Source organism: Phyllobates terribilis, unplaced genomic scaffold, assembly GCF_046119375.1.
Source record: "Phyllobates terribilis strain yellow unplaced genomic scaffold, ASM4611937v1 Scaffold_2__4_contigs__length_985480577, whole genome shotgun sequence".
Lineage (NCBI taxonomy): Eukaryota > Metazoa > Chordata > Amphibia > Anura > Dendrobatidae > Phyllobates > Phyllobates terribilis.
In genome coordinates, this window is record NW_027362762.1 from 311523600 (window position 1) to 312677032 (window position 1153433).

At 42.6% G+C, this 1153433-nt stretch overlaps 3 protein-coding genes and 1 long non-coding RNA gene across 7 annotated transcripts; 1 reads left to right on the plus strand and 3 right to left on the minus strand.

Moving 5' to 3' along the window:
• Positions 1 to 169252: 169252 nt before the first annotated feature.
• Positions 169253 to 901939, minus strand: NALF1 (NALCN channel auxiliary factor 1). The gene is made up of 3 exons (XM_073664238.1): positions 900553 to 901939; positions 184758 to 184929; positions 169253 to 174032 (listed from the first exon to the last, which is right to left on the minus strand). The coding sequence occupies exons 1-3, from the start codon at positions 901285 to 901287 to the stop codon at positions 173734 to 173736; spliced, it is 1206 nt and encodes a 401-aa protein (XP_073520339.1). The 5' UTR covers positions 901288 to 901939; the 3' UTR covers positions 169253 to 173733.
• A 40696-nt stretch (positions 901940 to 942635) lies between these two features.
• On the minus strand, positions 942636 to 1096569 carry LOC141251766 (uncharacterized). Its single transcript, XR_012313386.1, has 3 exons — positions 1096517 to 1096569; positions 1023940 to 1024050; positions 942636 to 943316 (listed from the first exon to the last, which is right to left on the minus strand). It is a non-coding gene; the product is annotated as an uncharacterized lncRNA (long non-coding RNA).
• Positions 1096570 to 1125899: 29330 nt separating this feature from the next.
• Positions 1125900 to 1137945, minus strand: LIG4 (DNA ligase 4). The gene is made up of 3 exons (XM_073664239.1): positions 1137794 to 1137945; positions 1135606 to 1135679; positions 1125900 to 1129314 (listed from the first exon to the last, which is right to left on the minus strand). The coding sequence occupies exons 2-3, from the start codon at positions 1135606 to 1135608 to the stop codon at positions 1126579 to 1126581; spliced, it is 2739 nt and encodes a 912-aa protein (XP_073520340.1). The 5' UTR covers positions 1135609 to 1135679; positions 1137794 to 1137945; the 3' UTR covers positions 1125900 to 1126578.
• Positions 1137946 to 1138154: 209 nt separating this feature from the next.
• Positions 1138155 to 1146253, plus strand: ABHD13 (abhydrolase domain containing 13). Of its 4 annotated transcripts, none has more exons than XM_073664243.1 (4): positions 1138164 to 1138268; positions 1138860 to 1138947; positions 1141643 to 1141773; positions 1143562 to 1146253. In XM_073664243.1, the coding sequence occupies exon 4, from the start codon at positions 1143585 to 1143587 to the stop codon at positions 1144593 to 1144595; it is 1011 nt and encodes a 336-aa protein (XP_073520344.1). In that variant the 5' UTR covers positions 1138164 to 1138268; positions 1138860 to 1138947; positions 1141643 to 1141773; positions 1143562 to 1143584; the 3' UTR covers positions 1144596 to 1146253. The 4 variants fall into 4 exon arrangements, with proteins under 4 accessions (XP_073520341.1, XP_073520345.1, XP_073520344.1 ...); XM_073664241.1 differs by having other exon boundaries at positions 1138860 to 1138942; XM_073664240.1 differs by lacking the exon at positions 1138860 to 1138947 and having other exon boundaries at positions 1138155 to 1138268.
• The last annotated feature ends 7180 nt before the right edge of the window (positions 1146254 to 1153433 follow it).

Below are 1153433 nucleotides of genomic sequence, written 5' to 3' on the forward strand. Positions count from 1 at the left end.
AGACTCTGTCACATCTGTCACATGTGCTCAGTGTGAACCTGCTTTCATCTGTGAAGAGCACAGGGCACCAGTGGCGACTTTGCCAATCCTGGTGTTCTGTGGCAAATGTCAAGCGTTCTGCATGGTGTTGGGCTGTGAGCACAATCCCCATCTGTGGACGTCGGGTCCTCATACCACACTCATGGAGTCGGTTTCTAACCATTTGTGCAGACACATGCACATTTGTGGCCTGCTGGAGGTCATTTTGCAGGGCTCTGGCAGTGCTCCTCCTGTTCCTCTTTGAACAAATGAGGAGGTAACGGTCCTGCTGCTGGGTTGTTGCCCTCCTATGGCTCCCTCCACATCTCCTGGTATCTGCTCCATGCTCTGGACACTGTGCTGACAGACACAGTTACCCTTCATGCCACAGCTCGCACTGATGTGCCATCCTGGATGAGTTGCACTACCTGTGCAACTTCTGTGGGTTGTACTGTAGACACCGCCTCATGCTACTGTACCTCTAAGGGTGAGAGCATTGGCAAAATGAAAACAACAGCCAAAAAGGATAAGAACAGAGAAGTGGTCTGTGGTCACCACCTGCTGAGCCACTCCTTTATATGGGGTATCTTGCTAATTTCCTATCATTTCTACCAGTTGTCTGTTCCATTTGCACAACAGCAGGAGAAATTGATTCAGAATCAGTGTTGCTTCAAAACTGGACAGGTAGATTTCACAGTGTTATTGACTTGGAGTTACATCTTGTTGTTTAAGTGTTCTCTTTATTTTTTTGAGCAGTGTACACTGTGTGCAGAATTATTAGGCAAGTTGTATTTTAGAGGATTATTTTTATTATTGATCAACATCTATGTTCTCAATCAACCCAAAAGACTCATAAATATCCAAGCTTAATATTTTTGGAAGTTGGAGTGTTTTTTTTTTAGATTTGGCTATCTTAGGAGGATATCTGTTTGTGCAGGTAACTATTACGGTTCAGAATTATTAGGCAACTTAATAAAAACCAAATATAATCCCATGCCACTTGTTTATTTTCACCAGGTAAACCAATATCAGTGCACAAAATTTAGAAATAAACATTTCTGACATGCAAAAACAAAAAACAAAAAAATTAGTGATCAATATAGCCACCTTTCTTTATGATGACATTGAACAGCCTTCCATCCATAGATTCTGTCAGTTGCTTGATCTGTTTCGATCAACATTGCGTGCAGCAGCCACCACAGCCTCCCAGACACTGTTCCGAGAGGTGTACTGTTTTCCCTCTCTGTAGATCTCACATTTTATGATGGACCACAGGTTCTCTATGGGGTTCAGATCAGGTGAACAAGGGGGCCATGTCATTATTTTTTCTTCTTTTAGACCTCTACTGGCCAGCCACGCTGTGGAGTAGTTTTATGCATGTGATGGAGCATTGTCCTGAATGAAAATCATGTTTTTCTTGAACGATACTGACTTCTTCCTGTACCACTGCTTGAAGAAGTTTTCTTCCAGAAACTGGCAGTAGGTCTGGGAGTTGAGCTTCACTACATCCTCAACCCGAAAAGGTCCCACAAGTTCATCTTTGATGATACCAGCCCATATCAGTACCCCACCTCCACCTTGCTGACGTCTGAGTCGGAGTGGAGCTCTCTGCCCTTTACTGATCCAGCCTCTGGCCCATCCATCTGGCCCATCAAGAGTCACTCTCATTTCATCAGTCCATAAAACCTTTGAAAAATCAGTCTTAAGAAATTTCTTGGCCCATTCTTGACGTTTTATCTTATGTTTCTTGTTCAAAGGTGGTCGTTTTTCAGCCTTCCCTACCTTGGCCATATCCCTGCGTATCACACACCTTGTGCTTTTTGATACTCCAGTAACGTTGCAGCTCTGAAATATGGCAAAACTGGTGGCGAATTGCATCTTGGTAGCTTCACGCTTGATTTTCCTCAATTCATGGGCAGTTATTTTGCACCTTTTTTGGCCAACACGCTTCTTGCGACCCTGTTGGCCATTTGCCATGAAACGCTTGATTGTTCGGTGATCTCGCTTCAAAAGTTTGGAAATTTCAAGACTACTGCATCCCTCTGCAAGACATCTCACAATTTTGGACTTTTCAGAGCTCGTCAAATCTCTCTTCTGACCCATTTTGCCAAAGGAAATGAAGTTGCCTAATAATTAAGCACACCTTATATAGGGTGTTGATGTCATTAGTCAACACCCCTCCTCATTACAGAGATGCACATCACCAGATTTACTTAATTGGTAGTTGGCTCTCAAGCCTATGCAGCTTGGAGTAGGACAACATGTATAAAAAGTATCATGTGATCAAAATACTCATTTGCCTAATAATTCTGCACACAGTATATATATATACAGTATATACACTTTATGTCTATGTATACACTTTGAACTTTAGGGAGGAGGGGTGACCAAAAAAATGTCAAGTTCAGTGTTTTGATTCTAATAATTTTATAGTTCAATAGATTTCTGTGAAGGCTATATATATTATTATTATATTATACAGTATATATACTTTTTATGACTATTATTCTATAGCACCATTAATTCCACAGCACTTTACAGACATTATCATTGCTGTTTCCATTGGCGCTCACAATCTAGATTCCTATCAGCTTGTCTTTGGAGTGTGGGAGGAACCCGGAGTAAACCCACACAAACACGGGAAGAACATAAAAACTCCTTACAGATGTTGTACTTGATGGGATTTGAACCTAGGACCCCAGCGCTGCAAAGCAACAGTGCTAACCACTGAGCCATGCCGTCATTAAATGTATACATATTACAAAATTAAGTCAGATCTATTATGCCATAAAATTCAATAAGGAGAGATGCGAGTACACCAAATGGTACCAGTAAAAACTGCTACTTACCATGCAGAAAAACAAGTTCTCAATGTAAAAATAAATAAACGTTATAGTTTTTTTATTTACAAACTTAAATGGGTATTCCCATCTCCAAGATCCTGTCCCAATATGTAGTAGGTGTAATAATAATAATATTAGCAAATACCTCCTATTAGAAATGTAGTATAGTTTTTCTGATTCTCTGTGTCTCTTTCCTCATGTACAAGCAATACAGGGCCTTAGGTATCCATGGTTACGACCACTGACATAGTGACAGCTAGTTAGCTAGTTGCTAGTGGTTGTAACCATGGATACCTAAGGTCCTGTATTGCCTGCGCATGAGGAAAGAGACATAGTGAATCATAAAAACTATACTTCATTTCTAATAGGAGGTATTTGCTAATATTATTAATATTACACCTACTACATATTGGGATAGGATCTTGTAGATGGGAATACACCTTTAAGGAAATTTTAAGGCATGTTTGAGATCGCCGTAATCATACTGACCTGAAGAATGATATTGCCATGTCATTTTTAACCCCTTCCCACCACAGACATTTTTATTAGTTTTTTTTTCATTTTTTTACCCCTCCCCTTCTTCCAAGAGCCATAACTTTTTTTTATATTTCTATCAACATAGACGTATGAGGGCTTGTTTCTTGCAAAACGAATTGGACCTTCAAATGGTACTATTGATTTTACCATATAGTGTACAAGAAATGGGACTAAAAGCTCCAAGTGCTGTAAAATTGCAAAAAAAAGTGCAATTCCACAATTGTTTTTGGGATTTTTATTTTTCATCTTGATTATGTGGTAAAATTGACCTAATAATATGATTCCCCAGGTCAGTACTAGTATGCAGATACCAAACAAGTATAGATAATTTTTTATTTAAGTGGTGAAAAAAAAATTTGAATTTTGCTTGAAACAAAGTTTTTGCATTTGTCACCATTTTCCGAGACCCGTAGCGTTCTCATTTTTTGGGATCTGGGGCTGGGTTATGCCTTTTTTTTTGCTCCCTTAACTGACGTTTTTATTGATACCATTTTGGGGTATATATGATGTTTTGACCGCCTCTTACTGCCATTGATCGCAATGTTGCGGTGGCCAAAAAAAGTAAGTATGATGTTTCGATTTTTTTCCTCGTTATTCCATTTACGATCAGATTAATTTACTTTATATTTTGATCGTACATCTCTGAGCTTAGAGATATCAAATAAATATATCCTATTTTACTGTTTTATTTTCAATGGGGCAAAATGGGGGTGATTTGAACTTTTGTGTTTTTTATTTATTTTTTTCATATTTTTAAATACTTTTTTTTTACTTTTTACATTATTTAATAGTCCCCTTAGGAGACTTGAAGCTGTGATCACTTGTGCTATACATAGCATGGCTTCAGCACTGTTATATATAGCAGAAATGACTATCTCCTATGAATGCAGTAGTATATTAATGACAGGTACAGAGGTCTTCTTTGACCCCTGACTGTCATGACAACCCATCGGCGACCCCCAATCATGTGTCAGAGATTGACAACGAGATTTAACTGGTTAACAGCCACTGTCCAACCACAGCTGTTAAAGACACTTACCAGCTGAGTAAATCAACTGTCATGTGTGGGGAAAGTTTCGGGCTCAGCGACAAATCCCGCATCAAAGTCCAGGACATGACATACAGGGAATTGTGAAAGTATTTGGCCCCCTTGAACTTTTCTACCTTTTGCCACATTTCTGGCTTCAAGCATAAAGATATAAAATTCTAATTTTTTGGGGAAAAATCAACAACAAGTGGGACACAATCGTGAAGTGGAACGAAATTTATTGAATATTTTAAACTTTTTAAACAAATTCAAAACTGAAAAGTAGGGCGTGCAATATTATTTGGCCCCTTAACTTTCAGTGCCGCAAACTCACTCCAGAAGTTCAGTGAGGATCTCTGAATGATCCAATGTTGTCCTAAATGAATGGTAATGATAAATAGAATCCACCTGTGTGTAATCAAGTCTCCGTATAAATGCACCTGCTCTGTGATAGTTTCAGGGTTCTGTTTCAAGTGCAGAGAGCATCATGAAGACCAAGGAACACACCAGGCAGGTCCGAGATACTGTTGTGGCGAAGTTTAAAACCGGATTTGGATACACAAAGATTTCCCAAGTTTTAAACATCACAAGGAGCACTGTGTAAGCGATCATATTGAAATGGAAGGAGTATCAGTGTAGCGTCGGCGTCCCTGCCTCCTGCTAGGCAGGGACGCCGTTCCCCTCACCTCTCCGCTCCGTGCCCGGCGTCTTCCTCCCGCTCTGCTGGCAGTGCACGCTGCTTCCCGGCCTCTGTGCTTAGGGCGCGCGCGCGCTCCCCCTCTCTTAAAGGGGTCGCGCGCGCCGTCCTAAGGAGTCCCCGGCCAATGGCCGGAGGACCTCACCATATATAAGGCACCTCCTCCAAAATGGAGGTGCCGGAGCAATGTTGTTGCAAAGCCTTTCAACTCTGCTTCATCCCTCAGGTCCCGTTACCAGTTACCTGCCAGTCACCTGCCAGATTCCTGCTTGATACCTGCCTGATACCTGCCTGATATCTGCTTACCTGCATGCTATCCTGTGGTCCGACAGTCTGCCCACCAGCACCTGCCAGTCTGTCTATGGATCAGTCCGCCTGCGGACCAGGAAGTACCTGCCAGATACCTGCCTGATACCTGCCTGCCTGTCCAGAGACTCTTACTCGCTCACCTGGGAGCGCTCACCTGCTACCTGCCTGCTAGCCTACCTGGAGGCTTAGCCGTCACTTGCTGCGACCACCTGCCTGTCCAGAGACTCTTACTCGCTCACCTGGGAGCGCTCACCTGCTACCTACCTGCTAGCCTACCTGGAGGCTTAGCCGTCACTTGCTGTGACCACCTGCCTGTCCAGAGACTCTAGGCCGCTCATCTGGGAGCGCTCACCTGCTACCTGCCTGCTAGCCTACCTGGAGGCTCTGCCGTCACTTGCCGTGACCACCTGCCTGTCCAGAGACTCTTGCCCGCTCACCTGGGAGCGCTCACCTGCTACCTGCCTGCTAGCCTACCTGGAGGCTCTGCCGTCACTTGCCGTGACCACCTGCCTGTCCAGAGACTCTTGCCCGCTCACCTGGGAGCGCTCACCTGCTATCTGCCTGCTAGCCTATCTATAGACTCTTTCCCTGCTGTCACTTGCCGTGACCACCTGCCCGTCTAGAGACTCTTACCCTGCTGTCACTTGCCGTGACCATCCGCCTGTCAAGAGACTGTCCCCGTCACTTGCCGTGACCTACTGCCCTTCTACCCAGAGACTGTCCCTGTCACTTGCCGTGACTACCTGCCCGCCTTCCCTGGGAGCCACCCGCTTCCTTACAAGGACTGACCCTTTGTATAGTTGCTCAGAGGTTCCACCTCCCAGACCCGTTACAGTTTGCTGAGGCCATGGAACCCGGTGGCACCCAAGCTCCCTCGCTCTCGGACCTATGCTATGAACTGTCCCATCAGAGGTCCCAACAGGAGTCCATCCTGAGTCACCTGCGTAGTGTTAACTCCCGCCTGGACACACTGACTACATCTTCGGGACCGGCTTCCAGTCGCACGACTCCTACCCCGGCAGCGTCGCTGCCCATCAATTCCATGGCATCTCTTCCCGGTCCCCGCCTCACCGCCCCGCCTCGTTTTGGCGGAGATCCCGGTCAGGCACGGGGCTTCATTAACCTGTGCACTCTGCACTTCGAACTGTTGGCACATCAGTTTTCCACCGACCGAGCAAAAGTAGCCTTCATCATGTCCCATCTCATGGGGAAGGCGCTGGCTTGGCTAAATCCTCTATGGGAGAGAGGAGACCCCCTGGTGTCCAATCTGCCAGCCTTTCTCTCGGCTTTCCGGAAGGTCTTCGACGAACCTGGGCAGAGGACCTCTTCCGCCTCATCTCTGCTACGCCTCCGCCAAGGAAGTCTCACCATGGGCCAATATGCCATACGGTTCCGTACCCTTGCTTCGGAGCTTGCCTGGGATAACGACGCTCTGGTGTCCATCTTCTGGGAGGGTCTGTCCGGCCGTATTACAGATGAACTCGCCGGTCGGGACATTCCTACCACTCTCGACGACTTAATTACACTTGCCACCCGGATTGACATCCGGTTCCAGGAGCGCACCAAAGAGGTCACCCGTGAGAGGAGGTTTCCACGCCTTGCCCCTACCTTCCAGAGACCCGTCACTTCCTCCGTTACTCCTCCGGCGCACTCACCCGAGCCTATGCAGGTCAACCAGACCAAGATGGTCAAGACCCGTCAAGAATTACGCCGTGCCGAGGGGAGCTGCATCTACTGTGGCAGTAAGGAGCACCGGATCCGTTCCTGCCCGGAGAGGTCAGGAAACGCCTGTGTCTAGGATCGCTCAGAGAGGTCTCCCTAGACAGAAATAATCCCTCTCCATCTCTAATGCTGTCGGTCTCTATCATCTGCGGGGAGAACCGTTATTTTGAACTGGCTCAACTTGACTCTGGAGCTGCCGGAAATCTCATTTCTCAGTCCCTGGTAGAGAAATACCGCATTCCCACTAAACCTCTGGCTGTACCCTTATCTGTCGCTGCCGTGGATGGGGGCCTCTTACCACATCCCATCCAACTCATCACCGAATCCATAACTCTGCAGGTGGGAATGCTACACTCTGAGAGCATCTTCTTCCATGTTCTGCCTGGACTCTCTCACCCCTCTTGCTAGGGCTAGGCCTTCCTTGGCTCCAGAGACACGCACCCGTGCTTGATTGGCAGACAGGAGAAGTTCTTCGCTGGGGACAGAACTGCCATAAGACTTGTTTAGTTCCCGTTCATCCTGCTCGCCCTTCTCCTACCCCAGCCAATCTACCCGGCCTACCGGTTCCCTATTGGTCTTTTGCGGACGTCTTTAATAAAAGAGAAGCAGAGACATTACCCCCTCATAGGCCATACGACTGCCCAATTGATCTGATGCCCGGCGCTACTCCTCCCCGTGGGCGTATTTACCCTTTGTCCGCTGCTGAGACCCGGTCCATGTCTGAAATCTGGCCCGGGGATTTATCCGGAAGCAGGCTTCTTCTTCGTTAAAAAGAAGGACGGCTCACTCCATCCCTGTATAGACTATAGAGGCCTTAACCAGATCACAGTGAAATATAAATACCCCCTTCCACTCATTCCTGAATTATTTGACTGTCTGAGGGGGGCTAGAATCTTCACCAAGCTGGACCTCCGTGGGGCGTATAATCTGGTCCGTATCCGTCAGGGGGATGAATGTAAGACGGCATTCAACACCTGGGATGGCCACTATGAATATCTTGTAATGCCCTTCGGTCTCTGTAACGCTCCCGCCGTCTTTCAAGAGTTGGTCAATGACATCTTCCGTGACCTTTTCTACTCCTGCGTGGTGGTGTACCTGGACGACATCTTGGTCTTCTCTCTGGATCTTCTCACTCACCGGAGGGACGTTCGTCAGCTCCTGCTCAGGCTCAGGCAGAACCACCTCTACGCTAAATATGAGAAGTGCCTCTTTGAGCAGACCTCGCTTCCGTTTCTGGGCTACATAATCTCTCAGACCGGCCTACAAATGGACCCTGATAAACAGTCTGCCATCCAGAAGTGGCCCCGACCAGAGAGGTTGAAGGCTATTCAGCAGTTCCTGGGATTCGCCAACTACTACCACCTCTTCATTCCGCACTTCTCTTCCCGGACTGCCCCTATCTCGGCGCTTACCCGTAAGGGTGCTAATCCCAGAGAATGGCCGCCTGAAGCAGAGGAGGCCTTCCTTTCCTTAAAACGAGCTTTTTCCTCCGCCCCTGTGCTGCATCGTCCGGACGGCAACAAACAATTCTTTCTAGAAGTCGACGCTTCCTCCTCCGGAGCCGGAGCAGTACTTACCCAAAAGTCGTCTTCCGGAAGAATGGTAACTTGCTGCTTCTTCTCCAAACTCTTCTCCTCTTCTGAGCGCAATTATTCTATAGGAGACCGAGAATTGTTGGCCATTAAGCTGGCACTGGAGGAGTGGCGTTACCTGCTCGAGGGGGCTCTTCACCCGGTAATAATTTACACGGACCACAAGAACTTGGCTTACCTCCAGAGTGCCCAGAGACTTAACCCGCACCAAGCCTGGTGGTCCTTGTTCTTCGCCCGCTTTAATTTCATTCTTCATTTTCGCCCGGCTGACAAAAACATCAAAGCTGATGCCTTATCCCGATCCTTTTTGGTCTCTGATCTTGAGGAGGAGCCTAAACACATCATCGACCCCGCCAAAGTAATGCAGGTGGCCTCCGTGAATCTAAATCATCTTCCACCCGATAAGACGTTCGTAACTGTTCCTGATCGTGAGAAGGTTCTACACTGGGGACACTCATCCAAGCTAGCTGGCCACGCTGGTCAGAAAAAGACCCTCCAGCTTATTTCCCGGCATTACTGGTGGCCTACCCTGCACAAGGACGTAATAGACTTTGTTTCAGCTTGTGTGTCCTGCGCCCGCAACAAGGTTCCGAGACATCTGCCAGCCGGCCGTCTCCTTCCTCTTCCTGTACCTGCTGCCCAGTGGCAGCATATAGTTATGGGCTTTATAACGGACCTCCCTGTCTCTGCCGGTTGTACGGTCATATGGGTGGTCGCTGACTGCTTTTCCAAAATGGCTCACTTTATTCCCCTGCCGGGTCTCCCGTCTGCATCAGAGTTAGCTAAAGACTTTATCCATCATGTCTTCCGTCTTCATGGTCTTCCTCTCTACATCGTATCCGACCGAGGGGTTCAGTTCACCTCTCGTTTTTGGCGAGCCATGTGTAAACTGCTGGGGGTCACCTTGGACTTTTCTTCTGCTTATCACCCACAGTCCAATGGCCAAGTAGAACGGATCAACCAAATTTTAACCAGTTACCTCCGGCACTTTGTTAATGCTCACCATTCCGACTGGGTGGATCTTTTACCGTGGGCCGAATTTTCTTACAATAATCACGAGAGCGAATCTTCCTCCTAATCCCCGTTTTTTGTAGTCTTCGGTCAGCATCCTCGGATCTCGTTTCCCGTCTCCGCCTCGGTGGACAATCTGGCTGCGGAATCTCTCGTTAACGAATTTTCCTCCATTTGGGAAAGTACCAGATCCACACTTCTTCAGTCATCCGAGCGAATGAAAAAACAGGCTGACAAGAGACGTCTGGATCCACCACAATTCCGTCCTGGAGATAAGGTCTGGCTCTCGTCCAAATATGTCCGGCTCAAGATTCCTTCCTACAAGTTAGGGACTCGGTTCATCGGCCCACTGGAAGTTATCAAACAAATCAACCCGGTGGCCTATAAATTGAAACTCCCGGCCAATTTGCGGATTCCTAACTCCTTCCATGTATCTCTACTCAAACCCGTGATACTTAACTCTTTTTCCAAGTCTACAGGTACGCCTCCTGCTCTGGTTTCCGCTGAAAACGAGTTTGAGGTAGAGAACATTCTGGCCACCAAAAGGGTAAGAGGAAGGACCTTTTTTTCTAGTGGATTGGAAGGGGTTTGGTCCTGAGGAGAGAACATGGGAGCCCCGGGAGAACATCCATGCCCCGCTCATCCTTGATAAATTTCTGTCTGGCCTAAAGAAGGGGGGCCTAAAGGGGGGAGTACTGTAGCGTCGGCATCCCTGCCTCCTGCTAGGCAGGGATGCCTTTCCCCTCACCTCTCCGCTCCGTGCCCGGTGTCTTCCTCCCGCTCTGCTGGCAGCGCGCGCTGCTTCCCAGCCTCTGTGCTTAGGGCGCGCGCGCGTGCTCCCCCTCTCTTAAAGGGGTCGCGCGCGCCGTCCTAACGAGTCCCCGGCCAATGGCCGGAGGACCTCACCATATATAAGGCACCTCCTCCAAAATGGAGGTGCCCGAGCAATGTTGTTGCAAAGCCTTTCAACTCTGCTTCAGCCCTCAGGTCCCATTACCAGTTACCTGCCAGTCACCTGCCAGATTCCTGCTTGATACCTGCCTGATACCTGCCTGATATCTGCTTACCTGCTTGCTATCCTGTGGTCCGACAGTCTGCCTACCAGCACCTGCCAGTCTGTCTATGGATCAGTCCGCCTGCGGACCAGGAAGTACCTGCTAGATACCTGCCTGATACCTGCCTGCCTGTCCAGAGACTCTTACTCGCTCACCTGGGAGCGCTCACCTGCTACCTGCCTGCTAGCCTACCTGGAGGCTTAGCCGTTACTTGCTGTGACCACCTGCCTGTCCAGAGACTCTTAACTCGCTCACCTGGGAGAGCTCACCTGCTACCTACCTGCTAGCCTACCTGGAGGCTTAGCCGTCACTTGCTGTGACCACCTGCCTGTCCAGAAACTCTTGCCCGCTCACCTGGGAGCGCTCACCTGCTACCTGCCTGCTAGCCTACCTGGAGGCTCTGCCGTCACTTGCCGTGACCACCTGTCTGTCCAGAGACTCTTGCCCGTTCACCTGGGAGCGCTCACCTGCTACCTGCCTGCTAGCCTATCTAGAGACTCTTTCCCTGCTGTCACTTGCCTTGACCACCTGCCCGTCTAGAGACTCTTTCCCTGCTGTTACTTGCCGTGACCACCTGCCCGTCTAGAGACTCTTACCCTGCTGTCACTTGCCGTGACCATCCGCCTGTCAAGAGAATGTCCCCGTCACTTGCCGTGACCTCCTGCCCTTCTACCCAGAGACTGTCCCTGTCACTTGCCGTGACTACCTGCCCAACTTCCCTGGGAGCCACCCGCTTCCTTACAAGGACTGCCCCTTTGTATAGTTGCTCAGAGGTTCCACCTCCCAGACCCGTTACAATCAGACCACTGCAAATCTACCAAGACCCGGCAGTCCCTCTAAACTTTCATCTCGAACAAGGAGAAGACTGATTAGAGATGCAGCCAAAAGGCCCATGATCACTCTGGATGAACTGCAGAAATCTACAGCTGAGGTGGGCGAGTCTGTCCATAGGACAACAATCAGTCGTATACTGCACAAATGTGGCCTTTATGGAAGAATGGCAAGAAGAAAACCATTTCTCAAAGATATCCATAAAAAGTCTCTTTTGAAGTTTGCCACAAGCCATCTGGGAGACACACCAAACATGTGGAATAAGGTGCTCTGGTCAGATGAAACCAAAATCGAACTTTTTGGCCACAATGCAAAACGATATGTTTGGCGTAAAAGCAACACAGCTCATCACCCTCAAAACACCATCCCCATTGTCAAACATGGTGGTGGCAGCATCATGGTTTAGGCCTGCTTTTCTTCAGCGGGGACAGGGAAGATGGTTAAAATTGATGGGACGATGGATGGAGCCAAATACAGGACCATTCTGGAAGAAAACCTGTTGGAGTCTGCAAAAGACCTGGGACTGACAATGATCCTAAACATAAAGCAAAGTCTACAATGGAATGATTCAAAAATAAACGTATCCAGGTGTTAGAATGGCCAAGTCAAAGTCCAGACCTGAATCCAATCGAGAATCTGTGGAAAGAGCTGAAAACTGCTGTTCACAAACGCCCTCCATCCAACCTCAATGAGCTCGAGCTGTTTTGCAAGGAAGAATGGGCAAGAATTTCAGCCTCTTGATGTGCAAAACTCATAGAGACATACCCCAAGCGACTTGTAGCTGTAATCACAGCAAAAGTATTAACTCAAGGGGGCCGAATAATATTGCACACCCCACTTTTCAGTTTTTAATTTCTTAAAAAAGTTTAAAATATCCAATAAATTGCGTTCCACTTCACGATTGTGTCCCACTTGTTGTTGATTCTTCCCCAAAAAATTTGAATTTTACATCTTTATGTTTGAAGCCAGAAATGTGGCAAAAGGTAGAAAAGTTAAAGGGGGCCAAATACTTTCACAATGCACTATATGACGTAAATGTCGTGAAGGAGTTAAAGCACAAATAATGCAGTAAAACCAAAACTTAAAAAACTACAAAGAGGAAATAACTTTTTTTTTCATAATTCCACCTTATTTGAAATGTTTTTTTTTTTTTTTCATTTTTAGCACATTATGTTCTAATGTAAATGATAGCTTTCAAAACTACAATTCATCTAGCAAAAAAAACAAGCCCTTATACGGCTGTGTTGATGGAAAAATAAAAAGTTATGGTTCTGAAAAAAAAAAAGAGAAAAAAGTGAAAACATAAAAATGAAAGTTGGCTTTCGCCTTAAATGGTTAGTGGTCTATTATGGCACATGTTCTTAGAGCTGTGCATGCCATGTTCTATTTCTACACTTACTTTTCATACAAAAATCTCGACTAATTTCTTTAGCCATATTTTTTTTCCAAAGGAGCAATTTATATAGTTTCACCCAATGCAATTCTTCCTGCACCTATAAAGCATATACCTAAGTATACACTATTATGCAAATTTTTGGCATTCAGGTGAATTTATAAACTAATAAAACTGTTTAATCTGTGATTTTATGTCACAATAAACCTAGTTTTATCTCCGTCTTAATTATTAAAGAGTTTAAGCTTTTAGTAGCTTTGACCCCTTCAGCTCTAGGTAATGGGTGATATCTGGTGACTATTACGTTCCGCCAGTAGTACCTCTCTTCTCTTTTTAGATGTATGTATTACGGTACCTATCAAGAATAAGTAAAATCAGACATGTTATGTCTGCAGTTTTCCCTGATCTTGGTGTTAATTTAGTAGCTTTATTTCCCTAGAGAACAGTTCAAATAGTTGTAGGCACTTTTTGTAAGAGGAGAGAGGGAGAGCCGCAAATAAACCAGCAGCTAAAAATATCCAACATATTGAATTCAATCTCTTTCCCCCAACAATTAATGCCTCAATGTACTTTTTCATTAAGAGGATGCTATTATTTTCATCTAATATTTAGTTAGTGGATATCTTTAGAATGAGAATGTTCAATAGTTGAAGTCTAGAATAAATTCTCATGGTATCCAGCCGAGTTATATTTTTAGAGCAATGTAGAGCACTTAAGGCTGGAATGAAAAAGTGTTAAGATTGATAGTAGACATTCCTACCAAACGTGAACAGAATTTATACATTTACCATACTTCTTGCAAGACCTGTGATATGGTGCAATATATAATCGGAAACATACTAGGAAACAATTCTGTTCCAGTCTACAGCATTTGCGAGAGATTTCAGTATAAAGTTTAAAACAAAGACATTTCAAGAGAACTTGATCAAAATGGTATCTGATGCAATCAGTGTTAACAATTCCTTTTTCATTTGCACAATGTATCTATATTCCTCTGGAGATCTAAGTTGTAGCCGATAATTATCATCTGCATTTCAGCTATTTCATTTATAAGGGTTTGCAGAAATGCAAATAAGTAGTGAAGTGCGATTCAGATGGGACAATACTGCCATCTACTGTTTATCTACTGGAAAGGCTTTCATGATCATTCATGACTCGGGCTTCTTGTATTTAACACGCTGGTATTAGTCTGAGTCACGCCTGTTGTTTTTGATGCATGTAATCATGTGAACTGAACATTATACTATATAAACTAACTTTAGATAAAATTTTAGAGACATTCATATGTATTTCTTTAAGGAAAAAAATATTATACTTACCTTGTTTGTAAAAAAACCATCATATATTATGGAGGAAAACATGCAAGAACCATCCAAGAAAATAATGACTGACATACAGAGAATATGCCAAAATGCCAATTTGCTCAAATTTAGCCATGAAATTCAATTTGAATCGAAATTATTAAAGCACCACGCCAGAGGTTTTTTTTTTAATTTCACTGCAGGAGTGGTGCTGAAAATCCAAGTAAGTCCCCTGCCCCCTGCCCGATACTCACCTTTCAGTGTTTTCATCTTTTTTCTCTGCCGCCCATGATCCGTCTCCTGCAGTTTGTGACCTTCCGGCTGCTCCAGTGTTTTATGGAGCGAGCTGGAGGTCACTAGTCTATGTAAGTCTATGAGAACCTTGTTCTGGCCTCGCTCTGGCTCTCATAAACTTGCATTGAGAGCTCGTAACGTAGCTTCTGAGATCCGGCCAGTCAGAGTCTGTGCTCAAAAGATGGCGACACAGGACCAGACCGTTGCCAAAAAATGGTGAAGACGCCGGAGGTTGAGTATATGACTGGACGCAGGGGACTTACATTTAGGCCATGGCCCAACTATCAGTATTTGGTCAGTATTCGGCCAGTATTTTTTCTCAGGAGTGGTAGCAAAAACCAGGCGAGGAACAATCAGAGAAAACGTATAATAGAAACAAGTCACCAATTCTGCATTTATCACCCACTCCTGGTTTTGGCTCCCACTCATGAGAAAAAATACTGACTGAATACTGACCAAATACTGACAGTGGGGCCATGGCCTTAAAGCATCACTCAAGCGGTGAATAAAGAACCCTCTGGAGTGGTGCTTTAAATGAAAATCAAAATAATTTAAAATGAAAAAAAACGCATGCTCATCTCACCCCTCACCTGTCCTGCTGCCATAGCTCTTCACTCTGTCCTCCGCCTGCACCCTTGCTCTGGTATTGGCAAGGCCTTATATGGTGTCATGACTAGTGTTGAGCCACCCCCGTAGTGTTCGGGTTCGGTTCGGTTCGTCGAACACCGGGATGTTCGAGGAACTGTTCGTCGAACTGTTCGTCGAACACCTTAGAACACCGTCGAACACCGTTAAAACCAATGGCAGGCAAACAAAAACACATAGAAACACATAGAAAACACCTGCAAAGGTGTCCAAAAGCTGACAAACTGCTCAGAAGACACTCTCTTTAAAAAAGCCGGCCGGCAAATTCAGCAGCGGCATACACCGGTACCCGACAATTTAGACAAGAAGGAATAGAGCATCACACATAGATTAGATAGATAGAAACATGTCAGTCACACATATAAGAAGCACAGTGACAGTGTTGGTTACTGCACTTGTCATTTAGTGTAAAGGATTTATTAAAAAAAATATTAGTGTTTTCATGCACCGTCTCTTTAAAAAAGCCGGCCGGCAATTCAGCATCTGTACCCGACAATTTAGAACAGAAAGAATAGAGCTTCACACATAGATTAGATAGATAGAAACATGTCAGTCACATATAAAGTACAGTGAGAGTGTTGCTTACTGTACTTGTCATTTAGTGTAAAGGATTTATTTAAAAAAATAATAGTGTTTTCATGCACTGTCTCTTTAAAAAAGCCGGCCGGCAATTCAGCAGCGGTACCCGACAATTTAGAACAGAAAGATAGAGCATCACACATAGATTAGATAGATAGAAACATGTCAGTCACATATATATGAAGTACAGTGATAGTGTTGGTTACTGTACTTGTCATTTAGTATTAAAATAAAGGATTTATTATTAAAAAAATTGGAGTGGGGTTCCCCTTAATTTTAGGCTCTAGCGAAGGTTAAGCAGACGGCTGGGGCAGATGTTTGAAGCCTGGGAAGGGGGTAATACCCACGGAGCTTCCCAGGCTACTAATATCAGCCCCCAGCTGAATACATAGCCTTTACTAGCTATTAAAATGGGGGACCCCCCAAAAAAAATGACGTGGGGTCCCCCCTAATTTAATAGCTAGCAAAGGCTAGGCAGACAGCTGGGGGCTGATATTAATAGCCCAGGAAGGGAGCCATGAATATTGGCCCCCTCCCAGGCTAGAAACACCAGCCGTCAGCCGCCCCAGAAATGGCGCATTCATAGGATGCGCCAATTCTGGCACTTAGCCTCGCTCTTCCACGCTGCCCTGGTGCGGTGGCAGGGGGTAATAGGGTTGGGGTTGATGTCAGCTTATAATGCCAGCTGACATCAAGCCCAGGTTAGTAATGGAGAGGCGTCTATAAGACACCCCCATTACTAACCCCATAGTCAAAGTTAAAAAAAACACAAACACCCAGAATAAAGTCCTTTAATTGAAATAAAGACACAATCCTTTATTGTTCTAAATTAAACCATACTTACCATCACGCCCATTCCAGCTGAAGCCAACGATCTCCTGCAATAAAAGAAAAATAATAAAGCAACCTCATCCTTACCTTTCCATGGTTCCCACGACAGCTTCAGCTCTGCTACATCGAGATGACAGGCTGGACCGCAGCAGAACGCTGCCATCCAGCCTGTCATCCCGCAGACACTGAGAAGCGCAGGCTTGCTTGCGCTCCACAGTGTCTCTCTGTGACGTCATCCAGATGAGCCGAGTTCATGTCCAATGAACTCGGCTCACCTCATGCACGTCACTGACAGCGTGGGAAAATTCTCACGCTGAAGCGCTGATTGCAGGAGAATTTTCCCACGCTGTCAGTGACGTGCAGGAGGTGAGCTGAGTTCATTGGACATGAGCTCACCTCATGCACATCACTGACAGCGTGGGAGAATTCTCCTGCACTCAGCACTTCAGCGTGAGAATTTTCCCACACTGTCAGTGACGTGCATGAGGTGAGCCGAGTTCATTGGACATGACCTCGGCTCATCTGGATGCCGTCACAGCGAGACAGTGAGGAGCGCAAGCATGCCTGCGCTTCTCAGTGTCTGCGGGATGACAGACTGGATGGCAGCGTTCTGCTGCGGTCCAGCCAGTCATCTCGATGTAGCAGAGCTGAAGCTGTCGTGGGAACCATGGAAAGGTAAGGATGAGGTTGCTTTATTATTTTTCTTTTATTGCAGGAGATCGTTGGCTTCAGCTGGAATGGGTGTGATGGTAAGTATGGTTTAATTTAGAACAATAAAGAATTGTGTCTTTATTTCAATTAAAGGACTTTATTCTGGGTGTTGTGTTTTTTTTAAATACTTTACTAGAAATTCATGGCGGTCATGTCTAATACTGGCGTGACCCCATGAATTTTGGGCTTGGGGCCAGCTGATAATACCAAGCTGGCCCTAACCCCTTTATTACCCAGTGAGCCACCGCACCAGGGCCCTGGATGAGTTGGGTACAGCGCCAGAAGATGGCGCTTCTATGAACGCGCCATTTTCCGGGGTGGCTGCGGACTGCAATTTGTAGCGGGGGGGGGGCCCAGAAAGCTTGGGCCTCCCTGCGCTGCAGATTCCAGCCCCCAGCTGCCTAGTTGTACCTGGCTGGACACAAAAATAGGGCGAAGCCCCACGTACTTTTTTTTTAATTATTTCATGAAATTCATGAAATAATTAAGAAAAAAAGGGCTTCCCTATATTGTTGTGTCCGGCCAGGTACAAATAGGCAGCTGGTGGATGGGGGCAGCCCGTTCCTGCCTGCTGTACCTGGCTGGACACAAATATAGTGCGAAGCCCCACTTCAATTTTTTTTAATTATTTCATGAAATTCATGAAATAATTAAGAAAAAAAGGGCTTCCCTATATTGTTGTGTCCGGCCAGGTACAAATAGGCAGCTGGTGGATGGGGGCAGCCCGTTCCTGCCTGCTGTACCTGGCTGGACACAAATATAGTGCGAAGCCCCACTTCAATTTTTTTTAATTATTTCATGAAATTCATGAAATAATTAAGAAAAAAGTGCTTCCCTATATTGTTGTGTCCGGCCAGGTACAAATAGTCAGCTGGTGGTTGGGGGCAGCCCGTTCCTGCCTGCTGTACCTGGCTGGACACAAATATAATGCGAAGCCCCACTTCAATTTTTTTAAATTATTTCAGGAAATTCATGAAATAATTAAAAAAAAATTGACGTGGGGCTTCGCACTATATTTGTGTCCAGCCAGGTACAGCAGGCAGGAACGGGCTGCCCCCAACCACCAGCTGCCTATTTGTACCTGGCCGGACACAACAATATAGGGAAGCCCTTTTTTTCTTAATTATTTCATGAAATAATTTAAAGAAAATTGACGTGGGGCTTCGCCCTGTTTTTGTGTCCAGCCAGGTACAACTAGGCAGCTGGGGGCTGGAATCCGCAGCGCAGGGAGGCCCAAGCTTTCTGGGCCACCCACGCTGCAAATTGCAGTCCGCAGCCACCCCGGAAAATGGCGCGTTCATAGAAGCTCCATCTTCTGGCGCTGTACCCAACTCATCCAGGGCCCTGATGCGGTGGCTCACTGGGTAATAAAGGGGTTAGGGCCAGCTTGGCATTATCAGCTGGCCCTAAGCCCGAAATTCATGGGGTCACGCCAATATTAGACATGACCACCATGAATTTCTAGTAAAGTATTTAAAAAAAACACAACACCCAGAAAAAAGTCCTTTAATTGAAATAAACACACAATTCTTTATTGTTCTAAATTAAACCATACTTACCATCACGCCCATTCCAGCTGAAGCCAACGATCTCCTGAAATAAAAGAAAAATAATAAAGCAACATCATCCTTACTTTTCCATGGTTCCCATGACAGCTTCAGCTCTGCTACATCGAGATGACAGGCTGGACTGCAGCAGAACGCTGCCATCCAGCCTGTCATCCCGCAGACACTGAGAAGCGCAGGCTTGCTTGCGCTCCACAGTGTCTCTCTGTGAGGGCATCCAGATGAGCCGAGTTAATGTCCAATGAACTCGGCTCACCTCATGCACGTCACTGACAACGTGGGAAAATTCTCCTGCACTCAGCGCTTCAGCGTGGGAGAATTCTCACACTGAAGCGCTGAGTGCAGGAGAATTCTCCCACGCTGTCAGTGACGTGCAGGAGGTGAGCTGAGTTCATTGGACATGAGCTCACCTTATGCACGTCACTGACAGCGTGGGAAAATTCTCCTGCACTCAGCGCTTCAGCGTGGGAGAATTCTCACGCTGAAGCGCTGAGTGCAGGAGAATTCTCCCACGCTGTCAGTGACGTGCAGGAGGTGAGCTGAGTTCATTGGACATGAGCTCACCTTATGCACGTCACTGACAGCGTGGGAGAATTCTCCTGCACTCACCGCTTCAGCGTTAGAATTTTCCCACGCTGTCAGTGACGTGCATGAGGTGAGCCGAGTTCATTGGACATGAACTCGGCTCATCTGGATGTCGTCACAGAGAGACGCTGAGCAGCGCAAGCAAGCCTGCGCTTCTCAGTGTCTGCGGGATGAGAGGCTGGATGGCAGCGTTCTGCTGCGGTCCAGCCTGTCATCTCGATGTAGCAGAGCTGAAGCTGTCGTGGGAACCATGGAAAGGTAAGGATGAGGTTGCTTTGTTATTTTTCTTTTATTGCAGGAGATCGTTGGCTTCAGCTGGAATGGGCGTGACGGTAAGTATGGTTTAATTTAGAACAATAAAGGATTGTGTCTTTATTTCAATTAAAGGACTTTATTCTGGGTGTTTGTGTTTTTTTAACTTTGACTATGGGGTTAGTAATGGGGGTGTCTTATAGACGCCTCTCCATTACTAACCTGGGCTTGATGTCAGCTGGCATTATAAGCTGACATCAACCCCAACCCTATTACCCCCTGCCACCGCACCAGGGCAGCGTGGAAGAGCGAGGCTAAGTGCCAGAATTGGCGCATCCTATGAATGTGCCATTTCTGGGGCGGCTGACGGCTGGTGTTTCTAGCCTGGGAGGGGGCCAATATTCATGGCTCCCTTCCTGGGCTATTAATATCAGCCCCCAGCTGTCTGCCTAGCCTTTGCTAGCTATTAAATTAGGGGGGACCCCACGTCATTTTTTTTGGGGGGTCCCCCATTTTAATAGCTAGTAAAGGCTATGTATTCAGCTGGGGGCTGATATTAGTAGCCTGGGAAGCTCCGTGGGTATTACCCCCTTCCCAGGCTTCAAACATCTGCCCCAGCCGTCTGCTTAACCTCCGCTAGAGCCTAAAATTAAGGGGAACCCCACGCCAATTTTTTTAATAATAAATCCTTTATTTTAATACTAAATGACAAGTACAGTAACCAACACTATCACTGTACTTCATATATATGTGACTGACATGTTTCTATCTATCTAATCTATGTGTGATGCTCTATCTTTCTGTTCTAAATTGTCGGGTACCGCTGCTGAATTGCCGGCCGGCTTTTTTAAAGAGACGGTGCATGAAAACACTATTATTTTTTTTGATAAATCCTTTACGCTAAATGACAAGTACAGTAAGCAGCACTTTCACTGTACTTCGTATATATGTGGCTGACATGTTTATATCTATCTAATCTATGTGTGAAGCTCTATTCTTTCGGTTCTAAATTGTCGGGTACAGGTGTATGCCGCTGCTGAATTGCCGGCTTTTCATGTTTCACTGTTGGCACTGTTCCCATCGATTTGGGCAATCACTGTAATGCCACAACCACCATGGCTGTGGCATTACAGTGAGTGGCAGACAATCCCTGCATGATTGGTGCTCTAAATAGCGCCAGACATGCAGGACACGCTTTTGGTGCACGAACAGTTATCGAACATAACCTCGAACAGCCGAATTTTTTGCAAATCGTTCGGGTTCGTCGAACAACTCGAACACCGCCCAAAACAGCTCGAATTTGAGATTGGCGAACAGTTCTAGTCGAACACCGCTCATCTCTAGTCATGACTCTTCAGGAAGCAGCATGTCACCATGGGTGTCTCTAGGCCTCACATAATGTCATGACATCTTGTGAGGCCTAATCAGCAAGTAAGTCACTGAAGAGTGAAGAGAAAGAGACTGGAGCCAGGGCGGGCCAGCGAAGAACTGGTGGGGATCTTTGACAACAGGAGAGGTGCGGGATGATGTGAATACAACATCTTTCTATCTTTTAACCCTGTCGCGGTGCTAAACGGTATCCTACAAAATGGTCGGCCAACTGGCTAGAGAACCCTGAAAAATTACAAAAAAATCAGATTGTGAAGAATAACTGGTGTTGAGCCACCCCCGTAGTGTTCGAGTTCGGTTCGGTTCGTCGAACACCCGTGTGTTCGCCGAACTGTTCGTCGAACTGTTCGTCGAACACCTTCGAACACCGTTAAAACCAATGGCAGGCAAACAAAAACACATAGAAACACATAGAAAACACCTTCAAAGGTGTCCAAAAGCTGACAAACTGCTCAGAAGACACAACTAACACATGGAAAAGTGACAAGTACATATAGTCATGCGAAAAGAAAAGAGGTGGAGGAGTAAAAGGAGGGGGAGACACAGATATAGGCATGTCATGCACTTCTAAAATCCAAAAAGTGAGAAGCCGACACGGTCAGTCCGTTCCTGCCCGTGCCACCTCTGTGTCGCCGGGTTTGTGCCAGAGCCGCGGTGGACCCTGACGGCCAGCCCCCTTGTTCCCAAACTGTAACTCCTGTTGGTGGAGACAATGATGAAGACGATGATGAGACTCAAATACCTGATTGGAGCGACAACTTGACTTTTTGGTCAGGGCAGGAAGAGGTTGGCTCTGAGGACGACGGGTGTGATAACACACAGGGTGATGATGACGAGGTTGGAGATCCCACTTACTGTCAACCCACAGTCAGCCAGTCGATGAGGTCAGCAGAGGAGGTGGAGGAGGATGTGACTAGCCCTGGGGATGGGGATGACTCGGTACCCGGGCATTTGCCTGGCCTTGGGGATGTCGCGGTGGTCGGCTCCCTGGCCCGTACCCTGGGGTCTCTCTTTAAAAGGGTGGATAATTGTTAATTTTATAAGAGTTCATGACGCCACCTGTGGTATCTGGTGACGAGCACCAGCGCTGCAGCAGTCCACTGAGGCCGGTGATAAGGCAGCTCGATGGTATAGCTCCCCACAGGTGGACCTAGGTCTCAGGGTAGCGTATGCAGGGGGAATGCAGGACAGGCGAGACCCAGCTGGGTCAGAGCAAGAACGGGAACGGACACGGTAGTCACTTCAGTACCTTTTACTGGTGGAAATTCAGGCACATCCCGGAGCACTGTAGGGTGAAGGGTGCATATCAGGATCCTCCCCAATGAGCGGGTGTAGGGCCTCCTGTTTCTTGCCTCTGCGTAGTAAGTTTCTGACCTGCCCGGAGCTAGGCCTAACTTTGTCTCTGTCCTGGGCTGGCTGACCTTGTGGTAGGGCCTTCTCTTGGAGTTCACGCTCCCAGTATGCAGGGCCTAAGCGTCTCCTGGCTCTGTTACATATCAGCACCTTAGCGATCCTGGGACTTGTAGTTCTCCAGGGATTCCGGTTATGGCTACTGGGTCATAGAGATACCGGTAAGCTCGGATCCTGTGTCCGGTAAATGCTTCGGGGTGAGCTGGTTAAGCTCCTCTGCCCCTTATGTACTAACTCGCCACTCGCCTTCGGCCTACTCGGGCCCTCACTAGGCTATACACACTAACGGCAGCTTGCCGCGCTTCACTGATCTTACGGCACCGGCACACCTTAAGCTCTATCTGGGCTCCCTGAATCTAGCAAGCAGGAGCCTCGTGCTCCACTGCTGAACTATTAACTGCGTTCTCTAGACTAGACTGAGCTCCACTGCAGACTGACCTCTCTTAGGCTTCTCTACTGCAGGAACTCTTCAGAGGAACTGAACTGCCTAGCTCCAGCTTCCCTATTTATATCCCTAACGGGTTCCCTCTGCTGGTCTGAGGTGTAAGGTGGAGATGTGTGAATGTTTATGGGGGCCTCTTGTGGAGGATTCCATCAATGCACTCTTCTAGGATCTGTGATACCAAGCGCAGCGGGGCATCACAGATGCTATTGACGACGAGGTTAGGTTGCGCCTTCCTGAACAGAGACGGAGTACTGGAAGCACGTCAACAACTGCATCCTCAACCACAACTCTGCCTCTGACCACAAGTCGTAGTGGCTCTTCAGGTCACATGGGCTCTAAGCCTTGCATAGCCTGGGCATTTATTCAGATCGATAAGGATGACCCAACTCGTGTTATCTGTAATATTTGTCAGCAAAAGCTAAGTAGAGGCTAAAAAATCCATAGTTTGAGTACTTCATGCATGTACCGTCACATGGATATGAAGCATAAGTTGCAGTGGGAAGCTCACTGTGCTACAATGCGGCCTAGTCGGCTGGGCCAACCACCGTCTGCCCCATCTTGTGCATCCGCAGCCTCTTCATCCTCTGTGACTGGGGGGACAGCAGTCACACATGTTTTTGGACGCAGACCTGCCACCTCTTTACCCGCAACAGCCAGTGTGATTGGCAGGTCGTCGGTTCATTGGGAAGTGGAAACACCTGCTAGTGTTGAGCGCTCTCCGACATCGAGAGCACCACCTTTGGATCAAGGCAACCTAACATGTCCGCCTGCATCTTCCTCACAGACCGGCAGTTTGCCGGGGACACCCTACTCAACACCGTCTAAGCACAACAGCCAGCCCTCAGTCCCTCAGATGTGGAAAAGTAAAAGACCATTTCCTCCTAGCCATGAGAAAGCTAAGAGGTTGAATTTCACCATCTGCAAGCTGTTGGCTACAGAAATGCTGCCTTTCCACCTGGAGGACACAGAGGATTTTCAAGACCTTATGTCCGTCACAGTGCCCCAGTACCAGATGCCCAGTCGGCACTACTTCTCAAAGAAAGGTGTGCCTGCGCTCCACTAGCATGTCGCACACAACATCACCGCTTCTTTGAGAAACTCTGTGTGTGACAGGGTGCACTTCACCACAGACACTTGGACGAGAAGGCATGGACAGGGGCGTTACATGTCGCTGACTGGGCACTGGGTAACTATGGTGACAGCAGGACAAGGTGCTGCTGTCCAAGTCTTACCGTCCCCACGAGTTGTGCGTCAATCCTCTTTATCTCGAAGTTCCTCCACTGCTTCTGCCTCCTCAACCTCCTCTCGGTCCTCCACCTGCACCCAAAGCCTGTCTGGTAATGCCACCTGCTTTCTAACTGCGCAGAAGGAATCCTGCACACCTCCTTACTATGCTGGCAGCAGGGCTCAACGGCATCAGTGTTTACTTTGAAATGTCTGGGAAATGTGAGTCACACAGCTGAGGAGTTGTGGTCAGCTCTGGAGACCCAGTTTCATGAAAGGTTGTGTCCACTGGACCTGCAACCAGGGAAGGCCATGTGCGACAATGCTGCAAACCTGGGTGCGGCACTTTGCCAGGGCAATGTCACACACGTGCCTTGTATGGCTCACGTGTTGAACCTGGTTGTCCAGCAATTTTTAGCCCACTATCCCGGACTAGATGGCCTTCTGCAGAGGGCACGGTCGCTGTGTGCTCACTTCTGCAATTCGCATCCCGCAGTTCAACGACTTACATCTCTACAGAAGTCGTTGGGCCTGCCAGTTCACCGGCTGAAATGCGATGTGCCGACACTGTGGAATTCAACTCTGCACATGTTGCGGGGACTGTGGCAGCACCGACAAGCCCTGGTGCAATACGTTCTGACATATAGCCTGGGCCAACGAGATCCAGAGGTGGGGCAAATCACGCTGCAGGAGTGGTCTCAAATCAGGGACCTATGAAGTTGACGCGCCCCCTGGGCCATGGGGTACCCTGAGCCGGGCCGGTAGACGCTGAGGGTTGTAGTCACTGTGGCGGTGACCCAGTCCGTGACCCAGGGCGGTCAATCCAAGGGTAATTTGTATATATGGATTTTATAATGTCTGACTACGCCACCTGTGGAGTGCGGCCAAAGGGGCCGTCGCTGCAGAACAGTCCTCTGAAGCTGGTGGTTTTGCAGCAACGGTATTATTACTCACCACAGGAAGAGTGTAGCTTCAGGGCAGTGTGGGTGGATGATGGTGGTTGTAGTGCAGGGAGTCAGTAACGAACACAGAGTCCGTGTGATGCCGTCTCAAGATATTACTCACAGTTGTTGTAGTCCAGATTACAGGTACCAGAGCAATCTCCCCCGTCGTGCTGTGCATACTCAGTGAGGGGCTCAGTCCACCCCCAGATAGCTCCAGAGTACTTAGCAGGACCCCCTTCTGTGTGTCCTTTCTCTGGCCTTCTCCCTGCACCTCACACCCAGTGACACTTCTATCCGGTATCCTCGGGCCTTGGCGGGTGACGTGTGTTCCGTCCCCTGGGTCCTATGTGGCTACCTTCTTAGTGAGACTGGTGTGGACTTTGGCCTGCAGTACATGAAATGCAGCAGCCTCCGGTTTCTAGTTGAGCCTTGCTGTTTCTCCGCTAGCTGAGGGACCGGTTCCCCTTATCTGGCCTGACCCCTCTACCTCCTGGTAGCAGCGGGAGTACGGGTGGCCTTCTGCACGGCCCATAGCCGTAGGGTCCCTTCGGTTCCTGGAGCCTTCCAGCTCCCACTCCTCTCTTCTCTCCTTCAGTCCTGGGCCTCCCAGGCTAGGCCCGCCTCCGGAGCAGAGCTCATGCCTAGTCTCTGCTCCTGTCACTTTTCCTCCTCTGTCTGGCTTGCTCTTTCTAAGATGGCTTCCTATTTATACTCTCCTTGTCATGTGCTCCCCTAAGCTGCTCCCCTAAGCACCCACTACATAGGACCCTCAAACCAGCTAGGGACTAGTGTTGAGCCACCCCCGTAGTGTTCGAGTTCGGTTCGGTTCGTCGAACACCCGTGTGTTCGCCGAACTGTTCGTCGAACTGTTCGTCGAACACCTTCGAACACCGTTAAAACCAATGGCAGGCAAACAAAAACACATAGAAACACATAGAAAACACCTTCAAAGGTGTCCAAAAGCTGACAAACTGCTCAGAAGACACAACTAACACATGGAAAAGTGACAAGTACATATAGTCATGCGAAAAGAAAAGAGGTGGAGGAGTAAAAGGAGGGGGAGACACAGATATAGGCATGTCATGCCCTTCTAAAATCCAAAAAGTGAGAAGCCGAGACGGCCAGTCCGCTCCTGCCCGTGCCACCTCCGTGTCGCCGGGTTTGTGCCAGAGCCGCGGTGAACCCTGACGGCCAGCCCCCCTCTCCCAATACTGGTGCCTGTCCGCTGGTGGGTCGAGAGAGCCCCCCTGTGGTGGAGGCAGCTCTAAGCTTTTTAATTTAAATTGTCCCTCTAATTTGAATGAATACACTTTAAATCCATTTACAAGGATCTATTGGAGGGCAAGTCTCATGCCAGCAGCCGCGTAATTCCAGCTCCAGTAGCGTCCACTAAAGCTGCTGCAGTTAAAAAGCTTTTATAAGGATCGAGCTCGGCTGTCCACCGCAAGGCATCCTAGTGCCAGTCCCAGCCCCTATGCCTTGGGGTGCCTCCTGATGCTCTTCACTAAGTATCCCGTGGTCCCGAAGCATTTCCTTTGAAAAAATTAAGTGTCCAAACTACAGGTGGTGTAGCTTGCTTAACAGCCGGGATAATCCGCTGACTAGCAGACACTGCTACTAGGCACAAAGTATTTCCTGGGCTAGATGCAGTTAAAAATTTGTAAGTAGATACTCTCGTTGGATGCTGAGAAAGCATTCCATAGAGTCTCCTGGCACGCCATATATGATTCTCTTAAAAAGCTTGGGGTAGGGGTCTAGGGGACCCTTTTATAGCCAAAATCACGGCCCTGTATCACAATACGTCACCTAGGCTGAAGATAAATGGAACTGTAGCACCGAGGGCTCGGTTGCTACAGACGTATTGCACCTCACCCAGAGGTGTGATATCTCACTCTCAGATAAGGATGGAGTGTGGATCAGGACCCGACACCTGCATGCATTACACCACATTGCCGTGGGGCAGGGCGACCAATATGCCCCTGAGATGGGCACGACAGTCCCTGTCCCTGGCTGGAGTGGGGGGAGGGAACACTGAGGAAGTGGAACCCTGCAGTGCAGGAGCAGGGAGGAAGCAGTTCCTGGGTGCATTGAGAAGGGAGTATAAAAGGTGGGCACCATCTTAGTTCAGTGCAGAGAAGTCTGAGCAGAAGTGGCAGGGAGCAGGGGCTCTGCATGAGCTCTGCTCCGGAGGCGGGCCTAGTAACAGAGGCCCAGGCCTGCAAGAGGGAGAAGGAAGGAAGAGGAGCGGAGAAGGCTCCAGGAACGAGGAATGAAGGGATCCCAGGGGTGCGGACGGGCGAGTCGCCACCGCACGCCCGAATCCACCTGCGTGGAGGGGTCAGGCCAAAGGGGGAGACCGGTCCCCGAACTAGTGGAGGCAGGAAACGACCCTCAGCTAGAAACCGGAGGCTCTGACATTTTATGTGGCGCAGCCCCTTGCTCCACCCGCTAGGAAGGCACCACATAGGGTCAGGGAAACTGGCGCCAAGTTTACCAAGAGGAGGCCCGAGGCAGCCGGACAGAAGGGTTGGTAAGAAAGGCCAGACAAAGGACACACAAAGGGGGTCCTGTGAAGCGCTCCAAAGTTATCTGGGAGTTGTCTGAGCCCCTCACCTGGTGAGCACAGTACGACGTGGGCAGCCGTTACCTGCAGACGTGGTCTGGATAATAAGAACTGTGAGTAAAGGCCCTGAACTGCATCACTGACTCCGTGTCGTTACTGCTGCTGCCCTGCACCATCACCCCCATCCTCCGCATACACTGCCCTGAGGCTATACTCCTCCCGTGGGGAGTTATGCTACGCTCTGCTGCACCCACAACACCAGCCTTAGCGGTCTGCCCTGTAGCGGCGGTTCACTCTGACCGCAATCCACGGGTGGCGTAGTCGGACATTTAAACATCAAAACCACATAAATAGTTCCGCCACTGGTTTGACTGCCCTGAGCCACGGAACCGGATCGCCGCCACGAAGACTACAACCACCAGCATCCACCAAAAAGGGTCCGGCTCCGGGTGTCCCAAGGCCCAGGGGGTGCGTCAGAACATTTTCATCACCTTTCACAATCACCAATGGGACAAGGCAGGGATGTCCTCTGTCCCCTCTCTTATACATCCTAGTGACGGAGCACCTGCTCTCATCAATTCGCCATAACCCCAATATTAGGTGGATTGAGGTGGGAGGCACCGAGTACAAGTGCTCTCTATTTGCTGATGATGTCCTAGTATATATCACTCAATCACATATATCCATCCCTGCTGTTATGGCTGAAATAGATCACTTTGTTACATGGTAAAATTTTAAAATCAATGCAGCGAAGTCTGAGGCCCTCGATGTCTCCCTCCCTAAATCCATATAGGATTCCATCCAGTCCAACTTTGCCTTTGCCTGGCCCTCACAGGGTATCAAATACTTAGGAATTCCTATTCATAGAGACCTCTCCCATCTATGTTATCTTAATTTTGGGCCCTTTATTGAACAATTCCATACAGACCACGGTTGGCAAGTTAGAACTGTAAGATTCACTACGTGAACCACTGGTGTTTTGTGGAAAAGCACATGTACACCGCGTTCCAAATTATTATGCAAAAAGTGTTTAGGAGTGATAAGGGAAGAATTTGTTTGTTTGTCAGTTAAACTCATTGATGGTGATGTGTGTCAGGGCTCTTTATATCACTGTAAGCAATTGCAGACACCTGTGCTAATTAGTTTGGCAGGTGTGTCCAATGAAAGGCAAGACTACTTAAGAAGGCTCTCTCACATTATTAAGCAGCCTACATTTTCTGCCAAAATGGGAAAGAAAAAGGATGTGTCGGCTGCTGAGAAGCAACAAATTGTGGAGTGTTTAGGTCAAGGCATGACTACAATCAACATTGTGCGATGATCAGGATGAAGTGTCTTGGCAATCAAGAAGTATGTAGCTGATTCACAGTACACACGTGTGCGTGCTGATAAGGGCAAATTGAGGACTCTTTCCTACAGGCAATTACGTCAGGTTGAAAGAGCAGCGGCAAAAAAGCCTTGTCATAGCAGCAGACAAGTTTTTGAAGCTGCTTGTGCCTCCAACGTCCCCCGAACAACAAGATGCAGGGTCCTTCAGAGGTTTGCAGCTGTGCATACGCCATCCTGTCGACCTCCTCTATCCACTTCACACAAGCAGAAACGGCTCCAGTGGGCCAAACATTACATGAAGACTGATTTCAAAACTGTTTTGTTCACGGATGAGTGCCGTGCAGCGCTCGATGGTCCAGATGAATGGAGTGGAGGATGGCTGGTTGATGGACACCCCACGCAAACACGGCTACAGCGCCAACAAGGAGGAGGTGGAGTAATGTTTTGGGCTGGAATCATGGGGAGAGAGATTGTCGGCCCCTTTAGGATCCCTGAAGGCGCTAAAGATGAACTCCATAATGTATGTGGATTTTCTCAAACAGCACTTCCTGCCATGGTTCAAGAAGAAGAACCGTGTATTTCACAGCAAGATCATTTTTCTGCATGATAATGCACCATCTCATGCTGCACATAAAACATCTGCATCTCTGGCTGATATGGGCATAAAAGGGGACAAACTTATGGTGTGACCCCCATGCTCCCCTGACCTCTACCCCATTCAGAACCTTTGGAGCATCATTAAAAGGAGTGTCTATGATGGCGGGAGGCAGTTCACATCTAAGCAACAGCTCTGGGAGGGTATTCTGTCCTCATGCAAAACAATTGAAGCAGAAACCATCCAAAACCTGACAAATTCAATGGACGAGAGAGTTCAGAAGCTCCTTTCGAACAAGGGGTCCTATGTGAAAATGTAACATCACCTAGAATAAAGTTTTGAGTTGAAAACTGTTTGATTTCAGTTTCTAACAACCTGCTAATGCTTATAATTTCAAAAATGACCATTTTTTTGGTCTTTATTAAAATGAAAAGGTTGATCGAAAAGTTTGGGGGATCTAAGAGTGTGGCAACCCAGTAGTCATGATTACTTCGAATTCTGACAATATGAGGGTCATGCTGCAGGTAGTGCAGCAAGAAGGCACTTATGTGTCTTGCGCATCTCGGAGCCCCAAAATTATTTTCCGGGCTAGATGCAGCTAAAAATTATTTTTAATTTTAAATCTGGTGAAGCTTATTATAGATGGCCTAATAGGATCAGTGCTGCACACTGCTACAAAGCCCAAATTATTTTCCAGTCAAGATACAGATAAACATGATTAGTAATTTGAAAGCTTAAAACGGTTGGTAGGGTGATTTTAACCAATCATCAAGCTTTTACTCTCCCCAGGATGACACAGGGGTAGAAAAGTCGTTTCGGATCCATGATTTGTTCATCTTTATGAACGTGAGTCTGTCTACATTATCAGTGGAGAGCCGCGTGCGCTTATCTGTCAGCACACCACCAGCAGCGCTGAACACACGTTCAGACAGAACGCTGGCTGCGGGGCATGACAAGATCTCCAAGGCGTAAGTGGCTAGATCCGGCCATTTATCCAGATTGGAAGCCCAAAAAGAGCAAGGGTCCAGTGACACAGTCGTGGCTTCAATGTTTACTTGGAGATACTCCTGTACCATCGTCTCTAGGCGTTGACTATGTGTCAGACTTCTTGTCTCCTGTGGCCTTGCAAAGGATGGGCTAAAAAAGTGGTGAAATGATTCCGCAAAATTGATGTTACCAGCAGATACTGTGGTTCTGTTACGGTTTGGGTGCTGAACACTTGACGGTCCCACGGTTGGCAAGTTGGAACTGTGAGATTCACTACGTGCACCACTGGTATTTTGTGGAAAATCACATGTAAGATTCTGCAACAGTCTCTGCTGATACTCCTGCATGCGTGCATCCCTTTCTATGGCAGGAATAATTTCTGCAAATTTACTTTTGTACCGGAGATCTAACAGTGTGGCAACCCAGTAGTCAGGATTATTTCTAATTCTCACAATTCGAGGGTCATGTTGCAGGTAGTGCAGCAAGAAGGCACTCATGTGTGTTGCGCATCCAGGAGCACCAAGTCCCTGTTGTGTTGGTGGCGAGGTAACAATCATGCTTCCTTCCTCTGTCCTCTCCCCCCAACCTCGCACAACAGAAATGTGATCAAGGTCTCCCTCATCTGATGAGTCTTCCATCAGTTCGTCCTCCACTTCTTCCTGGGCTCCTGCACCTTCCTCACTAGTTTGGCTGCTACCATGCGCCCTGGTAAAATCATCTCCCCCACCCTCACATGCCTGCCGCCCTGGTGCTGCCGACCGTCTGGACCTTGCAGATGTTAGCCCTTCCGCATACAACTCCTCCTCCTCTACTTCCTCCACCTCCTCTTGTGCCACCACCTGACTCCGAATTCTGTTTAACATGTGCTCCAGCATGTAAATCACCGGAATAGTCATGCTGATAATGGCATCGTCAGCACTAAACATCTTCGTCGCCATTTCAAAACTGTGCAGAAGGGTGCATAGGTCCCTGATCTGAGACCACTCCTCCAGCGTGATTTGCCCCACCTCTGAATCTCGTTGGCCCAGGCTATACGTCAGAACGTATTGCACCAGGGCTTGTCGGTGCTGCCACAGTCGCTGCAACATGTGCAGAGTTGAATTCCACCGGGTAGGCACATCGCATTTTAGCCGGTGAAGTGGCAGGCCCAACGACTTCTGTAGAGATGTAAGTCGCTGAGCTGCGGGATGCGAACGGCGGAAGTGAGCACACAGCGACCGTGCCCTCTGCAGAAGGCCATCTAGTCTGGGATAGTGGGCTAAAAATTGCTGGACAACCAGGTTCAACACGTGAGCCATACAAGGCACGTGTGTGACATTGCCCCGGCGAAGGGCCGCACCCAGGTTTGCAGCATTGTCGCACACGGCCTTCCCTGGTTTCAGGTCCAGTGGAGACAACCATTCATGAAATTGGTTCTCCAGAGCTGACCACAACTCCTCAGCTGTGTGACTCACATTTCCCAGACATTTCAATGTAAAAACCGCCTGATGACGTTGAGCCCTACTGCCAGCATAGTAAGGAGGTGTGCAGGATCCCTTCTGCGCAGTTAGAAAGCTTGTGGCATGACCAGACAGGCTTTGGGTGCAGGTGGAAGACCGAGAGGAGGTTGAGGAGGCAGAAGCAGTGGAGGAAAAATGACATAAAGAGGATTGACGCACAACTCGTGGGGACGGCAAGACTTGGACAGCAGCCCCTTGTCCTGCTGTCACCATAGTTACCCAGTGCCCAGTCAGCGACATGTAACGCCCCTGTCCATGCCTACTCGTCCAAGTGTCTGTGGTGAAATGCACCCTGTCACACACAGAGTTTCTCAAAGAAGCGGTGATGTTGTGTGCGACATGCTGGTGGAGCGCAGGCACACCTTTCTTTGAGAAGTAGTGCCGACTGGGCATCTGGTACTGGGGCACTGCGACGGACATAAGGTCTCGAAAATCCTCTGTGTCCACCAGGCGGAAAGGCAGCATTTCTGTAGCCAAGAGCTTGCAGATGGTGAAATTCAACCTCTTAGCTTTCTCATGGCTAGGAGGAAATGGTCTTTTACTTGTCCACATCTGAGGGACCGAGGGCTGGCTATTGTGCTTAGACGGGGTTGATAAGGGTGTCCCCGGCAAACTGCCGGTCTGTGAGGAAGATGCAGGCGGACATGTTAGGTTGCCTTGATCCAAAGGTGGTGCTATCGATGTCGGACAGCGCTCAAGACCAGCTGGTGTTACCACCTCCAAAGAAAATGATGACCTGCCAATCACGCTGGCTGTTGCGGGTAAAGAGGTGGCAGGTCTGCGCCCCAAAACAGGTGTGACTGCTGTCCCCCCAGTCACAGAGGATGAAGAGGCCGCGGATGCACAAGATATGGCAGACGGTGGTTGGCCCGGCCGGCTAGACCGCATTGTAGCACACTGAGCTTCCCACTGCAACTTATGCTTCATGTCCATGTGCCGGTTCATGCATGAAGTACTCAAACTATGTATTTTTTGGCCTCTACTTAGCTTTTGCTGACAAATGTTACAGATAACACGAGTTGGGTCATCTTTACCGATCTGAAAAAATGCCCAGGCTATGCAAGGCTTAGCACCCATGCGACCTGAAGAGCCACCACGACTTGTGGTGAGAGGCAGAGTTGTGTTTGAGGATGCAGTTGTTGACGTGCTTCCAGTACTACGTCTCTGTCCAGGAAGGCGCAACCTGACCTCGTCGTCACTAGCATCTTCCTCCACCTCCTCTGCTGACCTCATCTCTTGGCTGACTGTGGGTTGACAGTAAGTGGGATCTCCGACCTCATCATCATCACCCTGTGCGTTATCACACCCGTCGTCCTCAGAGCCAACCTGTTCCTGCCCTGACAAAAAACTAAAGTTGTCGCTCCAATCAGGTATTTGAGTCTTATCATCGTCTTCCTCATTGTCTCCACCAACAGGAGTTACAGTTTGGGAATGAGGGTCTACATTATGGTCAGAACCTTCTGCGTCTGGTCCTGGATCCGACTCATAAAGATTCTGGGCATCAGTGCAGATCATTTCCTCGTCTGGATTCACAGAAGCGCTGGAGTCGACCTCTGATTCCCAGGCTATAGTATGAGTAAACAGCTCTGCAGACTCAACCATCTGTTCTACCTCATACTCAGACGGGCAGCTGGAGATTTGGGAGCTGTGAGGAAGCAAGTGCGATTTGGGTGACACCTTTGAGGACTGGAGTATTTGTGATGTTGAAGTTGATGTGGAGGAGAGCCCACTTAAAGGAGCACTTGATATCCGTTGAAGCACCTGCTGTTTTTGTGCCTCATCTGGAATTTGTAGCGATTGGCGTGGCCGTAAGAAAGGGATCTTATCACATTGTCCGCTAAAAGAAGTAGACATTTTAGTTTGGCTGGAAGATGGTCTTTCTTCTGCACCTACCCCACGGACACAACCTTTTTTCCCCTTCCCAACACGCCTATTCCCCTTTCCACCAGCAGCAGGCCTTTTTCCACTCATTTTGGTGGTTAACTAATTCACAACTCTGGAGTTGTTTGCACAAAAAAACAATGGATGGTAACCGAGCAGAGCTGAGTGGCCAAACTGGTATGAGGCCAAAACTATTGGCTGGGTTAGATGCAGAAAAAAATTATTTTTAATTTGCAACCTGATGGAGGTCAGTATAGATGGACTAATAGACCAAGTCCCACACACCGCTAGAAGCCCAAATATTTTTTCAGAGCTAGATGCAGAAAAAAATTATTTTTAATTTGCAACCTGATGGAGGTCAGTATAGATGGACTAATAGACCAAGTCCCACACACCGCTAGAAGCCCAAATATTTTTTCAGAGCTAGATGCAGAAAAAAATTATATTCAATTTGCAACCTGCTGGACGTCAGTATAGAAGGACTAATAGAACAAGTCCCACACACTGCTAGAAGCCCAAATATTTTTTCAGAGCTAAATGAAGAAAAAAATTATTTTTAATTTGCAACCTGATGGAGGTCAGTATAGATGGACTAATAGACCAAGTCCCACACACTGCTAGAAGCCCAAATATTTTTTCAGAGCTAGATGCAGAAAAAAATTATTTTTAATTTGCAACCTGATGGAGGTCAGTATAGATGGACTAATAGACCAAGTCCCACACACCGCTAGAAGCCCAAATATTTTTTCAGAGCTAGATGCAGAAAATTTTTTTATTCAATTTGCAACCTGATGGAGGTCAGTATAGATGGACTAATAGACCAAGTCCCACACACCGCTAGAAGCCCAAATATTTTTTCAGAGCTAGATGCAGAAAAAAATTATTTTTAATTTGCAACCTGATGGAGGTCAGTATAGATGGACTAATAGACCAAGTCCCACACACTGCTAGAAGCCCAAATATTTTTTCAGAGCTAGATGCAGAAAAAAATTATTTTTAATTTGCAACCTGATGGAGGTCAGTATAGATGGACTAATAGAACAAGTCCCACACGCTGCTAGAAGCCCAAATATTTTTTCAGAGATAAATGAAGAAAAAAATTATTTTTAATTTGCAACCTGATGGAGGTCAGTATAGATGGACTAATAGACCAAGTCCCACACACTGCTAGAAGCCCAAATATTTTTTCAGAGCTAGATGCAGAAAAAAATTATTTTTAATTTGCAACCTGATGGAGGTCAGTATAGATGGACTAATAGACCAAGTCCCACACACCGCTAGAAGCCCAAATATTTTTTCAGAGCTAGATGCAGAAAAAAATTATATTCAATTTGCAACCTACTGGAGGTCAGTATAGAAGGACTAATAGAACAAGTCCCACACACTGCTAGAAGCCCAAATATTTTTTCAGAGCTAAATGAAGAAAAAAATTATTTTTAATTTGCAACCTGATGGAGGTCAGTATAGATGGACTAATAGACCAAGTCCCACACACTGCTAGAAGCCCAAATATTTTTTCAGAGCTAGATGCAGAAAAAAATTATATTCAGTTTGCAACCTGATGGAGGTCAGTATAGATGGACTAATAGAATGATGCTATGCCCAAAAGATTTTACTTCACTAGGTGCAGTAAAAAAATTGGTATTCTATACACAGGTGGTATATCTTGCAACACAGATAGGCTACTCCACTGACTAACACACTCTGCAATAGGCCAAAAAGGATTAGCTTTGCTAGATTCAGCCAAATGCTGTGAAAAAAACTTGCACAGCACTGGCACAGACCTGCCTGGCAAAAACTGATAGGAACTGATGTAACCTAGTCCTGAAAAGGACTCCAATTACAATTAGTCTTTACTCCCACAATCTATCTATTTAAGAGCACAGACCTGCCTGATAAAAGTCGTAGGAAATGCTGTAACCTAGTCCTTAAAAGGACTGCAATCACAACTATTCCCTACTCCCAAGCTATCTGTATATTTGTGCGAAAATTGGCTTGAAATTAACAAGGTATAGGGCACACAGCAACAGCGGTGCCGTCTAACACGCAGCTGCAGCAGTGAGAAAATGGTGGCGACGGGGAAAATGGCTTGGTCTTATAGGGCAAGGACATGTGACATACACTGCCAATCACACATGCCCTTGCTTGTGTGAAAAAAAGCACTTCGCTCCGTGTGTGCGCTGCTGATAGGCTGACAGATTGCACCTCCCCACTGCAAATGCGGGAAAGAGAAAAAAAAATGGAGATCTTCATTGTTCCTGCAGAGATCCATCCCCTGCCCCTCCCCCCGCCCCGCTGTACACTCAAACTGTGTATTAACATTAATTTTCATCATTACTGAGAAAAAATCCAGTTATGATTTTGGTGCACGAACAGTTATCGAACATAACCTCGAACAGCCGAATTTTTCTCAAATTGTTCGTGTTCGCCGACCGGCTCGAACACCGCCCAAAACAGCTCGAATTTGAGATTGGCGAACAGTTCGAGTAGAACAACGCTCATCTCTACTAGGGACCTGGGACTGTGCTCTCCCTTAGGAGCAATCTCGCCCTACCCCCACTGCGAGTATGTGTTGGATGCAGGAGTCAGGTTCCCGAGCCATACGCCTTCCTTACCTGAGGGTGAGATACCACACCTCTGGGTGAGATGCAGTAACTCTGTGGCGACTGAACCCTCAGGGGCGCCACACACCCTTCTGCACAGTTTTGAAATGGCGACGAAGATGTTTAATGCTGACGACGATGCCATTATCAGCATGACTATTCCGGTGATTTACATGCTGGAGCACACATTAAACAGAATTCAGAGTCAGGTGGTGGGACAAGAGGAGGTGGAGGAAGTAGAGGAGGAGTCGTATGCGGAAGGGATAACATCTCCAAGGTCCAGACGGTTGGCAGCACCAAGGCGGCAGGCATGGGAGGGTGGGGGAGAGGGATTAACCAGGGCGCATGGTAGCAGCCAAACTGTAGAGGATGGTGCAGGAGCCGAGGAAGAAGTGGAGGACGAACTGGCGATGGGCATGGAAGACTCATCAGATGAGGGAGACCTTGATCACATTTCTGTTGTGCGAGGTTGGAGGGAGAGGGCAGAGGAAGGAAGCATGATTCTTACCTGGCTACCAACACAACAAGGACTTGGTACTTCTGGATGCGCAAGACACATGAGTGCCTTCTTGCTGCACTACCTGCAACATGACCCCCGGATTGTCAGAATTCGAAGTAATCCCGACTACTGGGTTGCCACACTCTTAGATCCCCGGTACAAAAGTATATTTGCTGAAATAATTCCTGCCATAAAAAGGTATTGACGAATGCAGGAGTATCTGCAGACGCTGTTGCAGAATCTTACATGTGCTTTTCCACAAAACACCAGTGGTGCACGTAGTGAATCTCACAGTTCTAACTTGCCAATGGTGGGACTGTCGAGTCTTCATCACTCAAACAGTAACAGTAACACAGTATCTGCTGGTAACAGCAATTTTGTGGAATCGTTTCACCACTTTTTTAGACCATCCTTTGCAAGGCCACAGGAGACAAGAAGTCTGACACATAGTCAATGCCTAGAGAGGATGGTACAGGAGAATCTCCAAGTGAACATCGAAGCCATGACTGTGTCACTGGACCCTTGCTCATTTTGGTATTCCAATCTGGAATAATCGCCGGAGCTCGCCACTCACGCCTTGGAGATCTTGTCATGCCATGCAGCCAGCGTTCTCTCTGAACGTGTGTTTAGCGCTGCTGGTGGTGTGCTGACAGATAAGCGCACGCGGCTGTCCACTGAGAATGTAGACAGACTCACGTTCATAAAGATGAACAAATCATGGATTCGCAAGGACATTTCTACCCCTGTGTCATCCTTGGGAGACTAAAAGCTTGGGGATTTCGTAAAATCACCTCACCAACCGTTTTAAGCAACAGTGGGGCAATTGATGCCACTTAACCCTAGAACGCATGACCATAAAAATCTACACTTTCACATACCTGGGGCCCTTTAGGCCCGTGTGCAAATAACATGGAATAACTCAAACTCAAATGACAAACAACTATATACATGAAGAATACCTAGAGTTTCAAAATTCTAACTAAAGTAATCTTGCAGAAAATAGAAAACAAATAACTGGGCGGGCCTGAAAGGCCACAGGTATGGGTTCTAGGGTTAAGTGGTGTCTGTGCCACAATTTTGGGAGTCCCCTTGCTGTGTCTTACGTGACGTTGGCATCGTCAATTCCAGGTGGGTTGGGTCGCACCCCCCCCCTTTTAACTGTACGAAACTACATACACTATGGCTTGGGGTAACACAGATGGTTGAGTCTGAAGAGCTGTTTACTCAGAGGTCTGCTCCAAATCTTCAGTGTCTGCTAGTCAGCGTAGAATTTTTAACTGCATCTAGCCTAGGCAATACTTTGCGCGTAGTAGCCCAGCTGTGAAGCAAGCTGCACTGCCTGTGTATCTAATAAGAATTTTTAAATGAATCTAGCCTAGGCAGACTGTGGGGACCCCCAACCAAACCCAGACGCTCAGCCCCCCTACCGCCCCCCTTTCATGGACAATACAATAATGTAACTCTTACAACTGGATGGGTGAGGATCGGTCACAGCTTTATTAACTCTTTATACTCATTCCATTAGAAAGGCATTTTATTTCTAAAATAATTCAGCTTGTATCAGCATGCCCTGGGTCCCCACTCCGGCAAGTTGGCCAACAAGTGTAACTCTCCAACATGTCCTTTCTATTTCCAGGCCACGGAGGAACCAGCGTACTCGTATGCAGGACTCTGACCCCCACCCATCACTCTTAACGCTTGTTCCACTCCGTCCTGGAGTCCTGACAGGAATATGTCCAGTCCAATATCTATTAAGTGAACACCGTCGGGCCGTATGAGGCCTGCTTTATCTCCTTCCAGTTGTCGGTGTCGTATCACTACACCGCCTCTGTCTCTTCTAAATTTTGCCATCCGAATATTTATTACCCGCCTTGTCCATTCGATGGCCGTGATGTCTCGCGCACTTTGCCATACCGCTATCGGCACAATCTCTGACCATACTATAGCTAATTTTGTGAAAAATTCTCTGAAGCGCTCAGTGTCTAGTTTCATTATTGCCATTAGTTATGCGCTCTTGTGATGACCTAGGTTGTTTCCCCCGGCCTGTATAACTAAGATGACCGGACCTCTTGCCTCTCTCCCTACCTTGATTACCTCCATTAGTACCTGTGGCCATAGCAGGCCTCTAATACCTCTCCAGTTGAAATATGTGTTATGAAACTCTAATTTCCTCCCGCCTGGGCGGACTTTCGCCCTTTTTTGTGCCCAATATATATACGAGTGGCCTATCACTCACACTGTTGGCTTAGCGTCACCTGTAAAAGAAACAAACCACGTTAGGATAACAAATCCGGTCTTATGTATCTCGCCAAACACGTGGATCGCCATCTCCCTATCCTCTGAACTTCCGTTTCTGACAGTCCTGCTCTTGCTGCTTCCGTGGCCGCACCTATGCGGAATGAGTGTGTCCCGTAATCTTTGGGGTGGTTCCCTGCCGATGTTATGCATTTATTAAATATAGCTTGGAACAGGTATCTTGATAATGGCGTTCCATCAATGTGTGATAGGAAGAAATTACTTTGTGATCTGATGGTTAGATATGTTTTTACTATTGTTACCCGACTCAGTGTACCGTTTGTGTGTTGTAGAAGTACCCAAGTACCCCTGCCCGCTGGAATCGTTTTCGATTGGTGTATGCGTAGACGTATTGCATTATTGGCTATGACTACGTCCTGGTGTAATAAGCCTCCACTGGTGGTAATTTTGGATTGAGGGACTAATTCGCTTATACATAGCACCCCGAAGAAGTCGATCACAGATGCAGTAGACATTAGTGTTGCTTCAAATTGTGAGTGTCATGTTTATGGTGTTAGGGATATGATGTGAGAAATCAGTTTTAGTGACACGGGATGGGACGTCTACATTCCTGACTTGGCTGACCCCTTTTCCACCCTTTTATGGATTGTCTGATGATGAATCTTTGTCACATCTCCCCAATTCAGTAGTTGGAAGTGAAATGCTACTCCAGTCAGACACAGCTGCGCTGACGCTCCTGATATGCCCCTCATCATTAGCTGGTGGAGAAATTCTATGGTGACTTGTGATCTGGCTTGTTCACATTGGTCAACCTGTCTGCCTGCTACTAGTCGTGTCCACTCTTCCCATGCCTTACCGTATGCTTGCCACGTTGACGGGGCAACTGACGCTCTGATTAATGGCATCAACTATTCGCCACTAGATCCCATAGGGAGGGTGGGCAACTGTTGCCCGATGGGTGGGCATTGTGGAAGAGCTCTGTGAAAATCTGAAAATTGAATTGTTATAAAGCGTTAGCAGCAGCTTTATACCCCTCAGCATAGTGGCTAGCGCGGACCCATACATTGTGTTTTAGGCACAGGAATGCTAGCCTGCGTAGTAGGCCTAGCACTGGGAGAGACGATGATGCCATCTTATTAATGCAGTGCGCTAGGCTGGTGTTTTGTATTATGAAGCGTATATTTTTGTTAGCCAGGAGCGCGCCCCATATTTCTATTGCTACCACTATTGGGAAAAATTATTTTCAGGGCTAGATGCAGCTAAAAATTATTATTAATTTCAAAGCTGGTGGAGCTTGGTATAGATGGCCTAATACAATGAGTCCCACACACTGCTAGAAGCCCAAATATTTTTTCAGAGCTAGATGCAGATAAAAATTATTTTTAATTTGCAACCTGATGGAGGTCAGTATAGATGAACAAATAGACCCAGTCCCACACACTGCTAGAAGCCCAAATATTTTTTCAGAGCTAGATGCAGAAAAAAATTATATTCAATTTGCAGCCTGATGGAGGTCAGAATAGATGGACTAATAGAACAAGCCCCACTCACTGCTAGAAGCCCAAATATTTTTTCAGAGCTAGATGCAGAAAAAAATGATATTCAATTTGCAACCTGATGGAGGTCAGTATAGATGGACTAATAGACCAAGTCCCACACACTGCTAGAAGCCCAAATACTTTTTCAGAGCTAGATGCAGATAAAAATTATTTTTAATTTGCAACCTGATGGAGATCAGTATAGATGGACTAATAAACCAAGTCCCACACACTGCTAGAAGCCCAAATATTTTTTCAGAGCTAGATGCAGATAAAAATTATTTTTAATTTGCAACCTGATGGAGGTCAGTGTAGATGGACTAATAGACCAAGTCCCACACACTGCTAGAAGCCCAAATATTTTTTCAGAAGTAGATGCAGAAAAAAATTATATTCAATTTGCAACCTGATGGAGGTCAGTATAGATGGACTAATAGAACAAGTCCCACACACTGCTAGAAGCCCAAATATTTTTTCAGAGCTAGATGCAGAATAAAATTATATTGAATTTGCAACCTGGTGTAGGTTAGTATAGATGGACTAATAGAACAAGTCCCACACACTGCTAGAAGCCCAAATATTTTTTCAGAGCTAGATGCAGAAAAAAATGATATTCAATTTGCAACCTGATGGAGGTTAGTATAGATGGACTAATAGAACAAGTCCCACACACTGCTAGAAGCCCAAATATTTTTTCAGAGCTAGATGCAGATAAAAATTATTTTTAATTTGCAACCTGATGGAGGTCAGTGTAGATGGACTAATAGACCAAGTCCCACACACTGCTAGAAGCCCAAATTTTTTTTCTGAGGTAGATGCAGAAAAAAATGATATTCAGTTTGCAACCTGATGGAGGTCAGTAAAGATGGACTAATAGAACAAGTCCCACACACAGCTAGAAGCCCAAATATTTTTTCAGAGCTAGATGCAGATAAAAATTATTTTTAATTTGCAACCTGATGGAGATCAGTAAAGATGGACTAATAGACCAAGTCCCACACACTGCTAGAAGCCCAAACATTTTTTCAGAAGTAGATGCAGAAAAAAATGATATTCAATTTGCAACCTGATGGAGGTCAGTATAGATGGACTAATAGAACAAGTCCCACACACTGCTAGAAGGCCAAATATTTTTTCAGAGCTAGATGCAGATAAAAATTATTTTTAATTTGCAACCTGATGGACATCAGTATAGATGGACTAATAGACCAAGTCCCACACACTGCTAGAAGCCCAAACATTTTTTCAGAAGTAGATGCAGAAAAAAATGATATTCAATTTGCAACCTGATGGAGGTCAGTATAGATGGACTAATAGAACAAGTCCCACACACTGCTAGAAGGCCAAATATTTTTTCAGATGTAGATGCAGATAAAAATTATTTTTAATTTGCAGCCTGATGGAGGTCAGTATAGTTGGACTAATAGAGAAAGTCCCACACACTGCTAGAAGGCCAAATATTTTTTCAGAGCTAGATGCAGACAAAAAAATATTTTTAATTTGCAACCTGATGGAGGTCAGTATAGATGGACTAATAGAGAAAGTCCCACGCACTGCTAGAAGGCCAAATATTTTTTCAGAGCTAGATGCAGATATAAATTATTTTTAATTTGCAACCTGATGGAGGTCAGTATAGATGGACTAATAGAGAAAGTCCCACACACTGCTAGAAGGCCAAATATTTTTTCAGAGCTAGATGCAGAAAAAAATTATATTCAGTTTGCAACCTGATGGAGGTCAGTATAGATGGACTAATAGAACAAGTCCCACACACAGCTAGAAGCCCAAATATTTTTCAGAGCTAGATGCAGATAAAAATTATTTTTAATTTGCAATCTGATGGAGATCAGTATAGATGGACTAATAGACCAAGTCCCACACACTGCTAGAAGCCCAAACATTTTTTCAGAAGTAGATGCAGAAAAAAATAATATTCAATTTGCAACCTGATGGAGGTCAGTATAGATGGACTAATAGAACAAGTCCCACACACTGCTAGAAGGCCAAATATTTTTTCAGAGGTAGATGCAGATAAAAATTATTTTTAATTTGCAGCCTGATGGAGGTCAGTATAGATGGACTAATAGAGAAAGTCCCACACACTGCTAGAAGGCCAAATATTTTTTCAGAGCTAGATGCAGACAAAAAATTATTTTTAATTTGCAACCTGATGGAGGTCAGTATAGATGGACTAATAGAGAAAGTCCCACACACTGCTAGAAGGCCAAATATTTTTTCAGAGCTAGATGCAGATATAAATTATTTTTAATTTGCAACCTGATGGAGGTCAGTATAGATGGACTAATAGAGAAAGTCCCACACACTGCTAGAAGGCCAAATATTTTTTTCAGAGCTAGATGCAGAAAAAAATTATATTCAGTTTGGAACCTGATGGAGGTCAGTATAGATGGACTAATAGAACAAGTCCCACACACAGCTAGAAGGCCAAATATTTTTTCAGAGGTAGATGCAGATAAAAATTATTTTTAATTTGCAGCCTGATGGAGGTCAGTATATATGGACTAATAGAACAAGTCCCACACACTGCTAGAAGGCCAAATAATTTTTCAGAGCTAGATGCAGAAAAAAATTATATTCAGTTTGCAACCTGATGGAGGTCAGTATAGATGGACTAATAGAACAAGTCCCACACACTGCTAGAAGCCCAAATATTTTTTCAGAGCTAGATGCAGAAAAAAATTATATTCAATTTGCAACCTGATGGAGGTCAGTATAGATGGACTAATAAAATGATGCTATGCCCAAAAGATTTTACTTCACTAGGTGCAGTAAAAAAATTGGTATTCTATACAGAGGTGGTATGTCTTGCAACACAGATAGGCTACTCCACTGACTAACACACTCTGCAATAGGCCAAAAAGGATTAGCTTTGCTAGATTCAGCCAAATGCTGTGAAAAAAACTTGCACAGCACTGGCACAGACCTGCCTGGCAAAACTGATAGGAACTGATGTAACCTAGTCCTGTAAAGGACTGCAATTACAATTAGTCTTTACTCCCACAATCTATCTATTTAAGAGCACAGACCTGCCTGATAAAAGTCGTAGGAAATGCTGTAACCTAGTCCTTAAAAGGACTGCAATCACAACTATTCCCTACTCCCAAGCTATCTGTAGATTTGTGCAAAAATTGGCTTGAAATTAACAAGGTATAGCGCACACAGCAACAGCGGTGCCGTCTAACACGCAGCTGCAGCAGTGAGAAAATGGTGGCGACAGGGAAAATGGCTGGGTCTTATAGGGCAAGGACATGTGACATACACTGCCAATGACACATGCCCTTGCTTGTGAGAAAAAAAGCACTTCGCTCCGTGTGTGCGCTGCTGATAGGCTGACAGATTGCACCTCCCCACTGTAAATGCGGGAAAGAGAAAAAAAAAATGGAGTTCTTCATTATTCCTGCAGAGATCCATCCCCTGCCCCTCCCCCCACCGCGCTGTACACTCAAACTGCGTATTAACATTAATTTTCATCATTACTGAGAAAAAATCCAGTTATGATTTTGGTGCACGAACAGTTATCGAACAAAACCTCGAACAGCCGAATTTTTCTCAAATCGTTCGTGTTCGCCGAACGGCTCGAACACCGCCCAAAACAGCTCGAATTTGAGATTGGCGAACAGTTCGAGTAGAACAACGCTCATCTCTACTAATAACAATAGTTTGTGAAGTTCATAGCGAATTTGATTTACTTTAAATCGCTTCACTCTTCCGTACTGAAAAAGTAACTAGTATTCTGAAGGTGCAGTACTTTACAACAGAATGTGGAAATAAAAGGCATGTTGGTTGAATATTAGTGAGCAGATCAGCAGATTGTACATCCGTTAATTCAGACTGATTACAATCTTATTAATCCTATCGTTTTCTCCACTTAAAGGCGTCTTTAAAAGGTGCATTATATGTGGAGAGGGAGAGAAATGAGAGTGGGAGCAGGTAAGCTTTCGGACAGATTCAGCTCTGCTTTTTTTGGAAATATAGTATATAGGGACAGTTGGAGATCTGGTGGAAAGTTCAAGAGGTAAAAATAACAAACTTCAAGGATGGCTTTAGGGAGTTGAAGGCGGACTAGATAAAAAAAGAAAATAAAGCTAACAGAAAGATTGAGGACTCATTACACAGATGGCCAGATTTTTGTTTTGTATTTTTTTTTCTTTTGTTTGTTTTTTTGCCTGGAAACCCTAGTTTAAGAGGTATTCCCAAGCAATGAAATTGGTATAGCTAGTTGGACTGCATGAAAATAAACATGTTTGCAAATTATCTTCTTTTTCTATATGATGTCATTCTTCTTTAATGAGAGCTTTTATTTTACAAAGTGTACAACTTGTTACCAAGAGGATTTACCACCAGAACGTGGCCAAGTATGCACAGTAGTTTCATTCCAGCCTCAGAAGTTAATTAATGTTGTACCAGTCAGCTCTATCCATCCAGTTCATTGATCTCTATACTCTATATAGCAGTCAACTGCTCCCATTCCCCTCCCTCTTAACTTCTGATCAAGCTGCTGCTATCAGTCCTGCAAAATCACTTGCCCCCAGCATTGATATTTTCCAGAGCAGTTCTTCTAGTCTCTGCTTATGTGCATGTTCAAAGGTACTGTTATTTGTACATTCAAATATAGTGATAACAATGTAGACACTGACAGACTGGTAATGTGTCACAGTAGCATGTGCTTGACAGTAGGACAAAGCTACTAGAGAACTGTCACTCAAAGAGAAGTGCTGCTCCTTCATTATCCAGCAATAAGAAAAAAAAAGAAAAGAAAGAAACTGGACACATATGTGTTGCCCAAGACATAACTTTAAGATGTTTTTCTCTCTGTGAAAAACATGATCCAGGGCTTTTAGAAAAGTGTCTTGTTTGTGAATGGGAGTAGATTGCCAAAGAGAATAATGTGCATATACAAGCTCAAGTATTGTTGAATGCAAACACATGAAATGCCATGTTGCAGCAACTAGTTAAAGTAATTTTAATAATAAAACAATATAACAAAATAATAGAAAAATTAGTACTTATAGCGAGTATGTTACCACAAAATGTCATATTATTTAAATCAAATTTTTAGGTTACATTTTTTTTAAAATGTATGGAGAAATTCTGAGTTTTCCAAAATCATGGAGTTTTCATTTTGACCACTGAGCCTTATGATACATTCTAGTCTGGCGAGATCACTTTTTAGCTGTCATCTCATTATCAATGTATACAGGATATTGACAAATAAAACCTTTATAACAGTAGAAAATTCAGAATCCATTGCTGACAATATGTGAGATTCACAAGTAACCTCTTCATCCACAATCCTCAATGACTTCTGAATAGATTACAGACCATGGCTTCAAATCTCTCAAATAAAAGTAATATCTCTAAATGTTGTTGACAAGAGTTCAGGCAAGATGGCCACCTCCATAAACATGCACACAAAAAAGAATAGAAAAAAATCTACAATCAATAAATCAGAAAAAAATATTTCTTAATATATGTTACTATATCGTTTAAAAAATATATTTGATACATTCCCTTTAAGGTTTTTTTATAAACTAAAATGTAGAGCTCAGCACATGTTAATCCCTTAAGGACCAAGCCACTTTGTAGATTAATGACCAGGCCTTATTTTTTAAATCTGACCACTGTCACTTTATGAGGTAATAACTCTGGAACGCTTCAACGTATTCAGGGCCGGCCTTTGGGGCGTGCCAGCTGTGCAACTGCACAGGGCGCCTCAAACTTGAGAGTGAAGGGGGGCGCTGCGCTGGCTCCCTCCCCGTCGGTATTTTTCTTATGGAAGAGCAGAGAGGGAGCGCCCAGCGTTTCTTCTGTGCTCAGGCGCCGGCGCCCCCTCTCTGCTCTGAAATGTCCGGCCGGGACCCGGGCGCGCTGCACTCTCTCCTCCTCACACACTTACCCCCAGCGCTGGAGACAGTGCGGGAGGCGCCGCCTGCAGCATCTCTCGTCTCCTTCCATTGGCGCGGGCACGGCACTGTGACGTCACACAGCTCAGACACAGTGCCGCGCCGGGGATGCTGCAGGCAGCTCAGCTACAAAGTGGTGGTGACTGGTGAGTGCTGTGCTGCTGAGCCTGATATGATGAACAAACTTGAATAAAGACGTTAACAATAAGGTGCAGACAGACAGACATCCCCCCAATGTCCCCATTGCCACCCTGTGAGTCAGCCATTGCAAAACTACGACTCCCATCATAAATGGACAGCCTTTGTTGGTAGAAGATCAGTTCCCTGACTATCTGTTCTTTGTTGCTGCATTATAATAAAAAGATGAAGAATATTTAGAATATTTAAGTTTCAATAATAATAGTGTTATTATTATATACATTTTTCAGTTTAATTATGGGCCCCAAAAAACTATCAGGAGCACAAACTCGAAAACGAAAAGCACTTAAAGAAGTTGAAGACAAAAAATGTGCAGAGTCTTTCAAAAAGCTTTTTCAGAAATCCAGCGACCAATGCTCTTCTAAAGAGACAGCTGCAGAACAATATGAAAGTGTAGCGACACATAGAGAAGGTCCAATAGAAATCGATTTGGATGAACCTTCCACGTCAGGACAATTTTCAAACCCTGATGGCTCTCTAAACGATGAATCAGAGATAGCAGAGGATCCTCAATTTTTAGAAAATTTAACTGAAAATGTTGAAAATCCAGAGGAACATTCTGCAGCTGACACAGGCACTGGTCACCAGGAAACTGATATCCCAGAATTTCCAAGCAATCAAGATCTAATACTGATTGACACTGATCCCGCTCTATGGCCTTCATTGACTACCAAAGTTATAGATCATGTTGTGGAAACTGGGCCTGTTCATATAACAGATATGGAGTTTAAAAAAGATTCAAATGACCGTCACTTTTCTGCTAAATTCTATAAGAGAGTTTTGGTTAATGGACAACACTGCAAGAGACAGTGGTTGGTTTACTCAAAATCTGCAAACAAAGTATTCTGCTTTTGTTGTAAATTATTTGATAGAAAACCAAGGTCATCTCTTGCTTTAGATGGATCTCAAGACTGGCAACATATATCATCTATATTAAAATCACACGAGTCCTCACCAAATCATTTTTTAGCAGAACGTAAATGGTTGGAGACTCAGGTTCGGCTCAAGACGAATACAACAATAGATTCCAACATGCAAACTCTTATGAATAGAGAAAGACAACACTGGAGAGGAGTGTTGGAAAGGCTTGTATGTATTATTCAATTTCTTGCAGAACGCAATTTGGCATTCAGAGGAAGTTCTGATCGTCTTTTTACCCCCAATAATGGAAACTTTTTGGGGTTTGTGCAGGTACTTGGAAAGTTTGATAGAGTGATGTCAGAACACCTGCATCGTGTTGTCTCCAAAGAAATATCAGACCACTATTGTGGTAAAACTATTCAAAATGAAATTATTGCTCTGATGGCAAGCCAAGTCATTAACCACATTGTAACGCGCTGCAACCAGGCTAAATATTACTCTATAATACTAGACTGCACCCCTGATTTAAGCCACAAGGAGCAAATGTCATTTACCATTCGCTTTTTGGATGAAGTATGTGGCATATACACAATTAAGGAACATTTTATTGGATACAAAAATGTTGTAGACACAACAGGAAAGGGATTGACCGATGCCCTTCTTGACTTTCTGAGTGAGAAAAATTTAGATATTACTAATTGTCGTGGTCAAGGCTACGATAATGGTGCCAATATGGCAGGAAAACACAACGGTGTTCAAGTTCAAATTTTAGAGAAAAATTCTCGTGCTGTCTTTGTACCATGTGGATGCCATTGTCTTAATCTTGTGGTTGGAGATGCAGCAAGATCTAGTAAAGACTCAAAGGACCTTTTTGGTTTAATCCAGTGTATTTATGTTCTTTTTTCTGGCTCTGTTAAAAGGTGGAAAATCTTGACTGACCATATTTCAGGTCTGACTTTGAAACCCATGTCTACTACAAGATGGGAATGCAGAATAGACTGCCTTAAACCCTTTCGTTATCATTTAGGAGACATACATGAGGCACTAATTGCACTATCTGAGGAAGAGAGAGTTGAGCCAAATGTATCTTTTGAAGCCAAGACTCTTGCTCAGAAGATTACGGACTTTAAGTTTATCATGTCGTTTATCATTTGGTATGACATATTGTTTCAAATAAATATCGTAAGTAAAGCCATGCAAAGACAAACTTCTGATCTCAGTACAGTGACAGAACTAATTCACAAGTGTCTAGAATTTATTAGAAACTTTCGTGAAAAAGGATTTGACATGGCACTGCAGAGTGCAAAGGAGATTGCTGAGAATTTGAATTTGGAGCCAGTGTTTAGGCCAGAAAAGCGCATCAGAGTGAAGAAAGCTAGTTTTAGTTATGAAGGACGGGACGAAGCAATAACAGACCCGCAATCTAAATTCAAGGTAGATTTTTTTTTCGTTTTAGTAGACACAGCGTCAGCATCATTGGAGGAGCGCTTCAAACAATTAGAAAACCATAACGGAGTATGGGGATTCTTATACAACATAAAAAATAATAGTTTTTCTAGAGAAGACCTGACAAGAAGTTGCCTAAATCTACAAGCTGCATTGGTTAGTGGAACTGAATCTGACGTAAACGGAGAAGAGTTGGCCCAGGAATTCTACCACATTCAAAGTCTTTTACCTAGTGATACCATAAATCCTCTTGATGTGCTAAACTTCATAAACAAAAATAGTCTGACTGACACTTTCCCCAATCTGTGGGTAGCACTTCGTATTTTGCTGACAATTCCTGTCACGGTGGCTTCAGGAGAACGTAGCTTTTCCAAATTAAAACTGATAAAAACTTACTTGAGGTCGTCAATGTCAGATGACAGACTAACAGCTTTAGCAGTCCTGTCCATTGAAAATGACATTCTTCAGAGTCTGGACATGACCACCACTATCGATGAGTTTGCAAGAACAAAAGCCCGAAAAGTTATTTTCTAAGCACATTCATTTGGGACTCTTTGCAATGCACTTTGAATGTGTATTTTATGGTTGAAATTGATTGTTTCAGAAATAAAAATTGTACCTGTTCAAAACACTTTATACTTTATAATGACCGTCTGTTCAACTTTTGTTGCTTGTTATTACTTGATCATTTGATTAATAAAAAATGCACTTGTTGTTTTCACCTACATGAGTTTAATTTTTTTTCTTTGGGGGGGGGCGCCAAGAGGGATTTCGCACAGGGCGCCATATACCCTAAGGCCGGCCCTGAACGTATTCCCCTGATTCTGAGACTGTTTTTTCGTGACATTTTGTACTTCATGATAGTGGTAAAATTTATTCGAAATGACTTGCATTTATTTGTGAAAAAAGGAAATTTGGCGAAAATTTTGACAATTTTGCAATTTTGAAACTTTGAATTATTATGCCCTTAAATCAGAGAGATATGTCACAAAATAGTTAATAAATAATATTTCCCACATGTCTACTTTACATCAGCACAATTTTGTAAACAAATTTTTTTTTGTTAGGAAGTTATAATGGTTAAAAGTTGACCAGCGATTTCTCATTTTTCCAACAAAATTTACAAAACCATTTTTTTAGGGACCACATCACATTTGAAGTGACTTTGAGGGGCCTTTATGACAGAAAATACCCAAAAGTGACACCATTCTAAAAACTGCACCCCTCAATGAGCTCAAAACCACATTCAAGAAGTTTATTGACCCACAGGTACCTTCACAGAAACTGAAACAATGAAGAAGAAAATAATTAACATTTAACTTTTTTTCACAAAAAATTTAATTTAGACCCATTTTTTTTTATTTTCACAAGGGTAAAAGATAAAAATGGACCCAAAAATGTATTGTGCAATTTGTCCTGAGCATGCCGATACCCAATATGTGGCGGAAAAACACTATTTGGGCACATGGCAGGGCTCAGAAGGGACCGAGCGCCATTTGACTTTTTGAACACAAAATTGGCTGGAATTGAGAGCGAACCCCATGTCGCATTTGGAGAGGCCCTGATGTGCCTAAAAAGTGGAAACCCCACACTAGTGACCCCATTTTGGAGACTAAACCCTTCAATGAACTTATCTACATGTGTGGTGAGCACTTTGAACCCCCAGGTGCTTCACAGAAGTTTATAAGGTAGAGCCATGAAAATAAAAAAAATAAAAACATTTCCACAAAAAATTTATTTTAGCCCCAAATTTTTTATTTTCACAAGAGTTGTGCAATTTTTTCTGAGTACGCCAATACCCTACATGTAATTGGGAACTACTTTTGAGGCATAGCGCAAAAGTCAGAAGGGAAGGAGCACTCTATTATAGTGCAGATTTTGTTATTGTTTGAGGGTGCCATGACCCACAAGGAGATCCCCTGAGGTGCCATAACAGCAGAATTCCCCATAAGTAACCCCATTTTACAAACTACACCTCTCAATGAACTCATCTGGGGGGTACAGGGATCATATTGACACCACAGATGTGTCTCAGAATTTTATACCATTGGGCAGTGAAGAAAAAATAATTACATTTTCGCAGCAAAAAGTTTGTTTTAGTCCCAGATTTTACATTTTCAAATGGGGATAATGGATAAAATGGCACCAAAATTTGTCCCACAATTTCTGTTGAATGTGGCAATACCTCATATGTGGCTGTACTGTACTGCTTAGCCACACGGCGACATTCGGAAGGGACGGAGCGATATTTGCCTCCTGGAGCGCAGATTTTCCTAGAATAGTTTGCGGACTCCATAAACAGAGACCTTAAATGCTAGAAGAGCAGAATCTCCCCTCAAGTTACCCCATTTTGGAAATTATACCCCTGACAAACATGTGGATGCTAAATGTGGTTTAGGCACACACTGGAGCTGAGAAGGGCGGGGGGGCATTAGAATTTCGGAGCACAGAATTTGCTGAATTTCGAGGAGCCATTTTACTTTTCCAGTGCCTTTGTGCTACCAGTAACATGGAAGACCCCTATATTTACATTGACAGATGATGGACCTGAGTGGGTTTTATTTTGTGGATTGAGTTGAAGCTTTTATTGGGAACATTTTACATAACATTTGGGATCACATTTATCCGGCGCTCTATGCTGAGCAATTGCTTTGGGGTTTCCATCTAAATCTCTGAGTGACGTCATTCAGGTCTGTGACAGCTGTCGGCACGAAACTGTCATTGCGTGTTTACATGCAGTGACAGTTTAAATGCACCTTCTACTTCCTCCTCAACTAATATGCTTTCCGGAGGAATAGGAGGCCAATTTTGACCTGCATTTGGTAGTACTACTATCCAGTAAGTGCCAGTAGTGCTGCTAGCAGTGAGTACTTTTTTCCTTTTACACTACCCTGTCCATTGCCACTGCCACTTTTTCTTTTACAATATATTTTGTACAACACTATAATTAACTTTCACAAACTTTTCAACCCTCGTCAAGAAGAAAATAACAAGAAATGCTATGTAAATAGGTACAAATACAGAAATATAAGGGAAAAAAAGGGAAAATTTCAGCCTACCATGCATATGCCATAAGGGTCCACTGGTGCACGGAAATCCTTGGTAGCAAATCCAGGGATGAGAAGCAGTAAGAAGTAGATTAGAAAAACTCCAGCACCTTCTCCGTATCCATCACAAGAGATGTAAAGTTAAAAAGTCCAATTTATTAGTTCCATTAAAAAAACGCCATATGTAAGGCAGACCTTATGCGTTTCAAACCATACAGGGGTTGCACATTTTTGCACAAATATTGAGTGCCCCACAATTTTTTCTATTTTTATACCAGAAAACAAGTTTAGGGAATTAAACGTAAAGTCAAAATATGGATTATAGTGGCTAATAAACTATTCAACATGACTTTGGGACTAGTTTGCGTATACTCAGATTTCAGCCTATTGATTTCAGAATCAATTAGAACTGTAGTAGCAAAATTCTGTGCTACTGGGTCAGCTGAGTAGAAGTTTCAGGTGAAGTAAATTCCCATCCTGTGGGTAAAAAATTGTGGTAACTCCAGCTATCATGGTAATTTCTCAGGGTACAGGACCTACTATATACTCCTAGGTTATGCCAGTCAGTTTTTAGCAGTCTTTTACTAGATCACTGGTTGACTGAAATCGCCAATGAAAATTAGCTATAAAATTGTCTTTATAGTGACAATATACATTGCGTTTTCAGTTATTTTCATTAAATAATATGTGACTTATATGTCTGATAGTGTAAATTGTTCTAAATATCCATAGATTTATCTGAATATATGATATGGATTAATGTCTACTTGAAGATTTTGAAATTTTTCATTCTTATACCATTCTGTCATTCCCATAGAAAGCAGTTAAATCTCTCATATCTCACTGGACAAGAGCAAAGAGTAATTTTTATGAGGCTGAAATTCATCTCCGTTATGCCAGCACTTATTGATTCGGTGTAAATTGGATCTAATAATAGTTAATATGCCAGCTAATTATAGTTTTAATTTACACAGAATCTAATAATGCTGATAAGCTTGGAAGATCTGGTATCCCAATTATATTCAGTATTTAATAGGATTTCCTCTATTGCATATTGTAACTGATGGACCCACATTCCATACATAGCAATGAGGATGAATTATTTGGCAAAAGACCAAATGAACAGTTTTTAAGCTTATCCATCCTAAAGTAAGCTGTTGTTTAGCAAAGGTTCTAGTTATATAAACATAAGAATAAAAATTGTGATAGATGTGTCAATGAAATGCATTTGTGGTGCATATATTTAACAATTTTGCAGTCTCTTATCACATAAGGGGTATGCAGTGGCGTACCGCCAAAGGCGGCAGACCACGCCACTGCTATGGGGCACGTGGCCGCAGGGGGCCCGCAAGGGCCCCAAGCAGCATGGGAACGAGGAGGATAGGTAAGAGGTTGCGGCGGCAGAGGAGCGGGTTGCGGCAGTGCAGGAGCGGGGCACACGCTGTAGCCGCTGCTGCAGCTATCAAGTGTGCCCGCTGCTAAAGGGACATGAATATTCCCTCTTCTCCACTCCCATGGGCGTGGAGAAGATGGAATATTCATTCTCTTTAGTAGCGGGCATGGAGGAGCGCTGAGCCCCGGCTCCTGCTGTCAGTGCAGAGGAGTGAATGTGCCGGCAGCAGCTCATCTCGGCTTCTGAGAGCGCGCGCTGCTCAGATGCCAACATGAGCTGCAGCAGACAGGACTCAGCGCTGGAGCAGAGGGGAGGAAGGAAGGTAAGTATAAGTGTTTATTGTTTTATGTGTGCAGTGATTGGGGGGGGGGTGAGGAAGCCACACATACCAGGAATGGGGGGTTGAGGAGGCCACACATACCAGGAATGGGGGGTTGAGGAGGCCACACATACCAGGAATGGGGGATTGAGGAGGCCACACATACCAGGATTTGGGGATTGAGGAGGCCACACATACCAGGAATGGGGGATTGCGGAGGCCACATATACCAGGAATGGGGGATTGAGGGGGTCACACATACCAGGAATGGGGGATTGAGGAGGCCACACATACCAGGATTTGGGGATTGAGGAGGCCAAACATACCTGGAATGGGGGATTGAGGAGGCCACACATACTAGGAATGGGGGATTGAGGAGGCCACACATACCAGGAATGGGGGGTTGAGGAGGCCACACATACCAGGAAAGGGGGGGTGGAGGAGGCCACACATACCAGGAATGGGGGATTGAGGAGGCCACACATACCAGGAATGGGGGATTGAGGAGGCCGCACACACCAGGAATGGGGGGTTGAGGAGGCCACACATACCAGGAATGGGGGATTGAGGAGGCCACACATACCAGGATTTGGGGATTGAGGAGGCCACACATACCAGGAATGGGGGATTGAGGAGGCCACACATACCAGGAATGGGGGATTGAGGAGGCCACACATACCAGGATTTGGGGATTGAGGAGGCCACACATACCAGGATACTTGGATTAAGGAGGCCACACATACCAGGAATGGGGGATTGAGGAGGCCACACATACCAGGATTTGGGGATTGAGGAGGCCACACATACCAGGATACTTGGATTAAGGAGGCCACACATACCAGGAATGGGGGATTGAGGAGGCCACACATACCAGGATTTGGGGATTGAGGAGGCCACACATACCAGGATACTTGGATTAAAGAGGCCACACATACCTGGAATGGGGGATTGAGGAGGCCACACATACCAGGAATGGGGGATTGAGGAGGCCACACATACCAGGATTTGGGGATTGAGGAGGCCACACATACCAGGGATTGGGGGATTGAGGAGGCCACACATACCAGGATTTGGGGATTGAGGAGGCTACACATACCAGGCATTGTGGGGGCCACACATACCAGGGATTGTGGGATTGAGGGGGCCACACATACGAGGATGGGGAAATTTACCAGTAGCTGCTGCATTTCCCACCCTAGGCTTATACTCAAGTCAATAGGTTTTCTCATTTTTATGTGGTAAAATTAGGGGCCTCAGCTTATATTCGGGTCGGCTTATTTAAAATATACGGTATTTTAAAATCAGTGAGTACGTGGTGCCCATAATACTGCAGGACTGTGGCGTGCATTATACTATATGGGGGCTGCATTTTACCCTATGGGGTGTGTAATATACTGTATGGAGGACTATGGGGAGTGCATTATATTCTATGGAGGGCCATGGGAAGTTCATTATACTATATGGAGGATTATGGGGGCGCATTATACTATATGGAGGTTTATGGGGGGAGCATTATACTATATGGAGGATTATGGGGGCGCATTATACTATATGGAAGATTATTGGTGGTGCATTATACTATATGGAAGGCTATGTGGGGCCATTATAATATTTTGAGGGCTTTGTGGGGGGCCATTATACTGTATTAAAGCAATTATACAGTGTGAAGGTTTGTGTGGGGTCATTATACTGTTTGGAGGGCTGTGTGGGGGCCATGAGAGTGTATGGAGGGCTCTGTGGGGTTCAAAGTTGGGGGATTATACTGTGTTAGGGTCACCATACTTTGCCGTGGGAGTTGAAGTGGGGTACAGTAGGGTCATTATACTGTGCATGTGGAGGAATGCACCATAGGGGTATCATACTGTTTGGGGGGCACTTTTGTTGGCATCATACTTTATGGGGGCAATGAAGGAGGAATCTACGACTTCAGAAGGAGGTAAATTACTATGCAAAGGCTGGAAAGTTATGAGATCTGCTCTTCTGTGACACAGACCAATATTTATTTTTTGTAGGGGGGGGGCCCAATTAGAGCTTCTGCTATAGGGCCCCATGACTTCTATGTACGCCCCTGGGGGCATGTCTTGATCTCTTCGATTGATAAAAGCATATGTAATATTATTTGAGAGTTTAGAAAGATGTATTTGTGCAAAAAGTAAGGGGTCATTTTAGATTATTTATCCAAAAATTTTGTAGGAAACTGTCTGTCCTCTAGAAGACTAGCTATTTATATAATCTTATGCTCGATGGGGTAAAATATTCTATTTAGCTTTCTTTCATTAAGAGCGAAAACTATTTTGGTTATGCCACCTTTTAGTGGCAGCTACTCTATAAATCAATGTCTGACCTTTCATTCAACCTTAGCTGCGCAGACGGCCATAGATTCTCTCATCCGAGAAAATCGGGCCAATTATACAAATGACTCTCTGATGAAACTCTGATCAGAGTGACAAGTGTAATCCGATTCTCTCATCCTAAAGAGTCAGAGCTCACTGTGAGGAGAAGATAGAGAACTAAACTTCTACATCTTCTCCATTGTGTCAATGCGCAGATTTCATCCGAGTGCAGTCCGATGATTTCCATGCACTTATTGACTTGCATAGTAACGTGCAATTTGAATATCGGTCCAAATTCGGACATGTAGGTTTTTTTCTTGGACACGTGCATGGCCCCATAGACTAACATAGGTCCAGGTGCGATCCAATGGTTTTTTTAGATCGCACTCCGACCAATAATAGGCTGTCTGCACCTGCCTTTACCATGTGATTATAGAGATATTGGCCATACCAGCCACCTGTCTGCAGACAACCTTTTTGATCAAAAATAGTTTATTAAAGGGAATCTATCAGCAGGTTTTTGCTACCTCATCTGAGGGTGGCATGATGTAGGCAAAGACACCCTGAATCCAATGATGTATCACTTAGCTTACTAGGTGAAGTCGTTGTGACACAATCAGAGTTTTTAGATTTAGAAATGCCGAAGAGCTGAGAAAGCTAACCCCATCCACAACAGGCTCTGTATGTACAAAGTCCATAGACAGTGAGCTGCTTATCACAGAAAGGGGCAGAGTTGGACCAAGGCTCACATGCTGCTGTAGCTGCTGTAGTCCGAGCAGTGATAATCAGTAGTTGATTAAAGATTCAGTCTAACTAAACAACACAACACAGCTGGACATGTGACACATGTTTGAGTTCAGTGTTTTAACCGCTACCTCATGCTGTCCTCAGCTTACATAGCATAAACCTGCTGATGGATTACCTTTAACCCCTTTAAAGCCTGAGGCGTATTAGTGCACCCCAGGCCAACACCCCCGGTTCAGTGAGGGCTCCGGCGGCGCGTTACTTACCCCGCCCATCGGTGACCCCGTCATATGATCGCGGGTCACTGATGGGTGGGCATGACAACCCTGGGTCTGCAGCAGACCCCAGTGGTTGTCATGTAATGATCGCTATGAGCGCCACCTAGTGGTCGGCGCTCATAGCACAGGAGCATTTCTGCCACATAGAGGTGATCTGCTCATTACCTCTATGTAGCAGAGGCGATCTGACAGTTGCTGCTTCTAGTCTCCTATGGAGACTATAGAAGCAAGCAAAAAGTGTAAAAAAATATTTTTAAAAGCATTAAAAAAAAATTAAAAATATAAAAGCTTAAATCACCCCCCCTTTCGCCCCATTCAAAAGAAAATAATTTAAAAAAAAAGCATTCACATATTTTGTATCGCCGCATTCAGAGTCGCCCAATCTATCAATATAAAAAAATAATTAATCTGAACGGTAAACAGCATAACGAGAAAAAAATACTAAACGCCAGAATTACGTTTTTTGGTCTCTGCAACATTGCAATAAAATGCAATAACGGGCGATCAAAACATCTGATCTACCCAAAAATGGTATCAGTAACAACATCAGCTCGGCGCGCAAATAATAATCCCTCACCCAGCCCCAGATCACGAAAACTGGAGACGCTACAGGTCTCGGAAAATGCAACCATGGTTTTTTTTTTAGTAAACTTTTGATTTTTTTTCTCCACTTAAATTAAAAAGAACTTATACATGTTTGGTATCTACAAACTCATAATAAGAATAAGAATGGCAGGTCAGTTTTAGTATTCAGTGAACGTGGTAATAAAAAAAAAAAACATCTGTGGTATTGCACTTTTTTTGCAATTTCACGACACTTGGAATTTTTTTCCCATTTTCCCGTGCACAATATGGTAAAACCAGTAATGTCGTTCAAAAGTACAATTTGTCCCGCAAAAAATAAGCTCTCACAAGGCCATATTGACCAAAAAATAAAAACGCTATGGCTCTGAGAACAAGGGGAGCAAAAAACGAAAATGCAAAAACGGAAAATCCCAGGGTGCTTAAGGGGTTAACAATCTTTTGTCATAATCTCACTTACAATTTAACGCAACGCAGGAAATACCATTCATCATACATAGCTTCAAGGTACAACACAGTGCAAGATTCCTTACACTATACATCATTCCCGATGCTACACTAACATTTCTCATTTTTACATAATTACAGAGGGGAAAATAAGTATTTGATACACTGCTGATTTTGCAAGTTTTCCCATCTACAAAGAATGGAGAGGTCTGTAATTTTTTATCGTATGTTCACTTCAACTGTGAGCGACAGAATCTAAAAATAAAAAACAGAAAATAGCATTGTATGATTTTTAAATAATTAAATTGCATTATTTTTTCATGAAATTACTATCTGATCACCTACCAACCAGCAAGAATTCTCTCACAGATCTGTTAGTTTTTCTTTAAGAAGCCCTCCTACTCTGCACTCATTACCTGTATTAATTGCACCTGTTTGAACTCGTTACCTGCATAAAAAACACCTGTCCACACACTCAATCACACTCCAACCTCTACACCATGGCCAAGACCAAAGAGCTGTCTAAGGACACCATGGACAAAGAATGGAGAGGTCTGTAATTTTTTATCGTATGTTCACTTCAACTGTGAGCGACAGAATCTAAAAATAAAAAGCAGAAAATAGCATTGTATGATTTTTAAATAATTAAATTGCATTATTTTTTCATGAAATAACTATCTGATCACCTACCAACCAGCAAGAATTCTCTCACAGATCTGTTAGTTTTTCTTTAAGAAGCCCTCCTACTCTGCACTCATTACCTGTATTAATTGCACCTGTTTGAACTCGTTACCTGTATAAAAAACACCTGTCCACACACTCAATCACACTCCAACCTCTACACCATGGCCAATACCAAAGAGCTGTCTAAGGACACCATGGACAAAATTGTAGAACTGCACAAGGCTGGGATGGACTACAGGACAATAGGCAAGCAGCTTGGTGAGAAGGCAACGACTGTTGGCACAATTATTAGAAAATGGAAGAAACACAAGATGACTGTCAATCTTCCTTGGTCTGGGGCTTCATGCAAGTTCTCGCCTCGTGGGGTAAGGATGATTCTGAGAAAGGTCAGGAATCAGCCCAGGGCTACACAGGACGACCTGAAAAATGACCTAAAGAGAGCTGGGACTACAGTCTCAAACATTACCGCTAGTAACACACTGCGCTGTAGTAGAAAGCGATGAACCATCATGAGGATTCTTGCAGGATGTGCCAGAGATGAGGAAAGATTGCCATCTGCTGGACAGGCGAAGTAAAGCGGAACCAAGTTATGCTAGAAGAGTTGAAGGGGAAACAAATTCAGATGAATCCATAGAGGACCAAGGGGACAGAGAGGACATCGCCCCACAAGGCCCGCGGCCACTGGCTTGGGACACTGAGTGTGAGGCGCAAGGCAGGAGGGTGAGAGCCAGCGCAATGAGACGACCTGGAAAGGTACATAAAACGGGGTCCCGTGCAAGTGCTCCTGAGATACTTGAGAGCTTGCTGGATCACTACCCCGGAGGACACAGGATGACATGGGCGGTTACACACCAGTAACTGTAACCTGGAGAACTGAACAACTGTGAGTAAACCTGAAGACTGCACCCCACTGTGTCCTTGAATAATTGCTGCGCCGACACCAGCCCTGCACTACACCGCACCAACAACATCTACCTCTAAAATCACCATTTACTGCCCTGGAGCTTAGCTCTGCCCGTGGAGAGCTGAACCAACTCTGCTGCATCAGCATCAACTCCAGTGGATCTGCACCACAGCGGCGGCCCCATATAGCCGCATACTACGGGTGGCGTCACGAACATTTTCCCAAAAGCTTTATTCCCCTTTTCTTTAATTATTTGACCGCCCAGGGCCACGGACCAGGTCACTGCTACCGTGACTACCCCGATTCAGGACCAGCCTGGCTACCGAGTACCCCACGGCCCCAGGGGGCGCGTCAGATTAAAATTCTTTAGGGCACAAATGGTCTTCCTGCTCACACCAGCGCATGTTAAGGCCTGTTTGAAGTTTACCAAAGACCATCTGGATGATCCAGAGAAGGTATGGGAGAAGGTCATGTGGTAAGATGAGACCAAAATAGAACTTTTTGGTATCAACTCCACTCGCCGTGTTTGGAGGAAAAAGAAGTATGAGTACAACCCCAAGAACACCTTCTCAACAGTGAAGCATGGTGGGGTAAGCATCATACTTTGGGGTGCTTTTCTGCAAAAGGGATGGGGCGAATACATTGTATTGAAGGGAAGTTAGACATGTCATGTATCGTGATATTTTGGCCAACAACCTCCTTCCCTTAGTAAGAGCATTGAAGATGGGTCGTGGCTAGGTCTTGCAGCATGACAACGAGCTGAAACACACAGCCAGGGCAAATACTGAGTGGCTCTGTAAGAAGCATTTCAAGGTCTTGGAGTGGCCTAGCCAGTCTCCAGACCTGAATCCAATAGAAAATCTTTGGAGGGAGCTGAAACTCAATGTTGCCCAGCAACAGCCCCGAAACCTGAAAGATCTGGAGAAAATCTGTATGGAGGAGTGGGCAAAAATCGCTGCTGAAGTGTTTTCAAACTCGGTCAAGAACTACAGGAAACGTCTGACCTCTGTAATTGCAAACAAAGGTTTCTATACCAAATATTAAATTCTGTTTTCCTGTTGTATCAAATACTTATTTCATGCAATAATATGCAAATTAATTATGTAAAAATCATACAAAGTGATTTTCTGGATTTTTTTGTAAGATTCTGTCTCTCACAGTTGAAGTGTACCTACAATAAAAATTACAGACCTCTCCATTCTTTGTAGGTGGGAAAACTTGCAAAATCGGCAGTGTGTCCAATACTTATTTTCCCCACTGTATTGGATCCGGGGTAAAAGACTGGATTTGTCTTATGTTCTTAACCCCCGTCTCCGGCTGAATTCATGAGACGGAGGTATGTAAGCCCATGTATATTGCATACATGGGCTTACATGCAATATATTTATATATATATACATATATACAATTGAATGCCATAGCCACAGCCGTAGGCAATGCACCCCCCTTGGGGAGGGGGGAGGTTTCACCCTTGGCGGTTGTCTACCCTGCCTGCCCCTCGTCCCGGCCCTGGTCCCAGCAGTGCAGTGATACAAAACCCTTAAATTTTCTGTGGTCTTTAATGGCCAAGTAGGCTTAATCTGCTGTTTCTTTAGCCGTAAATTGCATTTCGTATTCCTGATGAATTACAGTATCTTGTAATAAACCTACAGATATTATTAGACCTTCTTTGTTTGTGGTCCTTCTGTCATTGCTTATTTCTGACTTCCTATATTTCACAATGACAAATGTCTCTCCTTCTGTTATTAAGCAATGAATTCTGCAAGATCTGTTTTTTAAGCACCACAATTCTATAAATATAGATAGGGAATTCACATATTTATCCATTGATGGCTTATATAATTAGTTATTTTCCTGTTTCCAATTGCATATTTGTACATAATATAGCCTTGGTATTGGGTCTGCTAAAGTCATTTGTATAGACACTCCATTTCTCTACACTTGTATTAAGAGAGGCCGCACCCACCACACCCACAGAATGACTGCAGAGTGCAGACATGTCATTTTAGACCGGACAACCCCTTAAAGACAGGTCAGACAAGGAGATGCTTGGTAGTTTAATGTCAGCAATAGCTGCCCTGGCAGCAGCCGTACAGTCTAGTACTGTGAAATACAGATGGCAGCCAGGAAGTGTGTTGCTTGCATGGGTATGCTGTGGTTGTGGCAGAAATACCAATAGTAGAAGGTTAAGACAGGGCAGGTAAGGAAATTCTTGGCAGGAAAGGACCTGCAATGACAACCTTAGCTGCAGCAGTATAGTCAAGCACTCCAAAACACAGTGGGCAGCCAGAAATCATGTAGCTAGCATGACTGCAGTAGGAGTAACATGGTAGAGAGATAAGATAGGGCAAGCAAGGAGGTGCTTGGCAGTTTAGGATCAGCAATGATATCCCCAGCAGCGGCAGTATAGCCTAGCACTGTAATACACAGTGGGCAGGCAGGAGGTGTGGCTGGGGCTGGAGCAGCATGGCAGAGAGATAAGACAGGGCAGGCAAAGATATGCTTGGCAGTTTAGGGCTAGTAACGGCCGCCCCAACAGCAGCAGTACAACCTTATAGATAGCATTATGAACAGGAAGTAAATGCCCAGCAGAGTTGGTTAATCTTCAATAATGGCAGCAGAACGGTGTAGACGACATTCAACGTACAGTCAGGCTAGCAGACAGATGTTATAGCCACTTTCATCATTGGCAGCAGTTGTCAGTGCATCAAAGTCAGTGCTGATTCATGCCTGATTCATTTTGAAAAGGATTAGGTTTATCAAACTTGTGGCAGATATCCTGGTCTGCTTTGGTGTGAAATTGACCAGCCACATTGAATACCATCTCTGGTATGAACCTGGAGGCTGAACACAACTTAGTTCCATAGCCAAGTGGGTCACTTCTCGTCACTGATCCAATTTGTTGACCCATAAATACATGGGATCTTGGCTCAGGCTATCTGCCTGAAAAAAAGATACATTCTGGGTACATCTGAAGTTGGCTGTTTAGACACTATGTCTGTGTTTGCTGAAGTGCCCCAGGTTCGACGTGTCAAATATACTGTAGGTTTGCTGCTACTGCCTCGGTTGCTTGTTGTAGCACTAATTCTGGTAAAGGCAGAGAATGTTGTGCGTGGGTGCATCGCAGAGGGGTCAGCGGGTCTTTCATGTGGGTATCAGGCGTTTGCTCGGTAAAGGACAGGTTGCAGAACAGGAAACAGAACTTATCCTGGTAGTAAGCTAAGTTCTCCTGAACATGATAAAAGAAAGCAGGCACCCCTTTTACAAAAAATGATGGTTGCTCTGTGTCTACCAGTGAGGCTGAATGCACAACATAATTTCTTGAAAGGCAGGAGAATCCTACAAGCTGGTAAGTCAGCGACTACAGCACCAGCAAATTGACAAGATGCAAGTTTAGCTGGCAAACCAGTGGCCGATTGTGAACATATGGTTGTTTCCTCACCATACAATCAACGATGGATATTTTTTCTGTTCGAAGGAGGAGGAGATGTACTTGGACACGCAGTAGAGGTGGATGACAATGATGATAATGGTGATGATGAAACCAAACAGCTAAAAGTTGAGGGATGTGGCTTGGCTGACAGAAAGACAAGTGTGGGGAGAAAGGGGAGGAGGACAACTTGAAGCTTGCACTGATTGCTAGCTGGCTGGACATTGCCAAATGAGTAGGTGATGTTGCTTCATGTGCAGATGGAGAGCTGTTGTTCCTAGTCTATAAGAGCAGGGACATCCACAGCTTATTTTCCTATTGCAAAGCCTGCAGCGTGCCAAAGAATCCTCTGGCAGCGACGAGCCAAGGAATTTCCACACACGAGAAGCCCTCACGTAAGACTCGCCACCACCGAAAACAGAATTTTCAGGTGCTGTAGAGTCTCCTCCCCCAACAGCATGTGCAGCATTATCAGCTTCAGTGACAACTTCAGAAAAGCTGATTTGGTCCCAGAAGATGTTTCTTTTACACACATCACCTGCACTGTGTATCACTGATGACCTCAACTCCTCATCACACCTGTTTGGTTCCCAGGTTTTGTAAAACACAGAATCAATGTCATTATCTTCATCGTCATCCATGATTTGGCTGACAGGTGCCTCTGTGTGTGAAATGACCAGCACTCTTTCCTCCTCCCACGTTCTTATTCCCAGGTTTGCCCTGGCTTAGGGTGCTGCTACCACGGACAGCTTAATGGTCATATACTTGACCCCTTTATCCCCCAAGTCTGTTTTCAACTTCATGACCAAGCCAAATTTTACACTTCTGACCAGTGTCAATTTATGTGATAATAACTCTGGAACGCTTCAGTAGATCCCACTGATTCTGAGATTGTTTTTTCGTAACATATCAGTGGTAAAATTTGTTCGATAAGATTTGCGAAAAAATCTTAAATTTGGCAAAAATTTTTAAAAGTTTGCCCTTTTTATGCCCTTAACCCCAGAGAGTTATGTCACACAAAATAATTAATAAATAACATTTCCCATGTGTCTACTTTACATCAGCATAATTTTTTAAACATCACTTTTTTTGTTAGGAAATTAGAAGGGTTAAAAATTTGCCAGCGATTTCTAATTTTTCCAACTAAATTTACAAAATCATTCTTTTAGGGACCACATCATATTTTAAGTGACTTTGAGGGATCTATATGACTGAAAATACCCAAAATTGACAACATTCTAAAAACTGCAGTCCCTCAAAGTGATCAAAACCACATTCAAGAAGTTTAATAACCCCTCAGGTGCTGCACAGGAACTGAAGCAATATGGAAGAAAAAACTGAACATTTAACTTTTTTTCACAAAAATTTTACTTTGGACCCTATTTTTTTAATTTTACAAGGGTAACAGGAGAAAATGGTCCCCAGTTATTGTTGTTCAACTTCTCCTGAGTATGCCAATGCCCCATATGTGGGGTAAAACTACTGTGTAGGTACATGGCAGGGCTCAAAAGGGAAGGAGCACCATTTGACTTTTTGAACGCAAAATTGGCTGGAATCATTAGCGGAAAACAGGTCACGTTTGGAGAGCCCCTGATGTGCCTAAACAGTGGAAACCCCACGGGGCTTAGAAAGGAAGGAGTGTCACTTTGAAACACAGACTTTGATGGAATTGTCTGTGGGTGTCATGTCGCATTTGGAGAGCCCCATATGTACCTATTCAGTGGAAACCCCCCAAAAGAGAACCCATTTTGGAAATTAGACCCCTCTAGGAATGTAACTAGACTTGTAGTGAGCACCTTGAACCCACCGTTGCTTCACAGAATTTTCCAACGTTGATCTGTGAAAATGAAAAAATATATATTTTTCCCACAAAAATGTTGTTTTAGCCCCACTTTTTTTCATTTTCACAAGGGTAGCAGGAGAAAATGGACCACAAAATTTGTTATGCAATTTCTGCTGAGTACACAGATGCTCCATATGTGCGGGAAAATATTTTTGAGGCACAGTGCAAAGCTCAGAAGGGAGCAAGCGCCACATTAGAGTTCAGATATTGCTGGACTTGTTTGAGGGGGCCATGACACATTGGCAGAACCGCTGAAGTGCCAGAACAGCAGATACCTCCCATAAGTGTCCGAATTTTAACATTTTCACCCCCCAATGAATTCATATAGGGGTGCAGTGATCATATTGACATCACATGTGCCTCACACAATTTTACACCATTGAGTGGTGAAGAAAGAATAATTACATTTATACCACTAAAATGTTGTTTTAGCCCCAAGTTTTTAATTTTTCAAAGGGCTAGTAGGAAAAAATGGAACTCAGTTTGTTGTAAAAATTCCTCCTGAGTGCAACAATACCGTATATTTAGTCAGGAAATACTTTTCAGGCACAGTGCAAAGCTCAGAAGTGAAGGAGCGCCATTTTATAGTGCAGATTTTACTGTTAAGGTTTTTGGATAGAAGAAGCGAAGACGAGTAAAAATGGCATAAAGGGACAATATTTTATTATTCAAATATAAATATATAAATAGTAATACCAAAGGGATGCATACAAAAACATTGGGTGATCATAGGACACGGGAACATCCCTCTACAACTTGAAACCCCTCATAGGCATATATTCCTATCCAAGGTGGATACAGGTACAGTTCATAAAGAGTTAAAGATAGAAGGAAAAAAAAAAAGAGGGGAAAAAGAAGGACATGAATCCGCAAAAAAAATGGGGACATAGAGAAAATACCAAGTATCAGTACAGCCAGGGTGAGGTACCCATTATCTCAAGTGAAAAAATGGTACTATTCAAAAATTAGGCAAACTCAACCAGGCAGTTAGTATAATCTCTATGATGTAGGGGACACAGGGGGGCAGATCGTTCCCATGCACAGAGGGCCTCGACGCGCGTTTCGCGTCGGCTTTATCAAGAGGCACATGAGGTTTTTGGGTGCCATAACCCAATGAGAGAGCTCCTTGAGGTGCCAGAACAGCAGACCCCTCCCATAAGTAACTCATTTTACAAACTACACCTTTCAATTAATTCATCTAGGGGTGCAGTTATCATATTGACACCACATGTGGGTCACAGAAGTTTATATCATTGGGCAGTGCAGAAAAAAAAATTATATTTTTACCACCAAAATTTTGCTTCAGCCAAAGATTCTACATTTTCACATGGGTAAAAATCGCACCAAAATTTGTCCCACAATTTCTGCTGAATGTAGAAGTACCCCATATGTGGCTGTTCAGTACTGCTTAGCGAGACTCGATTGAGGCGGAGCGTTATTTGCATCCTGGAGTTCAGATTTTCCTGGAATAGTTTGCAGACTCCATAAACAGAGCCCCTAAGTGCTAGAAGAGTAGAATTCCTCATCAAGTATCCCCATTTTGGAAATTATACATCTTTGGAAATTTATCTACAGATATAGTGATGATTTTGACTCAATGTGTGTTTTCCAGAAACAAGCAGCAGTGGATGTTGCTGAGTAAAAATTGCAAGCTGCCATTGTGGTGCGCAGTATGTTGTAGTTGTAATGCCCATCTCATGCTTCTGGAGACATAAATTAGGCAGCCTCTCATCGTTACAGAAATGCCAAACATGTGGACTCTAAATGTGGTTTAGGCACACTGGGGCTCAGAAGGGAGGGGGGCATCTGGATTTGGGAGTGCAGAGTTTGCTGAATTTTTTTGGGGGGGCGGTGAGAAGCAATTTTGCTTTTCCAGAGCCTTTGTATTACCAGTAATGTGGAAGCCCCCTATATTTCCGCTAACAGATGACAGACCAGAGTGGGGACTTGATTTTTTTTGTGGATTGATTTGAAGCTTTTGTTGAGAACATTTTACATAAGATTTTGGATCACTTTTATACTGCACTCTACGCTGAGCACTTACTTTGGGGTTTCCATAAAAATCGCAGAGTGACACGATTCAGATGAAATCCACGAGGGATCTATTCACTATAATGAGGCAGCAGAGTTACTCTGTTCTCTGTCTAGCCTCAGTTCAGCAGTGTCCTTCTTTTCAGAAATGCACAAAAAAGAAGTGCTGGACCCTGCTTTTATGCACTCCTAAAAAGACGGACATCACCAGATCATAGTCTGAATCACGTATTTCAGACATTTACACGGAAACCCCGGTGTAAGAGCTCAGCGAAGGATAAATGTGAGCCGAGCCTTACTGTGATCTTTGGGAAACAGAATGAAAAAAGCAACAGCAGGTGAAGAATTGATTTTATTTATTTTTTACGGCTTTCCTCGTGCGGTATAAGTGATTAGACAACTTTATTGTTTGGGTATGTGGGATTAAAGCGATACCAGATTTACATAGTTTTTTATGTTTGTCACACACTAAAAAACGCTTTTTATTGCAAAAACACATTTTTGCATCGCCATATTTTGAGAGCTATAATTTTTCCATATTTCTGCCGACAGAATAATGTGAAGGCTTATTTTTTGGGGGACATGTTGCTGTTTTTATTGATACCATTTTCGGTCACATGATATTTTTTGATCGATTTCTATTTTAATTTTTGGGAGGCAGATTAAACAAACATCAGCAATTAAGGAAATTTTTTTTGGGGGGAAGGGGTTTGGCGATTCCGTGCGTGGTAAAAGTGATAAGGCAGCTTAATTCTTTGGGTCAGTACAGTTACAGTGATACCACATGTATATATTTTTTTATATTTTGTCGCTTCTCTATTATAAAAACTCTCTCTAGTTTTTAGAAAAAATAATTATGTTTGCATAAGAGCAAACATTGAGCTATAATTTTTTTTTATTTTTCCACTCACAGAGCTGTATGGCAGCTTGTTTTTTGCAGTACATTTTCAGTGACACCATTTTTATTTACTTTCTTCTTTTTGATCGTATTTTAATCTCAATTTGTAGACTCGGTGTTTCGGGGTATTGCCCCTCATCAGTACAAAGTATGAGAACTTATTTGGCTAGATGAGAGGCTCTGGACTGAGGTCTAAGGGGTAGATTTCTCTTTGTGGAGAGTGACATTCCAGCTCTGGCATGACAATGTAATTAGGCTTATTTGCCATGCATTGCTCCTCTGGGACATTTAATATGCAAATTGCCTCTTCATAGAGGAAGACGACTTGAACTTTATAGTGCCACCTGTTGATTTGCAGTGATGAGGGGCAATACCCCGAAACACTGTCTCTGCAAATTGAGATTCTGATTTGGCTTTTATTCTAAGTCATATCGCAAGACTCGTTAAAGGGTCAAAAGTGACTTGTAGGATTGCTGCTTCCAACAGGTTGCGCCATAGAGTTCAAGTCCTCTTCCTCTCTGTGAAGTAGCACACCACAATCATATTAGGCGTTTATCTATTCCTATGCTGTGTGCTCTACACAGTACAAGCATAAAATGGTCATCCCCTAGGTTTTATATTGTCTTTGATTGCCCCCTTGATTGGCTGTGCAACACCAGGTTGCTGCAGGGCGTTATGGAGAAGCTCGCACTGCCATGCCAGACCCCATTAGCTCGCTCACTCAATGCCTAGTATGTGTGAAAAAGTGGCAGTCATTTTTTTTTTTTTTGCCAATCTTCGCAAATCGAATTGCAGAACCGAGGATTTTAGGATATTCATCTCAAATTCAACCCTCTGATTTATTAATGTAGATTTTAAGCAATTTAGAAAATGTAAATAAACTATACTGATTTTCGTGATTTTTGTACTTCAACAGTTAAAACCACATTAAACCATCACTTATTAAAAGAAGATATTCCTGGTGATATTGTGACTAATGATTAGCCTCTCAGCAAAAATCTGTGATCTGTAAAAAAAAAACTGGAATTAATTGAACATTCCACTAGATTCTAACTAAAAATTATTTGTCCTGGGGGTGTAGGTGTTGTGGAGTAAAATAAAAAATGGTGCTCACTTCTCTGAATTCACCACTCCCGCACTCTCACAGCTTTTTCTTTGGAGGACTGCCTGCATTAGCACCCCGTGAGAGGCATCAAGTGATGACTGCAGATATTCAGCGGCTGCAGCCTTCTTATTCTCTCTGAGCATCATTAACTGCATTGTGTAAAATAGTGCATTTTAGCCCTGCATCCTTTGTGTTCAAAGCATTTACTAGTAGTCATGGAGTGGTAGCTCTTTGGAAATACCATTGTAGACATTATTTGATTTTCCTGAAACCCATGACAGCACTTGAGATAGTGGGATCCACCCCTATCACTGGACCTTCAATGTGGTTTCCAAGAAGGTCAAATAGGAGTCACCCAAATTATACTAATTATTCTTGTTATTACTTATGCATTTACTCAAGCCAATTCTTTATTGTGATAACAGAAGATAAGTTAGAGGGAGGGAATAAATAGGGGTGCTGTCATGGGTTTCAGGAAAATCAAATTACTGATAAAGAATTATCATTTTCCCCCTCACCTAACTGTAAGACAGAATCTAAGAGACGATGAGCAAAAAATCAGCTCAAAGGGATGGAGCACCTATGTAAGATCTTACACCTGAAGAAAGATCCCAAGAATATCCTAGTTCAACAGATAGTGCTTAAGGAAGATTGTGAAAGTTTTATATATCATTCAGTCAATATAATGTCTATCAATTTGGAGCACCAACAAAAAAAGTGGCAAGAAGAGAAAAAAAAAAGATTTATTTTACTGGTTACAACTTTTTTTTTTAATTTTTTCAAAGAGGGTCTATATTATATAAATGTTCTACTTATATCACCTAACCAACAACTGAAGTAGATAGGAACAGGTTCTAAGTAGTGTTGAGCAAGTATGTTCTATTAACCCTTTCGCCGAGTATGCTCGGGCCGAGCTCCGAGTATTTACAGCTGCTCGGTAATAAGGTTGAATCGCTCCCGTGTGCATGATTTGCAACTGTTTGACAGTTTTATTACATGTGAGGAATGTCTATTTCTTACACATTCCTCACATGTAATAAAGCTGTCAAACAGATGCAAATCATGCACATGGGAGCGATTCAACCATATCATCGAGCAGCTGTAAATACTCTGAGCTCGGCCCGAGCATGCTCGGACAGAACATACTCGCTCAACCCTAGTTCTAAGGCCTCCTTCCTGAACAGGGAAAACCTGTAATGGTGAACTCCGTGGTCCGTGTCCGTGGGTCATTCGTATGTACGTATGTGACATGCATGTGGCAGAAATTGCTTAAAGTGAATTGCGGTGAACTCACTGAGCTCAGCGCAGCACTGTGAGATTTTTTCTCGCTGCAGCTCATTTTCACCTGCTTTTCACCATGAAAGGTTGCATCATGCCACCATTTATGCTAAAGTGCACAGGTCACACAGATGGATTATGGTGTGGGACAGTATGGATTTGACGCGCCCCCTGAGCCATGGGGCACTCGGCAGCCGGGCCTATGGATGCCGGTTTGGGGAATATCACGGTGGCTGGCCCGGTCCATGACCCAGGGCGGTCAGCAAAAAGGGGTATATTTATTCGTGACGCCACCAGTGGAATGCGGCAAAAGGGTGCCACCGCTGCGGAGCAGTCCTCTGGAGCTGGTGTTACGGCAGCAGGGATGGTGTGGATCTCCACAGGTAGAGCTAGCTCCTAGGCAGCATGGGGTGTAATGGTGGATGCTAGGGAGAGACGGCAGGACGGTGCCTTAGGAAAGACGGACACTCACACGGAGGTAAGCTTCAGTACCTTTACTGGTGATGCTGCAGGCATGGTCCAGGGTACTCCGGGCGAAGGGTGCACATTTGCACTCTCCCCAGTGAGCGGGTATAGGGTCTCCTGATCCGTGGCTTTACTCGCTAAGCTTCTGGCCTGCCTGGAACTAGGCCTAGCTTGGTTCTGTCTCTCTCTCTTGCACCTGCTGACCTGGTGGTAGGGCCTTCTCTTTGTAGATCCCTCTCCCTGGACGTTGGGGCCTCCGTGACTCCTAGCCCTGGTACTGTAGTCAGCGTTTGCTAAACCTGGGACCTGTAGTCCTCCAGGGGTTCTGGTAGTCCCTACTGGGTGTAAAGGGTCCCTGTAGGCTCGGACCCGGTGTCCTGTATATATATCGGGGTGAGCCTGGTATGCTCCTCTGCCCCCTCGCTACTTCTTCCTTATCCTCTCACCTTCGGCCCCACTCAGGCCCTCACTAGGCTTCCACACGTGCTGTAGGCCTTGGCTCGCCTAAGCACAGCAGCCAGCTTGCCGCTCTCTATACTGCTCTCTGAGCGTCAGCACACTCTCTGCTGAACTCTGAGCTGTGTTCCTCTCTGTCTCTGCAGGAACTAATCTCTTAACTGAGCTGCCTAACTCCACCCTCCCTATATATATCCCTAACGGGCTCCCTATGCTGGTCTGAGGTGGTAGGGTGGAGGTGTGTGAATGTGTGAGGGCCTCTTGTGGAGAAGTCCATCCATGCACCCTTCTGGGTTCTGTGACACCAATGCGCAGCAAGGCGCCACAGATTCTTTCCACTTCGGACAGGTGAGGGATATGGTTGTTTTTTATTTTTGTTTTTTTACAGAGAACAATGGCTTCATTGGATTATGCATTAAGATGACTAATACTGAGTTTTTTATTTTTTAACAAATGTGTAAAACAGGGTGTTGACTAGAGATGAGCGTTGTTCTACTCGAACTGTTCGCCAATCTCAAATTCGAGCTGTTTTGGGCAGTGTTCGAGCCGTTCGGCGAACACGAACAATTTGAGAAAAATTCGGCTGTTCGAGGTTATGTTCGATAACTGTTCGTGCACCAAAATCATAACTGGATTTTTTCTCAGTAATGATGAAAATTAATGTTAATACGCAGTTTGAGTGTACAGCGGGGTGGGGGGAGGGGCAGGGGATGGATCTCTGCAGGAACAATGAAAATCTCCATTTTTTTTTTCTCTTTCCCGCATTTACAGTGGGGAGGTGCAATCTGTCAGCCTATCAGCAGCGCACACACGGAGCGAAGTGCTTTTTTTCACACAAGCAAGGGCATGTGTCATTGGCAGTGTATGTCACATGTCCTTGCCCTATAAGACCAAGCCATTTTCCCCGTCGCCACCATTTTCTCACTGCTGCAGCTGCGTGTTAGACGGCACCGCTGTTGCTGTGTGCGCTATACCTTGTTAATTTCAAGCCAATTTTCGCACAAATCTACAGATAGCTTGGGAGTAGGGAATAGTTGTGATTGCAGTCCTTTTAAGGACTAGGTTACAGCATTTCCTACGACTTTTATCAGGCAGGTCTGTGCTCTTAAATAGATAGATTGTGGGAGTAAAGACTAATTGTAATTGGAGTCCTTTTCAAGACTAGGTTACATCAGTTCCTATCAGTTTTTGCCAGGCAGGTCTGTGCCAGTGCTGTGCAAGTTTTTTTCACAGCATTTGGCTGAATCTAGCAAAGCTAATCCTTTTTGGCCTATTGCAGAGTGTGTTAGTCAGTGGAGTAGCCTATCTGTGTTGCAAGATATACCACCTGTGTACAGAATACCAATTTTTTTACTGCACCTAGTGAAGTAAAATCTTTTGGGCATAGCATCATTCTATTAGTCCATCTATACTGACCTCCATCAGGTTGCAAATTGAATATAATTTTTTTCTGCATCTAGCTCTGAAAAAATATTGGGCTTCTAGCTGTGTGTGGGACTTGTTGTATTAGTCCATCTATACTGACCTCCATCAGGTTGCAAACTGAATATATTTTTTTCTGCATCTACCTCTGAAAAAATATTGGGCTTCTAGCTGTGTGTGGGACTTGTTCTATTAATCCATCTATACAGACCTCCATCAGGTTGCAAACTGAATATATTTTTCTGCATCTATCTCTGAAAAAATATTGGGCTTCTAGCTGTGTGTGAGACTTGTTGTATTAGTCCATCTATACTGACCTCCATCAGGTTGCAAACTGAATATATTTTTTTCTGCATCTACCTCTGAAAAAATATTGGGCTTCTAGCTGTGTGTGGGACTTGTTCTATTAATCCATCTATACAGACCTCCATCAGGTTGCAAACTGAATATATTTTTTTCTGCATCTACCTCTGAAAAAATATGTGGCCTTCTAGCAGTGTGTGGGACTTTCTCTATTAGTCCATCTATACTGACCTCCATCAGGTTGCAAACTGAATATAATTTTTTCTGCATCTACCTCTGAAAAAATATGTGGCCTTCTAGCAGTGTGTGGGACTTTCTCTATTAGTCCATCTATACTGACCTCCATCAGGTTGCAAACTGAATATAATTTTTTTCTGCATCTAGCTCTGAAAAAATATTTGGCCTTCTAGCAGTGTGTGGGACTTTCTCTATTAGTCCATCTATACTGACCTCCATCAGGTTGCAAATTAAAAATAATTTTTATCTGCATCTACAGTACCTCTGAAAAAATATTTGGGCTTCTAGCTGTGTGTGGGACTTGTTCTATTAGTTCATCTATACTGACCTCCATCAGGTTGCAAATTGAATATTATTTTTATCTGCATCTAGCTCTGATAAAATATTTGGCCTTCTAGCAGTGTGTGGGACTTTCTCTATTAGTCCATCTATACTGACCTCCATCAGGTTGCAAATTGAATATAATTTTTATCTGCATCTAGCTCTGAAAAAATATTTGGCCTTCTAGCAGTGTGTGGGACTTTCTCTATTAGTCCATCTATACTTACCTCCATCAGGTTGCAAATTAAAAATAATTTTTATCTGCATCTACCTCTGAAAAAATATTTGGGCTTCTAGCTGTGTGTGGGGCTTGCTCTATTACTCCATCTATACTGACCTCCATCAGGTTGCAAACTGAATATATTTTTTTCTGCATCTACCTCTGAAAAAATATTGGACTTCTAGCTGTGTGTGGGACTTGTTGTATTAGTCCATCTATACTGACCTCCATCAGGTTGCAAATTAAAAATAATTTTTATCTGCATCTACAGTACCTCTGAAAAAATATTTGGGCTTCTAGCTGTGTGTGGGACTTGTTCTATTAGTCCATCTATACTGACCTCCATCAGGTTGCAAATTGAATATAATTTTTATCTGCATCTAGCTCTGAAAAAATATTTGGCCTTCTAGCAGTGTGTGGGACTTTCTCTATTAGTCCATCTATACTGACCTCTATCAGGTTGCAAATTAAAAATAATTTTTATCTGCATCTAGCTCTGAAAAAATATTTGGCCTTCTAGCAGTGTGTGGGACTTTCTCTATTAGTACATCTATACTGACCTCCATCAGGTTGCAAATTAAAAATAATTTTTATCTGCATCTACCTCTGAAAAAATATTTGGGCTTCTAGCTGTGTGTGGGACTTGTTCTATTAATCCATCTATACAGACCTCCATCAGGTTGCAAACTGAATATAATTTTTTTCTGCATCTAGCTCTGAAAAAATATTTGGCCTTCTAGCAGTGTGTGGGACTTGTTCTATTAGTCCACCTATACTGACCTCCATCAGGTTGCAAATTCAAAATAATTTTTTGTCTGCATCTAGCTCTGAAAAAATATTTGGCCTTCTAGCAGTGTGTGGGACTTTCTCTATTAGTCCATCTATACTGACCTCCATCATGTTGCAAACTGAATATATTTTTTTTCTGCATCTACCTCTGAAAAAATATTGGGCTTGTAGCTGTGTGTGGGACTTGTTCTATTAATCCATCTATACAGACCTCCATCAGGTTGCAAACTGAATAAAAAAAATTTCTGCATCTACCTCTGAAAAAATATTTGGGCTTCTAGCTGTGTGTGGGACTTGTTCTATTAGTGCATCTATACTGACCTCCATCAGGTTGCAAATTGAATATAATTTTTTTCTGCATCTAACCCAGCCAATAGTTTTGGCCTAATACCACAGTTTGGCCACTCAGCTCTGCTCGGTTCCCATCCATTGTTTTTTTGTGCAAACAACTCCAGAGTTGTGAATTAGTTAACCACCAAAATGAGTGGAAAAAGGCCTGCTGCTGGTGGAAAGGGGAATAGGCGTGTTGGGAAGGGGAAAAAAGGTTGTGTCCGTGGGGTAGGTGTTAAAGCAACAGTAACATCTGCAGAAGAAAGACCATCTTCCAGCCAAACTAAAATGTCTACTTCTTTTAGCGGACAATGTGATAAGATCCCTTTCTTACGGCCACGCCAATCGCTACAAATTCCAGATGAGGCACAAAAACAGCAGGTGCTTCAACGGATATCAAGTGCTCCTTTAAGTGGGCTCTCCTCCACATCAACTTCAACATCACAAATACTCCAGTCCTCAAAGGTGTCACCCCAATCGCACTTGCTTCCTCACAGCTCCCAAATCTCCAGCTGCCCGTCTGAGTATGAGGTAGAACAGATGGTTGAGTCTGCAGAGCTGTTTACTCATACTATAGCCTGGGAATCAGAGGTCGACTCCAGCGCTTCTGTGAATCCAGACGAGGAAATGATCTGCACTGATGCCCAGAATCTTTATGAGTCGGATCCAGGACCAGACGCAGAAGGTTCTGACCATAATGTAGACCCTCATTCCCAAACTGTAACTCCTGTTGGTGGAGACAATGAGGAAGACGATGATGAGACTCAAATACCTGATTGGAGCGACAACTTTAGTTTTTTGTCAGGGCAGGAACAGGTTGGCTCTGAGGACGACGGGTGTGATAACGCACAGGGTGATGATGATGAGGTTGGAGATCCCACTTACTGTCAACCCACAGTCAGCCAAGAGATGAGGTCAGCAGAGGAGGTGGAGGAAGATGCTAGTGACGACGAGGTCAGGTTGCGCCTTCCTGGACAGAGACGTAGTACTGGAAGCACGTCAACAACTGCATCCTCAAACACAACTCTGCCTCTCACCACAAGTCGTGGTGGCAATTCAGGTCGCATGGGTGCTAAGCCTTGCATAGCCTGGGCATTTTTTCAGATCGATAAAGATGACCCAACTCGTGCTATCTGTAACATTTGTCAGCAAAAGCTAAGTAGAGGCCAAAAAATACATAGTTTGAGTACTTCATGCATGAACCGGCACATGGACATGAAGCATAAGTTGCAGTGGGAAGCTCAGTGTGCTACAATGCGGCCTAGCCGGCCGGGCCAACCACCGTCTGCCATATCTTGTGCATACGCGGCCTCTTCATCCTCTGTGACTGGGGGGACAGCAGTCACACCTGTTTTGGGGCGCAGACCTGCCACCTCTTTACCCGCAACAGCCAGCGTGATTGGCAGGTCATCATTTTCTTTGGAGGTGGTAACACCAGCTGGTGTTGAGCGCTGTCCGACATCGATAGCACCACCTTTGGATCAAGGCAACCTAACATGTCCGCCTGCATCTTCCTCAAAGACCGGCAGTTTGCCGGGGACACCCTTATCAACCCCGTCTAAGCACAATAGCCAGCCCTCGGTCCCTCAGATGTGGACAAGTAAAAGACCATTTCCTCCTAGCCATGAGAAAGCTAAGAGGTTGAATTTCACCATCTGCAAGCTCTTGGCTACAGAAATGCTGCCTTTCCGCCTGGTGGACACATAGGATATTCGAGACCTTATGTCCGTCGCAGTGCCCCAGTACCAGATGCCCAGTCGGCACTACTTCTCAAAGAAAGGTGTGCCTGCGCTCCACCAGCATGTCGCACACAACATCACCGCTTCTTTGAGAAACTCTGTGTGTGACAGGGTGCATTTCACCACAGACACTTGGACGAGTAGGCATGGACAGGGGCGTTACATGTCGCTGACTGGGCACTGGGTAACTATGGTGACAGCAGGACAAGGGGCTGCTGTCCAAGTCTTGCCGTCCCCACGAGTTGTGCGTCAATCCTCTTTATCTCAAAGTTCCTCCACTGCTTCTGCCTCCTCAACCTCCTCTCGGTCTTCCACCTGCACCCAAAGCCTGTCTGGTCATGCCACAAGCTTTCTAACTGCGCAGAAGGGATCCTGCACACCTCCTTACTATGCTGGCAGTAGGGCTCAACGTCATCAGGCGGTTTTTACATTGAAATGTCTGGGAAATGTGAGTCACACAGCTGAGGAGTTGTGGTCAGCTCTGGAGAACCAATTTCATGAATGGTTGTCTCCACTGGACCTGAAACCAGGGAAGGCCGTGTGCGACAATGCTGCAAACCTGGGTGCGGCCCTTCGCCGGGGCAATGTCACACACGTGCCTTGTATGGCTCACGTGTTGAACCTGGTTGTCCAGCAATTTTTAGCCCACTATCCCAGACTAGATGGCCTTCTGCAGAGGGCACGGTCGCTGTGTGCTCACTTCCGCCGTTCGCATCCCGCAGCTCAGCGACTTACATCTCTACAGAAGTCGTTGGGCCTGCCACTTCACCGGCTAAAATGCGATGTGCCTACCCGGTGGAATTCAACTCTGCACATGTTGCAGCGACTGTGGCAGCACCGACAAGCCCTGGTGCAATACGTTCTGACGTATAGCCTGGGCCAACGAGATCCAGAGGTGGGGCAAATCACGCTGGAGGAATGGTCTCAGATCAGTTTTGAAATGGCGACGAAGATGTTTAGTGCTGACGATGCCATTATCAGCATGACTATTCCGGTGATTTACATGCTGGAGCACATGTTAAACAGAATTCGGAGTCAGGTGGTGGCACAAGAGGAGGTGGAGGAAGTAGAGGAGGAGGAGTTGTATGCGGAAGGGCTAACATCTGCAAGGTCCAGACGGTCGGCAGCACCAAGGCGGCAGGCATGTGAGGGTGGGGGAGATGGTTTTACCAGGGCGCATGGTAGCAGCCAAACTAGTGAGGAAGGTGCAGGAGCCCAGGAAGAAGTGGAGGACGAACTGATGGACGACTCATCAGATGAGGGAGACCTTGATCACATTTCTGTTGTGCGAGGTTGGGGGGAGAGGACAGAGGAAGGAAGCATGATTGTTACCTCGCCACCAACACAACAGGGACTTGGTGCTCCTGGATGCGCAACACACATGAGTGCCTTCTTGCTGCACTACCTGCAACATGACCCTCGAATTGTGAGAATTAGAAATAATCCTGACTACTGGGTTGCCACACTGTTAGATCCCCGGTACAAAAGTAAATTTGCAGAAATTATTCCTGCCATAGAAAGGGATGCACGCATGCAGGAGTATCAGCAGAGACTGTTGCAGAATCTTACATGTGCTTTTCCACAAAATACCAGTGGTGCACGTAGTGAATCTCACAGTTCCAACTTGCCAACCGTGGGACCGTCAAGTGTTCGGCACTCAAACCGTAACAGAACCACAGTATCTGCTGGTAACATCAATTTTGCGGAATCATTTCACCACTTTTTTAGCCCATCCTTTGCAAGGCCACAGAAGACAAGAAGTCTGACACATAGTCAACGCCTAGAGACGATGGTACAGGAGTATCTCCAAGTAAACATTAAAGCCATGACTGTGTCACTGGACCCTTGCTCTTTTTGGGCTTCCAATCTGGATAAATGGCCGGAGCTAGCCACTTACGCCTTGGAGATCTTGTCATGCCCCGCAGCCAGCGTTCTGTCTGAACGTGTGTTCAGCGCTGCTGGTGGTGTGCTGACAGATAAGCGCACGCGGCTCTCCACTGATAATGTAGACAGACTCACGTTCATAAAGATGAACAAATCATGGATTCGAAACGACTTTTCTACCCCTGTGTCATCCTGGGGAGAGTAAAAGCTTGATGATTGGTTAAAATCACCCTACCAACCGTTTTAAGCTTTCAAATTACTAATCATGTTTATCTGTATCTTGGCTGGAAAATAATTTGGGCTTTGTAGCAGTGTGCAGCACTGATTCTATTAGGCCATCTATAATAAGCTCCACCAGATTTAAAATTACTAATCATGTTTATCTGTATCTTGACTGGAAAATAATTTGGGCTTCGTAGCAGTGTGCAGCACTGATCCTATTAGGCCATCTATACTAAAGCTTCACCAGATTTAAAATTAATAATAATTTTTAGCTGCATCTAGCCCGGAAAATAATTTTGGGTCTCCGAGATGCGCAAGACACATAAGTGCCTTCTTGCTGCATTACCTGCAGCATGACCCTCATATTGTCAGAATTCGAAGTAATCATGACTACTGGGTTGCCACACTCTTAGATCCCCCAAACTTTTCGATCAACCTTTTCATTTTAATAAAGACCAAAAAAATGGTCATTTTTGAAATTATAAGCATTAGCAGGTTGTTAGAAACTGAAATCAAACAGTTTTCAACTCAAAACTTTATTCTAGGTGATGTTACATTTTCACATAGGACCCCTTGTTCGAAAGGAGCTTCTGAACTCTCTCGTCCATTGAATTTGTCAGGTTTTGGATGGTTTCTGCTTCAATTGTTTTGCATGAGGACAGAATACCCTCCCAGAGCTGTTGCTTAGATGTGAACTGCCTCCCGCCATCATAGACACTCCTTTTAATGATGCTCCAAAGGTTCTGAATGGGGTAGAGGTCAGGGGAGCATGGGGGTCACACCATAAGTTTGTCCCCTTTTATGCCCATATCAGCCAGAGATGCAGATGTTTTATGTGCAGCATGAGATGGTGCATTATCATGCAAAAAAATGATCTTGCTGTGAAATACACAGTTCTTCTTCTTGAACCATGGCAGGAAGTGCTGTTTGAGAAAATCCACATACATTATGGAGTTCATCTTTAGCGCCTTCAGGGATCCTAAAGGGGCCGACAATCTCTCTCCCCATGATTCCAGCCCAAAACATTACTCCACCTCCTCCTTGTTGGCGCTGTAGCCGTGTTTGCGTGGGGTGTCCATCAACCAGCCATCCTCCACTCCATCCATCTGGACCATCGAGCGCTGCACGGCACTCATCCGTGAACAAAACAGTTTTGAAATCAGTCTTCATGTAATGTTTGTCCCACTGGAGCCGTTTCTGCTTGTGTGAAGTGGATAGAGGAGGTCGACAGGATGGCGTATGCACAGCTGCAAACCTCTGAAGGACCCTGCATCTTGTTGTTCGGGGGACGTTGGAGGCACCAGCAGCTTCAATAACTTGTCTGCTGCTATGACAAGGCTTTTTTGCCGCTGCTCTTTCAACCTGACGTAATTGCCTGTAGGAAAGAGTCCTCAATTTGCCCTTATCAGCACGCACACGTGTGTACTGTGAATCAGCTACATACTTCTTGATTGCCAAGACACTTCATCCTGATCATCGCACAATGTTGATTGTAGTCATGCCTTGACCTAAACACTCCACAATTTGTTGCTTCTCAGCAGCCGACACATCCTTTTTCTTTCCCATTTTGGCAGAAAATGTAGGCTGCTTAATAATGTGAGACAGCCTTCTTAAGTAGTCTTGCCTTTCATTGGACACACCTGCCAAACTAATTAGCACAGGTGTCTGCAATTGCTTACAGTGATATAAAGAGCCCTGACACACATCACCATCAATGAGTTTAACTGACAAACAAACAAATTCTTCCCCTATCACTCATAAACTCTTTTTGCATAATAATTTGGAACACAGTGTACATGTGCTTTTCCACAAAACACCAGTCGTTCACGTAGTGAATCTTACAGTTCTAACTTGCCAACCGTGGTCTGTATGGAGTTGTTCAATAAAGGGCCCAAAATTAAGATAACATAGATAGGAGAGGTCTCTATGAATAGGAATTCCTAAGTATTTGATACCCTGTGAGGGCCAGGCAAAGGGAAAGTTGGACTGGATGGAATCCTATATGGATTTAGGGAGGGAGACATCGAGGGCCTCAGACTTCGCTGCATTGATTTTAAAATTTGACCATGTAACAAAGTGATCTATTTCAGCCATAACAGCATGGATGGATATATGTGATTGAGTGATATATACTAGGACATCATCAGCAAATAGAGAGCACTTGTACTCGGTGCCTCCCACCTCAATCCACCTAATGTTGGGGTTATGGCGAATTGATGAGAGCAGGTGCTCCGTCACTAGGATGTATAAGAGAGGGGACAGAGAACATCCCTGCCTTGTCCCATTGGTGATTGTGAAAGGTGATGAAAATGTTCTGACGCGCCCCCTGGGCCTTGGGACACCCGGAGCCACACCCTTTTTGGTGGATGCTGGTGGTTGTAGTCTCCGTGGCGGCGACCCAGTTCCGTGGCTCAGGGCGGTCAAACCAGTGGCGGAACTATTTATGTGGTTTTGATGTTTAAATGTCCGACTACGCCACCCGTGGATTGCGGTCAGAGTGAACCGCCGCTCCAGGGCAGACCGCTGAGGCTGGTGTTGTGGGTGCAGCAGAGCGTAGCATAACTCCCCACGGGAGGAGTATAGCCTCAGGGCAGTGTATGCGGAGGATGGGGGTGATGGTGCAGGGCAGCAGCAGTAATGACACAGAGTCAGTGATGCAGTCCAGGGCCTTTACTCACAGTTCTTATTATCCAGACCACGTCTGCAGGTAACGGCTGCCCACGTCGTACTGTGCTCACCAGGTGAGGGGCTCAGACAACTCCCAGATAACTTTGGAGCGCTTCACAGGACCCCCTTTGTGTGTCCTTTGTCTGGCCTTTCTTACCAACCCTTCTGTCCGGCTGCCTCGGGCCTCCTCTTGGTAAACTTGGCGCCAGTTTCCCTGACCCTATGTGGTGCCTTCCTAGCGGGTGTAGCGAGGGGCTGCGCCACATAAAATGTCACAGCCTCCTGTTTCTAGCTGAGGGTCGTTTCCTGCCTCCACTAGTTTCGGGGACCGGTCTTCCCCTTTGGCCTGACCCCTCCACGCAGGTGGATTCGGGCGTGCGGTGGCGACTTGCCCGTCCGCACCCCTGGGATCCCTTCGTTCCTCGTTCCTGGAGCCTTCTCCACTCCTCTTCCTTCCTTCTCCCTCTTCCAGGCCTGGGCCTCTGTTACTAGGCCCGCCTCCGGAGCAGAGCTCATGCAGAGCCCCTGCTCCCTGCCACTTCTGCTCAGACTTCTCTGCACTGAACTAAGATGGTGCCCACCTTTTATACTCCCTTCTCAATGCACCCAGGAACTGCTTCCTCCCTGCTCCTGCACTACAGGGTTCTTCTTCCTCAGTGTTCCCTCCCCCCACTCCAGCCAGGGACAGGGACTGTCGTGCCCATCTCAGGGGCATATTGGTCGCCCTGCCCCACGGCAATGTGGTGTAATGCATGCAGGTGTCGGGTCCTGATCCACACTACATCCTTACCTGAGAGTGAGATATCACACCTCTGGGTGAGGTGCAATACCTCTGTAGCAACCGAGCCCTCAGGGTGCTACAGTTCCATTTATCTTCAGCCTAGGTGACGTATTGCGATACAGGGCCGTGATTTTGGCTATAAAAGGGTCCCCTAGACCCCTACCCCAAGCTTTTTAAGAGAATCATATATGGCGTGCCAGGAGACTCTATGGAATGCTTTTCAGCATCCAACGAGAGTATCTAATTACAAATTTTTAACTGCATCTAGCCCAGGAAATACTTTGTGCCTAGTAGCAGTGTCTGCTAGTCAGCGGATTATCCCGGCTGTTAAGCAAGCTACACCACCTGTAGTTTGGACACTTAATTTTTTCAAAGGAAATGCTTCGGGACCACGGGATACTTAGTGAAGAGCATCAGGAGGCACCCCAAGGCATAGGGGCTGGGACTGGCAGTAGGATGCCTTGCGGTGGACAGCCGAGCTCGATCCTTATAAAAGCTTTTTAACTGCAGCAGCTTTAGTGGACGCTACTGGTGCTGGAATTACGCGGCTGCTGGCATGAGACTTGCCCTCCAATAGATCCTTGTAAATGGATTTAAAGTGTATTCATTCAAATTAGAGAGACAATTTAAATTAAAAAGCTTAGAGCTGCCTCCACCACAGGGGGGCTCGCTCGACCCACCAGCGGACAGGCACCAGTATTGGGAGAGGGGGGCTGGCTGTCAGGGTTCACCGCGGCTCTGGCACAAACCCGGCGACGCGGAGGTGGCACGGGCAGGAGCGGACTGAACGTGTCGGCTTCTCACTTTTTGGATTTTAGAAGGTCATGACATGCCTATATCTGTGTCTCCCCCTCCTTTTACTCCTCCACCTCTTTTCTTTTCGCATGACTATATGTACTTGTCACTTTTCCATGTGTTAGTTGTGTCTTCTGAGCAGTTTGTCAGCTTTTGGACACCTTTGAAGGTGTTTTCTATGTGTTTCTATGTGTTTTTGTTTGCCTGCCATTGGTTTTAACGGTGTTCGAAGGTGTTCGACGAACAGTTCGACGAACAGTTCGGCGAACACACGGGTGTTCGACGAACCGAACCGAACTCGAACACTACGGGGGTGGCTCAACAATAGTGTTGACTATAATTTCAAATAAACGATTGTATTCAGGCTGTTTGTCTATTTCCAAACTTAATATGTGGTTAGCAATGGGGGCGTCTTATAGACGCTTCTCCATTACTAACCCCTGGACTGCCAATACAACGCTAACATGAACCCTATTACCACACTTGCCACCGCACCAGGGCAAGTGGGAAGAGTAGATGCTAAGTGCCAGTATTAGCACATCTTATTGATTCGCCATTTTGGGGGCTGCTGAGGGCTGATGTTATTTGCCTTGGAGGGGGCCAATATCCATGTCCCTTTCCCTGGCTCTTAATATCAGCCCACAGCTGTCTGTTTAGCTATCACGGGTGTGTCAAGTGTGACAGACAGTCACTCTAGAGCTGGCTGTAGAAGGTCACTGCCCTTGGCAGTTTTATCCTTCTTCCTTTAGGATAGAGCAGCAATCTCCACCTTCTGCTGCTCATTGAAACACCCTTGCTGCGTAGTTAAATAGTCTCCATTTCTCCAGAGAGTCGCCAGTGATAGTTCTCTGTACCTCTGTGTAGGCTTGGAGCACTAGCAGTTGGCTAGTTTATTTTCTGGTACCCTTGGAGGACAGTTATCTCTCTGGTGTCTGCTCCAGCTAAGTGTATCCCCTTTGTTTGTCTACCTTGTTATCTTTAGTTTGTAGTGGGGCTTGACTAGTGCTCAACCTGTCCCTCCCTATCTAGGGCCAAGCTGTAGGGACATATATGTCTTAGGTTCGGGCTCGGCGATAGGTGTGGAACCTATATAGGGACAATAGGGTAGGCAGGGTGATATTATACCTGCCTAGGGGTCTCCACTCCCCCTTTCCCTAGTGTTTGGGCTTCCTCCCCCTCTTTCCTTCGTGTTGCACTTAGTCTTTCCCTCACCTAGCGTGACATTATCACCGGCCATGTATAAATAAGAAAATAAAACTGACACATAGTTTTATTTGTGGGGGGGTGGTTTGGGGGGGTTTTTTTTTCTCTCTCCCTTGGTTCATGGATCCCATTGCGTTGCTGGAAGAGCAGGTGCACAAGCTGTCTCTGGAGGTGAATGACCTCCGCTCTGTGGTTCAGCAGCAGCAATAGCGTCTGCAGGTCCCTATGTTGGGAATTCTGTGGGTAGACCGGTCCAGCTTGAACCCAAGTTTGCCCTCCCGGACAGGTTTTCAGGAGGTAGGAACAAGTTTTTGTGTTCAAGGAAGTTTGAAAATTGTATTTTAAACTTCGTCCTTACTCCTCTGGAGTAGAGATGAGCGGTGTTCGACTAGAACTGTTCGCCAATCTCAAATTCGAGCTGGTTTGGGCGGTGTTCGAGTCGTTCGACGAACGCGAACGATTTTCAAAAAATTTGGCTGTTCGAGGTTATGTTCGATAACTGTTCGTGCACCAAAAGCGTGTCCTGCATGCCTGGCACTATTTAGAGCACCAATCATGCAGGGATTGTCTGCCACTCACTGTAATGCCACAGCCATAGTGGTTGTGGCATTACAGTGGTTGCCCAAATAGATGGGAACAGTGCTCACAGTGAAACATGAAAAGCCGGCAATTCATCAGCGGCATACACCGGTACCCAACAATTTAGAACAGAAAGAATAGAGCATCACACATAGATTAGATAGATAGAAACATGTCAGTCACATATATAAGAAGTACAGTGACAGTGTTGCTTACTGTACTTGTCATTTAGTGTTAAAGGATTTATTAAAAAAAATATTAGTGTTTTCATGCACCGTCTCTTTAAAAAAGCCGGCCGGCAATTCAGCATCAGTACCCGACAATTTAGAATAGAAAGAATAGAGCATCACACATAGATTAGATGCATAGAAACATGTCAGTCACATATATAAGAAGTACAGTGATAGTGTTGATTACTGTACTTGTCATTTAGTGTTAAAATAAAGGATTTCTTAAAAAAAAATTGGCGTGGAGTTCCCTGTAATTTTAGTCTATAGCGGAGGTTAAGCAGACGGCTGGGGCAGATGTTTGAAGCCTGGGAAGGGGGTAATACCCACAGAGCTTCCCAGGCTACTAATATCAGCCGACAGCTGAATACCTAGCCTTTACTAGCTATTAAAATGGGGGACCCCCAAAAAAATGACGTGGGGTCCCCCCTATTTTAATAGCTAGCAAATGCTAGGCAGTCAGCTGGGGGCTGATATTAATAGCCCAGGAAGGGTGCCATGAATATTGGCCCCCTCCCAGGCTAGAAACACCAGCCGTCAGCCGCCCCAGAAATGGCGCATCCATAGGATGCGCCAATTCTGGCACTTAGCCTCGCTCTTCCCACTGCCCTGTAGCGGTGGCAGTGGGGTAATAGGGCTGGGGTTGATGTCAGCTTATAATGCCAGCTGATATCAGGCCCAGGTTAGTAATGGAGAGGCGTATATAAGACACCCTCATTACTAACCCCATAGTGAAAGTTAAAAAAAAACACAAACACCCAGAATAAAGTCCTTTAATTGAAATAAACACACAATTCTTTATTGTTCTAAATTAAACCATACTTACCATCACGCCCATTCCAGCTGAAGCCAAAGTCTTCTGCAATAAAAGTAAAATAATAAAGCAACATCATCCTTACCTTTCCATGGTTCCCACGACAGCTTTAGCTCTGCTACATTCACATGACAGGCTGGATAGGAGCCGAAAGCTGCCATCCAGCTTGCCATGCCACAGACACTGAGAAGCGCAGGCATGCTTGCGCTCCTCAGTGTCTCGCTGTGACGGCATCCAGATGAGCCGAGTTCATGTCCAATGAACTCAGCTCACCTCATGCACGTCACTGACAGCGTGGGAAAATTCTCCTGCTCCAAGTTATGCTCCTGGGGACTAGGTGTGGCTTTCTGCATGCAATAGTGAATGATGCGGCCTATCGGCAGAAATTGCCGGCCGCTTGGCGAATTTCTAACACCTTCCATGTTTCTTTACTCAAGCCGGTTAATCTCAATGAATTCTCTGGTTCCTTTCTGGTTGAATCGGAATCCGCACAGGATGACTTTGAGGTAATGAGATCATTGCTTCTATGGTGGTTAGGAGCAAGAAGTTTTATTTGGTGGACTGGCGGGATTACGGATAGGACTTGGGAGCCGGTAGACAATATCAACGCTCCGGATCTTATTGCCGCTTTTGAGCGTATCCATAATTCCGGGGGGGGGGGCCCTAGAGAGGGTGGTAATGTTAGTCCGGTACGCAGGAGAAGGGCTTTCTCGCAGCGTCCGGCCTGGCCCTTTCCTGCTGGTCAGTAATTGTCAGCATTTAGGTTCCGTTCCAGTGATTCTAAGTGTGGTTTCTGCGTTTCTGCTCATGTGCCGCTAAGCCACGCCCCTTGTGGTCATGTGCCGCTAGGCCACGCCCCATTATGGGCATGCACCGCTAAGTCACGCCCTCTGCTGTCAAGTCCAGCTAAGCCACTCCCCCTTCCGGGCACGTGACGCTAAGCCACGCCCACTTGCGGTCATGTGTCGCTAAGCCACGCCCCCTGCTGTTTGGTACAGTGTGGTTGGTTGTCCTGGGGGGCTGGGGCTGTCTCTAGTGTATTTAAGGGCTCCGTGGGCTCCGCCCTGGTGCCTAGTCTATCTCTAACCTGGGGTGAGGTCTCTGGCAGTAAATGCTGTGTGTGAGAGTCATTGTCAAGGGTTCCTGCTGAAAGCTCCCTAGTCATCCTAGCCGTCACTTAGGGCTAGGGGAATGCTGTGAGCAGCATGCTCTACCGTGCCGGTTCGCCAGTTGGTGTCCACGCCACGGAGGCGTCCTTGCTACCGATCCAGTATTCCAGGGTCCGCCATCATATGTGTGGTCACACTGCCGCTTTTACACCCATGTGTTGGGTGCTGCAGAGATTCTCCTCCTCTTTAGGAACTTAGGTTGCAGGCCTTTCCTGACCAGCAGCTATCTGCAGCTCTATATGCCGCCATCTAGTGCTCAGGCGTTTCATGCTGCCAAATCCTTCCTGCTCTGCACAGCGGTGTCTTGTAGTGCAGAGGTTTATTAGTTTCATTTCTGGAGTGTTGTTAACTCCCAGCATTGTACCTTGTTTAGTTACTACTAGTGTGTGCACTTAACACACTAGTTCATTTCTTTCTCTGTGCTTAGCTGAACATTCCTCTGGGACTCAGCTGCTGCAGCTACTCTGCAGTCCAGTGGACCCCGACGTGTCCTTTAAGTTTTATTTTATTTTATTAAAGGACACGCCAGCATAACAGCCTGCTATTTAAAACCGTGGTTCTCTGTCAGACGTATCATATATAACAGCGCTCCAAAACCTTCCATTTCATTGCAGTGTGTTGGTCAAGCTATTCACACTAGGTCTCTGTGAAGAATAGTATTGGTAAACTACAGGCCTGCTATTTAAAACCGTGGTTCTCTGTCAGACGTATCATATATAACTGCGTTCCAAAATCAGCCATTTCTCATGAACGTGGAAAATATTGTCCTCCATTTAAAATGGGCAAGGTGCGTGGCAAGGGACGGGGAAGTAAACATGATGGTGATGGTGCATGCAGGGGCCAAGGACGCTGGCGTGGGCAAGCTAAAATTGTGCCACAACAAACACCTACATCTTGTCGCTCAACCTTCCTGTCCCAATTATTAGGGGACTGCAGCACACCACTTTTGAACCCAGAGCAGTGTCAAAAGGTTTTTGGTTGGATAGCAGATAATGCTTGCAGTCACTTTGCCACCACCATTACCACCCTGTCTTCCACATGGTCAAGTCTCAGTAGCCGTGAGTCTGGACCGCATATTCCTCACCCTGATCCTTCTTCCTCCCACCATGCTGAGTGCCCGGAGACAACTGATCCCACACTTGGACACTCAGAAGAGCAGTTCACTTTTCCGTTTGTAGATTCGGGACTCTTGCCCAGCTTCAAGCGAGTCAAGAGGAGAACGCGTGTAGCGATGCCCAAATATTTGAGCAGCCACGGTCACACGAAGGCAACGGTGGGAAAGTGCAATTACTGTCGCAAGAGGTGGATAATGATGATGATGAGACACAATTGCCAGAAAGTCAGGAAGAGGACCAGGGTGCGGAAGTAGAAGACGAGGTAGTAGATGATATAGTAACTGACCCAACCTGGCAGGGGGACATGCAGAGTGAGGACAGCAGCACACAGGGCGAGAGAGGCATAGCATCACAACAGGCAGGAAGAAGCAGTGTGGTGGCCGCAGACACAAGGCGGGAAAGTGTTCCCCGTAATGCCAACAGAACGTAAGTTGCCAGTACAACTTTTAGGTCTTCCTGACTCTGGTTGTTTTTTAAAGACTCTGCAGATAACCCCAAAAAGGCCATTTGCACCACCTGCCAGGCCAGCATCAGCAGGGGTAGCAAAACTAGCAGCCTGACCACCACCAGCATGATCAGGCACATGGCAGCAAAGCACCCGACTAAGTGGGCTGAACCCCAGGGTCCAGAAACAGTGTCTGTGGGTGACATCACTGCTTCTTCCACTGTTGTGCGTGCACGCCAATCCCCTGTCCATGGCGCATGCGAAGATGCCTCCCACCCTGCACGTGTCGTTGCACATTTTCAACTAGCCCCATCTGCAAGCACGTTCACGTCCTTGTCCCAGCGCAGCGTTCAGTTGTCCCTACCTCAGTCCTTGGGACGCAAACACAAATACGCAGCCAACACCCTACAGGCCACACTACTAAATTCACAGATGTCGCGAATGCTTGCGCTCAAAATGTTGCCTTTTAAGCTCTTGGAGATGGAAGCTTTCCGCAACCTGATGACGGCGGCCATCCCTCGGTACTCGGTCTCCAGCCGCCACTATTTCTCCCGGTGTGCCGTCCCCGCATTACACGAGCACATGTCCCACAACATTAGCCATGCCCTCAACAACGCAGTTACTGGGAAAGTTCACCTAACCACGGACACGTGGAAAAGTGCTTGTGGAGAGGGACGGTACATCTCGCTGACGGCACACTGGGTTAACATAGTGGAAGCTGGGACCCAGTCGGACCTTTGGACGGAACACGTCCTCTCGACGCTGAGGATTGCGGGCCCTGGGTCAATCAGGGTTGCCCCCACATTCTACAGTTCCTGTCCCTCCTCTTCAGCCTCCATCTCCGAAACGATCACATCAGTCATAAGCTGGAAGCACTGAAGCACTGCCTCGGTCAAATAGCAACAGGCTGTGCTGAAGCCAATATGCTTAGGTGACAAACCGCACAATGCTGAAGCGTTGTGGACAGCTTTGAAAGAGCAGGCAGATCTGTGACTGACACCGCTGACCCTACAGCCAGGCATGGTCGTGTGTGACAATGGCCGGAACATGGTGGCGGCTCTGAAGCAAGGTGAGCTCACACACATACCATGCCTGGCCCATGTGCTTAACCTCATGGGTCAGTGGTTTCTCAAAACCTACCCGGATCTGCCTTTCAAAGTACGCCATGTGTGTGTTCATTTTAGAAAGTGAGCTACAGCTTCCGCTGCCCTTGCCGTGCTTCAGCAGCATTTGCAGCTTCCAGCTCACCGTCTGGTGTGCGATGTCCCCACGCGGTGGAACTCTACATTGCAGATGTTGGGAAAGATTTGTAAGCAGAAGAGGGCAGTTGTTGACTACCAGCATCAACAAGGCTGTCGGTATTCAGGTCAGACTTCACACATAAGACCTCAGGAGTGGACAGACATGGATGTCAGACATCCTTCAAAACTTTGAGGACTCCACCAAGATGGTGAGCGGCGATGACGCCATAATTAGCGTCACCATCACTCTTCTCTGTCTTCTGAAATGCTCTCTGCTCACAATTAAAGAGGATGCATTGCAGGCAGAGCTTGAAGAAATGGAGCAAGGAACAATACAGGGTGATTCCACACAGCCCAGCCACGGTACCAACTGCACAACTGTCATACCGTCTGTTTAGTGTGGATAGGCTGAGGACAGGGAGGAGGAAGAGGATGAGGAGGAGAGCATGGTCAGTTGTCCTTTTGGTAAGGACTCGTAAGTCTTGCCTGTTAGCAGTCTGGCACACATGGCTGAGTTTATGTTATGCTACCTTTTCCGGGACCTTCGCGTTGTCCAAATTTTGGGTGACAGTCATTACTGGTTGGTGACACTTCTTGACTCACGCTACAATGAGAACTTTCTGTCTCTTATTCCCACGCAGGACAGGTCTAATAAAATGGGGCAGTACGAGAAGGCCTTTGTTGCGGAAATATTTTAAAAATTCCCATCTGAAAACGCTAGCGGCAGAGGTCACAGTTCGTTGGACAACCAAGGAGTACAGGCAAGAGAGACACAAATGCAATCCAGCAGAGGCAGCGAAACACTGTCAAAGTTCTGGGACAGTTTTCTCAGACCCTCCCAACCCAAAGGCCCTGAGACGCGGAATACTCTCACAAAGAGGGAAACGTTTTGGAAGATGGTGAGGGAGTACCTTGCCAACCGTACCAACGTCCTCCATGATTCCTCTGTGCCTTATAATTATTGGGTATCCAAGCTGGACACGTGGCATGAACTGGCTCTCTACACCTTGGAGGTCCTGGCCTACCCTGCTGCTAGCATTTTGTAAGAACGTTTTTTTAGTGCCACTGGTGGAATTATAAGCGATAAGCGCATCCGCCTGTCAACTAAAAATGCTGACAGGCTGACTCTTCTAAAAATTAACAAGGGCTGGATTGGGCCAGGCTTCTCAACACCACCGAATGATAGCAGCGTAACAAAAAACTCAAATACAGTGTCTTTTTTTGGGGAGGTCTAACTCTATTCCCATACACATCTGTCTTCACATCCAGACATGGGTATACGCTTCCTGATTTTGTCTATTTGCTCTTGTCCTCCTCCTTCTCCTCATCCTACACCACCATATCACCACCATATCTACCATATCACCATATCTACATCAAGGAATGCAAGGAACATTGGAGTTCCTCCAAATTTTTGATAGCCGTTGTATTCACTGCATAGACAAACAGTATGGGAGACCCACTTCCTAACAATGGGAACATTGTTTTCAGGAGGCCCTCCGACCTCTATGTCTCTTGCAAGGGACATTGGAGTGCCTCCAAATTTTTGGCAGCCGTTGGACTCACTGCATACCCTATAACTGTATAGCAGACTCTCTTCTTTCTAATGGGAACATGTCGTTAATGTGGCCCAGCTCTATGTGTCTTTAAATTGTTAGTAAGGTTTTTCCTAAATTTTGGCAGCCGTTGGACTCACTGCATACCCTATAACTGGATAGCACAACCACTCCTTTCTAGGAACATGTCGTTACTGAGACCCAGCTCTTTGTGTCTTTAAATTATTAGTAGGGTTTTTCCTAAATTTTGGCAGCTGTTGGACTCACTGCATACCCTATAACTGTATAGAAGACCCTCTCCTTTCTAATGGGAACATGTCATTACTGTGGCCCAGCTCTATGTGTCTTTAAATTGTTATTAGGGTTTTTCCTAAATTTTGGCAACTGTTGGACTCACTGCATACCCTATAACTGTGTAGTAGACCCTCTCCTTTCTAATGGGAACATGTCATTACTGTGGCCCAGCTCTATGTGTCTTTAAATTGTTAGTAGGGTTTTTCCTAAATTTTGGCAGCCATTGGACTCACTGCATACCCTATAACTGTATAGTAGACCCTCTCCTTTCTAATGGGAACATGTCATTACTGTGGCCCAGCTCTATGTGTCTTTAAATTGTTAGTAGGGTTTTTCCTAAATTTTGGCAGCCATTGGACTCACTGCATACCCTATAACTGTATAGTAGACCCTCTCCTTTCTAGTGGGAACATGTCATTACTGTGGCCCTGCTCTATGTGTCTTTAAATTGTTAGTAGGGCTTTTCCTAAATTTTGGCAGCCGTTGGACTCACTGCATATCCTATAACTGTATAGCAGACTCTCTTATTTCTAATGGGAACATGTCGTTAAGGTGGCCCTTGCCTTTCTAATGAGAACATTACTGTGGCCCAGCTCTATGTGTCTTTAAATTATTATTCGCGTTTTTCCTAAATTTTGGCAGCGGTTGGACTCACTGCATACCCTATAACTGTATAGCAGACCCTCTCCTTTCTAATAGGAACATGTCATTACTGTGGCCTTGCTCTATGTGTCTTTAAATTGTTAGTGGGGTTTCTCATAAATTTTGGCAGCAGTTGGACTCACTACATACCCTATAATTGTATAGCAGACCCTCTCCTTTCTAATGGGAACATGTCGTTACTGTGGCCCAGCTCTATGTGTCTTTAAATTGTTATTGGGCTTTTTTCCCAAATTTTGCTAGCCATTGCAGTCACTGCATGGGCATTACCACTATAGGAGACCCACTCTTTTGTAATGGGAACATTTTTTTTACTGAGATCCTCCTCTGTGTCTCTTCAAAGGGGTATTGGGGTGCGTCCACATTTTTGGCAGCCCTTGCAGTCACTGCATATGCAATAACACTATAGGAGACCCACTCTTTAATAATGGGAACAACAAAGCATAGCCGACTGATGGCCCTATAAAAATAGTGTTTGTGACTTTTAGTGTCCCTCCTTCATAAATGAAACAGGATGTGTCTGATCATTTCTAACACACCACATGGCCAGATAAGGTAGTAAAATGTTAAAATTACATTTCCGGGTGAATGCATTTTTCACCTTTGAAAGCAATGCAAAAGTGCAAAAACGCATCAAAAACGCTACGTGTGAACATTGCCCAAGGTGTGGGGGAGCATTTTTGTTTTTGGTTATTTATTTTGTCTTATATACAAGTTATTAACCTGGAAAGGATGTTCCTTAACATTTTTGCCCAGGAAAAAACATTTTGGTTTCGTTTTTGTATGTTTTATTGTGAGTCGGTAAAAGTGGCGTAATACCTCTGACAACGTTGTTGACATCAGTGACCTGGGAATCAAAGATGCTTCCAGGGGTCTTCCCCATGCGGTATCCATGTCATTTGAGCACTGTTCCCATCGATTTGGGCAATTTTTAGGCCCTCTGCAGACCGCCGGGTGGGGGGGGGGGGGGGGGAATGCTCGAGTTTCCCATAAACTTACATTGGGCTCGTTGCTCGAACTGAGCACTTCAGCATTTCAATTTGCTTGACCCGAGCAACGAGTACCTGAGTATTTTAGTGCTCGCTCATCACTAGATGCTAATAATGCAATCCAACCATAAAAATTCTTAGTTGAAAACTGTTAAATGCAAAATAGATTAGTTTTCGAGCAAAGAGACTAAGAAAACCAAGTGATAATTATCACCTCTATGATAGACTTTTTTTCACATGAGGAAGCAACTTAGTCAGAAAGACATACAGTAATCATATATTATTGGTCAAAGCTCTGATGGTCTTAAACCAAGGTATTAGAACCCTGTCATTTCAACTACAGTATGTACCTAATGGACATATTATCCTGTTCTTGAGTAATAATGAGAACTGTCTTACCTCAGTGCGAAGGCATTCATCTAGACTAGCAAATATGTTCCTATTTCACCACAGGAGTCTGACAGGTATGGGGACATTTTAACTCATCCGTCGATTCCTCCCCTTATAGGTTTAATGCAAAGTTGCTGTTTTATCACTTCAAAAGCATATTGACTGGATATTTAACCAAATCACCACTTAATTCAATCTACTAGTTTTATGACTTCAATTCCGAAATACTTATTGGGTATAATCGTTCCACCTAGTTAATATCCAATGAGTCCATTTTCCAACATAAATCAGGAGGATACACTGGTCTTGGAATATTTTCACCAAATCTGGTTGCATGTCTGTCATGCAACTCCAATTAGGAGGATAGACTGGGATATTGGTGGCTTATCAGCCCCATACCGACGAGTCCAACTTGCACCTCCATCAGGAGGGCAGACCGATATAGTGCTGCCCGACTTGGTACAATCAACTTACCACTCCATAATAGGAGAGTAGATTGAGGCAATTCTGCCGGGAATCAGATGCAGGCCAGGTGCTGAAAGATGGGACAGGACCCCCTGAGAGCCGGCTAGCAGGGGCACTGAGGGTGGTTGCCGATTTAACCCGTTTCCAGCTGGCGACGGCTGACTTCTGCACCTCTGGTGTATGATTGGTCTCATACATGTCAGCCATCTGTGCTGCTTTAGTGGCCACCTTTAGCTCCCAGTCCAGCACGAACTGTCGCACCTCCACCGGGCAAAGCTGAAGAAACTGGTCATTCACCATCAGATCCTTCAGTTTCTCAAAGGTGGTGGTGGATAGTCCTTGGACCCACTGCTCAAAGCTGGTTCTGAGCCCGTCCACCACATCACTATAGCTGTCATGTGGTACATGCTGGAAGACCTGGAACTTTTTGCAGTACACCTCTATTGTCAGCTGGTACTTTTTTTATCAGCGCCTGCTGGATGGCCTCATAGTCTCCATCTTGGTCTCGAGGGAGAGAAGCAAACACCTCCAGAGTTTTCCTCAGAACCCAGGGTTAAAAATTGGGCCCACTGGTCCTCAGGCAGCTGCTCCTACCTGCAGTTTTTTTCACACCCCCGCAGGAATATGTCCAAGTCTGCATCCTGGTCCATGACATGAAAATGCTCAGGACAGGGTTTATAACTGTTGACATTGTTGGAATCACGGTTCTATGGGGTTTGTGTCTCCTTCTGGATTTGGGCTAACTCCAGCTGGTACAGACGCCCCTCTTGTCGCTCTTGTTTGGCTCTCTCAGCCTCTTGGTCGGCTTAGGCCCCTTGCGCTGTTCGCTCTTGGAATCACAGAAACAGCTTCAGGCGTCCCTCATCATCGTCTGAGTCAAATTGCTCCAAGGCCATCTGCAGGTGGTGGTCCACACTACCTTGGTTACGTGTATGAATGGCATTCACAGGTGGGACCTCTGCAGCAGCAAACACCACCTGCACCTTAGCTGATCTCCCTTTCATCAGGGCTCAGGTGACAGACTGGCTGTGAGTCACCCTGCAACACTTGAGCAATAATTTGGGCATTGGTTTTGCTTATGGGGTCAATCAATCTCAATGAAAAAGTGGTAATAAGAGTATCATTGGTCTGCTGGTCTGCTGATTTCCAAGCGTAGCCATCATTGCCAAACAAAAGATAGGACAGAAAAACAAAAGAGGCAGAGGGGTGTAACAGCTACATGTAAAGTAATGTCCCATATAAAAAAAATTATAAAAACACTGAGTCTGATTCCTCAAAACTTTGCACCGAATTCTCACAAGAGAAGGTAGGTATCACAGTTATGAAAAAAATATGCATATTCTTCCCCTATTAGCTCTGAAGCTTAAAATGTATGTTCTATTATTATCGGATCCATATACACCCTGATATTCCCAATTTTCTTTCGGAGACAGCTGTCTATTGTAAATAAATAACATTTTCTCTAAGGCATCCCAGGTCTCATTTAAATTCAAGATATATTTTCTCGAGAGACAATAGGCTCTTCCACTTTGCTATCTATGTATAACCTTTTCTGTCTCAATTACCTATCCAATCTAAAACTCTGTCTACACATAAAAGACATACTCATTGGTACTGCTGGGGTCCTTCACTTCAAAAAGGGTCTACCCGCATGGTGAAGTGAATCTGTCACCCCCTGGGACTTATCCGACCTCTAATATGGGCATACAGGTAGTAGAAATGTAAATTTATACATACCTGTATGGCCCATATTAGAGGTCTTGTTCGTGTAAAATGTATTTTTATTCAGTGCGTTTCTTTATTCTGGCCGGCCGTGGAACGGGAAGAAATCTCCCCCTACTTTGCTAATTTCAATGCCCCCCCCTGCACGTCACAGTGCTCTGTGATGTGCAGTCTCAGATTCCGGATCCCGCGCATGTGCAAATCACCTATACCACAAGGCGCACTTTCGTTTTCTCCCGGGTTATATTTTTTCCACCAGTAATCTTGTGCACAGACACCGGGAAGTCACAGTGACTTGCCTGCACCTGCGCGCAAGATCACTACTAGAAAAAATATAGCCAGGAGGAAAAAGAGTGCTCCTTGCATTATAGGTGAAGTGTGCAGGTGTCGGATCAGGAAAAGAAGACTGCACGTCCCAGGGCCTTGTGACATGCAGGGGAGGGGGGGAATATTGAAATTAACTAAGTAGGCGGGGATTTCTTCCCGTTCCTTGGACTGCAAGCTGATTTAATAAAAAGACATTTCAAATCAACCAGAAGTCTAATATGAGGCATACAGGTATGTATAGATTTACATTTTAATCACCTGTATGCCCATATTAGAGGTCTGATAAGTCCTAGGGGGTGACACATTCCCTTTAACTACGATTGTCACTAGCCAGGTATACCTAATTTTCTACTTCTTTATTCCCATTGTCAAGTCTAGGAGATTGCAAGCTTTTGTTTCCTTACTGCAAATCTGTGTGAGAGATAAAGAGGGAGGGGGGGGGGTGAACGCCCCTCCACCAATGGCTTCAGAGATTTTAACATTTTCTATGACAAAGAGGAAAAACTAGTAGCTCAGATTGCTACATATCTAAAGCTGAAAGCACTACATTCTGTACTAAATTATTGTACACAGGGACATTCTTGTCTTCAAGTTGGTTGAATGGCCTTCTCTAAAACATTATTCAATAGTATTAAGATTGCTAGTGCTAGTTACATCTCCACTTCACATGTGGATAGAGATTAATAGCCAAATCAAGATTTAGAGCAAGTTGCCAAGTGGTGAAGAATCATTCATTTCTGCAGAAAACAGGTTTCAATGGCTCAGTCTAGTGTTGAGCGAACATGCTCGACACTGCTCGGTACTCGCCCGAGCATCACGCTACTCGGGATGTTCTGCGAGCACCAAGCATTATCCGGGTTACTCGGGCGGGAGCTCGGGCTCCGCCCTGCATGTTTGGTGCTCTTTACAGAGCCAATGAACATGCAGAGATTGCCAGCCAGTCACTGTAATGCCGCAGCCATGTTGGTTGTGGGCATTACATTGATTGGCTGGCCGCACAGCGTCACCTCGAGTATTTAAAACCGGGCGCCGCCATCTTGGACACAGACGCACGGGATCAGACAGTGTAGGGAAAGCGCTGCTGAGCTAGGGAGAGATTTATAGTGCGAAATAGTAAGTGTAGGGTCTCTAAAGGCAGCCAGATCAAACAAACAGTCCTTCTCAGGACTAATATCTATCCCAGATATCAGGCAGGCAGGCTGTATAGGAGACGCAGTGGGGTTATATCAGCAAATGTTGCATTACAGTCCTGTGTGCTGCTCCTGTTGCTGAAATTTCTGGACTTAGCTCCAGGTCCCGGGGGCCCAGGAAAAATCCTTTTTTTTTTCATCTAAATCCTCTTTTTTTTATCCTCCTTCACACTGTACAAATACCCGTCTTATTAACCCTTTGGTGTCCCCTCCCCCCCCAAAAAAAACAATGTGTCTCTGATTTTTCAGACACAAATATATCTGTTGAAAATAGTCTGGTTTAGGCCAGAGAAACAGAAGTGTGGTTTTGCAGTTCCACCGTGCAAACCTCTGTATTATCCACTTTTGGGCCATTTGTATATAAAAAAACTGTTTCAGTGTGTCGCTCACTGTTCTGCCGCAAATATACATATTTTAAAAAGTCTGGTATACCTCAGTAAATTATAACTGAGGTTTTGCTGTTCCACGGTAAAAAATCTCTATTATCCTGTTTTTTGCATTTTTGGGCTTTAAAAAAATCAGTAGTGTCTCCTGACTGTTCTGATACAAAAATATATCTGTTGAAAATAGTCTGTTGTAGGCCCGACAAATCCCAGTGTGGTTTTGCAGTTCCACTGGTCAATTCGCTGTAGTATCCAGTTTTGGGCCTTTTGTAGGTAAAAAAAAACAGTTTGAGTGTGTCGCTCACTGTTCAGCCGCAAATATATATATTTCAAAAAGTCTGGTATACACCAGTAAATTATAACTGTGGTTTTGCTGTTCCACGGTAAAAAATGTCTATTATCCTGTTTTTCGCATTTTTTGGCTTTAAAAAAAACAGTAGTGTCTCCTGACTGTTCTGACACAAAAATATATCTGTTGAAAATAGTCTGGTGTAGGCCCGACAAATCCCAGTGTGGTTTTGCAGTTCCACAGGTCAAATCGCCGTAGTATCCAGTTTTGGGCCTTTTGTATGTAAAAAAAAACAGTTTGAGTGTGTCGCTCACTATTGAGCCGCAAATATATATATTTAAAAAAGTATGGTATACACCTGTAAATTATAACTGTGGTTTTGCTATTCCATGGTAAAAAATCTCTATTATCCTGCTTTTGCCATTTTTTGCCGTAAAAAAATAAATTATAGTGTCTCCCTGATTTTTCAGACACAAATATATCTGTTGAAAATAGTCTGTTGTAGGCCCGACAAATCCAAGTGTGGTTTTGCATTTCCACGGGTCAAATCTCTGTAGTATCCAGTTTTGGGCCTTTTGTATGTAAAAAAAACAGTTTGAGTGTGTCGCTCACTGTTCAGCCGCAAATATATATATTTCAAAAAGTCTGGTATACACCAGTAAATTATAACTGTGGCTTTGCTGTTCCACGGTAAAAAAATTCTATTATCCTCTTTTTCGCATTTTTGGGCTTTAAAAAAAACTGTAGTGTCTCCTGACTGTTCTGACACAAAAATATATCTGTTGAAAATAGTCTGTTGTAGGTCCGGCAAATCCAAGTGTGGTTTTGCAGTTCCATGGGTCAAATCTCTATAGTATCCATTTTTGGGCCTTTTGTATCTATTAAAAAACAGTTTGAGTGTGTCGCTCACTGTTCAGCTGCAAATATATATATTTAAAATTTTATGGTATACCCCAGTAAACAATAACTGAGGTTTTGCCATTCCACGGTAAAAAATCTTTATTATTCAGGTTTTGGTATTTTTTCCGTAAAGAAAAACAGTAATAGTTTCTCCCTGATTGTTCTGAATGTTTAAAAGAGTCGGGTGTAGGCCAGAGAAATAGAACTGTGGTTTTCATCTTCCACGGTTGTAATCTACTTTTTATTACCCTTTTTCCATTGATAGTGCGAGTGTAAGCTATTTTACTTCCTTTACAATGGGCAAGGGACGTGGAAGTGGACGTTCTGGTGATGGTGCGTGCAGAGGACGGGGCCGTGGCCAAGGTGAAAATGTGCCACAACCAACAGCCACATCTTCTCGCTCCCACTTCTTGACCGAATTACTAGGGAATCACAGAACAACACCAGTATTGCGAACTGATCAGTATGAACAGGTTATTAATTGGATAGCTGATAATATTTCCAGTTACCTGAGCACCACCACCTCCGGTCTGTCTTCCACACGGTCAACTCTTTGTAGCCATGAGTCTCGACCGCATACTCCTCCTCACCCTGATGCTCCTTCCTCCCACCATGCCGAGTGTCGTCAGACAGCAACTGATCCCACACTTGGACACTCTGAAGAGCTGTTCACTGTACCGTTTCCATATTTGTGCCCCTCGCCTGCTCCGCTTGAAGTGGTGGAAGGGGAGATCCCATGTAGCGATGCCCAAATATTTGAACAGCCACGGCCACAGGAAGTGAGGAGGAGGATCGTGGTGCGCAAGTGGAAGAGGAGGAGGTGGTGGATGATCTAGTAACTGACCCAACATGGCAGGAGGACATGCAGATTGAGGCCAGCAGCACACAGGGGGAGGGAGGCAAAGTACCCCAACAGGCAGGAAGAAGCAGTGTGGTGGCCGCAAACAGAAGGCGAGCAACCGTTCCCCGTAACACCAACACGAGGGACGTTGCCAGTACAAGCGGTAGGTCTTCCAGAGTATGGAATTTTTTTAAAGACTCTGCTGATAACCCCAAAAAGGCCATTTGTACCACCTGCCATGCCAGCATCAGCAGGGGTGACAAAATTACCAGCCTGACCACCACCAGCATGATCAGGCACATGGCAGCAAAGCACCTGACTTTGTGGGGCGAACCCCAGGGTCCACAACCAGTGTCAGCGGGTGTCACCACTGCTTCTTCCACTGTTGTGCGTGCAATAGAACCCCCTGTTGTGTGTGCAAGGCAATTCACTGTCCATACTGCATGTAAAGATGCCCCCTCCTCTCAGTCTTCACTTGTTATGGCAGTTTCTCAAGAAACAGCATCAACGTCCACATCCACGTCCCACCACAGCGTTCAATTGTCCATATCCCAGGCCTTTGAATGAAAGCGGAAATTCGCAGCTAACGCCCCACAGGCCACAGTCCTAAATTTGCACATTTCACGACTGCTTGCGTTGGAAATGCTGCCTTTTAGGCTGTGGAGACGGAATCCTTCCGCAACCTTATGGCGGTGGCCGTCCCTCGGTACTCGGTCCCCAGCCGACACTATTTTGCCCGGTGTGCCATCCCCGCACTACACAAGCACGTTTCCCAAAACATCTGCCGTGCCCTCAACAACGCAGTTACTGGGAGAGTCCACCTGACAACAGACACGTGGACAAGTGCTTGTGGCCAGGAATGGTACATCTCCCTGACGGCACACTGGGTAAACATAGTGGAAGCCGGGACCCAGTCGGACCTTGGGACAGAACTCATCCTCCCCACACCGAGGATTGCGGGCCCTATGTCAGTCAGAGTTGCCCCCACAGTGTACAGCTCCTGCGCATCATCCTCCTCCTCCTCCTCATGTTCAGCCTCCATCTCAGATATCACCACATCAATTACAAGCTGGAAGCACTGCAGTACTGCCTCCGCAAAGCGGCAACAGGCTGTGCTGAAACTCATAAGCTTAGGTGAGAAACCTCACACTGCTTGTGAGTTGTGGACAGCTGTGAAAGAGCAGGCAGATCTGTGGCTGAGACCACTGAACCTACATCCAGGCATGGTCGTGTGTGACAATGGCCGTAACCTGGTGGCGGCTCTGAGGCGAGGTGAGATCACACACGTACCATGCCTGGCTCATGTGCTTAACTTCGTGGTTCAGCGGTTTCTTAAATCGTACCCCGAGTTGCCAGATCTGCTCATGAAAGTACGCCACCTGTCAGCTCATTTTCGCAAGTCGGCTACAGCTTCCGCTGCCCTTGCTGTGTTGCAGCAGCGTTTGCGCTTCAGGCACACCGACTGGTGTGTGATGTCCCCACACGTTGGAACTCTACTCTCCACATGTTGCTAAGGATTTGTAAGCAGAAGAGAGCAGTTGTGGAGTACCAGCTGCAACAAGGCCGTCAATATTCAGGTCAGACTCCACACATAAGACCTCAGGAGTGGACCTGGATGTCTGACATATGTACCATCCTGACAAACTTTGAGGAGGCCACCAAGATGGTGAGTGGCTATGACGCCATCATTAGCATCAGCATCCCACTTGTCTGTCTTTTGCACTGCTCTCTGCAGAGAATTAAAGAGGAGGCATTGCAGCCAGAGTATGATGAGATGGATCAAGAAGCCGTAGCGGGCGATTACACACAGCCCAGCCTCATCTCATCCCAACGTGCATTGGGGGACAATGAGGGAAAGGAGGAGGAGGAGGAAGAACAGGAGCTGGTATCATGCGCTGTAGACGGTAGTACCTTTACAACTGTCATACCGTCGGTTCAGCGTGGGTGGCCTGAGGACAGGGGGGAGGAGGAGGAGAGCATGGTCAGTCGTCATCTTGGTGAGGACACGGAAATCTTGCCTGTTACCAGTCTGGCACGCATGGCTGACTTTATGTTACGCTGCCTTAACCGTGACCCTCGCGTTGTCAAAATGTTGGGTGACAGTCATTACTAGTTGGTGACACTTGTAGACCCCCGCTACAAGGAGAACTTTCACTCTCTTAATCCTGAGGTGGAGAGGTCTACAAAAATGGGGCAGTACCAGAAGGCCCTTGCTGCAGAACGGTTAAAAAAATTCCCATCTGAACACACTAGCGGAAGAGATCACAGCTCATTGTTGCCCAACCAAGGCGTACATGCGAGAGAGACGCAACTCCAATCCAGCAGAGGCAGGGGAACACTGTCAACATTCTGGGACAGTTTTCTCAGACCCTCCCTTCGGACAGACCCTGAGGCGCGGGGTACTCTCACAAGGAGTGGAAAGTTTCAAAAGATGGTGAGGGAATACCTTGCCGACCGTACCAGCATCCTCTGTGATTCCTCTGTGCCTTTTAATTATTGGATATCCAAGCTGGACACTTGGAATGAACTCGCTCTGTACGCCTTGGAGGTCCTGGCCTGCCCTGACGATAGCGTGTTATCGGAGCATGTTTTTAGTGCCGCTGGGGGAATTATAACTGATAAGCGCACTCGCCTGTCAACTGACAATGCTGACAAGCTGACCCTTATCAAAATGAACAAAGGCTGGATTGGGCCAGACTTCTCATCACCACCAAATGACAGCAGAGTAACATAAAGTCAAATCCACTGTGTTATTTCGGGAGGTGTATTCACATGCACCGCTTCACACCCACACATGGGTATACGCTTCCTCATTTCGGCTGTTTTATGCTCTTCTCCTTATCCTCAGCCTCCACCACCACTATACCACCAGGGTAACCATGGTCCGTGTTGCCATTATTGAAAGTTCCTCCATCCTGTTTTTTGTCAGCTTTTGCTTGGAAGGCATAAGCAAAGACTGTGGGAGACCCACTCCCCAATAATGGGAATAATATTTTTAAGATGCTGTACTGTATGGCTATTCCAAGGGGCATTAAAACCGTCTTGTTATACCACTCTGACCTCCACGTCTCTTCTGAGGGGCATTAAAAGCTTCTTGTTATACCACTCTGACCTCCACGTCTCTTCTGAGGGCCATTAAAAGTGTCTTGTTATACGACTCTGACCTCCAGGTCTCTTCTGAGGGGCATTAAAAGTGTCTTGTTATACCACTCTGACCTCCACGTCTCTTCTGAGGGCCATTAAAAGTGCCTTGTTATACCACTCTGACCTCCAAGTCTCTTCTGAGGGGCATTAAAATCGTCTTGTTAACCTACTGGGACCTCCACTACTCTTCCGAGGGGCATTAAAAGCGTCTTGTTAAGCTACTGGGACCTCCATCATTCTTTCAAGGGGCATTAAAAGCGTCATGTTATACCACTCTGACCTCCACGTCTCTTCTGAGGGGCATTAAAACCGTCTTGTTATACCACTGTGACCTCCACGTCTCTTCTAAGGGGCATTAAAAGCGTCTTGTTATACCACTCTGACCTCCACGTCTCTTCTGAGGGGCATTAAAACTGTCTTGTTATACCACTCTGACCTCCACGTCTCTTCTGAGGGGCATTTAAAGCATCTTGTTATACCACTCTGACCTACACGTCTCTTCTGAGGGGCATTAAAACCGTCTTGTTATACCACTCTGACCTCCACGTCTCTTCTGAGGGGCATTAAAAGCATCTTGTTAAGCTACTGGGACCTCCACCACTTTTCCGAGGGGCATTAAAAGCATCTTGTTAAGCTACTGGGACCTCCATCATTCTTTCAAGGGGCATTAAAAGCGTCTTGTTATACCACTCTGACCTCCACGTCTCTTCTGAGGGGCATTAAAACCGTCTTGTTATACCACTGTGACCTCCACGTCTCTTCTAAGGGGCATTAAAAGCGTCTTGTTATACCACTCTGACCTCCACGTCTCTTCTGAGGGGCATTAAAACCGTCTTGCTATACCACTCTGACCTCCACGTCTCTTCTGAGGGGCATTTAAAGCGTCTTGTTATACCACTCTGACCTACACGTCTCTTCTGAGGGGCAATAAAACCGTCTTGTTATACCACTCTGACCTCCACGTCTCTTCTGAGGGGCATTAAAAGCATCTTGTTAAGCTACTGGGACCTCCATCATTCTTTCAAGGGGCATTAAAAGCGTCTTGTTATACCACTCTGACCTCCACGTCTCTTCTGAGGGGCATTAAAAGCGTCTTGTTATACCACTCTGACCTCCATGTCTCTTCTGAGGGGCATTAGAAGCGTCTTGTTAAGCTACTGGGACCTCCTACACTTTTCCGAGGGGCATTAAAAGCTTCTTGTTAAGCTACTGGGACCTCCATCATTCTTTCAAGAGGCATTAAAAGCGTCTTGTTATACCACTCTGACCTCCACGTCTCTTCTGAGGGGCAATAAAACCGTCTTGTTATACCACTCTGACCTCCACGTCTCTTCTGAGGGGCATTAAAAGCATCTTGTTAAGCTACTTGGACCTCCATTATTCTTTCAAGGGGCATTAAAAGAGTCTTGTTACACCACTCTGACCTCCACGTCTCTTCTGAGGGGCATTAAAAGCGTCTTGTTATACGACTCTGACCTCCACGTCTCTTCTGAGGGCATTAAAAGCATCTTGTAAAGCTACTGTGACCTCCATGTCTCGTCTGAGGGACATTAAAAGGGTCTTGTTAAGCTACTGGGACCTCCACCACTTTTCCGAGGGGCATTAAAAGCAACTTGTTAAGCTACTGGGACCTGCATCATTCTTTCAAGGGGCATTAAAAGCGTCTTGTTATACCACTCTGACCTGCACGTCTCTTCTGAGGGGCATTAAAAGCGTCTTATTATACCACTCTGACCTCCACGTCTCTTCTGAGGGGCATTGAAATCGTCTTGTTATACCACTCTGACCTCCACGTCTCTTCTGAGGGGCATTAAAAGCATCTTGTTATACCACTCTGACCTCCACGTCTCTTTTGAGGGGCATTAAAAGCGTCTTGTTATACCACTCTTACCTCCACGTCTCTTCTGAGGGGCATTAAAAGCGTCTTGTAATAGCAGTCTGACCTCCACGTCTCTTCTGAGGCGCATTAAAATCGTCTTGTTATACCACTCTGACCTCCACGTCTCTTCTGAGGGGCATTTAAAGCGCCTTGTTATACCACTCTGACCTCCACGTCTCTTCTGAGGGGCATTAAAAGCGTCTTGTTATACCACTCTGACCTCCATGTCTCTTCTGAGGGGCATTAAAAGCGTCTTGTTAAGCTACTGGGACCTCCACCACTTTTCCGAGGGGCATTAAAAGTGTCTTGTTAAGCTACTGGGACCTCCATCATTCTTTCAAGGGGCATTAAAAGCGTCTTGTTATACCACTCTGACCTCCACGTCTCTTCTGAGGGTCATTAAAAGCGTCTTGTTATACCACTCTGACCTCCACGTCTCTTCTGAGGGGCATTAGAAGCGTCTTGTTAAGCTACTGGGATCTCCACCACTTTTCCGAGGGGAATTAAAAGCATCTTGTTAAGCTACTGGGACCTCCATCATTCTTTCAAGGGGCATTAAAAGCATCTTGTTATACTACTCTGACCTCCACTTCTCTTCTGAGGGGCATTAAAACCGTCTTGTTATACGACTCTGACCTCCACGTCTCTTCTGAGGGGCATTAAAAGCGTCTTGTAAAGCTACTGTGACCTTCATGTCTCTTCTGAGGGGCATTAAAAGCATCTTGTTAATCTACTGGGACCTCCACCACTATTCCGACGGGCATTAAAAGCAACTTGTTAAGCTACTGGGACCTCCATCATTCTTTCAAGGGGCATTAAAAGTGTCTTGTTATACCACTCTGACCTCCAGGTCTCTTCTGAGGGGCATTAAAAGCGTATTGTTATACCACTCTGACATCCACGTCTCTTCTGAGGGGCATTAAAACCGTCATGTTATACCACTCTGACCTCCACGTCTCTTCTGAGGGGCATTAAAAGCGTCTTGTTATACCACTCTGACTTCCACATCTCTTCTGAGGTGCATTAAAAGCGTCTTCCTATACCACTCTGACCTCCATATCTCTTCTGAGGGGCATTAAAAGCGTCTTGTTATACCACTCTGACCTCCACGTCTCTTCTGAGGGGCATTAAAACCGTCTTGTTATACCACTCTGACCTCCACGTCTCTTCTGAGGGGCATTTAAAGCGTCTTGTTATACCACTCTGACCTCCACGTCTCTTCTGAGGGGCATTAAAAGGGTCTTGTTATACCACTCTGACCTCCACGTCTCTTCTGAGGGGCATTAAAAGCGTCTTATTAAGCTACTGAGACCTCCACCACTTTTCCGAGGGGCATTAAAAGCATCTTGTTAAGCTACTGGCACCTCCATAATTCTTTCAAGGGGCATTAAAAGCATTTTGTTATACCACTCTGACCTCCACGTCTCTTCTGAGGGGCATTAAAAGCGTCTTGTTATACCACTCTGTCCTCCACGTCTCTTCTGAGGGGCATTAAAAGCGTCTTGTTAAGCTACTGGGACCTCCACCACTTTTCCGAGGGGCATTAAAAGCGTCTTGTTAAGCTACTGGGACCTCCATCATTCTTTCAAGGGGCAATAAATGGGTCTTGTTATACCACTCTGACCTCCACGTCTCTTCTGAGGGGCATTAAAAGCGTCTTGTTATACCACTCTGACCTCCACGTCTCTTCTGAGGGGCATTAAAAGCGTCTTTTTAAGCTACTGGGACGTCCACCACTTTTCGGAGGGGCATTAAAAGCGTCTTCTTAAGCTTCTGGGACCTCCATCATTCTTTCAAGGGGCATTAAAAGAGTCTTGTTATACCACTCTGACCTCCACGTCTCTTCTGAGGGGCATTAAAAGCATCTTGTTATACCACTCTGACCTCCACGTCTCTTTTGAGGGGCATTAAAAGCGTCTTGTTATACCACTCTTACCTCCACGTCTCTTCTGAGGGGCATTAAAAGCGTCTTGTAATACCAGTCTGACCTCCACGTCTCTTCTGAGGCGCATTAAAATCGTCTTGTTATACCACTCTGACCTCCACGTCTCTTCTGAGGGGCATTTAAAGCGCCTTGTTATACCACTCTGACCTCCATGTCTCTTCTGAGGGGCATTAAAAGCGTCTTGTTATACCACTCTGACCTCCATGTCTCTTCTGAGGGGCATTAAAAGCGTCTTGTTAAGCTACTGGGACCTCCACCACTTTTCCGAGGGGCATTAAAAGTGTCTTGTTAAGCTACTGGGACCTCCATCATTCTTTCAAGGGGCATTAAAAGCGTCTTGTTATACCACTCTGACCTCCACGTCTCTTCTGAGGGTCATTAAAAGCGTCTTGTTATACCACTCTGACCTCCACGTCTCTTCTGAGGGGCATTAGAAGCGTCTTGTTAAGCTACTGGGATCTCCACCACTTTTCCGAGGGGAATTAAAAGCATCTTGTTAAGCTACTGGGACCTCCATCATTCTTTCAAGGGGCATTAAAAGCATCTTGTTATACTACTCTGACCTCCACTTCTCTTCTGAGGGGCATTAAAACCGTCTTGTTATACGACTCTGACCTCCACGTCTCTTCTGAGGGGCATTAAAAGCGTCTTGTAAAGCTACTGTGACCTTCATGTCTCTTCTGAGGGGCATTAAAAGCATCTTGTTAATCTACTGGGACCTCCACCACTATTCCGACGGGCATTAAAAGCAACTTGTTAAGCTACTGGGACCTCCATCATTCTTTCAAGGGGCATTAAAAGTGTCTTGTTATACCACTCTGACCTCCAGGTCTCTTCTGAGGGGCATTAAAAGCGTATTGTTATACCACTCTGACATCCACGTCTCTTCTGAGGGGCATTAAAACCGTCATGTTATACCACTCTGACCTCCACGTCTCTTCTGAGGGGCATTAAAAGCGTCTTGTTATACCACTCTGACTTCCACATCTCTTCTGAGGTGCATTAAAAGCGTCTTCCTATACCACTCTGACCTCCATATCTCTTCTGAGGGGCATTAAAAGCGTCTTGTTATACCACTCTGACCTCCACGTCTCTTCTGAGGGGCATTAAAACCGTCTTGTTATACCACTCTGACCTCCACGTCTCTTCTGAGGGGCATTTAAAGCGTCTTGTTATACCACTCTGACCTCCACGTCTCTTCTGAGGGGCATTAAAAGGGTCTTGTTATACCACTCTGACCTCCACGTCTCTTCTGAGGGGCATTAAAAGCGTCTTATTAAGCTACTGAGACCTCCACCACTTTTCCGAGGGGCATTAAAAGCATCTTGTTAAGCTACTGGCACCTCCATAATTCTTTCAAGGGGCATTAAAAGCATTTTGTTATACCACTCTGACCTCCACGTCTCTTCTGAGGGGCATTAAAAGCGTCTTGTTATACCACTCTGTCCTCCACGTCTCTTCTGAGGGGCATTAAAAGCGTCTTGTTAAGCTACTGGGACCTCCACCACTTTTCCGAGGGGCATTAAAAGCGTCTTGTTAAGCTACTGGGACCTCCATCATTCTTTCAAGGGGCAATAAATGGGTCTTGTTATACCACTCTGACCTCCACGTCTCTTCTGAGGGGCATTAAAAGCGTCTTGTTATACCACTCTGACCTCCACGTCTCTTCTGAGGGGCATTAAAAGCGTCTTTTTAAGCTACTGGGACGTCCACCACTTTTCGGAGGGGCATTAAAAGCGTCTTCTTAAGCTTCTGGGACCTCCATCATTCTTTCAAGGGGCATTAAAAGAGTCTTGTTATACCACTCTGACCTCCACGTCTCTTCTGAGGGGCATTAAAAGCATCTTGTTATACCACTCTGACCTCCACGTCTCTTCTGAGGGGCATTAAAAGCGTCTTGTTATACCACTCTGACCTCCATGTCTCTTCTGAGGGGCATTAAAAGCATCTTGTTATACCACTCTGACCTCCACGTCTCTTCTGAGGGGCATTAAAAGCGTCTTGTTATACCACTCTGACCTCCACGTCTCTGCTGAGGGGCATTAAAAGCATCTTGTTATACCACTCTGACCTCCACGTCTCTTCTGAGGGGCATTAAAAGTGTCTTGTTAAGCTACTGGGACTTCCACCACTTTTCCGAGGGGCATTAAAAGCGTCTTGTTAAGTTACTGGGACCTCCCTCATTCTTTCAAGTGGCATTAAAAGCGTCTTGTTATAGCACTCTGACCTCCACGTCTCTTCTGAGGGGCATTAAAAGCATCTTGTTAAGCTACTGTGACCTCCATGTCTCTTCTGAGGGGCATTAAAAGCATCTTGTTAAGCTACTGGGACCTCCACCACTTTTCCGAGGGGCATTAAAAGCATCTTGTTAAGCTACTGGGACCTCCATCATTCTTTCAAGGGGCATTAAAAGTGTCTTGTTATACCACTCTGACCTCCACGTCTCTTCTGAGGGGCATTAAAACCATCTTGTTATACCACTCTGACCTCCACGTCTCTTCTGAGGGGCATTAAAAGCGTCTTGTTAAGCTACTGGGACCTCCACGTCTGTTCTGCGGGGCATTAAAACCATCTTGTTATACCACTCTGACCTCCACGTCTCTTCTGAGGGGCATTAAAAGTGTCCTGTTAAGCTACTGGGAGCTCCACGACTCTTCGAACGGGCATTGCATTTCCTCATAATTTTTGGAAGCTTTTGCTTGGAAGGCATAAGCAAATACTTTGGGAGACCCACTCCCCAATAATGGGACTTATGTTTGTAGTATGCTGTACTGCATGGCTCTTGTAAGAGGCATTGCAAGTTACTCCGTCCTAATTTTTGGAAGCTTTTGCTTGGAAGGCATAAGCAAATACTATGGGAGACCCACTCCCCTATAATGCGACTTATGTTTGTAATATGCTGTACTGCATGGCTCTTGTAAGAGGCATTGCAAGTTACTCCGTCCTAATTTTTGGAAGCTTTTGCTTGGAAGGCATAAGCAAATACTATGGGAGACCCACTCCCCAATAATGGGACTTATGTTTGTAATATACTGTACTGCATGGCACTTGTAAGAGGCATTGCAAGTTGCTCCGTCCTAATTTTTGGAAGCTTTTGCTTGGAAGGCATAAGCAAATACTATGGGAGACCCACTCCCCAATAATGGGACTTATGTTTGTAATATGCTGTACTGCATGGCTCTTGTAAGGGGCATTGCAAGTTGCTCCATCCTAATTTTTGGAAGCTTTTGCTTGGAAGGCATAAGCAAATACTATGGGAGACCCACTCCCCAATAATGGGACTTATGTTTGTAATATGCTGTACTGCATAGCTCTTGTAAGAGGCATTGCAAGTTACTCCTTCCTAATTTTTGGAAGCTTTTGCTTGGAAGGCATAAGCAAATACTATGGGAGACCCACTCCCCAATAATGGAACTTATGTTTGTAATATGCTGTACTGCATGGCTCTTGTAAGGGGCATTGCAAGTTGCTCCGTCCTAATTTTTGGAAGCTTTTGCTTGGAAGACATAAGCAAATACTATGGGAGACCCACTCCCCAATAATGGGAATAATTTTTTTAAGATGCTGTACTGTATGGCTCTTGTAAGGGGCATTAAAACCGTTTTGTTAAGCTACTGTGACCTCCATGTCTCTTCAAAGGGGCATTAAAAGCGTCTTCTTAAGCCACTCTGAACTTCACAGCTCTTCCAAGGGGCATTGAAATGTTGTTTTTAATTACCTTACCTCTAATCTACACGACTCTTCCAACGGGCATTGCATTTCCTCCTAATTTTAGTCAGCTTTTGCTTTTCAATGCAATGGTGAAAACTAAGGGAGACACACTCCCCAATAATGGGTAGAAGGTTTTTAGTACGCTGTAATCCACCTCTGTTTCAAGGGGCATTGCAGTTCCTCATAATTTTTGGAAAGCCTTCCATTCACTGCTTAGGCCAACAGTGCACAGGAGACCCAGTTGCTATAAATGGAAAAAAAGGTTTAGTTAAGGCCCTCTGACCTCCATGTCATTTCCAAGGGGCATTGGAGTGCCTCAAAATTTTTGGTAGGCATTGCACACACTGTATGCCCTATAACTGTGTAGCCGAACCGCTCCTTTTGTTACAGAAACATATCCTACAAGACATATGTGGTTGACTGGCCTGATATCATCCATCATTAAAGACCTGAAGCTTTGTTTTAACGGGAGTCATAGAACTTGGATAGTAGCAGGAAAACATCCAGCAATCCTCGGAGGAGGTAGGATATGCGGCAAAACGCTGACCACCTCAGGCCTAGCCGCTACTACGTACATGCGTTTGCATTCCAAGAAAACAAAGCTGATGCTAACTTCTATCATCCTCATCATGCGCCTCACCTTGGCACTCAACTCCCCTGATGGAGAAGCCAGGGCCCACCGGAGGAGTCGGGTTCTCTGGTGGGCTCGTCCAATGCTGCCCTAAAGCGGGCCAGTCTAAGAAAAGTGTGTAGGGATGTTCCGCGGACAAATCGGGGTGGCTGTGGACCGTGTGTGGTCACCCGGCCGCGGGGCAGCTGGGGACCGAGTGTGGACACCCGGCCGCCGCCTGGCGGCTGGGGACCGAGCGTGGACACCCGGCCGCCGGGCGGCTGGGGACTGAGTATGGATAAAAGGGCCGCCGATGCAGCCATGACATGGTGGCCGGCGTCTGCCTCACAATGCCTTAAAGGCCCAATTTCAAGTGCAAGCAAGCTAGCAGTATGGTATTGCAGCCTGGGGTTGTTCTGTGGCAGGTGGCACACTTATGCTTGTGACTCGCCCCCTGGGCCGTGGGGCACGCGGATCCGGGCAATAGGGGTAAAATGGGAGTAGTAGTGGCAACCCGGTTCCGTGGCTCAGGGTGGTCAGGCCAGTGGTAGTCCGTTATGTGCTGATGATTATGTCCGACTACGCCACCTGTGGATTGCGGTTATTAGGAACCGCCGCTGCAAGGCAGTCCGCTGGGGCTGATGATGTGTGCAGCTGGGATGGTGTGACTCCCCACGGGAAGAGTGCGGCCCCAGGGCAGTGTAGTGGATGGTGGGAGTGATGGTGGTGAGAGTCCCAGTACCGGTAGTGCTGGAGGAGCGAAAGAGCACACAGACAACGTACTGCAGTCCAATGTCTTTTACTCACAGTTCAGGTACTCCAGGTCACTTCTGTACAGGTAGTGACCGCCCGAGCCATGCTGCGTCCACCATGTGAGGGGCTCGGTCAACTCCCAGGCAGTTCAGAAGTATGGCTCAGGACCCCCTTTTGTCCTTTCTCTGGCCTGCCTCACCAGTGACCCACTTTTGTCCAGCTGCTGCGGACTTGTGCGGTTAAACGTGGGCCCCGTCCTCCGCTGTCCTATATGGTGTCTTCCTAGCAGGTTTGATGAGGTGTCGCACCAATAAATGATCACGACGACCGGTCTTTGGCTGAGGGTAGTTTCTCCTCCACCAACTTGGGATCCGGTACCCTTATTCTGCCTGACCCTTCACCCTGGATTCTCTTGGGTTCTTAGGGTCCCTTCCACCTTCTTGTTCCTGAGCCCTTCTGTTTCTCTCTCTCTTCTTCACCTTTTCTGTTCCTTCCTGTTCCTTTCTGTTCCTTTCTCTTGGGGCTGGGATGAGCCACAATCTCAGCTCCCCTTACCCTCCTCCTCGGCCTCTCCCTAGGCCCTTCCTACAGAGCCTCTGCTCCCTGTCTTCTCCTCTCTGGACAGAAGCCAGATCTAAGATGGTGCCCACCTTTTATACCTCCCTCTGACCATGAGCCCAGGTGACCAGCAACCAATGAGCTCCTTCCTACGCTCAGGAACCAACCCCTATCTGCCCCTACAGCACTGGGTGTTCCACCCCTCCCTCCCCACTCCAGCAGGGACATGGTCGGTCGTGCCTGCACTTCTGTCTAGTGGGAGCACCGTTGAGCTGTCCCTCGGAAATGGGGTGTGTGTGCTGTATGCAGCTAACTGAGCCCTGGTCCATACTCCATCCTTACCTGGGAGTGGAATATCACACCTCTGCTCTGAGGTGCAATACCCCTGGAGCGGCCGAACCCTCGGGGCGCTACATTCCCCCCTGGTAAAGCACAGCACGTCCTCGGGCTGGAAAAGAGCAAAACTAATTACAGGACATGCAAAACTTTTTCACATTTAGAAACAGACAACACAGCTCAATTCCCTTTATGTTACATACTTTTCTTTTCACTAGACATTATAGAAACATTTTCAGTACTTCCGGAACTCTTTTGTATAAAACATCTTATAAAACTTTTGCATTATCACCTAGCAGCATATAAAACTTTCTCATGTAAAACATTTTTAAGTAAAGCACATTCTTGGATTCTTGGATCATGGCCGCGGTGCAACTTGTGACCAGGTGTTCTTTCTTCTTAAAGGTGCAACAGTCCAGCAAACTTGTCTTGAGGTAGACGTTGCAGTTTTTTTTTTTATAAAACCAGTAGGGGGCGCTTTAGGAAGCGCAACTATATACAAGGGATTGGCCGTTCCCAGTCCTTGGCCGGTTAGAAAGGGGGAGTGGCTGCTCTCAGTCCTCAGCCAGGTAAAGGGAAGAGGGATGGCTGCTCTCAGTCCTCAGCCAAATAGGGGATGTAGGGGGTAATGTTAAACAGTTTCACGAAAGTCCTTTGTACCCCGACGGGTAACTATGTACATTGGCGCTTTTTCTTATTTTCTACAGTCGTCCTCCATATGCGCCTTGCTCCTCCTGGTGATGATCTTCAGGCCCGTCCGGGCCCTCTTGGTACTCAGAGTCCGAGTGGTACTGCTTCTCCTCTTCTACCACTCTGTGAACATGCAGGGCATACCATCCCTTCACGCCTTGGTGTCGGGTGTAGGACACCACGTCTCCTGGATATAGATCCCGCCCTCGATGACCTTCTAGCAGGTGGCTCTCTACATCCCTCCTAGTCACGAACACGTTGCTGATGGTCTCAGGATCTTTAATGAAACCCCAGCCATGTTCCATGTGAAATTTCACGACAGTCCCGCTGATTCGGGGACCGCGGGCAGCTCGGGGATCTCGCCGGGTCTTCATCTTCTGCTCCGCACTCTGGACCTGCAGCTTCTCCTGTTTCATGCGCCGCTCTCGCTGCTCCCTCTCGAACATCTCCAGCTGTTGGCGGCAGTACTCCTGTCGACGGGCGGCGTCCGGGGGCGTTAGGCCTTGCGACCGGGCCTGCGATTGTGGTCTGCTGATCACGCCCGGGGTCAGAGGGCACGGCGTGGGGCGGGGCTCGCTGGCGGTGTCGATGGCCTGGTAACTGGTTGGTAGCGGTGGAGGCACGGTGTCGATGGCGGGTTCAGGTACGTTGGGCTTTGCAACAGGGTGCAGGGGCAGGTCGGCGGCCCCAGGGTTCGGGGTAGGGGCGTCTCCGTTACCTGCCTCTGCTGTCGCGGCCTCCTCCGCTGCGTCGTCCTCTGCCTCCGTTCTGCTTTCACTGCCATCGGTGGCTGGTGTGCCGCTGGATGTCGACGGCGCCTCCTGCTGCAGGATCACGGCCCGTCGGGCCATTTCTTCTTTCCACCTGGCAATCACGTCCCGCTGCGCCCGGACCATCCTCCGGTCCAGCTCCTCCAGCGCAGCCCGCACATACTCGGGGTCTTCCTTTGGGAGGTGTGCTAGCTGCTTCGTGAAGCTGCATGGGGATTCGGCCTGCAGCAGGCCACGCGCCAGGGCGCTGGAGCTGGTTCCTGTCTCTATCTTTGGGTGCGGCCTGGCCAGACTGATAAAGAAAACCCCCTGCCTCGCCGTTTTCTTCTCTTTCCGCCCCCATTGGGGGTGGTCCTGGGGCATTCTGCTGACAATCACTCTCAGGGGCAGCCCCCCCACATTGACGGACATTTCTACAGCCGTGCTCATGGTTGTTGGGGGCGGGCTTCCTCTTTGGCGCCATTCTGGGACCCAGCCCACGATGGGAGACGGCCTCCTGTGGTCTTTTGGCGCGCACATTATGGCGCTCGTTCTTCTAGGGTGGGCGCCATCTTTAGTACAATGAAACAGTCTCTTTTCAGGCGCGCAGTACCCGTTGTTAGCAGGCACGTAATCCTGCTGACTACGCCAAAGCTGACTCGCCCACTGGGCCGTGGGGCACGCGGATCCGGGCGATAGGGGAACGATGGGGGTAGTAGTGGCGGCCCGGTCCCGCGGCTCAGGGTGGTCAGACCAATGGTAGTCTGCTATGTACTGATGATAAAGTCCGACTACGCCACCCGTGGATTGCGGCTATTAGGAACCACCGCTGCAAAGCAGTCCACTGGGGCTGATGATGTATGCAGCTGGGATGGTGTGACTCCCCACGGCAAGAGTGCGGCCCCAGGGCAGTGTAATGAATGGTGGGAGTGATGGTGGTGAGAGTCCCAGTACCGGTAGTGCTGGAGGAGCGAAAGAGCACACAGACAACGTACTGCTGTCCAATGTCTTTTACTCACAGTTCAGGTACTCCCGGTCACTTCTGTACAGGTAGTGACCGCCCGAGCCATGCTGCGTCCACCAGGTGAGGGGCTCGGTCAACTCCCAGGCAGTTCAGAAGTATGGCTCAGGACCCCCTTTTGTCCTTTCTCTGGCCTGCCTCACCAGTGACAAACTTTTGTCCAGCTGCCGCGGACTTGTGCGGTTAAACGTGGGCCCCGTCCTCCGCTGTCCTATATGGTGCCTTCCTAGCAGGTTTGATGAGGTGTCGCACCAATAAATGATCACGACGACCGGTCTTTGGCTGAGGGTAGTTTCTCCTCCACCAACTTGGGATCCGGTACCCTTAATCTGCCTGACCCTTCACCCTGGATTCTCGTGGGTTCTTAGGGTCCCTTCCACCTTCTTGTTCCTGAGCCCTTCTATTTCTCTCTCTCTTCTTCTCCTTTTCTATTCCTTCCTGTTCCTTTCTGTTCCTTTCTCTTGGAGCTGGGATGAGCCACAATCTCAGCTCCCCTTCACCTCCTCCTCGGCCTCTCCCTAGGCCCTTCTGGAGTCGAGCTCCTACAGATCCTCTGCTCCCTGTCTTCTCCTCTCTGGACAGAACCCAGATCTAAGATGGTGCCCACCTTTTATACCTCCCTCTGACCATGAGCCCAGGTGACCAGCAACCAATGAGCTCCTTCCTACACTCAGGAACCAACCCCTATCTGCCCCTACAGCACTTGGTGTTCCACCCCCCCTCCCCACTCCAGGCAGGGACATAGTCGGTCGTGCCTGCACTTCTGTCTAGTGGGAGCACCGTTGAGCTGTCCCTCAGAAATGGGGTGTGTGTGCTGTGTGCAGCTAACTGAGCCCTGGTCCATACTCCATCCTTACCTGGGAGTGGAATATCACACCTCTGGTCTGAGGTGCAATACCCCTGTAGCGGCCGAACCCTCGGGGCGCTACACTTGCATTCCAAGAAAACAAACAAGATGCTAACTTCTATCATCATCATTCTCCTCACCTTGGCACAAACAACTCCCCTGATGGAGAAGCCAGGGCCCACCGGAGGAGTCGGGTTCTCTGGTGGGCTCTTCCAATGCTGCCCTAAAGCAGGCCAGTCTAAGAAAAGTGTGTGGGGATGTTCCGCGGAGAAATCGGTGCATCTGGGGACCGTTTATGGACACCCGGCCGCCACTAGGCGGCTAGGGACCGTGTGTGAACACCCGGCCACAGGGCAGCTGGGGACCGAGTGTGGACACCCGGCCGCTGGGCGGCTGGGGACTGAGTATGGATAAAAGGGCCGCCGACGCAGCCATGACATGGTGGCCAGCGTCTGCCTCCACATGCCTAAAAGGCCCACTTCAAGTGCAAGCAAGCTAGCAGTATGGTATTGCAGCCTGGGGGTGGGTGGGTGGCAGGTTGCACACTTACGCTTGCATTCCAAGAAAGCAAAGCAGATTCTAACTTCTATCATCATCATGCTCCTCACCTTGGCATAAACAACTCCCCTGATGGAGAAGCCAGGGCCCACCTGAGGAGTTGTTCGTCGAACACAGTTAAAACCAATGGCAGGCAAACAAAAACACATAGAAACACATAGAAAACACCTGCAAAGATGTCCAAAAGCTGACAAACTGCTCAGAAGACATAACTAACACATGGAAAAGTGACAAGTACATATAGTCATGCGAAAAGAAAAGAGGTGGAGGAGTAAAAGGAGGGGGAGACACAGATATAGGCATGTCATGCCCTTCTAAAACCCAAAAAGTGAGAAGCCGACACGGCCAATCCGTTCCTGCCCGTGCGACCTCCGTGTCGCCGGGTTTGTGCCAGAGCCGCGGTGGACCCTGACGGCCAGCCCCCCTCCCCCAATACTGGAGCCTGTCCGCTGGTGGGTCGAGCGAGCCCCCCTGTGGTGGAGGCAGGTCTAAGCTTTTTAATTTAAATTGTCTCTCTGATTTGAATGCATACACTTTAAATCCTTTTACAAGGATCTATTGGAGGGCAAGTCTCATGCCAGCAGCCACGTAATTCCAGCTCCAGTAGCGTCCACTAAAGCTGCTGCAGTTAAAAAGCTTTTATAAGGATCGAGCTCGGTGGTCCACCGCAAGGCGTCCTACCGCCAGTCCCAGCCCCTATGCCTTGGGGTGCCTCCTGATGCTCTTCACTGAGTATCCCGGGGTCCCGAAGCATTTCCTTTGAAAAAATTAAGTGTCCAAACTACAGGTGGTGTAGCTTGCTTAACAGCTGGGATAATCCGCTGACTAGCAGACACTGCTACTAGGCACAAAGTATTTCCTGGGCTAGATGCAGTTAAAAATTTGTAATTAGATACTGTTAGAACTCTCCTGTTAGTTTTTTTTTAGTTTGCTGGTCACATGACCATTTTTGCCTATTTAATCCGGCTCCGCCCTCCTGGTCTTGCCGGACTTCATTGTATTTACTACTCTTGAGCTAGCTTGGTGCTCTGTTGCCGTTCTCTGTTAGTTTTGCTAGGTCTTCTGACCTCTATGCTTTTTGTTGTGTGTTTGTCTTTGACTGCTACTATTTCTGCTAGGAGGTGTCCAACTTATCCCAGTCCCTAGTTCTTGTAGGGCTCCCTCCCTCACATCTATAGGTCTTCGTTCAGACTAGCCGAGGACTTTAGCGGGTCTGATCGCAGGATCAGGTTCCCCGTTACATCGTAGGGATCTAGTTTAGTTCTATTGTAGGGACAGTTCTCCTGTCTTTCCTTAGTCCCTGTAGCAGATCATAACAGTAAGTCCAGCCCTAAAAGAAAAAAAAAATTTTCTCTAAGGAAAGACCTCCAGTTTTCCATCATGGTCTCGGTTCAAGATTTGGCTCAACGCTTGCAGGGACTCTCTCTTGAGGTGGCCAAGCTCCAACAACACGTGAGTAGCTGTTCTGGAGCACATTTTGTGGAACCAAAGGTACATCTGCCTGATTTATTTTTTAGCGAACAACAAGATTTTTTTTCTTTTAAAAATGCTTGTTTATTGTATTTTCGTTTGAGACCCGGATCCTCTGGTGATGAATCACAGCGCATAGGGTTCATAATGTCACTTTTGCGCAAAGATCCTCAGGGATGGGCCTTCTCTCTCCAACCTAGTGATCCGTGCTTTAGATCAGTGGATAGTTTTTTTTCTGCTATGGGTTTGTTGTATGATGATCCTGATCGTGTCTCATCTGCTGAGTCTGAATTGAGACGTTTGAGGCAGGGATCAGGTAATGTGGAAAAATATTGTTCTCACTTCCGTCGGTGGTCTGCCCAGGTGGGGTGGAACGATTCAGCTTTGAAAAGCTTGTTTCTTGCAGGGCTAGGTGAAAGGGTTAAGGATTTACTGATTGCTTATCCCACACCTGGAAACTTGCAGGAGGCTATGCAATTAGCTATACGGGTGGACAGGAGACTGCGTGCAAGGGTTAATGAGAGCAAATCCTCTGCTATGTCAGCTCCGAGTCTTGAGAGGGTCTGTGCTGACAATGGAGAGCCGATGGAGATTGGAGCGATGACACCCCGCTCTCAGGAAAAAGATCGCAGGCTTTCTGAAGGCTTGTACTTCTATTGCGGAAATTCTGGTCATTTTATTAAGAACTGTGTGCTTCGTTTGAAGAAAGAAAAAAAAAAAAGGTCAGTTATGCCCGTATTGCCTGTTTAAATTCTAAGGGAGTATTCCTATCTGCCACTACTGCTGCTCAGGATGAATTAATTGAATTTCGGGTATTTGTGGATTGTGGTTCTACTCTGAATGTGATTGATGGGGGATTCTTGGAAAAACTTAGATTAGAACCTAAAACTTTGTCATCCCCTATTGCTGTGGTTTCTGTTGATGGCTCTCCCTTGAAGAGTGTTACTCATAAGGTCTGTGAATTTCCCCTCACTATTAATGGTATTCACCAAGAAAATTTGGATTTTGTGGTATTGGATAATTTGCCTTCTCCAGTAATATTGGGGTTACCCTGGTTAAAATTGCACAAACCTGTACTGGATTGGTCTACCAATGAAATTAAGTCCTGGAGCCCTAAGTGTTATGACAAGTGTTGTAACGGACGTATTGCTGCTGTGGATAAAGGGGAATTGCCTGTACCTATTCAGGATTTTTGGAGAGTTTTTTCTGAGGAGGAGTCACAAATTTTGCCTCCCCATAGAGACTATGATTGTACCATTGAATTTGTCCCTGGAGCGACTCTTCCTAAAAGTTGTTTATTTAATCTTACTATTCCTGAGAGAAAGGCTTTGGAGGAATACATACAGACAAGCTTGGCCGCCGGTCACATTAGGCCTTCCAAGTCTCCTGTGGCTGTTGGATTTTTTTTTTGTAAAAAAAAAAGATGGCGGTTTACGTCCTTGTCTGGACTTTCGTGAGATTTATAAAATTACTATACGCAATCCTTACCCACTGCCATTGATTCCTGATTTATTTAACCAGTTAGTGGGGGCCAAGTGGTTCTCTAAAATTGATCTCCGGGGGGCATACAATTTGTTGCGCATGAAGGAGGGTGATGAATGGAAGACTGCTTTTAACACTCCTGTGGGTCATTTTGAGAATCTGGTTATGCCTTTTGGTCTTACCAATGCTCCAGCATTTTTTCAGAATCTTATTAATGACATCCTTAGACCTTTAATCGGCAAAAATGTGGTTGTGTATTTGGATGACATTCTGATTTATTCGCCTGATCTGGAGTCTCATTGGCGGAGCGTACGTGAGGTATTACAGTTATTAATGGACAATTTGCTTTTTGCTAAGCTGGAGAAATGTGAGTTCGCTGTACAGAGAATTAGTTTTTTGGGCTACATTATCTCCAGTGAAGGTTTTGAGATGGATCCGGTTAAAGTTCAAGCTGTGCAGGAATGGCCTAGGCCTATTGGTTTGAAATCGATACAGAGGTTTTTGGGTTTCGCCAATTATTACAGAAAATTCATAAAAAATGTTTCTATTATTGTCAAACCGCTGACCGATCTCACCAGGAAAGGTGCTAATGCGGTTCAGTGGACTTCTGAGGCCATTGAAGCTTTTGTGTTTCTAAAGGAGAGGTTCACCTCTGCTCCCATCCTTATGCAGCCTGATGTGACTAAGCCGTTTTTGGTTGAGGTTGATGCTTCTTCGGTGGGGGTCGGTGCGGTGTTGTCTCAGGAAAACAAGGATGGAGTACATCCCTGTGCCTTTTTTTCAAAAAAATTTTCTGAGACTGAACTTAATTACGATATTGGTAATCGGGAATTGCTGGCGATTAAACTCGCATTTGAACACTGGCGTCACCTCTTGGAAGGTGCTGAATTTCCCATTCAGGTTTTCACTGCTCATAAAAATCTGATCTATCTTGATGCTGCCAAGCGCTTGAATGCCCGTCAGGCTAGGTGGGCACTTTTTTTCTCGCGGTTTAATTTTTCCGTTACTTACATCCCGGGTACCAAGAATGTTAAAGCGGATGCTTTGTCTCGCAGCTTTTCTCCCATGGTCGGTGTTGAGGAGGAAGAGGAGAGCATTTTACAAGAAGGTGTTGTGATTGCTGCTTTGGACTCCGTTTTGGAGGATGAGATTCTTAAAGCTCAGGAGAATGCCCCATCTAACACGCCCCATGGGAGGTTGTTTGTGCCTAGGACCTTTAGGAGAGATTTGTTTGTTGAGTGTCATGAGTCTCGGTTGGCAGGTCATCCAGGAATTTCTGAGACCAAGAGACTTGTGGGTCGCAGTTTTTGGTGGCCTGGATGGCAGAAGGAAGTCATTAAGTGGGTGCGCCAATGTACTGTGTGTGCTAGATCCAAGTCTTCGCATGCTCCTGCTGCGGGGTTGCTTTGCCCTCTGGAGGTTCCTAGTGCACCTTGGACACATCTGGCTATGGACTTTATTACTGACCTTCCCCCCTCTGAAGGTTTCACGGTCATCTGGGTGGTCGTGGACCGTTTTAGCAAGATGTGTCACTTGGTTCCCTTCATCAAACTGCCTTGCGCTAAGACACTCGCTAAGGCCTTTGTCAAAGAAATTGTCAGACTACATGGTGTTCCTACTGACATTGTTTCTGATAGGGGACCTCAGTTCGTGGCTCGTTTTTGGCGTGCCTTTTGTGACAGGTTGGGAGTTCATTTGTCATTTTCATCTGGATATCATCCTGAGTCTAATGGCCAGACAGAAAGGAAGAACCAGGATGTTGAGCAGTTCTTGCGTTGTTTTGTGGCAGACAATCAAGAGGGGTGGTCTGAGTTTCTGCCACTTGCTGAATTTGCTCTTAACAACCATACATCCTCTTCTGCTGGGTGTTCGCCTTTTTTTTGTTGTTCTGGGAGACATCCGTCTTTTGGGTCTCAGTCTCCAAATTGGTTTCGGCTGTGCCTGAGGAGGAGAGTTTTTCCGGTGATTTGGAGAGAGTTTGGACGGATGTGCGTGGTAATCTTCAGGAGGCTAACAAAAAATCTAAGAGGTACTTTGATAGGAAATGGCAAGAGGTTTTGTTTGCTGTTGGTGACATGGTTTGGTTGTCCTCTAAGAATCTGCGATTGAGGATTCCTTCTAAAAAATTGGGTCCCAAGTTCGTAGGGCCCTTTAAGGTGCTTCAGATAGTTAACCAATCTGCTGTTAGGTTATAGGTTCCTACGTCCTGGAAGATTAACCCAGTGTTTCATGTTTCTCTGTTGAAAAAAGCTGATGTGTCTGATGGTGACGCCTCTGCCACTGTTCCTCCGGTGGTGGAGGACAGGGAATATGAAATTTACCGCATCCTAAATTCTAGACGGTATAGAGGGAGTTTGCAGTATCTCGTCGCTTGGAAGGGTTTCGGACCTGAGGATAACTCATGGGTGAGGGCGGATGATGTTTCTGCTTCCAGACTTGTCAGAGCGTTTCACAGGAGGTTTCCTGGTAAGCCTGGGCCTAGGGGATCCGGAGGATCCTCTTAGAAGAGGGGGTACTGTTAGAACTCTCCTGTTAGGTTTTTTTTAGTTTGCTGGTCACATGACCATTTTTGCCTATTTAATCCGGCTCCGCCCTCCTGGTCTTGCTGGACTTCATTGTATTTACTACTCTTGAGCTAGCTTGGTGCTCTGTTGCCGTTCTCTGTTAGTTTTGCTAGGTCTTCTGACCTCTATGCTTTTTGTTGTGTGTTTGTCTTTGACTGCTACTATTTCTGCTAGGAGGTGTCCAACTTATCCCAGTCCCTAGTTCTTGTATGGATCCCTCCCTCACATCTATAGGTCTTCGTTCAGACTAGCCGAGGACTTTAGCGGGTCTGATCGCAGGTTCAGGTTCCCCGTTACATCGTAGGGATCTAGTTTAGTTCTATTGTAGGGACAGTTCTCCTGTCTTTCCTTAATCCCTGTAGCAGATCATAACAGATACTCTCGTTGGATGCTGATAAAGCATTCCATAGAGTCTCCTGGCACGCCATATATTATTCTCTTAAAAAGCTTGGGGAAGAGGTCTAGGGGACCCTTTTATAGCCAAAATCACGGCCCTGTATCGCAATACGTCACCTAGGCTGAAGATAAATGGAACTGTAGCACCCCGAGGGCTCGGTTGCTACAGAGGTATTGCACCTCACCCAGAGGTGTGATATCTCACTCTCAGGTAAGGATGGAGTGTGGATCAGGACCCCGACACCTGCATGCATTACACCACATTGCCGTGGGGCAGGGAGACCAATATGCCCCTGAGATGGGCACGACAGTCCCTGTCCCTGGCTGGAGTGGGGGGAGGGAACACTGAGGAAGGGGAACCCTGTAGTGCAGGAGCAGGGAGGAAGCAGTTCCTGGGTGCATTGAGAAGGGAGTATAAAAGGTGGGCACCATATTAGTTCAGTGCAGAGAAGTCTGAGCAGAAGTGACAGGGAGCAGGGGCTCTGCATGAGCTCTGCTCTGGAGGCGGGCCTAGTAACAGAGGCCCAGGCCTGGAAGAGGGAGAAGGAAGGAAGAGGAGCGAAGAAGGCTCCAGGAACGAGGAATGAAGGGATCCCAGGGGTGCGGACGGGCGAGTCGCCACCGCACGCCCGAATCCACCTGCGTGGAGGGGTCAGGCCAAAGGGGGAGACCGGTCCCCGAAACTACTGGAGGCTGGAAACGACCCTCAGCTAGAAACCAGAGGCTATGACATTTTATGTGGGCTGCGCTACACCCGCTAGGAAGGCACCACATAGGGTCAGGGAAACTGGGGCCAAGTTTACCAAGAGGAGGCCCGAGGCAGCCGGACAGAAGGGTTGGTAAGAAAGGCCAGACAAAGGACACACAAAGGGGGTCCTGTGAAGCGCTCCAAAGTTATCTGGGAGTTGTCTGAGCCCCTCACCTGGTGAGCACAGTATGACGTGGGCAGCCGTTACCTGCAGACGTGGTCTGGATAATAAGAACTGTGAGTAAAGGCCCTGGACTGCATCACTGACTCTGTGTCATTACTGCTGCTGCCCTGCACCATCACCCCCATCCTCCGCATACACTGCCCTGAGGCTATACTCCTCCCGTGGGGAGTTATGCTACGCTCTGCTGCACCCACAACACCAGCCTCAGCGGTCTGCCCTGCAGCGGCGGTTCACTCTGACCGCAATCCACGGGTGGCGTAGTCGGACATTTAAACATCAAAACCACATAAATAGTTCCGCCACTGGTTTGACCGCCCTGAGCCACGGAACCGGGTCGCCGCCACGGAGACTACAACCACCAGCATCCACCAAAAAGGGTCCGGCTCCGGGTGTCCCAAGGCCCAGGGGGCGCGTCAGAAAATTTTCATCATCTTTCATAATCACCAATGGGACAAGGCAGGGATGTCTTCTGTCCCCTCTCTTATACATCCTAGTGACGGAGCACCTGCACTCATCAATTCGCCATAACCCCAATATTAGGTGGATTGAGGTGGGAATCACCGAGTACAAGTACTCTCTATTTGCTGATGATGTCCTAGTATATATCACTCAATCACATATATCCATCCCTGCTGTTATGGCTGAAATAGATCACTTTGTTACATGGTCAAATTTTAAAATCAATGCAGCGAAGTCTGAGGCCCTCGATGTCTCCCTCCCCAAATCCATACAGGATTCCATCCAGTCCAACTTTCCCTTTGCCTGGCCCTCACAGGGTATCAAATACTTAGGAATTCCTATTCATAGAGACCTCTCCCATCTATGTTATCTTAATTTTGTGCCCTTTATTGAACAACTCCATACAGACCACGGTTGGCAAGTTAGAACTGTAAGATTCACTACGTGAACCACTGGTGTTTTGTGGAAAAGCACATGTACACTGTGTTCCAAATTATTATGCAAAAAGTGTTTAGGAGAGATAAGGGAAGAATTTGTTTGTTTGTCAGTTAAACTCATTGATGGTGATGTGTGTCAGGGCTCTTTATATCACTGTAAGCAATTGCAGACACCTGTGCTAATTAGTTTGGCAGGTGTGTCCAATGAAAGGCAAGACTACTTAAGAAGGCTGTCCCACATTATTAAGCAGCCTACATTTTCTGCCAAAATGGGAAAGAAAAAGGATGTGTCGGCTGCTGAGAAGCAACAAATTGTGGAGTGTTTAGGTCAAGGCATGACTACAATCAACATTGTGCGATGATCAGGATGAAGTGTCTTGGCAATCAAGAAGTATGTAGCTGATTCACAGCACACACGTGTGCGTGCTGATAAGGGCAAATTGAGGACTCTTTCCTACAGGCAATTACGTCAGGTTAAAAGAGCAGCGGCAAAAAAGCCTTGTCATAGCAGCAGACAAGTTTTTGAAGCTGCTGGTGCCTCCAACGTCCCCCGAACAACAAGATGCAGGGTCCTTCAGAGGTTTGCAGCTGTGCATACGCCATCCTGTCGACCTCCTCTATCCACTTCACACAAGCAGAAACGGCTCCAGTGGGCCAAACATTACATGAAGACTGATTTCAAAACTGTTTTGTTCACGGATGAGTGCCGTGCAACGCTCGATGGTCCAGATGGATGGAGTGGAGGATGGCTGGTCGATGGACACCCCACGCAAACACGGCTACAGCGCCAACAAGGAGGGGGTGGAGTAATGTTTTGGGCTGGAATCATGGGGAGAGAGATTGTCGGCCCCTTTAGGATCCCTGAAGGGGTAAAGATGAACTCCATAATGTATGTGGATTTTCTCAAACAGCACTTCCTGCCATGGTTCAAGAAGAAGAACCGTGTATTTCACAGCAAGATCATTTTTCTGCATGATAATGCACCATCTCATGCTGCACATAAAACATCTGCATCTCTGGCTGATATGGGCATAAAAGGGGACAAACTTATGGTGTGACCCCCATGCTCCCCTGACCTCTACCCCATTCAGAACCTCTGGAGCATCATCAAAAGGAGTGTCTATGATGGCGGGAGGCAGTTCACCTCTAAGCAACAGCTCTGGGAGGGTATTCTGTCCTCATGCAAAACAATTGAAGCAGAAACCATCCAAAACCGGACAAATTCAATGGACGATAGAGTTCAGAAGCTCCTTTCGAACAAGGGGTCCTATGTGCAAATGTAACATCACCTGGAATAAAGTTTTGAGTTGAAAACTGTTTGATTTCAGTTTCTAATAACCTGTGAATGCTTATAATTTCAAAAATGACCATTTTTTTGTTCTTTATTAAAATGAAAAGGTTGATCGAAGAGTGTGGGGGATCTAAGAGTGTGGCAACCCAGTAGTCAGGATTACTTCGAATTCTGACAATCTGAGGGTCATGTTGCAGGTAGTGCAGCAAGAAGGCACTTATGTGTCTTGCGCATCTCGGAGCCCCAAAATTATTTTCCGGGCTAGATGCAGCTAAAAATTATTATTAATTTTAAATCTGGTGGAGCTTAGCATAGATGGCCTAATAGAATCAGTACTGCACACTGCTACAAAGCCCAAATTATTTTCCATCCAAGACACAGATAAACATGATTAGTAATTTTAAATCTGGTGGAGCTTAGTATAGATGGCCTAATAGAATCAGTATTGCACACTGCTACAAAGCCCAAATAATTTTCCAGCCAAGATACAGATAAACTTGATTAGCAATTTGAAAGCTTAAAATGGTTGGTGAGGTGATTTTAACCAATCATCAAGCTTTTACTCTCCCCAGGATGACACAGGGGTAGAAAAGTCATTTTGAATCCATGATTTGTTCATCTTTATGAACGTGAGTCTGTCTACATTATCAGTGGAGAGCCACGTGCGCTTATCTGTCAGCACACCACCAGCAGCGCTGAACACACGTTCAGACAGAACGCTGGCTGCGGGGCATGACAAGATCTCCAAGGCGTAAGTGGCTAGCTCCGGCCATTTATCCAGATTGGAAGCCCAAAAAGAGCAAGGGTCCAGTGACACAGTCATGGCTTCAATGTTTACTTGGAGATACTACTGTACCATAGTCTCTAGGCGTTGACTATATGTCAGACTTCTTGTCTCCTGTGGCCTTGCAAAGGATGGGCTAAAAAAGTGGTGAAATGATTCCGCAAAATTGATGTTACCAGCAGATACTGTGTTTCTGTTACGGTTTGAGTGCTGAACACTCGACGGTCCCACGGTTGGCAAGTTGGAACTGTGAGATTCAGTACATGCACCACTGGTGTCTTGTGGAAAAGCACATGTAAGATTCTGCAACAGTCTCTGCTGATACTCCTGCATGCGTGCATCCCTTTCTATGGCAGGAATAATTTCTGCAAATTTACTTTTGTACCAGGGATCTAACAGTGTGGCAACCCAGTAGTCAGGATTATTTCTAATTCTCACAATTCGAGGGTCATGTTGCAGGTAGTGCAGCAAGAAGGCACTCATGTGTGTTGCGCATCCAGGAGCACCAAGTCCCTGTTGTGTTGGTGGTGAGGTAACAATCATGCTTCCTTCCTCTGTCCTCTCCCCCCAACCTCGCAAAACAGAAATGTGATCAAGGTCTCCCTCATCTGATGAGTCTTCCATCAGTTCGTCCTCCACTTCTTCCTGGGCTCCTGCACCTTCCTCACTAGTTTGGCTGCTACCATGCGCCCTGGTAAAACCATCTCCCCCACCCTCACATGCCTGCCGCCTTGGTGCTGCCGACCGTCTGGACCTTGCAGATGTTAGCCCTTCCGCATACAACTCCTCCTCCTCTACTTCCTCCACCTCCTCTTGTGCCACAACCTGACTCCGAATTCTGTTTAACATGTGCTCCAGCATGTAAATCACCGGAATAGTCATGCTGATAATGGCATCGTCAGCACTAAACATCTTCGTCGCCATTTCAAAACTGTGCAGAAGGGTGCATAGGTCCCTGATCTGAGACCACTCCTCCAGCGTGATTTGCCCCACCTCTGGATCTCCTTGGCCCAGGCTATACGTCAGAACGTTTTGCACCAGGGCTTGTCGGTGCTGCCACAGTCGCTGCAACATGTGCAGAGTTGAATTCCACCGGGTAGGCACATCGCATTTTAGCCAGTGAAGTGGCAGGCCCAATGACTTCTGTAGAGATGTAAGTCGCTGAGCTGCGGGATGCGAACGGCGGAAGTGAGCACACAGCGACCGTGCCCTCTGCAGAAGGCCATCTAGTCCGGGATAGTGGGCTAAAAATTGCTGGACAACCAGGTTCAACACGTGAGCCATACAAGGCACGTGTGTGACATTGCCCCGGCAAAGGGCCGCACCCAGGTTTGCAGCATTGTCGCACACGGCCTTCCTTGGTTTTAGGTCCAGTGGAGACAACCATTCATGAAATTGGTTCTCCAGAGCTGACCACAACTCCTCAGCTGTGTGACTCACATTTCCCAGACATTTCAAAGTAAAAACCGCCTGATGACGTTGAGCCCTACTGCCAGCATAGTAAGGAGGTGTGCAGGATCCCTTCTGCGCAGTTAGAAAGCTTGTGGCATGACCAGACAGGCTTTGGGTGCAGGTGGAGGACCGAGAGGAGGTTTAGGAGGCAGAAGCAGTGGAGGAACTTTGAGATAAAGAGGATTGACGCACAACTCGTGGGGACGGCAAGACTTGGACAGCAGCCCCTTGTCCTGCTGTCACCATAGTTACCCAGTGCCCAGTCAGCGACATGTAACGCCCCTGTCCATGCCTACTCGTCCAAGTGTCTGTGGTAAAATGCACCCTGTCACACACAGAGTTTCTCAAAGAAGCGGTGATGTTGTGTGCGACATGTTGGTGGAGCGCAGGCACACCTTTCTTTGAGAAGTAGTGCCCACTGGGCATCTGGTACTGGGGCACTGCGACGGACATAAGGTCTCGAAAATCTTATGTGTCCACCAGGCGGAAAGGCAGCATTTCTGTAGCCAAGAGCTTGCAGATGGTGAAACTCAGCCTCTTAGCTTTCTCATGGCTAGGAGGAAATGGTCGTTTACTTGTCCACATCTGAGGGACCGAGGGCTGGCTATTGTGCTTAGACGGGGTTGATAAGGGTGTCCCCGGCAAACTGCCGGTCTGTGAGGAAGATACAGACGGACATGTTAGGTTGCCTTGATCCAAAGGTGGTGCTATCGATGTCGGACAGCGCTCAACACCAGCTGGTGTTACCACCTCCAAAGAAAATGATGACCTGCCAATCACGCTGGCTGTTGCGGGTAAAGAGGTGGCAGGTCTGCGCCCCAAAACAGGTGTGACCGCTGTCCCCCCAGTCACAGAGGATGAAGAGGCCGCGGATGCACAAGATATGGCAGACGGTGGTTGGCCCAGCCGGCTAGGCCGCATTGTAGCACAGTGAGCTTCCCACTACAACTTATGCTTCATGTCCATGTGCCGGTTCATGCATGAAGTACTCAAACTATGTATTTTTTGGCCTCTACTTAGCTTTTGCTGACAAATGTTACAGATAACACGAGTTGGGTCATCTTTATCGATCTGAAAAAATGCCCAGGCTATGCAAGGCTTAGCACCCATGCGACCTGAAGAGCCACCACGACTTGTGGTGAGAGGCAGAGTTGTGTTTGAGGATGCAGTTGTTGACGTGCTTCCAGTACTACGTCTCTGTCCAGGAAGGCGCAACCTGACCTCGTCGTCACTAGCATTCTCCTCCACCTCCTCTGCTGACCTCATCTCTTGGCTGACTTTGGGTTGACAGTAAGTGGGATCTCCAACCTCATCACCATCACCCTGTGCGTTATCACACCCGTCGTCCTCAGAGCCAACCTGTTCCTGCCCTGACAAAAAACTAAAGTTGTCGCTCCAATCAGGTATTTGAGTCTCATCATCGTCTTCCTCATTGTCTCCACCAACAGGAGTTACAGTTTGGGAATGAGGGTCTACATTATGGTCAGAACCTTTAGCGTCTGGTCCTGGATCCGACTCATAAAGATTCTGGGCATCAGTGCAGATCATTTCCTCGTCTGGATTCACAGAAGCGCTGGAGTCGACCTCTGATTCCCAGGCTATAGTATGAGTAAACAGCTCTGCAGACTCAACCATCTGTTCTACCTCATACTCAGACGGGCAGCTGAATATTTGGGAGCTGTGAGGAAGCAAGTGCGATTGGGGTGACACCTTTGAGGACTGGAGTATTTGTGATGTTGAAGTTGATGTGGAGGAGAGCACACTTAAAGGAACACTTGATATCCGTTGAAGCACCTGCTGTTTTTGTGCCTCATCTGGAATTTGTAGCGACTGGCGTGGCCGTAAGAAAGGGATCTTATCACATTGTCCGCTAAAAGAAGTAGACATTTTAGTTTGACTGGAAGATGGTCTTTCTTCTGCAGATGTTACTGTTGCTTTAACACCTACCCCACGGACACAACCTTTTTTCCCCTTCCCAACACGCCTATTCCCCTTTGCACCAGCAGCAGGCCTTTTTCCACTCATTTTGGTGGTTAACTAATTCACAACTCTGGAGTTGTTTGCACAAAAAAACAATGGATGGGAACCGAGCAGAGCTGAGTGGCCAAACTGTGGTATTAGGCCAAAACTATTGGCTGGGTTAGATGCAGAAAAAAATTATATTCAATTTGCAACCTGATGGAGGTCAGTATAGATGGACTAATAGAACAAGTCCCACACACAGCTAGAAGCCCAAATATTTTTTCAGAGGTAGATGCAGAAAAATATTATATTCAGTTTGCATCCTGATGGAGGTCAGTATAGATGGACTAATAGAACAAGTCCCACACACTGCTAGAAGGCCAAATATTTTTTCAGAGCTAGATGCAGAAAAATATTATATTCAATTTGCAACCTGATGGAGGTCAGTATAGATGGACTAATAGACCAAGTCCCACACACTGCTAGAAGCCCAAATATTTTTTCAGAGCTAGATGCAGAAAAAAATTATATTCAATTTGCAACCTGATGGAGGTCAGTATAGATGGACTAATAGAACAAGTCCCACACACTGCTAGAAGGCCAAATATTTTTTCAGAGCTAGATGCAGACAAAAATTATTTTGAATTTGCAACCTGATGGAGGTCAGTATAGATGGACTAGTAGAACAAGTCCCACACACTGCTAGAAGGCCAAATATTTTTTCAGAGGTAGATGCAGAAAAAAATTATATTCAGTTTGCAACCTGATGGAGGTCAGTATAGATGGACTAATAGAACAAGTCCCACACACTGCTAGAAGGCCAAATATTTTTTCAGAGCTAGATGCAGATAAAAATTATTTTTAATTTGCAACCTGATGGAGGTCAGTATAGATGGACTAATAGACCAATTCCCACACACTGCTAGAAGCCCAAATATTTTTTCAGAGCTAGATGCAGAAAAAAATTATATTCAATTTGCAACCTGATGGAGGTCAGTATAGATGGACTAATAGAACAAGTCCCACACACTGCTAGAAGGCCAAATATTTTTTCAGAGTTAGATGCAGACAAAAAATTATTTTGTATTTGCAACCTGATGGAGGTCAGTATAGATGGACTAGTAGAACAAGTCCCACACACTGCTAGAAGCCCAAATATTTTTTCAGAGCTAGATTCAGAAAAAAATTATATTGAATTTGCAACCTGATGGAGGTCAGTATAGATGGACTAGTAGAACAAGTCCCACACACTGCTAGAAGCCCAAATATTTTTTCAGAGGTAGATGCAGAAAAATATTATATTCAGTTTGCATCCTGATGGAGGTCAGTATAGATGGACTAATAGAACAAGTCCCACACACTGCTAGAAGGCCAAATATTTTTTCAGAGCTAGATGCAGAAAAATATTATATTCAATTTGCAACCTGATGGAGGTCAGTATAGATGGACTAATAGACCAAGTCCCACACACTGCTAGAAGCCCAAATATTTTTTCAGAGCTAGATGCAGAAAAAAATTATATTCAATTTGCAACCTGATGGAGGTCAGTATAGATGGACTAATAGAACAAGTCCCACACACTGCTAGAAGGCCAAATATTTTTTCAGAGCTAGATGCAGACAAAAATTATTTTGAATTTGCAACCTGATGGAGGTCAGTATAGATGGACTAGTAGAACAAGTCCCACACACTGCTAGAAGGCCAAATATTTTTTCAGAGGTAGATGCAGAAAAAAATTATATTCAGTTTGCAACCTGATGGAGGTCAGTATAGATGGACTAATAGAACAAGTCCCACACACTGCTAGAAGGCCAAATATTTTTTCAGAGCTAGATGCAGATAAAAATTATTTTTAATTTGCAACCTGATGGAGGTCAGTATAGATGGACTAATAGACCAATTCCCACACACTGCTAGAAGCCCAAATATTTTTTCAGAGCTAGATGCAGAAAAAAATTATATTCAATTTGCAACCTGATGGAGGTCAGTATAGATGGACTAATAGAACAAGTCCCACACACTGCTAGAAGGCCAAATATTTTTTCAGAGTTAGATGCAGACAAAAAATTATTTTGTATTTGCAACCTGATGGAGGTCAGTATAGATGGACTAGTAGAACAAGTCCCACACACTGCTAGAAGCCCAAATATTTTTTCAGAGCTAGATTCAGAAAAAAATTATATTGAATTTGCAACCTGATGGAGGTCAGTATAGATGGACTAGTAGAACAAGTCCCACACACTGCTAGAAGCCCAAATATTTTTTCAGAGCTAGATTCAGAAAAAAATTATATTGAATTTGCAACCTGATGGAGGTCAGTATAGATGGACTAATAGAACAAGTCCCACACACTGCTAGAAGCCCAAATATTTTTTCAGAGCTAGATGGAGAAAAAAATTATATTGAATTTGCAACCTGATGGAGGTCAGTATAGATGGACTAATAGACCAAGTCCCACACACTGCTAGAAGCCGAAATATTTTTTCAGAGCTAGATGCAGAAAAAAATTATATTGAATTTGCAACCTGATGGAGGTCAGTATAGATGGACTAATAGACCAAGTCCCACACACTGCTAGAAGCCCAAATATTTTTTCAGAGCTAGATGCAGATAAAAATTATTTTTAATTTGCAACCTGGTGGAGGATAGCATAGATGGACTAATAGACCAAGTCCCACACACTGCTAGAAGCCGAAATATTTTTTTCAGAGCTAGATGCAGAAAAAAATTATATTGAATTTGCAACCTGATGGAGGTCAGTATAGATGGACTAATAGAACAAGTCCCACACACTGCTAGAAGCCGAAATATTTTTTCAGAGCTAGATGCAGAAAAAAATTATATTGAATTTGCAACCTGATGGAGGTCAGTATAGATGGACTAATAGACCAAGTCACACACACTGCTAGAAGCCTAAATATTTTTTCAGAGCTAGATGCAGAAAAAAAATATTTTTAATTTGCACCCTGGTGGAGGTTAGTATAGATGGACTAATAGACTGATGCTATGGCCAAAAGGTTTTACGTCACTAGGTGCAGTAAAATAATTTGTATTCTATACACAGGTGGTGTAGCTTGCAACACAGATAGGCTACTCCACTGACTAACACACTCTGCAATAGGCCAAAAAGGATTTGCTTTGCTAGATTTAGTCAAGTGCTGTGAAAAAAACTTGCACAGCACTGGCACAAACCTGCCTGGCAAAAAGTGATAGGAACTGATGTAACCTAGCCCTGAAAAGGACTGCAATTACAATTAGTCTTTACTTCCAACCTATCTATTTAAGAGCACATACCTGCCTGATAAAAGTCGTATGAAATGATGTAACCTAGTCCTTAAAAGGACTGCAATCACAACTCTTCCCTACTCCCAAGCTATCTGTAGATTTGTGCGAAAATTGGCTTGAAATTAACAAAGTATAGCGCACACAGCAACAGCGGTGCCGTCTAACACGCAGCTGCAGCAGTGAGAACATGATGGCGACGGGGAAAATGGCTGGGTCTTATAGGGCAAGGACATGTGACATACACTGCCAATGACACATGCCTTTGCTTGTGTGAAAAAAAGCAGTTCGCTCCGTGTGTGCGCTGCTGATAGGCTGACAGACTGCACCTCCCCACTGTAAATGCGGGAAAGAGAAAAAAAAATGGAGATCTTCATTATTCCTGCAGAGATCCATCCCCTGCCCCTCCCCCCGCGCCGCTGTACACTCAAACTGCGTATTAACATTAATTTTCAGCATTACTGAGAAAAAATCCTGTTATAATTTTGGTGCACGAACAGTTATCGAACATAACCTCGAACAGCCGAATTTTTTTCAAATCGTTCGTGTTCACCGAACGGCTCGAACACTGCCCAAAACAGCTCGAATTTGAGATTGGCGAACAGTTCGAGTCGAACACCGCTCATCTCTACTGATAACCCCAAAAAGGCCATTTGTACCACCTGCCAGGCCAGCATCAGCAGGGGTGACAAAACTACCAGCCTGACCACCACCAGCATGATCAGGCACATGTCAGCAAAGCACCCGACTTTGTGGGGCGAACCCCAAGGTCCACGACCAGTGTCAACCGGTGTCACCACTGCTTCTTCCACTGTTGTGCGTGCAAGAGCACCCCCTGTTGTGCGTGCAAGGCAATCCCCTGTCCATACTGCATGCAAAGATGCCCCCTCCTCTCAGTCTTCACTTGTTATGGCAGTTTCTCAAGAAACAGCATCAACGTCCACGTCCACGTCCCACCGCAGCGTTCAATTGTCCATATCCCAGACCTTTGAACAAAAGCGCAGCCAAGGCCACTCAGGCCACTATCCTAAATTTGCACATTTCTCGACTGCTTGCGTTGGAAATGCTGCCTTTTAGGCTGGTGGAGACGGAATCCTTCCACAACCTTATGGCGGTGGCCGTCCCTCGGTACTCGGTCCCTAGCCGACAATGGACACGTGGACAAGTGCTTGTGGCCAGGGACAGTACATCTCCATGACGGCACACTGGGTAAACATAGTGGAAGCCGGGACCCAGTCGGACCTTGGGACGGAACACATCCTCCCCACACCGAGGATTGCGGGCCCTATGTCAGTCAGAGTTGCCCCCACATTGTACAGCTCCTTCGCATCATCCTCCTCCTCCTCATGTTCAGCCTCCATCTCAGATATCACCACATCAGTTACAAGCTGGAAGCACTGCAGTACTGCCTTAGCAAAGCGGCAACAGGCTGTGCTGAAACTCATAAGCTTAAGTGATAAACCTCACACTGCTTGTGAGTTGTGGACAGCTGTGAAAAAGCAGGCAGATCTGTGGCTGAGACCGCTGAACCTACATCCAGGCATGGTCGTGTGTGACAATGGCCGTAACCTGGTGGCGGCTCTGAGGCGAGGCGAGATCACACACGTACCATGCCTGGCTCATGTGCTTAACCTCGTGGTTCAGCGGTTTCTTAAATCGTACCCCGAGTTGCCAGGTCTGCTCGTCAAAGTACGCCGCCTGTCAGCTTATTTTCGCAAGTCGGCTACAGCTTCCGCCGCCCTTGCTGTGTTGCAGCAGCGGTTGCAGCTTCTGGCACACCGACTGGTGTGTGATGTCCCCACACGTTGGAACTCTACCCTCCACATGTTGCAAAGGATTTGTGAGCAGAAGAGAGCAGTTGTGGAGTACCAGCTGCAACAAGGCAGTCGATATTCAGGTCAGATTCCACACATAAGACCTCAGGAGTGGACCTGGTTGTTTGACATATGTACCATCCTGACAAACTTTGAGGAGTCCACCAAGATGGTGAGTGGCTATGATGCCATCATTAGCGTCAGCATCCCACTTTTCTGTCTTTTGCAACTCTCTCTGCAGAGAATTAAAGAGGAGGCATTGCAGCCAGAGTATGATGAGATGGATCAAGAAGCCATAGAGGGCGATTACACACAGCCCAGCCTCATCTCATCCCAACAAGCGTTGGGGGACAATAAGGGAGAGGAGGAGGAGGAGCAGGAGGAGGAGGAAGAACAGGAGCTGGTATCATGCGCTGTAGACAGTAGTACCTGTACAACTGTCATACCGTCGGTTCAACGTGGGTAGCCTGAGGACAGGGGGGAGGAGGGCGAGGAGGAGGAGGAGAGCATGGTCAGTCGTCATCTTGGTGAGGACACGGAAGTCTTGCCCGTTACCAGTCTGGCACGCATGGCTGACTTTGTTACGCTGCCTTAACCGTGACCCTCGCGTTGTCAAAATGTTGGGTGACAGTCATTACTGGTTGGTGACACTTTTAGACCCCCACTACAAGGAGAACTTTCACTCTCTTATTCCTGAGGTGGAGAGGTCTACAAAAATGGGGCAGTACCAGAAGGCCCTTGCTGCAGAACTGTTGAAAAAATTCCCATCTGAACACGCTAGCGGCAGAGGTCACAGTTCGTTGCCCAACCAAGGCGTACAGGCAAGAGAGACGCAACTCCAATCCAGTGGAGGCAGGGGAACACTGTCAATGTTCTGGGACAGTTTTCTGAGAACCGCCCAGCTTACACGCCCTGAGGCGTGGGGTACTCTCTCAAGGAGTGGAAAGTTTCAAAAGATGGTGAGGGAGTACCTTGCCGACCGTACAAGCGTCCTCCATGATTCCTCTGTGCCTTTTAATTATTGAGTATCGAAGCTGGACACTTGGAATGAACTTGCTCTGTACGCCTTGGAGGTCCTGGCCTGCCCTGCCGCTAGCGTGTTATCGGAGCGTGTTTTTAGTGCCGCTGGGGGAATTATAACTCATAAGTACACTCACCTGTCAACTGACAATGCTGACAAGCTGACCTTATCAAAATGAACAAGGGCTGGATTGGGCCAGACTTCTCATCACCACCAAATGACAGCAGAGTAACATAAAGTCAAATCCACTGTGTTATTTTGGGAGGTGTATTCCTATGCACCGCTTCACACCCACACATACACATGGGTATATGCTTCCTCATTTCGGCTGTTTTTTGCTCTTCTCCTTATCCTCAGCCTCCACCACCACTATACCACCAGGGTGACCGTAGTCCGTGTTGCCAGCATTGCAAGTTCCTCCGTCCTAATTTTTGCCAGCTTTTGCTTGGAAGGCATAGGCATAGACTATGGGAGACCCACTCCCCAATAATGGGAATAATGTTTTTAATATGCTGTACTGCATGGCTCTTGTAAGGGGCATTAAAACCGTCTTGTTAAGCTACTGTGACCTCCACGTCTCTTCCAAGTGGCATTAAAACCGTCTTGTTAAGCTACTGTGAACTCCACGTCTCTTCCAAGGTGCATTTAAACCATCTTGCTAAGCTACTCTGACCTCCACGTCTCTTCCAAGGGGCATTAAAACCATCTTGTTAAACCACTCTTAACTCCACGTCTCTTCCAAGGGGCATTAAAACCATCTTGTTAAACCACTCTGAACTCCACGTCTCTTCCAAGGGGCATTAAAACCGTCTTGTTAAACCACTCTGACCCCCACGTCTCTTCCAAGGGGCATTAAAACCGTCTTGTTCAGCTACTGTGACCTCCATGTCTCTTCCAAGGGGCATTAAAACCGTCTTGTTAAAACACTCTGAACTCCACGTCTCTTCCAAGGGGCATTAAAACCGTCTTATTAAACCACTCTGAACTCCGCATCTCTTTCAAGGGGCATTAAAGCCGTCTTGTTCAACCACTCTGAACGCCTTGTCTCTTCCAAGGGGCATTAAAACCATCTTGTTAAACCACTCTGACCTCCACGTCTCTTCCAAGGGGCATTAAAACCATCTTGTTAAACCACTCTGACCTCCACGACTCTTCCAAGGGGCATTAAAACTGTCTTGTTAAGCTACTGTGACCTCCACGTCTCTTCCAAGGGACATTAAAACCATCTTGTTAAGCTACTGTGACTTCCACGTCTCTTCCAAGGGGCATTAAAACCGTCTTGTTAAGCAACTGTGACCTCCACGTCTCTTCCAAGGGGCATTAAAACCGGCTTGTTAAACCACTCTGAACTCCACGTCTCTTCCGAGGGGCATTAAAACCGTCTTGTTAAGCTACTGTGATCTCCATGTCTCTTCCAAGGGATTAAAACTGTCTTGTTAAACCACTCTGAACTCCACATCTCTTCCAAGGGGCATTAAAACCGTCTTCTTAAACCACTCTGAACTCCACATCTCTTCCAAGGGGCATTAAAACCATCTTGTTAAACCACTCTGACCTCCACGTCTCTTCCAAGGGGCATTAAAACCGTCTTGTTAAGCTACTGTGACCTCCACGTCTCTTCCAAGGGGCATTAAAACTGTCTTGTTAAACCACTCTGAACTCCACAGCTCTTCCAAGGGGCATAAAAATGTTGGTTTTAATTACCTCTAACCTTTACGACTCTTCCAACGGGCATTACATTTCCTCCTAATTTTAGTCAGCTTTTGCTTTTCAATGCTGAGGCGAACACTAAGGGAGACCCACTCCCCAATTATGGGTAGAAGGTTTTTAGTATGCTGTAATCCACGTCTGTTTCCAGGGGCATTGCAGTTCCTCATAATTTTTGGAAAGCCTTCCATTCACTGCTTAGGTCAACAGTGTACAGGAGACCCAGTTGCTATAAATGGAAAAAACGGTTTAGTTAAGGCCCTCTGACCTCTATTTCACTTCCAAGGGGCATTGGAGTGCCTCAAAATTTTTGGTAGGCATTGCACTCACTGTATGCCCTATAACTGTGTAGCCGAACCGCTCCTTTTGGTACAGAAACATATCCTACAAGACATGTGTGGTTGACTGGCCTGATATTGATGTGAATGGTCCCTGTTCCTCCTGCTCTTTCTCCTTTGCCACCACCTCATCCATCATTCATCACCTGAAGCTTTGTTTTAACGAGAGTCATAGAACTGGGATAGTAGCAGGAAAACATCCAGCAATCCTCGGAGGAGGTAGGATATGCGCCAAAACGCTGACCACCTCAGGCCTAGCCGCTACTACATACATGCGCTTGCATTCCAAGGAACAGAAAGCTAAGGAGATGGATGGCCTCATGATCATGAATAATTTACTCGTTGTGTAGGAGGCTGACCACTGCTGCTGTCTACAGGCGGCTGGGGACCATGTGTGGGCACACGGCCGCGGGGCGGCTCGGGACCGAGTATGGATACCAGGCCACCGACGCAGCCATGACGTGGTGGCCAGGTTCCGCCTCCACATGCCTAAAAGTCCCAATTTCAAGTGCAAGCAAGCAGTGTGGTATTGCAGCCTGGGGGTGGGTGGGTGGCAGGCTGCATACTTGCGCTTGCATTGCAAGGAATGGGAAAGGTACAATTGAGCACTGCCCTGAGACAAGGACTTGCACGGGGATAGTTGCAAGTCTGCATCTTCTAATGCGGCAAGGATCACTTCTGATGGGCACACTTTTAGGCAGTGACCTGGGTGTCAGAGATGCTTCCAGGGGTCTTCCCCATGCTGTTCCCATGTCTTTTCAGCACTGTATGCATGTGTCACACAGCACATGGCCAGATAAGGTTGTAAAATGTTAAAATGACATTTCCCGGTGAATGCATTTGTCACGGTTGAAAGCAATACAAAAGTGCAAAAACGCATAAAAAATGCTACTTGTGAACATATCTCAAGGTGTGGAGGAGTATTTTTGTTTTTGGTTATTTATTCTACCTTATACACAAGTCTTTACCCTGGAAAGGATGTTCTTTAACATATTTCACAGGAAAGCAGTTTCAGTTTCATTTTTGAACGTTTTATTGTGAGCCCGTAAAAGTGGCTTAATACCTCTGACCACGTTGTTGACAGCAGTGACCTGGGGGTCAGAAATGCTTCCTGGGGCGATCCCCATGCTGTACCCATGTCATTTGAGCACTGTAACTATCGTTTTGGGCACTTTTTAGGCTTTCTACAGACTGCCGGGGGTGCCGCCGCAAAAATGCTCGGGTCTCCCATAGACTAACATTGGGCTCGTTGCTCGGGTCGAGCACCCGAGTATCACGGTGAGCTCAGCCCGAGCTTCGAGCACCCAAGCATTTTAGTGCTCGCTCAACACTAATAATGATCAAATAACATACTAATTTTGCACATTTTTTGACATTACTCTTAGATTCAATTATAACGATGGTACAATACATACTTCCTTAAACCAAAAACTGACGTGGTAATTTGATCTTACATGCTGAAAGTTGTCATCCATCTCACATTATTCACAACTTACCCACTGGAGAATTTCCAAGGGCTTACCAGGCATGTTGTACTGCTAGTGATTTTCAATGTGCATGCTCCACCCATGTTAAATCAGGATATAAAATTGTCCAAAATATTATCCAGCATTCACAACTGTGTAGCCGAAAGAGCAAATAATATTGGTGGATTTCTTCCTCCCAGCTTATTTATCGGTGGTAACACTACTAATAATACCTGTTGGACATTAATGGTTCATATACAGTACGTATGGTGGTAATAAATGTAATTTATGTAAATTTATGTTGAAATCAACTATATTTTCCAGTAATGAGAATAGGACATTTTCCATCAAATTCTATATAAATTGCAATTCTGCACATGTAGTATACATGGCAACCTGCACATTGTGTCAAAAATATTATATTGACTGCACCACTCGTACTCTTAAAAAAATAATATGTGAGCATATCACTGCAGCCTCACCAGTTTCCTTACAAACTGGTCGTTCATCTTGTGGTTTATCTATGCTTTTCTTGGAAACACATCATGGTAACATATCTTCATTGAGAATAATTGGTATTGAACATGTTAGTAGACTTAAGAGAGGAGGAGATTGGGCGAAAAAGCAAATCACACCGGAATCTTTTTGGATTCTAAAATGAAACGCGTGTTTTCCAGTGGAGTGAAATTATGGTTCAAATTGAATTGATTTTTTTTCCAATAATTTTTTTCCCCCTAATAATAATCATATGTTTTCTTTCTCTTTTTTTGTATCTGTTTTTTGTTTATTATGATGAATGGAATATACAATAATTTCAGTATGTGAAATAATGGATATACTTATTGCTTACATATTTGCATACACATTTATAGAATTTACTTATTGTGTGAACATTTTTTCTAATGTCAGCAAAAAACAAAATAGTTTATAGTCTCATAATAATTTTACAAGGTGTGCTAATCGACTTTAAGCTGTGTCTGATTACCTAAAGGCATTTCCAGATATATAAAACTAAAGTCTCTTTCATATGTCCTGATATTTACGATACTAGAAAAAACAGTACTGGTGCTATCTGTGTCCGTGTGTACGTGTGTGTCATCCGTGTAGCATACGTGTGCCGTTTGTGTGCACCATGTGTGTTACACGTATGGGAATAGAATGCAGAATAGAAATGACAGATGTTTAGGTGTTAGAAGTACAAAGATAGAAAATAGATATATAGACAGAAAGATATCCATGATGTATAATTAGTGCCATGCGTGTGTAGTTTGCTATACATGTATTTAGTGAAAAAATAATATAAATAAATGAAAAAAATAACCAGCTAAGGGAAAGCAGACAGCTGTGAGTTGCTAGGTATATCATGCTAGGTATGGTCCAATAACCAAGGAGCTTCCCAGCCTATTACTATCAGCTCTACTTTGCCTTTTCTGGTTATTAAAAAATACAAAAACAATGACGTGGGTTACCCCCTATTTTTAATAACCTGAAAAGACACAGCAGACAGCTGCAGGCTGATATTAATAGGCTGGGAAGGTCTATGGATATTTGCCCCTTCCCAGCCTAATAAGACCAGCCCTCAGCCACCCCAGAAATGGCACATCCATTAGATGGCGCTTAGCCTTGGCTCTTCCCAATTGGCCTGCTGCGATGACAATTGGGGTAATGGTATTGTGGGGTTGATGTCAGCAGCTAATTGACATCAAGGCCTGGGATTAATAATGGAGAGGTGTCTGTCAGACATCCCCATTACTAATTCCATAGTCAAATGAAATAAACACACACTAAAGTACTTTATTTGTAAAAATCACTCATCAACAACTTCCCTCTTTTACCCATTTATTAAAAAGAAATAATTCTTACCGGTCCGCCGTAATCCACATGGAGGTCCCACGGCGATCCCCGCCTTCTTTGTTCAGTGTATAGAGCCCCATTCAGAGAACAAAGCTCCGTAGACTGGAGCAGCAGCCAATGCTGGTTCTCACGATGCACTCCGCGAGAACCCAGCTGCTGTGACAAGTGGTGACGTCAGTAAGGTTACCGGAGTTCACAGCCGCAGGGTCACACAGAGGACAACACAAGAGCCAGAATGATGAGCAGTGATGTCACCCCCCATCATTCCGGCTCTCGCGCTGCACAGCATGAGATCGGACGGATGTGAACTGCGGTAACCTTACTTACGTCAACGCTTGTCACAGCAGCCGGGTTCTTGCTGAGGGCAGCGTGAGAACCGGCATTGGCTAATGCTCCAGTCTATGGGGCTTTGGTGTCTGAACAGGGCTCCATACACTGGACGAAGAAGATGGGGCTCGTCATGGAACTCCATGTGGATTACAGCGGATTGGAGTGGATTGTTTTTTAATAAATGAGTGAAATAGGGAGATTGTCGGGGAGTGATTTTTACAAATAAAAGACTTTTGTGTGTGTGCTTATTTCTTTTGACTACGGGGTTAGTAATGGGGGTGTCTGACAGACACCTCTCCATTATGTACTCCAGGGCTTGATGTCAGCCACTTTCTGACATCAACCCCACAATCCCACTACAGTGATTGCCGCCACACCATGGCAACTGAGAAGAGCTGAGGCTAAGCACCAGAATTGGCGTGTCTAATAAATGCATCATTTCTTGGGGCGTCTGAGTGCTGGTCTTATTAGGCTGGGTAGGGGCCAATATCCATGGACCTTTCCAGCATCTTAATATCATCGCGCAGCTGTATACTTTGCCTTTGCTGGTTATTAAAAATAGGGGGGACCCCACGTCATTTTTTAGGACCCCCCATTTTTAATAATCAGCAAAGGTGAAGCAGATAACTGTGAGCTGATATTAATAGGCTGGGTAGTTCCATGGTTATTGGGCCCTACTCAGCATAAGAAGACTAGCTCACAGTTGTCTGCTTTCCCTTAGCTGGTTATTAAAAATAGGAGGGACCCCACACCATTTTTTTCTTTTATTTGTTTATTTTTTTAGCTAAATACATATATAGTAAACACACTGCACTAATTATATATGTCACAGATATTTATCTATCAATCTAGTTATCTATCTAGCTATTCTTTATTTTTACACATCCAACACCTAAATAAGTGTTATTTCTATTCTGCATTCTATTGCGGTACGTGTCACTCGGATGGTGCACAGGGATGTCACACCTTATGTCATCCGTGTGTACGTGTACATGACGCATTGACATCCATGCTGCTGGAAAAACTGGATTTGTCCATGTGAAGGTCACATGGACAAATGGTCCGTATGAACACATGGACATGTGGGTAGCCATAAAGATTATAATGGGTTTGCATGTGTAAGTGTCTCCAGTATGTGTGAAAACTGTCACCACACAAACTGGAGACACTGAAGTTTGAAAGTGACCTAAGCCTGTTTTTGGAAAATTTGAACTTTCAATGACTAAGGAGTTTCAGTAACCGGAAAAGCGTCAAACTAATGTACGTGCTGTTTTTCCTGCATGTTTTTTTTCTTTTTTCTATAAATATGTTGTTTACTGAATAAAAGAATAATTGTTTTTTAAATTATCATCACTACTTTTTCTGTTGGATTCAATTCACCTGAGGATACTGACCTTGAGGTTTTTCTGAGCATCGTTCCATGATTGTCTACATTTCTCAATGTGATGGTGAACTGAAAGATACATTTTTGTCTTCTTTGCTGCTCAGCCACAGTTGCTGTTTTCCATTAACAATAATTGCACCTTTAAAAGGGCACAAATATTGCGCCAAAGTAAGTAAGAGCTTAGTCTCATATTTGACATATGACCACTCTACTTCAAATATGTGTATAAATAAAGGTAAATCCCACCTGTTTAAACTTATCATTGTGCAATTAACGCTTTCATGATATTCTGTCAATCTTTGGATGCTCAATTTAGTTCACAGGCTGGTCTATGAGCTTCCCAGGCATTTTTTGTCTTATTACAATTTTTACCCCTGCAGCCATTTTATCTGTGCCACTTAGAGTAGTTGCTAATTCCTTTCCCACACTTGACAGCTAAAAAAAAGACCCCAGCACCCTAATATTTCTTCACAGTTGACAGTTAACATGCAGATTTTATAATCCCTTGATCATTTTTTATAATAAAATAAATGCTCTTTCTGAAACAGTCATAATACAAATTGTTTTTCCCCCTGTCTTTAACCCCTTCACCTGACTGTGACAGTCAGAGCTCGGCTATCACTTAAGCCGAGCTCCAGGTGGCAATGGTGGGGGCACAGCTCCTGTGTTCACACAATTGCCATAACGCACTGGTATGTCCATTTGTGGGAAGCACCCACAAAATATGACGTACCAGTACGTCATGGCGATCGTGTGAGCATAGAAGCTGTGCCCCCATTACCGCTGCCAGGAGCTCGACTTAAATGATAGCCGAGCTCCGACTATTACAGCCAGAGGCCTCCCCTGGCTGTTTAACCCTCTAAGTGCTGTGTTCAATTGTGATCGCAGCATTTAGAAGACTAGGAGAGGGAGGAGGCTCCCTCCTAATGCATTGCAATGCATTATACCAGTGATTAGAGTGATAAAAGTTGAAATTCCATAGAGGGACTAAGTAAAAAAAAAAAAAATGAAAACTGTATATAAAAATATACATATATAAAAAAAGTACAGAACGAAAAATATCGAAAAACAATTATACCAATAAATTCGTATATTTATATAAAAACAAAAATAAACAAAAAAAGTACACATATTTGGTATCACTGTGTCTAAAATGACCCGATCTATAAAACTGTCACACTATTTAACCCCTACAGTGAACACCGTAAAAAAAGTAAATAGAAAATGTAGCAAAAACTATGTTTTTTCATCATACAGCTGCCAAAAAAGTGGAATAAATGCGATCAAAAAGTCGCATGTAAATAGAAATGGTATCACTAAAAACGTCATCTTGTCCCATAAAAAACAAGTCATCATACAGCTCTGTCAGTGCAAAAATAAAAAAGCTATAGCTGTCAGAATAAGGATATACAAAAACATTTTTTTTCTATAAAATTGTTTATATTGTGTAAAAGCAGCAAAACATAAAAAAAATATAAATGTGGTATTGCTGTATTCATACTGACCCGAAGAATAAAGGTGACTTATCACTTTTATGACAGTACTCTTCTGGCACTTAGGGTCTTTGTATATGGAGTCCACAAACTATTCTATGAAAAGCTGTGCTCCAATAGTCAAATAGCGCTCCTTCCTTCCTGAGTCTTGCCCTGTGGCTAAATAGTATTGTACAACATATGGGATATTGCCATGTTAGGCAGAAATTGTGTGACAAATTTTGATGTCATTTTTCCCATTTCCATTTGAGACAATGAAAAATCTGGGGCTAAAACTAATTTTTTGTTGTAAAAATGTAATTATTTTTTTGTCACTGACCAATGGTATAAAATTCTGTGACACACAGTGTCAATATGATTGTTGCACACTGAGATGAATTTCATTACATCCAAAATTCAAACAGCGCTCCTTCCCTTTTGACTCCTGCCATATGCCCAAACAGTAATTTTTCCTCACACTGTACAGTCCACTTTTTTTAAAGTTACCCTTGTGAAAATTAAAAATCTGGGGCTAAAGTAAAATTTTTGTGGGATAAATGTATTTTTTCACCGCTCAACGTTATAAAATTCTGTGTAGCACCTGCGGGTTCAAGGTGCTCACCACAACTTTAGATAAATTCCTTGAAGGGTGTACTTTACAAATGGGGTAGCTTGTTCTGGGTTTCCACTGCTTAGGCACATCAGGAGCTCTACAAACGCGACATGGTGACCAGTACCTACTTTAGCCAATTTTGTGCTCTGAAAGTCGAATGATTTTCCTTCCCTTTTGAGCACTGCCGAGCCCCCAAACAGTAGTTTTCCATCACAAATATGCTATGGGTGTGTTTAGGAGAAATTGCATAACAAATTGTATGGTCAATTTTCTCCTGTTACCATTGTGAAAATGAAAAATTTGGGGGTAAAACCACATTTCCAGGACATCCCTCCTGACAGCACCACCAGGAGGTCGTCCTTATTATCCTTGATAGGGACAGAAAACATAGAAGCGATTAAATAGCCCCTCTCCACCACCATCCTCCAGTGTTTTTCCTGTCTCTATCAGTGACAAGACGCAGAAGAGATACTTTCCACAAGTTCAAAAATTTATGGAGGCTCTTGGGGCCCAGGGGGTTTCAAACCTTACCTTCCCTTGTGAAAAAATCATGTGGATACTTCCTAAGGTCCCTTCGCAGGCCGGTTGAGCTGGGTGCTCCTGGGAACAGCCTTATCCCTCCCTAGGTGGCTCTGGGCTCCTGCTGCCAGGTCTAAATCCGCAGGTGTGCCAGTGGCCTAGGCGACTGGACCTTGTGGAACATGCTCCTGAGGCTTACCGGTGGGAGCGCGTACAGGATCCAGGAACCACGTGGCCAGCGTGCACTTCTGGATGCTAGCGCTCCCCGATGACATGAGCTTCCGGGGGCGTGTGCTCTGGCCGGAAGTTGTGGTGCCAGCAGCCCCTGTGTCCCGGCGTGTGTTGCAGCCTGGAAAGCGCACAGCGTAGGGAATAATCTCAGGACACAGTGCCGGCCGGCGTCCATATAGATCAGGCTTCCGGTCACAGGAGGACCAGCATCTTTTGCGCCCCGGCGTGCGTTCCAGTATGGGACGCACATAGCACAGGGGATAGACCCAGGATGCCTTACAACAGGACCAAATATTCAGGATAGGCAGCAGATGGGGCTCAGAAGGATCTGACGGATCAGATGATCTGAAGCCAGGTGAGGCAACCATTTAAAGGTCTAAAGGGTTAGCTAGGCTAGCAGCCTTACTTTATCATTAATGGCCAGAATGCTAGCCGGTCATAGGTTCAGTCCATAGAACCATCCCTGGATCACGTGAGTAGGGCCCAAGCAGTGACACCCTACCTTTCTGTTGTAGCATAGCCTATATAATGTGTTTATATTGTCTTTTAGGACAAGGAGACACATAGGCGTTCCATTTCAGCTACTAAAAGGAAAGCTAACAGATGTGCTACTTGTAGCGTTAGTCTACCAGGGAGCTACAACAAGAAGCTCTGCGAGGACTGTATTGCTAAAGTGCTTAAGGATGAACAGGCCTCACTCCTAACTAGTATAAAAGCTATAATTAGGGAAGATGTACAGAGTACAGTATCTGCCCTCATGCTGCCGCAGTCTCCCCGGCCTAAGAGGCATAGGTGGAATATGGACTGAAGTTCAGAGGAAGGGAAATTAGCCTATTACTCTGACCATGAGATGGACGAGGGTGAAAATCCCACTGCATTTATACCCGAGGGTAAAAAGCCTATTTGCATTATTTGCTTTAGAAGATACAAAAGCCTATTTGCATTATTTGCATTAGAAGATACAAACGCACTCCTACAAGCTGTCAGAGATACCATGAAAATAGCGGAACCCTCTGAGCCATTATCCGTCCAGGACGAGATATTTAGTGGCCTAAGAGTCTGCAGAAACAGGACTTTTCCAGTAAATAAACATATCCGGGCAATGATTCTGGAGGAATGGGAAGATGTGGGGAAAAATCTGGTTATCCAAAGAGATTTTAAATCGCCTTCCCTTTGACCCAGAAGAGATCAAGGTATGAGAAGAGACTCCAAGGATCAACATACCAGGAGCCAGGGTAGTTAGGAAGACCGCTATACCCTTTGAAGATTCTTCTATTCTAAAGGATCCAATGGATAAAACATCGGAGGACCGTCTCAAAAAGACCTGGGAATCCTCCGCGGCCATTATTAAAACAAATATTGCTGCTACTTCAGTGACCAGATCAATGACTCTTTGAGTAAAGGAGTTGGGAAATCACTTAAAGAACAAAACTCATGGACAAAAAATACTGAAATTACTTCCCTTGCTTAAAATGGCAACCGATTTCATGGCTGATGCCTCAGCAGAGTCGGTTCGGTTTGCCGCGAGGAACAGCGCACTGTCCAATGCGGTAAGGAAAGCTCTCTGGCTGAGAACGTGTTCAGGTGATACACACTCAAAAAATTAATTATACTCAATTCCCTACTCAGGCCAACAGGTTTTGGGCCAGTAGTGGACGAGCTTCTAGAAAAAGCTTCAGATAAGAAGAATGGATTCCCTGAGGAAAAACCAAGGAGAAGCCTTCCTTTAGGAGGACACACTCTCACCCCAGAAAGGACTATAGAGGAAAGGAAAAATCGGGAAGGTGGAGCTACCCAAAAGGGGTAGAGGAAGAGACTCCTTTCATAACCAAGAATCCAGCACCAACAGACAATGACGCCAGAGGAGTTGGGGGAAGACTTCAATATTTCTCTGGAGGCTGGCAGGAAATAACCAAAAATCAGTGGATACTGCAGACAGTCTCTCAGGGGTACAGGATCAACATCACCCGTACACCTCCCAAAACATTCTGCCTAACATTGGGCCAATCTCCAAGGGATCATCAGAGGCTCCTAAAAGATGTAAAAGAACTCATAAGCTTAGAGGTAGTAGTACATGAACCACGTTCCCAACAATATCAGGGCCACTACTCAAGTCTATTCTCCATAAAGAACCCAGGAGGAGAGTTCCAAATGATAATTTAAAACCACTAAACTAGCGGGTTCTTTACAAACAGTTCAAAATGTAATCCCTAAAATCCATCATACGTTTAATAAAGAAAGATTCAGTAATGAGCATGTTAGCCCTAAAAATGTCTATTATCATGTTCCCATACATCCGTCATACCAAAAATTCCTCAGGTTCGCAATAAAAGATAGAGGGAAAATACAACATCTTCAGTTTCGATGTCAGTTCTGGAAGGTCTGGGATGGTTGATAAATCTAAAAAAATCAAAACCCAAACCAGGAAAGAGGAAGATTTTCCTGGGAGTTCTTCTGGATTCCGAGCTGCAATACTCCTTTCTGCCTCTACACAAACAGGAGACAATCAGGAGAGAAATCCAATCCATCCAGAAAAAGAAATGTATCTCGATAAGGAAAGCAATGAGGGTCCAGGGTCTGATGACCTCATATATCTCCTGCATCCAATGGAGTCAATTCCATTCAAGGCCCCTAAATTGATAGATTCTATCATCCTGGGATGGCAGAACAGGGACACTGGACAGCAGGATGAGATTATCAGCAGAAGTAAAACAGTCTGCATCCTGGTGGACAATTCCAACAAATCTCACAAGAGGCAAACCCTGGATCATCTCACCTTCCGTAGACATCACTACAGATGCAAGCCACAGTGGCTGGGGAGCCCACATAGAAGGCCATTATCTTCAAGGAATATGGCCTGCAGCAGTAAGAGTAAGATCTTCAAATTACAGAGATCTCAGGGCAGTGTGGGAAGCGTTACACAAATGTCAGGTGCATCTAAAAAATTAGCACATCAAAATATTTTCGGACAATTCAACCACAGTCTTCTTCCACCTTCATCAGGGAGGACCAAAGCATCATCATTTTCAGTCGATATCAGAAAGAATATTTTGTTGGGCAGAAGACATAGTCAGATCAGTCACAGCAGTACACCTAAAGGGAACAAGGAACCAGGTGGCAGATTTCCTGAGCAGAAGAACAGTTCAACCCTCAGAGTGGTCTCTAAACAAAGAGATTTTTCTTCAATTGACACGATGCTGGGGTATGCCGACAAAAGATCTATTTGCCTCAAAGGAAAACACAAAAACAAAGAGGTTCTTTTCACTGAACCCAAGAGACAATCCAGCTGGCGTAGATGCTCTGTCCCAGAGATGGGATATGGGTCTAGCGTACGCTTTTCCACCACTCGCATTAATTCCAAAAGTGTTGAAAAAATTTCAGGAAAACCAGGCTACAGTGATTTTAATAGTTCCCTACTGGGCCAAAAGGAGCTGGTTTTCCCTGTTGAGGAAAATGTCGCTAGAAGACCCGATACTCCTGCCTACAAGACAGGACCGCTATATCATCAGAATCTGGAGATGTTACATCTATCAGCCTGGATCCTGAGAGGGAGATCCTAAGATCAAAAGGACTTTCAGAGGCAGTCATTTCCACAATGCAGGTAAGCAGGAAACCGGTGACTTCAGCCATCTATCTGAAGATCTGGAAGAAGTTCTCTTCCCAAAGTAAGACTCCAGGTCCCATTGTAGCACCCTGAGGATTCGGCTGCTACAGGGGTATTGCACCTCAACCCAGAGGTGTGATATTCCACTCCCGGGTAAGGATGGAGTGTGGAACTGAGCTAGTAGGCTGCATGCACTACACACATCCCATTTCCGGGGAACAGACCGATGGTACTCCCACTAGAGAAATGTGCAGGTACGACAGTGTCTGTTCCTGGCTGGAGTGGGAGGGGGGTGGAACATCCCAGTAGTGTAGGGGCAGATAGGGGGAGCAGCCTGGGTAAAGTTAGGAGCTCATTGGGTGCTGGTCACCTGAGCTCACACATAGAGGGAGTATTTAAGGTGGGCACCATCTTAGATCAGGGTCAGTCTGTGAGACGTCAGTCGGTTGTCAGTCAGCCAGTCAGACAGTCTGTCTGAGAGCCTGAGAAGCAGAGCAGAGGAGAAGAGAGAGAGACCCAGAGGCGCAGAGGGGACCCCAAGAGCCCATAAGAGAGCTAATAGGGTGAAGGGTCGGCAACAGGGTACCGGATCCCAAGCTGGCAGAGGCTACAGCACACCTTAGCCAGGAACCGGAGGTCGTGGGCAGGATCTGCCACGATCACCCACTAAATCCACCCGGAAGGCAGACCAAGAATAGGGTCAGGGAGCCCAGAGGAGGCTTGACCAACAAGAGGCCCGAGGGAGCCGGACTTAGGTGGATCCCTGGTGGGAACGGCCAGAAGAAGGAAGAGACAGAAAGGAGCTCAGGACCACACTCCGGAGTTGCCTGGGAGTTGACCGAGTCCAGGACCTGGTGGACGCAGCACGGCTTGGGTGGTCACTGCTGTACACAGTGACCCGAGCAACACCAGTAAGTAAAACCCTGGAACTGCATTTTATGCCTCTGAGTCTCCTTGCTGCACCTTCACAACCACCATCCTCCACGGCTGACCCCCTGAGGCTATACCCCTCCCGTTGGGGGTTATACTACCTAAGCTGCACACATACCAACAGCCTCAGCGGACCCTGCTGCAGCGGCGGCCTTTTGACCGCAAATCAACGGGTGGCGTAGTCGACACAAAGAACTAATAACATCTGTAGGACTGCCACACACTGAGCTTGACACCCTGGGCACGGACCGGGTCACAGCCACTCGGAGACTACAACCCCCATCTGATCCGGCTCCGGGTATCCCCAACAACACTGGCCCAGGGGGCGCGTCAACTTTGGCGTAGTCGGCAGGATCTCGTGCCCGCAACAACCGGGTACTGCGTGCCTGAAGAAAAGTTCACCGTTACCTCAAAAAGAAGTCTCCCGCCGGTTCCGGAGGGTCCCCGTCAACGGACCCCATCACAGGTCGTTTCCCGCCGGTTGTCCGCCATTTGCAGCTTTTTCCCGCCATCCATGGAGTTTCCCGCCACTGGGAGACGATTCCCGCCATTTCCAAAGATTTCCCGCCTTGGAAGAGCGGACGCCATTATGGGCGTGCCAGAGGGTGGCAAGAGGTCACCTCCCATCGTGGGCCAGGTCGAAGAATGGCGCCAAAAGCGGAAACCGCGCCCACCAACAGAGACTGTGATGCTGGAAGTGTCCATCAGCGTAAGAGAACTGCCCCTGGAACTGACAATCACAAAGTTGCCCCGGGACCACCCTAAATGTGGGCGGAGACAGAACAAGAGAACGAAGATGGGTGCAGCCTGGAGCAGTCTGGAGAGAGCGCACCCGGAGACGAGACGTCTGGAAGAGAGTCTAGAGAGAGCCTACCCGGAGATGGAGGGAGAGTCAGGCAGCACCGACCCAGTGGTCAGGAGCCTGTTGCAGGTCGCCACTCCAGAAGGCCTGCTGGAGATCCTAGCACAGCTCCCCCGAGACCGGGAGTGTGCACAGACCGCGTTGGAGGGCCTCGCACGGAGGATGGCCCGAGTGCAGCGGGACGTACTGGCCGCATGGAGCAGAGAGATGGCCCAGCAGGCTGAAACCCGACAGTGGAGCACGCCACCTGAGACGAGGAGACAGACCGCCTCTGAGGATGGCGCAGGAGGAATGAAGGCAGGAGACGGCGCCGAGAAGGGAGCTGAACGGACGGAGGCAGGTAAAGGGGACGTCTCTACCCCGAGCCGGGAAACCGCGTGCCTGCCCCAGCTCCCCGTCGCAGAGCCCGAAATTCCCCCTGCCGTGCCCGTCGCTGCATCGTCACCGCCGCCGACTAGGCCTCAACCGGAAACCGCGGCCGCGACCCCTGTGACGTCACACGCCTCGACCTCGAGCGTGGCCAAGCAGGAAATACCACCGGCCTGGTCGCAAGGCCTAGTACCTCCGGGCGCCGCAATACCAACAGCGCCCCCTACCTCCGCGGAGCCACCGGCCTGGCCGCAAGGCCGAGTAACCACGGGCGCCGCCGTTCTTACGGTGCCCTTTGCCTTTAGGGTGCCCCAAGCCTGGTCGCAAGGCCTGGTCAACCCGGGCGCCGCTACCACCACAGCGCCCATAGCACCTAAAGTACCGCACCTGGGTGAGGACCTGTTCGCCCAGCATACGTGCCCGGATGGGCAGCCCTTCATATGGCCACCGGAGTTTCACCATCCCCGACTCCGGAAAGAGAGACCCCTAGATGAACCCCTGATTCCGGTTCCGAAGCCCGCAAGGAGGACCTCGCCCCCGCTGGAGGAGGCACAGTTCGAGTGGGACCCCACTGGAGAAGACCTCATGGGGTTCACTCAGGAGACTCGGGCGGCCGCAGCGGAGCGTGCAGAGTGCTGCCGGCAGCAGCTCGAGGTCTTCGAGAGGGAGCGGAGAGAGAGGCGGGTCCGGGAACAGCAAGCGCAGATAAGGAGCGCGGAGCAGAAGAGCCGGACCAGGAGGAATCCCCGTGCAGCTCATGGTCCCCCTTCCACCGGGACTGTGATAAAATTCAACATGCAGCATGGGTGGGGCTTCATTAGAGACCATCAGACCCCCGGCGACGTCTTTGTAACCCGCAGAGACGTAGAAAGCCATCTGCCGGAGGGACACAGAGGTCGTGACCTGTACGTAGGGGACGAGGTCACCTTCACCCGGCACAAGTGTGCCAAAGGACCCTACGCCCTCCATGTGCATCGCCTGACGGAGGAGGAGCTGCGGTGTGAGGAGGAGCAAGAGGACCCGGACGGGTCTGAAACTGAAACCAACCAACAAGAAAGAGCAGGAGGACGCCGTCGTTGAAGTACGGTAGAGAGAGACTGTACATAGTTACCCGTTGTAACGGGTCCGGGAGGCGGACTGTAACGGGTCCGGGAGGCGGAACCTCTGAGCTACTATACAAGGGGGCGGCCCTTGTAAGGGAGCGGGTGGCAGTCTCTGGGTGAACGGACAGGGAGTTACGGCAAGTGATCAGGGCAGTCTCTGGGTAAGGGGTAGGTACGACCTGTGATGGCAGAGCCTCCGGGTAGGCTAGCAGGCAGGTGGTAGATGTGTGCTCCCAGGTGAGCAAGCGAGAGTCTCTGGAATAGCAGGTGGTCACGGCACGTGACGGCGGAACCTCCGGGCTGGCAGGCAGGTAGGTAACGGAGAAGCGCTCCCAGGTGAGCGGGCAAGAGTCTCTGGAATAGCTGATGGTCACCGCACGTGACAACGGGACCTCCGGGCTGGCAAGCAGGCAGGTAACGGAGATGCGCTCCCAGGTGAGCGGGCAAGAGTCTGGAGTAGCTGGTGGTCACAGCACGTGACAACGGAGCCTCCGGGCTGGCAAGCAGGCAGATAACGGAGAAGCGCTCCCAGGTGAGCGGGCAAGCTGGTCCATAGACAGACTGACCGGAGTAGTAAGGCAGACCGTCGGACCTCAGGCAAGCAGGCAGGTAGCTGATATGCGCTCCCAGGTGAGCGGGCAGGCTGGTCCTTTAGACAGACTGACAGGAGTAGTAAGGCAGACCGTCGGACCTCAGACTGGCAGACAGGTAACAAGTATTCAGGCAGGAATCAGGCAGGTAACTGGCAGGTACTGGCAGGTAACTAGCAGGAAACTGGCAGGAAACTGGCAGGTAACTGGCAACGGGACCTGAGGGCTGAAGCACAGGTGAGACACAGGTGCAAACAACATTGCTCGGGCACCTCCATTTTGGAGGAGGTGCCTTATATATGATGAAGTCCTCCGGCCATTGGCCGGGGACTCTTTAGGGCGGCGCGCGCGGCCCCTTTAAGAGGAGGGGAGCGCGCGCGCGCCCTAAGCACGGGGGCCGGGAAGGAGCGCGCGCTGAGAGCAGAGCAGGAGGAGGACGCCGGGACGGAGCGCGCGCTGACAGCAGAGCGGGGGAAGGAAGCCGGGCACGGAGCAGAGCGGTGAGAGGAGCAGCGTCCCTGCCTAGCAGAGGGCAGGGACGCCGGCACTACAGTACCCCCCCCTTTAGGCCCCCCCTTTTTTAGGCCAGACAGAAATTTAGCTAGGATGAGAGGGGCATGGATGTTCTCCCGGGGCTCCCACGTTCTCTCCTCAGGACCAAACCCCTTCCAATCTACCAGGAAAAAGGTCTTTCCTCTTACCCTTTTGGTGGCAAGAATGTTCTCTACCTCAAACTCGTCCTCAGCAGAAACCGGAGCAGGAGGCGTACCTGTAGACTTGGAAAAAGAGTTAAGTACCACAGGTTTGAGGAGAGACACATGGAAGGAGTTAGGGATCCGTAAGTTGGCCGGGAGTTTCAATTTATAGGCCACCGGGTTGATCTGACTGATGACCTCCAGTGGGCCGATGAACCGAGGCCCTAACTTATAGGAAGGGATCTTGAGCCGGACATATTTGGACGAGAGCCAGACTTTATCCCCAGGGCGGAATTGAGGAGGGTCCAGACGTTTTTTGTCAGCGTGTCTTTTCATACGCTCGGATGACAGAAGGAGTGCGGACCGGGTACTCTCCCATATGGAGGAAAATTTGTTAACAAGAGATTCCGCAGCCGGATTGTCCGCCGAGGTGGAGACGGGAAACGGGATCCGAGGATGCTGACCGTAGACTACAAAAAACGGGGATTTGGAGGAAGACTCGCTCTCGTGATTGTTGTACGAGAATTCGGCCCATGGCAGGAGATCCACCCAGTCAGAATGGTGGGCATTAACGAAGTGCCGAAGGTAACTGGTCAGGTTCTGATTGATCCGCTCCACTTGACCATTAGACTGTGGGTGGTAAGCGGAGGAGAAGTCCAGGGTGACGTCCAGCAATTTACAAGTGGCTCTCCAGAAACGGGAAGTGAACTGTACCCCACGATCCGACACGATGTGACGGGGCAGGCCATTAAGACGGAAGATGTGGCGGATAAAGTCTTTAGCCAGCTCGGGTGCAGACGGAAGACCTGGCAGTGGAATGAAGTGAGCCATCTTGGAGAAGCGGTCAGCGACCACCCAAATGACCGTACAACCGGCAGAGACGGGCAGATCAGTAATGAAGTCCATCGCTATATGCTGCCAGGGGGCAGCAGGTACTGGCAGAGGTAGGAGGCGGCCGGCCGGCAGGTGTCTCGGAACTTTGTTGCGGGCGCAGGACACACAGGCAGAAACAAAGTCTATTACATCCTTGTGCAGGTTAGGCCACCAGTAGTGCCGGGTAATAAGCTGGAGGGTCTTTTTCTGACCGGCGTGGCCAGCTAGTTTAGACGAATGACCCCAGTGTAGAATCTTCTCCCGATCAGGTACTGGTACGAACGTCTTACCAGGAGGAAGACGATTTAGACTCACGGGAGCCACCTGCATTACTCTGGCGGGATCGATGATATGTTTCGGATCCTCCTCGAGATCAGACACCAGAAAGGATCGAGACAAGGCATCCGCCTTGACGTTTTTGTCAGCCGGGCGAAAATGAAGGACAAAATCAAAACGAGCAAAAAACAAGGACCACCGGGCTTGGCGCGGGTTAAGTCTCTGGGCATGCTGGAGGTAAGCCAAGTTCTTGTGGTCAGTGTAAATTATTACCGGGTGAAGAGCCCCCTCGAGCAGGTAACGCCACTCCTCCAATGCCAGTTTGATGGCCAATAACTCTCGGTCTCCTATGGAATAGTTGCGCTCAGAGGAGGAGAAGAGTTTAGAGAAGAAGCCACAAGTTACCATCCTCCCGGAAGATGATTTTTGAGTAAGTACCGCTCCGGCTCCAGAGGAGGAGGCGTCAACTTCCAGGAAGAACTGCTTGTTGCCATCTGGGCGATGCAGCACCGGGGCGGAAGAGAAGGCCTGTTTAAGGGAAAGAAAGGCCTCCTCTGCTTCGGGTGGCCACTCTTTGGGATTAGTACCTTTACGGGTGAGCGCAGAAATTGGGGCCGTCCGGGAAGAGAAGTGTGGTATGAAGAGGCGGTAGTAGTTGGCGAAGCCCAGGAAACGCTGAATGGCCTTCAACCCCTCCGGTCGGGGCCATTTCTCGATGGCAGACAGTTTCTCAGGATCCATTTGAAGGCCGGTCTGAGAGATAATGTAGCCCAGAAACGGAAGCGAGGTCTGCTCAAAGAGGCACTTCTCAAATTTAGCGTAGAGATGGTTCTGCCTTAGCCTGAGCAGGACCTGACGAACGTCCCTCCGGTGAGTCTGGAGATCCGGAGAGAAGACCAAGATGTCGTCCAGGTACACCACTACGCAGGAGTAGAGAAGGTCCCGGAAGATGTCATTGACCAACTCTTGAAAGACGGCAGGAGCGTTACAGAGACCAAAGGGCATTACCAGGTATTCATAGTGGCCGTCCCGGGTGTTGAATGCCGTCTTCCATTCATCCCCCTGACGAATACGAACCAGGTTGTACGCCCCACGAAGGTCCAGTTTGGTGAAGATCCTAGCCCCCCTCAGACGATCAAATAATTCTGGAATGAGCGGAAGGGGGTACTTATTCTTCACCGTGATCAGGTTTAGGCCTCTATAGTCTATACAGGGACGGAGAGAGCCGTCCTTCTTTTTGACGAAAAAGAAGCCTGCTCCCGCCGGGGAGGTAGATTTCCGGATGAATCCTCTGGCCAGATTCTCCTCAATATATTCGGACATTGACCGGGTCTCAGCAGCGGATAAAGGATAGATACGCCCACGGGGAGGAGTAGTACCGGGTAGCAGATCGATGGGACAGTCGTATGGTCTATGTGGTGGTAATGTCTCTGCCTCCTTTTTATTAAAGACATCTGCATAAGACCAATAAGGAATCGGAAGTCCAGGTAGATTAGCTGGGGTAGGAGAGGGACGGATGGGATGGACGGGAACCAGGCAGGTTTTATGACAGTCTTGTCCCCAGCGAAGGACCTCTCCGGTTTGCCAGTCTAGCACGGGTGCATGTCTCTGGAGCCAGGGCAGACCTAGCAAGAGGGCGTGAGAGAGTCCAGGCAGAACATGAAAGGAGATACTTTCAGAATGCAGCATTCCCACCTGCAGGGTAATGGATTCGGTGATGAGTTGAATGGGGCGAGGTAAGAGGCCCCCATCCACGGCAGCGACAGACAAGGGTACAGCCAGAGGTTTGGTGGGGATGCGGTATTTCTCAACCAGGGACTGTGAAATAAGGTTCCCGGCTGCTCCAGAGTCAAGTTGGGCTAGTTCGAAATAACGGTTCTCCCCGTAGATGATCGAAACTGACAACAGCAGGGATGGAGAGGATTTATTCTTGTCTAGGTGGACCTCTCTGAGCGAACCTAGACACAGGCGTTTCCCGACCTCTCCGGGCAGGCACGGATCCGGTGCTCCTTACTGCCACAGTAGAAGCAGCTCCCCTCGGCACGGCGTGAGTCCTGACGGGTTTTGACCATCTTGGTCTGGTCGACCTGCATAGGCTCAGGAGAGTGTACCTGGGGAGAGATGGAGGGAATGACGGGTTTCTGGAAAGTAGGAGCTAAACGTGGAATCCTTCTCTCACGGGTGACCTCTTTGGCACGCTCCTGAAACCGTAGGTCAATTCGGGTGGCAAGAGTTATTAAGTCATCGAGAGTGGTAGGAATGTCCCGACCGGCAAGTTCATCTTTAATACGGCCGGACAGACCCTCCCAGAAGACGGAAACCAGAGCGTCGTTATCCCAGGCCAGCTCCGAGGCAAGGGTACGGAACCGTATGGCATATTGGCCCACGGTGAGACTCCCCTGACGGAGGCGTAGCAACGATGATGCAGATGAGGTCTTCCGTCCGGGTTCGTCGAAGACTTTCCGGAAAGCCGTGAGAAAAGCAGGCAAGTTGGACACCAGGGGGTCTCCTCTCTCCCATAGAGGATTCAGCCAGGCCAGGGCCTCCCCGGTGAGATGGGACATGATGAAGGCAATTTTGGCCCGGTCGGAGTTAAACTGGTAGGACAAAAGTTCAAAATGCAGGGTGCACTGATTCAAGAAGCCCCGAGCCTGGACGGGGTCGCCTCCGAAGCGAGGAGGTGCAGAAAGCCGGGGTCCGGGGTAGGATACCATAGTATTAGTGAGCAGCGGAGCCGCCGGATTGCAAGATATGGCACTGGCGGAGGTTGTTGGTGGATCAGACAGAGTGTTCAGGCGAGTATTAACATTCCGCAGGTGACCCAGGATGGCCTCCTGTTGGGACCTCTGACGGGACAGTTCAAGACCGAGGTCCGAGAGCGAGGGAGCTTGGGTGCCACCGGGTTCCATGGCCCGAGCAAACTGTAACGGGTCCGGGAGGCGGACTGTAACGGGTCCGGGAGGCGGAACCTCTGAGCTACTATACAAGGGGGCGGCCCTTGTAAGGGAGCGGGTGGCAGTCTCTGGGTGAACGGACAGGGAGTTACGGCAAGTGATCAGGGCAGTCTCTGGGTAAGGGGTAGGTACGACCTGTGATGGCAGAGCCTCCGGGTAGGCTAGCAGGCAGGTGGTAGATGTGTGCTCCCAGGTGAGCAAGCGAGAGTCTCTGGAATAGCAGGTGGTCACGGCACGTGACGGCGGAACCTCCGGGCTGGCAGGCAGGTAGGTAACGGAGAAGCGCTCCCAGGTGAGCGGGCAAGAGTCTCTGGAATAGCTGATGGTCACCGCACGTGACAACGGGACCTCCGGGCTGGCAAGCAGGCAGGTAACGGAGATGCGCTCCCAGGTGAGCGGGCAAGAGTCTGGAGTAGCTGGTGGTCACAGCACGTGACAACGGAGCCTCCGGGCTGGCAAGCAGGCAGATAACGGAGAAGCGCTCCCAGGTGAGCGGGCAAGCTGGTCCATAGACAGACTGACCGGAGTAGTAAGGCAGACCGTCGGACCTCAGGCAAGCAGGCAGGTAGCTGATATGCGCTCCCAGGTGAGCGGGCAGGCTGGTCCTTTAGACAGACTGACAGGAGTAGTAAGGCAGACCGTCGGACCTCAGACTGGCAGACAGGTAACAAGTATTCAGGCAGGAATCAGGCAGGTAACTGGCAGGTACTGGCAGGTAACTAGCAGGAAACTGGCAGGAAACTGGCAGGTAACTGGCAACGGGACCTGAGGGCTGAAGCACAGGTGAGACACAGGTGCAAACAACATTGCTCGGGCACCTCCATTTTGGAGGAGGTGCCTTATATATGATGAAGTCCTCCGGCCATTGGCCGGGGACTCTTTAGGGCGGCGCACGCGGCCCCTTTAAGAGGAGGGGAGCGCGCGCGCGCGCGCCCTAAGCACAGGGGCCGGGAAGGAGCGCGCGCTGAGAGCAGAGCAGGAGGAGGACGCCGGGACGGAGCGCGCGCTGACAGCAGAGCGGGGGAAGGAAGCCGGGCACGGAGCAGAGCGGTGAGAGGAGCAGCGTCCCTGCCTAGCAGAGGGCAGGGACGCCGGCACTACACCCGTCAGGGTATAAGAACTGTTCTAGTTAAAATATGTTCCCCGTTGGGACAAAAGAGTGAACTGTTAACCTGTGTGTCCCTATTCCCATTACCTGGCCGAGGACTGAAGGCGGCCATATTTCCTTTGTATATATTTGCGCTTCCTAAAGCGCCCCCTACCGGTTTTATAGGGAACTGTTTTATTCCAAGAGAGACTGTCGCACTTTACCCGGTCACAAGTTGCACCGTGACCGGAGGAACCAGAAACAAGAATGTTATATATGAAAAGTTTATTGCTGATGATATCTATATGATGTTTTCTATGTTTATGTTTATGAAAAAAATTGTATGTTTTGGATGTTTATATTTTACAGCCCGAGGACATGCTGTGATTTACCAGGGGGGAATGTAGCACCCTGAGGATTCGGCTGCTACAGGGGTATTGCACCTCAACCCAGAGGTGTGATATTCCACTCCCGGGTAAGGATGGAGTGTGGAACTGAGCTAGTAGGCTGCATGCACTACACACATCCCATTTCCGGGGAACAGACCGATGGTACTCCCACTAGAGAAATGTGCAGGTACGACAGTGTCTGTTCCTGGCTGGAGTGGGAGGGGGGTGGAACATCCCAGTAGTGTAGGGGCAGATAGGGGGAGCAGCCTGGGTAAAGTTAGGAGCTCATTGGGTGCTGGTCACCTGAGCTCACACATAGAGGGAGTATTTAAGGTGGGCACCATCTTAGATCAGGGTCAGTCTGTGAGACGTCAGTCGGTTGTCAGTCAGCCAGTCAGACAGTCTGTCTGAGAGCCTGAGAAGCAGAGCAGAGGAGAAGAGAGAGAGACCCAGAGGCGCAGAGGGGACCCCAAGAGCCCATAAGAGAGCTAATAGGGTGAAGGGTCGGCAACAGGGTACCGGATCCCAAGCTGGCAGAGGCTACAGCACACCTTAGCCAGGAACCGGAGGTCGTGGGCAGGATCTGCCACGATCACCCACTAAATCCACCCGGAAGGCAGACCAAGAATAGGGTCAGGGAGCCCAGAGGAGGCTTGACCAACAAGAGGCCCGAGGGAGCCGGACTTAGGTGGATCCCTGGTGGGAACGGCCAGAAGAAGGAAGAGACAGAAAGGAGCTCAGGACCACACTCCGGAGTTGCCTGGGAGTTGACCGAGTCCAGGACCTGGTGGACGCAGCACGGCTTGGGTGGTCACTGCTGTACACAGTGACCCGAGCAACACCAGTAAGTAAAACCCTGGAACTGCATTTTATGCCTCTGAGTCTCCTTGCTGCACCTTCACAACCACCATCCTCCACGGCTGACCCCCTGAGGCTATACCCCTCCCGTTGGGGGTTATACTACCTAAGCTGCACACATACCAACAGCCTCAGCGGACCCTGCTGCAGCGGCAGCCTTTTGACCGCAAATCAACGGGTGGCGTAGTCGACACAAAGAACTAATAACATCTGTAGGACTGCCACACACTGAGCTTGACACCCTGGGCACGGACCGGGTCACAGCCACTCGGAGACTACAACCCCCATCTGATCCGGCTCCGGGTATCCCCAACAACACTGGCCCAGGGGGCGCGTCACCATCACTTCGGGCCCAAATATCCCAGGGATACTAGATTTTATTAAAAAGGGTTCGATAAAGGGCTGAGACCCAGTACTTTAAAGCTACAGGTATCAGCCTTGGGGTCATTCTTTGACTATCCACTAGCGAATCACCCTAGGATAGTCAGATTCATTAAAGCTATTAAACGGCTTAAACCTACAATAAGGAGCTCCATGCCCCCATGGGACCTCAATCTAGTATTAAACGCTCTATGTAAGAAGCCATATGAGCCTTTAGATCAGGCAGAATTAAAATTTATATCTTTAAAGGCTGTCTTCCTTGTTGCAATAACTACAGCAAGACACATTAGTGAAGTCCAGGCCCTTTCTATTAAAGATCCATACCTGAAGATCCAAGAAGATTGTCTCATCCTAAGATTAGACCCAGCATTCCTACCTATGGTGGCTACCGATTTCCACAGAAGTCAGGAGATTGTCTTGTCTTCCTTCTGCCAAAATTATAGCAATCAGAAAGAACTTTCTTTCCACTTCTTGGATGTTAAAAGAATGGTTCTACAATACCTGAAGATAAAGGAAGATTGGAGAATTGATTCAAACCTTTTTATCCAATTCGGCGGAAGAAGCGAAGGAAGGAAAGCATCAAAATCTACTCTCGCTAGGTGGATAAAGTCAGCAATCATCTCAGCTTACATTGAAGCAGGACAATCTCCCCCGGAAAACATCAGAGCTTACTCAACAAGAGCAATGTCTGCTTCATGGGCAGAGAGAACAGGAGCCTCTGTGATCAGATCTGCAGAGCAGAGACCTGGTCAAATCTAAATACTTTTTGCAGACATTACAAATTGGATGTTCTGTCAAATCAACAGACGTCCTTTGGGAGGAAAGTCCTCCAAGCAGTAATCCCGCCCTAAAGGAGTTATTTGATATTTCTCCGGGTGGTGTTGTCAAGAGGGATGTCCTGGAAAGTAAGAATTAGTCCTACTGGTAATGGCATTTCCAGGAGTCCATCATGACAGCATCATTACATTCCCTTCCCTTGGATTTCCTGTCTGTTACATGAGGTAAACGTGTGTAGAAGGATATTCAATAAACACGTTTGTTGCATCCATCCTGGTGTGGTACTTGAAAAATCACTGGAGGGTGGTGATGTGGAGGGGCTATTTAACCTCTTCTGTGTTTCCTGTCCCTATCAAGGATAAGAAGGACGACTCTTGGTGATGCTGTCATAATGGACTCCTAGAAATACCATTACCAGTAGGACTAATTCCTACTTTTTGTTGGAAAAATTTAAATTTTAATTTTTTCCTTCCACATTACTTTAATTCCTGTGATAAATCTAAAGGGTTAATAAACTTCTTGAATGTGGTTTTGAGCACTTTGAGGGGTGTCTTTTTTAAAATGATGTCATTTTTACGTATTTTCTGTCACTTAGGCCCCTCACAGTCACTTTAAATGTGATGTGGCCCCTAAAACAATATGTTTCATAAATTTTGTAGGAATAATGAAAAATTTATAATAAAATTTTGTTGGAATAATGAAAAATTGCTGATAAACTTTTAACCCTTTTAACTTCCGAACAGAAAAAAATTATTTATTATTTATTAACTATTTTGTATTGTATAACTATCTGGTTTAAGGGCAAAGCAATTTTATGTTTGAAAATTGAAAAATTTTGTCAAATTTACAATATTTTGATAAATAAATGCAAATCATATATACCAAAATTTACCACTAACATGAAGTACAACATGCCTGGAAAAAACAGTCTGAGAATCTCTGGGTTATTTTGAGGCGTTCCTGAGTTATTCAGAATTGAAAAAATTGGTCTTGGTCAGGAAAGTAAAAACAGGCATGAGGGTGAAGGTGCTAAAGGAGTTCCTTATTTCATAGTTTTGTGTTGTGCAAGTACCTGAGGGATGTTACCACAGGAATCACAGTACAAGGAGAGATAGTGAGAGAGCACTATTTGCCCCAACATAATTTTGTGAGGTATGATGGTCATATTTCTGATTTGTTGCTGCGCTTTAGCATGTGCTTCTTACACAATTTGTTGCTACTAGTGATGAGCGAATATGTTCTGTTAATAATTTCTGCCTAAGAAACAGGCATTTCTCACATGGATTAAAGCTGTCAAACAGTTGCAAATCATGACAAAAATATAACACCCGAGCACGCTGAAGATACTCGGAAAACACCCGAGCATGTTCGTAAATCTCGAGTAACGAGCATGCTCGCTCATCACTAGTTGCTACGCGTTGATATATGCTTGTTGCCCAATTAGTTACCAGGCTTTGTGTCATTTAAATATGTATTCATGGGAAAATAAAAAAAGCTAATTTAAGAAAACTGAGTACATGTGTAAGAAATGGGTTATGTGTAAAAACGCCACTGAATTCATTTGGTATATTTTTTGCATAATGACAATAAATATTATATAACTAGTCTGACCAATAAATCAAGATAGTCATTTAATAGCTTGGGAAAGTGGATGTGACACAACATTATATAGTAGCATTTTATACTTAAAGGGGTTGTCCAGACTAATGCTGCTTAAATCTTCCCAACACAGGAGCTGAAGACGACTGATCAATGGGGGTGCTGGGTTGTAAACCCGCACCGATTAGCTGTTTTCAGTTCCAGTGGTGACTAGATGTAAATCATGAACGGAGCCAGAACATCACAGCTCCATTCAATGTGTGGTGGCAACTACTGACAGCTGCAATTTAGCTCCTATTCATTTCATTAGAAGCTAAGTTGCAGCCACAACACAATGAATGGAGATGTGCTGTTCCGTCTGCATTCAATGTAGACATCCAGCTGCTGTGGGAGTTGAAAACAGTTCATCCATGGGGATTCAAAACCCAGTACCCCCACAGAGCAGCCTTTTTTTAATACTGGCGTTGTCTATATGTAAAAAGTGAATGGTGCCAGAATAGCATAGCTCGTTGCAGTTCTCGGCAATTGCCACCACACAATGGATGGAGTTATGTTGTTTCAGTATCATTCACTGAGCAACTAGCTGTTGGATTCGATTAAAGCTGATCAAAAGGCTTGCAAGATATCAGAGCCCACCTATCTGAAATTTGTGACCTATCCAAAGGATTGGTAATCAATATCATAGGCTTGGACAACCCCTGTAAGAATTGCTATGGGTGGTAATAATCCATATATCTGTTGTTGTAATGTTCTGCTTTCATTACAAGAAGGACAACCTTCTGGTACCATGTTTAAAAAATGAATACTGTCTCTTTAATGAACAAAAAACCCAGTATAATGTAATATCAATGTTAATGCCAGTAAGTAATAATAACATAGAGCTCTGATTGTGTAGAATGACATTTGGCTTAGCAGTTTTAACATATTGCACAAAATGTGGATTTTCCCTATTGCTGAAAATAAGACAGAAGAGACATGGCAGTAATCTGTACCACGAGAATACAAAAATAAAAACCATTATTATGATTTCCAGAAATATTGTTTTGTATTTTGTATTTCTTGTTTTTTTTTTTTTGTTTTTTTTTTTTAAACCATTTTAATCATGTATGTATAGGCATACAGCATGAGGGGTGGTAAGGGAGAGTGGTTACAATGGTGGCAAGATGCAAATTCATTCTGGCAAAGTAAGATGCACACAACACAAGCATGCTCAAATCTGTGCCATACAAATATTACTGATGGCAAAGGGATGGAATGAAATCTGCATCATACATGATTATTATTGTTTCATTTCAAATGCAGGTACTTGTCTGCTTGCAGCTTTACAGCAGTCTCCAAAAGGGAGGTGCCGACATCACTGCTACACTGGAAGTACTTTGTAAAGGAGAACACATTATACAGCAGTAGCCATTCCTCAAGTTAAAAAAGAAAAAAAAAAAGGAAAGAAAAAATAAATAAATGAAAACAATATTTAAAGAAAATGTAAATACAAAAAGGTTATAGCATATCAACAATGTAAAAAGACAACAGAAAACACATACAATTCAGGTTTAAGACTTAGTGATACATAAGGAATCAGACAGAAAGGCTTTAGGCATAACATATATATTATGACAAATTGCCACTGGTAAATAAGACTTTCGATACTGTTTGCTTCTGATTGTAATATTGAACATAACAAAATATGTTAGGGCCAGGAATGAACCTATTCAGCCTGTTCGTGAACTTAACTGAATCTGCACTTATATACTATATTTGGTAATTGCATATATAGTAATTCTATAATATACCTTTGATATGTGCAAAACCAATCATATAAAATATACAATATAATATGATATAATATAGAAATAATAATAAATACTATGTAAAACAGGGAAGCAGCAGAAGTAACATATCATTGCTCAGTTAGACTTTCATCTTCTCATGGATGAATTCATGCTGCTATAAAACAGCTTGTGCCTACTGATGGACTGTAGTCTGTGTGGGTGAGGGAGAACGCCCACTCTACTTGCTAAGAAGGGAGTCCCACAGACAGAAAGGTACCGATCACCAGATTTCACAATTCGAACTACATACATTATTACATTGATCTCTTAGGCCTGATGAGGCTGACGTGCTTACTTTCAAAATCTTAACTTTAAAATGACAGTGTAATAGAGTTGACAGCATAAAATTAAGGTTTTTATTACACCAACGTGTTTTGGCCCCGGACTGTCATCTTTTTCAGGGTAAAAAAAACAAATGCCACATATCTTTTTTTACCTTGAAAAAAAGCAACTCTGGTGCTGAAACGCGTTGGTGTAATAAAAACTTTCATTTTATACAGTCGGTGATTCCTCACTCCTGTAAGATCAGCCAAGGTGCTGTGCTATCTCCATTAAAGTCAATAGCTATCTTGAAGAACTTTTCTTCCAGCCATGGGCTGAAGCCAAGGATTCTAAGGCTGTTATAGGTGTTGTGTCCTTACACAACCACCCCACCACTACAATCACTCTCACCCTCCCTTATTTCTCTTGCGGTATTATCCTATTCTGCGCTCAGAACCTCAGCAGTATAACAGAGTAGGGAACACCTGCCGAAATTTGATTGGAGGAGAGATTTGATTTGCATTGAAGAAGTACAGTGGGGATTGTACTCACCTTTCCCCGGCCTTCCCCATTTCTGCCACAAATTTGCCATTCGATATCTGTCCCTCCGATGGGTTTCTCTTCACTTTTTTTTCTCCCTCCAAGTCTACAGCCATGCGCCATTGGCTAGGCCTCACATGGATGTTGATGTCACTTAGTCATGCGGGACCTAGTCAGTAGTGTCGCCTGCTGTTAGACCTGGAGGGAGAAGAAAAAGGCAGCGAGTGGAAGTGGGAAAGAAATGAGGAGGGCCATGGAGAGGTGAGTGTAAGAGTTTATTGGCTCTGTATATCCTGTTCCCAGCTCTCAGAATCAAGTAAAATGCTAGTTTACTTGATTTGTGCAAATAAAATTCCCCCAAAATTCAAATTGTTAGAATCTAAAATTTGGGCAAAATTTGTAGTGAATTTGATTAGTTTACAATTTCTGCTGTATAACCCTTTTGGAAAGTTTACCTGCCTAATGATAAAACAAGCATTTTTAGAGTCCAGTTCTCGCTGAACCTATGAAATGATCTTCTTACCATCAAGATTATACATTCCTTTTCATATGAATTTTCAAAGAAAATACACCGGATTCATCAGGACTAAAAGATCTGTTTAGTAATGAAATAATGTTTACTAATGTAGTCTGGAGACATTTCCCCTATAACCAATTAATATTTAATGCCGTACAGTTTGCAGTGAATAACTTTGTTTATGCCACATGTCATAATATCTGTCACATGGGTTCTCAGACAGGTATACATACTGTGACATATCCCATCACTGAAGTCCATCAGTAAATGCAGAATTGCGTCTTTTGCTTAATTATAAGAATAAATGTTTATTTAGAGGCAGCATGTATTCAACTAATGGAGCATTCTGAGGACAGCCTAGGCACTGGGAGAAGTCTCATTTGAGCAGTAGATAGGTGAATATTGCACTTTTTCTTACATGAATAGATTCTTTGTGTATAAATTCTATATCTTTACTTAACATTAAATTCACAAAAGAAATATATTTTCAAATAATATCAATCTCTCACTTTCTTTAATTTCCATAGGACAAAAAAATGCACTTAGTGTGTTCAGAATAAGATACAATGCCCTGAAACATTGCTAACTGCGAAAGTAATAAATGCAAAAATATGCTCCCATCCCAACATATTGTCTCCCATTTATATGTTTACCAATGTAAAGTGCAAAATAATATATTCATGAATCTGGAATCTACTAGGAAAGTAAAGGAAAGCAGATCTAGTCACATATTGTGTAGATATATATATATAAATATCTGTCTATTAATCCATCTATCTATAGACAGATAATAGATAGATAGATAGATAGAAAGATAGATAGATAGATAGAAAGATAGATGAACAATATATCAATAATCTGCTTTGCCCAGTATAAACATCAAAACGTCACCTTGTTTTTCCCTAAAAAAATATTTCTAAGTAAATCTGCTTCAAAGCATCCAATACTATCTTTATGAAGTGGAGCCACAGCTGGAATCAGTCCACAAATGCTATTCATATGCTTTCTATGAAAAGCACTTATTAAATTAGGAGATACATGAGGAACAAGGTTTAATTTCTAATTAAAATTATGAATAAAATAATATATCAAAGCTATACTTAAAATATAAAAATATTTATAAGGTGACCTCCACAGAAATCACCACAAATATATGCTCTTACTATAGATAATTTTCACAACTGCAAATATAGAAGTCTCAATCTAGTATATATTATATAATGTATATATAATATATAGAATATAGACATATATATAGAAATTCATAAAATGTATTGTATGCTGAATAATAAATTCATTTCCTATTGATATAATTTACCTGAATCTCAATAAATAAAACCTGAATACCCTCATTTTAGGTAAGGTATAGATCTCGTCAAGGTTTATTGATTTAATGAATAATTCTTAGCATGTTAATCTTAAAGGGAATGTGTCAGCAGATTTTAGCTACCTCATCTGATTTCAGCATAATGTAGGCAGAGACCATGATTCCAACAATGTATCAAAACTGCTGAACCCAGTAAACTAACACAGAGTCCTTAGCTGTAGAATGCAGCAGAGCTGAGAAAGCTAACCCCACCCACACCAGGCTCTCTATGTACATTGTCTATAGACAGTGAGCTGCTTATCACAGGAGAGAGCTGAGTTGGACCAGTGCTCTCACCAGCTAGTCACAGCAATGGTAATGTCTTAGTAATAAAACCTTCATGATTAGTAAACAGCACACAGCTTGTTAAGTGATACATCATCGAATTCTGTGTTTTAACCCCTACCTCATGCTGTCTTCAGATTAAATAGCAAAAAAACTGCTGACAGATTCATTTCAAGGGTATGTTCTCTTAAATCAGCAGCATTGGTCAAAATACTGTGGATTTTCTCATCAGAATGTGAATGAGATTCTGTGAAATCTCTTCCCAATGATGCTAGTGAAATGCACAAAAGATTTTTACACCTAGAAAATCTGGCCAGAAAGCATACACCTTGTGGGCACATATCCCAAAAGTAACAAGAAAAAGAATAAAAGAATATTTATTATATTAGATTTATAATGATTGACTCATAATTGCCAACTCTTGTTTATTCCTGTGGTGTTTCCTACCTGCAGGGAGGATCAAAAATAGATAGATATATGGATAGATAGATAGATAGACGGATAGATGGCTAATAGATAGATAATATATATATATATATATATATATATATATATATATATATATATGGATAGATAGATAAGAGATAGATTGATAGATAGATAGATAGATAGATATGGATAGATAGATCATAGATAGATAGAGAAATAGATAGATAAACAGATAGATGATAGATAGATAGATAGATATTGGATAGATAGATAGATAGATAGATATTGGATAGATAGATAGATAGATAGATGATAGATAGATAGATAGATAATAGATAGATGGATGGATATTGGATAGATAGATAGATAGATGATAGATAGATAGATCATAGATAGATAGATAGATAGATATTGGATAGATAGATAGATAGATGATAGATAGATAGATCATAGATAGATAGATAGATAGATATTGGATAGATAGATAGATAGATAGATAGATAGATAGATAGATAGATAGATAGAGGGATAGATAGATGGATCATAGATATATCATAGATAGATAGAGGGATAGATAGATAAATAGATAGATGGATAGAGGGATAGATAGATTGATAGATAGATGATAGATATAGATAGATGATAGATAGATAGATAGATAGATAGATCATAGATAGATAGATCATAGATAGATAGATAGATAGATATTGGATAGATAGATAGATGATAGATAGATCATAGATAGATAGATAGATAGATAGATCATAGATAGATAGATAGATAGATAGATAGATAGATATTGGATAGATAGATAGATAGATAGATGATAGATAGATAGATAGATAGATAGATAGATAGATAGAGGGATAGATAGATGGATCATAGATATATCATAGATAGAGGGATAGATAGATAAATAGATAGATGGATAGAGGGATAGATAGATTGATAGATAGATGATAGATATAGATAGATGATAGATAGATAGATAGATAGATCATAGATAGATAGATCATAGATAGATAGAGGGATAGATAGATGATAGATAGATATAGATAGATAGATCATAGATAGATAGATAGACAGACAGACAGACAGACAGACACTGCGGTGGGAGTAGTGGTATATTGTATCGATGCCAATCATAGTCGTATACTTGTATTGAGCCACATACTCACAATATATGAACCCGTCATATTATCAGGCAGTTGGCAACTACGATAAACTTTAAATATTTCCCCGCATCTAGAGATCTATTTTTCAATTCCACGGCACAATGATAACTCCACATTTTTAAGCAGAAGCCAAACATAGAAGTCTTATTTACCAGTAATACCATAGAAGAATACAGCAGCTCCAGAGTTTTCAAAAGTATTATTGTATTATTTTGACAATCCAAAGTACCATTTATTGATATGAATTATAAGAACCTTGCTACTGTTATGGTGCAATATGTAAAAAGATGAATGAATATGGAATTGATATGACACATAATACACACAGCACAACACGTAAAGAAAAGACTGTTGATTGGCCTTTGCCCAGCAGAGGTAGATAAAGGTTAGAACAAACTGTTTACTGACCATACATAAAGGTACTTCAACAGTAGATCAGTTGAACAAGAGCTCACCTGCTAAGTGCTTTTTAACATTGCTCCATCGTTGCTCTTTTCTACTGTACTTATGTACCACCCAGTTATTGCTCCACTATATTTAAATACACTATCTACCTAAAATCTACATTCTACCATTAATTAAGGCTTTTTTTATATTATTCATTCTACTAGTCTTATTTTTGCAGTATGTAAATGTAAAAGTAAAAGTTACAATGTGCCTGACCAACAAGAAAAGCACCATGTATTCTGAAACATTAAGATGCTACTGAAAGTGATTCCTAAAAATAAAATTATTACACATATATAGATTTTTTTTCTAACTTTCTTTCACTCCTGGTGCAATTCCTGGTTATTGAGCTTTTATGTTATGTACAAATGACTCGAGTTTCAGCGCATTTTCTTCATGATCAGAACAAAGGAGAATGTTTCAGTGATAAATGCATAGTATTGGTTCTTCCTACATATCTCAGGTAGTAGATGAAGCAGAGACAAGAAGTAAAAATGGAGTGTAGAAAAGGGGAGACGTCTTAATCAAGACATATTGTTTGCTTTTAAAGTATTTTCCTTCATATCCCTGCTACACAGCAAACATTTTTGAAGTGCACTTCCCAAGTGTAGAAAGAGAATAGGAAGGAAACTGAGTTTAATTATTTTAACAGCCCTTATAAATTTTCCTTCCTTTAATGTTACTGCAAAATGTAAAAAAGGAAAAATAACTAAAAATGTGTTTCTAGCATGGAGGTAATGCTAATGAACAGATAGCACTGTGTGGTCTAGTATCCGATTAAGCACACTGAAATACAATAAAATGTCATAGGCCTATTTGTAACAGATTGCAATGAGCATCACAAACCCATTGAAATATTAACATTCATAGATGTGTACAGGGGGTTTAATAACTGGCACTTACTGCACTGACAGGAGATCACAGCATAGTCTCAGGACCTTCTCTATGGGGCATCCTATTCGGCTGGATCTCGTCCATCTCTTTTTCTATATGTTGATGCTTTAAACTTGAAGACTTCTTATTGGGGTATAATCAAGACTTTAATTCCCTTTAGAACTAGTTTGTCTACACTCTTACTATACTGGATAACACATATTTTTTCTGGTTGTCAAGACCTTAAATTAAAGAGGTTGTATGACAAGATAAGAAATTATCTCTCTTTTTTTCCCAAAATGGTGCCTGTATTGTCAATGGGCTGTGTCTGGTATTGCAGCTTATCCTCTTTGTATGGTTGATCTCCTATAAGAGACAAAGCCCAATGACAAGAAAGACAATGGTTTTTTGGGAGAAAAAAATCAGACGCTTTTTCTAATCTCAAACAACCACTTAATGTATATGTACTGTTGTAATAAGGCCACATGAACACGGCTGTATGGCGATTTCTTTTAGTACAGAGGTGTAATAGGGTTCCCACTCAACTGTACGGAACCTCTAATGTACCTCCATTTGATAAGGAGGTATATGCACCTTTTCAATATTTTAGATTGTTTTATAAAGCATTGCTTTTGGCGGAAAGTAGCTCCCTATATACGGTACTCTAAGAAGTCTGCATAGCAGCATAAACTAGGGAGACAGACCAACCTCAGCGCACTGCTATACAGGGTCCATTTTCATATCTTTTTAATGTACTCTTAAAGTCAATCAACCATGGTTTTCACCCTTACGTTGCCAATAAATATAGAATTAGAGTACAAATTGAGAAAATTGATTCTTAGTACCCAGTCCATCAGCCACATCAGTAATCTTTGGCCGCGGGACGGGAGGTCAAAGAACCGCCTCGTACCTGACAGCATCCAAGCCTCTTCTTCTGATTAGCTAGCATGGGGTGATATAATTATTGTAGAATGATGCACAAGGGATGTCCGGCCAGTCCTGCTAATGAAATGACAAGTCATGGATGCCATCAGGTAAGACGTGCTTCTTAGGGCTTCCGCCCAGCGACCACAGATTGCTGACATAGCCAGTGGACTGGGTCCTGCAGATTAATTTGCACCAACTCTAATAGATATATGCATATATAGTGTAACTATCCCACACATTTGAGAGTAATAAACATATCAATTACAGCAATGACATGTAACTATTTCTAACTGAGGGCTAGCTCTTACACCTATTGTTGGTAGGACCCTAAAGAGCACCGAACTTATCTCCCTTGTGCAACCAATGGTTGTAGACCACCCTGTCTAATCCCAATGTCACCAATAAATGTTGTATTATCCCCAAAATGAAATCCCTGTGTTGTACAAATTATTGTATTGAATACATAGACTCCATTGCTTTGCTAGTTTAGGAGGAAATTAGCAATTTAAAAAAAGGCTTCCGCGTTCCTCTGCACCTTTCCGTATCTGCTCACATCTCTGCATGTTCCTAGTATACATACGCACATATATCTTTACATTTAATACGAAATACTGTAACTACAGCAGAAATTAAAACAGAATTCACAATGAATGCCAAAACTGTACCTCCAATGTGAAGGCCTTCAACTATATTACTCACTGAGCTTAACTGGATCAACATACAGAATTCTGAAAGGCTGCTCATGTTCAACTGACCAGTGAAAAGACTGGACATTTTTTTTCATTGAAATGGGAACTGGAACAACACAGTTTGCTATAGGTGCACATAAAATGGAATAACTGCCCAACAATCTAAGGAGTGTTATTTTTCACTGTTTTGACCCTCTCACAGCTTTAGTCCACAAGATTGGCCCACTCTATTGTCTTGCGTAACATTAAACTTCACCCAGCAGCCTGGGTGGAAATTTTAGGTATCATCACACAGTTACAACTAAGCCGATTCTATTATTTTCTTTTTTCGTGATGTAGTTATTTTTTTTTTTTTTATCATTTGCTTCAAGGAGATGGGTAAAACAATGGTTTAAGTGGGCAGAACAGAGACCAGTGTTGTTATTGTTTGCTATGCACGTGTTCATAGCACTTCTGCTTCAATAGTAGAAATAGACAGGACGTAAAAGATGAGTACAGACAATGGCTAGAAATATATAGACAGTGAAAAGACTCAGTATAGCTTTGAGAAACCATCCCAAAAAATAAAATCCTGTATTAACAAGTGCAAAATCAAACAAAAATCCGTACATTAAAACACAGTGTATAAAATGGTGTGAGAAATTTAAGTCACCATACAGCCTTTTAGTCAATAAAAAGCTGCTGTCCCATTTTGTCCTTGAAGATTGGAGCCTGGCCCATTTTGCCATTTTTACACAGACTGACTTGTAAAAATGAGTGGTAAGGTACAAGCACCTCGTTTCTATTCCATGTGACTGTCGCGTTTTGCTGGAGTGGGCCAGAGGTGTGTCTTTGCAGTGAAATATTTCCCTTTTTCTATTCCTCATTTGTTGAATGGTCTTCCAAAATTCTTATGCTTTCAAAACCCAGGCCTGTTGAGTTTTGTGCTGCTGAAACTGCTAGTACGGTGTGTAATAGTATCAGTACGAGAACACACAGTTTAAGTCTGCTGTTACACAGTCTGGATGCTGATGAAGCTGTGAGTGACGTCCTGTGACACAACGTTGAGTCCAGTTGTTGTTTCTCAGTCCCTTTGGGTTGGTTATCTCTTGATAAATCCCATCTGACATCACAGCATTCTGGTTCTGCATTGGTTGGATAGTTTTCATACAGCCCTGGAAGACAAAATGAATTGATGTATTCCATCTGAATAAATCATTAGTGACTGCACAAAACAAAGACAATTTCATCAGGGTCTATGAAATATTAATGGTTCTATGCTATGTAAACACAGGGAACTTCAATCAGTAAGCTCCCAGAAAAAAAAAAGATAATAAAAAACTTACTTTACTGAAGAACATCTTAGAAACTACTCAATGAACTAACAGCTACTAAGTAACTACAGGGTCAAAGACATATTTTGTTTTTTAGCACAAACACAGAGATTCATGCTGACTGGTGTAACGTCCTGCGATTGGAAGTTAATGAGCAGTAATCTCCTTATTTCCAGACCACTTATACACCATGGTCTCACCTAACCTGCCGATGACGTCCTGCATCTGTTTATATAGACTTTATAATAGCAGCGCACCGAGCAGTTCATGTGAATCTCTGTTCCCTAATGAAATACATGAATACTAATGCATGAAAAATATTTAGGCATTACTAGGGATAGAAAAAGTCACACCACTGAGAGATAAAACTTTAAGACAATGTTCAAACTAGGTGTTTTTTCAGTGGGTTTTTTTTTTTATGCAAATTTTTAGCTGCGTTTTACAGTACCAGCAAAGTCTATGAGATTTCAGAAATCTCATGCGAACACAGCTTGTTTTTTTTGGGGGCCTCAGTATTTTGTGCCTTGCATGTTTTTTTGCACAATAGAGCATGTCACTTCTTTCAGCAATTTTTCAGCGTTTTTCACCCATTGAAAGTAATAGGTGGTGAAAAATGGGTGGTGTCAGATGACATAGTGGGAATAGGGGCCCGAACATCGGGTATTTGCCATACTGTCATGTGCATGACAGCGCGGCAAACACTGCCTCTGATCGGCGGCAAGATTAATACCACCAGTCAGAGGGCTGCCGTTCCCAAGCTGTCAGATAACAACGTGAGCCCGCAACTGTGGCCGGAGGTAAAAAGTTTACTCCTGGTCACGGGCATCAGCAGATGGGACTATTACACCCATCAGCCTATGCATGCTGTCTCCGATAACAGCGAAAGTAGTCACGGCTGATGGGAGTATTCATCTGTTAGCGTCTGCGCTATAAATAAATTTAAAAAATGGCGTAGGTTTTCCTGTCTTTTTACTTCCAGTCACATCTACAGGCTCACGTTGTCCTCTGACAGCATGAGAATCGCAGCCCTCTGACCGGTGGTATTAATCTTACCACCGATCAGAGGCAGTGTTGGCCACACTGTCATGCACATGACAGTGTGGCAAACACCCGGTGGTTGGACCCCATTCCCACGCTGTCATTTGACAGTGTGGGAACCGCAGAACTCTGATATTAATCTTACCACCGATCAGAGCCGCCAATGTCTCTTGTGCTTTCATACAGATGACAGCGTAAGGAACACCTGGTGTCTGAGGTGCCGAACCCGAACAGTAACACGAACTTCCTGTTGAAATCCGTGTTCGGGGTCCGTGCCGAACAGTAGGTGTTCTGTACGGACCCCGAACTGTACTGTTCAGGTTCGCCCATCTCTAGTCATAGCCAATAGTGGATTTTATTTTTATTCCAAGAACTATTGATTACAGAGTGGAAAAAAGAGAGAAAATCCAGCAACCGCAAAAAATATATAAAACATAACATTTATTTAGCTTGTTTAAAAAAGAGAAAAATTTGTAAAATTTGTTAAAACAGCATAGGAACGTGGGACTAAGCGTTTAGAGCTTTCACTATTCTTAGTCTTCACAGAAAGACTTAAGGCCCCGTCACACTAAGCGAGATCACTAGCGAGATCGTTGCTGAGTCACAAGTTTTGTGACGCAACAGCGACCTCAGTAGAGTTCTCGCTACGTTTGACACGTAGCAGCGACCAGGCCCCTGCTGTGAGATCGCTGGTCATGTCGGAATGGCCTGGACCTTTTTTTGATCGTTGAGGTCCCGCTGGGTAGCATGCATCGGTGTGTTTGACACCTTACCAACGACCTCGTTAACGACTCAGACACAGAAAACACATAGGCGTGCATCGTTATACAGGTCGCTAAGGGTCGCCGCATTGTTGCTGCGTCGTTGGGAAGATCTGACTGTTTGACATCTCACCAGTGACCACATAGTTACGCAGCAACGATCCCTGACAGGTCGTATTGTTGTCGGGATCGCTGTAGCGTCGCTAAGTGTGACGGTACCTAAAGAGCTGTGAAAGCTCGAAACGCATAGACCCGGCATTGCTGTGCTGTTTTAACAAATTTTCCCCACCTTTATCAAGGGTACTCATTTTCCAGTGAGCTGATAGTTCATTTTCTTCCATTGATTAAAGTTTACTTTGTTCATGGGACAACCCTTTTAAGTAAATGCTTCAGCAAATAAGCAGGAGAAAGCTGAAGAGGTGTGACCAGGGAGCCAGCACTGTGCAGAGCTACAGAGCAGCCATATTGTGCACAATGTAAATAAAAGGACTCTAAGGCGAAGTGTTCCTTGTGAACACTCTCCATACCACCAAAAAATCCTCATACCTAGTGCAGAGAGTTAGCTGCATGCAGTGTGTGTGCATCTCGCCATACTTTATTCTGCAATTTTTAATCTCTTCTCCAAATCCAACCCCTTTTCCCTTTCATGAACTATGACCTATAGGTATGCTATAGGTTGTGTCCCTCCAGAGCTGAGCCCACATCTTTCCCGGCACATGACAGCTGATTTGATCAGCTGTCATGTGCCACTAACAGCCGCTGGTGGAATTGTGATCCATATGCTGCTGTTAACATGTCAAATACTGCTGTCAATCTCTGACAGTGGCATTTACAGTTGAAACCAGAAGTTTACATACACTATATAAAAAGACACATATGCATGTTTTACTCAATATCTGACATGAAATCAGAATAAACCTCTCTCGTTTCAGGTCAATCAGTATTACCATAATTTTTAATATCTGCCAAATTCCAGAATAATGAGAGAGAGGGAATGTTTTAAGGCATTTTTATTACTTACTGCAAAGTCAAAAGTTGACATACATTTCATTAGTATTTGGTACCATTGCCCTTAAACTGAATGATTTGGGTAAAACATTTGGGATATCCTTACACGAGCTTCTAACAATAGTTGGTCAGAATTTGGGCCCATTCCTCCTGACATAACTGGTGTAACTGATCCTGGTTTGTAGGTAGCCTTGCTCGCACCTGCCTTTTCAGCTTTGCCCATAAATTTTCAGTAGGATTGAGATCAGGGCTTTGTGATGGCCACTCCAAAACATTGACTTTGTTATCCTTAAGCCACTTTGTTACCATTTTGGTAGTATGCTTTGAGTCACTGTCCATTTGAAAGACCCATTTCTGCCCAAGCTTTAACTTCCTGGCTGATGTCTTGAGATGTTTACCACATAATCTTCTTTTCTCATGATGCCATCTATTTTTTTTGACCTGCACCACTCCCTCATGCAGCAAAACAACCCCACAACATGATGCTGCCACCCCCGTGTTTCACAGTTGTGATGGTGTTCTTAGGCTTCCAAGCTTCTCCCTTTTTCCTCCAAACGTAATGATAATCATTATGCCCAAAAAGTTCAATTTTAGTTTCATCAGACCACAGGACATTTCTCCAAAAGTTCCTGTGTGCATTTACAAACATTAATCTGGCTTTTTTATGTTTCTTTTGGAGTTATGGTTTCTTCCTGGCAGAGTGGCCTTCAGCCCATGTTGATACAGTACTCTTTCACTGTGCATATTGACACAATCTTACCAGCTTCTACCATCATCTTCACAAAGTCTTTTCCTTTTGTCCTTGGGTTGATATGCAAATGTTGGACCAAAGCACGTTCATCTCTGGGACACAGAACCCATCTCCTTCCTGAGCGGTATGATGGCTGGACATTCCCATCTTATTTGTACTTACGTATAATTGTTTGTACAGATGAACAAGGCACCTTCAGGTATCTTGAAATTGTACCCAAGGACAAGCCAGACTTGTGCAAGTCCACAATTCTCTTCCTGATATCTCGGCTGATTTCTTTAGAGTTTCCCATGATGCTACACAAAGAAGCAGTGTGTTTCAGGTGTGCATTAAAATACATCCACATCAGAAGCTTCCAAACACATGACATCATCATATGGGCAGTCCAGAATTGTTTAAAGGCATAGTAATCTTAGTGTATGTAAACTTTTGACTTTGTAGTAAGTAATAAAATGCCTTAAAACATTCTCTCTCTTTCATTATTCTGGCATTTGGCAAATATTAAAAATGATGGTAATCCTAATTGACCTGAAATGGGAAAGGTTTATTGTGATTTCATATCAGATATTTAGAAAAACATACATATGTGTCTTTTTATATAGTGTATGTAAACTTCTGGTTTCAACTGTAACTCGCGCAAACCGGATGCGTGTCACAAAGTTCGCTCATCGTCCCCTGTCACATGATTGCGGGGCGCTGATGGGTTGGCATGATAACCAGGGGTCTACAGAAGACCCCATGCTTGTCATTGCAGATCTCCTATGAACACCAGCCACGGATAATGATTTTTGCTACACGTAGTAGGGCCTAAGCCCTGCTATGTGTAGCACAAGCGATTGGATGATCGCAGCTTCAAGTCTCCTAAGGAGACTTTTGAAACAAGTAAAAAGTAGAAAAACATTTTTTTAAAAAGTATTTAAAACATTTAAAAAATATATAAAAGTTTAAATCACCCCCCTTTTGCCCCATTCAAAATAAAACAATAAAAAAACACATATTTGGTATCACTGCATTCAGAAATGTCCGATCTATCAAAATATAAAGTAAATTAATCTAATCAGTAAACGGCGTAATGAGAAAAAATATCAAAGCGCCAGAATTAAGTTTTTTTGGTAGCCACAACATTGTAATAAAACATTGTGTCTACCCCAAAATGGTATCAATAAAAATGTTAGCCCTGCGCACAAAAAATAAGTCCTCACCCGGCCCCAGATCCCGAAAAATGGAGACGCTAAGGGTCTCAGAAAATGGCAACTTTTTTTTATTTTCTTACAAACTTTGGATTTATTTTCACCACTTGAATAAAAAAGAATCGATACATGTTTGGTGTCTACGAACTCGTAATGACCTGGAGAATCATAATGGCAAGTCAGTTTCAGCATTTAATGAACATAGTAAATAAAAAACCCAAAAACAATTGTGGAATTGCACTTTTTTTGCAATTTCACCGCACTTGGATTTTTCTCCCTGATTTCCAGTACACGATATGGTAAAACCAATGGTGTCTTTCAAAAGTACAACTCGTCCCATAAAAAACAAGCCCTCATACAGCCACATTGACAGAAAAAATAAAAAAGTTATGGCTCTGGGAAAAAGGGGAGCAAAAAACGAAAACGCAAAAATGGAAAATTGTAAGGTCATGAAGGGGTTAAAGTATGAATAAAAAAATAGTATGCATGTGTATATTTGTGTGCATATGTTTGTTGGCATATATATATGTGTACGTTTTTATACATGTGTGTATATCTTTATGGGTGTATGAGTGTGTTTGCATGTGTCTATATTTGTACCTCTAGGTATAAGACCTCAATAAGATCACAAGATGAAAATTGCAAACAGCTTTGTAACCATATTATATATAGTACATTATTGCAATCAGGCAGTTTTGGGCAGCATGGATCTAATGACAGGTCACTATTAAATTTACATTATCCATTACTACATATAATGTCTGCTAATGGCCATCAACGGTACAAAAAATATTAGTTTCACTACTTTTCATTCCAAATTTTGTAAACTAATACAATGCTTTGAAGTGAATGAACTAAATTCAGTTGAGTGTTGCATTTCTTAAACTGGCCACTCGGAGGTGCTAGAGCCTTATCTAAAGTCGTTTCCTTCCCCATGATGAAGATGATTAAGGCTGTAAACGCTTTTGATTTGGTGGATATTGCAATTCGTGAAGGTTTGTAACCATTTCATTCCCAAGTAGATCAAAACCTTGAAAAATTAACTCAAATTTCTACATTTCTATAAAAAAACACTCGTAATTTTTGGAAAACATTCAATATTTTTATATAATATACTTATTGCACACAAATACATTGATAAGGCGAAAATTTAGTCTTCCAAAGGATGCACAAAATCAGATTTGGACAGAACAATTTTTCTATATGCTAATAATAAAAGCTCAGCAGCTTCTGTAATGGAAAATGATAAACATTCAATTTTAGTGGGTGAACTGATGAGAAAAGGCGATATAATGTTTCATTCTGTGCTTCCAAAAATAAGGTAAAGAGCAAATATTTTAATTTTGTCCTGTACTTTACAAAAAGTTATTAAAGCACCAATAATCATAATAATGCAAGCCAAGTAAAAAGAAATCACTTTATTAAGACATAAAAATGAAAGGACATATTATTATTAGTATTGAGTCACAAGTGAGGCTAAAACGGGGACACCTTGAAAATGTAAGGAAAATTCCAGGCCTCCTAAGATCACATAAGTGAAATACCCTGCATATATTATTATTACATATATTAAAATGCAAACAAGCTACTAAAAAGACATAAAGAATATCTATGTACGAGTTAACCCCTTCCTGAATTGCCAATTTCTGTTTTTGTTTTTCCTCCTCTTCTCCCAGAGCCATAACTCTTTTATTTTTCTGTCCATAGACGTATCAGGGCTTGTTTTCTGTGGGACAAGTTGTACTTGTGAAAGACACCATTCATTTTATCACATAGTGTACTGGAAAACCGGAAAGAACATTTCAAGTGTGGTAAAATTGTGAAAAAAAACGTAATTCTGACATTGTTGTTTGGGAACTGATTTTACTGCAGACGCTGTGTGGTTAAAATGGCCTCACAATATGAGTCTCCTCATCAGTCCGATTACATAGATATTAAAAATGTCTAGTTTTTGAATTATTTTAGTGGTGAAAAAAAATCAGAACTTGGAATAATTTTTTTTTTTCCCGATTGTGTCACCATTTTCCGAGACCTGTAACATTTTCACTTTTCAGTCGATGGAGCCTTATGAGCGCTTTTTTTTTTTTTTGCAAGCAAGACAAAAATGTTATTGATACCATTTTAATGTTTTGATCTCTTGTTACAGCTTTTTTTGTGGTATTGCAGCGACCAAAGAAAAAACTATTTTGGCTTTTAAAAAAATATTATGTTTACGGTGTTTACTAATCAGGATAATTACTTTTTATGTTTTGATAGATCTGACTTTTCTGGACGCAATGATACCAAATGTGTATTTTTAATTTTTTTTTATTATCTTTATTTTTAATGGAGGGAAAGGTCGATGGTTTGGACTTTTTTTATTTTTTTTTAATTTTCACTGTATTTATTAGCCACTTTAGGGGACTTGAAGCTGCGATCACCTGATCACTTGTGCTATATACAGTATTAGTACAGCATTGCAGCATATAGTAAAAATCACAATCTCCTTTGAAGCCCGGACACAGGCAGAGTTTCAAGGGAGCTCCATAGTAAGAAGAATGGAGGTCTTCAACAGACCTTGGCTGTCATAGCAACCCATCAGCGACAAGCAATCACGTCACGGGCGGAATTAAATACCCCCATGATGGCACCATGTTAATGCCGCTGTCAGAGATTGACATTGGCATTTAACAGGTCAACAATCGGTGGTTGAGCACTGCGCCAACTGCGCTTGTTAGAGGCAAGTCTAGGCTGTAACACAGCCATTACCTGCCGGGTATATAGCAAGCTCACCCAGTGAACCCGCTCCATACACCCGCTACCACATTGATCGGCATCTAGTAAACTTTTATCTCATATTTCGTGGATAGAACATAGATATCTGTATTGAGGCAAACTCTTCAAGGCATGGGAGTTCTTGCTGAACAGACTTTGCTAAAATTAATATATGTGAAGATTTACTTTAAGGTAGATATAAATGATGTATTTAGTTAACAGTGATCATTAAGATAACACATGTCATTCATTGCTGGTCAAAATTATTGATTTTATCTTTCATACAGTATATACTCATATAAGAAAAAGTTCATTTACTGAAGCTCATTTCATGAACGTGATGGAATTAATAAAAAATAATATAATTTCTTAAAGGGTAACTTTAAACTTTACTTTCAAGTAATGTTTTAGAGAGAGCTGTCCAGTGAGTGTAGATTAGGAATTATACTACTTATGAGTTGTATCGTGGATTTTCACCAGATTTCCCCTCTACAGCCTCTATCTCTTGGGAGGAGACCAGATGCCTCCCATTCACAGCACCCACAGTTGGGCTCAGACTGCACAACAGGGGAACAGTGGAATCCCCCAGAGATGGACCCACACCCCCTACTTGAGCAGCAGTTGGATCAATACACTTCATTCATTAAGTACAAGCAAAGGCAGCATCTAATAATTCATTGAACAAGCTACCTAGTTTATTATTCTATAGCACATGTAAATTTGTGAATGAGGGTAATGTAATATTTGCATGTAGCTGACCAGTGGCCCCCTAGAGTTAATGAGTCACTGTTATATTAATTTTTATTTCATGAATCGATAATACACCTGAAAATAATTCAACTTTGTAATATATTTTATGGGAGAAATCTGCTTGTTTCTCCTCCTGGACTGATCAGTCAGTCTCCACATTCTGAATTCACAGCTAAAATCTACATTCAGTGAAGACTGTTACATTACTGAGATAGGAGATGGCAGTTGTTTCTGATAAGATACCGTACAGTTGGGAGGAGCTTTGTCTCTAGCTCCTCCCTTCTTCCCCTCCCCCTCCCATCTATGCAGAATCTTATCAGTAGCAGCTGCCATTTCCTATGTCAGAAATATAAATATGTGTTTTAACTGAATACAGATTTTAGCTGTGAATTGAGAATGAATGATCAGGCATGGCAGAGAAGTAAGCAGATTTCTCTGATAAGATATCTTAAAAGTTTCTTATTTTCACATGTACTATTGATTTATGAAATAAAAATTAAAATGACGGTTACTCTGTACAGGAACTTATCAGGTGATTCAAACTGCAGGCAACATGAATCTCGACCTTCCTGCTCGATTACAGCCAGGTATACTATTTTCTGAAATGCTCCAATAGTTCAGAGATAATATACTTTGAAGATCTGGCCACGGACCATAGTCAGAGATGAGACTAGTTTGGCTCCACCCCTGGCTAGCTCTTAGTAACACCCCAGCAAGTGATTGACAGGTCTATTCTTCACATGTTCATAAGAAAAAAAACTGTCATTCAGCTGCTGTGATGCTACAAAGAGCCATCAGGGAGTGTAGCTGGACTACTCTGGTCTCTGACTATGGTACCTGGTCACATCTTCAAAAAATATTATCTCTGAAAAGCCAGAGCTTTCAGAGTTAATATACCTGGCGCAATCATGACTGGTGGGCCCTTGGCATCCCAGTCCGACACAACACACAGAGACGGAATCCTGCTCTTTATTCCTTAGTTATCACACAGACAGAAGCAGCAGATATTTTAGACATTAAGCTGCAGTACTAAACTGTCTGGATGCAAATCTGGCTCTGAAGTGAGGCAAAAGACTTGTTAGAAAACTCAGCACCATGGTTCTGTGTCTCCCTCTGCTTATTTCTTCAATCTTCTCCCATGGTTCTGTGTAACTGCGTAATCGCGATGCGTGTGGTACCCGGGATGAAGAGGAGACTACAACTCCTCTTCATCCCGGCTACCATGCGGTGAAAAAAAGAAATAAAAAGTTAAAAATAAAAAAAACCTGTATACTCACCTCTCCGGTCTGCTCCCGGCGGCGTCCTCTCTCCTTGGCGTCCCGTGGTGTACTAGCAGGACCTGCGGTGACGTCATTTAGTCAGCTGATGGTCACGCGACGGGTGATGGTCGCGTGACCATCAGCTGACTAAATGACGGCACCGCAGGTCCTGCAAGTACACAGCGGGACGCCGAAGAGAGAGGACGCCGCCGGGAGAAGACCGGAGAGGTGAGTATACAGGTTTTTGTTATTTTTAACTTTTTAATTCTTTTTTTTTTTTTTACTATAGATGCAGCATTTAAAGCATCTAAGTTGGTCACACAATATAAATCCATGCCTGTTGAAAAAACGCATTCGAAAACGCATGTAAAAACACTGAAAAAATGCTTCTCTCTCGCAGAAAAAACGCATGTAAATCTGCATGCATTTTTTTTCTGCCAGAGAGAGGCAAAAATGCTCTGCATCAAATCTGCTATGTGGGCACATAGCCTATGTTTGTTAATTTTTTTTTATTTTACCAGATCTTGTTTCCCAAGACTGCGCAACCTCTGCGCACTGAAAAATCTATTACAGATTGTGAACATGTGTAAACATGCAATTAAACGTTATAACTAAATATATACCGTAAGTATATATATATCTACGGGCATTCCGTGCCACTGGTTAGTCTCTGTAAAGAGACCCTAAGGCCTCAAGAAAAATGTAAAAAGCCTATCAGATTGGAAAGGGACATTACAGATTATCAAACAAAAGGACATAAATTGCTCCATTGTCTGGAAGATCAATTAGAGATGATTTCTAACAAATTATAACTTGTTGGGTCTCACCTGCTGAAGAAAGTTCTCCCCAAAAATAAAACTCAAAATATAAAATCTAAACATTGGTTTTCCTTATTTTTTCCATGTTCTTGTGTGGAAACCAAGATTAATTGTTTGTAAGTTACCCATGAGAGTTGTAAGAAAAACAATATTAGACAAGTTTTACCTAAACGTGTGGATGCATGGTTCCAAGTCTCTGTTTTCATGACGTGAAATAACATAACATGTATGTATTACCTGTACAGATGAAACTTGATAGTCCACCATAGACGACATCATCGTTATCTGGTAATATAAACGGACATTGCGTTTGTACCTCCAAACAGTATTGCTTGCAAGGGATTTTGCTACTGCATTCAGATTGTGTAACTTCAAAAAATTGGGAACATATCCAGGACTTGTAGACAGCCTGTAAAATAAAGCACAAGGTAATATTATATAGCAGTCTGCTTTATTAGCACACAAACAAATATAGACAAGTGAGTTTTAAATAGATGAGTAAGCATTACACCAGGGATTCATAATAATTATTATTTTGACATCTCCACTGTGCAAATTAGAACATAAACTAATTATATTTCTCATCGGGTACATCGGCTAATTTACATGATATATCTATTGGTCTGCATGCGATGCTACTTATATTGCATATCCCGTTCATTAGTGAGTTATCTACCTGTTATTGCTCCACTGCGATGGACAAAGTATTTAGCATTTTCTACAGAATCCTGTATCCTCTATCACATAACCCAAAAGGGACAATATAGTACTCAGCACCAAGTGTAGAAATTACATTGCCGACCTCAGAATTCATCCTGTATGATCGAAACAAACTGCTCAGACGTAGATTTAGTCCTAAACAAACCATTAGCTCAAGCTCTAACAGTAATATATGTACTCATAACTTTTTAGTATTATTGCCCCGAGGGCTAACACCCACAGCCATATCACATATCTCACTGCCTGCTGTATATACACATCCAAGTGCCTCTACCTAGAAGTATTGCTTCCAGCAAAGGACAAATTGCCATTGGCACAAAAAGTCTGTATTGAGCCATAGACTCTGTGTTTCTGTACTTGTTGTGTGGCATGAGGCCTTAAAAGGATGAATTATTAAAAGTAATTAGAGATGAGCGAATATGTTCTGTTAACCCTTTCGGCGAGCATGCTCGAGTGCTCGCCGAGTATCTTCCGCGGTGTGCGGTGTTATGTTTTTCGTCACTCAGTGCTCATGATTTACGACTGTTGACAGCTTTAATACATGTTAGGAATTCCTAAGAAACAGGCATTCCTCACATGTATTAAAGCTGTCAAACAGTCGCAAATCATGAGCACTGAGTGACGAAAAACATAACACCCGAGCACGCTGAAGATACTCGGAAAACACCCGAGCATGCTCGTAAATCTCGAGTAACGAGCATTCTCATTCATGACTAATAGTAATGCATATATGAAGTAAGTTCATTTGCATTTCTGCAGGTATCTAAAAATTGGTCCTGCAAGAAACAAATTTAAGTAATATTCCTAATAACAAAAAAAAAATATAGCCAGATAAAAATCTACCTTCTGGCCTCCTATAAATGTTCTAAAACTACTTCCCATACTTACAATACAATAATCTCTATATTCAATTTCTATAGAAAATTACTTTTAAATTGACAAATATGATGATTGTCTAACTATCAGCCAAGTCCAATACAAGAACAATTCAACACAAACAAAAGGGCTGTCACTTTAAATAGATAATGAATATATTCTTCATCCCGTAGTATAAATAATATAAGCACACTCGGTAGAATTATATAGTGGGTATGTACAGGATATACAAACACTTGGGCTCTGATTCGTCACAGTGTTTACACCAGAAAACTGACGTAAAACACTTTAAAAAGTCTCAAACATTATGTGACTTATCATTTTCATGTCAAGATGTGCAGAGCTGGGGAGGAGACAGGTGGGACAGGTCTTTACTACGTCCGGCTGTCAAATTCACCAATAGTGGCAGCGTTTCTTACCTGACTGCAGTAACATTTCTGGCAAAGCACAAAGAGACGCACACCGCACCACAGATGAGATGTGCAATACTCATTAAGTAAATGAATACACAAATCTTATTTCTTGATGAATTTGGTGCATTTTATTCCTGCGTAACCCTCATTAAAGCTGCCATAAGAAGCGCCAGTCTTAGTGAATGCCTTAGTTTGCGTCCTAATCACAATGCACATCTCGCATTAAACATTCTGAACCCCTATCACTAGTCCATGGAAACTGGATAAAGTTATAATTACCTACTGGCATAATGATCAAGTCTCTGACAACCCAACCCCTCACTCACTCCCCGATGAGCTTTTTGCAATGCCAAGAAATCCTGCTCTGGTAAACCTTATATTTTTAAATAGTCTGGGCACTAAGAACTTGGTTTAAATCCCACCGAGGACAACATCTGCAAAGAGTTTGTATGCTCTCCCGATGTTTGTGTGGGTTTCCTCTGGTTTACTGTCACACTCCAAAGACATACTGATAGGGTTTTAGATTGTGAACCCCAATGGGGACAGCAATGATGATGTCTATAAAATGCCGTGGAATTAATATAGCTGCAGAAGTGAGTAAAATTAATAAGTAAAGATATCATCCAGTCATGGAAGATTAAAGGGGTTTTCCCACTAACAAAATTTCATTTTATTCAATAGATCTTGGAATAATAATAACTTCCAGAATTGAATGTGTTTAAATAAAATGTTCCTGTGCTGAGATAATCTTATAAATGTGCCCCTGCTGTGTACTGTGTAATGGCTGTGTCTGATCCTGCAGGAACACGGTCTGATCATACTACAGCTCCTGGGCAGGGGAGGATGCAAAAAGAGTATACAGACAGGACAGCAGGGGATCGCAAATTATTCTTTCTTTGAAGTAAATCATTGTTTAAAAACAGGCAGGGAAATGTTTTACTTCACAAAAAGAATCAGCTGCGATCCCCTGCTGTAATGTCTGTACTCTCTTTTGCTTCACCCCCAGCCCAGGAGATGTGGTATGATCAGACCATGTTCCTGTACGGTCAGACACAGCCATTACACAGTACACAGCAGGGGCACATTTATAAGATTATCTCAGCACAGGAACATTTTATTTAAACACATCCAGTTGTGAAATGATTATTATTCCAAGATTTATTGATTAAAATGAACTTTTGTTCATGGGAAAACCCATTTAAGACTGCAAACCCTGCAATTCATCATGCCATCTTTTGTTACCAGTCAGTAAAAGTAATCATTAAACCAAACTCACATGCATATTTATCCAAACTACATATATTATTACTAATTATGTTGGTCAAAAATAACACATTACATTAAATATAATTAATTAATATGAGAATGTAAATGAACCACAGGCTGCCACCACCTGTACAAGGCCATTTCAAGCAATCTCAGGCCTAGCACTGCAAACATATCTGCACTATCTTTATAATTGATAATGACAATGGAGATCGATCCTAAAAGTTGGCTATGAATTGGATCATATTTGAGTCTTATAAAATCTGCTTAACATAAATTTTAAAGGTCCACACCAGCATGGTGTTTTTAAATGGTCAATGTTATTTCAGCACTGTATAAATCAGTAATACAAACAAATATAAAGAATCATTTGTAATAGATCTTATCAGAGATCACTGCCTTTTATCCACTTATTAGCCACTTCTTCTATTTCCCCACATTCTGAATTCAATTTTATATAATAAAATATAATTGCTGAAATCCATCTTGGTCAAAGCAAGATAGACTGCCAGAACAGTGAGGTGTCAGCTAACAACTTTAAACTATATTTAGCAAAAGTGAGACACATACAAACTTGTGCAATACCCTCAACCAACTTTTTTACCACAGTTCTTGATTCACAGTCACACAGCTCAGTACTGCTGTATAATATCATGCACGCTGTTGTGTATATATATGTTGTGGGGTTCCTACTCACTTGGGTGCATCGGGAGGCAAACTGGAAGCGTTTTCATTTAAATGTCCATGTCAGTTTATTGCTTCATAAACCGGTCAAAAGCAAAAGGAAAACAAGCAGCCTTTAGTGCAGGCAAAAACAAAGTAAACAGTCTTTAAGCACAGTCTCTGGCCAACCAGTCCTGTGGGCACACAGGCTGGATAGCATCAAGTACACAGGCTCAGTCTGGAGACGATATTGCAGAACGATCTGGATAAGATGACTGAAGGGACAAACACTTGGCAGATGAGGTTCAATGTAGTTAAATGTAGAGTAATGCACCTAGGACAGAGTAATCCTATTGCTACATATACATTAAATGGGAGTATACTCGGGACTACAGAACAGGAGAAGGATTTTGGTATTCTGGTTACGAGTAAGCTGAGCAGCAGAACTCAATATCAAGCAGCAGCTGCAAAAGCAAACAAGATTTTAGGGTGTATAAAAAGAGAAATAAAATCTCGTGATCCCAACGTATTGTTACCCCTTTATAGATCACTGGTGAGGCCACATCTAGAATATGGAATCCAGTTTTGGGCTCCACATTTTAAAAAGGATTTTCAGAAGTTAGAGTCAGTTCAGGGGCGGGCAACTAGATTATTACAAGAGATGGAAAGCCTCCCATATGATGAGAAGTTGAAAAAGTTGGGCTTGTTTAGCTTAGAAAAATGATGCCTCAGAGGGGATCTCATTTACATGTATAAATATGTGTGTGGTCAGTACAAAGGTCTAACACATGACTTATTCCTTCCAAAGACTATACTAAGGACCAGGGGACACTCATTACGAATGGAAGAAAAGCGATTCCAGAACCTAAACAGGAAAGGGTTCTTTACAGTCAGAGCAGTCAGACTGTGGAATGCCCGACCACAAGAGGTAGTAATGGCAGATACTATAACAGCATTCAAAAAAGGGCTGGATAATTTCCCTGATACACATAACATTGTGGACTACAGTTAAATTAGATAAAATGTTACACCTATAGCAGTACTTTTGATCCAGGGTTTTTGTACTGATCGCCTTTCTCGGGGTCAAAAAGGAAATTTTTCCCCGTGATTCAAATTGGCTGAATGTATCCTGGGGTTTTTGCCTTCCTCTGGATCAACAGATTTAGGTACAGGGATTTTAGTAATACTATAACAGTAATACAAAAATAAAACGAATTAAAAAATTATAGCCTGGTTTATTTTTAAATGTAATAGTGCAGTAATAATAAAAATGGTAATTCGTTTGTGAGGCCTAGTTCCAATAAGTTGGTGTAGTGTTGGTATGGGGAGTACAATTGGGGGAGAAACGCAGGACGCCTTCTCCCTCCAAACACAGACCATGTGCCAAACAACGGTCTCCATTATAACTTGTTAGCCACACCCAGAGATAAGGTATGTGGGTAGCCAGACCCGCCCATCTCTCCAACTACCCATAACCTGGCCCCAGATGCACTAAACAGTCCTCTTATTGCTTAGGTTCACTAGAGCAACATTCCCGGCTTACATCACAGAAGACAGCCATCACTGTGATACATACCTCCCATGGACTATGTGTCCGTGAGCTATCTTACTATACATATATATATATATATATATATATATATATATATATATATATATATATATATACACACATGTATATATACATACACAGTGGAAACCAAAAGTTTAGCTTTTTTTTTTTTTAAACTGTGATTACTTCTATCTGGCTGTTGTAATGCCATTTTCCTGGTGATTTTAGTAAACCGGAAGCAAATGGTTGTCAGCTATAAGGACGAAAATTGAGTTTGATATTGTTTTATCCCTTTATGTGTCACTTTTCAACATTTGCTGGGCCAAATGTTTTGCATATTTTGTCAGGGGTAGTCGAATTTTGCCTACACTTTTTTTTTTATGTTTGTGTATTTAGGTTAAAACATGGCAAAGACAAAGCCAAATGTATCATCAGATATGAAAGAGATAGCAATAGAATTCAACTGTTCATTCAAGTGTTCTCAGAGTCAAGTGTCACGTATAGTAAAGAAAGAAAAAGAAGGTTTTGAGACAGCTGACAAACCTAGAAGTGGACTACCAAGAAAACTTCCTGCAGAGTTTATCACAATATTAAGAAAAAGTCAGTATCTGATGTCCATAAAAGTGCTGTACAGATTTCGCACGAAATTAACAAAGAATATAGGGTCAAAGTGAGTGGCCAAACTGTAGTGTGAAGGCTAAGAGCAGTAGGGTTGAATTCACGAGTTCCAGCCAAGAAGCTTTTCATCTCTGCAAAGAACCAGAAGGTCTGACTTGAGTTTGCCAAAGAACACAGCCAATGAAAAGAGAGACAGATTGGTCTAAGGTGTTGTGGTCGGATGAATCCAAGTTCAATCTGTTTGTTAGTGATGGCAAGCACTATATATACCGCTTAAATTGGAAAACGTAATAATGTAAGATAACAAACACCTACAGTGAAACATGGTGGTGGCAATGTCATGGTTTGGGGCTGCTTTTCTGCATCTGCCATAGGCCCTCTGCATAGAATTGATGGAAAATGAATGCTACCATGAACAAGGATAAACTGGAGAATGTAATGCTGCCACATGTTAAAACCAAAGTAGGCAGGGGATGGAAATTCCAGCAAGACAATGATCCTCAGCACACATCCAATTTTGTCAAAAATTGGTTAGCAAAGAAAAATGTTTTCCTGTTTCAATGGCCAAGCCAATCACCTGATTCACACCCTATAGAGCATCTTTGAGATGAGATAGGGCGAAGAGTTGGGGCCCATACCCATAGCAATAAAGATAAATTGCTTGCAGATTTGCAAATGGAATGGAGCAAGATCCCTCAAGATGTCTTGAATACCCTAGTGGCTTCAATGCCCTATCGGTGTGGTGCAGTAATTAAAGCAAGTGGTTATGCTACAAAATACTTAGTTATGGCATTGTAAACAATGAATTACTCTCTATATTGTGATAAATAAATGGTATATGCAAAACTTTTGGCAGTCAGTTTTCTTTAATTAAATGGCCATACCTATATTCAAAAGCATTTTAGTTAAAATTAAGGTTTTGCATGATGACAACTTCATGCACTTTCAATTCACCACCAGGGAAATGTCATCACAACAACCAGACAGAAGTAATCACAATTTAAAAAAAGCTAAATTTTTGGTTGCCACTGTATATATAGCATGCCAGATACAGGTGTTTTCCATGTAAACACACATGACAGCTTATTTTGAAAAGTTACCTGAAATGACAGATACGCTTTAAGACTAAATAGTCTAGTTAAAAAAATCTAAAAAATGCAAAGATTAAACAAATTGATCTGTTACAAGTATCAAAAGTATCCTGCATATTAAAAATTTTAAGGAAATGTTTCAAAAAAACTAATAGCTTGTCCTTGTGTCCATTTTCAAGTTGTTATGGAACCAATCCTTGCAAAATAAAGTGTAAATAGAAGTACATTTTTAATAATACCCAACTGGTATCAGATAAATTAACGAAAGAATTCAGCTCAATGGAAACTGGTCTTTAAGGTTTCTACTATGAACCTTGCACTACAATTTCGATCAATGCAAAGGTCAACATTAAAGCCGACCTTATATTACATGTCATGCTTTGTAATTGTTGTCATCAGTGCTAGAAGTCTTGACTCTCCTACATCTCCTTACATCAAGCAAGTAACAAAATCAGTTATACAGTTCTAGAAACCATTCTAATATACATAAAAAGTCCCCGTGATAGTCACAGTAAAGCATGCAGACCATTCATTTCTGTTACATTTCCAGAACCATCCATTATGCAGTACTCAGTCATGGTTATTCTTGAAGCAATCCACTGTTGTTTACTTCTCCATTGAATGCACAGCCCCTCTATTTCCATATACAACATACATTGCATGTCAAGTTTTCTGCACAATTCGCAATCCTCAAAGTCAGCAAGTTTAATATTGAGCATAAGTCTTATTCAGAAAATGCATGAAGAAGCAGCAATAAGGTCTCCTACTACTCACTAAACTCAACTGATAAATTCTTTGTATTTGTAACTTCCCTGTATATTTAAAGAACCACGCCAGCATTTTTTTTTCAGCGCTGGAGTGGCACTTTAAATGTAAGTCCCCTGCCCCCAGCATTATACTCACCCTCCGGCGTCTTCAACGTTTTTTGGTGTCATTCCGGTCCAGTGACGTCATCTTGTGAGCGCAGCTGCTGACTGGCCGGAAGTCAGAAGCTACTTCACAATACAAGTTTATGAGAACCAGACCCAAGCTCTCATAGACTTGTATTAAAAAGTGACCTCGGCGCAGCTCCATGACACACTGCAGCTGCTGACAGGACACTTTTCACCGGAAACCGATGGGAGTGACGATGGAAAACGATGAAGGCGGCGGCAGGTGAGTATGAGACAGGGGGCAGGAGACTATCATTTAAAGCACCACTCCAGCGGTGCAATTAAAAAAACGCTGTAGTAGTGCATTAATAATATTCATAAAGATGATAATAGATGTGGTGCAAGCAATGAATAACTTGGTCATTTCTGTTACTGGAAAATATATTTTATTACCTTGATAGCCATTAGATAAAAGAATCATCAATATTGAGAGTCCTCAGTGGTTGATACCTTTTGATGGCTAACTGAAAAGATGATAACAAGCTTTCGAGACTACTCCGGTCTCTTCATCATGCATAGACATAGTAACTACTGATCTTGAAAGCTTGCTATTTGTTACCATATTTTCAGTTAGCAATTAAAAAGTATCAACTACTATGGATTATCAATTGTTTTTAGGTCACTTGTAGAATACTGAGCAGGAAGAAGTATGTGATTTCATCTGGCAACATAAAGAAATGCATGGCTTCAAAAAAGTTTATTGCATGGTGCTCAGCTTTCACATACACATACATATAGCATAAAACCATTATGTTTGGGTCAAAAAAATGCTAAGTAGTCACGATGCCTAAAATGTATCGAAGTTAGTTTTATTTGGTTCATATTGCAGATGTACTGTACTAAAATCTCTAATTCTATCTTAAAGTCTATAGAAGTGGGTCTAGAATAATTAAAAGTAAATGTTTTATTTGTACAGCTAATAAAGTAAGATATGTGAGATTTAACCCCTTAGTGACCACCAATACGTCTTTTTACTGACCTGGGATATAAGAGACTAGTATCCCCTGATGGGTGAAAATGCATCAGCTGCCAGCTGTACAATATAGCTGACACCCTGCTGCATCAACTATGATCAGTGTTCTCACTGACCATGGCCCTTTAAGGCTTTAGATGATGCTTTCAATGGTGACTGTGGCCTCTAGATGGTTAATAGTGTGTAGGGGCACCCTCATTAAACCCATCGGCACCCTGAGATCATGATTATCTGGTCCTGATATATAAGAACCAGATAATGTCGACCTAAATTTACCATTAACATAACGTACAATGTGTCATGAAAAAACAGTCTCAGAATCACTGGGATATATTGAAATATTCAAGAGTTATTGCCACACAAAATGACACGTGAGATTTGAAAAATTTGGCCTGGTCAGTTGATGCTTTCTATACTAAAGTTTGTATTGTTACAGTGCAGCTGAGTTACTTTGGAACTTGGAAAAACTTGCTCTCATTACATTACCTTGCTATAAGGGTTAATTATTTCCTCCTAGCACAGCTTTCCCTTCTAGTATACAGTGCTGATCCTCATGCAGATAATTTGGTCATCATTACAGGGTGTTCCCACTGGGGATCAATTTGTTAAAATTAATAGGACTTTTCCTAGCATTAATTTACAAGTAGCAGAGTAAGGATGGTTGCCTGATGTGTCTGTTAACAGCACTGTCATGCTGGAGCATGTGTCCAATATTCTCTCTCATGGAACTCTGCTTAGAGCTCAACATTAGCAATGCTTATTACTTCAAAAAAATGATCAGTGTATTAGCTGCCATAATGACAATAATGGACATAGAGGTATGATTGTGTACAGAGAAGTTGGTTACCAAATGAAATTAATTTAAAACATGAGAAAGTGCTTGCTTCAAGGATCTGAATTCAGAGGGGAGAGTCAGGCCAACTTTTTGTGTTTTTCCACTAATGTACAATATTTATTTAGACACTTCTTTCCTGATCGGATGGAATGTCAAGGCTAGATCCGATTGGTGGCAGTTGATTGGTTGCAGCGGTCACCTACCCCCCCCAAAACACACACAAGCACACCAGAACAGAAAGCCAGCAGACCAGGGAAGGAACCAGCAGTCATTCAGGATCCATGACTTTTTTTTGTCTATATAGTCATATGAGGACTTGTTTTTTTCTTGATGAGTTGTATTTGTCAGTGCCATCATTTGGAGTTCTATATATAACTTAATAACAAGATAGTATTTCTACCAAAGATTTTTTTATGTTTTAAATTTGACGCTATTCACATGCTGCACAAATAAAGTCATAACTTTATTCTGTAGGTCATTGCAATTAGAGCAATACAACATTTGCATACTTTTAAGTGTCATTATTATGAGGAAGCATGGTGGCTCAGGGGCACTAATACCTCACAGTGACTGTTTCAAATCCCATAGACAACAACTACAAGGAGTTTGTATGTTCTCCCAGTGTTTGTGTGGGAGGAAACAGTTGCTGTATAGATGGCACTTTCTCCTATGTAAATAGGAGAATGAATAGCACGATCTGTTTTAATGGCCACTTTTCTAGAAATCTCATGCCCACTATGCGTATCTGGCCACCTGTGGATCGCCCATGGAAATTGACATGTGGCGCGTCATTCAGACCTGCAGCATGTCAATTTCTATTGCGTATCTGCACGTGGACTTTCCTCATAGACTTAACCTCTATGAGGAAAGTCCGCATGTGGAATAAGAAAAATGGCGCCGGTCATTTGCATAATGAGCAAAAGCCGCGTGGCTGTTCCGCAGTGTCTGGGCCACAGGCGGCTCCTGACTGTGGGCACATACCCTAAATCCATCTGGCTCATCACAAACCAGACAGCCAACATAGTGAGGTGTCAGGTTACACCTCATATTATACTCTATGGAGAATGAAAGGGAAAAGATGGAGTGAGGAACAGACAGGCTGAGGGAAATGCAGGCAAACGGTGTTGAGGTTATCTAACAAATTTTTTTACTTCACCTCAGAGCTGGATTCACATCTATACTGCTCAGTACTGCTATATAATTTTCTCCATTCTGCTGCTGTCTCTCTCTTTGAGCTAAGTAATTAAGAGCAGGAATCACTTTCCGTGTGCTGAGCTGTGTAGGAGAGATGGTACAACAGCAAGTCTCCTCACACTAGCTCAAAGTTAATTGAAAATGAAGAGAAAGAGCTTGCAAAAAAGAAAATTGGTAAAAATTCTGTATACAAGAAATACAAAAATACAATGGTACATGTATACACTCAATATTTGGGATCTCTATACACTGGACAATACAAAATGTAACATTCCTATTAAATAATTAAAGCTAGGAAAAAAAATACCATTACCAATAAGAATGAGAAAATCTATGAATAAAACTAATGTAAGAGTGCTATGTCATACTAATTGCCTAATAGAATCAACCAAAATAACAAAATCATGTAATCCTCCATGATATCAATTAGACGAGAACAGGAGAATTTTGCGGCACTTTCATCCGATGAATAAAAAATACTTTATTATAAATCCGTAAAAATGAGCAAATCCATGTGAAAGTGAATTAAAAACTGACAGATTTCTGGCACAAACAGGAGCCTTATTCATAGTATGACATCTATGACAAGTATGACATAAATTAGTTCACCATAATATGCCTAAGCATTTTAGTTGGGATAGTATGTTGCAAGGATCAGCAGCGGCACTGTATACACAATTTAAGATGATTCCTCTTAGAGGAGGAAGTACCAGCTCTTACCATTGGAGGCAACATAGGAAAGACCCGAATCTGGTTTACCCTATAATTACACTCTCCATAGAGCTCCAGATTCACTAATAATAATGGTGCATTAAGCAGTGTTATTCTTTTCATCAAAACCACACAAACCACAATGGTCATTTAAGAGACCCTATTATAAGTCTATGCGATCCACTGCAATGGCGCCTATGGTAACAAAGTCTTAAAGTTTATGTGATGTAAATAACTTACAGATATAGATACCATAACAAATACAGTTTTTTTAAAAATGTTGAAATATATGCTCCAACATTCAATTCAATACAGTCAAATGCAATACAATACATATACAATGTGTAACAAAACAATAACTTAATGCAAGAGTTATAGATTTTTCCTTTCCAAGTTTAAGCCCACTCCATCTCAGTCAGTACGTGGGGAAGTGTGGGGATTACATTGGGGTTGAGAACATGGTCAATAGGTAATCAAACTCCTTATTGCTTTAGTTCTTTTCTATTTCATAGTGATTCAATAATCCAATAGACACCAGGATATTGCTTTGTGTGCTCAGGCAAATTCATAGTCCTTTAAGCCTACTGGGAACAATAAAAATGCATTTAAAAAATCATATAATTAATTTATACCCTGTTACTCTATGCTATGTTTATAAAGCAAGTACTCTGGATTCACCAACGCATCTACTGAAAATCCAGATCTAAAACATTCCTAAAGTTAGATAAAATTTCCTTCATTGCTTGTCCTTGTGTAACAACCCTCTTATGATTACTGTAGAGGGCTGTTATAGAAGTACTTTAATGCCATATATAGTGGGGAAAATACATATTTCATACACTGCTGATTTTGCAAGTGCCTTTTATACAGGTAACGAGTTCAAACAGGTGCAATTAATACAGGTAATGAGTGCAGAGTAGGAGGGCTTCTTTAAGAACACTAACAGGTCTGTGATACCAAGAATTCTTGCTGGTTGGTAGATGATCAAATACTTATTTCATGCAATAAAATGCAAATTAATTATTTAAAAATCACACAATGTGATTTTCTGGTTTTTATTTTAAGATTCTGTCACTCACAGTTGAAGTGTACCTACGATAAAAAATTACAGACCTTTCCATTCTTTGTAGGTGGGAAAACTTGCAAAATCAGCAGTGTATCAAGCACTTATTTTGCCCACTGTATATCTCTATGTACCATGTACATACTGTACTTTTTAAGCACATCTCTATTACATACAGTCAACAGGTACTGATGCTAAATACTCTATAAATCCATGTACAATTTTATTATCATGAGACTTCATTGCCATTTTATATTTGTACGGCAGAAGGGGATTACAGTAAGTATTCACTGTCTTTGGGCTATGATGGATTTTTTTTTTTACAGTGAAGCTGATCGTCCACGAGCAAAGGTTGCAGCTTTCCCATCTGCTGCATATACGGTGCTGCACAACCATTTGTGAAAGTCACATTCATGTTTAGAGAGGAGGTTTACTCCTATCTACTGGCAGCCAATATAGGCAGGTTCACCCAAGGAGTGTTTCCAGGCAGACACATACTGTACATCTAGTTATGCAATCAGTATCCATGTGCCTAAGGGGATGTTTCAAACTATCAAGGAAACATTTCAACTCAAAATATTGTCTGTCATTGAAACAGGCTGACAAACTGTGGTCTGGAATACTACTCTATTATTTAACAGTTTTAGTATTCTCTGCGCTTCCCGAAGACCTGCAAGAAGCTGGTGTGAGCCATCATGAGACCCTACATGGGTTAGTAATTTACTTCTACACAGCTCAGTTCTGCTTCATGTCTTTGTTGCAACAATTTGTAAAGAATACTATTTCCTTTCGAGATATTGTATGTCTTCTTGCAGAAGCTGAATCATCCCGAGGGACTCTTCACTTGTCAATATTGTCAAATATATTTGGATAGACTGTGTTGTGAAAGGGAAAACTTACATTGGAGCCTTAACATATCAGAAAATAACAGAAATCCAAATTCTCCAATTTAATATTACTACTGGAATTCACTTCAAATAGTAACCAAGATGGTAGCATGGAATCTAAAAGTATCCACTCGTGTCTTCAGCCTGTGATGCTCTTACTGTACGACTAGTGTACAGAACCTCCAATCTAATAACTATAATAATGATATTTTCTATGTGTGTCAGGGTACAGCCAAGGGCCCCATCAAGCTGCCCATATGGTATGTCCGCCCCTGATGTGTGTGTTTGTCTACGCTGTGTGCTTAGATTATGTTTATATAACTTTTTAGCAACACACATGTCTTTCTACATTGCAGAACATTCTTGTCTTTCAGACAATGCGGAGTGGATACATTTTAAATGTTACTGTTGGGCCCTTTATTGCTTTCAAAAGTTCTATAAAACATATGGTGGAATTCAAAAAAACAGGTTAACATTGCATCGATGGGCACTGCATGTTCAATTCAGTACATGAATTACTTTGCCTGTGTTTTGGGATTATTTTTGTGATACTACGGTAGCATAATAAATTTAATATAGAGTTTGGTTAATGAAATCTCTTTTAAGTTTAAAAGTAAGATGCGGTAGCCTTTATTCCCCAACCAGCTCTAGTTCTTACCATCTTAACATGGATCCTTACATAGATATGCATTAGGTGTAAATAATTTATTTCCAGAGTACCTGCCATGATACCAAGGCATCAAAGGCTTTTGTACTTTATTAAAACGCATGATTGTTTGCATGTACAATTCATCCACTGTGAATAGGAGGCAATCTTTTCTTGCTTAAATCAAAGTTTCTGTGAAGGAGGACAGATTTTGCACAGTAGTGAATGTGATTTGAGAGGGTTACTTTGCAATAATGCATCAAGCTCGAAGGATAGAATCTCATTACATATTACCGACTCATTTTGCTTTTGAAGAATTGCTGGAGGGACTAACGCTTTACTCTATAGTAATCATTAGCTTATTCAGAGATGGGCTCTGCCTTATAAAACCTTAAAAATAAATCACAAATCAGAACTACTGAAACTAGCAAATATTACTTTTCAGCAGGTATTCTTAGATTTGTTTTTACTGTTTTAGAAACATAAAGGAAAATAAATAAAAGAGGATACATTCATTTGTACTACGATATCCCCATGAGCTTTTCATCAATTTGTTAATTTCACAGGCATGGCTTAGGTTAAACATATTGTATATAGTATAGTAATGTGCAATATAAACACTATTGTCAATTATTAATTTTCAGCAGGATGAAAATTCTTCATTCCTTGCTCACATTGACTTAATCAGGGGCTTAAAAGTCACTAAAATACCCCCCAAAAATCTTGTGAATCTTCACATCGCATGATTTGCATACTTCCTGCCACATTCTAGAAAGACTGTATCCAGCCTTGTTCAATTAATATTGCATTGAGGACGGCTGGATACAGTCTAGTTGGCATGTAACCACTTGTATGCAAATCGCACTCTTGCGGTTGCGCCGCTTCCTTTATTGGCGCAAGCGCAGGAGAATCCTCACAGCGCGTGGTGCGTCTGTGACGCGCCCCTGGGCCTGCTTTCTGATGTAGCGTTGCGCACGCAGGGGTTACCCGGAGCCGGATCTATTAGGGGTGGTAGTCCTTCTGGCGGTGACCCGGTCCGTGCCCAGGGAGTCAGACTGAGTGGCGGTGTACGTAGCAGTAGATATTGGACGACTACGCCACCCGTTGAATGCAGCTATGGAGCCACCGCTGCAGGGCAGACCGCTGAGACCGGTGACACAGTTGTGCAGCGGAGATGGTATAACCCCCAACAGGAGGGGTATGGCCTCAGGGCAGCCGACGTGGATGATGGGGGTAGCAGGAACCACTCGGAGACGGTACGGTGTAGTTCAGGGTCTTTACTGGTGACAAAGACAGACCCTCCCGGAGTACTGGCTAGCGAATGGGGCCTGGTCAGTCCTTGAGCAGATGGGATTTCCCCTGGCCAGGCGGAGCTGTAGGCCTTCCCAACTAACTGTACTCTTCTGGCTACCTTGCTATAATGTACCTGTTTTGTCATAATGAGCATGGGAAGGCAGTACTTTCTATGTACATGCTAGGGCTGTTAGATCTGATGAGTTTGCCTTTCTCACTTTCTAATTGTTTCTGTATGTGGTATGTTTATTATTAATAAAACAAATATTTTAGATTTATATTGTTTTTTTTTTATTTGTAGATTGCTATATGTGTATTTGAGCGGCCATATTGAAAAGTTGATGTTGTCCTAGGTGGTATCCTTCCTAGCTCGAGGAAATAAATAGCGGTTGACCTGCAGTACCTGGAAGTGACCACTAAAGCGCATGACAGTACTGAGCTGTTCTGCTCCATATACTGTTTACATTCATCTGTTGCTTCAGCTGACCCCTCATCATTGAGGGGGTGTTGGATGTTGGACTCCCAGCGATCTAATATTGATGATACATGCCATGGTTAACTTATCAATAGAGTAAAGTAAACCGATTCAATGGAAATTGAATGTGTGGTACATTTTTAGGTGTTCTGTGAACTGGGGAATTTGAACAATTTATGATTCAATTTGCGCAAATAAACTATAATGACTTTCTCCATTTCACGCATTTCAAAAGATTGCAACAGCTAGAGTAGGCTCACATGACATTGGGTGCGGCCAGGTGGTGCATAATGCTTTGCAGCGATCACATTACATGGCATAGCAGAGCCAATCAGGAGGGACTGTCATAGCCTTAAAAAGTAGAGGCAGGGAATGCAGCAGCTAATTTGCGGTGAATTTGGATAGAGAGAGAATCTCACAACTTAGTCATAGAGATAGGAAGGAAAAATCATACGACACTGAATAAACTGCATAGATAGTTTGTGATAGCAAAGCAGTGACAAACTGTTACTGTCCTTTTACCCATAGTCAAATGAGTGGGGTACAGTCCTTGGAGACCACAGAGTGTTACGAATGTCTTTTCAGGGCAATGAAGCACTTGAGTTTTGCTGAAAAACATTTTTTTTGTAAAGATTTGGTGAATCTGGCAAATTCAGACTTCAAAAGATTCACTCCTGTCTATGTATAAATATCAGTTTAGTGGAAAACCCCTTTAACAAGTATGTTCTAATCTGTGACCCTTTCATGCAAAAATTAACAAGCATTACATGATTATGCCTATTACTATACAGACATAAATAAAAGTGTTACAAGAAATACACAGTATTTCCTGGCATTTTTAATTGCATTTATCTAACACTAAACTGTTTTATTTGTATCATGAAAGATTTTCTAATTTTACTGCAAGAGAGCAATGGAGGAAATGTATCTTTCCCTGTATGACATTTTTCTTGCACTGGCCCTGCCACTGTTCTAAAAAGCGTTTGGGGCTTAGCAAGACAGGTATGGTCAACCACTGTGACAAATTTATCACGATGCTTGTGTGGATTTTGATTGGCCTGCATAAAAAGCCCAAGAGATGTGCTAAATTTATAAAGAAGTGAGCGCTGTTTAATAAATTTGGTGTATTTTACTTCAGCGTTTATTTCACTTCAAAACTGGAGTGTGAAACAATGGTCTTCAGTAGAGGGATTGAGTGAGATACAGAACACATACCAGGCAGTCCTGTCTCCGGTCCACGGAAAAAAAAAAAAAAAAAACTAAAAGTGGGGATTATTATTCTTCTTCTGGTGATAACATCACATTTTTCCCAAGACTTGTTACCTCTTAAAGGGGTGGTCACTGCCGCTGCTCCTCCTTGAAACAAAGCATCATCAGTGGTGCTCGTTTCAGGGGCTGGGCTAATCCTTGTGCGATGTGCACTATGCGATGTGCACAATGACAGCACGTTCCCTGTCGTCGGCCCAGATCAGCTGTAATGAAACAGCAACAGATTGCGCTCTCACTGTTAAAATACCTGTCATGCAGAGACCAGCTTTGCCCTTGCGAGTGATGTCACTGATCTCTGCATGTCGCATATTCTGACACTGTGGAATGGCAGTGCGCTCTATTGCTGGCTCGTTACTGCTGATCTGACCCAGAGAGAGAGCTGTCATTGTGCACATCGCACATGGACTAGCCCAGCCTCTGTAATAAACTAAAAGTGATGATGCTTGGTTTCAGGAAAGGGACAAGGTCAGTGATTGCAGCCTCTGCCCTCTGATGTCACAGGTGTGTCAGGTGTAATAGACAGCCACTCTGGATCTGGCTGTAGAAGGTCACTGTGCTTGGCATTGCAGACACCTTCTTAATCCTTCTTCCTTTAAGACCCAGCAGCAACCTCCCTCCTGCTGCTGATTGACACACCCTTGCATGGGAGTTAGAAACTCTCAGTTTGCTCCAGGCAATTGCCGGTGATACTTCTATGTTCTTTTGTGCATGCATGGAGCACTAGCTGTTGGCTGGCTTCTTCTCTGGTGCCTTTGGAGGACGGTTGGCATTACTCATCTGTTGTCTGCTCAAGCTAAGTTAATCCCCTTTGTTTGTCTACCTTGTTGTCTTTAGTTTGTAGTGGTGTCTGGCCAGTGCTCACCCCTCCCCTTCCCTATCTAGGGCCAAGCTCTAGGGATATACAGGGTTTAGGGTCCCGCTCGGCGATTGGTGTGGAACCAATATAGGGACGGTAGGGTAGGCAGGGTGTTATTAGATCTGCCTAGTGGTCTCCACTCCCCTTTCCCCTAGTGTTTGGGCTTCCTCCCCATCTTCCCTTCATGTTGCACTTAGTCTTTCCCACACCTTGTGTGACATCTGATGATGCTTCATTTGAGTATCCCAGCATGCATTAGGATTCTCAAACATAAGATCATCAAAAAGGAAGTACGAAATATAAGAAGTTAGGGTAGTTAGGGAAGGATAGGTAATTTTTAATTTAAGCATATTAGAAAACAGTTTAGATTATAGCACTAAATAGCGATTTAGGATGAAAATTGATTTGGATTTCGGACCACCCTTTTAATTATAATTAGTGTTGAGCGAGTATGTTCTGTCCGAGTATGCTCGGGCCTAGCTCCGAGTATTTATAGCTGCTCGGTGATATGGTTAAATTGCTCCCGTGTTCATGATTTGCAACTGTTTGACAGTTTTATTACATGTGAGGAATGTGTAAGAAATAGACATTCCTCACATGTAATAAAACTGTCAAACCGTTGCAAATCATGCACACGGGAGCGATTTAACCTTATCACCGAGCAGCTATAAATACTCGGAGCTCGGCCCGAGCATACTCGCCGAAAGGGTTAATAGAACATACTCGCTCAACCCTAATTATAATATAATATCAAAACAGCTCATCAGGAATTGTAAATGATGCTGTAAGGTTGGTGCCAGGTGTAAAGCTGAGAAAAATAAAGGCTGGATTTTTCACACTCCTGTCAAAATGACTTTTTAGAAGTCACAGGCATTTCACTCACATACTCAGCTAGCTGCAATAATTAAGATCTTTCATCAGGTGAACACTGACCACACCATAGCTTATTCTTCTCGCTTTCCTAACACACTCAACGGCAGTTTGTAATCATACTGCGGCATTGTCATTTTCTAACAACAAGAACCTTATATGTAACAGTTCTATTCATAATATCCACAATGGCTGTGATTGGTATGCCGGACTGCTTTGTCTGCCTGTGTGACTTGACACTTGCTAATGATCCTCTTGTGTAAGAGCTTACAACCATCATGGCAGCAACCTTTTTTTCCCCTTCTGCATTAAATCAGTTGCCGTCAGATTCAGCTTTCACGGACTGTGATGTACACATTTGTTTTAGAGCTGAATTCTCGTATTAACTCATTCATCGTGCCTGTAATACAAGAGTCATTCTTGCATTTCAAACAGATGCCTTGAATCAATTTACGGCATTTACATTCCGCCGGTATATCCGTTGTTTTGTCTCTGAAATTCTATTAGTATTCACTACATTACTTTACCACTCCTTCACAGAGATCATCGAATTCAAAATCTTACATGCCAGCACAATGTCATACCCATATTGAGTGAATAGAAAAAGGTCTGTAAACTAAAGTACAGCATTTATGTACCGTAGCTAGAAATCGGACAAGTTTGACAACGCTAAAAGCTGTAACTGGGATGTTTGGTGTTTTACAACATTTGTTACAGTGGAATTAGCACCACAGATCTTTCTGATATTTCCAATTCTAATTCTGCTTTTCCTCTTTCACAATTATCTGCTGTTGAGACAATTCTGCCTTCATCTAAAAGTCTAAGAATCTAAAACAGATTGGTTGCTAGGGGTGTGACTCACTGAAGATTATGTTTTTTTGGTTATTTATCACTATTCCCTAGCAACCAGACTGTTAGACTGACTGTCAGCAGGAGCAGACTTAGCACTACTGTTACATGGGTCTGTCAGTGTTCACGTGGCAACTGTAAAATGACAACCATGGAAAGGATTAGCACCACTCTGTTTACCAGGTAAGCCACTCTGTTTGCTTGATCTGCTTTATAAGCCACTCTGTTTACCAGTGTAGTGCGGCAGTGTGTAATGGGGGGCAGGGTGGTAATCAGTGGCGAGTGGCACATCTGTTTCAGTGGCTTTCTCTTCATCACGGCCCGCTACAGAAATAGGGGACTTTGAGAATCCCTGGGTGTGTGTGTGCTGTGGTGCTTCTGTGGAGGAGACCTCCATACTCACTTCTGACCCACCATCCTGTGCCAACTCTTTTAGTCTTCAGAGGGAAGAAACCAGACCAACTTAAAAATCTAAAAGCCTCTTTACTAACAGCAACGGTCACATACAGGGAGTAACAAGTAATACAGTCTTTTTGCGTTTTCTTCACATACAGCGGCACTTTACCAGTGATGAAAGACATAGACACAGATTTGGATGTGAAGATTAACGAGAAATGCGCCAGCCCTAGCGGTAACTCCATTTTCTGTCCCACTGCCTCACCTGCTTGGATCCACCTTCCCTTTAAGGTTGTCCTGTCACGGCATGAAAGGTGAAGTTCCCAAATTGACCTCTCCATGTACATCTGTTCTTGTTGTCTCCGCTGTCTAGACTGCTCGGATCACCTTCCAGATAAGGCTGTCTACAATCTCCCAGTAGGTGACACACACACACCCTTCTGTTGTACTTGTTCCTGTGTCCTCCTGACACATCCTTCACCATTCACTGTCACTGACTAACTGAAACATGGCCGACACCAAAACTCCCAGTGCTCCCTCACTCACTAAGGGCGACCACCGAACTAGTTAACCCTATGTCCCACTGACATAAGGGTAATGCAGTATCAACTGCTGCCATCTAATGGCCGTACCTGAAAATAACACATTTTCAGTTGACTAAAACATACACAGAATTATTAAAACAGTACAGTTCAATAGGGGAGTGGAGTAGACATTCCCCACACACCCCTCACAAGTGTTCACATAGTGCGATTTAACAGGCAGTGACCCAGGAATGTCCAACTTAAAGTTTTTATTGTCCAAAAACTCACACAGTAAAGGCAGCTTTATCCTCCAGATCGCAGCCGGGACCTCCCATACAGACTGTATAATACCACCTCGTTGCCATGGGCAACTGCACCGCCATGTCACTTAAGGTGCATCAGATACGTTGCCTTCACAGGCCTGTGTTCAGCCTTCACACAAGTTTGCAGTGCAGAGCTTCCTGCTCTGCTGCTAGCAAACAAAACACTGACCCACCCAAACCTTCACTGCAGGTTTTTAAATGAAACTGTGGACATGAGCCACTTGTAAGACCAAGCTGGAGGGAGTGAAAAGCCCCACTTCCATCCTGTAGTTCACTCCAAAAATAAAAGCCTATGCCGGGTTTTCTTAAATCCGCCTTGTTCAAATAGTTTGAACAAGTTCAAATTTACTTTTATTTTGCACTGCAACCACAGCTATGTCTGTGATTGTAATGCACCCCAGCGGGTTCAATATGCCTCTATGTGCATCCTATGGGATACATATCATCCCTTGTATACAATTCCTCTCACTGCCTCACATCAGATAAGCCACTCTGTTGTTAGATATGTTTTATAAGCTACCTGTTTACCAGATAATCCACTCTGTTTACCTGATCTATTGTATAAGCCACTCTGTTTACCAGATCTGGATTTATACAGAAGCCCCTGGTTTCAGGACACAAATTCAGCTGCTGGGCAGATAGCCAAGTCAGAACCAGAAGGGCAGTCAAGGTACAAAATTGGTAATCAAAAGAAAGGTCAGAAAAAGGGCTGTGGTCAGATAACAAGAATGTAAACAAGCTAAGTAGGAGTTTATAGCACAGGGACTGAACCAGAGTAGATTAACTATATCTGGCAGCTCCCTGCAGTAATCTGAGTGAATTAATACAGTTCAATGCTGCCAAATTAGCTAAAACAGAGAGCGGATTACTCCAGCTGGCCAGCATACATACTCATACTGGAAGATTGGGCAGCACCACAGGTTCCAGCCATCATAGTCTCAGTGGCTGTACAGAGCCTATGCCACCCAGATCATCTGGTCCCGATGTCTCCTCTATCACCAAGTCCACCTGCAGAATGAAAGAGGCGGCATCTGGGGACAGAAGCAGATGTCGAGAAAAAAGCAGGTCCTGCCGGAGATGTAACAACTATTTAATTAAGCCATGGCATTCCCTATATCAGACTGTATCATTGATCAGATTTTGCTATAAATAGATTTAAATTGCCAATCTTTTTTTTAAAAAAAAAACTTTCATAAATTTTAGCATTAGAAACTGTACATTGATGCATGTAGTAGCAGGATTGCAGATGACAATGTTTTTTTTTATTTTATTTTTTCCTCTACTCCATAGTTGAGATACAGGGTGCTGAAATGAGTGAGCAGCATCCCAGGAGCAGCTGAGGACAGCTGTTGGTACAATGTACTACTATTGCAGATAGGGAGATGTTGCCAGAGCGGCCACGTGAGACACAGTTCTGATCTTCTCTATGGGCGATCCATTTCAGTTAGAACTGTGGACGTCTACTTTTTCATCCCTATTACACTGTCTTTTTATGATTGGATAGTGTCATAGTGGGATTAAAGTACACGACCACTATGCTGAAGGAAGAGAACCGCCCAGTTAAATAATAAGAAAACTGGTGAAAGTAATGTTGGCCCCATGTATCTCCAAAAAATGTGCAGGAATGTACAGTTTATAATGCTAAAATGTTGGGAAATATGCCCCTTTAAAGGACCTTTCTATATTACCTTTGTAAGTAGAGTTCCATTTAGATATAACAATTTTTGATTGAGTAATTTGGTGACATTTAGAACATCCTAAAAATAATATACAAATCACTGAGCATCAGCAAGCTAATATTTGAATGGTGTTTTATACCCCTAGGTGTATACTGTGTTAGTATGTATCCAGACCAGGACTACTGCTGCATGCAATGGGAAGAAACAGGAATACTCAGAAGAAACCTATTTAACAGATACTACAGATTTATAGAAGATGGATAGAATGATCTATCAATGATTATGCATAGATACTGTAATTCATAGATTAATCTTATATTAGGTTCTAAGTTGGATCAACTTGATATAAACAAAACTGAATAACTTCCCATTTTATATCAATATTTATTATTATTGTTGTGGATTCAAAGAACTGATTTATTGAACTGTGAAAGCTGGCAGTACAACCTGTAATTGCTCTTGTCAACCACTGTTTACACTATTTATGCAACTTTTCAGCAGATAATCACCTAGTAATTATATGCATTTCTTATTTGATTTAATTATTGTGCATTCATAAAAGAAGCGACACACTACAGGCAACAAATACAGCAGGCACATGTAAATGTATGAAAAGACAAACTGTCAGCAGCTCTGACCCTGCAACACTGCTGACAGCTGTATATAGGAGAAGTGCTGAAGCCTTTACATATACCTTGTTATACTGTTTTATTATCAGTCCCCAGTGCTCGTGCTGCTCCCGCAAGTGCTCCAAAGCCTGTCGCTAATGTTGACATTCAAGAAGAAGAAAAGGGGGTATTCCAGCTCCATTAACAAATTAGACTTTATTTATAAACTCATTAAAATAGACGTATCCCCAAATAGGTAAAGAAGAAAGAGGGGGCAGGTGGTGCAACAAGTTTCAAATGCAGTACAAAGCTATGAAAAAGGACCCTTGTACTGTGTTCGAAACGCGTTTCACTATCTGCCCCCCCCCTTTCTCCTTTGCCTATTAGGGGATACGTGTATTTTAATGGATTTATAAATAAAGCATAATTTTTTAATGGAGCTGGAATACCCCTTTTTCTTCTTCTTGAATGTTTCACATCTGGTCAGGACGAACTTCCGTGCTCTAAACCTCTAAACTGCTAGAGGTGAGCTGGCAATTTTCTTTCTAGCTAATGTTGACATGGCTGACATTGGATGCAGCGATCATGTGCAGTGTTAATGCATTGTTGACCTTCTGTAAAGGCAACGGTATGGCACATGACTATGATTGGCTGCAGCAGTCAAGTGACAGCTACATGTAAACAGCAGCGGGAGTACCATTGGAGGGTCAGCACAAGGTTGTTGGGGAAGAAAATATGTAAGTAGTAGAGGTTTTTGTTATTTCATAACATTGGCAGCTGCTTTTAAGAAAATTGTCTATATCTAGAGATGAGCGGATCAGGTAAAATTCAGATTCGCCTGTTTACGCATTTTTTCCGGGACGTTCGATTTGGAGAGAAGTTATTCTCCAAGAATTGAATGTTCCTTATTATGCTATAGGATCTGGAAAGATCACAGAGTTTAATACATGTAATATGTAAAACAAAGTAAAAAATCGTTATACTGACCCTCTGCTCACCTCTCCGACATCTCCGTTACTCACTGCCACCTGGTCGATCCTTGCCACATCTTTTGATCCCTCGCTCGCTACTCACATTGGGATCTTTGGTCCTCTCACACTGGGTAGGACTTTTGGATGTCATGACATCACAACGTCTGCCGTGACTTCTACGAGCATGTGCAGAACCTTCTTTGGTGCCATGACACACGGAAATCCGGCACTATGCAAGAGGCACGAAGATTCCATCATGAGCGTCGGGGGATCAGAAAATGCGATGAGGACCAAACAAGTGGCAATAAGTAGAGGAGGGGCTGGAGATGTAAGCAGTAATAATTTTTATATTTTTATAAACCCTTTGCTGTCCCATTATGGTTCAGAAAATGACAGCCTGCGACCGCAATTTTGCTGAATTCGAGCGGAAGCAAATGAAAAAAGTCCACATATTGGTGAATACAGATCTGTGTAAAAATCAAGTAAAACTTAATTCCACTCAAATTTTTTCACTTATCTCTACATATTGGTGAATACAGATCTGTGTAAAAATCAAGTAAAACTTAATTCCACTCAAATTTTTTCACTTATCTCTACTAATAACCACTCTATGACTCCACATCTCTCCTCTCTGCTTTTGAGCAATGTCTAGAGTATCCAAGCAGGAGCAGAGAGGATGTATTGTAGAGATTTTTATAGCAAAGAGCCAAGAACACTTCAGTCCTCAGGCCCACCTATTGAGCCGTTGCAGAACATTTTCACACTCAGGCTGTACTAAAACAGTACAACAAGGTTTGCTTAAACCTCTACAACTCTCCTCTCTCACAGGATCAGACGTTTTACAGGGCCACAACTATCTGGTAAATCATTTTTCTTTTCTAATGGCAAGTAGGAATGACAGCTCTGCCACTTAATTCTGGGCAGCTGATCATGCTTATTTCTTTTACTTTACTTTTATAGTGCCATTAATTTCCTCAACGCTTTACAGATTTTTGTTATCTCTTTACCTGTTGGGGGCTCACAATCTAAATTCCCTATGAGTATGTCTTTGGAGGTTACTGGAGAACCCGGAGGAAACCCAGGCAAACGCAGGGAGAACATACAAACTCCTTGCAGTGTTGTTTTTGATGGGATTTCAACCCAGGACCCCAGCGCTGCAAAGCAATAGTATTAATCACCGAGCCCCTGTGCTGCCCACTTGTGACCGCTGCAGTTAAGCACAGGCCTTAGAGGTATTTTTTTTTTATATTTTCTGGACAATCTATTTTTAACATTATACTAACTGCAAATTTAACACTATGTCAATCTGTTTTGATGAAATCAGCCATTTTTCTTATCAGGAAATAGAGGCTATACATTATTAAAAAATGTTTTGCTTTTTAGATTTTGTATAGTAAATAAGTATTATGTATATGTAACTGGAGAAATCGTCATTGTATATACTAAGAATTCCCAAAACATTGTGGATACAGAATCGTAACTGTCACAATACTGAGCGTTGAGCTTACTTTAGTTTGGTGAACTGCTGTTTAATGTCTTTGGAGATATATATGTTATAGATATACAATCTGCTTCCACCTTGGAACATTTATTTGTCTTCATTAGATAAAATGTATTTTTCCTGGTGTTATTCCTTTTTCAGTTATTTATGTCTTGTTATTCAAAGTAAAAAAAAAAGGTCCATTATATTCTGGTGTGATAGATTTAATATATCCTAAAGTCACGTGTTGAAGTTACTCTCATACTACACATGCTATGACCTGAATGTTGATGCTTTAGAGCATTTGATTTATATTAAGTCATTGAAGGTTGAAGAGCTCATTATTCAAGAATTATTCAGGAAATTCTTCCTCACTACTCCCACCCAGCTGGGATGTGACAGATTGGATAATATAGCAACTGCTTGTTTATTCCATCATTCTACTCAAGAAGGCAATATATCCCAAGTTATAAGTCTGATCTCAGCTCGAGAACCTGACTGCACAGACTTTCCCATACAGTAAGTAATGTAAGCACAGCTGCTCATCAGTCCATGTAATATGTCAATGAGGTGAAGTAAAGAGCACAGCAAATCAATTTATGTAATTTGTTATGGTTTACTTTTATAGTATCAGCCTTAATTAAATCCCACATGTTCACGTAAATATAGGAACTCCAAAACGACCACCATGCCATAAAATATGCTGCTTATGTGAACTCTGATTATGAAAATTAACCAGTCGTGTCCTATGGCGTGTAATAAAATCATAGACTATATAGTTTGAACCATGATGCCATTTTTAACTCACATTATAATGATACAAAGTGTCATTATACAGCACAAATTACATTATTATGTGATTTCATTGCCGGTGGAAATGTAGAACTATGGTTGTTCTCATAGTAGATACTGGTGATCTTTGACGTCAGTCACCAGCTTCTCAATATTGCACTGATGACTAAATAATGCAATTTCAAGAATGGAAAACACCTGGTGAGTGTTAAAGGGGAGGTCTGAAGTCCAAAGTAATTTTCATTCTAAATCCCAATCTATTTAGTGCCATAATCTAAACTATTTTTAATATACTTGCATTAAAAATTCCCTATCCTTTCCGAACTACACTAACGAAATGCTTTCCTTTTTTCCACTTTTCTTTTGAAGACACTTCATTTGAGAATTCCAGTGAATACTGGGGTACTCAAACGAAGTGTACCTATTCCAGCCCCTGCCTTATCCCTGGAACAAAACATCATCAGTGACACTTGTTTCAGGGGCAGGGCTAGTTCCAGTGCAATGTGCACAAAGACAGTGCGCTGTCTGTTGTTGGCTCAGATGAGAAGTAACAAGCCGACAACAGAGCGCACTGTCAGAATACCCGGCTTTCAGAGACCAAGGACGTCAATTATCGGTTATTCTGACAATGTGGTTTGTTCGATTTTTTTGCTCACTGAAGTGAAGTTTTAATTAGTACTATTTTGGGGTACATAAAACGTTTTGATTGCTTTTTATTTAATTTTGCGTGGTAAAGGTGGTGGCTGAAAAATCCTCGCAATTCTGGCGTTTTGGCTTTTTCCTTTTTGGCATTTTATGTACAGTTCAAATAATTTTATATTTTGATATCTTACATTTTAATGGGCCTGACAATACAAAATATGCTTGTTTTTTATCTTATTTCTTTCTTTATTTTTGACTTGGGAAAAGGAGGGTAATTTAAACTTTTAGATTTTTTTTTAGATTTTAAAACTTTTATCTTTTATTATTTTTTTATATGTTTAAAAACATTTTACATTTTAACCTTTACTTTATTTTCTAGTCCCTTAGGGAACTTGACCTGTGATCGCTTGTTCTATATACTGAAGTACTGCAATATTGTAGTTTTTAGGAATGTTACCAATCTACTATGAGTCCAAAGCAATAGGCTGGGATTCCTAAAATCACCAAGATGGAGGCAATGGGGACTGTCAGCAGGCCATCTCCTGCCATGAGAACCCATAATCATATGGGTGCCAATAGGAGCTAGAACAATCGAGACATGGAGACATGCAATTGACAGCAGGCAGAAGTCGACAGTGGATTTTAAATAATAGTGATTAGTGTTGAGTAAGTATGTTCTGTTAACCCTTTCGCCGAGTATGCTCGGGCCGAGCTCCGAGTAGTTACAGCTGCTCGGTGTTAAGTTTAAATCACTCCCATGAGAATGATTTGCGACTGTTTGACAGCTTTATTACATGTGAGGAATGCAAAAGAAACAATCATTCCTCACATGTATTAAAGCTGACAAACAGTTGCAAATCATGCACGCGGGAGCTATTCACACATATCACCGAGCAGCTGTAAATACTCGCTGCTCGGCCCGAGCATACTCGGCGAAAAGGTTAACAAAACATACTCGCTCATCACTAATAGTGATCAAAGCTTGTTACCTGTATGAGCATGTGTCATTCAACCATTATGCTACATAAATATTTGCCACTTGGAGTCAAGGCACATCCTTTCGCCCATCCTTTAGCAATGTGTATAAAACAGATAAAAATAACAACAAGGGCTCCTGCAGACAACCATATTTTTGGTCCGAGTGTGATTCGGCAAAACATTGGATCGCACTCAGACCAATGTTATTCTATGGGTCTGTACACATGTCCGATTTTTTCCTCGGACAGAGATGGTCATAGGAAAAAATCCCAGCATGCACGATTTGCATCCAATATTCGGATGCAAGTCTATGGGTCCATGGAAAACATCGGACTGCACTCGGATAACATCCAAGTGAGGTGCGATTTTCACAGACTGACAATATGAAGAAAATGGAGAAATGTTTTTCTCCATCTTCTCATCCGAGAAAATCGGATCACACTGTGATCACACTCTGATTAATCTCTGATCAGAGTGTGATTAGAATACTAGACCGATCCTCTTGGATGAGAGAAAATAAGCTTGTGTGACCCTAGCTTCACAGGCAAGCACACAAAATGATGTATGTAAATACAATTCATATTTTTATAATTGATCAATACTGATCTTCCCATGTAACAGCTGTAGAGACTTTTGTTAATGAACAATGTTTTCTTGTGATTTTTAACAAAATGATCACATCCATAGCTACAATTATTCAATCCATTGATCCCTGAAGATAGGCACACACTGGAAGTTTTTTAAAAATAAAAAGGTTTAAACAATTTGTTTGCAGATCATCAACACCTTTTCATGAGATAAACAGATATGGCCACTGATAACAGATAACTTTTTAAAAGTTGATCAGTAAATTGCAAAACAAATTCTAAATAAGTAAACTGCAAAGTTACTGTTCTTGGTTTTACAAGCACTTAACAATTTTATCCATTAACAAATATGGAAATAACCCTTCAATAGCAAATGACTTATCTGATTACCATTAGTGAAGCCCAGAATAGACCATAGATCATCATTTCCAAATTGTCATTTTTACTAGCAGTCCAGGGCAACAATCTCCACAGACCAATCGTACATGAAATACTTTCAGGAGACGGCCATCTGAAAACCCAAATATATGACAAGTGCCTTTAGGCTGCCTTCAAACCTTGTCACCATTGATTTTAAACCACAAGAAGTACAATGGTCTTGTTATCTCATAGCTCTACAACCTGCTATCATGACTTCTGTAGTAAATAGTGATCCACAATCAATGTGAACCACAAGTGCATTTTTTGTACATGTGGTCTTTGATTCTGATTTTGTTTTATTTTTGGAGATTAATCAAGAAAAACAAAAGATGGCACTATAAGGGCATTTACACTGAGCGATTCTGGAGTAAGTGTTTTCTCACAGTCCTGCAGTCTGCTGATCTCCCGTCTCTGCGCATATTCACATTGAGATCAGATGACCATGATAAGGTTTTAATAGTAGAGACAGGTCCGTTCCGATTAGGTACACCTTGTCGAAGAGGGATATCTTTTACTCTGTTTTCAGCAAAACAGTGTTAACCAAGTACCCTATGTTATTTACATGTACTATTACTATTTACTTACTATAGGGTATATGCTTATTTTGATTTTTTTCTTGGGTTTTGTCTGTGAAATGGCGACAGTGTGAACGTGCTCTTACACTTTTCACATAAACTAACTTATGCTCCAGTTCATTTCCTTGTTTTTGCTTTAGTTTTGTACTACCTCTCTCTCTGACCTAGGCATTTCATCTACATAGCTTCTTATGGATAGGTGTCTGAACTAGTTGGGCTCCTGTCCTGCTCGGCTCTTATTCGCATTGATTTCAGTTGACACATGGTAAGGATTTAATACATGAGATAGAACCATCTCGAATGGGTACACCATGTCACGGTGCGAGAGCTCTTACGCTGTTTTGATCAAACTAGTGATAACTATTTTATGTTATTTACATGTACTATTACTATTTACTTACTATAAGTTATATGCTCATTTTTTTGTCTTAGGTTTGTTGGTTAAAAGATTATCATTCTAGGCAGCACATCATCCTAAACAGGACCTCTGCTGCCAAAAACAATGGCAGCATATGTAATGCAGGTGCCGGAATGCAACACACAGAGACACAAGGCGAGGACAGTCAGAGATGAATATAAACAGTTTATATATAGATATAACAGGTATTCTGAACAAGGGAATGGCAACAGGGGTAATGAACGGTAATTTGAAATATTAACAAAATACGAAGTCTCTCAAGGTAGTGTGGTGCACCCAATCATGCGAGTCACCACGTCAGTTCTTTAACTCTGTATATGGCCCCAGCGGAGGTCACCGGTTATTGCCGCTAGGCCGAAAGTCTTTTCTAGACAAAGTCAATTAAATCACGTTTAGCTTCTTCCACCCCAACCGTTCCCCTCCCAACCTGAGTACCTAAACCCAACTGGCCCCAGTACCGTGAGTGAACAATAGAAGTGACGGCCCTGTTCACGTATGCAGCTCCTCTGCTTTCACTGGCATGATTTTCCTGGCTCACCCTTCTCCCAACTCCTCTCTGCTTGGCCGTTGGAGGCAGTCTCTCAAGTCGTGGATAGGGGTGTCCAGACCTCATCTGTCGGCGGGCGACGTCGGGTTCCGCAAACTCACTCAGCACCGCAAGCAGGTTCTGACTCTCCTCAGTAGGAGAGCACTCGGGGCACATCTGTGAGGGATCCAGAGCTCATCCACCGGTGTCCGGCTGTGGCACCTCGCAGGCCTCTGGCTTAGGCCTGCCACGCGGGGCTTCTCAGCACGTAGGGAGCACGTCAGCTCCTCTCTGCTGCTTGGCGCCAAAACCCCCTCAGGCTTGGCGTGCTGGCCTCTTATATCCAGGAACTCCTTCCTGGAAGTCACCTGACTGGGTCCAGCGTCTAAATCTGCTCCCCCTTCAACTTCCCTTGTACATCTTGTTTCCGTTTGACTGTGCCTGACCAGCAGATGGCAATCTCTCTCCATCTTTGAAGCAACCTATAAGAATTCTCTTAAAGGCTTTCTTGCCTCCATTACACATATGCAAAGAGAATGATCTATTGATCGCGTTGTGCGCATGTTAAATGCAGTCTGCCTGTCTAACAAGGCTATTAAAAGACTGCTGATCAGCAAATATTCAGTGGGCGGATACTGACACAGATCACATAATGTAAATGCGCCCTAAGTCCTAAAAATGCATGGTTTAAAATTACAAAATGTGAATGAGATATTAACAAATCTAATTAACATTTATGTATAACCTCTAGATCAGCCCTGGGCAAACTGCAGTCCACAGGCCACATCCAGCCCTCTGCCTATTCCTGTCTAGCCCAATGACAGGAGCAGCCAGAAGGCCCGTAAAGGAATTGATCTACGATTCAGATTTTTCTCAAAATCATAATTTCTGATTGTAACCCCTGCCCCTGTCTTGTCATTGGTGGATGCGGGGGCTACTGAGCTCCTTGTTTGCAGAGCTGCTCAGGAAGAAAGCATGGACAGCCATACCTACACTACATGCAGTCTTCAAACGTGGTATTGTATGTGCTCCCCAAAGTGCTCTTCTACTGTCCCCCAATGTACACTTTTCTGTGAGGGTTAACCCTTCCCTCTCGCTTTGTACTGAGCCTGTATGTTATTCTGCAGTATTGTTAATCCTGTGCAGGGGAGTTAAGGGTTAAGCCCCTCACAGTGCTTCCTTCCTGTGATCTTATTCACTCCATAGACTACAATAAAGATTTATTCCCTCTTGCTCGTCTCCTCCTGCCCCACAACTGATGTGGTTTTATGCATATGGAACAGGGGTGGGCAAACAACTTTTTTCCCAATGCTCCCAATTTATTTATTGCTTGATCAACTGCTAATACTTGTTACGCTAAGCTTTATTACAAATATTATCAGACTACGTTCACACAACTGTATTTTCGGTCCAAGTGCTGTCCTTACCCAGGCAGCACTAAAATAAAACCTGACCTTACACAGGCAGCACTAGGAGCAATGTCATGCAATTCAGCCATTCTGATTTCAGCTTAGCACCGACCAAATGTCCATGTGAAAAAGATCACAGCACGTACCGGTCTCTTCTGTATTTCGGATGACTCGCCTATTGATGTCTATGGGTGTGCAGAATAAAATTGGATTCCATATGAATTATCCATATAGCATCTGATTTTTACCGATACTTTTTCATAACTAACATAGGAAACTGTATTTGTTCTTGAAAATTTTATTCACTTCTGATGTATAAAAATGGATGCCATATGGATGACAATACAGGTGAAAAAAATGTTTTTCTGGATGAAAATCATATGATTTTTTATATGCTCATGTAAAGTTAGCAATATAATCAACTGCTTTTTACAAATCAATAACATTAACATTGTGCAAAATTAAAGGGGTGGTCAAAAACCAAAGGTGAAATTCGAACTAGCCAAATCAGTTCTCATATTTTGCACTGACGAGGGCCAACAGCCGGAAACACCGTGTCTGCAGATTGAGATTCTGATTTGGCTTTTATCCTAAGTCATATTGCACGACTCGTTAAAGGGTTGATTGTGACTTGTAGGATTGCTGCTTCCAATAGGTGGCGCTATAGAGTACAAGTCCTCTTTTTCTCTGAAGAGGCAATTTGCATATTAAATTTCCCAGAGGAGCATTGCACGGCAAATAAGCCTCCTTACCTTGACGTGCCAGAGCTGGTGTGTCAATCTCCATAAGAAGAAACGTTACCCCTTAGACCTATATAATTCAATAATCTAATCACTTTTCTAATATACTGTACTTCAATTAAAAATTTCCTACCGTTTCCTCTCTACTCTAAATTCCTGTCTGCTTGTTTTTTTTTTTTTACTTCCAATGATGTTTTGTTTGAGCATCCCAGTGCATTTTGGGATACTCACATGGGACATCATCAGGGGGCAGAGGCAGCGATCACTGCCACAGCTGCTTTCCCCAGCTTAAAATGAAACGTCATCAGTGATATCTGTTTCAGATACTGGGCTAGTTCCTGCTCGCCGCATTATCTCCTTACAATGACAGTGTGCTCTTTTGCTGGCTCGTCACTTCTCTTTAGAGCCGGTAAGGGAGCTAACTGTCACTGTGCATTCAAAGGGATATAGAGCAAGGAGCTCATATTGACCACACATTAGAATTTACAACCTACACATTATCAGTAAAGCAGGGACTAGACCAGCCCCTGAAAGGAACATCACTGATGACAGCTCCTTTGGGTATCCCAGAATGCACTGGTGAACCTCAAACAAAGTGTCATTGGAAGTTAAAAAAAAAACAACAGATATGAAGTCAGAATGGAGAGGGTACGTTAGGGAAATTTTAATTGAAGTATATTAGAAAAGGAGATTAGATTATTACATTAAATAAATATACATTTAGTATGAAATTCACCTTTGGTTTTAAACTGCTCCTTGTAGAAAATGTAGTGGTTATGGTAATACAGCCTTGTAGGTATTCTCTGCAGCACCATTACAAGTATTAACATGTTAGTAATGGAAAGTAGCCTGGAATGAAGCAGTTGAATGCCAGGATCATTATATGAAACTACATACACTATAGCTCGCAACTGAATTTATCGTTCGGACATGACATCTCTTGACTTTGCTCATTTAAATTTTCTAAAAGGATTCTTTGAATTTAATCAGAAGCTTAATATAGGCTTCACCTATTATGTATTGGCGTCTTGCTATATAAATCCGCGATAAATAACAGAGCACCCCTCACATGATAATAACAGGGAGTCGAAGCGCCTTGAATTTTGTGGATAAAAGCAATAGCGCACACCTTATTTCCAATATATGTAGTAAATATAATGGAACCAATGACAGGTGTCACTGTCCTCTTATTTTATAAAGTAAAGCAATACTAGAAAGGTGGCAATTTTTCATATATATACTCTGCACTAATGTTTCTAGTGGATATACTCCATAATGAAAAAATCCAAGGACTCTCATAATGGTGACAGCAATGGTAAGGTAATAAGAGAGGCAATTACAGTTTCCCAGGATGACACCACCATACTCCCGTGATAGTGACAGCTACATTAATTTCATATCATTGATAAAAACAGTATCTCCATAACAATGACAAACATTTTCTTCAATAGGGGTTATAAATAGTGATGGGCAAACCCGTAGATGTACAGGTCTAGCAGGTTCAGTCGAACATTACAAAAAAGTTCGGATTGGGTACCAGAAAAATACCTGAACTCGAACCCGGACCCCATTCAAATTAATTGGGGGCCCGAACATCTGGAGTTTCCCATACTGTCATCTGTGTGACAGCGCGAGAAACTCCGACTTTGATCAGCGGTAAGTTCATAACCGCCGGTCAGAGTGCTGCGTTTCTCACTCTAGCACACAGATGACAGCAGGTGAGCCAGCAGCTCTGACCGGCGATAAAAAAGTTACTGCCGGTCACAGGCGTCGGCTTATGAGAGTACTACTTTCATCATCCTACACCTGGTCGCTCTGATAGCAGCAAGAGCAGATGAGGCTGATGAGAGTATTCACCAACCGGCACCTGTGAAGTAAATAAATACTGTGACGACACAGCTTTTCTTCTTAATTATGCCATACGAATTCAGTAAGCCAGGAGCTTATATCTTCATGTTGACTTTTGCATTGGTGTTCTACTTTGGTTGATTAACGCAGACTATTGTTTGAATAATCCTGAATGTTGACACTTGAGTTGAGATGTACTGTAACATATTGTCTGCACATCTTGCAAGATAGAGACATGGAGCAATACTGTGATAATATGCTGATTACGTATTATACCAAACCATGCAAGTTGATTAAATGCTCAAACAATGAGTCCTTTCCACCTTGATCCCTGATCCTTGACCTGTGAATGATGGCTGAAAGGACAACTGTGCTCTATGAAAAAGGGGTCTCTGCCTCTATTCTGTGTCAATCTGCAGCATGTCAGCTTAGGGGACTTCGGCCCCAGCTGGAGGAATACAGATTGGCACCTTTGACCATTTCTGAACCCTCAGAGACGTCTTGAAGAATCCAGGTTGGGACAATCAGGTCACCTGGCCCCAGACTTCACTGCTTTCGGCTAGTTTCCTAAGCTTGTCGTTACCTTCTCTCTTTCGGGCCCGCCAAAAGCGGTGGGGGTAGTTGGCCCTGGAAACCCTGAAATCACAGCTACTCTATTCTCAGCGGGCCAGCGGATGAGTAAGGACTGTGTAATGTTGCACCATCTTGGGTACTTGCTGGGACTGTTCTATGTGTTTATTGTCCGCTTTGTGGTTCAATAAAGTATTGCCACACTGTTTTACCTGCAGCCTGTGTTGTCTCAGTTGTGTTACGCCAACAGAAGACCCCGTGTCTTCACAAATAAATTTTAAAAAATGACGTGGAGTCATCTTCTATTCTTGGTAACCAGCGCAGGCAAGTCCAACAGCTGCAGGCTGCAGCCCCCAGCTGTCAGCTTTATCATGGTTGGTTATCAAGAATAGAAAGGTTCCAAGCCATTTTTTTTACTTATTTAAGTAAATAATTAAAAAATAATGGTGTGGCATCCTCACCATTTTTGACAACCAGCCAAGCTAAAGTGGACAGCTGGGGGTTGGTATTCTCAGACTGGGAAGGGGCCATGTATATTGGCCCTCTCCAGCCTAAAAATAGCACCCAGCAGCCACCCCAGAAAAGGTGCATCTATTAAATGCACCAATTCTTGCTCATTGCCCAGCTTTTCCCACTTGCCCTGGTGTGGTGGCAAGTGGGGTAATAGTTGTGGGGTTGATGTCAGCTGTTTTATGGCTGCTGACATCAGGCCATTGGGTTAGTAATGGAGAGGCATCTATAAGACACCCCTATTATTAAACCCATAGTCAAATATAATAAAGACAGAGACCCATTATTACTGTAAAATAAAAAATAATAAAACACCTCCTCACCTTTCCGCCGATAATCCATTAATGGTCATGTCTCACGACGATCCGGATGGTTTGGAGAGTGATCACATCAGTGATGCGACAGCTCTCCCGCCAGCTGGAACATACTGCGTGAGAAGCTATGATTGTGACCGGCGGTAACATTAATGATGTCAAAGCCGGTTTCACACAGTGCTTCTCACGATTTGTTCACTGTGAGCGAGCTGGCATGTAGAAAGGTGCATCACTGATGTGACTGCTCTCCAACCATCTGGATCATCGTGGGACATGGCCATTAACGGAATATCGGTGGAAAGGTGAGTATAACTTTCCTTTTTCATTTTTGCTAAATAAATGGGTAAAAGAGGGAGTTTTTATTTAAAATAAAAGGAGTCTGTGTGTTTATTTCAATTGAAGGGCATTACTTTGTCTCTGTCTTTATTACAATATGACTATGGGGTTAGCACCTGCATAATGGCCAGATATATGGACCATTGTAGCATTCTAAATCCTATTAGACATATGTGTTCCCCCTCATAATGTAATGATGTCCCCATCCTGTACAAATGTCACCTATCCTGGGTCCCTACCTAGTATAATGTCCTCCATCCTGTGCCCCTTGCAATAATAGCTTCCAAATCCCTTGACCCTTCCAGTAAGAATGTTCCCCATTCTGGGGCCCTTCCAGCAGTAATGTACCCCATCCTGTGCCCCTTGCAGTAATAATATCCAAAATCATGTGCCCCTTCCAGTAAGAATTTACCCATTCTAGGTAATTTCCAGTAATAATGTCCAACATCCTGGGCCCCTTCCTGGTATAACGTCCAACATCCTGGGTCCGTTCCTGCTATAATGTACCCCATCCTGTGCCCCTTCCAGTAATAGGGTCTCCCATCCTGGTGTAATGTCCCCATCCTGACCCATTCCAGTAATATATGTCTCCTATCCTGAGCCTCTTACTGATATAATGCTTCCCTTCCCGGTACAATGTCCCCATTCCCCACCTAGTAATAATGTCCTCACTTATGGGACCATCCTATAATAATGTCTTCAGTTCTGCCACTGTTCTCTAACATAAAAACAATAAATAAATAAAAAAACATTCTTCTCACCTTCCTCCACTCCCATGGCACTTGGCGTCTTCTTCTGCTTACAGCTCAGGAGTCGGTAGCTGACTTTGGCATGATATCACTGCTATGTCTCGCCGGTGACTGGCACGCAGACTTCTTCTGCCATCCTCTGATTAGCTGGCAGCATGTTTTGAGGTGCAGGGTACCAGCGGGTCTTTGTGCCACAATACATTTCACCTGGATGTGCATCCTCAGGCACTTGCATCTGCCGGGATTCCCCCCACATGGCCCGGTTGTGATAGCCAGGGGTGGATTAAGAGTATCACATGTCACATGATCCCCGGTGATAGATCATGTGATAGTTCACGTGAAATTAATTTGGCACAATATTAATATATTAATTATAATAATTTTTTTTAGGCTGTGTGCCCACTATGCTTTTTTTAAGCGTTTCCGCAGCGTCAATTCCGCTGCAGAAACGCTTAAAAACCGCTTGATAGAAGGTCTGCCATGTTCCACAATGATAATCCGCATGTGCTGTGCACATGCTGCCGAAATTTCCGTTACGGATTATCAGTGCGGAAGAATCCGCAGCACTACCAATTATTTTGCGGAAGCGCGGCGTTTTCGCCGGCATTGACTTACATTGGAATGTATGGAATCCGCATCACTGCATCTGTACATGCGGATTCCATGCGTTTCAATGTGTGGATGGTATCCGGGTCTGAAGAAGAGGAGACTCTCCTCCGGACCCGGGTACCATAGAACCTATAAAAAAAAGAATAAAATAAAAAATAAATATGATACTTACCTTCTGATGGTCCCCGGTGTCTTTATCCGATGCGTCCTGGCTTGCTGGCAGCTTGCGGTAAACTAGAGGACCTGTGGTGACGTCATTTAGTCATGTGACGGGTCACGCGACCGCTGACGTCGGCAGGCCATCAGAAGGAAACTATATATTTATTTTTTCTTTTTTACCATTCTTTTACGGTCACACTATATAAATCCATGCAGGTTGCATGGATTTATATAGTGTGACCAAGTTGTCAAGCACTTTCCAAGTGATGCTAAAATCTCTTGGAAAGCGCTTGACAACCTGCATGCGGAAATGCAAGTGAAGAACGCTTCACATCCGCTTGTCCTGGCAGGAAAAACGCATGTACAATCCGCATGCGTTTTTTCTGCCAGGGAGATGCAGAAACGCTCAAAAAAAATCCGGAGCATTTCTGCATCGTGGGCACATAGCCTTACATTAATTGTATGGCTTAATATTGAGCACACGTAGCCATCTATACACAGCAGGAGGCCGCACGTAGCCATCTATACACAGCAGGAGGCCACATGTAGCCATCTATACACAGCAGGAGGCCGCACGGCGCCATCTATACACAGCAGGAGGCCGCAAGTCGCCATCTATACACAGCAGGAGGCCGCATGGCGCCATCTATACACAGCAGGAGGCCACACGTAGCCATCTATACACAGCGGGAGGCCGCACGTAGCCATCTATACACAGCAGGAGGCCGCATGTGCCATCTATACACGCCATCTATACACAGTGGGAGGCTGCACGTAGCCATCTATACACAGCGGGAGGCTGCACGTAGCCATCTATACACAGCAGGAGGCCGCATGGCGCCATCTATACACAGCGGGAGGCTGCACATAGCCATCTATACACAGCGGGAGGCCACACATAGCCATCTATACACAGCAGGAGGCCACACGTAGCCATCTATACACAGCAGGAGGCCACACGTAGTCTTCTATACACAGCAGGAGGCCACACGGCGCCATCTATACACAGCGGGAGGCCACAAGTAGTCACGCACACACACAAACATATACAGACATACGCATAAACACATTTGAAACACAAAAATACATATAAACAGACATCACACAATGATATCTGCCTGCACACACACACACACTCACTCACGCAATCACTCACACACTCACACACACACACACTCCCTCACACACACACACACTCACCATCCCCCGGCTCGGTTCCAGTCCTCCAGCTCCTCTCCGGTGCAGCAGTGCAGCGCGCACTGCGTGACGTCACACTAGCAGAGACGGCCGCGCACAGGGCCATGTCTCCAAGCAGTGACGCGGCCGGGCCAGCACACAGGGAAGTTAACAGGTGCAGTGCCGGCCGAAGGAGAAGTATCGGCCGTGCGCCACTGCTGGGGGAGCGATCCGGGGGCCCCCCGCCTCTGACTGCCGGTATGTGCCGAGGCGCCGCACATATTATAATGAGGGCAATCTAGCCATGGACCCCCCGGAGCCCCGGGCTCCCTGGAGCACCGGGCGGTAGCCCAGATTGCCCTCATTATAATCCGCCTATGGTGATAGCACCCTCTGCGACCACAATTGTTACGCCCCTGGGCTTTGCTGTATCCTTCTGTGGGTCCATGGGCATATGTAAGGTTACACAGGAAGACAGTGTATCATCCCCTATGAAGCAACCCTTCAAAATGTCTTGTTTTTCTTGGTAGTTATTAGTTTTTACTTATTGAATTTACTTCTACCCGTATCATTCTTTCTCCCTTTTCTTGCTGTGTTTCAGCGGGGTTATATTACAATTAACTTTTGTATTTATGTATTTACACTTAAAGAGTAACCATCATTTTACTTATTTATTGTTAGAAATCAATAGTACACTTGAAAATACATATCTGTGCGATTAAGCAGGATTTAATTGCCCTTCACTAAGGGTGATTGCGGCCAACATTCTCCCCGCACGGAATGCAGGGATAGAGTAGCGGGGACACCGGATGTAGTAGCGATGATGGGATGGTGCTATGTTACCATGGGGACGATACACAATGCTATGGTTGGTACATATATGGGGATTGGGACTCCATCCCCGGAAGTGAGGTAGGACACCCTCAATAGGAGGGAGCCGAGAGTGTATATAAACCTTCAGGGAAGCATGGTAAATTTCTCCAGATTTTTTGCAGTGAGGTGCCAGCACTCAGTACCTTAAAGAACATCCATCATTTTGGGTTGTTTATTCGTTTTTTCATTTACTTCTGACACTTTACACTTTATAAACACTGAGGCACTTTACGCTCTATGGTTTTGTGATCCTTTGAAGGCCTCACTTTATTTGTCTTTTTTCCCCTTTACAAGTACTCTCCCCTGATGACATCTCACTATTGAAGAAAAAAGAGTTTGATACTGTGTTAGCCAGTTGAAAAAAGATTTCTCTCAGTGGAAAAAACAAGGAAGAGACCTAAGAAGTCTTGGAAGCTTGCTTTGTAAGCATCATTTATTTTATTTTTGTTAGCCATTAAAAGGTATCATAACTACAAAATTATCTTCTTTTTCCCACTATTGAGAAAGAAACACATCTGGAGGGATTTTTCTATGGGGTTAACTACACTGCTCAAAAAAATAAAGGGAACACTTAAACAACAGAATATAACTCCAAGTAAATCAAACTTCTGTGAAATCAAACTGTCCACTTAGGAAGCAACACTGATTGACAATCAATTTCACATGCTGTTGTGCAAATGGAATAGACAATAGATGGAAATTACTGGAAATTATCATGACACTCTCAATAAAGGAGTGGTTCTGCAGGTGGGGACCACAGATCACATCTCAGTACCAATGATTTCTGGCTGATGTTTTGGTCACTTTTGAATGTTGGTTGTGCTTTCACACTCGTGGTAGCATGAGACGGACTCTACAACAAACAGAAGTTGCTCAGGTAGTGCAGCTCATCCAGGATGGCACATCAATGCGAGCTGTGGCAAGAAGGTTTGCTGTGTCTGTCAGCATAGTGTCCAGAGGCTGGAGACGCTACCAGGAGACAGGCCAGTACACCAGGAGACATGGAGGGGGCTGTAGTAGGGCAACTACCCAGCAGCAGGACCGCTACCTCCGCCTTTGTGCAAGGAGGAACAGGAGGAGCACTGCCAGAGCCCTGCAAAATGACCTCCAGCAGGTCACAAATGTGCATGTGTCTGCACAAACGGTTAGAAACCAACTCCATGAGGGTGGTATGAGGGCCCGACGTCCACAGATGGGGGTTGTGCTCACAGCCCAACACTGTGCAGGACATTTGGCATTTGCCATAGAACACCAGGATTGGCAAAGTCGCCACTGGCGCCCTGTGCTTTCACAGATGAAAGCAGGTTTACACTGAGCACATGTGATAGACGTGACAGAGTCTGGTGATGCCGTGGAGAGCGATCTGCTGCCTGCAACATCCTTCAGCATGACTGGTTTGGCAGTGGGTCAGTAATGGTCCATTTTCTTTGGAGGTCCGCACAGCCCTCCATGTGCTCGCCAGAGGTAGCCTGACTGCCATTAGGTACCAAGATGAGATTCTCAGACCCCTTGTGAGACCATATGGGTTCCTCCTAATGCAGGACAATGTCAGACCTCATGTGGCTGGAGTGTGTCAGCAGTTCCTGCAAGATGAAGGCATTGAAGCTATGGACTGGCCCGCCCGTTCCCCAGACCTGAATCCGATTGAGCACATCTGGGACATCATGTCTCGCTCCATCCACCAATGTTACGCTGCACCACAGACTGTCCAGGAGTTGGCAGATGCTTTAGTCCAGGTCTGGGAGGAGATCCCACAGGAGATCATCCGCAACCTCATCAGGAGCATGCCCAAGAGTTGTAGGGAGGTCATACAGGCACATGGAGGCCACACACAATGCTGAGCCTCATTTTGACTTGTTTTAAGGACATTACATCAAAGTTGGATCAGCCTGCAGTGTGTTTTTCCACTTTAATTTTGGGGTGACTTCAAATCCAGGTCTCCATTGGTTAATAAATTTGATTTCCATTGATGATTTTTGTGTGATTTTGTTGTCAGCACATTCAACTTTGTATAGAACAAAGTATTCAATGAGAATATTTCATTCATTCAGATCTAGGATGTGTTATTTGAGTGTTCCTTTTATTTTTTTGATCAGTGTATAAGAGAGCTATACTTAGGTACTGCCCTTGCTTTACATGGGACATGACAGGGCAGAAAGATGTGACAACTGGACGTTTCCTGTCCGTGAAAACTCAGTGGAAATCGACATCCCTACAGCTCAAATGGGAGAGATCTACACTTTTTTCTTCTTTTTTAGCACTTAGCACCTTAACTTCACTTCTCCTACACTCACAAGGTAGTAACTGACAACTGTTAATGATTATTGCAGTATGTATACAAGCCCTACAATGTGGGTCAGTATTTAGGTTTTATCTTGCCTGGGTTTAATCCTAATTTTATTACAGTCATATGAAAAAGTTTGGGCACCCCTATTATTCTTAAGCTTAATGTTTTCTAAAAATTGGTGTTTTTGCAACAGCTATTTCAGTTTGATATATGTAATAACTGTTGGACACAGTAATGTTTCTGCCTTGAAATGAGGTTTATTGTACTAACAGAAAATGTGCAATCTGCATTCAAACAAAATTTGACAGGTGCATAAGTATGGGCACCCTTATCATTTTCTTGTTTTAAATACTCCTACCTACTTTTTACTGACTTACTAAAGCACTTTTTTGGGTTTTGTAACCTCATTGAGCTTTGAACTTCATAGCCAGGTGTATGCAATCATGAGAAAAGCTACTTAAAGTGGCCACTTGCAAGTTGTTCTCCTGTTTGAAGCTCCACTGAAGAGTGCCATCATGGGCTCCTCAAAACAACTGTCAAATGATCTGAAAACAAAGATTATTCAAGATAGTTGTTCAGGGGAAGGATACAAAAAGCTGTCTCAGAGATTTAACCTGTCAGTTTCCACTGTGAGGAACATTGTAAGGAAATGGAAGAACACAGGGACAGTTCTTGTTAAGGCCAGAAGTGGCAGGCCAAGAAAAACTTCAGAAAGGCAGAGAAGAAGAATGGTGAGATCAGTCAAGGACAATCCTCAGACCACCTCCAGAGAGCTGCAGCATCAACTTGCTGCAGATGGTGTCACTGTGCATCGGTCAACTATACAACGCACTTTGCACAAGGAGAAGCTGTATGGGAGAGTGATGCGAAAGAAGCTGTTTCTGCAAGCACGCCACAAACAGAGTCGGCTGAGGTATGCAAAAGCACATTTGGAGAAGCCAATTTCTTTTTGGAAGAAGGTCCTATGGACTGATGAAACCAAGATTGAGTTGTTTGGTCATACAAAAAGGCGTTATGCATGGTGGCAAAAAAACACAGCATTCCAAGAAAAACACTTGCTACCCACAGTAAAATTTGGTGGAGGTTCCATCATGCTTTGGGGCTGTGTGGCCAATGCCAGCACCGGGAATCTTGTTAAAGTTGAGGGACGCATGGATTCCACTCAGTATCAGCAGATTCTTGACAATAATTTTCAAGAATCAGTGATAAAGTTGAAGTTACGCAGGGGATGGATCTTTCAGCAAGACAATGATCCAAAACACCGCTCCAAATCTACTCAGGCATTCATGCAGAGGAACAATTACAATGTTCTGGAATGGCCATCCCAGTCCCCAGACCTGAATATCATTGAACATCTGTGGGATCATTTGAAGAGGGCTGTCCATGCTCGGCGACCATCAAACTTAACTGAACTGGAATTGTTTTGTAAAGAGGAATGGTCAAAAATACCTTCATCCAGGATCCAGGAACTCATTAAAAGCTACAGGAAGCGACTAGAGGCTGTTATTTTTGCAAAAGGAGGATCTACTAAATATTAATGTCACTTTTCTGGTGAGGTGCCCATATTTATGCACCTGTCAAATTTTGTTTGAATACAGATTGCACATTTTCTGTTAGTACAATAAACCTCATTTCAAGGCAGAAACATTACTGTGTCCAACAGTTATTACATATATCAAACTGAAATAGCTGTTGCAAAAACACCAATTTTTATAAAACATTAAGCTTAAGATTAATAGGGGTGCCCAAACTTTTTCATATGACTGTATTACTATTAAAAGTTATATTTTAAGGTATCTTTTTATGCTGATTGAATTATATATCCTAAGAGATTGGATCCTGTGTAAAATAGCCGGCATCCGTGCTACTATGCATGGCCAAGTGTGATCCAAATATCGGATGGAAACAATGCATGCTGCGACATGTTCCTCGGACAGACTGTGCCCAAGCAAAAATCAGATGTGTGCACGTCTCCATAGAATAACATTGGTCCAAATGTGATCACATGTTTAGTCGGATCGCACTCGGACTGAAAATACGGTCATCTGCACGAGCCCTTAGATGCCATAACTAAAGAGTTTCTTTTGTTCATTGATTTTATTCTTTAAATAAAATTATGTTTAACCGCTTCCAGACCGCCCACTGTACATAAACGTCGGCACTTGCTGGGCTCTGTGCAGCGCCGAAATTTATAAAAGGTCGGTGGTCCCTCAGCGCTCAGGATCCCCAGGGTCCTGCAGACGCTGTGGTTGTGGTTAAGATCAATAGCAGTGACAGGGGATCAGGTCCCAATGATGTTAACCCTTAGCTATCTTCTAGATGCTGCGATCTATAGCGATCGCGGCATTTAGAAGATAGTGAGAGGAGAGGGGGTCGTCCACTTACCTCTCCGACGGCCCCCTGATGTCTGAGAGGACCTGCCGTTGTCATGGCAGCCGGAGGTCACATGACTGCCTCCGGGTCTGCCATGTACGGTGTCCTGCTAGACTCAGCCTGCAGCTGAAGTCTAGCAGGAGACACTGACTGTGAAACTGTCAGCAAAGCTCTCATGCAATGCAATACATGTCTATTGCATTGCATGAGAACAGTGATTAGAAAAATAAAAATTAATGTCCCATACAGGGACTAAGTAAAAATGTAAAAAAAAAGTAAAAAAAATGTTTTCAAACTGTTTAAAAAAAATCACAAAATAAATAAAAATAAATAAATAAAATATTAAACCAATAAATCCGTATATTTATGCAAAAACAAAAAAAGTACACATATTTGGTATTGCCGCGTCCGAAACAACCCGATCTATAAAACTGTGACACTAATTAACTCCTTCTGTGCACACCGTAATAAAAATAAATGAAAAACAGAGCAAAAAACTATGCTATTTCATCATATCGCCAAACAAAAAGTGGAAAAAAATGCAATCAAAAAGCAAAATGGAAATAAAAATGGTACCGCTAAAAACGTCATCTTGTTCCGCCAAAAAAAAGCCACCATACAGCTCCATCAGCCGAAAAATAAAAAAGGTATAGCTCTCAGAATAAAGCGATGCAAAAAAATATTTTTTCTATAAAATTTTTATTGTGTAAAAGCTCCAAAACATAAAAAAAAATATGATAAGTGTAGTATCACTGTAAACGTACTGACCCAAAGAATAACGCTGCCTGATCACTTTTACCACACGCAGAATGGCATAAAAAAAAAACTCAAAAAACAATTCCTGAATTGTTGGTTTTTGTTAATTTTACCTCCCAAAAAACGGAATAGAAACCGATCAAAAAATGTCACGTACCAAAAATGGTACCAATAAAAATGTCAACTCGTGCCGCAATAAACAAGCCATCACATGACTCTGTCGGCCGAAATATGGAAAAATTATAGCTCTCAAAATATGGCGATGCAAAAACTAGATTTTGCAATAAAAGAGTCTTTTAGTGTGTGATAGCTGTCAGTCATAAAAACCCGACATAAATCTGGTATCTCTGTAATCACACCGACCCGAAGAATAAAGTAATCTCATCACTTATACCGCACGAGGAACGGCGTAAAAAATAAAAAAAAACAATTCTTCACCTGCTACTGATTTGTGTTACGGATCCGGGTGGTGGAACCTCTGTGCTGCGGTGCAAGGAGGGACCAGAGGGGCGTAACTAGGTATCAACTCGGACAGACCAAGGTCGTACGGTGGCTAAATCGACTCCGTGACCAGGGAAGGACCGAGTAGAGGGACCATGTGCTACTCTGGGGACCGACCTTGTATGAGAGCAGGTGACTCCCACAGGTCAGAAGGCAGGGACTGACCGGTACAGCAGATGAGCACGGCAGGCAGGCTGATGGGTGATCCGGGCAGACGGACTGGCAGGCACAGCAGGTAACAAGCAGGAGCCTCCAGGTAGGCGGGCTGATAGGCATGACAGGTAACAGGCAGGTGCTTTTAGGAAACCGGGCTGGCAGGTACGGCAGGTAACAGGCAGGAGCATCCAGGTAGGCTGGCTGGTAGGCATGGCAGGTAACAGGCAGGTGCTTCTAGGTAAGCGGGCTGGCAGGCACGGCAGGTAACGGGCTGGTGCTTCCAGGTAAGCAGACGGACAGAGCCCATAGACAGACTGGCGGACTGGACTGTAGACAGATTGTCGGACTGGAGAGTAGACAAGCAGGTGGGCTGGACTGGTAGTCAGGCTGGCGGACTGGACTTGTAGTCTGGCTGGCGGGCTGGACTGGTAGTCAGGCTAGCAGCGGGACTTGAGGGCTGAAGCAGAGTATAACACACAAAGCTACAACACAGGCACCTCCATATTGGAGGAGGTGCTTTTTGCAGGGATAGTCCTCCGGCCATTGGCCGGGGACATTTTAGGACGGCGCGCGGCCCCTTTAAGAGGGAGGTAGAGCGCGCGCGCCCTAAGCACAGAGCCAGGGAAGCTGCGTGCACCAGCAGCAGCTGCAGGGAGGCCAGAAGATGCCGGAGCAGGACCGCGGCGGTAAGGGGGACGGCGTCTCTGCCGGGCAGGAGGCAGAGACGCCGATGCTACAATTTATTTATTATGTCTCCCAAAGATCGCAGTAAAGCTCTGCTCACATTTATCCTGCGCTCTGCGCTAAGCACTTACACCAGAGTTTCAGTGTAAATCTCTGAAATAAGTGATTCAGACGGAACCCATGACGGAAGATTCCCTGTAATGAGGCAGATATAGGCCACTGTAGATGCCATCTGGCCTGTGATCCCAAGGTGTCAGTTTTTTTAGGCGTGCATAAAAGTGTGGTTGGCCACAGTTTTGTGCACTTCTGAAAAAAAGGGCACCGCTAAACAGAGGCCAGACGGAGTCCAGAGTAACTCTGCTGCCTCATTACAGTGAATGGATCCCGCAGGGGTTTCATCTGAATTACATCACTTGGAAATTTAGATGGAAACCCCGATGTAAGTGCTCAGCCTAGAGCGCCGGATAAATGCTACATAAAATGTTCCCAATAAAAGCTTCAACTCAGTCCTCAAAAACAGCTAGTCCCCACTCAGGTCCGTTATCTGTTAAAAATATGAGGGACTTCCAAGTTACTGGTAGCAGAAAGGCTCTGGAAAAGCAAAATGGCCCTTGCCCCAGAAAAGAAATTCAGAAAATTTTGTGCTCCCAAATCCAAATGCCTATTCTACAATAATTTGTTCTCCAATTGTCAAATAGCGCTCCATCCCTCCCAGATCTCGCCGTATGGCTAAGCAGTACGATACAGCCACATATGGGGTATTGCCACTTTATGAAGAAATTGTGTGACACATTTCGGCACCATTTTTACCCATTGCCCTGTGTGAAAATGTAAAATCTGAGGGTAAAACATTTTTTTGTGGTAAAAATATAATTATGTTTTCTTCACTGCCCAATGGTATAAATTTAAAAATTAAAAAATACTCACTACTTCCCTAGATGAATTCCTTGAGAGGTGTAGTTTACAAAATGGGGTCACTTGTGGGGGTTTCTGCTGTTTCGGCATGTCAGCGACTCTTCAAATGTGACATGGTGTCTGCAACCTATCCCAGCCAGTTTTGTGCATTCTGAAAAAAAGGGCACCGCTAAACAGAGGCCAGATGGAGTCCAGAGTAACTCTGCTGCCTCATTACAGTGAATGGATCCCGCAGGGGTTTCATCTGAATTACATCACTTGGAAATTTAGATGGAAACCCCGATGTAAGTGCTCAGCCTAGAGCGCCGGATAAATGTTACATAAAATGTTCCCAATAAAAGCTCCTTTCTCTTCCGAACCCTGCCGTACACCAAAGTAGTGGTTTTCCCCCACATATTTAATGGTGCAATTTATCCTGTTATCCTTATGATAATGCAAAATTAGGGGATGAAAAACATTTTTGTGGGAAAAATGTGAAAATTTAATTTTTATGCCTCAATATTACAAACTTCTGTGAAGCACCTTGGGGTGCAAGGTGCTCACCACACATCTAGATAAGTTCCCTAAGGGGTCTAGTTTCCAAAATGGTGTGACTTGTGGGGGGTTTCCACTGTTTAGGCACATCAGGAGCTCTCCAAACGCAACATGGCGTCCGCTAATTATTCAAACAAATTTTACATTCAAAAAGTCTAATGGTGCTCCTTCCCTTCCGAGCCTTGCCATGCGCCAAAACAGTGGTTTTCCCTCACATATGGGGTATTAGCGTGCTCATGAGAAATTGAACTACAAATTGTGTAGTCCATTTTTTCCTGTTATCCTTGTGAATATAAAAACATTGGGTCTAAAGAAACATTTTTGTGAAAAAAAGTTAAATGTTCATTGTTTCCTTCTACATTCCAAAAATTCCCGTGAAACACCTGAAAGGGTTAATAAACTTCTTGAATGTGGTTTTGAGCACCTTGAGGGGTGCAGTTTTTAGAATGGTGTCACTTTTGGGTATTTTCTTTCATAAAGGCCCCTCAAAGTCACTTCAAATAAGATGTGGTCCCTAAAAAAATGTTTTTGTAAATTTTGTTGGAAAAATGAGAAATCGCTGGTCAACTTTTAACCCTTAGAACTTCCTAACAAAAAAATATGTTGGTTCCAAAATTGTGCTGATGTAAATTAGACATGTGGGAAATGTTATTTATTAACTATTTTGTGTGACATATCTCTCTGATTTAAGGGCATGCAAATTCAAAGTTAGAAAATTGCAAAATTTTCAAAATTTTCGCCAAATTTCCGATTTTTTCACAAATAAAAGCAAGTGATATCGAATAAATTTTACCACTATCATGAAGTACAATATGTCACGAAAAAACAGTCTCAGAACCTGAGGGATCCATTGAAGCGTTCCAGAGTAATTACTTCATAAAGTGACAGTGGTCAGAATTGAAAAAATTGGCCTGGTCACGAAGGCGAAAACAGGCTCTGGCACGAAGTGGTTAAAGATGATAGTGCAGGATCTACTAAGCACACACATTACAAGCTGTGTGCTCATATTATTATTTTTTTATTTATTAGAATTATTTACAAATGCAATAGACTTTGCCCTAAAAAAATGTTTGGTGCAGAATTTACAGAAATAATTGTGATAATATATCAACGTTATTCTCTAGGGTCACTGATATACCTGTGGTAAATTGGTGGAAACCTAAATATTTGACCTGTATCCTGCATTTTTTGCCTAGTGCTCTTGAACGATGCTGAAGCCTACAAAATGTTTGCCCATTGCACATTGGGAGTTTTCAAAATTGCCTTTGGCAAATGTACACAAGCAGAGATTGTTCAGCACATTTACTCATACTGTATGATATGGGGAAGCCCTTGAATGGGTGCCTTAGGGATTAATTTGATCCGCAATTTATTTTCAGGTCTTTCCAGCAGAGAATTGTTGTCAGTTTATTTTATCCCTGTCTTTTCAAATAAGATTTCTATGTTGCCTTTGTTGATATGACAGGAACACTACGCCAATAAGATTTCTTTTCACATTGATGCATTAAATTATCCTGATCAGGAAAATCCAGTCATACTTCACAAACGCGATCGTCCAGAATTCTTTCCTTTACATGCGCAAGTCACTTTCAGCTTTATTTCGAATTGTACAAGTATAGATAGTATATTTTGAAGATAAGTGATGATTTTGGTAGCTAAATATATATCTGTTAATATTCAAAAAAGTATAAATGGGCTGGAAACTGCCTAAACAAATTACTGTTACTGAAGACACGTAGTATGGAGCATACAGCCATCCTCCCTTCTTATATCCTTAACAATAGTCCAAACACAGTAAATGAAAATGAATCCAGCAATAGAAAAGACTTGGCACTCACGCTGGACACCTTTATAAAGGGTGTGTGCACACTTTAAAGGGGTTGTCTTGTCTTAACCTACAAATCTGCAGTCATTCTATGTCACTGAAGACTTGTGATATCGCACAGGCTGTAACCGCTCCCCTGGCACTGATTGATTGCTGGATCTAAGGGCTCTTTCACACGTCAGTATCTCCAGTACGAGTGGTGACAGTTTTAAAACGTACCAGAGACACTGACACACGCAGACCCATTCAAATGAATGGACCTGTGTACATCTCAGTGTGCTTTCACGGACCATGTGTCCATGTGCTACACGTGGAGACAAGTCCATTTTTTGCGGATACACGGTCCGCAAAACGTACCACACGGATGACATCTGTGTGTCATCCGTGTGACATGTACCGGCGCCTGGGAATGGTGCTGCTTACAAGTGCCAGTGCTGAACGCTGCCCTCATTATGATTCCCTGCTGGCGCTGCGATCAGCACCAGCAGGGACAGTGATGAGGGTAGTGGTAGTCTGCTCCGCATTGTTCTTGTGTAAAAATAAGAATAAAAAATTATAATCCTTATATTCACCTCTCCTAGGTGTCCCCCGCTGTAATCCATGCGACCGCTGCCACCGAGGAGCTGGGGAGAATGAGCGGCTCCAGAGCTGCGCTCAGCGAGTGACAGGACACCGCTCCTAAGCTGCAGCTCTGGAGCAGCTTATTCTCCCTGGCTCCTCGGCTTCAGCGGTCGCATGGATTATAGTGAGGGACACCTAGGAGAGGTGAGTATATGGATTTTATTATTTTATTCTTATTTTTATAGGTGGGGACACCGGGAGCAGACTACCACTACCCTCATCATTGTCCCTGCTTGTGCTGATCACAACGCCGGCAGGGAACCATGATGAGGGCAGTGTTCAGCACTGGCGCTTGGGAGCAGCGCTAATTGTAGCGCTGATTCCCAGGCGCCTGTCCGTGTGATCCTGAATGTAAAACACACACGGAACATGGATATCTCCAGTACCAGTTTTTCCTGTACCGGAGATATGCGAACGTGTGAAACCGACCTAATGCTGAGTCGGCTGTCAGTGTCAACTTAAAGCCGCTGCTCTATATACACACAGTGATGACTGAAACCACCCCTATAACTGGAAGCCGAACGCTGTGCAGTGCAGGCTCCAGGCAGGTTCAGAATGCTATTAACCTGTAGATTAACTCCATATCTGCAGGTTAATAGCGTTTTTTTCATGTCACACGTTCCCTTTAAGAAGATATCCAGGGTGAGTGTCAGCTCTCCTTTTTCTATTGCTGGAGATATCTGTTTATACATTGTGTTATGTATGGTGCAGGTTTGTTGTAGTATTTTTCTACTGTTACTTGTAAGTGAATGACCCTTTATATTGATCAGATGACATCATTCATAATTTATCATTTTATACTGTATTTGGGATTTTGTGACTTTGGATAAGTGTACACTGCACAACCAGGTTCTGGTTATAAGGAATTTTGAAAATAGTTCATAATTTAAAATAACTTTAATATGTTTTTTAACGGCTTTTTGTTTTACAGCTTTGTTTTCATTCACATACATTCAAGCTGCTTTCTTACAAATTTTAATAAAACTATATTCATGAAAGAATAATGAAACAAAATATGTAATAAACATGTAGAAATTGCTTACAAGCTATTTAATGTAGAAACGGCTTCAAAATATTTGTATTTCAATGATGGCTAGGTAACCAAAAATTAAGGCAAACAAAACATGAATAATAAATAATTTCATAGATTATGATGCTTCTGCTTTTAAAAATCCTTGCAGAGTATAATAAGACGGTGACCTGTTCAGCCACATACAAGAGCTGCAAACAGCTGTGCCTTGCATTTAATATCCAGATAATACAAATTATACATTTCACTATACTGAGATTACATTATTGACCTATATAAAGATGGAGAAGAGTAATTGTAAGCATTATTATGAATCCAAACAATAACACAATCGAATGGTAAAATAACACACGACACAATAAAACAAACACAAATTAGAACAGAAGATTATTTTCAAAATTCCCATGAGTATGAAATAGAAAAATCTAGGACACTATCTATCTTGTAAAGTATTTTTAGACTGAATCACACAAAGCTATTCCATAAATTGATTTCTGGAGTTCGGATAAGCCCTTTGGTGAACTTGCCAGTTTAATCACCATATATAACCTTATCAGTGATGTGTATTATAATTTTCACTTGATTTAGGTTTTACATCTTTGTTGCCAAGTAAAGTATGTTCCACTCTTTCATGGAAAATTATTACATTGAGCTCATACATTCGTAAATCTTGTAAAGCCAAAAGGTGACTATAATGTATACAAGTAATATGAAAAATCATGAATTACTTGTGCACGACAGAAATAAAAGTTTGGTCCTATCACTCTTTTAGTTTACATCTATGGATAAAGGAGATAAAATAAATGTAAGCTTCTTCTTCAATCTCTATGGGACAAAAAAGTCGCTACTGGTTCTGCCTGTAAACAAAATATGTTTGAAGACTTTTTCTACTTGCTTGGATAGCTTCCTATTTTTGGTTAGAGCTATTAAAATTAAAGGAAAAATAAATTAACCAAGTGGCAGAGTGTGATCCCATTCACTTGGATTAAAGAATTGTAACACAGGTAAGAAGAAAAAGGAGAACAGGTTTTTGCCATCTTCTCCATTATGTGAGTCAGCGAAAATTGTCTTCCGAGTGCAGTCCAAAGTTTTCCATGCATCCATAGACTTGAAAGGGTTAGTGCGATCCAATTTGCGCAGCAATTTGCAGCATGCTACAATTTTTTTTCTCATACCAAATCAGCATAAGAAAAAAAATGCTGATCTGCACTGCCCCATAGATTAACATTGGTCCAAGTGCTATCCAATAAAACATCGGATAGCACTCGTCCAATGTATATGCTCAAGTGGGAGAGCCATAACAGGCATTCTTCCTGAGTAATCTGACAGGTCTAATGCATTGCCATACACATGTATGGCAATGCATTAGAACAGAAATCAGACAAATAAAAGTTAAAGTTCCATAGAAGGACTAAATAAAAAAGTTAAGAAAAAAATTGCAAAAATTATTATTAAAAAAAAGCCTCCACAAAATAAAGAACAAAAAATATTACATCAATAAATATGCATATTTATTTAAAAGCAAAAATACACATATTTGTTAGCGCTGCATTTGTAACAACCTGCACTATAGAACTTTCACAGTATTGAACCCGTACAGTGAACACCATAAAAAATAACAAGAAACGTGGTAAAAACTATTGAACAAAAAGTGCAATAAAATGTGATCAAAAATTTGTATGTGAATAGGAATGATATCCTTGAGAACATCATCTTGCGCTGCAAAAAACAAGCCACCATTCAGCACCGTCAATGGAAAAGTAAAAAAGCGGTAGCTCTCTATTACTTCTTCTATATAATTTTTATTGTGTAAAAGCAGGAAAACCTAAAAAACCTACGTAAATGTAGTATCACTCTAATCATACTGATCCAAAGAATCACTTTTAGCACACAGTGAAGAGTATAAAAGAAACGCAAAAAAAAATCCTGAATTGCTATTTTTTGTTCATTCTGCCTCCCAAAATCGGAATTGAAAGTGATCAAAAAATGTTATGCATGGTACTAATAAAAACTTCATCTCATTCCACAAAAAACAAGCCCTCACATTGCTCTGTTGGCAGAAAAATGGAAAAATTATATGTTTTTCAGTGTGCAATAGTACCAAAGCCTAAAAAAAAAACAATGTAAGTCTGGTATTGCTGTGATCATACTAATCCGAAGGATAAAGTCAACTTATCACGAATACCACACAGAGAATGGCGTAAAAAAATAAAACCAATTCTTGAACTGCTGTTTATTTGTTCATTTTGCCTCCCAAAGATCACGGTAAGGCCCGGACCACATTTATCCTGCACTCTACACTGAGCACTTACATCAGGGTTTACGTGTAAATTTCTGAAATAAATGATTCCGATGAAACCCCGATCCAACCTTCCCTGTATTGAGTCAAATGGAGATATTTTGAGCAATGATCCAGTGGTGTCCATCTTTTTAGGCGTGTACTAAAGTGTGGTTGGCCACAGTTTTGTGCTCCACTGAAAAGATGAAACAGAGGCCACACAGTGTCCAGAGTAACTCTGCTTGCTTATTAGTGAATGGATTCATCAGGTGTTTTATCTGAATTATGTATTTTGTAGATTTAGATGGAAACCCAATGTAAGTGCTCAGCGTAAAGCACAAGATAAATGTAAACCAATCCAAAATGTTATGTGCCCCAAAATTACACGAATTAAATCTTCAACTCAACCTACAAAAAACAATCTCTCACTCAGGTCTGTCACCCCTTTAACAGAAATATAGGTGATTTCCATGTTATCCAGCCTCAGGAATCCGTAAAATCAGAAATTTTTATTCAATATATATATTAAAAATTGATGATATTGTTACAGAAAATATGGTCACAATCCCAGAGGGGAGAAATAAAAAATTCTAGGGCGGATACATTTCAGACAGTGGGGTCCTTAGTCCTTAGATTGCAATGACTAAGGAACCTACGGTCTAAAATGTGTCTTCCCTAGAATTTTGTCTTTCTTCCCTCTGGGGTTGTGACCATATTTGCTGTAACACTATCATCAATTTATAATATATATTGAATAAAAATTTCAGATTTTATGGATTCCTGAGGATGAATATTTTCTGCTATCAATTGGCCTTCCTGCTGCACTGCCGGTGTTCCGTGCCTTGGACTCTGCAAAAAGTCAAATAGTGCTCTTTCCCTCCCAAGCCCTGCCGCATAGCTAAACAGTACTGTACAGTCACATGTGGTGCATTGCCACAATCAGGAGAAATTGTGTAATAAATATTTTTACCAATCTCCCCTTGTGAAAATGAAAAATCTGAGGGAAAAAAATATCATTTTATTTGTAAAAATGTAATTATTTGTTCTTCACCTTCCAATGTTATATCATTTTTTGAAACATGTGTGGTGTCAATATGCTCACTGCACCCCTAGATCATTTCATTATGGTCTTTAGTTTGTAAAATATGGTCACTTATGGGAGGTTCTGTTGTCCTGACACTTCAGAGATCCTGCCAATGTGACATTGCCCCCACAACCCATTCCATAAAAATTTGCACTCCAATATGGCACTCCCTTCCTTCTGAGCTTTACATTATATCTAAAAAGTAGCTTCTGACCACATATTGGCGTACTCAGGAGAAAGTGTGCAACAAATTGTACTATTCATTTTCTCCTATTACCCCATTACAAGCTTGGAGCCAAATCAACATTTTAGTGGAACATCAGGGGCTCTGCACATGCGACATGGCGACCGCTATCTATTCGAGACAATTTTGTGCTCCAAAAGTAAAATGGTGCTCCTTCCATTCAGGTCCCTGCCGTGCATTTAAGCCATAGTTTCCTACCACATATGGAATATCAGTGTACTCAGAAGAAATTGCACCACAAATTGTATGGTCCATTTTCTCCTGTTACCCTGGTGAAAATGCAAAATTTCAGGCTAAAGCAATATTTTTTGTGTGAAAAATGTTAATTTTTTTCCTTCCTTATTGCTTTAATTCCTGTGAAGCACCTAAAGGGTTAGTAAACTTTTTTAATGTGGCTTTGAGTACATCCAAGGGTGCAGTTTTTAAAATGATGTCACTTCAAATGTGATGTGGTCCCCAAAAAAATTGATTTAGTAAATTTTGTTGCAAAAATGAAAAATTGCTGATATACTTTCAATCCTTATAGCTTCCTAACAAAAAAATATGTTTAAAAAATTATGCTGATATAAAGTAGACATGTGGTAAATATAATTTATTAACTATTTTGTGTGGTATAACTATCTGGTTTTGGAGCATAAAAGTTTAAAGTTTGAAAATTGCTAAATTTAAAATTTTTTGTAAAATTTTTGATATTTTCATAAATAAACACAAATCATATCAACCAAAATTTACCACTAACATAACATACAATGTGTCACCAAACACATTCTCAGAATCACTGGAATATATTGAAGCATTCAAGAACTATTACCTCATAAAATGACACTTGTCAGAATTGAAAAAAATGGCCTAGTCAGTGAGAAGAGTCTTGAGGATGAAAAGGTTAAAGAAGAACTACAAAGTGGATTTCTTCATCAAAGGTATCAATTTAATCAGTATAAGGCCTCCTTCACATGTCCTGGTGATTCCTGTACAGGGATGACCAGTACTGGTAAGATCCGTGCTCTGTGGCCGTGTGCCTTCTGTATGTACGTATGTGACATTGTATGTATCCGTTTGATGTCCAAGTATCCGTATGTCCATGTGTCCGTGTTTCACATCCGTGTAAAGTCCTTGTGTCCGTGTGACACGTACCGTATCTTGGGAGAAGCAGTACAGTTTGCGCTGATCCCAGGTGCTGGCTGCTGAAGGCAGCTCTCATCATTGTTGCCTGGTCGCGCTGTGATGGGAGTTATATTCAGCATCCACTGTGTACATCCTGTGTTAAATTAAGAATTAAATAAAAAAATGGCTTGAGCTCCCGCAAATTATTCATAACCAACAGAGGGAAAGCTGATCGCTGGGGGCTGATATTACTAGCCAGGGAAAGGGGCCATTAGCCAAAAATGTTCCCTGGCTATTAATAACAGCTCACAGTTGTTTGATTAGCATTTACTGTCTAGATTACAGACTGACTCCAGAAAAATTTTTACGTAGGGTCCCCTATGAATTCTAACCCGCAAAGACTAAATGGACAGCTGTGGGCTGATATTAATAAGCAGGGAACGGGCCATGGATTTTGGTCTCCTCCGAGGCTAAAAACCAGGGGAGAATAAGCAGCTGAGAGCGAGCCGGTCAACTGTTGTGACTCCAATGAGATCACCGCTGGCACCGTAATTCTCACAGTGCTTGTGATGAGCTCAGTGAGGTTACCCCTAGTACCATGAGAAAATTTCATGGTGCTAGCGGTGTTCTCACTGAGCTCAGCGCAAGCACCATGAGAGTTTCTCATGGTGAACTGAGCTGACCTCAGTAAGCTCATCGCAAGCACAATGAGAATTTTTCTCACAGTGCTAGCGGTGATCTCATTGAAGTCACCTCAGTTGATGGGCTGTGCGCTGTTATTAATCGCCAGGGAACATTTTTGGCTAATGGTCCCCCTGGCCAGACACGGTCTGTTGTGAAAAACTTGACATATGTGCACACCCATTGAATACAATGTGCGAGCATATGTCTGTATTTGCGGTCCTTAAAAACAGACAGCATAAGGACATAAAAAACAGATGTGTGAGGGGGCCTTACAGCGCCATTACAAATTTGTGCTGACAGGTTCTCTTTAACTGAACTTTACTAAGGTTTTCTGTGATTACCTGCAGAATCACAAAAAAGAAAGCACAAAAGAAAGCAGAATGTCCTCCAGTGAACTGTTGCAATTGAATTGACTACCATTTCATTTTGATGCCAAACTAACTAGTAATCAATGTGAACTGGTAATAACAGGCAATTTATAAAGTTGTTCTTTGTCCTCCAAAGGACAACCTTTATTTAATTGCTTCTCTGTACAGAGCAAATAAAAAAATGTAAAACGTATGTTTTAGACCAACCCCGGTCCTGCGATGGCATTCCTGCGATGTCATTGCACATGACTGTTAGGCGTTGGGCGTTTGCTGGATTCGAAATGGATTCAGAACCATCAGTGGATTCTGTGGTCTCCCATTCTGGTCCAGCCGGGGCTGATGCTGCTGTCTGAGCGGTCTTTAATCCCGGTGTTCTGGAAGGGTCTGGCTGGGCATTTTAAAAATGCTCTATCTACCAGAGAGATTCCAACCTCCCTGGAGGAGATAATCTCTCTCGCTAACCGAATAGATTTGTGTCATGCAAAACACAAGTTAGAGCTGGAGGTACCCAGACCTCAGTGTCGGTTGGCACCATCCTTCTCTAGACCCATTTCCAAACCCACGAATCCCGACCCGGAGCCTGAGGCTATGGATATATCCTGGACTGAGTCTAGCCCCTCTCGTTCCCGACCTGCACATCTCTTGGAGTACCCTATTAATAAGGGTTCCAAGCAGTCGGGAAAACAAGTGTGTCTAACCGCCGTTGGAGGAGGTGTGTTAGATTCCGGGTCTCTTCCTCCAAATTATTGTATAAGGTGACATTGTTCTTCAGAACAACCACGGTTACTGCCAAGGCGTGGGTGGATTCTGGCGCCGATGGCAATTTTTTGTCATCTACGTTTGCTCAAAAGCACACCATCCCTATAGAGTTACTGCCAAGACCAATGAACATTAGGGTAGTCAACAGTTCACTCCTGGACTTGCAAATCACCCACCAGTTGATTCCCCTCACCATGTCATTTTCTCAGGGTCACCGGGAGGTTATCTCCTTTCTTATTATTCCCGGTGGATTAGATGAGGTGCTATTGGGTTTTCCATGATTACGTTGTCACACTCCACACATTGACTGGAATACGGGGAGAATTTCTTCCTGGAGTGAGAATTGTGTGTCTCAGTGTATGGTTACAGTCACCCGGAGGGTAGTCTCTGAGCCTTCAACCGATGTGGCCCCCGGCACAGATCCTCTGTCTGTCCCCGAGACCCAGGTCTTGTCAGATTATATCAAAAAGAACCCTCGGGTAGACCTTTTGTCCCGGTCCATGGATACGGCTGAGGACGATGACAAGCCCAGGCTCACCGCTCCTTTGGGAAGTATGTGGAGGGTGGCTCCAGTGTCCTTAAACCAGATCCCCTTGGGGAGGACGTTCGTTTCCCCTAATCTACAAAATGAGGTGCTCTCCTGGGCACATGCCCCTAAGATCGGAGCTCATTTTGGGGTCAAACGTACCACAAAGTTCCTATTGGTGGCCCCGGTGGCGCCAGGACGTTAAGGAATATGTTCTTGCATGTATCTCCTGTGTGACAGGTAAATCATCCCGTCAAAGTCAGGCTGGTCTTCTCCACCCGTTACTCCACAGATCTGACTCCGCCTCTTCTGAATAATGGCCAACATCCACGCGTTACGGTTCCTATGCCAGTTCCCTGTATGGAACCTGGGGTCAGAGATTTGGCTCTGGAGGCGCGGGAGGTTTGGGACCATACCCAGGATGCTATATTGGCCTCCAAGAATCGAATGAGAGAGTCGGCTGACCCTCTTCGTCGTCCTGCTCCCGTATTCTATCCGGGCGACAGAGTGTCGCTCACGGCTCGCAATACTAAAGTACGCGGGGAATCTGCTAAGTTTGCCCCCCGCTTTATTGGTCCTTTCAAAATTTTGGCCCAAGTAAACCCTGTAATGTACCGTTTACAGTTACCACGACACCTGAGGAGTCATGACACTTCCCATGTGTCACTCCTTAAGCCTGTTCGCCTGACATAACTCGCTGAACCCCAACCTGCTACAGACACCAGGGGTGATAATCTCGAGGTGCAGGCTGTTATGAGGTCTAAGATGGTTCGTGTATAAAAAGGTTACCCAGTACACTGGAGGGGCCATGGATCTGAGGATCATCCCTGGGAATCAGTGGACCACATTCATGCTCCCCTGCTTGTTGAGGAGAATAAGCATCAAGTGGAGTGGGATGTTAGAAGGGGGGATAATGTTAGGCGTTGGGCATTTGCTGGATTCAAAATGGGTTCAGAACCATCAGTGGATTCTGTGGTCTCCCATTCTGGTCCAGCCAGGGCTGATGCTGCTCAGCATTATTGTCAGTCCCAAAGCCTAGCTGGTGCACAAGATGTACAAGTAGTCTCTTGGGTCTTTGTTCCTAGCAACATGAAGCGTAGGTTGCAGAGGGAAACAGGGCTGCTACAGCCTAAGTCCAGGATTCACTGCACTGAGCATGCCCGTGACATGGCGGACCGTGATTGGTGGTTTGGGAGTCAGCTGATTCGGTAACCTGGCACCGCCTGATTGGTCGCGGGTGACGTCACCAATAGTGCGACAGTGGGCAGGGCTTAATCTTTAAATAGCCCGCCCGCAAACATGGCGGCGCACTCTGATCATTGAGCTTTGATGGTGTTGTTTGGAAGCTTGGTCGTTTGGGCTCCATGTGTGCTTTAGCTTCTGTCAGGCAGGTTTAGCAGGGATAGGCAGCCTTAGATGGTGGGAGGCAGATAGCTTTGTCTGACAGTCTGGCTCCGACAAAGGGGTCGCCATACACCCCGAGCAGTCTGCAGACGCCGTATTCCCGGCACCGCCTGTAAGCCACGTGGATACTCCTCAGTCCGGTAGCACGCCGGTTGGGAGCACGTATACGCCAGCGTGTATCACACACGCATCCTAGCGCCTGCTGTGTAGTCCCTGTGCTGTAAACAGGGCTACAGATACATTATTTACCGCACATCTCTCGTGCAGTTAACGGAGATAGTGCAAATCCCTATTCCCGTTCCAGTGTGCAGTAACACAGAAAGGATTGTTATTTAAGTTGGTTGTTTTACCTTCTCACCCGGAAGGTGTTCGGCCGCAGTCCACCAGGCTGCATCGCGGACCCCGAGTTCGGTTGCTTTCCATTATTTAATAAAGTTGTTTGCAACCGTCCCCTTAACAATGACACTTTGACTTCTGCAGTCAGTCAGCAGACGCCGATTGGCTGCAGCCTTTTAGTAACCGCCAGGAAACTGCGTGACCACCGATTGAGACACAGCATTGACATCACAGGCATGTCAGCTATCTGGGGGGAAAGTGGTACAATTTTTGTTTTCATTTTGTTCTTTGCCGCAGAGATATTAAGAAGGAGTTGTCTAGACAACTCCTTTAATTGGTGGTAATACCAAATACTAATTTAAAGAGATTTTCAAGGTTTTTCACAAAATTCTGCATTCGCTCTATGTGAGTGCAGACTTTTGAATCCATGCAGCGTGCGCTGTGAGGATTCTCAGTGCTGGCGGCGAGACCAAGCAGTCATGTCTCTCTGCCACACTCTAAACGTGCCTTAATCAATTCAAGTGACTAAAGTAAATGCAGACTATTGTGATAAACCTGGAAAACCCTTTTAAATTCTTACCAGAATGATTTGTTGCTTATTAATTAAAGTTGGGACTAGTGTTGAGCGATACCTTCCGATATCAGGAAATATCGTATCGGATTGGATCGGGCCGATACCCAAAAAGTATCGGATATCGCCGATTCCGATACCGGAAACCAATGCAAGTCAATGGGACACTAATATCGGAATGAAAATAAACCCTTTCTTTCCTTGTAGGTTAATTCTACATGAAGTAAAACAACTAAGAATAATGTAGAATGACATGAAAAGCCGGCAATTCATCAGCGGCATACACCGGTACCCGACAATTTACAACAGAAAGAATAGAGCTTCACACATAGATTAGATAGATAGAAACATGTCAGTCACATATATATGAAGTACAGTGACAGTGTTGCTTACTGTACTTGTCATTTAGTGTAAAGGATTTATTAAAAAAAATATTAGTGTTTTCGTGCACCGTCTCTTTAAAAAAGCCGGCCGGCAATTCAGCAGCGGTACCCGACAATTTATAACAGACAGAATAGAGCTTCACACATAGATTAGACAGATAGAAACATGTCAGTCACATATATAAGAAGTACAGTGACAGTGTTGCTTACTGTACTTGTCATTTAGTGTAAAGGATTTATTAAAAAAAATATTAGTGTTTTCGTGCACCGTCTCTTTAAAAAAGCCGGCCGGCAATTCAGCAGCGGTACCCGACAATTTATAACAGAAAGAATAGAGCTTCACACATAGATTAGATAGATAGAAACATGTCAGTCACATATATATGAAGTACAGTGACAGTGTTGCTTACTGTACTTGTCATTTAGTGTAAAGGATTTATTTAAAAAAATAATAGTGTTTTCATGCACCGTCTCTTTAAGAAAGCCGGCCGGCAATTCAGCATCTGTACCCGACAATTTAGAATAGAAGGAATAGAGAATCACACATAGATTAGATAGATAGAAACATGTCAGTCACATATATATGAAGTACAGTGACAGTGTTGATTACTGTACTTGTCATTTAGTGTTAAAATAAAGGATTTATTTAAAAAAAAATTGGCGTGGGGTTCCCCTTAATTTTAGGCTCTAGCGGAGGTTAAGCAGACAGCTGGGGCAAATGTTTGAAGCCTGGGAAGGGGGTAATACCCACGGAGCTTCCCAGGCTACTAATATCAGCCCCCAGATGAATACCTAGCCTTTACTAGCTATTAAAATGGGGGAACCCCCCCAAAAAAATAACGTGGGGTCCCCCCTAATTTAATAGCTAGCACAGGCTAGGCAGACAGCTGGGGGCTGATATTAATAGCCCAGGAAGGGAGCCATGAATATTGGCCCCCTCCCAGGCTAGAAACACCAGCCGTCAGCCGCCCCAGAAATGGCGCATCCATAGGATGCGCCAATTCTGGCACTTAGCCTCGCTCTTCCACGCTGCCCTGGTGCGGTGGCAGGGGGTAATAGGGTTTGGGTTGATGTCAGCTTATAATGCCAGCTGACATCAAGCCCAGGTTAGTAATGGAGAGGCGTCTATAAGACACCCCCATTACTAACCCCATAGTCAAAGTTAAAAGAAAGCACAAACACCCAGAGTAAAGTCCTTTAATTGAAATAAAGACACAATTCTTTATTGTTCTAAATTAAACCATACTTACCATCACGCCCATTCCAGCTGAAGCCAACGATCTCCTGCAATAAAAGAAAAATAATAAAGCAACCTCATCCTTACCTTTTGATGGTTCCCAGGACAGCTCCAGCTCTGCTACATCGAGATGACAGGCTGGACCGCAGCAGAAAGCTGCCATCCAGCCTGTCATCCCGCAGACACTGAGAAGCGCAGGCATGCTTGCGCTCCTCAGTGTCTCTCTGTGACGTCATCCAGATGAGCCGAGTTCATGTCCAATGAACTCAGCTCACCTCATGCACGTCACTGACAGCGTGGGAAAATTCTCCTGCACTCAGCGCTTCAGCGTGAGAATTCTCCCACGCTGTCAGTGACATACATGAGGTGAGGTCATGTCCAATGAACTCAGCTCACCTCATGCACGTCACTGACAGCGTGGGAAAATTCTCACGCTGAAGTGCTGAGTGCAGGAGAATTTTCCCACGCTGTCAGTGACGTACATGAGGTGAGCTGAGTTCATTGGACATGACCTCGGCTCATCTGGATGCCGTCACAGCCAGACACTGAGGAGTGGAAGTATGCCTGCGCTTCTCAGTGTCTGCGGGATGACAGGATGGATGGCAGCGTTCTGCTGCGGTCCAGCCTGTCATCTCGATGTAGCAGAGCTGAAGCTGTCGTGGGAGCCATGGAAAGGTAAGGATGATGTTGCTTTATTATTTTACTTTTATTGCAGGAGATCGTTGGCTTCAGCTGGAATGGGTGTGACGGTAAGTATGGTTTAATTTAGAACAATAAAGAATTGTGTGTTTATTTCAATTAAAGGACTTTTTTCTGGGTGTTGTGTTTTTTTAAGTACTTTACTAGAAATTCATGGTGGTCATGTCTAATATTGGCGTGACCCCATGAATTTTGGGCTTAGGGCCAGCTGATAATGCCAAGCTGGCCTTAACCCCTTTATTACCCAGTGAGCCACCGCACCAGGGCCCTGGATGAGTTGGGTACAGGGCCAGAAGATGGCGCTTCTATGAACGCGCCATTTTCCGGGGCGGCTGCGGACTGCAATTTGCAGCGGGTGGGGCCCAGAAAGCTTGGGTCTCCCTGCGCTGCAGATTCCAGCCCCCAGCTGCCTAGTTGTACCTGGCTGGACACAAAAATAGGGCGAAGCGCCACACATTTTTTTTTTAAATTATTTCATGAAATTCATGGAATAATTAAGAAAAAAAGGGCTTCCCTATATTGTTGTGTCCGGCTAGGTACAAATAGGCAGCTGGTGGTTGGGGGCAGCCCGTTCCTGCCTGCTGTACCTGGCTGGACACAAATATAGGGCGAAGCCCCACATAATTTTTTTTTAATTATTTCATGAATTTCCTGAAATAATTAAAAAAAAATTGACGTGGGGCTTCACACTATATTTGTGTCCAGCCAGGTACAGCAGGCAGGAACGGGCTGCCCCCAACCACCAGCTGCCTATTTGTACCTGGCCAGACACAACAATATAGGGAAGCCCTTTTTTTCTTTATTATTTCATGAATTTCATGAAATAATAAAAAAAAAAAAAACGTGGAGCTTCTCCCTATTTTTGTGTCCAGCCAGGTACAACTAGGCAGCTGGGGGATGGAATCTGCAGCGCAGGGAGGCCCAAGCTTTCTGCCCCCCCCCCCCCCGCTGAAAATTGCAGTCCGCGGCCGCCCCGGAAAATGGCGCGTTCATAGAAGCTGGATGCTGTACCTGGCTGGCATACAAAAATATGGCGAAGCCCACGTCAAAAGTTTTGGGAAAAATTTATTAAAAAATAAATAATAATTTAGGGACTGCATCTTTATTAAGTCCTCAAATGTCATTTAGTGTTAAAATAAAGGATTTATTTAAAAAAAAAATGGCGTGGGATCCCCCATAATTTTAGTCTCTAGCGGAGGTTAAGCAGACGGCTGGGGCAGATGTTTGAAGCCTGGGAAGGGGGTAAAACCCACGGAGATTCCCAGGCTACTAATATCAGCCCCCAGCTGAATACCTAGCCTTTACTAGCTATTAAAATGGGGGACCCCCCCAAAAAAAATGACGTGGGGTCCCCCCTATTTTAATAGCTAGCAAAGGCTAGGCAGACAGCTGGGGGCTGATATTAATAGCCCAGGAAGGGTGCCATGAATATTGGCCCCCTCCCAGGCTAGAAACACCAGCCGTCAGCCGCCCCAGAAATGGCGCATCCATAGGATGCGCCAATTCTGGCACTTAGCCTCGCTCTTCCACGCTGCCCTGGTGCGGTGGCAGGGGGTAATAGTGGTGGGGTTCATGTCAGCACCAGCTGCCATGAAGCCCAGGTTAGTAATGATGGCCGTCTATATGACACCCCCATTACTAACCTACAAAGTGTTAAAAAGAAAAAACACACTACACCCAGAAAAAAATAATTTATTTGAAATAAAACACCATTTTATTTAATTCTTAGTTTACTAAAAAAAAAATAGTTACCTGTCCACGTTCCTGCGCTGATCTCCCATGCACAGCTGTCACATCTGGAGATGGTGACAGCTGTGCATGGCTGCTGTAAGCTCACGCTGCCGGGAACACATCCGCTCCCGGCAGCGGGAGCCACTGACTGAGGTCACCGGAGTGCATTCAGGCAGCGCAGCTCCGGAGACCTCCTTTACGGCAGTGCTGTACCGTGGGAATTTCTCACGATACAGCAGTGCCGTAAAGGAGCTAACCGGAGCAGCGCTGCCTGAACTCCGGTGAACCCTTACGGCCCCGTCATTCTAGCGGCGGCAGCGGTTCAGAGCGGTCACATTCTATGTGGCTGCTCTGAACTGGAGATCTTCGTGGGACACTCGTGGACTGCTACGGAGGGGTAAGGATAAGGTTGTGGTTTATTATTTTATATTTTATTACAGGAGATCGATGGCTTCGGGGAATTAGGTGTCTTGGTGAGTATAGGTGTAGTTTTTTATTTTTTACTTTATTTTAGGTGGCGATCGGCGGGGACAGGTAATGTATGAACTAATTTCTTTTAGGTAACCACTGGCCACCAATGACATGTATTTAAAATTTATTGGGGACACAGTAGGGCAATTTAAATAGCAGGATCAGGCTGATGGGAACTACTGCTCCCATCGAGCTGATCCTGCTGGCAGGAGTGGACGGGGGACAGACATAGGCCGATGGGAGTAGTAGTGTCACATCGGCCTATGTCTGCCTGCACGCACAGACACCGCGCACACCCGCACACATCGCACAGACACCCCGCACACACACACCCCGCACACACACACCCCGCACACACACACACCCCGCACACACACCCCGCACACACACACCCCGCACACACACACCCCGCACACACACACCCCGCACACACACACCCCGCACACACACACACCCCGCACACACACCCCGCACACACACACCCCGCACACACACACACCCCGCACACACACACACCCCGCACACACACACACCCCGCACACACACACCCCGCACACACACACCCCGCACACACACACACCCCGCACACACACACACCCCGCACACACACACACCCCGCACACACACTAATCATGACGGGTCTGGGAGGTGAGGCTGACCTGTGCGGCCGTGGGAAAGTTGATGTGAGTTCATGCAGTCAAGCATGAACTCACATGAACCCTCTGAGGGCACCGCGGCTACTTCAAATGAACAGCTGATCGGCATCACCTGATACCTCAGCTGTTCATTTGAAATAACCGGCGGGAAAGCGCAGCACAGAACGGGAAAGCCGGCGGTGAAGTCTTTTCACTGCCGGCTTCCCCGCCCGGGTCCTTCGCTCCTTGGTGCTGCGCTCCCCGCCCGGTCCTAATTTACGATTGGGATTGGAGGTGGCGAGGGGAGCGGAGGATCGGGGTGGGAGGCTGCGGGGAAGCAGTATGGGGCTGCGTGATTGTTTAAAAGCCGGCGGCTTTTTACCGCGCGCCGGCTTTTAAACAATCAGGAGAATTCTCCCACGCTGGGATGGCATTCTGATGACAAGCTGGATCGCAGCTGAGCGCTGCCATCCAGCTTGTCATCCTTCACAGACACTGCAGAGCGCAGGCATTATGGGAACTTCCGATTCCGGTATTCGATATTATAAAAGTATCGGAATTAAGTATCGGAATTCCGATACAGTGAATATCGGCCGATACCCGATATTTCAGTATCGGAATGCTCAACACTAGTTAGGACATAAACACTATGATTATTAGCCACTAGGATTCTCCATCAATTCAAGAATAGGTCCTTTGGCGAATAAGACTGAAACCATCTTTTTGTCTGGATTGTGGGAATACAGCAGTAGGACCACCACAATTAATATTTTATGAGCTATGTTATCTACAGGACACATAATATTATGGTAATAAATCCACATAAATTGATCTTTCTGAAAAATAAACTTTTTCAGAAATCTTTTTCATGTTACTATTTTAAAAGTACATTTCAGGTAATGGAATTTTGAGCTAATATGTAACTGAGTATTTCTCAACTAGGCCTATTTCTATCGCTGGAATGTGAGGACAGTTGACTGTGCATCAGCTGTCATTTTATAAAGCTGGCAGGCAATTACAAAAAGTGGAGAACTTTTGAAGACTTAGAAAAAAAATATTTTTGCCAACGTTTTCCTAATAACACAAACTTCAAGGGGAAAGATGCATTTACTGCAGAGTGAACATTTAGACTAATGTTTAAATAAGTTGCCTAAAAAGTTCACCTGTACCAATATGAGTTATTAAAACTATAATTCCTTCCAAAGGAAATGTGACCTGTTGATGAATTGCAAGCCTTTATTTTTTTTCCAACTTAAGTCAGGAGTAGTTGCTGTCTTTTCTGAGGAACATGGAAGCCTCTGTTCACATTAAAGGAGTTTTCCAGATTATTACAAAATCAGTCCAGTCCCCAGCCGCTAATATAAATAAGCACAAAAAATTATTCTCACCCATATAATCTTTGCTGTTCCCATCAGTCACATCCTATAAAACCCACATGTCAGCTTTAGGTCAGTTTATGCTGCCTATTTTTTTTTTTGCATTGTTGAAATCCGCAACATGTCAGCTTCTCTTATGGTAAATATGCACTTTGCTTATGGATTTTCCCCTTAGACTTGAATGAGACAAGGAAAATACACAGCGAAAAATTGCATATGTGTTCTTAGTACATTTAATTCACACAGGACTTTATCAATAAAGTTTTATAACAGCTGAGTAACAAAAACATATGACTCGCCCCCTGGGCCGTGGGGCACTCGGATCCGGGCAATTAGGGGGAACGATGGGAGTAGTAGTGGCAACCCGGTTCCGTGGCTCAGGGTGGTCAGGCCAATGGTAGTTCGTTATATTGATTATGTCCGACTACGCCACCCGTGGATTGCGGTTATTAGGAACCGCCGCTGCTTGCAGACCGCTGGGGCTGATGAGGTGTGCAGCTAGGGTAGTGTGACTCCCCACGGGAAGAGTGCGGCCCCAGGGCAGTATAGTGGATGGTGGGAGTGATGGTAGTGCTGGAGGAGCAAGGAGCACACAGACAACAGGTTGCAGTCCAGGGTCTTTACTAAACAGGTAAACTGACCCACAAACAGTCCCAGCTAGGAGGGGACCTGGATGTCTGAGAGCAACGGGGAAATTGGCCCTGGTCAGGGTGAGGGTGTAGGCCTACCGTGCTTTCTGCGCTCCTTCTGGCTATCCCCTCCTTATAGAGTAACAGCCCACGTTTCCGAGCTTTCCGTGCTTTCTCGCCTGTATGGCCTGCGACGTGGGTTCCTTTCTGCTCCCAGCCTTGTACAGCTTCACTGGTCCCTTCGGTTGTGGCAGGGCCTCCAGGCTTCTTAGGCCAAGGAAAGTACAGTCCCTTGCGAACTGGTTCTCTGCTGGGGGATGTGGAATCCTTCCAGCCTCAGACACCAAAGTCTGGTAAAATTAAGTCTTTTCTCTGCCAAGACAGACTCTCTTCGCCTGTTGTCTCTGGCTTGTGGCTCTCTCCTACCGCCACACTTCCTCTTAGGTGCAATCAACTTTCTGTCCCTGCTCCACTCTGGGACACGTCTCAGAGCTGAGACAGGCAATCCAGTTCTCTCTAACCCTGCCCCCAGCACCAGCTTTTATAGGGGCAGCCTGCTCCCCCTACTGGCCTGAGACAGGAGGCATTGCATGCTAATGTTCCCCTGACTAGAGAACCTCCCCCTTGCTCTCAGACACAGCTTTAATTACACTTGTGGCATCCAGGTAGGGTGACACATTCCCCCCTAGTGAAATTTAGTACTCCGGGACTAAACAATAAACAAAGACAATATGCACAACAATAAAACATTAATAGACAGACGACGCACAAATTGAGTTCTTTAGGTCACAGTGTGGTCTGTGACCGGGTGTCCATATCACCAGAACAACGGGAGCCTTAACCAGGTGGGGGTCTGTCCTACCCCAAGTCCTGCACAGTCTTAGTCATTCCTGGGTTAAGCTCCGAACGCAGTCCATACAAGGTCCCGGTTATAAAAAGTCCATAACCTGTGAGTCCTTACGGTAACTGCAAGAAACTGAAACACACTATCAATAAACATGCAGGTAACTTTGGCAAACATTTTAACATTTGGCAACAAGGTTATTTACAATTTAGTGCACTCTATATTCTCCAGCGAGCGGGTATCTGCCCCTTTGTGCTCCTGGTTGACCTCCTTAACCCACTGTCTGGTGGTGGACCAACCTGGCTTTCCCCACTAGCGTTAGGGGTACAGCTACCAGCTGGGTGTACAGGTAGGGCAGGCAGCTGTCTGCGGGTTCTTTGGCTTACCGCAGGCATGGCAGGCTCACTGTCAGCAGAGGGTTGACTCTCCTGGGCTGCTGGAACAGGCTCTTCTGCCTCTGGAACCGCTTGCTCCTCTTCACCTTCCGGCTCTGGTGTTGGTTGTTGCTGGGCCGGTTGCAGGAAATGCAGGACGGGTACCACTATGGCATCATTTATGCGAGTCCAGGACTGAGGGAACTCTCCGAGAACGGTGCTGATCATTTCTTCCTTGTCCTCTGCGGGTTCAAGGTCACTCTGATCCTCTTCTGCACTGCGGAGTTGCTCGGGGCACCTTTTGAGGTGGTCTCTGGAGACGACACTAGTGGTTTCTCCTCCGTCCTTGGTGATCACGCACACCTTTGGGTTGTCGTGGTCAGACTGCAGTACGGTGTAGGGTTCCCTTTCCCACTGGTCATCCAACTTATGTAGCCTTCTCTTCCGCTTTAGGACTTGCTCACCAGGTTCTAGGGGACTAGCAGGGGCGTGTTGATTGAAGAGTCTTTCTTGCTTCTCTCTCACCTGGGCCAGGCTCTTCTGCACACTCTCCTGTACCTTCTTGTACTGCAGTTGCCTTTCCGTATCCCAGTCCGCATCCGGGGAGGTGTCCTCAGGTATTAGGACTCCCATCTCCAGGTCTACGGGCAGCTTACCCGGTCTGGCTCGCATCAGGTAAGCCGGGGTGCAGTTTGTAGCGTTCACCGGGATATTGTTGTACATGTCTACCAGGTCCGGCAGTTTTTCTGGCCACAGGCTGCGTTCCTCCAGGGGCAACGTCTTCAGGAGATCAATGACTATATTGTTCATCTTCTCACACATCCCGTTGGTTTGGGGGTGGTAAGGCGTTGTCCGAATCTTCTTACAGCCATAGAGGTTGCAGAACTCCTGGAAGATTTCAGCTTCAAACGCTGGACCCTGGTCTGTCAGGACCTGTTCCGGATACCCGTGTGGACGGCAGAAGTATTGCTGGAAGGCTCGGGCCGCTGTTTGGGCTGTCAAGTCCTTTACCGGGACCACCACTAGAAAACAGGAATAGTGGTCCACGATTGTCAGGGCGTAGATGTATCCGGACCGGCTTGGAGCCAATTTGACGTGGTCCAGAGCTACCAGCTCAAGAGGCTGCGTGGTGACGATGGGCCTCAAGGGTGTCTTCTGGCTGGTGCGGTCCTTCCTCCTCAGGTAACAAGGGCCACAGTCTCTGCACCACTTTTCTACTGCTCCTCTCATGCCGACCCAAAAGAACCTTCCTCTTAGTAGGAACTCCAGTTTCTTCCAACCGAAGTGTCCCGCTCTGTCATGGTAAGCTCCCAGGACCATAGCTGCATCTCGGCTTGGGACCACGACTTGCCAGGTCAGCTCGTGTGTCCGGTGGTTGACAATCCTTCTGCACAACTTGCCTTCGTAGAGGAACAGCTTGCTCTTCTCCTTCCATAGCTGCTTGGCTTCCTCTGGGGCATCTGGATCTAGGCGGGCGTCTTCCCGGGTCAGCAGATCTTTCACTAGGCGGACAGCAGGGTCACTATCTTGGGTTTCGGCCCAGCTGTGGTGAGGTAGGGGATTCATCATCACAGTTGTTAGATCCTCCTCCTTCACGCGGTGAGAGTGTTGAGCGGCTCCATACCGGTGAAACGCGGGGAGTTCTACCTCTTCCAGCTCTTCTGGGTCTTCGTCACCTTCAGGTAAGTGAGGCATTCTTGATAGGGCGTCCGCGTTGGCGTTGGTTTTGCCTGCCCGGTACTTGATCACGAAGTCATTGTTGGAGAGACGGGCCATCCACCGCTGTTCCAGGGCACCCAGTCTTGCATTGTCCAGGTGTATCAACGGGTTGTTGTCCGTGTACACGGTGAACTTTGCGGAGGCCAGGTAATGCTTGAAGCGTTCTGTCACGGCCCACACCACCGCCAAGAATTCTAGCTTGAAGGAGCTGTAATTCTCCGGGTTCCTCTCGGTGGGTCTCAGCTTCCGGCTGGCGTATGCGATCACCCGTTCTCTGCCCTGTTGGTTTTGGGACAGTACGGCTCCCAGTCCCACATTACTGGCATCTGTGTGGAGAATGAAAGGCTGGCCATAATCAGGGTAGGCCAGGATCTCATCCCCAGTGAGGGCCAACTTTAGCTGGCGGAAGGACTCCTCTTCCGGTTTATCCCACTTGAAGGGTGGCTTTTGACTTCTGGACCTGGACTGTCCGATCAGGAGGTCCTGCATAGGAGCTGCCATCTTAGTGAACCCGGGGATGAACCTTCGGTAGTAACCTACCAACCCGAGAAACTGTCTCACCTCTTTGATGTTCGAGGGGCTTGGCCAGCTCTTGATTGCCGTGACCTTGTCAAGGTCGGGGGCCACTCCTTCCGCGCTTACCACGTGCCCTAGGTACTGGACCTTTGGTTTCAGCAGGTGACACTTCGATGGTTTCACCTTCAGGCCATAGCCTGCCAGGGCTTCGAACACCTCGGCCAGGTGCTTTAGGTGGTCCTCGTAGGTCTTCGAATAGACGATCACGTCGTCCAGGTAAAGGAGGACCGTCTTGAAGTTTCGGTGCCCTAGACAGCATTCCATCAGCCGCTGGAAGGTCCCTGGTGCGTTGCAGAGCCCGAAAGGCATACAGTTGAATTCGCTCAGTCCCATCGGGGTGGAGAAGGCGGTCTTCTCCTTGTCAGCCTCTGCCACAGGAACCTGCCAGTACCCGCTAGTAAGGTCCAAAGTAGAAAAGAAGTTAGCAGATTTTAGTGCGGCTAAAGACTCTTCTATTCTAGGCAGCGGATATGCGTCTTTGTGGGTGATACGGTTGATTTGTCTATAGTCCACGCACATTCTCATGGTGCCGTCTTTCTTTTTCACCAGAACCAAGGGGGCTGCCCAGGGGCTACAGCTATCTCTAATGACCCCAGCTTCTTTCATTTCCCGCAGCATACCCTTGGCGTTCTGATAATGTGCAGGGGGTACAGGTCTGTGCCTCTCTTTTATTGGTGGGTGGCTCCCTGTGGGGATGTGGTGTTCTATCCCTTTTACTCTGCCGAAGTCTAGCGGGTGCTTACTAAAGACTCTCTCGTACTCCTGTACCACCCGGTAGACTCCTTGTTTTTGGTGCAGGGGAGTGGAGTCAGCACCCACGTGGAGTTTCTGGCACCAGTCCTCCTTTTGTTTCTGGGAGCCATTACCCTCCGCCTGTGGAGATGGAGGCAAGGGTTCCACGGCCCTGATAGCTTGGTGTTCGACGACAAACAGTTTGGCGAGTGTAGCGTACCTGGGTAAGTGTACTTCCCTCTCCCCAATGTTGAGGATGCAGACGGGCACCCTCCCATGACGGACATCAACCATCCCCCGGGCTGTCAAAATGGTGGGCCTGCTGTCTGAGTACACGGGTTCTACCATGGTTTGGTAGTCTCTACCTCTCAACCCGATTGCAGTCCGACACCAGATCATCATTTCACTTTTGGGAGGCATGGAAATGGGGAATGGATCACTGAGTCTTACGCTACTGATCTCACCACCAGACAGTTCTACCTGCTGCCGTCTCATCAGGGCTTTTATCTCCTTGTTGAGGACTCTCTGTTGGCTGGAACTAGCATTCACCGCCACCTGTTGTAGAATTACAATTACTTCTGAAAGACAATTTTCAATTATGTTAGTACCCACAGTTATTTTAGGGTGACTTTCATGACGGTCAATGTCCACAATAATCACTCCCTGTGCCGGCAGTTCAACTTTACCAATTTTAATGGTCATCTCCTTGAACCCCATCTGCGGCACGGGTAAGCCATTACTGGCGATGATGCTCAAGTTACTGTCTGGATACCGTGTGATATCAGCATCAGTCCAATACTGCTTAAAAAGTACATAAGGGATTGTGGTTACTTGCGACCCAGTATCCAGCAAGGCGCTCATGGGGATACCGTCCAGCACCACGGGTAAAACCGGGCGCCCCCCAACGTACTTATCACGCCAATTATAAGGGCCTGGTGATCTTATGCCTGGGGGTCGGCCCTCTGCCCCAGGTTGGACCCGTTTAAATTACAGTACCTGGAAATGTGTCCGGGCTGGTTGCATCAACGGCAAATGGGCTGTCCATCCTCTGCGTAGCGGTCTGTGGGCCTCCCTCGGAACGACGGGATCCTCCTCTGTCGACGCCACGGGACATCCTCCGGACTTGAAGCCAGCTTGATGGGTCTTGACGGGTCCACTTGCAACGCCTGGACGGTCCTGGTCAACGCCGCGACGCTCCTGGTCAGCTCCTGGACTTGGTGGTGCAGGCCTTTCGACGGGGCTTGGTTCAGGGCCTGTGCATCAGCCTCCACGGAGTCCATAGAGGAGGGCGCCGCCTCCTGGTGGTAGGTGATAGCAGGGCGCCGGGGGTTTATAGCGCCACTGGTTGCAGCTTCACGGAGCACCCTTATGGCCCTGTCCTTAAATTGGGCAAAGGTCAGGTCGGGGTTCTGGAAGAACATGAGGCGCAGCTGGGCCCTGTGGGCGCTGGACAGCAGACCCTCTATGAATTGTTCTGTTAGCAGCTTATCGGTTTCCTGCACACTGCCAGGGTCAGTTTGTTGAATAGCCCTCAAGGCTTCCTGCAGATTTAGGGCATAGTCTCTGATGCTGTCCTGTGCCCGCTGCTTACATCCATAGAACCTCATTTTAATTTCAGCGGAGGTACGTGTATCAAAGGTACCCCGCAGCCGGGCCAGAATACCCTTCATAGTCCCTTTCTCCTCAATGGGCCATGATTTTACCTCCCTTTGGGCTGCGCCAGTTAACTGCCCTGTCAATATGCTGACCTTCTGTTCCTCTGTCAGGGGGTAAACTTGGAACAAACTATACAGTCTTTCCTTGAAGTCAGTTAGGGCATGGGGCTCCCCTGAGTATTTGGGCAGCCAGGCCGCTCCAGGGATGTAGGGCAAGGAAAAGGGCATCACCGCTGCTGCAGCTGCGTTGGTGGTAGTGGGCGCCTCTGTGTCCGACATCTTCCTCCCCCCCTAGTGAAGTGTGGCCTACCTTCCGACGATCCTCTTCTGTAGGCCGCGGCTCCGCTGCTGCTCTGGACGAGGACCTGGCGTCGCGTCCTGATGACGTCAGCGTTGCTCTTTCTCCCTTCCAGGACCTTGCGCAGCGTAGGTGCGTGGGGCGGAGCTTCGGATCTCGCGCGGTTTTGACGTCCACGCCCCTCTTCTTCCCACGCGGCGTCCTGGAGATGGCGTCCGATGGCGGGAAACAGCTGCAGATGGCGGGAAGACGGCAGAAGACGGCGGGAAAAGGTCCAAGATGACGTCTGATGGCGGGAATCCGCTCCGGATGGCGGGAAACGACTCCAGATGGCGGGAAACTTCGCCACAGGTAAGTTACAAAAGTCTTTTTCAGGCACGCAGTACCCGGTGGTTGCGGGCACGAAATCCTGCCGACTACGCCAAAGCTGACTCGCCCCCTGGGCCGTGGGGCACTCGGATCCGGGCAATTAGGGGGAACGATGGGAGTAGTAGTGGCAACCCGGTTCCGTGGCTCAGGGTGGTCAGGCCAATGGTAGTTCGTTATATTGATTATGTCCGACTACGCCACCCGTGGATTGCGGTTATTAGGAACCGCCGCTGCTTGCAGACCGCTGGGGCTGATGAGGTGTGCAGCTAGGGTAGTGTGACTCCCCACGGGAAGAGTGCGGCCCCAGGGTAGTATAGTGGATGGTGGGAGTGATGGTAGTGCTGGAGGAGCAAGGAGCACACAGACAACAGGTTGCAGTCCAGGGTCTTTACTAAACAGGTAAACTGACCCACAAACAGTCCCAGCTAGGAGGGGACCTGGATGTCTGAGAGCAACGGGGAAATTGGCCCTGGTCAGGGTGAGGGTGTAGGCCTACCGTGCTTTCTGCGCTCCTTCTGGCTATCCCCTCCTTATAGAGTAACAGCCCACGTTTCCGAGCTTTCCGTGCTTTCTCGCCTGTATGGCCTGCGACGTGGGTTCCTTTCTGCTCCCAGCCTTGTACAGCTTCACTGGTCCCTTCGGTTGTGGCAGGGCCTCCAGGCTTCTTAGGCCAAGGAAAGTACAGTCCCTTGCGAACTGGTTCTCTGCTGGGGGATGTGGAATCCTTCCAGCCTCAGACACCAAAGTCTGGTAAAATTAAGTCTTTTCTCTGCCAAGACAGGCTCTCTTCGCCTGTTGTCTCTGGCTTGTGGGTCTCTCCTACCGCCACACTTCCTCTTAGGTGCAATCAACTTTCTGTCCCTGCTCCACTCTGGGACACGTCTCAGAGCTGAGACAGGCAATCCAGTTCTCTCTAACCCTGCCCCCAGCACCAGCTTTTATAGGGGCAGCCTGCTCCCCCTACTGGCCTGAGACAGGAGGCATTGCATGCTAATGTTCCCCTGACTAGAGAACCTCCCCCTTGCTCTCAGACACAGCTTTAATTACACTTGTGGCATCCAGGTAGGGTGACACACATACAAAAAACAGTTTAATATAAAACATGACAAACCAAAAGGAGACAAAAAACTCAGCTGAAAAAAAGTAATAAAAACATATGTAAAAAAAAAAGCTGCAAATTTACCTAATAGGGGCTAATAAACTGCAGACAATCTGCAACATCAAAGCTTCACCAAATACTCACCATGGGAGCTAAGCCTAAAGCATTTCACCGAGCAACACTTTTCAGATGCGCTTTACAATTGTACAGCATGCAGAAGGGTATTTTTCAGGATCCCCTTGTGTTGAAACATGTAGTCAACCACCTTTTTAAATACAGCTAAAGCAAAATGATACATTCACATTCCAATCACCAAAGGAAGGCATACATTTGACTAACAATATAACCATAAAACAAAGTCTTAGGTTGGGGTCACACAGCCGTTGACTCTCCTGTGAGAGAATCGGGCCGATTATGCAAATGATACTCGGATCAAACTCTGTCAGAATTTGAGACAAGTGTCATCTTACTGTAATCCGATTTATGCGAGAATCAGAGCACGGGTGCAGAGATGATGGAGAACTTAATATCTTCATCTTCTCCATTGTCCATGGATGTTGGACTGCACTCAGATAACATCAAAGTGCCGTCCGATGTTTCACACACATCCATAGACTTTCATGGGTGCGCGGGATCTGAATTCCGGAGCCACTCGTATGTGCTGCAATTTTTTTTTCTCATGCAGAATTGACATGAGAAAAAAATAACATATCTGCACTGCCCGGTACAATAAAGTTGGTCCGAGTGGTATCCTATAAAATATGGGATAGCACTCGGCCGTGCTATATGCTCACGTGAGAGAGCCCATACAGTGATAGAAAAGCAACACAGACTAATATAGAATTGATTAATAAGAAATGGAGAAAAATTTTCATAAAGAAAAATTGTCTTCTCTACTGATAGGGAGAAAACAGTTTATAAGAAGGAGGTGGGCTCTAGAACCACCTGGCTCATGACTTGGCAAGACCCCAGGACTCGGAGTAACATTTCTTATTAAATAACAAACTCTCTCTTCATCTTTTAATTAATCTTAAACTTGGAATCAGATTACACTAGAGCGACCCTGAACTTCCAGTATCAGGTGAAGGAACCACAGCCATTTTGAGAGTGGAAATATGAAAAATGAAAGTACTGTACAAGTCTCTAAAGCTTTTTTTAATATTATTATAAATGTAACAGTTCCACATAGCCAAGGGTTCGGTTATGCCCCACAATTATATTTTAAAGTTATACCATCAGTAGTTTCTAATTAAATCATGACGGATGCACTGGATTTCTATATTTAAAGGGGCTCACCACATGTTTTTGTGGCTCACACTAATATATAAGTATTAACCCCTTTCTGACATGTGACCAAATAGTACGTCATTGTGACCTGTGCTGATTGGACCAATGACGTATTATTAGGTCATATGGCGATTGCTCCCACACACGGGGCGATCGCCACCGGGTGTCAGCTGATTGTCACAGCTGACACCCGGTACTATGTGCAGGGAGCGGTCTTGCACCGTTCCCTGCACATTAACCCCCTAAATGCTGCGATTAAAGTAGATCGCAGCATTGCGGGGAGCAAGGGGAGGTGATCGCCGATACCTCTCCTGCCGGCGTCCAACACTGTCTGCCGCGGCTCCCGGATGTGGCCATGATAACCCGATGTCGTCATGACAACATTCGGGTCACCAGACAGAAGGAAGATACTTTTGTAATGCACAGTGCATGACCAAAGTATCTTCTCCCTCTGCAGCAGTGACAGCCTGTATAGCCCAGGGAGATGCTGTTGCTCTCTATGCTATACAGGCGATCTGAAAATATAATGTGAAAGTCCCATAGTGGGACAAGGTGTAAAAGTAAAAAAAGAATCAGAATGTAAAAAAAAAAAAAATTAAATAAAAAAATTAAAAATATTTTTTTAAAAAAATGAAAAATATAATAAAAAAAAATAAAAAATATATTGTATCTACAAATAAATATTATTTTGGAAAAAAAACAAAAAAACAATAAAAGTACCCATATACGGTATCGCCGCCTCCGGAACGAACTGTCCTATAAAACTGTCCCACTAGTTAACCCCTTTAGTGAACGCGGTAAAAAAAAAAAAAAGCAAAAAACCATGCTTTATCATCATACCGCCAAACAAAAAATGCAATAAAACGAGATCAAAAAGACAAATGCAAATAAAAATGGTACCGCTGAAAACATCATCTTGTCGCGCAGAAAAGAAGCCATCATACAGCTCCAATGGCCAAAAAATAAAAAAGTTATAGCACTATAAAGCGATAAAAAAAAAATATTTTTTCTATAAAATAGTTTTTATTGTGTAAAATCGCCAAAACATTAAAAAAATATATAAATGTAGTACCGCTGTAATCATACTGACCCGAAGAATAATGCTGCCTTATTAATTTTACCACATTCAGAACGGTATGAAAAAAAAAAAAATTCCGGAATTGTTGTTTTTTGTTTATTCTCCCTCCCAAAAATCGGAATAGAAAGCGATCAAAAAATGTCACGTGCCCAAAAATGGTATCAATAAAAACGTCAACTTTGCAAAAACAAAAAGCGTCTTTTAGTGTGTGTCAGCTGTCAATAATAAAAACCCGATATGAATCTGGCATCTCTGTAATCTGACCGACCCGAAGAATAAAGTGGTCTAATCACTTATACCGCACGAGGAACGGCGTAAAAAATAAACTCTACGGTTAGGGTTGTGTTAGAGTTAGGGTTGTGCTATGGTTAGGGTTGTGCTAAAGGTAGGATTGGGATTTTTTCAAAAGTAAAGGAAAAAAATGACGAAGATATGGCGACTAATGTTGAGTGCAAGTGCTCGCTACTTGAGTTTGCATCGGGTACTCGGGTATGCAAAGCATACTTAGCAGCATAGTAAAGAAAAACGAGTGGCCATCATTACTTTAAGAAATGAAGGTCAGTCAGTGCGAAAAATTGGGAAAACTTTGAAAGTGTCCCTAATTGCAGTTGCAAAAACCATCAAGCGCTACAAAGAAACTGGCTCACATGAGGACCGCCCCAGGAAAGGAAGACCAAGAGTCACCTCTGCTCCTGAGGATGTTTATCCGAGTCACCAGCCTCAGAAATCGCAGGTTAACAGCAGCTCAGATTAGAGACCAGGTCAATGCCACCCAGAGTTCTAGCAGCAGACACATCTCTTCAACAACTGTTAAGAGGAGACTTTGTGCAGCAGGCCTTGAAGGTAAAATCGCTGCTAGGAAACCACTGCTAAGGACAGGCAACAAGCAGAAGAGACTTGTTTGGGCTAAAGAACACAAGGAATGGACATTAGACCAGTGGAAATCTGTGCTTTGGTCTAATGAGTCCAAATTTGAGATCTTTGGTTCCAACCACCGTGTCTTTGTGCGACACAGCAAAGGTGAGAGGATGAACTCTACATGCCTGGTTCCCACCGTGAAGCATGGAAGAGGAGGTGTGATGGTGTGGGGGTGCTTTGCTGGTGACACTGTTGGGCATTTATTCAAAATTGAAGGTATACTGAACCAGCATGGCTACCACAGCATCTTGCAGCGGCATGCTATTCCATCCGGTTTGCGTTTAGTTGGACCATCATTTATTTTTCAACAGGACAATGACCCCAAACACACCTCCAGGCTGTGTAAGGGCTATTTGACCAAGAAGGAGAGTGATGGGGTGCTACGCCAGATGACCTGGCCTCCACAGTCACCAGACCTGAACCCAATCGAGATGGTTTGGGGTGAGCTGGACCGCAGAGTGGAGGCAAAAGGGCCAACAAGTGCTAAGCATCTCTGGGAACTCCTTCAAGATTCTTGGAAGACCATTTCTGGTGACTACCTATTGAAGCTCATCAAGAGAATGCCAAGAGTGTGCAAAGCAGTCATCAAAGCAAAAGGTGGCTACTTTGAAGAACCTAGAATATAAGACATATTTTCAGTTGTTTCACACTTTTTTGTTAAGTATATAATTCCACATGTGTTAATTCATAGTTTTGATGCCTTCAGTGTGAATGTACAATTTTCATAGTCATGAAAATACAGAAAAATCTTTAAATGAGAAGTTGTGTCCAAACTTTTGGTCTGTACTGTACATATATATATTTATTGGTAAATGACACAAAATCATGTCCCCAACACAAATGTAAAATAAAATTTCCAACCCTGTTAAATAATAGACCTTGTAGCATTGACTTTGGTAGCAGTGATCACTGTGATAATAACACTGGAATTTAAATCTGCACATTTATAAACAGATATATGTTTTCAAGATCTGTATTTATTATCCTTCTGCATAGTTAACATACTGACTGAAAACCTGTCTTGTAACTTGTTTTAGATAAATTAATGTAAAAAATATCTTGTTTACTCACATCGCTTTTTTCATATCTTCGGCCTTCCTTTGGCTTATCTGTAGAAGCAAATAAAAATTGCTTCAGTGAACCCTAAACCCCTATAATAGGCTTTAAAGGATTTCACATGTAGTATTAAAACTGTCCGTGAAATTAGTTAATAAAAATTAAGCCGAATAATGGAAAAAAATATTGAGCCTTTGCACATATTTACAATAAAAATATATCTGTTAGCATGCTTATATTCTACATACAGTAATTCATTAAAAATATCCTTGTTTACGATCAAATTTGCTTATGTGATAAAAATGTCATGACTGAAGGCAGATTCAGGTCTGCTGTAGTCGAGAAATATTTGCCTTAGTAAACTCCCCCTAATGATGGCTGCGGGCAGCTTGAATTTTCACCTTTAAAGATCCAAACTATTTTGGTCCTTTAATGCTAACTTTCCATCAGTTTGTTTTGTCCCAACCTCCTTGCCTATGTACCCCTCAATACATATAAGCAGCTGTGTCATGTAGTCTGATCACCAGTTCTGTACATGCTTTTCTGTGTAGGCAAGAAATCCATCTGTAATCCATCTTGGCAGCTTTCAGACACTGTCTCTTCCCATCAAGCTATTTCTGCCTCCCTTGTTATTCTATAAGTTCTCCCATGCAGCTGAATATATCATTTTGACTATAAGAGCAAGGACACAGAAAGTGAGACCACATAATAATTACCGTAACTTCAGATATAGTTAATACCCAACTCACTATGCATATCTCTAAATATTGTCTGTAGAATCTCTAGAATATTTACAGTATGAGATTGAGCTTTAGTCTACTGTATATCACCTATATATTGCCTGTAAGAGCTGACATGAAGAAACCTATCACAAGCTTGAGGCAAGAGAGAAATGATGAAGATGCATCACACAAGCTACCCTGAGATTCTGTATTGCGAGTCATGGGACAGCAGTTCTATGTCTGTAATCTATTATTTGCTACCATTTGATATAACTTTGAGAGCAGGAAGTACAATGTGATGAGACTGTCCCATTTACAAAGCTAATGGTAACATGGGAAAAGTAGTCTACATTAAGAAAACTATAACGGAAGTAAAGAAAAAAAGCAACACTACAGGTAACCCAGAAATAGCAGGTCAAATACGTAAGGCATATATAAGAGCCACAACATTATTTTTTATTATTAACCTATGCTGCACTATATACGCAAAAGAAAAAGTGCCACTTGTACTGAGTGTTTGTGTTATTAGAAGACAATCTAAAAGTATATTATGCAAATAATAGCACCCTATTTTTCACTTATTTAGATTTTAAAAAAAATTAAACAATGCGTACACTTTAATGTTTGGCAATTTACCCTTTAGTAAATTTTATAGAAAATCGCTTGAAATTCATATAGTAGAAAAGTAAAGTATAAGAAAATAAGGGATAAACAAGGAACGAAAGAACAAGCTAATAGAAAATGTAATCCCACAAAAAAGAACACAAAATAAACTAGAAAATTTCACTCGTATGTATTCATCATGCACTAATTTAATTATACTATAGTCCATAAAAACACATGTACAACAATGCATTTACAAATTCATTTCTCAATGTATTGTACCAGTCTTTCCACCAAACCTCAGTATAAAAAGAAATGACAAAGGTTTTACTACCAGATAGATTTTGGGAGACTGGAGTAACACTGATGCCACATTTTAGCCTCATTCATAGTGTGAGTGTGGACTGCAATGCACAGACTGGTCTTGGGTCTTCTTACCCAAACTTGACAGCCTCATAGACATATATGAGGCTGTTGAGTTTGGGTTGGGAGACCCGTGGCCAGTCTATATATAAGGTAGGTCCATACACAGATCATTTTTCACAGACATCTGAATGAGGCTTTAAGGTCCATTTACATTGCACGATATTCATGAAAAAGCATGAAAATTCATGAAAAGAAACACTCTTTCACAATAAGGCTGTGTGCCCACGATGCAGAAACGCTTAAAAAACACTTGGCAGAAGGTCTGCCATGTTCCCCAATGATAATCCGCATGTGCTGTGCACATGCTGCGGAAATTTCCGCTGCGGATTATCATTGCGGAAAAAAAAGCAGCACTACCAATTATTTTGCTGAAGCGCTGTGTTTTCGCCGCCATTGACTTGCATTAGAACGCATGGATTACGCATCACTGTATATGTAGATGCGTAATCCAAGCGTTCTAATGTGCGGATGGTACCCGGGTGTAGAGGAGAGGAGACTCTCCTCCAGACCCGGGTACCATAGAAAACGGTGAAAAAAAGAATAAAATAAAAAATAAATATTATACTTACTTTCAGATGGCCTCCGGTGCACTTGTCTTCACTTGCCGGCAGATCGCGGTGGACTGAAGGACCTGCGCTGACGTCATTTAGTCATGTGATGGGTCACGCGATGCTGACGTCAGCAGGTCCTTTCAGTGTACCGCGAACTGCCGGCAAGCCAGGACGGATAGAATAAAGTCTCCGGGGGCCATCAGAAGATAAGTATAGATTTATTTTTTTATTTTTTACCATTTTTCATGGTCACACTATATAAATCCATGCCGGTTGCATGGATTTATATAGTGTGACCAAGTTGTCAAGCACTTTCCAAGTGATGCTAAAATCGCTTGGAAAGCGCTTGTCAACCTACATGCGGAAATGCAAGTGAAGAACACTTCACATCCGCTTGTCCCTGGCAGGAAAAACGCATGTACAATCCGCATGTAAAATCAGCATGCGGTTTTTCAGACAGGGAGATGCAGAAACGCTCAGGAAAAAATTCGGAGCATTTCTGCATCGTGGGCACATAGCATAATCGTGCAGTCTAAATAGGCTGCTGATCACCTAAAGAAAAACGCTCGTTCGTCAAGTGAAATGATCTTTTGGTTTGCACAAAAGATCAGTGTTCATTGCAGTGCATCATCCTGTGTAAACAGGACTTGCACTGCTGAGAACAATGGCTGCCTCTGCGCACTGAAAGATCAATTACAGATTGTTCAGTGTCCATCTGAAACGGGGTTGGCTGTGCAAACAGGCAACCAAACGACCGCTGACCAGCAGAAATCGTAAAGTGCAAATGGACCATTAACTTTTTGATATTCATTTAAAACCCAATGATGTGAAAGTAATCCATAAATAGACAAATTGTTTTGTTTTTATCAAATATAATATGTAATGAAGACATAAAGTTAAATAATAGTTTAAATGAGTCTTAAATTAAGAGAATGTACAGAACTGGAAAAATTGTAAAGCTAAAATTGTCCAGCGCAAAAACCACATAAATGAGCTTTGAAGAATAAGTTACATAACTTTGTAACACAGTTCAAATAGCTTAGGTGCTCCACTTGTCAGGTAGTTGCACCATTCTGGATCTTAAGAGCTTCACCTCCAAACCCATGCTTGATGCAGTATAGAAGTTTTATGTGTTATGAGTTATCAGAGGAGATTGTAAAGTGGTCTGGCTGACTGTTCATTTTCATAGCTAGGCTAGCCCTCTTCTCTGTCTGGGCATTTGCTTTGGCTTAGCTATTGAAGTAAGTCAGTCAGTCTGCTTCCTTCATACACAGCTTTGATGATGAGCTAACATGGAGCACTTACAATAATTGAACTAGAGTTAACATAGTTTAGTAACTTTAATACATTAATCTATTCCTTAAGGTTCATATATAAATAGATATATTTTTTCTTTTCTCATATATTAATATATACCTTATTTTTCAGACTATAAGACGCACCGGACCATAAGACGCACCTGGGTTTCAGAGGAGGAAAATAGGGAAAAAAAAATGTGTTCATGATGCCCTGTTAAGGGGGAGAGGGTCTGCTGCTGACACTGTTATAGGGGTAATATCCTCTAATTCTGTTCTAATAGCCCCCATTCTGGTATGCATGGCACCCCTCATCCTGGCATGCTTGGCACCCCTCATCCTGGTATGCTTGGCACCCCTCATCCAGGTATGCAAGGCCCCCCTCATACTGTCATACTGGCATACTTGGCACCCCTTATCCTGGTATGCATGGCACCCCTCATCCTGGCATGCATGGCACCCCCACATCCTGGTATGCCTGGCACCCCCACATCCTGGTATGCCTGGCACCCCCACATCCTGGTATGCCTGGCACCTCCACATCCTGGTATGCCTGGCATCCCCACATCCTGGTATGCCTGGCAGCCCCACATCCAGGTACGCCTGGCAGCCCCACATCCTGGTATGCCTGGCAGCCCCACATCCTGGTATGCCTGACACCCCCACATCCTGGTATGCCTGGCACCCCCACATCCTGGTATGCCTGGCACCCACACATCCTGATATGCCTGGAACCCCCACATCCTGGTATGCCTGACATCCTCACATCCTGGTATGCCTGGCAGCCACACATCCTGGTATGCCTGGCACCCCCACATCCTGATATGCCTGGCACCTCCATCTCCATTACACAAAAAAATAAACACTCCTACTCACCTTTCTTCTTCTCTCCTCCAGCGCTGTGTCCTCCTCTGCAGCCAGCACAGATCTCCCTGTGTGAGCCGCTCATGACGTAACTGACATGCGCGCTCACACAGGGAGATGCTGTGCCAGAAGAGTCACTGCTCCCCATGCTGGGACTGTGTGCATGGGGAGCAGTGACTGCATGCTCCTGGATAGCGGGCGCACACTGGAGCCGGCTGCCGGGCAGATGCGTGTGCCCGCTATTAAAGAGCATGAATAGCGTGGAGAGGGGGTGAATATTTATGCTCTTTAGTAGCAGGCACAAATGACTGCCGAGCACTGCAGGAGCTGCGCTGCAGCTACACTGTACGCCCGTGATTAAGGACAATGAATATTCAGTGCTCCCCACACCCATGGGCGTGCGGAGCACTGAATATTAATTTTCTTTAGCAGTGGGGACAGTGTAGGCTGCAGTAGCCGCTGCTGCCTCCAGTACCCCGCTCCTCCGCCGCTGCTGCCCCCCCCATAAACCCACCACCCACAGCAACAAGACAGTATAGAATAGAAGGTTCGGACTATAAGATGCACCCCCCACTTTCCTCCAAAATTTTGGAGGAAAAAAGTGCGTCTTATAATCTGAAAAATACGGTAATTATTATTTTTTTGAGGGAGACAACCCTCTTAGAACACTGTTACAGAAGTAAACAACATAGTTAAATTTGCAATTCTGTTTTGCACACTATTTCAGTTCCAGTTATGCACCATAAATACTAAACAGGGCTGAGGATTTTGGAGCTCATGCTTCAATAGTGTATTGTATACAAGACAGTGTCTACCTTTCTACATATTTCAAACTGGGTTCAACTGCACTTGACATAAGACAAATAAACCCTGTAGAAAGAAATGGTGTAAAACATCTGTAAATATGGCATAATTTTTTTAGGACAGCTTATTTGGTGGTAAAGGGTTAAACCCTTTGTATCTATATTTTTGCTTTAGGTTTAAATGTACCTATTATTTCGAATTACAAAAAAACCTCTGCAGTGGATATTACATGTAGTGCTGCCAAAAATATTGTCTTTAAGTAATGTATTTTGAGTTTTTCCCTGGTCATGGACTTATATATACAGACTCTATACATAGGAGTGGTATATAAAAAACCACAGCCCTATGTATCATGAAAAAAATTATTTTGGTAGCCCATGAAAGATAAAGTTCTGGCTAGTAAACCATCACATGCACAAAATCTGTCTGATGGATCAATTAGAACCCAATTGTTTGATTACTAGGAAGTTTTGGTATATTACAAAAAAAGTATTTCCTAATATACACTCATGGCTAAAAATTTTCAGACTGACACAAATTTGGGTTTTCAAAAAGTTTTCTGCTTCAGTTTTTATAGCAGAGATTTGCATTAACTCTAGATTGTTGTGAAGACTGATTAAAAAATTGCAGTCATTTTGTGCCATGAAAATTAACCGCATTTTCACTGATTTTAAGCCCTGACACAAAATGACTTGCTTACATAATTTCAGTAATCTTCTTGCTAGCTCAGTAGAAAGAGTTATTGAGGACAAGGCATCTGACATCACCCTATCATGCTGATTGAATATAAGAACAGACTGGTTGATTTAAAAGGTAGCTGGTGCTTTAAATCTTTGGTTTCTGTTAACCATGGTTACCTCAAAGGAAATGTACAGTTATTATTGCTTTGCATGAAAAGTGCTTTACAGGCAAAGACATTGCTGCTTGTAAAATTTCCCCCAACACAACCATTTGTTCGATCATTAAGAGCCTGAAAGAAAAAGGTTCAATTGCTGTGAATAAGGCTTTAGGGCACACAAGAAAGTCCAGCAAGTCTTCTAAGGAGGATTCAGCTACAGGGTCAGTTCAACTCCAGTGCAACGCATTCTCAGGAATGGTATCAAACAGCTGTCAGTGCATCTGCACAGTAAGGTAACGATTTTTGGAGCTGGCCTTGTGTCAAGAAGCGCAGCAAATAAGTCATTTTTCTTCAATAAAAACATCAAGGACAGATTAACATTCAGCAAGAAGTAAAGGGAATGGACTGCTGAGAACTGGTGTAGATGTATTTTTTTCTGATGAAGACCCCTTCAGACTGTTCTGGAAAAATGATTGTCCGGGGAAGAAAAGGTGAGGACTACTATGATTCCTGTGTCATGCCAATGGTAAAGCATCTTGAACACATTCATGCATGGATTTGTTTTTCATCAAAGGGAGTTGGCTCACTCAAAATTGAAAAAGAAAACTACAATAAAAAATGGTGCTTAGAAATCCTCCATAAGCAACTCCTCCGAACAATCCAGGAGCAATTTGGCAAAGAATAATGTTTTTTCTAGCAGTGTCGCAAAGCAAAAATGATAACTAAGTGCCTCAGTGATGAAAACATTGCAATTTTGGATCAATGGCCAGCAAATTCACCAGGTTTCAATCCCATTGAGAACCTGTGGTCAATCCTCAAAAAGCAAGGGGACAAACAAAAAACACAGAAATTGTGATAAGCTCCAAGCACTGATTAGGCAAGAATTGGTGGTCATCAATCATAATTTGGCCCAGAAGCTGATATCCAGCATGTCAGGGGGAATTAGAGAATTTTTAAAAATAAGGGTAAACAACACTATAAATATTGAGTTTTTGAATAAAAGTGATGTATTTATCAATGTAAGTATAAATGTTTATGAGTTGCTTGTAATTGTACTTCAGTAACCATAGAAACATCTGACTAAAAGATCTAAAAACACTGAAGAGGGAAACTTTATGAAAACCAAAGTTTGCGTGAGTCCCAAAACTTTTGGCCCTGACTATACTTCTGATTATGGTCTCTAAACTACTTTGGCAGATTTGAATGGTACAGAATAATTAAATCCATAAAAATAGAAAAAGTACACAATCCACTGAAATTGAATAAGTAATTTATGATTTTATGTAACTAGCTATAAAGATGAAACAAATTTAAAAATTCACTCAAAGGAAATCGATGAGAACATTAGATGTAAATTAAGTTAATTGCGCTTATTTTCCCCATGTTTCCTATTACGGCTGTTATGCACACTTAGAGGGAATCTGCCAGCCAGATTTTGCTACCTTATCTGAGAGCAGCATAATGTAGGGGCAGAGATCCTGATTCCAGCTATGTGTCATTTGCTGTAATTTTAATAAACTCCCTGTTTTATTTGGTGCAGATCTTGCAGTTCTCTGAATGTAGAGCACTGTATAACCCCGCCAACACCACTAATAGACAGCTGTACAGTGTACAAAAAAAGCTGACAGTCAGGGGTGGGGGCAGGGTTATACAGAGCTCATAAATATGCTTCACTACTATTGTTATACTAATGAATAGATCATTTAATAACAACTTGTACCTAGGTTAACATTTCTCAGAGGAGCGTAGGTAGTTTAGTCACTAAATCACTGCAGACACTTCATACCTGTCATTATCATTTATCTTATTTAAACACTCCAAGTTAAATCATTCTTTTAAATTGAAGCAGTTAAAAAAACACAACTATCCAGATAAAATCCTTGGTATGGTCTTGCGTTATTTCCATTATTTGGAATCCTAGAAAACAAGAGAAAATCAACATAAAACTATTCTGGATATATGAACCATATGTAAATGCTAAAATGTTATCCAGGGGAACACTGAGACACCAAGTAGAGTATCTCCTACATCTGTTTCTTGAAGGGAACCTGTCATGTTGTACATGCAGTCTGATCTGTGGACAGCATAGTATAGAGAAGAAGCTGATCAGAATTATATATAGTTTTGTGGGAAAGGATTGTTGTCCAGGGTGTTTGTATGCATATAAGTCCAGTGGGAGGTCCTTCTCAGTGATTGACAGCTATCTCTGCATGCAGAATCATATAGGGACCATTCACAGGACTCATATATATACAAACACCAAAGATTTAAATTAATGAAATGCAAGGTTTCCTGAAACTTTTCTCACAAAAATGTATATCAATCTGGTCAGCTCTTCCAGATCAATAAGATCTTACCTGCAGATCAGATACCAGTTTGACAGGTCTCCTTTAAAGTAACAGTAAATCAAAAAAATATATTTTTAAGTCCATGGGATTTTTTACGTTATAGAAAAAAGTCTTGTAGAAATCCTGCAGAAGGGGGAGGCTCCTGCTGTAGGTAGTTGTTCTTATATCCTTACAGCCAGTCAAAAGATTTGGAGGAGGAAAAGGGGGTTGCATTGTAAGTAGCTGATCTCCAGAGACACATTGAGGCAATGTCTATATATATATGTCTTAGAACACTTATTTCTCAGTTTCTATTGCAGAAGGAGACAAAGTAGGATCAAATGAAAGGGATTAAGAAGGCGATTAACCCCTTTACCCCCGAGGGTGGTTTGCACGTTAATGACCAGGCCAATTTTTACAATTCTGACCACTGTCACTTTATGAGGTAATTACTCTGGAACGCTTCAACGGATCCCCCTGATTCTGAGATCGTTTTTTCATGACATATTGTACTTCATGATTGTGGTAAAATTTCTTCGATATCACTTGTGTTTATTTGTGAAAAAAATGGAAATTTGGCGAAAATTTTGAAAATTTTGCAATTTTCAAAATTTGAATTTTTATGCCCTTAAATCAGAGAGATATGTTACACAAAATAGTTAATAAATAACATTTCCCATATGTCTACTTTACATCAGCACAATTTTAGAAGCAAAATTTTTTTTTGTTAGGGAGCTATAAGGGTTAAAAGTTGACCAGCGATTTCTCATTTTTCCAACAAAATTTAACAAAACCATTTTTTTAGGGACCACATCACATTTGAAGTCACTTTGAGAGGTCTTTATGACAGAAAATACCCAAAAGTGACACCATTCTAAAAACTGCACCCCTCAAGGTGCTCAAAACCACATTCAAGAACTTTGTTAACCCTTCAGGTGCTTCACAGGAATTTTTGGAATGTGGAAGAAAAAAACGAACATTTAACTTTTTTCACAAAAATGTTACTTTAGACCCAATTTTTGTTATTTTTACAGGGGTAACAAGAATAAATGGACCCCAAAATTTGTTGTGCAATTTCCCCTAGGCACGCAGATACCCCATATGTGGGGAAAAACCACTGTTTGGGCACACGGCAGGGCTCGGAAGGGAAGGAGCGCCTTTTGACTTTTTGATTGTAAAATTTGCTTGAATAATTAGCGGACGCCATGTTGCGTTTGGAGAGCCCCAGATGTGCCTAAACAGTGGAAACCCCCCACAAGTGACCCCATTTTGGAAACTAGACCCCATAAGGCACCTATCTAGATGCATATTGAGAACTTGGAACCCCTAGGTGCTTCAAAAATTGATTTGTAAAAATGAAAAAGTATTTTTTTTTCCACTTTTTCATTTTTACGAATCAATTTGTGAAGCACCTGAGGGTTCCAAGTGCTTATTATGCATCTAGATAGGTGCCTTGAGGGGTCTAGTTTCCAAAATGGGGTCACTTGTGGGGGAGCTCCAATGTTTAGGCACACAGGGGCTCTCCAAACGCAACATGGTGTCCGCTAACAAATTGAATGGAAAATCGGCTCAAATTGTTAGCGGACACCATGTTGCGTTTGGAGAGCCCCTGTGTGCCTAAACATTGGAGATCCCTCACAAGTGACCCCATTTTGGAAACTAGACCCCCCAAGGCACCTATCTAGATGCATAGTGAGCACTTGGAACCCCCGGGTGCTTCACAAATTGATTCGTAAAAATGAAAAAGTGGTAAAAAAAAATACTTTTTCAATTTTACGAATCAATTTGTGAAGCACCTGGGGGTTCCAAGTGCTCACTATGCATCTAGATAGGTGCCTTGGGGGGTCTAGTTTCCAAAATGGGGTCACTTGTGGGGGAGCTCCAATGTTTAGGCACACAGGGGCTCTCCAAATGCAACATGGTGTCCGCTAACAATTTGAGCCGATTTTCCATTCAATTTGTTAGCGGACACCATGTCGCGTTTGGAGAGCCCCTGATGTGCCTAAACAGTGGAGCTCCCCCACAAGTGACCCCATTTTGGAAACTATACCCCTCAAGGATTTTATTAAGGGGTATAGTGAACATTTTGAACCCAGAGGTACGACACAGAATTTGATAACATTAGGTCATCATATTGAATAAGTTGTCAATACTCTTGAGCGCAAGTGCTCGCTACTTGAGTTTGCATCGGGTACTCAGGTATGCACCATGTATCATGGGTGCTCAAGTGAAATGCTCGAGTCCCCACCCGCATGTTTCACGGTTATTAGACACCCAAAAAAAACATGCGGGGATCGCTCGTGCATGGCGGGCAATCCCCGCGAGGATTTTTTGGCCGCGAAGCATATGGGGCGGAGACTCGAGCACCCGCGATACTCAGTGCATACCCGAGCACCCGATGCAAACTCAAGTAGCGAGCACTTGCGTTCAACACTAGTTGCCATATCGTCATCTTTTTTTTTTTTTTTTTTTTTTTACTTTTGAAAAAAACAACAACCCCAACTCTAACATTAGCACAACCCCAACCCCAGCCCTAGCGTTTATTTTTTACGCTGTTCCTCGTGCGGTATAAGTGATGAGATTACTTTATTCTTCGGGTCGGTGCGATTACAGCGATACCAGAATCATATCGGGTTTTTATGATTGAGAGCTGTCACACACTAAAAGACACATATTTTGTAAAATCTAGTTTTTGCATCGCCATATTTTGGCCGACAGAGTCATGTGACATCTTGCTTTTTGCGGGATGAGTTGACGTTTATTGGTGCCATTTTCAGGCATGTGACATTTTTTGATCGCTTTCTATTCCAGCTTTTGGGAGGCAGAATAAACAAAAAACCAACAATTGAGGAATTGTGTTTTTTTACATTTTTTTATTCTGCTCCGGGTGTGGTAAAATTGATAAGGTAGCTTTATTCTTCGGGTCAGTACGTTTACAGCGGTACCACATTTATATCGTTTTTTATGTTTTGGCGCTTTTACACAATAAAAGCTATTTTATAGAAAAAAAAAAATTTTTGCATCGCTTTATTCTGAGAGCTGTAACTTTTTGATTTTTCGGATGATGGAGCTGTATTGTGGCTTGTTTTTTGCGGGACGAGATGACATTTTCAGCGATACCATTTTTATTTATATTCGTCTTTTTGATCACGTGTTATTCCATTTTTTGTTTGGCGGTATGATGATAAAGCATTGTTTTTTGCTTTGTTTTTTCTTTTATTTTTTTACCGTGTTCACTGAAGGGGTTAACTAGTGGAACAGTTTTATAGGCCAAGTCGTTATGGACGCGGCGATACCAAATATGTGTACTTTTATTGCTTGTTTGGTTTTTTTTCTTAATAATATTTATTGATGGGTACATTATATTTTTATTTTTAGTGGATTATTTTTTTTTATTTTTTTTTTATATTTTTACAATTTTTTTTTTTCACTTTCTGGGAGTTTTTTTACTTTTTTACTTTGTCCCACTATGGGACTTTCACTTTTTTTATTCTGATCGCCTGCATGGCACAGGAATGCAGCACCATCCCTGTGCCATGCAGGCAGTCAGCGCTGGACAGGGAGAAGATAGTTTGGAGATGCACTGCGCATGTCCAAACAATCTTACTGCTGTCTGGTGACCCGGATGTTGTCATGACGACATCGGGTCATCATGGCAACACCCGGGAAGCCACGGCAGACAGCGCTGGAGCCCGGAAGAGGAGGTGAGTATACCGATCACCTCCCCTTGCCACCGCAATGCTGCGATCGACTTCGATCACAGCATTGTGGGGTTAATGTGCTGGGAGCGGTGCGGGACCGCTCCCTGCACATAGTACCGGGTGTCAGCTGTGACAATCAGCTGACACCCGGCGGCGATCGCGCCCGCACAGCCTGTGTGCGCGCGCGATCGCGATGACGTACTAATACGGGTCAGGCTCTTAAAGCCCAGGGCACTGACGCGTATTAATACATCATGGGCTGTAAAGGGGTTAAAGGGGAATTGCTGGGTTGTTATTTTTTGTGCTATATGGAGATTCTACTATATGGGGACTAAAGAGGGGGACATTATGAAAAATGGGTGCAAAAAAGGGGACTATATACTGTATGTAGGTCAATGAGAAGGACATCTGTCTGAGATGGTTTACCGAATCCTGCATTGAGCAGGGGGTTGGACACGATGACCCTGGAGGTCCCTTCCAACTCTAACATTCTATGATTCTATGATCCTATGATATTGTGGCCAAAGATAGGACCATTACACAGCATGGGGCTACAGAGGGGGAATTTATACTATATGGTGGCTAAAGAGGGGACATTATTACATGGGGACCAAAGATGGAAACATTATACTGTATACGGGTCAAAGAGGTGGACATTATACTGTATGGGGACTAAGAAGAGAACATTATAGTATATGGATGCCAAAGAGAAGGACATTTTAACATATGGTGACCAAAGTAAGTGACATTATAGAATATGGGGGCCATAGAGACAAACAATATGTTATATGATGGCCAAAGAGGGGGAAATTATACTATATGGAGGCAAAGGAAAAGGACATTATACAGTATAAGGGGCTACAATGGGGGACACTATGCTGTTTGGGGGGCACCGGGGGAGACATTATGCACTATAAATGCCACAGAGGTGAATATGATTGAAGGCCAGAATCGGGGATGTTATACTATATAGGGGGACTTTATTAATGTATATGGCCAAAATGGGGGACGTTAACAATGCTCCCATTGTGACTTTACACATTACCAATGTCCCTCTTGTGGCCTCATATTATGAGGCCACAATATTTGATGTTCCAAATGGATCAAGGCATAAAAGATATTGGACACCATTATCGTATAGATGCTACTGAGGAGGGGACAGTACTATTAATACTCTATGGGGATATTTCTACTGTAAGAGAGTCAACAGGACATCACTACTGTAAAATATTTTATTTTTGGGGACTTACTGTGCAGGTCAGCAGGGTGGCACTATGACACTTTTTTTCTATATCTGGAGCATTATTTGGTCACTATGTGGTGGTAATATGCAGCTTGGTTATGGCGTGGTGGTATTTTTCCTTTGTATGTGGTATTATTCAGTTATTATTCAGTTCAGGACATTTGTTTCTTCAAGGTGGTATTATGTGTGTGGTCACTATGAAGTGGTAATATGTGGTCTGTTCAAGGTGTAACGGAATTTGTCATTTGTATGTGGTATTATTCGGTCACTATGTGATGGTAATATGTTGTTTGGCGTTTTGTGGCCTGGTCTGATGTTATATTCCCACATTTGTCCCTTGATCTTGGTATGGCGGATTGTGTTGTGTATGGAGAGAACTTGTTCTCTCTGCTATCAATAAGGAGAAGTTTCATTATTTCCATTGGAGATTAAAAACACAGAGGAAGAGATGCACTTAAAGGGATTCTCTTGGGGAAACAAATGACCATCTATCTTCAGGATATATCATAACTTATTGATTGTTATGGGTCCAACTGCTGTGACCTGTATTGATTGACAGAATGAGTAACTTTCATCCTTGCTCAAATGGAGTGGCATTCGACCATCGCTCATTTCATTACCTATGTGACTGCTAAGCACTGTGCTCAGCTTTTTCTGGCAGACCTATAGAGGATGAGAGGATGAATGGAGTGGCAGACAGGCACCAGACCTGCTAATTCATTTAGAAACGGAGATAAAGTGTTCTGTTGGGGATAAAAGTTCCCCATTCTTTCAATCGGTGCGGGTCCCAGCATTTGCACCCCAATCGATTAATGCTATCACCTATTCCAATGATAGGTGATAACTTATTTTTACCAAAGAATTCCTTTAGTTGATACTACCATAACTGTACATAATGATTATGGTGTGGACACAGTAGATGTACATGAGCTATCTGTATTTCAGTCGACACTCGGCTCCAACGAAGATAACATCTGGCATGCATTTGCACATAGCTGTAGTGTGGACCCCTATAGTCAATTCTACCTGTAGACCCTAAGCACCCAAGTTCAAGAGCGATTGCAACATAGTGTGAGTGATCACAGGTTCACTTGTACTGTATATGTCAAAGAAAAATTAAATAGTTCAGGCTCTTGAAAGAAGGGGAGGAAATAAACAAACAAAAAAAATTGTCAGGTCTTGAAAAGTTTAAGATACATTTTTATAGAGTCTGTTTTGATCATTATAAGAAGATTGGGAATCACTGTGGTAGAAGAAAAGATCTCTTTCCCATGCTCACTTAATAACCAAATTTACAAAGTTTCAGCTGCAAGCAATTTCTATTATACTCAAAACTCCAGTGAAATGAGAAATATATGTAAGTAATATATAACAAAAACAATATCCAGTGTGAAAGCTTAGATTCTGGTGTACAGAATATCTAATTGTATAAAGGAATATTTTCATTACTCATGGTATTTCCTAAGTATACATTAGCGACAAAAGTAAAAATAACTTCACATAATATTCCAGCTCACTCTGATTTAATTCAAAGTTTTGTGACAACATTTGTGATTTAAATTGCAAAATAAGCCGCCGCTGCTTCTCTAATCCCAAAGTATTCTGAAACAGAAACAAAGCGTTTCCATGAAAATGTGTTTTTGAATATTCATCTGCACTTCAGAAGAGATGAGGAAATTCCCCTGTTGTAATGGTTGTACAGTACTTTGAATGTTTGCCCCGCTATCTCTCAATTATTTACTTACACATTTCATATCAGCCATTTTTATTTCATAACTAAAACACATTTGTAAATTAATAGGCAAATATTATTATACAAGGCCACATTATTGCAGTAATCGCAGTGGGACCTGTTTTGAATAGGTGAGGGACACTCTAATTGAAATGGAAATGCTGTTAAAAATGATATTTCTTATGTGACTTCCCTCCTGTAATTAGGATGTCTAATAATGTAGCTCACTTGGAACACTGTTTCGTAACCAGCCATTTATTTCTATGGGAGCTGAGCAAACCGCGAAGCGCAGCTGCACTTGACTGTTTTCGTAACTCCAACTCAGGTGACTGGGACCTATAACCAGTTATTCCTATCCTGGCCATGAAAAGCAGAGATGAGAATAACCCTTTCAGGTTTCTTGGCAAGAGGGCAAAATTAGTTAAGGGTCCTCTAACCACCATGTATCATTAATAATACTGATGTGTATCTATATGGCAGAGTGTACACTAGTCCCTTTCATGCACCAGGGCCAGTGTGACTGCTATCTCTGCGCTCATTATAATTATAACTCTGTTTAGGCAAGGAAAGAGAGAGATTAGATCACCACGCTGCTGGGAATTCCTGCTTCGGTTGGAAATCTCCTGGAGGGTACTGTTCCAGCTGGTAACAACAGCCAAATTGCACCATGAAAGGAAGGGGGAGGAATGTGATCCAGCATCACCATTCAGGTAATAAAATATTCAAACTTCATTAATATTCTGATAAAAACTGTTTAAAACATCTTGACGCGTTTCTGGCACTTGGGAGTGCCAGACATGCGTCAGGATGATTTAAACAGTTTTTAATGGAATATGAACAAAAGTTTGAATATTTTATTACCTGAATGGTGATGCTGGATCATGTTCCTCCCCCTTCCTTTCATGGTATAACTCTTTTTGTTGCCATTACTGTACATTGAGCCACTGCATACCAACATATAAAGGGAGTCTGTCACTCCCAAAATGCTAATTAAACTACATATAAAGATTTTAATGGTTTGGTGGGAGAAAAAAAAAGTATGTAAATGAGGTGAATTCGGTGCTCTCTGAATATGATCAAGGGCTCAGTGTGCCATTACGCCCCCTTAGTTTGTATACTGAGCACTATCATATCTTGGTTGACAGGGCTCAAATGTGCATAGCCTAAACTCCATCAGCAGCTCTGCACCTCCACACAGACACTGCAGGAGCTCAGCCGTGCTCAGTTTCAGGGTGCACGCCCATCACTGACTGCTGTCTGTGGCTGCCGCTCAGTATTGTGCTGCAGACCGGAGCCAGCCATGAGATCCCACAATGTGAGCACAGGTGCGCTCCTGGAGTGTCTGTGCAGAGGTGCTGAGCCACTGAGTTCAGGCAGTGCACATCTGAGATATGACAGTGCTCAGTATACAAATTGAGAGGGCGTAATGGTGCACTAATCCCTTGGCCATGCCAAAAGTGCACCAAAGCCCCCTCATTTGCATACATTATTTTTTCTGGCAACTAAATCGCTGAAATATATACTACAAGTGTGATTTTTATAGCGGCTAACTAGCCTTTATTCCTATATTTGGTTTAAAGAGGTTGTCCAGTCTAAATTGATAAATCTGCAGTCACTCTGTTTGACTGCAGACTTATGATTCCCCCCAGCGCAGGCACTGAGGGGTGTGAGAATTTGCTGGTTTCTGAGCCGGGAACAGCGGTAATGTATGAGTTGTACATACTCCCGGCAGAACCCGTTTAGTGGGCGCAGCCTCACTCCATACACTTGCATTGAGCGAGGCCGCGCTACGTCTAGTTATGTGGCCGTCCATTGGGTGTGGCCGTCCATTGGGCGTGGCCATATGGTGGGCGTGGCCACACTGCATACAAGTGTATGGAGTGAGGCCATGCCCACTAGATGGTTTCTCCCTGGGAGTATGCATAGCACATACATCACCGCTGTTCCCAGCTCAGAAACCAGCGAATCCTCACACCGCATAGTGCGTGTGCTGGGGGGATTCATAAATCTGCAGACTTCTCAATTTAGACCACACAACCCCTTTAATTACCATTTTGGGGGTGACAGACTCCCTTTAAAGATTGCAGTGGGTGACATGTGCATTGCCCTGTATTTTGGTATTGTCACTGAATCTTCTTCAGGCTCCTTCCTGCTTTTTGTAATCAATCTTAGGCTATTGGTATATCAACTCTGATCTTTCGTATTCAGTAGCTTGCAGTTTGGGTATTCATCCTGATGCCTGTGATATTCAGGCTACAGCACAAGACACCGCCTGTGTCCTCATTTTTCTTAGATCATGGCTCTCCTCAATCCTGATAAAAATTGTAAACTGTAAATTATGTCAACATAACTATGGCTTCTGATAGATGTGATCTGGAGACCCCTCACTATGTGATGCCTTGGCAAAGCATCATAAGATAAGGAGTTACAATAGTTAATGCTTTCAGCCAGTGGTTTGATATGATATTTAAAGTGTTTTCACAGAATAGGGTAATTTTTTATAAACAATATCAAATGTATGATCTGGATAGAGTAGTGTGAAAGCCAATGCATGTCATAATAAATACTGTATATATACAAGTAATACAGTAACTTTTTAACTTTATAGTGTGCCCCTGAACCCTACCCACTTCTATATATACAGAAGTTGTGATACAGCGGTTTAATGAATACACAAATATGAAAAATACCTTTTTAAGGCTATAAGCCCAAAAAAATGTTTCAATTCACTGAAAAATATGCCTTAATGTGCAGAAGAAAACACCTAAATTAAATAAGTTATTTACTTATTTCCCACTATAGCAAAATTACACTCAACGGGCCTGATTCATCAAAGCTTTCACTCCATAATCCTGGCATAAAAGCTTTGAAAAGTTTAAGAATTTAAGCGCAACTAAAGAGCTGGGGCTAAATTTTGCGACTGTTGGCATTTTTGTTCTAGTTTCTCCCATCTCTGACAAAATCGGTTGAGCTGAGGGGGAAGAGGGTGCGCTGGGGGCGTTAGACCACAGTTCATCTATTTCATGATGAGCTGTGGTATACCCTACAACAGAAATCTTACTCTAGCACCTGAATGGAGTGGGATTTCTGGTATAGTGCACGTCGGAGACAGCAACTCATCAGACTATTGAAGCATGAAGAAGCGTACACCTCTTCATGAATTAGGAGCGTCTGACTCCAGAACACCCCTTTATCAAGACTCACCATGAACAATGCCGATTTTGATGAATTGTAACCAAAGAATATACTAATGTTTTGTATAGTACACATATCATATGTCTATGCTTGTCTTTCGCTGCTTTACTGCATATGTCTTTATGACCTTGGTTACAATGATCAGCTTTAAGCATTTTAGAAAATGAAAAAAAAACATGAAATCCTTTTAGGTAGAATTAAATTATGACAATGCAGCAAAGTCTAGAGGTGATCCTGGGAAAGCTGAAAAAGACTAGTTGTAATATGAAGCGTTGATACAAAGCATGCTGGTTTTAAATGTAAATATATTCTTCATATAATGAATTTATTGAAAAGAATTCTAGGCTTAATATATTTTTTTGCAGCATGCTTATTTCTGTACTTACGTTCTCAAAATTATTATGAAAATAGAATGTCTAATCAGTGAGCCTACATATTATTTAATTATTAATGCTTGCCAACATATGGCCTCTTTCACACGTCCTGATATTAATACCAGAGTTATCCGTGTCCGTGTGTGAATCAGCAGTACAGTTTGCGCTGTTCCCCGGCGCCGGGTGCTGGTGGCAAGTCTAATCATTGTACCCTGCTGGCGTTGAGATCAGCGCCAGCAGGGGACAATGTTGAGAGTTGTATTCAGCCCCCGCTGTCTACATAGAGTTTAAAAAATTAAAAAAACATTATACTTACCTTTACACCTAATCCCCTGAAGCTATTGTCCCCGTGTAAACAAACCAAAAATAAAAAACAACAATTTCCCTCACCAAACTTGAAATAATCCAGTGTCCATGACATAATCCGTCTGTGTGACATTTCTTCATCAGCATGAGCTATGGTTTGAGGAGACTGCTCACGTTGAGGAGCAGGGAAGAATGACTTGATGCAGAGAGAGATAGTGGGGGCTGAATACAACTCTCAACATTGTCCCCTGCTCGTGCTGATCTCAGTGTGAGGAGGGGACAATGATGAGACTTGCCTCCAGCACCCGTCTCCTGGGAACAGCGCTTACTGTACCGCTGTTTCCCAGGTCCCGGAACGTGTGATTTTGATGCGGCAAACGGGCAGTTGCCACACAAGGACACACCGACACTGATATCACCGGTACTGGTTTTTCCAGTTTTGGAAATATCAGGACGTGTGAGAAGCCTAAGACTGTGTTACAAAGCAGGCCTCTGCCTGTAACAGAAGTGAGCAGAACAAATTTTCTATGATCACTGTTTTTTAACCATTTTAAAGCCAATGTCAACCACTGATAATAGCGTTTAAAAGACATGATTGCCGATGTGAGGGCAGCGGTTTCCATTGCTCATGCGATGTGAATACAGGTTGCAAAGGGCTATATACTGTATGCTACATGAGGGGGAGAGAGACTTGGCTATATACTGTATGCTACATGTGGGAGAGGGAGACTTGGCTATATATTGCATGCTACATGTGGGGGAGGGAGACTTGGCTATATATTGTATGCTACATGTGGGGGAGAGAGACTTGACTATATACTGTATGCTTCATGTGGGGGAGGGAGACTTGTCTATATACTATATGCTACATGTGGGGGAGAGAGACTGGGCTATATATTGTATGCTACATGTGGGGGATGGAGACTTGACTATATACTGTATGCTACATGTGGGGGAGGGAGACTTGGCTATATATATGCTATAAGTGGGGTAAGGAAACTTGGCTATATACTGTATGCTACATGTGGGGGATGGAGACTTGTCTATATACTATATGCTACATGTGGGGGATGGGAGACTTGGCTATATACTGTATTCTACATGTGAGGGAGACTTGGCTATATACTGTATGCTACATGTGGGGGATGGAAGAATTTGCTATATACTGTATACTGCATGTGGGGGAGGGAGACTTGGCTACATACTATATGCTACATGTGGGGGAGGGAGACTTGGCTACATACTATATGCTACATGTGGGGGAGGGAGACTTGGCTACATACTATATGCTACATGTGGGGGAGGGAGACTTGTCTATATACTATATGCTTGACGCGCCCCCAGGGCGGAGGGGTACTCGGTGCTGGGCCTATAGATACTGGGGAAAGGGATATGTCACAGTGGCGGCGGCCCGGTGCGTGGCCCAGGGCGGTCAACAAAAAGGGGAAAGGAAAATATTTATATCGGAATTGTAGTTCTTAGGAAGTGTTCGTGATGCCACCTGTGGTTTCTGGTAATAGGTACGAGCGCTGCTTCAGACCTCTGGGGCGGTTGATAAGGCAGCTGAGTTGGAACGGCTCCCCACAGGTGGAGCGGGCCCCAGGGCAGTGTAGTATAGATGATGGTGATGCTGGGGCTTGTGGTGCAGGAGAGATGGCGCAGCGGAAATAACTGACGGAGGCAGTGGAGTGCAGTCATCCGAGTTTACTCACAGTTCTGTTCAAGTTCCTCAGGTACACTGTACGGGTGTCATTCTCCCGCATCGCACTGCGTTCACCAGCCAAGGGGCTCAGCACTTTCTCAAGTATATCAGGAGCGCTTGACGGAACCCAGCTTTCTTTATGTTCCTTACTAGACCGACTTCCCACGCTGGGTCTTCTCCCTCCTGCCCTGCACTTCCCCACACACATTCCTGATCGGGTGCTCTGAAGTCCCTCTGGGCAACCTGGAGTTCCCGGACCTTCTTGATGCCCTTCACGGTGACTAGTGTGAGGCTGTGGCAACTGCATCATGGAAGTGCAGAAGCATCCGGTTTTCCAGCCGAGACCTGGAGTAACAAGGCTGGTCCAGGGACCGGTTCCCTTCTTGCGGCCTGATCCCTCTGATGCTTGGCTGATTCGGGAGTACGGGTGCCATCCTGCACTCACCATACCCGCTGGGATCCCTTATGTTACCGGAGCCTTTCTCCTCTGCTCCCCTCCTGGGCCTCTATTACTAGGCCCCACTCATGGAGCAGAGCTCCTGAAGAGACTCTGCTCCCCTCCTCTCCTTACTACTCACTCAACAGCTCTGCACTGCCACCCTAAGATGGCTTCCCTTTATATACCTCCTATTATGGTGCTCCCCTACTCTACATCCTCCACCCACACCCACTACTGGTTCCCCCTCTCTTTGGTTCCCCCCACTCCAGCCAGGGACAGGGCTCAGCAGGAACACAGTGCATCTTGCCCTTCCAGCCGGCCTGGAGTAGTGTAGTGTTGAATGCGGGTGTTGGGGTTCCGGGCAAGATTCCTTCCTTACCTGAGAAAAGGAGACACCACACCTCAGGGTGAGGTGCAGTACCTCTGTGGCGACTGAACCCTCAGGGGCGCCACATGCTACATGTGGGGGAGGGAGACTAGGCTATATACTGTATGTTACATGTGGCGGAGGGAGACTTGGCTATATGTGGTAAGTGTGGGGCAATTGTATCCTCTATAAATTGATTTTATGGGAGCAGCTGTATTGTAAATGTACAATGTGTGGGGAGGAGAGCTACTTTATAGATCATAGAGTCATTATATGTGTTTTTTTATGTCCCAGAAGACTTCAAGTGTCTGAATGAGGCCTAAGGATCTGTTCAAATGTAGCAGATTTTTTGTGGAGAATTTCCATAGAAATCAGAGCAAATTAGCAAGAATCTGCAGGAAAATCCACAACAGCAAATTTGCATTGAGTGATTTTGGTGCAGATCTTTATGGTAATTCATTGTGGAAAACAGCAGCATGTAAAATAAAAATAAATAAACTTGCTGGGAGTTGTAGTCTCTCACCGCATACTGCAGTGCTATCATGATGCAGTGATGGTTTAGATACATAACCTGTGCCTGCACTGTCACTTGCTGGGAGTTGTAGTCCCTCACCGCATACTGCAGTGCTATTATGGTGCAGTGATGGTTAAGGTACACGACCTGTGCCTGCACTGTCACTTGCTGGGAGTTGTGGTCCCTCACCGCATACTGCAGTGCTATTATGGTGCAGTGATGGTTTAGGTACACGACCTGTGCCTGCACTGTCACTTGCTGGGAGTTGTGGTCCCTCACCGCATACTGCAGTGCTATTATGGTGCAGTGATGGTTTAGGTACACAACCTGTGTCTGCACTGTCACTTGCTGGGTGTTGTGGTCCCTCACCGCATACTGCATCGCTATTATGGTGCAGTGATGGTTTAGGTACACGACCTGTGCCTGCACTGTCACTTGCTGGGAGTTGTGGTCCCTCACCGCATACTGCAGTGATATTGTGGTGCAGTGATGGTTTAGGTACACGACCTGTACCTGCACTGTCACATGCTGTTGCTTTCCCCTCAGATACCACAGTCTGTCTTGGCCGTCGCACCTGGATATAATAAAGATACAATGCAAATACACGTGCATTAAAAAATGGTTATGGATTCACTATTTTTTCCCATTCTCCCCTTTCTCCCTAAAAAAAATGTAACGCGAGGAAATCTTTACATTTCATGTGCCACAAAAGTAGTGCTAACATACTATTACATGAAGGTGATGGTGCAGATACTGCCATAATGTTCACAGAATCACCAGCGGCAGCAGGAGGGTGGTTCTAATAAACAGCGGCACTCCTGCTGTAACTGATCAGATCGGAGGAAATTCTGACCTTCTTGTAGACGTGATCACCAACCTCAGCAATATTACCGGGACTGGCGTCACTATACAGGTAGCATACAGGTAGACAAAATGAAAAGCTCTGATTTGTTCATTGAAAAAGCATTTTTAACATTATTTACTCTACAAAAGTGGTGAAAATACAACATAAATGTCAGTCAGTCTCTGGCTGTAGGATATTTCTTGTGGTGGAGCATGTAAGGTGAAAAATGTGCCAAATTCATTAAGAGGCACACGCTGTTTTACATGCTGTATTGTGTCTCACGTACATGTGCATGAGGCTGGAGTATGAAGAGGTAAAATGTCTACGTAAAGTAGCAATAGGGTGGGCTCTGTAAAATCAATCCCCCCCGAGGGCCCTACGTACTCCAGTCCGACCCTGGGTGGAAATGTGAGAAAAGGACGGGAAAAGTAAACGACTCCATCAGAAAGAACGTCATCTGTAATTGTACTGTAATATCTTATATGTTCTGCAGGACTGGTATCTACCACTATATGGTCACCATATGGCGGTAATATCAGTGTGCCACCATAGTTGTAATCAGGGTTACCTGTTAGGGGCCCACTCAGATGTTCCCCCCCTTCTTGAGCTGAACCCCTAGCTACACTTCTGCTTTCACATCACTTATCTAAGCTAATTAAGGATTCACTCTCTGAGCTCTTTTTTTCTTAAATGCCCATTTAGTGTTACTTGTCTCTGCTCTTTTTTGTGTATAAATTTGTACTTCTTCAGATACTTTGTTATACCATGCCGGATAAAGAGACCTAAGTAGTCTTAAAAGCTTCCTTTGTAACATATTTCATTTTTGTTAGCCATTAAACGACATCATAATTAGAAGATTAGTATTTTGTTTCTCCCACTGAGACCAAAAATGCTCAAAATACTGAACACATGACCAGCAAGTCATTTTTGAAATGAATAGGAATAGGAAATGAATCAGTCGTGTTTTTAGTGATTTTTCAGGCCTCTTTTGGAGCAGACCTTGTACAAAAGCCTCCTCAAAAAGCTCAGTGTGCATATCCATACCCATAAAATTCATTTACATATGAGCACCATTTTAAAGAATTTGGCACAAAAAAAACAGCAATAAATATAACAAAAAAATGATGAATCAGTCCCCATGTATGTACTTGCAGTTTACATAATGGAACTGTTAGAATTTTAATGAATCTCCTCTACCAAAATGTCAAATTTCAACGAACAAAGTATAACTTTGATCACTATTATTAATGTTAAAAATCTGTCTAAATTTTATTTAACCCCTTAAGCCCCGGAGCATTTTTCGTTTTTGCATTTTCGTTTTTGCTCCCCTTGTTCCCAGAGCCATAGCGTTTTTATTTTTTGGTCAATATGGCCATGTGAGGGCTTATTTTTTGCGGGACGAGTTGTACTTTTCAACGCCATTACTAGTTTATCATATCCTGTACGGGAAAACAGGAAAAAAATTCCAAGTGCGGTAAAATTGCAAAAAAAGTGCAATACCCCAGTTGTTTTTTATTTATTTTTTTTACCATGTTAACTGAATGCTAAAACTGACCTGCCCTTCTTATTCTACAGGTCATTACGAGTTCATAGACACCAAACATGTATAGGTTCTTTTATATTTAAGTGGTGAAAAAAAATTCCAAAATTTGGTAAAAAAAAAAATAAAAAAATAGCGCCATTTTCTAAGACCCGTAGCGTCTCCATTTTTCGTGATCTGGGGCTGGTTGATGGCTTATTTTTTGCGTGCCAGGCTGACGTTTTTATTGATAACATTTGGGGTAGATCCGATGTTTTGATCGCCCGTTATTGCATTTTATTGCAATTTTGCGGCGACCAAAAAACGTAATTCTGGCATTTAGAATTTTTTTCTCGCTACGCCGTTTACCGATCGGAATAATTCTTTTTTTATTTTGATAGATCGGGCGATTCTGAACGCGGCGATACCAAATATGTGTATGTGGGGGTTTTTTTTATATATTTTATTTTGAATGGGGCGAAAGGGGGGTGATTTAAACTTTTATATTTTTTTATTTTTTTTTATATTTTTAAAAACTTTTTTTTTTTACTTTTTGCATGCTTCTATAGTCTCCATAGGAGACTAGAAGCAGCAACTGTCCGATCGCCTCTGCTACATACAGGGGACCAGCAGATCCCCTGCATGCAGCAGAAATGGTCCTGTGCTATGAGCGCCGACCACTAGGTGGCGCTCATAGCGACAAGATCATGACAACCACAGGCGTCTGCTGCAGACCCTGGGTTGTCATGCACGCCCATCGGCGACCCGCGATCACGTGACGGGGTCGCCGGTGGGCGGGGCTTATGACGCGCTACCCGGAAGCGTGCGTTAAATGCTGCTGTCGGAGATTGACAGCAGCATTTAACTGGTTAACATGTGCCCGCAACAGCCGCGGGTGGATCGCGATTCCACCCGCGGCTGTTGCGGGCACATGTCAGCTGTAAGAATCAGCTGACATGTGCTCGGTTCAGTGAGGGCTCAGCGCCGGAGCCCTCACTGAACCGGCGGTACGCAGATATGCGTACTAATACGTCCCCGGTAAGTAAGGGGTTAAAGAAAGTTGTAAATTTAAATAAGCAGACAAGAAAGCAATATAAACATTGTTAATGTCGGAGATGACTATTGTAGATGGTAAGGCTGTTTTTTAATGGAATATCTACATTTTCAATTTCCATTCTGATATCAAAAGGCTAGAATGAAAGCGATTTCCTCCAAAATATATCCATCAAAATGTCTTAGAAAGGTGTGAATTATTTTCTTGGCAGAAAAGCACAAACGAGCTCCAGTCAGTATACATAAAGAATTGTAAGACCCCCTTGGCACAGCTGTGCAGAAGGAAAAACATACCAGAGCCTCTAATTTGAGAAACGGCTGTCTCACAGGTTTTTAGCTAGCAGATTTATTAAAAAGTACCTCTATAATCACAGCCTCCATTTTTATTATTTTTATATAGTGCATAAAATTTAAAAAGTGCATAAATATAGCAATGTCCATTATCCTGCCAACACATTCCCCACGTCGAAGTTTTTTTTTGTAAATTAAGAAAAAAAAGTCTTGTTTCTATTTGATTTTAAGGTTTTAAATGAACAGTGTGTATGTACATATATATACAGGGTTGTCCAAAAGTAGGTGGACAGAAAGTGTATTAAGGTTATGAAGGGGGAGATTTATCAAACATGGAGTAAAGTGAAACTGGCTCAGTTGCCCTTAGCAACCAATCAGATTCCACTTTTCATTCCTCACAAACTCTTTGGAAAATGAAAGGTGGAATCTGTTTCACAGATCTAGTTTTTACAGATAGATCTCCCCCAAGTACAGATCAAAGAAAATGGATTTTAACAGAGTATTGGAAATCTCAAAATGCTGAAACCGTTAGAGCAAATTGTGTTGAAACATTTGGTACTCGAGCCCCAAAGAGACAAACCATTTACCGCATTCGTGACAAATTCAATGCCACTGGCTCAATCCTTAATGCTCCAAAAACTGGTCGACCCAAAACAGTCTGTACAGAAGATAATAAACAACTTGTTGCTGAAACATTTGTTCAGAGTCCAAAAAAGTCCACCAGAAGAGCCTTTTTGGAATTGGGAATTTCACGAGCTTCTATCATGCGAATCCTGAAATCTATTGGGTGGAAAGCTTATCGTCCACGTCTAATTCATGGTTTATTGGAGGATAATCCAGACAGGCGGCTGCAATTTAGTGAGATTATGCTTAACGAAATTGAAGAAAATCCAGTAATTTTAGATAACATTATGTGGAGTTATGAAGCTTCTTTCAAATTATCCAGCCATATTAACAGACATAATTGTATTTACTGGTATTATGAGAACATGCATTTAACATTAGAGCAACAACTAAATGAGCCTGGTGTCAATGTTTGGGGTGGTATTTCAAGTTTCGGTGTTTTAGGACCAATATTTTTTTGATGGAACAGGCACAGGAGATAAATATCTTGAAATTCTGATGAATCAAGTTGTTCCCCAGTTACAGCAACAGCCTAATTCAAATGACCTTTATTTCCAACAAGATGGGGCCGCTCCACATTATTCAAGAGTAGTCCGTGAGTATCTTGATGAAACATTTCCTAATAAATAAATTGGCCGAAGAGGCCCACTTGATTGGCCGGCACGTTCACCAGACTTGACCCCAATGGATTTTTTCTTTTGCGGAGTACTCAAGGACAAAGTTTATAGTCGAAAACCAAAAAGTGTCAGTGATTTGAAAAATTACATAAGAGATGCATTTCAAGAAATTAATACCCAAAGAGACTTGTGCAAAAAAAGTTTGTCGAAGAGTAAGAGGCAGACTTCAAAGCTGTGCAAATTGTAATGGAAAACAGTTTGAGCACCTGCGTTGATAAAATTTAAGGGCTTTTGTATTATTGTTCAGAATAAAATTTAATTGTCAATGTTATGCTTGTGTTAGTAAATATAATTTTATAATTAAATATTATTTTCCGGCCACCTACTTTTGGACCACCCTGTGTGTATGTATATATATATACCCGAACAGAACTGTACCCGAACTTGAACCAGAACACCATTAAAAACAATAGAGACCTGAACTTTTGAGCCAGAAAATGTTCTCTCTCTCTCCCCAGACTTTCCCCCCAGACTTTCCCTCCAAACATTGCAACGGACTTCCGGGAGAAATCCGTGTTTGGCGTTTAGCCAGGGACAGTAACTGTCCGGTACGAACCCTGAACTTTTAAGTTTGGGTTTGCTCATCTCATATACATAATGTCTACACAATGCCAAATAATATTGATCAAAAACGTCAATTCAAAAACCATTGCAGATGCTGCTGTTTCATTTTGATTACACACATCAGCAATCACTGTTTTTTTACCACTTATTGATTATATATTTTACTACTTGCCATCTGTCTATGTGTCAGAAAAGGCGTAAATAGAGATTGATCAGTAAACAAAATCCAGTGTCACTTAAAATGTGTTAAATTTTATGTAAAATGTTAAATTGGCTCTGTAGAGAAAAATATAAATCATGGCTTTATAAAACAGATGAGAATGACAAAATTATTCCAGTAAGTATAAACCTCTGGTATTTACAGCAATATTGGCAGTGCTTGACTCTCCAAACAATTTCTTTCAATAATAAGAAAAAGAGAAGGTGGCACAATACTATCATCGTGCTGAATGGGAGATTGTCACTTACTTTTTCTATTGCGAAGGACTCAATGCACATAGCTGAGCGTGCAGGAAATAAAATGAAGGCTGAATAGAAAATGATACAGTTTACCGTCCTATTGAAATACTTCCAACACTTCCATGAGAGATCTTTTACACCAGTAAATTTAGGCATGCTTAGAAAGCAGATAACAACACACTCGCTCGCATGGAAATAAAAAATCAATGCTTTGGTTTTCCACACTCAACCTATTTCAAAAATGGGAAACAAAGAGTTGCTGGTTCACAATATCATATTGTTTTCCAGAAATAAGCGACAATAAACAGGTTTGGGTTCTTTCTCAAATAAAAAAGTGACTGCATCCATCCAAAAATATTCAATCTCACACAGCACTTGCATTGAATCGTAATAAGGTAGTCTCAGAAAAGAGTACTCCCAAGCATTACACTGCAGCTTGTGTCTCTGTGGAAACAGACTACTAACAAACCCTATGGTTTTGCAGTCATACACTCTTCCATTTGTTCCAAAGTCTTTATTGAATGCATGTTAGCAAGAATTATGGAGACATATAGAAAGAATGGAGGAAATACAGCCTTTGTACAGTACTTTTATTTACAACTTAATCTTGTCTAAAGTAACCAATCAAACTGCAGTTTTCATTTTCCCAGTGCAGTTCAAGTGGTTGCCCACTGACTGGCGGCAACCATCACATTTGTATGGACTGAACAAGACGTACTAAGATTGCAAGGAACCTGGTAGTGTTGGAGGAGCAGGAGCTTCTGCCACGGAGTACTGATCAGTACTTGATCTTTCATTTCTTGGCAGTTTTTTCTTCTGCACTACCTCCGTGCATGTGTCCTGTAGCCGCCAAGCGCTGATCAGTGACGCACATCACTGATCAATATCCATGCTCACTTTTGCCCAGGACTTTTTTTTTCCTGTTTTTTTCCTGTCCATTCTCTCCCCCCTTTTGCATCACATCTGTGGGTGTGTCCTGCAGTCACTGAGCCACTGATCAGTGATGAACATCACTGCTTGATGGCCGTGCTCGATTTTGGCCAGGGGCCAAATCTTTTCTTTCCCTGTCCATTTTTTCCCCCTTTTGCAACAAATCCGTGCATGTGTCCTTTATCGTTAAGCAACCGTACTCACTTTTGGCCAGGATTTTTTTTCCTGTCCATTCTTCTCCCCCCTTTTGCACCACATGCACGCGTGCATCCTACAGCCGCTGAGCACTGAACAGTGACAGGCATCACTGATCGGCATCTGGTTGTTGGTTTTTTTTTTGTTCGTTTTCTTCAACAAATATAAAAAAGAATCAAATAAAAATAATAATTTAGATTAGTTGTTAGGGTTAGATTAGGGACACTAAAAATATACTGTAGTAATCGGTGTCTACTACAGCATTTTTTACTGAACATAGAATTAGTATCAGATAGTTGCAGACTCTCAGTAATTTTTTTTTACTGTCGTCTGTTTAGTAATTTTGTTTTTCATTTCACCAAAATGTTATATTCTACTTTTTATTTTATGATTATTTTTACTTTCTAGATTCTTTTCTTCTATTCTTTTCTTTTTCTCTTTCTTCTATTCTAATAAATAAAAAAGTTTACATCAAACACTCACACACACACCTATATAAAATGTGGTTATTTTACACACCCCACACAAGTGAATACTAAAATGTCCCTCTCATCCCAAAGACGGTATTCAGTGGAGGAGGCATAAGCAGTTCTTGCCTCCCACACTGATGAGGAGGAAGAGGATCCCACCTTCCTTTACTTTTCCTCCTCCTCTTCTTCAGCAACTGATAACAAACTGCCACGCAGACGCTCCAGAACAGCAAATGAGCCAGCGCGCTCCATTAGTGACCCCCTATTGATCTCACCCACCAGGGACTAAGAGCCACAGATTCCTGATTTTGTGGCCCAATCAGGAATCCAATTTGATACTGCCAGCCTCACAGAAATCAACTTTCTCAAAGTCTCTTTCTCTGAGAATTTTGTAAATCTCATGGTGGCCAAGACAAATTTATATGCCCAACAATTTTTGGCCTAAAACACCACTTCATAATTTTCTTACTGGATTGCCATAGCTGCAGTAGAAATGATTAGGTTTTGGGGCCTTGTTCTTCACATGGGGATAGAAAGGAAGCCAGAACTTCACCAATAGTGGAGTGTTGATGTTTTATATAACACTCCAGTGTTCTGCATGGCAATGACCCATAAACCCTTTGAGGCCATCCAGAAATTTTTGCATTTCAACAATAACGCACAATGTCCTACCCAAGATGACCCCAACATTGATAGAATTTTCAGTGGAGTGAGTGGGAAAATTGAGTGAAATTTGGTGCACCAACTGCTGAATCAGAGTTATCACCTCTAGGTAGATAACATTTATACCAGCATTCCACTCTTCAAGTCCTCTGCCAGAGCTACCACAGCATGTGGTATTATGCGCAAAAAAACAGAGAGGACTCCCTAGGTCACTAATTGAACAGCTGCTCAGAAATTGTGAGAGTAGAGCCCAATGTAGAGACAACATGCTTGTAGTCAAGTACAAGGAAAAGAGCGATGTCCTTTTCTTGACCACAATACATGGTGATGGCAGCACCCTCACCACAATATGAGGTACCTCTTCACAGGTCCACAAGCCAGTCTTTGTCCTGTGGTACAATAAGAACATAGGGAGCGTTAATATCTCTTATCAAGTCCTCCAGCCCTACAGTGCCATGCAGAAAGCTAAGTTGTGGTACAAAAAGCTAAAAGCTAGTTGTGCACATCGTACAGATGGCATTGAATAGCGCTTACGATGTGCAGGCCAGACCGTCGCATTCCTTCAGTTCCAAGAGGTAATGATAAAGGTCCTAGTATTTGGAAGTAAGAAAGGAGTGGGCCTAGAACTTCTGGAACTGAAGTTGCCCCTTTACTACCAGGGCAACATTTCCCAAGTGAGGTCCCTAAAACTGCAAAGCAAGGAAGGTCTCAAAAATAGTGCCGAGTGTGTACAGAAGGGTGATAAGAAAGGTCACCACTTGGCAATATGACACCTGTCCCAAAAAACCTGGCCTGTGTATAAAAGAATGTTTTAAAGTCTACCACTCATCCTTGGACTATTAAATTTATTTCTGACTTACTCTAATTTATTGCACGACTTGATGTCCTCTACACAACTCACATATGCCAACCTTATATACTCTACACAACTCACATATGCCAAAATGATGCGATGGAAAAGAGACTTCCTACTTCTACAAAGAGCGCAGAAGGATTCAGTTAGTTTGTTTTTAATCAAGTGATGTCACAGACTTAATGGAAAAGAGAATAATTAACTGGTTAGAAAGGCAAAATGAGCAATTGTAAGTACTGTGGTAGATCAACTTACTCGGCTGCACATGGAGGTAGAAACGGAACACTGTCTCTTTAAATTTTCAGTTGGTATATTAAGCAGCACAGCCAATGTAGAGTTCATGAAAATAAACACAGCCCATCTGGCATAACGGCAAAACAAAATAAGAAAGTGTCCAGCTAGGGTCCGACCACTCAGGATTAGCAAAAAAAGCACACGGTTCAGGTTAGCAGAAACAAACAAAAGCTCCTCTCTCTGGAGCTGGCCTCCAGATACTGAACACGCCTGAGTATAAAGGCTGGCTACTTAAAGCCCAGACCAATCCTTGGATTGGAGATATGGTGGATGGCGTCCCGCCCTGCACTTCGTCATCCACTCAAAACATGCCATTGTAAACCTGGGCCATTAACCCTCTCTACACCTAATGTGCAGGAGAAGACTTCCATGTTTCACATCACTGAAACTAACAGCCTCAGTGAAACATATCTCCCCTCCAGTATTCTGCCAGTGACTTTGTCACAGTACACAGTGCTATATAATATGATGACTGCAATATATTAAGAGGATAAAAATTTTGATGGGAGTGCTTCTTAACAAAAAAGGATGCAGATACTTGCTTTTACCACCTTCATTAGAAGTATGAAGTCATACTGATTGCTTCAGAGAACATTTCTTAGTGGTTGTACAATTTTTATAAATTACCCCATAAACTGTATCACACATCAGATTCTCATTTTCCAAAAATAAAAGCTGCCTGTTGGTCCTACAGGGCATTTATAGTTTATCTGATCTGGAATTTTTAAGACATGATAAGAAATACATCTTAAGAATTTGTGGCTTAGTACTTAGTAGTTTTTCAATATTCATATACTATACAACTAAATAAATCTTTGATGAGGACAAGACTGTGAGTGTCCTTGACAGTTTATACACTTATAAAGTTGAGTATGTAAATAAAAATGGCAAAAGGTTGACTTGCAACAATTATTACCATGGCGTATACAGTTATTCTGAGATGGATCTTTAAAGTAAGTTCATCAGATCTCAGATCTATGTAATAATGTATTTATTTAGCATTTTAAAAGTCTGCTGACAAATTCACTTTATGCACTGGCCTGGATAAGTTATGCTGACATAAGACGATTATGCCTATTTATTATTCTGCGCAATGCAGTCCTGCTCAGTGTTTACATCCAACTATCACTGGAGTTAATAACAGTTGATTGATGAGGATGCTGGGGGTCAGACCTCCACCAATCTGGTATTGATGACCTATCCTAAGGATTTGTGCATATGACCGTATATTCGGTCCTAGTGTGATCTGACAAAACATTGTATCCGCACTCGGACCATTGTTATTCTATATACAAGGAAGAAATAATCCAGCGTGGAGACATCATCCCATGTAAATATGAAACATTTTTTAAAATATAAAGCATTTATGAAATCATTAAAAACATCCAAGAGCAGGAACTGTCATATGAGCAAGTGAAAAATGATATTGGAACAAAACCTACGCGTTTCGGTAGTAAGCCTTATTCATGGCCTAAACATTAACCATCTAGCTCTCTCTATATATGGTGTGTCTATGTCATCATTGGGCATTTCTCATTTCTTTTTAGAGACTTGTATGGAAGGCTAATTAAGGTTTAATGGTCAACTGGTACCTTTGGGTTAAAAACAAGATAAAATAAATAAACTTAATAATAGAAATAATGACTGCTACAAGACATAACATAATAATGACATCACCACCTGCCATAATTAAAACTGCACAGTGAAATTCTGTCTAGTGTTAAGACTATTGGGGACATGGGTCTCTAATGTAAAAATCCATTTAGATCCTCTGTTTAATAATTTCCGTTTGTGGTCTCCTCCTCTTTGTGGTCTAGAAACTTTTTCTATACCAATAAATCTAAACTAGATAGATTGCCCTTGTTGATCTGTGCAAAATGTTTTGAGACTGCAGAAATCGCAGAGGCTGAAGGGTTAACTGCATGAGAGAGATGTCTCCGTATGTGTACTTTCAGTGACCCAGTTGTACATCCAATATACTGGATTTCACATATGCTGCAATCGATAAGAAATGGCAAAACTCTGCTTATTGTGGTTAGATGAAAAAGTTTTTGTTTTTGAGAGAAAATACTGCGGTGTTATCTTAGCCGAAGGAAGGGTCTTTAGTATCGCGATCCTAACTAACCCCTTTAATGAATCTTAGACTGTTATGTGTCTGTGTGAACATTAAGTCCAATATATTGAGTGCCAGTTACAATTTCAACTCCTCTAGCTATGCCAATTGTGTACAGTCACGACAGTCTCAATACTTAAAGGGGTTGACCAGTCACAGCATATTAAATGACCTCTCCATAGATCATCAATATTAGATCGATGGGGGTCTGACAGCAGGAACACTCACCAATCAGCTGTTATTTGCTCCAGAGGCCACAGTATGTCAAATCGATACATTTTTAAGATATCTATGGACTAAATTATAACCCTAGTCAATGTGAGCAAACAGAAGTATGGTCTAGTATTTAAACATGAGCGAATCAAGAAGGATTCAAATTCACAGGCTTGCGCAGATTTTCCCAGGATCTTCGATTCGCAGAGAAGTTATTCTCCTTAAATTGAATGTCCCTTATTGTGCACCGGGGTCTTTTTATACCCTAAAACTTAGGGAGCACGGTGGCTCAGTGATTAGCACTGTGGCCTTGCCGTGCTGGGGTCCTGGGTTCAAATCCCACCAAGGACCACATCTGCAAGGAGTTTGTATGTTCTCCCTGTGTTTGCGTGGGTTTCCTCCGGGTTCTCCGGTTTCTTCCCAGACTCCAAAGACATACTGATAGGGAATGTAGATTGTGAGCCCCATTTGGGACAGCGATGATAATGTATGTAAAGCACTGCGGACTATGTTGGCGCTAGATAAAGATAAAGATAAAGATTATTATTATTATTATTATTATTATAAAGCTTAAAGAAGTTTTCCACTATTTATACATTGATGCCCTATCCGCCTCCCACGGAATATGAGGCAGATGTGTAGTAACCCGTGGCATCCAGTGCAACTAGACGGCCAAGCTCAGCAAGTAAGCACTTTCGGCCGGCAGCCACCGCCACCGACAACAGCTGATCAGCGGGGGTGCCGGATGCCAGACCAATGCCGATCAGACATCATTGCATAAGTAGTGGAAAACCTCTTAAATAAATGTAAGATTTAAACTAATTAAAAAAAATACTTATGCTCATCTTACTGCTCATGTCTGTGGCCACTCTGCTCCTCAACATCACCTGTCCCATCCTCGCAGCATCTTCTCATCGCCACCACAAGTACTAAATCACTGGGCCTCATCACACAAATCCGGGACTTCTGGCTATGATGAGGACCTGCGCAAGCATGCATAATGTCATGAATTCGTGACATCCCGACTTGCTTTTGTGACCTTTCACAATCATGGCAAAACTGTCCTTGGCCTCATTAGAGTCAAAAGTCCAGCAGAACATGAAGAGGCTCACAGGTTCAGCGCTTGCAACAGGGATAAGAAGATGTGACGAGGATCGGGCGGGAGACGGTGAGGAATGGAGGGGTCGCAGAGGTGAGTGATATGGTGAGTATAGGTATTTTTTTTTATTATTTAAACATTTGATTCCTGTTTATGGTTCAGTATAATGGCAGCTAGCGGAAGTGAATTACAAAACAATTTTTGTAATATTTGATTAGAATTCAATTCCACTCAAATATATTCGCCCATCTCTACTAGTAATAGTTATTTGCATGGGATGCTTTCTAGCCTGACTACAGTGAATGATCGTGGATATATTCAGGAGATGATTACAGTCATGCCAAAGATACACCCATTGTTCTTATTATAGAGTACAATTTACTATTTGAGGATTCAATATTTTGAGAAAATAAATGAATACAGCTCTTGTGAAAAGCACACACTGACCTAATTTTCCAAAGCTCATCAGTGTGACCCTGTGATTTTCACTAACAGCGAGGAAAGAGGGCAATACTAACACGAAGAGCAGCAGATCTCTTTACCTACGATTAGTCTGTAGTTAGTATTAGCAGGTTCCAAAGACTTTTTCTTGAAAATATAGAAAATAAGTGCTAACAAGATGTAGAACATATGAAATGATTTACACTGAACTAAATGTGTTTGGGCATGTCAAGATAATGCCTGATAGCTGAAGACGGGGAGTGTAAATGAAGGGCAAAGCTGACATGTCATGACAGGGATATCAATGAGTTTATCAGGGCAATCTACACATTAGTGATATTAAATAATAATTCCATTATTCACTATTCAGTTCCTTATTCCCAAAAAACTGGTTAAAGAGCTGTAAAAATGAAGGTCTTGAAGGGTTGCTAAAAAATAAATGTTATCAGTATCTTACAAGCTCGAATCATCTATTCTATTAAAATCTTTTACAAATTTTTAGTTTTTTTGTTCTCGACTTTAAATATTTATGTATGTTCCTGATACAATAAGTTCAATACGATAAATAAAATGAAATATTAACAAACATCGGTTCCTAGGCCACATATACCACACAGATGTGTTCTTTCTTACCTCTGCTCTTGGCTCAAATCCCAAGATTGCCAGGTTTAGAAAAAAATTAAAACACAATTTCTCAATAGTCTGTTATGAGATGTCTATTCTATTTGTATTTGGCCACTCAGTGGCTGTGATGTTGGTATTAGCCTCTGAAGGAGTTTGCTAGCATGAAAGCTTTGTACGGCATATATTTCGCTATATGAAAAAATGATGCTATAGAGAAAAGTGTCAGAAAAACAAAATACTTTCAAATAAATATTAATTTCTTCCTGTGTGCCCGGGACTTAATTGATGAACTATCTGTAGAATAGGTCATCAATATAAGATTGGTGGGGGCAGAGGAAGACATATCATTGGTGCAACCTGTGCGGCTGCACAGGTGCCCAAGAGGTAAGGGCGCCCATTACCACCTCCAAAGCAGGTAGAATTGTGCATTATGATGAGCTGTTGGGCTCCAAGGGGCCTGTGACGACACAACTTCTAATCTTAATCAGCCAGACATCTAGATTTGCTAAGCCAGGAGAAATACACTATTATCTTTGTTGACTTTTGAATGTATGTGTTTCTTTGGCTGGTCAAGAAGGACAGTGACTCAGTGTTTGTGAACAATGATGTTTGTTACTATGCTAATGGCATATTGTGCTAAACCAACTAGTTGTTGATTTACAAGAGCACCAACTACAGTATGTAAATTGATTAAATGCACAAACAATGAGACCTGATCTCTGCACCTTCCCCCGAACCTGTGGCTGATGACCTTAACCACATATGTAAATATAAAAAGGGCTTTTCTATCCTGCTGCAAAGAGAATCAGAGAGACAGTCTTCAGGACAGCAGTTGGATAACATGGCTCCATCCACAGAGACACAAATTTGGATTCTACAGATTTCCAGCCTAAGGGTATACGGCTCTGACTGGAAGGACACAGATCTGCTCCACAGACCATCAGAGAACCCATGGATACATTTGGGGAAACCAGGTTGGGACAATGAGGTCACCTGCTCCCATGGATATGTTGTTTGGGGTTGCCAGGTGAGACCCTCAAGTCGCCTGGAACCCATGGAGACGTTCAGAGAAGTCAGATTGAGACCAGTTGTCATCTGGCCACATGGAAACTCTCGGAGAGGCCAGGGTGGGACCCCCAGATCTCTTAGCATTGTACCTCGATGAACTGTCAGCTTCCTAAACTTGCTGCTACCTCCTTTCTGCAAGGGCCCACCAAAAGTGGGGGGCAACTGGTTGAGATAGTTGGCCCTGGAAGTCCCAAAGTCGCAGCCGATCTATCCTTGGCTGGCCAGTGGAAGAGTGTGACTGTGTAATGTTGTACTATCTTGGGTATTTGCTAGGACTGTTCTATATGCTTATTGTCCATTTGGTGGTTCAATAAAGTATTGCCACACTGTTTTACCCTCACTCTGTGTTGTCTGAGTGGTTATCCACCAACGGTAGACCCCCGGGTCTTCACAGGGCCCATGTACTGTTCTAGCACAAGGGCCCTCCTCTGTCTGTTTCTACCTGTGTGTGTGGTTCATATACTTGTCATCCTCACTGATCAGTTGAAATCTGCTTTGGCAACAGGTGGCGATAACAATGTATGGGTATATTGCTTATTGGCAGCTACTGAGAAATGCACTTTAACTGCAGTATTTGGCAACGGCCATTAAATCAAGGTGCTATGTTCCACCCAATACATGGAATATATCATCCATAGCAGATATTAGCAAATTAGTTGGGGTCCTGTTCGTTGGACCCCATCAAACTAATATTGATGACCTATCCTACAGATTTGTCATCAATTGTTAAAGAAGATTTTTTTTTTAAAGGGGTAAGGAAAAAATGTTTTTTTTCCTTAACCCCTTTGAATTATGAAGGCAATGTAGTGTAGGCATATTAAAATGCTTACTGATTGCCATCTTCCATGTTTCCTGCATTGCTCTAGTCTTCTTCTGGACCACTCTTCAGCTTTGTCAGCTCACACTGTGTTGGGAAGTGCTGCTTTTCCAATGAGATAGCGAGCGAGTTCCTGTCCACGCATAAACTTCTATGTGATCCATCTAGACTGCTTTCAGGTCACGTGGGCCAGAATAGGACTGAGGCAATGCTAAAAATTGGGGAAAACAGCTATCATTAAGCATTTTAATACATTTCTCTACATTACATATATATTTGGGAGGGACTAGGGAAAAAAATTACTGACACTTCTTCTTTAAGTTCCAAACAACCTTTTAAGCCTTTGGAAGACAAAGTTTCTAAAAAAAAATCCATAGCAGTCATTTATGCTATTGATGTACTTAGAAGAAATTTACATTAAGAGTTCATTACTAAATGTCCTGGCATATTACCACTGTTTATTGACATTCATTAACACAGCTCTTTGTTTATATTAATACACATCCTCCAATTTAAAGATCATTTTACAAATCAATGTTAATGACTGAGAATAAACTGTTAGAATGAAAATGCTATGCAACAGTATAATTATTGTTTTTAGACTGCACATTGTAATCAAAGAAATACAAGAAAAATAAAAGTATGCTCAAATGAATGGCTAAATAAAGAAACACATGTCACATAGTATAAGAGGAGCAATGTCAGTGGCTTTCTTGGTGAAATATGGACCCATGCAGACCTTGACCCAGCAGAGGGCATAACATTTACTCTAAGTTGGGACAAGAGCAAGTTATGTCCTCAGATATGGCTTTCCTATTTCATAATACATATAATGGAGGGAACATAGACATTAAAGAACCACTAACAGAGTCACTAATGCATGTCATATGCTGTGGTAAGACGACTTACTCGGCCGGTTTTGGAAGTAGACTTAGGAACCATGTTTTCTCTACAGGCTTTATTGTATGGCATAAAGCCCTGCAGTTCCAGCAAAATAAATACAGCCTTACTAGCAAACAACAAAACAAAAGAGAAAATGATAGCACAGTCCTTAGGAGTGTGGGGTTTACCCACGCAGGTTGTAGTCTCAGCCTTACAGCTCTTTCCTGAGCTGTGGCTTTTCCAGTCTGGAGACCTTGCCTCTCCAAACACAACAACAGAAAAAAAATAGGGACTGAGCATTTAAACCTTGCTTCCCACCCTCTTTGCCATTCACAAAAAAACACACCCTTTAGTGAGTTAACCCCCAGAATATAACATGCTGGCAGACATTTTGCAGGTTTCAGTTCACACAGGCTAGCAACCTGAGTGATACATACCTCCCCTTGCATATCACACCACTGATTCTGTCAAAATGACTATAGTAAAATATTTATTAGCCACCTTTGTCTGCACTTTCCGGCACTGCTCTGGTCCCGTTCCACCATCCTGTGACTGCAGCTTCTTGCTTACCCGAAGACAAGGCTAACATTCACAAGCTCTTAATGTAAGTCTATGAGAGCTTTGTTCTGGCTGTTATAGACTTACATTGAGAAGTGTCCTCTGGATCACCCAGCAAACACTAGAGAGAACTGGCATGTAACAGCCAGCAGAAGAAGACCGGAGTGGCGCCAAGACCAGAAGAATATGGCGGCTGGTAAGTAAATTACTAGGGCAAAGAATGCATTAGTGATACCACTCCAGAGGTGAAAACAAAACAATGGAGTGGTGCTTTAAAAATACAGAAATAAGCCCATATGTAGAAGCACTATCAGGATTGGCCCAAATATGATGCATAGTATATAATATTAATCTTCTTGTCTTGTGGGGAAGAGGGACTCTTCTAGAATCCTCTGACTCCGAGCCCGGGTTTGTACAGCAGCTCTAGTTCTTTCACACCTGCCATATACTACAAACACATAAACATAATAAAACATACACACTTCTCATCACACTCACATGTTCAGTTTGGGGCATTTTTAAAGTGGATCTTAAAAAAAAGAAAAATATAAGATTCTTTCCTGTTTTTTAATATGATTTCTGGTTTTGGCTGAAATAAAAATACTAAAAATCATATTAAACAGTGCTGAGTGATAAAGGTAAAATTCCCTATCTACATAGTGATGTGTCCGGCAGTATAATCCTGATATTGAAATGGGTGCAGTTAAGAAGTAAGAATGCTCATGAGTCCAACTGCATTCAGTCTCCCACCCAGCCAACCTGCCAGCTGCAGCTTATACCTAACAGTGTGAGATCTTAGCAGTAGCAGGGATGGGGGACACTGAGGGATTGTCATACAGGCTAGATGGGAGGAGGTTGAGTTTAAAAAAAGTATTATACAGCCATTCTTAAAAGGATTTTCACAGTTAGTACACCAGCCCCATCACTAAGAGATTTATTTATTAATGTATATGGCTGACAGATCCACTTTAAGTCTTGCACATTGTAGAGCAGGGGTCCTCAAACTTTTTAAACAGGGGGCCAGTTCACGGTCCCTCAGACCATTGGAGGGCCGGAATATAGTTTTTAAAAAAAACTATGAACAAATTACTATGCACACTGCACATATCTTATTTTGCAGTAAAAAAAAACAATACAGGAACAAATACAATATTTAAAATGAAGAACAAGTAAAGTTAAATCAACCGGTATTTCAATAGGTAGGTAACTGTACCCAATAGGCAGCATAGGTCCTCAATAGGCAGGTAAATATCCCCAATAGGCAGCATCGGTCCTCAATAGGCAGGTAAATATCCCCAGTAGGCAGGTAAATGTCCCCAATAGGCAGGTAAATATCCCCAATAGGCAGCATAGGTCCCCAATAGGCAGGTAAATGTCCCCAATAGGCAGGTAAATGTCCCCAATAGGCAGCATAGGTCCTCAATGGGCAGGTAAATGTTCCCAATAGGCAGGCTGTTTCCCCCTTATAATGCCATATGCAGGCTGTTCCACCCCTTATAATGCCCCATGCAGGCTGTTCCCCCCTTATAATGCCCCATGCTGGATGCCACCCCCCATATAATGCCCCATGCAGCATGTCACCCCCCCATATTATGCCCCATGCAGCATGTCACCCCCCCCAAATTATGCCCCATGTAGGATGTCCCTTTCCCCCCATATAATGCCCCATGCAGGATGTCCCTTTCTCCCCATATAATGCCCCATGCAGGATGTCACCCCCCATATAATGCCCCATGCAGGATGTCACCCCCCCATATAATGCCCCATGCAGGATGTCACCCCCCATATAATGCCCCATGCAGGATGTCACCCCCCATATAATGCCCCATGCAGGATGTCACCCCCCATATAATGCCCCATGCAGGATTTCACCCCCCATATAATGCACCATTCAGGATATCACTCCCCTGTCTTTATAATGCCCCATGCAGCATGTCACCCCCCATATAATGCCCATGCAGCATGTCACCCCCCCCATAGAATGCCCCATGCAGCATGTCACTCTCCATATAATGCCCCATGCAGGATGTCACCCCCCATATAATGCCCCATGCAGGATGTTACCCCCCATATAATGCCCCCTGCAGGATGTCACCCCCCATATAATGCCCCCTGCAGGATATCACTCCCCTGTCTTTATAATTCCCCATGCAGCATGTCACCCCCCCCATATAATGCCCCATGCAGGATGTCACCCCCCATATCATGCCCCATGCAGGATGTCACCCCCCATATAATGCCCCATGCAGCATGTCACCCCCCCATATAATGCCACATGCAGCATGTCACCCCCCCATATAATGTCACATGCAGCATGTCACCCCCCCATATTATACCCCTTGCAGGATGTCACCCCCCCAAAATAATGACCTATGCCTCCATACATTAAAAAAAAAAAAAAATACAATACTCACCTCACTTCTCACTTGCTGCCGCTGCTCTACTCTGGTCTGGACTCCAGCGTCGCGGCGGCGTTGTCCCGCTCTGCGCTGCCTGTGATGGCACTCGGGAGGGCGCGGTGTAAAGACGTCACCGCACCCTCTGACCTGAGACGTCACAGGAAGCGCAGAGCAGGAAGACAGCGGATCTGCAGAGGCACGGGGAGAGGTAAGTATCCGGCTGCCGGGGCCCTGAGCAAGCGGGGGAGAAGGGCGGGAGCTGACACCGCTCCCCTCTCCTCCGCCCATAGCCCGGCGGGCCGGATAAAAGTCCTCCGCGGGCCGCATGTGGCCCGCGGGCCGTAGTTTGAGGATCCCTGTTGTAGAGTATAGTGTAAGTACAAAGCCTGTGATGATCATTCTTATAATGTCCATGTCATCCTGCTGTTCAAATGTTTAGCGCAATGAATAAAAGCAAATATGAAATCTTAGAAACCGCAAGGAAATGATACTGAAAGTATACTGGAAAAATATACTTTTTATTATACAACGAATAACCTTTATATGTTTAAACCAAATACTCATTTACCATTTGAAAAACTGCCAATATGCCATTTAGGGACTAGATTGAGTCTTCTTGTCCGGCATGGCAATGACAATATTCAGAGCAACCGCCAATCCCGGCCTTTTAACCCTATAATTACCATTATGAAGACTGACTGTGGCATGATCAAAGAAAATCACATGCCCCCTTCAATTGGTACACCAAGTTTGAAAACTATGGAGCCGCTGCGCACTCAGTCCTGGAGACCAGCCAGCCTTTCTTGCCACCTAGCCAGTTTTTAGTGGACACTAGGCATTAACATTAAACTGGTAAAAGGGTTATCCCACAGAATCATAGAATCATAGAATCATAGAATGGAAGAGTTGGAAGGGACCTCCTGGGTCATCTGGTCCAACCCCCTGCTCAAAGCAGGATTCACTAAATCATCTCAGACAGAAGTCTGTCCAGCCTCTGTTTGAAGACGTCCATTGAAGGGGAACTCACCACCTCTCGTGGCAGCCTGTTCCACTCATTAATCACCCTAACTGTCAAAAAGTTTTTTCTAATATCTAATCTGTGTCTCCTCCCATTTAGTTTCATCCCATTGCTTCTAGTCTTTCCCTGTGCAAATGAGAATAAAGATGATCCTTCTACAATGTGACAGCCCTTGACATATTTGTAGACAGCTATTAAGTCTCCTCTCAGTCTTCTTTTTTGCAAGCTAAACATTCCCAAATCCTGCAACCGTTCCTCATAGGACATGGTTTGCAGACCAGTCACCATTCTGGTCGCTCTTCTCTGAACTTGTTCCAGTTTGTCTATGTCTTTTTTAAAATGTGGTGCCCAAAACTGTACACAGTATTCCAGATGAGGTCTGACCAAAGAGGAGTAAAGACCGATAATGACTTCACGTGATCTAGACTGTATGCTTCTGTTAATACATCCCAGAATTGTATTTGCCTTTTTTGCTGCTGCATCACACTGTTGACTCATGTTCAGTCTATGATCTATTAGTATACCTAAGTCTTTTTCACATGTACTGTTGCTTAGCTCTATTCCTCCCATTCTGTATATGCTTTTTTCATTTTTATTGCCCAGATGTAGTACTTTGCATTTTTCCCTGTTAAAAACCATTCTGTTGGTTGCTGCCCACTGCTCCAGTTTATTTAGGTCTTTTTGAATCCTCTCTCTCTCTTCTCTAGTATTAGCTATCCCTCCTAGCTTTGTGTCATCAGCAAATTTAATCAGTTTACCCTCAATTCCTTCATCTAAATCATTGATGAAGATGTTGAACAATACAGGTCCCAGGACAGAGCCCTGTGGTATCCCACTTGAGACATTCATCCAGCTGGATGTGAAGCCATTTACAACCACCCTTTGAGTCCGATCACTAAGCCAGTTATGAATCCACCTAACAGTTGCCTGGTCCATTGCATACTTGGTCATTTTTTCAATAAGGATGGTGTGAGATACTTTGTCAAATGCTTTGCTGAAGTCAAGATATACTATATCTACAGCATTTCCCTGATCCACCCAGTCAGTGATTCTGTCATAGAAGGAAATTAAGTTAGTCTGACATGACTTGTTAGTTACAAACCCATGCTGACTCTGGTTAATCACTTCATTCTTATCCAGGTACTTACATACATGATGTTTAATAATTTGTTCAAAGATCTTTCCTGGTATAGAAGTCAGACTCACCGGCCTATAGTTCCCTGGGTCCACCTTCTTCCCCTTTTTGAAGATAGGAACAACATTTGCTCTTCTCCAGTCTTCTGGGACTTCTCCTGTTCTCCAAGAATTTTCAAAGATTATGGAGAGTGGTTCTAAAATTTCTTCTACGATCTCCTTCAGTACTCTGGGGTGTAATTCATCTGGACCTGGAGACTTGAACTCATTTATGTTAGCTAAATATTCCCTCACAATCTTTCTGTTTACAGATAACTTGGATTCTTCTATTCCTTTAAAAGGACAGTGAAAATCAGTTGATGTTACATTTTCTTTCTGAGAGAAAACAGATGCAAAATAGGAATTAAAATCATGTATCATTAATCTAATATTACTTACCAACACTGAAAGCATAAGAGAATACCAAAACCAAATAATCACTATTCTTCTTATTAGAATAAACAAATCAGTGATAGATTTTAAGATTCTGATATTCTAGTAGCAATGCAAACCGAAAGATATACAGTACATATGTTTCTGGGACTACGGCTGCCCTCGCTTACCCCCCAAGCTTAGAAAATAGAATAAAATACCAATAGAAGAAGACATGAAGTCAGTAAATGTATTCAGAGTGATTAGGATTTCCTTCCTGGTAAAGAATTAAAATAATCCAGCAGAGACCAGGAAGGCTGCTGATTGAAAGAATATTAATTAGAATGGTAATTATTACTAGAATATTTTACAGATTGTCCACCTGCAGGGTAAAATCAAAGAGCTTTTTGCAAATGTTACAATTTTAACATGTTGTTCGGGAAGTAATGTATCATTTTACCTTAGGCTATAAAAGGAGAATATTTAAAAACTACATGACATTAGCATGGAATGAAATTGAACTATTTAATATTTACCTATCTATTATCAGTCTATCTATATCTATGTATCTATCTATCTATCTCTCTATTCACATATCTATCTATCATCTATCTTTATCTAGCAATAATATTCAATATATCTAGTTTAATATGGAGCTTTACTAGCATGTGTTTATGTGTCCAATTTCTGTTTATGCTTCCTTAATCTGAGCGATTTAATAACAGTCTCAGATGTGTCTTTATTGACTCTAATGATTGCCTGCAGTTCAAGACTTGAATATTCATACCACTAGAATAGATTTTGTCAGGCAGCTCCCTTCTATCCTTCTACTCCCAATTTAATCACTCAAGTGACAAGAAAGGCTAAATATAGAGGAAGAAATGTGATCTGACACATCTTCCATCTAGAAACTGTTTAAATGCAGGTGATCTAAGAAGATTTGATAGCATTTAGTGATAAATCTGTTCTTAGTTGACATTACAAATGCTATAAATATCACATTACTAATCATGTGAGTTATCCCCTCTTTCCCCATGTTCTTTAGTTTTATACCTTGGAGGGGGGGATCTGCATTGAAAAATGCTCTTGATATATCAGATAATTAAAGGAAAGTTCCCTTATTTCAGAAGGTTGCTTTAAAGAGAACCCGTAAGCATGATTTTGTAAAGTAAAGACATAGCTGTAATGGCACTGTAATAGAAAATAATTGATGTTTTTCTTCTTTAATCACCATTCGAAGTTTTCTGCTAATTAGATTTCTGTGCACAGGGGCCGGACTGTACAGGGGGTCTTCTCCTCCCTGTCTGTGATTCCCCGGCCGCTCCTGCCTCCTCTGTTTGAAATCTTATCAGTAACCTGTCATTCAAAGTCCGGAGACAGCAAAGGGGTCGGGAATCACAGACAGGGAGGAGAAGACCCAGTCCAGACCCTGTGCACCAAAATCTAATTTAAAATAAAATTAAAATGATTACTGAAGAAGAACCACAAAACAGATTGCTTTGCCAAATTTAGGAAAATCTGAATTTTTGGTGATTTTGCTGAATAAACTGTTCCAGTGCCGTGTAGGTCATTGCCCAGATAAATTGGATGTGAATTGAATTTCCTGACCAAATTCGAGAAACTTCCCAAATTCGAAGTTTGACAGATTCACTCATCACTATTTTGCACCAATAATATATATCACTTGTGCCAAAATAATATATATCTCTGAACATGCTCCTTTTTCAGACAAGTCCTATCCCTTCTTGCTAGACATTAGAGATGAGCATTGTTCTACTCGAACTGTTCGCCAATCTCAAATTCGAGCTGTTTTGGGCGGTGTTCGAGCCGTTCGGCGAACACGAACAATTTGAGAAAAATTCGGCTGTTCGAGGTTATGTTCGATAACTGTTCGTGCACCAAAATCATAACTGGATTTTTTCTCAGTAATGATGAAAATTAATGTTAATACGCAGTTTGAGTGTACAGCGGGGTGGGGGGAGGGGCAGGGGATGGATCTCTGCAGGAACAATGAAGATCTCCATTTTTTTTTCTCTTTCCCGCATTTACAGTGGGGAGGTGCAATCTGTCAGCCTATCAGCAGCGCACACACGGAGCGAAGTGCTTTTTTTCACACAAGCAAGGGCATGTGTCATTGGCAGTGTATGTCACATGTCCTTGCCCTATAAGACCAAGCCAATTTCCCCGTCGCCACCATTTTCTCACTGCTGCAGCTGCGTGTGAGACGGCACCGCTGTTGCTGTGTGCGCTATACCTTGTTAATTTCAAGCCAATTTTCGCACAAATCTACAGATAGCTTGGGAGTAGGGAATAGTTGTGATTGCAGTCCTTTTAAGGACTAGGTTACAACATTTCCTACGACTTTTATCAGGCAGGTCTGTGCTCTTAAATAGATAGATTGTGGGAGTAAAGACTAATTGTAATTGGAGTCCTTTTCAGGACTAGGTTACATCAGTTCCTATCAGTTTTTGCCAGGCAGGTCTGTGCCAGTGCTGTGCAAGTTTTTTTCACAGTATTTGGCTGAATCTAGCAAAGCTAATCCTTTTTGGCCTATTGCAGAGTGTGTTAGTCAGTGGAGTAGCCTATCTGTGTTGCAAGATATACCACCTGTGTATAGAATACCAATTTTTTTACTGCACCTAGTGAAGTAAAATCTTTTGGGCATAGCATCATTCTATTAGTCCATCTATACTGACCTCCATCATGTTGCAAATTGAATATAATTTTTTTCTGCATCTAGCTCTGAAAAAATATTGGGCTTCTAGCTGTGTGTGGGACTTGTTGTATTAGTCCATCTATACTGACCTCCATCAGGTTGCAAACTGAATATATTTTTTTCTGCATCTACCTCTGAAAAAATATTGGGCTTCTAGCTGTGTGTGGGACTTGTTCTATTAATCCATCTATACAGACCTCCATCAGGTTGCAAACTGAATATATTTTTTTCTGCATCTACCTCTGAAAAAATATTGGGCTTCTAGCTGTGTGTGGGACTTGTTGTATTAGTCCATCTATACTGACCTCCATCAGGTTGCAAACTGAATATATTTTTTTCTGCATCTACCTCTGAAAAATTATTGGGCTTCTAGCTGTGTGTGGGACTTGTTCTATTAATCCATCTATACAGACCTCCATCAGGTTGCAAACTGAATATATTTTTTTCTGCATCTACCTCTGAAAAAATATTGGGCTTCTAGCTGTGTGTAGGACTTGTTGTATTAGTCCATCTATACTGACCTCCATCAGGTTGCAAACTGAATATATTTTTTTCTGCATCTTCCTCTGAAAAAATATTGGGCTTCTAGCTGTGTGTGGGACTTGTTCTATTAATCCATCTATACAGACCTCCATCAGGTTGCAAACTGAATATATTTTTTTCTGCATCTACCTCTGAAAAATATGTGGCCTTCTAGCAGTGTGTGGGACTTTCTCTATTAGTCCATCTATACTGACCTCCATCAGGTTGCAAACTGAATATAATTTTTTTCTGCATCTAGCTCTGAAAAAATATTTGGCCTTCTAGCAGTGTGTGGGACTTTCTCTATTAGTCCATCTATACTGACCTCCATCAGGTTGCAAATTAAAAATAATTTTTATCTGCATCTACCTCTGAAAAAATATTTGGGCTTCTAGCTGTGTGTGGGACTTGTTATATTACTCCATCTATACTGACCTCCATCAGGTTGCAAACTGAATATATTTTTTTCTGCATCTACCTCTGAAAAAATATTGGGCTTCTAGCTGTGTGTGGGACTTGTTGTATTAGTCCATCTATACTGACCTCCATCAGGTTGCAAATTAAAAATAATTTTTATCTGCATCTACAGTACCTCTGAAAAAATATTTGGGCTTCTAGCTGTGTGTGGGACTTGTTCTATTTATTAGTCCATCTATACTGACCTCCATCAGGTTGCAAATTGAATATAATTTTTATCTGCATCTAGCTCTGAAAAAATATTTGGCCTTCTAGCAGTGTGTGGGACTTTCTCTATTAGTCCATCTATACTGACCTCCATCAGGTTGCAAATTGAATATAATTTTTATCTGCATCTAGCTCTGAAAAAATATTTGGCCTTCTAGCAGTGTGTGGGACTTTCTCTATTAGTCCATCTATACTGACCTCCTTCAGGTTGCAAATTAAAATAATTTTTATCTGCATCTAGCTCTGAAAAAATATTTGGCCTTCTAGCAGTGTGTGGGACTTTCTCTATTAGTCCATCTATACTGACCTCCATCAGGTTGCAAATTAAAAATAATTTTTATCTGCATCGACCTCTGAAAAAATATTTGGGCTTCTAGCTGTGTGTGGGACTTGTTATATTACTCCATCTATACTGACCTCCATCAGGTTGCAAACTGAATATATTTTTTTCTGCATCTACCTCTGAAAAAATATTGGGCTTCTAGCTGTGTGTGGGACTTGTTATATTAGTCCATCTATACTGACCTCCATCAGGTTGCAAATTAAAAATAATTTTTATCTGCATCTACAGTACCTCTGAAAAAATATTTGGGCTTCTAGCTGTGTGTGGGACTTGTTCTATTAGTCCATCTATACTGACCTCCATCAGGTTGCAAATTGAATATAATTTTTATCTGCATCTAGCTCTGAAAAAATATTTGGCCTTCTAGCAGTGTGTGGGACTTTCTCTATTAGTCCATCTATACTGACCTCCATCAGGTTGCAAATTAAAAATAATTTTTATCTGCATCTAGCTCTGAAAAAATATTTGGCCTTCTAGCAGTGTGTGGGACTTTCTCTATTAGTCCATCTATACTGACCTCCATCAGGTTGCAAATTAAAAATAATTTTTATCTGCATCTACCTCTGAAAAAATATTTGGGCTTCTAGCTGTGTGTGGGACTTGTTCTATTAATCCATCTATACAGACCTCCATCAGGTTGCAAACTGAATATAATTTTTTTCTTCATCTAGCTCTGAAAAATATTTGGCCTTCTAGCAGTGTGTGGGACTTGTTCTATTAGTCCACCTATACTGACATCCATCAGGTTGCAAATTCAAAATAATTTTTTGTCTGCATCTAGCTCTGAAAAAATATTTGGCCTTCTAGCAGTGTGTGGGACTTTCTCTATTAGTCCATCTATACTGACCTCCATCAGGTTGCAAACTGAATATATTTTTTTTCTGCATCTACCTCTGAAAAAATATTGGGCTTGTAGCTGTGTGTGGGACTTGTTCTATTAATCCATCTATACAGACCTCCATCAGGTTGCAAACTGAATAAAACATTTTTCTGCATCTACCTCTGAAAAAATATTTGGGCTTCTAGCTGTGTGTGGGACTTGTTCTATTAGTCCATCTATACTGACCTCCATCAGGTTGCAAATTGAATATAATTTTTTTCTGCATCTAACCCAGCCAATAGTTTTGGCCTAATACCACAGTTTGGCCACTCAGCTCTGCTCGGTTCCCATCCATTGTTTTTTTGTGCAAACAACTCCAGAGTTGTGAATTAGTTAACCACCAAAATGAGTGGAAAAAGGCCTGCTGCTGGTGGAAAGGGGAATAGGCGTGTTGGGAAGGGGAAAAAAGGTTGTGTCCGTGGGGTAGGTGTTAAAGCAACAGTAACATCTGCAGAAGAAAGACCATCTTCCAGCCAAACTAAAATGTCTACTTCTTTTAGCGGACAATGTGATAAGATCCCTTTCTTACGGCCACGCCAATCGCTACAAATTCCAGATGAGGCACAAAAACAGCAGGTGCTTCAACGGATATCAAGTGCTCCTTTAAGTGGGCTCTCCTCCACATCAACTTCAACATCACAAATACTCCAGTCCTCAAAGGTGTCACCCCAATCGCACTTGCTTCCTCACAGCTCCCAAATCTCCAGCTGCCCGTCTGAGTATGAGGTAGAACAGATGGTTGAGTCTGCAGAGCTGTTTACTCATACTATAGCCTGGGAATCAGAGGTCGACTCCAGCGCTTCTGTGAATCCAGACGAGGAAATGATCTGCACTGATGCCCAGAATCTTTGAGTCGGATCCAGGACCAGACGCAGAAGGTTCTGACCATAATGTAGACCCTCATTCCCAAACTGTAACTCCTGTTGGTGGAGACAATGAGGAAGACGATGATAAGACTCAAATACCTGATTGGAGCGACAACTTTAGTTTTTTGTCAGGGCAGGAACAGGTTGGCTCTGAGGACGACGGGTGTGATAACGCACAGGGTGATGATGATGAGGTTGGAGATCCCACTTACTGTCAACCCACAGTCAGCCAAGAGATGAGGTCAGCAGAGGAGGTGGAGGAAGATGCTAGTGACTACGAGGTCAGGTTGCGCCTTCCTGGACAGAGACGTAGTACTGGAAGCACGTCAACAACTGCATCCTCAAACACAACTCTGCCTCTCACCACAAGTCGTGGTGGCTCTTCAGGTCGCATGTGTGCTAAGCCTTGCATAGCCTGGGCATTTTTTCAGATCGATAAAGATGACCCAACTCGTGTTATCTGTAACATTTGTCAGCAAAAGCTAAGTAGAGGCCAAAAAATACATAGTTTGAGTACTTCATGCATGAACCGGCACATGGACATGAAGCATAAGTTGCAGTGGGAAGCTCAGTGTGCTACAATGCGGCCTAGCCAGCCGGGCCAACCACCGTCTGCCATATCTTGTGCATCCGCGGCCTCTTCATCCTCTGTGACTGGGGGGACAGCAGTCACACCTGTTTTGGGGCGCAGACCTGCCACCTCTTTACCCGCAACAGCCAGCGTGATTGGCAGGTCATCATTTTCTTTGGAGGTGGTAACACCAGCTGGTGTTGAGCGCTGTCCGACATCGATAGCACCACCTTTGGATCAAGGCAACCTAACATGTCCGCCTGCATCTTCCTCACAGACCGGCAGTTTGCCGGGGACACCCTTATCAACCCCGTCTAAGCACAATAGCCAGCCCTCGGTCCCTCAGATGTGGACAAGTAAAAGACCATTTCCTCCTAGCCATGAGAAAGCTAAGAGGTTGAATTTCACCATCTGCAAGCTCTTGGCTACAGAAATGCTGCCTTTCCGCCTGGTGGACACAGAGGATTTTCGAGACCTTATGTCCGTCGCAGTGCCCCAGTACCAGATGCCCAGTCGGCACTACTTCTCAAAGAAAGGTGTGCCTGCGCTCCACCAGCATGTCGCACACAACATCACCGCTTCTTTGAGAAACTCTGTGTGTGACAGGGTGCATTTCACCACAGACACTTGGACGAGTAGGCATGGACAGGGGCGTTACATGTCGCTGACTGGGCACTGGGTAACTATGGTGACAGCAGGACAAGGGGCTGCTGTCCAAGTCTTGCCGTCCCCACGAGTTGTGCGTCAATCCTCTTTATGTCAAAGTTCCTCCACTGCTTCTGCCTCCTCAACCTCCTCTCGGTCTTCCACCTGCACCCAAAGCCTGTCTGGTCATGCCACAAGCTTTCTAACTGCGCAGAAGGGATCCTGCACACCTCCTTACTATGCTGGCAGTAGGGCTCAACGTCATCAGGCGGTTTTTACATTGAAATGTCTGGGAAATGTGAGTCACACAGCTGAGGAGTTGTGGTCAGCTCTGGAGAACCAATTTCATGAATGGTTGTCTCCACTGGACCTGAAACCAGGGAAGGCCGTGTGCGACAATGCTGCAAACCTGGGTGCGGCCCTTCGCCGGGGCAATGTCGCACACGTGCCTTGTATGGCTCACGTGTTGAACCTGGTTGTCCAGCAATTTTTAGCCCACTATCCCAGACTAGATGGCCTTCTGCAGAGGGCACGGTCGCTGTGTGCTCACTTCCGCCGTTCGCATCCCGCAGCTCAGTGACTTACATCTCTACAGAAGTCGTTGGGCCTGCCACTTCACCGGCTAAAATGCGATGTGCCTACCCGGTGGAATTCATCTCTGCACATGTTGCAGCGACTGTGGCAGCACCGACAAGCCCTGGTGCAATACGTTCTGACGTATAGCCTGGGCCAACGAGATCCAGAGGTGGGACAAATCACGCTGGAGGAGTGGTCTCAGATCAGGGACCTATGCACCCTTCTGCACAGTTTTGAAATGGCGACGAAGATGTTTAGTGTTGACGATGCCATTATCAGCATGACTATTCCGGTGATTTACATGCTGGAGCACATGTTAAACAGAATTCGGAGTCAGGTGGTGGCACAAGAGGAGGTGGAGGAAGTAGAGGAGGAGGAGTTGTATGCGGAAGGGCTAACATCTGCAAGGTCCAAACGGTCGGCAGCACCAAGGCGGCAGGCATGTGAGGGTGGGGGAGATGGTTTTACCAGGGCGCATGGTAGCAGCCAAACTAGTGAGGAAGGTGCAGGAGCCCAGGAAGAAGTGGAGGACGAACTGATGGAAGACTCATCAGATGAGGGAGACCTTGATCACATTTCTGTTGTGCGAGGTTGGGGGGAGAGGACAGAGGAAGGAAGCATGATTGTTACCTCGCCACCAACACAACAGGGACTTGGTGCTCCTGGATGCGCAACACACATGAGTGCCTTCTTGCTGCACTACCTGCAACATGACCCTCGAATTGTGAGAATTAGAAATAATCCTGACTACTGGGTTGCCACACTGTTAGATCCCCGGTACAAAAGTAAATTTGCAGAAATTATTCCTGCCATAGAAAGGGATGCACGCATGCAGGAGTATCAGCAGAGACTGTTGCAGAATCTTACATGTGCTTTTCCACAAAATACCAGTGGTGCACGTAGTGAATCTCACAGTTCCAACTTGCCAACCGTGGGACCGTCAAGTGTTCAGCACTCAAACCGTAACAGAACCACAGTATCTGCTGGTAACATCAATTTTGCAGAATCATTTCACCACTTTTTTAGCCCATCCTTTGCAAGGCCACAGGAGACAAGAAGTCTGACACATAGTCAAAGCCTAGAGACGATGGTACAGGAGTATCTCCAAGTAAACATTGAAGCCATGACTGTGTCACTGGACCCTTGCTCTTTTTGGGCTTCCAATCTGGATAAATGGCCGGAGCTAGCCACTTACGCCTTGGAGATCTTGTCATGCCCCGCAGCCAGCGTTCTGTCTGAACGTGTGTTCAGCGCTGCTGGTGGTGTGCTGACAGATAAGCGCACGCGGCTCTCCACTGATAATGTAGACAGACTCACGTTCATAAAGATGAACAAATCATGGATCCGAAACGACTTTTCTACCCCTGTGTCATCCTGGGGAGAGTAAAAGCTTGATGATTGGTTAAAATCACCCTACCAACCGTTTTAAGCTTTCAAATTACTAATCATGTTTATCTGTATCTTGGCTGGAAAATAATTTGGGCTTTGTAGCAGTGTGCAGCACTGATTCTATTAGGCCATCTATAATAAGCTCCACCAGATTTAAAATTACTAATCATGTTTATCTGTATCTTGACTGGAAAATAATTTGGGCTTTGTAGCAGTGTGCAGCACTGATCCTATTAGGCCATCTATACTAAAGCTTCACCAGATTTAAAATTAATAATAATTTTTAGCTGCATCTAGCCCGGAAAATAATTTTGGGGCTCCGAGATGCGCAAGACACATAAGTGCCTTCTTGCTGTACTACCTGCAGCATGACCCTCATATTGTCAGAATTCGAAGTAATCATGACTACTGGGTTGCCACACTCTTAGATCCCCCAAACTCTTCGATCAACCTTTTCATTTTAATAAAGACCAAAAAAATGGTCATTTTTGAAATTATAAGCATTAGCAGGTTGTTAGAAACTGAAATCAAACAGTTTTCAACTCAAAACTTTATTCTAGGTGATGTTACATTTTCACATAGGACCACTTGTTCGAAAGGAGCTTCTGAACTCTCTCGTCCATTGAATTTGTCAGGTTTTGGATGGTTTCTGCTTCAATTGTTTTGCATGAGGACAGAATACCCTCCCAGAGCTGTTGCTTAGATGTGAACTGCCTCCCGCCATCATAGACACTCCTTTTAATGATGCTCCAAAGGTTCTGAATGGGGTAGAGGTCAGGGGAGCATGGGGGTCACACCATAAGTTTGTCCCCTTTTATGACCATATCAGCCAGAGATGCAGATGTTTTATGTGCTGCATGAGATGGTGCATTATCATGCAAAAAAATGATCTTGCTGTGAAATACACGGTTCTTCTTCTTGAACCATGGCAGGAAGTGCTGTTTGAGAAAATCCACATACATTATGGAGTTCATCTTTAGCGCCTTCAGGGATCCTAAAGGGGCCGACAATCTCTCTCCCCATGATTCCAGCCCAAAACATTACTCCACCTCCTCCTTGTTGGCGCTGTAGCCGTGTTTGCGTGGGGTGTCCATCAACCAGCCATCCTCCACTCCATCCATCTGGACCATCGAGCGCTGCACGGCACTCATCCGTGAACAAAACAGTTTTGAAATCAGTCTTCATGTAATGTTTGGCCCACTGGAGCCGTTTCTGCTTGTGTGAAGTGGATAGAGGAGGTCGACAGGATGGCGTATGCACAGCTGCAAACCTCTGAAGGACCCTGCATCTTGTTGTTCGGGGGACGTTGGAGGCACCAGCAGCTTCAAAAACTTGTCTGCTGCTATGACAAGGCTTTTTTGCCGCTGCTCTTTCAACCTGACGTAATTGCCTGTAGGAAAGAGTCCTCAATTTGCCCTTATCAGCACGCACACGTGTGTACTGTGAATCAGCTACATACTTCTTGATTGCCAAGACACTTCATCCTGATCAGCGCACAATGTTGATTGTAGTCATGCCTTGACCTAAACACTCCACAATTTGTTGCTTCTCAGCAGCCGACACATCCTTTTTCTTTCCCATTTTGGCAGAAAATGTAGGCTGCTTAATAATGTGAGACAGTCTTCTTAAGTAGTCTTGCCTTTCATTGGACACACCTGCCAAACTAATTAGCACAGGTGTCTGCAATTGCTTACAGTGATATAAAGAGCCCTGACACACATCACCATCAATGAGTTTAACTGACAAACAAACAAATTCTTCCCTTATCACTCCTAAACACTTTTTGCATAATAATTTGGAACACAGTGTACATGTGCTTTTCCACAAAACACCAGTGGTTCACGTAGTGAATCTTACAGTTCTAACTTGCCAACCGTGGTCTGTATGGAGTTGTTCAATAAAGGGCCCAAAATTAAGATAACATAGATGGTAGAGGTCTCTATGAATAGGAATTCCTAAGTATTTGATACCCTGTGAGGGCCAGGCAAAGGGAAAGTTGGACTGGATGGAATCCTATATGGATTTGGGGAGGGAGACATCGAGGGCCTCAGACTTCGCTGCATTGATTTTAAAATTTGACCATGTAACAAAGTGATCTATTTCAGCCATAACAGCATGGATGGATATATGTGATTGAGTGATATATACTAGGACATCATCAGCAAATAGAAAGCACTTGTACTCGGTGCCTCCCACCTCAATCCACCTAATATTGGGGTTATGGCGAATTGATGAGAGCAGGTGCTCCGTCACTAGGATGTATAAGAGAGCGGACAGAGAACATCCCTGCCTTGTCCCATTGGTGATTGTGCAAGGTGATGAAAATGTTCTGACGCGTCCCCTGGGCCTTGTGACACCCGGAGCCGGACCCTTTTTGGTGCATGCTGGTGGCTGTAGTCTCCGTGGCGGCGACCCGGTTCCGTGGCTCAGGGCGGTCAAACCAGTGGCGGAACTATTTATGTGGTTTTGATGTTTAAATGTCCGACTACGCCACCCGTGGATTGCGGTCAGAGTGAACCGCCGCTCCAGGGCAGACCGCTGAGGCTGGTGTTGTGGGTGCAGCAGAGCATAGCATAACTCCCCATGGGAGGAGTATAGCCTCAGGGCAGTGTATGCGGAGGATGGGGGTGATGGTGCAGGGCAGCAGCAGTAACGACACGGAGTCAGTGATGCAGTCCAGGGCCTTTACTCACAGTTCTTATTATCCAGACCACGTCTGCAGGTAACGGCTGCCCACGTCGTACTGTGCTCACCAGGTGAGGGGCTCAGACAACTCCCAGATAACTTTGGAGCGCTTCACAGGACCCCCTTTGTGTGTCCTTTGTCTGGCCTTTCTTACCAACCCTTCTGTCCGGCTGCCTCGGGCCTCCTCTTGGTAAACTTGGCGCCAGTTTCCCTGACCCTATGTGGTGCCTTCCTAGCGGGTGTAGCGAGGGGCTGCGCCACATAAAATGTCACAGCCTCCTGTTTCTAGTTGAGGGTCGTTTCCTGCCTCCACTAGTTTCGGGGACCGGTCTCCCCCTTTGGCCTGACCCCTCCACGCAGGTGGATTCGGGCGTGCGGTGGCGACTTGCCCGTCCGCACACCTGGGATCCCTTCGTTCCTCGTTCCTGGAGCCTTCTCCGCTCCTCTTCCTTCCTTCTCCCTCTTCCAGGCCTGGGCCTCTGTTACTAGGCCCGCCTCCGGAGCAGAGCTCATGCAGAGCCCCTGCTCCCTGCCACTTCTGCTCAGACTTCTCTGCACTGAACTAAGATGGTGCCCACCTTTTATACTCCCTTCTCAATGCACCCAGGAACTGCTTCCTCCTTGCTCCTGCACTACAGGGTTCCCCTTCCTCAGTGTTCCCTCCCCCCACTCCAGCCAGGGACAGGGACTGTCGTGCCCATCTCAGGGGCATATTGGTCGCCCTGCCCCACGGCAATGTGGTGTAATGCATGCAGGTGTCGGGTCCTGATCCACACTACATCCTTACCTGAGAGTGAGATATCAGTGCACTACCTCTGTAGCAACCGAGCCCTCAGGGTGCTACAGTTCCATTTATCTTCAGCCTAGGTGACGTATTGCGATACAGGGCCGTGATTTTGGCTATAAAAGGGTCCCCTAGACCCCTACCCCAAGCTTTTTAAGAGAATCATATATGGCGTGCCAGGAGACTCTATGGAATGCTTTCTCAGCATCCAACGAGAGTATCTAATTACAAATTTTTAACTGCATCTAGCCCAGGAAATACTTTGTGCCTAGTAGCAGTGTCTGCTAGTCAGCGGATTATCCCGGCTGTTAAGCAAGCTACACCACCTGTAGTTTGGACACTTAATTTTTTCAAAGGAAATGCTTCGGGACCACGGGATACTCAGTGAAGAGCATCAGGAGGCACCCCAAGGCATAGGGGCTGGGACTGGCAGTAGGATGCCTTGCGGTGGACAGTCGAGCTCGATCCTTATAAAAGCTTTTTAACTGCAGCAGCTTTAGTGGACGCTACTGGAGCTGGAATTACGCGGCTGCTGGCATGAGACTTGCCCTCCAATAGATCCTTGTAAATGGATTTAAAGTGTATTCATTCAAATTATAGAGACAATTTAAATTAAAAAGCTTAGAGCTGCCTCCACCACAGGGGGGCTCGCTCGACCCACCAGCGGACAGGCACCAGTATTGGGAGAGGGGGGCTGGCCGTCAGGGTTCACCGCGGCTCTGGCACAAACCCGGCGACGCGGAGGTGGCACGGGCAGGAGCGGACTGAACGTGTCGGCTTCTCACTTTTTGGATTTTAGAAGGGCATGACATGCCTATATCTGTGTCTCCCCCTCCTTTTACTCCTCCACCTCTTTTCTTTTCGCATGACTATATGTACTTGTCACTTTTCCATGTGTTAGTTGTGTCTTCTGAGCAGTTTGTCAGCTTTTGGACACCTTTGAAGGTGTTTTCTATGTGTTTCTATGTGTTTTTGTTTGCCTGCCATTGGTTTTAACGGTGTTCGAAGGTGTTCGACGAACAGTTCGACGAACAGTTCGGCGAACACACGGGTGTTCGACGAACCGAACCGAACTCGAACACTACGGGGGTGGCTCAACACTACTAGACATGCCCCTTTTCAAAATAATTTTAAAAAGTTCCTAAAACACAAAATAAATGTGGTACATAGCATGTGCAAAACTGCTGGTGCAGTCAATAGACATTTTGATGCATTAAAGTTAGCAAATCCCCCCCCCCCCGTTTGCGCAATATTCATAAAATGCCTCTTTTTTATGGAAAGGGTGGAGATGTTGTGAAAATTTCACCCTTTACATTGCAATTGATTAAAGAGGTTGTCCGGTCCAAATCGATATGTCTGCAGTCACTCTGTGCAGACTTATGAATCCTCCCAGCGCAGGCACTGTGCACTGCGGGGATTCACCGGTTTCTGAGCAGTGACCGACTGGAAGATATGCATGAGTTATACATACACCGGGCCAGTGGGTGGGGCCTCACTCTATACAAGTGTATGGAGCAAGGCCACGCCCACTAGATGGGCCCTGGCCAGGAGTATGTATAACTCATACATCCTCCAGTCCCGGCTCAAAAACCGGCGAATCCTCGCTGCGCACAGTGCCTGCATTGAGGGTATTCATAAGTCTGCAGTCACACAGAGTGACTGCAGACTTATCGATTTGGCCCGGACAACCTCTTTAAATTCATAGTAAGATCCACAGCACTCTGCACCAAGTGAATGAGATAACAAGATATATAATTTACATTGCTGTTACTGCAAATCCACAGTGGAATATGATCTTAATATTCTCCCCAATGGAATGTATCTTAAAGTAGCAAATACCTTCCTGCTATACAGATCTTACCATACTCTAGTGTAAAGTTACCAGAGCTATGCAGCAGCTCCCTGTCCATAAAACGCCTAAAGTACATGGAAAAGATTGTGATGGGTTGGGGTGCCTATATTATTCAGATTGGTGGGCATATACAGCATTACTTTCTATAATGGAAAAACCCTTAGAATAACATAGCATCTGCTAACTTTCTTTACTCTCTGTTGTATTGTTCACATCTTTTACAGGGTTTGCTTGCAGGAAAGGTAGATAGATTTGATAACCCTTTAAATAATCACACTTCCAGAAAATGGAGTTTCTCACAGTCATAATTAAACACAATAAACTATGTATGCCTTTCAATAGATCTTTAGAAATAAATGCCACAGTGCTGAATATCAATGAAAATTGTGAGTGGCTTTACCCTGCAGTTTTCTCTACCATATACATGATATACATGACAATAGAGATGATTGAGATAAGCAGATCATTAAAAATTCTATTTTCCACTGATTCTCCAAAATAGGAATCACTCTTATTTAATGTGAATTTTAAATCTGGAAAATCAATTCAGACTAAGGCATGTTGGCCGACTTACGGAAGTGCTTTACATGATCATGTACACGATGCAGAAACAATTCTAAGTAATGGTAGACAAAAAGCTGTGGTAGAACAAAAAATATATTCTTTGCCTAAAGATCAAAATAGTCCACAAAAAATCCTGAGTCAAAAAGCCCAGGTAAGTTAGAGCAAAACAAAAATAACCCCCATATGGATAAAAGAATTGTTTATTGAAAATATTTTAAAAAATAAATATAGTACAACAGAACAATGTAACTCACAAGGGGGTCATACAATGATCCAGGGTAGTGTATGACAGAAGCAATTTGTGCCAATAAGTAAATAGGTACAATAATATCAATAATGCATGTGTTGGCATGAATAGAAAAATGCTATACAATACAAGTGGATTCTGTAATGAATGAATATAGACAGTATAAGTCATAAAAACTACAAGATGAATATATTTTTTAATAGAGGAGAATAGCAATATCATCAATATGAATGTAACCATACATCCTAGTAGAAGCCACATGCCTGTGAAGGATAACATATTTTACTGCTGACTGATTGTCATGCCACAACACGCGTTTCGCCCTGCTTCATCAAGGGGGCGTATTTAGCGAGAAAGAATGCGCTGGTATTTTTTGTGTGAACTTCGAATGGGCATTACATACACATAGGAAGTATATTGATCTAACAGGTCTTACTAATAGAAATCATATAATCTCAAACTATAGCAGCACAGTCAGTCGCAAGAAGTCAGACTGTACTGGTACGCAAAGATATATCTCTATATACTAGTATATATCTATACAGCTGTATATTAGGGTTAAAGTAAAAATCAGATTTTTTCCCTATAAAAGTTCTCAAAAACAATAAAAAAACAATTATAATAATTCCATTTTTAAAACAATTTTTAAAAATAAAGTTAGAAATCACAAAATAACCTGGACATATTTGGCATTCCTGTTATTGTAACAATCTGTACAATGAAGTGAACAGATTATTTCATACAAAAAAATGGCACGATTGTAAGATGTAATGCTTAAAGACATGTTTGGGAAAATGGCACTTAAAAAAATGCAGCTCATCTCACAAAAAAGCAAGACCTCATATAGTGAAGCTTATCCAAAAATCAAAAAATGTTATGGCTGTTAAGACTATGAATGAATGAACAAAAAGTCTAGCAAGTGAACAAGTGCATCACAAAAATGTCATTGTGCATACGCATGTGCTATATATATATATTTTATATATATATATATATTATATATGCTTGTACTATGTATAATAATTTAGAATGTGGGAATTTTGTATATATATGTGTTTTGTGTGAATATGCATGTAATCTGCTTTTGTACATGCAGGTAGGGCCTGGCGGAGGGTCCTTCACTATCAGGTTCTGCCACTTTTGATAAAAGTACATGTGAATTTCTAATTTGTGACTGATTTCTACATCTTATATACTGTACACAGGAAAAGACGGTATGTCCATGGTTGGAACAATCCTTAATAACAGCCTGGGAAATACTCAGACTTCCTACAATGATAGTGACAAGAAATAACATGCAACTACCTCAGAATATAATTTGCTCATTTACACTTTAATGAATAAATTAGTATGCTGCATCAGTTCTGCTAAACAGTCATGATAATACTTGCATTTATATCATCCGTAATCAGTTTCAATATAGGCACAGGGGAGAGAAATGATTTATTTTAACAGCTAAAAATATTGGCATATTTTTTAACATATTTTTAAATGTGAGTGGCTTGTGGCAACTTGCTTTTGATATTACAGTATAAAATGACTGGCCATAAATGTATTGGATAGGTAAGTGGATCTCACATCAGATGTCGCAATACTAACTGCATACATTCTTAAATAGATCTCATAGACTGGAAGAGGGTAATTTTCTTACTTTGAAAATTGATGTCATAATTGCAATATATTTCTTAAATTAAAAGGGAAGTTCCTGTGTTTGTATAAAATTAGGCAGAAAGTCTAATATAGGGAATCTTAACTGTGTGTAATATAGTCACTGTCAGGATTCTGCTCTGTTCTTAAAGTCATCACATGACCACTGATATGTGATTTGTAAACTTGCTGTTACATTTAGACCTCTTTCTCTTCTACTTTGTCAATGCAGCATTAAAAGCTGTTGGCATGTGACCGCATGCAGGCAAATCGCATGTAGGCGGAATCCTAACAGTGTGCACATTACACACTGCTATGATACTGCTTATTAGACTCCATGCCTAATTTTATACCTTGCTTGAAAACATCCTCTTAAAATTAGCATTTTATAAGTCCAGCTAGAGTTGAATGTACAAAACGCTCATTTTAATATTACACAGGGAAATTTTCAGAAATTACTTTATGGCCATTTTAGCATGAATTGTCAAAGAACGTACACCAGCCTCATTAGGGGAAATAGATTTCTTTAATAATTCATACAGTTAGGTTTGTGAAATCTGGTGACAGATTTGCTTTAATCCACACAATGTAAATGATAAAAGTTCTGGACCATTATATAAAATAAAATATAACAGTAGGCTAAATAATTTTATAGCAAAATATAATGTTTTATCATATCGTTATGTATTTATATCAAAGTGCTATAGTGACATCACTTAAAAAACTTTATTGGATAATTTACAGCAGCTTTATAAAGCAATACATCTTTTCCAAACTATGTTAATGTCAATAAATGTTTATTATAAAATGGTACAATTATACTAATTCAACAGGAAATGTAAAAGGACTGAAAATATTGTTTTGGTCAACCCTTTCAGCTGTTTAGAATTTGATAAAAAAAAATAATAATAATAGTTAACATAAACACACTAAAATAAAAAATATATATATACTTACTAACTACTCAAAGGACATTTTTGTGAAACTATTTTATTCTGTATTTCTTAATAAATTGTCGATACACTAACTGTCACCAGCATTGTTCCCTGCAAATTCTAGCAAAATCAACAGACAAGTATATCTGAAATTGGGCTTATTGACTTCATTAGTAAGTGTTAATTCTTTCCTTTCTACATCGCTCAGCTCAGAGGGAACACTGGTCTCTAGTGGACTGGATAGAAAGACAGTCTTTATTGGACAGTTTTTTGAAGAAGCCAAAAAAAAAGTAAAAACAAAACAGTATATTCATACAATGTGACATGCCTGGGTAGATTCCTTAGTATTCTATGATTATTGCATTTGTAGCACTACTTGGAATATATAATTGATTGTAATGAAGCTTCAGCTTTTTTAACTGCAGGGATATTGAGACTGAATTCACACATTGCGGCTGCACAATCGTGGTAAAACTGCAATGTATTTGCCACAATTTTCAAAAATCACTGCAAATGATGCAGGAAAAAAATGTATTGTGCCACAATGTGCCAACACCGCCTAAGCCTAAGGCTTTGCTGTTTTCTATGCAAATTAAAAGCTGCTTTTTACAGTACCAGAAAAAGGCTGTAGCAGCATGGTTTTGTAGCTTTTTTTGACCCATGAAAAGCAATGAGAAAATGAAAAAACGCTGCAAAAATGCAATGGTGTTTTTGCATCATTATTGAAGGTTATCTGGTGATTAAAACTAACTTTATTAAACGTCCCACCAATCACTTGATCTTGAGCCCTGACTTCCTTTGTACTTTTCCACTGCACCTCTCACAGTGAGGATATGCTTAAATGTTTTAGCAGTAGAGTTTGGGCCCTGCTTCTCCATTCAGTGTCTAAGGGGCTGATGAAAGCCAAGCACTGAACGAGGCTCATGAAATTTAAAAGGAGCACATTCAACTGCCGCTACAGACCCTGGCTCCCAACTATTTCACATTTATCACCTATAGTGTGGGTAGGAAAGAAAACGAAAGAAAGACATAGGGATGGCAACTTTATCTTTTCAGTCACGGACTTTTGAAATTAGGTACGCCCACAGCATTGCATTTCATTGCCATATATTAAATTCCACAAGTACACACTGCCCATTCGCTCCCCGGGCATGCGCACCGACTCTGGGTGTACAGCCCCAGCTTCATGTCAGCTGTGTGCATGCGCCGGAGCGCAGAGTGGAGGAGAAACAGTGACGCGCATAGGGTGCGTGCTCACACGTCATGTAGCCTACGACTCAGAGCGGCTCCGGCGAATGCGCACATCTGACATGAAGCTGGGACTGTACACCGAGAGTCAGTGCGCATGCCCGGGGAGAGGATGGGCAGTGCGCAGTCACGGGATTTAATATGTGGTTTCCGTGACTTCGGGCCAGTCAAGGCAATGAAATGCAATGCTGTGGGCGTGCCTAATTTCAAAAGTCCGTGACTGAAAAGAAGAAATGAAAAGGTATGTGAGGGGATCCCCTAATGATATAGAGTGTTTTTTTAAACCTAATACTGGGAGCTTTTTTTTGGCAAAAACTTGTTAGTGATGCACATAGCACACTAACCACACACTGGGCCAGTTTAATAGCTAAAAACGAGGTGACAGGTTCTCTTTAACAAAGAAAGAAATCAAGAATGCTAACAAAGAAACAAAGAAACTTAGATACATATGGACATGCTTTTATGCTTATACTAAAATTGTGTGTTAACAGGAAGTCTTCCCTGCATGAGTCATCATTAGAACTGCAATTCTATTAGTGCAAAGTCCCTGACAGGGAGGAATAGGAGAGCAGCTGGGTCAGGAGTTGAAGAGGGAAATGACTCATTCAGGGAAAAGAGACTTCCTGTTTCTACATAAAGCTTAGAAGAATTCCGCTAGTCAGTTTTTAATCACGTGATGTCACAGATCTAATGGAAAAGAGAATTAGCTGGGTAGAAGGCCAAAATGAGCAATTGTAAGTACACAGTGCTATATAATATGATAATTGCAATACATTAAGAGGATATAAAAAGTTTGTTGGGGTGCTTCTTTAATTTTCCCTGAACGATAGGTTAATAAGGTGTCCCAATGTAGGGTGACTTAGTGAGTCCATGGCAAATATGTCTTTAAGGAAAAAAGCTCCAGAGCACACCTGATAAGTAGCATCGGTGACATTGGGTCAATTAAAAACTAAGGCAAAAACCGTGCGCACATTGTCGAACATAAAAAAACAGTGGACATATATAAAATAGACTTCAAAAAAGGCACAAAAGAAAAGTTTAATGGATGAAAATGAATTGTATTTTCTTACTATTTTCTAAGTTACGCCTGTTACCTTCACCCTGGTTGTCCCTTTTTTTCCACTATTCACTCTTTCAATTCACTAACGTTTGCATTAATGGCACATTATACCTATTTTAAAAAGCTACAATGTAATCTATTTGACAATTAAGTGACAGATATTTCTTAACATGGAAAGCTGAAAAACAAACATTTTTGTAACATAGTAATATATTTAAAGGCACAAATCACTGCATCACCCTGAAGGTATCTGAGACATCTCCACTGGCAGAAAGGAAGGGATTTTCCACTTTCAGGATAAAAATGCATCCTTTAATATACCAAATGGATGTCTTCACAGCACAAAATAATATTTATAGCTAGATAGCTTACAATATTTGGAAAAATTTATCCAGAAAGTAGTGTCACCACAATGTGAGAAATTTGGAAGAACTTTGTTTTCCTCTTCTGAGGCTGATGGCTCTCAGGGGGGTTTGTTTTACCGTCCTCTGTGAATGAACATAACACATTTTCAGTTAATAACAGGTTGAACTTGTTGGAGCCGAGCATCACTGAAACCTTACTGACTATATAACTACATAGCATATCGCATTAAAATAATGAAAATGTGTCATTTTCATTAAGCCCCAAGGTTCTTCAAGCATCTACTTGGGAATTCCAAAATACAACTCGCCTCTCCTGTAAAAGATTATACCAATTCCTAACTCTTCTAAATATGTTAACACTTTCCAAACCATAGCTTTTCAAAACAGAGGGAAGAAGTAAAATACCAATAAATATTTTAAATTGAGAATCAATGGACAATGTAAGTCACTATATGCTGATGAAGCATACATGACAGTCTACTTGTGTAGGTACAGATACTTCAATATTTCCAACATTCCTCGGACAGACGAAGAAGAAAAAAAGATGAGAACAGATCCTTTTGTTTGTATTTGGAGCAAGCTGTCTACTACTTTTTGGGGAAAACATATATATACACATTCCCATCCTCCCTGCTGTGTCAGATCATTTGCTTCTATATTGAGGCTTCCTGCTTTTTTTGTACCCCATCTCTCTATTAGAGACTCACACGTCTCCTTAGTCTTCCCTTACTCCTTGCTACTGTTGAAGTGGTTCTTCTCGGTCTCTGCAGCCTGCTGTGTGACATCTCAGATGATGCAGTTACAGAATCGATTTCTTAAAGAGAAGTCTGTGAGACCTTTAAGCATGAGCAGAGAGAGCATGCTGAGCAGGAGTGCTGGGCAGCCTAATGGCAGCTACCGATGTAACCTGACTACAGAGGAGACTGTGGTCATAATCCAGTGGTTAGGCATATAAATATGTACACCAGTAGAAAGTGCACCTAAAAGTGATATAGGTCTTAAAGAGGCAAAACATGTACTTAAAGGGGTTGTCAGATACATAAAATCTCCTGTATAAATATCTATTTTTAAAACCTAGAGAGACAAGGGGGACAATACAAGTGGAATTGGGTCTTAACCGATAAACCAGTGAGTTATTGCAGGATGCCGAAACTGCTTACCTTATGAGGTTGTGTGAATCACAACAACGGATTGCACTTTGGAAAGTAGTAGTGTCAGCTACTGCAACACCAACAGGTTGGAAAATGAAACTTAGTAATCAAGTGGAAGAAGAAAAAAGTTGGTAAAATTTCGCTGCTGGTTTTATATTCACAGCAAAAATCCCACATGCAATTTCAGATAATCTATGCAGTTTTAATCTCAACGCAATTCAAAGCTAAAGGAAACCTGTCACGTCCTATATTGCTATTAACCCCTTAACGACCTTGGGTCTTTCTGTTTTTGTGTTTTCATTTTTTGCTCCCCTTCTTCCCAGAGCCAGAACTTTTTTAATTTTCGTTCAATATGGCCGTGTGAGGGCTTATTTTTTGCGGGATGAGCTGTACTTTTAAACTCCATCACTGGTTTTACCATATCGTGTGCTGGAAAACGGGAAAAAAATTCAAATGAAATTGCAAAAAAATGCAATTCCACAGTTGTTTTTTGGGTCCTTTTTTTACCACGTTGCTAAAACTGACCTGCCATCATTATTCTCCAGGCCATTACGAGTTCGTAGACTCCAAACATGCATAGGTTCTTTTTATTTAAGTGGTGAAAAAAAAATCCAAAGTTTGCTAAAAAAAAAAAGAAAAAATACACCATTTTCCGAGACCCGTAGCGTCTCCATTTTTCGGGATCTGGGGCCGGGTGAGGGCTTATTTTTAGTGCGCCGGGCTGACATTTTTATTAATACTATTTTGGGGTAGATCCTATGTTTTGATCGCCCGTTGTTGCATTTTATTGCAATGTTGCAGCGACCAAAAAAACGTAATTCTGGCATTTAAATTTTTTTTTCTCATTACGCCGTTTACCGATCGGATTAATTCTTCTTTTATATTGATAGATAGGGCGATTCTGAACGTGGCGATACCAAATATGTGTATGTGGGGCTTTTTTTTATTATTTTATTTTGAATGGGGCGAAAGGGGGTGATTTAAACTTTTATATTTTTTTATTTTTTTAATATTTTTAAAAAAAAAAAAATACATTTTCTGCTTGCTTCAATAGTCTCCATATGAGACTAGAAGCAGCAGTTGTCTGAATGCTTCTACTGCATATAGGCGATGAGCAGATTGGTTGTATGCAGCAGAAATGCTCACTTGCTATGAGCGCTGAACACTAGGTGGTGCTCATAGCAATTGAGACATGACAACCACAGGCATCAGCAGCAGACCCTGGGTTGTCTGAAACCGCATATGGGATTTTGTTTTGTGTACAGAACTAACTTTTTGCTTTATTTGAAAATGCCTTACTGTTCTCCCTATACTGCTGATCCCTATATCTCTTATTGTACTTTTCTTCCTGTGACGTTCTATTCAAATTCTATCATTCACTGAGGATTTTCAAATGGGATGTCATTAGGAGGATACCCCAGGAGTCACTTTGCACCTCTAAAACAGTAGAACAGCAGGGGGCAGTGATGCCACCGCTTATCACAGCTTCTTTCAGAACCATCCTGCAATAATGCCCAGAATCAATCAGAATTAAAGAAACAAGAAGAAGGAACCACAACACCACCCCACATCTTCTGTCCCTGCCCTCAAATGGATGGTCCTCAGAGGACAGCAGTGATAGAAGCAGGAGGAGTGAACACAGCACAGCCCCCTGATAACGATACATTTCAGGGCGGTGAAAGAAACTGTGGGGTGGCGCTGTGGTCACTTCTCCATGCTTCTTTCACTACGTTTGATTTTGGACATCATCATGGGGTGAATGTTAAAGAAGCTGTGGTGACAGCAGCACCGCCCCCTGATGATGTCCTTTTTCTGAGTTATGGGGAAGTGACGGCATCCTCCTGATGACTTCCCATTTGAGAATCCCAAGTGAATGCTCGGACTTTATGGGAATGTCACATGAAGTATGAAAACAAATATAGGGATTAGCTGTATAGGGAGAATTCTCAAATAAAGCTAATTACAAAAGTAGTTGGGGTTTAAAAATAAATATTTATACAGGGCATTTTATGGATCGGACCACACCTTTAAGATATAGTGATCATAAATGTTAAGTTAATGTAAATGGGTACACTTGTACAGTAAATACACAGTTCAGATGACAAATCTCCCACATCAAAAATGTAACATTCTTAACCAAATGTTCAATATTGATATTTGGGAATTGTGTGGGAAATAATTTATTAAGCTAAATTCATCAGAATTCTGGCTTCATGTGAGCCACTAGAATCTGCATACATATTTTGCTCGAGAATTATTATGTACATTGTCTAGAAAATAGGTGTTGTGTGCTGGATTGGAGGGAGAGAGGCATGATTTAGTGAAAAAAACATTGCTTAAATTGAACCATAATTTTGGTGCAAATATTGGCATAATGGAAGCCAAGCAAAAGATGGTATAAAGAATAGAAAATTATCTAGCAAAATTTATCATAACACATGAGCCACTGTCTGGTCTAGCTTGAAGCCTAAGACAGCATTAATAAACCTGCCAGTGTGTTTTACAGTAGTTGATATAATGTTGGCCAAGGATCTATCTTTCTAGACACAGCGTGATGGTGACGTGGTTAGCACTTAAATTGTATGGCCAAAGCTAACCAAGAAAAAATTTGTATCAAGTCTGAATGAGGGCTCATTGCCATCTTAGGAAATTGATCCTTCTTTACGGGTAATTATTTGAAACAGAGAAATAAGACTGACAGCCCTCTCTAGAGACAGGGATCAATAGGAGAGCATCCTATGCACAGCACAACATAATACATTGGTGCTATAGAAGTAATAAGTAATAGATAAAGCAGTGCATAGTCATTAGCCAATTATTTCCCTAATTTCTAGGATGCTGAGATATTATTGTTCCTGGGAATAAAAATGAGTTGTACAATTTGAATAATTCATATATATTTCTAATATTTTAACCTAAGCAGATTGGTAGCTGATATATTTGACAGCTGCTGACATATTTTAGTGCCATAGAGATTAATGTTTCTATATGAATATAGAGTGTGCTGCTGATGATTAACTTCTTTATATATATATTGCACCTGATATTGTATGAAATTATGCTATGTTGCAGAGTAGAGAACACAGTGAAAAGGTATTTTACTGTAGCACAGGCTATACGGAAGTCAGCCAAACTGAAGACCCACTACTTCTAAAGTAGACAGGGATGATTATGTGCTCTGAGAAAAATAATCATCATGCTCTCCCATGTGTTTTAGAGCCACCTCTGAGCACACTCACATTAATTGTTTTTTGTCTTGTTTATTCTTGTAATTGGAGTCACCAAGGCAGGGTAGCTGTAACTTTTCCAGACAATTTGATGTTGCTGATGGCTATTGCCCTAACAGTGCAAACAAATTATGTGAAACTTTCAGTGAACTTACAATATAATTCTAAAATGTCCTAAAACAGGTAATTCACGGCTTCTGCTTAAGAAAATAATTTTAATAGATAAATATTTCATATTTTTTCTTAAATAAGATTAGATTCCAATTTCTTATCTTAATTCAGCAACAAATTATAAATTGCCAAACTTCTAGAGGTTCCTTTCTTGAGAAGCTCACTGTTTTCTGAATAATAAGGGTCTGCAAGGTGATGTTTCTGAAACGTGAAGTTTGAAAGTTTCTCCCTTTTAGACATAGCTTAAACTGCATTGTACAGGCCAGTTTTTATATATAAGTTTTCATTCTCCTACGTAAAAATTGTCCTTATTTTTTTTTGTCTGCTTGACCTAATGGGCTATAATTAAATAGCACACGTACCAAAACTGATATTAGACTTTCTGGTACGTAAAACTGTTCTTAACGGAAGACTACTTCCTTTTCCTCCTCAAACAAAAATGACACAACAAATTTAATGACTTCAGTTTACAGTTATTGACACAGAAGTTTAATGCCGCAATACTTTAATCTTTAGGAACTTACCTTAAAGGGGTTGCACTACAGCAATATAAATATATATATATATATATATATATATGTGTGTATATACAGTACAGACCAAAAGTTTGGACACACCTTCACATTTAAATTTTTTTCTGTATTTTCATGACTTTGAAAATTGTACATTCACACTGAAGGCATCAAAACTATGAATTAACACATGTGGAATTATATACTTAACAAAAAAGTGTGAAACAACTGAAAATATGTCTTATATTCTAGGTTCTTCAAAGTAGCCACCTTTTGCTTTGATGACTGCTTTGCAGTCATCAAAGAATGCCAAGAGTGTGCAAAGCAGTCATCAAAGCAAAAGGTGGCTACTTTGAAGAACCTAGAATATAAGACATATTTTCAGTTGTTTCACGCTTTTTTGTTAAGTATATAATTCCACATGTGTTAATTAATAGTTTTGATGCCTTCACTGTGAATGTACAATTTTCAAAGTTATGAAAATACAGAAAAATCTTTAAATGAGGTGTGTCCAAACTTTTGGTCTGTACTGTATATATACAGTTGAAACCAGAAGTTTACATACACTATATAAAAATACACATGTACATGTTTTTCTCAATATCTGACATGAAATCAGAATAAACCTTTCCCGATTTAGGTCAATTAGGATTACCATAATTTTTAATATTTGCCAAATGCCAGAATAATGAAAGAGAGAGAATATTTTAAGGCATTTTTATTACTTACTGCAAAGTCAAAAGTTTACATACACTAAGATTACTATACCTTTAAACAATTCTGGATTGCCCATATGATGATGTCATGTGTTTGGAAGCTACTGGCAACATCTGAGTTAATTAGAGACACGCCGGTGGATGTATTATAATGCACACCTGAAACACACTGCTTCTTTGTGTAGCATCATGGAAAAGTCTAAAGATATCAGTCAAGATATCAGGAAGAGAATTGTGGACATGCACAAGTCTGGATCATCCTTGGGTACAATTTCAAGATCCCTAAAGGTGCCTTGTTCATCTGTACAAACAATTATACGCAAGTACAAACAAGATAGGAATGTCCAGCCATCATACTGCTCAGGAAGGAGATGGGTTCTGTGTCTCAGAGATGAACGTGCTTTGGTCCGACAAGTGCATATCAACCCAAGGACAAAAGCTAAAGAACTTGTAAAGATGTCAATATCCACAGTGAAACTAGTACTGTATGAAAACGGGCTGAAGGCCACTCTGCTAAAAGAAGCCATTACTCCAAAAGAAACATACAAAAGCCAGATTAATGTTTGCAAAATACACACAGGAACATAGACCTTAATTTTTGAAGACATATCAAGTGGTCTGATGAAACTAAAATTGAACTTTTTGGGCATAATGACCATCGTTACGTTTGGAGGAAAAATGGAGAAGCTTGGAAGCCTAAGAACACCATCCCGATTGTGAAACACGGGGGTGGCAGCATCATTCTGTGGGGTTGTTTTGCTGCAGGAGGAACTGGTGCACTTCCCAAATAAATGGCATAATGAGAAAAGAAGATTATGTGGCAATACTGAAGCAACATCTCAAGACATCAGCCAGGGAGTTAAAGCTTGGGCGGAAATGGGTCTTTCAAATGGACAATGACCCGAAACATACTGCCAAAATGGAAACAAAGTGGCTTAAGGATAACAAAGTCAATGTTTTGGAGTGGCCATCACAAAGCCCTGATCTCAATCCTATTGAAAATTTATGGGCAAAACTGAAAAGGCTGGTGCAAGCAAGGCTAACTACAAACCTGAATCAGTTACCCCAGTTTTGTCAGGAGGAATGGGCCCAAATTCCAACCTACTATTGTGAGAGGCTTGTGGAAGGATATTCCAAACCTTTGACCCAAGTCATTCAGTTTAAGGGCAAAGGCACCAAATACTAATGAAATATATGTAAACATTTGACTTTGCAGTAAGTAATAAAAATGTCTTAAAACATTCTCAGTCTCTCATTATTATTATTATTATTTATTTATATAGCGCCATTGATTCCATGGTGCTGTACATAAGAAGGGGTTACATACCAAATATAGATATCACTTACAGTAAACAAACTAACAATGATAGACTGGTACAGAGGGAAGAGGACCCTGCCCTTGCGGCCTTACATTCTACAGAAATTTGGAAGGAGACAGTAGGTTGCAGTAGCTCCGGTGTTGTTGAGGTGGAAGCAAGCAAGGTCATAGCAGGCTGTAAGCTTGTTTGAAGAGATGGGTTTTCAGGTTTCCATCTGAAGGATCCAAATGTGGAGGCTAATCGGACGTGTTGAGGCACAGAATTCCATAGGATAGGGGATTTTCGGGGGAAATCTTGGAGACGATTGGGTGAGGAATGAATAAGTGTGGAGGAGAGAAGGAGGTCTTGGGAGGACCGGAGATTACGTAAGGGAATATATTGGGAGATTAGGTCAGAGATGTATGGAGAAGAAAGGTTATGGATGGCTTTGTAGGTCAGTGTTAGTAGTCTGAACTGGATACGCAGGGCAAGTGGGAGCCTGTGAAGGGATTTGCAAAGGGGGGTAGCAGAGGAATAGTGAGGCGAGAGAAAATCTAGTCGCGCAGCAGAGTTAAGGATGGACTGGAGGGGTGCGAGAGTGTTAGCAGGTAGGCTACAGAGGAGGCTGTTGCAGTAGTCAAGGTGGGAAATGAAGAGGGCATGCACAAGCAGTTTAGCAGATTGAGGGTTGAGGAAAGGACGGATTCTGGAAATATTTTTGAGCTAGAGGCTACAGGAGGTGGCGAGAGCTTGGATATGGGGTTTGAAGAACAGGGCAGAGTCAAGGGTTACTCCAAGGCAGCAGATTGCTGGTATAGGGGAAAGTGTGATGTCATTTATTGGGATAGCAAGATCAGGTGGGGAAGATATGCGAGATGGGGGAAAGATGATGAGTTCAGTTTTGTCTACATTGAGCTTGAGGAAGCAGAAGGAGAAGGAGGATATGGCTGTTAGACATGCTGGAATTCTGGACAACAGAGAAGTGACATCTGGGCTAGAGAGGTAGATCTGGGTGTCATCAGCGTACAGATGGTACTGGAAGCCATGGGATTTAATGAGCAGTCCCAGGCCAAGGATATAGATTGAGAAGAGTAGGGGTCATAGGACAGAGCCTTGAGACTCCAACAGAGAGGGGGCGGGATGAGGAGGTAGTGTGGGAGTGTAAGACACTAAATGTGCGGTTAGAAAGGAATGAGATCCAAGATAGGGCAAGGTTTTTGACGCCAAAGGAAGAGAGGATCTGTAGTAAAAGGCAGTGGTGAACTGTGTCAAAGGCAGAGGACAGGTCAAGAAGACACAGTACAGAGAATTGCCTGTTAGCTTTGGCTGTAAGTAAATCATTAGTAAATTTGGTAAGGGCAGATTCGGTGGAATGGTGGGGGCAGAGTACACAAGTGGTGAAGTGTATTTTGGAGAGGAGACAAGTAAGGTCTCCTTCTGTGATGTTGGGAGGTTATGGGGGAAGGGCAATGGTCTGGAAAACAAAGGGGTTGTGGTGATTGGACAGTAAAGACTTGCCTTGTTTGGTCAATCTTGTTTTTGAAGTGTGTGGCAAACTCCTCAGCAGAAATGACGAAGGTTGGAGGGGGCAATGGAGGGCGGAAGAGAGAGTTAAAAGTGTTGAATAACTGTTTGGAGTTGTAGGATAAGGAAGATATGATATGAGGTTGTGAAGTAGGCCTGTTTAACAGAGGTGAGGGCTGATTTGAATGCGAGTGTTGCTTGTTTGAATGCAGTGAAGTCATCTTGCGAATGTGTTTTCTTCCAACACCGCTCCGCAACCCTGGATGCTTGTCGAAGCTGTTTAGTGAGGTTGTTGTGCCAGGGTTGCCTTTTGACTTGTTGCCATGCACAAGAGGGGCGACCGAGTCAATAGCTGATGTGAGAGTTGCATTGTAGAAAGCAGTGGAGCTGTCTGTGTTATGGAGTGAAGATATGGATGTCAGTGGAAGAATAGAGTCAGAGAGTGTGCGAGTGTCTAGATGTGCAAGGTTTCTGCGGGGGGGTGCTAGTTGTTGGAAATGGATGACAGGTGAGGAGGACAGGGATGAGAATGTGAGTAGATGGTGGTCAGATAGGGGTAGGGGGAGGTTGTGAGGTTAGATAGGGAGCAGAGTCGGTGAAGTTGAGGTCTAGTGTGTGTCCATCTGTGTGGGTGGCTGAGGAGGACCACTGAGTAAGTCCAAAGGATGAAGTAAGTGACAGGAGTTTGGATGCTGCTGACTGGCGAGTGTCAGTGGGGATGTTGAAATCGCCCATGATGATTGTGGGAATGTCAGTAGAGAGAAAGTAAAGAAGCCAGGTGAAGAATCTGTCAATAAAGGCAGTGACCGGTCTTGGAGGTTGGTATACGACAGCCACTTGAGGTTGGAGGAAGAGTAGATGTGGAGAGTGGACTTCGAAAGAAGGGAGAATAAGGGAGGGTGGAGGTGGGATAGGGTTAAAGGTGCAGGTAGAAAGCAGAAGACCTACTCCTCCACCATGTCTGTTACCAGGGCGAGAAGTGTGGATGAAGTGGAGGCCACCGTAACAGCGCAGCAGGGGAGGCAGTGTCGGATTGTGTCAACCATATCTCTGTGATGCCCAGGAAGGAGAGATTGTGAGAGGTAAAGAGGTCATTATTATGGCATTTGACAAATATTAAAAATGATGGTAATCCTAATTGACCTAAAACGGGAAAGGTTTATTCTGATTTCATGTCAGACATTGAGAAAAACATGCATATGTGTCTTTTCATATAGTGTATGTAAACTTCTGGTTTCAATTGTATATATATATTAATTTTTTAGGTATGTATTGATTAAAAAATTATAAACAGAGGCATACTCACCTTCCAGTGCCCATATGGATCCAGCACAGGCTTCTCCAGAGATTTCTGCCGACTCAGGAAGCAATATCTGCCTTGGTTGTAAGTCCCAGAACAGAAACATTTAAAGATGTGCTCTTCTAGTCATCTGACCACTGCAGCCTGTAATTGCTTCTGAACACGGCAGTCACTGGTCAGGAGTCAGAGGATCCTGGCACGGGAAGGTGAATATGCCTCCATTTATTATTTATAATCAATCTATGCCTAGTAAAAAAAATACTGAGGGTGTACCCGCAGGTGCCCATAACTGTGAATTGAAACTATTAAGCCTGATGTGTCAATATTGTTTGAACAGGAAAAGGAAGTAGTCTTCCATTAACCCCTTAATAACATCTGACGTACTAATACGCGTCTGCGCCCTGGGACTTAAGAGCCAGACCCGTATTAGTACGTCATGGCGATCGCGCGCGCACACAGGCTGTGCGGGCGCGATCGCCGCCGGGTGTCAGCTGATTGTCACAGCTGACACCCGGTACTATGTGCAGGGAGCGGTCCTGCACCGCTCCCAGCACATTAACCCCCGCGATGCTGCGATCGAAGTCGATCGAAGTCGATCGCGGCATTGCGGGGGCAAGGGGAGGTGATCGGCGATACTCACCTCCTCTTCCCTCTTCCAGCGCAGTCTGCAAAGGCTTCCCGGGTGTTGCCATGACGACCCGATGTCGTCATGACAACATCCGGGTCACCAGAGAGCAGGAAGATTGCTTGGGCATGCGCAGTGCATCTCCAAGCAATCTTCACACTGTGCACTTCTGACAGCCTTCATGGCATAGGGATGGTGCTTCATTTCTGTGCCATGCAGGCGATCAGAAAAAAAAAAGTGAAAGTCCCAGAGTAATAAAGTGTATAAACTGTGTGAAAGTGGAAAAAAAAAAAAAATGTGCAAAAATATTATAAAAAAATAAAAAAAATAATACACCAAAAATAAAAATATAATGTACCCATCAATAAATATTATTATAAAAAAAAAAAAACAATAAAAGCACACATATTTGGTATCGCCGCGTCCGGAACAACCTGACCTATAAAACTGTCCCACTAGTTAACCCCTTCAGTGAACACGGTAAAAAAAAAAAAAACGAAGCAAAAAACAATGCTTTATCACCATACTGCCAAACAAAAAGTGGAATAACACGCAATCAAAAAGATGCATATAAATAAAAATGATACCGCTGAAAATGTCATCTCGTCCCGCAAAAAACAAGCCACCACACAGCTCCATCAGCCGAAAAATAAAAAAGTTATAGCTCTCAGAATAAAGCGATGCTAAAAAATATTTTTTTCTATAAAATAGCTTTTATTGTGTATAAGCGCCAAAACATAGAAAAATGATACAAATGTGGTACCGCTGTAAACGTACTGACCCGAAGAATAAAGCTACCTCATCAATTTTACCACACGCGGAACAGAATAAAAAAAAAAACAATTCCTGAATTGTTGGTTTTTGTTTATTCTGCCTCCCAAAAATCGGAATAGAAAGCGATCAAAAAATGTCACATGCCTGAAAATGGCACCAATAACAACGTCAAGTCATCCCGCAAAAAACGAGCCGTCACATGACTGTCTGCCAAAATCTGGAAAAATTATAGCTCTCAAAATATGGCGATGCAAAAACTAGATTTTACAAAAAATGCGTCTTTTAGTGTGTGACAGCTGTCAGTCATAAAAACCCCATATGATTCTGGCATTGTTTTTTCTTTCACTTTTTCATTTTTACGAATCAATTTGTGAAGCACCTGGGGGTTCCAAGTGCTCACTATGCATCTAGAAAGGTGCCTTGGGGGGTCTAGTTTCCAAAATGGGGTCACTTGTGGGGGAGCTCCAAAGTTTGGGCACAGAGGGGCTCTCCAAACGCAATGTGGTGTCCGCTAACAATTTGAGCCGATTTTCCATTCAATTTGTTAGCGGATACCATGTTGCATTTAGAGAGTCCCTGTGTGCCCAAACATTGGAGCTCCCCCACAAGTGACCCCATTTTGGAAACTAGACCCCCCAAGGCACCTATCTAGATGCATAGTGAGCACTTGGAACCCCTAGGTGCTTCACAAATTGATACGTGAAAATGAAAAAGTGTTTTTTTTTTTCACTTTTTCATTTTTACGAATCAATTTGTGAAGCACCTGGGGGTTCCAAGTGCTCACTATGCATCTAGAAAGGTGCCTTGGGGGTCTAGTTTCCAAAATGGGTCACTTGTGGTGGAGCTCCAAAGTTTGGGCACAGAGGGGCTCTCCAAACGCAATGTGGTGTCCGCTAACAATTTGAGCCGATTTTCCATTCAATTTGTTAGCGGATACCATGTTGTATTTAGAGAGTCCCTGTGTGTCCAAACATTGGAGCTCCCCCACAAGTGACCCCATTTTGGAAACTAGACCCCCCAAGGCACCTATCTAGATGCATAGTGAGCACTTGGAACCCCTAGGTGCTTCACAAATTGATTCGTAAAAATGAAAAAGTGTTTTTTTTTTCACTGTTTCATTTTTACGAATCAATTTGTGAAGCACCTGGGGGTTCCAAGTGCTCACTATGCATCTATAAAGGTGCCTTGGGGGGTCTAGTTTCCAAAATGGGGTCACTTGTGGGGGAGCTCCAAAGTTTGGGCACACAGGGGCTCTCCAAACACAACATGGCATCCGCTAATTATTCAAGCAAATTTTACAATCAAAAAGACAAATGGCGCTCCTTCCCTTCCGAGCCCTGCCGTGCGCCCAAACAGTGTTTTTTCCCCAAATATTGGGTATCTGCGTGCCCAGGGGAAATTGCACAACAAATTTTGGGGTCCATTTTTACTTGTTACCCCTGTGAAAATAAAAAAAATTGGGTCTAAAGTAACATTTTTGTGAAAAAAGTTAAATGTTCATTTTTTTCTTCCACATTCAAAAAATTCCTGTGAAGCACCTGAAGGGTTAATAAAGTTCTTGAATGTGGTTTTAAGCACCTTGAGGGGTGCAGTTTTTAGAATGGTGTCCATTTTTGGTATTTTCTGTCAAAAAGACCTCTCCAAGTGACTTCAAATGTGATGTGGTCCCTAAAAAAATGGTTTTGTAAATTTTGTTGGAAAAATGAGAAATCGCTGGTCAACTTTTAACCCTTATAGCTCCCTAACAAAAAAAATTTTGGTTCCAAAATTGTGCTGATGTAAAGTAGACATGTGAGAAATGTTATTTATTAACTCTTTTGTGTGACATATCGCTCTGATTTCAGGGCTTAAAAATTCAAATTTTGAAAATTGCAAGATTTTCAAAATTTTTGCCAAATTTCCGTTTTTTTCACAAATAAACGCAAGTGATATCGAAGAAATTTTTCCACAATCATGAAGTACAATATGTCACAAAAAAACAGTCTCAGAATCAGGGGGATCCGTTGAAGCGTTCCAGAGTAATTACCTCATAAAGTGACAGTGGTCAGAATTGTAAAAATTGGCCCGGTCATTAACGTGCAAACCACCCGCGGGGCTTAAGGGGTTAAAGACAGTGTTACAAATCAGTTTTTATGGTAAGTGTGCTATCTGTTATTGTAAATGTGCTACAAAATAAATGTACCTTTTCCCATATTCATGCCTAAAATTAATAATTTACTATCTAACAACCCCTTTAAACACTTATTTAACAGAAAGTGGGTTGCTTTAAAAATCTAGCCTTTTTTATGAAAGCCACACTACAGTCAACTTTACACCAGCCAACTTTACTCCCACTCAAGCTATTGTGTAACAGAACTCAACCTTTCAGACCACATTATAGACCTCAAGGCACTTGATCTCTCCTCAAACTACTGATTGACAGCCTGTTATAGCCTTTCCCAGGGTTGAACACATCCACAACCCCATCTTCCTTAGTCGTTCTCTGGAATGACTTTTCTCAAACGTTGTATGCAGCCCAAACATGATATCACTAAAAGCTACAGCTCAGGACACAAAAAACAATCCCTCACACATCTCAAATGACTGAAAAATAAAAATGTTATGGGTCTCAAAAAACTAAAACAAAAATTATTGTTTCTCAAAGTTAAGAATTTTTTTACCACTAAAATATATATAAAAATGTCTCATAAGTTTGGTATCACCATAATTGTACTGATCTGGAAAATCACGCTGTCGCATTATTTTTGAAGGGCAATGAACACTGTAACAACTAAACCCGAAATAAAATAGAAAAATTGCACTCCCCTTCGAATTTTCTTTGAATGGGGCCAATTCAAAACTTCAATTTGTCCCGCAAAAAATAAAGCCAACTGAAAAAAAGTTATGGATCTTGAAAGAATAGGTAGAAAAAATGCAAGGACAAAAATGAAAAATCACCAGGTCTTTAAACAGTACTTTGTCATTATCAGATTACACATTCATTTTAACTGCCCTATTAAAAGGAATTGAGAAGTTTCTGCAAAATATCTATCCACCTGGATGTATAGTATGTCATAACTATCTGAGAGATGAAGTTTAAAGTAATATGAATAATAGGGTCATTGTGATATAGGAAACTGTTTGAGTTTTACAAATGTGTCCCTGTATGAAAACAGTACCTGCAAAGCCTAAAGGTACTATACAGCTACACAGAGCTAGGAACGGCTGCTATCTTTGATACAAATTCAAGACTTCAATTAAAAAAAAATTCAGGATTAGTATTTTTATTTCTGTTGTCTTAATTAAATATATAATCAGAGCATAAAAGCTATAAAATCCTTGGACCACATCCTTTACTGAGTACATAATCATTTCCTTCCAGACATACAGCTATTACCTTTTGTCATATCTAATGAGGAGTTCAGCATTATTAGGATATTATTAATGAAGGGCTGACAAATAAATACGATGCTTCATCCATACACTTCAGTTTATTTCAGTTCCTTATTCGACTTTTTTCTTCAAAGCAGTTATCATAGACTGACTATAATTTCTAATTGCATGGGAACACCTTCCTGCCAGCTCCTTGAGAACATGCAAATAGATAGTGATATATATATAGAGGGATACTCGCTGGGTAACTGTCAACCAGCAAAGTAACAAATGTGTTATCCTGCCAGACATATTTTGTGAATGGGCATCAATAAAAGGTGAGTGTATCAATTCAATGCAAATAAAATTTGAGTTGAATTTTATGAAATTTTCAGGTTTTGGCAAACTGAAACAATTTGCGATTGACATAAATTAAGCAGAACACATGTTGGTATAAGTGCAATGCATAGGTGTAGATTCATACTGTGGCCATTTAGCAGACAGAACCTTAGATAAAAAACGAAATGAGCAAATACCCCATAGTAAGTAAATTAATAAATAGTAATAATACATGTAAACAACATAGGGTACTTAGTTATCACTATTTTACAAAAAAAACGTAAAAGCCATCCCACTGCTACAAGGCGGACATGAAAATAGATAAGGGCATAGAAGGTCTTGCTTTAGTTTTTTGTAGTTTGTACAAACTGGGGTGTAGCTTCACCTTTTTAGGCTGTTCATTTTGTTTATGTAGCTTTCAACAGGCAGGTGTCTGAACAGTTGTTTCTTGGTCCTGCTCTGCCATTATCTATTTTGTCGTTTGCTGACACATAGTGAGGTGAACTACAAGATTAAGGGACTGTTAGGGACAGAAGGCTGAAATGACCTCAAGCCAAAACGTTTAGGATTCCTCATAATGCCTTGCAGCTATCACATCACATTGAGCAGCACAGAAAATCAGGAGAGAAATTTTTTTCAAGTTAATTATCATGCTGTACAAAATGTATGGTAAAATGTGGCTGCGTAAAAGAAAAAAAAACATACCACAGCTAAGAATATGAGAGCCGCTAATACCATAGGAGCAGAAGCACTACCACCACCACTGGCACCAGTCATCCGTTCAATATTGGTCTCCTTTACCTCCACCAAGACAACCAGTAGGGAAGAAGAGATTATAATGGAATATATTGCACATAACTCTTCTCAGTCACAGCACAATGATGCTAAGGCCACGGCCCCACTATCAGTATTTGGTCAGTATTCGGGCAGTATTCTTTCTCAGGAGTGGGAGCCAAAACCAGGTGAGGAACAATCAGAGAAAAGGTATACTAGAAATAAGTGCACCAATTCTGCATTTATCACCCATTTCTGGTTTTGGCTCCCACTCCTGAGAAAAAATACTGACCGAATACTGACCAAATAATGATAGTGGGGCCGTGGCCTAACTCTGACAGTGGTACTATCAGTTTAAATCAGTGATCTGCAAAGAACGGTGTGCTTGATCGCAAATTACTAAAAGGGATAATTTTTGGACAGTTTTTTTCAATTTAAAAAAAAACATGTGTTAGTGCACTGTGTTATTAAATTGGCTGTTGGTTATTATCGGGTTACCATCTGTTTCTATGGTGAGGTCCTTTTGACATTACTGAAGCCCTATTTGTGTTAAAGAGCTTGAAAAGGGTAAGATACAATCTTAAGAGACTTCAGAGCATTACAAATGTATTTTATGGACTAATGGAGGCTTTGCAGTGTTTTTATTCATGACAAAAAAAATTGTCAAATATGGCCAATTTCAATTCATTGCTTTCAGTAGTTGAGAGATGTTCATATTTTTTTAAATTTAAATTTGGCAGATTTTACACATTTTTCAGAAAAATCAAATTTGATATATTGACTACCATATGATCATTCACAGTCGCAGTGTTGTGATTCATGGCAAAAAAAAATGGTCAAATATAGCCAATTTCAATTGCTTTCGTTAGTTGAGAGATGATCAAATCTTTTAAAATTTAAATTTATCAGATTTACCCAAATTTTTCAGAAAAATTCAATTCGATATGTTGACTACCATACTATCATTCAAGATTGTAAAAGCTGCACTACAACACTCATAGCAGTTAATAGACATGACTATATTTCAATTTGGATTTATTTTCCAATCCATTGGATGCTGAAATATAGAGATATTTTTTTTAAATCTCTAGAACATGGTGACATGTAGAGGAAGCATAAGGTTGAACACGGAGTGGCTATGGATCTATCTGCTAGGAAGTATATACATAGTTTCTATTTGTCGGTATGTGTATAATATGGTGCAGTAAACTTTATCTCTAACTAGTTCAGGTCAAAAGTAAACTTTATTTTTTTTAGCATAAAAATCACACCCACGCAGTGAAGAGTTTAAAGAGTTACCAAAATCCTTTACTGCCCCCACCCACAGCAGTACGCTAATAATTGTCATGACTCTTCTTATGCTGTTTGTAATAGCAGTGATTTTACTGATAATGGCTCCTTACTTGGTCCTAGTGGTATTTTGTTATTAAAATCTTCAGGCATTTTCCATTATTTCAGACAGACACGGCCGACTGATAGCCCCTATGAAAATCCAGCATGTGGGGAAATTACAAAGTCTCATTTCCAAAATACTGATGGTAAAAAAATAAATAAAAAATAACTGCTTTGATTTCCGAGGAAAACAGTTACATAGTTTAACACGGTCTATGTAAAAAAAGACCTATAAAATACTCGTTAACCAAAAAGAAATGCAATGAATATACAAGCATCACTAGCAACACAAAAATGTTTTACAAAACCGCTGCAAAGAATATTCTTAAAAATACGCCATTAAAATACCCATTTGGGCACTGTGGTTATAAGAGTGTGGAAAGGGGAGAAACACTCGGCTGAAGACTGTATATTGCTGATAGGCAATAGATTGCTGCATTCTCCATATGCTAAAGGAAACGTATCATATAAAAAATGCTATTAACCTGCAGATATGTAGTTAATTGACATGCTAATAGCTTTCTAAAGCTATTCATTTCCATTAGGAAATTAACTTTATTCCCAGCAGCCTATGACTGAAAGCCTGAGGTTGCTGGGAGGAATAGCGTTCATTTTCTCCTGGCCGCCGAGCAGCGTAGTGACAGGAGCACGAAAAACAACATGGCCGACCAAGTGTTCTGTATTGTCCAAACCAGAGACCATGAAGAATCTTGAGAGGAGGTCACCAATACACAGAGAGCCAGCAGGGACTATGGGCTCTCCTGGACACCTATAGCCCAAATCGGCTCTAGAATGCAAAGCCACACTTGTGGGGGAGTCGAAGACATTAACAGCAGCAGGGTTGACAGCCTTCACCCCACCCGCCAACATTTGCATTGTGCAAGGAGACAACTTGCAATTCTTGAATGGAGTATTCAAGTCAGGCGTGTTGTGTTGCCGAAATGTTATTTACAAGTAATGTGCCACCACATGAACCACAAGATTTGTACCTGCTAGCTACTTTATATACGTTACACCAGTTCCAACTGTAAAGGTCACATTATTTTTATAAAATGGACTAAATTTTTCCTTGATAATGCTCTACAACAGGGGTTCCTGAGTCATCAGAGGGTATGTGAGCTGAGTGGGAAACATCATCAGCAAATATCACACACCCAGAGGAACCCATGTCACTGGTGTTTAGGGTCACAGCAGAACACCTCGGCCCATGCGACTCTTACATGGTCACACTGTAGATTAGACCAGCGGTACCATCAAATTCAATTTATATAGTAGGTGGGTAATATGAAGACTACAAATAATACATGTTATAATACTGCCCATCCTGCAATAGAGACAGTCCCCAAATCAACAGAACCACTGTGCAGATACTAGGTCCCCAAAACACTTAATATAAACCCAGCTAACACACATCATACTGGCAAGCCACAGTATACAAACTGTCTAGTTGTGAATGACTTTATGGCTATATTTCTGGAAGTCTGGGGTACTAGAAACATTAACCCCTTCACGACATCCTTCGTATATGTACGATGCATGTCGGAAGTGGGTGTATGGAGCGGGCTCCCGCAGCGAGCCAACCCCATACCCAGCAGGTGATAGCTTTGTATTACAGCCAGGACTTGCCCCTAACAACAGAAGATGGACAGCGGCATATAATAAGTTAACAAATGCAGGTGGAGAACTGCTCTACCCGCGATTGTTAACTTGCTAAATGCCGTTGTCAATCCCTGATAGCGGCATTTAACACGTGCTTGCGTGTCATTAACTCCGCCCATTGGTGCACCCCTGACGTGATCGTGGGTTGCTGATGGGTTATTATGACAGCCAGGGGACGCTGATGACCCTCGTGCTTGTCATAACGGAATTATTTTGAAACCCTGTGTGTGGCAGGGATTCAAAGGAGAACATGACGTCTGCTATATGCAGTGATGCTGTGGCATTGCTGTATATAGCACAAGCGACCATACGATCGCATCTTCAAGTCCCCTAAGGAAAGTAACAAGTACAATCAAAAGTAAAAAAAAAAGTTTTAAAAAATATGAAAAAAATTAACTAAAAGTTCAATTCACCCCCTCTCCCCCCAAGGAGAATAAAGATATTAAAAAAAAATACATATGTGGTATTTCCGCATTCAGAAATGTCCAATCTATCAAAATATAAAAACAATTAACCAGATCGGTAAACACAGTAAACGAAATAATTCAAGAACGCCAAAATTACCTTGGTTTTTTTTTTGCTACAATTCCACAAAAAATGCTGTAACAAGTGATCAAAAAGTCACATCTATCCCAAAATGGTATTAATGAAAACATTGTCTCACCTTACAAAAATTAAGCCATAACACAGCTCCATCGACTGAAAAATAAAAATCTTATGAGTCTCGGAAAATGGCGACACAACCCCCAAAAGTTGTTTTTGCAAAATTCAGATTTTTTTTCACCACTAAAATAATAAAAAAATGGACATGTTTGGTATCACCATAATCGTATTGATGAGGAGAATCATATTGTGAGGTCATTTTAACCACAAAATGTACACCATGAAAACAATTCCCAAAAAACAATGTCAGAATTGTGGGTTTTTTTTCACAATTTCACCACACTTAGAATTTTTTTCCTGTTTTCGAGTGCACTATGTGGTAAAATGAATGCTTTCATTCAAAAGTACAACTCGTACTGCAAAAAACTATCCATCATAAGTCTATATGGCCAGAAAAATTAAAGAATTATGGCTCTGCAAAGTAGGGGAGGAAAAAACGAAAATGCAAATGAGGAAATTGGCTGTGGTGGGTTAATATTAAAATTGCTTATTATCTAGAGATAATAGTAACCTCCTTGATGTCTTGTAGACTGAAGGGGTGAATAACATTTCTGATGGTCTAGGGCAGAGAAGTGGACGAATTACCTTTACTGAAAGCTACAGAATTCTTTATTTTTGCTCCTCCATATGTGGCTGTAGACTGCTCAGATTTAGACATGCTGCATCACCAGCATTTAGACAGCCCCAGAGAGGGTCTAACAATCATGAAGTCTGTAGAATTTTTTACTATATATTACATAGTTGAAAACTTCTCAGATTTAATGGGACTCCAGGGCTGAAGAGAGTGGGATTCATGAGAACCCTCCCCACCATTGGGTGAAGCAAAAACCGGGTTTAGTAGGGAGCAATGAACTTTGATGGCCTTCTTTTTAAGTTAATCTGATTTGCATAATAATAGACATGAAATAATTTGGTCGTCTTATTGTCATATTCAAAGTAAAGGCTTGGTAACTAGCCAAAATAAATGTGGAGAACAGAATTAACCTTACAGCGAGCAAAACTAATAGGCAATTAAAGTAACCTCGAGTCAGGTTAAGTTATTAGAACAATGCATCTGTTCATATTAAGACAAAATGATATTTAATGAAAATGATGTCACTTATTCTATATCATGTAATGATAATACCCTTCTGTAACCACTAGAGAGCTCATGAAGCCAGATACTTCGTCCGTGCGGTAATAAATCATTTTGTCAGAAGCCATCTTCATGTAGTATTGTATTCAGGCCATTACAGCCTGCAGGAACTAGATGTCTGATTTTTACAGCACTTTATGCCGACGTTACATTTAGACATACTTGTTTACATGCTTAACCTGTTGTTTTTTTTTTATCATGGAGTAGAAAACCATTCCATACAATAGAAAAATATAGATTTTTTTGGAAGTCAAACATAAGTGCACAAAAGATTTTCATTTTACTCTCAAGAGCTAAAGGGAGCACTGCTTTATAGCATTACTGTAAAATCCTAATAGGCTAAAATTTAAGGCGCTTAATCACAGCAGCTAAAGGGTTTGTCCACTTGGGAAAATCTGTGTATGAAGACCTCAATGAGACAGTATGTGGAGCGACATCGCTGTGCCACTGTTTCGTTCGGAGGCGAGAGGCCAGAAAGAGAGGCCTTAGGACAGAATGTCACAGTGACCTCACTCAAGAGGCTGATTACTATGACTAGGCTGATAGGTGGGTTCACGTAACTGCTACCTGCTGAACGGGATCCAAACAAGATAATGTATTTGGCAATGTTTCTTGTTCAAACTTTTGTAAAGTGGCCCAAACTAAGTGGACAACCCATTTAAAGCATTTGCTTTAAAAATAATAGCTTATTTTTGGGACAGGACATCAATAATGAATCAATGGGCCTTCAACAGTTGACACCCCTGTTGATTAGCTGTTTTAAGAGAGAGAGGGGCCCCAATGGGAATGAGATGCAATGCTAAGCCACTCTAGTGTTATGCTGTAATGAGCAGTATAAACAATAAAGGGAACGTGGACTCTTCATAAAGCTGATCATCGGAGATTGAGATTGAGACACCATTAACCTAATATTGATAGCATACAATAAGGAAAGGACACAATATTTTTTTCTTTTTCTCATTCCAAATTCCTTAAAGGAATTACTTTATATTTAATGATGGCCTATCATTAGGATAGGTCATCAATATCAGATCAGTGGGGGTGCGACCCCTGGCACCCCCACCGATCAGCTGTTTCTGTACCACGCCAAATGTGATCAGTTGCGGAGCTGCACAGCATAGTTGCATCAACTGTATAGTGGCCGCAGCGGGTTACTGTACATCTGCCCCTATATGAATGGATACGAGTGGATCTGCAGTACCCGCTGCGGCCAGTATACAGCACATATATAAAGTAGTGAACAACTCTTTTAACTTTTTAAAATAATACCTATTGCTAAAAATTACCCCTGCCTATTTTGACTTTAATATATTACTAGTAACAAAAATAAACTAAATTCTAAATGTAAGTACGGTAATTTAAAAATAAGTGAGGGCTTTTATTAATGTGTGAAAAAATATGTAAATGATATGCTAATCTGACTATCAGTAAAAAGTCACCGCCATTTCCAAACATACCTAGCAGTGCTACGTCACTCCACAGAACCAAAGTGATGCATCTGTTCTGAGCAGATACCACCTTCAGTGTTGTGGAGTGAGAGCGCGCAGCTCCCGAGTACGTGCAAGATCTCACTGCTTAGTGAGGAGAGAGACCAGGAAGTATTACCAGATCAACCGGTCCAAAGGACACCTCTGCACTTGCTTACAAGACTGATTACTATCACACTGGTCATTGCTCTGATTGGAGTATTTTAACTCATCTTCAGACAGTCAGGGAAAAGTGTTCTCCTAAAGCAGCACTATGTCCCTGGGAGCAGCGCACGTTCGGTCTCTGCATGCGCATTAGAAGAATGGGTGGTGCAGAGGGATCAGTGAGAAGCCGTGCCATCCACAAGATGGCAGAGTGCTTCATTGAATAAAATATACAAAAACAAAGGTTTTTAGGTAGTTACTGACTTTCAAAGCAGTCAGTATTTCTCTAAATAGGTAAACACACACACATATAATTATGTTTACTTTTTAATAAAAATAGATTTTGGTGATAGGTCCTCTTTATTTTTTCCCTCAATGTAATTCTGTGAAGGCTTTTTTTCTTGCTGAGTGAATTGTAATTTTTTCATGGTACTATTTTGGTATCCAATGTATTGGATAGCTTTTATGAATTTCTCATAGGGTACAAATGAAAAAAACTATTTAGCCAGTGTTTTAGGATGTATTGTTCAGCCCATGGTACAAATAATTTCCTTCATTCTGCAGGTCATTGTGCTGGTGATTTATATAGTTTTTTGGTTATCTGCTTTTGTTCAATAAAAACACTATTTTCTTTGCTAAATAATTTATTGTTGTGTCAACACATTAGAAGAGTTATCTTTATGAGGGCTTGTTTCTCGACTACTTGTAGTTTTCAGTAAATTTATTTGATATTTTTTATCGCTTTTTATTCCTGTTTTGGGAAGGTTGATTAACAAAAAATAGCTATTTTGCCATTGTTGTTAGATATATTTCTACAGTGTTTACAATATTAAAAGTGTTCATTTTATAGATGAGGATGTTAAGGAGGTGATGATACCAAATATTCTGTTATTTTAGGCAATTTTTCTTTTCAATAAGAAATTATCTTGGGGATTTTTTTTTTATTTTTGCTAAGAATGTGTTTTTTTAATTTGACTAAAAACTATGTTTTACTTGTGGATTTTTTTTTTTTAAATCCCAATAGGGTACTTTACTTTGCCATTGCTTGATTGCATATATAATGCACTTCTTTATTTGAATAATAATAAGTTCCATATTTGGATGTGTTTAAAAAAAATGTTCCTGTGCTGAGATAATCTTATGAATGTGCTCCTGCTGTGTACTGTGTAATAGCTGTGTCTGACCGTGCAGAACATGGTCTGATCATACCACATCTCCTGGGCAGGGGAGAAAGCAAAAGAGTATACAAACAGGACAGCAGGGGATCACAACTGATTCTTTTTTTGAGGTAAAACATTGCTAGGCAGGGAAATGTTTTGCTTTACAAAAAGAATCAACTGACGTGTAGTGACCCCCTGACGAAGGACGGCGGTCCGAAATGCGCGTCGAGGTGTACGCTGCGCAGTGGGTGATCACTACGCAGGTATGTCATTGCACATCCAGAGATGATTGGGCATTTTATAATAGGACAGATTGTTATATTCTAGCCTGGTTTCCTGTATAATTACATCATGTATTATCAACAAATTTAGTATCAAGTACATGTCACGTGCTGCGCACGGACTTCTCTTCTTGTATGGAGTACCATTGTTTCAATGTTTAATAAAGGTATTTTAACTATTATTCTCTTTAGTTATTATATTTTGTTGCTTTCTACTGTCTTATGGACCGTATGTTCGGGTTGTTCTTTTTTTATATGCACTCTTACCGAATGGTCTGCCATTCTATGGTCCTTGTGCTGACTTCCACATTTTGAATTTCATGCCGGAGACTGGATCTCAATACACTTCCATATTTGTATAGTTTTCCAGTGGTCTTATCTTCTAATCCTTCTAAACCAGGGGTGGGGAACATCAGGCTTGCAGGCCACTTACGGCCCTTGATGACCTTTTAGCTGGCCAGGGACTGCAGTGCTTGGGCCAGAAGCTGTATTTTGACAGCAGCCAGCCCTTTAATTTCTTGTTGCTCTGAGAGTACATGCTTGCAGTGTTCACTACTGAATGCTGAGGTGCGTGCAATGAAAGATAATGTCCTGACAGCAGTGCCACCATCAGGACATACTTTGTGGGTGGAGTTAGCGCGTGATTTGTTCAGCCCCTGAAGGATTGCTTACATTTCCAAATGGCCCTTGGCAGAAAAACAGTTCCCCACCCCTGTGCTAAGCTCTGTGTAGAAACAGGAAGTCTGTTTTCTCTTTGTGAGTCATCCCCTACTTCAACTTCTAATGCATCTGCTCCTCTCCTCTCCCCTGCGAGAGACTTTCAATGAGGTAGAATTGTAGTTCTAATGATAACTCATGCAGGGAAAAGAGACTTTATGTTTATACATGGAGCTTAGAAGGATTCAGCTAGTGTGTTTTTAATCACGTGATGTCATAGACCTAATGTCATAGACCTAATGGACAAGAAAAGAATTAGCTGGGTAGAAATGCAAAATGAGCAATTGTAAGTACACAGTATTGTATAGCATGTTAACTGCAATATATTAAGAGGATAACAATTTTGATAAGAGTGCTTCTTTAATCTAAAGGGAATTTCCAGCTGTATATAAAGCAACTGTCTAAAATACTATTTGCTGAAATCATTCACATTGGAATGGAGCTATACTGTACCTCTTTGTCACTACTATACATGGTTTATTCTGCACATCATTCATCAAAGAGCCAATATTAGAGATTGGCGAATCAATTTGCTGGACTCCGGTCTTTTGATCAAGGAAATCTGTCAGCAGGTTTGCTATGCAATCTGAGAGCAGAATAATATAGGGCAAGAAAGGCTGATTCCAGGGATGTATCACTTACTGGTCTGCTTGGTGAAATTTTGATAGAATCCTTGTTTGTCTGATGGAGATGCAGCAGAGGTAAAACTTCTGGGCTGTGATAACTCCTGTCTGGCAGCTTCCTGTGTACTGTTAATCAGTGGTGGGGGCAGGGTTACACATATTGGTCCGACAGCCTGACATGGGAGATGTAGTTCAGTATTGTTAATCTTTTGCTGATAAAATACTGATTGTATTGAAGCAGCCTAATAAGTGACACATCCCTGTAATCCCGGTGGCTCAGTGGTTAGCACTGCAGCCTTGCAGTACTGGGGTCCTGGGTTCAAATCCCACCAAGTACAACATCTGCAAGGAGTTTATATGTTCTCCTCGTGTTTGCGTGGGTTTCCTCCGGGTTCTGAGGTTTCCTCCCACACGCCAAAGACATACTGATAGGGAATGTAGATTGTGAGCCCCAATGGGGACAGCAATGATAATGTCTGGAAATGGTCTGAATTATAAAGCGTTGCGGAATATGTTAGCACTATATAAATAAAAAGATTATTATTATATTATGCTGCTCTCAGATTAAAAACCTGCTGTTAGATTCCCTTTAAATGGATTTTAAAAAATGGAGTTATTAAATCCTTAGATTAGTAGTGGATCTGCATGCTTAAATGGATGAAATGTGGTAAATACATGTTAGTCACATGAATTAGTAAAGCTATAGGTAAGCTCCAGCAATACATTGTTCACAGACAAACTGTTAAGTAGCAAATTAGCTGCATTAAACATTTGAAATGTATTTAGGAGACGAGCTTTCATCCCTTCAGTGTGGTTACCCATTTCACATAATTAAGTTTCACTCTTGGTTCACAGGGGGCTTAGAAAAATGAACATACACAAGAGCTTTACTTTCTCCAGCGAGGGTCAGTTTTCATTACTGTAATTAAATGTGAAAATGCATTGACAATATGTCTTTCCCATCTCATAAATGTAATTATTCTAACCACTATTATCTTTTCTCCATAAAGATAATACATTCAATTCAAGAAGTACTTCATTTGCCCACAACACTTTTACTGTTTAGACACTTTGTAAAAATTGGAGTGGAAATAAAAGTCAAAGGAGAGAGAAGTTCTGCACCAGTAGAAAAAATACCAATAACTGGATTATATAAATCTGCATAAATTAATGGTACCTTGTTTGCAGGTTTATTGGCTGGTGGCTGTGATTCTACAACATTTCATGACTACATTTCTGTGTATTTTTAATTGTCTATGCTTTTCAGCCATGTACATGTTTTCTTTTCTTTTATTCCCCTATGTATCATATTTGATTATCTACTTGGCCACTTGAGGAGAGTAAAGTTGCTTGAAACTCCTTGATCTGTCATCAAAACATAATAGCCTATATATTCTTTCATGGCATGGGTCATACATTTCTATGTCCTGGCTTCTATGTACAGTCTGCTTCTTTCATTGAGTCTTGCTGTTCCTATATTGCTGATCTTTCCTGTCCATATCTGCTGTAAGATTATTGCAGTTTTATTCCATGATATTATTGGTTTACCAGCCGACATGTGCAGAGAAACACAGTGTACTGCAAAAAACAGGATTAACATAGCAGCCCGTAAACATCTATCTTTAGTCATGACCATTTAACCCCCTAAACAATGCAATAAAATGTAATAGGATGCTAACAAAGAAGCTTCTTCCGTCATTTCACCCTTAGATAGATCCTTTAGATGTGGCATGCATGACCAGAGGAACAGATGGCACAGGAAAACTCACCACCCCCCACCCCCCAGTCCACTACATCAGAACAACTTAGCAGTAGACAAGCACAAGAAAAGAGAGGGGTTTAAAAAGTGGAGGGTCAAGCTGGAAGATGTTGGGTACAGACTGAATGAACAGGAAAGAGAGAAGCCTTATTTTCTCACTTCATAATCCTACTCATGCCATGCATCCTCCTAAATTGCAGGTGAAATAGCAGCTAACTCGATAATTCCCACCTCCAGAGTTCAGAGAACCATGCCACGTGGATTACATGAAGCTAGAGAGAAACGTAAAGCGTAAATAGGGTCTTCTCCAGGTTATGCAGAGTAGGTAACCATGTGATATGCTCACCTGGTAGGGTTGTGTGTAATACAACCACTAATAGCATGAAGATAACAGCAGCTACAAATATATCCGGAGGAAGTTGGTTTGATCTGTGCTGCTGGAATGTCAAAACAAGATCTGAGGACCAAGGATGGATCAAACCACTTTTATCTATCCTTGGTCCTTGGATCCTGTCTTTGACATTCCAGCAGCACAGATCATATCCACTTTCTCCTGGTACTGTATATTTGTATGTGGATTACGTGAGCATGTCAGACAAGGCAGCATTTAGAGTCATGGGGTAAGAACAGTCGTACATGATTTGATGCAGAAAATTTCATCAACATCATTCATCTTACTAAAAAAAGATCTCTTTACTCCACCGTAACTCTGTATGCTAGTCCGCCATGTGTCTAGGTATCCTGGCTTCCCGCAATGCTATCTAGCCACATATGACTGCCACAGCCTGTGATGGGCAGCAGTGGTCATGGATGAAGTGATTTTAATGCAGGAGACAGAATACAGACAATGGTGGGGGACCTAGGCCACCCGGGATGTGAGTATATAGATTTCTTCTTTTGTCACGAATTCTGGTACAATTAGATTAGTGAGTCTGCCCCAGTATTTTTTTTATTATTTTAAATTAGCTCAACTTGTGGAATTTTGCTACAGATCGGACGGTAATCTGCTGGAAAATACAGAACAACTGGGCTTGGTTGCAGATTTTGATTACTCATTAATGGACATGGTGCAGATTGAAAAATGTGCATCCTCTGGTCAGCTTCTGCACTGAAAAATGACACAGTGTGTGGATGAGATTTGCTAGAATAGTCTCATCCACTTATGTGGTATACCATTGAGGATATTCAGTCTGAAAATATGGATAGAAAGACCACAGCATTTCTGCTACGTGTGAACATTTCCTTGGAGTCTTGTTGCTTACAGTAGATACAGCGGGGAAAGGGTTTCCTGACCAGTCCGGGCCTATCCAAACTGTCTATTACGGCTAGCTTTTAATATTTTCTGCAAAATGCTTGTCATTTTTTATACAAAAAGACTTATAGAAGGGTTTCAGTCATGATCACTAATGTGTACATTGTGTGCCCAGAAACATTACAGAAAAGGTAAATTAAATCCAGTGGGTGTTGCTGCTAAATGCTTGATATAATTATGTGCTGTATGCATACAATGAAATAATACTTGTTTTTACTGTATCTAATAAATGATAAAAGAAGATGGTTAGCCACTCTCGCCCTCACTTAGCTTGTGTTTGAGCTCCAGTTTATGTATTTGAACTCCATCCTCATATCATCTTTCATTCATCCTGTGGTTGCTAGGCAACTGCTACAATGTTGTTGCTGAACGGGATTACATATTAGGCCGGAGCTATTGATGCATTCCCTTTTTTATTTCATTTTATAATCAATATGGGCAAATTGAGGTGAAAACTGTATAATTAATTTGTGGTATTCCAGAAATGAAATTATGTGTACAGTTCTGCAATGTAGAAAACAGATTTATGGTTACTCTATGCAATACAATCTAAAAAAAATGAATAGATATAAAATTTGTTTAAAAAACTATATTAAAAGTTCTGAAAATTGAGAACACCTGTGAATTTTAAATTTATTTTTTTTTATTCTCTCAATCCTACGGAGAAGCGGACATATCATTGGTGCAACCTGTGTGGCCGCACAGGATCCCAAGAGGTAAAGGGCGCCTACATTCAGCTCCAAAGCAGGTGGAATTGTGCATTATCATGATGTCTTTCAGACGAAAATACAATTGAACACACCGGCAATGAGAATGGGGTAGAGGAGCGTGTGTCTGCCTCTGCCCTCACGTGCAGCAGCGCCACTGCTGCCAGGGCCACACAGAAAGAGGCAATGTCAGGCACTGGTAAGCTCTCCATGGAGAAGCCAAAGATTAAATGTCATGTTATTTTAGAAGAGGGGGGTTTGGGGGACAGAAGGGTTGTATTACTATGAGGGCACATAATGTGGCAATTTGGGACAATTATGGGGCAATTATGGGCAATTTGGGACATTATGGGAAACATTATGGGGCAATTTGGGACATTATGGGTGACATTATGCGGCAATTTGGGACATTATGGGGGACAATATGGGGCAATTTGGCAAATTATGATTGACACTATAGGACAATTTGGGACATTATGGGGGACATTATGTGGAAATTTGGGACATTATTGGGGACATTATAGTACAATTTGGGTCATTATGAAGCAATTAAGGGGGGATTGTGAAAGGGGTCATAGTATGGCAAGGGGCAGTGGGGTGGTTGGGACTTGAAAAGGGGCAGTTTGGGGGAGATATGGAAAGGGAAGTATGTGGGGGAGATTAGGAGAGGGGTTATGTTTTGGATATTATGTGGGGGAGATATTATAAAGAATGGCAGTGTGGAGGAATATTTTAGAGAGGGGCAGTGTGGGGGAATATTATACAGATGGGCAGAGTAGGGGATATTTTGGAAAAGGGCAGTATGTGTGGGGGCATTTTATATAGGGGCAGTGTGGGGGAGTATTTTGGATAGGGACAGTGCGTGGGGGTATTATAGAGAGGGCAGTGTGGATGGGATATTTTGAAAAGGAGCAGTGTGGAGGGGAATTTTGGAGAAGGGCAGTGTGTTTGTGGAGGTATTTTGTGCAGGAAGCACAGTGAGGGACAATTATTTATTAAGGGGCAGAGCATGGTAGATATTTTTATTTATGGAGCAGTATTATGATGCTTTTATTTTTAAGGGCATCGTGTCGGGATGTGCTGTTGAAGAAGAAGAAGAGGCAAGTCTGTAGAGAAAAGCTCTGGGCATGAAATCTCATCATGGCGTCTGTGCAATGTGGAGACAAAAGGGATGGGAATGACTCCAATCAAAGAAAAATCACTTATAAGGTACCTGGATGTAAATGTTTTTGTGATACTGACTACGTCTCATCAGTGCTGTGGTTCCTGTATGGTCGGCAGTCTTGTGATGGCTGGTAACAACAACTCCGAGCATCACCAATTGTAGGTTCATGTAATTCAAATGTATATGGGGCTGACCTGACATTAAAATTGATCATTGTACTAAGCTTGTTGCTGCATTCATGTACTGATGAAGGTTCTTTCGCTGGATTCATGTACTGACAGTATTTCTGGTGCTGCATTCATGTTCTGACAGTGTTTCTGGTGCTACATTCATGTACTAATGGTGTTTCTGTGGCTGCATTCATGTACTGATGATGGTTCTGATGCAGCATTCATGTACTGACGGTGGTTCTGGTGCAGCACTCATTTGTTGACAGTGGTTCTGATCTTTTATACTTGTAGCAATCCATAACTTGCTTCATGGCTATGTTGAAAGGTAAAAGTTGGCAAAACTTAGTCATTTAAGATTATGAAGAGGATTTGGCAAGTTTCTTATCCAAAAAACTCAGTTCAAGTTAGCGTGTGTTCACACTGATTTTTTTTTAGCAGAAACTCTCCAAATTCTTCTCAAATACTCAAAATTTGTTTCCAGTGATGTATTAATGCACTGATGGTGATTCTCGTGATATATTTATATAACTTAACTACCCCTTTCATAAAAGTTGCAGCCCTTGCAGGATTGGTTTAGTATGGCAATGTGGCCGTTGAACCAAAAATTATTGTGCACCCCTGGTCTACAGAATAGTATATTTTACTTACCAATTAGGGAAGAATGTAATATTTAGTTCTGCTCATAATGAGCACCCTGATTCAGGTTGATGACATTCTGTAGCCTTGTTTGGCTCTCCTTGTGTAATGGCCTGTGTCCTGATATCTGCTCTACGTTCCTGAGACTGTACTGCTATACATAAGAAGCCTAATGACAACACATATGAATATGACAACTTGGAGGAGCTGGACTTTAAGAGCAACCTGAATGGGCTGCAGGTACTGCCCCTGCTATGCGTCCAGACAAGGACACAAAACCAAAGAAAAAGTCATCAGGAAGGATAAAGAAAAAGTATTTGTCTGTGGCCTCCATCTGCTAAACCATTCAATTTTTAGGAGTGTTCTTGCCATTGCCCCTCCAGTGCATCTGCTGTCATATTAATTTGCATCAAACCTCCTAAAACTTATTCACAATCAGTTAAATTTCTGAAGTTTAATTATTTTGAGGTTGTACTTTGCTACCACTTCGACAGCTCCCATCACCTCCGCAATCAATCACTGAGCTTAATGGCTCATGCTGTCTATGTTATTGTGCTATCTACTGTATGTTATTTTAGGGATATAATAGTGTTTTGGGGTGAAAACCCCCTTTCAGTGTTCCCTTAAATATTTTGAGCTGTGTACTTTGTGTTTCAATTAATCATGCAGATGCATTCTTGTTTATAGGCAGAGACTAAAAACCCATCCTGATTAAATACATCTGACAGTTATGGCGCTGATATAATTGCATCCAGTAAAAATATGTTACCTATTTTAATAGTTTGCGACAATGTATCAAGATTAAGTAAAATGTATCTGGAGTTCAGGTTGTTTAGTAAATTATTTCCACTGGATAAACTGTAACAACCCCATTATTCTCTGTAGAAAAACGGAAATATTAAAAATTGTAGGGAAGTAAAACCATAGTGCAATAATTAGGCTTTTTTAACATTACATAAAAAACACTTTTAATCCACCATGGGACTAATGTTCAAATTTTCACTTACAAGAAAGATAAAGTTCTAATTATGAGTAGTTATCTGAATGGAATAATCCTGCTCAATAAGGCAGCAGAAAAACCCTTTATCTAATTTATCAGTAGCATTTCTTTGTTTAGCCATTGTTTCATGTATTAAAAGCACACACATACAGTATATCACAAAAGTGAGTATTTTGTAAATATTTTAATATATCTTTTCATGGGAAAGCACTGAAGATATGACATTATGATACAATGTAAAGTAGTCAGTGTACAGCTTGTATAACAGTGTAAATTTGGTGTGCCTTCTAAATAACTCAACACACAGCCATTAATGTCTAAACTGCTGGCAACAAAAATGAGTACACCCCTAAGTGAAAATGACCAACTTGTACCCAATTAGCCATTTAACCTCACAGTGTCACATGACTCATTAGTGTTACAAGGTCTCGGGTGTGAATGGGGAGCAGGTGTGTTATATTTGGTGTTATCACTCTAACACTCTTTCATACTGGTCACTGGAAGTTCAACATGGCAAGTCTCTGAGGATCTGAAAAAAGGAATTGTTGCTCTACATAAAGATGGTCTAAGCTATAAGAAGATTGGCAACAACCTGAAACTGAGCTGCAGCATGGTGGTCAAGACCATACAACAGTTTAACAAGACAGGTACCACTCAGAACAGGCCTCACCATGGTCGACCAAAGGAGTTGAGTGAACGTGCTCGGCGTCATATCCAGAGGTTGTCTTTTCAAAATAGACATATGAGTGCTGCCAGCATTGCTGCAGAGGTTAAAGGGGTGGGTGGTCAGCCTGTCAGTGCTCAGACCATACGCTGCACACTGCATCAAATTGGTCTGCATGGCTGTCATCCCAGAAGGAAGCCTTCTCCAAAGATGATGCACAAGAAAGCCCACAAACAGTTTGCTGAAGACAAGCAGACTAAGAACATGGATTACAGGAACCATGTCCTGTAGTCTGATGAGACCAAGATAAACTTATTTGGTTCAGATGGTGTTAAGTGTATGTTGCGGCAACCAGGTGAGGAGTACAAAGGCAAATGTGTCTTGCCTACAGTCAAGCATGGTGATGGGAGTGTCATGGTTTGGGGCTGCATAAGTGCTGCCGGCTGTGGGGAGCTACAGTTCATTGAGGGAACCCTGAATGCCAGCATATACTGTGACATACTGAAGCAGAGCATAATCCCCTCCCTTCGGAAACTGGGCTGCAGGACAGTATTCAAACATGATAACGACCCCAAGACAACCACTGCCTTACTAAAAAAAAAACCTAGGGATAAAGGTGCTTGGACTGGTCAAGCAAGTCTTCAGACCTAAATCCTATTGAGCATCTGTGGGGCATCCTCAAATGTAAGATGGAGGAGCGCAAAGTCTCTAACATCCACCAGCTCTGTGATGTGATAGAGGAGTGGAAGAGGATTCCAATGGCAACCTGTGAAGCTCTGGTGAACTCTATGTACAAGAGAGTTAAAGCAGTGCTTGAAAATAATGGTGGACACACAAATTATTGACACTTTGGGAACAATTTGGCCATTTTCACTTAGGGGTGTACTCACTTTTGCTGCCAGCGGTTTAGACATCAATGGCTGTGTGTTGAGTTATTTAGAGAGCACACCAAATTTACACTGTTATACAAGCTGTACACTGACTACTTTACATTGTATCAAAGTGTCATATCTACAGTGTTGTCTCATGAAAAGATACAATAAAATGTTTACAAAAATGTAAGGGGTGTACTCACTTTTGTGATATACTGTACATACACAATATATATATATATGTACAGTACAGACCAAAAGTTTGGACATACCTTCTCATTTAAAGATTTTTCTGTATTTTCATGACTATGAAAATTGTACATTCACACTGAAGGCATCAAAACTATGAATTAACACATGTGGAATTATATACTTAACAAAAAAGTGTGAAACAGCTGAAAATATGTCTTATATTCTAGGTTCTTCAAAGTAGCCACCTTTTGCTTTGATGACTGCTTTGCATACTCTTGCCATTCTCTTGATGAGCTTCAAGAGGTAGTCACCGGAAATGGTTTTCACTTCACAGGTGTGCCCTGTCAGGTTTAATAAGTGGGATTTCTTGCCTTATAAATGGCTTTGGAACCATCAGTTGTGTTGTGCAGAAGTCTGATGGATACACAGCAGATAGTCCTACTGAATAGACTGTTAGAATTTGTATTATGGCAAGAAAAAAGCAGCTAAGCAAAGAAAAACGAGTGGCCATCATTACTTTAAGAAATGAAGGTCAGTCAGTCAGAAAAATTGGGCAAACTTTGAAAGTGTCCCCAAGTGCAGTTGCAAAAACCATCAAGCGCTACAAAGAAACTGGCTCACATGAGGACCGCCCCAGGAAAGGAAGACCAAGAGTCACCTCTGCTTCTGAGGATAAGTTTATCCGAGTCACCAGCCTCAGAAATTGCAGGTTAACAGAAGCTCAGATTAGAGACCAGGTCAATGCCACACAGAGTTCTAGCAGCAGACACATCTCTACAACTGTTAAGAGGAGACTTTGTGCAGCAGGCCTTTATGATAAAATAGCTGCTAGGAAACCACTGCTAAGGACAGGCAACAAGCAGAAGAGACTTGTTTGGGTTAAAGAACACAAGGAATGGGCATTAGACCAGTGGAAATCTGTGCTTTGGACTGATGAGTCCAAATTTGAGATATTTGGTTCCAACCACCGTGTCTTTGTGCGACGCAGAAAAGGTGAACGGATGGACTCTACATGCCTGGTTCCCACCGTGAAGCATGGAGGAGGAGGTGTGATGGTGAGGGGGTGCTTTGCTGGTGACACTGTTGGGGATTTATTCAAAATTGAAGGCATACTGAACCAGCATGGCTACCACAGCATCTTGCAGCGGCATGCTATTCCATCCGGTTTGCGTTTAGTTGGACCATCATTTATTTTTCAACAGGAAAATTACCCCAAACACACCTCCAGGCTGTGTAAGGGCTATTTGATGAAGAAGGAGAGTGATGAGGTGCTACGCCATATGACCTGGCCTCCACAGTCACCAGACCTGAACCCAATTGAGATGGTTTGGGGTGAGCTGGACCGCAGAGTGAAGACAAAAGGGCCAACAAGTGCTAAGCATCTCTGGGAACTCCTTCAAGATTGTTGGAAGACCATTTCCAGTGACTACCTCTTGAAGCTCATCAAGAGAATGCCAAGAGTGTGCAAAGCAGTCATCAAAGCTAAAGGTGGCTACTTTGAAGAACCTAGAATATAAGACCTATTTTCAGTTGTTTCACACTTTTTTGTTAAGAATATAATTCCACATGTGATAATTCATAGTCTTGATGCCTTCAGTGTGAATATACAAATTTCAAAGTCATGAAAATACAGAAAAATCTTTAAATGAGAAGGTGTGTCCAAACTTTTGGTCTGTACTGTATATATATATATATATATATATATATATATATATATATATATATATACTACCGTTCAAAAGTTTGGGGTCATTTAGAAATTTCATTATTTTTGAAAGAAAAGCTCATTTTTTTTCAATGAAGCTAACATTAAATGAATCAGAAATACACTCTCTACATTGTTAATGTGGTAAATGACTATTCTAGCTGCAAACATCTTGTTTTTATTGCAATATCTACATAGGTGTATAGAGACCCATTTCCAACAACCACCACTCCAGTGTTTTAATGGTACATTGTGTTTGCTAACTGTGTAAGAAGGCTAATGGATGTTTAAAAAACCCTAGAAATCCCTTGCACAAGTATGTTAGCCCAGTTGAAAATGGTTTGGCTGATTTGAGAAGCTATAAAATTGACCTTCCTTTGAGCTAGTTGAGAATCTGGAGCATTACATTTGTTTGTTCTATGAAACTCTCAAAAAGGTCAGAAAGAGAAAACTTTTATGTGAAACTCGACAGTCTATTCTTGTTCTTAGAAATGAAGCGTTTTCTATGCGAGACATTTCCAAGAAACTGAAGATTTCCTACAACGGTGTGTACTACTCCCTTCAGAGGAGAGCACAAACAGGCTCTAACCAGAGTAGAAAGAGAAGTGGGAGGCCCTGCTGCACAACTGAGCAACAAGACAAGTACATTAGAGTCTCTAGTTTGAGAAATCGACACCTCACAGCTCCTCAACTGTCAGTTTCATTAAACAGTACATGTAAAACGCCAGTGTCAACGTCTACAGTGAAGAGGCGACTCCGGGATGCTGGCCTTCAGGGCAAAGTAAAAGCCATATCTGAGACTGGCTAATAAAAGGAAAATATTAATATGGGCAAAAGAACACAGACATTGGACAGAGGAAGATTGGAAAAAAGTTTTATGGACAGACGAATCAAAGTTTGAGGTGTTTGGATCACACAGAAGAATATTTGTGAGATGCAGAACAACTGAAAAGATGCTGGAAGAGTGCCTGACGCCATCTGTCAAGCATGGTGGAGGTAATGTGATGGTCTGGGGTTGCTTTGGTGCTGGTAAAGTGGGAAATGTGTCCAAGGTAAATGGGATTTTGAAAAAGGAAGGCTATCACTCCATTTTGCAACGCCATGCCATACCCTGTGGACAGCGCTTGATTGGAGCCAATTTCATCCTACAACAGGACAATGACCCAAAGCACACCTCCAAATTATGCATGAACTATTTAGGGAAGAAGCAGGCAGCTGGTATTCTATCTGTAATGGAGTGGCCAGCGCAGTCACCAGATCTCAACCCCATTGAGCTGTTGTGGGAGCAGCTTGACCATATGGTACGCAAAAAAGTGCTCATCAAGCCAATCCAACTTATGGGAGGGGCTTCAGGAAGCATGGGGTAAAATTTCTCAGCAAATTAACAGCTAGAATGCCAAAGATCTGCAATGCTGTAATTGCTGCAAAGGGAGCATTCTTTGACAAAAGCAAAGTTTGAAGGAGAAAATTATTCTTTCTAATAAAAATCATTATTTCTAACCTTATCAATGTCTGGACTATATTTTCTATTCATTTTGCAACTCATTTGATAAATAAAAGTATGAGTTTTCATGGAAAACACAAAATTGTCTGGGTGACCCCAAACTTTTGAACGGTAGTGTATGTATAAACATGCTTTCATTAAAGGACCATAGGACAGCCACGCCAGGCTGCTGTGCATAAAGCAATTTATTGCTATAAGTTACATTTTATTTGCTTTCTATGGCACTGTAGATTAAGCAGCACAGGTGGGCAAACCTTCCTGCAAACAGTTCTTGACTTTATCAAAACCCATGTTCTGTGATAATTTGCCTCTTGGCAGATTCTAATTATAGGCATATAATGTATAAAAGCACACCGAAGTATGACCAATTTCATCATGTAAGCTAATAAAAATCACAATGCAAAGCAATATGACAGTTCAAAGGGTATACAGATAGAGATACGGCTAAATCGTAGATAAATAATATAGGTGAACTTCCAAATTATATGTTCCTGAAAAAAAGCTAAAACAAACAAACAAAAAAACCAATAATCCAAAATGTTTAATTTAACGTGTATTATGTTGCTACAAATATTGACGGTTTTAAATACAATACAGAAAAATTAACAGGTTAAACGTGTTACCTCATAGAGCAGTTTATTTTCACGTTAATAGGATCTTCCAAAATCCTGCTGAAAATGGTTCCAGTCACCGGGAGCAATCAGCAGTTAAATAAACTTGCATTCGCGCCACAAGAACTCTCAAGTTGTCCAGTAATATCTAGCACCAAGACATTAGAGGCAGATCTTTTACATACAATGGTAAAGCCTTCATGAATTGCTCTATGATACATAATGTTCCTGTGGCCATTATCAGCACTTTTGGTTCTGGACAGTCACAGGAAGCAGTATAGGCAATCTGTGGTTATGTGGACCCATACTCAGCAAACTGTGATGCACTATATGATCTGATATCTTTCTATCTGGATTAACTTTTAAATCAATTTTTGTCACAGCTCTGCTGCTCAGGAGCTCTGCTGAGGGAATGCACAAATGAGCCTTGTGCATCAATGACCCTTGGGAAACCAAAACTCTGTTACCTGTTTACATGTTGTCCTGTCATGGACCATTTCATTTTTGGTAGGCATTAACCACTATATACCAGGAATACTTCACAAGACATGATTTATTCTTAACCCAGTCATGAAGTTATCATATCATAATCCTAAATACAAAAAAGGAATATTATAGAAACGTTGAATAAAAATAATATTTTTATTACACATCACATAAATAGAATAAATTAGAATAAAAGGAGAAGTAAAAACAGAGAAGGACTCTACACTGCAGACCAAAACGCGCATCGGGGTGCTTCTTGGCTTGCCATCCGAACTGGTTTGCCTCTTTATTTGAATTACACTGTGACTTTTATGTCATCTTGCTACTTATTTGTTATCTGTCTCCCAACTCGCTCCTGGGTATATCATTTGAGCTCTGTGCACACCAGTGAACTTATGCCCATGTTCACTGAGAACATTTATTAGCTATTTGCAACTTAGTACATTTGATACACTGTTTTTCTCCATAAACTTGCACAACTGGTGTGCATTGATCCCACTGATTTCCTTGGAGATATCGGTACCATACAATTGGCTATTCCTGTGATATGAATTATGGGACACTAGTACCATATCTTATGTATTCTGTTGGACCTTTTATTTGTCATTTTTTAAGGTCACGCTATTGAGCAATATTTTTGAATCGAAAGATCCATTTAATTTTTTCTTGTTACAGGGGTGTAGCTATTTGATTTAATGTTTTCATTATGAGATCTATTTCACCACTACAATAAGATCTTTTGATGAGTATATATTTTCTTGTACATGGTACCTAGAATGTTTTTTTTTGTATTGAGCTTGGTGGCATATATACTATTAAGGGATCTGCAGTATGGAGCCCTCCTCTGTTTTTATATCTCCTTTTATTCTTATTTATTCTATTATCTGATGTGCAATAAAGTAAATATTTTTATTCAACTTGGCTATAATACTCCTTTTTTGTATGTAGGATTAAGATTTGCTTTAGGATAGCCTTCTATAATTGGGTCAACTCATAGGTTTCTATCTAGATATCATATGTTGGCTTTTTTCAGTGCTTAGATTTTTATACATGCCTATTCTTCCTGATCCAACACACTTTACCAGCTGCCAAATATATCTTACCCCTTGACATGTTCATTTTGCACAAGATATTTAAGGTTACTTCACCTGTCAGTCATTTATAAAATAGCATTATTACTTTATATTTTCCGGTACTTTTTATGCTTGCTTTTCAAAATTCATAACTTTTATATTTTTCCTTCAACAGCAATGTGGGGGCTTGTTTTTGTTGGTCTTTAGCAAGTCCTAAGAGGCATCCGTACATTGCAGGATTGGAGGTCACTGTTAGAACTTTGCCTAACTTACTAGAACTCCATGATCACACTGCAAGATGGGCATGGAGTGATAGTGGCAGTCTCCTGCATCTTTCTAACTACTCAGACGCAGTGGTCAGATTTTATCATATGGCAGCTTGAGGGTGCTGCATAGATTCCCTGACACAGGGAGGGAAGGCGTTAATATTTGAGTAATTGTTTTGTAATGCTACTCTATCATATAATGTAATATACTGCAAAAGAGTTAGATTTAATTTATGATAATATTTCTGATGATCCTATTATCACCAATAAATTATTTTTTACTGGTCTGACAACTTTAACTAGAATTATAGTGCCACATAAGTTTGTTATGCCCGGTTATTCAACATTCTAATATGAAATCCAAGTTTCTCTGAGGTTGCATGTTAATTAAAAATGAAATGAGATTCTTCAATCAAAGGACATGAACTTTCCCAGTAATAATTATTACTTTCGTCAACAATAAAAATATCTCTCTAAATTAATTGTAATGTAAAGCAATCCCCCATTCAAACTCATCACATTTTAACTAATGAAGTTGCATGCAGACAACATGTTAAACATCCAAAGACCTGAAGACCAACCTGGAACAGTCTGGGGTCATGGTTTCAACAAGTACCATAAGCTTAATGGGCGAAGGCCAAGGAAGAAACCATTGCTGAAGAAAAGACTTAAAAAGTAAAGACTGCTCATTGCCAAAGAGTACCTTGACAAACCACAAGAAAATGTTTTGTGGACAGATGAAACAAAAATAGAGCTTTTTGGCAATGCAAAGCAAAAGTTTGTTTATAGACGGTGCAATGAATCTTATAAGGAAAATAACACCTTACCAACAGTTAAGCATGGTGGAGGATCCATAATACTGTGGGGTTGCTTTTCTGTGTCTGGCATTGGAGGCCTTGACCGTATCACAGAAATCATAAAATGAGAGAATTATCAAGAGATTTTAGAGCGGAATGTCTTACCCAGTGTAAGAAAACTTAGTTTTAGTTGAAGATCATGGGTCCTCCAGCAAGACAATGACTCAAAGCACACATCCAAAAGTACACAGGAATGGCTGAAAAAGAAAAAATGGACTGTTTTACAATGGCCAGTACTGAGTCCTGACCTCAATCCCACTGAAAATCTTTGGGGTGAGCTGAAATCAAACATTGGGAAAAAAAAAACTAAAAACTTTTAAGAGCTTGAAAGAGTGGGAGAAAATTCCAGCTGAGAAGTGCAAGAAGCTTATAGATGGCTACAAGAAACATTTAGAGGCTGTCAGCAATGCCAAATGGTGTGCAACCAAGTATTAATTAGGGGTGCCTTTATTGCTGCACATGCTGTTTATTCAGTCTTTTCTTTGAATTTGCAACATGGAACTTTAAAAACAATGTTTTATTGTTGTATTCTTTGGACCACTAATTAAAAAATCCTGAGGATATAACTTTGGTACATTTCCATTTATTTCTGAAGATATTGTACAGTCTATGAAAAAAATGAAGGGGTGCCAATAATGGTGAGCAGCACTGTACCAATTAAAATTGCAAGTTGTCTCATTAAAAAAAAAAAAAAGTAAAATGAGTAAAATGACATTTCGCTTCAGGAAGGAGGCAGAGGCTGTGACAGTGACGGCAGTCTCTGCCCCCTGCTCTGATGACGCTTCTTTTGAGTATCCCAGCATGCACTTGGATTCTCAAACAAAGCGTCATCACACAGGAAATAGGAAAAAAATATAATAGCAGTTAGATAGTGTAATTAAGGAACAGTGAGGAACTTGTAATACAATTATGTTAGAAAAAAGCTTAGATTACGGCACTAAATTTAGTTTGACTTCGGACCCTTTAAGGCTTTCAAACACAGTAATGTAAAATTGCTGAGTACTAAACTAGCCAGCATTGTTAAGGGGTTAAGACCCAGTTTGTACGTCACTGCTAGTAGAACTTTTTTAGCATATGCATATGCATTTCAAGACATCAGATTCAACTATCAATTGAGGAAACTGATGATATTCATATAGTTATACTCCAACAAATGTAAAGTAGGTAGAGGGAAATATAAAAAATCTAATTTAAGACTATTATGAAAAGCACATTGTGCTGGTAACGGCACAATAAATAATTTAATGCTATGACATTAAACCGTAAAACATTTAGCACTTCAAACGAATGCAATGTATCTCAGAGGACAGCTCATTCTTCCCATCTGCCTGGGGTTCCTACCGATCACATATTTGTGCTTTAGGTCAAGTCAGTTATAGTTTCTCCTAATTTGCACAATTGTCCTAACGTAACGTGATGGATCCACTGGAGAGTAAACTTGCTATAATAATTGGTCCCTATGTTGAAGAACCCAACACATGCACACATTTTTAGGTAAGATGTCTTCAACTTTTCTGTCCTTTAAACCAGAGAATCCTCCGATGTTTGTGCTACCTGGGGGTCACTTAGTACATCTTATACCATCGCATGTTATCTGCTTGGTCTCTTTTCATTATTTCTGTTTCTTACAGGTTCAGTAACAGTTAAAATAATAGCTAAAGGCAAAGCTTTTTGCATGGCTAAATGTGATATTGGTAATGTTAATAGTAATTACCTAAGTAAGGGAAGCAGTGGAAGGAAACCTCTTAGTCACTGGATATCAATTATATTAATGATCCTTACTCTACTGCAAAGAGTTTGCCTGAGATACAGTTTTATGTTCTACAGATCTGTGACCATGGTACCTTCAGTTATTGTGGCACAGAAGGATCTGCTAGTGTGAAAACACATTAAGGGGGTTTAAGACCAAGTTCCCACTTAGTTTAAACATTGTCTTTTTTCTGCTGTATTTTTTTAAAGTTCAACAATTCAAGTCAAAGTAGATGTTATTTTAGGAAAATTCATGTCCATCCATTGTGATTTTAAAGACGCTGTTGAACTGAGTTTTTTGGTGATTTTCTTCGACATAAACCAAGATCCAGAAAAAATGAATGTAAAAATGTAACTTATAACTTAATTGCAAAATCCCAGCATTTCAAGTGGTATTTTCAAGTTTCAAAAATATCCCCTATCCAATTGTTTATGGTCTGACTGCCTTAGCCCCCACCGATCCCAAGAGCTGGGGCTCTGAAGAGCCCTGGTTGAATAGAGTGGAGGTCTGCTGCTCCATTCATTCTAATGGGGGTGCCAAAGTCTAGCTGAGTGTAGTGCTTGGCAACCTAGTGGCAGTACACATGATCAATGTTTACTCCATTTAGAGAGGACTCTTCAAGCCCTGGTTCTCAGGATTGCTGTGGGCCAAGCGAATGGAAAATGATCCCCTAACTTTGATGAAAGCTCAGGAACTGAGCCAGCATCTTTACCAGCAGATGCAAGCAATGTAATTTAACAACCACCTGCCTCTATCAACCATCCACAAATGGAAAGTAGCTCCTCCCGCAGCTGTTATCCTGCTAAATGCCCTGTCAATCTGTGGCAGTGGCATTTACAGCACTAGGCCTGGGGCGCGCACTGTTCTAACTGCTCATCAGTGCCTCCGAAACACCTGAACTTATGGGTTGTCATGGTAGCCAGTGGTCTGCTGAAGACCCCCATATTTGCCATGATGGTACTCCTATGAAAGTCAGCCCATGACTGGCGTTCATAGGAGATTTTGACTTTTACTATACACAGCAGAATTGTGGTTCAAGTCCCGTTTAAGCAAAAGAGGAAAATGGAAAATCACCATGATGGGAAGAGATTAAGCATTAGAAAATGCATAACAACGAATCAAATCTGCACCCAAAATGTAAAAAAAAAACTGAGAAAACACATAAAAACACAGCAAAAATGCAATGATTAGAGCACATTTTTATGGCATATTTTGGTAGACACCTTTACAAAAACCGCAGCCCATGGGAAAATGGCCTAAAAAACACACAAAACCACAGCTTGGAGAAAGCTCCTATTACGTAATGTTTTATAATTAAATTCACTCCCCAATTAAGTGGTTACAGATGTGTAAAAATATATGCAGAAATAAAATCATTACAGCAGCCCATCATAGATTTAATGTAGTTGTGGGGAACGTTTATGTCCCTTGAATGACTGTTTCTTCGGCCCCCAGGAAAAAGTGCTTTAATTTCTTATTACTCTGAGAGCACGTGTCTCCATTGATGTATATGTCCCAGTCCAGTGTCTACAGTGATGTATATGCCCCAGTACAGTATCTCCAGTGATGTATATACCCCATTCCAGAGTCTCCAGTGATGTGTATGTGGCACCCCTGCGGGTCCAGTTGCCACAGAGGTACTGCATCTCACCCAGAGGTGTGGTACCCCACTCTCAGGTAAGGACGGAGTACTACCCGGGACTGACACACCCACATCCAATACACTCCACTTCAGTAGGGAAGGGCGAGATTGCTCCTAAGGTAGAGCACAGTCCCTGGTCCCTAGCTGGAGGGTGGAACTAGGTAGAGGAGGCGGGTGAAGGAAGTAGATCAGGGGAGCACAGACAGGAAGAGTATGAAAGGCAGAGAGAAACATCTAGAAAGGTTGGAGAGGTTCAAGTTCAGAGGAGAGACAGTTGGGAGTGGGAGCTCAGAAGGAGCTCCGCTCAGGAGAACAAGGAAGGAGAGAGAGGAGTCATGCCAGTGAGAGAGGCCCAGAAGGAGAGTGAGGAGAGAAGAAGGGAGCAGTGGGACAGGCTCCAGTGGGACAGAAGGGATCCCAGGGGCACGGCGAGTGCAGAGGCCACCTGTGCGCCCAAATTCACATTAACGTGGAGGGATCAGGCCGCAGAAGGGGACCGGCCCCAAACTAGTGGAGAACAACCAGGCTCGGCTAGCCAACCGGAGGCTGCAGCATTTTCAAGGTGTTGCAGCCAAGACCACAATTATATCACTGAAAAGGTGGCCGCATAGGGTCCAGGGGACTGCGAGTCGCCCGACAAGGCCTGAGGCCACTGGCTTGAGACTCTGATTGTGAGGTACAGGGCAGGAGGGTGAGAGCCAGTGCAGTGAGACGACCAGGAACGGTACATAGAACGGGGTCCTGTCCAAGTGCTCCTGAAATACCTGAGAGTTTGCTGGATCACTACCCCGGAGGACATAGGACGACGTGGGCAGTTGCACACCGGTGACTGTAACCTGAGGAACTTAACAACTGTGAGTAAAACCTGTAGATTGCACCCCACTGTGTCCTGGAATAATTGCTGCGCCATCACCTGCATTACACCGCACCAGCAACATCTACCTCATAAAATCACCATCTACTGCCCTGGAGCTAAGCTCTGCCTGTGGAGAGCTGAACCAACTCTGCTGTGTCACCATCAGCACCAGAGGATCTGCACCGCAGCGGCGGCCCCATATAGCAGCATACCACAGGTGGCGTCACGAACATTATCTCTAAAAACTTTATTCCCCTTTTACTTTTCCTTTAATTTGACCACCTGGGGCCACGGACCGGGTCACTGCCACCATGACAGCACCGACCAGCCCGGCTACCGAGTACCCCATGGCCCCAGGGGGCGCGTCATGTATGCCCCATCCCAGTGTCCCCAGTGATATATATGCCCCAGCACAGTATCTCTGGTGATGTATATGCTCCAGCCCAGCATCTCCAGTGATGTGTATGCCCCAGTCCAGTGTCTCCAGCAATGTATATGCCCCAACCCAATGTCTCCAATGATGTATATGTGTATTTCCCAGCCCAGCATCTCCAGTGATGTATAAGCCCCCCACTGTCTCCAGTGATGTATATGCCTCAGCCCAGTGTCTCCAGTGATGTATATATGCCCTAGCCCAATGTTTCCAGTGATGCATATGCCCCAGCCCAGTGTCTCCAGTGTGATGTCTATATAGCAGCCTTGGTGTCTCTTCTGTGATGTATATATAGCAGCCTTGGTGCAAGCTGTGTGAATAATACTGCAAAGTTCCCACTGCTTGAAGTCTATAAATGTAATGTGAGCAGAGATGAATTTCCCACTGTAACTAGACATGCAGTGTATTATACATCAGTGTTCTATACCACTTACTACTGCAAATTCTTTACAAAAATGATCATCGCAAAGAGTCGCCTGCGCTCTAAACCGACACAAACCTAGAAAAGCAGTCACGAGTAGCAACATCATCCATACCACCCACCATCATATCCGCACCAAAGACAAGCAGTTCCAGCCATCCCTTTAGGGGTGAGTTATTTAAATGTTTGACCACATAATATAGCAGGGTAATTTTCAAGTTGATCATTTTGTATGGTTCCAGAAGGATGGTATAAATATCCAAATGGCCATTGGCAGAATAAAGATTCTTCTCCCTGATTTAGTGAAATACAAGCTGTATTTGCTGTACAGTACTAAATAGAACCAGCAGGGAAATCTGAGGACAACATTCAGTAGCTCTGTAGATAAGAGTATATGGATTGGAAAGCATGGAAACTTTTAATGATCTTAATATTTCATGGTTTCATGTGTCAGAACAAAGTTTTATTAATTGCTGCACTGTACTTTATGTAGGTGATGATGAGTAGGAGTCCAATGTGTTTATGAGATGTATTGATTACGAGAGATGAGGAAATTGATTTGTAAGGAATATAATTAATTACGAATTTCCGAAAAATTTAAAATTCTGGAGAATCTAAAATTTTAGGGATTTGATTCAGAATAATTCAGCAAAGTGATGACCAGCTGACCAGCTGTCATTTTGCTGTCCTTATTTGAGTTCCTAGAATAGGTTAAAAAATAATAAACATATATTTACCTGTCCTATTACCTGTCCTTATGCTGCTACACCTGACTGGTCCTCTGCAGTCTTTGGATCTTCTGGCACTCCCATCCAGTGAACTGAGGTGATAAAGTGGCATGGGACAGATGAGCATATACAGTAATATTTATTATTTTTTAATCCCATACCTGTGTTTACTATGCTTTAGAAGTCTGGGGAGACCTCAAAGCATAATAAACACATTTTCAGAGTACTTTCTATTCAGACCAATTTTAGGTGGACCAAATTTAATCTGCTGGCCCAATCAAGCAATTCTGCACTAATTTTGGGAGGTTCATTCATTTCTATTAATTACCCTCCCACACACAACCCCACCTATAATTGACAGTTTCTCTCCATTAGTTCTATAGGAAGAAATCTAAATCTCCATTTAAAAGGTTTGTATCAAGATTAGTAGTATGAACAACTCTGACTGAATATATGGAGATCAAGCATATAAACCTCTGTTCTGTTTATTCTCAATAGGATTGCTGGAGATAGCTGATCTCTGCGCTCGGCTGTCTCCGGCACTCATATTAAAGAAGCACTCCCACTAACATTTTATTGTTTAAATGTGTGTGTCTGGACACCGGAGAGAGTGGCGGTAGGTGAGTATATTAACACACTCATACTATAATACATGCATGTACACACACATTTAAACAATAAAAATGTTAGTGGAAGTGCTTCTTTAGTGGGTAAATTATCCCCTATACTATACTATAATATTCCAATCACTGAGGGTATGACCACTGGGACCCACACTTATCACAAAAAGAGAGCTCTCATAAGCCCCTTCTGATTGGAAAGGAGGTCAAGCATGGGAATCTAAGCTCCATTCATTCTTAAAGAAGCAGTCCCACTAACATGTTTGTTAACTGGGAAATACTATATAACCTTCAAAGGGAACCTGTCACCAGAAATAACGATATTAACCTGCAGATGCTGCCCGGCGCCTGCATGCAGCCAAATGTAGCGAGGAGAATATTAACTTTATTCTTCCCACCAGCATTCAGTTTCAGTCATGGATGCGGGGGCAGTGCTGGTTCAATCACCGCTCTGGGATTACAGGGTGGCCGCTGTAACCGTGACCCTAGCCCTGACTGACACTCCCTCTGCATTATGGCTGGCTGTCAGTCAGGGCTGGGGACGCGGTTACAGCGAGAGCTCTGTATTCTCAGAGCAATGACTGAACCCATGGCGCTCTGCCCCATGACTCAAAACGATTGCTGGCGGGGAGAATAGGGTTTATTTTCTCCCCGCTGCATTCTGCTGTGCGCAGGCGCCGGGCGGAATAATAACACAGTTAACCTTGAGATTAACCACATATCTATAATAGCGTTATTTGTGGTGACAGGTTCCCTTTAACTATCAAGCTATTGCATCCCTATAGTCAGTGTCTCCAGAGCTTATTAAATGGTGTCCTTCAGCAGTTGACCAGTTCATTTCATGACAAACTACTATGCATATTCAAGTATACTTATTCACAGTTTCAGGGAACACACTAACCATGGGTTTATTTCCCAGAGTTCCCAAATTATGAGGCGAAAATTGAGCTGCTACAAGGCAATATCCTTTTTATGCCTGACCCTTTATAGTCCTGCAGTATTCTGTGGGGGTGAAGCTGTGAGTAAAATTTAAAAGCAATTTATGGTATAATGCCATGGCTATTATTTTTAAATTGGAAAATAGTTGCACTCAATACTGAAACTATTGCAAAATTTACAATGAAATATTTTTTATAGTCACAAGATTGCTTTGCAACTTTTTTCCCAAAGGAAATAAAAGACTGGCAGAAGGGAGGGTCGGTTCTGGAGTGACAGGGGATTTAGCAGGCAAGTAGAGATAAGTGAATCAATTTGATGGAAACTGAATTTTAATCTAATTTTAAGAGATTTGCTAAACCCAGCAAATTTGAACAACTAGCGCTTTGATTGCACAAATCGCAAAAATAAAAAAAATTGACATATGCGGCAAAATTTACCATAATTTCAGAAGATTTGTTGGTCTCTACAGGTGACTATTACTATTTTTTTATTACATTTCACACTGCTAGGATCATTTTTAAACTATCACAAAACTCCTGTAATGTTTTGTTTGTTTTGTTCTTTTTATTGCAGCACATTAGACAGGATCATAGGATTTATTTAGCAGGTTACTTCAGTAAGTGTTAATGTGCACAGGCCTGGACTTCATAATAAATAATACTGAAGGAGAATAACTGCACTTGCAGAAACTCTATTTCAATATTTTTATAGCTCTGTTAAAAGCCGCTCTGGCTTTAGATGCTACACTCTCATTTTCAGAAAATCTCAATATATTTTAATGCCTTTACTAATACCTTCAATACAATGATTTCTAATTACTTTGCAAGTAACTCATTTTCTTACACTCAACTGTAATACAATATTAAAAACAGTGAATGGCTTTTAAAACTATTTGCAGAGTGTACCCATTTGGAAAATCCAGCAGCTTAGTAATAGATTTTTGCTGAAGTGAAAAACCACAATTAAAGGCTGGAAAGTATTGTATTTTTAGTGGAAGTATACCACTTAAAGTTCACATGAAAGCAAAGTGTGAGCTGCATAAATGAATATGTACTAAGAAAGTTCTAAGCAGAATGGTTTTACTGTATCTGTGATACAACATACTGTATAATCTGTATATACTACAAAGTGTAGCATTGCTGCCATAGATGTCACATTCTAATACTTTAACCCTTCAGTAGTGATGAGCGAACATGCTCGGATAAGGGGTCAACCGAGCATGCTCGGGTGTTATCCGAGTATCTACGGCGTGCTCGTATATTATGTTCTAAATTATGTTTAAGGCCCTGCTTGTTCATGATTTGTGACTGTTAGTCAGCCTCAACACATGCAGGGATTGCCTGTTTCTTAGGGGATCCTCACATGTGTTGAGGCTGTCTAACAGCCACAAATCATGAACACGCAGGGCCTCAAACATAATATACGAGCACGCTAAAGATACTTGGATAACACCCGGGCATGCTTGGTTAACCCCTTATCCGAGCAAGGTCGCTCATCACTAGCCTTCAGTACTATATATATTACTAAATTATGCTGTAAGTTAGGAAAATTTAGAAGGAGTTACCCAGTAGTAGACAACCTTTTTAAGTCAGTAGTCAGGCTTGAAATTCAGAATTTAAAGGAAGTCTGTCAGCACAAAATAACTGTTCAAGCCAAGCTCAGGTGCATGGAGCGCCCTTGGTGTGGCCAAGTAGTTCAGTGCACTTCCCACCAACTTGTTTCCATCTATCTCTGACCACCTTTTCCTTGAGTAAAAGCTCTAGCTTTACGGGAGCCAGAGAAAGGAAGAGATAGATGGAAAATATGTTGCTAAGAAGGAGCACTGAATTGTTTTTCCAGACTTCCTTTAACCCCTTCAAGACCTTGGGATTTCCCATTTTTGTACTTTCATTTTTTGCGCCCCTTCTTCCCAGAGCCATAACTTTTTTATTTTTCCGTCAATATGGCCGTGTGAAAGCTTGTTTTTTGTGGGATGAGTTGTACTTTTGAACGACATCATTGATTTTATAATATAGTGTGCTGGAAAATGGGGAAAAAATTCCAAGTGCAGTGAATTTGCAAAGAAATGTGCAATTCAACAATTTATTTTTTTTACCATGTTCGCTAAATGCTAAAACTGATCTGCTATTATGATTCTCCAGATCATTATGAGTTCGCAGATACCAAATAGGTATAGGTTATTTTTTATTTAAGTGGTGAAAAAAAAAAAAAATTAGCGTCTCCATTTTTTGGGATCTGGGGCTGGGTGAGGGCTTATTTTTTGCGTGCAAGCTGACGTTTTTATTGATACCATTTTGGGGTAGATACAATATTTTGATCACCTGTTATTGCATTTTATTGCAATGTTGTGGCGACCAAAAAACCTTAATTCTGGCATTTTGATTTTTTTATTGTCGCCGTTTACCAATTGGATTCATTTAGCTTATTTATTTTTTTGATAGATCGGGCGTTTATGAACGCAGCGATACCAAATATGTGTATTTTCTTATTGTTTTATTTTGAATCGGGGAAAAGGGGAGTGATTTGAACTTTCATATTGTTTTTAATTTAAACATTTTTTAAAACTTTTTTTTTATTTTTTACTTGCTTCAATAGTCTTCTGAGTCATCCGATCACTTGTGCTACACATATGTGTAGCAGAAATGATCATCTCCTATGAACGCTGGCCCATGGAGATCTGCAATGACAAGCAGGGGGTCTTTTGCAGACCCTCAACTGTCATGCCAACCAATCGGTGCCCCGCAATCACGTGAAAGGGGCACCGATGGGCAGGGTTTGTGACACGCTTCCAGTAAGCACAAGTTAAATGCCGCTGTCAGAGATTGACAGTGGCATTTAACATGTTAACAGCTGTGGGTGGATCGCGATTCCATCCTCAGCTGTTAGGGGCAAATAATAGATGGTCATGTGACTGAAGAGAAGGTGTTAAACCAGAATTTTTCCAAAATGAAAGAGCTCAGACCTGTGTAAAATGTTGGTACCTATCTTGGCCAGATTCACAAAAAATAATAATTAAACACCGCTCAAATCTGGACCAATTCATTTTTAGCATTGAGTAGGTTTACAAACCTTCAGAAACAAATGTAATTTTAATTCCTCTCTAGCGTTAAGATATTTGATTATTGTCAGGGAATAGGTATTTTCAAGATGTCTATAATCTATAAGCATATACATATGAATAAATACAATTGTCATTCATTTTGCGCAGACCACTTAAACATTCTTAAAAATCCCACATAATTTTAGTTATATATAAGGAGATTTCACGAGAACTGTGAAGTTTAAAAGTCTATGTGCATCATGTTTCATGTGTATCATGTTTAATTATACCATGTTTGCCAGTTATCCCTTATTAATAGGATAGGGAATAACTTCCCAATTGCTGGGAATCTAACTGCTGGATCTCCCATCCATCCTGAAAATCGGGGCTCTGAAATGCCCTGTGCAGATGGATTGGTGGTTGATCATGCGCAATTCCATTATGTTCGTTCTTATTGGGAGAACAGAAGTCCAGCCGAATGCTGAGCTTGGCTATCTCCGGCGGTCTCATTAAGAATGAATACAGCGGCAGTGCCCGATTGACAACCACTCGATTCTCACAGGGCTCTTAAGAGTGCCAATACTCGGAATCAGTGAGGGTTACAGCAGTCGGACCCCCAGTGATCAGAAAGTTGTCCCCTATCCTGTCTATGGGGTGTAACTTCTAAACATGGTACAACCTGTGGAAGGTAGATGTTCACACACTGCAGATTTGTTACACAAATGTCTGTTTCTGCAGCATGTACATGATCTTCTGTATACCTTACTCAGGTGAATAGAACAGTCAAGAACAGTAAATCTCCCATGGTTGAATATAACCCTATATCAAAACTTAGATTATTACCAAAGATGTGTCCTATAAGGTATTACACTATCAATAAATTAAATATGATGAAAGCATGTGCGGCGGTACACAAGTTGAATGTGGTGAGAAATGAAGACATATTGGTCTTGGCTTACTAATATATTTTCATTCTCCCTACATGATAAGTAAAAGTAATTGTTTTACCTTCTTGTTGGTCTTTTGAGTTGTGAATTTATCAGAGCTCTTAGAATGCTGCTTTCATGATTACATTAGGACATGAAGTTTGATTAGTCAGGCATGAAATGATTAGTTTTGTTCTAAGTCACCACACAGCGGTTTCTGAGTGATTAGAAGAAATGCACATGGATTAATGTTTCAGAAAGCTCACAATGAAGCATCAACACAGCACAATTCATATCCATGTACACATTCTACCAGAAGATGGAAACTTTCCCGTAAATCCCAACTAAGGCTATGTTCCCACGGTGAGCTTTTATTGAGTTCTTGATATTGCAGAATTTCTGCAACTATTATTTTAATTATGTTACTTGCGGGTTTTCATTGCGTTTTTGTATGCATTTTTTAACAGGCATTTTTGACTCAGTAGTTTTTGTCTCTTGTTGATGTATCATGGTTTAAATAAAGCTTATTTTCTTTTTAAACTCCCTGGTATTTTTCTTTGACAAAACCTTATTGATACACTTAGGTGCGAATTACATCGTTTTGATGCGTCTCCACTAGTGATGAGCGAGCGTGCTCGTTTAACCGTTTCGCCGAGCATGCTTGGGTGCTTTCCAAGTATCTTCGGCATGCTCGTATATTATGCTGGAGTCCCTGCGACTGCATGATTTATGACTTTTATACAGCCTCAACACATGTGAGGATTCCTTAACAAACAGACAATCCCTGCATGTGTTGAGGATGTCTTACAGCTGTAAATCATGCAGACGCAGGGACTCGAACATAATATAAGAGCACGCCGAAGATACTCGGTAAGCACCCGAGCGTGCTCAATGAAGGGGTTAAACGAGCACACTCGCTCATCACTAATCTCCACAGAAATGCACTAAAATGCATGTGTGTTCCTATCTGTGGAATTTCCACATCTAATATAAGTTTATGAGAAAAGACTCATAGAGAAATTGGAAGAGAAATTGACACGTTGCGGATTTGAATCACGCACCGCAGGTCAGTTTACGCAGCGTTAAAAAGAAGCGCAGTGGGCAGGATATTTCTATAAATCCTATGCACCTTTCTGGAGCTGTAAGACGTTGCGTTTTTGATGCAGCAAAAATGCAGAGAATCAAAAACGCATCAAAAGCTCATCGTGGGAACAAAGCCTAAGAGGTTTGAACCGAATTCTTTGTGTAAATATTGTAATGCGTGACACTGGTTCTCTTACTAACAATCTACAGTGGATTGTTTAGTCTTCACTAGATAAGATTCTCAGTAATTAATGTACAGTGCTTTCACAGAAGTGCTGATTTTGCCCCAAGTCTCAGTATGCAATTCCATTAAAAAAAAAAACTTTAGTCCCTAATGGGAGTCAAATACTATTAACACCGCTAACATTTTTATAGTTAATTATGGAATATCAGACATGGGAGAATCGATTCGCAGGGCTCCGGTCTATTGGCCAAGTCAGCATTCTGTGACACTGGATGGGAAGTAAGAACATGAGAGGAAGGCCAATACATATATATATATATATATATATATATATATATGTATATATCTTTATTAAACACCATAGTGATAAACATCCCTGAGTATAAAATAGACCAGGCAGGGAAGAATAGACCTTGATGGAAAGCATACGAATCTCCTTATCTACTGGCATTCCCAGCTCTTCATTTCATTATCTGGGCTGGTGGGAAGCCATCACTGCGGCATGATACACACAAAAAGAAGGGCTGGGAATGCCAGTAAATAAGGAGATTCGAGAAGTCACAGATTACTGACCTGGCCGATGGACCAAAGACCTGAAAATTGATTCTTCCACCTCTACTAAACAGATCAAAATGCTGGATGTGAAACTTGATGTGAAAGTCAGTCTTAGGTTCCCTTATTGTTATTATGCTGACTACTTACTACATTTCATAGTTTTATGTGAAAGAAGTCCCAAGTCCATCAAGTTCAACCTTAAATTTAACAGTGACTTTGCATTTCTTTTCTTTTGCATTTTACAGATTTGTTGTATATCCCTTGTGCACAACATATTAATGGTGGAAGATAGTCACTAAAGGCGTCTTGGAACAATTGAGATACTATTGGGCTGGTGGTGAAATGTTTGAGATGTATAGGGCCAGTTTCTGTCAATCTAAAAAGTGCTGAGGTTATTCTTGGATCATCTTTGTTCCACTGGGCTGAAACATTAAAAGGAGTGTAAAAAGGAATTCTCTATGATTAATTAGAATTGTTATTCAGAGATTTTATACGTGCTGGGCATCTTGATATCATGAAATACCATTAGATTTACAATACAGGGTATTTAATCACTATGTGAGTATTTCACTAATACCCACTAAATCAAGTTATCAAAATGCTTATGGTGGACATAATGTCCTTTAGCTTTAAAAGGAGCCTACTGTATATGGATAATACTCACTAGCGCATGTGTATCTGTTAACATAATATGAGATGTAAACTGACAGTTTGTTAAACTCATGGTCTTATAGGCAGAAAGTATAATTATTAATTGTTGAATAACTCTAAGAAAATTGAAACACATTCATATTATGTCCGCAGGACAAATGTAATTGTGAGCTAGAAAATTTTCTGGACAGCTTGATGTTTTCAACTACCAATCAACACGCAATAAAATGTGACCTCTGGGGTCGTATGATTCACAACCTACAGTATATAAAAGGTCTCCATGGGTCATCTCTAGCCCAAGAAAAGACATTTAAAAATCACTCATGATGATATATCAATACTGAACTAGTTAGTGCTGCTGGCACTTTTGTGTTTAAAACTTGCACATTCTTGAAGATGCCTGTTGATTAAGCAGCTTAGATTAAAATGATATATGAGGAGCTAAGAAAATGCATCTTAAGGTGGTACAGACTGGTAGAATCTCAATGATTATCCTGATGTACCTGGACTTCGCGGTCAGGGTGCTTTATATATAAAGCGTGCTCAGGAGTTTTATGGTATGTTCTTATGTTCTGCATCTTTTTCCATCAGTCCAAAACATTTGTTTTTCAAACAAAAGAATCATTCCTTTTCTCTAGAGTTTTAAAAACCTGAAGTATCTTTTTTATTATTATTTGATTGCTTTCTGAACACTTTTTTAAAAGTTTTTTCTGCTAGTGCTTTTTTTCTACCATTTTTTCAAAAAAATTCTTGCTGTCTTTTTTCTTACATTTTCTGGACTTTTTTAAAAAAAATAAAAAATCTATTAAATAATGTCGAAAACACTAGCATTTTTTGAAGCAAAAATACTGACAAACTGCTCAGAAAGATACTCTGGCGTTTATCAGGCATCTTTATAGCCTTCCCATTTACCTCTATTGTAAAGTATTGAGTGTCTTCCAAGCAAAAAATGCCAGAAAATTTCTTGTTAATTCTTTTAAACTCTTGGGCCAGGATTCATGAAGAATGGTGATTTTGTCGCCGGTCTTGATGAGGGAGTGTGGAAGAGTCAGACACTCCTCTTCATGAATCAGGAGTATCTGACAAGTTTCATGCGCCTCTATGTACCTCGCCACAAATCTTACTACAGTTTCTGACTGGACTAAAATTTCTGGTGTAAGTAATGCCACAGCTTGTAATGAATTAGATGAGTTGGGTTGTCATGCCCAGCAACACCTCATCCAGTCCCAGCTTCACCCACTTTGGCACAGCTGGGAAAAACTGGAATGAAAACGCCAAAAATTGTTAAATTATTACGCAACTACAAATTGTGCAAAAATCAGGCCCTTGATGTTTTTGAAAGCCTAAAGCATTTAAGGCATTCAAACTCCTGAACACATGAACAGTAGGCTGACAGTCAAAAAATGTTTGTGCAAATTTTTAGGTCTCACCCCTGGGAATAATTCCCTTTAGTGTGATTGTAACATACACAAAATTTCATAGCGTTGCAACATTGTTTACTGGTGGCTCAATCATCACAGAACTAACAATTATTTGTGATAAATGTCTTGCAGCAAAGTAAATGTACAATTTTACAGTAGTTTCACTTTTTTTTTTTACGAAACATGCTTTATTTGGTTCAGGATAGTCATGGCGATGCTCCTCCACATACTAGAGAATAACCTGTTTCTGGTCTTCTTGAGTGCTCAGTGATGAATTAAATGAACTCATGAGTGCAATGGAGTATTCGGCGGCATCATTCACGATTTTCAATCCGACTACTTTTGAGGATGCATCGATGTAACTTGCATTGGTGTGCCACGCACAAGGATCTTGATGAAGATGAAGAAAATCTTGGTTTATTTCCAGAGTAACGAACAGTTTTTTGTGTGTTGTACGACATGCAGTGATGAAGCTTCTTATGTGACACAAGGTGTTCGGCCAGCTGCACGTGAGTTGAGCAGACATCGTTGCCTTTCTTCTGCAGAGCCAGAACCATCTCAACCTTATCTAAGGTTGGAACCTCACTGTCAAAAAAAAACAGACCCACCATAATCTCACTGAGGTACCACAGGTGTCTGTTGAAAGTTTTTATTGCTGCCTCAGATTCCTTTGTATGCTACTAGTTCTTGCTGTAACGTCAAGTCATTTTGCAGAGATGTGGCTGGGATCTGACAGAGGTACCAAGTCTTCAAGTATAAGTGCAAAATTGACGGAGATTTTTTAACTCTGTCAAAGTTAAACAAAATTGGTAACGAAACATGAAGATATTCAGAGCGTATATCACTTTGGCCATCCATCAGGCCCGTTGGTAAGGCACCTGGAGTGTTGATGTGTACATCTGGGTTTGCCGGCGAACCAAGCAACAATTCCTTGTAATCATCTCTTGGATGGTCTTGTGCAAGCTGGTTGGTGCAAAATAATTCAGCTCAGTTGAAACTATGTCATCTTCCATTCCAGCCAAAAACTAGGTTTTATCCAGTTGATTCCATTGAGCAGAAAATCTCGATCAACTTTATATTTGGACCTGTTGATGTCGGCCACAATTTATCAATCATGCTTGCAATAATTAACTCGTGAAAGTGGTGCCTACATGGAAAACTCAGTAGTTCTTTCTGCAGTTTAAGTTGCAAGAGGATGCTCGCACCGGCCTTAGTACCAGTGTTACTACTGGAAGTGTCAAATGACATAAATTTCACCTTATCTAATATTAATAATATTAAATATTCTTTACAAATAAGTAAATTGGAGAGAGTTTCAAGGAGCAGTGGGGCCCTTATTGCCGCTCTATATTAAAACTACTCAAATCCTATTTTAACGGCTATTAAGTGTTCAAGGGCTGACATTGAGGACATTGAGCCATCTTTTAAAATCAACCAAAAAAAACAATTTTTTAAAGGATATTACAGATCATTATGTGTACCAATTATAGGGGGTGAGACTTTGAATAAAACCAATTTTCAAAAGCAGTATGAAAAGACCCTTATTGAACCGATATCAGCCTGTAACAGCAGTGACTGAATGCTGCTGTTTAATTCATTTAAGTGGGGTTGTCAATTTCCGTCATTGGCACTTGAATGCTACTCACCTGGAAAATCATATTATCAGGTAATTTTTAGTGCACAATTAACAACATGAAAACAAAAACAAAAAAATGGCAGAATTGGGTTTCATCCCACTTAGATGTGTTTTTCCTGTTTTTCAGTAATTATATGATGAAGTAAATTATAGCAATCGAAACTACAAATTGCCTTGCAAAACAAAGCTCTCATAGGGCTATGTTGACATAAAAAAATGATGGCTTTTGAGAGAGGGGGTGGAAAAAATGAATGCACAAAAATGAGAAAAAAATGTCCTAGTCATGAAGTAGTTAATGGTTGATGATAACTTTATACAGAGTAAGAGCTCATGTACACATCTGATTTTTCCACGTACGGTCAGAGTTTGATCCGAGTGTGGTCTGACTGTCATCCGTTTTTCTCGTTCGTGGAGAAATTAAAATAAAATTCCGCCTGCTTCATTCTGACAGTCTGCGAAAAAATTGGAACACACTCGGATGTCATCGGGTGCAGTCCTATTTTTTCATGGACCCGCTGCCTTGCATTGAACGGATATGTCTCCTCGATTTTCCGAACATGTGAATGGCCCCATAGACTATCATCAGTACCAGTGTTATCCATGAAAAATTGATGACACCCGGACCACACCCCACCACATATGAAAATCACACCATCGGACCACACAAGAAATTCAGATGTGTGAATGCGCACTTAGGGCTCATGCAGTCGTCCTTGTATTTGAGTCCCATCTATATTATTTTTCACCAAATCAAGCTCTAATTATTATAAAATACCATAAATCATGATTAGAACAAATATAATAGCAGGCAAATAACAATATACCTAAATATTTCCATTAATATTGCTTGTTACTGTAAACAACGTAATGCCAACCAACGAGCCATAAACCATGATATAAGGAACAATACACATGAGCTTGTTTTAGTATTTAGAGATGATTTTGTGAACTGGTTAGCATAATTGTATGAAATAATAAATATTTTGGTAAATTTAGGGAACTCAACGTTTGTGATCCAATTTTTGTTTCAGGAGCTCAACTCAGCACAAAACTAGTGGAAATATGAGTCCCTATTTCTTGCAGTATGAGACGCATGTGAGCAAAAATTGTCTAATAATTGCAACTATTGATAAATAACCTACTACTGCTGGAAATGAATATTGTAAAGTGAAGAACCAATTTGTGTGGCAGCAGTGATAAAAAGGTTTTGTTTATTAAAATGAATGAGCATGGCAGAGATTTAATCCCAGTTTGTACAGTATATATTCACATAAATCAGTGGAGTCATTGCCATCATTTGATTCATTCATATGATTTTGTAAAGGCCATAACGAATATTCACATGCCGCAGTGCTAGACACGTATTTATATTATTTATGAGGGGGAGTCAAAAAATTTCCGCACTTTGTTTATAATAAATCTTCTGTAGGCCGCACTGTCTTATCAGTGCTTTCTGTACATGCTCGCTGTTTTCCCAGTCAGTGCTGTGCAGATTAGAATGTCTTACATCTGATCATTTGTGACTGAGGTGCCAAGAAACAATGGCTGACCCACTTGTTATTTGCATGAAAAAAGAGCAGCATGCAGTGATTTGGTTGTTTTTTCTGTGGTCTGAGGGTGTGACTGGTGCCAACATTGATCAAACACTTTGTGAACAGTATGGAGAAAGTGTTTTGTCATAAAGAAGTGTGTATGAATGGATATGGAAGTTAAAGGAAGGTCGCACAAGTGTCAGCTTAGAAGAAGACGCCTTTCCAAGTCCATGACTGATAGCAACATTGAGTGTGCATGGGATCTAACTGTTGGATAGATGAGAGACAGTGGATTATGTCCCCTAAAATGAGCCATACAAGGATGAAGATTCATGTCTGATGGAGAAGTGACGACAGTGGTGCAATCATGATTCGCAGTTCTGTCTAAAATATTTTTTAATGAGTGGATGTGTAAGCTTATTTACAGATGAACAAGGTGTATTAAAAACAGGGGGATCCTGTTGAAAAATGATTTGTTTGTCTTTTCTAAAAGTTGATTATAATAAAATTCTACAGTAAGAGTGCAGATTATTTTTGACTGACCCTAGAACATTGGAACCGAACCAAGCACATTCTCTAAAGACTAAATCTAAATAAAGGGTACAATATCCGTACAATTGCATCTCACAATCTCTATGGGGTTTTTTTTAAATCCTTCTCCAAATTATTGGTGTATAGATGTTCTAGAATTAAAAGCGTATCTCATTTTATATTGTATAACAGGAATATATTACATTTATGAAATGTTAAATTTACTGCCAGGAATAAAAAGAATGGGCAAAAACTGCGTCATTAATGCGGCTTGGACAGAATTTCTTAAAAATATTTGTATTATGCCAACATTAAATGTCCACTCTAAAAATGATAAGATTCTGTTTTCATTTCTTTGAATAATGCTAATTGGAATTGTTGAAAAATCAATTCACAGGACTCAGTTTACTGGCCATGTCAGTAATCTGCGATCGATGGACAGGAGCCCTGAGAACCACCTCCTAGCTGACGGAATTCGTGGCACCTCTTTTGAATAACCAGCGTTGTATCACCCCACAATAATGTCAGGCCAGGCCAGATATTAAATAGATGGATCCTGAGAATTGATTAACATCATCTCTAGTGCTGATATATTTCTGAATTGTTTTAGTAATCTGGCATCCTTATGTATCTGTCAGAAAAAAAACGGTATGCCTCTGTACAAAATTGGAGGCATATGGAGTAGAGAAGAGTGAATTGAATTCTACTTGAATTTTACAAAAATCAGCATTTGCCAAAATGTGGATTTTTTGCGCTGATTCAGAAAAATGGCTGGGATTCCACCAATGCTGATCCCGATCCAAAGATGCGACAAGGACTAAAAGGGCAGCGGTGAGTAGCGGAGGGTCCGGAGAGGTGAGCGTTGAGGTGAGTATAAGGATTTTGATTTTTTTATTACTTTTTACTTATTATGTTTATTATGCTCCAGCGTCTGGAGACACCTAAGAGTATAATAAGTGACATTAAATTCAAAGAGAATAACCTTTCCGCAAATCAGATTTCCCAGGAAAAATGCAAATTCAAATTTTGTCTGATCCGCTCGACTCTAACATTGAGATATAATTTTGTCTCATAGACCTGATAGATGCAGTATTATAGCTGCGTACAACTAAGAGCTTCAACGAAGCAGTAATGCCCATGTGCATGAGCCCTTCTGGAGGAAACAGCTGTACCTAGAGCCCTGTGCAACCTCAAATTATCAAATATCTAGATCACACTAACAAAATATTGTGCTTAAATGGGTTTTCTGGATTAGATCTTAAAAAAGGATATCCAATTTCACACATTAATGGAATAATAAGAGAACATCTACCCCAGGAACCTGCATCTATTTTCAGTCTTGCACTGTCAGGAATTAAGAGATGGCGGCGAATAAATGGCGTAAAAATTGTAAAGAAACATGCATAGCTTGGAGTATGTTCACACATCAGGATAAAATTCAACGTGTAGTTTACATGAAGATCTAGACTGACACTCAGATTTCTGCAGAGGATGTTCCATGGATGTGTCACAAATCTACTCAAGCATTTGCCTTGTTGTCGTTCAATCAGTTTAACCTACCATATTTCCTTTACTTGCAGAATCCAAGAAGGGGAATAGTGTTAACAAATACCCAATACTTGAAAAATAAGTAGAACATTTTAACAAATTAGACACATTTTTATATTCAACCTATACAGTAATTCTGAAATCTAGCATCTTCGCCATTGCAAAAGTTTTGTTATAAACCACTTACGCAATCCAATCATATTCTCACCACGGCATTTGAGCGAAGTTGGCAGCTGATTCTTGAGAGGTGCTATTTTATGCAAAATACTGCAAAAGTTTAGTAAAATATTTTTGAACAGGTGGCATATTCCATTTGCTAAACAGAAAACAGAGTAGGAGATAATGTTCTAAAAATGTACGATTAGCTGAGATTTGGCTCTAAATGTGAAAACAAGTGGGCTGAAAAGGATATAATTTATGCATTAGCAGAACTTTCAAATCAACCTTCTATGTTTCTGGCCTTTTACATAAGGATATGAAGGAGTTAAGGATCTGCAATATACCGTACTTGCCATGTTTTTGGTTCTTGTACATTACAGTATAATATCTCCATTATAACAGTATTCCCCAGCATTAAATGAATGAACATTTAGCTCTTTCATTGGCATAAAAAAGACATTATTAATTATAGAGAATATGATAAAATATTAATATATCTGCCTGAATATATCTTTGTGACAGCGGGACTCCAGATACAGAAATATCCAAAGACCACATCTTGTGAGGAGCTTGGAATTGGTCTTTCTATGTTATTTAGGCCACATAGCTCATCCCACTGACAATGATTTCAGGAAAAGTTATAGCATCGCTCAGTGAATTGCATACAATATGAAGAACAAAAAGATTAATGCCCAATGATGTAATATGGCACAGCAATAGCAAGAGTCAAAGTGTCTTCACCCAGAAATATTCGGGAAACAAGAAGTTTTAATATTACATATATATTTCATCTGATATCAGATAAAGCTGGTTATATGTGCAGTAGATAAGAAGTGTTGTATAGGTGCAGTTCCTCGGCCTTCTTGTAGAACAGATACTGAATATTACAGATCACTACTGCCAAGAATTCCTCTTCCTGTGCCAACTGTTGGCACTAGAAGAAGCAAATACATGTGAACGTGAACAGGCCACTAGCATGAAACATTTAAAGGGAACCTGTCATGTAAAAAAAAACACTATTAACCAGAAGATATGGGGTTAATCTGCATGTTAATAGCTTTCTGATGCTGCCCAGAGCCTTTCTGCTGGGAGGAAATTAACTTTATTCCTCCCGGCAGCCTCCGGCTTTCAGTCATGGGGGTGAGGCCGGCGTGACTTCAGTCACCGCTCTGTGCATAATGAGGGGCAGCTTAAACTCTGTCTCCAGCACTGGCTGACAGCTGGCTCAGTATTAGAGCTGACTGTCAGTCAGTGACGGGGGCGTAGTTACAGACGCCGCTCACTATGTACTGAGTGGTGACTGAAGCTGAGTAGGCTGCACCCCTATGACTGAAAGCCCGAGGCTGCCGAAAGGAATAACGTTCATTTCCTCCCGGCCGCAGGGCTCTCTGTGTGGGCACTAAGCAGTGTGAGAATGCTAATAACCTGCAGATTAACCCCATATCTGCAGGTTAATAATGTTTTTTACATGACAGGTTCATTTAACAGTAGAAGAGGACTGAAGCACAAAGGTGACAAAGAGGAGGTATGTATTATAGTTGCAACTGGCACTTTTGGGGATATTGTAATTAGAGATGAGCGGTTTTCGACTAGAACTGTTCGCCAATCTCAAATTCGAGCTGTTTTGGGCGGTGTTCGAGTTGTTCGACGAACCCGAACGATTTGCAAAAAATTCGGCTGTTCGAGGTTATGTTCGATAACTGTTCGTGCACCAAAAGCGTGTCCTGCATGTCTGGCGCTATTTAGAGCACCAATCATGCAGGGATTGTCTGCCACTCACTGTAATGCCACAGCCATGGTGGTTGTGGCATTACAGTGATTGCCCAAATCGATGGGAACAGTGCCAACAGTGAAACATGAAAAGCCGGCAATTCATCAGCGGCATACACCGGTACCCGACAATTTAGAACCGAAAGAATAGAGCTTCACACATAGATTAGATAGATAGAAACATGTCAGCCACATATATATGAAGTACAGTGACAGTGTTGGTTACTGTACTTGTCATTTAGTGTAAAGGATTTATCAAAAAAAATAATAGTGTTTTCATGCACCGTCTCTTTAAAAAAGCCGGCCGGCAATTCAGCATCTGTACCCGACAATTTGGAATAGAAAGAATAGAGAATCACACATAGATTAGATAGATAGAAACATGTCAGTCACATATATATGAAGTACAGTGACAGTGTTGCTTACTGTACTTGTCATTTAGTGTAAAGGATTTATTAAAAAAAATATTAGTGTTTTCATGCACTGTCTCTTTAAAAAAGCCGGCCAGCATTTCAGCATCTGTACCCGACAATTTAGAATAGAAGGAATAGAGCATCACACATAGATTAGATAGATAGAAACATGTCAGTCACATATATAAGAAGTACAGTGATAGTGTTGATTACTGTACTTGTCATTTAGTGTTAAAATAAAGGATTTATTTAAAAAAAAATTGGCGTGGGGTTCCCCGTAATTTTAGGCTCTAGCGGAGGTTAAGCAGATGGCTGGGGCAGATGTTTGAAGCCTGGGAAGGGGGTAATACCCACGGAGCTTCCCAGGCTACTAATATCAGCCCCCAGCGGAATACCTAGCCTTTACTAGCTATTAAAATGGGGGACCCCCCCAAAAAAATGACGTGGGGTCCCCCCTATTTTAATAGCTAGCAAAGGCTAGGCAGACAGCTGGGGGCTGATATTAATAGCCCAGGAAGGGTGCCATGAATATTGGCCCCCTCCCAGGCTAGAAACACCAGCCGTCAGCTGCCCCAGAAATGGCGCATCCATAGGATGCGCCAATTCTGGCACTTAGCCTCGCTCTTCCCACTGCCCTGTAGCGGTGGCAGTGGGGTAATAGGGCTGGGGTTGATGTCAGCTTATAATGCCAGCTGACATCAAGCCCAGGTTAGTAATGGAGAGGCGTCTATAAGACACCCCCATTACTAACCCCATAGTGAAAGTTAAAAGAAAACACAAACACCCAGAATAAAGTCCTTTAATTGAAATAAAGACACAATCCTTTATTGTTCTAAATTAAACCATACTTACCACCACGCCCATTCCAGCTGAAGCCAACGATCTCCTGCAATAAAAGTAAAATAATAAAGCAACCTCATCCTTACCTTTCCATGGTTCCCAGGACAGCTTCAGTTCTGCTACATTGAGATGACAGGCTGGACCGCAGCAGAAAGCTGTCATCCAGCCTGTCATCCCGCAGACACTGAGAAGCGCAGGCATGCTTGCGCTCCTCAGTGTCTCGCTGTGACGGCATAAAGATGAGCCGACAATGAACTCGGCTCACCTCACGCACGTCACTGACAGCGTGGGAGAATTCTCCTGCACTCAGCGCTTCAGCGGGAGAATTTTCCCACGCTGTCAGTGACGTGCATGAGGTGAGCCGAGTTCATTGGACATGAATGAGCTCACCTCATGCACGTCACTGACAGCGTGGGAAAATTCTCACGCTGAAGCGCTGAGTGCAGGAGAATTTTCCCACGCTGTCAGTGACGTGCATGAGGTGAGCTCATTCATGTCCATTGAACTCAGCTGACCTCATGTACGTCACTGACAGCGTGGGAGAATTCTCACGCTGAAGCGCTGAGTGCAGGAGAATTCTTCCACGCTGTCAGTGACGTACATGAGGTGAGCTGAGTTCATTGGACATGACCTCGGCTCATCTGGATGCCGTCACAGAGAGACACTGAGGAGCGCAAGCATGCCTGTGCTTCTCAGTGTCTGCGGGATGACAGGCTGGATGGCAGCGTTCTGCTGCGGTCCAGCCTGTCATCTCGATGTAGCAGAGCTGAAGCTGTCTGGGAACCATGGAAAAGTAAGGATGAGGTTGGTTTATTATTTTACTTTTATTGCAGGAGATCGTTGGCTTCAGCTGGAATGGGCGTGACGGTAAGTATGGTTTAATTTAGAACATTATAGAATTGTGTGTTTATTTCAATTAAAGGACTTTTTTCTGGGTGTTGTGTTTTTTTTAAATACTTTACTAGAAATTCATAGTGGTCATGTCTAATATTGGCGTGACCCCATGAATTTCGGGCTTAGGGCCAGCTGATAATGCCAAGCTGGCCCTAACCCCTTTATTACAGAGTGAGCCACCGCACCAGGGCCCTGGATGAGTTGGGTACAGCGCCAGAAGGTGGCGCTTCTATGAACGCGCCATTTTCCGGGGTGGCAGCGGACTGCAATTTGCAGCGGGTGGGGCCCAGAAAGCTTGCGTCTCCCTGCGCTGCAGATTCCATCCCCCAGCTGCCTAGTTGTACCTGGCTGGACACAAAAATAGGGCGAAGCCCCACGTATTTTTTTTTTTAATTATTTCATGAAATTCATGAAATAATTAAGAAAAAAAGGGCTTCCCTATATTGTTGTGTCTGGCCAGGTACAAATAGGCAGCTGGTGGTTGGGGGCAGCCCGTTCCTGCCTGCTGTACCTCGCTGGACCCAAATATAGTGCGAAGCCCCACGTTAATTTTTTTTTTAATTATTTCATGAAACTAGATAGTGGCCCGATTCTAACGCATCGGGTATTCTAGAATATGTATGCGGCAGACCCGGCGCAATCAGCAGAGCGGTGTTTAAATTTGGCGCCAAAATCGCTGACTGGTCGCGGCCAGCAACTGCGACCAATCAGCAAAGCGGTGTTGAAATTTGGCGACTATATCACTGATTGGTCACGGCCGGCGGTCGCGACTAATCAGCAGAGTGGGGTTTAAATTTTGCGCCAATAATGCTGATAGGTTGTGGTCGCGACCAATCAGCAAAGCGGTGTTTAAATTTGGCGCCAATAATGGTGATTGGTCATGACCTCGACCATTCAGCAGAGCGGTGTTTAAATTTGGCGGCAACAATGTTGATTAGTCGCGGCCGGCGGTCACGACCAATCAGCAGAGCGGGGTTTAAATTTGGCGCCAATAATGCTGATTGGTCGCAATCACCGGCTGCGACCAATCAGCAAAGCGGTGTTTAAATTTGGCGTCAAAATCGCTGATTGGTCGCGGAAGGCAACTGTGACCAATCAGCAGAGCGGGGTTTAAATTTGGCGCCAATACTGCTGATTGGTTGCGGCCGGCAACCGCGATCAATCAGCAGAGCGGTGTTTAAATTTGGCGCCAATAATGCTGATTAGTCGCGGCCGGCATCCGCGACCAATTAGCAGAGCGGGGTTTAAATTTGGCGCCAATCTCGCTGATTGGTCGCGGCTGGAGTCCGCGACCAATCAGCAGAGCGTTGTTTAAATTTGGCACCAATCTCACTGATTGGACGCGTCTGGCGTCCGCGACCATTCAGCAGAGCGTTGTTTAAATTTGGTGCCAAGCTCGCTGATTGGTCGCGGCCGCTATTTAAATGTGGCGCCCAAATCGGTGATTGGTCGCGGGCAGCGTCCGCAACCAATCAGCAGAGCGGTGTTTAACTTTAGCGCCAAGATCACTGATTGGTCGCGTGCGGAGAGCGCGACCAATCAGCTAATCGTATTGGTGAGGACTGGGGAGCGCCGCTGCCTGGTCGGATACTTCCGTTGCGAGAAGCCGGGAGATGAGCGACTGCTCGCAGCAGAAGTATCCCGACCCGCAGCGCCGCTCCCCGGTCCTCCCTTCACACCCTAGCCGCTGATGTCCCCACAGTATCCGCATGGTGTTACAAAGATCCGGACATTTGTGTTAAAAATCGCTGATTGGTCGCGGGCGCTGCCCGCGACCAATCACCGATTTGGGCGCCAAATTTAAATATCGGCCGCAACCAATCACCAATCTTGGCTCCACATTTAAACACCACTGTGCTGATTGGTCGCCGACGCTGGGCGCGACCAATCACCGATTTTGGCGCCACATTTAAATAGCGTCCGCGACCAATCAGTACAGCGGTGTTTAAATGTGGAGCCAAGATGGGTGATTGGTCGCGGAGGATATTTAAATTTGGCGCCCAAATCGGTGATTGGTCGCGGGCAGCGCCAGCGACCAATCAGCGATTTTTAACACAAATGTCCGGACCTTTGTAACACCATGCGGATACTGTGGGGACATCAGCGGCTAGGGTGTGAAGGGAGGACCGGGGAGCGGCGCTGCGGGTCGGGATACTTCTGCTGCGAGCGCCCGCTCATGTCCCGGGTTCTCGCAGCGGAAGTATCCGCACAGGCAACGCTGCTGACATCCATGCGGCAAGGGCATGAAGGGAGGACCGGGGAGCGGCGCTGACATCCAATTGGTCGCGGCCGCTATTTAAATGTGCGGCACAAATCGGTGATTGGTCGCCGTCTTGACCGTGACCAATCACTGATCTTGCCGCCAAAGTTAAACACTACTGTGCTGATTGGTCGCGGACGCTGCCCGCGACCAATCACAGATTTGTGCGCCAAATTTAAATATCGGCCGCGACCAATCACCGATCTTGGATCCACATTTAAACAACGCTGTGCTGATTGGTCGCGGCCGATATTTAAATGTGGCGCCCAAATCGGTGATTGGTCGCGGTCTTGGCGCGCGACTAATCACTGATCTTGCCGCCAAAGTTAAACACTACCGTGCTGATTGGTCGCGGATGCTGCCCGCGACCAATCACCGATTTGTGCGCCAAATTTAAATATCAGCCTCATGCACGTCACTGACAGCGTTGGGAAAATTCTCCTGCACTCAGCGCTTCAGCGTGAGAATTTTCCCACGCTGTCAGGGACGTGCATGAGGTGAGCTGAGTTCATTGGACATGACCTCGGCTCATCTTTATGCCGTCACAGAGAGACACTGAGGAGCGCAAGCATGCCTGCGCTTCTCAGTGTCTGCGGGATGACAGGCTGGATGGCAGCGTTCTGCTGCGGTCCAGCCTGTCATCTCGATGTAGCAGAACTGAAGCTGTCATGGGAACCATGGAAAGGTAAGGATGAGGTTGCTTTATTATTTTACTTTTATTGCAGGAGATTGTTGGCTTCAGCTGGAATGGGCGTGATGGTAAGTATGGTTTAATTTAGAACAATAAAGAATTGTGTGTTTATTTCAATTAAAGGACTTTATTCTGGGTGTTTGTGTTTTTTTTTTTAACTTTGACTATGGGGTTAGTAATGGGGGTGTCTTATAGATGCCTCTCCATTACTAACCTGGGCTTGATGTCAGCTGGCATTAAAAGCTGACATCAACCCCAACCCTATTACCCCTCTGCCACCGCTACAGGGCAGTGGGAAGAGCGAGGCTAAGTGCCAGAATGGGCGCATCCTATGGATGCGCCATTTCTGGGGCGGCTGACGGCTGGTGTTTCTAGCCTGGGAGGGGGCCAATATTCATGGTACCCTTCCTGGGCTATTAATATCAGCCCCCAGCTGTCTGCCTAGCCTTTGCTAGCTATTAAAATAGGGGGGACCCCACGTCATTTTTTTTGGGGGGTCCCCCATTTTAATAGCTAGTAAAGGCTAGGTATTCAGCTGGGGGCTGATATTAGTAGCCTGGGAAGCTCCGTGGGTATTACCCCCTTCCCAGGCTTCAAACATCTGCCCCAGCCGTCTGCTTAACCTCCGCTAGAGACTAAAATTAAGGGGAACCCCACGCCAATTTTTTTTTTAATAAATCCTTTATTTTAACACTAAATGACAAGTACAGTAATCAACACTGTCACTGTACTTCATATATATGTGACTGACATGTTTCTATCTATCTAATCTATGTGTGATGCTCTATTCTTTCTGTTATAAATTGTCGGGTACAGATGCTGAATTGCCGGCCGACTTTTTTAAAGAGACAGTGCATGAAAACACTATTATTTTTTTAAATAAATCCTTTACACTAAATGACAAGTACAGTAAGCAACACTGTCACTGTGCTTCTTATATGTGTGACTGACATGTTTCTATCTATCTAATCTATGTGTGATGCTCTATTCCTTCTATTCTAAATTGTCGGGTACAGATGCTGAAATGCCGGCCGGCTTTTTTAAAGAGACAGTGCATGAAAACACTATTATTTTTTTAAATAAATCCTTTACACTAAATGACAAGTACAGTAAGCAACACTGTCACTGTACTTCGTATATATGTGACTGACATGTTTCTATCTATCTAATCTATGTGTGAAGCTCTATTCCTTCTTGTCTAAATTGTCGGGTACCGGTGTATGCCGCTGCTGAATTGCCGGCCGGCTTTTTTAAAGAGACAGTGCATGAAAACACTATTATTTTTTTAAATAAATCCTTTACACTAAATGACAAGTACAGTAAGCAACACTGTCACTGTGCTTCTTATATGTGTGACTGACATGTTTCTATCTATCTAATCTATGTGTGATGCTCTATTCCTTCTTGTCTAAATTGTCGGGTACCGGTGTATGACGCTGCTGAATTGCCGGCCGGCTTTTTTAAAGAGAGCGTCTTCTGAGCAGTTTGTCAGCTTTTGGACACCTTTGAAGGTGTTTTCTATGTGTTTCTATGTGTTTTTGTTTGCCTGCCATTGGTTTTAACGGTGTTCGACGGTGTTCGACGAACAGTTCGACGAACAGTTCCTCGCACATCCCGGTGTTCGACGAACTGAACCGAACCCGAACACTACGGGGGTGGCTCAACACTAATTGTAATTGACTCCAGGAATTTTGACTTGCACTTGAATGGTATTCTGGTGGGCAACTGGGGCTTGTAGGTTACATTTCAAAGTGACTATGCCTGAAAAAAGTCAGCATTTTTGCTGACAATGGGGACCGAGGCTGGCCTCACATGCATATCTATATAGTAACTATGGCAGACTTCAAGGGTTATAGTAAAGATGGTAAAATGGTTGTGGTTGTTCTATTAATCAAGGAACGTACTTAGAGATACACTTAGGATTTGTTCACATGTCACATTTTTGCTGTGTTTTTCCTGCAAAAAAATCCACAGCAATTTACTGTCTCAAAAAAGTGAATTTGATTTCTGAAATCTCATGCACATGTTACTTACTTTTCCTTTGCAGAATTCATATCTGCAGCAAGACAATTATTTCCCCCATTCTAATGAATAGAAAAATGCATGGTTTTTATGCAGCATTTTTCTGCCAAGAGACACATTTTTGATGCAGAAATGCCTGAATATACTTAATGTATGCCCATACCCATACTCTAAGTCATCTCATGATAAAAAGAGCTTGTTTTAATATTTGAAAACTTATTTTCTTAAGAAATATGAGCAATGCATACCCTTGTATTATCTAGGTCAGTGATGCCTAATTGGTGGCCCAGGCAACCTCTTGTGACCCAAGACTGTGTGCTGTGTTGGCCGGGACCAGCAGAAATCAGCTTTCTCCAGGGTGAAAAAAGAAGAAAGCACTACACGAAGTGCTCTGTCTGGTCATAAAGAACAGAGTGGCTGATATCCAGCTCTAAATAAATAAATCCAGCTCTAAATAAAACTGCACGACTAGTTCATCTCTCGCCTCGCTACTCCTCTGCTACCCCCTTTGCAAATCCCTTCACTGGCTCCCATTCCCCCCGTGTATCCAGTTCAAACTACTAACACTGACCTACAAAGCCATCCATAACCTCTGTCTTCCGTACATCTCTGAACTAATCTCCCGATATAGTCACTCACGTAACCTCCGGTCCTCCCAAGACCTCTTTCTCTTCTCCACACTTATTCGTTCCTCACGCAATCGCCTCCAAGATTTCTCCCGAATATTCCCAATCCTATGAAATTCTGTGCCTCAACACGTCCGATTATCCACCACACCTGGATCCTTCAGACGGAACCTGAAAACCCATCTCTTCAAACAAGCTTACAGCCTGCCATGACCTTGCTTGCTGCCACCTCAACCAACAACACCAGAGCTACTGCAACCCCTCAACCTACTGTCTCCGCCCCATTCCTGTAGAATGTAAGCCTGCAAGGGCAGGGTCCTCTTCCCTCCATACCAGTCTATCATTGTTAGTTTGCTTACTGTAAGTGATATCCGTATTTGGTATGTAACCCCTCCTTATGTACAGCGCCATGGAATCAATGGCGATATATAAATTAATAATAATAATATAATAAATGGAGGTAGCTCTGTTTGGCTAAGGTTAGACCAGACTGGTCTGTATTCATGGTCTATGGTTCCTTTTTAGATTTTTTCCAAACAGAAGAAAACAAAATAAATATACATGAAGGTAACATTAAAAAGTCTCATATTTGTGTATCTGTAAGTCCTTGTCCTGGCACTTTTTGAATGTGACGTGCAGCTGCTATTGGAGTCTAGGGCCACATAAAAGACCCTCATAATTAGGGCTGTGGAAACACAAAGCCAAACTTCCCATCTGAACTCCTTGACTGTTTAATTGTTATAAAGAGGGCCCTCACATTCATAGAACACCACAGATATTTATAAGAATGAACTTCCTATCTCTTCCTAAATTCATATGAAAGTACAAATACAAGAAGTTATACAATAAACAAATAATTTGTTCAAAAATTTCTAATACCAGTGGCATCTATGGTTTTCACGAATCACACTTGTGCCTATGATATTCTATGGGGCTGTGCATATGTCTGATTTTTCGTCAGACCGAGCGGTCCACATAAAAAAATCAGAGACATGTCCGATTTTGATCGAAGGGTCAGATCAATATTGGCAATGCAAGTCCATGGGTCTGTGAAAAAAATTGGTCCGCACTTGAATGACATCCGAGTGCTTTCTGATTTTCACTGACCGATATATTGATAACTGATAATTGATATAGAAAAACGGATAACTCTCTGATTAAAGTCTGATCAGAATAATCGGACCGTTTATCTCGGACATGGAGAAAAAGGTAATGTGACCCTACCCTAAAGGTGTGCAAAGTGGGGGAGTTTTCCATAACAACCAAACAATTCTGTTTTAATTGTCAAAAGAATATAAATTAAATAATTTTAATTAGTTGCCAGGGTCAAATACTACACTTTTATTTTGCACTAGTTTGGATAAGTGAGTAAATTACTGGTAAAACCTCATACTTTCCTCAGATTTTTTATGCACATCACATTAGGGTTTTTGAGATGGGGGTATTTTTCCCAAGAGAATCACAATTATTTTCCTTTAATGCTTTAATATTTTATATGTTGGTTTATAGTATATGAGGCATACTTAAAAGGGAAGATTTTCGTTTATAACAGAATGATTTACAATTGATTTAATTACTTGTGAAAGATGCAAATGCTGACTGCAAAATTCTCAGACTAGTTCTCTACTTTAACGATTCCTTGTTGAGCTGCCATGTTTGAACTTGTATGTCATATTAAATCACTGCTATGTATAGCGTTCGGAAAATACTTTGTCTTTGGTTATTCCGTTCTGTTCATTGTTATGGAGAGCATTCCTTGCTGCACTTCTTTGCTGACAAAAGGGTCTATCAAGGTCCTTCCTGATAGCTTTATATATTGTATTGTACATTCTTATGACACTTTGAAATATTTGGTACTTGCTACAGTGACAAAGGACAAACCGCTACATTTTTTTTTGGAAATATAAGAGGTCTCTGCGGAAAGAACTATTCTTTAGACTGTTTGAAATGTCTTCCTTCTCCAATAAATCATGTTCTTTAATTTTTGTAATTCTATAAGGTTGTTTGTGATAATGATATTGTGCTGTTACCACAGATATGCGTGCAATTGATATAATATTAATAATAGAGTTGGGCAAATTTATTCGAGTGGAAATGAATTTTGCTTGAATTTTAAAAAATCCTTACTCTGGAGAATGTGAATTTTTTGTAATTCGCTCAGCACAAATTCAGCAAAATAGCTAAAAATTAAAGTCCGGCAAAAAGTTAAAAAAAAATAATCTGAATACTCAGCTCACTGGTCACCTCTCCGGCCATTTCCACTGCTCACTCTCCCCTATACTGTCCTAGACGCCTCTTCTTACTGTAGCCGTCACGCTGAAACTCTGGGGATCTTCACGGTAGGTTGGGACTTCCAGGTGCGAATAGGTCAGGGACGTTTCGGCATATATACACTGTAAGGTTGCCAGGACACACCAGGCCAAGTCACGGCAAGAAGTCCTGGACTAGCATGAAGATGCCCAGAGTTTCAGCACACCTCAATGGTAAGAAGAAGCACTAAAGACCATACAGGGGACAGTGAGCATTGGAGTTTAGCAGTGAGATGAGTATTATTTTTTCTACATCTTAAGTTTATTATGCTCTAGCATCTCTCCTGACCCCAGAACATAATAAGGTACATTTAGTTTGCAGAGAATAAATTATCTGGTAAAATCCACACAATTTGGCAAACTTGAATCTCGTCAGACATGTTCATCTCTAAATTACTTCTCTATTCTAGCAATAGTGAAACGTTTTATAGAATACTCGGTTACCAAGAAGTGACTCAACACATTAATTCACAGGCATGAATATGGAAAAGCTGGAAGTATCTGTCAATATTTTGAGTTCAGCAAATTTAAGATGCAGTAACTTTTATTGTAATGTGTAAACCCACACACTCTCAAACTGTTATGTTCAACTATAATATAATATAATAGAATTAATTACATCTGCAGCAAGTTCGGTATTCAAAAAGACTTCATAGTGATGTGTACAATATATACCTCACATTTGTATATGCACATTAATTTCCTATTCAACACCAGGGTTCATATGTAATATATTTGTATGTAGTATACATATACATATATATATATATATATATATATATATATATATATATATATATATATATAGTATCTTTACAAAGGCTGGGTTCACAGTACATGTTTGAACAGTATTATATAAATGTTCTGTAGGCAACATTACTCATTGATCCTAAAGAGTAAAGCAACTTGCTTTGGTTAGAAGATAGTTTGAGTGCTGCAAATCCTTATTTTACCTTATCTGCTATTGTTGCCAATTCATCCTTGACCTGAAGCCTCAAGAAATTCATCTCAGTATGTTATATCGATGTTAGGAAAATCCCCTCTAATGAAAGCTATCCCAACAATGGCCAAACTCGGATTCCGTATATTCGGCTGCTAAAAGTTCTCCTGCTACTGAAGAGGAAATTTAGTATTAATGTATATGCGGTTGAAATATAAAAATGTCTAATCATCTAATACATTGACAGGCACAGTTTCCCATGGCAGGAGCCACTCTGTGCATCTCCCATTAAGGGGTTCCTAAGTGGTGTCCATATTCCTTAAAAAAAAATGCCACTTTGTAGAAAGAAGGACCGAAACTCAACTTAGCAGCAATATTATAACAATATAATAATATTACAACACAGAAATAAAAAAAAGTTTTAGATTCTTAACCCCTTTACCACCTAGGACGTACTCATACATGCTAGGTGGTATCCCTGCACTCCATGCTGTCTCCGGTGCGGAGCCCACATGTTACCGGGCACATGACAGCTGATATGTACAGCTGCCATGTGCCCCTAACAGCCGCAGGTGGAATCGCCATCCACCCGTGGCTGTTAAGTAGTTAAATGCCGCTGTCAATCTCTGACAGCTGCATTTAACATGGCTGCGGCGGAAGGACGTCATAAGTTCTGCCCTTCGGCGCCCGTGTCACATGACAACCCAGGGTCTGCAGGAGACCCCTGCGATTGTCATTGCCAGGATGCTATAAGCGCCACCCAGCGGTCGGCTCTCATAGCAAGTGAGCATTTTTGCTAAACACAGGCGATCTGATAATTGCAGCTTCTAGTCTCCCATGGAGACTATTGAAGTAAGTGTAAAGTAAAAAAAAATGTTTTTAAAAATATTTAAAAAAAAATTAAAAATCTAAAAGTTTAAATCACCCTCTTTCTCCCCATTCAAAATATAACAATAAAAATAAATCAAATATACACAAATTTGGTATCGCCGCATTCAGAATCGCCAGATCTATCAATATATAAAAATAATTAATCAGATTGGTAAACGGTGTAATTAAAAAAAAAATCAAAATCCCAGAATTACGTTTTTTTGGTCGCATTGCAATATTGCAATAAAATGCAATAACGGGCGTTCAAAAGATCCCCAAAATGGTATCAATTAAAATTTCAGCTCAGTGCACAATAAATAAGCCCTCACCCGGCCCCAGATCACCAAAAATTGAGACGCTACGGGTTTCAGAAAATGGCATCATTTTTTATTTTTGCAAACTTTGTTTTTTTTCCCACCATTTAAATAAAAAAGAACCTATACATGTTTAGTAACTATGAACTGGTAATTACCTGGAAAATCATAATGCCAGGTTAGTTTTATCATTTATATATACAAAGGATGGTGGCGCTCATAGGTAGACAATAAGGACAACTACCACAGTTGTCTGGTGGGTAAATTAAAATGGAGAAACATAAACTTGCACTGGTAGAATAGGGTAAGGACAGAAGAGGATAGCGAATACCAGGTGGTTAAAAATAGACTAATTTATTTAAACCAGGTATATAGTTGCACCTACGATAAACCCAGCATCTCCACAACCTGAGGCCTAAACTCTTCATCATGTATCCACAGCCCTACTCCATTCTGGGGACCCCACACTAGGCCGGACCTAATCTCTCGTCCTCCATTTACAAATTCAGGTAACTTTCTTTCCTAAATGACCTCCTAGAGGCAACTTAACCCCTACCTGTTTCAAACAAAAAAATCTTTCTCCCCAAGGGATCTTCCCTGTGCAGAATCATCTACTACACTGACTAAAAGAAGCACGTTGTACCTTTATCCGGGACCACGAGGACCAACCCTAAGTGTTCCCATTGTTTTATATTATCTTTTACACTATTTTAAACACCCCCAGTATTTCTTTTCTTTTAAGTGTTTTAAATTGGTCTATTTTTAACCACCTAGTATTCGCTATCCTCTTCTGTCCTTACCCTATGCTACCAGCGCAAGTTTAAGTTTCTCTAGTTTTAGCATTTAGTGAACATAGTGGAAAAAAAATAAAAAAAAAGAACAAAAAAAAAGACAGTTGTGGAATTGCACTTTTTTTTCAATTTCACCACACTTTGAATTTTTTTCTGATTTTCCCGTACATGATATGGTAAAACCAATGAGGTCGTTCAAAAGTACAACTCATCCTGCAAAAAAACAGCCCTCACATGTCCATATCAATGGAAAATAAAAAAGTTATGGCTCTGTAAAGAAGAGGACCAAAAAACGAAAACAGAAAAACCCAAGTTGTTAACGGGTTAAAGGTGTTGTCTCTTGAAAACAAGACCCTATAAATATGACATCATTAGGGTAAAAAGACATCGTAGAATAGGGTTTCTATTCTAGGCTTCCCTCTATGAACTAGGACAGAGAGACACTTTGTATAACTAGTTTTTGTTCTGGTAGTCTCATGATGTCCTCATCTTCCTACTATGGCCATTCCTTTGAATGGCTGCCATTTACAGTCTTGATACATTTCTCTTTCTATGGCAACTATAGGGGTAATTGCTGGGTTGGTTGTAGATTTCTTTTTTAATTGCTGGGTTGGTTGTTGATCTTAGAAAATGGCACCATTTTTTTTTATAGCAAACTTTGGGTTTTTCACCACTTAAATAAAAAAGAACCTGTACATGTTTGATGTCTACGAACTAGTAATGACCTGGAGAATAATAATGGCAGGTCAGTTTTAGTGGTGAAAAAAACAAAGAACTGAAATTGCAGTTTGCAGTTTTTTGCAATTTCACCGCATTTGGAATTTTTTTCCCGTTTTCCAGTACACCATATGGTAAAACCAGTGATGTTGTTCAAAAGTACAACTCGTCCCGCAAAAAATAAGCCCTTACACGGCCACATTGACTGAAAAATAAAAATGCTATGGCTCTGGGAACAAGGGGAGCAAAAAACGAAAACGCAAAAACGAAAAATGATCTGGTCATTAAGGGGTTAAAAAAAACTTTTTCAGTGCAATTTTGGTGTTTGTTGCAACGAAGTTTAATTAGGTATGTATATATGAGTACATATGTATATTTTGTGCCTTTAAAAATTAAGTTCTAGTGTAGCTAAACTGAATATCAAAAAGCATATAAAGGCAAAGCACTTACTATGGTCATCCACATTCTGTGCAAAGAGATATAGCATTTTTTAAATCATAGCAGTATCTTGATGAAGAAGAACGTAACTGAACAATAAACACGGCACAAACTATTGACCATGTCGAGTTAAGTATCAAGTAATAGTTATCTGCTTCAACATATGTTGCTGTATCACAGTATTTTTGCTGTTAATATACTGCAATCATCATATTATACAGTACTGTGTACTTACAATTGCTCGTTTTGCCTTTCTATCTAGCTAATTCTTCTCTTTTCCATTGGATCTATGACATCACGGGATTAAAAACTGAGTCTCTCAATCCCTCTAAGCTCTATGTAGAAACAGGCAGTCTCTTTTCCCTGCATGAGTCATCACTGCAAAAGTCCTTGGCAGGGGAGAGTAGTGGAGCAGCTGGGTCATGAGTTGAAGAAGGGAATGATTCATGCAGGGAAAAGAGACTTCCTGTTTCTACATAGAGCAGAGAAAAGAGAAGAATTATCTGGATAGAAAGGCAGAATGAGCAATTGTAAGTACACAGTTCTATATAATATGATGAATGCAATGTATTATGAGGATAAAAACGTTGATGGGAGGTGTGCTTCTTTAGTAGACAGGTCTTGTCTGATCAGTCCTGTAGTTAGGGCTAATTAAATAAATATAATATGGAGATTTACAAATCCTGTAAAAGAAATAGTGTAAGCTCAGACTCAACTAAATTTTCCAAATTTATCACAAAAGCTCATGTTGGAAAATAAATTTGCCACATCTTTAGACTCTTCCATCTAAAGACCCATTTACTGTAGGTAATCGCACATTTAGTAACACTGTTTCCTGAATACTGGCAGTCTAAAGAGGCAGGCAATTAAGCAATGCGGGTGAAAAAAACACTCGCTCTTTGGATTCAAAAAGTTTAAAATGAATCTTCCATGAAAGCACAATGTTCCGTGTAAACAGAACATGGGCTGCTGAGAACATGTTCTTCTATGCACACAGAAAGACTGTATTAATGATCATTCTGTGCACATTTTTAGATAGGCCATTGAACAATTGCTGATTGGCTTCCATGTAGTGAATAAGTGATTTTTAATACCATGATTTTACAATATAAATCCAGCCTTTACACCACCTCTTAGTTTAATTACCTTGTTGCTCCCTTTTTGATGCAGAAACAATGTAAATACAGTTGTGCTCAAAAGTTTACATATTCCGGCAGAATTTTTCCTTTCTTGGCCTTGTTTCAGAGAATATGAATGATAACAAAAAAACTTTTTCTCCACTCATGGTTATTGGTTGGGTGAAGCCATTTATTATCAAACTACTGTGTTTTCTCTTTTTAAATCTTAATGACAACCAAAAACATCCAAATGACCCTGATCAAAAGTTCACATACTCTGGTGATTTTGGCTGATGACATGCACAGAATTTGACACAAATGGGTTTGAACAGCTACTAAAGGTAGCCTGTTTGCTTGTAATCAGTGTGTGTGCATAAAAGCTGAGTAATTTTCTGGGATCCATACAGACTCTTGCATCTTTCATCCATCCACTGATGTTTCTGGATTGTGAGTCATGGGGAAAGCAAAAGAATTATCACTGGATCTACGGGAAAAGGTAGTTGAAGTGTATAACACAGGAAAGGGATACAAAAAGATATCCAAGGAATTGATAATGCCAGTCAGCAGCGTTCAAACTGTGATTAACAAATGGAAAATCAGGGGCTCTGTAAAAACCAAACCACGGTCAGGTAGACCAACAAGAATTTCGGCCACAATTGCCAGTAAAATAGTTTGGGATGCAAAGAAAAACCCACAAATAACATCAGCTGAAATTCAGGACTCTCTGAAAACTAGTGGTGTGGCTGTTTCAAGATGCACAATAAGGAGGCACTTAAAGAAAAATGGGCTGCATGGTCAAGTCGCCAGAAGAAAGCCATTACTGAGCAAATTCTACAAAGTATCTCGCCTACAATACGCCAAACAGCACAGAGACAAGCCTCAAAACTTCTGGAACAAGGTAATTTGGAGTGATGAGACCAAAATTGAACTTTTTGGCCACAACCGTAAACGTTACATTTGGAGAGAGGTCAACAAGGCCTATGATGAAAGGAACACCATTCCCACAGTAAAGCACGGAGGTGGATCGCTGATGTTTTGAGGATGTGTGAGCTACAAAGGCACAGGAAACTTGGTAAAAGTTGAAGGAAAGATAAATGCAGCACGTTATCAGCAAATACTGGAGACAAATTAGCATTCATCAGCCGGGAAGCTGCGCATAGGACGTACTTGGACGTTCCAACATGACAACGATCCAAAACACAAGGCCAAGTCGACAGGTCATTGGCTACAGCAGAACAAAGTGAAGGTTCTGGAGTGGCCATCTCAGTCTCCTGAACTAAATATCATTGAGCCACTCTGGGGAGATCTCAAGAGCGCAGTTCATGCTAGACAGCCCAGGAATTTACAGGAACTGGAGGCTTTTTGACAAGACGAATGGGCAGCTTTACCATCTGAGAAATTAAAGAACCTCATCCACAACTACCACAAAAGACTTCAAGCTGTCATTGATGTTAGAGGGGGCAATACACGGTATTAAAAACTGGGGTATGTGAACTTTTGATCAGGGTCATTTGAATGCTTTTGGTTGTCATTAAGATTTAAAAAGAGAAAACACAGTAGTTTGACAATAAATGGCTTCACCCAACAAATAACCATGAGTGGAGAAAAAGTTTTTTTGTTATCATTTATATTCTCTGAAACAAGGCCAAGAAAGGAAAAATTCTGCTGGGGTATGTAAACTTTTGAGCACAACTGTAGGTCTGAATCTAGATGTTTGCTACATTTTCTGCCAAAGCATAGGGGCCCTGAAAACCATAAATCTGCACCGATTTTTTTTTATGCATCCAAGTGTCAGATTTCCTGTACCAGAAGCATTATAAATAATGACTTCATCATTAGAGATGAGCGGTGTTCGACTAGAACTGTTCGCCAATCTCAAATTCGAGCTGTTTTGGGCGGTGTTCGAGTTGTTCGACGAACCCGAACGATTTGCAAAAAATTCGGCTGTTCGAGGTTATGTTCGATAACTGTTCGTGCACCAAAAGCGTGTCCTGCATGTCTGGCGCTATTTACAGCACCAATCATGCAGGGATTGTCTGCCACTCACTGTAATGCCACAGCCATGGTGGTTGTGGCATTACAGTGATTGCCCAAATCGATGGGAACAGTGCCAACAGTGAAACATGAAAAGCCGGCAATTCAGCAGCGGCATACACCTGTACCCGACAATTTAGAACCGAAAGAATAGAGCTTCACACATAGATTAGATAGATATAAACATGTCAGCCACATATATACGAAGTACAGTGAAAGTGCTGCTTACTGTACTTGTCATTTAGCGTAAAGGATTTATCAAAAAAAATAATAGTGTTTTCATGCACCGTCTCTTTAAAAAAGCCGGCCGGCAATTCAGCAGCGGTACCCGACAATTTATAACAGACAGAATAGAGCTTCACACATAGATTAGATAGATAGAAACATGTCAGCCACATATATACGAAGTACAGTGACAGTGTTGCTTACTGTACTTGTCATTTAGCGTAAAGGATTTATCAAAAAAAATAATAGTGTTTTCATGCACCGTCTCTTTAAAAAAGCCGGCCGGCAATTCAGCAGCGGTACCCGACAATTTATAACAGACAGAATAGAGCTTCACACATAGATTAGATAGATAGAAACATGTCAGTCACATATATATGAAGTACAGTGATAGTGTTGGTTACTGTACTTGTCATTTAGTATTAAAATAAAGGATTTATTATTAAAAAAAATTGGCGTGGGGTTCCCCTTAATTTTAGTCTCTAGCGGAGGTTAAGCAGACGGCTGGGGCAGATGTTTGAAGCCTGGGAAGGGGGTAATACCCACGGAGCTTCCCAGGCTACTAATATCAGCCCCCAGCTGAATACATAGCCTTTACTAGCTATTAAAATGGGGGACCCCCAAAAAAAATGACGTGGGGTCCCCCCTAATTTAATAGCTAGCAAAGGCTAGGCAGACAGCTGGGGGCTGATATTAATAGCCCAGGAAGGGAGCCATGAATATTGGCCCCCTCCCAGGCTAGAAACACCAGCCGTCAGCCGCCCCAGAAATGGCGCATTCATAGGATGCGCCAATTCTGGCACTTAGCCTCGCTCTTCCACGCTGCCCTGGTGCGGTGGCAGGGGGTAATAGGGTTGGGGTTGATGTCAGCTTATAATGCCAGCTGACATCAAGCCCAGGTTAGTAATGGAGAGGCGTCTATAAGACACCCCCATTACTAACCCCATAGTTAAAGTTAAAAAAAACACAAACACCCAGAATAAAGTCCTTTAATTGAAATAAAGACACAATCCTTTATTGTTCTAAATTAAACCATACTTACCGTCACGCCCATTCCAGCTGAAGCCAACGATCTCCTGCAATAAAAGAAAAATAATAAAGCAACCTCATCCTTACCTTTCCAAGGTTCCCACGACAGCTTCAGCTCTGCTACATCGAGATGACAGGCTGGACCGCAGCAGAACGCTGCCATCCAGCCTCTCATCCCGCAGACACTGAGAAGCGCAGGCTTGCTTGCGCTGCTCAGCGTCTCTCCGTGACGACATCCAGATGAGCCGAGTTCATGTCCAATGAACTCGGCTCACCTCATGCACGTCACTGACAGCGTGGGAAAATTCTCACGCTGAAGTGGTGAGTGCAGGAGAATTCTCCCACGCTGTCAGTGACGTGCATAAGGTGAGCTCATGTCCAATGAACTCAGCTCACCTCCTGCACGTCACTGACAGCGTGGGAGAATTCTCCTGCACTCAGCGCTTCAGTGTGAGAATTCTCCCACGCTGAAGCGCTGAGTGCAGGAGAATTTTCCCACGCTGTCAGTGACGTGCATGAGGTGAGCCGAGTTCATTGGACATTAACTCGGCTCATCTGGATGCCCTCACAGAGAGACACTGTGGAGCGCAAGCAAGCCTGCGCTTCTCAGTGTCTGCGGGATGACAGGCTGGATGGCAGCGTTCTGCTGCGGTCCAGCCTGTCATCTCGATGTAGCAGAGCTGAAGCTGTCATGGGAACCATGGAAAGGTAAGGATGATGTTGCTTTATTATTTTTCTTTTATTTCAGGAGATCGTTGGCTTCAGCTGGAATGGGCGTGATGGTAAGTATGGTTTAATTTAGAACAATAAAGAATTGTGTGTTTATTTCAATTAAAGGACTTTTTTCTGGGTGTTGTGTTTTTTTTAAATACTTTACTAGAAATTCATGGTGGTCATGTCTAATATTGGCGTGACCCCATGAATTTCGGGCTTAGGGCCAGCTGATAATGCCAAGCTGGCCCTAACCCCTTTATTACCCAGTGAGCCACCGCATCAGGGCCCTGGATGAGTTGGGTACAGCGCCAGAAGATGGCGCTTCTATGAACGCGCCATTTTCCGGGGTGGCTGCGGACTGCAATTTGCAGCGGGGGTGGCCCAGAAAGCTTGGGCCTCCCTGCGCTGCGGATTCCAGCCCCCAGCTGCCTAGTTGTACCTGGCTGGACACAAAAACAGGGCGAAGCCCCACGTCAATTTTCTTTAAATTATTTCATGAAATAATTAAGAAAAAAAGGGCTTCCCTATATTGTTGTGTCCGGCCAGGTACAAATAGGCAGCTGGTGGTTGGGGGCAGCCCGTTCCTGCCTGCTGTACCTGGCTGGACACAAATATAGTGCGAAGCCCCACGTCAATTTTTTTTAAATTATTTCATGAATTTCCTAAAATAATTTAAAAAAATTGAAGTGGGGCTTCGCACTATATTTGTGTCCAGCCAGGTACAGCAGGCAGGAACGGGCTGCCCCCATCCACCAGCTGCCTATTTGTACCTGGCCGGACACAACAATATAGGGAAGGCCTTTTTTTCTTAATTATTTCATGAATTTCATGAAATAATTAAAAAAAAAGTACGTGGGGCTTCGCCCTATTTTTGTGTCCAGCCAGGTACAACTAGGCAGCTGGGGGCTGGAATCTGCAGCGCAGGGAGGCCCAAGCTTTCTGGGCCCCCCCCCGCTACAAATTGCAGTCCGCAGCCACCCCGGAAAATGGCGCGTTCATAGAAGCGCCATCTTCTGGCGCTGTACCCAACTCATCCAGGGCCCTGGTGCGGTGGCTCACTGGGTAATAAAGGGGTTAGGGCCAGCTTGGTATTATCAGCTGGCCCCAAGCCCAAAATTCATGGGGTCACGCCAGTATTAGACATGACCGCCATGAATTTCTAGTAAAGTATTTAAAAAAAACACAACACCCAGAATAAAGTCCTTTAATTGAAATAAAGACACAATTCTTTATTGTTCTAAATTAAACCATACTTACCATCACACCCATTCCAGCTGAAGCCAACGATCTCCTGCAATAAAAGAAAAATAATAAACCAACCTCATCCTTACCTTTCCATGGTTCCCACGACAGCTTCAGCTCTGCTACATCGAGATGACTGGCTGGACCGCAGCAGAACGCTGCCATCCAGTCTGTCATCCCGCAGACACTGAGAAGCGCAGGCATGCTTGCGCTCCTCACTGTCTCGCTGTGACGGCATCCAGATGAGCCGAGGTCATGTCCAATGAACTCGGCTCACCTCATGCACGTCACTGACAGCGTGGGAAAATTCTCACGCTGAAGTGCTGAGTGCAGGAGAATTCTCCCACGCTGTCAGTGATGTGCATGAGGTGAGCTCATGTCCAATGAACTCAGCTCACCTCCTGCACGTCACTGACAGCGTGGGAAAATTCTCCTGCAATCAGCGCTTCAGCGTGAGAATTTTCCCACGCTGTCAGTGACGTGCATGAGGTGAGCCGAGTTCATTGGACATGAACTCGGCTCATCTGGATGTCGTCACAGAGAGACGCTGAGCAGCGCAAGCAAGCCTGCGCTTCTCAGTGTCTGCGGGATGACAGGCTGGATGGCAGCGTTCTGCTGCGGTCCAGCCTGTCATCTCGATGTAGCAGAGCTGAAGCTGTCGTGGGAACCTTGGAAAGGTAAGGATGAGGTTGCTTTATTATTTTTCTTTTATTGCAGGAGATCGTTGGCTTCAGCTGGAATGGGTGTGATGGTAAGTATGGTTTAATTTAGAACAATAAAGGATTGTGTCTTTATTTCAATTAAAGGACTTTATTCTGGGTGTTTGTGTTTTTTTTAACTTTGACTATGGGGTTAGTAATGGGGGTGTCTTATAGACGCCTCTCCATTACTAACCTGGGCTTGATGTCAGCTGGCATTATAAGCTGACATCAACTCCAACCCTATTACCCCCTGCCACCGCACCAGGGCAGCGTGGAAGAGCGAGGCTAAGTGCCAGAATTGGCGCATCCTATGAATGCGCCATTTCTGGGGCGGCTGACGGCTGGTGTTTCTAGCCTGGGAGGGGGCCAATATTCATGGCTCCCTTCCTGGGCTATTAATATCAGCCCCCAGCTGTCTGCCTAGCCTTTGCTAGCTATTAAATTAGGGGGGACCCCACGTCATTTTTTTTGGGGGGTCCCCCATTTTAATAGCTAGTAAAGGCTATGTATTCAGCTGGGGGCTGATATTAGTAGCCTGGGAAGCTCCGTGGGTATTACCCCCTTCCCAGGCTTCAAACATCTGCCCCAGCTGTCTGCTTAACCTCCGCTAGAGCCTAAAATTAAGGGGAACCCCACGCCAATTTTTTTAATAATAAATCCTTTATTTTAATACTAAATGACAAGTACACTAACCAACACTATCACTGTACTTCATATATATGTGACTGACATGTTTCTATCTATCTAATCTATGTGTGATGCTCTATCTTTCTGTTCTAAATTGTCGGGTACCGCTGCTGAATTGCCGGCCGGCTTTTTTAAAGAGACAGTGCATGAAAACACTATTATTTTTTTAAATAAATCCTTTACACTAAATGACAAGTATAGTAAGCAACACTATCACTGTACTTATTATATATGTGACTGACATGTTTCTATCTATCTAATCTATGTGTGAAGCTCTATTCTTTCTGTTCTAAATTGTCGGGTACAGATGCTGAATTGCCGGCCGGCTTTTTTAAAGAGACGGTGCATGAAAACACTAATATTTTTTTTAATAAATCCTTTACACTAAATGACAAGTGCAGTAACCAACACTGTCACTGTGCTTCTTATATGTGTGACTGACATGTTTCTATCTATCTAATCTATGTGTGATGCTCTATTCCTTCTTGTCTAAATTGTCGGGTACCGGTGTATGCCGCTGCTGAATTTGCCGGCCGGCTTTTTTAAAGAGAGTGTCTTCTGAGCAGTTTGTCAGCTTTTGGACACCTTTGCAGGTGTTTTCTATGTGTTTCTATGTGTTTTTGTTTGCCTGCCATTGGTTTTAACGGTGTTCGACGGTGTTCTAAGGTGTTCGACGAACAGTTCGACGAACAGTTCCTCGAACATCCCGGTGTTCGACGAACCGAACCGAACCCGAACACTACGGGGGTGGCTCAACACTATTCATCATCAACAAATCTAAAATACTAAAGCAAAAAACCTAAGCCAAAAGATATTGGCAAAACATTTTATAGTGGATGAAAAGAAATATATTATCGCCAATTTAAGGTTGTAGTCTAGACCTATGCCCTATAATTATTATTGGCAGAAATCCTAAATTGACCAAGCGTGATTTATGTAATAAACTTCATAAATGGTTCAGAACTGTAACACAAATGCATTTCAAGGTTAATAGTGGGTTATTTTTCACTGCAAATACCGGGCTTATGCTTGATCTTTATAAACACAAAGCTTTAGAATTATTAAGTACAAGACTACAAGAGAAAATATTCTGTTTATATCATAATTAAAAATAAAAAATACTTTATGAAATAGTGAGAGCCTACATTCTACAACACATTTTTCTTGAGAACTCTCAATCACAAATTAAGAAAGGAGGTCAACATCAGAAGTCCAATGGTGCCCTTGTGGAAGCTGCTTCAATGAGTGACCTGTCAAGTAGATATGTGGATTTCAGAGCAAAATAAGCCAAAACCAGTGAGTTTATACCAGGAAGAGAAACAGGCAGGGTCTGTACAACAAATCATTTTAGGATCCTCTAGATCAGTGTTTCCCAAAATCCATCCTCACCGCCCCCAACACATCATGTTTTCAGGATTCCTTAGTATTGCAAAGGTGAGAGAACTTGTGGCAATGTCTGATGCCTTAATAATGATTCCATCACCTGTGCAATACTAAGGAAATACTGAAATCATGACGTGTTGGGGGCTGTGAGGACGGAGTTTGGGAAACACTGCTCTAGAGGGAGCTCACAGCAACAAATGTATACAGGTTTAATTGGGTCCTGTACCAGATGTATATATCGATATACACTTAGCTCCACCTGGAGGGGAGAGTGTAATAGCAGAGTTCACCTTGATCACAGGTGGGGAACCTCAGGCCCACTGGCCACTAAAGGCCCTCGATGACCTTTTATTCGGCTCCCTGGCAGATTTCCAGGGATCTCAGTGCTTGGGCCGGCAGCTGTATTTCCCCGGCCGCCAGCCCATTCGTTTCTACTCGCTGTGTGAGCATGCACACGTAGTGTTCACTACTGAACACTGAGGCGCATGCAGTGAAAGATTACATCCTGACACCAATGCCAGCGTCAGGACCTACTTTGAGGGTGAAGTTAGTGCAATTTGTACGGCCCCCGAAAGGATGGTGTAAATATGGTATAAACATCCAAATGGCCCTTGGCAGAAAAACAATTCCCCACCCCTGACCTAGATGGATATATTATACTTTGGACTTAAAATCATTGACTTCGCTTTATGGATAGTGATACCAATTCTCAGTTCTTCTATACAGTCCACTGACTTCATTTCATTAGGTTAATGTACAGGGTGGGCCATTTATATAGATACACCTAAATAAAATGGGAATGGTTGGTGATATCAACTTCCTGTTTGTGGCACATTAGTATATGGGAGGGGGGAAACTTTTCCAGATGGGTGGTGACCATGGTGGCCATTTTGAACTCAGACATTTTGGATCCAACTTTATTTTTTTCAATGGGAAGAGGGTCATGTGACACATCAAACTTATTGAGAATTTCATAAGAAAAACAATGGTGTGCTTGGTTTTAACGTAACTTTATTTTTTCATGAGTTTCTCATTGTTTACAGCCATTAACATGTCGCAGAGGTTAACACATGAGGAGCGGATAGAAATTGTGTTGATATTTGGTGACCCGGGTCATTGCAGCAGATTTCAATGCAAGACACCCTACAAGACCACCCATCTCCCATGCTACAGTTAGCAAACTGCTTGCCAAATTTCGTGAAACAGGTTCAGTGTTGGATTTGCCAAAATGTGGACGCAAGAAAACTGTCACTAATTAAGAAACATCATTGGCTGTCCTAGCTTCATTCAGCAAGAGCCCACAGTGTAGGGATTCGGGTTCTGGTTGAAGTTCGGGTACAGTTCTGGTACCTATACTAAACTTTGGAATAAAGTTTGGGTCATGTATCAGAAGCTGAAATTCCAAGGGTCTGCTCATCCCTACTTATATGTCAAGTTAAAGTTTGGTGGATCTGTGGGTGCCTGGGCAAGCGGAGGTTGATTGCCTGTTTGATTCATACGGAAAAAAATCATATCAAGCTCTGGTAATGCTACATAAAAGAAGGTACTCTCCCCTAGCAGCATGAGGCTAAATTCACACAATGAGTTTTAGAGGCTGCATATTTTATTTTATTTGCAGATTTTGATTTATATTCATTTTCTTTACAGATTTCCTCATAGACTTAAATGAAGCAAGGAAAATCTGCAGCTAAAAACACACTAAAAACACATGCGATCTGAACATGACTTTATCAATAAAGTTTTATCAAAACTATGCTACAGAAAACATTCAAAATCAGCTTTATTCAAAACATGACATACCAAAGAGATCTAAAAAAAAACAGCGGAAAAAAATTTGCAATTAAACGCAAGTAAAAAACGCACTAAAAAGCGCAATGAAAAAATGCAAGTAACCTAATTTATCTAATTATCCATGCAGGGAGGGAATGGGGAAAGGAGAGTCAGCTCACCAAATGTTGTGGCACCTTGTTCAAATGAAGATCATCGCACGGAGCCGCACTAGTCTGGGACGTATCATATAATGCAGCAAGGAAGAAGGATTTCCTCCAGCGATGACGAGCAATATCAAAGATTAAAACATCACAGCTAAATGGTATGACTAAGGCTCTTTAGCTGAAACCTATTGGTTTCTCCTTTGGATATGTGGTTGTTACCAGCATGATAATTTTTATTTTTGGACTAATAAATGTGATGTTTTAATCTTCGATATTACTCGTCATCACTGAAGGAAATCCTTCTTCCTTGCTGAATTTATCCAATTGGTGCAGAAATGCTGTAGAAAATCTGCAGCATCAAAAAAACCACCAAATGCTCATTATGGAAACTCAGCCTGACTGGATGCCTATGCACAGTACACCCGACTGAGCCTGTACAGCAGCAGGTGGGGTATGTAGCTTCTTATAAGGGAGCTGTACAGCCTCCATGCACTCATACAGGCTCCACACACACGGCTCTGTTGTGTGTATGCATAGGCGGATTATAATGAGGGCAATCCGGGCTACCGCCTGGGGCCCCGAGCCTGCAGGGGGCCCGCGGCTCCGGGCGGGGTGTCTAATGCCGGATTGCCCTCATTATATGTGCGGGCCGCCGCGGCACATACCGGTAGCAGTGGCGGGAGGGGGGCCCCAGACCGCTCCCCCAGCAGCGGCGCACGGACGCTACTTCTTCATCGGCCGGGCCAGCACTGCAGCAGTTAACATCCCTGTGCTGGCCCGGCCGCGTCACTGCTAGGAGACACGGCCCTGTGCTCTGCCGTGTCTCCCAGCTGTGACGTCACGCAGTGCGCGCCCGGCCTGCACTGCTGCAACGGAGAAGTCAGAGCAGGCAGGAGGAATGGAGCCGGGGGATGGTGAGTCTGTGTGTGTATGTGTATGTATGTATGTACGTATGTATGTATGTGTGTATGTTGTGTGTGTGTGTGTGTGCAGGCAGATATCATTGTGTGATGTCTGTTTATATGTATTTTTGTGTTTCAAATGTGTTTATGCGTGTATGTATGTCTGTATATGTTTATGTGTGTGCGTGACTGCGTGCGGCCTCCTGCTGAGTATATTTGGCACCGTGCGGCCTCCTGCTGTCTCTGGGGGGGGCGCCGTGCGACCTCCCACTATGAATAGATGGCGACGTGCAGCCTCCCGTTGTGTATAGATGGCGCCGTGCGGCCCCCAAATGTTTATAGATGGCGCCGTGCGGCCTCCTGCTGTGTATAGATGGTGACGTGCGGCCCCCTGCTGTGTATAGATGGCGCTGTGCAGCCTCCTGCTGTGTATAGATGGCGCCGTGCTGCCCCCTGCTGTGTATAGATGGTGCCGTGTGGCCTCCTGCTGTGTATAGATGGTGCCGTGCGGTCCCCTGCTGTGTATAGATGGCACCGTGTGGCCCCCTGCTGTATATAGATGGCGCCGTGCGGCCCCCTGTTGTGTATAGATGGCTACGTGTGGCTTCCCGCTGTGTATAGATGGCTACGTGCGGCCTCCCGCTGTGTATAGATGGCTACGTGCGGCTTCCCGCTGTGTATAGATGGCTACGTGTGCTCAATATTGAGTCATACAATTAATGTAAGACTATGTGCCCACGATACAGAAATGTTCCAGATTTTTTTGAGCGTTTCTGCATCTCCCTGGCAGAAAAAACGCCTGCGGATTTTACATGCGGATTGTACATGCGGATTTTACATGCGAATTGTACATGCGTTTTCCTGCCAGGGACATGCGGATGTGAAGCGTTCTTCACTTGCATTTCCGCATGCGGGTTGGCAAGCGCTTTCCAAGCGATTTTAGCATCACTTGGAAAGTGCTTGACAACTTGGTCACACTATATAAATCCATGCAACCAGCATGGATTTATATAGTGTGACCGTAAAAGAATGGTAAAAAATAAAAAATATATACTTACCTTCTGATGGCCTGCCGACGTCAGCGGTCGCGTGACCCGTCACATGACTAAATGACGTCACAGCAGGTCCTTTTCAGACTATCGCGAGCTGCCGGCAAGCCAGGACGCATCGGATAAAGACACCGGGGGCCATCAGAAGGTAAGTATAATATTTATTTTTTATTTTTTCTTTTTTTACAGGTTCTATGGTACCCGGGTCCGGAGGAGAGTCTCCTGTCCTCCACACCCAGGTACCATACGCATATTGAAATGCATGGATTCTGCATGTACAGATGCAGGGATGCGGATTACATGCGTTCTAATGCAAGTCAATGGGGGCGAAAACGCAGCGCTTCCGCAAAATAATTGGTAATGCTGCAGATTTTTCCGCAATGATAATCCGCAGCGGAAATTTCCACAGCATGTACACAGCACATGCTGATTATCATTGGGGAACATGGCAGACCTTCTACCAAGCGTTTTTTAAGCGTTTCTGCAGCGGAATTGCCGCTGTGGAAACGCTTAAAAAATGCATAGTGGGCACACAGCCTAAAAAAAAATATTATAATTAATATTATGCCAAATTAATTTCACGTGAACTATCACATGATCTATCACAGGGGATCATGTGACATGTCACATGATAAATCAGGTGTGTGTGTGGGGGGGGGGCCACGCCTTCTAAACTGCCCGGGGCCCTTGCTACTCTTAATCCACCCCTGTGTGTATGAATTCTTACACAAGGGTCTTAACCAATTTATTTTGTAATGCGCATTACACGGTAACACCAAATCATATTAAGATTTCGGGCTTTGCATTAGGGCAAGTGCAGACAAAATGATTTTCGGTCCGAGTGTGATCCGACATAACATCAGATCGCACCCAGACCAATGTTAGTCTGTGGGTCCATGCACATGTCCGATTTTTCCTCGGACAGACTCCATGCCTGAGTTTGATCCGAAATTCGGATTTCACTCGGTCATACAAGTCAATGAGTATGTGGAAAACATCAGGCTGCACTCAGATGCCATCAGAATCCATGCACATGTAAATGCATGCAACCGGCATGGATTTTATATAGTGTGACCAAGTTAGTTAAAAAAAAAGAATAAAAATGGTAAAAAATAAAAAAAAAACATTATACTCACCTTCCTATGGCCCCTGGTCTCCTTCTCCGATGCGTCCGGTCTTCCTGGTGTCTTGCGGTGGTGTAAAAGGACCTCCCATGACGTCATTTAGTCATGTGACAGGTCACGAGACCACCGACGTCATGGAAGGTCCTTTTACTCCATCGTGAGCCACCGGGGAGCCAAGAGATACCGGATAGAAGACCGGGGGACATCAGAAGGTGAGTATAATGTGTTTTTTATTTTAAATTCTTTTTTTTTTTACAGGTACTATGGTACCCGGGTCTGGAGGAGAGTCTCCTCTTCTCCAGACCTGGGTACCATCCGCACATTGAATCGCTTAATATCTGCATGTGCACATGCAGTCATGCGGATATTAAGCGATTCAATGCAAGTCAATGGTGGCGAAAACACAGCGATTACGCAATATAATTGGTAGTGCTGCAGATTTTTCCGCAATGATAATCCGCAGCGGAAATTTCCACAGCATGTGCACAGCACATGTGGATTATCATTGGGGGACATTGCAGGCCTTCTACCAAGCGGTTTTTAAGCGTTTCTGCGGCGGAATTGCAGCTGTGGAAATGCTTAAAAAACGCATAGTGGGCACACAGCCTTAATGATTAATTTATTTGTACATATATGACAGACATGGGAAGATCCATGTAATATTCTGGAAAATTAAGCACACAAATCAAGCAAAGGTTAATTTCATAAGTGGAGATCTAGTAAATATGCTTTGAGCAATGCCATTTTCTTATTGACCTTTTCGATTCAGTCCTCCATATAAATAAATTGTGCCCCTCTCTATAAGGATTCTAATTGGATTAGAAGTTAATTGGATTTAGCAAATGTGCTATAGTTTTCTAATATACGGTCCATTTAAATTAGATTCCCAAGAACTGATGTCAGTAACCAAAAGTATAGCAAAATATTGTTATGTGCACTGTCGGCTATACTGAAATCACTGTATGGGTTTACTCAAGATTCGAGCTTATAAAATACCCTTGTGAGGATACCATGGCAGAGTAGAGCTAGCTGCTAAAAAATCATTGTTCACGTTGCTAACAGTAGTTGCAAGGAATTGTGGGAAGAAATCCTGATAATAATAATGATAATTATTAATTAAAAACAATTATTATTATTATTTGTCAAATGCTCATAATATTCTTCCCTAATGAATTGATTTCAGTGACTTCAAAAAGCATCATTTCAAAATAATAGACATCCGTCCCGTCATTAATTTTTCAGCTATTTCTTAAATTTATGTTAAGCCACAATAGCAGTTCAAAGTCTATCTTGGAACCTGGGCATTAAAGATTGTACAGAGACCTGGCCCAGTGATTCCTGCTTATTGCAAGCAGACATGTGATTGCTGCAGCCAATCACTGGCAGCAGCGATGATGCGTTAGTCACTGCTTTAGCCATTGATTGGCTGTAGAAGTTACGTGCCCTTTTGAACAGAACAGGAAATACAGAGACTAACATGGGGCCTGGTGATTATTACTTATTTAATTATTTTACAGCATTCTAGGTTTTTATTTTTATTTTTTCATTCAGGACTGGACAACTTTTATATAATATAAAAAATGTTATGTACATGGTCATTGTTTCAATAAACTTTATATAAATAAATAGTAGAAGCAAATATAGGAAACCTTGTATTTAGGGATGAGTGCACCAGTGGAAGTTTGGGTTCTGGTACCCGACCCAAACTTTATTTCAAAGTTCGGTTCGGGTACCAGAGCTGTATCCAAAGTTGAACCAGAAACCTGAACCCCATTGAAAACAATGGGGACACCAACTTTTGATCTGAAAAACTCTCTCTCTCTGCAACGGACTTCCCCTAGAACTCCAAACTTTGTAACGGACTTCCGGCCGGTAGAAATCCGTGTTCAGCGTTTAGTTAATATACATAACCGGAAATGCAACCCATTTATAGACTTCGAACACAAGAACCAGTTGGTGCATTTCAGTCTCATAAAATATAACTTTCATTAATGTAATAAATGCATTATAAAAACAGGAATAAAGAATAAAATGGGAAAACCCCAATGGAGGACAACATGAATAAGAACATATGCTATAAACTAATATGTAGATAAATAAATACCCTTCCCAGAGCAATGTGCTGAGGAGGTAGCTATGTATTCTGCCAGAGCAAGACAAGACTATCCAGAGTGAAATATATAGAGCATGCTGGTGAGAGTATATCCAAGTAAAAATTCTCTTTAATCCTCCTTGTATATCATTCTTTACCTTATTAAATTACAAGTGAATACCAATGTAAGATTAGCCATGTATGGCACCCCTAGTGGAGGGGATAGAGCTGTCTAAGAAATGATGTTAGTAGAGTACTTACATATTATAATATGGCAGATAATAAGAGCATGTGGTTCTGCCCCAACACGCGTTTCACACTTGCTTCGTCACAAAGACTTATATGCACCATCTGGTTCTTGTGTTGGTTGTATTATACAGTATGTTAGTATAGAAAATGTATCTTTTCCACTTATGAAACACTTATTTACCTGTCACTGCCTTCTGAACTGATCTTTCAATCGGAAATACTACTAAAAATCTGCTTTGAGAGATGTGATGGATTATAAGATCACAGAGGAATCAAGTTACATGTTCCCTACAGAAGTCTACAAAGGAGGGAAAAGACGAGACATGAGAAGAAAAGGGGAAAGGAGGAAGCAATTACAGAGAGATAGGGATAGAGATCCACAGAGAGTATACTGCTGTTCAAGGCTCTCATAACTGTGTCTTTCTATACTTATACCACTTGGAAAACGATCATTACCCCATTAGTGCCCTAGACTATCAGGTATATTGACATTACCCTCTTATGGCTCTAGACTACCAAGTATAGTGATATTAACCCTTCTACTGTCTTAAGACCTTCAGGTATAATTACATGAACTTCCTCACGGCCCTAGAAGACTAGGTTAAAATTAACCCCTTTCTCACCCTACAACCTAATGATAATAAACCCTTTAAATTACTATGAATATTGGAAGTAACCCCTTCACTGTCCTACACCATCAGGAAAGCAATCATTCTTATCTTTTTTTACCATAGATCAACAGGGATTTAAGATATTAATCCCTAAATTGCCAATGGGATACCGACATTAACTCCTTCATTGCCCTAGACCTATGCTGCTCAAACTATGAGGAGGGCTTCAGCTTCCAGCTGTTGGAAAGGTGCAACCGAGAGAGGTTTAACATGAGTATACTGAACAGGACTTTTTATAGATGCACTGATCTCCAATGAGCCAAAATAAATGAATTCTTTTATGCTTATTTTAATGTTCTACTGGGTTTAGGAAACACATTTTACAATAAATTAAGATATCAATCTTGGCACGGACGACAATCAATAGATAGGCCCAGGTATCACCATCGGTTGACTGGCTATGCACTAGTAGAAAAAGAGATTGCAAAACACTGCCGTAGAGCACCAGGGATTACACAAATTAGCCCCTGTACTGCTCTTGAACATCAGGGATTGCAGACATTAACCCTGTCAGTGCAATAGATCACTAGGGATGTAGACATGTCCAGCAGGAGAGAGGGAAAAGAAAGCAGAGAGCGCACCGATCTAAATGTAGGTGTATGGTCAGATCATAGATAGGTGTTAGTTGCACTCACCTTTATTAGGCCTTGGTCACTTGCTTATAGGTCCCTTTTTAAACCACAGAACATCCAGTAATGATCTTCCTTTTTAAGTGGTATGCTGCAGATCCCTGGTGGCTATAGTTTAACTCGGGCAGAGTTATCATAGGAAAAATGTCAGAAAAAGATTTCCTCCAGGCTATTTGCGCTCCCGAATAACTTGTAAGTACAAGCTATAGTATTATCCTATATGGATCTTTATTATTTCTCCAAAAACATGTACATACAACGCGTTTCGACAAATAAAATGTCTTCCTCAGGTATTTTGTTATAAGTGCTACTTAGTTCTGACCAGCTTTTATAGGAAGTGTTACTATAATGGTCAGGGTGTGGACCACATATGGTTAATTTTGAAACACCCATTCCAAAAAGGCACTACAAGTCAGTAGTTAGTAAAAAGGAAAAAATCCCTATATAAATAAATATAAATACATACAGAAAAAATAAAATGTAATATATAACTGCTTTCATGATTGTTGTATGTTACGAAACTTTTTTTAAAAACACTATTAAAAACATTTAGAAAAAATATATATAGGAAGACTAGTAAAAATTATAACATATGTAAAACCATTAATAACAGTATCCAGAGGTATATTAATTCCTCCTATATCCCCTCAATAATATCATTCAGCCCATCTTGGTGTAAAGTGCCCATTTTAAATATCCAAAAGGATTCTTTACAGTTTAATCTCTCAGTGCAGTTTGGACAATTCTCAGGGATTTGTTCCACTGGTGTAACTTTTATGTTGAACTTTTTATTGTGTTTCAAGCACAAATGTCTAGATAGGCTGTGTTTCATAAAGCCGTTTTTTCGCATTATGCCTGTGTCCATTCATACGTGTTCTTAAAGTCTGCATGGTATGTCCCACGTACTGAACGCCACAGGCACATGTAATGACATACACCACAAACTGGCTGTCACAAGACAGCTTCTGTGTAATTGGGAAACTTTCACCCGTATTGTTGCAAAGGATTGTGTCCACATTGTGGTCAATAATTTCACAACAGCAGCATTTTTTCGAATGACATCGTGTTACACCGATTTTTTTATAAATGTTCTTCCTGTCTATGTTCCCATTTATTTGGATGATTTTCTGACCTCCCTGTGGTGCTGATTTTAAATTACTGGGAGCAATAATGCCTCTCATGGTTTGTCCCCTGCGAAAGGTGATATTCGGTCTTTGTGGTAGGATTTTTTCCTGATATGTATCCCTTTTGAGTAGATACCAATATTTATTCAATATCTTTCTGATGTCATTATTATTCCGATTGAAGGCTGTTACAAAATTATACTGACATCTATTGTTTATTTTTTTATTTCCTCACAGTTTTTATTATTTTTATCCTTATATTTTACCAAACATTCGTCCTCAGTTTTCTGTAAATTTGCTGCATAAGCACTCATGGTCAATTTTTTGGGATATTTTTCATCATCAAACCTGTTGATTAGAATTTTGGACTGTTTAATATAGTCATCTGTAGTCGAGTTATTTTTTCTGATCCTGTGAAACTGACTGTACGGAATATTAGATTTCCATTTTTTATAGTGCGCACTGTAATAATGTAAAAAAACATTTGTATCCGTTTTTTAAAAAAAGTTTTACGGATGATCCGTTTGTCTTTGTGTGATAACTCCAAGTCTAAAAAAGTCAATTTTTTCCTTACTAGTTTTAGCGGTGAATGTAATCCCCCATTGGTTTCTATTCATCTCGCTGATAAACTGCTCCGCTTTATCCTCACTCCCCCTCCATATAATCATTAAATCTTCAATAAAACGACGGTATAGCACTATATTATCAGTATAACGTTGTTGGTTTATTGGCGATGAGGATTTGAATAGCCCCATAAACAAATTTGCGAAACTTGGGGCTACCCGCGTCCCCATCGCTGTACCGAGTTTCTGTATATAGCGTTGGTCTTGGAAAATGAAGACATTATGTTCCAATATAAACTTAAGACCTTTCAGAAGGATTTCCCTCTGAGGGTCTTGCATATCTAGAACGCCATTCAGATAGTTCTCCACCGCTTTTATTCCCAGATCGTGTTGGATATTCGAATACAAGGCGTTTACATCCATAGTGATGAAAAGAAAGTCATCCTCCCATATGGTGTTTTTACATTCACTTAGTAACTGATTTGAATCCATTAGATATGAGGGTAAGGTTTTAACTATATCCTGCAGAAACAAGTCACTGTAATGGGACAGCTGACTTGTAAGGGAACCGATGCCTGCTATTATGGGCCGGCCCTGTGGATTATTTAAACATTTGTGTACCTTTGGAAGGTGATAAAATATAGCTGTATTAGGATTCTTATTTATCAGAAATCTTCTTTCTTTTTTGTTTATAATATTTTTTCCAAATGCTTCATTAATTAGATCATGGTATTCCTCCAAAAACTTTTTAGAGGGATCCTTGCTCAATTTTTTATAATATTTTTCATCAGCAAGTATTCTATGAGCTTCTTTAAGGTATATTTCTCTATCTTGAAGTACAATCCCCCCTCCCTTGTCTGCTTCCCTTATTACTATCTTAGTATTTTCCTTTAGATTTTTCATAGCCCTCCTTTCTTCCCTAGAGATGTTTTGCTTATAACCATGTATTTTTATGTTATTATCATTTTTCTTTTTGGATTTTTCATTCACATTTTTATTTTTTATACCAGCAGTTTTTGCATTAATATTGCGAAGCTCTTCATTTACCAAGGAGAAAAATGTCTCCAAATTACTACACCGGTGGTGAACCGGGTTGAATTTGGACTGTGGGCATACTTCTTTATGTAAAAAACTATCCAAATTTTCATCAGGTTTTTCCATTATATGTTCAGCTTTATCATTTTCTGAACATTCCTGTATAGAAAAATGACGTGCTATTGTAAGCTTACGGATATACTTATTTAAATCTATAAAAAGGTCAAAGGCTTTTGCCTCTTGTGTTGGACAAAAACCTAGACCTTTAGAAAGGACAGTTAAATCTGATTTTGTCAAACAGTGTTCAGAAAGATTAAAAATCTGGATTGTATTTTTCTTATTTTTATTTTCTTCTACTATAGCTTCTTTCCCTTTTCTACAGGCTGCACTTTTTTTTTTAGGGATGTAGACAAGAACCTTAACTGCAATAGATTCTAGAGCTGTTTTATACCATTTTCCTGGATGAGCTCAGCTGACTTTATTTGCCTACTTAGTATCTGTTAGGGTACAGAGTATTTTTATGTTTTTTATGTGGTTACAGGGAATTTTCGGCAAGTGCCTACCTGGCCTACTCACTAACTACAGAGGTTTAGAGCTATTGCAATGGCAATGCAGTTATAAGTGGACTACAGCTGGTGGATGTGGAAAAAGATGATGTCACCCAATATTTTGCACCACCGGCCATGAGCCACTACATTGTAGTGAATAAAAAACCCACAGAGCAGTGAAAAAAAATATTTTTGGGAAAAAGAAACAGAGATAAACAAGAAAAATGTCAGATATGGTAATAGGCACCTATAGAACATAACATGAACCATGTCCTGAAAAATACAGATTTCACACAGATTTGTGTGAATGGGATTTCATAGTAAAGAGACAAATTTTAATTGTTATTAAAATATTAAAGATCCAACTACATACTATACAGGAAACAACCATGTATATTCAAAGAGTACAAATAAGTGAAATTCCATTAATTAGCAGCATCTAGCCTGACTGTGAACAGCTTCCAGTTATCAACAAGATTTTTAGCAAAGACAAAGATCTTGATCATAGGTCTAATCCCTAAATAGGCTAGACCTAAAAAAAAAATGGAATATACAATAATCTTATTTTTACTGAATGATTCTGAGGCGCTAAACCTCATTGATTTTGGATCCATATTCGATGTGATACTCTTTAATGTTGATTAGTGTTAAAAGAACCATGACTTGTCTGGGTCCTAAAGAGGCAGTGGTCTGTTTGCTGTTCTTTAAACGGCTTTGTCATGTGTAATGTAACATAGATATTGTTCATTTTAATCCAGGGCTGAATAATCTCTAGAAATCTGCAATGTACTGACCCTTTACAATTTTGAAAACTAAAAATTTGTAAGGATGTGTTATATACAATGGTATTATAATCATTCCATACCAACCAGTTGCGAAATCCCTGATTTGCACCAGAGTGAAAAATGCTATTAAGTTATGCATGTATGGTCATATTAAGAAAATCTCAGGTCCTACCCTCCAAGCTCCTGGCAACCATAAATTGTAGAACAAAACAATAATATTCTTGCCTTGATTATTTCTCACAGCAGAAAAAGCAAAGCATCAAAGTGATATTAATGAGAGTATCATTTCACAGCTTACTGTTCTCTAGAGGCTATATTTCATTTTCTAGCATTTCCAGCTGAGTCAAGAATCATAGTTGTGCTGGAAGCCCCGAAGCTCTGGATTATGTTGCACACACTGTGAAGTGCCTTTAGAAATCAATTCCTGTCCCTAAGGCTAGAGGAAAACTCAATGGGAGACAATTATCCAGACTGTTCCACAAATTTGAAGTACTCTTTTAGGAATAAAATGTATATCATTCTTTACCTTATTAAATACCACAAAAATATTTAAGCGTGTTTTGTGGGTTTTGATAATATTATGGTCTTGAATATGAGGTATAGTCATTGGCACATACTATAAAAAAGATTTAGGAGAGAGGCAAAGACTTTAAAGGTTGGCACCTAGACTCACAAACCCAAAGAGTAGTCAAAAATACTAGAAAGCATCACAGAAGCCCTAAACACAAATAACACAAATCTAAACAATCGACAAAGTAACTGTGAAACAGAGCAGGGGACAGACCTCCTAATGTAGAGTTAAGGTATTCCAACCAATATAGGAAAGGTTTTTCTGAAAGCAAGAGTAGTAAACCTTCGCAAAGCTCTATCATACGATATTTTCACGGCAAGCACAATAACAAGAATTAAAACAAATCTTAAGACTTTTACTGTATTTTATGTTGGGTTATTGAATGTTACAATGAATAAAAAAAAGAATTATTACAAATTAATCCAATGAAATTCTTTTGTGGCACGGACGGTACCAAATCAGTTCCAATCGCCAAAGGAGTATAGTTATATTTCCATTTGGTCAAACATTTAGATCCACAAATGTAGAAAATTTGAACTTCACACTTAAGATGAGTGAATAAATTTGCAAGACCCTGGTCCAGCAGCCACATCAGTATTCATGGCGGCCAATTAACCAGTCTTATGATTAGCTGGACTGGCATAATGTCATTATTGAGGTGTGATTCACAAGTGATGTCGTGATAGATCAGCTAATCAAAAAAGGAGCCACAGAGGCGGTTGACAGGGTTCCCGTCTGTTTATGTGGTCGGTGGACGAGGGTCCTGTGAATTGATTCTCTTATCTCTAGTTGATTGCAAATGATGCCATGATGCAGCAAACTTTGATGTAACATTTCAATGGACTGTACAGTGTTATATGCATGTCAAAGGGGATAGGTCATCAATGTCAGATTCTGAATCCTGGCATCCCTAATACTCAGCGGTTTGTAGATCTGCTGCAGTCACTGAAAAGCAATGCTTCATTCACTGTGTAGTTGCCATAATTGGGTACTGCAACTAAGGGCCTCAATAAATGAACGCAAAAATAAAAAAAGGGTTCTCCAGCGATGACAGACAGTTAAAAATCCATCTTTATTGTAGAAATATTAAAATCTGTATGCATCCTTTCACAAGGAATATCCAAAGATTCAAAAACCTATGTGTTTCAGCAAGGTGTACATACCATGATTAAGGTATCTAGCTGAAATGCTTTGGTTTTTGTATCTTTGGATATTCCTTTATAAACGGTGCATATAGAATTTAATATTTCTACAATAAAGATAGATTTTTAACTGTTTGTCATCACTGGAGAACCTTTTTTTCTTTTTGCATTTGTCTTCACGTCCAAGGCTAGGACGGCTCCATGCGAGGCTTTATATCTGCTGCCAATCTTCAATATGGTTACATCCCTTTCCTACTCCCCTCTGTATATAAAGAAATTAATGGAAGCTGAGCTGCAATACTCGAGAATGACCACTAAACAGTGTACGTAAATGTGATGTTCTGGCTTTGTACCGTTTGTACATTTGGTCACCACAGGAGCTGCTATCAGCTTTTCTGTGGAGTTGCCGGTTAATTTAGATGACAAATCCCTATCTCATATGGACGATCAATTCTAAAAAAAATGTCACCAGTATATTAGTCCTGGAAAACTCCGTTAAGCTGTATCATGGTATTTTGCTGCATCATGGGAAAGATATCATAATACTACCTAGAACAATGAGGTTATCCCAGGATACGAAGATACATATGCAAGGCAAGTAATAAAATATAATCTGTTTTATTGAAACCAAATAAAAACAATAATTAAAATATTTAATCTATTAACAGGGAATATCTCCAAACAGGGGACACATGACATGAAAAGGGCAGAACCCCCAAAAAAAGAGAGAACACTGAGAGTGAACAAGGCCACCAGTGTAGGGTGAATAATAATAAAGTGCAAGTGCAAAATATATTAAATAATTCATCTTTCCTAATCCTCAATGTAAACATAAGACTAAGTTAAACCAGTCTAGGGTTTCAGAAAAATCATATAAGGCAACCATAGCAATGGAAGTAAAAAATGGTATAAAGGTAGTGTTACCTAGATAAATCTGTTAGCTGCCTATGGGGTTCCACAGCATGTATCCCTCCATCTCGACACCGCTTCACCTTGCTTCTTCCGGGGGCATGTCCTACGGTAGTAGGCTGCGCCTTAATATATATCTCGTCTGCCAATTGGGAGTTGACATGTAACAACTAAGTGACTCGGGCATCATGGTAAAGATGTAGCAAATGTTAACTTGACATTGAACAAAGCACAATTTTTTCACTGAAAATGTCAAGTAAAGGTTTGCACATGAATTTTGTGCAATGTCAAAAATTGTGTATTTTTTCTGTCTTTAAACAGTGACTTTTTAGAACAAAATGTTACATTTTTGCAAATGTAGCCAAAATTGCTCAAATATTTCTGGCAATCTTAAAATCACTCCAGGGGGCAGTGCATTTGTGGAAAATGTTGCCACTTTCTAGATGAATCAGGACAAAACATCTAGAAACCCTAACCTACATTCACTGAGGAGAATTAAAAAAACAAAAAGGTGGACACATACAAAATAAACTTCAAAAAAAGGTGCAAATGGAAAAATTACTTTGGTCAAATAAAAATAGGCACAAAATACCAAAATCTCAAAAAAAAAGTAAATGCAATAATGAATCGGGCCTTTGAGGATAGATCTGTAACATTATTTGTGTCCTGGCATTATTTCCAATGTTATAATTTTTTTCATGCCAAGTTTTTATTTTTCCATTTAAGCTTTGGTGTCTTATGCTTTTCTGTATTGAACATTTCGGTTTATATCCATCATGCTTCATTAAACACTTTATTTCAAGAGAAATTAGATGTGGTGTACTTCATATTCAGGGGTGCCAATAATGTTGACCACAGCTTTAGTCTGCAAAAAGGTCAACTGCTAGCTTAGGTGTTTGATCAACGGTAACGGATTTTAGTCCCATCTTCCTATATGCCACTAATTGCAGAGCAACATGGCAGAACTTCACAAGTAGTAAATTGTCCCACAAACAACATATATCACCTATCAAGTATAAGTTATAACTGTATGATTTCTGGGGGTCTTACCTCTGCAGCAATCACAAGTTCAAGGAATCCCAAATTCAATGAAAAGTTAGTGAGCATATCTAATTAATGCTCCATTTACTGTGTATAAAGAGTGGTGTTCACATCCTCAGTACCGCTTTATTTATACACAGTATGACGCTAGTCACTATTCATGGACAAGCTGTGAGGCTGGGTAGTCAAGAGGTCTGGGGTCAGATATCAAGAAGGCTCGTCATAAACAAAGGGGTAAGGCAAAGGCATAGTTTGAGGTCAGAATTCCAGTAAGGTAGCGGATCAAGACAAAAGGGTAAGGCAAACGAACAGTCAAGGCAAGATCCAAGGTCGGGCAGCAAAGATCAAATACAGGAACACAGAGAACAGAGCAGGCGCACACCATATGAGCAAAACTACAACTGGCACTAATTGGATGCAGAGAGCCAGCCAAATAGCCAGGTAATTAATTAAATCGCAGACACATGGAGCAATCCCGGGCACGTCTCGGCTTAGATTGAACGGCTGAACTTTCACTCAACATACTGACAGCTCAGCACACCCCAGCCTCTGATTGGACGGCTGAGCTTTCCATCACCATACTGACAGCTCAACACACCCCTGTCCTAATTGGATGGCTGAACTGTCACTCACTGCTTCAAGACACACCTATAGGTGGAATCGTGACACATAGTTCTTTGGGTTTCTAATTCTCAAGATTTGGTGTGATCTTAGCAGCTTTACTGATCAATCATATCTTCTATCCTGTAGATGAGTAATAAATGTTATTTATGGGATAACACATTATAGACTTCTTTTTTCCATCAGTCCCTTACCTAGACGAGTCAATTAACAATGAACAACAAAAGACATTCTGCCTCAAGATCTTCAGACAATAGGTTTATTTGAAAGAGCTCCTGAATTAGCAGAGTAAATCTATTCCACTGAATGAGACTCTGAGCTAGTGACTGGTACTGAGATTACTCTCCAGACAGAACATCCTAGACAGTTTAAATGCAAAGCTATTCTAAGTTGATTATGTTTTTCTGGAGTATCTATATTGCATTCATTATTCTTTTTGAAAATAAGATTGTGTCCTTTTCTAATTATAAGTTTTTCAGATTCTGTTAAGAATCCCGCAGCACCAAATATGAAACACTAACAGATTCAAACACAAGCATGAGGAATATGTTGTGGTTCGATGAATTCTACAGAATAATTTCACATTTATATCACCCATTACTTACCTTATACTATTTGTTTTCTTACAAAAATTATTGGCCTCCTCCTATGTAAGGGCAGAATATTCCAGCTTCAAGTCCATAGTGTTAGCAACAAAAACTGAGCACAAAAATGTGCTCACTTTTGGCAACTAAGATTACGGAAAGAAGTCGCCGGACACATAGTTTTATGTATTTAGAACAAAAAAGCCCCCTTTCTCTGTCTCTCCCCAACCTTCAAGGTCCTGGTGGACAGTCACTGCAGAGAGAAGCGAGAAGAGGTGGGGAAGTAGCCTCCACATGACTACATCAGACTCATAATGGGAGTCTGTCACCCCAAAATGACATTTAAACTGTCTAAACATTTTTCTAGTGGACCTAGCCCCTCTTTAAATCATACTAGGTAAGTATAACTTACCGTACTTTTCAGACTATAAGACGCACTTGTCCTTAAGACGCACCTAGGTTTTAGAGAAGGGAACTAGGACAAAAAATGTAAGCAAAAAATGTGGTCATGATGCACAATTATGGGGGGAGGTCTGCTGCTGACACTGTTATAGGGGTAATGTACCCCAATTCTATACTAATATGTCCCCATCCTGGTATATATGCCCCCCATCCTGATATATATATATATGTCCCCACTCAGGTATATATGATCCCCACCCTAATCCTGGTATGCATGGCCTCCTCATCCCCATCCTGGTATATATGGCCCCCTCACACCCATCCTGGTATTTAATAGCCGGCACACTGTTAGCCGCAGCCGCGGCTCCTGCAGCTGCTCGGCGATCACGTGTGCACGCTGTTCCTCACACTCATGAAAGTAGAGAGCAATGAATATTCATTCTCTTTAATAGCGGCAACACGTGATCACACTTCAGCTGCAGGAGCCGGCGGCTGCGGCTGACACTGTGCGCACTATTAAAGAAAATGAATATTCACTCCTTTCCACTCCCATGGGCATGGAGAGGAGTGAATATTCATTTTATTTAACAGCGGACATATGTGATAGCTGCAGCAGCTGGCTACTTCCTTTGACTCGCTCCCCCTCCACCCCACCATCCACAGCCAAACTATGTATTATCCAGACTATAAAACGCACCCTCCACTTTCCTCCAAAATTTTTGAAGAAAAAATTGCGTCTTAAATACGGTAACTTTATAGTTAAAGAAGCACTCCCAACAAAATTTTTATCCTATTAATATATTGCAATCATCTTATTATATGTCACTATGTACTTACAATTGCTCACTTTGCCTTTTTACCCAGATAAATCTTCTCTTTTCTATTAGGTCTATGACATCACATGATTAACAAATGACTAGCTAAATCCCTCTAAGCTGTATGTAGAAACATGAATTCTCTTTTCCCTGCATGAGTCATCACTGTAAAAGTCCCTGGCATGGTGGAGGACCGGAGCAACTGGGTCATGAGTTGAAAAGGGAGATGACTCATGCAGAGAAAAGATACTTCCTGTTTTTACATAGAACAGAGAAAAGAGAAGAATTAACACAGTTCTATATAATATGAAGACAGCAATATATTAGGAGGATAAAAACTTTGCTGGGAGTGTTTTTTTAATTTAAAAAAAATCAGCTTTTATTTGATATGCAAATGAGGGTACACCTTTGGCATGGTCTATGCTTTGGTGCACTGCCACCCCTCCAATTTGCATAATAAAGCCGGTACCTCACATTGATTGACTTGAGTGAACACTGGGTAGTGTGGCTGTGGGTTCGCTTTGACGCCTGACTCCTGCCTGTCTGTGGCCACCGCTCGCTACACTTTCGGGTTTTCCAGGAGCAGCAAAGTGAATAAGATTTCTGAAATCTCATACACATGCTGCTTATTTTTTTCTTTGCAGGATTGAACCATCAAAGTGGAGGGGTTTTTTTTGAATTTTCAAACCTGCAGCATGTCAATTTGTCCAGCGTTTTTTGCATTGTTTTTTACCCATTTAAATGAATGAGAAACAAATGGCAGTAAAAACAGATCAAAAATGCATGTAAAATTTGTGAAAAACGGCATTTTTTCTGCTAACACTCAGATTTTTGCACATGCCCCTAAATGCTGTTTTACTGACTGCAAACTGATCCTTAGTTAGAGTTTGCATTATAGCCCAGAGCTTCATAATTCTGCTGATTTCATTTCCTAAACCTTTCTCATTTCCTTAACTTTTTTATGCCAGGATTGTTTATAGGCCCTATTTAACGGCTCAGTGTTTGCACAGCTATATTGATGCTTTGTATCATGGGAAGTATTGTCTCATTCCCAAAACCACACAATAACTTGAACATTAATTCTCTCACTCATTATAGGAACTTTGACAAATTAGTTGACTGTTTCCAATAACAACTAGCCGAATTGGGAAATGGGCTCTTAGCTATAATAGAGGATTTATCTCAGGAATTGTATAAAATACATATAAAGTAATTTCATATCTTATTTATAACTACATATAATCGGTATTATGGTGATAATATTCATGTTTTATTGCACCGTGCTCAATAAATAATTCCTGGTACAACTAATACACAGTGTTATGTATAGGGCAGACTTTGAAGTGGTCATGTATGACATAGGGAATAAATTAACAATTAATTATGAATCCCTGTGTCATACCTCATCTCTTAAAGCCCTGGACAAAGAATTTAAAAAGGACCTGTCACCACAAATAATACTATTAACCTGCAGATATGCAGCTAATCTGCAGGTTAATAACGTTATTATGTAGCCCGGCGCCTGCACACAGCTTTATTCTCCCCACCAGCATTTGGTTTCAGTCACGGGGTCGGGGGTGGTGCTGGGTCAGTCATCGCTCTGAGAATACAGAGCCCCGATGTAACCGCACCCCCGGCACTGACTGACACTGGCTCTGCATTGCGGAGGCCTGCCTCCATGATTGAAACTGAATGCTGGCAGGGAGAATAGAGTTAATTTTCTCTCCGGTTGCATTTTGCTGCATGCAGGCACAGGGCAGCATAATAACGCTATTAACCTGCAGATTACCTGCCTATCAGCAGGGTAATAGCGTTATTTCTGGTGACAGGTCCCCTTTAAGTTCTGTTAATTTAAATAAATCAGTTCTATATTGTATGTAAAGCAAAGGTATATATTTCATAATATGCATGAATAATATGTTCAGAAATACCTTAGGATTTTAAAGGGATTGTCTGCAGGTACTCTATGCAACTGCAGATTTCTGAGTTCTTATAGCATATGCATCGCACACTGTCAGGATTTTCTGCGCGGGCGGTCATGTGACCGCAAGTATGCAATCTGCATATAATGGAATTGAATGAGGCCGAACATGTCTAGTCAGCACATGACCACATGCATGCAAATCGCACACTTGCGGTCATTTGACTGCCAGCTCTTACTGGCAACAGGAGAGAATCCAGACAGTGTGCCGTGCACGCACTGTAATGATTTGGAAGCCTGCAGTCACACAGAGTAATTGCAGACTTTTACCACAAGACCAGAGATTCCCTTTAATAAGAAATGTACCCACGGACTGGACTTGCCATCTGATTGACAAAGTAATTGCCAATACTAGTTTATGGGATTGATCTGAGCCCAGGGAGGGGCTTCCAGCTTTTTGCTGATGTGCCCCCTTATATGTAGCTAAGCACTTGAAAGTAACCCTTAACTTAAAGGCTTAAGATACATTGTCTGAAAATGGCTGTCACAATGCTGATTTAATAGAATGAATATATAATAAAACTCATGAAGTTTAAATGTGCTTTAGAAGTCAAAGAAGATGACACTTAATTTTAACAAGTACTTTACTTTGTGAATCTTTGATTACAGATGTGCCGGCTTTAAATTTCCCTTGATCATTTATCATCAAAGAAGCATTGTCACAACAGTATTAAAGATCAGGGTCATCTGAATCTGGTAAATGTGACCATTCAAGGGGTTTAAAGAGATATCTGTTATATTATGAATCATACCTTTGTCACATTATGAATTATACCTTGTAAATGTACAAATGTTTGAAAGTGAATTTGATCTTCTTTTTTTTTTGTACAAAGGGCATAGAAAATTTACTGCAACAGCCCTGATAAGGAAATCACCTCCACGGTCAATTATAATGAGAATAAATGAAACAACTGAAAATATGTCTTATATTCTAGGTTCTTCAAAGTAGCCACCTTTTGCTTTGATGACTGCTTTTCAGTTGTTTCACACTTTTTTGTTAAGTATATAATTCCACATGTGTTAATTCATAGTTTTGATGCCTTCAGTGTGAATGTACAATTTTCATAGTCATAAAAATACAGAAAAATCTTTAAATGAGAAGGTGTGTCCAAACTTTTGGTCTGTACTGTATATGTACAGTATATATGTATATATATATATATATATATATATATATATATATAGAAAGATATCTATATACCGTATTTTTCGACTATAAGACGCACCGGACCATAAGACGCACCCCAAATTTTGGGGTGGAAAATAGAAAAAAAATATTTTTTATAAGATGGTGGTCCATCTTATAGTCTGAATAGGTACGGTATCTTACCTGGGGGCAGTGAAGCGAGGGTTATAAGAGGCAGGGTCCCTCAGGAAGTCGGCAGCTGAAGCAGAAGAGTTCAGATGCTGTGGAGCCTGTGCCGGGCTGGGGCCTGTGTCTGTCTGAGGCCCTTAGCCTGGCTGGTTCCTGTGCGGAGGCCTCTTGCTGGAGCTGAGGCCGGGGGCCTCTGGCTTGGGCCGGAGCCAAGGCCTCTGGCTGGGGATGGGGCCAAAGCCGAGGCCGGGGCCTTTGGCTGGGGCTGGGGCCAAAGCCGAGGCTGGGACCTCTGGATGGGGCTGGGGCCTCTGGCTGGGGCTGGGGCCAAGGCCGAGGCCTCTGGCTGGGACAGGGGCCAAGGCCGGGGCCTCTGGCTGGGGCAGGGGCCAAGGCCGGGGGCTCTGGCTGGGGCTGAGGCCGGGGCCTCTGGCTGAAGCTGGTGCCAAGGCCTCTGGCTGGGGCCGAGGCCTCTGGCTGGGGCTGGGCCAAGGCCGGGGCCTCTGGCTGGGGTTGAGGCCAAGGGCGGGGCCTCTGGCTGGGGTTGAGGCCAAGGGCGGGGCCTCTGGCTGGGGTTGAGGCCGGGGCCTCTGGCTGAAGCTGGGGCCAAGGCTTCTGGCTGGGGTTGGGGCCGAGGCCTCTGGCTGGGGCTGGGGCCGAGGCCCCTGGCTTGGGCAGGGGCCAAGGCAGGGGCCTCTGACTGGAGCTGAGGCCGGGGCCTCTGGCTGGGGCCGAGACCTCTGGCTGAGGGTGGGGCCGGGGCCGGGGCAGGGGTTGAGGCCGGGGACTCTGGCTGGGGCCAAGGCCGGGGACTCTGGCTGGGACGGAGGCTGGGGCCGGGGTCTTGGGCTGGGGCCGGGGGATGTACCGGGTTGTGGTCGGTGCCGGGCTGTGAGCGACGAAGCAGTGCGGCCTGCGCAGGTTTCCCTCATGTGCGGCCATCTTCCTAGAGCTGTGATCTACAGGAAAATGGTCGCCGGAGCTACCAGTCTGTGCATGCGCCGGCTCGGGCGACCATTTTCCTGTAGATCACAGCTCTAGGAAGATGGCTGCGCACACCGGAAACCTGCTCAGGCCGCAAGCCGCTCACAGCCCGACACCGGCCCCAGCCCCAGTACCGGCCAGGCACAGGTGCCAGTCCCAGCTGCTCACCTCTGCTGCTGGTGACGCCGCCGCCGCTACCACCGCGGCCACGTTACTGGAGGGCCCTGCAATCCCACTTTACCACCACCGCAGGTAACGTTCAGACCATAAGATGCACGCCCCATTTTCCTCCCAAATATTGGGGGAAAAAAGTGCGTCTTATGGTCCGAAAAATACGGTATGTGTATATATATATATATATATATATATATATATATATATATATTGATATCTATCTGTATATATATATATATATATATATATGTATATATATATATATATATTTATTTATATAAATAATAATATAAACAATTTTCAACCTTAATGGTCCTGTGTGTTATTCCCAAAAATATATGTCTGTGCATCTTCTATTCCAGAAGAACAAAATGTATCCAGCAGCTCCTTCCATAAATTTACAATAAGGATTTTATGAGCTTTGAGACTATAAATATGAAATATATGCATTTTATTTTAGTAGAGAAGAACATTGTAAGAACCTTCTTTTTACTGCCAGTAAACCACAATTAAATGCAGAATTTTGTTTCCTTTGTCCACCTCTTTTCACTGAGGTCTCTTTTTATTACCATTTTTGTTTCACATTTATTTTTTATTCATATTATTAGAAAAAAAGTAAAGGAAATAATCCAGTGACAATCCTAGGTGCTTGCCTTATTGAGGAAACCTATTTTTTAAATACCTATTATAAAAATTGGAGTGAGTTAACTGAGGGGGCTTTCTCTTTCAGGTCACTTATTTATTGTCCATAATAGAAAATATAAATAGTGTTTCCCACTACTAGTGAGCCCAGCTACTTCATGCATTCAATGGACTGCATGCTAATTTTAATAATAACTGGCTAATACTTCATTTTCCTTGGGTTAGTGCTGTAGGAAGACTGAATACTTATCAGTTATTGCTGATCTCACGTGGCGCTCACAGCAGATGAACAATTCTGCTACACATAGCAGAGATGAAGCCCTGCTTTGTGTCGCACAGGCGATCAGATGATCGCAGCTTCAAGTCTCCTAATGAGATTATTGAAGCATGTAAAAAGTAGAAAAAAGTTTTAAAAAATATTAAAAAAATATAAAATTTCAAATCACACCTCTTTTGCCCAATTCAAAATAAAACAATTAAAAAAATAGACATATTTGGTATCGCCGCAGTCAGAAACGCCCGATCTATTAATATTTAAAAACAATTAATCCAATCAGTAGATGGCGTAATGAGGAAAAAAATTAAAACGGCAGAAGAACATGTTTTTGATCACCGCAGCATTGCAATAAAATGCAATAACAGGTGATCAAAATGTCGTATCTACCCTAAAATGGAATTAATAAAAACGTCAGCTCGGCGCAAAAAAAATAATCCTTCACCTGGCCCAAGATCCAAAAAAATGGAGACGCTACGGATATTTATTTATTTTTTACAAACTTTGGATTTTTTTTCACCACTTAAATAAAAACCTATACATGTTTGGTATCTACGAACTTGTAATGACCTGGAGAATAATAACAGCATTTAGTGAATATGGTAAAAAAAAAACAATTGTGGAATTGCACTTTTTTTGCAATTTCACTGTACTTTTGAATTTTTTTCCTGTTTTCCAGTACACAATACAACATAGTAACATAGTAACGTAGGTTGAATAAAGACCTAGGTCCATCAAGTTCAACCTTTCTCCAATTGTACTCCCTACACTAACTTATAAATGGTAAAACCAATGGTGTCGTTCAAAAGTACAACTCGTCCCGCAAAAAAATATGTCCTCACATGGCCATATTGACCGAAAAATAAAAAATTATGGCTCTGGGAAGAAGGGGAGCAAAAAACGGAAAATCCCAAGTTCGTGAAGGGGTTAATAAATTTGGTGCATTTATGTCTGCTTTCCCATTATGAAATCTCCCACACTATTTTTTTCTTTTAGTTTATATCAGACATCATCCAATATAAAAGAGAATCATAGATATTATGAAAGTAAAAAATGCTAATTTTAATCTGCCAGGAAAACAATTATTAATTAGTCAACAGATGTAAATAATAAAAATGATGTTTTAATACCATGAATGCAGAAATATACCATCGTCAGTATATTCTAGACTTTACCTTGTTCAAGGACAGAGTTGTATGACAATGATGCATTCAGACCAGGAACTGAAATACATATACATGCTCCATCACTTTCCCGGGAAGTATGTCGTCTGTACCAGTGGTAGAGCAGCTTGATTACATCGCTTTCTGATAGAAAAGGAATGCCGCTTTTCACGATAACATGTGTTTAAGGATTCATGCAGACCACTGTGAGAGCCATCCAGAGCATGTCAAGACAATTCTATTCAAAGCAGCCATAAGTGGAAAGCTGACAGTGGTGGGGGGCTAATGGGAAGCAGTGATATACCATTCTATTGTTCAAACAAATGAGAGTATCATACGGTATGCCATTCTTCTCATAAAAAATGCTGATAACAGATAGCGGCACAAAAGTGATTGTCCATTATAAGATTTACATACCTCTAGGGTTCATAACCTATGGGTCACGGAATTAATTAACATGTAATATTACTATTTCTGTAATTTAATCCTCATTCATACATGAAAGTAATTAGGAGGAAGATCACTATTAATTAAATGCTAAATCACAAGCCTTTAGAAACTGAATTACAGATATAATGCCATGTAGCAATGAATCACTAAAAAAAATATAGAGAGCGGTGTATATACATTTTATGGATCCAAACCAACTTTTAACATATTAAGAGTTCACTTAGTACTTGTTAAAGAAGGTACTCTAAAATTAACCACAACGCGACATGGCCAATTGACTCGTAATGCATTCATTTTTGGTCGCTGGAACTGTATGAGGGCTTATTTTTTGCGGGGCAAGATGACAATTTTATCAATATCATTTTGGGATAGATATGACATTTTGATCGCTTCTTACTGCAATTCTTTTTGTCACTGTGGAATCAAAAGATATGTAATTTGGCATTTTTAATTTTTTTCTACATAAGTTTGGTCTAAAAACAACATCAGTCCTAAAAGTAAAGTCCTAAACGTAAATAAAGATAATCAAATCAAGCAAATGAGTCAATAATACTATACATTATAATTTTTATTTTATTGACTAAAATGATCATGACCTACATCATGATGCATGACCTACATTCTTATGAGATCAACTCCTGGACAAAATTTACTGATAAAATGCATTGTGCCATCAATGTTGGCAAGCCATCCCGGCCCACATGCAGCAAACAGGCCCTAACAATGATACTACCACCATCGTGTTTCACAGATGGTATGAGGTTTTCATGCGGTTTCATCCATCCAATAAATCTTGTTCCCGTAGCTTCCTGGGAAACTGCAGCTGGACAGCAATGTTATTTTTTAAGAGCTTTCTCTTTACAATCGTGCCATGAACATCATTGTTGTTCAGCGTCCTCTGAGGTACAACACATGAACATTAACATTTTTTTTAGTTGCTTAGAGGTTATCTCTCAGAGTAATAAACATCTTACACTTGGAGTGAACTTTGTTGGTCGACCACTCCTGTGGAGGATAATATTGGTCTTGAATGTCTTCCGTTTGTACGCAATCTGCCTGATTGTCGATTGGTGGAGTCCAAACTCTTTACAGATGGTTTGTAATCTTTATCAGATCTGATGAGGCCTTCAGAAGTCTCCTTTGTTTGTGCCATGGCACAGTTTCACAACTATGTTGTGTTTGAGCTATTAAACATTTGTTTGTCAGATCCATGTTCTTTAACCATTCTTCAAAAAGTTACATAACTATATGTCTAGATTGCACATGCTCTCCTACAATCCAATGTACGATTATATCAAAGGGATGACATGGGCTCAGAAGATATGACCATTTGCAGCTTTTAACACATCTAATCACCTGCTGTGTATGCTGTTTATGCATATGCTGGAATGGGAGTTAGCTCTGATCCCATTGAATTAACCCCTCTAAAGCCATTATCAGTAGTGAAAGAAAAATGATGCCCATGGTTGCTATGAGAACAATGAGACCTAACAATGGCCTCTATATCTGCCATATTCCTCAGCCTATCAGATCCTGCTGAAGTCTAATTGATAGTCAGGTTAGATAATGAACTGTACTACATAAGTTAAATAATATGAAAATCCCAGATTTTCTGTTTTTGTTTAAGTTGTCTCACAAAAAAAAATAAAATAAATAGTAATCAAAAATCATATAAACAGGGCCGCCATCAGGGCATTACTGGCCCTACTGGCTTATGGGGCCTGGTGAGCAGAGGGGGCCCTAGGTGCCTCAGATGTTGGGAGAGGCGGGCACCGCTGGATCGTGGCAAGGTTAAGGAGAAACTTTTTTTGTTTTAACTTTTTTTGTAAAGCTGCACTATTGGGGCAGAATGGAGAGATATGGGTAGAATGGAGAGACATGGGGCAGGATGGAGACATGGGGGGTAGAATGGAGACATGGGGGCAGAATGGAGAGACATGGGGGCAGGATGGAGAGACATGGGGCAGGATGGAGACATTGGGGCAGAATGGAAACAATGGGGGCAGAATGGAGTCATTAGGGGCAGAATGGAGACATGGGGCAGGATACATGGGGCAGAATGAAGACATTAGGGCAGAATGGAGACAAATGGGGCAGGATTGAGACACATGGGACAGGATGGAGACATGGGGCAGAATGGAGACAAATGAGGGCAGGATGGAGACATAGGGCAGGCTGGAGACATGGAGCAGACTGGAGTCAAATGAGGGCAGGATAGAGACAAATGGGGACAGGATGGAGACATGGGGCAGAATTGCGACATGGAGGCAGGATGGGGACATGGGGGCTGGATGGAGACATGGGAGCAAGATGTGGGACATTACTACTGTAGGGGCTAATTATGGATACTATTACTGCTGTGGTGTATTTTATATTTGAGGATACTGTTTTCAGTTAGGGGGAGAGGTTCTGTTGCTGTGCAGGGCGACACTATGCCGTTTTTTTTCCTTCATCTGGTTTAGTGTAGAAGTTCGGGAAAAATTGGGGAATGTGCTCTGGAAGCAATGCAATAGATAACGGTGTTATTTTTTGCAAGGACTGGCTAGAATAAGTAATGGCAATCTTTGCTGGATAAAGAAGAAAAGCGAAGATGAAGGACTTCAACTAGAGACGTCACTGGTGTGTCAGTGTGTTACCTGTACACTGACAATATACACTGTATACTATGTACAGAGCTTCTGTGTATAATGTCACCAGTGATCACTGTATTACCTGTACATTGACACTTTATACAGAGCTCCTGTGTATAATGTCACTGGTGATAACTGTATTACTTGTACACTATATACAGAGCTCCTGTGTATAACGTCACCAGTGATCACTGTATTACCTGTACATTGACACTTTATACAGAGCTCCTGTGTATAATGTCACTTGTGATCACTGTATTACTTGTACACTATATACAGAGCTCCTGTGTATAATGTCACCAGTGATCACTGTATTACCTGTACACTGACACTATATACAGAGCTTCTGTGTATAATGTCACCGGTGATCACTGTATTACCTGTACATTATATACAGAGCTCTTGTGTATAATGTCACCGGTGATCACTGTATTACTTGTACACTGACAGTATATACAGAGGCTCTGTGTATAATGTCACCGGTGATCACTGTATTACTTGTACATTATATACAGAGCCCTTGTGTATAATGTCACCGGTGATCACTGTATTACCTGTACACTGACACTATACACTTTATACTATGTACAGAGATCATGTGTATAATGGAACTTATGGTAATATTAGTATTTTGGTTTTTATTAATGATCAGTATTGCAGTATTCGGTCACTATGTGCTGGTAATATGTGGTCTGGTCATGGTGTGATGGTATTTGTCCCTTGTATGTGGTATTATTCGGTCACTATGTGGTGGTAATATGTGATCTGGTCACTGTGTGGCGGTATTTGTCCCTTGTATGTGGTATTATTCAGTCACTATGTGGTGGTAACATGTGGTTTGGTCATAGCGTTACAGTATTTGTTCCTTGTATGTGGTATTATTTGGTCACTATGTGATGGTAACATGTTATCTGGTCAGAATGTGACAGAATTTGTCCCTTGTATGTGATACTATTGGTAATTTAAAAAAATGTATGTGACACATTCCCTTAAAGAAAAATAAATAAAAATATACCTAAAAAGAGTATTGGGTATTATAACAAATGTTTAATAGGCTAGAGAAGTGTAGGTCCCAGCCAAAAGAGTCTACCTTGTTGTCGTGACAGCTAAACAAATCATTTGGCCAAAATAAAAGCTGTTGGTTATGTATGTGATATAGTGTTCGATAGGAACTGTTAATGTGTGATTGGTGAAGACATGGTGCAGAAAGTGGAGTTTTTCCAAAAGTGGGCAGTGGGGCTATAGAAGGTTTGAAGGGTGGAGGCAAAGCTGGGTTGGAGGCAGAGCTGCGATGGAGCCTGTGCTCCACTCCAGTCTCAAGGAGGCCAGAAAATGTTGCCAGTATGGGGCCCCGAAATTCCTGGTCGCAGCCCTGCATATAAATATTCCAAGGTCTTAACAATAAAAACTACAACTTCTTACACAAAAAAAAAACAAACCATCATTCAGCTCTGTACTCATAAAAATGAAAAAGTTAGGGCTCTCAAAATATGACAAAAAATATATTTTTTTAAAAAGTGATGTTATTGTGTAAAAGTAGAAAGACATAAAAATACTATATAAATTGGACACCACCTTAATCATATCAACGCGCAGAATAAAGATAACATGCAAATTATAGTGCATAGCGAACACCATGAAAAATAAAATTAAGAAATAATTTCTGATGTATGCCTCTCAAAGAGTACAATATAAAGTGAACATAAAGTTGCACATAAAATAAAATAGGACCAATGAAAACTCTAGTTTGCTTTGAAAAAATAATCCCTCATGCAGCCTCACTGATGAGAAATGTAAAATGTAGGTCAGAATATGTCAACACTGAAACAATAGATTTTTTTCAGTGGGAATTTATAGTGCAAATAATAAAACATAAATATCACAATATAAACTGACCTATAGAATAAAGTTAACACTTTATTTGTCTCGAGTGATTAGCATAACATTTAAAATGCAAAAAGGACAGTAAAATAATTGCTGTTTTTTATTAACCCAATTATAGAGGTAATCAAAGTTTAATAAATTATACAATAGCAACCAAAAGTTTTGCATTTTTTTTAAAGTGTGATTACTGCGGTCTGGTTGTTGTGATGCCATTTTCCTGGTGAGATTAGTAAACCGGAAGCAAATGGTTGCCAGCTATACGGATGAAAATTGTGTTTGACATTGTTTTATCCCTTTATGTGTTAGTTTTCAACTGAGTAAAATAGAACAAGGAGTCCTGGAAGCGATGATCCGGCCCCCACAGAGCCCTGATGTCAGCCCCATTGAGAATGTCTTGGATTACATTAAAAGACAGAATATTTTGTGCAAGTGTACAACCACAGAAGACCTGTGTGTTTTTTTTTTCAAGATGTTAGGAACAACCCCTTTGTGAAGTTTCTTCAAAAACTGTGTGCAAGTGTATTTAGAATTGATGGTGCTTTGAAGGTGAATTTTGCAAAGTATGGTCACAACAAATATTTATTTTATTTAGGTTTCTCTTTTGGTCATTAACTTTGCATTTGGTTTATTGGTTAAATAAACTATTAACTTTTATTTTTTAAAACATTCTTATTTTGCAGAATTTTTTATAAATAAATAATTATGCACACATAGATATTCTCCAAAGAAAGACAAAATTGCACTTTTATTTTCTTAAATACTGAACATTATTATTACCTTTTGGATTGACTAACAGCACTGTAGTCATTCTATAATAAAATTAGTCATCAAAAATACAAATACCCTTATAATTGTGCACACAACGGTCATATATAAAGCTCGATATACAAGTATACTAATCTTTTAATGTTAGAAACATTGATCAAGATTTTAACATTCATCACTATTGTTTTTCTAATGTTTCTACTGTTAGTAGAAGGATCAAATACATGAAGCATATTGGTAATATGCTTTTGATGTTATTTAGAAAACGCAATATATAGTGACAAATGGAATAATTACTACAATGTGGCAAAATTAATCCCAAATGAATTTTGAGGGTTTTTTGTGTGATTTGTTAGAAGTGACATCTCAGCAATTATTGCCTACAGCAAAGTCAAATATGCCTTCAAATCCATTTCATTTATACAGGCAGCAAAATTTCAATTTCTAAGTGTGTGAGATGACAATGCCAGGGAACAATCATATTTAGCAAGCGTTTCATTTTACATGGTAGCTCGTGAAAATGTGGAGTGAGAATAAGCAATCATGTGCAAGTAAAAGTTTCATGTAATCAGAGACTTGTACTTCTAGACTTCATAGGGATTAGTTTGAATTGCCCATTTTCAAGAAATACTTGGTAGTCGCAAAAAAATAAAAATATAAGAGTGAAGTGAATACATCAAGTAAATTGATAGGGCTTCCGTCACACATAGGGGTTGTTTGCACCCTTTTTTACTAAACTTCATGCATTTTCTCTTGAGTTTTTTATTTGGTGCATTTTTATTCATGCATTTTTTATCTATTTTTAAAACTCTGCAGAAAAATTTTAATAGAAAATGTCAGAAAAATACAATTCCTAAAGCATGCTGTGTTTTATTACAGTATCAAAACTTACTGATTTAGGACAGTTTTACAGATAATGTCAGAATACATCCTAAACATGGTACAAAGACTAGCTGTGTCCTTGGACAGCAAGGACTAGAAGAACCTTTTGAGTTGCTCATCTGTCATTAAAGGTCACCTTAAAAGGAATCTGTCACCAGGTTTTAAAAATATAAACAAAAACAACCACCTTTAACTACTCTTTTAAGGCAGTCTGTCAACCTGTATATAAGCCCCCAATTCCCCGTGCTTATCGCAAAAAAATACCTATTATAAGTCTCCTGCACCATATGCTAATCAGCATGGTTTGGTCTCGGGTCCGCCCCTCCTCTATTGGCAGAATTGCTGTCCTTCTGCCATGATTGATATCTATGACGTATCCAACATCATCCACTTATCTTTGCGAATCTTGCACCAGTGCAGTTGCAGCGCAGACCTGAGCAGGCACACTTTGCACTAGTAAAGGCAGAGCAAATACCTGTAAGGAGTCCAAGCCTATTAATCGGAAGTGAAGTCGGTGCTAAAGCATTGCAGGATTTGGCTCTGCCCTTATTAGAATAGAGCAAAGTGCACCAGCGCAGATCTGTGCTTCAACTGCGCAGGCACAAGATTCACTCAAATGTGTGGATGACAAACAACACGTCATTCACATCAATCAAGGCAGGAGGATGGCGATTCTGCTGTTAGAGGAGGCACAGACCCCAAACCACTGATGCTCATAGGATCAGACCGCACTGATTAGCATAAGGCACAGGAGGTTTAGAAATCATATTTTTTGCTATATGCAGGGGGAGTTGGGGGCTTATATACAGGTTGATAGACGACATTAATAGAGTTATGGGTGATGGCTTTATTTTATATTGGGAAAACCTATTAACTGGTTCCCTTTAAGGATTACATGTAATATTTGTGTCATTGTTATCCCAGTCTCGTCAGTTAATGTTGTGCCTAGTTATACATCTAGAGACAATCTGTAATTACAGTTAATTATGTAACTGAAGGGTGAATATACCCAAATTTTGTTATTGTACTGCTTAATATGTTAATTGTCTGACGTTTATTATATCAATTTTTATGAGGGGAAATAATGTTTAATAGGTCTATGAGATCAAGTTGCAAAAAGTAGTATTAAAAGAGAATGAACTGCAGTTCTGTTGTGTTTTCTTTTCACGCTTATATATTTTAAAGCTTCAATGTAACCACACACCATCTAATTAAGGTGAAAATTTGGGGAAATCTCTTATTTATATCAATGCAACTAATTTCATTACTAATGAAAGTAAGGTTCTCAAATTCTACACATAGTGTCTTGTCTATGAAAATAGATTCATGAAAGATAACTAAACATATTCATATACAGCTGGCTGGAACTTAATATTTTGAGAACATGCAAAAATGGCCCATTCAGTTTATTATGGCATAAACCTACAGTTTCTCAAAATACAATTCATAAATTACAGTTCCAAAATCAGTTCCATTTCTTTTCAACGTTGCCAAGCCAGCAAAAGAGACAAGAAGTAAAGTCCAGCATAACATAATAATAGCTATAATAAGCTTTAGTTAATAAAATAAAACTATAGATGGAAACTGAAGAGCTCTCTCAGCAAAATAACTATAATATTTTAGCTAGGTATAACCTTCATAGAATGAAAATATAATTTTGAAATAAAAAAAAAATGCTTTGGAAACTAGTAAATATGCATTTATGTACTAGGGAATTAAATATACAACTGCTAGATAATGTATTATTTTTATTCTTTGTGATTCTATTCACATTTTCCACATAAATTCAGATATGGTAGCCATCCCCAGCCGGTAACTGAGAAGCAGTACGTGTCTTGCCAGGTACACCGCTCCTGCAGAGCCTGGACAATATCCGCCTTTTTTTTCTTTTTTTCTCTTTTCAATTCTGGGTTTTGTCCTGAAGAAGAGGTCTCGAGTGACCTTGAAACACGTTGACTCTTAAAACCTGTATTAATAAGGTATTTGAAGAAATCTCTTAATGTCCTGTGATCTCCATCAGCAGCGCAGATTGAGACACATTGCTCCTGGATTTACAATCTCTTCGGTCCTTTTGACCGTATCCTGCAGCAGCTGTTTCATGCATTAAAAATGTTGCAAATAAGCAACTCCATCAGGTGAGCGTAATACTCCCCTTCTCTTTTCCAATTTTGTCACTAGTTAAGACCCTATTTTGCGCTCTTTCACTCCCCAGTTTTCTTCTTCTAATTACTGTTCATGGTACGGCTCCACCCCAAGGCGATCGGGCCGGCGGATGGTACAGAAGGTGGTCTGGGAGAGCCAGCTATGATGTCTTCAGTGTTGTGTCTGGTCAGCACAACCATCGAAGGTGAATGTGATTCACCTTTCTCCCAATATCAAGTGTCACTGATTCATACAAGGGGTGCTCTTTTTTGTCTTCTTTTTTGCAGGTAAGAGCAGCAAGAGTAACTAAAACATAACTTTTAATCTAATCACTTAATAAATGGACATACCTTGATAAAAACATACAAAGAGAACAAAGACCTGTATGGTCAGTACTGCCATGCAATAACATCCAAAAGACATGTATGGTGCCACATCAGGATGTATTATTGCACAAATATATAACAAGTAATGACAGGTGTATAACTCCACACATAAATGTATAAGTGTAGAGTTGATGTTAGAAGTGGGCCTGTCAAGAGAAAAAATAACCAATGTCGACAATCAATGAACTTAATAGTGATGTTATTATCAAATAGCAAACGCTACAATTAAAATGTAGCACGTGCTATGCATTTGATAAATAACCAAAACACTACAGACATCCTTAAAGGCGGTATTTTAGAGTGTTGGGTCATAAATATGCACAAACAATCACCCCAATGGTGAATTAGATATAGTAAAAACATATATAAATTGGAACGTCCTCACCCATCAATGAATTGAGTTGTCAGTAGTAGGTTCTCATGGATCCCCAGTTGATGGAGCAGGAGTACAACAGGAGGGTCCCACCGGTAGTTTCAGGAAGACATATGGTTCCGCCCCTATTAAACCCTGACTGGGTACTGCACTACCCTGGTTCCCCTTTTGCTCCTGCCCTAACAAGGGCAGTCCACAGCTACCACTGCGATAAGAGGCCCTGCACTTGCCCTTCAAAAAATGCCTCACATGCATCTCGACGCGTTTCTTCTTTCCTCAAGATTCCTCAGGGGACATATATACATGATAAGAAGGTAAGTAAGCTATAGTGCTATAATAAGAGCCACATTACTCTCCACTATCCTCACAATAAGGGACGCGGAACAAGGAATGTATCAGGGATATATATGGCAGGGTAAATTAGATAGAAACAAGAACAGGTGGTCACTGATATCCATCTGTCCAATCACCCAGCTTCTAAATATGGGAATGTGTCTAACATCAGCTCTACACTTATACATTTATGTGTGAAGTTATATACCTGTCATTACTTGCTATGTATTGGTGCAATAATACATCCTGACGTGACACCATACATGCCTTTTGGATGTTATTGCACGGCAGTACTGACCATACAGGTCTTTGTTCTCTTTATATGTTTTTATCAAGGTATGTCCATTTATTAAGTGATTAGATTAAAAGTTATGTTATAGTTACCCTTGCTGCTCTTACCCTTGTTTGATAGGGTCACGAGACCACTGGGTGTTTATCACCCTTGCTGCTTTGTTATTTACTCTACGTAGGATATGGCAGGTTTTCTGTCGGTGGGATTGAATATTGAGTCTTAATTGGCAGAGGCCAAAGAAGTTTTCTCGGATCAAGGGTTTACACAAAAACAGTATACCCCGTCTTATAATACAGCATTCAGGGAGCTCACACAGACATATAAACATCAGATTTCTACATGGTGGGAGGTGCGTAGTTTGGAAAGTTATATTAAAGCAGGGATAGTACCACGGGGCCTAACTGATTAACCTGACAGCAGGACCCAAACACAGGAGCCCTGACTTCACTGCTAAGTGGGAACAGGAAGCCACCTGTAGTTCATTACGCTTTATGCAGTTACTCCTAGAGAAGGAGCAACAATCATTATCTCTCCTAAATGAAAAATTAAAAGAACAGGTTGAGATCACTAAAAGATTCATGTCAGAGCCGGATTTCTCTACTAAAGAAATAAAATTGCAGAATACAGTAAACGTTTCCAATACCATCTAAACGAAAGGAAATATAAGCAATATTCTAGAGATATCCAAGATTTCAAGGATGACAAAGCGTATCTACTGTAGTTATTAACACTAAACCTAACAACTTTGAGAGAGAGACAGATCTATCGTCTACAGAGATTGAATTTTCGAACTCCGAGGGTAGGGGACGGAATCCTAGAGGGAGAGGGAAAGGGAGGGGCCGAACACGGGGCACCCTAAGTTCTAATGATAGACAGTTTAATCCCCCCCCCTTTTTTAGATCAACCATACCCAATAAGGAGCCACATGCAACAAAATCACAACTGAAATCTGATATCCAGATCATTAATCTCTCTACAAGACTGCTTAATGATCTGGAAAAGGGAGTCCTTGGCAAAGGATTATCTTTTATACCCAGTTCTGACTTTGACCTTTTCCGTTCCATTAAAGACCTTAACCTGTTCCTCCGCAAGCTTCGTTGGAGAAAGCATTTTGTTAGACAGGATCATCGTGTCTGCACCGACCTAGGCATTGTGGACGAATTATTACCTGGAGTGAGACTGTTAAACAGTCTAAGTGACGCAAATCTAAATTTGTTGGGCTTAGGACCCTTTACTTCTCTCCCATCTAAAAGCACTAAGACGCCACCACCTACCAGTGGCCTCTCAGCTATTGATATCTTTAATAACTTGGTCACTCAGGACCTTAAGGCCATGGAGGGAAAAAAACATTTCCATGGCTATAATCTTGATAAATCTGAGATGATGGTTCTGAACCAAGTAGAGAAGGACAAACACATTGTCATTAAGCTCTCTGACAAGGGCGGCAATGTGGTTGTCCTCGACACCCCCCACTATAAACAGATGTGTGAGACTCTCCTGAATGACCGACAAGGGTACGAGATTCTACCTTTTAACCCCACTGAAAATTCCACTAAGGAACTGAAAGTGATACTGGACGAAGGACTGAGGACTGGAGAAATTAACAAAGCAGAATATGAGTTTATGTTGCCTAAACATGCCATTACAGCAACATTTTATTGCCTACCTAAGATACATAAGGGGGTGGAGAATTTGAAGGGTAGACCTATTGTATCAGGCATTAATAGTTTAACACAAAACTGTGGCATTTATCTGGACTCTGTTCTCAAGCCTTTTGTAACAGCACTTCAGTCCTTTGTGCTAGATACCCCAGACCTTTTACTTAAACTGGAGGGACTAACGGTTGAACCAGATGTCCACCTGGGCAGTATCGATGTAGAATCTCTGTACTCATCCATTCCCCATGATAAGGGCCTGGCTGCTGTGCAGTATTTCCTGAGCATGAGAGGTTGCCAATACCAGGCACACAATGAGTTCGTACTAAAATTATTGAGGCTTTGTCTGACCAGAAATTACTTCCTCTTTGACAGCAGGATCTTCCACCAGCTCACGGGCACTGTGATGGGCAGTCCTTGTGTGCCATCTTACGCAAATTTGGTGGGGATTTGGACAACTATAACGACAAGATGGAATTATGGACAAGATATATTGACGATGTTTTTGTAGTTTGGAAGGGCAATCAGGAGGAGTTTGACAATTTCATCTCTGCACTCAATAAGAATGACATTGGCATGTTCTTTACCTCAGTTCTAGAGGACACCACCTTACCATTTCTGGATATTTTGATCAGTAAAAAAAACTACTGGAGAGATTGGGACATGTACATTTAGAAAGCCCACAGCAACGAACTCGTTCCTGAGATGGGAGAGTATTCACCCCATACATTTAAAAAGGGGTATACCCAAGGGGCAATACCTGAGAATCAAGAGAAACTTCATGGACATTGCAGCCTTTGAACAGCAGGCAAGGGAACTTAGGACGAGATTTAGGGAGGGAGGATACCCGGATCATGTGTTGAGGCATGCTTATCATTTTGCAAAAGCTCAAAATCGCCCGGATCTACTTAGACCTAGAAAAATAACTAGGGATGATAAGAACATTAGATTTATTACCACTTATGACAATTTTGCTCGTCAGATACGTGAAATTCTTGCTAGTCACAATGATCTGAAAAATGTGTTGACGGATGGACCTCAGATTACATTTAGGAGGGGTAGATCCATCAGTGACAGACTTATTCATAGTCATTACAGTATGCCCCGTACATCTACATGGCTTGATAACCATAAAGGTTGTTTTAAGTGCAACAATTGCATGGCATGCCCATATCTTAACACGGGCACACAGTTCAAGAGCAATATCACCAACAAAACCTACGCAATCAGACACTTCATCAATTGCCGCACACAGGGGGTGATCTATAAGGCTACTTGTGACTGCGGCATGGAATACATAGGGAAAACTATTTGGGAATTCAGACGTCGGCGAGCACCTTGGGGACATTGAACATGCCAGGGACAAGCCTCTAGCTAGACACATTAATAATCACCATGGAGGTAATGTTAAGGTACTCAAATTCATGAGAATTGATCGGGTACCTAAACCTCAGAGAGGGGGGGACTAGGACAGGCTTGTGCTTCAGGCTGAGACAAAATGGATATTCTACCTGGACACTGTTACACCCAAAGGTCTTAATGAGCAACTTACATATAGTTGCTTTACATAAACTTACTGTCTGTTTCTACCCCCTTTATCCTTACACTCTCTGTTATTGTGAAAACAGCCTCTGGGTTCACTCATATTTGCCCTGCCCACCATATATCATCATAGTTAATTTTTTCCTCTCCCCCACCCTGCCAAAGTTAATCCTATTATCTCATATATTGACATTCTTGATGAATATGTATACCTCATCACACCAGCCTCTATTCATGTATGGACTAAGTTTTATACATTTTGCTTTCCACCAGTCTATCCATTGCTTCTTCGTATGATCTATATATTGCATAGATCATCTCGCATATATATTTATGCACTTTCAATATCCAGTTCTCGTATGAATCACCCAAAGAGTTAATTGCTACTATACAGGTTTCCAGTAAGTGACATGTTATAGCTTGCCGTCCACTAGTAGTACCATGTGTGACGTTATTTGTTGTCACACCTTTCGAATGATGCCTGATGGAATGTGCGCCTCACTTATAGAAAATAGCAGTTTATGAACGGCACCGGATGTGACGTCACCACTGTGACGCCTCCGGAAGTGACGCGTGCGTCTCAGTATGCGTTCCACTTGCTTATCGTGGGTCTCACGCTACCGTAGAGCCAAACAGTAAGAACCGGAAATGATGCATGTGGTCCAGCATGTGTGTCAGCACAGCTACTGTACCACTGGCACTGAGCTTTACAATGGGTCCACCCCTGGAAGTGTTGTGTACGGTTCACCAGGATGTGAGTGCGTTCCAGGATGGGCGCACACTTCCCTCCACATGGATAGTGAATGGTGTTTGTGTGTGTGACTTACAATCCACATTCCCGTATCTGGAAGCTGGGTGATTGGACAGATGGATATCAGTGATCACCTCTTCTTGTTTCTATCTGATTTACCCGGCCATATATATCCCTGATACATTCCTTGTTCCACATCCCTTATTGTGAGGATAGTGGAGAGTAATGTGGCTCTTATTATAGTACTATAGCCTAGTAACCTTCTTATCATGTATATATGTCCCCTGAGGAATATTGAGGAAAGAAGAAATGCGTCGGGCCGCATTTGAGGCATTTTTTTAAGGGCAAGTGCAGGGCCTCTTAACGCAGTGGTAGCTGTGGACTGCCCATGTCAGGGCAGGAGGAAAAGGAGAACCAGAATAGTGCAGTACCCCGTCAGGGTTTAATAGGGGCAGAACCATATGTCTTCTTGAAACTACCGGTGGGACCCTTCTGTTGTACTCCTGCTCCATCAACTGGGGATCCATGAGAACCTACTACTGACAACTCAATTCATTGATGGGTGAGGACGTTCTAATTTATATATGTTTTTACTATATCTAATTCACCATTGGGGTGATTGTTGGTGTATATTTATGACCCAACTCTCTAAAATACCGCCTTTAAGGACGTCTGTAGTGTTTTGGTTATTTATCAAATGCATAGCATGTGATACATTTTAATTGTGGTGTATACTATTTGATAATAACATCACTATTAAGTTCATTGATTGTCCACATTGGTTATTATTTTTTTTTCATTTGACAGGCCCACTTCTAACATCAACTCTACACTTATACATTTATGTGTGGAGTTATACACCTGTCATTACTTGTTATATATTTGTGCAATAATACATCCTGATGTGGCACCATACATGCCTTTTGGATGTTATTGCACTGCAGTACTGACCATACAGGTCTTTGTATGTTTTTATCAAGGTATGTCCATTTATTAAGTGATTAGATTAAAAGTTATGTTTTAGTTACCCTTGCTGCTCTTACCTTTGTTTGATAGGGTCACGAGACCACTGGGTGTTTATCACCCTTGCGGCTTTGTTGTCTTGTTTTTTGCAGGTATACTGTTAGACACATTCTGCTAGAATAAAGCCATTAGTTGCATATACATTTAGGGATATAGCTTGCTAACGAAGAGTAAATGTATTAATCCCAATGTTTTAAGTTTAGTTTTAATTGTGTTTGATTTTGAAGGGAACATCAGGTATTAAGAAGTCATTGATAAAATATCATGGACTTTTAAAGTTCCACTACACATGTCATTGGCTTATAAATAGTCAACTAATGGATTCAGTACTTTCCTTCTTCTGAAGTTACAGATCAATAGCTCAAGGCTAGGTAATGTACATTTTCTCAGAAAACGGTCAAGTATATCACCAAAGTAACAAACATACACCCATTTACTCAGCCATCAAGCACTTATTGATGTTTTAGCAGCAAGAGGCCAGTTCTGACCTTTAACTCCTTCCCCTCACAACCAGTTTTGGCCCTTATGAAAGCGCCTCATTTTTCAAATCTGACATGTATCACTTTTTGTGGCAATAACTTTGGAATGATTCCTCATATCCCAGCGTCCTGAAGACTGTTTATATGGCACACATTGTACTTTTTTAATAGTGTTTAGTTTAGGTCAACCTGTATCGCCATTATTTATGACAAAATCTGAAATTTACAGAAAATTTAGAAAAATTAGCAATCTTTAAACTCTAAATTTGTATGCCCTTAAAAAAGACGGTAATAAAACACAAAATAGTTAATTAATAACACTTTTAATATGTTTAAATTATCTTGCCATTATTTTTTAACTCCTTAAATACCCAAGAAAGTTTTGCCTCCATTTTTTTTTTCCCTTGTTGCGAGAGTCACAATCTTTCTTATTTTCCCTCAAACCAGCCATATGGGTAAATATTTTTTCTGAAGTTTTGAAACATAACATTCATGTTTCCATATAATATGCTGAAAAACGGGAAAAAAAATTCCAAATGTGGTGACATTGCAAAAAAATTCAACTCCTCTATTGCTTGCATTCATTGTGCAGTTAAAATGATCTGTCTCAATGATTTTCCAAGTCAGTATGATTATGCAGACACCAAATGTCATTTTAACAGTGAACAATCTGTGACATTTGTAAAAAAGAAAAATTTTGTCTGTGATGCAGTTTTTGAGATTTGTAACTGTTTTATTTTTCCGTCTATGAAGCTGAGTGAGGGCTTGTTTTATGTAAGCTAAGCTGACATTTTTACTGATATCATTTAGGGGTTTATGATATGTGGTCAAAACTTTATGAAGTTTTGACCACATTTTCATTGTATTTTTTTAGGGGGAGTGAGGTGCCTGGAAAGCTGCAATTCTGGTGTCTTTTTTTCCTTTTCAGAGTTTAACATACAATTTCAATTATTTTCTATTTTAATAAATTGGACTTTTTGGACAGAATGAAGTATGTTTTTTTATGTCATTTATTTAATTGCAGAAAAGAGGATGATTCAAATTTTTATTAGTGATGAGCGAGCATGCTCGAGATTTACGCGCATGCTCGGGTGTTTTCCGAGTATCTTCGGTGTGCTCGAATGTTATGTTTTAGTCACTCCGTGTGCATGATTTGCGAGTGTTTGTTCCTCACATGTATTAAAGCTGTGAAACAGTCGCAAATTATGCCCACGGAGTGACTGAAACATAACATTCAAGCACGCCACAAACACTCGGCGAGCACCCGAAAGGATTAACAGAACCCGCCGAAAGGGTTAACAGAACACGCTCTCTCATCACTAATTTTTATATTTTTAATTTATTTTAAATTTTTCAAAACTTTTTTTGTTTTTACTTTTTTTATGAAACTTTACTTGTGAGAGTTCAATCACTTACACTATATACTGCAATACCACAGTATTGTAGAAACCACTGTTTTTGCACACTGCAGGAAAGAAGCACTATTTGACTTTTGAATCACAATTTTTGCCTAGAATAGTTTGAGGGTGCCTTGTTGCATTTTGGACAGAACTTTAGTGGCCAAAACAGTGACCCCAACTAATTAATCTAGCAATAAAATTACTCTTTTGATTTAAGTATTTAAGAGAATTTTATAACATTGGATCATGAAAAAAAAAAAATTACACTAAAACGCTGTTAAGACCCAAATGATTCATTTTCATAACAATTAATAGATAAAATAGCACCACAAATTTTGTTACGCAATTTAATTTGTCTCGAGTAGAGGGGAGCAGATCGATCTGTTCAAGTAGAATTTCCTGAAATTCTGGGTTTCACAAGAATTCAAATACATTGAGATGCCACTTGCAAATAAAAAAAAAAACCTTACCCAGTATAATTTTGCACACTACTAAGGCATCAGAGAGCAGGTTAATGTTTTTTTGCATGGCCACACAGGTTTTGCCACAATGTCCTGTAGTTATGACTCCCTAGAGGTGACCCCCATAACTTAACTATTCATGGAACTGATAGAGGTGTATAGTAAGCATTTAGCCTCCACAGTTGTTTCCTGTAAACTAGAATGTTGTAAATATTGCAGGGCGTAATTAGCATTTTTCACATTTAGCTGAGTAATCAAAATATTTGAGACTAACGCAAATTTTGGTTTTCACAAAGTTTGCTGCTTCACTTTTAACAGTGACAAATTGCAGTGACTCTAGATTGTCCTCTTATTAGCTCATGAGAAATTGTTAATTAGGACAAGACAGCTGATTTCACTCTGTTATACTGATTGAATTATCAAAGCAGTCTGGCTGATTAAAAGGGGGCTGGTGCTTGAAATCATTGTCTTGTTTTGTTTACCATGGTTACTTCCAAGGAAACACATGCCGTAATTATTGCTTTGAATCAAGAGGGCTTTATAGGCAAGGACATTGCTGCACCATTTATTGGATCATTAACCCCTCCACGTCATGGCCATTTTCCGTTTCTTTTCTCTTTTAATTTTTTTCTACCCTTCTTCGAAGAGCTCTAGTTTTTTTTATATTTTTGTCAATATAGCCATATGAGGTCTTATTTTTTGCAGGACGAGTGGTATTTTTGATGAAAACCCATTGGCACCCCGCGATCACGTGTAAGGGGCACCAACGGGCCGGAATGATGCTGTCATATGCTTGGAAAGATGTGGGCTGAGCATCGGAGCCAGCATCAAAGTCAGGGACACAACAAATGACGTAAATATACATCATATGTCTTGAAGGGGTTAAGAACATCAAAGAGAGAGGTTCAATTTATGTGAAGAAGGCTTACAGGCGCCAAAGAAAGTGCAGAAAATGCCAGAATCATCTCCTAAAGAGCATTTAGCTACAGAATTGATTCTACATCAGTGCAGAGATTACTCAGGAGTGGCAACCAGCAGGTGTTAGTGCATCGGTTTGCACAAAAACATGTAGGCTTTTGGAGGTTGGCCTATTGTCAAGAAGGGCAGAAAAGAAGACACTTCTCTACAAGAAAACCATTAAAGACAGACTGACATTCAAAAGGAAACACTGGGAGCAGACTGAAAAAGCCTAAACATTGTCCAAGAGCAACATCTTCCCACAATCAATCAGCAATTCTGTAATGAACAATACTTTCTCCATCATGATGCAGCACAATGTCACAAGGCAAAATTGATAACTAAGTGGGCCGGTGAACAAAACATTGAAATTTTGGGTCCATCTTCAGGAAACTTTCCAGATCTCAATCCCAATGAGAATCCTCAAAACGTGGGTAGACAAACAAAAAAACGGAACTTGTGATAACCTCCAAGCACTAGTTGGGAAATAATTGGTTGCCACTAGTCAGGATTTGGCCCAGAAGCTAATAGCCAGCATGCCACAGTGAATTGTAGAAATAATGACAAATGAGGGTTAATACTGTAATTTTTGAATCTTTGCATAAACTTGACATCTCTGTCAATAAAACTTAAAAAAAAATGCTTGTGCTTGTACTTCAGTAGCCATAGAAAAATCTGACTAATAGATATAAACTTTGTGAAAAAGTAAATTTGCATCAGACTCAAAACTCTTGCCAACAACTATATGTTATTTCAGCTCTCTTAAATTAAAGAGCACCATGCACATTTTAAGTCTAATTTGGTGATTTTCATAGGATAGTTCATACATTTCAGAGTCTTTGAGTTAAAATAACAAAAGAAACTTCAGAGACGTGATCCCATTTGGGAAACTAAACTCTTCGAGGCATTTATCTAGTAATATAGAGACCATTTTGATCTAAAAATGTTTTACAAATATTAGCATGCAGTACATATTGCTGAGTAAAAATTCCAAATATAATTTTTGGGCCTCAAACACTGCAAATTGTTAAGTGAGCTCTCCTAGTTACAGCCTTGCCATACATGCAGATTTAAAATACTCTTTGGGCATTTGGTTTTGGGAGCATAGATTTTTCTGGACACTTGGGCACTTGTGTCACTTTTCCAGTGCCTTTAAACTACTAGTTAAGAGAAAACCACTGAAAAATGACTCCAATATGGAAAATATACCTCTTATACTATACTATTTATCTAGGAGTATCATAAATCATTTTAGTTTTATTTGATGTTTTATTGGCAGCATTATGAGGTATCTATACAAGTTTTGCGGATGCTTATTTTGTGAAGTAAAAAAAATCAACAACCCCCAATATTGGACCTCCTACATGTGCTTGCGGCCCTGTGGGGAGAGGGGTAGTGCAGCTGAGTTTAGCTGTGTCACATTACAAACCCCACTATCAGCTCTCTTCCTTTCATAGCACTATCATCTCTGCTGTATTGCTCCTCCTCCTACACTGTGTGTCAACAGCTCTGTCAGGAATCATACTTATGTTTACCTGTCATCAATCAACTTGTAATCGCTCTGCGACTCACTGAAGAGCAGGTACAAATTGAGCACAAAAGACATAAGTGAGATTACTGTTATAGCTCCGGACAGGCAATGTGTGGGGAAGGGGAAGTTCAGCATAGCTGACAGTTCTGTGAAAAAAGAAGAGCCGCTAGTAAGGTTTATAATGTGACAAAGCTAAGCTCTGCTGTGCCCTCACAGAGACTTTATCCAAATGTGTTAGTCATTTGTACTTTATAATTATGCAGGAGGTTTGACCAGGAGATAAGTCTGTCTGTCTTTCATTTCACACAGTGAGAAACCTGCTCTAAGCTATGTTGTTACATGTTCTTCTTTCATTTCATTTATTCATGAAAGGAGGAGAGCTTATAGAAGGGTTTGTAATGTGACATAGCTAAACTCAGCTTCACTGTCCCTTACCCCACACTACCTCAAACAGGATGTTAGATCAGGAGATTGGGACTCTATCATTACATCTTACACACTGAGAAACCAGCATTTACATATTTTGGCACATGTTAATCTTTCTTTTGAGGGTTGCGGCCTGCCTGTATCATACTGGGGAAGGAAGTATACACACGCCCAATGAAAACCAGCTGATAACACCCACTTGGGCTTAGAAAAGTTAACACATTAGGTGCCAAATATTTTAAAAGGCTAATTTATTGTTCTCTGGTTACCATAACAACCATTGGCACTCAGCATTTCTTCATGGCAAGCAATTGGACAAAAAAAAGGGAATCCCTTCCTCTTTCAACCATCTAAATGCTTTTGTTGCTATTGACAGTGATATCTAACGTGTTAAACATTCTGAATCAGTGCTGGCACTGACACTGGCTGTTGTTGCAATTGTATTATATAAAAAAGTTTTTCACTATTTGTTTTCTTCAGGCTCTTTATTTTCCTGTATATTTCATCGTTGATGTGCCCTGTAGTCATAAATCAGCTGAGAGGAGCTCAGAAAATGCCAGATACAAATGTTACAATGAACTCATTTTGCAGCCAGGAATAGACAGTACAACATGAGGTTACAGAAGGCAAAAGGTCCAAATACATGTAATAAAGTAAAAAACGCCTTTAGGTCGTCAACTAGAGAAGATCAAATCTTTGGAACTTAGAATTCACCAAATTCATCTCAAATTTTCCCCCAAATTTTATACAGTAAATCATTTTGCCATGAATCAAAATACTACAAAGCCTGTAATTGCTCTGGAAATAAAAAACATATTTAACACTTCCAGATCTCTTAAGACAGTATCCAATCCCTCTCAAGCTTTTTAAAGAGAAACTGTCGCCAGGTCAAAAGTGGCTCACCTGTTTTTTTGTGTTTTTTTAATTTAAATCCGCCATACCTGCTCTCAATATGTACCTTTTTATTTACTGCTAAATTTTATGGCCTTTACCGATGGGCTTTGATCACAGAGTAGTAATGCAGAGCAGCCTAATGACATGCCCCCAGAGAATCCTATGTGCCACGCCCACTTGTATAAACCATAAAAATTAGTACTGGATAAAAATATTTCTGGACTCATTTAACGGATTTAAAAAAAACCCATAAAACAAAATACTCAAGGGAGCAATGTGAATAAAATAAGAATAAATACTGCCTCTTTTGAATGGTGATAGGTTCTCTTTAACACAAACACAGCATAGGTAATGTTCAAGTGAGCTTCCTATTGAAATGGACGGTACCTGGTTGTAACCAACAACCCAATTAATAACACATTTCATGCTTTTTGAAAGCAAATGTTTTAAAAATTATCCCTCTTAGTCATTTGTGATGAGTCAGACTGTTCTTTGCAGAACACTGACTCAAATTGACTGTGCCATTGTCAGCGTTAACTGGGACAATGGCTCAGCTAACTGGGACAGCCAAGTGTGGCCCGCGTTTGGTAACACTATTGCCTGGATGGCTTCTGCCAGTGGGGTGCTTGTAGCAGGCCGCAGTATAGGTGTAGCGTGTACCGTTGTCAAATTAGGCTAGTAAAACAGGTGTGCAAAAAGAGACAAGCAAAATAATGTGTGAACTCAAAAACATGTAAAATGTCGTCAGACATTTATTTTTGTGATTCGTACAAATTGAATCGCAAATCTTTCAAATAAGCTTGCACATTCAAATTTCATAAAATTTGACTTAAATTGATTTAATCATCTTTATGGACAACCCCTTTAAGCCTTGCTCTTGTAGTGATCACGCTGGGAATAGCTCCTGCCTAATCCTCAGGACGTACATGCATGTTCATTTGACGGAAGACCAATTGGGACATACATTCCATGTCAGAAAGGGGTTAAATGTATGTACAATTCACTATAAGTAAATATTCTAAATCCATTTTATGATGATTTATTAAATGGTTTATTTGATTTGTTTCTCATTCTAGTTCTTTAGCTAATACTGTGTCCCCTGGAAGTCTACTGACTGTCACTATTAAAGCCTTGACAGTAAAGAAGAAAAAATACCACTATATTTTTCCTCTACTGCCACATGTTAATTGTCTACTTTCTCTTTATAAAAAGGGGCATTTGAAACCTGCAACAGAATGATATTGACCACAAAAAAATGTTTCTCTATCAAAGCTCCTATTCATTTGTATCATATGGAAGAGCTGCTGAAGCCGCCTGCAGCTTTGATTCCTTCATCTTTCAAGTGCTTGACACAGAAGTGCTGTTTACATATCTTAATATTCATAAGCCTCTGAACAATATGGTGGCTTACAGCACTGTACCTGTAGCCCACTTTAAGGGATTGTCAGTTGAAAACAAGTTAAGTGATAACTTGGTGATCGCCAGAGATACAAGAATTAGGACTCGCATTGATCCGCATAATGGTGAACTTTTATTCACCATTCATTCCCTATAAGGTTGCCGACTGTGGCACTTGGCTAAGAATAAAAAAGACCACATCAGCCGATCGGTATGGGACACTCACAGACCATTAAATTTCTGTCACGGGTGTATCAGGTTTGACAAACAGTAGTTCTGGATCCGTCTGTAGAAGGTCGCTGCGCTTGACTTTGCAGACACCTTCTTGATCCTTTCATCTCTATAGAGTAGTGGTATCCTTCTGTCGCTAGGACTCAGCAGTGATCTCCACCTTTTGCTGCTAATTGACACACCCTTGCTTGATATATAATAACCCTTAGTGTCTCCAGAGAGTCGCCGGGGATGGAACTGTTTTCCCCTGCTCAGGCCAGGAGTACTAGCAGTCGGCTAGTTTCTTCTTGGAGTTTGTTGGTGGATTATTGTCATCTTAACTCTGGTGTCTTCTCAAGTTAAGTGTATCCCCTTCTCTGTTTTCCTTGTTTGTCTTTAGTTGCAGTGGAGGCTGACTAGTGCTCACCCCTTCCCCTCCCTATCTAGGGCCTAGCTTTAGGGACAGTTAGGGATAAGGTATCCTGCTCGGCGATAAATGCGGAACCTATTTAGGGAAGGTAGAGGAGTCAGGGTGTTGTAAGATCTGCCTAGGGGTCTCCACTCTCCCTTTTCCTAGTTGTTGGGCTTCCCTCCTTTTCCCATCGTTATACACTTGGTCCTCCCCTCCCCTAGCCTGACAGTTTCACCTCTCTTCTGAAAGATGATAGATTGCTTTCACTTAACAATCTCTTAAAGTATATCTATTTTGCATTGGCTCAAAAATATTTGTCAGAAATAGAAAAGTAGCCCAATTAATATGTCTACTGTAAAACAGAAGCAATAAGGGTAGCAGGCATAATAGCAACTATGGACACCAGCATGCCAGCAGTCTATGCAACCTCAGTTGGGAGATTAATTTTTTACAGAAAAAAAAAACACATGGCCAGAGTCATTTAATAAGTGAATATATGCTGTACATATCTCAGGGAGATTCATGTAGCATATTTACTTATCCATGATTGATAATTCTTTATACAGTGTAACATATCTATTTCTAAAATATTCATGTAACTAATCCCAAGGTTTAGTGATTGACTCTTGGATAGAAAAATGTAGACAGTACAATGTATGGTGTAAAAATATTATTATATACAGTACAGACCAAAAGTTTGGACAAACCTTCTCATTTAAAGATTTTTCTGTATTTTCATGACTATCAAAATTGTACATTCACACTGAAGGCATCAAGACTATAAATTAACACATGTGGAATTATATACTTAACAAAAAAGTGTGAAACAACTGAAAATATGTCTTATATTCTAGGTTCTTCAAAGTAGCCACCTTTTGCTTTGATAACTGCTTTGCACACTCTTGGCATTCTCTTGATGAGCTTCAAGAGGTAGTCACCGGAGATGGTTTTCACTTCACAGGTGTGCCCTCTCAAGTTTAATAAGTGGGATTTCATGCCTTATAAATGGGGTTGGGACCATCAGTTGTGTTGTGCAGAAGTCTGGTGGATACACAGCTGATAGTCCTACTGAATAGACTGTTAGCTGCTGTTTTCTTGCCATAATACAAATTCTAAGTAAAGAAAAACGAGTGGCCATCATTACTTTAAGAAATGAAGGTCAGTCAGTGCAAAAAATTGGGAAAACTTTGAAAGTGTCCCCAAGTGCAGTTGCAAAAACCATCAAGCGCTACAAAGAAACTGGCTCACATGAGGACCGCCCCAGGAAAGGAAGACCAAGAGTCACCTCTGCTTCTGAGGATAAGTTTATCCGAGTCACCAGCCTCAGAAATCACAGGTTAACAGCAGCTCAGATTAGAGACAAGGTCAAGGCCACACAGAGTTCTAGCAGCAGACCCATCTCTTCAACAACTGTTAAGAGGAGACTTTGTGCAGCAGGCCTTCATAGTAAAATAGCAGCTAGGAAACCACTGCTAAGGATGGGCAACAAGCAGAAGAGACTTGTTTGGGCTAAAGAACACAAGGAATGGACATTAGACCAGTGGAAATCTGTGCTTTGGTCTGATGAGTCCAAATTTGAGATCTTTGGTTCCAACCACCATGTCTTTGTGCGACGCAGAAAGGGTGAACGGATGGACTCTACATGCCTGGTTCCCACCGTGAAGCATGGAGGAGGAGGTGTGATGGTGTTTGGGTGCTTTGCTGGTGACACTGTTGGGGATTTATTCAAAATTGAAGGCATACTGAACCAGCATGGCTACCACAGCATCTTGCAGTGGCATGCTATTCCATCCGGTTTGCGTTTAGTTGGACCATCATTTATTTTTCAACAGGACAATGACCCCAAACAAAACTCCAGGCTGTGTAAGGGCTATTTGACCAAGAAGGAGAGTGATGGGATGCTACGCCAGATGACCTGGCCTCCACAGTCACCAGACCTGAACCCAATCGAGATGGTTTGGGGTGAGCTGGACCGCAGAGTGAAGGCAAAAGGGCCAACAAGTGCTAAGCATCTCTGGGAACTCCTTCAAGATTGTTGGAAGACCATTTCCGGTGACTACCCCTTGAAGCTCATCAAGAGAATGCCAAGAGTGTGCAAAGCAGTGATCAAAGCAAAAGGTGGCTACTTTGAAGAACCTAGAATATAAGACATATTTTCAGTTGTTTCACACTTTTTTGTTAAGTATATAATTCCACATATGTTAATTCATTGTTTTGATGCCTTCAGTGTGAATGTATAATTTTCATAGTCATGAAAATACAGAAAAATCTTTAAATGAGAAGGTGTGTCCAAACTTTTGGTCTGTACTGTATATAAAATGTTTAAGGAAAATTCCATTAGAAACCTATCAAAAGATAATATTACTATGGGGACGTTAGCGGTATACTCTACCATTGTCAAAAATGAAATATGGTCACTTTAGACCTTTTTTGAAATCCCCAAAGACTTTTGAAACATGGATTTTCCAACACAGTTCCTGATTTATCATTTACAGACCCCCTGCTAATGTCATCTTCTGATATATTACGTTATTTAAAATGAAATTCCCTTTAACGTTAAATTTCTGTCAAGATGTAACCGATGCTACAAAACAAAGTTCACAAGCTGTTGTGCAGAAAATATACCATACGGTTCTAGAGATACTGACTTTTTTATTTAGTGGGTCTACGTGGGATCGTTTCTCCTTGTGGAGTGTGCCACGCTGGCATAAGGAGACTTATAGGCATGCAATGCTCCTCTAGAAAATAAAATATGCAAATATCCTCTTCAGAGAAGAAGAGGACTAGATTTCTAGTGTCATCTATTGGAAGCAGCAATAGCAAATTCCTAAAAGTCTAAATTAATCCATACAGGGTGGTCCAAAAGTAGGTGGCCAGAAAATAATATTTATTTTGATTTATATATAAAATTATATTTATCAACACAAGTATAAAATTGACAATTAAATTTTATTCTGAACAATAATACAAAAGCCCTTAAATTTTATCAACGCAGGTGCTCAAACTGTTTTCCATTACAATTTGCACAGCTTTGAAGTCTGCCTCTTACGCTTCAACCAACTTTTTTGCACAAGTCTCTTTGGGTATTAATTTCTTGAAATGCATCTCTTATGTATTTTTTCAAATCACTGACACTTTTTGGTTTTCGACTATAAACTTTGTCCTTGAGTACTCCCCAAAAGAAAAAATCCATTGGGGTCAAGTCTGGTGAACGTGCCGGCCAATCAAGTGGGCCTCTTCGGCCAATATATTTATTAGGAAATGTTTCATCAAGATACTCGCGGACTACTCTTGAATAATGTGGAGGGGCCCCATCTTGTTGGAAATAAAGGTCATTTGAATTAGGCTGTTGCTGTAACTGGGGAACAACTTGATTCATTAGAATTTCGAGATACTTATCTCCTGTGACTGTTCCATCAAATATATTGGTCCTAAAACACCAAAACTTGAAATAACACCCCAAACATTGACACGAGGCTCATTTAGTTGCTGCTCTAATGTTAAATGCATGTTCTCATTATACCAGTAAATACAATTATGTCTGTTAATATGGCTGGATAATTTGAAAGCAGCTTCATCACTCCACATAATGTTATCTAAAATTACTGGATTTTCTTCAATTTTGTTAAGCATAATCTGACTAAATTGCAGCCGCCTGTCTGGATCAACCTCCAATAAACCATGAATTAGACATGGACGATAAGCTTTCCACCCAATAGATTTCAGGATTCGCATGATAGAAGCTCGTGAAATTCCTAATTCCAAAGAGGCTCTTCTGGTGGACTTTTTTGGACTCTGAACAAATGTTTCAGCAACAAGTTGTTTATTATCTTCTGTACAGACTGTTTTGGGTCGAGCAGTTTTTGGAGCATTAAGGATTGAGCCAGTGGCATTGAATTTGTCACGAATGCGGTAAATGGTTTGTCTCTTTGGGGCTTGAGTACCAAATGTTTCAACACAATTTGCTCTAACGGTTTCAGCATTTTGAGATTTCCAATACTCTGTTAAAATCCATTTTCTTTGATCTGTATTTAAATTATTTGCCATTATGTGTTATCTGAATTATCTGAAAAGAAAACAGATTTGGGGGAGATCTATCTGTGAAAACTAGATCTGTGAAACTGGCTCAGTTGCCCTTAGCAACCAATCAGATTCCACCTTTCATTTTCCAAAGAGTCTGTGAGGAATGAAAAGTGGAATCTGATTGGTTGCTAAGGGCAACTGAGCCAGTTTCACTTTACACCATGTTTGATAAATCTCCCCCTTCATAACCTTATTACACTTTCTGTCCACCTACTTTTGGACAACCCTGTATATAAGCCCTGCTACATGACTTAGGATAAAAAGCCAAACTGGACACTTCACTTGTAGACACGTTTCGGGGTGTGTTCATCTCATCAGTACAAAAGTAGGGGGTCTGATTTGGCTGTATTAGAGGCCTCTGACAGGTTGTGTATTTCTTCACCAAAGATATCAATGTAATCTGTGTTACAGCACCATTACAGCCATGTCTTTACTTTACATTACAAAATCATATTGACAGGTTCTTTTTAAATAACTACATTAAAACTAGATTTTACAGAATTATTGCTTTTAAAAAATCCTTTCCATATCATATGTAGTTAAATACAAATTCATATTAATTAATAGAAAATTGTTGACACAGACAAAGAGCTTCAGCCTAGAAATGCTTTGTACATTTGTCAAAAATAATGAAGTTTGTGGCATATTTAGCCTAACCTAGTTCTGACTTAAATAGATAGAAAATGTAGGTTCCCTACAGACTTGAACAATGAAACGCCTCAAAATGCAGCAGAAGGGATTTGTAGCTGGAAAGAAAATAAGGGAAACATTGGAAATCCACAGACATCAAAGAATCGAGTTGGTTTGTTTTTTGTATTTACATTTAATATATAAATTATTCATATTGTGTCATACAGAACACAATATATCATCACTCATAAGCTTCATTTGTTAAAATTGTCTAAATTAAAAACTCTTTCTCATAGGAATCAATCAGAGCTCAACTTTCATTTATTAAGTTGCTCGGGTAAAATGAGTGCTACCTTGTGGTTGGTTGCTATAGTCATAAAACAGTTTAATTGTAATATTGTAATGCTACAGACCGATTCATCTCCAGATACAAAGATGAATTCAGTTAATACATTAATGAAGTCTTACTAGGAAGGATACATAAAATGCTCCGTATTACATGTTAAAAATATCAGAGTCATGTTCTTTTTTAAATTTACTTGTATTCTTTTATATGATTGCTTGAAGTTACATGCCTAAAGACTAAACTGCACTGCTAAGAGAACATGATGACAACATGTCCTACTACTTCAATCTTTTTTTTACCCACTCTAGCATTTCTTTTCTTTCACCGCTGGAGTGGTGCTTTAAGCATTACTTCTCTGTCCCGGGTCATATACTTACCCTCCGGCGTCTTCACCGTTTTTCGGCTCCGGTCCCATTGCGCCATTTTGTGAGCTCAACTTCTAAGTGGCCGGAACTCAGAAACTTTGTCACAAGCTCTAAATGCAAGTCTATGAGAGCCAGAAGGAGTCCAGAACGAGGATCTCATAGACTTACATTGATTAGTGACCTCCAGCTAGCTCCATGAAACACTGGAGCAGCCGGCAGGTCACAAACTGCGGGAGATCACTGGAGCGGCAGTGAAAACACCAGAAGGTGAGTATCAGATAAGGGGCATGGGGCTTAGATTTTAAGCACCACTCCAATGTGAAAAAAAATGCTGGAGTGGTGCGTTAACAGCTACATGGTAGTAATTTTAATTATGCATGTGCACTACAACTGAGAACTCAGAAGACAAACTACCATTATAATCTCTGAGTAGAGCAGTGTTAGGCTTAGGTCCTTTAACCTATAGCAGTCATATAAAAAGTAAGAGATGGGAAATATTTTTTTATATTTTTTTCATGTAAGCTAAAGAGTCGTTTCTAAATTTTTTCTTCCCGGTCTCCATTAAAGCAATGAGATGTCACAATGATAATGTATTCATTTGTAATTGTTTAATTTAACTCAAACACCAAAGCAAAGTTTTTCAACAAAATTCAAACTTTTACATTGCATGTGGTGTATTTATTAATGCTTACAATATTACTCCTTATAAAGACCCAAAGATCTCTATTCAGCTTCACCACTTGTAATAAAAATTAAAGTGGTTGTCTCATCTTCTATCTTAAAGGTGTTGTCCACTACTCGGACAACCCCCTATAAATCCATATGTTTGATGTTTGCCCCTAGTAAAATAATAAAATACTAATTTCTGGTGCTGGGGTAATTCCAGCAGTGTCTCTCCCGGGGCTTGTGTGATGGTACAAGTCACATACATCTGGAGAAAGTGAAAGCTTCTGCTCTCTCACTTCCTCCAGATGTATGTGATTTGTCTGAAGGTGGGGAGAGTGAAGTGGCTGCTGATTGGCTGGGGGGCTCTCGTGACATAACAATGTCACGCAAGCCCTGGGAGAGACAGTGCCGACACCACTGGAACCGTGCCAGCATCGGAGGTGAGTATAAGTGTTGTTTATTTTATTTTACTTACTTACGGATTAAGAAGCGGTTTTCCAAGTAGAGGACAACCCCTTTAAGGAGTACCCTGCTCTCCTGACTACAAGCCTTCTGCTTGTTAATTTAGGGCTGGTACAATTCTCAGGACTTACAGTTGAGACCAGCAAGATGACTGCTAATGTACATAAAGTGCTATAAACTGTTCAATCAGAAAATCTCTGTTGGCTAGACAAAAGTCCAATCATCGATGCATCATGCTGAGTATGTAATGTATGTATAATGGAAGTTAAAGACTTCTGACTTTAAATGTTAGAGCACTATTTATCATGTATTATTGATTTAATGCCATAAACTTAAAATTATTAAAGCTTAATTCAATTCTAGAAATAAATCAAAATTGGACCAAAATTCTGTGTTGACATGTGACATGTTTTTATCATAGCGTTTCAAATTTCCTACATCTTTGACAGCTCTTCCGATATGAAGTCACTGCTTGGACATCATGTACTCATGCCGTGGTGAAAGCAAAAAGTGATGAAAGATTTGGTGCCTAGTGGTGTGGCAGTAGAATGTAAAATGTATTTTCTTACATTTTCAGCTGGTTTCGGAAAATTCCTTCAAGAGATAAAATTCTGCTTGTCTGCAGTCACTACTACAGGAAACTTATCAAACATGAACCTATGGAAAAGTTTCTAAGTGTTTTAAAAAATAAATAATTAAGATTGCAAGAAATATTAAGAAATAAAAAAAACACTCCCCTCTTCATTACCTTCACTATCTGATATAAATATCCAACACATGACCTTTTCAGCCAATATATGATTTCTAACCATACCCCTGGCATCATGGATGAGCCACAACAAGCTGCTACAATGAGCAGATAAACCACACACTCTCTGAAGACAGATTTTACCAGTGAATCAGTGTAGGAGTCAAGGATGACGAAAAGAGGAGCTTGATAAGTGGGAATGGAGGCATTTTTCTGTTGTGTAATGAGTACAGGTCCATCTCACAAAACTAGAATATCATCAAAAAGTTAATTTATTTCACTTCTTTAATACAAAAAGTGAAACTCATATACTATATAGAGTCATTACAAACAGAGTGATCTATTTCAAGTGTTTATTTCTGTTAATGTTGATGATTATGGATTGCAGCCAATGAAAACACAAAAGACATTATCTCAGTAAATTAAAATATTTAACAAAAACACCTGCAAAGGCTTCCTAAGCTTTTAAAAAGGTCCCTTAGTCTGTTTCAGTAGGCTCCACAATTATGGGGAAGACTGCTGACTTGACAGATGTCCACAAGGCAGAGATTGACACACGCCCGAAGGTCCCAGAGATCCAATTTTCATTTGGAAATCCAGGTCCCAGAGTCTGGAGGAAGAGTTGAGAGGCACACAATCCAAGCTGATTAAGGTATAGTGTGAAGTTTCCACAATCAGTGATGGTTTGGGGAGCCATGTCATCTGCTGGTGTAGGTCCACTGTGTTTCATCAAGACCAAAATCAGCGCAGACATCTACCAGGAAATTTTAGATCGCTTCATGCTTCCCTTTGCCGACAAGCTTTTTGGAGATGGAAATTTCATTTTCCAGCAGGTCTTGGCACCTGTCCACACTGCCAAAATTTCCTGGTTTAAAACCAACAGTATCACTGTACGTGATTGGCCAGCTACTCGCCTGACCTTAACCCCACAGAGAATCTATGGGGTATTGTCAAGAGGAAGATGAGAGACACCAGACCCAACAATGCAGACAAGCTGAAGGCTGCTATCAAAGCAACCCGGGCTTCCATAATACCTAAGCAGTGTCACAGGCTGATCGCCTCCATGCCACGCCACATTGATGCAGTAATTGATGCAAAAGGAGCCCCGACTAAGTATTGAGTGCATTTACTGAACATACATTTCAGTAGGCCAATATTTCGGATTTTAAAAACATTTTTCAAGCTGTTGTTATAAAGTATTCTAATTTACTGAGATAATGACTTTTGGGTTTTCATTGGCTGTAAGCCATAATCATCAACATTAACAGAAATAAACACTAGAAATAGATCACTCTGTTTGTAATGACTCTATATGATATATGAGTTTCACTTTTTGTATTGAAGAACTGAAATAAATTAACTTTTTGGTGATATTCTAATTTTGTGAGATGCACCTGTATTTTACAAAGTGTCTTACTCTCTCCTTCTATGGCAGCATGAAGAAAAGCACGGGATTTGAAGTCACGTTGCTATAAAAACTAAAAAGCAAGTTATTAAAAATATAATAGTGATTTTGGGTTGAGTTTTGTCTCTCATGGTCGTTTAAAGCCTCTAACCAAGGACCAAAAATATTCATCGCTAGATCACACCTCAGCTGCTTGTGATTTCCACAATGAGGAATTGCCATCTAACATCAGGTACAGACCTGCAGACACTCTACAGTTGATGAGGCATACATTTTTACCACATAAACAAGTGCATAACATATGTAGATACATCTGTTACTTTGGATGCAAGCAAGCAAGATACCTATGATAAACTGCCTCGTATTAGCAGGAGAACAGGAATGTCGCACAGTTTGGTCCAGAGAGCTTTCCCTCTTCCATCACTTCCCAGGACCACACTTAGCCCTGACACACAGAGCGCATTGAGGAAACATTGCATGCCCACGCCATTGGGAATATCTATCAGGCATTGTAATCATTTATCCGAATGCCTGATTGTCTCTTAATCTGTCTTATGTGCAGGAAAAATCCTGAAGGAATGAATGTATGTTAGTTCTTCAGTGTCATTTGGAACATGACAGGATTCAGCACAACCATAAAGCCAATGCATTTTAGCCACCTAATGGTCTTACCCAGGCATACTGTATGATATTGGTGACATACAAATGACTGGTGGGGGTGCCATCTGTCATGCTCGAAAATCTAACAGTCAGGACCCCATCAATTAGCTGTTTTTAGTTTTTGTGGACTTTTAAAAGATTAAAAGCTGATCTGCAGCACTCAGCAGAGGCAGCTACTCATTGAATGAAGCTGTGCTTTGCCAGAGCTAATAATATCTGATCAGTGGGGTGCCAGGTGTCAGACCCACCACCAATTTGATAATGATGATCTATCCAAAGGAGAAGTCATCAATATCATATGCCCCAACAACCCATTTAATGACTCATCCCATTGAGGCGTTCATTTTGGTTCATTTCATCATCATAATACAAAATCCATTACTTTTTTATTATTTTCCACCGATATAGCTGTATAATGATTTTTTTTTTGCATCAACTTGCAAAGTAAGTTGATATTTTTCAATTCCACAATTTTGAAGTACTTAATTATTAACTTTTATTAAGTATTTTTGTGAAGGAGGAGGGGGTGGAAAAATAAAGTTAATTCTTTCATTGTATTTCACATTTTATACATTATGCCATTCATTGTGCCGTATAAATAGTGTTACTATTCTGTCGCTCAGTATGATTATAACAAGATAAAGAAGTTGTCCACTAATTATACATTGATGCCCTATCCACAGAATAGGGCATTAATGCCTGATGGGCCGGGGTCAGGCACCCAGCACCCCCGACAATCAGCTGTTATCGGTGTAGGAAGAGGCGGGAAGTACTTGCGGTGCTTGGCCGTAAAGCTGTAATGACCGCCGCGGGGTAATACACATCTGCCTCCCATTGAATTGAATAAGAGGTGGATGGGTAGTACCCAGCGGCAGCCACTAAAACTAGACGGCCAGCTCTGAAAGTAAGCATTTCCGGCCTCTGCCGACACCGATAACAGCTGATTGGCAGGGGTGCCAAGTGCCTGACCCCGGCTGATCAGACATTAATGCCCTATCCTATGGATAGGGCATCAATGTATAAGTAGTGGACAACCTTTTTAATATAACTTCTCATAGTTTTACTACTTTTATACAATAAAAACACTTATAACTTTATGGTGCTTGTTTCATTTTTGGAGGCTTAGGATGAAAACAAAAGAACAATTCTTTCTTTTATTCTTTTTATGGCACTAACTGTGCAGGTTACATAATGCCATAATTTTACAGTTTGGCTAGCTTCAGATGTAGCAATTCTAACGCTTTTACATAATGAAGCATTTATTAACGTATTTATTTTGTATAATATTATTAAAACTTATTTATAACAATTTTTAGACCCACTTGTGGACCTGAACGTCCATGTATTACACTGCAAAACTTTTGCGAAATTTTGACAGGCATCCTGTTAGGTGATGGAGGCATCTAAGTTGTTGAATGGATGGGATCTGAGTTATTTCTCATTCCTGCTGCTACAGGGGAGCTCTGCTATCTGTCAGGCTCCTGTGGTGATTGTGCAGGCACAGCTTCTGTAACCCCTAGATCACCTTGACTTACTACTTCATCAATTCTCCGGAATCACCCACTTACTACGACATAATAATATATCATCTCAAGGAGGAATTTAAATAGGCACTATATTTTCAAAAATCTGGCAAAATCAATAAATAGCATAGGCGATTATAAGACACTTTGTAATATATCGTCTCAGAGAAATCTGCTTCTTTCTACACTTATGAACCACTTTTGCTCCTACCCCCAATTCATGAAATTATCATTCACTTTAAAAAAACAGCTTAAATTAGTCGTGCTCAAGACAAAACACCAACATATTGAGGTATCAGGTTACAGGTTTTATTGAAGACTAATGAGAAAGGAGGGGGAAGAGGAGCAGAATAAGAAAACAAGCAAAGAGAGGCAGCAATTGTGCTGCAGTTTCATTGTGCAGGATTCACAGCTACACTGGTCATTGCTGCCTTATAATGTACTCCAAGCTTCTGCTGCTTCTGTCTCTGTGCTACCTAACAGAAGAGCAGGAATCCATCTCTGTCCGACTTTTGTATTAGAGACAACATAGCAGTTAGTCTCCACTCACAAGTTCAACAAAAACTGATTGGAAAGAGCCTGCAAAGGGCAAAACTGGTGAAAAAATACAGGATAAAAGTAATTTAATGGCCAAAATACTGTTATTCTTCATGTATGATGATATAACAGCTTATTGTGAAAAGTTAAATGAAACTATCGGTATGACCAAAAGTGTTGGCACACTTGAAATTGTTCCAGAAAATGAAGTATTTCTCCCCGAAAATTATTGTAATGCAATTACACATGTTTTGTTATACACATTTATTTCCTTTGCGAGTATTGGAACAACACAAAAAAAGAGAAAAAAAGACAAATTGAAGATCATTTCACACAAAACCCAAAAATGGGTCTGACAAAATTGTTGGCAAACAGCTGACACAGGAACATAAAAAAGTTAGACTGCAATTTGCCAAAATGTACATGAGTAAGCCAAAATCCTTCTGGGAAAGAATTTGTGGACAGATGAGAACCAAGATAGAGCTTTTTGGTAAAGCACATCATTCTACTGTTTACCAAAAATGGAATGAGGCCTACAAAGAAAAGAACACAGTGCCTACAGTCAAATACAGTGGAGGTTCAAAGATGTTTTGGGGTTGTGTTGCAGCCTCTGACACTGGGTGCTTTGACTGTGTGCAAGGCATCAAGAAATCTGAAGATTACCAAAGGAATTGGGATCACAATGTAGTGTCCAGTGTCAGAAAGCTGGGTTTGCGTCCTAGGTCATGGGTCTTCCAGCAGGACAATGACCCCAAATATACTTCAAGAAGCACCCAGAAATCGATGGAAGCAAAACAATGAAGTGTCCAGCAATGAGTCTGGCTCTAAATCCCATTGAACATCTGTGGAGAGAATTGCTGTTGGGGGAAGGCACCCTTCAAATATGAGAGACCTGGAGCAGTTTGCAAAAGAAGAGTGGTCCAAAACTCCAGTTGAGAGGAGTAAGAAGCTTGCTATAGGAAGCAATTTTTTGCAGTTATTTATTCCAAAGGGTGTGCAACCAAATATTAAGATGAGGGTGCCAGCAATTTTATCCGGCCCATTTTTGGGGTTTTGCGTGAAATGATGTCCAATTTGGGTTTTTTTTCTCAGTTTTTTTGTGTTATCCCAATACACACAAAGGAAATAAACATGTGTAATTGCAATAATTTTCTGGGAGAAATACTTCATTTTCTAGAACAATTGCAAGGGTGTCAACAATTTCGGCCGTGACGGTATATAAATCGGTATTTATGTAATTCCCATACTCCTGAATATTTGTTTTCTTAAGTAGAGAAATACTTAAGAAAACAAATATTAACAACATTTCAGAAGTGTGGGAATGACAAAGATTGATTGAATAACCCCATTTATAGGTAGCCACAATATTGCAGACAGGACAAGTCAACACAATGGCAAGTTGGCATAACTGTCAATAGATGGCAGTGCTGCTGGCACTAGTTTTGATGCCGTCTGTCTGTACCTATGGAGCCCTATAGTAGCCTGATTTTCAACTAGTAAGATACAAGTTGCTCCTTAGTGAATAGTATAGAAACTTTCAGGCATGGGGATTAATGATCCCAATAAATGTCGGATATTCTCCATGGTATTTAGTTGCAGCCATTCATCACAGACGTTGCATCAGTGTGCTACTTGGCAGGCAGCCGAGGTAACCATCTGAATGAACCATAAGGCTAATGTTCACACAGGGACACTGAGGGAGGGTAACAAGGAACTCAAAAATGCACAGTGCATGCAATTCAAAACTTGTCATGCACGCTCGAGTAACACAGGCGAGATGAAATTACAAAAGTGAAATGCTGCACCGTATGTCATAAACATCAGGTCTTAAAGTATTGTATAATCCATATGCTATTACAAATTTTTATATTAGATGACCATTTATTATAAAATTTCACATTACTCATTGCTAGTTAAAAGCGTATGCAAGCGTATACGCCAAAGCGTATGCAAAGTCATGAAATTACGATTTTTCATATATATTGTTTTCCATATGCAATCAATATGCCATCAGTGTGTTTTTTACATAGAAATGTCCCTTTTGTACATCTATGTGGCATGTTTTTACATAAACAATTTCATAAATTATAAAGGTCCAGTACAGTTTCCTATCTTTAAAATTGTAATGTATCTGTGAAAAACCAATGACATACGTATGTATAATCTGTATGTAATCCGTTTTCTATGCACCCAATAGACTTTCAATTGGTGAGCCTGATCCAGAATATGGATTAAACTACTGCATGCTGTGATATTTTTTTTTACATGCAAATCAGTCTGTTTGTAAAAATAATTATGTGAACTATCACATTGACTTGCATTGGAGGGTGTGCGGTCCATATGCTATCATTTTTGCATATGGACAGCACACGGACATTTAATACGTTTATCAGATCGAGCCCTTATTCATGGGCTGTCAAATATTACAGCTCTGCCCCATTTACTTGAATTGAGAACCAGAAATATCCCATGACAGTACGGCTGATTCAGCAGTCTGCTGTCTAACCAAGAGTAGAAAAACATACGGCATAAACCAAATATATACAAGTATTGTTCTGCTGTTATTGAGAGTTGCCTTGGGTGCCATGGAGGCTTTATTGAGTAGGGTAATTATTATCTCGTATTATGTTGCATTAGTATTTAGCTCTAATTTAAATGGCTGAACATAGAAATTACAAAGTCATTGGACATGTAAAATTAGCTATGAAATAAAGAAGACGTTCTAAAATATTTCACAAACAAAACATCCCAATTTTATGCCACATTTAAGTGACAATAATATCATCAATTTTTGTTAGGGAATTGTTTTTTCCAATGCTGAATGCCCCGCAGACTGGTAAAAATGAAATGTAGGATATTCCTATCACGACTATACCCAAATATGACAATAATGACACTGAGAAATCTCAAAGAATATCATCACACAAATTTTAAAGGAATCATCAGGTTGACCTGACATGAATACATTTTGACAGCTATCCACTAACTTGGCACAGAACATCAACATAAGAAACCCAAGTAGTGAACATTCATACAGTGTGTCTGATGACATATTATATGTTGATCTTTTTGCTGACAAAAGATGAGGACATACCAATCTTATGTGATGAGAATATCATATAAACTCAACATTTTGCACTGTAAACACCGTTTATAATGTTCTTGTATTGTACTTGTACTTGTGTTGTACAATGGACCCAGTTACCTTTATAATCTGGCTATAAATTACATCTGTCTATATTTATCAACTTCAAGGGTCAAAAGTGCGACCGCAGACTTATGAATCCCCCCAGCGCAGGCATTCGCCGGTATAAGACCCAATAACGGAGGGTATGTATGTGTTATACATACCCCGGGCCATTCAGCGCCGCCTCGCTCCATACACTTGTATGGAGCGAGGCCATGCCCGGTCTAGTGACGTGGACGGCCACTGGGCGTGGCCTCACTTAATACAAGTGTATGGAGAGCGAGGCCACGCCCTCTGGCCGGGGATATGTATAACTCATACATACCCTCTGTTACCAGGTCTCATACCGGCAAATCCCCACAGAGTGGGATTCATAAGTCTGCAGTCACACAAAGTGACTGCAGACTTTCCACTTTTGACCGGAAAACCCCTTTAATGACTCAATTTACAATATGCAGACTGTTAAGCCACCTAAAATTCTGTTGACATGAGTGTTTCTATACTTCTTCTGTGCATCTGTTAGGCATCGGGCATTTGCTGGATCTGAAATTGGGTCAGAATCATCAGTGGATTCTGTGGTCTCCCATTCTGGTCCAGCCAGGGCATATGCTGCTCAGCATTGCTGTCGGTCCCAACGCCTAGCTAGTGCACGAGATGTACAAGTTGTCTCTTGGGTCTTTGTTCCTAGTAGTGTTAAGCATAGGTTGCGGAGGGGAACAGGGCTGCTACAGCCTAAGTCCAGAATGCACTGCACTGAGCATGCCCGTGACATGGCGGACCGTGATTGGTGGTTTGGTGTCAGCTGATCCGGTGACCTGGCACCGCCTGATTTGCCGGGGGTGACGTCATCAGTAGTGCGACCAATAATGCGACTGTGGGCAGGGCTTAGTCTTTAAATAGGAAGCCCACAAGCACGGCGGTGCACTCTGATCATTCCGTCTAGGTTGTGTACATGTGTGGACGCTTGTCTGTCTGGGCTCCACATTCTCTCTAGCTGCTCTCTCCGTGACCTGCCGATGCCAGAGTTCGCTCGGCTGATTAGAACAGGTCGCTCAGGCAGGCTTAGTGGGGGGAGGCCGGTAGTTCCCATTTGGCAGTCTGGCTCCGGCAAGGGGGTCACTATACACCCCGAGCAGACTGCGGGTTCCGTATCCCTGGCACCGCCTGTTAGCCACTTGGAGAGTTAATCTGCAGACCGGTCACACACCGGATTGGAGCACGTACACTCCGGCGTGAATCACACACACTTCCTAACCCCTGCTGCGTAGCCTCTGTGCAGTCAACAGAGCTACAGCTACATTATTTGTCGCACATCTCCCGTGTAGTTAACGGAGATAGTGCGAATCCTTTTCCCGTCCAGGTGTGTAGAAACACTGGAGGGATTTACACTTTAAGTTGGTAGTTTTACCTTCTTACCCAGTGGGTGTTCGGCTGCAGTCTTCTAGGCTTCGGTTGCATTTTATTTTAATAAAGTTTGTTGCAACCATCCCCTTAACAGCGTCTTTGCTTTTGATGATGTGCCTAAAGTATTAGCAGGATGTTTAACAATGGGACAATGAGTCAATGGAAAAAGAAAATAAGAAGAAACGTTTTAAGGGACAGTGAGGGCAATTTTTCCTCTATTTTTTCATGCAATGAGTCAATGGATCTGAGGTCACAACATAAAATAGCAGATCATTATGGATCCATCAAATAGATCATAATAGATAGGTCATATCAGTATCAGTCATGGATTCTGATGCCAGTTGTAATGACTCCACTGTCAATAAAACCTTACTGCTGTGGTTAAAACAATAATTCAGGCAGTGGCTCACACACAACAGTTCGGAGGGAGACAACATATGAAGCAAGGAGTAGTTATGGAAGATGGCTTCCAACCTGTGCCATTGATGGAGAACATATTTATAAATTTCATAGCCTAAAAGCGTTTTGTTTAGTAAAGAAAGGTGCTTTTTATGGAAGAAGTTGCAACTGAGTTTTGAGACCGAATACATCTTTATTTTTATAAACGACAGCCACCTAAATTTATCAAGCAGTTTATTCCAGTTTTTTAGGTAAACTATTTCACTAAATATTGCACAAAAATTTGCAGTAAATTTCTAATTCGGCACAATACTCGCCAAAAGTAGAAAAAGTATGTATGTAGTACAAAGTGGAGGCATGGAAAACAAGTTTTAGACAGATTTATTACATTTTACACCAGAAAATGTCACAAATTTTGATGGAAATCTGCTTCAGCTCATGAGAGGTGCAGTTTTCATATTCTTATGCCAGGACAGTTTAAATCTTTATGAAGTGCTGTGCATCCCCCGTTAATTAATTTGTCACAATTTACTCCAATGATTTATTTTTTAAAAACTTGCATAAAAACACCAGTCTTGATAAACCTGCCCCATTGCATGACTTTTCTGGAATTTTTAGGGTAAAATATGTCATTATTAATAAGTTAGATGTGTTAATGTCCCTACTGCTATAAGATATTCAACCCTTACTATGGAATCGCTGCTATTATTATATTATTACTATATCTTTTACAGACTATTATAAATATATTATTATAAAAAGTTAAGGCCTTATAACAGTTCGATATGACATTATAACAATCCTATGCCTACTCCATGTTCTCTTATTTTCCAGTATGGACATTAGAAAACCTAAAAGTAAAGTGAAAAATCACCAAAGGCAGTTGTTAGATACTGCAGTCATAATTTGTTTTGACTTTGTTTTCCGTTGAATCCTTTGGTCTAATGTGCCCACCAGAATTTGATTTATACCGAGTTTGTGAATCCAATCTGTTACAGCATATGGAAATGATTGAGTGGAATCTATAGAGTCTACAAGGCACGCTTGGAAGAAATTATTATTAATTATGCTTATTATCAGGAACATTTTCTCACCTGATGCCGGCTGACTGAAATGTTGCTGCTGCTAAGGGTCAGAAATAAGCTGCAGGTTGACTAAGAGGTTAATCTGTAAAATGGTTGTTATTTGCATAGTAAGCTCGAAATTTGCATAACATTTTCATATTAATTTTAGCATAATATCTTGCATTTAAGGACATGGAAACCTTAGGTACCAAATCCTTTAAAACTGTTAAAAATGTCTTCCCTACCATTAGGTTACACACACGTCATAGATGAGGTCCTCTCTTGGGATCTTAGTCATTGGATCGAAAGAAGAGTTTCTACAAAGAATGGCTGTTGCTTTATACAATCCTACAACATAGTTGCCTAAACCATATTTGGCTACAACTATGTAGCCAAATATGGTTTGGTTTGAGTAGAAACTGGACTTTATCTAAATTAATAGAAGGCATACTTTTTATGTACAGCACTCTATGGTAAATTCTACTTACTCAAAACATCAGTGAAAGAATTAAACATTCAAGATATACATTACCGTTCAAAAGTTTAGGGTCATTTAGAAATTTCATTATTTTTTAAATAAAAGCACATTTTTTTTCAATGAAGCTAACATTAAATGAATCAGAAATACACTCTATACATTGTTAATGTGGTAAATGATTATTCTAGCTGCAAACATCTTGTTTTTATTGCAATATCTACATAGGTGTATAGAGGCCCATTTACAACAACCACCACTCCAGTGTTTTAATGGTACATTGTGTTTGCTAACTGTAAGAAGGCTAATGGATGTTTAGAAAACCCTAGAAATCCCTTGCACAAGTATGTTAGCCCAGCTGAAAATGGTTTGGCTGATTTGAGAAGATATAAAATTGACCTTCCTTTGAGCTAGTTGAGAATCTGAAGCATTACATTTGTTTGTTTTATGAAACTCTCAAAATGGCCAGAAAAAGAGAACTTTTATGTGAAACTCGATAGTCTATTCTTGTTCTTTGAAATAAAGGCTATTCCATGCGAGAAGTTGCCAAGAAACTGAAGATTTTCTACGACGGTGTGTACTACACCCTTCAGAGGAGCGCACAAACAGGCTCTAACCAGAGTAGAAAGAGAAGTGGGAGGCCCCGCTGTACAACTGAGCAACAAAACAAGTACATTAGAGTCTCTAGTTTGAGAAATCGACGCCTCACAGCTCCTCAACTGGCAGCTTCATTAAATAGTACACGCAAAACGCCAGTGTCAACGTCTACAGTGAAGAGGCGGCTCCGGGATGCTGGCCTCCAGGGCAAAATGGCAAAGAAAAAGCCATATCTGCGACTGGCTAATAAAAGGAGAAGATTAATATGGGCAAAAGAAGACAGACATTGGACAGAGGAAGATTGGAAAAAAGTTTTATGGACAGATGAATCAAAGTTTGAGGTGTTTGGATCACACAGAAGAACATTTGTGAGACGCAGAACAACTGAAAAGATGCTGGAAGAGTGCCTGACGCCATCTGTCAAGCATGGTGGAGGTAATGTGATGGTCTGGGGTTGCTTTGGTGCTGGTAAAATGAGAGATTTGTACAAGGTAAATGGGATTTTGTATAAGGAAGGCTATCACTACATTTTGCAACGCCATGCCATACCCTGTGGACAGCGCTTGAATGGAGCCAATTTCATCCTACAACAGGACAGTGACCCAAAGCACACCTCCAAATTATGCATGAACTATTTAGGGAAGAAGCAAGCAGCTGGTATTCTATCTGTAATGGAGTGGCCAGTGCAGTCACCAGATCTCAACCCCATTGAGCTGTTGTGGGAGCAGCTTGACCGTATGGTACTCAAAAAGTGCCCATCAAGCCAATCCAAATTGTGGGAGGGGCTTCAGGAAGCATGGGGTGAAATTTCTCAAGATTACCTCAACAAATTAACAACTAGAATGCCAAAGGTCTGCAATGCTGTAATTGCAGCAAAGGGAGAATTGACGAAAGCAAAGTTTGAAGGAGAAAATTATTCTTTCAAATAAAAATCATTATTTCTAACCTTGTCAATGTCTGGACTATATTTTCTATTCATTTTGCAACACATTTGATAAATAAAAGTATGAGTTTTCATGGAAAACACAAAATTGTCTGGGTGACCCCCAACTTTTGAAGGGTAGTGTACATTGGAGAGTCCTTATTTTTTTCAATGCAACCATCTATATCTTCTGCATTTTGAAGACACTGGCAGTGAAAACTACAACTAGATAGTCTAGAAATATGCCAAATTTATCACAGTGGTTCATGCTGGATAATAAATCTGGTGTATTGTATGTCTATTCCAAGCCCACACCATCTATTAGTTGGCTTACTCCGTTACCGAAATGTGCATACCAATTCTGATCCTTTTTTGACACACTATTTCTTATGATCAGCCACACCCTTGTCAACGAGGTCACATTCACTTGATGGACAAGGTGCATATAGCGTCTAAAACATATAATAAATATGCAGTCGAAAAGAGGAAAAACATCAGCTCTCCCACGGTAGAATATCTTGTTTGCATGGAAACCTTGTAGTATGGCAAGTGTCCTGATAAAAAAGTGGCAAATCCAGCAAAAGGTATTGTAGATCTATTAAAATCCAATCCATCACCTAAAAACCACAGACATATTTCAGACTATGTATTTACTCATTGCATGATAAATATGGTACAAGTCACGAAAGACTGTCTTTGGCACAAAATGAGTCAAAATGATGGAACATTTAATTTAATTTAATAAATCTCTCCCACTGTTCGTGCTATAGTAACACTTAGTCAAGCATAGATCACATCTTCAAAGCAATACCTGCCCAATGTGCTGCTCAATTATTAAAGTGAAACAGTCCCTGACTAACAGGTCCATTTTTGAATAGTTTCATATATTTATACGACTCGTTAAAGGGTTGATTGTGACTTGTATGATTGCTGCTTCCAATAGGTGGCGCAATAGAGTTCAAGTCCTCTTTGCATATATATATATATATATATATATATATATACAGTATAGCATCTACATGTATAGTTCCACAAAGTATCCAAATCAGTAATGCCATACAGAGTTCATAAAGCTAGTTACACAATGCAATAATAAAAATATTTATACACAGGACCAATGAAAATAGTGGAAAAATAATCACCAAAACCACATAATACTAAGCTGAATAATACTACAGAGCCATTATTAATAGTGCCATACAGTAAGTACATGAATAGTGCCGGTTTATACAATGCCATAGGAAGTTACATAATTGGATAAATGTGACTCCCATATAGCAGTAGTAATTACACAATTATTCATCCCCCCCTGTCATATCCAAAACAGTAGACTACATGCAACTCATATAGTCTTTGGTTTGGACATTTTGCAGCAGAACATAACTAGGTCAATCATTGTGGAAGCCTTCATCAGAGCAGGAACTGTAATTATAATCAGAGGCAGAGAAAAAGTCATATTGGCAGTATTTAGGCACACATATAGTGTGCCTTGGCGCTATTGGTTCACGTCATGGGATAGGGCTTTTAGCACTATAATGGAAGAGAGAGCTGTATTAAAAGTAACATCTATGCCACCAAAATGCAAAATGTTAAAAGCTAGGCTTCATAACCTTCTTGCCAGTGGTATAATGGTGCCCATATACTTTTACCTGTCGACCATGCAAGCATCCAGCCAAAATATTAAAGAGTATATAATAGCTAAACCTGAATAATGAAGGTAATTATGGTGATATTTCTCCTGTACTATTACAGATCATACTGTGTTTTCAAATGATTTGCTTTAACCCCTTTCTGACATCCATAGTACATGTACGGTGCAAAATCGGTAGTGGGTGAATGGAGCGCTCTGACGGGGTGAGTCCACCCCCATCCCATACCTGGCAGAAAACGGAAGAGCCAGACGAGGATTGCAACACAATGCTCGGACTGGCCGGCGGCTCTCCCGACCCAAGGGTGACAGCTACATAGAAATAAAGTATTTTTAACCACTTATTGTATGCTGTAAAAACAATTCCCAGAAAACAATGCCAGAACTGCTGTTTTTTTCACAATTCACTGCACTTGTGGTAAAAATGGTACAATGAATGGCATCATTCAAAAACTCATCCTGCAAAAAAACAAGCCCTCATACATACGTCTATATGGGCAGAAAAATAAAAAGCTATGGATCTGGGAAGAAGGGGAGAAAAAAACGAAAAAGCAAAAACAGAAATTGGCCACACCGAGAAGGGGTTAAACAGCAATGGTGACATTATTGTTCTTAGGCTTGCCTAGAGGCTGTGATGCTATTCCCACAAAGAGATGAAGAAAGGAAAACATGTGAAAAGAAACTAATAATAATCACTGTCACTAACTTTGGAAAATTTTGTAACTTTGGCTTCCTAACTTGATAGATATCCTATTAATATTTTTTTATCATTCCGAAATGTATTTCATTTATTCTACCTTGAAACCTGCATAACATGTGTGACTCAAACAGTTGACAGTGAATTTAGCTTCAATTTAATGCTTATTATAATTGATTAAAAATTTTCCTGGAGGCCTACTTACCGAAAATGAGAAGTGCTCTTAATATAGTGCTTTAGGTAGAGGTGTAGCGTAATATCAGTTAACTCATTTATCCTGGTGAATTAACTGAGCTGCAGAGACATCCAGATGATGGGCAATTTGTTTTCTGACATAGTAACATTAGGAATTGTAACATAGGATATAATTATGTACTAATTGCAGAAAATCTCTATATCTTAAATTTGACAAAGCAACATGGAAGAGAAGTTCGGAAAGAGTCTCTATAATTCTAATGAAACAATGATACTAAAGTATTTCACAAAACAAATCAAACAAAGCCATGAATATGTATGATAATTTACAAATTTACTCATGAAACTTGCTTTGTATACAAAAAGTATATGGATGTGTTCACAAAAGGGGGCCTTTAGGGAAAAACATCAAAGATGTGACAATTCATTTACGTCTGGGAAGAGATCAAACATACTTGTCACTGACCATTAGAATTGGTGCAAATTGATTGCCATGCCAGTAATCTGTGGTTGCTGGACAGGACCCCCACGAACCACCATCCATGACTCGTATTTTGATTAGCTATCATGGCCCAGTCATCATTGCGGTGTGCCAGAAATGTGACAGTGCACCAGTCCAACTAATCAGAAGATGATCCGCGGATGCCATGGATGTGAGAGGTGGTCCTCAAGGCTCCTGTCCATTACAGGCCTGGCTGATGGACCAGGTCCTACTAATCCATTTGCATTAACTCTATTGACCATGGACCATGATCATGTCATGAAACAAAACATGTTTTGTAACCTCTGTCTTATATGACAATTAAGATTTTTGGACACTGAACTTCAATAGTACAAAGCATAGCATTAACTGACGCGATGGGTTATCAGAAATTCCAGGTTAATGTTCAGCCGGGAAAGTATATAGTAAAATTTACTACCGTAATAAGAGAAAGAAAATCCAGAAATTTAATAGAGTACAGAATATCACTTATTTTTTAAAACAGAAGAACTTTTTAATAGTTTTTTTTCTCACTCAAAATCTTCAAGTTTATGAAGCAGCTCCGTGCTGAAAGCAATGCAGGATTATCTGAATGTGTCGAATTCATCGAGGAATCACTCACTGTAAAAAATACTTTTCCCAAATTCACATATATCTGTTGAATATATTTTTACTTTAAATATTTTTGCCAACATAAAACACTTGATTACAATTACATTATGAGCCCCACTGCGTTTAACATAGCATTGTTCTCTAAATATTTTATTATGCACACTTTCCTTTAAAAAAATAACAAGAAAGTAACTACCTGTGGATTGAAGTTTGGGAGGTCAAGGCCCTAACGCAGCATAATTTTTCAAGTTATTATACAGTCTTTGATAATAATCCGGAAAGTCTCTCATGTCATGATCTCTTACAGAATGCCTGCCATTTGAATCTACTGCCTGGAAAACCTGTGTCTAAACTGTGTTTTTTAACTGAACCATGGCTCATTAGTGACTTACCGGTATAAAACTAGAACAGCATACTGTGCTAATGCTAATGAGCTGATAGGTAATTTGCTTAATTAAATTATTGCACGTTGATAAATTAAGGCCTGCACTAATTAGAGTCCCCTGGCAAAGAAACCTGACATATAAATATCTTTAGTGGACCTAAAAGTATATACCTTCATCTGCAACAAAATAAATCAGAATTACATATACAGTTAGTTGTAAGGTTTTACCTTTTTTTCTGCCAGAAATCTTTTAAAACAAAAAAGTTTATTAGCCTTTACTTGGCCATTTCAGCCTTCATGGGTTGCTTGTGCGCTGATCCGTATAGCAGAGGATATGAAGATTGTGTGCTAAGCAGAACGATCTGTATTACAGTTCTATAAAATATGTATAAATAGACAAGTAGATCTCTGAGAACTGTAAATGAAAGAGCTATGTCCTAATCCTCAAAACCCTCTCAAAAACTTTGTATAATTAGGGATTTCAATAACATTTCATGCACATTTGCCCAGATCAATGGTAAGCTACCCATAAAGCATTCCTACATGCCTGTGATTTTATATGGAAGCACACAAAAGTTTTGATTTGGTAGATTCACATGATATTAAAAAATAAATTCCTGGTATCACATCCCTTCACTTCTTCACAAATTTAATCCAAAATAGCCCTGATGCATGCTGGAGGTGTGGGGAGACAGGGGCAGACATACACCCTTTTGTCCTTGTTGTTTAATCCAATCGTACTGGACAGAAGTCCAAAACCTTATTTCAAGGATAATAGATATACAGATCCCATTGAATCTGTCATCTAAATGTCCCTCCATTCCCAATAGGGAAAAAAACTGCTAGGTTACTTCTCCACTTTTTGACAGCTGCAAAATGTTTAAAAGAGTTGTCCACTACCCGGACAACCCCTTCTTGATCAAATAGTTTTGCCCCGAAAAAATAAAAAAGCCTATACTCATCTACTGTGCTGGCATCGTACTCACTGTGTCAGCACTCGCAGTCCCATGATGTTGTTGTGCCACATGACGCCGGCACCCAAACAGCGCTGGTGTCACTATCCCCGCCTTCAGATAAATCGAACATAAAGAGTAAGTCCGAGCTGCAGCTAATCTCAGACTTCTTCTTCATGCTCAATTTGATAGGAGGCGGGGACAGTGAAACCAGTGCTGATTGGGCGCGGGCATCACGTGTCACAACAACTGCACGGAAGCCCCGGGGAGAACGAGTGACATAGCGGAAATGCCACCGGCACAGGAGGTGAGTATAGGCTTTATTATTTTATGGGGGCTAAAGGAGGTGTATGAGAAGGAGTTGTCCAAGTAGTGGACAACTTCTTTAATAGCAAATAACTGGAAAATAACCCAAGTCCCATCATTGATAGACATACACTCATGCATTAAAGATGTTAAAAATATGGAGTATATCACAGCTCGACTTCAAAATAGAGTGGATGTTTTCAATGTTATTTGGTCTCTGTGTGACTACTATTGGGTTGAGCATGATCTATAAATGACTGATCACTTAGTGATAGTCATGAATATTGAGGAGTTGATTACCATCTTTTATGATCGTAGGATTCTTCTCCCCCTATTATTTTTCCTTTCATCTGTACCTTGTCTGTCCTGTCTTGTATTATTTTTATTTTACAGTTTTAACACTTTTTTATTTTCTTGATTTTCGTAATGTTCTTGTATTACTACAAAGTTATTCCATTCAACTTTTGAGCCTATTTTGATCTCATATGTAAGAATATTGAAATAATTTAACAATGTTTTATTTTTGTATTTGTGAACTATTTTAATAAAAACACAGTTAATATAGAAAGTATATGGTCTATTGCATTCCATTCTATTGCTCCATAATGCAAAAGTGTAGGGATTCCACCCGCAGGCCATTAACAGTAGAGATAAGGGAACCCGAACTGCAAAGTTTGGGATTGGTACCGGACCATAGTGTTCGGTGCTGAATTCCGAACACAAACTTCTCCCAGAAGTCTGTTTTAGTGGAGAGAGAGATCTTTTACAGCACCAAAGTTCAGGTCTTCATTGATTTCTATGGGGTTTGGGTTCAGGTTCGGATAGAGTTCTGGTACCCGAACCAAACTTTAGACTAAAGTTCGTTCATACCTGACGAACCCAAACATCCACGGGTCCACTCATCCCTAATTTCCAGGTAACTTAGGCAATAATGAAAACCCATTCATTTCAGTTAAGAAAAGGCCACATCATACAAAAGTATTATTAAAGGATCCCCATTCTTTCCAAAAGTTACCAAGCGTTTATTTTTCTAATGCTTCCCAAAACAATTTTCACCCATTCTATGCAGTAAAATATAGAGGAAATCCTCTATGAAGTACAAGTCTATGATACAGTTTATCAGGATTCATGTAACAGTAGTAATACCAATAGATCGTTAATAAATCAAAGTTTCATTCTTTAAATGCTTGTAAAAAACACCATGAATTTCAAGCCACCAAAATACCACAAACAAAACAGCTTTGTATGTCGACTTTACAAACACTTCTTACAATTTTTAACACTATATCACCAATGCCAGTTCTGGTCTCAGTGGAACTGTCCCCTTTTTCAAATCTGACATGTGTCACTTTATGTGGAAATAACTTTTACTCATCCTTTGTGTTAGTGGTTCATGTTTGTAAATATTTTCTGTGTTTTTGTGAAAAAAAGAACAGACCATTAACATTTATTTTAGACTTCTCTTTTACTTTTGCCTAACTTAGTATCAATTTTCAAAAACATTTACAAAATTTTTTTTAGGAACGAATTCAGTTCAGTAGTAGCTTTGGTGGCCTGTGTAATATTAACCCTTAATAAATCTCTCAGTTTCAAAAACTGCACCTCTAAAAACACTCAAAATAGCATTAGAAAGTTTGTTAATGTTATTTTTTTAAGTGTCCAATAGAAATTAAGAGGAAGTGGAGGTAAAAATCTGAAAATTTTGTTTTGTTTGCAGATACCAAATTTTAATTAATGTTCTTTTTTGTAACACAACAGGTATTGTCAGGGGCGGACACAGACTGTAGTGGGCCCCTGTGCAAGAAATTTTTGGGGCCCCCCCCTGCCCTTCATAAGGCAACAAAGTTATGTAAACATAACCCCCCCATGTGCATCTCTCATCCCCCCCCATGTGCATCTTTCATCGCCCCCCATGTGCATCTTTCATCGCCCCCCATGTGCATCTCTCATCCCCCCCATGTGCATCTCTCATCCCCCCCCATGTGCATCTCTCACCCCCCCCCATGTGCATCTCTCACCCCCCCCCCATGTGCATCTCTCATCCCCCCCGTGCATCTCATCCCCCCCGTTCCTAGTTAATTAATTGTATTTAAAAAAAATAAAACTTGTTATACTTACCCCCATGCGATCCCTGCAGAATCCTGGCGCTCGTCCACGTCGCTGCCACCAGGTTCTCCTGACGTTCGGCCATGTGACGGCGGCACATACATAGCCAGCAGCTTTTGTTTTGGCCAAAAGATTTTTAAAGCCGCCACCACGATAAGGTAGACTCTTCTGGCCGGGCCCTACTCTAACCTATTAAAATTTTCTTAAAACATCCAATACTTCTTTTTAGATATATTTTTATTTCGTTTTCTTTAAGGGAATGTGTCATATACATTTTTTTTTAAATGACCAATAATACCACATACAGGGAATACCGCCACACCATGACCAGACCACATATTACCACAACATAGTGACCGAATAATACCACACAGAAGGAAGAAAAACTGCCACACCATGACCAGACCACATATTACCACCACATTACTAATATTACCATAAGTGTCATTATACACGGGAGCTCTATACATGGTATGTATAATTTAAGTGTCCAGGTAATCTAGTGATCACCAGTGACATTATACACAGGAGCTCTGTATATAGTGTCAGTGTACAGGTAATACAGTGATCACCAGTGACATTATACACAGGAGCTCTGTATATAGTGTCAGTGTACAGGTAATACAGTGATCACCAGTGACATTATACACAGGAGCCCGGTACATAGTATATAGTGTAAGTGTACATGTAATACACTGACTCACTGGTGACGTCTCTAGGTGAAGTCCTTCAGCTACGCTTTTCTCCTTCATCCAGCACAGACCGCCATCACGTCTTCCAGCCAGGACTCGTCTCTGCATAAAATAACACAGTTATCTAGAGCACATTCCCCAACTTCTACATTACGCAGCTGAATACAGACGTGCACCCACCATTAATATATAGTTATTATGCCACCCACCATTCCAAATATAAATTGTAATCCACCACGGTGCCCCCATTAACTGTAAATAGGCACTTAATATATAATTTAATTAGAACCTCTACTCTTTCCACCAATTTGTTACCAGTTACACTCCTGCATCCGCAACGCCCCCTACTCTATACTTCCTGCTCCCCGCATTCATTATTTACATGCACCCCCTGCCCCAATTCATTATATCATGTCCGTGCTCTCCCCACCCCATCATCATTTACTCTCCCCCACCCCACATTCATTATGTGCAGCTCATTATCCCCCTACTCCCAATTCCCCCATGTGCAGCTCATTTTCTCCCAATTCCCCCATGTGCAGCTCTCATCCCCCCCATGTGCACATCTCTCATCCCCCTCCCCATGTGCATCTCTCATCCCCCACATGTGCACCTCTCTCATCCCCCTCCCCCACATGTGCACCTCTCTCATCCCCCTCCCCCACATGTGCACCTCTCATCCCCCTCCCCCCATGTGCATCTCCCATTCCCCCCCCATGTGCACCTCTCTCATCCCCCTACCCCATGTGCATCTCCCATTCCCCCCCCATGTTCATCTCCCATTCCCCCCCCATATGTGCATCTCCCATTTCCCCCCCCCCTCCATATGTGCATCTCCCATTTCACCCCCCCATATGTGCATCTCCCATTTCCCCCCCCCATATGTGCATCTCCCATTTCCCCCCCCCATATGTGCATCTCCCATTTCCCCCCCCATATGTGCATCTCCCATTCCCCTTCCCCCCCATGTGCATCTCCCATCCCCCCCCCCCATATGTGCATCTCCCATTCCCCTTCCCCCCCATGTGCATCTCCCATTTCCCCCCACTCCTAGTTAATTGTATTTAAAAAAAAAAAATAAAACTTGTTATACTTACCCCCATGCGATCCCTGCAGAATCCTGGCGCTCGTCCAAATCGCTGACACCAGGTTCTCCTGACTTCCGGTCATGTGACGGCGCGGTCACATGACCGGAAGTCAGGGGAATCATAAAGGCGCTGCCGCAGCAGAGCAGCGCAGCGCTGATGTCCCGGACCCGGCGCTTAGCATGGGGCCGGGGGCCCCATGAGGAGAGAGACGCACAAGAGGGGGGGCTCCGAGGGGGCCCCTACCGGCCGGGCCCCACACTGGAGTCAGGGCAGACATGCCCTGATGGCGGCCCTGCTGGAGGCTGGAGGGGCCCCCTCTCCCTCGGGGCCCCCGTTCAATGAACCGGCTGCACGGTCGGTAGTTCCGCCCCTGGGTATTGTTAGAGAAATACAACTCAATATGTATTACCCTGTTTTGTAATTGTTAGAAATATCCTATATGTGGCCTTAGTGAGTTATTTGACTCACATACAGACCTTAGAAATGAAGGAGCACTATGATGTGGATTTTGGGGCCTTCTTTTTTGGAACTATTTTCCAATCACCATATCAAGTTTAAAGAGGCTTTGAGGTGACAAGACATAAAAAATGCCCCCATCTTGGAAGCTACAATAATTAAGGAATTCATCAAGGAATGTGGAGAGCTTTTTGACACCAAATATTTCATAGAATTTATTGAAATTGGGCAATCTAAATAAAAAAAAAAGTGCAATAATTTGTAGTTTTAGCTAAAAAAAATCTTCATTTTTAGAAAGAGTAAATGGACAAAAAGAGCACTACACTTTGTTACACAATTTTTGCATTACATTCATACCCCACATGTGTCATAAACTACTGTTTTGGCTCATGGCAGGGCTCACAAATTTTGGAATGGTTTCTGCACCATGTAACATTTGCACAGCCCTTGAGTGTGTGTTTTGCTCTCAAGGTGTTTTTCAGTAATTAATGTGCAATAAATGTTGCAAAATAAAAGTTGCAATTTTTCCAGATATAGCACTTGAATATATACTGTGCTACTAAAAAAAGAAAACTCTATATTTGTTATACTACGCTTCCTTATTTGAGAAACTGCCTATTTGTGGCCTTAGTAGGATATATATCAGGATTCTCGGAGAGAAAGGGTCAAATGTCCATTTCTGGTTCCATTTGGTGATTAAAATGAAATTGGCCAATAACTGTAGGAGCTTAATTAATAAAAGAAACCATAAAGTTAAGTTCATACAATGAGCGAGTTTTTGGTGAGATTATTATTACTATTATTATTATTATTAGAATAAAAAAACAAGTGTTCAGCAGTTCCAGCAAAGTGAATGGGACTTAAAGAAATTTCATGCCTTTTATGATTTTTTCATACTGCGTAAACTGACCTGCGATGCGTTTTAAAAATCCATCACATGTCAATTTCTCTTGCGAGTACGCTTCATTTTATGTGCAAATTAGATGCTGAAGATTCACAGGAAAAAAAAACACACGTGATTCACACATGAATGTGTTCAATATATTTTTTCAAAGTCAGGAAGTATCAAAAACAAAGCAAATTATTTAAAATCTGACATACCAAAAAGAATACTCAAAAAAGTGATAAAAACAAATGTAAAAAATGCACTCAAAAACACAATGAAAATTACGCAAGTAACCTAATTTAGAAAATATGTGTAGAAATGCTGCCCAAAATCTGCCACATCAAAAATTCACCAAATACTCATTGTGGGAAGATAGACTAAAGTGACCAAACTTTGGAAATTACACCCATCAAGGCATTTATCAATTCAGTTTAGTCGACAATTTTTTCACAGATCTGCACTTGAGACATACACCCCTGAGATCGCTTTTTAATAATATACTGCAATACTCTATATTACCTGTTATTGTCTTTTACGTGTATGGTTGATTGCAATAATAAAATATTAATTGCATTAAGCTACTTCTGAACTTGAATATAGAGCTCATAAGAATTATTACAGCTGTATTATATAATTGTTCTTATAATTTAGAACATCTAGAATTGATGAATTCCAATTTATTTGGAGGTTATATAACTATCTGTAATATATTGTTTTGAATAGACATTAATGATGTTATTAAGTGAATCAGTTATCATCAATTTTTATTTTGCTCCAACTGATATTCAACAAAGTCTAATTTGTTATTAAATGCACAAGGTTTGTGATTGGGGGTTTAAGTAAGTACCAATAGTGCAAAAAATTTGATGGATGATGGGATTTTGCCTGTGATACTTATGATAACATTTTTTTCCTTGTACTTTATCTTCCTTTTTATGGAAACATACACTACTAATAAAGATATGAAATTTCAACAATAGCGTGTGTGTATCTTTAATCCATTCTTATAACAAATTACGGTACACCTTGCACGTTGGCACTTTGACAGGTTCCCATGTGCTTTTTAGATTATCCAGGAGTGTCGTATAACAGGGTTAAAAGGCGTGAAGTAAGCTGTCCTACTTATACTTTTAACATTCTCATTTGTTGTAATTCTCTTTTTGCTTGTTAACAGAAATGTTACCTTACTATTAGTCCAAAAGATAATACTTCCTATACTGATATAAACAGTATGCAGCTTGGTGGCCTACTTTACTACTGAATAGTAGACTTCACTGAACTGAATGCCAGAGTGTACTGTAGCCCAGCAGGAGATTAGAATATTAGTATAAAATACTGCCCAAGTCTACTTTCTTATGTCACTTTGTCATTTCTCTGCATTTTGGAGATTTAGTAGATTTGCGAAAAAGAAAGAAAAAGGCATTTAATATGGTGCCACATAAAAGGTTGGTACATAAAATGAGAACAATGTGAAAATATGTGTAACTGGGACAAAAAGTGGCTCAGTGAAAGAAAATAGAGGGTGATTATTAATGGAACACAGGCTAATTGGGTCACAGTTAATAGTGGGGTACCAAAGGGGTCAGTATTGGACCATCTTCTTTTTAATTATTAGTGACCTTGTAGAGGACATTCAGAGTAGAATTTCAATATTTGCATATCATACTAAACTCTGCAGGATAATCAATGCAAATAAGGCTAATTTAATATTACAAAGAAATTTGGGGAAGCTGGAAGCTTGAGCTAAAAAATAGCAATTGAAGTTTAAGATAGATAAATGTAAAGTCATGCACTTGGGCAGAGCAAACAAAATGTACAATTATGTACCAAGTAGTGAAACCGTGGGTTTTAACTGTAACTGAAAACAAAATGGCATAGTGTGTGGACAGCAAAATCAGTGACCAGTGTCAGACAGCTGTGGCCAGAGCAAATAAAATCATAGGATGCATTAAAAGAAGGAAAAATGCTCAGGAGAAGAACATAGTTTTGCTTATGTGCAAGTCATTAGTGTGGCCGCACTTAAAATGCTGTGTACAATTTTGGGCTCCAGTATACAAGAAGGACATAGCTGAACTAGAGCCGGTGAGCCGGTGCAGAGAAGAGCGACCAAGGTTATTAAGGGAATGGGTGGACAGCAATGCCAAGACAGGTTATCAAACTTGGGGCTATTCACTTTGGAAAAACAATGGCTTTGGGGCGTAATCGTATTACAATGTACAAGTATATGAGGGGATAGTACAGAGATCTTTCTAATGATTTTTTTATTTTAAATCTAGGCTTGCAATAATGACAAGGAGGAGGTGTTGCATTGTATGTTAGAAAAGCGTATATCTGCACAGAGATTGAAGCTTCAGAGACTGGGAGTTCTGTGGAAACTGTTTGGGTAAGAATACAAGGAGAGAACAACGGAAAGGACACCATTGTAGGCATTTACTACAGGCCACCTGGGCAAGCTGAAGATATGGATGAACTCTTTATGTATCAAATGACCAAGTTCTCCAAAAAATATGACGTAGTGGTCATGGGAGATTTCAACTATCCAGACATTTGTTGGGAATCTCTCTCAAGTAAAACTAACAGGTCAAGCAAATTCTTATCCTCTCTTGCTGACAACTTTATCTTCCAAAAGGTAGGGGAGAAAACAAGGGGATCTGCTACTTTGGATCTAATCCTTATAAACAGGGAGGAAATGGTTGATGAGGTAAAGGTGGCTGGGACCCTAGGAGGCAGCGATCATGCTATTATAGAATTTTGGATAACTAGAGGAGGAAGACACGTGAAGACTCAAACTTCAAGGTTAGATTTTAGAAAGGCAGATTTTAAGAGACTCAGAAAGAGAATAGGAGGGATCCAATGGCTGGATGTCCTTAAGGACAAAAATGTCCAGGAAGGATGGGAAATTTTTAAAAATGAGATTCTCAAAGCACAATCGTTAACAATCCCGAAAAGTAGGAAGAATGGGAAGCATTTAAGGAAACCAGGATGGATGAACACAGAACTTAAACACATGCTAAAAAGAAAGAAAGAAATGTTTATTAAATGGAAAGAGGGAGGCATATCTAAAGAAGATTATAATGCAGTCTGCAGATCCTGCAGGGCACGTATCAGGGTAGCTAAAGCTGACAATGAATTAAGGCTTGCAAGAGATGTCAAAAGCAATAAAAAAGGATTTTGGGGGTATGTCAAAAGTAAAAGAAAAGTCAAAGATGCTATAGGATTTTTACAGGATGAAAATGGAGAAATGGTAAGAGAGGATGTTGAGAAGGCCGAACTTTTTAATTCCTATTTTGCATCTGTTTTCTCTCAGAAAGAAAATGTAACATCAACTGATCTTCACTGTCCTTTTAAAGGAATAGAGGAATCCAAGTTATCTGTAAACAGAAAGATTGTGAGGGAATATTTAGCTAACATAAATGAGTTCAAGTCTCCAGGTCCAGATGAATTACACCCCAGAGTACTGAAGGAGATCGTAGAAGAAATTTTAGAACCACTCTCCATAATCTTTGAAAATTCTTGGAGAACAGGAGAAGTCCCAGAAGACTGGAGAAGAGCAAATGTTGTTCCTATCTTCAAAAAGGGGAAGAAGGTGGACCCAGGGAACTATAGGCCAGTGAGTCTGACTTCTATACCAGGAAAGATCTTTGAACAAATTATTAAACAACATGTATGTAAGTACATGGATAAGAATGAAGTGATTAACCAGAGTCAGCATGGGTTTGTAACTAACAAGTCATGTCAGACTAACTTAATTTCCTTCTATGACAGAATCACTGACTGGGTGGATCAGGGAAATGCTGTAGATATAGTATATCTTGACTTCAGCAAAGCATTTGACAAAGTATCTCACACCATCCTTATTGAAAAAATGACCAAGTATGCAATGGACCAGGCAACTGTTAGGTGGATTCATAACTGGCTTAGTGATCGGACTCAAAGGGTGGTTGTAAATGGCTTCACATCCAGCTGGATGAATGTCTCAAGTGGGGTACCACAGGGCTCCGTCCTGGGACCTGTATTGTTCAACATCTTTATCAATGATTTAGATGAAGGAATTGAGGGTAAACTGATTAAATTTGCTGATGACACAAAGCTAGGAGGGATAGCTAATACTAGAGAAGAGAGAGAGAGGATTCAAAAAGACCTAAATAAACTGGAGCAGTGGGCAGCAACCAACAGAATGGTTTTTAACAGGGAAAAATGCAAAGTACTACATCTGGGCAATAAAAATGAAAAAAGCATATACAGAATGGGAGGAAAAGAGCTAAGCAACAGTACATGTGAAAAAGACTTAGGTATACTAATAGATCATAGACTGAACATGAGTCAACAGTGTGATGCAGCAGCAAAAAAGGCAAATACAATTCTGGGATGTATTAACAGAAGCATACAGTCAAGATCACGTGAAGTCATTATTGGTCTTTACTCCTCTTTGGTCAGACCTCATCTGGAATACTGTGTACAGTTTTGGGCACCACATTTTAAAAAAGACATAGACAAACTGGAGCAAGTTCAGAGAAGAGCGACCAGAATGGTGACTGGTCTGCAAACCATGTCCTATGAGGAACGGTTGCAGGATTTGGGAATGTTTAGCTTGCAAAAAAGAAGACTGAGAGGAGACTTAATAGCTGTCTACAAATATGTCAAGGGCTGTCACATTGTAGAAGGATCATCTTTATTCTCATTTGCACAAGGAAAGACTAGAAGCAATGGGATGAAACTAAATGGGAGGAGACACAGATTAGATATTAGAAAAAACTTTTTGACAGTTAGGGTGATTAATGAGTGGAACAGGCTGCCACGAGAGGTGGTGAGTTCCCCTTCAATGGACGTCTTCAAACAGAGGCTGGACAGACATCTGTCTGAGATGATCTAGTGAATCCTGCTTTGAGCAGGGGGTTGGACCAAATGACCCAGGAGGTCCCTTCCAACTCTACCATTCTATGATTCTATGATTCTATGACAAGGTGGCATCCTCTATGTCTAGAGGAAAGAAGATTAAATCACTATCATATCATGCAACTCTTCACTAAGAGCAGTGAAACTGTGGAACTCTCTGTCACAACATTATCAATACATTATACAAATTCATGAAGGGCCTGGATGCCTTTCTTCATATATAATATTAGAGAATATGGGTATTAGATTCTACATTGGGAAGTTGATCTAGTGACCTAGATTATTTGCCATATGTGGAGTCAGGAAGGAATATTTTCCCTAATATGGGGCAATCAACACCTGCTTCATAGGTTTTATGCTTTATACTGAATCAATACAATAGGTTATAAGTTGAACTCAATGGACTTGTGTCTTCTTTCAACCTTAAAGTACCACTCCCACATTTTTTTTTAATTTTTCCACTAGTTATGTATCTGTAATGTACAGTATGTTCAGTGTGTATAGTATAATACTTACCAATCGCCGATATCTATTGTTTGCAGTGCAGCTCCGGCCCCTCTGCACCATCTCGTGACTGCAGCTCTGACTGGCCGGAAATAACTGCCCGGAAATCATTCCTTTCTTTCTTAATGTAAGTCTATGAGAGTGTTGTTCTGAGTCTCATAGACTTTCATTGAGAAAATCCAGCAAATACTAGAGTGATCCGGCTAGTCACAACTCCAGTCACATGGTCCAGATGAGGTCCTGAGTGGAGATTAAAATGGCAGAAGACGGCAACAGGTTAATATTTTACAAAACACATGAAGCATACATTACTGATACCTAACCAGTGGTGAAATAAAAAACAAACGCCAGAATGATACTTTACAACTGTGAAACCATGAATGAAAAGTTGAGCAAAGTTATATACAAACTGTTGTATTATAGGGATGTGTTGCAAGCATGTGTTACATGCGTTCACTATGTAGGACACAGTAGCATCTTCTATGTATATATACATATATAAATAGTACTCAGCATAAATGAGTATATCCCCTCTGAAAACTAAGATTTGAAATAATATCTTACTGAACACAAGAACAATTTCCAACATTTTGATATGTTTCATAGAACATTTTTTATCCCCTAACATGAATAAAACTTTCTTTAGAAAATCTATAGTTTGGCACAAATTAATTGATGCAAAAATTAATACACCTCACATCAAAAACAACTACATCTTGTATTTTGTATGACCTCCATGATTTTTAAGGACGGCACCAAGTCTTCTAGGTATTGAATGAACAAGTTGAAAACATATTGCTAAATCTATCTTTTCCTATTCTTCAAGAATGACCTCTTTGAGAGCCTGGATACTGGATGGAGAGTGATGATAATCTTGTCTCTTCAGAATTCCCCATATGTGCTCCATTGTGGTCACATCAGGAGACTTACTTGGCCACTGAATCCCTTTCACCTGTTCTTCAGATGTGCAACAGTGACCCTGTATTTCGGATCCTTGTTATGGTGGAAAAGTGCACGTCTACCAAGGGCATGGAGTAATGGTTGCATCTTCTCTTTCAATATGGAGCAGTACATCTGTTAATTCATGATATCATCAATGAAAGGTAGCTTCCTGACACCTGGAGCACTCATGCATCACCACATAAGGACACTGCCACCACCATGTTTCACTGTAAACACGTGTCTTTTTCTAAAAGTATTGTAGTGGCAGTGTCTTTATATGGGGTTGCATGAATGCTATTGGTGTTAGGAAGCTACATTTTCATTGATGGTATCATGAATTCATAGGTGTACTGCTCTTTATTGAAACAGAATATATTTCCATCACTCAGTTTCCTTGGTAGACGTGCACTTATGACAATGATAAAAAGCACACATTTATTACATTTCTGAAGAACAGGGTGAAAGTGATTCAGTGGCCAAGTATGTCTCCTGATCTGAACCCAACTGAAACATCTCTGGGGAATTCTGAAGAGACAAGTTGAGCATCACTCTCCATCCAGCATCCATCCAGACTCTAAAAGAGGTAGTACTTGAAGAATGGAAAAAGATGTTGAAATATGTCGCCAACTTGTTGGTTCCATCCCTAGAAGACTTGGCGCTGTTCTGAAAAATCATGGAGGTCATACAAAATGCTAGATCTTATTGATGTGGGATGTGTTCATTTTTGCATTAACTAACTTGAGTAAAACTGAATATTTTGTTCTGAAAATTATATTATTAACCTTACTTTTATGTCATGGGTGGAAAAAATGTTCAATGAAACTTAGTCTTGTCAAAACTTTTAAAATTGCTCTTGTATTCAGTGAGATAGTAATTAAAATCTTACTTATCAAAAAGGGAGTCTACTCATTTATTCATATATATACTGTTTATATATATATATATACATTATATATATATATATATATATATATATATATATATATATATATATATACACACATATTTTTAATATTCTAAATGGTGAAAACATAGTTCACATAGTTTCACAGTTTTGAAGTACCACTCTGGTGTTTATTTTTTATTTGAGATCTGTTATGATCTATGATGATCTATTTTGATCCATATGATATAAAGCTATACTCCATTTTTCCCTACCAACTTATAATGGACTCATCAGATTTCCATTTTCTTTTAGTCTAGATAAAACAGACCAGCATACTGCGCTATCATTGCAATGAAAAAGCAACAAAAATCTTCTTAAAAGAATTAACAAAAATGTAAACAAAGCCAAAAACATTAAATCTATTCATAATAACCAAAGTTTAGTCAGCGTAAAGAATTTTGACCATAATATTAAATATTAATTACAGGCAGTGTAAAACGTAGTTCAATGTATAGAGGTAGCTTGTCACTATTTCATGCTACTTCATGATATTTGTAAAGAATTAATGGCGCTATATAAGCAAGTAAAATCAATCATTCTATTTGTAGTTAGGGTTCTCTGTAATTTTTTAACACTTCCTTTCAGTTAGACTATAAGCTGAAACCAATATTCCCTTACTTGTACAAAGTGTTGTCATATTATGTCCCAAATAATATACTGTAGTTTGTTCTTTAGGTGGAAGAATAAATACTGTGCATATGAGAGTGATGCAGTAGTAGCAAAAATTCAGTCTGGATACATGCCGTTGCCGAATAATTCGTTTCACTCACTACACTTGTCTCCAGGCTATATAATTCCTAAAATATAGTGCAGAAAGCAGAATGTGAATGGATAATAAAAATAAATCTCTCTCTCAGGACAAATCAAACTAAGATTACCGACTGTACATTCTCCTGCTCTGTAGCCTTCAGGTCAGGAGAGAAATCTAGCCGTGTCACCAGAAATCAAAAGACCAGTAAAAACTTCCAGTCACATTACTGTGACAAGAGTCAGTTTTCCTATTGTTCTCTCTATCCGATTCTTTCTTTGCTTGCTGCACAGATCAGCAAATCTGAAGTCATTTTAATGAAGGTTGTTCTCGGCTACACATAAGTCCAATTCTGTAGCATAGCTTGCCACGTAAGTTCAGTAACATAGGACTATCCAAAACAGGATGCAACTCATCACAAAAAAGGATGCAGTGAGGTTTTATGCTGCCCTGATGAAGAACATGACCAATTTTTTTTTCAGTTTTTTTTTTTTTTACAAGTCCCTCTTCTGATTAATAGTCCTAACACCCTCAATATATTGATGCACGCATGACATTGTGTGGGCTTACTAATCAGAAGAAGGGCAAGTGTATCGTAGGGCTCTGGCATAGGGTCCTACGAACCTTTCTGTTCAACTCTAGTACTATTTTTGTAACCTTTAAAGAAAAAAAACTATGAACAGAGATTTAACTGATGTACTGTAAAATGAAGTAATTTGTAATATGGTCAACTTTTATTTAAAATAATAGACTGCAGATTAAAATTGGTCACCACTGTGGCCATTTTTATTTTCAAAATACGAGGCCCATAAAAAAGGAGCAAGCAACCCCTTTGAGGATACATCATCTTATAATGTGGTACATCGCATAATTCCAGCAAAAGTTATCTCTATCAAAAGGAATCATTGTATGCAAACAACAAAATTAAATGCTTGAATATTTTTCGTAAAGAATTATAGAGTGAAGCAGAGACCAAGAATATTAACACTAATGGAACCAAGCATCAGTCAAATGCTTTGTTGAACACTTTTCTCCATGATTATGTATTATTATTTAGATTTGCAGTACTAATTATGAAGTCATGGAGGCCAGGTTCAAAACATCACTACTCAAAAGGAAAATGACAATTCTGTTGTGTTGCAATAAAATGTATTAGCATAATTAAGGTGTTAAATATGTTTCCTGTATACATTGTAAAATCCAATCATGGAGTGGTGAACATGATGCTCAATCTTGGAATGTGAAAGAAAACAGTCAAAGAACAAGAGATATCTGGAACAGAAAAAAATTCCCATGGAATGTTTTAACACTTCATTGTATTTGGTATGTAAATGACAGTAAGACAAAAGGTCACACTGATGAATGTAGAAGACCAGAGATGACAATCTGAAGGTGTGTGACTGCTTTCATTTGGCACTATACTTTCAACATACTTTGCATAAATTAATACTAGGGCGAATATAAGAAACTATGTAATATATGTTAGAGAAATATGCTTCTTTCTCCACTTATGATCACTTATTCATCTTCCCACTGCCTACTGAGCTCATCATCCACGCTCATCGAATTTGTCTTGGCCAAAGAAAGACAGACTGCCAGAACAGTGAGGTGTCAGGTTACATGGCATATTATACTCTATGGAAATAGAAGGGAGAAGGAGGGAAGAGGAGCAGAGAGAGTAAACAACCAAAGGCAGAGAATCAGAGATCGTTCTGCAGTTTTATTTAGCTTATTCTAGGGCAGGATTCACAGCTGCTAGAGAATAAAAAAAGGAGCCAAATGTTGTTTATACATGCTGCTGATAGGCAATGAAGATCCAAATGGAAGAATAATAAAGGACTTTTTATTCCGGGTTCTACAGTCAACGAGTTTCAAAGAATATAAGTATATATGGTTTGTGTCCTGAGGAAGAAGTCTGGAATGACTTTGAAGCACTTTGACTAAAGAATTCATATGTTTGGAAAATTAATTACAGAAACCTAGCAAAATAGCAGCCAACCAGCTGAAATTTTACTGGATTCATATGGGCTGGAAGTAGGTTAAAAAAACAAAATATTATCATACACCCCTGACACTTAACTTGTCCCTGCTGCCGCAGCTCCCTATTTGCTCTTCGCCGACTTACAAACGCACCCACTCCTCTTTACTCTTTCTGGGAGGGTCTAAGCCTAGAATCACGATCTGACATCATGGTGTCACAGTGTGTGTCGCCCCAAGCGATCATGTAGGGCAGTGCATGTCATAACATGCATTGAAGCCTAGCTGGTGGTGTAAGCCCTGACAAATAGTGGAGAGGAGATCAGTCTTGGAGTAGAGCCAATGCCTGAGGAAGTCAGTGGAGGAACGGCAGGGAGTTTCGGTGGCAAGCACAGGTGAGGTGCTAAGTGGGTATGGCAACTTATTGTTTTTTAACCCATTCCTAGCCAATTTGGTTACACTGTGTGCAGAATTATTAGGCAAGTTGTATTTTAGAGGATTATTTTTATTATTGATCAACAACTATGTTCTCAATCAACCCAAAGGACTCATAAATATCCAAGCTTAATATTTTTGGAAGTTGGAGTGTTTTTTTTTAGATTTGGCTATCTTAGGAGGATATCTGTTTGTGCAGGTAACTATTACTGTGCAGAATTATTATGCAACTTAATAAAAACCAAATATAATCCCATATCACTTGTTTATTTTCACCAGGTAAACCAATATCAGTGCACAAAATTTAGAAATAAACATTTCTGACATGCAAAAGCAAAAACCAAAAAAATTAGTGATCAATATAGCCACCTTTCTTTATGATGACACTCAACAGCCTTCCACCCATAGATTCTGTCAGCTGCTTGATCTGTTTTCGAATAACATTGCGTGCAGCAGCCACCACAGCCTCCCAGACACTGGTCCGAGAGTTGTACTGTTTTCCCTCCCTGTAGATCTCACATTTTATGATGGACCACAGGTTCTCTATGGGGTTCAGATCAGGTGAACAAGGGGGCCATGTCATTATTTTTTCTTCTTTTAGACCTTTACTGGCCCGCCACGCTGTGGAGTAGTTGGATGCTTGTGATGGAGCATTGTCCTGCATGAAAATCATGTTTTTCTTGAACGATACCAACTTCTTCCTGTACCACTGCTTGAAGAAGTTGTATTCCAGAAACTGGCAGTAGGTCTGGGAGTTGAGCTTCACTCCATCCTCAACCCGAAAAGGTCCCACAAGTTCATCTTTGATGATACCAGCCCATACCAGTACCCCACCTCCACCTTGCTGGCGTCTGAGTCGGAGTGGAGCTCTCTGCCCTTTACTGATCCAGCCTCTGGCCCATCCATCAGGCCCATCAAGAGTCACTCTCATTTCATCAGTCCATAAAACCTTTGAAAAATCAGTCTTAAGATATTTCTTGGCCCATTCTTGACGTTTTATCTTATGTTTATTGTTCATAGGTGGTCGTTTTTCAGCCTTCCTTACCTTGGCCATGTCCCTGAGTATCGCACACCTTGTGCTTTTTGATACTCCAGTAACGTTGAAGCTCTGAAATATGGCAAAACTGGTGGCGAATGGCATCTTGGCAGCTTCACGCTTGATTTTCCTCAATTCATGGGCAGTTATTTTGCGCATTTTTTGGCCAACACGCTTCTTGTGACCCTGTTGGCTATTTGCCATGAAACGCTTGATTGTTCGGTGATCACGCTTCAAAAGTTTGTAAATTTCAAGACTGCTGCATCCCTCTGCAAGACTTCTCACAATTTTGGACTTTTCAGAGCCCATCAAATCTCTCTTCTGACCCATTTTACCAAAGGAAAGGAAGTTGCCTAATAATTAAGCACACCTTATATAGGGTGTTGATGTCATTAGTCAACACCCCTCCTCATTACAGAGCTGCACATCACCAGATTTACTTAATTGGTAGTTGGCTCTCAAGCCTATGCAGCTTGGAGTAGGAGAACATGTATGAAAAGTATCATGTGATCAAAATACTCATTTGCCTAATAATTCTGCACACAGTGTATTATGCTTTGGGATCAGGATACCTCAGAGCATAGTAAACAGATTTTTAATGGTAATTAAGGCCTGTTCAATTTGAACTGAATAAATTTGATGCAAGCCAAATTTTCCAGCCAATATGAGCTAATCTACTAAATCAGAATTTTAGCATATTCGCTCATCTTTAACAGCTACACTGATCACTACTGCTGTATAATGTCCTCCATGTCTCTGCTGCATCCGACTGCCTAAGGAAGGAAGAGCAGAATTTCCTCTCTGACTGTCCATCTATGTGTGCTGTTTATAGGAGATATCACAGCTGCTACATTGGTCTGCACACACCACCTAGGAGTCAACTGAAAAATAGGGAAGGAGCCTTCAGTGGAGAAACCATGAAAAAATGCAGGATTCAAGATATATAATAGTCAGTATAGTGCACACCCATGACATCTTCTTTAGAAAAGTTATATGAAAGTATAGCTTCCCTTCGCTTAAGAACTGTAGGTTCTCACTGGTTATATTAGCTCAGACGTTGCTTTAATGCTAGTTAGCATGCCCCAGCATCAGTAGTGCCTTAAAGGATAATACCCACAATCACGTTATTTTTCACAAAGCACAGTATTAGCATAACAATTGTTAATATGCAGACTAAGCACCTCTAATCATTCTGCTTCACAGACCTAAATGGCAATCCTATTCTTAACTGTTATATTTATATTTTCCAGCAATACCCTGCTTCTCCACAGTGCTGCAGTGCCCCTTGAGCTACTTTCCTGTGTGCTTATGAGCCGCCATGCCTTTTCATCTGTATCTATTGTACACTGTATAAATTAATTAATTTCATAAGCAGTAAAAATCGAGAGGACTACATTAATAAATAAATAGTCAGTAATCCAGACAATATAAATTGGTAATATACACAAGTTTTCGTATATATATCAAAGCAATGGTGCTCCATGTCGGTAAGCAAGATCCAATAAAGCCATTAACATAGAAGTACATACACAACACTCACCAATAGCTGCTTCAATCATAAAATGCATTTAGTTAGATATAAAGTGCATACAGGATATACTGTATTTAGATAACAAATTTAATAAGACAAAAACAAAGGGCATTCAAAATCTTAAAGGCCCAGAATACAGAAATAGCATTTCAAGAGTATAAAGACCTAAATTAGAAATGTTAAAAAGAAATCAAGCTAGCAAAATTATTGACAGAGTAACAAATCGCCAGCGACATTAAAATAAATCCCAAAATTGTTTATACATACACTACCGTTCAAAAGTTTGGGGTCACCCAGACAATTTTGTGTTTTCCATGAAAACTCATACTTTTATTTATCAAATGAGTTGCAAAATGAATAGAAAATATAGTCCAGACATTAACAAAGTTAGAAATAATGATTTTTATTTGAAAGAATAATTTTCTCCTTCAAACTTTGCTTTCGTCAAAGAATGCTCCCTTTGCAGCAATTACAGCATTGCAGACCTTTGGCATTCTAGCTGTTAATTTGCTGAGGTAATCTTGAGAAATTTCCCCCCATGCTTCCTGAAGCCCCTCCCACAAGTTGGATTGGCTTGATGGCCACTTTTTGCGTACCATACGGTCAAGCTGCTCCCACAACAGCTCAATGGGGCTGAGATCTGGTGACTGCGCTGGCCACTCCATTACAGATAGAATACCAGCTGCCTGCTTCTTCCCTAAATAGTTCATGCATAATTTGGAGGTGTGCTTTGGGTCATTGTCCTGTTGTAGGATGAAATTGGCTCCAATCAAGCGCTGTCCACAGGTTATGGCATGGCATTGCAAAATGGAGTGATAGCCTTCCTTATTTAAAATCCCATTTACATTGTACAAATCTCCCACTTTACCAGCACCAAAGCAACCCCAGCACATTGCCTCCACCATGCTTGACAGATGGCGTCAAGCACTCTTCCAGCATCTTTTCAGTTGTTCTGCGTATCACAAATGTTCTCCTGTGTGATCCAAACACGTCTGTCCATAAAACTTTTTTCCAATCTTCCTCTGTCCAATGTCTGTGTTCTTTTGCCCATATTAATCTTTTCATTTTATTAGCCAGTCTCAGATATGGCTTTTTCTTTGCCACTTTGCCCTGAAGGCCAGCATCCCAGAGTCGCCTCTTCATTGTAGACGTTGACACTGGCATTTTGCGTTCACTATTTAATGAAGCTGCCAGTTGAGGAGCTGTGAGGCATCGATTTCTCAAACTAGAGACTCTAATGTACTTGTCTTGTTGCTCAGTTGTGCAGCGGGGTCTCCCACTTCTCTTTCTACTCTGGTTAGAGCCTGTTTGTGCTCTCCACCGTTGTAGGAAATAATCAGTTTCTTGGCAATTTCTCGCATGGAATAGACTCATTTTTAAGAACAAGAATAGACTGTCGAGTTTCACATGAAAGTTCTCTTTTTCTGGCCATTTTGAGAGTTTCATAGAACAAACAAATGTAATGCTCCAGATTCTCAACTAGCTCAAAGGAAGGTGAATTTTATAGCTTCTCAAATCAGCCAAACCATTTTCAGCTGGGCTAACATACTTGTGCAAGGGTTTTCTAAACATCCTTTAGCCTTCTTACACAGTTAGCAAACACAATGTACCATTAAAACACTGGTGTGGAGGTTGTTGGAAATGGGCCCCTATACACCTATGTAGATATTGCAATAAAAACAAGACGTTTGCAGCTAGTATAGTCATTTACCACATTAACAATGTATAGAGTGTATTTCTGATTCATTTAATGTTAGCTTCATTGAAAAAAAATGTGCTTTTCTTTCAAAAATAATGAAATTTCTAAATAACTCCAAACTTTTGAACAGTAGTGTACATCAATGCCAAAAAGAAAAAATCAGATGGTATCGGCCCCTTAAAAGACGATAACAAAATAATTATAGAGGACAAAGAAAAGGCTGAGATATTAAACAGGCACTTTTCATCCATGTTCACCAACAAACCGTCTGTTCCAGGAATCTTTCAACAGGGCAAAAATCAAAGTTCACCACCTGATATAACTAGTTTAACACAAAAAGAAGTACGCCTGCGTCTGAGCAAATTAAACATTGACAAATCACCCGGCCCAGATGGTATTCATCAACGGATACTGAGGGAAATGAGCTCAGTGATTGACAAACTGCTGAATCTCATTTTCTTAGACTCTCTTGTAACAGGGGTAGTGCCACAGGATTGAATGATAGCCGATGTGGTACCGATATTTAAGAAAGGTAAGAAGGTGGATCCAGGTAACTACCATCCAGTAAATCTGACATCAGCAGTGTGCAAAGTTTTTGAGGGCATCATAAGAGATGACCTGCAGAGTTATATCGCAGAGAATAATATAATAAATGATAATCAGCATGGATTCACGAAAAATAGGTTGTGTCTAATCAACATTTTGGGGTTCTATGAGGAGGTAAGTGCAAATCTGGATGTTGGTAATGCGGCTGATGTGATTTATCTCGACCTTGCAAAGGCATTTGATACTGTACCACATAGCAGCCTTATACTGAAGCTACAGAAGCAAGGACTTGGGGGAATTATATGTAGATGGGTAAGGAATTGGCTAAATGATAGGAAACAAAGAGTCGTCATAAATGGTACGTTCTCTAAATGGCATATAGTCAGCAGGGGGGTACCACAGGGATCTGTGCTAGGACCGATTCTTTTTAATCTCTTTATTAATGACCTTGGGGATGGGATTGAGAGTAAAGTGTCAGTCTTTGCTGACGACACCAAACTATTTAGGATATTAAAATCTGATCTTGACATTACGATATTGCAGAACGATCTGGATAAGATGACTGAATGGACAAACACTTGGCAGATGAGGTTTAATGTAGATAAATGTAGAGTAATGCACCTAGGACGGAGTAATCCTATTGCTACATATACATTAAATGGGAGTATACTCGGGACTACAGAACAGGAGAAGGACTTGGGTATTCTGGTTACAAGTAAGCTGAGCAGCAGTACTCAATGCCAAGCAGCAGCCGCAAAAAGAAACAACAAGATTTTAGGATGCATAAAAAGATAAATAAAATCCTGCAATCCCAACGTATTGTTACCCCTTTATAAATCACTGGTGAGGCCACATCTGGAATATGGGATCCAGTTTTGGGCTCCACATTTTAAAAAGGATATTCAGAAGTTAGAGTCAATTCAAAGGCGAGCAACTAGATTATTACAAGGGCTGGAGACCTTTCATATAATGAGATGTTGGAAAAGTTGAGCTTGTTTAGCTTAGAAAAGCGACGCCTCACAGGAGATCTCATTTCCATCTATAAATATATGTGTGGTCACTACAAAGGACTAGCACATGATTTATTCCTTCCAAAGACCATACTAAACACCAGGGGGCACTCATTAAGGGTGGAAGAAAGGCGATTCCGGCACCTAAACAGGAAAGGGTTCTTTACAGTCAGAGCAGCCAGATTGTGGAATGCCCTACCACAAGAGGTAGTGATGGCAGATACCATAACAGCTTTCAAAGAAGGGCTGGATGATTTCCTCGATACAGGTAACATTGTGGGTTACAGTTAAATTAGACAAAATGTTACACCTATAGTAGTACATTTAGTACGGTAATAGTAATTATATAACTAGTATCATAATTAGGTTTGATCCAGGGTTCTAGGACTGATCGCCTTTTCTCGGGGTCAAGAAGGAATTTTTCCCCGTGACGCAATTTGGCTGAAGGTGTCCTGAGGTTTTTGCCTTCTTCTGGATCAATAGATTTAGGCATAGGGATTTTAGTAATACCATTATTAGAATCACAAGAGTAATACAAAAAATAAAACTAATTAAAAAATGTATAAACAAGTTCATTTTTAATTGTAACAGTGCAGCAATAAAAATGGTAATAATACATTTGTGAGGCCTAGTCCCAGTAAGTTAGTGTAGTGTTAGTGTAGGAGTACAACTGGGGGAGAAAGGTTGAACTGGATGGACCTAGATCTTTATTTAACCTACGTTATTATGTATATTTACAGGAGACAATGGTACAACAGCAATTATTGTTTCTGGTCCAAAAATGCTTCTTCATGCTTTTAACAGCAGCAAAGACGGACAGGACTAAATAATTACATTAATAAATTCAGCAGCAGCAGTATTAACAGAAAATACATATTTATTATAAAAAAGCAACCAATGTATATTGAATTTATGTCCCATAAAGCAGAAGTGCTGCAAAACAATGCAGTGCAGCGCATCCAGGAGGACTCTTGCAATGCTAAGTTGAGCCAAGTGCAGACACAGTGCAGTTGAGCAGTGTTGGCAGATGGCCCATAGGCAGTATGGGGAGCCGCGTCACCTTCAGCAATGGGATGTTGAACACTGGGTCCCTGTGGGATGTGGAGCGCCAGGTCAACACAAAATAGTTGACCTGTGCTAACAGCCGGCTCCTAAGTAATTGTAAGGAATCGTGCCAGTGCGGCTTCATGGCAGACAGCTGGTTAGTTAAGCAGTGTTGGCTGGCTGCACAGAAGACGATACATTGGACCTTGCTCGCGCGGTTTACTGAAGGCAGGGCAAACACCAGCACAGGCAGCCGGCTCATAAAACAATGATTAGAAGCACACCATAGGAAAATGGAGCCTGCATACCCAGGATAGCATCTTGGCTTGCTTCACCATGGCAAATTGAAGTACTGGAGTACAGTTACTATGTCAACAAAGGGTGAATAAAAGGGGGAGGGACAACATTGGGGGTAATATGTCAAAAAGTAAATATATTTTAAATTTATATTAGCACAATTTAAGAAAATTGCATGAAGATTATTATGGGTTGATATTATCAATTAGGGAATAACCCTTTAACTTACTAAGGAGCTATGGGCCACTAGTTATAGGCACTTTGAAGGGTTTTTTTCACTCCTGAAAAACCCCAGCCTAATCAATTCAAGACCCAAATTAGCATGAAACAATCTACATTCACCTCCCACAGCTGTGTTGTGCCTGTGAAGCTGGCACCACTGTTCCTGGAGGGTGGCGTGACCTGCGTCATGTGCAGGCTGCAGCCAATAAGCAGTCACGGTTTAGCAGCAGCTTATTCCATAAGGGCAGACGTTCACACTGAAAAAACAGTAAACGCTGCTCTTGACGGGTCCCAGCTCATAGGAGCAGTGTTCACATGACAGTGCGCCCATGACAGTGCGCTCATGACGGTGCACTCGTGACGCTCATGACACTCTCTGGGAACAGTACCGCTGACATCATTGGCACAGTGCTGCTCTGGGAGGTGAGTATAGATTGTTTTTGTTGTAATTGTGATCTTGATTTGATTAGGCTGGGGTTGTCCAATAGTTGACCACCCCTTTAATAACTCCCCTCATGCCTGAACATTCAGTTTTCCAGAAGTAAAAGCATTCTCCATCAACAACCTGGACCCAATTTTTTTTTAATTAGAACAGCTATCATCTTTTTATATGTACTCAACTTTACAAAAAGCATACACATACACTAAATATGCTGTTGTTTAATAAAAAAAAACAATGTGACATGGTTTCCAATATGCTCTTTTAATTTGGTGGAGCATTATGTCTCTTTTGTAAAAATATAATTTATAAACTGGGAGAACTAGAATGTCAGTTAGGATAACATTTGCCAAAAATGCCTTATTTCTTACCTATTCTATAGTCAAATGCATATTAACACAAAATCTGTATTTATATAGTGCAACATATTTCTCATCTCATTCAAATTCCAAAAGTTTCAAACAAGTAAAAATGACAAATATTAGAAACAAATTAAAAGTGAGACCAAAGTAGAGTGGTCCCTGTACACAGGAGCGTACAATTTATATAATACTAAGGAAAAACAAATCCTGAAGGATATAAGAAGCCATCTTAAAATCTCAGATGGACACATAAATCCTTAGCACCTTCATAGATGTTTTGATTTTTGGAAATATTTCAGTATATGTCACGCATATATCATAGCTCATGTTAGGAAACTCGAGATGGCATACGCATAAATATTGAATGTACTAGAAAAAAGTGATGTGATGATAAAAAAATGTACTTTACCTTTGAAAAAAGGTTGCTTTCACTTGTCACATAACTCGTTTTGATGTTTATAATACAGGGCTGTAAACGGTATATGGAACATATTCAAGAAAAAAAATGGGCCTTGTTAGGTTATTTGTGTCGAATAAATCTGTGTCAATTCCAATGCTGGAAAGCTCGTAATTACGCGTAAAATATTCACGTGGGAGAGGAGAGAGAGAGAAAATCCCACTGACCATAAGAACTTACACTCTACTGAAGAGAAGGGACCCCACTGACCATAAGAGCTTACACTCTACTGAAGAGAGAAGACCCCACTGACCATAAGAGCTTACACTCTACAGAAAAGAAAAGACCCCACTGACCATAAGAGCTTACACTCTACAGAAGAGAGAAGACCCCACTGACCATAAGAGCTTACACTCTACAGAAAAGAGAAGACCCCACTGACCATAAGAGCTTATACTCTACAGAAGAGAGAGGACCCCACTGACCAGAAGAGCTTACACTCTACAGAAGAGAGAGGACCCAACTGACCATAAGAGCTTACACTCTGTTACGGATCCGGGTGGTGGAACCTCTGTGCTGCGGTGCAAGGAGGGACCAGAGGGATGTGTCTAAGTACCTACTCGGCCTGACCAAGGTTACACGGCGGCTCAATTGACTCCGTGAACCAGGGAGGGACCGAGCAGGGGGATCAGGTGCCACTCTGGGACTGACCTTGTATGAGAGCAGGTGACTCCCACGGGTCAGATGGCAGGAACTGACCGGTACAGCAGATGAGCGCGGCAGGCAGGCTACGGGTAGACGAGCAGGCTGATTCGGCTGATAGCCAGACGGGTGCTCCGGGTAGGCAGGCTTTCGAGCACATCGGGTAAATGGCAGGTGCTTCCAGGTAAGCAGGCTGGCGGGCACGGCAGGTAACAGACAGGTGCTTCCAGATAAGCAGGCTGGCGGGCACAGCAGATAACAGGCAGGTGCTTCCAGGTAGGCAGGCTGGCGGGCATGGCAGGTAACAGGCAGGTGCTTCCAGGTAAGCAGGCTGGCGGGCACGGCAGGTAGCAGGCAGGTGCTTCCAGGTAAGCAGGCGGGCAGATCCCATAGACAGACTGGCGGACTGGACTGTAGACAGTCCACTGACCATAAGAGCTTACACTCTACAGAAAAGAGAGGACCCCACTGACCATAAGAGCTTACACTCTACAGAAAAGAGAGGACCCCACTGACCATAAGAGCTTACACTCTACAGGAGAGAGAGTGAACCCCACTGACCATAAGAACTTACACTCTACAGGAGAGAGTGAACCCCACTGACCATAAGAACTTAAACTCTACAGGAGAGAGTGAGTAAACTCTGCTGACCATAAGAGCTTACACTCTATAGAAGAGAGAAACTTACCTAGTGATTCGGGAGATGGAAAACAACTCTACTGTATAAACTGTTTTCCACTGGGAACCGCTGATCTGTGATAACCCAGGTACTGACCACCATTGAACAAGGTATGATCAGCTGCAAGATGTTGTAGCTGCAGGGCATTATGGAAAAGCTTGCTTGGCAGCACAAAATTATATTAGCCCCGTCTCTGATACTTAAGCAGTGTGGCTAATGGTGCTGGACAAGTTTTTCTTTTGCGTAGCGCAAATCTATTCTCAAAATGCTCAAATTTGCGTGAAATTGTGAATTTCAGGAAATTCAACTCTAATTTGATCCTCGCGAATGGATCTACTCATCTTTACATGTAACAAAAAATCTATACTCCGTGAGATACAAATTTGTTTAGCATGGGAGTCGACATGTGATGTCCGCCATTGTATGCCTACTCCTTTCATATATGTCTGACAGAAGACTCTAATGTGATGCTAACAGACAGAGACAGTTCAACAAAACAGCTTTAACTTCACAGGAAAGTTATAAATAAAGGTCAGATTAGTGCAGTATTAATCCCTTTACAACATATGACATACATTTACGTCATATGTTGTGCCACTGCATTTGATGCGGGCTCTCACGCTGAGCCCGCAAGTTTCCCAGCCGATGACGGCTGATTTAATCATTCTGCCCACAGCTGTTAACCAGGTAAATCCTGCTGTCAGTCTCTGACAGCGAGATTTAACACACGCCAGCAAGGAGTGGATCATTCCACACTCATATCGATGCCTCAGTGATGTGATCATGGGGCGCCAATGGGTTGTCATGACAGCCAGGGGTCTGTTGATGGCACTCAAGCCTCTTATTACGATCCTCTTCTGAAAGCCGGCCCGTGGATAATGCACTGCAACGTATAGCACAAGCGGAATGGATGATCACAACTTCAAGTTCCCTAAGCGGACTATTAAATACAGAGAAAAGTTACATTTTTTTTTAAAGAAAATATGAAAAAAAAACACCAAAACAGAAAAGTTCAAATCATCCCCCCTTTGCCTCACTGATAATAAAACAATTAATAATACACATATTTGGTATCACTGCATTCAGAAATGACCAATCTATTAAAACAAAAGATAAATTAATCGGATTGGTAAACATTGTAGCGGAAAAAAAAATTCAAGTCGTCAGAATTATGTATTTTTCGTTGCCACAACATTGAAATAAAATGCAATAAGAGGCGATCAAAACATAATATCTACCCAAAAATGGTATCAATAACATGTTCAGCTCATGGCACAAATAATAATCCCTAACACAGCCCCATATTTTGCAAAAATTAAAACGTTACGAATCTTGGAAAATGGTGACAAAGTAAAGAAAAATAAAATTTTCTGATTTTTTTTCCCCACTTAAATAAAAAAACACTATACATGTTTGGTGACTGTACTCGTACTGACCTGGAGAATCATACTGCCAGGTCAGTTTTACCATACAGTGAACATGGTATAGAAAAAAAAAAAAACAATTGTGGAATTGCACTTTTTTTTGCAATTTCACCTCACTTGGAATTGTTTTCCCGTTTTCCAGTGCACTATGTGGTAGAATGAATGTTCTCATTCTAAAGTACAACTCGTCCCACAAAAAAAAGCCCTCATACGGCTATATTGATTGAAAAATAAAACCTCATGGCTCTGGAAAGAAAGTAAAAATGAAAAAATAGAAAATCGCCAGGGGGTATTGATAATAATAATAATAATGATAATAATAATAGTAATAATCTTTATACAAGATTTTGAGAATTTGGGCCAAAAACTTTCTTCCATACCTTGCATCACATTCAGTATGCGTCTTAGGCTACGTTCACACTTGGCATTATTGCTGCATTATTTTTTGCAGGACAAAACCTGCTCTCTTGGCAATGAAAAAGCTGCTTACAAAAAGCGGGTTTTGCTGCGTTTTTTTCAGGTACATTTGTCTCTTGTGCATGCTGATAAAGTTTAGTGCCCCAAAATAAAACATGATGCAACTTCCTGCGTTTTCAGCACCAAAAATGCAGCAAAACCTGATACCTGCGTTCTTTGATGCATTTTTGCACTCACTCATTGCTTTCTATGGGTGAAAAATTGTGCAAAAACACTGAAAGAAGTGACATGCTGCAGTTTTCAGAAAAATAAAAGCCAATGTGTGCGCATGGGATTTCTGAAATCTCATAGCTTTTGCTGGTACTGTAAAACGCAGATGAAAATTGACATAAAAAATGCAACAAAAATGCAACGTGTGAGCATAGCCTTAGGCTTTGTGCCCACGTAGCATTTTTCAAGCATATATGCTGCGGAATTTCCGCAGCGTAAACGCTTGAAAAACGCATGCATATCCGCACCCCATGGTCCCCAATGGGATTCCGCAAGTTCTATGCACATGCTGCGGATTTTTCCGCAGCGTTTATGCCGCGTTCAAAAATCCGCAGCATGTCATTTAATTTTGCGTTTCCGCAAGCGGAATTGCCTTTGTCCAATGCATAAAAAACGCAAGGCAATTCCGCATGTGGAAAACGCGTGATAAACGCGCGAAAAATGCGCGATAAACGCGTGCGGAATTCCGCATGCGTTTTTCCGGGAGAGGACTTGCATTTATGCAGCAGAAATTTTCTGCTTCATAAATGCAACGTGGGCACATAGCCTTAGACACTTTTTTCGACACACTTGACAAGTAAGTATGACAGAGGAAAAAGGGACCTTTCTTTCTTGTAATAAAAATTGCTTAAACGACATCAAAATTTGTTGCAAGTTTCTAGTTCAAAAGTAAACTAACTAAAGTGGTGTGAACCTAGTCCAGACAGTCCAATGATATCATCTACATGGTGTGTGCGCTTTATGACAGTTGCAATAATTACAAGTTAAGTTTAACAGACGCATAAAACAACCAAAAAGTGAGAGTCCATGGAATCCAGCCACCTTTCATAGGAAAAAAACAGTGTGGCATAGGAGATTCATACACAGCCTTATCTATGTGTATAATGGTAATATCCTGCCTTATCAATAGTGTTGTCATGAACTTCCTCTGTTGATTCTGTCCCAGTGTACACAGCAAAGCTGACAGCTCAGTTCTAGAAAACAACACAAGTCATCTTTTATTTTGTGTACCCTAACTGCCAGTATATAGTCAGTGGATAGACACCAAAAAAAAAGAATTAGACATGTATTTAATAAAAAACTGATCTGATAATATTTTATTGTCTAATGCTAAATGGCCTTAAGCCTTGATAAAGTTGCAAAGGCAAAATTGTTATGTTACTCTGTCACTACAAGGACACCAGATTTTTCTGAAGAATTTCAATATGAAGCAATGAGAGATTTATAGTATATGACAACGAGGTCAGAGTTTTATTTTTAATAATCAATAACTAAATAGCACTTGGTTATTATTTCCAAGATAGATACACAGCATTATTTCAGGTCTGTTGTAAGTAGAACAATCAGATACCATTTTAAAAGCTTCTAGTTGTTCTATTTGCCCCAAGTTAATGCATCTTAGATACCGTGAGACAAAACTATTACTGATATATATGTGTTGTATATACATATAAACGTATGTGTGTAAATATATATATATATATGTATAGAGGTGCTCTATTTTCTGAGATTATGCTGGCTGTTTTACAAGGTGCCTGGGTGGCTTTCACTTCTGCTGCTTGCAATGTAAGGGCATAATGAAAAATATTGCCATTTGTGAAGTGGAGTGAAGGTCCTTGCTCCTGCAGAATACACAATCAGTCTGGATGCAGGGACAGAATATTAATGCTTCTGAGCAATGATGTGGAATGCATAAGCAGAAAAGTATCTAAAGTATTAAAATACTAGGAATGCCATGAATGCATTCAGAAATAATAAACACATCAAATACATAACCATAAGCAACAGTTTTAAAAACTTACTTAACGTTGTTATAAAGACATCAAGCCAGTATGTTGGATGTGTAATTGAATTAGCAAGGTGTTTTTTGTTTCTTTCTTGCATTACTCAGGAGTTTCTCTACAAATCTTACTTTCGAACTCATCCAATGTGCTGTGATTGCTGCTGTGCTATAATTATCTCTTTTGGAGGTGACAAGATAAATGAATCGATCAAGTTAGCTAATTACTTCATTATCTTATCAAACCAGCAAAAGGCGCACTCCTGGGGCTTATTCTACCACTGACAACACTAGGGCAATCTAGACATAAATGGAGTGCTTGTGTGTATTAGGGAACTATATATATGTATTTGGTGAGGACAGTGTGTGGGGGGGGGTTGTACGTGTGTTATTGAGTGACACTTGAATTACATAAGATTTGTAATGTCATTGTATAAACTCTACTTTAGGAAGTCTTCATACTATCTAAGCGTTGGAGACATCACGCTGGTAATCATCAACAAGCCATTTAACACTGTCAACAGGATATTACTGTGCAGTGAACAGAGAATCTGACCAGCAGTTTAACTAAGTCTTAACACATACATAGACATACACAAATACAGACACACACAAATACATAGACATACACAAATACAGACACACACAAATACATAGACATACACAAATACAGACACACACAAATACAGACACACACGCAAATACAGACACACACAAATACATAGACATACACAAATACAGACACACACATATACATAGACATACACAAATACAGACACACACAAATACAGACACACACGCAAATACAGACACACACAAATACATAGACATACACAAATACAGACACACACAAATACAGACACACACGCAAATACAGACACACACATATACAGACACACACATATACAGACACACACAAATACATAGACATACACAAATACAGACACACACAAATACAGACACACACAAATACATAGACATACACAAATACAGACACACAAAAATACATAGACATACACAAATACAGACACACACATATACAGACACACACACATATACAGACACACACAAATACAGACACACACACATATACAGACACACACATATACAGACACACACATATACAGACACACACAAATACAGACACACACATATACAGATACACACACATATACAGACACACACAAATACAGACACACACACATATACAGACACACACATATACAGACACACACATATACAGACACACACAAATACAGACACACACATATACAGATACACACACATATACAGACACACACAAATACAGACACACACATATACAGATACACACACATATACAGACACACACAAATACAGACACACACATATACAGATACACACACATATACAGACACACACAAATACAGACACACACATATACAGATACACACACATATACAGACACACACATATACAGACACACACATATACAGACACACACATATACAGACACACACACATATACAGACACATACATGTGCAGACACACACATATACAGATACACAAGTGCAGATACACAAATACAGACACACATATACAGACACATACGCACACGTGCAGACACACACATATACAGATACACACGCATATACAGACACACACAAATACAGACACACACACACATATACAGACACACACATATACAGACACACACATATACAGACACACACAAATACAGACACACACAAATACAGACACACACATATACAGACACACACACATATACAGACACACACATATACAGACACACACAAATACAGACACACACATATAGACACACACAAATACAGACACACACATATACAGACACACACACATATACAGACACACACATATACAGACACACACAAATACAGACACACACATATACAGACACACACACATATACAGACACACACAAATACAGACACACACATATACAGACACACACATATACAGACACACACAAATACAGACACACACATATACAGACACACACATATACAGACACACACAAATACAGACACACACATATACAGACACACACACATATACAGACACATACATGTGCAGACACACACATATACAGATACACAAGTGCAGACACACAAATACAGACACACATATACAGACACATACGCACACATGCATATACAGACACATACATAGACATACACAAATACAGACACACACACATATACAGACACACACGCATATACAGACACATACATAGACATACACAAATACAGACACACACACATATACAGACACACACGCATATACAGACACATACATAGACATACACAAATACAGACACACACATATACAGACACACACGTATATACAGATACACAAGTGCAGAAACACAAATACAGACACACACATATACAGATACACAAGTGCAGACACACATATACAGACACATACACATATACAGATACACAAGTGCAGACACACATATACACATACACACATGTGCAGACACACATATACAGACACACACATGTGCAGACACATACACATATACAGACACACACACATGTGCAGACACATACATACAGATACACAAGTGCAGACACACAAATACAGACACACACATATACACACACACATGTGCAGACACACACATATACAGACACATGTGCAGACACACACATATACAGATACACACACACATGTGCAGACACACACATATACAGACACATGTGCAGACACATACACATATACAGAAACACACACATGTGCAGGCACATACATATACAGATACACATGTGCAGACACACACATGTGCAGGCACATACACATATAGAGATACACATGTGCAGACACACATATACAGACACACACACATGTGCAGAATAAACACATATACAGACACACACACATGTGCAGACACACACACATATACAGACACACACACATATACAGACACACACGTTCAGACACACACATATACAGATACACACACACATCAACCCTGATGTACAGCACATTCTCTGTTATGGACAAACACATTATGTGCAAACATTCTTCAACATTGTAATTGCTCACCAACATGGAAAACTCATGGAATTACTAGTAGTGAGTTTGAAACCCCCATATAGAAATACATGTACTTAGAGAAACTTGGATTGCTGTTAAGTAAGTTAATAATGTTTGTCTGATGAATGTTTTGCTATGCTGAATGCACTTGGGCATGAAAATCATCAAGATCCACTTCTGTCAGCTCCCTTTCCAATCTCCAATCAATGATATCCCAGATGTGCTTGATGGGAGACAGGATTGGAGAGACTGAAGGCCATGGCAGCACTTTTAGGTCACACAGACTGCCAAAAGTAGCACCAGCAACACGTGGCTTTGTATTGTTGTGTTGAAAAATGACTCCAGGGACAATCTGGAGAAATAGCTGTACCACTGGTTCCAGCGCTAAATCGATGTAACACTGAGCTGTTTGTGTACCTGGAATGAAGACTAGAGGCTTCTGACTAGTGCACATTATGCCACCCCACACCATTATCCCTGGACTAGGACCAGTGTGATGTTCCCTTGTGTAGGTTTCTTCATGGCATTGCCCACGTGTTCTTGTCATATTTGAAGACTGGTGCATAGTGATCCATTCTTTACTACAAGTGAAACTGGACATCACATACCTAAGGTACCAAACAGTATCTTCAAAAAGCATCAGGCGTTTGCACAACATTGGGTTGTGAGCCAGATATCTAGCTAAGTTATTCCACTGGCTTCACGCCGAAGCTCTCAAAAGCTATCATGGTGCAGAGCAAGATGGCAATGGAGGCTGGATTGGAGGTCTATCCTTTTTAGCTTTGATTCCTGCTTTTGTTTTGGATGCAATGATACCTGGAGATTGATCTAGGGAACTCGTGAGCAATGCAGTGAAAAGGCCTTCACGAGGGAACATGAAAGTGTCCAGGAGCCATCTTTCAACACAACAGCTGCATATTGTTCATGATACTGTAAGTAGCCTATGGGGCCTAAATATGCTGCCATTGCCTGCATAGTTACATAGTTACATAGTTTATAAGGCCGAAAAAAGACAAGCGTCCTTCCAGTTCAGCCTATTTCTTGTGCACTGCAGCTATTCCGCAGCGTTGATCCAGGGGAAGGCAAAAAAAAAAAACATGCGGTATAGGCCAATTTACATCAATGAGGAAAAATTCACTTCCCGACACCAATCTGGCAGTCAGATTAAATCCCTGGATTAATTAACTATCACTAAGCATAAGATGTAATTGTATTGTTCTCAAGAAAGGCGTCCAGGTCTCTCTTGAACTCATTAAGTGAGTTGGACATCACCACTTCCTCTCCCAGAGAGTTCCAGAGTCTCACGGCTCTGACCGTAAAGAATCCCCTTCTATGCTGGTGCAGGAACCTCCTTTCCTCCAGACGCATAGTGTGCCCCCTCGTCTTTGTCACCATCCTTGGTATAAACAGGTCATGGGAGAGATCTCTGTACTGCCCCCTGATGTATTTATACATGTTTATGAGGTCTCCCCTAAGCCTTCTCTTTTCCAACGTAAATAGGCCTAATTTTGACAACCTCTCTGGGTATTCTAGTCCCTCCATTCCCTTTATTACCTTAGTCGCCCTCCTTTGTACCCTCTCTAGCTCCAATATGTCGTTCCTGAGCACCGGAGCCCAGAACTGTGCACAATATTCTAAGTGCGGCCTTACCAGCGCTTTATACAGAGGAAGAACAATGTTCTCATCATATGCCCCTATTCCTCTTCTGATGCATGCCATGACTCTATTTGCCTTCGCAGCTGCTGCCTGACACTGGGCACTCCAATTTAATTTGCTATTAACCAAGATGCCCAGGTCCTTCTCCATGTCAGATTTCCCCAACGGTTTCCCATTTAATATGTATGGGTGACTGCTGTTTTTCTTTCCCATGTGCATGACCTTACATTTATCGGCATTGAACCCCATTTGCCATTTTTTGGCCCAACTCCCCAATTTATCTAAATCCTCCTGTAGCTGTGCCCTATCCTCATCTGTATTAACTACTTTACAAAGTTTAGTATCATCTGCAAATATTGCTATTTTACTATGCAACCCTTCCACTAGATCATTAATAAATATATTAAATAATATAGGACCCAAGACAGACCCTTGAGGCACCCCGCTAGTAACCCTGACACCCCCTGAGCTTACTCCATTGATAACCACCCTCTGCTTTCTATCACTCAGCCAGCTATTTACCCACTTGCACACATTATCCCCCAGACCAAGCATTCTCATTTTATATACCAACCTTTTGTGTGGCACGGTATCAAACGCTTTGGAGAAGTCAAGGTATACAACATCCACTGACTCTCCCCGGTCCAGCTGTGAGCTCACCTCCTCGTAGAAGGCGATCAGATTTGTTTGGCAGGAGCGATCCCTCATGAATCCATGTTGATATGCAGTTAGACAGTTATTATCATTAAGATATTCTACAATAGCATCTCTAAGAAATCCTTCAAACAATTTACCCACAACAGACGTTAAGCTGACTGGTCTATAGTTCCCAGGGTCACTTTTAGACCCCTTTTTGAATATTGGTACCACATTTGCTTGGCACCAGTCTAGTGGGACAGTCCCTGTCCATAAAGAGTGCTTGAATATAAGATACAGCGGCCTGTCTATCACATTACTTAATTCTTTTAGTACCCGGAGGTGTATGTCATCTGGGCCTGGTGACTTGTCTATTTTGATATTATTTAGGCGTTTCTGAACTTCCTCCTGGGTTAGGTGGGTGATATTTAGGGGAGGGTTTACTTTATCACTCTGCATTTCCTCTGATAAATTGTTTTCTTTTGTGAAAACAGTGGAGAAGAAGCTATTGAGTAGGTTTGCTTTACCCTCATCGCCCTCTATGATTTTACCCAGGTTATTTTTCAATGGGCCAACTCCATCAGTTTTAATCCTTTTACTGTTTATATAGTTAAAGAACAGTTTGGGATTCATTTTACTTTCCTTGGCAATTAGTCTCTCTGTCTCCTCTTTTGCTATTCTTATTTGTTTCTTACAGATTTTGTTTTTTTCCCTATAAGATATTAGCGCTTCCTCGCTGCCTTCTTGTTTAAGTTTACCGAAAGTCCTTTTTTTGTTTTTCATTGCCCTCTTGACTTCCTTATTTAGCCACATTGGCTTCCTCCAAATAATTGAATCTGGGGCAAAAAAGTATTTAGTCAGCCACCAATTGTGCAAGTTCTCCCACTTAAAATGATGAGAGAGGCCTGTAATTGACATCATAGGTAGACCTCAACTATGAGAGACAAAATGAGAAAACAAATCCTGAAAATCACATTGTCCGATTTGGAAAGAAATTTTTTTCACATTTTGGTGGAAAATAAGTATTTGGTCAATTACGGAAGTTCATCTCAATACTTTGTTATATATCCTTTATTGGCAATGACAGAGGTCAAACGTTTTCTGTAAGTCTTCACAAGGTTGGCACACACTGTTGCTCGTATGTTGGCCCATTCCTCCATGCAGATCTCCCCTAGAGTAGTGATGTTTTGGGGCAGTCGCTGGGCAGCACGGACTTTCACCTCCCTCCAAAGGTTTTCTATAGGGTTTAGATCTGGAGACTGGAGCTCATACTTGATGTTGAATAAATCAAGATATTTTGAAAATTTTGTTTCCATTTTTTTCATTATTTGCATGTCATTAACATGTCGATTAATCCTCTGATTTCAATAATTCCATGACTTTTCCTTCTTGGTGTTTCAATTTTAATGTTGAGGAGTGTATAATTAAACTTTTAGTTTTTAGTTGGTGACTGACCTAATCTAAGTAATTCTATTCATATTCTATGCTATTCACATTTGCTTTCAGAGTCTTATTCAAGTCCTCCCTCAACTTTACAACTATCTAATAGCAAGAATGCTGCTATTTTTGCTGCAAACTCATAGAATCAGGCTGATTATGCAAATCACTCTCTGATCAAACTCTGAACAGAGTTTGATCAAAGTGTAATCATAGTGTAAACCAATTCTCTTGGATGAGGAGAAGATGGAGAAAAAAATTACTCCCATCTTCTCGATTCTATCAGTCCGTCGAAATCGGACTGCACTCAGATGTCATCCGAGTGTAGTCCAATGTTTTTCATGGACTTATTGACTTGGATGGCCGAATGCAATCCGAATATCAGATCACACTGTGCAATTTTTTTCCTAAGGGCAGGGACACACGGCCGTATTACTCGTGCGATTATCGCATCACACTGAACGGATTGGCCGACACCTCTCCTGACCTGAGCCATAACAGCGTGATGGATTTCCATGCATCTGTCAAGCTCAGGTCAGGAGAAGTGCCGGCTAGTATGTGGTTTATGATGCGATCCTCGCAAGAGAAATACGGCAGTGTGTCTCTGCCCTTAGACAGACTGTATCCAAGAAAAAAAAATGAACATGTGAATGGCCCCATAGACTTCCACTGGTCCTAGTGCGATCCAACGTTTTGTCGGATCGCACTCGGACCGAAAATATGGTCGTCTGTACGAGTCCATAGTCTGAAAACAGATCAAACACAGCTGTTATGAGTCACTAAAAATGGAAGCCAAAATGATTCCAAGGTCTTATGCACATTATTGTATTACCCCATCAGAGGTCCCTGTACTGTACCCTTGTATGCCTCCAGGTTTATACAGCGACACTAAGGAGTTTTGTATTTTTTATATTTGAATGAATGAACAGAAAACTAATTATGGTAAGTTCATAGCTGGTAACAATCTACAGTCATGGCCAAAAGTATTGAGAATGAGATAAATAGTAATTTTTCCAAAGTTTACTGCTTCATTTTTTGTAATGGCAATTTGCATATACTCCTGAATGTCAAAGAGTGATCAGCTTAACAGCAATTACTGTACTTGCAAAGTCAATATTTGCCCTGAAAATGAACTTTAACCCCCAAAACACATTTCAACATCATTGCAGTCCTGCCTTAAAAGGAGCAGCTAATATCGTTTTAGTGATTGATCCATTAACACAGGTGTGGGTGTTGATGAGGACAGGGCTGGCGATCAATCAGTCATGATTAAGTAAGAATGACATCACTGGACACTTTAAAAGGAGGCTGGTTCTTGGTATCATTGTTTCTCTTCAGTTAACCATGGTTATCTCTAAAGAAACACGTGCAGCCATCATTGCACTGCACAAAAATGGCCTAACAGGGAAGAGTATCGCAACTACAAAGATTGCACCTCAGTCAACAATCTATCGCATCATCAAGAACTTCAAGGAGAGAGCTTCCATTGTTGTCAAAAAGGCTCCAGGGCGCCCAAGAAAGACCAGCAAGCTCCAAGACAGTATCTTAAAACTGTTTCAGCTGCGGGATCGGACTACCAGCAGTGCCGAGCTTGCTCAGGAATGGCAGCAGGCTGGTGTGAGTGCTTCTGCACGCACTATGAGGCGGAGACTCTTTGAGCAAGGGCTGGTTTCAAGGAGGGCAGCAAAGAAGCCACTTCTCTCCAGAAAAAACATCAGGGACCGACTTATATTCTGCAAAAGGTACAGGGAGTGGACTGCTGAGGACTGGGGCAAAGTCATTTTCTCTGATGAATCCCCTTTTCGATTGTTTGGGACATCTGGAAAACAGCTTATTCGGAGAAGAAGAGGTGAGCGCTACCACCAGTCTTGTCTCATGCCAACTGTAAAGCATCCTAAAACCATTCATGTGTGGGGTTGCTTCTCAGCCAAGGGAATCGGCTCACTCACAGTCTTGCCTAAAAACACAGCCATGAATAAAGAATGGTACCAGAATGTCCTCCAAGAGCAACTTCTCCCAACCGTCCAAGAGCAGTTTGGCACCCAACAATGCCTTTTCCAGCATGATGGAGCACCTTGCCATAAAGCAAAGCTGATAACTAAATGGCTCATGGAACAAAACATACAGATTTTGGGTCCATGGCCTGGAAACTCCCCAGATCTTAATCCCATTGAGAACTTGTGGTCAATCATCAAGAGACGGGTGGACAAACAAAAACCAACAAATTCTGGCAAAATGCAAGCATTGATTATGCAAGAATGGACTGCTATCAGTCAGGATTTGGTCCAAAAGTTGATTGAGAGCATGCCAGGGAGAATTACAGAGGTCTTGAAGAAGAAGGGGCAACACTGCAAATATTGACTTGCTGCGTTAACTCATTCTAACTGTCAATATAACCTATTGGTACTCATAATATGACTGCAGTTATATTTCTGTATGTGATATAAACATCAGACAAACACTAATAAAAACCAGAGGCCAGCAGATCATGTGAAAATATAATTTTGGTGTCATTCTCAAAACTTTTGGCCATGACTGTATATACAGCACTTGGAGCTGCACATGGGATAAATGTTATGGTCGGCAATACTCATTTTAGCTGGTTTAGCACATGGTATTTGTTTTGTAAAATGCCACCAAAGATTTCTGTACATTTTTTTGGTAACCAAAAATAATAGAAACTATAAAGATAGGACTGGCACTTCTTGTTGGACCCACTTCTGCCTTTGGCCTAAAAAAAAACACATTAAAAACTGATATTTTTGAAAAGGTCTCTTCCCTCTGATAGGTTTATCTGCAGTCTTCCCACAGTACAGATGCCACATTGACATCCGCAGCAGTACTTACCGCTACAGATATCACTGCAGAAGAGTGGCGGGGGATGGGGTCCCATATTTCATCTTTTGCACTGCAAAGTATGTCATTAACACTGACGTCCAAAGCATAAATTGACATGCTGCTGATCTCAGACTCGAAACTTTTGTCAATTTACTCTTTGGATATTTTTCACCCAATTTGAGATTTTTTGAAATTTCACGATGCTGGTACTGTAGAACCCAAGAAATAATGAACAGAAATGGGGATATACTCTTCAATTATTTTTTAAAAATACTTGCGGAATGTGTCAGAATTGACTATTTGTCATTCTCGATATCCGAGCAGTCAAACGGTGCTGTCTTCTCTGTAAGGTCAAATTCACACTATCAGTATTTGGTCAGTATTTTACAGAAAACACAGAAGTGATAAAATACAGAAGTGGTGACGTGTTTCTATTATACTTTTCTTCTGTTCCACTCCTGGTTTTGGCTTACAAATACTGATGTAAAATACTGACCGAATACTGAACATGTGAACATGGCCTATCACTGCAGCTTTTGCCATTTGCCGGCGCTCTACATTAAAGATATGCCCTACGTTACATATGATACATCCACTATAGCAATGCTGCAGCGGTAAATTACATTGTACCGATGATAAATGAAGGAATGGGTAAGTAATATTTGAGCTATTTCAGCTTTTAAAGTGCAAGACAACATATCATAACATGTGATCTGTCATTTGCTCCCTGTCTTCTGTCTTGATAGATGTATTTGTATATTATATAGGAGACAATTCAATGATTCATGCCGCCTGTCTCCATTCTATAGCTCATGTCCTTGAAGTCACTACTGTTAAATAACTCTCTGTGGAAGCAGAGACAGACGGAAAGAGAAAAAAATATATTATTGTGCTAGTCCCTAGCAATAACAGCTGTTATGTAATTTTGTTATAAAGCTATTTCCTTCTGCTAGAAGGTCTTAGAAATAGCATTTGCTCATATAATTCTAATTCTATTTGTTTTATCCATCCGGACTTCAATAAATAGCACAAATGATTCCATATTGAACATGCCATAGAGATAACCTTTAAAATGAATTTAATCATGTTGATTAATTCATTCTTATCTAATTGCAACTAAAGTGCATACATTACCTGTCTACTTCAGAATGCTCAGTATGTTTCCTCCAAATATGTGCAGAAAAGAGAAGTTTCCCAAGAGTGTCTGAATCTACAATGTTAGATATTTTACATTGGATTCCTACCTTCCTTGTTGTTTTCTTTTAGGGTATGTTCCCAAGGGGCATTTCCAAACGCGGCAGCAAAATCCGCCACAGTATTTTTTTATATCTGCAGTTAAACTGCACATTTCACCCTGAATCTGCAGCTCAGGTCAATATATGCTGTGGATATTATCCACAGGGTGTGCATTAAATTATGTGCATTCAATTTCTAAAAAAAAATCATGCATAATACCGGTACTGTAAAACACAGCGAATTTTCCTGCCAGAAAATCTGGCTGGAAAATCTGCTTTGTTGGCACCAAAAGGGAACGTACGCCATAGGCATGTTCACATAAAGATTTTTCTGATGATAAATTCATGTTTAGAAACCACATAAGGGTATGATCACATTTGAAACTGAGCAATACCTTCACGTTTTGGAAGATTTATGAGTTTTTAGGAGGATTTGGAGAGTTTCTGCTCAGTTTTCACCCAGTAGCTATGTGCACACAAGGTCTTTCTGCAAAGTTTTCGGAGCAGAAACTGAGCAATATTTTAAAGTTTTGCAATTTTGAGAGTTTTTGCTCAGTTTTGGCACCGTTTCTATTCCAAAAAAAACAGTTGAAAAACTCTGGGTAAAGAGTATTTGAAGCAGTTTTGCATATGTAAAATCTCAATGTGAACATAAAAATTCCCAAATTTTGTTCTTAGTATTTTCATAATATAACTTTATTTGCCCCATTGTATTTCAATAAATATACAAATCACTTGCTTAAAATCTAGTTAGCCGTAAAAAATGAAATAAGGTACTCTTTAAAGGGAAAAAGTACTCTTTAGGGCTCATGCACACGATCGTGTAAATCGGATGAAGGCTATCCGTGGTTATAATGGATAGCACTCATACCCATGTTATTCTATGGGGTCGTGCACATGTCCTATTTTTTCCTCAAACTGAGCGCCACTGAGAATCGGATACCACTCGCCCATTCATGTCTATGGGTCCGGGTAAAAAATCATATCGCACTCAGATTACATCCGATTTTCACGTTTTGTTTTTGTTTCAGCAGTTTTTACTCTATAATACATTTCCAAGTTAGATTGACGTCTTTCTCACGGTACAGTTGGTTTTTACACTTGAGAAAGACGCCAGAAACATGGAAACATGTTGTGGAATAAAAAACGTTTCTTTAAAAATTGGATCAAAGATTATCATTTGGGTTAGCGCAGTAAAAACCGTGAATTGTCTTTTCCTTGAAAACAGAAAAAATGATATAAATGTGGTATCACTGTACAGTTAGGTCCATATATATTTGGACAGAGACAGCATTTTTCTAATTTTGGTTCTAGACATTACCACAATGAATTTTAAACAAAACAATTCAGATGCAGTTGAAGTTCAGACTTTCAGCTTCATTTGAGGGTATCCACATTAAAATTGGATGAAGGGTTTAGGAGTTTCAGCTACTTAACATGTGCCACCCTGTTTTTAAAGGGACCAAAAGTAATTGGACAATTGACTCCAAGGCTATTTCATGGACAGGTGTGGGCAATCCCTTCGTTATGTCATTCTCAATTAGGCAGATAAAAGGCCTGGAGTTGATTTGAGGTGTGGTGCTTGCATTTGGAAGGTTTTGCTGTGAGGTAAACATGCGGTCAAAGGAGCTCTCAATGCAGGTGAAACAAGCCATCCTTAAGCTGCAAAAACATCCGAGAAATTGCTACAATATTAGGAATGGCAAAATCTACAGTTTGGTACATCCTGAGAAAGAAAGAAAGCACTGGTGAACTCATCAATGCAAAAAGACCTGGGCACCCACGGAAGACAACAGTGGTGGATGATCGCAGAATAATCTCCATGGTGAAGAGAAACCCCTTCACAACAGCCAACCAAGTGAACAACACTCTCCAGGAGGTAGGCATATCAATATCCAAATCTACCATAAAGAGAAGACTGCATGAAAGTAAATACAGAGGGTTCACTGCACGGTGCAAGCCACTCATAAGCATCAAGAATAAAAAGGCTAAACTGGACTTTGCTAAAAAACATCTAAAAAAGCCAGCACAGTACTGGAAGAACATTCTTTGGACAGATGAAACCAAGATCAACCTCTACCAGAATGATGGAAAGAGAAAAGTATGGCAAAGGAGTGGTACAGCTCAGGATCCAAAGCATACCACATCATCCGTAAAACACGGCAGAGGCAGTGTGATGGCTTGGGCATGCATAGCTGCCAGTGGCACTGGGTCACTAGTGTTTACTGATGATGTGACACAGGACAGAAGCAGCCGAATGAATTCTGATGTATTCAGAGCCATACTGTGTGCTCAGATCCAGCCAAATGCAGCCAAACTGATTGGTCGTCATTTCATACTACAGATGGACAATGACCCAAAACATAAAGCCAAAGCAACCCAGGAGTTTATTAAAGCAAAGAAGTGGAATATTCTTGAATGGCCAAGTCAGTCACCTGATCTCAACCCAATTGAGCATGCATTTTACTTGTTAAAGACTAAACTTCAGACAGAAAGGCCCACAAACGAACAGCAACTGAAAACCACCGCAGTGAAGGCCTGGCAGAGCATCAAAAAGGAGGAAACACAGCGTCTGGTGATGTCCATGAGTTCAAGACTTCAGGCAGTCATTGCCAACAAAGGGTTTTCAACCAAGTACTAAAAATGAACATTTTATTTACAATTATTTAATCTGTCCAATTACTTTTGGTCCCTTTAAAAACAGGGTGGCAGATGTTAAGGAGCTGAAACTCCTAAACCCTTCATCCAATTTTAATGTGGATACCCTCAAATGAAAGCTGAAAGTCTGAACTTCAACTGCATCTGAATTGTTTTGTTTAAAATTCATTGTGGTAATGTCTAGAAACAAAATTAGAAAAATGTTGTCTCTGTCCAAATATATATGGACCTAACTGTAATTGTACACAAAGAATAAATCTCTCTTATCAGTTATACCACACGGAGAACGGCATAAAAAAATGAGAGCAGGCATAATTTATGGGGCCCATGTCTCCAAAAGAACAAGCTGGGCACAATGTATGGGGACTACAACATACTGGGCACTACAACGTACTGATCACTACAATGGCAGATTTTCAATGTTCACTCAGCAACATCCATTGCTGCTTGTTTCTGGAAAACCCCCATGGAGTCAAAATTATCACTACACCTGTAGATAAATTCCCAGAGGGGTATCAAAATGTGGTCACTTGAGGGGGGATCCTGTTCTTCTGGCACTTTAGGGGTTCTGTATATGGAGTCTGCAAACTATTCTATGATAATCTGTTCTCCAACAGTCAAACAGCATTCCTTTCCTTCCAAGTCTCGCCATGAGGCTAAGCAGTACTGTAGAGATACATGAGGTTTTACCACGTTCAGCAGGAATTGTGTGACAAATTTTGGTGCTATTTTTACCCATTTCCCCTTGTAAAAATATAAGATCCGGGGTTAAAACTAAATTTTTGTGGTAAAAATGTCATTATTTTTTCTTTACCACCCTAATGGTATAAAATTCGGTGACACACCTGTGTTGTCAATATGATCACTGCACCCTTAGATGAATTCATTGAGATGTGTAATTTGTATAAAGGGGTCACTTATGGGGGGGTACTTCTGTTCTGGCACCTCAGGGGCTCAGCCAATGTGACATGGCCCCCGCAAATCATAACAAAAAAATCTGCACCATAATATGGGGTTCTTTCCTTCTGAACTTTACACTGTGCCTGAAAAATATATCTCTATAACTTATAGGGTATTGGCGCACTCAGGAGAAATATTGCACAACAAACTGAGATCCATATTTTCCCATTAGCCCTTATAAAGATGAAAAAATTGCGACTAAAACAACATTTTAGTGGTAAATATGTAACTATTCTTTCTTCACCGCTCAATGGTATAAAGTTCTGTGAGGCACATGTGGTGTCAATGTGATCACTGCACCCTTGGATGAATTTCAATGAAAGGTATAGTTTGTAAAGTGGGGTCACTTATGTTGGGGTCTGCTTTTATACCATGTCAGGGGCTCTACCAATGTGACATGGTCCCCTCAAACCAGTCCAGCAAAATCTGCACTCCAATATGGTGCTTCTTCCCTTCTGAGCTTTGCACAATGCCTCAAAAGTAGTTTTCGACCACACATGGGGGGTAGTGGTGTACTCAGGAGAAATTGCGCAACAAATTGTAACATTTGTTTTCTTCTATTACCCCTTCAGAAAATTAAAAACTTGTGGCCAAAGCAACATTTTAGTGGAAAAATGGTAATTTTCAATTTACCCAATGTTATATAATTCCGTGAATTGCATGAGGTTTAAAAATCCTCACTACACCCCTAGATAAATTACTCAAGAGGTATAGTTTCCAAAATGGGGTCATTTTTGGGAGTTTATGCTGTTTTAGCATGTCAGAATATTCAAATGTGACATGGTATCAGAATTCTTTTCCAGCCAAAATGGCGCTCCAAAATTTAAATGGCGCTCCTTCTCTTCCGAGCCCTTCCGTGTACCCAGACAGTAATTTTCCATTACATATGGGGTATCGGTGTACTCAGGAGAAATTGCACAACAAATTTTATGGTCCATTTTTGCCTGTTACTTTTGTGAAAATGAAAATTTTGGGGCAAAACCATCTTTTTTTTGCAAAAAATCTATTGTTTCATTTTCAGAGCTCTACGTAATAAAATTCGGTGACACACCTGTGGGTTAAAGGTGCTCATCGCACCTCTAAATAAATTGCTTGAGGGGTGGGGTGTAGTTTCCAAAATGGGGTCACTTGCTTTCCACTGTTTATGCATATCAGGGTCTCTGCAAGCACAACATGGTGTCAGCGATCTCTATTCAGACCAATTTTTCGTTCCAAAATTCAAATGGTGCTTCCTTCCTTTCCGAGTCCTGCTGTACAACACAGTAGTTTTTCTCCACATATGGGATATCTGTATACTCATGAGAATTTTCTCAACCAATTGTGCAGTCCATTTTCTCCTGTTACCCTTGTGAAAATGCAAAATTTGGGGTTAAAGAAACATATTTGTGGGAAAAAGTAAAATTTTTATCTTATCCTTCCAAATTGCTTTAATTCCTGTGAAACACCTGAAAGGTTAATAAACATATTGAATGTGGTTTCAAGCACTGCTAACATAAAGTACATGGTGTCATAAAATAATAATCTCAGAATCATGGGATACATTTCAGCGCTTCAGAGTTATTACCACATAAAGTCAGAATTGCAAAATTTGGCCTGGTCAGGAAGGTGAAAATAGATTGGGGGGATGAAGGGGTTAAAATGTGGGCAAGTTTGTTGAAGGCGATGGAGCTTTGGTTGTTCTTATCTAATAGATTCTAGCAAGTCAGAAGAAATTCCTGGACTGCACTGTTATATCTCCTTTAGTGTCACTGCTGGTATTAGAGAACTAATGTCCTGTCACATTTAATGACTGATCAGCAGTATCAGCACTGCAGGCAGGGATGAATACTGTCACACAGCGAACACAATGAAGGGATCAGTGCTTTACACAACGGTAATGCTACAAGAGTATAATAAAAGTGTATTATACTGTACATTGAGAATGCATTGTATTCCTTCTGTATGGAAAGTTCAGCTGCATTTATTCTGAAAGATAAAAACACTTGTTTCGGAATAATTGTTCAGCGCAAACAGGATGCCGGTCAACCAATGAACGAGAAGAACGCTCATCAGATCGAATGCTCAGTCATCAGGTGAAATAATATTTTGCACACTGTAAAAGATCATGGTTTTCAGCGGTGCATTGTCTGCCTAGAACCATGGCAGCTTATGGGCACTAAGCAATGTATTACAAGTTGCTCATTATTTACTTTGATCTGACTGTGTAAACAGGCTACTAAACGACTGACGCCCAGCAGAGGTTTACTGATCTGTGGTCGTATCATGCCACCAGTCGGACTGTGTAAATGGACAATTATTCACCCTATGTAATGAATTTTACAGCCATAGTAGAGATGAGTACATATTTTGAAATTCAAATTTGCAAAAAAAAATTGATTTGCGGTGAATTAAAAGTACTGTAAAGCCTTTAATTGTTCTGAAAAGTCACGTGTGACACTTTGACATCTCCTAGAACTGTACACAATTTCTTTCAAGGTTCTTACTGCAAACACAGCCTTATTAATCTCAAAGTGACCTTAACATGTATGGATATGAGTAAATGGATGATAACCAGTGGAAACCAACATCGTGTCCCTCATACATTAATTCACTGTTGTGCTGTCACACACACTATCTGTAAAATTTGTTCAGTGTTTTATGACTTTCTAGCTCTACCTGTATGGTTAAACTGTGAGCTGTGATGTCATCTCACTATCCAGATTCACCATAAAATGGCTGTTGCATTCCCTTCATGTGAGCCTTCTCTGGCTCAAGCAATCTTCTGCAATGTGTAAAATGAGGGCGGTCATTTTAGCCAATTTGCTAGGAGCAAATTGCAAATTGTACAAATTTACCTGGCCCAATTAATTCCTAAAAATATGATAGAAAATCGATTTGCATCATATTGATTTGCTCACCTCCAATATGCAGGTTTCTTAATCATTCTCCATTAGTTAACTGAACATGCAGAAGGTCACATAAAGGATCAGGAACAAGTTCTGCCTACCATGGGTCCTTCTAGTATTTTTTATTTCAAAACACAAAAAGCAAAATGATAAATTGGAGACAGAAAAATAAAGGAATTCACTGCATGTCTGCCAGATTGATGCCCCTTTGGCAACCTGAAAAGGGTCCCGCTGCAGATTAAATCCAAGCATCAAAGATGGTGCACCTGAATTTCCGCCTAGTGACGCTGCAGTGACAATCTGTAAGATTCAGGATTTTCCCACAGGAGTGAATTATGCGAACGCAAGTCCCTAAGGCTGCCAAGTATATTGCCTTTAGGGCATAGCTTAGGCATGCTTTAACACAATGTTTCTCAAACTATGAGGCTGCCCTCACCAGTGAGGTGCCAGCTAATTGTTGATGCGGCCCAACTGAGGAGGAATTTTTCAACGAACTGGTCACATTCTGCACAGGTCTTCTATGGCTGCACCAATATTTAGTTCAGCAACATAATTGACTCATTTTGTACTTATGATATTATTTTGGGTTTAAAAGACAAAAAACAAAAAATTTGAGATATTTTTTATTTTGAGCAAAGACTTCCACTACAGATGGTGAGCCTCAGACATTATCCTGGTCTGTCTGATGAGGCTCCAGAAGAAAAAGTTTGAGAAGCCCTGTATTAAAAAAAATGCCCTTAAGAGACAAAAAAAAATGTTAATAACAATTATATATGGCTGACTGGTATAAAAAGACATAAAAATAAGCAAAATGCTGAATACATTATTTTAATTTAATATTTGTCAATAAATGGTTAAAACCTATATATGGATTGAATAAAGACATATACAATTAATACATGCTAATTATTATAACTAAAAGTGTAATAAAAATCGAGAAGATTGGGCAAAAACTGGCATTTAACCAATATTAAAAAAATATCTATTCGAAGCAAAACCAAATGTGTGCCAAAACATGATGCCTTAAAGGCTTGCAGCTCGTCTTACAAAAAATAGTGCCTCAGGTTACTACATATAATAGTGCTAAAAAGAGGTATAGTATATTTATAACTAGTACTACGAGTTTACTGGGTTCTGCCATAGAAGATACTTGCCAGTATTTTCTAAGGCCATTTTGGCTTATAGTACAGGTGACCTGTCCTCATCTTATGCTGGTGATAAAGGGGATCTCTGTACCCAGATTTGACAATACAAACTACATACATTATTAAACAGATTTCTTAAACTTGGGGAATCTGGTATACTTACTCTGAAAATCCATGTTAGAATAAATTCCTGTTTAAAAGTTTTCCTGCCTGATATTAAAATGAACATTTTATGAGTCCTGCTTAAGCATGTCTCTTAAAATGCCAGACTTAGTATCAGGATTCTGAACTTGATTTTCAAAGTAAGTACACCAGCCACATCAGGTCTAAGATATCTATTTATTAACATATACATTTTGTATTTTGAAACCTGGTGACAGATCTATTTTCAATCAAAGCTGATTATTATAATGACAGGTATGTTTTTGAGCCAAAATTAGTTTGGTCCTTAAAGGCTTGAAGTACTGTATTATACTTCATCTACCTAATATACGGCCATTATTAGAATCACTCCCTATATGAACAGTAAAAAAAATAATAAAAGAGCCTGTATTGATGGAGACTGTAGTACTGTAGTAGCTTTTAGACTGGTATTGATTAAAAGGTGGTAATTATGAAAAGAATAGGAAACTAGGGAATTATTACATGTCCCTCTCTTGATATCTCGTATACTGTAAGTGTAAGGTCACCTTACGCAAGACAACCTTCTGCAAGCGTTGACTTGTAGTTGTCACTTGGACATCAACGGCCTCTATTTTGATGGCTGTGCCGCTTTCTTTGTAAGGGTTTTCCTCTTTTGATTCAAGGTTAAGGAAATCATATCTTCATGCCTGTTCTGTTCTTTTTGCTCATTATTCCTTGGCACACTGATAGTACGCTGTCTTATTCAGCTATAGCAAAATACTCCAAAAAGCCAGTGGACAAGTATGATACATTTATTTACCTTAGATCTTAAAAATGAAAAATATGTAGAGGAATCTTGAAATAGTCTTTCATCTCAGAATCTATTCATTTCAGCCTCCTGGACAGTCTTTTTAAAGCTGGAAATAACTAATCATTTATCATCACCTACACAGGCATTCGGGCCCCCAATAACCTCACTTACAGGCAATGCCATCTGTTTGATATACTCAAGGACAACGAGCAGTTGAAAGAGTGCCATCTTTTCCGACTTTTATCTTCTTTTCTTGTCTTAAAAATGTCTCACTGATTTAATGAACGTTTTCTCTTTTATGACGTTGTGCTATTATAAATGGACCATTTAGGCCTCATTCAGACGTCAGTGATTTTTCTCATATGTAAAAACACAAACTGATTTTCCCCAGTGCTTGGTCAGTGTGTCATTGTATGTCACATTGAATATCACATTATATCACATTGTTTTTTCAGCTATTTTCTCTTCTCCTATAATTTGGTGTAATAAAAAGTTAAAATGTTTTGCCTTCTTACCAACTGTATTCCTTCCCCTCCCCCGACCCCTGTTTCCATGCTGCTTTTACAGTATATGTATAGAAATAATCTGTTTTTGTTGCCTGACTGTATCAGTATATCTATTGCAGACATAAAGCATCTGCTCTTTCTCAATGTGGGCCCTCCTGCTGCTTTTCTGAAGTACTGTGTGGGTTTACAGACAGTAATTCAGCCATTTTCTCCTGCCCTTTGTCTTTTTGCTGATGCCATTAGCAGTAGTAGAGCAAGTAGCCGAAATAGTGTCTGTAAAACCACACAGTACTTCAGAAAAGGCACAGGAGTGAGCACGAGTCTGATCAGGGCTACATGCTAGCCATTGAAAACAGGTATGAAGGTAGAGGACTTAGCTAGAGTTTTTACAGGGAATCTAAGATAGTCAAAAATCTGTCTAAAGCCGATCTTACCACTGGTTCAGGCTTAAGCCTTGTTTCTTCAATGCTATAGCTCTACTTGCTTAGAACAACAGAAGCCTAAAATAAACTCATTATTCAGTTCTTTGGGAGCTATTTTTCATCGCAGCAATATGAGAACAGTTAACACACTGCATTTAATAAATCACCATGAAAAAAATCTGTATTTTTAGGAAACGTAGTGATGAACCACCCATAAAAGGAGTCGTCCTGGGAGAAGTGCACTAGGCATCTCATCTTTATAGTGCAAAAATGTTTTGTCTGCCCGGAGTACCCCTTTAATTGTCAAAGCGGTCCACATTTTATCCTGCACTGACACTCTAAAATATCAATGTAGAGTAAGCAGTTTGCACAAGATTGTGCTCTATGGGGATGGAGAGCAAGGTGTAAAGGCCCCATCACACATAACGAGATCGCTAGCGAGATCGTTAGTGCGTCACGGTTTTGGGATCGCTGGGGAGATGTCAAACATGCAGAACTTTCCAACGATTTCGGCTGCCCCAGTGATCTAACTAACGATCTCGGCGGTCATTGGGACGCTTTCACACAGCAGTTATTTCAACGATCCACACCTTGATAAGGACTATACTTTGTCAGAAAGGCGTGCATGAAATTACTTTTCCGCGCCCCCTTATCTCCGATTGGTGGACGCTACTACGTTCTGATTGGGTGGCCTTGGTTTAACACTGCGTCTCCGGTCAGATGGGATCGCTACTGCGTCTCCGGTCAGACTGGAACACTGGTGTGTGCATTGTTCCTGTACAGATGTATGGATGTCTATATATTTATATGAATATATATATATATATATATATATATAGATATAGATATATAGATGTAAATAGCCATTTATGTGTATGCATATCTGAGAGTATGTATGTGTATATATAGTTATCTGTATACGTATGTGTATATGAGCGTGTGTGTGTATATATTTATGTACTTAAAAATATGTATGAGTACATGGATGAATCTGTTTACATACGAGTACACAAATGTATATGCGTGTGTGTATGCATGTATGTATGTATGTATCTGTATACGCATGTATATATATATGTGTGTATATATATATATATATATATATGTATGGACTGCTTACTGCGGTGACTACTGCTACTACTGAAGGAATGAGAAACAAAGCTTTTGCATAGTAGAACACACAGTTTATTAGACACATCAGTACAGAAATGTCAGTAGTGTAGAAACATGAGTAGTTGCCCACTATAGGTTCTGATGCTGACGAGGAACAGCACCAGGACCGTTAAAATACTGGCAGTAGTTGTCGCGGCAGGTCTTCGCATCATGGGTGTTTCTGCCATGTCCCACTGGTTGAAGGCCTGCAATTGCAGGATCATTTGCACACCATTCACCAAGCTCCCCTTCCCCATTGGCTAGGTCCACAGAGTCCATGAAGCCAAGTGGACAGTACATAATTGCATCACGTCGACAAAGAAAGTTGTGAAGCGTGCAACAGGCCAACACAACAGAGTCTATTCATGTTAATTGGCGTGTGAAAAACTCTGAAGCGGTTGGCCAGGACAGTGTGTCAGAAAACGTGCTGTGTGAGTGTGTGTGCACGAGACCCCTAAAATATCTGCCCATGCAAAAGCATATATATACAGATAGAAGCCAAGCCTTCCCTCCCTGAAGAGCAATGATAGCAGATAATTGGTAGATGTCCCATAAATGAATTAAAAATGGAAACTCATTTGAGACCCCAAACAATACCTACCTCGCTAAGGATGTCTGATTTCTTCAAAGTGGAGTCACAGCTGGAGAACGCTGATGGGATCTGAAAAACCAAGGACGCAGTAGCGACCACCAATCTGGGACGAGGAGCGTGGAAAAGTCCAATTGCTGCACGCCTACGTGTCTCAGTTCTGAATCATTAACGAGGTCGTTGATAAGGTGTCAAACACAGGGATGCACACTGCCCAGCGGGAGCGCAACTACCCAGGAATGGTCCAGGAAGCTTTGTAACGATCAGCGATCTCACAGCAGGGGCCTGATCGTTGCTACCTGTCACACATAACGAGATCGCTGGCGAGATCGCTATTGTGTCACCAAAACTGTGACTCATCAACGATCTCGCTAGCGATCTCGTTATGTCTGACAGGTAGCAACGATCAGGCGGGATTTATTGTAATGTTTGTTTTCCTAACTAATGTGTCCACAATGCTGAACCAGTGTTATGTGTACAGATTAGAAAGCACTGATGGCATTTCTTCCTCCAAGCCCAGTGGTCATGTGATTTCTGGGTGTAGGAAGGAAACATGAGCTGCTGGATTCTAGGAGATACCAGTTAGCTCTGCTACGCAGTCAGGAGGCTGAATTTTCCCTATAACTGGGGTTAAAATAACAGCCCTGGTTACAGGATAAATCAGCAATAAAAATAATGTGTTCTTCTAAGAACACGTGGGAGGACTCAGTGTGTAAATTAAATGATAAAGAGATGAATGAAAAATAAAAAAAATAAAAAAATTAAACAAAAAAAAAAACAGAAACACTGCTAGTTTGAACTAGTGTTTCAACACCGCCCCCATCAAAAAACAAATATGTCCAACATAGAAAAATTAATTATAAGGTACGGGTAATACAATTTTAAATATTTTTTTCACATGCTGTTTTGGAAAAAAAAATAAAATGTGAAAAATAGACACATATTTCCAATTTTTCTTCACATTTTCCCCCAATATCAGCAAAAAAAGAAACAAAAAATAGAGCCACCTGCATCATGAAATAAAAAGAAAAATTTATTTGAATATCAAAAAAAAAGTTTTTTGTAGCCGTTAAAAGAGCATGTATGATAAAACCTGAAAATGGGCTTGGTCAGGAACAGAGGAAAATAATCTGATTCTGTATTGGTTAACACAATAATAGTGTCAATATTCTTATTATTTAAATATATCTGTTAAAGTACATGCAAAAATACAAGATTTCATTCTCTAGGAAATCGTAAGTATTATGTTGTGCTTGCTAAAATAACTAGTGCATCATTACACAATTATATTGAATTTCCCATTAGGCTTTTTTTCATTATCTTTCATTGTGGAAAATGTGTGGAAAATAGACCTCTAAAATTGATTAGCACAGTCTATCAGTCCGAAAATAGATTCAATAATCAGGTAATTATTGATGTCTGAGATGAAAATGAGTCTGTGTCGATTACCACTCCCTGGCAATGCTTGACAGTTTTTCAAAAATTATAGCTTAGAAAATATTAAAAAAAACTTCAATGGCTACAGGAAAACATTTTTTTTTACAAAAATAAGAATTATTGATTCCAGTTTATTAATACAGCACATAACTTTATATTCACACCTACTAGCGGAAAAAAAGTGTTTGGTCGAAACATGGCAAAATATCGCTTACTTCACCAAAAGACTCTATGGAATTCTACAGTATCCTCCAATATGATTAACTGGCATATTAACATTTTATATAATTGTGAACTCACCACTCAATGCAGCTTCTAATTATAACATTGTAAAAAGTAAATTACCATTTATCAACCCTGTCATAGGCACTTGAGAACCTAGCATGATTGGCTCAATATGCCACATTAGGTCCAAGTGTACTTGGCCCAGTACACTACATGAGGGCCTAGCATGATTGTTTCTATATCTAACACAAGGGCTTAGCATGATTGTTTCTGTACACTACATGAGGGCCCAGCATACTTGTCTCTGTACATCACATGAGGGCCTAGCATGCTTGCCTTTGTAAACTACATGAGGGCCAAACAGACTTGTCTCTATGCACATCACAATAAAATTGTAGGCCACTCCCTTAACCATACTGCCTAGTCACACCCATTTACTATTACATCCTAACCTGCCAGCATAAAGAAAATTTTAGAAAGAGATGGATGTAAATACTTTTATGCCCAAAAATGACAAAAGTATTTTCGGAGTGATACCTTTATTGGCTAACCAGAAAAAATATATTTGCAAGCATTCAGAGCACAGAGGCTCCTTCTTCAGGCAGGATTACAAATGAATTGATAAGTCAAAGGTACAACATTTAAGAGATATTACAGCATGACATTTGTTCATGAGGTGTAAAGGGTGATGCCTCCTAATTATAAGCCTAGGAAATCATATTAGGGTTTTCTGTTACAAATAGAGAGGCTGTGGGAATGTTTAGTTATCTTTAGCCTGTCTGGTGGAGGTGTGAATTGTATCCATGCAGTGAGTCACAAATCCAGGTGTTAAATTGAGTCCTATTGTCAAGGAATTGAACATTCTTATAAGTCTGAATTCCCAAATTTGTGCTCTGAAAGCTTGCTTGCAAATATATTTTTTAAATTATTTAATTCCAAAATGTGGGTGATATGTCTGTAGCGCATGAGTATCTGAGTTTAGCAGTAAAAATTGTTTTGCTGGCATGACCATTGAACTCAGTGATTGGCTACAGCAATCAAATGTGCTACAGGCATAATGTCACTACTGCAGCCTGTAAACAAGACCAGATAAGCAGTTGAGAATCACCACTTGAAATGTGAGGAGAGGAGCAGCACAGCTGAGTTTAGCTGTGTCATATCACAAACCCTTCTATCAGCTCTGCTCATCTCACAGAACGGTCATATCAGCTGTACTCCTCCCACATTACCTGTCCGGAGCTGAGAGATCAAAGCATCAATTGCTTTGCAGTGAAATCAGAGCAGGGTTTAACTACATCTCACACAGAAGTAGCTGAGAACAGGCAGACAACAACTGTGTGAGATATAATTATAGACAACCTGATCTCACAGCAGAATGAGTTCAAGTTGCTCTTAGCACAGCAGGCGTAAGTGTGATTGTTGACACTTTGAACTCTGAGTTTTGGATAAGCAGTGTATGGGGAGAAGCAGTACAGTAGAGATGACAGTGCTATGAGAGGAGTAGAGCTGTTAGAAGGGTTTGTAACGTGACACATGTAAACTAAGCCATGCTGCCCACATGGACTGCTGGACCTGATCTAAAGGGTATTCGTAATTTGTGCTCTACTACCAGGACTTTCCAACCATGGTGAAAGGTCTACTTTAAGTAAACAGTTTAAACAGGAAAAATATCAAAAAGCCGGAATTGTGGCTCTTCAGTAACCATTTCTCCCTAAAGAATGGAATAAAAAGCAGAAAAAAATGTTCTAAGTATCCCAAATTGATAGCAATAAAATCATTAACTCATCATATAAAAAACAAACCCTCACATAACTCTACTGATAGGAAAATAAAAACACAATGTAAACTTGTAAAATGGTGACACAAACCAAACATTTTTTCTTTTAGAAAATTCTGATTATTTTTTTCACCTCTTAAATAACATTTTGGTATTAGCAAAATGTGATTCTCCTCACCAGTACAAGTAATTTTTATTGTACATAGAATAGTGTAAAAACAAAACCTAAAATTCAGTAGCATTTTTTTCACTATTTAATCCCACATGAAATGTATTTCCTGCTTTTCAGTGCATTGTATGGAGAAAAAAAATGGTGTCCATCAAAACTACAACTCGTCACGCAAAAATCGCACCATCACACAGCTATATCAACAAAAAAGATAAATAGTTATGGCTCTGAAAATAAGGGAAGGTAAAAATACAAACATAAAAACGAAATATGGCTGCAAAGGAACGGGAGTTGTAAGTAATAAAATATATTTCTAAGAAACAAAATCTTTTTTTTTCTTATTTTTCATGGTGGTGAGGGCTCTCCATTTTTTCACATTTCTTTATAATTAATACAGTGTATTTTGAAACCAAAAGTAAGTGGGCAGTAAATGATAACACCCTTGTCTGGCTACAAAAAGCATTTACAAGTGGTGCCCAAGCTTTTGCATTGGCCAATTTCCTTTTGTAATTTTTAAAATGTAAAAGCTGAAAATTTTTATATATGTATATATATACATATATATATATATAAATATATATACTGTATATTTCGATCTCAATAAACATTGTTGTAATACAATATTGAAATATGAATATATATTTAGTACAAAGAGGTGGACATAGTGATGTATCTCTGTGCACCAGTATAATATGCCTATACAGAAAATGAAAATCATTTCGAGATGTAGCCAGAGAAAACTCTAACATGATTGGTAGGAAAGTCTATGGCTCAGATCTCCTGCCAACCTGTACGAGCTTGTGAGTTTGAATCACAGAGAAGACCAGATTTTATGGAATGCAGAAAATTAATTTATTTGTGAATGTAATGTTGTACGGAGCAGTCAGATGCCAGTCCCTGACTGGAAACATCTCTGCCCTGACTTTAGCTGGAGTTAGGACACAGACGTGACCTTGAGGGACATCTCCCCAAATTCAGTACATCCCAGCTGGTTCCAGGCCGGTTAGTAGATATGAATGAAGACCTAGCAGGCTTGCTTATTTTATCAGGGCCTAGCAGGTTTGTCTCTGTATGGTAGAAGCTTGGCTCAGTAAGTGAGTTTGCTACTGTAAATGGCGACTGTAGAAAATAGAGCAGCAGAGATTGCAGCTATTCAGATCTGATCCTGATAGCCGAGAAATACCCTAATGAATTAAAATAATACAACTACAACAAGTACAGACTTGAAGATATGGATAGCATGGTATGGAACATCTAAATAGCTACTTTTAGGAAGTTATACCAAAATTGTAAAAATCCATATTAGACACACGCAAACAGCAAAAAGTAACTTGATTACTTCTGTCACAAGAGTCAAGTTGTCTATATGTCATCATCTTGTCCACACCGCCTAGCATTCTGTCACTCAGTCAATCAACAATGCCAATCTACTTGAAGCCAGATTAAAAGCCAGAATAAGTCAACAGTCAAAGGATCACTGCTACATAGTAAAAGTGAATGTTGCAACCTACAAGTTGCGGTGACCGTGATACGCCAGTCACAAAAAAATCCAGTGTAAAAATCCCAATTGGAAGGAGGTTTTGAAATTCAATGGAGATATTTTTGCAGACTTACATTAGAAAAAAGTCAGCTTTGTCCTCCACTGTTTCTTTGGCTTTGTGGCGCTGGGTCATACCATGTGACAAAACGTATTGCTGCCTTGATTAAATATTGTCCATAAAATTGCCAATCATGGCTACTGTGGTCATATGACTTGATAATATACTTGACAATCCATCTCTAAGAAGGAACCTCTTTACTAACAGCATGCAAAGGGTGCCAAAAGTTAAATATAAGAATATTGTAAGATTTATTTTTTACACATTGATTGTATAAAAATCTTTTCTTATGGACCGGAAAGCCCTAAAGTGTTACTTTATCATTTTTGCATTTACAAAACAGTTAAAAGGGCACTGCTGCAGTGGGCACTACTAGATAACTATGATTACACAAGTTAGCACTATGAAACAAGCCACTATCCAGTTGAATTTTAGAGCAATTCTGCTTCCCTCTCTTGCATGGCATGCAATGTGTGTGAATGGTACCTTTATATACTTATGAGGGCCCCATGATTTTCTAGCTTCTAAGTTACTTTCATTCTGCTTTGAGCAAACATTGTTCATGAAATTATAGAGATTAGACTAAGAATACATTTTGCTGTCAAGTCCAGTAAAATGTCAATATGTGACTTTGGAAATCAGTTTTCTGCATTATTTTTTGATAGACAACGATATTCTTTTTCACCAAGCTCATGATAGAAATATAACAGAAATAAAAATGTTTTACAGTACTGGCATAAATAATTCATGTCAGTGTTGTCAAGCATAAGACTGTGAAATTGGCAAGGAATTTGAAAACATGACACCCCGGTTTTCTGCTACAGTTGAGTGTGCACTTTGTTGTGATTTAATTATAGAAATTAAAGCTAAGAACTTAAAATACTATAATAGATAACATATGTAGACTGGGAAGGTAAATTACCATGTACAGGATATCATCAAAGAAATTATATAAAGCATGTCTTGAAGATGTTTTACAAGTGTATATAATATACACACACATATACATATATTATATTCGATTCGGTATGAGAAAAAAAATCACTATGTTCAAACTCTCTTAGAGTGTCATTAGCATAATCGAGCCGATTCTCTTGCATAAGAGAATCATCGCTCGTGTGATTCCCGGCCTGGATAGACCGGCATAGAAAACAGCCAGGAGAGTGCCATTTCTCCATGTTAAGTCAGCAAGCAGAGGGTGGAACAGGATGGTACAATGTCCCACAGAGCTTGTCTGACCCGCAGTATGGAATCAGCAGTCTAGATGACACGACTCGGTTCATAAAACACTTTAGGGAAGGCAGGAAAGATGTTAAGGAATGCATCATAGGGTCATCCTGCCTCCACAATGGCACAGGCCACACCAAAGTGTCACCAGACAGCAAAAAAAAAATGTAAGCCACTTTGGACTGGTCCAAAAAAATTGCTGGGGACACAACTCAAATTGTATTGTGCATTGGTCTATGAAGCCCAGGCAGGCCTTAATGTCTCCATAAAAACTTGCAGGAGTGGGCAAATGTGGAGATGTCTCCCAAGCTGAGTGTTGCAGGTGAGTATTAGGCTGCTGCAGGTATTGAGGAGCTGGTGGAGAACCTACAGGTGTCTGAGACAGTGCATCCACATGGGCAGTGAGCTCCTGCACAGCCAGGACAAGCTCCTGTTGACTCACAGCAAGTTGCAAAACAAATACAGGAAAATTGTCGGTATCCCATGACAATGGTGTTGTTGCTTCATCTTTGGCATCCATGGTCTTGGAATTCTGCTATGGGCTCACCTTGTGAGGTGGATCCTGAAAGCCCAAATCTGGATGGGCACACGGATCCTGTGTGTTGATGCAGCAGCAGAATGGCACATATAGAGAGAGGAGCGAGCACTGAAAGCCAATGGCAGACAGTACACCAGAAATAAGGTACAGAACAGGTACTAGAACACTGGAGGCCGCAGGTAGAAAGGAACGCCAGAAAGCAAGTATGGATCAGTTACTGGTGCACAGTCAATCTAAGAGTCTATGTACAGGTGTGTGTCTTGGTGGGCCTTATATAGGTCAAGGCTGATAATCACATGGGAGCACACTGGGCCACTTGCAAAACTCGGTGTGGAACACAGCAGAGAGCAGAGCCATAGGAGAAGGTGATGAAGCCCTGCTGAGTGGGGGCAGATAAGTAACGAAAGGATAAGTGATAACTTTCCAATCACTGAGGGTCCGACCACCGTGGCCCCTACCGATCCTGAGAGCCAGAGTTCTGAAGAGCCCTGATGGAATAGAGCAGAGGTCGATCATGTGCGCTACTGCTCATTTTCATTCTAGGAGGGGCACGTAGATCAGTTTAGTGCGGCACTCAGCATTCTCCAGCGCTCCTTTTAAGAATGAATATAGTAGTAGTGTGCATGATTGTGATCGACCTCGGCTCCATTCAGCTGGGGCTCTTTAGAGCCATAGTTCTTAGGATAGTGGAGGCCACAACGGTTGGATCCCCACTGATTGAAAAGTTATCCCCTATCCAATGGATAGGGGATAACTTTTAAACTTTAGTACACCTCTTTAACTAATGCAGACATACACTGAAAAAAGGAAAAAAAAGGATAATTGAAACATTCAACGCTCCATTGTTGCATGATTATCCCCAACAGTAGTTAAAAAACAACAGTTATTAGAGGAAGTGTATACCTTACTTCATTATCTGCATCATAAAACATTGTTTGCTCACAAAATGAATTTTCACTGCCGTTGACAACATTGAGGACATAGCTATATTCATTGTATTTATCAGGAAATCAATGGTCAAATAAAGTTTACAAAGCAGTGAAATATGTAAATTTGAAGGTAGTAGCCTTGTGCAAACACGGAATGAAACATTCTGTTTTAATGACAAATCCAAAGTCCAAATGATGATGAAAGGAGGTTATTTATTAAGCTCCCACAGTAACGGTCTCGCCAGAAATACTCTTGAAATCAATGGAGCAAATCACTTCAACAATTACTTCATTATGACGTTTATTCAAAGAAGCCCAGACAGTCCTCGAGACTAAAGAATTAAACATTTCAAAATGGGAACTGATACCCAAGCGTGGCCATATAATTATGTTTCAAGAAATAAGAATGAATTTGACAACTTTTTTTTTATTTTTTAGTGTTTTGACATTGTGGGTAGCAGTTAACAAAGTAAAATTAAAAAATCATTTACTGCTTTCCTTTTATAACGAGCTTTTTGTTTGCCTCATCTATATAGCTAGATTCCTCCTGGAATTTTGCCTACTGTCTGCTTCAGATCTATGCTGGTATTCCATAGTACATTAACAGACTACTAACAAATGATGCTAAAATCTGTAAGTCCCCTACTTCTTGCTAACGTCTACATTAAAGTTAACAAACTGCCTAAGAAAAGCCTAATAGGCAGTAAGCTCAGCTTTGGAAACCTGCTGGTCAGGTGTGATACTGCATCCCAAGCATGTTCCATGTTTTGCGAATGTGTGAATTTGGCCTTAAAGAGAGATTTTTCAGACTAAAATTTTGAAATCTTAATAATTCCAAAGTGCTTTATACTTCATTCCTTATGTAATAGTAAGGAGAGGACTTAATCTCTACCAAGGCATCAAAGGGTTTTTCATTTTGATTTTGCTTGATTCAGCCCCACTAAATTCTGGTAGATTCTGTTATTTTGTCATTAAACCATTACAGTTAATCGATAGCAAAGCTACAGAACAGTTTGGAAATCTAACATTTTAAGCACTTCAGCCAATGGACAATGTTACAGAAAGAACATTTTCCATCATTCAGCTGAAAGTTGTAATTACTTAGGATGTTCTCTGCTACTTCCATACTTCAGGAAAAGTATATTAACAATGTCTTGTATTCTTCTTCTTTTCTTGCGGTCTCTAATTTCTTTATATGATTATTGTTGTTTTTAACTTTTTTTAGTTAACAAAATGCTATAGCAAGAAATATTTTTGGGGGGGAGAAAAGTGGTACGGAAAAGATAAGATCAATAGTTTGGGTTTTTCTTTGGGGATTTTGGTTTTACTATGTTCATTGATCAGAATAAATAGTGTCAAATCGATTAAGAAAAAAAAAATAACTTTTTTTTTTGCTTTGCTACTTTTCAAAAGCCTTGCTTTTTAGCATCTCCATGGGTGGAAACGTACGTGTGAGAGCTTTGTTTTTGCAGAAGGAGTTTTTTTTGTTGGGGTTTTTTTTTTGCATTATTTTGATGTACATATAATTTTGTGATCACAATCTAACCCCAAGATCACGTCAAATGGAGGGAGAAGGATTTGGTAGATGGAGCCCCTTAATCTGTCTAGCTATTTAGATGCTATTATTTACTGCAGGATCTTAGGGATTGAATTGCCAGGACCAAAGTTAGGCACGGTATGTGTTACAGTCTCATTTCTGCTACTGATCTCGACATTGCACTGACTGCAACAGCCATATTAATGTAAGGAAAATGTTCAGCAAAGTGCAGGAACCAGTATCCAATCATGACATATATTTTCATTACAGACCAGGAAGGGGTTAAATACTATTGTACAGTTTATATATACACATTTATTATACATAAACCTTGAGCAAAATATGTAGTGCCTATTCTGAGGTTCATCCTGTACTATATTGAAGAGCTGCGCTCACATAGTTATCAAGTTCAATTAAAGATCTGGAGAGGTTGCTGATAAAGGGAAGGTGGTTGGATAAACTTTATAACTTAGTTATCCACCAGTTCATCCAGAGTAAGGTATAAAACCTGTAATGCATGAAATAATCTTTCCTATAATTTAAACATTTTCCTCCTTATTTCAGGTGACAATCAGATAAGTAATTTTGTATACGCATATACATCTAAACAAGTTAATCACATATTTTCTTAAGAGAAAATAAAATCTAACTTTCATGATAATATTCTTAGTCTTCCCTATTAAACATCACAAAAAGAAGTTAGCCATATTTACCAGCACTAAGGCACATCAATGCACAGGATAGTGCAGCAGGCCCCCATAATAAAGGAGGAGGCAACACAGGTGCAAAATACTGATAAAACCACCACTCACATGCCTAACATTCACGGAAGGGGTGGTTGCCAGTATTATAAATGCACATGGATGAGGCTTGTGTAGGGCGCTAGTCACTAGTGTTGAGCCACCCCCGTAGTGTTCGAGTTCGGTTCGGTTCGTCGAACACCCGTGTGTTCGCCGAACTGTTCGTCGAACTGTTCGTCGAACACCTTCGAACACCGTAAAAACCAATGGCAGGCAAACAAAAACACATAGAAACACATAGAAAACACCTTCAAAGGTGTCCAAAAGCTGACAAACTGCTCAGAAGACACAACTAACACATGGAAAAGTGACAAGTACATATAGTCATGCGAAAAGAAAAGAGGTGGAGGAGTAAAAGGAGGGGGAGACACAGATATAGGCATGTCATGCCCTTCTAAAATCCAAAAAGTGAGAAGCCGACACGTTCAGTCCGCTCCTGCCCGTGCCACCTCCGCGTCGCCGGGTTTGTGCCAGAGCCGCGGTGAACCCTGACGGCCAGCCCCCCTCTCCCAATACTGGTGCCTATCCGCTGGTGGGTCGAGCGAGCCCCCCTGTGGTGGAGGCAGCTCTAAGCTTTTTAATTTAAATTGTCTCTCTAATTTGAATGAATACACTTTAAATCCATTTACAAGGATCTATTGGAGGGCAAGTCTCATGCCAGCAGCCGCGTAATTCCAGCTCCAGTAGCGTCCACTAAAGCTGTTGCAGTTAAAAAGCTTTTATAAGGATCGAGCTCGGCTGTCCACCGCAAGGCATCCTACTGCCAGTCCCAGCCCCTATGCCTTGGGGTGCCTCCTGATGCTCTTCACTGAGTATCCCGTGGTCCCGAAGCATTTCCTTTGAAAAAATTAAGTGTCCAAACTACAGGTGGTGTAGCTTGCTTAACAGCCGGGATAATCCGCTGACTAGCAGACACTGCTACTAGGCACAAAGTATTTCCTGGGCTAGATGCAGTTAAAAATTTGTAATTAGATACTCTCGTTGGATGCTGAGAAAGCATTCCATAGAGTCTCCTGGCACGCCATATATGATTCTCTTAAAAAGCTTGGGGTAGGGGTCTAGGGGACCCTTTTATAGCCAAAATCACGGCCCTGTATCGCAATACGTCACCTAGGCTGAAGATAAATGGAACTGTAGCACCCTGAGGGCTCGGTTGCTACAGAGGTATTGCACCTCACCCAGAGGTGTGATATCTCACTCTCAGGTAAGGATGTAGTGTGGATCAGGACCCGACACCTGCATGCATTACACCACATTGCCGTGGGGCAGGGCGACCAATATGCCCCTGAGATGGGCACGACAGTCCCTGTCCCTGGCTGGAGTGGGGGGAGGGAACACTGAGGAAGGGGAACCCTGTAGTGCAGGAGCAGGGAGGAAGCAGTTCCTGGGTGCATTGAGAAGGGAGTATAAAAGGTGGGCACCATCTTAGTTCAGTGCAGAGAAGTCTGAGCAGAAGTGGCAGGGAGCAGGGGCTCTGCATGAGCTCTGCTCCGGAGGCGGGCCTAGTAACAGAGGCCCAGGCCTGGAAGAGGGAGAAGGAAGGAAGAGGAGCGGAGAAGGCTCCAGAAACGACGAACGAAGGGATCCCAGGGGTGCGGACGGGCGAGTCGCCACCGCACGCCCGAATCCACCTGCGTGGAGGGGTCAGGCCAAAGGGGGAGACCGGTCCCCGAAACTAGTGGAGGCAGGAAACGACCCTCAGCTAGAAACAGGAGGCTGTGACATTTTATGTGGCGCAGCCCCTCGCTACACCCGCTAGGAAGGCACCACATAGGGTCAGGGAAACTGGCGCCAAGTTTACCAAGAGGAGGCCCGAGGCAGCCGGACAGAAGTGTTGGTAAGAAAGGCCAGACAAAGGACACACAAAGGGGGTCCTGTGAAGCGCTCCAAAGTTATCTGGGAGTTGTCTGAGCCCCTCACCTGGTGAGCACAGTACGACGTGGGCAGCCGTTACCTGCAGACGTGGTCTGGATAATAAGAACTGTGAGTAAAGGCCCTGGACTGCATCACTGACTCCGTGTCGTTACTGCTGCTGCCCTGCACCATCACCCCCATCCTCCGCATACACTGCCCTGAGGCTATACTCCTCCCGTGGGGAGTTATGTTACGCTCTGCTGCACCCACAACACCAGCCTCAGCGGTCTGCCCTGGAGCGGCGGTTCACTCTGACCGCAATCCACGGGTGGCGTAGTCGGACATATAAACATCAAAACCAAATAAATAGTTCCGCCACTGGTTTGACCGCCCTGAGCCACGGAACCGGGTCGCCGCCACGGAGACTACAACCACCAGCATCCACCAAAAAGGGTCCCAAGGCCCAGGGGGCGCGTCAGAACATTTTCATCACCTTTCACAATCACCAATGGGACAAGGCAGGGATGTTCTCTGTCCCCTCTCTTATACATCCTAGTGACGGAGCACCTGCTCTCATCAATTCGCCATAACCCCAATATTAGGTGGATTGAGGTGGGAGGCACCGAGTACAAGTGCTCTCTATTTGCTGATGATGTCCTAGTATATATCACTCAATCACATATATCCATCCATGCTGTTATCGCTGAAATAGATCACTTTGTTACATGGTCAAATTTTAAAATCAATGCAGCGAAGTCTGAGGCCCTCGATGTCTCCCTCCCCAAATCCATATAGGATTCCATCCAGTCCAACTTTCCCTTTGCCTGGCCCTCACAGGGTATCAAATACTTAGGAATTCCTATTCATAGAGACCTCTCCCATCTATGTTATCTTAATTTTGGGCCCTTTATTGAACAACTCCATACAGACCACGGTTGGCAAGTTAGAACTGTAAGATTCACTACGTGAACCACTGGTGTTTTGTGGAAAAGCACATGTACACTGTGTTCCAAATTATTATGCAAAAAGTGTTTAGGAGTGATAAGGGAAGAATTTGTTTGTTTGTCAGTTAAACTCATTGATGGTGATGTGTGTCAGGGCTCTTTATATCACTGTAAGCAATTGCAGACACCTATGCTAATTAGTTTGGCAGGTGTGTCCGATGAAAGGCAAGACTACTTAAGAAGGTTGTCTCACATTATTAAGCAGCCTACATTTTCTGCCAAAATGGGAAAGAAAAAGGATGTGTCGGCTGCTGAGAAGCAACAAATTGTGGAGTGTTTAGGTCAAGGCATGACTACAATCAACATTGTGCGATGATCAGGATGAAGTGTCTTGGCAATCAAGAAGTATGTAGCTGATTCACAGTACACACGTGTGCGTGCTGATAAGGGCAAATTGAGGACTCTTTCCTACAGGCAATTACGTCAGGTTGAAAGAGCAGCGGCAAAAAAGCCTTGTCATAGCAGCAGACAAGTTTTTGAAGCTGCTGGTGCCACCAACGTCCCCCGAACAACAAGATGCAGGGTCCTTCAGAGGTTTGCAGCTGTTCATACGCCATCCTGTCGACCTCCTCTATCCACTTCACACAAGCAGAAACGGCTCCAGTGGGCCAAACATTACATGAAGACTGATTTCAAAACTGTTTTGTTCACGGATGAGTGCCGTGCAGCGCTCGATGGTCCAGATGGATGGAGTGGAGGAGGATGGCTGGTTGATGGACACCCCACGCAAACACGGCTACAGCGCCAACAAGGAGGAGGTGGAGTAATGTTTTGGGCTGGAATCATGGGGAGAGAGATTGTCGGCCCCTTTAGGATCCCTGAAGGCGCTAAAGATGAACTCCATAATGTATGTGGATTTTCTCAAACAGCACTTCCTGCCATGGTTCAAGAAGAAGAACCGTGTATTTCACAGCAAGATCATTTTTTTGCATGATAATGCACCATCTCATGCTGCACATAAAACATCTGCATCTCTGGCTGATATGGGCATAAAAGGGGACAAACTTATGGTGTGACCCCCATGCTCCCCTGACCTCTACCCCATTCAGAACCTTTGGAGCATCAATAAAAGGAGTGTCTATGATGGCGGGAGGCAGTTCACATCTAAGCAACAGCTCTGGGAGGGTATTCTGTCCTCATGCAAAACAATTGAAGCAGAAACCATCCAAAACCTGACAAATTCAATGGACGAGAGAGTTCAGAAGCTCCTTTCGAACAAGGGGTCCTATGTGAAAATGTAACATCACCTAGAATAAAGTTTTGAGTTGAAAACTGTTTGATTTCAGTTTCTAACAACCTGCTAATGCTTATAATTTCAAAAATGACCATTTTTTTGGTCTTTATTAAAATGAAAAGGTTGATCGAAAAGTTTGGGGGATCTAAGAGTGTGGCAACCCAGTAGTCATGATTACTTCGAATTCTGACAATATGAGGGTCATGCTGCAGGTAGTGCAGCAAGAAGGCACTTATGTGTCTTGCGCATCTCGGAGCCCCAAAATTATTTTCCGGGCTAGATGCAGCTAAAAATTATTATTAATTTTAAATCTGGTGAAGCTTTAGTATAGATGGCCTAATAGGATCAGTGCTGCACACTGCTACAAAGCCCAAATTATTTTCCAGTCAAGATACAGATAAACATGATTAGTAATTTTAAATCTGGTGGAGCTTATTATAGATGGCCTAATAGAATCAGTGCTGCACACTGCTACAAAGCCCAAATTATTTTCCAGCCAAGATACAGATAAACATGATTAGTAATTTGAAAGCTTAAAACGGTTGGTAGGGTGATTTTAACCAATCATCAAGCTTTTACTCTCCCCAGGATGACACAGGGGTAGAAAAGTCGTTTCGGATCCATGATTTGTTCATCTTTATGAACGTGAGTCTGTCTACATTATCAGTGGAGAGCCGCGTGCGCTTATCTGTCAGCACACCACCAGCAGCACTGAACACACGTTCAGACAGAACGCTGGCTGCGGGGCATGACAAGATCTCCAAGGCGTAAGTGGCTAGCTCCGGCCATTTATCCAGATTGGAAGCCCAAAAAGAGCAAGGGTCCAGTGACACAGTCATGGCTTCAATGTTTACTTGGAGATACTCCTGTACCATCGTCTCTAGGCGTTGACTATGTGTCAGACTTCTTGTCTCCTGTGGCCTTGCAAAGGATGGGCTAAAAAAGTGGTGAAATGATTCCGCAAAATTGATGTTACCAGCAGATACTGTGGTTCTGTTACGGTTTGAGTGCTGAACACTTGACGGTCCCACGGTTGGCAAGTTGGAACTGTGAGATTCACTATGTGCACCACTAGTATTTTGTGGAAAAGCACATGTAAGATTCTGCAACAGTCTCTGCTGATACTCCTGCATGCGTGCATCCCTTTCTATGGCAGGAATAATTTCTGCAAATTTACTTTTGTACCGGGGATCTAACAGTGTGGCAACCCAGTAGTCAGGATTATTTCTAATTCTCACAATTCGAGGGTCATGTTGCAGGTAGTGCAGCAAGAAGGCACTCATGTGTGTTGCGCATCCAGGAGCACCAAGTCCCTGTTGTGTTGGTGGCGAGGTAACAATCATGCTTCCTTCCTCTGTCCTCTCCCCCCAACCTCGCACAACAGAAATGTGATCAAGGTCTCCCTCATCTGATGAGTCTTCCATCAGTTCGTCCTCCACTTCTTCCTGGGCTCCTGCACCTTCCTCACTAGTTTGGCTGCTACCATGCGCCCTGGTAAAACCATCTCCCCCACCCTCACATGCCTGCCGCCTTGGTACTGCCGACCGTCTGGACCTTGCAGATGTTAGCCCTTCCGCATACAACTCCTCCTCCTCTACTTCCTCCACCTCCTCTTGTGCCACCACCTGACTCCGAATTCTGTTTAACATGTGCTCCAGCATGTAAATCACCGGAATAGTCATGCTGATAATGGCATCGTCAGCACTAAACATCTTCGTCGCCATTTCAAAACTGTGCAGAAGGGTGCATAGGTCCCTGATCTGAGACCACTCCTCCAGCGTGATTTGCCCCACCTCTGGATCTCGTTGGCCCAGGCTATACGTCAGAACGTATTGCACCAGGGCTTGTCGGTGCTGTCACAGTCGCTGCAACATGTGCAGAGTTGAATTCCACCGGGTAGGCACATCGCATTTTAGCCGGTGAAGTGGCAGGCCCAACGACTTCTGTAGAGATGTAAGTCGCTGAGCTTCGGGATGCGAACAACGGAAGTGAGCACACAGCGACCATGCCCTCTGCAGAAGGCCATCTAGTCTGGGATAGTGGGCTAAAAATTGCTGGACAACCAGGTTCAACACGTGAGCCATACAAGGCACGTGTGTGACATTGCCCCGGCGAAGGGCCGCACCCAGGTTTGCAGCATTGTCGCACACGGCCTTCCCTGGTTTCAGGTCCAGTGGAGACAACCATTCATGAAATTGGTTCTCCAGAGCTGACCACAACTCCTCAGCTGTGTGACTCACATTTCCCAGACATTTCAATGTAAAAACCACCTGATGACGTTGAGCCCTACTGCCAGCATAGTAAGGAGGTGTGCAGGATCCCTTTTGCGCAGTTAGAAAGCTTGTGGCATGACCAGACAGGCTTTGGGTGCAGGTGGAAGACCGAGAGGAGGTTGAGGAGGCAGAAGCAGTGGAGGAACTTTGACATAAAGAGGACTGACGCACAACTCGTGGGGACGGCAAGACTTGGACAGCAGCCCCTTGTCCTGCTGTCACCATAGTTACCCAGTGCCCAGTCAGTGACATGTAACGCCCCTGTCCATGCCTACTCGTCCAAGTGTCTGTGGTGAAATGCACCCTGTCACACACAGAGTTTCTCAAAGAAGCGGTGATGTTGTGTGCGACATGCTGGTGGAGCGCAGGCACACCTTTCTTTGAGAAGTAGTGCCGACTGGGCATCTGGTACTGGTGCACTGCAACAGACATAAGGTCTCGAAAATCCTCTGTGTCCACCAGGCGGAAAGGCAGCATTTCTGTAGCCAAGAGCTTGCAGATGGTGAAATTCAACCTCTTAGCTTTCTCATGGCTAGGAGGAAATGGTCTTTTACTTGTCCACATCTGAGGGACCGAGGGCTGGCTATTGTGCTTAGACGGGGTTGATAAGGGTGTCCCCGGCAAACTGCCGGTCTGTGAGGAAGATGCAGGCGGACATGTTAGGTTGCCTTGATCCAAAGGTGGTGCTATCGATGTCGGACAGCGCTCAACACCAGCTGGTGTTACCACCTCCAAAGAAAATGATGACCTGCCAATCACGCTGGCTGTTGCGGGTAAAGAGGTGGCAGGTCTGCGCCCCAAAACAGGTGTGACTGCTGTCCCCCCAGTCACAGAGGATGAAGAGGCCGCGGATGCACAAGATATGGCAGATGGTGGTTGGCCCGGCCGGCTAGGCCGCATTGTAGCACACTGAGCTTCCCACTGCAACTTATGCTTCATGTCCATGTGCCGGTTCATGCATGAAGTACTCAAACTATGTATTTTTTGGCCTCTACTTAGCTTTTGCTGACAAATGTTACAGATAACACGAGTTGGGTCATCTTTATCGATCTGAAAAAATGCCCAGGCTATGCAAGGCTTAGCACCCATGCGACCTGAAGAGCCACCACGACTTGTGGTGAGAGGCAGAGTTGTGTTTGAGGATGCAGTTGTTGACGTGCTTCCAGTACTACGTCTTTGTCCAGGAAGGCGCAACCTGACCTCGTCGTCACTAGCATCTTCCTCCACCTCCTCTGCTGACCTCATCTCTTGGCTGACTGTGGGTTGACAGTAAGTGGGATCTCCAACCTCATCATCATCACCCTGTGCGTTATCACACCCGTCGTCCTCAGAGCCAACCTGTTCCTGCCCTGACAAAAAACTAAAGTTGTCGCTCCAATCAGGTATTTGAGTCTTATCATCGTCTTCCTCATTGTCTCCACCAACAGGAGTTACAGTTTGGGAATGAGGGTCTACATTATGGTCAGAACCTTCTGCGTCTGGTCCTGGATCCGACTCATAAAGATTCTGGGCATCAGTGCAGATCATTTCCTCGTCTGGATTCACAGAAGCGCTGGAGTCGACCTCTGATTCCCAGGCTATAGTATGAGTAAACAACTCTGCAGACTCAACCATCTGTTCTACCTCATACTCAGACGAGCAGCTGGAGATTTGGGAGCTCTGAGGAAGCAAGTGCGATTGGGGTGACACCTTTGAGGACTGGAGTATTTGTGATGTTGAAGTTGATGTGGAGGAGAGCCCACTTAAGGAGCACTTGATATCCGTTGAAGCACCTGCTGTTTTTGTGCCTCATCTGGAATTTGTAGCGATTGGCGTGGCCATAAGAAAGGGATCTTATCACATTGTCCGCTAAAAGAAGTAGACATTTTAGTTTGGCTGGAAGATGGTCTTTCTTCTGCAGATGTTACTGTTGCTTTAACACCTACCCCACGGACACAACCTTTTTTCCCCTTCCCAACACGCCTATTCCCCTTTCCACCAGCAGCAGGCCTTTTTCCACTCATTTTGGTGGTTAACTAATTCACAACTCTGGAGTTGTTTGCACAAAAAAACAATGGATGGGAACCGAGCAGAGCTGAGTGGCCAAATTGTGGTATTAGGCCAAAACTATTGGCTGGGTTAGATGCAGAAAAAAATTATATTCAATTTGCAACCTGATGGAGGTCAGTATAGATGGACTAATAGAACAAGTCCCACACACAGCTAGAAGCCCAAATATTTTTTCAGAGGTAGATGCAGAAAAATTTTTTATTCAGTTTGCAACCTGATGGAGGTCTGTATAGATGGATTAATAGAACAAGTCCCACACACAGCTACAAGCCCAATATTTTTTCAGAGGTAGATGCAGAAAAAAAATATATTCAGTTTGCAACCTGATGGAGGTCAGTATAGATGGACTAATAGAGAAAGTCCCACACACTGCTAGAAGGCCAAATATTTTTTCAGAGCTAGATGCAGATAAAAATTATATTCAATTTGCAACCTGATGGAGGTCAGTATAGATGGACTAATAGAACAAGTCCCACACACAGCTAGAAGCCCAAATATTTTTTCAGAGGTACTGTAGATGCAGATAAAAATTATTTTTAATTTGCAACCTTATGGAGGTCAGTATAGATGGACTAATACAACAAGTCCCACACACAGCTAGAAGCCCAATATTTTTTCAGAGGTAGATGCAGAAAAAAATATATTCAGTTTGCAACCTGATGGAGGTCAGTATAGATGGAGTAATAGAACAAGTCCCACACACAGCTAGAATCCCAAATATTTTATCAGAGGTAGATGCAGATAAAAATTATTTTTAATTTGCAACCTGATGGAGGTCAGTATAGATGGACTAATAGAGAAAGTCCCACACACTGCTAGAAGGCCAAATATTTTTTCAGAGCTAGATGCAGATAAAAATTATATTCAATTTGCAACCTGATGGAGGTCAGTATAGATGGACTAATAGAACAAGTCCCACACACAGCTAGAAGCCCAAATATTTTTTCAGAGGTACTGTAGATGCAGATAAAAATTATTTTTAATTTGCAACCTGATGGAGGTCAGTATAGATGGACTAATAGAGAAAGTCCCACACACTGCTAGAAGGCCAAATATTTTTTCAGAGCTAGATGCAGATAAAAATTATTTTTAATTTGCAACCTGATGGAGGTCAGTATAGATGGACTAATAGAGAAAGTCCCACACACTGCTAGAAGGCCAAATATTTTTTCAGAGCTAGATGCAGATAAAAATTATATTCAATTTGCAACCTGATGGAGGTCAGTATAGATGGACTAATAGAACAAGTCCCATACACAGCTAGAAGCCCAAATATTTTTTCAGAGGTACTGTAGATGCAGATAAAAATTATTTTTAATTTGCAACCTGATGGAGGTCAGTATAGATGGACTAATACAACAAGTCCCACACACAGCTAGAAGCCCAATATTTTTTCAGAGGTAGATGCAGAAAAAAATATATTCAGTTTGCAACCTGATGGAGGTCAGTATAGATGGAGCAATAGAACAAGTCCCACACACAGCTAGAAGCCCCAATATTTTTTCAGAGGTAGATGCAGATAAAAATTATTTTTAATTTGCAACCTGATGGAGGTCAGTATAGATGGACTAATAGAGAAAGTCCCACACACTGCTAGAAGGCCAAATATTTTTTCAGAGCTAGATGCAGATAAAAATTATATTCAATTTGCAACCTGATGGAGGTCAGTATAGATGGACTAATAGAGAAAGTCCCACACACTGCTAGAAGGCCAAATATTTTTTCAGAGCTAGATGCAGATAAAAATTATATTCAATTTGCAACCTGATGGAGGTCAGTATAGATGGACTAATAGAACAAGTCCCACACACTGCTAGAAGGCCCAATATTTTTTCAGAGCTAGATGCAGAAAAAAATTATATTCAGTTTGCAACCTGATGGAGGTCAGTATAGATGGACTAATAGAGAAAGTCCCACACACTGCTAGAAGGCCAAATATTTTTTCAGAGCTAGATGCAGAAAAAAATTATATTCAATTTGCAACCTGATGGAGGTCAGTATAGATGGACTAATAGAGAAAGTCCCACACACTGCTAGAAGGCCACATATTTTTTCAGAGGTAGATGCAGAAAAAAATATATTCAGTTTGCAACCTGATGGAGGTCTGTATAGATGGATTAATAGAACAAGTCCCACACACAGCTAGAAGCCCAATATTTTTTCAGAGGTAAATGCAGAAAAAAATATATTCAGTTTGCAACCTGATGGAGGTCTGTATAGATGGATTAATAGAACAAGTCCCACACACAGCTAGAAGCCCAATATTTTTTCAGAGGTATATGCAGAAAAAAATATATTCAGTTTGCAACCTGATGGAGGTCAGTATAGATGGACTAATACAACAAGTCCCACACACAGCTAGAAGCCCAATATTTTTTCAGAGGTAGATGCAGAAAAAAATATATTCAGTTTGCAACCTGATGGAGGTCTGTATAGATGGATTAATAGAACAAGTCCCACACACAGCTAGAAGCCCAATATTTTTTCAGAGGTATATGCAGAAAAAAATATATTCAGTTTGCAACCTGATGGAGGTCAGTATAGATGGACTAATACAACAAGTCCCACACACAGCTAGAAGCCCAATATTTTTTCAGAGGTAGATGCAGAAAAAAATATATTCAGTTTGCAACCTGATGGAGGTCTGTATAGATGGATTAATAGAACAAGTCCCACACACAGCTAGAAGCTCAATATTTTTTCAGAGGTAGATGCAGAAAAAAATATATTCAGTTTGCAACCTGATGGAGGTCAGTATAGATGGACTAATACAACAAGTCCCACACACAGCTAGAAGCCCAATATTTTTTCAGAGCTAGATGCAGAAAAAATTTATATTCAATTTGCAACCTGATGGAGGTCAGTGTAGATGGACTAATAGAATGATGCTATGCCCAAAAGATTTTACTTCACTAGGTGCAGTAAAAAAAATTGGTATTCTATACACAGGTGGTATATCTTGCAACACAGATAGGCTACTCCACTGACTAACACACTCTGCAATAGGCCAAAAAGGATTAGCTTTGCTAGATTCAGCCAAATGCTGTGAAAAAAACTTGCACAGCACTGGCACAGACCTGCCTGGGAAAAACTGATAGGAACTGATGTAACCTAGTCCTGAAAAGGACTCCAATTACAATTAGTCTTTACTCCCACAATCTATCTATTTAAGAGCACAGACCTGCCTGATAAAAGTCGTAGGAAATGCTGTAACCTAGTCCTTAAAAGGACTGCAATCACAACTATTCCCTACTCCCAAGCTATCTGTAGATTTGTGCGAAAATTGGCTTGAAATTAACAAGGTATAGCGAGCACAGCAACAGCGGTGCCGTCTAACACGCAGCTGCAGCAGTGAGAAAATGGTGGCGACGGGGAAAATGGCTGGGTCTTATAGGGCAAGGACATGTGACATACACTGCCAATGACACATGCCCTTGCTTGTGTGAAAAAAAGCACTTCGCTCCGTGTGTGCGCTGCTGATAGGCTGACAGATTGCACCTCCCCACTGTAAATGCGGGAAAGAGAAAAAAAAAATGGAGATCTTCATTGTTCCTGCAGAGATCCATCCCCTGCCCCTCCCCCCACCCCGCTGTACACTCAAACTGCGTATTAACATTAATTTTCATCATTACTGAGAAAAAATCCAGTTATGATTTTGGTGCACGAACAGTTATCAAACATAACCTCGAACAGCCGAATTTTTCTCAAATTGTTCGTGTTCGCCGAACGGCTCGAACACCGCCCAAAACAGCTCGAATTTGAGATTGGCGAACAGTTCGAGTAGAACAACGCTCATCTCTACTAGTCACACAGATAAGATCTTCCCTAATAACTTAGATCCTGTATGTAGCTCATTAGTTTTGCAATTCTCCTTTCTTTTTCTAACTCTAGGTAATCCTTTGTATGAATTGGTGCTTAAAATTAAACAACATATTTCATGTCCCATTAATGATTCGTAAAGCAGCAATACTGTATTATGTCACTGTCCTGCAAGTCCATGTATCTCTTTTTACATGATAGTTTCTTGCTTGTCTGAATTGCAGTTTATCTACAAGTACACCCAGATCCTTCTTAACAAGGGACTCTCCTAGTTTTACTCTTCCTAGGACATACAGTACATTAGTATTATTAGGACTCACCTAGCTTGGTACTTAAAGAGGTTTTCCACTACTTTTACATTGATGACCTATCCATAGGATAGGTCATCAATGTCTGATCGGCCAAGGTCCGACACCTGGCACCCCCACCGATCAGCTGTTATCAGTGGCGCTGGAAGTGCTCAATTAACCGAGCTTCTGCGTCTACTTGCAGTGGCAGCCACAGGGTACCACACATCCGCCTCCTATTGATTTTAATAGGAGGTGGATATGCAGTACCAAGCCCCGGCCACTACAAGTAGACGGTGCAGCTCAGTAAGTGAGTACTTCTATCCGGCAGCAGCCGACAAATATTGATAACAGCTGATCAGCGGGGGTGCCGGGTGTCGAACCCCGGCCAATTAGACATTGATGACCTATCCTAAGTAATGGACAACCTCTTTAATGACAAAGAAACTTTTTTTCTGCATTTTAAAATGCACATAATTTTTTTTTTATTTTTCTATGGCCATGTGAAGACTTATTTTCATCTACTGTGGGTCACAAATAATATATTGTATTAATTTGATCATTATATTATTAGGGGGACAGAGTAAAAAAGTACAGCATTTCCACCAATATTTTTTAGAGTTTGTTTTTATCGCATTCACTGTGTTGTGCAACATTTTGGGAATTGTTTAAGATTATATTATCTATGATAGTTGATTTTATTACTTTTCTACGGATTTTCACAATTCCAAGAACCTCAGAAATGAAGCCTCTAATCATTCCTTGCTGATTTAATGTCTACAAAGTTCTTGGTCTGGTGATTTGTATTTGAAAAGCAGGTTTTTTACGCCAGGAACAATGATTTTCTATAGGAAAAAATAAAGATGCCCTTTGACATGAAATGGAAATCAATTAAATGACCAATAACAATATTTTAGGACAACAGTATTACAAACATCCTTAGCATCCACAAAAAATCTGAAGTGCGCATGCGTCAGGAAAGGTCAAAGAGCCTTGGCGCATGTGCACTGCAGAACTTTACTCTGCCCTGGTCAGGAAAGAGAAGTATGCCTGGTTAGGAGAGCGATGCCGGGGAGACTGTATGTATGACATAGGACGCATCATCCACATGAAGCACAGAAGGAGGACGGAATTGAAAGAAGAAGGAAGGTGCCGGACCAAGATCAGTGACACCCATCGGACCTGACAGCCCCTACAGGTGAGTATAATAACAGGTGTTTCTTTTGTTGCAGGTTGGATCTGGGGCATATACAGCATGCTAGAATGCTGTATATAAGGGCTGAAAGGTGGTGGCCGTATCTCTTATGGGACAAACCTGGTGACAGGATCCCTTTAAATCACGTACTCCTAACATGATAATAGTAACAAGAGTAAACTAATTTTAATGTAAGTGATGCAATAAAGCCTAATACAAATTCTTCTATGAAGAGTTGCAATGAAAGTATTATTACTTGCCACTCATGCAGATGAGTTTTTATCCAAGTAAAACAAGGAAAGTCTAAGGCTAAGTGCCCACGATGCAGAAATGCTCCGGATCCGCAGAGGAAATTTCCGCAGCATGTGCACAGCACATGCGGATTATCATTGGGGAACATGGCAGACCTTCTACCAAGAGTTTTTTAATCGTTTCTGCAGCGGAATTACAGCTGCGGAAACACTTAAAAAAAGCATAGTGGGCACACAGCCTAACTCTGCCACGACAAAAGCAAATGTTTGCAATCACTTTACACAGAGGCTTACAAAGGAGGATCCATAATAGTGTTGAGCCACCCCCGTAGTGTTCGAGTTCGGTTCGGTTCGTCGAACACCCGTGTGTTCGCCGAACTGTTCGTCGAACTGTTCGTCGAACACCTTCGAACACCGTTAAAACCAATGGCAGGCAAACAAAAACACATAGAAACACATAGAAAACACCTTCAAAGGTGTCCAAAAGCTGACAAACTGCTCAGAAGACACAACTAACACATGGAAAAGTGACAAGTACATATAGTCATGCGAAAAGAAAAGAGGTGGAGGAGTAAAAGGAGGGGGAGACACAGATATAGGCATGTCATGCCCTTCTAAAATCCAAAAAGTGAGAAGCCGAGACGGCCAGTCCGCTCCTGCCCGTGCCACCTCCGTGTCGCCGGGTTTGTGCCAGAGCCGCGGTGAGCCCTGACGGCCAGCCCCCCTCTCCCAATACTGGTGCCTGTCCGCTGGTGGGTCGAGAGAGCCCCCCTGTGGTGGAGGCAGCTCTAAGCTTTTTAATTTAAATTGTCCCTCTAATTTGAATGAATACACTTTAAATCCATTTACAAGGATCTATTGGAGGGCAAGTCTCATGCCAGCAGCCGCGTAATTCCAGCTCCAGTAGCGTCCACTAAAGCTGCTGCAGTTAAAAAGCTTTTATAAGGATCGAGCTCGGCTGTCCACCGCAAGGCATCCTAGTGCCAGTCCCAGCCCCTATGCCTTGGGGTGCCTCCTGATGCTCTTCACTAAGTATCCCGTGGTCCCGAAGCATTTCCTTTGAAAAAATTAAGTGTCCAAACTACAGGTGGTGTAGCTTGCTTAACAGCCGGGATAATCCGCTGACTAGCAGACACTGCTACTAGGCACAAAGTATTTCCTGGGCTAGATGCAGTTAAAAATTTGTAAGTAGATACTCTCGTTGGATGCTGAGAAAGCATTCCATAGAGTCTCCTGGCACGCCATATATGATTCTCTTAAAAAGCTTGGGGTAGGGGTCTAGGGGACCCTTTTATAGCCAAAATCACGGCCCTGTATCACAATACGTCACCTAGGCTGAAGATAAATGGAACTGTAGCACCGAGGGCTCGGTTGCTACAGACGTATTGCACCTCACCCAGAGGTGTGATATCTCACTCTCAGATAAGGATGGAGTGTGGATCAGGACCCGACACCTGCATGCATTACACCACATTGCCGTGGGGCAGGGCGACCAATATGCCCCTGAGATGGGCACGACAGTCCCTGTCCCTGGCTGGAGTGGGGGGAGGGAACACTGAGGAAGGGGAACCCTGCAGTGCAGGAGCAGGGAGGAAGCAGTTCCTGGGTGCATTGAGAAGGGAGTATAAAAGGTGGGCACCATCTTAGTTCAGTGCAGAGAAGTCTGAGCAGAAGTGGCAGGGAGCAGGGGCTCTGCATGAGCTCTGCTCCGGAGGCGGGCCTAGTAACAGAGGCCCAGGCCTGCAAGAGGGAGAAGGAAGGAAGAGGAGCGGAGAAGGCTCCAGGAACGAGGAATGAAGGGATCCCAGGGGTGCGGACGGGCGAGTCGCCACCGCACGCCCGAATCCACCTGCGTGGAGGGGTCAGGCCAAAGGGGGAGACCGGTCCCCGAACTAGTGGAGGCAGGAAACGACCCTCAGCTAGAAACCGGAGGCTCTGACATTTTATGTGGCGCAGCCCCTTGCTCCACCCGCTAGGAAGGCACCACATAGGGTCAGGGAAACTGGCGCCAAGTTTACCAAGAGGAGGCCCGAGGCAGCCGGACAGAAGTGTTGGTAAGAAAGGCCAGACAAAGGACACACAAAGGGGGTCCTGTGAAGCGCTCCAAAGTTATCTGGGAGTTGTCTGAGCCCCTCACCTGGTGAGCACAGTACGACGTGGGCAGCCGTTACCTGCAGACGTGGTCTGGATAATAAGAACTGTGAGTAAAGGCCCTGAACTGCATCACTGACTCCGTGTCGTTACTGCTGCTGCCCTGCACCATCACCCCCATCCTCCGCATACACTGCCCTGAGGCTATACTCCTCCCGTGGGGAGTTATGCTACGCTCTGCTGCACCCACAACACCAGCCTTAGCGGTCTGCCCTGTAGCGGCGGTTCACTCTGACCGCAATCCACGGTGGCGTAGTCGGACATTTAAACATCAAAACCACATAAATAGTTCCGCCACTGGTTTGACCGCCCTGAGCCACGGAACCGGATCGCCGCCACGAAGACTACAACCACCAGCATCCACCAAAAAGTGTCCGGCTCCGGGTGTCCCAAGGCCCAGGGGGTACGTCAGAACATTTTCATCACCTTTCACAATCACCAATGGGACAAGGCAGGGATGTCCTCTGTCCCCTCTCTTATACATCCTAGTGACGGAGCACCTGCTCTCATCAATTCGCCATAACCCCAATATTAGGTGGATTGAGGTGGGAGGCACCGAGTACAAGTGCTCTCTATTTGCTGATGATGTCCTAGTATATATCACTCAATCACATATATCCATCCCTGCTGTTATGGCTGAAATAGATCACTTTGTTACATGGTAAAATTTTAAAATCAATGCAGCGAAGTCTGAGGCCCTCGATGTCTCCCTCCCTAAATCCATATAGGATTCCATCCAGTCCAACTTTCCCTTTGCCTGGCCCTCACAGGGTATCAAATACTTAGGAATTCCTATTCATAGAGACCTCTCCCATCTATGTTATCTTAATTTTGGGCCCTTTATTGAACAATTCCATACAGACCACGGTTGGCAAGTTAGAACTGTAAGATTCACTACGTGAACCACTGGTGTTTTGTGGAAAAGCACATGTACACCGCGTTCCAAATTATTATGCAAAAAGTGTTTAGGAGTGATAAGGGAAGAATTTGTTTGTTTGTCAGTTAAACTCATTGATGGTGATGTGTGTCAGGGCTCTTTATATCACTGTAAGCAATTGCAGACACCTGTGCTAATTAGTTTGGCAGGTGTGTCCAATGAAAGGCAAGACTACTTAAGAAGGCTCTCTCACATTATTAAGCAGCCTACATTTTCTGCCAAAATGGGAAAGAAAAAGGATGTGTCGGCTGCTGAGAAGCAACAAATTGTGGAGTGTTTAGGTCAAGGCATGACTACAATCAACATTGTGCGATGATCAGGATGAAGTGTCTTGGCAATCAAGAAGTATGTAGCTGATTCACAGTACACACGTGTGCGTGCTGATAAGGGCAAATTGAGGACTCTTTCCTACAGGCAATTACGTCAGGTTGAAACAGCAGCGGCAAAAAAGCCTTGTCATAGCAGTAGCAGCAGACAAGTTTTTGAAGCTGCTTGTGCCTCCAACGTCCCCCGAACAACAAGATGCAGGGTCCTTCAGAGGTTTGCAGCTGTGCATATGCCATCCTGTCGACCTCCTCTATCCACTTCACACAAGCAGAAACGGCTCCAGTGGGCCAAACATTACATGAAGACTGATTTCAAAACTGTTTTGTTCACGGATGAGTGCCGTGCAGCGCTCGATGGTCCAGATGAATGGAGTGGAGGATGGCTGGTTGATGGACACCCCACGCAAACACGGCTACAGCGCCAACAAGGAGGAGGTGGAGTAATGTTTTGGGCTGGAATCATGGGGAGAGAGATTGTCGGCCCCTTTAGGATCCCTGAAGGCGCTAAAGATGAACTCCATAATGTATGTGGATTTTCTCAAACAGCACTTCCTGCCATGGTTCAAGAAGAAGAACCGTGTATTTCACAGCAAGATCATTTTTCTGCATGATAATGCACCATCTCATGCTGCACATAAAACATCTGCATCTCTGGCTGATATGGGCATAAAAGGGGACAAACTTATGGTGTGACCCCCATGCTCCCCTGACCTCTACCCCATTCAGAACCTTTGGAGCATCATTAAAAGGAGTGTCTATGATCGCGGGAGGCAGTTCACATCTAAGCAACAGCTCTGGGAGGGTATTCTGTCCTCATGCAAAACAATTGAAGCAGAAACCATCCAAAACCTGACAAATTCAATGGACGAGAGAGTTCAGAAGCTCCTTTCGAACAAGGGGTCCTATGTGAAAATGTAACATCACCTAGAATAAAGTTTTGAGTTGAAAACTGTTTGATTTCAGTTTCTAACAACCTGCTAATGCTTATAATTTCAAAAATGACCATTTTTTTGGTCTTTATTAAAATGAAAAGGTTGATCGAAAAGTTTGGGGGATCTAAGAGTGTGGCAACCCAGTAGTCATGATTACTTCGAATTCTGACAATATGAGGGTCATGCTGCAGGTAGTGCAGCAAGAAGGCACTTATGTGTCTTGCGCATCTCGGAGCCCCAAAATTATTTTCCGGGCTAGATGCAGCTAAAAATTATTTTTAATTTTAAATCTGGTGAAGCTTATTATAGATGGCCTAATAGGATCAGTGCTGCACACTGCTACAAAGCCCAAATTATTTTCCAGTCAAGATACAGATAAACATGATTAGTAATTTGAAAGCTTAAAACGGTTGGTAGGGTGATTTTAACCAATCATCAAGCTTTTACTCTCCCCAGGATGACACAGGGGTAGAAAAGTCGTTTCGGATCCATGATTTGTTCATCTTTATGAACGTGAGTCTGTCTACATTATCAGTGGAGAGCCGCGTGCGCTTATCTGTCAGCACACCACCAGCAGCGCTGAACACACGTTCAGACAGAACGCTGGCTGCGGGGCATGACAAGATCTCCAAGGCGTAAGTGGCTAGCTCCGGCCATTTATCCAGATTGGAAGCCCAAAAAGAGCAAGGGTCCAGTGACACAGTCGTGGCTTCAATGTTTACTTGGAGATACTCCTGTACCATCGTCTCTAGGCGTTGACTATGTGTCAGACTTCTTGTCTCCTGTGGCCTTGCAAAGGATGGGCTAAAAAAGTGGTGAAATGATTCCGCAAAATTGATGTTACCAGCAGATACTGTGGTTCTGTTACGGTTTGAGTGCTGAACACTTGACGGTCCCACGGTTGGCAAGTTGGAACTGTGAGATTCACTACGTGCACCACTGGTATTTTGTGGAAAAGCACATGTAAGATTCTGCAACAGTCTCTGCTGATACTCCTGCATGCGTGCATCCCTTTCTATGGCAGGAATAATTTCTGCAAATTTACTTTTGTACCGGGGATCTAACAGTGTGGCAACCCAGTAGTCAGGATTATTTCTAATTCTCACAATTCGAGGGTCATGTTGCAGGTAGTGCAGCAAGAAGGCACTCATGTGTGTTGCGCATCCAGGAGCACCAAGTCCCTGTTGTGTTGGTGGCGAGGTAACAATCATGCTTCCTTCCTCTGTCCTCTCCCCCCAACCTCGCACAACAGAAATGTGATCAAGGTCTCCCTCATCTGATGAGTCTTCCATCAGTTCGTCCTCCACTTCTTCCTGGGCTCCTGCACCTTCCTCACTAGTTTGGCTGCTACCATGCGCCCTGGTAAAACCATCTCCCCCACCCTCACATGCCTGCCGCCTTGGTGCTGCCGACCGTCTGGACCTTGCAGATGTTAGCCCTTCCGCATACAACTCCTCCTCCTCTACTTCCTCCACCTCCTCTTGTGCCACCACCTGACTCCGAATTCTGTTTAACATGTGCTCCAGCATGTAAATCACCGGAATAGTCATGCTGATAATGGCATCGTCAGCACTAAACATCTTCGTCGCCATTTCAAAACTGTGCAGAAGGGTGCATAGGTTCCTGATCTGAGACCACTCCTCCAGCGTGATTTGCCCCACCTCTGAATCTCGTTGGCCCAGGCTATACGTCAGAACGTATTGCACCAGGGCTTGTCGGTGCTGCCACAGTCGCTGCAACATGTGCAGAGTTGAATTCCACCGGGTAGGCACATCGCATTTTAGCCGGTGAAGTGGCAGGCCCAACGACTTCTGTAGAGATGTAAGTCGCTGAGCTGCGGGATGCGAACGGCGGAAGTGAGCACACAGCGACCGTGCCCTCTGCAGAAGGCCATCTAGTCTGGGATAGTGGGATAAAAATTGCTGGACAACCAGGTTCAACACGTGAGCCATACAAGGCACGTGTGTGACATTGCCCCGGCGAAGGGCCGCACCCAGGTTTGCAGCATTGTCGCACACGGCCTTCCCTGGTTTCAGGTCCAGTGGAGACAACCATTCATGAAATTGGTTCTCCAGAGCTGACCACAACTCCTCAGCTGTGTGACTCACATTTCCCAGACATTTCAATGTAAAAACCGCCTGATGACGTTGAGCCCTACTGCCAGCATAGTAAGGAGGTGTGCAGGATCCCTTCTGCGCAGTTAGAAAGCTTGTGGCATGACCAGACAGGCTTTGGGTGCAGGTGGAAGACCGAGAGGAGGTTGAGGAGGCAGAAGCAGTGGAGGAACTTTGACATAAAGAGGATTGACGCACAACTCGTGGGGACGGCAAGACTTGGACAGCAGCCCCTTGTCCTGCTGTCACCATAGTTACCCAGTGCCCAGTCAGCGACATGTAACGCCCCTGTCCATGCCTACTCGTCCAAGTGTCTGTGGTGAAATGCACCCTGTCACACACAGAGTTTCTCAAAGAAGCGGTGATGTTGTGTGCGACATGCTGGTGGAGCGCAGGCACACCTTTCTTTGAGAAGTAGTGCCGACTGGGCATCTGGTACTGGGGCACTGCGACGGACATAAGGTCTCGAAAATCCTCTGTGTCCACCAGGCGGAAAGGCAGCATTTCTGTAGCCAAGAGCTTGCAGATGGTGAAATTCAACCTCTTAGCTTTCTCATGGCTAGGAGGAAATGGTCTTTTACTTGTCCACATCTGAGGGACCGAGGGCTGGCTATTGTGCTTAGACGGGGTTGATAAGGGTGTCCCCGGCAAACTGCCGGTCTGTGAGGAAGATGCAGGCGGACATGTTAGGTTGCCTTGATCCAAAGGTGGTGCTATCGATGTCGGACAGCGCTCAACACCAGCTGGTGTTACCACCTCCAAAGAAAATGATGACCTGCCAATCACGCTGGCTGTTGCGGGTAAAGAGGTGGCAGGTCTGCGCCCCAAAACAGGTGTGACTGCTGTCCCCCCAGTCACAGAGGATGAAGAGGCCGCGGATGCACAAGATATGGCAGACGGTGATTGGCCCGGCCGGCTAGGCCGCATTGTAGCACACTGAGCTTCCCACTGCAACTTATGCTTCATGTCCATGTGCCGGTTCATGCATGAAGTACTCAAACTATGTATTTTTTGGCCTCTACTTAGCTTTTGCTGACAAATGTTACAGATAACACGAGTTGGGTCATCTTTATCGATCTGAAAAAATGCCCAGGCTATGCAAGGCTTAGCACCCATGCGACCTGAAGAGCCACCACGACTTGTGGTGAGAGGCAGAGTTGTGTTTGAGGATGCAGTTGTTGACGTGCTTCCAGTACTACGTCTCTGTCCAGGAAGGCGCAACCTGACCTCGTCGTCACTAGCATCTTCCTCCACCTCCTCTGCTGACCTCATCTCTTGGCTGACTGTGGGTTGACAGTAAGTGGGATCTCCGACCTCATCATCATCACCCTGTGCGTTATCACACCCGTCGTCCTCAGAGCCAACCTGTTCCTGCCCTGACAAAAAACTAAAGTTGTCGCTCCAATCAGGTATTTGAGTCTTATCATCGTCTTCCTCATTGTCTCCACCAACAGGAGTTACAGTTTGGGAATGAGGGTCTACATTATGGTCAGAACTTTCTGCGTCTGGTCCTGGATCCGACTCATAAAGATTCTGGGCATCAGTGCAGATCATTTCCTCGTCTGGATTCACAGAAGCGCTGGAGTCGACCTCTGATTCCCAGGCTATAGTATGAGTAAACAGCTCTGCAGACTCAACCATCTGTTCTACCTCATACTCAGACGGGCAGCTGGAGATTTGGGAGCTGTGAGGAAGCAAGTGCGATTTGGGTGACACCTTTGAGGACTGGAGTATTTGTGATGTTGAAGTTGATGTGGAGGAGAGCCCACTTAAAGGAGCACTTGATATCCGTTGAAGCACCTGCTGTTTTTGTGCCTCATCTGGAATTTGTAGCGATTGGCGTGGCCGTAAGAAAGGGATCTTATCACATTGTCCGCTAAAAGAAGTAGACATTTTAGTTTGGCTGGAAGATGGTCTTTCTTCTGCACCTACCCCACGGACACAACCTTTTTTCCCCTTCCCAACACGCCTATTCCCCTTTCCACCAGCAGCAGGCCTTTTTCCACTCATTTTGGTGGTTAACTAATTCACAACTCTGGAGTTGTTTGCACAAAAAAACAATGGATGGTAACCGAGCAGAGCTGAGTGGCCAAACTGTGGTATTAGGCCAAAACTATTGGCTGGGCTAGATGCAGAAAAAAATTATTTTTAATTTGCAATCTGATGGAGGTCAGTATAGATGGACTAATAGACCAAGTCCCACACACTGCTAGAAGCCCAAATATTTTTTCAGAGCTAGATGCAGAAAAAAATTATTTTTAATTTACAACCTGATGGAGGTCAGTATAGATGGACTAATAGAACAAGTCCCACACGCTGCTAGAAGCCCAAATATTTTTTCAGAGATAAATGAAGAAAAAAATTATTTTTAATTTGCAACCTGATGGAGGTCAGTATAGATGGACTAACAGACCAAGTCCCACACACTGCTAGAAGCCCAAATATTTTTTCAGAGCTAGATGCAGAAAAAAATTATTTTTAATTTGCAACCTGATGGAGGTCAGTATAGATGGACTAATAGACCAAGTCCCACACACTGCTAGAAGCCCAAATATTTTTTCAGAGCTAGATGCAGAAAAAAATTATTTTTAATTTGCAACCTGATGGAGGTCAGTATAGATGGACTAATAGACCAAGTCCCACACACCGCTAGAAGCCCAAATATTTTTTCAGAGCTAGATGCAGAAAAAAATTATTTTTAATTTGCAACCTGATGGAGGTCAGTATAGATGGACTAATAGACCAAGTCCCACACACTGCTAGAAGCCCAAATATTTTTTCAGAGCTAGATGCAGAAAAAAATTATTTTTAATTTGCAACCTGATGGAGGTCAGTATAGATGGACTAATAGAACAAGTCCCACACGCTGCTAGAAGCCCAAATATTTTTTCAGAGATAAATGAAGAAAAAAATTATTTTTAATTTGCAACCTGATGGAGGTCAGTATAGATGGACTAATAGACCAAGTCCCACACACTGCTAGAAGCCCAAATATTTTTTCAGAGCTAGATGCAGAAAAAAATTATTTTTAATTTGCAACCTGATGGAGGTCAGTATAGATGGACTAATAGACCAAGTCCCACACACTGCTAGAAGCCCAAATATTTTTTCAGAGCTAGATGCAGAAAAAAATTATTTTTAATTTGCAACCTGATGGAGGTCAGTATAGATGGACTAATAGACCAAGTCCCACACACTGCTAGAAGCCCAAATATTTTTTCAGAGCTAGATGCAGAAAAAAATTATTTTTAATTTGCAACCTGATGGAGGTCAGTATAGATGGACTAATAGACCAAGTCCCACACACCGCTAGAAGCCCAAATATTTTTTCAGAGCTAGATGCAGAAATTTTTTTTATTCAATTTGCAACCTGATGGAGGTCAGTATAGATGGACTAATAGACCAAGTCCCACACACTGCTAGAAGCCCAAATATTTTTTCAGAGCTAGATGCAGAAAATTTTTTTATTCAATTTGCAACCTGATGGAGGTCAGTATAGATGGACTAATAGACCAAGTCCCACACACTGCTAGAAGCCCAAATATTTTTTCAGAGCTAGATGCAGAAAAAAATTATTTTTAATTTGCAACCTGATGGAGGTCAGTATAGATGGACTAATAGACCAAGTCCCACACACTGCTAGAAGCCCAAATATTTTTTCAGAGCTAGATGCAGAAAAAAATTATTTTTAATTTGCAACCTGATGGAGGTCAGTATAGATGGACTAATAGACCAAGTCCCACACACCGCTAGAAGCCCAAATATTTTTTCAGAGCTAGATGCAGAAAAAAATTATATTCAGTTTGCAACCTGATGGAGGTCAGTATAGATGGACTAATAGAATGATGCTATGCCCAAAAGATTTTACTTCACTAGGTGCAGTAAAAAAATTGGTATTCTATACACAGGTGGTATATCTTGCAACACAGATAGGCTACTCCACTGACTAACACACTCTTCAATAGGCCAAAAAGGATTAGCTTTGCTAGATTCAGCCAAATGCTGTGAAAAAAACTTGCACAGCACTGGCACAGACCTGCCTGGCAAAAACTGATAGGAACTGATGTAACCTAGTCCTGAAAAGGACTCCAATTACAATTAGTCTTTACTCCCACAATCTATCTATTTAAGAGCACAGACCTGCCTGATAAAAGTCGTAGGAAATGCTGTAACCTAGTCCTTAAAAGGACTGCAATCACAACTATTCCCTACTCCCAAGCTATCTGTATATTTGTGCGAAAATTGGCTTGAAATTAACAAGGTATAGCGCACACAGCAACAGCGGTGCCGTCTAACACGCAGCTGCAGCAGTGAGAAAATGGTGGCGACGGGGAAAATGGCTTGGTCTTATAGGGCAAGGACATGTGACATACACTGCCAATCACACATGCCCTTGCTTGTGTGAAAAAAAGCACTTCGCTCCGTGTGTGCGCTGCTGATAGGCTGACAGATTGCACCTCCCCACTGCAAATGCGGGAAAGAGAAAAAAAAATGGAGATCTTCATTGTTCCTGCAGAGATCCATCCCCTGCCCCTCCCCCCGCCCCGCTGTATACTCAAACTGCGTATTAACATTAATTTTCATCATTACTGAGAAAAAATCCAGTTATGATTTTGGTGCACGAACAGTTATCGAACATAACCTCGAACAGCCGAATTTTTCTCAAATTGTTCGTGTTCGCCGACCGGCTCGAACACCGCCCAAAACAGCTCGAATTTGAGATTGGCGAACAGTTCGAGTAGAACAACGCTCATCTCTAATCCATAACATGGGAAAGTAATGTTTCTGTTTCATTGAGAAGGGCTATTTTCTTTCTCTTTTCTTATTCAGTAATAAGGAGAAAAAACTTTTATTACAGTGGAATTTAACACAATGCAGTGAACATTTACAAGTGATTTTACACCTAAGATCAATGGATTGGGAATTACAAGGTTGTTCAGGGTCCTCAAAAGTAAGAAATGTTTCTTTTAGAGACCACTTTAGTCACCTCTCTAGGAACTTCCACTATTATTCTATTATTTAATTTAGGAGATTTCTCATATAGTTTAGAATGTGCATACCTTATAGGACTGCCTCCCAAATCATGGAAAGTTTATATATGTATGTACCATGTAACAGAAGATATCAAAAGCAGCTTACTGAGATCCAGTGTAACTCATAGGTGCATGAGCAAGGATAGAGTGTCTTTCCTTTCCCTGGATAAGGTCCTAAGATTGTATTCAACTATATTCAACTACAAGGTCATATGCAGTTTCATCATTTAGACATTTTGTTGAGCTATAGAACATCCTCATCTCTTTTGTTTATTACATAGATTTATCATTCATGTACATTTATAAGGCAAAAACTAATATACAGGATAAATATAAATATATATACAGTACAGACCAAAAGTTTGGACACACCTTCTCATTTAAAGATTTTTCTGTATTTTCATGACTTTGTAATTGTACATTCATATTGAAGGCATCAAAACTATGAATTAACACATGTGGAATTATATACTTAACAAAAAAGTGTGAAACAAGTGAAAATATGTCTTATATTCTAGGTTCTTCAAAGTAGCCACCTTTTGCTTTGATGACTGCTTTGCACACTCTTGGCATTCTCTTGATGAGCTTCAAGAGGTAGTCACCGGAAATGGTTTTCACTTCAAAGGTGTGCCCTGTCAGGTTTAATAAGTGGGATTTCTTGCCTTATAAATGGGGTTGGGACCATCAGTTGTGTTGTGCAGAAGTCAGGTGGATACACAGCTGATAGTCCTACTGAATAGACTGTTAGAATTTGTATTATGGCAAGAAAAAAGCAGCTGAGTAAAGAAAAATGAGTGGCCATCATTACTTTAAGAAATGAAGGTCAGTCAGTCTGAAAAAATTGGGCAAACTTTGAATGTGTCCCCAAGTGCAGTTGCAAAAACCATCAAGTGCTACAAAGAAACTGGCTCACATGAGGACCGCCCCAGGAAAGGAAGACCAAGAGTCACCTCTGCTTCTGAGGATAAGTTTATCCGAGTCACCAGCCTCAGAAATCGCAGGTTAACAGCAGCTCAGATTAGAGACCAGGTCAATGCCACACAGAGTTCTAGCAGAAGACACATCTCTACAACAACTGTTAAGAGAAAACTTTGTGCAGCAGGCCTTCATGGTAAAATAGCTGCTAGGAAACCACTGCTAAGGACAGGCAACAAGCAGAAGAGAGTTGTTTGGGCTAAAGAACACAAGGAATGGACATTAGACCAGTGGAAATCTGTGCTTTGGTCTGATGAGTCCAAATTTGAGATCTTTGGTTCCAACCACCGTGTCTTTGTGTGACTCAGAAAAGGTGAACGGATGGACTCTACATGCCTAGTTCCCACCGTGAAGCATGGAGGAAGAGGTCTGGTGGTGTGGGGGTGCTTCGCTGGTGACACTGTTGGGGATTTATTCAAAATTGAAGGCATACTGAACCAGCATGGCTACCATAGCATCTTGCAGCGGCATGCTATTCCATCCAGTTTGCGTTTAGTTGGACCATCATTTATTTTTCATCAGGACAATGACCCCAAACACACCTCCAGGCTGTGTAAGGGCTATTTGACCAAGAAGGAGAGTGATGGGGTGCTACGCCAGATGACCTGGCCTCCACAGTCACCAGACCTGAACCCAATCGAGATGGTTTGGGGTGAGCTGGACCGCAGAGTGAAGGCAAAAGGGCCAACAAGTGCTAAGCATCTCTGGGAACTCTTTCAAGATTGTTGGAAGACCATTTCCGTTTACTACCTCTTGAAGCTCATCAAGAGAATGCCAAGAGTGTGCAAAGCAGTCATCAAAGCAAAAGGTGGCTACTTTGAAGAACCTAGAATATAAGACATATTTTCAGTTGTTTCACACTTTTTTTGTTAAGTATATAATTCCACATGTGTTAATTCATAGTTTTGATGCCTTCAGTGTGAATTTACAATTTTCATAGTCATGAAAATACAGAAAAATCTTTCAATGAGAAGGTGTGTCCAAACTTTTGGTCTGTACTATATATATATATATATATATATATATATATATATATATATATATATATATATATACAGTACAGACCAAAAGTTTGGACACATCTTCTCACTTAAAGATTTTTCTGTATTTTCATGACTATGAAAATTGTACATTCACACTGAAGGCATCAAAACTATGAATTAACACATGTGGAATTATATACTTAACAAAAAAGTGTGAAACAAGTGAAAATATGTCTTATATTCTAGGTTCTTCAAAGTAGCCACCTTTCGCTTTGATGACTGCTTTGCACACTCTTGGCATTCTCTTGATGAGCTTCAAGAGGTAGTCACCGGAAATGGTTTTCACTTCACAGGTGTGCCCTGACAGGTTTATTAAGTGGGATTTGTTGCCTTATAAATGGGGTTGGGACCATCAGTTGTGTTGTGCAGAAGTCTGGCGGATACACAGCTGATAGTCCTACTCAATAGACTGTTAGAATTTGTATTATGGCAAGAAAAAAGCAGCTAAGTAAAGAAAATCGAGTGGCTATCATTACTTTAAGAAATGAAGGTCAATCAGTGCGAAAAATTGGGCAAACTTTGAATGTGTCCCCAAGTGCAGTTGCAAAAACCATCAAGCGCTACAAAGAAACTGGCTCACATGAGGACCGTCCCAGGAAAGGAAGACCAAGAGTCACCTCTGCTTCTGAGGATAAGTTTATCCGAGACAGCAGCCTCAGAAATTGCAGGTTAACAGCAGCTCAGATTAGAAACCAGGTCAATGCCAGACTGAGTTCTAGCAGCAGACACATCTCTAAATAACTGTTAAGAGGAGACTTTGTGCAGCTGGCTTTCATGGCAAAATAGCTGCTAGGAAACCACTGCTAAGGACAGGCAACAAGCAGAAGAGACTTGTTTGGGCTAAATAACACAAGGAATGGACATTAGACCAGTGGAAATCTGTGCTTTGGTCTGATGAGTCCAAATTGAGATCTTTGGTTCCAACCACCATGTCTTTGTGCGACGCAGAAAAGGTGAACGGATGGACTCTACATGCCTGGTTCCCACCGTGAAGCACGGAGGAGGAGGTGTGATGGTGTGGGGGTGCTTTGCTGGTGATACTGTTGGGGATTTATTCAAAATTTAAGGCATACTGAACTAGCATGGCTACCACAGCATCATGCAGCAGCATGCTATTCCTTCCGGTTTGCGTTTAGTGGGACCATCATTTATTTTTCAACAGGACAATGACCCCAAACACACCTCCACCTCTAATTTGCAACCTGATGGAGGTCAGTATAGATGGACTAACAGACCAAGTCCCACACACTGCTAGAAGCCCAAATATTTTTTCAGAGCTAGATGCAGAAAAAAATTATTTTTAATTTGCAACCTGATGGAGGTCAGTATAGATGGACTAATAGACCAAGTCCCACACACTGCTAGAAGCCCAAATATTTTTTCAGAGCTAGATGCAGAAAAAAATTATTTTTAATTTGCAACCTGATGGAGGTCAGTATAGATGGACTAATAGACCAAGTCCCACACACTGCTAGAAGCCCAAATATTTTTTCAGAGCTAGATGCAGAAAAAAATTATTTTTAATTTGCAACCTGATGGAGGTCAGTATAGATGGACTAATAGAACAAGTCCCACACGCTGCTAGAAGCCCAAATATTTTTTCAGAGATAAATGAAGAAAAAAATTATTTTTAATTTGCAACCTGATGGAGGTCAGTATAGATGGACTAATAGACCAAGTCCCACACACTGCTAGAAGCCCAAATATTTTTTCAGAGCTAGATGCAGAAAAAAATTATTTTTAATTTGCAACCTGATGGAGGTCAGTATAGATGGACTAATAGACCAAGTCCCACACACTGCTAGAAGCCCAAATATTTTTTCAGAGCTAGATGCAGAAAAAAATTATTTTTAATTTGCAACCTGATGGAGGTCAGTATAGATGGACTAATAGACCAAGTCCCACACACTGCTAGAAGCCCAAATATTTTTTCAGAGCTAGATGCAGAAAAAAATTATTTTTAATTTGCAACCTGATGGAGGTCAGTATAGATGGACTAATAGACCAAGTCCCACACACCGCTAGAAGCCCAAATATTTTTTCAGAGCTAGATGCAGAAATTTTTTTTATTCAATTTGCAACCTGATGGAGGTCAGTATAGATGGACTAATAGACCAAGTCCCACACACTGCTAGAAGCCCAAATATTTTTTCAGAGCTAGATGCAGAAAATTTTTTTATTCAATTTGCAACCTGATGGAGGTCAGTATAGATGGACTAATAGACCCAGTCCCACACACTGCTAGAAGCCCAAATATTTTTTCAGAGCTAGATGCAGAAAAAAATTATTTTTAATTTGCAACCTGATGGAGGTCAGTATAGATGGACTAATAGACCAAGTCCCACACACTGCTAGAAGCCCAAATATTTTTTCAGAGCTAGATGCAGAAAAAAATTATTTTTAATTTGCAACCTGATGGAGGTCAGTATAGATGGACTAATAGACCAAGTCCCACACACCGCTAGAAGCCCAAATATTTTTTCAGAGCTAGATGCAGAAAAAAATTATATTCAGTTTGCAACCTGATGGAGGTCAGTATAGATGGACTAATAGAATGATGCTATGCCCAAAAGATTTTACTTCACTAGGTGCAGTAAAAAAATTGGTATTCTATACACAGGTGGTATATCTTGCAACACAGATAGGCTACTCCACTGACTAAAACACTCTTCAATAGGCCAAAAAGGATTAGCTTTGCTAGATTCAGCCAAATGCTGTGAAAAAAACTTGCACAGCACTGGCACAGACCTGCCTGGCAAAAACTGATAGGAACTGATGTAACCTAGTCCTGAAAAGGACTCCAATTACAATTAGTCTTTACTCCCACAATCTATCTATTTAAGAGCACAGACCTGCCTGATAAAAGTCGTAGGAAATGCTGTAACCTAGTCCTTAAAAGGACTGCAATCACAACTATTCCCTACTCCCAAGCTATCTGTATATTTGTGCGAAAATTGGCTTGAAATTAACAAGGTATAGCGCACACAGCAACAGCGGTGCCGTCTAACATGCAGCTGCAGCAGTGAGAAAATGGTGGCGACGGGGAAAATGGCTTGGTCTTATAGGGCAAGGACATGTGACATACACTGCCAATCACACATGCCCTTGCTTGTGTGAAAAAAAGCACTTCGCTCCGTGTGTGCGCTGCTGATAGGCTGACAGATTGCACCTCCCCACTGCAAATGCGGGAAAGAGAAAAAAAAATGGAGATCTTCATTGTTCCTGCAGAGATCCATCCCCTGCCCCTCCCCCCGCCCCGCTGTACACTCAAACTGCGTATTAACATTAATTTTCATCATTACTGAGAAAAAATCCAGTTATGATTTTGGTGCACGAACAGTTATCGAACATAACCTCGAACAGCCGAATTTTTCTCAAATTGTTCGTGTTCGCCGACCGGCTCGAACACTGCCCAAAACAGCTCGAATTTGAGATTGGCGAACAGTTCGAGTAGAACAACGCTCATCTCTAATCCATAACATGGGAAAGTAATGTTTCTGTTTCATTGAGAAGGGCTATTTTCTTTCTCTTTTCTTATTCAGTAATAAGGAGAAAAAACTTTTATTACAGTGGAATTTAACACAATGCAGTGAACATTTACAAGTGATTTTACACCTAAGATCAATGGATTGGGAATTACAAGGTTGTTCAGGGTCCTCAAAAGTAAGAAATGTTTCTTTTAGAGACCACTTTAGTCACCTCTCTAGGAACTTCCACTATTATTCTATTATTTAATTTAGGAGATTTCTCATATAGTTTAGAATGTGCATACCTTATAGGACTGCCTCCCAAATCATGGAAAGTTTATATATGTATGTACCATGTAACAGAAGATATCAAAAGCAGCTTACTGAGATCCAGTGTAACTCATAGGTGCATGAGCAAGGATAGAGTGTCTTTCCTTTCCCTGGATAAGGTCCTAAGATTGTATTCAACTATATTCAACTACAAGGTCATATGCAGTTTCATCATTTAGACATTTTGTTGAGCTATAGAACATCCTCATCTCTTTGGTTTATTACATAGATTTATCATTCATGTACATTTATAAGGCAAAAACTAATATACAGGATAAATATAAATATATATACAGTACAGACCAAAAGTTTGGACACACCTTCTCATTTAAAGATTTTTCTGTATTTTCATGACTTTGTAATTGTACATTCATATTGAAGGCATCAAAACTATGAATTAACACATGTGGAATTATATACTTAACAAAAAAGTGTGAAACAAGTGAAAATATGTCTTATATTCTAGGTTCTTCAAAGTAGCCACCTTTTGCTTTGATGACTGCTTTGCACACTCTTGGCATTCTCTTGATGAGCTTCAAGAGGTAGTCACCGGAAATGGTTTTCACTTCAAAGGTGTGCCCTGTCAGGTTTAATAAGTGGGATTTCTTGCCTTATAAATGGGGTTGGGACCATCAGTTGTGTTGTGCAGAAGTCAGGTGGATACACAGCTGATAGTCCTACTGAATAGACTGTTAGAATTTGTATTATGGCAAGAAAAAAGCAGCTGAGTAAAGAAAAATGAGTGGCCATCATTACTTTAAGAAATGAAGGTCAGTCAGTCTGAAAAAATTGGGCAAACTTTGAATGTGTCCCCAAGTGCAGTTGCAAAAACCATCAAGTGCTACAAAGAAACTGGCTCACATGAGGACCGCCCCAGGAAAGGAAGACCAAGAGTCACCTCTGCTTCTGAGGATAAGTTTATCCGTGTCACCAGCCTCAGAAATCGCAGGTTAACAGCAGCTCAAATTAGAGACCAGGTCAATGCCACACAGAGTTCTAGCAGAAGACACATCTCTACAACAACTGTTAAGAGAAAACTTTGTGCAGCAGGCCTTCATGGTAAAATAGCTGCTAGGAAACCACTGCTAAGGACAGGCAACAAGCAGAAGAGAGTTGTTTGGGCTAAAGAACACAAGGAATGGACATTAGACCAGTGGAAATCTGTGCTTTGGTCTGATGAGTCCAAATTTGAGATCTTTGGTTCCAACCACCGTGTCTTTGTGTGACTCAGAAAAGGTGAACGGATGGACTCTACATGCCTAGTTCCCACCGTGAAGCATGGAGGAAGAGGTCTGGTGGTGTGGGGGTGCTTCGCTGGTGACACTGTTGGGGATTTATTCAAAATTGAAGGCATACTGAACCAGCATGGCTACCATAGCATCTTGCAGCGGCATGCTATTCCATCCAGTTTGCGTTTAGTTGGACCATCATTTATTTTTCATCAGGACAATGACCCCAAACACACCTCCAGGCTGTGTAAGGGCTATTTGACCAAGAAGGAGAGTGATGGGGTGCTACGCCAGATGACCTGGCCTCCACAGTCACCAGACCTGAACCCAATCGAGATGGTTTGGGGTGAGCTGGACCGCAGAGTGAAGGCAAAAGGGCCAACAAGTGCTAAGCATCTCTGGGAACTCTTTCAAGATTGTTGGAAGACCATTTCCGTTTACTACCTCTTGAAGCTCATCAAGAGAATGCCAAGAGTGTGCAAAGCAGTCATCAAAGCAAAAGGTGGCTACTTTGAAGAACCTAGAATATAAGACATATTTTCAGTTGTTTCACACTTTTTTTGTTAAGTATATAATTCCACATGTGTTAATTCATAGTTTTGATGCCTTCAGTGTGAATTTACAATTTTCATAGTCATGAAAATGCAGAAAAATCTTTCAATGAGAAGGTGTGTCCAAACTTTTGGTCTGTACTATATATATATATATATATATATATATATATATATATATATACAGTACAGACCAAAAGTTTGGACACATCTTCTCACTTAAAGATTTTTCTGTATTTTCATGACTATGAAAATTGTACATTCACACTGAAGGCATCAAAACTATGAATTAACACATGTGGAATTATATACTTAACAAAAAAGTGTGAAACAAGTGAAAATATGTCTTATATTCTAGGTTCTTCAAAGTAGCCACCTTTCGCTTTGATGACTGCTTTGCACACTCTTGGCATTCTCTTGATGAGCTTCAAGAGGTAGTCACCGGAAATGGTTTTCACTTCACAGGTGTGCCCTGACAGGTTTATTAAGTGGGATTTGTTGCCTTATAAATGGGGTTGGGACCATCAGTTGTGTTGTGCAGAAGTCTGGCGGATACACAGCTGATAGTCCTACTCAATAGACTGTTAGAATTTGTATTATGGCAAGAAAAAAGCAGCTAAGTAAAGAAAATCGAGTGGCTATCATTACTTTAAGAAATGAAGGTCAATCAGTGCGAAAAATTGGGCAAACTTTGAATGTGTCCCCAAGTGCAGTTGCAAAAACCATCAAGCACTACAAAGAAACTGGCTCACATGAGGACCGTCCCAGGAAAGGAAGACCAAGAGTCACCTCTGCTTCTGAGGATAAGTTTATCCGAGACACCAGCCTCAGAAATTGCAGGTTAACAGCAGCTCAGATTAGAAACCAGGTCAATGCCAGACTGAGTTCTAGCAGCAGACACATCTCTAAATAACTGTTAAGAGGAGACTTTGTGCAGCTGGCTTTCATGGCAAAATAGCTGCTAGGAAACCACTGCTAAGGACAGGCAACAAGCAGAAGAGACTTGTTTGGGCTAAATAACACAAGGAATGGACATTAGACCAGTGGAAATCTGTGCTTTGGTCTGATGAGTCCAAATTGAGATCTTTGGTTCCAACCACCATGTCTTTGTGCGACGCAGAAAAGGTGAACGGATGGACTCTACATGCCTGGTTCCCACCGTGAAGCACGGAGGAGGAGGTGTGATGGTGTGGGGGTGCTTTGCTGGTGATACTGTTGGGGATTTATTCAAAATTTAAGGCATACTGAACTAGCATGGCTACCACAGCATCTTGCAGCGGCATGCTATTCCTTCCGGTTTGCGTTTAGTGGGACCATCATTTATTTTTCAACAGGACAATGACCCCAAACACACCTCCAGGCTGTGTAAGGGCTATTTGACCAAGACGAAGAGTGATGGGGTGCTACGCCAGATGACCTGGCCTCCACAGTCACCAGACCTGAACCCAATCGAGATGGTTTGGGGTGAGCTGGACCGCAGAGTGAAGGCAAAAGGGCCAACAAGTGCTAAGCATCTCTGGGAACTCCTTCAAGATTGTTGGAAGACCATTTCCAGTGACTACCTCTTGAAGCTCATCAAGAGAATGCCAAGAGTGTGCAAAGCAGTCATCAAAGCAAAAGGTGGCTACTTTGAAGAACCTAGAATATAAGACATATTTTCAGTTGTTTCACACTTTTTTGTTAAGTATATAATTCCACATGTGTTAATTCATAGTTTTGATGCCTTCAGTGTGAATGTACAATTTTCATAGTCATGAAAATACAGAAAAATCTTTAAATGAGAAGGTGTGTCCAAACTTTTGGTCTGTACTGTATATAAAAGACACTTTATCGCAAGTATCAGTTTTAAACTTTTTTGACTCTGTAAACAATAAGTTAGATATATATATATATATAGTTAGAAAGATATAATAAGAAGGTATATAAGAAGCTATATAGTATAAATGTTGCTATACATTTACAATTTTCATTTATTTTCCCCAGATGGCGGCATATAAAAGTCAGTGTAGTTTACACTGTGCATAATCTGTCAGATTGGTATGTTGCCTGGAGTTCAAGTGCGCAATTTCAGGTTATTCCTCAATTCTCAACACTCAAGAGTTAAATAGTCTTCTACTCTCCTACATATTTATTCACAATTTGAGTGATCCCTCCAGGTAGCTTAAAGGCATTAAAACAGATTATATACTTCCTTCAAGTGAATGTTCTTAGTTTCAAAACAATAGTTTGACACTTTCTCTTCATTCATCAATATACAAAATGCAACCTTAAATACTTTAAAATGACCATTGGAATCAGCGTACTTTTTAAAGAGTCTAATCAGAAGAAGTAAATTCATCCAAACAATTGTGCTAGACAAACGTACTTTTCTTCTGTTTTCCATTAGGTCTGTGATATCACGTGAGTAAAAACTGACTAGCTGAATCCTTCTGAATCTCTATGTAGAAACAGGAGGTCAATTTTGTCTGCACAAGTCATCAGTCACCGCAAAAGTCTATGGCGGGAGGGTGGAGTGGAGCAGCAGTGTCAGGAGTTGAAGAGGGGAATGATAATAGCAAGGACAAGATACTTCCTGTTTCTATATGGAAGTAGAGAAAAAAGGAAAGCTAGCTGGGTAGAAAGGCAAAATAAGCAATTGTAAGTACACAGTGCTATATAATATGATGATTGCAATGTATTAAAAGGATAAAAACTTTGATGGGAAGAGTGCTTCTTTAAATGCTTTGAAAGTTCTTATCCAAATGTACATTATGGTGTGTGAGTGTAATAGTCACATGTCAACCTGGACCTGCTCAAGTGGCATCTGCTTACGTCAACCGGTGCCATAGTCATTCTGTGGGTGGTGATGGTTGAGTCATCATTGCAAATAGCTCTTTGAATTGCAGGAATTGTCTAGCCCAGTGTTTCCCAAACCATATCCTCACGGCCCCCCACAGGTCATGTTTTCAGGATCTCCTTAGTATTGCTCAGGTGAGAGAATTCCTGATGCCTTGATGATACGTCAATCACCTGTGTAATACTAAGGAGATCCTGAAAACATGACCTGTGGGAGGTCGTGAGGATGGGGTTTGGGAAACACTGGTCTAGCCAGAGATACTAGTGTGGCTGAACCTGTGAAGCCTCTAAGTCAGGCAAAATGGAAGTGTTTGATGTCCAACAGTGTAATCAGCTCTCTGCTGTGGCCATTGCGGCAGCACCACACCCTGCATACTGGGAGTTGCAAGTTATATGTTTATAATTAACTTTGTCTTTATGTCCTACTTTACCCAGTGTTCTGACCTGATTTGTTTGATATCTATTGCTGACCCTTAACCGACTTAGCCTTTCATTTGCATGATGATTCCGCATTGCCTCTGTCCTCTTGAATACCTCCTAAATTTGCTTCTGACCATTGACTTTTCCTCATATGTGTCCTCTCTAATATTGACCCAACTAGCCAATTATCCTCTGCCAGCCTCCTCCACCAGCCAGCAGATACTTCTGGTGCATAACCCAGGACCCTATATGTCCAAAGTATGTTTGCATAAGACTTATTAAATCTGTTAGGTTTCCACTTACAGTATTACCTGCCCTTATGCATAATTTACAAGCTGTGGTTGATCAAATACACTCGTAGTATTCCATAAAATAATAAGCTTATTGTTCAGATTTAAAAAATGAGTGGCAAAGAGATGCAACAAAAATAATTAAAAGACTCAGCCTCAGACTAAGGACTGCACTGGTCAGAAACTAGTTGCCCAGAAGCCATAATTATGTAGAAGAAAAAGGATGCGCACTCAGTTCAGGTGGTGCTGGCTGGACTGGATTCAGCATCCAAGTAATTATGTAAAAGGCTAATCAGTCGCACTCATCTGTGAAATGTCCGTTTTTTTATTATTGCATTATTCAAAAAAGAATCCACCACAGTGCAAAACATGGAATATTTCGACCCAAGCCTGGGTCTTTTTCAAGAGTCGCTATTTCATGCTTCACAAACTATAATATAGAATGATGATAGGATTGTATGGCGTCCCCAATGGAGCATTGGTGCCAGTGGAGTAATTAGACATGCATCCATTCTCTACCATTTTTATATACAGTGGATACGGAAAATATTCAGACCCCTTTACATTTTTCACTCTTGTTTTATTGCAGCCATTTGGTAAATTCTAAAAAGTTCATTTTTTTTCTCATTAAAGTACACTCTGCACCCCATCTACAGAAATGTAGAAATGTTTCAAATTTATAAAAAAAGAAAAACTGAAATATTACATGGTCATAAGTATTCAGACCCTTTGCTCAGACACTCATATTTAAGTCACATGCTGTCCATTTCCTTGTGATCCCCCTTGAGATGGTTCTACTCCTTCATTGGAGTCCAGCTGTGTTTAATTTAACTGATAGCACTTGATTTGGAAAGGCACACACCTGTCTATATAAGACCTTACAGCTCACAGTGCATGTCAGACCAAATGAGAATCATGAGCTCAAAGGAACTGCCCAAGGAGATCAGAGACAGAATTGTGGCAAGGCACAGATCTGGCCAAGGTTATAAAAGAATTTCAGCATTACTCAAGGTTCCTAAGAGCACAGTGGCCTCCATAATCCTTAAATGGAAGATGTTTGGGACCACCAGAAGTCTTCCTAGACCTGGCTGTCCAGCCAAACTCAGCAATCGTGGGAGAAGAGCCTTGGTGAGAGGTAAAGAAGAACCCCAAGATCACTGTGGCTGAGCTCCAGAGATGCAGTAGGGAGATGGGAGAAAGTTCCACAATGGCAACTATCACTGCAGCCCTCCACCAGTCAGGCCTTTATGGCAGAGTGGCCTGACGGAAGCCTCTCCTCAGTGCAAGACATATGAAAGCCCACATAGAGTTTGCTCAAAAACACATGAAGGGCTCCCAGACTATGAGAAATAAGATTCTCTGGTCTGATGAGACAAAGATAGAACTTTTTGGTGATAATTCTAAGTGGTATGTGTGGAGAAAACCAGGCACTGCTCATCACCTGCCTAATACAATCATCATGCTATGGGGGTGTTTTTCAGCTGCAGGGACAGGACGACTGGTTGCAATTGAAGGAAACATGAATTCGGCCAAGTACAGAGATATCCTGGCTGAAAACTTTTTCCAGAGTGCTCTGGACCTCAGACTTGGCTGAAGGTTCACCTTCCAATAAGACAATGACCCTAATCCCCTTATCCAGGTCTGAAAAACTTGTTGCATCATTCCCAAGAAGACTTATGCCTGTACTAGCTCAAAAGGGTGCTTCTACTCAATACTGAGCAAAGGGTCTGAATACTTCAATTTTTCTTTTTTAATGCATTTGCAAAAATTTCTACATTTCTGTTTTTTTTCAGTCAAGATGGGGTGCAGAGTGTACTTTAATGAGAAAAAAAAAGAACTTTTTAGAATTTACCAAATGGCTGCAATGAAACAAAGAGTGAAAATTTTAAAGGGGTCTGAATACTTTCCGTATCCACTGTATATTTTTAATTATTTTTGTTGTTGCTCTTTGCCACTCATGTTTTTAATCTGAACGATACACTTATTATGGCTTCATGATGTTGAATCAGCTCTGCAAGGTAGTGAACCAACTGGCCAGTCTTTTTGACCAACCACAGCTTTTAATCTGACCAATAAACTTAATTTTTTATGGAATACTATGAGTAATGACTTGTACGTGGATCTACCCATATTATTACAGAGGGCTCTTTGCCATGCACCAGACAGGTGAGCTGATTCCCTTTCTCTTACTATTTGCTAAAAATTATGTTTTCCTATGGAATAATGAAAGCTGGGACCTTGAGTGTTAAAACAACTGTGCGTCTTTATCTGTGAATTCGTTTAAAGGTTTATCCAGTGGCAAACTTGAAATATTTGGAAATTTTGCTTTTATGTGCCTGAATCTGAAAAACTAACCCCACTTAAGGCATATTATTGTCCAATTAATCTTGTACCAAGCTCTCATCTTCCTAAGGGTAAAATACATAAACTTTCACATCCAGAACGTGAGGTCATGAAAGATTACATAACAGGGTTCATCAGACCTTTCTTTTCACTTTCTTTTCTTTCCGCTGCAGAAACGCTTAAAAAAACGCTTCGTAGAAGGCCGGCCATGTTCCCCAATAATAATCCGCATGTGCACATGCTGCGGAAATTTCCGCTGCGGATTATCATTGCGGAAAAATCCGCAGCACTACCAATTATTTTGCGGAATCGCTACGTTTTCGCCGCCATTGACTTGCATTGGACCACATGACATCCGCATCACTGCATCTGCAGATGAGGATACCATGCGTTTCAATGTGCGGATGGTACCTGGATTTGGAGAAGAGGAGACCCTCCTCTGGACCCGGGTACCATAGTACTTGTAAAAAAAAGAATAAAATAAAAAATAAAATATAAAAAAAGAATAAAATAAAATAAAAAATATACATTATACTTACCTTCTGAAGGCCCCCCGTGTCCTTAGCGATGCGTCCTGGCTTGCCGGAAGCTCACAATGGTCTAAAAAGGACCTGCCATGACATCATTTAGTCATGTGACGGATGACGTCGGCGGTCGCGTGACCCGTCACATGACTAAATGACATCATGGCAGGTCCTGTGCGTCCACCGCGAGCAGCCGGCAAGCCAAGACACATCGGATAAGGACACCGGGGGCCATCAGAAGGTAAGCATAATATTTATTTTTTATTTTTTACCATTCTTTTACAGTCACACTATATAAATCCATGCCAGTTGCATGGATGTATATAGTGTGACCAAGTTGTCAAGCACTTTCCAAGTGATGCTAACATCGCTTGGAAAGCGCTTGTCAACCCGCATGTGGAAATGCATGCAAAAACGCTTCACTTCCGCTTGTCCCTGGCAGGAAAAACGCATGTAAAATCCGCATGCGTTTTTCTGTCAGGGAGATGCAGATACGCTCAGGAAAAATCCAGAGCATTTCTGCATCGTGGGCACATAGTCTAAGTTTCTTTTTTGTTGGTAAAACAGTGGTCTAAGACAATGTATTATGTGCATGGAATTTAAGATTACTGGGAAAAAATAGTACCCTCTGCCTTCATCCCTAACCTCTATAACAAGCTGTTGGGAGCCCATTGGTTCACTATCATCAATCATGATTTTAGGCAGGCTTATGATTTGAGATTCGAGAAGGGTATGAAGTGAAAGACAGCATTTAATACTCCTGAGGGTCATGATGAGTATTGTGTGATGCCTTTTAGGCTAAGTAACATCCTGGATATTTTTCAAAACTTGATTCATTTTATTTTCAGAGATATTAGTGGTCAGTGGTTCTCAATTTAGATGACATCTTGATTTATTCAGCTTATAGTCACACATCTGATATGTATGCATTGGAGAGATTATGTTCAGAAGAGAGATCCTGGGTTCTAAGTAGTTTCCTCCAGGTACTCCAGTTACCATCCACACTCCAAAGGCATAGTGGTAGAGAATTTAGATTGTGAGCCCTATTGGGGACAGTGGTGATGATGTTGGAAAGAGCTGTAAAATTAATGGTACTATATAAGTGATTAAATTAAATAAATAATAAATAGAATGGCAGTAACCTGATCAAGAAATGTCATAGACCTTTTCTTGATAACTTGGACCAAAGGGTCTGGTGGTCCCTCTCAAAAAGGCTGGTAATGTTTGATACTTAGCTTAACCTGCTCCAGAAATATCTGCTTCAGTCACCAGGAGCTGCTTTATTAATTCTGTGGGTGGCACCCGTGATTGTGTAGATATCATGGCCAATAGCTCTGGGTGGTGCAGTAACTGTCCAGCCAGAGACACTTGCATGGCAGGGACCTTTAGTGCCACCCAATCAGGCAGAATGGGTATGTGCTGTCCAGCTACTCAACATTATTAATTATGGTTTTACTGTTGCAAAGGTAACAGTATGACACACTACTTAAGCTCCAGCATACTGCTGGGAGGTGTGAGTTATAAGTTTATATTGACTTTGGTCTTTGTCTCCTGCTGTCCCCAATTATATGACTCAGCTTGTTTGCAGATGTTTTCTGCATGACAGCGTGGCAAATCAGGGATGTTCATGGGCGGAGAACAATCCGGAACCCAGCGAACAAGCCGGAAACCCGAACACAAATCCGAAATTAAAATGCTGAGCAAATTCGCTCAACACTAATTATGACCTCAGCTATCTCCTGACTTTGTCTCTGAGTCCTGATTTTGCTTTGTATCTACCCTCTCTGGTATTGACCCAGCGAGTCGACTATTCTCTGCCAGTTCACTCTACAGGGTGTCAGCTACTCTGGTTACACAACCAAGGGAACCCTGTTGTAAGTTATACAAAACAAAGAAGAAAGGCAGCAATCACCAGAAACTTTTTCTTAAAAGTCCTTTAATCTATCAAAAGGGACATCCTTGCAGTAACCAGAGGGTATATGCAGGAGAAGGAGAGAGTGGTTAACCCCATAAGGACAGAGCCAATTATGTACTTAATGACCAAGCCAATTTTTTCAATTCTGACCAGTGTCACTTTATGAGGTAAGAACTCTGGAACGCTTCAACGGATCCCACTAATTCTGAGAATGTTTTTTTGTGACATATTGCACTTCATGATAGTTGTAAAAGTTCTTTAATAAGACTTGCGTTTACTTGTGAAAAAATGGAAATTTGGCGAAAATTTTGCAATTTTCAAACTTTGAATTTTCATGTCCTTAAATCAGAGAGATATGTCACACAAAATAGTTAATAAATAACATTTCCCACATGTCTACTTTAGATCAGAACAAATTTGGAACCAAAATTATTTTTTGTTCAGAAGTTATAAGGGTTAAAAGTTGACCAGTTATTTCTCATTTTTCCAACAAAATTTACAAAATCATTTTTTTAGGGACCACATCACATTTGACATCACAAGTGACTTTGAGGGATCTATATGACAGAAAATACCCAAAAGTGACAGCATTCTAAAAACTGCACCCCTCAAGGTATTCAAAATCACATTCAAGAAGTTTATTAACCCTTCGCGTGCTTCACAGGAACTGAAGCAACGTGGAAGGAAAAATTTAACATTTAACTTTTTTTCACAAAATTTACTTTACTTCAGACCCAATTTTTTCATTTTCACAAGGGTAATGAGAGAAAATGGACCAAAAAATTTGTTGTGCAATTTCTCATGAGCACGCCGATACCCCATATGTGGGAAAAAAACATTGTTTGAAAGCACGGCAGGATTCGGAAGGGAAGGAGCACCATTTGACTTCTTGAATGTAAAATAAATTGAATAATTAGCGGACGCCATGTCGTGTTTGGGGAGCCCCTGATGTGCCTAAACAGTGGAAACCCCCCACAAGTGACACCATTTTGGAAACTAGACCCCTTAGGGAACTTATCTAGATGTGTGATAACTTTGAACCCCCAGGTGCTTCACAGACGTTTATAACATTGAGCCGTAAAAATAAAATTTTCACATTTTTCCCACAAAAATGTTTTTCAGCCCCCAATTTTGCATTTTCATAAGGGTAACAGGAGAAATTGTCCCATACCATTTGTTGTGAAATTCCTACTGAGTAAGCTGATACCTCATATGTGGGAAAAAGCAACTGTTTGGGTGCACGGCAGGGTTCAGAAGGAAAGGAGCACCATTTGAATATTTGAATGTAAAATTTGCTTGAATAATTAGCGGACGCCATGTCGTGTTTGGGGAGCCCCTGATGTGCCTAAACAGTGGAAACCCACCACAAGTGACACCATTTTGGAAACTAGACCCCTCAGGGAACTTATCAAGATGTGTAGTGAACAGCTTGAACTGCCAGGCGCTTCACAGAAGTTTATAACGTAGAGCCGTGAAATTAAGCAATCAAATGTTTTCCACAAAAATGTACTTTTAGCCCCAATTTTTTATTTTCACAAGGGTAACAGGAGAAAATGGACTCCAAAATTTGTTGTGCAATTGCTCCTGAGTACGGACATACCCTATATGCATGGGAAAACTATTGTTTGGGCACACGGCAGGGCTTGGAAAGGAAGGAGTGACGTTTGGAATGCAGACTTTGATGGAATGATCTGCGGGTGTCATGTCGCGTTTGGAGAACCCTGATGTGCCTAAACAGTGGAAAACCCTGACAAGTTACCCCATTTTGGAAACTACACCCCTCAAGGATTTCATCCAGGGGTATAGTGAGCATTTTGAACACACAGGTACTACACAGAATTTGATAACATTAGGTAGTCATACTGAAAATTTTCATTTTTTTCACGAAAATGTAGTTTTAGCCCCAAATTTGTAATTTTTGCAATGGATAATAGAAGAAAACAGACCCCATAATTTGGTATGCTATTTGTCCCGAATGCGATGATGGCCCATATGTCATCAGAAATTACTGTTAGGCCACACGTAAGGGCTGAGAAGGAAGGAGCACTATTTGGCTTTTGGAACATAGATTTGGGTAGAATAGTTTGTGGGCGACATTTGCGGAGCCTCTAAGGTGCCAGAACAGCAAAAAAAAAAAAAAAAAAAAGTGACCCCATTTTAGAAATTGCACATCTCAATGAATTAATCTAATGCTGCAGTGACTATTATGTAACATCCACGTCAGGATTTATTCTTATGCCAGTTTAGCGCCCATACATTGTGCCCCCATAAAGTGTAGTGGCCCCATACATTTCTCCTGTTGACACACCCCGTAAATTAAGTGTTCTTCCTGCTACAATAATGCCAAACATGTGGCTGCTTACTGCGGTTTAGTGGGGCTCGGAAGAAGGGGGCATTTGGATTTCACTGGATTTTATTTGAGGGGGCGGGAGCCATGTCGCTTTTCCAGAGTCTTTGTTCTACCAGTAATGTGGGACCACCTATAGTCCCAGTAACAGATGACGGACCTGAGAGGGGGCTGGTTTTGTGTGGGATAAATTAGGTGTTTTATTGGTAACATTTTGGGGTACATAATTTTCGATTGCTTCCAGAATAAGGCTGGATCACATTCTTGTGTTCTACGCTGAGCACAAACATCGGAGTTTCCGTGTAAGGCTATGTGCCCACGATGCAGAAATGCTCCGGATTTTTCCTGATCGTTTCTGCATCTCCCTGGCAGAAAAAACGCATGCGGATTAAACATGCGTTTTTCCTGCCAGGGACAAGCGGAAGTGAAGCGTTTTTCACATGCATTTCCGCATGCGGGTTGTCAAGCGCTTTCCAAGCGACTTTAGCATCACTTGGAAAGTGCTTGACAACTTGGTCACACTATATAAATTCATGCAAACAGCATGGATTTATATAGTGTGACCGAAAGGATGGTAAAAAATAAATATTATACTTACCTTCTGATGGCCCCCGGTGTCCTTGTCTCGGCTTGACGGCAGCTCGCGGTAGATTAAAGGACCTGCCGACGTCAGCGGTCGCGTGACCCATCACATGACTAAATGACGTCACCGCAGGTCCTTTTAGTCTACCGCGAGCTGCTGGCAAGCAGAGACAAGGACACTGGTGGCCATCAGAAGGTAAGTATAATGTATATTTTATATTTTATTCTTTTTTTACACGTACTATGGTACCCGGGTCTGGAGGAGAGTCTCCTCTTTTCCAAACCCGGGTACCATCCGCACATTGAAACGCATGGAATCCGCATTTACAGATTCGATGATGCGGATGTCATGCGTTCCAATGCAAGTCAATGGCGGCGAAAATGCCGCGCTTCAGCAAAATAATTGGTAGTGCTGCGGATTTTTCAGCAATGATGCGGATTATCATTGGGGAACATGGCAGACCTTCGACCAAGCGTTTTTTAATTGTTTCTGCAGCGGAATTGCCGCTGCGGAAACGCTTAAAAAACGCATAGTGGGCACACAGCCTAAATCCCACAAAAATATGATTCAGACGGAACCCCCAATGGAACCACTCACCACAAAGAGGCAGATGGAGACACTTTGGAGTCCGTTTGGCATCTGCTCCGGTGGTATCCATCTTTTTAGGCACACACAGATCTGTGGTCGTTCACACTTGTGCACTAAAAAAAAGCTTAAAATGATGGTACGCTACTAGAACACAGACCAGTCCAAAGGGACTCCATCAGCCTCATAAGTGAGTGATTCCATCTGGGTTTTTTGTCTGAATTGCGGTTTTGGTGAATTTACACGGAAACCCCAACGTAAGCGCTCAGCGGAGAGTGCAGGATAAACGTGAGCCAAGCATTATTCCGATTTTTTTTGAGGCAGAATGAAGAAATCGGCAGCAGTACCAGAATAGTTCTTATTTTTATTTTTTTGCGGTTCACCATGCGGTATAACTGATAAGGCAGATTTATTCTTTGGATCTGTGCGATTACAGCGGTACCAGATTTATATGTTTTTTTTTTTTAGGTTTTGTTGCGATCACACAGTAAAAATGCTTTTTTTAATAAAAAGTAGTTATTTTCGTCGCCATATTCTGAGAGCTGTAACTTTTTTATTTTTTGGTGAACAGAGCTATATGAGGGCTTACTTTTTGCAGGAAGAGGTGCAGATTATTTTGGTACTATTTTGGGGAACATAGTAATTTTTGATCGCTGTTTATTCAGATTCTTCAGACACAGAATGAACAAAAACCAGCAATTCAGTTATTGTTTTTATTTTTAATTTTTTGCGCCATTCGCCGTGAGGTAAAAGCAGGGCCGGCGTCAGCACCCGGCGCACCCGGGCAAATGCCGGGGCCCTGAGCAGGCAGAGGGGCCCACTGGCGGTCGTGCACCCCGCTGGGCTATGGGCGGAGGAGAGCGGTGTCAGCGCCCGCCCTTCTCCGCCGCTTGCTCAGGGCCCCGGCAGCTGGATACTTACCTCTCCCCGTGCCTCCGCAGATCCGCTGTCTTCCTGCTCTGAGCTCCCTGTGACGTCTCAGGTCAGAGGGCGCGGTGACGTCTTTTCACCGCGCCCTCCCCTGGCCGTCACAGGGAGCGCTGAGCTGGAAGACACCGACAACACTGGAGTTCGGACCCGAGCAGCGGGCAGCAGGTAGCAGGTGAGGAGAAGGGAGGTGAGTATTTGATTTTTTTTTTTAATGTATGGAGGCATGGGGCAGTATAAAGAGAAGGGGGGGCATCCTGCATGGAGCATTATAAGGGGGGGGCATCCTGCATGGGGCATTATAAAGAGGGGGGGCATCCTGCATGGGGCATTATAAAGAGGGGGGGGCATCCTGCATGGGGCATTATAAAGAGGGGGGGACATCCTGCATGGGGCATTATATAGAGGGGGGGGTGACATCCTGCATGGGGCATTATAAGGTGGGGAACAGCCTGCATGGGGCATTATAAAGGGGGGGCAGCCTGTATAGTGCATTATGTGGGGGGGAACAGCCTGCATGGAGCATTATAAGGGGGGCAGCCTGTATGGGGCATTATGTGGGGGGTAACAGCCTGCATGGAGCATTAAAAGGGGGGAGCCAGTATGGGGCATTATGTGGGGGGTAACAGCCTGCATGGAGCATTATAAGGGGGGGACAGCCTGTATGGGTCATTATGTGGGGGGTAACAGCCTGCATGCAGCATTATATTGGGGCCAGTATCCTGTATGGAGAGTTATAAGGGGACCAGTATCCTGTATGGAGTTTTATAAGGGGACCAGTATCCTGTATGGAACGTTATATGGGGGCCAGTATTCCGTATGGAGCCTTATATGGGGGCCAGTATTCCGTATGGAGCCTTATATGGAGGCCAGTATTCCGTATGGAGCCTTATATGGGGGCCAGTATTCCGTATGGGGCATAATATGGGGGCCAGTATTCCGTATGGAGCCTAATATGGGGGCCAGTATTCCGTATGGAGCCTTATATGGGGGCCAGTATTCCGTATGGAGCCTTATATGGGGGCCAGTATTCCATATGGAGCCTTATATGTGGGGCCAGTATTCCGTATGGAGCCTTATATGGAGGCCAGTATTCCGTATGGGGCCTTATATGGGGGCCAGTATTCCGTATGGGGCCTTATATGGGGGCCAGTATTCCGTATGGGGCCTTACATGGGGGCCAGTATTCCGTATGGGGCCTTACATGGGGGCCAGTATTCCGTATGGAGCCTTATATTGGGGGCCAGTATTCCGTATGGAGCCTTATATGGGGGCCAGTATTCCGTATGGAGCCTTATATGGGGGCCAGTATTCCGTATGAAGCGTTATATGGGGGCCAGTATTCTGTATGGAGCCTTATATGGGGGCCAGTATTCTGTGTGGAGCGATTCACCGGTTTCTGAGCTATTGTGGAATTTACAATAGATATCACTCATGTAATGTAAGAAGTGAAATCTTTGCATTGTACTATATATATATATATATATATATATATATATATATATATATTTCTCCGCTGTATCTCTGCATCATGAATCGTGGTATGTGTTAAAGTGGCCCACTGAGACTCTTTCGCCCGGGGCTCAGAAAAACCTGGAGCTGGCCCTGGGTAAAAGTGATAAGACTGATTTGTCCACCGGGTCGGTACGATTACAGTGATACCAGACTTATATTTTTTTTTATGCTTTGCCATTTTTACAGACTAAAAACAGTATTTTACAAAAAAGAACTTGATTTTGCAGCGTCACATTCTGAGAGCTGTAACTTTTTTATTTTTTTGCCGAATTAGCCATATTAGGGCTTGTTTTTTGCGGGACGGTTTGGCATTTTTACTTCTATAAATTTTTTACGTGTGACTTTTGGATCGCTTTTTATTCACTTTTTGTGAGTCAGTATGATGAAAAAGCGTAATTTTCGTCGTATTTTTTATTTTTATTTTTTACGGCATTCGTCAAACAGACTAAATAACATGACCGTTTTATAGAGGGGGTCGTTCCGGACACGGCAATACCAATTATGTGTACGCTTTTTTGTTTTATCACAAATGCTGATTTGTGTGCATTTTTTGTGTGTGTTTTTTACTATTTTACCTATTTTATTTAACTTTTTTTTTACTTTTTCACCAAGTCCCACTGTGGGACATGTGTGATTTTCACTTTTATTGCTGATCTCATACTCTGCAGTACCTCTGTACTGCAACACATGAGACCTGTCAGTGAGTCACGTCTGACTAAATGACTCTGCCTGTGATATCCAGCTTATTGCTGGTTCTCATAGGCCACCGTACTCTGGGATCATGACATGATCTCAGGGTACCATGGTAACCATCGGGAACTGCAATTCTCATTGCAGGGGTCCGATGGTTACTAAGGGGGTCGGAAGACCCCCTTGTAACAACTTAAATACCACTGTCACGATTGACAGCGGTATTTAAGGGGTTAATCGGCCCCGATCGGCATCGAGACCGGCCGGGGCCGATACTACAGGGTGTCTGCTGTCACACACAGCTGACACCCGCAGGAATCGCCGCTGCCGGGCGGCACTATTTACTTATTTCTCAGTGTTGCATTTTCACGCCGCTGAGGAATAAGTACCCTTAATGACCGTCGTGAAAATGCGTTACGGCAGTCGTTAAGGGACTTTTAAGAAAAGAATCCAGTGAGTGCTGCCTTTCTTCTTTGTTTTGTATAAATTGCTTGGATCTTAGCAGAGCACCACTGGTAACTTGGGAATGCTGAAGCGTTGAAACAGAGGTTTAGAATCAGCATAAGCGCGGGGTATTTTGGTGCCGATATAAACTTCTTTATTTTGACACAACCCTGTTGTAAGTATAGATCTCTGAATGAGGTTTAAAAGGTGAATTTCAATCAGAAAAAAACACGATTTACCACATTCTTATTATAGCCAAGTCCAATCAGTATTCCCAGTGCATTGTCCTTACTTGTTCCCAACAAAAGATAATCCAAGAACACCTTATAGTCTAGAATTTGGAAATTATAATTTCTTGTGACTTTATTGAGATCTTCATTAAATCTTTATATAAAGAATCAAAACAAATGTGCAAAAACAACGCCAATGCTTTTCATATTTACCATTGTTGACAGCATAGTGAAGATTTTTTTGAAGATATGAATAGCGGTAAAAAAAATTTGAATCCCCAATTGCTGGATTATTATTTGTTCCCGAATTATCTATTTAAGGGTGAAGGCCAAGGTTTCGGTAGGACTTGTTAAGTGGAGTGACTCGCGCAGTCTGCCCATATTAGCCTTATTAAGAGCTGCCAGTTTTCTACATACAGTTCACCCTTACATTGAAAATATTATGTGCATTGCGTGATAAAAAGTCATAGAAAATATTAATAGAGATGAGGAATTTGATTAAATGTTACTCTAAGTTGACTTGACTTTTACAAAAAATTCACATTTGTCTTAATTAAAAAATTTTGTTATTGGCTGCAGGTATATCAACTAAAATGATGCCTGATTGTCCTTCATTTTGCTGGATTTAAAAGGGTCAGGTAAGGATTAAAAAAAAATCTTATACTTACTTCTCTCCAAATCTGTCCTGATGTTCCTCTTTCTACTATAGTCTCTTCTAACCCAGCCAGGTCTCCAATTCATAAAGCGGCAGATAGTTAAAAGAGAGAACGGACTCCTTCTTTAACTGTATAAGCACCCTGTGATAGTGGATTGTGGAAGCCTATAGATGCTATCACAACCAGAGGTGTAGTGGCCATCAGCAGGATTTAACATGCCCTGTTAGTGTGAATCTGAGAGGTCTCATGCAGTGCAGGAGTACTGCAGGTCATTAGACCAATAATCAAAGTAAAAAATATTCAAATCCCATGGAGGTACTAAGAAAAAAAAAACTAGAAAAAAATCAATAAAATGTTTACGACACAAAAAAACCCACAAAGAAATATATTAAAAAAATCATGGAAAGTTTTTACGCTACTAAATATGCAACCTTTAAGAAAAGCAAAGTAGACACATTTGGAATCATCCCAGTCAGTGGTATACTGCCAAAGGCGGCAGACCATGCGGCCGCTATTGGGCCCATGAGTCAAGGGGGAAGGACACCGCAGACACCGCCCCCCCCCCGTCCGGCATCACACTTTTAACTGTATCCACATTCCAGATGCCAATACAGTTGAAAGCATTGATGAAAGAGGGCTCCCTCCTCCATTACTCTCCTGCGCGTCTCAGATCTGACATCTCAGCACAGCGGATGCGATGACATCACTTCATCGTGTCTGCTCTGCGGAGTAGTGAAGACACAGCTTCAGAACTCTCCCTGCCGAGACTGAAGCAGCGGGGGACCAAGGAGAGGTATTTATTTTTTTAAATCAGTGAGTACAAGGTGGCCATACTACTACATGGATGTGCTAACCACTGAGCCATCATGCCGTGGTAGTATATTCTCTTTCTATATAGAGAAGTACATCTGTGAATTCATGATACCATTAATGAAATGTAGCTCCCCAACACCAGGAGCACTCATGCAGCTCATCATAAGGTCACTACCACCACCATATTTCACTGTAGGCACCATGCATTTAGAAAAATGAATTTAGAAAAATGCATGGTACCTACAGTGAAACATGGCGACGCTTAAGCTCTAAAATTCAAATAGTGCTTCTTCCATTCCAAACCCTACCATGTGCTAAAACAGCATTTGGGATATCGCCACATTCGGAAGAAATTGTGTAATAAATTTTGGTGTCCATTTTCTCCTATTTCCTTGTGAAAATGAAAAATTTGGTGCTAATGCAATATTTTAGTAGAAACAATGTCAATTTTCATTTTTTCATACCACTTTGCTTTAATTGCAGTTCAACACCTGAAAGGTTAACACATTTCCTGACAGCAGTTTAAAAAAACTTGAGTGGTAGAGTTATTTAAATGAATGGTATCACTTCTGGGTGTTTTCCAATGTGTAAACCCCAATTCATCATTTTAATTTTTTAAGTCACTTTCCTTTTTATTCTTGTGGTATTAGTTTCTGTTTTTTTGTGCCAAAGTCTTAAAAATGGCACACACGATTCATGAAATTTAAAAAAAAAAAAAAACATTCTGCCTTGAAAAGTTTTGCAATATGTCACCAAAAATGCACCAAAATACTGGCATACCTACAAATACATTAGGCGGGACTGGAGTGAAGTTGGCAAAATTTTACTATTTTTAAAAAGTCGCAATTGGTAAGTCAGGTGAAAGCATCTGGAATCACTAAACTCCGACCTTAAAGTGAAAAAAAAGTGTGCACATATAAGATAGGCTTCAAAAATTGTGCAAATAGAATAATGAATTGGGTATAAACAAAAGAAAAAACACAAAACTAGGCAAAGAACAGGCGCAAAGGCAGTAATGAATCAGGGTTATAGGTTCTACAAAGTTACTTCAAAACTAAATAGGTCTGTAAAGATAGAATTTGTAAGTTTCCTTTAAAAGAAATGAAAGATTGCTGCAAAAATGTAACTTTTCTAACATTCAAAGAAAAGAAAGGGATGTTTGAAAAATGATGGTAATATTAAGGAGCCATATGTGAAATGTTTTTTCTTTACTGTATCGTGTGCGATATGACTGGTTTAAGGATATAGGCATTCAATGTTTGAAAAGTGAACATTTTTCTATATTTTCATCAAATTTCAGCTATTTTTATAACAATATGTGAAACGCATTGACCTAAATACACTGGAAGAGTCAGACAGCCGTATAACTCGGACAGGCATAGCAATGCAATGCTTGGACTGGCTGTCAGCCCCCCCGCCCCGAGCGTGACAGCTTATAGTTCTATGCAGCTGACACACTCGGGTCATGAGAGCTGAAAGCCAGTCCGAGGATTGCATTGTGATCCCCGTCTGAGTTATACGGCCGTATGACTCTTCCCTAATATGCTGAAAAATTCCACACTTATTACAAAATAAAGTGACAAGTCAGATTTGAAAAATGGGGCAAAATTGGCTCCATCACTAAGTTAAAGAAATTAGAGGTTTTTTTCCTGAATTTCATAACTTTCCTATGATTATGGGCTTACTCTAGACTAATGACTTTCGACCATGCTACTAATAACAATTATATTTACATTATTTTTAAACAGGGATTACAATAGTATTTATTTACTGTATAAGCTTTGGTCATTTTTGAATGAATGGCCTATACAAGCGACATTGGCGAAAGCTGTAATTTAAGAATTTCACTCACCTTAATTCATTTTCCCAGGAGATGGTATTTAGTTTTTTACTTTTAAACTGCATTATGTATACATTGAAATGAATATACCGAAGCCACATATTGCCCCCACATGCTGCACAAATGAACATTGTACAGTTTTCCATTCAGAAAAGGAACATTCTATTTTCTTTAGATTTCCAAGCCATAATTATTAAATTATTGAGCAGTCTCTGAGTTACTTTAAATTGCTAAGTATACTGTCGGTTTGATATCTTTAGCTCTGTCCTGGGAATACTGCTTCAAGCCAGCCTGCATGCTGATCATAGAGCCTGGAGGAATAACATTTCAGTATTGTTAAGCCAGATTGTCTTCCTTCAACACATTTGTGTAAATTATTTGTCAAAATAGGAACATTCTACAGCTTTTAAATTGTGCACAACCCGCAAAAGGGTTCGGAAAAAAATAATTGGTTAGAACAACAATTTCTATAACTGAGATCAATTGCTAATACTTATTTCATTATTTTTCATTTAGCATATAATTATAAAATAGAATAATTATAAAATTAACATAATAAAATATAATTACATTTATTTAAGTGTCAATGACTCCTATTTACCTGCATTAGTCATCTAGTCATTACATGCATATCGTTTACCTGTATTAATTATATATATACAGTACAGACCAAAAGTTTGGACACACCTTCTCATTTAAAGATTTTTCTGTATTTTCTTGACTATGAAAATTGTACATTCACACTGAAGGCATCAAAACTATGAATTAACACATGTGGAATTATATACTTAACAAAAAAGTGTGAAACAACTGAAAATATGTCTTATATTCTAGGTTCTTCAAAGTAGCCACCTTTTGCTTTGATGACTGCTTTGCACACTCTGGGCATTCTCTTGATGAGCTTCAAGAGGTAGACACCGGAAATGGTTTTCACTTCACAGGAATGCCCTGTCAGGTTTAATAAGTGGGATTTCTTGCCTTATAAATGGGGTTGGGACCATCAGTTGTGTTGTGCAGAAGTCTGGTGGATACACAGCTGATAGTCCTACTGAATAGACTGTTAGAATTTGTATTATGGTGAGAAAAAAGTAACTAAGTAAAGAAAAACGTGTTGCCATCATTACTTTAAGAAATGAAGGTCAGTCAGTGCGAAAAACTGGGCAAACTTTGAAAGTGTCCCCAAGTGCAGTTGCAAAAACCATCAAGCGCTACAAAGAAACTGGACCTCCCCAGGAAAGGAAGACCAAGAGTCACCTCTGCTTCTGAGGATAAGTTTATCCGAGTCACCAGCCTCAGAAATCGCAGGTTAACAGCAGCTCAGATTAGAGACCAGATCAATGCCACACAGAGTTCTAGCAGCAGACACATCTCTTCAACAACTGTTAAGAGGAGACTTTGTGCATCAGGCCTTCATGGTAAAAGAGCTGCTAGGAAACCACTGCTAAGGACAGGCAACAAGCAGAAGAGACTTGTTTGGGCTAAAGAACACAAGGAATGGACATTAGACCAGAGGAAATCTGTGCTTTGGTCTGATGAGTCCAAATTTGAGATCTTTGGTTCCAACCACCGTGTCTTTGTGCGACACAGAAAAGGTGACTGAATGGACTCTACATGCCTGGTTCCCACCGTGAAGCATGGAGGAGGAGGTGTGATGGTGTGGGAGTGCTTTGCTGGTGACACTGTTGGGGATTTATTCAAAATTGAAGGCATACTGAACCAGCATGGCTACCACAGCATCTTTCAGCGGCATGCTATTCCATCTGGTTTGCGTTTAGTTGGACCATCATTTATTTTTCAACAGGACAATGACCCCAAACACACCTTCAGGCTGTGTAAGGGATATTTGACCAAGAAGGAGAGTGATGGGGTGCTACGCCAGATGACCTGGCCTCCACAGTCACCAGACCTGAACCCAATCGAGATGGTTTGGAGTGAGCAGGACCGCAGAGTGAAGGCAAAAGGGCCAACAAGTGCTAAGCATCTCTGGGAACTCCTTCAAGATTGTTGGAAGACCATTTCCGGTGACTACCTCTTGAAGCTCATCAAGAGAATGCCAAGAGTGTGCAAAGCAGTCATCAAAGCAAAAGGTGGCTACTTTGAAGAACCTAGAATATAAGACATATTTTCAGTTGTTTCATACTTTTTTGTTAAGTATATAATTCCACATAGTCAAGAAAATACAGAAAAATCTTTAAATGAGAAGGTGTGTCCAAACTTTTGGTCTGTACTGTATATATATATATATATATATATATACACATATATATACGTGTGTATGTGTGTGTGTATATATATCTGCATATATATACAGTATATCCTTCTTTCCAGAAGGAGTTCAAAAGCGCTGGCCCACAGTTTATGGGTCCTGCAAAACCACATTAATAAATTAAATATTATGCAGTTGCTATTTAAATCCTTGTAATGCACACAAATGCCAGGTGCTCCAGAGGTAGTGAAGCTTCTTTTAACTAATGGAAGTTATGAATGAGGGACTTTCTCTATTTAATTAGACTTTTCCAACAGAGAGTTTGAAAATCTGTTTTCTAATTGAGAGGTTCCAAAACTGATCGCAGTACAAAACTGTACTCAATCTAGGTACTTACTCAATATCTTCAACTCTTTTTTTTTTTTTAAAAAGCCCTTCATTGTCAGCCTTGGTGGTGGTCCCAGGGGGCTGACACATAATGATCATACTTTATTATGACATCTCTAATTAACATTCTATAAGAATATATTGTGGTTATCGTAATTCTTCTTAGGGGATACAATGAAAGGTAATTGAGATGAGATCGATGGATATGATTTATTAATTAGATAGATGGATGAATAGATAGATGGATGGATAGATAGATAAATTTATAGATGGATAGATAGAGGGATAGATAGATAGATTTATAGATGGATGGATAGATAGATTTATAGATAGGTAGATATAGGAATAGATAGATATGGATAGAGAGATAGATAGATAGATAGATAGATAGATAGATAGATAGATAGAAAGATTTATAGATAGATAGAAAGATTTATAGATAAATAGATAGATGGATATAGGAATAGATAGATAGATAGATAGAAAGATTTATAGATAGATAGAAAGATTTATAGATAGATAGAAAGATTTATAGACAGATAGATAGACAAATAGATAGATTTATAGATAGATTTATAGATAGAAAGATTTATAGATAGATATATAGATAGATTTATAGATAGATTTATAGATAGAAAGATATAGAGATGGATAGATAGATGGATTTATAGATAGATAGATAGATAGATAGATAGATAGAAAGATAGATAGATGGATTCATAGATAGATTTATAGACAGATAGATAAATGTGATAAAATAACATAACTTAACTTACAGATATATGTTTGATTGAGTCACAAGAAATTATTCTACAATAAGTATTATCTCCCATGTCACAGCTTGAGATAACATCCTGTCATCTCTCATTGCTGTGGAAACCATGGGTTTCAAACTGCAATTCTTGTTTGGCTAATTATGCTTAGCTAATAGCAAATGTCAAGCAGTAAATATACATATGTTCTTCAGAATTAATATTTGGCTCAATGTAAAGCTATCTATTTGTGTCCTGTGAGTATTTGGTGTTCCTGCCATGTTGGAACGTACTGTTTAACGTTGACAGTGGTGTTAACAGATTAATTACCATTTGGTCTCATTGTAGCAATCTGGAAAAACAACTTTTAATGTAAAGGTTTCACATTTTCAAACATAAAGTCAGATGGATTACAGAAAGCTCCCATGGTTAGATATCCATCTATAAATTCAAGAAAAGTCTATGATAATTGAAGATTTTTTGGCAGGAGTTCATATTAAAGTAAATATACTTGATTTTGACGTATTTATTTCATTTTTTAGGAAGGATGAGTTAGTTTAGGTTATTGTGAGCATCACTATTTTACAGTTTATAGACATTTTGTGGAAGTAAGTGTTGTGTATATATCTATTATATATATTAATTTTAACCTTTATTATTCATTATTGTTTTTTTCCCCTAAAAGTGCTTCGTGAAGTTTTCCAGATAAAAAAGTTTGGCAACAATTCTAGACACATATTTTCATGTATGTATAAAATCTATATTGCTACAGAGTCATTAGTGCACATCTACTAAAATAATACAAACACAACAAATTACAACTTGGGACAGAATTGGGCGTTTGACCATAGTAACCTACAATTTTTCAGTGAACCCTTGTTCGAGTGCACCCATAAAGCATTGAACTACTTGACGCAAATCATTTTACAATACTTGATTGTATCATAATGTAAGGTGCCCCAGCAAGGTAGTCGTGGTCGAGCTGTAGCCCCCTCTCGCTCTGGCACCCTACAGACAATTCGTGTCCTCCCTCTGATGTGTGGCTGTGTATGTGGGGCTCTCCACTTACTTCAAACCATCCGATCGCGGCTGTCTCCAGGCATTTCTCTTCTGGGACCACGGCAGCAATAAATTCAGAGGACACGGGGTTCTTAACCATAACTTGGACTTTACTTGGGGAAGAGGAATATGTCCAATATTTACAGGCAGATATAATGGATAAGGCCCGACAGGTTATTTTCTCCCTCACAGGCGCTGGCAACATCTTCAGCCCTGGTTCCCTCTTTAAGTGAAGCATCTCTGTGACTCTAATCTCTAGCCCAATAGACTCTTCTGCAATACCAACAGTGTTCCGGATCCAATATCTCCCCCACGTCTTAGCCTGGAGTCCTATTTATCTTCCTCTGCTTCCTGCAGACTAGAAGTGCCCCGGGTCCTCAATACCTCTGTTGAGTTTCTCCGGCCGGCAAACAGGACTCTTGCGTAGGGAGACTTTTACCCTGGTGATCCCACTGTCTGAGGGTATGGAGCTCCCGTCTACCCTAGCAGCCACCATATAGTCAGGCTGCCCATACAGTTCATTGTCCTATCTCTTACTACTCATCACTTCCTACTTCTGGAAACTAAGCAGGGACTTTCCTAAAGTGCCCACCCTCTGTGGGCTGCCATCACACAGCATTAACCCCATCACTCTCTGGAACACTGCTAGCAGACTCAACCTGACATCTGCACCTAGGACAGTGGCATCTTGTGGCTGATTACAGGTACTGCAGCCCACAAGGAATTATGCCAGGAACAAACTCTATAACACTCAAGGCCTGATCAGGGCACTAAGTTCCCCCTCTACTCTACTGACTGGACCACTGAAGCTAACCCCTTAGCTTGGCCTACCAACAGTTCAGAGAGGTCTAACTACAGGAACACTTCCTTTAACTACTTCAGTGCCAAGGGAAGGCTACGTCCTTCCCCACTATTACAATAGCATGAATCATATTGGGGTGATAGTTCCTGATATGATTCATGAACATGGGCTTATTTCTAGAGATGAGCGTTGTTCTACTCGAACTGTTCGCCAATCTCAAATTCGAGCTGTTTTGGGCGGTGTTCGAGCCGTTCGGCGAACACGAACAATTTGAGAAAAATTCGGCTGTTCGAGGTTATGTTCGATAACTGTTCGTGCACCAAAATCATAACTGGATTTTTCTCAGTAATGATGAAAATTAATGTTAATACGCAGTTTGAGTGTACAGCGGGGTGGGGGGAGGGGCAGGGGATGGATCTCTGCAGGAACAATGAAGATCTCCATTTTTTTTTCTCTTTCCCGCATTTACAGTGGGGAGGTGCAATCTGTCAGCCTATCAGCAGCGCACACACGGAGCGAAGTGCTTTTTTTCACACAAGCAAGGGCATGTGTCATTGGCAGTGTATGTCACATGTCCTTGCCCTATAAGACCAAGCCATTTTCCCCGTCGCCACCATTTTCTCACTGCTGCAGCTGCGTGTTAGACGGCACCGCTGTTGCTGTGTGCGCTATACCTTGTTAATTTCAAGCCAATTTTCGCACAAATATACAGATAGCTTGGGAGTAGGGAATAGTTGTGATTGCAGTCCTTTTAAGGACTAGGTTACAGCATTTCCTACGACTTTTATCAGGCAGGTCTGTGCTCTTAAATAGATAGGTTGTGGGAGTAAAGACTAATTGTAATTGGAGTCCTTTTCAGGACTAGGTTACATCAGTTCCTATCAGTTTTTGCCAGGCAGGTCTGTGCCAGTGCTGTGCAAGTTTTTTTCACAGCATTTGGCTGAATCTAGCAAAGCTAATCCTTTTTGGCCTATTGCAGAGTGTGTTAGTCAGTGGAGTAGCCTATCTGTGTTGCAAGATATACCACCTGTGTATAGAATACCAATTTTTTTACTGCACCTAGTGAAGTAAAATCTTTTGGGCATAGCATCATTCTATTAGTCCATCTATACTGACCTCCATCAGGTTGCAAACTGAATCTAATTTTTTTCTGCATCTAGCTCTGAAAAAATATTGGGCTTCTAGCTGTGTGTGGGTCTTGTTCTATTAATCCATCTATACTGACCTCCATCAGGTTGCAAACTGAATATAATTTTTTTCTGCATCTTGCTCTGAAAAAATATTGGGCTTCTAGCTGTGTGTGGGACTTGTTGTATTAGTCCATCTATACTGACCACCATCAGGTTGCAAATTGAATATAATTTTTTTCTGCATCTAACCCAGCCAATAGTTTTGGCCTAATACCACAGTTTGGCCACTCAGCTCTGCTCGGTTACCATCCATTGTTTTTTTGTGCAAACAACTCCAGAGTTGTGAATTAGTTAACCACCAAAATGAGTGGAAAAAGGCCTGCTGCTGGTGGAAAAGGGGAATAGGCGTGTTGGGAAGGGGAAAAAAGGTTGTGTCCGTGGGGTAGGTGTTAAAGCAACAGTAACATCTGCAGAAGAAAGACCATCTTCCAGCCAAACTAAAATGTCTACTTCTTTTAGCGGACAATGTGATAAGATCCCTTTCTTACGGCCACGCCAATCGCTACAAATTCCAGATGAGGCACAAAAACAGCAGGTGCTTCAACGGATATCAAGTGCTCCTTTAAGTGGGCTCTCCTCCACATCAACTTCAACATCACAAATACTCCAGTCCTCAAAGGTGTCACCCAAATCGCACTTGCTTCCTCACAGCTCCCAAATCTCCAGCTGCCCGTCTGAGTATGAGGTAGAACAGATGGTTGAGTCTGCAGAGCTGTTTACTCATACTATAGCCTGGGAATCAGAGGTCGACTCCAGCGCTTCTGTGAATCCAGACGAGGAAATGATCTGCACTGATGCCCAGAATCTTTATGAGTCGGATCCAGGACCAGACGCAGAAGGTTCTGACCATAATGTAGACCCTCATTCCCAAACTGTAACTCCTGTTGGTGGAGACAATGAGGAAGACGATGATAAGACTCAAATACCTGATTGGAGCGACAACTTTAGTTTTTTGTCAGGGCAGGAACAGGTTGGCTCTGAGGACGACGGGTGTGATAACACACAGGGTGATGATGATGAGGTTGGAGATCCCACTTACTGTCAACCCACAGTTAGCCAAGAGATGAGGTCAGCAGAGGAGGTGGAGGAAGATGCTAGTGACGACGAGGTCAGGTTGCGCCTTCCTGGACAGAGACGTAGTACTGGAAGCACGTCAACAACTGCATCCTCAAACACAACTCTGCCTCTCACCACAAGTCGTGGTGGCTCTTCAGGTCGCATGGGTGCTAAGCCTTGCATAGCCTGGGCATTTTTTCAGATCGATAAAGATGACCCAACTCGTGTTATCTGTAACATTTGTCAGCAAAAGCTAAGTAGAGGCCAAAAAATACATAGTTTGAGTACTTCATGCATGAACCGGCACATGGACATGAAGCATAAGTTGCAGTGGGAAGCTCAGTGTGCTACAATGCGGCCTAGCCGGCCGGGCCAACCACCGTCTGCCATATCTTGTGCATCCGTGGCCTCTTCATCCTCTGTGACTGGGGGGACAGCAGTCACACCTGTTTTGGGGCGCAGACCTGCCACCTCTTTACCCGCAACAGCCAGCGTGATTGGCAGGTCATCATTTTCTTTGGAGGTGGTAACACCAGCTGGTGTTGAGCGCTGTCCGACATCGATAGCACCACCTTTGGATCAAGGCAACCTAACATGTCCGCCTGCATCTTCCTCACAGACCGGCAGTTTGCCAGGGACACCCTTATCAACCCCGTCTAAGCACAATAGCCAGCCCTCGGTCCCTCAGATGTGGACAAGTAAAAGACCATTTCCTCCTAGCCATGAGAAAGCTAAGAGGTTGAATTTCACCATCTGCAAGCTCTTGGCTACAGAAATGCTGCCTTTCCGCCTGGTGGACACAGAGGATTTTCGAGACCTTATGTCCGTCGCAGTGCCCCAGTACCAGATGCCCAGTCGGCACTACTTCTCAAAGAAAGGTGTGCCTGCGCTCCACCAGCATGTCGCACACAACATCACCGCTTCTTTGAGAAACTCTGTGTGTGACAGGGTGCATTTCACCACAGACACTTGGACGAGTAGGCATGGACAGGGGCGTTACATGTCGCTGACTGGGCACTGGGTAACTATGGTGACAGCAGGACAAGGGGCTGCTGTCCAAGTCTTGCCGTCCCCACGAGTTGTGCGTCAATCCTCTTTATGTCAAAGTTCCTCCACTGCTTCTGCCTCCTCAACCTCCTCTCGGTCTTCCACCTGCACCCAAAGCCTGTCTGGTCATGCCACAAGCTTTCTAACTGCGCAGAAGGGATCCTGCACACCTCCTTACTAGGCTGGCAGTAGGGCTCAACGTCATCAGGCGGTTTTTACTTTGAAATGTCTGGGAAATGTGAGTCACACAGCTGAGGAGTTGTGGTCAGCTCTGGAGAACCAATTTCATGAATGGCTGTCTCCACTGGACCTGAAACCAGGGAAGGCCGTGTGCGACAATGCTGCAAACCTGGGTGCGGCCCTTCGCCGGGGCAATGTCACACACGTGCCTTGTATGGCTCACGTGTTGAACCTGGTTGTCCAGCAATTTTTAGCCCACTATCCCAGACTAGATGGCCTTCTGCAGAGGGCACGGTCGCTGTGTGCTCACTTCCGCCGTTCGCATCCCGCAGCTCAGCGACTTACATCTCTACAGAAGTCGTTGGGCCTGCCACTTCACCGGCTAAAATGCGATGTGCCTACCCAGTGGAATTCAACTCTGCACATGTTGCAGCGACTGTGGCAGCACCGACAAGCCCTGGTGCAATACATTCTGACGTATAGCCTGGGCCAACGAGATCCAGAGGTGGGGCAAATCACGCTGGAGGAGTGGTCTCAGATCAGGGACCTATGCACCCTTCTGCACAGTTTTGAAATGGCGACGAAGATGTTTAGTGCTGACGATGCCATTATCAGCATGACTATTCCGCTGATTTACATGCTGGAGCACATGTTAAACAGAATTCGGAGTCAGGTGGCGGCACAAGAGGAGGTGGAGGAAGTAGAGGAGGAGGAGTTGTATGCGGAAGGGCTAACATCTGCAAGGTCCAGACGGTCGGCAGCACCAAGGCGGCAGGCATGTGAGGGTGGGGGAGATGGTTTTACCAGGGCACATGGTAGCAGCCAAACTAGTGAGGAAGGTGCAGGAGCCCAGGAAGAAGTGGAGGACGAACTGATGGAAGACTCATCAGATGAGGGAGACCTTGATCACATTTCTGTTGTGCGAGGTTGGGGGGAGAGGACAGAGGAAGGAAGCATGATTGTTACCTCGCCACCAACACAACAGGGACTTGGTGCTCCTGGATGCGCAACACACATGAGTGCCTTCTTGCTGCACTACCTGCAACATGACCCTCGAATTGTGAGAATTAGAAATAATCCTGACTACTGGGTTGCCACACTGTTAGATCCCCGGTACAAAAGTAAATTTGCCGAAATTATTCCTGCCATAGAAAGGGATGCACGCATGCAGGAGTATCAGCAGAGACTGTTGCAGAATCTTACATGTGCTTTTCCACAAAACACCAGTGGTGCACATAGTGAATCTCACAGTTCCAACTTGCCAACCGTGGGACCGTCAAGTGTTCAGCACTCAAACCGTAACAGAACCACAGTATCTGCTGGTAACATCAATTTTGCGGAATCATTTCACCACTTTTTTAGCCCATCCTTTGCAAGGCCACAGGAGACAAGAAGTCTGACACATAGTCAACGCCTAGAGACGATGGTACAGGAGTATCTCCAAGTAAACATTGAAGCCACGACTGTGTCACTGGACCCTTGCTCTTTTTGGGCTTCCAATCTGGATAAATGGCCGGAGCTAGCCACTTACGCCTTGGAGATCTTGTCATGCCCCGCAGCCAGCGTTCTGTCTGAACGTGTGTTCAGCGCTGCTGGTGGTGTGCTGACAGATAAGCGCACGCGGCTCTCCACTGATAATGTAGACAGACTCAGGTTCATAAAGATGAACAAATCATGGATCCGAAACGACTTTTCTACCCCTGTGTCATCCTGGGGAGAGTAAAAGCTTGATGATTGGTTAAAATCACCCTACCAACCGTTTTAAGCTTTCAAATTACTAATCATGTTTATCTGTATCTTGACTGGAAAATAATTTGGGCTTTGTAGCAGTGTGCAGCACTGATCCTATTAGGCCATCTATAATAAGCTCCACCAGATTTAAAATTAAAAATAATTTTTAGCTGCATCTAGCCCGGAAAATAATTTTGGGGCTCCGAGATGCGCAAGACACATAAGTGCCTTCTTGCTGCACTACCTGCAGCATGACCCTCATGTTGTCAGAATTCGAAGTAATCATGACTACTGGGTTGCCACACTCTTAGATCCCCCAAACTTTTCGATCAACCTTTTCATTTTAATAAAGACCAAAAAAATGGTCATTTTTGAAATTATAAACATTAGCAGGTTGTTAGAAACTGAAATCAAACAGTTTTCAACTCAAAACTTTATTCTAGGTGATGTTACATTTTCACATAGGACCCCTTGTTCGAAAGGAGCTTCTGAACTCTCTCGTCCATTGAATTTGTCAGGTTTTGGATGGTTTCTGCTTCAATTGTTTTGCATGAGGACAGAATACCCTCCCAGAGCTGTTGCTTAGATGTGAACTGCCTCCCGCCATCATAGACACTCCTTTTAATGATGCTCCAAAGGTTCTGAATGGGGTAGAGGTCAGGGGAGCATGGGGGTCACACCATAAGTTTGTCCCCTTTTATGCCCATATCAGCCAGAGATGCAGATGTTTTATGTGCAGCATGAGATGGTGCATTATCATGCAGAAAAATGATCTTGCTGTGAAATACACGGTTCTTCTTCTTGAACCATGGCAGGAAGTGCTGTTTGAGAAAATCCACATACATTATGGAGTTCATCTTTAGCGCCTTCAGGGATCCTAAAGGGGCCGACAATCTCTCTCCCCATGATTCCAGCCCAAAACATTACTCCACCTCCTCCTTGTTGGCGCTGTAGCCGTGTTTGCGTGGGGTGTCCATCAACCAGCCATCCTCCACTCCATCCATCTGGACCATCGAGCGCTGCACGGCACTCATCCGTGAACAAAACAGTTTTGAAATCAGTCTTCATGTAATGTTTGGCCCACTGGAGCCGTTTCTGCTTGTGTGAAGTGGATAGAGGAGGTCGACAGGATGGCGTATGCACAGCTGCAAACCTCTGAAGGACCCTGCATCTTGTTGTTCGGGGGACGTTGGAGGCACAAGCAGCTTCAAAAACTTGTCTGCTGCTATGACAAGGCTTTTTTGCCGCTGCTCTTTCAACCTGACGTAATTGCCTGTAGGAAAGAGTCCTCAATTTGCCCTTATCAGCACGCACACGTGTGTACTGTGAATCAGCTACATACTTCTTGATTGCCAAGACACTTCATCCTGATCATCGCACAATGTTGATTGTAGTCATGCCTTGACCTAAACACTCCACAATTTGTTGCTTCTCAGCAGCCGACACATCCTTTTTCTTTCCCATTTTGGCAGAAAATGTAGGCTGCTTAATAATGTGAGAGAGCCTTCTTAAGTAGTCTTGCCTTTCATTGGACACACCTGCCAAACTAATTAGCACAGGTGTCTGCAATTGCTTACAGTGATATAAAGAGCCCTGACACACATCACCATCAATGAGTTTAACTGACAAACAAACAAATTCTTCCCTTATCACTCCTAAACACTTTTTGCATAATAATTTGGAACGCAGTGTACATGTGCTTTTCCACAAAACACCAGTGGTTCACGTAGTGAATCTTACAGTTCTAACTTGCCAACCGTGGTCTGTATGGAATTGTTCAATAAAGGGCCCAAAATTAAGATAACATAGATGGGAGAGGTCTCTATGAATAGGAATTCCTAAGTATTTGATACCCTGTGAGGGCCAGGCAAAGGGAAAGTTGGACTGGATGGAATCCTATATGGATTTGGGGAGGGAGACATCGAGGGCCTCAGACTTCGCTGCATTGATTTTAAAATTTTACCATGTAACAAAGTGATCTATTTCAGCCATAACAGCAGGGATGGATATATGTGATTGAGTGATATATACTAGGACATCATCAGCAAATAGAGAGCACTTGTACTCGGTGCCTCCCACCTCAATCCACCTAATATTGGGGTTATGGCGAATTGATGAGAGCAGGTGCTCCGTCACTAGGATGTATAAGAGAGGGGACAGAGGACATCCCTGCCTTGTCCCATTGGTGATTGTGAAAGGTGATGAAAATGTTCTGACGCACCCCTTGGGCCTTGGGACACCCGGAGCCGGACCCTTTTTTGTGGATGCTGGTGGTTGTAGTCTTCGTGGCGGCGACCCGGTTCCGTGGCTCAGGGCGGTCAAACCAGTGGCGGAACTATTTATGTGGTTTTGATGTTTAAATGTCCGACTACGCCACCCGTGGATTGCGGTCAGAGTGAACCGCCGCTACAGGGCAGACCGCTGAGGCTGGTGTTGTGGGTGCAGCAGAGCGTAGCATAACTCCCCACGGGAGGAGTATAGCCTCAGGGCAGTGTATGCGGAGGATGGGGGTGATGGTGCAGGGCAGCAGCAGTAACGACACGGAGTCAGTGATGCAGTCCAGGGCCTTTACTCACAGTTCTTATTATCCAGACCACGTCTGCAGGTAACGGCTGCCCACGTCGTACTGTGCTCACCAGGTGAGGGGCTCAGACAACTCCCAGATAACTTTGGAGCACTTCACAGGACCCCCTTTGTGTGTCCTTTGTCTGGCCTTTCTTACCAACACTTCTGTCCGGCTGCCTCGGGCCTCCTCTTGGTAAACTTGGCGCCAGTTTCCCTGACCCTATGTGGTGCCTTCCTAGCGGGTGTAGCGAGGGGCTGCGCCACATAAAATGTCAGAGCCTCCGGTTTCTAGCTGAGGGTCGTTTCCTGCCTCCACTAGTTCGGGGACCGGTCTCCCCCTTTGGCCTGACCCCTCCACGCAGGTGGATTCGGGCGTGCGGTGGCGACTCGCCCTTCCGCACCCCTGGGATCCCTTCATTCCTCGTTCCTGGAGCCTTCTCCGCTCCTCTTCCTTCCTTCTCCCTCTTCCAGGCCTGGGCCTCTGTTACTAGGCCCGCCTCCGGAGCAGAGCTCATGCAGAGCCCCTGCTCCCTGCCACTTCTGCTCAGACTTCTCTGCACTGAACTAAGATGGTGCCCACCTTTTATACTCCCTTCTCAATGCACCCAGGAACTGCTTCCTCCCTGCTCCTGCACTACAGGGTTCCCCTTCCTCAGTGTTCCCTCCCCCCACTCCAGCCAGGGACAGGGACTGTCGTGCCCATCTCAGGGGCATATTGGTCGCCCTGCCCCACGGCAATGTGGTGTAATGCATGCAGGTGTCGGGTCCTGATCCACACTCCATCCTTACCTGAGAGTGAGATATCACACCTCTGGGGGAGGTGCAATACGTCTGTAGCAACCGAGCCCTCAGGGTGCTACAGTTCCATTTATCTTCAGCCTAGGTGACGTATTGTGATACAGGGCCGTGATTTTGGCTATTAAAGGGTCCCCTAGACCCCTACCCCAAGCTTTTTAAGAGAATCATATATGGCGTGCCAGGAGACTCTATGGAATGCTTTCTCAGCATCCAACGAGAGTATCTAATTACAAATTTTTAACTGCATCTAGCCCAGGAAATACTTTGTGCCTAGTAGCAGTGTCTGCTAGTCAGCGGATTATCCCGGCTGTTAAGCAAGCTACACCACCTGTAGTTTAGACACTTAATTTTTTCAAAGGAAATGCTTCGGGACCATGGGATACTTAGTGAAGAGCATCAGGAGGCACCCCAAGGCATAGGGGCTGGGACTGGCAGTAGGATGCCTTGCGGTGGACAGCCGAGCTCGATCCTTATAAAAGCTTTTTAACTACAGCAGCTTTAGTGGACGCTACTGGAGCTGGAATTACGCCGCTGCTGGCATGAGACTTGCCCTCCAATAGATCCTTGTAAATGGATTTAAAGTGTATTCATTCAAATTAGAGAGACAATTTAAATTAAAAAGCTTAGAGCTGCCTCCACCACCACAGGGGGGCTCGCTCGACCCACCAGCGGACAGGCACCAGTATTGGGAGAGGGGGGCTGGCCGTCAGGGTTCACCGCGGCTCTGGCACAAACCCGGCGACACGGAGGTGGCACGGGCAGGAGCGGACTGGCCGTCTCGGCTTCTCACTTTTTGGATTTTAGAAGGGCATGACATGCCTATATCTGTGTCTCCCCCTCCTTTTACTCCTCCACCTCTTTTATTTTCGCATGACTATATGTACTTGGCACTTTTCCATGTGTTAGTTATGTCTTCTGAGCAGTTTGTCAGCTTTTGGACACCTTTGAAGGTGTTTTCTATGTGTTTCTATGTGTTTTTGTTTGCCTGCCATTGGTTTTAACGGTGTTCGAAGGTGTTCGACGAACAGTTCGGCGAACAGTTCGGCGAACACACGGGTGTTCGACGAACCGAACCGAACTCGAACACTACGGGGGTGGCTCAACACTACTTATTTCCACAAGAAAACCCACGTTTTGTACCAAACAAACTGAAAATTCTCTTGTTAAGAGTATGAAAATGCTAGGATGAAAATATTTTTAAGGAATTCTGTCAGCATCATATATATTAAGGTCATGTTCACACGTAATGTAAATACTGCTTTTTTATACACATTTTCAACAAGTGTCTGCATCATTATGCGCAATAAGTCTTCTCTGATTATTATGTTTTTGTTGATTTATTTATTTTTATGTATTCTCCCATTTATTTGATGCATTTTTAGTGCAGGTTTGATGTATTTTTTCTTAAGGCAAAAAATTCTTGATTTTATATGCTTTTTTTTTTTTTTCAGGCTTTACCTATAAGGATGAAAAATAAAGAGAACCTGGAGTTAAACTGGTATAAAAAATTATTTTTATTATAACTATGTACATCAAACAGTAAAAATTAAAGAACCAAGGGTTCATTAGAGTGTCAGCACTTGGAGGCGGGTGAGGGGCAGCCTTGACGCGCGTTTCGCAAAGCACGATGTTGCTTTTTAAAGAGGCAGAATTACTTATAAGGATATAGAAAGAAAACTCATCCAAAAAGGCAGAGTTAAAAAGCGTCTTTTCATGAAACTCAACCACTTTGGATGGTAAAATGCAGACTTTCTTCACACAAAAAAAAAATGCAGTGGAAAAATGCATCATTTACGCTACGTGGTAACATGGCTTAATGCATCTGTGTCATGGCTGAACTTTGAGTGTCAGAGATCATGAGCCCCTTTCCACCCGTTGTAGCCATAATATAGCTGGAATATGATATGATATGATGCAGAATTCTTTTGTTGCACCAAGCTTGACTATCACTGTTTGTAATGATTTTGTTTTTACATTATAGAGGATATCTGTTATTATTCATATATGATGAAATGATGATACACTCTTCCTGCCAGCAATCTTTATGATTTCTTCTCTTCCTTTCCTGACACAGCATGAATCAGCTAGCACAGACGATGTGAATGGTGGGAGCAGCATATATTGAATGATATGATAAAATGTAAAATAACAATGTGCACACAGCTGTGGCTGTTACTATTGAGCCTAATGAAGGATTAATCATGCACTATATCTTTGAACGCATCTGATAAAAAAAAACTGTTTTATCTCCAACTAAAGAACTGATACACTGACAATAGGTGCAAGGCTGAGTGTGCTTTGCTGCTTATCTCTGGATATTTGTTATGCTTCATTTCAAATACAGAACAAGCTGTTCACTGACAGAGCATGCTGAGAGTTATAATTCAACTACAGTCGAACGCTGCGTGTTCCCTGTCCTTGTTTGAAGATGTTCAGTTTCTTATTGATACATTTATTGCGCCGCTATACAGTTTGTGGATCCACTCTTCATTCAGCTTCTAAATGAACTCTTGTAAACCCCGACCACTAATAGTGCAACTGAAGAAGCATACACCGATGTGCAAGTGAGAGGGATTATTACAAGTTTAAATGGTCGCTGTCATTTCAACAAACTTTGCATACATTAATTGTGCAATAGACTATAGAAAAAATTGTAATATACCTTGAGGAGAAAAATGCCTTGCTCTCCTCTTATAAGTTTTCTCTTCCAAAAACTGATATATGTTGTGCCAAAATCAGTTATAAGAGACTAGATTGGCTATCTGGTCACTGAGAGTTCAGGTTACATCATGCTCATAGAAGTCTATAGAGATAGGAGGGGTGAGGAAACTGCTGGAGAAAACATCAGCAGAGAGATACATGCAGATGATACTGCTTTCTAGTAAGCAGTTTATGTCACCCTAGTGCTAGGTACACATTTACATTGCTTAGTGCTGCTGGTTAATGTCTTCCATGCTGATGCTACTTCTGAACATGTACTTAATAGAGATAGGAGACCAGAAATCTCTCTATTTCTGTGTGCTGAGTATGGGAGAGAGCACTGCTGGACACAGACAGAAGAGGACGTTTGGGCAAGAACAGTGTATGGGCCCTTTAACTCTTGGGCCCCTGTGCGGTTGTACAAGTTGCCCGATAAAAAGTCTGCCCCTGGGAGAGAACATAAGACCATGGCCCCACTATCAGTATTTGGTCAGAATTCTTTCTCAGGAATGGGAGCCAAAACCAGGTGAGGAACAATCAGAGAAAAGGTATAATAGAAACAAGTCACCAATTCTACATTTATCACCCACTCCTGGTTTTAGGCTCCCACTCCTGAGAAAAAATACTGACCGAATACTGACCAAATACTGATAGTGGGGCCGTGGCTTTACAGCTATCCTCTACTCATTTAGCTCAGGCAACTGAAGATTAAACAGGGCCCACAGAGGATAAAACTGGTAAAAATGCAGGACACAAATTATATATTGGCTAGAAATAATGTTATTCCTTATGTACACACACCACAGCCTATTTAAAAAGTTACCTGAAACTTTTAATGTTAGAGATGAGTAGATGAGAAATCAGATGTGCAGAGAAGTTATTCTCTGCAAATGTTATGACATTTATTATGCTCTTTCCAGACCTCAGAGCGTAATAAATGTAAAATGTAAACATAAAAAAAATCCATACACTCCTCACCGCTCCCCTCTCTGGCCACTCCTTCTGATTTCTTTTTTTTTTTAATTTTCAACTTTTTGCAGGCTCTTTACTGTTTAGCAAGATGATGGTTGCATCTTGACGCCATTTTGCTGAATTCACACGGATTCATACGCTCCAGAATGTGGATTTTTGTAAAATTTTAGAAGAATTCAATTCTACTCAAATATATTGCTCATCTCTAATTAATATGCTTTAAAATGAATCTTAAATTATATATAGCATTTGCAAGACTCCACTGAAATGGTGCCTATAGTACAGAAATATGAAACTATTTCAGTAATAGGTAAAGCATTATATTCTGAATAGTGTACAGTGGTTTTGCATTTGCCTCACACAAGTCTTAATGAGGGCAGCGATGCACCGAATTCATGAAGATGCACACGCCACTGAATGAATGGCGTTCGCCTCACCAGAAATGCTATTCCAGTCAGGGATGGGAGTCACATTTCTGGTATAAGAAATGCTTCCACTTTGCTGAATCTGATGGGTGCGCGTAGCCACTCCCTATGTCGCCCTGGCTCTTCAACAGCTTCACCCATTTTGGCTTGAAACTGGCATGAAACGACAAAAGTAGATATATTTGTCCTCAAGCTGGCTTGTTGTGAGCAGCAGATTGTCAGTTGTAGCTTTGCTGTAGGTGTGTGTGCTTACTCTGTGTCTGACTTCTGATCTTGTTTATGACTTTGGATGTGTTGTGACAATTCTTGTGGATTATCCTTTCTATTTTGGAAGCTCTCTGACTTCAGTTATCTGACCATGAACTTGGCCTATGACTATCTGTTTCTTGTACTCCCTGGTTTTGACATATCCTTCCGGCATTTGACCCCGGACTGTTTTCTGCCCACGCCTTTGACTTACCCGTCTGTACTACGAGCTCTCCTGGTATCTGACCTCGGACCTCTTGACCACCCTGTCTCACGGCATGCCGTGAGCAATGACTCTGCGTCAAACCCACATTGCATAAAAATGTAGCAAATTTTCTAAGTGTTTTACCCCAGCCTTTTGGTGAATCACTCACATAAAGTTTAATAAGGGTATGTGCACACGATGCAGAAATGCTCAGGATTTTTTCCTGAGTGTTTCTGCATCTCTCTGGCAGGAAAAAACGCATGCGGATTGTACATGCGGTTTCCTGCCAGGGACATGTGGAAATGAAGCGGTCTTCACTTTCATTTCCGCATGCGGGTTGACAAGCGCTTCCCAAGCGATTTTAGCATCACTTGGAAATTGCTTGTCAACTTCACACTATATAAATCCATGCAACCGGCATGGATTTATATAGTGTGTGAATGTCAAAAAATAAAAAATAAATATATACCTTACCCTCTGATGGCCCCCGGTGTCCTGCTTCGCTCGGTCCCGGCTGCCGGCAGTGAAGACTTTAGGACCTTCCGACGTCAGCGTCATGTGACCCGTCACATGACTCTGACGTCAGCGAAGGTCCTTCTTCATTCAACCGCGAAGTGCGGGGAATCAAGCAGGAGCGCTGCGCGGGCCGTCAGAAGGTGAGAATATATATATATTTTATTTTATTCTTTTCTTTTTAATGGTACCTGGGTCTGGATGAGAGTCCTCTCATCCACACCCGGGTACCATCCGCACATTAGACCGCATGAAAAGCGCATCAACATATACAGTGATGCGGATTCCATGTGGTCTAATGCAAGTCAATGGCGGCAAAAGAGCAGCGTTTCCGCAAAATTGACATGCTGCGGATTTTTGACGCTGCGGAAAAATCCGCATCATGGGCACAGCACATGCGGATTTCAATTGGGGAACATTGCTGCCCTTCTACCATGCGTTTTTCATGCGTTTCCGCGGCGTTTACGTAACTGCAAAAACGCCGCGGAAACACATGAAAAACGCATCGTGTGAACTCAGCCTAACTGTACAATAAAAAGTTATATCTAAACAAAATTTCCCCGTTATTGTATTGGGCATATAGATTTTGAGGAGTGGTACGGGCAAGGGACGCAAATTTCTGTAAAGAATAAACCAATGTCTCTTACGTGATGGGGACATTGGGTTTTAAGAATATATGGAGAAGTAAGAATCCTTGTAAAAACTATTTTCTTTTATTCAAAATGATCTGAATGTATGTACAGAATTGATATGGATTTTGTTTCATATGATACTTTTGGCAGAATAAAAAAGGCATTATATGAGGCCACAGTATTGTCAGATAACAAAACCCTATTGGTGAATTTGGACAATGGTGACTTGCGCTGCACCCGCCCTTTTTTATTGATCCTTTCTTTGTTAGTAGGAGATTTGAAAATAATCATATTAAATCTGATTTAATTAGATTTTTTTTTCACATTAATGTGGGTATGGGCTCTACTTTGGTAGTGTAGGATATGTTTAAAGTTATATATTAAGAAATCAGTTGGAAAAAGGAAAATGGAAGCAATTCAATTAAGTATAACGGCCTCCCAGGTTATTAGTATTGAATCTGATTTTATCGCAAAGCCTTTAACCGTACTGTAGGATTGGCAAGAAGCACAATTTGACTATGAGAATTTATTAGAAATCCATGCCCAACAATATAAGTCTAATTTGTACACCAATTATTTTTTGGAAGCAGGTAAGGCCAGAAGGTTTGTACCTAGGATTATTTCCAATCAAGAGCAATGTAAAATAATTGATGCTATACGGTCACCAGCAGATCAGGTACTTACTTCTTATGATGCTATTATGCAGGAATTAGCTGCTATTTACAGACATTGAATTCTACACATCTGGTGTCTTTTAAAAAAAAAATGCTATTTCCATCTTTGAATAATTCTCAATGAGACTTTCTGATGCTCCCAGTGTCTATAGCTTTGAAGGGGCCCTCTATGATCAGAGCTCCTGGATTGGATGACATCTCCTTCAAACTCTAAAAAGAGCATGGGAGATTCTTATGCCTCCATTGCTGAATACTTGGAATGAGGCTCTGATTACTAGGAGGGTAATGGACGTAATAATGGAGGCATAGTTTATTGTAAATACAAAAATGAATAAATCACTGCTGGAGTTGGACCCATCTTCTTGTTGAATAGACAAAACTTCTGGCTAGGTTTCTTGCAAATTCTTTCACAAAGGTGATAAAGTCAGCTATATAGCCATGTCAAATGGGATTTATATACTCAAAATCTATCACCTATAATATTCACAAGGTATTTGCATATGTGTAATACGCAAATTATTTTTTTTAAAAGAAGGTTGGATATTGTCTTTGGATATAAAAATGATTTTTGACTCGGTTGAGTGGTCTTTTTTTTGTGGGAGACGTTGAAGAGATTTGAGTTTGGCCTCAACTTTATTGGATGGGTTAGGCTGTTGTATACGGGTCCCAGAAAGATTGTGTCGTTGAATCAGGTCATATCTGTTCCTTTTGCGTTGACTAGGCGTATATATCAGGATTGTCCCCTCTTGCCTTTGCTCTTCCTCTTCGAGACATTAGTGTTTTTGATTAGAATTAGGACAAATCCAGAATGTTTGGTGAATATGAAAACAAGAATTCATTGTATGTTCATGATGTTCTGATTTTTTGAGAGGGAGATTTAATATCCTATATAAATCAGGTTTTCTCCGAATATGAAGTGTTTGGCTGCTGGTCTAGCTTAACATTTAACTGGTGAAAAACAAAATTGCTTACGTGTGCATTAGGATAACCTATTTCTAATGACAAAGGAATTTAAATAGTTGAAGCTTTATCGAATTTAGGTGTTGAGATTTTAAAAAACCCTCAAGAATAATTAAACAAAATATTTTTTTCAAATATTGTGAGTAATTAGGGCTTTGGTAGGAGTGTGGTGTGTTAGCTGATTTACACATATGCCAGAGTGGCTTTCATTAAGATGCTTCTTATCCCCAGTATAATACTTTTTTTTAATTATCTGTTGTCGATCCGTAAAAAAAATATTTTTGGTTGTTGACTCCCTTTTTAATGATTTGATTCGGGTAAAAAAAACTTAGGAATTAAATTATTTCCTCTCACTAGATCTATAGAAGAAAGAGAAGGTAGGGTTCCCAATGTTTTTAGTTTTTTTTTTTAATAATGCGTTTAAAAACATTACTACAAAATTTGAGTGTAGGCAGTGGATAAAGAACATACACCAAAAAATCCTCATGGGTAGATCAGAAAGCCTATAGACAAAACTGAATTACTAGTGAATAGAGATGAGCGAACCAGAACTTGAAAGTGTCTGGTGAAAAACCCCAAACACGGATTTTTCCCGGAAGTCCGTTTTAATGTTTGGAGTTTCGGGGGTAAGTTCGGAGACGAGAGAGAGAGAGGGAGGGAGAGATAATTTTTTTTACCAGATCCAAAGTTCGGGTCTCCATTGTTTTCAATGGGGTTTGGGTTCTGGTTCAAGTTCGGGTACAGGTCTGTTACACAAACCGAACTTCGGACTAAAATTCAAGTCGGATACCAGATCCCGGACTTCCATGGGTCCGCATATCCCTACTAGTAATAAAAATACATCAAAATACACATAAGAGTATGAATACAGTAACCCTGAATAATGTATGACTATACGTAAGTGGACACTACCCTAATAAAGCTGTGGAGTGTACATAATCCAAAGAAGTAGTAATCTCGCATCTTACACATTAACTGCAGAATTTTGATAAAAGGCTAATCTTGAGGAAAATAGAAAGCAAAAAAAAAACAGAAATTTTTTCGACCAAGAAGCCAGTGGTGACACTCTGGTTAGTAGCATACACTACAATAAAATTGTACTAGCAGGGCTGTGGAGTCAGAGTTGAAGTTGTGGAGTCGGAGTTGGAGTCGGTGTCATGGAAATTGAGGAGTCAGGAGTTGGAGTCGGAGGTTTGGCTTACCGACTCCACAGCCCTGACTCTGAGGACAGCAATGTAGTCAATGACTGTTAGTTCAGATGCAGAAAGGAGCCAAAAAATTTCTTACATGTTTCTGCATTTTCCTTCCTCAAGGAATTGGTAGTGTGTCATCATCCATCTCATTTTTTTTTGAGAAACACAATACAAATCTGAAAGAAATAGAGGTTTTAGGCATTGAAAAGGTCCCTGGATATAGGAAGGGAGATTACATCAAAAAGATGTCTAGAGCAGAATCCAGATGGATTTTCAATCTGGATACTACAGATCCCAAAGGGTTAAACTGAAGTGTGAACTTTTTGCAATTTAATGAATGCTTGACGATTACCCACTCCCTGTGATTTGTACATTTGATATTATTTATTATTATTTTAATTATATATGTTCATTATTAGATTTTTCTTTTTCCTAGTTTCCAAGTGGAAGTATTATTATTCCTATTGTGCGAACAGTCAGTATCTACAAGCAGGGTGGTAACTATTTTTAAATATGTTGTGAACTAAATATGTAGGTTTTTAATGTAATGTGATGTGTATGGTTATCTCTGGTGGAGATGTTTTAAATCATGTGTTTTATCGATTTTTTCTTAGGAAAACATAACAAAACATCAGAAGAAAACAGCCCCAACCCCAACCCCTTATCGCACCCACCCCCTTCTTAAACCATTCTCTCCCAAGATAGTGCACTAGAGCATAACAAGCCCTGCTATGTATAGCACAAGAGATCAGATGATTGCAGCTTTAAGTCTTCTAAGGAGACTATTGAAGCATGTAAAAAGTAGAAAAAAAATGTTTTTTAAAAATATAAAAAAAGTAAAAAAATATATAAAAGTTCAAATCACCCCCCTTTTGCCCCATTCAAAATAAAACAATAATAAAAAAAATAAATACACATATTTGGCATCCCTGCATTCAGAATTGCCCGAACTATCAAAATATAAAAATAATCCGATAGGTAAACGGCGTAACGAGAAAAAAAATCAAAACACCAGAATTATTATTAAAATTTTTGGTCACCACAACATTGCAAAAAAATGCAATAACAAGCTATCAAAACATCGCACCTACCCCAAAATGGTATCAATTAAAAAGACATCTCTGCGCGCAAAAAATAAGCCCTCACCCGACCCCAGATCCCGAAAAAAGATCACAGACGCTACTGGTCTCGGAAACTGGCGCCGTTTTTTTTTTTACTTTTTACAAACTTTGAATTTTTTTTCACCACTTAAATAAAAAAGAACCGATACATGTGAATTCACAATCACCTGCAGTATCATAAAGGACGGTCAGTTTTAGAATTTAGTGAACATGGTAAAAAAAAAAACAACAACTGTGGAATTGCACTTTTTGTGCAACTTCACTGCACTTGGATTCTTTTTCCCATTTTCCAGTACATTATATGGTAAAATCAATAGTGTCTTTCAAAAGTACAACTCGTCCCGCAAAAAAACAAGCCTCCATATGGCCATATTGAGTGAAAAATAAAAAAATGTTATGGCTCTGGGAAAAAGGGGCGCAAAAACGAAAACGCAAAAACTGAACATTCCAAGGTCGTGAAGGGGTTAAGACCGGACAACCCCTTTGACAATCTAGCTGTAGCATCTAGGGTGTTAAAAGGCCATGGTTGGTGCCAAAGCAGATTGTGGCTGATGCAGCAGGGTATTCGCCATACTTTACAGATAACAGCTGCTGCATTTTCACCTGCTATTCTCTTATATCTCAGGCTAGTAAAAAGGCGTATGGACGGTTATTAAAGGGTTAAATGGTGATGTTTAAATGAAAAAATATATATTTGCAACATTTGCTTATGAGAATGATGCATTACACCAGGAGATTTTTTCTGGTTTTCTTTTGACTTTCAGACATAAGTCCTTACATATTCTTCTCTCAACATTAAACATATATTTTCAAGAAGTAATTAAAAAAAGAAATGTGGAAACAAACTGCTTTGACTTGTGCCTCCTTGCTTAAATATCCATTTTACCTCTAAAAAACTCAACTAAAATGCAATCATTTACAGTTTTATATACTATAAATGGCTTACAATAAATATGTCGCCTTACACTACATTAAGGGTATGTTCACACTAGGCGTTTTTTTCTGCAGCAAAAACCTGCTCTCTTGGCAGACAGGAAGCTGCAGAAAAAAAAGCAGGTATTGCTTGGTATAGCTTGGTTTTTGTTGCGTTTTTTGCTGAGTTTTTGTCCATTTGCCTCTTTGTGCATGCTGTTAAAGTTCAGTGAAAAAAGGAATTACCTATTCAACTTCATAAGGGTTTTGGCACAAAGAACGCAGCAAAACTTGACACCTGCGTTTTTGAAGCGTTTTTGTCACTGCCCAATACTTTTAATGGGTGAAAAATGCTGAAAAATGCTGAATGAAGTGACATGCTCTATTGTATAAAAAAAACATGCAAAGCACAAAATACCGATGACACAAAAACCAATGTGTTCATGAGATTTCTGGAATCTCATAGACTTTGCTGGTACTGTAAAACGCAGCAGAAAATTTGCATAAAAAAAATGCTGAAAAAAACGCCTAGTGCGAACATGGCATTAGACTAGCAGATTTCGGCAACTAATACAGCTGAGCTCTTGCTGCATGAGATGAGCCAGACAAATCTCCGATTCAAGCATTTTAACCCCCCTCATGCTGCCAGTAGTGACAGTGGCAAGTGAGGAGTTTGACAGAGGGAGAACGCTCCCTATATCCACCCATCAGCACCCCTGTACTGTCTGCAATAGTGGAGTTCCGATGGTTGCTGTAGCAGCAAGAACACCCATCAGTAGCCTAAATGTGCGCCAGATCCCCCACCTATCAGATCCTGCTGGGTGCTGGACCTGGTAGGCTAACTGTTAGTCAAACATATTAGATAAGGCACGATGGTGCATGCGTATTACAGAGACTAGCAAGTATTGTAAAATAAATAAGTGTAAAAAATAAATATATAAATTAAAAAAAATCTAATTCCAGTTTTAATAATAAAAATGGTTTAATTGTAAAAATAAAACTCAACACACAACATATATTTGGTATCGCGGCATTTGTAATGATTCATACTATAAAAATATCTTATCATTTATTTTGCACAGTGAATGTCATAAAAATATGAAAAACTACGAACCGATTTGCTCTTTTTTAGCTCATCTTGCCTTACAAAAAAAAAAAAAGAAATAAAAATAAATCAAAAAATTGTAAGTTTGCTGAAGTAGTAATAAACTAGGGTTTGTTACACAAAAAATAAGCCTTTATAGAGCACAGTATTCAGGGAAAAAAAGTGATTTTCTTGTGCAAAAGTAAATATAATCGTATTCACACAGAATTAAGGTAACATGCCAATTATTCTGTACATTGAATTCTGTAAAAAAAAATATCAGCATCAGGTTTTCTTATTCATGCCTCCTTTTAAAAAATGAATTAAAATGTGATCAAAAAGTCTTATTTATGCAAAATAGTACCAGTAAAATCTACAGCTTGTCACACAACCAAAAAACCTCCCAAAACTTCATCAACTGCCACAGAATAAATATAACAATTATAACTAGCGGTGAACGGTATTTAAGAAAAAAAAAAATAAATTCAGAATTTCATTGTTTATTTTGCTTCCTAAAGAGTCAAATAAAAAGTTATCAAAAAGTTAAATGTCCTGAAAAATGGTACCAATACAAAATACAGAAGTACACTTTATAACCCAAAAAATAAGCTCTCAAGAAGCTCCACTGAAAAGTGCAAAAATTATGGCTCAAAAAATATGGCGACGCAAGTATGAGTGACTTTTTTTCCCAAGAGTGTATGTTCTGTATAAAATAACGAAAAATAAATAAAACTATAGAAATTATATCATCATAATTGTCCTGCAATGTGACAAAAAAGCAGTAAAAAAAGGTCTACCATAATGGCCATAACTGTCTGTGACATCAAGGGGTTAACATTGTATTATGTATGTGTGTGTATCTGTATTATATACAATACCTATAGCAACTCTTGCCTACTTAAAAGGGGTATTTTCAAGTTATTAAAACCCCTCCTCACCCCAGGGCTAATTTCTGTTTTTTCCTCCCCTTCTTCCAAGAGCCATCACTTTTTTATTTTTCCGTCCACATAGCTGTATGAGGGCTTGTTTTTTGCAACAATGACAATGTAATATTCATTCTATCACATAGTGTACTGGAAAACAGGAAGAAAATCCAAAAATTGCAACAAAAAATGGTGAAATTTCACAATTGTTTTTTGAGGGTTTTATTTACCATGTTCACTATATGGAAAAAATGACCTGGCAATATTATTCTTCAGGTCAGTATGAGTATGCAGATACCAAAAAAAATTGTAAGGAAAAGAAATGTTGCTTTTGTCGCTATTTTCCAAGACCCGTAACGTTTTCATTTTTTGGGATATGGGGCTGTGTTATGGCTTATTTTTTGCATCCTGAGCTGACGTTTTTGTTATCCATTTTGGGGTAGAAATCATGTGTGGATCGCCTCTTATTGCATTTTATTGCAATGTTGCGGCAGCCAAAAAAACATAATTCTGGCGTTTTGATTTTTTTTTTCCATTATGCTGTTCATTGATCGGATTAATTCCATTTATATTTTGGTAAATCAGACTTTTACGAATGTAGAGACACCAAATATGTGTACTTTTTATTTTTTTTAATTGTTTTATTTTTAATGGACAAAAGTGGAGCGATTTGAACTTGCGTTTTTTTGTTTTTTTAAAAAACATTTTACTGTATTTAATAGTCCCCTTAGGGGACTTGAAGCTGCGATCATCTGATCGCTTCTGCTATACATAGCAGTGCATCTGTACAGCTAAGTATAGCTAAAATCACGATTTCCTATGAACGCCAGCTACAGGCTAGTTTTCACAAGAGTATCATAATAACAGGCAAAGGGGTCATGACAACCATCGGCACCCCGCGATCACATCACGGGTACATCAATTGGCACGTGGAATGGCGCACCCCTCCTCTGCCAACACGTGTTAAATGCCGCTGTCAGAAATTGACAGTGGGATTTAACTGGGTAACAGCCAGAGGTGGACCTCCAATCCACCCGCTGCGGTTAAAGGCACATGGTGGCTGATTAAATCAGCCATCCTCTGACGGGAATCATCCTCTGACGGGAATGCGAGCCCACATCAAAGTCAGGGACAAGGCATATGACATAAATATATGTCATATGTTGTGAAGGGGTTAAATTGCTTTAGTTAGACAGCATTAAAATAAGCAAGCTGCTTGCCTTTTCTATCTGCTGTAATTCTCCTGCAATAACAGCTTTTATCTTACATAGTGTACAGCTGATTTCCATGGAACTCGGCCACTAGTTCCTGGCCGAGTGTGTGCAGCAGTTACATTTTGGGAAAGGAGTTAACTCCTAACATAACAGTGAGCTCTCTCTAGCCAGTTCATTGACTTTTATACAGTAGTTAGCTGCTCACCAACATCACCCTCTTCTCAGTTCCTGAACTTACTACTCTTATTAATTTTATAGAATCACAATTCCCCGTCACCCAGCATCACGGCTCTCATGTTCCTGAACTGTGTACTTGTTCAAATGCTGTTATCTCTATATGCAAATACTCTGAAAACAGTGTAGACTCAATACAAACCATTGATAGCTGAATGTATTACAGCAGAACGTGTGTAGGGGTTTACAATTCTGTGAATACTATAGCTCTGATACTGTTACTCACTGAAGGAGGAGTGCCCAGCCCACCAGAAATGAGAAGGCAAGGAGACTGTAGAGTTACGAGCTGCTCAAGAGACAACTTGAGAATAATCCTTTAAAGAATTATTTTTGAGAGACTTAAATTGCTGGTACTGTTCTTTCATTGAATTGCAGAGCACATTTTATTTTCTGTAAACTCCAGCTACAGATGTGAGGCACATTTCTAGCCAAGTGCAAAAAAAACAGTGTCAGCAGAATACCTCCCATATATAATATTGCCAGGAGAGTGTCCCACATAAGCAATATCACAATAATCAAATAGTACATAGACAATTTCAAATATAGTGGCAGCACGGTGGCTCAGTGGTTAGCACTGTGGCCTTGCAGCACTGGGGTCCTGGGTTCAGATCCCACCAAGGACAACATCTGCAAGGAGTTTGTATGTTCTCCCGATGTTTGCGTGGGTTTCCTCCAGGTTCTCTGGTTTCCTCCCACAGACATACTGATAGGGAATGTAGATTGTGAGCCCCAGTGGGGACAGTGCCCATAATGGTTGTAAAGCACTGTGGAATTAATGGTGCTATATAAGTGAGTAAAATAAATAAATAAAATAAATATAGTATGGGCCCAAATCATCATAGCTTTTATGACAGAGTTCTGGTGTAAAAAGCATTTTCGCCCAGCTCTGACAAAATGGGTGAAGCTTTGGCTGAACAGGGGAATGATGATGGCAGAACATCAAATTTACGATGAGTGACGGTGTTGGCTACACAACAAATTTTATTCAAGCAAGGTCACACGGAGGTGCACACCACTTGTCAGATGATCCTGATTCATTAATATGTATGCACCTCTTAATGAATCAGGAGCCTCGCACACCACACTGTCCCCTCATCAGGGAATCGCAAATGTCTGCTCTATAAATCTATGATAGACTTATGTATTATATTAGTTTTGACATTTCAAGAATAATCTAGCAGTCTTGTATACCTTGTATTTCACTGTTAAGTTAAACCCAATTACTTCAAGGTGTTGTATGGTGTTGCAGTGAAAGTCTGCAGTCATTGTGTGTGACTGCAGACTTCTCTCAATCCTTACAATTTGTGCACCGCATGCCGTTAGGAGTCTCCGGTGTCGCTGGTCAGAGCATACAGTCACGGGACCATAAGTATGCGATGCACATGACCGCCCGCTATCAACAGCGAATCCTGACAGAATGCTTTGTGTGCTGTGAGGATACAGAAGATGAAGTCACACAGTGAGTGCAGACTTCCACCACAAAACCAGGCAACCCCTTTAATCAAAACATGTAAAGTTTCAAGATTATGTTATCAGGTTATTTTGAGTGAACAATATTAATAAAAGCAAGGAAATATCTGAAAAAAAAAAGTATCAACTGAGTGTCCAACATAAACAGTAACAAGAAAGCACACTAGGTGGCATGAGAGTGCCCTCACTAAGCAAAGCGTGCCTTCACTAAGCAATGGTGCTGTTTCCTAGCACAAACAGTACCAGCAGAGTGACCTCAATAAACACTGCCAACAACAGTGTCCAACGCGAACAATGCCTGCAGATTGCCAGCAAAGTGTTCCTAACAACAGTGCCCTCCAGTGTCCCACATAAACAAAATAGCATTCTTGAGGTACTACAATAAAAAATATTATCAGCATTGTCCAAAAATTACAAGAAAGTGCCCCTTGATGAAAAGTGCCAGCAAAGTGCCCTCAGTAAAGAAGAGTACAGAATCGGATATAAACAGTGCCAGCAACATGCCTCAAATAATCAACTATGTCCATTTATAGAAACGAAACAACAGCGCTGTTAGTGTCCCACAAAACAAATCAAGAATATCACAATAAAAAATAGTATCTGCAGAGTGTTCAGAATAAATATTGACATAAAAATAAACTGTGATAGCAGCGTCTCTCCCTAAAAACTACGGGGAAAAGTGTCCTTTCTAAACAGTGGCGGCATTTCCCTCAATAAAAAGTGCCAGCAACACTCAAAATATACAGTGTCTGTCTAAACAGAAGACTGGCCCTTTAAACAAGAGTGCCAGCAGAGTGCTTCTAATAATGATCAGTGCCAGCAGAGTGCCCACTACAGACTTTCCATTGTTTTTCTAATGGAAATACCTTCAAAATTCAATAATGATTAAATGTAATAATATATTTTATAGGAGGTACAAACACTGCTCCTGCTACATTTCAGGAATGCCAAAAACTGCAGGTACTAGACTGCTATGAAATTTGTAAATTTCAAGTAAATGTGTAAAGAATGCACATGTTATGAATGTAAGTTTCCATTCTACATCCTATCACCCCAACCCAAAAACATGGAACAAGTTAATGGGATTTTGAACAATCCCATTCACTTACATTGAAGATTGTATTAATAATGAGCAGCCATTCATCAACTTGGCCTTAGTGATCGTTGTATAAAAACCTCAGCAGAACAGTATGTAATGCCATCAAGAGCCATTAAAGGCATTATACTCACTGTTAAAGAGCCATTACTAGGCTTGTAAGAAAAGACCACAATTTACAGGCGAAGTGAACTTCTTATAATTAATATAGAAATGTAGAAAACTTGGCAATGTGAGTACAGTAAATTTCTTGGCCTGACATTTGACAGCCAACTCTAGAGGCAATATTCAGAACTGAATTAATAAGACTGGATGCTAGTAGAGAAACCTAACCTAAAAATATCCTATGGTTCTGTTAGAGGCATTGCTTCTTAGACAAACTGTTTAAGACCTGATGGCAGGAATAGGGAAAATATTGATGGAAAAGTGAGTTTAGTAAGAAAATTATATTCTCTCATCCAATTACACAAACAGAAAACTGAGTTTCAAAGATCAGTCTGAGCGTCTGTGCAGTCTTAATATGAAATATTTGGATGGATGCTGTGCCCTTGAGCAGATACTATTTTATTTAAATGGCCATCCATTAAAATAATTATTTCAGTAAAGGTGCACTTTAAGTTTTAAATTCCTGCAATTCCTATAAGTGATAGTATCTGCCAATAATGGAACATGGTTGATGTAATTGTGCCCTTTCCAGCCATTTATTTGATTTATGAAATCTCATCTGTTTATTGGTTCTATACGGCAAGTAACATCCTCATCTTCCCTGTCATTTCAATCTGAGATTTAGCAGTAGAAACATCTGCATTTTTATGGACACTCTCCAGCATCACACACCTATAACACACACCCACATCACACCCACATCACACATCCACAACACACACCCATATCACACCAACATCACACACCCACAACACACACCCATCTCACACCCACATCACACACCCACAACACAAACCCATCTCACACCCACATCACACACCCACATCACACACCCACAAAACACACCCACAACACCCCCCCATATCACACCCACATCACACACCCACAACACACACCCATATCACAACCACATCACACACCCACAACACACACCCATATCACAACCACATCACACACCCACAACACACACCCATATCACACCCACATCACACACCCACATCACACACCCATATCACAACCACATCACACACCCACATCACACACCCATCTCACACCCACATCACACACCCACAACACAAACCCATCTCACACCCACATCACACACCCACATCACACACCCACATCACACACCCACATCACACACCCATATCACAACCACATCACACACCCACAACACACACCCATATCACACCCACATCACACACCCACAACACACACCCATATCACACCATCACACACCCACAACACACACCCATCTCACACCCACATCACACACCCACAACACAAACCCATCTCACACCCACATCACACACCCACATCACACACCCACAACACACACCCACAACACACCCCCATATCACACCCACATCACACACCCACAACACACACCCATATCACAACCACATCACACACCCACAACACACACCCATATCACAACCACATCACACACCCACAACACACACCCATATCACACCCACATCACACACCCACAACACACACCCATATCACAACCACAACACACACCCATATCACACCCACATCACACACCCACAACACACACCCATATCACAACCACAACACACACCCATATCACACCCACATCACACACCCACAACACACACCCATATCAAACCACATCACACACACCCATATCACAACCACATCACACACCCACAACACACACCCATATCACAACCACATCACACACCCACAACACACACCCATATCACAACCACATCACACACCCACAACACACACCCATATCACACCCCCACAACACACACCCTCTATCACAACCACATCATACACCCACAACACACACCCATATCACAACCACATCACACACCGACAACACACACCCATATCACACCCACATCATACACCCACATCACATATCCCCAACACACACCCACAATACACACCCACATCACACACCACAACACACACCCATATCATACCCACATCACACACCCACATCACACACCCACAACACACACCCATATCACACCCACATCACACACCCACAACACACACCCGCAACACACACCCACATCACACACCTACAACACAGAACCACATCACACACCCACATCACACACCTACAACACACACCCACATCACACACCCACAATACACACCCACAACACACACCCACATCACACACCCACATCACACACCCACAATACACAACCACATCGCACACCCACATCACACACCCACAACACCCACCCACATCACACACCTACAACACACACCCACATCACACACCCACAATACACACCCACAACACACACCCACATCACACACCCACATCACACACCCACATCACACACCCACAACATACACCCACATCACACACCTACAACACACACCCACATCACACACCCACATCACACACCCACAACACACACCCACATCACACACCTACAACACAGACCCACATCACACACCCACATCACGCACCTACAACACCCACCCACAACACACACCCATATCACACCCACATCACACACCAACAACACACACCAACATCACACACCCACATCACACAGCCACATCACACAGCCACATCACACACCTACAAGACAGACCCACATCACACACCCACATCACACACCCACATCACACACCCACAATACACACCCACAATACACACCCACAACACACACCCACATCACACACCCACAATACACACCCACATCACATCCACATCACACACCCACAACACACACCCACATCACTCACACACATCACACACCCACATCACATACCCACATCACATACCCACATCACACACCCACAATACACACCCACATCACACACCCACATCACACACCCACAACACACACCCACATCACACACCTACAACACAGACCCACATCACACACCCACATCACGCACCTACAACACCCACCCACAACACACACCCATATCACACCCACATCACACACCAACAACACACACAAACATCACACACCCACATCACACAGCCACATCACACACCTACAAGACAGACCCACATCACACACCCACATCACACACCCACATCACACACCCACAATACACACCCACAATACACACCCACAACACACACCCACATCACACACCCACAATACACACCCACATCACACCCACATCACACACCCACAACACACACCCACATCACTCACACACATCACACACCCACATCACATACCCACATCACATACCCACATCACACACCCACAATACACACCCACAATACACACCCACATCACACACCCACATCACACACCCACAACACACACCCACATCACACACCCACAACACACACCCACAATACACACCCACATCACACACTCACAACACACACCCACATCACACACCAACAACACACGCACACCCAAAAAGAGGCACAAGGCAACACTATTACACCATTCATGTATTTGAAATGTTACTTCTCTAAATGGAAAGTTATTCTCATTTTAACACTGGACACAAGGCCTGTTATTTGCACTTGTCCTAAACGATGTAGATTATTTTTTGAATGTTTGTAAGGTCCAATTCATTATTGTATCTGCGCCTGTTTTTGTCAAGTTTTTTGTGTTCTACGCAATTTTTTTTCTTTCATCATATTAATCTTTCCATTTGCACTTTTTTTAAGTCTATTTTCGTTTGTTTGTTTTTTTAGTGTTTTACAGGTGTTTTCAACTGATTCATCATTTGCGACTTTTCAAAAAGTCACAAAATCTGTTGCAAGTGCAGTCCACTTCCCCTTTGGAGTGATTTTTGTGCAACAATTGATTTGGAGCATTTTTCTTGACATTTTGCAAAATGTGTGACTTTTTGAGCAAAAAAGGGTGAAGACAAAAATTGAAGATTATTTTTGATTTTTCACAAAATTCATGAACTGCATGTGTCATTTTTAAAAATTTGATGCAAAAAACCCCAGAAATTAATACCACAAGACAAAAGACAAGACTGACTTACAAAAAATGCAAATTATGTGTTCCCTTTAACTCTAATGAATTTATGCATTCACAGCATCTTTTTCAAAACTTCTGAACAGTAGCCATTATTAAGTTTTAGGTCACCATTTGAATGAGTGCTGCACAACCTAGGGCAAAATGACTCAACCTAAGTTACATTCAGTGTCCTTGTCCCCTGTTAGCAGAGTTGGCCAAACATACAAGATCACACTCTACTAATACAGTAGCTATGGAATATAAAGCCCCCGTCACACTAAGTGAGATCGCTAGCGAGATCGCTGCTGAGTCACAAGTTTTGTGATGCAACAGCGACCTCAGCAGAGATCTCGCTACGTTTGACACTTAGCAGCGACCAGGCCCCTGCTGTGAGATCGCTGGTCGTGTCGGAATGGCCTGGAAATTTCTTTGATCGTTGAAGCCCCGCTGGGTAGCATGCATCGGTGTGTTTGACACCTTACCAACGACCTTGTTAATGACTCAGATACAGAAACACATAGGCGTGCATCGTTATACAGATCGTTATGGGTCGCCGCATCGTTGCTGAGTCGTTGGGAAGATCTGACTGTTTGACATCTCACCAGCGACCACATAGCGACACAGCAACAGGTCGTATCGTTGTCGGGATCGCTGTAGCGTCGCTTAGTGTGACGGGCCTTAAAAGGCTTGTGGTTTGTTGAGTGCTCTGCCATCTTTCTGTTTCAAGTTTGGATTTTGAGAGGCATAGTTTTTTTCTTTGTGGGTCCCATTATTCAGATTTTCATCAATTAAAAATAATTGTAGTTCCTGTTGATTTGCCACATAATGAGTGAGAAGTCCACTTTTGTCATGCTGATGATGCCCACTCTAAAAAAACACAGCTTGACCATTAAGAAAATTACATTCTTTGGCTTTGAACTTTGGGGTATTAAAATAATATTTGTTGTCACAGTCTGTATGACAAAGAACCGAGTATAGATGGTATGCAAGAGTGGACATACTGTACACAGATGGAAAAGTGAGCTACGGGAACACCAGTTGGATATCAATGATCTAATTTTTTTAACACTTCTGGACAGCCTATATAGACTGTAAATATCTGGCTCTCAACACTTTATTCTGCATTGATGTTCTAAAATGTCAACGCAGTTTAAGCAACTTGCACAAAATTGTGCAGCTGTGGCAGTATGGAGCCGGCTGTGAGACACAGCCAGACTCCTCACAGACAAGATAAACATGGATTATTACCATCTTTATCTTCTTGATCACCGTATATACTGTGCTGAACCAGTAGTAGAACTGACCTGACAATGCTTCCCCCTCCTGATCCAGTGAATATGCGGTCTGTAGAGATGGAGAAGGAGCTGGTCAGCTCTGCTATGCATGCAGTAGGCTGAAATTCAGCATTAATAGCATTTTAATAATACGTTGAAATGCCCCCCCCCCCCCCCCCAAAAGGTCTCTGAAGACGTTATGTGGAGCACAGTATGTAAAATAAATAACAAAATAAATAAAAATATATATATAAATAAAACAGGAAAAGGCATAAATACAGCAAAATTAAAAAAAAGAAAGCCACTGCCAGTTTGAATCACTGTTTCTAGTTTTCCTTCCCTAAAAAAAAATATATTCAATTTATAAAAATAATTCCTGCGCAAAAGGGAAATTATTTACAGCCATTAAAACCGCATATGCAATAAAATCCAAAAATGTGCCTGGCCAGGAAGGAGGGAAAATGGCCCAGTCATGAAGTAGTTACACATGTCTAAAATATGTATGACTGAACACTGAACAGTATATATCCGGCAGCAAAGCCAGGTAGGACAGGGTTAAATCCCAACTCTGCAGGGTTTGATTAGAGGCATCTGCATAGCTTTTTACTAGAAGCAGGAAGAAGGATCACTTGGTGCACAGCGTGCTGGGGAGCTGCGTAGGGTGTGGATTCTGCTGGGGAGCTGCGTAGGGAGTGGATTCTGCTGGGAGCTGCGCAGGGTGTGGATTCTGCTGGGGAGCAGCGTAGGGAGTGGATTCTGCTGGGAGCTGCGCAGGGTGTGGATTCTGCTGGGGAGCAGCGTAGGGAGTGGATTCTGCTGGGAGCTGCGCAGGGTGTGGATTCTGCTGGGGAGCAGCGTAGGGAGTGGATTCTGCTGGGAACTGCGCATGGCGTGTATTCTGCTGGGGTGCTGCGTAGGGAGTGGATTCGGCTGGGAGCTGCGCAGGGTGTGGATTCTGCTGGGGAGCTGCGTAGGGAGTGGATTCTGCTGGGAGCTGCGCAGGGTGTGGATTCTGCTGGGGAGCTGCGTAGGGAGTGGATTCTGCTGGGAGCTGCGCAGGGTGTGGATTCTGCTGGGGAGCAGCGTAGGGAGTGGATTCTGCTGGGGAGCTGCGCAGGGTGTGGATTCTGCTGGGAGCTGTGCAGGGTGTGGATTCTGCTGGGGAGCAGCGTAGGGAGTGGATTCTGCTGGGAACTGCGCATGGCGTGTATTCTGCTGGGGTGCTGCGTAGGGAGTGGATTCTGCTGGGAGCTGCGCAGGGTGTGGATTCTGCTGGGGAGCTGCGTAGGGAGTGGATTCTGCTGGGAGCTGCGCAGGGTGTGGATTCTGCTGGGAGCTGTGCAGGGTGTGGATTCTGCTGGGGAGCAGCGTAGGGAGTGGATTCTGCTGGGAACTGCGCATGGCGTGTATTCTGCTGGGGTGCTGCGTAGGGAGTGGATTCTGCTGGGAGCTGCGCAGGGCGTGGATTCTGCTGGGAGCTGTGCAGGGTGTGGATTCTGCTGGGAGCTGCACAGGGCGTGGATTCTGCTGGGAGCTCTGTAGGGAGTGGATTCTGCTGGGAACTACGCAGGGTGTTGATTCTGCTGGGAGCTGAGCAGGCCATGGATTCTGCTGGGGAGCTGCGCAGGGTGTGGATTCTGCTGGGAGCTGTGCAGGGTGTGGATTCTGCTGGGAGCTGCGCAGGGTGTGGATTCTGCTGGGAGCTGCGCAGGGTGTGGATTCTGCTGGGAGCTGCGCAGGGTGTGGATTCTGCTGGGGAGCAGTGTAGGGATTGGATTCTGCTGGGAACTGCGCATGGCGTGTGGATTCTGCTGGGAACTGCGCATGGCGTGTGGATTCTGCTGGGAGCTGTGCAGGGTGTGGATTCTGCTGGGGAGCAGCGTAGGGAGTGGATTCTGCTGGGAGCTGTGCAGGGCGTGGATTCTGCTGGGGAGCAGCGTAGGGAGTGGATTCTGCTGGGAACTATGCAGGGTGTGGATTCCGCTGCGAGCTGTGCAGGGTGTGGATTCTGCTGGGAGCTGCGCAGGGAGTGGATTCTGCTGGGAGCTGCGCAGGGTGTGGATTCTGCTGGGGAGCTGACAGGGTGTGGATTCTGCTGGGAGCTGCGCAGGGTGTGGATTCTGCTGGGAGCTGCGCAGGGTGTGGATTCTGCTGGGAGCTGCGCAGGGTGTGGATTCTGCTGGGAGCTGCGCAGGGTGTGGATTCTGCTGGGAGCTGTGCAGGGCGTGGATTCTGCTGGGGAGCAGCATAGGGAGTGGATTCAGCTGGGAACTACGCAGGGTGTGGATTCTGCTGGGAGCTGCGCAGGGTGTGGATTCTGCTGGGAGCTGCGCAGGGTGTGGATTCTGCTGGGAGCTGCGCAGGGTGTGGATTCTGCTGGGAGCTGCGCAGGGTGTGGATTCTGCTGGGAGCCGTGCAGGGCGTGGATTCTGCTGGGGAGCAGCATAGGGAGTGGATTCAGCTGGGAACTACGCAGGGTGTGGATTCTGCTGGGAGCTGCGCAGGGTGTGGATTCTGCTGGGGAGCTGCGCAGGGCGTGGATTCTGCTGGGAACTACGCAGGGTGTGGATACTGCTGGGAGCTGCGCAGGGCGTGGATTCTGCTGGGGAGCTGCGCAGGGCGTGGATTCTGCTGGGAACTACGCAGGGTGTTTGATTCTGCTGGGGAGCTGCGCAGGGCATGGATTCTGCTGGGAACTACGCAGGGTGTTGATTCCGCTGGGAGCTGCGCAGGGTGTGGATTCTGCTGGGGAGCTGCGCAGGGCGTGGATTCTGCTGGGAGCTGCGCAGGGTGTGGATTCTGCTGGGAGCTGCGCAGGGTGTGGATTCTGCTGGGAGCTGCGCCGGGCGTGGATTCTGCTGGGAGCTGCGCATGGTGTGGATTCTGCTGGGGAGCTGCGCAGGGCGTGGATTCTGCTCGGAGCTGCGCAGGGCGTGGATTCTGCTGGGAGCTGCGCAGGGCGTGGATTCTGCTGGGAGCTGCGCAGGGTGTGGATTCTGCTGGGGAGCTGACAGGGTGTGGATTCTGCTGGGAGCTGCGCAGGGTGTGGATTCTGCTGGGAGCTGCGCAGGGTGTGGATTCTGCTGGGAGCTGCGCAGGGTGTGGATTCTGCTGGGAGCTGTGCAGGGCGTGGATTCTGCTGGGGAGCAGCGTAGGGAGTGGATTCAGCTGGGAACTACGCAGGGTGTGGATTCTGCTGGGAGCTGCGCAGGGTGTGGATTCTGCTGGGGAGCTGCGCAGGGCGTGGATTCTGCTGGGAACTACGCAGGGTGTGGATTCTGCTGGGAGCTGCGCAGGGCGTGGATTCTGCTGGGGAGCTGCGCAGGGCGTGGATTCTGCTGGGAACTACGCAGGGTGTTGATTCTGCTGGGGAGCTGCGCAGGGCATGGATTCTGCTGGGAACTACGCAGGGTGTTGATTCCGCTGGGAGCTGCGCAGGGTGTGGATTCTGCTGGGGAGCTGCGCAGGGCGTGGATTCTGCTGGGAGCTGCGCAGGGTGTGGATTCTGCTGGGAGCTGCGCAGGGTGTGGATTCTGCTGGGAGCTGCACAGGGCGTGGATTCTGCTGGGAGCTGCGCATGGTGTGGATTCTGCTGGGAGCTGCGCAGGGCGTGGATTCTGCAGGGAGCAGCGCAGGGTGTGGATTCTGCTGGGAGCTGCGCAGGGTGTGGATTCTGCTGGGAGCTGCGCAGGTTATGGATTCTGCTGGGAGCTACGCAGGGTGTGGATTCTGCTGGGAGCTGCGCAGGGTGTGGATTCTGCTGGGGAGCTGCGCAGGGCGTGGATTCTGCTGGGAGCTGCGCAGGGTATGGATTCTGCTGGGAGCTACGCAGGGTGTGGATTCTGCTTGGAGCTGCGCAGGGAGTGGATTCTGCTGGGAGCTGCGTAGGGAGTGGATTCTGCTGGGAGCTGCGCAGGGCGTGGATTCTGCTGGGAGCTGTGCAGGGCGTGGATTCTGCTGGGAGCTGTGCAGGGTATGGATTCTGCTGGGAGCTGCGCAGGGTGTGGATTCTGCTGGGAGCTGCGCAGGGCGTGGATTCTGCTGGGAGCTGCGCAGGGCGTGGATTCTGCTGGGAGCTGCGCAGGGAGTGGATTCTGCTGGGAGCTGCGCAGGGCGTGGATTCTGCTGGGAGCTGCGCAGGGCGTGGATTCTGCTGGGAGCTGTGTAGGGAGTGGATTCTGCTGGGAACTACGCAGGGTGTTGATTCTGCTGGGAGCTGAGCAGGCCATGGATTCTGCTGGGGAGCTGCGCAGGGTGTGGATTCTGCTGGGAGCTGTGCAGGGTGTGGATTCTGCTGGGAGCTGCGCAGGGTGTGGATTCTGCTGGGAGCTGCGCAGGGTGTGGATTCTGCTGGGAGCTGCACAGGGTGTGGATTCTGCTGGGGAGCAGTGTAGGGATTGGATTCTGCTGGGAACTGCGCATGGCGTGTGGATTCTGCTGGGAGCTGTGCAGGGTGTGGATTCTGCTGGGAGCTGTGCAGGGTGTGGATTCTGCTGGGGAGCAGCGTAGGGAGTGGATTCTGCTGGGAGCTGTGCAGGGCGTGGATTCTGCTGGGGAGCAGCGTAGGGAGTGGATTCTGCTGGTAACTATGCAGGGTGTGGATTCCGCTGGGAGCTGTGCAGGGTGTGGATTCTGCTGGGAGCTGCGCAGGGAGTGGATTCTGCTGGGAGCTGCGCAGGGTGTGGATTCTGCTGGGGAGCTCACAGGGTGTGGATTCTGCTGGGAGCTGCGCAGGGTGTGGATTCTGCTGGGAGCTGCGCAGGGTGTGGATTCTGCTGGGAGCTGCGCAGGGTGTGGATTCTGCTGGGAGCTGTGCAGGGCGTGGATTCTGCTGGGGAGCAGCATAGGGAGTGGATTCAGCTGGGAACTACGCAGGGTGTGGATTCTGCTGGGAGCTGCGCAGGGTGTGGATTCTGCTGGGAGCTGCGCAGGGCGTGGATTCTGCTGGGAGCTGCGCAGGGTGTGGATTCTGCTGGGGAGCTGACAGGGTGTGGATTCTGCTGGGAGCTGCGCAGGGTGTGGATTCTGCTGGGAGCTGCGCAGGGTGTGGATTCTGCTGGGAGCTGCGCAGGGTGTGGATTCTGCTGGGAGCTGCGCAGGGTGTGGATTCTGCTGGGAGCTGTGCAGGGCGTGGATTCTGCTGGGGAGCAGCATAGGGAGTGGATTCAGCTGGGAACTACGCAGGGTGTGGATTCTGCTGGGAGCTGCGCAGGGTGTGGATTCTGCTGGGGAGCTGCGCAGGGCGTGGATTCTGCTGGGAACTACGCAGGGTGTGCATACTGCTGGGAGCTGCGCAGGGCGTGGATTCTGCTGGGGAGCTGCGCAGGGCGTGGATTCTGCTGGGAACTACGCAGGGTGTTGATTCTGCTGGGGAGCTGCGCAGGGCATGGATTCTGCTGGGAACTACGCAGGGTGTTGATTCCGCTGGGAGCTGCGCACGGTGTGGATTCTGCTGGGGAGCTGCGCAGGGCGTGGATTCTGCTGGGAGCTGCGCAGGGTGTGGATTCTGCTGGGAGCTGCGCAGGGTGTGGAATCTGCTGGGAGCTGCGCCGGGCGTGGATTCTGCTGGGAGCTGCGCATGGTGTGGATTCTGCTGGGGAGCTGCGCAGGGCGTGGATTCTGCTGGGAGCTGCGCAGGGCGTGGATTCTGCTGGGAGCTGCGCAGGGCGTGGATTCTGCTGGGAGCTGCGCAGGGTGTGGATTCTGCTGGGGAGCTGACAGGGTGTGGATTCTGCTGGGAGCTGCGCAGGGTGTGGATTCTGCTGGGAGCTGCGCAGGGTGTGGATTCTGCTGGGAGCTGCGCAGGGTGTGGATTCTGCTGGGAGCTGCGCAGGGTGTGGATTCTGCTGGGAGCTGTGCAGGGCGTGGATTCTGCTGGGGAGCAGCGTAGGGAGTGGATTCAGCTGGGAACTACGCAGGGTGTGGATTCTGCTGGGAGCTGCGCAGGGTGTGGATTCTGCTGGGAGCTACGCAGGGTGTGGATTCTGCTTGGAGCTGCGCAGGGAGTGGATTCTGCTGGGAGCTGCGTAGGGAGTGGATTCTGCTGGGAGCTGCGCAGGGCGTGGATTCTGCTGGGAGCTGTGCAGGGCGTGGATTCTGCTGGGAGCTGTGCAGGGTATGGATTCTGCTGGGAGCTGCGCAGGGTGTGGATTCTGCTGGGAGCTGCGCAGGGCGTGGATTCTGCTGGGAGCTGCGCAGGGCGTGGATTCTGCTGGGAGCTGCGCAGGGAGTGGATTCTGCTGGGAGCTGCGTAGGGAGTGGATTCTGCTGGGAGCTGTGTAGGGAGTGGATTCTGCTGGGAACTACTCAGGGTGTTGATTCTGCTGGGAGCTGAGCAGGCCATGGATTCTGCTGGGGAGCTGCGCAGGGTGTGGATTCTGCTGGGAGCTGTGCAGGGTGTGGATTCTGCTGGGAGCTGCGCAGGGTGTGGATTCTGCTGGGAGCTGCGCAGGGTGTGGATTCTGCTGGGAGCTGCACAGGGTGTGGATTCTGCTGGGGAGCAGTGTAGGGATTGGATTCTGCTGGGAACTGCGCATGGCGTGTGGATTCTGCTGGGAGCTGTGCAGGGTGTGGATTCTGCTGGGAGCTGTGCAGGGTGTGGATTCTGCTGGGGAGCAGCGTAGGGAGTGGATTCTGCTGGGAGCTGTGCAGGGCGTGGATTCTGCTGGGGAGCAGCGTAGGGAGTGGATTCTGCTGGGAACTATGCAGGGTGTGGATTCCGCTGGGAGCTGTGCAGGGTGTGGATTCTGCTGGGAGCTGCGCAGGGAGTGGATTCTGCTGGGAGCTTCGCAGGGTGTGGATTCTGCTGGGGAGCTGACAGGGTGTGGATTCTGCTGGGAGCTGCGCAGGGTGTGGATTCTGCTGGGAGCTGCGCAGGGTGTGGATTCTGCTGGGAGCTGCGCAGGATGTGGATTCTGCTGGGAGCTGCGCAGGGTGTGGATTCTGCTGGGAGCTGTGCAGGGCGTGGATTCTGCTGGCGAGCAGCATAGGGAGTGGATTCAGCTGGGAACTACGCAGGGTGTGGATTCTGCTGGGAGCTGCGCAGGGTGTGGATTCTGCTGGGAGCTGCGCAGGGCGTGGATTCTGCTGGGAGCTGCGCAGGGTGTGGATTCTGCTGGGGAGCTGACAGGGTGTGGATTCTGCTGGGAGCTGCGCAGGGTGTGGATTCTGCTGGGAGCTGCGCAGGGTGTGGATTCTGCTGGGAGCTGCGCAGGGTGTGGATTCTGCTGGGAGCTGCGCAGGGTGTGGATTCTGCTGGGAGCTGTGCAGGGCGTGGATTCTGCTGGGGAGCAGCATAGGGAGTGGATTCAGCTGGGAACTACGCAGGGTGTGGATTCTGCTGGGAGCTGCGCAGGGTGTGGATTCTGCTGGGGAGCTGCGCAGGGCGTGGATTCTGCTGGGAACTACGCAGGGTGTGGATACTGCTGGGAGCTGCGCAGGGCGTGGATTCTGCTGAGGAGCTGCGCAGGGCGTGGATTCTGCTGGGAAATACGCAGGGTGTTGATTCTGCTGGGGAGCTGCGCAGGGCATGGATTCTGCTGGGAACTACGCAGGGTGTTGATTCCGCTGGGAGCTGCGCAGGGTGTGGATTCTGCTGGGGAGCTGCGCAGGGCGTGGATTCTGCTGGGAGCTGCGCAGGGTGTGGATTCTGCTGGGAGCTGCGCAGGGTGTGGATTCTGCTGGGAGCTGCGCCGGGCGTGGATTCTGCTGGGAGCTGCGCATGGTGTGGATTCTGCTGGGGAGCTGCGCAGTGCGTGGATTCTGCTGGGAGCTGCGCAGGGCGTGGATTCTGCTGGGAGCTGCGCAGGGCGTGGATTCTGCTGGGAGCTGCGCAGGGTGTGGATTCTGCTGGGGAGCTGACAGGGTGTGGATTCTGCTGGGAGCTGCGCAGGGTGTGGATTCTGCTGGGAGCTGCGCAGGGTGTGGATTCTGCTGGGAGCTGCGCAGGGTGTGGATTCTGCTGGGAGCTGTGCAGGGCGTGGATTCTGCTGGGGAGCAGCGTAGGGAGTGGTTTCAGCTGGGAACTACGCAGGGTGTGGATTCTGCTGGGAGCTGCGCAGGGTGTGGATTCTGCTGGGGAGCTGCGCAGGGCGTGGATTCTGCTGGGAACTACGCAGGGTGTGGATTCTGCTGGGAGCTGCGCAGGGCGTGGATTCTGCTGGGGAGCTGCGCAGGGCGTGGATTCTGCTGGGAACTACGCAGGGTGTTGATTCTGCTGGGGAGCTGCGCAGGGCATGGATTCTGCTGGGAACTACGCAGGGTGTTGATTCCGCTGGGAGCTGCGCAGGGTGTGGATTCTGCTGGGGAGCTGCGCAGGGCGTGGATTCTGCTGGGAGCTGCGCAGGGTGTGGATTCTGCTGGGAGCTGCGCAGGGTGTGGATTCTGCTGGGAGCTGCGCAGGGCGTGGATTCTGCTGGGAGCTGCGCATGGTGTGGATTCTGCTGGGAGCTGCGCAGGGCGTGGATTCTGCAGGGAGCAGCGCAGGGTGTGGATTCTGCTGCGAGCTGCGCAGGGTGTGGATTCTGCTGGGAGCTGCGCAGGGTATGGATTCTGCTGGGGAGCTGCGCAGGGCGTGGATTCTGCTGGGGAGCTGTGCAGGGCGTGGATTCTGCTGGGAGCTGCGCAGGGTGTGGATTCTGCTGGGAGCTGCGCAGGGTGTGGATTCTGCTGGGAGCTGCGCAGGGTGTGGATTCTGCTGGGGAGCTGCGCAGGGCGTGGATTCTGCTGGGAACTACGCAGGGTGTGGATACTGCTGGGAGCTGCGCAGGGCGTGGATTCTGCTGGGGAGCTGCGCAGGGCGTGGATTCTGCTGGGAACTACGCAGGGTGTTGATTCTGCTGGGGAGCTGCGCAGGGCATGGATTCTGCTGGGAACTACGCAGGGTGTTGATTCCGCTGGGAGCTGCGCAGGGTGTGGATTCTGCTGGGGAGCTGCGCAGGGCGTGGATTCTGCTGGGAGCTGCGCAGGGTGTGGATTCTGCTGGGAGCTGCGCAGGGTGTGGATTCTGCTGGGAGCTGCGCCGGGCGTGGATTCTGCTGGGAGCTGCGCATGGTGTGGATTCTGCTGGGGAGCTGCGCAGTGCGTGGATTCTGCTGGGAGCTGCGCAGGGCGTGGATTCTGCTGGGAGCTGCGCAGGGCGTGGATTCTGCTGGGAGCTGCGCAGGGTGTGGATTCTGCTGGGGAGCTGACAGGGTGTGGATTCTGCTGGGAGCTGCGCAGGGTGTGGATTCTGCTGGGAGCTGCGCAGGGTGTGGATTCTGCTGGGAGCTGCGCAGGGTGTGGATTCTGCTGGGAGCTGTGCAGGGCGTGGATTCTGCTGGGGAGCAGCGTAGGGAGTGGTTTCAGCTGGGAACTACGCAGGGTGTGGATTCTGCTGGGAGCTGCGCAGGGTGTGGATTCTGCTGGGGAGCTGCGCAGGGCGTGGATTCTGCTGGGAACTACGCAGGGTGTGGATTCTGCTGGGAGCTGCGCAGGGCGTGGATTCTGCTGGGGAGCTGCGCAGGGCGTGGATTCTGCTGGGAACTACGCAGGGTGTTGATTCTGCTGGGGAGCTGCGCAGGGCATGGATTCTGCTGGGAACTACGCAGGGTGTTGATTCCGCTGGGAGCTGCGCAGGGTGTGGATTCTGCTGGGGAGCTGCGCAGGGCGTGGATTCTGCTGGGAGCTGCGCAGGGTGTGGATTCTGCTGGGAGCTGCGCAGGGTGTGGATTCTGCTGGGAGCTGCGCAGGGCGTGGATTCTGCTGGGAGCTGCGCATGGTGTGGATTCTGCTGGGAGCTGCGCAGGGCGTGGATTCTGCAGGGAGCAGCGCAGGGTGTGGATTCTGCTGCGAGCTGCGCAGGGTGTGGATTCTGCTGGGAGCTGCGCAGGGTATGGATTCTGCTGGGGAGCTGCGCAGGGCGTGGATTCTGCTGGGGAGCTGTGCAGGGCGTGGATTCTGCTGGGAGCTGCGCAGGGTGTGGATTCTGCTGGGAGCTGCGCAGGGTGTGGATTCTGCTGGGAGCTGCGCCGGGCGTGGATTCTGCTGGGAGCTGCGCATGGTGTGGATTCTGCTGGGGAGCTGCGCAGTGCGTGGATTCTGCTGGGAGCTGCGCAGGGCGTGGATTCTGCTGGGAGCTGCGCAGGGCGTGGATTCTGCTGGGAGCTGCGCAGGGTGTGGATTCTGCTGGGGAGCTGACAGGGTGTGGATTCTGCTGGGAGCTGCGCAGGGTGTGGATTCTGCTGGGAGCTGCGCAGGGTGTGGATTCTGCTGGGAGCTGCGCAGGGTGTGGATTCTGCTGGGAGCTGTGCAGGGCGTGGATTCTGCTGGGGAGCTGCAGAGTACCATGTGTTGCAGACTAAGCTGAGCCAGGTGAAGTGCCAGGATTGCCGCACCGGTGAGAGACTGTGGTCTGGGAGGAGAGGTGAAAACACCTCTTGGTGCTGGTCTCGCTGACAGAAATAGAGAGACAGCTGGATGTGCCTGTATATGGACAGTTTATTTTGTTCCTTTATGCCGGAGATAGGCTTTGTTTTCCATTCTGCTGGAAGTCTATGTGACGCGCCCCTGGGCCTGTGTCGCGCTGCGTTGCGCACGCGGGAGCTTACCCGGAGCCGGATCTCTTGAGGGTTGTAGTCTCGTGGCGGTGATCCGGTCCGTGCCCAGGGAGTCAGACTAAGTGGCGCTGTATCAGCGGTAGATGATGGACGACTACGCCACCCGTTGAATGCAGCTATGGAGCTGCCGCTGCAGGGCAGACCGCTGAGGCCGGTGGAAGGATGGTGCAGCGTGGATGGTATAACCCCCAACGGGAGGGGTATGGCCTCAGGGCAACCGACGTGGATGATGGGGGTAGCAGGAACCACTCAGACGATGTGGTGTAGTTCAGGGTCTTTACTGGTGACAAAGATAGACCCTCCCGGAGTACTGGCTAGCAGTTGGGGCCTGGTCAGTCCTTGAGCAGATGGGATCTCCCCTGGCCAGGCGGAGTTGTAGGCCTCCCAAACTAACGATACTCTTCTGGCTACCTTGCTAGAAGCGAGTATAAGTAGCCCACGTCCCTGAGTGTACCGTGTGGTGCTCACCCGTATGGCCGGTGATTCGGGGCCTTCTAGTAGCTTCCGCTCCACGACGGCGGTGCTGGTCCCATGCGTGTGACCGTGCCTTCGGGTTTCTTGGCCAGAGGACCTGAAATCCCCTGCCTGACGGATTCTGCTGCTGAGTAGGAGTTAGTCCCCACAGCCTCGGACTCCGGGTCCGGTAAGAAATCTTCTCAGTCAGGGCGAGCTCTGCAGCTGCCAGCCCCTGACTCTTTGTAACACTGCTCCCACAGAGCTCCTGTTGTTTCTTCCTATGCTGCTTCTCTTCTTCTACTTCTGGCATGGCCCAGGAGCTGGGCCCAGCCGGAGCCACAGCTCCCTGTCAGCCCTCCTGGCTGCACTCTCCCTCTGAACTCTCTAACCCTGCCTCAGCCCCAGGTTTATACAGGGGAAGTTCTTCCCCTCCCAGGACTGGGCAGGAGGTGTGGCATGCACAGGATCCCTGACCAAGAGACCTCCCACCTGCTCTCAGACATAACATTGCTTGTTACTGTGGAAACCAGACCCCTGGGGTGCCACATTCCCCCCTAGTGAAATTTAGTACTCCGGGACTAAACATATTTTTAGAAAAACATAACAAGGTATAAACAATAATAATACAATAAGAAAAACACATAAAGATGGTTACGGCGTGTCCGCAACCGGGTGCAGTCTTTGAAGGAAACAAAGGTGTCCATTTCACCAAAACAGGGAGACGTAACCAGGTAGGGGTCTGTCCTGCCCCGAGTCCTTAACAGTCTTTAGTCCGTCCTGGGTTACGCTCCAACTATGTACACAGGATTCCCGGTAAATCCACCAAAGACTCCTATAAATTACTAGAAACACATAATTATTTACAGGATATGGCCGCTCTCAGTCCTCGGCCAGGTAGAGGGAAAGAACGACCGCTCTCAGTCCTCGGTCAGTGGGGATAAGGAATGGCTGCTCACAGTCCTCAGCCTGGTTTAAGATAGGGGCACATGGGGAACAATTCACTAATCCCAACGGGGACCATATTTTGATTAGCAGCAGTCCTTGTACCCTTACGGGTAACTATTTACAGCTCTTTATTCACGCTACTTCCCTTCAGTAGCTATGTCCTCTTTGTGCTCCCTCCTGAGGGTAGTCCTCAGACCCGTCCGGGTTCTCTTGGCTTTCCTCGTATTGGTAGTACTGCAGCTCCTCCTCGGTTAGCTGGGTTAGTATCTCTGCGACAGTCCTCCTCCCAGGTGGCCAGGACTTTACCTCCCTTTGGGCTGCCCCGGTTAATTGGGCCACCAGGATGCTCACTTTTTGCTCCTCTGTGAGGGGGTACACCTGGAAGAGGCTATCCAGCTTTTCTCTAAAGTCATGCAGAGTATGTGACTCCCCTGAGTTCTGGGGTAGCCAGGCTGCCCCCGGGATATAGGGCATGGTGAAAGGCATGACCGCAACAGCAGTGGCGCTGGCGGGGGTTGAAGCGGTGAAGCTCTCCTCCGTATCCGACATCCTTCTCCCCCCTAGTGGACCGTGGCCTACCTTGCGATGATCCTCTTCCGTAGGCCGCGGCTCCGCAGTGGATCGTCAGGGTTGAGGACCTTCCGTCGCGCTCCTGTGACGTCAGCGTCTGCTGGGCTCCTTCCAGGACGTTACGCGACGTCTGGACGTGAGGCGGGGCTTCAGTTCTCGCGCGCTTTTGGAGTCCACGCCCCTCTTCTTCCCGCGCGGCGTCTTCAAGATGGCGTCCAACGGCGGGAAAACTCCACGGATGGCGGGAAGAAGGCAGAAGATGGCGCCGGATGGCGGGAAAACTTCGCGGATGGCGGGAAGAAGACAGAAGATGGCGCCGGATGGCGGGAATCTTCACCACTGGTAAGTTTGAACAGTCTTTTTCAGGCACGCAGTACCCGGTGGTTGCGGGCACGAGATCCTGCCGACTACGCCAAAAGTTGACGCGCCCCTGGGCCTGTGTCGCGCTGCGTTGCGCACGCGGGAGCTTACCCGGAGCCGGATCTCTTGAGGGTTGTAGTCTCGTGGCGGTGATCCGGTCCGTGCCCAGGGAGTCAGACTAAGTGGCGCTGTATCAGCGGTAGATGATGGACGACTACGCCACCCGTTGAATGCAGCTATGGAGCTGCCGCTGCAGGGCAGACCGCTGAGGCCGGTGGAAGGATGGTGCAGCGTGGATGGTATAACCCCCAACGGGAGGGGTATGGCCTCAGGGCAGCCGACGTGGATGATGGGGGTAGCAGGAACCACTCAGAGACGATGCGGTGTAGTTCAGGGTCTTTACTGGTGACAAAGATAGACCCTCCCGGAGTACTGGCTAGCGGTTGGGGCCTGGTCAGTCCTTGAGCAGATGGGATCTCCCCTGGCCAGGCGGAGTTGTAGGCCTCCCAAACTAACGATACTCTTCTGGCTACCTTGCTAGAAGCGAGTATAAGTAGCCCACGTCCCTGAGTGTACCGTGTGGTGCTCACCCGTATGGCCGGTGACTCGGGGCCTTCTAGTAGCTTCCGCTCCACGACGGCGGTGCTGGTCCCATGCGTGTGACCGTGCCTTCGGGTTTCTTGGCCAGAGAACCTGAAATCCCCTTCCTGACGGATTCTGCTGCTGGGTAGGAGTTAGTCCCCACAGCCTCGGACTCCGGGTCCGGTAAGAAATCTTCTCAGTCAGGGCGAGCTCTGCAGCTGCCAGCCCCTGACTCTTTGTAACACTGCTCCCACAGAGCTCCTGTTGTTTCTTCCTATGCTGCTTCTCTTCTTCTACTTCTGGCATGGCCCAGGAGCTGGGCCCAGCCGGAGCCACAGCTCCCTGTCAGCCCTCCTGGCTGCACTCTCCCTCTGAACTCTCTAACCCTGCCTCAGCCCCAGGTTTATACAGGGGAAGTTCTTCCCCTCCCAGGACTGGGCAGGAGGTGTGGCATGCACAGGATCCCTGACCAAGAGACCTCCCACCTGCTCTCAGACATAACATTGCTTGTTACTGTGGAAACCAGACCCCTGGGGTGCCACATATGCACTTCAATAAGCCTCCCTGTTTGACCCAGAAACTACGTAACTACGTGCCTGTGTGAATGCTATTAGCTGCCTGAAAGCGAGTAAATCCCTACAATCCTCATAAACAAATAAGCATTCATGTATCCATTCTTATGATATATTGTCTTAAATAGTAAGCAGTAATAGTCAACTTACTACTTAGTAAGCGAACTCAATTACTCATAATAAGTAATAGCTAACACCTACCGTCACAATGTCACCCAATCAATGTCTAGGGATAATTTACTGGACCACGCTCAATAAACCTAAAAATGTACTCAATCTGAATGACATACTAGATGAATTAATGTTTAGCTACGCAATCACCACATACTGGATGCCTAGACCTTACAATACAATACTCTAGGAAGTATAAAAACTAGGAACATGAAAAAATAATCCAATTGTCTAAATAGCCCAATTGCATAATACACTTTTAAACTAAAATGTACATTAACTTCAAAATAACAATGCTAACTAATCACTGAGTCACCATGCTGCCCTGGTGCAAAAACTGAACAAAAAATAACAGGTGTACATTAAGTCACTCCAGGGGTGGACAGTTTTATGATAAATTTTGCGACTTTTCAAAAAAAAAACCTAATCTCCACCGACAATGGAGAACTAGGCTTCTAATCCATGTATTAATAGACATAGCCCAAAGGCAAAATATGATGCAGGCCAAGAGACACTTAGTGACCACATCCAGGAGTGACATGTGGATCCATCCACTTCTCTGCAGTTCTGGAAGTAGTCATGAAGGTCTGGACAACATGCAGAAGAAAAGGATCATCTCCATTAAGATGGGTTGCATCAGACCAGTGTTAACTTGTAAGATCAGCAACATTCTATTCTACCATTGATTAGGTTACTTGGACAGGCACGGATTTAGCATTTTTAAACTTGACACGTCAACTATATCATGATACAGATAAATATATTGGCTCTGATTCACCATTGCTGTTTCTTCTGGAGCAATTTGCTCCTTTTTAGTGGTTTTAATATTTCTGACGTATTTTCTATACATTTTCAGCCACTTTTTATGATGTCTTTTTTTTATTTTTCCTTGGCTTACTCAAATGTTTTTCATTCAATGTTTGATTTTGGCACATTTTTTTTTTATTTTGCCGGATGTCACTCCAGCTTCTGCCTGGATTAGGGTTTCTGGTGGAGGTTTCAATTTGGTGCAATTTTATAGGAATGTACAACATTTTAAAGGATTTGCAACTTTTGCTGCTGAAAAATTGTAAAAAAATGGTTAAAGACAAAAACATGACTACGACAAGTCAAAAAAAGAAAAGTAACTTCAAGAAATCGCAAATGTTGAATCAGACCCATTGATACAGAAATGTGTAACTTGACACGTCTCATTGATTAAACCAGTAGGCAGCTCAAATTAGTGTCATGTTAGTTTTTCTTCATCAAAATCCTGTATCTTATTGCATTTTAGTATATGGCCACGGCCCCACTATCAGTATTTGGTCAGTATTCGGTCAGTAATTTTTCTCAGGAGCGGGAGACAAAACCAGGTGAGGAACAATCAGAGAAAAGGTATAATAGAAACAAATAAGTTATCAAAAAGCAGTGGCGCTGGTAGGTGGTCAATTGGGTTTGCAGCAAATTTGGAACAAGAGCCACTACTTGTCCAGATAGTGTCAAAGATTGATACCGAGAGTAGAAATATGTTAGGTAAATTCGCGCTGCCCTAAAGACCAAGGTTTGGGTCAATAAAAGAACCCTAAATGAAACACTTGCTAAGTAGCATAAATCAAAGAATGTTAATTTTAAACTTAAAAGGTCAGTTTATTGAATATAGGTTTAAAAGGGTAAAAGCATAAAGTAAGATCATAAGACTAAAAATGGAAGTAAAATTAACAAAGATAAGGATTAAGTCCTGATTGAGATCCACTTTTATCCGATAGTTTTAGAAGGGTGCACCAATTTGTTGTGGTGATGGGAGCCTTCTACTAGAGAGAGGAAAATAAGGAGGAGATGAGTTAGTGGATGTGGTAGTTACTGCTATTGTTGCTAAGGGTTAGAGGACCAGCGATAGTTACCTGGCGGTTTGGTGGTTCTAGTATAAACACACAGGTAGCGGGGTCATCCACGTGTGCTGCAGGAGGATGCTAATTGAAGTCAATAGAGCAAAATTAGGTCTCACATGTCACTAGTTAAAGTAGATAAATATATATACAGTTTTTACTCTTTACCGGTTACTGGATTGAAAGAGGTCCTGGTTGAGGTGTTATGCTGGATAGTGTTTAGGACCAGCTGAAGGCGATAATGGTGAGGGTTCCTTAGTCTGAACCTGGGTAGATAGGTAGGTAAGGTAAGTACTTGTGAGAATGGTCAGGTCAAGTGGACGGTGTTGGAATAAAGAAAATTACTTGCTTTCAAGGAGAGCTATGTGCCAGACATTGCACATGTAAATCCCCCGTTAGAAGGTAGTAAAGCGTGATTCGATCAGTCTGACTGTGTTATAGAGAGAGTTTTCCCTGAGGGTACAGTTGCGACCTTATGGGTAGATAGGTATATATCAGTGTGGTCTGGTCAGGTTGGTAGGTACCGGAGCCAGTGGGGACTTGCCTGTAATGAAGAGAAGATGAGGTGTCAGATGCAGCAGTGTGCTACGCTGCAATGTAGGGCACCCAGGTAAGTAACAGATAAGGCTTGGCTTTGTTGGAGGTAGCACTGTAGGAGAGATGTGCCTTAAAGTTCCTGTTGTGGGTAACGGAGATTTGACAGCTTACCTCCGTTCCATGGTGCTGTGGAGAGCTTTGTCTTGAGGATGCAGTGGTGGGTAACCGAGATATGTATCTTACCTCCGTTCACTGACCAGACTTGCCAAATGTTATCTTTAATTATTATGGTAGAAGTAATTTTTCAAAGTGATCTACACTCCAGGAATCTATCACGCTTAGAATGGATCATTCTTTAAAGTTTGAAAAGCCTGCCCCAGCAAAAATACTTCTTACAATCGTTAATATGGTCATGTGATGCCTCTTGGCTAATCAGGCCCGTAGGCATTCTAACTTGCAAAGAGAATACATACAAGGAGACACCTGTTAAGCTATTGATATATTGCAGTTAAAGGGATATACACATCGTAGTAAGTGAAGGCATATTGTTAGAATAAGCCATCATTTAAATGGTCACTTGAATCAACAGTACAAGAGAATATAACTAATGTAATATATCACACTTCATACTATTATATTTGGCTTGATGCTATCAAGATAACGGTGGAGAAGACTCCAGTGAACTTGTATAGGCTTGCACAAGATGGATCTTCCTACAGATCATTCATCCATCAAGTCGCCATGGCTCAAGATCGAGCCGAAGGCAATTAAAAATATATATATACATATCTTATAAAAAAAAAAAAAATCCACTTTTGAGACAATTCTTCTCCTCTAACCAACCTCCTGACCCCAGCAATCACTCTGCCAAACAGCTAAAATCCATCACTGTCAAAACAACACAATCTGCCAGCTCACTGAGAGATCAGGTTGCAGCTGTCTATTGAAGTCTATGGAGAGGCAGGAAGAGGAAGGAGGAGCAAAGTAGAGTGAAAGTGAAAGATAAGGACACTAACAGATGTACTGCCTTCTCAGTACTGCTGCAAGATGTCTTCCATGCTGCTGCTGGTGCTACTACTACATACAGTCTAGTTAGTAATCGTAATTGCTCGGTGTGACTTTCTCACAACTACCAGCAATTCCTTTATATTAAGAGCATATACCACTCCTTCCAAGATAAAAATAATTTAATTCATTCATATACAATTACAATAATAAAATAGACATACACTGATAACAATGTACACACATAGATATGGGCATGGTTACTACCAGATATGATTTAATGGTTTATGTGGTCATGGTTCAATAAGTATACAAGTCAAACAAAAAGAAACACCTCACAATGTATGCCTAGAGGTCTAAAAGAGTGATCGCATATGCACTCCAGGCTGCAATAACTCCCAAAATGTAAAAAAAGATATTAGTAATAGAAGAAAATACAAGGGAGACCTCACCAGTAAAAAAAAGTAGTTGGTCTAGCCTGAAAGTAAACTCACTAAACTTTGCTGTTGTTAAAACAACATAGTCTAGCAGATCACTGAGAGATCAGATTGCAGCTGTCTAGTGAAGTCTACATAGACACAGGAAGAGGATGGAGGAGCAGAGTGAGAAGAAGAGCAAAAGAGGCACGGACACAGACAGATGTACTGCTGAATAATGTTCTGCATGCTCCTGTGCTATACACAGTAAGCCTGTGCTATATAGTGACAGAAGTGCTGAAATCCCTCATGTCTTTGTGTACTGTTTATGAGATATCAAAGCAGATATTCTCCACCAACTAGCTCAAGAACAAGTGAAAATTAGAGATGGGGCCAAAAGTTTGTGAAATTTGTGACATTTCCAGGTCCTAAATGCTGTAGATGCAACAGATTTATTAATGTTTACTCCAAAATTAAAACATGTTGACAAAAGAGAGCATGCTTAACCTTCTAGCATTAAGTACAAAATGTTTAGAAATGTATTCCTTTATAAAAGTCACAAACACGCTGCATACTTTAGGCATGTTCAAGTACATTCTGCGTGGCAGAACCATACATCCCAACTTTTACAAAACAGAAAGAGAGACAAACTTGTGCCCCAAAAAATTTTCACCATGCCCCCAGTCACACTACATGTGAACACTGCCTAAATCTCCAAGCAAATTGGATCTGATTTTATGAAAATTCCTGCCCACGCTGAGGAATTGTACTGTTTTGGTGCCTTTTTTCTTAAGTTTCTCTGTGGAGCCTGAAAAAAAAGCATTTCTGTAATATAGAAAAGAAAAAAAACCCTGCTTCAAATCTGCACCAAAAACACATCAAATAAGGGGTAGAAAACATAAAATTACTACAGAAAAGATTCAATACTCAGGAATTTTTACTGCATCTTGCAGTGTGAAAACCAGCAGAAAAAATGCAGAAAAAAAGCAGTAGAAAAAAAACAGCATTTATGCTATGTGTGAACACGGCCTCAGCACTAAATTTTTATTACATTTTGTTAATGGGATCACTGTAAAGGATCTGTTTACTGTTTTATACTGGTTGTTTCAATTACAGAGATACCAAATATGTCTGCGGAATTTGCTGATTTTTAATGTTTATTTTTTTTATGTGAATTAAAAATTACATTCCTTATAATTATTTTTCATGATTTTTTTAGTAATTTTATAGGAACAAAAAAAATCCTACTTTTATTGTACTTTTGGAATACAGGTATATAAAAATGCACTGATATATACAGATGTATCTCTATGTACCAGTAGAATCTGCCTGTAATGTTAGAGTGTACATTGTACATTCAGGTATATAAAAATTCTCTCATATCAGTTGAGGCCGTATGCCGGGACAGCAGGACAGACCTCTCAAATCGGAACAGTCCTGCTGAATCTGGGAGAGTTGTCAGCTATGGCAGAACCTTCTTCAAACATCCATTGATAACCACATCAATAGCATTCCAAGGCATGTAAGTGCATGGCACTCATACTTGATACTGAATAAATCAAGATGTTTTAAAAATGTTGTTCACATTTTTTAATTATTTCCATATTCCTAATATGTCTATCGATCCTGTGATTTCCATAACTCCATGACTTTTCCATCTTGGTGCTATAATTTCAATGTTGCAGAGTGTATTTCTAATTAGTCTCCTATGAAGCCTAGTCACAGGCAGGACCTTCATGGCAGGCATGGGAGCTTTCTGCAGGCCACTGCCTGTCATGGAAGTCTATACACATCCAGCAATCACGTGATAAGGGGGACAATTGGCACCGGGAACCAGCGTCTGTCTTGTGTGGAACGGCTCTGCTCTATGGTATACCATGAGTAGGAAAGGGGTTAAAATCTATAATCACACAAAAATACTCACAATTTGGGCAAAATCCAAAATTAATGTGCAACATTTGATGTTTATATCTGGCTCTTTTTCATCATTGGGAAGTGTACCAATTAACATATTTAAAAAGTTGCAATTCGCAAAAAAAAATAATCAGCATTAAAGCACGTCTGTCAGCAGGTGTTTGCTATTTAAATTGAGAGCAGCATATTGTAGAGGCAGAGATCCTGATTCAAGTGATGTGTCATTTATTAGGCTGTGTGCTATAGTATCAATACAATCAGCGTTTTATCAGAAGGTGATTATCACTGCCTGACTAGATTTAACGTGTACAGCAGTCCAGCTTATCCATGTACCCCCGCCTCCACCACTGATTGGCAGCTGGCTGATAATGCACAGTGTACACAGGAAGCTGCCAATCAGGCATGTGGGCGGGGTTATACACAAGTCATTCAGACCACTAGACCTCTACAGCAGGGAAAACAAGGAATGTATCAAAACCAACCAAGCAGTCCAGTAAGTGATACATCGCTGGAATCAGGATCTCTGCCCATATATCATGCTGATCTCATATTACATAGCAAAAACCTGCTGACATATTCCCTTTTATAGGCAACATTTGACACATTGGTTTCCCGTTCTTATCTAACATTAGGAAAATACTGCTACATCTTAAAAGTTGCACTGGTGCAACTTGTGCCAAATTTATCATAACATTGTGATATTTGCAAAATATGGAGTAATGGAGCTGAAGTGAGTACACTAAAGACTTCCAGAAATAGCATTATTGCACATGGCAGCTTATTCCGAAAAGTCTCCATAAAAATGATAGATATGCTGTAATGATGTGGACAGATTGGGGGGGGGGGTTATCCACACTGATCCTGAGAAAATAGAGATCAGCGCTGTATCCCTTTTACAGTAACACTCCCAAGTCCCATGGGTGTTCCAGGAGATGAACCCCCAGCAATCATTAAATGATGGCAATTCCCAGCAAAATGCCATTATATACTGAGATTGGAATTTGCTGTTAACATTGGCAAAAAAGCAAGCAAAATTAAGTTATTCAACATAACTAGAAAAAAAAAGTATAGAACCGTGCAATATTCGCATTGTTTCAATGGAGGTATGATATCTAAAACTGACATTAACTTTTAATAGATGTGATGAATATGCAAAGAGCAAACTTTTCTAAACTGAGCCTGTAATGTTTTCCTTCCTATATCACCATACAAATGACAAAAAGGACTTTTCCATGTGGTTAACTGCCTGCAGCTTTTTCTCCTTCCTGCAGTATATTTATGACTGGCTTCTTTAATATTTCAGTGCAGAAGTTGAGGCAGTGAACTGGAAATCAAGTATGGTGCAGCTACAGAGATCATCACTCACACAGGAAAATGTATAATAATCTAAATGAATAATTTATTCTTATTCTCAAGCAACTCAGAATAGGAAATACATTGCCTTATTAAAAATTGCCATACTAATTCAAAACTTCTGTTTCAGTATATGGTACAGTATTTGCAGATATTTAGCAATGTTAATGAAAATACAATATGTGCATGAGAATGATGCAATATTTTTAATTTTTTTTCTCTTAAAATTATTAACTTAATAAAATGAAATTCTGGTAAACATATGTACAAACCAGTATAGTGTAAGTAAATTCCCAAAATGCTGCTGATTTCAAATTGCTTTCAATTGGTTTTGGCTGATAAATATTAAAAGAGTATTTGTCTAAATTATATTAATCTGTGCAGAACTCGGCATGTTTAGTGAATACTTTTATTTATTACTTGCTGCAAACCTAAATTGTATTAGTCCAAATTATATTACACTGGTGTACAATGTGGAAGCTCTGTATGAATCCTTCAAGGAGGGGTACATTCTCAACATGTAATGTCAGACTCATTTTTACAAAAATAATACAAGACTAAATATATGGAGAGTATGCACTGCCACACATTTGTCTCATTTTTGCCAATTTCACATCTTTATCCTGACATTCTCAACTAATTTTCTTGCCAAATAGGTCAACTATCTTTTGAGCCTTAAAACGTTGTCCAGGATTAAAAAAAATGTATGCTTTCTTCAAGAAACAGTGGTAAACCTATCTTTGTATTGTGTTTGTTAATTGTTAATGCAGTTAAGCTCTATTAAAGTGAGCTGAGTACTGTGGTGTATTTCTTTAAATAATGGACGTAGATGCACCGTCCCTATTTAGAAAAAGTTATTTACAAACTCAGGGATGGAGAAAGGAATACTAATGTCCATCATCAACAGCTCAAACTGTTTAATTGGATTTTACTCACTGGGAGGAGGCAATCTATGGTTACAAAATCTCTTTAGGAGGTAACAGGTTAGTATAAAAAAAACTGATACAGGTAACACTTTGCTCTGGCAACAGTCTGCTGGCAAGTACTTCAGCAGCACTTCCTTCAATTAGACCCAAACTGCTTGTTTCCTTCACTATGCTGCTCAACACACATCCACAGTACTGGTCACAGTTCCTTAACTTGGATACATGTCTCGACAGCAGTGCCTTGAAGTTGATCTTCTATGAGCATAAATCCTACTGTAACTAAACAAGTAAAAAGCTCCTCCCTGAGTAGGTCATTACATTCCCAAAGCTGAGGTGTCCAGAGTTCGAGACCCAGTCCTTTGTCTGTCCTTATTCACATAGGTCACTTATGACACATGTTAAAGTTTTAATATTAGACAGTGTAGGACCATCCCGAATAGGGCCACCTTGCCGTGGTGGGATGGCTTTTATGCTATTTTTGATCAAAAACAGTGTTACTAAGAACCCTATGTTATTTAAATGCACTTTTGTGTTTTACTTATTTAGTTACTGCAGGGTTTATGCACATTTTTGTTTCTTGTAGGTTTTGTCTATTTTATGGCCAATGTGAACATGCTTTAATATATGTTGCATGTACATCAACTCAAACTCCAGCTCAATGTGTGTGTTTCTTCTATGACAATGTATACAAGCTAGTAGTCTACTCACTTAGTTATCAAGTCATAGTACCTCACAAGCAGACTCTTGTCTCTGATGTGATGTATTTCTTCACACAAGGACACTAGCACTAAGAGGACTAATCTCTTCTTCCTTTGGAAGACTACGACAACTGCATTACAGGCTGACCTTTTTACATGGTCTTCTTTGGCCCTAACTCTAGTCTCTTGGGGTGACATACCAAATAGCAAATTTTACTTGCTAGTTTTCTTTTCTAGCTCTTTTCTTCCTAGCTTCTGCCTGCAGCTTTACTTCAACTCCTATTGAGCTCTATCAGAGATTACAGAAGCAGGGCCGGCTCCAGCTTTTCGTGGGTCCCGGGCGAAAGAGTCTCAGTGGCCCCTTTAACACATACCATGATTCATGATGCACAGATACCGCAGAGAAATATAGGTATAGTACAAGGCCAAAGATTCTTACACTATATAAGAGTGATATCTATTGTAAATTCTACAATAGCTCAGAAACTGGCAAATCCTGTCAGAGAACAATGCAGACCTGACAGTATAGTCCTCCATACATTATTATGGACACCACATAGTCCCCCATAGAGTACTATGGGCACCACATAATCCTCCATACAGTATAATGAGCCCCATATATTGCTCCATACAGAATAAAGAACCCCATATATTGCTCCGTACAGAATCATTGGCCCCATATAATGCTCCATACAGAATAATGGATCTCATGTAATGCTCCATACAGAATAACAGACCCCATATAATGCTCCATACAGAATAATGGACTCCATATATTGTTCCATGCAGAATGATGGGCCCCATATATTGCTCCATACAGAATAATGGACCCCATATAATGCTCCATACAGAATAATGGACCCTATATAATGCTCCATACAGATTAATAGACCACATATAATGCTCCACACAGAATAATAGACCCCATATAATGCTCCATACAGAATAATGGACTCCATATATTGTTCCATACAGAATGATGGGCCCCATATATTGCTCCATACAGAATGATGGACCCCATATATTGCTCCATACAGAATAATGGACCCCATATAATGCTCCATACAGAATAATGGACCCTATATAATGCTCCATACAGATTAATGGACCACATATAATGCTTCATACAGAATAATGGACCCCATATAATGCTCCATACAGAATAAAGGACCCCATATAATGCTCCGTACAGAATAATGGACCCCATACAGAATGGGCCCCATATAATGCTCCATACGGAATAATGAACCCATATAATGCTCCATACAGAATAATGGGCCCCATATAATGCTCCATACAGAATAATGGACCCCATATAATGCTCCATATAGAATGGACCCCATAAAATGCTCCATACAGAATAATGGACCCTATATAATGCTCCATACAGAATAATGGACCACATATAATGCTCCATATAGAATAATGGACCCCATATAATGCTCCATACAGAATAATGGACCCCATATAATGCTCCATACAGAATAATGGACCCCATATAATGCTCCATACAGAATAATGGGCCCCATATAATGCTCCATACGGAATCATGGACCCCATATAATGCTCCATACAGAATAATGGACCCCATATAGTGCTCCATACAGAATAATGGGTGCCATATAATGCTCCATACAGAATAATAGGCCCCATCTAATGCTCCATACAGAATGGGCTCCCATCTAATGCTCCATACAGAATGGAGCCCCATATAGTGCTCCATACATAATGGGCCCCATATATTGCTCTACACAGAATGAGCCCCATATATTGTTCCATACAGAATGGGCTCCATCTAATGCTCCATGCACAATGGGCCCTATATAATACTCCATACATAATGGGACTCATATATTGCGCCCTACATAATGGGCCCCATATAATACTCCATACATAATAGGCCCCATATAATACTCCATGCAGAATGGGCCCCATATAATGCTCCATATATAATGGGCCCCAAATAATACTCCATACATTAAAAGAAAAAAAAAATCAAATACTCACCTCTTCTTGCTGGCTGCAGGTCTTGTCTTTTCAGCGTCTTCCGTCTCTCTGCGCTATGACTGGTAAGCACACAGGGCGCGCTGTAGGGACATCATTGTGCCCTCTGCCCTGAGACGTCACAGAGTCAGAAGACGCGGAAGACACCGAAGCTGCAGACGAACAAGGAGAGGTAAGTTTTGCGAACAGTTTAAAGCATGGGGGTGCACTGGGCCCTCCCGACTCATGGGCCTCACAGTGCACTGGTGTCCCCGATGGCGAGTGGGCCCCCCACTTGTTCAGGGCCCCGGCAGTTGCCCGGGTGCATCGGTCCTGCACAGAAGAAACTAACTCACTGTACACAGCTTGTATAGTATGAGCAAGCATGTTAATGGTAACTCCACAGTCCCCATTTCCCAGTACTTCTCACTGTACACAGCTTACATAGTATGAGCAAGCATGTTAATGGTAACTCCACAGTCCCCATTTCCCAGTACTTCTCACTATAGCTCATTGTGTTAACTCTTTAAGCTCTGCATTCATTATTCAGTGGCACAAATCTGAGCACATTAGATCATGGCAATTATCGTACAAAATGTATTGATTCACCCATCACAAATCTGTCACATCACACATGTGGCACTTCAATGAATATATTACACAGTTGTTGCAGTATACATGTAAATACACTGTTTAGTATAAAACATTTCATGGCATATAGCAACAGATGTAACTATTATAAAATATTAGGAAAGCACTGGAGAGTTTAACAGGTAGCGACAGGGGTTCACATAGCAGCAGTCGGAGAATACATTTTCAATAATATTACAATGGGCTTATTTAGTGGAAAAGGAGCCGTAAGCAGGAGACAAGACTGAAAGCTTCCTTGACTGTTCTCCCTTGTGTTTCCAGATTTCCCACCCACTCCTCCCCTCACCATCTCTGAGCACTGTAACATGTTACAGTATGCAGAAAAGGCAGGAAAGGAAGGGGAATGGACGGATGGGAAGGACCTGTATGAGTAATGCGGAGTTATGAAGAAGAAACAGCCACCTGGAGGAGAGGAAAGAGCGCAGAGCAAGAAGATCTTGGAAGGCAGCAGGAAGAATACAGTGGAGGAGGATCTGAGTATAAGCTAACTACTGCTTTTAGCCCCTGCACCTTCCAACCAAACTGTGTGGCTATGACGCACATTTTGGCTGCCCCCTGTCGACTAGCTGCAGTACCTGCGACAGTGTGTTCCCCAATCTGCAAAGTGTATAAGAATGTCCACCTTAATGTTCCACATTGTTAGCTACATTGCTTGCCAGAATGTCCCCCCCAAGATCAAGTAAGACTGGTTTCATTATGTTCCTGGAGTGCTAGAATTGGTGAAGCCCATATAGCAAATTTTCTAAATCAAGCACAATTAACCCACAGGAAGAAGAACCACATTGCAAGATACTGCTGGAAACAACTAGCAGGTATAGAAGAAATATACATTACTTAACAGCTGGTCTCCTTTCACAGCTAATATGGGCACCATAATTAACACATTCATTGCAATAATACATTTTAGTCATTCATTATCAGCATGTATCCATACACATCGCCATGACATAAAATGCATAAAAGTGGGTTATTTTGCATGTGCTTTTCGTAAAATGATAGTATCAGAATAGTAACAATGTTTGTGGAATACTTATGATCGGACCCTAAGCAATGATTTCCATCGAGATTACTGACTTCTTCATTTATTCATTCCTGTGGATATTTTAGAGATATTAAAAAGCTAATCAAAGAAGAAAAAAATGAAGATACATTCCTGACAAATAAATGACAAAGCAAGTGATATGTTTTATTTCATTTGTTCCAACCTGATGACTCCTTGAAGCCAAAACATGTCCTTGGTATATCTGTCACCACAGAAAAAAGGCGACTACATTTTCACTCTGTAATTGGTGTTACAATGTACATTAGGGACAAACAAAGCAAAATTAAATGATCAACGTGTCCCCAAGTTAATTGCTTTGCTTATGAACTATTGCAATGAAATGTCATTAATTCTATTATTTTTATACAATTTGTCCAAGGTTGAGAAGAAACAGATTTTGTTTTAAACATGATCATTCACAGCTACTTAGACACAATTTGTAGCTATAAAGATTACTACTGTGTTCCGTGATGATAATCTCGACAATAATACAAAATAACTATCATTTTTCATAGTAAATAGTGGCAATGCCTGGGATTTGAGAATATACTGTATGTACATGCATATTTTTCATTTCCTTATTGCATATTCTGTAATAAGTTTCCCAGACTTTGGCCTCGGTTCATTAAGAACGGCGTCTTGTACACCAGTGTTAATGAGGGGTGAACAAGAATAAGATGCGTCGCATTCATGAACAGGTGCATGCCACTTAATGAATTTGGCGCATCTTAATAATGACATCCGCCTCCATGTGTTTTAATAACATTTCTGGTATAATGTATATCACCACTTTCAATTAATTTGATGGGCGAGCATAACCACATCCCGTTCTGGCTCCTCTCCAGCTCTGCCCATTTTGGCTTCAAACTGGAGTGAAAATGCCAAAGGTCACAACATTTCTGTAACTTATTGTTATATAATAATAAAAAAGTTTCTTTTTTTCTTTCTTCCTTTTCAGGTCAGTAATTAATCGGTATTGTAAATATCTAATAATGTGAGGTTAAAGGTGGGTTCCCGGCAGCTTCTCCTCTCCCGCTGACAGTGACTGGCCAACCTGTGCCCACTTATGCCTATAGATAAAGACTTGTCATCCACTATCAGTGGGCGGAGAGAAGCCACCGGGGACCCACCTTTATGACTAGTGCACAGTGCGACTCAGTCCCTGTCAGCTATCTAAAGTATGTTTCTATCTGAAACGCTGCAGCATTCAAACTCATGGCTGGGATACTACAGCCAGTGCCTGATATGATACCTGCGACCCACGGTTTGAGCAGCATGTATCAGCTGTCAGGTTCCCTTTAATTTTTCATATACTTGTTCTGCATTAGTCAAATGAATAAAAGCATAAGACCTTACATAGTTACATAGTTACATAGTTTATAAGGCCGAAAAAAGACAAGCGTCCATCCAGTTCAGCCTATTTCTTGTGCACTGCAGCTATTCCGCTATTCCTATACCATGCGGTATAGGCCAATTTACATCATTGAGGAAAAATTCACTTCCCGACACCAATCTGGCAGTCAGATTAAATCCCTGGATTAATTAACTAAGCATAAGATGTAATGGATGCTTATGGATGCACTCATAATTTAGATCCCAAATATAATGCAATGATGCTATCCCAAGGACCTTTTCTGAACCACTTTCTGCCTCTGACTTTTCCCATAAAGGCACACTGTAAGAAAATTAAGACATGGCACATAACAGCCAAAATTACTTTTAAAGTAGAATATATACAAGCTTCACATGGTTTACACCCGTCTTTTGAAGTTTTTTTTTCTGTTCTGTTATTGGATCAAAAAACAAATTTTGTACAATAAAAATATTCATCGCATGATGGACACAAACAGCGCTCTACTATTGACTATAAAGGGATCCAACGGGATTCTGTTACGGTATCCATCATTATACTGGGAAAAAAAATTGCACAGCATGATGGATACTATTATGGAACTCATTCAAGTATCCTAAAAAAGGAATGTGTGAACACAGCCTTATTACGACAGGCAGAATATTGCAGTCCACATGCCACCAGCCACTCAGAGCCCCACGTTTACAAAGCCTCTGAATCAACTTTACAAATAATTTATTAATGAGATATCTCATTTCTATTCAATTATATAAAAAATCACATTATTGTGTATTAATTTCTTTATAAATCAATACACTAAATATATATTAAATATATTCTATGTAATTCAATAAATAATGCAGTATATTAACCTAGAAGGTATTAGAGGATAAATTAAATTTTCCATCTGGTTAAACAACTTCAACCAAAAATGTTCCAAAGGCTTAGATTAGTGGAAACACGAATATCATGCATTACTATGAATGTTCACATTTTACCTCTAAATACACTGCTAAAGATTGTACAACTAATTTAAATAATGTGCTGGAGATCAAAAATATTTGTAATTCCCATTTTCTGCTTTAAGCTTTTTGTCGCACTCCATTTTATTTTGATGTTCCTCTGGAAATATACTGTATTCTTTTGAAAGCAAGTTCCAGGATGAAATAAAATCATTATGAAAGATTGAATGGGGTGGCAGACCTTAATTCACTCTCTAAGGATCACATTGTGAAGGTCTCATTAGAGGACATGGTTTTCATGCAACTCTTAACTTGAAATCATGAAGTAATTAGTTTTTTTAGAGTATGTAAGAACAGTCATGTTTCTAGCTAACAGAAACATAAAAATAAAAGTACAGAAGGTACCATAGTATAATATTATACAGTATTATGTATATATACAGTACAGACCAAAAGTTTGGACACACCTTTTCATTTAAAGATTTTTCTGTATTTTCATGACTTTGAAAATTGTACATTCACACTGAAGGCATCAAAACTATGAATTAACACATGTGGAATTATATACTTAACAAAAAAGTGTGAAACAACTGAAAATATGTCTTATATTCTAGGTTCTTCAAAGTAGCCACCTTTTGCTTTGATGACTGCTTTGCACACTCTTGGCATTCTCTTGATGAGCTTCAAGAGGTAGTCACCGGAAATGGTCTTCCAACAATCTTGAAGGAGTTCCCAGAGATGCTTAGCACTTGTTGGCCCTTTTGCCCTCCCTCTGCGGTCCAGCTCAGCCCAAACCATCTCGATTGGGTTCAGGTCTGGTGACTGTGGAGGCCAGGTCATCTGGCGTAGCACCCCATCACTCTCCTACTTGGTAAAATAGCCCTTACACAGCCTGGAGGTGTGTTTGGGGTCATTGTCCTGTTGAAAAATAAATGATGGTCCAACTAAACACAAACCGGATGGAATAGCATGCCGCTGCAAGATGCTGTGGTAGCCATGCTGGTTCAGTATGTCATCAATTTTGAATAAATCCCCAACAGAGTCACCAGCAAAGCACCCCCCCACCATCACACCTCCTCCTCCATGCTTCACGGTGGGAACCAGGCATGTAGAGTCCATCTGTTCACCTTTTCTGCGTCGCACAAAGACACGGTGGTTGGAACCAAAAATCTCAAATTTGGACTCATCAGACCAAAGCACAGATTTCCACTGGTCTAATGTCCATTCCTTGTGTTCTTTAGCCCAAACAAGTCTCTTCTGCTTGTTGCCTGTCCTTAGCAGTGGTTTCCTAGCAGCTATTTTACCATGAAGGCCTGCTGCACAAAGTCTCCTCTTAACAGTTGTTGAAGAGATGTGTCTGCTGCTAGAACTCTGTGTGGCATTGACCTGGTCTTTAATCTGAGCTGCTGTTAACCTGCGATTTCTGAGGCTGGTGACTCGGATAAACTTATCCTCAGAAGCAGAGGTGACTCTTGGTCTTCCTTTCCTGGGGCGGTCCTCATGTGAGCCAGTTTCTTTGTAGCGCTTGATGGTTTTTGCAACTGCACTTGGGGACACATTCAAAGTTTGCCCAATTTTTCGGACTGACTGACCTTCATTTCTTAAAGTAATGATGGCCACTCATTTTTCTTTACTTAGCTGCTTTTTTCTTGCCGTAGTACAAATTCTAACAGTCTAATCAGTAGGACTATCAGCTGTGTATCCACCTGACTTCTGCACAACACAACTGATGGTCCCAACCCCGTTTATAAGGCAAGAAATCCCACTTATTAAACCTGACAGGGCACACTGTGAAGTAAAAACCATTTCCGGTGACTACCTCTTGAAGCTCATCAAGAGAATGCCAAGAATGTGCAAAGCAGTCATCAAAGCAAAAGGTGGCTACTTTGAAGAACCTAGAATATAAGACATATTTTCAGTTGTTTCACACTTTTTTGTTAAGTATATAATTCCACATGTGTTAATTCATAGTTTTGATGCCTTCAGTGTGAATGTACAATTTTCAAAGTCATGAAAATACAGAAAAATCTTTAAATGAGAAGGTGTGTCCAAACTTTTGGTCTGTACTGTATATAAATATATATATAGATAGATATATCTATACAGTATATATAAATAAACCAAAAAAGAACACTTTATACACAAGGCCAATATATTAAAATTAATCTCGGATTTTTATTAAAAAAATAAATACATAACATATTAAAAACACATACAAAAGTGAGATACATCACTGGGAGACATTGGTGGGCAATACCAGGGATAAATAACAATATTTAAAGTGCCAATAATTATATTACATTAGCCTAGTTGCATGTTTATTTCAAGGTTATATAAATAACTTTATAAAATATACCGTATTTTTCGGACTATAAGACGCACCGGACCATATGACGCACCTAGGTTTTAGAGGAGGAAAATAAAAAAATAAAAATTTAAGCAAAAAATGTGGTCATGATGCACTTTTAAGGGGGAGGGGATCTTCTGCTGAAACTGGTATAGGGGTAATGTCCCCCAATTCTGACAATATCCCCCATCCTGGTATATATGCCCCCCCTTCCTTTTATACACGGTCCCCATCCCCATCCTGGTATGCCTGGCATCCCTCCATCCTGGTATGCATGGCACCCCTCATCCCTATCCTGGTATGCATGGCACCCCTCATCCCTGTCCTAGTATGCATGGTACCCCTCATCCCTGTCCTGGTATGCATGGCACCCCTAATCCCTATCCTGGTATGCATGGCACCCATCATCCCTGTCCTGGTATGCATGGCACCCCTCATCCCTGTCATGGTATGCATGGCACCCCTCATCCCTGTCCTTGTATGCATGGCACCCCTCATCCCTGTCGTGGTATGCATGGCACCCCTTATCCCTGTCCTGGTATGCATGGCACCCCTCATCCCTGTCCTGGTATGCATGGCACCCTCATTCCTGTCCTGGTATGCATGGCACCCCTAATCCCTGTCTTGGTATGCATGGCACCCCTAATCCCTGTCCTGGTATGCTTGGCACCCCTAATCCCAGTCCTGGTATGCATGGCACCCCTAATCCCCATCCTGGTATGCATGGCACCCCTAATCCCTGTCCTGGTGTGCATGGCACCCCTAATCCCTGTCCTGGTATGCATGGGACCCCTAAACCCTGTCCTAGTATGCATGGTCCCCCTAATCCCCATCATGCTGCACATTAAAAAAAATAAACACTCCTACTCACCTTTCTTCTCTCCTCCACCGCTGCGTCCGGTCTGCCTGCACTGATCTCTCCATGTGAGCCGTGCATGACGTCAGTGCCATGCGCGGCTCACAAGAAGAGATCAGCTGCCGGAAGTCACTGCTCCCCACGCTGGGACTGTGTGCGTGGGGAGCAGTGACTTCACTCTCCTTCATAGCCGGCACACAGCGGAGCCGCGCTGCGGCTGCTGCTGCTGTCGGCTCTCTCCTGTGCCCGCTCATTAAAAGGCATGAATATTCACCCCCTCCCCACTCCCATGGGCGTGGAGAGAGGTTGAAAATTCATGCCCTTTAACAGCGGGCACAGGAGATAGCCGGCAGCAGCAGCAGCCGCAGCGCGGCTACACTGTATACCGCTATTAAGGAGCATGAATATTCATTTTCTTTAGCAACAGGGACAGTGTAGGCTGCAGTAGGCGGCTGCTGCCTCCTGTGCCCCGCTCCTCCACCGATACCGCTCCCCCCCACACCACACATAAATATACACCCCCCCAACATTCGGACTATAAGTCGCACCCCCATTTTCCTCCAAAATTTTGGAGGAAAAAAGTGCGTCTTATAGTCCGGAAAATACGGTACATATATGAAAAACTTATAAATGCAAACAAAATAGTGTCCAACCAACCAGTGTGGCACATAATACAGACATGCAAACCAATAAATACACTTAAGGAATATAAGATGTTAACAGCACATAATTACCTACAGTGGTGACCAAAAGTATTGGCACCCCTGCAATTCTGTCAGATAATACTCAGTTTCATCCTGAAAATGATTGCAATCACAAATTCTTTGGTATTATTATCTTCAATTAATTTGTCTTCAATGAAAAAACACAAAAAGAATTGTCCTAAAGCCAAATTGGATACAATTCCACACCAAACCTAAAAAAGGGGGTGGACAAAAGTATTGGCACTGTTTGAAAAATCATGTGATGCTTCTCTAATTCGTGTAATTAACAGCACCTGTAACTTACCTGTGGCACCTAACAGGTGTTGGCAAAAACTAAATCACACTTGCAGCCAGTTAACATGGATTAAAGTTGACTCAGCCTCTGTCCTGTGTCCTTGTGTGTACCACATTGAGCATGGAGAAAAGAAAGAAGACCAAAGAACTGTCTGAGGACTTGAGAAACGAAATTGTGAGGAAGCATGAGCAATCTCAAGGCTACAAGTCCATCTCCAAAGACCTGAATGTTCCTGTGTCTTCCGTGTGCAGTGTCATCAAGAAGTTTAAAGCCCATGGCACTGTGGCTAACCTCCCTAGATGTGGACGGAAAAGAAAAATTGATGAGAGATTTCAACGCAAGATTGTGCGGATGGTGGATAAAGAACCTCGACTAACATGCAAACAAGTTCAAGCTGCCCTGCAGTCCGAGGGTGCAACAGTGTCAACCCTTACTATCCGTCGGCGTCTGAATGAAAAGGGACTGTATGGTAGGATACCCAGGAAGACCCCACTTCTTACCCCGAGACATAAAAAAGCCAGGCTGGAGTTTGCCAAAACGTTTTGGAAGAATGTTCTCTGGTCAGATGAGACAAAAGTAGAGCTTTTTGGCAAAAAACATCAACATAGAGTGTACAGGAAAAAAAAAGAGGCATTCAAAGAAAAGAACACTGTCCCTACAGTCAAACATGGCGGAGGTTCCCTGATGTTTTGGGGTTGCTTTGCTGCCTCTGGCACTGGACTGCTTGACCGTGTGCATGGCATTATGAAGACTACCAACAAATTTTGCAGCATAATGTAGGGCCCAGTGTGAGAAAGCTGGGTCTCCCTCAGAGGTCATGGGTCTTCCAGCAGGACAATGACCCAAAACACACTTCCAAAAGCACTATAAAATGGTTTGAGAGAAAGCACTGGAGACTTCTAAGGTGGCCAGCAATGAGTCCAGACATGAATCCCATAGAACAGCTGTGGAGAGATCTCAAAATGGCAGTTTGGAGAAGGCACCCTTCAAATATCAGGGACCTGGAGCAGTTTGCCAAAGAAGAATGGTCTACAATTCCAGCAGAGCATTGTAAGAAACTCATTGATTACCGGAAGCGGTTGTTAGCAGTTATTTTGGCTAAAGGTTGAGCAACCAAGTATTGGGCTGAGGGTGCTAATACTTTTGTCTGGCCCATTTTTGGAGTTTTGTGTGAAATGATCAATGATTTGATGTTTGCTTCATTCTCTTTTGTGTTTTTTCCTTGCAAGCAAATTAAATGAAGATAATAATACCAAAGAATTTGTGATTGCAATCATTTTCAGGAAGAAACTGAGTATTATCTGACAGAATTGCAGGGGTGCCAATACTTTTGGCCACCACTGTAAGTAAGAGCTCCGGGGGACCCACCACGTCCAACGCGCATTTCGCATTGAAATGCTTCGACTCTCGGGAACGAGGGTCGAAGCATTTCAATGTGAAACGCGCGTCGGGCGTTATGGGTCCCCTGGAGCTCCTACTTGGGTAATTATGGTCTGCTAATATCTTATATTCCTTAAGTGTATTCATTGGTTTGCAAGTTGATAGCTGCATTTTGGCACACTGTTGCCTTGTCTGTATTATGTGCCACACTGGTTTGTTGGACACTATTGTATTTGCACATATATTTTTTTCATATATGTATCTTTTATAAAGGTATTTATATAACCTTTAAATAAACATGCAACTAGGCTAATATAATTATTGGCACTTTAAATATTGCTATTTTTGCCCGGCATTGCCCACTAGAGATGAGCGTTGTTCGACTCGAACTGTTCGCCAATCTCAAATTCGAGCTGTTTTGGGCGGTGTTCGAGCCGTTCGGTGAACACGAACGATTTGAGAAAAATTCGGCTGTTCGAGGTTATGTTCGATAACTGTTCGTGCACCAAAATCATAACTGGATTTTTTCTCAGTAATGATGAAAATTAATGTTAATACGCAGTTTGAGTGTACAGCGGGGCGGGGGGAGGGGCAGGGGATGGATCTCTGCAGGAATAATGAAGATCTCCATTTTTTTTTCTCTTTCCCGCATTTACAGTGGGGAGGTGCAATCTGTCAGCCTATCAGCAGCGCACACACACAGCGAAGTGCTTTTTTTCACACAAGCAAGGGCATGTGTCATTGGCAGTGTATGTCACATGTCCTTGCCCTATAAGACCCAGCCATTTTCCCCGTCGCCACCATTTTCTCACTGCTGCAGCTGCGTGTTAGACGGCACCGCTGTTGCTGTGTGCGCTATACCTTGTTAATTTCAAGCCAATTTTCGCACAAATCTACAGATAGCTTGGGAGTAGGGAATAGTTGTGATTGCAGTCCTTTTAAGGACTAAGTTACAGCATTTCCTACGACTTTTATCAGGCTGGTCTGTGCTCTTAAATAGATAGGTTGTGGGAGTAAAGACTAATTGTAATTGCAGTCCTTTTCAGGACTAAGTTACATCAGTTCCTATCAGTTTTTGCCAGGCAGGTCTGTGCCAGTGCTGTGCAAGTTTTTTTCACAGCATTTGGCTGAATCTAGCAAAGCTAATCCTTTTTGGCCTATTGCAGAGTGTGTTCGTCAGCGGAGTAGCCTATCTGTGTTGCAAGATACACCACCTGTGTATAGAATACCAATTTTTTTACTGCACCTAGTGAAGTAAAACCTTTTGGGCATAGCATCATTCTATTAGTCCATCTATACTGACCTCCATCAGGTTGCAAATTAAAAATAATTTTTTGTCTGCATCTAGCTCTGAAAAAATATTTGGCCTTCTAGCAGTGTGTGGGACTTGTTCTATTAGTCCATCTATACTGACCTCCATCAGGTTGCAAATTGAATATAATTTTTTTCTGCATCTAGCTCTGAAAAAAAATTTGTCCTTCTAGCAGTGTGTGGGACTTGTTCTACTAGTCCATCTATACTGACCTCCATCAGGTTGCAAATTCAAAATAATTTTTTGTCTGCATCTAGCTCTGAAAAAATATTTGGCCTTCTAGCAGTGTGTGGGACTTGTTCTATTAGTTCATCTATACTGACCTCCATCAGGTTGCAAACTGAATATAATTTTTTTCTGCATCTACCTCTGAAAAAATATTTGGGCTTCTAGCAGTGTGTGGGACTTGTTTTATTAGTCCATCTATACTGACCTCCATCAGGTTGCAAATTAAAAATAATTTTTATCTGCATCTAGCTCTGAAAAAATATTTGGTCTTCTAGCAGTGTGTGGGACTTGTTCTATTAGTCCATCTATACTGACCTCCATCAGGTTGCAAATTAAAAAAAAAATTTTGTCTGCATCTAGCTCTGAAAAAATATTTGGCCTTCTAGCAGTGTGTGGGACTTGTTCTATTAGTCCATCTATACTGACCTCCATCAGGTTGCAAACTGAATATAATTTTTTTCTGCATCTACCTCTGAAAAAATATTTGGGCTTCTAGCAGTGTGTGGGACTTGTTCTATTAGTCCATCTATACTGACCTCCATCAGGTTGCAAATTGAATATAATTTTTTTCTGCATCAAGCTCTGAAAAAATATTTGGCCTTCTAGCAGTGTGTGGGACTTGTTCTACTAGTCCATCTATACTGACCTCCATCAGGTTGCAAATTCAAAATAATTTTTGTCTGCATCTAGCTCTGAAAAAATATTTGGCCTTCTAGCAGTGTGTGGGACTTGTTCTATTAGTCCATCTATACTGACCTCCATCAGGTTGCAAACTGAATATAATTTTTTTCTGCATCTACCGCTGAAAAAATATTTGGGCTTCTAGCTGTGTGTGGGACTTGTTCTATTAGTCCATCTATACTGACCTCCATCAGGTTGCAAATTGAATATAATTTTTTTCTGCATCTAGCTCTGAAAAAATATTTGGGCTTCTAGCAGTGTGTGGGACTTGGTCTATTAGTCCATCTTTACTGACCTCCATCAGGTTGCAAATTGAATATAATATTTTTCTGCATCTAGCTCTGAAAAAATGTTTGGCCTTCTAGCAGTGTGTGGGACTTGTTCTATTAGTCCATCTATACTGACCTCCATCAGGTTGCAAACTTAATATAATTTTTTTCTGCATCTACCTCTGAAAAAATATTTGGGCTTCTAGCTGTGTGTGGGACTTGTTCTATTAGTCCATCTATACTGACCTCCATCAGGTTGCAAATTGAATATAATTTTTTTCTGCATCTAACCCAGCCAATAGTTTTGGCCTAATACCACAGTTTGGCCACTTAGCTCTGCTCGGTTCCCATCCATTGTTTTTTTGTGCAAACAACTCCAGAGTTGTGAATTAGTTAACCACCAAAATGAGTGGAAAAAGGCCTGCTGCTGGTGGAAAGGGGAATAGGCGTGTTGGGAAGAGGAAAAAAGGTTGTGTCCGTGGGGTAGGTGTTAAAGCAACAGTAACATCTGCAGAAGAAAGACCATCTTCCAGCCAAACTAAAATGTCTACTTCTTTTAGCGGACAATGTGATAAGATCCCTTTCTTACGGCCACGCCAATCGCTACAAATTCCAGATGAGGCACAAAAACAGCAGGTGCTTCAACGGATCTCAAGTGTTCCTTTAAGTGGGCTCTCCTCCACATCAACTTCAACATCACAAATACTCCAGTCCTCAAAGGTGTCACCCCAATCGCACTTGCTTCCTCACAGCTCCCAAATCTCCAGCTGCCCGTCTGAGTATGAGGTAGAACAGATGGTTGAGTCTTCAGAGCTGTTTACTCATACTATAGCCTGGGAATCAGAGGTCGGCTCCAGCGCTTCTGTGAATCCAGACGAGGAAATGATCTGCACTGATGCCCAGAATCTTTATGAGTCGGATCCAGGACCAGACGCTGAAGGTTCTGACCATAATGTAGACCCTCATTCCCAAACTGTAACTCCTGTTGGTGGAGACAATGAGGAAGACGATGATGAAACTCAAATACCTGATTGGAGCGACAACTTTAGATTTTTGTCAGGGCAGGAACAGGTTGGCTCTGAGGACGACGGGTGTGATAACGCACAGGGTGATGATGATGAGGTTGGAGATCCCACTTACTGTCAACCCACAGTAAGCCAAGAGATGAGGTCAGCAGAGGAGGTGGAGGAGAATGCTAGTGACGACGAGGTCAGGTTGCGCCTTCCTGGACAGAGACGTAGTACTGGAAGCACGTCAACAACTGCATCCTCAAACACAACTCTGCCTCTCACCACAAGTCGTGGTGGCTCTTCAGGTCGCATGGGTGCTAAGCCTTGCATAGCCTGGGCATTTTTTCAGATCAATAAAGATGACCCAACTCGTGTTATCTGTAACATTTGTCAGCAAAAGCTAAGTAGAGGCCAAAAAATACATAGTTTGAGTACTTCATGCATGAACCGGCACATGGACAAGAAGCATAAGTTGCAGTGGGAAGCTCACTGTGCTACAATGCGGCCTAGCCGGCCGGGCCAACCACCGTCTGCCATATCTTGTGCATCCGCGGCCTCTTCATCCTCTGTGACTGGGGGGACAGCAGTCACACCTGTTTTGGGGCGCAGACCTGCCACCTCTTTACCCGCAACAGCCAGCGTGATTGGCAGGTCATCATTTTCTTTGGAGGTGGTAACACCAGCTGGTGTTGAGCGCTGTCCGACATCGATAGCACCACCTTTGGATCAAGGCAACCTAACATGTCCGCCTGCATCTTCCTCACAGACCGGCAGTTTGCCGGGGACACCCTTATCAACCCCGCCTAAGCACAATAGCCAGCCCTCGGTCCCTCAGATGTGGACAAGTAAAAGACCATTTCCTCCTAGCCATGACAAAGCTAAGAGGTTGAATTTCACCATCTGCAAGCTCTTGGCTACAGAAATGCTGCCTTTCTGCCTGGTGGACACAGAGGATTTTCGAGAGCTTATGCCCGTCGCAGTGCCCCAGTACCAGATGCCCAGTCGGCACTACTTCTCAAAGAAAGGTGTGCCTGCGCTCCACCAGCATGTCGCACACAACATCACCGCTTCTTTGAGAAACTCTGTGTGTGACAGGGTGCATTTCACCACAGACAATTGGACGAGTAGGCATGGACAGGGGCGTTACATGTCGCTGACTGGGCACTGGGTAACTATGGTGACAGCAGGACAAGGGGCTGCTGTCCAAGTCTTGCCGTCCCCACGAGTTGTGCGTCAATCCTCTTTATCTCAAAGTTCCTCCACTGCTTCTGCCTCCTCAACCTCCTCTCGGTCCTCCACCTGCACCCAAAGCCTGTCTGGTCATGCCACAAGCTTTCTAACTGCGCAGAAGGGATCCTGCACACCTCCTTACTATGCTCTATGCTGGCAGTAGGGCTCAACGTCATCAGGCGGTTTTTACTTTGAAATGTCTGGGAAATGTGAGTCACACAGCTGAGGAGTTGTGGTCAGCTCTGGAGTACCAATTTCATGAATGGTTGTCTCCACTGGACCTGAAACCAGGGAAGGCCGTGTGCGACAATGCTGCAAACCTGGGTGCGGCCCTTCGCCGGGGCAGTGTCACACACGTGCCTTGTATGGCTCACGTGTTGAACCTGGTTGTCCAGCAATTTTTAGCCCACTATCCCGGATTAGATGGCCTTCTGCAGAGGGCACGGTCGCTGTGTGCTCACTTCCGCCGTTCGCATCCCGCAGCTCAGCGACTTACATCTCTACAGAAGTCGTTGGGCCTGCCACTTCACCGGCTAAAATGCGATGTGCCTACCCAGTGGAATTCAACTCTGCACATGTTGCAGCGACTGTGGCAGCACCGACAAGCCCTGGTGCAATACGTTCTGACGTATAGCCTGGGCCAACGAGATCCAGAGGTGGGGCAAATCACGCTGGAGGAGTGGTCTCAGATCAGGGACCTATGCACCCTTCTGCACAGTTTTGAAATGGCGACGAAGATTTTTAAGGCTGACGATGCCATTATCAGCATGACTATTCCGGTGATTTACATGCTGGAGCACATGTTAAACAGAATTCGGAGTCAGGTGGTGGCACAAGAGGAGGTGGAGGAAGTAGAGGAGGAGGAGTTGTATGCGGAAGGGATAACATCTGCAAGGTCCAGACGGTCGGCAGCACCAAGGCGGCAGGCATGTGAGGGTGGGGGAGATGGTTTTACCAGGGCGCATGGTAGCAGCCAAACTAGTGAGGAGCCCAGGAAGAAGTGGAGGACGAACTGATGGAAGACTCATCAGATGAGGGAGACCTTGATCACATTTCTGTTGTGCGAGGTTGGGGGGAGAGGACAGAGGAAGGAAGCATGATTGTTACCTCGCCACCAACACAACAGTGACTTGGTGCTCCTGGATGCGCAACACACATGAGTGCCTTTTTGCTGCACTACCTGCAACATGACCCTCGAATTGTGAGAATTAGAAATAATCCTGACAACTGGGTTGCCACACTGTTAGATCCCCGGTACAAAGGTAAATTTGCAGAAATTATTCCTGCCATAGAAAGGGATGCACGCATGCAGGAGTATCAGCAGAGACTGTTGCAGAATCTTACATGTGCTTTTCCACAAAACACCAGTGGTGCACGTACTGAATCTCACAGTTCCAACTTGCCAACCGTGGGACCATCGAGTGTTCAGCACTCAAACCGTAACAGAAACACAGTATCTGCTGGTAACATCAATTTTGCGGAATCATTTCACCACTTTTTTAGCCCATCCTTTGCAAGGCCACAGGAGACAAGAAGTCTGACACATAGTCAACGCCTAGAGACGATGGTACAGGAGTATCTCCAAGTAAACATTGAAGCCATGACTGTGTCACTGGACCCTTGCTCTTTTTGGGCTTCCAATCTGGATAAATGGCCGGAGCTAGCCAGTTACGCCTTGGAGATCTTGTCATGCCCCGCAGCCAGCGTTCTGTCTGAACGTGTGTTCAGCGCTGCTGGTGGTGTGCTGACAGATAAGCGCACGCGGCTCTCCACTTATAATGTAGACAGACTCACGTTTATAAAGATGAACAAATCATGGATCCGAAACGACTTTTCTACCCCTGTGTCATCCTGGGGAGAGTAAAAGCTTGATGATTGGTTAAAATCACCTCACCAACCATTTTAAGCTTTCAAATTACTAATCATGTTTATCTGTATCTTGGCTGGAAAATTATTTGGGCTTTGTAGCAGTGTGCAGTACTGATTCTATTAGGCCATCTATACTAAGCTCCACCAGATTTAAAATTACTAATCATGTTTATCTGTGTCTTGGCTGGAAAATAATTTGGGCTTTGTAGCAGTGTGCAGTACTGATTCTATTAGGCCATCTATACTAAGCTCCACCAGATTTAAAATTAATAATAATTTTTAGCTGCATCTAGCCCGGAAAATAATTTTGGGGTTCCGAGATGCGCAAGACACATAAGTGCCTTCTTGCTGCACTACCTGCAACATGACCCTCAGATTGTCAGAATTCGAAGTAATCCTGACTACTGGGTTGCCACACTCTTAGATCCCCCACACTCTTCGATCAACCTCTTCATTTTAATAAAGACCAAAAAAATGGTCATTTTTGAAATTATAAGCATTAGCAGGTTATTAGAAACTGAAATCAAACAGTTTTCAACTGAAAACTTTATTCTAGGTGATGTTACATTTGCACATAGGACCCCTTGTTCGAAAGGAGCTTCTGAACTCTCTCGTCCATTGAATTTGTCAGGTTTTGGATGGTTTCTGCTTCAATTGTTTTGCATGAGGACAGAATACCCTCCCAGAGCTGTTGCTTAGATGTTAACTGCCTCCCGCCATCATAGACACTCCTTTTGATGATGCTCCAGAGGTTCTCAATGGGGTAGAGGTCAGGGGAGCATGGGGGTCACACCATAAGTTTGTCCCCTTTTATGCCCATATCAGCCAGAGATGCAGATGTGTTATGTGCAGCATGAGACGGTGCATTATCATGCATAAAAATTATCTTGCTGTGGAATACACGGTTCTTCTTCTTGAACCATGGCAGGAAGTGCTGTTTGAGAAACTCCACATACATTATGGAGTTCATCTTTACCCCTTCAGGGATCCTAAAGGGGCCGACAATCTCGCTCCCCATGATTCCAGCCCAAAACATTACTCCACCTCCTCCTTGTTGGCGCTGTAGCCATGTTTGCGTGGGGTGTCCATCAACCAGCCATCCTCCACTCCATCCATCTGGACCATCGAGCGTTGCACGGCACTCATCCGTGAACAAAACAGTTTTTAAATCAGTCTTCATGTAATGTTTGGCCCACTGGAGCCATTTCTGCTTTTGTGAAGTGGATAGAGGAGGTCGACAGGATGGCGTATGCACAGCTGCAAACCTCTGAAGGACCCTGCATCTTGTTGTTTGGGGGACGTTGGAGGCAACAGCAACTTCAAAAACTTGTCTGCTGCTATGACAAGGCTTTTTTGCCGCTGCTCTTTTAACCTGACGTAATTGCCTGTAGGAAAGAGTCCTCAATTTGCCCTTATCAGCACGCACACGTGTGTACTGTGAATCAGCTACATACTTCTTGATTGCCAAGACACTTCATCCTGATCATCGCACAATGTTGATTGTAGTCATGCCTTGACCTAAACACTCCACAATTTGTTGCTTCTCAGCAGCCGACACATCCTTTTTCTTTCCCATTTTGGCAGAAAATGTAGCCTGCTTAATAATGTGAGACAGCCTTCTTAAGTAGTCTTGCCTTTCATTGGACACACCTGCCAAACTAATTAGCACAGGTGTCTGCAATTGCTTACAGTGATATAAAGAGCCCTGACACACATCACCATCAATGAGTTTAACTGACAAACAAATTGGTCCCTTATCACTCCTAAACACTTTTTGCATAATAATTTGGAACACAGTGTACATGTGCTTTTCCACAAAACACCAGTGGTTCACGTAGTGAATCTTACAGTTCTAACTTGCCAACCGTGGTCTGTATGGAGTTGTTCAATAAAGGGCCCAAAATTAAGATAACATAGATGGGAGAGGTCTCTATGAATAGGAATTCCTAAGTATTTGATACCCTGTGAGGGCCAGGCAAAGGGAAAGTTGGACTGGATGGAATCCTGTATGGATTTGGGGAGGGAGACATCGAGGGCCTCAGACTTTGCTGCATTGATTTTAAAATTTGACCATGTAACAAAGTGATCTATTTCAGCCATAACAGCAGGGATGGATATATGTGATTGAGTGATATATACTAGGACATCATCAGCAAATAGAGAGCACTTGTACTCGGTGCCTCCCACCTCAATCCACCTAATATTGGGGTTATGGCGAATTGATGAGAGCAGGTGCTCTGTCACTAGGATGTATAAGAGAGGGGACAGAGGACATCCCTGCCTTGTCCCATTGGTGATTATGAAAGGTGATGAAAATGTTCTGACGCGCCCCCTGGGCCTTGGGACACCCGAAGTCGGACCCTTTTTGGTGGATGCTGGTGGTTGTAGTCTCCGTGGCAGCGACCTGGTTCCGTGGTTCAGATCAGTCAAACCAGTGGCGGAACTATTTATGTGGTTTTGATATTTAAATGTCCGACTACGCCACCCGTGGATTGCGGTCAGAGTGAACCGCCGCTGCAGGGCAGACCGCTGAGGCTGGTGTTGTGGGTGCAGCAGAGCGTAGCATAACTCCCCACGGGAGGAGTATAGCCTCAGGGCAGTGTATGCGGAGGATGGGGGTGATGGTGCAGGGCAGCAGCAGTAACGACACGGAGTCAGTGATGCAGTCCAGGGCCTTTACTCACAGTTCTTATTATCCAGACCACGTCTGCAGGTAATGGCTGCCCACGTCGTACTGTGCTCACCAGGTGAGGGGCTCAGACAACTCCCAGATAACTTTGGAGCGCTTCACAGGACCCCCTTTGTGTGTCCTTTGTCTGGCCTTTCTTACCAACCCTTCTGTCCGGCTGCCTCGGGCCTCCTCTTGGTAAACTTGGCGCCAGTTTCCCTGACCCTATGTGGTGCCTTCCTAGCGGGTGTAGAGAGGGGCTGTGCCACATAAAATGTCACAACCTCCGGTTTCTAGCTGAGGGTCGTTTCCCGCCTCCACTAGCTTCGGGGACCGGTCTCCCCCTTTGGCCTGACCCCTCCACGCAGGTGGATTTGGGTGTGCGGTGGCGACTCGCCCGTCCGCACCCCTGGGATCCCTTCGTTCCTCGTTCCTGGAGCCTTCTCCGCTCCTCTTCCTTCCTTCTCCCTCTTCCAGGCCTGGGCCTCTGTTACTAGGCCCGCCTCCGGAGCAGAGCTCATGCAGAGCCCCTGCTCCCTGTCACTTCTGCTCAGACTTCTCTGCACTGAACTATGATGGTGCCCACCTTTTATACTCCCTTCTCAATGCACCCAGGAACTGCTTCCTCCCTGCTCCTGCACTACAGGGTTCCCCTTCCTCAGTGTTCCCTCCCCCCACTCCAGCCAGGGACAGGGACTGTCGTGCCCATCTCAGGGGCATATTGGTCGCCCTGCCCCATGGCAATGTGGTGTAATGCATGCAGGTGTCGGGTCCTGATCCACACTCCATCCTTACCTGAGAGTGAGATATCACACCTCTGGGGGAGGTGCAATACCTCTGTAGCAACCGAGCCCTCAGGGTGCTACAGTTCCATTTATCTTCAGCCTAGGTGACGTATTGCGATACAGGGCCGTGATTTTGGCTATAAAAGGGTCCCCTAGACCCCTACCCCAAACTTTTTAAGAGAATAGTATATGGCGTGCCAGGAGACTCTATGGAATGCTTTCTTAGCATCCAACAAGAGTATCTAATTACAAATTTTTAACTGCATCTAGCCCAGGAAATACTTTGTGCCTAGTAGCAGTGTCTGCTAGTCAGCGGATTATCCCGGCTGTTAAGTAAGCTACATCACCTGTAGTTTGGACACTTAATTTTTTCAAAGGAAATGCTTCGGGACCACGGGATACTCAGTGAAGAGCATCAGGAGGCACCCCAAGGCATATGGGCTGGGACTGGCAGTAGGATGCCTTGCGGTGGACAGCCGAGCTCGATCCTTATAAAAGCTTTTTAACTGCAGCAGCTTTAGTGGACGCTACTGGAGCTGGAATTACGCGGCTGCTGGCATGAGACTTGCCCTCCAATAGATCCTTGTAAATGGATTTAAAGTGTATTCATTCAAATTAGAGAGACAATTTAAATTAAAAAGCTTAGAGCTGCCTCCACCACAGGGGGACTCGCTCGACCCACCAGCGGACAGGCACCAGTATTGGGAGAGGGGGGCTGGCCGTCAGGGTTCACCGCGGCTCTGGCACAAACCCGGCGACATGGAGGTGGCACGGGCAGGAGCGGACTGGCCGTGTCGGCTTCTCACTTTTTGGATTTTAGAAGGGCATGACATGCCTATATCTGTGTCTCCCCCTCCTTTTACTCCTCCACCTCTTTTCTTTTCGCATGACTATATGTACTTGTCACTTTTCCATGTGTTAGTTGTGTCTTCTGAGCAGTTTGTCAGCTTTTGGACACCTTTGAAGGTGTTTTCTATGTGTTTCTATGTGTTTTTGTTTGCCTGCCATTGGTTTTAACGGTGTTCGAAGGTGTTCGACGAACAGTTCGGCGAACACACGGGTGTTCGACGAATCGAACCGAACTCGAACACTACGGGGGTGGCTCAACACTATTGCCCACCAATGTCTCCCAGTGGTGTATCTCACTTTTGTATGTGTTTTTAATATGTTATGTATTTATTTTTCTAATAAAAATCATGGATTAATTTTAATATATTGGACTTGTGTATAAAGTGTTCTTTTTTGGTTTATTTATATGTTATGCTTTATGGCCTTATGAAATTTGGGGTTCATTTTTGGTGAATTTATCTATGTATAGATATATATCTATATATACATGCATATATATAGACATATATATATATGGTATACTAATGTATACTATGTCTTAATATATATGTATATACATATATATATATCTATATATAGATAGGTAGATATATTTATGATACACTAATGTATACTATATCTTAATATGCATATATATGTATATATATTTATTTATGATATACTAATATATACTATATCTTAATATATATTAGTTATAGTATACATTACCACCCGACAGATTATTATTCTTAGTGAGCTTTAAATCACCCTAATCTTAGATCTGCTACCATTCTTCTTTGAACATTTACAGATCATTGCTATTAACCATACGCCTGTGAAGAAATCATCTACCATTACTATTATTCTCACATAATAGTCCCTAACCCCAAACTACAAGGAAAGTCACAAATTGCTTTTAATCTTCACTTGCTTCTACTATTTTTCGCACCTTTACAACACCTCTCTGACCAACGAATAAGCTTTCTCTCTCTCGGTCTTTCTTTTACCATCCCTAGCTATCTTTTTTACCAACCCCTCAAGCCCAGAAACTTTCATGGGACACTCATTATTTTTTTAGCATATCAGCTTAAAAAGAATCTTTCTTGGATATAACCCCTCCAAAAATCATACATCTTGCACCTCTGCGATTCTGGAGGTCATGCTCTTGTTACAAAGTCTGCGATATTTAAAATGATACACTTTGGATATTTTCTTCCAATCTTGGTGGAGAAAATCACCATTGCAATTGTGCCGTTAAAAATGTGGAAATGGCAAAATATGTCAGCTCCTTTGTAATAGGGTATTCATTAACAAAAATGTCCACAGCTCCATTTAGTGAGTAGAGAACAGTCATTGCTGGGGAGCTGCGCAGCACAGCTTCGTTCAATGTGTTTAGATCTGGTCACTGTCATTCCAATCTGATATTAATGACCCATGCTATGGATTGATCATTTATATCTTCTGATGGACAACCTTTGTAAGTACCAAGTTTTCTCCTCAGCCATGCTGCTTGATAATTTTACCGATCTTCAAAAACTTGCCAAAATGCAATCTTCTCCCTAAAAACAAGCTTAATTTTTATCACCTTCTCACCCACTCATCATTATGACTCCCCTTCTTTAGAATACCCTGCCACAAGCCATACAGCATTCCTCTCCTCCTTCAGAATAATAACTTGGGACAGCGAACCTTGTTCTTGTATTTTAATTTAGCCATTGACACTTGAGAAGCTAATTGAAATAAATATATAATTTACTTCTCTAGGTTAGTAGTATTACTAGCAGGCTATATTTCAAGTAAATGATTAATAACTCATTTTGTGAAGTAGATGACATTAAACCAAGTCATGTTGGTATAAAAAAAATGGTAGATGTAACAATTGTTTTAACTATAGAATATATGCATTTATGTCCACGTACAGTACAGACCCAAAGTTTGAACACACCTTCTCACACAAGCTCATCAAGAGAATGCCAAGAGTGTGCAAAGCAGTCATCAAAGCAAAAGGTGGCTACTTTGAAGAACCTAGAATATAAGACATATTTTCAGTTGTTTCACACTTTTTTGTTAAGTATATAATTCCACATGTGTTAATTCATAGTTTTGATGCCTTCAGTGAGAATGTACAATTTTCATAGTCATGAAAATACAGAAAAATCTTTAAATGAGAAGGTGTGTCCAAACTTTTGGTCTGTACTGTATATTCTACATTAAAGGGAATGTTTCTTTAGAAAATGACCTATGATGTCAGGCTTTTATCTTAAATGCATTTTTAAAAGATTTTTGACCATTTTTTTACAATTTTCATTAAAAAAATGAGATTTTACAATTTACACATTGGCTACTAAGCCTAAAAGGAGACTTTTCAGCAATCTCATAATCATCACAGGCAGGATCACAATACACAGTGGATAACACAGGAACCATTATTCACAACAGGTGATGCTACAGCTCTCCCCTTCCTCTTCCTCCCTTCACAAAGACCTTTGCCCAGATTAGAGCATGTATATTTGATACTTCTATGAAACAGCTGGAGACTGTCTATTTTGCTAATACTAGGTATGAATACAGTAAAAGAAAGATGATAAATTAGCACTGCCATACTAACAGGACACAGCATCAGTCCAGGAGTACAGTAAAAGGTGCTATTTTATTCATACAGTGTCTTACAGGTTAAACGTTTTGCTTCCCTTCATCAGACCTAAAACCAAGACATCATATATTTCACATATTGTTGCTAATGTCCAGGTGAAGAATAGGAAGTAGGACTCTAACATTAGACCTATTGGGCAGGGTGAAATTTGCAAACTTTATTTTTCTACTACTATTATTATTATTATTTTATGAAAAAAAAAAAAATAAATAAAAAATAAAGTGTAACTAAAGATTGCATAAGACTTTTCATATTTGGCAGGCACTTCAATTGCCTGCAGATTGAAGGGGTTGAAGCCCCCTATCTATCTATTGAATCGTTTCTTAAGTGATTGGTGGGAGTCTAAGAACTCAGACTCCACTGACCTACAAGAAAATATGAAAGAGCATAGTCAAAGATTAGTTTTTCTTTTTTTAAAAAAATACATTGATTTTGAAAATTTGACTAAAGCAATTGTGAATTTACGAACTCATCATTAAAGTGCTTCTGTGATTGCATAGGGATGGTAGCCATATCGCCTGCGATTTCAGTGCCCTCTATGAACCCTGCACTACTCTACAATTTATGATGTGAACAATTGACACATTTCCTTTATAAAGTGTTCACTTACTACATGTGTGCATATCACTATTCTTAAATTGGTGAATTACAGTGCTCTTCTAAAACTAAGGACAGCCTCTACAGACCATGCCGTAGCAGTAAAAAGGCTGGGAAAACATGGATGGAAATAAAGAAATTCAGTACATAAAAGTACATAAAAGTTTATGTGAGTTACAGAAATAGACAACCAATAAATAACTAAAAAAGGTATCTGCATTGTTTTTCCACCCCCTTAGTTGTTTTGAATCCCCAGTTGGGCTCAAAGATTGACACTTTCTGGTTTTTGGGGGAACATAGAGCTTTTTCTGATGGCATGCTAAGGCTCCATTAACCAGTTGCAAATTTACTGCATACATTAAAATGCAATATACTTGCATGGAAACATTTTGTGTTCAAGACTACAACATGTTCCCATAATCTGCAGATGTGAAATCATCAAATATCTCATCACTCTTTATAAAGGAGTATTGGTTAATAAATGATGCCTGTGTTCCAGTACTTTATGATTACTGTCTTGAAGACTAAAATAAGACTCAGGTCTTAAATAGATTAAGTATTCATTTAAAGGAGCTTTGGACTCTGGAGAATAGACAGTCTATATTTCTTATTCAGTTTTCTCTTACTTGTTGTTTCCTGAGTAGTAGTATCTTTACAATGTATTATAGATCAGCAATGTATTGTTATAGCAGATCAAGACTTTTGTAGACGCTTCCACACATCTAGCTAAAAATACCAAAAATAGTGATTATGCATTCAGGATGTCAACTAGCTACTCAGCAACCTAAAGTATTGATGTAGCACACAACATATTAATTATACTATGCTTACGTCTGAAAAGCGTCAGCATCAGCTTGTATTGATAGTATGCACACTGTGTATAATGAAATAAAGTTTGAGAACATTTTAACAGAATCCACGTGGAATGCTTGGAGTATGGCTAAGTGCCCACGATGCAGAAATGCTCCAGACTTTTCCTGAGCGTTTCTGCTTCTTCCTGGCAGAAGAAACGCATGTGGATTGTACGTGCGGATTTTACATGCCTTTTTCTGCCAGGGAAATGTGGAAGTGAAGCGTTCTTCACTTGCATTTCCGCATGCAGGTTGTCAAGAGATTTTCCAAGCGATTTTAGAATCACTTGGAAAAGTGCTTGACAGCTTGGCCACACTATATAAATCCATGCAACCGGCATTTTATATAGTGTGACCAAGTTAATAGTTAAAAAAAGAATAAAATGGTAAAAACTAAAAATTATACTCACCTTCTGATGGCCCCCGGTCTCCTTCTCCGGTCCGTCCGGTGTGTTGGGTGGCTCGCGGTGGTCTAAAAGGACCTTCCATGACGTCATTTAGTCATGTGACAGGTCACGCGACCACCGACGTCCTTTTAGACCATCGGGAGCTGCCGGGGAGCCAGGACGCATCGCTAAGGAGAACGGGGGCCATCAGAAGGTGAGTATAATATTTATTTTTTATTTTAATTCTTTTTTTTACAGGTACTATGGTACCCCGGTCTGGAGGAGAGTCTCCTCTTCTCCAGACCCGGATACCATCCGCACATTGAATCGCTTAGCATCTTCATGTACACATGCAGACATGCGGATATTAAGCGATTCAATGCAAGTCAATGGCGGCAAAAACGCCGCGCTTACGCAAAATAATTGGTAGTGCTACAGATTTTTCAGCAGCATGTGCACAGCAAATGCGGATTATCATTGAACATTGCAGACCCTCTACCAAGCGTTTTTTAAGCGTATCTGCGGCGGAATTGCCGCTGCGGAAATGCTTAAATAACACATAGTCGGCACACAGCCTTTGACTGTCCTTGTGCTGTCAAGTTCCCTTCTGGGATTAGCTATACAGATAAAATGTAGACAAAAGAAAAAAACACTGCTAGTTTATAGTTCCATCCTCACTAGAAAAAAATATGTCCAATATCTAAAAACAAACACACAAAAAAAATCTAAATTAAAAAATATGAAAAATAGACACATTTCCTATCTACCATATTTTAGGAGTATAAAACCTATGTATCACTAAAAAAAGAGGCAAAACCTAATTGAATATCCAGACGAGAACATTTTTTAGGGCCGGTAGAAGCACATGTGTAATAAAACCCCAAAGTGTTCCTGGACAGAAATGGGGAAAATGACCTGGTCCTCATCTATCAAAAGTCCCATAGCAGTGTTTTCTTTTTTTTTATTTCACCATTTGTAAGCTATGAATAAAAGATGTTCAGTGTATGCATTAAAATGCTAACTGGTTTTCTGCTATTTCCAGTGCTGCTCTGGTCCTCTCCTGGATTGTATGACCACAGTTGTAACTAGCCAGCTCACAACGAAGCTTCTGTGTGGATTGGATGTCACTTTCTCAATGTACCGTATTTTTCGGACTATAAGACGCACCGTACCATAAGACGCACCCCAAATTTTGGGGTGGCAAATAGGAAAAAAAATATTTTTTATAATATGGGGGTCTGTCCTACAGTCTGAATAGGTACGGTATCTTACCTGGGGGGCGGTGGAGGGGGGTCACAGGTGGCAGGATCCTTCAGGAAGCTGGCGGAAGTGGAGGAATGCTGCGGACCCTGGGTGCGAGAAGGCGGTGCTCCAGCAGCCGGGAGTTGCAGTGGTGGTGGAGCAGGATCGCAGGGGCCTCTGTCCGCTCCTTCCCTTAGGAACCCAGTGGCGGCAGCAGGTGAGGTGCTGCAGGGCCATTATCTGGCTGTCGGCAGAGTGGAGAGCGCTGCTTTCCGGTGGCCATCTTCTTGAAGCCGTGATCTACAGGAAAGTGGCCGCTGAGATTCCAGTCTGCGCATTCTCACAGTATCTCACAGTAGTAAAAGTGGTAATGATTTTTCAATAACTTATATTTAGGATTTAGATTGTTTTTCTTTTTTTTACCATTAATATATTAACCCCTTTACCCCCGAGGGTGGTTTGCACGTTAATGACCAGGCCAATTTTTACAATTCTGACCACTGTCACTTTATGAGGTAATTACTCTGGAACGCTTCAATGGATCCTGCTGATTCTGAAACTGTTTTTTCATGACATATTGTACTTCATGAAAGTGGTAAAATTTCTTCGATATCACTTGCGTTTATTTGTGAAAAAATCAGAAATTTGGCAAAAATTTTGAAATTTTCATGGCCTTAAATCAGAGAGATATGTTACAGAAAATAGCTAATAAATAACATTTCCCACATGTCTACTTTACATCAGCACAATTTTGGAACCAAAATTTTTTTTTAGTAGGGAGCTATAAGGTTTAAAAGTTGACCAGCGATTTCTCATTTTTGCAACAAAATTTACAAAACCATTTTTTTAGAGACCACATCACATTTCACGTGACTTTGAGGGGCCTTTATGACAGAAAATACCCAAAAGTGATGCCATTTTAAAAACTGCACCCCTCAAGGTGCTCAAACCCACATTCAAGAAGTTTATTAACCCTTCAGGATCTTCACAGGAATTTTTGGAATGTGGAAGAAAAAAATGAACATTTAACTTTTTTCACAAAAATGTTACTTTAGACCCAAATTTTGTTATTTTCGCAGGGGTAACAGAAAAAAATGGACCCCAAAATTTGTTGTGCAATTTCTCCTGAGCACGCAGATACCCCATATGTTAGGAAAAATCACTGTTTGGGCGCATGGCAGGGCTTGGAAGGGAAGGAGCGCCATTTGACTTTTTGAATGTAAAATTTCCTTGAATAATTAGCGGACACCATGCTGCGTTTGGGGAGCCCCTGATGTGCCTAAACAGTGGAAACCCCCCATAAGTGACACCATTTTGGAAACTAGACCCCCCAGGAAACTTAACTCGATGTGTGGTGAGCACCTTGAACCCCCAGGTGCTTCACAGAAGTTTAGAACATTGAGCCGTATAAATAAAATTTTCACATTTTTCCAACAAAAATGTTTTTCAGCCCCCAATTTAGCATTTTTACAAGGGTAACAGGAGAAATTGCACCATGCAGTTTGTTGTGCAATTTCTCCTGAGTAAGCCGATACCCCATATGTGGGGGAAAACCATTGTTTGGGCGCACGGCAGGGTTTGGAAGGGAAGGAGCGCTATTTGACTTTTTGAATGTAAAATTTGGTTGAATAATTAGCGGACACCATGTTGCGTTTGGAGAGCCCCTGATGTGCCTAAACAGTGGAAACCCCCCACAAGTGACACCATTTTGGAAACTAGACCCCCGAGGGAACTTATCTAGATGTGTGGTGAGCACCCTGAACCCCCAGGTGCTTCACAGAAGTTTATAACATTGAACCGTAAAAATAAAATTTTCACATTTTTTCAACAAAAATGTTTTTCAGCCCCCAATTTTGCATTTTTATAAGGGTAACAGAAGAAATTGCACCATGCAATTTGTTGTGCAATTTCTCCTGAGTAAGCCGATACCCCAAATGTGGGGGAAAACCACTGTTTGGGCGCACGGCAGGGTTTGAAAGGGAAGGAGCGCTATTTGACTTTTTGAATGTAAAATTTGCTTGAATAATTAGCAGACGCCATGTTGCGTTTGGGGAGTCCCTGATGTGCCTAAATAGTGGAAACCACCCCCCTCCCCCCAGTGACTCCATTTTGGAAACTACACCCCTCAAGGATTTTATCAAGGGGTATAGTGAACATTTTGAACCCAGAGGTACGACACAGAATTTGATAACATTAGGTCATCATATTGAATAAGTTGTCATTAGTTTTGCGTGCAAGTGCTCGTTATTTGAGTTTGCATCAGGTGCTCGGGTATGCACCAAGTATCGCTGGTGCTCAAGTGACATGCTCGAGTCCGTGACCCGCATGTTTCACGGTTATTAGACACCCAAAAAAAAACATGAGGGGATCGCTCGTGCATGGCAGGCAATCCCTGCAAGGTTTTTTTGGCTGTATAACAGCTGCAAAACATTTGGGGCAGAGACTTAAGCATGTTATTCGAGCACCTGCTATACTCGGTGCATACCGGAGCACCCGATGCAAACTCAAGTAGCGAGCACTTGCGCTCAACATTAGTCGCCATATCGTCGTCATTTTTTTTCTTCACTTCTGACAAAATCCCAACCCCAACCCTAACCTTAGCCTAACTCTAACCCTAGCCCAACCCTTGCCCAACTCTAACCCAAACCTTAACCTAACCCTAACCCTAGCCTAACCCTAGCCCAACCCTAACCCTAGCCCAACCCTAATCCAACCTTACCCTAGCCCAACCTTACCCTAACCCTACCCTAACCCTAGCCGAACCCTAACCCTAGCCCAACCCTAACCCTAGCCCAAACCCAACCCTAGCCCAACTCCAAGCCTAACCCTAGTACAACCCTTACCCTAGCACAACGCTAACCCAAACCCTAGCACAACCGTAACCCTAGCACAACCCTAACCCTAGCACAACCCTAACCCTAAAGTTTATTTTTTACGCCGTTCCTCGTGCGGTATAAGTGATTAGACTTCTTTATTCTTCAGGTCGGAGCAATTACAGCGATACCAGATTCATATCGGGGTTTTATAATTGACAGCTGTCACACACTAAAAGATGCATTTTTTGCAAAGACTAGTTTTTACATCGCCATATTTTGAGAGCTATAATTTTTCCATATTTCGGCCGTCACAGTTATGTGACGGCTTATTTTTTGCGGGACAAGTTGACGTTTTTATTGGTACCATTTTCGAGCACGTGCCTTTTTTTTTTGATCGCTTTCTATTCTGATTTTTAGAAGGCAGCATAAACAAAAACCAACAATTGAGTATTTTTTTTTTATGCCGTTCTGCGTGTGGTAAAATTGATAAGGTAGATTTATTCTTCGGGTCAATACATTTACAGCGGTACTACATTTATATATTTTTTTTATATTTTGGCGCTTTTACACAATAAAAACTATTTTATAGAAAAAAGAATTGTTTTTGCATAGCTTTATTCTGAGACCTATAACTTTTTTATTTTTCGGCTGTTGGAGCTGTATGGCAGCTTGTTTTTTGCGGGATAAAATTACGTTTTCAGCGGTACCATTTTTATTTACATTCGTCTTTTTGATCGCATTTTATTCCATTTTTTGTTTGGCGGTATGATGATAAAACATTGTTTTATGTTTCGTTTTTCATTTATTTTTTTTACCGTGTTCACTAAAGGGGTTAACTAGCAGGACAGTTTTATAGGTCAGGTCGTTCCGGACGCGGCGATATTAAATATGTGTACTTTTATTTGTATATTTTTTTTTTCCATAAGATTATTTATTTATGGGTACAATATATATATATATATATATATATATATATATATATATATTATAATTTTCCAAATTTTTTTTTTTTTTCACTTTCTGACATTTTTATTACGTTTTCACATTGTGCCACTATGGGACTTTCACTTTTTGCAGCCTGATGGGCTACATGGCATAGAGAGCAGCTGCTCCTTATTCCATGCAGCCTGTCAGCGCTGTACAGGGAGAAGTTACTTTGGTTGTGCACTGCGCATGGCCAAAGCAACTTCCTGCCTCCTGGTGACCCGGATGTTGTCATGATGACGTTGGGTCACCATGGCAACATCCGGGACCGGACTCAGACGCCGCGAGACACCGGCAGAGAAGGTAAGTATAGCGCTTACCTCCTCTTGCCACCGGAATGCTGTGATTGATTTCGATCGCAGCATTTCGGGGTTTAATGTGCCGGGAGCGGTGCGGGACCGCTCCCTGCATATAGCACAGGGTGTCAGCTGTAACAATCAGCTGACACCCAGCGGCGATCTGGCCCGCACCGCTTGTGTGCGGGCGAAATCGCCAGGGCGTACTAATACGTATCAGGCCCAGGGCACAAATACGTATTTGTACGCCTTGGGCCGGAGGGGGTTAAAATACAAACAGAAAAGGTAATTTTTAATGTTAGGTACTCTTTAGAGGGAATCTGCTACTCAATTCATGCTGCTAAAACTATGGGCAGCGTGAATTAGAGACTGGCTGCAGCCAGGTATGTTTGTCTCTGAACAGCTGAAAAGCTGGCCGTGGACTGTAGGGAGAAACCTGACTAGCCTGATGAAGCCCCTGGGCAATTTCTCCCTCCACTGCTCAAGCTGACAGCTCTCTCCAATGTGTGTACATAGAGGCCTGGGAGTCACTTGTGCGGTGTGAGTGGTGCGGTGAGAAGCCCGCTGGGGGCTGAGTTGGACTAGTCATGTTTCTACCTGTAGTTCCTGGCTGGCTCTTTAAACTATGCTTTGTTAGAAATGTCATAGTGTTTCAGAGAAGTGCAATCATTCAGGTAGGCTCTGATTTATGATGCTCATGGCTCAGGCAGCATGAATAGAGCGAAATATTCACTTTAAGGGCTCGCTCATATGGCCGTCAATTCTCTTATGTGAGAGAACCGGGCTCATGATACTAATGTCACTCAGCTCACACTTCGTCAGAGATCTGTGATCCAAGTGTCACCTTAATGTGATCCGTTTCACTCACATGAGAGAATCGTATCACAGGTGTGGAGAAGACAGAGAACTTAATTTCTCCAACTTCTCCATTGTCTGTGCCCGTGATAATCAGACTGCACTTGGATGGCATCCGAGTGCAGTATAGTGTTTCACACACACCAATAAGCTTGTATGGATGTGCGTCGTCCGCTTATTAGATGCACTTGCAGCATACTGTGATTGTTTCTTCATGCTGAATCGGCATAAAAAAAAAACAGCACATCTGTACTGCTCCATAGTATAACATTGGTCCGAGTGCTATCCGATAAAACACTGGATAGCACTCGGCCATGTTATACGCTAGTGTGGGAGCACCCTTAATGTATTCTAATGAGTGGGCATGGCTAGATCTTATCTGGGCACAAAAATATGGGCGCAAAGTAAGCAAACTAATTAGTAGTGTAAGCTTAGAATAGACAGTCTAAAATAGACTAGACCGCACGAGGTCACTGTGATAAATGGGGGGCGTTTAGAACTGTCTAGACAAGGTTTTCACTAAAACTCTGCCTTAAAGTCTACAAAAGCGTTTCAGTCTATGGATTCCATTATGTGTAACTGAAATGTGAGAAATATGACAGTGACTAAAGCAACTGAGGACAATTAATATTGTCAGTATCAGTGATGGAAATTTGAGGAAAGCTTGAATTGGCCCGTGCTGTCGTTTCCTGAAGGCTTTTATTTTTAATAAACCAGAGGAATATTTGCTACATTTCTAAATGACGTTACTTACCTTTGAATGTTTTCACTCTCATGAAATATGTCACGCTAACTTCCGGACATCCTCAGGGTGTAGGTGCTTCGTCTCAATTCACATTAAACTGTGTTTTCTTAATAAAGAAAATAAAGGACTGGATGTAAATGAGTTTCCTGTGCTGCACATACTGAAGATTACCAGAGAAAAATAAAACAAAATGAAAACTTGACAGTTTGATTTTATTCACGTAGAGCTCCGTTTGGCAGATTTTAGAAATGGCTTGGGGATAGCTTGATGAAATCGTTCTGAATTGGCAACTAATGGATAGCTTCACTGATAGCTCTTTTATAGCTCTGTGCATCTGGAAGGAGCATCAACAACAAAGGGATCGCAAATGTGTTCATCATTACTTTGATTTTGTTTAGCAGATGTTTTTGGTGCCATGGTAACCTCTTTAATGTATCCCTGCGTAATGGGGGATCCACCTAATATACTCATTACCAAAGTAATACACTAAATTTACTCTTGTATTACAGCAATGAGTACGCTTCAGCCATAATGCAGCCACACTTTATGTGAGAGATCAGTAAAATAAATATAATATAGTGTGTTCAGATCAAAATACGATGGACAAGGACAGTAGAAGTAATTCTGACAACTTTTTTCAGCTGTACACATTTTACCTAAGAGCTGTGGTCCCCAACTCTGGTCCTCAAGAGCCACCAACAGGTCATGTTCTCAGGATTTCCTTAGTATTGCCCAGGTGATAATTCCAACACCTGAGCAATACTAAGGAAATCCTGAAAACATGACCTGTTGGCGGCTCTTGAGGACCAGAGTTGGGGACCACAGCTCTTAGGTAAAATGTGTACAGCTGAAAAAAGTTGTTGGGGGAATTGGGGGAATCATTGCCTAAGAGCATTCAAGAGTCTTCCAATCAAAGATAGTGACAACATACCAATGTACATGTTGGATTATAGGACCCTTCCTTTATCCTGGCTTTTATGGTGGCCATGAGCAACAGGTTGTCCACCTTTCAGGACATTTTTTTACTTAAATTTACATATATTGGGCTAAAAATAATTTTTGCAATTGGGTTTATTCGCAAATTCTGCAGCCTTTTCCTTTTACAGGCTCTATTTCCTGGCACAATAAACTTTGATGTGGTCTGTGGTCATAAGTCAACTGCGAGGAGCTCAGCAATAGACAGATAAGAGTCACAAACTCCTCATCAGACCATCATAGTGGGCTCAGTAACGGATTCTTGGTTAACTCATTCTGTGGCCTGCAATAAACAGTACAATATGGAGGCTATAGAAAGAAAACAACACAAAAACTTTGGATTCAACCCAAAAGCAAAAGATATTTTTAGCCACAAATACGTGTATTAAAAAAAGAAAAAAGTCTCCAAATGTTAACATTTAGTGAAAATCATAATAACAAGTATAGTGAGATTTCCACTTTGAGAAGACCATCTTCCTGAGGACCAGATTTTTCTGTGACTCATTTCCTACCACCTTTTTGAAAAGATCACCTCCAATTCTAAATGCTGACCACCGTTTTTGAGAATGTTATTTTGCTGAGACCCTCTATTTAAAGAACATCAACACCATCACTTATTTGACCCCTCTAAAAAAAAAGCCTGTGACAGTAGTGCTGGACAGAAGAGGAGAAAGCCAGGGGAGACATCTACCAAGCTTTGATCCCTACTACTGCTCCCTGATACTAATGCGGCACATAAGAGCAAGGTACCACGCAATTCGGGAAAATAGCCATGCTGGGTAGAATGAAAATAAGAGTAGAAGCTATAATGAGTGAGGAAAGTGAAGCCATGCTTTGAATGAAGAACCTTAGAAGGATACATTATGAAACGCTATGCTGTACTGAGATTCAACCAGAGTTTTCAACCTGTGCCCCAGACGCTGTTATGTGACTTTATGTTTATTAGTGTAATGTACCTTTGCTGACTGTTTTTTGACAATTTTAATCTATGCATTTTTTTTCTTGGAGAGGACTACCCTCATAAACAAGACATTTTGTTTAATTTTGGGTGATCATCATCTCAAAGTGAATTCACTGCACTAAGCAGAATCACTAGTAAAAAGTGAAAATAAAAAAGTTATTACACTGGAGAACATTAATTTTTGGGGGGAGATATGGAGCAGTAAATATATTAAGCATTAAGTTGTTGTTTTTTTGTTTGGATGGTTTGTAAACTGTAACAATTTCGTCATACCACAATAAATTTTTTTCAACATGAGAAAATGTTTGAACTGTACGGGCAGTTACCTTTCTTTACACAAATGTCAGTTCTTTGGTTCACAGAATCATTTTAACCAAAGCTGTAAAATGTTAACCCCTCCCTAACATCCATTGTGCATAAGCAGCGGATGTTGATATACGCCGACTGCAGGCTGTTATACAGCCAGCACCCAACTTTTACAGCAATTGAAACAATGATTTCTGCATTTAAAAAGCAAGATCCACTGTGGGCCTGGGTTATGGTGCCCATAATCACCCAAACGAATGATCAAAATGCTTGATTGGATCATTCATGCCAGCATTAAAATCATCATCCTGTGTAAACGGGACATGTGCTGCTGAGAACAATTATATTATATATAATCATATATCATGTTAACGATCCTTCTGTGCACAAGGAAGTGCGGTTGGGTCTAATAGGCTATGAAACAAGTGTAAATGCAGCTTTAGACAATATACAAATGAGTAAATATATTACACAGTTTCTATATTTTAAGAAATTTTAAGGAATAAAGTTATCCACCTATATAACTTTTTTAAAAAGTTGCGGCCTCACAGCCAATTACACTGTTCAACAACAAAACTGTAAATTGAACAAAAGTAGCTAATTCATATTGATTGGATGCTGCTAAAAACGAAAAAGACAGAAAAAAATGAGAACTAGCTCTAGTTTTTATTTTACAAGTGTAGATCGTGGAGAATTGTAATGCAATAAATGTATGGAAGCGAATACATTTTTTCACAATAGGTTGTATTAGGTTGACAATATCAAGTGAAGAACTGGTACAAAAAATGTACAAAATGAACCACGGTTGAGTGTAAGAAAACTTTGCTCCCTCCACTACACATCAAACTAGGACTAATGAAAAACCTTGTACAAAGCACCCAACAAGAAAGTGATGGTTTCAAGTATCATAATTTCCTCGATGAAGTCATGCAGAGTTGAGAGAGGGTATCTTTGTTGGCCCACAGATTAGGGAGCTTTACAAAGACTTTCAGTACGATTACATACTTCAGGATGTTGAAAAGTCAGCGTGGAATAGTTTTAACCCTTTCACCACCTTGCGATTTTCTGTTTTTGCGCCTTTGTTTTTGCTCTCCTTCTTCCCAGACCATAACTTTTTTATTTTCCCACCGATATAGCTGTATGAAGGCTCTTTTTGATGACTCCCCAGGTCAGTACGAGTATGAAGATACCAAACAGGTATAGGTTATTTTTTATTAAAGTGGTAAAAAAATATTTTTTTACATTTTAGGAAAAAAAAAACTGTTTATGTCGCCATTTTCTGAGACCCGTAGCGTCTCCATTTTTCAGGATCTGGGGCTGGGTGAGGGCTTATTTTTTGCACCCTGAGCTTATGTTTTTACTTATACCATTTGGGGGTAGATATGATGTTTTAATCGCCCGTTATTGCATTTTATTGCAATATTGCTGCGGCTAAAAAAAATATAATTCTGGGGTATAGATTTTTTTCTCGTTATGCAGTTTACCGATCGGAGTAATCAACTTTTTATTTTGATAGATCAGACATTGCTGAATGCAGTGATACCAAGCATGTGTATTTTTTTTTAAATTATTTACTTTTTACTGGCTTCAAAAACCCCTCTTAAGAGATTTGAAGCTGCGATCATCCGTGTACTTGTGCTACACATAGCAGAGCATCAGAACTGCTACGTATAGCAGAAATCATGATCTCCTATGAACGCCGGCCACGAGCAGATAATCCATCTGCTTCTGGTTCTGATGTCTCCTCCATAACCAGAATGATGGTCCCCACACCCTCATATGGCATTAATATGCACCATGCTGTTTCTCTCCTAAAGGGGTTATCTGGTGGAAAGATTTCCTGCTAATTTTCTGTCTCCATGTCCTGGGCAAACTTTCCCATGGCATGGTGGTTGGATAAGAGTGTGGACCAGTCAGGGACCGTCACTGTAAAATAAGTATTTTTACCCCCTGGCAATGGGTTTTGATTGGTAACATTATTAGTAAATAATAGGGCCGATTGGGGATAAAGGGTGGCAGCGCTGCATGGTCTGTGTTAGACCACCTGAAGCCGCCCCGCCTTATCACCGTTATTTATGGTTTTTGTCATGGCTTTATGGTTATATATTTTAGCTGGTTTCAAGAAGTATAACATTTTTGGAATTTTGTATGTTATAGCTTCAAATTTAATAAAGGCCGTGGCTAATATTTATCCATCAGTCAATATGTTGCTTTTATTTATCTACTATAATTTTGCTTGTAGAATGTAAGTGATTGTGTTATGTAATGCCATGTATACAGCTGCGCTTGGTGACAGAAGCAGACGTTGCAGGAGCAGGTCCTTTTTAGGAAAAGAGTATCTTAACATACATAATCCCTCTTACACCTTTAGTCTACTAGATAGTCTAAGCAACATCAAGTTTTGGTTGTCCTTTAAACCTTCTTCTGGAACTTGTAAAAAGGAGTCCGTTCATTCTGAAGAAATGTTTTATTTAAATGCAGATGATAACAGCTTGCGGAAGTCTTACTCATTGGTCTCACAATGCAGTGTTTTGGCCTTTATTGTGGTTAAGATGCTCAAGTCCAGGTCTTCACCCTACGTCAGGCAGAAACAAGATCCACGTGTAGTGCAGGAAGAATTATCTGTTCTTTTTAGTATTATTTATTTGCATATAAACCTATGAATTAAGACATCTGTCATCAGTTGTGCCAAGCTGAACCAGATCTGATGATCTCTGTTAGAAACTCAACTGATAATACTACATTTGATGTCTAAAATTAGTTCCTACCTTTTTGCCCTATAAACCATAAATTATTGTTTTTTTTCCAATATTAAAATATTTCTACATTATTCGCTGCTTAGTTCATTTAGCATTAAGTCAAGTAAAACCTGGAAGTGTTGTAATAATTAGAACTATTTTTATACATACATTTCTTAGGTACCGCCAACAGGAAAGTTTAAATGTCTAACCAATTTTCCTTGCAGCTTATGTTTCTTTTAGTGCATGTGATATGATATGACATTTGTGTGTGACATGCCTTGACATTACTCATCTCAAAGAAAACCATGCAACAATTCCCAAGATGATTCTCTATGTAAAGATCAGTAAATTAAACAATCGGCAAACATAACGAGGCCAATAATTGCCAACAGGGAGAGAGAGAGAGTACACTAACCTTTAGATTAGAAATAATATTTTTCATATTAATGATAAATTTTAAATATATGGAAATTTCATATATAGATTTCGCTAAAATATTTTTTTGTTAATTTATGCTAATATAATAGTAACCTTATCACAAACTGTGATAACAGGAAATTCAGTAGAAGAGAGGAAGAAGTGCAGGGTTTCACTAAAGCAGTACATTCTATTATAGGGTGGCTAAACCCCTTTTCCTTGTCCTCTTATGGAAAGCATTAAAGGAGTTGGCCGTTTTATCTTTTAACAAACGGGACATGATTTTGTTTTGGACAGCTCTCCTGTCCAAAAATGACAATTGATAGAAGAGCATGTGGCCAGATCTGTCCACCAGTCTTGTCCAATTGATAAACAGCTACCACGTTAACTGCAGGTCGGGTCACATGCTCCTCCATGAGCAGCCATTTTGTGGACAGGAAAGTTTTCAGTTTCACTTTAGCATATCTAAGTTTATTTGTGAACACTGGATATTTTGATTTTATCAATATTAGAGTAGATCACATCCAATTTGTACATCTATGTTAGTAAGGCAATTGCAGGAGGTCGAGGTCTCATTTTTGTCATGACCTATTTGTTTTGCCCCCCCCCAACCAGAAAGTAAAAACAAGTCTCCCTTTATGTTACCACATTCTAAATAATTAAGTAACCCAACATATATAGCAAGTCTATGTTCACACTGTCATCCGGCCATGGTTGCAAACAGTCCCATCACTCTTCCAAATCCAAGTAAATTTGTGGTTGTTCTGGGGATTATGTAAAGTCATTGGGTTTATAGAGTTTATGGGGCAGAACCTAAATGTCTCTATTATACCAACATCAAAGATGGCCAGTATGCATGCCCTAGCAACTAAGTTTCCATAAAAGTTTCTGCCAAATATTAAAGGAGTTGTTCATAACTTTTTATTACCCCTCCAATGTAGTCCCCCGGGCACGCGCTGGGTAACCCCTGCCCACAGCCCAGCATCCATCACGTGACCCGCAGCTGATGTCACCTCAAGTGAGATGTGACATCAGTGACGCGGTCCCTGCGGTGGATGCTGGGCTGTGGGGGGGGTTACCCAGTGCATCACACCCAGCATCCACCGTGCGCTTTCCCAATGAATGGGGAGAGGGAGAGTGGATGCTGGGTGTGACATGTGGGGTAACTCCGCCCACAACCCAGCAGCCACTGTGGATAACAGAAGAGAGAGACCCCCGGCTGCATCCGGAACCATGACGTGACATCAGCAGATGACAGAGCCGGCTGCAGCTGGGGGTCACGTGATACCTGTGAGCGGCCAGCGATAGTGCCACTCACAGGCAGTAACTGCACCGCAAGGTAATTACATCACCACTTAGGGGCCCCGGAGGAATACATTGGGGGGGGTAGTAAAATGTACTGAACAACCTCTTTAAGGCATGGATAGCGCAGCATGGGGTAGTATTCCTGCCGGAAAAGTGACAAAAGTCTTGAAAGAACCCAGATGAACTTCCATTAGAGATCTAATCCATGTTGCCATTGTAAGCAGTGTATAAAATATTGAGATTTTTTTCAGTGGATTTATATCTTAAGCATTTTATTGATTGACTATATTATTTACTATATTATACCCGTGAAAAGATTTGGGAAATTCCTTTATTGAGCAAAGTATGTACTGTAAAGCCTCATTCAGACATCCGTGTTGCACGTACATGTTCTATCCGTGTTTTTCACCGATAGAACATGAGCTCCATTATAGTCTATGGGACTATTCCCATAACCGTCTTTTTTTGCGGACCGTGTGTATGTACAAAACTCAGGTAGACATGTCAGCTTTTTACCGGCAGCACAGAATAAAAGTACTAATACAAGTCCATGAAAATCACAGACACCACATAGATGGCATCCGTGTGCAATCTGTATACTGCCCATGTTTAACACTGCAAAGGAGAGAAGTTTTAGAATTTATTTACACATACGTGAAAACCACTGATGAAACATTGATGCCACACTGACCAAATACTCATGACACACGGATCTAAAACACTGATGACTCTCGTACCATTATTTCTGTGTATGTGAAAAACACTCATATCTGAATGAGACCTAAGACTGTCTCACAAGGTTTGTGTAACATATTTGTGGATGCAAAACAGTGATTTTTGGCAAAAAAAGCACCACGGCTACAGAGTGTGAACACCGCCTTAGAGAGTGTAACTGCTATTTTGATTTTTTTTTCATTAATCAATTGTACACATGAAAATAAGAAACTATGTAGCACGGATAGCATGGTGGCTCAGTGGCTAACACTGTTGCTTTGCAGTGCTGGGACAAAATCTGCAAGGAGTTTGTATGTTCTCTCCGTGTTTGCGTGGGTTTCCTCCGGGTTCTCTGGTTTCCTCCACACTCCAAAGACATACTGATAAGGAATCTAGATTGCAAGACCCAATGGGAACAGTATATAGAGCGCTGCAGAATATGATGGTGCTATATAAGCAAAGCATAATAAATAAATATATCTTATCAGAGATTTCTACTTCTTTCTTACCCTGATCTGATCATTTATTCTCAAAATTCTCAATTCACTGATAAAATCTGTCTGAGAGTTGGTACTTATAAAGATCAATTAAAGGGTTATTCCCGTCTACAAGATCCTATCCCAATTAGAAATGTAGTATAGTTCTTCCAATTCACTATGTCACTTAACCAAATATATGCAGGCATTGCAGTAGCTTAGGTATCCATGGTTACGACTACAAACTGTCACTATGAGTACTCATAACCATGTATACCTATGCTATTGCAATGCCCTGCACATGGGGTAAGTGACATAGCAAATCTGAAGAACTATCCTACATTTCTAATTGGAGGTATTTGCTAATATTATTCTTATTACAACTACTACATAATGGGATAGGATCTAGGAGATAGGAATAACCCTTTAAGAACTGTAACTGCCAGTTCAGCACTTGCAGTAGAATGCGTGTGTCTGCCTTTAGCTCCTTCTTCATAGAATTTTAGAAGCAGCAACTGTCATGGGAAAATCTGTGTTCACTAAATATAGATTTTACCCATGAGTTGATAGTGCAAGATCAGTCCGGGAGGAGAAAGAAGCAGATTTCTCTGATAAGATATATTCCACAGTTGTTTATTTTCATGTGTACTATCTTCATGAAATAAAAATTAAAACGATGGTTAGTTACTCTTTAAACTTTCTGTTAAATAATACCACTGTTTGCAAAGCAGATGATCCATAGAGACTCCCAGACAAATACTGTGAAACATCTAAAGCATCTAATACATATTTCACTTACCCCTGGGTGCTATCCACATTGTTAACCTATTCCTATTAGTTAAACTACAATCAATTTCTTTGTATCACACTTTTCTATTATTGTCTTTCATGAGCATCAACTATGGTTTGAGGTATGATAACTTTTGAATGAGGCATCTCTCAGAAAGGAGAATTCACATAATTTATTCAACAGGAAAGTACTATGAAATGCATATTTCATTAGTGTGTGTCTCCATCGGAGAATATCTGTTCGGCAGTGAGCTGTTCCGAATAATATAAGATAAAATATGTGGTTGTGCATATACAAGATTAAAGGAATAATAAACTTGACCGCATGGGAACAGGGGTGGAATATTTGGATTCCATACTTAAATAAGAAACATTATAATTGGAAACGATTGTTTCTGCTCACTGAACCCTTCTCTTCTACCCTAAAATTGTATTTAAAGCAAAGGATGATCTAGCATGTTTGTTGCTCATAGCTATACACTAATAATAGTATCTGCTTTTTTCTCCCTGAGTCTTGGGGAGGATGAAGGGAAACTCTTTTGCGTTTGACACGCAAGGATGCCTAGAGATATCTAAAGAGTAAATTTTTATTTCATAAATCAATAGTGCACATAAAAATAAGCAACTTTGTAATATATCTTATCAGAGAAATCGGCTTCTTTCTCTGCCAGAATTAATCAGTCATTATTAAAATTCTCAATTCTGAGGTAAAATCTGTATTCAGTGAAGACAGATTGTTACATCACTGAGATAGGAGTTGGCAGCTGCTACTGATAAGATGCTATGTAGATGGGAGAGGAGGAGGGAGGAGCTCTGCCTCTAGCTTCTCCCTCCTCCCCTCTACATAGAATTGTATCCCTACTAACTGCCAACTCCTGTCTCAGTAATGGGAAACTCTGTCTTCACTGAATACAGATTTTACCTCAAAATTGAGTATGTTGATAATGACTGATCAATTTTGGTAGAGAAAGAAGCAGATTTTTGTCAAGATTTTTTACAAAGTTGCTTATTTTCATGTGTACTATTGATTTATGAAATAAAAGTTAAAACAACAGTTATGATTTAAAGGCCCATGGCTTCACTTACTACCAGTTACATATCTCATGAGATAAACTGTTGAGAGATTCTCACCATGCTTTTTATGTTTCTTAGTATTTAAAATATTATCAGTCTGTGGACTATAATTATTACTATAGAGAATACCTTCACTTCAAAAGTGACAAAATATTTAACAATATGAAAAAATTTTGGTTAGGAATGCCGTTTATTATTCAGACTGCACTAGGGGCTGCTTAAAGGGGTTTTCCCATGAACAAAGTACATTTTAAATCAATAGAACTTAGAGTAATAATAAGTTCCATGATTGGATGGGTTAAAAAAAAAGTTCCTGTGCTGAGATAATCTTATAACTGTGCCCCTGCTGTGTACTGTGTAATGGCTGTGTCCAACCATTTAGAACTGCTCTAGTTCATGGTCTGCACATACCACAGATCTTTGCCAGGGAGTGAAAGATGGAGACTAAAGAGCTCTGACTCGCAGCTACTTTCGGAGGTAACACATTTCCCTGCCTGATGCAACACATTTCCCTGCCTAAGGTAACACATTTCCCTTCCTGAGTTTCTACATTTCCTTGCATAAGGTAACACACCACCCTGCCCGAAGTAACACATTTGCCATCCTAAGGTAGCACATTTCCCTGCCTAATGTAAGACATTTTCCTGCCGGAGATCATGCATTTCCCTATCTGGCCTGATGTAAGACATTTCCCTGCCTGAAATAACACATTTTCCTGCCTGAGGTAACACATTTTCCTGCCTGAGGTAACACATTTTCCGCCTGAGGTAACACATTTTTCTGCCTAAGGTAACACAGGAGTGAGTGTTTCTGACACTCCTCTAGCCTTTTGAACTCATCATAAATCAAGTCAGTGACATAGGAACTCCAGTGACTGCTGAGCTTTCATGTCACTGACTTGATTTATGATGAACTCACAGGACTGGTTACAGTGAAATGTGTTATCAGGAGCTGTGCGCCCCTGTTGTGTCTGTATACTCACTTCCCATAAGTGACTTTGGCTTCTCCCCCTGGCCAGGAGCTGTGGATAGTGTCGGTCATGAACTTGTGCAGCCCTGCACGGTCAGACACAGCCATTACACAGTGCATAACAGGTGCACATTTATAAGCATATCCAATTGTGGACCTTATTATTTCAAGATCTAGTAGTTAAAATGTACTTTGTTCGTGGGAAAACCCCTTTAATAGAAATGTTAGTACTGAATTTACAGTATTGTCTGATCTGGGTTCTGCATGTTATAGAAAAAGAGTTGAGCAGATTGACATGTAGTTTTGAGGAAAAATAATCAGTTTTTTTATGCTCTAGACATACCAAAGCAATGCTCAAAAATGCAGCTGGCTGCAAGCGGGACAGGTTTTCTGCATGGTGTGGTTACAATAAACAATGCAAACCTTAACAGCTATGGATTCAGGATGATTGACACAGTTTATCATGCTCAAAACAGATATGCTCACCGTATGAACAGTCCGCAATATTAGTCCCTGGGATAGGGCACAGTCTTGCTTGCTGTCTCAAGTCACTACAGACCTTGTGGTTCAGGCCACAGTTACCTTTACGCCAGACATGGCAGATCTTATCAATTCATGCTACAGCTGCTCTCACTGTCTCAAGCCACACTATACAGTGATACACTAAATGACCATCCTAAATTAACCACAGCCGGTTCACCTGTCAAGCATCCTGCTGAAGACATGGCAGCTCCTTTAGGGCAAAATGCTCTCTACCTGCCCAGGTCACATATTTAGACAGAGATTTGTTGCTAAATGTTTGGTAGTCACAGATGAGTGGTCTGTAACCATTCACTACTTCCAGGTTCCCTTAATTGTAGGAGCACATTCTCCCACAGCCTGAGCACTTATTAGAGTGCCTATGAAGAAGGTCTGTAGTGACTAAAATGGATTTCAGCTTCTCTTTTTTCATATCATGCATCTTAACACTTTCCATACATTACTTGCAATACAAAAAAAGTTCTAGAGCACATAAATAATACTAACCTTACAAAACTGTGGCTGTGTCTGCACACCATTGCTCCATTCATTCCCTGTGTGGGAGCACTGTACAGGGCTATCCTTGTGAATGGAGTGGTGCTGTACATGTCTGGCCATTGCTCCATTCATTCTCTATGGGGGAGCACTGTACAGGGCTATCCTTGTGAATGGAGTGGTGCTGTACATGTCTGGCCATTGCTCCATTCATTCTCTATGGGGGAGCACTGTACAGGGCTATCCTTGTGAATGGAGTGGTGCTGTGCATTTCTGGCCATTGCTCCATTCATTCTCTATGGGGGAGCACTGTACAGGGCTATCCTTGTGAATGGAGTGGTGCTGTGCATGTCTGGCCATTGCTCCATTCATTCTCTATGGGGGAGCACTGTACAGGGTTATCCTTGTGAATGGAGTGGTGCTGTACATGTCTGGCCATTGCTCCATTCATTCTCTATGGGGGAGCACTGTACAGGGCTATCCTTGTGAATGGAGTGGTGCTGTGCATGTCTGGCCATTGCTCCATTCATTCTCTATGGGGGAGCACTGTACAGGGCTATCCTTATGAATGGAGTGGTGCTGTTCATAGAATCATAGAATCATAGAATCATAGAATGGTAGAGTTGGAAGGGACCTCCTGGGTCATCTGGTCCAACCCCCTGCTCAAAGCAGGATTCACTAAATCATCTCAGACAGATGTCTGTCCAGCCTCTGTTTGAAGACGTCCATTGAAGGGGAACTCACCACCTCTCGTGGCAGCCTGTTCCACTCATTAATCACCCTAACTGTCAAAAAGTTTTTTCTAATATCTAATCTGTGTCTCCTCCCATTTAGTTTCATCCCATTGCTTCTAGTCTTTCCTTGTGCAAATGAGAATAAAGATGATCCTTCTACAATGTGACAGCCCTTGACATATTTGTAGACAGCTATTAAGTCTCCTCTCAGTCTTCTTTTTTGCAAGCTAAACATTCCCAAATCCTGCAACCGCTCCTCATAGGACATGGTTTGCAGACCAGTCACCATTCTGGTTGCTCTTCTCTGAACTTGCTCCAGTTTGTCTATGTCTTTTTTAAAATGTGGTGCCCAAAACTGTACACAGTATTCCAGATGAGGTCTGACCAAACAGGAGTAAAGACCGATAATGACTTCACGTGATCTAGACTGTATGCTTCTGTTAATACATCCCAGAATTGTATTTGCCTTTTTTGCTGCTGCATCACACTGTTGACTCATGTTCAGTCTATGATCTATTAGTATACCTAAGTCTTTTTCACATGTACTGTTGCTTAGCTCTATTCCTCCCATTCTGTATATGCTTTTTTCATTTTTATTGCCCAGATGTAGTACTTTGCATTTTTCCCTGTTAAAAACCATTCTGTTGGTTGCTGCCCACTGCTCCAGTTTATTTAGGTCTTTTTGAATCCTCTCTCTCTCTTCTCTAGTATTAGCTATCCCTCCTAGCTTTGTGTCATCAGCAAATTTAATCAGTTTACCCTCAATTCCTTCATCTAAATCATTGATAAAGATGTTGAACAATACAGGTCCCAGGACGGAGCCCTGTGGTACCCCACTTGAGACATTCATCCAGCTGGATGTGAAGCCATTTACAACCACCCTTTGAGTCCGATCACTAAGCCAGTTATGAATCCACCTAACAGTTGCCTGGTCCATTGCATACTTGGTCATTTTTTCAATAAGGATGGTGTGAGATACTTTGTCAAATGCTTTGCTGAAGTCAAGATATACTATATCTACAGCATTTCCCTGATCCACCCAGTCAGTGATTCTGTCATAGAAGGAAATTAAGTTAGTCTGACATGACTTGTTAGTTACAAACCCATGCTGACTCTGGTTAATCACTTCATTCTTATCCATGTACTTACATACATGTTGTTTAATAATTTGTTCAAAGATCTTTCCTGGTATAGAAGTCAGACTCACCGGCCTATAGTTCCCTGGGTCCACCTTCTTCCCCTTTTTGAAGATAGGAACAACATTTGCTCTTCTCCAGTCTTCTGGGACTTCTCCTGTTCTCCAAGAATTTTCAAAGATTATGGAGAGTGGTTCTAAAATTTCTTCTACGATCTCCTTCAGTACTCTGGGGTGTAATTCATCTGGACCTGGAGACTTGAACTCATTTATGTTAGCTAAATATTCCCTCACAATCTTTCTGTTTACAGATAACTTGGATTCCTCTATTCCTTTAAAAGGACAGTGAAGATCAGTTGATGTTACATTTTCTTTCTGAGAGAAAACAGATGCAAAATAGGAATTAAAAAGTTCGGCCTTCTCAACATCCTCTCTTAACATTTCTCCATTTTCATCCTGTAAAAATCCTATAGCATCTTTGACTTTTCTTTTACTTTTGACATACCCCCAAAATCCTTTTTTATTGCTTTTGACATCTCTTGCAAGCCTTAATTCATTGTCAGCTTTAGCTAACCTGATACGTGCCCTGCAGGATCTGCAGACTGCATTATAATCTTCTTTAGATATGCCTCCCTCTTTCCATTTAATAAACATTTCTTTCTTTCTTTTTAGCATGTGTTTAAGTTCTGTGTTCATCCATCCTGGTTTCCTTAAATGCTTCCCATTCTTCCTACTTTTCGGGATTGTTAACGATTGTGCTTTGAGAATCTCATTTTTAAAAATTTCCCATCCTTCCTGGACATTTTTGTCCTTAAGGACATCCAGCCATTGGATCCCTCCTATTCTCTTTCTGAGTCTCTTAAAATCTGCCTTTCTAAAATCTAACCTTGAAGTTTGAGTCTTCACATGTCTTCCTCCTCTAGTTATCCAAAATTCTATAATAGCATGATCGCTGCCTCCTAGCGTCCCAGCCACCTTTACCTCCTCAACCGTTTCCTCCCTGTTTATAAGGATTAGATCCAAAGTAGCAGATCCCCTTGTTTTCTCCCCTACCTTTTGGAAGATAAAGTTGTCAGCAAGAGAGGATAAGAATTTGCTTGACCTGTTAGTTTTACTTGATAGAGATTCCCAACAAATGTCTGGATAGTTGAAATCTCCCATGACCACTACGTCATATTTTTTGGAGAACTTGGTCATTTGATACATAAAGAGTTCATCCATATCTTCAGCTTGCCCAGGTGGCCTGTAGTAAATGCCTACAATGGTGTCCTTTCCGTTGTTCTCTCCTTGTATTCTTACCCAAACAGTTTCCACAGAACTCCCAGTCTCTGAAGCTTCAATCTCTGTGCAGATATACGCTTTTCTAACATACAATGCGACACCTCCTCCTCGTTTATCAAGTCTGTTTCTTGCAAATAAGTTGTATCCTTTTAGCCTTGTATTCCAATCATGTGTATCGTCCCACCAAGTTTCAGTGATTCCAATGACATCATATTCCTTTTCCTGCGTTAGTAGTTCCAATTCTCCTTGTTTGTTGCCCATGCTTTGTGCATTTGTATAAAAACATTTTAGTTTGTGATTGGTTTCTCTTCCTCCCATATTTTTATTATTTAAATTGTTTTGTCTTTGTTCTTCCTTTCCACTTCCAGTAGCAGAGATCTCAATTGTATTTGTCAGCTGTATGGCTTTTTCTGGCCTTTTGCTTCCCTTCCCACATTGTTCTAGTTTAAAGCTCTCCTGGTGAGTGTAGCAAGGCGACTTCCAAATACATGTTTTCCAGTCTTCGTAAGGTGCACCCCATCTCTAGCAAGTAGTCCATCGTATAGGTAATTCATTCCGTGATCCAGAAATCCAAATCCTTGTTGACGGCACCATCGACGTAGCCAGTTGTTCACCTGTAGAATCTTATTCCACCTCATTGTTCCATGGCCATCCACTGGGAGGATGGATGAGAAGACCACCTGCGCTCCCAATTCTTTCACTTTCTTGCCTAAGTCTTCAAAGTCACTGCAGATGGTTTCCAGGTCCTTTCTTGCGGTGTCATTTGTCCCCACATGTATTAGCAGGAATGGGTAGTGATCTGTAGGTCTGAAGAGTCTTGATATCCTGTCAGACACATCTTTAATTTTTGCTCCTGGAAGACAGCACATTTCTCTTGAGGTTATGTCTGGTCTGCAGATAGCGACCTCTGTTCCTCTTAACAGGGAATCCCCCATGACCACCACTCTCCGTTTTTTCTTCACAACATTCTTCTTTCTCCATCCAGGAGGATTCTGAGGGCTTACAAGGTTATTCATTGCTGGCAAAGTCTTATTTTGCTGTATTTCTTCATGGTTCTCCTGCGTGAGAGCCTGGTACTGGTTCCTGAGTAGTATGGGTGCTGACTGCCTCTCGATCCTCCTGCTTCTCTGGGTCACATGCTTCCATTCCTCTGTTTCGTCAGGTGCAGTTCGAATTTCTTCTCTTTCTGAATCATGAAGAGATAATTCTGCTCTGTCTAAGAACTCTTCACCTTCCTTAATGATTTTCAAGGTAGTTAACCTCTCTTCTAGATTTTGCAACTTTTCCTCCAACAGGGACACAAGCTTGCATTTCTGGCATGTGAAGTTTGGCTTTTCCACTGGCAAGTCTGTGAACATGTAGCAGGATATGCAGCTCACCAAATGGCTCCTGGACTCTTCCATGTTCTTACTGTTAATGTTCTGAAAACAGTGAAAAAAGCTTAAAAAAAAAAGCTTCAAAATGCGCGCGCCGGCAGGCACGCGGTTTACCGATGTCCTCTTTTCAGCTCCAACAGCCAAAATCCAGTGCTCTTTGAGCTCGCGGAGACTCTTCACTTACCCCAAAATGCAGTGGGAATATGCAAATTATCTCCTCAGGACTCCTCCCCTGGTTTACCGATGTCCTCTTTTCAGCTCCAACAGCCAAAATCCAGTGTTCTTTGAGCTCGCGGAGACTCTTCACTTACCCAAAATGCAGTGGGAATATGCAAATTATGTCCTCAGGACTCCTCCCCTGGTTTACCGATGTCCTCTTTTCAGCTCCAACAGCCAAAATCCAGTGTTCTTTGAGCTCGCGGAGACTCTTCACTTACCCCAAAATGCAGTGGGAATATGCAAATTATCTCCTCAGGACTCCTCTGGCCATTGCTCCATTCATTCCCTAAGGGGGAGCACTGTACAGGGCTATCATTGTGAATGGAGTGGTGCTGTACATGTCTGGCCATTGCTCCATTCATTCTCTATGGGGGAGCACTGTACAGGGCTATCCTTGTGAATGGAGTAGTGCTGTGCATGTCTGGCCATTGCTCCATTCATTCTCTATGGGGGAGCACTGTACAGGGCTATCCTTGTGAATGGAGTGGTGCTGTGCATGTCTGGCCATTGCTCCATTCATTCTCTATGGGGGAGCACTGTACAGGGCTATCCTTGTGAATGGAGTGGTGCTGTGCATGTCTGGCCATTGCTCCATTCATTCTCTATGGGGGAGCACTGTACAGGGCTATTCTTGTGAATTGAGTGGTGCTGTGCATGTCTGGCCATTGATCCATTCATTCTCTATGGGGGAGCACTGTACAGGGCTATCCTTGTGAATGGAGTGGTGCTGTGCATGTCTGGCCATTGCTCCATTCATTCTCTATGGGGGAGCACTGTACAGGGCTATCCTTGTGAATTGAGTGGTGCTGTGCATGTCTGGCCATTGCTCCATTCATTCTCTATGGGGGAGCACTGTACAGGGCTATCCTTGTGAATGGAGTGGTGCTGTGCATGTCTGGCCATTGCTCCATTCATTCTCTATGGGGGAGCACTGTACAGGGCTATCCTTGTGAATGGAGAGGTGCTGTGCATGTCTGGCCATTGCTCCATTCATTCCCTATGGGGGAGCTCTGTACAGGGCTATCCTTGTGAATGGAGTGGTGCTGTGCATGTCTGGCTATTGCTCCATTCATTCTCTATGGGGGAGCACTGTACAGGGCTATCCTTGTGAATGGAGTGGTGCTGTGCATGTCTGGCCATTGCTCTATTCATTCTCTATGGGGGAGCACTGTACAGGGCTATCCTTGTGAATGGAGTGGTGCTGTGCATGTCTGGCCATTGCTCCATTCAGAGCTTTTCAGAATCCCGTTGTTGGGATTAGTGGGGGTCACAGCTAATAAACCTCCACCGATCAGCAAGCTATCACTTATCCCGTGGATATATGATAACTTCTCAAGAAGGGAATAACTCTTTAAAGGGGAAGTCTCAAGTTTGAATGTCATCCTTTATCCATGGGGCTTGGATGATTTCTGGGGTTCCAGTTGTTGGTTTCCCCCTCTGATACTGAAAATCAGTACTCCCTGTAAATGGAGCACTGGTCAATTATGCACACTGCTGCTCCATCCATTCTAGACCAGATGAACACAGCATTCGACTATCTCGATACAGAAGAGAAAAAAACAGCTCACCGGAACGGCTTGTGGTGCGTGGAAGCAGAGGAAAATGTGTGACCACACGTGATAGTCACCAGAAAAAAAGGAAAAATCCAACTTCCAAATAAACAAATTTATTGAGTTAAAACAAAACTCACACAATTAAAAGGAGCTCCATAGCAAGCACAGAAAATCTCACATAGCAGAGCGACTGTCTCGGGCAGCCCCATTAAGATTGAGTAGAGTGGCAGTGTGCATGACTGACCACCACTTGAGTCACATGAAGCTCTTCAGAGTCCCGGTTCTCAAGATTAGTGGGTATCCCAGCAGTTGAACCCTCAACGATCAAGAAGTTATCTACTTTCATAGGGTTAGGAGAAAATTTTCAAATCTGAGACTAACCCTTTGACGGTAGTCGTACAGTTAAATTAATAGCTGTATCACTAATTGAACATTTTTCAGCTATTTTTCACTTTTACAATCAGTATAATACAATAAACAGAGCTTCACATAAGGCATCAGATTACTATAAAGTGTACAATGTTTCTCAGGTTACCTCTGATGCTGCTCTATCTTTGGATAAACTTTTTAATTATCACTTTTTACAGCACCTTATAATGTTCATCTTTGCATAATGAAACTGATTGCTGAAGCTAATATACATAAGTATAATCTAAGAAAAACTTTACTAAACATCATTTCAATAAATAGATTTATTATATACAGCGCTGCCGCATTTATAGATGTTGATGTACATGGAGAAACGCCCATGGTGTTTATTTGATTTCAGTTTTGTGAACGTAAATGACACAAACTGTAAATTCATAAAATGAATGACATAAATTAAACTAGGGCAAACAGCCTAACATATATTATAGAGATCTGTTTGGTTGAAGAGGTCTTCATGCTTCATAAGCCAATGCATAAAGACTTTGTACTGGCCATCTTGTTCAAACGAAAATGAAATGACCCGCTGGGTAAAAATAAATCACTCAGTCATCCAGCAAGGCTCTTACACAAGCAGTGCTTAACATGTTTCAGTAGTTTAATATTCCGAACACTTTAGATGGAAAATGAGGGGAGAAACCTATTTAACATATGATCGCATGCTATCATCTGCCTCAGTTTGTACCATGTATTGATTTAGTTTATTTTAGCGGAATACATTGTGGCAGTCAGAGTGACCACAAGAATACATATTTAAGTAAGCAGAAACTGCATATAGCAGATACCTTCAGCTGCATCTAAACGGGTCGATAATCCTAGGAATGCTCAATACCCAATAATTGGCCAGTGTAAATAGGCTGCCGATCACCCAACAAATGATCAAAATGATTTTTAAGCTTGCCTCAAAATTATCGTTCTCGGCAGCACATTGTCCTGCGTAAATAGGGTACATCCTGCCAATAAATGGATGTTCTAGGTACAAGTGTGAGACACAATATCGCACATAGCGTGTGACCACAAAGAATATTGTGCCTCTCCAAGAAGAAAACTTGTTCCTACAACAATGGTTTGTGACACTCCAACTATTTCCATCAGGGGCATAGATAGATAGTCTACAATTGGCCATCATCAACTGACCAATAGGCCCTGCCATAGCTTTTTTAGACCACTTCACTACCTAGCTTCTACACTTTGTTTCAAATGACTGCCCATCCCCATGATTTCAACAGCACCACTGGCACATGCCATTTAGCTGCCTTCAAATTCACTTCCATTTTTGTTCTCTTGCACGTCTTCCACTGCCACTCATATAAGGGGATACAAATTGGACCTCATTTTTACATCCTCTTTTACCTATCTAAGCTCTCAAACTCATCTATTCTACCATACTGCTACAAGCTACTTACATTATCTGGTCATCCTATTTCATATCTTTTATACACTCATTCCTTGGCATCACCTATCCTGACCCTATCCTGGATCTTCTGATACCTATGGATCTCCACATACTCAGAACTTTTCACTTCTCAATTCCTATCTTTGGCCTGAAAAGGCAATTGAATCCCATGGTTTTCACTTTCTAAAACACAATATGAAGAAAATTGAATTCATCATCTATCCCCCACGTCACTAAGCTCCCCAACACCACCAGAATTATCAGTCACAGTTAATGGCTCCACACTTTCCCCAGTCTCACAAACTTTCGGTCTTGCAGTAATCTATGATTGCTCCTGTTATTCAAACTGTATTTACAAGACCTTACCACATCTTACACCTCCAACTCAAAACATTTCTTAAATATGCTTTCGAATTGACTTTGACTGTACAAAACTACAAGTGCATACTCTCATGTTTTCCCATTTAGACTACTGCAACTTCGTTCTCTATGGCCTAACACTTAACACACTGACACCTCTTTAATCTACCCTCAATTCTGCTGTCAGGCTAATCCACCTCTCACTCCTCTCATCACTCCTTTGTCGCTCCATTCAGACAAATTCTTTCACTCACTACCATTGCAAAATAATTCAGTTAAAAATATTAACAATGACATATAGGCTGTAAATCATTTGTCCTCTATGACCTAATCTCTCAATACCTCATAATTTGTACTCCTCACTGTGCCGGGCAGAGACTCCGTTCCACTCACAGCCGCGGTCCTGGTCCAGTGTCCTCTAGCTCCCCTGCTGCTGCTGTTGCGCGCACCGTGTGCAGCTTCCCGGGCACTGTGCTTAGGGCACGCGTGCGCTCCCTCCCTCTTAAAGAGGCCGCGCGCCGTCCTAAAGAGTCCCCGGCCAATGGCCGAAGGACCACTCTTATATAAAGCACCTCCTCCAAAATGGAGGAGCCTGTGCAAGGCAGTTGTTTGAGTGCTAACACTCTCCTCAGCCCTCAGGTGCCAGTACCTGCCAGCCTGTCTGTTAGCCGTGCCCACCAGCCAGTCTATCAGTCGTGCCCGCCAGCCTTTCTATCAGCAGTGCCTGCCAGCTTGTTTATCTGCCATGCCCGCCAGCCTGTCTATCTGCCGTGCCCGCCAGCCTGTCTATCTGCCGTGCCCGCCAGCCTGTCTGTCAGCCATGCCCGCCTGCCTGTCTGTCAGCCGTGCCCGCCTGCCTGTCTACCCGGATCGCCTGTCAGGCCACCTGCCGTGTCCGCCTGCCTGTCTACCTGGATCACCTGTCAGGCCACCTGCCGTGTCCGAATGCTTGCCTACCCGGACCACCTGTCAAGCTACCTGCCTGCCTACCTGGACCACCCGTCAAAGCTACCTGCCGTGCTCATTCACTGTATTGGTCAGCTTCAGCCATCTGACCCGTGGGAGTCGCCTGTTCTGACACAAGGCCCAGAGTGGCAATTGGTCCACCTGCCCGGTCCCTCCATGGTTCACGGAGTCGATTAAGCCGCCGTGTAGCCAGGGTCGGTCCGACTTGGCACTTAGTTACGCCCCTCTTGTCCCTCCTTGCATCTCAGCACAGAGGTTCCACCACCCATAACACTCACCAGACGTCCTACTTCTCTATCCTCTTGTCCGCTCGGCACACAACCATCTTTAATATTTCTCCTTTGCATCTCCCATACCCTGATGCTCAATAACTCATTTGATAAGGCTTTCTTTTATTATAAAAAAAAATATTAAAACACAGCAGCCTACATTGACTATGTTGACAATATATTATCAAATGAGTAGCTCCCACCCTTCTTTTACCATTATTCATTAAGTCAGACATAGGGTGAGATCTGTCAGTATAGCTGAGCAAGCGGAGAACAGCCAGCAAAGAAAATCCTTTTGGGCTAATCACTAGAAATGAGCTGATCTGACAAAATTAGAATTTCATATATTTTCCAAGGAAATTTGATTTGCAGCCAAGTTATTTCTCATGAATTGAATGTCCCTTACTATGCATAATATTATTATTATTTATTATTATATCACCATTAATTCTATGGCGCTTTACATGTTTAAAAGGGGTATACATAGCAAACAACAAGTACAATAATTTGAACAAAAACGAGTCAACGACTGGTACAGGAGGAGCGAGGACACTGCCCGTGAGGGCTCACACCTGATGGGTGAGGATACAGTAGGTGAGGGTAGAGCTGGTCGTGCAGCGGTATGGTGGAGCAGTGGTTGCTGCAGGTTGTAGGCTTGTCGGAAGAGGTTTGGTCTTCAGGTGCTTTTTGAAGGTTTCCACGGTAGGCGAGAGTCTGATATGTTGGGATAGAGAGTTCTAGAGTAGGGGGGATGCACGAGAGAAATCTTGTATGCAATTGTGGGAAGAGGAGATAAGAGGGGAGTTGAGCCGGTGATCTTGCGAGGATTGGCGGTTGCGTCCATAATAAATGTAAGATGTAAAAAACTAAATAAAACAAACAAAAAACACATACTCACTTTGCTGCCTCTTCTTTCCCCCACTCTAGGTCGGGACTTCTGGCTGCGACCAAGACTTGGAAGTCAATGTGAGTCGAAGGATGTAATGATATGAATGGAATGAATGGACTTGTGATGTGAAGTGATGTCTGAGGCCTAGTTATGGCCAAAAGTCCCAAACTAATGTGAACAAGTAAAAAATAGGATAGCAGAAATAAGAGGAGTTGATGGGGGCAATTGCTGCTCACTGTCCTGCGCTCAAGGTCTTTTCTTTTTGCTGTAGTAGTTCCAACTTTTTCATTTCAGACTGTGATTTCCGGCAGCGATCAGGCCTCAATGGTCACTGTGCGTTGCATGTCTGTGGTGTCATGACATGCAATTTGCCTAGTCCTGGTCTACAGTGAACGGACTGGGAGATGGGGAAAAGAAGAATACAGGACAACAGGCAGCAAGCACTGGAGGAGCCGGACCAGTGAATAGTGAGAATAAGTTTTATATTTTGTTTTATAAACTCTTGCCAGACGTCTACAGGTCAGCAAAATGACCAACCAGCCATAATTTTGCTGAATCTGAGCAAAGCAAATTTACAAAAATGGTTATTCTCAAAAATGATGATTATTTTGTATATTCAGGTAGAATTCAATTCCATTTGAATAAATTTGCTCATCTCTACTAGTTACTTTACCTCCGCTGTACTCTCAGCTATGTTCTTCTTTGAAAGGTAGCAGCGTATCAGAGTAATAGAACATGTTTGTAATGCAGGAACTGTTCTCTGATTGAACCTGCCTGTAGTTCGGGAAGCATGAATCATATGACACTCATTCAATTAAATTATAGGAATGGGTGATAAACAACATATGAGTTGTAGCGTCGAAGAGCAGAGTCTTCTTTAATCGTTGCTGTTTTAATTGTATTTCCAGATTTATAAGCATTCTAGTTATACTGTGTCAGAGGAGAGCAAATATTTTCTTTCTGCAATTTCATGCAACAGAACATATGTTAAATGTGACATCAGCATTCCCATTAGCCGGAGCTAATGAATTCTTGTTTCCAGTCATGTCACACATTAGTACTGTGTAGTAAAATCCCCTTTACACACTTGCTCAAAGCGAGGAATATCGCTTCAATGGGTGCTGCACGTAGTCTATTTGCTTTATGTAATCTCTCAGAAAAAAAATATATTGAAAGGGAATCAGTTTCTATTCAAATGCAGATTTCTATAGCAACTACAGAATCCACCTGAATCTAATTATCTGCTCCGACTATGCAACCTAAGAGAGGAATGAATAAGCATTTCATTGGTGTATGCGATGGGTAACATTTAACTTTACAAAGCGAGCCAACTGAAATGAAATGAGAGAAGTGAAGAAAGAAAGCCCTCTATGCAAAATTTTCAAATAAGGATCCCAAACTTAGATAGAAAAAAAAACATTTATTACTGTGAAACTAAAAGCAGAAAAGTGATAAAGAATAAAATATTATTATGATTAAAATTAGTCATTCTAAATACAGTATATAACAAAGCTCTTTGTATATCGAGGGAGCTTTGTTACAAAATTTTATGTAATAATCATGACTAGTGTTGAGCGAACATGCTCGACACTGCTCGGTACGCGCCCGAGCATCACGCTACTCAGGATGTTCGGCGAGCACCGAGCATTTCCGGGTTACTCGGGCGGGAGCTCGGGTCTCCGCCCTGCATGTTTGGCGCTCTTTACAGAGCCAATGAACATGCAGGGATTGCCAGCCAGTCACTGTAATGCCGCAGCCATGTTGGTTGTGGGCATTACAGTTATTGGCTGGCCGCACAGCGTCACCTCGAGTATTTAAAACCGGGCGCCGCCATCTTGGACACAGTCGCTCCGGATCAGACAGTGTAGGGACAGCGCTGCTGATTTAGGGAGAGATATAAACTGCGAAATAGTTAGTGTAGGGTCTGTAAAGGCTGCCAGATCAAACAAACAGTCCTTCTCAGGACTAATATCCATCCCAGATATCAGGCAGGCAGGCTGTATAGGAGACGCAGTGGTTATACCATCAAATGCTGCATTACAGTCCTGTGTGCTGCTCCTGTTGCTGAAATTGCTGGACTTAGCTCCAGGTCTCAGGGGACAGGATCCTTTTTTTTTTCTCATCTAAATCCTCTTTTTTTTCCTCCTTCACACTGTACAAATACCCGTCTTATTAACCTTTTGGTGTCCCCCCCCCCCCAAAAAAAAGCTGATTTTTCAGACACAAATATATCTGTTGAAAATAGTCAGGTGTAGGCTAGAGAAACAGAAGTGTTGTTTTGCACTTCCACGGTTCAAACCTCTGTACTATCCACTTTTGGGCCATTTGTATCTAAAAAAAAACAGTTTGAGTGTGTCGCTCACTGTTCAGCCGCAAATCTATATATTTAAAAAAGTCTGGTATACCCCAGTAAACAATAACTGTGGTTTTGCCATCCCATGGTAAAAAATCTCTATTATTCAGGTTTTGGTATATTTTCCATAAAGAAAAACAGTAGTGTCTCCTGACTGTTGTGACACAAAAATATATCTGTTGAAAATAGTCTGGTGTAGGCCTGACAAATCCCAGTGTGGTTTTGCAGTTCCACGGGTCAAATCTCTGTACTATCCAGTTTTGGGCCTTTGGTATCTAAAAAAACACAGTTTGAGTGTGTCGCTCACTGTTCAGCCGCAAATCTATATATTTAAAAAAGTCTGGTATACCCCAGTAAACAATAACTGTGGTTTTGCCATCCCATGGTAAAAAATCTCTATTATTCAGGTTTTGGTATTTTTTCCGTAAAGAAAAACAGTAGTGTCTCCTGACTGTTGTGACACAAAAATATATCTGTTGAAAATAGTCTGGTGTAGGCTCGACAAATCCCAGTGTGGTTTTGCAGTTCCACGGGTCAAATCTCTGTACTATCCAGTTTTGGGCCTTTGGTATCTAAAAAAACACAGTTTGAGTGTGTCGCTCACTGTTCAGCCGCAAATCTATATATTTAAAAAACTCTGGTATACCCCAGTAAACAATAACTGTGGTTTTGCCATCCCACGGTAAAAAATCTCTATTATTCAGGTTTTGGTATATTTTCCGTAAAGAAAAACAGTAGTGTCTCCTGACTGTTGTGACACAAAAATATATCTGTTGAAAATAGTCTGGTGTAGGCTCGACAAATCCCAGTGTGGTTTTGCAGTTCCATGGGTCAAATCTCTGTACTATCCAGTTTTGGGCCTTTGGTATCTAAAAAAAAAAACAGTTTGAGTGTGTCGCTCACTGTTCAGCCGCAAATCTATATATTTAAAAAAGTCTGGTATACCCCAGTAAACAATAACTGTGGTTTTACCATCCCATGGTAAAAAATCTCTATTATTCAGGTTTTGGTATATTTTCCGTAAAGAATAACAGTAGTGTCTCCTGACTGTTGTGACACAAAAATATATCTGTTGAAAATAGTCTGGTGTAGGCTCGACAAATCCCAGTGTGGTTTTGCAGTTCCACGGGTAAAATCTCTGTACTATCCAGTTTTGGGCCTTTGGTATCTAAAAAAAAAACTGTTTGAGTGTGTCGCTCACTGTTCAGCCGCAAATCTATATATTTAAAAAAGTCTGGTATACCCCAGTAAACAATAACTGTGGTTTTGCCATCCCACGGTAAAAAATCTCTATTATTCAGGTTTTGGTATTTTTTACGTTAAGAAAAACAGTAATAGTTTCTCCCTGATTGTTCAGATTGTTTAAAAGAGTCGGGTGTAGGCCAGAGAAATAGAACTGTGGTTTTCCTCTTCCACGGTTCTAATCTACTTTTAATTACCCTTTTTCCATTGATAGTGCAAGTGTAAGCTATTTTACTTCCTTTACAATGGGCAAGGCGCGTGGCAAGTGACGTGGAAGTGGACGTTCTGGTGATGGTTCGTGCAGAGGACGGGGCCATGGCCAAGGTGAAAATGTGCCACAACCAACAGCCACATCTTCTCGCTCCCACTTCTTGACCGAATTACTAGGGAAGCACAGAACAACACCAGTATTGAGAACTGATCAGTGTGAACAGGTTATTAATTGGATAGCAGATAATACTTCCAGTTACCTGGGCATCACCACCTCCGGTCTGTCTTCCACACAGTCAACTCTTAGTAGCCGTGAGTCTCGACCGCATACTCCTCCTCATCCTGATGCTCCTTCCTCCCACCATGCCGATTGTCGTCAGACAGCAATTGATCCCACACTTGGACACTCTGAAGAGCGGTTCACTGGTCCATTTCCATATTTGTGCCCCTTGCCTGATACGCTTGAAGTGGTGGAAGAGGAGATCCCATGTAGCGATGCCCAAATATTTGAACAGCCACGGCCACAGGAAGTCAACGCTGGCAATTTGTCACAAGAGGTGGACGATGACGAGACACAATTGCCAGGAAGTGAGGAGGAGGATCGTGGTGCGCAAGTGGAAGAGGAGGAGGTGGTGGATGATCTAGTAACTGACCCAACGTGGCAGGAGGACATGCAGAGTGAGGCCAGCAGCACACAGGGGGAGGGAGGCAGAGTACCCCAGCAGGCAGGAAGAAGCAGTGTGGTGGCCGCAGACAGAAGGCGGGCAATCGTTCCCCGTAACACCAACACGAGGGACGTTGCCAGTACAAGCGGTAGGTCTTCCAGAGTCTGGAATTTTTTTAAAGACTCTGCTGATAACCCCAAAAAGGCCATATGTTCCACCTGCCATGCCAGCATCAGCAGGGGTGACAAAACTACCAGCCTGACCACCACCAGCATGATCAGGCACATGGCATCAAAGCACCCGACTTTGTGGGGCGAAACCCAGGGTCCACGACCAGTGTCAGCGGGTGTCACCACTGCTTCTTCCACTGTTGTGCGTGCAATAGAACCCCCTGTTGTGTGTGCAGGGCAATCCCCTGTCCATACTGCATGTAAAGATGCCCCCTCCTCTCAGTCTTCACTTGTTATGGCAGTTTCTCAAGAAACAGCATCAACGTCCACGTCCACGTCCCACCGCAGCGTTCAATTGTCCATATCCCAGACCTTTGAACGAAAGCGGAAATTCGCAGCTAACGCCCCACAGGCCACAGTCCTAAATTCGCACATTTCACGACTGCTTGCGTTGGAAATGCTGCCTTTTAGGCTGGTGGAGACGGAATCCTTCCGCAATCTTATGGCGGTAGCCGTCCCTCGGTACTCGGTCCCCAGCCGACACTATTTTGCCTGGTGTGCCATCCCCGCACTACACAAGCACGTGTCCCAAAGCGTCTGCCGTGCCCTCAACAACGCAGTTACTGGGAGAGTCCACCTGACAACGGACATGTGGACAAGTGCTTGTGGCCAGGGACGGTACATCTCTCTGACGGCACACTGGGTAATCATAGTGGAAGCCGGGAACCAGTCGGAGCTTGGGACGGAACACGTCCTCCCCACACCGAGGATTGCGGGCCCTATGTCAGTCATAGTTGCCCCCACAGTGTATAGCTCCTGCGCATTATCCTCCTCTTCCTCCTCCTCATGTTCAGCCTCCATCTCAGATATCACCACATCAGTTACAAGCTGGAAGCACTGCAGTACTGCCTCCGCCAAGCGGCAACAGGCTGTGCTGAAACTCATAAGCTTAGGTGATAAACCTCACACTGCTTGTGAGTTGTGGACAGCTGTGAAAGAGCAGGCAGATCTGTGGCTGAGACCGCTGAACCTACATCCCGGCATGGTCGTGTGTGACAATGGCCGTAACCTGGTGGCGGCTCTGAGGCGAGGTGAGATCACACACGTACCATGCCTGGCTCATGTGCTTAACCTCGTGGTTCAGCGGTTTCTTTAATCGTACCCCGAGTTGCCAGATCTGCTCGTGAAAGTACGCCGCCTGTCAGCTCATTTTCGCAAGTCGGCTACAGCTTCCGCCGCCCTTGCTGTGTTGCAGCAGCGTTTGCAGCTTCCGGCACACCGACTGGTGTGTGATGTCCCCACACGTTGGAACTCTACCCTCCACATGTTGCAAAGGATTTGTGAGCAGAAGAGAGCAGTTGTGGAGTACCAGCTGCAACAAGGCCGTCGATATTCAGGTCAGACTCCACACATAAGACCTCAGGAGTGGACCTGGATGTCTGACATATGTACCATCCTGACAAACTTTGAGGAGGCCACCAAGATGGTGAGTGGCGATGACGCCATCATTAGTGTCAGCATCCCACTTGTCTGTCTTTTGCAATGCTCTCTGCCGAGAATTAAAGAGGAGGCATTGCAGCCAGAGTATGATGAGATGGATCAAGAAGCCGTAGTGGGCGATTACACACAGCCCAGCCTCATCTCATCCCAACGTGCATTGGGGGACAATGAGGGAGAGGAGGAGGAGGAAGAACAGGAGCTGCTATCATGCGCTGTAGACGGTAGTACCTGTACAAGTGTCATACCGTCGGTTCAGCGTGGGTGGCCTGAGGACAGGGGGGAGGAGGAGGAGGAGGAGAGCATGGTCAGTCGTCATCTTGGTGAGGACACGGAAATCTTGCCCGTTACCAGTCTGGCACGCATGGCTGACTTTATGTTACGCTGCCTTAACCGTGACCCTCGCATTGTCAAAATGTTGGGTGACAGTCATTACTGGTTGGTGACACTTTTAGACCCCCGCTACAAGGAGAACTTTCACTCTCTTATTCCTGAGGTGGAGAGGTCTACAAAAATGGGGCAGTACCAGAAGGCCCTTGCTGCAGAACTCTTAAAAAAATTCCCATCTGAACACGCTAGCAGCAGAGGTCACAGTTCGTTGCCCAACCAAGGCGTACAGGTGAGAGAGATGCAACTCCACTCCAGCAGAGGCAGGGGAACACTGTCAACATTCTGGGACAGATTTCTGACACCCGCCCAGCTTACAGGCCCTGAAGCACGGGGTACTCTCACAAGGAGTGGAAAGTTTCAAAAGATGGTGAGGGAGTACCTTGCCGACCGTACCAGCGTCCTCCGTGATTCCTCTGTGCCTTTTAATTATTGGGTATCCAAGCTGGATACTTGGAATGAACTCGCTCTGTACTCCTTGGAGGTCCTGGCCTGCCCTGCCGCTAGCGTGTTATCGTAGCGTGTTTTTACTGCCGCTGGGGGAATTATAACTGATAAGCGCACTCGCCTGTCAACTGACAATGCTGACAAGCTGACCCTTATCAAAATGAACAAGGGCTGGATTGGGCCAGACTTCTCATCACCACCAAATGACAGCAGAGTAACATAAAGTCAAATCCACTGTGTTATTTCGGGAGGTGTATTCACATGCACCGCTTCACACCCACACGTGGGTATACGCTTCCTCATTTCGGCTGTTTTATGTTCTTCTCCTTATCCTCAGCCTCCACCACCACTATACCACCAGGGTGCCAGCATTGCAAGTTGCTCCGTCCTAATTTTTGGAAGCTTTTGCTTGGAAGGCATAAGCAAATACTATGGGAGACCCACTCCCCAATAATGGGACTTATGTTTGTAATATGCTGTACTGCATGGCTCTTGTAAGGGGCATTGCAAGTTGCTCCGCCCTAATTTTTGGAAGCTTTTGCTTGGAAGGCATAAGCAAATCCTATGGGACACCCACTCCCCAATAATGGGACTTATGTTTGTAATATGCTGTACTGCATGGCTCTTGTAAGGGGCATTGCAAGTTGCTCCATCCTAATTTTTGGAAGCTTTTGCTTGGAAGGCATAAGCAAATCCTATGGGAGACCCACTCCCCAATAATGGGACTTATGATTGTAATATGCTGTACTGCATGGCTCTTGTAAGGGGCATTGCAGTTCCTCATAATTTTTGGAAAGCCTTCCATTCACTACTTAGGCCAACAGTGCACAGGAGACCCAGTTGCTATAAATGGAAAAAAAGGTTTAGTTAAGGCCCTCTGACCTCCATGTCACTTCCAAGGGGCATTGGAGTGCCTCGAAATTTTTGGTAGGCATTGCACTCACTGTATGCCCTATAACTGTGTAGCTGAACCGCTCCTTTTGTTACAGAAATATATCCTACAAGACATATCTGGTTGACTGGCCTGATATTGATGTGAATGGTCCCTGTTCCTCCTGCTCTTTCTCCTTTGCCACTACCTCATCCATCATTTATCACCTGAAGCTTTGTTTTAACGGGAGTCATAGAACTTGGATAGTAGCAGGAAAACATCCAGCAATCCTCGGAGGAGGTTGGATATGCGCCAAAACGCTGACCACCTCAGGCCTAGCCGCTACTACATACATGTGCTTGCATTCCAACAAAACAAAGCAGATGCTAGCTTCTATCTTCCTCATCATGCTCCTCACCTTGGCACTCTCAACTCCCCTGATGGAGAAGCCAGGGCCCACCGGAGGAGTCTGGTTGTCTGGTGGGCTTGGCCAATGCTGCCCTAAAGCAGGCCAGGCTAAGAAAAGTGTGGGAAAGGTTACCGGGACAAATAGGGGTGGCTGGGGACTGAGTATGGACACCCGGCCGCCCCCTGGAGGCTGGGGAGCAAGCGGGGACATCCGGCCACCAGGCGGCTGGGTACTGAATATGGATTCCAGGCCGCCGACGCAGCCATGGCGTGGTGGCCAGATTCCGCCTCCACATGCCTAAAAGGCCCAATTTAAAGTGCAAGCAAGCAAGCAGTATGGTATTGCAGCCTGGGGGTGGGTGGGTGGCAGGCTGCATACTTGCGCTTGCATTGCAAGGAATGGGAGAGGTACAATTGAACACTGCCCTGGGACAAAGACTCGAACGGGGATAGTTGCAAGTCTGCAACGACAGGTGCAAGGTGGGAGGCATCTTCGCATGTACCATGAACAGGGGTTTGGCATGCACACACTACAGCTGAATAGGCTCTCCTTCCCACTAAATGCACTGGGGAGGGCACATGTAATGTTTTGGTATACGCGCTTAATCTTATGTATAAGGCACACCAGGACAAATAGGGGCGGCTGGGGACTGAGTATGAATACCTCGCTGCTGAAGCAGCCATGAGGTAGTGGCCAGCTTCGGCCTCCTCCAAACTAAAAGGCCCCATTTCAAGTGCAAGCTAACAGTATGGCATTGCAGTCTGGGGGTGGGTGGGTGGCAGGCTGCACACTTACACTTGCATTAAAAGAAAACAAAGCAGATGCTAACTTCTGTCATCATCATCATGCTCCTCACCTTGGCACTCTCAACTCCCCTGATGGAGAAGCCAGGGCCAACAGGAGGAGTCTGTTTCTCTGGTGGGCTCGTCCAATGCTGCCCTAAAGCAGGCCGGGCTAAGAAAAGTGTGTGGGGGGATGTTCCAAGGAGAAATAGGGGCGGCTGGGGACCGTTTATTGACACCCGGCTGCCCCCAGGCGGCTGGGAACCGTGTGTGGACACCCGGCCGCGGGGCGGCTGGGGACCGAGCATGGACACCCGGCCGCCGGGCGGCTGGGGACTGAGTATGGATTCCAGGCCGCCAACGCAGCCATGACGTGGTGGCCAGATTCCACCTCCACATGCCTAAAAGGCCCAATTTCAAGTGCAACGAAGCAAGCAGTATAGTATTGCAGCCTGGGGGTGGGTGGGTGGCAGGCTGCATACTTGCGCTTGTATTGCAAGGAATGGGGGAGGTACAATTGAACACTGCCCTGGGACTAGAACTTGCATGTGGATAGTTGCAAGTCTGCATCTTCTGATGCGGCAAGGATCACTTATGATGGGCACACTTTTAGACAGTGACCTGGGTGTCAGAGATGCTTCCAGGGGTCTTCCCCATGCTGTTCCCATGTCTTTTCAGCACTTTATGCATGTGTCACACAGCACATGGCCAGATAAGGTTGTAAAATGTTAAAATTACATTTCCCGGTGAATGCATTTGTCACAGTTGAAAGCAATACAAAAGTGCAAAAACGCATAAAAAATGCTACTTGTGAACATAGCCCAAGGGGTGGAGGAGTATTTTTGTTTTTGGTTATTTATTTTACCTTATACACAAGTCTTTACCCTGGAAAAGAAATTCCTTAACATATTTCACAGGAAAAAAGTTTCAGTTTCGTTTTTGAACGTTTTATTGTGAGCCCGTAAAAGTGGCTTAATACCTCTGACCACGTTGTTGACAGCAGTGACCTGGGGGTCAGAAATGCTTCCTGGGGTGATCCCCACGCTGTCCCCATGTCATTTGAGCACTGTCACTATCGTTTTGGGCACTTGTTAGGCTTTTAAAAGACTGCGGGGGGTGCCACCGCAAAAATGTTCGGGTCTCCCATATACTAACATTGGGCTCGTTGCTCGGGTCGAGCAACCGATTATCACGGCGAGCTGGGCCCGAGCTTCGAGCACCCGAGCATTTTAGTGCTCGATCAACACTAATCATGACCTATCAACAGTACCTCACCAAAGGACCCATTGTGTGAAATTGCTATATTATATGATACAGAATTCTGTGTTCACTAATACTTTTTTGAAATGTATTTACTTTTTATTGACGATGCAGTTCTATCTTCTAGTTACAGTATCAAAGATATGTTTTAACAAAAACTAAAAGTAATGCACTCAACTTCCATGACCTGTATGCACGCTCACCGCATGAGACTCTATTGCTGAACTAAAAGCATGTTCAAGAGAGTTAACAGTTTGCTCAACATTTAGACAAGCCTGTGAAGTGCTGGGAGAATATAGCCTGGTCAGATGAGACCAAAATTGAATATTGGGTGCCATAATACAAGCATGTTTGGAGGCCAAAAGGCACTGCCTGTCACCCCCAAAACACCATACCAACAGTGAAATTTGGAAGTGGGAACATCATGATGTAGGGATGTTGTTCAGCATATGGCACTGGTAAACTTCATATAATTGAAGGAAGAATGATGGGAGAAATGTACTAAGACATTCTTGATAAAACCTGCTGCCATCTACCAGGATGATGGAGATGAAATGAGGGTGGACATTTCAGCAAGACAATGATCCCAAACAAACAGCCAAGGAAACTCTCAATTGATTTCAGAGAAAGAAAATAAAGCTGCTAGAATGGCCAAGCCAATCACCTGACCGGAATCCAATAGAAAATTTATGGGAGGAACTAAAGATCAGAGTAGAAGGAGCCCACGGACCTTCAGGATTTGAAAAGTGTTTGTGTGGAAGAAAGGCCCAAAATCACACCTGAGCAATGCATGCGATTAGTTTCTTCATACAGGAGGCATCTTAAAGTTGTCATCACCAGCAAAGGCTTTTGTAAGAAGTATTAAATAAATAATTTTCAGTACATCTGCTTAATACTTTTTTCCTGTGTTATTTCTCATTATTACGCATAACTTAATTTATGGACATCTATGTTTTGATTTCTTTGTCTGCATGGATTGGATGGGTTGTTACCAACATCTGGTGAAAATTCCATGTCAAAAGCACCTTTAGAAATATATTTACTTAGAAAAATGGTGACATGTTCAATATACAGTTATATGAAAAAGTTTGGGCACCCCTATTAATCTTAAGCTTAATGTTTTATAAAAATTCGTGTTTTTGCAACAGCTATTTCAGTTTGATATATGTAATAACTGTTGGACACAGTAATGTTTCTACCTTGAAATGAGGTTTATTGTACTAACAGAAAATGTGCAATCTGCATTCAAACAAAATTTGACAGGTGCATAAGTATGGGCACCCTTATCATTTTCTTGTTTTAAATACTCCTACCTACTTTTTACTGACTTACTAAAGCACTTTTTTTGGTTTTGTAACCTCATTGAGCTTTGAACTTCATAGCCAGGTGTATGCAATCATGAGAAAAGCTACTTAAAGTGGCCACTTGCAAGTTGTTCTCCTGTTTGAATCTCCTCTGAAGAGTGGCATCATGGGCTCCTCAAAACAACTGTCAAATGATCTGAAAACAAAGATTATTCAACATAGTTGTTCAGGGGAAGGATACAAAAAGCTGTCTCAGAGATTTAACCTGTCAGTTTCCACTGTGAGGAACATAGTAAGGAAATGGAAGAACACAGGGACAGTTCTTGTTAAAGCCAGAAGTGGCAGGCCAAGAAAAACATCAGAAAGGCAGAGAAGAAGAATGGTGAGATCAGTCAAGGACAATCCTCAGACCACCTCCAGAGAGCTGCAGTATCAACTTGCTGCAGATGGTGTCACTGTGCATCGGTCAACTATACAACGCACTTTGCACAAGGAGAAGCTGTATGGGAGAGTGATGCGAAAGAAGCCGTTTCTGCAAGCACGCCACAAATAGAGTCGGCTGAGGTATGCAAAAGCACATTTGGAGAAGCCAATTTATTTTTAGAAGAAGGTCCTGTGGACTGATGAAACCAAGATTGAGTTGTTTGGTCATACAAAAAGGCATTATGCATGGCGGCAAAAAAAACACAGCATTCCAAGAAAAACACTTGCTACCCACAGTAAAATTTGGTGGAGGTTCCATCATGCTTTGGGGCTGTGTGGCCAATGCCGGCACCGGGAATCTTGTTAAAGTTGAGGGACGCATGGATTCTACTCAGTATCAGCAGATTCTTGACAATAATGTTCAAGAATCAGTGATAAAGTTGAAGTTACGCAGGGGATGGATCTTTCAGCAAGACATTGATCCAAAACACCGCTCCAAATCTAATCAGGCATTCATGCAGAGGAACAATTACAATGTTCTGGAATGGCCATCCCGGTCCCCAGACCTGAATATCATTGAACATCTGTGGGATCATTTGAAGAGGGCTGTCCATTCTCGGCGACCATCAAACTTAACTGAACTGGAATTGTTTTGTAAAGAGGAATGGTCAAAAATACCTTCATCCAGGATCCAGGAAATCATTAAAAGCTACAGGAAGCGACTAGAGGCTGTTATTTTTGCAAAAGGAGGATCTACTAAATATTAATGTCACTTTTCTGGTGAGGTGCCCATACTTATGCACCTGTCAAATTTTGTTTGAATGCAGATTGCACATTTTCTGTTAGTACAATAAACCTCATTTCAAGGCAGAAACATTACTGTGTCCAACAGTTATTACATATATCAAACTGAAATAGCTGTTGCAAAAACACCAATTTTTATAAAACATTAAGCTTAAGATTAATAGGGGTGCCCAAACTTTTTCATATAACTGTATATGTGTGTGTAGAAATAGAGGTTAATGTGTTGCATTTTATAGATCCCATAACTATACTGTAGAAAAGTTCTTTATCTTTCATGATTCAAATTTTCAGTATGATTCAGCGTTCTCCTCATTTTCAATGAAACTATTTTTTGAAGGGTGGCATCTGGCCAGAGAATTTCCCAGGTAAGACCCTGCACAAGATTGGACTCCTGTGGAGTAACAGTTTAAGTTAACAGAAATTGTTGAGCTTCTACGACTCTCAATTTTTATAGCTCTCTGTTTCAACATTAATTTTAGTGTAAATCAAAATTTGTAGGGGTCGGCATCTGGGGTGACTTCCCCCAGTGAGGATGAATTCCTCAGATAGGAGCCCACATAGGATTGGGCCCCGAAGCCAGGAAGTGCTCAAATGGCAAACATTGTAACTTATCAAACCATAATTCTTGCTATTTTACTTATGTAATTTTCTGTGGCAAAAGTTTAATTTTTCGTATAAATATTTAATGATTTTTTGTTTCGAGTGAAGCTGTCCATTAGAATCCTTCATATGATTGTGCCCATGTGCAGGGATGGACGCAAAGGACAGAATTTGTTACAAACAATAACTTTTGTGCTTAAATGACTAAAATTTTCCTATAGTCACAGTTTCCTCCTCATTTTTAGTGAAATACATTTTTTGGGAGGAGCACCAACTGTGGGGAAGTAAAATTCTGCACAGGGTTAGACCCTAGGACAGGGCACTTAGGGAAAAATTGTAGTTTAGCTAACAAAAATTCTTGGCATTTTGTTAACGCAAAATCCTTGAACAAAATTCTAAATTTCTGCATAAATAATGACCGTTTGGAGTCAGGTGAAATTTCCCAGTTTAAAACTGCTTGGGAATGGGCACCTGTCCAGGATTAGGAACATAACATACTCTGTTAATATTTCTTCACTTATATTCCCGGTATCCTTTATAGAACAAAGATCAGATAACTTAGGAGGCAGATGTTAAATGATGTCAGATGTTGCTATCTTCAAAAGGTGGTAAATTGATATCAAACAGTTATCTCGGGTATAGTGTTGAGCGAATTTGTTCAGCATTTCAAATTCGGGTTTGTGTTCAGGGTTCCGGCTTGTTCGCGCCACTGCGTAACAGTGTGGAAAATCAGGGATGTTCGTGGGCGGAGCCGATTTTTTGGCACAAACAAGCCGGAACCCTGAACACGAACACGAGTTTGAAATGCTGAACAAATTCGCTCAACACTACTTGGGAAGGCATCACTTCTTCAAGGATTTCAGGTTCAACAGAATTGAATTTACATACGTATTGTCTCATTTTTCTGGTTATGGATTATCTATTGCTGGTTCTTCAGCTACAACATCATAATCCTCTAATTCAGGTTCTTCATTCAGTAGTGTAATTTTTTGGCACCATGTCAAAAGGATGGAGAGTGATCACTCGAGGATTAGAACCCTGATTCCCTGTTTCCCATGTTCTGGACACCATGTTACCCAAGGAAAGTACTATGAAGAGTTTAAGAGCACACACAGACACAGCGTCATTGTCAAAGAATAGTTATATAATTCATGGTCAATTAGGTTTGGTGTAGGTTAGGTTAGTCTTGGTAGGTAAATTCTGAGTTGGCCCCCTTGCAGGAAATTTCTGTTGTTCTCATGGACTTATAGACAAACATGTAATGGTGTGCATGTCTGGTTACAAAAGACTAAGAGAGATCATTTTTGGACAGTTTAATTTTATATTTTAAAAAGCATGAAATGACTGTCAGTGCTATTTGTTATTAAAAGGCCTGTTGGTTACTACTGGTAGCACATAGCCAGATATGTTGAGCTAATTTGGAAATTACTAAGGCTGTGATTGCTTTAAAGAGCTCAAAAGGGATTAATACAGTCCTAGGAGACTTCAGAGTGTTACATGCATCTCTTCTGGGCAATTTGAAGCATCACGATGAAGAATTGCTATTAGATTTGGTGCAAAGTTTTAGAAAAAAAATGGTAAAACCTAGCAAATTTGAACTTCAAAAGATTTGATCATCTCTAATATTTAGTATGCTATTTGTTGCATACATAAATTTATAGGTAAATAGAAATTAAAAAAATAAGACAAAAGGGAAAATGATTAAAACAAAAATATGAATAGCTTGTACATTTTCTATTTCATATATACAAACAGTACAGACCAAAAGTTTGGACACACCTTCTCATTTAAAGATTTTTCTGTATTTTCATGACTATGAAAATTGTACATTCACACTAAAGGCATCAAAACTATGAATTAACACATGTGGAATTATATACTTAACAAAAAAGTGTGAAACAACTGAAAATATGTCTTATATTCTAGGTTCTTCAAAGTAGCCACCTTTTGCTTTGATGACTGCTTTGCACACTCTTGGCATTCTCTTGATGAGCTTCAAGAGGTAGTCACCGGAAATGGCCTTCCAATAATCTGGAGGTGTGTTTGGGGTCATTGTCCTGTTGAAAAATAAATGATGGTCGAACTAAACGCAAACCGGATGGAATAGCATGCGCTGCAAGATGCTGTGGTAGCCATGCTGGTTCAGTATGCCTTCAATTTTGAATAAATCCCCAACAGTGTTACCAGCAAAGCACCCCCACACCATCACACCTCCTCCTCCATGCTTCACGGTGGGAACCAGGCATGTAGAGTCCATCTGTTAAGCTTTTCTGCGTCGCACAAAGACACGGTGGTTGGAACCAAAGATCTCAAATTTGGACTCATCAGACCAAAGCACAGATTTCCACTGGTCTAATGTCCATTCCTAGTGTTCTTTAGCCCAAACAAGTCTCTTCTGCTTGTTGCCTGTCCTTAGCAGTGGTTTCCTAGCAGCTATTTTACCATGAAGGCCTGCTGCAGAAAGTCTCCTCTTAACAGTTGTTGTAGAGATGTGTCTGCTGCTAGAACTCTGTGTAGCATTGACCTGGTCTCTAATCTGAGCTGCTGTTAACCTGCGATTTCTAAGGCTGGTGACTCGGATAAACTTATCCTCAGAAGCAGAGGTGACGAGCCCAGATGTGTTTGACAAGCTCAGGTCCGGCAGACCCCGCAAGACAACTGCTTAGGAGGAACGTTTGTTAGTTAGAAAATCCAAAGCAAGCCCCTCTTCCACTGCAGCAGAGCTCCAACAGGCCTGGTCACCTCAAGTCCCTGTGTCAACTAGAACAGTTTGTAGGATTCTGTCTCGAAAAGGCCTCCAAGGTTGAATCAGTGCCCAGAAGCCAGCACTAAACAAAAGGCAAATAAAAAATCGTGTGGCATTTTCAAAGCCCCACAGCCTGCTAAACAGATGGACGCTGGAAAAGTGGCAGAAGGTGGATTTCTCTGATGAATCTTTAGTAGAATTACACCACATCCGCTGCAAATACTGCAGGAGACCTACTGGAGCCCGTATGGATCCAAAATACACCCAGAAAACAGTTACATTTGGTGGTGGAAAGATCATGGTCTGGGGTTACATTCAGTATGGGGGTGTGCGAAACATTTGCAAGGTGGAAGGCAATATCAATAGCCTAAAATATCAAGAAGTATTAGCTACCTCTTACATTCCAAATCATAAAAGGGCTCAAATTCTGCAGCAGGATGGTGCTCCTTCTCATAGATCCATCTCTACAACAAAGTTCCTCCAAGCAAAAAAAGATCAAGGTGCTCAAGGATTCACCAGACATGAACATCATTGAGCATGTTTGGGGTAGGATGATAGAGGAAGCTTGGAAGACAAAACCAAAGAATCTAGATGAACTCTGGGAGGCATGTAAGACTGCATTCTTTGCTATTCCGGATGACTTCATTAATAAATTGTATGAATCATTGTTGAACCACATGGATGCAGTCCTTCAAGCTCATGGAAGTCACACAAAATATTAAATATGACTCTAATAGCACCACAACTTCATTCACCAATGTTATGCAACATACAGTGCTGGCCAAAAGTATTGGCACCCCTGCAATTCTGTCAAATAATACTCAGTTTCTTCCTGAAAATGATTGCAATCACAAATTCTTTGGTATTATTCTCTTCATTTAATTTGTTTTCAATGAAAAAAACACAAAAAGAATTGTCCTAAAGCCAAATTGGATATAATTCCACACCAAACCTAAAAAAGGGGGTGGACAAAAGTATTGGCACCCTTTGAAAAATCATGTGATGCTTTTCTAATTCGTGTAATTAACAGCACCTGTAACTTACCTGTGGCACATAACAGGTGTTGGCAATAACTAAATCACACTTGCAGCCAGTTAACATGGATTAAAGTTGACTCAACCTCTGTCCTGTGTCCTTGTGTGTACCACATTGAGCATGGAGAAAAGAAAGAAGACCAAAGAACTGTCTGAGGACTTGAGAAACCAAATTGTGAGGAAGCATGAGCAATCTCAAGGCTACAAGGCCATCTCCAAAGACCTGAATGTTCCTGTGTCTTCCGTGCGCAGTGTCATCAAGAAGTTTAAAGCCCATGGCACTGTGGCTAACCTCCCTAGATGTGGACGGAAAAGAAAAATTTACGAGAGATTTCAACGCAAGATTGTGCGGATGGTGGATAAAGAACCTCGACTAACATCCAAACAAGTTCAAGCTGCCCTGCAGTCCGAGGGTACAACAGTGTCAACCCGCACTATCCGTCGGCTTCTGAATGAAAAGGGACTGTATGATAGGATACCCAGGAAGACCCCTCTTCTTACCCCGAGACATAAAAAAGCCAGGCTGGAGTTTGCCAAAACTTACCTGAGAAAGCCTAAAACGTTTTGGAAGAATGTTCTCTGGTCAGATGAGAGAAAAGTAGAGCTTTTTGGGAAAAGCATCAACATAGAGTGTACAGGAAAAAAAAAAGAGGCATTCAAAGAAAAGAACACGGTCCCTACAGTCAAACATGGCGGAGGTTCCCTGTTGTTTTGGGGTTGCTTTCCTGCCTCTGGCACTGGACTGCTTGACCGTGTGCATGGCATTATGAAGTCTGAAGACTACCAACAAATTTTGCAGCATAATGTAGGGTCCAGTGTGCGAAAGCTGGGTCTCCCTCAGAGGTCATGGGTCTTCCAGCAGGACAATGACCCAAAACACACTTCCAAAAGCACTATAAAATGGTTTGAGAGAAAGCACTGGAGACTTCTAAGGTGGCCAGCAATGAGTCCAGACCTAAACCCCATAGAACACCTGTGGAGAGATCTCAAAACGGCAGTTTGGAGAAGGCACCCTTCAAATATCAGGGACTTGGAGCAGTTTGCCAAAGAAGAATGGTCTACAATTCCAGCAGAGCATTGTAAGAAAATCATTGATGGTTACCGGAAGCGGTTGTTCACAGTTACTTTGGCTAAGGTTGTGCAACCAAGTATTAGGCTGAGGGTGCCAATACTTTTGTCTGGCCCTTTTTTGGAGTTTTGTGTGAAATGATCAATGATTTGATTTTTGCTTCATTCTCTTTTGTGTTTTTTCCTTGCAAGCAAATTAAATGAAGATAATAATACCAAAGAATTTGTGATTGCAATCATTTTCAGGAAGAAACTGAGTATTATCTGACAGAATTGCAGGGGTGCCAATACTTTTGGCCAGCACTGTATATTTGTATTTTAAGATAATTATTTGTTTGAATATCACATTACTTTCTGTGGGCGACAAAACTTTTGTCTTGCCAAAATCTGACCATTCTGTGTTCATTAAATGATCAATATTTCAGCACTGATGCCAATTTATTTTCTTAACCTAAACCAAATTTGGGAGGGTTTCAGCTTTCAAAAGAGTAATTTCTAAAACCAATGGATGAGTTTAACGTCAGGTTATATCCTTTTATTTACATAACATGGATAAGCGACATAACTTCTGTCAGGGAGTGTATATAGATACAGTAACAGAACCAAGCTTACTGTATAGATACAATTACAAAACTAAACTTGATGTGTCAATACAATATCAGAACCAAGTTTATCTATATACAGTACAGACCAAAAGTTTGGACACACCTTCTCATTTAAAGATTTTTATGTATTTTCATGACTTTGAAAATTGTACATTCACACTGAAGGCATCAAAACTATGCATTAACACATGTGGAATTATATACTTAACAAAAAAGTGTGAAACAACTGAAATATGTCTTATTTTCTAGGTTCTTCAAAGTAGCCACCTTTTGCTTTGATGACTGCTTTGCACGCTCTTGGCATTCTCTTGATGAGCTTCAAGAGGTAGTCACCGGAAATGGTTTTCACTTCACAGGTGTGCCCTGTCAGGTTTAATAAGTGGGATTTTTTGCCTTATAAATGGGGTTGGGACCATCAGTTGTGTTGTGCAGAAGTCAGGTGGATACACAGCTGATAGTTCTACTGAATAGACTGTTAGAATTTGTATTATGGCAAGAAAAAAGCAGCTAAGTAAAGAAAAACGAGTGGCCATCATTACTTTAAGAAATGAAGGTCAGTCAGTCCGAAAAATTGGGCAAACTTTGAAAGTGTCCCCAAGTGCAGTTGCAAAAACCATCAAGTGCTACAAAGAAACTGGCTCACATGAGGACCGCCCCAGGAAAGGAAGACCAAGAGTCACCTCTGCTTCTGAGGATAAGTTTATCTGAGTCACCAGCCTCAGAAATCACAGGTTAACAGCAGCTCAGATTAGAGACCAGGTAAATGCCACACAGAGTTCTAGCAGCAGACACATCTCTTCAACAACTGTTAAGAGGAGACTTTGTGCAGCAGGCCTTCATGGTAAAATAGCTGCTAGGAAACCACTGCTAAGGACAGGCAACAAGCAGAAGAGACTTGTTTGGGCTAAAGAACACAAGGAATGGACATTAGACCAGTGGAAATCTGTGCTTTGGTCTGATGAGTCCAAATTTGAGATCTTTGGTTCCAACCACCGTGTCTTTGTGCGACACAGAAAAGGTGAACGGATGGACTCTACATGCCTGGTTCCCACCGTGAAGCATGGAGGAGGAGGTGTGATGGTGTGGGGGTGCTTTGCTGGTGACACTGTTGGGGATTTATTCAAAATTGAAGGCATACTGAACCAGCATGGCTACCACAGCATCTTGCAGCGGCATGCTCTTCTATCCGGTTTGCGTTTAGTTGGACCATCATTTATTTTTCAACAGGACAATGACCCCAAACACACTTCCAGGCTGTGTAAGGGCTATTTGACCAAGAAGGAGAGTGATGGGGTGCTACGCCAGATGACCTGGCCTCCACAGTCACCAGACCTGAACCCAATCGAGATGGTTTGGGGTGAGCTGGACCGCAGAGTGAAGGCAAATGGGCCAATAAGTGCTAAGCATCTCTGGGAACTCCTTCAAGATTGTTGGAAGACCATTTCCGGTGACTACCTCTTGAAGCTCATCAAGAGAATGCCAAGAGCGTGCAAAGCAGTTATCAAAGCAAAAGGTGGCTACTTTGAAGAACCTGGAATATAAGACATATTTTCAGTTGTTTCACACTTTTTTGTTAAGTATATAATTCCACATGTGTTAATTCATAGTTTTGATGCCTTCAGTGTGAATGTACAATTTTCATAGTCATGAAAATACAGAAAAATCTTTAAATGAGAAGGTGTTTCCAAACTTTTGGTCTGTACTGTACATAGATACAGTAACAGAACCATTGATACGGTAACAGAACCAACCTTAATATACAGCTACAGGAACAGAACCGGTCTTACTCCATATATAGTGCACTAGAACCAAGTTTACCACAGAAATACAGTGACAGAAAGAACCTTACTGCAAAGAAACAATACCAGAACCAAGTTTATTGCATAGAGACAATAACAGAACAATATATATGGTAACACAAGTATGCTTACTATACAGATATGGGAACAGAACCAAACTTATTAAACAGATATTGTAGCAGAACTAAGATCACTGCAAGGATAGTTGATTTCTATCAGGGGCGTAATGAGGGAGGGAGAGCAAGCAGGGCAAGTCCCCAGAATGCAGTTTCTAGGGTGGCACCATTGGCCTGTTTCTGCCATGAGGTAAGATTTTGCCTCAGCAGCGGACTGAAGTGTCTCCCAGGGAGTGGGATTTTGCTGTCCACTCCTCCCTCTTGAGTAGGATTTGACGGTTCTCCAAAGCGGTTGCTATCCTGACACTTGGCTTGAAGGACCAGTATAAGGTTGGTTCCATGCTTTCTACATAAATTATATTACACATGAATACAATTGAAGCTCTGACCACCAGGGCAGCAGCATGATGAGTTCATCTCATCACACTGTAACATCACTGCTGTGCCACACAGGCAGCAAAGGTGAAGGAAACTGTAAATTTCCAAGGAACTGAAGATACTGGGACTTTTATTGTGGGGGCTAGAGGAAGTATTGTCAGCGAACAATATACAGAGGGGAGAAGAGTGTGTGGGAGGACACAGTGTAAGAGGACAGTATAGGGAAGGGGCAATGTGTGGTGGAGAGTGTGAGTGCACAGTATGTGGGGAAGGAATGTAAAGGTGAGAAAAATGTGAGGGTTGGGCATGGTATAGATAATTCACAGTGTGGGGGGACATAGTATGAAAGGACAGTATGGTGCACAGAATAGAGAGGGGGCAGTCAGGAAAGACAGTGTTAGGGCACAGTGTGAAGAGGTGCCAGCATGGAAAGGGGACGAGCGTAGGAGACAATGAAGAGAGTGACAGTGTGGAGGTTATAATTCATAAGGGCAAACAGTGTGGCAGTTGTAATTCATAAGGGAGTTATAAGTGGTGGTTATAGCTAGTAGGGGCAGACAGTGTGGTGTTTATAGCTAATAAAGATGAACAGTGTAGCAGTTGTAGCTAAGAAGGGCGATGGTATGGTGGTTATATCTAATAAGTACAGACAGTGTGGTGGTTTTAGCTAATAAGGGTGGACATTGTGGCAATTATAGTTCAGAAAGGTGGACAGTGTGGAGGTTATGACTCATAAGGTTGCACTGTGTGGCAATTGTAGATCATAAGTGGGACAGTGTGGCAGTTGTAGTACAAAAGGGTGGACAGTGTAGCAATTGTAATTCATAAGGGTGCACAGTGTTTTATAGTTATAGCTCAAAAGGGTGGACATTGTGGCGGTTATAGCTAATTGGGGAACAGTGAGACAGTTATAGTTCAAAAAGAAGGTCAGTAAGGCAGTTATAGTTTAGAAGGGAGGGTTGGTGTGGAGGCAATATTTTATAGGAGAGGATGTGTGAAGGCAAAGAGGGAAAGTGTGGGGGAAATATTTTGTATAGGGAGTACAGTGAGGGGCAATTATTGATTTAGGGGGGTAGTATTAGCAGATATTTTTATTCACGGACATTAAAATTATACTGTTACTTTTTAAAGGCACCCTGTCAGGATGTGTTGCAGAAGGCAGGAGAAGAGAGAAGTCTGCATATGAAAGTCATAATGGCATCTGAAACGGATAGAGAAGAAAGTAAAGAATACGACTCCAGTCAGAGAAGAGGTCATTTGTTAGGTACTTGGATGTAAATGATTATTTGTGATACTGTGTCTAATCACTACTGTGGTTCCTTTATATTCTGCAGTCTGATGATGGTTGGTAATAACATATTCCATCATCTACTTACGATGGTTAAAGAAATATTGAGAGTTGTAGGTGATATGCACTTACCCGGGTATCAAGGGCTCTGCTTCCTTCCCATATTGCCGCTGCTTTCTGTTGTGCTCCATGTCAAGTTTTGCAAGTTGCTCAGTGTGGCTCTGTGATGTCATCTTTGTGGGCCTATTTAAGGCCAAGTAAGACACACACCTATTTCTTAGAATTACGACCTATGTGTTCAGTTTGTTTGATGTGTAGTCATGACGTCAATACGGCAGCATCTCCACAAAGACGGAAGCAGCAATCTAGAGGCAGAACTCCAGAGGATGAATATAACTGAATTTATTATTTTAGATGTTTGCAAAATTATGGAACTATGGAATAAACCAAACAAATCTTGGATAATCCTCTGTTCATATGAACTTTGTGGCCTCTGTTTAACAAATATGCCAGGACTTTTAGGATAAATGAATTTTCTAGGCCAGAGAAAACTTTTGGCAAGCACTGTAACATGTCAAATCTTAAAAATATGTAGCATACTTACTGTCAAGATTCGTCTTTGCTTGCCGGATCAAGCTGTCACCACGCGGCCATTCACATGTGATTTTCAAACATGCAGTCATTTCTTAACTAACTTCTCTTTCTGCTTCTCTCAATGAAGTTGGGACTGTAGTTTTTCTTTAAACATTGAGAGAATCAGGTAGAAAAACTATTTGGCAAATACAAATTAGAAATGTAGTAAAGTTCTTCTGATAAGCTATGCCGCTTACCTCATGTACAGGGCACTGCAGTAGCTTAGGTGTCCATGGTTATAACCAGTAGCAACTAACTGTCACTACATGAGTGGTTATAACCATGGATACCTAAGCTACTGCAATGCCCTGCACATGGGGTAAGCAACATAGGGAATCAGAAGAACTATTCTACATTTCTCATTGTAGGTATTTGCTAACATTATTATTATTACACCCACTACATATTAGGATAAGATCTTGGAGATAAGAATACCCCTTTAAGTCTCACATACTCTTTCTGAGCCCAAGTATGATGCTACCATGCAGAATGACTCTCTCCATTGATGTTTGTCTTGCTTATTTATCCTCTGGATCAGTCAAGTAGTTAATTTTCATTCTAGATTGCCTTGCAGGCCTGAACATTTCATACTTACAAAGGGCTGAATATGCCTCCTCCTTGTGTTAGTCAGTTAGCCCACAGAATCATATTCATTCAATGCTTTTGATCTGTCATTTAGCCTTCCTTTTAAAATTGCATGGTTTTTGCGTAAATCAATATCTCTAGAGACTGTATTTTCACTAATATATTCCATGTGGCCTCTAATCTGTGAATAATAATTTTGAAATGTACGTCACTGGCCACTGGCAGACCTTTAAAAGCAATCAAATTGTGTTTGCAACAAAATATTTTAACCCTGTGTAGGCCTTTTTATGGAGCCAGAGCTCTGCATAGAACTTCTGACAGCTACAAAAAATAGTTTATTCAGGGGCTGTATGTAAACTGCAGGAAGGAAAATGTACTGCTAATGAATGTTACAGCTTCTATGCTGCATTAGGCCCCCTTCACATGTCCGCTTAAAAAAAACGTACGAGTCAGACGGTCCATTTTTACTACCTGTGTAGATTTCTGTTGGCCGTCCGTGTGTACCTGTGTACCATCAGTGTGCCATTCGTGTACCATCAGTGTACCGTCCGTGTACCATCAGTGTGCCATCCGTGTACCATCAGTGCTCCATCCATGTACCATCAGTGTGCCATGTACCATCAGTGTGCCATTCGTGTACGATCAGTGTGCCATCTATGTACGATCAGTGAGCCGTGTACCATCAGTGTGCCATCCGTGTACCATCAGTGTGCCATCCATGTACCATCAGTGTGCCATCCGTGTGCCATCTGTGTACCATCAGTGTGCCATCCATGTACCATCAGTGTAACATGTACGATCAGTGTGCCATCTATGTACGTTCAGTGTGCCGTGTACCATCAGTGTGCCATCCGTGTACCATCAGTGCGCCATACGTGTATCATCAGTGTGCCAGCCGTGTGCCATCTGTGTACCATCAGTGTGCCATCCATGTACGATCAGTGTAACGTGTACCATCAGTGTGCCATTCGTGTACCATCAGTGTACCATCAGTGTGCCATCCATGTACCATCAGTGTGCCGTGTACCATCAGTGTGCCATTCGTGTACCATCAGTGTGCCATACGTGTATCATCAGTGTGCCATCCGTGTACCATCAGTGAGCCATCCGGGTACCATCAGTGTGCCGTCCGTGTACCATCAGTGTGCCATCCGTGTACCATCAGTGTACCGTGTACCATCAGTGCGCCGTCCGTGTACCATCAGTGTGCCATCCGTGTACCATCAGTGCTCCATCTGTGTACCATCAGTGTACCGTCCGTGAACCATCAGTGTGCCGTCTGTGTACCATCAGTGTGCCGTCCATGTGCCATCAGTGTGCCATCCTCGTACCATCAGTGCTCCATCCGTGTACCATCAGTGTACCGTCCGTGTACCATCAGTGTGCCATCCTCGTACCATCAGTGTGACGTCCATGTATCATCAGTGTGCCATCCGTGTACCATCAGTGTGCCGTGTACCATCAGTGTGCCATCCATGTACCATCAATGTGCTGTGTACCATCAGTGTGCCATCCGTGTACCATCAGTGCTCCATCCGTGTACCATCAGTGTGCCGTCCGTGTACCATCAGTGTGCCGTCCGTGTACCATCAGTGTGCTGTCCGTGTACCATCAGTGTGCCACCCATGTACCATCAGTGTGCCGTGTACCATCAGTGTGCCATCCGTGTACCATCAGTGTGCCATCCATGTACCATCAGTGTGCCATCCATGTACCATCAGTGTGCCATCCGTGTGCCATGTACAGGAATAGAATGCAGAATAGAAATTACAGATTTTTAGGTGTTAAAGATGTGCAAAAATGCTTTGATTTAAGACTGCTAATATTATATATACAGAGTAATAAAACAGTAGGTACACTTTAACTACCTGACATATCTTACACTTAGGTTAATATGAATATTCTATTCCCCTTCTGTATGTGACCACTTATATTAATGACTTACATCTGCTGGTAAGATTCAATTACACTCTAAGCTGGGCATGAGCAAGGTGGATGGTACAGTCATAAATATAACTTTTAGCACTTTGCACTAAAAGCTGATTTATCAATAGTGAAATATTCTGAAAATATTTTGAAATCACCATTAAGTTAATATTTCTTATAGTGATCCATCATCTCTATGTGCAGAAACGGTTAAAGAAAGCCAGACCTAGGCTTTCACCTGGAGCAAGTGATTCCTCCTGACTTGTTTCTAGCTATGTCCCTAGAAATATGTGTAGATTAATACGGCCTGAAATTCCCAACAGTCAGATCCGAATATTAAGGATAATTCTTCGGCTCTTTTGTTTTTTCCTCCTCTTCTTCCAAAAGCTATAACTTTTTTTTCCTTTTTGTTGATACAGCCATATAAGTGCTTGTTTTTTGCGGGACAAGTTATGCCTTTGAATGACACCATTCATTTTATCATGTGATGTACTGGAAAGTGGAAAAAAAATCCAAATATGGGGAAATAGCAAAAAAAGCACAATTTTGCTATTGCTTTTTGGAATTTTTAATTACCACGTACACTATACAGTTAAACTGGCCACTCAATATGATTCTCCAGGTCAGCACAATTAAGCAGATATGAAGCTTGCATAGTTTTTTTTTATTTAAGAGGTGAAAAAAAATTGGAAACTTGTAAAAAAATTAAAATTTCACTTGTGTCGCCATTTTCCGAGACCAGTAACGTTTTCAATTTTTGGTTGATTGTGCTGTATGAGGGCTTGTTTTATGCACCCATACCTGACTTTTTTATTGCTACTATATTGGGATAAATATGATGTTTTGATCACCCGTCATTGCATTTTATTGCAGTGTTGCGTTGCCTGAAAAACTATAATTCTGGTGTTTGGATTTTTTTTTCATTACGTTGTTTATAGATTGGTTTAATTTCTTCTATATTTTGATAGATCGGACTTTTACGAGTGCAGCGCTACCAAATAATTGTATTTTTTTTTTATTTCTTTATTTTTAATGGGGGAAAAGTGGAGGTGATCTGAGCTTTTATATATATTTTTTTAATTTCTGCTTTACTTGTAAGTCTTCTTAGGGGACTTGAACCGGCGATTATTTGATCACTTCTGCAATGCACAGAAATTTGCTCTGAATAGCAAAATCACAGTCTCCCATGAACGCCAACTACAGGCTGGCTTTCACAGGGGTACCGTCATGACAGACATGGGGGTCCTGAGCAGACCCCCAGCCATCATGGCAACCCTTCAGCCCCCGCGATCACGTCACAAGCTCGCCAATGGGCGAATAGAATTATGAACTCCCCCCTGCCGGCTCGCATTAAATGCCGCTGTCACAGAAGCTGCCCACAGCGGGAGGCCAAGGAGATATGTCATCTAGGTGAAACTCATGGGACAGATCCAGGGCCAAAAAAGATACGTGAGTGTGTAGCAATAGCCATATATCACCTGTAAGTGTCACATAGTGACATGTAGGCAAAATTTGGCAGCTAAATATGATTCTGAAAGGTGCAGCAATGGTTATGAGTTATATGACGTGATGATTTACAGTAAAAATTGGAATAAAAATTTTGCATAGTAGTTTTCCTTAAATATATGAAAAGTGCAATCATTGTCGCCGTTGTATTTTAGATCACAGTGCAGTCAACACTATGGGTTTGTGAACTGCAAAAAAAAAAAAAATAATAACATTTTTAATTTGAGAGGTTCTGCAACATGAGAAAAAAATCCATATCTAGTGTATACGCCCCGGCTGTTATGTCCTAATGCTATTTAATTAATAAAGTAATTTAATGCAGAGTACACCACAACAATAGACTAATTAAATGTCATTTGTTAGGAGGTAATCCGGAGGAAATCCCCTGATAGGTTACTGATATTTGCATGTATGAGGCTGCCTTTTACCAACAGAGCCGGCTCTTGATTTCCTAATGATTGTTACAATGTTTACATGGGATAATAAAACCAAATTAATAACTACTTTACAACATTCAATATGTAAAAGAAAACAGGCATTTTGAGCCAAATGAACTGTTCAATAAAAGTCATATTTGCTCAGCCAGATATGGTAATAAACAGAAATATTGGATAAATTTAATTTATTGCATCCATGGTGCGAATCCTTCATGATAAGGGACCCAGGAGAATTGAAATGTTGATATGCAAGGCATGGATAAAACAAATTACTTTTATCTCATATACTTTTCTTCAGTGCCCAGAACCTTTTCTTCTTGCTGCTAGGACCAGTCTGGTGGATTATGAAAGAGTGGGACAAATGGCCTGCCATTGTCTATAAAACCCCTCTAGTGAAATTTTAGGGGTCTAAATTAATTCAAAATTGGAATTCTTAAAAGGTATGAAAGTGAACAAATTACACTGTCAGGGCTCGCTCACAAGAGCGTACATTCTCTCATGCCAGAGAATCGGGCCGATTATGCTAATGTCACATGGCTCAAACTCTGTCAGCTTAGTGTGATGCGATTCTCTCACATGAGAGAATCGTATCACAGGTGTGGAGTCGACGGAGAACTTAATTTCTCCATCTTCTCCATTGTCTGTGTCCACGTAAATTGAACTGCCCTCAGATGACATTTGTTCGGCCAACAGTTATCTTTCCCAGCTTTCCAATACATATCATGTGTTTTCAATGGGGAGAGAGGAGAAAGTCACTGTCAGACACTTCTAGCAGTGATGCATCTTCCCTGAAAACCAAAGGATTGGGCATTAAAATATGAGCTGGCCAATCTTTGTATTGCGAGGCTCCAATAAAAATCAGATGGTCAGCCAATGCCACCAAAATTGGCGGGTTCAACTGACTTTCATCTAATGTGTATGGAGGTCTTTTGTCTCCTTATGTGGCTATAACTTAAAGAAGTTGTACACTACTTGGACAACCCCTGTTCATACCCCACGTTTGGCCCCCATAAAATAATAAAGCTTATACTTACCAGTGCTGGCGCCGTTCCCACAGTGTTGGCACTCGCTCTCCTGGGTTCCTGTGCTGTTGTCGTGACACGTGAGCCAGGCACCCACTGAGCGCTGGCGTCACTGTCTCTGCCTTCTGTCGAAATGAGCATGAAGAGGAAATCCGAGATCAGTGGAAGCCTGGACTTTGTCTTCATGTTTGTTTTGTCCGAAGGTGGGGACAGTGCTGCCAGCGCTGATTGGGAGCTGATGTCGCGTGTCACAACACCAGCACGGGAGCCCCGGAATCGGGAGTGCCGACACCGCAGGACAGTCCGGTCATGGGAGGTGAGTATAAACTTTCTTAATTTATTGAGGCCAAACATTTTGATAAAGAAGGGGTTGTCCAACTAGTGGACAACCCCTTTAAGAAACTCTAGGTGTCCAAACATCTACTACTAAGGGGTATTTCAGAAGTCCACCAAGATTCAAATACACAAACATCCAATCAGCTAAATCCTAAAACTGCAATAAATGTTTTACATTAAGAAATTAAGATACAATAGTTAAACACTTATCTAATGAAGGTCATCATGTAATTAAAGGGGATATTCCAAATAAGAAACACCTGGCTATCTGGCTTTTCTGTTGTAGAAACAATGCTACTCCTGCCCATGGTTTATGTCTAACATTGCAGCTCAGCAATTAAACTGGACAGGCGAGAAACTGTTTATGAAAGAAGCAGCCATGTCTTACAATTCTGTACAACCCATTAAATTTATTACGGTATACAGTGCTGTGAAAAAGTGTTTGCCCCCTTCTTGATTTCTTATTCTTTTGCATATTTGTTACAATTAAATGTTTCAGATCACAAAACAAATTTAAATATAAGACAAAGATAACACAAGAAAACACAAAATTCAGTTTTTAAATGAAGGTCTTTATTATTAAGGGAAAAAGAAATCCAAACTTACAGGGCCCTGTGTGAAAAAGTGATTGCCCCTAAACCTAATAACTGGTTGGGCCTCCCTTAGCAGCAACAACTGCAATCAAGAGTTTGCGATAACTGGCAATGAGTCTTTTACAACGCTCTGGAGGAATTTTGACCCACTCATACTTACATTTGTTTTGTGATCTGTAACATTTAAGTGTGACAAACATGCAATAGAATAAGAAATCAGGAAGGGGGAAACACTTTTTCACACCTCCTTTTTATTTACACACCAATTAATAATTTATTCAGAATCCTAACCTGTCAGAGTAGAATTTGTCTAATTTGGAAAGTGGGGTGAATCCTTACATTCTAGTGAGGAAATGTCCGATGGTGAACATTAGGGTATGCTCACACTTGCGAGTAGTCAGTGTATAATTCGGACTCGTGCTATGCAATTTAATCGGATAGCACTCACTTCAATGTTATACTATGGAGCAGTGCCTACTAGCATGAGAAAAAAAATGCTGCAATGTGCGATAGGCAGTGTATAACGGACGGCGTGCACCCATACAAGTCTGCATTTGGATGTCATCTGAGTGCTGTCCGATATACGCTGATTCTCAGAATGGAGAAGATGAAGAAATTAAGTTCTCCGTCTCCTCTGCACCTGTGATCCGATTCTCGCATGTGAGAGAATCGGATCACAGTAAAATGACACTCGGCTCATACTCGCATTTAGGTTTATACCACAAGCCTAAAAATGTTTGCTTGATAAAACTCTTTCCTTTATACTGAATTTGAATTTAGAAGGTCAAAATGATGGTATGACGTTTTCCTTTTCATCCAGTTTGAATTTTAAGGCCACAGCCCCACTATCAGTATTTGGTCAGTATTTTTTCTCAGGAGTTGGAGCCAAAACCAGGAGTCGGTGACAAATGCAGAATTGGTGACTTGTTTCTATTATACCTTTTCTCTGATTGTTCCTCACCTGGTTTTGGCTCCCACTCCTGAGAAAAAATACTGACCGAATACTGACCAAATACTGATAGTGGCGCCATGGCCTAATAGGGAAAAGGGCCTGTAAAAAAGCAACACAGAAGTAAAATATACCCACTTACAAGCGCGGTTTTGCTGGCTCTTGATTGACATCTATTATGCAGCTCTTCCTTTAAATAAATCTAGCACAGAATATTTCGATAATTAGACTGATATGATATACAAAGTAAAAAACGAGTCTTTACAGCTTAAAGCTTATTCCATTTTCTTATCACTTTTATGAGTTTTATTTTGATAATCTCATGAAAGTAAATGATTCATTGCGATGGGCTAAGCAAGATATCATGCAGACATGGCTCATTACTCTCCTCTATCAGCCCTGACCTGCGCGTACCACAACATGGATCAGCATCCAGCCACTGACAACTGCAGCCAATAGCTGGAGATTGAGAACGCTGCTAGAGGACATGTATCCATATTAAACTTTATACCATTATAAACCCAAAAAAGTCTTATAGCTGCGGCAATGGTGACAGTTGAATTACTCAGTGGTCTGTCAGCAATTACCTTGAGCTTCGGAGGTGTGGGATTTCTACAGTAACCTACTATGATAGCAGCACTTATTCTTTGTTAAAATTGCAGATTCATTCAGTTTGTTGAGGAAGGGTTAAAAATGTATCTAGACCTTAGCCCAGTTTCTTTTTCTTTTTTACTTGAGGATAATCAATCAATGTGAAAAAAGCCCATTCATTGTATTGGCTTCGTGATTTATCTGCAAAAATAGCACATATATAAAAAACTGATGTGTGAAACAGCCATTAGTGTGAAAAATTTGTCATTTTTAGGCATCAGTACCAAAATCCACAATAGCCATCTGCACTGGTTACTGCATTTCTGTTGAGTTTTTTTAAGTGATTTATTTTTTCTGATGCATATTTTTGGCTTAAAGTATTATTAAAGCATTTTTTAGAGCAGAAACACTGCGACTCCATACTTAAAATTTATATTTTACAGAAGCTTTTCAGGCTAACCATAGAAATCAATGAGGAAAAACACACCAAAAAATGCTGAATGGGATGTTTAACGCACAGTGGGCAAGAGTTTTCAGGATATCACATCCTCTTTGCTTGAACTGTAAAATTCAGAAAATTTTTCGCATTAGAATTAGCTGAAAATCGATTGTGTTTTCGCTAAATGGGAACATACCCTTCATTTCCATTTTATTTTATTAGTAAAGGGAAATAAAAGGGCAAAACTGTCGTTAGTAAAAATAACATAAATGAATATATGAATTACTCTTTACCGCTTGCAAAATCACAGGGTTGTTTTCTTAGCCAGCGTTTGATTGTATATGATTACTCTAGCAGACATGTAACAGGAGATTGTGAAGAAAGCAGCTCTCTCCATGCCTTACAGCAGGAAATCCCAGCACTCAATAAATTGCATCCAGACAAATAGTTGCCAATAAACCAAAATCGCATCTCTTTTTGTGAAGCAGAGAGTACTTATACTTATTGCTTGCCATTACGCTCATACACAACCTCCACAAAAGCACTTATTTTTAGGGCTCGCTAATCCCACGGTATAAATTGGACGAGTGCAATCCATTTTTTTATCAGACCACTGACCAATGTTATTCAATAGGGCAGTGCTGATGACCAATTTTTCTCACTGACAGAATCTGTCTGTAAAAAAATCACATAACGCCGCGATTCCATTCTGAAATCAATTGAGACTTACCCATTAAATCTATGGGTGCGAGAAATAAAATCGGATTCCACAGTATGGCATCCGATTTTTACGAATACATTGCAATTCTGTAACATAATCATACCACTTTTCTGGATGAAAATCGGACTGATTTTTTATACTGTTGTGTGGCCTTAGCCTATGGATAAGAATTCTGGTTTCCTTTGACAAGGGTTTGGCTTAATATGTATGAAAGCAAATAGCCACTAGAAACAAAAATACATGTTTGCACTGTGATTGACACCTGCAAATTACCTGAATTTTCACAGAATTTGCTATTTTTGTGGTGCCTGTTGGGGTTTTCATTGCTTCCTCCACAAGGTCTGATAGGAAAAACATTGCTGAATGCAAATATTAAGAATAGCAATCAGGTCTTTCTATGACACCAAAGACTTGTTCACACATCCATGTCAATTCTGCAAAAAAGTAGACTTTTTTCCCCAACCATTTGATTGTCCATTTTTATGCCTTGTGTTTCCACTTGTCATCCATTATTTCTCATATGCAAAAAAAAATTAGATTGAGGTTTTCCAAAACTATAATAGCTGTCAATTGGAAAAAAATGGCTTATGGATGCCCCCAGTGTACTGTCCATTTTTTTCACTGACTCACTCGCTTTAATAGACAACCTCAGAAAGTAATGTCTATGCTTTTCTTGATGCAGACAATTTGTCAGCAAGAAAAAGAACCGCGTGTGAATAAGCAAATAATATATAAGGTGTCCACATGCTGTCCATCACACGGATAACAAATACTGACGTCTAAACAAGGTCTTCCAACTTAGAGTTAATAGTCCAGAAAACAAAAGCTATGTGATTCCTATGAATGTGTCGAACACAGCCCAAGCAGAAATCCGAGCTGGCACCAATCTTGGCAAATAAATGGCAAAAACCTAAATCTGTAAAATGCCATTAAGTATTTCTCTAATGTTAGTTTGTTTCTAATTACAATGCCTAGCCCGAAGGCTTGATATGCTAATAGTGTTGTGTTATACACTGACATATACAATGAACAGAAATGTAACAATTAATCATAAGAGACTTAAGTTCTCTCTGTTTGACTCTTTATAATACTTTCTATCAATTGCCCTTTTATGATATGCATGCACAACACAAGGAGATTCAGCAGAGCAAGTTTTAGGGTATGTGCCCACGTAGCGTTTTACAAACGTATATGAATCGGAATTTCCGCAGCGTAAACACTTGGGAAACGCTTGGTAATCCGTCCCCCATGGTCCCCAATGACAAGCCGCAATGTCAATGCCTATGCGGCGGATTTTTCCGCAGCGTTTATGCTGCGCTCAAAAATCCGCAGCATGTCCATTAATTTTGCGGACACGCAGCGTAATCGCCGCCATTGACTTGCATTGAAATGCATAATATCCGTGTCAGTACATTTGTACACACGGATATTATGCATTTCTATGTGCGGATGGTAGACTCTCATCCAGACCTGGGTACCATAGAAACTGTAAAAAAAAGGATTTAAAATAAAAAATAAAGTTTATACTTACCTTCTGATGTCCTCTTGGTGTTTTGTCTGCTAAGTCCGGTCTATTGCAATGCTCCCCCTGTTGTGAAGGACCTGCCATGACGTCACTGAGTCATGTGACCCATCACATGGCTCAATTACGTCACCGCAGGTCCTTCACACCACCGCGAGCGGCCCAACACACCGGACGCGGCAGAGAGAACACCGGGAGGACACCGGAAGGTGAGTATAAACTTTATTTTTTACCATTTTATTATTTTTTTTTAACTAACTTGGTCACACTACTATAAATCCATGCCGGTTGCATGGATTTATATAGTGTGAATAAGTTGTCAAGCACTTTTCCAAGTGATGCTAAAATCGCTTAGAAAGCGCTTGACAACCCGCATGCAGAAATGCATGCAAAAACGCTTGACAAACGCTTCTACCTGGCGGGAAAAACTCATGTAAAAAACGCATGCGTTTTTCCTGCCAGGTAGAAGCGTAAAAAATATGCAGCATTTCTGCATCGTGGGCACATAGCCTTAGTGCTCCTAGCTAACTGAAAACAAAGAAAAAAAGAGAGTGCCGCTAAACAATATTATCTGGGAACACGGCTAATTCAGCCACCTATTTGTTGTATAGGGAGAGACATTTTAAGCATGACCAGCTGGACAGGAAGAAGCAGGTGGGGAGCCATCCAGTTCACTAGCCTTCCCATCTCCAACTTGTTTTTAGAGCATGTTTTCTCTGAAATGAAACAGTGTATGAGAGTAATGCCTTATTCTGAAATCAGGGGTTTTGGTCAGTATTTCATCCGTATTTGTGAGCCAACATCAGGCATGGCTTCAAAACACAGAAAAGGTGAAACCTTCTATTATAGTTTTTCTTTATATAGATTCCACTCCTAATTTTGGCTTACAAATACTGATGCAAAATACTGATTAAATAGCAATGTGTCATTAGGGTCTCAAATATACTTGTATATATAACAAGGATCCTGTCCCTGTTTTATGCTGCTTGGGATTCAGGGAAGCATGACAATAATGACAGCTGCCCAAAAAGTATTCAGAGATCATTTGAATCTTTACTTTTGCACTTGCATCACTTTATGACAAAGCAATCAGTAAAGAATACAGATGTTCTTTATCTGCCTATCGGTTTCCCAAGTAATCATTTACATATTTTGTGGCCTAGATATATTTTCCACAAAGACGTAACAAGAAGTCATAAGTGGAAAAAGGGCTTTTGGGCAAAAGAGTCTAGGTGTGAGACTACTAGCTCTATACTCTCTATAGTTACAAACCTTGTCTGCACTTAGTAAAAGCATTCACGGCCTACAAATCAAAGTGATAGATCTGCACCCCAGACTTGCAGTAATATACTATAGTAAAAAGTATGAGTCTAAAAAATTCAATGCCCACAGATTCACAGAACAACAAGGTGTCAAATGCTTGCTACTGGGCTGTGAGGGGCCCATTTGCCTTTCTTGTACCAGGGCCTTTCCATGTCCATGTCTGCTACTGCTTTCTGCGATGGAACATATAGCATGTGTAGAATTTCAAGTTTTTACACAAAGAATGACTAACATTTTAACAAGTTTTGATCAGTGGGGTTACAGGTACTGAAACCCCCCACACATATAATTATTACTGAAACAGAGGAGCAGAAGATCTCAGCCAGGCACTGCTCTCCTCTGAAATTTAAAGAGGTATTCTCAAGTTTAAAAGTTATCCTCTATCAATCGAACAGGGGATACATTTCCGATCCCTAAAAGTCCGAGCACAATTGCCCCCATCAATCGTGTGAACATGGCCTCGGCTGAATGGAGTAGAGGTCGATCATTCATTTTTAATGGGAGTGCCAGAAATTGCTATGCGCTTTGCTCTGCTGATCTTCTGCACTCCTATTATAATGAATGGAGCGGCACTGAACATGACCAAACTCCACTCCATTCAGCCTGGACTCATCAGAACCCTGGTTCTTAGGATCGGTGGGTGCAACAGCAATGAGATCCCCACCGATCGGAAAGCTATTCACTTCCTTTCGATAGGAGATAACTTTGAAACTTGAGAACACCCCATTAATGAGGGTTCACTGGCTTCCTATTAAGCTCATCTCCTTTCACTTCTATGGGAGTTTGAAAAATAGCAGCGCAAACACATCAGGCTATTTTCAGAAAGGTGATAAAAAAATGAATCCAGAAGCTGTGCATGAGTAGTTACCTTACTATTCACACAGGCACAAGATGGAACCCCGTTCTTTAGATAGATGCGGGTCCCAAAGGGGACCCTCATTCATCAGACATTTATAGCATATCGTGTGAATTTTTTAGAACTAGCTGAGATGTGAACACCCCTTTATACAAGTTCTACTAAAATATGTTTATACTTAAAATTAAACATTTATATCTGCAAGAAGGTTTTTATCATTATTATTATATGGTGATTTTATTGATCTGAGCCATGTGAGAATATTATAATTCTAATACTTGATTCAATTTTACAGAAAGCTTTCTGCCGGGAGAAGGTGATAGTGAAAAATAATAGAAGTGTTTTTCTCAACCCTCTAGCTGTTTTTTTTTCCATAAGGCTGTTATTGTGACTTTAGCTTAAGCTCCTAAAATAGGCAATGTCTGCCGGAACGCTGTCTAAATTTGTAGCTTTTATTTTTGATACACTTAATGAGATGCAGAGGTATTTAGAAGCAAATTAGCATTTGATAATTTAATGACTGTTTCACAATGTTTTCCAGTCGGCAGGGTTACATTAGGCTGTGAAGAAAAGAATAACTCTCAGTGGGCTAATAAGTATTGCTGAAGGTCATATGCAGATACATTACTGGTACAGCATATTCCAGGGGCAACATATGATGAAGCAGCACAATATAATAGACTGAAAAGCATACTTTTAATAGCTTTTTTTTCTCTTCTGTTTTCTTTTGTGATGTCATCAATAAAAGCAGATTTGCTGTGGACAACAAAGACTTGACATCTGAATAAGGCATAAGAATGTATTCCAATTTAAAGTTAAAGAGGTTGTTGACTACTTTTTCATTAATGACCTATCCTTAGGATAGGTCATCAATGTCTTATTGGTCTGGGTCCGACACCTGGCACCACCGCTGATCAACTGTCCTCAGGGTCGGAGGCCGACGGCCAGAACTGTTCGATTGTGGAGTTGCCCCGTCTTCTGATAGTGGCCAAGGCAGGGTACTATACATCCGCCTCCTACTGATTTGAATCTGCCGACGCTGAGAACAGCTGATCGGCGGGGGTGCTGGATGTCGAACCCCAACCGATCAGACATTGATGACCTATCCTAAGGCTAGGTCATCAATGAAAAAGTAGTGGACAACCTTTTTAATGGTCAAGAAAAACAATTCCTATGAATGTGACAAACAAAACGAAGGCAAACATCCAAACTAATAGCATTGTTAGCAGATAAATAGAGAAAAACAACATTTCTAAGATGCTTACAGAAATGCCTACACCTAGAGAAACAACCAAATTCAGATGTATGAGATACACACTGGCATACATAAAGTCATGAGGCATAAGGAGGTACAGTACAGGCCTTCATTGCAGCCCTATTGCCTCTCCATACAAGAGACTTGTGGCAACCTTGCATGAACTCGTAGGCAAACATGCTGTTCAACTTTATCCATGTTACTTGCTGGTAGCACTAACCAGAAATTCAAGTGGAAAATGGGTTTGTGATGCACATATCAAATCAGTTCAAGCAGAAAGTTGAATGACATTATAAATACATTACACGATTATAGTTCCTACCGTGTATTACAGCATAATACGTGGATCATACTGAATCAGTACAAGTTCAGTAATGTAATACATTTACAAAGATACTTCAAATATAAAGAAGCACTCTTCCCATCAAAGTTTTTATTCTCTTAATACATTGCAATCATCATATGATATAACACTGTGTACTTACAATTGCTCATTTTTCCTTTCTACCCAGGTAATTCTTCTCTTTTATCTGCTCTATATAGAAACAGGAAGTCTCTTTTCCCTGCATATGAGTCATCCCCCTCTTCAATTCCTGATCTGGCTGCTTCGCTCCTCTCCCCTGCCAGGGACTTTTGCAGTGACTTATGAGCCATGCAGGGAAAACTGACCTCCTGTTTCTACATAGAGCTTAGAAGGACTCAGCTACTTTGTTTTTAACCTCGTTATGCAATTGATGATGAATGTGGTTTTGTCCTGATGAAGAGGTTTGAAACCTTGAAACACGAAAATAAACCGCATTCAAACATTACCCTTGTTTATGATTGTACTTTGGACCTTTGGCAGCGCAGATTCTCAACCATCACATTCCTCATCAATTGCATTATACCTAATTGGTGGTCCCGCAGCAGCCTTAACATGCTTTCTATAGGAGTTGTGACTATCACAACCCTACCAGGTGAGCACACCTTTATTTTTTTATACCCCTTTGTTACCAGACAAGACCCTTTTTTGTGCTTCTTGTCTCTCCAGTTATTTTATCTTATTTGTTTAATCATGTGATGTCATAGATCTAATGAAAATGAGAATAATTAACTGGGTAGAAAGGCAAAATGAGCAATTGTAAGTAGACAGTGTTGTATAATATGATGAGTGCAATATATTAAGATGATAAAAACTTTGATGGGAGGAGTGCTTTTTTAATGTAAATTATTACTATATACAATATAAGGCTAAATTAATATCGCATTCAGTGATATTGATCGACAGGATAATTTGAAACTATTAGACTAGTTTTATAAATGGCATTTTGGGGGAAAAAAACGATTGCAGTTCTTCATGTAGTTTTGGAGCTACAACCAGAAGGTAGGACTAAAGGTATACAATACTTACGGTATGTGTCGTTTTATGCTGGAGACAGCGGGAGCAGACTACTACTCTCATCATGGTCCCCTGCTGGTGCTGATCGCAGCGCCGGCAGGGGTCTATGATGAGGGCAGTGTTCAGCACCCGACACTTGGGAACAGCGCAAACTGTACAGCTGATTCCCAGGCGCCGGTACGTGTCACACGGATGGCACATGGATTTCATCCGTGTATCATCAGTGTGGGACGTATTGCGGCCCATGCAGTGGGTAAAAAATGGACATGTCAGCGTGTTTTCCAATGGACACATGGTCCGTGAAAACATACTGACGTGCACAGAAAATGAATGGGGTCTACGTGTGTCTCCAGTACGTTAGGAAACGGACATCACACGTACTGAAAACACTGACGTCTGAAAGAGGCCTATGGCCATGGCCCCACTATCAGTATTCGGTCAGTATTTTTTCTCATGAGTGGGAGCCAAAACCAGGAGTAGGTGATAAATGCTGAATTCGTGACTTGTTTCTATTATACCTTTTCTCTGATTGTTTCTCCCCTGGTTTTGGCTCCCATTCCTGAGAAAAATACTGACCAAATACTGATAGTGGGGCCGTGGCCTCAGAAAATGTCTAAAACAAACACCTTACCTAAAGCATGTTGTGTTTTTGAAAAGAAATGCCATATACCCTAAAACGTCACCATAGTGAAGAAAAACACCAAAATAAAAAAAACATATACTGACAATATGCATCTAAGAAAAAACAAACAAAAAACACATTGGTTTGACAAACATCTAGTGATTTATGTCATTTAGTGATTTAGTATACTACAACTGGACACCAGAAACGCAGTGTGGATAGAGAACAATTATGATTATTGTCTAGTAAATATTTCTTTATTTATAATGAGGCCCTTTTATTCTGGATTAAAGAATGTTACTGTTTGTACTCTTGGAAAGTTATACTTTTATTTAGTCTTCATTTTTCCGATCCCTATAGGTCGATAACAAATGACTATTGAAATAAAATCAAGTTGGTTACACATTTGCTTCATTAGAGTACTAATGGTGTTTCTTCATCCTCTTGATTTGAAAGAGACAGCTGTATGTAAAAAAGCACAACAGATTACAGTAGCGGGCATTTCATTTATATAATCTCCTGAAGCATATGCTTCTCTGCTTCTCTCCTATGGCCGGCAAACGGACAACACTTTAGAAGAAATCCAGCCTCCCTGAGCAATTCAGTTGGAAATCGCCTTATTCACAGAGCAGTAGAAGCCATACAAGCTGGGGGCTGAATGATTACTGGATACTGGGGAAGATACTGCACTAAAAGCAAGCGGGATCAGGATGTTAGGAATAATAGCATCACCTGTATATATAATGCCAGTGACTTCAAAAGTATAAGAATTACATTTAGTGAATGGGTAGTCTGGAAAAAGGTTAATTTCTACTCAGTATGGGAAAATGATAGATAGATAGATAGATAGATAGATAGATAGATAGATAGATAGATAGATAGATAGATAGAGGGATAGATAGATAGATAGATAGATAGATAGATAGATAGATAGATAGATAGATATGTGATAGAATAGAATAGATAAATATGAGATAGATAAATAGATACCAAAAAAATGCAAAGAAAATGCAGTTGGTAGGTGCCAGCCTGCAGGTTACAGCCCAGTAATGGGGCTATGCGGATCCATGGAAGTTCTGCTTCTGGTACCCGATCTGAACTTTAATCCAAAATTTGGTTTAGGTACCAGATTTGTAACTGAACTTGAACCTAAACCCGAACCCTATTAAAAACAATGGGGACCAGAACTTTGGAGCTAGAAAATCTCTCTCTCACTCTGTCTCCTCTCACCCCCCAGCTCCACCCCGGAACTCCGAACATTAAAATGGACTTCTGGGAGAAGTCCGTGTTTGGAGTTTAGCACCAAGCACTAAGTGTCCAGTATGAACCCCAAACCTTTAAGTTAGGGTTCGCTCATCTCTACCCAGTAACATAATATAAATGCAAAAAAGCAGACAGAACAGTGTAGAAATATCAGAAAAGTGAACAAACTTTTAATTTGCCATGTGTGCTAAAACGCAACGTTCTGGCTTCAAAAGCCCTTTGTCAAACAGTTCAGAGTGCAGCAGACACATATATAGAGGTGTGTTCATTTAGAATGACTTCACAGGATGATCAATCAATAAAATACAATTTACAAATTTCAAAAAAAAATAGCAGCAATATAAATCACAAGTGAATCCATGTGAAAAAATACATAGTGATATATTGTTATTTTGATATTATTGACAATATATCATTATGTATTTTTTCACATGTATTTCCTTGTGATTTATATTGCTGCTATTTTTTTGGAATCATGTAAATTGCACTTTATTGATTGATCATCCTGTGATGTCATTCTGTATATGTGTCTGCTGCACTCTGTGAACTGCTTGACAAAGGCTCTTTGGAGCCGAAATGTAGCTTTTTTGCACTTTGAACTTTGTTCACTCTTTATATATTTCTACAATGTGTTGTCTGCTTTTTTTGCATTTACTGTAGATAGAAAAAGCAAATTACTTTTAAGAACTCATTCACATGTCAGTTTTCATGAGTACACTGACATACTCTATTGATATATTCTGTTTTTTTTAACTATCTGATGATCCACAGAAAAAAAATGGAGACGCTGCACATTGATCTGAGTTGTGAACCAAACTCCCCCACTCAAGGGAATAGGCCAGTGAAAGAAACAGACATGCCAACCAAGTATCATCCATGTTGCCACCGTCAGTGTTTTCTTTTTTTTTTCCCATGAAAATTTTATCCAACACATTGATGAAAATAAGTCCATTTTTTTCATGCAAGAATAAAAATTGGTGTATAAATTCGGCCTAACTCATGAGGTGTTTAAAACGATTCACAGAAAAATTCCCAAGCAACATCATACCTAGAGCATGATAAACTATGGGAAAGCTGCAACAGCCAAGACAAACCCCTCACCTTTTTGAAAAAAAAAAGTCAGTGTGACCTGCATTTCACAATAACATCTGGCTTCGGCAAATTTGCCACAAAAATGCACAGAAAGAAAATCAAAAAAAGAAAACACTACAAAAATACTGTGCGTGAAGGGAGACTTTAAGAATAAAAAAATAGATGCGTAGATGACAATCTATCTAAAAATTCTACTTTGAAATAGATGTATGTGTCCAAGGATGAAACTTCAAATGGGTATTCCTATGTCTGAAATATATACCCTGTCCACAAAATAGGAGATAGCTTTCTGATCCCTGGGGGTCCGATCTCTGTGGGAGGTCCGTAGATTGCCAAGTGATGCAGATGGCACTCCTATTTGAATGAATTGAGCAGCAGTGTGAATGATCGACCTCTGCTCCATTTGTGACAACCGGAGCGCACATAACCCCTTACCCCAGGTATGGGTTGGATCCTTCTCGTTGTCACATGGGGGTGGTGGTCGTGCTCGGTGTCAGGTGCCTGGCGCTCCGGTATAGTGAAATTTTCACACGTCCGTGGGTGTTTGGGGCTTATCGCCAGTAGTACTGTTCCCTCACTTCATTGATGTTTGGTGGCGTTCCACATGGTGTTGGTGTGGTGGACGGAAACAGGAGAATCAATAAGCAGGCTTTGTAGTAAAGGATACGTAACTTTACTTAAACAGCAGCCAAAAAGGTGCACAGCTACAGATGGTATTACATGTTCAGATGACCAAAGCACCAAAAAACAAGAGTATGGCAACAGATGCAGGAAACGGCACATATGAGTGCAGTCAGAGCCTATCCTGCTGTCCAGACTGACACAACGGAGATATTCTCCATCCCACCAAGGTTCCCTAGAAGACCCCTGGGGAATTACCTGAGATGATGCAGTAAGTGCTGACTCACAGTGACACATAACAATAGTACAAATCCCTACAGAAAATAGTGCAAGACTTCCGTATTTTAATTGACATAACACAACATTATAGTAATACCCAACTCTGGGGTATTACACTTTTAGCTGGGACTCTTCAGGGTTCCATTTCTCAGTATAATTGGGAGCCAAGGTGGTCAGATTCCCAGTGATTGGACAGTTATCCCACATCCTTAGGATAGGGGATAACTTTCAAACTTCAGAATACTCCTTTAAGGCACCACACATTAAGGAGACTGATGATGGTGTAAAGGAGATCTAATCTCGCTATAATGATACAGACGCGATCCTGCTCACGACGGAGGAAACAATTCTAGATTTTAATAAAATGCATTAAATACTTAGGTGCAGTGCATTTTTCTCTGATGTTATCACTATTTTAACACACTTCAATAAAGTCTGGTATTTTTACTCTGTCTTGAGCTGGATTCCCTCTAACTGTTTGCTGTCTATGCCAGTGACTATGTTCCGTGCTCCGGAGGACATATTGCTGCATTGGTGAGCTGGCTTTATCTTTTTTTTTTGTTACTAATCACATAAAGAAATAGTCAACAACAATGGTAAGGCAAATGTTCCATAAAACTTATACCTCATGCATCTGTATGAATGGAGCAGTATTAGAGCACCAAAATACTTTTATGGGGCCCTTTTGTTCTTGTTTTTTAAGTCTTCAATTTGACACGGAATCCAGCAAAGAATTTTGGCATTCTCCATTGGATACAGTAATTTGTTGTAGTATTGAGTATCCTACGGATTTCCAACTGTTCCACAAGTGCCGCAAGGACTGCGAGTGCTTCTGTACTGTATGAGTTCATACAACTCACATATTATCCCTCAATTATGTAGGATATATATTACCATGATGATTTCAATTTACTGGCCTTAAACATGACTACTATGCCATGTTAATCAAAGTGATTGTTTACATTCCATAAATTTGGCATTTTCATAAGAGAACCTAATGAGGTGCATGGGACCTCCACTGATCTTCCTAAATACCTTTGATTTCCTCCAACAAATCATGGTAAGATCTATCCATTATTGTATGAAAGGTCATTGCGTTTAGAGGAGAAAAGCTCTACACCTTTCACCCTACTGAGCATTAACCCTGGGCACATCAAGACGTATGCTGCTTCATGTGCCACAATACAAGCTTTTCACTTACTCATTATTGCACTTTTTAATGTTAATTTGTTGAGAGAACAAAACAATAAACTAATGAGCAATACTTAACCTGTAGTATATGGATGCTACAGATACTTATTACACTTTAATTAATGAGATTTAATTAGAAATGAAGACACTTGAAGTAAAAAGGAAGAGATTATACCGAAGGAAATTAATCACATTCTAGACACAAATTAAGCACAATGAAGCAGTTACTGGCATAAAATCATAAAATTAGAAGTATGAATAAACACACATGCATACATTAGCAGAATATATACTAATAAGGTATGTGTTTATTTACATGCTCGTAAGTTTCATCTATACATATATGTTGCACATAGATTTTGTGCAAAAATTTTAGATTTTTGGGCCACGTTCACATCTTCAGTATTTGGTCAGTATTTTACTTCAGTATTTGTAAGCAAAAAACAGGAATGGATATAATACTTATTACACTTGTGTTCTCATATGGGGTTTAGAAAATTATATGGAATACTCCAATAACTAACTATGAAACCATTAAGTTCTAGAAACATAGCGTATTTTAAACAAAATATCTTTATTGAAACATTGTACTAAAATTATAAAAATATTATAATAGTGCAACCATGAGGCGAGGGTTACTCAAAACACACCATAAATTAATTAACTGATCAATATAATTATAGTTCCAAATGCTTAGATTATTAAATCATTGCTACTATAGACATATATATTATAGCCCAGTGAAAACAGGGATGTTAAAAATCAAGGTTTAACATAAAGTGCTGTGTGCAAGACCACGTGCAAGAACGCTGCGCCCACCCATGACTGAATATGACAAGCACGCCCCTATGACTGAATGAGTAGGTAGGATCTAAGTATAATAAACCTTATAAAATCATTATAGCTGCACCAATTTTAATGGAAAAAGCTTGTTAGTGATGCACATTGCATCAGTAACAATGCTATGGGGGCCGTGCAGAGGGTAGTTAGGATGTGACAGGTTCCCTTTAAGGTTTTTAGACCACTTTTACTCCTTTGGAAATATGGCTGGGAAAATGGTCATGGACAGACATGAAAATAAGTCCGAGAAAGATTTTAGAACTGAGACTTTATAAAAACTTGCAAAAGAAATTTTCACAACAGAAGGGAGGTGGAGTAAAAATTGGACACAGACACACAAGTTTAATATTTAAAGATGCACCAAACTTATCCAGCATTAATAAAACACTTTGATACTTTGATCAATTTGGTGCAAATTAAGCCACATATCCTCCAGCAAAGCAGACTTTAAAAATTACCCTCATGATAAATTCACCTAAGGCCACGTTGACACGTTCAGTATTTGGTCAGTATTTTACCTCAGTATTTGTAAGCCAAAATAAGGAGTGGAACAATTAGAGGAAAAGTATAATAGAAACACGTCACCACTTCTGTATTTATCACTCACTCCTGGTTTTGGCTTACAGATACTGATGTAAAAAACTCACCAAATACTCAGTGTACACGTGGCCTTAAATCCACAAACCCTGGTTATATTTCTTCTTGGCTTGAGTTATCCAACGATGATTTTTATCAGAAGACCTGCTGTGAAAAAAATGGCTTATTCAAAACACCCAACAGTGTAACTACATTTTTTTTTTCAAAGCTGGTCACTCATCTGAGGATATCTGAAAATGATGTGGAAAGGTAACACACACATTAGATACAATTAATAATACTTTTATAAATATGATTTTTTTTTTTAGAATTTGTCAGTTTTAAAAGGATTTAAAGGGGCCGTCCCCACTCTGCCGCTGCCCCAGTTTGTTGTTTCTCTGCCATATCGACATCACTGCAGCCCAAACGACTGGTCAGCAACTTTTGCCTAAGAGCGCTTAGCTGAGCTCGGTGATAGGCTGCAGCAGTGTGGATGTGACGTCACCACTGCAGCTAAACAAGGACCCGGGTATTGGCAAAGAGACGGCACTAGATCCCAAGAAGACAAGTAATACTCAGTTTGTTTTTATATACTGTATCTACCACAATGTATAGCAGAAAGTTTTGTGACAAGGGGACAACCCTTTTAAATTAGATTATGGCGCTGTCTCACACCACCAAAATATAAAAATATAACCAGTCGTAGAAAAAGGCGACACAAAACCACATTTTTTTTCTCACGTCACTACTTAAATAAAAATAAAAATCTATGCACATTTAGTAACACCGTAATTGCACTTATCTGAAGAATCATGTTTCCAGGTCACTTTTACTATGCGGTAACACAGTAAAAATAAATCCCCCCAAAACAATGCGGAATTCTTTTTTTTTCACCATTTTATCCTAATATTTTTTTTCCATATTTCAATACACAATATGGTAAAATAGATGGTGCCTTTCACAACTACAAATCGTCCTGCAAAAAGCATGGCGATTTCAATCGAAAAATAAAAAATGTTATGGCTCCAGGAAGAAGGGGAGGGAAAAATGTAAAACAAATTATATATATACTGTATATATACACACATTACTTACCTCTGTAATCTTCCTCTACTACAGTGGCACAATGATGTTATGTCACGTCATTGCTGCAAGATTGGCAGGGACTCCTAGAGAGGTGGCATTGGAACAGAGGAACTAAAGTAATGGCTCTTTTATTGTCTTTTCACAGTTAGGTTAAGTTTAGTGTTGAGCGAACATGCTCGACACTGCTCGGTACTCACCCGAGCATCACGCTACTCCGGATGTTCGGCGAGCACCGAGCATTTCCGGGTTACTCGGGCGGGAGCTCGGGTCTCCGCCTTGCATGTTTGGCGCTCTTTACAGAGCCAATGAACATGCAGGGATTGCCAGCCAGTCACTGTAATGCTGCAGCCATGTTGGTTGTGGGCATTACAGTGATTGGCTGGCCGCACAGCGTCACCTCGAGTATTTAAAATGGGGCGCCGCCTTCTTGGACACAGTCGCTCCGGATTAGACAGTGTAGGGACAGCGCTGCTGATTCAGGGAGAGATATAAACTGTGAAATAGTTAGTGTAGGGTCTGTAAAGGCTGCCAGAACAAACAAACAGTCCTTTTCAGGACTAATATCCATCCCAGATATCAGGCAGGCAGGCTGTGTAGGAGACACAGTGGTTATACCAGCAAACGCTGCATTACAGTCCTGTGTGCTCCTGTTGCTGAAATTGCTGGACTTAGCACCAGGTGTCGGGGGCCAGGAAAAATCCTTTTTTTTCCATCTAAATCCTCCTTTTTTTTTCCTCCTTCACACTGTACAAATACCCGTCTTACTAACCTTTTGGTGTGTCCCCCCCCCCAAATATAACTGTTGAAAATAGTCTGGTGTAGGCTAGAGAAACAGAAGTGTTATTTTGCACTTCCACGGTTCAAACCTCTGTATTATCCATTTTGGGCCATTTGTATCTAAAAAAAAAACAGTTTGAGTGTGTCGCTCACTGTTCAGCCGCAAATATCTCTATTTAAAAAAGTGTGGTATACCCCAGTAAACAATAACTGTGGTTTTGCCATCCCACTGTAAAAAATCTCTATTATTCAGGTTTTGGTAGTTTTTTCCGTAAAGAAAAACAGTAGTGTCTCCTGACTGTTGTGACACAAAAATATATCTGTTGAAAATAGTCTTGTGTAGGCCCGACATCCCAGTGTGGTTTCGCAGTTCCACGGGTCAAATCGCTGTACTATCCAGTTTTGGGCCTTTGGTATCTAAAAAAAAAGCAGTTTGAGTGTGTCGCTCACTGTTCAGCCGCAAATATCTCTATTTAAAAAAGTGTGGTATACCCCAGTAAACAATAACTGTGGATTTGCCATCCCACGGTAAAAAATTTCTATTATTCAGCTTTTGGTAGTTTTTTCGGTAAAGAAAAACAGTAGTGTCTCCTGACTGTTGTGACACAAAAATATATCTGTTGAAAATAATCTTGTATAGGCCCGACATCCCAGTGTGGTTTCGCAGTTCCACGGGTCAAATCGCTGTACTATCCAGTTTTGGGCCTTTGGTATCTAAAAAAAAAGCAGTTTGAGTGTGTCGCTCACTGTTCAGCCGCAAATATCTCTATTTAAAAAAGTGTGGTATACCCCAGTAAACAATAACTGTGGTTTTGCCATCCCACGGTAAAAAATCCCTATTATTCAGCTTTTGGTAGTTTTTTCCGTAAAGAAAAACAGTAGTGTCTCCTGACTGTTGTGACACAAAAATATATCTGTTGAAAATAGTCTTGTGTAGGCCCGACATCCCAGTGTGGTTTCGCAGTTCCACGGGTCAAATCGCTGTACTATCCAGTTTTGGGCCTTTGGTATCTAAAAAAAAGCAGTTTGAGTGTGTCGCTCACTGTTCAGCCGCAAATATCTCTATTTAAAAAAGTGTGGTATACCCCAGTAAACAGTACCTGTGGTTTTGCCATCCCACGGTAAAAAATCTCTATTATTCAGCTTTTGGTAGTTTTTTCCGTAAAGAAAAACAGTAGTGTCTCCTGACTGTTGTGACACAAAAATATATCTGTTGAAAATAGTTTTGTGTAGGCCCGACATCCCAGTGTGGTTTCGCAGTTCCACGGGTCAAATCGCTGTACTATCCAGTTTTGGGCCTTTAGTATCTAAAAAAAAAAGCAGTTTGAGTGTGTCGCTCACTGTTCAGCCGCAAATATCTCTATTTAAAAAAGTGTGGTATACCCCAGTAAACAATAACTGTGGTTTTCCTCTTCCACGGTTCTAATCTACTCTTTATTACCCTTTTTCCATTGATAGTGCAAGTGTAAGCTATTTTACTTCATTTACAATGGGCAAGGCGCGTGGCAAGGGACGTGGAAGTGGACGTTCTGGTGATGGTTCGTGCAGAGGACGGGGCCGTGGCCAAGGTGAAAATGTGCCACAACCAACAGCCACATCTTCTCGCTTCCACTTCTTGACCGAATTACTAGGGAAGCACAGAACAACACCAGTATTGAGAACTGATCAGTGTGAACAGGTTATTAATTGGATAGCAGATAATACTTCCAGTTACCTGGGCACCACCACCTCCGGTCTGTCTTCCACACGGTCAACTCTTAGTAGCCGTGAGTCTCGACCGCATACTCCTCCTCACCCTGATGCTCCTTCCTCCCACCATGCCGAGTGTCGTCAGACAGCAAGTGATCCCACACTTGGACACTCTGAAGAGCTGTTCACTGGTCCATTTCCATATTTGGGCTCCTCGCCTGATACGCTTGAAGTGGTGGAAGAGGAGATCCCATGTTGCGATGCCCAAATATTTGAACAGCCACGGCCGCAGGAAGTCGACGTTGGCAATCTGTCACAAGAGGTGGACGATGACGAGACACAATTGCCAGGAAGTGAGGAGGATCGTGGTGCGCAAGTGGAAGAGGAGGAGGTGGTGGATGATCTAGTAACTGACCCAACGTGGAAGGAGGACATGCAGAGTGAGGCCAGCAGCACACAGGGGGAGGGAGGCAGAGTACCCCAACAGGCAGGAAGAAGCAGTGTGGTGGCCGCAGACAGAAGGCAGGCAACCGTTCCCCGTAACACCAACACGAGGGACGTTGCCAGTACAAGCGGTAGGTCTTCCAGAGTCTGGAATTTTTTTAAAGACTCTGCTGATAACCCCAAAAAGGCCATATGTTCCACCTGCCATGCCAGCATCAGCAGGGGTGACAAAACTACCAGCCTGACCACCACCAGCATGATCAGGCACATGGCAGCAAAGCACCCGACTTTGTGGGGCGAAACCCAGGATCCACGACCAGTGTCAGCGGGTGTCACCACTGCTTCTTCCACTGTTGTGCGTGCAATAGAACCCCCTGTTGTGTGTGCAAAGCAATCCCCTGTCCATACTGCATGTAAAGATGCCCCCTCCTCTCAGTCTTCACTTGTTATGGCAGTTTCTCAAGAAACAGCATCAACGTCCACGTCCACGTCCCACCGCAGCGTTCAATTGTCCATATCCCAGACCTTTGAACGAAAGCGGAAATTCGCAGCTAACGCCCCACAGGCCACAGTCTTAAATTCGCACATTTCACGACTGCTTGCATTGGAAATGCTGCCTTTTAGGCTGGTGGAGACGGAATCCTTCCGCAATCTTATGGCGGTGGCCGTCCCTCGGTGCTCGGTCCCCAGCCGACACTATTTTGCCCGGTGTGCCATCCCCGCACTACACAAGCACGTGTCCCAAAGCATCTGCCGTGCCCTCAACAACGCAGTTACTGGGAGAGTCCACCTGACAACGGACACGTGGACAAGTGCTTGTGGCCAGGGACGGTACATCTCTCTGACGGCACACTGGGTAAACATAGTGGAAGCCGGGACCCAGTCGGACCTTGGGACGGAACACATCCTCCCCACACCGAGGATTGCGGGCCCTATGTCAGTCAGAGTTGCCCCCACAGTGTACAGCTCCTGCGCATCCTCCTCCTCCTCCTCCTCATGTTCAGCCTCCATCTCAGATATCACCACATCAGTTACAAGCTGGAAGCATTGCAGTACTGCCTCCGCCAAGCGGCAACAGGCTGTGCTGAAACTCATAAGCTTAGGTGATAAACCTCACACTGCTTGTGAGTTGTGGACAGCTGTGAAAGAGCAGGCAGATCTGTGGCTGAGACCGCTGAACCTACATCCCGGCATGGTCGTGTGTGACAATGGCCGTAACCTGGTGGCGGCTCTGAGGCGAGGTGAGATCACACACGTACCATGTCTGGCTCATGTGCTTAACCTCGTGGTTCAGCGGTTTCTTAAATCGTACCCCGAGTTGCCAGATCTGCTCGTGAAAGTACGCCGCCTGTCAGCTCATTTTCGCAAGTCGGCTACAGCTTCCGCCGCCCTTGCTGTGTTGCAGCAGCGTTTGCAGCTTCCGGCACACCGACTGGTGTGTGATGTCCCCACACGTTGGAACTCTACCCTCCACATGTTGCAAAGGATTTGTGAGCAGAAGAGAGCAGTTGTGGAGTACCAGCTGCAACAAGGCCGTAGATATTCAGGTCAGACTCCACACATAAGACCTCAGGAGTGGACCTGGATGTCTGACATATGTACCATCCTGACAAACTTTGAGGAGGCCACCAAGATGGTGAGTGGCGATGACGCCATCATTAGTGTCAGCATCCCACTTGTCTGTCTTTTGCAACGCTCTCTGCAGAGAATTAAAGAGGAGGCATTGCAGCCAGAGTATGATGAGATGGATCAAGAAGCCATAGCGGGCGATTACACACAGCCCAGCCTCATCTCATCCCAAAGTGCATTGGGGGACAATGAGGGAGAGGAGGAGGAGGAGGAGGAGGAAGAACAGGAGCTGCTATCATGCGTTGTAGATGGTAGTACCTGTACAAGTGTCATACCGTCGGTTCAGCATGGGTTGCCTGAGGACAGGGGGGGAGGAGGAAGAGGAGGAGGAGGAGAGCATGGTCAGTCGTCATCTTGGTGAGGACACGGAAATCTTGCCCGTTACCAGTCTGGCACGCATGGCTGACTTTATGTTACGCTGCCTTAACCGTGACCCTCGTGTTGTCAAAATGTTGGGTGACAGTCATTACTGGTTGGTGACACTTGAAGACCCCCGCTACAAGGGGAACTTTCACTCTCTTATTCCTGAGGTGGAGAGGTCTACAAAAATGGGGCAATACCTGAAGGCCCTTGCTGCAGAACTCTTAAAAAAATTCCCATCTGAACACGCTAGCGGCAGCAGAGGTCACAGTTCGTTGCCCAACCAAGGCGTAAAGGCAGGAGAGATGCAACTCCAATCCAGCAGAGGCAGGGGAACACTGACAACGTTCTGGGACAGTTTTCTGACACCCGCCCAGCTTACAGGCCCTGAGGCGCGGGGTACTCTCACAAGGAGTGGAAAGTTTCAAAAGATGGTGAGGGAGTACCTTGCCGACCGTACCAGCGTCCTCCGTGATTCCTCTGTGCCTTTTAATTATTGGGTATCCCAGCTGGACACTTGGAATGAACTCGCTCTCTACGCCTTGGAGGTCCTGGCCTGCCCTGCCGCTAGCGTGTTATCGGAGCGTGTTTTTAGTGCCGCTGGGGGAATTATAACTGATAAGCGCACTCGCCTGTCAACTGAAAATGCTGACAAGCTGACCCTTATCAAAATGAACAAGGGCTGGATTGGGCCAGACTTCTCATCACCACCAAATGACAGCAGAGTAACATAAAGTCAAATCCACTGTGTTATTTCGGGAGGTGTATTCACATGCACCGCTTCACACCCACACATGGGTATACACTTCCTCGTTTCGGCTGTTTAATCTTCTTCTCCTTATCCTCAGCCTCCACCACCACAATACCACCAGCATTGCAAGTTCCTCCGTCCTTATTTTTGGCAGCTTTTGCTTGCAAGGCATAAGCAAATACTATGGGACACCCACTCCCCAATAATGGGACTTATGTTTGTAATATGCTGTACTGCATGGCTCTTGTAAGGGGCATTGCAAGTTGCTCCGTCCTAATTTTTGGCAGCTTTTGCTTGGAAAGCATAAGCAAATACTATGGGACACCCACTCCCCAATAATGGGACTTATGTTTGTAATATGCTGTACTGCATGGCTCTTGTAAGAGGCATTGCAAGTTGCTCCGTCCTAATTTTTGGCAGCTTTTGCTGGGAAAGCATAACCAAATACTATGGGACACCCACTCCCCAATAATGGGACTTATGTTTGTAATATGCTGTACTGCATGGCTCTTGTAAGGGGCATTGCAAGTTGCTCCGTCCTAATTTTTGGCAGCTTTTGCTGGGAAAGCATAAGCAAATACTATGGGACACCCACTCCCCAATAATGGGACTTATGTTTGTAATATGCTGTACTGCATGGCTCTTGTAAGGGGCATTGCAAGTTGCTCCGTCCTAATTTTTGGCAGCTTTTGCTGGGAAAGCATAAGCAAATACTATGGGACACCCACTCCCCAATAATGGGACTTATGTTTGTAATATGCTGTACTGCATGGCTCTTGTAAGGGGCATTGCAAGTTGCTCCGTCCTAATTTTTGGCAGCTTTTGCTGGGAAAGCATAAGCAAATACTATGGGACACCCACTCCCCAATAATGGGACTTATGTTTGTAATATGCTGTACTGCATGGCTCTTGTAAGGGGCATTGCAAGTTGCTCCGTCCTAATTTTTGGCAGCTTTTGCTGGGAAAGCATAAGCAAATACTATGGGACACCCACTCCCCAATAATGGGACTTATGTTTGTAATATGCTGTACTGCATGGCTCTTGTAAGGGGCATTGCAAGTTGCTCCGTCCTAATTTTTGGCAGCTTTTGCTGGGAAAGCATAAGCAAATACTATGGGACACCCACTCCCCAATAATGGGACTTATGTTTGTAATATGCTGTACTGCATGGCTCTTGTAAGGGGCATTGCAAGTTGCTCCGTCCTAATTTTTGGCAGCTTTTGCTGGGAAAGCATAAGCAAATACTATGGGACACCCACTCCCCAATAATGGGACTTATGTTTGTAATATGCTGTACTGCATGGCTCTTGTAAGGGGCATTGCAAGTTGCTCCTTCCTAATTTTTGGCAGCTTTTGCTGGGAAAGCATAAGCAAATACTATGGGACACCCACTCCCCAATAATGGGACTTATGTTTGTAATATGCTGTACTGCATGTGACGCGCCCCCTGGGCCGTGTGTACACGTGTGTGGGATACCCGGTGCCGGGTCTCTGGGGTCTGTAGTCTCCGTGGCGGTGACCTGGTCCCGTGGCTCAGGCTGGTCAAACCAGTGGCAGTCTTTCTTAGGGTTTGAGGTTAATTGTCCGACTGCGCCACCCGTGGATTGCGGTCAGGGAGTACCACCGCTGCGAGGCAGACCGCTGAGGCTGGTATTGTGTGCGCAGCATAGAATGGGATAACTCCCATTCGGGAGGAGTATAGCCTCAGGGCAGTGAGTGTGGATGATGGGGGTGATGGTGCACGAGCGCAGCAGGAATGACTCAGAGTCTTTGCAGTGCAGTTCAGGGTCTTTACTGATGATTATAAGGTAGACCCTCCCGGGAGTGCTGGCTAGCATAAGAGGCCTGGTCAGTCTGTGAGCAAGCAGGAGTTCCCCTGGCCAGGTGGAGTTGTAGGCCTCCTCCGTCTGTCTGCACTCTTCCTGGCTACCTTGCTGTAAGTGGGTAGAAGTAGCCCACATCCCTGAGTGTACCGTGTAGTGCTCACCCGTATGGCTGGTGACTTGGGGCCTTCTGTTAGCCTCCGCTCCACGACAGCGGTGCTGGTCCCTTGCTTGTGACTGAGCCTCTGGGCTTCTATGGCCAGAGGACCTGAAATCCCCTGCCAGCTGGTTTCTGCTGCTGGATATATAAGTCCTCACAGCTTCGGACTCCTGTGTCCGGTTCCTATTGTCTTCTGCCAGGGCGAGCTCTGCTCAGCTTCCAGCCCCTGGTCTTTAGCTCCTAGCTCCTACAGAGCTCCTTGCTGTTACTTTCCCTTGCTCTCACTCTGACTCTGACTGTTCTCTGACTCACTCAACCCCGCCCCAGATCCAGTTTATAAGGGCAGAATTCTCCCCTCCCAGGATTGGGGCAGGAGGATGTTGCATGTTTAAGGGATCCTGACCTGGAAACCTCCCACTTGCTCTCCGACATAATATCTCTATTACTGTGGTGACCAGACCCCTGGGGTGCCACACATGGCTCTTGTAAGGGGCATTGCAGTTCCTCATAATTTTTGGAAAGCCTTCCATTCACTGCTTAGGCCAACAGTGCACGGGAGACCCAGTTGCTATAAATGGAAAAAAAGGTTTAGTTAACGCCCTCTGACCTCCATGTCATTTCCAAGGGGCATTGGAGTGGCTCGAAATTTTTGGTAGGCATTGCACTCACTGTATGCCCTATAACTGTGTAGCCGAACCGCTCCTTTTGTTACAGAAACATATCCTACAAGACATATCTGGTTGACTGGCCTGATATTGATGTGAATGGTCCCTGTTCCTCCTGCTCTTTCTCCTTTGCCACTACCTCATCCATCATTTATCACCTGAAGCTTTGTTTTAACGGGAGTCATAGAACTTGGATAGTAGCAGGAAAACATCCAGCAATCCTCGGAGGAGGTAGGATATGCGCCAAAACGCTGACCACCTCAGGCCTAGCCGCTACTACATACATGCGCTTGCATTACAACAAAACAAAGCAGATGCTAACTTCTATCATCCTCATCATGCTCCTCACCTTGGCACTCTCAACTCCCCTGATGGAGAAGCCAGGGTCCACCGGAGGAGTCTGATAGTCCGGTGGGCTCGGCCAATGCTGCCCTAAAGCAGGCCAGGCTAAGAAAAGTGTGGGAAAGGTTACCGGGACAAATAGGGGTGGCTGGGGACCGAGTATGGACACCCGGCCACCCCCTGGAGGCTGGGGAGCAAGCGGGGACACCCGGCCACCAGGCGGCTGGGGACTGAGTATGGATACCAGGCTGCCGACACAGCCATGGCGTGGTGGCCAGATTCCGCCTCCACATGCCTAAAAGGCCCAATTTAAAGTGCAAGCAAGCAAGCAGTATGGGGTGGCAGGCTGCATACTTGCGCTTGCATTGCAAGGAATGAGAGAGGTACAATTGAACACTGCCCTGGGACAAGGACTTGAATGGGGATAGTTCCAAGTCTCCAATGACAGGTGCAAGGTGGGAGGCATCTTCGCATGTACCATGAACAGGGGTTTGGCATGCACACACTACAGCGGAATAGGCTCTCCTTCCCACTAAATGCACTGGGGAGGGCACAGGTAATGTTTTGGTATACGCGCTTAATCTTATGCATAAGGCACACCAGGACAAATATGGGCGGCTGGGGACTGAGTATGGATACCTCGCTGCCGAAGCAGCCATGAGGTAGTGGCCTGCTTCGGCCTCCTCCAAACTAAAAGGCCCCATTTCAAGTGCAAGCTAGCAGTATGGAATTGCAGTCTGGGGGTGGGTGGGTGGCAGGCTGCACACTTACACTTGCATTAAAAGAAAACATAGCAGATGCTAACTTCTGTCATCATCATCATGCTCCTCACCTTGGCACTCTCAACTCCACCGATGGAGAAGTCAGGGCCCACCGGAGGAGTCTGGTTCTCTGGTGGGCTCGTCCAATGCTGCCTAAAGCAGGCCGGGCTAAGAAAAGTGTGTGGGGGGATGTTCCAAGGAGAAATAGGGGCGGCTGGGGACCGTTTATGGACACCCGGCTGCCCCCAGGCGGCTGGGGACCGTGTGTGGACTGAGTATGGATTCCAGGCCGCCAACACAGCCATGACAGGGTGGCCAGATTCCGCCTCCACATGCCTAAAAGGCCCAATTTCAAGTTCAAGCAAGCAAGCAGTATGGTATTGCAGCCTGGGGGTGGGTGGGTGGCAGGCTGCATACTTGAGCTTGTATTGCAAGGAATGGGGGAGGTACAATTGAACACTGCCCTGGGACTAGAACTTGCATGGGGATAGTTGCAAGTCTGCATCTTCTGATGCGGTAAGGATCACTTATGATGGGCACACTTTTAGACAGTGACCTGGGAGTCAGAGATGCTTCCAGGGGTCTTCCCCATGCTGTTCCCTTGTCTTTTCAGCACTTTATGCTTGTGTCACACAGCACATGGCCAGATAAGGTTGTAAAATGTTAAAATGACATTTCACGGTGAATGCATTTGTCATAGTTGAAAGCAATACAAAAGTGCAAAAACGCATAAAAAATGCTACTTGTGAACATAGCCGAAGGTGTGGAGGAGTATTTTTGTTTTTAGTCATTTATTTTAACTTATACACAAGTCTTTACCCTGGAAAGGATGTTCCTTAACATATTTCACAGGAAAAAAGTTTCACTTTCGTTTTTGAACGTTTTATTGTGAGCCTGTAAAAGTGGCTTAATACCTCTGACCATGTTGTTGACAGCAGTGACCTGGGGGTCAGAAATGCTTCCTGGGGCGATCCCCATGCTGTCCCCATGTCATTTGAGCACTGTCACTATCGTTTTGGGCACTTGTTAGGCTTTTAAAAGACTGCTGGGGGTGCCACAGCAAAAATGCTCGAGTCTCCCATAGACTAACATTGGGCTCGTTGCTCGGGTCGAGCACCCGAGCATCACGGAGAGCTCGGCCCGAGCTTCGAGCACCCGAGCATTTTAGTGCCCGCTCAACACTAGTTAAGTTCCCACAATGAGTTTTTAGTATATGACGCTGTGTATTTTGGCTGTGCAAAAAACGCAGCATCTTAACATTCCAGCAAAGTGGATGGGATTTATAGAAAACTCATGCTCACTGTGATTTGTTTTATGCTGCGTAAACTCACCTGCTGTGCATTTTTTAAATCCGCAATATGTCATTTTTTCCTGTGGGTACGCCGACTTTGATATGCAGCTTTTCTTGATAGAGTTGCATGAAATGCGGAAAATACGCAGGTTAAAACACATATTTGCTTTTAGCTCTTTTTGGTGGTGGAAATGCACTAAAAAACATGTATACCTGTATTAATAACGTTTTGTCAAAGACAAATAGCAGGAATACATGGAGCACCTGTACAAGAATGATTTGGGAGACTGGAAATGATAGCAAACCGAACATCTTGAAAGGCAAAATCGTTGCTACAATAAACCTTTTGTCAAAAAAACAAAGCACCTGGATGTGACAATATTCCAATAGAGCTAATAAAGTCTTCTGAAGCAGCAGTTGATGTCATCACATCCATGTCAACAGATATGGACAACTAGTAAATGGCCCAAAGACTAGACAAGATCGGTGTTTATTCCTTGTCTGAAGATGAGAGAGGCTACCGACAGTGGAAACTATCGGACTATTGCGCTCATACCTCATGCCAGCAAAATACTACTGAAGATCATACAAAGACGGTTACAGCCTTACTTTGACAAAGAGCTGCCAGAGGAACAAGCAGGATTCAGAAAAGGCAGAGGAACAAGAGAAAACACATTAAAAAATAATGTAAATAATACACTCCAAAACACAATAAAAAAAAATGTAAGTACCGTATTTTTCGGACTTTAAGACGCACTTTTTTCCTCCAAAATTTTGGAGGAAAATGGGGGGTGCGTCTTATAGTCCGAATGTTGGGGGGGTGTATATATATGTGGGGTGTGGGGGGAGCGGTATCGGTGGAGGAGCGGGGCACAGGAGGCAGCAGCCGCCCGCTGCAGCCTACATTGTCCCCATGCTAAAGAAAATGAATATTCACTGCTCATGGGCGTGGGGAGGGGTGAATATTCATGCCCTTTAATAAGCGGGCACACGAGATAGCCGGCAGCAGCAGGAGCATCAACGCGGCTACGCTGTGTCCTGGCTATGAAGGAGAGTGAAGTCACTGCTCCCCGCGCACAGTCCCGGCGTGGGGAGCAGTAACTTCCGGCAGCTGATCTCTCCTTGTGAGCTACGCATGGCAGTGACGTCATGCGCGGCTCACATGAAGAGATCAGTGCGGGCAGATAGGTCGCAGCGCTGGAGGATAGAAGAAAGGTGAGTAGGAGTGTTTTTTTTTTTTTATGTGCAGCATGATGGGGATTAGTGGGACCATGCATACTAGGATAAGGATGAGGGGTGCCATGCATACCAGGATAGGGATTAGGGGTGCCATGCATACCAGGATAGGGATTAGAGGTGCCATGCATACCAAGATGGGGATTAGGGGTGCCATGCAAACCAGGATGGGGATTAGGGGTGCCATGCATACCAGGATAGGGATGAGGGGTGCCATGAATACCAGGACAGGGATGAGGGGTGCCATGTGACGCGCCCCTGGGCCTGTGTCGCGCTGTGTTGCGCACGCGGGAGCTTACCAGGAGCCGGATCTCTTGAGGGTTGTAGTCTCGTGGCGGTGATCCGGTCCGTGCCCAGGGAGTCAGACTAAGTGGCGCTGTATCAGCGGTAGATGATGGACGACTACGCCACCCGTTGAATGCAGCTATGGAGCTGCCGCTGCAGGGCAGACCGCTGAGGCCGGTGGAAGGATGGTGCAGCGTGGATGGTATAACCCCCAACGGGAGGGGTATGGCCTCAGGGCAGCCGACGTGGATGATGGGGGTAGCAGGAACCACTCAGAGACGATGCGGTGTAGTTCAGGGTCTTTACTGGTGACAAAGATAGACCCTCCCGGAGTACTGGCTAGCGGTTGGGGCCTGGTCAGTCCTTGAGCAGATGGGATCTCCCCTGGCCAGGCGGAGTTGTAGGCCTCCCAAACTAACGATACTCTTCTGGCTACCTTGCTAGAAGCGAGTATAAGTAGCCCACGTCCCTGAGTGTACCGTGTGGTGCTCACCCGTATGGCCGGTGACTCGGGGCCTTCTAGTAGCTTCCGCTCCACGACGGCGGTGCTGGTCCCATGCGTGTGACCGTGCCTTCGGGTTTCTTGGCCAGAGGACCTGAAATCCCCTGCCTGACGGATTCTGCTGCTGGGTAGGAGTTAGTCCCCACAGCCTCGGACTCCGGGTCCGGTAAGAAATCTTCTCAGTCAGGGCGAGCTCTGCAGCTGCCAGCCCCTGACTCTTTGTAACACTGCTCCCACAGAGCTCCTGTTGTTTCTTCCTATGCTGCTTCTCTTCTCTACTTCTGGCATGGCCCAGGAGCTGGGCCCAGCCGGAGCCACAGCTCCCTGTCAGCCCTCCTGGCTGAACTCTCCCTCTGAACTCTCTAACCCTGCCTCAGCCCCAGGTTTATACAGGGGAAGTTCTTCCCCTCCCAGGACTGGGCAGGAGGTGTGGCATGCATAGGATTCCTGACCAAGAGACCTCCCACCTGCTCTCAGACATAACATTGCTGTTACTGTGGAAACCAGACCCCTGGGGTGCCACACATGCATACCAGGACAGGGATGAGGGGTGCCATGCATACCAGGACGGGGATGATGGGTGCCATGCATACCAGGATTGGGATTGCTGTCCATGCATACCAGGATGGGGATTGCTGTGCCATGCATACCAGGATAGGGATGAGGGGTGCCATGCATACCAGGACAGGGATGAAGGACCCATGCATACCAGGGTAAGGATGAGGGGTGCCATTAATACCAGGATAGGGATGAGGGGTGCCATGCATACCAGGATAAGGATGAGGGAGCCATGCATACCAGGATGGAGGGGTTCCATGCATACCAGGATGGAGGGGTTCTATGCATACCAGGATGGGGATGGGGACCACGTATAAAAGGAAGGGGGGGGGCATATATACCAGGATGGGAGATATTGTCAGAATTGGGGGACATTACCCTTACACCAATGTCAGCAGAAGACCCCCTCCCCCTTAAAAGTGCATCATGAACACATTTTTGGCTTAAATTTTTTAGTTTTTTATTTTCCTCCTCTAAAGCCTAGGTGCGTCTTATGGTCCGGTGCGTCTTATAGTCCGAAAAATACGGTAACTTAGTTAAGCAAATAGATGCAGAAAATCAGCAACTTTAAAAACTCATCAAATACTCACCGTGGGAATGTTTGCGAACCTCCTTCAATGAATACTTATTCTACTGTCTCATTATAGTGAATGTATTTTACAAGGTATACAGTAGATTTTACAATTTTACAAGGCAACATAACCTGCCATGAATATACAGTACAGTTCAAACACAATTGCAATGGAGTCTGTTACAACTCAACTAAGCCCTGGAGATACAGTAAAAAAAAATCACATAATTTTCTTTTTAAAAGAAAGAACAATCTGCTCCAGTGCAAACTGTAGCAGAACAGAATTTGTCATTTAGCTGCTTATCTTTCACACAGTAACAAAAGTGCCATCATTGACTTCCTTACCGTCACTATGGAAAACTACAACTACACACTGCAGTCTCACAAGGAGCCTTGTGGAATAAAATCAACCACAGAGTCAGCTCCGCTACTTTTTTATTTCAGCCATTTTTATATTTCTCGTATCAGGCGCCATTTCTCATATAAAGAAAACTGTGTTATCTAATCAGTCTATTATTAATGATGACCTTTAATTCATAATTAGCAACTTTGTCACAACTAATGGGGAGCAGAATCCAGGTAAGAAATAATTGATGTGAAATTTACTATTACTGCTGCTACTGATCGGCACTTTCTCAGTGGGAAAGAACAAATATTCTTGTTATGAAATTGAATCATTACATTACTTGATTACTGGCTTATTAGAAAACTGTGAGCTCTGAAGTATTAGTCATAAAGTGTGCAAGTGTTTCCAGACGCATTGCAGGTGTTATCATTGCCTGCCATGCTGTAAGACATCGCATTGTTCCTTCACTAAATGCCATGTTCCTCTTATTATAGGAGCAATGTAAATGTTATAGAATACTTAGTATATATACAAAAACTATATTTTAGTATTGTTGGTGGTATTGTATGTCTTCAAAAACACATAAGAATTATGCACCTAATAATAATTAGGTAAACTAGATAATGGTGGGCTTGTGCTTTTACAAAACAGCCAGTCAGAACAAACAGAGCTGCAGTGTAAAGCATGAGGAATCTCAGATTCTCCTTATACAGTGCAAATAAGTTGCAATCATTAATAATAACGCTACATTAATAAAACAGATAAGCTTAACAGAAGGAACGAAGTAAATAGAAGCTAAGAATTATCCATATAGAAAAGTAACCAGTTATGAAGTATACGCTGCCCTACCAGAGGACAGCATAAAGTAGTGACAGAGAATAGGGGCTCATTACCTATAGCATACTTCCTCTGATATGACAAAACCTAAGACAGAAACAAAATGAATTATACCCCACTGTAAGTAAATAAGTAAAAGCAATAGTGCATATAAATAACATGGGGTACATAGTAAACATTGTTTTTGATTTAAAAAAAAAGCGAAAAAAGCCATCCCATCAACGTCAAGGTGTACCACAATCAGGATGGTCCTAATCTCTAGTATTAAATTCTTACCATATGTCAAAGTGCCGTCAATGTGAATAAGGGCCGAGCAGGACCAGGTCTCGAATATGAGTACCCTGCAAAATGAGAAGCTATATAAACGCAATGTCCAGCTGAAAGAATGGGAGGCCACACCATTACCTGCACTAAGTGCAGAAACCTGAGACTTAGCCGAAAAAAAGCCGGTCACATTGACACATGGTAAGGTTGTACTTCTAGAGATTAGGATCATCTACTGTTTACTGACAATGTGACTACTAAGGATGAAAGAATCGAGTCTAAATAAATGTAATTTATAATATAATTAAAATATAATTTTTGCCAAAATTTACAGATTATAGTAAATGTGAAATATGGGGTTTTGATTTGCACAAATCCATGAAAATGGTGACCTCACAGCTACCATCTTACTGAATTTATAGGTGTTGAGAAGGAGTTAAAAATATCAAGAAATAATACTCACCTGGCCCCTCCAATGTCCTTGCCACCGCAGTTCCCTGTTGGTCCTCTGCTGGTTTCCTAAGCTCCTACTCCTCGCCGACTCTGATCTCCTATTGCCCGGAGCCCCTGCTGCTGGCTATGCCCAAATCCATATTCTGACACCATGATGTGTGCCGCCACACGTGAATGCACGGTACAATGCATGTTCTAATGTCATGATACCAGAACATATAACACGAAAAAGGGTATGCTGATACCAGAACATGCGTCAAAGGGTTAGCTCACGCCGTAAGCTGCAGCAAAGAGTGAAGGAAGAGGAGGTTAAAATAAGGGGGGAGACAAGCGTACATAGGGTGATATTGATAGGTACAGATGAGAAGGGAGTTATGGAATTGCTCACCTGAAAAGGTTGTGATTGTCACAACTCCAATAACAGCCCATAAATATCACAGTTGCTACATCCCCTCGGCCAATGAAGTTAAACCCTCTTTTGCAGATCAATTAGTCGACAAAGGAGATTGACATTTTCAAAGTAGACCGCGCTCCTGTAGAAAGGAAGCAGTTCCAGAATGGAACAGAAATTTTGTAATTTTCATTTTTACGCGTTTCGTGCTCGGACTGAGCCCTTTTTTCAAAATTAAACTACATAGAACAATCAATGGAGCTCAGTGCGAGCACGAAACACAGAAAAATAAAAACTATGAAATGAACATTCCACTCCGGAACTGCTTCCTTTCTACAGCAGTGCCGTCTACTTTGAAACGTCAAACTCTTTTTCTAGATTGGCCTCATTATTACCGCTCTGCAAGCAGGGCCCCCCACACCTCTAAAAAAATATATATATATATATATTTTTTTTTTACTGAGATGGAAATATATATATCTCCTTTAGGATTTGGTTCCAGCGCAGTCATACTTGCAGTCAAGTGACAACTAGTGTCAGCAATGTCGCTGAATAGAACATTGCAGACATGGCTGAGTCTCTAGTTGGCACATAACAGCAAGTGTGATTACTGCTGGAACTAGCAGAGCCCAACCATGTATATATTATATTGCATTATGTATTATATTATATTGCATTATATGTCTGGTATCTGGTAGTATACTACAAATAAATAGTGTAGTAGACTGCACTATTCCATACAATGCTATCCTATAAAAGACGTACTTAAAACATTTACTTTTTTTTTACAGCGGATGTTGAAACCACTGTATGGCATCCATAGGAGGCAACTGTTTAACATACGCAACCTGGTGTATACTCTAAACAGAGGCGATTTAGTCTTAAAGGGTTATTCCCGAAAAGATCAAGATATCAGGTGTTCAGCCAAGCCATGGAGGAGGTTGGCCGCATAGTTCAGAGATCAGCTGGAAAGGGCTGCAGAGACCACTGTTGAGGAGTGGGACACAGCTAACAGTACTGATATCAGCTCCTTGCTCCTGCCGTGCTATCCCGTGCTGTGAGCTCTCCTCCCCCAACCTTTACTCTCTTACCTGACACTGCTGGGATGAAAAGGGAATTGTGCAGGGAGCAGAGGACACAATGTAAGCCCTTCTGCACTTCCTCCACTATGATCCCCAATTGCTGTGTGGCTGGACTCCCTAAATCTATGAACACTCCCCATTGTGTTGCCATGCAGGAGGATAGAGAAATCAGCCAGTGAGCGCTCTCATCAATCTGGTGGGGAAAGCGTTCATCGGCCATTGCCATCTCTTCCTGCATGACATGCCCCCTTTGTCAATGCCCGCACTTAGCGCAGCGCCCTCACCTCGGCTTTGAGTATCCACAAGATTATGGATGAGAGTGGATGGGGCCCGGAGTCAAGCAGCTCCAGGCTTCTTGACTGAGGGGCCCCATAGTGGGTGCATGGTCTACTGCTATGTGCAGTACACACCAGCCTGCAAGGACCCTCCTCCACTTGCAGCTGCACTGGGGGTATGTCTGCCCCTGGGCTACAGTTTGGTAAAATAAATTGCTTATCTTGTCAGTCAGTTAATTTTAGGCTAGACCTCCAAGGTGACTTTTGGTAAGTAAAATCACAATTTACCGCATCCACCATCAAACAACCTCAGTGTTTCAATAACAGGAAAGTTGTGGGCAAATTACAATGATCACAAAAGATCTGCTGAATTCCTTGTAATTGTTCTTCAACGTTTTCTCCTTTTTTATAAGTTTGCATGAATGTCAAAGTAAATCATGACTGGGCACTAGTTCATAGACAGATTGTCCAGAAGTTAGAGAAAGTACAAAGAAGAGCAGCAAAACTGATAAGGGACATGGGGGATCTTAGTTAAGAATAAAGATTAAAAGAATTACATTTATTTAGCCTTGAGAAGTGACATCTAATGGGGCCATGATTAACTTGTACCAGTACATAAATGGTCTAGATAAAAAGTATGGTCAAAAACTATTTCATGTAAAAAACCCTAAAAATACAAAGGAATACTCCCTCAGCCTGTAGGAAGAAAGGTTCAATCTCCAGAGGAGACTAAAGTTCTGCACCATGAGAACTATTAATCTGGGAAACAGTCTTTATCAAAAGCTGGTCACAGCGAGAACATGTAAAAAAAAGGCTGAGATCCTTTTTAATAAGAAAATAAAAATATTTATATAAATTATGTATTGTTCTAAATGTTGATCCAGTTGATTGACACTTGGGATTAGGATTGAAAAATGTGCTCTTTAGGGCAGACTGGATTGCGTATTATGATTGTATCTACAGTATAACCCATTCCCTTTATCCTCTCCCATCCCTCGATCGAAGCTGATGGACATGTGTCTTTCAACCATATTAACCATTTAACTTTACCATGATGGCTTCCCAACAAAGAGTTACACAGGAGCTTTAGGGAATGCTCGCATGATAACACCATATGTGAACAACGCTTACTCTGGTTGATTAAAATCATAACAGGATGCATTTTGTGTGTAAATCCAGGACTGCATGAAGAGGTTTACACCATTAATTCTCTATTATTTGTGCAAATAAGCTAACTTAATTTCAATTACATGATATTTATCAACACCAGCTTCCACATAAGCACTGTAATCCTCAACAATATATGCTACTAACATGGATTAGTTTCATGTCAATTAAAAAAAAATCGTCCCCTTGCTGAAAGTTCTTAAAGGGGTTGTTGACTTTATTGATAGTTTTTAACAAATTTGTTGGGGACATTATACTGTATTTTGGCACATACTAATATATAAGCATTACAGGTTCTCTCCTATAAGTATTAGTATGGCCTTCCTCACACACCACACATACACTGCTCAAAAAAATAAAGGGAACTCTCAAATAACACATCCTAGATCTGAATGAATGAAATATTCTCATTGAATACTTTGTTCTGTACAAAGTTGAATGTGCTGACAACAAAATCACACAAAAATCATCAATGGAAATCAAATTTATTAACCAATGGAGGCCTGGATTTGGAGTCACCCCCAAAATTAAAGTGGAAAAACACACTATAGGCTGATCCAACTTTGATGTAATGGCCTTAAAACAAGTCAAAATGAGGCTCAGTATTGTGTGTGGCCTCCACGTACCTGTATGACCTCCCTACAATGCCTGGGCATGCTCCTGATGAGGTTGCGGATGGTCTCCTGTGGGATCTCCTCCAGGATGGCACATCAATGCGAGCTGTGGCAAGAAGGTTTTCTGTGTCTGTCAGCGTAGTGTCCAGAGGCTGGAGGCGCTACCAGGAGACAGGCCAGTACACCAGGAGACGTGGAGGGGGCCGTAGGAGAGCAACAACCCAGCAGCAGGACCGCTACCTCCGCCTTTGTGCAAGGAGGAACAGGAGGAGCACTACCAGAGCCCTGCAAAATGACCTCCAGCAGGTCACAAATGTGCATGTGTCTGCACAAACGGTTAGAAACCGATTCCATGTGTGTGGTATGAGGGCCCGACGTCCACAGATGGGGATTGTGCTCACAGCCCAACACTGTGGAGGACACTTGGCATTTGCCACAGAACACCAAAATTGGCAAAGTTGCCACTGGCGCCCTGTGCTTTTCACAGGTGAAAGCAGGTTCAGACTGAGCACATGTGACAGACGTGACAGAGTCTGGAGACGCCGTGGAGAGCGATCTGCTGCCTGCAACATCCTTCAGCATGACCGGTTTGGCAGTGGGTCAGTAATGGTGTGGGGTGGCATTTCGTTGGAGGGCTGCACAGCCCTCCATGTGCTCACCAGAGGTAGCCTGACTGCCATTAGGTACCGAGATGAGATCCTCAGACCCCTTGTGAGACCATATGCTGGTGTGGTTGGCCCTGGGTTCCTCCTAATGCAGGATAATGCCAGACCTCATGTGGCTGGAGTGTGTCAGCAGTTCCTGCAAGATGAAGGCATTGAAGCTATGGACTGGCCCGCCCGTTCCCCAGACCTGAATCAGATTGAGCACATCTGGGACATCATGTCTCGCTCCATCCACCAACGTCACGTTGCACCACAGACTGTCCAGGAGTTGGCGGATGCTTTAGTCCAGGTCTGGGAGGAGATCCCACAGGAGACCATCCGCAACCTCATCAGGAGCATGCTCAGGCGTTGTAGGGAGGTCCTACAGGCACGTGGAGGCCACACACAATACTGAGACTCATTTTGACTTGTTTTAAGGACATTACATCAAAGTTCGATCAGCCGATAGTGTGTTTTTCCACTTTAATTTTGGGGGTGACTCCAAATCCAGGCCTCCATTGGTTAATAAATTTGATTTCCATTGATGATTTTTGTGTGATTTTGTTGTCAGCACATTCAACTTTGTACAGAACAAAGTATTCAATGAGAATATTTCATTCATTCAGATCTAGGATGTGTTATTTGAGTGTCCCTTTATTTTTTTGAGAAGTGTATATTTAGTGTTTTCAACATGAAGGAGAATGTGACACCACCAATTGTAAAACAGCTTTGGAAACCTGCTTTTCAACTGGATGAGACTTATGGACAGGTCTGTTTACAAGCTCCTCCATTAAAGGGAATCTGTCAGCAGGTTTTTACTATGTAATCTGAAGACAGCAGGAGATAGAGGCTGAAACACAGAATTCAGGGATGTGTCACTAGTCAAAGTGTGTGCTGTTTGCTAACTGTGAAGGATTTCTCACTAAGCACACAGCGAAACGCACGTCAGATGAATGATGGCACCCTGGGGTCAGTATTTTGCATCTGCATTTCATTTGGTCTTTACATATACTTGCTCTATCCATTTGATACAAATCATGTTTGGCTTCTAACGCTTTGGATATGTCTCTTTCAGCTGATTTATACCTTATCTATTGTCCACTGTTGACTGATATATAGGAGACATGTAGCTATGGCACATTGCACTTTATTATTTATTATTTAGTTCTGGCTGCCACTGTTTTTAGCGGGGTATTATTGATATATTAATGTGTTATGTCAGAACCAATGGATGGATCTGATTTATGAGCATCTTCTATGAATGTTATAACCCTGAACCCTTGGTGCCGCCTTATGTTGGGCACTTTCTTCCTTAAATTTCCCTTATATTATGCTTTATACTATTTTAATATGATAAATAAAATTTGATATATTTTATTACACTTTAGTTTGTCTTTTTCTAGGTTTTCAAAGTGTGTGCTAACTATGAAGGATTTATCACTAAGAGATTAACATTGCTGGACTACACTAGTCCTTCAACGCCCCCTCCTGTGATAAGCAGCTCACTGTCTATGGGCTTTGTACACTGAAAGCCTGGTGTGGGAGGGGTTAGCTTTCTCAGCTCAGCTTCATGCTAAATCTAAAAGCTTTGGTTATGTTAGAACTGCTGCACCCAGTGATCTGAATGATACATCATTGGATTCAGGGTCTCTTTACCTACATTATGCTACTCTCAGATGAGGTAGCAAAAACCTGCTGATAGAGTCCCTTTAATTGCCTTTTTGAGAACAGAAGCAATGTGCAGACTTTTAGGTGTCCGGCACCACCAAGTGCAAGAGGAGAACTTGAAAAGTTTGTATATAAATGCCACACTTTTATGTCCACATTTGATAAAATAAAGATGTGTGGATTGATAGATTTGTATGTATTATCTTAATACAAATAATAATAAAAAATAAAATGGAAACCCCATTTTTCCTCTTAATAGCATGGCGAGAGATTCTTAAACCCTTGGTCCCCTAAAATGTTATTTAAATTAGAGACAAAACACTGGAGGAAGATGGGGTTGACAATGTTGTCCTTATGTTTGTACATGATAGTAGGGACCTAATCTATTCACATGGTAGGCAGGGGCGTAACTACAATAGGTGCAGGTGTTGAAATCGCACCTGAGCCCTGGAGTCTTAGGCTGAGTTCACACGATGCGTTTTTCATGCGTTTCCGCGGCGTTTTTGCAGTTGCATAAACGCCGCGGAAACGCATGAAAAACGCATGGTAGAAGGGCAGCAATGTTCCCCAATTGAAATCCGCATGTGCTGTGCCCATGATGCGGATTTTTCCGCAGCGTAAACGCTGCGGTCAAAAATCCGCAGCATGTCAATTAATTTTGCGGAAACGCTGCTCTTTTGCCGCCATTGACTTGCATTAGACCGCATGGAATCCGCATCACTGTATGTGTTGATGCGCTTTTCATGCGGTCTAATGTGCGGATGGTACCCGGGTGTGGATGAGAGGACTCTCATCCAGACCCAGGTACCATTAAAAAAAAAATAATAAAATAAAAAATATATATATTCTCACCTTCTGACGGCCCGCGCAGCGCTCCTGCTTGATTCCCCGCACTTCGCGGTTGAATGAAGAAGGACCTTCGCTGACGTCAGAGTCATGTGACGGGTCACGTGACGCTGATGTCGGAAGGTCCTAAAGTCTTCACTGCCGGCAGCCGGGACCGAGCGAAGCCGGACACCGGGGGCCATCAGAGGGTAAAGTATATATTTATTTTTTATTTTTTGACATTCACACACTATATAAATCCATGCCGGTTGCATGGATTTATATAGTGTGAAGTTGACAAGCACTTTTCAAGTGATGCTAAAATCGCTTGGGAAGCGCTTGTCAAGCCGCATGCGGAAATGAAAGTGAAGACCGCTTCATTTCCACATGTCCCTGGCAGGAAACCGCATGTACAATCCGCATACGTTTTTTCCTGCCAGAGAGATGCAGAAACGCTCAGGAAAAAATCCTGAGCATTTCTGCATCGTGTGCACATACCCTTAGGGGTTGAAAAGGTCCCTCTGGCCTATATAAAAAGACCAATACTATTAAAAACTTACAATAATAGTGGGCCCCATTGGAGCTTTTGCATTGGGGCCCATGAGCTTCAAGTTACGCCACTAATGGCAGGTACACAGAACTATCAGAAAAAGTAATAAAGGCAACATTTAATTATACGTGTCTATGATATTTTTCAGTAACTCACATACAGCTCTGTAAAAAGAAAAAAAGAAAAATAAATAAAAAATATAGTTGCCATAAATGTATGAGGCTTTAAAATGATGTATTTCACCTCCATGATTCAATGATAAACTGAACCTTATTGCATTGGCACCTGATTAAACAAGAGACATGTTGTTTTTCTTGCATATTTTATTTTCCAGCTCTAGTTATAATCAGCGTCCAGATAACTAGTCTTCTGAATACCTATTATTAGAGTACTGACAAACAATCTTGAGTACACAATAATTATGGTGATTTTCTTTACGTTTGTTTCTTTAGCACAGTTGTACAACTTCTAAGGGAATTGTTAACCTCTGGGAAAGTACTAATTTACCATCAATCAACTCCACAATGTGATCCGATAGGGTTATAAAAAGATTTCATATTTAACTATCACAATCTTAGGATGGCTTTTATAAAATCTCACTGAGTCACTTGGGAGCAGTCAGCCAAGATCACACAAAATAGGTTATGCTCATTTATCACGAAAGACAATTCATAGGACCCATTTACATTAGGAACATGAAATCATTACATAAGGAATGCAGTGAATAGGCACAGGGCCAGACTGGGACAGAAAAAAACATGGCCCTGGCACTCAAACCCAGTAGTCCACCAATATTATCACTTTCCCACATCGGATTGCTGTAATATTTGTAGTGCTTAGTAATACTCTTCGCCACTCCCTTAAAATAAATCTGTCAGCAGGTGCTATGTAATCTGAGGACAGCATGATGTAGGGGTTGAAATATAGAATTCAGTGATGTGTCACTTATCAGGCTGTGTGCTGCTGTTTCCTTAAAGTGAAGGTTTTATCACTAGGAGATTATCACTGAGTCGACCACAGTGCATGTGAGCCCTGGTCCGACCACGCCCCCTTCTCTGATAAGCAGCTCACTGTCAATAGACTATGAACACAGAAAGCTGTGGTGTGAGCGGGGTCAGCTTTCTCAGCTCTGTTTCATGCTGCATCTAAGAACTCTTATTGTACCACAACTCCTGCACCTAGTAAACTAAATACACGATGATACATGGAAGGAGGGTCTCTTTTCCTACATTATGCTGCTCTCAGATGAGGTAACAAAAACCTGGTGACAGAGTCCCTTTAAATAAGTAAGCCACACCATCAACACTGGAAGGAAAATCAAAGTTGCATATAAATACTGATAATCACATGGTCAGGGATAGACATAGTGAATAAACAATTTCTATAACTGGTCGAATAGAATAAGGTTAACATAAACCCTCAAAAAATAAAAACTATACTTTATTAGATAATTTTAAAACATGGACTGACACACAAATATCCAACCTAGAGGACACAAAAAGCCATATCTGGTCACTCAATTGTTATGCATTCTTATATAGTGGGATCAGAACTCTTGGAACAAATACTGTGTCCAATCAATACAAATAAGAATCCCACTACTGGCAATAATGGACGTTGATTGTCCCCAGAACAAAGTGATTAAGTGCAAAGTGATATAGTGCAAAAACACATACAAAAATTATATAGATAAGTCTGTACATCCCTATCCAAGCTAATCAGGCCCTATGATAAAGGCTATAAAATGTACCCTGCCTGACAGCGGAGGTTGGCACCCTAGGTAAAGATGGCAAAATGGCGCCCCCGCTCCTCGACGGCTCTCCCTCTCTGGCCCTACTACTACGTTGCATCACAATTCGATGCAAACTCCTTAATTAGGGAAAGAAAATAGAATATAGAAAAATGAAGACTTCTCTCAGAGGACCATCATGGATGTAGATCCCATAAATAGCCTCAAAGGCAGGCCTCAGGGATAGACATACCCTTGCTTTTTTAGTCAGGGATAAGACTACATTAAGACAATATAACCAATAATATTGTCATGAAGTGACTATATAGTGGTCAGATACAAGGTTTACATAGGCGGTCTGCAGAGTATTATCATACTGCAGGCTATAAAAGACACAGCAGCACTCATTAGACACAGTCACAAGCAGAAAACAGGAGAATTAAAAAGCATCTGTCAGCTCTCCTGATATGTCAGTTTTAGCAAATACTTGTATTCCCCACGAGATAACGATTCTGAAGCATTTTCCTAACAAAGGCTGTGTTTCAGCCTGACAGCATCCAGTCATCTTTGACAGTATCAGGCTGTGTACGGCCACAGCCTAATGATTGACGAAAGTCGATTGACAGCTGCAGTCCATAAGATTGCATACAACTTAATGTCTGTCTGTGCAGCTATAGTTCCACTGTTAAAAATAAATAGGGTTAGTTCACAAGTTGCATTTGTGCTGTTTTTTTCTGAAAAAATATGCATTTTATAGTACCAGCAAAGTGAATGAGATATCTGAAATCTCATGCAGATGCTGCTTATTTTTTTTCTTGCAGATTTGCAGCAATTTTACATTTGCAGCATGTCAATTCTTTCAGCGTTTTGCAGCATTTTCACCCATTCAGAGGAAGAAAAAAAAACACATGAAAAAACACCTAAAAAATGCATGGAAAAGTGAGTGCAGCGTTTTTCCTGCCAAGAGACACGTTTTTGGTGCAGAAATGTCTGCTGCAAATATTTAATATATGCGCATACCCTTTGTTACACTATAAAAAGTCTCAATGACAGAGGAGGAATAGCAAAAGTACACAACATAGTTCTTAGTACTCATTGATATTTCAAGATATATCTTGGTGATGAAGAGGAGCCTGGAATCTAGTAGGGTAAGAGGTTATTTAGCGTGTAACAGATAACAAGAAACAAGAGGAAAAGATACAACTAATTTAATTTAGCTCTTTAAAGAGAATTTAACAGAAAGAGTACCTGCTCCAAACATCACATATGGGCATGTAGGTCTCTGAAAGGTAAATCCATCCACACCTTTATATATTCTCTCTGTTGCTGCATTCCTGCATAATTAGCATTTTAATTCATATGCAATGGAGATCTTAAGTGCACTGGGCGTGACAGAGCACTTAAGAATACACTACCTCTAGAGCTCGTTTCCCCATCCAGCACCAGCCTCTTTAGCTTGCTTGGTAGCTCACTAACAATTTCCTTGCCAATATCACACAGATAGTAAGCTATCAAGCTAAAAATGCTGAAGCTAGGAAGGGAAACAACCTTATGTGTTCATACATGCCCAGAGTACCTAATGCCTAATTTGCATATGATTTAAAATGTTAGTCAGGCTCAGTAATGAAGTAACAGATAGCAGATATAAGGGTGTCAAGGGACTTACATCTCAAACACCTTCATGCCCATATATGAAGTCCGATCTTACTGATAGATACCTTTAAATACTAGAAGCATGGAGCTCTTCACCTTGTTATTAGGGGTCAAAAAGGAACCAGGTCTACCCCTCCCTCAACACCAATAACATTTTCCACAGATGTAGCACCATATGTGGGCTTATTTTTAGCAGGACAAGTAGTATTTTTCAATTGTACTATTTTGGTATAGAGTACATATAATGTATTTAAAATGTTATTAATTTTGGGGGCTGGGCTGTAGTTAGCCAGGATTGGTTGGGTTAGAATTCGCATTGGAATCCAGCCAGTCCTGGTTAACTAAAGTCAAATTCTTTCCTACATCTATTCTCTACTACTGTTCTTTGTGTTACTCTTAAGACAATCAGGTCTGATGAAGGACAAATAACTGAAAACATTGCATGTTATATAGATTGCCATGTCATGCATGACTCTATACAATGTCTGAAAATTTACATGGAATGAGTGCAGTCCATTTCATGCAGCTTATCCATAGTGGGGAACTATCTGTAGCACCACAAAAGTCCGAATGCCTTGATTACTCTTTCAATGGCAGTCGGATAAAGGCAGACTTAAGAGGTGACCATGCAGGCACATGAACTATGGCCACACCATCAGAATGATGCACGTGTATGGCACTCTGTGACATGATGTACATGTGTGAATGTTTCCCCTTGGAGTTCATTTATAATCCAGAGGAATTTTGAACACAGTTTAGTAGTATTGAAAAGCTGTTCTCTGGTGGGCGGCTTTCTAAAAAAAGCTAGCTAGTTTGCATAATGACTGTTGGAACCAAAAATCTGTCCCAGGAAATAAGCTCTGGATAAGGGGGTGATTTTTCAGAGTTCTCAAACATTATTTACATGAATGGTGTGGACAATAGAAAGAAGATTCATTTAATTGCCTTCTTTTTTAATAAAATTTACAAACCCTTTTAAGCAATCTGCAAACTTAATTAAAACAACAGCTTCAGTTCTTCATGACACAATGCCATAGAGTAATATCCAAGCTCCAATAGGGGTAACACACATTCACATACAGTGGGAAAAATAAGTATTTAACACACTGCCGATTTTGCAAGTCTTCCCACCTACAAAGAATGGAGAGGTCTGTAATTTTTATTGTAGGTACCCTTCAACTGTGGGAGACCGAATCTTAAAAAAATACAGAAAATCACATTGTATGATTTTTACATAATTAATTTGCATTTTATTGCATGAAATAAGTTTTTGATACAATAGAAAAACATAACTTAGCATTTGGTACAGAAATCTTTGTTTGCAATTACAGAGGTCAAATGTTTCCTGTTGTCTTGACCAAGTTTGCATGCACTGCAGCAGGGATTTTGGCCCACTCCTCCATACAGATCTTCTCCAGATCTTTCAGGTTTCGCACACTTGCCTTGGTTTCAAAATTCAAAACCAGCGTCCACAACATGTTTCACCAAAGCACCGGCTTCATCAGGGAAAAAAAGGCTAATGCCTAGATTGGTACGCTACAAGATCTCTGTGATATAAATCTCATGATAGTTCTCTCACCAATCCACTATCGCCACTGATGGGAAGTAATGGATGCATGTCTTACATCATCTGATTGACAACCGAGCATTCCCATCATATATAATAACCAATCAGAGTCCTGGTTTTGCCATTATTCAATAGATATTAGTGGCATGATTTCATTCCATCCATTTACTCATCATTCTCTTTGTCAATCAAAGACCTAAGGGTGTACTGCTTACATCACCTGCCTGACATCCATTTTTAATTCAAGGAAAGTGTATTTGGATATCTATCTATATATCTGGAGAACACCCTCTGCAGACTGCAGCTGCCTGGCAGTCCTCTGGCCACAATAAAAGCTTATAGGAAACGTATTTAGATACTTTTTGATAGTGTACCAATCTATCATATAGTTTTATTATTGTCATTAAAAGTTAAGTTTTCTTAATGGTTTAAAAAAAGTGTATATATTTTGCCCTTAATGGGTATATTAGAAAAAAATTACTAAAATGATTTCCACACTCAAATCATGGGGTAATAATGAATTTATTGCATATATCTGTGACGCAGGGTATGTAGACAAATGTGGAGCAGTCAGGGACCGCATGCAATATTGAAGCTCTGCATGATATCAGTTCTTCTTATGCCGGATCTAAATCAATCTATTCACTCTTAAACAAGAATTTACGATCCGTCTTCCTAAGGTTGCTCTTCTATACTATTCTAGGGATAGGTCATTAATATGTCAGTTCAACACAACCCCTTTAAGTCTAAAGTACTAGACAGGCTCGACTTAAGATTCTATATGACTGTACCCATAAACGTTCTTCATAAAAAAAATAAAGCTCATACCAAAAAGAATAAGATAATATGCTTATAGAGGATTGTAATATACACATTGTATGCTTAGAGTATAAAAAACAGGCAAAACAGACATTTAAAAATAAAACAAACTAGGACAAAAATCCATTTCTCATCATCACTATTACTAGGAAAGAGTCTGCTTTATTGAAATTCTAGTAACGCAAATATGTACCATTACATATTGATTGCACACAGAGGCTATTACAACAAAACATGCTCCAAAACGCTACTTAGTATCCTATAACATATGAGTAAATAAATGGAAGGATTCTTTTTATAAAAATGTACAGCAAAGGTTAAATGATTTGTACATAATGCGCGTCCTGTAAGGCACACGTCTGCAATAACCCCAGGCATGTTGTTAATGCAGGAAGATATCCCCTTGCTATGTTTTACTGAATAGTCGATTAACTGCCGTACTAGAATGATGTCAATTTGATTCAAAATATTGCAGCAAAGCTTTTGAATGAATGAGCAATTACCCGGAACAGAGGGTGCAATTATAACCAAGTGACTGGGAATGCTTGGATATTTTTTTTCTCTTAAATAGAAGGAATAACAAGGAAATGCATTGAAAAAAAGAGGGAATAATCTGACAGCTGTATTTGGAAGCACCTTGGCAGCTGTCAGTGGCATACAAACAGCATTGCTTTATTGCTTTAGTCCTCTTTCCGAGGTTTTACTCGAAATCTAAAAAGTGGCAGTGAGAGTTGTATCAAAGTGTCAGAGTTTATGTAGAATGAGGTTACAACAGTCTTAACAAACAGTATTTTTCTATTCTATGTTCTACATTTTCAAATAAAACTTAAAAAAAGTAAATAGCTTAGAAAGTTGAACCAAATTTTAAAAAAGGCATACTCACCTCACTGATCCCACGCGGCTACTCCCAATTTCATTCTGCTTGGTCGCCTGACAGTCTCTACTTCCTGCTTCAGTGATGACATCCTGACAGAGGATCATGTGACTACTGCAGCCAATCACTGACTCACTGCTTCCATTCTGATACTGTATGGTCTCCTGCCGGCCTCTACTTTTTGCTGCCTAGTTGACCTGTAACTGGGACACATGATTGCTGAAGATAATTTCTGGCCAAGGTGATGAGCAGCTAAACATCATTGAAGCAGGAAGCTGAGATCGATAGGGAACTGGGCAGCAGCGAAAGGGTGCAGTGAGTTATCAGTATGGTGATTATGCCTTTTATATACACTTTGTAAATCAATGGGTCCAAAATGAATATAGTCATAATCAGTATATCAAATCCAAAAATTACACCCCAAAACCAGAATACATGGTGGGGTAATCAAACCATGACCACTACAATTGTAATTAAAATTAGTGTTTATTTTACAACAAAATTAACAATGTTAAAATACACAAAGCAAGGTACCTCAGTTATGAGGGACAACAATTAGCTATGTCCTATTAACAATTGTAGCTCTAGAGATCAAGATACAGCTAAATACGTCTAATTGGAAGAGTTCATAAATATAATAAATAATAGCTCAAGTGGCATAAATCAGCAAACTACCAGTCAAATGACTGACATATAGAAATCATTCACATACTCATTTAATCCATTTGGTAATAACTACTATGGGATCCACGGACTGAATAGAATAAAGTACAAGGTGCAAACAGTACCAGTATAGGATAGAAAAATTCTCAAAACCAAATACAATTGGTACGGCCAAGAAATTTGGACCCTAGAAAAAACAGAATGCAGCACTCCAACAATCAGTTATCTATGAATACCCAGAAATAGCCATACATTACCTGTGATAATGGAAGAGCTCTGTTTAGGGCATGCACGCGTCCCTCAACCATGACGCGCGTTTCGTGAACACTTCCTCAGGGGGCGTGTCCGGGAGAGGGGGTGCCGGTTGTTTTATATACACTTGTCTGACCAGAATAGGTGATAAATCATTGTTCCAACAGCATACAATGCTAATAATAGCAGGCTTCCTATCTGCAGTAGAAAGTCACATGGGGACAGGAGACCACATAAGGATTCAGGTCCTAAAGGGGCTGACATTCTAAGGCCTGCTTCACACCTTATATATCATTCAGCAGACCAATCCTTTGGTGGACTGGTGCACATGTATTCTTCTTGATGCCCCACTTCTCCCGCCCACCACCATGCACGTGCATGCCAGGAAAGAGTACACAGAACTTAGGTTTAGAAAAACTTAATCTATTTATCCGAAAGAAGAAAAGGCTGATGGGGATATGATATACATCTAAGCATATGTAAATACTCCCTAGAAAAAACAATGTAATGGGTATGCGCACACGTTGAGTATTTGATGCAGAAATTTCTGCACCATTTCTGCATCTCTTGGCAGAAAAACGCAGCCTCAAAAACATTGTGTTTTTGCAGCAATTTTGACGCGTTTTTGCCTGCATTTTTGCAAAAACGCACAGAGAATTGACATGCTGCAGATTATTTTCACCACCAAATCTGCAAGTCAAAAACACTCAACGTGTGCATGACACTTCAGGTTTCTCATTCACTTTGCTGGCATCAGGTTTTGCTTCAGTTTCTGTCACAAATCCGTGAAGAAAAAACGAGACAAAAAAGCCCTAAATCTGCAATGTGCGCATATGCCCTAATCAGTTATTCTTTTTGGGAACCCCACGACTAAATCAACTGTAATTTTGTCGCAATATATTCTTATATTAGAATTATTATCTTTTCACCAGAGCAGAGAACCAATAATAGAGAGGCTATTTTGCTAAAGGACTGTTCACACCTACAGTGCATTACACTGACCCATCTATTTATTCCAGTAGTAGCCCTGAGACTTCCACTGATTACGAGGACAGGGGTCCTGTGTTCTCCGCACGCAGCCACTAAGGGGTGGACTGAGCACTGAATTTGACTATATTTGTCAGTCCCACAAACTAGGATCAGAAGTGCTCGAGCTCAGCCACAGCTCTATTCAAAAGGGGGACACAATATCCCCATTCTTGTGATTATGTGGAAAGCAATATGTGTTGGGGTTTAAAAAAACGGTAAAATTGGGATATAACAATATTCTTCTCTTTAAAATACATATCATCATAAATGCTTCAATTTAGTACAGTCTAAGTAAAGAATAAGCATTGAGAGCTTAGATTCAAGTGGGAAAAGAGAGGGAAACTGGGACACACAGTAACCCTGCCCTGTAGATACTTTGTCATTCTGGAAAAGAATTAATGGCATCTCTAACACATTACTCCCCAGTAACCTACAACACGCCTGAGAACAGATGAGGTTTTCATCTAGTAAAAGAAATATTGTTATATTCTGAAGGTCATGGCTCAGCCTTTAGATAGATAGATATGTGATAGAATAGATAGGTAGATAGATAGATATATGGGTAGATAGATATAGATACAAAATATTGAAAGCAAGTGTTTATTTCTAGTGAGCCGTCGCTTATATATTAGGGAATTCCATGTAGGTTATTCCCTAATAAACTTCTATATCCAAATTGTTCCCTTTAGGAGAAAGAGTGATTCGGATAATAAGCATATTCCCTGCAGCTTCTCTCGGTGGAACTATTAGCCAAATGCAGGCGCTATTAACTTTAAAAATAGATTGCCAACTTGCTATAATATCTGGTATTTGCAGCTCAAATTTTTAGATATAAAAATCCTGCATTAATATATGGGACACTAAAATAGAATATTAAGAACTGTATGCTTTAGGGCTCATTTAGACGAGCATATTATATAGACGTGTGATGTCCAAGTATGATCAATGGAATTCAATGGGGCAGTTCAGATGACAGGTTTTTCACATGGAACGAGTGTCCATGTGCAAAAAATTGCAACATGCACTATTCTCTTCTGTATTCAAGTCTATGGGTTGTAGCGTAGCTGGGAAGGACAGGGTTAAATCCCAGCTCTGCAGTGTGTGATTAGAAGTACCTGCAGTGTTTCTCTAAGAAGTAGGGAGTAAGTTCAATGTGTGGCAGTCTCCTGAGGGAGTGTCCATCTGCTGGATGGAGCAGAGGCGAATGTGTTAGCTGGAGAATGCACAGGCTGTGTCTACCAAACTGGATCTGTCTTGGAACTCAAGCTAGAGAGACAGGCCAGAATCCCTCTCTGATTAGAGTCTGCACAGGCCGTGTATCAGTGGTTGGTATGGACCATAGCTGTGTTATTTTACTGAGCTGTGGCTAGTTCAGCCGTTTATGAGTAGCCAGGGTCTGTTCTGTTTAGTTAGCGCCTGGACAAGGCTACGGATTTATGTCTATGATTTTGTTTTGGTGCTGTGCATCCTGTGGAAAGCAATAAAAACTGCATGTGCCTGGACCAAAACTGAAATGCCTGTGTGAATGCTACCTAAGGCCGAATTCCTACCAGAGAGCGTGAACCCCTACAGGGTCCACAAAAAAATCGGATCACATAAGGAATATTTGTATTGCATCTGATGTACATGGATATTTGCCATTATTAACTTAATAATGGAGACTGTGTTTGATAATATGCATTTTAAACTGTTACTGTATAAATACTGATTCCACATGGAAGTAAAATATGGTCACATGGATGATAATACAGATGAATATTATCTGAGTTTTCTGGATGGAAATCGGACAATTTTTCATATGCTTATCTGACTCCGGAGTTAGAGCTTGCTTAGACGAACGGACTAAACGTCCGTGTGCTGTCCGTATGCAATAATACACTGACCAATGCAAGCCAATGTGGTAGTTTTATACACAAAGCACTAATCTGCGTGTAAGAATTTCCATCATGCACTATTTTGATCCTCTTGATCAGACTCACATATTAAAAGTCAATGGGAGAGCAAACAACTGGGTTACCATCTGTATGTCATGTGTTATTCACAGGTACATTAAACTCATAAAGATGGAAAACTGTATTTGACCGTTATAATTTATTAAATTGTTCATGTAAAAAATGGATGCCCCACGGATGTACAAAATGGACATAGGAAACGGACACATGGATTGCATGTGGATTTACAAAAATGGACATGCGTATTGCATACGGACATAATAAATGGACAGACAGATTGCATACGGATTACAATATAGATGAAAAATCGACAATTTTACATACGCTCATGGAAAAACGTTTAATGGTGAAAAATTCCTTTTGGAATGTTTCTTTAGTTGCATCAAGAATCATGTGAACCTATTATAGTTCATTAAAAGGAATCATTCAGAACACAAGTTGCTGTAAATGGTTCCTACATTCTGTTGATAGTGTCTGAAGGAATGCTGTATAGCCTCCTATTCCTCAGCAGTTAATAGAGGATAAATAATTGCTATAGTGCCTATCTATCTATCTATCTATCTAATATCTATCTATCTATCTATCTATCTCATATCTATCTATCTCATATCTATCTCATATCTATCTATCTATCTAATATCTATCTATCTATCTCATATCTATCTATCTCATATCTATCTCATATCTATCTATCTATCTATCTATCTCATACAGCTAAAATAAATAAAAACATAATAAAATGAATAAAAGCAAAAATAATTTGACTGTATTAAAGTACGCTAGTTATTAGTGATGAGTGAGCGTGCTCGTTTACCTCTTTGGCGAGCTCATATATTATGTTCGAGTACCTGCGTCTGCATGATTTACGGCTGTTAGACAGCCTCAACACTAGAGATGAGCGGTGTTCGACTAGAACTGTTCGCCAATCTCAAATTCGAGCTGTTTTGGGCGGTGTTCGAGTTGTTCGACGAACCCGAACGATTTGCAAAAAATTCGGCTGTTCGAGGTTATGTTCGATAACTGTTCGTGCACCAAAAGCGTGTCCTGCATGTCTGGCGCTGTTTAGAGCACCAATCATGCAGGGATTGTCTGCCACTCACTGTAATGCCACAGCCATGGTGGTTGTGGCATTACACTGATTGCCCAAATCGATGGGAACAGTGCCAACAGTGAAACATGAAAAGCCGGCAATTCAGCAGCGGCATACACCTGTACCCGACAATTTAGAACCGAAAGAATAGAGCTTCACACATAGATTAGATAGATATAAACATGTCAGCCACATATATACGAAGTACAGTGAAAGTGCTGCTTACTGTACTTGTCATTTACCGTAAAGGATTTATCAAAAAAAATAATAGTGTTTTCAGGCACCGTCTCTTTAAAAAAGCCGGCCGGCAATTCAGCAGCGGTACCCGACAATTTAGAATAGAAGGAATAGAGAATCACACATAGATTAGATAGATAGAAACATGTCAGTCACATATATAAGAAGTGCAGTGACAGTGTTGATTACTGTACTTGTCATTTAGTGTAAAGGATTTATTTAAAAAAATAATAGTGTTTTCATGCACTGTCTCTTTAAAAAAGCCGGCCGGCAATTCAGCAGCGGTACCCGACAATTTATAACAGACAGAATAGAGCATCATACATAGATTAGATAGATAGAAACATGTCAGCCACATATATACGAAGTACAGTGACAGTGTTGCTTACTGTACTTGTCATTTAGCGTAAAGGATTTATCAAAAAAAATAATAGTGTTTTCATGCACCGTCTCTTTAAAAAAGCCGGCCGGCAATTCAGCAGCGGTACCCGACAATTTATAACAGACAGAATAGAGCTTCACACATAGATTAGATAGATAGAAACATGTCAGTCACATATATATGAAGTACAGTGATAGTGTTGGTTACTGTACTTGTCATTTAGTATTAAAATAAAGGATTTATTATTAAAAAAATTGGCGTGGGGTTCCCCTTAATTTTAGGCTCTAGCGGAGGTTAAGCAGACGGCTGGGGCAGATGTTTGAAGCCTGGGAAGGGGGTAATACCCACGGAGCTTCCCAGGCTACTAATATCAGCCCCCAGCTGAATACATAGCCTTTACTAGCTATTAAAATGGTGGACCCCCGAAAAAAAATGACGTGGGGTCCCCCCTAATTTAATAGCTAGCAAAGGCTAGGCAGACAGCTGGGGGCTGATATTAATAGCCCAGGAAGGGAGCCATGAATATTGGCCCCCTCCCAGGCTAGAAACACCAGCCGTCAGCCGCCCCAGAAATGGCGCATTCATAGGATGCGCCAATTCTGGCACTTAGCCTCGCTCTTCCACGCTGCCCTGGTGCGGTGGCAGGGGGTAATAGGGTTGGGGTTGATGTCAGCTTATAATGCCAGCTGACATCAAGCCCAGGTTAGTAATGGAGAGGCGTCTATAAGACACCCCCATTACTAACCCCATAGTCAAAGTTAAAAAAAACACAAACACCCAGAATAAAGTCCTTTAATTGAAATAAAGACACAATCCTTTATTGTTCTAAATTAAACCATACTTACCGTCACGCCCATTCCAGCTGAAGCCAACGATCTCCTGCAATAAAAGAAAAATAATAAAGCAACCTCATCCTTACCTTTCCATGGTTCCCACGACAGCTTCAGCTCTGCTACATCGAGATGACAGGCTGGACCGCAGCAGAACGCTGCCATCCAGCCTCTCATCCCACAGACACTGAGAAGCGCAGGCTTGCTTGCGCTGCTCAGCGTCTCTCTGTGACGACATCCAGATGAGCCGAGTTCATGTCCAATGAACTCGGCTCACCTCATGCACGTCACTGACAGCGTGGGAAAATTCTCAAGCTGAAGCGGTGAGTGCAGGAGAATTCTCCCACGCTGTCAGTGACGTGCATAAGGTGAGCTCATGTCCAATGAACTCAGCTCACCTCCTGCACGTCACTGACAGCGTGGGAGAATTCTCCTGCACTCAGCGCTTCAGCGTGAGAATTCTCCCGCTGAAGCGCTGAGTGCAGGAGAATTTTCCCACGCTGTCAGTGACGTGCATAAGGTGAGCTCATGTCCAATGAACTCAGCTCACCTCCTGCACGTCACTGACAGCGTGGGAGAATTCTCCTGCACTCAGCGCTTCAGTGTGAGAATTCTCCCGCGCTGAAGCGCTGAGTGCAGGAGAATTTTCCCACGCTGTCAGTGACGTGCATGAGGTGAGCCGAGTTCATTAGACATTAACTCGGCTCATCTGGATGCCCTCACAGAGAGACACTGTGGAGCGCAAGCAAGCCTGCGCTTCTCAGTGTCTGCGGGATGACAGGCTGGATGGCAGCGTTCTGCTGCGGTCCAGCCTGTCATCTCGATGTAGCAGAGCTGAAGCTGTCATGGGAACCATGGAAAGGTAAGGATGATGTTGCTTTATTATTTTTCTTTTATTTCAGGAGATCGTTGGCTTCAGCTGGAATGGGCGTGATGGTAAGTATGGTTTAATTTAGAACAATAAAGAATTGTGTGTTTATTTCAATTAAAGGACTTTTTTCTGGGTGTTGTGTTTTTTTTAAATACTTTACTAGAAATTCATGGTGGTCATGTCTAATATTGGCGTGACCCCATGAATTTCGGGCTTAGGGCCAGCTGATAATGCCAAGCTGGCCCTAACCCATTTATTACCCAGTGAGCCACCGCATCAGGGCCCTGGATGAGTTGGGTACAGCGCCAGAAGATGGCGCTTCTATGAACGCGCCATTTTCCGGGGTGGCTGCGGACTGCAATTTGCAGCGGGGGTGGCCCAGAAAGCTTGGGCCTCCCTGCGCTGCGGATTCCAGCCCCCAGCTGCCTAGTTGTACCTGGCTGGACACAAAAACAGGGCGAAGCCCCACGTCAATTTTCTTTAAATTATTTCATGAAATAATTAAGAAAAAAAGGGCTTCCCTATATTGTTGTGTCCGGCCAGGTACAAATAGGCAGCTGGTGGTTGGGGGCAGCCCGTTCCTGCCTGCTGTACCTGGCTGGACACAAATATAGTGCGAAGCCCCACGTCAATTTTTTTTAAATTATTTCATGAATTTCCTGAAATAATTTAAAAAAATTGAAGTGGGGCTTCGCACTATATTTGTGTCCAGCCAGGTACAGCAGGCAGGAACGGGCTGCCCCCATCCACCAGCTGCCTATTTGTACCTGGCCGGACACAACAATATAGGGAAGCCCTTTTTTTCTTAATTATTTCATGAATTTCATGAAATAATTAAAAAAAAAGTACGTGGGGCTTCGCCCTATTTTTGTGTCCAGCCAGGTACAACTAGGCAGCTGGGGGCTGGAATCTGCAGCGCAGGGAGGCCCAAGCTTTCTGGGCCCCCCCCCCGCTACAAATTGCAGTCCGCAGCCACCCCGGAAAATGGCGCGTTCATAGAAGCGCCATCTTCTGGCGCTGTACCCAACTCATCCAGGGCCCTGGTGCGGTGGCTCACTGGGTAATAAAGGGGTTAGGGTCAGCTTGGTATTATCAGCTGGCCCCAAGCCCAAAATTCATGGGGTCACGCCAGTATTAGACATGACCGCCATGAATTTCTAGTAAAGTATTTAAAAAAAACACAACACCCAGAATAAAGTCCTTTAATTGAAATAAAGACACAATTCTTTATTGTTCTAAATTAAACCATACTTACCATCACACCCATTCCAGCTGAAGCCAACGATCTCCTGCAATAAAAGAAAAATAATAAACCAACCTCATCCTTACCTTTCCATGGTTCCCACGACAGCTTCAGCTCTGCTACATCGAGATGACTGGCTGGACCGCAGCAGAACGCTGCCATCCAGTCTGTCATCCCGCAGACACTGAGAAGCGCAGGCATGCTTGCGCTCCTCACTGTCTCGCTGTGACGGCATCCAGATGAGCCGAGGTCATGTCCAATGAACTCGGCTCACCTCATGCACGTCACTGACAGCGTGGGAAAATTCTCACGCTGAAGTGCTGAGTGCAGGAGAATTCTCCCACGCTGTCAGTGATGTGCATGAGGTGAGCTCATGTCCAATGAACTCAGCTCACCTCCTGCACGTCACTGACAGCGTGGGAAAATTCTCCTGCAATCAGCGCTTCAGCGTGAGAATTTTCCCACGCTGTCAGTGACGTGCATGAGGTGAGCCGAGTTCATTGGACATGAACTCGGCTCATCTGGATGTCGTCACAGAGAGACGCTGAGCAGCGCAAGCAAGCCTGCGCTTCTCAGTGTCTGCGGGATGACAGGCTGGATGGCAGCGTTCTGCTGCGGTCCAGCCTGTCATCTCGATGTAGCAGAGCTGAAGCTGTCGTGGGAACCATGGAAAGGTAAGGATGAGGTTGCTTTATTATTTTTCTTTTATTGCAGGAGATCGTTGGCTTCAGCTGGAATGGGCGTGATGGTAAGTATGGTTTAATTTAGAACAATAAAGGATTGTGTCTTTATTTCAATTAAAGGACTTTATTCTGGGTGTTTGTGTTTTTTTTAACTTTGACTATGGGGTTAGTAATGGGGGTGTCTTATAGACGCCTCTCCATTACTAACCTGGGCTTGATGTCAGCTGGCATTATAAGCTGACATCAACCCCAACCCTATTACCCCCTGCCACCGCACCAGGGCAGCGTGGAAGAGCGAGGCTAAGTGCCAGAATTGGCGCATCCTATGAATGCGCCATTTCTGGGGCGGCTGACGGCTGGTGTTTCTAGCCTGGGAGGGGGCCAATATTCATGGCTCCCTTCCTGGGCTATTAATATCAGCCCCCAGCTGTCTGCCTAGCCTTTGCTAGCTATTAAATTAGGGGGGACCCCACGTCATTTTTTTTGGGGGGTCCCCCATTTTAATAGCTAGTAAAGGCTATGTATTCAGCTGGGGGCTGATATTAGTAGCCTGGGAAGCTCCGTGGGTATTACCCCCTTCCCAGGCTTCAAACATCTGCCCCAGCCGTCTGCTTAACCTCCGCTAGAGCCTAAAATTAAGGGGAACCCCACGCCAATTTTTTTAATAATAAATCCTTTATTTTAATACTAAATGACAAGTACAGTAACCAACACTATCACTGTACTTCATATATATGTGACTGACATGTTTCTATCTATCTAATCTATGTGTGATGCTCTATCTTTCTGTTCTAAATTGTCGGGTACCGCTGCTGAATTGCCGGCCGGCTTTTTTAAAGAGACAGTGCATGAAAACACTATTATTTTTTTAAATAAATCCTTTACACTAAATGACAAGTACAGTAAGCAACACTATCACTGTACTTATTATATATGTGACTGACATGTTTCTATCTATCTAATCTATGTGTGAAGCTCTATTCTTTCTGTTCTAAATTGTCGGGTACAGATGCTGAATTGCCGGCCGGCTTTTTTAAAGAGACGGTGCATGAAAACACTATTATTTTTTTTGATAAATCCTTTACACTAAATGACAAGTACAGTAAGCAACACTGTCACTGTGCTTCTTATATGTGTGACTGACATGTTTCTATCTATCTAATCTATGTGTGATGCTCTATTCCTTCTTGTCTAAATTGTCGGGTACCGGTGTATGCCGCTGCTGAATTTGCCGGCCGGCTTTTTTAAAGAGAGTGTCTTCTGAGCAGTTTGTCAGCTTTTGGACACCTTTGCAGGTGTTTTCTATGTGTTTCTATGTGTTTTTGTTTGCCTGCCATTGGTTTTAACGGTGTTCGACGGTGTTCTAAGGTGTTCGACGAACAGTTCGACGAACAGTTCCTCGAACATCCCGGTGTTCGATGAACCGAACCGAACCCGAACACTACGGGGGTGGCTCAACACTACTCAACACATGTAAGGATTCCCTAACAAACAGGCAATCCCTGCATGTGTTGAGGACATCTTACAGCTGTAAATCATGCAGACGCAGGGACTCGAACATAATATATGAGCACGCTGAAGATACTCGGTAAACACCCGAGCATGCTTAGTGAAAGGGTTAAACGAGCACTCTCACTCATCACTACTAGTTATGCATTTGTTTAGGGTCTTCCTACCCCACCAGCGTAACTCAGGATTATGTGGTGGGCTCAGGTTCTTACAGGTTAAGTTTCATCAGAAAGAAAGCCCTATTAAACATTGACTGTGAAGCCGATTTGGGTTAATGTCATATGGTTTGAAAAAATGCTTTAGTAAACCTTACAGATATTAGAGTTAAGAAAAAAGATTTGCAGGACTGAGGTTCAGCGGCCACATTCAAAGTCCTTGTCCTCTGAAACAGAGCACTGCAAATACTTGTTACATCCTTGTTACCTCCTCTGATTAGATGCCCACCAAAACATCATTGGGCAGCACAGCACAGTGGCTCAGTGGTTAGCATTATTCCTTTACCATGCTGGGGCCGTGGGATCAAATCCCACCAAGGACAACATCTGCAAGGAGTTTGTATGTTCCCCGGTTTCCTCCAACACTCCAAAGACAATGTGGACATTGATGTTGATGTCTGTAAAGTGCTGTGTAATTAATATGTGAGTGAATATAGGTGAGTAGATAATAAATTATTAATTCTACTAATCAGAAGAGGAAACGAGTATATCATAGGTGGTAAGAGGTTTGCAGGATCCTGTCGGTGGTTGCTGGTCTGAGGTCCTACAAATTTTTTTTCCGAATCTAGTGATAATGTGTCTTGTGTAAGCAATGATAACGGGGGTTATACTGCAATTAAAATGGATAAGGGCTCTAAGCAACCCCAGTACCACACTGCACATGCTTGTAGGGTAGCTACCCTGGGTGTTCACACAAGCCATACAGTATATAATAAAGTTATATACACTGCTTGGCTTGGTGATGGTTTCCAGGTAGAAATGTATTTTGACATTTTTCCAGAGAGTAAAAATTACTTTAAAAAAGTGAAGCATCAAAAAGGTTGTGGATTATAAAAAATGTTAAATTCTTGACTACATAATAATGAAAGATGAGGGATTTACTTCATGATGCACTGATGAATATGATGATGCAGTAATAATACATCATTCTATTACATAATAAAATCGATCTGCTTTCCCTTCATGATGCTGTGTGCAGGTTGTCCTTTACCTATAGCTAGCGCTATTCCCATAGTATGAGTGACATGGCCATTTGGTAAATAGACTGCAGATTTCCTTCAGGTACTTTCAATAAGACGATAAGACTTCCCCTCCCCCTTCCAGGACTTCAGCGGCCTGATATTCCTTCACCCTCTGGAAAATATAACAGAGTGTAGTTTATGAAAAATTAGAACAAATGGCTGCTGAGGTGAAAATTACACTTTTCCCCAAAAGCACAAAATCATCTCAGCACAGGGAGTCAACACAGCTTCAGTAATTTTCCATTTTGCAGCCAGCAACAAGCTTTGACAACATCACGCAGAGCTGAAAAGCAGAGATCTGAAGGTATTTTCCAAAAGGCAATCTCAAATCCATTTCACAGGGAAACAAATCTGGGAAGCTTTGGTGTCAGTGTCCGGTGCTTTGTGTCCTGCCGGTAGATATAGTGGGCACTCCATAGTGGTCAGCTTATCTCCAATGCTTCTCTCCACTTGTAACAATGCCTTTACTTTTCTTCTAGGTGTGGGAATCCCCTTTCTTTTAATTGATTGCATTTAATAAAATATTCCCATTGAGCGCTGTGTAAACCTCTGCTTCTTATCTCATCATGTACATGAGACACACGTTCATTTTATTGACTTTGGGAAGCAGATATTTTCATAGAACAGCAATTTTCAAGTCTAATCTGGATTAGTTTAGAATAAACAACTCAATGGAAACAATCTTTCTTTCTGACTAAAGCAAATGGTCTCCATATACTTTAAAGAGGTTGTTCACTACTTTATCACTAGGATAGGTCATCAATGTTTGATTGGTCGGGGTCTGACACCCGGCACCCCCAACGATCAGCTGTTCTCAGTGTCGGTGGCGGCTGATGGCCGGAAGTACTCAATTGCAGAGGTGCTCCGTCTTCTGATCGTGGCCGTGGCTGGGTAATGCACAGGGCCGGCCTTTGGGGCGTGCCAGCTGTGCAACTGCACAGGGCGCCTCAAACTTGAGAGTGAAGGGGGGCGCTGCGCTGGCTCCCTCCCCGTCGGTATTTTTCTTATGGAAGAGCAGAGAGGGAGCGCCCAGCGTTTCTTCTGTGCTCAGGCGCCGGCGCCCCCTCTCTGCTCTGAAATGTCCGGCCGGGACCCGGGCGCGCTGCACTCTCTCCTCCTCACACACAGGGGCGGAACTACCGCCCGTGCAGCCGGTTCATTGAACGGGGGCCCCGAGGGAGAGGGGGCCCCTTCAGCCTCCAGCAGGGCCGCCATCAGGGCATGACTGCCCTGACTCCAGTATGGGGCCCGGCCGGTAGGGGCCCCCTTGGGGGCCCCCCTCTTGTGTGTCTCTCTCCTCATGGGGCCCCCGGCCCCATGCTAAGCGCCGGGGCCGGAACATCTCTGTCATGATTTCTCTGACTTCCGGTCATGTGACGGCACCGTCACATGACCGGAAGTCAGGAGAACCTGGTGTCATCGATTTGGACGAGGATTCTGCAGGGATCGCATGGGGGTAAGTATAACAAGTTTTTTTTTTTTTTTAAATACAATTTACTAGGAGTGGGGGGAATGGGAGGTGCACATGTGGGGGAGGGGAATGAGAGAGGTGCACATGTGGGGGAGGGGGATGAGAGAGGTGCACATGTGGGGGAGGGGGATGAGAGGTGTGCACATGTGGGGGAGGGGGATGAGAGAGGTGCACATGTGGGGGAGGGGGATGAGAGAGGTGCACATGTGGGGGAGGGGGATGAGAGATGTGCACATGGGGGGATGAGAGAGGTGCACATGTGGGGGAGGGGGATGAGAGAGGTGCACATGTGGGGGAGTGGGATGAGAGAGGTGCACATGTGGGGGAGTGGGATGAGAGAGGTGCACATGTGGGGGAGGGGGATGAGAGAGGTGCACATGTGGGGGAGGGGGATGAGAGATGTGCACATGGGGGGGATGAGAGAGGTGCACATGTGGGGGAGGGGGATGAGAGAGGTGCACATGTGGGGGAGGGGGATGAGAGAGGTGCACATGTGGGGGAGTGGGATGAGAGAGGTGCACATGTGGGGGAGGGGGATGAGAGAGGGGCACATGTGGGGGAGGGGGATGAGAGATGTGCACATGGGGGGGTGAGAGCTGCACATGGGGGAATTGGGAGAAAATGAGCTGCACATGGGGGAATTGGGAGTAGGGGGATAATGAGCTGCACATAATGAATGTGGGGTGGGGGACAGTAAATGATGATGGGGTGGGGAGAGCAGGACATGATATAATGAATTGGGGCAGGGGGTGCATGTAAATAATGAATGCGGGGAGCAGGAAGTATAGAGTAGGGGGCGTTGCGGATGCAGGAGTGTAACTGGTAACAAATTGGCGGAAAGAGTAGAGGTTCTAATTAAATTATATATTAAGTGCCTATTTACAGTTAATGGGGGCACCGTGGTGGATTACAATTTATATTTGGAATGGTAGGTTGTATAATAACTAACCATATATTGATGGTGGATACACGTCTGTATTCAGCTGCGTAATGTAGAAGTTGGGGAATGTGCTCTAGATAACTGTGTTATTTTATGCAGAGACGAGTCCTGGCTGGAAGACGTAATGGCGGTCTGTGCTGGATGAAGGAGAAAAGCGTAGCTGAAGGACTTCACCTAGAGACGTCACCAGTGAGTCAGTGTATTACATGTACACTTACACTATATACTATGTACCGGGCTCCTGTGTATAATGTCACTGGTGATCACTGTATTACCTGTACACTGACACTATATACAGAGCTCCTGTGTATAATGTCACTGATGATCACTGTATTACCTGTACACTGACACTATATACAGAGCTCCTGTGTATAATGTCACTGGTGATCACTAGATTACCTGGACACTTACATTATACATACCATGTATAGAGCTCCCGTGCATAATGACACTTATGGTAATATTAGTAATGTGGTGGTAATATTAGTAATGTGGTGGTAATATGTGGTCTGGTCATGGTGTGGCAGTTTTTCCCCCTTCTGTGTGGTATTATTCGGTCACTATGTTGTGGTAATATGTGGTCTGGTCATGGTGTGGCAGTATTCCCTGTATGTGGTATTATTGGTCATTTTTAAAAAAAAATGTATATGACACATTCCCTTAAAGAAAACTAAATAAAAATATATCTAAAAAGAGTATTGGATATTTTAAGAAAATTTTAATAGGTTAGAGTAGGGCCCTGCCAGAAGAGTCTACCTTATCGTGGTGGCGGCTTTAAAACTTTTCAACTTTTGTTGCTTGTTATTACTTGATCATTTGATTAATAAAAAATGCACTTGTTGTTTTCACCTACATGAGTTTAATTTTTTTTCTTTGGGGGGGGGCGCCAAGAGGGATTTCGCACAGGGCGCCATATACCCTAAGGCCGGCCCTGGTAATGCACATATTGATTTGAATAGGAAGCAGATGTGCAGTACCCAGCCGCGACCACTATCAGAAGACGGGGCAGCTCTGCAATTGAGCAGTTCTAGCCTGCGGTTGCTGACACCGGCTGACAGCTGATCAGTGGGGGTGCCGGTTGTCGGACCCTGACCGATCAGACATTGATGACCTATCCTGTGGATAGGTCATTGTCCACTACTTTATCATTGATGATAATCTCTTTAATTTAACTACCTATGTGCTAATACACATGCTATAACCGTATGTGCAGAGCCTGTATGGTGGCACATGGACTGCATACTGTACGTCTCCCTATTGTAGAGATATTCTCCTGCAGAAGCAGTTCCTCTAGTTGAGATTACCTCCACTAAACAGCATCCTTTTGCTCTGCATAAAGTCCTAGGGATATGGAAGTGCTGAATGACCCCATCAGTACTATGAGTGCCATTTGGTTCCAAGTTTGTATATGTACTTATAATATTAAGATATATTCTGAACATGTGCCTAATGATCAGACACCAATTTTGCTCTAACTCAAGGTATATAAGAAAGAGCAGTGAAGAGATCCATCATATAAAATTGAAAATTTTATTAGAGATTATTACAATTATTTGTTAAAAAAGTAAAAGTACCATATGGGGACATAGGAACATAAACATACTGAAATGTGCACAATAAATAGAGGAAAACACAGGTAAGTAATGTGGGTACAGTGACCCCCCCTGAGTGTACAGTAAATCACCCGGACTGCATCACCAAGATACAAGAAATTGAGCAGCAAATAAGGAATAAGGTGTCACGGGCAGTTGGTATCTGTCAATCTAAAAGGGATAATATCAAGACATATGATATCTAATATCTCACAAAAGGATATATCAAGAAATCAAAAGGCCAAATGCCAAAAGGTAAGTATCAAATAGCTCAATATAAAGCAATATAGTTAAACCTAAGGTAAGGTATAAGGGCATATAGCTATCCTAATAAAATGGTAAGTATGGCAAAATGAAAAAAGAAAACTGCCAAAATCCTTATGTGTGCTAAGGAACAATATTCTCCCACAGCTACAATCCTAAATGAGGTAAAGAGGCAATCATTACCTGGGAGGTGATGCCAGCTAGTGAAGAGTCCAGTCGGCGTGGATGTGATCCTATGTCCCTCACCCCGAGGCGCGTTCCGCCGCCAGCTTCTTCCGGGGGCGTGCCAGGATGAGCGGCAGAGACCACTATATAGGGTGTCTGATAGGTGCAGCTGAGTTAAGAAATACGCCCATCTGTGACATCAGCGGCGCATGTCATGTACGCATGCCTCTCCAGTACATCGGACTTCCTGGAGACGCTCTCTGACACGCAAGCGTGGAACGTGGAACTCAGACATCATGTGCCTGATGACGTCTGAGTCTATAAATTCAGAGTATGTACCAGGAAAACTCCTGATGCGAATTACAAACATACAGTAGTTATAGTGTCCCAGTGACCTGATATATGGCAAAAGAGTGTCCTTTTTTCCTATGTGGGACACTATACAATGGCATATCTTTTTGAAAACTACACTGAATAGTATAGCCACATAATAGGGTTATTTAAATGAACATCAATTAACTAATTATTAGTTGCATATATAGTTACATGGTTATATAAGTTGAAAAAAGACTTAAGTCCATCAAGGTCAATCTTTCTCCACCAGTTATATATTTTCAGTTATTTAGAACCCACAATGCCATTTGTTGTGAGGAAATCTGTTAGTGTCGGCCATTACTACCTCTTGCGGTAGGGCATTCCACAGTCTGACTGCTCTAACTGTAAAGAACCCTTTCCTGTTTAGGTGCAGGAATCGCCTTTCCTCCACATGTAATGAATGTCCCTTGGTTCTTTGGAAGGTCTTTGGAAGGAATAAGTCATGTGCTGGTTCTTTGTATTATCCACACAAATGAGAATTTTTTTGTCTAAGCTAAATAAGTCCAACTTTTCCAACCTCTCATCATATGAGAGGCCTTCCATCCCATGTAATAATCTACAGTAGTTGCCCGCCTTTGAACTGACTCTGACTTCCCAATATCCTTTTAAAAAGTGGAGCCAAAAACTGGATCCTGTATTAAAGATGTGACCTTGCAAGTGATTTATAGACGGGTAATATAATACATTGGGATAAAGGCTTTCATTGCAGGTACATGTCAGGAGCATTTTCTGACCTATATGCTGCCATGTTAGCACGGCTTAGTTGGGTACAACAAAGGGGCAAACATGTCATTGGTGCAACCTGCCCAAGGGGCCACCTCCACCTTAGCTTCTGTTCATAGACAGAGCTATTGGACAGCAAAGGGCCCATATATTGTTCTTGCACAGGGGCCCTTTTCTGTCTGTGTCCGCCGCTGGTATAAGACAATAACATAAATTTGCTACATTACATAACTAAAACATGGCCGCTTCTTGCAGAAACTGTGCCACACTTCCATTTTTTATGCCTCGTTTTGCAGCTTTGCTCCATGAAACGAAGGCTGAGCTGCAATATCAGATATCACACACAACCTATTGTCGGGCATGTGCTGTTTTGGAAAAAAAAGCTGTTATTAGAATCCTGGATGATCCCTTTAATCAGTAAATTATTCTTTTAATATACTATGAAATTCTGTTTTACCTGTCTATGTAGGCTGAACGGCAGCAGCTATGGCCACTATTACCTAGGGGATACCTAGCTACAATAATGAGCCCAGTTATGAATTAGTGTTGAGTGAAAGTAAAAAAGATTTGCTGTTGAGAAAAGACAAGTGTAAGCAATGAGATTTTGGGGGCGGCCGTGGAAGTATGATGGCTAAAGGGACCATGTCCATGGAAAAGTGTTCAGCTGGGAGAGAAGAAAAGCCATGGTACAGCCATGTACACCTTTCCATCTACTTTACATTTTACCATTCAAAGTGAAGTAGGGTTTAGGATTAAAAAAAAAATCTGCATAGAAAATATCCAAAACCAGTTAATTTCCAATATACAGTATGGCAGAGTTCATACCATTCAAAGCCTATGCTTCATACATTTTTCTTTCATATTATTTGTCCTAAAATAAGCAGCAAATATACTCATGTGAGTAATCCCCCAGAGCTATTCATCTGTACCAAGGATCCCTATTAGAAATATATACTGCATTGTAAATTGCATGGCTTTATTGTTTGCAATTTGTAGCAGAACATTGAAAATCTACAGCAGAGGTTAAGGGATTTCCAATCTCCTTATACTGTATAAAAGCCTGTGGTCTACCTTAGCCCCTTATACTTATCGCGCAGCTGTAACAGCTTCATCTCTGGCAGCAGCTTACTTTATTATAAAGAGGAGTAAAATCCACATTATAATATGACTTCCTTTTCTATTAACATTTTAACACTGAAATGAGAACACAGTATCAGAGACAAGTGAACAATATACTTGGCTATCTCCGGCAGTCCCCCAGAAAATGCTGCTCTAATCACTCATACAGCAACAGGTGCCGTATATACATGGCTGCTCATTCATTTTACACTAAAAAGAGTAAAAACAATATTTGTTAAAATATTGTTAAATATTCAAAATATATTACACTGTAATAGAAAGTTTTGCACTCTATAGTCTGAAATATCCCTCTGTATTGAGGATTGAGTGTAAGAGCTGGATCAACAGAGGAGAGCTACAAAGTATCTGAAACACTCGCCGTCACGTAGCATAATCCACACCACTGCTAGTATATAATGCAAGTCAACATATCAATCTGTATTCATGTAATAGATTGCTTTAGAAGTGCAATCCAAATGTATCTAATTCTAGCAGATGCCTCCAAGGCTGTGTGCCCACTATGCGTTTTTTAAGTGCTTCTGCAGCGGCAATTCCACTGCAGAAACGCTTAAAAAACGCTTGGTAGAAGGTCTGACATGTTCCCCAATGATAATCTGCATGTGCTGTACACATGCTGCAGAAATTTCCGCTGCGGATTATCATTGCGGAAAAATCCGCAGCACTACCAATTATTTTGCGTAATCGCGGCGTTTTCGCCGCCATTGACTTGCATTGAATCGCTTAATATCCGCATCACTACATGTGCACATGCGGATATTAAGTGATTCAATGTGCGGATGGTACCCGGGTATGGAGAAGAGGAGACTCTCCTCCAGACCCGGGTACCATAGTACCTGTAAAAAAAAAAAGAATTAAAATAAAAAATATACATCATACTCACCTTCTGATGGCCCCCAGTCTCCATAGCGATGCGTCCTGGCTCCCCGGCAGCTTGCGATGGTCTAAAAAGACCTGCCATGACGTCATTTAGTCATGTGATGGGTCACGCGACCGCTGACGTCGGAGGTTGCGTGACCTGTCACATGACTACATGACGTCATGGAAGGTCCTTTTACACAACCGCGAGACACCGGGAAGACCGGACGCATCGGATAAGGAGACCGGGGGCCATCGGAAGGTGAGTATAATGTTTTTTTACATTTTTTACCATTTTTATTCTTTTTTTTAACTAACTTGGTCACACTATATAAAATCCATGCAGGTTGTATGGATTTATATAGTGTGACCAAGTTGTCAAGCACTTTCCAAGTGCTTGATAACCCGCATGCGAAATCGCATGATCAAAACGCTTCACTTCCGCTTGTCCCTGGCAGGAAAACGCATGTAAAATCCGCATGCGTTTTTTCTGCCAGGGAGATGCAGAAACTCTCTGGAAAAATCCGGAGCATTTCTGCATCGTGGGCACTTAGCCTTAATAAACTATTTTATGGCACATATATTAAAATTATTTCAAGATAATTGCCTATAAATATTAGTTGATGCCACTATTGTGTTATATGACACACACATTAATGTTCCAAATGCCTCAACACGTTTCTCCCAGAGTGTAAAAGGAATTCAGGAGAGTATTAGAAGCTAATGGCCACGTCCCCACTATCAGTATTTGGTCAGTATTTTTTCTCAGTGGGAGACAAAACCAGGTGAGGAGCAATCAGATAAAACGTATAATATAAACAAGTCACCAATTCTGCATTTATCACCCACTCCTAGTTTTGGCTCCCACTTTTGAGAAAAAATACTGACCAAATACTGATGGTGGGGCCGTGGTCAAATACCTTTGGTAGAACTAAGGGTACAGTAGTGGCAGTCAAGTCCTCAGCTTAGGCATAATTATATGATAAAAATCGCACCATGCATGATTTGCTTCCGAGAATCACAATCAACTCTATGGTCCTGATGGTGGATGCTAACGAAAAGCGCGGCACCTAAAACTAGCACCCAAACACTATAAATAATAAGTACTATAAGTTGTGCATAAAGCATACAGTGTGATTTCACAACCACCAGAGTCCTGATGATGGACACTGACCAAAAAGCGCAGTGTACAGAGTATAGACTATGTGAGGGAGAGCGTTTCAGTTACTTTGTAACTCTTCTCTGTTGAGCCATCTCTTACGCTCAATCCTCAATACAGAGTAATATATTTCTATACTTTCTATTACAGTGGAATACAGCTTAAATATTTTAATTGGACTAATGAAAAATAATTTAAAAAAATATATTTTTTCCCACTTTTATCAGTGATTGGGGTCCATTCAAGCGCTGACAGATGGGGTTCTGGCGATCAATGTGGGTTAATGGTCAGTCTACACCAATCTAGGAGTGTCACCTATCGTGTGGAATACCCTTTTAAATATGATTCTCGTCATTGTTTTTACAATGCTTTACCCATAAACCCTTAAATAGAAAGTGTGTCCCTCAGTTACTTTGCTTTACTGTGAAAACTGTATTATTCATATGTCAGTTACTTGGATTATTCTATGACACATGAAGCATGTCATGAAATAATAAATTCTTTTATTTGTGAATTGCAATATAAGTTAATATCCTTCATTTTTTATTTATATTTTATATTTAGACATATTTTTTATTTATTTTATACTCTTTGGCCCCAATTCATTAAGACTGGAGTTTTGTACTCCAGTCTTAATAAGGGGAATGCAACTATATCAAGTGCCAAATTCATTGAGCTGCACGCCACTTCATAAATTCAGTGCATCTTTTCAGTGGCGTGTGCCTCCATTGTGCCCCCCCAGAAATGTTACTCCAGTCACAGACTGGAGTAGCATTTCTGTAGTAAGGAGCGCCACCAGTTCTGAAGAATTTGACGTGTTGGTGTATCCACATCCCATCCCACCCCAGTTCCTCCATAGCTCCTCCCCAGCTCCACACATTTTGGCACAGTGTGACATCAAAACACCAAAAGTCACCCAATTTTTGCACTTTTCAAATCTATTTACACTGGCATAAACGCTTTAATGAATTGGGGCCTTCAAAATGGGGGTGATGAGGTTAAAAGAAAATATAGAAACTGCAAAATCGAAATTATTTTGCATTTTTCCATGAAGAATATCCTTTGGAGAAAATCCATGCTTATGAAGACAATATATGAAAGACTAGATTCACATTAATACAGACGAGTGCTATGCTGGTTCCCTGGAATTTCCTCCAGAACCCTAATGGATCCAATCATTTGAATGAAACTGACGGGGTTATTGAGGACATCTTATGGCCTTAATCCTGGCCAGACGTGCACAAAACATGGTTAATACTTTTTTTAAATGCTTCTAAATTACTCTTATGCTTTGGACACAGAAATGATCAATTATTTTCATTTCATGTCACAGTAAACATGACAGTAATTGTCACTTGATTGTCACACTCAATAACAACATTTTTTGTTTCTGAAATATGAAATCTGGCAGTGAACTGGTGTTTTTTGGAACTGTAACGAGCAGCTCTGAAATCACTAAATGTCCATGTGATTGACAAGGTCATATGTCTGGATAGGGCAAGTAACAGTTTTAAGAAATGGAGCATTTGTATTTTTACTAGAGATTCTAATGATAGAACAATAAAATTGCTGCATCGCTTCATGAACCACTGAACGTGCCACAATTCTAACTTTAGGTCATGCAGGTTTTAGAAAGCTTAGAAATACCCACTAAATAACCCACAACAGTCCTGATTGTGCTGGGACTATCTTAAGAATGGAACTACAGAGTTGGCGGGGGATTATCAAAATGCTAAAAATGGGGGTTTAGGTCCATGCCAGAGCAATTCTGGGGATAGGCTAAAATATTCTGATTTTAGCTAGATAAATGGCAATAAAGTGGCATTCAAAGAGGATGTGACTTCTATAGTAACTTTAGATTATTTGTCACGTCAGAATCCTAATATTAACACATTATAAGCAATTACTCTGAGCTGTAAAATATTTAAAATTATAATTATACAATTATGCAACTTAAAGGAATTTTCAGCTAGAAGTTTAGTGGTTCCCAGAAACTTTTATACTTATAAAATATCAGAGTAGGTAGTCATCCTCCCCAGATCTAGCATCGGCTCTCCACACCTTCTCTAGTCTCTGCGTTCTGGCTGTAGCGTTGTCTTCAAGTCAACAGAACACATCACCACTGCAGCTAATCACTGAGCTTTGACTGCAACAGTGATGAGCATTGCTGACATGATGTCACCACTGCAGCCAAGACAAAGAGATTGGAGCAGTGATGGAGAGCCTTTGAGGGACCCATTGAGGCTATGTGCCCACGTTGCAGAAATGAAGCAGAAAATTTCTGCTTCATTTCTGCAAGTCCTCTCCCGGAAAAACGCATGCGGAATTCCGCAAGCGTTTATCGCGCGTTTTCGACATGCGGAATTGCCTTGCGTTTTTTCATGCATTGAATAAGGCAATTCCGCTTGCGGAAACGCAAAATTAATGAACATGCTGCGGATTTTTGAACGCAGCATAAACGCTGCGGAAAAATCCGCAGCATGGGCATAGGACTTGCGGATTCTCATTGGGGACCATGGGGTGCGGATTACCAAGCGTTTTACAAGCGTTTCTGCTGCGGAAATTCCGCATCAAAAACGCTTGTAATCCGCAACGTGGGCACGCAGCCTGAGAGTTAGTACCAGCTGATTTGTTATTTTACAAGTAGAAAAGCATTTGGACCACTTTTCTTAAAATGGCAAACCTCTTTAAAGATTATTCAGATACGCATCAATGTTTTAAGGTTACTGTAAAAAAGACTTCTATTTTGGAAGACTTTCCAGGAACTTATGGATGGTTGGCAAAACTGATAGTGCTGTATCATTTAAAAGGAATCTGTCAGCAGGTTTTTGCTATGTAATCTGAAGACAGCAGGAGATAGAGGCTGAAACACAGAATTCAGGGATGTGTCACTTGTCAAAGTGCGTGCTGTTTACTAACTGTGAAGGATTTATCACTAAGAGATTAACATTGCTATTAACACTGACATAGGCGGTCGCACGACCTGTCAAATGACTAAATGACATCATGGCAGGTCCTTTCACACCACCGCGAGCCATACAACAGACCGGACACAGCGGAGAAAACACCGGGGGCCATCGGAAGGTAAGTATAATCTTTATTTTTTATTTTAAATTCTTTTTTTTTTACAGGTACCATGGTAACCGGGTCTGGAGGAGAGTCTCCTCTTCTCCAGACCGGGATACCATCCGCACATTGAATCGCATAATATCCGCTTGTGCACATGTGCTCATACGGATATTATGCGATTCAATGCAAGTCAATGGCGGCAATTACTCTGCGGGTCTACAAAATGAATGGACATGCTGCGTATTTTTCCACAATGATAATCCGCAGCGGAAATTTCCGCAACATGTGCACAGCACATGCGGATTATCATTGGGGACCATGGGGCACGTATTACCAAGCGTTTTTTAAGCATTTTCGCTGCAGAAAAACCCTTGAAAAACGCATAGTGGGCACGCAGCCTTAATGCATAAAACTCTTCTTTCCTCACTTGCGACATACAGTAAATTAATTTGTTGCGACAGCATGTACAGTGGCATGTAAATGTTTGGGCACCCCTGGTAAAAAAATACTGTTATTGTGAACAGTTAAGCAAGTTGAAGATGAAATGACCTCTAAAAGGCCTAAAGTTAAAGATGACACATTTCCTTTATATTTTTTGGCAAAAAAATATATATTTTGTTATTTTTTACATTTTAAAAATTACAAAAAGGAAAGTGGACTGATGCAAAAGTTTGAGCACCCTTGGAGATTTGTGTTCTCAGATAAATTTGACCAAGGTTTCAGACTTTAACCCCTTAACCCCCGAGGGTGGTTTGCACGTTAATGACCAGACCAATTTTTACAATTCTGACCACTGTCACTTTATGAGGTAATTACTCTGGAACGCTTCAACGGATCCCCCTGATTCTGAGAATGTTTTTTCGTGACATATGGTGCTTCATGACTGTGGTAAAATTTCTTCGATATCACTTGCGTTTATTTGTGAAAAAAATGGAAATTTGGCGAAAATTTTGAAAATTTAGCAATTTTCAAAATTTGAATTTTTATGCCCTTAATTCAGAGAGATATGTCACACAAAAGAGTTAACAAATAACATTTCCCACATGTCTACTTTACATCAGCACAATTTTGGAACCAAAATTCTTTTTTGTTAGGGAGCTATAAGGGTTAAAAGTTGACCAGCGATTTCTAATTTTTCCAACAAAATTTACAAAACCATTTTTTTAGGGACCACATCACATTTGAAGTCACTTTGAGAGGTCTTTATGACAGAAAATACCCAAAAGTGACACCATTCTAAAAACTGCACCCCTCAAGGTGCTCAAAACCACATTCAATAAGTTTATTAACCCTTCAGGTGCTTCACAGGAATTTTTGGAATGTGGAAGAAAAAAATGAACATTTAACTTTTTCACAAAAATGTTACTTTAGACCCAATTTTTTTTATTTTCACAGGGGTAACAAGAAAAAACGGACCACAAAATTTGTTGTGCAATTTCCCCTGGGCACGAAGATACCCCATATGTGGGGAAAAAACACTGTTTGGGCGCACGGCAGGGCTCGGAAGGGAAGGAGCGCCATTTGACTTTTTGATTGTAAAATTTGCTTGAATAATTAGCGGATGCCATGTTGCGTTTGGAGAGTCCCTGTTTGCCCAAACATTGGAGCTCCCCCACAAGTGACCCCATTTTGGAAACTAGACCCCCCAAGGCACCTATCTAGGTGCAGAGTGAGCACTTGGAACCCCCAAGTGCTTCACAAATTGATTCGTAAAAATGAAAAAGTTTTTTTTTTTTTCACTTTTTCATTTTTACAAACCAATTTGTGAAGCACCTAGGGGTTCCAAGTGCTCACTATGCATCTAGATAGGTGCCTTGGGGGGTCTAGTTTCCAATATGGGGTCACTTGTGGGGGAGTTCCAATGTTTGGGCACACAGGGGCTCTCCAAACGCAACATGGTGTCCGCTAACAATTTGAGCCGACAATTTGTTAGCGGACACCATGTTGCGTTTGGAGAGTCCCTGTGTGCCCAAACATTGAAGCTCCCCGACAAGTGACCACATTTTGGAAACTAGACCCCCCAAGGCACCTATCTAGATGCATAGTGAGCACTTGGAACCCCCAGGTGCTTCACAAATTGATTCGTAAAAATGAAAAAGTGAAAAAAAACTCACTTTTTCATTTTTACGAATCAATTTGTGAAGCACCTGGGGGTTCCAAGTGCTCACTATGCATCTAGATAGGTGCCTTGGGGGGTCTAGTTTCCAAAATCGGGTCACTTGTGGGGGAGCTCCAATGTTTGGGCACACAGGAGCTCTCCAAACACAACATGGTGTCCGCTAACAATTTGAGCCGACAATTTGTTAGCGGACACCATGTTGCTTTTGGAGAGTCCCTGTGTGCCCAAACGCTGGAGCTCCCCTACAAGTGACCCCATTTTGGAAACTAGACCCACCAAGGTACCTATCTAGATGCATAGTGAGCACTTGGAACCCCCAGGTGCTTCACAAATTGATTCGTAAAAATGAAAAAGTGAAAAAAAAAACACTTTTTCATTTTTATGAATCAATTTGTGAAGCACCTGGGGGTTCCAAGTGCTCACTATGCATCTAGATAGGTGCCTTGGGGGGTCTAGTTTCCAAAATGGGGTCAATTGTGGGGGAGCTCCAATGTTTGGGCACACAGGGACTCTCCAAATGCAACATGGTGTCCGCTAACAAATTGAATGGAAAATCGGCTCAAATTGTTAGCGGACACCATGTTGCGTTTGGAGAGCCCCTGTGTGCCCAAACATTGGAGCTCCCCCACATGTGACCGCATTTTGGAAACTAGACCCCCCCATGGCACCTATCTAGATGCATAGTGAGCACTTGGAACCCCCAGGTGCTTCACAAATTGATTCGTAAAAATGAAAAAGTGAAAAAAAAAAACACTTTTTCATTTTATGAATCAATTTGTGAAGCACCTGGGGGTTCCAAGTGCTCACTATGCATCTAGATAGGTGCCTTGGGGGGTCTAGTTTCCAAAATGGGGTCACATGTGGGGGAGCTCCAATGTTTGGGCACACAGGGACTCTCCAAATGCAACATGGTGTCCGCTAACAAATTGAATGGAAAATCGTCTCAATTTGTAAGCGGACACCATGTTGCGTTTGGAGAGCCCCTTTGTGCCCAAACATTGGAGATCCCCCACAAGTGACCCCATTTTGGAAACTAGACCCCCCAAGGCACCTATCTAGATGCATAGTGAGCACTTGGAACCCCCAGGTGTTTCACAAATTGATTCGTGAAAATGAAAAAGTGTTGTTTTTTTTCACTTTTTCATTTTTACGAATCAATTTGTGAAGCACCTAGGGGTTCCAAGTGCTCACTATGCACCTAGATAGGTGCCTTGGGGGGTCTAGTTTCCAAAATGCGGTCAATTGTGGGGGAGCTCCAATGTTTGGGCACACAGGGGCTCTCCAAACGCAACATGGTGTCCGCTAACAAATTGAATGGAAAATCGGCTCAATTTGTAAGCGGACACCATGTTGCGTTTGGAGAGCCCCTGTGTGCCCAAACATTGGAGAGCCCCCACAAGTGACCCCATTTTGGAAACTAGACCCCCCAAGGCACCTATCTAGATGCATAGTGAGCACTTGGAACCCCCAGGTGCTTCACAAATTGATTCATAAAAATGAAAAAGTTTTTTTTTTTTCCACTTTTTCATTTTTACGAATCAATTTGTGAAGCACCTAGGGGTTCCAAGTGCTCACTATGCATCTAGATAGGTGCCTTGGGGGGTCTAGTTTCCAAAATGGGGTCACTTGTGGGGGAGCTCCAATGTTTGGGCACAAAGGGACTCTCCAAACGCAACATGGTGTCCGCTAACAATTTGAGCCGACAATTTGTTAGCGGACACCATGTTGCATTTGGAGAGTACCTGTGTGCCCAAACATTGGAGCTCCCCCACAAGTGACCCCATTTTGGAAACTAGACCCCCCAAGGCACCTATCTAGATGCATAGTGAGCACTTGGAACCCCCAGGTGCTTCACAAATTGATTCGTAAAAATGAAAAAGTGAAAAAAAAACACTTTTACATGCCACTGTATCATAGTCCCAAACAGCATTCACAATTTGAACTGAAATCCCACATTGCAATGCTGTGCTAACTGGAGAAGTTCAGGTGCATCTCACTAAATTAGAATATCATCAAAAAGTTAATTTAAAGTATGAGTTTTCATGGAAAACACAAAATTGTCTGGGTGACCCCAAACTTTTGAACGGTAGTGTATATAGTAAAAAATTAGAACAGCACACTATGTATACTATAAATAAATAGTGGGTGCTGCACCTCCCATGCAGTGAATTCAGTGTTGCATAGAAATATAGCTTGAGAAAGGTTCACTTGAACCGAAACGTCGTCACGCCACATGGGCTGATTAAAGTCCTTTATTTTTGGTAATTATTGGAGGCGCTGCCTTTTTTCTATCTATCTCATATATATCTATCCATATATCTATCCATCTATCTATCCATATACAAGTGCTTCTCACTAAATTAAAATATAATCAAAAAGTTAATTTATTTCAGTTCTTCAATTCAAAAAGTGAAACTCATATATTATATAGAGTCATTACTAACAGAGTGATCTATTTCAAGTGTTTATTTCTGTTAATGTTGATGATTATGGCTTACAGCCAATGAAAACACAAAAGTCATTATCTCAGTAAATTAGAATACTTTATAACAACAGTTTGAAAAATAATTTAAAAATCTAAAATGTTGGGCTACTGAAATGTATGTTCAGTAAATGCACTCAATACTTGGTCGGGGCTCCTTTTGCATCAATTACTGCATCAATGCCGCGTGGCATGGAGGCGATCAGCTTGTGGCACTACTGAGGTGTTATGGAAGCCCAGGTTACTTTGATAGCAGCCTTCAGCTCGTCTGCATTGTTGGGTCTGGTGTCTCTCATCTTCCTCTTGACAATACCCCATAGATTCTCTATGGGGTTAAGGTCAGGCGAGTTTGCTGGCCAATCAAGCACAGTGATACTGTTGTTTTTAAACCAGGTATTGGTACTTTTGGCAGTGTGGACAGGTGCCAAGTCCTGCTGGAGAATGAAATTTCCATCTACAAAAAGCATGTCGGCAGAGGGAAGCATGAAGTGCTCTAAAATTTCCTGGTAGACGGCTGCGCTGACTTTGGTCTTGATAAAACACAGTGGACCTACACCAGCAGATGACATGGATCCCCAAACAATCACTGATTGTGGAAACTTCACACTATACCTCAAGCACCTTGAATTGTGGCCTCTCCACTCTTCCTCCAGACTCTGGGACCTGGATTTCCAAATGAAAATTGGAACTCTGGGACCTTGGGGCGTGTGTCAATGACTGCCTTCTGGACATCTGTCAAGTCAGCAGTCTTCCCCATGATTGTGGAGCCTACTGAAACAGACTAAGGGACCTTTTTAAACGCTTAGGAAGCCTTTGCAGGTGTTTTTTGTTAATTATTCAAAAATACTGGATAATGACTTTTGTGTTTTCATTGGCTGTAAGACATAATCATCAACATTAACAGAAATAAACAATTGAAATAGATCTCTCTGTTTGTAATGACTCTATATAATATATGAGTTTCACTTTTTGTATTGAAGAACTGAAATAAATAAACTTTTTGATGATATTCTAATTTAGTGAGATGCACCAGTATGTGCAGACACCGAACAAGAAGGAAAAAGAGATGTAAGGCCAGAAAAGAGTAAAATTGCAAATACAGGTCTAGAACAGAAGCTATAATACAGATAGTAACTGATGTTCAAGACAATCAATAAACATAGAAATTTACTGTACTCGGGATTATATCTGGATATAAACTGTAAAGTTTGTTCAGAAGTGAATATACAGTGAAAATCAATCAACATTCTCTAGAGATCAGGCTGTCAATAAGTTTTGTTAGAAGTATATCAAGATGCGTACAGAAAAGAAGACATCGTTTGACTTTGTAAATCTTTTTCTCCTACCACTATTGGTTGTAGTCCATACAAAGATTTTATGATAGGATTTAAGATTTATGATAAGATTTGACTCCAGAAGCTAGTACATTAATATGACAACAAGAGGGCGCCCTAGTTCATGCAGACTGGGGTTTGCCTTTACTCTCTAGGGCAGTGGTTCCCAACCTTTTTGACTTTGAGAGCAACATTCAGCTCTGAGAGGGGGCCGTAAGCCACATCCAGCTCTTGCCCCCCACACAGGAGTCACTCCCAGAACTCCCATTACTGGTATAATGACAGCCAAAGCTTTTCCACAGAAATCACAAAAGGGTTTCCACAATACCCCCATTTGGTATTTTCGCCTCAAGCATTCCCACCAAACTGTCTCCAGCTTACCACATTTAAATTATCTCTAAACCCCCAAGGCCAGTGTATGCGTATCCAAATCTGCTCTGTGTGGAGCTACTGACACCATCTGGAGTACTGTTCTTCATAGCTGTTTTCTAGACCAGGTGGTTCTGCACCAAGTTGGCAGCCAGCCACGAGCCACATGTGTCTACCAAGCCACAGGTAGTAGACCTTTGTTCTAGAAAATATGTTTGCTACTATGTATTTTAACCAAACCTTTTTCATCTTCCTGAATAATGTCACACGGCACCTTATTCTTCATCATTCTTTCATTCAAAAAATGAGAAAAACACTACTCAAAAAAAAATCAAAAGATGAAGATTTAAAGATTGACTTAATATTATATTTTAAAAATAAAAAGATGTGCATTAAAAATATATCTTATATTTAGTATATGGTAATTACGGTATATATAGATTATTGACAAATTCGTTCTGTACTATTCTTACATGAAATTTCTTGTCCAACCTCACAACTGATGCCACCAGACACAAAACAGTTCTCATAGGAAACCATGAGATCAGTCCTGTCATCAGTTTCTCTCGGGCGTTTTTTACTATAGAGGATGTGAAAATGACTCATAGGCTAGATACATGTAAAGAAGGCCTTAGAGGTAAAATATTTTTGTGCTTAGCAATTGTACAACTATTATCATTAATATTATTATTAATAAAATAATATTATTATTAATAAAATTATATTTACACGCCGGTATTTATTTTTTTAAATTCCCCCGATGTATATACAGCATGTATCTAGATGACATACATTTGCCGGTGTTTTCTTGCATAGTCATTTCAGTACAGAAAGCGTGTGTGTCTGCCGCATAATAGACTGTTCTCTATTATAAATAGCTATCATGTACCTTATGTTTTGGTTCAATAGTGCTTATACTCTGACATTAAGTCCTGGGTTTTCTAGACGGTGAGGAAAATCTCTGCAGTCAGAATATTATCTAAAGGCTATAAATTATTTATCTAGCAGTGACATTGTACAAACCAGTCATATCACCATTTAAAAAAATCTGTTTGCAACGAAGACAAATTTATAGTATAATAAAATTAGAAATATCTTGATTTAGGGATTTGATTCTATAAAATTAAATTCCGAAAAAGTAATAGACCTAAAAATACATTTTTATAGTCTGTCCCTAGTATATCATTACTCTTTAAAGGTGAAATCAACTTTTGGAAAATGTGCTGTAAAAATTGAAAATCTTATAATTTACAAATATTACAACTGATTGTTTAGGATAGTGTTTCCCAATCCAGTTCTCGGGCTAATCTAGCAGGAAGAGTTGAGTAAAATTTATTGCAGTACCCCGATGGATGAAAATAATTTGTGGCTGGTGGACCAGAGCCCTAAGAACATCCTACTTCCTGCTGGCATACAAGACTACTTTTTTGATTAGTCAGCTTGACATCTCGACACGATGATGACATCTCGACACGATGATGACATCTCGACACAATGATGACATGTCAACACGATGATGACATTGTGCAGGACCTAGTCAGAAGAGGAGATGGAGATTCCGGCAGGAAGGAGAAATACAGGAAGGAGGATGTTTGCAGTGGTCAGATGGTCATCAACTACCAACGTGGTTTCTCGACCAGAGTCCTGCAAATCTTTTTGCTCAACTCTACTAACAGGTCATGTATATCTTGAGGGTTTCCTCATGAATGTAATAACGCTTTTAATGGTTGTTTGAGTAAGTTTGGCCTAAAATTGAGTAAGTTTGGTCTAAAATGATAGGGTGACTGTGATTATCTATTCAAATATACATATCAATGGCTATTAATGTAGATCTCAGGAAGAATGTATCCAGTATGTTCCTAATATCACACAAGAAAACCACAGTTTTGAGTGCAGTGCTTGATACAGTTATTGATACTTTTGAGACAATTATATAAGTGGAAACAAAAGAGAAGCTTCAGTTTTTTCCTTTGTGGTGGTTTCTTATGCACCATTTTTTGCCACTGTTTAAGGCAAAAAAATGCAGACAGAGGTATGGCGTTATTAAACGTGCGACATGGAATTATTGTCTTTAGAAATATATGGAAGACATGGAAGCAGTCATGAGTGGACATAAAAATTAGTAGGAGACCTCTCAACAAATATAAAAAATTCTCAACAAAAATAATCTGACACAAACGTAAGAAAAATGGCCACCATATTCTCTTTAGATAATAATAATCTTTCTATTTATATAGCGCCAACATATTCCACAGCGCTTTACAATTCAGACAATTTACAGACATTATCAGCACTGTCTCCATTGGGGCTCACAGTCTACATTTAGATTCTATTAACCACTGATAGTCTAAAATTGGCCAATCTATCTGAACTATGGGGCTAATTCATCAAAGCTTTTATGTCAGAAAACTTTGTTTTTGACTCATCCTGGTATTTGGCTTTGACAAAGCTTTATTGAGACAGCCATATGTGGATTACATGTTTTTTTGCGCTTTTTAAGTCCGCTTCCGCATCTAATGCAATTATATAGGGAAAATCTGCACAGAAAACTCGGCGCACCGCAAAAGAAACTGACTTGCTGCAGATTCCAAAAACACTCCGCAGGTCAGCTTACACTGCATAAAGAAAGCACAGGGGGCAGAAGATTTCTATAAATCCCATCCACTTTGCCGGATCTGCAAAACGCTGTGTTTTTTCATAAGCGAAAATATGCAGCGTGAAAAACGCACCAATTACCCATCATGGGAACTTAACCTTAGAGTCTTGTTCTACTGTCTCTCAGAGCTTGGAGTCCAGGGAATGCTTCTCAAAGCAAAAAAATGGAGGGTTTGTGGGTTTACTGCAGGGAAGGGAAAGAAAGTTCTCAGATAAGAATTACATTGTTGGAATCTGTCTCTTCAATTTTTCCTTACATCTGTCTTCATGATGACTGATTTTCTTTAGGTATTTCAGCTTTGTATGTCTTTTATGTAGCATATATTGCTTTTATATGTTGTCATGGCAGCCTTGGACATTACTGTATGGATATGAAAGTATTGAGGTATGGCAGGAATAAGTGCTGTCAGATACTCATTGCAAAATATCATATATTAATCTAGGATGTTAATTAAAGGGAATCTGTCAGCAGATTTTTGCTACCTCTTGTGAGAACAGCCTGATGTAGGGAAAGAGACCCTGAATCCGATGATGTATCACTTAGATTACTAGGTGCAGCAGTGGTGCCACAATCAGAGTTCTTAGATGCAGCATGGAGCAGAGCTGAGAAAGCTAACCCCGCCTACATCAGGCTCTCTGTGTACATTCTATATTGACAGTGAGCTGCTTATTGCAGTAGGGGCGGAGTCAGATGACTTGGCACGTGCCAGCTAGTCACAGCAATGATTATGTCCTAGTGATAAAACCTTCATTGTAAGTAAACAGCACACAGCCTAATTAGTGACACATCGCTGAATTCTATATTTTAACCCCTACCTCATGATGTCCTCAGATTACATAGCAAACTCTGCTGACAGATTCCCTTTAAAACAGAAAAAAAAACAATTAACAAATGTATTCTGGTTTAATTAGTTGCTATTAAGAAAACATATGAAAACATCGATGTCTTGTTCTGCGTGATATCTAGGCAGAATAAAATGTCAAAACGTAAGATATAACTGGTCAATGGATGGATGAAAGCTTTCACTGACATCTTTTTCTGAAGTCTGAGCGCCTGTTTACAGTTTAGGCAAATTAGTGCAGGATGGATTGACAAGATCTTTAATGGAATTCATTTGTATAAATGTAAAAAACTAGGCTGCTCTGGCCTCTGAAATGACGTATGCGCTTCTGCTAAAAGGAAAGCAGATATTTAGGGAATACATAATAAGCATGAAAGTGGATGTCGTAGACTGACTGGAGGTCGAGAGATTTTTATTAGCATTTATGTTTGGTGTTGCACCACTGCATTCTGTATAAGGCTCTGTTCGCACCTGCGCTTTGAGCCTTTTTTTTTTGAAGGTTCCATTATGATTTACATCACTATTCACAGCTGTTAAAATGGAAGCCATGATGTCAGCACACTATGCTTGATGTCAGATTGACATCCATTGGTCACAGTTCACATCTGTTAAAATGGAAGCCATGATGTCAGCATGAACAGAGGCTAATGCCTACATTTATACCAGGTGATACAGGAATGTGAAGTCTGCACAGACTGAATTAAGCTTGGCTTGTGAACTAAATATCTGCCTTCATTTATTACACTCTGTAAATCTTTTACAATCTTGTTAAACTGATATTTTACGCACTGAGATAATATTATCAGGTGGAGGTTTAGGGATTCTATATACATTTCAGGATTTATCTCAAAGTTAGGCCACATTCACACGTTTAGTATTTGGTCAGTATTTTATTATTATTATTATTATTATTTATTATTATAGCGCCATTTATTCCATGGCGCTTTACATGTGAAGAAGGGGTATAATACAAGAACAATTACAATAATCTTGAACACAATGTGACAGCGACTGGTACAGGAGGAGCGAGGACCCTGCCCGCGAGGGCTCACAATCTACAAGGGATGGGTGAGGATACAGTAGGTGAGGGTAGAGCTGGTCGTGCAGCGGTATGGTGGAGAGGTGGTTACTGCAGGTTCTCGGCTTGTCGGTAGAGGTGGGTCTTCAGGTTCCTTTTGAAGGTTTCTACGGTAGGCGAGAGTCTGATACGTTGGGGTAGAGAGTTCCAGAGTAGGGGGGAAGCATGGGAGAAATCTTGTATGCGATTGTGGGAGGAGGAGATAAGAGGGAAGTAGAGAAGGAGATCTTGTGAGGATCGGAGGTTGCGTGCGGGTATGTAACGGGAGACTAGGTCAGAGATATATGGAGGAGACAGGTTGTGAATGGCTATGTATGTCATGGTTAGGGTTTTGAACTGGAGTCTCTGAGCAATGGGGAGCCAGTGAAGAGATTGACAGAGAGGAGAGGCCGGGGAATAGCGGGGGGACAGGTTGATTAGTCGAGCAGCAGAGTTTAGGATAGATTGGAGGGGTGTGAGAGTGTTAGAGGGGAGGCCACAGAGCAGGAGGTTGCAGTAGTCAAGGCGGGAGATGATGAGGGCGTGCACTAGTGTTTTTGCAGATTCATGGTTGAGGAATGTGCGGATCCGGGAGATATTTTTGAGTTGGAGTCGGCAGGAAGTGGAAAGGGCTTGGATATGTGGTTTGAAGTAGAGTTCAGAGTCCAGGGTTACCCCAAGGCAGCGAGCTTGAGGGACTGGGGAGAGTGGGCAGCCATTGACGTTGGTAGATAGGTCAGTTGGGGGGGTTGAATGAGATGGCGGAAAGATGATGAATTCTGTTTTGTCCATGTTAAGTTTTAGAAATCTGGCAGAGAAGAAGGATGAAACAGCAGACAGACATTGTGGGATTTTGGTTAGTAAGGAGGTGATATCGGGTCCAGAGAGGTAGATCTGTGTGTCATCAGCATAGAGGTGATAATGAAAGCCGTGAGACTCTATGAGCTGTCCCAGGCCGAAGGTGTAGATGGAGAAGAGCAGCGGTCCTAGAACTGAACCTTGGGGGACACCGCAGATAGGGGGCGAGATGAGGAGGTGGTGTGTGAGTGGGAGACACTGAATGTCCGGTCTGTTAGGTATGAGGAGATCCAAGATAGGGCTAAGTCCGTGATGCCAAGAGATGAGAGAATCTGTAGTAAGAGGGAATGGTCCACTGTGTCGAAGGCAGATGACAGTTCTAAGAGGAGGAGGACAGAGTAGTGTCGCTTAGATTTGGCAGTTAGTAGGTCGTTGGTGACTTTAGTCAGTGCAGTTTCAGTAGAATGGTGCTGTCAGAAACCAGATTGTAGGCGGTCAAAGAGGGAGCAGGAGGAGAGGTGGGAGGACAGTTCAGAATGGACATGTTGTTCCAGTAGTTTTGAGGCATAGGGGAGAAGTGATATGGGGCGATAGCTAAACACAGAGGATGGGTCAAGGGAGGGCTTTTTGAGGATGGGTGTGATTGAGGCATGTTTGAAGCATGAGGGGAAGACACCAGTTGATAGTGACAGGTTGAAGAGGTGGGCTAGGGCTGGGATGAAGATAGTGGTAAGGTTTGGGATGAGGTGGGACGGGATTGGGTCAAGTTTACAGGTGGTGAGGTGTGATTTGGAGAGTAAGGAGGAAAGTTGATCTTCAGAAATGGTGGAGAAGGTGATTTTGGAGGAAGAGGGTTGAGTAGGTGTGGGGAGGGGCTGTGGGGGCTTTAGGCAAAAGCTTTGTCTGATGGTGTCAATCTTCTGCTTGAAGAATGAGGCAAAATCTTCGGCTGAAATAAGAGGAGAGGGAGGAGGCACTGGGGGACGGAGGAGAGAATTGAAGGTGTTGAATAGTTGTTTGGGGTTGTGAGACAGAGAGGATATGAGAGAATGCAAGTATGTTTGTTTTGCTGCAGTGAGTGTGGACTTGAAGGTAGTGAGGGATTGTTTGAATGCGATGAAGTGCTCATGGGAGTGGGACCTTTTCCATCTACGCTCAGCAACCCTGGTGGCCCGTCGCAGTTCTTTAGTTAGGCTGGTATGCCAGGGTTGTCTGTTGATTGTGCGAGCCTTGGAATGTGTGAGGGGGGCGACCGAATCGAGAGCTGCAGCGGTTGTGGTGTTGTACAAAGTGGCAGCAACATCTGCATCATGTAAGGAACTAATGTCTGTAAGAGGGAGGAGGGATTCAGAGAGTGAGTGTAGGTCAAGGTGTTTGAGATTTCTGCGAGGGTATGCAAGTTTGTGGAGTGGGGATTGCTGCCCCGGGGAGGAGAGAGAAGAGAATGTGAGTAGGTTGTGGTCAGAAAGAGGGAGAGGTGAGTTAGAGAGGTTAGATACGGAACAGAGGCAGGTGAAAATGAGGTCCAGTGTGTGGCCGTCTTTGTGGGTGGGTGTGGAAGACCACTGAGTAAGACCAAAGGAGGAAGTGAGGGATAGAAGCTCAGAGGCAGCTGAGAGGGAAGTGTCAAGGGGGATGTTAAAGTCGCCCATGAGGATAGTGGGGATGTCAACGGAGAGGAAATGAAGTAGCCAAGTGGTGAAGTGGTCAAAGAAAGTGGTGGTTGATCCTGGAGGGCGGTAGATGACAGCCAGTTGGAGGTTGGATGGGGAGTAGATGCGCACGCAGTGCACTTCAAAAGAGGGGAGAGTAATTGAGGGCGGCAGTGGGATATGGGTGAAGGAGCAGTTTTCTGAGAGGAGGAAACCTATTCCTCCACCGTGCTTGCCGGTGGGGCGGGGGGTATGGGAGAGGTGGAATCCGCCATACGAAAGTGCAGCAGGAGAGGCTGTGTCGGAGGGGGTGAGCCAGGTTTCAGTGATGCCGAGGAAGGAAAGCTTGTTAGTGATGAAGAGATCGTGAATATAGGAAAGTTTGTTGCAGATGGTATTTTACCTCAGTATTTATAAATCTAAACTAGGAATGGAACAATCAGAGAAAAAGTATAATGCCACAGCCCCACTATCAGTATTTGGTCAGTATTCGGTCAATATTTTTGGGGAGATAAAACCAGGAGTGGGTGATAAATGCAGAATTGGTGACTTGTTTCTATTATACCTTTTCTCTGATTGTTCCTCACCTGGTTTTGGCTCCCACTCCTGAGAAAAATTACTGACCGAATACTGACCAAATACTGATAATGGGGCCATGGCCTAATAGAAACACGTCACCACTTTTGCATTTTTCACCTACTCCTGGTTTTGGCTTGCAAATACTGATGTGAAATACTGACCAAATACTGAACGTGTGAACGTGGCCTTATTCTTACATTCTATCGGCAGGGGCAAAAAAAGACGCAGCTTTTGTTTGGAAATGCACTTGCATTGTTAGAGTGAAATCCATGGTGGAATCCACAGCATATATTGACACACTGCATATTTCAAAACCGCAATCACAGGATTTATATGCATATTCTGCAGAAACAGAATCATTCAGATGTATAAAATGGATTTTTAAGTAGCAACATTTTTTAAAACAAATCCGCCTGTTTGAATTTACAGGAGCATCTCACTAAATTAGAATATAATCAAAAAGTTAATTTATTTCAGTTCTTCAATACAAAAAGTGAAACTTATATATTATATAGAGTCATTACAAACAGAGTGATCTATTTCAAGTGTTTATTTCTGTTAATGTTGATTATGGTTTACAGCCAATGAAAACACAAAAGTCATTATCTCAGTAAATTAAAATAATTAACAAAAAACAATTTAATCCTATGATTAAATGGGAGTGGGACCTTTTCCATCTACGCTCAGCAACCCTGGAGGTCCGTCGCAGTTCTTTAGTTAGACTGGTGTGCCAGGGTTGTCTGTTGATTGTGCAAGCCTTGGAATGTGTGAGGGGGGCGACCGAATCGAGAGCTGCAGCGGTTGTGGTGTTGTATAAAGTGGCAGCAACATCTGCATCATGTAAGGAACTAATGTCTGTAAGAGGGAGGAGGGATTCAGAGAGTGAGTGTAGGTCAAGGTGTTTGAGATTTCAGCGAGGGTATGCAAGTTTGTGGAGTGGGGATTGTTGCCCCGGGGAGGAGAGAGAAGAGAATGTGAGTAGGTTGTGGTCAGAAAGAGGGAGAGGTGAGTTAGAGAGGTTAGATACGGAACAGAGGCGGGTGGAGATGAGGTCCAGTGTGTGGCCGTCTTTGTGGGTGGGTGTGGAAGACCACTGAGTAAGACCAAAGGAGGAAGTGAGGGATAGAAGCTCAGAGGCAGCTGAGAGGGAAGTGTCAATGGGGATGTTAAAGTCGCCCATGAGGATAGTGGGGATGTCAACGGAGAGGAAATGAAGTAGCCAAGTGGTGAAGTGGTCAAAGAAAGTGGTGGTTGATCCTGGGGGGCGGTAGATGACAGCCAGTTGGAGGTTGGAGGGAGAGTAGATGCGCACACAGTGCACTTCAAAAGAGGGGAGAGTAATTGAGGGCGGCAGTGGGATATGGGTGAAGGAGCAGTTTTCTGAGAGAAGGAAACCTATTCCTCCACCGTGCTTGCCGGTTGGGCGGGGAGTTTGGGAGAGGTGGAATCCGCCATACGAAAGTGTAGCAGGAGAGGCTGTGTCGGAGGGGGTGAGCCAGGTTTCAGTGATGCCGAGGAAGGAAAGCTTGTTAGTGATGAAGAGATCGTGAATACAGGAAAGTTTGTTGCAGACGGTATTTTACCTCAGTATTTATAAATCTAAACTAGGAATGGAACAGTCAGAGAAAAAGTATAATGCCACAGCCCCACTATCAGTATTTGGTCAGTATTCGGTCAGTATTTTTGGGGAGATAAAACCAGGAGTGGGTGATAAATGCAGAATTGGTGACTTGTTTCTATTATACCTTTTCTCTGATTGTTCCTCATCTGGTTTTGGCTCCCACTCCTGAGAAAAATTACTGACCAAATACTGACCAAATACTGATAATGGGGCCGTGGCCTAATAGAAACACGTCACCACTTTTGCATTTTTCACCTACTCCTGGTTTTGGCTTGCAAATACTGATGTGAAATACTGACCAAATACTGAACGTGTGAACGTGGCCATATTCTTACATTCTATCGGCAGGGGCAAAAAAAGATGCAGCTTTTATTTGGAAATGCACTTGCATTGTTAGGAGTGAAATCCATGGTGGAATCCACAGCATATATTGACACACTGCACATTTCAAAACCGCAATCACAGGATTTATATGCATATTCTGCAGAAACAGAATCATTCAGATGTTTAAAATGGATTTTTAAGTAGCAACATTTTTTAAAACAAATCTGCCTGTTTGAATTTACAGGAGCATCTCACTAAATTAGAATATAATCAAAAAGTTAATTTATTTCAGTTCTTCAATACAAAAAGTGAAACTTATATATTATATAGAGTCATTACAAACAGAGTGATCTATTTCAAGTGTTTATTTCTGTTAATGTTGATGATTATGGTTTACCGCCAATGAAAACACAAAAGTCATTATCTCAGTAAATTAAAATAATTAACAAAAAACAATTTAATCCTATGATTCTGTGCTCAGTGGCGAGTTTTTTTCCAGCTCCGATCAGATCGCGATCGGACTGAAAAAAAATCACAGCATGCTGCGATTGCATGCTGGATTCGGATCGCACACACCCATATAAAACTATGTGTGCATTTGAAACGTCACACTGCACTCAGATATCACCCAAGTGCAGTGCGATTCTCGCCGACGCCAGCAACAGAGGAGATGGCCCAGTCACAGATTATTGACCTGCCCAATAGACCGGGGTCAGGCAAACCGATTCTCCTATCTTTGGAAATGATCCATTTACGCTTCTGGATATCAGGCCAGTAACAAGTGCTGATCAGTCAGCTTCCCAGCCTGTCTGCACAGGCCAACGAGCAGGTATGCGGACAGGACGATTGCTAATATCATCTTCCTGTCTGCATATGTAATGCAGGTGCCGGAATGCAACACACAGAGACACAAGGCGAGGACAGTCAGAGATGATTGTAAACAGTTTTATACAACAGGTATTCTGAAACAAGGGATTAGCAACAAGGGTAATGAACAGTGGTTTGAAATATCAGCAAAATACGAAATTTCTCAAAGTAAGGCGCAGTCTCTTAAAGTAAGGCGCAGTCTCTCAAAGTAAGTTGATGCCCTCAATCATGGGAGACACCACGTAAGTTCTTTAACTGTGCATTTGGCCCTAGCGGGGGTCACCGGTTATTCCCGCTAGGCCGTGAGTCTCTTCCGGACAAATTCAATTAGATCACGTTGTGCTACTTTAGCCCCAACCGTTCCCCTCCCAACCTGAGTACCTAAACCCAATTGTCCCCAGTACCGTGGGTGAACAGTGGAAGTGACGGCCCTGTTCACGTATGCAGCTCCTCTGCTTCCGCTGGCGTGACTTTCCTGGGGCAACCGTCTCTCCACTCCTCTCTGCTTGGCCGTTGGAGGCAGTCTCTCGAGCCTTGGATAGGGGGGTCCAGGCCTGGTCTGTCGGCGGGCGACATCGGGTTCCGCGAACTCACTCAGCACCGCGATCAGGTTCCTAGTCTCCTCAGCAGGCACAGCACTCGGGTCACAACTGTGAGGGATCCGGAGCTCTTTAACGGTGCCCGGCTGGAGCACCTCTCAGGCCTCTGGATTTGGCCTGTCACGTGGGGTTTCTCAGGACGCAAGGAGCACGTCTGCTCCTTTCTGCTGCTTGGCGCCAAAGACCCCTCAGGTTTGGCGCGCTGGCATCTTATATCCGGGAACTCCTTCCTGGAAGTCACCTGATCGGGTCCAGTGTCTGAACCTGCTCCCCCTGCAACTTCCCTTGCATGTTCTGGTTCCGCTTGACTGTATCTGGCCAGTAGATGGCAGTCTCGCTCCATCCTTGAAACGTCATGTTGAAGTTCTTTTACAAGCTTTCTTGCCTGTTCTACACATACATAGTACGTGGTATTTTCAAGACATTCCCTGTTTACATGGGGCAATATGTTGCCAATTTCAATTATTTTTATGCATACAGTAAAGGAGTATATTTACACTGGCCGACAATTGGGACGTTTCTTGATTAATGGCTCATATGAAGGGGCCTCTATAGGAAAAAGGCTGTGAATAGGCAACAGGGTGGAGCCAGTATATCCATCTCTTCCTTATCAGAGCTCTTCGCTCACTGAAAGGATTATTCTATGAGTTTTACCAAATGACCACTTAACCATAAATAACAGACAGATTGGTCAATCAGCGTTCATGTCAATGTATATATCAGCTTTTTATCACTTATGTGGAGTGAATGGAGCCTAACATCAGTTTCACACCATACTTAAAAAGGACTTCTAGTCAAAAAATGACCAGTTTTTGCTCTTTATTCATGCCATACAAATCTAAAGATATAGGCTTTTTCACTTAGTGCAAATTTTTATGGTCTTTGCCAAGGGGGTAGGGCTCAAAGGTTAAGAATACAGAGCAGCCTAAAGACATGCCCACAGGGAATCCTGCAAGACATGCCCCTAAGGAATACTGCAAGACACGCCCCCAGGTAATCCTGCAAGACACGCCCCCAGGTAATCCTGCAAGACATGCCCCCAGGGAATCCTGCAAGACATACCCCCAGGGAATCCTGCAAGACACGCCCCCAGGGAATCCTGCAAGACACGCCCCCAGGGAATCCTGCAAGACACGCCCCCAGGGAATCCTGCAAGACATGCCCCCAGGGAATCTTGCAAGCCACGCCACCTTGTAAAGGCCATCAAAATTTACACTACATAAAAAGGTGATATGGCGGATTAAAAAAAATATATTACTCAAGGACTCAATGACATATAACATATACCTGTATTTAAAAAATGTTTAAAAGCTGATCCCAATAGACCTACGGTATGTACAGTTGTCTACTCTACAAACCTCATTATTATTAGACCGTCAACAATTCTTTAAATAATGTATTTGTTTTTCATTATTCTCAAATCAAAAGGTCATGTATATAACATAAGATACTCCATTTATTTCTGGATTACTAGATGAGGTCTTTAAACCGTCCGTCCAAAAAGACTTTTGACTTCAAACAAGCAATTCATCAACTACAAATAAAAAGCTGCATTACTTTATTCTTTCCACAGTTTACTATAAGCTGTGGCTGATGATTTGTCACCACATGATGAGATGAAGGCAATGAGTTTCCACCATTGATCATTTCCTGGCAAGCGGAAGAAAACAGGTAAGGAATGAAATGTGTTAATGTGCTAGTGTTGTCAATGTGTTAGCACATGTACGCCATGTACTGTCCTGGAGAACACGCTTTACTGGATATTCTGAATGGACGGTAATCCCTGCCTATTCACAAAGCAAAGTGCTGCATCACTATGTTAAACTATGGTGAAATATCGGACTGCTGGGATTTTTATGACAGTCCCGAATTGACACTTAATTTCAGGATGGGGAAAATCTGAAGTTTTTTATTCAAAGGATTATTGTCAGAAAAAAAGAGACATGAAACTCTGAAAGAAAATTTTACAATGTCTATTTTTTTCCACAGTTTAATTTTGCATCATTAACCCCTTCACGACATATGTCGTATATTTACCTCATATGTCGTGTCCCTGACTTTGATGCGGGCTCTGGCGCTGAGCCTGCATCTTTCCCCATACATGGCTGCTGATTTAATCAGCTGTCATGTGTCTTTAACAGACATGGGTGGATCGTAGCTCCCCCAGCGGCTGTTAACCAATTAAATCCTGCTGTCAAACTCTGACAGCTGGATTTAACATGCCCCAGCTGGAATTGTGTCACAAATCCCACCCATCAGCGCCCCGTCACGTGATCAGGGGTTGTCATGATAGCCGGGGGTCTGCAGAAGTCTCCCATGCCTGTCATTATGATGCTCTTGTGAACACCATAGGAGATTGTCATTACAGCTATGCTAGAACACGTGATCAGACAATCGCAGCTTCAAGTCTCCTAAGTGTGGAAAAAAAAGTTTTTAAAAACATGAAAAACCCACAAAAATACAAATCACCCCCTTTTAAAAAAAATAATGCACATATTTGGAATCACTGCATTCAAAAATGGCGGATCTATCAAAATATAAAATAAATTAATCAAATCGGTAAACGGCGTAACGAGAAAGAATCGAAACTCCAGAATTCCGTTTTTTGGCCACCGTAACATTGCAATAAAATCAAAATATGATATCTAGCCCAAAATGATATTAATAAAAACTTCAGCTCAGGGAACAAAAATTAACTCAGCCTCAGATCCCGAAAAATGAAAATGCTACGGGTCTCGAAACATGGCAAAAACGCAAAAACTTTTTTCATACAAATTTCGGAATTTTCTTTAATCACTTAAATAAAAAATAAACTGTACATGTTTGGTATCTGTGTACTCGTACTCACCCGAGGAATCATATTATCAGGTCCGTTTTTCCATATAGTGAACTTGGTAAATAAAAAACCCAAGAAACTATTGTGGAATTGAACTTTTTTTGCAATTTCACCACACTTGGAATTATTTTCCCATCTTTCAGTATACTATATGGTAAAATCAATGGTGTCATTCAAAAGTACAACTCGACACGCAAACAAAAAGCCCTCATATGGTGATATTGACGGAAAAGTAAAAAAGTTTGAAGGGATTAAATATATATATATATATACTGCTCGAAAAAATAAAGGGAACACTCAAATAACACATCCTAGATCTGAATGAATGAAATATTCTCATTGAATACTTTGTTCTGTACAAAGTTGAATGTGCTGACAACAAAATCACACAAAAATCATCAATGGAAATCAACTTTATTAACCAATGGAGACCAGGATTTGGAGTCACCCTCAAAATTAAAGTGGAAAAACACACTACAGGCTGATCCAACTTTGATGTAATGTCCTTAAAACAAGTCAAAATGAGTCTCAGTATTGTGTGTGGCCTCCACGTGCCTGTATGACCTCCCTACAATGCCTGAGCATGCTCCTGATGAGGTTGCGGATGGTCTCCTGTGGGATCTCCTCCCAGACCTGGACTAAAGCATCCGCCAACTCCTGGACAGTCTGTGGTGCAACGTGACGTTGGTGGATGGAGCGAGACATGATGTCCCAGATGTGCTCAATCGGATTCAGGTCTGGGGAACGGGCGAGCCAGTCCATAGCTTCATTGCCTTCATCTTGCAGGAACGGCTGACACACTTCAGCCACATGAGGTCTGGCATTGTCCTGCATTAGGAGGAACCCAGGGCCAACCGCACCAGCATATGGTCTCACAAGGGGTCTGAGGATCTCATCTCGGTACCTAATGGCAGTCAGGCTACCTCTGGCAAGCACATGGAGGGCTGTGCGGCCCTCCAAAGAAATGCCACCCCACACCATTACTGACCCACTGCCAAACCGGTCATGCTGAAGGATGTTGCAGGCAGCAGATCGCTCTCCACAGCATCTCCAGACTCTGTCACGTCTGTCACATGTGCACAGTGTGAACCTGCTTTCATCTGTGAAGAGCACAGGGCGCCAGTGGCGACTTTGCCAATCCTGGTGTTCTGTGGCAAATGCCAAGCGTCCTGCACGGTGTTGGGCTGTGAGCACAAACCCCATCTGTGGATGTCGGGCCCTCATACCACCTTTATGGAGTCAGTTTCTAACCGTTTGTGCAGACACATGCACATGTGTGGCCTGCTGGAGGTCATTTTGCAGGGCTCTGGCAGTGCTCCTCCTGTTCCTCCTTGCACAAAGGTGGAGGTAGCGGTCCTGCTGCTGGGTTGTTGCCCTCCTACGGCCCCCTCCACGTCTCCTGGTGTACTGGCCTGTCTCCTGGTAGCACCTCCAGCCTCTGGACACTACGGTGACAGACACAGCAAACCTTCTTGCCACAGCTCGCTTTGATGTGCCATCCTGGATGAGCTGCACTACCTGAGCAACTTCTGTGGGTTGTAGAGTCCGTCTCATGCTACCACGAGTGTGAAAGCACAACCAACATTCAAAAGTGACCAAAACATCAGCCAGAAAGCATTGGTACTGAGATGTGATCTGTGGTCCCCACCTGCAGAACCATTCCTTTATTGAGTGTGTCTTGATAATTGCCAATAATTTCCATCTATTATCTATTCCATTTGCACAACAGCATGTGAAATTGATTGTCAATCAGTGTTGCTTCCTAAGTGGACAGTTTGATTTCACAGAAGTTTGATTTACTTGGAGTTATATTCTGTTGTTTAAGTGTTCCCTTTATTTTTTTGAGCAGTGTATATATATAAACCTACAAAGGGGATGAATCACTACAAGAAAATAAATATATATTTTAAAAATATTTAAGTTTATTAATACATGCAAAATTCTTAAAACGTGCACAATAAAATATTGGGGGGGGCAAAACACAAAAGAAAGCTCACGACAAACATATCAGAAATGGTTATTAGTAATGGTCTGTATATAAAGGATATAGCAAAAAATATGTATAGTATTGAGAATTACTGCATAAATATACCAAGATAATGGATTATTAAATAAACTATTAATTAATACACTGCATATATCTAAAAACAGACATACCAGAAACACGAGAGATCAACACGGAAATATAGACCCCAGGAGTCTGACATACGTTTCGCCTTTGGCTTTCTCAAGGAGTATATATAATTAATTAATATACAAGACAATACATAGTATTCTAATCTGATCTTAAACTGAAAAGGCAAGAAAAGAGATGAGGCTATAATCACAAGATGTCTTTTCTCATTTAATTGTTGGACTTCTTTTACTTTTTTTTTTTTTTTTTTTACAGATAATTGTTCATGAACTCTCATTCATTTTCCAATAGCACAAGGTCACAAAGTACCAAAGTCAGGCAAACAAAACATGAGCTTTAATCTTTTTGATAGCATTTAATAACGAGCCTAATTCAACTGTATTTTGTTGCCCTTCTACACTTTCCCTCAGAAACTGTCCCCTTATTTTAACACTCCATGAACCCTAATGTACTTTATATCTGTGCTTTCTCTTATACTAGCTAATGATCAGCTCATGTAACATTATGTACACTATACTATGCAGTATAAAAGATGGCGGGACCACACGCGACTAGCACTTTTTACCTTTTGTCTTACCCCTAATTCATTATAGATTGCTAGGAGGGCCCTCACTCCACTTGCTTATGTACGATTAAGTACGATTACAACGATACTAAACTTACAGTAAAGTTTGTAAAAAAAAAAAGTAGTCTTGGTCATCATTGGTTTGCCAAGATTCATAATATTTTTATTTTTCCTTAGATGGAGCTGTGTGAGGGCTTGTATTTTCGTGGTGAGCTGTCAGTTTTATTATGACCATTATGGGATAGATACATTTTGATTAGTATGGTGTCCAAAGAGATGCAATTGTGGCTTTTTGATTTTTTTTCTTTACTGTGTTTACTATACAGGTTAATTGATTTTTAATTTTGGGTTTTACAGAAGTGGTGATACTAGAGTGGATTTTTTTATTTTTTTTTTTCATTTTTTATATATTTTTAAAAACTTTACTTTTTATGTTTTTACTTTAATTTCTTAATTCCCCCGAGTACTTGAACCTGTTATTGTCTGATCACTTATATTATATACTGCAATACTATATTTTCTAGTATATAGTGTAAATCATATTCTCCTTTGAAGCTCAGCCCCTGGGTGCCATGGTAACCCATCGGTTCTCAGTGTCATATGCAGCCAATGGAAATCAGTGCATGTGAGCACCAGAAACCATATCATTTAAATATCGCTGTCAGAGATTGGCAGTGGCATCTAAATGGTTAACAGCAGCGGGCAGAGCTCAGCTCTGGCTGCAGCTTTTAGACACATGTGCATCAGGCTCAGCTCCTGAGCCTGCTTCACACACCATTCCAGCTCCATGATGGTATTAAGGGGTTAAAAAGAAAGTATCATCAGAAATTGACCTACTGTTTAAATCAGGTTTTTATTTTATGTGAATGTATTAAAACATTTTTATTTTTTTCTATTTTTTACATCACGGTATTAAAATAAAATTTTTTGCAATTTTCACACTGGCCACTGGGGGTATTCTAGACTTATACGTCTACAGTACTTTCAGGATTTCCACATGTACACTGAACATTTATTGAGCGTGTACAATGAATGAATGACTAAATGAATGACTTAAATGAATGGGAAAAGGGCGAGCTGTGAAATCGCCTGCTGCAAATTGTGGATATTCCCTTTTATTGCGATCCTGTTTGTGATTATGAGTTGTCAGAAAATTCTTCTGTAGACAACAGGCGCTATGAGTGTAAAAGAGCCCTATTGGCGCATGTGAAAATTGCAAGATTTATTTTTTATATACAGTTAGTGATTTAAAAAACAATAAAAAAAAATCTTGACAAATTCGCTTTAAAAATACTATAGAAAAAGGCAGCATATTGAGCACGTTCATTACGCAATGGAAATCAACTTAACAGGTCTAGTTAACAGATTTAAAATGATGGCAATAAATAGCTGTCACTATTCTAACAATGAAATAAAAAATGATCAATTAATCAATATTTGAATCAATTTCTTACGATTACTAAGTACAGGCAAAGAACCATTTAAGTGCCTGAACTCTTATGTGACAGGTCCTCTTATCTACTAACACTAGAAGTAGAATTGTCAAAGTTAAACTACTCATGCCCGTGCAATTTTAGCTTGGCCCAGACTTTTCACAGAAGCTTTGTCCAAAGTTTTATTATGCTCCGTAATTAAATTACGGTACACAGCAGAGACAATTACTTTTACATTAATATCAATATAATATTAAAAACAACCATGGTAGCTACTTCTACAAAGACGCACTAGTACTAATAGTATAGACAATGTTTCTATAGAATGATGAAGTTTCATAACTCTTATATAGTAGTAGATAGACTGCGTAATGCTCCCACTTGCCCCAAGGCATTATATTACTGAAGACAAGCCTGATAAATGAGGCTACTAGGCCTCCCAAAACATAAAAGAGTTGAATTGTACATTAATGTTTATTAAACTTGATGACGTATTTGTATGTTTTATGTTCTTGTATCTAATAAATGTTACACATAATGTTACACTTTTTTCTTCCTTCCATTCCAAGAGCCATAACTTTTTTATTTTTCCGTCCACATAGCAGTATGAGGGTTTGTTTTTTTCCAGGATGAGTTGTACTTTGAATGAAATTATTCAGTTTATCATGTGATGCACTGACTGTTAAAGGAACATGATGACTGATTAAATCAGCCATCATCTGCAGGGAAAGATGCGGGCTCGCATGTCGAGCCCTCATCAAAGTCAGCGATACGACATATGATGCAAATGTATGTCACATGCCATGGAGGGGTTAAAGAGGACCTGTCACTTGCTAAAAAATTTAGTTAAATCTTCTTTTTTTTTGTTTAGCGCTGCATCGCTGCACTGCAGAGTCATTCACATTTGTTGCTTTTAGAATACAGTGTGTGAAATTTATGCTTGTAGTTACAATGGGGGTTTCTTCAGAATTTCTCTGGAGGCGTGGACTTTCCTCTTTCACTTATAGCTTGGCAGCGTCTGAGACTGATAGATCAGCAGTAGAGCTATGATTGGCAGTGTCTGGGATGGAGGGGTGAAAGCGCGGATTCCCAGAGAAAACAGAAGAAATGTCCAGTTGAACTATAAGCAGTGATTTCACATATTGCGCCTCAAAAGGATCAAATGTGAATATCTCTGCGATGGCGTTTTGAAGCATGGAATGGAAAAGAACATCAGAATCAGGAGAGCTTAGGGATTTTGACTCAATTTTTGTGAACAAGAGTCAGATCTTCTTTAGGTACACCATTTTTTGTGATCAGTTATTGTTCTGTGTCAAGGGGTTGTACAGGATTAAATAATATTGCTTTCTTCCAAAAACAGTGCCACATCTATTCACAGGTTGTGTGTGAGATGGCAGTCTAGCCCAATTCACCACCCCTTTCAGGACAACCTGTTTTGCTACAAGAGGTACAAGGAAATCAGTAATTTGTATTCTTGCCACCATGTAAAAAAGATGACTAGAAAAAAAGATTATTTTACATATGGAATAAAAATAAATGGAAGTTAAAGAGTGGTAATTGACATTTTCTATTTAGCGCTAAAGCCTTGTTAATACGAGTCTTCCCCTCTATCTTGAAAATATTAAACCATTGCCAAATGTGTGATTTTACCTCTGGCTGCAACAGAATGACCCACTTTTTAAGCAAATTGATTTGAAACTGCTTTATAACAAAAGAGGGAGTGAAGTGAAGACCACTCAAGCCATGAGTCATGCTGACCACCCACTACAATTTGTGATGCTTCTAGCATGCTACATTGTTTCTCTACAGATAAATCATGTGTTCTGCTGAACAAGATGCTCACTGACCTCCTGGATTTTTACAACTACTGCATATTGTAATAGAAAATAAGAGTCCGATTCAATAAGATCCTTCTCATTTACAGTTATGTTATCAAATGAAATCACGAAGGGAAATGCACTTAAAGAAATCTAAAATGAACAAAATACATTGATAACAAGCAAATTAATTCATTTATTCAAATCATCTCTTTACACCGTTATCAGCTTATTAACATTTTGTTTTTATAAATATTGTTGAAATCCATGTACTGTACATTGCTAAAATCTATATGTAATAAATAATGATAATATGAAGCATGATACTAAAAGTATTGAAATTTACAAAGATAACAGTTTTGCCAGCATTACAGAAATTGTGATAAAAACAATGACGCAAGTATTTATTTCCCTAAATCGTAAAGTCCGCGACATCATACGGGTTTTCACAATATTATGTAATTAATTCATGAACATGAGAAAGAAATATTAATAGATAGATGGAAGGACAAATGGAAAGACAGGTCAAACAGGACAGACAGTTAAATAGGCAGCACACAGAGAGACAAAACAGAAAGAAAATATGGAAAACCATAATTGTTTTCTTACCTACATCAACCAGGGAAAAGATAGAAATGAATAAGACTAGAGTGCTTCTGATTTCAATATTTATCCAACTACCTAGAAGGGATCGAAGAAGTCGGAAAGGGGGTGGAGTCTGTCTATATGTAAAGACGTGTCTAAAGCCTACAATACGGGAGGATGTATGGGAGGGAAATGAGGAGGTCGAGTCCTTATGGGTGGAGATACATGGGGCAAAAAACAATAATAAAATTATCATAGGAGTCTGTTATAAACCACCAAATATAGCAGAAGCCACGGAAAGTCTATTAATGAGACAAATAGACGAAGTAGCAAAAAATAATGAGGTGCTTATTATGGGGGACTTCAACTACCCCGATATAGACTGGGAAACCGAAAGCTGTAGATCTCAGAAAGGAAACAGGTTTCTGTCAATTATCAAAGACAATTATTTGTCACAACTTGTGCAGGAACCAAGTAGAGGGACGGCCCTTTTAGACTTAATATTAACTAACAGGCCAGACAGAATAACTGAGGTGCAGGTCGGGGGGCACCTGGGAAATAGTGACCACAACATTATACAATTCCACATGTGCTTCCGTAGGGTGCCCAGCAAGGGAGTCACAAAAACAGTGAACTTTAGGAGGGCAAAGTTTGATCAGCTAAGAGATGCCCTTCACCTTATAGACTGGGATAGTATATTTAGTAATAGGAGCACGGATAGAAAATGGGAAATTTTCAAAACAGTCCTAAGAGTCACTGTAGAAGGTACATACCTTATGGGAATAAAAGGGCTAGGAATAGGAGGAAGCCAATGTGGCTAAATAAGGAAGTCAAGAGGGCAATGAAAAACAAAAAAAGGGCTTTCGGTAAACTTAAACAAGAAGGCAGCGAGGAAGCGCTAATATCTTATAGGGAAATAAACAAAATCTGTAAGAAACAAATAAGAATAGCAAAAGAGGAGACAGAGAGACTAATTGCCAAGGAAAGTAAAACGAATCCCAAACTGTTCTTTAACTATATAAACAGTAAAAGGATTAAAACTGATGGAGTTGAAAAATAACCTGGGTAAAATCATAGAGGGCGATGAGGGTAAAGCAAACCTACTCAATAGCTTCTTCTCCACTGTTTTCACAAAAGAAAACAATTTATCGGAGGAAATGCAGAGTGATAAAGTAAATCCTCCGCTAAATATCACCCACCTAACCCAGGAGGAAGTCCAGAAACGCCTAAATAATATCAAAATAGACAAGTCACCAGGCCCAGATGGCATACACCCCCGGGTACTAAAAGAATTAAGTAATGTGATAGACAGGCCGCTGTATCTTATATTCAAGCACTCTTTATGGACAGGGACTGTCCCACTAGACTGGCGCCAAGCAAATGTGGTACCAATATTCAAAAAGGGGTCTAAAAGTGACCCTGGGAACTATAGACCAGTCAGCTTAACGTCTGTTGTGGGTAAATTGTTTGAAGGATTTCTTAGAGATGCTATTGTAGAATATCTTAATGATAATAACTGTCTAACTCCATATCAACATGGATTCATGAGGGATCGCTCCTGCCAAACAAACCTGATGGCCTTCTACGAGGAGGTGAGCTCACAGCTGGACCGGGGAGAGTCAGTGGATGTTGTATACCTTGACTTCTCCAAAGCGTTTGATACCGTGCCACACAAAAGGTTGGTATATAAAATGAGAATGCTTGGTCTGGGGGATAATGTGTGCAAGTGGGTAAATAGCTGGCTGAGTGATAGAAAGCAGAGGGTGGTTATCAATGGAGTAAGCTCAGGGTGTGTCAGGGTTACTAGCGGGGTGCCTCAAGGGTCTGTCTTGGGCCCTATATTATTTAATATATTTATTAATGATCTAGTGGAAGGGTTGCATAGTAAAATAGCAATATTTGCAGATGATACTAAACTTTGTAAAGTAGTTAATACAGATGAGGACAGGGCACAGCTGCAGGAGGATTTAGATAAATTGGGGAGTTGGGCTAAAAAATGGCAAATGGGGTTCAATGCCAATAAATGTAAGGTCATGCACATGGGAAAGAAAAACAGCAGTCACCCATACATATTAAATGGGAAACCGTTGGGGAAATCTGACATGGAGAAGGACCTGGGCGTCTTGGTTAATAGCAAATTAAATTGGAGTGCCCAGTGTCAGGCAGCAGCTGCGAAGGCAAATAGAGTCATGGCATGCATCAGAAGAGGAATAGGGGCATATGATGAGAACATTGTTCTTCCTCTGTATAAAGCGCTGGTAAGGCCATACTTAGAATATTGTGCACAGTTCTGGGCTCCGGTGCTCAGGAAAGACATATTGGAGCTAGAGAGGGTACAAAGGAGGGCGACTAAGGTAATAAAGGGAATGGAGGGACTAGAATACCCAGAGAGGTTGTCAAAATTAGGCCTATTTACATTGGAAAAGAGAAGGCTTAGGGGAGACCTCATAAACATGTATAAATACATCAGGGGGCAGTACAGAGATCTCTCCCATGACCTGTTTATACCAAGGATGGTGACAAAGACGAGGGGGCACACTATGCGTCTGGAGGAAAGGAGGTTCCTGCACCAGCATAGAAGGGGATTCTTTACGGTCAGAGCCGTGAGACTCTGGAACTCTCTGGGAGAGGAAGTGGTGATGTCCAACTCACTTAAAGAGTTCAAGAGAGGCCTGGACGCCTTTCTTGAGAACAATAAAATTACATCTTATGCTTAGTTAATTAATCCAGGGATTTAATCTTAGTGCCAGATTGGTGTCGGGAAGTGAATTTTTCCTCAGTGATGTAAATTGGCCTATACCTCATGGTTTTTTGTTGCCTTCCCCTGGATCAACGCTGCGGAATAGCTGCAGTGCACAAGAAATAGGCTGAACTGGATGGACGCTTGTCTTTTTTCGGCCTTATAAACTATGTAACTATGTAACTACCTAAGAAAAGCAGTAGACGGTGTATATAACATTAAGGCCAGGTTCACACAGTCAGTATTTGGTCAGTATTTTAGATCAGTATTTGTAAGCCAAAATCAGGAGTGGAACAATCAGAGGAAAAGTATAATAGAAACACGTCATCACTTCTGTATTTATCACCCACTCCTGGTTTTGGCTTACAAATACTAATGTAAAATACTGACCAAATACTGAACATGTGAACGTGGACTAAGAACAAGCTCCCGACACAACACGAAGTAAGACCCTAATACTTCCAGTTATTCCCAATGAATGTAGAAATTGTAAATGTATTACACAGGCATTAATTAAAATATAGACCATAACACCAATAAAGAAGTTGGATATAGCTTGATTTCTAGTTATATTTTTTATCAAAAGCATGATTGATAGCTCCTAGGACCTAATGAAAAATGGATAGGTGGGCCCCCACCTATCATGTGTTTTTGTAATAAGGAGGGGCAGAGGTGCTTATGGTCTTCCTCAGGCACCAAGGACTGGTTATGGCTGCTAACGCAGTACTGCAAAAATCTATAGCCCAGGTTTCTGTTATTATGATCTAAGAAGAAACGTAATCCTTTAGTAGTGATGATAATTGATGGTAATGTGTTTGGTTATGAAAGGGATTATACTACAAACAACACATATAAACTATTGACAGGATAGGAGATAATTGTATAATCAGTCAGTGTCCTCCACCAATTTTAAGCGGGAACCTGTTACCAGGTTTTTGCCTTCTAATCTTAGAGCAGCATAATGTAGAGACAGAGATCCTAATTCCAGTGATGTGTCACTTACTGGGCTACTTGCTGCAGTTTTGATAAAATCACTGTTTTATCAGCAGGATATTATCACTAGAGGACTAATAAACCTGCTGCCCGGTAGTCCTCAGTAGTCATGAGCTCTCTGTACCTCACCACCACTGATTGGCAGCTCTCTGTGTACACTGTACATGGACAGAAAGATGTCAATCATTGCTGAAGGGGGGGTGTTATACAGAGGTCACCATTCAGAGGACTGGGAGATCTGCAGCAGATAAAACAGTAATTTTATTAAAAGAAATACAGCTAGAAGGGCAGTACGTTATACATCATAGGAAACAAGGTCTCTGCCCCTACATCATGCTGCTCTCACATGGGGTAGCAAAACCTGTTGACAGATTCACTTTAAGTAGAAGGGTTAACCACGTCCCATGTACCGTCTTTGGATTGGTGGGGTACCTAGATGTTGGAATCTCACCTACCTTACGTTTATCACCTATCCTGTGAATATGTGTTACATTTTGTTTTATGTCACCACACCTATATGCACATATACTGATGAGGCATGTTGTCTATACAGAACACTCAGTTTTATACTTTCTACAGTCCAAACATGGATATTTCTTTTCTTTTTAACAATATCTACATTTAGTGCGGAACTCATCAAAATGACAACATCTTCCAAAGTCACCTGTATCCTATACGGGCTGTGTCAAGTCCCGTTAGGGTTCTTTGAAGGCTAGTTTGAGAAGCACTGATTTCGACAGCTTTCCCCTACAGACATCAACCTAGGTTAACAGTGTAACATATCAAATCTGCTTCCCTTTCCGAGAGAAGAGAGAAAACAAGTCACAAAGGCCTTATTTATCGGCTGTAACAATATGTGCTGATTTCATTACCGATGATAATACAGTTGTTGTAATACGTTTTAATAAAAATCACAGGCTAATATTTGTTTATAGCTTATTAAAACAAGGACAGACCGGACCCTTGTCCCTACGTGAACTATAAGTAACCGGTACGTCGGCAATTTTTTCCAAAATGGAGTGCCGCTGTGCAGTGTGCAATTTAATTTTGATAATTCAGTCAAAACAGTATTCAGTTGTAACTGTACTGTACTAAATGTGGGGTGATAATTTCCTTTACAGGAAATCACTCAGAGAAAGGTTTCTAAGGAGACAAGGGAAGCACACCAAGCTAATACCAGGTTTTACATGACAGCAAATGCCAGGCACTGAGCGAGGGAAAGGGATTTTTAAGAGACAGGTGCAGTAAACATGAATGTTAAAGGCTGGATTGGAAAACCACGGGCTTGAGTCTTTTAGCTTCACATGTAATTTGCTGGGTGCGCTAAAAAGATGTTTGAATTAGAATGAAGATTAGAACTCAAGTGCGTATTTAACAGCTTGCTCCTTTCAAATCACTAAGGTAACATAACGAGATCATTTGTAGAACATTTATCAGTGAATTTACAGAATATATTTTGTATTAATTTTTTCCTTTGTGACTTGATTTGTTTGAAAGTAATTGGTGCTTCCCTGAGGAATTATTGCTGATTTTCCATTAAAGGGAATCTGACAGCAGGTTTTTGCTATATAATCTGAAAGCTACATGTTGTAGGGGCAGAGGCCCTTATTCCGGTGATGGGTAGCTTTCTGGTGTGCATGCTGTCATTTTGATATAATCACTGTTTTTTCTGCCGCAGATCTAGCCGTGCTCAGAATGCTGAGTGTTGTGTAACCCTGCTAATATATCACTGATTGGCAGCTGTCTGTGCACACTGTACATTGACAGAAAGCTGCTAATCAGTGATGGGGAGGAGTTTTACAAAGCAGTTGACTAGGAGGCACCAGACAACTAGTCCTGTAGTGATAATCTCCTTCTGATAAAACACTGGTTTTATTGAAACAGCAACACACAGCCTAGTAAGTGGCACATCACTGGAATTAGGGTATCTGCCCTTACATCATGCTGCTCTCAGATTACATTAAAAAACAGCTGACAGAATCCCTTTAAAGGGACAATTTTGTCCAAGTCAATTTTGGCAAATCCACTGGAGACAAAAATCTCATAAGGTGTAGCTTACACTCATAAGGTGTAGCTTACACTTACGCTATAAGTTAACCTGTACGCATTGTAGGGTTTTGATACTCACTCAGCCGTGTTAGAGGTAGGCACAGGAAACAGTTTCTTTAAAAACGTCCAAGGCAGGTTTATTATACCTTCATAAATCACACTTTCAGAAGTAAACAAAAGACAGCCTTGTCCGGCACAGAGTAACAAAAAAACAGAAATAAACAGTCCATACAATATGGCGGTTTCACCCGCTCACGGTCAGTGTCATGTAGCACAGACACGCTGGAGGTCTCCACACCTCCAGCCACAGACACTGAATGAGACACTCGGTCTCCATTTTATACACACACCCTGGGATGGGGATATGTGAACAACCAATCCCTCCCAACTCTTATGACTGCTCATAAAACTCAGCCCTGATACGCCCTATTAACCATCTCAGCAATACGTGTGCTGGAGCTTGCTTTTCCCGGGTTTACATCACCGAAGCTACCAACCTCGGTGATACATATCTCCCCTCAAGGACCTGTCCGGCGGCCATCTTGCAACATGAATTAAAAACTTACTTTAAGGGGTTGTGAAAGAGTAACAAGAAATATGTCTGCCTTCTTGCAAACAAAGTGGCACACCATGATAGATACAAGCTGCAATAATATTCACAACTCATAGACAGGTGTGGCCTTGTTTCTGTCAGAAAGTTGCCATATTTTTCTAATCTTGGACAACCCCTGCTTTATTGTGTTTGCAAAGTTATATACTTGCACTTATTAGCATACTATATTTGTCCAAATGACACTGATGACCCAGATTCAGTGACCCTCTTGTCATCCCTACGTCCACATTGGAAATAACACAGGAGAAACACATGACCATTGATGTATATGGAGGAAGCTGGCTGACTGACTCATCTAAGCCAGCCCCCTTTTCTGTCTAACCATTGCCCCGGACATAGAAGCGGACAGGCTTAGTTATTGAAATACTGTATACCACTCAGCCAACCCACCAACATAAATATTATTTGTCATCTGATGACTCAGTAGGTTCTCTTCTTTGTCAAACCCGAAACAGAAGTAGAGCTGCAAGGGCAGCAAAAGAAGCACTAAATCCAGGACTTAACGGAGTCATCCAGGACTATTTAATTTTTTTAGTATAGGCTAAAAACTAACATGTAGGTAGTTACTAATTGTGACCGCTCTTTGTAGGCAGAGACCAGAGCCAAGCACAACCGGCAGGTAGGTAGTATAGTACAAAAATAAAATAGCCCGAATAATGCCTTTAAGGGCAAATTTGAAAAATAAGGGTACTTTGACATTGTGTTCTTGCCTACATTTGTTGATGCCATCGGGGCTTGCATCTGAACCCTCTGCAAAACAAGATTTGGGTGTAAGCACCAGTGGAGTCTTTGACTATAATGGCTCCAACAAAGTCAACGTCTGCTCTGTCGTTCATCTTTTACGGCGTGTACGTCTGCTGGACACTCATACAGTCTACTACTTATGGGTATCCGTCTCCAGTAGGTGTATACTTTATGCCCAAAAATGATTCACAACAGAGCACACATTGACTTTGTTGGCACCATTATCGTCCATGGCCCCATATGTGCACACGCTCGGATCCCATGTTACGGGGGGTTTGGAAACAAGCCAAGAAGGGACCAGTGAACGTGGGCAAGAATGCAATGTAAAAGTACCCTAATATACATAACTTTGTTTTGCTGGACAACCTAGATAATCAGTATTCACAGAATTATCAAAATTAAATTGTACCCTGCACACCAGAACTCCATTTGGGGAAAGTGACCTGGTTAGTATTAGTTGAGAACCTCTACTAGTTATTCTAGTTAACAGAATGGTGTTTGTATATTGTCAGTACAAAATTCAATTTAGCTTCAGTATATTTGCTATTACCACATTTTTGCAGCATACAGTATCTATTACTATGTTGAAAAGTAGAAAAAAAAGAGTAGGTAAGAATATGTCAATCTGGACCTAACGTGAAGCTTTTCACAGTTTTGTGGCATGCATTAGGACTTGTCAGAAGATAGAATGGGTTAGAGGTTTGCTAGCATGACCCCCTCATCAAATGGTGCTCAAAAAGACCACCTATCCTTTTAGCTTCGTTAAGAGCTTGCATGTGCAGTAGAGTACCATTTTTTTAAGGGCCTTTCAGCTGACTTTGTTTCCGAGATATAAACTTCTCATAATAAAGACTTGAGTTCTTACTGTGCACTGCAAGAACTTTTCTTATGGAGATCAGTGGGGGTCCCTGCTCAAGGACCACAGATGCTATCTTCTGACAGGTCTTAATGACATGTCAGAAGATACTTTCAACCAGAGCTTCATGTTAAATGGATTAACTTGCAGGAAAAGGCAAGACCATTAAAATCCTTCCTGTCAACCTACAATCAGGTAATTCTGGTGACTGGAAAAATCTACACAACAACAGTGTCTGGATCTTTGTTTTAGAAGACGGCAGACCATGCCACCATTTTACTTGAAATGTTGACTATTTATTTTAGTGTTTTTACATCATTAATATATACAGTACTGTGCAAATTTTCAGGCAGATGTGGAAAAAATGCAGCAAAGAAAAATTCTCTCAAAAATAGTAGTGTTAACCTTCGCAACCCTGGGATTTTCCATTTTTGCATTTTCGTTTTTTTCTCCCCTTGGTCCCAGAGCCATAGCGTTTTTATTTTTGGTCAATATGGCCGTGTGAGGGCTTATTTTTTGTAGGACAAGTTGTACTTTTGAACGACATTACTGGTTTTACCATATCGTGTACGAGAAAACGGGAAAAAAATTCCAATTCCAATGAAATTGCAAAAAAAGTGCAATACCACAGATGTTTTTTTCTTATTTTTTTTACTACGTTCACTGAATGCTAAAACTGACCTGCCATTCTTATTCCCCAGGTCATTACATGTTCGTAGACACCAAACATGTATAGGTTCTTTTTTATTTAAGTGGTGAAAAAAAATTCCAAAGTTTGCTAAAAAAAAAAAAAATGGCACCATTTTACAAGACCAGTAGCGTCTCCATTTTTTGGGATCTGGGGCCAGGTGAGGGCTTATTTTTTGCGCGCCGAGCTGAAGTTGTTATTGATACCATTTTGGGGTAGATCCGATGTTTTAATTGACCGTTATTGCATTTTATTGCAATGTTGCTGCGCCCAAAAAATTTAATTCTGGCATTTAGAATTTTTTTCTCGTTACACCGTTTACCGATCGGATTAATTATTTTTTTATGTTGATAGATCGGGCGATTATGAAAGCGGCGATACCAAATATGTGTATGTGGGTTTTTTTTTATAATTTTATTTTGAATGGGGCGAAAGGGGGGTGATTTAAACTTTTATATTTTTAAAATTTTTTAAATATTTTTAAAAACATTTTTTTTCACTTTTTGCTTGCTTCTATAGTCTCCATGGTAGACTAGAAGCAGCACTTGTCCGATCGCCTCTGCTACATAGAGGTGATGAGCAGATCACCTCTATGTAGCAGAAATGGTCCTGCGCTATGAGCGCCGACCACTAGGTGGCGCTCATAGCGATCTGCACATGACAACCACTGGGGTCTGCTACAGACCCAGGGTTGTCATGCCCATGCATCGGTGACCCGCGATCACGTGACGGGGTCACCGATGGGCGGGGTAAGTGAAGTGACGTGCTTCCGGAGCGGCGATGTTAAATGCCGCTGTCAGAGATTGGTGTTTAATAATAGCTATCTCGGGTGAGCGTAAAGTATCCCATACACATTAGATAGCTGTCTGCCAAACAAATGTTCAGCTGAAAGCTATCTCTCCTGACCACCCCCATAAACAGGAATGCTAGGCTTAGCCAAGTGCTCTTGTATTGTCTTTGAAAGAGCCACTACCAGACTTCTCTTCCAGTAGCTTACCTTAGGCGAAAACAAGGATCAGTGTGGGTAATCCAACAGGCCCGACTCTTCTCTCTTCAAACATCATGTTTCAGAGGAGAGTAAGAAGGCCCCCATATACATTGTAGGCTTATTTCACCGATTACATCTGACTTTAGTCTATTGTGTATGGGTGTCTTTAGTAAATGTTCATTTTAGTCCTCATTTTAGGAGATTATATGGTGGGTACGGAAAGTATTCAGACCCCTTTAAATTTTTCACTCTTTGTTTCCTTGCAGCCATTTGGTAAATTCTAAAAAGTTCATTTTTTTCTCATTAAAGTACACTCTGCACCCCATCTTGACTGAAAAAAACAGAAATGTAGAAATTTTTGCAAATTTATTAAAAAAAGAAAAACTGAAATATCACATGGTCATAGTATTCAGACCCTTTGCTCAGTATTAAGTAGAAGCACCCTTTTGAGCTAGTACAGCCATGAGTCTTCTTGGGAATGATGCAACAAGTTTTTCACACCTGGATTTTGGGATCCTCTGCCATTTTTCCTTGCAGATCCTCTTCAGTTCTGTCAGGTTGGATGGTGAACGTTGGTGGACAGCCATTTTCAGGTCTCTCCAGAGATGCTCAATTGAGTTTAAGTCAGGGCTCTGGCTCGGCCAGTTAAGAATAGTCAGAGTTGTACTGAAGCCACTCCTTTGTTATTTTAGCTGTGTGCTTAGGGTCATTGTCTTGTTGGAAGGTGAACCTTAGGCCAAGTCGGAGGTCCAGAGCACTCTGGAAGAGGTTTTCATCCATGATATCTTTGTACTTGGCCGCATTCATGTTTCCTTCAATTGCAACCAGTCATCCTCTCTCTGCAGCTGAAAAACACCCCCATAGCATGATGCTGCCACCATGTTTCACTGTTGGGATTGTATTGGGCAGGTGATGAGCAATGCCTGGTTTTCTCCACACATACCGCTTAGAATTATCACCAAAAAGTTTTATCTTCATCTCATCAGACCAGAGCATCTTATTTCTCATAGTCTGGGAGTCCTTCATCTGTTTTTGAGCAAACTCTATGCTTTCATATGTCTTGCACTGAGGAGAGGTTTCCGTCGGGCCACTCTGCCATAAAGGCCCGACTGGTGGAGGGCTGCAGTGATAGTTGACTTTGTGGAACTTTCTCCCATCTCCCTACTGCATCTCTGGAGTTCAGCCACAGTGATCTTGGGGTTCTTCTTTACCTCTCTCACCAAGGCTCTTCTCCCACAATTGGTCAGTTTGGCTGAACAGCCAGGTCTAGGAAGACTTCTGGTGATCCCGAACTTCTTCCATTTAAGGATTATGGAGGCCACTGTGCTTAGGAACCTTGAGTAATGCAGAAATTCTTTTAAACCCTTGGCCAGATCTGTTCCTTGCCATAATTCTGTATCTGAGTTCCTTGGGCAGTTTCTTTGAGCTCATGATTCTCATTTGGTCTGACATGCACTGTGAGCTGTGAGGTCTTATATAGACAGGTGTGCGCCTTTCCAAATCAAGTCCTATCAGTTTAATTAAACACAGCTGGACTCCAATGAAGGAGTAGAACCATCTCAAGGGGGATCACAAGGAAATGGACAGCATGTGACTTAAATACGAGTGTTTGAGCAAAGGGTCTGAATACTTACGACCATGTGATATTTCAGTTTTTCTTTTTAAAAAAAATTGCAAATATTTCTACATTTCAGTTTTTTTCAGCCAAGAAATGAGAAAAAAAATGAACTTTTTAGAATTTACCAAATGGCTGCAATGCAACAAAGAGTGAAAAATTTAAAGGGGTCTGAATACTTTCCGCACCCACTGCATACAAATGTACAAATAGTAGCAATATATGACTCATGCACAATTTTCAGCAGTCACATGTTCATCACAGCAAGGGCTGAAGATAACGGGCTTAAATCCAGTGTAAATTAGTGTAACAGTCTGTTGCAGAGTGTAAAGGCCCCGTCACACTTAGCGACGCTACAGCGATCCCGACAACGATACGACCTGTCAGGGATCGTTGCTGCGTCACTATGTGGTCGCTGGTGAGCTGTCAAACAGGCAGGCTCACCAGCGATCAGGGGAGCAGCGACATCGTTGAAAGAATCTTTCCACGATGTCCTGCTCCTGGTTACCAGCCTGCTGAAGCAGGAGCAGGCTGGTAACCATGATAAACAGTGGGTTACTAAGTGCATAAACAGCGGGTTACTAAGTGCGCGTGTGCCTCTAGCAACCCGCTGTTTATCATGGTTACCAGCCTGATCGCTGGTCCCGCTGGTCACACACAGCGATGTGTGCTGACCAGCGGGAGGGCAAAGACCAAAAAATGGTCTAGGACATTTTGCAGCGATCAGCGACCTCACAGCCGGGGCCTGATCACTGCAAAGTGTCACACATAGCGACATCGCTGGTGAGGTCGCTGTTGCATCACCAAAACCGTGACTCAGCAGCGATCTCTCTAGCGATCTCACTATATGAGACGGGGGCTTTACTCAGTAGGGGTTAAGTAGTATGGAGAGGTGATAAGTTAAGCATAAGGTGGAAGGAAGACTCTGGTTTGCATGCAGTTGAGATAGAGACACTGATGTAAGGGTTGGTGGCATAGAGGTCAAGGTTGAGCGGAGATGATGTAGCCATGAATCCATATATTTTCCATAAGCGGAGGAAGCAATTTAGTTATGGAAGTTGATAGGATACAGGAAGATTCGCTGAATCACTTTAGAAAGGCAGGGAGGATGTTCCTTGTACGTTTGTAGTTCCGTGATGCACGGTCAATGGAGAGATTGTGGATGCATGTTTTGTTGGAGACTCAAGGCCTCCAAATAAGATTGAATTAGTTCTTAGTTCTCAATGTGAACATTCTTTCAATTTAGAGATATGGTCTATTTTTCTAAATCAGTGGTGGATGAAAGAACTTTTGAAAATTTCCAGTGTTATGTGATTAGGGAACATGTGACTGCAAAGAGAGGTTTTAGGATTGTAAGGACTGGATTTGGAGTATGGGAAGGAAATAATGAAAGACGGTCTATTGCGGGAAAGCAGGGTAATGTCATGAGCTATATTAAAGAAGTTGTCCACTACTTGGACAACCCCATCTCATACCCCATGCTTGGCCTCGATAAAATAAAAAAGTTTATACTCACATCCGGAGCTGGGGCCATTCCCGCGGTGTCAGCACTCATGTTCCCGGGGCTCCCGTACGGTTATTATGACACGCCAGCTTGGCGCCCAACTGGCGCTAGTGTCACTGTCCCCGCCTTTGTATGAACTGAACATGAAGAGGAAGTGAGAGATCAGCTGCAGTCCTGACATCCTCTTCATGTTCAATTCTTACGAAGGTGGAGACAGTGACGCCAGCGCCTAATATGCGCCAAGCTGGCGTGTCATAATAACTGCACGGGAGCCCCGGGAACATGAGTGTCGACACCGCGGGAACGGTCCCGGCACCGGATGTGAGTATAAACTTTTTTATTTTATCGGCCCCAAACATGTAGATCAAGAAGGGGTTGTCCTAATAGTGGACAACCCCTTTAAGTTACAAGGCATGTATTGGGTCACATTCCTACCATATATGCAGGAGGGTCCCCTTGGCTAGATTGCACGTTTCTAGGGGAGCAGCAACTTGGTTTCAATTTAATCAGAGTCAGATATCCAAAAGTATTTTGTATGAATTATTATTACATACATTACGGTCAAAATATAGCCTTATAGGGACGTTATAATCTTATAATGGGGATCTTTTATTAGGTCCTCATAGTTCCCATATTTTGGCCGTAAAGTTTTGCATATACACTGGACATTCATATATATTTTTGTAGGTCTATTCTTGTCGGTGGTATATTATTACATAAATATTTATTGTATCCGCAAACATACATCATTTGTATGATTTTCTTATAACACCGTATTGTGTATGTACCTGTAATGAATGCATGTATGAATGTATATATTTATGTATATAAATGCTGATGAAATATTTCCTCCAGAGCAGCATAGCCATTGTAACTACAGTACCATGAGTATTTCCTTCTCTCCAATGATATACTAGTAGCTAGAGGTGAAGTCTGTAAATACCAGAAAGCAGAAAATAAATATATGCTTCTGGGGCTTGGCATGAAATGATTTGTATAACTATGTAGTTACGGATCAATATATAGAACAAGGTGCACTGTTATCTGACTCTGAAATCAATGCAGTGATAGTTGGTAATATTTTTAATATATACGAAGTATTCAAACTATTATACAAGTGAACAGACAAATATTTTTCAGTATGACTTGAGATGACTGCAATGCAGATGGCATTAAGTAAATCGCTTCTGCAAAACTATTTGTCTCTACTTAACAAGCTGCGACATGCTTTCTTTTTTTTAACAGAATCACAGAAATTGTTCCACCAATGCTGCCACTTGTTCAATGAGGCATATGGAAAACATCCAGCATTAAGAAAAATAAATGATAATTATCTGTGAAGCTATAATAACATATTTCCTTCATTTTAATCTAAAAAAAAAAAAGATCTATTTTTTCAGGGTTTGAGTATTCTCATTTGCTGTGCTGCCATAGAAACTTCTAATTTACACATATCACATTCACACGAAGGGTCAGCGGGTTGTGGGTCAATAATCCAATATTCGTGAGAATGAAGGATATCGGTCCACTATGGGACGTTGTTGAAGTGATGTCACTAGTTCCAAGTAAATCATTAGTGGAAAATTCAGCAAAGACGACCTCACAACAAAACCTCCGGTTGTCCTTAATAGGCAGATTGGTGAAAATGGTCTTTTTAATGGTAATAAAGCCACTACAGTAACTGCTAATATAGGGGCTCTGGTCACACCATGTTTCTGGTGTATGTATAGCTAATGCTCTGAATACATAGACCCACCATATTTAGCAGTAAGTAATACAGTTGCATTATTACCCATTGGCTTCCACTCATCATATACTGTGCAGTACATGGTTTTTGCTAGATCTCTTTGTATTGTAAAGCATTGCACCCAGTTATACTATACATACCTCTTAAAAGTATGCCCGATCCACGGGCAGCATGTATTAGACACTGGCTGCTTGGTTTCAGCCATGTATGATTGACTCTGAAACGCTTTAAAAGCCGACAGCGATCAAGCTACATGGAAGACTAGTCGGAAAGGCAGATCTCCAGTGGTTTCTCTCTACCAGCTGCCCTGTAGAGTCAAGGTTCCCCCTGCATGTATGTATAGGGAGAGACCTTTCAGTCATTAGCAGTGGGCGGGGAGAAGCCGTCGACGGCTTTCAAAGTATGTTTTTTCTCTGAAACACAGCAGCGTTTCAGGGTTAAATATACATGTCTCAAATCATACAGCTCGCGTCTGATACATGCTGCCCTTGGATCGGATTGTATGTCCCAGCTGTCAGGTTCCCTTTAAAGGCTGACTGGCAAATCTACCTAGTTATTTATTCATGCTCATAAAAAAAACAAAGTGTGAGTTTTTACTAAACTAAATGCACCAGAAATTTGGCTACATATGTTCCACGAAAAGTGACGTCAATGTCTTGTGCCAAATCATGGTAGTATTAAAGAGGATGCTCCATAGAAAGATTGTAGATTCCAAGTATTGGCAAAATAACGATCACATTATTGAGAACAAACGTACAACACGCTAGGGCTCTTTTAAATGAGCCTTCTTCAGGTACCAAAAAAAGTCCTGATGTGGATCAAATTGGAAGATTCTGCCTGTCAGACTATGGTGGATTTAAGCTCCTTAATTTCACACCGCATTTTGGTGAAACGCCTGTAGTGGAGTTGTGGCTGCAGTTGTGTACAACGTTACACGGTGATGGGAATACCTCACTGTCTGACCAATTCTCTTGTTTTCTCATACTGCACTTAGCGCCTTTTCTCTTGCAGCACTGTGCTTTGTTACACGTCTCTGATTTATTAATTCCGCCAAATTATATGCTATAGATACTTTTTTTCTTCACTAGACAGCTCTCAAAAAGAAGCACAGCGTAGAGGAATCTTAAAATTTGGCAAATTATGGTAATATTTTATTTTATGCAAAAGAGTAGACATAAGCAATATATCTGGCAAAATGTGCCAAATCTCTCATATGAGATGCACCATTGTGATAAATGAGGCACATCTTCTGTCTGCCAGGTTTAGTTTTAAGCTGCCTTAGCCTATGTTCCCACTATTAGTTTTTGGCACATTTTTGATGCTGCGCAGAAAAAACGCAGCATCTTACATGATGGATGAGATGTATAGAAATCTCCTGCCCACTGAGCTTCTTTTTTACTCAGCATAAACCGTCCTGCGGTGCAGGTTTCAAATCTGCAGCATGTCCATTTCTCTTGCAGGTACGCGGAGTTTTATGTGCAGATTTTTCCAATACGCTATAATTAGATGCAGAAAATACGCAGGTAAAAAACTTGCATTTCTGCAGCGGAAACGCATCAAAAACATAGGTAATCCGCACCTAACTATATCAAAGTTTTGTCAATGTAAAAAACAAAACCAGGAAGTATAAAGCAAAGCAGCTTTATTTAAAACATGACACACCAAAAAAGACACAAAAAACAGCATCAAAAATGAGATAAAAAAAGTAAAAAAAAAGCACACAAAAACGCAATGAAAAAACACAACATCTGCCAGGAGTTTGTATGTTCTCCCCGTGTTTGCGTGGGTTTCCTCTGGGTACACTGGTTTCCTCCCACACTCCAAAGACATACTGATAGGGAATGTAGATTATGAGCACCAATGAGGACAGTGATGATAATGTCTGTAAAGCACTGTGGAATTAATGGCGTTATATAAGTGAGTAAAATAAAAAATAAATAAAGTTCCCGCCTGGAGCATTTCTGAACATATTTTCAATCATAGCTTTTTGCATCCATATATCACTTATTCCTGCATTACTGAACTGGGGTGACTTGCTGTTCAGGACTAGAGAAAAGCTGGGAATTATTATGGTAGCCATATTGATTGTCATCAAGATTTCCCATGAAAAAATTATTATTATTATTATTTATTTATATAGGACCATTGATTCCATGGTGCTGTACATGAGAAGGGGTTACATACAAAATACAGATATCACTTACAGTATATCAACTAACAATGATAGACTGGTACAGAGGGAAGAGGACCCTGCCCTTGCGGGCTTACGTTCTACAGGATGGTGGGGAAGGAGACAGTGGGTTGGGGGGTTGCAGCAGCTCTGGTGTTGGTGAGGCGCGGGTCCGGTGTTGGTAAGGCAGCAGCTCTGTTGGTGGTGAGGAGGCAGCGGGGCCATTGCAGGTTGTAAGCTTTCTTAAAGAGATGGGTTTTCAGGTTCCGTCTGAAGGATCCGAATGTGGCAGATAATCGGATGTGTTGAGGCACAGAATTCCATAGGATGGGGGATAGTCGGGAGAAATCTTGGGTGAGCAACGAATAAGTGTGGAGGAGGGAAGGAGGTTTTGGGAGGACAGGAGATTACGTGAGGGAAAATATAGGGAGATTAGTTCTGAGATGTACGGAAGACAGAGGTTATGGATGGCTTTGTAGGTCAGTGTTAGTAGTTTGAACAGGATACACTGGGGGAATGGGAGCCAGTGAAGGGATTTGCAGAGAGGGGAAGCGGAGGAGTAATGAGGAGAAAAATCTAAGTAAAAAACTGGCTGATAGGGACTTCAAACAACTAAAATGTCAAAGCATAATGTAAGGATCTATATGTGTAGAAGGTTTTTTTTGGCAATTATCTTGAATGATTTTATGGTCAAGAGTCTATAAAAAAAAAAGCCAACAGGTACATTGTAATTAACACGCAATGAGGTTTAGATAGCAAATACATATTTTCAGGGTCACATCATTTCAGCTCAGGTTATAGTAATATTTTTATGGAGTCATGGTGTAACCAGTAATGCATTTCTTAAAAATATTCATTATCAGTCAGACAGAAATCTATGGCAATTAGATTTGTTTTCCTACAGTAATTGTTTGCCTGCCACAGCTCACTCAGGGTTCCCAAACCAATTTCAGTCTCTAAATCATAATACTGTGTCAAAGCCGCACATTCTGACTAGGCATGCAAATAAGAGGAGCATCTGTGTCGCTCTCCTCTTGCCTCCTCGCCGAGATCTCCCTACAGCTTTAGCCGGCCTCATTATGCAGGCTGAGGCAACGACAAAGCACTCATGGACAGCTAAGGTCACCCTCTTGCTCTCCTAGGCATCTGTAAGCTCACAGCCCTCATACTGGAACACTGACCAGAACCTGCTGAAAAGCTGCTAATGAAATAGCTTAATTTTCACTAAAAAGTCAGAAAATAACAATACAAGCTATTTCTTTTCATTATTTTGGTGATAGACTATTACAAGTATATTATTATAATTTGCATCATTTTTTCTTATCGTTCACTGGATAAATTGAAGGCAAGCAAGTGGCACATGCATAAGCCTTATCCTTTTTAAATAATTTTAGGCTATGTGCCCACGATGCGTTTTTTAAGAGTTTCCACAGCGGCAAAAACGCTGCAGAAATGCTTAAAAACCGCATGGTAGAAGGCCTGCTATGTTCCCCAATGATAATCCGCATGTGCTGTGCACATGCTGCGGAAATTTCCTCTGCGGATTATCATTGCGGAAAAAAACGCAGCACTACCAATTATTTTGCGGAAGTGCTGCGTTTTTGCCGCCATTGACTTGCATTAGAACGCATGGATTACGCATCACTGTATATGTAGATGCGCATTCCATGCGTTCTAATGTGCGGATGGTACCCAGGTCTAGAGAAGAGGAGACTCTCCTCCGGATCTGGGTACCATAGAAAACTGTAAAAAAAAAGAATAAAATAAAAAATAAATATATACTTACCTTCTGGCGGCCCGCGGTGCGCTCCTCCTCGCATGCTGGCAGTTTGCGATGGACTGAAGGACCTGCGCTGACATCATAGTCATGTGACGGGTCACGCGACTCGGCAGGTCCTTCAGTGTACCGCTGCCGGCAAGGGAGAACGGAGGGAAGCAAGACTGCGGGGGCCATCGGAAGGTAAGTATATATTTATTTTTTTTATTTTTTACCATTCTTTCGGTCACAGTATATAAATCCATGCTGTTTGCATCGATTTATATAGTGTGACCAAGTTGACAAGCACTTTCCAAGTGATGCTAAAATTGCTTGGAAAGCGCTTGTCAACCCGCATGCGGAAATGCAAGTGAAGAACGCTTCACTACCGCATGTCCCTGGCAGAAAAACGCATGTACAATCCGCCTGCGTTTTTCCTGCCAGGGAGATGCAGAAATGCTCAGGAAAAAATCCTGAGCATTTCTGCATCGTGGGCACATAGCCTTATAAGCATTTATACGTGTCATGTTCCATTTAAAAATGAAACATGTAATTAGTGATGAGCCAATTTATCTATAAAGAATCAGATTGGTTACAAAGTCACCCAAAATCTTGGATTCTGGTGAATCTGAAATTCTTTGGATTTCATTCGCACAAATCAAGGAAAATGCTGGCTAACTGGCCACCATTTACAGGTTTCTTAAAGGTTAAGAAGAGGTTAAATAATAAACCACACTATACTTACTGTACTTCTCCTAGGCCCTCAGGTGACTCTTTATAGTTTCTCGGTCCGATCGGGGGTCTTCAGATCTTCCAATGCTCACTAAACCTCATGGAGTTCACATGACTCATGAGCGTCAGCGCCAAAAGAAACAAAGCCATGCTTGGAGGACCGGGGAGCTGTGACGGCCCCGGATGCAGAGTAAAAAGTCAGGTCGAGGCCTAGGACTAGTGAGTATAATGTTTTTTCTTATCCCCTTCCTTCTCCAGTGTTTAGTAGTGTGTTGGTGTCTGGAGAAACCTCTGAGCATAATAAACAATCTGGGAACTTTGTATTCAGACCAAGTTTAATTCACATCGATTTGAATCAAGTGAATCTACCCAAAATAAATTTTGGAAGATTTGTTATTCTCTAATTGTAATATTTACATTTTACAATCTTACATGAACACAGATGTAACTAAACTTACCTTACCTCAAATAATACAACACTGGGATATCACAAAGCAAAAAAAGTGTAACTGGACACGTAACCTGGCCAAGGATGGTGACAAAGACGAGGGGGCACACTATGCGTCTGGAGGAAAGGAGGTTCCTGCACCAGCATAGAAGGGGATTCTTCAAGGTCAGAGCCGTGAGACTCTGGAACTCTCTGGGAGAGGAAGTGGTGATGTCCAACTCACTTAAAGAATTCAAGAGAGGCCTGGACGCCTTTCTTGAGAACAATAAAATTATATCTTATGCTTAGTTAATTAATCCAGGGATTTAATCTGACTGCCAGATTGGTGTCGGGAAGTGAATTTTTCCTCAATGATGTAAATTGGCCTATACCGCATGTTTTTTTTTTGCCTTCCCCTGGATCAACGCTGCGGAATAGCTGCAGTGCACAAGAAATAGGCTGAACTGGATGGACGCTTGTCTTTTTTCGGCCTTATAAACTATAAACTGGCATTGGTCAATGACTTGTACAATGTTAAATTATCTTATTCCTCTTGAGTGAGATAACCTTATAAGACAAGCAATCAAGATGGTGCATTGCCAAGTTGGACATGGCTACATCTGCAATTCATCAACATAAAAAGGTATAAATTGGGCCTCAGTGAAAACTGAAAGAAAATCTGTCTTTGCTACCAACAGCAAGCAGTCAAAGCTCAGCTCACGCCACAGGACAGCACGTGGACACGCATACTGCCGACCAGCTCCCTAACAGATATTCTTCGAAAAGGCAAATGCCGAAACGTTGAATTGATTTTCTGCGTTTCTACATGTTAAAAATAGAAAAAAGACCAACTCACCCACACTCCTAGACATCCGGAGGCACGAAACACAAGGGACCACTTGCAATAGTTGAAGGAGAAAAAACATTCCAGCTTCCATAAAGTGCAAAAATATTTATTGATCCAAAAAGGATTCCATATAAAATAGCAATGCATTTCAAAGGCAAGGCTGCGTTCTTTATCAAAGCTAAGCATACAATGAACATGTGTGGTTATATATATATATATATATATATACAGTCATGGCCAAAAGTTTTGAGAATGACACCAAAATTATATTTTCACATGATCTGCTGGCCTCTGGTTTTTATTAGTGTTTGTCTGATGTTTATATCACATACAGAAATATAATTGCAATCATATTATGAGTACCAATAGGTTATATTGACAGTTAGAATGAGTTAATGCAGCAAGTCAATATTTGCAGTGTTGCTCCTTCTTCTTCAAGACCTCTGTAATTCTCCCTGGCATGCTCTCAATCAACTTTTGGACCAAATCCTGACTGATAGCAGTCCATTCTTGCATAATCAATGCTTGCATTTTGCCAGAATTTGTTGGTTTTTGTTTGTCCACCCGTCTCTTGATGATTGACCACAAGTTCTCAATGGGATTAAGATCTGGGGAGTTTCTAGGCCATGGACCCAAAATCTCTATGTTTTGTTCCATGAGCCATTTAGTTATCACCTTTGCTTTATGGCAAGGTGCTCCATCATGCTGGAAAAGGCATTGTTGGGCGCCAAACTGCTCTTGGACGGTTGGGAGAAGTTGCTCTTGGAGGACATTCTGGTACCATTCTTTATTCATGGCTGTGTTTTTAGGCAAGACTGTGAGTGAGCCGATTCCCTTGGCTGAGAAGCAACCCCACACATGAATAGTTTCAGGATGCTTTACAGTTGGCATGAGACAAGACTGGTAGTAGCGCTTACCTCTTCTTCTCCGAATAAGCTGTTTTCCAGATGTCGCAAACAATCGAAAAAGGGGATTCATCAGAGAAAATGACTTTGCCCCAGTCCTCAGCAGTCCACTCCCTGTACCTTTTGCAGAATATCAGTCGGTCCCTGATGTTTTTTCTGGAGAGAAGTGGCTTCTTTGCTGCCCTCCTTGAAACCAGCCCTTGCTCAAAGAGTCTCCGCCTCACAATGCGTGCAGAAGCACTCACACCAGCCTGCTGCCATTCCTGAGCAAGCTCGGCACTGCTGGTAGTCCGATCCCGCAGCTGAAACAGTTTTAAGATACGGTCCTGGCGCTTGCTGGTCTTTCTTGGACGCCCTGGAGCCTTTTTGACAACAATGGAAGCTCTCTCCTTGAAGTTCTTGATGATGCGATAGATTGTTGACTGAGGTGCAATCTTTGTAGCTGCGATACTCTTCCCTGTTAGGCCATTTTTGTGCAGTGCAATGATGGCTGCACGTGTTTCTTTAGAGATAACCATGGTTAACTGAAGAGAAACAATGATACCAAGAACCAGCCTCCTTTTAAAGTGTCCAGTGATGTCATTCTTACTTAATCATGACTGATTGATCGCCAGCCCTGTCCTCATCAACACCCACACCTGTGTTAATGGACCAATCACTAAAACGATGTTAGCTGCTCCTTTTAAGGCAGGACTGCAATAATGTTGAAATGTGTTTTGGGGGTTAAAGTTCATTTTCTGGGCAAATATTGACTTTGCAAGTACAGTAATTGCTGTTAAGCTGATCACTCTTTGACATTCAGGAGTATATGCAATTGCCATTACAAAAAATGAAGCAGTAAACTTTGGAAAAATTACTATTTGTCTCATTCTCAATACTTTTGGCCATGACTGTAGAGTCCACCAATAAGGTGCAAAAAAACATCACATGATAAAACACCAATTGGAAACATGATTAGCATCACATAATCACATATTGCAATGAAGAAAAAGGGAGGAGGAAAAGGGAGAAGAAAAAAAAGGAGAGAAAAGGAGCCACAAGTAAAACTACATATAATGTGAAACATAACAATCATTTAAAATCAGAAACATTTTGAACAGACAAAATAGTGTATTAATAGTGGAACATCAATTCCCGGCGAATGTTGAGGCCGGCAGTATGACATGTTTTCAGATTCAGTAATAGTAATCAGTTCAGTTTAGTAATCGTCTTTTAGTGTCTCCACCTCTAGGATTAGCAGCAATTTTCTCAATGCCTAAGATTTGTAGAGAAGAAATATTTCTACATGTTGACTATGAATAAAAACAACTCCTCAAATTATCTTCATTCTAAGTCTTATATTTGAAATGCTGAAAGTTTACCTCATGGAAAAGAAGAAATAAGGCTGGGCAGCAAGCACACTGCCCAGACACATACAGACTAATGATGTTATTATTGTACTGCATGACCAACAATGTCATCAACACTTTCTCCTCGATGTCCTCTGTCCGGTTGAAGGACAAGTGGCTGCAGCACTTGCATCCTCCTTATGCCTTGTCTTCACAAACAAGTGGCTAAAATCACAATTTCACTTCATTTTTTGTTAGCAGTGCTATTGGCAGAATGGGCAGTCACTGTCTTTAATGGCCGTCCCTGCGGCTGAGGGGAAAAAGCAGAGTGAAGGTGAGAGAAGGCTAACGTTCCAAGTTCCTGCAGCCACTATGTCCTATCATTTGATGCAATTGAACCTTCACCGTTCAGACATGGATGGAATATCCTAGCCCTATGCCACCAATGTCTGCCTAAGACAACCTAATTAAATAAAAAGTGATAATGATCCTCTCTATTTCTTTACCATCAATTATTCTTACTGACTATTGGAAGCAATCTTGGAAAACAAAACATTATTTGAAATTAGATTAAGGCTATGCTTCCATTCACCCAGCCAACCATACTGAGGAGACGCTGATGTGGGAACTGATGACCTGCATTTCTATGGGATCATTCCCAGTCATCCAGCGCATCCAGTTACTTCACCAGATTGGTTTTAGAGATGGATCAGAAAATGCAGCATGCAGCTATGGATGCGACACCGGTGCACAAACTACACAAGTGCACATGTGTCCGGCTCAGGCGTAAAAAACAGACGGTACATGACTGAAATATGGAAACCAGCCTTTCAAGGACCCCACCAATAACACCTGTTAAACCCTAACAAGATACTGGGAATACACCTGCTATGCAGCATACATCTATATAGAAAAAAGAGAGTAGTTAGAGCACAATGGTATAATTGCATATTTACAGAAATTGTTAACATTATGTTGTTATAATCACGGAAACTGAAGGATTTCAATTCTTACACATCCTTTTAAATGTAAGGTTATAATTATCAGTGCAGCTATAATAGTATATGCTTTATAACTGCAGCATTACACTTCACACTGCAATCACAGGTTGTATTATAATTCAGAAATTATTACTGCAATTATTTACTATTCTGTAATGTTCAGAATGCAAAGATCATAGGAGGAGGAGTAATCATAGATTTCCCTCTGTCACAGGTTTCTGCCGTGCCTTTCAGAACATACTTACTGGATAATATAATTTAATATAATATAATATAAGCCGTATAACTGCAAATTCCTGCGTTTTATGCTCTAGTAAAATAGCACTGAACATGTGGATGGAGATATATGTCTTAACACATTTTTTCTTTCTTCAGAATAATGTGCAGGAAAGTCATTACAAACTAATTCTTACAATCTGATATCCCGTGGCAAGCACCATTGCTCTTGTGATTTATTCTGATTCTTGCAAAGCATATGTGCTGAAATTCATAATGGCCGATGACATCCCACAAACCATTTAAAGTATCTAATGACAGCCACAGTGAAGTTATCAGCATCTGAAAGAACGGAAATAGCCATTTATAAACTCAACCATGATACAATGTAAATCTTGTAATATCATTATTGTTCTGTATAGTGTTGCTGGAAAACCAGTAATTTTAGGTAAAATCTTGAAATACATTTTTAGATTTGCTTATAATGTAGGAAATTCTTTGTTTCCCTGCATCAGCTTCAGGAAAAATTACTATATTTTTTTTCTTAAAAAATCATGCTAAGAAATAATTTGTAGTTCCTGCAGTTTCTCTCTACCAGCTATCAACGATATCTGCTAGTAGAGGGAAACTGCAGGAACTCTCTCTCTCTCTCTATATATATATATAGAATACAGACCAAAACTTTGGACACACCTTCTCATTTAAAGATTTTTCTGGTGACTGTGGAGACCAAAAACATCAAAATGACCCTGATCAAAAGATTTTTCTGTATTTTCATAACTATGAAAATTGTACATTCACACTGAAGGCATCAAAACTATGAATTAACACATGTTGAATGATATACTTAACAAAAAAGTATGAAACAACTGAAAATATGTCTTATATTCTAGGTTCTTCAAAGTAGCCACCGTTTGCTTTGATGATTGCTTTGCACACTTTTGGCATTCTCTTGATGAGCTTCAAGAGGTAGTCACCGGAAATGGTCTTCCAACAATCTTGAAGGAGTTCCCAGAGATGCTTAGCACTTGTTGGCCCTTTTGCCTTCACTCTGCGGTCCAGCTCACCTCAAACCATCTCGATTGGGTTCAGGTCTGGTGACTGTGGAGGCCAGGTCATCTGGCGTAGCACCCCATCACTCTCCTCCTTGGTCAAATAGCCCTTACACAGCCTGGAGGTGTGTTTGGGGTCATTGTCCTGTTGAAAAATAAATGATGGTCCAACTAAACGCAAACCGGATGGAATAGCATGCCGCTGCAAGATGCTGTGGTAGCCATGCTGGTTCAGTATGCCTTCAATTTTGAATAAATCCCCAACAGTGTCACCAGCAAAGCACCCCCACACCATCACACCTCCTCCTCCATGCTTCACGGCGGGAACCAGGCATGTAGAGTTCATCCGTTCACCTTTTCTGTGTCACACAAAGACACGGTGGTTGGAACCAAAGATCTCAAATTTGGACTCATCAGACCAAAGCACAGATTTCCACTGGTCTAATGTCCATTCCTTGTTTTCTTTAGCCCAAACAAGTCTCTTCTGCTTATTACCTTTCCTTAGCAGTAGTTTCCTAGCAGCGATTTTACCTTGAAGGCCTGCTGCACAAAGTCTCCTCTTAACAGTTGTTGAAGAGATGTGTCTGCTGCTAGAACTCTGTGTGGCATTGACCTGGTTCCTAATCTAAGCTGCTGTTAACCTGCGATTTCTGAGGCTGGTGACTCGGATAAACTTATCCTCAAAAGCAGAGGTGACTCTTGGTCTTCCTTTCCTGGGGCGGTACTCATGTGAGCCAGTTTCTTTGTAGCGCTTGATGGTTTTTGCAACTGCTATTGGGGACACTTTCAAAGTTTTCCCAATTTTTCGCACTGACTGACCTTCATTTCTTAAAGTAATGATGGCCACTCGTTTTTCTTTACTTAGCTGCTTTTTTCTTGCCATAATACAAATTCTAACAGTCTATTCAGTAGGACTATCAGCTGTGTATCCACCAGACTTCTGCACAACACAACTGATGGTCCCAACCCCATTTATAAGGCAAGAAATCCCACTTATTAAACCTGACAGGGCACACCTGTGAAGTGAAAATCATTTCCGGTAACTACCTCTTGAAGCTCATCAAGAGAATGCCAAGAGTGTGCAAAGCAGTCATCAAAGCAAAAAGGGGCTACTTTGAAGAACCTAGAATATAAGACATATTTTCAGTTGTTTCACACTTTTTTGTCAAGTATATAATTCCACATGTGTTAATTCATAGTTTTGATGCCTTCAGTGTGAATGTACAATTTTCATAGTCATGAAAATACAGAAAAATCTTTAAATGAGAAGGTGTGTCCAAACTTTTGGTCTGTACTGTATATATATATATATATATATATATGTATATATATATATACAGTGTGGGCCATTTATATGGATACACCTAAATTAAATGGGAATGGTTGGTGATATCAACTTCCTGTTTGTGGCACATTAGTATATGGGAGGGGGGAAACTTTTCCAGATGGGTGGTGACCATGGCGGCCATTTTGAAGTCGGCCATTTTGGATCGAACTTTCATTTTTTCAATGGGAAAGGGTCATGTGACACGTCAAACTTATTGAGAATTTCATAAGAAAAACAATGGTGTGCTTGATTTTCAAGTAACTTTATTCTTTCATGAGTTTTTACAAGTTTATGACCACTTATAAAATGTGTTCAAAGTCCTGCCCATTGTGTTGGATTGTCAATGCAGCCCTCTTCTCCCACTTTTGACACATTGATAGCAACACCGCTTCTAGTATCCATTGTTTCAGATGCTGCATATCTCGTATCTTCACAGCATAGACAATTGCTTTCAGATGACCCCAAAGATAAAAGTCTAAGAGGTCAGATCGGTAGACCTTGGTGGCCATTCAACTGGCCCACGATGAACAATCCACTTTCCAGGAAAGTGTTCATGTAGGAATGCTCGGACCTGACACCAATAATGTGGTGGTGCACCATCTTGTTGGAAAAACTCAGGGAACGTGCCATCTTCAGTGCATAAAGAGGGCAACACATCATCATGTAGAAATTTCATATATCCAGTGGCATTGAGGTTTCTATTGATGAAGAATGGCCCACTATCTTTGTACCCCATATACCACACCATACCATCAAGATACGAGATGTGCAGCATCTGAAACAACGGATACTGGAAGCCTGTGCTAGCATTTCTTCTGCGGTGTTGCTATCAGTGTGTCAAGAGTGGAAGAAGAGGTTTGCATTGATAATCCAACACAATGGGCAGCACTTTGAATACATTTTGTAAATGATCATAAACTTGTAAAAAAAACTCATGAAAGAATAGTTACGTTAAAACCAAGCACACCATTGTTTTTCTTATGAAATTCTCAATAAGTCTGATGTGTCACATGACCCTCTTCCCATTGAAAAAAATAAAGTTCGATCCAAAATGGCCGACTTCAAAATTGTCACCATGGTCACCACCCATCTGGAAAAGTTTTCCCCCTCCCATATACTAATGTGCCACAAACAGGAAGTTGATATCACCAACCATTCCCATTTAATTTATGTGTATCCATATAAATTGCCCACCCTGTATGGTGTCACCCAGACAATTTTGTGTATTCCATGAAAACTCATACTTTTATTGATCAAATGAGTTGCAAAATTAATAGAAAATAAAGTCCAGACATTGACAAAGTTAGAAATAATGATTTTTATTAGAAAGAATAATTTTCTCCTTCAAACTTTGCTTTCGTGAAAAAATGCTCCCTTTGCGGCAATTACAACATTGCAGACCTTTGGCATTCTAGCTGTTAATTTGCTGAGGTGATCTTGAGAAATTTCACTCCATGCTTCCTGAAGCCACTCCCACAAGTTGGATTGGCTTGATGGGCAAGTTTTTGCGTACCATAAGGTCAAGCTGCTCCCACAACAGCTCAATGGAGTTGAGATCTGGTGACTGCGCTGGCCACTCCATTACAGATAGAATACAAGCTGCCTGCTTCTTCCCTAAATAGTTCATGCATAATTTGGAGGTGTGCTTTGGGTCATTGTCCTGTTGTAGGATGAAATTGGCTCCAATCAAGCGCTGTCCACAGAGTATGGCATGGAGTTGCAAAATGGAGTAATAGCCTTCCTTATTCAAAATCCCATTTACCTTGTACAAATCTCCCACTTTACCAGCACCAAAGCAACCCCAGACCATCACATTACCTCCACTATGCTTGACAGATGGTGTCAGTCACTCTTCCAGCATCTTTTCAGTTGTTCTGCATCTCACAAATGTTCTTCTGTGTGATCCAAACACCTCAAACTTTGATTCGTCCGTCCATAAAACTTTTTTCCAATCTTCCTCTGTCCAATGTCTGTGTTCTTTTGCCCATATTAATCTTTTCCTTTTATTAACCAGTCTCAGATATGGCTTTTTCTTTGCCACTTTGCCCTGAAGGCCAGCATCCCGGAGTCGCCTCTTCATTGTAGACGTTGACACTGGCGTTTTGCATGTACTATTTAATGAAGCTGCCAGTTGAGGAGCTGTGAGGCATCGATTTCTCAAACTAGAGACTCTAATGTACTTGTCTTGTTGCTCAGTTGTGCAACGGGGCCTCCCACTTCTCTTTCTACTCTGGTTAGAGCCTGTTTGTGCTCTCCTCTGAAGGGAGTAGTACACACTGTTGTAGGAAATCTTCAGTTTCTTGGCAATTTCTCGCATGGAATAGCCTTCATTTCTAAGAACAAGAATAGACTGTCAAGTTTCACATGAAAGTTCGCTTTTTCTGGCCATTTTGAGAGTTTCATAGAACAAACAAATGTAATGCTCTAGATTCTCAACTAGCTCAAAGGAAGGTCAATTTTAGAGCTTATAATTTATATATAATTTATTATAATTTTTATAGCAAACACAATGTACCATTAAAACACTGGAGTGGTGGTTGTTGGAATTGGACCTCTATACACCTATGTACAGTCATGGCCAAAAGTTTTGAGAATGACACCAAAATTATATTTTCACATGATCTGCTGGCCTCTGGTTTTTATTAGTGTTTGTCTGATGTTTATATCACATACAGAAATATAATTGCAATCATATTATGAGTACCAATAGGTTATATTGACAGTTAGAATGAGTTAATGCAGCAAGTCAATATTTGCAGTGTTGCCCCTTCTTCTTCAAGACCTCTGTAATTCTCCTTGGCATGCTCTCAATCAACTTTTGGACCAAATCCTGACTGATAGCAGTCCATTCTTGCATAAGCAATGCTTGCATTTTGCCTGAATTTGTTGGTTTTTGTTTGTCCACCCGTCTCTTGATGATTGACCACAAGTTCTCAATGGGATTAAGATCTGGGGAGTTTCCAGGCCATGGACCCAAAATCTCTATGTTTTGTTCCATGAGCCATTTAGTTATCACCTTTGCTTTATGGCAAGGTGCTCAATCATGCTGGAAAAGGCATTGTTGGGCGCCAAACTGCTCTTGGACGGTGGGGAGAAGTTGCCCTTGGAGGACATTCTGGTACCATTCTTTATTCATGGCTGTGTTTTTAGGCAAGACTGTGAGTGAGCCGATTCCCTTGGCTGAGAAGCAACCCCACACATGAATGGTTTCAGGATGCTTTACAGTTGGCATGAGACAAGACTGGTGGTAGCGCTCACCTCTTCTTCTCCGAATAAGCTGTTTTCCAGATGTCCCAAACAATCGAAAAGGGGATTCATCAGAGAAAATGACTTTGCCCCAGTCCTCAGCAGTCCACTCCCTGTACCTTTTGCAGAATATCAGTCGGTCCCTGATTTTTTTTCTGGAGAGAAGTGGCTTCTTTGCTGCCCTCCTTGAAATCAGCCCTTGCTCAAAGAGTCTCTGCCTCACAGTGCATGCAGAAGCACTCACACCAGCCTGCTGCCATTCCTGAGCAAGCTCGGCACTGCTGGTAGTCCGATCCCGCAGCTGAAACAGTTTTAAGATACGGTCCTGGCGCTTGCTGGTCTTTCTTGGGCGCCCTGGAGCCTTTTTGACCACAATGGAAGCTCTCTCCTTGAAGTTCTTGATGATGCGATAGATTGTTCACTGAGGTGCAATCTTTGTAGCTGCGATACTCTTCCCTGTTAGGCCATTTTTGTGCAGTGCAATGATGGCTGCACGTGTTTCTTTAGAGATAACTATGGTTAACTGAAGAGAAACAATGATTCCAAGAACCAGCCTCCTTTTAAAGTGTCCAGTGATGTCATTCTTACTTAATCATGACTGATTGATCGCCAGCCCTGTCCTCATCAACACCCACACCTGTGTTAATGATCAATCACTAAAACGATGTTAGCTGCTCCTTTTAAGGCAGGACTGCAATGATGTTGAAATGTGTTTTGGGGGTTAAAGTTCATTTTCTGGGCAAATATTGACTTTGCAAGTACAGTAATTGCTGTTAAGCTGATCACTCTTTGACATTCAGGAGTATATGCAAATTGCCATTACAAAAAATGAAGCAGTAAACTTTGGAAAAATTACTATTTGTCTCATTCTCAATACTTTTGGCCATGACTGTAGATATTGCAATAAAAACAAGAAGTTTGCAGCTAGAATAGTCATTTACCACATTAACAATGTAGAGTGTATTTCTGATTCATTTAATGTTAGCTTCATTGAAAAAAAAAGTGCTTTTCTTTCAAAAATAATGAAATTTCTAAATGACCCCAAACTTTTGAACGGTATTGTACATATATATATATATATATATATATATATATATATATATATTTATATATATATATATATATATATACATTCAGATCCGGCAGTTTCTCTCTACTAGCTATAATTGGTAACTGTTCTCAGTATATATATATATATATATATATATATATATATACACATATATATATGTATATATATTGAGTACTTGCAGTTTCTCTCTACCAGCAGTTACCGTTTATAGCTCCTGTACGTTTGGTAAAGCAGCAAGAAGAGGGGCTGTCAAGGTAATTGTTTGCTTCCTCCATTGACAAATTATAGACATCATAAACAGCGCCTGCATTATGCTGACAGAATTGTACTTCTCTGCAGCAGCTCTCTCTAAATTTGGATAATATGGGAAATTGTTTGGGCAACTGTTGATGATACAGTTGTCTTATAACCATTGAATGTCATAAATCTAGAAAATTCTGGCTTCATTTTGCCTTGCAATTTCAAATTCAAAATTGAAATATAAAGGCTTGTGTCATAGATTTATTTTCATACATTTTAATTTTTCAGAACCTTATGAAATGGCATTGTGTAGCAACAAAATCAATGATATGTGCAAATAAGCTAGAGACCAGACCACAAAGATGTAATGGAAAAGCTGTGCAAGCCTAATGGCCGCAAATGAAAGTCATCAGTCAGGAATAGAGGACCTTTTCAACACATTTTTAATCTTACAGTGAATGCATAAATAGGAAAAACTATACTAATAGATTGAAAAATAGAGTAAAGTGTTCACTAACCAACATACATATAAATATATTAAGTTACAAGTGTAGGAATGTGATGGCGAGCGGGGGAGAATGATAGACACTACACTTCTGGCTTCATGATTGGAATGTAAATTGGACTGTGAAGTGGAAAGACTAGATATCCCAGACAAAAAACAATAACGATAGCAATAGAGTAGAAGTCTGATAAAATCCAACTAGTCTCATGTACAGTAGTTGATATTTACATTTCAGTCTTTCTGATTGCACTTGGGAAATAACTAGACCACTTCCAAAATAAAGGGGGTTATTGCTTATTTCTGTAACATGTTGAATCAGTGGAATTTAGGGGTCAATCCATCAGTTTGCGCCAGAATCTTGGTGTAAAACAGATATTGCAGTATTTCTGTGCAATTTAGAGAGGGAAAAAATAGAATTTTTTGGTGTTTTTACACCAAGACCAGCTAGCTACACCAACTTTTTGAAAAGTGTGCAGAGCTTAGCGGGGAGGGGGCATGGCCGCCAAGTGAATCTGACAAATTCATCATAGCTGACTCCACTACATGACTGGAGCATATGTCTTATGCTGGCGCACAGCAGCTGAAAGGTGAGCCAAATTCAATAAGTGGCACCCGCCTTTTAATGAATTTGGCGCATCTTACTCCCGCACACCCTTCATCAATACTGGAATACAAAATTCCAGTCTTCATGAATCGGGACCATAACCTTTTCAGTCTTATCTATTCATGTTATAAGGCCATGTTCACAGGTGACGAGGTTACCTTTTATGATGGGAACTCTGCCGCACGGTCGGATCTGTCTTACGCTGCATTACAGCAGCTCCCAATGGACACCACTGATTTTTAATGAAGTTCGTTTTGAGAGTAGTACAATATTCTTTCTGCCAAATATGATATGATCAGCAACTGAGGAGTCTACACAGGTGTTAACACAGCATAAGGCCTCAATCAGACATTTATATAATTTCACATACGCAAAAAACAGTCGGAGCTTGTTTTGGGTTCAGCTTTCATCAGTGCTTGGTCACACTCTCAGTTTTCATCAGTGATTTTCATGTTTTAAATAGCAAAAAATAAATTACAAAGCATCTCCTATACATTGTACTGTTAATCCTGGGCAACTCTCAGACTACACACTGATGACATCCGTTTGCTGTCCATGATTTTCACGCACCCATAGACTTGTATGTGTACATTTGATCTGTGACTCTGATCAATAATTGACATGTCAAGGTGATTTTTTTTTGTGGACGCGTGTCTTCAATAAATGTGGACATGTAAATAGCACCATAGACTTTAATGAGTATTTGTTTGTGAAAATCATGGATAGAATTCATATAAACAGAAAAAACTGTCCGGCAAATCATACAGGTATGAATATAATTACCGTAACCCAATAGTGGACAGAGATTCGCAAAGATGAGATAAGGAGATCTGCTAAGTGGATCATCTGGAAAGATATTGATCACTACCGTCACCAGGGATTTTTTCCCTGATTAACAAAATAGTGGATCTCTAGGATATAAGCCCTGAAAGTGATTTTCTTTTACCCTACGGATGTATTATTGTGCTTCACACCTGTCACCAGAGCTTTATGACAAGTCTGCTGATGGTTACTTTTATCTGACTTCCATTGCTTGCCTTATACCCATTGTATGACTTCTCTTGTTTTATGTCACATTTACTACTCATCTTTATTTCTATTTGATCATCAATAAGCTAGATTAAAAAAAATAATACAAAAACTTAAAATCTTTATCCTAAATATTCCAAGATCTCTACATTTTGTTCCAAAAACAAACAGGTGTGAGTACAGTTACCCCAATATACAGGGGTTTAGAAAGCTGAGAATTAGGGATATCATCCCATTGGAAAGAGATTGGTTACTAGTGGGCACCAGGAATTTTTTTCCTTCCCTGACTAATAAACTAGTGGCTCTTCAGAGTATAGGAATGTAAATGGATTTTTTTCTATCTTACGGACCTATTATTTTGCTTAATTATTATCTTGCTGCCGATAATAACATAACCGAATCTGAAAGGTTTATAAAAATGTAAGAGTAATTTTGACAATTAAAGCATATGGCAGAGTTTTTTTCACATCCTTCTCTCTCGTTTTAAAAACCCAGAAAAAGAGGATGTGAAGTCGATGACGTGGTGAGAAAGTGGCACCGGTGCCTTTGACAGTGATCAAGGTGAGCACATATGGCCATGGGTTGGGGTGTTGCCGGGAAGTACATATTGAATTACAACTAAAATTATTATTTTAAAGAATCACTCACATCAAAGTTTTTATCCTCTTAATATACCGCAGTCATCATATTATATGGCACTGTGTACTTACAATTGCTCATTTTGCCTTTCTACCCAGCTAATTCTTCTCTTTTCTCTGCTCTAAGTAGAAACAGGAAGTCTCTTGTCCCTGCATTTATCATTCCCCTCTTCAACTCCTGATCCAGCTGCTCCCTCATACCCCTGCCAAGGACTTTTGTAGTGACTTATGACTCATACAGTGAAAATTGACCTCCTATATCTACATAGAGCTTAGAAGGATTTAACTAGTCCGTTTTTAATCACATGATGTCATAGACTTCATAGAAAAGAGAAGAATTAACTGGGTAGAAAGGCAAAATGAGCAATTGTAAGTACACAGTGCTATATATTTTGAAAACTACAATATATTAAGAATATAAAAATTTTGATGGGAGGAGTGCTTCAGTAACAAGATACCAATACATATGATTGAATTTTGAAATGGGCAGTTGCTACCTATAAGCCCTGCGTAAGAACACCATAATGTTATTTTATTTTCCTTTCTAAGCTTTTTATATTGCTTTGTCTGAGAAAAATGAGTGCTCTGTTGAGCGGAAACAAAAAGTAGGTTAAAGGCATTTATAAATATAAGGTTCTTATGAGGAGATAAAAGTGGAAAGCAATGCTGTTTGTTTATAGGTTTATAGGATCACTTTTGAACTGTACATTCATTTTCTACAATACATTTGTCATTTTCACCGCTTCTGCATCCACCACCATTACTTTAAAGCTGTTTTTCTCATTATGGGGATAAACCTATGATGGACTGATAATAAAACTTATCAAAGACAGATAAATGTGTTTATTGTAATGTGGCAGCTGCCATATTTACTAATGTCAAACTCCGATAAACTATTTTTGAACAAAGACAGTTTAGCCAACATATAACAGACAGAACAGTGTCTGTAAGAGCCGAATCAGGCAGATGTTTGATGTCTTAGGACGTTCTCTATCAGTCCATAACGCCACTCATTTGCTATCTGAATGCTTGGGTGAAAATGCTGAGCACTTAACCAGACTAAGTGTTATGGCAATTGCATATTATCTAAATGTATTTAGTATTTGGCCAGCATGCTACTTACAAAAGAGCCATATTGTAAAAGACCATACCGGTATCCTACCTTTCAAATTTTACTTTTATAGATTTTAAAGGATCAAATAAATTATTGACCACCTCCAATTTTCAGAAATCATTGATACAACATAATATTTCATAATTTTTTTTTACAATGATATACAATTGCAAATTACAAATATACCCATTAATAACAAATCAATACCCTTTGTGCTTGGCTTGATGATCAAGCCAAAGCAAACAGTAATCAGTTTTGCAAAAAAATATTATCTTAGATTATTGACCTTTCTTTTCACTTCCCGAATGCCACAGATTAAGCTCCTCCAGCGGGCCTGTACGAGTCACAAACAGACCTGGTGACTTAAAGGAGTATTCCAATCTCCAAGATGCTACCTCAATAAGTAGTAGGTGTACTAAAAATAATATTAGCATATACCTCCAATTATAAATGTAGTATAGTTCTTCTGATTACCTAAATTGCTTACCCCATATGAAGGGCATTGCAGTAGCTTAGGTATCCATAGTTACGACCACTAACAGCAAACTAACTAACTGTCACTATATGAGTGTTTGTAACCATGGATACCTAAGCTACTGAAATGCCCTGCACATGGGGGTAAGCAACATAGCTAATCAGAAGAACTATGCTACATTTCTAATTGGAGGTATATGCTAATATTATTATTATTATACCTATTACGTATTGAGATAGGATCTTGGAGATGGGAATATTCCTTTAAGTGGCCCCAGGGACCTTCTGCCAAATGAAAAACACTCACATGATAAATGGATATAATTTTGAAGCACAGAAGCTTTAAGTTACTTCTCTAACTACACAAAATCAGAAAAAAACTGCAAGAGGAACTCTAGATTTAATTGATAGGAAGGAAGGAGGAGAAAACAGGGACTATGCGTTTCTACAAGGATTGGGTGACTCAATGACTAAATGATAGCTGAGAAAAATGACTGTTGTAGTTAATCAATGTCTTCACACCAATTACAAGAGGCATAACTGGGTGACATAGATGGAAAGTCATCACACAGAGAAAATACAGGAAGAAATCTAAGTATACATGACAAAGTTTTATATTTAGAGTAGTAACCTGATAACTCTCCAGGTCTCCTACAATCCTGTGAAACATAATGCTTCCATGCAAATACATCCCATGGCGATGCATGCTGTATAGCAAAGAATGCTGATGACACTAGGAGTCATTATCTAAAATTACTGTGCATTGCATTGGAAACGAGACCCAATTACTGGCATCTTCCTATCTTCGTACAATACTGGAAATGGCTAATTAATGAATTCCAGTTTGTATGAGAAAGAAATGATGGACTATCCACAATCTATCTATCGTTTGCTTACAGGAAATATATGGTCATGGTTATTAGCTACAACAACAACCCATTATATAATTGGAAAGCAATTGTTTAGAAATGGGAGTCTTGAACATTGTGGAGACCTTATAATATAGGCTTGTAACATCCTCTATGTTAAGATATGAGTCCAAACCATGCTTGAAAGCTTGAGTAAAAATGGGTAAATATTTGATTCCTAGTTAAAAAGGAAAAATAAAACATATATTAAATCAAAAAGTTATGGACGGTGGTAATGATGTCAAATTCCTTAGTGTATATCAAGTGGAAGTAATAGAAATGACTTAGTGACCTGCTAGTATCAAAATCAAACAAATTGATTTTGCAGCCAAAAAGGAATCACAAGTTCCAATAACCAAGGATGAAACATCCTACTGAAGCTTTACAAAGTCACTGGTTTTGTGCATGCAAGAGAAAGGGATGTATCAAAAGATATTGGTGCTAGACTGCAGTGGATGACCAGTTAGAATTAGTAGAGCAACATATATACAATAAGTGGTCAAATATTTTGAAAATAACTTAAAGGGGCTTCCCATTATAAAATGCAATGGTAAATTCAACCAGTATGCCATAACTTCCTTAAAGGGCATCTGTTGGCAGGATTTCAGCTTCCTTGTTTACATAGACAGTTTTTCAATGAAAAATTCAGCAATACCTTTACCTGGCCAGTTTGTTCCTTTATTACCGAGAAATCCGCGATTGAATGGATATACAAATGAAGCTGAAGTGCTTTCAATGTGTGGAAGCTCTTCCCAAGCCTTTGCTATCCCCAGCTCTATTTCAACCAGGCTCTATGCAAAGTAACTTCAAGCAAAGAAGCAGTCTGTCAAACAAGAAGAGGCTGCGCTGAGTAGGAAATAGAGCTGGAGTGACAGGGGTTAGGGAAGAGCTTTCACGCATCAAAAGCACTTCATACGCTGATTTCTCAGTAATGGTGGAACAGACTAGTAAGGTAAATCTATTGCTGGATTTGTCTTTGAACATATGTGCAAATAGTTTGGGGAGTGAAATCTCGCTGACACATTCACTTTAATGGGTCACTCAGGAGGGATAACCCAAAACTCCTCAGGATGATTGGGGGTTGGACCAGATGACCCTGGAGGTCCCCTCCATCTCTAACATTATATGATTCTATGAAAGATTTGCAATGCTAGATAAGTGTGGCTCCATCAAAGATAATCCCTTCACAGTCATCTATCTACCTGTTGGGTAAAGAAGTACCACTCAGCCCTATTTGCTTGATAATGGGAGTGCTACTGTTTATATAAAAAAGACAAAAAGACCCTGTGCCAGATCATATTATGGCATATCTAGCAAATTTTTCACAACATTTGGATTTGTCCTTTAAGTGTTTAATATTGAAAAAGTTATGCACCTATGTATAATATTCATTGTGTCTTAAAATACTTCCAAGTTCAGGTTTTAGAAATGTTCTTAGCTAGTTTATAAATCATCTGAAAGTTAAGATTCATTTACACTGCCCAATCCCAGCTATCAACCACCGATCATCCATATCACAGCCGATCAGCCGTTATTTAATGACCTATTTAGACAAGCAGACCAGAATTCTATGTCCACAGAGAGATCATTAGTTCGAACTGTTCTGTGTAAATGGACGTTCACATTATCAGCAGCAGATCACCTGCTTACATGAGGTGATGTGCTGCTAAGAACAATGAATTTTAAAGGGTTGTCTGCTATAAAAATATTTGTTTCTAGGCATGGATGCTATTAAAATAAAAAAGAGAGACATACCCACCTGCCAGCAGCCTCATAGATCCAGTGTAGGCCACCCTGGAGGTCTGCACCACCTTGCATCACTCCCAGAGCTGGTGCAGACCTACGGAGCAGCCTTCGTGGAGACATTGGGCTGCTGGTTGGTGAGTATGCTTGTGTTTTTTTATTTTAAGAGCATGCATGCCTTAAAAAATGTTTATCTACGTAGGACAACCCTGATTAAAAATCATCACATCCAATGAATGAGCTTTTTGCTTGATAATTAGTTGTTTGCTGGTCGGTTTAGATGAGTTGAGATGCGGGAACGAGAGTTCCTACAAATGCTAAATTCCTAATTATTATTCTAAAAAGCCCCACAGTTATAATATATCAATTTAAGAGGCAATCCTCTGTGAGCTACAGACATCAACAATACCAATCATCCTTCTGATGTGGTCTCCAGGCTGAGGACAAACAAACTAGTAAATTGAAACAAGGTATAGTTGTGTGAGCACTGCTAGGTCAGAAATGTTGTATATGCTTCAGAATGTCAAACATTTGTGAAAAATTGCCCACAAAATGTAAGAAAGCTGCATAACTATTATATCAAATCATTAAAGGCCAGTACCATGATACTGGAAGAACACGCCAGGCACCATGCCGTGGTGTATTAAGTCATACCAACTCCAAACAATATAGAAACACTAAGAGAATCAGGAGTTATACTGGTATATAAAAACAATTTTTATTATTACTCAAAAAATACAAGTATAGATACATTACAAAAGCAAAAATAGATGGAAATACAGCAAGAGAAGACAGTGAATAAAGCCAAACCAACAACCCGGAAATACTAATCCCCCAAGTTTTAATACTGCAAAAAGTGCAGTGCAGGTATCACCATGGTAAAGTATAATCAAGTGAATTTAAATATCCCAGGGCAGTGCCAAAAAGAATAATATAATCCATAAACCTTACCAACCGAGATGGGGTCGTGTAAACGTGTGACCGTTTCCATGGGTACAAAAGGTCCTTCTGCCCCCAGTAATTGATCGCCTCTTGAAAAAGCCCAATTATACGTTTCAAAAAGTGCGTTGAGGCTGTCCTCAGCCTGCCTCCCCTGGTTTACACAACCCCATCTCTGTTGGTAAGGTTTATGGATTATATTATTCTTTTTGGCACTGCCCTGTGATATTTAAATTCACTTGATTATACCTTACCACGGTGACACCTACCTGCACTGCACTTTTTGCAGTACTAAAACTTGGGGGATTCGTGTTTCCGGGTTGTTGGTTTGGCTTTATTCACTGTCTTCTCTTGCTGTATTTCCATCTATTTTTGCTTTTGTAATGTATCTATACTTGTATTTTTTGAGTAATAATAAAAATTGTTTTTATATACCAGTATAACTCCTGGTTCTTAGTGTTTCTATAACTATTGTATGTCTAAAGATGTTCTCATCACAGCTCATGAGAGGCTATGCTATTACATTCAGATTGGTAAGGGTATTACCTCTGGGATCCCAGTTGTTTCTAAAAATGATGAAATAGTGAATTGCAATACCATAACACCAGTTGATAATTTTCCTCTTCAGTTTTACAGTTGAAAACCTATATATTGCAAAGGATGGCACATTTTAATTATATGCCATCACTTACTGTGTTTAGGCTTTGTATAAAAATGCTGAAAAGTCCATTTAAGGTAAATTGGGAAAATACAGCATCTACTAGAACAAGACATAAATGTAACTCAATAAATATATCGTATTGGAATGTAATGCAAATTCTCAGTACATCCAATAGTTTGGGTAGTGTCCAGTTGAAGAAAATGCAGTAGACATGCTCTATTTGTGCTCCACATGTGAGACCCGCTCATTATACTCGCAGTGATTCTGTAAGTGAAGCCAATTCTCCTACCAAATGATACTAAATGTATTCGCAGACATTATGTAATATTACTCCTGCCAACATGGCATTCTTGCTAAATGGTGCCAACAGTAAGCACTCTGCAGTGTCTCCCTTTGCGTAACGTTTTCTCTACCTTTACAATAGCTATTCCCTTATTCCCATTCTCATAGACGTTCTCCTAATTATGAAATCAGGCATTCAGATTCACATTAGGTAAGACGGTTTTTCACTATTAAGTAGCAAACTGATTTGGCACATTTCATGTGGATGTATCACAAGCGCTAACAAAAAAAACCACAATCATACAAGCCATGTGTTCCACAATAAAACATGCTTAGACTTGATTTTGTACACTTGGACTTTTCTTTGCAGGTATGTACTATTATCTATGAAATATTCCCAGGCAAATCTGCTTAAACACTTGTCACTTGGTCAAAGGTATACCTTTTTGTTCTTATTTTATTCTCACAGCTACCCTGAGCCCCCTCCCCTTTTATCTTACTTTTTTAAAATCCACCATTCGGTTCCAGTGATATTGGCCTCTATATTTAGTACTCATTTTATGGCCTTTACCAAGAGCACAAGATAATAATTCAGAAAGACAAGCCACCAAAGAATCCCATGAGTCACTCCCCCTTGGTAAAGATCATGAAAATTAAACTTATGTAAAAAGCCCATATCTCTGACGCTTATGGATTTAAATAAAAAATAAATACCGTAAATAAAAATGGGATACTCAGCAGGAATAAAAAAGAACAAAATCTGACCGCTTCTGATCTAGTTACAGGTCCTCTTTAAAACATGGTGATAGCTTTTAACAATGCACGATTATGGTTAGAAGTTGTACTCCACTAAAAGTAATAGTGATGGAGAACTGTATGGAAGAATCCCAAGTGAGAAATAGCATTTCCTATCCAGATTCAGGTCTCTTGCACAATGTCATATTATGGGTACAGTATGCTATGGGCCTTTATTGTAGCTCCATGATCATAAGGAAATCATATTAAATCTATAAGAAAACAATTGTGGGATGCTCCATCTCATCATGTTATCCATCACTAGCATTCTTTTAGGAGAGAATGTGGTGCTTCATTATATGGCAGCACTCGGAGTATGGGCCCAACATGAAGTATCTGCTAGGGACTGTGTGTACTGTTATAAAAGATCTTCTACACAGCGCTGCCTTCAGTACTATGATTAGTTGCACCAGCCGGATCACAAGATTTTCTTACTAGGCTTTGAGTTTTGATGTATCACACCCCTTTTCTACAAGGCAACTAGAGGTGGCCAGATGCAGGGTAATACTAAACAGATAGGTAACAATTAGGGATGAGCGGAAGCATGGAAGTTCAGGTTCTGGTACCCAACCCGAACTTTAGCCTAAAGTACAGTTCGGGTACCAGAACTATACCTGAACTTGAACCAGAACCCAAGCCCCATTGAAAATAATGGAGAACTTTGGATCTGCGAAAAAAAATATCTCTTTCTCTCCCTGTCTCCCACTGTCTCCCTCTTTTCTTTGCAATGGACTTCCAGGAGAAGTCCGTGTTCGGCGTTTAGCGCCAGACACTAACTGTCCGGTACGAAGTTACGAATCGCTCATCTCTAGTGACAAGGCATTTTTGCTGCTTTCATCATTGCTTCTTAGTCTATGGGAGTTATCATTAGAGTTGAGCGAATTTGTTCGGCATTTCAAATTCGGGTTCGTGGTTTCGGCTTGTTCGCGACAAAAAACGGCTGCGCCCACGAACATCCCTGATTTGCCACGCTGTCAAGCAGAACATGTGCATGACAGCGTGGCAAATCAGGGATGTTCATGAGCAGAGCCGATTTTTTGGAGCAAACAAGCCGGAACCCCGAACACGAACCCGAATTTGAAATGCCGAACAAATTTGCTCAACACTAGTTATCATAACAGATGAGCAAAGTTTTTCAGAATTTTTGTGGCAGTCATGATTTAAAAAATGATAACAGGAAGGTCGTCCATGGAATTAGCAACTCTGTCGATATGTTAAAAGCGTTGTAGAGTGTTCTAACATAGCCGTATTCTTCCAAAACCAGTGCCACATCTGTCAACAAGTTTTATGCAGTATTGCATCTCAACCCCACTCACTCAAAAGTAACTGTGCTGCAATAACAGACACAACCAATAGACAGGTATGCATCTGATTCTGCCTTCTCAAGAAAATAGAATAGTAATAATATCAATTTCCAAAATATGGAACACCCTGTATTATGACATAATTTACATATTGGGCAGAAAATCTCTTTATAGTCTAGATTTACAATAAAAAAATAATGTTGGTGTTTCATCATTCTTACTTCTGCTGTACTATTCACATATCTATGTGACCAAACACAAGCAATGCTGTACAGTAACAAAAGAAATTATATTCCCCCATTAAATCCCCCACTGCTGCTCATGAATTGTTTCATCGTTTTATCACATTGCCTGCCTCTTGCAATTTTTTTATGATCTCAGAAAACCCGTTTAATCACCATAATTGTCACACTACGTAAGCCAAGTTTCCATTGTAGGTGTTCCATCTTTTAGTACATCAGTGCTGCCGATTGTGATGTTATTATGGCTGATTTACTTAAATGTAAGTAAAATAACATCAAGTCCTTCTAACTTGAGAAAGAGAGAAACTCCTTCAGAAGTACTTGGAAATAAACCTATAAGAAAAGTACTTCAATCTTTCTTAAAACTGGTTGTCCAGCGCTGCTCCTTTCTGCATCATCAGTGAGAGTCGCAGAGGATGTCACGGCGGTCCATGTGCATGATACCGGCAGGTACTGCCTCCCAGTTCGGATGAGAGTGTACAACCCATTTAAGTATTTGTAAAACATGAAAAATATGAATTCTTGGATTCTTTTAGTAATAATTTGCACCAGTAGGTCTCTTACTTTTTAGCACAAAGCTAAATAAGTTTAGATGAAACGGTTATTGAATGCTGAAATTATCACCTATTCACAGGAAATCACTGATCACTGGAGGTCCGATCACTGGGTCCCCCACTAATCCCAAGGATGGGGTTCGGAAGTGCCCCATAGAATGGATTTATAGATCTGGTCATTGTCTGTGGGACTGGCTGAGTACAGCAGCTATTCTGTGGGTAGGTAATAACCTACAGTGTTGGGAATAGCCCTCCAATATCCAAGGCTGGATTCACACTATAATAAAATCTGGGAATAGTAATTATACTATCAAGGCTTTTGGCACTGCTTTCGGACTCCAATCTTTTTTTACAGTTTAATAGCTAATTCTGTGATATAGCAACAACTTAAATATTGTACATAATATTTGTTTTACGTATATTCATTATATCTCAGAGGACCTGATTAAACAAGGACAAATAATCGCATTCATTCAATCCTGTTTCTATTTATGGGCTAAATCACACTTTAATCGATGACAACATCTTTAAATAACTTTTAAAATTTACAGTTTTAGAAATCCAGAGCAATTAATTGTTTATCCTGTAGCTAACAAACATCCATTAAAATCATAAAACCATGCAGACCCCCTCCCCCAGTGATTTATTCACAGTAATAAAACTGTTTAAAATACCAATGACATTTGGAGCATTCTAAATATCTGCCATTTGGCACTTGGGAATTAGCAGCAGTGTTCTTGGGATAAATGACAGAACACTAGAGGTAGTTCCAGCATCTTTAGTTTTAACAGGTGTCCCCTGACAACTGAGGTGAAACATTTCAGGAATAGCAACAGCTGTATACTTTCTTTGTAAGAATGTCTTGAAAACCAAATGAGCCGGGTAAACATGCTAAGGAAAAACAAAGCTTGAAAATAAATAAAAATCTACACAAAATAATACTAATGAAAGTCTTTATATACAGTGCACCCTGACTCCACTTGAAATCCGAAAATTCACATGCGAATGCAGTTACATCCAATACCCCTTCCTCCTGCATTTTTGCTCAACTTAACTAAAAAGGTCTACAAAATAGGCATATGTGGAGAGCCTTGTTAGACTCCTCACACTGGACAGTCATTTTTTTATTCTCCAGTCAAAGTAAATTTTCTAATTGATTTATATTAAAAAATCTGCTTTGCTATCCTCAATGCGTTTATCCAGGATTAGACGATTGATGACCTATAAGTATATAGGTCATCAACATGAGATCAGTGAGGGTCTGACATCCAACATACCAACCAATCAATTGCAACCTGCGTTGATGATATAAGCAATGTGCAAAGCAGAACAACGCAGCTCCATACATTGTCTAGCATCTGCTGCAGGATACTGTGCCTTACCTCCTATTCAAGTGAGTAAACAATAAATGGGGCTGTTGTCCTACACCCGTATATTATTTATATCTGGCAACCACTGGATGATATTTCAGCTGATCAGTGGAGGTGCCAAATGTCGGACCACCACCGATCTCATATTGATGACCTTTCCTTTGCATGTGTTATCATTGCCTTATCTCTTTAAGTAAGAAAACAATGTAAGGGGCCGCTGTGCTCCAACTCATATATTGCTTTTATCGAGCAACTGCTGGAGCAGATTTCAGCTGCTCAGTAGGGATGTCAAGTGTAGAACCACAACCAATTTCATATTGATGACCTTTCCTTTGCCTTATCTCCTATTTAAGTCAGTAAACAATGTATGAGGTGCTGGGCTCCAACCCATACATTGCTTAAATATGGAAGTCACTGGAGCAGATTTCAGCTGATTGGTAGGGGTGCAAAGTGTCGGATTCCCATCGAACTTATATTGATGATGTTTCCTTAGGTTTACTTCCAAATGAACCCTTTTAGCTTCCCTAGGGTTGGCCATATCGCTGGCTCAGTCAGTACATGGCCTTTTTACTAAACATACATTACACAGAACCAAAAGCAAACATAAGGACATTATATATTTAATACCACAGAAAGCTGTTGTTGTATCTTCCATAAAGCAAATTATTGACATTGTCATATAGCCATATATAGTGTCATCCAAAAAATCTGACACTGTAAAAATGCAACACCAGATTTATGAAGGGTAAGTCATGTTAAAGTCAGCAGATTTTTAAAAAAATATTAAGTAAATTAGAGGTAGTTTTATTGTTAAACCTTTTAATTGCAGAGCTATTATTTGGCTCAATATATACTTAGCATGATAACTTTCAATACAATTTAGAAATACTTGTAACTGACTAAAAAAAGAGTATAGTGTGCATGCTCTATTTCGTAAAGGAGACAAAATTGCCAAAAAGCTTTTCACTCGAATAACCCTGGAAAATAAATTCTCATAAATACCCTTACTTTACCTCCTTGGACCGCTATGAAAATACCATGGGTTATAGAGAGGCATTAATTGGACTGACAACTAAATCGTTAAGTTTAAAGTAGAAATGGGATTTAGGGTTAAAAAAAATATGTCCAGGGCATCTAAGAGCAATTCTATCAACTAATTATAAATTAAGAGAAGCAACTCAAATCTAAAGAAAAATCTATTTATGGAAACATATTTTTAATATAAATATTACTTACAGTATGTATATATGTATTATAGCAGAACCAGGTAGGACAGGGTTAAGTCCTAGCTCTGCAGGATTTGATCAGATGCACCTGCCTACCTTTTTACTATAACTAGGGCCTGTGGTCACTAGGTGTGTCAGTCTGCTGCATGGAGCAGAGTCGAGTGTGCTGGAGCTGGTGAATGACCAGCCAAAATGTAAGCTGTAGCTGAGAGAGAGACATACCGGGATCTCTTTCTGAATGGAGACTGCATAGGTCAGCAAGGAAAGCTGAGCAGTCTGTTTGTGCAGAGAACCGCATGGAAGCTGCAGCCTGTTTGTATGAACTATGCCTGGAGTTGAATCCTTCTGTTTCACATGAAGCTACTTGGAGCTCAGGTTGGAGGAGATACTGAGACTGGTAGTATCAGGCCTTTTTTTGTGTATGAAGTTTGCGCTGGGAGAGGAAAGGATTATAATCTGTTCGGATGACCCCGCACTGACATATATGTGCTTGCTAAATGAACTGTTTATTTGCTGTGGTACCATTGTGCCAAGAAGAGGCTGTTTTTGGTTTTTGAATCTTTGGAGTTTTATGAAAGCAATAAAGCTGCACCTGTTTGGACCAAACCACATTGCCTGTCTGAACACCACCTAATGCCTACCTGAGAGAGTGAATCCCTATAGTATGGGCGTGTGCGTGTGCCCTGAGATTTTCTTCTATCATTGCCTTTACATAGTGTAATTCAGGCACGGATAGAAGCAATATTCAAGTACGAATAGACTCATGTTTCTACCGGAGTGTGCAAAATAATGGCTGAACCATAAAGGTACAATGAGTAGCGAGAATGTAACTCTAATACAATATCTTATATAAATAGTGTAAATATTGCACCCCATTATGTGAATCATTACAAAAACATTACTAAAACATAAAAACTTATTTTAAATTGTATTTGGTTGTCTAATTGGATGGATGAATGAATAAGTGGTCGCATTAGAGTTTTGACCTAATAAATATAATTTCCAATAAAATGTCTTTAAATATTGGTGTTTGTGATTTCATTTTTAAAACTCGTTTGCTTTAGTATGTTATTCTGATACAACGTAATTAACTGGCATAATTTGTTTCCAGGAATAAATTAAATTAACCTCAGCTACTTAATATGAAGCTTTTACAGAGTATTTTTACAGGGATATAAAACAATGCTACATTTTATAATAACAAGAAATAAAGTGGATCAGTCATTACGAATCAATCTAATTATATCAATCTGAGTAAAACTGAAGATAATCTTTATTATTTAATTATGTAACATATGAAATATCAGCACTCTATTTCTTTATCAAAGTTTATTATAATGGTGCTATCCATTATACAATTTGCTAATTATAAATTTTCCCAGAGAAAAAAAGCAGAAAAGCTGCTATAGAAAAGTGTTATGAAAAGTGTTGGTTGTGCACATCAGCACAGGGGGAGCTATGTCACTCCTCTGTGGAATTATACTGATGTATATTGTGGTACTAGGATACTATGAAGCTTCATTGTTACAAAGTACCGTATTTTTCGGACTATAAGACGCACCGGACCATAAGACACATCTAGGTTTTAGAGGAGGAAAATAGAAAAAAAAATGAAAGCAAAAAATGTGGTCATGATGCCCTGTTAAGGGGGAGGGGGTCTGCTGCTGACTCTGGTATAGGGTTAATGTCCCCCAATTCTGTTATTATCCCCCATCCTGGTATACATGCCACCCCTTCCTATTATACGTGACCCCCAATCCCCATCCTGGTATGAATGGCACCCCTCATCCCTATCCTGGCATGCATGGCACCCCAATCCCCCATCCTGGTATGCATGGCACTCCTCATCCCCATCCTGGTATGCATGGCACCCCTCATCCCCATCTTGGTATGTATGGCACCCCTCATCCCCATCCTGGTATGCATGGCACCCCTGATCCCCATCCTGGTATGCATGGCACCCCTGATCTCCATCCTCGTCTGCATGGTACCCCTCATCCTGGTATGCATGGCACCCCTCCATCCTGGTATGCATGGCACCCCTCCATCCTGGTATGCATGGCACCCCACCATCCTGGTATGCATGGCACCCCTCCATCCTGGTATGCATGGCACCCTTCCATCCAGGTATGCATGGCACCCCACCATCCTGATATGCATGGCACCCCTCATTCTGGTATGCATGGCACCCCTCATTCTGGTATGCATGGCTCCCCTTCATCCTGGTATGCATGGCACCCCTCCATCCTGGTATGCATGGCACCCCTGATCTCCATCCTGGTATGCAAGGCTCCCCTCATCCTGGTATGCATGGCATCCCTCATCCTTATCCTGGTATGCATGGCACAGCAATCCCCATCCTAGTATGAATAGAACCCCTAATCCTCATCACGCTGCACATAAAAAAATAAACACTGCTACTCACCTTCCTTCTCTCTCCTCCAACGCTGCATCCTGCTCTGCTGTCAGCACTGATCTCACCATGTGAACAAAACATGGCGTCACTGCCATGCGCCCTCACGGTGAGATCAGTTGCGGGAATACTTTGTGTGGGGAGCAGTGACTTCATTCACCTTAATAGCCGGCACACAGTGTAGCCGCAGCGCTGCTCCTGCTGTTGCCGGGCGAACGCATGTGCCTGCTATTAAAGAGCACATGGGCGTGGAGAGGGGTGAATATTCATGCCCTTTAATAGCGGGCACATGCGATCACCCGGCAGCAGCAGGAGCAGCGCTGCGGCTACACTGTGTGCCGGCTATTAAGGAGAATGAATATTCAGTGCCGTGGGGAGCAGTGAATATTCATTTTCTTTAGCAGCGGGGACAGTGTAGGCTGCAGCAGGTGGCTGCTGCCTCCTGTGCCCTGCTACTCCGCCGCTACTGCTCCCCTCACACTCCCCACAGTATATATATATATATATATATATATATATATATATACCCCCCACATTCGGATTATAAGACGCACCGCCCACTTCCCTCCAAATTGGAGGAAAAAAGTGCATCTTATAGTCCGAAAAGTACGGTATACACTTATAAATTCTTCCACATGATAAAATCCCCTCTTTTTTAGTTGAACCTGCTCAGGGAAACTCTGTTTTGGGGAGGTTTTTCTTTTCCTGAAGTGTTTCATGAAGAGGTTTTGAACAGTTTTTGAAGTGTTTAATTTCTGAAGTTTTTTTGCAGCCTTTTGTTTGGACAGTGCATAGTTTGGAGAGGTTTCCTTAAAGAAGTTGTCCACTACTTGGACATGTTCCTGTTCCCTTGTTCATACCCATCGCTTGGCCCCCATAAAATAATAAAGCCTATACTCATCTCCCATACTAGAGCCGATCCCGCGGTGTCGCACTCGCTCTCCCCGGGGCTCCTGTACTGTTGTTGTGACACGTGATGCCGGCATCAAATCAGCGCTGGCATCACTGTCCCCGCCTCCTGTTGAATTGAGCATGAAGAGGAACTCCGAGATCAGCTACAGCCCTGACTTCCACTTCATGTTCGATTTGTTCAAAGGCAGAGACAGTGACGCCAGCGCTGATTGGGCGCTATCGTCACAACAACAGCACCAAAGCCCCAGGACAGCAAGTGCCAACCCCCGCGGGAACAGCGCCAACACGGGAGGTGAGTATAGGCTTTTTTATTTTATCAGGGCAAAACATTTTGATCAAGAAAAAGTTGTCCAAGTAATGGACAACCCTTTTAAGGCTTAAAAAATGGTATCCCTGATACTGTCTTCTTGTGCCGCAAATAACCCCCCCTCCCCACAAAAATGGAAAAATAAAAAAGATATAGCTCTCAGAATATGGAGATGCACTTTTTTTTATCTAGAAAATTGTTATTATTGTGTAAAAGCTCTCACATGACTCTGGGTGATCAGGGATGAGCGGACCCGTGGAAGTTCGGGTTCGTTGGGTTCGGCCGAACTTGAGTCCAAAGTTTGGTTCGGGTACCAGAACTTAACTCGAACTTGATCCTGAACCCAAACTCCATATAAGTCAATGGGGAATGGAACTTTTGTGCTGTAAAATGGTCGCAGTAAGGGCTAGGGGGCTGCAAAAGGAAGCAAGATGGGGGTAAGAGCAGGACAATTGCCCTACAAACAAATTTGGACAGGAAAATGACTTAAAATAACATATAATAAAAAAAAAAATAATAATAATCTTGAACCAGGAGGCAAAGGTCCAAGTGGAGGAGCGGAGCAGTGCCTTGCATGTGTATTTTACTGTACTTGTTAATACATGAAAAAAATGATGTGGGGTCCCCCCTATTTTTAATAACCAGCCAAGGGAAAGCAGTCAGCTGTAAGCTGGTCTTATTATGCTGGGAAGGGGCCAATATCCATAGACCGCGAGAGCCGAGATGATTGTTTCAGCTCTCACGCTGTACTCCGCGAGAACTGACGGCTGTGAACTGAGGTAACTTTACTGATGTCACCTCAGTTCACAGTGGCTGGGTCTCGCAGAGTACAGTGTGAGACCCAGCAGTGGCTGCACCAGTGTATGGACCTTTGTTCCCTGAACGCGGTGCAATACACTGGATGAAGAAGACTAGAATCATCGTGGGACCTCCATTTGGATTACGCCGGACCAGTGTGGATTATTATTATGATTTTTTTCAAATAAAGGACTTTTGTGTGTGTGTTCATTTCTTTTGATTTCTGGGTTAGTAATGGGGGTGTCTGACGCCTCTTTCTTGATGTCAGCTCCAGCTGCTGACATCAACCCCACAATCCCAATACCCCAATTGCTAATGCACCAGGGCAATCGGGAAGAGCCAAGGCTAAGCACCAGAATTGGCGCATCCATGTCTTTTTTAAAATTATTTATTTATTTTACACTGTCAGACAGGGTCACGTGGTGCGCCGGCCAATCACAGCCATGCCATTACTTGGCATGGCTGTGATGGGGCAGGAACTTTTGTTCGTGAGAAAACTCCTCTAAAGCTTGTTGATTGGTTGAGCTGTAGCCTTTCAACAACCTTTATTAGGCTGCCAAACCCAAACAGTTACAAGGACGTACAGTAAGAAGTCTGTGTTAAGGGTTTTGCACTAGGTGTCCGGTACGAACCCTGAACTTTACCGTTCGGGTTCGCTCATCCCTAATGGCAAAAAACGTTTTAGTCTTTTTCGATTATTATAGTAGCAAAATCTAACAAATTAATATAAATCTGGTGTTGTTGTTATTGTACTGACCCAAAGAATAAAGTTGTCTTATCACTAATACTGCATAGTAAAAAAAACTGTTATGTACCCAAAAATGCTACCAATAAAAGCTTCAACTCAACCCACAAAAACCAAGTCCCCACTCGGGTCCGTCATCCGTTAACAGAAAATAAGTAACTTTATATTGTATCTTATTTGAGAAATCTGCTTCTTTCTCCACCAGGACTGATTAATCATTCTCAAAATGGCCAGTTCGTGGGTAAAATATATTTTTTTAGTAAAGACAGATTTTTACATTAGAAAGATAGGAGATGACATTTGGTACTGATAAAATTCTACGTAGATGGGAAGAGACATCAGAGACAGTAGTGGCTTTTGATAAGATTCTATCTCAGTAATGTAACAATCTGTCTTCACTGAATACAGATTTTACCCATGAATTGAAAATTTTGAAAATGAATGATCAGTCCTTGTAAAGAAGCAGATTTCTTTGACAAGAAATATTACAAATTTTGTTATTTTCAAATATGATATTAATTTATAAAATAAAAATTTAAATAATTGTTAATTTTTAAAGGGAATGTGTTATAAAAAAAAGCAACAATTGAAGAAATGTAAAGTATTAATATTTTAATAAAAAAAAATTAACTTTTTTATTGGTATAAAATATGCAAAATAATTCTAAAAGTTTTGATATGTTTCACTTTTAAAAACTAGGGGGAGCAGCTGCTGAAATTTGCTCTGAAAATCTACTGTGGTGCTACCTCACATTAGGACAGCTGTAAAAGTGGGCGTAGTCTGCTCACATGTGTCTGATGTTGCTCCTCTCCTTCCCTTTTGGGCATTTGCAAAGGGATAAGGGAGGGTGATGTTTAGGATCACTGTGTGGAGACATTTTGTTGGTGACTGCAAAGTGATACGGACATGTGGACAGTGGCACAGAGGACGTCTGGCAGCGCCAATTCTGCTAGTTGGTGCTGCTCGCTGTATCACGCGCTGGAGTTAGATAAGGGGAGTGTATCACGCACTGGGACTAGATATGCAGAGTATGCCACACGCTGGGATTAAAACCAGCATGCTGAGTCAATCTAGCGTTGGGATTAGATGCATGGAGTGTATCACAAATTAAGACTGGATATGTGGAGTGTATCATGTGTAGGAATTAGATACGCATTTCTGCATCACTTTCTGTGATTAGATACGGGAAGTGTATCACACGCTGGGATTGTAGATCCATCTCTGAGGGCTGTATCACACATGATGGGCATTAGATAAGAGGCTCACATGTGTCTGATGTTGCTCCTCTCCTTCCCTTTTGGGCATTTGCAAAGGGATAAGGGAGGGTGATGTTTAGGATCACTGTGTGGAGACATTTTGTTGGTGACTGCAAAGTGATACGGACATGTGGACAGTGGCACAGAGGACGTCTGGCAGCGCCAATTCTGCTAGTTGGTGCTGCTCGCTGTATCACGCGCTGGAGTTAGATAAGGGGAGTGTATCACGCACTGGGACTAGATATGCAGAGTATGCCACACGCTGGGATTAAAACCAGCATGCTGAGTCAATCTAGCGTTGGGATTAGATGCATGGAGTGTATCACAAATTAAGACTGGATATGTGGAGTGTATCATGTGTAGGAATTAGATACGCATTTCTGCATCACTTTCTGTGATTAGATACGGGAAGTGTATCACACGCTGGGATTGTAGATCCATCTCTGAGGGCTGTATCACACATGATGGGCATTAGATAAGAGGCTCTGTGCTGTATCACACATGATGGGCATTAGATAAGAGGCTCTGTGCTGTATCACACATGATAAGGATTAGATGCGCTGTTCTGTTGTCTGTTTCACACATGATGAGCATTAGATACACAGTTCTGCGGCCTGTATGACACATGAAGATTAGTTACACGGCTCTGCGAACTGTATCACACATGATGGGATTAGATAATCAGCTGTGTGCTGCATCACACATGATTGGCATTAGATATGTGGCACTGCGGTCTGTATCATACATGATGGGCATTTGATATGTGACTCTGGGCTGTATCAAATGATGAGCAATAGATACATGGCTCTCGGGGCTCTATTACACATAACTGAATTAGATATACTGCTCTGTGGGCTGTATCACACATGATGGGCATTAGATATGTTGCACTGAGAGCTGTAACACAGATGATGGGCATTAGATACATGGCTCTGGACTGTGTCACACATGATGTGATTATATATGTGGCTTTGCAGGCAGTATCACACATGAATGGACATTAGATACGCGCCTCTGCACGTACCACACATGATGGGCACTAGATATGCGGCACTACGAGCTGTATCACACATGATGAGCATTAGATATGTGATTCTGAGCTGTATCACACATGGAGGGCATTAGATACGAGGCACTGCGGGCTGTATCACACATAATAGGCATTAGATACGCAACTCTGCGGGCTGTATCACGCATGATGGGATTAGATATATGGCTCTGTGGGCTGTATCACATGTGATGGGCATTAGATAACAGGAACTGCGGGCTGGATCACACATGATGCGCATTAGATACGCGCTCTGCGGGCTGTATTTCGCATGATGGGATTACATACATGGCTCTGTGGGCTATATCACACGTGATGGGCATTAGATATGCAGCTTTGGGCTGTATCATATGGTGGGCAATAGATGCACGATGACTTCTCCAAAGGAGAAAACAGTGCGGTAGCTTGACAGTAGCACAATGTCAGGCTGACCATCACCGCATCTCTTGATTCCGCTCGCCTTTGAACACTGAGCAGTGACCGAGTGAAATTGTTGGTACAGCGCAGCTGTGAGCTACAATGAAATGGTGCCTGGCTCCCCCACATCTGGACAAACCAGGGGGCATGCCCAGTTCACAGCTAGAGGCAACAACAGTGTAGGAGATACTGACCACAATCTCCTACGTCCAGGGGCGGCCATATTTGCATTGTGCAAGTATCGTGCGCAGTGGCTGCATAAAAAAATGAATAACTAAAAAAATGTTAAAACAGTACATTTAATATTGTATTAAAAACAATAGAGTATATAATCAATAATTATGAATACAAAAATAAAAATCATGACAAATTACCTTTAAATTGAAGTGCCCCCTAATTTCTGTATAATGAGGAAAAGAAACAGGTTTGGTTGAATATTTCTGCAAATTTGAACCTTCAATATAGTACTTTATGGAAATCACCATTAATTTCAGTGACTATCATACATTTACTTTTTGAGAATGCTATAGAGATATCAAGTACAAAAATCTTTGATCAACATAGCCATAGTTAGGGCAAACTACAATGGCATCATATTTTATGCATCTTTGACAGGGAGTCCCCAACATTTACAGCAAGTAAGTCCTAACTTTGGGAACCGCACCAGAATAGGGCTTCCACCAACCCCATCTTATGGTAACTCCAACCCTAGAGATGTCTGCTGGCTGCTGCATCTACTGTGAGAATCAGTAGAAAGATGGCAATACATGCTTGTTTTGCTGTTCCTGAAATTGTCATGGATGTTAATAGCGAAAGATCTGCACATGTGTGGCCATCTCATTCATTCTTTATCCAGATGCAATGGCCAGCAGCTGCCTCACCAGGTGGTATGGAGGTCAGGGAATCCCATGCTGGATAGAAGCAGGTCTCATAGGTGTGATATGCATCTACCAGACATTTCATGTAGATATGCCATAAGTGTCCAAGGTATGAATACCCATTTAAGAGTGAAAGTGTCAATCACTAGCCACTTCTCGAAACAAAGTATAATGAAATTATTTGCAAGAATATTGTTTTCCAGTAACCTAAGTATGAAGAAAACAATCCTATATCATATACAGTGTATCATTCTACTGGACGGAGTAGAGTCGAGTGTGCTGAAGCTGGTGAGTGACCAGCCAAAATGTAAGCTGTAGCTGTATACAGCAATCCTATGTCATACACAGTACACTGATATAAAGCTGTATTTCACCATTCACAACCTGTTTGGTTGCAAAGTTTTTCTTTCATCGATATATTGACAAAAAATAGCAGGTAGAGTATACACTGAATATCACTGGTTAATAAGCTGCAGTAAATCTGGCATTTAGGAACAAATATTAACATGTACGACGGGTCATGTCTCAAATTATTTACAAATGCGCATAGAGAATATGTGTTTAGAGAAGCAAAGTATATAATTTGAACAAATCTGTATTGTTATAATGTGGTTACGAGAGGAAACAAGCAATTTACAACTGTGCTTTTACTGCAGGATTATAACACGATTAGTACATATAATTTACTCACTGAGCCTTTCATAACGTCATAGGAAAGGGCATTACGTCATTACGGATATGGATACATAAGCCAGCCCTGCATAGAGATGAGATTACTACCTAATGCTTTCTGTTCTTGCTAACGTGAAGAGATCATATCCTAAGAAGCAATAAAAGTCAGCTATAGTTAAGCCACCAATGATAATTAGAAGGTAAAGTAACACTTTCCCTTTCACAGACTGAAACATGTGAAACTAGATCCTTCTGAAAATGATGTCCAATGGGTAGAATTTGTGAAGTGCAGAGCATTCTCCTCACATAACATTAAATCGATTAGTCTTACATTTTTCACACAGTTTCTCCATTAATGTGCAAAATGCCTTATCCAAAATAATAAATGGGATCTTCAAGTATCCCCAAGAAATGAACAGAACAGTATATCACTGGATAAACATCCTCGCGGAGATAAAACAAAGTATCTTCAAGCAACTTCAATAGTGCTGCTATTGTAAACTTGGCATAACAGTATTTAAAGAAAATAACCACAATAGCACCATGCTGTTTGACATTTCTACCTTCCTGCTTTTTTTTTGCACATATAATATTATCAACATCAAGACAAACGTAACATCAATGAAGACATACACGTAATGTAGTGAAACATTTCCACAAAGGTATAGATTAGTCACTAGTCAGATAGGTTTTATGGAGGAGTCCTCTCCGCAATCATGGAAAGCTTATCTACACTGACTTTACGCTATACCTATAATTAGGTAATGTCAGAACTAGTAAGATCCTGTTGATATTAAGTATCATTTCTGTAGAGAGCTATACCATATACTTGATTATCCAAACATTAGGTAACGCCTTGTCTAACTAGATAACCATTTCCATAAAACTAAACATAGCCCCTGAGTCACAGTCTCTGATCCTGCCAGTTTCAGTACCACAGATCAGCCTGTCAGCACCATGGACAGCAACTGAATTTCAAAGGCAGTAGAGCAGATAAATGTCCCATAAAATGTTAATGACTCACAACATCTCGAGAATAAATATTATTGGCAGTCTGATCAAAAATGTCAAATCTCATAAGCAAAAAAGGAAAATTAGGCAGCACCAGATCCGTTCTTGATTTTATTTATAAAAATATAACATCCCACCCCCAGCAATAACACATCAATAGCAAGTACAACCTTCTAAATTCACCATTTCTCTTTGGAATGGGTCACTGGTACCTGCCTATATTCACAAGAATGCCTGATGGCATATCTTTCCTTGCAGGCCTTCCGCCTGTGCTTGGAAAGTCCAATCCACCACATAATGGGATCACATAAGTGTGGATGCATCCGATGAGACATACTGTACATTCCACATTCTTGTATGCATTGCTTATATATTCTTCATAGGTCACATTAATCACAATCATACAGCAGATCACATGATTAGAAATTGTTCATACACTAGATAACAATAAACATTGTGCTAAAAGTCCATATGATAAAACATTTGGCGGAAAAAAAAAAAATTAAAATAACATGATCGTATAAATTCATCACTGCTCTTTGCAGCCTTAATGTAAATCCATATCATGTCGAAGCAATAATCCAGCCTGTTTCCCACATTGGTGGTCACTTTGAAAGCCATGTGTCCTGAAACCTTTATAAGAGGCCAAAACCACACTGCAGTCTGAGCACAGGTAGCCTGCCAGCTGCTCTGCTTGTCTGACACAAGACATTCCTGTATTTGTAGCCAGTGACAATTACAAACAATTCCTTTATAAACAAATAGAACACTATACAAACAGTATGTCAGCCTCTCCATCCACATGTACAGCTTTAATGATCCTCAGTCAAAATGTATACCACCGTCCACAAGAAACCAATCTGTGACATGTGACACATTCATTAATATACAATAGATGGAAATGGTGCAAGCATCAGATTCTATCAGTGGAGCTCAGGCCACAGTCCAGCCTGGCAGTGTCCTAGAGGCTCTCTAGCAGCACATTCATATGAACAGGGCTATGCAATGCACAGGGAGACAGAAGGACTTCCTCAGCTGTCAGTCCTGAGATGTTAACAACAGCAACTGTCCAAGGAACATGGCCTGCCAGATACATGGAGAAGAAGCCAATGTCCTACCTTGCAGTCTCCAGAACAGGATATGACCGAATACTCATCCGATTGTAAATATTTCTGTAGCAAAACTTCAAATTCTTGATATTTCTCCTGAGCATGCTGGTCATAGCCTCTGTATGCTTGGACACATCGCCTACAACCAGCCACATTCCCATTCTCCACCATGTCCCCACTACAGTTTAAAGTGTCCGGATTTGAGAACCCATAAAACAAATCTGAAAGTGTGTAGGAATTACAAAAGGGAAGGTAAAAATGACTCAAGTTGAAGTGAGTAGGCTTACTCCATGAGCCCTCACTCAAGTTCCTACAGATAGACTCAGCATCATCTACAATGTAACATTGACCAAGTGGACTATGTGGGGAGCAGGTTTCTAGCAGAGGTTTGGTAGAATTTCCTAGAAAAATAGCTTCTTTGCCTTGGCTAAGGCTCTCTGGAGATGACTGAAGGGTGGGCGAGAGTGAAGGTCCTTCCACTGGTGAGGGGGGCTGCTCCGCCATGCTCGGTGGTCGTGACAGTGAGCTGCCCTGCTCTTTGTCCCTGGTCCTTGTCAATTTCGCCTCAGCGCAGAACCACAAATGATCAGAAAGCAGAACTGTGAAAAACAAGAGAGATGCTAAAGACAGTCGCCATTTCTGAGCCCTCTCGGAATCAGTGAAAGGTTTCTCGTTCTCTCGGGGTGCAAACCAGATCCTGGAGCTGTCATCAAACTGCCGACACATCCAAGCACCCCTGGTCATATTTTAGGAACGCGCTGCTCTGGCTGACTCCACCGTGAGGGCTCCTTGGCCGGGGTGACCACAATAGTCATCTGACTGGAGAATGGATCGCTAGCTCGCTGCCTTCCTTATCTCCCTTCTGCAGAGCAGCGATCAGCTACATCCATCCACTTGGAGGGAATAGTGACAGGCTCCCGGGCATGGTCACATCACGGTTCTCCTGGAACCGCAGCCGCTGTCTTAAGCTGCATGTGGCTGGACTTGGTTGCGTCTGTCCCCCCCCCCCCCTCCTGGGTAGTAAATGGGTTGTCCCGATAGGAGGGGTCACATAGGTCCTTAAAACTAAATGCACGTGATCCCCCTCACTAGTCTGTTACCCGTGTGAGCGGTAAGTCACAGCAGCACGTCAGGAGGAGCAGAGAGGAGCCTTCCCCGGGGTGAGCGGCATCATGGCCGACACTGCAGCACCTGCTGCCTTACACCCCGCCGGCCACTGATGCAGGTGAGTGCGCGCTGCCCCCGCTCAGCTCTCCTCCTGCTCAAGGCATTGGGGGACAGGAGGAACACTGGAAAAGATCCATAGCCCCGGGGCCGGCACATCAAAGCCTCCTGCCGGCCTCAGCCAGTGACAGGAATAGATTTACAGCAGAGTTCTAGAAGCAGAGATGAGTCACAGTCTGAGCCTGCGCTGCAGGACTACACACAACTTAGAGTTAACCCTCTCCTACCTCCTCCTCCCCCCCCCCCCTGTGCCCAGACAAAGGAGCTCTTCTGGCTGAGGTGTCACTTGCAGTTCATCACGAATAGCACCGTCGCCACCTGCTGGTAAAACTGTGTTAGCACACCTTATGAGAGGTTGTAATTCTCCTTATGCGCAACAGACACTTAATGGAAGTTCTGGAGATGATTTATTTGATACAGATATCATCCCTGACACTGAAAGGCAGGACACATAACACTACAACTCAAACACACACTTTAGTATGCGTTCAAAGCATACAGCTCCAGGAGGCTTCCATCCAGATTTGTCTGTAGTTCTTCTGCCGGTCATACGAGACACAGGTGGACACATAGTCTGTCACGTCCAGTGTCACACAGAATTAACCGTTGTGGTAGTCGTAAACAAAATGACCATGGCAATGGTCCAGATCCCATACTGTACGTATACATCATCTCCTCCGTGGTCATCATCATCAACTGATAGCCGTAGATCACACAGAAATGATAAGAGCCGGGGTACCGAAGGTAGAGCCACAGTGGAGGACCACAGAGTATGTCATCAGAGAAGGACAACAATCCCATCGAGACATCCGCTTAGGCTCTGCAGCCTTCCCCTACAGGTGCTGGCTCCAGGTCACTACTATCAGAAGGTGAGTGGTTATGCCTTAAGTCATGGACTAATTCTAATCTAAACTCTTATGTCGTTGATGGAGAGGTATAATCGATTTTCAAAATCACAATGGTTTTCGCAGAGGTTCTGATAATATCTTCTCCAGGTGGGACTATCACACAGTCTGAAATGCTTATACCATCTTCAGGGGCTATGTTTCGGGATATTTACTTTTGTAATGTTGCTCCAGGCCAACATCTAGCCTGGGAGTTGAGAAAAAAATTAAAAACTAGGAATATGTGGATATATGGTCATTAGTGTCTTCTGATCATATTACTATCACTAAAGAGAGAAAATGGGAGAATGTGGATGATAAAAAAAAGCGAAAGTTGCTAAAACCTTTAGAATTTGGTGCTATGTCAAAAACATCCTGGGAAGGCTGCAGAATCATAGGTATACTTAGATACTATTTATTCTGCCTATAAATTACATGGAGGTATGGCCTGGTGGATGAGTTTAGGAGACATGTTGCTATACAACCTGAGGTTGGTTGGGCTTTAAAGGCCACAGACATATGGATACATTTAAAGGAGTTGTCCACTACTTTCACATTGATGCCCTATCCATAGGATGGGGCATCAATGTATGATCGGCCAGGGTCCCGCACCCGGCACCCCATCCGATCAGCTGTTATCGGTGCCGCCGGCCGGAAGTCCTTACCTGTGGTGCTTGGTCGTCCATCTGTAGTGGCCACAGCGAGGTACTGTACATCCGCCTCCCATTGAATTGAATAGGAGGCGGATGTGCAGTAACAAGTGCCAGCCACTACAACTTGACGACCAAGCACCGCAGGTAAGGACTTGCGGCCAGCACCGATAACAGCTGATCGGCGGGGATGCCACTTGCAGGACCCTGGGCAATCATACATTGATGCCCTATCCTATGGGCATCAATGTGAAAGTAGTGGACAACTCCTTTAATGTTATCACACCAAAAGTCACCCTTTCTATCCGATGCTGCCTTCAGCGGCAATGTAACCGGAACTAACAATAAACCTGGTGTTTGTTGGCTATACAGTGAAGTCCACTGTAGATTTTTTTTCCTTCGTGCCACTTTTAGCATGAATTCTCAACCTGTGGAGGAGCGCATTATGCCCTCAGATGCTTTAAGAAGGGGAGTAGATAATGGAGTATATGTGCCATGGGAAAACCCGAGAACACCGGTGAGCGTGCAAAGGATGTTCCTGTGGCTCGAGCTATACCATTAGTCAGGAAGCAGAGCTTCTCACTAGTGGTTTTGCTGAAGGATTTATTATCCAAGTCTTCAGCTGCCTTTCCTTTTTCTAGTAACCGTCAGTTGTTGAATAAGAATCTTGTGATAGCACAAGAAACATTGGAAAGGAGGTTGAATGGGGCCACATGGCTGGCCAATTCACATAACTCCCTGTGCCTAACTTAACAATATCTTCTCTGCGCCTTGTAACTAAAAAGGAATCAGGTAAATTTTGCCTAATTCATGATTTATCCTTTCCACTGGGCGAGTCGGTGAACGATGGTATTAGCCAGGAGGAGGCGGCTGTGCCTTATTTGTCTTTCAATCGGATGTTACCTCTGATTGAACATGGTGGTCGCTTAGCATTGTTAGGAAAATCAGTCATCCAGGCTGTATTCCACCTTCTCCCAGTTGTTTTCATTGGCTGGGCTGACCATATATATTTCGACAAGTGTTTTGGTTATCTGCCATGAGGTGGGTACCACATTGGTCTAACATTATCTCAATGATTTTCTTTCCATGGGCTCCCAAAATTGAAATGAATGAATGGATACTTTTTGATATTTTATAGATAAATTTGGCAATCCCATAGCTCGTGAAAAGACAGAAGGCCCTTCAATGTATTTATTATTTCTGGGCATCCAAATTGATGCTCAAAGAATGTTAGTCAGTCTGCCCCCTCAAAAACTATCACATTTATTGTCCTCAATTGATAGTTTTATTTCCATTAAAAGAGTTCAACTACACCAGGTTCAGTAACTTTTGGGTTTGTTGGTATTCGCATCTCGTGTCATTCCTATAGGTAGGATTTTCTCGCGTAGATTATACAAGGTGACAACTGTTGCTAAAAAAAAAAACTTCATCATTTCATAAGACTAACATCAGTTCCAAAAGAGGAGTGAGCAATCATTCTTACAAGACTATGATGGTATCTCATGTATCAGTGAACCGGAACTGGATAATTGTGATCTGCAGTTAAATACAGATGCTGCAGTTGCTATGGGTTACAGTGCAGTACTTAGAACCTGTTAGTCAGCACAGAACTGGCCTGAGACTTGGAAATTGTAAGAATTATGTAAAAAGCTAATGCTTTTAGATTTTTTTTTTCAATTGTAGTGGCTTTGGAACTTTGGTCTGTTTGGATGCCCAAAAAAACAGATCAGATTCTGGTATGACAACCAAAGTGTTTTTTATGCAGTGAATAGTTTATCATTATCTCCTTATGACATATCTTTATTTAAATGTGCCTCCTGCCTCTCTTTTTTTTTTCTGTGCCCTGTGAAATGGAGAGATGGTAGCAAGGTCCCAATCCGCAAATCTATTTGCTGATGACATAATGGTTTTACAAGATCCCTTGGCTGATGGTTTATACATTGGAGTCAAGCAGTTGAGCGGTCACGGCGGTGGAGGAATTTATAAAAGTTCAAACTCCTTGCCCTTCTTTTTTGTCTCATCTGGGATGGTTCCCTGTTTTAACATACCAATTAAATTAGTTTTTTTAGCTCTGTTTATCAGTTGTGGGTGTTGACCTCAAAGAATTTGGCACTCACTCTTTCCGCATTGGTGCATCAACGGTAGTTGATGTAGTTGGTTTGTCTCCGAAAAAAGTGAAGCGTATGGGGCGTTGGAAGTCTGATTGTTACAAACATATTAGCCCGAGTTTGTTGACTCATTGAATTTTCTGTTACCGGTCCCAGATGGCCATTAGTGATGAGAGACCTTGCTCAGATAAGGGGTTAACCGAGTACGCTCGAGTCCTTACCGAGTATCTTTGGCGTGCTTATATACGTGCTCGTATATTATGTCCGAGTGAAGTGAAGCTAAGTAAACCTTCACCCTTGTGACATTTACTTCAACGTCATCAAGTGAGGCACCCATAAATATCAACTATGACATGTCCACCAGAGGAGCGGTGGTGACAGCATTCTGGTGACTTCTTATCATAAGGCAAGGTTCTCCCTCTTTCTGGTCTTGTTAACCAATTGAGTTAATCATAAATTATGCTGTGACCTACCACATCCATTAAAGATAATAATGGTGTTCACTGTATACATTATCATGCACATGAACTATAAATATTTCACCTATAACATGTTTGGATGTCTACATTGTAGCATGATTACTATGTGTGAATATCGTCATACACAACATAGAAATAATGACTATTCTCTGCTTGATCATAACAACAGCTTTTAACTTGTGTTCACACAAGTCTCCATGCAGCATTCCATCCACCAACCCACCCGTCCATCCATCCATCCATCCATCTATCCACCCTTCCATCCATCCATTTATCCACCCGTCCATCCATGCACCCATCCATCTACCCATCAATCCATTTGTCCGTCCGTCCAGCCATCCATCCATTCATTCATTAATCTGCCTGTCCATCCATCCAGCCAACCATCTCTCTATCATTACACATATCTCAAACACTCTCTCCTTTCTCCTTCTATATGTATTTCTAATAGTATTTGATGGTTTCATTGTATGGTTATACATTTGGATTATGGATATATTTACCGTAGCTTTATTTACGGTTTTGGATGTCTGTATATTTTGGTGGGTGGTGTGTAGTTCTTCAATTCTCTATAATTTCTTACCCCAGCATCCAATAACTGATACTGCTTCACCATACATATACTGTAGACTGTGGATTAATATACTGTAGTATATTTATACTGCATTCACTGTACTGCAACCTTATACTATCTATCATCTATCTACAACTATCTATCTCCATATACCATTCTCCGTCACTTTTGGTGACCTGACAGTATGGTGTATCTGTGTGCTGTAATTAATCTCCAGTCCCCTGTCCCCTGCAGTGATTCAGTATTTTTTCTGCTAATATTTTCCTTGGTGCAAGTTGTGCGAGGCACAGACTTCCGCAGCATCTGCTGTTCGCTCGCTGCTGCTGCTGCTGCTGCTGCCGCCGTCCTATTCTCTGCTGTCCATAGCGTTCCTCTCACACACAGAGAAATACATCACACATGTAACGCTTCTCTATGATCCAGCCTCATGCAGAATCCTATAACTTAATGTGCTATTGAGAATTTGTCATTGTGGGCTTGAAGCATTCATGGCTCTAATTCATTGGTGAGTCGGTAACACTGCATGTAATATCCGCAGTCTATGGAGCTGCAGCAGCGGCAGCATACTGTACTGACTCTTCTGCGGCGTCATTAAACAGGTCCATGACTGACAAGTCCTGGGGAATTAGCAGAGCACCAAAAAGGGAACCCCCCCCTCCACTCTCACAGCTTGTGACATTCAGTCCTGTGTAAGATCAGAGCTGTGTGTCTGTGTTCATGGTAAATGGAGGATTTGTGAATGAATAGTGACATACACTAATCACCAGCGATGTGTTGAGCGCTGCTCGAAAAATCCTCTAGTCCATTGATTCTTCAGGAGGTGAATCAGTCTTCTTTATTGCAGATCTTAAACCTTATGAATCCATTTTACTCTGTGAAATAGGTAAGTGAGAATTCACAGGAGGCAGATTTTTTGCAGAAATTTTATATATTTGTAGAAATCTCTGTGTATGCTACAGAAACGCCAATCACATAAACAGAACTGATGTGCAGTCGCAGAAATGTCTCCAATAAATCTGCATCTGAATATACCCTAAGGCTATGTCTCCACGATGCAGAAATGCTCCGGATTTTTCCTGAGAGTTTCTGCATCTCCCTGGCAGAAAAAAACGCATGCGGATTGTACATGCGGATTGTAAATGTGTTTTTCCTGCCAGGGACAAGTGGATGTGAAGCGTTCTTCACATGCATTTCCGCATGCGGGTTGACAAGCGCTTTCCAAGCGATTTTAGCATCATTTGGAAAGTGCTTGACAAACAGCATGGATTTATATAGTGTGACCGTAAAGAATGGTAAAAAATAAAAAAATTAATCTATACTTGCCTTCTGATGGCCCCCGGAGTCTTTATTCGATACGTCCTGACTTGCCGGCAGCTCGCGGTACACTGAAGAACCTGCCGTCACATAACTAAATGACGTCAGTTCAGGTCCTTCAGTCCACCGCGATCTGCTGACAAGGGAGGACAAGCGCAGCGGGGGCCATCAGTAGGTAAATATAATATTTATTTTTTATTTTATTATTTTTTTTTACATGTTCTATGGTACCCGGGTCAGGAGGAGAGTCTCCTCTCCTCCAGACCCGGGTACCATCGGCACATTGAAACGCATGGATTCCGCATGTACAGATCCAGTGATGCGGATTCCATGCATTCCAATGCAAGTCAATGGCGGCGAAAACACAGCGCTTCCGCAAAATAATTGGTAGTGCTGCGTTTTTTTCCACAATGATAATCCGCAGCGGAAATTTCCGCAGCATGTGCACAGCACTTGTGGATTATCATTGGGGAACATGGCAGGCCTTTTACCCTGCGTATTTTAAGCGTTTCTGCAGCGGAATTGCCACTGGGGAAACGCTTAAACGCATCGTGGGCACACAGCCTATGAGAAAATGATCTCCTTCATTGTTTTTTTTTTTTTTTTTTTTTAGAAAGAAATTCAGTCTAATTAAATGAACATGGTGATTGAAATCCCCAATCTCACATAAATAAGTGCTATTTAGCAATGTGCTACTTGTTTTACGACCAAGAAAAAATAAGTTATTTTCCCTAACTATCCCTCTCAGAACTGTGTAATGCAGGAGGACTTTTGAGGGAGAAACAATTATACTGTTACAAGAAATTGCTTAAACATTAATAGAATCAGATCATCTCCTTTACAATCTAGAACTCTCCAGTAATATGGCAGAGGCCCAACAGACAAAGGGGTCACTTATTTACCTACAGGAAGAGACCTGTCAATTATACTCTGCTGGCCAAGCGGAGGGCGCCCATGGGACAATGTACAATTGTGACTAGCACTTTTAAATCTGTTTTATTCGGTCGCCCATGACAGCACCACGTGAGAGAGGATCCGCCCATCAAGGACAGGAAACCTACAGGTTAAAAAGGGCGGCCCTCTCTTCCCGCCTCAGTTTAGGTTTCCTGTGCATGAGCAACAGTTGTCATCAAATGTTAAGGAGCTTCTGGCGGTGCAGCATTCGTTCAACGAGTTCCTTATATATTTTCAGGACCTGCATGTCCGTGTACTTTCGGACAATCAAGTCACGGTAGCTTACATAAACCACCAAGGGGGAACCCGCTCAAGAAACTTGATGAGGGTAGCGAACGCACTTCTGCTGAAAGCCGAAGATCACTGTCTCTCTATTTCGGCTACTCATCTAAAAGGCAAGGAAATCATCACAGCGGATTTCCTCAGCCGTACTTCTGTAAAAGAGGGAGAGTGGTCCCTAAATACACAAATATTCTCCAGAATCGTAGAAATGTGGGGCCTTCCGACTGTGGACTTATTCGCAACAAGAGCCAATCGGAAAGTGGGAAATTTTTGTTCCTTAGACCCCAGAGAAGGACCCCTGGCAGTGTACGCCTTCATGGTTCCCTGGAGATTTCCTCTGGCATATGCCTTCCCTCCCATGATCCTGCTCCCAGCGGTGATAAGAAAGATCAGGGCAGACCGGGCCAGAGTGATACTCATATGTCCTTTTTGGCCCAAAAGACCGTGGTTCCCTTGTCTCCGGAAGATGTCCATATCAGATTCCTGGGTTCTTCCGTAGATTCTGGACCTCCTCACTCAAGGGCCACTTTCCCATCCTCCAACCCCGAGTCTACATTTGACGGCGTGGAATTTGAGAGGGTGTTATTGACCAACAAAGGATTCCCCGCAAATGTAGTGAATACTCTCCTGGCTAGCAGAAAACCTGTTACCACCCGTATTTATGCCGGGACCTGGAGGAAGTTTCTGTCCTTTGCAGAAGTTAAGGTGGAGGAGGGGCCCCCTATTGGGAAAATTCTGGAATTTCTGCAGCGGGGCTTAGAATTAGGTCTCACTACCAGTACCTTGAAAGTACAGGTGTCAGTGTTGGGAGCTTTATTTTCTTCCAATATTGCAGATAACTATTGGATAGCCCGTTTTTTAAAAGCTTCCTTTAGGTGTAGACCCATTACCAAAGTAAAGATGTCTCCCTGGGATTTGAATTTTGTCTTAGATGCCTTGACCAGTCCTCCTTTTGAGCCACTGGATTTAGTCTCCCCCAAAATTATTTTCCTAACGACGGTCCTGTTAGTAGCCCTAACTTCAGCCAGGAGAGTCTGTGACCTACAGGCCCTTTCAATATGCCCTCCATTTACGCAAATTCTGGACAATAGGATTATATTAAAACCTGATCCAGCCTTTCTTCCTAAAGTGGCCACTCGATTCCATAGAACCCAGGAAATGGTTCTCCCAACTTTTTGCTTTCCGCCCAAAAATCAAAAAGAGAAGAGACTTCACACTTTAGACGTTAGGAGGTGCGTACTAAGGTACTTAGAAGTATCACATGGCTTTAGAAAGGATAAGTCCCTATTTATTTGCTATCAGGGGGCTAGGAAGGGTTGTAAGGCCTCAAAGGCTACAATCGCTAGATGGATCAAGGAGGCCATTTCCCTCGCATACTCCTCAGGGGATAAAGAGATACCGGAGGGATTGAGGGCGCATTCTACCAGAGCGGTATCAACCTCCTGGGCGGAGAAGACAGGGCTTTCCATTGAGGAAATTTGTAAGGCTGCCACTTGGTCTTCTCCCTCTACTTTCTATAGGCACTATAGATTGGATCTGGGTGGCTCTGCAGATCTCACTTTCGGGAGAAGGATGCTTCAAGCTGTGGTCCCTCCCTAATTTCCTTCGTCTCTGTAATTCTCTCACGTGGTGCTGTCATGGGCGACCGTCTAAAGCCTTAGTTACTTACTGGTAACGGGATTTTTCGGAGCCCATGACAGCACCTTTATATTCCCTCCCTTCACTGGTGTTGTGCACTCCTGTAGATTTGATTTCTTTTTGTGCACCCTTGCGGGAAATTGATGAAAAGTAATGTACTTAATGTGATTATGTTTTGTTATAACTAACCTTGGCGGTACTCTCATGCTCTGTTAACTAAACTGAGGCGGGAAGAAAGGGCCGCCCTTTTTAACCTGTAGGTTGCCTGTCCTTGATGGGCGGATCCACTCTCTCACGTGGTGCTGTCATGGGCTCCGAAAAATCCTGTTACCGGTAAGTAACTAAGGCTTTCTATTATATGTTGAAGAGCCTCAGAGTTAAATATAGACAATTGTATTCGTTAAGCCTGACACTATTTCATGGTAGCCCATGGTTAGAGCAACCTGAACCTGCTCCCTTAACCCTGCTGTTCTGTTCGGGTCTACTATACACTAAGGCTATGTGCCCACGATGCAGAAATGCTCAGGATTTTTTCCTGAGCGTTTCAGCATCTCCCTGGTAGAAAAAAACGCATGCGGATTGTACATGCGGTTTTCCTGCCAGGGACATGCGGAAGTGAAGTGTTCTTCACATGCATTTCCGCATGCGGGTTGACAAGCGCTTTCCAAGCGATTTTAGCATCACTTGGAAAGTGCTTGTCAACTTGGTCACACTATATAAATCCATGCAAACAGCATGGATTTATATAGTATGACCTGAGAGAATGTCAAAAAATAAAAAATAAATCTATACTTACCTTCCGATGGCCCCTGCAGTCTTGTTTCCCTCTGTCCCGGCTGCCGGCAGCGCTACACTGAAGGACCTGCTGATGTCAGCATCGCATGACCCGTCACATGACTATGACGTCAGCGCAGGTCTTTCATTCCATCGCGAACTGTCGGCATGCGAGGAGGAGCGCACCGCGGGCCGCCAGAAGGTAAGTATATATTTATTTTTTATACTATTCTTTTTTTTACAGTTTCTATGGTACCCAGGTCCGGAGGAGAGTCTCCTCTTCTCTAGACCTGGGTACAATCCGCACATTAGAACGCATGGAATGCGCATCTACATATACAGTGATGCTTAATCCATGCGATCTAATGCAAGTCAATGGCGGCAAAAACGCAGCACTTCCGCAAAATAATTGGTAGTGCTGCGTTTTTTTCCGCAATGATAATCCGCAGCGGAAATCTCCACAGCATGTGCACAGCACATGCGGATTATCATTGAGGAACATGGCAGGACTTCTACCATGCGTTTTTTAAGCGTTTCTGCAGCGTTTTTTGCCGCTGCGGAAACGCTTAAAAAACGCATCGTGAGCACACAGCCTTACCATATTTTTCGGACTATAAGACCCACCACACCATAAGAAGCACCTAAGGTTTTAGAGGAGGAAAATAGGAAAAAAAAATGTAAGCAAAAAATGTGGTCATGATGCCCTGTTATGAGGGAGGGGGTCTGCTGTTGACACTGGTATTGGGGTAATGTCCCAAAATTCTGTTAATATCCTCTATCCAAGTATATATGGCCCCTCCTTCCTGGTATACGTGGCCCTCATCCCCATCCTGGTATGCATGGCACCCCTTTATCCCCCATCCTGGTATGCATGGCACCCCTTGAGCCCCCATCACACTGCCCACAAAAAATAATCATACTCACCTCCTCTCTCCTCCAACGCTGTCCCGCTCTGACACTCATTGTGTGAGCCGCGCATGGCAGGGCACGCATTGTGTCCCTTCCATGCGCCCTCACACAGTGTGAGATGCTGTGCCGAAATAGTTACTGCTCCCCGCGCCGGGGCTCTGTGCGTGGGAAGCAGTGACCATTCAGTCTCTTCAATAGTACCACAGCTCGGCTCCTGTTGCCACTCTGCGGTCAGTGTGCCTGCTATTAAAGACCATGAATAGTCACTGCAACCTATGGGAGTGGGTTGTAGGGAATATTCATGAGCTTTAATTGCGGGCATTCAGAGCGGCAGCAGGAGCCGCGCTGCGGCTACAGTGTGCCAGCTTTTAAGGAAAATTAATATTCGTTGCTCTCCACGCCCATGGGCGTGGGGAGCAGGGAATATTCATTTTCTTTAGTAGCGGGCACAGCGTAGGCTGCAGCAGGCAGCTGCTGCCTCCTGTGCCACGCTGATCCCCCCCCCCCCCCCCCCCACACGCTGCTACTCCCCAACATCTCCTACCACGCAGAGCCATACAGTATGTACAAGTATATAGTATTCGGACTATAAGACGCACTCCCCACTTTCCTTCAAAATTTTGGAGGAAAAAAGTCTGTCTTATAGTCCGAAAAATACGGTATAATGTTCCAGTCATTTTTGACCAGACCTATTAAAGTCTTGATTTTTTAGCTAATTTAAGTGTTTTATTTGACTACCTGTTGCATTATCATACTGTATGTGAACATGGTTGTTCATAAGCAAAGGAAAAATTAAGTCAAAAACTTCATTTTTATTTTTTTTGTCTCAAATGTTACATGGCCTTATTGCAATATTCATACATATTGTACATTTGCATAAAAAAATATTCTTTATATAACTGTAAACTATAACTAATAACCTCAAACTGTACGTAAATATATTTAAAAAAAAAAAATTAAAAATAAAAGTTCAGTTTTTTTCTATATAAAATGGTAAATAAGGTTTATGGTGCTAAATTTACTGTTGGCATTCGTCACAAGTATAATTTACATGTCTTTGTTTTGTGATTACTTGATGTTGGACAGAAGGCGCATCGTTTCCGTTTTAGGCTGGTTGCGTTGCTCGTGGAGGCCGTGGGTATCGTAGCAGTGCCGGTGGAAGCCGTTGGTTCACATTCTTTAGCATGCTGTTGGATCCTGTGGACAATGGCTGCCGCTCCATCATCTCTGGGTGTTACTTTTCTTTCTTCGATACATGGGCTAACCAGTGATTTTTCCCAACTCCTCTATAAAAATTCTTCTTTTATATAGTTTATTTTTGTTCCAATTTGGGTGTATTTCACGCCATAACATGAATGCATTGTATGCCAACACATCAAGAATGTTGTAAAAAACAACCATTGGCCACCGATTTGTTTTGCGTTTACAGGTGTAAGTGCCTATGAGTTGATCTACAGTATCAACTGCCCCTTTTGTGGCATTGTAATGTAAAATCATGTCTGGCTTTCTGTCGTCTCGATTACTGATTGCACTATCATGGTGCATGGCGCTCATCAGAATGACCAGTTTGTGTTTTTGGGGAACATAAGAAACTACTGTTGTATCCTTAGTAAAATAAAACATAGAACTATATACGTCTCTCTTACTGAGGATACCTCTGCCTTATTTTTACTAACAGTACCCAGCATGGTCATTTTTCTTTTCAGCAACATCTGCCCCAGTTGGTATGATGTGAAAAAATTTTCTCATGTAACATTTTGTCCTTTGAGTCCGTGTGTCAAATCCAAAACTACTCGCATACCTTGATTTTTTTTCAGCTCTTTCTCCAGTTTTTTCCTATGTATACCTGAGCGTTTACAGTGTATGAACTTTTGCTGTCACACAGAGTCCATATTTTGATGCCGTACTTTGCAAACTTACTTGGAATATACTGTCTGAACGGGCACCTACCTCTGAATGACACCAGTTAATCTACAGTCACATTTTCACCAGTATTATAAAATGTTGGTTGAATCTCAACCCATTTATTCCATAAATCTTTAATATGGGCAAGTTTATCTGTGGCTCTTCTTTCAATTTGATTGGTTTTATTATCAAATCAAAAGACTCTTAAACTCATAAAATCTTTCTAGAGACATTGTGGCCCTAAATATGTGGCGACCAGTTCCGGAATTCCATAAACTTTTGGTTGATTCACCATACGATCTGTACACTCCTGCTAACAGTAGTAAACCTATGAAAGCATTTAGAGCTTGTTGTCCCTCAATGTTTATCATTTGTATTTTGTTGTTTTGTATGGTTATATTTATGAACAATTTGAATGCAGATTGTATGTCATCAATTCTTGATATAGCGTACCTAGTAGGACCTGGAGTATGTTTTATGACATTTGAAGAAGACCTTCTACCAGCCTGTGCAGAAGGCTACAAGTTCCAAACTACATCTTTGTTTTTCGAATAGATTTCTTGCATCCGACTAGCTGTCTGGGTTTCCTCATCAGATTCCACTTCAGAATCAGATTTCTCTGCATTGGTTTCCCCATCAGTTATGTGATCCTCCTCTTCGGACACATTGAATTGAACTATTCCTATATGAACCGCAGGGAAAATAAGATACCGCAAAAATTTTTTGCACATACAGTAGATGGATTCGCTTCCAGTACAGTTATCGTAATTTGAAAATGTATGTATGTGTAAATCTGCACTGACCAAAAGGACCTAGATAGATTGATAAATAGTAGTAGATGCAATATATAGTCCAAAATGAGATTATACCTCAGTAAATTATCTGAGAAGTGCTTAACACCAATAAAACAATGTACATTATAATAAACCTAAAACACCTTTCATGTTTTAGAGAAAAAAACAAAACAAAAAAACAGCAACAAAAAAAAAACATAAACAACAACTGGCTAACCGTTTTAACATGATTTATCATAAGAAAGGTAATCCTCATTTAAAGGAAAGAGTAGGTTCCATAGAGACCATCTGGCTTCATATTTTGGAAGAATATTGTTTTTTAGGGCAAAGGTTAGTTCAAAAGTGTTGTGTTGACATTCTATCAATTATATCATTAATGGTAGGGATAACAGGAGATTTCCATTTGGTTCCAATGAGCAGTTTAGCTATTGCAAAAATATGGAGAGAAATAAATCTCATTTCCCTAGGAAGGGAATCCGTTTCAAGGGAGAGAAGACAAAGATAAGGAGAGATAAGTATCTTCCTTTTCCCTATTTTATATAGTAGAATATTGATCTCTTCCCATAAAGGTCTTATTTTTGGACAAGACCAAAAAATATGTATAATACTATCAGTTTGCCCACAATCTCTCCAACACAGATCAGACAAGGCTGGGAAGGCTTCTTTAAGCCTAACAGGAGTGAGATGCCAACGAGAGAGTATTTTAAAGTAGTTCTCATGTATATTTGCATTAATGTTAAATTTGTACATGAGTTTAAAAGCTTGTTGCCAATTATAAGAAGAAAATGTTTTATTTAGATCTGTTTCCCATTTTATAATCGATTTAGGTTTTTTAAACTCGAGATCTGAGTTAAAGAACATGTAAAGATTTTTCATGTTCCAAATTAAGTCAGATGAGGGGTTTTCTAACAATGTAATAATAGCTCTTGGGAGAGCTAAAGGTAGTGAGAATTTTTTTCTTATATATTTTCTAAGATACAGTAGGTTTAAAAGTTCCTCATCTGGAAGACCATAAGAAGTTTTTAAAGCTTGGAAGTTTACGATGGAGTCTTTATTGGGACCTGATAGCAGGAAGGAATAATTACTAATCCCTAGTTTTATCCATTTGCCAAATGGAAACTCTGGAAAAATCGTGTGAAAAACAGTGATGGTTACTTTCTCAGGGGGAAGTATGGACAAATTATCTGATACCAACTTATATAGTTTTTTCCAGTGTAGAATTGTTGAGAATAGTGTTGGCTGTTCTGGTAATGGAAGAGAAGAATCAAGTAGGTGTAACATAAAATTCGGTCATTTTTGACCAAACAGAACAGCAGGGTTAAAAATGTCTTGACCTCAATGCAAAATATGTATTCCGTATCCAAACCCTTATAATTTGTCAGATCTGGCGGGTGGGAGAACCTTTCAGGAGGAACTTCGATGTCATCAAGTGAGGTATCAAGATGTACCAATTATGACATGCCCACCTCAGGAGTGGTGATGATGGCATTCTGGTGACTTCTTATTATCAGGCAAGGTTCTCCCCCTTTTGGTCTTGTTTACCGCTTGAGTCATTTATAAATTATGCTGTGACCAACCCCCATCCATTAAAGATAGCAGTGGTGTTCATTATCTTATTTAGAGGCACAACACCCCTTATGTAGTCCAATATGACAATTCAGTCATGCAAGCAGCCTCTTTGCTGGTGCCTGCATGCCTCTTCCTTGCTCTTCCTCTCAGTGATTGCAGCTGATCAGTTGGGTTTTGCCTCCTGATTGCCACATTCATCTTGGTCCTGTGCTAAAGTGCCACTATCTTTGTTGTCAAACACTTTTTGGGGAGAGCTTGCTCTTCTACGTCATCCCCGGCACCGGGATCACTCTATCCTGGTGCATTGGCAGCACTGGGCTGGAGGAGGATAAGGAGAAGCTCTGGAGGTGGAGGCACAGGAGGAAGGCAAAGGGAGACAAATCACTGGATCAGCCTCCGCAGCAGGAGCATCAACTTGTGTACCAGATGCCACATTGGTGGGGCTCATAGACATGGATGCTGTGGGCAGCAGAGATGCTTCTTCTCATCATCACCAGGGAGTTTGTGTATTGTATGTATCATACATAGCAGAGGTGTGATGCTGGTCCCTAGTCAGTGGTCCCGACACAGAGGTGCGCCGCTGGTCCCGACACAGAGGTGCGCTCCTGATTTAGTCCTTGCACAGAGGTGGTCTGTTGACTAGCCCTTGCACAGAGCTGTGGTGCCAATTAGTTCCTGCACAGAGGTGTGCTGCTGACTGGCCCCTGCCCATGGGCATGAGGGGCAGTGAATATTCATTTTCTTTAGTAGCGGGTGCAGTGTAGGCTGCAGCAGGCGGCTGCTGCCTCCTGTGCCCCGCTTCTCCGCAGCTGTCGCTTCCCCCACATCCCCCACAGCCACAGTATTTATGTCGGACTATAAGACCCAATCACACACACACACTTTCCTCCAAAATTTGGGGTGTAGTATGTTTTTTTGCATCCAACAACTGATTATACTGCATCAACATACATATATACTGTAAACTGTGGATAAATATACTGTAGTATATTTTATATTGCATTGCCCGTACTGCAACCTTATACCATGTATCTATCTAGTAAAAAATTAGAACAACACACTACGTATACTATAAATAGTGGGTGCTGCACCTCCCATGCAGTGAATTCAGTTTTGCGTAGAAATATAGCTTGAGAAAGGTTCACTTGAACCAAAACGTTGCCACGCCACATTGGCTGATTAAAGTCCTTTATTTTTGGAAATTATTGGAGTGCTGCCTTTTTTCTCTCCATCTCATATCTATCCATCTCGTATCTATCCATCTCATATCTATCTATCCATATACAGGTGCTTCTCACTAAATTAGAATATCATCAAAAAGTTAATTTATTTCAGTTCTTCAATTCAAAAAGTGAAACTCATATATTATATAGAGTCATTACAAACAAAGTGATCTATTTCAAGTGTTTATTTCTGTTAATGTTGATTATTATGGCTTACAGCCAATGAAAACACAAAAGTCAGTATCTCAGTAAATTAGAATACTTTATAATAGCTTGAAAAATTATTTTAAAATATGAAATGTTGGCCTACTGAAATGTATGTTCAGTAAATGCACTCAATACTTGATTGGGGCTCCTTTTGCATCAATTACTGCATCAATGTGGCGTGGCATGGAGGCGATCAGCCTGTGGCACTGCTGAGGTGTTATGGAAGCCCAGGTTGCTTTGATAGCAGCCTTCAGCTCGTCTGCATTGTTGGGTCTGGTGTCTCTCATCTTCCTCTTGACAATATCCAGTAGATTCTCTATGGTGTTAAGGTCAGGCGAGTTTGCTGGCCAATCAAGCACAGTGATACTGTTGTTTTTAAACCAGGTATTGGTACTTTTGTCAGTGTGGACAGGTGTCAAGTCCTGCTGGAGAATGAAAATTCCACCTCCAAAAAGCTTGTCGGCAGAGGGAAGCATGAAGTGCTCTAAAATTTCCTGGTAGACGGCTGCGCTAACTTTGACTTTGATCTTGATAAAATACAGCGGATCTACACCAGCAAATGACATGGCTCCCCAAATCATCACTGATTGTGGAAACTTCACACTAGACCTGAAGCAGCTTGGATTGTGTGCCTCTCCACTCTTCCTCCAGACTCTGGGACCTTGATTTCCAAATGAAATGCAAAATTTACTTTCATCTGAAAACAACACCTTGGACCACTGAACAACAGTCCAGGTCTTTTTCTCCTTGGCCCAGGAAAGACACTTCTGGCGTTGTCTATTGGTCATGAGTGGCTTGACACAAGGAATGCGAAACTTGTAGCCCATGTCCTGGATACGTCAGTTTGCGGTGGCTCTTGAAGCAATGACTCCAGCAGCAGTCCACTCCTTTTGAATCTCCCCCAAATTTTTGAATGGCATTTTCTTAACAATCCTTTCAAGGCTGCGGTTATCCCAGTTACTTGTGCACCTTCTCCTACCATACTTTTTCCTTCCACTCAACATTCCATTAATATGCTTGGATACAGCGCTCTGTGAACAGCCAGCTTCTTTAGCAATAACCTTTTGTGGCTTACCCTCCTTGTGGAGTGTGTCAATGACTGCCTTCTGGACATCTGTCAAGTCAGCAGTCTTCCCCATGATTGTGGAGCCTACTGAAACAGACTAAGGGACCTTTTTAAATGCTTAGGAAGCCTTTGAAGGTGTTTTTTTGTTAATTATTCTAATTTACTGAGATAATGACTTTTGTGTTTTCATTGGCTGTAAGCCGTAATCATCAACATTAACAGAAATAAACACTTGAAATAGATCACTCTGTTTGTAATGACTCTATATAATATATGTTTTATAAATAAGTTTTATAAATTAACTTTTTGATGATCTTCTAATTTAGTGAGAAGCACCTCTATTTGTCTATCTATCATCTAACTACAACTATCTATCCCCAAATATCATGCATGTGTCCATTCTCCGTCACTTTTGGTGACCTGACAGTATGGTGTATCTGTGTGCTGTAATTAATCTCCAGTCCCCTGTCCCCTGCAGTGATTCAGTATTTTTTCTGCTAATATTTTCCTTGGTGCAAGTTGTGTGAGGCACAGACTTCCGCAGCATCTGCTGTTCGCTCGCTGCTGCTGCTGCTGCCGCCGTCCTATTCTCTGCTGTCCATAGCGTTCCTCTCACACACAGAGAAATACATCACACATGTAACGCTTCTCTATGATCCAGCCTCATGCAGAATCCTATAACTTAATGTGCTATTGAGAATTTGTCATTGTGGGCTTGAAGCATTCATGGCTCTAATTCATTGGTGAGTCGGTAACACTGCATGTAATATCCGCAGTCTATGGAGCTGCAGCAGCGGCAGCATACTGTACTGACTCCTCTGCGGCGTCATTGAACAGGTCCATGACTGACAAGTCCTGGGGAATTAGCAGAGCACCAAAAAGGGAACCCCCACTCCACTCTCACAGCTTGTGGCATTCAGTCCTGTGTAAGATCAGAGCTGTGTGTCTGTGTTCATGGTAAATGGAGGATTTGTGAATGAATAGTGACACACACTAATTACCAGCAATGTGTTGAGCGCTGCTCGAAAAATCCTCTAGTCCATTGATTCTTCAGGAGGTGAATCAGTCTTCTTTATTGCAGATCTTAAACCTTATGAATCCATTTTACTCTGTGAACAGAACTGATGTGCAGTCGCAGAAATGTCTCCAATAAATCTGCATCTGAATATACCCGAAGAGAAAATTCAGTCTGATTAAATGAACATGGTGACTGAAATCCCCAATCTCATACAAATAAGTGCCATTTAGCAATGTGCTTCTTTTTTTTTTTTTTTTTTATAACCAAGAAAAAATAAATTATTTTCTCTAACTATCCTTCTCAGAACTGTGTAATGCAGGAGGACACTTGAGGAAGAAACAATTATACTGTTACAAGAAATTGCTTAAACATTATTATAATCCGATCATCTCCTTTACAATCTAGAACTCTCCAGTAATATGGCAGAGGCCCAACAGACAAAGGGGTCACTTATTTACCTACAGGAAGAGACCTGTCAATTATGCTCTGCTGGCCAAGCTGAGGGCACCCAATGGACACTTTTAAATCTATGTTTTCTATTATCTGTTCATAGAATCATAGAATACTACAGCTGGAAGGGACCTTCAGGGTCATCATGTCCAACCATTCACTAAACCATCTCGGACACATGTCTGTCCAGCCTCTGTATGAAGACTTCCATTGAAGGAGAACTCGCGTGAAGAGCTTCAGAGTTAAACATAGTCACTACACCTGTCACTATTTCATGGTAGCCCATGGTTAGAGCAACCTGAACCTGTTACCAGGTTCCCTTAAGGCCACGTGCACACATTAAGTATTTGAGTATTTTACATCAGTATTTGTAAGCCAAAACCAGGAGTGGGTGATAAATACAGAAGTGGTGACGTGTTTCTATTATACTTTCCCTCTGATTGTTCCTCTCCTGGTTTTGGCTTACAAATACTGATGTAAAATACTGACCAAATACTGAACTTGTGAACGTGGCCTTAAAGTGTCTGGGCCTCAATACTATATATGTGACAGGAATCCCCAACTACCATGTGTCACTTATTATACTGATGACTTTCTCTGTGTCAGAAGGATCTTTGAGTTCCCTTAGCATCAATGGCTCTTGTGCAACTTCTACCTCTGCACCCGCTGATTCAGAAAAGTCACTGACACTTGGTGTGTGTGCACACTTTGCATTTTTCCCATGTTCCTCCACACACACCCCTCCCGCTCATTTTGTCACACAGCATTTTACTATTCCAGAAAAGTGAATGAAATTTCTGAAATCTCATTCCCGATTTTTATTTTTTCCTTGCAGATTTGAAGCAGCTTCCTATCTGCAGTATTTCAATTCTTTTAGTGTTTTGCAGCATTTTTCACCCATGCAAAAAAAGGCGAAAGTGTATAAAAAAAGCATTAAAAAGGCGACAAAAACACTCTTTTATGCAGCATTTTTTCTACCAATAGACGCACATTTTTTGATGCAGAAATGTTTGCATTAAATACGTGTGCCCCTACATAGCCTTAGACTTCATTACAGTGTTTCATGATAACCTGTGTATGGAGCTCTTCAGGTACAATACAGGCTGCCAGACATAGTACAATAGACTATAATCTGCTGATGTATTATTGTGTTTCTACTTAAAAAGGAAGTAATGCTTATTAATAAATGTTGTGTTCTTAAGACTATTCATTATACCTTTTGAAGGAGCAACTATAATACACATACTTCAATAATAGTACATATACAATAATATGGCTACATAATACATGTTATATAGCCACACGTCAGTATCATTCTTTACCTTATAAAGGTTTCACAGTATTTATCCTAGTCTAAACTATCACATTCAAGACAGCATAAATGTGGCGTACCTCAGAAGGCTGCAGAAAGCTTTGCATTCGAGAATAATACTAGGGAAACGGAGAAAGGCAGTTTTAGATAGCTGCAATATCACCGCATTTTAATAACCATAGTAGGACCACAAGACCCAAAATTTCTGAGGGTCTATTGAACCACACTTAGATCATGATAGGAGAACTCCAATTTGGTTAAGTGCCCGGGGTCTTTTTTGTTAATAATATAAATGGTAATATTACATTATATATTACCATTTATATATATATTATTATATTGCCAGATTTTGGCTTTTTGGAGCCATCCAAAGAGTACATGTCTTATAAAATAGTAGAATAAACCAAAATATTAGCTTGAACCGTTTTTTATCCTGAGGATTGAGAATTCAGACCTACGGCACATGGTCACGCCGTTGGTCTGATCAGTGCATTCCCCAGCTGCAAGCCATGGGAGAAGTATGGGGACAATGACGATGGCTAGATTCAGCGATCCTCCCGGCTTCAGGTGCCATGAGCAAGCTCTAAAGCATATAGACTGTTCGTAGCATGCTCCTTATCTAGGTAACTGGCCACTCTGAGACTGCAGGGTGGCTGGTGACCTAGGCAATGAGCTATTAAAAATTAAAAATTATTTTGTTATTGAACAGAAATGACTTTTCATCAGAGGTATATTGTAAACTTGTTTGGTTTTACAAGCATTTTGCAATTTTACACATTTAAGAACTTGAGACAACCCCTTAATAATAAATTACTTTGTTTACATTTTAGAAAGTTTATTCACGTAAAAAAATATAAAAATTGATTTTATACACATCAATCATATGTGATTTGATGTCTATGGCATTCATGTAACTTTGCTATTTCACTTTATTGTTGTTCACACAATTCTGTATTTGCGAGATCAGGTACAGTAACCATGTGCTCACCAAAATAGACTTTGCGTGACCCGTCACATGACTAAATGACGTCATGCCAGGCCCTTTTTAGACCATCGCGAGCTGCCAGCAAGCCAGGACGCATCGCTAAGGACACTGGGGGCCATCAGAAGGTAAGAATAATGTATATTTTTTATTTGATTCTTTTTTTACAGGTACTATGGTACCTGGGTCCAGAGGAGAGTCTCCTCTTCTCCAGACCCGGATTCCATCCGCACATTGAATCGCATGGAATCCACATCTTCAGATGCAGTGATGCGGATGTCATGTGTTCCAATGCAAGTCAATGGCGGCGAAAACGCCGCGATTCCGCAAAATAATTGGTAGTGCTGCGGATTTTTCCGCAATGATAATTCGCAGCGGAAATTTCCGCAGCATGTGCACAGCACATGCGGATTATCATTGGGGAACATGTCAGACCTTCTACCAAGCGTTTTTAAATGTTTCTGCAGCGGAATTAAAAAATGCATAGTGGGCACACAGCCTTATACTTGTTTTAGTGTGTAACGTACAGGCTTATTAGTAATCACAGATTAGACCATCAGAATTTAATTTACTATAATTTTTCTTAGGTGAAATACACTTAAACTTTCAACTTCGAGAACCAATGAGCTGCATTACCTATGCCAGCAGTAAATTCATCAGCTATTAAACTGACATCATTAGGAACTGTCCCTACAATGGGCAGCAATGTGTCTACTTGTTGCCCATAAAATGTCACTATTGATTTTAGTGTCCTATGGTGGCGCGATTACTTTTCCACTAACCTTCGACTTACTGTATATCTTATCTCTTATCTTTAAATGTCTGTGGTCAGGCTTTCTGCGGTGATCATGAGGATACCTGCCTGCTGCTTCACTTTTACATTCTTCTTAAATGGAATTTGGCTTAAGACATCACGTAAATCATTTTTAAGTGCTGACTGAAAACACATTCATGCCCTTTAATTATTATAGAGTTCTTGTAAAACAGATTATAAACTGCACAAAATCCACAAGCTTCGTATTACAAAGTCAATTTAAAATATCGTAGGTTACCCCATGGTTAAAATGATTTCTGTCCTACAGCTACACCATTATACTGTATTTACAAGTATTGCAAATGCGAGATCGTTTGTGGTGAGTAGAGGCAATTAATGCATTTCGTTATATTAATCAATTTTCAGACAACTTAATCTCATCAGATAATATTCCCACTGGAGAAATGGATCAGAAGCCACAATCAGGAATTCATTACAGTGCCAGGAGGGGAGGAGAGCTGTAGAGTTGGGGCAATGAAGATGATCGTGGGAGCAGCGTTTGTCACATACAATGCTCTGGATATGCCACAGTTATCGGGGAATATTATCTCGATACCTGTTGTAGAAACAGAACGTTGTATACGACAGACGCTGCTTACATGATGACGTTTACTGCTCTCCTACTCTATTGGTGCTGTAATCATATTATAGCTTAGATCTCCTACTTTCCCAGTGCTCCTACTTTTACAATCGAGATGGTTCATGTACAAACAGTATAAAGGCCCCGTCACACTAAGCGACATCGCTAGCGAGATCACTGCTGAGTCACAAGTTTTGTGACACAACAGCGACCTCAGTAGCGATCTCGCTACGTTTGACACTGAGCAGCGACCAGGCTCCTGCTGTGAGATCGCTGGTCGTATCGGAATGGTCTGGACATTTCTTTGATCGTTGAGGTCCCGCTGGGTAGCATGCATCGGTGTGTTTGACACCTTACCAATGACCTTGTTGACGACTCAGACACAGAAACACATAGGCGTGCATCGTTATACAGATCGTTACTGGTCGCCGCATCGTTGCTGCGTCGTTGGGAAGATCTGACTGTTTGACATCTCACCAGCGACCACATAGCGACGCAGCAGCGATCCCTGACAGGTCGTATCGCTGTAGCGTCGCTTGGTGTGATGGGGCCTTTAGTCCTTACAGTGTAACAATTCAACAATTACAAGTGGAGTGAAGGCTCTGCTCACAAGCTTACAATCTATAAGACCATGTTTAGACTGCTTACCAGTTCCAACCAGTTCTGGGAATCAGCACCGTTCTTAGTGAGGGCCATAAAATCAACTACCACTTGAGAATACATTTTTTAATGAGCTGGTGGCAAGTCTGCAAAGACTAGGAATCTTTGAAGAGGTTTAAGACTAATGGTTTGAGGCCAATCCAGAATAGCAGAAAAATTCTCTGGATCCATATGCAGACCTCCTGAAGAGATGTTGATACCAATAAATGCTATTTTATGAAACTCAAAGACATTTTCCAGCCTGCCATTTATGGAGATTAGTTTCAGAGGTGTCCACAAAGAAACAGAAGAAATTTTTAGTCTTCTGACCAACGAAAGATGAACAAAATTAGCATATGCAACAGGCTTGTCTTTAGTGAAGGGTAATGTTAACTCCTAGGTGATTCCTTCTCTTTCACCTAGGGTGGGAAGTTTTCTGTTTTCCTGTTTGGCTGTAGTTTGAAAGTTCATGAGAGTAATAGAATCTTTATCGGTCGACCATGACAGCACCACGAGAGAGGGAATCCGCCCACCAAGGACAGGAAACCTACAGGCTTAAAAGGGGGGCGGCCCTCCCTCTCGCCTCAGTTTGGTTTCCTGTCCTTGATGGAGGAAGCCAGTCGCAGGCGTAAAACATGGATGGCGACGGCTGTGATCCTGCGCCTCTGTCTGGGGACGGCAGCTCCAGCGTTGGCCGATGCTCGTGCGCCCCTATATGGGAGAGGCACAGCATCCTGAGGCACTGGGGGTTCTCTCTTTTTTTTTTTTTTGGTTGCAGTGGGGCTGCGCCCCTGTCTGGGGTGGCATCCCCTTTTTCTGCCTCAGCCAGGTGCGCCTCCCGTGGGAGTGTAGGCCCTGGCTGAGCCCCAAAAGTGCGGTGGGGTCTGTATTCCAAGTGGGGGTGACAGCCCACCATCACCCTCCGTAAGTATGGGAGGGGGGCGAGGGCCAAGGTGATTGTGTCCCCTCGCCCTTCCCTGGGTGAACGCAGCGCGGTACATCGCGAAAGCGCGGCTTACGTCCTCGCGCGAAGCTCGTGCGGCGCGTACTTCCGGATTTTGGTAAGTCGCGGCCCGATGACGTCACCGCGACTCGGCGATCATGTGCAAAAGAGCGCGAAATTCAAAAAAAATAAAAAATAGAGTGTGCTGAGGCGCTGCTAGAGGGGAGGAGCCAGTACCTATTTAACCTATCAGGTAACATGGCTCAGTGCTTCCCAAACCTTCATTCTTTCATTATGGAGTCTGAAGGTGTCCAGTTGCAGCAGCAGCAGGTTGAGCAGCCGCCATCTTCACCATCTCAGCGGCTGTCTGGGGAGCCCCAAAAAACGCATCGCGCACGTGGTTCTGGTAGCCGGTCCTCAGGAAAACTTAGCTCGGGGTCTAGGTCTGATCACCATATCTCTGGTAGAACGGACGAATCTGCAGCCTCTAGGGAAGGTCCCCCGGCTGAGAAGGGTCCTTCCTCCAATCCGGTACCAGCTGTTTTTTCTTCCTGAGCCGCCTGGGTAAGTGATCTTCGAGTAAGTTCACTTAGTAATATGGTATCCCTTCTCCCCTTCCATATTTTATCAGGGGAAGAAACGTACCGCCAAGGCAAAGCATATACAGTGTGCGCTATGCAAGTCTCTTCTTCCTGATGGATGCCCTAAAAAGCTATGTCAGTTGTGCATAAACCAGACACTGGCAGAAGAGGGTCCTGCTCTAGCTTCTGGTTTAAAAGCCTTAGTTAAAACAGAGATTCACAAGGTCCTCTCCAAGAGAGTTAAAGAGAAAATGAACTCGGACTGTGAGATCCCCTTAGTCTTGGATGACCCCCTATCCTCTCCCTATGAGTCGGATTCAGATAGTGCAGACTTTTCCTCTGCTTCCTCCTCTGATAGTGGTGTGGGACAAAATTGCTTCCCCCTTGGTGAAGTGGACAGATTGATTAAAATGGTTCGGTCCACCATGGGCATCACAGAGGCCAGGCAGGAGAAGTCAGTCCAGGACGTTATGTTTGGGGGGCTGGGTCAAAGGAAGAGAAGGAGTTTTCCGTTGAACGAAAAAATCCAGGGCTTAATCCTTAGCGAATGGAAAAAAACAGAAAGGAAGGGCGCTCTACCTCCATTCTTCAAAAGGAAGTACCCCTTTGAGGAATCTGCCTCTTCCTCCTGGGAAAAAGCCCCCAAGATTGATGTGGCCATTTCCAAAGCCTCTAAGAGTTCCTCCCTTCCGTTTGATGATATGGGAGCTCTTAAAGACCCCCTGGATAGAAAGGCTGATTCTTTCCTTCGAGGGACCTAGGAGACTTCGGTGGGAGCCCTAAAACCCGTGGTGGCAGCTACTTGTACCGCCAGGTCCCTAATGATCTGGCTGGACCAGCTGGAAGCCCATCTTAAAAACAATACCCCCAGGAAGGAAATCTTGACGGACATGTCTCTTCTTCAGGGGGCGGCAGCCTTTCTGGCGGACACATCAGCAGATTCCGTCAGATTAGCAGCAAGGTCGGCCGCCATGTCTAACTCGGCTCGGAGAGCTTTGTGGCTAAAATGTTGGCCGGGGGATATTCATGCGAGGACAAGACTCTGCGCTATCTCTTGTGAAGGGGGACATCTCTTTGGGTCGGTTCTGGATGAGCTACTGGATAGAGCAGGTGACAAAAAAGGGCTTTCCTAACCTATCTGCCCCCACGTACAAACGTCCTTTTCAGAAAAGAAGGTTTCTACGTAATAAGTGCCAGAAGGGTCAGGATAAATGGGAAGACCGTAGACCGAAAGGTAAAGGGCTCCTGTTCGGATCCTCTTCTGCTAGCCAAGGCCCCCGAAAACCGAGCCAATGACTCGCGGCCCAGGTAGGGGGGAGGTTATTGGGCTTCTTACCTGCCTGGACAAATATCTCTTCTAATAATTGGATCCTTGGTCTGGTAGGTTCCGGCCTGAGACTCGACTTTCAGCGAGTCCCTCGTGGGAGGTTCGTCCAGACCCCAAACCGGTCCTCAAATGGGAGCAGATGGCCCTACAAGTGGAGGTCCTGAATCTGGTCCATAAGGCCATCTTAGTGCAGGTCCCGATAGCAGAGAAGGGACTGGGGTTCTACTCACCGTTGTTTTTGGTCACTAAACCTGATGGATCCTTTAGGTGTATTGTTAACCTTAAGGCCCTCAATAAATTTTTGTTAATTCCCACCTTTAAAATGGAGTCCATTAAATCTACTATAAAACTATTGTTCTCAGGCTGTCACATGGTAGTATTGGATCTAAAGGACGCATATTACCATATACCTATACACAGAAGCTTCCAAAAATACCTTAGAGTAGCCTTGGTCATATGGGGATGAAATCAGACATTTCCAATTTGCGGCCTTGCCATTCGGTCTCGCTATGGCCCCTAGAATATTTACGAAGGTGATAGCGGAGGTGATGGCTCATGTACGGGAACATAATGTGTTAATTATCCCTTACTTAGATGATTTTTTGATCATTGGAGACTCAGCCTCTCAATGTCTCTCCCATCTTAAATTGGTCTCCTCTATTCTGGAAGACCTGGGCTGGATCCTAAATCTGGAGAAATCCAGGGTAGTCCCTTCGAGAGTACAGAAGTTCCTAGGTATCATGCTAGACTCAGACCTCCAGATGCGTTTTCCTTCCAGAAGCCAAAAAACAGAAGGTCAAAAGGCTGGTGGAAGGAGCTCTTGCGAACCCAGTCATGTCCCTTAGGGCTGCAATGTCCTTACTTGGTACCCTGATATCTTGTCTGCCGGGGGTAATGTGGGCACAACACCACTCCAGAGTTTTACAGTGGGACGTCCTACAGAATGAGGTCTCGTTACATAGGAACATCCGTCTCTCCAAGTGCCCATCTCCCCGGTCTATTGACTCTCTACAGTGGTGGGTGAATTTAGAAAACTTGTCTCGGAGTTCCCTGGGTGGTCAGAATATCTGTAATAATTACAACTGACACAAGTCTACATGGATGGGGAGCTCACTTGGGGGATATGATTGCCCAGGGGTTCTGGTCGGACGCTGAGAGAGCTCTTTCCTCTAATACTAGGGAACTACTGGCAGTTGATAGGGCTGTTAATCATTTCTTATCATTCCTTCACAATAAGAACATTAGGATCCTGTCCGATAATAATATAGCAGTAGCTTATATTAACCATCAGGGGGGTACTCGTGCTGGATCGCTAATGAGAGTGGCGGATCATCTCTTTCAGATCTCGGAACACCATCGCCTCTCTTTAACAGCCCTCCACATCAAAGGGAAAGAAAATTCAAAGGCAGACTTCTTAAGCCCTCATTTTTTAAGGCAAGGCGAATGGGAACTAAAACAGGACATTTTTTTTCCCTATTAGTCCGGAAATGGGGTCTTCAGGTGGTGGATCTCTTCGCCGGAAGACAAAGGTTTTTTTGCTCCCTAGATCCGAGAGAAAGGCCCCTGACAGTAGACGCTGTCCAAATCCCTTGGAACTTCAGTCTGGCCTATGCCTTCTCACCGTTAAACCTTCTGCCTATGGTGCTAAGAAAGATCAGAGAGGACAAGGCAAGGGTCCTCTTGATCGCCCCCTTTTGGCCCAAAAGACCCTGGTTCTCATGCCTGAGGAACATGTCAATCTCGGACCCTTGGCTCCTGCCCGAAGTTCCGGATCTCCTCAGCCAGGGTCCAGTGCTCCATCCGTGAGCTCCGGGCCTCCACTTGACGGCGTGGAATTTGAGAGGTACCTGCTAGAACTAAAAGGTTTTTCCCAGAGTCTAGTATCTACTTTATTACGTAGTAGAAAGCCTGTCACTACCAAAATTTATGCAAAAGTTTGGAACAAGTTTTTATCTTTTTCTAAATCTTCAGTGGATAAGGGAGCGCCAATTGGGAAGATTTTAGAGTTCCTACAAAGGGGCTTCGAGCTGGGGTTAGCAACAAGCAGCTTGAAGATCCAAGTGTCGGCACTAGGTGCCCTCTATAACTGTGTCCTCGCAGAAAACTATTGGATTTCACGCTTTATAAAAGCAGTAGGTAGGTCCAGGCCGGTTACCAAAACTAATGTCGTTCCATGGGACCTAAACCTGGTTCTGAAAGCGTTAGCTGGGGCACCCTTTGAACCAATAGATTCTGTATCCCTGAGATCTATTACCCTCAAAACAGTGCTTCTTGTAGCCCTAACATCTGCTAGGAGGATTGGTGATATTCAGGCTCTGTCCTCTGGCCCTCCCTGCTTTAGATGTGAGAAGGTGTGTGGTTAGGTACCTTGCGGTCACTCAGCCCTTTAGGAGAGAGAGTTCCTTATTTATCTCCTATCAGGGGGTTAGGAAGGGGCTTAAGGTCTCTAGATCCTCCATAGCTAGATGGATTAGGGAGGCCATTACGCTAGCCTATGTATCCAGCGGAGAGGAAGCACCGCGTGGCCTGAAAGCTCACTCTACCTGGGCGGTGGCAACCTCATGGGCAGAGAGGTCTGGCGTCTCGATGGAGGATATATGTAAGGCAGCTACCTGGTCTTCTCCATCTACCTTCTATAAGCACTATAGACTAGATCTGGGTGCTTCGTCTGACCTCACATTTGGGAGAAGGGTGCTCCAAGCGGTGGTCCCTCCCTAGAATCTTCATCTCTACAATTCTCTCGTGGTGCTGTCATGGTCGACCGATAGAGATTAGTTACTTACCGGTAACGGGATTTCTCGGAGACCATGACAGCGCCCTTATATTCCCTCCCTTCACCCCTTTTTGGGAGCACTTCTTATCTGTTTTCAATCTTTATTCTCACACATTGGTGTTGTAAGAAAATGTATATACTGTTTGTTTCATGATTATGTTGCTATGTCTACTAACCGGGCGGTCCTCTCAATGCTCTGTAATCCAAACTGAGGCGAGAGGGAGGGCCGCCCCCCTTTTAAGCCTGTAGGTTTCCTGTCCTTGGTGGGCGGATTCCCTCTCTCGTGGTGCTGTCATGGTCTCCGAGAAATCCCGTTACCGGTAAGTAACTAATCTCTTTCGGCTAACAACTATTTCTTCCAACCAATTTGCATCTGTTCCTTTATGGACTCTTTGGGAGGAGACTTTTAAGAAGCTCTAGAATGTAGAACACAAGGATATTGAGTTTGCTCCATTGACCTCTCTTTAAAACATAAGTCGACACAGACAAAGAGAAATAAAAGTTCCAGACCAAATTCAGATGAAAAAGTTTGGAACTAAATTACATAACATCCCACAGAGTTAGTCCCTTGTTTAAGACTAAGTGTAGCGTTAGCGGCAAAATGGACATTACCTGGTTCATCAAACATGCTGCGAAAGTTGAACAGAAAGGAAGGTAGCAAAGATTGTCTTATTCCCATAATGATGCCGCCCAAGCCAAGCTATCGAAGGACAAAGTTCAAAATGTATTGTGCATTGGTTAACAAAGCACAGACTGGTCTTAGGATCTCCATAAAAGTGAGCCGGAGTAGGTAGATATGTAAATGTTCCCCAGTAAGAATGTTCCAGACGAAAGTGTGACAGTGACAGATGTTGGGGTGGTGTAACAACAAGAATTTGAGAAAGTGCATCCATACAAGCTAAGAGGTCACGTACATTCCGCATGACCTCGTGTTGTCTCACAGCAAAGTGTATAAATCCCCTGTATCCATCAACAAGTGTGTTAAAGCCACCAAACCTTTGAAATACATGACCTGAGTATTATGTTACAGGTTCAGCAGGTGGATACTCTAAGTCATAGATCAGCGTAAAGAGCACAGACTGGAAACGATAGTGCTGTAGAGTGGGTCTTGCCAGACAGAACATGGATAATGAGACAGACCTGCTTTGAATTTTCATATAGTCAGTAGCAAGTTAACAATAGACATAAATTAAATAGAATGATACTGTTTAAGCTTTTTTTATTATAGGTCAGCCATTTTATATTTTAATATAACAAATGGCCGCATAATACTGTATATCAATTTGTATTCCTATTGCGGATAATTCAAATTATAATACCATCATATACTTCATATATAATTTAAATAGTTTGCTAGAAATCTGTCTGAAATTTCAATTTTAAAGTAAGGGTTATCAGAAATATTTATAATAATGAGCATTGGAATGATTGCTGTATGAATTCAGTAACATAACTGTTATTTCTTCTAACCACGTGTGGAAAACTTCTAGGGCAGTGCTTAGTGTATGAGAGCTTAATTTCTGGTCCACTGACAACAGTGAACAGCCATGGGATAGTTGTCTTTTACTATTTGCTGCACCCTGAATGACATGGCTTAAGCTGACCAACATGGTGATCTGTTTTAAATCAGTTGCCTGAGCTCAGTAACATCAGAAACTGCTGTAGCTTCCTCCACAAACACAACCAATGGAATCAGGTAACCTACTGTATCCATTCCTCTTTAACCCCTTAGTGACCACCAATACATCTTTTTACTGACTTGCGATATAAGAGACTAGCATTCCCCGATGGGTGACAATCCTGTAACTGCAGGGCTGTACACTATAGCTGACAACTTGCTGTATCAACCACAATCAGTGTTTGCACCGACCGAAGCCATTTCACCCCTTAAATGCTGCTGTCAATATCTAGATGGTTAACAGAATGTGGGGGCTCCCTCTTTAACCCTATTTGCACCCTGAGATCTTGATTGTGTGGTCCTGATGTTAGCCATGGCAGTTCACGGCCAAATAACAGCCTTAGAGTCTACCGGCTCTTGCGGACAGTTCAGAAGTTATCAAAATTTAGGTGGTAAAAATAAACTTTTTCTTTCCTGTCATGCCACTTTGCATTAATTTCTGAAAAGCACCTGAAGGGTTAAAGAACTACCTGAAAGTATGAAAGTAGTTTTGAATTTGTTGAGGGGTACAATTTTTAAAATGGTATCCCTTTTGGGTGGTTTCCAATATATAGGACCCCCAAAGTCACTTCAAAACTGAACAGGTCCTATAAAATACATTTTGAAAATTTTCCTTGAAAAAAAAATGAAAAATTACTGCAACATTTTTAAGCCTTATAGAATTCTAATAAAATAAAACAACATTTTTCAAACGTGCTGATGTAAGGAAGATGTTATTTCTTAATGTTTTATTTAGTATGACAATCTGGATTAAAGGGATAATCATTCAAAGATTGAAAATTGCTAATTTTTTTAAATTGTCAAATTTCTGATATTCTTATAAATAAATGCAAAACATATCAACTTAGATTTACCATTATTATAAAGTATAATGTGTCACGAAATACCTCCCACAAGTGATCCCATTTTGGAGACTAGACCCCTCAAGGAACTTATCTAGTGTGTGGTGAATATCTTGAACCCCCAGGTGCTTAACTGAAGTCTATAACATTGAGCTGAAAAATAAACTTTTCACACTTTTCCCACAATGTTTTTCGGACCCAAATTTAGCATTTTCATGAGGGTAACAGAAGAAATTGCACCATAAAATTTGTTGTGCAATTTCTCCTGAGTAAGCCAATACCCCATATGTGGGAGAAAACCACCAATACCCCATATGTGGGGGAAAACCACTGTTTGGGCGCATGGCATGGCTCAGAAGGAAAGGAGCGCCATTTGACTTTTTGAATGTAAAATTTGCTGGAATAATTAGCGGACATCATGTCGCGTTTGGAGAGTCCCTGATGTGCCTAAACAGTGGAAACCCCCACAAGTGACCCCATTTTGGAAACTAGTCCCCTGAGGGAACTTATCTACATGTGCGGTGAGCACCTTGAACCCCCAAGTGCTTCACAGAAGTTTATAACATAGAGCCGTGAAAATAAAAAAAAATAAAAATTTCCTACAAAAAATATTTTTTAGCCACAATTTTTTTTATTTTCAAAGGGAAAATGGACCCCAAAATTTGTTATACAATTTTTCATGTGTACACCAAAACCCCACATGTGGTCGAAAACTACTTTTGATGCACAGTGCAAATCTCAGAAGGGAAGAAGCACCATTTTGGAGTTCAGATTTTGCTGCACTGGTTTGAGGTGCCAGAACAGCAGATTCCCTCATAAGAGACCCCATTTTACAAACTACACCTCTCAATGAATGTGCAGTGATCATATTGATGCTACAGGTGGGTTAATGAATTTTATACCATTGGCAGTGAAGAAAAAAATAATTACATTTTTACCACCAAAAGTTTGCCCCAGATTTTACATTTTTACACTGAGAAATGGGTAAAAATGGCACCAAAATCTGTCCCAAAATTTCTGCTGAATGTAGAAATACCCTATATGTGGCTCAGAACTGCTTAGACACTCGGCAAGACTCGGAGCGCTATCTGCTTCTTGGAGTGCAGATTTTTCTAGAATAGTATGCGGACTCCATATACAGAACTCCTAAGTGCTAGAATAGCAGAATCCCCCCTCAAGTGATCCACATTTTGGAAATTATACCCCTTTGGGAATTTATCTACAGGTGTAGTGACAATTTTGACTCCATGGATGTATTTCAGAAACAAGCAGCGGATGTTGCTGAATGAAAATTGCAAACTGCCATTGTAGTGATCAGTACACTGTAGTGACCAGTACGTTGTAGTGACCAGTACATTGTGCCCAGCTCATGCTTCTGGAGACAGGCACCTTTAAATTAGGCGGGCTGTCATCGCTACAGAAATGCCAAACATGTGGACGCTAACTGTGGTTTAGACACACTGTGGAGCTCAGAAGGGAGGGGCGGCCTTTAGATTTCTTAGTGCAGAATTTGCTGAATTTCTTTTGTGGGTGAGGAGCCATAGCGCTTTTCCAGAGCCTTTGTACTACCAGTAACTTGGAAGCCCCTATATTTCTGATAACAGATGATGGACTTGAGTGGGGACTTTTTTTGTGGATTGATTTGAAGCTTTTGTAAGGCTGTGTGCCCACGATGCGTTTTTTAAGCATTTTTGCAGTGTCCATTCCGCTGCAGAAACGCTTGGTAGAAGGCCTGCCATGTTCCCCAATGATAATCCGCTTGTGCTGTGCACATGCTGCGGAAATTTCCGCTGCGGATTATCATTGCGGAAAAAAACACAGCACTTTCCAATTATTTTGCGGAAGCGCTACGTTTTCGCCGCCATTGACTTGCATTGGAACGTATGGATTACGCATCACTGCATCTGTAGATGCGCATTCCATGTGTTTCAATGTGCGGATGGTACCCGGGTGTGGAGGACAGGAGACTCTGCTCCGAACCCGGGTACCATAGAACCTGTAAAAAAAAGAATAAAAATAAATAAATGTTATACTTGCCTTCTGATGGCCCCCGGTGTGCTTGTCTTCACTTGCCAGCAGATCGCGGTGGACTGAAGGACCTGCGCTGACGTAATTTAGTCATGTGACGCCTGGTCCTTCAGTGTAGCGTACCGCGAGCTGCCGGCAAGCCGAGACGCATCGGATTAAGACTCTGGGGGCCATCAGAAGGTAAGTATAGATTTATTTTTTAACATTCTACGGTCACACTATATAAATCCATGCCGTTTGCATGGATTTATATAGTGTGACCAAGTTGTCAAGCACTTTCCAAGTGATCCTAAAATCGCTTGGAAAGCACTTGACAACCCGCATGCGGAAATGCAAGTGAAGAACGCTTCACTTCCGCTTGTCCCTGGCAGGAAAAACTCATGTACAATCCGCCTGCGTTTTTTCTGCCAGGGAGATGCTGAAACGCTCAGGAAAAAATCCAGAGCATTTCTGCATCATGGGCACATAGCCTTAGGAACATGTTACATAATATTTTGGATCACATTTATCTGTCACTCTATGCTGAGCACTTATATCAAGGTTTCCATTTAAATCTCTGAGTGACATGATTCAGATGAAACCCCCGAGGGATCCATTCACTATGAGGCAGCAGAGTTACTCTGCACTCCGTCTGGCCTCTGCTCAGTAGTGTCCTTCTTTTTTAGAGGTGCACAAAACTGTGGTCCACCAAGCTTTTATGAACGCCTAATAAAAAGATGGACACTGCCGGTTCATATGCCAGACAGTCCAAAGAGTGTCCATCTGCCTCGTTATAGGGAATCTCCTGCCGGGGGTTCCGTCTGAATCACATATGTCAGATATTTACACCGAAACCCCAGTTAAGCTCTCAGCGTAGAGCACAGGATAAATGTGACCTGAGCCTTACCTCGATCTTTGGGAGGCGGAATGAACAAATCAATAGCAGGTGAAGAATTGGTTTTATTTCTTTTTTACGCCATTCCTCATGTGGTATAAGTGATTAGACGACGTTATTCTTCGGGTCGGTGCGATTACAGCCATACCAGATTTATATTGGGTAAAATTGATAAGGCAGTTTTATTGTTCAGGTCAGTACGATTACAGCAATACCACATTTATATAGTTTTTTTTATGCTTTGGAGCTTTTACACAATACAATTTTTATAGAAAAAGGAATTTTTGAATCACTGTATTCTGAGAGCTATAACTTTTTTATTTTTCAGCTGATGGAGTTGTGTAGTGGCTTGTTTTTTGCAAGACAAGATGGCATTTTTCGAGATACCATTTTTATTTACATTTGTCTTTTTGATCACGTTTTATTCCACTTTTTTTCAGTGGTATCATGATAAAGCATCATTTTTTGCCTAGTTTTTTATTCATGTTTTTTTACGGTGTTCACTGAAGGGGTTAACTTGTGGGACAGTTTTATAGGTCAGGTCATTCCGGATGCAGCGATACCAAATATGTGTATTTTTTGTTTTTTTTTCATAAAAATATTGAGTCTGGGGTAATATACAGGGTGGGCCATTTATATGGATACACCTAAATGAAATGGTAATGGTTGGTGATATCAACTTCCTGTTTGTGGCACATTAGTATATGGGAGGGGGAAAACTTTTCCAAATGGGTGGTGACCATGGCGGCCATTTTGAAGTCGGCCATTTTGGATCCAACTTTATTTTTTTGAAAGGGAAGAGGGTCATGTGGCTCATGAAACTTATTGAGAATTTCATAAGAAAAACAATGATGTGCTTGGTTTTAATGTAACTTTATTCTTTCATGAGTTTTTTTACAAGTTTATGACCACTTATAAAATGTGTTCAAAGTGCTGCCCATTGTGTTGGATTGTCAATGCAACCCTCTTCGCCCACTCTTGACACACTGATGGCAACACCGCAGAAGACATGCTAGCACAGGCTTCCAGTATCCGTTGTTTCAGATGCTGCACATCTCGTATCTTGATGGTATGGAGTGGTATATGGGTGCAAAGATAGTGGGGCCATTCTTCATCAATGGAAACCTCTATGCCACTGGATATCTGAAATTGCTACATGATGATGTTTTGCACTGAAGATGGCACGTTCCTTGAGTTTTTCCAACAAAATGGTGCACCACCACATTATGGGTGTCAGGTCCGAGCTTTCCTACATTAACAGTTTCCTGGAAAGTGGATTGGTCGTCATGGGCCAGTTGAATGGCGATCAAGGTCTCCCGATGTGACCCCCTTAGACTCTTATCTTTGGGGTAATCTGAAGGCAATTGTCTATGCTGTGAAGATAGGAGATGTGCAGCACCATATACTAATGTGCCACAAACAGGAAGTTGATATCACCAACCATTCCCATTTCATTTAGGTGTATCCATATAAAAGGATAAATGGCACATCCTGTACATATAATTTGGGTGCGTGTGTGTGTGTATATATATTTATAATGTTATATTGTGATTTTTTTTTATTTTTTTTTACTTTTTCCCTTTGTCCCACTATGGGACTTTCACGTTTTGCAGGCTGATCGCCTGTATAGCATAGGGATGCAGCAGCATCTGCAAGCTAAATGCTTAGCGGGTTAATGTGCCGGGAGCTGTGCGGGCACGGCTCCTTGCACTGAGTCCAGGGTGTCAGCTGTCAGAATCAGCTGACACCAGGCGGCGATCGCCTGCGCACAGGCCTCTGTGCGCAGGCGATCGCCATGACACGTATACTGCATCGGTCGGGAAGTCCTTCCCACCGATGACTTGTGTGTGTGTGTGTGTGTGTGTGTGTGTGTGTGCTACAAATGACTGGAAGGGGCTAAAGAAGAACTCCCATCAAAGTTTTATCCTCCTAATATATTGCAGACATATCATATATACAGTAGCACTGTGCACTTACAATTGCTCATTTTGCCTTTCTACCTCGATAATTCTTGTTTTCCATTAAGTCTATGACATCACATGATTAAAAATAGACTAGCTTAATCCTTTTAAGCTCTGTGTAGAAACAGGAGGGCTATTTTCCCATCATAAGTCACTGCAAAGCCCATGGCAGGGGGAGGAAGGAGCAGCTGGGTCATGAGCTGAAGAGAGGAATGATTTTTGCAGGAAAAAAGACTTCCAGTTTCTACATAGGGAAGAGAAAAGAGAAGAATTTAATGGGTAGAAAGGCAAAATGAGCAATTGTAAGTACACGGTGCTATATAATATGATGATTGCGATATATTAAGCGGATAAAAACTTTCATAGGAGTGCTTCTTTAATTTACAGTGACCATTTCCTCTACTGTAGTTCTAGCAGAACTCAGTTGTTGAGCTGTGTATAACCCCGGCCCCACCACAGTTTCCTGTGTGCAGTGTATTGAGTCAGTTAATCAGTGTTGGGGTGGGGTTATAGTAGCCTGTTCATGCCAAATTATCCTGTAGTGATAATCTGCTAATAAAATGCTGCTTGTATTAAAACAGCAAAACAGTAACTGATACATCAAAGCTGGTCATGCATCCCCTTTAAAGTAGTATGCTCCATAGTCCTGTAGAGTTTGTGCTGCTTTCCATTATTTAAAACAACCTTCTAGCCATGTGCCTTACCAAATTGTGAACCTTTTCTTTAGTTTTCTACTAAATTGGTAACCTACATTGCCCCACAAACCCAAGGTGATGACTTTTTTTAAAGTATGTGCACTATTTGCTGAGTTCTCTATGCAGTCATCAATATCTTTTAAATTCTGTAGCGTTCCAAAATATAAAAAAATGATTTCATTTTTTTTCATTTCAGGTTTTTGGTCACAGGGAATTCTTGCTCATCACTGAATTTTGAGTTACTTTTTGGAACATCCACCATATCAGGGATTGTGCGTGAATTGTTTGACATGGTATGGGAACAGCTGAGAAATTAAGTTATGCCTCAGCCTGTAACCCAAGATTGGAAGTCTATTGCCAGAGGTTTCTTGAATGTGGCCCAATTTCCCAAATGTGTGGGTGCACTGGACATGAAACATATTAGTCAGTAAGCCACCCAACTCTGTTACTTGTTTTTTTTTCTTTTTTTTCTTGGCGTTAAAGCAATAATTGGTGACATTGGGGCATATGGAACTGTGGTAAATGCTTGCATATTCCTCGCTTCCAGACTTGGACAGTGCCTGGTTAACAGCCAGCTCTGTCTTCCTCATCTCCAAACCCTTCCTGGATCATCAGATTCACCTCTCCTCTTTGTCATAGTGGCTGACCAAGGATTTGCCCAGTCCACCAATGGCATGCGTACTTTTGCACGCTGTGGCGTGGACACTCCTTGGCAGGTGTCAATTATCGCCTTTCACGAGCCTGACGCAGAGTAGAGTGTGCTTTTGCGATCATGACCTCAAAGTGGTGCATCTTCCTCACCAGCATATAAATTAATCGTCCCAACAACATTCAGTCTGTAACAAAGGTCGTGGTTATACTTCATAATTTTTGTAGGATCTTTGATTCTGGGGCAGATGATAATAATAATCTTTTTATTTATTTTATTTAGATGATGTCAGAAGCAGATTCCTGAAGCAGGTTCGTCTACTACTTCGGATGTGAATGTTGTAACTCAAAACTGCCAAACTGGAATGCACATCAGGGACTTGTAAGCAGGTTATTTTATGTCCCCTCAAGGATCTGTTCCATGGCAAATGGAGTCCATTACTGGAGGTCGTAAATTGCTTTTTTTCCATTCTATCTGGTTAGGGACTCGCAAGACAATGGGGACCCTTGACGCGGGTTGCGAGCTTACAGTTGTTTTTGGAGATAGACAAGTGTATTTATGCTTGCATATTTCCAAACACAGCCTACTAATACCTCATTATTACATGTTTGGAATGTGTGTCCTAATACAGTGGCGACCAAACGTTTTGAATTTTTTTTAAAAGTGTGATTACTTCTGTCAGATTGTTGTGATGCCATTTCCTTGGTGATGAATTGAAAGTGCATGAAGTTGTCGTCATGCAAGACCTTAATTTCAACCAAAATGCTTTTGAATATAGGTATGGTCATTTAATTAAAGAACACTGACTGCCAAAAGTTTTGCGCATATTATTTATTGATCACAACATAGAGAGTAATTCATTGTTTACAATGCCATAGCTTAGTATTTTGTAGCATAACCTCTTGCTTTGATTACTGCACCACACTGACGGGGCATTGAAGGCACTAGGGTATTCAAGACATCTTGAGGGATCTTGCTCCATTCCATTTGCAAATCTGCAAACAATTCATCTTTATTGCTATGGGTACAGGCCCCAACTTGTCGCCCTAACTCATCCCAAAGGTGCTTTATAGGGCTTAAGTCAGGTGATTGGCTTGGCCATTGCAACTGGTGAACATTTTTCTTTGCTAACCAATTTTTGACTAAATTGGATGCGTGCTTAGGATCATTGTCTTTCTGGAATTTCCATCCCCTGCCTACTTTGGTTTTACCATGTGGCAGCATTACATTCTCCAGTATATCCTTGTAGATGGTAGCATTCATATTTCCATCAATTCTATGTAGAGGTCCAATGGCAGATCCTGAAAAGCAGCCCTAAACCATGACATTGCCACCATCATGTTTCACTGTTGGTATTTGGTACCTTACATCATTACGTTTTCAAATTGGGCGGTGTGTATATATAGTGCTTGCCATCACTACTAAACAGATTGAACTTGAATTCATCCGACCACAACACCTTAGACCAATCTGTCTCTTTCCATTGGCTGTGTTCTTTGGCAAACTCAAGTCGGACCTTCCGGTTCTTTGCAGAAATGAAGGGTTTCTTGACTGGAAATCATGCATTCAACCCTACTGCTCTTAGCCATCGCACCACAGTTTAGCGACTCACTTTGTCCCCATATTCTTCGTTCATTTCATATGAAATCTGTACAGCACTTTTATGGACATCAGATATTGACTTTTTCTTAATAATGTGATCAACTCTGGAGGAAATTTTCCATGGTCGTCCACTTCTAGTTTTGTCAGCTGTTCCATAACCTTCTTTTTATTTTTTTAATATACGTGACACTTGACTGTGAGAACAGTTGAACTCCATAGCTACCTCTTTTTGGCTTTTGTCTAACTTCACTCTCAGAATAATAAGCTTCTTGACATCTGGTGATACATGGCAAAGACAAAGCCAAATTTTTTAACCTAAAAACACACACATAAAAAAAAGAAAATTTAGACAAAATTCGAATACCCATGACAAAATATGCAAAACATTTAGCCCAGCAAATGTTGAAAACGAACACATAAAGGGATAAAACAATCGCAAACACAATTTTTGTCCTTATAGCTGACAACCATTTGCTTCTGATTTACTAACATCACAGCAACCAGACAGAAGTAATCTAATCACACTTTAAAAAAAAAAGCAAAACTTTTGCTTGCCACTGTAAATACTGTTATGACTAATATTTAGAAATATCACTTTTTATTTAAGTATGGTTATGGCTTTTCTAAGTTGCCATGCAAAACCTGGGTTGAAAAGTGTAGGACGATGATTCCAGATTGACAGTATTTTTCATATGTTTGGACCCCAGGGCCAAATTTGGCCCTTAATCCACACCTGCATGTTGATCAGATTTATGGGCCTGGATAGTGTTCTCGATACTTTAAAGACATACAGCTCTGGCAAAAATTAAGAGACCACTGAATAGTTTGCTATTGGAAAGACTGGTGGAAAGCATGCCAAGACGCATGAAAGCTGTGATTAAAAATCATGGTTAGTCCATCAAATATTGATTTCTGAACTGTTCTTGAGTTAAAACATGAGTAATTTTAGGTCTGAAAGCACTGTTTCTTTTTTAGTATTTTGACGCTTTATCATTTGCTGCAAATAAATACAAAATTTTTAGCTTTGAATTTCAGAGACATGTCAGTAATTTATAGACTAAAACAACAATGTACATTTTACTCAAAAATATACCTATAAAGAGAAAAATCAGAGTAACTGAAAATTTTGCAGTGGTCTCTTAATTTTTGCCAGAGCTGTACATGTTTGCTCTCCATGTAGTAATGTCACCATCCTAGGATCCTTCCTATAAAACAATGTCCTCTGTTGTTGTTCAACATATTTTGCAACAAATGATTGTTCTACCTTAACCCACCACCACAATGTGTGGCATCCTCTTCTATGTGCAGCGCAGAAGCCAGCAGCTGACTTCGTGCTCGCCATGGGTTGCGCATGACGTCACTGCCATGCACCGGCTGTGATGCACAAGCAAATGTCAGCTACCGGCCTCTGACTAGCCATTCGCGTGTATTGCAGCACAGGGAGCCGACAGGTTTATTCACTGCAATACATTTCAGCGGAATATGTGGCCAAGGACGCACATGCAGGTGAAATGGGCCCTTGTTTCTGCTGGCCCCCCTCCCAGTTGGGCCAGATAGTGGTCGCACCCACTGTGCCTGCAATCATTACACCTCTGTTTCCACATCCTTGGTGTAAATAGGTCCTTGGACGCATGTGATAACTACAGTACTTTAATAAATATTGATGAATAATTGAAAAGAAAACATAGACAAAAAAATTAAACAAACTAAAGAGGTCCATAGTCCTCCGGTGAGGATAAAGTGGAAACACTTCCAGCCAACTGCTCACCTTTGGACACTTGGGTGGTTGCTGGTGGTATGGGTGGGTGGGGGTTTGTGATAAGTATGTTGAGGAGGGAGAGGAGCAATTTCACCAGGGTAATAGGTTCCATGGTGGCCATATTAAGGGCATTGGTGGGTATAGTGCCCATAATCAAGGGTGTGGGCCATTTACATTGTATGGTGTGGCTGGGGAGGATGTGGAGGAGGATGTAGGGGATAGGGATGTCCATATGCAGATTTAGTGCCATAATAGCTGGGTGACACTGCAGAATCTGACTCCACATGACCGGATTGCTTTATGGCCCATAATAAGGGTAGAGGGTCGTTGGGTAGTATGGAGGCCTCTAACACCATCATCAATGCCCTTCTAACCAGAGTTATATGGCTGGAGGCAGTTGCCTCATATGCTCATGCTTAGGAGGAAGCAGTCCGAATCTTCTTCGGGCTGTATACTGCTCAAGTAGCTGAGCACCCACTGGTCTATTTGTTGAGTCGCTGCCAGCCCGGGGTGTCTTCCTCAGTGGCTCTGTCCTAACCCACGTCCAGGGACTCTTCTGTCAGCCTGTGTCTGCTGGCCAGTTGTGGAAACAGATGTAGCCTCCGCCTCCACTGTTAAGGGACCTTCACCGGCATTATCCCTTGAGGAGCTGGGCTGGGTGGCCAAGGGGGCAGACTCCTCCTCCATATCCAGCTCCAGATTGTTGTCAGTGCTGTTGGGAAAAAAAAGGATAGTCCATTCACACAAAGAAATCCACATTTCTACTAAGATATACTTTTTTATTTTCAAATAATCATTATACTAAAAAGAAGGAAGTTGGGCAAAATGTACCTGTCGTCATGGCAATAGCACTCAGAGAGTGTAGTCTTTGGCTGCTTTGGGGTGTAATGTCAGACTGTAAATTCCCATGAGCCCTATAGTGTGCCTAAACCGCAGCTAGCGTCCACATTTGGCATTTCTGTATCGATGAGAGCCCATTTAATTTACTGGGTCCATGTCTCCAGAAGCAAGAGATGGGCACAATGTATGGGCACTGCAACATACAGGCACTACAATGAACTGGCATTACAATGGCAGATTAGCAATTTTCACTCGGCAACATTCACTGCTGCTTGTTTCTGCCAAACACCCATGTTGCCAAAATTGTCACTGCACCTGTAGATAATTTCCTAGATGGGTATAATTTCCAAAATTGAGTCATTTGATGTGGGATTCTGCTCTTCTTGCACTTAGGGGCTCCGAATATGGAGTCCCCAAAATATTCTACAATAATTTGTTCTCCAAGAGTCGAATAGCGCTCCTTCCGTTCCGAGTCTCGCTGTGTGGCTAAGCAATACTGTACAGCAACATATGGGGTATTGCCACATTCAGCAGAAATTGTGTGACAAATTTTGGTGCCATTTTTACCCATTTTCCTGTGTGACAATGTAAAATCTGGGGCTAAAACTAAATTGTTGTGGTAAAAATGTATATTTTTCTTCACCACTGAATGGTATAAAATTCTGTGACACATCTGTAGGGCCAACATAATCACTGCACCCTAACATGAATTCATTAAGAGGTGTAGTTTGTAAAATGAGGTCACTTATGGGGGGTTGTGCTGTTCTGGAACTTTATGGGCTCTGCCAATGTGACATGGCACCCTCAAACTATTTCAGCAAAAAGTACACTACAATATGACACTCCTTCCATTTTGAGCTTTGCATTGTGCCTTAAATGTAGTTTTCGACCACATATGAGGTATTGGCGTACTCAAGAGAAATTGCATAACATTTTGTTTTCCATTTTCTCCTATTATCCCTTTTCAAAATTGAAAACTTAGGGCTTAGGGCCAAATTTTCCATTGACTAAGTCCAATGTTATACAATTCTGGGAATCGCTTGAGGGTTAAAAATGCTCACTACACCACTAGATGAATTCCTCAAAAGGTGTAGTTTCCATAATGGGGGCACTTGAGGGGGTTTCTGCTGTTTTGGAATATCAGGGGCTCTTCAAATGTAACAAGGCAGCCGCAATCTGTGCCAGCCAAAATTGTGTTCCAGAATTCAATTGGCGTTCTTTCCCTTCTGAGCCCTGCCGTGTGTCCAACAGTAATTTTCTGCCACTTATGGGGTATCTCTGTACTCAGGACTGTGAAGAATATTGGATGTATAATTCCATGTCAATCATTTGTATCCTATTTGGCATTGGATGATAAGCACCCCTTCAGTGCGCAGTTGTGACAGAACAGCTATCGGCAGGGGGGGGTCTAGAGTCAAAAGACTAAGTGACAGATATCACACCTTGAGCCACCTCAGCTCAGAACAAAGGGCTTGCTTGCCATGTGGATACTATATAGTCTGTGTCAGCTATGACTTTATAAGGAGAATATGGACTTATCGTACATCCTAGCCGTACATCGTATATATGTCAGAGATCCCCAAACCAGACCTCGTTCTGGCCTCATGGGGTGGGGAGATATGTAGAATATCTGTTAAGAAACAGAGTACAGCTGTGTTTAGTCTCCATGCGTAGCAGGGGCCCGGCTGGAACCGATGACACCAGAACCACCTCCCTCGGACTGTCCATTAAGGAGTTATGACCCATCTGAAGTTTTGAAGTTATTATCTGCCAGGGGCATGCAGAGGGGACTCAGGTTCAGCCCAGAGGGCAGGAGGAAAGATACCTGTAGGATATATAAGCTAGAGTAAGGCCATGTGGCTCTCCCTCTCTCTCTGTGATGCATGCGGCCACTTCGAACGAGGGGGGTTCAAATCGAGTAATGTGCTGCAAGGAACCCCCCGGAAGCTCAGGCCCCCATGAGGCCCAGCACACACATGGTCAGACATCACAGGTTATATCTTTTGTCCTATGTATATAGTTTTTTTTCTAGTGTCCCCTTAAGGCGATTAAATATATCATTTAACCTTGGGCTGCTCATTTACTTTGTTCCACGAATCCACACTTCCGGTTTTCGGGTTAATTTCCTATGCTGCCGAGGCTGGTTTCTGGCACAATATAATTCCCATTAATGGACCAGGCTTATATCTAATAGCAACTGGTGATGGCTATACCAGGCTGATAAGGTTCTGTTTCACTGGGGCTAGTGAAAGGGGCCTCTAAGGCTGTCAGGGGCGTGAGCGAGTGTGGGGCCATGTCAGTGAATGAGTGGGCCACCTCTTCTCATTCCATGTACCTTCCTGAGCCCATGAGGACTGGGGGTGTCTGTGTAAAACTGTACCAATCTGACCTTACGTGTTCCTGAGGGGTGCGGATCCATCTGACGTAATAGTGACGTCAGGCAGGAGGCGAGGTGTGGATCCTTCACAAGGACAAATTGCACAACTAATTGTATAGTCTATTTTCTCCTGTCATCCTTGTGAAAATGAAAAATTTGGGGCTGAAGCAACTTTTTTTGCAGTAAAAATTTATTTTTTCCATTTCATGGCTCAAACGTTTTAAAATTCTGTGAAGCACCAGTGGGTTCAAGGTACTCACTATACCTCTAGTTAAGTTCCTTGAGGGGTGTAGTTTCCAAAATGGGGCCATTTGTGGGAGGTTTCCACTGCATAGGCACATCAGGGGCTCTGCAAACACGACATGGTGTCTGCGATCAAATCCAGTCAATTTTGAGCTCTAAAAGTCAAATGGTGTTCCTTCCTTTCCGAGCCCTTCTGCACTCCCAAACAGTAGTTTTCCACCACATATGGGGTATCGGGTTACTCAAAAGAAATTGCACAACAAATTTTACAGTTCATTTTCTCCTGTTACCTTTGTAAAAATGCAAAATTTGGGGCCAAAGGACATTTTTGTGGGAAAAATTAAAATGTTCATTTTTTCCTTCTACATCTACTGTACATGTGAAGCACCTGGAGGGTTAAAAAACTTCTTGATAACACTTACCAATTTTGGGTATTTTCTGTAACATAGGCCACACAAAGTCACTTCAAATGTCATGTGGTCCCTAAAAAAATTGGTTTTGTAAATTTTGTTGAAAAAATTTGAATTTGCAAAAAAACACGTTTTAACCCTTCTAACTTCGTAGCAAAAAAATGATGTTTCAAAGAGTATGCAGATGTAAAGTAGATATGTGGCAAATGTTAGTTATTTCACACAAAATAGTTAATAAATATCTCATTTAATGCCATAAAAATTAAAAGTTTGAAAATTGCAAAGGGAGGGAAGGAGCGCCATTTGACTTTTGGAGCACAAAATTGGGTGGAATAGATGGTGGATGTCATGTCGCGTTTGCAGAGCCCCTGATGTGACTAAACAGTGGAAACCTCCCACAAGTGACCCCATTTTTGAAACTACACTCCTCAAAGAAGTTATCTAGAGGTGCAGTGAGCACCTTGAACCCACAGGTGCTTCATAGAATTTTATAACGTTGAGCCATGAAAATAAATAAAATACATTTTTCTCGCAAAAATTGTTGGTGCAGCCTCAAATTTTTCATTTTCACAAGGGTAACAGGAGAAAATGGACCATATAATTCATTGTGCAATTTCTCCTGAGTACACCGATAGCCCACAAGAGGTATAAAACTACTGTTTAGGTACACAGCAGGGCTTGGAAGGAACCCCTATTGAATTCTGGAGACAACTTCTGGCTGGAATTGATTGCAGATGCCATGTCACATTTGAAGAGCCCCTGACATGCCAAAACAGCAGAACCCCCCACAAGTCATCCCATTTTAGAAACTGCTCTGGAGGAATTCATCTAGCGGTATAGTGAGCATTTTAACCCTCAGATTATTCACAAAAATGTTGCTTTGGCACCAAGTTTTTAATTTTCAAAGAGATAATAGGAGAAAATAAATGGTACAATTTGTTATATAAATTCTCCACCACCAATACCCCATATATGGTCCAAATCTACTTTTGAGGCACAGTGCAAAGCTCAGAAGGGAAGGAGCACCATATTGTGCACATTTTGCTGGTATAATTTTAGGGTGCCGTGTCACACTGGAAGAGCCTTTGAGGTGCCAGAACAGCAGAATGACCCCGTTTTACAAAGTACACCTCTCAATGAATTAATCTAGGGTTGCAGTGAGCATATTGACAGCGCAGGTGGGTCACAGTATTTTATACCATTGGGCGGTAAAGAAAAAAAGAATTACATTTTTGCCACAAAAATTCTATTTTAGCCCTTGATTTTACATTTTCACACTGGGAAATGGGTAAAAATTGCACCAAAATGTGTTACACAATTTCTTCTGAATGTGGCAATACCCTATGTGTGGTGGTACAGTATTGCTTAGCCACATGGTGAGAAGAAGAAGCGCTATTTGACTCTTTGAGAACAAATTATCTTAGAAAAGTTTGCAGACTCCATATACAGAGTCACTAAGTGCCAGAAGAGCAGAATCCACCCTCAAGTGACCCCATTTTGGAAATTACACCCCTCTGGGAACTTATCTACAGGTGCAGTAACGATGTTGACTCCATGGGTATTTGCCAGAAACAAGCAGCAGTGAATGTTGCAGAGTGAAAATTGCAAACCTGCCATTGCAGTGCCCATACATTGAAACAACAATTTGCTCTGACTCAAGGTACACAAGAAAGAGCAGTGAAGCGATCCATTTTATTAAAACAAAATATTTATTGAAATAGTTTAAAAAACAAAGATAAAAAAGGAAAAGCACCATAAAGGGGACATAGGAACAACAAATTATATAAATATCCACAGTGTCATTAATATTAGTTCATACAGGGAATACAGTATCAGTAATGTGGGTACTATGAACCCCCTGAATATACAACTAAAAACGGGACCAAACTATGCAAGTACAAATATATCAGGTATAAACCGATGACCTAAAATGAAAGTGAAAGGCTCAGCCTATATCCACACCAACAGTGTATATAACTAGACAGGAGTTCTAATGAATAGATATAAAAAACAATGGGAGCATATGTAAAAAAAAAAAGTGTCAGGATAATAGTCATTCTACTGCAGCAAATATCAAAGGTCTATGTGGCTGTCATAGTAAGGCATGTGGCTACTGAGATGAATAATAAGTACCTGTGACTAGTAGGTGATCGAGATGCAGTGCATGGAGGTCCAATACGGCTGGTCCTATGTCCCCTCACCCCGCAGTGCTCATACATTGTAGTGCCCAAACATTATGCCCAGCTCATGCTTCTGGAGGCATGGATCCTGTAGATTAAGCGGGCTCTCATCGCTACAGAAATGCCAAGCATGTGGAAGCTAAATGTGGTTTAGGCACACTGTGGGGCTCAGAAGCAAGGGGAGCATTTGGATTTGGGAGCTCAAAATTCGCTGGTTTTCTTTTGGGGGCGAGGAGCAGTAGCGCTTTTTCAGAGCCTTTGTACTACCAGTAATGTGGAGGCCCCATATACTTCCATTGTCTGATGACAGACCTGAGTGGGGACTTGCTTTTTTTGTGAATTGAGTTGAAGCTTTTATTGGGAACATTTTACATAACATTTTGGATCATATTTATCCTGTTCTCTACACTGAGCACTTTCATTGGGATTTCCATCTAAAGCTCCAAATTACATCATTCAGATGAGACACCTGAGAGATCCATTCATTATAATGAGTAAGCAGAGTTACTCTGGACTCCATCTGGCCTCTGTTCCGTGGTGTCCTTCTTTTCAGAGGTGCACAAAACTGTGGTCCACCGTGCACGCATAAAAAGACAGATACCATTAGATCATATGCCAGACAGCGTCCAAAGAGTCTCCATCTGCCTTGTTATAAGGACTCTTCTGCCGGGGGTCCTGTCTGAATCATATATGTCAGAGATTTACACCGAAACCCCAGTGTAAGCTCTCAGCGTAGAGCACAGGATAAATGTGAGCTGAGCCTTTCTGCGATCTTTGGGAGGCAGAATGAACAAATCAACAGCAGGTGAAGAATTGGTTTTATTTATTTTTTACGCCTTTCCTCGTGCGGTATAAGTGATTAGACGACTTTATTCTTTGGGTCGGTGCGATTACAGCAATGCCAGATTTATATCGGGTGTTTTATGTTTGGCTGCTATCACACACTAAGAAACGCTTTTTTTTTCCAAAACAAAGTTGCATTTCCATATTTTAAGAGCTATAATTTTTCTATATTTCTGAGTCATGTGATGGCTTATTTTTGAGGGACAATTTATGTTAGGAGTACCAATTTCGGTCACAACATTTTTTGATCACTTTCTATTCTTTGGGAGGCAGAATGAACAAAAACTAGCAATTCAGGAATTACAGGATTTTTTCTATGCCGATTCCAATATGGTAAAAATAAGACCGCTTTATTCTTCATTTCAGTACGATTACAGCGATACCACAATTATATCTTTTTTTTTATGTTTTATCGCTTTTACACAATAAAAACAAATGTATAAAAAAAAATTATTTTTGCTTTGCTATATTCTAAGAGCTATAGATTTTTTATTTTTCCGTTGATAGTGCTGCATGGAGGCTTGTTTTTTGCTGGACAAGATGATGTTTTCAGTGATATCATTTTTATTTACATTCAACTTTTTGATCGCTTTATATGTCCACTTTTTGTTCGGCGGTACAAAGCTTTGTTTTTGCCACATTTTTAAATAATTTTTTTTACGATGTTCACTGAAGGAGTTAACTGGTATGAAAATTTTATAGGTCGGGTGTATTTTCTTTTTCTTTTTACATAAATATATGTATTTATTGGATTAATATTTTTTCCTTTTTTTGTTCTTTATTTTGATTTATTTTTATACATTTTTAGAATTTTTTAAAACTTTTTTTTAACCTTTTTACCTTGTCCCAGTATGGGACATCAACTTTCCCTGCCCTGATCACTGATCTAATACTCTGCAATCCTTTTGTATTGCAGGGCAGTGACTTAGGCAGTCGTACACAGGCAGGAGTTGTGTCAGCTCCTGCTCTCAGAGGGGTTAAATGCCTGCAATCGGCCCCAGCACCTATAGTGGGCACTGCCGCAGGGTGTCAGCTCTTAGATAGTGCTGACACCCGCTTTTCATTGCGCTTGAGATGAGCCTGTGCAATCATCGTACTGTACATGTACAGCGGTTTGCACCTCCCGCAGCGCCGTACATGTACAGCGGATGTCGTGAAGTGGTTAAACCCATGATCTCAGTGCTGCAAGGTATCAGCGCTTACTATTAAGTCGCCATTACCATATATTCTAATTTTTTTATGTATTTTAATGTATACTTATAAAATACTAATCCATTTCATTTAACCACCATTAGCACTTATCAGCATTTTATATGATTCTTAATCAAAGCTAATGAAATGAAACACAAGTTAGTCATGTATACAGTATTCTGCACAGTTAAACTATAATATAGTTACAATATGCAAAATATTATGATCATACAAGTTAGAAACCGAAAGAGATGTCAGTCACTCAATGCACATGCCTAATGCAAATAATAAAATGAAGAATGCATAAAAAATACATCAATGGCATTTTCAAAATAAATGCAAATTTTGTATAACCCATTCAGTGTCAGTGAGGCCTGGCAGATATGTAAATGAACATCTAAGGATGAAGCAGAATAGATTAAAGTCTGTATAAATTACCTTATTCTACATGGGTAACACTCCAAGGCATTTTAGAGCCTCTCAAATCATCCCAAATATACTGCAAGTATATATACACACATTATATATAATAGCATTTGTTCATTGATAAAAATAAACTAAGTAAATGAGCAAAAAGGAAATCTAAATCAAATCAATATTTGGTGTGACCACTTTTTGTCTTCAAAACCGCAATAAAGCATACATTCTTTTAGGTACTATTTCATACAGTTTTTGAAGGAACTCAGCAGGGAGGTTGTTCCAAATATGTTGCAGAACCACAGATCTTCTGTAGATGTAGGCTTACGAAAATCCTTCTGTCATGTCATGTAATTCCAAGCAGCCTCGATGATGTTGAGATGATGTTGAGATCAGGATTCTGTGGGAACCATATCATCACTTCTAGAACTTCTTGTTCTTTACTTTATGACATTCACTGTATGTTTAGGGTTGTTGTCCTGCTGCAGAATAAATTTGGAGCCAATCAGATGCCTTCCTGATGGCATTGATTGATGGATAAGTTTCTGCCTGTATTTCACAGCACAATAAAAGCCATAAAAACAAAATCCAAAAATAACAGTGGCTGAATTGCAATTTTTCATCATTTCATCCCACTGGGATTTTTTTTTCAGGTTTTTTTTTTCAGGACATTGTATGGTAACATGAATGTTCTCATTCAAAACTACAACTCTTTCCACAAAAATAAACCCTCATACGACTATGTGAACCGAAAAAAGTTATGCCTCTTGAAAGAAGGGGAGTAAAAAACAAAAAGTACAAAAATGAAAAATCACCCGGTCATTAAAGGAATCCTGTCATCAGGATTTTGCTAAGTAAACTACAGGCATTGTCAAGTTGGCATTGTTACACTGATTAAAATGATACCTGGGTTGAAGAAATCCGTCTTGTGGTTCTTGTTTAATCTGTGTTTGCAGTTTTGAGTTAATGAGATGCTCGTGCTCTGTGGCGGGCCTTTGGGCGTTTTTTTTTTTAATGCTCTGGCCTCATGGTCATCATTCTGGCTTAAATGACAGGTCACTGAACCATCTCATTAACTCAACCACAAGATGGATTTATACAATCCAGGTATCATTATAATCAATGTAACAGTGCCAACCTGACAATGCCTGTAGTTTACTTAGCAAAATCCTGATGACACGTTTCCTTTAAGGAGTTAAATACTGAGCTTTCATAAATAAAAGGATAAAACCTTTCATTGGTTTGCTAAGGCACATTTAACTCGCTCGTGGCCGGCATTTATAGGAGATTGTGATTTTTTTCTATACATAGCAGAGAAGCCCCGCTATGTGTAGCACAGGCAATCAGACAATTGCAGCTTCAAGTCTCCTAACGGGTCTATAGAAGTCAGTAAAATGTAAAAAAAAAGTTTAAAAAAAAAACACAAAAAAACTTTAAATCACCCACTTTTGCCCCATTGAAAATAAAAAAAAAAAATACACACATTTAGTATCGCTGCGTTCAGAAATGTCTGATCAATCAAAATATGAAGTAAATTAATTGAATCTGTATTTTTTTTTCTTACAAATTTCGGATTTTTTTCAGCACTTAAATAAAAAAGAACCTATACAGTAGTGTTCAAAATAATAACAGTGCGTTCAAAAACATGAGTTAAGCACAAAATCTTTATACTAGGTTTTATTTCCATGAATTGGGAATATTGCACACTGTTTTCTTATTCAAAACATGAAGAGAAATGTATATTATTTTAACTACTTTACAGAAAATATCAAAAAATGAACATTGGGCTGTTCTAAAAATATCAGTGTCTGCATTTGTCTTTACAAACCCACAATATGTACAGTTTTTTTGAGGATTCACTAACCTAATTTAGTTGTATACTCACAGTTTTTTAGAATGGCTTCACATCTATGTTGCATATAGTCAACCAACTTCTGGCACCTGTCAACTGTTATTCCAGCCCAGGATGCTTTGAGTACATCCCACTTTTTTTTGGCATTTGTTGGCTTTTTTTGGGCATTTTTTATGTCACCCCATAAGTGTTCTATCTGATTAAGGTCCAGGGATTGGGCTGGCCACTCCATACCCTCAATTTTGTTGGACTGGAACCAAGATTTTGCTTGTTTACTCGTGTGTTTAGGGTCATTGTCTTGTTGAAACACCCATTTCAAAGGGATGTCCTCTCCAGCGTAAGTCAACATGACCTCTTCAAGTATTTTAATATATGAAAATTGGTCCCTGGTATGCTGTTAGTAGGTCCAGCACCATAGTAAGAGAAACATGCCCATATCAGCACAGTGGCTCAGTGGTTAGCACTGAAGCCTTGTAGCGCTGGGGTCCCGGGTTCAAATCTCACCAAGGACAACATCGCCAAGGAGTTTGTATGTTCTCCCCGTGTTTGTGTGGGTTTCCTCCGGGTTCTCCGGTTTACTCCCACACTCCAAAGACATACTGATAGGGAATTTAGATTGTCAGCCCTAATGGGGACAGCGATGATTATGTATGTAAAGCGCTGCGGAATATGTTAGCGCTATATAAAAATAAAGATTATTATTATTATGATGCTTGCATCATCATGCTTCACTGTCTTCCAGAGTGTACTGTGGCTTGAATGCAGAGTTTGGGGTCGTCTGACGAACTGTCTGCGGCCCTTGGACCTGAAAAGAACAATTTTACTTTCATCAGTCAACAAAATGTTTCTCCATTTCTCTTTAGGCTAGTTGATGTGCTCTTTTGCAAACAGTATCTGCTTCAGTGCATGTCTTTTTTTAACAGTGGGACTTTGCGGGGACTTCTTGCTAAGAGATTAACTTCACACAGGCGTCTTCTAACTGTCACAGTACTCACAGGTAACTTGAGACTGTCTTTAATCATCCTGGAACTGATCATTGGCTGAGCCTTTGCCATTCTGGCTATTCTTCGATCCATTCGAATGTAGTCTTCTGTTTTCTTCCACGTCCCTCTGGTTTTGCTTTTCATTTTAAAGCATTGGAGATCATTTTAGCTGAACAGCCTATTAGTGTCTGCACTTCTTTATAAATTCTACCCTCTCCAATCAACTTTTTAATCAAAGTACGCTGTTCTTCTGAACAATGTGACGCGCCCCTGGGCCTGTGTCGCGCTGCGTTGCGCACGCGGGAGCTTACCCGGAGCCGGATCTGTTTAGGGTTGTAGTCTCGTGGCGGTGACCCGGTCCGTGCCCAGGGAGTCAAACTGGACGGCAGTCTGTTAGCGGTAGAAAATGGTTGATGACTACGCCACCCGTTGAATGCAGCCAGGGGGCTGCTGCTGCAGGGCAGACCGCTGAGGCCGGTGGAAGGATGGTGCAGCGTGATAGTATAACCCCCAACGGGAGGGGTATGGCCTCAGGGCAGCCGACGTGGATGATGGGGGTAGCAGGAACCACTCAGACGGTATGGTAGCGTTCAGGGTCTTTACTGGTAACAACGATAGACCCTCCCGGAGTACTTGCTAGCGAACGGGGCCTGGTCAGTCCTTGAGCAGATGGGATCTCCCCTGGCCAGGCGTAGTTGTAGGCCTCCCAAGCTGACTGTACTCTTCTGGCTACCTTGCTAGAAGCTGATGTAAGTAGCCCACGTCCCTGAGTGTACCGTGTGGTGCTCACCCGTATGGCCGGTGACTCGGGGCCTTCTAATGGCTTCCGCTCCACGATGGCGGTGCTGGTCCCACGCGTGTGACCGGGCCTTCGGGCTTCTGGGCCAGGGGACCTGAAATCCCCTGCCTGACGGATTCTGCTGCTGGGTAGAAGTTAGTCCCCACAGCCTCGGACTCCGGGTCCGGTAAAGAATCTTCTTAGTCAGGGCGAGCTCTTTAGCTGCCAGCCCCTGACTCCTTGTGACTCTGCTGCTTCCTATGCTGCTCTTGTCTCTACTCTTCCTGGACTCACTAACTCTGCCTCAGCCCCGGGTTTATACAGGGGAAGTTCTTCCCCTCCCAAGGCTGGGCAGGAGGTGTGGCATGCACAGGATCCCTGACCAAAGGACCTCCCACCTGCTCTCAGACGTAATATCTCTATCACTGTGACAACCAGACCCCTGGGGTGTCACACTCCCCCCTAGTGAAATTTAGTACTCCGGGACTAAACACTTTTTAGAAAAATATAACAAGGTATATCAAAGAACAATAAAATACAATAAGGAAACACAATAAGATGGTCACGGATGTCCGCAACCGGGTGCAGTCTTTGAAGAAAAGCAAAGGTGTCCATTTCACCAACACAGGGAGACGTAACCAGGTAGGGGTCTGTCCTACCCCGAGTCCTTAACAGTCTCTAGTCCATCCTGGGTTACGCTCCAACTATATACAAAGGATTCCCGGCAAATCCACCGAAGACTCCTAAAAACAACTAGAAACACAAAATTACACACAAGCAACAATAAACAGGTAAACATTGTAAAACAACTTAAACATTTAGATCCTCCAACGTGCGGGTAACTGGCCTCTAGTGGCCCTAGTGGACCTACGGAGCTGACTGTCTGGCCCTGAACTACAGGGTGTAGGAGCTGTCAAGGGTAAACTGGGCAGCTGTCTACCGGCTCTTTGTCTCACTAGGGGTACGGCAGGCTCACTATAAGCAGAGGGTGGATTCTCCTGTTCCGCTTGGGTGGAGTCTTCTGCCTCCTGGACCGGTTGCTCTTCCAGCTCTACCCGTTGCTCCGTAGGTTCTTGGGATGATGGTTGGAGGAAGGTGAGTACGGGTACCACAACTGCACCATTGACTTGAGTCCAAGACCGAGGGAAGTCCCCGAGCACGGTACTAACCATATCTTCCCTTTCTTCCACGGGTCGATGGTCTTCCTGTTCCTCCTCAGGGTTCCTCAGTTGTTCGGGGCACTTCTTCAGGTGGTCCCGGGATACAATGGCTGTGGTTTCCCCTCCGTCTTTACTGATGGTACAGACCTTCGGGTTCTCGTGGCTTGAGGGCAGTACGGTGTACGGGTCCTTCTCCCACTGGTCGTCCAACTTGTGGAGCCGTCTCTTCCTCTTCAAGACCTGCTCTCCGGGTACCAGGGGAACAGCGGGAGCATACTGGTTGTAAGTCTTCTCTTGTCTTTCCCTAGCCTGACAGAGACTTCGCTCCACGCTCTCCTGTACTTTCCGGTACTGCTGCTGCCTCTCTGTGTCCCAGTCTGTTTCTGGTGAAGTGTCCTCGGGCGTCAGGACTCCCATTTCCAGGTCAACAGGTAACTTACCAGGTCTTGCCCTCATTAGGTAAGCCGGGGTACAGTTGGTGGAACCTACCGGGATGTGGTTGTATAGGTCCACCAGATCGGGCAACTTCTCAGGCCACAGACTGCGTTCTTCCAGGGGCAACGTTTTTAGAAGATCCATTACCACCTGGTTCATTTTCTCACAAAGTCCATTAGTTTGCGGATGGTAGGGTGTCGTCCTTATCTTCCGGCAGCCATACAGATTGCAGAATTCCTGGAAGACCTCCGCTTCAAAGGCAGGTCCCTGGTCCGTCAGCACTTGGTCCGGGTACCCGTGTGGACGGCAAAAGTGCTGCTGGAAGGCTCTAGCTGCTGTTCGAGCCGTTAAGTCCTTGACGGGGACGACAACCAGAAACCGGGAGTAATGATCCACGATGGTTAACGCGTAGACGTAGCCACTTCTGCTGGGGGTCAGTTTTACATGATCCAAGGCTACCAGTTCCAACGGTTGCCGGGTGACGATGGACTGCAGGGGAGTCTTCTGGCTGGCCCGGTCCTTCCTTCTCAGATTGCACGGGCCACAGTCTCTGCACCACTTCTCGATGGTTCCCCTCATGCCTACCCAGTGGAACCGCTCGCGCAGCAGGAACTCCAGCTTTTTCCACCCGAAGTGTCCAGCTCCGTCGTGGTATGCCTCCATCACCATGGCTGCGTCTCTTCGTGGCACCACTACTTGCCAGAGTAGTTCATGCGTCCTGGAGTTAACCATTCTGCGGCACAACTTCCCCTTGTAAAGGAACAGTCGACTCTTCTCTGCCCATAGTTGTTTGGCTTCCTCTGGAGCGTCTGATTCCAGGCTAGCCTCCGGGCGAGTCAGCATCTCCTTCACCAGTCGGACGGCAGGGTCGCTGTCTTGCGTTTCCGCCCAGTTGTAGTGAGGTAAGGGGTTCAACGTAGCAGCCTGCTTACTCCTTACCCGGTGGGAATACTGGATAGTCCCATGACGGTGGAACGCAGGGAGTTCAACTTCTTCCAGTCCCTCCGGATCTTCTCCTCCGTCCGGCAGGTTGGGCATCCTGGATAGGGCGTCCGCGTTGGTATTGGAGCGCCCTGCCCGGTATTTAATTGTGAACTCGTAGTTGGACAGACGGGCCATCCACCTCTGCTCCAGGGCACCGAGTCTTGCCGTGTCCAGGTGTGTCAGCGGGTTGTTATCCGTGTATACGGTGAACCGGGAAGAAGTGAGGTAATGCTTAAAGCGCTCGGTGACTGCCCATACCACGGCCAGGAACTCTAGCTTAAATGAGCTATAATTCTCGGGATTCCTTTCGGTGGGTCGCAGTTTTCGGCTGGCATAGGCGATTACTCGCTCTTTCCCCTGCTGAATCTGGGACAGTACGGCTCCTAGCCCGACGTTACTGGCGTCGGTGTAGAGGATGAAGGGCTGGCTATAGTCCGGATACGCCAAGATTTCATCCCCCGTGAGGGCCATCTTCAGCTGGCGGAAGGACTCTTCCTCTAGCTCTTCCCATTTGAAGGGCGGCTTCTGGTTCTTGGCCTTCCGGGACTGGCCTATCAGGAGGTCCTGCATAGGCGCCGCCTTTTTGGTGAAACTGGGAATAAACCTTCGGTAGTAGCCTACCAACCCTAGGAACTGCCGCACTTCTTTTACGCTGGAAGGGCTTGGCCATCCTTTGATTGCGGTGATCTTATCGGGGTCGGGAGCCACTCCGTCAGCGCTCACCACGTGTCCCAGGTATTGCACCTTTGGTTTCAGGAGGTGACACTTGGAGGGTTTCACCTTTAGGCCGTAACTCGCCAGAGCTTCGAACACCTCCGCCAGGTGTTTCAGGTGGTCCTCATAAGTTTTGGAGTATACGATGACATCGTCCAGGTACAACAGGACCGTCTCGAAGTTTCTGTGGCCCAGACAGCACTCCATTAATCGTTGGAAGGTTCCTGGGGCGTTGCAGAGTCCGAACGGCATGCAGGTGAACTCGCTAAGTCCCATCGGGGTGGTGAATGCGGTCTTCTCCCGGTCCGCCTCTGCTACAGGAACCTGCCAGTACCCGCTAGTGAGATCCAAGGTAGAGAAGAAGTTAGCAGATCTTAAAGCAGCCAATGACTCCTCTATCCTTGGTAAGGGGTACGCATCCTTGTGTGTGATACGGTTGATTTTCCGGTAATCTACACACATCCTCATGGTGTTGTCTTTCTTTTTGACTAAAACTAGTGGGGCTGCCCAGGGGCTACAGCTATCCCGGATTACCCCAGCCTCCTTCATGTCTCTAAGCATCCCCTTGGCGTGTTGGTAATGTGCAGGGGGTACGGGTCGATACCTCTCTTTTATGGGAGGATGATCTCCCGTGGGGATGCGGTGTTCTACCCCCTTGACTCGCCCGAAGTCTAACGGGTGTTTACTAAACACTCTCTCATACTCTTGAACCACCCGATAGACTCCTTGTTTCTGGTGTGAGGGAGTGGAGTCAGTACCCAGATGTAGTTGCTGACACCAGTCCTCCATGTCTTTCTTAGAGCCGTTACCTTCCTCCGGGTGAGATGGAGGCAAGGGTTCCACAGATTGTATAGAATTTTGATTAGTGGTATATAATTTGGCTAGCGTGGCATACCGGGGCAGGTACACTTCCCTCTCCCCGATATTTATTATGCGAACGGGCACCCTCCCATGGCGTACATTGACCACCCCCCGTGCTGTCAAAATGGTGGGCCTACTGTCTGAGTAAACTGGTTCTACCATTGCCTGGTAATCTCTACCTCTCAGACCAATAGCTGCCCGGCACCAAATCATCATTTCACTTTTTGGGGGCATGGCAATAGGAAAAGGGTCACACATTCTTACGCTACCAATCTCACCGCCGGAGAGTTCCACTTGTTGCCGTTGCATCAGTGCCCGGATCTCTTTCTGGAGCACCCGCTGCTCGCCGGAGCTGGCATTCTTGGCAACCTGCTGTAAAAGGAAAATCACCTCTGCAAGACAATTTTCAATTACATTAGTTCCTAGAGTTATTTTTGGGTGACTCTCATGTTTGTCAATATCTACAATGATCAGTCCCTGTGCGGCCAGTTCGACTCTACCAATTTTGATGGTCACCTCTTTAAATCCGATCTGTGGCACGGGCTGACCATTGCTGGCGATGATACTCAAGTCGTCGTCAGGGTAGCGGGTAATATCCGAGTCATTCCAGTACTGCTTGAAGAGCACGTACGGGATGGTGGTGACCTGTGACCCGGTGTCCAGTAGGGCACTCATGGGAATGCCATCCAGTACCACAGGCAAGACTGGACGTCCTCCCACATATCTGTCGCGCCAGTTTGATGGGCCTGGTGATCTTTTTCCTGGGGGTTGGCCCTCTACCCCAGGTTGTGCCCGTTTAAAGAACAGTACCTTTCCATATGTCCGGGTTGATTGCAGCGGCGGCAGATGGGTCGTCCGTCCTCGCTGTATCGGTCACTGGGTCTTCCTCTGGCCGGTGGGGTCCTCCTTGGTCGACGCCACGGGATGTCCTCCGGTCCGGATGCCAGCTGGATCTTCCCTGGAGTGGAAACCTGTAAAGACTGCACAGTTCGGGTTAGCGCAGCAACGCTTTTAGCTAGCTCTTGGACCTGATGGTGTAGGTCTGGAGCCGGGTCATTGTCCAAAGCCTGCGCATCAGCTCCCACAGGCCCTGCTGACAAGGGCGCCGCCTCCTGGTAGTAAGTGGTAGTGGGGCGTCTGTGGGTCACAATGCCACCTGGTGCCGGTTCTCGGAGCACCCGGATGGCTCTGTCCTTGAACTGTGCAAATTCTAGATGAGGGTCCTGTAAGGCCATTGCCCGCAACTGGGTGCGGTGGGCATTGCAATATAAACCCTCTATAAATTGTTCGGTCAACAGCCTGTCCTCGTTTCCCACTCCATTAGGGTCGGTCTGCTTAATGGCCCTCAGGGCCTCTTGTAGGTTGAGTGCATAGTCCCTTATACTCTCATGCGCTCGCTGCTTGCACCCGTAGAATCTAAGTTTAATCTCGGCTGAGGTGCGGGTATCAAAGGTGTCCTTCAGCCGGGTTAGTATCCCTGCGACAGTCTTCCTCCCAGGTGGCCAGGATTTTACTTCCCTTTTGGCTGCCCCAGTTAGTTGGGCCACCAGGATGCTCACTTTTTGCTCTTCTGTGAGGGGGTACACCTGGAAGAGGCTATCCAGCTTTTCTCTAAAGTCATGCAGGGTATGTGACTCCCCTGAGTACTGGGGTAGCCAAGCTGCTCCCGGGATATAGGGCATGGTGAAGGGCATAACTGCAACAGCGGTAGCGCTGGCGGGGGTTGAGGCAGTGGAGCTCTCCTCCATATCCGACATCTTCCTCCCCCCTAGTGGACCGTGGCCTACCTTGCGATGATCCTGTTCCGTAGGCCGCGGCTCCGCAGTGGATCGTCAGGGTTGAGGACCTTCCGTCGCGCTCCTGTGACGTCGGCGTCTGCTGGGCTCCTTCCAGGACCTTACGCAACATCCGGACGTGAGGCGGGGCTTCAGTTCTCGCGCGCTTTCGGAGTCCACGCCCCTCTTCTTCCCGCGCGGCGTCCTCAAGATGGCGTCCAATGGCGGGAAAACTCCACGGATGGCGGGAAGAAGGCTGAAGATGGCGCCGGATGGCGGGAAACTTCACCGATGGCGGGAAGAAGGCTGAAGATGGCGCCGGATGGCGGGAATCTTCACCGATGGCGGGAATCTTCACCACTGGTAAGTTTGAACAGTCTTTGCTTTTCAGGCACGCAGTACCCGGTGGTTGCGGGCACGTGATCCTGCCGACTACGCCAAAGTTGACGCGCCCCTGGGCCTGTGTCGCGCTGCGTTGCGCACGCGGGAGCTTACCCGGAGCCGGATCTGTTTAGGGTTGTAGTCTCGTGGCGGTGACCCGGTCCGTGCCCAGGGAGTCAAACTGGACGGCAGTCTGTTAGCGGTAGAAAATGGTTGATGACTACGCCACCCGTTGAATGCAGCCAGGGGGCTGCTGCTGCAGGGCAGACCGCTGAGGCCGGTGGAAGGATGGTGCAGCGTGATAGTATAACCCCCAACGGGAGGGGTATGGCCTCAGGGCAGCCGACGTGGATGATGGGGGTAGCAGGAACCACTCAGAGACGGTATGGTAGCGTTCAGGGTCTTTACTGGTAACAACGATAGACCCTCCCGGAGTACTTGCTAGCGAACGGGGCCTGGTCAGTCCTTGAGCAGATGGGATCTCCCCTGGCCAGGCGTAGTTGTAGGCCTCCCAAGCTGACTGTACTCTTCTGGCTACCTTGCTAGAAGCTGATGTAAGTAGCCCACGTCCCTGAGTGTACCGTGTGGTGCTCACCCGTATGGCCGGTGACTCGGGGCCTTCTAATGGCTTCCGCTCCACGATGGCGGTGCTGGTCCCACGCGTGTGACCGGGCCTTCGGGCTTCTGGGCCAGGGGACCTGAAATCCCCTGCCTGACGGATTCTGCTGCTGGGTAGAAGTTAGTCCCCACAGCCTCGGACTCCGGGTCCGGTAAAGAATCTTCTTAGTCAGGGCGAGCTCTTTAGCTGCCAGCCCCTGACTCCTTGTGACTCTGCTGCTTCCTATGCTGCTCTTGTCTCTACTCTTCCTGGACTCACTAACTCTGCCTCAGCCCCGGGTTTATACAGGGGAAGTTCTTCCCCTCCCAAGGCTGGGCAGGAGGTGTGGCATGCACAGGATCCCTGACCAAAGGACCTCCCACCTGCTCTCAGACGTAATATCTCTATCACTGTGACAACCAGACCCCTGGGGTGTCACAAATGTCTCAGACAACCCATATTTCTCAGGCTTTCTAGGAGAAATGCATGTACAACATGTGCTGGCTTCACCTTTAAGTAAGGGCCACCTGATTCACACCTGTTTCTTCACCGAATGATTGAACTCCACACTGCTATTATTTTGAACCCCCTTTCAATTATTCAAATACACAGACTCAAAAACATGCAGATCATGAATGCTGGGTCTGTTGGTTTTCTTAGAATCTACTGCACCAACTGGTAAATTGTTTGACATGTGGTAATAGAATTTATACCAAAAACAGTGATTAATCTGGTTAGTCATAATGGACTGCTATTATTTTGAACACTACTGTACATGTTTGGTATCAGCATACTGATCTGGGGAATCATATTATTGGGTCATTTTTAACATTTAATGAACATGGTAAATAAAAACCACAAAAAACAATTGTGTATTTTTTTCCAGTTTTCCAGTATACTATATTATAAACCCAATGGTGTCTTTCAAAAGTAACAGTCATCAAAAAACAAGCCCTCATACGGCTATATTGACGGAAATGTAAAAAAGTTATGGCTCTGGGAAGAAAAGGAGGAAAAAACAAAAGCTCAAAAATGGAAGATCGCAAAGTCATGAAGGGTTAAAGCTCTTTAAAAAGTGAGTAAAGGGAGTTGTCCACTACTCTGGACACCCCCTTCTAAATCTCTATGTTTCCCTCTTTTAAAATAACACTTATCTCTGCTGCCTTTGGACAAATCACTTGCACCGGAGGAAGAGAAAATACAGTAGCACTCACTTCCTCCGGATTTAAGCGATTTGTCCAAAAGCAGGAGGGGGTGAAGCGGCCGCTGAGTGGCTGCAAGGATCGCGTAACTTCATACTTTGACGTAATCATCAGGAGTGACAGTGCCGACACCGCTGGAAGTATGTCAATCGTGTTCCCTGTGCGTGATGCACTTAGAGTGAATGCAGACTTGTAGCCTAACAGACAACCCCTCTAAAATAGTCCACCGATCCCATCGTTTGTTAGCAGGGTGCCTAGACATGAGATGACGGACGGAAAATCACCCTCATGCAACCTGATTCACAGATTACTTTCAGGGCTTAACATTGTGTTTGTAATGAATTCATTGGTTTTATGGACAAAAAACAGTTTTTGCATCATATATTAAATGAATTGTGCAATACTTTATATTTATTGCCTTGCCTTCGTATAGCTCACCACTGGGGATGCTATATGACATCTGTGCTCCCTTGTCGGTCAGGTGGCACTGATGGTGGAGAGATGCTGGTCAGTGGCAAAGAGGAACTACACAGCTCAGTCAGCTGTATGGTGGCCGCAGTGTGGTACTGCAGATCCAACCCTGTTCATATCAATTAGGCAGATGTGCAAGACCCGGCCACGGCCCCCATACAGTTAACTGAGCTGTGTTCTCCATTAACCCCAGCGAGCAGTGATCTTAAGAACCTGGAAGCAAGTGATTAATTTCCCTGCAGCAGCCCCACAGGAGATATGAAGCATTGCACAGATACCATTGCAGTATTTGAGCTTTCCTTATGATGCATTGACAATTCATGTTCTCCACATTCTCTTTAGAGACACTCTGGGGAATAGATGAAGAGTATAATTGGGGTAAACATCTTCCCCTCTCCCCCCCATTAAACCAAAATTCCCTCACTTCGGGTTTCTAAACATTTTTAATTAACTGTAGACATAAGATGCAGCCATTGACCACTATTGGCCTCCACTGTCTAGCACATGTGTTTTGACTTTTTGATATATTTTTGCTGCTTATCTCTTGAATTGGACCCTTTGCTAAGTCCCTGTATACAAACAATTCATCATTATTATCCGCCTTCCATAACCAACCATCTACGGACAGCTTTGAGCGCTCTGTACCACTGTGTCGCCTCTGCTACATCACATTAGTCCAGTCGGAGGCTTGAAATGCACCATTTAGACATTGCATATGGTCAGGTCTGATGTGTGGGTTTTGCATAGGACTTTGCTTGCAGCATGAAGTCTTTATTGTTGTGGATTATGTGGTTGCTGATATCTGCACAGTCGCTCTCGTCACTGGTGTACGGTGTAAGATGTGTGTCAACTCACAAGGGTGGTATGGATGTGTGTATCTCTGTACACATCAGTATAATACTTACCAGAGCATTGGCAGAGTGGAGCTGATCGTGTCTGTGACCAGAACCTGTCTAAATGTGAGAAGATTTCTGTCAGGAACGCTGCTGAGAGATGGAAAACGCCGGGACCTAGCGTGAGAGGTGACAGACGCCGCTGAGCAGTTAAGTCACAGTCATCAACGGTACCGTTCACCTGCTGGAGGGTCCGCGCATCCATCCGTATATATCGATTGTTTGCCCGGAGCAGACCCGAGTCGGAAAGAAAACTAAGGTTCACTGCGCCACCTCACTGAGCACCTCACAACATTCTGGCACCAAGGTACTTAAGACTGAGATAGTGTTAGAACCTTGCTGTTAGGTTTTTTTTCCTTTGCTGGTCACATGACCTTGTTGGCCTATTTAATCCTGCTCCGCCCTTCTGGCTTTGCTGGACTTCATTGTATATCTACTTTCTAGCTAGCCTGTGCTCTGTATCTAACTCTGTTAGTTTGCTTGGTCTACGGACCTTTAGGTTCTATCTATTTTGTTTGTTCGTCTGTCTGCTGCTATTTCTGTTAGGAGGTGTCCCATATTCCTCCCAGTCCTTAGTACTTGTAGGGATTCCCTCCCCAAATCTATAGGTCTCCGTACAGACTAGATTAGGACTTTAGCAGGTCTGATCGCAGGATCAGGTTCCCTGTTACATCGTAGGGATTCAGCTGAGTCTTATAGTAGGGACAGATCTCCTCTCTTTCCTTAGCTTTGGTAGCAGAACATAACAGTAAGTCCAGCCTGTAAATTCTCTAAGGAAAGATTTTTTTTTGTTCCATCATGGTGTCGGTTCAGGATTTGGCTAAACACCTGCAGGGACTCTCTCTGGAAGTGGCCGAGCTCCATCAGCACGTGAGTAACTGTCCTGGAGCATATTTCTTGGAGCCTAAGGTATGTTTGCCGGATTTATTTTTTGGTGAACATCGAGAATTTTTTTCATTTAAAAATGCTTGCTTATTGTATTTTCGTTTGAGACCCAAGTCCTCTGGGGATGAATCCCAGCGCGTAGGGTTCATAATGTCACTTTTGCGCAAAGAGCCTCAGGAGTGGGCCTTTTCTTTGCAACCTAGTGATACATGCTTCAGATCAGTGGATAGTTTTTTTTCTGCTTTAGGACTATTATATGATGATCCTGACCGTGTGGCATCAGCTGAGACTGAGTTGAGACGTTTAAAACAAGGATCAGGTAATATGGAAAAATATTGTACACATTTTCGTCGTTGGTCCACTCAAACAGGGTGGAACGATTCTGCTCTGAAAAGTCTATTTCTTGCTGGGCTCAGTGAAAAGGTTAAAGACCTGCTAATTGCTTATCCTACACCTGAGGATTTGCAACAGGCTATGCAATTAGCTATACGGGTGGACAGAAGACTGCGTGCTAGGGTTAATGAGAGCAAATCCTCTGCTATGTCAGTTTCTGGTTATGATAATGTGTGTACTAACAGTGGTGAACCGATGGAGATTGGATCGGTGGCACCTCGCTCTCAAGAAAAACACCGTCGTTTTTCAGAAGGCTTGTGTTTCTATTGTGGAAAATCTGGTCATTTGATTAAAGGCTGTGAGCTTCGTATGAAGAAAGAAAAAAAAATGGTCAGTCACGCCCGTGTTGCCTGTTTAAATTCCAAGGGTATATTTTTAGCTGCTTCCACGATTGCTCAGGAAAAATTAATGGAATTTCGGGTGTTTGTTGATTGCGGGTCTACACTGAATGTTATTGATGGGGGATTCGTGGAAAAACTCAATTTAAAACCTGAACCTTTATCATCCCCCATTGCTGTGGTTTCTGTGGATGGCTCCCCTTTGAAGAATATTACTCTCAAGGTCAGTGAATTTCCTCTCACTATTAATGGTGTTCACCATGAGAAATTGGATTTGGTAGTGTTGAATAACTTGCCTTCTCCAGTAATATTGGGTTTGCCCTGGTTAAAATTTCACAATCCTGTACTGGATTGGTCTACCAGTGAAATTAAATCCTGGAGCCATAAATGTTATGACAAGTGTTGTAACGGGCGTATTGCAGCTTTGGATAGGGGAGAATTGCCTGTTCCTATTCAGGATTTTTGGAGAGTTTTTTCTGAGAAAGAATCGCAGGTTTTGCCTCCCCATAGAGACTATGATTGTTCTATTGAATTTGTCCCTGGAGCGACTCTTCCTAAAAGTCGTTTATTTAACCTTACTATTCCTGAGAGGAAGGCTTTGGAGGAATACATACAGACAAGTTTGGCCGCCGGTCACATTAGGCCCTCTAAGTCTCCTGTGGCGGTTGGATTTTTTTTTGTAAAAAAAAAGGACGGCGGTTTACGTCCTTGTCTGGATTTTCGTGAGATTAACAAAATTACGGTACGCAATCCTTACCCACTGCCATTGATTCCTGATCTGTTTAACCAGTTATTGGGGGCCAAGTGGTTCTCTAAAATTGACCTTAAGGGGGCATACAATCTGTTGCGCATGAAGGAGGGTGATGAATGGAAGACTGCTTTTAACACTCCTGTGGGTCATTTTGAGAATCTGGTTATGCCTTTTGGTCTTACTAATGCTCCTGCATTTTTTCAGAATCTGATTAATGACATCCTTAGACCTTTGATCGGTAAAAATGTGGTTGTGTATTTGGATGACATTTTGATTTATTCGCCAGATCTGGAGTCTCATTGGCGGAGCGTGCGTGAGGTATTACAGTTATTAATGGACAATTCGCTTTTTGCTAAGCTGGAGAAATGTGAGTTCGCTGTACAGAGAATTAGTTTTTTGGGCTACATTATCTCCAGCAAAGGTTTTGAGATGGATCCGGTTAAGGTTCAGGCTGTGCAGGAATGGCCTAGGCCTATTGGTTTGAAATCAATACAGAGGTTTTTGGGTTTCGCCAATTACTATAGAAAATTCATAAAAAATTTTTCTAGTATTGTCAAACCTCTGACTGATCTCACCAGGAAAGGTGCTGATGCGGTTCAGTGGTCTTCTGAGGCCATTGAAGCTTTTGTGTATCTCAAGGAGAGGTTCACCTCTGCTCCCATCCTTATGCAGCCTGATGTTACTAGGCCGTTTTTGGTTGAGGTTGATGCTTCCTCTGTGGGGGTTGGCGCAGTATTGTCTCAGGATAACGGGGATGGATTACATCCCTGTGCATTTTTTTCAAAAAAATTTTCGGAGACTGAATTGAATTACGATATTGGTAATCGGGAATTATTGGCTATTAAACTCGCATTTGAACACTGGCGCCACTTCTTGGAAGGTGCGGAATTTCCCGTTCAGGTTCTTACGGATCATAAAAATCTGATATATCTTGACGCTGCCAAGCGCCTGAATGCCCGTCAGGCTAGGTGGGCACTGTTTTTCTCGCGGTTTAATTTCTCCGTTACTTACATCCCTGGTACTAAGAATGTTAAGGCGGATGCCTTGTCTCGCAGTTTTTCTCCCATAGTCGGTGCTGAGAAAGAGGAAAACATTTTACAAGAAGGTGTTGTGATAGCTGCTTTAGACTCCGTTTTGGAAGATGAGATTCTTAAAGCTCAGGAGAATGCCCCATCTAACACTCCTCATGGGAGGTTGTTTGTGCCTGGGACCTTTAGGAGAGATTTGTTTGTTGAGTGTCACGAATCTCGGTTGGCAGGTCATCCCGGAATCTCTGAGACCAAGAGACTGGTGGGTCGCAGTTTTTGGTGGCCTGGATGGCAGAAGGAAGTCATTAAGTGGGTGCGCCAATGTACTATATGTGCTAGATCTAAGTCCTCACATACTCCTGCTGCGGGGTTGCTTTGTCCTTTGGAGGTCCCCAGTGCTCCTTGGACACATTTGGCTATGGACTTTATAACTGACCTTCCCCCCTCTGAGGGTTTTACTGTCATCTGGGTGGTCGTGGACCGTTTTAGCAAGATGTGTCACTTGGTTCCCTTCGTCAAACTGCCCTGCGCTAAAACTCTCGCTAAGGCCTTTGTCAAGGAAATTGTCAGACTTCATGGCGTTCCTACTGACATTGTTTCAGATAGGGGTCCTCAGTTCGTGGCTCGTTTTTGGCGTGCCTTTTGTGACAGGTTGGGAATTCATTTGTCGTTTTCGTCCGGATATCATCCTGAATCTAATGGCCAGACAGAAAGGAAAAACCAGGATGTTGAGCAGTTCTTGCGTTGTTTTGTGGCAGACAATCAAGAGGGGTGGTCTGAGTTTCTGCCACTTGCCGAATTTGCTCTGAACAATCATACATCTTCTTCTGCTGGTTGTTCGCCTTTTTTTTGTTGTTCTGGGAGACATCCGTCGTTTGGGTCGTTCTCCAAGTTGGGATCTGCCGTGCCTGAGGAGGAGAATTTTTCCGGTGATTTGGAAAGAGTTTGGACGGATGTGCGTGGTAATCTTCAGGAGGCCAACAGAAAATCTAAAGACTACTTTGATAGGAAACGACAGGAGGTTTTGTTCGCTGTTGGTGACATGGTTTGGTTGTCCTCTAGGAATCTGCGGTTGAGGATTCCTTCTAAGAAATTGGGTCCCAAGTTTGTAGGGCCCTTTAAGGTGCTTCAGGTTGTCAACCAATCTGCTGTTAGGTTGGAGGTTCCTACCTCCTGGAGAATTAATCCGGTCTTTCATGTCTCTCTGTTAAAAAAAGCTGTTGTGTCGGATGGTGACGCCTCTGCCTCTGTTCCTCCGGTGGTGGAGGACGGGGAATATGAAATTTCTCGCATCCTTGACTCTAGACGGTATAGAGGTAGTTTGCAGTATCTTGTGGCCTGGAAAGGTTTCGGACCCGAGGATAACTCTTGGGTGAGGTCAGATGATGTTTCCGCGTCCAGACTTATCAGAGCGTTTCACAGGAGATTTCCTGATAAGCCTGGTCCTAGGGGATCCGGAGGATCCTCTTAGAAGGGGGGGTACTGTTAGAACCTTGCTGTTAGGTTTTTTTTCCTTTGCTGGTCACATGACCTTGTTGGCCTATTTAATCCTGCTCCGCCCTTCTGGCTTTGCTGGACTTCATTGTATATCTACTTTCTAGCTAGCCTGTGCTCTGTATCTAACTCTGTTAGTTTGCTTGGTCTACGGACCTTTAGGTTCTATCTATTTTGTTTGTTCGTCTGTCTGCTGCTATTTCTGTTAGGAGGTGTCCCATATTCCTCCCAGTCCTTAGTACTTGTAGGGATTCCCTCCCCAAATCTATAGGTCTCCGTACAGACTAGATTAGGACTTTAGCAGGTCTGATCGCAGGATCAGGTTCCCTGTTACATCGTAGGGATTCAGCTGAGTCTTATAGTAGGGACAGATCTCCTCTCTTTCCTTAGCTTTGGTAGCAGAACATAACAGATAGATCCTGTGATAGATAGGCATATTGACTGTTTCAGGCCACATTTATTGCCAAAATAAGAGTCTGGAACTTCTGGATTTGCTGCACGTTTTGTGTTTGTTCTGTAATTAAGAATCCTAATCCACTCCCACTGGTGCCAACACGGCACACAACAAACTTCAGACCAAACTTGAACTTTTTTTTGTTTCAGGAGAGAGTTTCTGAGGAATATTATAGTACGGGATAATTGTTCAACTTCAATAGATTTCATTTACGGCTAAATAGCCATCACAGTTGGTTAACTGTTAGGATATTTTCGGTATAGTTGAAGACATACTATTCCTCTGAGTTCATTGAAGTCACATTGGGTCAGGAGAGGGATATTTGGTTGGGGGATAGAGGTAATTGAATGTAAGATTGTAAACTGTTGTGCTGTACTGCAGGCGAGCCCGTACGTTACACTCATAAAATTGTCCTAGTTCACAGGGTGTTGACAGGTAACAGGCAGCCGGTTTAGACAGGCACACCAGTAGGTAGAATATATAGAAAGAATAGTAGGTACAGATTGTTTGGGCACCACGCTGTACAGCACAAGGGTCTCAGCCTCCCGGATGAGTGTTTAATATTTTGAATGTTTTCTATTTTCTGGTTGAGTCATAATAACTAAGTAAAATAACTATGGAAAGTGAACTGTATAGGTGTCGGTTTTCTCGCCCGTGACTTAGTCGTATCCTGAGGAACTCACATCAGTACATGACTTACATACGGAGCCTTAACGATGGCCATCTCCCTTGTCACCTGGTGACGGCTGGTTTCTTGTTATCCACACAATGCCCCAATCTGCATGACACAGACCTGTTTCAATCCCTTTTGGCACACATGGGCCAGATTAATGCCATCAACTTGGTCACTAAGCCCATTACTGCTTTCCAGGTGTGAGGAACATTGTGATTCATTGTCAGAACCACAAGTATGCAATGTTCTGAGGTCCAGTCAAGGTCCTATCCTAGCAGGGATTGGTATATGGGAAACAGTCAGGGACCCTGTGGAGAAGTCGGAACATTTCAGTCTTCATTTCTCCAATAACATAGCGACATATAGTGAACAGACGCAGTGTCTATGCTGCCGCTTATATTGACCCTGATAGCCACAATAATGGCCGCCCCTCTATGTCCCTTTATACGGTGGATTATAAAGCACTGTCTTCCACAGCAGTATGCAGCCCTCCCTGCAGCTCATTGCACGGTTCTCCCAGGACGGAATGGATGTGGATAAATTTTGAATATTTCTTCATTATGGTGAATAATGTGAATTAAGAGCATAAGGACACAAAGTACCTTAGAGCAGTTATTATTTTATGTGTAAAGATGTACAAACACCTGTGTAAATACTAGGCCACAAAAGTTACAGCCTGTTTTTTGTTTTTTTTCACATGACATCAGCTGCGTTCACTGTAAACTGTAAAAGGAAGATAATTACAGTCAAAATAATTTATAAAGCTTTTTCAGCTTAAAAAAAATCACAGATGCCTAAATTTTTTTTAAGACCAGGTACAAAAGTGCCATATTTTTTTGAACTGTCCTGGAATGTCTGGACAGTTGTCATTTTTGGACACCGGGCAGAGGAGGGTGGACGCATGGTACAGTGGGGATTCGATGTATGCATGTATGTATGTAGATGTACACCCTTCCACGTACTATAGATTTGAGTTACTGAAATTATGTCCTTCTCCTTGGGTAAACATACTCCTCAAAAAATTGTCAAGTATTTTTCCTCATCTGTAAAATATGCAGTATGACCTCTGCTAAAGCCTGTCCTATGGAACAGAGGGGGCACCAGCAGTCATACCCTCAGAAACTTTTGTCCCTTTAAAAAAAATCTGTAAAAAATGTTTTCATCCGATCAGACCTCTATAACTGATCAGGCTGTATGGGCCACATGGAAAGCTAAGTTACCACTGAAGGCCGAGATACACCAAGAGACACTGCTAGGACCTAATTAATTGGTTGCATAAGTATCATGTTTTGGTTTTTGTATATAAAGCATCCCTTCAGCGCTGCCATCTTCACCTATCTTTTACCGGCACCATCTTGTGACGGCAACTTCTAGCTGGCCGGAAGTCCGAGATAATGGTCACAAGCTCTCAAAGCAAGTCTATGAGAGCCAGAACGATGCCAGCTCTCATAGACTTGTATTGAAAAGTGATCTCCAGCTCGCCTAGCAAGCATTGGAGCAGCCGGGAGGTCACAAACTGCTGGAGACTGAAGGGAGCGATGGCGATAGAGTAGGATCTGTAACCTTAGATTAGAAGCACCACTCCAGCGCTGCAATAAAAAAAATGCTGGAGTGATGCTTTAAAAGTTGCTGAAGACCAGAAAGAAATTGTCAGCGAGATCTGAACAACAATTTAGTGTGGTCTACTGTGACGACTTTGCTGAAGATAGTTTCCCCAACAAATCGCAATGTGTGAACTTACTCGCATAAATATCCAACTGGCAGTTCATTTTCACTAATGTTACACCAAGCTTTAGAATTATAGACATGAAAACTCAACCCGTAGTTCTCAAATAGTTTTATTAAAACACATAAATAAGTTAAGAAAAAGGAGAATGATATAAATATATTCATACATACAAATGCTATGAACTTTACAAATCATTATGTAGAATTAAGCCACCTTGAAGATAAGTGACGATAAAAGTAAATAGCACGCGAGTCACATCACCCTCTTCCCTGCGCCGCCGCCCAGCATGCAGCATCACCCTCTTCCCCGCACAGCCCCCCATCATGCAGCCCCATGCTAGTAACATTACCACCATTCACTGCCGGGACACCCAACATGCAGCCCCATGCGAATGACATTACCCCCCTTCACCATGCAGGCACCCTTAAAGCAGCTCTGTGCAAGTGACATTACCCCCCTTCACTGCGCCGGCACCCAGCATGCAGCCCCATGCAGCAGCCCATCATGCAAGATCACCCTCTTACTCACACAGCCCCCCAGCATGAAGCCCCACACAAGTGACGTTACCCCTCTTCACCGCTGGGACATCCAATATATAGCCCCATGCGAATGCAATTACCCCCTTCACCATGCAGGCACCCAGCATGCAGCTCCGTGCGACTGACATTACTCCCTTCACCATGCAGACACCCAGCATGCAGACCTACACAAGTGAAATTAACCCACTTCATCGAGCAGACACCTAGCATGCAGCCCCACGCGAGTAACATTGCTCACTTTCCGACGCAGCCCCTCTGCACGCAGCAATCCATCATACAGAATCACCCTCTTCCCAGCACAGCCCCAAGCATGCAGTATCACCCTCACCTTCCCTGTGCAGACCACCATCATGCAGTCCCACATAAGAAACATCATCCCATTCTCCGCATAGCCACCCCAGCACAAATCATCGCCTTGTCCACACAGCCCCTCAGTATGCACCTCCACTCAAGTAGTATCAGGAAAAGAAAAGGTACGGGGAGAGTCAGCTAACCAGCAGGGGTAGCACCTGTGACGCACGAAGGATCAGCAAGCATAGAAAAGGAATTCTCCAGTGATGGATCCTTGGGTGAGTAAAACTTTTAGTTTATTTTGAAAAAATTATAAAAACAGGAATAACAAAGCATAGCAGGCCAGACTACAAGACATAGTTCCACAACTTATGAGTTTCGGCATACATATACAATCATGGAAATCATGGCCAAAAGTGTTGGCACCATTTAAATTGTTCCAGAAAATTATTGCAATTACAAGTTTTGTTATATATATATATATATAAATATATATATATATTTATTTCCTTTGTGTGTATTAGGACAACACAAAAAAAACTGCAAAAAATGCAAAATGAACATAATTTCAAACACAACCCCCAAAATGTGCGGAACAATATTGCTGGCACCCTCAACTTAATATTTCATTGCACACCCTTTGGAATACATAACTGCAATCAATGACTTCCTATAACCATCAACAAGCTTTTTACATCTCTCAACTGGAATTTTGGACCAGTCCTCTTTTGCAAACTGCTCCAGGTCTCTCATATATGAAGGGTGCCTTCTCCCAACAGCAATTTTAAGATCTCTCCACAGGTGTTCAAAGGGATTTAGATCTGGACTCATTGCTGGCCACATAACTCTCCAGCGCTTTGTTTCCATCCATTTCTGGGTGCTTCTTGAAGTATGTTTGGGGTCATTTTCTCATGGAAGACTCATCTTTGAACCTCCACCATATTTGACTGTAGGTACTGTATTTTCTTTGTAAGCCTTATTCCATTTCCGGTAAACCGTAGAATGATGTGCTTTATCAAAAAGCTCTATCTTGGTCTCATCTGTTCACAAGACACTTTTCCAGAAGGATTTTGGCTTTCTCATGTACTTATTGGCAAACTTCAGTGTATTTTTTTTATGTTTCTGTGTCAGCAGTGGGGTACTCCTGGGTCTCGTGCCATAGCGTTTCATTTCATTCAAACATTGATGGATAGTTCATTCTGAAACTGATGCACCCTGAGCCTGCAGGGCAGCTTGATTTTCTTTGGAAATTGATTAGGGCAGCTTATCCTCCATCCAAACTATCCTGCATTGCAACCTTTCATCAATTTTTGTCTGCCATCCACATCAAGGAAGATTAGCTACAGTGCCATGGGTTGTAGTCTTCTTAATTATGCTGCGCACCGTGGACAAAGGAACATCAAGATCTGTGGAGATGAGCTTGTAACCTTGAGATTGCTGATCTTTTTCAACAATTTTGGTTTCCATGTACTCAGATAGTTCTCTTTTCCTCTTTCTGTTTTCTATTCTTAGTGTGGCACACACAGACACACAATGCTAACACTAAGTCTACTTCTCCACTTTTTATCTGGTTTCAGGTGTGATTTTCATATTGCCCACACTTGTTACTTGCCAGTTACTTGAAGTTTTGTGTGAAATTATGTCCAATTTTTGTTTTTTTCTCTATTTTTTATTATGTTCCAATACACACAAAGGAAACAAACATGTTTATAACAAAACATGAGTAACTGAAATAATTTTCTGGGAGAATTACTTCATTTTCTGGAACAATTTCAAGGGTGCCAACACTTTTGAGAATGACAGTATGTACACAGCAGGATTGGAGCATGTACAGTGGATGAAATAAGTATTGACACATTACCAAATTTCTAAATAAATATTTTCTAAAGGTGCTGCTTACATGAAATTCTCACCAGATGTCAGTAACAACCCATCCAATCCACACAGCCAAAGAAGTCAAACCATAGATGTCTATAAATTAAGTTATGTGTATCTTGCATTCATCTGACCAGACTATATTCTTCCTTGAGGAAGGTGCTTGCGCACCGAAATGTACGTAGTGGCACTGAACCAAGTAGTGCGAACACACAGGGCAGGTAATTATTATGCTGATATGTTACATTATGATTATGAATTATCGTGATTATACACTTTTTAGTACATTTACTTAGGCTGGATCTGTGACTCTGATACTTGTTTCCTGGGTCATGTGTGTGGGGGGCGATATTGCAGTATGAATTTTCCTGCTTTATACATAAGGTTAATTACAGCCCCATATGTGCATGATCTACACTTTCATGCACATTCCCACCTATGATACAGGACAAGTGTCACTGGTGGTCCATGCAACTGCAGCAGGGGAGCTGGAGGACGCCGGACCAGGACCGCGACGGTGAGGGGAGCGGCGTCTCTGTCCGGCAGGAGGCAGAGACACCGGCTCTACAGTACCCCCCCTTTATGCCCCCTCTTCTTTAGGCCCGCAAGAAATTTTTCTAGAAGACGAGGGGCATGAATGTTCTCCCTGTGCTCCCAAGATCTCTCCTCAGGACCAAACCCCTTCCAATCCACAAGAAAGAGAGTCTTTCCTCTTACCCTGTTGATGGCCAAAATGTTTTCTACCTCAAAGACGTCCTCAGCGGAGAATGGAGCTAGAGTGGTACCTGGATTGTCAGAGAAAGAATCAAGGAGAACCAGTTTTAGGAGAGACACGTGAAAGGAGTTGGGGATCCGTAAGGAGGCCGGGAGTTTCAGCTTGTAAGCCACTGGATTTATTTGGTTCAGAATCTCGAATGGACCGATGAACCGCGGACCCAACTTGTAAGATGGTATCTTGAGGCGAACATATTTGGAGGAAAGCCAGACCTAGTCTCCGGACGGAATTGAGGCGGATGTCTCTTATCAGCACGCTTCTTCATCCACTCGGAGGACTGAAGCAGAAAATTCACAGATGAGAGACTTTGCGGCAGGATTGTCCACTGAAGAGGAGACAGGAAACGGAATCCGGGGGTGTCGACCGTAGACCACAAAAAATGGAGACTTAGCAGAAGACTCACTCACATGGTAGTTATAGGAAAACTCGGCCCAGGGCAGGAGCTCAACCCAATCGCTATGGTGAACGTTGACAAAGTGCCGAAGAAAGCTGGTAAGGATCTGATTGATACGTTCCACTTGACTATTGGATTGAGGATGATAGGCCGAAGAAAAATCCAAAGAGACATCCAGCAGCTTGCACGTGGCTCTCCAAAAGCGAGAAGTGAACTGAACTCCTCGGTCCAAAACAATGTGGAGGGGTAAGCCGTGGAGATGGAAGATGTGATGGATGAAGTCCTTAGCCAGCACAGGTGCAGACGGAAGACCAGGTAGAGGGATGAAGTGAGCCATCTTGGAGAAGCGGTCGGAGACCACCAAAATGACTGTACAACCGGCCGATACAGGGAGATCCATGATGAAATCCATTGCAATATGTTGCCACGGAGCGGAAGGCATGGGAAGAGGGAGGAGGCGACCGGCTGGAAGGTGCCTAGGTATCTTGTTACGGGCACAAGTGGAACAAGCTGCAACAAAATCCGCAACATCCTTGCGCAGGGTGGGCCACCAATAGTGCCAGGCAATGAGCAGAAGTGTCTTCTTCTGGCCGGCATGGCCAGCCAGTTTGGACGAATGGCCCCAGAGTAAGACCTTCTTCCGATCCTGAGCCACTACAAAGGTTTTACCAGGAGGTAGATGAGACAGGTCAAATGGAGCAACAGTCATAATTCTGGAGGGATCAATGATGTGTAGAGGCTCCTCCTCCAGGTTGGAAGACAGTAAAGAGCGGGATAGAGCGTCAGCTTTAATGTTATTATCTGCCAGGCGGTAATGGAGATTGAAGCAGAATCGAGCAAAGAACAAAGACCATCTGGTCTGACGCGGGTTTAGTCTTTGGGCGGTCTGCAAATAAGCGAGGTTTTTATGGTCAGTGTAGATGACCACTGGGTGCAGAGCCCCCTCAAGCAAGTAGCGCCACTCCTCCAGCGCTAATTTGATGGCCAGCAGTTCACGATCTCCTATGGAGTAATTGCGCTTGGACGGAGAGAAGCATTTGGAAAAGAAGCCGCAGGTCACCATTTGTCCGGACGAAGATTTCTGGGTAAGCACCGCTCCAGCTCCGGAGAAAGAGGCATCAACCTCCAGGAAGAACTGTTTATTGCAATCCAGATTGTGTACCACAGGAGCAGAGGAGAAGGCTTGTTTAAGAGAGATAAAGGCATTCTCAGCCTCGGAAGACCACTCCTTTGGATTTGCTCCCTTACGGGTAAGAGCAGAGATGGGAGTTGTCCAGGAGGAGAAATGAGGAATGAAGAGGCGGTAATAGTTAGCAAATCCCAGAAACCGCTGAATAGCCTTCAACCCCTCCGGTCGGGGCCACTTCAAAACGGTAGAAACCTTCTTGGGATCCATCCGCAGTCCGGTCTCAGAGATGACATACCCCAGGAACGGCAGAGAGGTCTGCTCAAAGAGGCATTTCTTGAACTTAACATGCAGGCGATTCTTCTGGAGCCTCAGCAGGACCTGACGAACATCCCTCCAGTGAGAGGGCAAATCAGGGGAGAACACCAAGATATCGTCCAGGTACACCACCACATAGGAATACAGGAGATCTCAAAAGATATTGTTTACTAACTCCTGGAAGATGGCTGGTGCATTACAGAGACCGAAGGGCATCACGCGGTACTTGTAGTGACCATCCCGAGTGTTGAATGCTGTCTTCCACTCATCTCCTTGGCGAATCCAGATCAGATTGTATGCCCCACGCAGATCGAGCTTAGTAAAAAATCTTTGCGTCTTTTAGGCAATCAAACAGCTCCGGGATGAGAGGCAGGGGGTACTTATTATTGATGGTAATCTGGTTTAGGCCCCTATAGTTGATACAAGGGCGAAGAGAGCCATCTTTCTTTTTGACAAAGAAGAATCCTGCTCCAGCCGGAGAGGTGGGTTTCAGGATAAATTCCCTAGCAAGATTTTCTTCAATGTATTCAGACATGGCACGGGTCTCGGCCTGCGACAAGGGGTAGATTCGAGCACGAGGAGGTGAAGCACCAGGTATTAGGTCAATGGGGCAATCATACGGCCTATGAGGTGGTAGTGTCTCTGCCTCCTTTTTATCGAAGACGTCAGCGTAGGAACAGTAGACCGGGTAGGTTACCCGGAATAGACAGGGGGTCGAGCAGAATGAACCGCAACCAGAAAGGTCTTATTGCATTCCTGACCCCAAGGAGCACCTCACCCAAGCTCCAATTCAGGACAGGCTCATGTCTCTGTAACCAAGGCAGGCCAAGCAAGAGGGGATGAGAGAGACCGGACAGTACGTAAAAGGAGATCTTCTCCAAGTGCAGCATTCCTAACTGAAGAGTTACCGGCTCAGTGACCGACAAGATGGTCTCAGGAAGAAGCTTTCCATCCACAGAGGAAACCGCTAAAGGATCAGCCAGACGTATGGTAGGAATCTGGAAACGCTCCACAACGGCCTGTTGGATGAGATTCCCAGCGGTTCCAGAATCCAGATGGGCAGTCTCGAAGAAGCGGGTCTCACCAATGCTAACGGAAATGGACAGAGTTATGGGCGGAGTGGAAGAACTCTTGCCTAGGACTACCTCTCCGAGCGGTCCTAGACACTGGTGTTTCCCGGTCTCACTGGGCAAGAGCGGATCTGATGCTCTATATTGCCACAATAGAAGCAACTCCCCTCTGCACGACGGGTCTCCTGGCGAGACTTGACCATCTTTACTTGGTCAATTTGCATAGGCTCTGGAGAAGACACCCGGGGTAGTGCAGGTTGCGAGACTGGACTTTGGAAGACGGGAGCAAGGCGCAGAGGTTTCCTCTCACGAGTCATCTCCTTAGTGCATTCCAGAAAACAGATGTCAATCCAGGTAGCTAATGACACCAGGTCGTCCAGGGAGGAAGGTATGTCACGACCTGCTAGCTCATCCTTGATCCGTCCGGAAAGGCCCTCCCAAAAGGTGGACACCAGGGCCCCATTGTTCCAGGCAAGTTCTGATGCGAGGGTTTGGAAACGCACGGCATACTGGCCCACAGAGAGACTCCCTTGGCGGAGTCGGAGATGTGAGGAGACAGTAGAAGATTTTCGTCTAGGCTCATCGAACACCTTCCGGAAAGCCGCGAGGAAAGCCTGGAGATCGAACACCAGAGGATCCCCTCTCTCCCGCAGAGGGTTAAGCCACGCCAACGCCTCTCCAGTGGGGTGAGACATGATGAATGCCACCTTTGCCCGGTCGGAGGTCAACTGGTGTGCCAGGAGTTCAAAGTGCAGCGTGCACTGATTTATGAAGCCCCTACAAAGGGCCGGGTCACCACCATAACATGGGGGAGCATATAGCTGGGGTCCAAAGCCAGATGCCACAGCGCCACTGGGTTGAGCTGCCGCCGGAGCGGGCGCTGCTCGGTTAGAGGCGGACACAGTCGGGGTGAACAGCACATCCAGGCGGAAGTTGACTGTCTGCAGGTAGGACAGGATAGTATCCTGTTGGGCTCTCTGGCGAGAGACCTCTTGGTACAGGTCTGAGAGCGAAGGAGCCTGGGAGCCACCAGATTCCATGGCCTGCGCAAACTGTTATGAGTCCGGGTGGTGGAACCTCTGTGCTAGGATGCAAGGAGGGATCAGAGGGGCGTAACTAAGCACCTACCCGGACCGACCCTGGCCACACGGTGGCTTAGTCGACTCCGTGAATCAAGGAGGGACCAGGCAGGGGAACCAGGTGCCACTCTGGGACCGACCTTGTGTGAGAGCAGGCGACTCCCACTGGTCAGGTGGCTGAGGCTGACAGGTACAGTGGCAGGCAGCTTGACGGGTGATCCGGGTAGGCAAGCAGGTGGGTATGGCGGGTAACCAGACAGGTGATCCGGGTAGACAAGCAGGCGGACACGGCAGGTAGACAGGCTGGCGGGCACAGCAGATAGACAGACTGGCGGGCATGGCTGACAGACAGACTGGCGGGAACTGGAACCTGAGGGCTGAGGAGAGTGTAAAACAAACAAACAAAAACCTTGCACAGGCACCTCCATTGCGGAGGAGGTGCTTTAAATAGGGGTGGTCCTCCGGCCATTGGCAGGGGACTCTTTAGGACGGCGCTCGCTTCCCCTTTAAGAGGGAGAGAGTGCGCACGCGCCCCAAGCAAAGTGCCCGGGAAGCTGCGCGCAACTGCAGAAGGGCAGCTGGAGGACGCCGGACCAGGACCACGGTGGTGAGGGGAGCGGCGTGTCTGTCGGGCAGGAGGCAGAGATGCCGATGCTACATAATGTTACTGTTTAACAAATTGTTAAGTTACAATACATTCAGTAGAATATTGACAGCATAGAAACACTTTCTTTACCATGTAAAGGTGATGGCTTCATTTTCTGAAGAGTAAAATTAATAAGTAGAAACTTACACTAACTGTGTAATGGGCAAAGCAGAATAACGGGAAAATGAATCAAGCTGATTGTGGAGCAAAATGGATAAATGACCTAAGAGGGGTTAGAAGGAGTATTACTGCTATCACTAAACTACCAGCATCGGAGTGTGAAAGTAGAAAGTCTATTACAATGCAGCACACATTATATATTCAATGACTCACATAGGCCCAAATAAATCTTTTGTGGGGTTCTAAGTAACTTTTCCTTTTTGTCTTGTGATATTCATTGCCAGTTTTTACTCCAAATTCTTAAAAATGATGTACACAGATGGTAAATTTTCCACAAAAATCAAAGATTCTCTTTTGTCATCTTTTACATTTTCTGTAGTTTTAACCCCTTCACGACCAATAACAACCATAGCACATCATGAGTAGTTGTCAGTTCCCACAGCATGACGTGCTATATCATAACTTTAAACTGTCACTGTGTGTAAAGACATGGTGACAGTTCAGTGCCGACAGCTGTCAGTGAAAGCTGAGTGGCACGGGAAGAGATGCAGGGACCCATGCCGGTGGTCCCCACACTCAGGGCACTGTGACCGGTCAGTCAATCTGACTTACCAATCACAGTATGATCACGTAGGAGGTGCTGAAGTATCAGTACCTCCCACCTGATCACAGCAGGAGCACTGACGAGGGCCAACAGCCCAAAACACTGTGTCCGCAAATTGAGATTCTGATTTGGCTTTTATTCCAAGTCATATTGCATGACTCGTTAAAGGGTTGATTGTGATTTGTAGGATTGCTGCTTCCAATAGGTGGTGCTAAAGAGTTCAAGTCCTCTTTTTCTCTGAAGAGGCAATTTGCATATTAAATTTCCCAGAGGAGCATTGCACAGCGAATAAGGCTCCTTACCTCAACATGCCAGAGCTGGTATGTCACTCTCCACAAGGAGAAACGTTACCCTTTAGACCGTTTTTTATCTATGCATTCAAGTATTTAAATGTTTTTGGTCTGAAAGAGTAGACCTTCATCAGAACTGAATGCCAAGGTAATGGAATCCCCGGAAAAATTTAGCGCATAGGACTGTGGAGGCAACATGTGTCGCTATGGAGAGCGCTCAGTTTTCCGATCTATAAAACTGTCACACTAGTTAACCCCTTCAGTGAACACTGTAAAAAAAAAAAAAAAAAACATGGCCAACTATGGTTTTTCATCATATCATTGGAAAAAAAAAGTGGAATAAAACGCAATCAAAAAGACAAATGTAAATTAACATGGTATCGCTGAAAACGCCATCTTATCCCGCAAAAAACAAGTCGCCATACAGCTCCATCAGCTTAAAAATATAAAAGTTATAGCTCTCAGAATAAAGCAATGCAAAAATTTTTTTTTTCTATAAAATTGCTTTTATTGAGTAAAGGCGCCAAACCATAAAAAAATGACATAAATGTGGTATCGCTGTAATTGTACTGACCCAAAGAATAAAGCTGCCTTATCAATATTACTCCACGTTAAATGGCATAAAACAACTAAAAAACAATTCATGAATTGCTGGTTTTTGTTCATTCTGCCTCCTAAAAATCAGAATAGAAAGAGATAAAAAAAGTTATGTGCTCGAAAATGGTCTTGCAAAAAACAGGCCATCACATGACTCTGTTGGAAAAAATATGGAAAAATTATAGCTCTCAAAATTTGGCAATGCAAAAACTTGCTTTTGCAAAAAAAAAGTCGGATTTTGGTAAGAACTTACCTGTAAAATCCTTTTCAGCGAAGGAAGGAAGGGAGACACAAATCCATTACTTAGTGGGTAGGCGGAGCCCCATAGGATAGTTCACCTCAGATTAGAAAAAGTGACGACCGGCCCCTCCAGTATAAAGGCTCCTCCTAATCCCATGTTCTCCAGTCCGTACACAAGCTAAGGAAGAGCAGACAACACCAGCAGAACAACACATCCCCTTCTGAAAGTTCAGAAATGAGAGAAAACAGGTTATGTAATAGAAACACACAGTCCTAGGCATACCTCACTGGACCTGACAACTGTGTAGAGCTGGCGATACTGGAAGGTGAGCCGTAGAGCGCTAAACCCAGTCCAGATGATCGTCATCAAGAAGGAGACGCGCTGCATCTAGAAACACAAAAAAAACACTTCTGCCATGGGAGGGTGCTGTGTCTCCCTTCCTTCCTTCGCTGAAAAGGATTTTACAGGTAAGTTCTTACCAAAATCCGACTTTCAGCAGCAGAAGGGAAGGAAGGGAGACACAAATCCATTACTTAGTGGGACGTCCTAAAGCAGTACCTCACTTAAGGGTGGGAAATAGTGGCAGAATCTCCAACACCCCAACCACTTAGGCAAGAGCGCAAACCGCGCTGAATAAGGAAAAAATAAACAATAAAGAGATAACTTAAACTACCGCCGCCTGCAGGACCCTGCGTCCCAAGGCCGCATCAGCGGAAGCACTCACGTCCACTTTATAAAACTTAGTAAAGGTGTGAACGGAGCGCCAGGTGGCCGCCCGGCAGAGCTGCGCTGCCGAGGCCCCCTGACGAAAAGCCCACGATGAGCCAATGGCTCTCGTGGAATGAGCTTGAACTTTTACCGGACAAGGCTCGCCCTTGAGCCGGTACGCTTCCAGGATAGCCGAACGGATCCACCGAGCTATCGTGTCCTTGGAAGCACGTTGACCACGCCGACGACCAGCCGGAATCACAAAAAGAGAGTCCGACTTCCGAAAACCTTGTGTGATTGTAAGATAGAACTTCAATGCCCGCACTAAGTCCAACGAGTGCAAGGCCCGTTCCCTTGGATTCTTAGGTTTTGGACAAAGAGAAGGCAACACAATGTCCTGATTAATGTGGAATTGTGACACTACCTTAGGTAAAAAATCTTCACGGGTACGAAGCACCACGCGATCCGGAAGAAATTCCAGAAAAGGAGGCGAGCAAGATAGTGCCGCCAACTCCGACACCCTTCTCAAAGAGGTGACTGCCACCAAGAAGGCCACCTTCCAAGAAAGTAACGAAAGTTTAGCAGAATCCATAGGCTCAAAAGGCCTATGCTGAAGGGCTTCCAGGACTAGATTAAGCCGCCACGGAGCCACAACTGCCCTCCGCGGCGGAAACTGACGTGCGACTCCGCGATAAAAAGAACGCACATCCCTGCGTGAGGCAATAGCCCTTCTAAAAAGTGCGGAAAGTGCAGATACCTGACCCCGCACAGTACTAAACGCTAGACCCCTGGCCAAACTATATTGCAAAAAAGCCAAGAAGTTGGGGATGGAAAAAACCATGAATAGAAAGATTCCCAAGTTCTGTGATAAATCCTAGTCGTAGCTGGACCCCTGGCTGCCCGCAAGGTAGCAATGACCTCGGGCGAAAACCCGCGACGGGTCAGGATCTCGGTCTCAAGAGCCACGCCGTCAAACAAAGTGACCTCAGGTCCGGATGACGAATGGGCCCCTGGCTTAACAAGTCTGAGCGAAGGGGTAGTGGAAACGGAAGCGCCGCTCGAAGAGATACCAGCGTCGAATACCACGCTCTTCGTGGCCAATCCGGTGCTACCAAGATTACTGATACTCGTTCGAGTTTGATCCGTTGGATTACCAGAGGAAGTAAGGATATCAGCGGAAATACATAGACCAGCTCGAACTGGTCCCACGGGGCTACTAGAGCATCTACTGCCACAGCCTCCGGATCCCTGTACCTGCACATGAACGTCGGAACCCTGGCATTCAGCCTGGACGCCATCAAGTCCACCTGAGGAGTCCCCCCAACGGGAACACAGCAGAGAAAAAACATCTGGATGGAGACTCCATTCCCCAGGATCCACCTGCTCGCGACTGAGGAAGTCCGCCGAGATATTCAGCACACCTGGGATGTGGATCGCAGAGATTGCTGGAATCCTGGACTCGGCCCAAACCAAGATCCGAGAGACCTCCATCATGAGTCTAGAACTTCTCGTCCCGCCCTGATGGTTGATATACGCGACCGCCGTCGCATTGTCCAACTGAATCCGGACCGGTAGACCGTTCAAAAGGACAGTCCAATGTTGGAGGCAGAGAAATATCGCTCTAAACTCCAAAATGTTGATCGGGAGAGACGACTCCTCTGACGACCAGACCCCCTGAACCCAGAGGTCGTTCCAAACTCCCCCCCAACCCGTCAGGCTGGCGTCAGTGGTAATCACAGACCACCTCAGGAGAAGGAAGGATTTCCCCAGGGATAGAGTCTCTGGACGTAAACACCATCCAAGAGACTCTCGCACCCTGCGCGAGATAACGACCGAGCAATCCAGAGAAGTCAGAAATCGATCCCAATGTGTCAGAATAAGATTTTGGAGATCCCGGGAATGTAATTGTGCAAACGGTACTGCTTCCATAGCTGCCACCATTTGACCCAGAAGGCGCATGCATTCCCGAAGGGACATTGACAACGCCGACCTCATAGCCTGGACCAGAAGCTGAAGGTTCGCCTGTTTGACAGGAGGCAGAGACACAACTGCCCGAACAGTATCGAAATGCATCCCCAGGAACAGAATGGACTGCGCTGGTTCCAATGACGACTTCTTCCAATTGATCAGCCACCCGAAGTCCATCAGGTACTGAAGGGAGAGGTCGCGAGCTGTTATCGCCTCCTCCGCTGTGGGCGACACTATGAACAGGTCGTCCAGGTAGGGGAGGATCGTAACCCCTGGTCTTCGAAGAAGCGCCATGAGAGGAGCCAGAACCTTTGTAAAAACCCTGGGTGCCGAGGCCAACTCGAATGGTAGGGCCACAAACTGGTAATGGGTTTGACCTATGGTGAAACGCAAAAAACGCTGGTGAGCCCTGCCGATAGGGATATGCAAATAGGCGTCGCGGATGTCGATAGACACCAAGAAATCGTACTGCGACAGGGTCGCTATCACCGAACGGAGAGACTCCATGCGGAACTTCCGTGTTCGGACGTAAATGTTCAAATCTCTGAGATCCAGTACCAGGCGAAACTTGTCCTCCTTTTTGGGGACCACAAAAAGGTTGGAGTAAAAACCCCTTTCCTGGTCTTCCGGAGGAACCTGAACCACCACACCCTGCTGCAGGAGAGAGTCGACCTCCTGTAACAGTGCAGCAGCCAGCCTTGGCACGGATGGAATGCACGTCTGACGAAACCTGTCTGGAGGTGGAGAATGAAACTCTATGAAATAGCCTGCCGACATAACCCGCATCACCCAGGCGTCAGATATGTGGGATGCCCAAATTGACCTGAATTGTAGCAGACGACCTCCCACCCGAGAACCCTCGGGGGGATCCCTGGCGTCAATTAGCCTTAGCGGATCTTTTGTCAACCTCCCGTCTGTCCTGATGGGACTGTTGCTTCCAAGGAGTATGAGATTTCTGGGAGGATCTGCTGGAGGACGAAGGACGACCTGATCTCCAAGAAGGCTGACCGAATCGTCCCCTGGTCTGAAAGGACCGATGACCTCTACCGGGCCCTGACCTGCCAGATGTGGATGCCGCTGCCTTCTTTAGAGGCAGGGAAACATCCTTGTCCCTGGCCTTGGCAATCAGCTCCGAAAGGTCCGAACCAAAAAGCTGACCGCCCCTATATGCAAGACTAAGCAAACCTTGCTTGGATACTGTATCTCTGGTCCACTGCTTAAGCCACAGTGCTCTTCTAACTGTGACGGCCGAAGCTTGAGCCTTGGACAAAATTGAAGTAGTGTCCAGTACTGAATCCCTGCCATAAAACATGGCTTCTTCCATCAACTGAAAAAGCCTTTCCACTTCTGAACTCGGAGTCCCATCTTGCCATGCCGTTCGCAGCTGATCCAACCACCGCAGGGAAGCCTCACAGGCCCACATGGCCCCTAAGGCCGCTCGGAAACCATGACCTGCGGCTTCATAGATGGATTTCGCCGCTGACTCCGATCTCCTGTCCAGAGGATCCTGAAGATTGGCTTTCCCTTTAACCGGAAGCAAGGAGGACTTGCTCAACTGAGACAGGGATATATCCACCTCGGGAGAAGGAACCCAATCAGTGACCATCTCCTTAGCGCAGGGATACAGAGCATCAAAAAACCGCATCCCCTGGAAGCGTTTATCCGGACACCGGCACTCCTTCTCCACTGCCTCGCTAAGTTCCTCATGCGCAGGCAACGTTGGACGAGCACGGCGCGTTTCCTGATATAGCCGGGCAGACTTAGACGGTCTTGCCGGCTCTTCAGACAGCTGTAACACTTCCCGCATGTCCTTAATAAGCACATCTACGCGGCCTGAAAGTGAAATAGAGCGACCTCGTCGATCCTCTTCCTCGGAATCAAAGATTTCCTCAACCGAACTCGTTGGTGAAACCGAAACCTCTGATGCGCTGTGCGAGGGAGATAGTGCCACAGTCCTGCGGCGCTTTTTTCCTCGTGGCGACGGATGCGATCTGGCTGACACCCACTGACCCAGGAGGCTAGAAAGACTATCAATGGAGCGAGTGAGCGCTTCCACCTTAACATCACTAAGGGTCGAACTTGATGTCATGGAAGGCCTGGGTGTATCAGAAGCGTGCGACCGAACTTGGAACGGATCAGGAGAGCGGTCCGCACTCCCAGGCCCCTGATCCGACATACCACCCACACCAGATGCCAGGATGTTACAATAAGGATGGCAAATAAAAGTGTGAAAGTTGCACAGCTTGTTTTCAAAACTCTTCTTTTTTTTTTTTTTTTGTATGCCTCAAGCTCTGAAGGGTTAAAGCTCACCCTTAGAGAGAGCTACCCCAGAGCTGCAGAGCAAATAATTTAACTTAATCAACTGGGAGAAGCGCCCTCAAACACAAGGTGTTTCCCCAGGAAAAGAAAAAACAACCCTAAAGAACCATCCTGTTCAGAAGGGGTTAATATCACTGCAACTAAAATACTACACTGCCTACTAAGGTCAGCGAAGTAAATAGTTTCAAAAGAGAAGCGGTAGCGCTCACTATGTCTCCCTAGCAGGTTAGCCAAAGTGAAAAACGCTGTCAGGGAACCTCTGCCAAAGGCAGAGGGAACTCACCGATACCGCGGCGACCGCTCCTTCTGAGTGTGTGGCGGTGGACGGGGAGCAGAGAGCAGGAGGGGCCCGATGGAACACGGAAGCCGGAGGAGAAGCAGGGACTGACACCGCGCGCGCCCAAACCAAGAGCTTCCTGCCTGAGATATGACGGCAGGAAGCCAGGAGACGCTAAGCCACGCCCCGCTAAGCCATGCCCCCACTAAGCCACGCCCCCGACACTATTCAGAGAATAGAAAAGAAAAAGCGCGCGCTAATAAAGAGAGCTTCCTGCCCCAATGATGGCAGGAAGCCAAAAACGTAAAGAAAAAATGTGCGCTTATACAAAAAGCTTCCTGCCTGATACACGGCAGGAAGCTAAGCAATGTGGGGCCACATATAAACATTACTGGCCTTCGTCTCTGCTCCCCCCAGTAAAGGCAGCGTCTGCAATAGACAAAAACACACAGGCAGTCACACTTATAGAAACGGCGGCTGCTGCCGCAGCCGTTAAGGCACTCTTATACAAAAGAGCACTTACCCGGCAGAACGCCACAGAGATCCTCAGGGATGTGTGGCGCCGTGGCCCTTTGCTCCCCCCTACGGCGGAACACGCAGGGACCCCCAGATGTGGTGTGCGCCTCCGCCAGGGAGCGCCCTGTATCTCCCGGGGCCGGCAGGCTTCTGTGGGGACCTCCTCAAGGGGTACACAGAGCCGCCAGGGGAGGCTCAGGGGTCTCAGTAGTGCCGAGACCCCCTGAGACCTCTAGACCACGGGGGGTCCAGGTCTCGCTGGATATAAAAAAACAAACTCTTCTGAGGAGCTGCAGAGTCAGCGACTATCCTCTGAGACCTCAGATAAAAGACTGGAGAACATGGGAGTAGGAGGAGCCTTTATACTGGAGGGGCTGGTCATCACTTTTTCTAATCTGAGGTGAACTATCCTATGGGGCTCCGCCTACCCACTAAGTAATGGATTTGTGTCTCCCTTCCTTCCCTTCTGCTGCTGAAAAAAAGGTTTTTAGTGTGTTACAGCAGCCAAACAAAAAAAAGAAAGAAATCTGGTATCGCTGTAATCACACCGACCCAAAGAATAAAGTTGTCTAGTCAGTTATACCGCACGAGGAACAGCATAAAAATAAATAAAGCCAATTCTTGACCTACTGCTGATTTGTTCATTCTGCCTCCCAATGATAACAGTAAGACTCGGCTCACATTTATCTGAAAAGAAGGACACCACTGAACAGAGGCCAAATGGAGTCCGGAATAACTCTTCTGCCTCATTATAGTGAATGGATCCCTCGAGGGATTCATCTGAATCACATCATTCAGTGATTTAGATGGAAACCCCGATGTAAGTGCTCAGTGTAGAGCGCATGATAAACATGATCCAAAATGTTATGTAAAATGTTCCCAATAAAAGCTTCAATCCACAATCCACTACAACATTCTGGGCACTGCAATGTACGGGCACTACAATAGCAGATTTGCAGTTCTCACTCAGCAACATCCACTGCTGATTGTTTCTGGAAAACACCCATGGAGTCAAATCATCACTACACCAGTAAATAAATTCCAAAAGGGACATCATTTACAAAATGGGGTCACTGGAGCGGGGTATTCTGCTCTTCTACCACTACGGGGCTCTGTATATGGAGTCTGCAAACTATTCTAGGAAAATCTGCGCTCCAAAAGGCAATTAGTCCTCCTTCAATTCCAAGTCTCACCATGTGGCTAAGCAGTACTGTAGATATGGGAACATATGGTGTATTTCCAAGTCCAGCACAAATTGTGTGTCAAATTTTGGTGCCATTTTTATCCATTTCTCAATGTTAAAATGTAAAATCTGGGAAAAAATATAATTTTGTGTTAAAAATTAAATAATTTTTTCTTCATTGCCCAATTGTGTAAGGTTCTGGGACACACCTGTGGTGTCAATTTGATCACTGCACTCTTAGATGAATTCATTGAGAGGTGTAGTTTGTAAAATGAGGTCACTTATAGAGGGTTGTGCTGTTCTGGCACCTCAGGGGCTCTCCCAATGGGTTATGGTGCCCGCAAACCATAACAGTTAAATCTGCACTATAATATGTCACTCCTGAGCTTTGTACTGTGCCTCAAAAGTAGTTTTTGACCACATATGGGGTATCAGTGAAACACAAATTGTATGGTTTATTTTCTCCTGACACCCTTGCGAAAATAAAAAAAATTGGGGTATCGGCATACTCAGGAGAAATTGTGTAACAAATTTTGGGGTCCATTTTTTCCTGTTACCCTTGTGAAAAACAATTGGGGCTAAAAGAACATTTTTGTGAGGAAAAAAGAAAATATTTATTTTTCCTTCCATAATGTATTAATTCCTGTGACACATCTGAAGGGTTAATATACTTCTTGAATGTGATTTTGAGGAGTCCAATTTTTAGAATGGTGTCACTTTTTGGTATTTTCTGTTATGTAGGCCCCCAAAAGCCACTTCAAATGTGATGTGGTCCCTAAAAAAATGGTTTTGTAAATTTTGTTGGAAAATGAGAAATTGCTGATCAACTTTTTACAATTCTAACTTCCTAACAAAAAAAAATATGTTTCAAAAATTATGCTGATGTAAAGTAGACATGTGGGAAATGTAATTTATTAACTATTTTGTGTGACATAACTCTCTGGTATCTAAGGGGTAACATTTCTCCTTGAGGAGAGAGACATGTTAATCATGTGAAGGTGAGGAGATTTTTAAAGCCGCAATGCTCCTCTGGGAAATATACATATTGTCTCTTGAGAGAGGAAGAGGACTAGAACTCTAGTGCCACCTACAGAAAGTAGCAATCCTAAAAGTCAATAGTGACCCTTTAACGAGCCTTATCACATGACTTAGGATTTAAGCCACAAACTCAATTTGCAGACACTATGTTTCGGGGTACTGCCCCTCATCAGTGCAAAGTGTGAGTTTTGGTTTCGCTGGGTGAGAGGCGTCAGGTCGGTATCTAAGGAGTAACATTTCTCCTTGCGGAGAGAGACATGTTAATCATGTCAAGGTGAGGAGACTCTTAACTCTCTGGTTTAAGTGTATAACAATTAATAGTTTGAAAATTGCTAAATTTTTGCCAAATTTCCGATATTTTCACAATTAAACACAAGTCATATAGAACAAATTTTACCACTATCATGAAGTACAATATGTCACAAGAAAACAACCTCAGAATCACTGGAATCCATTAAAGCGTTACATAAAATGACACTGATCAGATTTAAAAAATGAGGCCCGGTCCTTAAAGTGTTAAAACAAAAAGTCACACAGTAATTTAAAATGTCCCAAGATAGTCTTCAAGTACAGAAAGGTAAAATTACACATATTTTGTAATTGGGTAAGGGAGTGGAGTACAACTCCACAAAAAAATTGCGAAATTTCCAAAACTCAGTAATGATGAAGTAGGCTAAAGGAAAACTCCACCCGTATTGTCAGAAAAAAATACTAAACTAAGTTAGTATATATTGTATGCTGTAGGGGTTTCAGCAATCTGGTAGTCGATTGGATACGCACAGGCACAGGGATTTTGTATCAAAACAGAATAAAGATTATTGTTCTTCATGAACAGTACATAGTAACATAGTAACGTAGGTTAAATACAGACCTAGGTCCATCAAGTTCAACCTTTCTACCCCCATTGTACTCCCCATACCAACACTGCTCCAACTTACTGGAACTAGGCCTCACAAATGAATTACCATTTTTATTATTACTGCACTATTACAATTACAAATAAACCAGTTTATAATATTTTCATGTTTTATTTTTGTATTACTGTTATGGTATTACTAAAATCCCTGTACCTAAATCTGTTGATCCAGAGGAAGGCAAAAACCCCAGGACACATTCAGCCAATTTGCATCACGGGGAAAAAATCCTTCTTGACCCCGAGAAAGGTGATAAGTACAAGAACCCTGGTTCAAAAGTACTACTATAGGTATAACATTTTATCTAATTTAACTGTAGCCCACAATGTTATGTGTATCGACAAAATCATCCAGCCCTTTTTTGAACGCTGTTATAGTGTCTGCCATTACTACCTCTTGTGGTAGGGCATTCCACAGCCTGGCTGCTCTGACTGTAAAGAACCCTTTCCTGTTTAGGTGCCGGAATCGCCTTTCTTCCACCCATAATGAGTGCCCACTAGTCCTTACTATGGTCTTTGGAAGGAATAAGTCATGTGCTGACCACACACATATTTATACATGTAAATGAGATCGCCTCTGTGGCGTCGTTTTTCTAAGCTAAACAAGCTCAACTTTTTCAACCTCTCATCATATGAGAGGCCTTCCATCCCTTGTAATAATCTAGTTGCCCGCCTTTGAACTGACTCTAACTTCTGAATATCCTTTTTAAAACGTGGAGCCCAAAACTGGATCCCATATTCTAGATGTGGCCTCACCAGTGATTTATAAAGGGGTAACAATACGTTGGGATCAGGGGATTTTATTTCTCTTTTTATACACCCTAAAAACTTATTTGCTTTTGCGGCAGCTGCTAGACAGTGAGTACTGCTGCTCAGCTTACTCGTAACCAGAATACCCAAATCCTTCACCTGTTCTGTAGTGCCGAGTAGACTCCCATTTAATGTGTATGCTGCAATAGGATTACTCTGTCCTAGGTGCATTACTCTACATTTATCTACATTGAATCTCATCTGCCGAGTGTTTGCCCATTCAGTCATCTTATCCAGATCGTTCTGCAATATCGAAATGTCAAGATCAGATTTAATATCCTACATAGTTTGGTATAGTCAGCAAAAACTGACACTTTACTCACAGTCCCATCCCCCAGGTCATTAATAAAGAGGTTAAAGAGAATTGGTCCTAGCACAGATCCCTGTGGCACCCCAATGCTGACTTGTCCCATTTAGAGAATGTACCATTTATAACAACCCTTTGTTTCCTATCATTTAGCCAATTCCTTACCCATCTACATATAGTTCCCCCAAGTCCTTGCTTTTGTAGCTTCAGTATAAGATCCCTGGAACAGACTGTTTGTTGGTGAACACGGATGAAAAGTGTCTGTTTAATATCTCAGCCTTTTCTTTGTCCTCTATAATGATATTATTATCGTCTTTTAAGGGACCAATACCATCTGATTTTCTCTTTTTGGCATTGCTATATGTATAACATTTTTTGGGATTTAATTAAATTTCCCTGGCGATTTGTTGCTCTGTAGATAATTTTTCTAGCTTGATTTCTTTTTTACATTTCTTATTTAGATCTTTATACTCCTGAAATGCTATTTCTGTATTCTCGGCCTTCAAGATTTTGAATGCCCTTTGTTTTTGTCTTATTAAACTTTGTACTGTCTTAATTATCCATAATGGTTTCTTTTTATTCCTGGATATTTTATTACCAGAGGGTATAAATTTTCTACAGGATTCTAGTAGTGTTTCCTTAAACATGCCCCATTTACATTCGGTATCCCCAGTTACCATGACCTGGTCCCAGTCTACACGATTAAGCTCTTCCCTTAATTTGCTGAAATCAGCTTTCCTAAAGTTCCAGGTTTTTGCATTTCCTTTTTGAAATGTTTTATTAAATATTACATTGAAACTTACTATATTATGGTCGCTGTTTCCCAAATGCTCCCGGACCTGTAGATCTGAAATTGTATCTGGTCTATTTGACAGCACCAGATCCAGCAGATTACCTCTCCTAGTGGGTTCATCTACCAGCTGAGAGAGGTAATTGTCCTGAACTGTAGATAAGAACTTGCAGCTTTTAGCACAACTGGAAGATTCTATGTCCCATTGAATATCTGGATAGTTAAAATCCCCCATGATAAGGACCCTATTATTATTTGCTGCATTTTTAATTTGTTCCAGCATTTTGTCCTCTACCAGTTAAGCTATATTAGGAGGTTTGTAACAAACTCCAATTAGCAGCTTTCCATTATGGCCATCCCCATGTACACTTACCCAGACTGACTCTACATTGTCGCAGCTCCCCCTAACGTTGTAATTGAGAACAGGTTTTAGGTTGGATGTTACGAAAATACACACCCTCCAACCTTTTTTGTCTTTCATGTCCTTTCTAAATCTAGTGTATCCCTCTATGTTTGTCACCCAGTCATGGCTTTCATCCAGCCAGGTTTCTGTAATACCCACCACATCGTATTCTGTGACAGACATAAGAGTCTCCAGTTTAGCCATTTTGTTTGCCTCACTTCTTGCATTAGCTAGCAGACATTTAATACAATTAGCACATTTATTACTCCTACTCAGCTCCTTACTTTACTTGCGTATCTCAGCCCCCTCAGATCCTCAATAACCCCTGCTGTCCCACTCTCTCTGTCTACTCTATCTATCCCCTTATAAGCACGAATACCCTCCCTCCCCCAGATCCGAGTTTAAAAGCTCCTCCAGTTCCAAAATAAAACAGCCTTTCTTCATCACAAATAAATAACCAAACAGTCCTTCCCTGAATACCTTCTCAGCCTCTGGGGTCTATTTACCCTAACTGATTTTGTGCCCTTTAGGAGATCGGTTAAAGGTGCTGCTATTACGGCAAAATTAGGGACAAACCTCCTGTAACAGGCTACAATTCCCAGGAATGCTCTGACCTTTTTTCATGAAGTGGAGAAGCCAGCTCTGTATCGCCTCCTTTGAAATTACCTCCCAGCAGGCTTCAGGAATCCTATAGAACTTTAAATTGATCCGAGCGTGAGGCTCAGTGAGTATCTTATGCTTGATGATATGAGTGAGACCTGATAACTTCAAAAACATGTCCCTTTTTCCGGCAGTACAGTTTTTGGGAAGGCAACAAAGTTTTGGCCATTTTAACTCCACAATGTTGGCTTCTGACTGGGTGAACAAGCAAGGGATTTTGAGTTGCTCACTATCCTTCCAGGGTTTTAGTATCCTGATATGAAATATGGGGAAGGGCTTCCTTTCTTTAGTTGATCTCTCCCTCCTTTTCCACGACTTCATAGGATCCCTACCATTTGGCAAGAAACTTGCTCTCCACTGTGGACACTTACACAAGTACCCAGGGTTAAATTGTCTCACTTGATTCAATATACTATGCCCCCTGGATTGTGCCTCTTGTGCCTTGAAGAGGTGCTCTTTTACTTGGCCCCTCACTTTGGTCCCTCTATACAACAGATCACTATGCATGGCAAAACAGAGAAAATTATTATCGACACCAGGCTCCTGGGGAACATCATTAAATCCCGTTATATTTTCCAAAGTACCTTCCACAGTTAAGTCCCTGAACTGAGCAGTCCCAAAGTTGTCCTGGGACTCCTACAGGTCAGGGATATTGGCTTCAGGAGATTCTTCCTCAACCTCCTCTCTAGCCAGTACATTGAAAGGACGTTCACCAGATACATCATGTGACCTTGCTACTGTTATAGCAGAAGACGGAGTTCCTCAAGTTTAAAGGCCCCATCTATGCTATATAAGTCTGACAGTTATTTTAGGTAAAAAAACAGCAAGCTGAAATGTTCCTTCTTGTATCAATAGCGTGTCCTTGCTAAAAAGATAACGTGTTCTCCCTGGCCAGATGTTTCTTCTTGTAGCAATAATGTGTTCTTGCAAGAAGATAAAATGGCCTTGCTAACCAGATAAGTCTAATTAAATATTTTAAAGCATACAGAAACTAGCTTTTTTCGCTTGTTCAGCTAAACTGTATAATCGAACCATATATGGCAAATCCGTTTCCTGCCTTCAGGGTGTATATTAGCCCTGTGTTTTTTAATAAAGGTTAGAGTATGTTTAGACACAAACATCCTGTCCTGTGTCTTCTTCTCTCCGATATCGTAATCCAAAGGATAGAAGACCAAGAATGCAGTGACGACAGCTGGCGCCTCGAACAGGGACCTTGAGTTAATCTACCCAGGGGTGCTCGACCGGTCCGAGACGTGGGACGAGTGAAGCTCTCTGTTGGTGATATATACAGCGCTGAGGTAAGAATAACTGTTATATTCTACCTAATTATATCACTGCATAGAAGAGACTCCCTCACCCCCGAGCGGTCGGCTCCCCAGGTAATTCAACAGATTGTTGTCTGGCTCAGGTCCCTTTGAACCAGTAGAATCCCCTCAGATCAGTCCTGCCTTCTATCCTTTGGAGAATTTAAGAATGAAAGTATGGATTCGATGATTGTGTTGTGGATGTGTCCCGGGATTGATGTTTTTGGTCTGTTTTTCTGGCTGGCGTATAAGTCCTAGAGAGGCTAGTAGTGGAATGGTTCAGAAACCTTTGTGGCCCATTGTCTAAGTGACCATTGTCTAAGTGACTGAGGAGTCTCTTCTAGGTGAGGAGAACCGAAAAAAATGGGGAACCAAAATGCCAAGGAAGGCATTATAGCCAAAGACTTAGTAGTACGCAGAGAAGGGAAACAGGCACTGATTGGAATTGACAAAATATTGTGTAAAGCGGGAATGAATGAGAATGGAGAGATGAATGGAGAGAAATGGAAATCCTTCTTTAACTCCTATCATGGATGGCTGAAAGATAAGGGTCTGTTAGGGACAGTAGATGTATGGATGAATGCATGCGCTTATTTTGAAGGAAAGATTGAAAAATTAGGAGACAGACGTTACAGACTGACAAAAACCGGAATGACAGATTTTCCTCCCTGTCCGCTCCCGACGTCACCCCCACCCCAGTATCAGAATTCCCAGGAACCTAAATATTGGGTTTGCCCCAGATGTGGACAGCAGAACCCCTTGACAGTAGACATCTGTGTGGCATGTGGAGGACCGAGACCCCACCCAGCTAGACAATTCCCAATGAGGACGGTAGTTGTGCCAGGAGCACCGGGACCAGCAGCAGCAGGAGGGGATGCAATGGTTCCAGGTCAGGAAGCTCGTACAATGTTAATGTATAGACCATGGAGTCCTTCAGAGCAGTTGGCGTTGATCTCCCAGCTGCCAGACCCATCCCAGTCCCCTATGGGTTTCGCTAGAATGATCTCCACCATACAGGATACGTACCATGCCACTAGAATAGATCTGCAGGGGGTAATTAAGGGAAAATTGGCAGATGAAGCCCGCTATGATAGGTTGATAGATGAGACAAAAAAACAGTATGCCAATAGGACCGGACCCGTAGATGCAGAATCTAATGATGCAGCAGCTGGAGTCCTATTCGCAGCAGCATTGGTAAAAGCATGTCAAGACAGGCAAGCAGAAAAGCAAGTTACACTAGAAGATAGAGTGCAAGGGAAGGAGGAAGATCCTAAGGATTATTTCTATGCACTAAAGAAAACCTGGTCAGAAATGGGGTTCAACCCCGGGAATAAGACTAGTGAGAGGGTATTAGCAAGTGCTTTCATGAATGGACTAAAGAAAGAGATTGCAGAGAAGGTAAAAGCAAGTAGACCGGACTGGAGATCAGTGAAGCCAGAAGATTAGCTAGAATAGCTCAGGGGGCACAACATGGCATAGCGCAGGCAAAAAGAGCTGCCAGAATACACATAGTAGAGACGACCCCCAGAAACAACAGAGGCAGAGGACGGACTGAAGGAGGAGGACAGAAACTGTGTTACGGATGTAAAAAGCCAGGACATTTTAGAAAGAACTGTAGGACCAACCCGTATCCAAATGCTCAGAGTACGGGTCCTCCAGCGGACCAAACAACGCCCCCATAGGATGAGGGTAGCTTGCACATGAGCCCCCTCATCTCCTTACCCCCAACTCCCAGTTGTATAGTGCAGGTGAACCTACCAGGGGGACATGAAATCGATTTCCAAGTAGATACGGGGGCCGACAATTCAGTAATTACGCAAGGTGATTGGCCATATAATAACACTGATTTTTCACATCATGTCATTGCCACCCCCTTCAATTCCCCGTCTGTCCTGCTCCCTGTCACTAAAAGAATTCCCCTGCAAATTCAAGGAGCTACTGTACATAGCCAGCTCATGGTATCGCCCCGAGGCCAATGTAATTTTTTGGGAAATGATGTGTTGTCCCAATTACAGGCACATATAGAGTATCATCCCTATGGCACTGTGACCATGACCCCAGATTTAAAACCAAGTACCCTTTGCAAAATTATGTCACTAGATATTGCCAGCATAGAAGAGACAAATGAGTTTCCCCTGATATTAGAGCAGGCTGTGCCACATGATTTTTGGGCCTCAGACAAAACAGATGTTGGTAGGTTAAGAGTTCAACCAGTAATGGTGAAATTAAAACCAGGAGCAATCTTGCCTCAACAGAGGCAGTATCCCCTTAGCTCGGCTCAGGAGAATGCCATAGCCCAGCAAGTCTAAAAATTACTACACAGAGGAGTCCTAGTCAAAACCCAGTCCCCTTGCAACACTCCCCTGTTCCCAGTAAAGAAATAGAGTGTGCCAGGACAACCAGCCGCATATAGAATGGTCCATGACCTCCGGTTGGTTAACAAAGCCACAGAACTTCTAACACCAGTTGTGCCCAACCCGCATACTCTCCTGTCACAGATACCTTCTAACTCTCTTTGCTTTTCAGCGATCGATTTGGAAAATGCATTTTTCAGTGTACCATTACATCCTGACTGCCAGTACTTGTTTGCTTTCACATTCCAGGGCGGTCAATATACATGGACAGTGTTGCCACAGGGTGCCCAGAATTCACCCACAATGTACACTGCAAGTCTGCAGGAAATACTGGAGGGATGGTCTGAACCACATATCGTTGTTTTGCAATATGTCGATGACCTGCTCATTTGTGCCCCCTCCAGGAAACAATGTCATAGTGCAACTATATCGCTTATGTTGTTTCTCTATCGCGCTGGCATCGAAAGATAAGCTTCAGTTTTGTAAATCTTCAGTCACCTTTTTGGGACATTGCATTACACCAGGAGCTCGTCATTTAACAAATGCACGCAAACAAGCAGTACAGGCATTCACCGTCCCCATTAATGTTGCAGCCCTCAGAACTTTTCTTGGACTTGTTTCCTATTGCAGACAGTGGATTCATGCCGTCTCTGTTTTAATGCAGCCCCTCTATGACTGTCTTACTCCAACACCTTTTGTACTAACACCAGAGGCAATAGACTGTTTTTATTCTCTCAAGAACCGTATTTTGGCCGCTCCAGCTTTGGGTACCCCTAATTATGAGCTCCCATTTACTCTGTACCTTCATGAACAAGCTGGACATGCAGCAGGAGTTTTAACTCAAACACACGGTGATAATCAGATACCTGTTGCCTATTTTAGTGGCAGATTTGACGCGGTAGCCAGAGGTGCACCATCCTGTGTATGTGCTCTGCATGCTGTTGGACTATTACTCCATAAATCCGCAGACATTGTTCTAGATCACCCGCTCACTGTTCTAACACCTCATGATGTCTACACTATATTGAACCAAGTGCAACCCGCTCACCTCTCAGCAGCACGTCATCTCAGGTTACAATGTGCACTGTTAATGCCTCCCAATGTTTCTTTACAGAGGTGTACTACCCTGAATCCGCAACTTTGTTACCTCTCTCGGATCTAAAGGAGGAGTCAGGTACTGTGCTTTTTAAGGAAGATCCAAGAGAGGAAGTTCCTCATGACTGTGTACAAATGATGGCACAAGAAACGGCAGGTTTACCTACTGTATTTGAACATGAATTACAAAATGCAGATTTTGAATTTTTTGTAGATGGATCCCGTCATCAGGACGATTCAGGTACTTTCCATACTGGATATGCAGTTGTCTCCCTCAATGCAGTAATCAAGGCAGAACCAATGCTCCCACACCAATCGGCTCAAGAAGCTGAACTTAGGGCCCTAACCGAGGCCTGTAAACTAGCGGAAGGTAGTATTGTTAACATTTACACAGATTCTAGGTACGCATTCGGTATATCGCATGATTTTGGTCCCATATGGAAGTCAAGAGGTTTCCTGACGGCAGCAGGACACCCCATTAAGAATGCTGATGCGGTCCAGCAGTTAATTGATGCACTACAACTACACAACAAGTAGCTGTCATAAAGGTAAGAGCACATACCAGACGCACCGACCAGGTAAGCAGAGGTAACGCGATGGCAGATGCAGCGGCAAAAACAGCAGCCTGTAAGCCGCAACAAGGGTCAACAGTACGTCAGTTAAGAGCCCCTAAAAACCCCTTTGTGTCGGAGGACATCTTATCCCAAATGCAGGCTCAGGCTCAAAAGGAGGAGGTTGATAAGTGGTTAAAGGAAGGTGCATGCCTGAATGAAGCAAATGGGGTATGGGGGAAAGGGACACGACGATGCCTTCCAAGGGCACTGTACCCAGCAGCTGCCCAGATACTACATGGGCCGACACACCAATCTAAAACGGGTGTGATGAGTGTGATGCAGAAACATTGGGTGGCACCAGGATTCTCCACCTGTATTGAAAACCTGGTACAAGGGTGCATGATATGTGCTACACATAATCAGGGTAGAGTAGTTAAAACACCACCCAAACACACCCCCGGCCCCTCTATCCATTCCAGAGACTGCAAATTGATTATATTCAGCTGCCAAAGTCAGGATCATGGGAATATGTGTTGGTCTGTATTGATTTGTTCTCAGGATGGCCAGAGGCTTTCCCGATTGCCAAAGCCACGGCTGCGGCAACCGCAAAGAAACTGCTTGCGGAGGTGGTCTGCAGGTATGGGGTACCAGAGGTAATTGAGAGTGACAGAGGTACACACTTCATAGGTGAAATAATGAATGAAGTCATGTCAGCTCTAGGAATTCAACAAGCATTCCACACCCCATATCACCCACAAAGTAGTGGTAAAGTGGAAAGACTGAATGGGACATTGAAATTAAAAATTCAGAAAGCCATGGCGGAGACAGGAAAACCATGGCCGGACTGTTTACCGCTTGCTCTGTTTTCAGTAAGATACACGCCCAATAGAAAGACTGGACTCTCCCCATATGAGATATTGTTTGGCAACGTACCCAGCCTAGGGTGTTTCTATCCGCAAGCATTAGAAATGAACATATATGGCAAATCCGTTTCCTGCCTTCAGGGTGTATATTAGCCCTGTGTTTTGTAATAAAGGTTAGAGTATGTTTAGACACAAACATCCTGTCCTGTGTCTTCTTCTCTCCGATATCGTAATCCAAAGGATAGAAGACCAAGAATGCAGTGACGACACTACCATAGCCAAATCTTGGCAGCCGACCAGACTACTGGGTGCATAACTTGAGCCCATAACTCCAAGAACAAAGGAAAATCTCATCCGATAACAATAGAATGCAATAAGTCCTTGAGAATTTCTACTTTGTGGGACACGAAACCACAGTCTGCGCGTATATCAACCTTGGTCATGGAACAATTCTTGGCATCTCAATGCATACACCTTACCCCACCGTCTTCCTAGGGGCGTTCACATACAGAATTGTGGCAGTTAATAGGTAACTAAACTCCCTGTGTCCAGGACTCTGGTCACAGTTACACCATTTACCATCACCTGGCATAGCTGAGGTCAACATATTCACACTTAGTCACTAACCAATACCATATATCTAACACCACTGTCTAAAACCGTGGTCATCAGACAGTATAAGATATTACAGCGCTAAGAATCCAGAATTTTTTGGGAGCGTGCCAGACACTTCATTTAAAGTCTGCCAGTTGTGTGTTGTTCAAACTTATTAACACTTGGTTGCTGACCAATATCATATTAATAGGCCACTGCCTAAAACCGTGGTCATCAGACGTGATCCCATATTACTGCGGTAATAATCGTGACATTTTTTGGAGCGTGCCAAATATTACACTCCATTTAAAGTCTGCCAGTTGTGTATTGTTCAAACCTATTCACACTTGGTCGCTGACCAATATCATACTAATAGGCCACTGCCTAAAACTAATTTTTTTAAGGGTGTTTATGATGCCCATAGGAGATTTTTTTTAAAGGCCTACTTCTAACATTCTGTATGTTATACAGTATGTTCATGTATACCCCCAGGGGTAAATGTTTTTAAATGGCATTACCAGTATAAGAGACCCACACCTTAAGAATGGTAACAATTTTTTTTAATGAGGACCTCCTTTACGTTTCTTCAAAGGAGTATTGGAGTGCGTCCAATTTTTTTGGCAGCCCTTGCAGTCACGGCATGGGCATTTCCACTATAGGAGACCCACTCCTTAATAATGGGAACATTTTTTTTAATGAGGCCCACCTCTACGTCTCTTCAAAGGGGTATTGGAGTGCATCCTAATTTTTGGCAGCCCTTGCAGTCACTGCATACACAATAACAGTGTAACATACCTGGCGGCGTGCTTGCATAGTGCACCATCTCCCACTATGCAAGATCGCAATCTTAACCTTCAGTCCAGTCTGCTAGTCTTGCTCCTGTTCATACTGTGTGCTTGCCTCTGGTCTGACTGCTTAGGGCGGTGGCCCGGTTACTTCCTGTTTCTTATAGCTGCTGTGTGCACACTCCTAATGTGTCCCCAGCCTATTGCTGTGAGTCACTGGATATTTAAACCCACTCCACCCTTTAGGAGATGCCAGAGCAACTCTTACCTTCAGAGGGCTCCTTGCCTCTGATGTGCCAGGTCCCGTTCTGTTTCTTGCCTGTCCGCCAACCTGGGGGCTGTATTCCCAGGCCTGTCTGAACTATCTCTTAGCCTGTTTGTCCGCCTCTCTGGGGGCCGTATACCCAGACTCGCTCCTGTATCTTATTGCAGTGTCTGTTCCTGTCTGAACACTCTCCTAGCCTGTTTGTCTTTATGTCCGTACCTTCCCTTTTCCTGCAGTATCTGAACCTGCACCTAACTCCAACTCGTTGTCTCTGTACTTCTGTTTGTGAGTTTTGTGTCCACTCGCTACTTCATTTGTAGTACCTTGTGTGTATCTGGTTCTGCTTGTCCCTTTTCCCTTCCTCCGTATCTTCCTCCTGTGTTCTAGCCATCTTCCTGCATTTTCCTGTCTGTTCCATGTGAACAGAGCCCTGTCCTCTCTGCCTTGTCCACCACACATGCGGTTTTGCTCTGCTCAGCCTTGTCCACCGCACCTGCAGTTTCGCTCTGCTCAGCCTTGTCCACCGCACCTGCGGTTTTGCTCTGCTCAGCCTTGTCCACCGCACCTGCGGTTTCGCTCTGCTCAGCCTTGTCCACCGCACCTGTGGTTTCGTTCTGCTCAGCCTTGTCCACCGCACCTGCGGTTTCGCTCTGCTCAGCCTTGTCCACCGCACCTGTGGTTTCGCTTTGCTCTGCTTGACTACCGCATCTGCGGCTCTGAACCTGTCTCCCAGTCTGTACTGGACCCTATCCAGCCTGCGCTCCAACCTGCTAGTACCTCCCTGTCTGCACTCCAGCCGTGCTTGCCAGCGCCCACCTGTCTGCATACCAGCCGTGCTTGCTAGTGCCCACCTGTTTGCATACCAGCCGTACTTGCCAATACCCACCTGCCTGTTTGCCAGTCTAACCTGCCTGTTCCTGCATTCCCCGGTGTGGGTCAACAACTGTGACCGGGGTCTGACCTGGAGTCGCACCTGGTCCCTCTGCTCGGTTCCTCCTTGGTCCACGGAGTTGACTAAGCCGCCGTGCGATCTTGGTCGGATCGGGTTGATACTTAGTTACTCCCCTCCAGTTCATGGTACAGTGGGATCACTAATCACGCTCACGCCAGTCAGTCCGGGCGCGAGCGTAACAAACAGTATAGGAGACCCACTTCTTAATAATGCGAGCAACAAAGCATAGCCGTCTGATGGCCCTCTAACAATTGTGAGGGACAACTGTTGGCCCTCTAACAATAGTAAGGGCCACCTGATGGCCTTGTAAAAATAGGCTTTGTGACTTTCACAGTCCCTCCTTCATAAATGAAACAGGATGTGTCTGATCATGTCTCACACACCACATGGCCAGATAAGGTAGTAAAATGTTAAAATTACATTTACCGGGGAATTAATTTTTTACCATTGAAAGCAATGCAAAAGTACAAAAACGCATCAAAAATGCTACGTGTGAACATAGCCAAAGGTGTGGCAGAGAATTTTTGTTGTTGGTTATTTATTTTGTCTTATTACTGTACAAATCATTACCCTGGAAAGAATGTTCCTTAACATTTTTTCCAGTGAAATCCATTTTGGCTTCATTTTTGTATGTTTTATTGTGAGTCCGTAAAAGTGGCGTAATACTCTGACAACATTGTTCACAGCATTGACCTGGGAGTCAGAGATGCTTCCAAGGGGTCTTCCCCTTGCTGTTCCCATATCATTTAAGCACTGTTCCCATTGATTTGGCCAATTTTTAGGCCCCCTCCAGACCTACGGAGAAGGGGGGTGCGTCGGAAAAATGCTTGAGTTTCCCATTGACTTACATTGAGCTCGTCGCTCGGATCAAGCAACCCAACCATTACGATTTGCTCGACCCAAGCAATGAGCACCCGAGCATTTTAGTGCTTGCTCATTACTAGTACCCATTGAAACCAGCTCTGACACCTTCTTGGTCTTTGGGCGCCCCTCACACGTGGACTTCAGCCCCCTCTTTTGGGTATTCCAGAAAGGTGACCTCAAGCTCCCTTGTTGCGCATGGAGTTCTTCATAGCCATGTATCTTTCCACAAGACTGACGAGGTAATTTGCATTCTGGGAATCTCATTGGGCAACACAGCATTGCACAGACTTAGATAGTGAGTGGATAAATCGGTCCACCACCACTTTATCCACCATCTCTGCTGCAGAGCAGGTCTTAGGCTGCAGCCATTTTTTACACCAGATGTAACAGGTCAACATCTGGGACCTGGGAGACTGGTTTCTGTGGTAGCACCAGAGGTGCACTCATTGTGCCCTGACTGCCAGGGTTATGCCCAAACATGACTGAATCTCTGACTTCAGCTTGTCGTACTCCTTGGCATCCTTCAGGACAAGGCTGTAGTATGCCTTCTGTGGTTCCCCAGTAAGGTATGGAGCAAGAACCTCTGCCCATTGCTTTCTCTGTCTGCCACCCCTCTCAAAGACAGGTCAGGAAACCTTGAAGTCGTCCTCCAGAGTAATTTTCTGCAAGGACTCCCGTACTGTTCGCCTCACCTGGGTACCATCACATTGGCTGGCAGGAGGTGCTGTCTCCCTGGCCTGGACAGTTTCCGTCATGCGAGCCATCATCTGCTGCTGATGCTGCTACTGTTGCTACTTCTGTTGAAAATGCTGGATCAAGAGTTTGTTGATTTTCTTTCGGGTCTTCTGCTGCTGCTGCAACTGCAGATTGGCCTGGACCAGTTGCTTAATAAGCTCCTACATGCTTTCAGACTGTGTTTGCAATGCTGTAGCTACCTTTAACCAGGACATTCAGTCTTTAAACTGTAATCAACTGTGCTCTTTGAGACTATGCCCACGTTCAAACACGTACAAATGAGTGTAGGGATTCAAGCTCTCAGGTAGCCGCTTGGATACGCATAGGCACATGGTTTTTATGTCAAACCAGAATAAAGAATATTGTTCTTCATAAACTTTACAGATCCAAAATAAAACAGCCTTTCTTCAGCATAAATAAATAACCAAACAATCTTTTCTCTCTGGGTATTACAGGAACAGGAACAGACTATCCACTAGCTCTGTTGTTCTCCAGCATCGGCATACTACTACTATTTGAGCTAGACAAGGTACATTTTATTAACCCAGTAAAACCCAGATTCTTTTAGTCTGTCCTAAATCCCAGACCCAAAATCTAGTTAAAATAAAAACCATCTCAGTAACACATACCTGCCATCCAGGACCTACCTCCTGCCATCTTAAAATAACATACATTACAGAACTACAAGAGCGGCAACAAACATTGCTATTTTGGGATCAATGTATATTGTTCCAGTTCCTATTTTTCTTTGCAATCTATGAGATGTTCTTTGAGTGCTAATCACTGATATTAATTAGAACTCAGAATCTTCTAATGAGTTGCACTCAACTGAAATCACCAGTAATAGAGTAGTTGTTCTTCAAGCAGCTATCATAGTAATTCATACTAGAATTATCTGTATTACTGTAGTTTATAAAACATAGTTTCTGCAGTATTTTGAATACAAACGTTACTGTGAAGAATAAATACAAGCAAAAAGTAAAAGTACTTGTGCTTGAGGATTATTGCACTTAGGATATGTTTACATCACATGGATTTTAAAATGGATCCACTCGAAAATCCACATCAAAGATGCTTTATAGAATATTTGAAGCATTTTTTTGTGGATTTTGAAGCAGATCCACTTAAAAATGCATGTAAGTTTTTTTTAGGTAGAACCAGCTTCAGGAAATAGTAGTGTTTTCTTGTGGAGTAAATGCCAAAAATCCGTCTTTTTAGGATCCCCGTAGATTTCTTTATACAGTTTGTGGCATCTTCCAGGTGGAAGTGACACCAGGTCACTTCTTTTAACCACTTTGCATTTTTTGAAACCTGAAGCAGTTAAAAGACAATGAAAAGACTGAACATATGACAAACGTGTTTCAACTGAATTCTATGTCACTGTTTCTGACTGCATTTGATCCTATTTTACCTACCACTCTGCAGCTAATCTTCCACAATACTTACAAAGGCATATACACTGTGTGCAGAATTATTAGGCAAATGAGTATTTTGATCACATGATACTTTTTATACATGTTGTCCTACTCCAAGCTGCATAAGCTTGAAAGCCAACTACCAATTAAGTAAATCTGGTTATGTGCATCTCTGTAATGAGGAGGGGTGTTGACTAATGACATCAACACCATATATAAGGTGTGTTTAATTATTAGGCAACTTCCTTTCCTTTGGCAAAATGGGTCAGAAGAGAGATTTGACGGGCTCTGCAAAGTCCAAAATTGTGAGATGTCTTGCAGAGGGATGCAGCAGTCTTGAAATTTACAAACTTTTGAAGCGTGATCACTGAACAATCAAGCGTTTCATGGCAAATAGCCAACAGGGTCGCAAGAAGCGTGTTGGCCAAAAAAGGTGCAAAATAACTGCCCATGAATTGAGGAAAATCAAGCGTGAAGCTTCCAAGATGCCATTCACCACCAGTTTTGCCATATTTCAGAGCTGCAACGTTACTGGAGTATCAAAAAGCACAAGGTGTGCGATACTCAGGGACATGGCCAAGGTAAGGAAGGCTGAAAAACGACCACCTTTGAACAAGAAACATAAGATAAAACGTCAAGAATGGGCCAAGAAATATCATAAGACTGATTTTTCAAAGGTTTTATGGACTGATGAAATGAGAGTGACTATTGATGGGCCAGATGGATGGGCCAGAGGCTGGATCAGTAAAGGGCAGAGAGCTCCACTCCGACTCAGACGCCAGTAAGGTGGGGTACTGGTATGGGCTGGTATCATCAAAGATGAACTTGTGGGACCTTTTTGGGTTGAGGATGGAGTGAAGCTCAACTCCCAGACCTACTGCCAGTTTCTGGAAGACAAGTTCTTCAAGCAGTGGTACAGGAAGGAGTCGATATCGTTCAAGAAAAACATGATTTTCATGCAGGACAATGCTCCATCACATGCATCCAACTACTCCACAGCGTGGCTGGCCAGTAAAGGTCTAAAAGAAGAAAAAATAATGACATGGCCCCCTTGTTCACCTGATCTGAACCCCAGAGAGAACCTGTGGTCCATCATAAAATGTGAGATCTACAGGGAGGGAAAACAGTACACCTCTCGGAACAGTGTCTGGGAGGCTGTGGTGGCTGCTGCACGCAATGTTGATCGAAAACAGATCAAGCAACTGACAATCTATGGATGGAAGGCTGTTGAGTGTCATCATAAAGAAAGGTGGCTATATTGATCACTAATTTTTTTTGTTTTTGCATGTCAGAAATGTTTATTTCTAAATTTTGTGCACTGATATTGGTTTACCTGGTGAAAATAAACGAGTGAGATGGGATTATATTTGATTTTTATTAAGTTGCCTAATAATTCGGCACAGTAATAGTTACCTGCACAAACAGATATCCTCCTAAGATAGCCAAATCTAAAAAAAAAACACTCCAACTTCCAAAAATATTAAGCTTGGATATTTATGAGTCTTTTGGGTTGAGAACATAGGTGTTGATCAATAATAAAAATAATCATCTAAAATACAACTTGCCTAATAATTCTGCACGCAGTGTGCAGTATTTAAATTATATACACTGTGTACACAATTATTAGGCAAGTGGGTATTTTGACAATATTGTATTTTCTTACTTCAAGCTGTATAAACGTGAATGCTTATTGGATGACGCATTTGTGTAATGAGTGAAGGTGTGGTTTAAGGATACAACACCCTTTATCACGATGTGCACAATTATTAGGCAACCTGTTTTACTCATGCAAAATGGGCCAAAAAGAGATTTAACTGACTCTGAAAAGTCAAAAATTGTTACAAGTCTTAAAGCGATGCAGCACTCTTGAAATTGCTAAAATATTGGGGTGTGATCACAGAAACATCAAACGTTTTATTAAAAATAGTCAACAGGGTCACAAAAACGTGTTGAGGAAAAAAGACACACATCAACTGCTAAAGATTTGAGAAGAATCAAACATGAAACTACCAGGAACCCATTATTCTCCAGTGTTGTCATATTCCAGAACTGCAACCTCCCTGGAGGGCCCAGAAGTACAAGTTGTTCAGTGGTCAGACACATGGTCATGGTAAGAAAGGCTGAAACCCGACCACCACTGAACAAGACACAGAAGTTGAAATGTCAAACCTGAGCCAACAAATATTTGAAGACAGATTTGATAGACTCACGAGTTGAGAGTGACTCTTGATGGACTAGATTGATAGATCTGTGGCTGTACCTGCAACGGACAAAGACCTCCACTTCAACTCAGATGCCAGCAACGTGGAGGAGGGATATGGGCTGGTATTATTAAAGATTAGCTATTTGGATCTTTTCATGTTGAAGATGGACTTAAAATAAACTCCTAAACCTACTTCTAGTTTTAGAAGACATTTTCTTCAATCAATGGTACAGGAAAAAGTCTGTATCTTTCAAGAAAACCATGATTTTTATGCAGGACAATGCTCCATCACTTGCATCAAAGTCCTCCACTGCTTGGTTGCCAGTAACGGCCTTAAAGATGACAGAATAATGACATGACCCCCTCCTCACCTGACCTAAATATTGTACTATTGAGAACAGGAGATTTACAGTGAAGGAAAACAGTATACCTCTCTGAACAGTGTCTGGGAGACTGTGGTTGGTGCTGTCGAGGAAGTTGATTATAAACAGAGTAAGAAACTGACAGACTCCATGGATGGAAGACTTATGACTGTTATTGAAAAGACGGATGGCTATACTGGTCACTGATATATTTTTTTAAATGCCAGCAATATATTTTTGCACATTTTCAGCTGTTTAGTTATTATTCTCACTTTGATAGATCAAAATTAACAAATGAGATGTGAATATTTCTGTTTTTCATTTAGTTGTATAACAATTTTGCACACCAATAGTCACCCAATAATTCTGCACACATAGCTATTCTCCTAAGAAAGACAAAACCACACCTTTACTTTCTTAAATATTCATGTTTCAGGTTTATTAACTTTTTGGATTGACCGATAGCACTGTAGTTGTTCAATAACAAAAAGAATCATCAAAAATACAAATTGCTTAATAATTATGAACCCAGTGTATAGTGCATCTACTTTAAAACATAAATGTGCAGAGGGATGTACTCTATTTAGATTATATTTAGCTTATATCATGCTATATATGTACATACTATATACTGTACATACATCACAGAAGCAGATACTTCATTTATAAAGCAAGTACAGCTCCCTATTTAATAATGAGCTTCAGTATGGCTTCTTACAGAGTCCAGCGACTACGATATCTATGTAACAGCAAAGCAGCTTGTGCTCTTATTTTACAATACCTCCGATTCTTCCTTATTCACAGCAGTTAATCCTCCTTAATACTCATGTTATTATTATAATGGATTGAAGCACATTGTATTTCCTTCTCTTATGTGATGAACATGCATGCTTTTATTATAATGGGTATAACCAGATATTCAACTACAAGGAAATCATTTAGGCCACTGGGAAAAAGCATACCGTAGGTGACATGGTTGGCTTTTTTCCAATTTCGTTAGGAAATTCAATTGGAATAATACATTAATGCAATGGAGATTTTCTATTAACCTAAGAAGATTTTATATAATCTTTGTTAATACAGGTTTGTAACAATGGCAGTTTATGTTCTAGATCAGTGTTTCAAATAATGCCCCACTACTACATCATCCTCACAATATTATTAGAATAGCACTTCTTACTAAAGGTGCCCATACTTCTTTAATAGCTACTGGATAAATGCTCTTCTATTGGCCGACAGCTATTTCTCCAGATTAAACCCCATACAATTCCATTGACCTTGCATGCATTCTTAACGGGGAGATGGGAGTAAGCTGCTGCCAGACACCTCTGGTGGTGGCATGTCTGCTGTGGCTACAAAAGGATAGAACATTGAAATACATCATTCAGTTCAATAAGGAACTGGGAAAAATCCTCCCAGTTTGCTTACTGTGCATCTATTTTATGCTTTATTGATTTGCAAACTGCCAGATCCCTGAGACATGAAACCTTTTAAGACACCACATGAATAAAATAGCATTTTTACTGTACCCCTAAACTGACGCTACATTCTTTTCGGATGACAGTGTGACGCCCAGCTGTGCTTGGTATCACAAATCCTAGAAGGGTGTATTGATGGATTCCTCCACAAGAGGCCCCCATAAAAATTCATACATCTCCACCTTCCACCTCAGACCAGCTGAAGGAGCCCGTTAGGGATAGATAAATAGGGAAGGTGAAGCCAGGCAGTTAGTCAGTTGGTCTAGACTGGAGTCGACAGAGAGCAGAACCTGTTGAGAGAGTTCCTGCAGTAGAGGAGCCTGAAAGAGGTCAGCCTGCAGTGGAGCACAGTCCAGACTCAGTTGTAGCTCAGAGAGGTGAGCTTAGGTGTGCCGGCACCATAAGATCGGTGAAGCGCGGCAAGCTGCCGTTAGTGTGAGTAGCCTAGTGAGGGCCCGAGTAGGCCAAAGGCGAATGGAGAGTTAGTACATATAGGGCAGAGGAGCTTAACTAGCTCACCCCGAAGAAGTTACCGGACAACGGGTCCGAAGCTTACCGGGATCTCCATGACCCAGTAACATAAACCGGAATCCCTGGAGAACTACAAGTGCCAGGATCGCTAAAGTGCTGATGCGTAACAGAGCCAGGAGACACATAGGCCCCGTATGTCGGGAGCCCGTACTCCAAGGAAAGGCCCTACCACAAGGTCAGCCAGCGCAGGACAGAGACAAAGTTAGGCCTAGCTCCAGGCCGGTCAGAAACTTACTACGTAGAGGCAAGAAGCAGTAGGCCCAAAACCCGCTCATTAGGGTGGATCCTGACATGCACCCTTCACCCTACAGTGCTCCGGGACGTGCCTGAATTTCCATCAGTAAAAGGTACTGAAGTGACTATCGTGTCTGTCCCTGTTCTTGCTCTGACCCGGCTTGGTCTCGCCTGTCCTGCATATCCATTTCCCTACACTGTTCTGAGGCCTAGCTCCACCTGTGGGGAGCTATACCATCAAGCTGCCTTATCATCGGCCTCAGTGGACTGCGCAGCGCTGGTGATCCTCACCAGAAGCCACAGGTGGCGTCACGAACTCTTTTATTAACTTAACAAAATATCCACCCTTTTTAAGGAGAGACCCCAGGGTACGGGCCCGGGAGCCGACCACCGCGACATCCCTGAAGGCCAGGCTAAAGCCCCGGGTACCGAGTCATCCCCCATTCCCCTGGGCGAGTCATCTCCAACTGGCGTCACGAACAGGATTGCGTGCCCGCTGTAACGACGAAGTGTTGTGCCCGTTGCCACCAGGTACTGTGCGCCTTTATTCTGAACTGTGTACGTAAAGTTGTGGTGAAGGTTGCCGCCATTGTTGGGCGCCGAGCGAGAAGAAGGGCATAACCGCGGGAAAATTAGGGGCGTACCTGCAAAAGAGCGCGAAGCCCCGGACACGCCCCACGCCTAGACGTCAAATCGGGATGCGCCAGGTCCTGTAAGGAACGTCGCTGAACGCTCTAACGTAGGACGCAAGCAACGCAAGGTCCTGAACACGACCGTCACCTGCGGAGCTGCGGCCTACTGGAAGAAAAACTAGAAGGTAGGCCACGGTCAACTACGGGGGGCGCCAAGATGTCCGATGAACAGCGGAGCGCCGACCTGCCGGTCAACGTCCCTAAAGTTAAGCCCGCTCCCGATGATAAGCAGGCCGAAGCCGCCGCTCCACCAGCAGCGCCTGTAACACCTGTTATTCCTATGACTTTACCGTACATTCCTGGAGCAAAGTGGCTCCCCCAATACAACGGCAAACCAGATACCATGTCTGGATTTAAACGGAAGATATGTGGTATCTTGGACATGTACTCTATGACCGGCAAACAAAGAGCTGCAGTTGTATTAGGACAACTGACTGGTGCTGCGGAACGGGAAGTGGAAACATGGTCGGCCGCAGACCAGGAGTCAGTGTCCGCAATCTTTCAAAAACTACAGACTTTGAGGACCTTACTGAGGCGGACCTCCGGATGAGGTTCTACAGCTGTTCCCAACAACCGGAGGACAATGTCCGGGACTACGCCTGGCGTCTTCAAGGGGCCCTGCGGGCTCTGAACCAGGTTAGTCCAACCAGCGTTGAGAATGAGAACAAGATGCTGAAGGAACAGTTTGTTCGGGGACTAAAGTCTCCAGAGGAGAGCAGGACTGTGCGTTGGTGGTCCCTGGATCATCCAGATGCCACCTTTGACAATCTTAAGGACATGGCTATAAAAGGACTGCAGCCCCTGGAAACAAACGCCATCCAACGTTACCAGGGTGGGGCTTCCCAAGTGCCTGCTACACCTACATTTTCCCCAGTGGCTGCTGAAGCTAAAGTTCCAGCAACGTCCCCTAAAGAACTGGACAGTCTGCGCTCTGAGGTGCGTCAGTTGAGCAAAACCCTGACCACTGTGCTGAGTGCTCTGCAGCTGCGGACGGAGCCCGAGGAAGGAGGGAAATTCCTGCTAGCCGATAGCCCTGAGGATGTCCCCTGGATGCGAAGGAGGAAGAGGCCAACACCACCCTCTTCGAGGACCAGTGACCAGCGCCGTCCACAGAGGGACCCAACCTGCTACCGCTGCCGTAAGACCGGAAACCTCGCTCAGAAGTGTCCTTTAAACGAGAAAACCCTGGGTCCGAGGGCCGACACCCAGGAGTAAACTCACCAAGCCCATCAGACTGGTACAACAGGTTCATCGGAGGAAGACCTTTCCTGTCCATTGTACTGGACGGGATCCTGACGCATGCCCTGCTGGACACAGGATCTCAGGTAACCATCATGCCTGATGTCCTCTACAAGAAGTTCTGGTCCATGGACGACCTACGTCCGTCAGCTCCAAATTTGACTGTATATGCCTCAAATGGACTCCCCCTTAACCTACTCGGGGTTAAGAATGTGACTGTAAAGGTGGGGAGAGTGGAGCTGAAGGACCAGGGACTAATTGTAGTAGAGAATAATCCTGATGACACGTATATGGTATTAGGCACTAACATTGTCGGTAATTGTTTGGGAGAGGTTGTGTTCTTACTCCAACAGATAGCTGACACTGTCAAACCAGGACAGAGGAGGGCGCTGCAGAAGGAAATCCGAGTCCTGATGTATCAACAGCAAGTGAAGTTAACAGACGGTGAAATTGGTAACGTGCGGGTAACAGACCCCATACCCATTGTCATCCCCCCAATGAGTGAAATGCTCATCTGGTGTAGAGCTGCTATAGGTCTTAGAGGACAGAGCTACCAGGTGGTAGTAGAACCCCTTTGCTCCGAGCATAGACCCATGCTCTTAACCGCCAGGGGAGTGGTAGATGTACGTAATGGGAGGGCGCCCGTCCGTCTTCTCAACTTAGGGGAAGATGAGGTCAGACTGCCACGTTATGCCACTGTTGCCAAATTACATGCTGTCAATAACAACTGCATTTATGAGGCGGAGTCCTTAACTTCACCAGACGAAGTGGAGGATAATGACCCTGCAACCCAGGTGGACGATTGGTGTCAACAGCTCCATGTTGGGACAAACACCACTCCTGCCCATCAAAAACAGGGTGTACACCGGGTGGTACAAGAATACTCGCAAGTGTTCAGTAAACATGCACTAGACTTTGGGAGGATTAAGGGGGTTCAACATCATATCCCCACAGGTGACCATTCCCCAATCAAAGAACGTTATAGGCCTATACCACCAGCTCACTACCAGAAGGCAAAAGAAATGCTGCATGACATGAGGAAGGCTGGAGTAATAAGGGATAGTTGTAGTCCCTGGGCAGCTCCCCTAGTGCTAGTTAGGAAAAAGGACGGGAGCAGGAGAATGTGTGTAGATTACCGTCAAGTAAATCGCATTACACATAAAGATGCATACCCTTTACCACGCATAGAGGAGTCCCTAGCTGCCTTAAAGTCTGCAAATTACTTTTCTACCCTTGACCTCACTAGTGGGTACTGGGAAGTATCTGTGGCTGAGGAGGATCGGGAGAAGACGGCCTTTACCACCCCGATGGGACTCTGCGAGTTCAACAGTATGCCGTTTGGACTCTGCAATGCCCCCGGAACGTTCCAGAGATTGATGGAGTGCTGCCTGGGACACCACAACTTCGAGACTGTGTTACTTTACCTGGACGACGTGATAGTGTACTCCAGAACGTACGAGGACCACTTGAAACACCTGGCAGAGGTATTTGAGTCACTGTCCCGGTACGGGATGAAGTTGAAGCCCTCAAAGTGCCACCTGCTCAAGAGAAAGGTACAGTACCTGGGGCACATTGTCAGTCTGGAAGGGGTAGCACCAGACCCGGAGAAAGTTACAGCCATCCAGAAGTGGCCGGAGCCGAAAAACCTCAAGGAGGTGCGTCAGTCCCTGGGACTAGTAGGATACTACTGGAGGTTTGTAAAAGACTACACCAAGAAAGCAGCTCCTCTGCAAGACCTCCTGGTAGGGCAGTCCCCCAAAGGCAGAAATCCCCCATTCCACTGGGGTAAGGAGCAAGCCGAGTCATTTCAGGAGATGAAGGAGATCCTGACGGGCGATGAGATCCTAGCCTACCCTGACTACAGCCAACCGTTCCTGCTGTATACAGATGCCAGCAACGAAGGACTGGGCGCTGTTTTAAGTCAGAAGCAGAATGGCCAAGAAAAAGTGATCGCATACGCAAGCAGGAAGCTCCGCCCGACTGAGAGGAACCCAGAGAACTATAGCAGCTTCAAGTTGGAGTTCCTGGCCTTGGTCTGGGCCATCACAGAAAGGTTCAAGCACTATCTGGCCTCCAGTAAGTTCACTGCCTTTACTGATAACAACCCCTTGACCCATCTTGAAACAGCTAAGTTGGGGGCACTGGAACAACGATGGATGGCTCGGCTGTCAAACTACCAATTTACAATTAAATACCGGGCGGGCCGCAAGTGTCACACTGACACTGCGTACAGGAGGTCAAGGGCCTAAGCTGACCCTAAGCTGGGGCCCTGACTAATCCCTCTACCTGGAGGTACTGTTAAAGGTACAGAGGTCCAGGCCGCCAGCGTAACCCCTACCTCCTGAGGATCCCTGCACCTCAGTAATCTAGTCCTGAGAAGGACCCCGATCACAACAATAGGGGACAGGAAATAATATGCCAATACACAGTACTTAGACGAACGAGACAGTACAAGGGTCAAACCAAAAACCACCTTGCATACAAAAACTACACCACAACTACAGAGGGAACACCAACGGGAAAGGAGATAAATGATAAAGCGAGGAAGGGAAAAACCACACCAAATACACTTAGCTCAGAACTCCAAAATACCACGATCCGCTCTGTTTGTCTGTATGAAATGCTTTCACCGACGCTTCCCTAACAGACCAGCAGGCATTTGAAGGAGTCCCACTACTGCAGAATTGATTGCAGCTAGGCGAGGCAGGACCTCGTCTAGCACAGAGAGAGAGAGTTAACTCCCTCACTGCCGAAAAACACAAAACACCAAAAACTCAGCTGCGAGAAGTCAGGCTGTGTAATCGTGACGATCTTCGTGGCGACACACCCGTGACAGCAAGAACGCCAACGCCGATGCCCTGTCTAGGATGCCTCACCAATCAGACACAGAACAAGAAGTGGATGACCTGGAAGAGATAGAGCTACCTGCCTTTCACCAGAATGGGATGATCCACAAGCAACGAGCCTCCAGGAAGCAGCGTGGAAAGAAGTTAAACCCCCTGCCTCACCACAGCTGGAAAGAGACCCAGGACAGCGACCCGGATGTCAGCCGCATCAAACAGCTGATAACCCAAGAAGGTGCTTCCCTGGAGAAAGATGTGTCTCTGCAAGCAAAGCAGCTGTGGAATGAGAGGAGCCGGCTGTTTATCTACCGTGAGAAGCTGTGCCGGAGGTACATTAATCCAAGAACCCATGAGATGGTATGGCAGATAGTGGTCCCGAAGACAGACATCCAGATGGTATTAGAAGCTTACCACGATCAGGCGGGGCACTTTGGCTGGAAAAAGCTAGAGACCCTGCTGAAGTGTCGATTCTACTGGGTAGGAATGCACAGCTCCATTGAGAGGTGGTGCCGGGACTGTGGACCCTGTGGCCTAAGAAGAAAAGACTTCAGCAGCCAGAAAGCACCCCTGCAACCCATCAAGATGAGTCGGCCCCTGGAGATCGTGGCCCTGGACCATGTCAAGTTGTCCCCCAGCAGGTCAGGATACTCTTATGCTCTGACCATCGTGGATCACTACTCACGTTTCCTGGTGGTCGCCCCCGTCAAAGACCTGACGGCAGAGACAGCAGCAAAGACATTCCAAGCATACTTCTGCAGACCCCACGGATATCCTGAGCAAGTGCTGACGGACCAAGGCCCGGCCTTTGAGGCTGAGGTGTTCAAGGAGTTCTGCCATTTGTATGGTTGTAAAAAGATAAGAACTACGCCTTACCACCCACAAACAAACGGTCTCTGCGAAAAGATGAACAACATCATCGACCTGCTAAAGACCATACCACTTGAGGAGAGAAACCAGTGGCCAGACCTACTACCAGACCTAGTGGATCTGTACAATCATATAACAGTCAGTTCCACCAATTGCACCCCAGCATATCTTATGCGGGCAAGGCCAGGAAAGCTGCCCATGGATCTGGAGCTTGGTGTTGTTGAGCCTGAAGCTGATATGACCACTGAGGACTGGGACAAGACCAGACAAGAGCAGTACAGAAGGGTACAAGCCTGTGTCGAGGACAGTCTTACTCGGGTGAGAGAAAAGCAGGAGAGTCATTATAACAAAAACACACCTGCAGAACCCTTCACACCAGGCGAAACAGTATTGAAAAGGAAAAGACGCAACCACAAACTTGATGACCAGTGGGAAAAAGACCCCTACACTGTGTTACCGTCAAGGTTTGACAACAAGAAGACATGTAAAATCAGTCGAGACGGAGGAAGAACGTCTACAACAGTGTCCAGGGACCACCTAAAATTGTGTCCAGATTTACTGAAACCTCAGGAACAAGTGCCTTTCACAATCCAGGAAGAACCTGAAGAAACAGTGATCCACACTGACCTAGGAGACTTCCCAGCAGATTGGCCTCAGATAGGAGGAGCAGTAATCATCCCAGTACTCCAATTCTATGAACAGCCAGAAAACCCTCCACAGCAAGTTGAACCTGTAAGTGCTGCAGAAGAGCCAGCTCAAGAAGTATCCCCGGATGAAGGATCCCCGGTAGGAGCGGAGCAAGAGGGCCCAGCCAATGGTAGACTTGCCAGCCCAAGAGAGAGGTTAAGGCAGTTTTACAACATGGTCACACGTAGAACTGGTAGAGTAACTGAGAATGCAGACACTGATAACCCACCAACCACAGCACTACGCAGATCAGCACGTAGCACGAGAGGTAAACCCCCTGCTAGGTACACGCAGTAGATGGTCAAAAGTTATGAAAGTGTAGATAGTTACCCCTGGGGTATTGTGTAATAAATTGAAATGTATTGAATTAATTGTGTATTTTCATGCATGTTTCTATTAATGTGTGCTTTGCCTATTTACTTTCTTATTCACCTAAGAACTGCGTGCCTGAGGACTGTGTGCAGCCCAAAAACTCTTTTGGTATATAATTGTGCTCCTTGGAGTGCCCCTTTTTTAGGTGACCTCAGAAGAAAAACCTGTCTGGAGTGGCTCTTTTGGAGGTCCAACTCGGGATCTTCATGCCCTGCAGCCACCCCAGGGCCTACGTAGAGGGTTTAGGACAGGTCCCTCAAAACCACAAAGTACTCTATTTTGTGAGATGGACATCCAGTTTTGGAACCTCACCATAGGAGACTTGAAATCTGAGGACACTCTGCTTTGTTATTGTTATGTAATGTTTAAGATTGGTGCCTCCCATAAAGGGAAGATTGTTCTTTTATTGCTTAGGTTTCCTATTGTTTTATAAAATGTACTTCAGCCCGGGAGTGCGGAGTTTAACTAGGGGGGAATGTGACACCCAGCTGTGCTTGGTATCACAAATCCTAGAAGGGTGTATTGATGGATTCCTCCACAAGAGGCCCCCATAACCATTCACACATCTCCATCTTCCACCTCAGACCAGCAGAGGGAGCCCGTTAGGGATAGATAAATAGGGAAGGTGAAGCCAGGCAGTTAGTCAGTTGGTCTAGACTGGAGTCGACAGAGAGCAGAACCTGTTGAGAGAGTTCCTGCAGTAGAGAAGCCTGAAAGAGATCAGCCTGCAGTGGAGCACAGTCCAGACTCAGTTGTAGCTCAGAGAGGTGAGCTTAGGTGTGCCGGCGCCATAAGATCGGTGAAGCGCGGCAAGCTGCCGTTAGTGTGAGTGGCCTAGTGAGGGCCCGAGTAGACCGAAGGCGAATGGAGAGTTAGTACATAGGGGGCAGAGGAGCTTAACTAGCTCACACCGAAGAAGTTACCGGACGCCGGGTCCGAAGCTTACCGGGATCTCCATGACCCAGTAAGATAAACCGGAATCCCAGGTGAACTACAAGCGCCAGGATCGCTAAAGTGCTGATACGTAACAGAGCCAGGAGACACATAGGCCCCGTAAGTCGGGAGCGCGTACTCCAAGGAAAAGCCCTACCACAAGGTCAGCCAGCGCAGGACAGAGACAAAGTTAGGCCTAGCTCCAGGCAGGTCAGAAACTTACTATGCAGAGGCAAGAAGCAGGAGGCCCAAAACCCGCTCATTGGGGAGGATCCTGACATGCACCCTTCACCCTACAGTGCTCCGGGACGTGCCTGAATTTCCATCAGTAAAAGGTACTGAAGTGACTATCGTGTCTGTCCCTGTTCTTGCTCTGACCCGGCTTGGTCTCGCCTGTCCTGCATATCCATTTCCTTACACTGCCCTGAGGCCTAGCTCCACCTGTGGGGAGCTATACCATCAAGCTGCCTTATCATCGGCCTCAGTGGACTGCGCAGCGCTGGTGATCCTCACCAGAAACCACAGGTGGCGTCACGAACTCTTTTATTAACTTAACAAAATATCCACCCTTTTTAAGGAGAGACCCCAGGGTACGGGCCCGGGAGCCGACCACCGCGACATCCCTGAAGGCCAGGCTAAAGTCCCGGGTACCGAGTCATCCCCCATTCCCCTGGGCAAGTCAACAGCATCTTCCTTCTACTATATTTGTACCATTTCAATATCACTAACAGAAGTTTTGTTTGGCCTTCCAACCAAAATTAAAGGTGGTGTCCACTACTTTGGGAAAAATTAATAATGGGCACAGGGTTGTGTAAAAATAAAAAAGAACTATATTCATCTACTAGCCTCCAACTGCTTCCCTTTACTGCTGCCTGTCTCCCCCGCTTGTCTCCTATCTTTCTCTTTTAGCGATAGGCATCAGGCGACCACTGCAGGCAATCATCGGCCAATTATTGATTTTAGCAGTCATGCTGGACCAGGAAGAAAGTCTCAACAGTATTAATGAATCAATTATGACAGTCTCTAAATGGGTTAACACTGAAGGTTTTTCCCAGATCCTTATTGAATTGGAAGAGATATTCAGAAGAAAGTAGGATCAGGCATGACATTAATTTATTCTCAGGGTAGTTAAGCTACTAGTGACTGTCTCTCAGAAGGAGCATGATCACTGGGCCCACTGTTAACCCATCTCTTTGGTGTAAGGCCAACTTAAATGGGTTGTAGGCTAGATAGATATTGATAGCCTATCTGTAACAGGTTATCTAAATCAGATTGCTGAGGTTCCAACGACAGGCAACCCTATCAATTAGCTGTTTGCAGCGCAAGCAACGGGCAGAAGTAACCAGTGTACCGAAGCGGAGCAGCACAAATCTCTACACAGTGGAAGGACTGTTTTCAGATCCTGCAGCTAAACTCCTAGAATCTATCCTGCAGTACCTGAGAATGGCCACTACGCAGTGTTAGGAGCCGTGCTGTTCCTGCTTCGTATACTGTTCACATCCGGACAGTACTAAAGATGCAAACAACTGATCGTAGGGCTGCCAAGTGTCGGTACTCCAGCGATTTGATATTGATGACCTATTAAAAGATATAAGCACTGACAATATGGGACAATACTGCATGATTGGTAAATAATATCATAACCAAAAAGGAGCCCCTTAATTGACTTGGATATTGCATTGGGTATTGTTCTTAATGCTTGTAAGAACATAAATGTTTGTGCAGAAAATTGATATAAATGCATATCCTTCTTCTTTGGGTTTAAATTAATAGTTAACATTAATGAAAACCTCTTTTCTTAATTTGCTCTGTTCAGTGTAATGAGAAAATAATGTATCTTACCCAAGTAAGGATTTCCAAGCACATATTTCCTTCCATTTCACTTTCCTTGTGCTTCCTTTCCGAATTAACATAATGAAAGTCATTATCGCAGCCTGCAAATTAGTGATGTTAACTCAAGATGTACTCTGTTATATCAGATCCCACACGTAATAACTCTGTAAGCCGTGCCAATCAAAAACTCATCCTTCGCTAATTAAACAAAAATTTTATATGCTCATGTAGGCCCCAGAAATTCTTACGCGCAATCAATTTATAAGTACAATGTTCTTTATTATGTCCAGCCAGCCTCACAGCAGAAACAGGAATGTTTGCAGGTTCTCCAGTGTTAACATAGAATAGAACAGAAATTCACATCTTGTTGTTTTCCACTTGGGTAAGTTCCTTTATGTTCGATGGATTAGCCAATAAAAAAGGTAATCTCATGTGGTCTCACTGCTGTGATCACCTGTGATCTAGTCGTAACCTGTTGGAGAGCCTGGAAACAAGTATGACCCAACAGTGTCTCCATGTGGAAAATAAAGCATTACACACATGCATGTTTTATAGTGGACTGAGAAATGGATTAGTCCAAGGTTATAGTCCGGTTTCATTTAAAGGGAATCTGTCAGCAGGTTTATGACAGAGACCCTGTCAAAATGTATCACTTAGTTTTCTGGACACAACAGTTATTATAGAATCACAGTTTTCTCTGTTGCAGTTCTAGCAGAACTCAGTTGTTAAGCTGTGTATAACTAGGATGCATGAAGTCAGTTGTCCTGTAATGATAATCTTCTGTTGATAACACACTGATTGTATTGAAAAATTAAAACACAGATTCATGGCTCGACTCCAGGGCTCGATCCATAGACCTCTGGCTGTGTGATTGGTTTCCCTCTCTGTTGGACCACAGCTTGTGTTGTCTTTGTCCAACTACTGATAATGCTCTCGTCTTTTTTTTTGCTTTGTTGTTTTGCTTCTGTGCAGGTGTTTTCACTTCCTCATTTAGTTTGTCTTATCACACATTGGGAGGGGCTATTTATACTCTTCTTGCACATGCAGTCTTTGCTGGCTATATTCCAAGTTAGACAGATGTTTGGAGTCCCAGCTTCCCAGTTAAGGATTATCTTGCTGAGATTTTCTCTATTGCTTCTCCTGTGGTTTGTTTGCATGTTCCCTTTCCCAGCACTCTTCCCATTTTGTTATAATTAGGGTCTGGGGGTTTCCATGTATACCAAAGGTCTTTTGGAGTTTCTTCCGTTTTCTTCTGTCTTTCATGAATGTGTAAACACGTCCTTAGCCCTGTGCCTCACCCTTTGTGTGCACCACATTCTATTGTTGTTTTGGGTTACACTCTGTGTATAGTTGAGGGTGCAGTTAAGGACACACAGGGTCAGCAGACGTTGAGTGGGGGTGCCATTACATAATTTTAGGGTGCTAATCTCTACGGTCAGGTAGGGACAAATCAGGGTCAAGTTAGGGATTTACTTAGTCTGTACAGGAACCTGTGGTGTGCAGGTTGAATATCTTCCCTGGTTTGTTCATTCCCATGTGAATATTAGGGCTTAGTCATAACACATAGCCCAGTAAGTAACACATAACTGTAATCAGGGTCTCTTTCCCTACACCATGGTGCTCTCAGATTACATAGAAAAAATCTGATGACAGATTCCATTTAAAGTAATTTTATGGTCTTGCTCAGTTATTATATGAAAAGCTCACCAAAAGTCTCTAATTTGCTACTCCGAAAATTAATTCTTTATATTTATTTGTACGATAACTAAAGCAAAGTGATGATGCATCCACAGTAGTGTGAAACATTATCCAACACATAGATACATAGGGGCCGATTCTTTAAGACCTTGCGGACGCCAATCATAATGATGGGCTTGCTGGAGTGCGATGTGCTGAATTCAATAAGAGGGGCACGCCACAATGAATTTAGGGCATCTTATTAATGTTTGGCACCATTTTTGCTGAATTTTACAGGTGGAAATGGCTGAGAGCAAAGCTGGAGCAAGATAGAGGTGCGACGGGGGCGTGACACAATCGCCTGTCTAATTCATGACAAACTGTGGTGCTCCCTAGGTCATAAATCTTACTCCAGTACCTGAGTGGAGTGAGGTTTTTGGCATAGCACACAGAGGTGCATGCATTCCATCCAATGCTAAATGCTCCAGATTCATGAAGGGACATGCATCCCGTCATAAATCATGAGCTTTCTCCCAGCTGACTGACTAAGGTGAATACATAACCTGGTTATATGCAGAATCAGCCAGGTGCACCTATCAAAGCGTGTAGAGCTAGGTCTTTACCGTAGCCTACCTGGCTTTGTTGCACTGTCGATACACTGCTATACACATCTGAGTACTGTTTTTTGTAACTCATCCAGAGTAATGCACTGTATAAATGTGAACCCAGCCTAGACTGTTTCTTCAGTCCTGTTTGAGAGACATGGTTTAACCCCTTAAGGACATATGACATACTGATACATCATATGCTGGCTCCCTGACTTCGATGCAGGGTCGCGTACCAAGCCTGCAGATAATAGCTATGTTATTCATCAATTATCTGCCTCAAACAACTGCGGGTCGTTAACATGTGCTGGCAGTGGGGTGCATTATTCCATGGGGTGCCATTGGGTTGCCATGACAGCCAGGGGTCTGCTGAAGATCCCTGTGTCTGTCATCACGGTACTCTTGTGCAAACCAGCCAGTAGCTGGCATTCATAGGAGACTATGATTTTTGCTGTATATAGCACAAGTGATCAGATCATTGCAAGTTCAAGTTCCCTAAGTGGACTAGCAATTACAGTGAAAAGTGGAAAAAAAAGATTTAAAATGGTTAGTGAAAAAAAAAAAAAAAAGTTCAAATCATCCTTTTCCCCTTTAAAAAAAATATATATTTGGTATCGTTGCGTTTGTAAAAGTCCGATCTATGAAAGTATAGAACAAATTAATCCGATCCGTAATGAGAAAAACAAATCAAAACGCCAGAATTGCATTTTTTCGGCCTCTGCAACAACACAAAAAGATGTAATAACAGGCGACCAAAACACTGTATCTACCTCAAAGTGATATCGATAAAAACATCAAAACGGGTGCAAAAAACAAGCGCTCACACAAGTCCATAGCCCGAAAATTAAATATGCTATGGCTCTCAGAAAACGGCGACACAAGCAAAATTTTATTTTTTACAAATTTCTGAATTACTTTTCAACACTTAAATAAAAATACAAATTATACACATCTACGTAATCGTAGTGACCTGGAGAATCATATTGTCTGGTCATTTTTACCATAAAATGAATGCTGTAAATAATGAAAAAAAAAAAACATTGCATAATTGCGATACTTTCTCTACTTCGCCACACTTGTATTTTTTTCCCCGCTATCCAGTGCATCACATGGTAAAATGGATAGTGTCATTCAAAGTACATCTCATCCCCCAAAAAAGCAAGCCCAGACGCAGCTATGTCAATGGAAAAATAAAAAACGTAATGCTCTCGGAATAAGGGGATGGAAAAACGAACACTCAAAAACTGAAAATCGCCCAGAAAAGAGCGCGTAAGTTCTTCCATATGTATGAAATAGCTATAGAATCCTGCGAAACAAAAATAATTAAATCAAGTGTTCTAGGCAAACAGCCATGAGTCACATATTAGATTGATGTACAAATGGGTCATTAGTATGCAGAAGAGTGGTCATTTCTAGGCACTCTACTACAGAGCACAACTGTGAAAGGCAGAAGGGCAATCCATTGTTATTAACATTAAGTATTTCATAATGCTGGGCGATATGTTGTGCGTGCAAATAGGGAAGACACAGGAGACTTTTACATCTGATAACACTAAATCATATCCTTCAATCTAAGCTCCATTTACAATATCTGCCTCTTTTGCTTCCATACATAATCCAACAAACTTACACTAATGAACTATGTTTAACCACTGCACGACCGCCGATGGTAAATAAACATCGGCGCTTGCTGGGCTTTGTGCAGTGCCGATGTTTGTCTACAGTTGGCGATCTTGCAGAGTCCGGGACCCCCAGGAACCTGTAAGCATCGGGATTCTGATGCAGAACGCTAGCTGTGACCCCTCTTACCTTATCAAGATCTGATTGATTGAGGTCCTGATGACATCACCGTCATTGTTAGCCAATAACAGCAATTGCTGGGAGAGTTTTTTGTAGTAACAAACTTGCCCGGGTGATCTTCTGTCAGTTAGAGATCAGAGGAGAAACAGTGTGACAAGAGCTTCTGAAGAGAGCAGTGAGTAAAAACACACACACAAATCAATAGATTCCCCTGTTTCCCAGTTAATCTCATAAATGTATTAGTTAGGATATAGGGTTAGATAGGGTAGGTGTTTAGTATAGCATAAGTTGATTAGATAAATGAGATTATTCATGATTAATATATTTATATTCTTAAATTTAAAATAAATTATTAGGATTAGGGTTGATCGCAATTGTTTTACTGATCAATTATTAATAGTTCCATCAATTATTTGATTAATCAATTAGTTACAGTAATCAGTTACATTAATCAGTCAATTCGTTATGGTAATCAGTTAGTTACCAGAATCAATTAGTTACATTAATCAATTAGTTACATTAATCAATTTGTTCATTTTTGCATTAATATACACATACAAATACTATACACTATACTATATATACATAATTTGATAGGAACATATTTTTTACTAAAATATAACTAAAAAATATAAAAAGTAATAAAATGGCACGCCAGTTTCATACTGCAGAGGACACGCATGCCCTTTTATGTTGACCGCGAAGAAAGTGTAATGTAAAAAGCCGATGGTTTTGAGGGCTTTAGTTTCAGCTACAGTGATAGCCCAGAAATGAGCAGTCGTTCTGGTCCATCCTCAAACACGACAAGGAACAGTACAAGACAGGCAAATCACGCTACTGGAGAAACATTTCCAAATCAGGGTACAATGCCCAGTACAAGCAATGCCCCTAGTGCTAGTGAATGCCAAAGTACAAGGGGCTTTGCCACTTGTGGAAGAATTTCCCAGATGGGAGGCTTCGGATTCGGCTACTCCATTCATCCCTGATTTTAATGCCATCCCTGGTATTAAATGTGGAGGTGGAAGATTTTGAACTAGCTCATTTTTTTTAATTTGTTTATGACAGGTTACTAAAGCATATTTTCCTCCGAACAAATTTATATGCTTCCCAATTAATCAGTGAGAATCCACAATTTCATTATGTAAAATTAAACATTTTTTAGAACTTACATTGCCCATGTGGCTTGTTAAAAAAAACGAGCAATGTGTTATTGGTCTAACTGTCCTGTTCAAACCACCCCTGTGACCCCCGGGACCGGAGGATATGTATGCGTCATAGTGAGCGTAGCCGGACGGAGCGAGGCCACGTCCACTGACCAGGAGTATGTATAACGCATACATATCCTCCAGTCCCGGCTCAAAAATTGGAGAATCCTCGCACTGCATAGTACGTGGGCTGGGGATATTCATAAGTCTGCAGTCAAACACAGTGACTGCAGACTTAACGATTTGAACCGAACAACCTCTTACTGCTTTAAAATTAGACACAGTTATCAATATAAACCCCTTTGAAAGTTTGGTGCATTTAGGACTATCTAAAATAAGTTTGCATTACCTATGGCCAGCAAAGAAAGTTGCCAATTACCACTTGCAAAAAAATGGTTTGACTTTTTTATACCAGTTTTTCATCATAGGGGGATATGTGTACACAAAGTTGAATTAAAAGGAATCTGCTAGCAGGTTTTTGCTATGTAATCTGAGGACAGCATGGGGTAGGGTTTATAACACAGAATACAACAATGTGTTACTTATCAGGCTGTGTTCTGTTGTTTACTTACAATGAAGGTTTTATCACCTGGTGATTATCATTGCTGTGACTAGCTGGTGATTGGGCTCTCGACTCAACTTCTGTGATAAGTAGCTCACTGTCAATAGACTATGTATACAGAGAGCCTGGTGTGGGCAGGGTTAGCTTCGATTTTGTCAGAACCACTGCACCCAGTACACTAAGTGATACATCGTTGGATTCAGAGTCTCATCATCCTGCTCTCTAATGAGGTAGCAAAAACCTGTTGACAGATTCCCTTTAAAGGGGTTATCTGCTACTACAACCTTTTATTACACGACTCAGGGTGCTGCATAGATGTAAAAAAAATCTATACTTACATGCTCCTCCATTTTCAGCCCTGTGTACCCACACAGTTTTCTAAGATAAACAATGTCATGTGATCACTGCAGCCAATCAGTGGTCCTATTTCTGTAGAGTAGAGGTGGCATCTGGTAAGGAGCCGCCTCTACTTTTCCATTAAAGCAGAAAAATCCTCCCACCTCCCCCATGTAAATGTGTTCTGGTGCATAAAGTATGGGGACAGAAGATTGGGATTGCTCAGTGACCAGGGATTATGTTGGCCCATATGAAACAGAGGGTAAACATGAACCAAACAACTAATAGAGCTGATGGCGCTCAATACAATTGTAGTAAATGGAACTTTATGCCTCCTAGGTTGTATTTCTACAGTCCAGTTAGTGCTAGTAGTGATTACCTAAGGACACACCCAATTGACAAGGGGAATGGTTACACTCAGTTGTCACTCAACAATACATAAATGTATATTATTCCCATAGACTTTCTTCCCTCCTTTCTCCCTTTGTATTTAAATTTTGCATTAGTTAATAGTAATATAAGCATAGTAATTATGACAATGAAAAACAAAAAAAAATATTCCTTATTGCTAAAATAAGCTACAACCTTAAGGGATTAAAAGCAGACAATTTCAGAAAAATGTAAATAAAATAGTTCAATTTATTTTTCTCATCAAATACAGTGCATGGAAAGTTTATTGGTTACTGAGACTAAGGCCATGTTCACACGTTTAGGATTTGGACAAACACAAACGGTTCCAGAAATTTATCATAAGTTTAACATTTAGGGATCAGTGCCCAATAGTATAGCAACTCTTTTAAACATAAGAAAACAGAGGACATAGAGTTAGGACTGTTTCTAAAACATGATGCTTTATTGATTTTCATTAAAAATTATATTGCTTAGCACATTATATATAATCAAAGAGGAATATAAAGTGCACAGAACCCAGGGGGAAGCAAGACGGCAAAAGCGCACGTTTGGGGTCTCGGCAGGAGATCCACCCTTGCAGCTCATCATGGGTAATTATTTTTTACTTTTTTGACATGAGTCTCAAACTGTATATGGTAACTGATGTGCACTCTATGAGGTTGTGTAGGTTCACTTAGAACTCTTGATTCCCCTCTCTTTGCATTATTTCATATGTGCCCCTCTTTGGTGCACCTTGAGGATAAACAAAGATATTTTTGGGGTTGTGTTTCTGACCAGGTCACTGGACTTCTTCAGATAATCCCTGTATACCATTGTGGACACATACTCCATCTATTTGGTGGCACTAAACAGACTGTGCAACATCATGTTTTTCCACATAGGTGAATGCTACCCCTTGATCGGCTGCAATTGAGGTTGTTTTTCTTTGCCCTTCTACTGGGTTCTGTGCACTGTTTCACTTTATATTTTTCTTTGCTTATATATATTGTGCTATGCAATATAATTTTTTATAAAAATCAATAAAGCATCACGTTTTAGAAATAGCCTTAACTCTATGTCCTCTGTTTTCTTAAGATTTGGTCTGTATTTTACATCGGTATTTGTAAGCCAAAAACCAGGAGTGGTACAATCAGAGGAAAAGTATAATAGAAACACGTCACCACTTCTGTATTTATCACCCACTCCTGGTTTTGGCTTACAAATACTGATGTAAAATACTGACCAAATACTGAACATGTCTCATTCAGACATCAGTGAATCAAGTACATATTCTATCTGTGATTTTCACAACTAGAACAAGTAACCATTGAAGTATATGGTGCTATTCAAATGTTTGATTTTTTTGTGGACTATGTCTATGGGTCCGAGAAAAATTACGGAGAGCACATGTTGTCCGTTTTTAGCATTGTAATGAATAGGAGAAGCTTTGCATTTTATTTATTTCATAAGCGAAAATCAATGATTAAACAGATATTAAAAACTGATACACGGAGCAAATACTGATCCCAAACACTGATGAAAAACTGTTCCGAATCAACTAAACTATCCATTCCATACCTCAAACCACTTCCCTTCCAATGACTTGCCCAAGAACGGCAGGTGAATCTTCACACAGCTTCCTTCAAGCCACCAATCCTCAGAAAGCAAAATGGTCATGGCCTCCAGTCCAGCACCACTCCCAATGTCCCCTCCCCACAATTTCTTTATTCCATGTGCTCACAATAGTCATAAAAAGAACATAGATAAAAGGTTAAAATCCACATGTGGCACGCAGATCATCAGGTGTGACTTAGTGTTTCGCATTCAATGACTTCTGCAGGGACTGTTAGAAAAATAAGACATTAAGAGGTGAAAGCAAGGCTGGGGTGAGGGGTAGGGAAAAGTAGGCACTTGCCTAGGGTGCTATTTAGCTTCTAATATAAGGAAACTTGTTTACTAAAATAACATATAAATAATCACTAACTGTTTCAGGTAGAATGAGCGGACCCATGGAAGTTCGGGTTTTGGCAACCGACCGAAACTTTATTAAAAAATTACCAGAACCCAAACCCCATTGAAAACAATGGAGACCAGAACTTTGGATCTGGGTAGGGAAAAAATCTCTCCCTATCCGGTTCGCTCATCTCTATCTGCAGGGAAGACTGAGAATGTGCCGATGAAAAGCATTGCTCAGCCATTAGTGCTGCCTCCTAGGAACATGCTGAGTACACAAAAAAACGTTTCTGCAGTCAGTGTTTTATACCCCACAGCAAATTCAGACTGGACTATAGAGGGAGCAGGTGAATCCCCCAGTAGGCCCCTGTTCAGGAATGGGCTCCGCTCCCCTTTTTATGTTTAGTAGGTGGCACAATATACTTGATTTTCTATGTACAGAAAATGGCAGCATCTCATCCTTCATTTAACAAACTATCCAGTTTATTACTATATAGAAGCGTAGGTAAATTTGTGCATGAGGGAAATGTAATATTTGCATGTACAGTAGTGTTCAAAATAATAGCAGTGTGTTCAAAAATACGAGTTAAGCACAAAATCTTTATACTTGGTTTTATTTCCATGCATTGGGAACATTGCACACTGTTTTCTAATTCAAAACATGACGAGAAATGTATATAACTTTTAACTACTTTACAGAAAATAACACCTCTTTTTTTGAGGATTTAGCCTTCCTGTGAATCATTAACCTAATATGTAATTGTATACCCACAGTTTTTTTAGAACTGCTTCACATCTATGTTGCATAGAGTCAACCAAATTCTGGCACCTGTCAACTGTTAGTTATTACAGTCCAGGATGCTTTGACTACATCACATAATCGTTTGGCATTTGTTGGCTTTGCCTCAGAAATGGCATTTTTGATGTCGCCCCACAAGTGTTCTATCGGATTAAGGTCCGGGGATTGGTCTGGCCACTCCATAACCTCAATTTTGTTGGACTGGAACCAAGATTTTGCTAGTTTACTGTGTGTTTAGGGTCATTGTCTTGTTGAAACACCCATTTCAAGGGCATATCCTCTTCAGCGTAAGGCAACATGACCTCTTCAAGTATTTTAATATATGCAAACTGGTCCATGACACCTGGGATGCGGTAAATAGTTCCGGCACCATAGTAAGAGAAACATGCCCATATCATGATGCTTGCACTACCATGCTTCACTATCTTCAGAGTGTACTGTGGCTTGAATGCAGAGTTTGGGGTCGTCTGATGAACTGTCTGCAGTCGTTGGACTCAAAAAAAAACAATTTTACTTTCATCAGTCCACAAAATGTTTCTCCATTTCTCTTTAGGTCAGTTGATATGTTCTTTGGCAAATTGTATACGCTTCAGTTCATGTCTTTTTTTTTTTTTTTTTTTTTACAGTGGGACTTTGCGGGGATTTCTTGCTAAGAGATTAACTTCACACAGGCATCTTCTAACTGTCACACTACTCACAGGTAACTTAAAACGGTCTTTGATCATCCTGGAGCTAATCATTGGCTGAGCCTTTGCCCTTCTGGCTATTCTTCGATCCATTCGAATGGTAGTCTTACGTTTTCTTCCACGTCTCTCTGGTTTTGCTTTCCATTTTAAAGCATGGAAGATCATTTTAGCTGAACAGCCTATCATTAGTGTTGAGCGATACCTTCCGATATCAGGAAATATTGTATCGGATTGGATCGGGCCGATACCCAAAAAGTATCGGATATCGCCGATTCCGATACCGGAACCCAATGCAAGTCAATGGGACACAAATATCGGAATGAAAATAAACCCTTTCTTTCCTTGTAGGTTAATTCTACATGAAGTAAAACAACTAAGAATAATGTAGAATGACATGAAAAGCCGGCAATTCATCAGCGGCATACACCGGTACCCGACAATTTATAACAGAAAGAATAGAGCTTCACACATAGATTAGATACATAGAAACATGTCAGTCACATATATATGAAGTACAGTGACAGTGTTGCTTACAGAACTTGTCATTTAGTGTAAAGGATTTATTTAAAAAAATATTAGTGTTTTCGTGCACCGTCTCTTTAAAAAAGCCGGCCGGCAATTCAGCAGCGGTACCCGACAATTTAGAATAGAAAGAATAGAGCATCACACATAGATTAGATACATAGAAACATGTCAGTCACATATATATGAAGTACAGTGACAGTGTTGATTACTGTACTTGTCATTTAGTGTTAAAATAAAGGATTTATTTAAAAAAAAATTGGCGTGGGGTTCCCCTTAATTTTAGGCTCTAGCGGAGGTTAAGCAGACAGCTGGGGCAAATGTTTGAAGCCTGGGAAGGGGGTAATACCCACGGAGCTTCCCAGGCTACTAATATCAGCCCCCAGCTGAATACCTAGCCTTTACTAGCTATTAAAATGGGGGAACCCCCCAAAAAAATAACGTGGGTTCCCCCCTAATTTAATAGCTAGCAAAGGCTAAGCAGACAGCTGGGGGCTGATTTTAATAGCCCAGGAAGGGTGCCATGAATATTGGCCCCCTCCCAGGCTAGAAACACCAGCCATCAGCCGCCCCAGAAATGGCGCATCCATAGGATGCGCCAATTCTGGCACTTAGCCTCGCTCTTCCCACTGCCCTGTAGCGGTGGCAGTGGGGTAATAGGGCTGGGGTTGATGTCAGCTTATAATGCCAGCTGACATCAAGCCCAGGTTAGTAATGGAGAGGCGTCTATAAGACACCCCCATTACTAACCCCATAGTCAAAGTTAAAGAAAAACACAAACACCCAGAATAAAGTCCTTTAATTGAAATAAACACACAATTCTTTATTGTTCTAAATTAAACCATACTTACAGTCACGCCCATTCCAGCTGAAGCCAATGATCTCCTGCAATAAAAGAAAAATAATAAAGCAACCTCATCCTTACCTTTCCATGGTTCCCACGACGGCTCCAGCTAGGCTACATCGAGATGACAGGCTGGACCGCAGCAGAACGCTGCCATCCAGCCTGTCATCCCGCAGACACTGAGAAGCGCAGGCATGCTTGCACTCCTCAGTGTCTGGCTGTGACGGCATAAAGATGAGCCGAGGTCATGTCCAATGAACTCAGCTCACCTCATGCACGTCACTGACAGCGTGGGAAAATTCTCACGCTGAAGCGCTGAGTGCAGGAGAATTTTCCCACGCTGTCAGTGACGTGCATGAGGTGAGGTCATGTCCAATGAACTCGGCTCGGCTCACCTCATGCACGTCACTGACAGCGTGGGAAAATTCTCCTGCACTCAGGGCTTCAGCGTGAGAATTTTCCCATGATGTCAGTGACGTGCATGAGGTGAGCTGAGTTCATTGGACATGACCTCACCTCATGTATGTCACTGACAGCGTGGGAGAATTCTCACGCTGAAGCGCTGAGTGCAGGAGAATTTTCCCACGCTGTCAGTGACGTGCATGAGGTGAGGTCATGTCCAATGAACTCAGCTCACCTCATGCACGTCACTGACAGCGTGGGAAAATTCTCCTGCACTCAGCGATTCAGCGTGAGAATTCTCCCACGCTGTCAGTGACATACATGAGGTGAGGTCATGTCCAATGAACTCAGCTCACCTCATGCACGTCACTGACAGCGTGGGAAAATTCTCACGCTGAAGCGCTGAGTGCAGGAGAATTTTCCCACGCTGTCAGTGACGTGCATGAGGTGAGCTGAGTTCATTGGACATGACCTCACCTCATGCACGTCACTGACAGCGTGGGAAAATTCTCCTGCACTCAGCGCTTCAGCGTGAGAATTTTCGCACGCTGTCAGTGACGTGCATGAGGTGAGCTGAGTTCATTGGACATGACCTCGGCTCATCTTTATGCCGTCACAGCCAGACACTGAGGAGTGCAAGTATGCCTGCGCTTCTCAGTGTCTGCGGGATGACAGGCTGAATGGCGGCGTTCTGCTGCAGTCCAGCCTGTCATCTCGATGTAGCAGAGCTGGAGCCGTCGTGGGAACCATGGAAAGGTAAGGATGAGGTTGCTTTATTATTTTACTTTTATTGCAGGAGATCGTTGGCTTCAGCTGGAATGGGCGTGACTGTAAGTATGGTTTAATTTAGAACAATAAAGAATTGTGTGTTTATTTCAATTAAAGGACTTTATTCTGGGTGTTGTGTTTTTTTTAAATACTTTACTAGAAATTCATGGTGGTCATGTCTAATATTGGCGTGACCCCATGAATTTCGGGCTTAGGGCCAGCTGATAATGCCAAGCTGGCCTTAACCCCTTTATTACCCAGTGAGCCACCGCACCAGGGCCCTGGATGAGTTGGGTACAGCGCCAGAAGATGGCGCTTCTATGAACGCGCCATTTTCTGGGGCGGCTGCGGACTGCAATTTGCAGCGGTTGGGGCCCAGAAAGCTTGGGCCTCCCAGGGCTGCGGATTCCAGCTCCCAGCTGCCTAGTTGTACCTGGCTGGGCACAAAAATAGGGCGAAGCCCCACGCATTTTTTTTTAAAATTATTTCATGAAATTCATGGAATAATTAAGAAAAAAAGGGCTTCCCTATATTGTTGTGTCCAACCAGGTACAAATAGGCAGCTGGTGGTTGGGGGCAGCAAGTTCCTGCCTGCTGTACCTGGCTGGACACAAATATAGGGCGAAGCCCCACATCAATTTTTTTAAAAATAAATCCTTTATTTTAACACTAAATGACATTTGAGGAGTTAATAAAGATGCAGTCCCTAAATTATTATTTATTTTTTAATTAATTTTTCCCAAAACTTTTGACGTGGGCTTCGCCATATTTTTGTATGCCAGCCAGGTACAGCATCCAGCTTCTATGAACGCGTCATTTTCCGGGGTGGCTGCGGACTGCAATTTTCAGCGGGGGGGGGGGGGGGGGGGGGGGGGGCAGAAAGCTTGGGCCTCCCTGCGCTGCAGATTCCAGCCCCAAGCTGCCTAGTTGTACCTGGCTGGACACAAAAATAGGGAGAAGCTTCACGTATTTTTTTTTTTTTTAATTATTTCATGAAATTCATGAAATAATTATGAAAAAAAGGGCTTCCCTATATTGTTGTGTCCAACCAGGTACAAATAGGCAGCTGGTGGTTGGGGGCAGCCCGTTCCTGCCTGCTGTACCTGGCTGGACACAAATATAGTGTGAAGCCCCACGTCAATTTTTTTTAAATTATTTCAGGAAAATCATGAAATAATTAAAAAAAATTGATGTGGGGCTTCACCCTATATTTGTGTCCAGTCAGGTACAGCAGGCAGGAACGGGCTGCGCCCAACCACCAGCTGCCTATTTGTACCTGGTTGGACACAACAATATAGGGAAGCCCTTTTTTTCTTGATTATTCCATGAATTTCATGAATTTAAAAAAAAAATACGTGGAGCTTCGCCCTATTTTTGTGTCCAGCCAAGTACAACTAGGCAGCTGGGGGCTGGAATCTGCAGCGCAGGGAGGCCCAAGCTTTCTGGGCCCCACGCGCTGCAAATTGCAGTCCGCAGCCGCCCCGGAAAATGGCGCGTTCATAGAAGCGCCATCTTCTGGCGCTGTACCCAACTCATCCAGGGCCCTGGTGCGGTGGCTCACTGGGTAATAAAGGGGTTAAGGCCAGCTTGGCATTATCAGCTGGCCCTAAGCCCGAAATTCATGGGGTCACGCCAATATTAGACATGACCACCATGAATTTCTAGTAAAGTATTTAAAAAAAACACAACACCCAGAAAAAAGTCCTTTAATTGAAATAAAGACACAATTCTTTATTGTTCTAAATTAAACCATACTTACAGTCACGCCCATTCCAGCTGAAGCCAACGATCTCCTGCAATAAAAGTAAAATAATAAAGCAACCTCATCCTTACCTTTCCATGGCTCCCACGACAGCTTCAGCTCTGCTACATCGAGATGACAGGCTGGACCGCAGCAGAACGCTGCCATCCAGCCTGTCATCCCACAGACACTGAGAAGCGCAGGCATGCTTGCGCTCCTCAGTGTCTGGCTGTGACGGCATCCAGATGAGCCGAGGTCATGTCCAATGAACTCGGCGCACCTCATGCACGTCACTGACAGCGCTTCAGCGTGAGAATTCTCCCACGCTGTCAGTGACGTGCATGAGGTGCGCCGAGTTCATTGGACATGACCTCACCTCATGTATGTCACTGACAGCGTGGGAGAATTCTCACGCTGAAGCGCTGAGTGCAGGAGAATTTTCCCACGCTGTCAGGGACGTGCATGAGGTGAGCTGAGTTCATTGGACATGACCTCACCTCATGTATGTCACTGACAGCGTGGGAGAATTCTCACGCTGAAGCGCTGAGCGCAGGAGAATTTTCCCATGCTGTCAGTGACGTGCATGAGGTGAGCCAAGTTCATTGGACATGACCTCGGCTCATCTTTATGCCGTCACAGCCTGACACTGAGGAGCGCAAGCAAGCCTGCGCTTCTCAGTGTCTGCGGGATGACAGGCTGGATGGCAGCGTTCTGCTGCGGTCCAGCCTGTCATCTCGATGTAGCAGAGCTGAAGCTGTCCTGGGAACCATGGAAAGGTAAGGATGAGGTTGCTTTATTATTTTTCTTTTATTGCAGGAGATCATTGGCTTCAGCTGGAATGGGCGTGACGGTAAGTATGGTTTAATTTAGAACAATAAAGAATTGTGTCTTTATTTCAATTTAAGGACTTTTTTCTGGGTGTTTGTGTTTTTTTTAAATACTTTACTAGAAATTCATGGCGGTCATGTCTAATATTGGCGTGACCCCATGAATTTCGGGCTTAGGGCCAGCTGATAATGCCAAGCTGTCCCTAACCCCTTTATTACCCAGTGAGCCACCGCACCAGGGCCCTGGATGAGTTGGGTACAGCGGCAGAAGATGGCGCTTCTATGAACGCGCCATTTTCCGGGGCGGCTGCGGACTGCAATTTGCAGCGGGTGGGGCCCAGAAAGCTTGGGCCTCCCTGCGCTGCAGATTCCAGCCCCCAGCTACCTAGTTGTACCTGGCTGGACACAAAAATAGGGCGAAGCCCCACGTATTTTTTTTTTTAATTATTTCATGAAATTCATGGAATAATTAAGAAAAAAAGGGCTTCCCTATATTGTTGTGTCCGGCTAGGTACAAATAGGCAGCTGGTGGTTGGGGGCAGCCCGTTCCTGCCTGCTGTACCTGGCTGGACACAAATATAGGGCGAAGCCCCACATCAATTTTTTTTAATTATTTCATGAATTTCCTGAAATAATTTAAAAAAAATTGACGTGGGGCTTTGCACTATATTTGTGTCCAGCCAGGTACAGCAGGCAGGAACGGGCTGCCCCCAACCACCAGCTGCCTATTTGTACCTGGTTGGACACAACAATAAAGGGAAGCCCTTTTTTTCTTAATTATTCCATGAATTTCATGAAATAATTAAAAAAAAAAAAAACGTGGAGCTTCTCCCTATTTTTGTGTCCAGCCAGGTACAACTAGGCAGCTGGGGGATGGAATCTGCAGCGCAGGGAGGCCCAAGCTTTCTGCCCCCCCCCCGCTGAAAATTGCAGTCCGCAGCCGCCCCGGAAAATGGCGCGTTCATAGAAGCTGGATGCTGTACCTGGCTGGCATACAAAAATATGGCGAAGCCCACGTCAAAAGTTTTGGGAAAAATTAATTAAAAAATAAATAATAATTTAGGGACTGCATCTTTATTAACTCCTCAAATGTCATTTAGTGTTAAAATAAAGGATTTATTTAAAAAAAAAAATGGCGTGGGATCCCCCATAATTTTAGTCTCTAGCGGAGGTTAAGCAGACGGCTGGGGCAGATGTTTGAAGCCTGGGAAGGGGGTAAAACCCACGGAGCTTCCCAGGCTACTAATATCAGCCCCCAGCTGAATACCTAGCCTTTAATAGCTATTAAAATGGGGGACCCCCCCAAAAAAATGACGTGGGGTCCCCCCTATTTTAATAGCTAGCAAAGGCTAGGCAGACAGCTGGGGGCTGATATTAATAGCCCAGGAAGGGTGCCATGAATAATGGCCCCCTCCCAGGCTAGAAACACCAGCCGCCCCAGAAATGGCGCATCCATATGATGCGCCAATTCTGGCACTTAGCCTCGCTCTTCCACGCTGCCCTGGTGCGGTGGCAGGGGGTAATAGTGGTGGGGTTCATGTCAGCGCCAGCTGCCATGAAGCCCAGGTTAGTAATGATGGGCGTCTATAAGACACCCCCATTACTAACCTACAAAGTGTTGAAAAGAAAAAACACACTACACCCAGAAAAAAATAATTTATTTGAAATAAAACAGACCATTTTATTTAATTCTTAGTTTACTAAAAATAATAGTTACCTGTCCACGTTCCTGCGCTGATCTCCCATGCACAGCTGTCACATCTGGAGATGGTGACAGCTGTGCATGGCTGCTGTAAGCTCACGCTGCCGGGAACACGTCCGCTCCCGGCAGCGTGAGCCCCTGACTGAGGTCACCGGAGTGCATTCAGTCAGCGCAACTCCGGAGACCTCCTTTATGGCAGTGCTGTACCGTGGGAATTTCTCACGATACAGCAGGGCCGTAAAGGAGCTAACCGGAGCAGCGCTGCCTGAACTCCGGCGAACCCTTACGGCCCCGTCATTCTAGCGGCGGCAGCGGTTCAGAGCGGTCACATTCTATGTGGCTGCTCTGAACTGGAGATCTTCGTGGGACACTCGTGGACTACTACGGAGGGGTAAGGATAAGGTTGTGGTTTATTATTTTATATTTTATTACAGCAGATCGATGGCTTCGGGGAATTGGGTGTCTAGGTGAGTATAGGTGTAGTTTTTTATTTTTTACTTTATTTTAGGTGGCGATCGGCGGGGACAGGTAATGTATGAACTAATTTATTGTAGGTAACCACTGGCCACCAATGAAATGTATTTAAAATTTATTGGGGCACAGTAGGGCAATTTAAATAGCAGGATCAGGCTGATGGGAACTACTGCTCCCATCGAGCTGATCCTGCTGGCACGAGTGGACGGGGGACAGACATAGGCCGATGGGAGTAGTAGTGTCACATCGGCCTATGTCTGCCTGCACGCACACACCCGCACACATCGCAGACACCGCGCACACCCTCGCAGACATCGCACAGACACCGCACAGACAACGCGCACACCCGCACACACCCACAAACATCGCACAGACCCGCAGACACCGTACAGACACCCCACACACCCGCACACACACGCAGACATCGCACACACACCCCGCACACACACTAATCATGACCGGTCTGATGGTCTGGGAGGTGAGGCTGACCTGTGCGGCCGTGGGAAAGTTCATGTGAGTTCATGCAATGCAGTCAAGCATGAACTTACATGAACCCTCTGAGGGCACCGCAGCTACTTCAAATGAACAGCTGATCGGCATCACCTGATACCTCAGCTGTTCATTTGAAATAACCGGCGGGAAAGCGCAGCACAGAACGGGAAAGCCGGCGGTGAAGTCTTTTCACTGCCGGCTTCCCCGCCCGGGTCCTTCGCTCCCCGCTCCTTGGTGCTGCGCTCCCCGCCCGGTCCTAACTTACGATCGGGATGGGAGGTGGCGAGGGGAGCGGAGGATCGGGGTGGGAGGCTGCGGGGAAGCAGTATGGGGCTGTGTGATTGTTTAAAAGCCGGCGGCTTTTTACCGCGCGCCGGCTTTTAAACAATCAGGAGAATTCTCCCCCGCTGGGATGGCATTCTGATGACAGGCTGGATCTCAGCTGAGCGCTGCCACCCAGCTTGTCATCCTTCAGAGACACTGCAGAGCGCAGGCATTATGGGAACTTCCGATTCCGGTATTCGATATTGTAAAAGTATCGGAATTAAGTATCGGAATTCCGATACCGCGAATATCGGCCGATACCCGATATTTCAGTATCGGAATGCTCAACACTACCTATCATCGTGTGAACTTTTTTTTTATAAGTTTTACCCTCTCCAATCAACTTTTTAATCAAAGTACGCTGTTCTTCTGAACAATGTTTCGAACAACCCATATTTCTCAGGCTTTCAAGAACACACCCCCTTTCAAATAATTATTCAAATACACAGACTCAAAAACATGCAGATCATGAATGCTGGGTCTGTTGGTTTTCTTAGAATCTACTGCACCAACTGGTAAATTGTTTGACACGTGGTAATTAGTGATGAGCGAGCATGCTCATTACTCAAGATTTATGAGCATGCTCGGGTGTTACCACGTGCTTGGTGTTATGTTTGAATCACTCCCGTGTGCATAATTTGCAACTGTTTGACAGCTTTATTACATGTGAGGAATGCCTATTTCTTAGGTATTCCTCACATGTAATAAAGCTGTCATACAGTCGCAAATCATGCACACGAGAGTGATTTAAACATAACACCGAGCACCCTGTAAATACATAGCGAGCACTCGAGCATGCTCGCCGAAAGGGTTAACAGAACATACTTGCTCATCACTAGTGGTGATATAATTTATACCAAAAACAGTGATTAATCTGGTTAGTCATATTGGGCTGCTATTATTTTGAACACTACTGTAGCTGAACAGTGGGCCCCCAGAGTCAAGATTACTGGTGGGCTCTTGCCACCCCAATCCAACATTGCCAACAGTCAATGTACACCTTATTGAGTATAACCCTGCCTGAGTTTTCCTGAATGTAATGATTATGTGTATTGTCTGTAGTAGATGCATGAATAAGTGTAAGAAAGTACCTGAACTATATGTAGATGTGTGTAACATATATACATGTATATATGTGTGATTGGAGTGTGTGCAGGTATACAGCATATGTGTGACTAGAGTGTGTGCAGGTGTACTGGATCTGTGGGTGACTGGAGTATTTACAGGTGCTTAGCAGGTGTGTGACTGGAGTGTGTACAGGTGCAAGTGTGTGTGACTAGATTGCGTGCAGATGTACAGCATGTATGGGACTGGAGTGAGTGCAGGTGTACAGGATGTATGTGACCAGAGTGAGTGCAGGTGTCCAGCGTGTGTCACTGGAGTGTGTATAGTTGTGCGGCGTGTGTGACTGGAGTGTGTAAAATGAGAAAAAGTTTTGAAATAAGTTCACCTCATCGGTCCTAGGCATGAGCAAGGAAAACCGTGTGACCTAACATATCAATGCAAACAAAAAAGGGGTAGATTACAGCTCCTAAAATTCCAAAACTTTCTGCAAAAATTTAAGACATAGAATCCAAATGAGTGAACAAAATGATGCTCACAGGCATTCTTTGTCTTGAGTGTGTGCAGGTGTACAGCGAGTGTAACTGGAGTGTGTGCAGGTGTACAACATGTGTGACGAGAATGTGTGCAGGTGTACAGCGTGTGTGCAGGTGAACAGTGTGTGTGACTGGAGTGTGTGCAGGTGTACAGGAAGTGTGTGTCCAGCTCTATACTGTCTGTGTAGATATTGTACCATACTTTGTGCCGTACATGTAGGTGCAATCACTTCTCTCCCATCTCTAATGCTTGTTACACAATTTGGCACTTAGGACAGCTACAGTGGCTTGTGAAAGTATTCACGCCCCCTTCCTTTGGCATTTTTCGTGTTTTGCTACCTCACAACCTGGAATTTCACTGTTTTTCTTGAGGGTTTGCATCAGTTCATGTAAAGAACATACCTACAACTGTGAACATTTGGTTTTATTTTTTTTGTGAAGCAAACTACAAATAGGACAAAATAACTGAAAACTTCAGTGAGCATAACTATTCACCCCCCTAAAGTCAGTAGTTTGTAGAGCCTCATTTTGTGGCAATTACAGCTGCAAGTCACTTTGGATAAGTTTCTATGATCTTTCCACATCTTCAAACTGGGATATTTGCCAATTCCTCAACGGAAAACTGCTCCAGCTACTTCAAGCTAGATGTCTGACCACAGATTCTCACTTGGATTAAGGGTCTGGGCTTTGACTAGGCCACTCCAAAACATTTACATGTTTCCCCTTAACCCCTTTCTGACGTGTGACCTAATAGTACGTCATGGTGACCTGGGCCGATTGGACTAATGACGTACTATTAGGTCATATGGCGATCGCGCCCACACACAAGCGGTGCGGGGCGATCGCCGCCGGGTGTCAGCTGATAGTACCGAGTGTCAGCTGTGACAATGTGCAGGGAGCGGTCCTGCACCGCTCCCTGTACATTAACCCCCTCAATGCTGCGATCGAAGTCAATTGCAGCATTGCGGGGGCAAGAGGAGGTGATCCCAGGTACTCACCTCTCCTGCCGGCGTCCAACGCTGTCTGCCGCAGCTCCCGGATGTTGCCATGACGACCTGATGTCATCATGACAACATCCGGGTCACCAGACAGCAGGAAGATACTTTGGTCATGCACTGCATTTGACCAAAGTATCTTCTCCCTCTGCAGCAGTGACAGCCTGTATAGCACAGGGAGCTGCTGCTGCTCTCTATGCTATACAGGCGATCTGAAAATAAAATGTGAAAGTCCCATAGTGGGACAAGGTATAAAAGTAAAAAAAGAATCAGAATGTGAAAAAAAATAAATAAAAAAAAGTTGTAAAAATATTAAAAAACATCTAAAAAATAATCCAAAAAATAAAAATATATTGTACCCATAAATAAATATTATTGTGGAAAAAAAAACCCCAAAAAACAATAAAAGTACCCATATATGGTATCGCCGCGTCCGGAACGACCTGTCCTATAAAACAGTCCCACTAGTTAACCCCTTTAGTGAACACGGTAAACAAAAACAAAAAAAACAAAGCAAAAAAACATGCTTTACCATAATACCACCAAACAAAAAAATAAATAAAACGCGATCCAAAGGACGAATGCAAATAAAAATAGTATCGCTGAAAACGTCATCTTGTCCCGCAAAAAAACAAGCTGCCATACAGTTCCATCGGCTGAAAAATAAAAAAGTTATAGCTCTCAGAATAAAGTGATAACATTTTTTTTTTTTCTATAAAATAGTTTTTATTGTGTAAAAGTGGCAAAACAAATAAAGAAATATAAATGTAGTACCACTGTAATCATACTGACCCGAAGAATAACGCTGCCTTATCAATTTTACTACACGCGGAACGGTATAAAAAAAAAAACAATTCCGGAATTGTTGGTTTTTGTTTATTCTCCCTCCCAAAAATCGGAATAGAAAGCGATCAAAAAATGTCACGTGCCCAAAAATGGTACCAATAAAAATGTCAACTTGTCTCACAAAAAACAAGCCATCACATGACTCTGTCGGCCGAATACGGAAAAATTATAGCTCTCAAAATATGGCGATGCAAAAACTAATCTTTGCAAAAAAAAAAGCGTCTTTTAGTGTGACAGCTTTCAATCATAAAAACCAGATATGAACTGGTATCACTGTAATCGCACCGACCCAAAGAATAAAGCGGTCTAATCACTTATGGCGCACAAGGAACGGCGTAAAAAATAAACTCTAAAGTTAGGGTTGTGCTACGGTTAGGGTTGACATGCAGAGAGAAGCAAATGCGGCACCACCTCTATTCCAATTCGATTCACCTTTTAGAATGTATGCTCCCAGATCAACGGTGGTGCATTACCAAGTAAGTAATCATAAAACTTGAAGAAAAGAATAAAGGTAGCACTCACCGATATATCTGAAGAAATCCTTTATTATCACCAGTAAAAGCATACTGGCCAGTGGCTTGGGATGGCGACCCTTTTCTTCAAGTTCTACGGTTAGGGTTGGGCTAGGGTTAGGATTGGGAATTTTTCAAAAGTAAAGAAAAAAAATGACTACGATATGGCGACTAGTGAGTGCAAGTGCTCGCTACTTGAGTTTGCATCGGGTGCTCAGGTATGTACCGAGTATCGTGGGTGCTGGAGTGACATGCTCGAGTCTCCTCCCCATATGTTTTGCAGCTGTTATACAGCAAAAAAACCCCTCACGGGGATTGCCTGCCATGCACGAGCGATCCCTGCATATTGTTTTTTTTTGGGTGTCTAATAACCGTGAAACATGCGGGCGGGGACTCGAGCATGTCACTTGAGCACCCGCGATACTTGGTGCATACCTGATGCAAACTCAAGTAGCGAGCACTTGCGCTCAAGACTAATGACAACTTATTCAATATGATGACCTAATGTTATCAAATTCTGTGTGGTACCTCTGGGTTCAAAATGTTCACTATACCTCTTGATAAAATCCTTGAGGGGGCTAGTTTCCAAAATGGGGTCACTTGTGGGGGGTTTCCACTGTTTAGGCACATCAGGGGCTCTCCAAAAGCAACATGGCTGTCTGCTAATTATTCAAGCAAATTTTACATTAAAAAAGGCAAATGGCGCGCCTTCCCTTCCGAGCCCTGCCGTGCGCCCAAACAGTGGTTTTCCCCCACATATGGGGTATCGGCGTACTCAGGAGGAATTGCGCAACAAATTACATGGTGCAATTTCTCCTGTTATCCTTATAAAAATGCAAAATAGGAGGCTGAAAAACATTTTTGTTGCCAAAATGTGAAAATTTTATTTTTACGGCTCAATGTTCTAAACTTCTGTGAAGCACCTGGGGGTTCAAGGTGCTCACCACACATTTTTATAAGTTCCCCGAGGGGTCTAGTTTCCAAAATGGTGTCACTTGTCGGGGGTTTCCATTGTTTAGGCACATCAGGGACTCTCCAAACGCAACATGGCATCCACTAATTATTCAAGCAAATTTTACAATCAAAAAGTCAAATGGCGCTCCTTCCCTTCCGAGCCCTGCCATGCGCCCAAACAGTGGTTTTCCCCCACATATGGGGTATTGGAGTGCTCATGAGAAATTGCACAACAAATTTTGGGGTCCATTTTTTCCTGTTACCCTTGCAAAAATAAAAAAATTAGGTCTAAATTAACATTTTTGTGAAAAAAAGTAAAATGTTCATTTTTTTCTTCCACATTCCAAAAATTCCTGTTAAGCACCAGAAGGGTTAATAAACTTCTTGAATATGGTTTTGAGCACCTTTGAGCAGTGCAGTTTTTAGAATGGTGTCACTTTTGGGTATTTTCTGTCATAAAGGCCCCTCAAAGTCACTTCAAATGTGATGTGGTCCCTAAAAAAATGGTTTTGTAAATTTTGTTGGAAAATTTAGAAATCGATGGTCAATTTTTAACCCCTATAGCTCCCTATCAAAATAAAATGTTGGTTCCAAAATTATGCTGATGTAAAGTAGACATTTGGGAAATGTTATTTATTAACTATTTTGTGTGCCATTTCTCTCTGATTTAAGGGCATAAAAAGTCACATTTTGAAAATTTCCATTTTTTTCACAAACGCAAGAGTTATCGAAGAAATTTTACCACTATCATGAAGTACAATATGTCACGAAAAAACATTCTCAGAATCAGGGGGATCCGTTGAAGTGTTCCAGAGTAATTACCTCATAAAGTGACAGTGGTCAGAATTGTAAAAATTGACCCGGTCATTAACATGCAAACCACCCTCGGGGGTAAAGGGGTTAAACCACTTGAGTGTTGCTTTAGCAGTATGCTTTGGGTCATTGCCTTGTTGGAAGGTGAACCTCAGTCCCAGTCTCAAATCACTGACTGAAACAGGTTTTGCTCAAGAATATCTCTGTATTTTGCACCATCCATCTTCTCGATTTAGACCATTTTCCCTGCCCCTGCAGCCGAAAAACATCCTCATAGCATGATGCTGCCACCACCATCTTTCACAGTGGGGATGGTGCTCTTGGGGTGATAATCTATGTTGGTGTGGCGCCAGACATAGCGTTTACCTTGGTGGCCAAAAAGTTTAATTTGGTCTCATCTGACCTCAGTACCTTCCTCCATACATTTGGGGAATCACCCACATGTCTTTTGGGAAACTCAAAACGAGCCTTACAATTTTTGAGTGGAAGTAAAGGCTTTTTTCTGCCCACGCTTCCATAAAGGCCACCTCTATTGAGTGTATGGCTTATTGTAGTCGTATCGTATTGTAGTCGTATGGACATATACTCCAGCCTCAGCTTGGGAACTCTGCAGCTCCTTCAGGGTTACCTTTGGTCTCTGTGCTGCCTCTCTGATTATTGCCCTCCTTCCCTAGGCTGTGAGTTTTGATGGGCGGCATTCTCATGGCAGGATTGTTGTGGTACCATGTTCTTTTCATTTGATGATAATGGATTTGATGGTGCTCCGAAGGATCATCAGAGATTGGGATATTTTTTTTTTTTTTATAAACCAACCCTGACTTGTACTTCACAACAACTTTGTCCCTAACTTGTTTAGAGATCTCCTTAGTCTTCAAGGTGTTGTTTGGTTAGTGGTGCCTCTTGCTTAATGGTGTTGCAGCCTCTGTTGCCTTTCAGAAAAGGTGTGTATATACTGACCGACCATGTGACACTTAGATTGCACACAGGTGGACTTCCTGCTCTCACTTCCTTTCGAATGTGACTTATGAAGGTAATTGCTTGCACCAGAAACTTTTACGGGCTTAATCGCAAAACGGGTGACTACACGTGCACATGCCAATTTTTAGTTATTTGATCACTTAAATTTAATTTATGCTTATATTTTTCTCACTTCACCAACTTAGATGTTTTAGTTCTGATGCATCACACACACAAATCAGATTGCAAAAATATTTAAACACAGGTTGTAATGAAACAAAATAGGTAAAAAGCCAATAGGGGTGAATACTTTTTAAGCCACTGTATTGCTCTAAACTTAGGGATGGTTGGTGCATTATGAAGACTTTGCTTTGGGATTTTCTGCATGCATACTTTTTGGCAGATATTAGTAATGTTTATTTTACCAATCATTACTAAGTACACTGCAAATTCTATTATTTTTTTTATCTACATTTTAAATAGCTTTTGAGATGTGACTAAACAAAACATTTCTGTATGTTAAATAAATTATTTATAGAAATCATAAATTCAAATAATAAAATAAAAGGAATGTCACTCAGTGAAAGCTCTACGGAACACAGCAACAAGATAATGTCAACTCAAGGACAATGCAGATCTGCCCAATGCATTATGCTGATTAGAAAGGTAACAGAAAATGTTGCAGTGCTAGCAACCGTCTTGTACCCTATAGATAAATGCAGAAAAAGCACATCAGGGCTATACATATAGTGCACTACAGAATGAAGATGATATGCAATAATTAGAATTTGTACAAACATCAGTAATACAAACACTAAAGCTAGCCACAGTCTGGGGAGAGTCTGAAGGGGCATAACTTAGCAACCACCTGGTTCTTCACTAGAGCCCCTGATGGTGTGGTTAGATTTTAAGTCAGGTGGACGCCAGGTGCCACTTCAGGACAGACCCCGGAGATGCAGCAGCTGACCCCAAAGAGGCAGGAAAATAGGGCCGGCTAGGAACTGGTTATGGGTAAACGTGAGGCTGGATAAACAGAGCAGGTTCAGAATAGAAACGCACGGCTGGTAGAAAGGACCGATGTAGGATCAGGCATGGACCAGATAGGTACAGGAACACAGGACGGACTCGGGTGCAGGATCACAGGATGGACGGCAACGGCATCAGGATCAGGAGAACGGACAGGATCAGGTACTGAGTGTGAACAGGATCAGGAACAGGGGCACGGATACAGGGACCTTACAAGTAAGACATACGTGTAACACACTAAGGACTAAAGTTGCTATTGGGGAGGGTGCCTTAAATAACTGATGTCTCCCAGCCATTGGCTGGGGACATTTTCAGAAGTGTGCACGGCCCTTGCAAGAAGCAGGGAGCGCGTGCGCCCAAAGCATTCTCCCATGAGACCTGTGTGCTGTGCGCAGGCCCTGGGAGGAAGCAGACGCGACGGGGACTGAAACAGAGAGGGTGAGTACACATCAACATTCCTGTCAGGAGGAGGGAGAGGAAACATGCATGGATGCAGGCGCTGTCTTTATAGTACCCCTCTCTTTACGCCCCCACTTCTTCAAGCACGCAAGAAATTTCTGTAGAAGAAATGGGGCATGAATATTTCCCTTGGGTTCCCAAGATCTTTCTTAAGGTCCAAATCCCTTCCAATCAACTAAGAAAAAAGTTTTTCCTCTCATCTTCTTGAGGGCTAAGATATTCTTCACCTCAAAGACATCCTCAGAGCTGATAGGAGCAGGCATAGCACCAGGATCCTTGAAGAAGGAACTCAAAATGACCGTCTTACGGGGGGACATGTGGAAGGAATTGGGTACTTGTAAAGAGGCTGGCAGTTTCAGCTTACAAGATACGGCATTAATTTGCTTGATGACTTCAAAGAGACCAACGAAGCAAGGACCCAACTTGTAATATGGGATCTTACGATGGATATACTTAGAAGATAGCCACACCTTATCTCCTGGACAATAACAAGGTGGATCCAAGTGTCTCTTGACCGCATGCCTCTTCATACGCTCAGACGATCTCTCTCTCTCTACAGTGGCTTTGGTGTTCTCCTGTAGCATCGGCGTCTAAGCCTTCTGCCCGGCAGAGACGCCGTCCTCCTTACCGCAGTGGTCCTGCTCCGGCGTCTTCTGCCATCCCGGCAGCTGCTGCTGGTGCACGCAGCTTCCCCGGCTCCCTCTTAAAGGGGCCGCACGCGCCGTCCTAAAAAGTCCCCTATAAAAGGCACCTCCTCCAATATGGAGGTGCCCGTGCAAGGTTGTAGCTTTGTGTGTTAAACTCTGCTTCAGCCCTCACACCCGCTGCTAAGCCTGACTACCAGTCCTGCCCACCAGCCTGACTACCAGTCCTGTCCGCCTGCTTGTCTACTCTCCAGCCCGACAGTCTGCCTACGGTCCAGTTCGCCTGTCTGTCTATGGGCCCAACCCACCCGCTTACCTGGAAGCACCTACATGTTACCTGCCGTGCCTACCAGCCAGCCTACCTGGAGACTCCTGCTTGTTACCTGCCGTGCCTACCAGCCAGCCTACCTGGAGGCTCCTGCCTGTTACCTGCCGTGCCAACCTGTCAGCCTACCTGGAGGCTCCTGCTTATACCTGCCGTGCCTGCCTGTCCGTCTGCCTGGATTACCCATCAGCCTGCTTGCCGTGTTCATCTGCTGTACCGGTCAGTCCCTGCCTTCTGACCCGTGGGAGTCACCTGCTCTCATACAAGGTCGGTCCCCAGAGTAGCACCTGGTCCCTCTGCTTGGTCCTTCCCTGGTCACGGAGTCGATTGAGCTGCCATACGACCTTGGTCGGTCCGAGTTGATACCTAGTTACGCCCTTCTAGTCCCTCCTTGCACCGCAGCACAGAGGTTCCACCCCCCGGACTCGTAACATCTCCCATATCTTCTATAAATCCTTTGTAAGAGCATCGGCTGCGGGTACTCCAGAAGCGGCCGACACCGGAAGAGGGATTCCTGGCTGTTGCCCAAAGACAATGAAGAATGTAGAGCTTGCAGAAGGAGGGTCACTTACGTGGTTGTTATAGGAGAACTCCACCCATGGTAAGAGCTTGACCCAATCGTCATAATGCCTGTTTGTGAAATACCTCAGGAAGTTGGCCAGAACATGGTTGACTCTCTCTACTTGTCCGTTGGATTGAGGGTGGCAGAAGAGAAGCACAGCACATAGCTCGCCAGAATCTGGATGTGAATTGGACACCTCTGTCGGACACTATGTGAAGAGGAAATCTGTGAAGGTAGAAGATGTGCTAGATGAATTTCTCCGTAAACTCCGGGGCAGACGGCAGGCCCGGAAATGGGGTAAAATGTGCCATCTTTGAAAAGCGATCTACCACCACCCAGATGACAGAGCAGCCAGAGGAAACAGGGAGATCCATAATGAAGTCCATGGCGATATACTGCCAAAGCATTGAGGGCACAGGAAGTGATAGGAGTCGCCCAGACCGGTGGTGCCAGGGAGTTTTGTTGTGGGCACAGGATGGACAGGCGGAAATGAACTCCATGATCTCTTTATGCATGGTAGGCCACGAATAGTGAAATGAGATGAGCTGCAATGTCTTTCTCCGCTCGGCATGGCTGGCCACCTTGAAGGAGTGCCCCCATAACAGGACTCACCTTTTATCCGATTCTGACACCAAGGTCTTTCCTGGAGGAATTTGGGACAAATTTACCAGACACACAGAAACCATTTTGGATGTCTCGATGATGAGCTGGGGTTTCTCCTTTTGGTGGGTGGGCAGGAAGGAGCAAAAAGCGCATCAGCTTTGATGTTCTTGTCAGCTGGCCAAAAATGCAGAACAAAGTCAAAACAGGCAAAAAATAGCGACCACCTAGCGTGGCACGGGTTCAATCTTTGCGCAGGCTGCAGATAGGCTAGGTTCTTATGGTCTATATAAATGATGACCAGATGGATTGCTCCTTCGAGAAGATACCGCCACTCCTCTAGAGGCATCTTAATTGCCAACAACTCTCGGTCGCCAATTGAGTAGTTGTGCTCCGGGACAGAGAAGGCCTTGGAGAAAAAAAACGCAGGCAACCTTACGGCCAGAAGAAGACTTTTGGGTGAGATCTGCTCCTGCCCCAGAAGATGACGCATTCACATCCAGAAAGAATTGTTTGTTCAACTTCAGTTGATGTAATACTGGAGCGGAGGAAAAGGCCTGTTTCAGGGAAAGAAAAGTGTTCTCAGCTTCTGGAGTCCATACCTTTGGATCAGCACCCTTATGGATCATAGCAGAGATTAGAGCGGTCCAGGACGAGAAATGTGGAATGAACTGTCAGTAATAACTGGCAAATCCTAGGAATCACTGGATTGCCTTAACGCCAGCAGGGCGCGGCAACTTGAGGATGGAAGACACTTTCTCCGGATCCATCATCAAGTCTGAGTCCGAGATGATATAACCTAAGAAAGGCAGAGTAGATTGTTAAAAAATGCATTTTTTTTAAATTTAGCATACAGGCGATTCTCCCTAAATCGCTGCAGGACGAGATGAACGTTCCGCCTATGAGGGGGCAAATCTGGAGAGAAGACCAAGATATCGTCCAGATAAACCAAGACACAAATATAGAGGAGATCGTGGTAAAGGTCGTTCACAATTTCTTGGAGGTCAGTTGGGGCATTGCTGAGCCCAAACGGCATAACTCGGTACTCATAGTGACCATCTGGGGTGTTGAAAGTCGTTTTCCATTCATCTCCTCGACATACCCGGATTAGACTGTATACTCCGCTCAGATCCAGCTTGGTAAAAATCCTGGCACCGCAGAGGCGATCAAACAACTCCGGAATCAACAGCAATGGACATTTGTTCTTACCCGTGATATAATTGAGATCCCTCGTTAAAGCCCGCAGCGGCAAAACGCGCTTCGGGAAACATTGTGTGGGGCACCAGCATCTCGGCGGTAAGCATCTCTATCAGACTACATTGGTTCTTCCTCCCTAACCATGTGTTGATATACTGCTCCAATTTTGGATAATGGTTGTTAAGGTCTTATGAGCTCTCTATTTATTTTTGCACACTTGCACCTTCTATGCACGGTCACTTTATTAGATTCTTTCATTACCATGTGATAACCAGCCCGTCTAGTGTTACTTCACTAACCAGTGGATTGTATAAGTTCTTTGTCTTAACACATGTGTACGGGCCTTGCTATTTACTATTTCTGCGCTCTTGGCACCCTTCATCAATACGGTTGAACTAATACCATTTGGTTTGTCTCTTACCTGCCTTGTTATTATCATATTTATTTTCATGGGTATTCTATACTATACAATCATGGTATATAAATCATATATAAATATTTCTATGTACCCAATATGAAAGTATATTACTATTCTAGTGCCCCACTTTTTGAATACCACCTGTTGGATTCTGTTTTGTTGATTCTTTCTGTCTAATTTTTACAAAATAAAATTGTTCTATTTGCTATCATTTGTTGTTGTGCAATCTATTTATAGGTTATTATATTTTGGCGTTTACACAGCCACCACATGTTGACTCATATTTTTTGCTAACCCCATAATCTATGCAAGGCCAGAGAGTCCCGTCCTTTTTCTTGACAAATAAGTAGCCAGAGAAGAGGATTTCTGAATGAATTGCCAGATTTTCCTTAACATACTTGGACATGGCTAGGGTCTCCGCCTAGGACAGGGGGTAGTTACGGCCTAGTGGAAGTGAGGATCCCTTAAGCAGGTCTATAGGGCAGTCATACGGCCTAAGTGGAGGTAGCTACTCTGCTTCCTTCGAACACATCAGCATACAACCATTAAGCAGATGGTAATCACGACAGAGAAAATGGTGCTACCAGTGGCCAAACTCGTCGTACAGGTATAAGGCACTCCTCATGACAAGACTGTCCCCAATGTAGCACTAATCTGGATCCCCAGCCCAGGACAGTTTCATGCACGTGGAGTCATGGAAGACCCAGGAGAAGTGGATGAGACAGACTATGGAGCATGTAGAAGGCGATCTTCCCAGTGTGCAGCATTCCTATCTGGAGCTCCACTTGATCAGTGATCACCCGAATGGCTTCGGATAGAGCCTTCCCATCAACAGATGACACAAACAATGAATTCTGGAGTTGTCGCATGGGCATCTGGTAACGATCTACCACTGCTTGCTGCATAAAATTCATTGCCGCACCGGAATCCAAGTACGCTGTCTCAACAAACTGGGAACCTCCACATGTCACAGATGCAGTCAGGATCAACAGTGGAGAGGGATTTTTCTCACCCAGGGTAGCCTCTCCTACCGGACCTAGGCTTGTGAGTTTCCAGACTTCATGGGACAAGAGTGAATGAGGTATCCTGTGCCTCCACAATACAAGCACAAGCCCTTGACTTGATGGACCTCCTGCCGTTGCTCAGCCAGCTTTGAGCTGTCAATCTGCAAAGGTTCAAGAGGGACTGCGGCCGTGGAAGGCTGAGGAATTTTACGGCCTCTGAATGGACAGAGCTAGACGAGGCAGTTTTCTTTCACGCGCTGTCCCTCGGGAGCACTCCTGGAACCGGAGGTCGATTCAGATGGACAGGGAAACTAGATTGTCCAGTGTAGTGAGAATGTCTCAACCTGTTATCTCATCCTTGATCCTTCTGGATAATCCTTCCCAGAAGGCGGCTACAAGTGCATCATTGTTCCAGCTGAGTTCAGAAGCCAGGGTGCGAAACTGGACGGCATATTGGCCTACAGACAGACTGGCCTGGCGTAGTCTGAGGAAAGATGATGCAGCAGAGGTAACTTGGCCCGGCTCATCAAAGACTTTGCGGAATGTCTCCAGGAAAGCCTGCAGATCTAAGATGACAGGATCTCCTCTCTCCCACAAGGGATTGAGCGATGCAAGAGCCTATCCTCCAGGATGGGACATAAGGAATGCTACTTTCGCCCAATCAGAGGGGAACTAATGGGCTAGCAACTCAAAGTGCATCGAACACTGGTTGATAAACCCTTGGCATTGCTTCGGATCCCAGTCGAAACGTTGTGGTGCAGACAGGCGAGGTCCAGGTCCTGGGGTATGACTTTCTGGCCGAAAAGTCACTGCCGAGGTTGCATAGCTCGGATCAGAGCGGCTGTGGTCGCTGATGTCAGCATGTCCATGCAGGTGCTCACTGTCTGCAGATATATTCCAAGATCTTATCTTGCTGGTCTCTCTGATGGGTCATCTCTTGGAATAGCTCAGAGATTGGAGGGGAATGAGAATCAGCGGGTTCCATGGCCATAGCAAAATTGTTACACACGTGGTTGTGGAACCACTGTGCCACAGTCCGGGGAGAGCCTGGAGGGGCATAACTAAGCGACCACCTTATTCTTCAGTAGAGCCCCTGATGGTGTGGTAAGACTTGAACATAAGTGGATGCCAGGTGCCGCAGCAGTTGACCCCAAAGGGGCAGGGAAGCAGTACTGGCCAGAAACTAATTACAGGTGAATGTGCAGCTGGATAGACAGAATAAATTCAGAATAGAACCACACGACTGGTAGACAGGAAAGATGTAGGATCCGGCACAGACCAGATACAGGAATACAGAACGGACTTGGGTGCAGGATCACAGGATGAACGGGACTAAAGTTGCTAAGGCACCTTCCTATTGGGGAGGGTGCCCTAAATAACTAATGTCTTACAGCCATTGGTTGGGGACACTTTCAGAAGTGTGCGCGGCCACTTTAAGAAGCAGGAAGCACGCACGCCCTAAGCGTTCTCCCAGGAGACTTGCATGCCGTGCGCAGGCCCTGAGAGTAAGAAGACGTGGCGGGGACGGGAACAGAGGGGGTGAATACATGTCGACGTCCCTACCGGAGGGAGGGAAGGGAAGTTTGCAGGGATCATACAATAATGTTGTACGTTCATGTCGATTTCACTGGAACTGCCGCACAATATATTATATATGGGATATTTAAAACTCCTTCCTAACAGAGAAAAGAAGGATTGGGTATGTTGAATTTCACAGCAACCACCAAAGATGTATGGCAGTGGCTTTATCTCCTCTCTTTCCATACGGAACACATGCATAAATAGCTAGTACAAGTTTGGATGTGTATGGGATGGGATTGAGGTCACAATTAAAAAAAATTGAAAATTAGGGTCTTGATTCATTAACATTGTCATTAACATTGCACGCCACTCTTAATAAAGTGAGTGTTGCAATTAGATGAGCTGTGTTCATTAAGAGGCGCTTGGCTTTCATGAATTTGGCACATCTTTGAACTGCTATGCGATTCTGCCAGAAATGTACATTAGTTAGGGGCTCTTATACTTTTCTATTTTAATTTGTGCCAACTTAAGTGTAAATTTTATTAAGCAAGCTTGGCCATGCTTTGTCCTGCCTGAGCTCTGCACACTTTTCTAAAACTTGGTGGAACCAGCTAAGATAGGCATAAAACACTGAACTTTGTAACGTTCCAAGCAGTTTTATGCTAGAATTCTGTCAAAAACTGATTGATGAATTTGGTTCTAGATGTCTAATGTTAATGTTCAACCTTAGAACACAGTCAGACGACCATATAAAATGGATAGTGACTGCATCGCAATGCTCGGACTGGCTGATTGCTCTCCTGACCTGAGTAGTACAGTTGCATAGAAATAAATGCTGACACGCTTGGGCCAGGAGAGCCGCCATCCAGTCCGAGCACTGCAATGCGATCATCATCCGTGTTATACGGCCATCTGACTGCCCTTAGAGTAAGTCTCTTCTTCATCCAGCTCATAAGCATCATTATATGTGTATTTAATAATCTTCTTTTGCTTACAAGTTAGTTGTAATGTTGTGAAGCCAAATTGCACCCTTTTTCTGAGCATGGCAGACATAAGGAATATGCTAGTTTATAAAAACATAAATGTTGAGATTTTTCACTCCAGGAATTCAAAGTGTTGTCCAGCTGTTTATATTATAATCTGTAATAAGCTCTATTAGCTATCTAGCTTCCAATTTGTCTGACTCAGCATAACCACATATTATACATCATCTATTCAGTAGGCAATGTGAAAGGATGCCATTTAACCCCTTCCCGACCTTGGATGTATCCATATATCCTGGTTTGGAAGGACATATGGATCCTGTTACTCTGATGAAAATAAAAAAAATTGGGGGCTAGAAGAACATGTTTGTGGGAAAAATGTGATTTTTTATTTTCACGGCTCTATGCTATAAATTTCTGTGAAGCAACTGGGGGTTCAAGGTGCTCAAGACACATCTAGAAACATTCCTCGAGGGGTCTAGTTTCTAAAATGGGGTCACTTGTGGGGGGTTTCCACTGTTTAGGCACATCAGGGGCTCTCCAAACACAACATGGCGTCTGCTCTCGATTCCTGCTATTTTTGCATTCAAAAAGTCAAACGGTGCTCCTTCCCTTCTGAGTCCTGCCATGTGCCCGAACAGTAGTTTTCCCCCACATATGGGGTATTGACGTTCTCAGGAGAAATTGCACAACAAATTTTGGAATTGATTTTCTTCTGTTACCCTTGCGAAAATTAAATAATTTGGGGCTAAAATAAATTTTTGGTGTGTGTGTGTGAAGGGGTTAAAATGCAATTTTCTCTGCAAAAATTGTGCAGACATCATCAGCTTGCCTATAATAGCAGTTGACTGTCAATTATTTCAGCATGTAAAATGCCTTACAATTACACAATTACCAACAGGCATTTTCTAATCTACCACACATAGCACGAAGGCTTGGCCATGCCTCTGGCCCAATTTGTGCTCCTCGATGCTGCAGGTAAAGGCACATTGCCTATGCTATGCAGGATCGGATGAGCACAGTGGCACTGAAGCTGGTCATATCCAGCTAGCTTCAGAGCAGCGTTTACAAGCTCTATAGAAAAGTGCTTGTAAGCATGGCCCTCCTTGCCTAGGAGACAGACCACCATTGATACACTGGCTGATAAATTAGGCAATGATTAATAAGCAATAAAATAAAAAAATCCCTCTGTTCTTAAGAACACAGGGAATTTTAAATAAGAAGTAAATTGCAAAGATGCTTGCTTTTACAAGCACTTTGCAATTTTACCCAATGTACTTGGGAATAACTCTTTAAGTGTCCAGTAAGTTTTCTGCAGCAAGATATTTTTCTGCATTATTGTATATTTAACGTCTTCTATGTAAAACCGGTTGTCCAATAAACATTAAACATTTTTAAAGGATAGTCCGGCTGCTGAGACACCCACTGATCCAGAGTCAATCATGAAGTCCCCATGTGTGAATGAAGCATTGGTGAATATGTGAGACCACTGCTATATAGGAGTTATAGACAGTTATACGCTCACCAAAGGGGAGGTACATTTCCAGTGAATCTGTCAGCAGAATTTCACCCACCCCCCAACAATTTATATGAACGTGTAGCTCTTTCAAACACAAGTCTAGAAATACCTTTACTTGGCCAGTCCATTCCTTTTTTACTGAGAAATTAGTGGATGAATTAATATGAAAATGAAGCTGAAGAGCTATTTGTAGATCTGAAACATTTGTCACTCCAGCTCTATTACTCACCCAGCGCCACTTTCTCTTACTTGACTGACTGCCTCTATGCTGTGTAATTTCAAGAAACGTAGTCAATAAGCAATCACTGGAGAAGGACATCTTGGTCGAAAGAATAGAAGGAACAAGGTGATGAGGATGACCAGGGACCCAATGGCTTTGTACAATCAAGATAACGGCAGAGAAGACCTTGGTGGACCTATTTAGGCTTGCACAAGATCGATCTTCCTACAGAGCAGTCATCCATCAAGTCACCATAGCTCGAGATTGAGGTGAAGGTCGTTAATAATAAATAATAATAAGTCGTCAGTCAAGCAGGAGGAGGCAATGCTTGACAGGGAATAGAGCTGGAGTGACAGCATGTTCAGATCTATGAATAGCTTTTCAGCCTCATTTGCATATCAATTCATCTAAAGGTATTACTGGACTTGTCTATGAAAATGCTACATGCATGTATAAATAATTTGGGAGGTGAAATAATGCTGACAGATTCTCTTTAAATAATCTGCACAGCTTTTCTTAACTTGAATAATGCAGTGTCTGTAAAGATGTCAGAATTGATGACTTGGATTTTGGAGAATGATATATTTCAAAATTCATTTTTTGCGAATTACCAGCCAAACTGGCCCCTCAAGTTTCTCCTGAAGCAGCACAATGAATGTCCCACAATATAGCAGGGTATGATTCTAATGCTCAGAAAACAGATTTTATACCGAGATATATAGAAGCGAATTGTACGTAGTGTATGAACAGCCTGTACAACTGTATCCATCACATTCTTTTACAAATATATGTGCCTCTACAGGTTCAGCTATGCTGGCCCTGAAATATGGAACATTAAGCACACTGTATTATACAGTATATCTGATTTAACATTTTTTTTATGAATGAATACATCTGGTGTTCACAAGATACAGCATGATCCATGAATGCCGGATTTATTTCCCCAGCAGCGAGACTACAGCATTATATTGGAGATGTAGAGATTTTCTCGTCAGATATAATGAATCATTTAAAGCAATATATCATGTCTGCCTCTGTGAAGATGTTTGTCTTTGTGTTCCGGCTTCACCTGGTACTTATAAAAAGCTTTGAGACAGACAGCATCAGAAACATAACTGGAATTAATGGCTTAGGTGTTAGAAAACTGAACTGCAGCAGAGCCTGGAACATTATCAATTGTAACCCCAGCAGGAGCATGACTTTCCTTCCTGCGTGAAACAATTAGCTGTGTGCCAAAGGAATGCAATATATTGTTCAAGGTAGTTGAATTGAATGTGTGAAAACGCTCATGATAAAGATATAGAACTAGCTTTGGACAGAGCACATGCAGTAGATACTCATTCTAACATAACTATAATAGGATCAACAGCTCACAAATAATTATCCTTCCACAATCCCATACTGTAACTCTGAAATGTACCAGGCTGTAACTAGTTCGGCAACCTCTCAACACCGACTAAAAAATAGCTGTTTATTGGAAACTATAGCCTCCCCTACAGAGTACTAGGAAGAATGGGTAGAATAAAAGCTACGGCCTATTTCATCAAGATGACATTTATTTGGCCGAAGAATTGCTGCCAATATAACGTTAAATTATGGAAATAAGGTAGAATCATATAAACATGGAAAAGTAGAGTTGCAAGGGACCTCCAGGGTCATCATGTCCAACCCCCTGCTCAATGCAGGATTCACTAAACCATCTCAGACAGATGTCTGTCCAGTCTCTGTTTGAAGACCTCCATTGAAGGAGAACTCACCACCTCTCCTGGCAGCCTGTTACACTTGTTCCTCACCCTCACTGTCAAAACGTTTTTTTTTCTAATATCTAACCTGTATCTTCTCCCATTTAGTTTCATCCCATTGCTTCTAGTCTTTCTTTGTACAAATGAGAATAAAGCTGATCCCTCTACAGTGTGACAGCCCTTGAGATATTTGTATGCCGCTATTAAGTCTCCTCTCAGTCTTCTCTTTTGCAAGCTAAACATTCCCAAATTCTCTAACCGTTCCTCATAGGACATTATTTGTAGACCAGTCACCATTCTGGTCGCTCTTCTCTGAACTTGTTTCAGTTTCTTAATGTCTTTTTTAAAATGTGGTGCCCAGAACTGGACACAGTACTCCAGATGAGGTCTGACCAAATAGGGGGGTAATTACTTCATGTGATCTAGACTGTATGCTTCTGTTAATGCAATCCAGAACTGTGTTTGCCTTTTTGCTGCTGCGTCACACTGTTGACTCATGCTTAGCCCTACTCCTTCCATTCGGTATATGCTTTTTGCAATTTTCTAGCCCAGGTGTAGGACTTTGCATTTCTCCCTGTTAAAAACCATTCTGTTAGTTGCTGATCACAGTTTGAGTTTGTTCAGATCTTTTTGAATCCTCTCACTCTTCTCTAGTATTAGCTATCACTCCTAGCTTTGTGCCATCAGCAAATTTAATCAGTTCACCCTCCAATCCTTCATCTAAATCATCGATAAAGATGTTGAACAACACAGGGCCCAGGACAGAGCCTTGTGGTACCCCACTTGAGACAGTCTTCCAACTGGATGTGCAACCATTAATGATCACTCTTTGGGCCCAATCACTAAGCCAGTTATGAATCCACCTAACAGTTGCCTTGTCCATTCCATAGGTCACTGAGGGATTCTGGACACGCACGATCCAGATTACTCACTACGTAGTTAACAGCAAGAGAGCAGTGAGCATATGGCGTTACACCTCCGAATTGCAACGCATGGAATATGTGTATATGCCCACGTACGATCACTGCCAGCTGCAAGATAACCCAATTAAGATTATTCGCTGCCACCACTAATCAGATTTAAATATTCAAATACAAGACAGACCTGATTGGACGCCTGCATTCTGGTAGCGTATATGACTTTGGGGGAGGAACGATTATAAAACAGAAGAAACAGAACTACTAAATTTTATATTTAATCCAAAAGGGAGGCAGTGTTTATGAAAAATATACAAAAGATTTTACAACGGGGGACAATACAATACAGAGTATACAGTTACACAAAATAAAAAGGAATTAACAGTAGAAACTTACTAGACAGATCGCAGAGATGATTCAGTTTAGCTGTAGGGAGGCGCACCAATGGACCATTGTCGAACGGGACCCGTGACTACAAAATATATATCTCCCGGCATGAGTGTAAATTTAGGCTCAGCTGGATCTTTTATGCCGAAGGGGGGCTAAGCCCACACACTCCCCTGTGATGACCTCATGTGGGCAGATCACCGCCTTTCATGGTTTTTATTAAATCTCTAACTTCTGCAATAACTTCTCGCTGGTTGATCACAGAAGTTAGCAAGTGACGCCATATTTTTTATTGCAAATTTACCTTTCTTTAGAAACCAGACATGACCTGGCTGCTGTCCGTTATTTTTGTACTTTTGCATTATAGCTCACCGGCAGGATGTACAGATGCAGAAAAATATGCATATTGTTCCTTAGCTAACCCTGCCGCTAAAAATACGTGTCCCATCACAATCGGAATTATAGCACTTCCGATATTCCATATTTTGTGTCGGTGCCTGCGAGACCGCAGATTTAACACATATGCAAATGGGGATGTCCTAGCTAATGTGTGGGGTGAGGTAGATTTCCTTTGATTCTTAAGAAGCGGTTTCCTATTTAGCCAGGTGTCTACTCATCACAGGGCTCTTCTACTAGGGGCTACATATGTATGGTAATTAGCCTGGATAATTCAGTTTGCCACCTATTGTGTGTGTACTGCCATTTGCATAGAAGCAGTTTGTCTAGATTGCTAGCTCTTCTCCTGTGAAAAATAGTATAGGGGAAGGGGGAAGAGGGGTTTGGAGGGAGAGAGAGATCTTCAGCATTTTCTATGACAGTCACTTTTTCAATAAGGATAGTAGTAGTAGTAGTAGATAAGGGAGTTGTTATTAGACAAATGCTCTGAAACTGACAGTTGCTCATCATTCTTTTCTTCATAATTTCATAAAAGCTTAAATGGAATATGTCATCAGAAAGTTACCTATTGTTTAAATAATGTTCTTATATTTGAAGTTTTTTTTTATATCTCCATTTACATTAAAAAGCAATTCTGAAATCCTGAAATCATCCACACTAATATTAGAATCATATCTCCTACTGATTTCAGCAGCCAGAGGGATATAGGTTGCAATACACTGGTTTTCAAGGTATGTTTTGTTCTGGGCAAAGTTCTAGTGAAGGGAGGGTGATTATAGGAGCAATGATATTGTTATGATCTGCAACATGTATTAAGGAAAGATAAGGGAAGCTGTCCCTACAGTAAGACTAAGCTGAATCCCTACGATGTAGCGGGCAGCCTGTCCCTAGCGAACAGACCCGCCTTAGTCCTTGGCTAGTCTGAACGAAGACCTATAGCATTAAGGGAGGGGTCCCTAAAAGAACAAAGGACTGGGACAAAAACGGGACACCTCCTAAACAGAGAAGTTGTTGCAGAACACAAAAAGGCAAACTGACAAAAATGTACTAGAGGTCCCAGAAGGACAGAGAAAGGCACCGAAGCACCAGGCTAGAGAAACAGTCAAACACTGAAGTCCAGCACAGCCATAAGGGTGGAGCTGGAATATAAAGGCAGATGGTCACGTGACCGCAAAACACAAGATAGAAAAAACAAACAGGAGGGTTCTAACAGTACCCCCTCTTTTATGAGGATCCTCCGGATCCTCCAGGCCCAGGCCTATCCGGAAACCTCCAGTGGAAAGCTTTAACAAGCCTAGGAGCAGAGACATCATCCGTCCTTACCCAGGAGTTGTCTTCGGGACCGAAACCCTTCCAGGAGACAAGATACTGTAATCTCCCTCTATGCCATCTAGAATTCAAGATACGAGAAATTTCATATTCGCCATCTTCCACCACAGGAGGAACTGTGACAGTGGCGTCCCTATCAGATACATCAGCATTTTTCAACAAGGAAACATGAAACACAGGATTAATCTTCCAGGAAGTAGGGACATCCAAACTAACAGCAGAGGGGTTAACAACCTGAAGCACTTTAAATGGACCCACAAACTTAGGACCCAGTTTTTTAGAGGGAATCCTCAACACCAGGTTCTTCGAGGACAACCAAACCATGTCACCCACAGTAAACAAAACTTCCTTACGTTTCCTGTCAAAATACTTCTTGGACTTCTTGTTAGCCTCTTGAAGGTTGCAACGTACATTAGTCCAAACTCTCTCCAAATCACCAGAAAAATTCTCCTCCTCCGGCACCGCCCACCCCAATTTGGAGAACGAACCAAAAGACGGATGTCTCCCAGTACAACAAAAAAAAGGAGAACACCCAGCAGAGGAGGATGCATGATTGTTAAGAGCAAATTCTGTGAGATGCAAAAACTCAGACCACACCTCTTGATTGTCCGCCACAAAACAACGTAAAAACTGTTCAACATCCTGGTTCTTTCTTTGTCTGTCTATTAGACTCAGGATGATAACCAGATGAAAATGACAAATAGACTCCCAACCTGTCACAAAAAGAATGCCAAAAGCGAGCCACAAACTGAGGTCCTCTATCAAAAACAATATCCGTGGGAATGCCATGGAGCTTGACAATCTCCTTAACAAACGCCTTAGCGAGTGTCTTGGCGCAGGGCTACTTAATGAATGGAACCAAATGACACATCTTACTAAAACGGTCCACGACCACCCAGATGACAGTAAAACCCTCGGACACAGGAAGATCAGTAATAAAATCCATAGTGAGATGCGTCCAAGGCGCACTAGGAATCTCCAGAGGGCAAAGCAACCCCGCAGCAGGAGTATGTGAAGCCTTTGACCTAGCACACACAGTACACTGACGCACCCACTTGATGACTTCCTTCTGCCATCCAGGCCACCAAAAACTGCGACTGATAAGTCTCTTAGTCTCCGAAATTCCTGGATGACCGACCAACCGACACTCCACAAAAAAATCTCTCCTAAAGGCTCTAGGCACGAACAACCTCCCATGGGGAGTGTTAGATGGAGCATCATCTTGAGCTTTCAGAACCCCATTCTCCAAAACGGAGTCCAATGCCGCCACCACAACTCCTTTCTGTAAAATGCTCTCCTCCTCCTCGGCACCGACCGTAGGAGAGAAGCTGCGAGATAAAGCATCGGCTTTAACATTCTTAGTACCAGGGATATAGGTAACAGAAAAATGAAACCGGGAAAAAAAAAAAAGTGCCCACCTAGCTTGACGGGCATTCAAGCGCTTGGCAGCATCCAGATAGATCAAATTCTTATGATCTGTGAAAACCTGAATAGGAAATCTAGCGCCTTCCAAAAAATGACGCCAATGTTCAAACGCAAGTTTAATAGCCAGCAACTCCCGATTTCCAACATCATAATTCAGTTCGGTTTCCGAAAAGGCGGCACAAGGATGTACTCCACCCTTGTTCTCCTGAGACAAAACTGCTCCGACCCCCACCGATGAAGCATCGACCTCGACCAAAAAAGACTTGGTCTCATCAGGCTGCATAAGGATAGGGGCAGAACTGAACCTCTCTTTGAGATACTCAAACGCTTCAATGGCCTCAGTAGTCCACTGGGCCGTATTCGCACCTTTCCTGGTGAGATCGGTTAGAGGTTTAACAATTACAGAAAAATTCTTAATGAATTTCCTGTAATAATTGGCAAAACCCAAAAATCTCTGTATAGATTTCAAACCAATAGGCCTAGGCCATTCCTGCACAGCCTGAACCTTCACAGGGTCCATCTCAAAGCCCTCGCTGGAGACAATGTAGCCCAAAAAACAAATTTTCTGCACAGCGAACTCACACTTCTCCAGCTTAGCAAAGAGTGAATTATCACTCAATAACTGCAACACTTCACGTACACTCTGCCAATGGGACTCTAGATATGGTGAGTAAATCAAAATGTCATTCAAATACACAACCACATTCTTACCAATCAAAGGTCTCAGGATATCATTATTAAGGTTCAGAAAAAGTGCAGGTGCATTGGTAAGACCAAAAGGCATCACCAGATTCTCAAAATGACCTACCGGAGTGTTAAAAGCAGTTTTTCATTCATCACCCTCCTTCACTCGTAACAAATTGTATGCCCCCCGGAGATCAATTTTGGAGAACCACTTGGCCCCCACTAACTGGTTAAACAAGTCAGGAATTAATGGCAATGGGTAGGAATTGCGTACGGTAATCTTATTAATTTCACGAAAATCCAGACATGAACGTAAACCCCCGTCCTTTTTTTAAACAAAGAAAAATCAAACTGCCACAAGCGACTTAGAAGGTCTAATGTGACCAGCAGCCAGGCTAGTCTGTATGTACTCCTCCAAGGTCTTTCTTTCAGGGATAGTCAGATTAAACAAGCGACTCTTGGGAAGAGTAGCTCCTGGAACAAACTCAATGGCGCAATCATAATCCCTATGAGGAGGTAAAACTTGCGACTCCTCCTCCGAAAAAATCCTCCAAAAATCTTGAATAGGTACCGGTAATTCCCCTTTTTCCACAGCCGCAATGCAACCATTATAACATTTATCATAGCACTTCGGACTCCAAGACTTAATAACATTAGTAGACCAGTCCAATAAAGTATTGTGCAGTTTTAACCAAGGCAATCCTAGAACAACCGGAGAGGGTAAATTATTTAAAACAACCAAGTCCAAAATTTCTTGGTGAACTCCATTGATAGTGAGGGGAAATGCAGCAGTCTTGTGAGTAATACATTTCAAGGGAGTGTTATCAATTGCAATCACAGAAATAGGTGATGACAAAGGTTTGGATTTCAATTTAAGGTTTTCCAAAAACCCTTTATCAATCACATTAAGTGTTGAACCACAATCCACAAATACCTGAAATTCAATCAAATCTCCCTGCAAAATAGTACTCCCAGAAAGAAATACTCATGCAGACCGTAAACGAGCTATACGGGCGTAACTGACCTTTTTTTTTCCTTACTTAAACAACGCTCACAATACTTAATCAAATGCTCAGCTTTACCACAATAAAGACACAATCCCTCGGTAAACCTCCGGTCTCTTTCCTGAGAGCGGAGTGACATCGCCCCAACCTCCATCGGTTCTCCGCTGTCAAAGCAGATTTTCTGGGGACTAGGAACTGACACTACAGGAGTCTTTACCTCATTAAGCACCTCAGTCTCCTGTCTACATGAACAGCTAACTGCATGGCATCCTGCAGAGTCTCAGGTGCAAGGAATGCAATTTGCAAATCCTTAACCCTTTCACTCAGACCAGCAAGAAATAAACATCTCAGTGCAGGATCATTCCATTTAACTTCTGAAGCCCATCTTCTGAAGTATGTGCAATAATTTTCAATATCACCTGATTCAAACGCCTGATTCAAACGCCCGAGTTCTGCCTCAGCAGATGAGATTCGGTCAGGATCGCCATATATAAGACCCATAGCAGAAAAAAATTCTTCAACAGACCTTAAACACGGATCATTAGGTTGGAGAGAAAAGGCCCACCCCTGTGGTTCATTGCGCAAAAGTGACATAATAAAACCAATGCGCTGGGATTCATTCCCAGAGGACCTAGGTCTCAAACGAAAATATAACAAACAAGCATTTTTAAAGGAAAAAAAATTTTGCTGTTTACCATAAAAAACATCAGGCAGTCCTACCCTGGGTTCGACAAAATGAGCTCCAGGACAGCTACTCACGTGTTGCTGAATCTCGGCCACCTCCAGAGACAATCCTTGCAGGCGTTGAGCCAAATCCTGGATGGAAACCATACTGATCCCCAAATTTCTTTCCTTTAAGTTTTTTGGGCTGTACTTACTGTTATGCTGTCCTTACAGTAAGACTAAGCTGAATACCTACGATGTAGCGGGCAGCCTGTTCCTTGCAAACAGACCCGCTTTAGTCCTGGCTAGTCTGAACGAAGACCTATAGCATTAAGGGAGGGGTCCCTAAAAGAACTAAGGACTGGGACAAAAACAGGACACCTCCTAAACAGAGAAGTTGTCGCAGAACACAAAAAGACAAACTGACAAAAATGTACTAGAGGTCCCAGAAGGACCAAGCGAACTGACAGAGAAAGGCTAGAGAAACAGTCAAACACTGGAATCCAGCACAGCCATAAGGGCGGAGCTGCAATATAAAGGCAGATGGTCACATGACCGCAAAACACAAGATAGAACCCTCATGTTTGTTTTTTCTAACAGATATCACCTATTGTGAAGGCTGGATCCCATGTTATCTACAGTGTATCCATCATTGTAATCTTGTCTGTAATGATAATATCTGCTGAAAAGTGTCTGTAAAGAACAGGAAGTATGAGTCTAGTATTAAGCCTAGTGGCCAGTGTGAAAATTACACGATTTCTGAATTTGTTTTTAATATAGTGATAATTTAAAAAAAAAACAAGCTCAAATAAAAATCAACTTTAAAGTTTTATGTTTTGTTTATTTTAAGAAAGGCTTTCCAATTATATTTTCAGCAAAAAAAAAGTTCACTTTAAAAAGTGATGCTCTACAAAGACTGGACATCTGAATGTAGTCTTAGGCATCAATCACACAGCAGTAGTTTGCATGTTTAGCTAAATGATAAGTGCAACTTTCACAAGCAAAAATATAATTTTTTCATTTTTTTTTACCTTTTCCGTGTTTCATACCCACTCCAAATTTTTGCTTGTGAGCACTGAGTTAAAATACTAAACAAAACACAAAAGTGTGAATGACACATGTCTTTAGAACAGGAGTGCAGAACATGCAGTCCACAATGTAATTTGATCTGGCCCCAGTCAGTATTCCAGTGGGTCATAGTGCTTGGGCCGCTGGCACTTTAGTTTTTCAGTAAAGCACATGCACATGACCCAAGGCGGTCAATCCAAGGGTAGTATAGGTGTGTAGGTTATTTGTATATATGGGTTTTTATAATGTCCGACTACGCCACCTGTGGAGTGCGGCTAAAGGGGGCCGCCGCTGCGGAACAGTCCTCTGAAGCTGGTGGTATTGCAGCAAGGGTATTATTACGCCCCACAAGAAGAGTGTAGCTTCAGGGCAGTGTGGGTGGATGATGGTGGTTGTAGTGCAGGGAGTCAGTAATGAACACAGAGTCCATGTGATGCAGTCCCAAGATCTTTACTCAGTTTTTGCAGTTCTGGTTACAGGGACCCATGTAACGGCCCTCGTCGTTCTGTGCTCACTCAGTGAGGGGTTCAGCCGACCCCCAGGTAACTCCAAAGTATTTAGCAGGACCCGCTTCTGTGTGTCCTTTCTCTGGCCTTCTCCCTGCGCCTCACACCCAGTGACACTTCTATCCGGTACCCTCGGGCCTTGGCGGGCGACGTGTGTTCCGTCCCCTGGGTCCTATGTGGCTACCTTCTTAGTGAGACTGGTGTGGACTCGGCCTGCAGCACATGAAATGCTGCAGCCTCCGGTTTCTAGTTGAGCCTTGCTGTTTCTCCGCTAGTTGAGGGACCGGTTCCCCTTATCTGGCCTGACCCCTCTACCTCCTGGTGGCAGCGGGCGTACGGGTGGCTTTCCGCATGGCCCGTACCCCTAGGGTCCCTTCTCTTCTCCTCCTGGAGCCTTCCTGCTCCCTCTCCTCTCTTCTCTGCTTCAGTCCTGGGCCTCACAGGCTAGGTCCGCCTCTGGAGCAGAGCTCATACAGAGCCCCTGCTCCTGTCACTTCTCCTCTGACTGTCCGACTGAACTAAGATGGTGTCTCTATTTTAGATTCTCTCTGTCATGTGCTCACAGTATCTCCTTCCTCCACCCCATCCACTACATGGTTACCCCTCTCTAGGTGGTCCCCCCCCACTCCAGCCAGGGACCAGGGACTGTGCTCTCCCGTAGGAGCAATCTCGCCCTGTCCCCCGGAAATGTGGTGTAGTGAATGCAGGTGTTAGGGTCCTGAGCCATACTCCTTCCTTACCTGAGAGTGAGATACCACACCTATGGGTGAGATGCAGTACCTCTGTGGTGACTGAACCCTCAGGGGCGCCACATATACATCAATTTCAGCATCTCCAATGTGATATATACGCTAGTGTATTCTATGTGATGTATGCAGCAGTCTCAATGTAACCTATATGATGCATATACAGCAGTTTAGATGTACCCCAGGGCATGTATATACAGCAGTCTCAGTGTCTCCTATGTGATGTATATACAGCAATCTTTGTGTCGTCTACATGTATACAGCAGATTCGATGTTCCCTACTTGATTTATACACAATGAGAATTATTCACAGAAAAAAAGCAATATAAAAATACATGGATATATATTGGTATTGTCCATATTACTGCTTACTGTCAACCGTAGGACTAAAATTAAGGACAGATCATCATATGTTATAGAGAGTGGGAAGACTAAGAAGCTTAACAGATGATGAAACAAGTCCATTTATTAGGAAAAATAGAAAACGTTATTAACAAAAATTATACATACAGGTGGGGAAATACAGGGAACATGTGCAATCAGAGAAAATGTGAAAAAGACAACCAAAATGGAGTAATGATATTAATATACATCAAGATTATCCAAAATGTATACCAAGAAAATGCCAGGTTAGTGACGTACTGCTCCTTTAAGAATTAAACCCAATAAATTAGAAAAAGTGCTTCTGTGCATGTAGATTATAAACCAAATATAAGTTTATTGTGTGAACCCAAGGAATGAATTATAAAGCTATATGGTATTGCTCCTATAGGGGCAGAGCATAATCAATTTTAAAGGTACTTCTATGCATGAGGTTGTGAATTGAGCATGTGCTCATCATAAAAAGTAATAACATGCGATTTAAACACTCTTGTATGTGATAACTACTGCAAGAGAATAAGAGATAACACGTAAAAGGTGTCCCAGATTGGCAAACGTCTGGCTGCAATCTATTCTATTTACCTGTAGGTAGGGCGCTATATGAAAATTGATACTAGTGATTAGCAAGCAGTCTTGCTACTGCTCGGTTCTCGCCCGAGCATCTCACTGCTCGAGATACTCGACGCTCGCCGAGTATTTCCGGGGTAGCTCGGCAGGAGCTCGGGCCCCCTCCATGCAAGCTTGGCGCTCTTTTGGTTGTTTATTAGTTAGTGTAGGTATTCTACAAGAGTCTCTACATATCCATCTCAACTAACAGTCCTTCTGAGGACTAATCTGGCTGCAGAGATATCAGTGCTAGGCAGGCAGGGTATATAGCACACTGCAGTGCAGATAGAAAGAGGGTCCATTCCATTTCTGTCCGCTGGTGTTTTTACAGATATTTGTAGAAATAGCCCCAGGTATCAGGGGCCAGGAATATTTTTTTTATCTTAATCCTGATTATTTGATTAAAAAGCAATCCAGAGAACACCGTTTTTCTGTGCAATTTGCTTGCTGGCACTGCAGAATACAGCCAGGTCCTTTCCATATTACAGTGCTAAAAATCCAGCTATTTAAAACCGTGGATCACACAGATCACATATAATTGCGCTGAAAATATTGCCATTTCTGGCCTCCATTGAAATTTTGTTGTAGTGTGTCAGTGAACTTATTGACACGAGGTCGGCGCTGTTAAAAATAGTTGCCAACAGACCAGCTATTTAAACTGAGGTTTGTCCGTCACATGGATCACATATAATTGCACTGAAAATATTGCCATTTCTGGCCTCCATTAAAATTTTATTTCAGTGTGTCAGTGAAGTTACGGACACCAGTTTGCTGTTAAAAATAGTTACCTACAGGCCAGCTATTTAAAACTGTGGTTTGTACGTCACACGGATCACATATAAGTTTGCTCCAAATTCAGCCATTTGTAGTGAGCGTGGAAGATAGTGTCCTCCATTTAAAATGGGCAAGGCACGTGGCAAGGGACGGGGAACTGGACGTGATGGTGATGGTGCATGCAGAGGCCAAGGACGTAGGCAAGTTGAAATTGTGCCACAACAAACACCCACATCTTCTCGCTCGATACCTTCCTGTCCTAATTAATAGGGGACCACAGAACACCACTATTGAACACAGAGCAGTGTGAAAAAGTTATTGGTTGGATAGCGGATAATGCTTCCAGTCACTTAGCCACCACCACCACCCTGTCTTCCACATGGTCAAGTCTCAGTAGCCCTGAGTCTGGACCGCATATTCCTCACCCTGATCCTCCTTCCTCCCACCATGCAGAGTACCCAGAGACAACTGATCCCACACTTGGACACTCCGAAGAGCTGTTCACTTTTCCATTTATAGATGCGGGCCTCTCGCCTGGTCCACTTGAAGCGGGGCAAGAGGCGATCGCATGTAGTGATGTCCAAATATTTGAGCAGCCATGGTCACATGAAGGCAACGGTGGAAAAGTGTAACAAGAGGTGGACGATGATGAGACACAATTGCTAGAAAGTCAGGAAGAGGACCAGGGTGCGTTAGTGGAAGACTAGGTGGTGGATGATATAGTAACTGACCCAACCTGGCAGGAGGACATGCAGAGCAAGGGCAGCAGCACAGAGGTGGAGGGAGGCTGAGCACCCCAACAGGCAGGAAAAAGCAGTGTGGTGGCCGCAGACAGAAGGCGGGCAACCGATCCCCGTAACACCAACACGACGTTCGTTGCCAGTACAACTGTTAGGTCTTCCCGAGTCTGGTTGTTATTTAAAGACTCTGCCGATAACACCAAAAAGGCCATTTGCACCACCTGCCAGGCCAGCATCAGCAGGGGTAGCAAAACTACCAGCCTGACCACCACCAGCATGATTAGGCACATGGCGGCAAAGCACACAACTTTGTTGGCCGAACCCCAGGGTCCAGGAACAGTGCCTGCGGGTGCCACCACTGCTTCTTCCGCTGTTGTGCGTGCAAGCCAATCCCCTGTCCATAGTGTATGCGAAGATGCCTCCTGCCCTGCACCTGTCGTTGCACACTCTCAACTAGCACTATCAACAAGCACGTCCTTGTCCCAGCACAGCGTTCAGTTGTCCATACCCCAATCCTTGGAACGCAAGAACAAATATGCAGTCAACGCCCCACAGGTCAAACTACTATATTGCCACTTTTTGCGACTGCTTGCGAAATGTTGCCTTTTAGGCTCGTGGAGACGGAAGCTTTCCGCAACCTGATGGCGGCGGCCATCCCTTGGTGCTTGGTCCCCAGCCGCCACTATTTCTCCCGGTGTGCCGTCCCTGCATTACACAAGCACGTGTCCCACAACATTAGCCGTGCCCTCAACAATGCAGTTACTGGGAAAGTCCACCTACCCACGAACACGTGGACAAGTACTTGTGGCCAGGGACGGTACATCTTGCTTACGGAACACTGGGTTAACATAGTGGAAGCGGGAACCCAGTCAGACCTTGGGAAGGAACACATCCTCCTGACGCCGAGGATTGCGGGCCCTAGGTCAATCAGGGTTGCCCCCACAGTCTACAGCTCCGGCACAACATCCTCCTCAGCCTCCTCCTCCTCTTCAGCCTCCATCTCCGAAATGACCACATCAGTCATAAGCTGGAAGCACTGCAGCACTGCCTCAGCCAAGCGGAAACAGGCTGTGCTGAAGCTAATATGCTCAAGTGACAAAACGCACAATGCTGAAGAGTTGTGGACAGCTCTGAAAGAGCAGGCAGATCTGCAGCTGACACCGCTGAACCTACAGCCAGGCATGGTCGTGTGTGACAATGGCCGGAACCTGGTGGCGGCTCTGAGGCGAGGCGAGCTCACACATGTACTATGCCTGGCCCTTGTGCTTAACCTCGTGGTTCAGCGGTTTCTCAAAACCTACCCGGAGCTGCCGGATCTGCTTGTCAAAGTACGCCGCCTGTGTGCCCATTTTAGAAAGTCAGCTACAGCTTCCACCGCCCTTGCCGTGCTTCAGCAGCGCTTACAGCTTCCAGCTCAAAGACTGGTATGTGATGTGCCCACGCGTTGGAACTCTACACTGCAGATGTTGGGAAGGATTTGTGAGCAGAAGAGGGCAGTTGTTGACTACCAGCATCAACAAGGCTTTCGGTATTCAGTTCAGACTCCACACAAGACCTCAGGAGTAGAAATGGATGACAGACATATGTACCATCCTCCAAAACTTTGAGGACTCCACCAAGATGGTGAGCGGCGATGACGCCATAATTAGCGTCACCCTCCCGCTTTTCTGTCTTCTGAAACACTCTCTGCTCACAAACAAAGAGAATGCATTGCAGGTAGATCACAATGAGATGGAGCAAGGAACCATACAGGGTGATTACACACAGCCCAGCCTCATTTCATCCCAACGTGGATTGGGTGACAATGAGGAAGAAGAGGAGGAGGAAGTACAGGAGCTAGTTTCATGCCCTATGGACAGTACTACCTGCAAAACTGTCATACTGTCTGTTCAGCGTGGATGGCCTGAGGACAGGGAAGAGGAGGAGGTGGAGGCGGAGGAGAGCATGGTCAGTCGTCCTCTTGGTGAGGACATGGAAATCTTGCCTGTTAAACTCAGCCATGCCTGCCAGACTGCTATGTTACGCTGCCTTTCCCATGACCCTCGCATTATGAAAATTTTGGGTGACAGTCATTACTGGTTGGTGTCACTTCTATACCCACGCTACAAGAAGAACTTTATATCTCTTATTCCTGAGGTGGACACGTCTACAAAAATGAGGCAGTACCAAATAGCCCTTGTTGCGGAACGATTAAAAAAATTCCCATCTGAAAACGCTGGCGGCAAAGGTCACAGTTCGTTGGACAACCAAAGAGTACAGGCAAGAGAGAGACACAACTTCAAACCAGCAGAGGCAGGGGAACACTGTCAAAGTTCTGGGAGAGTTCTCTCAGCCCCTCCCATCGCACAGACCCTGAGGCGTGGGGTACTCTCACAAAGAGTGCAAAGTTTGGGAAGATGCTAAGGGAGTACCTTGCTGACCGTACTAACGTCCTCCGTGATTCATCTGTGCCTTATAATTATTGGGTATCCAAGCTGGACACGTGGAATGAACTGGCTCTCTATGCCTTGGAGGTCCTGGCCTGCCCTGCCGCTAGCGTTTTATCAGAGCGGGTTTTTAGTGCCGCTGGTGGAATGATAACTGATAAGCGCATCCGCCTGTCAACTGAAAATGCTGACAGGCTGACTCTTATAAAAATGAACAAGGGCTAGATTGGCCAGACTTCTCAAAACCACAGAATGATAGCAGTGTAAGAAACTCAAATCCAGTATCTTTTTTTGGGAGGTGTATTCCCATGCACCTTTTCACACCCACACATGGATATAGGCTTCCTGATTTTGACTATTTGTTCTTGTCCTCATCCTCCACCACGATATCACCAGGGTGACTGTGGTCCGTGATGCAACACCCACATAATTTTTTAAAGGGTGTTTATGATGCCAGTAAAAAATGTTTTTTTTTTTTATACATTATGTTCATGTATATCCCCCAGGGGTAAATGTTTGTCAGTCCATACACGTAGTGTATGGGCATAACAAGCAGAGGAGACCCGCTCCTTTCTAATGGGAACATTTCTTATGAGGCTCTCCTCCACGTCTTTTCCAAGGTGCATTGGAGTGCCTCCCAATTTTTGGCAGCCCTTGCATTCACTGCAAAGTCCAACACTATGGGAGACCCACTTCCTAATAATGGCAACATTTTATCATGAGGCCCTCTACGTCTCTTCTTAATATTATACTTTTCAAGAAAGGCATCCATGCCCTTCTTAAATTTCAGTAGTGAATCACTCATTACAACATCTTGCGGAAAAGAGTTTCATAGTCTCACTACTCTTACAGTAAAGAATTTGCGTCTGTGATTATGATTAAACCTTCTTTCCTCCAGACGTAGAAGATGCCCCCTTGTCCCCGTCTCAGGCCTCAGAGTAAAAAGATTAGTAGAAAGGTCTTTGTACTGTCCCCTCATATACTTGTACATAGTAATAAGATCACCCCTAAGCCTTCGTTTTTCCCAAGTAAATAGCCCCAAGTGTAATAACCTGTCTTGGTATTGCAGACCCTCCAGTCCTCTAATAACCTTAGTCACTCTTCTCTGCACCCACTCTAGTTCAGCTATGTCTTTCTTATACACCGGAGACCAGAACTGTACACAGTATTCTAAGTGTGGTCGCAATAGTGACTTGTATAGAGGTAAAATTATGTTCTCCTCATGAGCATCAATGCCTCTTTTAATGCATCCCATTATTTTATTTGCCTTTGCAGCAGCTGCCAGACACTGGCCAGCAAACGTGAGCTTGTTGTCCACCAATACACCCAAGTCTTTTTCAATGACAGTTTTGCCCAGTGTTTTACAATTAAGCATATAATTATACATTTTATTTCCTCTGCCCAAGTGCATTCCTTTATATTTATCCCCATTAAAGCTCATTTGCAATTTATCAGCCCAAGCTTCTAGTTTACATAGATCCTCCTGTAATATAAAATTTTCCTCCTCGGTATTGATTACCCTGCAAAGTTTAGTGTCATCTGCAAATATTGAAATATTACTCTGTATGCCTCCTACAAGGTCATTAATAAATATGTTAAAGAGAAGCGGGCCCAATACTGACCCCTGTGGTACCCCACTGTTAACTGAGACCCAGTCTGAGTGTTTTCCATTAATAACCACCCTTTGTTTCCTATCACTGAGACAGTTCTTAACCCACATACATATATTTTCCCCTATCCCCATTGTTCTCATTTTATTTATCAACCTTTTGTGTGGAACCGTATCAAAAGCTTTTGAAAAGTCCATATACACAACATCCACTGCATTTCCTTGGTCCAGTCCAGAACTTGCCTCCTCATAAAAGCTGATCAAATTAGTTTGACAGGAACGGTCCCTCGTAAACCCATATTGATATTGGGTCATGAGGTTATTCTTCTTCAGATACTCTAGTATAGCATCTCTTAGGAAACCCTCCAGGATTTTACCCACAGTAGAGGTTAAGCTTACTGGCCTATAATTTCCAAGTTCGGTTTTTGTCCCTTTTTTGAATTTTGGCACCACATTTGCTATAAGCCAGTCCTGTGGTACAGACTCTGTTATTATGGAATCTTTAAAGATTAAAAATAATGGTCTATCTATGACGTTACTTAATTCCTGCAGTACTCGCGGGTGTATCCCATCCGGGCCTGGGGATTTGTCAACTTTAGTGATTTTTAGACACCGCCGTACTTCCTGCTGGGTTAAGCAAGTGACATTTAGGCTATGTGCCCACGATGCAGAAATGCTCAGGATTTTTTCCTGAGCGTTTTTTGCATCTCCCTGGCAGAAAAAAACGCATGTGGATTGTACATGCATTTTCCTGCCAGGGACATGCGGAAGTGAAGCGTTCTTCACTTGCATTTCCGCATGCGGGTTGTCAAGCGCTTTCCAAGAGATTTTAGCATCACTTGGAAAGTGCTTGACAACTTGGTCACACTATATAAATCCATGCAAAAGGCATGGATTTATATAGTGTGACCGAGAGAATGTCAAAAAATAAATATATACTTACCCTCCGATGGCCCGTGCAGTCTTGCTTCGCTCGGTCCCGGCTGCCGGCAGCGGTAGAGTGAAGGACCTGCCGACGTCAGCGTCGCGTGACCCGTCACATGACTCTGACGTCAGCGCAGGTCCTTCATTCCATCACGAAGTGCCGGGAAGCAAGGAGGAGCGCAGCGCGGGCCCCCAGAAGGTAAGTATACATTTATTTTTTATTTTATTATTTTTTTACAGCTTTTTTAATGGTACCTGGGTGTGGATGAGACTCTCCTCTCCTCCACACCCGGGTACCATCCGCATATTAGAACGCGCAAATTACGCAAGTACAGATGCAGTCTTGCGGAATTGGCGCACTCTAATGCAAGTCAATGGCGGCGAAAACGCAGCACTTATGCAAAATAATTGGTAGTGCTGCGTTTTTTCCCGCAATGATAATCCGCAGCGGAAATTTCCGCAGCATGTGCACAGCACATGCGGATTATCATTGGGGAACATGGCAGGCCTTCCACCATGCGTTTTTTAAGCGTTTCTGCAGCGTTTTTGCCGCTAGGGAAACGCTTAAAAAACGCATTGTGGGCACACAGCCTTAATGGAGAATTTTTGTCATCACTAATCATGCTTTCTGTTATGCGATTTTCTAGTGTAAATACGGTTGAAAGAAAATAATTTAGCATATTGACTTTTTCCTCATCCACCATTTCACCCAGACTATTTTTAAGGGGACCAACACTATAATTTTTTCGTTTTTTACTATTTATGTAGTTAAAGAATATTTTGGGATTATTTTTACTTTCTCTGGCAATGAGTCACTCTGTCTCAATCTTTCCTGCCTTGATTTGTTTTTTACAGAATTTATTTAATTTTCTGTATTTATTTAATGTGTCATCACTACCTACTTGCTTTAGTTCTCTAAATGCTTCTTTTTTGTCACTTATTGCGCCCCTTACCGCTCTATTTAGCCATAGTGGTTTCCTCCTATTTCTAGCATGTTTATTCCCATACGGTATATATTGTGCACAGGTCCTATTCAGGATGCTAATAAATGTCTCCCATTTGCTTTGTGTAGTTTTATGTCTCAGGATATCGTCCCAGTTTATTGCACTAAGATAATCTCTCAATCGTTGGAAATTTGCCTTCCTGAAGTTTAGTGTCCTTGTAACCCCTCTACTACACATCTTATTAAAGGATACATGAAAACGTATTATTTTGTGATCACTATTACCCAAGTGACCCCCAACTCATATATTTGATATGCGGTGTGGCCTGTTGGTTAATATTAGGTCTAGCAGTGCCCCCCTTCTTGTTGGGTCCTGAACCAGTTGTGAAAGGTAATGGTCTCTCATAGTTGTCAAAAACCTATTACTTTTGCTTGAACTACAGGTTTCTGTTCCACAATGTATTTCAGGGTAGTTGAAGTCCCCCATAATAATGACTTCTCCTTCAGTCGCTGCTTCATCTATTTGCTTTACGAGGACATTCTCTGCTGCTTCCATTTTTGGAGACTTATAACAAACCCCTATCAGTAATTTATTATTTGTTCCCCCTCCCCTTATCTCCACCCACAGGGACTCTAAATTTTCATTAGATTCACATATATTCTGCCGCAAGATGGGTTTTAAGGATGATTTTACATATAAACACCACCCCCCCTCGCTTGTTTGTGCGGTAATTTCTGAAAAGACTATAACCCTGTAAATTAACTGCCCAGTCACGGCTCTCGTCCAGCCATGTCTCAGATATCCCCACCATGTCATAATTATTTTCCAACAAAATTAATTCTAATTCCTCCATTTTCTTGGTGAGGCTTCTGGCATTAGTGTACATGCATTTTATGTATCTTTCTGTACCTCTATTCCTTCTTACTATATTGACTGTTCTAACCCCACCCCCAATTTCTTTATTTGTGCCCAGGTCACTTTCTCCACTATCTTCCCCTCCTATAAAATGAATACCCTCCCCCCAATCCCTAGTTTAAACACTCCTCCAACCTTCTAGCCATTTTCTCCCCCAGTACAGCTGCACCCTTCCCATTGAGGTGCAGCCCGTCCCTAGAGTAGAATCTGTAGCCAACTGATAAGTCGGCCCAGTTCTTCAGGAACCCAAACCCCTCCTTCCTGCACCAGTTCTTGCGCCACTTATTTATCTCCCTAATCTCCCATTGCCTCTCTGGCGTGGCACAGGTAGTATTTCAGAGAATACCACCTTGGAGGTCCTTGCTTTACACTTGCAGCCTAATTCCCTGAAATCATCTTTAAGGACCTTCCACCTACCTCTAACTTTGTCATTTGTGCCAATGTGCACCATGACAGCTGTGTCCTCACCAGCCCCTCCCAGTAATCTGTCAACCCGATCAGCGATGTGCCGGACTCGAGCGCCAGGTAGGCAGCACACTGTTTGATGATCCCTGTCTCTGTGATAGATTGCCCTATCTGTTCCCCTAATAATTGAGTCCCCCACTACCAGCACCTGCGTGGCCTGCTCTGCTCTCCTATTTCCCCCCTTACTGGAGCTGACACTCCTCCAGCTTTCAGAGGACATGCCTTACTGCAGCAGTGCTACCCCTGTACTGACACCCCCCTCAGTGCCAACTTTGCAAACTTATTGGGGTGGGTCAGATCAGGACTAGCCTCCCTGGCACTCTTCCCTCTACCCCCCCTTCTAACTGTCACCAAGCTAGCGGCCTCACTGTCCTGCAGCTCTCTACTACCACCCTCCCCCACATCTACCCCAGTGAGCAGTTGCTCAGTGAGCAGCAGACTCCTTTCCATATTGTCAATGGATCTCAGTGTTGCCAGCTGCTCATTTAGATCCAGTACCTGGGCTTCCAAATGCACAACCTGCACACATCTCGCACAGCAGTATGCAACCCTGACCGGCTGTTCAAGGATTGCATACATGTGGCAAGATGTACACTGGATAGCATTGTCAATAATGGAGCTCTTTTCCTAATGGGGATTGCACTAGACAGAAATGTTAGGTAAAAAGAAATGTAAAGAATTAATAAAATACAGACAGCAATTCAGTCCAAATTCCTCCCTTCCAAACTCCCTGAATCCAAAGTCACTGAACAACAAGTCACACACTTAATTCCGTTTGCACTTACGCTCCGGTCACACTCAACTCGTTCACACTCACTAAGGAAGAAGATTTAAAGAGGTATTTTTTTTTCACTTTCAGCAGCAATACACCCTACAGCTCAATGCACTTCCAAAGGACCAGATAAGTATTCAGACCCTTTGCTCAGACACTCATATGTGATCCTCCTTGAGATGGTTCTACTCCTTCATTGGAGTCCAGCTGTGTTTAATTAAACTGATAGGACTTGATTTGGAAAGTCACACACCTGTCTATACAAGACCTCACAGCTCACAGTGCATGTCAGACCAAATGAGAATCATGACCTCAAAGGAACTACTCAAGGAGCTCAGAGACAGAATTGTGGCAAGGCACAGATCTGGCCAAGGCTACAAAAGAATTTCTGCAGTACTCAAGGTTTCTAAGAGCACAGTGGCCTCCATAATCCTTAAATGGAAGAAGTTTGGGACCACCAGAAGTCTTCCTAGACCTGGCCGTCCGGCCAAACTGAGCAATCGTGGGAGAAGAGCCTTGGTGAGAGAGGTAAAGAAGAACCCCAAGATCACTGTGGCTGAACTCCAGAGATGCAGTAGGGAGATGGACGAAAGTTCCACAAAGTCAACTATCACTGCAGCCCTCCACCAGTCGGGCCTTTATGGCAGAGTGGCCCAACGGAAGCCTCTCCTCAGTGCAAGACATATGAAAGCCTGCATAGAGTTTGCTCAAAAACACATGAAGGACTCCCAGACTATGAGAAATAAGATTCTCTGGTCTGATGAGATGAAGATAGAACTTTTTGGTAATAATTCTAAGCGGTATGTGTGGCGAAAATCAGGCACTGCTCATCACCTGCCCAATACAATCGCAACAGTGAAACATGGTGGTGGCAGCATCATGCTATGGGGGTGTTTTTCAGATGCAGGGACAGGATGGCTGGTTGCAATTAAAGGAAACATGAATGCGGCCAAGTACAGAGATATCCAGGATGAAAACCTCTTCCAGAGTGCTCTGGACCTCAGACTTGGCAGAAAGTTCACCTTCCAACAGGACAATGACCCTAAGCACACAGCTAAAATAACAAAGGAGTGGCTTCAGAACAACTCTGTGACCATTCTTGACTGGCCCAGCCAGAGCCCTGACCTAAACCCAATTGGGCATCTCTGGAGAGACCTGAAAATGGCTGTCCACCAATGTTCACCATCCAACCTGATGGAACTGGAGAGGATCTGCAAGGAAGAATGGCAGAGGATCCCCAAATCCAGGTGTGAAAAACAGGTTGCATCATTCCCAAGAAGACTCATGGCTGTACTAGCTCAAAAGGGAGCTTCTACTCAATACTGAGCAAAGGGTCTGAATACTTATGACCATGTGATATTTCAGTTTTTCTTTTCTAAGAAATTTGCAAAAATTTCTACATTTCTGTTTTTTTCCAGTCAAGATGGGGTGCTGAGTGTACATTAATGAGAAAAAATGAACTTTTCAGAATTTACCAAATGGCTGCAATGAAACAAAGAGTGAAAAATTTAAAGGTGTCTGAATACTTTCCGTACCCACTGTATGTCATCGGTCGTGACGTGGTTAAGGTTAAAGTGGATCTGTCATCAGTTTTCACAATATAAACTGCTTACAATAATAAACAAATCTTTCAGAACCAATGAGAAAAGTGTCATTTCTTGGATAATTCATATCAGAATGGCTGTATCATCCTCAAATGAAAATATTCATTTTATAAGGCAGTTAAATTAAGGAGCAAATAAACTTATTTTTTATATATATTATTGTCCAACATTGAAAGTTATAAAAATTTGCAAATAACCTATTATGTGATTTGTCTTCTTTCCTGTAAAAAATAAAAAAATGCATATACAGTAAGTGGCGCCTAATTTTACCTAGTCCATTTGCCTGCCTTTAGCTGTATTGATATCAGAATGTACTAATTTAAAGGAAAGGTAATGGCAGTCAAGGCCGCCATCAGGACATTACTGCCCTTACTGCCATATGGGGTCCGGTAGGCAGAGGGGCCCAGTCGGGTCCCCATTCTTCTGCTCACCGGGCCCCAGCGGGGTAACTGCCGTTTAAAGTTACGGACACGCGTTCGCTTGAAATCTATTGCCGTGCAGTAAGCTTCAAGCATGGCAATAGTTAACAGAAGCCAGCCAATCGCAGGCTGGCAGCTGACGTCAGCATGCACGTCGTCGGCGTAATATCACTATCATGCGCCTAAAGGAAGGTGGCGAGCTGATAAAGACACCATGGCAACAAGTGGGTTGACAGAGTTAAAATAATATGTTGAATGTGTGTGCTGTGTATGTTATAAGTTGTGTGATTTATCCCCAGGGCCCTTATATTGTTCTTGTGAAGGAAGGTAGCGGGCTGATGAAGACGCCGTGGCAACAAGTGGGTTAAATGTGTTATATGTTGTTTTAATGTGATAAAGTTTGTGTTTTTATCCCTCTGGCCGTTATTGTATGCCGGTTCTCCGACAGGCACTGCCTAAGGCCGTCCCAGGGAATGTGGGAAGTCTGTCCACGAGGGGTACCATACAATAAGTAGGGATATAGTTTGCATTACATTACTTAGACACTAGACAGTTAATTTAGAGATTAACTCATCAGTTGGGAGGGGTTAGAAAAGTTTTATAGAAAAGTACAGTACAGACCAAAAGTTTGGACACACCTTCTCATTTAAAGATTTTTCTGTATTTTCATGACTATGAAAATTGTACATTCACACTGAAGGCATCAAAACTATGAATTAACACATGTGGAATTATATACTTAACAAAAAAGTGTGAAACAACTGAAAATATGTCTTATATTCTAGGTTCTTCAAAGTAGCCACCTTTTGCTTTGATGACTGCTTTGCACACTCTTGGCATTCTCTTGATGAGCTTCAAGAGGTAGTCACCGGAAATGGTTTTCACTTCACAGGTGTGCTTTGTCAGGTTTAATAAGTGGGATTTCTTGCCTTATAAATGGGGTTGGGACCATCAGTTGTGTTGTACAGAAGTCAGGTGGATACACAGCAGATAGTCCTACTGAATAGACTGTTAGAATTTGTATTATGGCAAGAAAAAAGCAGCTAAGTAAAGAAAAACGAGTTGCCATTATTACTTTAAGAAATGAAGGTCAGTCAGTCTGAAAAATTGGGCAAACTTTGAAAGTGTCCCCAAGTGCAGTTGCAAAAACCATCAAGCGCTACAAAGAACCTGTCTCATATGAGTACCGCCCCAGGAAAGGAAGACCAAGAGTCACCTCTGCTTTTGAGGATAAGTTTATCCGAGTCACCAGCCTCAGAAATCGCAGGTTAACAGCAGCTTAGATTAGAGACCAGGTCAATGCCACACAGAGTTCTAGCAGCAGACACATCTCTTCAACAACTGTTAAGAGGAGACTTTGTGCAGCAGGCCTTCAAGGTAAAATCGCTGCTAGGAAACCACTGCTAAGGACAGGCAACAAGCAGAAGAGACTTGTTTCGGCTAAAGAACACAAGGAATGGACATTAGACCAGTGGAAATCTGTGCTTTGGTCTGATGAGTCCAAATTTGAGATGTTTGGTTCCAACCACCGTGTCTTTGTGCGATGCAGAAAAGGTGAACGGATGGACTCTACATGCCTGGTTCCCACCGTGAAGCATGGAAGAGGAGGTGTGATGGTGTGGGGGTGCTTTGCTGGTGACACTGTTGGGGATTTATTCAAAATTGAAGGCATACTGAACCAGCATGGCTACCACAGCATCTTGCAGCGGCATGCTATTCCATCCGGTTTGCGTTTAGTTGGACCATCAGCTATTTTTCAACAGGACAATGACCCCAAACACACCTCCAGATTGCGTAAGGGCTATTTGACCAAGAAGGAGAGTGATGGGGTGCTACGCCAGATGATCTGGCCTCCACAGTCACCAGACCTGAACCCAATCGAGATGGTTTGGGGTGAGCTGGACTGCAGAGTGAAGACAAAAGGGCCAACAAGTGCTAAGCATCTCTGGGAACTCCTTCAAGATTGTTGGAAGACCATTTCCGGTGACTACCTCTTGAAGCTCATCAAGAGAATGCCAAGAGTGTGCAAAGCAGTCTTCAAAGCAAAAGGTGGCTACTTTGAAGAACCTAGAATATAAGACATATTTTCAGTTGTTTCACACTTTTTTGTTAAGTATATAATTCCACATGTGTTAATTCATAGTTTTGATGCCTTCAGTGTGAATGTACAATTTTCAAAGTCATGAAAATACAGAAAAATCTTTAAATGAGAAGGTGTGTCCAAACTTTTGGTCTGTACTGTACATCCGGGTTTCAGGCAGTTAGTCAGGGTGTGAGTCCATGACATGGACACCCTAGTTCTGGGTCCACGACCCTTATAGAACAGGAGTGGTGCAGGTCCTATACGAGAGAGTGGAGTGCAGAAGGAAGGCTGAAAAGACAGGGAGACAGGTTCCAGCAAGCAGATACAGCGGTGGAGAAAGTGTTTTATCAGCGCAAGTTTTCTGAACAGAATGAGGACACGTTTGATGCTCGATCTGTAAGCCAGCCAGTCCTGGGCTTAAAGCCTACAAGAGGTACTGAGAAGCAGGCCTCTGGATCCGTTATGGGAAGAATCTCAGCTGGGTCACAGAAGAAGTGGAAGATGGTGAGTCTCAGGACAAGACGAGGACGAACACTGTAAAGGCACATAACCAAGGGTACTTCACTAACAAAAGACCATGTCTTAATCTGTATGCTGCAGCCATGTGTAGAAGAATTGCACAGTAAAAGTAAGTTTGTTAATCTGGATCTACGATCTTCTGTCTTATTTGAAGTTGGTTCCGGTCCCATGGACAATGTAACAGTGAGTAAAGAAAATCCTTCATCACACAATACACCCCACTCAGAAGAGGAGACACAGGGTGAACAGAACTCCGTTCCGGCCCACAGCGTGTTGTTACCGGCCCTGTGCCCCCCTCACACTGGTGACCGTGCCTTGGATGATGGCTGAGCTGGGCGCAGCTGGATCGCAGCAAGCTAAGGAGAAACTTTTTTTTTAAACATTTTTTTGTAATGGAGAGACATGGGGGGCAGGACGGAGAGACATGGGGGGCAGGACGGAGAGACATGGGGGGCAGGACGGAGAGACATGGGGGGCAGGACGGAGAGACATGGGGGGCAGGACGGAGAGACATGGGGGGCAGGACGGAGAGACATGGGGGGCAGGACGGAGAGACATGGGGGGCAGGACGGAGAGACATGGGGGGCAGGACGGAGAGACATGGGGGGCAGGACGGAGAGACATGGGGGGCAGGACGGAGAGACATGGGGGGCAGGACGGAGAGACATGGGGGGCAGGACGGAGAGACATGGGGGGCAGGACGGAGAGACATGGGGGGCAGGACGGAGAGACATGGGGGGCAGGACGGAGACACATGGGGGGCAGGACGGAGACATGGGGGGCAGGACGGAGACATTGGGGGCAGGACGGAGACATTGGGGGCAGGACGGAGACATTGGGGGCAGGACGGAGACATTGGGGGCAGGACGGAGACACTGGGGGCAGGACGGAGACATTGGGGGCAGGACGGAGACATTGGGGGCAGGACGGAGACAATGGGGGCAGGATGGAGATATGGGGCCAGGATGTGAGACATTACTGTAGGGGCCAATTATGGAGACATGGAGCCAGGATGTGGGACATTATTATTGTATGGGCTAATTAAGGGATATTAGTGCTGTTCTGTATTGCTGTTATGTATTTTATTTTTGAGGATACTGGTTTCCGTGAGGATGGGGGTCCTGTTATTGTGCAGGGCAGCACTAATTCCTGGTGACAATCCTGATAGTACCTATATAATAGATGACAGTACAATATACTGCTCAATATTAAGTGATACAATTATTATTAATATAAAATATTCATATATTAATATGGAGAAAAATTAGTTTCAGCCTATTGATTCAGCCCCCACAACGCTGTAGCCCCTCAGGAAAAAGAATTGCGCAACCCTGGTATATAGTAACATTGTCTATAGTGTTCTCTCCTATTTACTGGCCATTTATCCTACAGTAGTATATTCACCTCCCCATCCAACCATCCATATAATCTAATCTTCTGTATTACTAGGATAGATGGGTTATTATTGTGAATTTATCACTATTCAAATTAGTAGAAACTACTCCGGAATTAAATTGTATGGCAATAATGACATTGTGGCATTTTGTAAAAGGTTTCAGAGGCCAAGGTGGATATCTAGAGTACATTTCATCTATATGGTAATGAATTGGTTTCATGGAATGGTCTGGTCCCTTTATATAACAGCTGCTGCTCCTGCTGATGTCACAGAATGTTGCAGTTTCTGGCTCCGCCTATGGAGAGCTATTATGACCATTGTTATCACAGCGATTGAGTCTAATTCTCTAGGTTTTTTACTCAAAAATTGGGCATGCATTAGGATTATTGTATCTGGAGTATCTTTGAATGTTATTCATGGTTGTATAGTCTGCATACACGTGTATATTTGGTATTACAGCATTACTGGGTTATTTCAATGTTTAAGATGTTTTTGATATTTGGTTGGTGCTCAAATTAAGAATACGGTTATATAGGGACTAGTGATGAGCGAGCATGCTCGCCGCTGCTCGGTACTCGCCCGAGCATCTCACTGCTCGGGATCATCGGCGCTCGCTGAGTATTTCCGGGGTTACTCGGGTCTCCTCCCTGCATGTTTGGCGCCCTTTACAGAGCCAATGAACATGCAGGGATTGTCTGGCACTCACTGTAATGCAGCAGCCATGTTGGTTGTAGCATTACAGTGATTGACTGGCCGCACAGCGTCATCAGGTCTATATCAGACCTGGCGCCGCCATGCTCGTCACAGTCACTCCGGAATCAGACAGTGTAGGGAGAGGTGCTGCTGAGCTAGGGAGAGATTAGCTTGTTTCTAGTAAGTGTAGGTGTAGGTGTACCAAACTATATTAGAGACACATATCCATCTCAACAAACTGTCCTTCTGAGGATTTATCCATCTGCAGGGATATCATGCAGGCAGTGTATATAGGCAGGCAGAGTATATAGCGGACTGCAGTGCACATAGCACAAGAGGCTCCATTTCATTTTTGTCTGCTGCTGCTGTTAGATATTTCTAGAAATAGGCCCAGGAAAAATTTTTTTTTGGATCTTAATCCTCATTATTTGCATAAAAAGCAATCCAGAGAACACAGTTTTTCTGTGCCATTTGCTTGTTAGCACCGCAGAATACAGCCAGGTACTTTCCATATTACAAGGCTAAAAATCCAGCAATTTAAAACTGTGGTTTGTCCGTCACATGGATCACATATAATTGCGCTAAAAATACTGCCATATCTGGCTTCCATTAAAAATTTGTTTCAGTGTGTCAGTGAAGCTATTGACACCAGTTTGCTGTTCAAAATAGTTACCTACAGGCCAGGTATTTAATACTGTGGTTTGTCCGTCACATGGATCACATATAAGTTCGCTCCAAATTCAGCCATTTGTAGTGAGGGTGGAAGATATTGTCCTACATTTAAAATGGGCAAGGCACGTGGCAAGGGATGGGGAACTGGACGTGATGGTGATGGTGCATAAAGAGGCTGAGGCCGTGGGCAAGCTGAAATTATGCCACAACAAACACCCACGTGTTCTCGCTCGACCTTCCTGTCCCAATTAATAGGGGATCACAGAACACCACTATTGAACACAGAGCAGTGTGAAAAGGTTATTGGTTGGATAGCAGATAATGCTTCCATTCACTTAGCCACCACCACCACCTTGTCTTCCACACGGTCAATTCTCAGTAGCTGTGAGTCTGGACCGCATATTCCTCACCCTGAACCTCCTTCCTCCCACCATGCAGAGTGCCCAGAGACAAGTGATCCCACACTTGGACACTCCGAGGAGCTGTTCACTTTTCCATTTATAGATTCAGGCTTCTCGCCCGGTCCACTTGAAGCGGGGCAAGAGGAGATTGCATGTAGCGATGCCCAAATATTTGAGCAGCCACGATGATGAGACAATTGCCAGAAAGTCAGGTGGTGGACCACGGTACGGAAGTGGAAGACGAGGTGGTGGATGATATAGTGATATCAGGGGGGGAGGCAGGCAGAGCACCCCAACAGGCAGGAAGAAGCAGTGTGGTGGCTGCAGACAGAAGGCAGGCAACCATTCTCTGTAACACCAACATGAAGGAAGTTGGCAGTACAACTGTTAGGTCTTCCTGAATCTGGTTGTTTTTTTAAAGACTCTGCCGATAACCCCATAAAGGCCATTTGCACCACCTGCCAGGCCAGTAACAGCAGGGGTGACAAAACGATCAGCCTGACCACCACCAGCATGATCAAGCACATGGCAGCAAAGCACCCGACTTTGTGGGCCGAACCAGGGTCCAGGAACAGTGTCTGCGGGTGGCAGCACTGCTTCTTCCGCTGTTGTGTATGCAAGCCAATCCTCTGACCATGGCGCATGCTAAGATGCCTCCTGCCCTCAACCGGTCATTGCACACTCTCAAGTAGCAACATCAGAAAGCACGTCCACGTCCTTGTCCCAGCACAGCGTTCAGTTGTCCATACCTCAGTCCTTGGAATGAAAGCGCAAACACGCAGCCAATGCCACACTACTAAATTCCCACATTTCGCAACTGCTTGCGCCCGAAATGCAGCCTTTTGGGCTCGTGAAGACGGAAGCATTCCGGAACCTAATGGCTGCGGCCGTTCCTCAGTATTTGGTCCCCAGCCGCCACTATTTCTCCCGGTGTGCCGTCCCCGCATTACACAAGCACGGGTCCCAAAACATTAACCGTGCCCTCAACAACGCAGTTACCGGGAAAGTCCTCCTAACCACGGACACGTGGGCAAGTGCTTGTGGGCAGGGACGGTACATCTCGCTGACGGGACACTGGGTTAACAATGTGGAAGCCAGGACCCAGTCGGACCTTGGGTCGGAACAAGTCCTCCCTATGCCAAGGACTGCAGGCCCTATAGGGGTCAATCAGGGTTGCCCCCACAGTCTACAGCTCCTGCACCTCATCCTCCTCCTCCTCTTCAGCCTCCATCTCTGAAATGACCACATCAGTCACAAGCTGGAAGCACTGCAGCACTGCCTAGGCCAAGCGGCAACAGGCTCTGTTGAAGCTAATTTACTTAAGTGACAAACCGCACAATGCTGAAGAGTTGTGGACAGCTCTGAAAGAGCAGGCAGATCTGTGGCTCACACTGCTGAACCTAAAGCCAGGCATGGTCGTGTGTGAAATGGCCGGAACCTGATGACTGCTCTGAGGCGAGCTCACACACATACCATGTCTGGCCCATGTGCTTAACCTCGTGGTTCAGCAATTTCTCAAACCCTACTCTGAGCTGCCAGATCTGCTTGTTAAAGTACGCCGACTGTGTGCTCATTTTAGAAAGTCACCTACAACTTCCGTCGCCTTTGCAGCGTTTCAGCAGCATTTGCAGCTTCCGGCTCACAGACTGGTGTGTGATGTCCCCACGCATTGGAACTCTACACTGCAGATGTTAGGAAGGATTTGTGAGCAGAAGAGGGTAGTTGTTGAGTACCAGCATCAACAAGGCCGTCGGTATTCAGTTCAGACTCCACACAAGACCTCAGGAGTAGAAATGGATGACAGACATATGTACCATCCTCCAAAACTTTGAGGACTCCACCAAGATGGTGAACAGCGATGACGCCATAATTAGCATCACCATCCTGCTTCTCTGTCTTCTGAAATGCTCTCTGCTCACAATCAAAGAGGATGCATTGCAGGCGGAGCACGATGAGATGGAGCAAAGAACCATACAGGGTGATTACACACAGCCCAGCCTCATCTCATCCCAACGTGGATTGGGTGACAATGAGGAAGAGGAGGAGGAGGGGGAAGAACAGGAGCTAGTTTCATGCGCTATAGACGGTACTACCTGCACAACTGTCATACCGTCTGTTCAGCGTGGATGGCCTGAGGACAGGGAAGAGGAGGAGAGCATGGTCACTCGTCCTCTTGGTGAGGACATGGAAGTCTTTGCTTATTAGCAGTCTGGCATGCACGGCTGAGTTTGTGTTACGCTACCTTTCCCATGACCCTCGCGTTCGCAAAATTTTGGGTGACAGTCATTACTGGTTGGTGACACTTCTAGACCCATGCTACAAGGAGTACTTTATATCTCTTATTCCTGAGGCGGACAGGTCTACGAAAATGGGGAGGTACCAGAAGGCCCTTGATGCGGAACTATTAAAAAAATCCCCATCTGAAAACGCTGGCAGCAGAGGTCATAGTTCGTTGGACAACCAAGGACTTCAGGCAAGAGAGACAACTGCAATCCAGCAGACGCAGGGGAACACTGTCAAAGTTCTGGGAGAATTTTCTCAGCCCTTCCCATCGCACAAGCCCTGAGGCGCGGGGTACTCTCACAAGGAGTGCAAAGTTTGGGAAGATGCTGAGGGAGTACCTTGCCGACCGTACCAACATACTCCGTAATTCCTCTGAGCCTTATAATAATTGGGTATCCAAGCTGGATACGTGGAATGAACTGGCTCTCTACACCTTGGCAGTCCTGGCCTGCCCTGCCACAAGCATTTTATCAGACCGGGTTTTTAGTGCCCCTGGTGGAATTATAACTGATAAGCGCATCCGCCTGTCAACTGAAAATGCTGACAAGCTGACTCTTATAAAAAATGAACAAGGGCTGGATTGGGCCAGACTTCTCAACACCACTGAATGATAGCAGCTTAACAAACTCAAATCCAGTGTCTTTTTGGGAGGTGTATTCCTATGCACCTTTTCACACCCACACATGGATATACGCTTCCTGATTTTGGCTATTTGCTCTTGTCCTCCTCCTACTCCTCATCCTCCACCACCATATCACCAGGGTGACCATGGTCCGCGATGCAACACCCACATCATTTTTTTAAAGGGTGTTTATGATGCCCATAAAATAATTTTTTTATACAGTATGTTCATGTATACCCACCAGGGGTAAATGTTTGTCAGCCCATAGACTTAGTTCATGGGCATTACAAGTATAGGAGACCCACTCCTTTCTAATGGGAACATTTTTTTTATGAGGCCCTCCTCCATGTCTCTTCCAAGGGACATTGGAGTGCCTCCCAATTTTTGGCAGCCCTTGCATTCACTGCATAGGCCAACACTATGGGAGACGCTTCCTAATAATGGGAACATTGTTTTTAGGAGGCTCTCCGACCTCTACGTCTCTTGCAAGGGGCATTGGAGTTCCTCCAAATTTTTGTCAGCCATTGCTTCACTGCATAGGCAACCATTATGGGAGACCTTCTCTTATCTAATGGGAATTTGTCGTTACTGTGGCCCTGCTCTGTGTGTCTTTAAATTCTTAGTGGGGTTTTTCCCAAATTTTGGCAGCCCTTGCAGTCACAGCATCGGCATTACCACTACATGAGACCCTCTCCTTTCTAATGGGAATTTGTCATTACTGTGGCCCTGCTCTGTGTGTCTTTAAATTCTTAGTGGGGTTTTTCCTAATTTTGTCAGCCGTTGGACTCAGTGCACACCCTATAAATGTATAGCACACCCGCTCCTTTGTAATGGAAACATGTCATTACAGTGGCCCGGCTCTATGTGTCTTTAAAATGTTAGTGGGGTTTTTCCCAAATTTTGTCAGCCCTTGAAGGCACAGCATGGGCATTACCACTATAGGAGACCCGCTTCTTTATAATGGGAACATTTTTGTTTTACTGAGACCTTCCTCTATGTCTCTTCAAAGGGGTTTTGGTTTGCGACCGAATTTTTGGCAGCCCTTGCAGTCACTGCATACGCAATAACAGTATAGGAGACCCTATAATAATGGGAACAACAAAGCATAGCCGGCTGATGGCTCTCTAACAATAGCGAGGGCCGACTGCTTGCCTTTTAAGAATAGTAAGGGCCGCATTATGGCCCTATAAAAATAGGCTTTGCGATGTTCAGAGTCCCTAAATCATAAATGAAACAGGATGTGTCTGATGATGTGTCACACACCACATGGCCAGATAAGGTTGTAAAGTGTTAAAATGACATTTCCCGGTGAATGCATTTGTCGTAAAAAAAAACAAAAAAAAAAACAGTAGGATCTTAAGTATAAAAACAGAGTCGCCAATGTAACCTCAATGTAATCACATTGTTCAGCTCATGCACCTCCTCCTCCATCTCCAAAATGACCACATCAGTCACAAGCTGAAAGCACTGCAGCACTGCCTTGTCCAAGCGGCAACAGGCTGTGCTAAAGATAGCATGCTTAATGCTTAGGTGACAAACCGCCCAGCGCTGCAGAGTTGTTGAAAGCTGTAATACAACAGCTTGATCTGTGGCTCTCACCGCTGAACATACAGCCAGGCATGGTCGTGTGTGACAAGGGGCGGAACCTGGTGACGGAGAAATGACAGCCAGAGTAGATACGGTTTCCCTCTATGTCAGTCCTTTCACCGAGCTAAGGAATATGGCTGAGGTGAAATACAACTCCCACTAAGAAGCTGTTTCAGACTGAAAAACATTGGGCCCACCAGAGGATTTGATTCTGAAGGCTCACCTTTCTTCCCCGCTCAAGAGTCCCATAGCAGCTGCAAAATTAGCGCCATCATGAACTCTTCTGATGTAGAAGCCAGGGCACACCAGAGGATTCTCTGGTGGGACCGTCCAACCCTGACGAGAAGCAGTCCTAGCTAAGAAAAGTGTGTGGGAAGGTTCCTGGACACTCTGTGGCTGCTTTTTTTTACTGAGGTGGAAACCCACGCAAGCATGGGGAGAACATACAAAATCATTGCATATGTTGTCCTTGCTAGGATTTGAACCCAGGATCCCAGCGCTGCAAGGCTTCAGTGCTAACCACTGATCCAATGTGCTGCAGTTCACCCTTTGATATCTAACAGGCTGGAGAAACTTGCACCTACTGCCACTCTATCCTCAGCTCCTTTGTGAGAAACTAATGTATTTGGGCAGCCACTCAGTCTACCAAATAAAATTCCTGAGAAGGAAATTGGGGATGGCTTCGCTACTGGGGGCAGTGCTAATACCATGGCGTCGTACCATAGTTTACTGGAAATATTCCAGGCTGGTTGGAGGCAAGCAGATTCCCACAGAAAAGTACCAGCAGTAATGTTCAGGGACCCGTGCTTGTAGAAGGCGGAGACAATACCGGGAGAAATAGTGGCGGCTAGGGACTGAGTATGGACACCCGGCCGCCGCCATGAGGTTGTGGACAGCTTCCACCTCCACGAGCATAAAAGGCCACATTTCAAGTGCAAGCAGCTGCCCAGAAATAAGGCAGTTTAGTATTGCGGCCTGTAGGTGGCTGCATGCTTGTGCTTGTATTCCAAGTAACAGAAAACTAAGCAGATGGTGGCCTCTATAATCATCATCATGGCCTCACCTCGGCAGTATGAACTCTCCTGAAGGAGAAGCCAAGGCCCACCGGAGGAGTCTCCGGTTCTCTGGGTGGACCATCCAACCTTGCCGAGAAGCAGCCCTGGCTAAGAAGTGTGTGTGGGAAGGTTCCCGGACACTCTATGGCTACTTTTTTAATGTGGATTGGACGTGCTTATGCATGTTATTTCTCAAACCGCGTTGCAGATGAGGCCATTGCCCAACTCTGCAGTCATGAAATTAAAGGCGCAAAGAAAGATGTGTGTTGAAGCACCACCGACAATTGCAAGCTGATGTTGGAAAGGCTGCCATTGCTTCTGCAACAAGCTGCATTAGAGGACTTCCTGGGAGAAATGACACACAGTAGATACGGTTTCCCTCTATGCCAGTCCTTTCACCCAGCTAAGGAATATGACTGAGGTGAAATACAGCGCTCACTAAGAAGCAGTGTCAGACTGAAAAATATTGAGCCCACTAGAGGATTTGATTCTGAGGGCCCACCTTTCTTCCCCGCTCAAGAGCCCCATAGCAGCTGCAAAGTTTGCGCCTATCATGAACTCTCCTGTAGAAGCCAGGGCCCACCTGAGGATTCTCTGGTGGGCCCGTACAACCTTGCCAAAAAGCAGCCCTGGTTAAGAAAAGTGTGTGGGAAGGTTCCCGAACACTCTATGGCTGCATTTTTAATGTGGACTGGCTCCGTACAATTCCTGGCCACATTCACCTGTCTGCGTGTTTGTGGTTAGGTGGTCCTCTCCAGTAAGTGCACTGGGGGAGGGCACGGGTAATGTTGTGGGACTCGTGCTTGTGGAAGGGGGAGACGATATCGGGAGAAATAGTGGCGGCTGGGGACCGAGTATGGACACCCGGCCACCGCCAGCATGAGGTTGTGAAAAGCTTCCACCTCCACGAGCCTAAAAGGCCACATTTCAAGTGCAAGCAGCTTTAGAGAACTTTCTGGGAGAAATGACAGCTGGAGTAGATATGGTTTCCCAAGTCCTTTCACCAAGCTAAAGAATATGGCTGTGGTGAAATACAACTCAGCAAAAAAAGCTGTGGACTGGCTCCGTACCGTCCCTGGCCACATTCACCTGTCCACGTGTTTGTGGTTAGGCGGTCCTTCCCAGTAAGTGCACTGGGGAGCACATGGGTAATGTTGTGGGACCCGTGCTTGTGGAAGGCGGAGACGATACCGGGAGAAATAGTGGTGGCTGGGGACCGAGTATGGACACCCAGCCACCGTGGGCATGAGGTTGTGAAAAGCTTCCGCCTCCACGAACCTAAAAGGCCACATTTCAAGTGCAAGCAGCTGTCAAAAATTTGGCACATTGTATTGCAGCCTGTGCGTGGGTGGGTGGCTGCATACTTGCGCTTGCATTCCAAGGAATGGGGTAGGGACAACTGAACACTGCACTGGGACAAGGACGTGGCTGGTGATTGTTGCAAGTCTGCAACTACAGGTGCATGGCGGGAGGCATCTTCGCATGCGCCAAGGATCACTTATGATGGGCACACTTTTAGGCAGTGACCTGGGAGTCAGAGATGCTCCCAGGCATCTTCCCCATGCTGTTCCCATGTTTTTTTCAGCACTGTATGCATGTGTCTGATCATGCGTCACACACAACATGGCCAGATAAGGTTGTAAAATGTTAAAATGACATTTCCCAGTGAATGCATTTGTCTTTGTTGAAAGCAATGCAAAAGTGCAAAAATGCGTCAAAAACGCTAGTGTGAACATAGCCCAAGGTGTGGAGGAGTATTTTTGGTTTTGGTTATTTATTTTGCTTTCTATACAAGTCATTAGCCTGGAAAGGATGTTCCTTAACATATTTACCAGGAAAATCCATTTTGGTTTAGTTTTTGTATGTTTTATTGTGAGTCCGTAAAAGTGGCGTAATACCTCTGACAACGTTGTTGACAGCAGTGTTCGGGAGTCAGAAATGCTTCCAGGGGTATTCCCCATGCTGCTCCCATCGATTTTGGCAATTTTTAGGCCCTCTGCAGACCGCCGGGGGGAGCCGCCTGAAAAATGCTCGTGCTTCCCATAGACTTACACTGGGCTCGTTGCTCGGGTCGAGCACCCGAGTATTCCAATGTGCTCGACCCGAGCATAGAGCACCCGAGCATTTTAATGCTCACCCATCACTAATAGTGTCAGTCGTAGGGTCAGTCTACAGAGAGCGGGGGCGCCATCCTCTTCGTTAGGTAGGGGTGAAAATGGGGTCCTATTAGGGACTTTAGAGAGAAAATATATTTAATACTCCCTCACCTTATTTGATATCTTTGTTGGGCATCTTTTATTGTATTACCCTACACATATATATGTATACCTGGTGTAGTAGCACTATTGGGATATTTTAGTGTTTAAGGTGTCTTTTGATATTTGATTGGTAATCAATTGAAGAATAGGCTCATATAGGGACCAATAAGGTCAGTCTACGGTGAGCGGGGGCACCAAATCGCCTGTTGTTTAGGGTGCCAACCTCCGCGATAGGTAGGGGTGAACACAAGGACCTATCGGAATGTTATGGTTGTTGGCTCCGCCCACATTAGCTCTTATTTGTCATTTCACAGAATGTTTTGGTTGTTGGTTTCACCCCCAAAAGCTACTACTTGTGATGTCACCGAATGCTTTGATTCTTGGTTTCGCCCCCATTAGTTTGTGATGTCACCGAATGTGGAAGGTAGCCCTTCAGAACAGAATGACTCTTGACTACCAGTTAGCAATTGAAAGTGGAACTTGTGCTGTTATAGGTGAGGAATGCTGCTCATAGATTAAAGATAACCATGATTCAATTGAGAGAAACATGGATAAGATAAAGGAGCTACAACAAAAACCTAGAGATATATCCAAAGAAGGATGGAATTCTTTTTCCTGGATGGGGTCTATCAGAGTTTGGTTAAACAATATACTCTCAACTTTGCTAAAGCCCAGAGTGGTAGTGATAGGATTGATTGTATTGATCTTGATAGCCTGGAAATTATTAATGTGATGTGTTTCCCGTTGCAGGAAATTAATTTTACATTGGAGCCACTGGCGGACACAGACAGAAGAGGGCCCCTGTGGAAGTACAATATATGAGCCGTTTGCAGCCCAATAGCTCATCATAATGCACAATTCCATCAACTTTGGAGGTGGAATGGGCTTCCTTACCTCTTGGCCTGTGTGCAGTCACACAAGTTGCACCAATAACACATCCGCCCCTGATTGGAACCATAGGAAGGATGACAGTACAGCTACAGAAGTGACCGTCTGATGGCCTAGACTAGCTCGACTACCCACTTCTCCTGAAGACCCTTTCAGCCTTTTGATACTTGGGTGGAGGAAATCATCTTTGAAAATAGGGTCCCACAGTTGCACCCCAACAGTTTGAGAACGGAGGATAATTTAATTCTCCAGAGTGGTTCTTTTGGTGGGATGCAGGTCTGGACAGTTGTCGTCATCCCATGATCTGAAAATGATTGCAATCACAAATTCTTTGGTCTTATTATCTTCATTTAATTTGTCTTCAATGAAAAAACACAAAAAGAATTGTCCTAAAGCCAAATTGGATATAATTCCACACCAAACCTAAAAAAGGGGGTGGACAAAAGTATTGGCACTGTTTGAAAAATCATGTGATGCTTCTCTAATTCGTGTAATTAACAGCACCTGTAACTTACCTGTGGCACCTAACAGGTGTTGGCAATGACTGAATCACACTTGCAGCCAGTTAACATGGATTAAAGTTGACTCAACCTCTGTCCTGTGTCCTTGTGTGTACCACATTGAGCATGGAGAAAAGAAAGAAGACCAAAGAACTGTCTGAGGACTTGAGAAACCAAATTGTGAGGAAGCATGAGCAATCTCAAGGCTACAAGTCCATCTCCAAAGACCTGAATGTTCCGGTGTCTTCTGTGCGCAGTGTCATCAAGAAGTTTAAAGCCCATGGCACTGTGGCTAACCTCCCTAGATGTGGACGGAAAAGAAAAATTGACGAGAGATTTCAACGCAAGATTGTGCGGATGGTGGATAAAGAACCTCGACTAACATCCAAACAAGTTCAAGCTGCCGTGCAGTCCGAGGGTACAGCAGTGTCAACCCGTACTATCCGTTGGCATCTGAATGAAAAGGGACTGTATGGTAGGATACCCAGGAAGACCCCACTTCGTACCCCGAGACAATAAAAAGCCAGGCTGGAGTTTGCCAACACTTACCTGAGAAAGCCTAAAACGTTTTGGAAGAATGTTCTCTGGTCAGATGAGACAAAAGTAGAGCTTTTTGGGAAAAAGCATCAACATAGAGTGTACAGGAAAAAAAAAAAGAGGCATTCAAAGAAAAGAACACGGTCCCTACAGTCAAACATGGCGGAGGTTCCCTGATGTTTTGGGGTTGCTTTGCTGCCTCTGGCACTGGACTGCTTGACCGTGTGCATGGCATTATGAAGTCTAAAGACTACCAACAAATTTTGCAGCATAATGTAGGGCCCAGTGTGAGAAAGCTGGGTCTCCCTCAGAGGTCATGGAACTTCCAGCAGGACAATGACCCAAAACACACTTCCAAAAGCACTATAAAATGGTTTGAGAGAAAGCACTGGAGACTTCTAAGGTGGCCAGCAATGAGTCCAGACCTGAATCCCATAGAACACCTGTGGAGAGATCTCAAAACGGCAGTTTGGAGAAGGCACCCTTCAATTATCAGGGACCTGAAGCAGTTTGCCAAAGAAGAATGGTCTACAATTCCAGCAGAGCATTGTAAGAAACTCATTGATGGTTACCGGAAGCGGTTGTTCGCAGTTATTTTGGCTAAAGGTTGTGCAACCAAGTATTAGGCTGAGGGTGCCAATACTTTTGTCTGGCCCATTTTTGGAGTTTTGTGTGAAATGATCAATGATTTGATTTTTGCTTTATTCTCTTCTGTGTTTTTTCCTTGCAAGCAAATTAAATGAAGATACTAATACCAAAGAATTTGTGATTACAATCATTTTCAGGAATAAACTATGTATTATCTGACAGAATTGCAGGGGTGCCAATACTTTTGGCCACCACTGTATGCTGACTAGCTGCATATTTCATTAACTATGGGCTGTCAACAGAGCTCATTTCACCATAGGCAGGAACTTAGCACACATCAGGACAGCTGTCATCATCCTATTAGATAGACAATAATGAATATATCTGTATGTATGCTTTCATAAAGATTGAGTGAAGGCTTAGATGAAATGGCAACTATAAGGTAGCCAGAAATGGATGTCTGTCATCCCATAGGCAGGAACAGGGCCGCCATCAAGGCATTACTACTCTTACTAGCGTACAGGGCCCGGTGAGCACAAGCAAAGAGGGGGGGTCCGGACAGGCTGGCAGCCCGGGTCCATCCCCTCTTTGCTTCTGCTCAACGGGCCCCAGGGGCAACAGTTTAGGGCCGCCGCACACCAGATGCGTAACATTGTAGTTAGATGATAATTTGCACTTTACATAATTGACCAAAGAAATTAACTAAATGACTCCTGAAAAATAGATTTAGTTACCAAAATATATAGTGGGAATGTGTTACGAAGCTTTAATATTAAGGGCATTCACCACACTCTGGTTATTGTTAACCAATGTGTTTGTGAGATGATTAAAAGGCACTTAATGTCTTGTGATACATATACATGCATACAGTATGTCCAATGTCCATATCTCAAAACAGTAAAGAGAGCAGCTTTCATAAATGTGCAGGAAACAGAATACAATAATCTGAAGTCAGAAATACAGATTCTAAAAAAAATTCTCACAATCTGGTTTCAATTAGTTTAAAAAAAAAATATGTGACATACCCTTAAAGAAAAATAAATTAAAATATAGCTAAAAAGAGATATGTTAAATAGGTTAGAGTAGAGTAGGGCCCTGCCAAAAGAGTCTACCTTGTCGTGGTTGGCAGGCTTTAAAAATCTTTTGGTCAAAACAAAAGCTGATGGCTACGTATGTGATATGGAGTTCAATGGGAACTGATAATGTGTGATTGGTGAGGACATGGTGCAGAAAGTAGAGTTTTTCCAAGAGTGGGCGGTGGGACTGTGGAAGGTTCAAAGGGTGGAGGCGGAGCTGGGCTGGAGCCTGGGAGGAGTGTTAAGGGGGACCAAAAATTTTGACAGTATGGGGCCCTGAAATTCCTGGTGGCAGTGAAAGGGTCATCTCAGCTCGTGTCACGCTAAAGGCTTGTGCACACGACTGTATATCGGTCCCAGTGCCATCTTTAAAAAAAAAATTGACGAAAACAGATCACACTCGAAGCAATGCAATGTTATTTAATGGGGAAGTGCATGTGAACAATTTTTTTACTGACCAGATTAGAGTGTGAAAAAAAAAAAGATTTGGGCAGACATGATTGAAGTAGTGTGTGCGCCTATAGCTCAAGTGGGAACTCCTGTTATACTCAAAAGGCTAGAAAAAATATCCATAACAAAAATTATTCCAAACAACAGAAAAAGAAACAATTACTACATTAAAACTGTTACAGGACTGTCTCTCTGAGTTTAGCATTGTTGGCAAGAACCACCCCTGGTCCTGAGTTTTAATCTGATAACTGTGTGCTCCAACAGGAAAAGCGTCGATCTCTTAACAGTACTGAGGAATAGCTTGGCGCAACTGAAGAAATATAGTACAGATGAAAACTGGAATTAGTCTTACCGGTAATGATGTTTCAAGGAGTCCATATGACAGCACCATAGGAGGAATAATCCCATATTGCCTGTAGGGACAGGAAGCACAAGAGGTTAGCCCCTTAACCCCCGAGGGTGGTTTGCACGTTAATGACTAGGCCAATTTTTACAATTCTGACCACTGTCACTTTATGAGGTAATTACTCTGGAACGCTTCAACGGATCCCCCTGATTCTGAGAATGTTTTTTCGTGACATATTGTACTTAATGATTGTGGTAAAATTTCTTCTATATCACTTGCGTTTATTTGTGAAAAAAATGGAACTTTGGCGAAAATTTTGAAAATTTAGCAATTTTCAAAATTTGAATTTTTATGCCCTTAAATCAGAGAGATATGTCACACAAAATAGTTAATAAATAACATTTCCCACATGTTTACTTTACATCAGCACAATTTTGGAACCAAAATTTTTTTTTTTTTTATTAGGGAGCTATAAGGGTTAAAAGTTGACCAGCGATTTCTCATTTTTCCAACAAAATTTACAAAACCATTTTTTTTAGGGACCACATCACATTTGAAGTCACTTTGAGAGGTCTTTATGACAGAAAATACCCAAAAATGACACCATTCTAAAAACTGCACACCTCAAGGTACTCAAAACCACATTCAAGAACTTTATTAACCCTTCAGGTGCTTCACAGAAATTTTTGGAATGTGGAAGAAAAAAAAATGAACATTTAACTTTTTTCACAAAAATGTTACTTTAGACCCAATTTTTTTTATTTTCGCAGGGGTAACAAGAAAAAATGGACCCCAAAATTAGTTGTGCAATTTCCCGTGGGCACGCAGATACCCCATATGTGGGGAAAAACCACTGTTTGGGCGCACGGCAGGGCTCGGAAGGGAAGCAGCGCCATTTGACTTTTTGATTGTAAAATTTGCTTGAATAATTAGCGGACGCCATGTTGCATTTGGAGAGCCCTTGTGTGCCTAAACATTGGAGCTCCCCCACAAGTGACCTCATTTTGGAAACTAGACCCCCCCAAGGCACCTATCTAGATGCATAGTGAGCACTTGGAACCCCCAGGTGCTTCACAAATTGATTCGTAAAAATGAAAAAGTGGAAAAAAAATACTTTTCCATTTTTATGAATCAATTTGTGAAGCACCTAGGGGTTCCAAGTGCTCGCTATGCATCTAGATAGGTGCCTTGGGGGGTCTAGTTTCCAAAATGGGGTTACTTGTGGGGGAGCTCCAATGTTTAGGCTCACAGGGGCTCTCCAAACGCGACATGGTGTCCGCTAACAAATTGAATGGAAAATCGGCTCAAATTGTTAGCGGACACCATGTTGCGTTTGGAGAGCCCCTGTGTGCCTAAACATTGGAGCTCCCCCACAAGTGACCCCATTTTGGAAACTAGACCCCTTAAGGCACCTATCTAGATGCATAGTGAGCAGTTGGAACCACCAGGTGCTTCACAAATTGATTCATAACAATGAAAAAGTGGAAAAAAAAATACTTTTTCATTTTTACTGATTAATTTGTGAAGCACTTGAGGGTTCAAAACGCTCACCACCCATCTAGATAAGTTGCCTGGGGGGTCTAGTTTCCAAAATAGCGAGCACTTGGAACCCCTAGGTGCTTCACAAATTGATTCGTAAAAATGAAAAAGTATTTTTTTTCCAATTTTTCATTGTTATGAATCAATTTGTGAAGCACCTGGGGGTTTCAAGTGCTCACTATGCATCTAGATAGGTGCCTTGGGGGTTCTAGTTTCCAAAATGGGGTCACTTGTGGGGGAGCTCCAATGTTTAGACACACAGGGGCTCTCCAAACGCAACATGGTGTCCCCTAACAAATTGGAACCATGTCGCGTTTGGAGAGCCCCTGTGTGTCTAAACATTGGAGCTCCCCCACAAGTGACCCCATTTTGGAAACTAGACCCCCCAGGGAACTTATATAGATGTGTGGTGAGCCCATTGAACCCCCAGGTGCTTCACAGAAAATCATAATGTTGACTTGTGAAAATAAAAAAAAACATTTTTTCCACAAAAATGCAAAAAAAAATATTTTCACAAGGGTACGAGGAGAAATTGCACCCCATAAGTTGTTGTGGAATTTCTCCTGAGTATGCATATACCCCATGTGTTGGAGCAAACTACTGTTTGGGCGCATGTAAGGGCTCGGAAGGGAAGGAGTGACGCTTTTGAACGCAGACTTTGATGGAATGGTCTGCGGGCATCATGTCATGTTCTCAGAGCCCCTGATGTGCCTAAACAGTGGAAATGCCCAACAAGTGCCCCCTTTTTGGTAGTGGTAGTTGATTTTTGAATTTTGTAATGTAGTGTTATACGTCAGTTGTGTAGGACAACCTGACGAACACTACACAACTGACGTATGACAACCTGACGAACACTACGTCAGCTGTGTAGTGTTCGTCAGGTTGTCAGACGTCAGAAATTAATTTAATAGTCCATCGAAGTATGGTACCTTTTGAAGCAGTCTTTCATACACAGGCCAGGTTTTTCAGGGCAGGTGTCACATTGATAAATTGTGTCCTTGCGTATTCCAATTTTATAACACACTCGGCACCTCTTTTGTGACTTTCCTTTTTTTCCGCTGTGAGGGATCTGCCCTGGGAAATGCTGGCCTGGTACAATTCTCGGTCCTTCAATTCCGGAAGTACTGGGGCCTGCTCCGTCACCGCTGCCAAATATCAGGGCCTTGATAACTGTCTCCTGAAACTGAAGATACGACGCAGAAGTCTGACCTGCACATTGTGACAGAAGGAAAGCGTTGTGCATTGCCATCTGTACAATGTGCACGGCCAGCTTCTTATACCACACTCTGGCCTTTCTCAAAGCACAGTACGGCTGGAGGACTTGATCAGAGAGATCAACTTCCCCCATGTACTTGTTGTACCCCACTACACAGTCTGGTTTGGCGACCTGTGTAGTGGAACCTCGTACAGTGCTGAGGGTGCAGCCATCACCATGTATGGTGGTCAAGAGAAGGACATCCATTTTGTCCTTGTACTTGACCACCAACAGGTGGTCGCTACATTGGGCTCTGCTCTCACCCCTTCTGAGCAGCTGCCCAATTAGTGTCTTTGGGAGGCCTTTCTGATTTTTGCGGACAGTACCGCAGGCTGCGGTACGTCGCGCAGAGAGGGACTTGAAGAGCGGGATACTTGTATAAAAGTTATCCACGTAGAGGTGATAACCTTTATCAAGCAGTGGGTGCACCAAGTCCCACACAATTTTCCCACTCACTCCCAGAACAGGGGGGGCATTCAGGGGGTTCAATCCGGGAGTCCTTCCCTTCATAAACTCTAAACTTGTGAGTGTATCCTGAGGTACTCTCACAAAGTTTATACAGCTTGATCCCGTACCTTGCCCTCTTACTGGGCAGGTAGTGCCGGAATCCAAGCCACCCCTTAAAAGAAATTAAGGACTCATCCACACAGATGTCCCTTTGGGGCACGTACACTTCACCAAACTTGTAGTTGAAGTGTTCGATGACTGGCCAAACTTTGAAAAGACTATCAAAGTTCGGGTCATCGCGTGCAGGACACCTTGCATTATCTTGGTAATGCAAGAACTTGTAGATGGCCTGAAAGCGTGTCCGGGGCATGACCATTCGGAACACTGGAGTGTTATACAAAACGTCAACACTCCAGTATTGCCGAAGCTCGGGCTTCTTCAAGATCCCCATAAGAAGGACCAGGCCCCAAATCTTCATCATTTCTACTGCGTCTACAAGAGACCAGTTAGAAAATGATGAAGAGGGGTTTTGTTCTAAAAATTTATGAGTGTATAAATTAGTTTGGCCCACCATGAGGTTTATAAAATCCTCAGAGAAAAAGACTTTGAAAAAGTCTATTTCTGTGAGGCCGGTGGTGTCAAACTTGATTCCTGATTCCGCCACGAAATCAGGAATCAGAGGCTCATAATTTTCGGGGGGCGAAGTCCATATAGGCTCAGTAGTGGGGGGCGCTGGAACATCTCTCCTGCGACGACGCGGGGCGGGCCAGCAGAACCTGAGGAAGAGGAGGAAGAAGACAAGGAGGAAGACGAGAAGGAGTCGGAAAAGCAAAGAAATGTGGGATCCTCACCCTCGCAGTCAGTGTCGGAGGCAAGAATAGCGGTATGCCTCCTCCGCTGAATACCGAGTTTGGGATGAGCAGGACATTGTTTGTTATGTATGTGGTGCGTGTGTGTCAATACATTATTGAGAGTGTGTGTGTGTGTGTGTCAGTACTTTATTTAGAGTGTGTGGAAAAAGAAAATACTGTATGTGGTGCAAACAGCGAGAACGAGTGTGAACTATGTCACCGATCACTACTCGGCGGCTGCTGGATGGGTTGGATGAGGGGAGATCAGAGATTACTTACCAAAGTCCTCTCTGTTTTTCTTTCAGGACCGGGAGCCCGGCGCTGGTGACCGGGAGCCCGGAGCAGGAGACCGGGAGCCCGGAGCAGGAGACCGGGAGCCCGGAGCAGGAGACCGGGAGCCCGGAGCAGGAGACCGGGAGCCCGGAGCTTGTGACCAGGAGCCCGAAGCTGGTGACCGGGAGCAGAGCTGGAGACCGCTGCAGGACGCAGAAAAAAAGGTAAGGGGTGTAAAAAGAGGGGGCAGGGGGGATTGGGGTGGATGAGGGGAGAACAGACTTACCAAAGTCTTCTCTGCAGGATCAGCAGCAGGATTAGCAGCAGGATCAGCAGCAGGATCAGCAGCAGGATCAGCAGCAGAAGATCCAGGATGCTGGAGCATAAGATCCAGGAGCAGCAGCAGCAGTGACTGGAATGGGTGAGAAGATGGTCTTGTGGTGTCACAGAATATTCTGTGGAACTACAAGGCCCAGCACAGACGCATCAGATGTGACCGCTCTGTAGAAATCCTCACCAAGTGTGAGGATCTGCAGGGCGGTCACAGGGTGATGATAGGGTGGTGACAAGTGGAGGTCACCTCCCGGTCAGGTAATCTGATTGGAGCAATCATTGATGACATTGATTGCTCCAATCAGAGTACCTGAATACAGGTGACCAGGCGGTCACAGGGAAGTGTCACCTCTCTGTGACCCCCTGTGGTGCATGCTGTGCCCCAGCCATCTGATTGGTGACATTGATTGCACCAGACATGGCTGGAGCAGAGCACGCACCACAGGGGGTCACAGAGGTGACACTTCCCTGTGACCGCCCGGTCACCTGTATTCAGGTACTCTGATTGGAGCGATCGATGTCATCATCAATCGCTCCAATCACAGCAGTCTGGGGGCTTGAATCACATTACAGGGGGTCATGGGGCGGTGACAGGCAGGTCACTAGCCGGTCACCGCCCCATGACCGACCTGTCGCGCTACGATCGGTGCGATCGATGTGATCGGCGATCGCACTGATCATAGCAGTCTGGGGCCAGGGCTGGGGTGTCCTAGCAACAGCCTAGGATCGGTGCTCTTAGGAGCACCGATCCTAGGCTGCAGATCACGGTTTCCGGCAATCACATTGCCGGAAACAGTGAGAAATGCTGTGATTGGTTGTTCAGATTTGAACAGCCAATCACAGCGATCGCTGGTGCGGGGGGGGGCGGCGACACCCCCCGGGATGATGACACCATCTACCCCGAGGTAAGATGGCACCGTAACTTTAATGCTGTCACCGTGACTTAAGTTGCGGTGCCGCATTAAAGATATGACGTATTAATACGGGTCTGGCTCTTAAGTCCCAGGGCACAGACGCGTATTAGTACGTCTAATGTTGTTAAGGGGTTAAAAACCCTCCCACCCCCAACCTCCTCAGTGATTTTCCAAGAACCACATTGGCTGGGTACAACAAAACTTTACTCTAGACTGCTTAGACATATGTTAAACTCACATACAGTAGCAATATAGGGAGGGAAATAAGGGTGCTGTCATGTGGACTCCTGGAAACATCATTACCGGTAAGACTAATTCCGGTTTTCCAGTACGTCCCCATGACAGTGTGGTGCCCCTGCGGGTCCAGTAGCCACAGAGGTACTGCACCTCACCCAGAGGTGTGGTACCCCAAGGAAGGAACACTACCCAGGACCCACACACCTGCATCCAGCATTACACCACTCCAGACCAGCAGAAGGGGCAAGATGCACTTGGTCATGGCTGAGCCCTGTCCCTGGCTGGAGGGGGGGGGGGGGGAGCCAAAGGAGAGGGAACCATGTAGTGCGTGTGGGTGGAGGAAGCAGCAAAGAGGAGCACCCTAGCAGAGGGTATAAGAAGAAGGGGAACCTTCTAGAAGGAGTTCAGTCAGGGCTGTAAGCCCAGGAGGGAGGTCCTGCTTGTGACAGGTCCAGACAGGAGGGGGGCCCAGAGTAAGGGGCCCAGAAGAAGGAAGAAGAGGCAGAGGGGGTCTCAGGGGCACGGGAGTGCGGACGCTCTCTGTGGGACCCGCATCCACCCGACCGCCGTCGAGTGGAGGGACCAGGCCAGAGAAGGGGACCGGCCCCAGACTAGTGGAGAACAAGCAGGCTCAGCTAGCTAACCGGAGGCTGCAGCATTTTCAAGATGTTGCAGCCGAAATCCACAATTACATCGCCGAAAAGGTGGCCACATAGGGTCCAGGGGACTGAGAGTAAGTTGCCTGACAAGGCCCGAAGCCACTGGCTTGGGACACTGATTGTGAGGCACAGGGCAGGAGGGCAAGAGCCAGCACAGGGAGACGGCCAAAGAGGCACCTAAGAAGGGGATCCCGACTAAGTGTACCTGTACTGCCTGGGAGTTGGCTGGATCCCTTCCTTGGAGAACACAGGACAACATGGGCGGTTATAACCGGCTGCAGTGATAACCTGGAACTGCCTAAGAACTGTGAGTAAAGCCTGAAGACTGCACCCCACTGTGTCCTTGATTTATTGCTGCGTCACCGGCCCTGCACTATACTGTCCCTGCCAACAGCATCTACCTCATCAGGTCCTATATACTGCCCTGGGGCTTAGCTCTACCCGTTGAGAGCTGCACTCTCTCTGCTGCGTCACTATCAGCCCCAGTGGATCTGCACCGCAGCTGCGGCCCCATATGGCAGCATACCACAAGTGGCGTCACAAACATAATCCCCAAATCTTTATTTCCCCAACTTGACTCTTCTCTTCACGGTTCTTTAATTGACCGCCCTGGGCCACGGACCGGGTCACTGCCACCGTGACTACCCCAATACAGGACCGGCCCGGCTACCAAGTACCCCCCACAGCCCAGAGGGTGCGTCAACAGCACCATAGGAGTATACCCAAAAACTCATCGCTTAGGGTGGGATAATTGCCTGAAGTACCTTCCTACAAAACGCAGAACTCTGCTGTGAGAGAACATCTAGCTTGTAGTGTTTCCAAAAAGTAGTATGTCCTGACCATGTGGCTGTGGTACATATCTGTTCAATAGTAGCCCCTGCTCTAGTTGCCCATGAGGTGGAAACTGCTCTGGTAGAATCAGCTTTGATAATTTCAGGGGGAGGCTGTCCTTCTGAAAGGTACGCTAGATTAATCATGGATGTGACCCATCTAGCTAAGGATGGTTTTGAAGCCTTCCTGCCTCTATTTTTCCCCCCAAACTGTATGAAAAGATTAGAGTCTAATCTCCAGTTCAGAGTGGCTTCCAAATAGGCCAACACTTCTAGGCGGACATCAAGATGGTGGAACTCTTTCTCCCTCGGATTTCTAGGGTTTTCGCAGAATGATGGATGAACCACTTCTTGGTTTAAGGTCATCAATAACACCACCTTCGGGGAGAAACGTGGATCCAGTTTGAGAATGATGCAATCACCCCGAATCTGCATACATGGCTCGACAACAGAGAGAGCCTGGATTTCACCCAACCATTTAGCCGTGGTAATTGCCACCAAAAAGAGTGTCTTCAGAGTCAAGTTCTTTATTTTTAATTCATGAACTGGGCCGAAGGCAGGTCAGCAAAGGACTCTCAGGACAAGATTCAGATCCCACGGAGGGGTAGAAATTCTCTGGGTAGGCCTAAGTCTCTGGATTGCCTTGACAAATCTGATTATCCAGGGATGTGAGGACAATGATGTGTCGAAGAAAGCACTTAGTGCCACAATCTGCACCTTCAAGGTACTAGGTCTAAGACCTGTGTCAAATCCTGCCTGCAAGAAATCAAGGATCGCAGGGATGTCTGGTTGAGAGATGTCTACCGTCCTGTTGAACTGACAAAAAGTCCTCCAGACCTTTTTATATATGGCTTGGGTCATGGGTTTTCTACTAGCCTGCATAGTCTGGGTCACTCTGACGGATAAGCCTTTGGTCTTCAGGATCTCCCCTTCAGAAGCCAGGCTGAGTTGTTGAAGATTCCGATGCAACAGTGGACCTTGCGTCAGAAGATCTTCCTGTAGTGGTAAAATGGTTGGGTCTTCTAACGCTAGATGACGTAGAAGGGAGAACCAACTGCTCTTTAGCCAGAACAGGACAATTGCTATGACTGTTGCCTGATCTTCCTGAATCTTCCGCAGCACTCTAGGAATTAGCGGAGCAGGTGGGAAGGCATATGTTAGACCCTCTCCCCAATACTGTGAGAGAGCAACCACTGCCGGAGCATAATCTCCTGGGTCGAGAAAGAAGAAAGATGTCATCTTCGCACTCGTTCTGGATGTAAACAGGTCTAGGGTGAGGCTGACTCCATCTGCGAGTCAGTTGTTGGAACACCTCTTCGTTCAGTTCCCATTCTGAAGTCTTCATTTGACGCCTGCTGAAGTAGTCTGCCTCTTGATTGTCGGATCCCCGAAGGTGGACTGCTGAAATGGAGCTCACTATCTTCTCTATACCTAAGAATATCCTGTTGGCCAGAGACTGGAGAAGTGGATGTTTTGGTCCGCCCCGATGTCTAATGAAGGAGACTGCCGTGATGTTGTCCGACAAGATCTTCACATGTCTGTCTCTTAAGACAGCCCGGCTTCTCTGTAGGGCTTCCCAAATCGCCTGTAATTCCCAAAAATTCGATGATCGGGTCCGAATCTCTGTGGACCATGTTCCTTGAAGATAACAATCTCCCACTCGAGCTCCCCATCCTGAGAGACTTGCGTCTATGGTCATTAAAAGACAAGGTTCTAGAATCCACTGCACTCCCTTCCGTAGATTCTTCTGGTCGAGCCACCAATGAAGAGAGTCCTGGGCATCTCTGGGCAAAGACATCTTCCTGTCTAGGTAATTCTGATGTCTGTCTGTCACTTCCAGGATGCATTTCTGTAGAGGCCTGGAATGGAACTGGCTCCATCTGACGCAAGTGATGCATGACATCATGATTCCCAAAATGCTCATTGCCTTTCGAATTGAAGTTTTTTCCTCTCTTGCAAAAGAACGAATCCTCTGCGAGATTGAGAAAATCTTGTCTTCCGTGAGATAAGACGTTCGCATGTGGGAGTCGAGATAGATACGTGAAGTACTTCGGACAAGATTGGATTTTTCCTTGCTCACAATCAAACCCAGGCTGGTTAATGTCTGTAGGACAAATTTCAGATGTTGCGTCATATCTAGAGGGGATCCTGCCACCAACAGGAAATCGTCCAAGTACGGAATGATGGTAATATCCCTGAGTCGGATATAGGCGACCACCTCTGCCATGATCTTCATAAAGATTCTGGGAGCGGATGACAGGCCGAAGGGAAGACATCGGAACTGGTAGTGTAGAATCTGACTGCCTGATGGTAGTGCAAACCTCAGATATTGCTGACTTGAGGAATGTATCAGCAGGTGGTAGTATGCATCCCTGAGGTCCAGGGTGCACATTACCGCATCTGTGTCTATTAGAGGAATGGCTGATCTCACTGATTCCATGCGGAATTTTTTTGTAGCGGACCCATCGGTTTAGGAGTTTCAGATTGATAATTGTACGGAATTCCCCTGATGGTTTTTTTTACTGAAAACAGAGAGGAGTATTGGCCTCGATGTTGATCGTGTTCTGGAACTGGAACAATAACCCTCTGTTGTAGAAGCTTTTCTATGCCTGCACGTAGACGGGAAAGTGAGGTAGGCGAACCCTCTGTCAGGCGGAATTCCCGAACTTCCGGTTTCGACGCAGAGATGTCCTGAAGCCGGGAGAAGCCAGACCCGCCCAGAGCAGGACGCTGAGAGCCCTAGCGAGAGGGAAGCGGCACCCGGAGGCTCCAGCACACCAGAGGGCTGAGGGACTCCCGATAGAGAGTGTCGGCCCAGGACCTACTAGGCGGCGGGAAGGAGAGAGCCGCAGCCCCCCCCCCCGATCCCCCGGAATCTCCACACCAGTGCTCCCTGCACCAGCGCACCTCCTGTACTCCTGTACTGTGTAGGGACAGGAAAAACACTGAGGTGGTCAGGGGTGGAAGGGCTTTTAACCTCTTATGCTTCCTGTCCCTACAGAGGAAATGGGATTACTCCTCCTATGGTGCTGTCATGGAGACGTACTGGAAAACAAAATTTTTTCTTTAAACCCCTTTCTGACATTGTCAGTAATAGTACGTCTTTATGCCCTGGGCCTTATGGACCAGGTACGTACTATTACTGACAATGTGATCTCGCCCGCACAGAAGCTGTGCGGAGCAATCGCTGCCAGGTGTCAGCTGATACTTACAGCTGATATCCGATGCTAAATGCCAGGAACGGTCCCGCACAGCTCCTGGCACATTAACCCCCGAAATGCTGTGATCGAAGTTGATCGCAGCATTCCGGGAGCAAGGGGAGGTAAGCACGCGCCTCTTACCTTGTTTGTCCCGTGCTGTGTCTTCTGGATCCCGCTCATTGTCATGGTGACCCAATGTCGCCATGATGACATCCAGGTAACCAGGCATCAGGAAGTTACTTTGATCATGCGCAGTACCCATATGTACCCATAATTATTATGAAAAAACAAACAAACAAACAAACAATAAAAGTACACATATATGGTATTGCAGCGTCCGGAACGACCTGACCTATAAAACTGTCCCACTAGTTAACCTTTAGTGAACACGGTAAAAAATGAAAAACAAAGCCAAAAAAAGATGCTTTATCATACCGGCAAACAAAAAATGGAATAAAACGCGATAAAAAAACAAATGTGTATAAAAAACATCATCTTGTCCCGCAAAAAACAAGCCGCCATATAGCTCCATCAACCGAAAAATAACAAAAAGTTGTAGCTCTCAGAATAAAGCGATAAAAAAAATCTTGTTCTATAAAATAGTTTTAGTGTAAAAAGTGCCAAAACATATAAATAATATAAATGTAATATCGCTGTAAACGTAATGACCTGAAGAATAATGCTGCCTTATCAATTTTACCACACGCGGAATGGCATTAAAAATAGACAAAAAACAATTCCTGAATTGTTGGTTTTTGTTTATTTTGCCTCCTAAATATCGGATTAGAAAGCGATCAAAAATTGTCATTTGCCTGAAAATGGTACCAATAAAAACGTCAACTCGTCCCGCAAAATACAAGCCCTTACATGACTGTCGACCGAAATATGGCAAAAACAAGCGTCTTTTAGTGTGGGAAAGCTGCCAAACATAAAAACCCGATATGAATCTGGTATCGCTGTAATCGCACCGACCCGAAGAATAAAGTCGTTTGCATCAGGTATGCACCGAGTATTACGGGTGCTCGAGTGACATGCTCGAGTCTCCGCCCCAGATGTTTTGCAGCTGTTATTCAGCCAAAATAACCTTGCAGGGATTGCCTGCCATACACGAGCGATCCCCACATGTTTTTTTTGGGTGTCTAACAACAGTGAAACATGCGGCGTGGGGACTCGAGCATGTCACTCGAGCACCCGCGATACATGGTGCATACCAGAGTACCCGATGTAAACTCAAGTAGTGAGCACTAATGACAACTTATTCAATATGATGACCTAACGTTATCCAATTCTGTGTCGTACTTCTGGGTTCAAAATGTTCACTATACCCCTTGATAAAATCCTTGAGGGGGTCTAGTTTCCAAAATGGGGGTCACTTGTGGGAGGGGTTTCCACTGTTTAGGCGCATTAAGGGCTCCCCAAACGCAACAAGGCCTCCAGCCAATTTTGCGCTCAAAAAGTCACACACTGCTCCTTCCCTTCTGAACCCTGCCGTGCACCCAAACAGTGTATTTTCTCCCCATATGGGGTATCGGCGTACTCAGGAGAAATTGCACAACAGTTTTTGGCATCCATTTTCTCCTCTTACCCTTGTGAAAATAAAAAATTTGGGGCTAAAAGATCATTTTTGTGGAAAAGTTAGATTTTTTTATTTTCACGGCTCTACGTTATAAACTTCTGTGAAGTACCTAGGGTCTCAGGGTGCTCACCATACATCTAGAGAAGTTACTTGAGGGGTCTAGTTTCCAAATAAGGGTCAGTTTTGGGCGGTTTCCACTGTTTAGGCACATCAGGGGCTCTACAAACGCGACATGGCATCCACTAATTATTCAAGCAAATTTTACATTCAAAAAGTCAAATGGCGCTCCTTCCCTTCTGAACCCTGCCGTGCGCACAAACAGTGGTTTCCCCCCACTATGGGGTATCTGCTTGCTCAGGAGAAATTACACAATAAATTGAATGGTGAAATTTTTCCTGTTACCCTTATGAAAACATAAAACTGGGGGCTGAAAAACATTTTTGGGGGAAAAATGTGAAATTTTTATTTTTACAGCTCAATGTTATAAACTTCTGTGAAGCACATGGGGATTGAAGGTGCTCACCACACATCTAGATAAGTTCCTTGAGAGGTCTCGTTTTCAAAATGGTGTCACTTGTGGAGGGTTTCCACTGTTTAGGCACATCAGGGGCCCCCCAAAACGTGACATGGCGTCCGCTAATTATTCAAGCAAATTTTACATTCAAAAAGTCAAATGGCACCCCTTCCCTTCCGAACAGTGCCGTGTGCCCAAACAGTCGATGGAGTATCGGCGTGCTCAGGAGAAATAGCACAACAAATCTTGGGGTCCATTTTTTCCTTTTACCATTGCGAAAATAAAAAAAAATTGGGTCTAAAGTAACATTTTGGTGAAAAAAGTTAAGTTCATTTTTTTCTTCCACATTCCAAAAAATCCTGTGAAGAACCTGAAGGGTTAATAAACTTCTTGAATCTGGTTTTGAGCACCTTGAGGGGTGCAGTTTTTAGTAAGGTATCACTTTTGGGTATTTTCTGCCATAAAGGCCCCTGAAAGACACTTCAAATGTGATGTCCCTAAAAAAAAATGTTTTTGTAAATTTTGTTGGAAAAATGAGAAATCGCTGGTCAACCTTTAACCCTTATAACTTCCTAACAAAAAAAAAATATTGGTTCCAAAATTGCGCTGATGTAAAGTAGACATGTGGGAAAAGTTATTTATTAACCATTTTGTGTGACATAACTCTGATTTAAGGGCATGAAAATTCAAATTTTGAAAATTGGGAAATTTTCAAAATTTTCTCCAATTTCCGTTTTTTCACAAATAAACGCAAGTCATATCGAAGAAATGTTACCACTATCATGAAGTACAATGTGTCACGAAAAAACAATCTCAGAATCAGTGGGATCCGTTGAAGCGTTCTAGAGTAATTACCTCATAAAGTGACAGTGGTCAGAATTGTAAAAAGTGGCCTGGTCATTAACGTGCAAACCACCTTCAGGGGTAAAGGTGTTAAAAATTAAAAGCCATTTGATCACCTTTGTACTTTCAAGATTTGACATTCGGCTTTCCTAGTGACCTGAATGATAGTTCTGCCCATACGTAAAAAAGCCTTAGTTACTTACTGGTAATGGGATTTTTCGGAGCCCATGACAGCACCACGAGAGAGAGGATCCACCTATCAAGGACAGGAAACCTACAGGTTAAAAAGGGCGGCACCTCTCTCCTGCCTCAGTTTAGTTAACAGAGCATGAGAGGACCGCCAAGGTTAATAACAACAAAACAAATTCATTTTAAGCCAATTACTTTAACTTCCCCCGAGGGTTCAAAAAAGGAAATTAACTCTACGGGAGTGCGAAAAAACACCAGTGTAGGGAGGGAATATAAGGGTGCTGTCATGGGCTCCGAAAAATCCCATTACCAGTAAGTAACTAAGGCTTTATTCGTACTCCCATGACAGCACCACGAGAGAATTACAGAGACGAAAGGAGACTAGAGAGGGACCACAGCTTGAACCACCCTCCTCCCAAAGGTGAGATCAGAAGAGACACCCAAATCCAATCTATAATGACTATAGAAGGTGGAGGGAGAAGACCAGGTGGCAGGCTTACATATGTCTTTGATGGAAACCCCAGTCTTCTCCGGCCAGGAGGTTGCTACTGCTCTGGTGGAATGAGCCCTCAACCCCTCCAGTACTTCCTTATCCCCTGAGGAGTAGGCGAGGGAGATGGCCTCTCTAATCCACCTCGCAATCGTAGATTTTGAAGCTTTACAACCTTTCCTAGCCCCCTGATGGCATATGAATAGGGAACTATCTTTCCTAAAACTGTGTGAAAGGTATTTAAGTACGCACCTCCTAACATCCAATGTGTGTAGTTTCTCCTCTTTCTGATTTTTAGGGGGAAAACAAAAAGTTGGAAGATTAATCACCTGAGTCCTATGGAACCGAGTGACTACCTTTGGAAGAAAGGCTGGGTCAGGTTTTAATACAATTCTATCATCTAGAATTTGAGTAAATGGTGGGGATATAGAAAGAGCCTGTATGTCACTTACTCTTCTGGCTGAAGTCAGGGCAACTAACAGGGCTGTTTTAAGAAGAATAATTAGCGGTACTGAGGAGCATCAACAACATGGAACGGAGTTTGCTGCTCACCGAGCAGACACTCAATGGGTCAATACTGGGGGTGGAGCATAGAGGGGAAGTGCAGGCTGAACAGGCAGGGAGCTGGATAACAGTTAGGAGGGATAGAGGGAAGAAGTATAGGAAGGCTGGTTCAGAACCGGCATTATTGGAGCACGACAGATCCTCTGACCGCCGGGGGAGTGTATGCTCCAGTAATGAGGGGGAGGGGGGAAGTGTAGAGCAGGCAAGACAGGTTCTGGTAGTGGGTGACTCTATTATTAGGGGGACAGACAGGGCAATCTGTCACAAAGACCGGGATCGCCGGTGTGCTGCCTCCCTGGCGCTCGAGTCTGGCACATCGCGGATCGGGTTGACAGGTTACTGGGTGGGGCTGGCGAAGACCCAGTGGTCATGGTACACATCGGCACCAATGACAAAGTGAGTGGTAGATGGAGGGTCCTTAAAAATGATTTCAGGGACCTAGGTAGGAAGCTTAGGGCAAGGACCTCCAAGGTAGTTTTCTCAGAAATACTACCAATCCCGCGAGCCACACAGGAGCGCCAACGGGAAGTTAGGGAGGTGAATAAGTGGCTAAAGAGTTGGTGCAAGGCAGAAGGGTTTGGGTTCATGGAGAACTGGGCCGACTTCGCGGTCGGCTACAGGCTCTACCGTAGGGACGGGCTGCACCTCAATGGGGAGGGTGCAGCGGTGCTGGGGAAGAAGATGGCTAATAGGTTGGAGTTTTTAAACTAGAGACGGGGGGGAGGGGAACCAAGGAAATAGGTGGGATGTGAGGCAAGCAAGGGGGAAGGGGAGAAGTGAATATAATGAGGGTGGAGAGGGGGGTGGGGATAGTACAGTTAGATCGTTAGAGAAGAATAGGATGCTAAATAACCCCAAAGTTTTATCTTGTATGCTGACCAACGCAAGAAGCCTGACCAATAAGGCGGATGAGCTGCAGGCGCTTATATCGGAGGAGAGGTATGACATCGTAGGTATAACAGAGACTTGGCTAGACTATAGCTACGACTGGGCAGTAAATTTATTAGATTATAGTTTATTTAGAAGGGACCGGAAACAGGGGAAAGGCGGAGGAGTCTGCTTATATGTAAAGTCATGTCTAAAACCCAGACTAAGGGAAGATATAGGAGAGGGAGAAGAGGGGGTCGAGTCCATGTGGGTAGAGATAGAGGGGGCAAAAAATAATAATAAAATATTACTGGGGGTCTGCTATAAGCCACCAAATATAACAGAGGAGAATGAGAATCTGCTATTAGGACAAATAGACAAAGTAGCAAAACATAATGAAGTGATTGTAATGGGGGATTTCAACTACCCGGATATTGACTGGGAAACAGAAACCTGTAGATCTCAGAAAGGAAAAAGGTTCTTGACAAATATTAAGGATAATTATCTCTCCCAACTAGTGCAGGAACCAACGAGAGGGACGGCCGTGTTGGACTTAATATTGACTAATAGGCCTGATAGAATAACTGAGGTACAGATAGGGGGGCACCTAGGTAATAGCGACCATAATATTATCGACTTCAAAATGCCCTTCAGTAGGGTTATCAATAAGGGAACAACAAAAACATTAAACTTTAGGAGGGCGAAGTTTGATCAGCTGATAGAAAACCTTCAACTTATTGACTGGGACAAAGTACTTAATCAAAGGAATACGAATAGTAAATGGGAAACCTTCAAAAGAATTCTGAATACTCAGTGTGAGAGGTATATACCGTATGGGAATAAAAGGGCCCGAAATAAGAGGAAACCAATATGGTTGAACAAGAACGTAAAAGGGGCGCTAAATAGCAAAAAAGAGGCATTCAAGAGATTAAAACAGGAAAACAGTGAGGAGGCACTAATGTGTTACAAGGAAAAAACGAGAACCTGCAAAAAACAAATAAAAATAGCGAAGGAGGAAACAGAGAAACGTATTGCTAGGGAAAGTAGATCAAATCCCAAACTGTTCTTTACGTATATAAATAGTAAAAGGATTAAACCGGATAATATTGGACCGATAAAAAGTGAGGAATGCAAAATCATAGAGAAAGATGAGGATAAAGCTAATCTATTAAATATTTTTTTTTCGACAACTTTCACAAAGGAAATAGAACTAACAGGAGAAATGAGAAGTGACAAGCTTAATCCTCCACTAAGTATAACTAATCTAACCCAAGTTGAGGTACAGAAACGACTCCGTAACATTAAAATAAACAAATCACCAGGACCTGATGGCATACACCCACGGGTACTAAGGGAACTAAGTAATGTGATAGACAGACCGTTATATCTTATATTTAAGGACTCTGTTGAGACTGGGTCTGTACCACTTGATTGGCGACAGGCGAATGTAGTGCCAATATTCAAAAAGGGAGCGAAAAGTGACGCCGGAAACTAATCGGCCGGTGAGTCTGACGTCCGTTGTGGGCAAAATTTTTGAAAGCTTCATTAAAGAGGCGATTACGGAGCATCTTGATGCTAATAATCTTTTAATCCCGAACCAACATGGATTCATGAGGAATCGCTCCTGCCAAACAAACCTGATGGACTTCTACGAGGAGGTTAGCTCTCGATTAGATCAGGGGGAACCAGTGGATGTCGTGTATCTCGACTTCTCAAAAACGTTCGATAGCGTGCCACATAATAAGTTGGTATACAAAATGAGAATGATGGGGCTGGGGGAAAATGTTTGCAAGTGGGTAGCAAACTGGCTAAGGGATAGAAGACAGAGGGTGGTTATAAATGGAATATACTCAGATTGGGTAAGCGTCACTAGTGGGGTACCACAGGGGTCTGTACTAGGCCCAATGTTATTTAATATCTTTATTAACGACATAGTCAACGGGATAAATAGTAAAATATCAATATTTGCAGATGACACAAAGTTATGTAAAACAATTAATACAAAAGAGGACAGTGCAGACCTACAGAGGGATTTGGATAAGCTGGGTAGGTGGAGCATTAAATGGCAAATGAGGTTTAACGAGGAGAAATGTAAGGTCATACATATGGGAAGGAAAAATGGAAGTCACCAGTACTCACTGAATGGGAAATCATTGGGGAATTCAGAGATGGAGAAGGACTTGGGCATCTTGATTGATAGCAAACTAAATTGGAGTGCCCAAAGTCAGGCCGCTGCTGTAAGGGCAAACAGGGTAATGGGATGCATCAGAAGAGGTATAGCTGCAAAGGATGAGAACATTGTTCTTCCACTGTACAAAGCACTGGTCAGACCACACTTGGAATACTGTGCTCAGTTATGGGCCCCAATATATAGAAAGGATATAAATGAGGTTGAAAAGGTACAAAGGAGGGCAACAAAATTAATAAAGGGAATGGAGGGACTGCAATACCCAGAGAGGTTGGCAAAACTAGGACTATTCAGCCTGGAAAAGAGAAGGTTGAGGGGGGACATAATACATGTGTACAAATATGTTAGGGGACAGTATAGAGATCTTGCCCGGGATTTGTTCAAAAGGAGGGGTATTACGGTAACAAGAGGGCATTCACTAAGACTGGAAGAGAAAAGGTTTCAGCACCAGCATAGGAAGGGGTTCTTTACGGTAAGAGCAGTGAGAATATGGAATTCACTGAGTGAGGAGACGGTAATGTCGGATTCACTACACCAGTTCAAGCGGGGACTGGATGCATTTCTAGATACCAGGCAGATTTCAGCATATACTTAAAAATAAAATAAAATAGTAGGCTGATACAGGGATTTATTCTGACTGCTGGTTTCAGAGTCGGGAGGGAATTTTTCCTCAGGTGTAGATTGGCCAAATCATTTGGGGTTTTTGCCCTCCTCTGGATCAACTTTAGCAATTACAGAACTAACAGGTCGAACTTGATGGACGCAAGTCTTTATTCGACTTTACAAACTATGTTACTATGTTACTAATTTTATGGGAGGCTGAATCTAGGGGCTCGAAGGGAGGGTTAGTCAAGGCATCTAGGACTAGATTTAAATCCCAGGGAGAGGATTTAGTTTTATTAATAGGTCTACACCTAAAAGAAGCTTTTATAAACCGTGCTACCCAATAATTAGCCGGAAGAAATATATATCGGAAGAAAACAAAGCTCCCAAAGTCGAAACTTGTACTTTCAATGTACTAGTGGTAAGGCCCTGTTCTAAACCCCGCTGCAGAAATTCTAGTATTTTCCCAATAGGGGGCACATCCTCTGGCTTAAATTTCGAAAAGGACAGAAACTTCCTCCAAGTCCTAGCGTAGATGCGGGTAGTAACGGGTTTTCTGCTACATAAGAGAGTGTTTACTACATTTGTGGAGAAACCTTTGCTGGTTAACAGCGCCCTTTCAAATTCCATGCCGTTAAATGGAGATTTGAGGATGGGAAACCGGACCCTGAGTGAGAAGGTCCGGAATCTCCAGAAGAACCCAGGGGTCTGATATGGACATTCTCCGGAGGCAAGGGAACCACGGTCTCTTGGGCCAAAAGGGGCATATGAGGATTATTCTGGCTTTGTCTGCCCTGATCTTCCTTATGACTGACGGAAGCAGGATCATGGGAGGAAATGCATATGCCAAAGGGAACTCCCAGGGAACCATGAAGGCGTCCACTGCCAGGGGTCTTTCCCTGGGGTTTAGGGAACAAAACGTTGTCACCTTTCGATTGGATTTTGTCGCAAACAAGTCCACTGTTGGAAGACCCCACATTGCCACAATCCTGGAGAATATCTGAGGGTTCAAGGACGAATCTCCTTTTATGGAAGTACGGCTGAGAAAATCTGCTGTGACGTTTTCTTTCTCTCTTAGATGAACAGCAGAAAGGGAGAGACAATGATCCTCTGCATTCTGAAGAAGTCTGTCCGCTACTCTCATTAAGTCTTTTGAACGAGTTCCCCCTTGATGATTTATATATGCTACTGAGACTTGATTGTCCGACAGTATACGGACATCCTGGCCCTGTAAATATACAAGGAACTTATTGAACGTATAATCAACCGCCAAAAGTTCCTTAGCATTTGAGGAAAACCATACCTCATTTTCTGACCAGGTCCCCTGAATTAAGTTACCTTCAAAATGAGCTCCCCAACCTGTAGCACTTGCATCTGTAGTCAAGACTGCAGTAGGTTTACATTCCCAAGGGACTCCCCTAGAAAGATTAGTGTGTACTAACCACCAACGAAGGGATTGTAAGGAACGAGGGGCCAAGTTAAAATTCTCGATCTAGATGTCCATCTAGGATTGAGTCGTTATACAATATATCCCATTGAAGTGCCCTTGAGTGAAATTGGGACCAAAGCACCGCGGTAAAACTCGAGGTCAAGGTCCCTAATAATGACATAGCTTTACTGAGTGACATAGAGGGTCTATCCATACAATGTCTTACTAAGCCCTGTATTTTTGCAATCTTTTCTTCTGATAAATAGCATAACTCTTTCAGAATCTAAAATGACCCCTAGAAACTGTTGAGCTTTTAGTGGAGTAAATCTAGATTTTTCCAGATTTAGAAACCCACCTAGTCCTTCCATAACAGAAATAGTTACCTGAAGGTGGGCCTCGTATTGAACAAAGGAGTTCCCCACTATCAGGAAATCATCAAGGTAAGGGATTATTAAGATGTCTTTTTCTCTTATATGGGCCATAACCTCTGCCACTAGTTTGGTAAAAATTCGCGGGGCTATAGCTAACCCAAAGGGAAGTGCAGTATACTGAAAGTGTTTAACCACCCCACTTATTTCAATGGCCACCCTCAAATACTTTTGATAGTCCTTATGAATGGGAACATGGTAATATGCGTCTTTAAGATCCAGAACTACCATATAACAGTGGGGAAAAAGTAATTTTATTATCGTTTTTAAGGATTCCATTTTAAAGGTGTCTATTTTAAGAAAGCTATTTAAAGATCATAAATTTATGATTGTCCTGAAACACCCATCTGGTTTGGCGACCAGGAAGAGCGGGAAGTAGAATCCGTGACCTTCTTCTGAATCCGGAACCTCAATCAGGACGTTTTTCTTTATTAGGACTTGAATTTCCGATACGAGGACAGTCTGCCGCTCTGGGGAGGAACTAGAGGGAACAATCATGAATCTTCTGTAAGGAAGAGTTTGAAATTGAAATTTAAGACTGTAAAAGGACGAGGTTTGCCTCCAAAAATATCAGTTATTAATGGGGGAACTCTCCTACTCCTCTATTGAGGTCCGATATTAACATCAAACTTGATTATTAATAATTAATATCCACTAACATTATTTGTGCCTTATACTATATACCAACTGGGACATAACCGTGTGCTAATAAAAGGTATTTATTACACAAAAGTCTACAGTTAATATACTACTATTTATCCCACTAACACAGTACACAATAATAATAACAATATACAATTCCCAATTACCTATTTTCCACCCATGTTTCCAAATCACTCATGCGGCACACCCAACTATACTAACTTTCCCTATACATACAGTATACAGATACAAGGATATCAATATCTAGGAGTGTTAGTACAGGGCATGTAGGGCTAGTAAGTAAAGAGTTACAAGGGAAGAGAGATACTCAGCCATGTGTTATGTCCATCTCTCCAACAGTCAAAGAGGCCTAGCACATGTGGGCTCTGGGGTTTTTAAGTCCAGCACAGGAAATGAGGTATTATTCCCCGCCCACTGGCTAAAGTCTTTGTTCATGTCCAGCCAAACTTGTTTTAGTACATGGCTGGACATTCTGTTGTTCCTCCCCCAGCAGCAGCAAACAGACTGAAACACATAGGGAGATGTGAGGCCAATATATACATGTATACGTATCTGCAAGCATGGCTAGCATGCATACACGAATATACATGTACAACCTAGGACACTTCCCTTTACAATCCCCCTGTTGTCGAGAACACGACAATGAAATTTGAGGGAAGTGTTGTACTGGGATATATTTGCCTACTCAAGCTAAGTTGCACTTAGGTACCTAGACATCAGCCACTACGGCCATCAACTCTTCCCTGCCTTTCACCGTAATCCAACGTATCTCTCCACAGAATACACTCTGCTTCTTTCTTGGATCTTTAATCAAAGTCTTTTTGCTGTGGTCATGTCGTTGCCAGTCTTCAGGTATCTGCCTATCCCAAAGTCGTCTAGCTGGTCAGACTCTGGAATGGCTTTACCCTCAGTGTATAGGTTGGCCCAAGTCACTATCCTGTGTACACCCCTCACCCTGCCAGTCTTCCTATTCCTCTCCCGCAGCTTGCTTCTGCAGGGTTATGAGTAGGTCTGGCGTGATGAGACTGCTGGTTGTCAGTCTGTAGTTGGGCCTCACCACGTGGTTTCTTTGAGCACCTCCTTCTTTTTGGGGTACGGTCAATCGTGGTCTTCCAGTAGAGGCACGACATCCCTCAGACACGACTTTCATCAGGCACTTTTCCTGTAGTTTTGATTGAAGATCGTTGATGACTTTGTTCCATGGATAGATACGCAGATCTTTACTAGGCAGGTCAGAATTTCTCAAGTAGGGAGTGATGTCACAATACCTAAGTTGACTGCGGGAAGAAACACTGTCTGATTCTAACAGACATTCAATCCATCCCTTACGAACTTCACAATAGCTAGGGTTGAAGTGGCAAATACCTTATAAAGTGAGGGGACCTGTCCCTAGAGAACCTAACTCTATTTCCCCATTCACACAGAACACACATTACAATTCCATTCCAAAATAAGCTTTTGGTTTGCATGCATATAGAAACTTGAGCTAAAATAGCATGTATTCTAACTTATCCATAGATCACATGCAGATCATTGACCCATGTGCAACTGGAGTTCACTACCGTCAGCAAACGCATGAACACCGTTACATGAACACACTTACTGTGGACTGAGTATGTCCATGCACAGGTAGTTCTGCACTTACACCTAAAGTGTCTATATGTACACATATGGAATTTCAGTACACAGTAAAACTCAAACTTACATTAAATTATATATACACAATATATATTGGATTCGGGGTAAAGGACTGTGTTTGTCTTATGTCCTAAACCCCCGTCTCTGGCTGAGCTCATGGTGCTCAGCCTGACTTCTGTGCAGTTGGGCAGACAGTCTTTTGATCCTCCTGCAAATCAGAAACAGTCCAATATATAAGATTACGACCAGGAGGCAATGACCGGAAGAGGCAGCTTTGGGGCTTTATTACAGTCTCCACCACTTGGCTAAAATATGAGAGGAGCTGTTTCAGCTCTGTGACAAACACAAGAGGGGTCTTCTGGCATCTCTCAGGGGTATCTGGGTGAAGGTCAAGACTTCTCTCAGGAGTGATAGGCGTTCTTCAGCACTATGCTCTGCTACATAGATACCTAAAATGGGATTAAGGGAACAATACGCTCCTGGGAGTTCTCCCGGTGCAGTTATTCAACATCCTGGCACTGGATATCTTCCCTGTCGCATCAAACTCCTGTTCCTTTAGGGTGACCTCCCCCTGTTAACCTTCCTCAGCTGCCTAGCAAGTTCCTATTGCATAGGCAATGCCTTGACTCTCTTGAACCCCACAAAATGAATGCAATTTTTCTTTAGTATGCTCCTAGTCAATTGCCTGTTTCCTATACAGACACCCCTTCCAGTTTTTCACAATACAAAAGAGTAACACACAGCCCTCGCAGCTACTTATTCTCCCATACATAGCTTCAAACAGACTACACAGAGACAAAGGCTCATCGTGTATAGTTGGCTTGAACTAATTCAGGATTTCTGGAGTAACATCCCAGTTTGCCAGCCTCATGCCTCATCATGAAACTGCCCATCTCTGGGTTTGGTACTCCCCGTTGCCGCATACTACCGATTAAGATATGTAGGCAACCACAACCAGCTGGAACTTCAAGGCCTAGGTGAACAATATATACCTATCCACACCTATCTTAGACAATGCCGAAAAACCAGCTCACTCGTGGATATGGCTCTATTATCAAAGGGAAAATGTTAATACACTTAGGAAAACTAAACGTCAAACTAAGGTTCACTGTTTTAAGTTGTATCCTGCATCAAGATTTAAACAAAACCAGGTTATCCGTCCAAACTTCAAGGTCTAAGCACACAGTATAACACGACACTCCATCGTGTACGTCAGTTACGTGTCCATGCTTCTCTGCCTGTCTTAGCTCACGTAATACACCCTTTATCCAATCCAAAATGCACAGAAAAAAAAAAAAAAAACATTAACAAATTATCCGACTGAACTTCAAGGCCTAGGCGCACAATATATACCTGTCCACACCTTTCTACCTCTCTTAGTCCATCCAGCAAAACCAGCTCATCCACGGATGTGGCTCTATTACCAAATGAAAACAAAAAAATAAAATAAACATTCCTGCGATCTGTTCTACTCCTAACCTTATGAATTCTATGGAAAAACTGGAGCTAAAAATAAAAGTACCAGCAAATAAACCTCATTTACTTGACAGGGGGTCTGATAGAAAACAGAAAACAACCAGCATACTAACAAATCCTGTTATAAATTGCATACACATTGAGACTCCTATAAAACCTGTCTGAGCCTCACAGGTCTAACCATATATTTAAACTGTAAAAGAACAAACCTAGTAAACAACAGAATAGTAAAATAAACTATTAAGACAAACAACTGTATACATAAAGAACAGTACAGGTCTGTTAGAAACTCTGCTAATTGAGTTTAAATCAAGGCCTTACTAGGGAGCAAAATTTACCCTTTCATCCCTTGCTTGCAGTCGGCCATTTTGACACATCTGCACATGGTGGGGCACATGAGACTGAGAGAAAATACTATTTTGTCTCTGTAAATGTCTGTTCTCCATGCTGGACTTCTCACAATTAATTCTCCAATGACAATTCCTTGCAATGTGCCCAAAGTGATCACATTTAAGACATTTAACAGAGCAATATTTCCTCTCTCATTGTACCTGACAATTTGCAGTACCTAGCAATATGACCTGAGCCATCACAGGCATAACATCTAATGGATGCCATGCTTGATGTAGGGCCCCTAACAGAACATACTTCCTTTTGTCTGGATATTTTAAACTGTTCCATCACTAGGGATGCACTTTTAACAATTTTGATGAAATATTTGATCCATCACTCCCCCCTTTTTGCCCTGCACAGGGCACAATTGGTAGAGAATCTGGCCTTGGTCTCAGAGACAAAGAGAAGGCCGGCACCATGTTTGAAAAATCATTGATGATATTTTGCACATTTTTTATCAGTTGGGATCTAGTATCAAGATCAACACTCAACTGATTGATTATGGCATCACTAGCTGCTGCCTTGTCCTTAAAAGCTTTGATCTCAGCCTCAGACCGAGTCAGCTGTGCACCAATATCAAGACAATGATTTTTCATCTCAAGCAGTTGCGATTCAAGCATGCAGATCTGCTTATCTCTATCCATATCACATTTACCATTCTCAGCCAGTTGTGTCTGTAAGGCACAAACTCTCTGCAAATTTGTTACACAACACTGGCAGTGAAACTTTGGGGGATCTTCCTTACACAATGAGTCCTCATATACACAAATCAGTTTTGCTAGCATGTGGAGCCATTTGCTTGTTTTATTCAAAACATACCGTCTGTCTATACACATGCTATCATGAGCACATGCTTGCTCCAATAGAGCAGACCACAGCAATTCTGCAGATTTGGGTGTACTGGGGTGCACTGGGTTAAATTTACTGTGTTTTGCCAAGCATTTCAGGGTGGATAAATCCATACTCACTCTTCCTGGAGCCATCACGGTCATCCTCCTTGTCCCTTGAGAACGACTATGCCTCGATGGAAGAATGCCTTGGTATAGATCACCCCAAATGCTCAAAGATCACAAAGCAAACAGAAAAACGTTAAAAATCTGAAAACAAAAGATTTGGTTCTTGGCTATAGTTTTTGTCCCGTGTACAGCTCGTGCTGAAAAGCTGTGTCATTCGTCTGAACTTTCAGCGCTCTGAACACACAGAATTACACAACAGTTCACTGTGAATCAATGTAATCTGTCCATGTCCCCCTGGCCTGATCAGTTCACAAACAATGACCACAAATAATCACAGAGCAAAACACGAAAAACAAAATCACAACAGTTGGGCCTGGCTCGCCATTGTAAAAGGGTTGGGTTTCCCTCCAAAAATATCAGTTATTAATGGGGGAACTCTCCTACTCCTCTATTGAGGTCCAATATTAACATCAAACTTGATTATTAATAATATCCACTAACATTATCTGTGCCTTATACTATACACCAACTGAGACAAAACCGTGTGCTAATGAAAGGTATTTATTACACAAAAGTCTACAGTTAATATACTACGATTTATCCCACTAACACAGTACACAATAATAATAACAATATACAATTCCCAATTACCTATTTTCCACCCATGTTTCCTAATCACTCATGCGGCCCACCCAACTATACTAACTTTCCCTATATATACAGTATACAGATACAAGGATATCAATATCTAGGAGTGTTAGTACAGGGTATGTAGGGCTAGTAAGTAAAGAGTTACAAGGAAAGAGAGATACTCAGCCATGTGTTATGTCCATCTCTCCAACAGTCAAAGAGGCCTAGCACATGTGGGCTCTGGGGTTTTTAAGTCCAGCACAGGAAATGAGGTATTATTCCCCGCCCACTGGCTAAGGTCTTTGTTCATGTCCAGCCAAACCTGTTTTAGTACATGGCTGGACATTCTGCTGATCCTCCGCCAGCAGCAGCAAACAGACTGAAACACATAGGGAGATGTGAGGCCAATATATACATGTATACGTATCTGCAAGCATGGCTAGCATGCATATACGAATATACATGTACAACCTAGAACACTTCCCTTTACAAAGACCAAATCTAATCAGGCTCAAAATCCAATTACTATGTGAAATACGTTCCCAAGCTGGGAAAAATAACGACAATCTCCCTCCCACCTGGGCCGATTGTGATTTCCCTGGCTTCTGCTCATTTTTGGAAGAAGAACCAAAGAGTAGGCCTCTACCTTTGCGACCTCTTTCTTTCAATTTCTCTTGTTCTCTGAAAAATCTTCTTCGGACAAATTTATTTTTCCGAAACGATTTCTTAAAAGAGGGTAGAGGTACAGATGGAAATCCCTTCTTAGGATCTCCGGCTTTTTCCAACAGTTCACCCATGGTCTGGCCGAAAAGATATTCCACATCGCAAGGAATTGTACAAAGTCTAGACTTCGTTTTTACATCTTGCTATCAGAGGAAGAGAGAGAGGAGGAAGAAATGTTTGAGATATCAGAGTCCGAGTCTGGCTGAGGGTCCAGAGGAACATGCCTGGACTCAGAATTCCCTTGCAAAGCCTTGCCTATTTCTTCTCTAATTAAAAGTCTTTAGGCCTAAGGAAAACCCCGGGGATTCTTCCGTCATTACCTTGTCAATACAAGGTTGGCACAATTTCTTAACATATGCATCAGGGAGCGGATTGCTGCATAGGGCACATTCCATATGTTTAGACTTAAATGAACATTTCTTGCTCTGAAAGAAAGTTATAGATAGAGAAGGAGGAAGAAGAATTAGTAGAACTTTCACGAAGATTACACTTACCCCTTGGAATATTTGGTACCGTAGAAGCAGAAGAATCCATCTTAACCGGCGGAGAATCACGCCGAACAACCGAACCTGCTTTCCTGCTTTTTGCGGTGAACTTTCTAGCTGAACGATTGGACCCAGACCGGGAACGTCGTTGCACCCGCCAGTTGCGAGGGCTCCCCAGAGGGCTGCTCCTGCAGCAGTTGTTCTTGCTGAGGTGATAGCTGCTCCTGTGTATCTCCCATGTTTACCAAGGCAAAAAACAATGGGCTGGGAAGCACCTCCGTATGTTGCCAGGAACCTTTTATACTGGAAATACCTGGTACCTGTGTGTTGTTTTTTTTTTGTTGTTTTTTTTTTTAGGGGCTTTGGATGGAATTCAAACCCCCACCCCCCCCCCTGGTGGGCTAATCACCGCTGTTAGCAGTACCAGCGGAACACCCCTGGACTCCTGCTCCGGCGTCATCATGCTCGCATGCGGCTTCCTGGTCGTGCGCGAGCTCCGCCCACTTCCGGTGGAGTCTCCGACGCACCGGAAACACGTCACAGGGCATCGCCTGTCAAGTTCCCCGCCGGCGCGGCCCAGATCTCTTGCGTAGTATAGCGGGGGGGGGGGGGGGGGGGATGCCCGCATGAGGCTCCACACACGGCGGACATCTATCTCCACGAGAGGGGATGTCACGCCCGCAGCAACGCAAACGGAGGTGCCTCAATGAGCCCTGCCGTGGCGTCTCCAGAGGTCCAGGACCGACTTAGGGTGGGAAACTTCACCGCTCCAAACACCCTGTCAATTCTATCTGGGGCAAGAGACCAGCTTCATCCTGCAGGTAAGCCTGAGAGGTCTCCCATCAAGGACAGGAAACCTAAACTGAGGCGGGAGAGAGGTGCCGCCCTTTTTAACCTGTAGGTTTCCGGTCCTTGATGGGCGGATCCTCTCTCTCGTGGTGCTGTCATGGGAGTACAAATAAAACACATCTTCCAGGTAATAAAAGCCTGCATCAGTGAATATAAAGAGCACAACCTAACTAATTCTCAGAAATTACAGAAATAAAGGTTGTGTTCAATAGTTAGATTTCCATAAAGGAGGAAAGCAGAAGACACTATAACACTTTTTAACATTAAAAAATATTGCTAAAAAGTGTGTCTGATCGCCTGCAGTCAGGAAGGTCAAGCGGTGCCAAACCTCCCTTACTGCTTCCTTAAATCATGGGGCAAAGCATTCATAAAATGCTGTGCTCTGATGATGGAGAACTGTGCAGCTGCATAGTTCTCTCTCCCTGCACACTCATCTGTGAGCTCAATGCTGAGCAGAGGAGACTTAACTAGAGCAGTATGCTAGCTGATTAAGGAAAGCATATGCCCACACAAGGGTCAAATAGAAAGAATCTTTGGTGCACAAGCTGAAGAAAAATAAAATAGTCACACAAGTAGCTAACAAGTTGATTGACACTTAGTAAAAGAGTGTGGGTGTCCTGCATTACCATGTGCTGCTCTGTAGGTGCATACACATATGATGCAATCCTTTTTTGGCTAGAATTGTGTGTGGTCATATGGGGCACAGTTAAATTAGTACAGCACAGCATTGCTCCATATAAAATCTACAATTGCAATCCGAATGCAGACAGGTACATTTATCTACAAAATGTCCGGCGCTTCAGAAGGAAAATACTTTACTTTATAGAACCAGCCAGGGACTGAAGTTGGAGAGGAGACTATTCTGGCACCTTACCCGGTCAGCATCTCCAAGCGCTGCTGCAGGTGATTGACATGTCTCTCTTATAGTGACCTGTCAATCACCTTGAGCGTCACTGGGAAAAGGCACCAAGCACCAAAATAAATGTACTTGTGCCCTTTATTAACGGTGGTGCAAGACTCCCAAAGTAAAGTATATTGGGACTTTTTGTCATGGCTCGGTTTGGGGATTAAATCCGGTGACCTCTTGCTTTGTGGTCTGTTCTTCTGCCTGTTGAGCTAAAGTTCTTTTCCTTCCCTGCTCAAATGCTGATTGTTACTTTGTCCTTATTCTTCCTGCTTGATTTGCGCTTTTCCAGCACATAGGAAACGTGGCAGGGGCATAAAACTTTTTAGAAAAAAAAAAAAGGGGGTAATGATGTGCATTTGAGATACTTATAAAATTACTACTGTTTTATGCAATTAAAAATAAATGACAGTTACTCTTTAAAAGAAGAAAAACAGACATCATAAAAATGCAACAAATTTTATTAGCACAAATCATTAAAAATACAATTTAAATAATAATGTGCAATCAAAACAATGTTCCTTCACATAATCACCCTTACATATAGAAGAAGCTTGACAATATAAGTATTACAGGACTGGTACTCCACTCAATAAGGATCCCTGCTGATCCCCACCCCACATTGCAAGGTTGTAAGACTCCATGGAGGAAGGAGGGTTGGGATTCTCAAACTGGAAATGAAAAATGTCTGTTGGCCACAGCAACCACTCATAGGGCAGCTTTCATTTCTTATGGTGCTCTTCAGAAACAAAAGCTGCACTGTGATTGGTTTCTGTGTCCTACAAAGACAATTTTTCCTTTCAACAGTTCTATAAATCTATCCCACTGCGTCTGGAATCTCCTAGTCATCTGTACATACTACATGTTACTGCACTGTGGGGGTGTCCTGGTAGAATTTTACTGAGTAAAGGCACAGTCTTAACATTTATATTATTTAGGGACTTAAAAAAATATTTATTTCTAGATCGCAATCTATCAAACCTGATTAAGTTTCGTCTACATAAAAATATAAAATCGACAATAAAACATATTTAGATACATGATTATATAAATTAAAATCTAGATTAAAAAAGGTTTGTGGACTTAAAATATATTTAAAAATCTCATCAATAAAATGTGAATTTATAATAAATAATCCTGCTCCATCTGAAGCTCTGCCATCTTCAGCGAATCGACTACCCAAAGAAATGCAACAATCTTATATTTTTTGATAAATGTCCTTCTCAGACTCTTAATTTCTGCTAAACGAGACAAGTCATCTCCTACCACAACATGTGAAACTCCTTCTTCAAGATGGCTCACTACTTTTGCTCCATGAAAGCGTAACTCCAGCGCTCTTATACTCAAAGCAGAGTTTTCAATTTTAGTAAGTGGGTTGTTAAGGACTGTATAAATATCTAGATAAACAACACATTGACGGAACACACTACTAGAAGAATTTTCCCATGGATAGCGATGTTCTAGGTCAGAAATCATGTCCAGGGGAATTTTGTCCTTGGTGTCAGGTATTCTGGTAAACAGATCCTTCAGCTCAGACTCATTAGTATTTGTGACATAACTGTCACCATAGCAGTCATATTCACTAGCAAAGTGTTCCTTGGTGGACGGACACATATGAATCATATGATTAGGTTGCCAAGGTACAAAGGTTTTATTTTCAAAGCACTCGAGAAGCCATGCAGCTCTGACAACATCGTGCTTATTCGACGAGATAACATTTTTCACTCTGACATTGGTAGTTCCTACAATAACGCAATACGTGTCTTCTCCGGGATTTTGTACAACTATGCCACCACAAGCAGCTATCATGCTCTCTAGACTTGCCTTGGAATGGATATCTGTTCCACTCATCACACAGAACTCAACCTCTTCAAACATATTTGACTGCTTTGAGATGTTGGTAAGATCGGGCGCTTTCAAATGAGAAACCACACCAATGACTTTCCTAATCTTCGCAACATTTTTTCTTTTCTTTTCTGGTGGCTCTTCACTGAAATCCAAGTGTTTTGAAGCTAATTTCCCAGAAGCTTTTTCTCGAAATTGTTCCAAGTCATCAAGTGTCATACAGTCATACCATTCCTTGTCTTCTCTGATCTTTTCAATTCGGGGAAACCGAAGAGTACAATTGGTTTTGTACATATCACTGTGAACAATCTCTGCTGCCTTCACTTGAATGATAACAGAATTACAAGGCTCAATAAAAACTTCTGGCTTTTCAGTTGCACACAACAGATTTGTAGGTGGATCCTTTTTTCGATAACGCTTCCAGTGGGGAGCCAACTTTAAACCTAAGTCGTATAATTCTTTCATTGTGTAGCCAGAGCCAATACGACAAAGTGAATGAAAGACAGATGGCTTCTCTCCTGGATGTGGTTTCTCAGCCACTGCACACAAAAAATGAGACATCATACCCCCACGCAGACCCTTGCCCCAATATCCCCCAACAATTAAAAGATCTAATTCATCCATGAGTCCATTAACATATTCAGGTTTGATCTTTAACCAGCCTTCACCACGTTTATCTGGCTTATAAATTGACATGGGGTCTTTCACCATAATTCCTTCCTCTCGGTTATCGATTGCTTCATTTAGTGCATCAACTACATTCTTTTTGGTGCTGGCTTCAGTTTTGTGAACTACGTAAATCCTTCCGGGAATTGGGGTAAATATATCACGGAGCATGTCGTACCTTTTCCTAAGTGTTTCATGGGCTAACTTCTGATCATTAAACATCAGAACATCAAACACACAGAAACAAGTTTGAAGGTCGGAATCATCAACCATCCTTTTGATGTCAAACTTATTTCCTTTCTGCATGAACGTCTCAGTGTTAGGGTTGTAGGCCATCATCTCACCATCAAGTATGCAGTTTTGGACATTGATACGAAAGACATTATGAATAAATGGCGTTAAAGAGCCTTCAAGGGGAGAATCACCGAACTGCTGGGTGTATTCAAAGCCATTCCGAGAAAAGTATTTATACACATCTCCATCCTTGTGCATCTGCATCCGTTCACCATCCAGCTTCGTCTCAATATAAAAACTCTGGTGGTTCATTTGTTTTTCTATGTGCTGAATGTTAGCAATTGCAGCAAGCATCGGTTTAAAGGCAGAAAACATTGAGATAGAAACGTCACTTAGGCACACACTGGGGTCATGAAGCTGTAAACACACTTTTTCTAAATCTGTGGTGACATTATGAAGTTCTGCAGCATCAGGATGAAAGATGGAAAAGACTGTTTGCTGGCTAAACCCAAGCTTCATGTCCTTTATAATCATCCTTATAAGCCACTTCTGTTCCAGAGCAGTGGTGTTGGCAATCAAGTGCAGCAGACTTTTCTCTATAAGTTCCTTCTTCCTCCCTGCATTGTTGCTAGCTATTGAATCTAACTGATCATTCACATCCTTAATGAACAAGGTTCCTTCTTTGCGGCAACGTGACTTAAGCACAAAGTAAGCAATTGCAGCAAAGTCGCCAGCATCTGAATTGGAGCCAGTAGGAGTTCGATAATTTAAAAGTTTAAGAGCATCTTTGCCATCTTTGGGCAAACCAAGAACTTTGATATAGAGTTTGGCAAGCAAAGTCTCCTTAATCCCATAAGCCATCCGCTCTCTTTCTAATTGTGGTAAAATAAGTCGCATTGCTGGGTAGAAGGAGTCTTTAGTAGTAGGCTCGTTCCTGTGAAGAGCATTGTGGAATTTTCTCCAGGAGTCAATAAATTGTTTTAAAATATTTGTTTTCTCGGTTCTGTTCTTGCATTTCTGAATTCTTTCTAAAGTAGTACAGAGATCTGCAAAAGGTACCTGAGCAGCCACTGTTTTTAAGGGCAGGATATCAGAAGACATTGTGCCAGAGATCTGCAGACAAAAGCACAAGACTTCTTTTAGCAGTTAATAAAAAAAATTATAAGATACATAATATCATGCATGTAATGCTCCAGTATAGAAAGGCACTTCTCACATTATGTTTGAGCCTCCTGTCAGATGCACATGTCAGGAGTACCTCCCAAAGTATACCTCCAACAGAAGGCTTTACCTCAGTATTTGAAAGCCAAAACCAGGAGTGGGTGATAAATACAGAAGTGGTGACGTGTTTCTATTATACTTTTCCTCCGATTGTTCCTCTCCTGATTTTGGCTTACAAATATTAAGGTAAAATACTGAACGTGTGCACATGGCCTCACCGCAGTCTACATTCTAGAGTATAATACTCGTTTTAATACAGTATTAGCTGTAGAAATAAATTTATGCTGATACAGGAGGTCGGTCGTGTCCTTCATTGACCAATTGTGCACTGTAAATACATTGCTTTGGTAAAATATTGGATACAATGTAAATGCAGCATTTCTTTTAAAGGCCCCCACACACACTTTAAAGAGGACCAATCGCCAAAAATAGTTTTATTAAAAAACAACAAATATAATTATGTGTGTTTACTTATTTTAGATACACACTGACTGCTTTGAAAGTCAGTATGTATCTAAAAATCTTTGTTTATGTACCTATTTTTCAATGGAGGTGTGCTGCCATCTTGTGGATGACACAGCTTCTCACTGATCCCTCCGCCTCACGCACATTTCTAATGCACAAGCAGAAAGACCAAAAGTGTGCTGCTCCCAGAGACATAGTGCTGCTTTATTAGAAGACTTTTCCCTGCCTGTCTGCAGACTCACTATTACTGTCACACTGGTGTGTGCTCTGATTTATGCTCCACAGAGAGTGAAAACGCTCCGATCAGAGCAATGACCAGTGTGATAGTGATAGATAATGAAGCTGAGGCAGACAAGGAAAAGTGTGATAATATACTCATCACTGATGGAGGACAGGGGGAGCAGCAGTGGGAGGTCTTCTAATAAAGTGCAGTGATGTCCTCAGGAGCTGTGCGTGTGGGAACACTTCCTGGTCTCTTTCCTCACTAAACAGTAAGATCTCTCAAATTATAGCAGAATCTCGCTGCTTAGTGAGGAGAGAGACCAGTAAGTGTTCCCACACACACTGCACTTTATGAGAAAATTGATCATCAGCGATGAGTATATCACAGTTGTCCCTGCCTGTCATCAGCTTCTCTGAGTCTCACTATCACACTGGTCTGTGCTCTGATCATAGCAATGATAGATAGTGAAGCTGCAGACAAGCAGAGAAAAGTATTTTAATAAAGTAGCAGTATGGACCCAGGAGCAGCTCGCACTAACTCCATAACACTGAGCATGCCATCTGCTCTGAACAGCGAGACCACTCTGCTCAGAGCACATACATCACTTCCGTGCTGTGAGATGACGTAGTGTCGCTAGGCATTTCAGGAAATGGCTGTGAATTTTTGCTAATAGTGTGATTAGCATATAATTTGCATATCCATTCCCATAGTAATAAAAGCCCTTTTCTCGCTGATTTTAATAAAAACAAACCAAGTGCTAAATGTGTTTTCGTGATAGGTCCTCTTTAAACTATAGATGACCCGCCTGACCGTTGATGTCGGGAGAGAGGAAAATGCAGCCAGTTGGATTTCCAATGACCGATTCTTTTATTTGGCTGGCAGCAAGTCTCTCATATAAAACACAGGAGGGCTTGGCTGAGGGCTCCTGTGTATGGGGGAGATAGCGGTCGGATGGACATTCATTTGGCCAACAGCTATCTAATGGGTATTGGGGGCATTAAAGAAATACTCCAGGGAGATAAAGTATTTTAATGGACATGTCTTCACAAACTATAAAAGGTAACATCCATAGTGTTATTTGTAAGCCTGACAGTACCTGCTACTGAATGTGATGGTGGCTCTGCTCCTCATTGTGCCCCCACACTTCTGGGAAGTTATGTCATAGATCAGGGGTCCTAAGCTGGTCCTGGCTTCTAGTAACAGCCAGCCCCCAGATAACATCATCTTCCACCAGCCTGAGATCAGGGGCCGTGACCAGCCTCCTCTACCCCTGTCAAGCTACAGTCATTCTATCTGGGCTCTGCCAGCTCTCCCAACTCTAGCTATGGCCAAAAAAAAAGAGACCGGACTATGAAACCCATATGGTAAACACCGTAAAGAGAAAAAAAAAAATCTCAATACCAGAATCGGTTTTTCGGACACCACGCCTCCCTAAAAAAAAATGCAATATACAAAACATCAAAATGTTGTATGTACCCAAATTGGTATCAATAAAAGACTGATCATGCCACAAAAAGCAAGCCCTCTCACAGTTCTATTGATAGAAAAAAAAAATATGTACGATTTTGTAAAAAAAAAAAAATGCAAATTTGATCACACTGCCATGTCATTCTTTCTACACAATAAAAAAAAAAAGAAAAACTAAAAAAAAAACAATGGTGGAATTTTTCACCATATCATCCCACTTGGGACTTTCTTTCCCGTTTTCAGCACACTGTACACTTAATGGTATGGGTGGCAGTTAAAACTACAACTTGTTCCACAAAGGAAGGGGAGGGACAAATAGATAAAATAAAATCCCAGTTGTTAAGGGGTTAAACACCAAACATTCATAGGGATACAATATTTGCTATGACACACTTAACTTCTATTTTGTGTACATCCAATCTATATTTTCTTGGTTATGTGGTTTATACGTGAACCGGACGTCACTTATACAATGTAAATCTATGGAGCGTCAGAATGAGACTCCACAGACTTAGGCTATGTGCGCACGTTCAGGATTTGAAGCAGAAATTTCTGCAGCGTTTCTGTATCTCCTTTGCAGGAAAAACGCTGTGGAAAAAACGTGCGGTTTTGACGCTTTTTTAATGCGTTTTTGTACATCAATGAATGCTTTTTTGGAGCTAAATAAAGTTATTTTGGTGGGAAATTGCTTTAACACTTGGATTACCATCAGAACTGGGGTGAGTATATAGGTTAATTTAAATTATTAAAGAATGTGTCTGTTGTATTTCAAATAAAGTGTTTACTCTGTGTCTTTATTTAACTCTTTACTTTACTTAGGTTTGTTGATGAAAGGGTCTGACTGACACCATGTTATCACCAAACAAAAGAGTTAGGTGTCAGCTAATCTCATATACCCAATCTTCATTAGCATTCCCATTCATGTCTTTTCTGGGGCAGCTGTGAGCTGCTATTTTTAGCCTAGGAAGGTGCCATTAGGCAAACATGGTCCCTGGCTATTAACAGCTCACAGCTGTTTTGTTAACCGCTATGTCCCCACGAACAGAACAGCAACAAGCAGCGCTTTGGACGCAGCATATTTTTGCTGCGTCCAAAACGCTGTGTTCTAATGCCGCACTTTTGTTGTCAGTACATGTGAATCCACCGCATATAATGACACTTCAATCAGTCAAAATCTGCAGAGGAGATTGGCGTGTCCGCTACAGAAATTGACATGCTGCTGGTGAGTTTGGGTACGTGGTAACGATCAGGAGCCGCTGCATGTTTTATTCTAGAAATCCCATATCCATTATGCGTGCATCAGAGGCTGCGAATCACCCGTGAACATTGACATGTGGCGCGTCTTTCAGGACCGCAGCATGTCAAATTCTCTTGCGGAGTCGCTAGTCTCCGCAACAGAAATTTGACCACTAGAAAGTATTGAATGCGATAAATCCACATGGTTCAGTGAACACATGCGGATTTACATGCGTTCAATAGAAAGCAACGTTTTGGACGCAGCAAAAATATGCGTCCAAAGCGCTGCTATGTCCAGATCGTGGGCACAGAGTCTAAAATTAAAAAAAAATGGTGTGGGCTCCCGCGTCATTTTTATAACCAGCAGAGGGAAAGCCAACCAATGGGGGCTGATATTAGTAGCCGGGGAAGGGGGCATTAGCCAACAATGTTCCCTGGCTATTAATATCAGCCCACAGCTGTTTGTTTAGCCTTTACTGGCTAGATTACAGGGGTACCCCAGAAAAAAAAATTGATGTATGGTCCCCCTATAAAATCTAGCCAGAAAAGGCTAAACAGACAGCTGCAGACTGATATTAATAACCAGGGAAGGGGCCATGAATACTAGCCCCCTCCGCGGCTAATAATATCACCCCTCAGCAGTCCCAGAAATGGCGCATCCATAAGATGTGCCAAATCTGGCGCTTAGCCTCCGCTCTTCCCACTGCCCTGTAGTGGTGGCGAGTGGGGTTTGGGTTCAAGTCAGCCTTGTATTGGCAGCTAACGTGAAGCCCAGGTTAGCAATGGAGAGGCGTCTATGAGACGCCCCTATTACTAACCGCGTAGTAATAAAAAACAACCATATTCCTCACCTGTCCGCCGTCACGACGTAGTCCACGATTACCGCCGTCACGATTGTCCCTCGACGATCCGGGTCATTTCTACAGCAGTGATATCAGCAATCACTGATGTCACTGCTGTAGAAGACAGCAATGTATACTGACAGGAGTGTAAAATCACTCTTGTCAGTGTACATTGTTGCTGCAGGAGTGAGGTCACTGGGGTTCATCAGCTGAAGATCAGCTGATCAGCCCCGGTGACCTCAGCACCAGTACTGGTGGGAACATTTTTCAGAATGTTCTCACACAGAACCGATGCCGTAAAGTGAGGTCACGCGAGCTCTTAGCTGAAAGCTCACGTGACCGCACCGCAGGTCCTGGCAGCGCAGCGATGTACACTGCTGGGAGCTAGCGCCGGCCGTATGACATCGCGAGGACCGAAGACCAGGAGGACGCCGGACAGGTGAGTATAGTGTTTTTTTTGTACTTTGTTTTTTTTTACTTCACTTTTTTCCACCACCGTGTGCAGTCCCGGCTCAGCTGAGGAGACTACTGCTCCCCTCAGCCGCGCCGCTCTTGCTGTTATCAGCCGGAGCAGCGGTCGGATGAGGGGAGTAGTAGTCCTCCCCAGTCGAACCGGGTACCACTCGTAGCATTCCCGCGGCCCATTGACTTTAATTGAACCGCAGCAAATCCGCAGATATAATATTATACCTGCGGATTTTCTACGGTTCAATTAAAGTCAATGGGCAGGAAACGCTATGGGAACGCTGCATACAATGGACATGCTGCGTTTTAAAACGCAATGGCAATCCTGAGCGGAAATTTCCGCATCACGTGCACAGCACATCAGGATTGCCATTGCAATAGATGGCAGACCGATTACCAAGTGTTTTGATGAGTTTCCACGCCGAAAAATCGTCGCGAAAACGCATCAAAAACGCTACGTGTGCACTTATCCTTGCACTGTAAAATCGACTTCTGGCTCACACAAACCCTAGTGTGATCGGCATTTCAGTAATACGAGTCAGAAGAGGACCAGGCATTTCAGTAATACGAGTCAGAAGAGGACCAGGGAAAATGTCGATCAGTAAGTATGTTATCACTTACATTACATGAACATTAAGACAGGTTTAGGGAGAGAAAAACATTTTGGGAAACCGGATTCATGCTTCACCTTCGTGCGTGATCATATATTTGTACCATTGGGCAGTGCGGATTTTGAACCACTGTATTCCCCATTTACTGCAACATATCTCCTTGGGTGTCCTGCAGAAGCCTTTATATGGCTCTGTTTAGGAGTTGTGACTGTCACAACCCTATCAGGTGAGCGTACCTATAACAATTTACACCACTTGGTTATCAGATAAGACCCTATTTGCGCTTTTTGCCTTTCCAGTTTTTCCAATTTGTTTTGGGATAATATGAAGAGAAAGAAGACATTGCACAAGCCTACTTCTACAGACCTGTGGTTAGTTCTCCAAGATGTTTGGGACAACTTCCCTGACAAGTTCCTTCAAAAGCTGTGTTCAAATGTATCTAGAATTACACATGTTCTGAAGACACAGGGTGGTCACACCAAATATTAATTTCATTAGATGTGTCTTTTTCATGTTGCATTTTGTTAATTGATAAAAAAAAGGAACTATTAACACTTACATTTTTTGAAATGCTACAAAGTACAACTTAATTTGCAGCATTTTTTCCCACACCTCATTTCATAGGCTCTTTCCCCATCCTGTTCCAGTGCCAACCTGGTTAACAGGTTAAAGAAGTGAAGAATTGGCGCTGAAGCAGGGGAGGGTGACCGAAGCTCTGTTTGTTATTTTCACCCAGCCTATGAAGTTTTAACAAAAATACATACATCAATATCACTCCTGTAATAACAGGACAAATACCCTAAAAGGACAAATCTGTTCCATGGCCTTTTAAAGATTTCACTACAAATTAAAAGAAAGATTAAATAATACAAACCATAAAAGTATAAAAAAGTCCACAAACTTATTTCTGAGCTTCTGCAGCGATGACGGGCACTCAGGGTTTATATCCTATAAACAGATCAGAAATGGTACGTTGGCGAGATCATGGGTGCAGTGTAAAATAAAAAAAAAATATATGAAAAATGGCACATAAAACATTTCAGTTATAGAATATACAGAAGTGGTTTACAATAATTGAGTTGCAAGTTAAAAAATACTTCATATTTATCTGAGCTGTGGGCAGACATGGGTGGAGGCGCCACCTTTACAGCCAGCCAGATCCACTGCAGATGACATTCAGCAAAAACCTGGCAGTTCCATTCTAGAAACAGAGCGTGTCCATGGGTTATGGACTGGTATAGCAGCGCTGCTCCATTGTAATGAGTAGGTCGAGCTGCAGTACCACACACAGTCTATAGACAGTGGAGGTGCTGTGTTTTTTTTTTGTTTGAAATCAGCCATGTTCTTGTGAGATTGCAGATTTCCTACCAAAAACCAATAACAAAGTACAGGGTGGGCCATTTATATGGATACACCTAAATTAAATGGGAATGGTTGGTGATATCAACTTCCTGTTTGTGGCACATTAGTATATGGGAGGGGGAAAACTTTTCCAGATGGGTGGTGACTATGGCCATTTTGGATCGAACTTTATTTTTTTTCAATGGGAAGAGGGTCATGTGACACATCAAACTTATTGAGAATTTCATAAGAAAAACAATGAAGAATTTCTAGCACAGGCTTCCAGTATCCGCTGTTTCAGATGCTGCACATCTCTTATCTTGATGGTATGGTATATGGTACAAAGATAGTGGGGCCATTCTTCATCAATAGAAACCTCAATGCCACTGGATATCTGAAATTGCTACATGATGATGTGTTGCCCTCTTTATGCACTGAAGATGGCACGTTCCCTGAGTTTTTCCAATAAGATGGTGCACCACCACATTATGGGTGTCAGGTCCGAGCATTCCTACATGAAGAGTTTCCTGGAAAGTGGATTGGTCGTCGTAGGCCAGTTGAATGGCCACCAAGGTCTCCTGATCTGACCCCCTTAGACTTTTATCTTTGGGGTCATCTGAAGGCAATTGTCTATGCTGTGAAGATATGAGATGTGCAGCATCTGAAACAATGGATACTGGAAGCCTGTGCTAGCATGTCTTCTGCGGTGTTGCTATCAGTGTGTCAAGAGTGGGAGAAGAGGGTTGCATTGACAATCCAACACAATGGGCAGCACTTTGAACACATTTTATAAGTGGTCATAAACTTGTAAAAAACTCATGAAAGAATAAAGTTACACTCAAACCAAGCACACCATTGTTTTTCTTATGAAATTCTCAATAAGTTTGATGTGTCACATGATCCTCTTCCCATTGAAAAAAGTAAAGTTGGACCCAAAATGGCCGACTTCAAAATGGCCAACTTCAAAATGGCCACCATGGTCACCACCCATCTGGAAAAGTTTTCCCCCTCCCATATACTAATGTGCCACAAACAGGAAGTTGATATCATCAACCATTCCCATTAAATTTAGGTGTATCCATATAAATGGCCCACCCTGTACAATACAAGTAAATCGGAGCCTGAAGCATGGAACACATGAAGTGGATCTGAGGATCTAATCTTCTGAAATGCTAAGTGTGCAGGAGAGTAATGGGGATCTCGGCTTCGCGGAGGGGATCTCGGCTTCGCGGAGGGGATCTCGGCTTCAGTTTTGCAGGCCATTGTGTTAGCACACAAATAGGGGAGATCGGTCAGCGATGGCCTGTTCTTTATGGGGGATGTCTCATTGGAGACAATCCCTTTCTTAACATGGCTGCCGAATTTGCTGTGTGAAGTGAAGCCAGGAAACATGGTATTACATCAGCTAAACAGCTGTCCTGGTAACACGAAGATGGCTGACGTGCACCAGAACAGGAACCGCCATCATTGCTCATACAGATGTAGCATAACCTCTAATAGGGGTCTCATATATGGACCCCCCAGACAATTATGACATCTATAGATAGAAGATCAATGTATGTGGTAAACTAACAGTCATTGGTTGGAACATCCCTTTAATAAAGAGACTATACTATACTAGAGAAACAAAATGGGAAAGCGGCTAATAATGCTTTCTACTTAATTCAGACAACCCCCGACTGTCAGGAGCGTTAGGACAGAAGATAAAGCGCGGCTCTCACCTGCTACCCTCTCATTCCCATCCACAGCCGCCCACTGTGAGCAAGAACTGACAACAACGGAAGCTGTACACGTCATAAACCAGCGCAGCCCCCAAACCCACTCATGTCAGCGTGCCGTACGTAACTACGTCATCGCTGTGACGTGCAGAGCGCGCCAGCTTTGAATGTACAGACACGCTCCTAGTCTCGTAAAACGGTCGCTTTTCACTTGTGACACATTCACAGCAAATACAAAATAAAGGTGAGCGCTGCTCTATGTGCGTACGCTAGCTCTTATCGGCCGCTGTTATGGCACTGCAAGATCCCTGCCCCCAAGAAAGATGGCAGCTAAGGGGTGAGCACGTGATTCCTGGCACCCTGACGTGAACGTGACGTTTCAATCACAATCCCGGAAGTAGATCGGGAAGTGACTGCGGGCGAGACGGATTACGATGGGATGAGAGGCCCAGAGCAGCCCGCATCTTGTACATGGCATGTGAGCAGCGTGGGGGATGGGGTGATGTGTGTGGGAGCTGGGTGTGTGTTCTAGTGCGCCCTGTACTGACGTGTAAGCCCCGGCACAGTGTAGTGTGTGTGTTGTAGTGTACCCTGACCTGCCAGCCACAGCATAGTGTGCACACGGTAGTGTGGATGGTATTGTGATGCCATTACTCAGGAGCACAGGGTAATACTGCCACATCCTTGGGTTTTAAAGGGTTTTCAGATTAAAAGAAGTTATCCCCTATACTCCGGGTAGGTGACGACTGACTGATCAAGGGGGGCCGACTGCTGGGACCTGCATCGACCGGCAGAACGGGCACTATTATCCCTGTAAGTACAGAGCCACATTGTGCATGATCCACCGCCACCCCATTCATTCCTTGTGGGGCTGAGGGCAGCTCTTAGAGAATGAATGGAGTGGTGCTTGCACTTCCACACTGACATCCCATCTTGTGACGGGGATTAAAGTTTCCTATTCTGCCGGACGGTGCAGATCCCAGCGGTTGGATATACGGACATATGCTGCAGATAGGCGATAGCTTGTCTTCATCGGCAGCCTCTCTAATTTTTTGCTCTGGAATTACAGTATGGAGCACACTTAAATATCATGGAATGAATAACGGAGTTGCAGAACGCTCTGGACAGTTTGGATGTGATCCTGCGCTATAAGTATGGTGACTTGAACATTGTATTATTTTTTGGAAATGTTTTCCCTCTGTGGATGAATATAACCATTCCCATGTAACCACTAGTGTGAACCCAGCAGATTATGCCCAATTAACATTGCAATTATAGGACTCATTAATATCCTTTCTCACCATGTGCTAAACCTGCCTATATCCAATGCTTATTGTTGTTGGCAGCAAGAATGAGTCTGCTTTGTAATTGATGACATTCTGGTGTCATCGGCACATCACTAGTGTGAACCATTTGTGCGTTTATTGTTCCAGTATGATCACATGAATATTACTACTATGATTACATTGTGTACTGTGGAGGGGTTTGTCATTTGTTGTTCTGCACTGGTAATGTTTTAGGTCTCCTGTAAGAAGCGTGGATTGCTGGTATTTGCTCTGTAGCTTGTTGAGGCCACATTGTAGTCTATAAGGCTCGGTTCCCATTTATTCTGTGCTCTACCCTGAGCGATGTATCCATCTAAATCCTCAAAAGATGGGATGCAGCCAGAATCCGATGGAACCATTCACTATAATGAGGCAGACGCAGTCACTTTGGATTCAGTTTGATCTTTATTCTCTCAGTGTCCATCTTTTCAGGCAGACACAAAAGAGTAATCTACAACTATTGTGTCCACCTAAAAGTGATGGACATCACCAGAATGGCATCCAAAGTGACTGCTTGCCTCACAGTGAATGGTTCCATCTGATTCTGTCTGAATGTTTTTTTGGAATTTAGACCAAAACTCCAACTCAGCGTCCGGCACAGGATCAATGTGAACTAGGCCTAATAAAGACACCGGGCCCAGGGAGGGTGAATACTATTTGTGTTTGATGTTGGGGCGTATATTTTTTGATCATAGAAAGCCTCCCTTCTCCCAGTTTCACAGTGATACATGATATTAGAAAACTTGCACATCAAGAGATAAGCAGATTGATCTGCAGGACCTTGAACCAGCGGCCACATCAATGATGTCGCTCCAGGCCTACAAATCAGAAGAGGCGCTGGGGATTCTGGCTGGTAGGAGGTAGTTTGCAGGATTCCTGTCCGGCAGTCTGGGCCCTGCAAGTCACTTCGCTCATCTCTAATATTTCTGCCTGGCACACTTTGGTATTGATATCTTTTTTCATATATCTTTTAGGTTTCTTGCTTCTAAAACACGCAGCATAGCTGCATTTAAAGGGAACCGGTCACGTCCTAGTTGCTATGTACACTGCCCCCATTGCTTTGTTAGTGATGCAATGTGTATCACTAACAAGCTTTTTTCATTAAAATCGGTGGTAGTATAATGATTTTATAACTTTATATACACTTTGTCCTACCTGCTTGTATTCAGTCATAGGGCTGTGATTCTCTCATTCAGTCATGGGCAGCACAGCATTCAGTCAGTGCTGGCGTCGCCCATGTATTTGAATACTGCTCCTGGCAAGGTTGTGTCTAGATCGGAGGTGAGTTTTTGTGCTCCTCACTTTACGATCTAGACACTTCACTGCTGAAGAGACTAGATCGGAGTTGCTGGAGTGAGGACCTCAGTAATCCCCTCCGATGTAGACAGTTCAGCACTGACACCACTAGATCGGAGTAGATTCCGGGATCCTCATACTCACTGCTGTCTAGTCGCCTCTACTGGCTTTTTAATGTTTTTCTTATGCTTTTTTATGTAATTGCTCATGTTTTTAATGGAGCAAACATCACAAGCCAAAAATGATTTTTTTACACTGTTATATATTTTATGGATTTGGGCAAAATTCTTTTTCTCCTTGATTATTGAAACTTACATTTTTATTGTCTCTTTATGTAATATAAGAAATTCCCCTTATCGCTGATTGTTCAGTTTTGCCAGAATGTGACTCTTCCCATTTGTCCACAGTCGTGTCCGCAGCGCCGACATTGTGAAGAATGGGGAGAGGCGTAATAGAGCGCCCCCGACAGTCACCATAATGTACAACACAGAAGTGACAAATTCTTACAGGAATGTCTAAGGTCACTGGAGAACACTGCTGTCATCATTTACGCCACTTTTGTGATGTCAATTATGATGATTCTGTCGGCTGCTCCGTCACTGACTGAGACTTGTGGACATACAGGAAAATTTGAATTCTATCAAAACTGAACAATCAGAGCTATGTGTAATTTTTTATATTATAGAAAGGATAATAAAAAAAATTAACAAAGTGGCCGAGCTTTCTCCCTCTCTCCCTACATTAAAGGGGATATCCGTTCCTGTAGTTCAGCTGCCTCTGCTGACGTCACGTCGACAGAGCAGAGGCTTCTTTTCCGCTCCACTGTGTTGAAGGACGAGAATGACGACATCATTCTCATTGACAGCTGGATTCCCACTGTCTAACAGGGGGAGAAGGCTGTCAATCAGAATGAGTCGGACATCACTCTCTGCCCAGTCAAATGCACATTTCATCACTAACAAAGCAATGGGGGCAATGTACATAGCAGCTAGGACGTGACAGGTTCCCTTTAAGAGATTTTCTGAGACTGTAACATTAAGGGCCTATACTGGACCCCGGGCATCCCCGTCACCCCCTGAATACAGTCTCGGGGTTGAGGAATTGGGGAGTCGAGCAGCTGGGTTTCCCGTACGCTGTATTTGGCTACTTGACTACTAGACTACTGATTGTAAAGGTTTACTTTGAGGCTAATAATGATAGTAAAACACTGTCATTTCTGTTACTGCAACAGGTTCCAATAATCTGTGTTCCTGTGGATGCTGCATCTCAAACATACAGGACCACTGCTAAGTCTGGCACCTGAAGAGCTCACACAGATTACTGTCCTGCCTTTTCCTCCATAGTGACTTTTATATATATCAGGTATGTGCATACTGTTTTTGAGTGTGATTGAAATAATGTACAGAACTTTTTTGCTACTTCTGATGCGCACAGTCACTTCAATCAGTTGATTGTGGGGGCGCTCGGAAGCAAGACCCATGCCAATGTTATATGTCACCAGTATAAAAGTACTCAAAAACCCATAGTAAAATTAATATATATTTTAGTCATTTATTAAAAATAATAAACAGGCAGGGAAAGGGGGGAAGGGGGTGGGAGCTCACCATGTCAAATTGTCAACAGCTTCAGTTCGTTAGAGGAGTTCATCAGGCGGGTGCCAGGTCCATTGGTGATAGCAGTCAAAGTAGAGAAACAAAGAAAAGGATGCTTGCGGCACAACCAGCCAAATAATAAAAAAATGTAAATGGTTTATTGATGAATCATTGTAAAAGGATAAAAACAACGAAACCTGACACGTTTCTGGTGCTAAAACACGCGCCCTTACTCATAGGGTATCCTATGAGTAAGGGTGCATTTTTTTTGCACCAGAAACGCAATTATTAAAAATAATAAAGTGAGGATCTAGCTCAGGCAGATCCAGAGGTCTCTGCTGGCTATGGAAGCAGTGTCAGCAGCATTGTTGGAGCCTGTAATTGGCTTCAGCAATTAGTTGATTAAAGAGCGCCATCATCAGATGTATATACTTTGTCAGATCTGTGGCTATGCAACCGTATACACAACAGCATACCACGACACATTCTATCAGTCAGCATTACCTTTCTCAGCAATTTATGCCACAATAGCTATTCTGTAGGATCGGACTGGACTGACCGGCTAGTCTTCTCTGTTCAGACAACTTTGAGTCTTGAATGACCGTTATTGTGTTGCCGGCTAACGATTTGTCATTCTTTGGACCACTTTGTTAGGTAAGAACCACTGATTAGAGGGTCTACAGTTTTGTAGATGTTCTGACCCGGTTTTCTAGCCATCACAATTTGACCTTTGTCAAATTCTCTCAGATTTTTACTTTTGCCATTTTCCATGGTTCTAAGACGTGACTGACCGCTTGCTGATATTTTTCACCCCTTGATGGGTGTTGTAACAAAATAATCATTTTTTTTAAAAGCACCTATGAGATAAAGCAAATACATTTTTTATTCCTATGTCGAAGGCGTCCATAACTTTTAATTCATATGTGACATGGGATGAGAATATTGTGATACATAGCCGTAGCCTCTTTCAAACAACTGAGATTATCGGAACCTCTGATCGCCGCTGTTTAACCGATCAATTGTCGTAATTCGCACTGATGGTGGTATCCAAAGGGAGAAGCTTAGGGGCTTGTTGCTGATGACATCAAGAAGAGTGTCCATGATGTGATCACGGCCTATACCTAGTATGGGCAGAAAGCCCAGGGATCATTGAAGAACCCCAGTATTGTCAGACCACGTTCCCTGTTGTTAGGACATACTTGGATACAACACAGTAATCTTTTTGATTTATTATTATTGTCATTGATGCTTTTTTATGAAAAAGCCCTGGAATATTTCCCCACGGAGAACTGTGTGTGAGCCCATTCACGTACAGTGGATCTGTGAGTTTATTGCTGATCTGTCCCAATAACTGTATATATCCTTGTAGGGGTAATAACTTCCAAACTTCTGTACATAATGTTAATAATTAAATCCAGATCCTCCAAACAACAGTTACATGACATTCTATTCTTCATCATATTGGATACTTGTGCCTGTATAACTAGGTGAAGAAGAGATTTATTTTTTATGAATATATACAATTCTTTTGAATATTTTCTATCTGTGTTTGTTTCAGGGCACAAACAGGAAAGCTCAAGAATGGAAAAACATCTGAAGTTTTGGGCTTGTGCTGAGCGGTGGTTACTAACGTTGGGCTCCTGGTCCTGGGGACTATGTCGGATATGTCTTCTCCCGTTAATATTAACATTTAATATGTATGGTGGTATTATTCTGCTGCTTCTGATATTTGTCTCCATAGCTGGAATACTTTTTAAATTCCAGGATGTACTGCTTTATTTTCCTGACCAGCCTTCTTCATCACGACTTTATGTACCAATGCCTACTGGAATACCACATGAAAACATATTCATTAAAACAAAGGATGGTGTACATCTCAACCTTATCCTCTTGAGATATACAGGTGATAACTCAAACTTTTCTCCAACCATTATTTATTTTCACGGTAATGCGGGAAATATTGGCCATAGGCTACCCAATGCGTTGTTGATGCTGGTCAACCTGAAAGTGAACTTGCTGCTGGTTGACTACAGAGGCTATGGAAAAAGTGAAGGTGAGCCCAGTGAAGAAGGCCTTTACCTAGACTCTGAAGCTGTGCTTGATTACATCATGACCAGACCTGACATCGATAAGACAAAAATTATCCTATTTGGCCGCTCTTTAGGGGGTGGAGTGGCCATTCATTTAGCATCTGAAAATGCACACAGAATATCAGCGCTGGTATTAGAAAATACTTTTCTTAGCATTCCTCACATGGCCAGCACCCTATTTTCTTTTCTTCCTATGAGATACCTTCCTTTATGGTGCTACAAAAATAAGTTTCTGTCCTACAGGAAAATTTCTCAGTGCCGAATGCCTTCTTTATTCATATCTGGGTTATCCGACCAGTTAATTCCTCCATTCATGATGAAACAGCTCTATGAACTCTCCCCGTCCCGGACTAAAAGACTAGCCATCTTCCCAGATGGGACGCACAATGACACCTGGCAGTGCCAAGGCTACTTTGCTGCACTTGAACAATTCATAAAAGAACTGACCAGTAATCACTGTCCAGAAGAAAATGCAAAAACATCAAATGTGACAATAATATGAATGCCAACTTCTTCCCTTTGCACTGTTGTATTTTAGGTTTGTGAGACTTGATGAAAAGAATGTCATTTGTACTGTTTGTTTTCCGAACACCAGAAGGTAAAGCTTGGAGAGTGTATCCATGATGGAGCTGATACCTCAGCTTTTTTTCTATGGAGTTCTGATAAACTACATTTCTCTATAGAGTTCAGTGCATGCACTGTTTTAACATATCCTTCACTTTGAATTGACTGCTGCGCTGATTTTCTATGGTAGCTTCGGCTTTATGGGGAATGACACAATCGTCTTTATTGTGATTTACATACACATATTAAAGCCCAGGCCATGTCCACTGGTTCCAATGTAACACTAAAACGGCCATCAAGTCAAATGCTGGAAGACAGAATTCAGATGTTAGTGAAATATTGTCTGCGATTGGGACTGTCCACTGGCCTCCTGACCCATAATTAACAGCCTCATAAGCATATATGAGGATGTCAAGTCAGGAGCCCTGCCATCAGTCCATGCATCGCAGTCCGTACTAAGACCGTGATACAGGGACGTCGGAATGAGGTCAAAGGGGGATGATCAGGATCAGAAACCACAGCCTTTTTCCAGCAGCAGTAGTGCTATCTATGTCTGGTATAGCTCTTACTCATTCAAGTGAATAGAGCTGAGCTGCAAGTCCAGACCCCTCCCCCCCTCCTAAGAAGAGGGGCTACTGCTGCTTATATATATTTTCTAATCCTAGAAATCCATTTCATAAAGTCATGGATAATATGAAGCTACACCACATGCTAGACGATGGTATTGGCAATACAACCCTTCTGAGAGACTACTACTCCGGTAAAACTCATTTTATACAGTAGATGTATGCAGTATGGGTCAGGTCATCTAACGTACTGTACATAAAGACATAACTTTCTTTTTAGGCAAATGTCACAATCCATTACGTGTTCTTTAATGTGCTGTGATGACAAGAGATTGGTTTCCAATATTGTGTGCAATTCATTCAGCAGCAATGTTTTTCTGCATGCTTGTATTCTTTTGCTGTTTCTATCTTTTACCTTGGCAAGCCACATCTTCACCTCATCAGTGTATGGCAAGTGTTTACTTAGGGCAGGCCTAAGCTCCATGTCCTTCATTAAGGTATAACTTCTAGTTTGAGACTGGTCTTTATACCTCAGTTATTTCACAACGTGCATCTTTTGTTCCATCCATTGCAATAAATGGTCAAATAATGAAGAATAAGCAATAGTTACTTTTAATTATGGGTTTGGTTTGGTAATGTACCTCGGTATTATTTCTGAATGATTTGAGTAAGGTTTTTCATACTCTGTAGTAAATGAACTCTAGTTGCCTTCCATTGCAGTTTCCCAGCCAGTAATACATATATTGGATCTGTACTGCAAACCCAATGAGCAGAAGAGTTTCTAGTGCTGGTGGCAATCTACACATTAAAGCAGACTACCGAAACAATGTTGCAATGAGTCCTTAGCGCGCTATCCATGATAAGATTTCAGCTGAAGTGACTTTATGCTCACAATCAATTTGCAAGGGCTTCTATCTAAGTGTAAGAATGTTCACTTTGTATGAAAGCTGTTTTAACACCAATTTTACTCATGTCAAGATGTACATACTTAGAATAAATTATTCATGTTTTCAACATGCTTGACAGATGAGTGCTTTGTGTTGCTTTCTCTGGATGGGTATTTCTAAACCACGCTCATAGCTAAGGCAAGTGCCACCGTGACTTCCACAACCGATATGGGAACCATAAGAGGTGAACTCAAGGGGGCTGTAAGAGGTGAGCGCATGGGGGCTGTAAGAGGTGAACTCAAGGGGGCTGTAAGAGGTGAACTCATGGGGGCCGTAAGAGGTGCTTTTACCTTTATATCTTCTGTGGTTACTTCAAGTGACTGTCCCAGGAGGCCTACAGATTGCTATACTGGAATTTATCAGCATTCCAGGGAAAAGTTCTAATTAACCTTTAATGACCAGGTCTAAAGGACTGACCAATTTGTTTTGTGCCTCTCAGAGGCAATAATTTAATTATTATTTTTACTCCGACAAGGGTGTATGAGGCCATGTTAAATGCTGGAGGAAGAAATATTTTTGGCGCTATTTGTGGTTACATTTTGTATCTATTTCTTAACAAGAATATAGAAAATACTTTTATTTTTTTGATCATTAAAAAAGTCATACCCCATAAAAATAGAAGTATGTATTAAATATACATTTGTTTAAATAGTTTCTAAGAATGCAGTGAATTTCAGAAAATCTTGGTACCAGTGACCACACTATAGTTTAATTTTGGTTACACTGATACCCGGCTGGGAGGGCAAACACTGTTAATTTTAAAGAGGCCAATTTTCTCCGGTTGAAGGCTATACTTCAAACCATTGACTGGGAGCAGCTACTGTAGAGTAATCAAAACAGCCAAAGTAAAAAGTGAACGGCAGGTAGCCAAGAAAAGCAAGACATTCTTTAAATGTATAAATACAAAAAAAGCCAAGGTCTTCCCTGAATAATGGTAACGGGGAGTTGGGAGATGGTCACTGAGGATCAAGAGAAGGCAGCATGCCTAAGTGCATTATTTAGCTCTGTATATACCAAAGAACAACATATGTAGACAATCCCAGTGCTCTTATGTCATCTAATATAATCAGTTGTTAAACGTAGATATGGTCCAAGCTGAGTTACATAAAATCAATGTGAACAAGGCATTTACAAGTTCTTAAGGATTGGGGCTCAGTTATTGTTGTGCCCTTGACCATTATTTTTAGAGACTCTTTGGTGTCTGGTTACTGTACCAAGTGATTGGCGGAACGCTAAATGTGCCCATTTTCAAAAGGGGCTCCTGGTTTTTTTTTTTTTAACAACCACTGTAGGAAAAATGTTCAAGGTGCTTAAGGGATTATATAAAGGAGCATGTGATAGAAAATAATATTTTAAGTATCAGCCAGCACAGTTTTACTAAGGACAGAAGTTGTCAAACTAATGTGATTAGTTTTTATGAAAAGGAGAGTAGAAACCTGGACAGAAGGGTAGATGTGGATATAGTGTTTTTGGACTTTGTAAAGGCATTTGACATTGTCCGTCATAAACATCTAATGATGAAATTAAAGGGATTGTCCAGGCTTGGGGCACAAGTCTGTGTGACTGCAGACTTGTGAATTCTCACAGCGCGCAATGTGCACACTATCAGGATTCTCCGGTGCTGGGACTGGGTGGGGGCGTGATTGCAAGTATGCAATTAGCATACATGCGGTCATATGCCGAATACATGTGTATGTGAAGTTGGAATGTGGCCGGCAGTATCATATTGCATACTTGCCCCTCCAGCACAGGAGAATCCTGACAGCATGCACTATATGCGTTGTGAGGATTTATGAGTCTGCAGTTACATTGAGTGACTGCAGACATGTACCCCAAGCCTGGACAATCCCTTTAAGGCGTTAATAGTAGAAACAAATAATGTTTGTAACTGGATTGAAAACTGGCTTAAAGATCGAGCTCAGAGAGATGTGGTGAATGACTGCTACTCTGAATGGTCTCCGGTTGTAAGTGGTGTACCCTAAGGTTCATTGTTGGGGTCTTTAGTTTTCAACATATTTATTAATGATATAGAATAAAGCATTAACAGTGTTGTTTGTATTTTTGCAGATGACCCCCAAGCTATGTGGTATAGTGCAGTGTATGGAAAATGATCATAAATTGCAGGCTAACTTGGAAAAACAATGTTTGGGCATCCCCTTTGCAGATGAGGTTCCATGGTGAGAAATGTAAAGTTAAGCACATGGGCCCCAATAATATGCAGGCACCATATGCCCTAGGGGGAGCAAAACTAGTACAGTCACTTGTAGAGAAGGATCTGTGTCTACTTGTACATCACAGACTAAATAGGATGCAATGTCAATCAGCGTCTCCTAAAGCCAACAGGATATTGTCATGTATTAATAGAGTTATGAACTCGTGGGACAGGGAAGTAATACTTCCTCTTTACAAAGCATTAGGGCGACCTCTTCTGGAATATGCTGTTCAGTTCTGGGCACCAGTTCATAGATCGGGTGCCCTAGAGTTAGAAAAGGTACAAAGAAGAGCTTCAAAACAAAGTTTGCAAAGGTATTTTCTGAATGTTTGGTCCAGTGGATTGATTGTACATATATCCCTTTTATCCTCTCCCATCCCTCAGTTGATGAACATTTATCAAATGTATCAACTATATAACTGTTCATGTCCTCATGGTTGCCCTTATTGCAGGTCCAAAAAATGAAATATGCAATCCTTTTTAAAACCCTTATTCACAAATATAAAGATACTGTAAGATGCATGGAACTGCAGCATGTGGAATGGACCACCACTTCATTCAAGAACTTCTTTGCAGTTGAACAGTAAGGATGAATAGGGAACTCTGACCTCCTCTGTTGGAGTGATTTTGGGTTCCGAGTGGTGGCACACCCAACCGTGATACATTCATCACCTATCCTGTGGATAGAAGAGTAATGTTATCAGTGAGAAAAGCCCTTTTAAGTAAAAGCACATTCGGATAAGAGTATTTTTGGTCTATATGCTATTCAATATGACACTTGGACCGCACGCAGACTAATGTAAGGGTATGGGGTAGTTCAGCTTAATGTTTTTACCCATGGATCAATGTTCTGTGTGATAAAAATTATAGCTTGCACTATACTGATCCATTTTGGATCCGACTCACCCATTAAACTCAAAGGGAGTGTAAAAAGAAAAAAAAAATGGATGCCATACGGATACTATATGGATGTCATCCATTTTGAATGGCTCCATTGCAATTCTTAACATAGGAAACTGTATTTTTTCCTGTACATTTTTTTTTAAATAATGGTGGGGTTAATTGCTGTCTCCCTGAAAGTGTAGAGTAATGGAGGGATTAATTCACATTTCTAGGTTCCAATGATATAAGCCAAGTCCAGTCTTGCTCATAGGAAGCTGACTCTAAGATGGTCATCCTGTTCAGTCTCCTCTTGATTGCATTGCTCATACATGCTGTACCAGGACTGATAAAGTTCTCCCTATAATGGGGTAAACGGACTTATGCAAAGAATGTCCTTGACTTTGGACTCTAAGGCTATGTTCCCACGATGAGCTTTTGGTGAGTATTTGATGCTACATATTTTAGTGGTGTCAAAAACATAGAGTCTTACAGCTCCAGCAAAGTGGGTGTGATTTATAGAAATCTCATGCCCCCTATACTTTTTTTATTCAGTGCAAACTGACTTGCGGACCGTGTTTCAAATCCTCAGCATATCAATATCTCTTGTGGGTACATTGAATTTTCTATGCAGATTTTCCCCATAGACTTACATTAGATGCAGAAAATCCGCATGTAAAAAATGCGAATACGTTTTTGTGTTTCCATGGTGGAAACACATCAAAATGCATGTAATTCACACATAAGTATATCATAGTTTTGTCAAAGCCCAATACCAGGAAGTATCAAAAATAAAACTTTATTTAAAGCATAACACACCAAGAGACAAAAATGCAGCATCAATACTCTATACAAATGCATGTTAAAAAATGCATACAAAAATACAATGAAAAACCACATGTGCTGACTAGTATTCTCTATAGAAGCTTCTCTCTATAGAGGGGAATTAAGAAAAATACAGTCGGCATGTGACTGCAAGTATGGTAATCACATCCATGCAATTACGTGGCTGCCCTCCGACACTGGGAATACAAAGGAATCGCACACTTTCATGTTTCTGCGGTCTGCACATAGTTACTGCAGACTTCTTTTTCTTAGGCCACATCCCCACCATCAGTATTTGGTCACCACACATCTAGATAAGTTCCCTAAGGGGTCTAGTTTCCAAAATGGTGTCACTTGTGGGGGGTTTCCACTGTTTAGGCACATCAGGAGCTCTCCAAACGCAACATGGCGTCTGCTAATTATTCAGACAAATTTTACATTCAAAAAGTCTAATGGCGCTCCTTCCCTTCCGAACCCTGCAGTGCGCCCAAACAGTGGTTTTCCCTCACATATGGGGTATCAGCACGCTCATGAGAAATTGCACTACAAATTGTGTAGTCCATTTTTTCCTGTTACCCTTGTGAAAATAAAAAAATTGGGTCTAAAGTAACATTTTTGTGAAAAAAAGTTAAATGTTCATTGTTTTCTTCCACATTCCAAAAATTCCTGTGAAACACCTGAAGGGTTAATAAACTTCTTGAATGTGGTTTTGAGCACCTTGAGGGGTGCAGTTTTTAGAATGGTGTCACTTTTGGGTATTTTCTGTCATAAAGGCCCCTAAAAGTCACTTCAAATATGATGTGGTCCCTAAAAAATGTTTTTGTAAATTTTGTTGGAAAAATGAGAAATCGCTGGTCAACTTTTAACCCTTATAGCTCCCTAACAAAAAAAATGTTGGTTCCAAAATTGTGCTGATATAAAGTAGACATGTGGGAAATGTTATTTATTAACTATTTTGTGTGACATATCTCTCTGATTTAAGGGCATGAAAATTCAAAGTTTGAAAATTGCAAAATTTTCGCCAAATTTCCGATTTTTTCACAAATAAACGCAAGTGATATCGAAGAAATTTTACCACAATCATGAAGTACAATATGTCACGAAAAAGCAATCTCAGAATCGTGAATCCGTTGAAGCGTTCCAGAGTAATTACTTCATAAAGTGACAGTGGTCAGAATTGAAAAAATTGGCCCGGTCACGAAGGCAAAAACAGGCTCTGGTGCGAAGTGGTTAATGACCCAGCCCCATTTTTCAAATCTGACTAGTGTCACTTTGTGTTGTAATTCTAGAATGCTTCTATATATCCCAGTGATTCTGAGATTGTTGTTTTGTGACATATTCTACTTTGTTAGCGGTAAATTTAGGTCAATACGGTTTTAGAATTTTTTAATGAAAATATCTGAAATTTGATGAAAACTTAGAAAAATTACTGATTTTCAAACTTTGAATGCTTATAGCCCTAAACCAGATAATCATACCATGCAAAATAGTTAATAAACTAGACATATTGAAAATATTACTTATGTCGGCATCATTTTCCAAATATCCTTTTATTTAGTTACAATGTTAGAAGAGTTAAAATTTAGCAGCAGTTTTTAATTTTTTTTCAAGAGAATTTACAAATCAAATTTTTTACAGATCTATTCAGTTTTGAAGGGACTTTGAGTGTTCTATATAGTGGAAAAGGCTAGAAGTGATACTATTTTAAAAATCAGATCCCTCAGATTATTCTAAACTGCTGTTAGGAAATGTGTCAACCCTTCAGGTGCAATGCAGGAATTAAGGCAAAGTGAATTGAAGCAATGAAAAATTATTTTTTTTCCTTTAAAATATTGCTTTTTTCATTTTCACAAGGGGTAATAGAAGAAAATTGACCTTAAATTGTGTTACACAATTTCTCCTGAATATGGCAATATCCCATATGAGTTCAAAAACTGGTATTTGGACGCATGACCAGGCTCGGAAGGGAAGAAGTGCTATTTGTTATTTGGCATGTAAATTCGACCGAAATAGATTGCAGACACCATGTCACATTAACAGAGCCCCTGAGGTAACAAAATAGCAGAAACCCCCACGAGTGACCCCATTTTGGAAACTAGACCCCTCAAGAAATGCATCTAGGGGTATGTTGAGCATGTTGAATCCACAAGTGCTCAACAGAACTTCGTAACATTTGGGCGTGATAACGAAAAATTTATTTTTTTCTGGTAAAATGTTATTTTAGCCCCAAGTTTGTAATTTTCACAATGGGTAACAGGAGAACATGGACCCCACATATTGTTATACAATTTCTCCCAAACATGGTAATATCCCATATGTGGTCATAAATTACTGTTTGGGCTCATGGCCGGATATAGAATGTATAAAGTCCTTGAAATGCCAAAACAGAACACACAACATGTGACGGCACTTTGGAAGCTAGGCCCCTCAAGGAATTAATCTAGGGGTGTGTTGAGCACTTATACCCCACAGGTGATTCATGAAACTTGATAACATTTAGGGAATTTTTTTTTCACTAAAATACTGTTTTAGCACCAAATTTATAATTTCCACTAGGGATAATTGTAGAAAATAAACCCCATAATTTGTTACGCGATTTTTCTCAAACACAGTGATACCCCATACGTGGTCAAAAACTAATGTTTGGGCACATGGTAAAACTTGTAAAACAAAGAGTGCTATTTAATTTTTGTGATACAACTTTGGACACCATGTTACAATTGTAGAGCCCTTGAAGTACCAAAAAAGCAGAACCTCCCCACAATTGACCCCATATTAGCAACGTCACTGCTTAATGAATTCATCTAGCGCAGGGATGTCAAACTCAAATACACAGAGGGCAAAAACTGAAAACTTGGACAAAGTCGCAGGCCAACCTTGATATTTATTAAAAAAAAAAAAAAAAAAAAAAACTTAATATTCGGTGGGGCACAGAAGAGCATATCTCACAACTTTGCACCCTTACAAAGTAATTTTCCTCCTATTGAAGCCCTAGATTGCCTTTTCATTGCCCCCATGAAGTATGATGCCAACAAAAGTGCCACCCAAGCACAGTATGATATCCCCATAGTGAATTCCTCCACAGTACCATCCACACGTATGGTATGATGACCCTACTGTATTCCCCCCCTCCCTCAACTTCCCTGGCAAAGTATGATGCCTCAGCTGTGATCCCCATACAGCCCTCCACACTGTATAATGGGCCCCACATAGTCCTCCACATGGCATCGCAGGCCAAATATAATCACACTGAGGGCCAAATTTGGCCCACGGGCCAGAGTTTGACATGTGTGATCTAGTGTTATAGTGAGTATTTTGAAACCACAGGTGCTTCACAGAATTTTAGA

Excerpts from the sequence above, each read along its gene's own strand:
- NALF1 (XM_073664238.1), bottom strand. The coding sequence starts at position 901,287 with ATGACCAGGGGTGCTTGGATGTGTCGGCAGTTTGATGACAGCTCCAGG. Across the intron at positions 184,930-900,552 it reads CCTGTTCTGGAGACTGCAAG|GCTGTCTACAAGTCCTGGAT; the intron begins GTAGGACATTGG and ends TTTATTTTACAG. Across the intron at positions 174,033-184,757 it reads ATCAAGTTTCATCTGTACAG|GGCTGTATGAAAACTATCCA; the intron begins GTAATACATACA and ends TTTGTCTTCCAG.
- ABHD13 (XM_073664240.1), top strand. The coding sequence starts at position 1,143,585 with ATGGAAAAACATCTGAAGTTTTGGGCTTGTGCTGAGCGGTGGTTACTA.